Source organism: Hemiscyllium ocellatum, chromosome 22, assembly GCF_020745735.1.
Source record: "Hemiscyllium ocellatum isolate sHemOce1 chromosome 22, sHemOce1.pat.X.cur, whole genome shotgun sequence".
Taxonomy (NCBI): domain Eukaryota; kingdom Metazoa; phylum Chordata; class Chondrichthyes; order Orectolobiformes; family Hemiscylliidae; genus Hemiscyllium; species Hemiscyllium ocellatum.
Window position 1 is genome coordinate 11,912,571 of NC_083422.1, and position 1,153,433 is coordinate 13,066,003.

Sequence of the window (1,153,433 nt, forward strand, 5' to 3'; positions counted from 1 at the left end):
TCCCTGTAATCCTCGATTCGCCAATTGATCAAGAATCTATCTCAGCCTTAAATATAAACAAGGCCTCTGCCCCCGAAGCCCTCTGTGGTAAGGAATTTCAAAGACTCTTAAATCTCTGAGAGAAGAAATCCTACCTCAGACCACTTTCTTAAATTGGCATGCCTTTATTGTGAGACTATACTTTCTAGTCCAAGAATCTCCTGTGAAAGGAAATATTCTCTCAGCATTTACTCTGTCAAGCCCCTTAAGAATCCTATGTTTCAAATGAAATACCTCCAATTCTTCTGAGCCCCAGTGAGTAGCATCCCAACCTGTTTAGCCTTTGCTCATAAGACAATCCCTCCATACCAGGGATCATCTGAGTGAAACTTCTCTGATCTGCCTCCAATGAAATCATATGTTTCATTGCATAAGAGGACCAGAACAGCTGACAGTATTCCAGATGTCATCTCACCTTGTGCAGCCGTTTCACTATTTGACTGCTTATCTGAGGAAAGATACAAGCTAGCCATTTAGACAGCAAGTTTGTTGTATTCATATACCTTTACCATCATTTCTGTCTATGTACTGGTGTTATCTCTGCCACTATTATTTCCTTCTCAGCAGTGGTACAGAAATAACACTGCAGCAGATCAACCTGTGGTAGCTCAGCTGCCAGGAATGTAAAAGAGAAGTATTGCAACACTTACATTGTATGAAGGATTGATCCACTAAACGATAAAAACTGAATGAAATAATTGCATCAACTTTCCAGCCCCTCTAAAACCATCATAACAGGAAGTCCAATTGCTGTTCTTTCAAGAGAATTATGGAATCATTGAATCCTTACAGTACAGAAACAGGCCATTTGGTCTATTGAGTCCGCACTGACCCTCTGATAAACTTTCCACCCAAATCCAACCCTCTACACTATGCCAATAACCCTGCATTCCCCATGGCTGGCCTACCTGGCCTGCACAGTCCTAGATTTTAGAGGACAATTGAACCTGGCCAATCGGCAGAACCTGCGCATCCTTGGACGGTGGAAGGATTTCGGAAATCCCGTTGGAAACCCATGCTGACACAGGATGAATGTCTGTGTGGAGATTGCACAATCATCTGAGGCTGGACTCAAAGCCAGGTCTCTGGCACTGTGAGGTAGCAATGTGAATCACTGAGCCACTGTGCTGCCCAATTGGAGTTGGGATTGGTGGGGTGGGGAGGTGTGGGGTGGCGTTGGGGAGAGCTGGAATTGTGTACCATATGTTCTGGACTAGGCCAGTTTCTCTCAAAACATTTCAAGAAAGTAGCCCAAATCCTACCTTTTCTAGTTGTTATAAGCAGGTATAAAGTGGATATCCTAGAAGTTATGCAGCTGGCCCACCTATTTATTTTTAAACAAAACAGCATTTATTTTTAAGATTACCGAATGAAATACAAACAAAAGAGAACAGAATACCAAATAACTTAACCTATCCGAAAACCCAACAGATTATTCCCAACTTAATGGTGCTGTTTCAAATTCCTGCAACAATCCTCATAATCACCTCTTGACAAAAAAGGTAAAATCAGAGACAAGGGTCTCACAGGAGAACATAAGAGCTAGGAGCAGGAGTAGGCCATTTGGCCCTGCCAGCCTGCTCTGCCATTCAATAAGATCATGGCTGATCTTTTTGTGGCCTCCGCTTCACCATAACTCTTAATTCCTTCATTGTTCAAAAAAAGTCTATCTGAGCTTTAAAAACATTTCCTGAAGTAGTGTCAACTACTTCACTGGGCAGGGAATTCCATAGATTCACAACCCTCTGGGTGAAGAAGTTCCTTGCCAATTCACTTCTAAATCTGCTCCCCCTAATTTTGAGGCTACACCGTCTTGTCCTAGTTTCAACTGCCAGTGGAAACATCCTCACTCCTGCTATCTTATCTATTCCCTCCATAACTTTATGTTTCTAAAAGATTCCCCTTCATTCTTTTAAATTCCAATGAATATAATCCCAGTCTACTCAGTCTGTCCTCATTAGCCAAACCCCTTGACTCTTGAATCAACCTACTAAACCTCCTCTGCACCCGCTCAAGTGCCAATACATCCTTTCTCAAGTAAGGAGACAAAAACTGCACACAGTAGACCAGGTGTGGCCTCACCACTTGATACAGCTACAATATAACCTCCCTGCTTTTAAACTCAAGCCCGTTCGCAATGAAGGACAAAATTCCATTTGCCTTCCTAATTATCTGCTGAACCTGTAAATCAATCCTTTGTGATTCATGCGCAAGGATACCCAGGTCCCTTTGCATAGCAGCATGGTGCAGTTTCTTCACAGTCATGTAATAAGTCTTTTTACTGTTAATCCAAAATGGATGACTTCCCATTTCTTAACAATGCATTCCATCTGCCAGACCTTTGCCCACTCACTTAAAGTATCTATGTTCCTCTGCAAAGTTTCACAAGCCTCTGCACACTTTGGCTTGCCACTCACCTTCGTGTCATCTGCAAACTTTGACACACTACACGTGTTCCCCAACTCCAAGTCATCAATGTAAGTTGTGAACAATTGTGGTCCCAACACTGATGACTGAGGCACACTACTTACTGATTGCAAACCACAATAGCCACTCATTTATCCCCAGTCTTTGCTTCCTGTTCGTCAACCAATCCTCTATCCATGCTAATACATTGCCCGTAACATGCATCTTTAGCTTATGCAGCAGCCTCATGAGAGAGAGGTGGCAGAGTGATTTAGTATGGAACCTCCTTCCACTGTAGCTATTTCTTTGGATCCCTCAGCTTACATTGACCAACAACTCTGAATAGCCAGACTGCTAAAACCAAACCATAGAAAAACTGAACTGGGAGAAAAGGCCACGCCGCTTTCATTTTACAAGTTTTTTTTTAAACATAAAAAGCTTCAAGTAGATAAACCCAGACATCTCAGAACCCATAACTTTATGACCCCTCTGAAGAAATAAACAGGGACAACATAACCTTGTTAAAGGAGCAGCATGGTCACACATATATTTTCATTGGCTTCTCTTCTCCATACTTATGCTTAGTTTCATCTTGTAATTGTCTGAAACATATACAATAATAGATAAGAGCCATTTCAAAGACAACTACAGACTTTCCTACGTGTCAATGACTCATGCAGTCAGGAAAATGCGTATAACTTCCTGAAAAGGTTGAGAACAAAAGCACCAGGAGCAGGGGCTGTTTGAAAATATCTCGGGACTCTGTGGCAAATAACCATGTTCGTTAAGTATTAAAATCAGGGATCTGAAAGAACCCAAAATTCCAGTTTATTCTAGATTGCTGTCTATCCAATTCAATTGGCAGGTGTAATGTACATTATGTACCCAAGTCTATATCTGTTTAAAGATTTATCTTGAAATCTCCTGCTTTATGAAAAGAGGATGATAAACAGAAACATTGACATTATGGAGATATCTTCCAATATTTTATTTCGAAAGCTGTTCAGATTTAGGGAAAAATGCATTTCAAGTTGCAGCCTTTCTGGTAAATTCTCATTCGATTTATGTTGGTTTCAGTCATGAATATGTTGGCTCCTGGAATTACGTCAAGGATTATATGGCTTCTTACAATTAAAAGAATATCTACAACTTCTTACAGAGGGAGTACCTTGAGACAGACCAGGCAAAAGATATGAACTCCCAAAGCTTGCGTTCAAACAACCCTACCTCCTCAGCTGGTGAATATATATATATTCCATCAATGCATCTCACTCACCTTGTGAGACTAATACGTAATAAATAGTCGATGTAGGAATGACCGAAAAATTCAGAGTGATAGCTTCGACTTCTGACAGGATTCAATTTTTAATCAAACTTTCGGTATCCTTACAAGGCAAACTGAGTGCTCTTTTCCACCTAAGGGGAGTGCAGTTTTTCTTTTGGTATGTGTGGCTGTTGTGTGTCATCATTTTATCAAATGTGTTAGTACTGGTCTTTTGGAATATTTCATGCATTTCTGGTCTCCTTCCTGTTGGAAGGATATTGTGAAACTTGAAAGAGTTCAGAAAAGATTTGTAAGGAATTTGCAGGATTGGAGTGTTTGAGTTAAAGGGAGAGGCAGAATATGCTGAGGCTGTTTTCCCTGGAGCATCAGAGGCTGAGAGGTGATCTTAGAGAGGTTTATAAAATCATAAGTGAATGGATAGTATAAATAGAGAAAATCCTTTCCCTGGGGTGGAGAAGTCCAGAACTAGAGGGCATAGGTTTAGGATGAGAGGGGAAAGACTTAAAAGGGATTTATGGGGCAACTTTTTCATGTAGAAGGTGGTACTGATATGCAATGAACTGCCAGAGGAAGTTGGGGAGACTGGTACAATTACAATATTTAAAATCATTTGGATGGCTATATGAATGGGAAAGGTATAGAGGGATATGAACCAAGTGTTGGCAAATGGGACTAGATTAGGTTAGAATATCTGGTCGGCATGGATGAGTTGGACCGAAGGGTCTGTTTCCATATTGTATATCTCTATGACTGTGTGGCTCTATGGTGCTCCCACCACTTAATTAAATAACGGGTCATCTCCCCTGATTCCATAAAACCAGACAGGCTGAGCATTCCAATCCAGCATTTATTCTGCAATACACCTGACCAAGCATAGAAATGTTTTGCTGCAACTTATTAATTTTTACTGAATCTGAAGATGTCTCTTAATAGGAGATATAGAGCATTGTTATCCCTTGAGGATATGAACATTTTATTGTATGCACATTAGTTGACCAAACTCCCAGGATTTCTGTAACAATCTTTCAGAGAACAGTGGATTTTACAAGAAAATCCTCCAACACATAGCTTCATGCTGAGAGTGTGAATTTAATTAACATTATCAGTTGGAAGTCCCTTCTTAATGCTGTAATGTTTAAGTACAAGTTCATACTCATACCATTTGTAAAATTCTGTTCTCTGTTAACCAGTCATGGAAAAACAAAATATGGAAGTAAATCACACCATACTGCACTGCAAAGTGCTTTTTGAAATTGATATAGGCTAATGATGGATGAAGCTAATAATATGTTTTGAGATTTTGTTGAAAATGGTTGATCATTGAAGATAAAATCAGCTACATCACAGAAGTGTTACTAGAAACTAATTTTCATTTTACTGGAAAGGTTTAAAAAATGTAGTTTGAAATATTCTGATCACTGCACCTGAAAAAGAGATCACTGTTTGCATATTTCTCAGCTTTGCTCAATTCCACTGACCCTGCATTGCAATAATTAATCTGCCAACATTTAATTCTTCTTTGGCCCCACCTCTCACTCTAGGCTCAATGGAAGGGCACCTTCATAAGATTATTTTTCTTATTATTGCTTTTCTATAAGGTGTTCTAACTGGACTTTGGATTGAATTAATCATCATAAGATGCTCTAATTCACTGTTAATCAACCAAAATTGATGGCTGCACACAAGAATAGATAAAGTGACAGTGTTTCAGCCACATGCAGGGCCAGGGAGAGAAACCCTGGAACTCTGTTAGTAAAAGCTGAAACATATTTGACAGTGTGGATGTCTCTGTACCCCAAGGACTGCAACAGTTCAAGCAGACAGTTTTCTATCACTTTCCCAAGGGCAATAGGGATGGGAAATCAATCCTGGCACACTCCAATATGAAGTGCAAATTAAAAAAAAACACATATTGCAACATATGTGAATTAATTCAAGCACATACCACTATTCAATGTAGACTTTTTGATTTTGTTTCTGATTTGCCAAAATCTGAAATTCAAGCACGAAAAGGTTACAGCACATCTTGGTATGCTTACTACACTATTCTCTCAGTTGTTAAGTAATACATTGACTTCAGTGATTGATAAAAATATTGAGTTGCTGTGATGGTTTGTCCCTGCTTTCCATATAGAAAGCAATTGGATGCTGCTTTCCCTTTGTATTAACATGGTCTATTGGAACTGATGGCTGTAGGTTGGGATTGCTGTCATTGGCTAAAATAGATTGGCTACTCTGACTGGTTGAGTTGTATGATAAAAATTCTGCTCTCTCGATGATGTTGCTCGTGCTGCTAAGGTGCTGAAGTTAAGCTTTTTTCACCCACATTAAATGCCACTTTAACAAGTAAACAAATCAAAAATCAAAGAAATACAGTGCAAAGGTCTGAAAAGAATCCTGTTGTATTTCTTTTACTCTTTTGCCAGTAACATGAAAAATGTTCTTTGTACAAATGTGTAAGACAAGGGCCAGTGAGATCACGTACCCAATAATGGTGTCTATCAATCATTTTATTACTAATGAAAAATGTAATTATCCATATCTGGATTGACAGTTGGCCACATCTATCAAAGAGCTAATAAATTGGATGACCCCCCGTTGTTCTAGTTATGAAGTTCAATGTTTACAGAATAAATTAATCAACATTCAGTTGCCTACTCAAACCTGAACCAAATGTTGTTTGTAAGCTTCAATTAGAGTAAAAATGTCCGTTTGAACAGAGAACAAAAAGCATTTAATGCAACACTAGCTCATTTCTATATAGTAGAGGTTATTACAAAAATACTGACAATGACATAAATGAAATAACTAGAGCTAATTGTGACTTCATGCACTAGCAAACATTGGAGTATAGTGAAGCTGAAGCCCATTCAATTGCAATTGAGTTTGGGAGAGATGTACAATATACTATCAGCTTGCTGTCATCAGTTTCACACTGTGACGCACAGCTACAATTATCCCCATCATCTCTATACAAAGCTATAAAATGGAACATGCTTTCAAAATGTCTCATCTGGAGAGGACCAGGTGGCTGGAGCTAAAAGTTCTTAAAAATCCCATTCACTTCAGGCTCAGTTGCCTTGTCATATTAGGTAACAAAAATTGCAGGGTTAGTGACTGAAAGTCATGTCATGAGAAATTGTTAGCCTGAGTGAGGAAAAGAGTGTACATTAATAGGCATCTGATAACGGAAAAGTGATGTGTAGTCAATTAGAAGGAACAAAAATATTTTTTAAACATTTTCTGAAAATGATGTGGCATTTGAGATAAATTGAGGTTGTTTCAGTTTGCAAAACTGAAATAGGAGAGCAGAATTTATAGTCAGTGACAGACCTAATTTAATAAGATTAAGCTTGAAGAAACTTACTTTCAGGTTAACATTTTCTCGTGTAGATTTTTTATCCAAGGTCTAAGGAAGTCCTCTTCTCTCAGCTGGAAGAAGCAATTCATGACAAGAAGTGTGAGGTTTATGTCTGGAAGAAAACAGATGCTTGAATGCTGAGAACAAATTTCGAGTTAGGTCATGTTTGCAGTAGGATATCACATTAAACAGTTGCTTAGGATAAGTTATTGAGAGGAAGGTCTCCATATTTCACTGTGAGTCCAAGGCAGGGCTGGAAATGTGTTGCTGGAAAAGCGCAGCAGGTCAGGCAGCATCCAAGGAGCAGGAGAATCGATGTTTCAGGCATGAGCCCTTCTTCAACCTGAAGAAGGGCTCATGCCCAAAATGTCAATTCTCCTGCTCCTTGGATGCTGCCTGACCTGCTGCGCTTTTCCAGCAACACATTTCCAACTTTGATCTCCAGCATCTGCAGTCCTCACTTTCTCCTAGTGATTCCAAGGCAGTCATTATTAGACTGCTAAGTGTTCCTGCTTTGTGTCAACCTCTCAGGGGTTTTTGTACAGATTTTCAGAGGCATTTTGCTGTTTGCACTCACATTGGTACCATGGCTGGGCATCTGCTACTTGCTTCTCAAATACACCAGCTGGACTAGCAAATAAGCCCTTTTTATGCAATTTTCCTTATTTATTGTGTGCCTTTGTAAACTTTAGAGCTACTTTGCGCTTGTGGCTGTTAATAAAGTGAATGACTAGTGGACGTGCATCCTGTGCTGGACAATAATTTAATTTTCTGCTTCACTTAGGTTAGTGGTAGAAAAAAATATTGATGAAGGGGTTATGAGTTTCTGAATCAGTAATCTTAATGGGTCAAAGTAATTATGACGGTTTTATCAGCTTTAGAAGCCTTTAGGGATAGAAAATATAGTAGCATACAAATAAATAATGGCATTTCAGAAACAGATCATTGAAAACAACTAGGCCACCGCATCCATTATCTTCAAACAGAAAGTAGGACAGTTTCTATATGAGCAAGGAAAGTATGCTTGTATCCAATATAATGTATACATTTGATGAAGTGCTAGCTGGCCAACACAATGTGTAGGTCAGCATTCGATGCAGCCACAATGAACCATCAACTTGAACTTGGGAGGTATTACAAGATGTGCCTTTAAGAAGAATTTGTTCTGGCAATTTTTTTGAAAGCAAATGTTGTAAACTTGGAGCCAAGCTGTCTGCTCTGAACCCAGTTAGCTTTGTTTTCTTTGTAAAAGTTGGAACAATCGAAACAGCCTGAAGAGGTGGCGTCAATCTCCCACTGAACAAAGATTTTTAGTTTAGCTTTCAGCAGTTACCAGCATCTTGAAGATGGATGTGGAAGCTCTTACTTCTATCTCTTCTATAGCTGAAAGCTGGGGTTCTCTTCCTGCTGCTAGAATTGCATGCGAGACAATTTATTTCACTGAATTTGCCTTTGCCAAGAGTATATTTATGGGATGTTATTATATTGCTACAGTTAAATAAACTATTGTTCAGTTGCATTTTCTAATCAAGTTGTTATTCTAATTCTTCTTCCTTTTGTTTGTATTTTGACAACACTATAAAAATAGTGTGTTTTGTTTCAAGCCTCGTGGTTTGGCCAATTGAATGGCTTTTGCAACAAAATGTCTTTGAAAATAAGAAAAAATTGTGACTAGGCTATCTTAATATATTTTGAGGGGATTTGTTCTGGTCCATAACAGAGGTGATAATGGTGTTGTTGAACATCCCTCCAGTGCATTCCTGACAGGATCGCACTCCTCATCCATTGTATAACTTGTAGTGCTTTGAACTGATCATGTGCTTGGATGCAAAGTCATCTAATTTACAGAAAGCACCAACACGAGGTAAAGAATAATGCACAAGCATTGAAGGGCTGATTTTCTAGCATCATTAGCTCTGAAAATGGTGTTGCTCACCCTTGGCATGAAACTGCTACTGAATAAGAGGTTGTCATCCCTGGATAAAAGATGTAGGTTAGAAATAAATCATTCCATAAAATATGAGCAAAATACAGTGGGTGCTGAAAATCTGAAACAAACACAGAATGCTGGAGAAACTCAGCAAGTCTGACAGGATCTGTGGAGATGCTAAAACAGAATCATAGCAGACTTGAAATGTTAACTCTGCTTTCCTCTCCACAACTACTGCCAAACCTGCTGAGTTTCTCCAGTGTTTTGTGTCCACTCCATGAAATAGTTGAGTGGGATTAAAAAAATTGGTCCAAATTAAATTGAATGTTTCTTCTGTAATGGACAATACCAAAACAACCAATGGATTAAAAGGATATTGGTTGGCTAAGTTTATTTTGGCTGAGTGTGACTTGCATTGAGATTTTTGGAAGGTTTCTCACTCCGAGGCCTAGCTAATTTTCTTGCTGTATGTTATCAATTAAGGAACTGGTTACTGCAGTAAGGAGGGGATAATATCCCGTAAGGGTCTTAAAGTTAGGCTTGCTGGTAGAGCTTATGAATAAACATAGGGCAAACATACTGGGTGTGTGTATTACAGATCCTCAATTAGTCAGCAGACAATAGAGGAACAGGTATGTAGACAATTCACTGAGATACGGAAAAACAATAGTAGGGTAATTATGTGAGGGGAACTCTGAAGAAGGGTCACTGGAACTGAAACATTGAATCTGCTTTTTCCTCACAAATGAGATCAGACTTGCTAAACGTTTGTAATTCTTTGTTTTGTTTTATATTAGGAGATTTCAAATGCCCACAACATTAATTTGGTAATCATAGTGTTAAGGGGTGAAAGGAAGAAATTTCCCTAAAATGTATCCAAGAGACTGTTTGCTTTATATCATCTTGTAAAGGTGATGGTGCAGTGCTAGACCTAATTCCTGGGAGCAAAACCAGACTGGTGTTTGAAGTGGTAGTGGGAGACACTTTTTATGGTAGTGAACACAACACTGCATATTTTAATTGAAAACAAAAAGTGCTGGAAATCTCAGCAGGTCAGGCAATATCTGTGGAGTGACAGCAAGCCAATGTTTTGAATTGAGATAACTGCTCCTCAGTTTGTTCCTACCTTTCTTAAAAAAAGTTTCTTATAGAAAAGGAGGAAAAGGTTTGAATTGGGGGTAGGCATATTTTATTAAAATAGATAGGGTCTGGTCAAAGTAGACTGAAGTACATCGACTTGTGGTAATTGTACATGAAATAGTAGGAATGGAGGGTGGTGTGGTGTGGGGTCTGAGCTGGGGGTTTCACATATGAGTTGGGTGCAGTATTCTCCTTTAGGAGTGAAATGTCGAAGCAACAAGCCCAGTGAACCTTAGGAATAATCAGTATTGTATAAAAAGGCTGTATTAGGTATCAGTGGAGGCCCAAGTTAAGTGCAGAGGGAACCTTTTGTCAATTAGTAGACAAAAGGTGGGCTTGAAATATCACCAGTGGGTAATGTTGTGAAGAATACAAAGATGTTCAATATGTCAAGCAGAAGAAGATAACCAGGGAAGAAGTAGAGCTTATTGGGGACAAAAAACAATCTGTACATGGAACCAAAGGATAGGAGTACGGTGTTTAAGCAAGTATTAAACGCATGTCTCTTTGTTTTGAAGACAGATGATGTAGGTGCAATATTTGGGTGATGGGACTGAACTGAAGTTCTTGAGCAGTTTGACATAGAGATTGAGGATTGGAGATTTTGGCAGGCTCAGAAGTGGACAGATCTCCAAGATGAGTTGTAACCCAATGAGAAAAGGGGGAGGAAATTACAGGGACTCTGAACTAAATGTTTAGTTAGTCTCTGGTAATGGGAAATGCCAGAGAACTGAAGGATAGGTGATGTGGTTCCATGTTTTGAAAGGTGTCACAGAGATAAATCAGGGAGTTCTCAACTAGTGAGTCTCACTTCAGTAGTAGGGAAAGTATTGGAGAAAATCTGAAAGAGAGAATATATCCACTTGGAGAGACATGGTTTGATCAGGAGTAGTCGAAGGGAGATCACATTGAACAAATTTGATTGAATTATTTGAGGAGGTGATCAGATATGTAATGAAGGCAGTGCAGTTGATATCGTTAACGTGGATTAAAGTCCCACATGGGAAACTGATCAAGAAGGTGCAAGCACATGGGGTCCAGAGTAACTTGGCACATTGGATCAAAAATTGGCTATGGGGGGACAGTGGGGTGATGTTTGTATGACTGATGCCATTGTCCAATGGAGATAGGCAGGAGGCTGGAAAAGCACAGCAAGCCAGGAAACATCAGGAGGTGGAGAAGTCAACGTTCCGGGTGCAACCCTTCTTCCTGATTGGGGGTGGGTGTAGGGGGAGCTGCAGATAAAGGGGGTGGTGGGGCCAGGGTGGTGAGATGGAGACAGGTGAAGATAGGTAGAGGGTACGACCTGGTTGGTCAATGGGAGGAATGAATCCAGTACGTGTCTGGGAAGAGTGGAATGGAGGGGGACTGGGAAGGGAGTTGAGGGATGGGGAAAGAGGTTATTTGAAATTGGAGAGCTTGATGTTGCGTCCTCAGGGCTGTAGGCTGCTCAGGCAGAAGATAAGGAGTTGTTCCTCCCATTTGCAGTTTGGTTTGTTGTGGCAATGGAGGAGGCTAAGGATGGTCATATCAAAAGGGAGTAGGAAGGGAAATTAAAATGGGTAGTGACTGGGAGGTTAGGTCGACCCCTGCGGACCCAGCTGAGATGCTCAGTGAGCTGTTCCGTAAGTTTATGTTTCTTCTCCCTGATGTAGAGAAGATTATGGCATACCACAGGGATCAGTGCTGGTCCCTTTTTGTTTGTGATATATAGAAACAATTAAAGAAAAAAAATTGGGGTGGTGAAAATTATAAGTAAGTTTGCAGGTAGAGCAAAAATTGGCTGTGTTGTTGACAGTGAGGAAGATTGTCTTGGATTGCAGGATGAGATCAGTGGGTTGGTCACACAGGCAGAGCAGTGGTAAATGGACATAAATCTTGAAAAATGAGAGGTGATGCATTGAGGAAGAAGTAACAAGACAGGAGAGTACTCAATAAATTTCAGGACACTAGGAAAGTCAGAGTGACAGAGATCTTATGTTGCTGGTCCACAGATCCCTGATGGTGTCAGGACAGATTAATAGGGTAGTTAGGAAGGCATACAGGACCCTTGCCCTCATCAGTAATGGCATAGATTGTAGGAGCAGGAAGGTTATGTTTGAGCTATAGAGGAATTTGGTCAAGCACTGTTTGCCTCACTATGGGGAGGATGTGATTACACTGGAGGGGGGATTCACCAGGAGGTTTCCTGGAATAGAGCTGTTTAACTAAGAGGGGAGGATGTGTAATTTTGAATGGTTTATTTAGAGTAGAGAAGACTGAGGGGGGCCCTGATAGAGGTGGATAAGATTGAGGGGCATAAACAGATGAATAGGAAGCAGCTATTCACTTTAAATAAATGGCCAATAACAAGATGCATGATTTTAAGGTGAAAGACAGGCAGTTTAGAGGAGATTTGAGAAGAAAACTATTTTCAGCCAGAGGGTAGTGAGAATCTGGAACACACAGCTTGGGACAGTAGTTGAGGCAGGAACCCTCTCAGCCTTTAAAAAGTACTTGGATGAGCACGAGAAATGTCATAACATGCAAAGATATGCCAAGTGCTGGAGAGTGTGACAAATTTGGATTAGAGTAGGTTTTTTTTGTTGGTACAGACTCAAAGTATAAAGGGCCTCTCTGTATTACATAATTCTATGAAAACTACCTACCCCGTTCATAGGCATCACTTCTGTCCAATTCTAGCCTCATCTTATTGAGTGCCATTTCCAGAACAACTTGCCCACTGTAAGTCTGTGCTGTTTTTAAGAGCCCATTGTGCACTGGACAAACATCATCAGTCCACAGCTGCCCTGCATACTTCATGATGTTTTCCTCAAACATGGCAAATGGGGGTTGGGGATGCAGATATTGCTGCCCTAGTGTAAGGGTGGGGAATGGAGCTTCTGCTGAACAGGGAAACAGATGCAAAGGCAGGACTTCTGTTCCTCATGGGAACAACTCCAGACCATGCCAGCCTGGTTCAAGATTGCCCCCCAGGTCAGTGCAGTCTCAGCTATCTGGAAGAATGCCCAGGACTGTAGGAATAAGGTCAAAGTCCTTCTCCACTCTACTCCACTAGTGTGAGTCCAAGCATCTATTCTATAACCACACACTCACTCTATCTCTGCTACTGGACCCACTACCTATCAAGTCTCATGTTCTGACACACTCAATATTGCCTGCATCATCTCCCCTCACTTGCTGATACCCACCTGAACACTTGAAAATATTAGCCCTGCATGCCCTTTGCACTGTCTACTTATTTGCTCAGCATACCTTCATACCTGCACCAAGAGAAACAGGGGTGCCACCTGCTTTCATCTCCAATAGTGCCTGTTCCTCTCTTGATCCATGAGGAAAATAACCCATTGTAGACCAGACAGTCAAGACAGGTGGTGGGCTGCCCTCTATTCTGCTCATCGACCATCATAAGGAGAGCTTCATGATTCTGAGCAGCTGACCAACTGTGTCCAAACCTCTGGCCTGGTGTTGGAGGTTGCCCTAGACTGATGTGCCAGGGTCCCAGACCAAAGCTATCTCCCTTGACTTAACTGAGGCCTGTTGAAAACAATGACAGCTTTCCTAACTTACAGGCAGCAAAGCAAGCCAGAAATAATATGAGTCTGGTATCTTTGACTGGTGTGTAAAAAAAGACAGGATAATGCAACGTGGGGATGCTATAAGCAGCCAGGTGAATGCAGAGTGAGTGAGCGCCATTACAGCAAGCAGACAGGCTGGAGATGCAGCCTCGTCCAGTCCATGTGTCAGGTGCATGATCATTGAAGTGAAGAGGTGTGCTCTGACTGGATAGTTGATGTGTCATGAGGAGTCTTAAGGACTGTCAAATGCCAATGCTTGTAGACATGGGATACATGTGACTCCTGTTCTGATTCTGGTGCCCAGTGACCAACATGGAGGCTCTTAAGAGTAAGCAGCAAGCTGAAGTCACCAGTTATGTGCTCTGACTTCCATGTTGAGAATTATTGATGTACAGCTTTTGTTTTTGTTCAGATAAAGAGCTGAATATTAGTGGCATGAATTGTAGCATTAATAATGCATTGAACAAATTATAATCCCCATTAATGGGCAACTCACCTAACTCTAACTCTATCTTTGTTTCAGAAAACTGACTGAAACTCTCATCCAAGGGTTTAAATGCCTCCGAATTAACAAATTAAAATCTTATCCAAACTTCAGTGCCTATTTCCTAACTCTCAGCAAGTTACACTTATCAATGTGTTATCTGATTTCCATTGTTTCCTAGTTCTGAAATGCTTCAGTTTTAAGTTTGTTCAAAAATTGGTCTTATAGCCTCAGCACCTCCTCCTACTGACCCTTTCTTCCAGCTACCAACCAGATTCATCACTCCCATTGATAAATCAGTTTGTACCTCTCTCTCTTTTTATGTAGCGCCCCCCTACTCTCATACCTAATCCTGAAGAAGAGTTATACCCTAAATGTTGACTTGTCCACCTCCTGATGCTGCCTGGCTTGCTCTGTTCTTCCAGCCTTCTGTGTGTCTACTCACCTCTTCTCTATCCCTGTAACCATCTCCAGATCTATAACTAAGATTGTTGTGTCTTTCCAAAGTCAGGAATTCTCAAAATTAAAAGAGATAGTTGACTTACCCACCATTGGCGGTTGTATCTTCAGCTGCATGGGGCCTATACTCTGAAATTTTCTTACAAAGCCATTCTGGCTCTTTCCATATTTAAAAGCTCTTGAGACTTATTTCTTATTTAAGCTTTTGATTCTTCACACGGCTTGGTGTCAGATTTTGCTTCAAGCACCTTGAGAATTTTACTTTGTTAAAAATGCTATATTGAGGCAGGTCATTGCTGATTATAGCATTTTCCAATTAGGTAATCCATCTTGCAGTACAGCTCTGTAGTATTTCACAACAAAGTTGATGTAGAACTGTGATACAGAACACCTTTCGTGTAAGCTAAATTGGCTAATGTTACTTTGTCAATTCTATTTTTTCCCTAAAAATTTCAGTTGGGGAAATTCCCATTGTTTCCATTAATGGGATGGGCTAATTTTGAACAATTAGATTTTCTTGTGTCATTAGGCTATGTCTGAGCAGAGTGAGTGAAGCAATAAATCAATTCAAGAATGTCTGAAATGTATGTGCTTTGAAATGGCAGTACTGCTCTTTACTTGATGCAAGAAGTAACTTCTGGTTTAGTTTAGCATTTGCAGTATGGGTCCTTTTAAAGTATCAGTTAAAATTCTTTTACTTAGGCAGACCTCGGGTCTTTCTTCCCTCCAGTTCAATGAAATAGCTGAAAAGTCCAAGATATAATCTACAGACTTTGTCACACATAGGACAGATGATACTTGAAGAGCTTTGTGTTGTTGCGTGAGTAAATTTGTGATCATGTCAGGGAGCTGCCTCTCATTGCCCATAAATAACCTAGTGTGAGTGGAGTTGCATACAAATTATGCAGAGAAGCATGTGCAGTAGGCTGACTAGCATTATGCAGTGGAATTCATCAATTAGTCTTTCCATAATATAGCTATATGATTAGAGTTTGCTATAGGGGTGAATACAATGACTGCAGATGCTGGAAACCAGATTCTGGATCAGTGGTGCTGGAAGAGCACAGTAGTTCAGGCAGCATATTCCGCTGCTCCTCGGATGCTGCCTGAACTGCTGTGCTCTTCCAGCACCACTGATCCAGAATAGAGTTTGCTATAGTCTATTATCAAGGATTTTATAACAGAGCCCTTAGAAAACAATGGTAGAATCAGACAAAGTCAGCATGGATTTAAAAAAGGGAAAGGTTGCTTAACAAATCTATTGGAACTCTTTAAAGGTGTAAGCTGTCAAGTTGATCTGGGCAGTCAGTAGATGTAGTTTATTTGAATTTTCAGAAGACTTTTGGCAAAAGCCCTAAAGAAATTAACATGTAAACTTTAATGTACATAGGATAGAGTTAGTGTGCTGACATATATAGAAAATCGCTTAACGAGGTAAGAAATAAGGAGTAGAAACAAAAGATCTCTTTTCTGACTGGCAAGTGGGATACTGCAGAGATTGGTACTAAGACCCCAGCAAATGTGAAATCTCATTGTTTGCTGATTATACAAAGTTGGGTGGGAGAGTGAGCTGTGATGAGTATGCAGAGATTTTACAGTGTGATTTGGACTGGTTGAGTGGGCAAATGCATGACAAACGTAGCAAACATTGTGATGTGGATAAATGTGAGGTTATCCATTTTGGTAGCAGAAATAAGAAGGCAGTCTGGCAGTAAATTGAGAAAGAGGAATGTTCAATAACATATAGGTGTCCTTGTGCACCAGTCACTAGAAGTAAGTGTGCAGGTGCAGCAAGTAGTAGAGAAGCCACACCTGGAGTATTGTGTGCATTTTGGACTCCTTAGCTGAAGAAGGATGTCCCTCTGATAAAAGGAATGCAGTGCAGTGATGGTTTATCAATGGCTTCCTGGGATGGCAGGATTTTGACTAAGACTTACATATAAGAAGAGATTGAGTTGGTTCAAGTTGTATTCGTTGGAGTTTAGAAAAATGAGATGGGGAGAGTGTTTCAAACCAACATGTAAAATTTGAACATGACTTGACAGGTTAGATGCAGGAAGGATGTTCTCAATGGTGAGGGAGTGCAGAACCAGGGTCATAGTTTAAGGATAAAGGGTGAACCTTTTAGGACTGAGATGAAGAGAAATTTCTTCACTCAGTGAGTGGTGTGCTTGTGGAATTCACTGCTACAGAAAGTGGTTGAGGTCAAAACATTGGTGCACATGTGGCTAAAAGGATCAAGGGGTATGGCGGGGAGGATGAGATTAGAGTATTGAACATGATGAGCAGCCGTGATTATATTGAATGCTGGAGCAGGCTCAAGGAGTCAAATAGCTTACTCCTGCTTCTAGCTTGTATGTTTCTGCATAAGAAGCCAATTATTGACTTTGCCCTGTCCTTGACCCGTTTTTCCTAAATGTAAAATTTTTGGATGCCGGCATAAAAACCACATGAGATAAGAGGAATAGTTTATTGGACATAGTGCGATCTTTCTGATGCCTTGACTTCACTTCTGCGTATTCCCAACAAAGTCTCTTGTCCAGGGCAGTGCTTTTTTGAATAAGTTTTCTCATTTTGGTGGGTCACAAATTGTCTGGCATGTGCACACATACGAAACAGAAGGAATGCTCCTTCTTCCACTACATTAAGTTCGTGACATAATTCTTGCTTCCCAATTAGAAAATATCTGACACCAGTTTCGATCCAAATAATCCAAAGCTGTGAGCATGTTTGTCAAAATATTCATTCGTATTTCTGTGATTCCTTTGAAATAACAATATAAAAGATATCTGAAGTTCCAATGGTAGTTTCACAAATTATGCTGTCCATATCCATAATCACTGAGGAGTTGTGTACAAATTCAGCAATATAAAAGTTTATACTTTGCCAATATCTTCCAAAAGTCCTCCATCTGTTTCGAGTTGTAAATTTGAGATGCAAGAGACTTTTGCCTCATTTTATCCCATAAAATGCTGCAATCAGATTGATTATTCAACTTGTAAATGTTGATTTGGCAAAGTTAGAAGACCTACCACTTCTGAGACCACATTCAAAAAATTGGTACATTTTTATTCAAATGTGCGTGGATATATTCCAGGCAGTTTCAACATGTGGCCACTGGCATCTAATTGTTCAATACAACCTTTCACTTCCGTTCTATTATTTTATAATTAATGAATTCGAACATATTTTAAAAAGTGAAATAAAACCCTTTATTGTTGAGATCCAAAGGTGTTTCTCCTGGATTGCTCCCAGGAATATCTGGACAATTAATGATCAATTTCACACTGCAGGGCTTGAGTGCAATAACCAATGCTCATATTGCAGTGTATTGCTGAGAGAAGTGCACTCTTTCAGATGAGATATTAAAATGAGACTGAATCTGTTTGCTTTGGTGAGTAGAAAAATATCCTGCACTCATTTTATGAAGAAGAACAGGGGAGTTATGTCGGAGTGCTGGCCAATACTTGACTCTCATCAACATCATTGAGACAGAATATTCGGTCACTAGTAAAATGCTGTTTGAGGGAGTTTGCCGATTGTAAATCAGGGCCTACTTTACAGTGATGACTACACTTTGACATTCTTCGTAAAGTAATTTGAACTATCTTGCTTTTGTTAAAGTCTTAAATAAGCAGAAATTTCTTTTCCAAAGACTTCTGAGCAATCCAAGTTTGTTAACTGTCAGAATGAAACCTTTTACTGATCAGTATTCTTCAGTAGTCCTTAGCATCTGTTCATTATTATTCTGAAAGATTTCAAACTCTGCCCATACATATGTGCAAATGCTCAGATACTTGGTCATTTAGATATAGTTCAGATATAGGGAATTGAGTGCATCTACATTAAAGGGTAAGGTTTGATGTATGATCAGGACTCCTGCTGGTTTTGCCCAGTGTGGATATATTCTGGTAAGCAATTACAATTCTAGGTTCAAAACACTCTGTGACCCAAGTGAAATCAATGCTGTGAACAGCAGTAAATGATCAAAGCCAAAACCCCTACAGATGAGGGATGATTGTGTCCAGATTCCTGAGAGAAATGACCCTACTATCTTCAGTACTTAGATCAAAATATCAGAAGGAACAGGAGTAGGGGTTGATCAGCCAACCCCTTGGACCTACTCTGCCATTCAGTAAGATCAGAGCTGATTTGATTTGCTTTTAAGTACTGTTTTTTTTCCTGGCCTTCCATAACCCTTGAATCCTTCATACATCAAAAATCTCTCTAGCTCAGCCTTGAAGTTATTCAATGATTCACTTTCCACTGTTCTGAGGAATAGAATTCCAAAGATTAGTGACCCTTTGAGAAAAGTTCCTTACCTCTATTTTAAATGGGAAATCCATTATCTTTAAACTACTTCTACATTCCTCCATGAGGGGAACCAATCTCTTAATATCTACCCTGTCTAAACCCCTCAGAATATTATTTGTTTCATTAAGACCACCTCCAATTCTTCTGACTCTCCGTACAGGACCAAACTGCTCAATCTTTCTGCATAAAATTACCCCCTCACCCCAGGAGTCAGCCCAGCAACTCGCTTTGTTAAGTATTGAGACCAAAATGTACACGATGTTTTCAGTGTCACCTCACCAGTGCCCTCTGCAGTTGTGTACCACCTTCCCATCCATTGCAATAAGGCCAAGATTTTCTTTCATTAATCTCTAGAATGCAGCATATGTCCATGTTTATATAGTGCAATACCAATTACTGATGTATCATGTATACTTGCAGCTTAATTTACCACAAGCTCAAATCTGTTTGCACTGACAACATAACCACTTGTGTCCAGAGTGAAGTTTTTGCTCTTTGACTTTTGCAGTACGAGAGTTGACATTGAAAAATATAATCCAAAAACAATGTTGAAAGTTTGAAATCTCATGAAATAAAGCCAAATTAAATATGTTCAATCATCAACAAACCTATTTATGGTCTTTCCATTGGAGCTGTTTCCAAGTTGATGTCTGCCATTTGATATCGAGAGTGTGGTGCTGGAAAAGCACAGCAGGTCTGGCAGCATCTCAGGAACAGGAGAATCGATGTTGCAGGCATAAGCCCTTCATCAGGAATGGCAGGTCATTCCTGATGAAGAGCTTATGCCCGAAATGTCAATTCTCCTGTTCCTCAAATGCTACCTGATCTGCTGTGCTTTTTCAGCATCACACTCTTGACTCTGACCTCCAGCATCTGCAGTCCTCGCTTTCTTCTGTCATTTGATAGTCTTCCTGGGAACAATGACAGATTTTCAAAGCTGTTGACTTGCTTTGAGTTTCTCTGCTGCCCTGAACAAATCAGAAAATTATTCTTGTCTCTGGAGCAGGCTGTGCTATCATTCCAGTGAATGCCAGTGGGAAGCCCAAATGGATGAGGCCAGGGCATCATTTGGTGGTGTTTGGGGGAAACAGTTCACTAGTTCCATTCACAAAACCTGGTACCAGCTGTGACCCTTCGATAGGTTCTTGAGAGGAAGAAAGTGATCCCAAAAGCATTTGCTGGCACCTTTGTGCAGTTCTTCTGTATTCATAAAAAACAATGTCTCTTACTGTTTGAGGCTATTCTTCAGCAGCTCCTTAAGGAAATATGCTGCATGGAGCAAACTCAACCTGTTTGCATCTAGGATTTTGTAATCAGATTGCAATTTCTATAAATAATCAACCTCATGTCTTAAGCTTTCCTGGTTCAAACATGTACACCACCAAATTTGCAGGGAAGCTAAGGTCTATTTCTCTGCCATGTCTTTCAGATAATCTTTTCATATTTTAATTCTGTGAAGACTGCCTTGTTGCTGGATTCAATGTCTTGGTTTCTCCTTATAAACTCAGAAATAGATTTAAAGTTCTTATGGACACTGCAAATTTCTGAAGGTTGAAAGGTGAACATGACCATGCAATGTCTGGGGGGAAAGAAAGCATCTTGAACACAGTAACCAGTATGAGGTTGTAAAAAACCATTGGGGGTAATCAATATATATGAAACAGATGGAATTAAATGTCAATGATGGCACTGAAGAATGGTTCATCAACCAGGAAGCACAAGGTGCTAAGTACAAATCTTAGGAGCCACATATCTGATCAGAGAAGCCAGAAGTGTTACAATGCAAAAGGAAGCATTCTTTCCGCCCATAGTGTTTGTACTGGCTCTTCAAAAAAAAGCATCATTGGCAATAGACAATTTCTTTTCTATTCAAATAACCATCCAATATCTTTTTGAATGCCTCAATTGAACCTGTCTCCAGCAGACTTATAGACAGTACATTTCCATACCCAAAATATTTGTGGTGTGAAAGTTTCCTCTTGCACCACAATTTGAAAATCATTTCAAATCTGAATCCTACAGTTCTTGATCTATTTACGAGCAGGGACAGTTTCTCCCTGTCTACCCTTCCAAGCCCACTCATGATTTCGAAAACCTTTATCATACAACACCAGGTTAAATCCAACAGGTTTATTTAGAACCACTAGCTTTCAGAGTGCTACTATTCATCAGATAGCTAGTGGGAGAGGATTTTAACATAGAGTTAATAGCAAAAGGTCCAATCTGATGAAGGAGCAGTGCTCTGAAAGCTAGTACTTCCAAATAAATCTGTTGGACTATAACCTGGTGTGTGATTTTTAACTTTGTCCTACTAATAAAGACAAATGCATTTGTATGCATTATTAATTTCTCTTTCCCCTTCTCCTGCTATCTTCAGTGATATCCACCCTCTGCTCCTAAACTTCCTTTTATTGTCCTTCGATGTTCTTTCTATCAAAATGCATCATTGCACTCTTTGTATTCAGTCTGTCTGTGACCTATTTACTCACTTCTCCAAACCGTTTGTCCTTTTGGAGTTTTACATTGTTCTCAAAGTTCATAACTTCCCAGCCTTGTGTCATCTACAAACTTTGAAATTCTCCTCTGCACACCAAGATCCAGATCATTAATATAAATCAGGATATATAGCCAGTGATAATTTCAGTAAGAGTTTGGGAGAAATTTCTTTACCCAGAGAATATTGAGAGCTTCAAATCTAAGATTGGTGAATTGATTGTGGTTTATATATTTAAGAGGAAACTAGTTAATTAATTGAGGGAGAAAGGAAATAGAAGACAAAAACAAAACTTGCAGTTATCTCATGCCTTTATAACCATTTAACTTGTCTTTGAGGCTGTAGTGGAAAAAATGCTCAGCTGAATTCACTGCCAGTGAAAGCAGCAATGGGACTCACTTTTCTCCTTGTATTATGGTGTGGAGTGACCAAATGATTCACTTAAATACCCAGGAGTTAACTTCCAGCATCAAAGGGTTTATTGAAATTACAGCGATGGGATTTGAAGGATCTTAACCAAAACCTACTATTAGTATTGTAACAGATTGATTAAATAATTAAAGGGAGATTCACTAATTAAATGTAGTGTGAAATGTTCTTATCTATTTCTTATGTGTAAATAACCGCAGCTGCATTTCCATCTCAGTTCTGTTACCTTGGGTGTGCAGAGCTACTACTGTTCTAACCTGAGCAAGCTACATTAAGCAAATATTTTCCCAAGTTCTCTAACCATGTTCTGCTGCATTAGCCATGGGCAGCCGTCAGCCATTTTGTGCTGCTCAGTCATGGGCATCCCTAACACTGCAAGTCAGAGTCACAAAGCCAGCCAGATTCAGGCCTATCATTCTATTTAGTCAAACTGATCTAAAGTTAGGAACCTCCCTTCTTGAGGGCTGGGAGAGGCATTTAATGTTCTGATTAATCATGCAATCTTTTGAAAAATATCACTTAATAGTATTGTAGACTTTCTGAAAAGCACACATTTTGTTAGTTTGATACAATAATAGGAGAAAGTGAAGACTGCAGATGTTGAAGATCAGAGTCGATAGTGTCAAAGAAGTCAAAACAACAAGAGAGACGTCAGAGACTTCTCCAGCACCACACTTTTGATTCTGATACCATAATAGGTCTTGCAAAGCAGTACTGTGGCAGAATTAAATAAAATCTGAGGATAGCTAAAGATGGTAAAGAAAGTAAACTGTAGCCTCTGTGTATTGTCAACAAAAAAAGGCATAATGTCCATTGAAAGGATGCACTATTTTCTTGATTTGACAGCAGCCTGCTCTGTGAATGGTATATGGGATAGTCTGTTAGCATGATCTAATCTTGATCTGGGGTGCTTTCAAAATTGCTGCTAGCTACTGCCAATTGGTGAAAGGAATTATATTGTCCTCCCAAAGCATTGTGATCAAATTAATTTTTGTAATTGTACTCTGTGCTTGTGTGTTTTCTCCATAGGTTTTTGTGACCATGTGCACCTAGAACAGGAACAGCCTGACTCCACTCAGTAAGTTATACCTGACTCTGTGCCAATCTTGATTTTAATGCATTCAAGTAGCCATGTTCGTGATGGTTAAATCAAAAGGACAAAGTTGCATTGATTTATTTTCTTCTGAATATAGATATATATTCCTGTTAGTGTATCTTGAAAATGTTAATTGACAGTTTCCCTGCAGAAATTCCTAGCTATCATCAAAATTTTGGTGGAATCTCAGCGGAATCTTCCATTAGCACTATTTCTCTGTGATGCGACTGGAAGATCCCTCCAGGATTTTTAATGCTCTTTCTTCCCTAGCCCCTTTATATTTCAGTACAGTTGGATGGGTGAAGCTTTTATTAGCTTGCAATTGTGATGTAATGAATGAGTCCTTGATATGGTGGCCTCAAAGTTAAATGTAATTACTTTCTCACAATTTTGAATGCTAATTAATTTGATTTAGTGCCATTATTGCTATCTGATTGGATGGCGTATGTTTCTTAATGTGTAGCATTTGTAATTCTGTGAATTCTAGAATTAGTTTTCAGTTCTTACATCAAAATAAAAATTCTGATACACTCAGTGACATTTATATCAGCATGAAAAGGTAACATTCTGAGAAATGTTTACATCAGCACAAAATATACCAACAGACAAAATAATGAACAAATGACTTAGCCCAAAATGTTGTCTGATGCCGGTTGTATGTGATCAAGTAAATTGCACTTAACATCATGGCCTTTGAGCTGATTAAAGTGTGCTGTCACCTATCTTTTTGTCAGCTCTCTGTCCTCCATTCCAGTAGAAAGCCCACTCAATCACACTTTATCATTATAGTATACTAATAAGCATTTTATATTTAAAGTGGCGTTTTACATTCTGATCGCATTCTCAACTGATACATAAGTACTCTCTCAAACTTTAGCACAGATTTTCACTCCTGAGGTAGATAAGTCAGAAGAAACTCAATCAGATGGTGGGATCCTTGTTCCAGAGTATAGAGGTAGGGGAGGGTTTGATGTTTTGGGCATAAGGTAAAAACAATGACTGCAGATGCTGGAAACCAGAGTCTAGATTAGAGTGGTGCTGGAAAAGCAAAGCAGTTCAGACAGCATCCAAGGAGCAGTAAAATCAATGTTTCGGGCAAAAGCCCTTCATCAGGACTACAGGCAGAGAGCCTGAAGGGTGGAGAGATAAGTGATAGGAGGGTGGGGGTGGGGAGAATGTAGCATAGAGTACAATAGGTGAGTGGCGGAGGGGATGAAGGTGATAGGTTAGGGGGGAGGGTGGAGTGGATAGGTAGAAAAGAAGATAGGCAGGTAGGACAAGTCATGGGGACAGCGCTGAGCTGGAAGTTTGGAACTAGGGTGAGGTGGGGGAAGAGGAAATGAGGAAGCTGTTGAAGTTCACATTGATGCCCTGGAGTTGAAGTGTTCTGAGGCAGAAGATGAGGCGTTCTTCCTCTAGGCATCTGGTGGTGAGGGAGCAGCGGTGTAGGAGGCCCAGGACCTCCATGTCCTCAGCAGAGTGGGAGGGCGAGTTGAAATGTTGGGCCACAGGGTGGTGTGGTTGATTGGTGTGGGTGTCCCGGAGATCTTCCCTAAAGCGCTCTGCTAGGAGGCGTCCAGTCTCCCCAATGTAGAGGAAACCACATCGGGAGCAACAGATACAATAAATGATATTGGTGGATTTGCTGGTAAAACTTTGATGTATGTGGAAAGCTCCTTTAGGGCCTTGGATAGAGGTGAGGGAGGAGGTGTGGGCGCAGGTTTTGCAATTCCTGCGGTGGCAGGGGAAGGTGCCAGAATGGGAGGGTGGGTTGTAGGGGTGCATGGACCTGACCAGGTAGTCATGAAGGGAATGGTCTTTGTGGAAGGCGGAAAGTGGTGGGGAGGGAAATATATTCCTGGTGGTGGGGTCCATTTGGAGGTGGTGGAAATGTCGGCGGATGATTTGGTTTATGAGAAGGTTGGTAGGGTGGATTGTGAGCACCAGGGGCGTTCTGTCCTTGTTACGATTGGAGAGGTGGGGTCTGAGGGCAGAGGATGTGGACGAGATGCATTGGAGGATACCTTTAACCACGTGGGAAGGGAAATTGTGGTCTCTAAAGAAGGAGGCCATCTGGTGTGTTCTGTGGTGGAACCGGTCCTCCTGGGAGCAGATACGGTGGAGGCGGAGGAATTGGGAATATGCGATGGCATTTTTACAGGAGGTAGGGTGGGAAGAGGTGTAATCCAGGTAGCTGTGGGAGTCGATGGGTTTGTAAAAAATGTCGGTGTCAAGTCGGTCGTCATTAATGGAGATGGAGAGGTCCAGAAAGGGGAGGGAGGTGTCAGAGATGATCCAGGTAAATTTAAGGTCAGGGTGAAATGTGTTGGTGAAGTTGATGAATTGCTCAACCTTCTCGCGGGAGCACGAGGTAGCGCCAATGCAGTCATCAATGTAGCGGAGCAAGAGGTGGGGAGTGGTGCTGGGGTAATTACGGAAGATGGACTGTTCTACGTAGCCAACAAAGAGACAGGCATAGCTGGGGCCCATATGGGTGTAGGCCCTTCATCAGGGGAGAGGTGGTTAGTGCGAGATGGACTTAGGCTTTCAAACTGTGGCTACAGGCTAAGATTTCCAAAGAGCATAGTTTAAAAGTCTCATTTCAGTGCTAAGGAATGTAGCCCAGCAGTTCATTTATAGTTTGTTTTTATTCATTCCCGGGATGAGGGCAGCACTGGCCAGGCCAGCATTTATTGCCTTTCTCTAATTACCCAAATAGCAGTTGAGAGTAAATCACATTGTTGTGGGTCTGCAGTCACAGTTATGCCAGACCAGATAAGGATAGCAGATTCTTTCCCTAAGGACATTAGTGAACCAGATGGGCTTTTCCAACAATTCTCAATGGATTCACGGTCACCATTATACTCTTAATTCCAGGTTTTTAAAAATTTATTGAATTTAAATTCCATCATCTGCCATGGTGAGATTTGAACCAAGTTCTCGTAATATTGCCTATGCCTCCGGATTGATAGTCCAGTGATAATACAACTAGCTCATCACCCCTACATTTTATAACATGCAAACCTCATTTCTCGTACCCCCTGACCAATTCCCCATGTTGTATCTATGCCAATTCCTGCAACCCACCAGTCTACAATACTCCTTCATATCGTCTATGTTAACTTAATGCCGAATAACTCACCACCATTAAACCTTACACCTTCCATATCAGTTCACTTAGTATCCATCATAGATCTCAGGAACCATGTTCAGATTAAAAACTAAAGGAGAATGTATTGAAGACAGCATTCAATCTGTTAAAAAAATGCTACACATGTTTTTTGGTTAGACTAGATTCCCTACAGTATGGAAACAGACCCTTTGGCACAACAAATCCACACCAACCCTCTGAAGGAATCTGCTATCCTTATCTGGTCTGGCATAACTGTGACAACAGACCCACAGTAACGTGATTGACTCTCAACTGCCATTGGGGTAATTAGGGAAAAGGCAATAATGTTAGCCTGCCCCACCCAGATCCATTCCCCTATCCTGAATGTTTTCCTGACTAATGCACCTAGCATTAAACACAATTTAGCATGGCCAAATCATCTAACCAGCACATCTTTGGACTGTGGGAGGAAATCAGAGTATCCAGAGGAAACTCTCACAGCCACAGGGAGAATATGCAAACTCTACACAGTCACCCAAAGCTGGAATCAAACCAGGGTCTCTGGTGTTTTGAGGCAGCAGTGCTAACCACTGAGCCACTGTGCCACTCCAATTTAACGCACTCAAGTATGTTAATCCCTTTATCCACACAAAAGAGCTCTCCAATTCATATCAAAAACAAGCTCATTCTTTAACAACCTCTTTGAGCTGTCAATGAAAATCTGCTCTTGGGGTCCCCTGATGAGTTAATTGGGGGCTGTGGAAAGCTGCTAAGAATGATTAATGATGCAATCATAAGCCCTCGGGATAATGTCAGGAAACATCTATTAGAATTGCCAGAACAGAGTTTGTTCTACGCTCATTCACATGGGCATCCTTTTCTGAAAGGATTTAAATAACTTCACAGCTTTGCTATTCAACAGAACATATCCATCATTCAAGTATGCACATCTACCCTAAATTTGTACCTCTAACACAATGGTTTTAGGCCCTTGTTAATAACAAAGACAAAAAGTCTGTTTGAACTCAGCTCTTGCTAAATTCAGCTGGAGCAAGTGAGGACTGCATACGCTGGAGAGCTGAGTCGAGAGTGTGGTGCTGGAAAAGCACAGCAGGTCAGGCAATATCCAAGGAGCAGGAGAGTCGATGTTTTGGGCATGAGCCCTTCATCAGGAATAAGTCTGTTTACCCCCTTGACTCATAAGCCTCATTCCTTGGATGAGCTCCTTGGATGCTGCCTGACCAGCTGTGCTTTTCCAGCACCTCACTCTCCACTCATGCTAAGTTCAGTTTGACCATGCATACAACACTGTTCCCTTTCCATTAGCAGCGAAAATGGAATCTGTTGGAAACAGGAGTAGGATTTCCATATCTAGTTCTGAAATACCTATTTGCTGTCACAAGTCTGCCATTAAATGGATTCTGAATAGATAGCTGATGACTGTGCATGAAGACAGATTTGTCCCGTGCATACACACGGGACCAACATTTGTTATGAAAAGAAAATGTGTTTGTGCAGTAACAAAATATGCAATTGAAATGGTTGTTGAACTGGCCTCCCTGCCTGGACACATTTCCATGCTAGCACAGATTAAACAATAAGTATTTTTGGATTTTTGTTTACTTCTACCACTTATCTGAAGAAGAAATGGACAAGTTTCTTGTCATAAAAAAAATTTCTCTGCTCATTTGGTCAGTGAAATATCTGAGTTTGAAGATTAAGAACTGTTCCAGGAGAGTACAGTGAGATTTATCTCACCTTTGGATATGCCACCTGCTCCTTACCTGAATATCTCACCCTTAGAAAGAAGCTGACAAACACTGCAATGATACTAAGTAAGTTATGACACCGTTTATAGGTGAAATATCCATCTCTTGTGAACAAAAACATTCAATACTTCAAGAGAACATAACATCAAGCTGACTCAACATCTGATGGAGTGTGCATGGGAATTGGATGAAGCTCAAGAGGCTAGCTACCTGGTGGCTGAGTAAAATCAAAGAAACTCACTGTTTGCAATATTTTCATCCAATCTGCATATCAAAAAAAAGTTAGTGTGATGTCAGGAGCTGATGCTGCAAAAGAGATCAACAAAATTCTATTCTCTAATCATACAGTTAACTGGTGAATTGACGACATATCAGCTGATATTGAGGAACTGTTGTGAGAGAAGTTAGCTACAATTGGAAGTGTGCTTTGCAGATTGAGTCCAACAATATAAGCAAACACTGCTAGCTGCTGGGGATGTTGATGAAACCCCCCCCCCCTCCCCACTTTCAGGATTTTTTTTTCTCTCTTGTAAGGAGACCTGGGACTGGTGAACAAATACTTTGGGTAACAGGCAACTACTTGAAGGAAAGCAAGGTTACCCGGGCCATGTGTTGGAGTATTTTCACTGACAGAAAAGCCTCTGTAATAAGGAAAGTCAAAAGATTTGTAAGTAAGGTGAAACAGCAACATTCTGACATTCCAATCAACTACTGCATCCTCTACCCTGAAGTTCGTGGAACCAAAATAATGCAGCCAGAGTTATGTGTATTACAGCAAGCCGTGAAAATTGTGAATTACATAAAATCATAGCCATTGAAATCTTGTTTGTTTGCTATTTTGTGTGTGGACATGGTGACTGAGCATCAAAGTTACTGTTACACACCAAGGTGGATGGTTATCAGAGGGGAAAGTTCTCTCCTTGTTCATGTGGTCCTGCAAGTACTGATGGCTTTTTTCAACAATGCATGGACTTTCTTATAAGGAGTTGCTTTCTGATGATTACTGGCGAACCAAGTGATATTTCTTTCAGACATTTTCAGCCATCTGAATAAACTGAAAACTAAAATGCAGGGAAGAATGTGAGGATTCCGACCATCACAGATGAACTTGAAGGTTTCATTTTCAGTTAGTTGGAGGTCTGCCTGGCTGCTGAAAGCTGGTAGAGGTAAGTCTTAGATGAAAGTCTTGCTCTAAAATCCAAAAGGGTAGATTATCCCTTTCTTCTGGACTGGAGAGAGAGAGAGAGACAGCATGTGAGAACCATAACTATTTTGCTGAATTGCATTTTTGCCAAGGCTGCACTTGCGGAATGCTGCCTATATTGATATAGTTGATGGTTAAAGAAAATATTGTCTGTTAAGTATTTCAATAGAGTTGAAATTATGCCTTTTTTCTGTATTTTAACTGTATAAGAATAAAGTGTGCTTTGGTGAAAGCCTATTGGTGGACGAATCAAATCACATCAGGAGCCCATAAATAAATATGAAAGTTAGGGTCTAGGCTATATTCTTCCAAAACTTTGGAGGATTTTGGTTTGGTCCATAACACTGAATATGAGCTTCATTTAGTTCACTGTCTTCTGCTTCATCACAAACTGATGTTAAAAGAATGCACAGAACACTTAGAACTATGGATGGACTACTCAGTGAAAATGAAATTTGGAGATCTGCTTTTGTACATGTTTTGGCTGACTGCAGTACATGAATAGCTGACAATCTCTGACTATGGTATTACAGCACAAATGCCATTTGCAGCAAATACCTCTGTGAGCCAGCATTTTCAACACTGGTGTATATTATGAAAACAAGTTTGTTGGTGGAGCAAAATTTGTAGAAAGCACTCTCATCAATTCCTCCCTGGATTAAAAGACTGCGCACACTGGCAGACCCAGGTTTCCTACTAACCCAATAAATTTCAGTTTAATCTACTTTGGGTTTGCTCTGATCCATTGTTCATGAATAGTTAGAAATAGTACAGTTGAGCAAATTTTGAAAATGTCTATTTGTGTTCATAGTTGTCATGATCTGGAGGTGCTGGTGTTGGACTGGGGTGTACAAAGTTAAGAATCACACAACACCAGTCATAGTCCAACTATACCATGATAGTTTCATATGAAAGAAGTGAAACTATCATGGTATTCGAACAGATGAAAGACTCAACAAACAACCAAGGTATTTTTCAATGTACAATTTCAGTTACATCACACTGAAAACTTTTGCTATAAATTCTGTGCCTTACAATTGTGTCCTCAACTACCACCTAATGAAGGAGCAGTGCTCCGAAAGCTAGTTCTGGGTTCTGACCTGTACAGCAGTATCATCACCTGGAATAATGACAATATTTTAAATTCTGTGAACCTTCAACTTCATCATTATTGTTTGTTTGTATTTTAGCTGAAAATTTTCCAAACAATTGCAACACTTTTCTTTTGTTGTAAATTCGGAGAGATTAATAATAGTGCCAATAAAACCATTTTTAAATGCCCCACTAATTGATGGTCAGTTATGTGTAAAGTACTCTAGACATCGTTGGTAATAAACCTACAGGGCAATTTTATAATTTGTTCACGTAGTATGATGTGCATGCTCTTAAAAAAGACATCTGGATCTTGGGAAACTTCTATTATTTTCATTTTAATTAAATTTAGTATCGGAAAGTTATTGGAGCATAGGTACCTTCCTGAATTATTGATATGTGCTTGGAGAGGAGGGGGCATTGGAGAGAAAGATGCCAAAGTTCAAAGTATTATTCCATTTATGTTCACAAATCTTTTTCCTAATACTGCACGATTGGGTCGAGTAGTTAGATGCTGTATACTCTCAGATTGCAGAAAATGAATTCTTCCTCACCCAATTATGTAATGAAGTCATGAGTCAATGTCAGCAGACTAAAATGAGCTCTCTACACTTACAAGATGCCTTTGTGGGTCTTGATTCAGTCAGATTTTCTGAGACTGTTGTGTGTCACTGGGTTTCACAGGGACTTCATCAATTTTCTTACTTTGCATTCCTAATGTTAAAATATTTCCTTTATAAAGTTGATTATATTTGGATTGTACAAATGGACCATCTGCACATTGTAGTCAGATTTGACCTTGCATTCTGTTGTAAACATTAAGGTGGCATCCTTAGTTTGGATTTCAATTTATTTTTACTGTGTTGCTCTTTGTTGTAATGAATTGCAAGCTTCAAAGGATCAAAGAACTGAAGTGATGTTTTTCATGATTGAGGTAAATTACTGTTTAGCACCATTGACTAAACCTGAATAACTGTTTTAATGGCTTTAAAATTGTGGCTAACGATTCAAAATCACTGACCAGCCAAATGTTCACTGATGCCACATATATGTAAAACCCACATTTCCAGGCTGAGCATTGCAACCATGAGCATGAAATGGCATTGAATAGTGTTTCGCTAAAGATCATTAGATTCTGTTCCTCATATATCTGAGTAATTTATTGAAAAGCTAGAGTGTGAAATGTCCTTATTCAATATGTAACCATGGCTTTTCAATCTAATTCTATTGTAAACAATCTAACCTACTGCTGACAAGGAAATAAGTCTGTCTTTAATGTGACATCAGTGAAATAAGAGAAGAACAGGTGGATTGGTTTTCATTGCTTCTATTGGACAGGAATTGGGGGGTCGAACTCCTAAAACTGGAGGCTTCATTTGGCATCAATTAGGTATCCATTTGCTAATTTTTGGGGGGCATTCATGAGCATGATATCATGATTCTCGCACAGGCCAACTCAGATACTGCTGGTTGTTCTTTTACTCTTGTTGGCATCTCATGATATCCATGTGATTCTGGTATAATGTTTGGAGTGAATGTATATGAAATAAGCATCATACATTCTCTTTCCATTGATACCAGGCTTACAGTGACTATAGGATGGACCTGAAATTGACCCATGGTTATTTGACAACAGAGCTTGGGAGAGGTGTTTGTAGAAGATGCCGATCACTGGTGCGTGGTTCAATAGCTAAGTAACCTGCCAGTTAGGATAGTAGTCTCGAAAATTCCTCCAGTCAGGAATTCTGGAGTGTTGATCTTCCTGATTGTCAAGCTGAAAGGCCAGTTATTGCTATTGTTCTGAGTAACAATGCAATTATTGACCAGTAGGATGCACCAGATTCCCCAGTCAGAGAAGTTCCTTTCCTCCTCACAGCATGTCAGTCTGACAATCTCCTCCCATCCTCTGGATTGTGTGGATGGCATCATAAATCCATTTGCCACCCCCTCGCCCATACCCATCATTCTTACTTGCATTTGTGCCCTCTCTCTCTCCTTCTGAATCTTGTACTCAGTCTCACGCTCTATCTCCCACCCCAGGCCCCACTTCATATCCTAATCTCCACCATCTCTCTCAATGGTAAGTTGTATAACTCCAGGCCAGGAAAACATGCTGGAATCCTCAGCCAGTAAGAGTTGTTCAGCAGGTGGAGTGGATGGAGATACCACAATAGGTTCATAGGTTTTCCTTATTTCATGGCTGTCTTTGTTTCTGGTTCCACATACGTTTTCTGACATTTGATATTGCCAACCACAGTCCCTTCCTAATGACGAGTGAGAGAATGAGTAAATGAAGAGAATGGGAAGGTGGAATGGAGGGAGAGATTGCCAGCATCCCTCCCTCCCCCACTCTCAATGTATGGGAGGGATGGAGGGAGAAATCCTGGAAATCCCTTCCTAATGGCATTGTGGGTAAACTCACAGCAGATGAACTGCAGCAGTTTAAGAAAGCAGCTCACAACCACCTTCTCAAGGGCAACTAGGGACGGGGATAAAATGCTAGCCAGGCAGCCAGTGATCTCATATCCCAGAAAAATGAATAAATAAAATAAATTTTTAAAGATCCAGTTTGATGGATGCCTGTATGTAGAAACACTGTTTCCTCCTATTCTTCCTCTTCTCTCAGTTTATTGTTTGGATTTCATTTTTTGGCTCAGCCAGTTGTATACGCTTCCTCATGCTCAGATTTTTCCAATCACTTTTAGTGTAGTGCCAAAGCAGGTTTTGATCAGCTGTTGTTGAGTTCCTTGCTGTATGGGCATGGAAGGTTCACAGAGAATCTGCCTGCTTTATGGATGGCTCCCAAAAAGGCATTTTCTTTGCTCCATTGGGCAGCACGGTGGCACAGTGGTTAGCACTGCTGCCTCACAGCGCCCGAGACCCGGGTTCAATTCCTGCCTCAGGCGACTGACTGTGTGGAGTTTGCACATTCTCCCCATGTCTGTGTGGGTTTGCTCTGGTTTCCTCCCACAGTCCAAAGATATGCAGGTCAGGTGAATTGGCCATGCTAAATTGCCCATAGTGTTAGGTGTTGGGGGATGGTGGGGGGGGGAGTTGTGGGTCGGTGTGGACTTGTTGGGCTGAAGGGCCTGTTTCCTCACTGTAAGTAATCTAAATCTATGTAAGTAATCTAAATCTAAATTAGAAATGAAGTGCTGTACATGCCCAGTACATCTCGTAGCATCTGTACTGGGAGAAAGAGATCAGTGAATGCTCATCGGAAATGCTGTAGATTGTGGATCTGAAACATTATCTCTTGCTATTCCGTAGATGCTGCCTGGCTTGCTGTGAATTTCTAGCACTTATTGTTTGTATATCAGATATTCATTGCCAACAGCACTTGCTGCCTTATTATATGTTCTATACCAAGCATTTCTATGTGTGGTTGATATCATTTTAAAAAATTTATTACTCAATGCAAAATGTGATTTTACATTTGGCAAAGCCTACTTGTATAAGTAGAAAATGCACAATTTTGAGGGTGAGTTGACTTGCGCTAACTTACTGAAAGATGTTGTAATTTTTATACTTGGAAGTGAAAATAAGAGTTCTGCACCAATAAAAAGTGTCACTGCTATTTCAAGACATGTCATTTTTTTTTCAGTTTGTGTATCCAACTCTTGTTCATTTGTGAGGTTTAAATCTTTTTAATGTTGCTGTTTGGATATTGCATGAGATCTGTTTCAAAGAAAAACAGATGGTTGCTTAACATGAAGACCAAGTTGTGTGTAATTGTCTGACAAAGGCAAAGTTGTAAGATGTGCCATACTGGAATGTGGGCTTTCAATATGCATCTGTTCATAAAGCTTCGAGTACAAAAGCCAAATTGTTTAGCTAAATCTGTTCCATTCTGCTGTTGCTGTGGTACCCAACTCTTGGAGAGTGTTAACAAGCAGGGTTGGTTAGTGCAAGAGGTGAAAGCCCAGGAATGGGCAATACAACAAGCCCCATTAATGTAGCGTCTGCATCTAAACAATCAGTCTTAACCCTGTATTCTTGTGGTATCAACTATTTTAGATAGGAACACTATGGACAATATTTAATGTCCCTGTGAAAATGTGATTTGGATGTTAAAGCTGTGGTAATTGAATGGAGCAAACTGCTTTATTTTAAAATCTTGCTTCCTTTAGTTAATTGTTGATATCAATTATCATTCCCATTTTCTGATTATCTGTCTTGGTTGGCACTTTATTCTTTGACAAATATACACATAAAATGTGCACTATTGGGTGAACTCTGCTATCCTTTGCATGAACGTTAACTGCCTGCTCAGGATATACCAATCATGTGACATTAAAAGAGTAGAAAAGTTCTCCTAATGTCTTAGCTCATGTTGTTCCTCCAATCAACAGCACTAACTAAATTATATTACTATGTGTATGATTGTTGCTTTTGGGATCTTATTGTGCTCAAATTGACGTGACTTCAATTCAAAGTTGCTTCAGTGACTGTGAAGCAATTTGAAATGTGCAAGTAGACTTTAATTCAAGCTTGTTTCTTTCTACAAAACGATGTCAACTTTTTAAATGGCAAGTCATCTCAACAATTGGCCTTTGTAGTCTGAGGATTTTTACTTCTTCATAATCATTACCCAAATATGTATTTTGGTTCCTTTTGGGTTCGATATTTAGTTGCAGATATGGAAAAATCACATGAATTTCATTCACTCCAGTATTAGTGAATGTTATTCTATAGATTAAGGTCCCTGTTAGTGGGGTGGGGTGTAGGGGTGGAGTGGGGGTGAGGTTGAAGTGCAGCTTGCTCTGACTTGCTACAGATTGTACATAGAAAAAGAAAACAAAGCTATAATAAACTCTCAAACACTGCATGATATAATGAGACCATCGTTACAGTTCAGCAGTGATAGGACAGAATCTTTGAGATATCCACCAGCTGTTACCACAAGAGACCTGACTTACGTTCACATTTTGGCATCATTACCTTTCTGATTGAGTGACTACATTGTGCATTCTCAGAGGCTTGCCAATTGGCAGGTTTGGGGACAATGTGTGAGTATGTAGCAGCTCCATCATTGACCCAGTTAGTTCAGCGAGGTACAGCAATTCTGCTCGAGGACTAGCTCTTTCATTCTTCATAAAATTCATTTGTGTAACTTTTTATTGAACTTGCCTGGAATATCCAGCAGGCCTCCTTTTTAAAGATGGCTGGTTAGGTTGCTCAATATTAAGCACCACTGTGTGGATGTTATGTGAGGCATCATTCCCCTACTGTGTTTCTAAAAAAAATTCACATAAGAGGATCTATGTTTTAATGGATTGTTTAGGTTCCTATTTCTGACTCCTGTGCATTTATAGGGTCACACCAGAACGAAAGCAATATGGAGATCAGCATAATTGGTCACTAACTGCTGCTGCAATTATCCAAATGCAATTACCCCTTTCCTCCTGGCTGCAACACCAACATTCATCTCCTGTACATCCTCTGTGTTTAACATGTAACCAGCCCATGTTCTGGGCTATAACTAGGTAAGATGCAGTATATCATCCAAAATCCATTTTTAGAATAGATCAGATAATTGTCTTCCCTGCCCACTGGTAGCACTTGTACTTCCACATCAGAAGATCAATGGTTCAAAGTTCCCTCCCGGCAATTTGTACTGTCACTTCAGTGCCTCATCATGGAATTGAACCACTGTCAGAGATGCTGGCTTTCAGGTGTCATATAGAAATCTCCTCTTTCCTTTCTGATACTGGTAAAATGGCACAAAAACAGAGGAGAGTGCCTGTTCAAAGTGACTGAAGCAAACTCACAGAACTGGTATAATGCAGGATGGGGCCATTTGATTCATTGTCCCTGCATTGGCATGTTAAATAAGCATCACTAGCCACTCCCAATCTCCTGCATTTCCCCATAGCAGTACACAGTATTTTTATCCAAATAATCATCCAATGCTCTCTTGATATCTCAATTGCACTTGCCTCCACTGTACTTCTAGGCAGTGCATTCCATGCCCTAACTACTCCATGAAAACATTTTCCTCATTTCACCCTTGCTTTGTTTATAGATCATTTTGAATCTATGATCTCTTCTTTTTGTCCCTTTCTGTGTTTGGGAATGAGTTCTCCCTATCTACTCCAACCATCCCACTCATGATTTTGTAAAGCTCTCTCAGATCTCCTCTTAGCCATCTTCAATCCAAAGAGAAGAGTCCTAACCTCTTCAATCTCTCCTCAGAATTGAACTGGAACTATTCTTGAAAACTGCTTCTGCACTTTCTCCAATGCATTCACATTGTTCCTATAATGCGACGCCTACAATTGCATCCAATATTCTTGATGAGGTCTAACAAGTGTCTGATAAGTTCATCTCCCTTCTGTTGTACACTCTGCTCTTGTTAATAACACCAAGGATACAGTATCATTAACTTACTGCTCTCTCTACCTGTTTGACCATTTCAGTGATGTTCATACACATTCATCCAGGACTTTCTGCTTCTACATTCTTCTTAGAATTGTATCCCCAATTTTATATTTTGTTTTTCGAAGTTCCTTCCCCCCACCACCCAAAATGCATCACCTCACAGTTCCTTGCATTGAAACTGCTCTAATTATCTGCACACTCCAACAATTTGTTTGTATCCTTCTAGAATTCTACACTGTCCTCACAGTTCACATTGCTTCCCAGTTTAGTAATATTTGTAAATTTCAAATTTGCTACCTATACACAAAGATCTATATCATATTAAAGTAGATCAGGAAAAGCAAGTGTCCCAATACCAACCTCTTGTTTAGTCAATCCTACCCAATTCTATTCTTGCCCCATTTAAAGTCTGCTGTCTTCCAGTTGATTTTTCTCACTTCAGATTTTGCATATCATTCTATACCATCATCTGAACCTTAAGTTACAATGAGCACTCTCTCCTAACTGACCCTTGATCTACTTGACTCCCCACCATGTTTCTAAGGGGAAGGTCCAAAAATATATCCTTTCTTTTTGGATTGGAAGCGTATTGCTGTAGGAAGCTCTCCTGCATGCAATTCAGGAACATTTGCTACTTGCTATTCTGTGCGCTACAAATAGCCCAATGTATAATTAGATCATTGAAATCTCCCATTATAACTATTCTGTAACTATTTCTTTAGAATTTTCCTGTAAAGTTGTTCTTCTAAATCCTTTGCATAGGTTTACGGTCTGTAGACGAGCAAAACCAGCCAAATTGATTCTGTGGAAATTGTAGAGGCACTAGCCACAGGCTTTCAGCCTTTCCCAGAGTCAGTGCGAGAAGACCGAAAAGTGGCAAATATTATGAGCTTGTTCTCCTGTAAGGCCCTCCTTGACCGACATTACCAACTCTCCTCCATTCCTTCCTTTTGTAAATTTTCTAAATACCCAGGAATATTTTACACCCAGTCTTGCCCTTGCTTGAGTCAGGTCTCTCTTATTATCGTAACATCCAAATTCCACATGACAATATGTACCTCTTATTCCCTAAACATATGCATTCACGTACACGCAAAAGTAGCCCTGTTTTAGACATCAAAACAGCTTAATTTGTTATTTATCTCAATGCTTTGCGCAACCTTGCAAAATCTGTAAGTATAATTTGCTATATTGCATTTTAGGCTATGCTTCAAACATGCTGAATGTTTGTGAAGCTCTCTATGACTTCCAGAGCTCATGAAAGCTGCTACATGACTGCAAGATCCCTTGGATGATTTCAGAAATTCAACTTAGTCACTGTTGAATAACTGGGCAAGAATTTGGTCGACAACAATTTGTCTGATCTACCACTGTTGACTACTACTGTCACATGTCCATTACGCTCTGATTAATTTCTAAGTGTCATTGTATTGTTTGTTACAAATGCTGTAATTCATGCAGTTCACTAAATACTGTGTCCTCTGAAGATCGTTGTTTTCATTTCAAGTCTGTTTTTCAAAGTTTTCTTTAGCATGCATGTTTTTGTAACTTTTTCATGTGTGAGACAAGAGGGTATAGATCGTAAATGGCAAAAGTGAAAGTGTTTCTGAAGTTTGATTAGCAAAATAGAAAGTTCCATTGTTGGTTTGTTTCACGTGTTTGTGCCTCTTGCATGTGAATGCACTGAGTGCTTGGGTATCAGGCTAATGAATATTTACACTGGCAAAAAGATCATTAATGCATTGTTATTCCTCATTAGATTTTGGCGTTCTGATGAGATCAGTGGATTTCCATTGGATTTCTGTGAAGTTTGGATTCCAAACCATAGATTTGTCACAACTAGAAACAAATAGAATGGCTGAATATACAAATATGTATTTAAAACAAAGATTTAGCAATATTTATGACAATTTGTACTCCATGACTCCAGCAAAGCCAAAAAGATGATATTTCTTGGTATATTCCTTTTTCCCAAGGTGACTGGAGGAAAACAAGCATCCTCTGAGGACAACTCTATTTCATTGTTTGATATTGAGAGTTGCACTATTATATATATACATAATACTCCAGCAATTTTTTGTCTCTTAACAGGTTTGTAAGTCTATCAAAAATATTGTTTCCTAAAGAATACAAGGATTTAGAATGAGAAGTTTGTATTGAGTTAGTCTATTGGCCCTGAGGTTCATAAGACCTAAACATAGTCATGTGTGCATGAGTCAAGTCAGAAATGTTGATAAAGTAGAGATCTACCAAATATAATGATAGGATCTCTATCAATTGTTTCTGCTCCATTCTCTTTGCAGCAACCAATGACATTGAAAGACTACTACAAGGCCATCTGGTTCTTGGTTGAAAACATCATTTACCAACGATTTTGTTACAAAATGTGATGGGGATTAGTATGGTATTTGCATACTCATCAATTGCATTTCATGTTTTCTTTCAATCCTGCTGTCACTCCAGATCTTGTTGACAATCAGCTGCAGTGAGTTCCAGATTGTTTTCTCTTCTGAAGAGCTTCCATCTACAAAAGTCCTAAAATATGACTTTTTTTTCCCAAATGCACAGAACAAAGCAACCCTGGTAGAGTCATCATTCCAGCCTGTCTCAGTCCCATGAAACTTATTTCTTGCTACCCTTGCCCAGTTTCATCCTACTTACATTCATGGGCTGTTGTGGTTCCCATTGAGTTTTTCCTCTCTATAATCTCTATACCTACTGGATTTCAATCCTTTCCAATATCCATCACCCACCAGGAAATCGTAAGGACTGTCCCTTTTGGTTTTGAATGGAACCACTCATCCACCACAACCTTCCTGTATCGGATGAAATCTGTTCTGCCATTGAACAACATGACTATTCACTTTTGTGAAATAAATTGTTATTTTGGAAATCATTTGGATTGTAGATATGAGTGTGTATTTTTTTCTTTCTCCTAATCCTGTCAGACCCTTTCCCTCTACTTCTTTCTCTAGTACTTGGATGATTTTTCAGCTTCCTACTCTGACCGTAAGCCAAGAAGGTAAAGGAGTCAAATTACCCCATTCACCCATCAAGTCTGCTCAACCATTCAGACATGGATAATATGTTTCTGAACCCAAGCCTCCTGCCTTGTGACATAACTCTTGATCTTCTTACTAATCAAGAAACTATCTATCTCTGTCATAAATACTCTCAATGAATTGGCCTCCATAAGCTTCTGTGGCAATGAGTTTCACAGATTGGCTAAAGAACTTGCTTCTCATCTTGGTTCTAAAGAGTCACCCCTTCATTTTGAGGCTATGCCCTCTGATTTTAGTTTCTCTTTCGAGAGGAAACATCTTCTCCAAGTCCACTCTGTTCAGGCCTCTCAGTATTCTGTAACTTTCAATCAGATCCTCCTCTCATTCTTTCCATAGAGGCAGACCCAGACTCTATCGCTCTTCATATTGACAAGCCCTTCATCCCCAGGATCACTCTTGTAAGCCTCCTCTGGACCATCTCCAATGCCAGCATATCATTCCATAGATATGGGGCCCAAACTGCTCTCAACATTCAAAATGCACTCTGACCAGAGTACAGATCTACTGTAAATGTTTATATTGGAATTAATTTCTAAACAGGACTGACATTGCAAAGTATCACAACTTTTTCAGTTGTCCTCCTTTCACTGATGTCTCCTAGAATTTGTTTGATTGCTGTCAGGGGTTAGGCATTTCTCTATTTTTGTCACCTCCTAATTTGGTCGCCTGTTTTTCTCAGTCTCTCCTGGAACATTGCATTGCTGACTGAGGGGCAGGCAAACCATTGAATGCATAAGATGGACTAATACAGCATGGGGCAAATCTGCTGGTCATTTTCTTTCAAACAATAAAAGACATGGGATGTGGGCATCATCCTCCTAGGCTTGCATTTATTGACCTTGAGAAGACCATGGTAAGCTTCATTTTTGAACAACTGCAGTCTTTAATGTCGGTATACCCACAGTGCTGCTTGGAAGGGAGCTCCACAACCTTGACACAGTGACAGTCAAGGAACGATGATGGAATTGCAAGTAATGATGTTGTGTGGCATTTTTCTTGTATGTTCTTATGAGGAAAGCTGGTTAGTCTGTGTGTTAAGGTAACTCCACTGGCGAATTAGTCTGCAGCTTGGGTAATCTTCATATGATTTCTCATAGAGACAGTCTGCAATGCTGAGCGACTGCCCCTCACAGAACCCCTCCCTCAGTTCCAATGTACAGCACCTATTAGAATGCAAGCAGAAATAGGCAGGAGTTTTTGGGAAGTGCTATTCTCCACTCATGTTTAGTATAGTTATAAAGGAAACTACATGTAACAAAAATACGAATGCTGCATTTTTGTTCGAATCAAATCTGCAACATCATATGCTTGTTTCAGTCAAAGACCACCTTAGTAATACAAAACAACCCATAAAGCCAGATTTCGTCTGGGAACTGACTTTTCAAGTAAAAACATTAGCTGTGATTAGAACAAGATAAATTGTGGCACAGTGTTTTTGGGAAGGTTTGGGTTTTGGATTTCTTACCAACAGGTAGTTTGCTAGAGGAACGTTGATAGCTAGACAGAATTTTCCAGGTGTGAGGAAAGAACTATGGACCAAGAACTGATAATTGTCAGATATCAAGGGATGTTCTTTGATTGAGAATCACTCGGAGGTGGAGGGTTCAGCTAACTCTTAGCTAGTGGAAGGATTGCAAGATATTTTAGATCTCCATGAGGACTAAAGAGAGTTGAAATAAATTCTTGAGAGCTGTGGACCTTCATTTGTGTCCAGAAGGAAGGAATTTTAAGGTTTAACGCTCCTATCTATAAAGTACAGGGTAATGAACTCGTTTTTGCAGGATTTCAGGTTTAAACTATCTTCTATAAAATAGAGTGTTCAGCTTGCAGTGTGAATATTTTAGTTAACAGTTAAGAGTAGAAATTTCTCAATCAAAGTTGCTGGTCTCCACTAAGATCAGAACAATATAAAGTCTTAGTACAAATTAAGAGTTTTTGATAGCTTGTGAAAAGATGATTCATCATTTTACCAAATGATTGAAGAAGTTGAAGAAAACGATAAAGTCATGATTGATCAGCGAAACGGTTATCACTTTCTCTCAGTTTCATAAACATAGTGAAGAGAAAGTGTGCTACACTCACTACACCAACAATCCTTGCAGAAATTTTAAATAAACGTTCATTTATTTTAGTATGCACAACATGTAAATAATGAATGGTATCTCCAATCTTGTATTTTCTCACTTACTTTGGACCAATGTTTTTCTTCATCATTAGCAAGCCCTCCTGTAGTGTTGTGCATGGTAAGGCAGAGAAACCCTGCTTTGTAAGAGTCAGAATGTTTCTATCATGGACTGGGTAACATGAAGGTCACATATTTACAGTGATTGAATGAGACACTATTAATTAGCTTTCTGGGTCTTTTATGGTGCTTTGGAGACTAAATTCAGTGACTGTGCCCATTATTCCATTGACCTTTACCTATGTATTTAACTTTTATCCTTTATCAACTTGATAACTGGGAATACACAGCAAGAGTGTGTGCAGTGTGAGAGACCTTGATATTTTGTGGTGCTGGGTCTGATAGCATTGGAGTTATGGAATGTACAAAGTCTGACAGCATTGATTTACAACATCCTAAGAGATTTTCCGAAGGTTTCCAGAGAAACATTAAATCTTCTGTCTGAGTTTGCTTCTTAAAAGTGTGCCTTGTGTCTTTCTCTCCCTCTCATATTTCTGCTGTCACTCGTTCATTTAAAATGTTTAGATTTCGAGTGACAGTGTTAGATGACAATAAATCTTTTTCCATTAAAAATTGAACTCCCTTCTCATTTTAGAAAATAACAAATTAATATCAGGGAGAATGACAGATTCCATTCAGAATTGCTGTGACATTACTGCAGGAGTTCCTCAAGCTTTACCTGGACAGATTTACCAATAACTTCCTGATTTATCAATAACTTTCTTGTTCCATAAGGCAGGAGGTGAGCAAATTCTGCAGTGATTACTGCTTTCAATTGCAACTTTTCAGATAATGTAGGGACCTGTAGTTACCTGCATCAAGACCTACTTGGGGTGATAAGTGGCAAGTAACATTGATGCCAAATAATGACCATCTTCAAGAGAATGTAACCAACTCTCTTTGGCTTTCAATAAGATTATCATTGCTGAATCATCATCATGAATACTCTGAGTGATACTATTGACCAGAAACTTAACCAGCTACATAGATAATATAGCTGAAGAAGGGTCATGCCTGAAACGTTGATTCTCCTGCTCCTTGGATGCTGCCTGACCTGCTACGCTTTTCCAGCAACACAATTTTAGCTCTGCAGTCCTCACTTTCTTTGACATAAATGATGTGTTTACAAGAGTTGATCAGAGATTGGGTATTCAGTGGTAGATAATTCAGTTCTTGACTTCCCAAACTCTCTCCACTATCTGTAAGGTACATATCAGGAATATGATGAAATACTTTGTTTACCTGGATGAGTTCAACTTCACCAACACATGAAATTCAATGTTATTCAGGAGAAAGCAGCCCAATTGAATGGCATTCTTGACACACATTGACTTCCTCCATCCGAAATGATTGCATACAATTTACAAGACATACTTCAGGATTTCACCAAGGCTTCCTTGATAGCACTTTCCAAACTAGTGTTCACTGTCAGTAGATGGATAGTGACCTTACTGAATCAGAAATATGTTATTTTACAAGATCAAGGTCCTGAAATTTCTTAAGAGCAATATGACTGGAACTGTGCCACAGACTACATTAGTTAAAGATAATAGCTCACCACCAACTTCTCAGCACAATTGTATGAATAATAAATGCTGGCTTTGCCAGTGATGCTTGCATCCTGTGAATGAGTAAAGAATTTCTCAAAGTAGCTTCCTTGATTCCAATAATGGGTGACCCTTTCATTCATTTTCATCTTCTTTGAGTCTCATCTAGATCATTTGAGGAAGTTGCCAGATATTCAATGAGTACCCTCAGATAAAGTACAACTCCTCAAAACTTAGATCCACAGAGTCAAACTGGAAGGTCAGGGAGAAGTGCACTAACTGAGGCGTCCAAATGACCAGAAATCAGCTTCAGCATCCTGGTGTGACTAGAAAGAGTACTCCATCTGTCACTGGTTTCACCACCATCTACACACCTTTCCACCTACCTTTTAATAAAAAACAACAACTCTCAAAATATACATTTCCTGATGAAATATTGGTCTATATTTCCTGATGGCCAGGTATATTTTTGTTGCAGCATAAGTGGGAGTTGATTGTTGAGACCCCACATTGTTTTGAGTGATTATTTCATTGCAATGGGGAATCTAAAGGGGTTTGCAATACTTACATAGTTTGTTTCCATCAACTTGCGAATCCAAAACTCAGGAACCACAGCATCAAGATAAGAATTTGAGGCTTCAGACGAGAAAAGATTTCTTCATTCCTGAGGGATGTGAATCTTTGGAATTCTCACCCCCACTGAGTTGTGATTGCTCTGTAATTGAGTACATTCAAGGCAGAAGTATTGTTACAAATCTGACAGCCTCAGTGTTCCATGAAACATCCTGAAAGTGTGAAAGTCCAATTGAATCACCAAGATGGTTAAATTATGTTACTTGTACTGATTTGTGGAAACTTAGACTATATCACCTATAAACTCAAATTTACAGAATTCCTACAGTGTGAAAACAGGCCATTGTGTTTTACCAGTCGATATCAACTCTCTGAACAGCATCCTGCCCAGACTCACTGCCTGCTCCTCTATCCCTGTAACCCTACATTTCCTATGGCTAATCCACCTAATCTACACATCCCTGGACATTATGGGCAATTTATCATGGCCAATCCACTGAACCTGCACATCGTTGGGCTGTGAGAGGAAACACACGTAGATACGCAGATGTACAAACTACACACAAACAGTTACCTGAGGCTGGAATTGAATCCAGGTCCCTGGCTCAGTGAGGCAGCTGTGCTAACCACTGAGCCACCATACTAAAAATATTCATGTGCAAATGGGCTGCAATGGGGCATACATTAACACAGAGTTGTTGTGGGTGGAAACAAAAAGGCAAAACAAATTTGTGTATCAAGATTCGCAACCACAAAGATGAAATGAAATGCCTTTCTCAATTCTTTTTGATTTCTGTCAATGAAATCCAAGCACAGGCTGATGGAAGTTCCTCAGTTAGACCCAAATGTTTTATTCAGTGAGCATTCCCTTCTCTCTAAGGAAAAGACAGAGTGGGAGAGCATAGCTTCCAGCAAAACCCTTCACAACTGTCAGGGTTTATTTTCTTCTCTTGGAGAAAGAATGAGACTTCTCTTTGCTTCTTGGAGCTGTCATTCCAATTCCCCAATCTGAGATAAAGCAGAAAATGACTGTCCAAAGCTGCTGTTCCTGCAGCCAAATGCCCTTTCCACTGCCTTGTCTCTCAAAAGGAGCGAATTCATTTCATCTTTCTCGAAACAGCTTTGCTTTTCCAAAGATCACACGACCTTTTGTAAACACAAGTGAAGCACAACACCGTTCTAATTTTTAGATTAGATTCCCTGCAGTGTGGAAACAGGCCCTTAGGCTCAACCACTCCACACTGATCCTCTGAAGAGTAACCCACCCAGACCCATTTTCCTTTGACTAATGCACCAAGCTCTATGGGTAATGTTGACATAGGGCATTACAGGATAAAATGGTGGAAGGGTAATGTAAGTAAGAAGTATATGTTATAATATTATTATTAAGATACCAGCAGATCACATGCTATTTTTACACATATTGATGCTAAAGCAACTTCTTTTACAACAATTGAAGACGTCAGTAAAATTAAATGTAACATATATGACAGGAAATTGTTACTATATGTAGTAGAAGATATAATGTATTACTTGCAAATCTCAATAGTTTGGTCAAAATATGTGACAAATGAGTAACAGCACGGTGAGAATTTGCATTCACCAGGTATTGTATCTGATGTGTCAATGCTTATTTTATCTTACACAACGTTAGAAACTGGACCTACATACTGTAGTGTTGAAAAATTCAACTAACATTTATTACAACTAACACTTGTATGCAAATATTATTCATGGTTGCAAATTTCTGGAGTTATATTGAGTTATAAAAAAGGAGAACGCTTCCAGTAGGGTGTCATGTTTCAAGTGATCCAAGCTAAGATGGAGTATGAGTTGTTTGTACACTCAGGTCATATGTTGTGATACAATGATGATATCATAAGCATGCCTCATAATGGTGGATTGCCATACTAACTGAGGGATAGAACATACATTTCCCTTCTTTCAAAGCTAAAACCTATTTCAAACAGATATGGTATTTGAAGTAACAATACTTCAGCCTTGAGTGCACTTCATGATGGAATAACCAGAGATACATGGTGTCAATTTGAAAATTACACAAAGTTATAAGAAGATTTTACAAGACTAACATGTCAATGGAATGCTTTGGAGCTTTTGCAGCTCATCTTGGTCTGGTTGTCATAATTCCCAACTGACGAGGTACATATTGTTCTGTGTTATATTTATTTGATAGCATAGCTTTCTTTTCAACACACTGGACAATTATCTTTGTCATTGTCCTCACTGTCATCATAATTTATGTGCTGTACATTCATCTGAGCTGGCTTATTTTCCTTCACAGTGGAGCACCATGATCAGTAATGACTTTACATTATCTGAGTTGGTTGATTGTTTTAGAAGTCTTTGTGGTTATATTTCTTGCTCCTATTTCTGCTCAGTTTACAGTTTTGGTCATTCTTTTCACATGCTCACTTGTTGGACATCTCTTTCATACTTCTATAAATTTTAAAGAAGAATAGCTCGTATCTTGAAATGTTTGACGATTGGTTGCTGGGCAAGGCTGTTTATACTTGCTTTCTGAGCATAAGTTATATTGGGGATGAAAATCCCTTCTCCATTAGTGTTTGACAAAAACAATCAGATATGTAATGTGAAAATTTTGGTTTGTTGTTCAACACTTAACGATCACTAATTTGATAGTATATACCATATGCAAAACCATATAATCATGAATGGTGGTAGATGATGTTATTTGAGTCATGGCGTCACAGAGATGTACAGCATGGAAACAGATCTTTCGGTCCAACTTATCCATGCTGACCAGATGTCCTAAATTAATCTCGTCCCATTTGCCAGGACTTGGCTCATATCCCTGTAAACCATTCCTAATTATATACCCATCCAAATGCCTCTTAAATGTTGTACCAACCTCCTCAATCTTCATTTAGTATACATCATAAAATGTGTGTTGCATTATCTAATCTGGGATATGGAATAAACTGAAAATAATGCTTGTGTTAACAAAGTTTGTGTATATTTTGTGGCTAAGTCATCAAACAATAGGAAATTTGGAGAAGTAATTTTTCACAAGGATGCAATCTTCCCCATAGACTGTGAATAGATCTGTTGCTTTTCTCATCCAGTTAATGGATGGAACCATTATGTGGATGGCATGGCTCCCACTGCTGTTCAGATTGATACACTTAGCTTTATAGGGTAATATTCTGACTCTCTCTGTTCCTTTGGGTTTACTCCAGACATCAGTAACCCAAGGCAATCCCAAAAATGGATATACCCTATTATTCTTTCATAAAGCAAGGTCAGTATAAAAATACTGCAATAATAGTAATGCATCACAAACTTACCTGTACAATACTTACAATCACAAGTAACCCAGTTACTTGGACTTACCTAAGGATCAGATCGAAATAGGTGATGAGCCTGCTCAGTCTCAACCTTCAGTTGCTGATGAAATGACTTTGATTCCCGAGCAAGCTAGCTATTGCTCCGAGGCACATTTTCTTACATTCCTTGTCCATGCAAGCATTATGTGATATCAAACATTGACACTGTTCATCCTTCAGTAATTTGATCAGTTTATCCATTGGCAAGCATCACAAACATGTCATTTGCCGTAGTTAGTTAATCTTTCATTACTTAAGGCAATCAACCATTTTGTTTTCCCTCTGGAAAGAGACTTGTCTCTCGAGTTTAATGATTCTTGGCCTTTCAAAGCGGGAATGCTTTCCTGCTAGTACTGCATTGTGATTGTTATTATTGAGCCATAATATGGTTCAAAGGCCTCTTGTACGCTGCACCATGGAAAACCACATGCTGAGGTACATGTCTATCAGGATGCATAGTGTTGATGTTTTACCATTTGGTCCCATGTCAATTTTTAGTTTTTAATATGTCTCAAATTGTCTCTTCAGGACCTTTTGATTTCAATGGTTGTAAAAGCCTTTGGTTGTGATACTACAATTTACATAGTGTGTGAGGTTAATAATATGGATAACTTGGTCATCTTCTGAAATTTATCTTTTGTTTGATTAACTTTGAACCTGATTGAGCCTGTGCACCACATTAACAGTGTCCTTGCTAGTAGCATTGTTGTGTTGTCCAGTCTTGTTAGTTGAATATGTTGTGTTCTGGGATCTGGCTTAGCACTTGGAACCAGATTTCCTGCACATGCATCCCCAATGTCCCTTGGTGCTACATGATTACAGAATGCAAGAAACACTGGACAGCTTCTGGGTAAATGCAGCAAATCATATATGTTATAGATTTAGCAGCAAATTATTGTAGATGCTGGAATGTGTACTGAAAACAACAAATGCTGGAGATCACAACAGGTCTAACAGCATCCATGGAGAGACAGCAAGCTAACGTTTTGAGTCTAGATGATGATTCTGTGGAACTGAAGTGAAGTTTGGATTGGACAGCATTTATGTGATAGTTTTTTTGGGGGGATGAAGTGTGAGGATAGTGGGTGTAATGTCCTGGTGGAGATAAAATGTTGATAGTTCAGATTAAGTGATGAGAATGTGAGAGTGGCAGAACAATGGTGTGTCTCCTGCCAGAGTTGCAGGGATAGACAGTCCAACAGGAATGGGGAGTGAGGGGAGAGGACATGATAACAAAATGTAACAAGCTAAAAGAAAGAGAAAACATAGTTCACAGTTTGAAGGTGTTGAACTCAATATTACGTCCAGAAGGCTGTGAAGTGCCTAGTTTGAAGATGAGATGTTGTTCCTCCAGTTTGTGCTGTGATTCACTGGAACACTGCAGCATGCAAAGGACAGGCATGTGGGCATGTGAGCAAGACGCTGTCTTAAAATGATCGACTATGGGAAGGTCAGAGTCCATGCTTGCGCACAGACTGGAGATATTCCACATAGTGGTTATCCAGTCTGTGTATGGTTTCTCCAAAGTAGCGTAGGCCACATTGTGTGCAGGAAATACAATTCACAAGATTGGGGGAGATACAGGTGAAATACTACTTTACCTGGAAAGACTGTTTAGGCCCTTGGATGGTGAGCAGGGAGGGGGTCAAAGGGCAGTTACATGGGAAGGTGCAGTGGGAAGGTGCAGTGTTGGTTGTGGAATGGACTACAGGACAAAATACACCTCTTAAAGTAATAGTAGCATCACACTAGGGTACACTTTGTGTCTGTATTTGTGGCAAGCATGGGTCGTTACTTCTTTCATGGTAATATTGCCCAGGGTGAGATAAGTATTTTGGAAAAGGTAGCAGTAATGAGTGAAATATTATGAGACATATGATTTTCTGGATAAAAGTCCAAGATCTATGTAAAACAAAAACAAACAAGTTCTTGAGAAACTCAGCAGCTCTGGCGGCACCTGTAGTAACAGAGAAAGTTAACTGTGACTTCTTTGGAACTCAAGTTTACGATTTCTAAGGCAACAACTCTCTTGAGCCTTTTTACTGCCTGTTATTTTTTAATGTGTATTTGATGATTAGCCAATTGTTCCAAAACTTGCTGTTTCCTAGCGACCACCAGCATCCCTTTCTTGACCACTGTCTGAAGTTGAACAAGGACTGGAACAACACTAGTGCCCCATTCCGTAGTGAGCTGACGTTCCAATCTCTCCATCAGCAACACCATTTATTCCTATCCCGATCAAATTGTCCATTTCTCCCCTATCTCAGTTTGTCTGCTGATGCCGTTATGTATGCCTCTAATCTTTAGACTTATCTATCCAATTCCTAAATGTCAACTTCCTAATCATAAATTTGAATATATTTTTAAAATCTCTGTATATCTTAAATTGAACCAAGTCCAATTCTCCATCATCTCTGTGCTGACTGACTTTTAATAGTTCTTGGTTCAGCAATACCTTAATGTTAAAAAGCCTTAACCTTAATTTCAAATTTCACCATGACCTCAGTACTTTGCAAATATTTCTGTAACCACTGCCTTCCCTACATCTCTGAGAACTGTGTCCTTCCAATTCTGATCTCCTGCGCATGCTCAATTTTATAAGTCAGTAGCCCAGCCTTTTGATCACATCTCATCATTTTGAAACTTTTGTTTGTTAATGCTCCTGTGAACTACCATAGAATATTTTCTCCCTTGTTAAAAGATGCATCGAAGTGGAAGCTGTCATTGCTGTCAAAAAAATTAAATTTTCTTTTATACTTGTTTTATCCACTCTGCTTCTATTTATAAAGTCCAGAACACTAAATGTATTTTTAAAATAAAAGCAATTGTGTCAACTGCTGGACATATTTCACATAAGTTCACACTGTACAGCAGAATTGTTAATGGAGTAGTCGCATATGTTCAAAGAATGAGCAATAAATTTGAGTTTTTGCCCACTTATCTGCCAACTTCAAAGATTTGGCTATTTTAACCACTCCCTCTTCCCCAAATCGTTGTCTGTGTTCCTGCATCTCCTTTGATATTGCACTGTTTAGTTATTATTGTTATTATTGCCTTGAGGTGATATGTGGGCAAAATCTCTAAAGTTATTGCTCATTCTCTGTTCTCTGGCTGTTTCTCCAACCCTGTTAAATGATCACCAACAGAGAGACTTATGCAGCTACTCTCTGAACAATTCTGCTGTGCAAGTGTGAACTTATATGAAAAATATCTGCCAACTAAGTTTGGAATATTGGGAGTTAATGATCAGGAAAGCATACTTAATAGTATGGAAATTAGTCTGGATGTTATTTTTAGCGCATGTGTTATTTGTGCTTTATAGTTGAGTAGTTTGATCAGTGCCATTTATGCACATTTTTCCGTCTTTAACTTTCATTATAAATTTACACTCAGCGTGAAGTAGCAGCTCAATAATATAACGGTGAATCTGTGCATTAATGTTATTATTGCTGGTCCAATTACTTCTCAAATCCAACTCACATGGTAGTCTATTGGCGTCATATTGTGCATAGCTGTATTGAAAATACTAGTGTTTGGCTTAACCGTAGCTGTTCAGAGCAAGTGAGAAAGTGCTTAAACTAAGTGCAGGACAATATAGAAGCATAAATACTTAGAAAGTAGGAGTAGACTATTTGGCCATTTAGGACTGCTCTGCCATTCATTGTGGTCATGGCAGACCATTCAACTCAATAGCTTGTTCTTGCTTTCCCCTATATACTTTGATCTCTTTGGCCCCAATGCTATGTCCAACTTCTTGAGACTATACAATGTTTTGGTCTCGACTGCTTTCATTGGTAACAAATTCTCCAGGCTCACCACTCTGTGTGAAGACATGTCTCCTTATCTCAGTCCTAAATGGTTTATCCCATATTGTCAGGTGTTGACCTGGACTGCCCTGTCAGTGGGAACAACTTCCGTGCACCTACTTTGCCTAGTCCTGTTAGATTTTTATACACTTCTGTGCAATCACCCCTGATTCTTCTCCAGTTCAGTGAATATAATCCTAACCAAGTGTATTGCTTCTTAGACATTAGACCTGTAATCCCAGGAATCATTCTGGTAAACCTTCACTCTACTCCCTCATTAGAAAGAACAGCCTTGCTCATATAAGGAGATCAAAACTTCAGACAGGATTGTAAATATGGTCTCACCAAGGTCTTGCACAATTGTGACAAGGTATCTCTGTTTCTATACTCAAATCCTCTCACTATGAAGCCAACATACTATTTGCCTTCTTGACCACATGTATGCTTACCTTCACTGATTGGGGAGAGAACATTCAGTTCTCGTTGCACATTTCCCTCTTTAAATTTACAGGCATTCCAATAATAATTTGCCTTTTTGTTTTTACTACCAAAGTGAATAACCTCACATTTATCCACATTATGCTACATATGGCTACTCTCTCATCTCTGTATCCTCCTCACAGTTCACCTCCTTACTCAGCTTTGTGTCATCTGCAAACTTTGAGTTATTACAATTAGTTCCCTCATCTAAATCATTTCATATATATTGTGAATAGATGGAGTTCTACACTGTACCCTGTGATACTCCATTAGTCTTTGCCTGCCATTTGGAAAAAGATCCATTTGTTCCCATACTTTTGTGTTATATCTGCCAACCAGTTTTCTATCCATCTCAATACACCACCTCAACCCCATACATTTTAATCTTACATGCCAATCACTTACATGGGACTTGGTCGAAAGCCTTCTGAAAATCAAAATAAACCCACATCCCCCAGTCAACTCCACTAATTGCATCCACAAAGAATTCGAGTAGTTTTGTCAAGTATTTCTGTTTCATAAATCCATGCTGACTCTGTCCAATCCTGCCAGTAGTTTTAATGGACCCAGCTGTTCACCATGTTATAATGTACTCTAGCATTATCTCTACTATCAATGGCAGGCGATCAACTCTCATTTTCTTTCCACTCAACTTCAATCTGTCCCAGAGTCTGTGGAATCTTGGAAGATGACCACCAATGCCTCCATTATTTTCACTACACTTCTTTAAATTGTATGAGATGTAAACGATCAGGGCCTGAGATTTATCTGCTTGCAATCCCATCCATTTCCCCAACACCATTTCCCTATGAATGTTGATTTCCTTCTGCTCTCCCCTTTTCACTAAACATTGTATGACAGTAGAATCATAGTGCAGGAAATGTCTGGCAGATTTGTGGCAGTGACAGTCTCAACATTGTCATTGAGTTGGAATTTTAATACATGTTCTTACTTTATGTAATATTTATTATCATTTCCTCTGAAACAATAATCTGCCTTGCTGCATACAAGAACTCAAAGGAATGGCTTAAACAACTGTTTGAAAAAGTTCTTTTAACTTCAGTCCTCTCAAAAAAAAGACTGGAAACTTGTTTTCCATTGGTGAGTGAGGTGTATGGATGGTTCAGTTCAAATAGTAATTCTCAGGCCCAGATATCCAGTTGTCGGTCAATACAAAAAAGTAGAAAATGCTTGCCATTGTATTATTCCTTTCTCCACTTTGGTTATGATGTACTTTCGGAATGCCCCAGTGAAGTAGTTGTCAAGTATGGTTATAGTTGTAATTTAGAACATATGACAGCTAATTTGCTTACCACAAGGGTTACAAATAGAAACATGAAAGTGCCTGGATAATCTGTTAAACAAATGTTCCCTGAAGGATAAATATTAGCTTGGCCATTGTAGAGAATTTTTTCTGTGCTTCTTCGAAATATTACAATGAACTCTTTTGTGTCCACTTAGAATCATAGAGTTATAGTCATAGAGGTATACAGCATGGAAACAGACCCTTTGGTCCAACGCATCCATGCCGACCAGATATCCCAACCCAATCTAGTCCCACCTGCCAGCACCCCGCCCATATCCCTCCAAACCCTTTCTATTCATATACCCATCCAAATGCCTCTTAAATGTTGCAATTGTACCAGCCTCCACCACATCCTCTGGCAGCCCATTCAACACACGCACCACCATTTGCATGAAAAGGTTGACCCTCAAGTCTCTTTTATATATTTCCCCTCTCACCCTAAACCTATGCCCTCTAGTTCTGGACTCTCCCACCCCAGGAAAAGACCTTGTCTATTTATCCTATCCATGCCCCTCATGGTGTTGCAAACTTTTCTAAGGTCACTCCTCAGCCTCTGACGCTCCAGGGAAAACAGCACCAGCCTATTCAGCCTCTCTCTGTAGCTCAAATCCTCCAACCCTGGCAACATCGTTGTAAATCTTTTCTGAACCTTTTCCAGTTTCACAACAGCTTTCCGATAGGAAGGAGCCCAGAATTGCATGCAATATTCCAACTGTGGCCTAACCAATGTCCTGTACAGCCACAACATGTATTCAATACTCTGACCAATAAAAGAAAGCATACCAAACACCTTATTCACTATCCTATCTACCTGCAACTCCACTTTCAAGGAACTATGAACCTGCACTCCAAGGTCTGTTTGTTCAGCAACACTCCCTAGGACCTTACCATTTAGTGTGTAAGTCCTGCTGAGATTTGCTTTCTCAAAATACAGCACCTCCCATTTATCTGAATTAACTTCCATCTACCACTTCTTAGCCCATTGGCTCATCTGATCAAGATCTTGTAATCTGAGGCAACCTTCTTCACTGTCCACTATACCTCCAATTTTGGTGTCATCTGCAAACTTACTAACTGTACCTCTTATGCTCACATCCAAATCATCTATGTAAATGACAAAAAGTAGAGGACCCAGCACCAATCCTTGTGGCACTTTACTGGTCACAGGCCTCCAGTCTGAAAAACAAACCGCCGCGACCACCCTCTGTCTTCTACCTTTGAGCCAGTTCTGTATCCAAACAGCTAGTTCTCCCTGTATTCTATGAGATCTAACCTTGCTAACCAGTCACTCATGGGGAAACTTGTTGAATGCCTTACTGAATTCAACATAGATCACATCCATAGCTCGGCCCTCATCAATCCTCTTTGTTACTTATTCAAAAAAACTCAATCAAGTTTGTGAGACATAATTTCCCATGCGTAAAGCCATGTTGACTGACCTAATAAGTCCTTGCCTTTCCAAGTACATGTACATCCTGTCCCTCAGGATTCCCTCCAACAACTTGTCCACCACCGACATCAGACTCACTGGTTTATAGTTCCCTGACTTGTCCTTACCACCCTTCTTAAACAGTGGCACCATGTTAGCCAACCTCCAGTCTTCCGGCACTTCTTGTCCTTTTGTCCTTATTGTATTTGTAAAAACCCTTTGGATTCTCCTTAATTCTATTTGCCAAAGCTATCTCATGTCCCCTTTTTGCTCTCCTCATTTCCCTCTTAAGATTACACCTTTATACTGTTGTAAGGATTCACTCGATCTATCCTGTGTATACCTGACATATGCTTTCTTCTTCTTCTAAACCAAACCCCCAATTTCTTTAGTCTTCCAGCATTCCCTATACCTACCAGCCTTTCCTTTTATTCTAACTTGAATATATTGTCTCTGGATTCTCATTATCTCATTTCTGAAGGCTTGCCATTTTCCAGCCGTACCTTTACCAGCGAACATCTGCCCCCAATCAGTTTTCAAAAGTTCTTGTTTAATACCGTCAAAATTTGCCTTTCTCCAATTTAGAACTTCAACTTTTAGATCTGGTCTATCCTTTTTCATCACTATTTTAAATCTAATAGAATTATGGTCGCTGGCCCCAAAGTGCTCCCCCACTGACACCTCAGTCACCTGCCCTGCCTTATTTCCCAAGAGTAGGTCAAGTTTTGCACTTTCTCTAGTAGTACATCCACATACTGAATCATAAAATTGTCTTGTACACACTTAACAAATTCTTCTCCATCTAAACCCTTAACACTATGGCAGTCCCAATCTATGTTTGGAAAGTTAAAATCCCATACCATAACCACCCTAATATTTTTACAGATAGCTGAAATCCCCTTACAAGTTTGTTTCTCAATTTCCCTGACTATTGAGGGGTCTATGATACAATCCCAATAAGGCGATCATCCCTTTCTTATTTCTCAGTTCTACCCAAATAACTTCCTTGGATGTATTTCCAGGAATATTCTCCCTCAGCACAGCTGTAATGCTAACCCTTATCAAAAATGGCACTCCCCCTCCTCTCTTGCCTCACTTTCTATCCTTCCTATAGCATTTGTATCCTAGAACATTAAGCTGCCAGTCCTGCCCATCCCTGAGCCATGTTTCTGTAATTGCTATGATATCCCAGTCCCATGTTCCTAATCATGTCCTGAATTCATCTGCCTTCCCTGTTAGGCCCCTTGCATTGAAATAAATGCAATTTAATTTATTAGTCCTACCTTGTCCCTGCCTGTCCTGACTGTTTGACTCGCTTCTATTCTCAACTGTACCAGTCTCAGATTGAGCTCTTTCCTCACTATCTCTCAAATGCAGTATTTATTTGGGAGTGGCTCGGTGGCTCAGTGGTTAGCACTGGTGCCTCACAGTGCCAGGGACCCAGGTTCAATTCCATCTTGGGTGACTGACTGTGTGGAGTTTACACATTCTACCCATGTCTGCATGGTTTCCTCCAGGTGCTCCGGTTTCCTCCCAAGGTCCAAAGATGTGCAGGTCAGGTGAATTTGCCATGCTAAATTGGCCATAGTGTTAGGTGCATTCGTCAGAGGGAAATGGGTCTTGGTGGGTTACTCTTCGGAGGGTTGGTGTGGATTTGTTGGGCTGAAGAGCCTGTTTCCACTCTGTAGGGGAATCTAATCTAATCATATCACTTCTGTGCAGCTATGCTTGTATGCAGGGTTGCTCCAATTGCATCTTCTGAAATTTCCTTTCGTTGCAGATCACTGTGAAAATCTGATAACTATACTGCTGATGGCCTAGCAACAACTATTGACTAAGATAACATAATAAGATATATAAACATTATGTGACCGGCTTTTAACATAAAGGCATGTTCCAGCTATACTATACCACAATTAATTTATGCTTCCCTGCAAATGATTCCAAGGTGATCATCCTGAATGTGATCAGGATCACTTCCCTTTTGTTAGAATTGAGACAATTTGAAGACTGCCTTTAAAAAAAAAACTTGAAATCAAATACCAGATATAACAACCAGATAAAAGATGGGTAAATTGGCTTCCCTCTTTAACTTCCTTGGTTGACCTGAACAAAGATTTTATTTTGAGTTAGCAACTTTATTACAATTGAACTAAAATGAAGTTCACCAGTTCAAAATTAAGGGCCAATTCAATTACAAGGGTTTTTTTTGAATGAAAGAAAGAGGAATTTTATTACACATTATACACAAGCAACATGATAAAGCATGAAATCAAGCACACTTATAAACAGGTGTAAATACTTAAAAGGAAAGAGTCTTGTGAAAAAAGGAAGATAAAATAATATTTTAAAAGTCCTTTGTGGTGTTAGGTTCTGACCTGAGATAATAGTTATTGATTTGATGTCTTATATCCTCAGCAGCAACAAAATTTGTAGATATTCCCGTTTCCTTAATTACTTTGCTAAAATAATCCTGCTGCCTGCAGCTTTAATAAACAATGATCACATGAATCATGGTTTTAAATTAGTCTTCATTTCAGCAGCTTTAAAAGATAAATATAATGTCAACTTTGCAACTCTACAGTTGTTCCCATTTCTTTCACCTTTCTTTGTTCCCCTCGGATATCCCTGCTTACTGTGGTTTAAATAATTCCCTCCTTTAACGTAATTTTAATTGAAGGATCTACTTTTTCTGTGAACTTAATGAAGGCTTCTAACTTTCAACTTCCAATGGACCAGGACTGCTTAGTCCTTTAATGTACTCTCTTGTCACTCTAATTCTGATTGCATTATTTCCCCCCATGATCTCACTTTAAATAGCTTTTGTACTGTTGGTTTCCCTTGCTGCAGTCATGCATGCCTGCTATGATGGCAACTCTTGATCTGAGTTGTAACTACTTTCTTTCCCAGTCAGTAATATGTGATATTTTTGAACTTTTCTCTTATCCATCAGCAAGTTTGGTTTTAATGACAGAGCCCATGATGTTTTTTTGCTCCCCAGCTGAACCATTACCCAGGATTGCTCCAACATAGTGTAGTGTGTATCTGCTTCAGGTAATTAATTTTCGTTCTCCAAGTGACTGTGGAATCTCCTGCTACAAGAGATGCCTTATTGAGTCTGAGATGCTTTCATCATTAATTGTAGATTTTTCCTTGTTGAATCTTGCCACAGGATCATCATCGTGAGGATTTTTAAGTGTTCAAATCTTCATGCTGCTGACTATGTCTGTAGGAGCAGTCAAATTAGAGCTGAGTGTGAAGATGCTGAAAAGTTTTCAGACCTCCAATACTGGTCACCATGTTGTTTGTACAGATGAACTGAGCCTGCTCGTCATCACATGGTTTATGAAGCCACCATTATCCTCTTTGCAATGTAGGGATCTACAGAGCTTGCATGGTCTAGTGTTGATGGGGAGGTGTCAGTGTTGAACTGGAATGGACAAGGTCAGAAGTCACACAATGCCAGGTTATAGTCCAACAGATTTATTTGAAATCACAACTACAAGAGGCTGTTTTATTGAATAAGAAATTGTTTATTGCTTATTAACTATTTTCCTGTTACATTAATAAGATGAATGCATGATAGACTCCTCAAATTGTAAGGAAATAGGAACATAGGAATAGAATAGGCCATTCAGCCTGCTCACCATTCAGTGAGATCATAGCTATTGAACACTTCAATGCTTCCACCTAATCTCCAACTCCTGTATGTCACTGCTAATCATGCATTAATCATAGAAACATAGAAAATGGGAGCAACTCTATCTTCAACATATTGAATTACTGATCCTCCAAAGCCCTCTGTGGTGGACAATCCCAAAGGTTCACAACTCTAGAGTGAAATAATTACTCCCTATTTCCAAATACTCCCTCATTTTTAAGATGTACTGCTTGGTTTTAGACACTCCAACCAGAAGAAATACCTTATCTGCATATACCCTCTAAATTCCTTTAAGTAGTTTGCAGGTTTCAATTAGATTAGAGTTTCAAAGAATGAGGGGTTGAGAACTCAGGCCTAGCTTGTATATTTCTCATACGACATCACTGCAGTGGGTGGTGATTATCATAGTTATCCGTATTGACCTTTTCAGACTCTTGGACAAGATTTACCAAAAGACTCAATCGTTTCCAACTTTATGCTTTTGTCAAGAACGTCTGTGGAGGTTTGGCTGGTTTCTGTGCATTTAGGATCAAGGGTATACTGGGGACCTGTACTTCTGTCTTTTAGATTTTTGTTTTGTTTGCAGTCCTTGGAGCAGGACATCTAATGTCTGAAAGTGTCAAAAGAGTTTCTGGGACTTGTGTATTCCATTGACACAACAAAATTATCACTTTGTATTGTGTTCACATGCTCAATTTTAAAGCTTAAGTGGCTTAAAGCAGGCATACCATGTAATTATTACCAAAACTGCTTCACTGGAGAACACATTGTGATTTTCAAGGTCTTTCATTTTGCCAATTGATAACACTCCATTTTCAGGAGCATGCTGAGCTATGCTGCAAAAGCTTAACCAAGGGTAAGGTACCTTGTATATTCACATATTGTTTAAAAAGCTAACAGCTTTCATAGATTGAAAGCTGAAACACACAGGAAACTAAAGATTGAGACCTCCTTTGCATTGGAGGTCAGACTCATGTCAATGTTAAAGACAAAGCAGAATATTTTAACGTTTGATGCAAACAGTTGAAAGATGAGTAACCCGAAAAAAAATAAGAGTAAATTATTTTGTTTCCTTTGAATGCATTAGACAGAGAGCCACTAACTCTGTATTCACTGGTGGAATTGGACCTCACATATTTGACCTGCGGTGTTCAATAGCCCTACGACAAATCACCTACATTTGAGAAAAGATAGGAAGCTTTTTTTTATACAAGTAAACTAGTAATCTTTTGTGGGGAATTAATAAATATTTTCATCATTTATAGCAGTTTTTCAATCTCTGAGAGCTCCTGTATCAACCTATTTGAAACAGCTTATGAAAAAAATAATGTCATTTGTTTTCAGCAGGGAAAGAGTGTACAACTCTTAGGCATGACAGATTTCAGCAGACCACTGGTGTAATGTTCCAGGGGATGCATATCTGCACATCAACCTGTACTGTTGTTCAGGCTTGGGAGAGTTAGGTCTTTTCAAGTTTGCTTATTCTAAGTTCTTTGATTCATTTTTCATTTCTTTCAGTGTCTCAAATTTTGGGAGTTGCCGAAGAATTAACAAACATACCTCGTACCCCTAGTTGCAAGTACAATACTATCCAGCCTAGAATTAATGGGACTGAACATTTCTGATCACAGCACCACCCTGCCTAAGGCTGGCAGTACTTCAGCTGCCTGCTTTAGTTCCCGCTGAGAGCGCAAATCAGACTGTAAGCTCCTTAAGCATTTTAAGCACTGTGAAATGCTAATTAATATTTCTCAATTGCTCAAAGCTCTTAAGAAACTTGAAGCTGGTTCCTGTTCAGACCAGAATTTTTTTTCCCTTGCTCAGTGATGCAGCAGTAATTTTTCTTTCTGGTTTCTCATGTACATTATTTTAACTCTCACAACTCCACGCACCTGCACCTCAGATCCACACACCAGCATCATGCACTTTGAGAATATTTTATTGCTCTCAAACCTGGGGATCACCTTCCCCTCCACATTTGTTGCACAGTCCTCCCCAGAACCCAAACAGGGCAGCACAAATGCTCTTAATTCCTGAGGCCCATATCTTTAAGGGACCCAGGTTCAGACAGCCTTCTGTGCCCAATCTGAGCAAGGTTGTCCCCCGTAACTGAGAGATCAAATTGGTGAGGGGCTGCTGTTCCAACAATTGGATATCCTGTCTCTCTTCTGGTCCTCCAATCACAGTCTGCTCCTGTCCCTCCTTTCCTGCTGATCCTGTAGTATAGGACCCAAGGTGTATCGCAAAGCTGTTAGGGGCTAAGAAGAGAGGCAGAATAAAGAGCCCAGAAACATAAGAACCAGGGTCCATGATTTCCCTGTCTTATCCTGATCCTCCCATAATCTGCAAATATGTTCCTCGCTGCATCATTCCTCCAAATTCACACCCAATCTTCCTAATTTATGTATCATCTCTTCTAGTGTGCATTCATATTATGAATATCAAGAAGGGGACTGGGTATATTGAATAGTCCTATAAAAGAAAACAAGGTGTGGTGGTATGAGTCATAGAATCATAGTTTTTTTTAACAACATTGTAGGATTAGGTGATCCTTCAACCTATTGTGTCCATTCCAGTCATTAGGCAACTATTCATTCAAATCACATTTTCCAGCTCTTGGCCAGTACAGTTCACCAAAATAATTTTTAAATATCTTGAGGATTCCAGCCTCCATCACCCTTTAGAGCAGGTTTGAGGAAATAATTTTTCACCCAGAGGATTGTGGGTACCTGCAGTTCCCACTTCTCCCCTTAAAACCATGACCACTGGTTATTGACTCCTCTACTGAGGGGAAAGGTCTCTTTCCATCTCTCGTATCCATTCCCCTTATAACTTGTTATACCTTCTCTGCTCTAAGGAAAACAAGCCCTGCCTTATCTAGTCTTTCTTCCTGTCTGAATGACACTATTTTGTGTTGTGTCAATTCTATGATGACCACAATGCATTGTGCCTGCATCAAAAAGACCTTTCTTCCAAATTGCCATTTTTTGGCAGCCTTTCTAAGCATTGCATTTGAGTTCAAAAGTCAGATCTGTAGTGCCACTGAAAATGTGTAACATGCCTTTAGAAGCATCTGATGGGTATGCTGGAAGCTGTTATCGTGATATCACACAATCGTACCGGAATCCATGACAGCCACTTCCATAATTTTGATAATAATGGTCTGTTCAACACCTCTTGTCACTCAGCGATAAATCATTCAGCTGCAAGAGGAATTTGGCACTCGGGTTGCTTCAAGGGCCAAGTGCCCAACTTGTAAAACAAGGTAATTTTGAGTAACCATTTCCATTGAAAAGTCTCAAAGTACTTTGGAGCATTTTTAACATGATGATGCATTCCTGGATTTAACAGAGTATTTGCTGCATCTGCACAGGGAAGGCAGAATATATGTGACCTGTCCACATAAACGCTACAACCAGCAAAAGTTTTGCCTCTGGGTTTGTGGCAGGATGGGTAGGTGGAATAGAAGCTTCAGGAGTGTTGGGTTGGGGGGGTGGCAAGCACTGACATGCCCTCTACAAAGATCAAGATAGGTTCCTTCATATCAGTTAGCAGAAGGTGCCTGGCAGGTCAGTCAATGTACACAGCATTACAAAGTGCATACTCATCAGCATTCTCTGGCATGCCATCACATTTTCATCTGAGTCCCCCATATCTGAAGTCTCTTAGCAGTTCCCCTGTAGTGAACTGGCAAATAATAAATATATTACATCTCGCCTGGCTGCAGCCGACTCCTGGTGTCTCCACATGCTGACCACAAATCCCAGTTGTGGTCACTGCATACAACTGATGAATGGTAGGGTTTCTGTTGCTCTCTTCACCTACTCAGACTGCCACTGAAAGCAGTGACTCAGAATGGAGATTGGAGTGGCCAGACACAGTTGGTGGAAGGAGAACCAGATGTCCACAGTCAAGCCATATGCAACTTGCTCCATCATGCCTGATGTTCACTTTGATAAAGCAGGAACATATCATTATCTCCAGTATTCATGGTAGAGGAGAGATCATCTTGAACAGAACCTTTATCATCTGCTATTGACAAACTTCAGTCCAGCTCCTAAGAGGTGCCTGCCTCTTCTATGGGTACAAAATCACAGCCTCTGCAAAAAAACATGATTTTTATCTGTATGTGCCCTTACTCATTCTGAAAGCTGGCTACGTTGTAACTCGGCCTTCCTGCCATTGTTACTTTGGATAATCATGGACATTCCCAGCAAATATTGTTGTGTGGTGGACATGGCGAACAACCATATCAAAGTAAATATACTTTGCTATTTTGTATTTATTTGCAACATATATGCATTCATGGGTTAATAATTTCCTGTTGGGCTCAGAGTAATTTCACACTTCAAGGCAAGATAATCTCATATAGTGTACACTATCATTTTATTTCCCTGAACTACAGCCAAAGAAGTCACGGATAGAAAATTACATCCACTGCTTATAGGTTTTCTCACAATGCAGAAATTTGAGTCCCAAAAATAGACTCACAATACTCCTTCATCAAACCACTTAATTTACATAAACACCGTAGCTGGTACACTCAAAATTTGTAATACATTCCATACGATAAAACTATAAATCTTCAGACTGATCATGGGGATTCACAGGTGGGGGTATATTAAATATCTTGGATAATAAAGACATATGAACTAGGAACAGAAGTAGGCCACTTCACCTATTGAGCCTATTCCGCCATCCAGTAAATTCATGGCTGATTCTGTTTTCACCTTAACTCTACTTTCCCACCTATTCTCCTCACCCTTTACTCCCTTGTGGATCAAAATTCTGTCTAACTGCACCTTGAATATATTCAGTGATCCAGCCTTCATTTCCATCTGTGGAATAGAATTCAAAAGACTAATAACCCTCCAGGAGAAGAAATAATGCTGGCACTTCCTGTTGTTTCTGTTGCAGTATAACTTTTGCTTCAAATCTTGCTGAAACTTCATCCTTTATTTAGTTCATTGCTCACTGGATAATTACATCCTGATATGTTCAGTCCCAAACAGCACTACAAATCTCTATTTACTTCTTGTTAGCAGATTCTGACCATGTGATGTTGGTCTCCCTATTTCCTCAACTCTTACTGTTCAACTCATCAGAAGAAATCAATGCAGGTGCTTATTTGGTCGATAACTTATTCACCCTTTTTTATTCCTTTTTACATCTCAGTGCAGTTGTCACCTCAAATGCTCAAACTGATTAGTTAAAACACCTACCTGTCACTTCAAGTTACTTTTCCTACCTCTCGACTTCTTCAGGCCGGTGTTCCTTCAGGGGAGCTTTCTTTTTAATGCTCTCCATGTGTTTTTGGTAATTTCCAAGTAATCTTTGGGGAAAAACAGTTAATTTAATGAAAGCGGCACATCCCCATGACTTGAGGCTATATTTTCTCTCCTGCCTTTTATCAGTTCCAAATCCTGCTATCTTAGTATACATTTTATTGCTCTGTACACGTTTGATGGAGTTTGAGCTATTTGTAGAGAAAAATACAAGTTTGTATCTCATTTATTAGCGAGACACAGTGATTAATTAAAATACCAACCTGAATGTAATGTTATTTTTCAGGGATTGGAGCTTCTAGAACAGGTAGCATTGTGCTGTGGATGTATGGGTGTCTCCAGAAAAGTAATTTGATTTTCACTTCTGAACATTTGGAAAGAGCATGGCTATCAAAAGGAAACCATTCATTATTATTAATCTCCAATAAAATACATTAATTTGTACAGAGTACAGTGCCACAAGAGATTTACTAAAGTATATGAAATCATACATCTAATATACATTCATCACATCCTTGGTTATGGATGCAAAGCAACTGCTTTGTTTTAGGAAGGGAGTCTAGCATTGACTTACAGCTTGATAAATTGCTAGCCGATGTAAATAGTCTTTGATTAATTTGAGCTCTTCATAGTTGCAATTAGTTGGATTTGCCCACATAGAGCAGTGAGGGTGGTGTTTTATGACTCAGTGGTGTGCCTCTACATCTGGTTTCAAGTCCCACGTGCCATGAAAATTTGTCCTAACATGCCTGATTAAGAATAAATATATTTTAGAATGGCAAAGGAACAGGCCAGGTTAACAGTGTATTAAGAACCAACGTCGAGTGGGTTCTGCTGGGAGTGTTCAAATTTCTTACTTCGACAACATAACCTCCCCTATCACAAATCAGACTTGTAAAATTTGGATTCATAAGGTTGACGCTTTTCTTTATTCTTTAGTATATACAACCAGGCTTTTTTAGAACAGAAATTTAAGGAATGTTTTCAACTCTGGATAGGAATTGGATGTGAAGTAGGTTAAAATTAAGAACTATCTGATGCATGATTCATGAGCTATTGAAAGTCCTTCCCTTTTCTGGGTTGTTTGACTGCCCCATGCCAGCTCTTGCCAACTAGTGGTGAAATTGTGATAAAACTCTGTTTTTAGAGATCCATCAAGGCTGACCTTAACAAATTTAATTAATTGGGTAACAGGTTGGGAAAGATCAGTTGAATTGATCAGTTAACAATCAGGAAAGCTGAAGGACTTGGGAAACACTTCTAATCCTGCCCTGGACTTTAGCAAGACCACTTATTAAGTTTTCACTGGTGGGTTGGAAAATGTGTGAGCTTAGTTCAGGCTCATTATTAAAATGTCACAAATGCTCCAATGACATAATGTGGACACTATATATGCATTTAAATGAATGCTGCTCAAAGGCAGATGACCATGTCTTACCTATATTCAGGCTGGAAAAAATGGTTGGTGCAGTTTTGAAGCGCTTCAAAAATGCAATGTTAACCATTGCTTGCACTGGGTCTGCCAGATAGTCAGGTAAACTTCAAGTCATTTTTTTTAAGGTAAGATTTAAAAAACCCATTCTACAACAATTATAAGCATTTGGTTTACTCTTTACAATTGTTACTTTTACAAGATGGTAGTTTTAAAATTGGTCAGTGGCTGCAGTTTTCAGTTCAGTAACTAGCAGAAAATTAACAAGTAAAGAACTTGAAAGGAAATCTCAGCTATGATATAAAAAAAACCAAATATATAAATAGAGAGCAGGAAATATCAGTAGTGCTTTGCCTGAGGCCCACTGAAGATGTTACCTAGTTGGATGATGAAATGTCTGAAAATGAACCTTCTAGCTCAGCGAGCAAACCTACATCCAAAACCTCAACCTGAGCTACAAATCTTCTCAAAATCTTGTTCGGGATTCACATTGGTTGTGATAAAGAATGGGAAGAGGACATGAGACCTGACACAACAGTAGCTGCTCCCGGCAAAAAATACATGGGGAAAAAGGGGCAGGAGCAGACCACTGTACTCCATCTGTCACTTTGTAAGGTATGTGTGGGGTCAAGGATTAAGCTGCCCAGTAAACGAGTGAGTGTATGTGTGGTGGTAGGAAAGTGTGCAAGGGAGTGCTCCGCTATGGAGGAAGGGGAGGGATGTGGGTCAGGCTATGTTTGGATTGGGAACAAGTAGAGCGTTCAGTGCCAGATTTAAGAACCTAGTCCCTCCTCACACTTCATACCTTGAGACATTGAGACTTCCTGCAACACACCACTGCATGCCAGTACACCCCACAGTGGATATGTAAAGAAAATCCTCAAAAAAAACCTATGAAAACCACATCGAATCTGAACTTCAGTGTCTACCTGTTTTAGCCATCTCTAGACATGTGCAAATTCTGGAGGTCATCAGTTGGGAACAAAATTGTATACTACTCTTGAATTTTAAGTAGCTGTGTTCTCAGGTCCCTGCACATTTTACAGGAATCTGTTTATATCTTAAGCATTTTTCTGGGTGTGGAGATATATTGTGTACACATCTTCCTGAGGAAAAATGGCATGCGTACTTCAATTCATCGAATATTTTGTTCTACTGGGTGTTTCGTGAAGTGTGATGTGGTTTCTTAGATCAAACACCATTGCCATTAAGATTTGGTCTGAATGTCTCCCTACACATGAGCTTGTTTAACCACAGAAACTGGGTTCTTACTGAGACAGGCATCTTGAAGTTTACTAATAGCACCATTTTCACAGTTAAAAGATCTCTCAGTTATATTTAGCCTACTGATATTGTGGCCACGTCACATAGCATTAACACATATCTGGTCTACTGCGATGGAAATGCATTGCATTGACTCTATTCAAAGGTGTTGTGAGGAACTTAAAAGGCACACTGCATTTCTCGGATCTATGCAAGAATATAGCAAATTGAAAATGATTACACTGATAGAATGGGCATTCAAGTTGGCTCCAATGCAACCAATTCCTGATTTAACAAAGGCACATTGAGATTAATGCAAGTAAACTCCATGCCAAGGTTATGGATTTCTGAATATGTGTGGGTGCTTATCACTGAAATTAACATTTCCCAACTACAATTTTTAAGAAAATTTATAGCTCAGGTTGAGGTTCAGGTTGTAGGTTTGCTCACTGAGCTGGCAGGTTTGCTTTCAGACATTTTGTCACCATGCTAGGTAACATCATCAGTGAGCCTGCGGTGAAGCGCTAGTGTTCTGTTTTCTATTTATGTGTCTAGATGTCTTAAGGTGAGTATTATTTTTCTCAGAGGTTGGTATGTGGTGTCCAAATTGATATGTTTATTGATGGAATTCTAGTTTGAATATCAGACCTCAAGGAATTCCCATGCATGTCTCTGTTTAGCCTTTCCTAGGATAGACATGTTGTCCCAGAAGTGATGTCCTTGTTCGTCTGCATGTAAGGATACTAGTGATAGTGGGTCATGTCTTTTAGTGGCTAGTTGGTATTCATGTATCCTGTTTTCTGCCTGTCTATCTGATTCTGTGTCTGTTACAGTTCTTGCATGGTGTTTTGTAAATGACATTCGTCTTGCTGGTTTTTGCTGTAGGGTCCTTTTAGGTTCATCATAGTTGTTTCAGTATATGGGTTTATGGGCTACCATGATGTCTGGTAGTCACCTCCGAGATGTCTTTGATGTATGGTAGTGTAGCTAGAGTGGAACACCAGTATCAGGCTTCTTAGCAGAAGCAGTAATACAGTAATTCGAACAAACAGCTATCCCCACAATCCAATCCAAACTTTGCATCCGCCATGTGGATGACACCTTTGTCACTACAAAATGGAACAAATTAGAGGAAATCTACTACGTCATCAACAACATCCTTACTGCCATAAAATTCACAAAAGAGGAGGAGAACAACAACAGATTCCCTTTCCTAGATGTCACAGTGGAACAAACAATTCATAGAGAACTGCAGACCTAAATCTACAGGAAAGCAAAACACTCAGACCAGATACTCAACTACAGGAGCAATCATCCCAACACCTACAAATGGAGCTGCATCAGGACATTATTTAAATGGGCCACACCACACTGCAGCACCCAAGAACTATGAGATTAAGAAAAATACCCTATGTAGCATATTCAAGAAGTACGTGTACCCAATAAACATAGTCCGTCAATTCTTAAACAACAAACCCAAACAAGTAGACACAACACTCCTAGAAACTTGAGCCACACTACCATACACCAAAGATATCTTGGAGATGACTACCAGACTACTCTGACCATTGACATCATGGTACCCTACAAACCTACCAACACACTGAAACAGCCACTGATGAACTGAAGGAACCCGTAACAACATCCAGCAGAATGAATGTCATTTACAAAATGCCATGCAAGGACTGTAACAAACATTACATCAGACAGACAGGCAGAAAACCAGCCACCATGATACACAAACACCACTGGCCACCAAACGACATGACCCATTATCACTAGTATTCTTATATACAGATGAAGAAGGACACTACTTTGACTGGGACAACACATCCATCCTAGGACAAGCTAAACAGAGACTCACATGGGAATCCATAGAGGCCTGGCATTGAAACTGGAAATCCATCAATAAACACATCGATTTGGAGCCCACTTACCAACCTCTGAGAAAAAGAATTGGAAATGATATCACTACCCTTTAACAGACGAAGACGCATAAATAGAGTGTGGGACAGAGCACCAGTGCTTCACCGGAAGCTCACTGATGATGTTACCTAGTATGGTGACAAAATATTTTGAAACAAACCTGCCAGCTCAGTGAGCAAACCTATAATTTCCTAACTACATTAGTAAGACTTTAAAATTGTTTTTAAGTTGACTTCAAGTTTTACTTCAGCAGCATGGCTGTCTCAGGGATTTGGAAACTGATGAGGGAAATGGTAATAATTTAGAGTAGGGGGTCAAATGGTTATTTAAACTTGCCATCGCCTCATCTGATAAAAGTTCATTTATAGCTGCTGTGTTCTCAGTTCCCTCTGACAACTGCTTGGCAGAGAATACTTGTCTCGATATAGCTTTACACAACCAATGAGAATCTAAAATCAACTTGATTGGTCAGGAAGCACCATGGACATACTTTACTGTTGTGCCTCACTGGGGTAGTGTGCTGGAAAATAGCAACTCCCTGCTGTTCTGGGAGCTGTCATGAAAGTTAAAGATTTTCAAAACTAGAATTGCCTAATTTTGCTTATGTTTAGACACAAGTTGACAGAAAGCATGCACTGGGTGTTTCTGTTCTTCACAAGTATTAATGCTTATTATCATTAAATGCACTCTAACTACAGTTAGACAATTAAGAACTATTGTTCATTTGTGGGATGTGGGTGTCGCTGGCTGGCCATCACTTATTGCCTGTCCCTAGTTGCCCTTCAGAAGATGATGGTGAACTGCCTTCTTGAACTGCAGTGGTCCACCTGCTGTGGGTTGACCCATAATGCCATGAGGGAGGGAATTCCAGAATTTTGACCCAGCAACAGTGAAGGAATAGTGACATATTTCCAAGTCAGGATGGTGAGTGGCTTGGAGGAAAACTTGAAGGTGGTGGTGTTCCCATATATCTGCTGCCCTTATCCTTTGAGATGGAATTGGCCATGGGTTTGAATGGTGCTGTCTGAGGATCTTTGATGAATTTCTGCAGTGCATCTTGTAGCTTGTACACACTGTTGCTACTGATTGTCAATGGTGGAAGGAGTGGATTCTTCTGGATACAGTGCCAATCAAGTGTGCTGCTTTGTCCTTAATAGTGTCAAGCTACTTGAGTGTTGATGGAGCTGCAATCATCCAAGCAAGTGGGGAGTATTCCATCACACTCTTGACGTGCGTCTTGCAGATGGTGCACAGGCTTTGGGGAGTCAATGGGTGTGTTACTTGTTGTGATATTCCTAGCCTCTGACCTGCTCTGAAAGCCACTGTGTTTATGTAGTGAGTCTAGTTGTGTTTGTGGTCAATGATAACACCCAGGGTGTTGATAGTGGGGGATTCAGTGATGGCAACACCACTAAATGTCAAGAAGTGGTGGTGGTAACATTTTACTAGTTAATGTTCTGACGTCTTTTTGATCTTCCCCTTGCACTCACACATGCAGACAGACTTAGAAGGATGTTATGGACAGAAGGATCACTGGAAAAGCAATTCATTGGCCTCTGTTTATAGGATCTGCTGAGATGATCCTTGTCGGAGAAATTAAGGTTTGCAGATGATTCTTATGCTGACCAGAATGCTGCTGTTTGGTCTTCATTCTCCAGATGCTTTCACTGGTTTGCAGGACATGCAGGGTTGCTGCTTCAATTTTTATAAGGTCTCTTAACTTTTTATTTAAAGTCAGCAGCTTGCAGCAAGTTCTGGGAGATGAATCGGTTCATTTTCTTCAGCTTTAAAGTGGGTTTTGCTGCAGAGAACAGACACAGGCCATCAGCTGGTGAGGACCTGATGCCTTTTTCCTAACTTGCTCATCTTCCGAAACTTATCAGTTACCTCAGAACAAATCACATAGTAATTAGCAGGCAGAAGGCATTTGCCATTGATGACTGGTCACTATTCCACAGACCATTCATCTACTTGTTGCCAGCTAAATCGTCATTTGTTCACAGCCTTGGCTCTGGCTCGTCTGCACTTTCTCCCACGACTGCTTGAACCAGCAGATGTGTAAACAGTGCTTACAATTAGTGTCAGGTTACTCACTTTTAAAACATCCAGTAATCCTTCAGCAATCCCTCGCTTTAAAACAGACCCTTCATCGTTTCAATACTTTTTTTTTGAAAATCCTGAAAAATAAAACAAAAGACACCAGTCTTTACAATGAACAAAGAGAAGGGGAAAGCCATATGTACTCATGAAAGTGACGATATAGGATTAATTCCTGTGCAGGTGCGACATGCAGAGGATACCAGTGAAGGAGGACAAAGAGGCTCATCAATCACCTTTCAACTAGGAGACTATGCTGGACATGGGACAGAGGATGAAGAGGTCCATAAATTACAAGACCAGACACATATATTCATGTGAGACAAGATGGACAACCTACTACAGTATTACAAAGGTTCACATATGTCAAGCAGATTCACTGGTTGTGGTATTCGGAATGAAACAAATGAAATGACGAATTGGCATTCGGGATACAACAATAGGCAGGATCAGGAAGTGGTGTAAGTCACTCAATTTATTGTGGTGTGAAGAGACAGAGTTTCAATGTTACTTTTTCTCAAACTTGCATTTGCAAATCCACGGTGAAAAACAAAATTTTCCTTGTGCACTTCCTGCCACCTCTGTGGTGCAGTAATTGTGACTATGTGAGAAATGACAGGAAGCTGCTTCTTTTTCTAGCCCGCCCTTTGAAGTGCTTTACCTCTAAGCTGTGTGGTTCCTGGAGCCTTGCACTAAAGAATGTGATCCACCTGTACATGTGCAGTGACAGATTAAGCTGTCATAGTCACAGAGTTCATAGAGATGTACAGCATAGAAATAGACCCTTTGGTCCAACCCATCCATGCCGACCAAATATCCCAACCCAATCTAATCCCACCTGCCAGTACCCGGCCGATATCCCTCCAACCCCTTCCTATTCATATACCCATCCAGATGCCTTTTAAATATTGCAATTGTACCAGCCTCCACCACTTCCTTTGGCAGCTCATTCCATATACGTTGCCCCTTAGGTCCCTTTTATATCTTTTGCCTCTCACCCTAAACCTATGCCCTCTAGTTCTGGACTCCCCAACCTCAGGGAAAAAACTTTACCTATTTATCCTATCCATGCCCCTCATAATTTTGTAAACCTTTATAAGGTCACCCCTCTGCCTCCTATGCTCCAGGGAAAACAGCCCCAGCCTGTTCAGCCTCTCCCTACAGCTCAAATGCTCCAACCCTGGCAACATCCTTGTAAATCTTTTCTGAACGCTTTCAAGTTTCACAAGATCTTTCCAATAAGAAGGAGACCAGAATTGCACACAGTATTCCAACAGTGGCCTAACCAATGTCCTGTACAGACACAACATGATGTCTCACCTCCTGTACTCAATACTCTGACCAATAAACGAAAGCATACCAAAAGCCTTCTTCACTATCCTATCTACCTGCGACTCCACTTTCAAGGAGCTAGGACCTTACGATTAAGTATATGAGTTCTGCTAAGATTTGCTTTCCCAAAATGCAGCACCTCACATTTATCTGAATTAAACTCCATCTGCCACTTCTCAGCCCATTGGCCCATCTGGTCAAGATCCTGTTGTAATCTGAGGCAACCTTCTTCGCTGTCCACTACACCTCCAATTTTGGTGTCATTTGCAAACTTACTAACTGTATCTCTTATGCTCGCATTCAAATCATTTATGTAAATGACAAAAAGCAGAGGACCCAGCACCAATCCTTGTGGCACTCCACTTGTCACAGGCCTCCAGTCTGAAAAACAACTCTCCACCACCACACTCTGTCTTCTGTTAAACCAAGAGGTGACATCTTTTGGACTGGCTGGGAGCAGTTTGAGTGGAGTTTGTTACTAACCACCTGGGATAATACCACATCACTCCTGCAGTTCTGCAAACCAGCTTGGTTTAGATCAATGACTCATTGTGAGGCCATGGATCAAGTACCTGCCAATGAGAGAGAAGAGGAGATGTTAAGTTTGTACTGTCGTATTGGCCTGCATGGATTCATTTGAGAGCAATGCTTGAAGCTCCATAAAATTCTATGGTGGACATTCTCACAATTCCCTGCCCTACCAATCCAATAGAAAATCTCTATCGTTTCCAAGATTCTACATGTTGACTGTGCAAAGCACATTTGTTTGTACCCAGCAAGTTGTTGATACAGTTTCTGTTATTTCTCACTCAGGACACCTAGGTTTAGTATCCATCTCTAATTGCGCAACACATAAAGGAGATTATTCATGCCCAACCTTTTCCAATGTGCATGTTCCGGGGCTGTCCCTGCCACCAATGAAATGGTGTCTGCTGTTGCTCATTTGTAAAATCATCATTTGAAAACACTGTCATCTCTGGTGCATAGTTATCCCTCTAGAAGATCAAGTTCCTTTGAGATATCCCCCTCCTGGATGGCCTACAACATTTGTTACATGTGTGAATGCCCTAGGAGACACAACAGATATAATTTAGTTGTGGCAAAGATACATTCTTCACAATGGTAATGCCATGTCTTCTCTTGGTTAAGTCACTGATGAAATGAAATTAGTGCATGTGTCACAGATGCTTGTAAATCAGTCACTATTTGTGAAATCCATGCCTCTCCATCTCCAGTTGAGGAGAACACAATAGTGTCACCTATCTCCAGGTACCCCTACACTGCACCTGTGAACTGGAATATCTGTGCTGGTTAACCTTTGATCTTCATCCCATGGCTTGTGTTTTGCTCTCTTCTCCTACATGAGTGGTAAAACACAGACATGAATGTGTGAAAGTTACGTTGTCTACTGATTTGCATGAGGACATGGGTAACATTCTATTAGGGTGGATGAATGGGAAGTGATGAAATGGAAATTTAAAGCTGGATGCTGCTGATTTGATGTGAAAATGTTTAAAGTGATGTGTCAAATAAGAAGGGTGATGAGGGAAAAAAACAATTTTTCACATGGCGAGTTGTTAGACCATGGAATGTACTGCATGGAAATGTGATGGAGGCAGTTGCGACTAAGGCACTGAAAAACATTGGAAGTTTTGTGTTGGATTGTAATAATGTGCAGGTGCATCGGGAAAAGACGGGAAATTGACATGAGATAATCTCGCTGAACAAGCTAGATGGTGCAGGCTCAATGGGCTGAATGGGCTCCTTCTGTAATAATTGTGATTCAGTGAAAGTTGAATGAATGTAAGGCTGTACAGTAAATGGTTAACTGCATTGATACACAGACAGTAGTATTGAACGTGTGCATAAGGAGCAATATCATCATGACATCAGATCAAATGGTTCTTGATTAAAGAAGGCACCAGCAAAGCCCTGCTCCATTTTGCTTACATAGTTTGTAAGCAGCTTGCACTAGTTTTCTGCTTGTTCCCCATAACTCTGGCTCCTAACAATGTTCCAACAATGTGAACACATCCAGAAAAAATGGTGGGAAGTGGCAAGTGAAGTCCAATAACAGTGGACAGCTGGGGCAGGCAAATAACTAAAGACTTCAACTACTAGGATTCACTTGGAAAACTATCCACAATAGTAACCTGACTAGCTCGCAACAGATACAATGGGGAGACAACTAATTCTCCACAATTGCGAGAGAAAGTGGAGGGAAAGCAGCCAAGGAATACTGAATGCTAAGCATTGCATAAGAGAGACTATTTTAAGACGTATCCTTTCTTTCACGTCAACATTGTGGTTAAATCTCAATTTCTCTAACCATCCTCCATCATTCATTAGAAATTAGGAGTTATCACAATCAAATTAAAAGGATGGATTCAGGTCATCTTTACTCTAATGGAACTGGTTATGATATTCTGTTTAATAAGAAGCAATTATAATTAGGAATGACAAACATAGGCACTTGTGTAACTTTGAATTTTCTTTCTTGATCAGCTGAATCAGAAATTGAAGTTGTCTCGTTATGCTGTGAGTCAGGCGCCATTAAAGAAACAGTCCCTAGGATCACAAGATCATTCCCTTTTCTTTGAAAAAGGTCTAGAAGACATGGGAACTGGATACACCAAAAATGATGGTGACCAGTCACGATGGAACATTCTAGTCCCTGGTCCCGAAGCATTAACTCCAATTTCTATCCACAGATGCTGCCAGACTTGCCGAGCTTTTCCAGCAATTCCTGTTTTTGATTCTAAATCTTAATTTGCTTTACTAGGAAAGAGTGCAAGAGATGAAAGGCACTACAGATGTTATTTTGAATTAAACTGGGCCTTGCTATACTCTTTTTACTTCAGTGACAATGATTATGATGTTTATGCTGTCCCTTTCTTGAGGAAAATCGCACATTTGTTGAAGGTAATAAACAGATGAATGTGACTGTTTATTCCAATGACTCTGCTGATAACCAGCAAGACTGATTGCAAACAACCAACAAAGCAGGGAGTACAAGATTATTAGTCTGTACAAATGTTAGCTGAAATTTGAAAACAAATCTTATATTCAAGTGATAGATGTGTTTAAATTTTCTTTCAGTAAAGGAGCAAGGATCCAAAGCACTTCTAAGGCTGAGCAATGCCGTAGGAAAGCTTAAAGCTGAGCATCAAATGGAGATTGAAGTTTTAAAAATTATCAAGTTTCAGAGAAGTCTAACTTCTTAAAAGAGACTGGGGAACTTAAAACACAACTATTAGCAATCAGGCAGCACAATCAAGCCACAGAAGAATTCACACATTTGAAATGGTGCAACAAAAGTGACAGCATTTCAATTCGGGGATGTACAAATGCTGTAGCACATCCAAAGGGATTAAAAAAGCATCAGATGAAAGTGTTGGTTGTAGAGCAACAATCTGCAGAAGCACTAACACGAGCTGTGCTTCCAATTACCAATGTGGCTCTTGTAGAGAAAATGCTGAATAGAAATGTTGAACTTTCAAGTAAACCTGCAGAACAGAGGACAACACGAGAACATTTTGGAATCATAGAATCCCTACAATGCACAAAAAGGCCATTCAGTCTATTGTATCTGCACTGACCCTCTGAAGACCATCCCACTCAGAACTCGCCCCCCCCCCCTCCCCCCCACCAAGACTGTCTCCTGAACCCCACATTTACCATGGCCAGGCCACCTCATCTAAGAATATCTTTGGATTGTGGGAGAAAATGAGAACATCTAGCAGAAACCCATGCAGATGTGGGAAGAATGTGCCAACCTCACACAGGGTCACCCCAGGCTAGAATCAAATCTGAGCCTTTGGCCCTGTGAGCTGACCACTGTGCCACCATGTGCTTAAAAAAAATCCCTACTGTGTAGGAAGTGGCGATTCTGCCCATCAAATCTGCACTGATCTTCTGAAGAGCATCCTATCTCATTCCTGTAACTTGCATTTACTGTGGCCAATCCTCCTAATTTGGACAACCCTGGACACTGCAGGACAATTTAGCATGACCAATCCATCTCACCTGCACATCTTTGATTGTGGGAGGAAACCGGAGCACACAAAGGAAACCTATGCAGACACAGGGAGAATGTGCAAACTCCAAGCAGATAGCCACCCAGGAGTGGAGTCGAACCTGGGTCCCCGACACTGTGAGTGTTCCAGGAGATTAAAACATAGAATATAGTTCAATTCAATAAGTTCATATTTTCCTAACTTGACTAACTTGTTGTCTATCTTTTACCAAAGATCTGGGCACTATGTTGCTGCTGCTGACCTCAACTACCCATATCCATACGTCCTTGGAGAGCAATCCATATTTCTCTGCCATTATTGGTTAAATGCACATGCATTCTTTTTCTCTCTGAATCCTATCCAACCCCCAACATGACATTGTTAAACCTCGTGACTGCTCTTCCTCTGTCACTCATCCTAAGTGGCCCTAAATTAATTTTTTTATCTGCTATTTTACTGACTTCTGTTTAACAAATCACATTGCAGGTGTAAATCAAGCCCAATACATAGCTTGGAGAAAGTCTAAATTTATTGATTCAATGGAGTTGAGTTTGCAGAATCCTGACTTGCTTGGTTGGTTCCCAGGTATCCCTCATGCGATTCTACTTTCCCCACACAGAAGTTTCTCTTAGATTACTATCAAGGTTATTGATCCCGGGTTAGATCACTTCCATTTTTAAATAAGCTTATACAGTTTCAAATAGAATCTTGGCTGATCAATATTCCATCGTTATTTCCAGTACAAATATAAGGTGTGTACTTGAAAGTGTACGAACTACTATTCTATGCGTCTATAACCACATGTTTGTTGAAATTGAAGGCTTGTGTTTTAAATGCATGCATACTTATTTAAGATACGTTAATTATCATGCTTTTCAATATATTTTTCTTAAACTTCGAAGAAGAACCTATCAGTACGGTTTTTATTGGGACATTGTCTCCAAAATAATGTGTGTATTTTAATGCCAGTTACCAATTTTGACTTTGTCAGTACAGATGCTGAATATGATACAATTTAATCCCTCACTGTGAACAGATGGACATTTTGTTGTCCATACTGCATACTATTCCCAGTCACAACCATAATCAGTTTCTATCAAACCTCTCTTGTCAATCATTAATCACCAATGCATATATGCATTTATGCAAAAGGAGTAAGATCAAAATGTATTGGTGTATTTTCTTCTTCTTCTGCAAATCTGCTTGAACCATGCTTATGTTTTGCATGAAATAATAAATCCTTATTTGGCTATCAATTTAATTTGTTAATTATATTTCAAATTGCATTGGAATAATAAATTCCCTTTGCTTTCCTCAAAGGTACTAAATGTTTTTGTTGAAGTAATGTAAAGTATAAAAGGCATTAATTCAAACATTATATTGCACTCACAGTATAATTACATTTATGTTGTTGAAGGTTTACCTGGATTTACCTTGTGTGTTCAGAGACTTTAATCAGATTACTGCTTGGTGTCAGCTAAAATTGTCAACCAATTCTAGTCACTAGATTATGAGGTTACATACATGGTGGGAAAGAATAGAGGTGGATTGTGTGAGAGACTGTAAAGCATTCAGAGTGAAAGAGCACTGGACAACCCAGTAATCATCCACTGAATAAAAGAGTGTTCACAGAGTTCTGACACCTGGTGTTAATTTATATGAAGGACTTGCCAGGGTCCGCTTAAAACCTCTTAGCTGTCTTCAGCATTTGCTGTGAAGTCTGGGAAACTAATTGTCATAGGTTCACTGAGGACCTGGATTGTAAAATGGAGCAGCATACAGAGGACAGAAGAAAATTTGCTCAGATAAATAGCTGGCTGCTTGATCATTGAAAAATATTGAATGTGACTCCTCAGCAAACGGATGTTTTGTAGTTATTTTTGGGAAAATGCCAACAAAGAAAGCTCTGGATATCATGATATCAAATACTAATTTCTTATCTGTTGGACCGGCTATCTGTGAACAAAGAATGTGTTGAAGTTCGAGGTTTTAGTTCAGTAAGTATTATCATTGCTATGGGAATGAAAAATTTTCAGATGTATGAAGATGGATTCTGAGAAGTAATAGGTAAAAAGAAATGATTTTGTTTCACTGGTATAATTCAAAAGTTAAACAAGTGAAGTGGAAAAAAATGTTTTTGTGTCAGCGTATTTTCAGTAGCAAAGTGTCTATTAAGTTCTATTTTCTAATAATGTTGGCTCAGCTTAGGTTAGTGGTTGTAAACTCAACTATAAAAGGTATTTATAATGCCTTGAATGAAAAAAAATTACAGTTCATTAAAAAAACTTTGATAATATATGTGCAGCTTTCAACCTTCAGAGCATTCTATATGTGTTATGAGTCTACTAAAATTAATTATCTTGAAGTCATAGTTCCATATGATACATATTATTGCTTCATCCACTAAGGACATTTTGTTCAGATGATATTGAATTGTCACTGCAATTAATTTAAACATTAAGACAGCAGAAGGGCAATGTAACTGAGTCTTGCAAAGTATAACATGCAATACTATCCACAACAGTGTTTCATTACTTTGTGTGAGATCACTTGCACCCAACCATGAAGAGCTTTGTGTTTTTTTTTGGAATCATTTATTCAGCTGTATAATCTTGGTTCAAACTCGATCAGTATGAATTCCTATTAAAATCCCTACATGTCAAAGGAATGTTTAGTAATTATCATGTTGAACTATTTCAATGTTAAAGTAACGCAAAAAAAGCACAGCCATTTTTTTAACATACAGTTAATCCAGAGTGAAGTGTGTTGTACATTTTTTGTATTTAAATTTAAATTACATAAACAGTGGTGTTTAAGGGGTGACAGGCAATTTGAAAAAGATTGCTGTTTACATGATATTTTATTATGGTATTGTATCACAGTATAAAATAATCACCCTGGCAACTACTGAATTTCTACAGCAGAGGATGCCTGCTGTTTGAGGAAGGTTATCTTTTAAAGTGGTCCCTGATGTTCACCTGTCTTAAACAAGTGCTCATCATGGAGATGAGGAAAACAAAGTAATGCATTCTTGTACTCGTATTTCAGAAACGCAATCTTATATTACCTGTAAGTAGCCTGGTGCCACCAACCAACTGTAATTTAAGACCTACTGCAGAATAGTGGTGCAGGCATAATACAATGCAGCATTAATAGTGAAACTTCTGCTTTTAATCTGTTCTTTACAGTTAGACAATGGGTTATTCTGTTGCATAGGTCAAAAATATATTTACTAGTAGATATAAATCATTGGCTTGGAATGACAATGAAGTCTAATTGCTTAAGAAAAAGAGTAGGGGAGCAATGCAATACTTCAGATGTTGCAATTTATTGCAATACTTGTTGCATTTTTTCATCATTTTGATCTTGTCTCCGTGATGGGATGATGAGTCACAAACCTCTAAAATATTGTGTTTTCTGAATTCAGAAAACCTGAAGCAAAAAATAAATAGAATTTGCTTTTAAGATTAACAAATTGAAATGGTAGATGTAACCATCTTGATGGATGTCCTCAATACTCTTTTAATTATCTTGTGTAATCTGCCTAAAGGATGATAAATGATGAAGAATTGATTAGAGTTTACATTTTGTCATTAGTGTGTGCAAGTGTTCTTTGACCAACGTTGACATTTTTATTTAGTAACCTGGCATTTTTTCAGTGTTGATCATGGGATTTTTCATTGTGTGTTTAATTTCTAGTTTTGCATAGCATGGTTTTGAACTTAATAAAGGGCATTACTTTAATGACTACCTAAAGTTGAAGCATATAATGCTGTCAGGATGGGATGAAGAGTTACAAAATTCTGAAATATTGTGTTTTCTGATTTTGACAAAGGTATCAAAGGGCTATTGTTAAAATTCAGGGTCTTTTGTCTCATAAGAAATTCTAGTAAAGTGTTGTTTATAACTGCATGAAAACCTGATTAATAGCTGTCTGTAAAGTGATCACATTATTAAAGGCAGCATCCTTTTTAATAAAACCTTTGTGATAATGATTCTTAGTTGTCAGAAATGCTTCATCCCCATTTTGTTTTGAAGCAAAATCAAGTTTGCTGATAAAGTGGAATTCAAGTTTTCAGATAAATTAGAATTGTTTAACAGACCCGATATTTTGTTATAAATTGTTAACACTGAAAACAAGGTGAGATAGCTTTAATCTACATGCTATTGTTGGATAGCTGTTAAATTAATGAAAATACAGTAAATTAACTTGTAGGAGGTGGCGCACATTACATAATTCCCATAATTATAATTTTTGGCTCCATTTGTTTATGTTTTCATTTGTAAAGATGAATTAAACTAAGTATGTGGTTAAGTTTTATTTTTGAATAGAACAAATTAATAATGATACACCAAAAGCTACGTGTATTAATATTGCAAAATGTCACGTGAATGAGAAGATTTTGAATTGCACTTATTCATTATATTGCAATGTCTCTTTCAAAGGTCCGCATGAATTCTTAATTACTTTTTTTGTTTGGAATTCTGCACAGTATTTTGTTGGTATCAACTGAAACTGAACCTAAGCTGAGGGGGCATCAGAATGTGCAATCTTCAATGTATGGCTAACCTTAAGGATTATTTTGACCATCCATAATGACAGCAACGTTTTAGTCTTCCAAAATTTATGTTCTTTCCAAAACAGATCATGTTGACTCATAATGTGAGCTAATTAATGAATGAAAAGCCTCCATATTGTGTTACTTGCATGAAGTTTTTTAAAGCTTTTCATGGATAGGTATTGTCATGATACAGATTCTTATTTGATAACTATCTAATAGTAATACAACAATAATGTTACATATGCATTCTTCAATTCCTATTTGATTTGGTCTTTTGACAGTAAATTCTAAGTTAGAATAGAATGAAGTTGATGACAGAAAAAGAGTTAAACCTAATTAATTTTCATTTTGTGACCTTTTAATTCCTGAAGAATCATAGAATCCTTACAGTGTGGAAACAGGCTATTCAGCCCAACAAGTCCACACCGACCCTCCAAAGATCATCCCACCCAGACTCATCTCCTTATTGTATCCTGGTGATCAATTAAGTGATTTGACTAAAATAAACAAGAAGAAAATGCTAACAGATGTTTATCTTATAAATAGTTTGATTGTAATCTTAGAAAATGTGTATAATAATTCATGGATTTCACTTGATACACATTGCCTTTTGTGAATAGCTCAATGCTGGATAACATCAACTTCAAATAGATCTTAACTTAATAACTCTATCATAATAACTACTTTTTCAACTTTCGAACAATATTTGGAAAATAGAAAAATCATTTTCATTTCAGGTGGAATGTTTGTAGGTGGAAGGTTTAGCAAGAAACTAATTATATTTTTTGGATGACAGTCTTTGCAACTTGGAGTTGAGGCACTTTATCATAATTTTATGATTGAATCTGTTACAACTGATCTGATAGTACTTGATATTGATAAATAATGTTTAAAATAAAAAAAGCATCTCATTTTTGTTTTTTTCACAAGCATAGAATACACGTATATACTCCTTGAATCCCTGTTATTTCCCATCTACAGGTAATTCCTTGGTGACATCATCTGACATGTCCATTCCACATGCAAACTGATGATATTCAGTGTTATCTCACATTACCCGTCTGCACACTCTAAATTATCAGGCTGTTTATCCAGCACTCTAGATGACCAAACAGTTCCTTAAAATAAATATTGGGAAGAACCATACCGTTGCCTAAGGACCTCATAATTAATTCCATTTCCTTGGGCATAAATGCATTCCTCTTTCTAGACAACGATCTGAAGTTGAACTGGGCTGTTGACAAACTTTATTCTGTCATATGACCCCAAGATTAACTCTCATATACCCATCCCTACCCTGTCTATGACCATTTATTTCCACCTTTATTCCTGTCTCAGCTCTTCTGCTGAAAACCTCAGCCAAGTCTTTAATAACTCCAAAATCAACCAGTCTAACGTGATCCCAGTTAGCCTGTCACACTCGATCTTCCATTAACTTGAAACCATCCAAATCTCTGCTCCTTGTCTCCTAACTCAAACCAAACATCATTCTCTCAGGGTGGCATGGTGGCTCAGTGGTTAGCACTGCTGCCTCACCACCAGGGTCCCAAGTTTGATTCCAGCCTAGAGCGACTGTCTGTGTGAAGTTTGCACATTCTCCCCGTGTCTGCATGGGTTTTCTCTGGGTGCTCTGGTTTTCTCCCACAATCCAATGATGGGCAGGTTAGGTGAATTGGCCATGCTAAGTTGCCCATAGTGTTCAGAGATGTATAGATTACGTGCATTAGTCAGGGGTAAAGTAGAGCAATAGGGTAAGGGAATGGGCCGAGGTGGGATACTCTTCAGAGGGTCAGTGTGGACTTGTTGGGCCAAATGGCCTGTTTCTGTATTGTAGGGATTCTATTCTATGAGCAGCCCTATGTTTGTTGGCCTCTCCTGATTCCTGATTTCAACGCAGCATCTATTATTGAGATTCTTATCCTTGCTGAAGATTTCTCTCTTCCCCTTGCTGTAGTCTCCTCCAGCACTATAACAAATCAGGGTGACTGTGTCTTTTTAGTTCTGAGTCTTCAGCATCCCTAACTTGGATTGCTTAACTATTGGTTGTCATTGGTTGTCCAGGACCAAAGCACTGGAAATCCATGTCAACTTCCACCATTAAGGCATTCTTTAAAAACCTACCTCTTTGACTAAGTTTTGCATCTGCTCTAGTATCATCCTAATTGACTTGGATGTACAATGTTGTGTGATTCGTAAAGCACCTGTGAATTGCTTGGGACATTTTTATGTTGACATTGCGAGGAATTGTTGACATATAGTACCTTCAAAGACAGGAAATGTCTCAAAAGTTTCATGATGTTGTGGAGGGACACAGTGCATGCAAAACATTGAGGACAGGCCTCAGGAGTACTTTGAAGAAGACATTGATATGGTAGAAATTTAGGTTTCCAAATTGATTTTTAAAACTTCCAGAAAATTAGATTCTGGAGTGAAGATTCTCAGGAGTGTCTATATTTGAAGACTGAATAAATCCTCAGAGTTTTATTGTGGCAGGGGAGTCTCAGTCCAACCAGCAGTTAATAATGATGATATTAGCCTCTTTAGTGCAACTTTTAATTTAAAAAATTGTAATCTCTCAAATCACCAACAGCGTCAGTAAGGACCACAAGCAGCGCTACACCTACAGGGATTGTGACTACTAACTGGTTAGCCAATGAATTATTTCTTCTATATCAGGTGTAATTTTTGGAAATTTCCAAGGGTTTCTCAATGTTTCAGTCATCTGCAAGGAGTAGATTGTGATACAAATAAGGCTGGAAGAGTGCATTATTGTCCTAGTTCCACTACTCAATAGATTGCAACAGAAAATAAAAACAATTTTCCCTGTTAATTAATTGAAATGGTCAATTAAATATCTGATCTGTCTGAGGTTTGAAACAACAAGAATTATCAAGTCAGTTTCTGAATAAACAGAATTATTGGTTTATGATAAAGACAATTTAATCAAGGAAATGCAATAATTCCTTGACATAATTTAGAAGTTTAAATGCTTATCTCTCTACAAGTGTGCCCATGCAAGTGCGTGTGCATGCATGAACACACACACACTCTTCCTCTCACTTCAGAAAAAAGAAAAAAAACAAAATGGTTTTCTCTTTAAAGAATGGCTTTCTGGAGTGAAGATTCTCAGGAGTGTCTATATTTGAAGATTGAATAAATCCTCAGAATTTTATTGTGGCAGGGGGAGGTGGGGGAGTCTCAGTCCAACCTACAGTTAATAATGAAGATATTAACCTCTTTAGTGCAATTTTTAATTGAAGAAATGTAATCTCTTAAATCATCAACAGTGTCAGTAAGGACTATTCTTGAAGTCAAAATGATAAAGCATGGAATGTTTTGAAGTCTGTCACTGGTCCAACATTTGTGGTCAAGTCACTTCATATCCACGGTTCTCTCTGGACATGGTATGTCTACTGAACATATGCAGGAAACACAATATGTTCAGGAAACACAATACTGAGAACGTGCTTTAATCACATTTTCAGACAAACAATCAGGTTTCCCCTTGAATTCAACCAGAGAGATGTTTTTTCAGGAATATGCTAAATCAGCTGGGTATCATTCCACAGAGGCTTCTTGCTCCCCCAGCTGAATACCAGATTTTAAAAATCTTCAAAACAGTCATTGTTCGAACATCCCCACTAAGGTCTATAGCAAACCAAAAGTTATCGCTTTCATGTGATTTCCAGGAAGCTTTGTTTAAAAGTAGTCCTGAATGTCTATGGTGACAAATCATCAATTTATTTAAAACAAAATAAATCCGGGTACTTTCATAAGACTTCAAACAAATTAATTTTTCCATTATCCTTCAAAACATGTGTTCTCCAAGAAATACTAAAAATTAAGTGTCTTTGTAACAGATATCCGGTGACTTTTTGTTTGATGTGAAAGTTTGCTTTAAAATTAATTGCTTTCAGATCTAAGCAAATTGGGAGAATTAAGAATGATAATGCAAACTGGCAAATGCTGCTGGAAGTCGGAGGATGTAGTAATAACTGGTGCGCTTTAGGGATAAATTATCATAGCCAAAAATCAGTGAGGAGATTTTTTTGAGGCTTGTTCTTTGGGAGGGCACATTAAAATACATCATCTACTGGATCGATAAGTATAACACAAGGAAGGGAAAGGAGCAAGGTATCAGTGGCTTTGAAGTCTGATGTAAGCAGCATCTAGCAAATTGCAATACATTTCTGAACAAAGGAGGTCACAGGATATAGTGGCAGGACGGGACAGTATAGTGAGCAAAGAGCATGAGTTCAGATGGCTGTGTTGACTGACTAGTGCCCAAGTTCAGGATATCTGGTCTGGGCTGGAGAAGAAATTGCTCTCGGCTAGAGAAGAAATTGCAATGGGGAGAATCCAGCCATCATCATTCATGTCAATACCAATGAAGTAGGTAGAACTAGGAAAGAGATTCTGGAAAGGAAAATGAGCGATTAACTACTAAATTATAAAGTAGAACCTCAAACCATCTGAGTCATGTGCAAATTGATGCGTGATGAAGAAGATTCAAGGGAAGGTATGGCTCAAAGATTGGTGTGGAAGAAGTGGGTCCTGTGCCATAGGGCACTGACGCTTGTAATTGGGGAAAATGGTTGCTGTACTGTTGGGATGGTCTACACCTGAACCATGGTGAGACTGGTATTTTTGTGAACCACATAACTTGGGAAGTAGAGGTGACTTTAAACTAAATGAGGGGTGATTGAAGGGTCAAGCTTGCGTAAGTGTAACAAATCAAACAATAGAGTTGAAGGAAGAGAACAAAGTACTAAATTGTAGAAAATGAGGATTTGAGAATGACAACATTTATCTCAGTTTTCCCTCCTAAGAAAATAGTAATGGCCAAGATTAGATGCTGAAATCAAATCAACAAACAAAACTAGCAGCTCTGTATTTGAATACACATAGTATTCAAAACAAAAATTAATAAATAGCACATATTGATGCAAGTAAGTGTGATCTGATAGCAATTCCAGTGATGTGGCTGCAGTATGATGAGGATTGATTCCTGAATATTGAATGATACATGATACTTAAGAATAGGAAGCCAGTTGAGAGAGAGGGGAAGCACATGTAATCAAAGATGATAAATAGTTAGAGATGACCTTGGTTCAGAAGGTCAGGACATGGAATCAATTTGACTGGAGATAAAGGGTTGAGAGAGAAAGAATTCACTAGTGGGAGTGATCTACAGACCTCTAAACAGTAACCATGATTTAGAAGTGAATATAAGAAATATTTATACTTTAAATAAGCGATTGATAATAATTGTGGGTGATTTTAATCTATATACAAACTGGAAAAATCTGATAGGTAATAACGGCCTCATGGAGAAGTTTATGGAATGCTTTCAAGAATTTCTTAGAGCACTGACCAGTTCTTGGAACTGACCAGAGACCGGGTTATACTGGACTTGATATTGTTCATATGAAAAGTTTAATGAATGACTTCAGAGTATGTTAAAATGAGTTTTTTGTTTTTTTTCTGAACGACAAAATGTAGCAAGTACATCCCACAGGCATCTGTGCTGGACCCTTGATGTTTCCAATTTTTGTCAGTTACTTAGATGAGATCAAAAGGATGGTTGCTAAATCTGCAGCAAAGACAAAAATGGGTAGGAAAACACATTGTGAAAATGGCATAACCTGGTCATTTCTATCTGTATCTCAGCTAATTGGGTGACTAAACTCTGTCATGTAGAGTATAAAGTGGGAAAATGTGAAATTGTTCATTTTGGTAGAAAGAACATAAAAGCAGAGTATTATGTAAATAGAGAATGATAGCAGCATTCCAAGGTGAAGCGAGATCTCTGTGTTCAAGCACATGAATCACAAAATGTTAGTATGCAGATACAAATGGTGTCATCTTATGAGAGAAAGGGAGGATTTGTGCTTCATGGAGCTAATGTCATTGCCCTTGAGCAGTTCTCTAATAATCCTGTCGATTGGTTGTTGATCATATTGATGAACAGCTATTCAAATACACCTTTGAACGGTGGCACCAATGTCATGACAGCAGCAGCTTGAACTTCCACTGCAGCAAACAAACCTTTGATAGAAACAGCTTGGCCTGTGATGGAAGCTGTGACAACAGCCTTCTGTCATAATACAATGTGTTCCAGAGATGCACTGATAGAGGTAACCACATGTTTATCTTGGAGAAGCATAGGTTACAAATTCTGGAACATGAAACAATACAGCACAGCATAGGCCCTTTATCCCTCAATGTTACGTTGTCCTGTGGAACCAATCTGAAGCCCATCTATCCTATAGTATTCCATTTTCATCCACACGTTTATCCAATGACCATTTAAATGCCCTTAAATTTGGCGAGTCTACTCCTGTTGCAGGCAGTGCGTTCAGTGCCCCTACTACTCTCTGAGTAAAGAAACTACCTCTGACATATGTCCAATATCTATTAGCCCTAAATTTAAAACTATGTCCCTCATGCTATCCATCACCATCCGACGAAAAAGACTCTCACTGTCCACCCTATTTTACCCTCTGATCACCTTATTTGTCTCAATTTAGTCACTTCTCCACCTTCTTATGTCTGACAAAAACAGCCTCAAGTCCCTCAGCCTTTCCTCATAAGACCTTCAACCCATACCAGGCAACATCCTAGTAAATCTCCTCTGACCCCTTTCCAAAGTTTTCACATCCTTTCTCTAATGCTGTATGTAATACTCCAAGTGTGGCCACACCTGAGTTTTGTACAGCCGCAGCATGACCTCATGGCTCCAAAGCTCAACCCCTCTACCAATAAAAGCTAACACACCGTATGGCTTCTTAACAACCCTATCAACCTGGTTGGCAATTTTCATGGATCTATCTGCATGGACACCGAGATCTTTCTGCTTACCTGCACAACCAAGAGTTTTACCATTAGCCCAGTACTTTTTATCACTGTTACTCATTCCACATTTATTTCACCTTGCACTTTTCTGCATTAAACTCCATTTGCCACTTCTCAGCCAGCTCTGAAGCTTATCTATGTCCCTCTGTAACCTGCAACATCGTTTGGCACTATCCACAGCTCCATCGACCTTAGTGTCATCTACAAACTAACTGAAGAAGGGCTCATGCCCAAAATGTCAATTCTCCTGCTCCTTGGATGCTGAGATATTAATGGCCAAGAAAATATGCTGCTTGACCTGCTGCGCTTTTCCAGCAATACATTTTCAGCTACAAACTAACCAACCCATCCTTCTATGCCCTCATCTAGGTCACTTATAAAAATGACAAACAGCAGTGGCCCCAAAACAGATCCTTGCGGTACACCATTCGTAACTGAACTCCAGAATGAATATTTCCCATCAACCACTACCCTTTGTTTCTTTCAGCTAGCCAATTTCTGATCCAAACCATTAAATCACCCTCAATCTCATGCCTCCGTAATTATGTGCCATAGCCTACCATGGGGAATTTTATCAAACGCCTTACTGAAATCCATATATACCACATCAACCGCTTTACCCTCATCCATCTGTTTGGTCACCATCTCAAAGAACTCAATAAGGTTTGGAAGGCATGACCTACCCTTCACAAAATTGTATTGACTATCCCTAATGAACTTATTCCTCTCTAGATGATTATAAATCCTATTTCTTATAATATTTTCCAATATTTTACCCACAACTGAAGTAAGACTCACTTGTCTATAATTACCAGGGTTGTCTACTCCCCTTATTGAATAAGGGGACAAGTTTCTGCACAGAGGCCAAATTATTGGTGGATACCTTAATGTTCTTTGCCTCGAGAGCAGACCTTCTGGTAGGATTTCTAATGCATCAATTTATTGGACACTCGTTGATTTTTTTAGCCATTTAAGGCCCTGATATGAGCCTTCTGCAGGAGAGCCTATGTAAGTAGAGAACCTCATCATTCAACACTTTAGTCCCAAAAATAGACACCCCTTTGAAATTGGATCATTCCCAGATGCCAGTATCGCATCAGCCAAAGCGCGCAGATGAACTTGGCCTCTTCTGTATCTTTGTGAGCTGCTATGTTGCCCTTCTCCTCAGTTTCATTGAGAGTCCTGTAAAAAAAGTTTGGCTGAAGTAGCGGGCAACTATGCGAGTAGTGGATTGAGTGTAAGAAAAAGCACCAAGTTTGTAGGGATAAAGTATGTCATGCCGGTTAGAATGTTGGGTACTGATTGATCAAGATTTTTGGTAGATGAGTGATGCAAGTGTTGTGAATTGAGCAGTGGATGAGATTTGACGATTGATATTGGCACACAGAAATAACTATTATCAATAACTTAGTCCTTTTGGCTCATGTAATCCATCACTTTTGTATAGATAAAAACAAGGGCTGCAGATGTTGGAAACCAGAGTCCAGATTAGAGTGGTGCTGGAAAAGCACAGCAGGTCAGGCAGCAGATGAAGGGCTTTTGCCTGAAACACTACTTTTGTATGTCAGCTTATTCCCATTCTTTCTTGTCTCATTTTTCCCAGTATAACCCCCTACTCTTTCCTTATCATCTGTTTGCCTGCCTTCTATTTAAATACGTCTATGCTATTTATATCAATCACTTCTGACCATACTGAATTCCACATTTTCTCAGTAAAGAAATCAGAATTTGCTAATATTGTTGACTGTCTTCAATTGAAAGCCTTTAATTTTGGTCCTCACCAGTGAAATACTTGTTCTTTCTTTATTCAAAATCCTCCATAATTATGAAATTGATTATGTGGTCACTCTTCTGTCTTGTCTTTTCAAGAGAAAAGAAATCAACCTGTCCATTATTTCCAAATAGAAACAAAATGTTCAAGGTGTATCATTCTTTTAAATCTTTTTTGCAATCTTAACAGCTGTTCCAAAGCCCTTGTACGCAATGAAGACTAAACCTGCTTGGTGGACTCCAAGTGTGATTAATCTAAGATCTGATGCTTGTGTGTTTAAAATTCTTAGAGCACTACATCCAAATCCTTGGAACAAGACTGTTATTATGTAGCGTTGTTGCTATTTACATTTTTAAAGTTCATTTTGTGGGGTGTGGGCATTGCTGGCTGGCTAGCATGAATTGCCTGTCCCTCGCTGCCCTTCAGAAGGTAGTGGTGAGCTGTGATCTTGAATCACTGCAGTCCATTCTGCTGTGGATTCACCTACAATGTCATTAGGTCTGGAATTCCAGAATTTTGACCCAGAGACAGTGAAGGGATGGCAATATATTTTGAAGTCAAGATGTTGAGTGGCCTGGAGGGGAAGTTGCAGGTGGTGGTATTCCCATATATCTGTTGCCATTGTCCTTCTAAACATAAGTGGTCATGCGCTTGGAAGGTGCTGCCTGGGGATCTTTAGTGAATTTTTGCAGCGCATCTTGTAGCTAGTACTCACTGCTGCTACTGAGCATCAGTGGTGACAGGATGAGATTTCTGAATACTTGGAAGTGTTTGGTAAAATAAAGGAAAGTCAGCATGGTTTCATCAAGGGGAGGTCATGCCTGACCAATATGCTAGAAATCATTGAGGAAGTAATGAGCAGGTTAAACCCAATTGGAGAGCTAATGGATATTAACTACCTGGACTTCAAGAACCCTTTTGACAAGATGCTGCACAGGAGACTACGGAGTAAGATAAGGGCCCATGGTATCAGAGGCAGGGTGCTAGCGTGGATAGAAGCCTGGCTGTCTGGCAGAAAGTAGACAGTGGGGATAAAAGGATCCTTCTCAAAATGGTAGCCAGTGACTAAAAAACAACTTTTCACTTTATACATTAATGATCTAGATGAAGGAACTGAGGGCATTCTAGCTGCAGACGATACAAAGATAAGTAGAGGGACAGGGAGCATTGAGGAGGAGGGGAGGCTGCAGAAGGACTTGAACAGATTAGGACAGTGGGCAAAAAGTGGTAGACAGAACACCACGTGGGAAAGCGTGAGGTCATTCATATTGGTAGGAAGATCTAAGGCATGGACTATTTTCTAAATGGGGAGTAAATTCAGAAGTATGAAGTGCAAAGAGACTTGGGAATTCTTGTCTATGGGTCTTTCAAGGTAAACTTGCAGGTTGAGTCAATAGTTAGGAAAGTAAATACAATGATGAAATTTATTTTGAGAGGACTTGAATATAAAAGCAGGGATGTACTTCTGAGTCATTTGTGCACAGTTTTGGGCGAAATATGTCGGGAGAAATATACTGGCCCTGGAATGTGTTCCGATGAGGTTCATGAGAATGGTACCAGGAATGCAAACCTTAGCATATGAGGAACGTTTGAAGACTCTGGGTTTATATTCGATGGAGATTAGAAGGATGAGGGGGGATGCAATTGAAACATACAGAATACTGAATGGCCTGACAAAGTAGGGAAGATGTTTCCATTGGTAGGAGAGACTATGAACTGAGGACAAAGCCTTAAAGTAAAGGAAAGACCTATTAGAATGGAGATAAGGAGAAGCTTCTTCAGCCAGAGAGTGGTAAATCTATGGAATTCATTGCCACAGAAGGCTATGGAGGCCAGGTCATTGAATATATTTAAGACTGAGATAGATAGTTCTTGAGTATCAAGGGGCTCAAGGATAACAGGGGAAAGCAGGAGAATGGAGTTGAGAAACATATCAGCCATAATTGAATGGTGGAGCAGACTGGATGAGCTGAAGTGAGCAGAAATTAGGCCAATGTCTTATGTTCTTATGGATGCTTGTGGATGTAGTACCAATAAAGCGGGCTGTTTTATCCTGAATGGTGACAAGCATCTTAAATGTAGTTGGGGCTGCACCCATCCAGACAAGTGGGAGTATTTCATTCCATCCAGTTTCATCATCTGTCTGGTGAGAGGCCTGTCCAGTGTATCCTCTTGTCTTTTTCTTTGGAATTTGATATAATTCAGTACACAGCCCAATTTTTAAAAAATTGTGTAGCCTCATGTATGTGGTAATTTAGTGGCTGAATTATTCAAGGCCTGCTTGAGGATCCGTTTTGGTCTGTAGCTGCACAGTTTAAAGGGAGCATTGCTCATGCCCCTCTGCAGAATCAGGAAGTCTCCCCTTTCTTCCCCCAAAACTATAAGTATAGTATCTGAACACCTTAATGAATGTTTGCTTGCCTAATCTGCCATTGATGCACGTACAGGTTACAACATTTGTTTTCAGATGTGTCTTATCACTCGCACAGTAACAATGCACATCCCATCTTAAACATGCTGTTTCTTGCCTTGTAGCAATATAAGTATCAGGCCCACAGTCAGTGTGGCAGCCAGGTCAGTAATGCAGTAATCACATAGGCGTAAAACTCCAGAAAATGTTCTTGGTAATGAGGAAGTAAAAGTTATCACATCCAACTAAAATCACTTATTTATATAAATTACCATCATTAAACACTTCAGTGAGATCCATTCTTGCTTTGCTATCTTTGCAATGAAGAAGTAATACTGATGGCTGCATCTTGAGATCAATTCAGAGAATACAGTCAAGAAATTCTGTCAGACAGCATAGATTCTCAATTTTATTGTCAACTGCTCAAGTGATAACCCAGAAAAATACCACACCTTTCCGGTAATCATCAGGGAAGACATGTATTCAGTTTAAGAACCTTGCCGGAACTTGTTAAATAAATAATGCCAGACCCAATCTCAATTTATATTTGCTATTTTAAAACATTAAGATGTCAATTAGGATATTCTGATTTGATTTTCAATTTCAGGTGATATTTAATGGTAGGTATTCTATGAGGAGAGCATAAATATGTCTGTTTTCGCGTGTAGGCCAGAAGATAAAACCACAAGACTGGCAAATCAACGTATTTGCCTGCTGGCAATTAAGTTTGGATAAGATGCCAATGCGTAGACTATGCAAGTTTACGATATTTAGCATGCTGGTTAATCAATATAAATAATGAGATTATGCTGGGATGAAACTTTGAAATGGAGAAACATCTTCTATATCTTTTATGATCTCCCAAAATCAATTATTTTGGGGTAATGATTTTTTTCATGTTAGCTGAGAAAGAAACTAATATATGTGGTGCATCAGGAAAAGACAATCTAATTAGTCAGTTGCTCTTGGTTGACCTGAACATGAGTTCCCTTTCCAAGCTTCCTTGCAGAGAGTGTCATGGCATTCTGCTAAAGAAAACGATAATTCAAATACTTCATCCGAGAGTCATCGCCTTTTTTGGTAATAAGTATTATCATGCCATGGCAATCCAGATTAGTGTGAAAACAGTGATAGATTGCAAAACAAATCATACAACAGGTAGTAAAGTGAATGGTGTAGAAAGAAAGAATTTCAGGAAAAATCAACAGAATAGTGAAGACTTGATGCAAACAGAGTTAGAAATCACATGACACCAGGTTATGGTCCAACAGATTTATTTGAAAGTGCAAGTTTCAAAAAAAATGTTGGACTATAAACTGGTGCTGTGTGATTTTTAATTTTGTCCATACCAGTCCACAACCGGCACTTCCACAACACGATGCAAACAAGCTGATGGCTGGCCTGGTTTCCCAGCTTGACATTTAGAAAGTGATTTTCTCCAGGTAGGTTGACAAATGGAACTTTTTAATTCCATTCAAAGTACAAATTAGTTGTAATTAAATGCTGTTACATTATCTTAAGAATCTGAATAGAACTTTCCGCATTGTGCAGTGTGACTTTGCAGCTCTTAAACTTTCCAGCATTCTGTGATTGACATTGGCAGTTGTGGTGAATATTGACGACATTTATATGCTATACTTATTTCCCCAGGGGTGTAGATTGAGACTGTCAAACTCACTTTGTTCAAAATCTATTATGATCTTTGCAAGTAAGGTATGCAAACTAGACAAAGTTCGTTTTCATATTATGTATTATTCTATGTATCAATTCTAATTAAATTATGTCTTATGAGTTTGGTGGTAAACAGTCTAATGTTTTGATCTTTGTAACTCTTGTCTACAGTGCCACATGAATGTAATGGCATTCAACATGTATCGTGAACACAGTTCATTCAATATATTTATGTCAGTCTGGATAAAGAGCAAAAGCTGACCAACAGCTTCAAATGAAGCTTTCTACTTAATGATAGTCCTTAACTGTACCATGTTTTTAACATGATATTGTCTTGCTGAATAGGCTTGTTAGAGCATAAGCTGACAGCAAGCTTCAGCTTTTGCAGTGGGAGATCTGTGGAAATTGTATTCTAATTCTTTACACTGAAACTCTGAACTATTTTTCAGAACAGTTCTCGTCTGACTAAAATGTTATTGCTTAAATTGTTTTAAAACCATTGATATGGTTGTCACTATGATACAGAAGTATACATTCTCACTATTTCTCTCTGCCATCTCTCTCTAGTTCATGTTGTTTGACTGCCTGGTCCATCCCCCTTTCTATCTGTGTCCATTTTAGTTTTGTAATTATAGTTCATGCTAGCACTCCTAATCTCTTTTTATTTTCCCTTTCCAGTTCACATTGCCAATCTACTTCCCTCTCCTGTTAATTCACAACAGTATTCTCTTATCTGACTCCTCTTTCTCTCCAATTTAGTTTTCCTTTTTGGTTCACGCAGGCACTCACGCTTCCTTCCCTTATCATCACTGTTCACTGCAACTGAAGATTGTTTTATCTTGCACTTTAAGCCAATTCTGCTACCCGCACATTGAGATACTGATCTGGAGTAATTTGGCTTGTGGTTGTCTGTTTACATACTGTCACAGAAGCTGCTCAAAGTAAGATTCTTAAGTTATTTACACCTGTGTATAGGTTATCAGACAACACTATCATAGGGTGTCCAAGACCCCTCTCCTCATACATTTTTACTAGCCTGGTGTCTGATTTCCTACTAATGTCAGAATTGCATAATTAAATAAATACTTCAGATGAATCAGTATATCATAATAACCTTATACCTTGCTTCCTTTCCCTGTTTAAAATATCAGTCTCCTGCCTCTCCTGCCTGTTGGCTTATGCTGCTGCGATGCAAGGAGATGGATTTCTTTGAACCAAGTTAGCATGATCAGCACCTGATTTTGTAAATCTACTGTGAGATTTCACAGTCACAGTACAGTTCCATCCCACTGGTCAACGGTATCTATGGGGAACTGTGTTGCCAACTAAAATAACTCCATGAAGGCTGGTATCCCATCACTGAGTGACTCTTTATTTGCATGTGCATAGTACATGACACTGACCTAGCTAGCACAGAGCTCCCAAAGTGAGCAGAACCCCTGACATTCCTGTTAATATCTGTCAGCCAGGACTCTCTACTGAGACCAGGTTCATAATCCCAATCAAGGAACTCCTATTCTATGACATCCACCTGGCTGACCCTGATCCAATTACTACACCAAACTTCTTGGATTTCCCTGAAAACTTGAGGAATAAATCTCTTGGACACTGCTACAAGCAATCTGGAAGAGTAAATAAGTCAGGAGAGAATTAATAGAGTTCTTGTGAACAAAATGATTTGTTTGTTTGCTAATTGGCAAGGAAAGGTGATACAATGTGAAAATGACCAATAGACAGTGGGTACAGTATTTTGACACAGTCGCTTATATGATTAAACTTCCAGAAAATGCCTAACTCTGGAGTTGCCAATCTTAAATAAAAGCTAGAAATGACAGAGAAAGTGCACCAATGGTAGTGTAGTATTGATCATTGGCATGTACACATGTTACTGTTAATTTAGAACTGGCCACAGCCTTTTTACTTTTTTTTTATTAAAAGCTGACAGAATATGAGGTAGACCTATCTATCAATCTAAGTCACAGCTTAAAATAGACATGCAGGATCATTAAGTGCCAACCTTATGCATTAAATCATAAATTGTGATTCTTCTCCAGGAGTATAAAACTGGCAGTAAATCTGCTTATGACACAAATTTTGTGACTTTCCTCTTAGCAGTGTAATATAGTTTTGAATGTATTAACATTTACCAAGCCTATTTTATGGAATTAGTATTTCAGCAAAGTGGTTTCTGAAGCATGGGCAGTTACGTCAGCAACTTTTGATTTTTTTCCCGAGTTAAAGTAACTGCTTATATTCAACTTTCACTGAAAAATATTGATAATATATGAAGGGCAAAAAAAAAACTAAGGCACTTTGTCACACAATCTACCATTCCATATCTCAAATCTACCTCTTCTCACAAATACATTTCAAGTCTGGTATCACCCCAAGCATCTATATTCTTATTCGCTCACATATGTTCTGCCCCTCAACAGCACATCAGAAATGCAAGTATTCAAAAATGCTGATAACAGTCAGATCCATCTCACCAATGTGAAGGAATCAGCCATAATGAGAGATTGTCAAATTATTTTTTAAAAGTCTCATTGTCCAGGAATGCTACAATTTTTCTCTATTGCATAGTTCATTAATGTCCACCAGAGAAGAAAACTTGCTATATTTGCTATCCTTATGTTGGGGGCACAATGCATAATTCTGGACTCCCAGCAATAACTGCCATTTGAAATTACCTAACAAACCATGAGAGGAAATTTGTTGAATAAAATTGGACAGAACGCCGAAGCATTGGAAACCACAAAAGATGCATGCTGCCCAGTTATCTCATCAGAATCCTCCTCAGTAACATCTGGGCGTTTGGGTCAAACTTTGGACTAATCAAGTGATAAACTGATTAATACCATGACATTTTTCACAATTCGCTGAAGTATAGTGGAGAGACTTCTTGTCCTGATAAATGTTGTGATCTGGACATTGTGCCTTGGAAGGTGATCCCAAGTCAAAAGCTTTTTCAATGAGCTAAGTAATTTAAGGACTATTTAAAAGGCAGCATTTTCAGAGGGCATTCCAGAGCTTGCGGGAGGACTTAATATTGGGAATGTCAAAGAAGCCAAAATCAAAGGCATACTGATATTTTCTTTGTGTGTGAGGCTGGAAGGAACTTGAAAACAAACAGGAGAACTGTAAAATGAATATGTTGCTTTTCCATAAGTCAATGTAAGCCAACAGGCTTACATTGCTTGCCCTGGTTAGCAAGGAGTGGGACTAATTTCAAATTAAAGTGCCACAGTCAGAATTTTTAGGACTGTTTGCAGATAATAGAATGTGTGGAGATGAACAGGAACATATTGCAATATTCAAGATGAGGACTCACAGAGGCATGGCTGAAGGTTTCAGTAACAGATGAATTGAGACAGCACAAAGTCAGACATTGGGGTGTGGAAAGTCTTATTAATGTTATAACTAGGAATGGAAGTTTTGGGATCAAATATCAAGACCAACGTTGCGTACAGACTGGTTTACTATCAGTATGTTCGCTGAGAGACAGGTGGAGTTGGTTGTTAGGGAATGGAGTTTGGAATGGAGCACTTTATTCTCTCTGTTAAATAATTTCCATTGAAATTAAATGAAATTGGTAGCTCCCAAGTTTATATGATTACATTAGATTACTTACACAGTGTGGAAACAGGCCCTTCGGCCCAATAAGTCCACACCAACTCTTCCGAAGAGCAATCCACCCAGACCCATTCCCCTACATTTACCCCTTCACCTAACACTACGGGCAATTTAGCATGGCCAATTCACCTAACCTGACTGTGGGAGGAAACCAGAGCACCCGGAGGAAACCCACACAGACACGGGGAGAATGTGCAAACTCGACACAGACAGTTGCCGGAGGAGAGAATATGTATATGTTTACTATAATTATTATGTGGAAGACTTAAATATTATGATGAGATATTGTGATGGAAATTGAGAAGATTTTGAAGAAATTTCACAAATCATTAACCTTGCATTTTCAGAAATTGTAAATTTGATAATGTCTAATTTTTTCCAATTTTATCTTTCCTTTTATCCATTAACACATTTAAATAAAATATTATTTCACTCAATTTCTTTATTGATTTTAGTGTAACATTTGTTCATTCTTTGTTGCAGATTTATTCTGTCATGCAGCTCAAATTTTCATTTAGATTCCCTTGTGCTCAATTACCTTAATTAAATACAGGCAAAGTAAGTTTGCATTTTCTCAACATGCAAATAATGTTTCTTATTGTGCTTAGGAACCTCTCCAGAAATGTGTCAATATAATCAATCAATATGTCGTCAATTTTTCTGATGGAGGAATTCAGAAAAAATATTCTCTGAAAATATTTTCATCTGTTACTTTCTTACATAATTGAAATTTATTGGATAAGAAATTCACCCTGGGAATCTAAAAATGATCAATGTATCACTTAAATCTATTTCCGGTGCAGCCTGCACAATGCAAGACAGTTGTGATATGTTATGCAATGTCAGAAATATGCAGAGTTGGCAGATTGTGATCTTGAACAGCATTTAATGCTGATTTTCATGCAGCCTGTTGTTATGTGTCTCAAGTCCTGCTAACAATTGCTCCTCAGCACTCCGTTGATTTGTGTTCAGTTGTATGAGAGAACCTTCAACAACATTATTCTGGAGTTTTCAGATGTGGTAGTTTTGATTTTGTTTTGCTGATGCAGTGAGGTGAAGTACACTATGGAGTGTTGTTGGAGTTTTGTAAAGAAGAGCTGATACTTTGCCTGTGAAACCATGTTGGGGTCTAGCCTCCGTTCAACTTGATTTTATTGTCCATTATCTCTGCCCTTTTGAGGGAACTGGGAAGGGAATTGATGTTTCTCCTGCCACTTCTGTTCTTGCCTTCATACAAGGCACTAGGTGGATCTTCAGCTGCTTCCACAGTGTGATGAAGTCTGGCAGCAAGAAATTCCAACTGAAGGTAAATCCAGCAAATGACATGTTTCAAGTAATGGGCAATTGTCTGCCAAGCAGTTGTAGTAATCTATGTTGAAATTAATGTGGATCTGCTACTGTGTTGTGAGCTTTTGCCTTCAGTGTATTTCTAAATGGAAAAATACTTATGTTTGTTCCCATAACTAAAGGTGGATAGCACTGTACTGAAAGAGTCAACAGACCTTCAATACACCTCTGGTGCATACATACATTACAGTCACTGGCACTTTAGTGTCTGGGTTAATACTAAGCTATTTGGTAATACAATTGCACAATATCAGTGAGCCATGCTTCAAGTGATCCCAGTTAAGGTGGACTTGGAGACCTCTATGCTCCCAAATCACATGCTATGATACAGTGTCAATATTGTGGTTATATCTCTTAAAGATATCTGCAATCGAGCTATGAGATAACACAATGCCCTTCACAGCAGTCTCTCATCACTTCCCACTCACTGGCCAAAGGCATCCCAGTTTGTCAGTTTCAGTGCACGTGATCCTCATACTGTGGACTTGCCTCATTGACCCGAATGAGTTGCTGCAGGTGGGGAAACAGATAACCTGACTGGAAAAGTCTGAATGCACTGTTTAAGAAGCTCTTAATGGCCTTTTTAATTGCTTTCATTGACTTCCTGCCAAATGCAAGAAGCTCCCCACTGGTCTTGGAAACCTTCCCATGGACACTTGGAAAAGGAGAGAAATCAGGCTGTCAGGTCAATGGCAATATCATGAGACTTAGCTCTCAACATGGGAGCAAACCTGCCTCCTAGCTGCAAAAACTTAACACACCACCAGTTTCAGTAAATTCATTTAAGTCCCTTGTTGGATTTGGTTTAATTTGTATTTTTTTAATGGAAATAACCTTTAAATAAAAACAGTTGAAATTTGAAAGGTCAATGAATCAGCTCTGTCTTTTTTATAATCATTCAGTAACTAATGTTTCCATGTTTTACAGAGTTGCATTTGTGAATAGAAATTGTGGTAAACTTCCAAAATACCAACCTTATAAAAAATTAAATTCGCTTTTCCGCTAGAATGTTACATGGTAGTGTTGTCAGAGCTTGACATGCACTGCTCTATGTCCCACTGCCTCATCAGGCTTCCCTCATCATCATGCAAAAGTAAACGGCTCCCTTGCTGATAAATTCCAGCAAAACCATTGTGGTTCTGCAAATTCCAGATTATCCTTATTACCATCAGAATGTAGGATTTATGCAAATGCAACAAATTTCTTTTCCCATTTTATTTCTGCTAAATGATGGATATCTAACTCCAGCTGTGCATCTTAAGTCTATTTTACTCTGTATCCTAGGATCCACAAATGACAATGGATCACAATTAAATGCACCAGCTAGAGAATAAAAATATAACAAATGTGCTTTGGTGTAGTTTTTTTTAACGGATAGGAAAAGATTGAATAATTCAATTCCTAAAGCACCAAGAAAAATCCAGAATATTATTTTCAGGGATTTTCCAGTATGAAAATGTCAACAATCGGTTTTGGAAAATGTCTCCTTAGTAAATGTCTCCTTTATGGGCGGCACGGTGGCACAGTGGTTAGCACTGCTGCCTCACAGTGCCAGAGACCCAGGTTCAATTCCCGCCTCAGGCGACTCTCTGTGTGGAGTTTGCACAAGTGTCTACGTGGGTTTCCTCAGGGTGCTCCAGTTTCCTCCCACAATCCAAAAACGTGCAGGTTAGGTGAATTGGCCATGCTAAATTGCCCGTAGTGTTAGGTGAAGGGGTAAATGTAGGAGTATGGGTCTAGGTGGTATACGCTTCGGCGGGTCGGTGTGGGCTTGTTGGGCTGAAGGACCTGTTTCCATACTGTAAGTAATCTAATCTAATCTAAGATTTCCCATTGGAATGCGAGTTGCAATTAGAAGGGAAAAGAAGTATAACATTGTCAAAAAATGGTGATCACTTAGCACTAGTGTCTTTCTGAATTTTCATTTAAAGTTTAACAGGACAAATTCTGACCAGTAACTGTATTTTGCTAGTTTTTCCTTCATGACACAAGCCACTCCAGGTCTGGCAACTAATGGAAATGTAAATCATCACAACATAGTCACCAGATTCAGCATCACACAACACACACCTAAGTACATCATCCATTGCTCACAGCTAGCTCACTTCCATCTGCTTTGTTATACATTCCACCAGTCTCTCCCCTCTCCTCTATGAATGTAAAAGCTCTTTAGCCTGTACCAGCTGTTTTCTCCTTCCCTTCAATAATGTTTTGATTCTGTAAAACATAGCTATTCTTGTACTCCTCTTTGAAAAATGTTTATTGACAAAATTATGTACTGTGAATCTTGATTTTTGTCCTGAAAAATTCATGTAAATAGATCAAAACTTCTGCACTAGCCTATTAGATTAATTGAACTTTAATGTTTTTAATGAATTACATTTTTCATGGCCTTTTATAAAACATTCTACAATATGACTGATTTAAAGGTAAGCAAGCATTTTGAGAATTAGTTAGAATGTGATCTCAGATGTGTGGGACCTAAGGGATGATGGAAGAAATGTTGGCTCTTGGAAAATCATTGGGAAGTGCAGAGTGGTTTGAACCCAGCATTACATTTAAAATGTATGAGTAGTGTTAATGGGGGTGGAAAACTATAGATGTGGAAATTAGCTCACTGTGTAATAAGAGCAGTATTCAAGTGAGGCAGCAGAGCAAAATAAAGGCATCATAGAAGTTTAGAACAGAAACAGTGGTGTTGACTGATGCAAATTGAACAGTGCAAAATGTCATGGTACTTTAGTAGTGGACTCTTTCTTCTGACTCTTGTGAAGAACATTGGGGAAAATAGGCTAGAATTTAAAAAAAATATGTGAAAGGCAAAGATGTCTTCCAGGACTTTGAGAAGCATTGGATGATAATGAGAAAACTTCCTTTTGCATTCTGAGGCTTAATTTCAGATTAAGACTGTCAATGGCATGGTGAAATAAAGTAGAAAAACTTTGTTTATATTACAAACCCTGAAAAGAGGATCATGACAGCTGTGTTCCTTTTCATACAGTGCCCACATTGTCTGACTTCACATGTCTACATCAGCAAATGAAAATTTATTTTCTTTTCCAGAAATAGTTTGTAAAAATATAGTGTTGATGTAAACATGATGGGCAAATGTAGAGGACACGGCTAATTGATTGATTTACTGAAACCAATTTGCAGCGTAGAATTCACATATTATCTGTTCACACATAGTCGGAGAAACAATTTCTCTCAATCTTGACTACCTCCAGGTATAAAAGGGGATTTAGTATGTTTGATTAATTAAATGTTTCCAGCTGCTGGCTGTCAATTACTTTCACATCCAGAAGGAATTTGCTCAAAATCATTTCACTTAGGACCAGCAACAGCTGTCATGTAGCAAGGAATTTCATGTCATTCCTGTTCTTATTGAATTCAACTAGAATACAATGAATGTTGAGATCTGAAATAAAAATTGAAAGTGCTGCTAATCTTGTCGCATCTGTGGTGAGAGAAATAGATTTAATGTTTTCAGTCTAAAGTTTCCAAAGAATTTGGGATTTGTGGAATAGTCATGAGAGATTTAAAATGTTAACTGTTTCTATCTTCACAGATGCTGCCAGACCTGTTGTTTCGCCAACACTTTGAATTCAACCATAAATGGAAGCAATTTTAGCCAAAGGGGAAAAAAAATGTCCAATTTTTGAAGTTTAAATTGTTCTTTCCATAATATGTGTAAGATTGGCCTGACATTAGGCAACATAAACACCAACAAGTTGGACATACTGTTCAGACTGTATGTCATTGACCTGAAATAGAAAATCTATTCCTACCTCTATTGATTTGCTGAGATTTTCTAGCTGTTATTGTTTTTTATTTTAAATTTCCAATATTTACAGTATTTTGCTTCCAAGGAAGTATTTTAGTTGTGGGTTTGAGCCTTTAACTCAATCACAGTATATGAGGATGGAGAAATTGAGTTGGGTTGGTTGGAGCTGCATTGGGGTAAGTCCAAGTTGGCCGTGCATGTCTTTGGGTATAAGTCTAGGGAAGTTTTGATTAAGTGAAGGTCAATATTGATCTGTTGGAATGTTGTGAAGCCACAATGATCTCTCCTGCCCCTCTAGTTTTCTTTTCAGGTGAGAATTTTGATTCCCTTTAGTGGATTAGGAATCATGTAGACCTGGTTAACTGGAACGTAGCTGAAGGAGGAGTTTTAAAACAGTCATTAATTCCCTCATACAGACATGCTTAGAGCTCAGTGTTGTTAAATGCATCTGCTCAGGAGATATGGAAATGGTCCTCTCAAATTCAGCAACGAGATCTATGCTTGCATGTGTCAGACATCAATTATCACTCGACTAAATTTGAATTCACGGAGTACATTATTAAGATGTAAATCAGGCACAATGCATGCACCACTGAGATTTGCAAATCAGCTATGTTCAGAATATATCTTTCACTCCTAACTTGCTGCAAGTATAGAATCCTTAGTGTGGAAGCAGACTTTTGGCCCATCGTGTCCACATCGACCATCTGAAGACTATCCCACCCACCCCCACCCTCCTTCCAATCCATGTAATCCTGCATTTCCCATGACCAATCCACCCAACCTGTGCATCCCCAGACACTATGAACAAGTTAGCATGGCCAATTTATCTAATATCCACTTCTTTGGATTGTGGGAGGAAATGGAGCAGCTGGATGAAACCCACGCAGACACGGGAAGAATATGCAAACTCCACACAGACATCACCCGAGGCTGGAATCAAATCTGGCTCCCTGTACTGTGAGGCAGCAATGCTGTCTACTAAGCCACTGTGGTGCCACATGAAATTAAGGGTGTGAATCTGCCCGGTGGGGAATAAGAGTTTAAAAAGAAACACTTACATTCCAGTGGATTCAGGTTGATAGCTTCAGAGAGGAGCCAAAGCATAACTGAAACAGAAATGGACTTGCAGTCTGCTTTTAATTCATGTGACAGTTACTCAAATGAGTAAGCCACATTCACTGTTTGAGGGATATTTATGAGACTGGGCTTTCCAAAGACCTTTGAGTTGATCTGGAGTTTTTGTTGGATTTGATCAGATTAGTCAGCTCTTAAAATTGGTATGGATATAAGAGAAGAAGAATAGCATCTATACATGTTACAGTGTATATTGGTTGGCAGCAATTTATTTTTCTTGTGTTGAAGAGAGTAGCTTTGTCAATATATACTGCAATTACATGTCGTTATCATTATTTTTCCATTCAATAAATGCATTGAATTCTTAAACACAGGAATTTGTTTAGATTTTGAACTAATTCTGTCTATTCTAAGGACAATTCTTGAAGTAATGATAATAACATGAACTAATGGAAATATTCTACATGTCTGGCACCACCTATGGAGAGAGAAACAGCTTATACTTCAAGTTGATGACTTTTCATCAGAACCTTCACTTGAAACGTTAATGATGTTTCACTCCACAGACTGTGTCAGACCTATTTACTTTTTGCAGAATTTCCTGTTTTTATTTCAAATTTCCAGCTTATATACTTCTGCAGTTTCGGTTGTTTTTGGTTTATAGGACAAAAAAAACACGGAATCCAGTATCAAAGCTGTAGAAATCCCAAGACTCCTCTACGACAGTGGTCTACACAATATCAAAATGTCCACAATAATAACAACTTGCATGAATATAGTGTCCCTAATGTAGTAAGATTTCCACAGCTTTACACAGGTGCAGTATTGAACTGAACTTGAGAACTTGTCATTTGTGATATTAGGGTAGGTGGTCAAAAGCTTGGAGATAAACTTGTATTTGAGGAATACATTGGAAGAGAAAAGGGTGATGGAGAAGTTATTGAAACATCTGGTTTGCAGAAGCTGCAAAGTGAGAGGCAGTTCTGGAGATAATTGGGTTTGTTGAGTCTAGAAGCATGGTTAAGTGTGGTTAAAACAGATGAGCTGAGACATGGTACAGTTGTGCATTGTTACAGAGATGGAAGAATGCAGTATGGTGAAGGAAGGCATGGAGGTCTGAAGCAGATCTTGGGTTTATGAACCATCCAAACTAAGGATAGCTTTAAGTAAGCATGAGGCTCCCTGTGCAAAAATGGAAATACAAAAATTTAAATAAGATTCCTCTTGACAGGTTTCTAATGACAAATTAAGTGGTTACTGTGTACTTTCAAAATTTGTGAAGTGTTACCATATTAGTTTGCTGCAGAGATGCTGGTGTTGGACTTGGATGGACAAAGTTTAAAAAAAACAGGTTCTAGTCCAGCAGGTTTATTTGGAAGTATCTGTGTTAGCTTTCAAAGCACTGTTACTTCACCGGGTAACTAGTGGGACAGGATCATAAGACACAGAACTTATAGCAAAGGATTACAGTGTCATGCAATTAAAACAATCTATTGAACAAACCTAGATTGTTGTTAAATCTTTCATCTTTTAGAAAAGGTTGCTGGTTTCAGTTCATTACTATGTAAATTGCAGAACTTTTTCAAATGATATTCTTGAGATAGTTTAACGTTATATTAAAAAAAAGTGACATCTCAGCTCAGACAATGTATTAAAAGTGTAAGGTTAGAGTCTGTCTATATCCCAAACTTGAGTCAGATGATTTAGTTTCCAAAGCAGGAATTTATAAAATGCTATATGGATTGACTGCCTGCAGGTTGTGTGTGTTTTTGAGCAAAAGTAGAATGTATCTGCAATTACAATTCTCCAAATGCAAAGTCACCCCATAGACTTATATCTGTGTGTGTGTGTGTGTGTGTATGTGAGATGAGAGCATGTATATGAGAGAGGGTCTATTTGTGTGTGTCCCCGTGTCAGTGAGTGTAGTGGGGTCACCTGGAGTATGACTTGAATTCCAGGTCCCAGTTGAGGCCATCTTCATATGTACCGAACATATACTCTATCTCACTCACATACACACTCTACCAAGAACACACACATGCAAACACGCACACTCACAACTGCACACTCACATGCACACACTCACACTCTGTCTCTCTCTCCCTCACATGCATGCACACACACAGACAGATATAAGTCAATGGGGTGAATTTGCATTTGCAGAATTGTATTTGCAGATACATTCTATCTTTGTCATAAAGCACACAATCAGGCAGTCAATCCATGTAACATTTCATAAATTACTACTTTGGAAATAGAACCAGTCTGACTCAAGATTGCAATACAGACAGACTCTAACCTCACATCTTTAATACATTGTCTCAGCTGAGATGTCACTTTTTTTAATATGTAAAACCTCAAGCTATCTTGAGAATATGACTTGAAAGATGTTCTGAGATTTACATTTTAATAAATCAAAACCTGCAATCCATTCTAGAAGATGAAAGAATTAACAACAATTTAGGTTTGTCTAATAGATTGTTGTAATTGCATGACACTATGATCCTTTGCAATTATTTCTGTGTCCTGTGATCCTGCCCCACTAGTTATCTGATGAAACGGCAACACTTTGAAAGCTAGTACTTCCAAATAAACCTGTTGAACTATAACCTGATGGTGTTGTGTGATTTTTAATATATTACTTTGAGCAGAAAAGTGTTATATAGGAAAACATACCAAGCTTATAATTATAAAATTAATTCTTCAATTTAGTATCACAAAAAAAAAGTGTTGTTGAGTCCATAGATGAGCATGTTTCTAATTAAAAGGAGCCCATTTATCCATAAAGCACATGTCAACTGTTCACACAGCTGCTAGCACGCCGAAAGCTCAAACATGTAGCAAAATACAAACAGCCAGCAATTTATAAGATCAGTGACTTGAGCATTGTGACAGACTTGTTTGAATTAAGTCTGAATTTTAGATCTGTCCTTTTTGTGATGTATATTAGAAGTTCTCATTTCTACAGTTTCATGATTCTGAAAACAGATCAAATTATTGATTTTCATTCTCCATCATCTGATTTTTAAATCTGGAAATCTCTTGGATTATAATGGTGAACAAAAAAAAGAAGAAATGACTTAACATGAATGTAGTAATCATCTGACCACAGGTTGGCTATCATGAAACCAATGGAAGATAAATAGAAACAGTGTGAAGACACTGAAATGCAGTCAGACATAAATATACCCTAGGTAAAAACAATGACTGCAGATCTGGAAACCAGATTCTGGATTAGTGGTGCTGGAAGAGCACAGCATTTCAGGCTGCATCCGAGGAGCAGTAAAATCGTTGTTTTGGGCAAAACCCCTCATCAGGAAAATAGTTGCCTGATGAAGGGCTTTTGCCCGAAACATCGATTTTACTGCTCCTCGGATGCTGCCTGAACTGCTGTGCTCTTCCAGCACCACTAATCCATAAATATGCCCTCCTTTCTTATTATGATTTGCACTTGTATCGTAAGTTCTGGAGATAAAAGGTATTGCCTGCAATTATTAAGCTTGGAAAAGAGGAACTCAGATATTGAAATACACAAGCCAGTTGTATTTCAGGCAGTTGCTCGGACAGACCATGAAAGGTAGAATTGAAATTGGAACCAGCTGGAAAAAAATGCTATCTCTCAATCTATTAAGAAAGAAAGTCCCCAAGTGATTGAACTAATGAAAAGGAAACATCAAGACTGAGAACTTACAGTACAACTGAAATATAACCTACTTAAGATGTAATGGGTTAATTAAGAAACTGTGAAAAACCTTATACTTTGAGGACATCCTAAGAACTGCAAGCTGTATATTTCTTTTCACATTCCTTTTGAAGTGGATGATCTATATTTCAGCATACACCTTTGTTATTTTTCTTGGGTTGACAAATAATAAAATAACTCTTTCTTGTACTCAATAAGCCCTTTAATTGACTCCTTAATGTTTCTGTGAACTAACTAACTTTATTTTAATTGGAAAAAATAGTTGCCACGTGCTAAAAAGAAAATTAAATCTCTTTTCAGCCAACTGGGAATGTTGAAAAGTTGAGAGCCAATGCACCACTCTCCATCTGGTCATGACACAGACCATAAACTTGTCAGACCCTGAGTCATACAATCAGAATACCTACAGTGTGGAGTAGGCCATTCAGCCCATCAGGTATACAGCAAGGGGAAACCCACCTAGACCCAGTTCCCTACCCTATCCCTGTAATCCTGCATTTCTCATGGATAGTCCACCAAGTCTGCACATATCTGGACACTGTGGGCAATTTAGCATGGCCAATCCATCTAACCTGCACATCTTTGCACTGCGGGAGGAAACCCATGTAGGCACAGGGAGAACGAGCAAACTGCACACAGACAGTCACCCAAGGCTGGAATTGAACCTGGGTACCTGGCAGCAGTGCTAACCATTGAGCCATCATGTTGCCCCTAAATGGACTTGGCTATGGCGAGACGTCTGAAAGAATTGTGAGAATTCAACTAAGGTATCTCTCCATTAGGAACAATGTGCATCTTTAAATTATGTTCCTGGTGTCAAAGCAAGGTTTTTCTGAGGCAGAAGTGAGTTGAATGTTAATGGGATTATTGTTTTATTTAGTGACCTTATTAAAAGCAGAACATGTCTCATTAGTGTGCAGCTTTCTATCATGCTATTCATGACAAGCAACTTAAGAGGCAAGTATTCTCAATGTGGAAATCAGACCGATTTCTTGGTGACTTCAGCTCATCATCAGCTTCAAAGGACCTAATGTTGAACATCTGCAGCAACATCTCAGGACATGTTCCATGGGCCCAAGCCACATCCACTGCACTGTCAGATAACAAAACCTGGTTTTGTAGCTCCTTTTACTGGTCATGGAGGAAGATGAGATTCCGTTTCTGCACCATCACATTCAGCAGGACCTCCAGGTCCCTGTCTCCAAAACAGGGAGTCAGTTTTCCCTCCTTTTTCATGCCTGGGCCAAATATCAGGAACTATGCACATCAGTTCCAGACTGACATTGCCTGTCTGGGTGCACAATGGCTTTTTAAAGATAGTGCCAGTGACAGGGATGCTAGTTGATTCCTGAATATCTTGTCTGGGGCAAGTCATTCTGGATATTTCAAATGGTAGAGCAGGGTTAGAAACAAATTGATGGGTGTCATAAAGCTGCGTAGGTAGTTAATAAGATGTGTTTGGTAAGACATAGGGAGAAAACTTGTTCGGCCTCAGAGAGAAATGCTCCATGCAACTTGACAAAACTTACACACCCACGAAAGGCAAGATTGAACACATTGTAAATATTTTCATTTGATGACCAACTGTGAACTGTATCATTTTAATAGGGATTCACAGCAGACAAATGAAAATTAACATTTCTATTTATCATTAATTTACTTTATTTATCACTGTTAAGTACAGAGTATAAGACCATCAGACAACAGAATAGAAATTAAGCCAGTCAACTCATCGAGTTGGCCCCACCATTCAAATATGACTGATAAGTCTTTCAACCCCACTCTCCTGCTTTCTCGCCAAAATCTTTAATCCTCTCAAATATCAAGACCCTATCTATTCTCTGTCTTAAACATATTTAATGACCTCGTCTCAACACTCTCCTGTGGCAATGAGTTCCATAAATTCACCACTGTCTGGCTGAAGATGATTCTCCTCATCTTCGTTCTAAAGGGTCTTCCTTTCACTCTAACGCTGTGCCCTCGGGTCCTAGTCTCTCCTACCATCTTCCGAATGTCCATTCCACCCAAACCTTTTAATATTTTGTAAGTTTCCATTAGATCCCCCCCCCCCCCATCCTTCTAAACTCCATTGAGTATGGACCCAGAGTCTTCAAACATTCATTTGTTAAGCCTTTCATTCCCGGGATCATTCTTGTGAACCTCCACTGAACATGCTCCAGGGCCATTACAGAGGAACCTTGATTAGTTGGCATTCTATTATCTGAATATCAGATTATCTGGCAAGATTGCAATGTCCAAATGCTTGGCTAAACTATGTAATCCATCATTCGATTATCCAGAATTCGATTAACCGAACGAAATACTCCTCACCCGTGTCCTTCGGATAATCAATGTTTCTCTGTACATCCTGAGATATGGGGCCCAAAACTGCTCACAGTCCTCCAAATGTGGTCTGACCAGAGCCTTATAGAGCCTCAAAAGTACATCCCTGCTTTTATATTCAAGTCCTCCTGAAATAAATGCCAACTTTGCATTTGCTTTCCTAATAACCAACTCAACCTGCAAGATAACCTTAAGAGAATTCTGGACTAGGACTCCTAAACCCCTTTGCACTTCTGATTTCTGAATTTTCTCCCCATTTAGAAAATAGTCTACACCTCTTCTATCTACCAAAGTGCATATCCTCACCCTTTCCCACATTGTGTTCTGTCTGCCAATTTTTGGTCCACTCTCCTCCCCTGTCCAAAACCTTCTGCAACCTCCCCACCTCCTCAATACTACCTGACCCTCCACCTATCTTTGTATCATCTGGAAACTTATCCAAAATGCCCTCAGTTTCTTCATCTATATCATTAGTGTATAACGTGAAAAGTTGTGGTCCCAACACTAGAACACCACCAGTCACTGGCTGCTATCCTGCGAAGGACCCCTTTATCTCCATCCACTCTCTGCGTTGTGCCAACAGCAAATCTTCTAACCATGCTAGTGTCTTGTCTCTAACACCATGGGGTCTTATCATACTCAACAGCCTCCTGTATGGCACCTTGTGGAAGTCCATATGGAAGTCCAAGTAGATAACATCTATTGGCTCTCCTTTGTCCAACCTGCTCATTACCTAGTAATTGCCTAATCCTGTCAACTCACCCTGACTCCTATCCCTTCCTTACTCCTAACCTTTGATGCCAGTGTGCTTCTGTCACACTTCATTCATCATAAAAACAGTCAACAACATTTTGTCTAAACACACATACACATCATTATTTTGTTACGTGTACGATCATAGTATATCTACAGCACAGAAAAACGCCATTCAGCTAATCAAGTCTGCATTAGTCAAAAACAAATGCCCAACTGTTCTAATCACATTTTCAAATAGTTGGCCTAAATGTTATGATGGTTCTGCCTTATGATGGTTATGAGCCTTACAGGCAGCATTTCAGATTCCCATCATCCTCTGAGTGAAAAAGTTGTTTTTTTCTGTCCCCTCTAATCCTCCATCCCCATTACTTTAAATCTATTCCCCTGACTGTAGATGCCTCCAGCAAGGGAAACATTGCTTCTCATCTGTACTTGTTATAATTTTATATAATTTTATATATCTCAATCATATCCCCTCTCAATTTTCTCTGCTGTAAGGAAAATAACCATCATCCAATGTCTCTTCAAAATTAAAACTGTATAGCTCAGGCAACATTCTGATAAATCTCATCTGCACACTCTCTTCAGAGCTATAACATCCCTCCTATAACATGGATTTCAAAACAGCACACAATATTCTATCTGTGGTCTAACCAACCATTTGTACAGTTCCAACAAAACCTCCCTGCTTATAAACTCTATACATTGGCTAATAAAGACAAACATTCCCTTAACCCCTTTATCATTGGACGATTTTAGCTTCTCCAGCTAGCTTGTTTACAGCAAGCCTATCACAACTACCTAGACCAACAGGAAAAAGTTACTATTAGCAAGTGTAATAATGATCTTGTAATATTTAGATGTAACACAAATCAGATAGATCTCAAATGACTTAGTTTTCAGCTAGACTAATGTACAGAGTCATCTCCAGACATAGTATGTTCTTTGAGTGGTACAGTGCAGAGTGTTTGTACATGAGATAACATCCAGATTATGGCTCTTTTGTAATTTGAGTACTTAAAAGGACACTATTTCAAAGGTAATAATACAACATGCTCTTTTCCCCCAAAGATAATTTTCATGCTACAGATTAAAATGCATAAATATTGTATAGCAAGAAAAAACTGATTATATGGATTGTTTAAATTTATAAGTTCATAAGTCCATATCTTATGGGGTAGTCTTCTGGAGTGGTGGCTTGTATTTTGGCTTTTGTTGGTTTGCTGTCATCAATGTTTTGTTTGTTGATCTGATTTTCCACCTCATCGTCATTGTCAAGGCATATTATTTCATGTTTTCTGTCCACAATTGTTGTATTGTGCATTTCCTTCAACTGGCTTCTGTTCCTCATTGGCATTGGTCTTTAGTTGTCAGGACTTCATGAGAGCTGGGTTCATTGAGAAATTTGAAAATCTCTGTGGGTAATAAGGTTCACATTTTGAGGTATGTGAATCTGATCTTTTATACTACTTGTGATTGAAGTAATTCTGCATCCGCCTGCCAGTGATCCTCACTTACCTTTTTGAGAAGTGCATCCTGCATCTTGAAGAACTTGGATAGGTAGTGGCTCAGTCAGGTCATCCCCACTTAGTTTATGAACCTGATATATGCTGGTGATGCTAATTCCATATCCAGAAGTGTAACTCTAAAGTATAATGTGACAACCTGAAAATCTTGTTTCACTGTCCTATGTTTCAAGATATTTAAGATAACAGTGTGATCTCTTTGCTGAGCAGGGCTACTTGATCTGGGGTGAAGAAGTCACATGGTTCATAACCTACTAAATGCACACATCTCTGAAAAGCCTGCCAATATAGTATGGTCCATTGTCAGTTGTGATATTTTTGCCAAACTGACTGAAAATGGCATTCCACATAACTGCCATGGTACATGATGCTCTTTACCTGTCTCTCATCTGGCAATTTGGAGAAAAAATAATGATAAAGATTAAGCTGCTTCCATTGACATTAATTAGATCTGTGGTGGTTGTAGAGGGACACACTGGAATCTCATGTGGGTATAAATGTCCCCTGTGTTGTTATAGCTGTTTGCGGTGGCATGCCTCCCACGTCAACTTCTCTTGGATGTGAAGGCTGTACTTTTTATGAGGGTCAATTGTCAGAATTGAATCTCTTCTGAAGTGCAATATGGCATCAGGAATTTGAAAATTCCTTTGGCAACGAGATTGTCCTCATACAATAGTATAAGTCCTTGACTGACTCTTTTAGGGTATTATTGTTCTCCTCTGCTGCTGTGGGTCACTTGGTGAAAACAATGTTAAGAGCTGTATATGGTGGTAATCCTGTCTCTGCTGGACTACTCCTATCCGCCAGGTAAAATATTTGTAGTTCCATTCTGAATTACGATGGTTGCATGCCACTGTCCATGTACTCTTGCAACAGTCTAGCAACCCATTACCAGTGGTTAATTGAATGATTATAATTTGTACTGTTGAGTTCCAACAATCATGGAATATGTTCTTCAGAATTCCATTTGGTAGGATGCTGCAGTAGCTAATAAACTAGTCTCGGTTTTGAATGTGTGCTTAAGCCCAGGGTATTGACTCTGTGCACTCCCATGTTAGAAACTGCTGTCTGTGTATTCATGGCTTGTTGAACTAGTTCTGTAGTACTGGGTCAAGGAAAATTATCTGCATCCTTTCTTTCAAAAGTTTGAACTCACACAGGAAACCCTTTGAGCAAATGTTGTTGATTTGTAGCAAAGGACTTTGCCAATATGGTATTCTGTGAACAATGTGCAAAGCCTCTTTGTGCTCTGAGTCTTGACTCAGACATATCTTGCTGTTAACTTTGTGTAGCAGCTTTCACTTCTGCAGATCTCTGAAACATTCTTGCCACTGCTGCCATGCTGCTATGCTTGTCTTCTGTTTAATTGTGTCCTGTTGTAACCTCTAGCTGCATCATTAAAGCCCTATTTCTTGCATAAGTGGGCCCAGTATCCTTTTGTACTCAACACCTTGGGCAGACTTTGGAATGCAGAACAACACTGCAATGAGCAAACAAATCACACTTGCCATACAGCGTTGCCTTGGCTCCAGTGTCAGTGTTCATTGCTGCACCTATTGCTTGACACGTTGGCTTCATGTTTTCTGTTCTTTGCTTGCAGTGAATCAATGCTGTGACCTTTCTTTTCATCCATGAAATCCTTTTGGAATTGTTTTGAATGTTGAGGCAATCATTAATTCTATTGTGTTCTGACAGTTCAGCCTCAGATAAGTCGTGACCATTGCTCTTTATACAGCATCATGACACTTCATCCAGCATCTACTATAAAACTGATTGACCAATTTCTGTGGTTTTTACCCAAAACATTAATCCTCAGCAATGTATTGTAAAGTTGACCCTTGCATGAAACTCATCTTGAAGCATTTTGCATGTCTTTGTGGGATATGGGTTCCTGAAGAAGGGCTCATGCCCGAAACGTCGATTCCTCTGCTCCTTGGATGCTGCCTGACCTGCTGTGCTTTTCCAGCAACACATTTTCAGCTCTGATCTCCAGCATCTGCAGTCCTCACTTTCTCCTTCCTCAATTAAGCCCAGGGTATTGACTCTGTGCACTTCCATGTTAGAAACTTCTGTCTGTATATTCATGACTTGTTTAACTAGTTCTGTAGTACTGGGTCAATGAAAATTATCTGCATCCTTTCTTTCAAATGTTTGAACTCAGACAGGAAACCCTTTGTAATCAGTTCATGATGGAGAATTTGTTATCTATCCTTTTGTACTATTGCTTTTCATTTTATAATTAATTCTGTGAACTGATTATGTGCTTTCAACACTGTACTGAGTGTTCCTTTGCACTATTTATGGTTTAAATTCTCTTCAGGGCTTGCGCAGTTGCACCTTTTTTTCATTGCTTGAATTTAACCACAGTTTCTTCTGGCTCAGTTTGAGCCTGGCTCTCTCAACACTGTTCATACTTGGATAAGCAGTTAAATAGAGTGGATATAAATCAGTTGCTTGCTTGCACAAACCTGGTCAACTTGGAAATGCTCACAGTTGTAAAGAAATCTTGATTTATTCTGCTTTCTATACGGGAGCAACTTTTAGATTGCTGTTGTGTTTTGTTTGCTGCTACTGCACTTGACCTTCAGGTTTGCAAGACCTCCTTTTCTCTTAAAAGAAAAGGATATTCTAACTGTGCACCATGTAGTAACATTCTAGTGTTATCTATACATAGCTTCAATGAGATAAGTGAATTCCGTTTACTTTAACATCTTTTGTGGGGTTATCTGCAGTGACACTAATGTATACAGTATAAAGCAATCTGCAGATGCAACATTTGCCTGAGCTCCAGAATGAGGAGAGAGTCTATGGTCACGTGAAAACAAGTGCTCTTAGCTCAGTTGCATGTCAAACTCTTAAAGGGAGTCCACTCTAAATGTAATAAGACAACAATAAGTTCTAAGAGCTACAAAACAAGTCTATAGATTCTTTACAAAACAACCAACTTAACCGTTATTTTGAAATCCTTTCAGTTGTACATTTAGGTTTGTTTTTTTCAAACTGTAAAAATCTACAAATAAAATTTTTAAAATGAACTAAAATGGTTTTAAAAATTGAAATCACTAAACTTATCCAGAAAATTACTCATTGGAAATTCCTCCAACGATTTATTTTTTAGTGGACAGTTCTTCTCTCCAGTGCCTGAAAATTGAGTGCACAATTCCAAACGTTCTTGCATTTTCCTTGGTCGTTTACACCTAATACGTTTTGGTATCGTAGTTGTGGGTATATTCAGTGAGCTGAGAAGTTAATTTGCAGAGATTTTGTCCCCTGTCTAGGTGACATCTTCAGCCCTTTGGAGCCTCCTGTGAAGCACTGCTGGACTGTGTCTTCTGGAATTTATTTGGTTCTGTTCCTGTTGCTTCTGGTTATCGGTTCCAGTTGTTCATTGTAGTGGCCAGTATATTGAGTCAAGGTCAATGTGTTTGTTGATAGAGTCCGTGGATGAGTGTCATGCTTCTCGGAATTCTCTGGATGTCCTGTTTGGCTTGTCCAATGATTATTGTGTTGTCCAAGTTGAATTTGTGGTCCTTGTCATCTGTGTGTGTGGGTACTAGGGGCAGCTGGTCGTAGCTAGTTGGTGTTCATTGATGCGGATTGTGAGTTGTCTGCCAGTTTGCCCTATTTGGTGTTGCGTGCAGTCTTTGCATGGAATTGTGTAAATTACATTAGTCTTGCACATGATGGGTATAGAGTCTTTTGTCCTGGTGAGTTGTTGCCTGAGTGTGCCTGCCAGTTTATGGGCTAACATGAATCCCAAGCTACAAATATTTGGGAAACCTTGAATGTTTTGGTACCCATGTATAAAAGACAGAAAGTTGATGAATTTTTGATTAACAAGAGAGTCATAGATTACCTGGAATAGACAGGAAAGTGTAGTTAAGCCTCAGCGTCATAATTTTACCCATTGGTGGGATAGGCATGATTACCGACAGCCTAATCGTCCGATTTCTTATCATATTAATTTGATTTTTCCCACTTAATTCCTCTTTTATTGTCTTTCCATGTGAGAAGTTTATTAGGCCAGTCAGTGGTAGGTTTTATTGGCATGAATTATATTTTATTCTATTCCTTTCAGATTGCACATCTTCATATCACTCACCCATTACTTTTTTAAGAGTCCTATGTATGGAATTTGTTTTCCAGGCCTGGATCCTGGGCTCTGTTGATGACCAGTCCAAACATGATACATTCCACATCATAATTGCTGTCAGACCTTTGCTTTCACAGCCAAATCTATACTCTTGAGGGTTGCCTGATTACATATTCTCAGATGATTGTACTTCCTATCTTAATCTCCTTTTGGGCTTACTACTACCAGCAAGGATGAACAATGTTCAGAGTGACATCCCTCCCCACACTTTTCTTGCATTTGCCCAATTGACATAGTAATTAATTGTGCAAATGTGAATAGTCAAGTGTTAGTAGCATGATGCATGATCTTCCTTACCTTATCTACCATTTGCACTCCTTGAATGAGGCTTCCTATTAGATGCCAGCATTCAGGAGTTGGTATAGAAACCCTTAGTGAGCCTTTGGAAGTACTGAAACTTGCTGTATATTGGCATCATCACTGCAATTTATTAGACTCAAAAACAAAACAAAGAATTTACAAACTGTTTTGCTGACTGCCTTTATTTCTACCGCAGAGGCTCCCTAAATCCTAGTACCACAGTAAATCAACTCATTTTGGTGTTACTTACAAACAAGATTCAGGGAACATCATCTCATGTTTGTTGCTGATTCGGAGGATGGAAATGTAACTTCAGTTTGCAGCGTGTCACCAAGGCAGGCAGAGGTCAATGTCTGAGTTGAGTCTTTCACTACTATGGGGTGGCAACTACACTTCTCCCACTGAGCTTTGCAAGATCCGTATTTGTGTGACACCAATTCCCAGCTACCCCCCAAATTTACAAATACATATCAAAGCTACTATCAAATGCAAACTTTACAGAATCATCTCATTTTGCCAGTTGTCCCAGGCTTTGACAGCCCCAATCCTCTGCTGTCTCCTTCCCCTCTGCTCTGAGTCTGATACTAAATGTATCAGTCTAATTCATTCATCAGTCTTCCCCCAATTCCCATGTTTCTCTCTCATTCTCATCGCCAGTCTGTCCTTGCACTATTCTATCACTTCCCTAGAGTGCTTTGCAACTGTCCTCTTGTAAAATAAGCTCTGGATTTTTTTTCCAAGGTAAGATTTTTAAAAGATTGTGATATAGACAGTTGGAAACCTACTGAAGACAGCAAAAAATTGCAGGAAGAAAGGAAAAGATCAATGAGAAATATAGATTCCAAATATTTTTTCCAGCACTTTCTAGGTGCTGTGGAACAATACAATTGTTGCTTTGATGCACTCATTGACTGTAGTTCTGTAATGCAGTAGCATTCTGGATATATGTATGCATAACAATATTCAAAAAGAATTGAGAACTATTATATGATAATCGAACAGATGGATCAATGTAGACATTTCCACTTTTCACACCTGACTTTATGATAACAGCAAAATAAAATAGTTTAGTTGATATCTGATGACATTATTCATGAGAAATCAAAGACTAAGTTTTTGAGATGTGAATTGTAAGAAGTAATATGCAATGTTTTCTTATAGGATTGAGGGACAGCTGTGAATAACTTGGCTGCACAACCTAATTGATGTTATATCCCGAGGACATGTGTAGGGCAATTTTTCTAAGGAATTTCCTGAGGTTAGTTTAGAAGATATTTATGATGCTGGAAAATCTCTTTGTAATGAGAAATTATTTTATTTTTCTTTTTATAATTTATTGATGAGTATATTGATGAGTCTTAATATAACTATGATTGATTAATTTCTGCTGACCGACTATGAACCATTGCTCTACTAAGCAGTTTTCACATTCTCAATTTTTCATGATTAAACAGTGAATAAACTGACATTGTATAATTTGGTGAAACAGTAATTAGAATACCAAACTCATTAATTGTAATTTTGTCATCCCCACGGTGACTTTCCAGTTAATGTAACAGGTTACATCATTTGAACAAAATAAAGTCACATCAAATCCCATTCACCCAACTTCCTTGTGCTCATTAACCTACTTTGGCTCCCGGTTCAGCAATGTCATGATTTAATCATTCTCAAACTTGTTCTCAATGGCCTTTCTCCTTCTGCCATTGTAACTGACTAAAACCTTCAGTTGAAAAGGATCTGCACTGTTCCAATTCTGACCTCCTCTGCATCCCAAATCATAATCACTTCTCCATAAGGATTCATGCTGTCTAATAATTAAACCCACACACGTCGTCCCCAAGTCTATGTCTTTCTTTGGGACCGTTCATTAAGACCTATCTATGAGATAAAAGTTAATGGAAAGAAGACCATGTTATTCTGCAGGGTTTATAGTGGAGATGGTTATTGTATACATATATCTTCAGAATACTTGAACAGCTGTTGATCTTGATTAACCTTGAGACAGGATATGAGGTAGTAGTCAAAACAGAATACTGCAGCAGCTATTTGAGACAGATAGGCGTACTCAGTGTTCTGAATTAACACTTTGCATTTAGCACCCATGTTACTGTTTTACCAGTTCTTGTCATATGACTGGTATGTTTGCAATGAATAGAATAATATGACACAGTGGCAGTGTGATTTTGAAGATTTGGATGAGATGTATATGAGCCTCAATCATTTCAAATGCCTTAGAGCTGATGTGGAAGTGAAACAATGATCGCATGTGAGTGATTCTGCAGCACTTCAGGAATTCAACAGACAGAGCATGCTTTCTGGCATTTCACATCTCATTCCAGCCAGTAGGTTTTGGTCCTAGTAAGAATGCTATTTGTGTAGGATTCCTAAAGTGATGCAGCATCACTCACACAGAGAACCTGAGTAGTTAACCCCGTCTGTTGCCCACGATTAGATATTTAATAACTGACTTGGGAAGTGAGGAAGGGATAGGGTGGAATTTTCTGTTTTGAGATGAAGCATGGAAATGGCCTGAAAAGTGGGAAGCACTTGCTTCCCGGGGCTGGTGGATGGGTTTTCTCTCATGAATTCATTCTTCACAACTCATTACATTTGCATGCATGGGAAAAATGACAAATTTAATGGGCAGGAGATTCAGAATCCCATTGATTCTTTTTAGGCTCCAGCATCCAGTCAATGTACTTAAAGGGCATCCAGATAGCATTCAACCTTCTGCAAACTGGGAAAATCACTCAACCTGTGCTTATTTACATGCTCCCTCCCACCTCTGGAGCTGTCAATACCTTGGTAAAAAGTGGTCCTATGTTTAGAGTTCTCCTGAAATGTCTGCAAAAAAAAAAGGATTTTTTTTTCTCCTGGACACAGTCAAAAGCCAATCTGACTGATAAATGCATCCTGGACAGAGATGACTACTATGGCCATTGTAGGTTGCTGACAATGTGGACTAATAAACGAGCTGTCAATGCCTTCTGAAAAATTAATGTCAGTCACTTCATTGCATCTCTCAGTGTAGCACAGCTGGCATATTAATGGTATTTAACAGTAAATTTGCCAGGGCTCATAATAAAACATAAAAGGACCTGGCACACACAACATTCATACACCATCAGGTCACAGATCTTTCATCAGAACTAGGAGAGCATGGCCTAATTAGTTTTTCATACTGTTCCAGCATAACCTGCCTTCTCTCATATTCCATGCTTAGGCTAATAAAGCTAAATATTCCATATGCCACCTCGTACACCTTATCAACTTGCCCTGCCACCTTCAGGGATTTATGGAAATGCACATCAAGGTCCCACTGGTTTTCAGTACTTTCCAAACTTCTACCAGTCATAGCCTCATCTTTCATCTCATTCAACCTTCCTAAATGAACATTCTCACACTTTTCCAAGTTGAATTCTGTTTGCTACTATTGTCTCCAGTTGTCCAGTTTGTTCATACACTTCTTCAGTTTATTCACCCCTCGCTATTTGCCAACCTACAAATTTTGTGTTATCTAAGAACATTTCGATGATACCCTCTACGGTTAAGTCAAATAACTGGACATCACTAACAGGTAAGGCCCCAGCACTGAGCCCTGCTAAACACCACTGTAAACAGAGTTATACTCACAGAAACAGCACTGTATCACCCTCTACTTTCTACTGCTCAGTTAATTTTGGATAGGCTTGGGCTCTAAGGACATTTACTTTCTTGAGGGCCACTGCTATGAGGGACCTTATCAAAAGCCTTGCTAAAGTCTATATAGACCACATCAGTGCATTACTCTTCTCAAATATCTCTAGTTGTCCTCTTCAAATATTTAGTTAAATTAATCAAAAGTTGTCATCTCTGAACACAATTGGAAAATCCATGCTGATTATCCCAGATTAATATTTATCTCTCCAAATGCAGATATATTGTATCCCTCAATTTCTCTTTAGCAACATTCTCATGACTGATGTTAGACTGATCAGTGTGATGATACTATGGCTTTAAGTGTGTGTTTTGACCTGTTTTCTTTGAGAGAGAAATTGGGGGACAGGTGCCGAGCAGTCTGAGAAGATAAATGACTTCAGAAGCCTTTTTTTTCAGATCTTAGAACAATAGAAGCAGTCTGAATGGGTGTGGTCAAGCACCATCCATATAACCAAGGACTTTAGATTTAGCTTGTAGCAATTGTTGCTGGGGTCAGAGCAAGGTTGGAAGGCAGTGAATCTTTACTGGCGGCTAAACTCTCTTTGAGTTTTTGCTCAACGCTTTTCCTTTTGGGTAAAAACAATGACTGCAGATGCTGGAAACCAGATTTTGGAATGGTGGTGAGCTTTTCCTCCTGGGTTGTGGAGTTGCATGTGAGACCATATGTTTATCTGAATTTGACTTTTTCCAAGGGTATTTTTAAAATGTGTTACTATATTGGAACAGATACTGTTTAGTAGTAAAATAATCTATTATTTTGTTAAGTTTTCCAATAGAGTTAAGTTATTCCAAGTTCCTCTTTTCTTTTATTGTATTTTAACAAATATGGTGTTTGAAGAGATTGTGTTTTGTTTAACATCGAGTAGTTTAAACAATTAAATTGCATCGGGAACACAACACCTCATGTTTACCTTTTAAAATAAGTAGGAGTAGGATCTAGGCTACTTTAATATATTTTGAGGGTCTCTGGTCTGGTCCATAACACCAGCCTTTAATTTCCTGGTCTGTTCCTTGTTTTTACAATAATGTGACAATATTAACAGTTGTTTAGTTCTCTAGCACCTCATCTGTGACCAGAGGTGATTGAAAAATTACTGATAGGGCCCCTGATATCTCCTCCCTTATCCCGTTCAATTGCCTGGGATGTATTTTATCCAGGATCGCAGATTTATCCACTGTTGAGGCTGCTAGACTTACTGGTACCTTTTCTCTTTCCATTTCTAATATTTCACACTCCTCTGCTCTGTTGTGTAAATCTGCTTTGTGTATTATCCTTTGAATGCTTTGTGTCAAGTCTTCTCAATGAGATCTGTGCCCACACCATCTGGGTATACCCATATTATCTTTGTGGAATGCCACCATCATACTTGTGGAATGTTTAATTGCTGTTTTAGTTCTTCCTCCTTATTATTGTTCCACACAATTTGGTTCTTTCCTTGATTCCTTCAAAAGTGCAAAGTGAATGCTCTGGCTGAACTATGTATTGCTGACATTGAGACTTCTGGAAACAAAAGGTTTTCCATTGAAAAGGGATGAGTAGAGACCATCAACAAGTGCTAGGAGAAGGAAGAGGAGGGGAAGGACTTTCAACAGGGGGACTTATCAGCGAGCGATGCAGAGAAGACTTTTCTTCCCTGAACCATTAAAACACCAGTGTTTGTTGCTTCAGGAAGAATATTTGCTCTGAAACTTGCCTCTGCTCCCGCAGATACAAATGCAGTCTCAAAACAGAATATGATCCAAATTGATGCTGGAGATATTGTTTGTAGTAGTCTGTTGCAACAATTCTGTTAAAAGAGAGATATCTAATTTCATTCCTTAATGCCAAAATGTTGGTGATGTTGACATGAAGGCTTGCAATATCTCAGGTTTTCCCAAAGCCATAGGGTGCCATTGACTGCCTGCATTCTTTTGCACACACCCATTATCATCACTGTTACTGCCAATACCAGAGATGGAAGGGATTCCACTCTGGAATATTCAGCTGAGCCAGTACATCCTGCAGTTGAGTATGTGGTATCATGGCAGCAATTATGGTGCATTCACTCTGCAGCAGTTCACTGTTTTAACACCACTGAAACAAACCAGAGGATGAGTGCTGTCTCACGTTTCCCACTTAAGCATGGTATATGACTCTGGCTCACAAACTGCATACCTGAGCATGGCATGCATTCAGTGACAGCTGTGTTGCCACATTAAATTTGATGTTATACATGGGATGCTGAAATAATGTTTTCCACTCGGACCACTTTGGAAGAGCCCTGGAGTACTTCAGTAGGTGAGTGTCTATATTTTGGTGATACGCTACCTGCTGAATAACCTTATCATCGTGCAGGAACCTCCCTTGTCACCACATGGAAAGCAAGATGCTGAGGAGGAGGAGGAGGAAGAGGATTGGAGTCTAAGTTCGGTAGCTGCCTACCACCTGGTCATTACCTGAAGAACTAAATCAAATGAAATTCCAAATGTAACCTCAATTTCCTGGTCATTAGCAATTCTGCTTTCATTACCATCTTCTGTCACTGATCATCACATCAACTTCTTGACCTCAACAGCATAATGGTTATTCTGAACCTGTGCCCCTGGTTTTAGATACCTTCCTGTACTCCTAACCAGCCAGGTGAAACACATTCCAACAACTACCTTGTCAAGCTCTTTAAGAATTTTCAATGACATCAGAATATCCCAAATGGCTTCAATGCTAATTAAACAATTTTGGAATTCAGTTCGGTTATGTAAAAAAACAGGCTAGCCAGTTGCTTGCCTATCTATTCTATGTGGTTCCTCCAAGATCCACTTGTCTCTCAATGAGTTGACATAACTATGGCAGATTTGTCCTTGTAATTGTCTCCATTTGGCTTACCAGCTGACTTAAACGAAAACAGGACAAAACTATGTTCGTGTTTATGTACTCTTATATTGTACCTTCCTTCTAATGTTTTACTAAATTGCTTTTCTTTGTTAGTACAGAATCGTATTAGAAAAACCACCAACAATTGCACAGCTCCATCAACATGTCATACTCATGGCAGAGAGTTTTGTGTAGCTGTTATTACTATTTTGAACAAAAAGGATAAGTCATTTATTTGAGTTAACTACATGAATGTGTAATGCAGTTGTACGTTTCTACCCTTTTCCAATCTGACTTAATGCAATAGCATTCAAATATAACACAATAGTGTGAACTCTAAACATCTTCAAGTGATGTGTTCTGGAAAATTCTTGTTCAACTCAAACTGTTAGTGTTCTTTCCTACTTCATAGTTTCTGCTGGACCTCCTGAGTGCTTCCAGAACTTTATTTTTATGCACTGATGGTGCATATTTCTGTAGCATGTTGCTTTAAAGTGTGAGATTAAAAGCAGAAATAATGCAATCAAGTAATTATTTAAGTGTAATTTGCTTGTGTTCTTTATTATGTGCATATTCATTCATTTAGCTATTCATGAGTTAACATTAAAAATGAATTGCTTTCACCATCTATTGAAGTAGCTCAACTTTCAGCTTAAGATTTAAATGCATAGCAGCGATTGAATAAATGAGATGTAACATCTGTTTTAATTACATTAGTTCATTTTTGTATATTTTCACCAAAGACAGACTGTCTTCATAATGAAGAAAGGAACTTTATTGTATAATAGCAAGAAAGCTAAGTATCTTCAAGTGAGATTAACATATGAAATAACATCTGTCAGCTACTTTAGAGATGGTTACTTTCACCACTATAACTAATATCAAGGCCTGTGGTCTTTTTATTGTAAGTGGTTTGTTTATATATTAATAATGCAGCATATGTTGATGTATTGTAAATAACTGAAGTTAATGTTGTTGAATCCAGTGAAAACTGCTTGATAACATTGTGTTCTAAACACCTCTGCAGCTTCAAGCTTTTTATCATAGTATATTACAAAGCAAAATATGTGTACTGTTTTATAGTTTATATCAAAATATATTACAATGCAACACAATATATGTACATTTTGAAAAGTTATAATTACAGAAAAGAATGCAGTAAATTTGCTACATTTTCTTTTCAAAATCTACTTCACTCTAAAATGGAGTGAAATATTTAAATTGTTTGAAGTTTAACAAATCACTCTGTCTTATGGACAAGAATAGCATAATAGTGCATGACAGCTTTATGATAATAGTTTATATGTCTTGAAAATGTATAAAAAGGTGAAAATCACAGTGGGTCAAGCAGCATCCATGAAAAGAGAGCAATCTAACATTTCGAGTCTAGATGACTGCTCTGATATGTCTGATGAAGAGTCATCTAGAGTCAAAATGTTAGTTTGCTTTCTATCCACAGATGCTGCCTGGCCTGCTATGATTTCTAGCGTTTTTTTTGTTTTCAGTACAGCTTCCAACATCTGCAGTAATTTGCTCCTGTGTTATTTGCTATGTTTCATAGTGCTGACAGCAGTATAATCTGAATGTCTTTAATCTGGTGCGCATGTTTGGGGCTGAACTCTGTCTCAGATTGTGAAGTTAGAACTGACATCCAGTAATTCTGAAAGAAAAAAAAAGTCTCAAAAGGTGATTTCTCATTCCTGAGGAAGAATTAATTCAATGATATGTGAAGAAATAAACCAATTATACACTTATTGGAGCAAATGTATGTTTGTCATGCCATTCTATGATTCGTCATTGGAGGGCATAGGTGAAGACAGCGACCATTTCTTTCTGTGAAATTTGTATTGTTAGTTGAAATTTATAAAAGGATTGGATACAATGGATATATAACAGGATTTTCCAACCTTTTCACATAGATGGGGGAACACATTTCATTTTTTCTCTAATTTGTGGGGCCAGTGAATAAAGTTCAAGCAATTAAGATATGGCACAATAATAAAAATGAATTTCAAGAAAATAAATAATTTCAAAGCTCTGAACCAATCATTTAAATAGCTAATTTATGAAAATGATCATTGAAAAGTGCTCAGCTGCAGAGGAAATTATTGCTTTTTGATGTTTAATTAAAAAACAAAACTAAAGAGAGAATCAGATGATATCCCAAGTCCTGACCACCAGTACAGAGGAGGGGAGTAAAATGTCTGGTGACACAAACTCCAAACTGAGTTCTTAAGAAATTGTGAATTGGAAGTGATTTGCCTTTCATCCTGAGTTTTCCTTTCCTTTGAGCCTTTTGAAAGGGATGAGGAGGAAGAAGTGTTGTATCTTCTAGTTCAGTCTCAGGATACACACAATTCTCTTCCAACTCATTCACTTTTACCCTCTGTGAAACTCACTCACTGTCCCTCATACATGTACCGTCACTCACACTCTGTCCCTCATGCACATACTGTCACCTACACTCTCTCTCTCTCTCCCTCCCGCCAACATGTATTTTTTTTATGACTCTCACTCCCTCTCACACTTACACAATCCAGCTCAGTCTCCTTCCCTCACTTTCACTCACTTGCTCTTGTTTCTGTCTGCGCCCCTCTCTCCCACTCTCTCTCCTCCTCACTGCCTCTCCTCACACAGTGTCCCTCAATCCCCCATTCTTTGTAATTCTCACTCTCTTACTCTCCCTCCCCCCAACACACACTTGCTCTCACTCTCCCTCCTCACTCCCACTTATTCTCCCTCCCTTGCTCACTGGAGTGTACTCATCTCTCTTCCTTGCTGTCACTCACCCTCCCTCACTCCTCCCCCCCACCTCCCAATTCACTCAGTACACTATATTCCAGGTGCACCTCACTCTACCATCTTACTCTTCCCTTAAGTTGAATGGAACCTGTGCAGAAAAGAAGAAATATTGTCTCCTCTATGTCCTACCCTTTCCTCCTTTCTTCCTGAATCAGACCCTCTTTATACACACCCACCTAGAAGGCATCTTGTGGCCTCATCCCCACTAGTGGATTCTCTGATGTCACTCTCCAGGTACAGTGCTCCAAGTAAATGAAATGTAAGGGTAACCTTGCTGTAAGTCTGCAGTACTGAGTTGAGTTAGTTCTTTCTTGATAATATGTTTTACTGAGATCTGGTCTTGATTACAAGGATGTTGTCAGGGTTGGAGGGTTTGAACTATAGGAAGAAGCTGAATAGGTGGGGCTGTTTTCCCTGGAATGTCGGAGGCAGAGGGGTGACCTTATAGAGGTTTATAAAATCATGAGGGACATGGATAGGATAAATACACAAGGTCTTTTCCCTTGGGTGGGGGAGTCCAGAACTAGAGGGCATAGGTTTAGGGTGAGAGGGAAAAGATGTAAAAGGGACCTAAGGGCATTTTTTTCACACAGAAGGTGGTGCGTGAATGGAATGAGCTGCCAGAGGAAGTGGTGAAGGCTGGTACAATTAAACATTTAAAAGGCATTTGGATGGGTACATGAACAGGAAGGCTTTAGAGTGATACAGGCCAAGTGCAGGCAAATGGGACTAGATTAGGTTAGGATATCTGTTCGGCATAGACGAGTTAAATCCAAGGTCTGTTTCTGTGCTGTCCATCTCTATGACTCTATGACTCACATTTGTACAAATCACCACTTTCCCAATCAGAGGCTGTTTCTCTCCAGCCTTTGCTGTTGATGAGCTCATTAGTGAACATATTAGGAACAAATATGGGAGAGAAATGGCCTTTAATTGCAGGAACATCATCTTTCAGAATCTTTCACTTACAATTGCTGCATTTATATCCCCAGTAGTGGGTTGGATAGAACCCTTTAGTGGACCACACTGGGTTTCTGGGCTACCTATTGGTCAAGCCTGATTTAGAAGGTCGATTTTAAAGGACAGCAATAGGGCTGTAAGGGAAAATGTTTCAATGGATTCTGTTTTCAGAGGGTTATCTTCTGCTAGAAAACATGTGAAGTATAAATAGTCTGCAGATTTTGTTCAGTTTCGAGTCACAGAGTTATACAGCATGGAAACAGATCATTTGGATTCACTTGTCCATGCCGACCAGATAACCTAAATTAATCTAGTCCCATTTGCCAACATTTGGCCTATATTTCTCTAAACACTTCCTAATCATGTACCCATCCAGATGCCTTTAAAATGTAATTGTACTACCCTCCACTACTTCCTCTGGCAGCTCATTCCATACATGCACCACCCTCTGCATGACAAATTGTCCTTTGGGTCCGTTTTAAATCTTTTCCTTCTCACTTTAAACCTGTGCCCTCTCGTTCTGGACTCATCTATCTTGGGAAAAAAAGATCTTGACTATTCGCCTCAGCCACGCCCCTCATGATTTTATAAAACTCCATAAGAATAGAATAGAATCCATGCAGTGTGGAAACAGGCCATTTGAGCCCAACGATTTTACACTATCCTCTAAAGAGTGCCCCAACCTGACCCATCCTCCTAGCCTATCCCTGTATCCTTGCATTTCCCATGCGCCTAGCCTATCCCTCCCTGGATACGATGGGTTTAGTGTGGCCAATCCACTGAGCCTGTACATTTTTAGACATAAAGCTTCTGATGCTCTAGGGAAAATTCTATTCTTGAGTGATAAAAATATTGCAATTATATGTGGGTCATGTGTGGTTTAGATAAACAATCAATATGTGACACTCTTCGTGGAAAAGCCCTGATTTAAAGTGCTGAAAATGTTCAGTATAGATTTACTAGGATAATGCAAAGAATGGGAAACTATGGTAATAGGAAATAAGCAGATAATGCAGAAGTACTCGACAAGTAAAGCAATTTTGCAGAGAGAAGGAGTTAATAGTTCAGACCTTCAGACCTTTTTTCAACATAAGGGTAGACCACTGAGATGTCACAGTACATTCACTGGAGCAGAGGAAGTCTACAAGATTTGAATTGAAAGTTTCAGACTGGTAAAGCACTTTAATGTGTTTAATAGTGCATGGGCTTTTTTTCTGGTTTAGCAATGGTTGAGGAGAGTTGTCACTTTTATCTCTTGTGCAACATTCAATTAGGTGAAAATTGGATAAATTTGACAAAAGGTGGAACATAAAATATAACACATAGAAGCAGAAATAGGCCATTCATCCCAGCATATCTGCTCCACCATTCAATGAGATTGTGGTTGATTTGAAAATCCTCAACTCCATCTTCCTGCGTATTGTCCATAACTATTGATTCCCTTACTGATTAAACATGTAGTCTTGAATATTGCCATCCTGGAAATTCCCTCTTTATCCCAACTTTCTGTTTCTTATTAGTTAGCAAATTCTCTACACATGTTCTTCCAAAACCATCTTTTTAAGTAAGGTAGACTAAGCTCTTAAGCTACTTAATATGATATGCGGTAACATCAAGAATCTTCTGAAAAATCAAATATGAAACATTTGCTGTTTCCCCTTCTTCTAACTTTTTTTTACCATTTCACAGATTTCTAACACATTTGTCAAATATGATTTTGCATCCTTAAGCAGTATTGACTCTGCTTGCTCATATTGCACATTTCCAAATGCTCTGCTATTACAGATGTAATAATGTCTGTTAACATAAATATAATATTTGTAATAAACTACTTATTTTCCCAATAGCAGACCTTAATTTTATAGTTAGCTTTTTTTCTCCTGTCCTTTTTCAATAAATATGTCGTGTTAGATATTTTCCAATCCTCTGGGACTTTTCCAGAATCTCCTCTATCTCTGTAGTTGCTTTTAGGATCCTAGGATGCATCCCATCAGGTTCAATTGAGTTATCTCTCTTGATCCCCATTAATTTTCCTTGCACTACTTCTCTAGTTCTTGTGTCTACTACCTTTCCTCTCACGTTCCTTGATTACCTTTAAGATGCTATTATGTCTTATCCCATGAAGATTGATGCAAAGTATTTATTCAATCTGCCTACAGTTTCCTCATCCCTTATTATGTACTTGAACAATGAATATAGAAGGATTGGCACATTTAGATGCTTGTTTCTGACTCAGACGGCCTTTTTCTGGACTGTAGGTCTGTATCACTTTTTGACTCCATTGCTGGAGAAACTCAATACTTTTGGCAGCATCTGTGGAGAGAGGAAAAATTAGCTTTCTGAAAAAGAGTCATTCCAGGCTCAAAATATGAACAGATGCTGCCACATCTATTGAGTTTATTGATCATTGTGTTTGTTTCAGATTTCCTGCACCTACAATATTTTGCCTTAATTATTTACATCAAGATTAGAGTGGTGCAAGAAAAGCACAGCAGATCAGGAAGCATCCGAGGAGCAGGAAAATCGACATTTTGGACATCAGCTCATTCCTGATGAAGGGCTTTTGCCCGAAACATTGATTTTTCTGCTTCTCGGATGCTGCCTGACCTGCTGTGCTTTTCCAGCACACTCTAATCTTGACTCTAATCGCCAGCATCTGCAATACCCACTTCCGCTTAATTATTTACATTCCCATTCTCAATGGGGTCTATGTTAACTTTTACTTTTCTTCCTTACTCTGTTTTTAACGTTTACCTTCAAAGTTTATCTCCTCCCGTTTTATTACCTTCTTGGTCATCTTTTAGAATATCTTTTAGTGGTTAGCACTGCTGCCTCGCAGCGCCAGAGACCCGGGTTCAATTCCTGCCTCAGGTAACTCTCTGTGTGGAGATTGCACATTCTCCCTGTGTCTGCGTAGGTTTCCTCCGGGTGCTCTGGTTTCCTCCCACAATCCAAAAATGTGCAGGTTAGGTGAATTGACAATGCTAAATTGCCCATAGTGATAGGTGAAGGGGTAAATGTAGGGGAATGGGTTACACGTCGGTGTGGACTTGTTGGTCTGAAGGGCCTGTTTCCACACTGTAATTAAGTAATCTAATAAGAAACTGGTATTCTTAGGAACAAGAGTAGGCAATTCAGCCTCTTAGGCCTGCTTCCCCAAATAATATGAACATGGCTGATCTCATCTCAGCTTCACTTTCCCTTCCCTGTCCACTTTCCATAACCCATTACAAATTAAACTTCTCCTAAATGTATTATGTGCACTGGCCTCCACCATACTCTGAGGCAATGAATTCCACAGATTCATGATTCTTTGAGAGAAGTAATTGCTCCTTATTTCTGTTTTGAATTGGAATCCACCCCTTAATCTTAAAATGTGATCTCTTGTTCTAGATTGCTTTATAAAGGGCACATCCACTCTATGTCTACTTTGAGGTCGTTCGCCGAGTTGATGTGTTTTTCTGCAGGTGTTTTGTCACCTCGCTAGGTGACATCGTCAGTGCACCTCTGTTGAAGTGTTGGTGGTCCGTCTTGCCTGGTATTTATACGTCTCTGTTTTCTATTACTTCTGGTTCTGTTTCTGAGTGGTTTGTATATGAGGTCCAGTTCAATATGTTTATTGATTGAGTTCCGGTTGAAGTTCCAGGCTGCAAACAATTATCTCGCGTGTTTCTGTTTTGCCTGTGCTCGGATGGTTACATTGTCCCAGTTAAATTTGTGTCCCTCATTGCCTGTGCGGGTGGAAATGAGAGTGCACTAGTCATTGTCTGGCAGTGGCAAGCTGATGTTTGTTCATTTGCATTGTTAGTTTTCTTCCTGTTTGTCCCATGTCATGTTTTCCACAGTCCTTGCAGGATATCTTGTGGATTATATTTGTTTTGTTGATGTGGGTGTCAGGTCTTTAAGTTTTGTGAGGAGCTGGTGAAAGGTTTTTACTGATATGTGGGCCACAATGATTCCTAGGGGTCTGAATATTCAGGCAGTCATTTCTGATATGTCCCTCATGTACAGTGTTTCTTCTTTAGTGATCTTTACTCCAGTGTTATTGATGTGATGGTGAGTTTCTTCTTGAAGCGTATACTTCCTCAGGTTTGTTGAGTAAGTATTGAAGGATAGTGCTCTTGGGGTATCTGTTTCAATTAAATCCCTTGAATAAGTGTTCCTATTGTGCCCTTTGGAGTTCTGGGTTGCTGCAGTGTGTCCTTGCCCAGTTAAATAATGCCCTAATACAGCTTCGTTTCTGGGTGCTCAGGGTTTGCTGTATTAGTTCAGCATCTGGTCTGTATGGGTGTTTTTCCTGTGTACACTGGTCTGGAGATCACTGGTCATCAAAGAAGGGGAATGTGCTGTTGTTTTTGTCTTCTTTAGTGAACTTTATTCTGGTGAAGATGTTATTGATGTGGTGGTGAATTTCTTCCCGGTGTGTATGTTTAGTGATGACAAAGCTATCATCTACAAACTGGATCCAGAGTTTGGATTGGATGGTAAGGATGTAAACTTTGGGAGGTATGTCTACTTTGCCACTAGTCTCACAAGTATAGGCCTAAATTGTTCAATCTCCCCTCATCTAAAACAAGTCTTTCGTCTCTGTCTTATCATTAATCCTTGCCACATCACATGTTTATTTTCTTTCAATTTGATTCTATCTTTAATTTACCTGTTAACAGTGCTTGGTTTATTCACATCCTAGGATCCTTCTTTCTTGTTGCGATATATCTTTCCTATGAGCCATGAACTATTTTCTTAACCATCTGCCATTGTTCTTCAACTATCTTTGCTGCAAAGCTTCTTTTCCACTCCACTTCACCTAGCTCTAACCTTCTTCCTTTAATAATCACTCTTATTTAAGCTAAGTATATTCTAACCCATGTTCCTCTTTCTCAAACTAAATTCTATAATATGTTATGGTCACTGTTTCCAAAATAATCTTTTTGTCTGTGATCATTGATTAAACTTGATTCATTACACAACACCAGATCGAAAATAACCTGATGTCTTGTTATTGATGTGATGGTGAGTTTCTTCTTGAAGCGTATACTTCCTCAGGTTTGTTGAGTAAGTATCGAAGGATAGTGCTCTACACCATACTGTGTTAGGAAACAGCCCTGATTATGCTCTATGAATTCTTCCTTGCTGTTATTTCTGTCAATCTGACTATCCCAATCTGCATGAAGATTACACTCACCCTTTACAGCATTAGATTTTTACCCAAACAATGGGGAAAGTATTGCCACTAATTGGAGGAAGAGAACCCTCGAAGGGTTTACTGCTTAATGTTGTTTTTCCGCGAAGAAGAAGTAGGAGATGCATTTCCACCGAGAGGATTGTTTGAGCATGGAAAGTTGCAAGTAGTTTAAGTAGAGACCATTACTTCTCAAGGAAAATATTAGATGAATATTTCAAGCAAAGAAAAATAAAAGCCTCATGGGGATTTCAGGGTGGTAGACTTGCACTAGCAATGAGTTGACAGACATTTGATGTGCCAAAATGTTGTTAGTTAATGCATTTAGAAGAGTTTGATTAGTTATCACTGTCCCTATAAACACCATGAACTTGAAAAAAAAGTTTTGTCTCCAGTGACCGACTCAAAGGATCATTTGACAGGATTTTATGGTTTAAGTCCTTTATTGTAGTAAACTAATTTCCACATTTATCAAACATTACTTACTTGGAAACAAATATACAAACTACAGAAAAGATATTCCCATTATTAATGTTTTACAACACTCAAAAAATTGCACCATATCGGGCTTTCTGCAGATTGAATTCTTTACAGAAATCAATCCTGTCCAAAGTTGCACTCAGTTCCAACAGGCTCATTTCTTCCTATTTTACTGAGATATAACATTCAATTTCTGGATTGACCTCCATTATCATTCTTTTTTCCCACTATCCCAGGACAAATCTCTCACTGACTTTACATTTCTATGAGTTCCATCTCTTTAACCAGAAAACATCTCCCACCACATTCTGCCAAGTAACCAACTGCAAACCCTGTTTTCTGTGACCATAACACTAGCTGACCCTATCGCCCTGCACATTCCCTCTTACACTGTCATGTTCTTGTAATCGCTCACTTGCACACCTTCGTTTTTGGAGTTCATCCTGTCCCTCAGTCAGTGTCAGACTCTCTAAGATCGTAAGTCTGCCTAGCCAGATCAATTTCTGTCTTTCTGCTGCTCAAATGTAAAAATTGGACTTCAAAAGATATGCAGGTTAGATTAATTGACCATGCTAAATTGCTGATAGTGTTCAGGGATATGTATGATTTGGAGTTGATTTGAACTAAGGGAACAGTTAAAATTTTACTATAATATCTCACATTCATAAGGCTCCCATCAATGAAATGTTTTGATGATGTTAATCACAGTTTAATGTCTGCAATGTACGTGAGTAATAAGAGAGAAAGAAAGAGAACAAATTCTAAAGGTATAAAAATAATATTATAAACTTTGTATATAACCTTAGTGGTGTGTCTTTTTTCAGCTTTTCCCATTTTATTCAGAGACACTACAATGCTTAACTATGCAAAATAGGGTGCATACTGTTAAACTATCAAAATACCAGTTTGATACTTGCTGTTACTAATCTGTAAGTGGCAGTATGTGTGAGGATAACAATATTGCATTGTTAACAAGCTCCTGACAGCTGAATATAATTTAAGTATTATTCCTGATTCTAGCAGTGTCTTGAGATGATGATTTATAGATAAATGACTTTATGTGCTGCCTTTTATCAGTGGGTATCCAGTCACGTGCCATTTTGAGCTGAAAATGTGTTGCTGGAAAAGTGCAGCAGGTCAGGCAGCATCCAAGGACCATCTCAGACTCCTCCCTCCCCTTCCTAGACCTCTCCATTTCTATCTCGGGCGACCGATCAACACGGACATTTACTATCAACTGACCGACTCCCACAGCTACCTAGACTACACCTCCTCCCACCCTGCCCCCTGTAAAAATGCCATCCCATATTCCCAATTCCTTCGTCTCCGCTGCATCTGCTCCCAGGAGGACCAGTTCCAATACCGAACAACCCAGATGGCCTCCTTCTTCAAAGACCGCAATTTCCCCCAGGCGTGTTCGACGATGCTCTCCTCCACATCTCCTCCACTTCCCGCTCCACTGCCCTTGAGCCCCACCCCTCCAATTGCCACCAGGACAGAACCCCACTGATCCTCACCCCACCAACCTCCATATACATCATATCATCCGTCGTCATTTCCGCCACCTCCAAATGGACCCCACTACCAGGGATATATTTCCCTCCCCTCACCTATCAGCGTTCTGAAAAGACCACTCCCTCCATGACTCCCTTGTCAGGTCCACACCCCCACCAACCCAACCTCCACTCCCAGCACCTTCCCCTGCAACCGCAAGAAATGCAAAACTTTTGCCCACACCTCCCCCCTTACTTCCCTCCAAGGCCTGAAGGGATCTTTCCATATCCGCCACAAATTCATCTGCACATCATTTACTGCATCCGCTGCACCCGATGTGGCCTCCTCTATATTGGGGAGACAGGCCGCCTACTTGCAGAATGTTTCTCTGGGACACCCAGATCAACCAACCCAACCACCCCGTGTCTCAACACTTCAACTCCCCCTCCCACTCCACCAAGGACATGCAGGTCCTTGGACTCCTCCATCACCAGACCATAGCAACACAATGGCTGGAGGAAGAGCGCCTCATCTTCCACCTAGGAACCCTCCAACCACAAGGGATGAACTCAGATTTCTCCAGTTTCCTCATTTCCCTTCCCCCCAACTTGTCTCAGTCCCAACCCTCGAACTCAGCATCACCTTCCTAACCTGCAATCTTCTTCCTGACCTCTCCGCCCCCACCCCCACCCCCACTCAGGCCTATCACCCTCACCTTAACCTCCTTCCACCTATCGCATTTCCAACGCCCCTCCCCCAAGTCTCTCCTCCCTACCTTTTATCTTGTGTGCCTGCTTGGCACACTCTCCTCATTCCTGAAGAAGGGCTCATGCCCGAAACGTCGATTCTCCTGCTCCTTGGATGCTGCCTGACCTGCTGCGCTTTTCCAGCAACACCGTTTCAGCTCTAATCTCTAGCATCTGCAGTCCTCACTTTCTCCTCGGTACCATTTTGAGACAGACAAGAAATGTTATAAAAGGAGAACATTTAATTTTGTTAACATTGTCACTGTTGTTATTGCTATATATTGATATTGCACTTCAATTTTCACTTTTAATGTCAATCATTTGTGGCATTCAAAAAAAGAGAACCAACAATGTTTTGTTTTTCTTTCATGGTCAATTTTACCTCACAGCCAGGTATAAATAGGGATGGCGAGCTACTTGTAAGTACAGAACAACTAGAATGCTGAAATGCAATGGACTTCAGACACCTGAAATAAATATAAAACAGGTTGGAAATTCTCAGATCAAAAGTGTAAGTCACATTATATCAGCCCTTAGGTGATTGGCTGGGAGGGGAGAAGGTTGCAAATATAGCTTGCAAAAACGACATTGCGTAGCATCTCCCACCAGTTTTCTACTTTCATACTTATTGACAAGTAGTGGAACAAGATAGCAGATAATCTGCCCACTTGAACCTAATTGAGAGAAAGCAGAGTTAGCGTTTCAGGTCAAGTAATCCTTCTTCAGAACACAGTGGACCTGAAACACTCCACTGATGCTGCCAGACCTGCTGAGTTTTTCCAACAATATCTGTTGTTGTCTCTGATAATTGTAGCATCCACAGTTCATTTTTTTTTGGAATCTGACTGAGCCACTCCAGTAGCCAATTTAAAATGCTCTTCCTAGTTCTGCTGTCCTTTTGCTGATGAGGGGCCCCTACAATCTGTTTGCCTCCCAGCAGTTCCAGAGCATGCCTTCCATTCTGAGCAACTCATCAACCACAGAGGCGCCATCCCAGGGTAATGTTTGTCCCTGCAGCAAAGGTACTGTCTACACTCAAGGATGTAAACACCTCACGTTGCTTGCCAGACCTGCGTGATCCCAGCACCTGAGACCCAGCATTTATTTTGAGCACACATGACCATCAAGTATTTCCTCTTCACCCAAGTGCAGATCCAGCAATGATCACCACTGTCTTCCAGAGTCAAATTGCAGCTCCATGCCCCACTAAATGCAAAGCAAGGTTCCTGCCCTTCCACATTTAATACCAGTGGCAGGACTTGTTCTGCTTTTGCCACGACTTCACCTGACAAAAGAGCAGCAACTTTGAAAGCTTGTGATTTCAAGTAAACCTGTTGGACTATAACATGCTATTGTGTGGCTTTTGACCTTGTCCTGCTCATTTCCAACACCAGCACCTCCACATCATAGCTTCCAATGCAGCATTAAACTGCAAAGTCTTACAGTAAGTGGATAGGAGATATGCATTGAGGCTGACGCATGTCGGATGCCAATTCATGTGGACAGTATCGATGAGATGTTGGTACCTGGTGTCCAACATGGAGATTTTTCAGAGCAAACAATGAGCTGAATTTGCCAGACAGCTGCTCTGACTTTCCACATCAAGAATTCGCAATACCTGAATTTTGTAAGAAAGGAAGCTGAATATTTATAAAGTGAATTTGACTATTTAATAAGGTATTTAGCAACCTATTCTCTCCACTAATTTGCAACCTGTTGCTGCTGAGTGAGAAAATTACCTCACCAATTGGCAAATACTTGAAGGATGCTGCAAGATGGTCCTCATGTCAAATTAGATCTCATTGAACTTCTCTGCCATAGTCCACGTTACTCAGATCCCTGTAAGTTTCTGCTGCACAGTTTGAAAGGATATAGAAACGCCGGGGAAGGTGTGAAACAAATTGACGATGATGAGACCAGAACTGGAGTTCTCCCTAGCAGCTAAGACAAAAGAGGTGGAATAGGGACAATTTTCTATGGAAAGCAGAAACTGGCATCTGAGCTAATGGAGATATTTTACGTCCTAACAGAAGAGATATACAAGAAATCTTCAAACTTATGAAAAGTCCAAAAATAGACATTGTGATTCTTATTAATAACTTCATTAAGGAAGTCATCAAAAAATCTTTACAGTAGAGTGGTAGGAATGCAGACACATGGAGTAGTTGTGGCAAATATCATAAGTTCATTTAAAGGGAAATAATACAAGTACATGAGGGAGAAAGGAATAAAAGGATAAACTAAATAAAGGGAGGGAGAAGGCTCATGTAGGGCATTAACCAGTTGCTGTGGACCATTTGGAATGAGTGAGTTATTTGTGTACTATTAATTTTAGGCACAAATTGAGCATTTATAGTCTAATATTACATACAGTCGCAAAATTAACTTCAGAAGGTATACAGTTACCTAAAAGTTGATTCTTTAAATATAAGTAACGCAAAAATTATAGTGCAGGTCTGCAAACACAGAAACTTGCTCTCTTCAAACACAGGTCAGACATGATACTGCATTCTTGCATCTCTGGCACAATGTTCATCTCAGGTCATTTTAGCTAGCTTCACCTCCACAGGTGAAAGCTGTCACCAGGCTTCAATCATGCTTCTCATATTCCTCCTGGACTTGGTTCAGTGCAACATTCATAGGTGACTGGAGGTAGATTACTCAGACTACACCAGTTATGCAAGTTAATTCACTACGCTTTAATGACTCCTCATTTTACTGGAGAAAAATCAATATAGTCAATAAAGTTTTTGGTTTAGTGGCTGTCTGGAGCTAAGAGGGAAGAATATTAGACCCCAGAGAAATATTGTTCCTTTGAAGTCCTATTCAACAACAAAATTTTTGATCATTTACCAGACCCAAAGAAGGAAGTTCAAGCCAAAACAGGCTATCTTCAATTTTCTGTTTTATAAACACATGAATCAGGAGCAGGAGTAGGCCACTCAGCACCTTGAGTCCACTTCACTATTCGGTAAGATCGTAGCCTCAAATTCATATTTCTCCTGTCTCTGATAACCTTTCAATCCTTTATTTCACAAGAATCTATTTACCATTGCCTTAAAAATATTCAAGGACTTTGTTCCGATCACCTTTTCAGGAAGAGAGTTTCAAAGAGACTCAGCCTTCTGAAAGGAAAATATTTGTTCTACCTGTTTTAAATGGACAACCCATGATTTTTAAAGACTTCTAATTCTAGATTCTTTCCACACCTACTTCTCAAGACTCCTCAGAATCTTGCATGTTTCACAGAAGTTACCACTTGTTCTTCCAAACACCAATCATTACAGGCTTGTCCTGTCCAATCTTGCCTCATAAGACAGGCCATGTATTAATCAAGTATTCTTTCTCTGACATGCCTCAAATACATTAATATCCTTCCCTTAGTATGAAGACCATCATATCTTTGGTGGTTCTTCACAAGTGAGGATGACTCCATTCCATTCTCAGGCTGGACAGACCGATGCACCTTCTGCAGGCTCTGTTGCACTTGGGGCAGGTGGTGGTCTCAGGAAGAGGTGAGTGTGGCATTGTTGTGGCAGCATGGTCTTTATGCTGTTTTTGCTTGGTTTCCACTTTTCCCCAATGGCAAATCTTGCGTCGCTTGAGGCTTTTCCAGATGTTCTTCCGCTTTGAACAGTCTTGGACCAGTGATTCCCAGATATCTGTGGGAATGCCACACTTCACCAGTGAGACCTTGAGGGTATCCCTGTGACACTTCCTGTGTCCACATGGGCTAGCTTGCTGTTTCGAAGCTGGGAGTAGAGTATCTGATTGGAAAGTCTCGGGTCAGTCTTGTGGATGATGTGCCCAGCCCATTGCATCTGATCAAGTGATCAGTGCCTCGATGCTGGAGATGTTGGCCTGGTCAAGGACCCTGGTGTTGGTGCGTCTTTCTTCCCAATGGATTTACAGGGTGTTGCACAGGCAGCGTTGGTGGTACTGCTCCAATGTCTTGAGGTCTTTGTTATAGACAGAGCCATAATGGCAGGCAAAAGCCATCACAGCTATGGACACAATAATCTTGGTGTTGGATCTGATGTTGTTGATCTCCAACACCCCTTTTCCTCAAGTGGATGAAGGCGATGCTGAATCCCTTCTTTAATAGCTGCTTTGGCTGACGGGACACTTCTGAGATCCCGGAAGTAGTCAACTATCTCTAAGGCCTTCCCGTAGACCTTGAGATCAGGAGTGTGCTGCATAGCGCCAGGCAAGGTTGATGAAGAACCATCATCTTGTGGATGCTCAGGATGAGACCCATGTTCACAAATATCTTCATAAAGGTGTTTATGATGGTCCGGACTAGGTCCTTGGGAGATTGCACAAGCACAAGCATCGTTTGTGTACTGCACGTCAATTTCATTGGTTAGGATGACTTTGGTTTTGGCTTGAAATGGCAGAGGTTGAATAGTTTCCTACGGGTTCTGTAATTTGCAACTAAGATGACCAGTATTGTACACACAGTACTCCAAAGAAGACTCACCAATGCCATGTATAATTGAAGAGTAACCCTTTTACTTTTGCATTTAATTTCCCTCTTAATAAATGATAGCAATCTATGAGGTCTCCTAATTACTGCAGTACCTAATTACTGCAGTACTAACCTTTTGTGGCTCATGCATGAGGACACGCAGACCCCTATGCTTCTCTCTATGCTTCTGCAATTTCTCACTATTGTGATAATATACTTCATTTCTATTCTTCTTCCAAATGGACACTTTCACATTTTCCTGCATTGTATTCCATTTGTCACACCTATGTCCATTCATTTAAGCTATCAATATTATTTTTCTAACTGTCTTGTGTTTAGCTTCATCGCTTGCCTTCTGGCCCATCTTTGCATCATCATCAAATTTGGCAACTGTACCTTCATCTAAATAATTTATATAAGTTGCAAACAGTTGACTTTCCAACACTGATTCCTGCAGGACAACCTCTCTGCAGATTGTGAGCTCGCTAATCTTCTACTCATGCCAATATGTTATCTTTATGCCATTAGCTTTTATTGTCTACAATAACCTTTGATGTGACACCTTACCAAATATGTTCTGGAAATGTAAGTACAGGACATCCACCAGTCGTTACTGCTACTTAAGCGTGTCTTCAATATGACTCCTATCTCATTGCATTTTAGCAGGTTTAGTATTGCCAGCTGTCTTGCCAACACTGCAATTAATATTTAAAGGAACTGACCTGCACTTATTCTGAGTTCCTTATGTTCCTCATATCTTTGCCCATGTGGCTTTACCAATCAATATGTTGATTAAAATCTCTCATGATTATTGAGGTTTTCTGATGAGCTCTTATTATTTCTTCCTTTACTGTGTGGTTATTGTTAAGAGACAATGTGCTACTCTCACAAATGCTTCATCCCCTCAGTCCACGCATCAATGAATTCAATGCACGCCGTGTCGTCGAACAATTCTTCCGTAGCCTCCGCCTCCGAGCTTACTTTCACAATCAGGATTCCCGCCCACCTTCCGAGGACCCCTTCGCCCACCCCCAACACACTGCATCCACCTGGCCTTTACCTGCCCTCGACCTCTTCATTTCCAACTGCCGCCTGGACATTAACCGCCTCAATCTGTCTAGCCCCCTCCCCCACTCTAACCTCTCACCCTCACAACGTGCAGCCCTCCAATCCCTCTGCTCCAATCCTAACCTCACCATTAAGCCAGTGGATATAGGCGCACTGACCTCTACACCACTGAAGCTAAACGCCAACTCGAGTACACCTCTTCCTACTGCCTCCTCGACCATGACACCACCCCCATCACCACGCCATCATCTCGCAAACCATACAGAACCTCATCATCTCAGGATATCTCCCACTCACAGCTTCCAACCTCATAATCCGGGAACCCCACACTGCCCGGTTTTACCTCCTTCCCAAGATCCATAAGCCTGGCCGACCCATTGTCTCAGCATGCTCCTGCCCCACTGAACTCATCTCTACCTACCTCGACACTGTCCTATCCCCCTTAGTCCAGGAACTCCCCACATACTTTCGAGACACCACCCACACCCTCCACCTCCTCCAAGACTTCCGTTTCCCGGCTCCCAACGCCTCATCTTCACCATGGATATCCAATCCCTCTACACCTCCATCCGCCATGACCAGGGCCTCCAAGCCCTCCATTTTTGCCTCTCCAGACGTCCCCAACAGTACCCTTCCACTGACACTCTCATTCGTTTGGCCGAACTGGTCCTCACCCTTAACAATTTCTCCTTTGAATCCTCCCACTTCCTCTAGACCAAAGGGGAAGCCATGGGCACATGTATGGGCCCCAGCTATGCCTGTCTCTTTGTTGGCTACTTAGAACAGTTGATCTTCCGTAATTACACCGGCACCACTCCCCACCACTTCCTCTGCTACATTGATGATTGCATTGGCGTCACCTCATGCTCCCGCGAGGAGGTTGAGCAATTCATCAACTTCACCAACACATTCCATGCTGACCTTAAATTTACCTGGACCATCTCTGACACTTCCCTCCCCTTCCTGGACCTCTCCATCTCCATTAATGACGACCGACTTGACACTGACATTTTTTACAAACCCACCGACTCCCACAGCTACCTGGATTTCACCTCTTACCACCCTAACTCTTGCAAAAATGCCATCCCGTATTCCCAATTCCTCTGCCTCCGCCGTATCTGCTCCCAGGAGGACCAGTTCCACCATAGAACACACCAGATGGTGTCCTTCTTTAGAGACCGCAAATTCCCTTCCAACGCACCTCGTCCACATCCCGCACCTCCACCCTCAGACCCCACCCCTCCAACCGTAACAAGGACAGAACGCTCCTGGTGCTCACCTTCCACCCTACAAACCTTCGCATAAACCAAATCAGCCACCAACATTTCCGCCACCTCCAAAAAGACCCCATCACCAGGGATATATTTCCCTCCCCACCCCTTTCCACCTTCCGCAAAGACCGTTCCCTCCGTGACTACCTGGTCAGGTCCATGCCCCCCTACAACCCACCCTCCCATCCTGGCACTTTCCCCTGCCACCGCAGGAACTGTAAAACCTGTGCCCACACCTCCTCCCTCACCTCTATCCAAGGCCCTAAAGGAGCCTTCCACATCCATCAAAGTTTTACCTGCACATCCACTAATATCATTTATTGTATCCATTGCTCCCAATACGGTCTCCTCTACATTGGGGAGACTGGGAGCCTCCTAGCAGAGTGCTTTAGGGAACATCTCCAGGACACCCGCACCAATCAACCACACCGCCCCGTGGCTCAACATTTCAAGTCGCCCTCCCACTCTGCCGAGGACATGGAGGTCCTGGGCCTCCTTCACCGCCACTCCCTCATCACCTGACGCCTGGAGGATGAACGCCTCATCTTCCGCCTTGGAACACTTCAACCCCAGGGCATCAATGTGGCCTTCAACAGCTTCCTCATTTCCCCTTCCCCCACCTCATCCTAGTTTCAAACTTCCAGTTCAGCACTGTCCCCATGACTTTTGTCCGGACTTGTTCGACCTGCCTAGCTCCTTTTCCATCTATCCACTCCACCCTCTCCTCCGTGACCTATCACCTTCATCTCCTCCCCCACGCACCCATTTTACTCTATGCTACTCTCTTCCCCACCCCCACCTTCCTCTAGCTTATCTCTCCACGCTTCCAGCTCACTGCCTTTATTCCTGATGAAGGGCTTTTCCCCAAAACGTCGATTTCGCTGCTCGTTGGATGCTGCCTGAACTGCTGTGCTCTTCCAGCACCACTGATCCAGAATCTGGTTTCCAGCATCTGCAGTCATTGTTTTACTCTCACAAATTAGTTTAGTCCTTTATAATTTCCATTTTTATTCAAGCGGTTTCCATACCTTGGTTTCCTGAACTTTGGTCACCCCTCTCAGTTGTGCGAATACTATCATTACCTAACAGCGTCCCCCCTCCAACTTTCCCTACATTGATGCCATTCCTAATTGTCCTGTACTGTCTCAAAATTCAGGACCAAATTCATGTCATCCTGTAGCTATGTCTCTGTGATGGCTACCGGTTTATACTTATTAATTTAGTTTTGTACTCTCAGTTCATTTGCTCCATTTTTTCCGAAGATTATGCACATTCAGATGCAAAGTATTAAGTTTTTAATCTTTCAATCTCTTCGGAATTTCTAGTTTAATCTGTTGGCTGACTGCTCGATTCATGCTTTTGAATCTTCCTGACGTGGTCTTTTATTAGTTCTGATATTTATATACTTCTCTTTGACTTTGACTCTACTCTTTGATTTACCACCCTTTCAATTTACTATATCTTCCAAAATTTGATATCTTGCCCATTTTATACAGCTTAAGATCTTCTCTTGTATTCCAAATATGGCTGCTAATATCCCAGAACCCGAGATTGAGAAAATACCATATTTTCTTGCATCAGTTTCTGCCAAGTATGAGATCACCAGCAGAAACTAATGCAGGTATATATTTCATTTTGTAGAGGCACCAAATTGTGTTAACTTTTCAATTTAAGGTCATCATGTCTAATAAGGTCTTCACTTCAAAAGTACACAGGGAGGAGTAAATGAATGATTTTTGAGATATCAATGTTCTCTTCAGGCATGAAGAATCATCCCATGTTTCATTTGTGGAGGGAAACAAGATTCAGGAACAGTGTTCATGAAATAACCACAATAGTTCTGAAAATATTTTTGGATCTTGAAATAGTGAATTTGATGCCTTGACCGAATATTATATCTTTTACTCTATCCCGAATGCTCTCTATTTTGATTTTAATTAATAATTATTACATGTATCTGTAACTTTACTCTAAAAAGATACCCAGTTATTAGAATTAATGAATAGGAACCTGAAACCATTGTAGAGCAGAAGGACATGAATGTAGAACATTACAGCGCAGTACAGGCCCTTCGGCTGTCGATGGTGCGCCGTAACACGATCATCAATGCAGGAATGAATAATTGTCGATCAACGACCATTTCAAGTTACTTTCTAATGCACAACAGAGCTGCCTTATAGCTGCTAGAAACTGCTTTGTGCTGACAAGAAACCTAAGTTGTACATCATTCTGACCTCAACTGCAGAAACTGTCTTTAATTATATTGGTTCAGGATTGGGCAATAATTTTTAACTCTTTTATTAACTTGCACTTCAATTCTCACACCAGATGGGGCTACCATGAAGGATTCTCCTTAAACTTTGCCTCTTGCCTGAGGCATGGTGTCCGTCAGGTTAAACCACCACAAGTTGTGTCTGTCTAATGAGAGAGTGGTCCTGCGGTTCTCTGGGACTATGATGACTTTTACCTTATCTTTACTTATCAAATGGATGATAGGACAGCCAGCCAAGCTATTGGTCATTTCAGCCTTTTCCTGTGATTTCTCAAATTTTTCCAAGGGGCAGGTCCATGAATCCTCATTTTCCCTGATTTAGTCTCGAGTGCACCTGAAACTTGTAATGTCCACTTGTGCTGCAATCCCTTTAAGCTGCTTAATAGTGCTGATTGGTACATCCTGTCGCTCCATTGAATCAACATTGTGTAGCTGTATATCGTAACTCTTAATGTTACAATTCCTAGTTAATGAACATGTTTAATGTTGCTGAAAAGATTACTCATGCTCAACGAACCCTTGAATAGTGTGTCAACAGGTTCGTAAATGTAAAGGTAAGGAAGTGTGCTGTAGAGTAGTTGAAAACTAGAAAGCCTTTAAATTGTTAATCTGTAGTAAAAATTCAATAATTCTAATTATTGTCCAATGAGAGTATTGAAAGTTCACTTTAAAAGATTCCCTTAGGTAATTATGCATTTACACACATCAGTTTGTGCTGTTTACAGAGGTTTAGATTAGATTACCTACAGTGTGGAAACAGGCCCTTCGGCCCAACCAGTCCACACCACCCCTCCGAAGAGTAACCCACCCAGACTCATTTCCTCTGACTAATGCACCTAACACTTTGGGCAATTTAGTATGGCCAATTCACCAGGAAAGCAGAGAAAGCCCACACAGACACAGGAGGAATGTGCAAACTCCACACAGAATATCGCCCGAGGCTGGAATCGAACCTGGGACCCTGGTGCTGTGAAGCAGCAGTGCTAACCACTGAGCCACCATTCCACCCAACTTGTGCCAACATGGGAAGAATTATTTCATAGACTAGTCAATCAACAGGCTGTTATAGTTATATTCACTGTGCCATACCTCACAGCCAAATATCCTATGTGATATCACCACTGAGTATGTCTAACAAGACAGACACGAGGGAGGTGGTGACACATTGTTATACCATCAGGCGAGAGTTGCCTTGGGCGTCCGTAATATTGAGTCCAGACCCCGTGATGCTTCATGATATGAATTCAAACAGGGACCAGGAAACCTCCTGGATTATGGCGATCCCTCAACTGATCCTTCAATACTTGTTTATGAGCACCACTTAGATGAAGAAATGACTGTAGCAGAGGCATGGGATATATTCCAAGTGGGAGGGTCTCAATGCTAATGGTTGAGCGTGGCTCAGTAACACCACTACCACAAAAATGTTGGCCAATTCTTTCAGGATGTATCTGTTGGATTAGACCTGTGGTAGGTGGAAAGGGAACAAAGGAGTAAACCCACATGATCTTACAAATCTATTTGTCACAAACCTGTCTTTTTGTGACAGTGTTGATGTGAGTGACTATAAAACAGTCCTTGTGGAGCCAAATTCCCTTCTTCACACTCTTGAGTTTATCTCTTTCGTTGATCTTTGTAATGAGTTCAGGAAGTAACAGGGATGAAGAGAATTTTTTTTTTAGTTTTTGTGTTCTGTATTGCAATTGTAAAGTAATATTATGCATTGTGCTTACTTTTAATATCTAAATAAGGTGTTAATATTATTCAGTTGAATTCTGAACGAGTGATCCACATGAACAACACGCTTAACAGCCCTGAGATTATTGTTTGCGGCTTATGATAAAATTTCTTATTAGAAATGATTGGTTTTTCATGGAAAACAATCAACATTTAAATAAATTTCAAAGGTAATTTAATTGTGTACAGATTTTCATGACATGGATTGGAGATTATTTCACTGGGAAACAGAAAAAAAAAATGTAGACAGGTAAAATGATTTCTCAATTTTTTTCTGCTAGTCATTTCAAGTTTTGAAAAAGGTTACACTATCCAGTCAATTCATATTTCAATACAGCGGATGAGCCTTTCTTTATTCTTGGTAACTGTGCCTCCAGGGACAGCCTCATGATTTTCATAGCAAATATCAGCATGCTCTATATTTATTGTCAGAAATGATTTTTTATAAAGGTTCATTTTGCAGTCTCAATGCCAAATACTGCATGGAATCAATATCGTATTCCAACAATGAACTGGATGTTATTTTGACCCAAACTACTTCACATTTATGTTATATTTCCATCTCTGACTCATTTTGTGTTTTTATTTCTCTTGTGCTTTGAACCAAAACTACTTGATGCATATTGAGATACTGGTCTGAAGTATTTCTGACTGTAGGTGTCTACACATACTGTCCCTGAGGATGCCTGATCTTTGTCTCTAATGTGAGGGTCTACAACTCCTATGTACTGAAACACACCTATATTTCTATCTTTAGATAGTGGATAGGAATAATATGTCTGAGATCACTCTCTTCACACACTCATTCGAGACTGGTATCTTCTGTATTACTGATAGCAATGACCAATGTAGAGCTATGTCATCACCATTCACATGAATCTCATAATACTCCATTTTGTTCCAACTTTCTGTCGAATTGGTATAATTAATCCAGGAGTTTAATAGTCATTACCATAACTATTGTCATTATATCTAACACAATTAACACTATCTCCTCCCTCAAAGTCCAAATCTGTCAGGTCAAAATGATGTTCTCTGTAATTTTGCGAGGATTTCTTTTTGCATAGAATATATATGCCCACAGTGGTTGTGCAATGATACATCTTTCACTCTTGCAATATTATGTTTCTGCTTGCACTACCATTTCAGGACTTAGTCTGCTGGATTATATTGCAACTGTCCTTACAGAAAGAGTTACCTGAATTTGTACACTTATTTCTATGAGATACAGACACTTGAGTGAGTTTTCCTATGTTGCCTGTAAAGTATTGTTCTAACCATTAAAAAAACACTTTACTTGGGTCTCCTTTCTCTTCTTCTGTTTTATCTATTCAGTCCACTGCTTCCTTGAGACTGTATCAGTGATAACTTACGCATTTACATTGAAAATATTCCATGCAGGTACACAATCCTTTATCCGAAATCCTTGGTGCCAGTTGTTTTTCAGAATCAGAATTTTTTTGGATTTTGGAATAAATGACACTTTCCCAACGAAATAAAAAAAAATTGCCTAACAGCAGATGCACATGTGACTAGTACAAGTTCTGAGACACAGTTGACACCTGCCAGTGCTGAGCCATGCTGCCACATGAAGTGGGTCGAGTGGGTGTGGAGTAGGGTCACCTGTTCACTAGCCAAAATGATGCTTCATACTCCACAAACCAATTTTGGATTTCAGAATTTCGGATAAAGGATTATATACCTGTACTACAGTTATATCTCATCAGCCTTTGAAGCAGCACAGTGCTTTAGGCAGCACAGTGGCTCAGTGGTTCATGCTCTTGCCTCACAGTGCCACGGACACGGGTTCAGTTCCTACCTTGGGCGACTGTCTGTGTGGAGCTTGCACATTCTCCCCGTGTCTGTGTGGGTTTCCTCCGGGTGCTCCAGTTTCCTTCCACAGTTCAAAGATGTGCAGGTCAGGTGAATTAGCCATGCTAAATTGCCCGTAGTGTTAGGTGCATTAGTCAGGCATACATATAGGGTAGGGGAATGGGTCTGGGTGGGTTACTCTTCAGAGAGTCGGTGTGGACTGGTTAGGCCGAAGGGCCTGTTTATATACTGTAGGGAATCTAATCTAAAATACCTCAGACTGAATCTGTGAGTGAGTGGAGGCATTTTTTGAAACTTAATTTGGGCCCAATAATGTTACCAAATACTTCTGATCCATCTCATCCTCAAATTTAAATCCCATGAGGATCACCATTCAGTCTCCCTCAAAACATGTGTTGTAAGATAAAATGTGTTTGTCTTTCATCTGCTTGCACTTTGGAGAAAGGGCAACTCCAAATTCTGTGGACAATGCATCCATAGCTACTACAGCAAATAAGCCTGGATTGTGATCTACTAAAACATCAGTAGAAAGTAGCCTCTTGTGAATCTTTTCAAATTCCAGAGTTTGTTCCTGACTACAATACCATCACTACCCTTTTGTCTAGAAACAACGGGTGTCTGCAGTCTTACTGTGGTTTGTCCTATCATCAAGCTTTACTTGACTTTCATTATTTCACATCTTTGAGTGCTGGGCTACAGATTACCACAGCCAATTTTATAAAAGAAGCAAAACAAGCAACGCGCTTCCTTTCTAGATGGATAAAAATGGGAAGTTGGAAAGTATTTCAATAGATCATGGAATATCTATAGTGTGAAAGCAGGCCATATGGTCTATCAAATCCACACCAACATACGAAGAGCATCCTAGCCAGACCCACCCCCTATCCAATCCTGTCATCCTGCATTTCCTATGCCAATCCACCAAGTCTGCCCATCCCTGGACGCTCGGGGCAATTTAGCATAGCCAATCCACCTAATCTACACATCTTTGGACTATGAGAGAAAAGTGGAGTACCTGGAGGAAACTCACGCAGACACAAAGAGAATGTGCAAACTCCACACAGATAGTCACTCGAGGGTGGAATTAAACTTGGGTCCCTGGTGGCATGAGGCAGCAATGCTAAACACTGAGTCATCGCGAACATTGATTAGACTTCATCCTGCAATTCTGGTGGCCATACTATAGAAATGACAGAAGAGAGTACAGAGATGACTTACAAGAATAATATCAGAAATAACTAGGTGCACCTTTCAGGAAAAAATTCCCAGTAGTATACATATTGAGTATAAAAATAGTGAAGTCTTGAGATAACTGTACATGGGTGAGATCACATCTGCAGAACAACTTTGATGTTCTTACTGAAGAAGGAGCCAAGTTGCATTTGAAGCTGTTCAGAGAAGCTAGACTAGGCTGTTTGCTGCAATTAATAGATTGTCTGATGAGGAAAGGTTGAGCTTATACTCGCAGGAGTTTAGAAGAATGAAAGGTGATCTTATTGAAACCCAAGATGCTAGGAAAATATTTTCTTTTGTGAAGTGTAAGACCAACATGGTAGATTTGCTGCCACCAGTCTCTTTCCTAGGGATCTACAGATTTTGCTTAATCTAGCATGATGGAGAGAAACCACTTTGTAGTCTAATGAGAACATGCTCTTGACTTAAACACTATGTGGTTTATTGTATGATAGCAACTAGGTCTCCATTCGACATTGTGAATGGGACAATGTAATATACCAGCGGGGGGAGGGGGGGCGGATTATGTTTGGCATTACTTCTTTGAGTTCCAAAGCTGTTCCTTGCCTGACCCCCATGTGACGTCATCATATTGGCATTCCTCAGTATTAATCCTTTCTGAACTATACGCCCTCTACAACATGGTGGAATTTAGAACTTGGGGCACAATTTAAAAATTTCCTGGTTGAAATGGAATTGAGTAAATTACTTACTCAAATGTTGATAGTATTCTCCAGCAAGCAGTGGAAATTGGACATGGAGATGTTATAGAAGGGGTTAGGCAGGAGTTGTTATGCAGGACAGGCAGGAAATTGGAATTAAGGCCACAATCAGAACATCCCAGATCTTAGTGGATGACAGCCCATATTCAGTGGGCTGAATGGACTGCTTCTATTTTGAGTGGCACTGCTGCCAGCTTCCTTGGATTGGATTCCAGGAATTCCTGTCAGACTGCCACAATGCCTGCTGAGCTCAGTCCTTCAGTGTTTCCTGTTCTCTTGTAGAACCATATCTGTCCTTCTATTTCCTTCTATTAGGGGTGCTTCCAGGGTCTGATCCATGAACCTAGTAGCCTTGGATTTCCCTTTTCATTCCCAATTGTAAACTGTTGCAGTACTTTCATTTTGAAGCAGCTGCTGCTTCCATTCATTGGAGTGTAGATCCCTTTTAAGGGGATTCACTGCCTGTCATAATTGGAAGCTAGCCTCGGATGCTGTTAGCAACCTGCTGAGAATGCAGTCAATCAGCAGTGTAATTTAGTGCTCCAGTTAATGCATTAACCAGGTAAATAAAGACATGACACTGAGTATGTGTTTGACTTGCTTCACCTGGACCAGTTTGGGATTGATCATGAGTCATGATAAGCCTGAAAATGAAAACAAACCAATGTTTCATCCCAAATGACTTTGCTTATAACTTAGTGCATACACTTCAGAAAGTAACCATCTATCAAAGTTATCAAATATGCCTGAGAGACTAGTTTAGCGATGAAGCTAGGACTCTATACCTTATGGCAAGCATTAGTAGTATAGCCTCCTTCAGAGCTTTAATAGAATTGCTTTATTTTTAGCCCAAGGCTGCCCAACCTTTCAAAGCTCAGAAGCCAGAAAAAATGTAATCTGTCAAAGAGCTACTAAGTGTTCACCTCCTATTATGTTGAAGCTTTGAACCTGGATGAGTGATATGAAAATTGGATTTCCATGTCTCTGCTTTGCTGAGTTTGTGCTCAGAAATGCCATTGGCAGCACAGGGACCATACATTGCATTCCTTAGCACACCATTACAGGATAAGTGCCCTGAGCTAAAACAAGCTATTGGGTTATACTAATCTTCGATGTAGCCAATGGTAGCACTGCTTTTGTTTGACCAATCAAAATCCAGTTACTGCCCTGTTTTTAGTTAATGTCTATTTGTTTCCAAAAATTTCAAAAAAATCCCAGAAATTAAGAAATGTAATGTCACATTCTCAGATATTGAAACAATGATGATACCATAAGCTGAGTGAAGCTTGGGAATCTAGTGGCTGGTAATATAACTGGACTAGCCATCCAGCACCACAGGCCAATTCCCTCCATGGCAACTGGTGAAATCTGAAAACTTAGAGTTGAAATCTTATCTGACGGTACTTGCGAAACCATTGTTGATTGTCATAAAAACCCAGTTGGTTCACTAATGTCACTTTAGGGAGTGAAATCTGCCATTACTTGGTCTGGCTACACGTGATGTTAGATATGAATTGGCTAGGTGGTTCCATTATTCAAGAAGGATGGTAGGTGTAAACCAGAAAATTGTAGCTCAGTGAACCAATTGGCAGAAGGAGGGAAACTTTCAGAAAATCTCCGAGGGACAAAATTATTTCTCTTTGGAAAGGCAGGAGTTCATCAAAGATATGAGAAGCTCATGTCTAATAAATTTGTTTGAATTTTTCAAGGAAGTGACCGTATATGTAAATGAGGCTCATGCAATTAATGTAATCTCTGTGGACATTAGTAAGACTTTTTGATAAGGTTTTGTATGACAGAAATGAAGAGCCCATGAGATAGAGGGCAATTGGCAAAATGGATCCAAAATTGATTTGGTGGCAGAAAGCAGACACTGATGGTCATTTGTGTGACTGTTTACACTGACATTCAGCAGTGTTCAATGCTGGGTCTCTTGCTGTGTTTTGGATACATTAATGACTGACATGAATCAAGGCATGGGGGATGATCAGTAAGTTCACAGATGGCTTGAAAGTTGGTGCAGTGGTAAATAGTGAGGAGGAAAACCTTATTCAAAGAACAACACGGATGGGCTGGTTCGATGGTCTGAGTAGTGTCAAATGGAGATTAATTCTGAAATATCTGAGGTGATGCATTTTGGGAGGACAAACAAGGCAAAAGAGAACATATTGAGTGGTATGATCCCAGGAAGTACTGAGAACCAGTAGGACCTATGTGTGCATGTTCATAGATCTTTGAAGTCAGCAGGGCAAATAAATAAGGTAGTTCAGATGGCCTGGTATGGCAATTGCTCTGCCCAGGACTATAAGAAGCTACATAAAGTTGTATGCACAGCCCAGACCATTATGGAAGCTAATGCACAGCCCAGACCATCATGGAAGCCAACTCCCCATCGATGGACTCCATTTACACTCCATGAAAAGGCTGCCAATATAATCAAATGCTCCTCCCATCTGGTAGTACTCTCTTCCAACCTCTTCTGTCAGACAGAAGGTTTAACATTCCGTCAGAACAGCAGATTCAAGAACAGCTTATTTTCCTGACCTACTGAATCGATCTCATTTCAAATCTAACGTTGATCTTGTTTTGTGCACCTCCTATGCAGCCATAACCTTGTGTGACTCATTCTGTTTCAGCACCCTATGACCTGAATGTCCTTGTTTGCTATGATCTGTATACTACTTGCAAAACAAAACTTTTCACTGCACTTAGGTAAATGTGAAAATAATAAACCAAATCAAATCAAGAAGGCATATGGATTCTGGCCTTTATTAATCAAGGCATCGCATACAAGACCATGGAGGTTGTGATAGGGATGGATATAATCTTAGGCCACAGCTGGAATGCTGTGTGCAATTCTAGTTGCCATGCTATAGGAAGGTTATGGTTATACTAGAGAGGGTGCAGAATAGAATTATCAGGATGCTGTCTGAGTTGTTTCAATTCAACAATGAAGAGAGACTAGGTAGACTGGGTTTGTTTTCCTTGGAGCACAAAAGGCAGAGGGCCAACCATTACAGGATAAGTGCACTAAGCTAAAACAACCACTGTATTATGCTAACATCCAATATTCAATGCGTTCAGTGGTAACACTGCCTTTGTTTGACCAATCAAAACACAGTTACTGCCCTTTTTTTAGTTAATGTAAAGGCTCTGAAGGTAGATATAAAGAAGCCTTTTGCACTTAGTAGAGGGGCCAGTAACTAAGAAACACAGTTTTAAGGAAAGGAGCAGAATTTTAAAAGGAATTTGTGGGGGAATTGGGGGTTGGAGTGCAAGAAAGAAAATCACCCAGAGGTGATGGGATTCTGGATATCATTTTCTAAAAGATGGTAGAGGCCCTCTGGATATTCAAGAAGTATTTAGCTGGGGAATTGAACAGCTATAGCAAATGGCTTTGAGCCACATGCTGGAAGGCAGGATTAGAATAAGACAGGTATTTGATGACTGGTTAAAACATATCTGCAGTGTAAAATCTCTGACTCGAAATTTTTGGTGATCAACTTGTGTGGACATCTTGTGACACATCACTGGGGCAGGTGAGACCTGAACGTGCACCTTTAGTATATAAATAGCACCATGACTGGTATGCCATGAGGTCCTTGGGGAGGGGGTTATAGATGCTAAATAGCACATGATATTTTCCAGTCAGCATCCAGGTTCACACTAGAGCTAGAAGACAATGTGGTAAAAACAATGACTGTAGATGCTGGAAACCAGATTCTGGATCAGTGGTGCTGGAAGAGCACAGTAGTTCAGGCAGCATCCAAGGATCAGCGAAATCGACATTTCGGGCAAAAGCCCTTCATCAGAAATAAAGGCAATGAGCCTGAAGCGTGGAGAGATAAGCTAGAGGAAGGTGGGGGTGGGGAGAAAGTAGCATAGAGTACAATGGGTGAGTGGGGGAGGGGATGAAGGTGATAGGTCAGGGAGGAGAGGGTGGAGTGGATAGGTGGAAAAGGAGCTAGGCAGGTCGGACAAGTCCGGACAAGTCATGGGGACAGTGCTGAGCTGGAAGTTTGGAACTAGGGTGAGGTGGGGGAAGGGGAAATGAGGAAACTGTTGAAGTCCACATTGATGCTCTGGGGTTGAAGTGTTCTGAGGAGGAAGATGAGGCGTTCTTCCTCCAGGCGTCTGGTGGTGAGGGAGTGGCGGTGAAGGTGGCCCAGGACCTCCATGTCCTCAGCAGAGTGGGAGGGGGAGTTGGGCCACGGGGCAGTGTGGTTGATTGGTGCGGGTGCTCCGGAGATGTTCCCTAAAGCCCTCTGCTAGGAGGTGCCCAATGTCCCCAATGTAGAGGGGACCGCATCGAGTGCAATGGATACAATAAATGATATTAGTGGTTGTGCAGGTAAAACTTTGATGGATGGGGAAGGCCCGTTTAGGGCCTTGGATAGAGGTGAGGGAGGAGGTGTGGGCACAGGTTTTACAGTTCCTGCGGTGGTAGGGGAAAGTGCCAGGATGGGAGGATGGGTCGTAGGGGAGCGTGGACCTGATCAGGTAGTCACGGAGGGAACAGTCTTTGCGGAAGGTGGAAAGGGGTGGGGAGGGAAATATATCCCTGGTGGTGGGGTCTTTTTGGAGGTGGCAGAAATGTTGGCGGATGATTTGGTTTATGTGAAAGTTTGTAGGGTGGAAGGTGAGCACCAGGGATGTTCTGTCCTTGTTACAGTTGGAGGGGTGTGGTCTGAGGGCGGAGGTGCGGGATGTGGTCGAGATGCATTGCAGGGCATCTTTAACCACGTGGGAAGGAAAATTGCGGTCTCTGAAAAAGGAGGCCATCTGGTGTGTTCTATGGTGGAACTGGTCCTCCTGGGAGCAGATACGGCGGAGGCGGAGGAATTGGGAATACGGGATGGCATTTTTGCAAGAGGTAGGGTGGGAAGAGTTGTAATCCAGGTAGCCGTGGGAGTCGGTGGGTTTGTAAAAATGTCAGTGTCAAGTCGGACGTCATTAATAGAGATGGAGAGGTTCAGGAAGGGGAGGGAGGTGTCAGAGATGGTATAGGTAAATTTAAGGTCAGGGTGGAATGTGTTGGTGAAGATGATGAATTGCTCAACCTCCTCGTGGGAGCACGAGTTGGCGCCAATGCAGTCACCAATGTAGCGGAGGAAGAGGTGGGGAGTGGTGCCGGTATAATTACGGAAGATCAACTGTTCCACGTAGCCAAGAAAGAGACAGCCATAGCTGGGGCCCATATGTGTGCCCATGGCGACCCTTTTGGTCTGGAGGAAGTGGGAGGATTCAAAGGAGAAATTGTTAAGGGTGAGGACCAGTTCGGCCAAACGAAGGAGAGTGTCAGTGGAAGGGTACTGTTGGGGACGTCTGGAGAGGCAAAAACAGAGGGCTTGGAGGCCCTGGTCATGGCGGATGGAGGTGTAGAGGGATTGGATATCCATGGTGTAGATGAGGCGTTGGGGGCCGGGGAAACGGAAGTCTTGGAGGAGGTGGAGGGCATGGGTGGTGTCTCGAATGTATGTGGGGAGTTCCTGGACTAGGCGGGATAGGATAGTGTCAAGTATGTAGAGATGAGTTTAGTGGGGCAGGAGCATGCTGAGACAATGGGTCGGCCAGGGTGGTCAGGCTTGTGGATCTTGGGAAGGAGGTAGAACTGGGCAGTGCGGGGTTCCCGAACTATGAGGTTGGAAGCTGTGAGTGGGAGATGTCCTGAGGTGATGAGGTTCTGTATGGTCTGGGAGATGATGGTTTGGTGATGGGGGGTGGGGTCATGGTCGGGAGGCAGTAGGAAGAGGTGTCCTCGAGTTGGCGTTTGGCTTCAGCGGTGTAGAGGTCAGTGCGCCAGACTACCACTGCGCCCCCATTATCCACTGGCTTAATGGTGAGGTTGGGATTGGAGCAGAGGGATTGGAGGGCTGAGCATTGTGAGGGTGAGAGGTTGGAGTGGGGGAGGGGGGTTGACAGATTGAGGTGGTTAATGTCCCGGCGGCAGTTGGAAATGAAGAGGTTGATGGCAGGTAATAGGCCAGCGCGGGGTGTCCAGGTGGATGCAGTGTGTTGAAGGTGGGAGAAGGGGTCCTCGGAAGGTGGGCGGGAATCCTGATCGTGAAAGTAAGCTCGGAGGCGGAGGCTACGGAAGAATTGTTCGACGTCACGGTGTGTATTATATTCATTGATGCGTGGATGGAGGGGGATGAAGGCGAGTCCTTTGCTGAGGACTGATCGTTCATCCTCAGTGAGGAGGAGGTCTGGGGGGATGGTGAAAACTCGGCAGGGCTGGGAGCTGGGATCTGGTGTGGGTGTAGAGCTGGGAGTGGGGGCGGAGCAGGTAACTGGAGTGGGTGTGATGGTTGGGGGAATGGGGGTGGAGTCATGATCAGGGGTAGAGTTCCCCTCAGGGTTCTGGGGCGTGGGGATAGTGACAGTGGGGTCTGTGGGGGGGGGTGTCAGCACAATGCAGGTGAGTGGCGCTGGTGGGGGCGGAAGTGGTGGTGACCATGGCAGTAGGGGTGGCGGAAGTCATTGAGCGTGTGGCATCAGCGATGATGTTACGGGCGGACGTGATGTCACGTGTGATGCATGAGGAATTGTGAGGGGCGGAAGTGGCTGTGGGAGTGGCCATGATGGGGGCGGAAGTGACATCACCAATCAGCGTGGGAGTGGTAGCTGCATCAGCCGCATGGCTAATGGCGTCTGAGTAGTTTCCAAGGCCAGGGGAATCTTCTGGAATGTTTGAGGAGCGCTGGTTATGGAGGTGGGTGGATAAAAGTTTGTTGTATTTACAGTTTTTGATGTTTCAGATGGAATTGAAATACTGTTTGTTGAGAGTATGAATTCTCCTGAGGATGTAGTACAGCATGGGTCCTTTGCAATTCTGTGAGAGTGTGGCCCTCAGCTGAGGCAGGGCTGACTGTAGAGAGGTTAAGTGCCGGCGCATTGCTGCGAGCATGGAGCGGAGGATCCTGAAGGAGAACTGTTGCTGGTGTTTTTGAATCTGGAGTCTGTACTGTTTGTCCTGTTCGGGTCCGAACTCTGCTAGTTTAAAGGTGGTCCAGAGTCCGTGTGGGGTGAATTGGTTATGGAGGCAGGCACTGAGGAAACAAATGTGGCTGTGGTACCGAGTTTGTTTCATGACATGGTTGAAGAGCTTCAGGGCAGAGGAAATGACCTGGGAGTTGCAGTGGGAGAGGGACTCCCTGAGATTCTTGCAGAGAGAGGAGGAAAACTTCTTCAAGGCAGGCATCCTTGCAAGAGGATTCGCAGTAGGGTTAAAATCAATGAGGTAAAAACAATGGCTGCAGATGCTAGAAGACAATGTTACCACTGAGACCTGGGTTGCATCTAAAGACTGGGTAAGGGGTTTGGAGAAGAAAGCTGTCAGGTAGGTCTGCCAGGCCATAGCCACAGACCACCTGAGAGAGTTCCCTCACCACAATCACTCATACAGTTGTAACCTTCTGCAAAAGCACCTTTTGTTTTTAAAAGGGGTCAGCAAGAGATTGCCCCCATTTTAGAATATATTCTGCCTCATGAACTTTCATTGCATCCTGCTGCTGCTGCTGTCAAATTGGAGAGCTCTAATGTGTCACCCAATTTGAAGTTCTAGACTACCATCTTTAACTGGATGACGATCCCTCCTCCAGTTCTTCACTGTTCCAGGGCAAGCCACAAGTGACTGACTATTCAAGAGTACATATGTGAGCATAGGAGTGATGTTCAGAGGCCAGTAAGAAGCAATCAAAAGATGAGGCCAGTAACTTGGGAAAGCAAAAGAGTGAGCCTGATCAGGTTATTGAAGTTTTAGGGGGGGAGCATTTTGGGAACAGTGACTGTAATTCCGTAAGCCTTTAGGTTTCTAATGGATAAAGATAAGAATAGTCCTCAGTGAAAATACTAAGTTGGGGGAAGGCTAACTACCATAATATTAGGCAGGAATTGGGGAATGTAGTTGTTTCAGGATAAATCCACATCTGGTATGTGGAAATGTTTTAAAGGCTGGTTGATTGGAGTGCAGGGCCAGCAAAATATCAATAGGCCATTATCTCCCATTATGGACCAGTTAGCCTAACATCTGTGATAGGGAAATTGTTGGAGTCTATTATCAAAGATAGAGAGACTGGTCACCTTGGAAAATTTCAGTAAATAAGGGAGAGTCGGCATGGATTTATGAGAGGTAGCCCTGATCAAAGCTCACAGAGTTTTTCTTTTGAAGAAGTGACAAAGGTGGTGGACAGAAGTAAGCTGATGGATGTTGTTTATGTGGATTTCCAGAAGGCTTTTGATAAAGTTCCAAACAAGAGGCCATTAACTAAAGTGGAAGGTCATAGAATTGAGGGTAAATTGCTGATATGGATAGGAAATTCATTGAGCTGTATAAAACAGAGTTGGATGAATGGCTAAGTATTCAAAGTAGGAAAATGTGACTAGTGGTGTCCCCCAGGAATCTGTACTGGGGCCTCATTATTCACAATATTCAGTAACAACATGGATAAAGGCATTAAAGTTAAATATGCAAATTTGATGATACAAAATTGGGTAACATTGTAGACAGTGTTGAAGACACTAAAGATTTACAATCGGATATTGATGGATTAGAATGAGTAAAGCTGTGGCAGATGGATTTTAATATGAGCAAGCTTGAGGTTATCTATTTCACACTGAACATTAAATGACCAGGGTGTTTTTTTTCAAAATGCACAAAGTTGAATAAAATGGATGTCCAACAAGATTTGGGAATTCAGGTACATAGTTCTTTAAAATGCGGTGAACAGGTACACAAAATAGTAAAAAAGGTGAATGGAGTGCTAGCCTTCATACATAAGGAGCTGCAGTATTAGGATGCAGATGTTATGCCCCAGTTAAACAAAACCTTTGTTAGACCCCACTATGAGTACTGTGAGCAGATCTGAACGCCATACCTTAGGTAGGATGATTTGCCCTGGAGGGAGTTCAACACAGATTTACAAAAGTAAACCCATGGAATTCAGGGGTTAAGTTATGGGGAGAGATAAGGCAAATTAAGCCATTTCCCATTTTTCAGGATATTGACAGGGAAAGTCAGCGTTGATTAAAATAACTTATTTCCACTGGTTAAAGATTGAACAACCAGGGATGTAGTCTAAGAATTAGGTCTGGAACGTTCGAGAGAGATGTTAGAAAACAGTTTTATGCAAATGGGGGTTCATGGTAATTCAGCGCTGAAAATGTGTTGCTGGAAAAGCGCAGCAGGTCAGGCAGCATCCAAGGAAAAGGAAATTCAACGTTTTGGGCATAAGCCCTTCATCAGGAATGAGGACCTCATTCCTGATGAAGGGCTAATGCCCGAAACATCGAATTTCCTGTTCCTTGGATGCTGCCTGACCTGCTGCGCTTTTCCAGCAACACATTTTCAGCTCTGATACTCCAGCATCTGCAGACCTCACTTTCTCCTTCATGGTAATTCAGCAAAGTATCAAAGGATATGAGCCCAAGGCAGGCATATGGAGTTAGGTCACAGATCATCCATGATCTCATTGAATGGTGGAGCAGGCTCAAGGGCCTGAATGGCCAACCTCTGTTCCAATGTTAAAGAAAACAGATTTCCTCAGCGCCAAATCAGAGACTTTCAATGCTGTATCACAGAAGTGCTCCAGTGGAGAAGGAAGCCATTCAGGACACAATGTCTGCACCAGCTCATTGAATGAGAATTGTAGCCTAGTGCCAATCTCCTGCTTTTACCATTACCCTTGCACATTATTTTTGTCCAAATGATCATTGAATGCCTCAACTGAACCTACCTCCACCACACTTCCAGGTAGTGTATTCCACTGGAAGATGAAAACATCATATTTGAACAGTGAAAGAGTCAGGTTTGATTTGCGTGTTGATTATTGCAGTACTGGCCAATGACACTCAGAATTTGACTGTTTTCAACTGAAGTCGTCCTTTTCACCAGAAGCAAAGTTTTTCAAATTGAAATTCTGTAACAGCTTCTTCTTAGTTGGTTTCCCTTGAGTTTTTTTGTAGGGGCCAAGAGTCCCAGCATAAGCTTATAATTGGGATTTGAAGTGGTTCCTTTTTGTGCATTTGTGTGATGATCTCTGATTCACAGTTGGATGGAGATGTAGACATTTGAAAAAGGCAAGCAAAAATAGTAGTAATTCTGTCAAGGTTTGGAGGACATAAGTTCCTATGCTGCCAAAGCAAATAAGTATAGGCTTAAGGCTTGATCGTGAAGGTCTGTTAATAATTTTCTTACATCTAAATTTGAATTGTCCAATAGGTCACCATGTCGTACTGAATTTTTTAAGCTCAGAATTTAAATGTTGTATGCCTTTTTGTGAATTTTATATTTCAGAGATATGGGTGATGGATATAGATTTAATTATCTCAACTTGGTTTTGGTACCTTTGTGAAGAGTACATGGTTGTGAACTGATCTGCCGTTTCCAAGGTTAATATGTGAATGGCCAACATTTTTCATTTATGAGGCCCAGTGTAGATGTGGGTTTTTCTGTCTTGTCTTTGTCATCTACCAGAATACATTCTCATCCTGAAATTTCATTGAGAGTTTCTCACATGTCCAATATGAATTGGATGGAGGCATTCCAGAAACCTTCGATAAAAGACTTAAATTGTGCTTGCATACTTTTTCCCAGGTTTTCCATTGTGGAAGTGGATATGCAGCAGATGTTGATCATGAGAACTTGCAGAACTATGTACGTTATATACGGAACAGAGATCCCTGCAATGTGCAGTTTTTTTTTATTGATTCATCAGATGTCTTCACTGACTGGACCATCATTTATTGATCATCCCTAGATGCCCTTGTGAAGGTGGTGGTGAGCTGCCTTCTTGACCCTCTGCAGTCCAGTTGGCATAGGTACTCTCATAGTCCCTTTGGAGAGGGAGTTCCAGGACTTTCACTGACACTGAAGAAATGGCAAAATATTTTCAAGTCTGGATGCTAAGTGGATTGAGGGAGGAGTTTGCAGATGATAATGTTTCCATATATCTGCTGCCCTTGTCCATCTAATATGGTTGTGGTTTTGGAAGGTGCTTTCTAAGGAGCTTTGATGAATCTCAGAGTAAATCCTCCTGCTCTCGAATATTGCGTGACCTATTTCCCTGTATGACTCAACTAGAGTAAGTCCTTCACAAACTAAATGTCAAATGATCTGATGTAAGTTGCTCTGATATCTTATTTTAGCTGTTTTACTTACAGCTGCTGCTTTATACTACATATGAGAAGATCTCCATAAAAGAATTCTGAGTACTCAATATTAAATGTAAAACTCTTTGGCAATTGTGGAAACTATTAAATAGTTTATTGTGTGAATAGATTATAGAACACAAGTGTATTGGAAGTGTCACAATACTGGAATGAAGAATATAGAACATGTTAATCACGATTATTTAAGCTTCTAAGGTTAGGGTGGCACAGTGGCTCAGTGGTTAGCACTACTGCACTAGGGACCTGAGTTCAAATCCTGCCTTGAGTGACTGTCTGTGTGGAGTTTGCACATTCTACCCATGTCTGAGTAGGTTTCTTCTGGGTGCTCGGATTTCCTCCCACAATCCAAGGACTTGTTGGTCAGGTGAATTGACCATGCTAAATTGCCCATAATTTTAGGTGCATTAATTAGGGGCAAATATAGGGAATGGGTCTGGGTGGGTTACTCTTTGGAGGGTTGGTGTGAACTTATTGGGCTGAAGAGTCTGTTTCCATACTGTAGGTAATCTAATCTGAATGGATGTGTGTACTTCTCTAGAAAAAGGGCAATTTGTTGTCCTTTGCTATCTTAACTATCCTGTAATTTTCTGTAATTTGAAAATGAACAGTTTGGTTGCTTTTTTGGTTTGATTTGAGGTCATGAGGATTTTGTTTTCCACCCCACAATAATTATAATGATTTTCTATCAACTCCTGGAGTATGCGCTGAATGGACAACTAATGTGCAAGTCAGTGAAGAAAAGAGCCTCCATTATAAATTCAGGTCTGGAGGGATGCCTCCTTTGATCTTGTGGTGTAGTTGCTCACATAAGCAGCATGAATGTCTTGCTTTTTTAAGAGCTGACTTGCACACTTCCTTATTTGTATCACTGCATAACTTGAGGGTGTTAACACGACATCCTCAGGTGATCCAGACTGCATTATTATTATTATGTGCATTCATTTAATTTCCCTACAGAGGGCCTGTAACTAGAAATGTTAAACTGCTTTATTCCACAGTAAAATGATTGAACAGTATAGCCAGATTCTCTCAATCAAATTGTAAAAATTTAACTTACTGTTCTGACACAAAAACAATGAGAGTGCTATGTTACACGTTAAATGCCTGGTCAATAACAAATCAAAACTTTAACTTGTGTTTCTCTTTGAGGCATATATTTGCTCTACTTTAAAGACTGGAAGAGAGAGAAATTGGTCAAGTTCATGATTTTGTTTCAATCATAAGTATTGAATTAAAATATGTATATGTGTGTATATAAGATTGATATAGCAAGAATAATTGTAATGTGAACTACATGTTCACTATGTTGTACAGTGATTTTTGAAAACGTATATATAATTTATAATGCCAGTGCAAAGGTGGGAATAAGTAGAAAATGTTATTGTCATAATCCCCATTGGGGTCTATAATCTAGAATAATAAAGAGGTAAAAAAAAACAGATGAGTTCAGTTGAGGTACCTCTTTATATCTTGATATGAATCAGAACTAACAGAAATTAATGGGCAAAACAGTCAGCATGAAGTATAAATTGCTCATAAATTGAAGGTACAACAAATACCATTTCATAGATTTTCTACACAATCCACTCTACCTGTCTAGTTGCAGTAACAGTTCTTCCAAGGAGAATCTCAAATCCTTTTACTTCAAGAATTTGGCCAATTCTCAGTTAGCAGTAGTCTTTACATAAAATACATTCCTCTATTTTTGTCTCACATTTTCAGCATCTGCAGTATTTTGCTTTTATTCAGACCAGTAGAGTTCCACTTGTGCAATCTTACTTCGAGGATCATGTTTCTGGAATCTTCTCAGCTGTCCTCTCCCTCTGCTCTCCTTCTCTTCTGCTTCTATTTTGTCATACAGCCTCCATACTTTATCAGCCTTCTTTTTCATACTACTTCCAGAATTGCTAAGCCATGTCTATCAGTTTTTCTAAGAAAATAAATTATAATATTTTTTCATTTTAAAAAATTATTGTAAATTTTCCTTTGTGATTCTGGGTCAAATGCATTACACAAGTCAAATAAGCGTTTAAATAGCATTAATACAGTGGATATGCTCATTAATTATCAGTTTATGTTGACCAGAGAACAGCTGCCAACATCCATACTTCAAATAATCTCTGTAGGATTACTGCATTAACTGGAGGTTCAGATCTCTGGAAATGTTAATGCAGGCATGAACATTACTGCTTGAAATTTCAGAATACTTGAAAACTATTCTATGTTTCACTCTCTGCCAGTGATATTTTGGTGTGTTTTGTTTAAATAATCTATTCAGGATAGAGTCACCTTTGGAAATTAGGCACCTATGCATCAATATAGTTTATATGAATTCATTTTTTAATTGAAAAAGATAATGTGATTCAATATGGAATGTGTATGCTGAAAATTGCCACCTGTGCATAACACCTCTCTGGTGTTTATTGAACTGTAATTTCTTCAAAATTCAACATGAACTTTGCAGTCTTTAAGAATAGTTTAGTATTAACTTTTGGAAATAGATGTTCATTTTCCATTATCTGCTTTGTTCTTGTAATGATGATACTCTTAGCTTGGACATCAGTTATTAACAGACTTTGTTGTGCGGAAGTAGAAATCACCTTTTGTCAAACATATTTCATTTGACATTTACCAACCATCCAGCAGGAATGGGTAAATCCATTATTATAATACAAGGTTGAGGGAGTACAATCAACTGGTTGAAATAGGATAAGTGGTTGTTCATGTAAAGCATTTCTTAAATGCATTCATGGAGTGTGGTTATCAGCTTCTGTTTTTGAATATGTATTGCCAGTTATTCATCTTGGGAAAGAAATCAAGGTTAGGCTTTTGAAAAAGGTAAGAACAAAAATTAAGCATACAAGGTCTGGAACTTGAGAAAGGGAGAGGCAGTTTGTTAATCTTAAAAATTGCTTTCAACACCAAATTGAAAAAGTGAATGTATGGCACTTCTCTTTGGATGAGGTCAGAATCTTAGTTGAGTTGTTGCTGAGCAGAAATAAATTTGTTGACAACTGGAAAGATGAGGCAAAAATGATTTGGCAAGGAATGTGATAAAAACAACTTTTTGTTTTATCTGTGAATAAATACATTGCTTGACAAAATTTTGAGATAACACAGTTCCAGGGAAAACAAGATAGTTAACTGAAGAAATATCAGGCACAACTAATGTGGCTGCAATAATGATTTGTTGCAGTGACATGACATCTTGGGAAGCCATGTGTACATGTGCAGGTGGCAATCTTGTCATTGGTAGCACACTTTTTCGACATACCTTGAAAAGTTAAGGTACCATTTCACAAGTGTCCAGTCACCCTAATATGAAATGTCTATTGGTTGTAGAAAACTTTGAAACGTCAGTAGAAAATCTCATGTGTTAATTGCAAGGAACTGTGGGTTCAGATTTTTATGTCCTCATACAGCTATGGAGTGATTTAAAGAATAACTTGAAGATGTTGATGCGAGTTGCAGTTATTTCATAACAGCCTCATTAAACAGTTTTGATACATTTGTTCAATTATTAAAAGTTTTGTGAGTTTATTAAACATATTTTATTTTCAAACACAATCCAGCTGGAAAATTAGCTAATCCTTTGAAATGGACATCATAGCACATAATTAACCTATGCTCATTTATTATGATGACATCTCTAAATAAAATTATGGCTTCCTGGTGTTTTAAGTGATTGTAGTGTGTAGATAGTAATTCAGGTTCCATTCATTTGACAGCATATCAGCAGGGGTTCTAATACCTTGAGGTAGTATTCTGCAACTTAATGGAAAGATGCATTGTTGCTGCAAGTGGTGGAAGCAAATGTTTTAAAATTCAGTCTGTCTCTCGTAATTTCAGGAATGTTGTGGTTCTGTTCGCCGAGCTGGAAGTTTTTGTTGCAAACGTTTCGTCCCCTGGCTAGGCTACATCATCAGTGCTCTGGAGCCTCCTGCAAAACGCTTCTTTGATGTTTCTTCCAGTATTTATAGTGGTCTGTCCTTGCCGCTTCCGGGTGTCAGTTTCAGCTGTCCGCTGTAGTGGTTGGTATATTGGGTCCAGGTCGATGTGTTTGTTGGAGTTTGTGGATGAATGCCATGCCTCTAGGAATTCCCTGGCTGTTCTCTGTCTGGCTTGCCCTATGATAGTAGTGTTTTCCCAGTCGAATTCATGTTGCTTGTTGTCTGAGTGTGTGGCTACTAGGGATAGCTGGTCGTGTCGTTCGTGGCTAGTTGATGTTCATGTATGCGGATTGTTAGCTGTCTTCCTGTTTGTCCTATATAGTGTTTTGTGCAGTCCTTGCATGGTATTTTGTAAACTACATTAGTTTTGCTCATGTTGGGTATCGGGTCCTTTGTTCTAGTAAGTTGTTGTCTGAGCGTGGCTGTTGGTTTGTGTGCCGTTATGAGTCCTAAGGGTCGCAGTAGTCTGGCTGTCAGTTCTGAAACGCTCTTGATGTATGGTAGTGTGGCTAGTCCTTTTGGTTGTGGCATGTCCTCGTTCCGTGGTCTATCTCTTAGGCAGCTGTTGATAAAGTTGCGTGGGTATCCGTTTTTGGCGAATACCTTGTAGAATACCCAACACCCCCAGATTCTATGGACTACCCAAAGTACACAAACCAGACATCCTACTCAGACCCATAGTATCACTACCAGGGACACCAGCATACAAACTGGCCAAAGAACTACAACAGAAACTGAAACACCTGGTCAGCGGATCCAAACACTCCATACAATCAACACAGGAATTCTTGGACGTCATCAGGAATACACACATAGACAAAGAAGACACCATGATCTCATTCGACGTGACGGCACTGTTCACTTCGATTGACAAAACCCTACCCAGAGAAACAATAGCCAACCTACTGGACATACATAACAGAAAACAGGAGGCCGAACCTATCAACAAAGAGGGCATACTTAAACTACTGGACTTATGCCTCACTACACACTTTGCATTCAACAATCAGATATACGAACAAATCAACGGAACACCCATGGGATCACCAATCTCAGGACTCATAGCAGAGGCAGTTATGCAAAGGTTAGAACAAACAGCCCTACCACAAATTCAACCCAAACTCTGGGTCAGATATGTCGATGACACGTTTGTAATCATCAAAAACACAGAAATAGAAAAAACACACCGGATCATCAAAGCCACACTCATAGGAATCCAATTCACGAGAGAAGAAGAAAAGGATAGCCAACTCCCATTCCTAGACGTGATAGTACAGAGAACACCGAACGGAGAATTCACCACAAGGGTACACAGGAAAACAACACACACAGACCAAATCCTAAACTATGAAAATAACCACCCCAACACACACAAACGAAGCTGCATCAGGACACTATTCAAAAGAGCCACAACACACTGCAGTACACCAGAACTGCGAAAAGAGGAAGAGGAACACCTATACAAGGTATTCGGCAAAAACGGATACCCGCGCAACTTTATCAATAGATGCCTAAGAGATAGACCACGGAATGAGGACATGCCACAACCAAAAGGACTAGCCACACTACCATACATCAGGAGCGTTTCAGAACTGACAGCCAGACTACTGCGACCCTTAGGACTCATAACAGCACACAAACCAACAGCCACGCTCAGACAACAACTTACTAGAACAAAGGACCTGATACCCAACATGAGCAAAACTAATGTAGTTTATAAAATACCATGCAAGGACTGCACAAAACACTATATAGGACAAACAGGAAGACCGCTAACAATCCGCATACATGAACATCAACTAGCCACGAAACGACACGACCAGCTATCCCTAGTAGCCACACACTCAGACAACAAGCAACATGAATTCGACTGGGAAAACACTACTATCATAGGGCAAGCCAGACAGAGAACAGCCAGGGAATTCCTGGAGGCATGGCATTCATCCACAACCTCCATCAACAAACACATCGACCTGGACCCAATATACCAACCACTACAGCGGACAGCTGAAACTGACAGACCACTATAAATACCGGAAGAAACATCAAAGAAGCACTTCGCAGGAGGCTCCAGAGCACTGATGATGTCGCCTAGCCAGGGGACGAAACGTTTGCAACAAAAACTTCCAGCTCGGCGAACAGAACCACAACAACGAGCACCTGAGCTACAAATCTTCGCACAAACCTTGAATTTCAGGAATGTCTGAATTGGAATGCATGAGAGCGAACACAGAGTTTTGCTAACAATCTACTGGAGGTTTTGATGGCAAAGATAGAAAGGATGAGTTACATCCATGTAGGGTTAGTGGTCTTACATAAGGTGAGGCAGGAGTAACTATAGACATATGTTCAGAAGGCAATACTGCTGGAAGTTATTACAAATGCTGTTGCTCCAGATTCATAGCTAGAATGAAGCAAGAAATACAACCTAACATGAATTGTCAACCTTGATTGTCAAAATCTCTCCAACTCACTCTCAGTTTCTCACATGAGAATATCACATATAACAGCAATAAAGAATGTGAAAGGGAACGTGCATCTGAAATTTTTAGCCATCATGGACAACAGGTTGCGGGTAACCTTTGGAAATGGATTGCTGAAGCTAAGGTCAATGATTATGCTGAAGCGATTGATAAGTATATCTTCTTGATTTAATCTTCTGTCTTTCCTCCTAATCCTCTCTCGTTCACAATTCATCTAGCTCTAAAAAGATTGCACTTCTTATTTCTCTTTATTCTTTCCACATCATAATTATTGATCCATTTTCTTGACAGATGTGGGAGTTTAGGGAGAGTTTAAATGCTGTTGGTTGCGAATCCTACCAGATTGAATGGATTGGTTGGAGACACAGCGTCAATGAGGAATTTACAAGAGCAAGGGGATGTGATGAATGGCAGTTACAGGAAGGGGGAAAAGTTACAGATACAGTCACGTAGATGTGTTAACTCCAGGAAAGGTAAGAGAGGTAGGCAGTTCATACAAGAGTCTTCTGCAGCTAGCCCCATTTCAAATAAGTAGGCTATTTTGGAAAATGTAGGGGGTGGTGGATTCTCAGAGGAACATCGCATGAACAGCCAAATTTCTGGTATTGAGACTGGCTCTAATGCAATAAGGGTTATGTTGGGTTCCAAGAGATCAATTGTGTTAGGGGACTCTCTAGTCCCAGGTACAGACAGAAGTTTCTGTGGCCAGCAGAGAGAAAGCAGAATGGTGTGTTGCTTCCCTAGCCAAGATCAAGGATGTCTCAGAGAGGGTGTAGAATGTTCTCAAGGGGGAGAGGGACCAGGGGGAGGTCATTGTCCACATTGGAACCAATGACATAGGAAGAGAAAAGGTTGAGATTCTCAATGGAGATTACAGAGAGTTAGGCAGGAATTTAAAAAGGAGGTCCTCAAGAGAAGTAATATCTAGATTACTCCCAGTGCTATGAGCTCGTGAGGGTAGGAATAGGAGGATGGACCAGATGAATGCATGGCTGAAGAGCTGGGGTATGGAAGAAGGATTCACATTTTTGGATCATTGGAATCTCTTTTGGGTTAGAAGTGACCTGTACAAGAAGAACGGATTGCACCTAAATAGGAAGGGGACTAATATACTGGCAGGGAGATTTGCTGGAGGTGCTCAGGAGGATCTAAACTAGTAAGGTTTGGGGGTGGGGTGGGGCGTGGTGGTGGTGTGGGACACAGGGAGATAGTGATGAAAGAGATCAATCTGAGACTGGTACCGTTGAGAACAGAAGCGAGTTAAACAGTCAGCAAACAGGGACAAAGCAGAGGACAAGATAGGAGTGATAAATTAAACTGCATTTTTTCCAATGCAAGGAGCCTAACAGAGAAGGCAGATAAACTCAGGGCATGGTTAGGAACATGGGACTGGGATATCATAGCAATTACAGAAACATGGCTCAAGGATGGACAGGACCAGCAGCTTAATGATCCAGGATACAAATGCTACAGGAAGGACAGAAAGGGAGGCAAGAGAGGAGGTGGAGTGGAATTTTTGATAGGGGATAGCATTACAGCTGTACTGAGGGAGAATATTCCTGGAAATACATCAAGGGAAGTTATTTGGGTGGAACTGAGAAGTAACAAAAGGGGTGATGACCTTATTAGGATTGTATTATAGACCCCCCTAATAGTCAAAGGGAAATTGAGAAACAAACTTGTAAGGAGATCTCAGCTATCTGTAAGAATAATAGGATGGTTAGGGTAGGGGATTTTAACTTTCCAAACATAGACTGGGACTGTCTTGGTGTTAAGGGTTTGGATGGAGAGGAATTTGCAAAGTGTGTATAAGAAAATTTTCTGATTCAGTATATGGATGTAGCTACTATAAAAGGTGCAAAACTTGACCTACTCTTGGGAAATAATGCAGGGCAGGTGACTGAGGGAGAGCACTTTGGGGCCAGTGATCATAATTCTATTAGTTTTAAAATAGTGATGGAAAATGATAGACTGGATCTAAAAGTTGAAGTTCTAAATTGAAGAAAGGCCAATCTTGACGGTATTAGGCAAGAACTTTCAAAAGCTGATGTTCGCTGGAAAATGAGAAGCCTTCAGAAATGAGATAATGAGAGCCCAGAGACAGTATATTCCTATTAGGGTGCAAGGAAAGGCTGTTGGTGTAGGGAATGCTGGATGACGAGAGAAATTGAGTGTTTTGTTTAGAAAAAGAAGGAAGCGTATGTCAGATATAGATAGGATTGATCGAGTGAATCCTTAGAAGAGTATAAAGGCAGTAGGAGTATACTTAAGAGGGAAATCAGGAGGGCAAAAAGGGGCCATGTGATAGCTTTGGCAAACAGAATTAAGGAGAATCAAAAGGGTTTTTACAAATACAATAAGGATACAAGAGTAACCAGATAGAGAATAGGGGCCCTCAAATATCAGCAAGGTGGCCTTTTTGTGGAGCCGCAGAAAATGGGGGAGATACTACATGAGTATTTTGCATCAGTATTTACTGTAGAAAAGGATATGGAAGATATAGAATGTAGGGAAGTAGATGGTGACATATTGCATAATGTCCATACGTCCAGGAAGTGCTGGAAGTCTTGAAACGCATAAAAGTGGATAAATCCCCACCACGTGATCAGATGTACCCTAGAACTCTGTGGGGAGCTAGGGAAGTGATTGCTGGGCCTCTTGCTGAGATATTTGTATCATCAATAGTAACAGGTGAGGTGCCGGAAGACTGGAGGTTGGTTAACGTGGTGCCACTGTTTAAGAAAAGTGGTAAAGACAAGCCAGGGAACTACAGACCAGTGAGCCTGATGTCGGTGGTGCACAAGTTGTTAGAGAGAATTCTGAAGGACAGGATGTACATGTATTTGGAAAGGCAAGGACGGATTAGGGATAGTCAACATGGCTTTGTGCGTGGGAAATCATGTCACACAAACATGATTGAGTTTTTTGAAGAAGTCACAAAGAGGATTGATGAGGGCAGAGCAGTAGACATGATCTATAAGGAATTCAGTAAGGCGTTCGACAATGATCCCCATAGGAGATTGGTTAGCAAGGTTAGATATCATGGAATACAGGGACAACCATCCATCTGAATATAGAACTGGCTAAAAGTAGAAGACAGAGGGTGGTAGTAGAGGGTTGCTTTTTAGAGTGGAGACCTGTGACCAATGGGGTGCCACAAGGATCGGTGCTGGGTCCTCTACTTTTCATCATTTATATAAATGATTTGGGTGTGAGCATAAATGGGCAACACGGTGGCACAGTGGTTAGCACTGCTGCCTCACAGCGCCTGTAGACCCGGGTTCAATTCCCGACTCAGGCGACTGACTGTGTGGAGTTTGCACGTTCTCCCCGTGTCTGCGTGGGTTTCCTCCGGGTGCTCCGGTTTCCTCCCACAGTCCAAAGATGTGCGGGTCAGGTGAATTGGCTAAGCTAAATTGCCCGTAGTGTTAGGTAAGGGGTAAATGTAGGGGTATGGGTGGGTTGCGCTTCGGCGGGTCGGTGTGGACTTGTTGGGCCGAAGGGCCTGTTTCCACACTGTAAGTCTAAGTCTAATCTAATCTAATCTAATAAGAGTTATAGTTAGTAAGTTTGCAGATGACAGCAAAATTGGAAGTGTAGTGCACAATGAAGGTTACCTCAGATTACAACGTGATCTTGATCAGATGGGCCAATGAATTGAGAAGTGGCAGATGAAGTTTAATTTAGATAAATGAGAGGTGTTGCATTTTGGGAAAGCAAGTCTTAATAGGACATATATACTTAATGGTAAGCTCCAACACGGAGTGTTGTTGAACAATGAGACCTTGGAGTGCAGGTTCATAGCTTCTTGAAAGTGGAGTCACAGGTAGATAGGATAGCAAAGAAAGCATTTGGTATGCTTTCTTTTATTGGTCAGAGTATTGAGTACAGGAGTTGGGAGGTCATTTTGCGGCTGTACAGGACATTGGTTAGGCCACTGTTAGAATATTGCATGCAGTTCTGGTCTCCTTCCTATCAGAAAGATATTGTAAAACTTGAAAGGGTTCAGAAAAGATTTATAAGGATGTTGCCAGGGTTGAAGGATTTGAGATATAGGAGAGGCTGAACAGGCTGGGCTCTTTTCCCTGGACTGACGGAGACTGAGGGGTGACCTTATAGAGGTTTACTAAATTATGAGGGGCCTGGATAGGACAAATAGACAAAGTCTTTTCCCTGTGGTCGCGCAGTCCAGAACTCGAGGGCATAGGTTTAGGGTGAGAGGGAAAAGATATAAAAGAGACCTAAGGGGCAACTTTTTTCACGCAGAGGGTGGTACGTGTATGGAATGAGCTGCCAGAGGAAGTTGTGGAGGCTAGTGCAATTGCAACATTTAAAAGGCATTTGGAGGGGTACATGAATAGGAAGGGTTTTGATGGATATGGGCAGGGTGCTGGTACTTGGGACTGGATTGGGTTGGGATATCTGGTCAGCATGGATGGGTTAGATTGAAGGGTCTGATTCCGTGCTGTACATCTCTATTACTGTATGACTCTATGACATACCCAAGTGAGATACTTACCAGTCAGTGTGGGATGTTGATGTAAAGAGACACTGATGACTGATTTCATACTTGACTAGCTCAACTATTGACATGTGCATATCTTGGAGGACTTGTACATTGTTGGCTGAGTTTAATGGTTTTGTTGGTGATTTTCTCCACTGGCAAAAACTGTGGACAACCCTAATCTGATGATTTCCAGGAAGCTCAATGAAATGCCTTTCAGGAAATTAACCCACTACCATGAGTATTCTGTTGCCTTTCAATGTGAAGCAGTAATTCCACAGAGTACAAACCTGCAAATTTCTATCAGGGTTTGCATACTTCTTATCTTCCCACCTTGTCACTCTACCTGCATCCGTACTGTTGCCTGTCAGCCAACCAGTCGAGAATGCTGTCACCCATGTCGAGGAGGTGCAGTCTGAAGTCAAGCATTCCAAGATCAGACCTGCTCCAGGTCATCATCTAAGGCCATCTATGGCCTTCTCAGTTGAAGGTGATTGGCCTTTCACTAGTCATGGTACAGCCACTGAAGAGGAAAGTCAGAGAAGCACTCAAATAGAGAAATAGGTACATGAGCAAATTACACAAAGGTGATTCATTTTGCATGTGAGATTTCATAATATAATTTATCATATTTGGATTAGATTGTGGAATTTCTCCTGACTTTATCTTTATGTATTGATGGTAAGAGGATAAAGTGATTACCAGTGATTGAGGAAGGATAAATTTATGTGAGACTGGGTTATTGATTGGAAGCGTGTGGTATTGCTCAAAATTGTTTCTGTAGCATAGAACTCAGACTGTCTCAGAATCCGAACAATAATCCAGAAAGCGAAATGTCAAATCAAATGGGGAACATGAATTCAGTTCTAAAAGTCTGTAAATATAACATTATGTCAGTACAAATTAACCATGAATACTACTCCATCATTTATGTTCTTTAAGAAGGAACCTGTCCTTGTTATCTATAGAATCATGCAATTCTGACAGGCTGGAAGCAGGCCATTCAGCTCATCATGTTCACAGCAACTCTTCAAAGACCATCCCATCCAGAACCACCCCATATCCTATCCCTGTAATCGTGCATTTCCGATGACTAACCCACCTAGCCTGCACATCTTTGGATACTATGGGCAATTTAGCATGCACAACCCATCGAACCTGCACGCCACTGAACTGTGGGAGGAAACCCACGTAGACACAGGCAGAAAGTGCAAACCACACACAGACAGTCGCCAGAGAGTGGAGTTGAACTTGGGTCCCTGGCAGTGTGAGGCAGCAGCGTTAAACACTGAAACACTGCCACTCATTGGTTCTATATGTGACTGCAATCACACACCCATGTAGTGACTGCCTATTGCCTTATGAAACAGTCATAGAGTCATAGCACAGAAACAGATGCTTCGGTCCAACCCATCGATGCCGACCAGATATCCCAACCCAATCTAGTCCCACCTGCTAGCACCCGGCCCATATCCCTCCAAACCCTTCCTATTCATATACACATCCAGATGCCTTTTAAATATTGCAATTGTACCAGCTTCCACTGGCAGCTCATTTCATACACATACCACTCTCTGCGTGAAAAAGTTGCCCCTTAGGTCTCTTTTATATCTTTACCCTCTCACTCTAAACCTCTGCTATCTAATTCCGGACTGCCCCACACCAGAGAAAAAACTTTGTCTATTTATCCTATCCATGCCGCTCATGATTTTATAAACCTCTAGAATGTCACCCCTCAGCCTCCGACACTCCAAAGAAAGCAGCCCTTGCCTATTCAACCTCTCTATATAGCTCAAATCCTCCAACCCTGGCAACATCCTTGTAAATCCTTTCTGAACCCTTTCAAGTTTCACCACATCTTTCTGATAGGAGGGGGACATGAATAGCATGCAATATTCCAACAGTGGCCTAACCAATGTCTTGTCCAGCGCAATATGACCCCCAAACTCCTGTCCTCAATACTCTGACCAATAAAGGAAAGCCTACCAAACACCTTCTTCACTATCCTATCTACCTGTGACTCCACTTTCAAGGAGTTATGAACCTGCACTCCAAAGTCTCTTTGTTCAGCAGCACTCCCTAGGACCTTACCATTACATGTGTAAGTCCTGCTAAGATTTGCTTTCCCAAAATGCAACACCTTGCATTTATCTAAATTAAACTCCATCTGCCACTTCTCAGCTCATTGGCCCATCTGATCAAGATCCCGTTGTAATCTGAAGTAAGCTTCTTCACTGTGCACTACACCTTCAATTTTGGTGTCATCTGCAAACTTACTAACTATATGTCTTATGCACACACCCAAATCATTTATATAAATGATGAAAACTAATAGACCCAGCATCCATCCTTGTGGTACTCCATTGGTCGCAGGCCTTCAATCTGATAAACAACCCTCCACACCACTATCTTTCTTCTGCCTTTGAGCCAGTTCTGTATCCAAACGGCTAGTTCTCCCCGTGTTCCATGAGATCTAACCTTGCTAACCAGTCTCCCATCGGGAATCTTGTTGAACACCTTACTGAAGTCCTTATAGATCACATCTACCACTCTGCCCTCATCAATCTTCTTTGTTACTTCTTCAAAAAACTCAATCAAGGTTGTAAGACATGATTTGCCCCACACAAAGCCATGTTGACTATCCCTAATCAGTCCTTGCCTTTCCAAATTCTTGTACTTCCTGTCCCTCAAGATTCTCTCTGACAACTTGCCCACCACCAACGTCAGGCTCACTGGTCTACAGTTCTCTGGTTTGTCCTTACCACTTTTCCTAAACAGTGGCAACATGTTAGCCAACCTCCAGTCTTCCGGCACCTCACCTGTTACTATTGATGAGATAAATATCTCAGCAAGAGGCCCAGTAACCACTTCCCTAGCTTCCCGCAGAGTTCTAGGGCACACCTGATCAGATGCTGGGGATTTATCCACTTTTGTGTTTCAAGACATCCAGCACTTCCTCCTCTGTAATATGGACATTTTGCAATATGCCACCATCTATTTCCCTACACTTTATATCTTCCACGTCCTTTTCTACAGTAAATACTGATGCAAAATACTTGTCTAGTATCTCCCCCATTTTCTGCAGCTCCACGCAAAGGCCATCTTGGTGATCTTTGAGGGTCCCTATTCGCTCTCTCATTACCCTTTTGTCCTTGATATATTTGTAAAAACCCTTTGGATTCTCCTTAACTCTATTTGCCAAAGCTATCACATGTCCCCTTTTTGCCATCCTGATTTCCCTCTTAAGTATACACCTATTGCCTTTATACTCTTCTAAGGATTTGCTTGATCAATCCTGTCTACGCCTGACATCTGCTTCCTTCTTTTTCTAAATCAAACCCTCAATTTCTTTAGTCATCTAGCATTGCTAAACATACCAGCCTTTCCTTTCACCCTCACAGGAATCTACTGTCTCTGAACTCTCATTATCTCATTTTTGAAGGCTTCCCATTTTCCAGCAGTTACTTTACCTGTGAACATCTGGCCCCAATCAGTTTTCCAAAGATCTTGCCTAATACCATTAAACTTGGCCTTTCTCCAATTTAGAACTTCAACTTTTAGATCTGGTCGATCCTTCTCCATCACTATTTTAAAACTAATAGAACTTTGGTCCGCTCGGTCAAAACAAGGCCTGCAGATGCTGGAAACCAGAGTCTCAATTTGAGTGGTGCTGGAATAGCACAGCAGGTCAGACAGCATCCGAGGAGCAGGAAAGATAAATGAGAGTGGGGTGGGGTGGGGAGTACAATAGGTGAATGGGACTAGGGATGGAGGTGATAGGTCAGAGAGGAGGGTGGGGGAAGGTAGCAAAGAGTACAATAGCTGAATGGGACTAGGGAGGAAGGTGATAGGTCAGACAGGAGGGTGGAGTGAATAGTTGGAAAGGAAGATAGGCAGGTCGGACAGGTCATGAGGTCCATGCTGAACTGGAAGGTTGGAGTTGAGGTGAGGTGGGGGAGGGGAAATGAGGAAACTGGTGAAATCCACATTGATGCCATGGGGTTGAAGTGTTCTGAGGTGGAAGATGAGGCGTTCTTCCTCCAAACGTTGGGTGGTGAGGGAGCGGCGGTTGAGGAGGCCAGGACTTGCATGTCCTCGGCAGAGTGGGAGGGGGAGTTGAAATGTTGGGCCACAGGGCGGTGGGGTTGATTGGTGCAGGTGTCCTGGAGATGTTCCCTAAAGTGTTTGCTAGGAGGCACCTGCCCTGCCTTATTGCCCAAGTGTAGGTCAAGTTTTGCACCTTCTCTAGTAAGGACATCCACAAACTCGAACAGGACACTCAGTTGCATCGAAGCAGGCCAAAGATTATCTACAGTGTGGAAACAGGCCATTCAGCCCAAAAAGTTCACACAGACCCTCCGAAGAGTAACCCACCCATTTCCTTCTTACTAATGCACCTAACACTGTGCAATTTAGCATGACCAATTCATCTAACCTGCACTTATTTTAATATCTTTGGATTGTGGGAGGAAACCAGAGCACCCAGAGGAAAACCACGCAGACACAGGGAGAATATGCAAACTCCACACAGACAGTCACCCGAGGCAAGAATCAAACCCAGGTTCCTGGCGCTGTGAGGTAGCAGTGCTAACCACTGCACCATCTTTGAGATCGCCAATGAAAACAATCTTCTCAGAGATAATCACATCCTGATTTAATGATCAATATATAAAGTTTCAAAATTGTAAGAATTGAGTCTATTTTTAAAGCAAAACTGATGCTTGATGGTTTGCAACATTGATGGTTGAGTATGGAGGAATAAATCTTGACATGTTCCTTTTAAATATGTGTTTATGTTCTGTTACATTGATAATTAGGCAGAGAATATTTACTCTGATTTGTGTGTGTTCATTAAATCTGTTTATATTTATCTTGAATATTACCATAAGCATCTCACAATGCTTTAAAGAGATAACTTATTTTGTTCCCAGATTTATCTAATTTTGATTTGATTTGTACATATTCAAATCTGCTTTTATTATTTTTGAATATATGCCCCATTGTTCCTTATCCACCTTCGTCTGCTCAGCAAGCTTCAAAACTTTATCAGACCTAATTCTCTCCTGCCAAATCTACCCATTATTCTGAGATTCTCTTGAAGAAAAAGCAAATGCCTATGTAGTTATTTCATTACCAAGCACCTCTGTGTATCCTTGCTCTACTCCTCCCTCCAGCAACAAATATATTTGGGCAGTTGCATGAATAGGAAAAGTTTAGAGGGATATGGGCCAGGACAGTCAAATGAGACCAGTTTAGTTAGGGAAGCCTTGTCTGCATGGGCGAGTTGGACCGAAGTGTTGTTTGACACTGCATAATATACCTTATTCATTAATCAGTGTTCCAACCTGCGTAAACCTCCTCCTATTCTCTTGACACTTTTTTCCCACTAAACTGCTGACAATTAGACTTCCTGTCCTGACTCCATGTGAGCAATAATTTTAGAGCTTTCACTTTTTTCAGGTAATCCTTCCTCTCTTTCAAAACTGTGATCCTAATAACTTCCTCAAGGATCCATCTTGAGTATTTTTATCCTTGTGAAATACTACCTTATTTACAATCTCCCTTTTCTCACAGGTATTTGAGTATGTTGCCACCTTCCAAATTCATGTTGCTCTTATATTTAATGCTCTTCAATCAGATTTCTGATCAAAATGACCATGAATAGTTCCACTGTAACAATTTTTAAAAATACCCGTCCTTAGTTGTCCTTGAAGGTACTGCTGAGCTGTCCCCTTGAATTGTGGTGTGCTATCCACTTTTGACTTTTCTTTATTTTTGACATAATGGACCATGCCATCCTTTTCCACTAAGTATCTCCTCATTACAATTTATCTGATCATAGGCAGATCCAGAAAGATCTCATGTTCTTATCACTATGCTTTCAGTTTCCAACACTTGATCATCTCTCGATCTCTTCACTGTGTCTCTATTAGATGGTTTTGCTGAAATGCAATTTTAGACGTGCTGCAGTTTTCTTCCAGCTCATTCAATATCCATATCCTGCCCCAGATCAAAATCTATTCACCACGAAAGCATTGCTTTATTATATTTGTATTTGATTTTCCATTACTTCCAGTTTATAAAGGAAAGACTACTACTAACTATCTTCAGTACCTTACTTGTTTATATCCTTCCAAAATCCCTTAGCTTCCTTCAAGCCAATTCCTTGTTCCTCCTATACTTGCATTTTGTGCATCCCTTCTTTACTTGATCCTATAGTTGATGATTGCCTTCAGCTGCATAGATCCTATATTCTGAAATAAAGTCTTCATCCTTATTTCATTTTTTCAAACAATTCAAATTTTGATCAACTTTCTTTGGTTTGACAGCTGAAATGTTTGGCCAGGTTTCTCTGAAGTGCCCTGAGCACTTTTCAATGATAATTAGACTGTATAAGTGAACACTGTTTCCCTATTCCATTGTGTCCTTGAGCCAAATCTCCCTCATAAAATGATTGTAATCTGATGTTACAATTGAAACTAAATAGTACCAGTAGAATCTAAATGGTTTTATTGAAGCTTATAAGATTCTCAGCTGAAGGGTGTAAAATACAGCAATTCAAATGTTCCCAGTATTTTTTAAAAAAGGAGAAAGGACGTTACAAATTAAGAAATAGTGATTAGATGATACAAGCTCAACGTTTAGAATCTACAGGTTTACGATGAAGGCATTTTCTAAATTACATTTTGTAACTGATCTTGCAAGAATTGTAACAAATGCTACATTGGACAAACAGGCAGAAAACTACCCACCAGGATGCATGCACATCAACTAGCCACAAAAAGTCATGACCCTCTCTCACTAGTATCCTTACATACAGATGAGGACCGACACCACTTTGACTGGGACAACACATCCATCCTAGGACAAGCCAAACAGAGACATGCATGAGAATTCCTCAAAGCATGACATTCCAACCAGAACTCCATCAACAAACATATTGACTTGTAATCCTGTTACCACCCCTGAAAAAAAATGTAATGACATCACAGCAGGAAATGATGTCACCGCAGGAAATGACATCACCAACCCAAGGAAACCTAAACACATAAATAGAAAGCGGGTCACACCACCAGTGCTTCATCTGGAGGCTTGCAGATGATGTTACCTAGTATGGTGACAAAACCCTACATCCAATGAATTTTAATATTTTTCTGACATTGTGCTTCTGTATTGTATTAAATTACAAATTCAGATATGAAATCTAGCTCTTAAATTGCATTTTTTGTAAATATACATTGAAATTGAAGGTGGCTATTTCAGCAGGAACAAAGTAATGTAGGTTTTATGTCTTTTCTTTCAAGTCAACTTCTTTGTTTCTGGTTGTAGCTCACAATAAAAAGTAATGTTAAATAAGTTTTGAAGGCTTTGTTTCTTCAGGCACATAATTTGATATACAGCAAAGACAGACAGAAGTAGAAACATGATGATTACATTCCAGTGATGTCAGCACAAATAGTCAAAGAGATTTGCTTGTAACATAAAATGTCACAATTTCTTAATTCATCATCTTTTGCTATTGGCAAGTGAATTCTTGTGCTATAACTTACAGGACTAGTGAGGAGGTTGTTTTATTTGTTTATATATTTTTCATGGATTGATGTTTATTTATATTGACATCACTGTAATTTCTTCTGTTTAATGTTACAGGTAGAAACTCAATTTTTTTTGTGTGCACTTGTATTGTATTATATATTGTAGTGATTTTTTAAAATGGTGTTGAAGTGTAATTCAGCAATCTTATTTTAATAGATTTGGTGTGGGGGGAGGCCTTAATATTGTAATGGCATTTGGGTTGTAAATTTTAGTGAATCAGTGTGGGAGAGCAGGTGGTGGGAATTAAGTGGTTTTCTGCCACTTTTGTGTGCTGCTTTAAATTCTGCCCTTAGGGTGACAAAATGTAAGATGCAACTGCCCTACCTCTACACTTTATGGGTTTAAGGCAGATTGGCACATCTCACATTTTATTGCTTGCATCCTAGCAGATACTAAACAAGCATATGCTATTATAAAACAATGGTAACTTGGAATAACAACTGCTAGGATCGTAAATATGCACTGCAGTGTTTGCTTTTGTGTTGGATAGAAAATTGGGGCCTTGACCCAAATTTTAGCTTGCTCTTCATTTTGGAGTTTCCCAGTTTTATTGAGAAGTTTCCCTCAATATATTTTAAGTGGATTTTTTTAAAGAGGTGAACGGTGAGATTTTAAGCTGTGCAAGTAACTCTCCATGTAGGACAAAGCAAATGTATTTGTTAGAGAAAGAAAAACAGATAATCTGGCAGCTGTACTATATAAACAGTTTTGGTCCCACTGAGAATTTGTGCAAAGGCATGAACAGCAATGGTCTCGTAAGCTGAGCCTATGATTTTTGTCAGGTTAATTTTGGGCCCATAAGTTCTGCCCTGACCCATGTACAATAATAGATTGTTGAATTCTGAATTCTATAGCTAGGTTGTTGATTTGATTTGATCTGTGTTTTCTAGTTGACAAGCACTTGGTCAAATTTATTACCTTTGCATGCTTGATGTTCAGTTTCTGCACAGGAAGCTGTCAAGGTTATGCACCTGAAGAGCTATCAAGTAATTGAACCATCAGGATTTATTTTTCTCAATATATTCAATGCTGGGATTTTGCCTTTATTTGCTGGAAATTTAACCCAGGAACTTAAATAGAATGATTTTCTGTGATTTTTAGTTGATCTATCAGGATGTATATGGGAGACTTTCACATGTGTGACATTTAATTCCATCCATATCCCCCTGTTTTTGAGGATAAGCAAGGCGATGTTAAAGAGGTAAAAAACAATGACTGCAGATGCTGGAAAGCAGATTCTGGATGAGTGGTGCTGGAAGATCACAATAGTTCAGGCAGCATCCAAGGAGCAGTGAAATTGACATTTCGGGCAAAAACCCTTCATGAAGGGCTTTTGCCCGAAACGTCGATTTCGCTGCTCCTTGGATGCTGCCTGAACTGTTGTGCTCTTCCAGCACCACTCATCCAGAAACAAGGCTATGTTAAATGTCCAGAGGGTGATGCTGGAAAAGCACAGCGAGTCAGAAAGTGCCAAGGCTATGATTAAAGTTAATTTTGCTGGCAGTGCTATGGTGATGTCTACACAGAGGCACTGATAACAACTTTAACTATTCAAATAAAACATTAATATTAATATGTGTTTAGTGTTGAAGCTGACTTGGTGAAGTATTTGCGGATTGAACATCTCCAGAAGCATAAAATGGTTTCTGGGTTGACAGAGCTACTGTGGACGTGATCTTCTGCAAACACCAACTGCTGTAGGAAATAGGATATTATTTCTTTGACTTATTTTCAAACTATTCACTAAAGATTCAAAATTATTGGTATAGTTTTGGAGAAACTTAGCTCCACGAATTTTCTTCTACCTAATCACAAATCTCATGAAAAGGATCCAAACTCATTGACATTCACACCAAATAAACTGAAATTAAAACTTCTAAATTCAGTCTTTTTAAATTTGAATTGTCATGTAGCTAAATAAATGATTACAATTATCATTTTTTATTATTAGCTTCTATCTTAATCAAAATAACATTTTACATAGAAAAGTTTAGAATATATCATAAGAAGAATTTAACATTGCACTGTTTACATTAACTTTTCTTGGCAGTAAGCCTATTTAGCTCTTATGTAGTCTTTAAAGTCATAGAGTCAAACAGCATGGAAACAGACCCTTCAGTCCAACGAGTCCATGCTGACCATGTTCTCAAACTAAACTAGTGCCACCTGCCTGTGATTGGTCCATATCCCTCCAAACCTTTCCTATTCATGAATTTATCCAAATGTCCTTTGAATGTTCTAACTGTTCCTGCATACAGCACTTGCTTTGGCAGTTCAGAATACACATAATCACCCTCTGTGTAAAAAGTTGCCTTTCGTGTCCTTTGTATAGCTTTCTGCTCTCACCTTAAATGTATGTCCCCAGTCTTGAACTCCCCCACCTGGGAAAAAAGACCCTTGACATTCATTTTATCTATGCCCCTCATGAATTAAAAAACCTCAGTAAAGTCACCCTCACCCTCATACGCTCCAGTGAAAAAGTCCCAACCTTTACTGTCTCATTTCTTAACACAAACATACCATTCCTGACAACATCCTGATAAATCTTTTCTGAACCCTCTCCAGTTTAATAATATCCTTCACAGTACTCCAGGAGGGGCCTAACCAACATCCTGTACAACCTCAACATGACATTCCAACTCCTATACTCAATAGTCCGAGCATTGAAGGCAAGCACGCTAAATGCCTTCTTACCCTGCATACCAGTGATGTGAATTTCAAATAATTAGATACCTGAAGCCAGAGGTCTCTGTTCTGCAACTCTATCCTGGGCCCTACCTTAACTGTATAGGTCCTGTCCTTGTTTGCATTACGAAATACAATTTCACTGTTTGAAAATAGTTCCATTATATTCAACAAGGATTATCAGTTAAGTAATTCTAAAGTAACACCACTGGCATTAGCGTGCAAGAGTAGACTCTTATAGGGCTCACAATGCCATGGACGATGGTAGTATTTGTGTCAGAATCAGGTGAGAAGTCCAGTGAGGTCTCTGTGTCAAAACCAAATTGTTGCATTTTCTTATGGTGCGTGGTGAAATAGGTTTCTCATTATAGATTGGTGGAATGCCAATTAAGGAGGAATACAGCTTTTGCCTCCTTATGTCTAATTTTGTTTCCTAACCATTCATGTGAAATGCTTTGAGACATTGTTATTAATGGCAGACGTTGCTTCATTAACACTCAGCTTCCTACCTTATCAAATGCACTGAATAAGTTTGCCATTAATAATTCTTGTTATAGAGGTCAGAGTAGTTACCTGGCAACTTTAACTTGCTGTTGGCTGCGAGGAGCCTCCATATGTCTCAGCATGAAACATTATCATGAGGCATGACTCACGGGGACTGACTGCATACACCTGTCATCTATGGACATTAGCATCCAGCATTTGCCAAACCCTTATGACCCTCATGACCATCATGACATCTCTCCGATCAATTTGCAGACCACCTTGCAAGCACACACTCACATTTCAGGGTACATCACAATCTTGTGTTGATCAACAGATGGTTCCAGTTAATGAGAACTGGATGTCAAAGAACCACATGGACTGCCAAAAATCTACTGATTTTGGAACTGGAGAATGTTTCCCTCTCACATCCCATGGAGAAATCAAAGAAATACTGATCGCAGTGTCTGTGGGTGGGTTTCACAACAGAACTGCTGACCAATAGAATAGCTGGCAATACTCTAGTTCTATTAGCATAATAAGGAGTAATGGCTACAGCATTCAATTCCTGATTTTCACTGGACCTTAAAGAGAGCAAAACTTCTTTTGCAAGTTCACCTCAGAAGTGCCTGGTGAGGATGGGGTGTATTGGCTGGAACTAAGAGCTGGACTTTGCCCTTGCCTAGGGGCTTCCCAATTAGCTTGAGACCTAGTGGATGAAGTGACTCCTCCACTATCCTACCACCAAGTCACTCCTTTATATGTGAACAGTCCATGGTTATATTACTGCCTCCCAGTATCACTGACAGTCCTGTTCCTAACCATCAGCTCTGGCTCCCTGCATAGGCCGCATTAACAGCTCCAATCAAGGAATTCATATTCTATGAGGTGCAGCTGGCTGACATTGGTACAACAACTACAGTGAACTTTACATTTCGCTTCCAATTCTAGTCCCCTGTTGGCAGAGCTGCTAAATAGACATTAGATGGCCAATTAAGGGCCTCAATTAACTGGGTTGACAGTAGGTTCACTGGCTGTCCAAGGCTTAAAATTTTGCTGGGGTCGAGAGCGTGCAGGTGGGTGTTGGGTTTCGTATTTATGGCATTATGACTAAAAACATGGGGCAAAGTAAAATTCTGCCCCTGGATGTCCTTGTCATTCTGTTCATGTGCAGATTTCAGAAGGTGATATTGGTTTTCAGTGAGCTAATGACAACAGAAAATGTTTACTCTTACTGTTGTAATAATTGCGTAATTGCAAAAAGTGAGGTCTGCAGATGCTGGAAATCAGAGCTGAAAATGTGTTGCTGGTTAAAGCACAGCAGGTCAGGCAGCATCCAAGGAACAGGAAAAGATTCCTGATGAAGGGCTCTGGCCTGAAATGTCCAATTTCCTGCTGTGCTTTAACCAGCAACACATTTTCAGCTTACAACAGTAAGACCCAGGCCATTGACTTAGAGTAGCTCCTTTAGTTCATGGCATAGGAAATGCAATGTCTGCTACTAATCTTCATTGTTGACCTTTTCTGGCATGTAGAGTTTTTTTTCTTTATTGTAGAGTTGTAGAATGTATAACAGCTAATCATCTTGAAGATCTTGATGGGATTGTAATGTAATACACTTCAATCTAGCAATGGTATTCAGCAATGATTTTTGTAGCTGCCTGGTATTCATTTCATATCTGCCCTCTGGTGTTTTATTAGGCTGCTATCATTTAAGGGAATATAAGAGATGATGTCAGTGATGGAGAGCTTTTTTTAAAAATTGTGTTGAGCTCATGGGGTGGTGCCACATAAATGTTGACAGTCTAGAAACAGTCTTTTCTTGGAAGCATAACGTTGAACCAAAGGGATACAGTCATCAGATATCATCAATCTCTGCCATACTTATGTAACATGGCAATCTGGTGAAATAGGCAAGAAGGCACTTGAGTAAAAGTGAAGTACTGCAAATCTGAAATAAAAATTAGAAGTGCTTGTGAACTCAGCAGATCGGGCAGCATCTTTGAAGAGAAGAAAACTGTTATTGTTAAATTCTGATCTCTACTTTGGAATAGTCAATTTAGTTTTTCTGCTCAATGAGAAAGAAGAGGAAGACATTGGGTTAAATGATAATGAACATGTCACCTATTTCATATATAAAATAATGTACTTGGCAGGATCATCCAGATGTCCTTATAGAACCTCATAAAGAACCACTGTAGTAAAGATTGGGGATGGCACTTGTCTTTCCAAGTTCCTTCCAAGCTGCATGAGTGCACGGTCATACGACAATATGGAATTTAGTCTGGTTGGATGATAAGAGGCCACTGTTGCTTCTAAGATGCATGATGTTCTTAAAAGCCTCATGTGGTGATTCATGCATGGAAAAGTGAAATTAGAACAAACATTGAACTGTGTGTCTGTCACACTGAAGTTTTGTAAAACAAAATCACCTTTGTCATTACAATGTTTCTTAGTCCACTATGCCTATATAAAAGCTAGTGCTGATGCAATGTCAGCAATGGAGACCATGTGACTTGCGAATTGTATCAAATCACATGACCCTTTGACCACAGTAGGCAATGTACTGACTGTTCTCCACTTACTCACATTTGCGATGCTTAGAACATAGGCTCTGATCTTCTAATAGGAAGATCGTTGTTGCAGCAGCAAAGTTGATAAGCTCAGCCAGTGTATCTTTCTGAATTAAACAGAAGCATGAGAGGCAACAATTCTTTTGCGCATTCTCCATGGCAAGGCCTTGACCAATTGATCCTTTTGAAATTTGGTACTTTTGTGTCTACCCTGATGAAATCTTTGATAGTCTATCCCTTTTTACAGCAACAATATAGATGGACCAATCTTTGTCCAGTGCTGCTGAATGTCCCTCATGCACTCTTCTTCTTTTTCTTTCACGGAATCTTCTGAGCGGTGAGCAATGAAAACATGCAGCATGAATTTCAATTGAACAGAACCAAAGCAAGTGAGTGATACACTATAAGAGAGCCTGTCTGATTGTTGGACAACAGCAATAGCTACTGATGATTACGTACCACCTTTAACATTTGTGAAATGTCCCAAAGAGTCTTGCAGGTCCATTTTTCTTTAAAGAAAGAGGATAAAATAGTTATCCTTGAGCATCCCTTTGAAATGGTGGAAATTTAGGAAATTCACAGGCTTTGCCCTGAAGAGCTCATCTGCACTAGATTAGAAGTTTGTGTGTGAGAGCAATAAGATCAGAAAACCTGTGCACGGTTTCAAAGGTGACTGGTTTCAAAAACTCCTCTTGTTTTCAGTCCCCTGCCACAGTTTTGTTGGAATGCACAGGCTTACATGTGCAAATATGCTAGACAAACCTAACTGTCCACAATAAATTTGTGAAAGAAAAGCTTCTATGTTTTAGGATGTTTATTTTGAAAGCAAAAGTTTTAAAACAATTGGGGAAATTTTATTGGGCTACATATGACGTGGGCCCTGGGAAGATATGTGGGCTGAATCAGGCAACAAGTGTGGCGTGGCCCAACTCAACTTCAAGATTATCTTGCTTCACCTTTATGCTTTTCACAAGTGACTGAGTGAGGGTCTCACTCGGCATCAGTGCAATGCCAATTGATAGTCAATATTGCTTTCTAAGCACCTTGTGAATGCGTAAGCTCACTTCAATAATATTCACATTCCCAAGCTCACTATACACAGTAGACATTAGGAAAAAGCTTGAGAAAGAAACCAGAATAAGCACATTGAAGATTCTTCTCGCCTGTTGCTTTGAACAACTTCTGTGTTGGAAACCAGGCAACAACATCTCAGTTCACACTCCATGGGCACTGGCCACATGCACCTCACCCATGGACATTGACACCCAATATGCGCCAACCTTTAAGAACCCTCTTGATGCATCTTCAGTTCATTTACTGGTTGCTTCTGTACTTCAGGGTTACATCTTGGGCTGCACTGGCAGACATCATTTTAATCCTGCAGGAAGGACACTATGCTCAGGAATATGTGACCATTCAAGAACTTTAACAGGCCACATTTGGGCTGTTCATTTGCAGTATTGTCGCTCACTCACTCAACATATACCTGGATGCTCACAGCATTCCTGCTTTGTGCCTACATTGCCTTACCTTATTGTACTTTAAGACAGAGATGCAGTGCTCATATTGCTTCAGTCTTGCCTTGCCATTTTGCACAGCCACAAACTTGGGAAGGTTGTCATAGATGTCAGCAGGAGAAAGTGAGGACTGCAGATGCTGGAGATCAGAGCTGAAAATGTGTTGCAGCAGGTCAGGCAGCATCCAAGGGGCAGGAGAGTCGACGTTTCGGGCATGAGCCCTTCTTCAGGAACTTGGACAAGTCCAGTACCCGCTTACAAAGCAGGGCACTGATTGCATTCTGTCTGCCATATCTGGGGTAAGTATCAGGAACCATGCAGAACTGCTCCAAACTGACAGTGCTCATTTTGTTACAATGGGCATTTAAAGATCTCACGGGCATAAAAGATGTCAGTGTTATTCTGGGATATTCACTGTGTGGTGAATTGTTGTCGGGTTAATAAAGTGTTTGATAAAGTGGGGTGAAAGTTGGACAGGAGACACACCAGGGGACAGAGTAGGTAGTTAATACGTTGGGGTTGGTAAGATTTGGTGAGAGAACTTGTTAGGCCTGTCAGCAAGAAACCCTCCAAAAAAACTCAATGTAACTCAATGGCATGCCAACCAACAGATCAGATCTAATCTCTACGGTTCCACTACATCCAGTCATGAATAATGATGGACATATAAATAACTCACTGGAGGAGAAGGCTCCTAAATATCCCCATCCTCAACGATAGAAGAGCCCAGCACATCAGTGCAAAAGATAAAGCTGAAGCTTTTGCAACAAGCTTTAGCCAGAAGTGTTGAGTGGATGATCCATCTCGGCCTCCTCAAGTGGTTCTCTGCATTGCAGATATCAGTCTTCAACCAACTCGATTCACTTGACATGATATTAAGAAACAATTAGAAATACTGGATATGGACACTGGAGACAAAGGCAACAGGCCCTGATAATATTCCAGCAATAGCACTGAAGACTTGTGCTCCAGAACTTGCCAGTCTCCCAGCCAAGCTATTCCCATTCAGATACAACACTAGCATTTACCTGACAATGTGGAAAATTGCCCAAATATATACTGTGCATTTTAAAAAAAAATCAAGAGAACTCCAATCCAACCGATTACCACCCATCAGTTTACCATTGATCATCAGTAAAGTATTGGAAGATGTCACCAGCTGTGTTATCAAGCAGCACCTGCTCAGCAATCACCTGCTCAGTAATTCCCAGTTTGGGTTCGGCCAGGACCCCTCAGCACCTGACCTCATTATAGCCTTGGTTCAAACATGGACAAAAGAGCTGAATTCAGAGGTGAGGTGTGAGTAACAGCCCTTGACATCAAGGCTGCATTTGACCGAGTGTGGTATTTAGGACCCTGGCAAAACTGGAATCAATGGGTGTCAGGCAGCAAACTCTCAGGTGGTTAGTCATAGGAAGATGGTCACGGTTGTTGGAGGTCAGTCATCCCTGCTCCGGGGCATCTCTGCAAGAGTTCCTCAGGGTAGTGTCTTAAGCCAAACCATCATTAGCTGCTTCATGAATGACCTTCTCTTCCCCCCCCCCCCCCCCCCCCCCCCCAACATTAAGGTCAAAAGTGGGGATGTTCACCAATGATTGCACGATTTTCAGAACTATTCACAACTTCTCAGGCTCACTGAAGCAGCCCGTGTCCAAATGCAACAAGATCTCTACAATATCCAGGCTTGGGCTGACAAGTGGCAAATAACATTCATGCTGCACAAATGCCAGGCTATGACCATCACCAATAAGAGACGATCTAACCCACTGCCCCTTAGCATTCAATGGTATTACCATCCCTGAATGCCCCACTATCAACACCTTTGGGGTTATCGTTGACCAGAAACTTAGGTGGACTCGCCATATAAGTACAATGGCTAGAACAGCAGGTCAGAGGCTAAGAATACTGCAACAATTAACTTGCCTCCTTGCTCCCTAAAGTCTGTTCACCATTTGCAAGGCACAAGTCAGGAGTATGATGGAATTCTCCTCAATTGTCCAGATTAGTGCAGCCTCAACAACACTCCAAAAAGCTTAACATCATCCAGGACAAAACAACCCACTTGATTGGCACTAGATCCACAAGCATTCACTCCCTCCACCACTGACACTCAGTAGCAGCAACATTTACTGTCTCCAACATGCATTGCAGAAATTCACCACAGATCTTTTGACAGCACTTTCTAAACTCACAACAACTTCCATCAAGAAGGACAAAGGCAACAGAGGCATGGGAACACTACCACCTTCATGTTCCCTCCAAAACACTCACAATCCTGACTTGGAAACATATTGCCAGTCCTTCACTGTTGCTGGGTGAAAATCCTGGCATTACCTCCCTAATGGCATTGTGGGTCAACCCATAGCAGATGGATTGCAGTAGTTTAAGAAGACAGCTCACCACCACCTTCTCAAGGGCAACTAGGGAAGGCTAATAAATGCTGACTAGCCAGTGATGCTTACATCCCACAAATGAATAAATAATTTTTAAAAACATAAAGGTTTAGTTGAATAAGAATTTAAGTGTGTACAAGAAAATTTTCTGCTTCAGTATGTGGATGTACCTAATAGAGAAGATGCAAAACTTGACCGATTCTTGAGAAATAAGGCAGGGTGGGTGACTGAGGTGGCAATGGGGCAGCACTTTGGGGCCAGCAACCATAATTCTATTAGATTTAAAATAGTGATGGAAAAGAATAGACTGGATCTAAAAATTGAAGTTCTAAATTGAAGGAAGGCCAATTTTGACAGTATCAGACAAGAAACAGCTGACTGGGGGCAGATGTTCGCAGGTAAAAGGATGGTTGGAAAATGGGAAGCCTTCAAAAATGAGATAACAAGAGTCAAGAGACTGTGTGTTCCTGTTAAGGTGAAAGGAAAAGGTGTTAGTTGGAGGGAATGCCAAATGACTTCAGAAATTGAGGTTTTCATTAAAGAAAAGAAGGAAGCATAGGTCAAGTATAGACAGCAGAGATTGAGCGAATCCTTAGAGTATAAAGGCAGTATTAGTATACTTAAGGTGGAAATCAGGGGGGCAAAAAAGGGACATGAGATAGCTTTAGTAAATAGAGTTAAGGACAATCCAAAGGGTTTTTGTAAATACATTAAAGACAAAAGGGTAACTAGGGATAGAATAGGGCCCCTCAAAGATGAGCAAGGCAGCTTTTGTGTGGAGCTGCAGAAGATGGAGGAAATAATAAATGAGTATTTTGCATCAGTGTTTACTGTGAAGAAGCACATGGAAGACTTAGAATGTGGGGAAATAGATGGGGACATCTTGAAAAATGTCCAGATTACAGAGGAGGAGGTGCTGGATGTCTTGAAATGCATAAAAGTAGATAAATTACCAGGACCTGATCAGGTTTTCCCTAGAACTCGGTGGGAAGCTAGGGAAGTGATTGCTGGGCCCCTTGCTGAGATGTTTGTATCATCGATAGTCACAGGTGAGGGTGGAGGATGGCTAACATGGTGCCACTATTTATGAAAGGTGGTAAGGAAAAGCCAGGGAACTATGGACCGGTGAGCCTGATGTAAGTTGTGGGCAAGTTGTTGGAGGGAATCCTGAGGGACAGGATTTACATGTATTTGGAAAAGCAAGGACTGATTAGTGTTAGTCAACATGGCTTTCGGCATGGGAAATCATGCCTCAGAAACTTGATTGAGTTTTTTGAAGAAGTAACAAAGAGGATTGATGAGGACAGAGCGGTAGACATGATCTATATGGAATTCAGTAAGGCACTTGACAAGGTTCCCTATAGGAGACTGGTTAGCAAGGTTCGATCTCATGGAATACAAGGAGAACTAGCCATTTGGGTACAGAACTGGCTCAAAGGTAGAAGACAGAGGGTGATGGTGGAGGGTTCCTTTTCAGACTGGAGGCCTCTGACCAGTGGTGTGCCAAAAGGATCAGTGCTGGGTCCACTGCTTTGCATCATTTATATAAATGATTTGTATGTGAATATGGGTAATATAATTAGTAAGTTTGCAGATGACACCAAAACTGGAGGTGTTGTGGACAGCGAAGAAGATTATCTCAGAGTGCAGATGAACCGATGGGCAGAGGAGTGGCAGAGGGAATTTACTTTAGATAAGTGTGACGTGCTGCATTTTGGGAAAGCAAATCAGAACAGGATGTGTACATGTAATGGCAAGGTCCTGGGAGTGTTGCTGAACAAAGAGACCTTGGAATGCTGGTTCATAGTTCCTTGAAAGCAGAGTCACAGGTAGACAGAATAGCGAAAAAGGCGTTTGGTATGCTTTCCTTTATTGATCAGAGCATTGAGTATAGGAGTTTGGAGGTCATGTTGTAGCTGTAAAGGACATTAGTTTGGCCACTTTTGGAATATTGTTTGCAATTCTGGTTTCCTTCCTGCTGGAAGGATGTTATGAAGCTTGAAGGGGTTCAGAAAAGATTTACAAGGATGTTGCCAGGGTTGCAATATATGAGCTGGAGGGAGAAGCGGAATAGGCTGGGGCTGCTTTCCTTGGAGCATTGGAGCTGAGCGTTGACCTTTATAAAAAGTTCTAAAATCATGAGGGGCATGGATGGGATAATTAGACAAGGTCTTTTCCTTGGATTGTGGGAATCCAGAACTAGAGAGCATTGCTTTAGGGTGCCTTTTTATGCAGAGGGTGGTGCATATATGGAATGAGCTGCCAGAGGAAGTGGTGGAGGCTAGTACAATTACAATATTTAGAAGGCATCTGTATTGGTATATGAATAGGAAGGATTTAGAAGGATAAGGGCAAAGTGCTAGCAAATGGAACTAGATCAGGTTAAGATATCTGGTCGGCGTGGACAAGTTGGACTGAAAGATTTGTTTCCTAGTTGTACATCTCTATGACTCTATCAGATTCAGCCCAGTATATTTTGTTCTGGAACATAGACATCAAGCTTTGGCGATTTACTTAAATTTACCAAAATAATTGCAGTACCAATTTTTTTTTGTGATCATATCTCATCCTATCTCTGCTGTTATTTTATCTCTTGTTTGAATCTCTGGAATTCTGTTTCTCTCTCGCCTCTGGATTTCTTCATCACTTTCACCATTTTAAGAACAATCTCATAAATTAATTATTGACTGAGGTTTTGTCACACCTCAATTTGACCCATCTACAACCATGTGTTCCTTTCCTTGTTTAGGTACTCTTTTACAAGGAGTATCCAGTCCACTTTCAGCATTAATCATTATACAAATGTAAATTGTTGATTTGCTGTTTCTTTCTCTAAGAATTCTTCATTATTGAAAGTTGGGGTAAACTAAGATCAAACATTTGTTCTTTACATCGCTATTTAAAAGTACACTAGAAACAAGGACACTTTATTGTTACTTCACTACCTTCTGATCAATAATCTGAATGAGAACTACTAAATTACCTGAAATTAATTTGATTTCAATTGACAATTCCATTTTCAGATTTTCTTTAGTACTTTATTGCTTTAAGAGCATCCACTTAAAACTCAGATGTAAAACTGAAAAAGGAATACTACCTTAAGCTTTATCCTTTGCCTAACATTTATTACATATTCATAACCAATCAATACATAAATCCTGTCAATATTAATAGGATTTCATTGTTTTCAGCACACAAATTGTATTAAACAATCCAATTTTCTTCTCTTTCCTTCCCAAAGATTGCAGTGCTGATTTGTTTTTATTAAAGAAGACACATCACATAACACAATTGATCTTCAGTCTTTTCAAGCCTTCTGAAAAGTAAAATTTGATTATAAACTGTTGTTTGGTAACAAATAACTTGAATATTACTACAAGTGAAGACCTATTGCTCACATATTGCTGAAGCTTTAAGGGTGACATTCATCAGGACAAATGCAAGGAAGCCCCATTTCAAATATTCATAGCACAATAAGAGAAAAGGGTACAGATTGGTTGACAGGATGCCTTTGACTGGCCAAAGCATTGTCACGGAGTAAGCAATAGGGAACTACAGGCCCCAAAGTCCCGAGCAATTGGAAAAGAAAATGGCACAAGCCTTGAACATGTTCCTTTTGCTCTGTAATGGCTGAGAAGGAACCTTGTTGTTGAGGTGCCCTCTCAGTGACTTGCCTTAAACTGCATTTTGGTGCTTATCTGAAGCTGGAAGGCTTCTGAATGGCCTTTTGACTTTGAGAGTCCTCTTGCTCTCTTAATTAGACAGGATTTCGACCTCTACTCCAGTTAAACTCCCACCCACATGAAAATCTTGACTTTACTCAGACTCCAACCCCCACTGCTGAGATGGGTTTCTGACCAGCATCCAAACTTGTCCTGTTTCTCACTTCCTTAGCAAAAATTCTAGCCTAACTTTGCAATCAGAGGTTTCCTGCCATAATGTATTTACTATAACCAACAAACTTCTATGGTTGATTGCATTCATTCTTCTGAATCCAAGAGAGTCAATCACAAAATAATCCAACTAAATCCCATTCTAAAAAGCCATGACTCCTACATCGGTAGGTCTGGCATGGCAGTGGAGAAGGGGAGGGTCACAGGAATCGCTGGTGATCCTGCTCAGGGTTCATGATGGAAGCAGTGAAACAAAGATTGTCTTTCACTTGTGTCTTTTAACTTTTTTTATTTTTAAACTTGTCAAAAATGACACCATATTGTGGTGACAGTTAAACTTTTTATTGTATTTTACTGTATTATTCACTCTAAAATACAAGTGACAATAAGTCATTCAAACCAAGTTTGAATGGGATTTAAATCCCTTCAGGGCTCGTGAAAATGGCTACAATGGGGTTGTCAACAACTCTGTAACTGTTGGATGGACCCATCGTTTTAGCAGTTAAATTCAAAGACTCTTCCTCGACTTGGGTGCAGAGGCCAGGCTGACACAGCAGTGCAATGAATGAGAGCTCATTACGATTGGGCTGTCTTTTTGAAGGGAAAACAAGCAGAGAAAAAAGGCTTGGCCTTTCACTCAAGGACAGAAAGAGAAAATATGGCCCCAATTTGACTACTGGCCTGGGCACCTGACCTGACCTTAGAACAATGGATCTGATTATTGGGCCCTGATGTACCCCCATTATTCTGAATTCTGATTTCAACCAGAAATTAATATTATAAATTTTGTATTTACTGGCTTTTAGAATAAGGAGAATGTTTTTGCCATCCATATGACTTCTGATAGCATGTATTTCTAAAGATATAATTGTTCAACACATGGCGTACGATTACTACTCAGTGTACATAAGGTTGCAGATTTTTGATTTGTAGAAGTCTTGGTCTGTTATTGAAATCCATCTGCGTGACAACAAGGCTGAAGTGCTGGTTGTAATTATTTTCAATATCTCTATACTGGAGATACACATTAATAGTCATGCAAATCCTGATATATTGCAGCCTAGATTTGCTAATTTTATTTTTTAACACCAATAATGACCTGTTTATTTTCAACATTTTAACTGTTGTCATTGTTTTAAGAGGATCCATAAAATTACGTTTCTGTGGCTTCACTTACAATGTGTAATTTGTATTGGTGCCATTGGGGACTGGACGTTGCAGAATAGACATAGCATACTATCATGGAATGCAGGCTATAATTTTCTACTTATTTTATTCCAGAGTATGAATCATAAATGCACTCCAATCTGCTTTTTAGTAAATTGGAAAAGAGCATTCAGAACATGGTTGTCAATTTCACTGGCTGTTGAATAGTTTTTAACTGAGAATTTGCTATTTCTATTTCAGATTTATATAAGTTGAAGATTGAAGGAAGATGATTCCTTTGCCATGGCTCTTCACATGGTTGACTATGGGATTCAAAATAGTTACCTTAACAACAGCCCAGGATCCTGAAGGTGAGATGATTTAATTATAAATAGGTGAAATAATGAGACTTTATAAGTTAAAGATCTACTTGATACTTTTAATTTTAAGCATTCAATTATTTAGAATTAAACTTTGGAACATTTATTAATCCTTTTATTAAACACTGAAGTAATTTTATTTGATCTCATTTTGATCAACTTGCAGTCCTTCAAAGTAAAACTTTTCAAAAATATTCAATCTTCAGTTCTTACTCAGGTCCATTTGTTTTACACTCGCTCCTTTTTGCTACAAATTGCTCTGTTTCAACCAAGAAACATTTCTTGCAGTAGATTATTGTATGAGCTGACCAGAAGACATCCTGAAAAACGTGAACAGAGTCAAGGGTAGGAATTTAACTGTCCCAATGATGGGGCCATCCATCATAGAATCATAGTATCCATACAATGTGGAAGGAGGACATTTGGCCCATCAAATCCACACTGAACTTCTGAAGAGCATCCCACTCAGACCCTTTCCCTGTGGCCCTGCATTTCCCATGGCTAATTCCATGCACATCCCTGGACACTACAGAGCAATTTAGCATAGCCAATCTAGCCTGCACGTCTTTGGACTGTGGGATGAAAGCGGAACACCCGGCGAAAACTGACACAGACACAGGGAGAATGTATAAACTCCACACAGATCATCACCCGAGGGTGGAATCAAACTCAGGTTCGAGGCTCTGTGAGACAACTGTGTTAACCCCACAGCGCAGTAGCCACATCCTATATAATACAGTTAGCCCCAGAAGAAGAATTGTTAGTGGTATCTCAGAACTCAAAAAAGTTTGGGTCAAAGGATTGTTAGCTCCATTCAGTTAAGTGGGGAGAAAGGGTAATAGATTTATAAATCAAGGGGTTTTTCCAACTAAGGAAGGTCTTCACAACTAAATGTTCCTTTGTCAGGCATGGAATGCTGGGATGGAGGGAGGGAAGGAAGGACAGAAAGCTTCCCCTGCAATAGACTGATGGTCTATTGGTTTACGCATTTAGTGCAGTCCCTAGCCCACCACTAGTTGAAAATGAGCAATGGAACTATGAGGCCCTCAAGTGATTTTAAGAGTTTGAATTGGTCCCTGAGTAGAAAGGTAGCTCTCAACCCTTCTAACCCTGTTTTTAACTGGGGAGGTGGGATAGGGGTGTATTTGAAAGGCAACAAATTCTCCATCCAAACTTTCACACCTTATTCTATACCTTCACCTGCCAGCCCTCAGCAGGTGTGAATTGTGCCCATGTACTTCCATGAAGGGACAAAATAGCAATAGCACAATATTCAGAATGAATATAATGGGTTCCGATTGCAGGTATCTACTTCAATTTCAATTGACAGTATTCTTTGTTTAACTACTCACCAAAGTGGAGCTATCATTCATTTGGATAGTTTTCATTTGCACATAAAGCATGTTTCTTCTGTCTTCCTTTTATGAATCCACTGTTATGAGCAGGTGATAATTAATGAAATTATTTTCTGAAGTGCACACAAAGCCTTCAATTACAATTCTTCCTCATGCTATTCATGTTTCATAAACCATAAAATATAGTAACTGCAGATAAACAAATCTTACAAAAGGGGTCAGTCAGCTCAACTGGCTAGACAGATGGTTTGTGATGAACAATGATACCAACGGTTTGCATTCAATTTTTATGCTGGCCGTGGTTACACTGAAGAACTCTCCTTCTCAAGATCTCACCTTGCCTGAGGGATAGTAACCCACAGATTAAACCACCACTAGTCATCTCTCTATGGCCTGGTTATACTTTGACAACTTTACCTTTGCATTTAACAACAGAAAGTTTCCTTTTTTGGGTTAAATTCTAAGCTTCCACCAATTTCTCTGTGGTAGAAATGTTGTTCATTTATTAGTAATTGTAATTTTTCTATTTGGTGTTTTGAAATTGTGAGAAGGATTTTTGAGGGAATATTCCATTTCCCTTTATTTATCTTCGCCCCCCCAACCTCCACCCTGTGATTCCTCATTTATATTGTATGTCAATCTAGGTGCTAGGTAATTTTTGCTTTGCTTTAAAAAGGTTTCAAGTTACATAATTCCTGTTGTCAACTCTAGTCTTGATTAGCTCAAGTACATTTCGATTAGTCAAACTATGGAGATTTTATTATCCTGCCAACAGATTTTGTTGCCTCTGATATTACTGACCAGGCTACTGTGAGAGGTTTTAGCATTTTCCTTTCAGCATGGCTTTTAGAAACATATATGATCTGCACAACTGTCCTAAAAATACTTCTGAATTTATTATCAATACTGAGAGAATGCTATTGGTTCTTCAACCATGATTCCAGATGTTTCTGTGTTAAATGCAACTTTGGACTCTGTTTCTTAAAAAAAACTGAACCTAAAAAATTCACCATTCCAGACCAAAAAATACATTTTAGCTTTAATATTGATCCTTTCATCATGCTAAAAGGCTGCAAATATCTGCATGTTTGAGGTAGCTGCGAGTACACAATCAAATGACCCACGGCATGATGAACTCATCTCTTTCAAAAACATTAAAGTGTAGTGTTCACATTGTTTAATTCCACCTTGATCTTGTTTGACATGAAGCTTCCTCATTGGAGACAAGAGGGATCTTTAAGTGTTACCATTGGGCAAAGTTGTCTTGAGGTGTCATGAGTCTCATCAGTGGGTTACTACCACTTTACGATCCCTTCATATGAATTCCCAGCAAGCCATAAACTAGCTAGCACACCACCTCCCTTACTCAATTTAGGGCCCCGAACAGTCCTTCCAGGTGAAACAGAGGTTAACCTCCTGTCCTCCAACCAAATAAGCTGTATGCTGTGCTCCCAAAGTGGTCTTTTCTACATCAGGAAGACCAAACGTAAACTCAGACAATGTTTTGCCAAGGATCTCTGCTGGGCCCATAAGGGCCAGCCTGCTCTCCTAGTCACCGCCCATTTAAATTCCCTTCCCACTCCCTTTCTGACATGTCCACCCTTGGTCTCCTCCATTGCCACATTGAATCAGACCACAAGTTAGAGGAACAACATCTCATCTTCCACCTGGGCAGCTTGCACCCCGGAGTACTCAAAAGCGAGTTCTCTCATTTCAAATAACTTTCCCATCCATCCCCCAGCTTCATTTTCAGCCCCGCCTCCTTCCTTCCATCCCTCCAACCGACCCTTCATTCCAGCTACCAACTGGATTCATTCCTCCCATTGACCAACCAGGTTGTACCCACCACCTGTATTCACTTATCACTCACCACGCTGCCCCTGTCCCTATCCATAACCATTCTCTTCCCCCACCCCAAAATCTTTATCTGCAGCTCCCCTGCCCCCACCTCCATTCCTGAAGAAAGATTATACCCGAAACGTTGAGTTCTGCAATTCCTGATGCTGCCTGGCTTGCTATGTTCTTCCTGCATCCTACTTGTTTACAAACCTATTGGGCTGTCAAGCTTTCCTATGAATTAGCTCCTTCAGGTGATTTATCTGCATGGTGAGCTACACCACACCATGTCTACTTCAGTGTCCTTCTTGACTCCAGATTTATTATCACTAGGAAAACAAGATTCCACACTCTGACCATCAGTTAATGTCCTTGCTTCAGCTCTAGGTTATTTGAAACTGTGGCTTTATTTGAAACCTCAGTCAATATTGAGGATGCTGTGTGTAACCATCCAGATACAGCATGAAGGCATTAGTGTTGCTTTGTGTCAATCTACAAAGACAGCCTGGGTCTTGATTCAGATGGCAACTACCTTACATTTGCAATATTTCACAGATATTGTGAAAGTCATGCAATATACTTGATGAAACAACAAATATGCTGGCTAATTTATTCAGCACCTTTCTTTGTCATCTGTTGGACCAAGTGCATTTATTAAAATTAATAGTAGAAACATCTATGCAGGAAAAGAGCAGAAGAGGTTTGAAAAATGGATGTCCGCACAAAATGTTATTTCTAGTCAAACAATGTCTTGGGAAGAGAATCTGTTTTGTGTGTGGAAATTAAAGCAAAAAAATGAGGAAGATCGTATTGAAGATTAATGATTCACTTCGTAGCTTAAATCCGATATATAAATCCATAGCTTAAACGTTGCATTAGAACTGAAAGGTTTATATGAAGGCATCTCCATATAAATCATGAGTTTTGATGCAATGTTAAAATTTTGGATTTAAACTACAAATCAAACACCTCTGTGAGATGGCACATACTGTTTAGTTTTTCATGATTATATATTTCCTTTTACTTTTCAACTGCTGTGCTCTGTTGGAGGTGTGGAAAATGTAGCATACTTTGTTCTTTTTATGACCTCATTGCTGTCAGTTCATTAACATCTAATTGAACTCTGCATGCTGCTTTTTTTCTAGATGATTTCTTTGACGCTCACGGTATGTACATGGCTAAAATTTCTTCTGCTTTCATTCTGTTCGCATTACGATAGATTTAACCAGTTTATTTAATTTTTCAGTACTCAAAATAAAGCATAGGCAAGCATTCTAATTCTCATCTTGCTGATACTGAATGACTATAATCAATGTGTGGTTTAATTTATATTTTTCCTAGCAGTGCCAGTTAATACAAGACAAAATGTTCAAGCTTTGAAACCAAATTATTTCTGAACATTTGTATAATATTGAGCCATCTTTCAAAATTTGATATGATAAGGCATGCCAAATGAAATTGCATAATGTTTATAAAATTTCATTACTTCTTTGTACTTTATGAATTTTTGTAGTTTGTTAGAGTTTACTCCATGATGCAGTTTTTCTTTTCCATGTCTTTACTATGTGCTAATTGCACTTGAGAAAATTATGTTACCAACACCAGTGCTCCACCTGCTCTTTTTATTTTAAGGTAATGAAGCATTGTTTTCTGGGGACCTGAATAAGCCAAGTTGTTATTGGAAATAGCATGAGTTAAGAGCTGCCTTCCCCAGTCAACATTTTGTGCAAGTGTTTTGAAGCATCCATTGGAATTGTCTGCTGATCAGATCCATATACCTATGATGTTGTGCAATGATCATCTGTAACTATCTGCATATATGTGTGTACATTCAGGATCACATTGAATGTTAGTTACACTGACTCTCCCGTATTTGAGAGGAATCAGGCAATTCAGGGGACTTGCCTTTTTCTGCTATTTCCACATTTTCTGCTAGGAAGATAGCTGCAATGGTGGGCTTGGTTTATGTCAAGTTGCCCACTCCACAAACATTATGCTGGATAGGAGCAAGGGGAAATATCTGTACTAAATTTACTATAACACAGTCCCCTAGTTTAAAATCTGCCACAGGTTTTAATCAGAGGATTTCATGAGAATTTACAAGTATTATAATGGAATCTGGAAAATCAGAGCATCAATTACTATTCAACAATAATACAGCCATCTCACTATTCTGGTGTTTCCTTGTATGTTGACTGACCTATGTTATGGCCTTAGGGTCCTGCAACACTTCACTTTTAAAAAAAAATTCTTATCCTTGTTTTCAAATCCTTACATGGCCTCAGCTTTCCTATCTCTGTCATCCTTTCTCCCTACAACCTTCTGAAATATCACTGTCTCCACTTTAGGCATCCTGCTCATCCTGATTTTAAGTATTCGATCATTGCTTGCTGACCTTTTGTTTGTTTAGGTTCTAAGCTTTTGAATTCCATTCCTAAACCTCTGTATATCTACTTTTCTCCTCTTTTCCCCTAAGATGCTCTTCAAAACATTTCTCTTTTTTGTCACGTATCCTAAAATCTCTACATTACTGTATCTCAAAACCTGTTTGATAATATTTCTGTGAAATGCCTTGAATTACTCTTTTCTGTCAATGCTGTTGTATATATATGGAACTTACTGTCATTATTCTTCAATAGGTTGGCTAGTTTCTGAATATTTTTCAAATCCTTTTCAAGGATTCTTTAGAAGTTATAGCGAGAGACTTTTAATACTGGTGGGAGTGTGACTGCATCTTCAAATAATTCAAAAACTGATTTCAAGTATAAACCGCCCCTTTTAAAATTCAGTCTGACTGACTGACCTTTTTTTCTCTGTTACATCTATAAGTAAAGTTTTCACTTTCTTTCCTACAACTGATTTGAGCTAACTGGTCTACGTTTCCCTGGCTCTGATCTAATTTCCTTTTTTGAAGATTATTCCCTTAGTGGGCACATTTACAAGAAGGTTGTTGGGATGAAGGGATGGAGAGTGAGCAAGGTTGGAGAGGGGATATTGTGTGACATTTCAGACCACTTACCTAATAGCAAATAAAACAGTAGATAAGGGATACTACAGTGGATGACATTCACATGGACTTACAAATGGCCTTTAACAAAAATGCTGCATGGTGGCTTAGAAATAAGATCTGAGCATTAATGAGGAAAACAGCTACTCCTAGCAAAGTGGAAGTGTGGATAGGTTGTGGTTTGAAGGTATCTGGGACACAGATTCACATATCTTTTAAAAATAGTAGTACAGGTTAACAAGGTAGTGGAAACTAAAATAAAAGTCCTCAGATAAATTTCTGGAGTCACAGAATTAAATGACAGAGAAGGTAAGTGATTTCCAAATTTCAAAAAGGATGTAGAAACACTGGAGAAATGAAAAGAAATCTACAAGGACAATATTATTTGTATCCTCCTAGTTTATCAGGAAAATTGAGACTTGTATGGACATTATATGGGCATCCCCTCACAGCCGTCATGGCACCCCTCCAATATTATTTACAGGCCATTTAGGAAGCATATATTTGCATTGCAGGCACACAAGCAACTAGCACCGGTCTTCAACTGGATAGACAGAGTTGAAAATCATACAACACCAAGTTATAGTCCAACAGGTCTATTTGAAAATACAGGCTTTTGGAGCATTACTCCTTCATCAGGTAGCTAGTGGGGCAGAGTTGCATTAACAGTAGTATTCAATCATTAAGACAGAAATGCATGTGGATTCTTAAAAGGGTTTGAGCAACATGGGCCATGGTAAGGTTTGTGACAACAACAGATTAGTGAGGCCTATCTTGACATTGGAAGCAACCGGTTGCATTTTAGCACTGAGCGACATCGGTGTGTTTCCAAATAAGGGGAATTGAAGTTTGTTGAACACCTTATCAACAGCTCAACTCACCTCATCAACATTCAGCTTCCTGCATGTCAAACAAACTACATGTTGAGAAATCCTGATTTAGCATTTGGAGCAGCTACCTGGTAGCTTCAGTTCACAGTTGGCCGTGAAGTCCATCCATGTTCCTCAGCACCCAACAGCATTGTAGGACACGATCCAATGCCAACAGTGGAACACACCTTACCACGCACATTGGCATCCCCTCACAGCCATCATGACACCCCTCCAATATTATTTACAGGCCATTTAGCGTATATTGGCATTGCAAGCACACAAGCAACTAGCATTGAAAAGCTATAGAGGGGACACCTGGAGCGCAATGACAGGCCCTAGCTCATGGATTGGACCATATGGCATCTTAGGAATGCTTTTTTGTTTTCTTCATATTTGCTTTTCCAAAAAGGCAGTAGCCTAGTGTTATTATCATCGGACTGTTAATCCGGGGACCCAGTCAATATTCTGAGGACCTGAGTTTGAGACCCACCACAGGAGATGGTGGAGTTTGAATTCAATAAAAATCTGGAATTAGGAGCCTAATGCTAACCACTGTCAGTTGTTGGAAAAACCCATCTGGAAAGAAACTGCTATCCTTACCTGGTCTGGCCGACATGTGACACCAGACCCACTGCAATGCAATTGACTCTTAACTGCTCTATGGACAATTAGGGATGGGTAATAAATGCTGACCTAGCCAACAATGCCCTCCTCCTGTGAATGAATTTTAAAAAAATGGTCTACCTGTATGCATGTTACATTGTGTCTTGTCTTGCTTGCCATGCCATGCCATTGAAGGGAAAAATACATGAAGTGACACTTCTTTGCACATATGCAAATGTGAATGTGCCTACGTGTCAAAGGTGATACTGGCCAAACTATCGATGTTGTTTCAGTGATGTGGCAGATACAGCATTAACTTAAAAGAAAGTGAATACTGGCCAGAAGTGCCCCCACCCTCTCCCCCGGGTACTCTACAGCACCGAGGACTCAACAATGAGTTCTCCAATTTCAAATAACCTCCTTCATTTTCAGGGGCATAGTGCCCTTTTAAAGTTGGCATGATTGCAAAGTATTTCGCGGTTATCCACTGAATGGTGAATCACTCAGTGCATGCCATGTGGTAGTTGGAGTGAGAATCAGATATGAGGGATGCCATAGAGGCAAGGTGAATAGCTAATGAGATGCATTTGCTAAGGTACAGCAAGAAATCCTATCAGGCATTGCAGAGAGACTCCCTCAAAAAAACTCAATTTGCACTTAGCCAAAAGAAGCAAGATACAGCTCATTGTATTTCCCTTAAGGAAGGGTCCAAAACAGCAGAGCCCATAAATGCAATAAGAAATTAAAGAGAATGTTATTTTCTTCAGCCTGAGAAATTTGGAATTCACTACAACTTGCTATTATTGAGGTAATTCACATTTAAATGCTAAGAATGTAAATACATGATGCGGGAGGGCTAGTGTGTTTTTTTTTGATAGCATATGAGGAGGCTTACCTGAAGTTTAAACAACTTTTGGCCAAATAGGTCTCTGCCATAAAATTCTATTCTGTTATCAATGCTGTTCCATAAAATATCTATTTTGCATTCTTATAGTTTATCAAAGTAAATTTATTTGTGAAAATAGAATGGGAGCAACAAGTAAGTTGCATTTGTTCTGAGGTGATCTTTACCTCTCGTAACTGTAGAATAATCAAAATGTTGAACATGTTAGAATAATCAGATTAATAAATTCTATGAGTAACAGACTAACGACAACTCGGGGATATTCATTGTAAAGATGCCCAAATGACATGGGGACAGACTGAACCTAATGTTTTGGAAATAGAGACAGGCACCAAATATTTTTTGTCGTACAGTTTAAAAATGATCACTTATAATACCAACAAGAGTGCATCACCCAGTTTGTCAGGAAGATTTAACTACAATGGGATTGAGTGGCCTTACAAAGGTTTATAAATTGTTTAATTCACTGTATTCCCCAGAATTTGTCCTTACAGTGCATGCTGATGGCTAAATAAGCATAGCTCTGATTATCTGAATATTAAAGTTATATTTTTCTGAAGTTGCATTTACATTAATTTGATTTTGATAATTGAGAGATAATTATCCATAATAAACTTATACAAAGCTGATTTTGACTTGGATTATGACCAGGATTGTTTGTTTCCTGGTGCAATTCAAGAGGTTACCTTGAATTTCTGCTGTTTCAAGGGCTTCCAACTTCTCACTTTTGGCGTAACGTTTGTGCGGTAATTGATATGCTAAGGTGATTGAAGGGGTACTGGGTTCCACAAACATCTCCTTAGACTGGACTCACTAAGGATCTCTAGTATTTGTTGATCAGAGATTCCTCCCTTTAGTGAAATTTGAGACAAATTGTAGCTCGGGTTGAAGTTCTGGAAGTAGATTTGCTTGCTAAGTTGGAAGATTTATTTTCAGATGTTTCATCGCCATACTATGTAACATCTTGAGTGAGCCTCCGGACGAAACACTGCTGATGATTCCTGCTTTCTGTTTATATGTTTAAGTTTCTTTGGGTTGGTGATGTCATTTCTAGTGGTGATGTCATTTCCTGTTCTTTTTCTCAGGGTGTGGTAAATCGGGTCCAAGTCAATGTGTTTGTTGACAGAGTTCCAATTAGAATGCCATGCTTCAAGGAATTCTTGTGCATGTCTCTGTTTGGCTTGCCCTAGGATGAATGTGTTGTCCCAGTCGAAGTGGTGTCCTTCCTCATCTGTATGTAAGGATACTAGTGAGAGAGGGTCATTTACCACCGCCTGAGAAAAAGAACAGGAAATGACATCGCCATAGGAAATGACCTCACCACCCGAAATAATATCACTAACCCAAAGAAATCCAAAATTATAAATGTAAAGCAGGAATCATCAGCAACGCTTCATCTGGAGGCTCACTGAAGATGTTACCTAGTATGATGATGAAACACCTAAAAATGAACCTTGCAGCTCAGCAAGCAAACCTGCATCCATTTCTCCCTTCGTTTAAAGGATTTGTGGAATAATTGTTCGGTTGGAGAGAGAGACAAGTTTGGATGACACTGTCGAGGATACTTTGGCTATCTTCTACTCTCCAAAACTGTCCACCAACTTATATATGTTGGCTCTTCAAGCTGCTTATATGACTTCTCATCTCAGTTAAGCATGATTTAATTATGTTTCCTCAGTCAGAAGTATAATATGTGTCTTTAAATCATGTTCATCTATAGGTTTTACATTGCGTATCTCATGTAATTATTGGAAACATGGGGACTTAGGATAGCTCAGTGGTCAGCACCAGGGCCCCAGGTTTGATTCCCCTCTCGAGTGACTGTGTGGAGTTTGCACATTCTCCCCATGCCTGCGTGGATTTGACCTGGTTTCCTCCCATAGTCCAAAGATGTGCAGGTCAGGTGAATTGGCCATGCTAAGATGTCCATAGTGGTAGGTGCGTTGGTCAGTCCAAGAAATGGGACTTGGTGGGTTACTCTTCGGAGGATCGGTGTGGATTTGTTGAGCCAAAGGGCCTGTTTCCACGCTGTAGGGAATCTACTCAAAGCAGTACTTTTATCCCTGTCTCTCATTCCGTTCTCTTCTCATATCCAACCTTCCTCTCCAACTTATCTGCTGTTGAAATTGATTTCTCTGTTCAACTCTATATGTCTTTTCATTTTTTAAATACATATTTAATGAAGTTGTTTCTCTTTCATTCTGAAACCTTGAAATGAAGACAAACCAATATTTTGCAACTTCCCTCTTGATTTTGTCAACTTATTTAAATCTGAATCTATGTGCATGCAGTTGAATCTTTGAATTTACTTCAGTACTTATTCTATCTTCAGCATTTACAAGTTTTGAATATGCCTCTCCTATCAAATTAAGTGAGGTTTATGACATCTATTTTATTTATATTTTTCTCATGTGTTGGCAAGATGATAGATTATTGTAGAATTTCTTTGTTAGTCACTTCTGACAGACTTACAAAACTGCTTTTTACGGGTGATAATTGAAATTAAATTCAATTAATTATGTTGGCCTCTCATGGACTTCTTTCATTAATTTACCTAAGCAGCTGTGATGTGCTATAGCTTTGTATGGTTGAGTGTGGATTTCAAAGTCATTGATTAGAAAGGATAGTCCGAGATATTGATGTATCTCCCAACTAGGGAATCCCATTTAGTGTACATTGCTTTAGATCTGCTTGTAATCCAGCAAATATTTGATTGGCTTGATATTGTAGAGATTGTAATTCATCTTGCTTTGTGCCTTTTCTTCCAACTCCTCATTCATTATTATGAGCTGAGTAAAGGTATTCCCTAAAGTCCTCCTCACCTCAGAGATTGTATCCTCCTGTTTGGATTTAACCTGAGTTAGTTCTCCAGCCATTTTCTCTTGAACTTTCATTTTGTGCTCCTCAGAAGAGAGCTGAAACTTTAGCTTCATTAGTTCAGAAATAAAGGTGATATGTTCCATTCTTCTTTATGTTGCAAATACTACTTAGAATCATAGAATACCTACAGTATAAAAGCTGGCTAATGAGTCCACACTTAATCTTCCATGGAGCATCCCACCCAGCGTGACCCTCTATCCTATCCTTGTAACCCTGCATTTCCCATGGCTAATCCATCTAGCCTACACATCCCTGGACATACAGGGAAATTTATCATGGCCACTCCACCTAACCTGCACATCTTTGGACTGCGGGAAGAAACCAGAGCACCTGGAGGAAGCCCATCCAGACACGGAGCATGTGCAAACTCCGCATACACAGTTGCCCAAGGGTGGAATTGAAGCTGAGTCCCTGGCCCTGAGGCAGCAGTGCTAACCACTGAGTCACTGTGCTGCCCACTTCTCGAATATTCTTCTGCAATTTCAGTTATACCTCTGTTATGTGTCTGTTATATCTATTATATCTCAGCTGTTTGATAGGTTTGATGCATTGTGAATTGTGTAAGGTCATGGCATACTTGTATAATATAATTGTTGGTCCAGGAGTGTTTATAGAAATTTTTCCTTTATACCACAGAAGGGGCAGCATGGTGGTTAAGTGGTTAGCACTGCTGCCTTTCAGCACCAGGGATTCAGGTTCAAGTCTAGCCTCGGGTGACTGTGTACATTTTCCCGTGTCTGTGTGGGTTTCCTCTGGGTGCACCAGTTTCCTCTCACTATCCAAAGATGTGCAGGTTAGGTGAATTGTCATGCTAAATTGCTCATAGTGTTCAAGATGTGTAGGTTAGGTGCATTACTCAGGGCTAAATGTAGGATAATAGGGGAGGGGAAAGGGTCTGGGTGGGTTATTCTTTGGAGGCGTTGGTGTAGACTTGTTGGGTCTGTTTCTACACTATGGGGATTCTATGATGATAAGGACTAGATTAGTGTTTACAAAGTTATGAGGGGCATAGATACAGAGGACATTTTCCATTTGGTAGATTGGTCAAGCTTTTAGCTAAGGAGCAGGAAGTTTGGAAGGGATTTGATGAAAACATCTTTCACCTAGGGTTGATGGTGGCTGGAAGTCAATGCCTAAGTGAATGGTAGAGTTGCCTTCAAGTCGTTTACGAAATATTTAGGTGAACACTTTAAATCCCATAGTATACAAGGCTTTGGGACAAGTGCTGGAAAATGAGATTAGAATAGATAGATACTTGATGCCCAGTGTGGACATGATGGGCTGAATGGCCTTTTACTGTGGTGTAAAAGTTCTGTAATTTTCCTTGACTCTCTAACTATGGCATCCAATGCATTGATTATACTTGCTCTCCAGCATTATTGATCCTGCATATATGATTAATGAGCTATTGGATACTCATAGTTTTATGTTTGTAGATTTGTCATGACTTCCCATGTCTGTTGGTACATATTACTTTGAAGTTTGCCGAAAGAGTATATTAACATTTGCCCCTGTATTAATCTCTGCCAATATTCAATGCTGACTACTTTATTAAGGGCAGATAATTTGACAATATAATGACAATGATGTCTTGTCAAGGTTAACAGCTTGAAAATTGTCATTGCAACTCTTTGTCTCATCATGTACATCATTAGATTGTGATTTATTGATCACTTTGTGTATATGTTTCTGGTTAGATACACGCTGGCCTTTATTGGAGCTTGCAGCTGCTCTTTTTGTGGAGTCTGTTTGAGTCAGTGCATGTTTCTTTAGAGCTGCGTCAATCTTTGCTTGAGTACTTGCCTCTGCTAATACCATTTTATGTCACATATCTTGCAATATTGATGGCAATCGAGGTATTCCCTTGGTGGATGCAGAAGACCACACCTTCTACTGGTCTTGCTATGTTTGGCTGTTCTAATGTGTTTGTCAACTGTTGAGATGGTACTCTGGAGAAGTACAATTGATTGATCTTTGCAGATACTTGCATTTATCCTTCAGTAACTCTTCAATGCTCTAAGTCTTCAGTTTGCCTAACAAATGTTTCTGGAAAGCTTCCGTGGATGGATGTGATTGTTAACTCAACAACTCTGTTTGGTTACTCCTTTTCTGAAAAATTACAAAATGAGCCACTGCATCTGCTCATGAAATGCTATAGGAATTCTCAAGGCTTCTGTATAAATGATATGAATTCTAATTTGTATGGAAGTTTAATCTGATTTTGAATAATCTCCTCATGTGACCCAATCTTTTGGGATCTTTTAGCACTTTAGTTGATGTGCTAAATCTGTGTCAATTTTCATTCACAGTATTTAAGCATACCTTGATGGCTCACTTTTCTGCATCAGATACTCCCAAATCTAGAAACTATAGATCTGAATGCTTGTTTAAATATTTTAAGTTCTGTTCGGAGGTCAGCTGAATGCAAGTTAAACTGGGTAATTCTATGGACACTGACAAGATTCTTTGGCCTTTTCTTGCTTTGTTTCAATCTGACACTGTGCTTTCCTTTGTTCCAATGAGTTAAACTAGCCTCTCAGTAGTGATTTGTCTACTTACCAGGGAGAAGTGTTTTCAACATGTTTCACGCTGGAATGAGCAAAGCTATCAAGGGTTGTCAGATGTGCTTTAGCACAATCTAAAAACTGTCAACCATCATTTCCACTGGTAGATTACCTTGCTTTCTGACTGTTCAAGAATGATTGGCCCCCATCAGCAATGTATTTCCTACTTTCCACCATTAATGATAATCGTCTAATAATCCATTGCCTGGCATGGATTGATAAGCTTTGTAAGTTAGTTTGTTGAAAACAGTAAAACACATTATAAGGAAACATTAAAAAAAATCATTGCAGAAAGCCAACTAAGATCTGTTTGTGCAACTTGCAAACTACAAATCAGACTGTCAGGCAGAATTGCAAAATTGTAACTACACCAAGCACATAGAGTCCTTAACGATGAACTTTTAAATGCAAGGTAACACATACAGCAACCCCTTACCTTTCTACCAGTCCTTCATGAGAGTACTAAATCTAGCACAGAACTTTTATTTGGGAATATAAATTTGTGCATTTCGTTTGACTTGAAACTTTCTTTGAAAATGCATATTTAAAATTTTGAAATGTTATGAAATGTTTGTTATACCTCACAATTTTTTTCAAGATCTGCATTTGGATTTCTTGTTTATAAACAAAAGAAGTTTATCCTATTTGCAGAAAGTTATCACCTCCCAGAATTTTCAGTGGAAATATAAAAGTAGGGAACATATTGGAGAACATTCTGAAGAAGTGCCGATAAATTGTGGACACTAAATTAGAAACAAGAACAGAAATTGCTGGGAAAGCTCATCAGGTTGGATAGCATTTGTGGAGAGAAATCAGAGTTAACATTTTGGATTGAGTGACCTTTCCTCAGAACTTGACCCAGAAGGTTAATTCAGATTTCTCTCCACAGATGCTACCAGACTTGATGAGCTTTTTGAGCAATTTCTGTTTTTGATTCAGGAAAAGAGAATTAATTTCCACTTAGGCAAGTTTTGATCATGGATAGTCAGCATGGGAAGTCATGACAAAATTGATTGAATTTTTCAAGGAGGTGATCAGATGTGTATAGAACATAGAACATAGAACAATACAGCGCAGAACAGTCCCTTCAGCCCTCAATGTTGCATCGACCTGTGAACTATTCTCAGCTCGTCCCCTACACTATCCCAAATTCATCCATGTGCTTATCTAGGGATTGTTTAAATCTCCCTAATGTGGCTGAGTTGACTACATTAGCAGGTAGGGCATTCCACGCCCTTACCACTCTCTGCGTCAGGGAAAAGAAGCTGTGGATCTGAAAAAAGACCAGAACTGGATGGACATAAGGTTTTCAGAAGGTTGTAGAAATCAGATGACAGGGGAGGGTGCACTGGAACATTGTATTCAAGATTTGGGAAGTTTTAATTTATATCATTATGAATGTAGTTTTATGGACTTCAGCAAAGCCTTTGAAGTCCCACATGGACACTGACGATGAATGTAAAAATATCTGTGATTCAGGGTAACTTCGAATGTTGGATCTAAAACTGGCTTCGTGGCAGCAGACAGAGGGTGATGGTAGAAGTTTGCTCATGTCACTGGAGACCAGTGTCCAGTAGTGTATCACAGTGATTATTGTTGTATCTCATCTTTATATGTTATATATCAATGGTGTATGATGAACAAGTTGGTGGATGACACGAAAATTAGCTGGTTGTCATAGTGAGGAAGGAGGTCTTAGGTTGCAGGAAGATATAGACAGATTAGTCAGATGGATAGATCTGTGGCAGATGGAGTTCAACCCTAAGTTTTGTAAGGTAATGCACTTAACTAAATTTTATAAAAAGAAATAACACAAGACGGTGTTCTCAATGAATGGGAGGACATTAAGAAGCTCAGAGGAACAGAGACATATTTATCTGCAGATCTCTGAAGGTACAGAACAGGCTCAAAGGGTAGTTAAGGTGGTATATGGGAGACTTGCCTTTAGTAATTGAGGCATAGATTATAAGAGCAGGGAGTTTCTGTTGCAGCTGTGACCCAAACTTTGATTAGGCCACAATTTGAGTATTGGGTCACCAATCTATAGAAGATATGTGATTGCACTGGAGAAGATGCAGAGGAGATTCACCTTGATGTCACCTGGGTTGAAGCATTTTAGCAGTGAGGACAGACTAAATAGACTGTGGTTGTTTTCTTCTGAACAGAGAAGGCTGAGGGGGACAAAATTAGAAATTGCTGGAAAACCTCTGCAAATCTGGTAACTTTTGTGGAGAGAAATCAGAGTTAATGTTTCAAGTTGAGTAACCCTTCCTCAGAAAGGTTTGAGGAAGGGTGTCTTGATCTGAAATGTTAATTCGACTTTCTCTCCACAGCTACTGTCAGACCTGCAGAGCTTTTCCATCACTTTCTGTTTTTGTTTCTGATTTACAGCATCTACAGTTCTTTTGATTTTCAATAAGCTTGAGGGGGACCTGATTGAGATTTATAAGATCATGAGGGGCATGGACCAGGTGAATAGAAAGCATCTGTTTCCTTTGATCAAAAGGTGAGTACAGTTTTGAGGAGGTTTAGAGGGCATGAGCGGAAGCCATTTTTCACTCAAAGGTGGTGAGAATCTGAAATGCTCTGCCTGGGACAGCAGTATGAAGAGGAAGCCTCACAATCTTTAAAAATTACCTGGATGAACACTTAAAATGTCATAACATTCATGGTTATGGGCCAAGTGCTGGGAAGCATGAGTAGTGTGGACAAGTCAGGACAAACTCAATGGGCTGAAGGACCTCTTGTGTGCTGTACGAATCATACACTTTGTATTGAAACATGTCAGTTTTATGCCTATCTCTAGTCACTGTAGAAAAGGCTTATTTAAAGTTAGCTGTATCTTCTTTGGAAGATTTTGTTTTCTCTACTGTTTGCTCCAGTGCACATATATTCTATGTGGTGCTATTTGTTGCAGTATCTGTTAGATTGACAGATGCATTGACTCCATTATATTTATTATTGTCTCCTGAACAGTCTTTGAAAAGAATCAGTTTACAAATGTGTGTTCTAACAAAGAATTTGGACATTTCTATGTGTTCTCAAGCTACTCTCCCTCAGTACTATACATTTATCAAGAATACATTTCCAGTGATGACTTCTTTCAGCATTGACTTCTTTCACTGAGGATAAATTCCACACACAACTCTGGGAACTAGGTGTGAGGTCAGTATGCAAACTCTGTTTAGAGCTCAAAACTTATTTGAGTTTATATGATCCTTGAGCCTTTTCCCTGAACAAAGACATCTCCATTTCATTAATGTCATGGATCTGGATCCAAAGTTGGAGCAATGTTCTGGGTGTAGCTGTTGAGAATTAAACAGAGATTTCTTATTCAAGGCATACGTCTTTAAGGCAAATTTTTTAGAATTTATTTAAACAAGACAGTGTTCGGGGAATGGCCTGTATGTTCAAACGGTCAGTGCAACTGTAATTTTTTTAAACAAAGAAAGATAGCTTGGTCATTGTAATATTGTAATAGATTGTCTGCTTGGTAACATTATAGGGAATTTTAGGATGATTGAACTAATTCTTCAGTGAATGCTTGACAGCTAGACACAACATTGTTTTGCATCTTGTCCGCGACTATCAATCTCTGTAATAAAATCTGTAATGCTGTGGCTCCATGATTGACATGGCTCCTGACTCAGCAACAACAGCTGCAAACTGGTTTCACCAAGTGTGATAATTGACAGGTTTTAACCAACAATATGCAGTGGTTGAAGATCTTTGGAGTGACTTCAACAATCTCACAGTCTCAGCAGAGTATCTCTGTTAAGGGTGAAGCAAGTTTAACTCCAATTCTCGATCCTACATTTCTTGGAAACTTAACCCTGTTGCATGCAAGCATTCTGGTTACCCAATTACTTCAATTTTTAGTTCATTGTCTGCACAAGTAGATTTTTTTAATGAGATTTATTTTTTAGTGCATTCTGTGGATCACTACCTTTATGTGGGCAGCTTGTGTACACCAATGATTCCTCGAGTCATGGCATCATGAGCTCCTTGCTGTTGGAAGGCCACCCATGGTAGGGGCAAAGTTCACAACAGCAGAACAGGTGAAGGAAGACTGTACAGCGCATTGCTTGTCAAGCTGGTACAAGGCTGCAGTAGCAAGATAATCTTGGCCACCATGATTCAACACATCACTAAACTCTGACCACCAACCAAGATTGAGTAGGCACTGATAATGATCCAAGGTCCTCAAATTAAAGTAGCGCACAGACCTATACCAGGGTAATTTTTCCAAGTCAATTGGTGATGACCACAATTGGTGAAGGGACAGGTCTGTGAACCTAGGAGTGTCCAGTGAACAATATTTACTAAGATGACAAATGGTTGAAGGTCTTTGCAAGCCAGTATTGAGGAAGACTCACCAGTGTTGATGAGGAATTACGAAGACTAAAAGGGGTCATGAAATAAGTTTAGCAAACAGGGTGAAGGAAAATCCGAAAGTCTTTTATTCATATATAAGGAGCAAGAGGGTAACAAGAGAAACGATTGGATCACTCAAGGACAAAGGAGGAAAATTTAAGTGTGAAGAAAGTGGTGAGATTCTTAACACATACTTTACATCATTATTCAGCGAGGAGAGGGATGTGATGGATGTTGAGGTTAGGGATAGATTTTTGATTATTCTAGGTCAAGCTGGTATAAGGAGGGAGCAAGTGTTGGGTATTCTAAAAGGCATAAAGATGGAAAAATCCCCAGGTCCAGATAGGATCCATTCCAGGATACTGAGGGAAGCACAAGAGGGTATAGCTGAGGCCTTAACAGATATCTTTGCAGCATTCTTGAACATGGGTGAGATCCTTGAGGACTGGAAATTTGCTGAAGTTGTCCCCTTGTTTAAAAAGGGTGGCAGGGATAATCCAGGTAATTATAGGCTGGTTAGCCTGATATCAGTGGGAGGGAAGCTGCTAGAGAAGATACTGAGGGATAGAATTTGGAAGAAAATGGGCTGATTAGTGATAGGCAACATGTTTTTGTGCAGGAAAGGTAATGTCTTAACAATTTAATAGAATTCTTTGAGGCATTAAGGCAGCCTTTGTGTGGAGCCACAGGAGATGAGGGAGATACTAAAAGTATTTTGCATCAGTGTTTACTGTGAAAAAGATCATGGAAGATATAGATATAGAATGTAGGGAAATAGATGTGACATCTTGAAAAATGTCCACGTTACAGAGTAGGAAGTGCTGGACGTCCTGAAATGCATAAAAGTGGATAAATCCCCAGGACCTGATCAGGTGTAGCCTAAAATTCTGGGGAAAGCTAGGAAAGCGATTGCTGGGCCTCTTGCTGAGATACTTGTATCATCGATAGTCACAGGTGTGGATGCAAGAAGATGGTTCGCTAACATGGTGCTGTAATTTAAGAAAAGTGGTAAGGACAAGCTAGGGAACTATAGACCAGTGACCCTAACGTTAGTGGTGGGCAAGTTGTTGGAGGGAAGCCTGAGGAACAGAATGTCTTTGGAAAAGAAAGGACTGATTAGTGATAGTCAACATGGCTTTGTGCATAGGAAATCATGTCTCACAAACTTGATTGAGTTTTTTGAAGAAGTAACAAAGAGGATTGATGAGGGCAGAGTGATAGACATGAATTGTATGAACTTCAGTAAGGCGATCAACAAGGTTCCCCATGGGAGACTGGTTAGCAAGGTTAGATCTCATAGAATACAGGGAGAACTAGCCAGAACTGGCTTAAAGGTAGAAGACAGAGGGTGGTGGTGGAGGGCTGTTTTTCAGACTGGAGGCCTGTGACCAGTGGAGTGTCACAACAATCAGAGCTGGGTCCACTACTTTTAATCATTTATATAAATGATTTGGATGCGAGCATAAGAGGTGTAGTGGATAGTGAAGAAGGTTACCTCAGATTACAACAGGACCTTGATCAGATGGGCCAATGAGCTGAGGAGTGGCAGATGGCATTTAATTTAGATAAATGCGAGGTGCTGCATTTTGGGAAAGCAAATCTTAGCAGACTTATTCACTTAATGGTAAGATCCAACACAAAGTGTTGCTGACCAAAGAGACTTTGGAGTCCAAGTTCATAGCACCTTGAATGTAGAGTCACAAGTGGATAGGATAGTGAAGAAGGCATTTGGTACGCTTTCCTTTATTGGTCAGAGCATTAAGTAAAGGAGTTGGGAGGTCATGTTGCGGCTGCACAGGACATTGGTTCAGCCACTGGTGGAATATTGGAAGGGATGTTGTGAAACTTGGAATGGCTCAGAAAAGATTTACAAGGATATTTCCAGGGTTGGAGGAACTGAGCTATAGGGAAAGGCTGAATAGGCTGGGGCTGTTTTCTCTGGAGGATCAGATGCTGAGAGGTGACCTTATAGAGGATTATAAAATGAGGGACATGGAGAGGATAAATAGACAAAGTCTTTTTCCTTGGGGTAGGGGAGTCTAGAACAGGAGGGTATAGGTTTAGGGTGAGTGAGTTTAGGGTCAGGCGACTGACTGTGTGGAGTTTGCACGTTCTCCCCGTGTCTGCGTGGGTTTCCTCCGGGTGCTCCGGTTTCCTCCCACAGTCACAAAGATGTGCGGGTCAGGTGAATAGGCCAAGCTAAATTGCCCATAGTGTTAGGTAAGGGGTAAATGTAGGGGTATGGGTGGGTTGCGCTTCGGCGGGTCGGTGTGGACTTGTTGGGCCGAAGGGCCTGTTTCCACACTGTAAGTCTAATCTAATATAAAAGACACCTAAGGGTCAACTTTTTCACACAGAGAGTGGTATGTGTATGGAATGAGCTGCTATAGGAAGTGGTGGAGGCTATTACAATTGAAACATTTAAAAGACATCTGGATGGGTATATGAATAGGAAGGGTTTGGAGGGATATGGGCCAAATGCTGGCAAATGAGAAGCGATTGGGTTGGGATATCTAGTCGACATTAGCAAGTAGGACTGAAGGGTCTGTTTCCATGCTGTACATCTCTATGACTCTATAATTGTAAGTGACAAGTTGATTGATGAAGAAGAGCTGCAGAAGTCATATATATGAACTTCAGTAAGATGTTTGATAAGGTTCCTCAAGGTAGGCTGATAGACAAGGTGAAGTCGCATGGGGTCCAGGGTATACCACCAAGATGGATAGAGAACTGGCTGTGCAACAGGGGACAATGGTAGTGGAAGGGCTTAACTGTGGAGATCCATTGCAGACATGACCCTCATTACCTGCATGCAGCCTGTCTCATTAAGCTGACTTGTGCTCAGAGTTTACCATTGATGACTCTTCTGACATTTAAGATACTCTTTTGCTTCTTCCAATCCCAATTTATGTACTTCCATGCTTGGTAATGGGCCCTGCTGGTAGCATGTTCTTTGCTTTGTATGCCTTCTTCAGAAGGCAAAGACAGATGCAGGATGAGCAGGACCAGCGGCTTGTTCAAGAGCAGATGGAGGCTGGTGTGAGAATGAGGAGCACCCAGCTTAGTCAGCGGTCCCCAGGATGTATGTAATGTGCAGGAAGCGCAGAATTTTTGGTTCAGACTCTGTTTGCTGGACGCGAGCAAAGTACAGTACTGATGCAAACTTTCTATATCCTGGGACATGGGTGACGGAACTGCGCCAGCTGCTATAGTTAGACCCGAGGGCTGCATGAGTGTGAGGCAATCATCTCTCAGTTCTTGTGAAGGCCACTGTGACTGTGGACTTGTATGTAACTATCTCCTTCCAGCAAAGCGGCCAGAGATCTGAGGCTGGAATACAAGATAACCACTGTAACCATGGCTGATGACACCACTGTGCATTTTCCCTGACTGATGCATAGAGCAGATACAATGCTGCTTATACCTGGAGCGGTGTCATAGTGAAGCAAATGGTAGAACTGTAGAAGATGTGGTTTCACTGCTTGGACTAGTCAAGGAACAGTTCCTCCAACAATAAAATCCAAAAAGAGTATAGCGCATCATTTCTCTATGATATGATGTACACAATTGGAACATGCAATATGATGGTGTCCTGGATACTGAGGAACTGGTAATCAGAAGTAGTTCTGACAGGAGGAAGGTGAGAACATTGGGGTAAAGGAAGCTGACATTGAAGAGAGATGGGTGCAACATGCTGTTACCTGTTACATGTTTTACTGATGATGCTTAATTCTGGTTGGGATTGTGGGGGTGGCTTACAACTTCGATTGGCATTGTCTCTGTTCTCTTTCATAATCTGTAAATAAAAATCTTTGTGCTTGTATTGTGCAATTGTCTGCCAATTATCTTTCCGTATTAGATAATGGCAAGATATAGATCTACAGTGGGTAATTGGGACAGGATAGCACTGAGCTAGAGGGTATTTAGGCCGAATGAGTGATAAAATGTGTCTGAATAAACTTTAAAAACAAAATTCAAGGCTCTTCCAATGGAAACTACAGTATGTCTAGCCTGTGCTAATGAAGGCTGCTCCATGGAAAATTGCAGTGCAGAAAAACATTCTTCCCATGAAGATCTGAACAGTAGACTTCTCCAAATGCCTTTTCATATAATATATTTTGCATGGACAGAAAGTGTCGAATCTGTGTGGGTCGTCTTATGAAGATGTAGGTGTAATGTACCTTTAAGAGAGTTAAAAGCTACTTGACACAGCACCAAGTGTTCTGAACAAGGTATAATATAACATTTGGTCAAACAATTTGATTAGTTGGTTGCCTGGAGATCACAAAACAAATTCTAATTAGGCCAATCAATTTAAATTACACTCTGAAAAATTTCAAACTTCAATCAAGTTTGAATTTAATATATTGACAATCTTAAAAGCCAATGACACAATCCAATGCTTTGAGGGGATAAGTCCAGGGAAAATTTAACATTTCAGAGGAGAACTGCCAAACCACCAGCATCAGTAGATTGCCCAGAGAATAGCTCCCTTAAAGGTACCTTTATCAATCAGTAGCCTGTGAAGCAGAAATCCCAACAAAGAAGAAAAGAAGACAGAGGAAAACAAAATGAGAAGATTTGACATCTGGCTGGTTTTGAAAAGTTGAACTTTGGCAAATCTTAATTGGGAGGTTTTATCGGACTAATGTTTAGAAGGGGAAGGAAACGGATCGGTTAGAGGAACGAGTTGTAAATAATTTTTAATTAATTATTCTCTATTATACTTTAAGTAATAAATTTGTTAATTTGTACTTTAAATAGTTCTTGGCCTCTTGAATTTTCACAGATTACTGCATGGGATAAATCTTTTCTGCGTTGTTGGTTCAAATTAAGCAGGAGGGTTAACCATGTGTTCTAATAATAGAATTGAGGAACCACAAAGGTTAAAAAAAACTATAGTTGAGTAATATTTTGACCTCCAAACTGTAGTCAAGAGCTAGGGCACAAGATATACCAGGAGATAGAAAATATGTGTTGGAAAGGCAAAGTTACAGTGATTGTGGGAGATTTCAATGTACAGGTGGACTAGGAAAATTGAGTTGGTAGTGGATTGCAAGAAAACAAATTTGTGGAATGACTAGGAGATGGCGTTTTGGAGCAGCTTGTGGTGGAGCCACGAGGGAACAGGCAATACTGGATTTAGTGTTGTGCAATGAGGCAGATTTAATAAGGGAGCTTAAGCTGAAGGAACCCTTAGGGGGCAGTGATCATTATATGATTGAATTTACTCTGTAATTTGAGAGGGAGAAGGCAGAATCAGAGACAATGATATTACAGCTGAATAAGGAAACTATAGAGGCATGAGGGAAGAGCTAGGTAGAATTGACTGGGAGAGGAGTCTAGCAGGAAAGACAGTGGAACAGCAATGGCAAGTGTTCCTGGGAGTAATTCAGGAGACACAGCAAAGATTCATCCTGAGGATGATACAGGGAGAATGTGACAACCATGGCTGTGTAGGGAGGGCAGGGATAGCATTAAAGCAAAAGAGATAGCATTTTGTAATGTGGTGAAGGACAGTGGGAAACCAAAGGATTGGAAAGCTCATGAAGACCAACAGAGAGCAACAAAAAATAAATAAGGAAAGAGAAGATTAAATATGAGGGTAAGCTAGCCAATAATATAAAAGAAGACTGTAAGAGTTTCTTTAGATATGTAAAGGGCAAAAGAGAGGCAAAAGTGGACTTTGGATCACTGGAAAATGATGATTGAGAAGTAGTAATAGGAAACAGGGAAATAGCTGAGGAACTGAATAATTACTTTGCATCAGTCAATACAGTGGAAGACATGAGTAATTTCTGAAAAGTTCAAGAGAGAGGGTGCAGAGCTGAGTACAGTGGCCATCACCAAGGAGAAAATACTAGAAAAGCTGAATGGCCTGAAGGTGAATAATTCACGTGGACCAGATGGACTACACCTCATAGTTCTAAGGGAGATAGGTGAAGAGATATTGGTGATCTTTTAGGAATCACTAGAATCAGGAAGGGTCCCACAGGGCTGGAAAATCGCTAACTTGCTAAGTAAGCAGTTCAGGGAAAGTTCACTTTTTCACTTGCTATCTGGGTAATCCAAGATGGAGGACGGGAAAAATTTCTGGCTGTAAGAGCTGCTACTTTTTTTGGAGATTTTTTAGGTGTTGGAGGGGATTTCCTCAAATTCCAGCAGCAGCAATTACTGTTTTACATGCTGTTGCATTGTTTTGGAACTTTGGAAAAAAAACAAGTCAAAACAACAGCAGTTTTAAAAGGGAGAAGAGCAGACAAAGGAAGCACATGGTGAGGACAGTGCAGGGGAGAGAGAGAGAGAGAGAGAGAGAGAGAGAAAAAAAAACCTGCACAGTTACTGCCTTTGCTGTTTGAATTTGTGTATTGCTGGACATTGGAGTACACCTGGGAAAATTAACAAGCAGTGAAATTCACAAGTAACCTTGGAGGAATTGTTGGGCGAAGTTCACAGCACAGAATCAGGTAAATTAATTGTTGTTTTAAGTCTGTCCAAGAGAAAGGCTGTATTAGTGAGTACAGTGGGTTCTTTCTTGATTATATGTTTTTGAAGATATGTCTCTTGATCAAACTTAAATTAATAGATATGGCTTATATTTTAACCTCAGGCAGTGTTTGTAGAGGAATAAGACGGTGTTATTTTCTGGGTCTGTAGATTGTGAAGGAGCAAAAATGGCCTTTGCAGTGATATGTACTTCTTGTCAGATGTGGGAGTTTAAAGAGAGTTTAAGGGTTACTGCGGATTATATCTGCCATAAATGCTGTTGGGTGCGAATGTTATCAGATTGAGTGGATCGGTTGGAGAGACCGATAGAAGCGATGAGGAATTTGCAACAGCAACAGTATGTGATGGATGGCAGTTATAGGAAGGGGGGGGGGGGGAATGTCTCAGATACAGTCACATAGATGGGTTGACTCCAGAAAGGGTAAGAGAGGTAGGCAGCTAGTGCAGGAATCTTTTGTGGATATACCCATTTCAAACAGGTGTCCTGTTTTAGAAAATGTAGGGGGTGATGGATTCTCAGGGGAATGTAACACGAACAGCCAAGTTTCTGGTATTGAGACTGGTTCTAATGCAATGAGGAGTATGTTGGCTTCCACGAGATCAATTGTATTAGGGGATTCTGTAGTCAGAGGTACAGGCAGACGTTTCTGTGGCAAGCAGAGAAAAAGCAGAATTGTGTGTTGTTTCCCTGGTGCCAGGATCAAGGATGTCTCAGAGAGGGTGCAGAATGTTCTCACGGGGGAGAGGGGCCAAAGGGAGATCGTTGTCCACATTGGAAGCAACGACATCGGAGGGGAAAAGGTTGAGACTCTGAAGGGAGATTACAGAGATTTAGGCAGAAATCTAAAAAGGAGGTCCTCAAGGTTAGCAATATCTGGATTACTCCCAGTGCTACGAGCTAGTGAGGGCAGGAATAGGAGGATAGCGCAGATGAATGCATGGCTGAGGAGCTGGTGTATGGGAGAAGGATTCACATTTTTGGATCATTGGAATCTCTTTTGGGGTAAAAGTGACCTGGACAAGAAGGACGGTTTGCACCTAAATTGGAAGGGGACTAATATACTGGCACTCCAACCACAACGCCGTAAGCTAATGCATAGATCTGGATGCCCCTCAGAAAATGAACAGGAAATGACATCACCACAAACCCCAGGAATCCCATTCAGGAGAAAGATATGAATAGAAAGCAGGAGACAACAGCTTCGCTTCTCTTGGAGGTCGCCACTGATGATGTTACCCAGCCAGGTAATGAAACGTCTGGATATCAAACCTACAGCTCAGCAAGCAAACCTACACCCTGAACCAATATATTGGCAGGGAAATTTGCTAGAACTGCTTGGGAGGATTTAAATTCGTAAGGTGGGGGTGTGGGACCCTGGGAGATAGTGAGGAGAGAGATCGATCTGAGATGGGTACAGCTGAGAACAGAAGTGAGTCCAACAGTCTGGGCAGGCAGGGACAAGGTAGGACTAATAAATTAAACTGCATTTATTTCAATGCAAGGGGCCTAACAGGGAAGGCAGATGAATTCAGGACATGATTAGGAACATGGGACTGGGATATCATAGCAATTACAGAAACATGGCTCAGGGATGGGCAGGACTGGCAGCTTAATGTTCCAGGATACAAATGCTAAAGGAAGGGTAGAAAGAGAGGCAAGAGAGGAGGGGGAGTGGTGTTTTTGATAAGGGACAACATTACAGCCGTGGTGAGGGAGCGTATTCCCGGAAATATATCCAGGGAAGTTATTTGGGTGGAACTGAGGAATAGGAAAGGAATGATCACCTTATTCGGATTGTATTATAGACCCCCCAATAGTCAGAGGGAAATTGAGAAACAAACTTATAGGGAGATCTCAGCTATCTGTAAGAATAATAGGATGGTTATGGTAGGGGATCTTAACTTTCCAAACATCGACTGGGACTGCCATAGTGTTATCGGTTTAGATGGAGAGGAATTTCTTTAGTGTGTACAAGACAATTTTCTGATTCAGTATGTGGATGTACTACAAGAGAAGGTGCAAAACTTGAACTACTCTTGAGAAATAAGGCAGGGCAGGTGTCAGTGGGGGAACACTTTGGCCCCAATGACCATAAGTCTATTCCTTTTAAAATCGTGATGGAAAAAGATACACCAGATCTAAAAGTTGAAGTTCTAAATTGGAGAAAGGCCAATTTTGACGGTATTAGGCAAGAACTTTCAAAAGCTGATTGGAGGCAGATGTCTGTAGGTAAGAGGATGGCTGGAAAATGGGAAGCCTTCAGAAATGAGATAACAAGAATCAAGAGAAAGTATATTCCTGTCAGGGTGAAAGGGAAGGCTGGTAGGGATAGGGAATGCTGGATGACTAAAGAAATTGAGGATTTGGTTCAGAAAAAGAAGGAAGCATATGTCAGGTATAGACAGGATAGATCGAGTGAATCCTTAGAATAGTATAAAGAAAGTAGGAGTATACTTAAGAGGGAAATCAGGAGGGCAAAACAGGGACATGAGACAGTTTGGCAAATAGAATTAAGGAGAATCCAAAGGCACTTTACAAATATATTAAGGAGAAAAGGGTAACTAGGAAGAGAATAGGGCCCCTCAAAGATCAGCAAGACGGCCTTTGTGTGGAGCCACAGAAAATGGGAGAGATACTAAATGAATATTTTGCATCAGTATTTACTGTGGAAAAGGATATGCAAGATATAGACTGTAGGGAAATAGATGGTGACATCTTGCAAAATGTCCAGATTACAGCAGAGGAAGTGCTGGATGTCTTGAAATGGTTAAAGGTGGGTAAATCCCCAGGACCTGATCAGGTGTACCTGAGAACTCCGTGGGAAGCTAGAGAAGTGATTGCTGGGCTTCTTGCTGATATATTTGTATCATCGATAGTCATAGGTAAAGTGCCGGAAGACTGGAGGTTGGCAAACATGGTGCCACTGTTTAAGAAGGGCGGTAAGGACAAACCAGGGAACTATAGACCAGTGAGCCTGATGTCAGTGGTGGGCAAGTTGTTGGAGGGAATCCTGAGGGACAGGATGTACATGTACTTGGAAAGGCAAGGACGGATTTGGGATAGTCAACATGGCTTTGTGCATGGGAAATCATGTCTCACAAACTTGATTGAGTTTTTGATGAAGTAACAAAGAAGATTGATGAGGACAGAGCAGTAGATGTGATCTATATGGACTTCAGTAAGGCGTTGGATAAAGTTCCCCATGGGAGACTGATTAGCAAGGTTAGATCTCATGGAATACAGGGAGAACTAGCCATTTGGATACAGAACTGGCTCAAAGGCAGAAGAAAGATGGCGGTGGTGGAGGGTTGTTTTTCAGACTGGAGGCCTGTGACCAGTGGACTGCCACAAGGATCGGTGCTGGGTCCTCTACTTTTGTCATTTACATAAATGATTTGGATGCGAGCATAAGAGGTACAGTTAGTAAGTTTGCAGATGACACCAAAATTGGAGGTGTAGTGGACAGCGAAGAAGGTTACCTCAGATTACAACAGGATCTGGACCAGATGGGCCAATGGGCTGAGAAGTGGCAGATGGAGTTTAATTCAGCGAGTTGCTGCATTTTGGGAAAGCAAATCTTAGCAGGGCTTATACACTTAATGGTAAGGTCCTAGGGAGTGTTGCTAAACAAAGAGACCTTGGAGTGCAGGTTCATAGCTCCTTGAAAGTGGAGTCACAGGTAGATAGGATAGTGAAGAAGGAGTTTGGTATGATTTCCTTTATTGGTCAGAGTATTGAGTACAGGAGTTGGGACGTCATGTTGTGGCTGTACAGGACATTGGTTAGGCCACTGTTGGAATATTGCGTGCAATTCTGGTCTCCTTCCTATTGGAAAGATGTTGTGAAACTTGAAAGGGTTCAGAAAAGAGTTACAAGGACGTTGCCAGGGTTGGAGAATTTGAGCTACAGGGAGAGGCTGAACAGGCTGGGGCTGTTTTCCCTGGAGCGTCAGAGGCTGAGGGGTGACCTTATCGAGGTTTATAAAATTATGAGGGGCATGGATAGGATAAATAGACAAAGTCTTTTCCCTGGGCTGGAGGAGTCCAGAACTAGAGGGCATAGGTTTAGGGTAAGAGGGGAAAGATATAAAAGAGACCTAAGCGGCAACTTTTTCACGCAGATATGTGTATGGAATGAGCTGCCAGAGGATGTGGTGGAGGCTGGTACAATTGCAACATTTAAGAGGCATTTGGATGGGTCTATGAATAGGAAGGGTTTGGAGGGATATGGGCCAGGTGCTGGCAGGTGGGACTAGATTGGGTTGGGATATCTGGTCGGCATTGACAGGTTGGACCGAAGGGTCTCTTTCCATGCTGTACGACTCTATGACTATGACATGACACCCTGATTAAAAAGGGAGTAAGACAAAAGATAGAAAATTACAAACCAATTAGCCTAACCTCAGTTCTGGGTAAGATCCTGGATTCCATTGTGATGGATGAAATTTCTGAGTACTTAGAAGTGTATGGTAAAATAGGACAAAATCAGCATGTTTTCATCAAGGGGAGGTCATGACTGATAAATCCTGCTAGAATTTTTTTAGAAATAATGAGCAAGTTAGACCAAGGAGAACCAATGGATGTTATCTCCCTGGACTTCAGGAAGACCTTTTGAAAAATTGCCGACAGGAGGCTACTGGGTAAGATAAAGGCCTGTGGTGTTGGACACAAGATGCTAGCTTGGAGAGAAGCTTGGCTGTCTAGCAGAAAGCAGAGAGTGGCAATAAAAGGGTCCTTTTCAGGATGACAGCTGGTGACAAGTGGTATTCCGCAATGCTCAATGTTGGGACCACAACTTTTCTCAATATATTAATGATCTAGATGAAGGAACTGATGGCATTCTGGTTAGATTTATAAACAATATAAAGATACAAGGGGCAGGTAGCATTGAGGAGGCAGAGAGGTTGGAGAAGGATTTAGACAGGTTAGGGGATGGGCAAGGAAGTGACAAGTGGAGTACATTGTGGGAAATTGTGAGGTCATGCACTTTGGTAGAAAGAATAGAGGGATGGGGTGAAAATTCAGAAGTCTGAAGTACAAAGAGACTTGGGAATTCTAGTCCAGGATTCTCTCAAGGTGAACTTGCAGGTTGAGTCATTAGTTAGAAAAGCAAATGCAATGGTTAGTATTATATTGAGAGGACTTGAATATAAAAGCATTGATGTACTTCTAAGGCTTAATAGCACTCTGGTCAGGTCACATTTGGAATAGTGTGCGCAGTTTTGGTTCCTGTGTCTCTGTAAGGATGTACTGGCATTGGAGTGTGTCCAGAAGAGACTCACAAGAATGGCGCCAGGAATGAAAAGCTTAACCATATGTAGAATGTTTCAGGACTCTGGGTCTATACTCGGTGTAGTTTAGAGGGATGATGGAGGAATCTATCTGAAACATACAGAATACTGAATGGCATGGACAGAGTAGATGTTGGGAAGATGTTTCCATTGATAGGAGAGACTAGGACCGAAGGGCACAGCCTCAGAATAAAGGGAAGACCTTTTAGAACAGAGATAAGAGAAGCTTCTTCATCCAGAGAGTAGTGAATCTATGGAATTCATTTCCACAGAGAGCAGGTCATTGAGTATATTCAAGACTGAGATAAGGTTGGTTCATGATTTTCAAGGGGTTCAAAGGTTATGGGGAGAAAGCAGGAGAATGGAAATGAGAAACTCATGATTGAATGGTAGAGCAGACTTGATGGGCTGAATGGCCTAATTTCTGTTCCTATGTTTTGTGGTCTTACAGACAGAAGTGGATCATATAAGCTATCCTAATGGGATTAGGCATATGTGCATGGGAGCAATTCCTCTCGGCAGGGAAGAAGCTGTAACTGTGCTTGATCTTTCAAAAAACAACACTTGCTCTTGAGAAGACAACATGCTTTGTTTGTCCAATTGGTGTGCAGTGACACCCCCTGTGATTCTTAAGCACACTGTGCTATAGTACTTTGCTGAGGTGATGATTCATGATACATGATGTCATGGGGTTCCTTTGGTACAATGTGACTTCGTCTGTCACTTCATCAAACAGAACAAAATGACAAATGATCATTTGTCTTTGAGTCCCACACTTGTTACATCTCATTCTATTATTCTAATACCATCTTGCCTGTGCTGGACTCCATCATCTCTTTTTGTCATGTTATCTCTCCTGCAGTCCATTCTATGACCTCCTTTCTCGCTTCTTCTTACTGCCCTTCCTACACTTCCTGCTTCTGTACTTCCTTCAAACCATCTACATCTCCTTTTATCTACTTTTCAATTCAGGTTTCTCACCTGAAACTTCATCTGAGGTTTTCCACTCTGCTGAAACACAAGGAGAAATGAAGTTTGAGTGGTGGTTGCAAGAGGGTGAGCAAAGTTGTAAAATGGCCGACAGTGGTCTAACAGTAGATCTCTAAAGTCATCATGCCAGGTTCACATTTTACCAATGATAAATGGCAACCTCTGTTTGAATAGTATGTTTTTACCAAACTGGTGATTAGATTAGATTAGATTAGATTACTTACAGTATGGAAACAGGCCCTTCGGCTCAACAAGTCCACACTGACCCTCTGAAGAGCAACCCACCCAGACCAATTACCCTACATTTACCCCTTCACCTACCGCTATGGGCAATTTAGCACGGCCAATTCAGCTAACCTGCACATTTTTGGACTGTGGGAGGAAACCGGAGCATCCAGAGGAAACCCATGTAGACAATGGGGAGAATGTGCAAACTCCACACAGACAGTTGCCTGAGGCGGGAATTGAACCCGGTCTCTGGTGCTGTGAGGCAGCAGTGCTAACCACTGAGCTACCACACCGCCCATTAATTAATTAATCAATGATACATCAATGAAGTTCCATTATAGGAGCTTCTGTGAATTTTACAATGAGTGCACAGCAGATATGCAAACTTAGCAGATATTTAGAATTAGAATTAACTTTATTGTCACATGTACTCACAGAAATTTGGTGAAAATGTTTCAAGTCACCATTTACAGTGCCATCCGAGATACCAAGGTACTGAGAAACAGATTCTTAAGTACAAATTCTTAGGGCAAAACAACAGAAGAATAAAGAAATTAAAAAATCCAGCAATAAGTTAGAAAAATAGAGAAAAGAAAGCTTAGAATTTTTGTGGCATTGGAATGGCAGCTGAGGTTATGGCTGCAATTGGCAGACATGGTATTAACACCTTTCTTTTCCAGGAAGCTTGGTGCATTATGGCAAATGTGTTTGGGGGTTAAGAAGGAAGAGTCGAGGACCAAAAGATCTGGGGTTGAGCCCCCTGAATGTCTATAAACTCCTGGCACAAGAATTGATGAGTGGAGCCCGAACAGTGGGTGGAATGGTCAGTGTTGCAGAGACACCTGGAGGAATAGCCCTTCAAGACTGACAGCTCCCAAGTAGCATGGGCATTGTTCATTCAGAAGATAGATCTAGCAGATGGAAGGACACCCTGAGAGGGGTGTTTTGTGAGGCACAGTTATAGATAGCTGTAGCATCATGGTCAAGGGAATCTCAAGTAGAGAAGACCACAAAAGATACCATGAGCAGACATCAACATGGAAAAAATTGTGTAGGAAGAGTATTCAGTCAAAGCATGAAATGCCTTCAAGTGCTGGGGAGAATTTGCTACCGAAGATCCTAGCTCTCCCAAGAGGCTATGGTATATGTATGTGCAATGTGATACGATTGTATTGGTGGTCACCTACTTCCAGTGGCAGTCATTCTCCAATCTACCAGTGATGTGTAGTGTTAAGCTGCTGATGGATGCCTTCGGGAGGGTTAGCCAATGCATTTACTGTTGATCTGATGTTGATAGTCAGGCTGAAAGTACCAAAGGAGTCAGTGCCATCATTGGATTCCTCTCACTGCGTGGTCTCATAGATTGCAGCTAATAACCTGCATATCATTGATGTGCAATTGGATTGTGATCCTGGACCTGTGGATGCTGCATAGTCCACAGTATCCTCGGACTAGCCATGACATCAACGTAGGCAGCCACATCAAGCACCACAAATACTCACCACCTCCTCAGATAGGGGGGTTTCTATTATTCCCAATCACCTCCATAAAGATCAAGGTTCCCTTGCCTGCTTAGTCACTGGTCTTGAAGATCATAGGGTACTGCATTTGTATAACAGGCATGAAAATGCTCTGAAAATAGGAATTGTAGTGGAGAGAGTTAATGCATTCCACTTCCCACTGTGTTCCATTAAATCCCAGCAATTATCTCTGTTTCCCTTTCCACAGATGCCATGTTTTACCATGGTTTAATTTAGCAAGTTTCTGAACAAAAGCATTGTTATTAGTAAGGAAAGCCTTTCCAGGACCAACATTAGCTTTGAAACTGATAGCAATATAACTGCTCAGCAGAAGGTAATAGACAGGTTATTGTGTTGTTTCTTTCTGTTCAGAGAATGAATGCGACAAACCATTAAAAAGGAACAATACAATCACAGGAGTTGGGGATGGAGGACAGAAACACTCATATGAAAACAAATACAATCCATATTATGCTTTAGTAGAAGGCAGGAGATGGTTAAGTGGTAAATTAGCATCACGACAGAAGTGAAAGTCACAAATTTCTTACCATTTAATTGTGTTGACTAATTTGCAATCTGGCTACCTTAGTGCTCTTCTAAACTTGGAAATTATTTGTATTCTTTCATGATTGTAATTGAGAAAAAGGATGATTGAACATGAAATTATTAATTAAATTTAGTGTGATTGTTACTTGCACAAAGTTTAAGAGGTTTTAAAGAGAGAGAGAGAGACAGAGAGGGGGGAGAGATAGAGAGAGAGAGAGAGACAGTGGAGGGGGTGGGGGGAGTGGGGGAGAGAGAGAGAGACAAAATGATTATTATCAAAGTTCTATTTGTGTCACACAGTTGAATCCTTCAAAGAATATGGACATGTATAACACAAATGATCAAACAACGCATTGAACACATTCTTGTCTGAACTTGCATGGTGCAGTCTACTCATACTATTACACCCTGCAGAAACACATCTCCTGATCCAAGTAGAAAAAAGGGGGAGAGAATTCCTTTGACAAATTGAGAAATAAGCTCTGTGAAAACTACTCAGACCTCTGGGTGCAATTAAGATATGTCTTCTTGAGACTATGGTAACTCAACACTATCCATCTCACCTCAACTATGTTGTAGAATCAGATGTCTTCCACTGGTAGGAACATGCCAAGCTTTCTTTTTAATTTTTGATTCGATTAGATTCCATACAGTGTGGAAACAGGCCCTTCGGCCCAACCAGTCCACGCCGACCCTCCGAAGAGTAACCCACTCAGACCCATCTCCTTCTAACTAATACACCTAACACAATGGGCAATTTAGCATGGCCAATTCACCTGACCTGCACATCTTTGGTGATTAATGTTTATCTCCATCAGCACGGTGGCACAGTGGTTAGCACTGCTGCCTCACAGCGCCTGAGACCCGGGTTCAATTCCCGACTCAGGTGACTGACTGTGTGGAGTTTGCACGTTCTCCCCGTGTCTGCGTGGGTTTCCTCCGGGTGCTCCGGTTTCCTCCCACAGTCCAAAGATGTGCAGGTCAGGTGAATTGGCCATGCTAAATTGCCCGTAGTGTTAGGTAAGGAGTAAATGTAGGGGTATGGGTGGGTTGCGCTTCGGCGGGTCAGTGTGGACTTGTTGGGCCAAAGGGCCTGTTTCCACACTGTAAGTAATCTAATCTAGTAATCTAAACTTGCATGTTTTAACAATATTTTTCAGAGAATGACAATCCAATGCAAAGTTTTAAGGACCTATATAAGACTAACTAGGGAGCTAAACTAGTTTTTAATACAAGAACAACAGCAATACCTGAATCAGTATGTATAATTCACAAGCTGTATGGTTTTCTCTTCTGGGTAACAACTTCTAACATTTGTATAGTGGTCACTTAAAGGTGAACGGTTCACAGCACACATATCACACCACCAATCTTTACGTTGACTAGGAACAGTGGGAGGGAAAAGGACAGCCTTGAGAAGTTTTTGAAAAAATGAGAATGTTTTAGGGAGGGTTTGGGTTGTTGGGATGAGTGATTGAGTCTTTAGACAGTGACAAAAAACAAATGAGCTGAGTCATAATGAATCAGAGCTGGAAGAATGGAGGATGCAGCTGGGACATGCGATTCCGGTAATGAATTATGGGGGTGGGATGGTGGGAGGCCATACTAGTATTTGAAAATGAAAGTAAGGATGCTGAAAATATCACATTAAGAAACTGAACCAATGAATCACTTGTTGGAAGATGTAGGCCACAGAGACTTAAATTAATTGGATTTCTTGAAGTTTGGACAAGTTGTTCCGAGCATACAAGACATTCAGAAGTTGATGGAGGTATATATTAGGGTGATAATGGGGCTGTGATATAGGTTATATGATTTATTTATATTTTAGTTATTAATTTTTTAGAGTTTAAGTTCAAACTAGTGGCATGTGGGTTTTGGTCTGTGCGCCTGAGGAAATGTGAGGATTAACTTGTAACTATTCCAAGGTGATCTATTTTAAAATACAGTCTGACAGAAAGAGCTCTTGGAGGCTAATAAGAATTTGTTTACATTGTTCATTTGTTCCGAAAGAATTTTTTTCCTCTCTTTGAGGATGCAGCTGGGATATATGGTTTGTGAAAAATTTGCGTTTAAATTTGGCCATTTTTCAGGAGCCTTGCCTGAAGATAAATGTGTAGAATAATTGCTCCTGACAAAAGGAGATGATTTAGAATTGTTGAGAAGTAGATTACCTGACTGTAAGTAGTTTGATTTGAAAGTTCCAGATCTGAAGTGTTGCCTCTAAGTCTTAAAGGAGTTACTTGAAGCTGAGGGAGACAAATCTCAGTTGCATGAAGACTCCAAGAAGAGGCTATCAGATTCTTAAGACCTGAAATTGAAACCAAAATTACATTAAGCACTTTGTAAATGAGAAGGGAATTCTCTCTCTGGTGTAAGTACTGTAAAGAAGTGCTTTTGAGATTGATGGGATTGTGGTTTACTGAGTGTTTGGAAATATTTAATCTTTCAAAGTGAATAATTTGGTTTGTTTTATTTTATCTTAAGTTCTTTTGCATACTAAACTTCAGTAATAAACTATTGTTGCTGAAACCAAAACTGCAGCACTGTGTGATGTTATCTGGTTATACAGAATTTATTTAGAATTTTAAAAAATGCAATCTTAGCAATTGATCAGATGTGGACAGTGAAATTTAGCTTTGTATACAGCTAAATGCTCAAGATCAATATAAAATTAACTTCATATTACTTGTTTCAAAATCTGAACAGGCTGCTCACAAAAGAACGATTAACTATTGAAAGAAATGTTCAGTGCAACATTTACAATTAACATTTTCATGTTTAAAATGATGCCATCTGACTTGGACTGTCAGAATGAAGTTGGATTTTTTTTTTCTGCTGTATTGATGGCTGCTAGTATGTATATATTGTATTATATTAAATTGAGGTAACATTCCAAACATCACATTCACATGGGTCTGTGTCCGCTCTGTCTGAACTATAAAAAAGCATTCATCAGTTTCATAAGATTAGGTTTTATGGAGGTTGAAAAATCATAAGTTGAAAAGTTGAATCTGAATAGTACATCCTTCTCACTGATATAGGTCACCTTGAATCGTATCTGAATATGGCTGCACAAAACTCAACGTCTATGGAGTTGCTGATCTGCTTTTTATCATTCAAACCTGTCAATGGCATTATGGAAAGTACATGCACGTTGCATCATTAACATCATAGCAATTGCTTTGGTCCTGTCTAGAATAATGAACCCAAAGACAGCAAATTTGCATATTTTTTATGCTTGACGACCTCAAGTGAAAGTATTTCTTTTTCACACTCACTCTGTGTCTTATCCATACAATTCTTCCAAATTCATATTTTAGACTACTAATCAGCTATTTGGATCTGTTGATATCATATGAAGAGCTCATGTTTTTTGTGTGTTTCTGGTCCAACATTTTCTTACTAGAGCCAGGGTTAAATCATATTTTTTCACTAGCCAATTTTCCCTCCAATTCTAATGAGATTCTTCCTTCCACGCAATCCTTCACCTGCTCCTTTGTCTTCATCCTGACATATACTTTGACCATTCATCTATTTCTTAGCCCAATGCTAGCTGATGTCAACTGTTGTCTTTACTGGAACAACTCTGTTTTCCTTCTTTATCCTCACTTAAAAGGCAAACTTTAACCCTTTCAGTCACCGTGCTATAGTACCTTTCTTCCCTCCATATACATGCCACTGGCATTCCAACTCTAAATGCTGCTCTCTCATCATTCCTACTTACCGCCCTGCATGGATAGCTATGGTTACTCCAGGCCATGCCTGCCAATTGCTTTCCTTTAGGAAGGTAAATACTTGTTCTTACAGTTTGAGAGAGATCAAAGGACAATATTTATAGTGTTTACATAAGGTGTCACATTCGATATTTTATATTTGTGGTGTTTCAACATTCGCGGGGTGATGGGCCACTTGTTTATCTTGCTAGACAATGCAGAAGCTAATTAATACTCTATAGTGTTCTGTGGGGCTGGAATCACAGATCAGGACTAGGTAAGAAATTTCTTCAAGAATCTTAGTTTTAATTGCTTCTAAATTGCAATTCAAAACTTTCACAGTCGCTTTTTTACCAAATTGTTGCATTATGGCTCAAAGACATTTTTCAAATTTAAGTTCCCAAACTGATCTGGTGTAGAGATCCTACTCTCTATATTATTTATATATACCCTTTGCTGCTCAGTGCTAGCGCACACACTTCTGGATCAGAAGGTTGTGACTTGGCCCTATTGAGAACAATATTCAGATTGCTGATCGAGCTCAGTACACAGGACCGTCATTAGACTTGACGTCTTTTGGAAATGAGACTAAGTTAGAGGCCCCTTTAGTATTTCAGGTGGATGTGAAAATCAGATGTCACGGCATTGAAGAAGAAATGTGCATTTCCCACCAGTGTCTTGACCAATATTTATCCCTCAACGCACATCATAAAAACAGAAAACCTCATCAGTTATCTCATTGTCTTTGTGTCTATTTCCACATTTCCTCCATTAGAAGAAAAGGTTTATTAAGATGCTTCCCGAACTGCAAGGTTGAGTTATATGGAAAGGTCGGATACACCAGGACTTTTTCGGTGGAGCATGGGAGACTGAGGGGAGATCTTAGAGAGGTCTATAAAATCATGAGATGTGCAGATAAGGTAGATAGCCAACAGCTTTTCCCCATGGTAGGGGAGTCTAAAATTAGATGGTATAGGTTTAAGGTGAAAGGGGAGAGATATAAAAGGGTTGGGGGACAATCTTTTTCATAGAGGGTGATGATTGTCTGTATCGGACTGACAGAGATAGTGATAGACCCTGACCTTAAACTTACCTGGACCATCTCTGACATTTCCCTCCCCTTCCTGGACCTCTCCATTTCCAATAATGATGAACGACTTGACACTGACATTTTTTACAAATCCACCGACTCCCACCTGGAGCTACCTGGATTACACCTCTTCCCACCCTACCTCTTGCAAAAATGCCATCCCATTTTCCCAATTCCTCCGCCTCTGCTGTATCTGCTCCCAGGAGGACCAGTTCCACCACAGAACACACCAGATGGCCTCCTTCTTTAGAGACCGCAATTTCCCTTCCCATGTGGTTAAAGATGCCCCCCAATGCATCTCGTCCACATCCCGCACCTCCGCCCTCAGACTCCACCCCTCCAACCCTAACAAGGACAGAATGCCCCTGCTGCTCACCTTCCACCCTACCAACTTTCGCATAAACCAAATCATCCGCCGACATTTCCGCCACCTCCAAAAAGACCCCACCACCAGGGATATATTTCCCTCCCCACCCCTTTCCACCTTCCACAAAGACCGTTCCCTCCATGACTACCTGGTCAGGTCCACACCCCACAACAACCCACCCTCCCATCCTGGCACCTTCCTCTGCCACCGCAGGAACTGCAAAACCTGCGCCCACACCTCCTCCCTCACCTCCACCCAAGGCCCTAAAGGAGCCTTCCACATCCATCAAAGTTTTACCTGCACATCCACTAATATCATTTATTGCATCCATTGCTCCCGATGCGGTCTCTGCTACATTGAGGAGACTGGATGCCTCCTAGCAGAGCGCTTTAGGGAACATCTCCAGGACACCCGCACCAATCAACCACACCACCCTGTGGCCCAATATTTGAACTCACCCTCTCACTCTGCCGAGGACATGGAGGTCCTGGGCCTCCTTCACCGCTGCTTCCTCACCACCAGACACCTGGAGGAAGAACGCCTCATCTTCCACCTCGGAACACTTCAACTCCAGGGCATCAATGTGGACTTCAACAGTTTCCTCATTTCCCCTTCCCCCACCTCACCCTAGTTCCAAACTTCCAGCTCAGCACTGTCCCCATGACTTGTCCTACCTGCCTATCTTCTTTTCCACTTAACCACTCCACCCTCCTCCCTGACCTATCACCTTCATTCCCTCCCCCACTCACCTATTGTACTCTATGCTACTTTCTCCCCACCCCCACCCTCCTCTAGCTTATCTCTCCACGCTTCAGGCTCTCTGCCTTTATTCCTGATGAAGGGCTTTTGCCCGAAACGTCGATTTTCCTGCTCCTTGGATGCTGCCTGAACTGCTGTGCTCTTCCAGCACCACTAATCCAGAATCTGGTTTCCAGCATGTGCAGTCATTGTTTTTACCATAGCGATAAATTTTGTAATTTAAGAAACAATTGGACAGGCACATGGGTGGGATAGGTGGAGAAGGATATAGACCTAATACAGGCAAATGAGACTAAATTAATTGTGAAAACTGGGCAGCATGGTAAAGTTGGGCTGAAGGGCCTGCTGCTGTGCTGTAAACCTCTGACTCCACAACAGTAATTTCAAACGCTTTTAGATGAATGTTAATGTGTCTTAGGATAATCTGAAGTTGTGAAATATGCAACATAAATGTAATTTCCTTCTTCTTTCCCACTCTTTCTCAAGTCAAATAAAATACCAGGTATTTAAGTTCAGTGCAAATCAGATGTCCAGCACAACGGATAAGTAATCCACTCTACCAGATTAGCGCAAATGCAAGAAAATTGAAAATTAACATCTTGAGTACTTTGCGGGGTTTAAACAAGCTGCAGAGATATTTCAATCAGGATCTGCTAAAAGCAAAAATTCCTTATGATATTGAATACTGGAAATTTGAAATAAAAGCAGATTATGTTAGAAACACTCAAATGGTCAGGCAGCATCTGTGGAGAGAAACCGAGTTACCACTTCAGGTTGAGACATGAAACACAAAATGTTTCTTCTCTCCCCTGTTTCTGTGCCTGAGCCACTGAGCATTTCAAGCATTTACTGTTGATAGTTTAAAAATCTCCCAGTAACGTTTTAAATTGCCTCTCAATTGTTCAGGTAATTCAGCTTGAAAGAGGTATTTTTTTATCTTTGAATGTAAATGAATTGTGGTTAACAATGAATACTAGTCAACTGATATTTGTTTTAAAAAAGCGTTTGATCACAGGGAAATCTTTATTGAAATGAATTGCAATAAAGCTTCCCTGCGGAAGACAACAGGCCAGGCTTAATACATATAAGAGATCTTTCACAAGGAAGGAATCTTAACTCAAGTGGTGATTCGTGAAAATAAGCTTGTACAATTAGTTTAGTTTACCCATGACATAAATGATTCAAACTGATGTTTTAGCAGTCTGATTAAACATAGTAATTAATTATTTTACCCTTAACCATGAGAATATGATTGCAAATTATCTGTTCAGCAGAGAGATAATAAGTTCAACTGAGAAGTTGTGCGATGTTTCATGGCATTGAGTGCATGATCATAATATCATTGATATCACTGGCTTGAAGCACTGACAGGATACCAAAACTGGTTAATGAACATGGCAATGTCTAAACAAAAGAAAATCCAAAGAACTGTGAATGCTAGAAACCAGAAACAAAGTCTCAAATTGCTGGAGAAGCTCAGCAAGTCTGGCAGCATCTGTAGAGAGAAAGTAGAATTAACACTTCCAGTCCAGTGACTCTTTTTCAGAAGTGATTGTAACTAGATAAATGTTGTTATGTATGTTGAAGACAGGATGGTGATAGGGATAAGGAAGGTGGATATGCCATTCATGGGTTGAGAACATCACTAAGTATTTGTTGCCTAATTACCCAGAAGATAGTTAAGAATCAGCCATATTGCTGTGGGTCTGGATTCACATGTAGTCCAGGGCAGATAAGGAAGACAGTTTCCCTGCCTAAAAGACATTAGAGAACCAGATGGTTTTCTCAACAATTGACAATGGATTTATGGCCATGACTAGACTCAATTCCAGATTTTTAAAATTGAATCTAAGTTCCATCATCCAGCAATCTCCAGAGCATTACCTGGGCCTCTGGATTAACAGTCAAGTGATAATACTACAAGGCCATCACCTCTCCATTTGGAGCCCAGAGACGGACTAAAAAGACAAAGGTATAGGTAAAGATCAGCCTGGGAGAATAAATAGCTGCTAATAAAGGGAATGTCTTATTTATTTACTGCTGAAACAACAAGCATGATGGACCATGCTGGGCCCTAAACTCAAGTTGCAGCTGAGGTGCTTTTGATATTTCAGGAACATTGTAATTAGCTGATGGAGTGGTATGTAGGTTTTTGAGATGATTATCGAAAGGAAGGAAATAACATAGTTAGAGGGATGGGAGCAAAAAGAATCTCTCCACAGAGGATGCAGAAGGAATACTCTTCAAAGCTAAAAGAGCTTGATGCTAAACGAGTATTTTCGGATCAGCAATTCTGTGTGTTTCAGGAACCATTTGCCTCAAAAGTAAATAATCACAGATCTTATTTAAGTACTTCACAGTGACCTGCACCCCAGTTCTTGCAACACACCCGGAGAAAGGCTGCTAGTTTTCATTGGGAGATGGTTGCAGATTGTAGACATGTAGAATTCTCTTGAGCAGCTCTGGCCTTGCAGACCTGACTTTGGAAGACAGAAGACAGGGCTGGCTAGGAGAAAGATATCAACAGTACCAGCCATAGAATGACAATGGTGAGAGTATGAATGTGGTCATCCTACTCGAGGCCACCAAGTTCTGGCTTCAATGTCTCTGTGCTACTCCCACAGGAAGCACTGGTTGCTAACCTGTTGTGAATACCAGAATGTCCTGTTGAAAAATCATGTCTCTTAATTCACAATGGCTATTGTCTGTGCGTGTATGACAGCAGACAAGGATCTTGGGGCCTAAGACTGAGATTCTGCTGGAGTATTGAGGTATCAAGGACCTTTACACGCTGTAGTTGAAGCTGAGACAGCATCCAGCACACACCCCATCATGGAATATTCTGGTAGAGCTGACAAGATGATGTTAAGGCAATGGTCCCGACTTGCACAATGGAAGGGATAGCCTCCAAACTCTACACAATCTTCTGTACCTGATGGAGTCCTTCCATGCTTCTAACCAATGATTTTTGTGTGATACATTGAGCAGGGTGATGGATACATTCACTTCCCTGGTCTACGCAAGGAAGTTAAAACATTTTCTGACTCATTTGCATGTTTTGGATAACTCATTCTGGTCACTGAATACCTTGGTCCCACAGTGGTTGAGGCAAGCTGGCACCCCTGTCCCTAAGTCTGAAGCTTTGAGTTCAAATCCCTCTCCAGAATGTCTGCCAACAGTTAATCAACCTTCTAGTCCTCCCAACACTTCTCCCAAAGGCACTGTTATGTATAACAATGCAGAATAAACAAAGCCACATGACCGTAGTTTGTGGGGGCTCATATTTGAAGGTTTCCTGCTTCTTGATGGAAGCTTGGTATTCGTCCTGGTTTTGCCTCTGACTAAAGTACCCAGGTGGTATCACTAAAGCAGGGTACTCACTCCTGTTCCTTATTGTCAATGATAGAGTTTATCCATGAGTCGACAGTGCATCGCCAAAACTGCTCTTTATAGGGATTGTGCCTTTAGAAGTGGAAGGCTGCTGGAGGAGTATGCAGTGTTTTCACTTTGCTGTTTGGTTCCATGCCTTATGCAGAATCGAGTTCAGGGCAACAGAGGGAAATGAGGTGGTTACACAAATGTTAAATATGCACCTAAAAACCAGGGTACAAGACTTTCTAGCCTGTGTTTTGCAAAGTTGAAGTCTATGTACTTTATGCAAAGAAAGTTGATCTGACCTTCTAGATTCAAAATTTCTGATTCCAGAATAGCTTCTTCCCTGCTATTATTAGGCTTCTGAATGGACATCTGAAATTTTAAATGTAATGTTGATCTTACTGTCTATATACCTTCACTGTGACTGTAACATTGTATTCCTCACTCTGTTCTATTACCCTTACACACTCTGTATGGTGTAATCTGCCTGTACTGCATGCAAAACAAAACTTTTCATTGTACCAAGGTACATTGGATAACAAATTAAATCAAAGATGGTTTTTAAAATGTACTACTGTTACATTACCATTTCTACCTATTATATCAACAAAATGATCATAGATAACATTTTTGCTAAAGTAGCATTGTAATTAAATTGAAGTCAAGTTCAATAATTGATCAATCAATCAAGTTAAAAATCTTGCATGGTATTTGGACTTTGGCTAAATGTAAATCAACCTATTCAGCAACAATAAGTGTTTTTCTAACATTGCATCTTTGAGCACAATTTTTAATGGCTCAAAGCAAGATAACACAGAACAACTGAAAGAGATAGGAAACACAGAAGCAAAGAAAATGGCCTAAAAAAAACCCCAGAAAAGGTTAAGTCTCTGAAAGCAAAATGGATCCAAAGTAAACTTTCAAGAACAATAAATCCTACAAATAAAAAAAATGACAAATCAAATCATTAATAAAATTCCTAGTTCTATTAAAAACTAATTTCCCAGCACTGTGCTTCAAAAGTTGAAACTGTGATCTTCAAATCAAGTTTTAAATAGAGCACAAAGTCAGGCAGAAGTTGTGTTAGTTTCTGCTGAAAAGGTTAGCATCCAGCTTCCATGAGAAAGGTGTCAGCAACACTCATGGCTCACGAGGGTGGACCTTTTGATCTCAGAAGTGGATGTTTATTTATAGCAGGGCAACAAGCCATGCTGAACCTCCCAAACACTGAGGATGTCACCTAGACAGGGGACGAAACGTCTGCAACACAAATTCCCAGCTTGGTGAACAAAACCACAACAACTTGTATAAAATTCTAACAGCTGGACAGAGTGGATGAGGACAGGATGTTTTCCCTGGTTGGACAGTCTCGAACCGGGCAGTACAGTCTCCGGATATGAGGAGATCAACTTTTCTGCATTCAGCGGCTAGTGAAGCTGTGGAATTCTCTACCACAGAAGGCTTTGGAGGCCACGTACTGAATCTATTCAAGAAAAAAAACTGCTATTTTATCTATATTGTTCATCTTTGGATGTATGGTTTTTGTTGACAAGTCAATTGCTAATTGCCCTTATGAGGTGGCAAGCTTCCTTTCGTAAGATACTTCAATGTGTGCAATGCATCCACAGTTCTGCTGGATTATGTGTTACAGCATTTTAGCTCAGCAACAAAGAAGGAGCAATGCCCAGTTAGGTTGGTACTTGACTTGAAGGGGAATTTTCAACTGATGCCCTTACCTCTCCTAGTTGGAAGAGACCATGTATTTGGAAGATGCTGTAGAAGAATTAAGTGTCAGAAAAGTAAGAGAAATTTTTGCACAGAGGAGAGGGTGAAAGCTATGGACAATGAGGGAGTGCCTTCTGTCATTATTGGGAAAATTAAAACACAGTTGATTGTAATTTCATAATATATTTTATTGATCTGAAGTTTATTTCTAACTTCAAGATATAACTTGTTTGACTTAGTAAAGCTTTTCAGTTAATCAATTTAACTCCACCATCTTGTTTTACTCATTGGAAAAATAATGATGTTACCTGTGTTTGATTTTCATGGATTACCTTATCCATTCAGAAATTAACCACATTATTCTTTTGCAGTGATAGTTATAGAAAGTAGTCAGCAACTGTAGTATTTATGTAAAATTTAAACTTGTCAGTGGATTCAGCCACATCACAAAAAATATTTATAAAATACACTATTATGCATTATTTAATTTCTTTCTTAAGAAACTTAAGACATCCTGAAGTGCCTTATAGCCAAATAGGTAATTTTGAAATATATGACGATTGTAATAAGTGGAGAGGAAATTGAGTGTAGCGTAAAATGGATGTCCAATTCAAAGTACTTGTTTTTTTATTATTGCAGCAAGTGTAAATAGAAACAAAAAAAAAGAAATGCAAGCCAGGTGCTTACATAGATACAGAGATAACAATGTGAGGAACTGCACGACATTCATTCTGGGAGGTTGAGGAGATGGAAAAATTAGCGGTTGAGCAGAACAAAAGGAAGAATTAGAAAGGCAACCACTATCAGCTGCAGGAAGAGAAAGAGGCAGTTCTTGGTTTACCTTTGTTCATGGTCAATTCAACAGGAGTATTGATATTAATGAGACTTTCTCCAAAGTCTTGATGAAAAGTTTTATATTTGTACGTTCAAAGCTTTAAAAGATGTTTAAGTTTTTTTTCATTGATGTTTCTATGCTTTTCAAATAAAACACTGCTCAGCATCACTTTCTGGTCTTCCTGTTAATGAGTGAAAAATTTGATTCAAGGTTTCTGTTCGAAGGAAATATCATTAAGCTTTGAATTTAAGTATGCATACTATTGCAAAATTGTTTCAGGAGACATAATAAACATCTGTGGCCAGAATAATATATATTTTTAAAAATAATTCTCAGTATTTATGGGATGAAACGGTTTGAATTTAGAAACTGTTCATATTGCTGCATCTAGTCAACAGCATAAAACTTTCTACTATGATTTCTGGGGGAAAAAAACGCTTGTAATTATATTTCCATGCTCTTCTGGGGAGTTCTTTTCATTTCTTTGAAATGTACATCACGTCATACTTTTTAATGTTACATTTACGCGATTTCATTTAGTCAAGTGTGTCATTGAGCAGCAGTACTGTATTATGTTACATTTAATGGGATTGTGCTGTTGTACAATTAAGGAAAATAATTAGACTAGTTGATGGAAGTTAATCAGCATGAAGCAGAAACTCACCTCGGGGATACTGCACTAGTTATTTTCTGCTTCACTCTGTCGTTTATCTCTCTAGCTAATGGAACTGAGAAGTCCATAGTCTTGAGTTAGTAAAGATTCTGTCTGGTATATTAATAGTACGCCTCCAGGGGATTACATTCAAACAAAACAAAGGTTCGCTTTTGAAGAACCAAACTGAAAATCATCAGTTTTTTCCCCAAATAAACAATTTTATAATAAGCATACTGTCACAGAGCAGTATTTTAAAATTGATAACAGCAATTTGTATGAAGAACGTCTAGTTTTTTAATGCAGCCAGTGGACTTTTTTTCCCATTCACCGCACAGTTCTTGCTGTAATGCAAATGATTAACTTATTTGATATGCAGAACAGGACTGGTTGAGGAAGAATCCGACACGCACTCCTCTAATTCTAAGCTCCTTTGCATCCCCAATTTAATTACTTTTCTATTGGTGGCATTGTCTTCAGTTGCTTTGCCCAAGGCTCTGGAATACCCTCCTTTAAACCTTTTTGCCTTTACCCAGCTGACTTAATTTAAGATATTCCTTTAAAAATGTTCCTCTCTCCACAGAAACTGCCAGACCTGCTTAGACTTCCAGCCTCCTGCTTGTCTTCCTTGGATTACAGCATCTGCAGGTTTTTTTTGCCTCTGACCTGCTTAAGTCTAAGCATCATTCTCTGTCTTTGTTTCAGACTTCCAGCATCAGCAGTATTTTGTTTTCATTCCTGAAAACCTACCTCTTTGACCAAACCTTTGGTCACCAGGCCTAATCTATCTTTATGGGGCTTGTTGTTGTAACATAAAGCTCCAGTGAGGCACCTTGAGATGCTTCAATATGTCACAGGGACTAGACAAAAATGCTTTGCATTTGGGGGGAAAGAAAGCTTATTTTAGGCATATTAGGTTTAATTGTAATTGTCCTTGCAGTCAAAAAGAGAACACTTACCACATGCAAAAATCATAAAAAGAAGAACAATGATCAGATCTCTTGGTTTCTACATCACAAAGATGCGAAATTTCTGAAAACTGACCAGGCGGAGCCATGCTAATGAGGTGATGATGAGGGATGACTCTAACCAACAACCAGAAAGTCATGGTCCCTGAGACTGGAGCAATAATTGCAGGAAAGGTTGTACCATCATGGTACTATCATTTGGCTAGAAATCCAGAAGGTTCAGGTTCATGCTTTGCTGTCATGAGTTCAAATTCCACAACAGCAGCTGGGGAACTTTGAATTAATTTAATCATGAATTGAAAAATGGTCATCGTGACAGTGACAATGCAACTAATATTTACTATTATAAAAACACAGCTACTTTACTAATGTGCCGTACAGAAGGAAATTTTCCATCCTTACCTCATGTGGCTTTTTTTTTGTGACATCAGATTTGCAACAATGCAGTTGACTCTAAATATCCCTCCAAAATGGCATACCGGATCATTCAGTTCATGCATGATTTGGGTTGGTCAATGCCAGGGACATCCATGTGTCACCAAAGAAGCAAGAAAGGACCTGGAAGACTTGCAGCTCTCAATAATTTCCATGTTATATTTGGTTTCACATTTCACCAGAAACTGGGAAAATCTCTCCCTGATCCCTGGCCAAGAAAACCTCTCCCAAACAATTGCAGTCCACTTTGGATTTATAAGTCCTGTTCAGTTATAGAAGGAAATGTCACAGGATAATCATCCTCCTGAGATGCACACCAGAGAAAAAAAAAATTTTGAACATTGGGTTCAAATATTGGCAAACTGTCTATTTCTGGGAGTTCCATGGAAGGTTTCTCTCCATGAGCTCTAGCCAGGTATCTCGAGTAATTCTCTTCTTCTCGTCTTATTATGCAACATCTGTTCAATGCCCACAGAAGCTTTCATTGATCTCAGCTTAGATGCAAGTGCTCATTGCCACCAGGAACTTGAAGGACTTGTGCAGCCTTCCAACTTTGCGCCAGGTCAACTACTGCAAGCCATGAATAGTTCTTTGCAGTTGGGCAGTGTGGGAAGCATTGCAGAGGAGCTGGTCAACAGCAGCAAGCTGGCACTCTGATTTGTTGACAGACATCCAGAGATCCTGGTGGGTGGAGTCTAAATGTCTTCTATTCTGTGGATCAGAAAATGAGGCCAAGCCATCAAATCCTCCAGCCTGGCTGAAGCTACCAATCATTGCAGCATCAGTGGTCTTGAGGAATGTCGATCAGTGCCACAAGAAGGATAATGATGTTACCACTTTGCAAGTATAATTGCCATCATATTCACTCTGATACCTCGCACTACTAACTCTGCTTCTGCACACATTTCTCACCAAGGCTCATGTTCTTTCACTTACATCATTGAATACAGTCACCTTCCCTCAATTGCTCTCATCTACCCCATTCTGATAGAATTCTAACCTGTCCTGCCCCATGCATTACTCATTTGGGACACCTCACTGCCGCTCCCCCACCTGAACTAATGCCTTACACCCACGCTGTCCACTTCCATCTCACTCAACCCCTTTCTTTTCTCATTCCAGATGAAAGGGGCCAAAAATAATGCTGAAAGTACCAGGACAGATGGTTGGCTGCTTGACATTCAGCTCCTCACCCCATATGAGGAGAAGATCCTTGATGAACCACGTACAACTCCCCAGAAGTCTCAGAGCACTCCAGTAGTGTCTGGATCTTTCATTTCCGCTCTACCGCCAATCTGCAAATCTGTGTGAGTTCATGCAAAGAGGACCAGTCTGCATCACAGCAGTGATCTTCACATGTCTGGCTGCTCTGGCCACAAACACCCACAACGTTCCTCTCTGAAAAATCTAAGGCCAACAGGCACCAGTGTAAGGCAGCTTCCTCTGTTGCAGGGACAAATCCTGGGACTGCACCTAGACCTGGGTGAGGAGAAGGAAAAAGAAAACTTTGGAGACTTGCAGGTGGCACAGTTGAAAGTTCTCTCCAAATAAATTATCACATTTTGAAATTCATGTTACTTTTTACCATCAGTTCAATCAGTAACTGCCATTTTAGCTGTAGCTCCAAAAAGTAAGGTCAAGAGACTAGCGATACTTAGTGCCACAAAATGTTCTAATCCAGGCTGAGCAATAGTTATCCTTTCCATTGTACCCATTCTAACATGAAATGTGCCATGATTGAATGAGGCACAACTAGAAATTATGGAAGTTTGCATTAGTTTGCAACCTTAACTTTTATTAAACAATGTGTGCAATGTGTTAAGATCAAACTGGTAAGCTGCATTTGTAATTGAGTTTAAATAAGGATTGCATCATGAAAACATTTAACAGTCAGTGAAAGATAACTTCACAGAACTCGGTCCATTAGAAGAGGTCAACAAAGAAATCCTGTCTGGTTTGCTTTGGTCAATGCTGCAATTCTGTCGGATGCAGAATGTGCTGTTTCTTCTGATGAATGGCCTCATTTTCCTACTCAGTGCAATGCTACGGCTCTCTTGGATTCTCATTGTCCATAATATCACCTTTATTGTGTCCTCCAGTTGTCCTAAGTAGAATCCTCTGCTCTCTTCAACAAACACCCAGATCAGCTCTATATGGGAACCTGATGTTGAAAAAACAATTTATACTTCTTGTTGGTCCTTCTGAAAGAGGGGTTTGCACAGCAGTTACATGAGGTACAATGACATGGCATTCTGACCATTCTGTCCATGCACAGTATAGCATCCATTGCCCCTCTCTGATCTCCACAGCATTCAATGGAATACAAGTAATTGATGGCCTCCTAGACTTTGCAATATCATGAAGACACTTTTTTAGCTGGAAATTCTACATTGGGATTCTGTACCTCATCTACTGGAGTCTGATGCTGGTCGTGGGCTTCCAGTTTCCTGTGTTTCCCATACATCCTAGTGGACACTCCTGGGCATAACACAGTAATATGATTATTCAGCAGTCACAGTACACATATTTGAAATTTCAACAGTGTCCTCCAAAATATTGGGATACTGAGGTTTCCACCATGACGATGGGATGCCTTTACCTGGAAGTTTCCAATGTGGACCTATGTACTGGTCAAATCATTTGACATACACACAAAGGGAAGAGATTGCCTTTGCGAGAGCCAAAACAGAGCTTCTCCCACTCTGAACCCTCACATCACACAAGAAAGGCGCAGCTGCTGACAGGATGGTGGTATGGGTGTTTCATAGTGCACTGTGTGTGAAGTGAGCAGCTCCTGGATTTTGTGCAGGCTGTAAAACTATGGAAGGGGATTGCAAATTGTGGAACTCAAGTAAAAATCTGCAGCTCATCTGACATTACTCATCCTTCACAACTATTGTTAAGATTAATTTGTCAAAGTTTGTGCGAAGATTTGTAGCTCGGGTGCTCGTTGTTGTGGTTTTGTTCGCCGAGCTGGTAGTTTTTGTTGCAAACGTTTCGTCCCCTGGCTAGGCGACATCATCAGTGCTTTGGAGCCTCCTGCGAAGCGCTTCTTTGATGTTTCTTCCGGTATTTATAGTGGTCTGTCCTTGCCGCTTCCGGTTGTCAGTTTCAGCTGTCCGCTGTAGTGGTTGGTATATTGGGTCCAGGTCGCTGTGTTTGTTGATGGAGTTTGTGGATGAATGCCACGCCTGTAGGAATTCCCTGGCTGTTTTCTGTCTGGCTTGCCCTATGATAGTAGTGTTGTCCCAGTCGAATTCATGTTGCTTGTTGTCTGCGTGTGTGCCTACTAGGGATAGCTGGTCGTGTCGTTTCGTTTCGTGGCTAGTTGATCATGTAACATCAACTAGCCACGAAATGACACGACCAGCTATCCCTAGTAGCCACACACGCAGACAACAAGCAACATGAATTCGACTGGGACAACACTACTATCATAGGGCAAGCCAGACAGAAAACAGCCAGGGAATTCCTAGAGGCATGGCATTCATCCACAAACTCCATCAACAAACACATCGACCTGGACCCAATATACCAACCACTACAGCGGACAGCTGAAACTGACAACCGGAAGCGGCAAGGACAGACCACTATAAATACCAGAAGAAACATCAAAGAAGCGCTTCGCAGGAGGCTCCAAAGCACTGATGATGTCGCCTAGCCAGGGGACGAAACGTTTGCAACAAAAACTTCCAGCTCGGCGAACAGAACCACAACATTAATTTGTCAATCTGAATTATATGGTCAAGATTGTGGCTCAGACTCTTAGGGCAGTCCAGGCAATACATATGGCTCACATGGAGAATTTGGTGATAGCAGCTGCTTGTAATTTATACTGTGTAGGTGGCTGTTTAATGCCCGTTAAGTCTCAAGTCTCACTCAAGTCTCCATTATGGATGTAGAACGCAAACTTACTCTGATCACATTGAAGTGAATTGCAGGCTCAGAATATCAATCAAAGCAACTCCCCTTCCAAACCTTCATATTTCATCTGCCTTATTCTTTTTGTTAACCTCATCGGTTTTGATCTTCCCGTATCCCACCCAACTCTACAATTAAGTTGCTCATTTTACACCTCACCACCACCTCTCCCAAGTCGTAGGCATAGTACAGAGTACCACCAAGTATATACCTATGCACTGCTGTCCATTCAACTCCGATCACAGAGTGGTGGAAAACATAATACCCCATGACCTGCCATGCTCTGCTATCTCCCCCCTGCTTATTGGTTGAGTTGTCCTTCACCCCACCCTATCCACTTCATAGTTATTACCTCTACTGCAGCCTAGCAAGTTGTCTCCAGTCCTTAAAATTTACTTTGCCAATGAACACACACTCCCCATCACTCTCTGGCTTGGTGGGACAGTCTTGCCTAATGAGCGATGAGATCCCTGATTGATATCGGTACTGCTCCCCAATTGAGTTACCACTACTCCCTGACTGGTTGTACTAGACCTGCAGGACTAATTGTGACCCATTCCGTGTTATGCAGGAACACTGATACCGATTACCACAAGCAGCCAACTGATTGTATTCAATGTCCTGGACTGATAATGGACGGTGCTCCTGATTTACTGTTATGACATGCCCTGACTGATTACTGCTCCTGACTGAGATCTTCTCCTTTTAAACTTGGAGACATGACTGTTTTGTTGAAGCACAAATTATGTTTGCTACATAACCTGCTGGCAACACAGGTGTGACATTGATGTAGCACAGTTCTATACACCAACAAAAATGCTCACCTTGACTAATTACTGCTGACAAACCTCAAAGGCCATTTGGCTTTGAGTCTGTGCTAAAAGCAAATTCAAGGCAGAAGTACCATAAGGCTCTAGGTTCTGAATAAGGCACTAATTTGAAAAAAAAAGACAAAACTGAGCTTCTGTGAGCATCCAAGTGTGGGCAGAGCGAATACTGTTACGAAGTGGAAGTTAACCATCCTCTGATAACTAAAACTAAAATATCCAGGGAGGAGCATCTCTCTTTATAATCTGTTAAAAGGAATGTGAAAAGTTGGGTAATCTGCACGCCATCAACTTACAGTGGTTAAATAAAACAAATCCCTGACACTTTATAATAAACATGTTACAATTTATTTATCTAACTTGAGCAGTGAACAAACTAACTAAATTATTGCCAAACTGAGTAACACCCTATTAACTATTCCCGAATAAAACAAGATTCTAATGATATACTGTTCCAATAAATAAAACTCCTATTGTTAACCAAAAATATGCAATTGCGTCTCAAAATTACAGCCAGATTATGTCTTGCAGAATGTTCTGAGCCTCCTCTGGTGTCTCATCTGTCCAAAATGCCTTCTCTGACATTAGTACCATTACTTTTGAGATGACACTTTGTCTTACACATGGATGAATTTGAGAGCCAATTTCTCTCTTGAGTAAGCTGATGACTCTGAGCTCTGGGGAATGGCAGTTAGCTCTGAGGTGTCTGTGTAACTGCCTCCTTTATACCCATGATGATATAACAATATTTCTTACATAGGATTGGGATCTTTGTTGTCAAAATCATCAGATTTAAATTTAATTGTTTTTTGATATCTAAGTGACTGATTCAAATCGATTGGCTAAATTCAAAACATTTTGTCTTAATAACAAAACAAAACTGCTTAGCCTGCTACCTGTACGGCTTAGAAAGTGTGGACACTGGGAATCTGTTTCTGTTAGGCAGGGAAACCTGTGGGCACAGCCTTAGAATTAGAGGGGGTCAATTTAGAATGGCAATGAGGAGACATTTCTTCAGCCAGAGAGTGGTGAGCCTATGGAATTCATTGCCCCGGAGTGCAGTGGAGGTCAGGATGTTAAATGTCTTCAAGGCAGAGATTTATGAATTCTTGATCTTGCAAGGAATTAAGGGCTACGGGAAGAGTGCAGGTAAGTGGAGTTGAAATATCCATCTGTCATGATTAAATACCGGTGTGGATTCAATGGGCCGAATGGCCTTGCTTCTGCTCCTATGTCTTATGGCCTTATGACTTTTTGATACAAAAGTTTTTCAATTTGAATGCTTTCTGTACACCTACAAACTCAAACTGCTCCTGACAGACATTTTGTTTAAATTTCTTAGCATAGACAAAGCACATCTGTTAAAGGGACCACACAATGCTTACCCCACTGCCCCAATCCCAGCATTTTACAGTTTTACACACACCAGATTCTAATGTCCTGTCTCCCAATCTACAATTATTCTATCCAACTTCGTAACAATACTCATTAAGAAAGCAAGCTAATCGCCGGGAGATGCATTCTGATCTGATGCATGAGATTGATCCCTGTCCCTGCACACAGCGCGCATTGCACTGGAAGATAGAACATAGAAAAAGAACATAGAAATATACAGCGCAGTACAGGCCCTTCGGCCCTCGGTATTGCGCCGACCAAAGTCTACCTAACCTACACTAGCCCAATAACCTCCATATGCTTATCCAATGCCCGCTTAAATGACCATAAAGAGGGAGAGTTCACCACTGTTACTGGCAGGGCATTCTATGAACTCACAACCCGCTGAGTAAAGAATCTACCCCTAACATCTGTCCTATACCTACCACCCCTTAATTTAAAACTGTGTCCCCTAGTAACAGCTGACTCCATTAACAGAAAAAGGTTCTCAGTGTCTACCCTATCTAAACCCCTAATCATCTTGTACACCTCTATCAAATCTCCCCTAAACCTTCTTTTCTCCAATGAGAACAGCCCCAAGTGCCTCAGCCTTTCCTCATACGATCTTCTTACCATGCCAGGCAACATCCTGGTAAACCTCCTCTGCACTCGTTCCAATGCCTCCACATCCTTCCTATAGTATGGCGACCAAAACTGCACACAATACTCCAGATGAGGCCGCACCAGAGTCTTATACAACTGCAACATGACCTCAGGACTCTGGAACTCAATTCCTCTACCAATAAAGCCCAGTACACCATATGCCTTCTTCACAGCTCTATTTACCTGGGTGGCAACTTTCAGAGATCTGTGTACATGGACACCAAGATCCCTCTGCTCATCCACACTACCAAGTAGCCTACCATTAGCCCAGTAATCCATCTTCTTGTTACTCCTACCAAAGTGAATGACTTCACACTTAGCTACATTGAACTCCATTTGCCACCTTTCTGCCCAGCTCTGCAACTTATCTATATCCCGCTGTAACCTGCCACATCCTTCTTCGCTGTCCACAACTCCACCGACTTTCGTGTCACCCGCAAACTTGCTCACCCAGCTTTCAAGCCCCTCCTCTAGATCATTTATAAAGATGACAAACAGCAATGGTCCCAAAACAGATCCTTGTGGAACACTGCTAGTAACTGCACTCCAAGATGAACCTATTCCATCAACTACTACCCTCTGTCTCCTTCCAGCCAGCCAATTCCTAATCCAAACCTCTAATGCACCCTCAATGCCATACCTCCGTAGTTTTTGCATTAGCCTATCATGGGGCACTTTATCGAACGCCTTGCTAAAATCCATATACACCACATCTACTGCTTTACCCTCGTCCACCTCCTTAGTCACATTCTCAAAGAACTCAATAAGGTTTGTGAGGCACGACCTGCCCTTCACAAAACCATGCTGACTATCCTTGATCACATTATTCCTATCCAGATGTTCATAAATCCTATCCCTTACAATTCTCTCTAAGACTTTGCCCACAACAGAAGTGAGACTCGCTGGCCTATAGTTACTCGGGCTATCCCTATTCCCCTTCTTGAACAAGGGGACCACATTCGCTATCCTCCAGTCTTCTGGCACTATTCCCGTAGACAATGACGACATAAAAATCAAGGCCAATGGCTCTGCTATCTCCTCCCTAGCTTCCCAGAGGATCCTAGGATAAATGCCATCAGGCCCAGGGGACTTATCTATTTTCATCCTTTCCAGTATTCCCCAGACCTCTTCCATGCATACCTCAAGGCCATCCATTCTAATCACTTGTGACTCAATATTCACATCAGCAATAGTGTCCTGTTCCTGAGTGAATACTGACGAAAAGTATTGATTTAGTGTCTCTCCAATCTCCTCTGCCTCCATGCACAACTTCCCACTACTATCCTTGACTGGACCGCTACCTACCCTAGTCATCCTTTTATTCCTGACATACCTATAGAAAGCCTTTGGGTTTTCCCTAATCCTACCAACTAAGGACTTTTCATGTCCCCTTCTCGCTACTATTAGCTCTCTCTTTAGATCCCTCCTGGCTACCTTATAACTCTCAATCGCCCCAACTGAACCTTCACGCCTCATCTTTACATAGGCCGCCCTCTTCCCTTTCACAAGGGATTCCAATTCCTTATTAAACCACGGGTCCCTCACAAGACCCTTTCCTCCCTGCCTGACTGGTACATACTTATCAAGGACACCCAATAGCTGTTCCTTGAACAATCTCCACATATCATTTGTGTTCTTCCCTTGAAGATGTTGGTATGCTTGCAAATAAAGTATTATATTGAACTGTATTCTCAGCAAGTTGAGATGGGTCATGATGATATGGTGAAGCTGGTACATGTCTGATGTCAACGTCCATGCACAAAGGATACAAGCGGTCACTGCCCATGGAGCATGCCCTGAGAAGTTGTGAAATATATATATTGGGTATTGTCACCATCTTGGTTCTCTCCCCTGCTTATGGAGAGCAGCATACAACATATGAGGTGAGATTAGGTAACAGGGTGTACAATAAATGCTTCACCATGTCCGATGATTCTTGACTTAAAATCCCCAGAGGAAAATAGGACATTTCTGTCATGATGTTGAGAATCTCAGATTCTTTTTCCCTCAATGTTGCCACAATATTTCACCAACAGAGTCACCTTTGTCCATATCATTCAAGGACTGAGAAGATTGCTCATTATGCACTGAGGATGTTTTTCACTAATAAAGTGATCATAGTTGACAATGAAAGGGAACATATCTCTAGAAATATGAGAAAATATTTACAATGAAATTTGACCCATACTACCCATATGCCCTCATTGTCTTCCTTTTCCTTCCATTACCTCTCAGTGCAGTCCAGGGGTCTACAGATAGCAGAGAGGCTGTCTGCCCTACACTGGAGTCTGTGGCCTTTGATTTGATGACTTTAGGGATGTTTTTGGCCAGAGAACCTCAACATGCTGAGTGTATCTTGAAGAGGTATACGAACCACCCCTTACACCATACGAGCAAGGAGCAAAAGTACACCACTCCATCCTTTGCAACTGGTCAGCTGTCCAATACGATCTGATTTTAACCTCTACTCTACATTCCTGTACATTCTGTCTTAAAATATTTAAAGATATAGTTGCAACATGACTTGCAAACATTTATATTCAATGCCTTGACTAGTAAAGACAAGGTATGCCTTCCTTACTACCTTATTCATTTGTATTGTCACTTTCAGTGAGCAAGGGACTTGCACTACAAGATTCCTCTGTATACCAATGCTCTTGTGTTCTGCCATGTACTGTATGCTTTCCTCTTGCATTTGACCTCCCAAAATGCATCACTTCTGACTTTTTATAGAATCATAGAGTCATAGAAATGTACAGCACGGAAACACGCACTATGGTCCAGCTCATCCATACCAATCAGATATCCTGGGTTAGTCTGGTCCCATGTGTCAGCACTTGGCCCATATTCCTCTGGACCCTTCCTATTCATGTACCCATTCAGATGTCTTTTGAATGTTGTGATTGTGACAGTCTCCACCACTTCCTCTGGCAGCTCATTCCATGCACACGCCACCCTCTATGTGAAAGAGTTGCCCTTTAGGACCTTTAAATCTTTCCCCTTTCACCCTAAAACTATGCCTGCTATGCTACTTCTGCACTCATCCACCCCAGGGAAAAGATTTTGTCTATTTACCCTATCCATGCATCTAATGGTTTCATAAACATCTATAAGGTCACCCGTCAACCTCCAACGCTCCAGAGAAAACAGCCCCAGTCTATTCAGCCTCTCACGATAACTCAAACCCTCCAACACTGGCAACACCCTTGTAAATCTTTTCTGAATCTTTTCAAGTTTCATGAGATCTTTCTTATAGGAGGAAGACCAGAATTGCATGCAATATTCCAAAAGTGGCTTAACCAATGTCCTGTACAACCGTATCATGACCTCCCAACTCCTATACTCAATGCTCTGACTAATAAAGGAAAGCATTTCAACCACCTTCCTCATTATCCTATCTATTTGCTACTCCACTTTCAAGGAACAATGAACCTGCCCTCCAACGTCTCTTTATTCAGCAACGCTGCCCAAGAACTTACCATTAAGCGTATAAGGGAGGATTTAAACTAGTTTAGCAGGGCGATGGCAACCAGAGCTATGGATCAGTGGATGGGGTAGCTGGTGAACATGCAGATACAGCATACAGAGGGTCTGTGAGAAAGGATAGATAGTTGATAGGGCAAAGTTGCAGTCATTGTGACAGGTTGAAGTGTTTCTATTCTAATGCAAGAAGTGTCAGGAATAAGGATGATGAATTTTTGAGAATGAATCAGTACTTAGAGTTACAATGTTGTGGGCATAACAGAGACTTGGATATCACAGGAAATGGTTTAGATGGTTCAAGAGAAATTGGGACGGAGGTAAAAGTGCTGGGGGGTGGTGTTGCTAATCAGGGATAGTATCACAGCTGCAGAAAGGGAGTTTGTCAAGGAACTTTTGTCTACAGAGTCAGATGGGTGGAAGTCAGAAACAGCAAAGAAGCAGTCACCTTATTTGGAGTTTTTTTATAGACCCCACAATAGCAACAGAGACCAGGAGGAGCAGAATGGGAGGCAGATTTTGGAAAGGTGCAGAAGTAACAGGGTTGTTGTCATGGGTGACTTCAACTTCCCTAATATCGATTGGAACCTCCTTAGTGCAAATAGTTTGGATGGAGCAGACTGTGTCAGGTGTGTCCAGGAAGGATTCCTGACTCAATATGTGGATAGGCTGACTAGGGAGGAAGCCATATTGGATTTGGTGCTTGGCAACGAACCAGGTCAGGTGTCAGATCTCTCGGTGGGAGAGCATTTCAGTGATGGCGATCATAACTCCCTAACCTATATGATAGTCATGGAGCGGGATAGGAGCAGACACTATGGGAAAGTATTTAATTGGGGGAGGAGGAATTACAATGCTATTAGGCAGGAACTGTGGAGCATAAATTGGGAGCAGATATTCTCAGGGAAATGCTCAACAGAAATGTGGAGGTTTTTTAGGGAGCACTTGCTGCAAGTGTTGGATAGGTTTGTCCCTCTGAGGCAAGGAAGGGATGGTAGGGTGAATGAACCTTGGATGACAAGAGATGTGGAACATCTGATCAAGAGGAAGAAGGAAGCTTACGATTGAGGAAGCAAGGATCAGACAGGGCTCTAGACGGTTGCAAGGTAGCCAGGAAGGAATTGAAGAATGGACTTAGGAGAGTGAGAAGGGGGCATGAAAAAGCCTTGATGGGTTGGATAAAGGAAAACCCCAAGTTATTCTACACTTATGTGAGGAACAAGCGGATGGCCAGAGTGAGGGGAGGGCTGATCAGGAAAAGTGGAGGGAACTTATGTCTGGATTCGGAGGATGTAGGGCAAATCCTTAATGAACACTTTGCTTCAGTATTCACGAGTGAGAGGGATCTTATCATTTGTGAGTACAGTGTGAAACAGGCTGATATGCTAAAACAATGTTAAGAAGGAGGATGTGCTGGAAATTTAGAAAAAAGATGAGGATAGATAAGTCCTCAGTCCAGACAGGATAGACCCAAGGTTACTATGGGAAGCACAGAAGAGATTGGTACGCCTTGGGCAATGCTGTCTGCTAGAGTAGTACCAGATGGTTGGAGAGTGCCAAATGTTATTCCCTTGTTCAAGAAAGGATATAGGGTAAACCTGGCAATTGTAGACCAGTCAGTATTTCATCAGTGGTAGAACATAGAATATTAGAACACAGTACAGGCCCTTCGGCCCTCGATGTTGCACCAACCTGTAAAACCAATCTGAAGTCCATCTGACCTACTTATTCCATTGTCCTTCATATGTTTATCCAATGACCATTTAAATGCCCTTAAAGTTGGCAAGTCAATACTACTGCGGGCAGGACATTCCATGCCCTTACTACTCTGAGTGGGCAAATTATTGGGGAGGATTCTGAGAGACCAGATTTATGATTGTTTAGAAAAGCAAAGCTCAGTTAGAGATAGTCAGCATGACGCTCTAGGAGGTAGGTCTTGCCTCACAAGCCTTATTAATCTTTGAAGATGTGATAAAACACTTTGATGAAGGTAGAGTAGTAGATGTAGTGTGTATGGGTTTTAGCAAAGTGTTTTATAAGGTTCCCCATGGTAAGCTTATTCAAAGAGTAAGGAGGCATGCGATAAAAGGAAATTTGTATGTCTGAATACAGACTAGGCTGACCCATAGATGACAGAGGGAGATAGTTGATGGTGTTCAGCCTGGAGCTTGGTGACCAGTGGTGTTCCACAGGGATCTGTTCAGGGATCTCTGCCCTTTGTGATTTTGATAACATGCGGAAGTGGAAAGATGGTTTAGTAAGTTTGCCGATGACACGAAGGTTGGTGGAATTGTGGATAGTGTGGAGGGCTGTTATAGGTTGCAGTGAGACATTGACAGGATGCAGAGCTGAGCTGAGAATTCACAGATAGAGTTCAACCTGGAAAAGTGTGAAGCGATTCATTTTGGAAGTTCAAATGCAGAGTACAGGGTTAAAAGCAGGGTTCTTGACAGTGCAGAGGAACAGAAGGACATTGGGATCCACGTCCACAGATCTCTCAGAGTTGCCATCCAAGTTGATAGGGTTATTAAGAGGGTGTATGAGTGTTGGCTTTCATTCGTAGGGGTTTTGAGTTTAAGAGCCACAAGGTTATACTGGTTAGACCACACTTGGAATATTGTGTTCAGTTCTGATTCCCTCATCATTGAAAGGATGTGGAAGCTTCAGAGAGAGTGCAGACTAGATTTACCAGGATGCTGTTTGGACTCGAGGGCATGTCTTAAGAAACACTTTCTCATTGAAGTGAAAAAGGATGAGAAGTGATTTGATAGAGGTGTACTTGATGATGAGAGGCACAGATAGAATGGATAACTAGAGATGTTTTCCCAGGGCAGGGGCCATAATTTTAAGGTTATTGGAGAAAGCTTTAAGGGAGATGTCAGAGATAGGGTCTTTACACAGAGAGCAGTGGGTGTATGGAATGCACTGCCAACAGTGGTGGTAGAGTCAGATACAGTAGGGACATTTTTAACGACTCTTGGATAAGCTCATGGATGATGGTGAAGTATCAGGTATGTAGATTAGTTTGACGTTAGAGTAGGATAAAAGGTCAACACCAGATCGAGGACCAAATGGCCTGTACTGTCCTGTACTGTTCTATGTTCTATATTCTATTTTACATCCAGTGCTTTTTAAGAAGGAATTTCAAAGACAAAGGCAGGTGTGCCCTCCTTGGTCTGAACTCCCACAGTGCTTTGGCTCACACATAGTTTTGAGGTGGAAGGGATGGTGACTGCTGGAGTTCCATGAGCACTATTGATGACATTTCCATCACTTTCCTGATGATCAAGAGTACACTGATAGAGCAGTAACTGGCTGTGTTGGACTAGTCCTGCTTTTTGTGTACAGGACATACCAGGCAATTTTTCACATTGTTAGGTAGGTATCAATGTTATAACTATACTGAAACAGCTTGGCTGGGGGAGTGGCAGCTTCTGGAGCTAAAGAGTTCAGTATTATTGCTAGAATGTTGTCAGGCCCATAGCCTTTGCAGTTTCCAGTGCCTTCGACTGTTTCTTGATAGCATGTGGAGTGAATTGATTTAGCTGAAGACTAACATCTGTGAACCTGGGAACCACTGGAGGAAGTTGCGATGGATCACCCATTCAACGCTTCTGGCTGAAGATTGCTCTGAATGCTTCAGTCTTATCTTTTGCACTGTTGTGTTGAGCTCTTCCATTATTGAGCATGAGGATATTTGTGAAGCTTCCTCCTCGAGTGAGTTGTTTAATTGCCAACCACCATTCATGACTGGGTTTGGCAGGACTGCAGAGCTTAGATCTAACCCATTGGTTGTGTGTCATTTAGGTGTATCACTTGCATATACTGTATGGCATGCAAGTGTTCCTGTTTGGTAGCCTCATCAGGTTGACACCTTATTTTAAGGTATTTCTGATGCTGCTTTTGGCATGCCCTCCTGCACTTTCCATTGAACCAGGGTTGATCACCTGGCTTGATGGTAATGGTTGAGTGGAGGATATGCCACATTACAGATTCTGCTGGAGTACAATTCTGCTGCTGTTGATGGCTCCCATCACCTTATGGATGCCCAGTCTTGAGCTACTATGTCTGTTCAAAATCTTGAGCTATTTGGCACACAATCTTTTGCCACTACTGTATCTGCTGTGTCATCACCTCTGCTGGGTCTGTCCTGCTGATGGGACAGGACATATCCAGGCATGGTGATGGTAGTGTCTGAGGCATCGTTTGTAAGGTATGATAACTTGAGTATTATTATGTCAGGCTGTTGCTTGACCAGTTTGTGAGACAAATCTTCCAATTTTGGTATTGGCCCCCAGATGTTAGTGAGGAGAACTTTTCAGGGTCAACAGGGCTGTTTCTGTTGTTGCCTTTTCCGATGCCTCAGTCGATGCCAGCTAATCCATCTGGTTTATTTTCTTCGTTTGAGACTTTATAGCCTTTGATGCAACTTAAGTGGTTTGCTTGGCCATTTCAAGGGCAGTTGAAAATCAACCGCATTGCTGTGGAACTGGAGTCACATGTAGACCAGACGAGGTAAGGATGACAGATTTCCTTCCCTGAAGGACATTAGTGAACCAGATGTGTTTTTCTGACAATCAACAATAGTTTGGTGGTCTGCAATAGCTTCTTAGTTCCAGATTTTTAAAATTGAATTCAAATTCTACCATCTGTAGTGCCCAGTACATTGGCTAAATTTCTGGTGTAATAGTCTAGCTTTAGTACCACTAGGCCATTACCTTTCCATATGTCACAAAAGAATTTTAAATCTGACACTGATGCCACAAATACCAGAATGTCCAAGTATTTGTGAGTATTTAGAGACTATGAGGAGTGGGAGAGTATCATGAGTGGGATACCACTGGTCCACATTTCTAATAAGGAGGATTTGGGAAGTGAGCACATGGAAACCAATGAGCCTCAAGGAGAAAAATGCTCCAGGAAACTTGCCAAAATCAACATTGTAAAATTTTTGTGAAAATAGTCCGGGATGACCAAAGTGTTTTTGTTTGTAAACTGTACAACTATGAAATTTTGTGTCTTGATCATCAAATATGAATATTATATTACTTTTTTACATTAATTTGCATGTGTCTCAATGTATTAAATCAATTTTCTAATTATACACTGGTAATACACTTTAATTTCTGAATTTAGTATACTAGAATAAGATATAACTACTAGGATTGCTAGGTGTGTTTGGCCATTCTCCTGGAAGGTGAGAGGAGAGAGATTTTAAAAAGACATGGGGAGGCAAATATTTCACACAGAGAGTGGTTCATGTGTGGAATGAACTTCCTGAGGAAGTGGTGGATGTGTGTACAATTACAACATTTAAAAGACGTTTGAATAAATACATGAATAGGAAAGGTTTGGAGGGATGTAGGCCAGGAGTAGGCATATGGAAGTATTTTAGTTTGGGATTATGTTCAGCATGAATTAGATGGACCAAAGTGTCTGTTTCGGGTTGTATTACTCTTCAGCTATGACGATGTGACCTGCCATTGCCAATTGCCCCACCCAGTTAAGTATCTAGTGTTTTTAAACTCTTCATCATTCTTTTCAAAATTAAATATTGAAAATGCTAAATACATTTGTTAATATTTTTTTCTCCATACTATTGTCGGGTAATCCAACTATCCATTAACGAGGCAACAGCACCAAAAATATCCTTTTCCAATTCAACAATGTTATAAATTCCAAGAAATAAACAGAAATAAACAGAAGTAAGCTGCCATTGCTTTTAGGCCAAGATTACTAAGATTTACAGCTCAGAGTTGCTATTTGCATACCTTTGCTATATTGAAATGGTACTGCCAACAATTTCTATTGCATTGTCTTGGATGCATTCTGGTCTTTGCCTGCAGCTTCATGAAGTGGCTATTGATGCATAAATTTTGTGTTGTACAAGACATTATTTTGTTTACTGTGAGATTATAAACTTTAGAAATATTAAAAGATAAAAAGTTGGGCAGTGGGAGTACACTTTGTCATTGGAAAACATTACAAGTACGAATGGCATCACCGACTGCAAACAATTTCTTGCCATATGTGAGCCTTTTCCAAAATGTCAAATAATTGTTGGAGTCAGGGTGACCCTGATGTAGGATGTGTCTTTAAATGTGTATTACTGTTAATACAAGAGCAACTGGATGAAGGTGAATGAGAGTTTTTGCTGTTCACATGGAGGTTCAAAGTGACTGTAGAGAGAGAAAGAGTAAGAAGAGCTATAAGATGGCTCAGCCTGAGGAGTGTTGTGCAGGAAAATGCTGAGAAAGCTAAAACATGGGACCTAGAACCTGAAAGTAGTGTGCCTCTCTTCTGTAGCCCTGCGTGCCTTTGGGGCACTGTCTCCAGTTTGGAGGGGCTACACTTCTGCTGTACACTGAATTCCTCAGCAACTTACACCCATACTTACTTGATACATAGAATCATTGGCCTGCTTCCACACCGTAGAGATTCATTCAGCCAGTTAAGTCCACTCCGATCCTCCGAAGAGCATCTGATCCAAACCAGGTCCCTACCCTGTTCCTGTTACCCTGCGTTTTCCATGGCTAATCTACCTAGCACATCCCTAAGACGCTATCGGACAATTTATCATAGCCAGTCCACCTAACCTGTACATAAGGGGAGGAAACTCACACAGACACATGGAGAATGTATAAACTCCACACAGTCACCTGAGAGTGGAATTGAACCCTGGTCCTTGGTGTTGTGAGGCAGGAGTGCTAACTACTGAGCCAGCGTGCTCTCTTGTTTGGAGTGGTTGTCCTCATCTTCCCACCCTTTGGAAAGATCACTTCAATACAGCCCTCAGATCCCCTTCAATGACCTCCAGTTAAGAATGAGAAACTTGGAAGGGTGGGGAGTGACTGGCATTTACTGGTGATGACAGATTTTTTCACCTTCTCAGATCTGTTTCAGCAGTCTTAAAAAACATCCAAATACTGATGAGCCCTTGTAATGAAGGTCACTTCTATTGGTGGGAAGCTAATGCTGTGGATATAGTCTCCGATATTCCCACCTATTAGTAAGTCAGGTTTCCAAACTTCAAATGATCCTACTATGCAAGCATGGACATTGCAACAAATACTTTCATTGCTTGAATTAGAGTGGTATGTTTTTTTAAATTGAAGAAATAATCAATCAGCAGACAATAATTTTATATGATCCATTAGCAGGCTACCGTGAGTGTGACTTTTTTTGTGTGATTGGAATCACTTGGGATTTCATGACTAACAAAAGTTATGGGCTATGCTCAACACCACAGTGAGCCATACATAATGTCCCCTGGGTTTTTATAATGCATTCATCTTATACCATACTTTCAAACTTAATTAGGTGAAAAAATGATTGAAGTTAATTAGGTAAAAGGCTATAAAAAATATGCTTAATGGGTCATCGTGCTTTCCTCTGTGGTTTTCTTCCAGTTGCTATTGGAGATTGTGAAAGTGGCAATTAGTTTAATGTTGTGTGATGTGAGTTTGAAATATTAATATTTTGAAGTGAATCTCATCCTCATAATTAGTATGTAATGCAACACTGTGTGAAAAATATTTCTTGATGATTTTTTATAAATATAAATCTCAAATATTTCACTCTTGACGAGTTGTTGGACGAAGGTCGGGGTAAGTTTTTTTTATTGAATATGCAGTTTTCATTAGAAGATTCACCAATTGTAAGAAATAATATATGTTAAATGCCTATTCAACAAACACAAAGAAGGTGCTGCAAAACTAAAAGGATGGCTTTGGCATAATTTTAACAAAGTCTGCAAATAGAACATGATTATATCCAACAACACTGCAGGAATTCTACAGAAGTAAGGCCTGGGGCTGTGAACACTTTAGGCTACTGGATGATGTACTGACCTACCTCACAATGAAACATAATAGGGCAGCACACAATTTGCCTAAAGTTATGTAGCTTAGAACATACAAAAGACCTTTGATAAGAAAGGAATTCAGCTCAGGGAACAGAATTGTACTAAAAATGTGTTTCCCACACGTGATAAAGACCAAAGCTGTGTAGAGAGTCAATAACCAGGATAAAAATGAGACCCAAACAATCACTTTGGGCAGGACTTACATCATGCAAGATCACAGAATACGCAAATAGGTTCAACTCCTTTACAGTGCCCTCAATAAAATTTTTCAACCTTCGTTGCTACCAACCAGATTCTGATAGTTGTCATGGTTGGGCAGGGTATGAGAAGTCTATGCCTCATTCCCAAATATCTGTTGTTGTATAGGGGTCTGAAGGGATAGATAAATACTATGATTAACTTCAGTGAGCACCACTTACTGTGATGTCAGAAGGACTTGGTGCAGAGAAAATAGGAACTGTTAGGGAACAGACATGAAGCTATTGTGCTCTGTGCAATCAACAGAGTAAGATAAGACATATTCAGTGAGTTTGTAAATAGTTGCAATTATGTTAAAAACTACCTACCATTTATTCATAGAACCATACCATAGAGAGAGGCCCTTTTGGCTCATCAGGTCTGTTACACCAAAACTACACTAAATCTACATTTGACTCATCTTTCAGCACCGAGTCAATAACCTTGAATGTTATGACATTTCAAGTGCTTATTCAAATCTTTTTCAAAGATTGTGACGTTACACACCTCAACTACCCCCCCAAGCAGTGAAAGCTCTTTCAAGATGGCACCAGATCTGGTCGACTCCTTGCAAGGTCCTGCGTGCAGATCTAAGTTTCCGATTTCTGACAATCGTTCTCCATTCTTTAAACTTAATAGCGTTCTAGGTCCCCTCCACCCTCTGGGTGAAAAAGGTTTTCTATACATCCCTTCTAAACCTCTGGGCTTTCACCTTAATAATTATGCCCCCTTGTCAAAACAGCTGCTTTTTATCCATTTGGTCCATGTTCCCTTATTATCTTATATGCCTTAATCAGGTAACCCCTTGACTATCTCCTCTCCAAAGAAAATCAATCTGAGCTTATCCAGCCTCTCTCCATCCCAGGCAAAATCCTAGTGAATCTCCTCTGCACCCCTTATTATATAATCACATCCTTCCTATAATGTGGCTACCAGAACTGCACACAGTCCTCCAGCTGTGGGCTAGCCAAAGGCAAGAAGGCAATTCTAGTAGGACCAGAGAGCAGGCTATTTTTAACCACACTATTTTAGCATTGAAGGAACTGGCACACATGAGATTTGTAATCAGTGAATTTAAAAATGTTTTTTTTTCTAACCCCTGAGTATGTGAACAATTTGAATAGCTAGCAGTAGGTTTTTCATCATACTAAATAAAGAAATGTGATGCATTTGAAAAGGTTATTACTGAGGATTGCCATCAGTACCACACATTATGATGATATATGAAATTATGCACAGAACAGTTTAGGATTTCAAAGAGTAAGACCTAATATTTCCATGACGTCAAAGTCTCTGAAATGACAGACATTACAATGTAATCTGTAACAGGTTGCTGATCTGTTTTAACCTAAATATTGTTAACCACAAGAGATTCTTTGTTAAATTCGACCAAGAATTCGTTTCCATGAGCTCACTGGGCCAATCAGACTCTACAGGATGGAAACAGCAGACATCATCATGAGTAGTAGCTCACATGGCATCGTGAACTTTCATGGCCATACAAACATCAATTCAAGCACACTGATTCGAACGAAAAGTGTGCTTTTACAATTTACTACAAAAAAGGAAGTTGTCCATAATTCTGCTGTTTGTGTTGTTTCAGAAGACGTACATTTCAGGCCTGATGGGAGATCTTCACATTTGAATTACAGTTTAGAGTCAAAATTGCATGTAGAAAGTGTTTGCAGGAACTTATTGAAATGATGGACTTTCTGTGTGTTACAAAATCTCTTTCCTCCAGCATCATTACCATGGGGTCAGTCAGCTGTCTTGGCAGACCTGAAATTTACGCTTGGATTTCTCATGATGTTATAACCTTCAGGTCTTTCTCAAGCATAGACCTTTTCCATGTTTTTCTTATTTTTTTTAAAGATTTAAAAGGACAGATGTGGCAGATCCACCACATGACTCCTCATAATAATGGTTTATTTACCTTATGTGGTGGTGGTCTTTGATTGTTGAGCAAAGACCAGTTTGATTGTTTATGACTTCCTTTTCTATTGATAAAGCTATTTATCTTGTCAGGTTAAAGCAATTACTTCATAGTTTATTCAAAAGATCCATAAAAGAGGCAACACTGTGGTTCAGTGGTTAGCACTCTTGCCTCACAGTGCCAGGGAACCAGGTTCAATTCCAGCTTCGAGCAATTGTCTGCATGGAATTTGTACATTCTCACTGTGTCTGCATGGGTTTTTTCTGGGTGCTCCGGTTGCCTCCCACAGTCCAAAGATGTCCAGGTTAGGTGAATTGGCCATGCTAAATTGCTCGTAGTGTTCAGGGATGTGTACATTAGGTGCAGTAGTCAGGGGAAATGAAGAGGGTAGGGGAATGGGGCTGGGTGGGATACTCTTTACAGGCTCAGTGTGGACTTGTTGGGCCAAATAGCATGTCTCCACACCATTGGTCTCCTATGAATGCATCCTGATGGCTTTTTAGGTTGTGTGTGATGGACACCTATGAAGTAGAATATATGTTTGCTTGTAACTTTAGAACGCAGCCAGAGAGTCAGTTTCTAGGTTGCTTCCTTGAAGACCAGCCTATTTGACATTTGGTAGCCATATTGTCAGAGCACATTATCTATTTTTAGGAGGAAAAAAAATCAATTCGGCGATTCCATGTTGTAAATAATTTGTATTTAATAGTTATGAATTTAATATACCTTTCTTAGGCATGACAGTACTGTGCTGCACAGAGGAAAATATCTTGTTTTCATTGTTTTCATGGAAAAAACAAGAAAAGGATAAAATCATTAATGGACATCTTGCATACCCTTCTTTTCATCAGTTATAGCTGTGGCATTCCTCATAGTCTGCAAGAGTCATCATCCTCCTTTAAGTTCATATTTCTCACCATCCTTTTTGGACACCTTTGACGTTTCTTTGCATTAGAGTTTGGACCAAGAAAGACATTTGTTTAGAAAGCTGGCATTTTGTGCCTTTTTTTGACTTTTAAAACATTTTTATTTTTTTGACTTCTAAAACCCAAGGTTACTATGGCAAGTGAGGGAAGAGATTGCTGTGTCTTTGGCAATGAGCTTTGCATCATCACTCTCCACTAGAGAAGTACCAGATAATTGGAGGGTGGCGAATGTTATTCCCTTGTTCAAGGAAGGGAATAGGGATAATCCTGGGAATTACAGACAAGTCAATCTTATGTTGGTGGTGAGCAAATTATTGGACAGGATTCTGAGAGACAAGATTTATGATTATTTGGAAAAGAATAGTTTGATTAGTGATAGACAGTATGGCTTTGAAAGAGGCAGGTCATTGCTTCTCAAGCCTTATTGAATGATTTGAGGATGTGACAAAACACATTGATGAAGGTAGAGCAGTAGATGTGGAGTATGTGGATTTTAGCAAGGCATTTGATAAGGTTCCCCATGGTAGGCTCATTCAGATAGTTAGGAGGCATGGGATATGGGGAAATCTGGCTGTCGGATATGGAATTGGCTGGTTCACAGAAGACAGAGGGTGATGGTTGATGGAGATTGGTGACCAGTGGTGTTCCACGTGGATCTGTTCTGGGACCTCTGCTCTTTGTGATGTTTATAAAGGACTTGGATGAGAAAGTGGAAGGGTGGGTTAGTAAGTGTACTGATGACATAAAGGTTGGTGGAGTTGTGGAAAGTGTGGTCGGCTGTTGTAGGTTGCAATGGGACATTGACAGGATGCAGAGCTCAGCTGAGAAGTGCCAGATGGAGTTATACCTGAAAAAGTATGAAGTGATTCATTTTGGAAGGTCCAATTTGAATGCAGATTACAGGGTTAAAGGCAGGATTCTTGGCAGTGTGGAGAAATAAAGGGAACTTGATGTCCACGTCCATATATCTCTCAAAGTTGCCACCCAAGTTGATAGGATTGTTAAGAAGGTGTGTGGCCTGCTCACTTTCACTAGCTGAGGGATTGAGAGTTTAAGAGCTACGAGGTTATGCTGTAGCTCTATAAAGCCCTGGTTAGACTACCCTTGGAATAGTGTATTCAGTTCTGGTCGCCTCATTATAGAAAGGATGTGGAAGCTTTAGAGAATGTGCAGAGGAGATTTACCAGGTTGCTGCCGGGACTGGAGGGCATGTCTTATGAAGAACGGTTGAGGGAGCTAGGAGCTTTCTTATTGGAGTGAAGGAGGAAGAAAGGTGACTTGACAGAGATGTATAAGATGTTGAGAGGAATAGATAGAGTGGATAGCCAGAGATATTTTCCCAGGGTAGAAATGGCTATCACAAGGCAGCATAATTTCAAGGAATGGATGTAAGTCAGTTTGTTGAGCTAGAAGGCCTGTTTCCTGATGTTCCATCACCATGACTAGATAACATCATCAATGAAAGCCTACGGTGAAGTGCTGGCTTCACCACAGGCTTTCACTAATGATGTTACCTAGTCAAGGTGACAAAATGTCTGAAAACAAACCTTCCAGCTCAGAGAGCTAACTTACATCCAAATTGTCAAGCTAATTATTTTAATGTGATTGGAGGAAGGTTTCAGAGGAACATCAGAGAGAGGTTCTTTTTACACAGAGAGTGGTGATGCATGGAATGCACTGCCAGCAGTCGTAGTAGAGTCGGATACATTAGGGACATTTAAACGACTCTTGAATAGACACATAGATAGAGTCATAGAGATGTACAATATAGTACAATGAAAGGTATATAAGTTCGCTTCATCTTAGAGTAAGATAAAATGGGTGGCACGGTGGCACAGTGGTTAGCGCTGCTGCCTCACAGCGTCAGAGACCCAGGTTCAATTCCCGCCTCAGGTGACTCTCTGTGTGGAGTTTGCACATTCTCCTTGTGTCTGCGTGGGTTTCCTCCGGGTGCTCCAGTTTCCTCCCACAATCACAAAGATGTGCAGGTTAGGCGAATTGGCCATGCTAAATTGCCTGTAGTGTTAGGTGAAGGGGTAAATGTAGGGGAATAGGCCTGGGTGGGTTACGCTTCGGCGGTTGGTGTGGACTTGTTGGGCCGAAGGGCCTGTTTCCACACTGTGAGTAATCTTAAAAAAAAGGTTGGCACAACATCCGGGGCCGAAGGGCCTGTACTGTTCTGTGTTATGTGTCGATGAAAGGTGTTATAATTGTGCTGCCATTTGTAGTGCTATGGGCATTTTAATGTGAACAGATGTACGGCCTTTGGTAGACTTTATGATGTCAGTTCAATATTGGTACTTTGAGAGGAATGGATTTCATAGGGTACTGGTGAGACTATTTCTCTGAACCAAGACCTTTAGTAAGCAAGTTCTCAGGACTATTTTTTTCCCTGGGTATGGGCAAATTGCTCTGCCAGTAAATATCTTGATTAATTAACTGAAAATTCCTGTTTCTTGGATGATGGAAAATGCAAAGCGTTTTTATATTCTCTAAGGTGACTGGATTCTTGTCCATGTTTTCCTTAGTGGGTTCTGAATCTTAGCCTGGAATTTGAAACTTGACCATTTGATTTTTTTGAGTGGGAAAACATTCAATTACAGCATTTTTACTTTCCCATTGGCTTCAGAAATTCTGTTTTCTTAAGTTTAAAAATCACACAACACCAGGTTATAGTCCAACAGGTTTATTTGGAATCACTAGCATTTGGTGCACTGCTTCATCATCCACCTGATGAAGAAGCAGCATTTTGAAAGCTAGTGATTCCAAATAAACCTGTTGGACTGTATCCTGGTATTGTGTGATTTTTACCTTTGTGCACCAGCACAATTCCAGCATCTCCAAATCATATTTTCTTTAAGGGCGCATTACTTTAATTTTTATTTTCTTTACTTCAGCACTGGACCTTTTTCCCTCACACTCTTATGAGCTGTGAAAATCTCCGGCTCACTGACTGCCCATCTTGCACGGTACACCCCTGTGACATTTAAACATTATGAAGACAATTGTGCCTGAGGTACAAAAAGAATAATTTTCTGCTTTTGTTCCAAATTCTCAGACATAAATTAGTCCTTGCTTCTTTTATATTTGTAAACATTATAGCTCATTTTTCTATTAGACATGTCAGATACAAGACTAAATCTGGCACGATTTTTTTTTTAAACTTAGCAAGATGACCCTACATTGAAACACAAGCACGTAATGCTGCAGATTTAACAAACATTTAGTTGTCATGTTAAAAAAAAAATAAACTAAGCTATTTGCATATAATGCAATTTCAGGGATATCAAAACATGGTAAAATAACATTCCAACTAATCCCTTTACAGTACTCAAATTCCAGGGAGAGTTTCCTTCTTTAATACATCTATAGCTTGAGTTTAACTGTTTATTTTACTTCCTGATATGTAGCTTTTGAAAGCTTTTTCCTTGATTATTCACACAACTGAGCTTAATCTTTCTTGCCTTCAAAGGCCCCTTCAAGATTTGAACTAAACACCTCTGGTCTGGAGTTTTCAAACTAAAACTGTTTCCCAAAGGTAACCTATTTCGTAACTATTCTAAACCAATTCCTTTCTGCAGGAGAACTGTTCTTACATCTAACCTAAGCTAGATCATCCTTGAACTAAAAACAAATGGTTTCCAATCTTTGGGTAATTCCACTCAGCAAAAAACCTGATTCTTTGAAACAAAAAGCCTTTCAATGTTTGTTACATTTGATTGTAAAACTTCCAGTACAAAAAAAATTCCAATATCACTCCAGGATCTGCACTCTCTCACATATTGGTTTCAAAATCATGGCTCCAGAATTATTAATCAAGCACCCCGCCCTCCCCCAACCCCATTCATACAGATCCAAACCCACATGCCACAAGTCCAAAATTCAAATGCTGAAATAAATGATGTTTATACTTCACCTTACTTAATCACATTTGAAATTTCCAAGAATCTTTCTACTGACTGTATTTCTGATGCAATCCCTTCAACATCAGCTGATTTTATCTCTTCTTCATCTCCTTTGCACTTGTTGTCTCTCCACTCATTACAATTCCACTAGTAGTGGGGTTGATCTTGATCACTCACAATTAATGATCAATAACAAGATTGTTATGTAAGGTAGTTGTGATGAATCGGTGCTCATCCATGTTGAACACCATCTAGAGGAAGCAATGGGATTGCCAAGGGTACAGAATGCATACATGATGGGAACTTCATTGTCCACTAACGAGTATGCCTCAAAGAGGGGAGTTTTCAGTGGCATTATCTGGCTTTAAAATGGATAACTCCACAGGCCCAAATGGGATATTTCCAAGGCTGCTGTGGGAAGCAAGGGAGGTGATTACAGTAGCTCTGGCATTAATTTTCAAAGTCAAGAGTTTGGTGCTCGAAAAGCACAACAGGTCAGGTAGCATCCGAGGAGCAGGAAAATCAGGCAAAAGCCCTTCATCAGGAATTAATTTTCAAACCCTGTCCAAACACACAAGGTGCAACAGAGGACTGGAGGAGAGCTAATGTGGCAGGAAATTAAAGTCTAGCAAGTCTAACATCGTAGGTAGAGAAACTTCTGGAAACTTTTGAGGGACAGAATGAATCTGTACTTGGAGAAACAAGAATTAATCAAAAATATTCAGCATTTTTTTCAGGAGAGATCATCTCTAATATATGTATTGACATTTTTCGAGAAGGTGACTAGTCATGTAAGAGAGTGTAATGCAGTTGACCACCAATATGGATGTCACTAAGGCTTTTGATAAGATCTCACATAGCAGACTGGTGAAGAAGCTGAGGTCTAATAAGATCCAGGCCAATTTCACAAATTGGATTCAAAATTGCTGTCATAGCAGGAAACAGAGGATGATGGTCAGTGGGTGTTTCTGTGACTGGAAGTCTGTGTCCAGTAGCATACCACAAGCTTTGGTGCTGAAGTTCCTTGCTATTTGTTGTGTACGTTCATGATCTCGACATGAATGTGGGAGATATGATCAGTAAATTTGCAGTTGATCCAAAACAGTGGTGTGATAAACAGCAAGCGAGGGAAAGCTTTAGAATGTTATAAAGTGGGCTTATCAAATGGACTGAATAATGACAAATGGAATTTAATCCTGAAAAAGTAATGTGATGCATTTTTGGAGGACTAAGAATGAAAGGCACTACCTAACAAATGGTAAGATCTTGCGAAATACAAAACTTCAGAGGGGCATTAGAGCAGAGAGCAATGTACAGGCCCTTCTGCCCACAAATTTGTGACAAAAATGACACACAGTTAAACTAATCCCTTCTGCCTGTCCATAGTCCATGTCCCTCCATTCCTTGCCTCATCTAAAAGCCCATAGAATACACCTATTGTATCTGCCTCCACTACTACCTTGGTAGCATGTTCCAGGCACCCACTAGTCTCTGTGTAAAAGAAAGAATCTTGCCCTTCACATTTCCTTTGAACTCCTAGCCCCCACCCCTTACCTTAAATCCAAACTCTCTAGTATTGGACATTGGTATGCATTATTCCATAAATCCTTGAAAGCAGCAGGGCAGGTAGTATGTGGTTCTGGTTGCCACACAATAAGAGGATATGATTGCAAAGGGACAGTGCTGAAGAGGATGTTGCCTGAGTTGGATTGTTTCAGTTATGAAGAGACACCAGATAGTCTGAGGTTGTTTTGTTAGAGCGAAGAACACCGAGCATAGATCTGATTGAGGGATGCAAAGTTATGAGGAGCACAGAGTAGATCAGGATAAAACTTTTCCCTGAGTAGAGAGGTCAATAACCAGGGGTCACAGTCCTAATGTAAGGAGCAGGATGTTTGGATGGGATTAGAGGAAATGCTTATTCACTCAGATTGTTGTGGTTATTAGAATCATTGCCTGAAAGAGTGGTGGAGGTGGTAACCCTTAAGTCATGTAAGGTCTATTTAGATGAGCATTTTAAATGACATAACATAAAAGGCCATGGGCCATGTGCTAGAAATTCAAGTTAGAAGAGATAAATGTTTGATGACCAGTGCAGACATAATGGGCAGAAAGGCCTCTTTCTGTGGCATAAAAGTTCTGACTGTACAAGACAATTTTCAGGCAGGGTCTGAGGCAAATGCTGGGGAAAACAAGATGAAAACATTTACTTGATTTTCTCAAATTACCTGCCAAAGTTGCATCCGTTCATGATGATATCGATAACAGTGCCACTGCATCGTGTTTCGACAGATGAAGTTTGAGCTTCACTTCAGGAATACCCTTTATTTTGTTGAATGGCACTACTACATGTGCTAAATGGGATGGACATTGTACAGATCAAACAACTCAGGAGTGGGCTACAGAAGGCACTATGGGTCATCAACACAACAGAAATGGCATTCAACTGAAATCTATAATCAGTGCGATAATACTATGGCTTTAAGAGGTATATTTTGTTCTCATTTTTTATGAAGGCAGGTTGAGATGGAGGTGACAAGCAGTCTGCTCAAAGCCAATAAAGTAAGCAGCTTGTGAGGCCTTGTTTTTAAATGTTTGAGCAAAAGAAGCAGCCTGAAGGGGTGGAGACAAGCTCCCACTGAACCAGGATTTTTTATTTTAGCTTTCAGCAGTTACTGGGCCCTTGAAGCTGGATGTGGAAGCTCTTATTCCTTTCTTTGTTACAGCTAATTGCTGGAGTTCTCTTCCTGCTGCTAGAATTGTAGATTGTGGATTGCAAGATAATCTATATTCTCAATTTGCCTTTGCCAAGAGATGATACTATATTGGATAGTTAATTAGGGTTAAGGTTGAGGTTATCTGCTTCATATATTTTGAGGGGGTTTGGACTGGTCCGTAACAGCTTTAATCTGAATCTGCATGCTATCTCACCCACTCTACCATGGCCATGAAGCTTGGTCTAACCTGGTTCAATAAAAAGTGCAGGAGGGCATGACAAGAACAGCAGCAGTTATACATAAAAAGTGAGGTGTTAAATTGGTGAAGCTACAGTTCATGACAACTTCTTTGTCAGCAGCTTAAGCAGCATCAATAGACAAAAGTCCGTAAGAGTCAAAATGTGTGGTGCTGGAAAAGCACAGCAGGTCAGACAGTATCCAAGGAGTAGGAAGATTGATGTTTCAGGCATAAGCCCTTCATCAGGAATGTGGAGGGAGAAGGAGGCTGAGAGATAAGTAGGGGAGTTGGTATGGGGCTGGAGAAAGGTACCTGGGAAGGCAATCGGGAGATGCAGGTGGGTTGGGGGTGGGCGGGGTAGGGGGATAATAGTGATAGGTCAGTGGGTAGGGTGGAGCAAATAGATGGGAAGGAAGATGGACAGGTAGGACACTTCAAGAGGGTGGTACCAGGTTGGATCTGGGACGAGGTGAGGGAAGGGGAAACTAATGAAGTCGATGTTGATGCCGCATAGTTGAAGGGTCCAAAGACGGAAGATGACGCTTTCTTCCTTCAGTTGGTGGATGGCTTCGATTTGATAGTGGAGGAGGCCCAGGACTTGCATGTTCTTGGTGGAGTGGGAGGGGGAGTTGAAGTGGTCGGCCACAGGACAGTGGGGTTGTTTCACGCGTATGTCCCAAAGATGGTCCTTGAAACATTCCACGAGTTGGTATCCTGCTCCCCAGTGTAGAGGCGCAATGGACACAGTGGAAAAAGTGAGTGGATGAGCAGGAAAATCTCACCAGCTGTGAAAAGATCCTTTGGGACTTTTGATGGATGTGAGGGGGTGGTGTGGCGCAGGTTTTACCCCTCCTGCAGTGGTAAGGGAAGGTGCTGTTTGTGGAGGATAGGTTGATTGGGGTGGGGGTGTATGGACTTAATGAGTGAGCCATGGAGGGAATTATCTCCATGGAATGCAGATAGGGGCAGGGAGGGAAATAGATCTTTGGTGATAGGGTCTGATTGTGGGTGGCAGATATGGAGAAGGATGATGTGCTGTATCTGGAGATGATTGGGGTAGAAGGTGAGGACCGGGGTGGGGTGGAATGTCTATCCTTGTTGCGGTTGGAGGGAGGGGGATCAAGGGATCAAGGGTGGTTGCGCGGGAAGTGGAGGAGATACGCGGGAGGGTTTCGTTGATCACGTGGAGGGGAAGTTGCAGTCCTTGAAATAAGAAGCCATCTGGGACATAGGAGCAGAAAGTAGGCCATTTGGCCCATTGAGTCTGTTCTGCCATTCAATCGTGGCTGATATGTTTTTCAACCTCATTTTCCCACTAACTGATCCTACAACCAATGGATCAGAACCAAGCTCTGTGGATCTGACACATCCAGTTGTGAGTGGTGGTGGAATTAACCAACATAAATATTTCCCATCTTCAATGATGCCGGATTCTCACGCATCATGCAAGAGACATTGGTCTTCTGTTACAAGGCGAAGGTAGACAGCAAAATCAAATCAGCTTCCCCAACCCTGTGTCAGGAACACAGTAAAAGTAAAACATTCAAAGGGCCTCAAAATTGACCCTAATGGTTCATAATCAGACTTTTTAAATAACCAATACCAGACGTTGCAAATAACTGATATCAGACACCAAGTTTACAGCTTAAACTAAATAATTAACAATCCATTATTAATACAATAGTTTTAACAGAACAAAATTAAGCAACAAGGTAAAGTAATTAACATTTATGATTTAAACTCAATTTTGCTTGATTCTAGGCCCCACTCTTTGAATGACAGACAGGCAAAAGCAGTTATGGGATAGATCAAAAGAAAAAAAGGAAATGCTGAATAGTTGATCCATCTTAGCCTAATCTCTGAATATCTCTGAAAAAGCACAATCTTTAACCACTTCATTTTCATTTTGGGTGATAACAAGAAATGGCTGAAATCACGGGATAGTGCACTAGCTGGCATACAACCTGATCTAACAGAGTGCAGGAGGGCATTTCATTTTATGAGCAATACTATTTAAAAATTTATACCCCAGAACTATCCTGCACTAGCCAAGTGCAATTGGCATATAGTTCAGTAACTCACCCGGACTCCTTAGACAAAACTTTCCATGCCATTAACCTGTACCAACTAAAATGATAAAAGCAGGAGATGTATGAGAATACCACCACCTGCAACCTCCTCTGCAAATCATTATCCTGACTTAGAAATATATCATTTATTTCACTGTCGCTGAATGAAAATCCTATAACTCCTTTCGTAACAATGCTGCGATTATCCCTCCACTCCGATGTTTGTACAAGGTAACTCACCACCCCTTTCTCAAGAATAGGCCATAAATGCAGGCCTGGCCAGTGATGTGCATATCCCCGTGAATTAACAGAACTGTCAAATTAACTGAGCTTAATGGACACCTGAAGCATCATTGTCCATTCTGGCATTAAAGCAAATTGATGCACCTGGAGATCCGTAAAGGGTTAACATTTTAGAATGGAATTGGTTCTTGGAAAGAAATAAAGGATTAGATGCATTTCATCTTTTGCCTGAAGGGTAAAGTCTAAGAGTCCCAAGTTGAATCATTGGTATGAGCTGCCTATTAGCAGTGGCTGCACATTTGGATTATCCCATTATATGTGTAGAGTGATTTGTGAGAAATGTTAAATCCTTTATTAGAGGGAGTTTAAGGGATGGATATGAAGGTTGAAAGCTCATATTAATTTATTTCTGAAGTCAGCACCCAAGCTAAAAAAAATTAAATCTCCATTTTGAAAATAGCAGCACTTATGTTCTGCCAAACCTCTCAAGAATTCAGTATGGCCTGAGATCATTAGGCATTCCAATTAAAGGGAGGTCTTAGTTTAAAGAATAGAAGCATTTGAAATAAAGTTTGTTCCATTTTAAAAATGGCAGTGATGATCTGATGAGGAACAACATGATGGGTGGAATCTTGTCAGATGGGCTATGGCAGCGAGATTTGTGGCACAATCAGAGGAGAAATCCAACAAGGTGATCCTGCTGAAGTTTCTATGCTTTTGACAAACAGCCCAATGCAATTTTCGTTAAGCAATGAGTTGTCAATTCTGGTGATCATTGCTTTTTAACTGCCTTATTAAAAGAACAGAAACAATTGCTGGAAAAGCTTAGCAGATCTGGTAGCATCTGTGGATGCTGGGCTGAATGACTCTTCCTCTGAGGGCCACTCACCCGAAATGTTAACTCTGATTTCTCTCCACAGATGCTGCCAGGCCTGCCAAGTTTTTTTCTCGCCATTGCTGCTTTTGTTTCTGATTTATAGCAATCTGCAGGTTTTTTTCTCTCTGTTGTTAAAGGAATAATCTACCTCATTAACACTCAGATTTCTGTTTTTCCAAATGCACCAAACAAGCTAGATGCCGACAAAACTTGACACATAAATGAGAGTACGGACTTGTCGGCTGAAGGGCTTCCACGTTACATACAACAAAGTGCATTGCAAGACGTGATCTGCAGGCACCCTCATCTACTGGCATTAACATTCAGCATCTGCCAACTGTTCACTGCCATCATGTCACCTCTCCTATACTCTGGCAGGATGTGCAGATTTGCAATGAAAGGCTGCAACAGGGACACTTTCCACAGGCAGGCAGCCAGTTGAAGGATTAGATCAGGCTGCATCTCATGACTGCTCACTTGCTCTCTTAGAGCTCACTTAGCACCTACTTGCATGCATGCATCATCCATGCCTTTCCTTGCTATATCAGTCAGTGCAGTCACGCATCCAGGCTCAGCAGTCCTCGATGAAGGTAATGTACTGCATGACAGTGTGCTATATTAATCTCATACCTGCAGTGTGTGCCCGCAGCTTTTGGGACAAACAAGTAGTCACCTCTTAAGTTCTTATAGGAGGAGCCCTCACCCAAATTACATTGTTGGACCAGTCCTTCGGGAGGTGCCAGCATAGTCAGTCAAGGGCAGCCTTTCTTGCCGGTACAGGTGCTTGGCCATAGTCAGATATCCAGTTACAATTATCTCAATGAGAGGGCTCATGCCTCTACAACCCAGAGAGCAGATCACAGTCAGTTTTGTGTCCCTTCAACAGTCAGTCCAGGGTGTAGGGTTAACATCGTTGAGAGATGCACAGCTACCTATCAGGGGTCTGAGCAGTTATTGTCTGGTGATGTTCACTCAAGCGGTTCGTGACATGTTCAGTCTATCAGCTCCTACACAGAAACATAATGGCAAAGGGTGTTATGGGTACAAAATGGGTAGTGGTTGTTGAGAAGTGGAGGCAAGTGTAACTGTAACTGCAGGTAGAATGATTGGGTGAGGGCATGGGGAGATGCAAAGCCTATGAGATTTATGGAAAGTGCTGTAGAAAGATGATTTGTCTGTTTGGAGCCTCACTGACATATTGAAGTGGAGGCTGGAAGCCACTAACCAAAGATGCTCGCTGTCACCTTTCATCATGCTGCAAGTCAGTGAGGAAAAACACAGAGTGGATGGGGTAAGTGACTTGACCTGTGATGGAGAGGACATTAGAGCTTTTAAAAGAACATTGCATATAAACCCATGCACTGTACAGGACAAAGACCTGGGGGAATCCTTAATCACTAGCCATCCAAGCGCAATGACTCTTATAGTAGCCCCACAGATTGCTGACCACCTCATTCACACCAGCAATGTGGGAGCATGTGAAATTGTTCATTTTGGCACAGAATAATTTTCAAAAAACCATTTTGTCTAACTGGCGAGTGGTTGCAGAGATCACGTGTCCAAGTGCATGATTCACAGAAGGTTAGAATGCAGATACAACAATTAGTCCGGAGAGCTATCAGAATGTCAAGATTCATTGCAAGGGGAATTGAATGCAAAGATAGGCAGGTTATGCTTTTGTTATATCAGGCATTAGTGAGACCACATTTGGAGTATTGTGTGCAATACTGGTCACTGTACTTATAGAAGGAAGCTAATGCTTTGGAAAGAGTTCAGAGAAGGTTTACTAAACAAAATACTTGGAAAGAGTGGATTGCCTTATGAGAAAAGTCTAACAGGGTGGGCCTGTAGCCTCTGGAGTTTAGGAGAGTCAGAGGTAACTTGACTGAAGCATATACAGAGGGACCTCGAATATCCAAACATCAATTATCCAAATTTTGGCTTATCCAAAGAAAATCTTAAGGTCCCACAAAAATTTTACATCAAAGAGGTAAGTGTATTTGGATAATCAGAAAACAATGACAAAAGCAAAGAAACACAAGCACTTCAGGCATCAGCAACTGGATTTTTTTTAAGTAATGGTTAGTTACATAACTCTTTGCAAAAGTAAATGCTTTATTCCCCTCACTTTATGAGCTGTTCATTAAAAAAAAATGGCTGAGAAAGTAAACGCATGCATGAGGCAGTGCTTCTGTCTTTATATCATGACACTGAGTTCCCAGAAACTGATAAATGCTCTTGTGATCATTGAAGCTGTTCAGGAACTTGATTAATGATGGGATTTCATATATTTATGTGATGGTAAGGGTTTAGTCATTCTCAGTTTAACCTGCAATTTGCAGAATGCAAAGATTAGTTTTTTTAAATAGCAGAATTATCAAAATTATAGATTTAAACAAACTCTCCGGTAGAGCACAGCATTAGATCGTTATGGCTTCTCTTGTTTAAGGTCAAATTAATTATCCGAATAATCAATTATCCGAATAAAATAGTGCCCACCTATCTCATTCAGATAATCAAAGTTCCTCTGTAAAATCCCAAGGGCACTTGACCAGATGGATGTTGAAAGGATGTTTCCTCTTGTAAGACAATCTAGAAATAAGGGTCATGCTTTAAAAATAAGGAGGCTTCCATTTAGAACAGAGATGAGGAAATATTTTTGAGTCTTTGGAATTCCCTTCTTCAAAAGGCAGTGGATGCAGATCTTTAAATATTCAAAAGGCAGAGGCAGATAGATTCTTGATTCCTAAAGGAGTGAATGATTATGAGGGACATGTGGGAATGGTAGAGTTGAGGTTAAAATCAGATCAACCATGATCTTATTGAAGGGCAGATCATGCTCGAGGGTTCAGTAGCTTACTCTTATTCCTTGTTCATATGTATATTCACTGCTCTCACACTTTCTAAGCCTAATATTCCCAGTGAGATGTCATATCTGAATTAATGGGAAGCTACAGGGAACAGCCATGTCAATGATTCCTCTGACACTTCAGGACCCTTGCCTCTTAGGTTGAAATGATGGCTTCTGGGGGCACTGGCTATTTTACCACTGAAATAGAACCTGCAAGACCCAAGAGAGAAGGCATCAGTGATTTGCAGTAGTGTGCAATGAATGACCTTGACAACAGGGTTACTGTGAAAGTTATAGTGGAATGATGAATACTAATTATTCAGTTGGCAAAACAGGAAGGTCTCTGCATCCCCCAGCAGCAGTCTCAGTCTTCTCCTGTGGCTGAAAGGATATTGTCTCTTTGTCTACCTTGAAAAACCACATGTTGGCACCCCTTCAACTGTTTGGGACTTCCTGCCGTATTGTGGGCTGTCTTCTCCTGGAGTGAGAGAAAGGGAGCGATTGAGTGAGATGAAAATGGATAACATAACAGTTGGACCTGGTGCAACTACATGAATTGTGGTGAGCTTTTCTCAGAGTGAGGATGCAGCTCAGAGACCATGTACTGGTGTCAGAAGTTGGGAGCATAGAAGGAACGTGAGGAGTTGAGGGAAGATTTTGCAGGCAATAATGAGAAAGGAGGTGGATACAGTGGCAGAGATCGTGTGTGTGAAGTGGCTAGAATGATATTTCTGGCCATTCCTCTGGACTATGGAGACATGGAGGCCGTAGTTTCTTAGATGAAATTGATGGTTAAAGTTGAAACAAAAATCTGAAGAAAGGATTTTCAATAGGTTGTGATTTCTTGTTATTGTTGAATGCCTAGAAGGTTGGTTGTCAGGTGAACTTGAGGTTGGGGTGTGGGAGATGGCATCTGTTGGCGAAGTGATGTCCCCCTTCCTATTACTGACTATTACTGTTTATTTGGTTCTTTAGATGACTTGCAGTTCGTCTGATGGTTTTGGTCGTATTCAGTATCTGCAAGAAATATATTTTTCCAATTGTAAAACAGACAACAAAATGGTTCCCTCACCTTGTAACTTCTACAGGTTCAATGTACCTTTTTTCAGACAAAGGATGATGTGTCTGTTGATTCAAATCATCCCATTTTATTGCTTTATGCTTTGGCTGTCTCAAACATTCAGTGTATTTGAATTTGAATGACCTACTCAACTTGAAATCATCCTTTGAATTAGCTCCAGAAAAGTGCATTGACATGACTACCACAACCTCAATTTTGTTCCCCTTTGGGAGTGTTTTCCATCCACAAGGGAAGCCAGGTTTCCATAGAGGGATATTTTCTGCTGGTCTTTGTTCACTTTTAATAACATAAATTTTTGATTGAATGTTTATAGTATACTAGAACATGGCAGTTTCTACACTTCTATTACCAGAGATGAGACTATTATACAGACTTCAACAGGATGAAGATGTTGTATGTTGGGACAAATAAAATGGTTCAAAAGCTGAGACTGAACGTGTACTGGGGCAAAGGACTGTTTATCTATACTGTATTCCATAGGCTGTGTGTAGCTCACTGACACTGTCAATTGAGCCCTTCATATACCAGCAACTTATTAATATTTATATTTATATTTATATGTATTATTAAGGAGTACATCCTGTTTGAATTTAAAGGGATTGGAGCTTTGGAAAGAACTTCTTGGTCAAGATTGTGGTTTTGATTGACACTTGGACAACATTCAAATGCCAGATGATGATTTATTAGATCACTTCTCATTTTATACCTTGCCTGATTAGTTTCTGAGAAACAAAGCTACCAATAAGTAGAATTCTTTGCTTACTACAGAGCAGGAAAACCTCTGGAGTCTGAGGAACCTTGGTCAAGTTGAAGAATTCACTCTTCTATCTACATCTTAGATTTCATTAACCATTCTTATTTTTTAAAAAGAATAACAATAATTTACAGTCAGCTTGGCTTTCTGAAAATGCCCATTTTTGAATCATTTGGTAGGACTTGAACACAGAACTCGTGCAGATATTTTATGTCCCTCTGAAAGAGTGCAGCATTGACAACAGCTCAGCCGTTCAACTGAGACATCAAATTAATGAAACAGGCAAATGTAGAATGTTTATTTGGTGAAAAACTGAGACTACTGTTAGGGTTCAAGGCTTATGTCCCCACTTTTAATAGTCATTCCTCCTCCAATGTCACCAAACAAACATGTAGCCATTTATTTAATTTGTTGTTCACGGAACTCTGCTATGTGAGAGTTGACTGTTGATTTTGTTTACGAAACAAGTAGCAATACTGTACTATTAATCAGCCACAACACCCTTTATTAGAAATTGAAGAAAGAAACGTGCTAGCTGAATGCATCTTTGTTCTTTGCTCTTTTTTAATAAGGCCTTCTCCATAATATTACTGGTCTTTCAATCATAATTTTACCTTTGAAAAGCCAAGAAATATTTACTCAGAGAGGAATTGCTGATTGCCAAAAAATCAAATATTGAATTTCATTTGAAGTTTGTCACAAAAAGCCAAAAGCATGGTCAGACAATGCAGACGAACCAATCTGCACACACGACTGGCAGAAGTCAATAATTCTGGCATACAGAAATGATCAGCTGTTGAGTTTAGAATCTGTGAGCAATAGTACAAAGCATCCATTGACGATGAACAGTCACAACTATGACACTGAGACAGTCAGGTGAAAATAAATAAGTGTGGAGGGAGATTGTCCATTTAGTAAAAGTGACATTGTTGGGTGTATCCCCATGAAAATGGTGGTGCATAACTTCAGTGCTCAAGCACAAAGTAAAAGGTCTGTAGTTAGTAGTGCAGCAGGAAAGTGTAAAAAGCATGTCAAGTTGTCAGTCAGAGATAAAGATTGAATACATTTTGATCATACTAACAACCTGAAATTACAAGTCATTTTCAGATCAGGACAGTGATTCTCTTATGAGAGAAGAAACACAAAGAGATTTTCTAGTTATCACACATCCTGCCAGCCATTAATGAGAATCTCAGGAAATGCTGCTCTCCGAGATAATTGTAGTGGACTTTGCTCTTTATCTGTAGAAGCCTGAGTGTCTGAAATGCTTGGACTACACCCATGTTAGACAAAGCAAAATGATGCTTTGACAACAAAACCTGCTGGAGATCACAGTGGGTCAGACAGCATTCATGGCAGGAGAGCAAGCTAATGCTTTGACTCAAGACGTTAGCTGCAAGCAAATAATGAGGGTGTTCAAGGCTTAATTCCCCAGGAAATGTCTTTCATTACCCACTGCTTGAGGCTGAAGTGAGTAAAGTGGCAGCAGGCCCAACAATAAAAACAAAATCCAGTTTAAACAGTTCCATGGTCAAACAAATCTTGAGAAGGTTTATTTAATAAATTTAATCCCTTATGTTTATCCATATTTTCTGTAGCTGATTCTGCTTTATCCACCTGTGTTCTCAAACCCATCTTGCCTTTCACAATTAGAAACTACAAACATGCCTTGCAGGTAAACAGCACTGACATAAGTATCCACAGCAGTCTTCAAATCCTTTCACTTCAGACTTTCATTTAAAGGTCAAGCGACAGCAACCTCCGACCTGGCAGCTTAGCTTTTGGAAGGATCGCTGCCGACAAGACGATTTTTGGACGAATGCAAGACCCAGGGAGGGTCCTTGGGTCCTGAGAGATTACAGATCGAGTGAATGTAGCATTTCATATGTCAAAACTGCTCTGATCTGTGCAACAGAAGTAAACTTTAGACGTGAAAATCAATTTTTTTTTGTAGTGCCAGACATTCTTAATTAAAGTTAAGTCTCAAAATCTTTAAAAGGAGTGATACAGTGAAACTTTGTATAAAAATTCTGTTCTAGAGGATCTGCGTAGGTTGTCAGCCTCTCCAATACATGATCCCCCCTAAAAAAACCTATTATTAAGGGATTTATTTTCTGATAGCCCTTCCAGTTTTTAATTCTCAAAGAGGGGCATATTGATTCTGAAGTTACAAACTATGAGCTAATGTGAGTTGTAACTTTACATTGGTTATCTTTACTAACTTGGAGAAGTCATGAACCATGGATTCTTGTTCAGTTCTGAGTCCGAAGCTATCGGAGTTGGTATAATTTGGACGCTGATTTTTAAAATAGGGTTGAAGGTATTCCAAGAGGTTTCATCACATCTCCACCCTATATGCCTGCCATTAGATACCTATCATGCCAATTTTCACAACGCAGTATCCTCCCGTATCATATAGAATCCAACCAAACCTTTTCTTATCCAACTGGATGATCATTGACTGCTAGGCAATGAAAACATAGAACATAGAAAAGTACAGTACAGGAATAAGCCTTTTGACGGACCATGTCTGTGCCAACCAAGATGCCATTCTAAACTAATCCCATCTGCCTGCATATGGTTTGTATCCCGTTATTCTCTGCCTGTTCAATTGCCTGTCTAAGTATCTCTTAAACTTTGCTAACTCTGCTTCTACCACTTCCCCTGGCAGCACACTCCCAGGCACCTCCAGCCCTCTGTGGGGGAAAAAAAACTTCCTTTTCACATGGAAACAAGTTGCTCTTTCACAAGAGGTCCTTCAGGCAAACATAGCTCTTAAAGGAACAAGATCAGAAATTGCCAGAAAGGCTCAGCGAGGTGGGCCACATCTTTGGAGGGGCAACGGAATTGACGTTTCAGGTCCAATGACTCTTCTTCAGAACTGTTCACCTGTTCTGGTTCAGGTTGGTCACCAGGCCTGGGGCATTTGCCCCACTTTCTCTCTGTGGATGCTGCCTGACTTACTGAGCTTTTCCAATGGTTTATGATTCTGATCCTGACTTCTAGTATTCACAATTTTTTTTTGTCTAGTGTCTTGCTCATAAGGGGACTACCATCCCAATCTAAAACACCTTTTTTAACAAACCCCCCCCCCCCCCAAGTGCATTGGGCATTACAAATAAAAACCTGCAAAAAATAGGAAACAACATTTGAAATTATTAAGCTTAAACTAACTCTAGAAGATTGTTAAGCTGCCAGCTGAAAGATGAACTGTTTCTTGAGCATATGTTGAGTTCTTTGGAATACTGCAGATGATGGACAGAAACGTCAGTGTAAGAGCAAGCTGGAGAATTACAATGATTGATGACTGAAATCCCAGGGTTATGCTTACAGTCTAATCAGTCGCCTATGAAGCTTTCACTTCATTTGTGTTTGGTCTTTTAAAGTAGAGCAGACTGCATTGTGCAACAGGCATAGTGTAACCTAAAAGAAGTACATATAAATTGCTCTTTCACCTTGGTGTGTTTGGGGCCTTGGATGGTGTGAAGAGAGATGGAAGGTTATACGTTACCAACTTTATTGGAGATTAACCAGGGTGTTATGGAGGGATCAATCCCTTCAAGCTGAAAGGAAAGATGTTTGGTGATCGCATCATGCTGAAAACTTTGCCCAGTCTTTGGTGCAATGAGGTCATCATTTGTTCTATCTTTTTTGGGCTGGTGTATAGGAATCCAAAGCCTCTGATGGAATGAAGTTGTTTTACAGTTCCCTTTTGTAAAATGACATGTGAAGATTTAAATGAGGTGGTAGCATCTTGGTGATGACTAGTGGATGACACTTAAAAATAAATTATTTGGTTCAGTAACTATCCCTTTTGGTAAAGGTTTCATTGCTTAAGGCACCAAAGGGACATTTTCTTGCAGAATGTAGTTTAAGTATTAAGAAGTACTTTTCTTCAGAAATGGATAATGTGAGGATTTCATTAAAAGAAGGAAGAGGTTACAAGCAAAGCAATCATAAGTAGCGAAAACTTGCTTAAAGGTAAGCATTACTGTAAATTACTGAGTCGTCTGGTCCTGATAGAATTCATTCTCGTTTGCTGACATAATATTAAGAAGTAAAAATAGTTGAAATATTGGTCACAATCTTTCAACCCACATTGCATATTGGCATAGTTTTGGATAGTTGCAAATGTTTTATCATTATCAAGAAGGAGGAGAACGGTATGAACCAAGAAAGCACATACCAATTATCAGGAACTATTACAAAGAACAAAATTAATTTTCATTTGAAACAGAGCTAGCATGTATTTTTTTAAAGCCTAACTTGATGGAATGATTTTATGGGATAATGAAAAGGTTGGTCAAGATAAATGTATGGAATTGTAGAATGCATTTAGTGAGTGCCATGTAGGAAATTTGGTAAGAAGATTGAACTACTGGAATTAAAAGGAAAGAGATCTGGGTACAAAATTGGCTCAGTGATAGAAAGTAAAGATTAGATTAGATTAGATTAGATTACTTACAGTGTGGAAACAGGCCCTTTGGCCCAACAAGTCCACACCGACCCGCCGAAGCGCAACCCACCCATACCCCTACATTTATCCCTTACCTAACACTACGGGCAATTTAGCATGGCCAATTCACCTGACCCGCACATCTTTGGACTGTGGGAGGAAACCGGAGCACCCGGAGGAAACCCACGTAGACACGGGGCGAATGTGCAAACTCCACACAGTCAGTCGCCTGAGTCGGGAATTGAACCCGGGTCTCAGGCACTGTGAGGCAGCAGTGCTAACCACTGTGCCACGGTGCCGCCCAGTCACTGTGCCACGGTGCCGCCCAGCCACTGTGCCACCGTGTCGCCCAGAGAAGAGAATAGCAAGTGGATAGCTTTCAGCTTGGGAGATTATTTGAAGCAGTATTGGGTCATTATTGGGCCTGTTACTATTTCAATTTATATAATGAACTGAAAGTTTGGAGAAACTTTTTGAATCTTCCAGATGATACAAAACCAGATGAAATGGTAGAGGTAGGTACAGTTACAATATTTAAAAGACATTTGGACAGGCCCATGAATAGGAAGGTTTTTGAGGGATATGGGTCAAATGCAGGCAAATGGGATTAGTTTTAGTTTGAGAAACTTGGCTTGGATAGGTTGAACTGAAGGTCTTGCTTCCACACTATATGACTTTATATCCTTTAAACTTTCTTCCAAGCATTTTGAACCTAGATTTATATTTTTAAAAAAGTGGGACATGGGCTTCACTGTCTGGCAAGCAGTTTTATTGCTGATACTTAGTTGCCCTTGAGAATATGATGATGAACAGCCTTCTTGAACCATGACATTCATATGCCGTGGGTTGACCCACAATGCCATGAGAGAAATTCCAGGATTTTGACCCAATATTAGTGAAGGATCAACAATATAATTTCAAATCAGGATGCTGACTGGTTTGGAGGGGAACTTGAAGGTGGTAATGTTTCCATGTATTTGTTGCCCCTGTCCTTCTAGATGGAATACTTGAAAGATGCTATCTCAAGTTCTTTGGTGAATTTCTGCAGTGCCTCTTGTAGATAATACATGCTGCTGTGACTGAGTGTTGGTGTTGAAGGAAGTGGATATTTGTGAATTTGGTGGCAATCAAGTGAGCACCTTTGCCCTGGATGATGTCAAGCTTGTTGAGTGTTGGTGGAGCTGCACCCATCCATGCAAATGGGGTGTACTCCATCGCACTCCTGACTTGTAGATGGTAGACCGGTTTTCAAGAGTCAGAAGGTGAGTTACTTGCTGCAGTATTCCTAATGTCTGACTTGCTCTTGTATCTACTGTGTTCATGTGGTGAGACCAGTTGTGTTTCTGGTCAATAGTAGCCCTCAGGATTTTGATAGTAAGGTTTCAGTGATGGTAACACCTTTGAATGTCAAGTGATGTTGGTTACATTGTCTCTTAATGGAGATAATCACTGCTCGTTATTTGTGTGTTGTGAATGTAACTTGCGCAAGCTTGAATTTGAACATGGGCTGAGAAATAATGAATAGTGCCTGACATTGTACAATCATCGATAATCATCCTCCTTCTAACCTAATGATGGAGGGAAGGTCATTGATGAAGCAGTTGAACTCTTACAGAGACATCCTGGAGCTGAGATGACTGACTTCCAACAGCCACAACCATCTTCCTATATGCCAGGTACGAGATTTTACTGCCTGACACCCATTGAATGCAGTTGTGCTCGGGCTCCTTGATGACATACTCTGTTGAATGCACCTTGATGTTAAAGGCTGTCACTCTCACCTCACCCCTGGAATTCAACTCTTTTGTCCTGTTTGAACCAGGTCAAGAGTGGAATGCCATTGGCAGAACTCAAACCAAACATCACTGAGCAGGTGCTGCTTGATAGCACTGATGATGACATCTTCCATCATTTTACTGATGATCGAGCTTAGACTAACAGTAATTGGCTGGATTGGACTTATCCTACTTTTTGAGTACAGGACATACCTGGGCATTATTCTATATTGTCAGGTAGATGCCAGTGTTGTAATTCTCCTGGAACAGCTCGTGCAGCGGCAAATTCTGGAGCATGAATTTAATATTATTGCTGGAATATTGCCAGGCCCAAAACCTTTGCAGTTTCCAGTGCTTATAACTGTTTCTTGAGCATGGAGTGAAGCAAGTTGGCTGAAGACTGGTATCTGTGATGTTGGAAACTACTGGAAGAGGCCGAGATAGATCATCCACTCGGCAATTACGGCTGAATTTCTTGCAAATGCTTCAGCCCTATCTTTTGCAGTCTTGTGTTGGGCTCTTCTGTCATTGAGGATGGGGATATTTGTGGAAACTCGTCTCCAGTGAGTTTTTTCATTGTCCACCACCATTCATGACTGGATGTGGCAGTTCTGTAGAGCTTATATCTGACTCGTTAGTTGTGGGATTGCTTAGCTCTATTTATTGCTTGCTGCGTGTGCTGTTTGACATGCAAGTAGTCCTGTTTGGTAGCTTCACCAGGTTAATACCTGATTTCTAGGTATGCCTGATGCTGTTCTTTGCATACTATCCTGCACTCTCCACTGAACCAGGCTGGCTTAATGGTTGTGATTGAGTGCGGGACATGAGATTACAGATTGTGATGGAGTACAAGTCAGCTGCTACTGATGGCCCAACAGCACCTCATAGATGCCCAGTCTTGAGTTGCCAGATCTATTTGACGTCTGTCCCATGTAGCATGGTAACAGTACCACATAATATGCTGCAAGTTATTTTAGGTAAGAAAGTGGGACTTTGCCTCCACAAGGACTGTCAGTGGTCACTCTTACTAACATTGCCATGGACAGATGCATCTAACAGGTTGTTAAGGATGAAGGCAAGTATATTCTTTCTGACTTATTGGTTTCCTCCCTACTTGCTGCAGACCCAGTCTAGCAGCTATGTCCTTCAGCACCCAACCAACTCAATCAGTAGTGCAGGTGTGGACCCCTCTTGGTGTTGGGCAGTGAAATCTTCCCACCCTCCCAAAGTATATTTTGTGCCCTTGTTACCTCATTGCTTCTTCCAAATGTTGTACAACATGAAAGAGCACTGATTCATCAGCCAAGGGAGGACAACATGTGGTAACCAAAAGGAGGTTTCCTTATACACATTTAACCAGATGCCATGAAACTTCACGATATCCGGAGTCGATGTTGAGAATTTCCAGGGCAACTCCATCCTGACTGTATACCACTGTGCCACCAACTCTGCTGGATCTGTCCTGTCAGTGGAATTCAACATTTCCAGGGATAATGATGGTGGTGTCTGGGACATTGTCTCTAAGGTATGATTCCATGAGTATGACTGTCATTTCATTGTTGAGACTTCCTAGCAATTTATACAACTGAATGACTTTGCTAAGCCATTTCAAAGTGTAGTTTAGAGTTGACCACAGAGTCTACTTTTGAGTACTTTTGTCTGCAAATTGACTGCACAGAGTCAGGAGAATTCCTGGCTCTGTGAGCTTGGCTTTGTTTTAAACTTGCAGCCTATCACAGACTCTTTGATCCGAAGTGGTGCTGGCTACTTCAGAACTTTGGCCTGGTGACCATGGAGCGTATGTTGTCAGCTGCTGACATACAAGGTCCGCCTTGAACACGGGCACTACCTTTAATGTTTTAAAAAAAACACAAAACGGGGTAAAATAAAGCAACCTACCCATCCTCACACCCTTACAAACACTCCATGTCACCTCATGTCCTGTATCCACCTTCATGATACCACATAACCCACCAGGCCCCTTTGCCTGCCCCATAACACCCCATGCCATCCATGTCAACATATGCTCCTGTATCCAGCCCTGTAGCTCTTTGTAGCCTATATACCAAATTAATGGGGCATCCACCATCCGTACACCTAACATGCCAGAAATCTAATCTACTGCATTTGCTGCTTACAATGTGGTCTCCTCTACACGGGAGAAATGAAGCATAGATTGGGTGACTACTTCACAGAACATTTACGTCCTGTCTGCAAAAAAAAGACCCTGAGCTTCCAGCTGCCTCCTCTGTTCCCTGGCTAACATCTCTGTCTCAGGTTTGCTGCAGTGTTCCAGTGAAGGTCTGGATAAACTGAAAGAAGAGCATTTCATTTTCTACTTGGGAACTCTACAGCCATCTGGTCTCAGTGCTGAGTTCAGCAATTTTCGGACTTTTAAGGCTCAGGGCACCTTCTCCCATGTCCTTTTCCCAACCCCCACACACACCAGGCCTTGTTATCACATGGTCAGCTGTTACACATAATCCATTGTTAGCCACTGATAGTCCCCGTTAGCAGCTATTCACTCTCCTAGGCTGACTGTTAAGCACGAGGAGAAAGTGAGGTCTGCAGATGCTGGAGATCAGAGCTGAAAATGTGTTGCTGGAAATGCGCAGCAGGTCAGGCAGCATCCAAAGAACAGGAAATTCGACGTTTCGGGCATAAGCCCTTCTTCCGCCCCCAGTGATGTCAAATATATGTAAAATGGCAGAAACTTTTCAACACTTAAGAGTGCAGGAGTCTTTATTGCTTTGACAGCTTAACAATTCTCCTTGTTTCTTTCAGCTTGTCTTGATAGTTTTGATAGACCTCCTGATAATTGTTTCTGACATATTTGACAGTTGATTTTGGCAGGTCTGTTGAGACTTTAAATGTATTTATGCATTTTGTACACACAATCATACCCATATTTGACCATTCTAAAGTACATTCTTACCTAACTTAAAGGACACCTAATCTCTCAAGGTCTCACCTTATTTTAGATCCAAAAGGATTCCTAACCTCCCTCAAAGATGCAATGTGTCCCTTTACATAAGGGCAACTCACTTCTCCAAGGTGGTCCCCTAGCATTGCATGATATATGCACTGTTCAGATCTGCTATTATCAGGTCTTCACTGCACCTTATACATTTCACCTTGGTTGATGACAACAATCACAGCAGAGAAAGCAGTTAATGATTTAAGTAGCCAGATACCTCCGTGAGCCATGCATGCACAAATCCTGACCCATTCCCATTCCTTCCCCTGAGGAAATGAGAAATACCATGACCTGAGGCAGCACTTGCAACATCTAGCCTCTTCTACAATTTTACCCATGACAAAGCCACCTTGCTGACCTAAATATCCAGCTCATAAGTGTATGTATTCTTTAAATAATTGACAAGTACAGACTTTTGAAAATGCAGGTAAGAAAATGAAAAAACAAATTATTAAAATAACATCACATTTCAACATTATTTATAATTGTCATTAAAAAGTGGTTCAAATTAATATATTTATAGTGACTGTGTCAGGAGGGGTGAACAGCACATGATTTCCAGTACTAGACTGTGTACATCAGCTGGGCTCCTTGAGTAACAAGTGAAAAACTAGTTCTTTGCAAACTTAACTCCCAAATACAATGTGCAAATATGATGAACAAAAGATTTAAACTGTCAAATATATATTATATTTGTACTGACGTTGTGCATAAGCAGTTGGCACCGGGATATCTAACTGAACCAGTAATAATTCACCGAATTTGCTTTCCTTGAGTAGTACATCTGTCAAATTCTCTTTTCGGGGCCCTTCACTTGTCATGATTCGGGTTACCAACTCACACTTTGAGAAAGGTTTTGATTGTAAGAGAAAGAGCAAAATATTACCCTTGAGGCAGGTGATCTTAGGCTCCCTTTGCTCATATCGAATACCTTTTCTCACCAACATATTGTCATTTCAATGTTCTCTGAAAATTTTGCAGACGTACCTCTCTGGCCAATCACATCTTCCTTTCCAATATATCATTCTTGCTGCTATCACCAGTCTTTTTCACTTTGCAAAGTTTTATTTCAAAAGTGGTTCAAACCATATATTCTATGTATAATTCCCATATTTTGAATGAAGTATTTCCAAACAGTAATTAAACAAAGTTAAAATTGCACCAAACTTTATATGTGGTTATGTTCTAAAGTAGCTGAAAATGTGTTGCTGGAACAGCGCAGCAGGTCAGGCAGCATCCAAGGAACAGGAAATTCAACGTTTCGGGCATAAGCCCTTCATCAGATTCCTAATGAAAGGCTTATGCCCGAAACATCGAATGTCCTGTTCCTTGGATGCTGCCTGACCTGCTGCGCTTTTCCAGCAACACATTTTCAGCTCTGATCTCCAGCATCTGCAGACCTCACTTTCTCCTCGAAGATTTTAACCTACTGCGAATCCTCTCGCAAGGATGCCTTCCTTGAAGAAGCTCTCTTCCTCCATCTACAAGGATTTCAGTGAGTCCCTCTCTCACTGCACCCCCCAGGTCATCTCCTCTACACAGAAGCTTTTCAGCCATGTTCTCAAACAGTGATTACTGATGAAGGGCTTATGCCCGAAACGTCGAATTTCCTGTTCCTTGGATGCTGCCTGACCTGCTGCGCTTTTCCAGCAACACATTTTCAGCTCTGATCTCCAGCATCTGCAGTCCTCACTTTCTCCTCTACGTTCTAAAGTACATTGAAACCATAGGTACCTTTCAGTCTATGAGGTGAATGTTGAACACATCTGGAGCTTGAGAGGGTAGTTTCAATTGATTTTATTACAAATGCCAACAGCAAACATGTTGAGAGAATTGTCATGGGATTGTTAGCATTTTATTTCAGCTTTCTAGTCAGGTTCACTCTTCAGGCTCTGCTGTCGTGAATTGTCAAGGAACCGCTGATTTTTTAAAAAAATATATATTGATGCAGTACTAAATTTATAGCCAGATCAGAAATTATACCATCAAGTTGAAATATAATTGTGCTTTTAGATGAAAATGCATTTCTGACAAAATAGAATCAGCAGTTAATTCTATAATTTTGTTGTTCAATGAACCAAACAATATATTGAGTGAAATGATGTAGAACCTTGGAACCAGAAATGTGTGAAAAGCTGCTCAGCATTATGCTGTTTGGCTTTGTTCTAAAATGAATTGTACACACCAGTACAAAATACATTTTCAAAGTCTTAGTTTTCAGTGGTAATGTAAATTTTCAATTGACTCCCTCCTTATTAATGACACAAAGAAACCACAGTGAGATAACAAATCACATTTATGTTACTTTGAAATAGAGTTTCAGAAGACGGCGATGTTAGATGGACTGAAAACACTGGCAGAGAAATGCTGTTCTTGACACTTGGACATTTCACAATCAAAGAAAATGATAAATAAGTTTGTTGTATGTTCAATAGTTACTTACACGTTTTTTAGTTCTTGTTTGTGATATTGTAGAATTTGGTTCTCACCCCATTTAAAACTGTATTTCAATTCATTATCACAGAATCATGCATTCAGTCTATTGAGTCCACACCAACCCTCCAAAGTGCATTCCAACCATCTACCCTATCCACCCACATTTCCCATGGCAAATCCACCTAGCCTGCACATCCCTGGAGACTGTGGGCAATGTAGTATGGTCAATCCACATAACCTGCACATCTTTGGAGTGTGGTGGCATCCAGAGGAAATCTGTGCTGATACAGAGAGAACATGCAAACACCACACAGACAGTTGCCCAAGGCTAGAATGGAATGGGGGTCCCTGGTGCTGAGGCAGCAGTGCTAACCATCAAGCCACTGTGCCGCTACATGATAACCAATCGCTATTAATTTTTGCACATACTTCACTAATCCCTGTTTTAGACTTGAATTTCTCTGCCGAATTTATTTACATAACACTCTGTGTCAACAGTTTTCTGTGAGCAGATAATTTATGCAGATGACCAGATTCAGAGTGGAAAGTGGGAGTGGCAACATGTCACCACACCACTTGTATATGTGTAGTGGCACTTTGAATGACAAAGGCTCCCAAGAGCAATGTGGACACCACTTAATAAGCAGAGACAAAACACCTTCATAATCAAATGCAGGTCATGTATTTGCATCAAAAAACAAATTGAAATAGACAAACTGATTACCACAGGGCACTATTAAACACTTATTGGTATGAAATGCTTGTGTAGTTAGGTGAAGAAGATCATATACAAAATCCTTAACTTCTTGAAGTGCCATGTTTCCAAGTGTTGCAGTGAAGAGACGGCAGTTCTACTTTACTTTGTAAACCGAGGCAGCCCACAGAATGTGCATTGTATTCTGCACAATATTCTTGGCACTTTCCTCTTTCTTAGCATACTAATATTTCCTCTCTCTTTCACATTTTCTGAAATTCGCACTCTCGCTTGCACTTGAACCAAGAAGAGCAAAAACAACATTGGAATGATTGATAGAAACATGAAAATTAAGAGCAGCCCTCCAGAAATACTGTTATTCAACCAGATCATGGCTGATCATCCAATCCCTTTAGCAATAAGAACTTCAACTATCATCTCCTTGAAAGCATGCAATGAAAACAGAGAATTCCACAGGTTCACCACTCTCTGGTTGAAAAAGAAATTCTCCTCCTCTTAGTCCTAAATAGCCTACCCATATCCTTCAACTATGACCACTGGTTGTAGACCCCAGTCATCAGGAACATCTGATTGTGTGATTATCACGTCCAGATCTGCCAGAACTTTTAAGGGTTTCTAAATCCCCTCATTCTTCTAAACTGCAGTGAATATAGACCTAAATGAAGTAGTCTATCTTCCTACATCAGTCCTGCCATCTAAGGAATCAATCTGGTAAAACTTTATTGCACTCCTTTCATAGCCAGAGCATTCTTCCTTCGATAAAGAGACTCAATTGTATGTGATATTTCAGGAGTGACCTCACCCAACACCATTTACAATTCCAGAAAGATATCCTGCACCTAAACTCAAATTCTCTTGTTGTGGTTCTGTTCGCTGAGCTGGAAGTTTTTGTTGCTCGGCGAACAGAACCACAACAACGAGCACCCGAGCTACAAATCTTCGCACAAACCTTGATCAAATTCTCTTGAATGAAGAGACAAAAAATATGGTGCTGGAATAAGCACAGGCAGTCAGGCAGCATCAGAGGAACAGGAGAGTTGACATTTCAGGCATAAACCCTTGGTCAGGAAGGACTTATGCCCGAAACACAGATTCCCCTGCTCCTCTGATGCTGCCTGACCTGCTGTGCTTTTGCCAATACCAGACTTTTTGACTCTGACTCTCTAGCAACTGCAGTCTTCACTTTCTCTTGAATGAAGTGTGGAGGCATCGGAAGGAAATCTGTGTAGGCACAGGCAGAACATGCAAACACCACACAGACAGTCGTCCAAGGCTGGAATCAAACATATGTCCCTGGTGCTGTGAGGTAACAGTGCTAACCATCAATCACTGCCTACTGAACCTGCATAATTACTTTCAGTGACTAATGTACAAGAACACCCGGGTCTCATTGTACGTCTGCTTTTACTAATCTATGCAGCTCCTACTCACGTTGTTTTACATTTATCCACATTGTACTTCAGTGCCATACATTTGCTCACTTGCTTAATGTATTCAAATCACACTGAAGCATCTTTGCATCTTCCTCACAGTTCATTTTTCCCACCCATTTTTTGTATCATTGTCAAATTTGGAGATACCATACTTAGTTCCCTCATCTAATTCATTGATATATATTGTAAATAGATGGAGCCCAAGCACTCGTCACCACTATGCCCCACCAACTGATGCCTGCCACATGAAAAACAATGCCTTTTTTCTTACTCTTTGTTTCCTGTCTGCCAAACATTCTCTATCAATGTCAGTACACTATCCCCAATCCTATGCACTTTAATTTTTTGTGCTAATCTCTTAAGTGGGACCTTCTTGAAAACCTTCCAAAATATCATTTTTAAAATTCATTCATGGGATGTGTGTGTTACGGGGTGAGGCCAAAGTTTGTTGTCCATCTCTAATCACCCAGAAGGCAGTTAATAGTTGACCTCATTGCTGTGGATCTGGAGCCAAGTGTAGGCCAGATCAGTTAAGGATGGCAGATTTCCTCCCTGAAGGACATTTGTGAACTAGATGATCCAAGTAAGCTGCATCATTGACTCTCTCATAACTCCACTAGTTAAATTCTTGAAAAATTTCAATAGATTTGTCAAGCATGATTTCTCTTTCATAATTTCATGCTGACTCTGTCTGATCCTGTCATTTTTATAAGTGTTATTTTAAACTGGATTCTAGCATTTTTTCCATGATCAATGTCAAACTAATCTGTCTATACTTGCTGTCTTTCTACCTCCTTTTCTTAAACAAAGCAGAATTATATTAACCAGCCTCCAATCTGTGGAAACTGTTCCAAAGTCTGCAGAATCTTTAAAGATGATGACTAATGCATCCACTTCTCGGGTCACTTCTTTGTGCTTTGAGAGGTGAATAATCAGGCCCCAGAGATTTGAGGGTGGAGTGTGGTTTGGTCAGTGATAAATACTGTACTGACAAAGAAAACATATTTATCTGTTTTTTAAAGATAAATACATGCATTTGATTCGATCACTCAAGGTACAAAATTAGATTTTTCTTTATCTGCAATTTTTAAAATACACAATTTACATTTTCAAACTTAATGGCAGAAGCAGAATCCATAATAACCATTAAAATGTAAATAGGGCATGATCAGAATCAGTATAAAATAGTGGGAGATGGTCTGAAGTGGATAATTTATTTTGAATGGATTTCTTCACATTTTAACACTGCAAATGTCTGGGATCAAACAACTGTTAAATGTTAATTGAACAGAGTCTGATTTACATGACTAAATTAGATTTTGTAACCTTTAGATAGGTTTAGCAGCAGAATAACACACTGTGCATTACATGCTTTCAGCATTCTTGTCATTTTAACAATCCATCATTTGATGTATGAAGAGCATCACCATATGAAATCTATTAATACACATGTTATACATTACATTCAAAACCATGCCGTACCATTTATTGAAAATTCATTATATGCAACAATGTGGCAGGATAAGCAGTTTCAATGTTAAAGATATTATACTGTGTGACATGAACTGATTTGATAGACAGATATGCAATCTGTCCATTACTGTATATCGCACTTGTAGAAGTCAGTTAATATGCTTGTTTTCCTTGAATTCACTTCTTTTTACAAAGCAACTAAAACTTCTAATCACCAAAATGTTTGTGCAAGATAAATGTGTATGTTTTGAATATCAAGAAGTAAGAGTCCATGCAACTTTGATTGTACTTTGCATTATATTTTGCAGCTGCATCTGAACCATTCCACCTGCTATACTGTTGAAAGAGTTTTCATTACCTCCTGTCATTTCATTCACTTTCCCTGACAGGAGGTATAACCGGGTGGTATTATCACTGCACTGTTAATCCAGAGACCCAGGAAATATTCTACAGACCTGAGTTTGAATTCAGTAAATATCTGGAATTAGAGTCCAATAGAACATGGAACAGTACAGCACAGCACAGGAATGGGCCCATTCAGCGCACGATATGTTGACTATGACATCAAATTAAACTAATCCCTTCTGCCTGCCTTTGATCCATATCCCTCCATTCCTTGCATATTCATGTGTTTATCTGAAAGTCACTTAAATCTCCCTATCACATCCACCTCCATCCCGAGCAGCATATTCCAGACTCCTACCGTTCTGTGAGTTAACATATTGCCCCTCACATTCCTTTGAACCTTCCCTCTTTCACCTTAAATGCATGATCCTTAGTATTTGACATTTCAACTTTGGGAAAAAAGATTCTGACCATCAATCCTATCTATGCATCTCATAATTTTATATACTTTTATCAAGTCTTCCCTTAGCCTCTACTGCTCCAGAGAAAACAAACCAGGTTTTTCCAACCTATTCTTTATACCATCTAATCCAGGCAGCATCCTGGTAAATCTCTTCTGCACCCTCTCCAAAGCCTCACAATGATGACCACAAATCCATCAACAATTTTCAGAGAAAAAAAATCTGTTTCACTAATGTCTTTAGGGAAGGAAACTGCCATCTTTACATGGAGTGGCCTACATGTGACTCCAGACCCACAGTAATGTAATTGATATTCAAACTGCCCTTTGAGCAATTAGGGACGGGCACAAAATGTTTGCCTGGCCAGCAACATCTTCATCCTGTGAATGACTTTATAATAAAACAAATGATGGGAAGTTCCTTTACTTCATTTAATTGAACAAAAAGGTTAAGTTTATTAACATTCTATCTTCTGTAAACTTCAAAAAAGAAATTAAACTGAGGCAAAAGAGAAAATGCTGGAAAATCTCAACAGGTCTGGCAGCATCTGTAAGGAAAGAAAAGAGCTGATGTTTCGAGTCTAACTGACCCTTTGTCAAAGCTAAAAAGAAGGGAGAAATAGGGAGGAATTTATAGTAGGCTGAGAGAAGGTGAGTCATGGCTCCAGAAGCAAAGGTAGCAATAAAGAGGTGATAATGGCAGTGCATAGAGAGATTATCGGGAGATTAGGAGCTGTGAATGACCAAGGCTGAAGCCAGTGCTATGTGACAAAGTATGTGGGGGATGGGGGTGGGGGGTGGGAAGTGTGGATGGGTGAAGTAAAATGGAAAACAGGGGAGAAGGGTAGCAAAGGGGGAAGAGGAGAGGAAAAGAGTGAGGAGTGAGAGACAGAGAGACAATCAAGAAGTAAGAGGTACAGAACAGTGAAAAAAAAATATAAATAAAATAAAATTACGGAGCAGAATGAAAACGGAGGGGGCAAGATGGGATAATCATCTGAAGTTGTTGAATTCAATGTTGAGACCGGCAGGCTGTAACGTGCTTAGTCAGAAGCTGAGATGCTGTTCCTCCAGTTTGTGTTGAGCTTCACTGGAACATTGCAGCAGGCCAAGGACAGACGTGTGGGCATGGGAGCAGGATTGTGTGTTGAAGTGGCAAGCCACGGGAAGGTCCGGGACCTGATTGCATACAGACTGAAGGTGCTCAGCAAAGCGATCATCCAGTCAGTGTTTTGTCTCTCCGACATAGAGGGGACTACATTGGGATCAATGATTGCAATAGACCAAATTGAAAGAGATACAAGTGAAACACTGCTTAATCTGAAATGAGTGCTTGTGGCCTTGGATGATGAGCATGGAAGAGGTAAAGGGGCAGATGTTGCACCTTCTGCGATTGCATGGGAAGGTGCCGTGTGTGATGGGAGAGGTGTTAGGTGTGATGGAGGAGTGGACAAGGTAGTCCCGGGGGGGGGGGGGAGATGGTCTCTGCGGAATACAGACAGGGGGAGGGAAGGGAAGATGTGTTTAGTGATGGCATCGTGTTGGAGTTGGCAAAAATGGCAGAGGATTACTCTTTGCATGTGAAGGCTGGTGGAGTGAAAGGTGAGAACAAGAGGGACCCTATCCTTGTTCTGGGAGGAGAGGGAGGGATGAGAGTCATGGCGTGGGAGATGGACCGCACGCTGTCGAGAGCCCTGTCAACAACTGTAGTTGGGTGGCCACGGTTGAAGAAGAAGGAGCACATACAAACAGCACCACTTTGGAAAGTGGCCTCATTGGAACAAATGCAGTGGAGGTGAAGGTGCTGAGAGAAAGGGATGAGAAGAGCTGTAGTCCAGTTAGCTGTGGGAGTGAGTGAGCTTGTAATGGATATTAATGGAAAGACTATTGTCGAAAGTGGAGGCAGAAAGGTCAAGGAAAGGAAGTGTCGGAGATGGACCAGGTGAAGGTGATGGAGGGATGGAAGCTGGAAGCGAAGTTTATGAATTTTTCCAGGTCAGGATGAAAGCATGAAGCCGCACCGAAATAGTCACCGATGTACCGATAAAGCAGTTGTGGGACGGGACACAGCTAGGCCTGGAACTAAAAGTGTTCCACATACCCCACGAAAAGGCAGGCATAACTAGGACCCATGCGGGTACCGATTGCTACACCTTTGATTTGGAGAAAATGGGATGAGTTGAAGGAGAAGTTGTTGAGAGAGAAAACAAGTTCAGCCAAGCAGTGGAGAGCGGTAGTAGATGGAGATTGTTCGGGCCTCTTTTCGAGAAAGAAGCGAAGAGCTTTCAAGCCGTCTTGGTGTGGGATGGAGGTGTAAAGAGATTGCACATCCATGGTGAATAGAAGGTGGTTAGGGTCAACTCCAACATGACGCCACCACTAAACACATCTTCCCTTCCCTCCCCCTGTCTGCATTCCGCAGAGATTGTTCCCCCCCGGGACTACCTCGTCCACTCCTCTATCACACCTAACACATCTCCCATCACACTGGGCACCTTCCCATCACCCGTAACACCTCTCCAATCACACATGGCACCTTCCCATCACACCTAACACTCTCCCATCACACACGGCACCTTCCCATCACAGCTAAAACCTCTCCCATCACACATGGCACCTTCCCATCACACCTAACACTCTCCCATGCAATTGCAGAAGGTGCAACACCTGCCCCTTTACCTCTTCCATGCTCACCATCCAAGGCCCCAGACACTCATTTCAGATTAAGCTGCGTTTCACTTGTATCTTTTTCAATTTGGTCTATTGCATTCGTTGCTCCCAATGTGGTCTCCTCGATATCGGCAAGACAAAATGTCGACTGGGTGATCGCTTTGCTGAGCACCTTCGGTCTGTACGCAATCAAGTCCCGGACCTTCTCGTGGCTTGCCATTTCAACACACAATCCTGCTCCCAAGCCCACACATCTGTCCTTGGCCTGCTGCAATGTTCTAGTGAAGCTCAACACAAACTGACTCACCTTCTCTCAGCCTAGTATAAATATCTTCCTCTTTCTCCCTTTTCTTAGATTTGACAAAGGGTCAGTTAGACTCAAAACGTCAGCTCTTTTCTCTCCTCACAGAAGCTGCCAGACCTACTGAGATTTTCCAGCATTTTCTCTTTTGGTTTCAGATTCCAGCATCCACAGTAGTTTGCTTTTATTAAACTGAGGCAGTTAGAGTCAGTGACAATGGATAGTTTGGGATCCAAGCTAGCCTGGGTAGGGAATCAACTTGGGCGATGACACAAAATAAATGATATCAGATCACCATTCCCCTCCACACTCCATCTCCCTATGCCATTATGCACAATGCCAGATATTCAATTATGTTATAGTCAGAGCCAGGAAGAGACAACTTGAATCCTAGTGCTTCTCTTGTCATCCAAGGTTCCTGCACCCGACCATCCCTTCCTTGCCTCAGTGGCACAAAACTATCCAGCACCTGCAGCAAATGCTCCCTAATCAACCTTCACATTTCTGTCTTGTATTTCCCTGAGAATATTTATTCCCAATTTATGCTCCACAGTTCCTGCCCAATAGCACTATAACTCCTCCTGCTTCAATTAAATACTTTCCCATACCATCTTTTTGTATCCCTCTGCAAGACTATAATAAATATCAAGGAGTTGTGATCACTATCACCGAAATGCTCTCCCTTGAGAGATCTGACACCTGACCTGGTTTATTGCCGAGCACCAAGTCCAATATGCGCTTCCCCCTACTTGGCCTATCTACATATTGAGTCAGGAATCCTTCCTGGACATACCTGACACAGTCTGCTTCATCCAAACTATTTGCACTAAGGAGGTTCAAATCAATATTGGGAAGTTGACGTCACCCATGACAACAGCCTTGTTACTTCTGCACCTTTCCAAAATCTGCCTCCCAATCAGCTCCTCCGTGTCTCTGCTGCTTTTGGGGTGGGGTGGGGTGGGGGGTTGGTGTGAAAGGTTGGAAGGTCTATAGAAAATTTGCATTTGCATTAAAGTGACTGTTCCTTTCCTGTTTCTGACTTCCACCCATAATGACTCTGTAGACAAACCCTCCTCGACAATCTCCCTTTTTGCAGTTGTGATACTATCCCTGATTACCAATGTCACTCCCGTGCCTCTCTTACCTCCTGCTCTATTCCTCTTGAAGCATCTAAACCCCGGAACATCCAACAACCATTCCACTCCTGTGATATCCAAGTCTCTGTAATGGCCACAACATCGTCGCTCCAAGTACTGATCCACGCTCTAAGTTCATTACCCTTATTCCTGACATTTCTTGCATTAAATTAGGCACACTTCAACCTGTCACTTCAACCCAACAGCATAATAATGCCATTTAGCAGCACGTGATTAATTTCTACTGTTTTACGCAAAAAATGTACATCTCTATTGAAGTAATATTACTTTGTATCTGAGGCAAAAACCCAGGTTTCAGTTTGGCATTAACTACTTGGGCGTTGCTGCTTAGTCTTGACCATATGAACATCAAAGAAAGTAAAACTTGTTAATTTCTAGCAGGCTGAGAAAACCCTAAGTCTTTAAATTTTCCAGCATTTTGCTGATGACTACACATGTTACAGCCAATAAAATACTTTACAAATGTAATAACTGTCTTAAAGTCTGACATATATAGCAAGCTGGCACATGACAAGCTCCCACAAACATTAGTGTGATTATTACAAGATAATCTGTTTATGTAATGTTGATTGAGGAATAATCCCTGATCCTATTCAAAATAATGCCATCAGATATTTTACATCTGGCTGAGCAGGCACATGTGTTCTCTGTTTAATGTCCTAGCAGCATCTCTGACAGTAAAGCACTCCCTCAGTACTGCAGCACTGCTAAATGTGATTCTGTGTTTAAAACCTAGAATTGGGATTTTAACTCATTGTGATTCAGAGTTGAGAGTGCAATAAACTGAGCAACAGCAGACACAGATAATTAATCTTGAAAACATAAAGGCTAGTCTGATGCATGTGCATATGATCAGGGGATAAGAAGTAAAAGAGTTGAATGGAAACCAGTTGAGTGGGGCTTTCACAGCTCTCTCCCTTGTGGTAGTGGGAATAGAATCAGGGTGGTGAATTTAGGCTGAGGTGAGAGACTGGATAACGGGAGTGTGGAAATAAAAGCCAGTTACATGGCCAGTTTAATAGAGAAGAGGTGAGCGTAAGATAGGAATAAATCCCTGGAGAGAAGCAAATGTATTGTGACGCAATGCAGATATGTGGATATAATGGGAGAAAGGGGTTGTGAAACGATTCAGGAAGGAGACGGGGAAAAGATCTGTTAAATATATGTTCTGCTCATTCCCCACTGCAATTATTGGTGACTGCTTTTCCACCACTGCACTATCCATTACCTCCTACACGATTCAGGGGCTTGAGGGAAATTTAGAAGTTGGAAACTTAATTGAAGGAGAGAGATGTGGTGACAAGTCAGCAAAGAGAGTCAGAGGGAAGAGGAGACACAGCAACTAAAACATGGAGATGTCAAAAATATGCCAAGGTATTATGTTCTCAGACTAACCACATGGAAAGCTACAGGGGATGAGCCAGTGTAGGGTTTTTAACGTAGCGCACTTAAATCTACAACTTTGTTTTGGAGGGAAAATCCTGATGATTTCCCTGAGCCCTGAAGTTGAAAACCATTAACAACTCTCTGGCCAAAAAAATTCCTCCTCATTTCAGTTCTAAAGTTTATGCCCTCAGCTCCTAGTCTCTGCAACTTATGGAAATGTCTCCCCCTCCATTCTGTTTAGGCCTCTTGGCACTCTATAAGTTTCAGTCATATCCCCCTATTTTCTTCTAAATTCCATGGTGTACAGAACAGAGTCCTCAACTGCTCCTCATGTGACAACTACTTCATCCCTGGGATCATTCTTGTAAACGTCCTCTGGTCACCCTCCAACGCCAGCACACCCTTTCTTAGATAAATGTCCTAAAACTGCTCACAATATTCCAAATGGGGTCTGACCAGAGCCTTACACAGCCTCAGCAGTACATCTCTGTCCTTGTTTTAGCCATCTTGAAACAAATGTGAACGTTACATTTGCCTTCCTAACTGCCAAAATCAATCTGCATGTTAACCTTAAGAGAATCCTGAACTAGGACGCCTAAGTCCCTTTGTGCCTCAGATTTCCAAAGCCTTTTCCCATTTAGAAAATAGTTTTTGCTTATATTATTCCTACCCAAGTACATAACCTCACACTTCTACACATTATATTCTGTCTGCCATTTCTTATGCCCACAGTCCTAGCCTGTCCAAGTCCTTTTTCAGTCTGTCCACTTCCGCAAAGCTACCTGACCCTCAACCTATCTTTATGCCATCTGCAAACTGAGCAAAAATGCTCTCCGTTCCTTTGTCCAGTTTGTTAATGTGTAACATGGATAGTGGTGGTCCCAACTGTTATGGACCTGATCAGACCCCCCCCCCCCAAATACTTGAAGAAGCTAGCCTAGACCATAACTTTTCTCATTTTAAAGGTAAATGTGAATTGTGTGTTCCAAATGTGATGTGACTAATCAAACTGCTCAACTTTAAGCAAAAAAAATTATTTAAATATTACAGTTAAAATGCACACAAAGGAAAGAAGAATTTAGAATAACTTAACTATTGGAAAACTTAACCAAATCATATATACATGTAACAATTACTAATTAACTGTTCTAATGTAATTATGTTCCATAAACACACCTTGGCAAAAAAGCAAATTCAGACACAGATTTTTAACTGCAATTCTCTAATCCAAGAGGAAACATCATCAAGAGAGGTTTCTGAGAAAGTAGCAGCTAGGAATCAGTTTCTGAAGCTCCAACCCTCTGGGACCCAAACAGCTTTTGATTGTTACAGCTCATCCTTAATAATGGACTCTAAAATAGGTCAAGCTAACCATCCTATACTTTCCTGTCTTCTGTCTCCCTCCCTTCTTAAACAGAGATGCTACATTTATCATTTTCTGGTCTTCTGAGATCCTTCTTCACTTCAGAGATTCCTGAAAGATCACCCCCAATGCCTTCACAAATCTCAACAAAAGGGTGATTTCTCCACCTGCAGACCTTTCAGCTTCCTCAGCATCATCTCCTTAGTGATGGCCACTATACCAACTTCTTCCCCTGACACTCTTGAAATTCTGGTATACTATTGGTGGATCCATGGTGAAAACTGATACTAAGTATCCATTCATGTTCTTTCTGTTCCTTCTGGCATCTTTTATGATATTTTCTAGAACAGCTATATTTTTGTGTAGCCAGGAGTGACAGCTAAGAAACCTTTCTCCCTAGGGTTAGTTTAGACTGTATCACTTAATTGCTTCGCCATAATTTTAGTGAAAAGGCAAAGCATTATTGGTCCAATTGTGATTGACCTCCATTTTTCTATGATTTTCAGGCATTCTGTATCTTCCTTTTTAGGAATCGGAAGCATTCAACCCTTCTTTATGACTCTCTCTCATTCCTTTAGTCTCCATTATTATTTCTTCTGCCTCATTTTTTGATAGTTCAATGTCCACTCTTGCCTCTCTCTTATCTTTTATATATCTAAGAACACTCTTGCAATCTTCTTTTATATTGCTAGCTAGCTTAGCCTCAGATTTAATTGTGTCCCCCATTCTTGCCATTTTGGTTATCATCTGCAGGTTTTTAAAGGCTTCCCAATCCTTTGGCTTCCCACTAGTCTTCACCACACAATATTCTCCTTCTTTGTACTCGCTTCGGCAGCACACATACTAAAATTGGAATGATACAGAGAAGATTAGCATAGCCCTTGCAGAAGGATGATATTCAAATTCATGAAACGTTCCATATTTTTTGGGGGGCACGGTGGCTCAGTGGTTAGCACTGCTGCTTCACAGCACCAGGGACCCAGGTTTAATTCCAGCCTTGGGCAACTGTCTGTGTGGAGTATGCACATTCTCCCCGTGTCTATGTGGGTTTGCTCTGGTTTCCTCCCACAATCCAAAGATGTGCAGGTCAGGTGAATTGAACATGTGAAATTGCCTATAGTGTTAGGTGCATTAGTCGGGACGGGGTGGGGAGTTGCTCTTCGGAGGGTCGGTGTGGACTTGTTGGGCCTGTTTCCACACTATAGAGAATTGAATCTAAGCTAATCAGAATCTAATTTTGCTTTTATCCTGCCCCTGGTGTCCCTTGTCAACCATGGCTGCCTTGTTCTCCCCTTAATATGCTTCCTCTTCCTTCGGATGAATTTTTGCTGCACTTTCCAAAATACCACGAGAAACCCCTGCCATTGCTGCTCCACCAATTTCCCATACCAGGCTCCTCCTCCAACCAACTCTGTTCATCTCCTCTCACATGTTTTTGGAGTTACCTTTACTCAGTCATTAAATCTGATTCAACTTTCTCCCTCTCAAACTGCAGGTTGATTTCTATCATATTATGGTCACTGTTCCCTCGGAATTCCTTCACCTTAAGCTCACTAATCAAATCTGCCTCATGACATGTCACCAAATCCAGAATTGTCTGTTCACTCGTGGGTCTACCACAAGCTGCTAAAAAAAAACGATCTCATAGACATTCCATGAAATACTTTTCTTGTGATCGGCTACTGACCTGATTTTCCCAGTCCACCTGCGTATTGAAATTCCCCATGTTTATTGTAAACATGTCTTTCTAACATGTCTTTTCTATCTCCTGATTTATTTTCCTTGCCACATCTTGGCTACTGCTAGGAGGCCTGTATACGACTCCCAGTACAGTATTTTTCCCTTTGCAATTCCTCAACTCTACCCACACAGAATCAGCACCTTCTGACTCGATATCACTTCTTGCTATTGATTTAACTTAATTTCATTTCTTACTAATAAGGCAACCCATCCCATCTGCTCATCTGCCTATCCTTTAAATAGGACACATATCTTTAGATATTTAGTTACCAGCCCTGATCCTCTTGTAGCCATATCTCTGTTCTACCCACAACATTATATCTGCCAATTTCAACCTGTGCTACAAGCTCATTCACCTTGTTTCGTATACTGCTTCTATTTCAGTACAACACTGTCAATCCTGTGCTGATTGACCCCCTTCTTGTTGAACCCAGTCTTTGGGACTCTTGATCCTGACCACAGAGAACAGTGTCTATTCCCCTGTCTGTGTTATCACTGATTGCAACTATATTTTTCTTTCTTCACCTGTCTTGAATGGCTCCTTGTACCATAGTGCTATTGTCAGATTGCTCACCCTCTTCATATTCCCTGTCATCCACACATATTGTTCAAGAATCTGAAACCTGTTAGACAAGCTTAAGGTTTGAATCTCCTTCACCTCTACCTGCCTTGCTCATAGTCACACCCTCCTGTCCCTGACTACTGACTGAATTTGAGGTAGTTAATCTAATGGGTGTGATTGCCTCCTGAAACACAGCATCCAGATAACTCTCCCCCTCCCTGATGTGTCACAATTTGCAAAGCTCAGTCTCCAGCTCATCAACTCTGAGCTGGAGTTCGTCAAGCAACCCACACAAGTGGTCACTATGAATTCCAATGGTTCCATCACCTTTCTCATCATGCAGGTTCAACACATCACCTGGTCCTACATTTTTTTTATGTAGTCCTTAATTTGAATTTTAAACATTTCCTACTGATCTTTGAGTTTGCAACCTGTAAATATTTCTCATGGTTATATTCAATCTGAAACTAAGCCACAGCAGATAGTTGAATTAACAGATATTAGTAATCAATGAATTTAAGGTTTTGCTTTGATGTCACTTTTTCTTTTGTGCTGGGCTCTTAATTCTGGGCTTATTTAATCCTATGAAAAGACCTTTCAAACTATGAACCAACAGAAGCAATTATCTCTTCTCATCTGCACTGAATTCCCACAATGCCTCCAAATTTCCTGAGCTATATGCTCATTCTCACTCTGGGTGTGATCTCTCCTTCCTGACCATATGCAGTTATAGACTACTGCACCAATAAACAGGAATAATCTCCTTTAAAAATTCCGATTTCAATTTTCTTTTGAAATTTCTAATTTTCCAAAATTATGCCAAGATGACAACCTCACTTAACAATTTCTTTTAAGATTATTCTGAGATAATTATGGTAGGATATTAACATCAAAGTGAAGAAAGTGACTTCTATAATTCATTCGTGGAATATGGGGGTTGCTGGTCTGGGTCAGCATTCATTTTCGGTCTCTCGTTGCCCTTGAGAAGGGCTACCATTTGAACTGTTGCAGTTAATTTGCTGTAGGCAGACCTATAATGCTGTTCAGGAGGGAACTTCAGGTGCTGGTGTTGGTGCGTGTCTGCTACTCTTATGCTTCATGATGGTAATAGTTATGCCAATGGAAGGTGCTGTCTGGGGACCCTTGGTGAATTACTGCAGGGTATCTTTTAAATAGTACGATGTTGCAAGTGAACATCAGTGGTGGAGATAGTAGGTGTTTATGGATGTGGTGGCTGTGAAAAGGAACTGCTTTACCCTGATGGTATCAAAGTTCTCGAGTGTTCTTGGAACTGCGCTGCTAACTGCCCTCTGCATGTCACATTGCATTTTGTGATGACTTTGCCAGCCTTGATTATTCATTTAGCAGATGATAGAATACAGTTAAAAGTTGGAAATGTAACCAAGAGCTCCTCCTGTGTGGTTCAAAGGCACTTCCTACCTTGCTGATCAATACATAGCACTGGTGAGGTCGACAGAAATCATTTTGTTACGGTTTACAGAATGTATTGATAAAACCTACCTAAAGAATGTGTCCATATTGCACAAGATTAGACTGGAACTGTTAAATGCCAATGAAAAATCCTGGAATTGATTGATGTTTTCCTCCCCACTATTGATTTGTGCACACATGAACATTGAAAATTTAATTGATGTAGCTGCTATATGCAAACAACAACAGAAAGATTGATCGATTGTCATGTCGTTCATGTAATGATGTGTCAAGGCACTTCAGAGCAGCTTTACAAAGTATATGTTGACATGGAGCCATAAAGGTGTTACTGAGATGATTGGTCAAAAGCTTGAATAAAGAGGTAGGCTTTAAGTGTTTTGAAGGAGAATACAGATTAAGGCATAATGGCTCAAGAGGTGTTTAAGGGCTTTAGAGCTTTGACTACTGAAGGTACTGACATCAATGTCATAAAAATTAAAATGAAGATTGGCCAACAGACCAGAATTAGGGAAATGTAGATTGCATGATAGATTGTGCGACTAGGAAATATTATAGATGTAAGAAGGATCTAGACCCTTGGAGGATTTGAAGACAAGGATAAGCGTTTTGAAATTAGCTACCAATTAGTCAGTGGTTCAATGCAAGTCAGTGAGTACAAAGCTAAATGAATAGTTTTGATTTGATTTGATTTATTGTTGTCACATGTACCAAGATACAGTGAAAAATGTTGTCTTACCTGCTTTACAAGAGATCATACTATATAATTGCATCAGAATGTCACAGCTGCTGAGAAAGTGCAGAGAGAGATCAACGTTAACATTTAAGCAATCCATCAAAAGTCTCACATCAGCAGGGATGATGATGTTCTTGAATCTGTTCATATCTGCATTCAAACTTTTATATCTTCTTCCTGACGGAAGAGGGTATAACTGGGGTGGGCGAGGTCTTTGATTACGTTGGTTATTTTCCCGATGCAGTGGGAAGTGTAGACAGAGTCACTGGATGGGAGGCTGATTGTGTAATGGATTGGGCTGTGTTGACAACTCTTTCTAATTTCTTGTGGAAGAGTAGCTGCCATACCATGTTGTGATGCATCCACATAGTCTGCTTTCCATGGCGCATGTACAAAAATTTTTAAGAGTCTTTATGGTCATGCTAAATTTCCTTAGCCTTCTGAGGAAGTAGCGTTGTTGTACTTTCTTGACTATAGTATCAATGTGGGTGGACTAAGACAGATTCTTGGTGATCATCACTCCCAGAAACTGATGCTCATGACCATCTCCATCTCAGCTCCATTGATGCAGACAGGGATGTGCCCTCCATTCCACTTCCTGAAGTCAATACTAGATCCTTCATTTTTGTGATATTGATGGCGAGTTTGTTGTCTCTGCACCATGTTGCAAAGGACGATATCTTCTTGCTGTGCTCCATTTCATTGTTGTTTGAGATCTGACCTACATAGCGATGTCATCAGCAAACATTTTGATGATGTTATAGAGGTATGAATATGGTCTTTGTTAATTGAACATCCTTTATTCTTAATTATACCCAAGGGGAGGACATTATTTGAGATCTTACCAGAGCAAATTTAAAGAGACACTCAATGGATCTGTAGTTAGGAATTTTATGCATATAATGTTTCACACTGTAAGTAAGTGTAAGATTGTATAAAGATTGGTTGAAATATCATCTTTCACTATCTAGAGTATAACAGTCTTAGTCTAGAGTATAACAGTATACAGATGTGTGGTAGCTCATCTCAGTCAAAACAGCACATCAACATTGCACACTATCTGATATATCCTGAGACAACAATGCCCTCAGTAGTTCGTGGCAGAAAGTTAATGTTTAACTGGAGAAAATTTCTGCTTATTCAGTGATGGCTGTCTGATAAATAGTGTAATTACTAAGTGTCGGTGGAGAATTGGAGGAGCGGTGGTGTGGTTCAGCTGGGTTATGTCAATGTCCGAGTGAAAATTGACAATGTTTTTTGATGATGTCACTTGAAGATATGATGTAGATAAGAAACAGGAGGGGGTTATGATGGGTCTTTGATTGAACAATGTTAGTGCTTGCCCAGACTTCATTGATTACACTCAAACATTATAAAACCCCAAAGCAACAATGTAATTCACTATTTTGAAAGCCTGGATGAACTAAGTCAAAGAACTGAAAAGTATGGTCTGGTGTCAAACATTGCATGTTAGAATGAATGAGAGATTAAATTACATTGGATATATCAAGATCTTTTTTAGGCATTCTTCTTGAGTACATTTATTATCTACATTTATTATTGTGTCTTTAGACTCATGCAAGGTATTCTGCTTTTCTTTAATCCTCCTTTAGTTCTAATAATTTGAACACATTTTCACTTAACTTGAGTGTTTTGATTTACGCTTTGATTGAGGAAGGCAACATTAAAAAGCAAAGGAACAACATTTCTGGTTACTAACATCACATATTTAGACTACTTATAATTTTCTTTTACTTGGGTTTTAGAGCTGGCCTACAGTTCTGCTGAGAAATATAAAATATGTTTTGAAGTTCTGTTTACAGTTAGGAAATATGGTCAGATGTTTTTTGATTAATTTTCTTTTCCTTTGGTGCAATTTTAATTGAACCTTTCAATTCTTGCCTTCATTTTGAAATCTAATTTTCTATTTTATTCCACAAAACATTTGTCATCCTTTCTTCTCCTCGACTATGCTGTGCTGCCTCTATCTTTGTGACACTGAACTTTGACTCCAGATTGGCAGTTTGACGGTAAGATGGTGCATACTGAAGTTGCATATTCTTAATGTTCTTAAATGCTTGGCTAATCTGAATATTTTTAAGTATAATGAATTTAATCTGTATAATTAAATTTTTTAGATAGTGATGTGTTCAATTAAAATTTGCAGCACACATGAAGGATGGGGAAAGAGAGAACAGTTGCAGAACATAACCGCTAATTTTTCTAAATATTGTTCTTCATGTATTGTTTCTGTATGAAAATTAAGTCAATAAAAATACAACAAAACTTTCTTACATCTTTAAAATTGTGCTAATTATTGAGTTTACTTCAAAAGTTCATAAAATGCATGTGCATGATATCTTTTTTTGCTACTGACAGATTGCAAGTTGGCAAGATCAGGTCCTCCAGCAACAATTGTAGCAATTGATGAAGAAAGTCGAAATGGTGAGTAGCCTGTTATGATTAAATTCAAAAAATATTTGCAAGTTTGACTTTTGACAATCTGTAACCAAAAATAAATGTTGTGAAAGTAACCCTGCAAAAAAGAAATGTTGCTTTTTAATGATCTAAACTCAAATGCTTAACTTGAATGTAATTCTGTGGATTATGTATGGAAAGCTGAGACCAGAGACAGTCAAAATATCAATAATTGACAAACTCTTAAGATGCTTTAATGACATTCATCTGACAACTATTATGATAGAGGCATTAATCAAACATTAACTACTTAGCTTATAATGTTTCCAGTTGTTATTTTTGAATGAGTTCAGGTCACAAATAAGTCACTTTTGGATTTATTGCATCTTAGTGAAGGCATGCCTATGGCAAATGTCTTGATAGAAGTACTTAACTAAGGGAAGGTGCAAAAACAGATTATAGGCATGAAAATAAAATTTCCATGTGCATGTCAATTCCTGAAACTTCAGTCATTTGGACATAAACTGTTAGATAATTCAAAATTTTAAAATTAGCAATGCAAATAAAAGAGTAAGGAGGGAGTATAGTGCTTATAAAAATTGTGTTGACTTGTATCAAGTAGTGATTTATGATGTTATTGTGATTATTACACTGAAATAGCAGGCTTATAGAAATGATTGAAATGATAAGCCTCTTGGAGTTTCCTTTCAAGTTATGGGTGTGTCCTCTCCTCTTGTAAGGCAAGTTTCTGAGATAAAGAAATGATTTGTGTTTAGCTAACAGCATTCTTGGCATATGGTTTTGCAAAGCACATCATACCCCATTCATTAATTCTGAAGTGTTGTCACTGCTGTCATGTAGGAAAACGTGGTATTCATTTTGCATACAACGATGGATGACAAGTTTTTTTTGTGCTCTTTCGTGTTAATTGTGTGTTAAATATTGTGCGTCCAGGAGTTAAAAAATATTAGTGTAATATAGCATTGGGATGTTTTGTATCTGTAGGAATAGACAAATATACATTTGATTTACTACTTCATTTGTAAAACCATTCAATACTCCTGTAATGCTTCACACAACAATTGGTCCAGTTTGGAATACAACACATAGAGGTGTTAGGAGGCAGGCCCAATAGGACATTGTTTCTATTTAAATAACCAATATGCAAGGTTATGGGCAAAAGATGAGAATTTAGCACCAAGTTAAAATAGAGCCGGTGTAGCAACATTGTGCTGAATGTCATTATCCTGCCCTTTAACAATTCTGTGATTCTGTGTCAACTAAAAATGTGTTGACAAGTCCTACACTGGGGTTTGAACCCACAATTTCCACTTTGAGTGAAGTGTTATACCATTAAGTCAAGGCTCAAATCTAAATTAAATGTTGAAGTGTGTTGATTCTGTAGCAGCACTAAGTACTGCAACTCACTCAATGCAAGATTAATGTTTATATTTTCAAAAATAGTTATCAATCATGTTGGTTTAAGATCGATAGCAGCAATGTAATTTATATATCAAAGCAAACATTTAAGCAACTGCATTGTGAAATTACATTAACATATTGATAATTTTAAAACAGCAGGTGACCCATAGGTTACAATTTGGCCTGCACAACTGCAAGGACTACTACTTCAATTAAACAATGAGCATTGGGCTCTCAGGTTATTTGAATCAATAAATAGCTCCCATAGGTAGAATAAATACCAACACTGCTGGCAGACATATGAATTAGACATATAAAGACATAATTTACGAAGTGCTCTTGAGGGTTGCTACACGTATTACTATTAAGCTGCACTTGAATTCTGAACATATGGGTTAATATACTAGTTACTGCTTAATTGTCTCATGGGACTGGAGAACTTGTTAGAAAGTTGCACAAGTAAGTAATTCCCATTGAAATTAATGACAGATAGTTATACTATAAAATCCCTTAAAGTACAAGGATTTAACTCTCCACCTGGCAAAACCAGAGTAGTGATTGTGGAGGGGTGAGCCATTTCAGAAATGAGAACGAATGACTCGCCCACCCTGATCTCTCAGTCTTTCTGTTGTTTTCCAATATTGAACAGTTGTTTGGAGCTAGCAAGCAGAATGTGTCAATAAAGAAGTGTGCTCTTGTTTAATCATTCAAATTGAGTCTTGATTTATGCCATAGAAACACAGTCTGTAATTTCAGGTGGAAGCATGTCCAGGAGAGCAATGTTAATATGCACTGCACTATTCCCCACTTCCAAAACCAAGTACCTGCTCAAGTGTTAAGAACATCTTTTTGCAGCTGAAGAGGAACTTGGAGTGGGAATCCTTTTGTCATCGGTTACATAGGCAACAATAACACAAGTTGCTTTAACAATGAGGTTTTGCTGAAAGGGTGTAAGTAGTTAGGGTCCGAATAACATACCAGATATCAAAAGTAATAGTCACCAGAGTACAAAATGATCCATGCTTAATTTGGCACAGTGTTAAATAGATCTGAAACTTGAAAGTGTTGCTCAGAGTAATATGGGAGACAATTTCAATTCATGGGGCACACTAACCAGTGCTGGGGAAAGATTGGAGTTACTCCATTGGAATGGCTCAATGTAACCTGCTCTATGATCAGGCTATTGATGAATCAAATAACTAGCAAGATGGTTCTAAAGTGGAATGGTGTGGGTACATATGAGGGGAGATGATAAAATTTAAACCGAAAGATTGCAACCACTTGGAACAATATTGTTGCATGGATAAAGATAAACCTAGTATTGACATGAAGAGGCAACTTTTTAAAAAAAATCAAAAGGCTGAGTTATGCCACATACTTAAGCTGCCTGAATCCATGTAGGCAACATGCAAACAGTGTGCTACCTGCTGCTTTAAGTGATAATAATATGCAGCTCAAACCTAAATGTATTCCTGAGTAGTTGCAGTGATCAGCTGGAAATCCCCGAATTCATGCAAAGTGAGATCTGTGTCTAGTTAACTTGCAGTACTTGGAAACAGTTTGTCTGTCTTAAAGGGAAGATGTATTTTAGGCTGCAGCAGGTGTTGGAATTGGTTAAAGAGTCTGAACAGAAAGAGGACTGGTATTGGTAATGGTAGGGGATAATACCACCTCCGCAATAATTCTCAACACCGGTGCCCACAATGCCATGTACCCAGCCCCTTACTATACTCCTTTATATATTCACGAATGTGTAGCCAAATTCAGCTCGAACTCTATTTACAATTTTGTTGATGACACCACTATAGTAGGTGAGATCTCAAACAGTGATAAGACAAAGTAAAGAGTAGACAGTTTAATGGTATGATGGAAAGACAACAATCTCTGTCTCAATGGCAACTACATGAAGAAGCTGGTCATTTACTTCAGTAAGTGGACACATACCTGTCTGTATCAATGGTGCTGAGGGGGGGGAGATGGTCGAGAGCTTCAAGTTCCGAGGAGTAAATATTGCCCAAGACTGCAAGAAATTACAGAGAGGTGTGAACGCAGACCAGTCCATCATGAAAACCAGCCTTCCTTCCGTTGTCTTGTCTACCTGTTGCCTCGGAAAAGCAACCAACATAAGCAAAGACCCCTCTCATCCTGGTTATACCCTCTTCCAACCTCTTCTTCAGGCAGAAGATATAAAATTTTGAAAACGTCTATACGCACAGATTTAAAAGCAGCTTCTTCCAGGTGGTACAATTACTACTAGAATCAACAGCAGTAATCCAGTTTCGATGACCTTGCCACAGTGTCATAAAACAACACACTGACTTCCCAGGAGTTACCAAGGTTAGTGAATGCATCTACTTAAGTCATAAATAGTCCATTAGCCTCACATGCTGCCTTTTTCACCACACAAAGTTTTTAATTATCAATAATCTCTGTCATGTGTGTTTTAGACATTAAACAGTCATAGCCATATGTCACCTTTTCAAATTTAGCATTGCTACCTGCCTCACATCCATGCCTCACATGGACAGCTCCCAGCTTATGCAAATTGACAGTCATTCAACTGTAACATGTATACCTCACATGCACATTGCACCGCACTCACTGATGCAGTTCCTTCTCTCTCCCATTATTGGAGGCAGCAGTTAATCTTACACACCACCATTAGAGCACCTAGAGCTTAGGCTGTGGATGGCAATAGGACTAAAACCATAGAGGATAGTGAGATGTTGTAACCAAATTCATCATCTAGCATCTCCGGAGAGTGAGGTTGCACATGAATTCTGCAGCAAAAGGATCAATTGAGGAGTTTTAAAAAAAAAATTAAACACTATGTCGGCTGATATTGGTGGATATGCACACTGAGATATCTGGTTGATTGGCAGGTGCACCAGCTAGACAGTCTGTTGTCACTGTCAAGGATCACAATGGGTGTCCAGCTTCAAACTGGGTCAGAGCTTCAGACAGAGCTTAGAACCTTTCCTTTGGAATATGAGAACACTTGTGGATCTAACTACAAAGCAGCATCTTTTGGTCAATGTCTTAGCTTCCACTTCGGAGAAGTGGCAGGCAGCCAATATCTGAATGCACAGTAGAAACTCAGGACTGATGTTCTGAAATCTTAACTTGTTGCCATGCCAGAATAACTTGGCAGCATTCCAACTGCTCTGATCATGGCTGTGGATACTGATGCTCAGAGGGGCTTTCAAGATCTCCAGTAAGCCATGATTTGTGGATTCTGCGATTGCTGAGGGGCTGTCCTGAGGAGAATGTCAGTGATTACTTGAGCTCCAAGCATGTGTGGATAACATTCATGTCTTCACCTCTGTTTCTCAGGCAGTGTCCCTTTTATGGCCTGTCAATAACCAAGTCCTAGGTGATGCTGTTTATGTGCCTTTCAAACGTAGAGTTGCTAAGGGCATTCTGAAAGGCCATCTGCAGTCTTCTCAATTGCAACTCCAGCACCCTTTTACTGTTTTATAGTCACTGGAGTAACAATTTATGGAACTACTTGGTCAGGCAAAGCTAACTTCATGGCTACCACTAAAGGGAAGTAGGAGAAAGTGAGGACTGCAGATGCTCAGTACAAAGGTGATGAGTCAATTTTCTTGCAGAATACTCTGTGCTTCATTCTGTTTGGAGAGAATTGTATCAACATATCAGTCCTGGCATGAAGAGTGTTTGGTTACATCTCTCATGTAACAGTGTGCTTTGAGCTGGGAGATGATGCTGGGTCAGCTGCTCCAAACTTGTAGAATCCTTATGCAAACAAATTCTAGGCCTTGGTTGCCTTCACAGCTAGAGCTGTCCTTGTTCTAATGTTGCAGCTTTATTTGCAAGATGTGACAGAGTTCTGGGGCAGTTTCTTCACAACAATGTGTGCACTGTGCACATGAAGTTAACAAAAATGTCAGAGATTTTGGCAGATGATGTTTCCAGCTGAGAGACAAACTTCCCCTCTTCCTTTTGCCTCATGAACAGCGTGCCATAGAGTCATAGTCATAATATTATGGAGTGCTACATCATGGAGACAGGCCCTTTGGTCCAAACTGGTCCATGCTGACCAAAATGCCCATCCACACTAACCCTATTTCCCTGCACTTGGTCCATATCCTTCTAAAGCTTTTCTATCCATGTATTTGTCCAAATACCTTTTAAATGTAATTAAAACATCTTAAATGCGTACCACCTTTTGTATAAAAAAGAAACCTGCCCCTCAGGTTCCCTTTTATTCTTTCCCCTCTAACCTTAAACTGATGCCCTCTCGTCCTCAATTCCCCACCCCTGGGAAAAAGACTGAGTGCATTCACCTTATCAATGCCGCTATATTCACTATATGTACTTCTATAAGATCTCCTCTCAGTCTCTTACACTCGAAAAGCAAAAGTCTTAGCTTGTCCAACCTCTCCCTATAACTCAGACCATTGTGTCCAGGCAACATCCTTGTACATTTCTTCTGCACTTTTTCCAGTTTTATGACATCCTTCCTATAACAGGGTGACTAAAACCAAACACAATACTACAATTGCAGCCTCACCAACATACTACCTTGATTTGACTTTCCAAAATGCAGACCTCACATTTACCTATATTAAATTCCATTATCCATTTCTCAGCCCACTTCCATAGCTGATCAAGGTCCTGCTTCAATTTCTGATAACTTTTCTCACTGTCTATGCTACTGACTATTTCAGTGTCACCAACAAACTTACTAATCATTGCTGATTTTGATGAAGAGCTTATGCCCAAAACATCGATTCTCCTGCTCCTCGGATGCTGCTTGACTAGCTGTGCTTTTCTAGCACCATACATTCAACTCTGATCTCCAGCATCTGCAGTCCTCACTTTCTCAAACTTACTAATCATGCCTTGTACATTATCATCCAAATGATTGATACAAATAACAAACAGTAATGGGCCCAGCCCCAACCCCTGAGGCATTCCACTAGTCACAGGCCTCCAGCTGGCAAGCATCCTTGCCCTCTGATTCCTACATCAATTGTGTATCCAATTTGCCAACTTGCCCTGGATGCCATGAAATCTAACCTTCCACAGCAGCCTACCACATGGAACCTTGTAAAAGGCCTTACTGAAGTCTCTATAGACTACATCTGCTGCCTTTCTTGTCCTTGACATATAAAAAGAGATTGAATAGATGGGACTATATTCACTGGAGAATGGAAAAATGAGGGGCGATTTTCAAGAAAGCTATACATTGTAGTTGAGGTTGATATTTATCCATGACCTTATGGATGGCAGTACTACTCTTTTATTGAACGTTTCTGACTTTTTGCTATGTTTCTTCTTCAGTATGGAATAAAGAGATATTGGATTTTCTTCTCGGGAATTAAGTAGCACAGGTGAAGTATGATGAATTGGGCAAACATCTGGGTCATATTGATTGTGGTATAATTAGCGATGAAGTAATTACAGAAAACAACAAAGAAAATGAAGATCAATTTCAGTGGTTTAAGAAAGAAAGAAACACAGGTGAACTAAAAATAGTGGCCAAGAAATCAATAAATGAATAGGGTGGAGACGGTCCAACAACAACTTTCATTTAAAGAGCATCTTGAGTCGAGTAAAACACTCAAGGTCCTTCAAAGGAGTGTTGCCAAACTTTGTTTAAAGTTATTCCACAATAACATAGATGACTAATCGTTTTCAAACAAGTAATTTAACCGAGGAGGAGAGGACAAAATGATTAATTAGGGGAACACATATCTTTGGGCTCAGGCATTTAGGGATTAATACTGTGTTGCATAGCAGGTGAGAATTGGAGTGCCAAAATCTTGAAAAGTTGGAGAGTAAAAAGAAGCATTAATCCATTTAAAACAATGAAATTGGAGTGGGCCTGTGAAATGGACAAGTTCAAATATTACATTCATGTTTGACAAAGGGGAGAGGAATAAACTTTACATTCACAGGTTAATTTACATGTGAGATTCCGTGAGTCAATTAAAGACAGCCAGCATGAGTTGGTTAAGGGAAAATCATGTTTGGCTAACATTGAGGGCAGGGAGAAAGTGAGAACTATGGATGCTGACAAGTCAGAGTCTAAAAGTATGGCGCTGGAAAAATACAGCAGGTCAGGCAGATCTGAGGAGCAGGTGAGTCGATGTTTTGGGCAAATGCCCTTCATCAGGAATATGGAGGGAGAAAGGGGTTTAGAGATAAATATGGAGCAGGGCTAGGAGGGAAGGCAGCTGCGACAGTGATAGGTGATTACAGGTGGGTTCTAATAGTGATGTTGGGGAGGGTGGAGTGGATATGTGGGAAGGAAGATGGGCAGGTAGGACAGTTGAAGAGGACAGTGCCAAGTTGGAAGATTGAATCTGAAAAGAGGTGACGGAGGGGGTGATTTAGAAACTAGTGAAGTCAATGTTGATGCTGTATGGTTGAAGGGTCCTAAGGCGGAAGATGAGGCGTTCTTCCTCCAGTTGTTGGATGGCTTTAATTTGGTCGTGGAGGAGGCCCAGGACTTGGATATCCTTGGGGAGTGGGCAGAGAGTTGACATGGTCAGCCACAGGGTGGTGGTGGTGCTTGGTACATGTGTCCCAGAGGTGTTCCCTGAAATACTCTGTGAGTTGGTGTCCCGTTGCCCCGATGTAGAGGAGGCCACATTCGGAGCAATGGACAGACACAGTAGATGAGGTGGATGTGCAGGAAAATCTCTGCCAGCTGTGAAATGATCCTTTGGAGCTTTGGATGGAGGTGAGAGGGGAGGTATGGGTGCAGGTTTAACCCCTCCTGTGGCAGCAAAGGAGGATGCTGAGTGTGGAGGGTCGGTTGGTGGGGTGGGGGGGGGTCATGGACCAAACAAGGAAGTCACAGAGGGAATGGTATTTGTGGAATGTAGATAGGGGTAGTGAGGGAAATATATCTTTGGTGGTGGGGTCTGATTGTAGGTGGTGGGGTCTGATTGTAGGTGGTGGGGTCTGATTGTAGGTGGTGGAAATGGCAGAGGATAATGCACTGTATCCGGTGATTAGTGAGGTGGAAGGTGGGGATGAGGGGTGGGGTTCAAAGGTGGTGGTGGAAGAATTGGAGAAGTTGTGCCAGATGGCATTGTTGATCACATGGAGGGGAAATTGTGGTCCTTGAAATAAGAGGTCAACTGGGACATGGGAGCAGAAATTAGGCCATTTGGCCCATCGAGTCTGCTCCACCATTAAATCATGGCTGATAAGTTTCTCAACCTCATTTTCCTACTAATTGGTCCAACAACTAATGGATCTGATCCAAACTTTGTGGACCTGACACATCCAATTGTGATTGACTTGGATTAGGCAGTGGAGAAGGCCCAAGCCTTGTACGTCCTTGATGGAGTTGAAGTGGTCAGCCACAGGATGATGGGTTTGCTTGGTGCTTGTGTCCCAGAAATGTTCCCTGAAATGCTCCAAGAGTAGGTGTCCTATCTCCCCAATGTAGAGGAGACTACATTAAGAGCAATGGACACAATAGATGAGGTGGGTGGAAAATCTCTGCTGGATGTGTAAAGATCCTTTGGGGCCTTGGATGAAGGTGAGGGGGGGGGAGGTTTGGGTGCAAATTTTGCACTTCCTGCTGCTGCGAGAAAAGGGGTGTGGAGGGTGGGTTGGTGGGGGGCATGGACCTAACGAGGGAGTCCAAGTCCCAAAGAATCTTTGCACAACTGTTAGAAATTCTCCTGAATATTCACCCACCTCATTTACTGTGTCCGTTGCTCTCTGTTGGTCTCCTCTACATCTGGGAGACAGGACGCCAACTCACGGAGCATAACAGGGAATATCACTGGGACACATGCACCAAATAAACCCACGGCTTGTGGCCGACCACTTCAGCTGCCCCTTCCACGACCCCAAGAACATGTAAGTACTGGGCCTCCTCCACTGCCAAATCCAAGCTACCGACAACTGGAGGAAGAATGCCTCAGCTTCTGCCTTTTGGACTATTCTACCACATTGGCATCAACATTCACTTCATCAGTTTCCAAATCTCCCCTTCTCACACCTCATCCCAGATTCAACCCTCCAAATTGGCACCACCCTCTTGACCTATCTGTCCATCTTCCTTCCCTCTATCCGCTCTACCCTCCCCATCGACTTAACACTGTTATCCCCCACCTGCATACAACCTATTGCCTTCTCAGCTACCTTCCCCTTCGCCTCAACTCCACACCCCTATTTGTCTCTCAGCCCACTTCCTCCTCCACATGTCTAATGAAGGGCTTATGCCTGAAACATCGACTCCCCTCCTCCTCGGATGCTGCCTGACCTGCCATGTTTTTCCAGCGCCACACTTTTTGACTCTAACATAAAGAGGAGTGCAGCAGATGCATTTATAGACTTTGAGAAAACTGCTGCAAAACGACTGTATCACAGATTTTTCTTCAGAAAATGGACATCTGTTTTTAAAGCAACATTTGCAACTTACGCTCTGGAACTGGCAAAAGCAAAGAAAGCACAGAGCTGTCGTGGATGGATATTTTGCTGATTAGAGAAAATTATACATTGATAACTTTTGGGTTATATTAGACCCACTGCCTTCCTGGTTTCATATAGCTGGCCTGGACTTGGTTACAAGGAGCTCACTATTTTAAAGCTGACAGCAATGAAAATGTTGATAAAATCACAATTACGAACAGACTTTGGGAGGACATACCTTGTTGGAATGGGCATATTTATGGCAAATGCAACTTAATGTAAATGATAATTCCTCCCAGTACATATCGCTTTGCACCTATTTGACATAAATTTTGGCAAGAGATGTTTACAAACAGAGGAATTTTTCAAGTTGTTAAGATCCATTGAGGGGTGAATCAGTTCTCTTCTGTTCCACCTCCCCATTGATCATAACAAACGTTTAAGAACTTTTGCCCAATTTTAATGTCGTTAACTGCTTTCACTGGGAACAATAAGGAAACAATTACAAGGTTGTCGAGTGAAAGAAAGAGCAGTTTTTTTTTGCTAATCCTGGAAATACAATAACAATTCGATCAAGACTACATCTTCTGTGAAAGCATGCGGCCTTAACACACACACACACAGGTACGAAGTTAATTGTGGATATTGTCCGATATAAAAAAATGCAAAGGAATCTACAGTTTAGAATCCCCAGACTATCCTTGAGGCATACGAGTTTAGTATTGAGACACCTTTGTCAGTTAGTGCCTTGGACTATCAGCAAAGCAAATATTGCTGTCATGCTTTAAGTTTTCGGGGTTATGATGTATCTTTTTGGTCAATATTGTCATTGAGTGCATATTTCTTGAGAGACAGAGTGTCCTTAGCTTGTGTTTCATACTGTATCTCTGGTTTCATTTAAATGTTTTTTGTTCCAAAAATCTCCTTGAACTGCAACTGTATATTTTGTCTTTTGAAGATTTGTTTTCCACTTTTCAGGCTTAATAATTGTAAATTACATTTTCATCTCCAACATGAAGATTTTCATGATGGTGCAAATTATTCTTCTCCACCTTAGGCAGTCCTTCAAGATTGAGAATGACTTTTTACCACTCTAGAGTTAAGGGTCCTGAGGTGACTAAATAATTTGATGCTGGATCTGCACAGCCTACCAAAGGTGGGCAGATGGTGTTTGAAGAGGCAGGTGGGTGGGATGCTCAAGTTTCTTGTTTCTTCTGCTCTGTGAAACCTCCAATTGAGTCTGCTGGCAATGCTAAATATGGATGCTGCCTTAATGGATGGTTCTTCAGTTTGGGTGTTCTTCAGCAACAGATGCCAGTGACTCAATGGAGGTACAGTATTTTCTCATGGACATTTGGATGACATGAAGTATTTTCTCTGCTGTCTTAATGCTGGCTATGGTGGAGCTTGGAGTAGAGAGTAAAAAATGAGGTCTGCAGATGCTGGAGATCACAGCTGCAAATGTGTTGCTGGTCAAAGCACAGCAGGCCAGGCAGCATCTCAGGAATAGAGAATTCGACGTTTCGAGCATAAGCCCTTCATCAGGAATAATCCCTTGGAGTAGAGAGCTTGTTTCAGAAGTTTTGTGTTGGATGATTTGGTCTGCACACACAGCTGGTTGACAATAACCAGTATTTTGACACTGGTTGGCTTGAGAGAGGATATTGATAATGGAGCACCTATCCTGCCATTGAATTTGCAGGGTGTCGCAAAGACCATCATTGATGATATTTCTCGAGCGATTGAGACATTTTGCTGCACAATGTAACACTAATATCCTGTAGACTTTGAAGTTGGTGCCAGGTTTGTGATCAATATGCTGTTCCACAGATGGCTGAAGGCTGCACTAGTACACTGGAGGCAATGGTAAACTTTCATGGCTGATGTCCATCATCACTGAAAGGAAGCTTCCGGGTTACGAAAATTAATTTGTGTTGTCCAGTGGCTCACTGAGTATCTTGTATGTTGGGGGGCAATGGGGGAGATTGTTGTATGACAGGAGCATAGGGGAAGGGGAACTTCATCTTGTGGATGTTTAACCCAAGGCCCATTATATCTCGGTAGATGCATTAATGGTAATTTAGAGGACATCTTTCTGATTGTTCATGTTCACAAGCAATTCAATGAAAGAGATTGGATGGTGTTTCTGGACTCGAGGTGATGCAGTTCTTCTGCTCTTCCTGTAGATAAGCTCCACTACAGCAGGAGGTTTCTTGGATATGGAGTGGAGCGTTGCAGGAAGGAAAAAAGGAGAAGGCCACTGGTGCAACGTCATAACTTTACCTGACCAGATGGTGGTTGAAATAACTCCACAGATGTTCATTATCCTGCCACCTTCATTTACACGTGCATAGTACATGACATGATGCAGCTAGCTCAGAGCTGGCTCCTGCATTGAATAAAATCCCTGACACTCCTGTTTGGATCTGTCAGTCAAGGTTGTCTGATTGAGGCTGTTAAAGTGGTCTTATCAGGGAACTCATATTCTGAGATCCACCTGACTGACTTTGTTCCAATCACTACAGTAGGTGCAAAGATGGCAGGAATCCAGCAACATTTGTAGATGACTTGTGTAGATCTACACACATGACATGTGTAGATTTTTCCATACAGTAAAGACTATCCAAACACTTAAGGAACTACACCAGTGAGAATAAAGAACAAACAGGCAATCATGTTAATTCTAGCTCAGGCTATTTCTCATCTAATCCACACTGGTTTTATGAAACTTAGGCAACCCGCGGTCAGGTGATGTCAATGCTTTTCAAAACTATTCCAGTCCATGCACCCCGAGTTATTGAATGCAACAACGAAATTTAAAAACCTGCAGTCCTTATTTCACATCATGACGGTAGAATTTCAGAAAACTTTGAAGGTGGCAGATAGGTTGATGAGATGTAAGAAGTATATATGCATGTTCCTGCAAATAGGGACCTTGAATAAATCAATAAGATAACAGTGTTTGATCATTGAAAATCACTGGTTGTACCTGAACAGGACTATTCTCTACAATGCTTTTCATAAGTCAGACATAGGCACAAAGAATATATGCCTGTCTTCTCTGCTTTTATATTCTATGATAGCTTCTCTCGTCATTCTCTTGATGACAGTTTTAATCTAGTGATCACCTGTCATTGTGTCTTCAGTCAGAAGAAATCATTCATTAATCACTAAAGTCCTCCTTAACATTTAAAAAAAACCTCACATTCAGGTGACATATAATTCATTTCAGCTGAGAGAAAAATCATTCCTTCTCTGTAGATCAGCATTCATCTAATTGCATGATGGAAATCAGCACAAATATCCATTTGTGCTGCTCAATAATTTGCAGTCAATATTGTGTGTTTTCTTACATGTTCAAGAGGAAGTTAAAAATGAACATGGACCTAAGATCTTTTGTAAAAGTTTAAATATAAACAAAAAGGAGCTCCTACTTTGAATGAAAATTGGTGATCCATTCCAATTACTTTACATCATGTATCTCACATATAAGCTGAAAAATTCATCTCCGCACTATCTTCAGTTTTAACTCTGTCGGATGAATTGGGAGTGAAGGATTGCAATTTAATTATTGTACTGGATAACAGGAACAGACACTGGTAGTAAAAACTTAAATGAAATAAACTTGCTCTGAGTATGGTGGTCCCTTAAAAATAATCATGATCTGCTTATTCTCAGCAAAATTGAACTAACGCGCAAAGGCTTTACTTTGATATGCATTGGTGATAAAATTGGTTTTCTCTTCATTTCAGTGTTAAACAGAGACAATAGATTGCGAGTTCAAAGTCTGATAGCTTATGTCTTGTATCCTTATTGATGTAAAACTTTAATCTGTGTGGGAAAATAAGAAGGCATGAACTTGCTAAGAAGCTCATTAATGTTGGAATGATATCTGAACTAAGCCTACTGAAGCAAGAATTTCCAAAGTCACGGTTAAAAATCACACAACAGTGGGTTATAGTCCAACAGGTTTATTTGGAAGCACTAGCTTTCGGTCCAATCACCTGATGAAGGAGTAGCGCTCTGAAAGCTAGTGCTTCCAAATAAATCTGTTGGACTATAACCTGGCGTTATGTGATTTTTAACTTTGTACACCCCAGTCCAACACTGGCGTCTCCAAATCATAAAGTCGCAGTGTTATGGACCAGACCAAGCCCCTTCAAAATATACTCAAGAGGTATCCAGACCCAAACCTTTTCTTATTTTAAAGGGAAGTGCAAGATTTTGTGTTCCAGGTGCAATTCAATTGGTCAAACTACTCCAATTTAAGCAAAACACACTTTATTTATTACACTACAATTAAAATATAGACAAAATTGAAAGAAAAAAATTGGCTTAACTGTAACACTATTGAAATATTTAACAAATAATATATATAGTAACTTGTAATAATTAACTGCTCTAATATAGTAACATCCCATAATCATACCTTTGGCAAAGGCAAATTCAATAAAATAGTAATTCTAGCTGCAAGAAGAGATCCCCAGCTTTCAGCTGTAACAGAAGGGAATAAGAACTTCCACACCGATCTTCACAACCTCAACAACTGTAGTAAACTAAAACTAAAACTCCTGGTTCTGTGGGAGCTTGACCCCACCCATTCAAGTTGCTTCTCTTGTTTCAACTGTTTTTAAAAAGCCCAAAGGCTTCTCAATCCTTATATTGGCTTTCAGCAGACTGTTTGCCACCTCTGTAACAACCTTTCTTTATAAAACCAAAAGGATTAAATACACCTGTTAATCCATAGTTTTGTCACGCACAGCACCTTTCAAGATGGATGAGCTGACCACTTAATCGGGAATATAACCATTAGAATACCGCAAAATCATTGCATTGGTTTCTATTGCCCTGATGCAACTTCAAGGCTTGAATTAAAATGCACACCTTGAAAGCTCAAACAGACATGAGATGGCCTCCTGAAGCTGAGAGTTTTAGACTGCAATCTGATTTGTTGTAGTGGTCTTCTCAAATTCTGTTAATTTAAAAGTGATATACTTTCGATTATTTTTTGCATCAATGTAGTCAATACAATGAATAATTTGAGAGGCAACAAAGTACCTCCGGATCCATCCAGCCTGTCCCGGACTTCTGATGTCTGAAGCACCAAGATGTCCTACCCCCACCATTACAGCACCAAAACTCATTAAATGCAGCACTCCTCATTGAATGATTAGAATCCCTACAGTGTGAAAGCAGGCCATTTGGCCTACTGAGTCTACATTGACCCTCTAAAAGGCATCCTACCCAGACACCCTTGCCACTCTATCCCTGTAACCCTGCATTTCCAATTGGCTAATTTTCCTAGCTTGCACATCCCTGCACACTTTGGGAAATTTAGCTTGGTCAATCTACCTAACCTGCACATCTTTAGGCTGTGGGAGGAAACTGGAGCACCCTGATGAGGGGAGAATATGCAAACTCCAGACTGACAGTCACCCAAGGCTGGAATCAAGCCTGGGTCCCTGGAGCTGTGAGGCCTCGCTCCTTACTTTAGTTGATTTATGCCATAATTATGAGTATCAGTTTCCATTAACAAGTTTGTAAGTGGCAGAAACTAAGAGTGAATAACATAAATGATATCAGAGACATGTGAGTGCCCAGAATTTTACTATTGTAACAGGTATGATTATGGGGGAAGACGTGTTGCTGCTTTCAGCCTGAATGTATTCTCCAGAGTTCTTTTTTGATATTGCATTTATTGCGCATAGTAAGCCCTGAAAAATCAGAATGCAAAACAAGGTCAATAAAATGTTAATCCTAAACTAATAGGTTTGTAATTTTGCAGAAATAGTACACACATTTGAGAGTTGTACAATATCATTTTGTATGATATAATTTTAGTTTAAGACAAATTAGACTGTATTGGCCACCTCCCTCAATATTGATTATTGACATGCATTGCTGAACTCTATTTGATTTTAAATCAACACCAGCAGCCAATACTGAAGTTAACAATTGATTTTATTTACATAGTATAAATAAAATAGAAGTCTTAAAGGTGCCGAAGGAGCTTGGCAACAGATAATAGTTTGACAGCACACTTGAGTCATCCAAATGCTGACATCAATCCATGTTTCTGCTGTATAATCTGAGACAGAACCAACACAGAGAAAGAAAATCATTCTGAAAGAAGAGCAGTGGAAGCCAGTACTGAATTTGGGATTGAGAGCTGACACAGTATTGAGACCTCTATTTCTATGAGCTGATGATATTCTGTTCCTTTTACACTGTCCTCTAGCAAATAACATTCAGATCTCGGGATCTATTCAGGTTGCATTCCTCCGTTTATTTCGCTGAGTTCCTTTGCAAAAGAGGCAATTAAATAAGAAAAATAACCTGAGAAGAGAGGAGGAGTGTAGGAGGTCTGGAGACCATAGGTAGAAGCTTTAGACACGCATTGGAATTCTATTTCACAAATGTGTATGTGTTAGCAGCAAGTTAATTTCACTCTTTTAAGGGAGTTTGTGCTTAAGAATCAAATGTTTGATTTTTGTTGACAAGGAGAATTTTTGTATTATTGTTCATAATCGATGTCTCTTAGTGTGTGGGGCTTGTATATTTTCTGATCATCAGTGTTGTTTATCTGGATTTATAGAACTTCAAGTATCAGGCTTTATCAATTCAAAACTAAAAATCAGTAATTATCATATTTGCACTCAAGAGGTTTTAGCAAATTGCCTTACACACAGTATCATGCGCATAAAAGCCCAAATTTCTGCAATGGCAGCCAGGCAAAATAATTCAAATTGCAAATTGTGCCACCATACATGTTCTGCCCTATTTTCACAGGGTCAATAATGGTTTTGATCATATGAGCTTAATGGAGCTATTCATTGAAACCACAAGTTGTCTTTACTAAAGCAGTAGGTTAAAATCTTCGAGGAGAAAGTGAGGTCTGCAGGTGCTGGAGATCAGAGCTGAAAATGTTTTGCTGGAAAAGCGCAGCAGGTCAGGCAGCATCCAAGGAACAGGAAATTCGATGTTTCGGGCATAAGCTGATGAAGGACTTATGCCCGAAACGTCGAATTTCCTGTTCCTTGGATGCTGCCTGAACTGCTGTGCTTTTCCAGCAAAACATTTTCAGCTTTACTAAAGCAGTGTTTGGTATCCGTGTAGCGTGAAACATAGTGTATTCACTATAAATACAGGTCTGAATGCAGTGGACATTTTTGAAATGGGAAGGTATTCCGATGGATATGGTCCTGGGGTATGCCTTTGGGGTGCAGTCAGGTACTCTGGGGTTTCAGTTACCCTTGGGGTAGGAAGGTAACTTTGGAGATGAGGAGGGTGTGAAGTCAGCTGTCCTTGGGATTACTAGCAGTGGATAAGAATATTCTTAAAGAATGGGATCTTTGAACCCATTAAATGTCAAATCTGTCAAAGATCTGTCAGGTAGATTGAGAACTGTCAAAATGTGTCTTTATGGATGAATTGCTTTTCTCAGTAGATTATAGTCTGCAGTGTGCATTTTCTTCAGTGAATCTGGGTATTGGCGGGTGCAAGGTGAGTTAGCACAAGAGGGGGAAAGGGTGGTGGATGGAGCTATGAATTGACATGAGTTGGCATAATTTGACATAGGTGTTGTGAGGGACATAATATGGAACAGGGGTTTGAGGGGCTATGGGCAGAGGTAAAGAAGGATAGTGTAGCTGCATAGTGGATGAGAGGAGCTATGGGGATGTAGGTGGATGGACCTAAGACATTTGAGGGGCTGTAGAGGAGAAGTAGAAGGCTTTAATTAGAATGAACTGTTATTGATAGGGCAATGGGAGTTTGAGTATGAATATTAAAGGTTAGGGGAACGTTTCATGTTTACTTCTTTATTTTAACTTTTGAACCCAGTGTTTTACTGTTCACACATTACCCAGCCTCTCCCAGCCAGCTTAAGAATCTGGCAGCTGCCTGGGTCATCTCATCTGGCTTGTCGTCCTGACGCAAAAATGGAGAATACCGGTGGCCAATTTTAAATATTAAGTAGAAAGAGTTCCCATCTCTGTGTATTTTACCTGCGAACAAATAATGAAACGATTGAAATACAGATGAACAAAAATTACAAGTTATACTAATTTCACTCTCTTTTATAACAGACCTTTGTTCATAGCTGAATTGATGCTTTGGATAATGCCAAGGAATCAGAGTATGCTAGGAGGTTCCTTTGAGCTAAATTACCAGGAGGACTGGTAATTGGGCAGTATGGCAGCTCACTGGTTAGCATTGCTGCTTCACAATCCCAGAAACACGTGTTCAATTCCACTCTGTCTGGAGTTTGCGCATTCTCCCTGTGTTTGCATGGATTTCCTCCGGTTTGTTCCCACAGTCCAGAGATGTGCAGGTTAGCTGGATTGGCCACACTAAATCATCCATAGTGTGCAGGATAGGGGGATTAGCTATGTGTTTTGGACCAGACCAAACCCTTTCAAATTATTTGAAGAAGATAGTCTGGACCCTAACATTTTCTTATTTTAAAGGCAAATATGAAGTACCTGTTCCAGATGCAATGTAACTGGTCAAACTACTCAATGTTAAACAAAGCATAATTTATTTAAACACTGTAGTTAAAATACAATCAGAGAAAGAGGAATTTTGAATAACTTAGCAGAATAATAGATACAGTAGCTATTACCAATTAACTATTCCATTATAGAAACATCCCATAAACATACCCCTTGGCAAAAAGGAAAATTCAGACACAGATTTTCACATGCAGTTCTCCCATCCAGGAGGGAAAAAAATTGAGAAAATTCAGACAGAGTAGCAACCACGAGGTATTCACTGAAGGTTCTAATGCTGTTGAGACCCCAATAGCTTATGATGCTACTGGAAAACCAAACCCAGAAATCCTAACATCATTCAGGTCATTTAACAAAACAAAACAAGGCCTCCCAAACTATTTACTCAAGTGGTCTTCAGTAGCCAGCTTGGTATCTTTGCCTATTCAAAAAAAAGGACAAAATAATCTCTTAAAGTGACAGCATCATCACATATGGTTACAAGGACAGGATAAGGAGATGGGTTTAGATTAGATTAGATTACTTACAGTGTGGAAACAGGCCCTTCGGCCCAACAAGTCCACACCGACCCGCCGAAGCGCAACCCACCCATACCCCTACATATACCCCTTACCTAACACTACGGGCAATTTAGCATGGCCAATTCACCTGACCCGCACATCTTTGGACTGTGGGAGGAAACCGGAGCACCCGGAGGAAACCCACGCAGACACGGGGAGAACGTGCAAACTCCACACAGTCAGTCGCCTGAGGCGGGAATTGAACCCAGGTCCCTGGCGCTGTGAGGCAGCAGTGCTAACCACTGTGCCACCGTGCTGCTGGGTTCTGGATGGAATGCTCTTTGGAGGGTCATGTGCTCTCGATGGGCCAAATAGCTTGCTTCCACACTGATTCTATGACTGTTTTCAGGACTGGAGATTGGAATAGGTCAGGGATTAGAGAAAGAGAAGTATTTTCCTTCACTTTCAAGGTTTAACTGAGTTAGATATTTTTAAAATCAGTCTGTTTGGAGCTATTAACATACACTGTGGAGCAGACGATTTTACCTTGGCTCTATAGTTGTTCTATGTTCATACAAAAATGGAATAGTGTAGGTTAGATGGGCTTCAGATTGATTTCACAGGTTGATGCAACATCAAGGGTAAAATTGCCTGTACCTCAATGTTATGTTCTATGTTTGTAGCTGGTTCAATGGCTTTTTGGATGCTGTTTTGGGTGGTACTTGCCATGTTTTTTTAATATCATGCTGTTATTTCTCACTGCAAATTACAAGCCTGACTGCTTTAACCACTTGACCTATTGAGAGTCCATAATCCTCCTTCCTAAAGGCTATGCCAATAAATTCCCTGTTAAGTGGAATTCATCCTTTGTGAGATTTGATACAGCCAGTAGTCCAATAAATTCTAACTAATTTGAATGCCATTCAGGAAAGGACATTGAGTTTATATTCTCTATGATCTGGTGAAGTAGAAGAAAAGTCAGGTGACTTTTTTTAAAGCAAATGTGCTTGTGTTTCACAAATGGTTGGGATTGTTCATATTTTCTGTGATCATAAGATATAGGAGATAACTAGGTCATTTGGCCCATTGAGTCTTCACCATTTAATCATGGCCAATATATTATTCAACCCCATTCTCTTGCCTTATCCCATGACTCTTGGTCCCTTATTAATAAAGAATCTAGCTGAATATACTCAAAGACCTGGCTTCCACAGTCTTCTGCAGCAATGAGTTCCACAGATTTGCCACCCTTTGGCTGAAGAAATTCCTCCTCATCTCAGTTCTGAAGAGTTGTCTCTTCATTTTGTGGCTGTGTCCCTGGGTCTTAGTCTCTCCTATTGGTGCAAGCATCTTCTCCATCTTCATTCTTTAAAGTTTTCGGTATTCTGTAAGTTTCAGTAATGTTCCCCCTCATTCTTCTGAACTCCATTGGTACAGATTCCGGGTCCTCCACCCTTTTTCACATGACAAGGTCTTCATCTCTGGGATCATTCTTGTGACCCTGCACTAGATCCCCTCCAAGGCCAGCCTCATTTATGGGTCACTGAACCATTCACAATATTCCAAATGCAATCTGACTGGTGTTGTGTACAACTTCAACAGTACAATTGTGTTCTTATATTCTAGCCCTCTTGAAATGAATGCTTACATTGTATTTGCCTTCTAACTGTCAACCCGAACCTGCACATTAACCTCAATAGAATCCTGATCTCGAACTCTCAATTCTCTTTGTGCTTTACATGTTCCAAAGACTTGCCCAATTTGAAAAATAATCTGCGCCTCTATTCTTCCTTCCAAAATGCACAATGTCACACTTTCCTAAGTTGCATTCCATCTGCCACTTCTTTGCCCTCTCTCCTGGCCTGTCAGTCTACAGCCTTCCTGCTTCCTCAGCACTACCTGTCCCTTAACCTATTTTTTCTCCTCTGAAAGCTTAGCAACAATGCCCTCGATTCCTTCGTCAGATCACTAATGTGCAATATGAATAGTTGTGGTACCAACACTAATCCTTTTGGAACTCCACTAGTCACTGTCCGCCATCTTGAAAAAGATTGCATTATCCCCACTCTCTGCCTTCTGCCAGTCAGCCAATCACCTATCCATTCCTGTACCTTAATCCTAACACCATGTGATCTTATCTTATTTAGCAATCTATTGGCTGTCACCTTGTCAAAAGTATTCTGGAAATCTAAATAGATCATGTCCATTGGCTCACCTTTGTCTAACTTGCTTGCTATCTCCTCAAATACGAAGAGATTTATCAGGCATGGTCTCCACTTGATGAAGCTGTACTGACTCATCCCTATGTTATCAAGCACTTCCAAGTACTTCGCAATTTCAACTTTAATAGTAGACTCTTAAAGTTTAACCAACAACCGAGGTCAGGCTAATCGCCTATAGTTTCCTGTCTTCTGCATCTCTTCTTAAACGGGGTATTTATTAGTCATTTTCCAGTCCTCTGCGATCCTCCCTGACTCCAATGATTCCTGAAAGGTTACCACCCATGCTTTCACAATCTCCTTAGCTGTCTCCTTCAGAGCTCTGGGGTGTAGTCCATTCAGTCTGGGTGATTGGTCTACCTTCAGACCTTTCAGCTTCCCCAGCAGCTGCTTCTTACTGATGGCCACTACACTGTCCTCTGACTCTCTGCAAGTTCTGACATGCTTCTAGTATCTTCCATGGTGAAAAATAATGCAAAGTCTCTCTTTCGTTCTCCACCATTTCTTTGTTCTCCATTACTATTCCTTCAGCTTCATTTTCCAGTGGCCCATTGTCCACTCTTGCCTCTCTCTTACCTTTTATGTATCAAAAAACTCTCACAATCTTCTTTTATATTACAAGCTAGCTTAGCTTCAGATTTTATCATCTCCCCCATTCTTGCCTTTTGTGGGATTTCAAAAATGGGATAGATGGTTGGGTCTTGCTGGGATTCTCTTTGGATGGTCAGTGAAAACTCAGTGGGCTGAATGGCCTCTTTCTGCTCTGTAGCAATTTTATTGTATATTTTATTCTGATCAAATCTGTGTCCTTACACATCAACAAATCCAGAATTACCTGTTACTTAGTGGGCTGTGGAACAAGCTGCTCCAAAATATCATCTCAGAGACATTCCAAGATTTTCTTTTCTTCGAATCAACTATAATTCTGATTTTCCCAGCCCCCCTTACTTATTGTAAGAGTGATTTTCGTACATGCCTTTTCTATCTTCTGATTTATTTTCTTCCCCAAATCCTGACTACTGTTAGGAGGCCTGTACATAATTCCCATCAAGGTCTCTTTTTCTTTGCAGTTTATTAACTCTACCCACACTGATTCTGTGTCTTCTGACTCTATATCACTTGTTGCTATTGATTTAATTTCATTTCTTACAAACAAGGCGACCCCATCTCCTCTGCCTATGTGCCTGTCGTTTTGATAGGAAGCATATTCTTGGATATTTAGTTCTCAGCCCTGCTCAACCTATCACCACATCTCTGTAATGCCCACAACATCGTACATGCCCATGTCAATCTGTGCTGCAAGCTCGTTTACCTTGGCTTGTATACTTTGTGCATTTAAGTACAACACCCTCAGCTCTGCGTTGACTGTGCTGCTTCTCGTAGTTGTGCCCTTATCTGATGTTAGAAGCTAGATTCCTGACACTGTTCGCCACCCTATTAAATGTTGTGGGATAATTTATTTTCTTTCCATAAATAATGTTTCTTTTCATATCTTTCCATGCAACTGAATACCCCTCCCCAACCGACTCACACACTTGTGCACTCACATATGCTTACACAGTTTAACTATTAGCCCTATCAATGAGGTATTTACATGAGATTTAGGTCTTTCCCAGTGTCGATATTGCCAAAATCCCAGTTATTCACTGAGCCATTTTGCCCATTTTGAAAAGTATTTTTTTTGACAAGATGTAATATTTTTATCCCTGGACTGTGCATGATACTCTATAAAGTGAGAGTTCAAACTTCTATAGAACAAAATTTACATTGTATTTCATGTTCAATGACATCCACAAATATGTTTCTTTTTCATTTCGGGAAGGATGTAACATCATATCCACAGCTGTCAACTGTTGTTCTGCTTCACTTCTCACATGCTGTGATATCTAAATGGCAGCTCTCACTCCTACTTTCAATTTCAGTTCCTACGACTGACTTAAATTGTTTCTCTCTGTGTCTATCTATTCAATTTAAATCAGCACTAGATATGAGAACTCAAATTGAAAGGGATAGCTTTGATTTCAATATCACAGTGCATAGGATGAGTAGGGCTACAATAATGCTCAAGTAGCTTAGCACCATTCAGAGAAAAGCTGTCCACCTAGTTGATAGGTGAAAGTGAGGACTGCAGATGCTGGAGATTAGAGTCAAGATTAGAGTGATGTTGGAAAAGTACAGCAGGACAGGTAGCATCCAAGGAACAGGAAAATCAATATTTTGGGCAAGAGCCCTTCATCAGGAATGAGACATAAATGGGTGGGGGTGGGGCTGGGGAGAAGATAATTGAGAGTGCAATTGGTGGATGGAGGAAGGGGTAAAGGTGATAGGTCAGAGAGGAGAGTGGAGCTGATAGATAGGAAGGACGATTGACAAGTGGGGCAGGTCATGAGGATGGTGCTGACCTGGAGGTTTGGAGCTGGGGTAAGGTGGGGGGAGAGGAAATGAGGAAACTGGTGATGTCCTCATTGAAGCCCTAGGGTTGAAGTGTGCCGAGGCGGAAGATGAGGCGTTCTTCCTCCAGGCGTCGGGTGGTGAGGGAGTGGCAGTGGAGGAGGCCCAGGACCTGCATGTTAACGGTAGAGTGGGAGGGTGAGTTGAAATGTTCGGCTATTTATTAGATTGGATTAGAATAGATTACTTACAGTGTGGGGCAGTGGGGTTGATTGGTGCGGGTGTCCCGGAGATGATCCCTAAAGCGCTAAGCGAGAAGGCATCCAATCTCCCCAATATAAAGGAGACCGCATCGGGAGCAACTGATGCAATAAATGACATTTGTGGAAGAGCAGTGGAAACTTTGATAGATTTGGATGTCTCCTTTGGAGCCTTGGCTGGAGGTGGGGAGGGAGGTGTGGGCGCAGGTTTTGCAATTCCTGCGGAGACAGGGCAAGGTGCCAGGATGGGAAGATGGGTTGTTGGGGGGCATGGACCTGTGCAAGTAGTCACGGAGGGAACGGTCTTTGTGGAAAGCCATTGAGGTGGGGAGGGAAATATATCCCTGGTGGTGGGGTCCATATGTAGGTGGCAGAAATGTCAGCGGATGATGCGGTTTTTGCGGAGGTTGATGGGATGGAAGGTGAGGACCACGGTGGTTCTGTCCTTGTTGCAGTTGGAGGGGTGATGTTTGAGGGCAGAGGTGCAGGATGTGGGTGAGATGCGTTGGAGTGCATATTCAACCACATCAGAGGGTAAATTACAATTTTTAAAGAAGGAAGCCATCTGGTATATTCTGTGGTGAACTGGTCCTCCTGGGAACATCAATCCTCCCTTGTCTCCCAACATATAGTGGTGGCTACAGTGTGTACTATCTAAAGGATGAACTGCAGAAACTTTCTAAGGCTTTTGGCAGAATGTCCCATATCATTCAATTTCCACAGCAAGAGAAGGTGCTGTAAACACATCTCTATATCATGATGCCCAATGTTTCCCGCAAATTGTACATCAAGTCGACTTGGACAAACTTCCAATCTTAAAGGAAGGGTTTCTGAATTGTAATCCTTTTGAAAGAGCTTAGTTGAGGCATTTGAACCACCTACTTTCTTTAAAAGACCTGTGGTAAAAGCAATATGTTGATTGTTTTTAGTGCTTTTTTTTAATCATTACTGTTAATTTGCTTACATTAGTTTTGATGAGTTTCCAACCTTGATTAACTTTTAGTTCACTTGGCATGTCTATCATGTTATTGTCTTCAAATTTTATACAAATATTGGTGCAACGTAATTATTTAATGTGTCTTCCATTTCATTACTTCTATTTGTTTAATACTTGTTACTTTTCAGCAGCAGCATTGCTTGCAACCATCCTCTTTACACAAACATTAAACTTGTGTGTTGATCTTGATGATTCTTCCAGTTTTTATTTTTGTTTGTAGCTTTTACTCTCCGTTTTATTATCTTTTTGCAATTCTGTATGTCTTCCATTCTGCTATGATTGGTGCTTTGTTTGCAACTTTCTTTTAGTTTTGCCTCAGTAATTACCTCTTTCCTCACTTTTTTTGGTTAATAGAACACTTGTCCCTTCGGGGTATAAACTGGTTCTGTGTCAGCTTAAATTATTTTTGATCATCTCTCACTGATTGTCTGTTACTAAAATCATTAACAGGTTAGCCCTGTTTAACTCTGAACAATCTTTGTCTTTTTCTATTAATTCTATTTTTAAAATTCTCAACTGTCATGTCAGTGTAATTTGTTCACCGATTTCATTTAAGGCAGGAGATCTTCTGTCTTTTATCTGTTTTGGCCTGTGTACGTCAAATTCATAGTAATTTTGTAGTTTATCAACTGTTGTCTGAAAGGGATTAGTAAATCACTCATTTGTCAGGAATACCACTCACTACCAACTTCTCAACAGCAACTTAGAGATAGCAAAGAAATGTTGTTCTTACTAGTGTTGCCCAAATCCTGTGAATAAATATTGTGAAGGGCAAAAATGAGGGAAATTCAGAGTCTGTACATAAATTTCATATGACCTCTATCTCGGGCCACATCATAACAAAAACATAGAGTATTTTGACAAATAGCAGAAAGGATGAAGAGTTGAATGAATACACTGGCTATTCAAAGAGGAGGAAGGTGTGAAGTGATGCCCTGCAGTACTTTGTGCCAGAAAATAAAATCAGAAAATGCTGGTAATCAGCTGGTGAAAGAGTCAATGTCATTACTACACCAAATGAGACCATTTAACCCCATCAATTCATGCTGGCTCTCTGTAGAAATATCCAGTCAATCCTTTTCCTTATTCCACTCCTGAAAGCTTATTTTCTGCATGCTGACCCAATTTCCTTTTGAAATCATTGATTGTTTCTGCCAGCTTCAAAGGCAGTCAGTTCCATGTCATTACCCCTTGCTACATAAAAATTCTTTTTTCATTTCCCTTCTGTATTTCTCAAAACTTTAAATCTGGGTCCCTTTATTCTTGAACCATTAGCTATTGAAATAACTTTTATTTGTCCACCTAATTTCAACCTTTTAAAATCTTGTACCTCTTTAAAACCTTCTTTTGTTCCAAGGAAAACAACCCCGCTTTCTTCAAAATAACTTTGTAGCTTTTGTTTTCATTCATCAATGTGATGCAGATGTCTCTATCGAGGTCAACATTTATTGCCAATTCCTAACTCCCCAGGAGCAGTTAAGCTCCCCGCATTGATATGGGTCTGAAGTCACATATAGGTCAGACTGGGTGAGGATAGCAGATTTCCTTCTCAAAAAGACAGTAGTGAACCAAATGTATTTTTATGATAATGAACAGCAGTTATTTCAGAATTTTATTGAATTTAAATTTCACCATACGTCATGGTGAGGATTTGAACCTATATCAGCATTGGGATTCTAGTCCAGTGACATTGCCACTAAGTCAACTCCTCCCCCTAAATTTCTTAGTAATTGAAACCATTGACAAAATGTTCATTAATCTCTGTCATTCTAGCAATGCCAAAGTAACTTGATTTGATTTATTTTCATGTGTACCGAAGTACAGTGAAAAGCTTTGTTTGCAAACAAAACATGCAGATCATAGTAAGCAAGAACAAACAGATCATAGGGTAAAAAGAAAAACTTTGACAGAGTAAGACATGCAGGTTACATCCCACAGGAAATGCGCTTGACAAGATGACATTAACAAGATCAGCATTATTTGAAGGTAGGGAGTCCATTCATCAGTCTAATAATAGCAGGGGAGAATATGTTCTTGAACCTGCTGGTGCATGTGTTCAAGCTTCTGTATCTTCTGCCTGTTAGGAGAGCATTTGATGATATTGGCAATCTTTCCGCAGCAAATGGGTATGTAAATGGAGTCCATGGATGGGAGGTTGGCTTCCATGTTAGTCGGGGCTGTGCATCTTCTGTAGTTTCTTACGATCCTGGGCAGAGCAGTTGCTGTACCAGACCATTATGCACCTGGACAGTATGCTTTCTCCAATCTTTGTGAGGTTGATTTTACACCTGATGACCCTCAATCCCATCAGAGACATCCTAGATGCGCAGTTCCAGCTTATGTATGATGTATGGCTTCAGTTCTGGAGTTGTTTGTTTGGAATAACATAAGTCCAGATGTGATTCCTAATGTAAGTTTTTTTTTCTATTTGAACAGTCCTTTGTGTTACAGTTATCAGGTATTTCTGCAACTCTGGATCTACATTTATCTGGGGATAAGTGTGATTAAGGTAAATTTTACTGTAAAGCTGATCTCCAGCTAGTCTAGCAAATAGGTCATCAATTAAATGCAAAGGATATTGCTCAGTACACATTACTGAATGAATAGGGACCCTAATATCACTGCAGATATGTATCAATCCATGCCCCACATTTAAGGGTTCAGGGAGTTCCATTTTGACCAGTCTCTCTAATTCTGCATTGATCTTTGAGATGATTACATGAAGCACTGATCTATCTTTTTAAAAATTTGCTTGATTCGCATCGTTGACTTCCTATTTGATAGAACTCTTTTCCTTGCTTCCCAGATCCCCTTTGAAAACAATGGCAGTTTTCTTTAGATGATTTTTCTGATCTGATAGATCAGTGTTGGAATCTGACAAGCACTTACTTCAGCCCAGTAGAATTTGATTTTCTCCAAATATGTTCTTCACGATAATGCTGGAAAAGTTCCTTTGACAAAGTATTAAGATAAATCTTCAGATTGACTGTACAGCTGGATATTGATACAATTCCTTAAAGGCACCACTTCATCTGTTTACATTATTTGTGTAATTTGTGAGAGTTGTAGCATATCCTACTGACCTAGCTATTTCTGATTCCCACTTTCAGGTATCAAGGAAACAACAACTTCAATGTCCACCTCCATTTTTACTGGTTTGCCATTCAGTAAGGGGATAACCCTAGTGTAGCAATGACTGGTTTATTTAACAACCACCTCTCTTTGGCATCATTCAGTGCTTCTCTCATCATAATTTTATATTGTGTAGATATTCTTCTTACTGTTCTATTTCTAGGGGATAGATTCATTCTTATGTTGGTTGTGTTTGTGGAATCTATTCCTTTTAACAATCACCAATGGTTTTGGTGAAAAATGATGCTACAGTGTGACGAGATGTGCCTTTAAGAGGAACTTTCACTGTCCTATTTCTCTTTAAGAGGGGCTGTTGGAAATCTTGTATAGAGGCATCTGCTGCACGGATAGCAGAGTAAATAGCTTTGTGTTTTTTTTTAAAGAAGCAGGAGTGGATGGAGTCAAGCTCAAATAGACTTGAGGCTTTAGCCTTTTGCTTTCAGTTGTTAAAAATGGCATTTTGGAGGAAGCTGCTAGATTCCCTGCTGCAAAGAAAAGCTTGAACTCTCTCTTTCTCTGCTGCTAGATTCATGCTTTCATTTCTTTCCTTTCTCCTGGACTGGAGAAGACAACAGGTGAGGGAAATCTGTTTTGCTGAATTTACCTTTGCAAAGTGTATATTTATGTTGCTGTATTGGAACAGTTGATGAGGTGAAATATTGGAAGAGTTAAAAATATTATTTTGTTAAGAGTTTTGATAGAGTTTAAATTACACCAATTTTTTTTTGTTTATATTTTAACTGTGGTATAAGAATAAAGTGTGTTTTGCTTAAAGCCTAGTAGGTTGACTAATTGAATCACATCTGGAACACAATGCCTTACACTTTCCTTTAAATAAGATAAAAGCCAGGGTCCAGGTTATCTACCGGATATATTTTGAGGGAGTTTGGTCTGGTCCATAACAATAGGATTCCGAAAATTATTACTAAAGATTTGGAACCTGGCTTCTCTGGTTATATTAGCTGTCTTAGGAGATTAAAAGATTTCCTCCCCCCGTCTCTCTCTCTCTCTCTCACACACACACACACACACACACACACACACACACACACACACACACACACACACACACACACACACAGTCACGATCCTCAAGGAACGCAAGAACAATTATATCTGCTTCAATTTTATTAACTTAAACAAAGTAATAGAATACTCTCTGTATTTTCATCATTCAGTACCAGGGCACTAAGCTATGCAGTCAGTATTATTTAAATGGGAATGGCCTGCAGACAATGATATACCGGAAGATGTTTAGTACTATCTCACTACTTCCCATTTAAAATAAGGTATTGCTGAGGCTTCCTGTTTTTTTTCAAGTCTACATCCCTGGCTCAAGATATTACCCTCTGAGTAGGGTGCTTGCTACTCAGTTCCGGTGGAACACATGCAAAGTGAATTTTGTACTGTTCACCTCTTCTTCCCTGAGGTCACTTGTTTTTTTAAGTCTTTTTTTTAACCAGTTTTCTTCCTGTGTTAGATTGCAAGAAGGGCCGGGAGGCTGAAGTGTTTAACAGCAGGAGCTTTGTGATGGAGGTGTTCACTTTACACGTGGCAAGGTTAGACCAAGCTGCTTCCTGCCCAAAATGGCTTATGGTATCAACAATAGATCTCATAATCATACTCTGAAAGTGGTAGCCTGCCATTCTTACACAAACACAAGATGATGCTTGTATCAAACCTTATTTTACCACATTTGGAATGCAGTGCATTAGATCTGTGGAGTTATCTCTATGAGAACAGGGTGAATTGTCTTTAGGAATAGGAACCATTCTTGGAAAGAAAAATGTATGGAGCAGTCTAATACGCATTTTTATAATTATGGAAGATTTTGATAAGCTTTGTGCCATGTAAACCGGCCATGGATAATTACAAAAGCTGAGGGCTGACTGCATGGTTTAGTTTACATGCACTCCCCTCTCTCCCAGAATCCTCAACTTCAAATATGCCAGTGCAGATGGAGGCAGGTGTACAAAGTTTACCCAATTATTACAACATGAAGTGGATTATGGGAATAGAATTAATGCATTTAAAGTGAAGGTGAATAAGCAGAACAATAAGGGAACAGAGAGTTATAGTTTGGAAGAAAGCTTGAGTGGTATCAAAAGCCATCATAGACTGATGAGTCAGAATTACTTGTTTCTTTACTTTGCATGTTATCTAATTCTATTTCTTCAATTGTAGTAGTTAGATAGGAATCATCTTTCAAGTATTTCCTGGTCAATATCAGTCAAAGATAAAGCTAGGACTGTTAGGGATATAAGTTTCAGTTGACATTTCTGAATAATTTATACTTGAACAATATTAACAGGGGCTCATTGATTTCCAAATTGGATTGATGGTAAAAGGACTTAACTTCATTATTGTTATTGGAGACAGCTAAGAAACCATTGCCTTTTCTTTTTGTGACATGAGGTTGGAATACATTGAAGGCTCAAATTTCATGAAGCAGGCTTCTTTCTTCTACTTGCTCCAAGCCATTACAAGCAGGAATAACAAAAATCTATTTATAATCCATACATGGAACAGAGCCTATGGGTTATATTGGACTGAAGAATATTTATCTATCTGCTCCCTCTTTCCATTAGCCCTTCTTTCACCAAAGACATTATTTTTACAGTGAGCATCTGTTTGATTGCTCTCGCTGTCCTCCTTTGCTGTTGCCCCCTGCTGGTGGAGGTCCTAGCAATCTGCTCAGGTCTCTTGTTCACAGCCTTCCCTCACCTGTACCATCTGCCACAGGAGATTACATTACTAATATTAGAAATGAATCCTTGTGCAGTGAAAATTATATGAACGCATCGAAGATCTCATTTGAATGATTGAAGATTTAATTTTTACCCACTTGTGATGATGCTGTCACTTTAAAAGGTTAATTTGTCCTGGTTTAGTTTGAAGAGAGGTTGTAAGGCACAGGTGCAAAACTGGATACAGGTTGTTCTGCTGTAACATGCATTTTGTTAATGTGGATTCACTACAATGTGATTGACGAATTTAGGGACACTGGTTCTATAGCATGGCCTTCTAAATCACGTATTGGTAATAATGTGATTCTAGCCACATTAGTTTAAATGGCGCTGCTATTGTGTGATTTTTCGTAGAACACGAGATTGCATGAGAACGGAACTATTGCGTTATAGCAGAACTAACTGTACTGAAGATGACTTAAGTAAACAACTTGTGAGGCCTTGGGGATTTTTTAAAGTTTGAACAATAGAAGCTGCCTCAGTTTGGCCAGCTCTCTCTGACCAGGCTTTCCAGTTTTTGGTTAGTAACATCAGAAGCTGTCGGGATCTCAAAAAAACCGGAGCTTCAGTGAATGATTTCTAGCTGCTACTCTCTCTAAACTTTCTCTTGATTTATTTTTTCCTTCTCAATAGGCGAATTGCATGTGAGAACCTGTGTCTGCATTTGCCTTTTTGCCGAGGGATATACTTATGGGATGTTGCTACATTGGAATAGTTAATTAGTAATAGATACTGTATCTGTTATTCAGTTAAGTTTTTCAACAGTTACATTATTCTAAGGTCCCTTCTTTTTGTTTGTATTTTAACTTCAGAATTTAAATATATTGTGCTTTGTTTAACATCGAGCAGTTTGACCAGTTGCTTCACATATAGAACATGGCACTTCATTTCTACCTGTAAAATAAGAAAGATTAGGGTCTAGGCTGCCTTCATAAAATATTTTGAGTGTGTCTAGCCTGTTCCGTAGCACAATTCCTTCTTTGCTTAATGCAAGCTTTGGTCATTCTTGTCAGACTACTAAGGAATATGCATCATTGCTATCATGAAACATTGTACTGTTTTATCTCTTTCTATACAGTACAACCTCGATTATTTGAACCTCGATTATCCGAACATCAATTATCTGAATTTCGGATTATCCGAACAAGGTCTCAAGGTCCTGTAAAACTGTCATTAGGCAACTCAGCAATCAGTTATCCGTTCAATGGCATTATGATGTGCATTGCCAAATAACCAAGAAATGTTCCGTTAACTGGCACTCAGAAATTATTGCTTGTTTATGATCAGATCAATTATCCGAACGAACAATTATCTGAACAAAATACTCCATGCCCATTTTGTTTGGATAATTGAAGTTATACTGGAAGAAGGAAAGTCTTTAATTTAGGTATGTACTGCCTTCCACAAACTTGGGACAGTGCTAAATTGTTTTAGCATTCAATTGCAATGCAGATGCATGGAGTAAATCTTAACTTTCTGAGTGGAATTCATCATTTCAAGAATGGTATCCATTGTTGTCACACAAATGGACTGCCAATTGTTGGATCTGTACCTGTGCTTATTTTATGCTGTATCCCATCTTTCAATGTGAGGAAATGAGATGTCTTCCAAATTTTGGTGGGAGCTTGCTGAAGGCAGGGGAAAAGTAAATACCTCTGTACATTTTGCAGAAAGTTTGGTTGAGGGAATTTGGGCTCTCTTCTTCTATTAGAACACTGAGTTTGATCTTTGTGCTGACCAGCTAAAAACCATCATGATGGTTGGGAAGGAGAGGGAGTAATGAAAAAGTTGAAATCATTACTCATCAATATAGAATAAAATCCAAATTAAGACTGAAAGAAATGTGGATGCTGTAAATCATAAACAAAAACAAAAGAATATTGGAAAAACTCAGCTGGTCCAGCAGAGTTAGCGTTTTGGGCCAAGTGACCTTTTCTCAGAACTGGGGTCTGAGGAATAAAACCTGCTGTGCTGGGGGGAAAAAATTAAATTGATTTACTTTTGTAGTAAGACAACCATTCTTTTACACTGCTAAAGGATAAATTCACTGGTTGTTTGCGGTTAGGTATTATATCTGAAGGTAAGAGATGGGCCTTCGTCTTCAGCTCTGTTCTTTGTCCCATATCAATTTGGAGCTGATCCAGTCCCTCCTGGGAACATCCAGTTGATCAAATTTCAAGTCGCTGTGGTGATCTTAACATTCATTAATACTGAGCTGAAAGAGGAAATAATGATTTTCAATGCTTCATTTTTGGTTGAGATATAACGGTTCAGTTCAAGTTATTATCAGTGAATGTGATGAAGCACAACTAATGACTTGATGATAGTTCCAATGGGATTGATTGGCCATTCCAATAACGCTATGGCCAGTGGTCATGATATCTTAATGGCCAGTGGTCATGATATCTTAATGACCTGAATATTGAATACTCTTGCTTGTCAAATTCTCATTGCATTTCTTTGACAATGACCTGATCAGTTATAAAACTGAATTGCACTTTGGGCACAAATTTAGAAGTTACGTTTTACTAAAAATCAGTTACATCAATGTCGGGGAGTTTCATAGCAGATTACTCTTTCTCAATTCTTTACTGTTTACATCGCAATATAACCACTTTGCCTTTATGGTGCTGTGCTTGTGCTATTGTGTGCTCACCAATGGTAGGAATACTTGCCATTTCAAACCTTCCATAATTTCTCAACTGGAGCAGAGAGAAAGTGAGGACTGCAGGTGGGTAACTGGAGCACCATGCCATTGTCTGAATCCTGCTTAACTCTTTCCCTAGTACCCAGCCAAAAATAACATCTTCACATTTGTATATTGCTAGAGTTATACATGCTGGAAAACCTTCCAACGTTGGAAATGTTAATTTAGCAGGAAAAAAAAACAAACTGAACAAGCTGACCTTTCTTTTAGGGCAAAACAGGGAAGTCTTGCCTTTCAAGCAATAACCTATCTACAGGCAATGAATGATCACTGTGGCCAGCTCACATCTGTTGGAGCTGGGTGTCAACGAAGTCCTATTTGGTGTATTGTGACCCAGGCAGCAACAGTCTATCATGTTGATGGTGATGGTTCTCTTGCTCAATGTCCTCGTCTTCTTCCCTGGGAGACTGTTGCAGCTCTCTCAGTCCTTCAACATCTATCACATACCATACTTTACCGGCTCCGTTTATGCAGAGTACAGCAGAGTAGTATTGTGACAGCTTCTTCCTGGACTGTGCTGCATGACCCTCCCCACACCTACTCACAAAGACCAATCCAAACATTGGAACCTTATCTTTAGGAGGCCTATTCTCTGTTCCATTATGGCCCTGGAGGAAGAATAGGCTGCATTGTATCTACCCTTAGCCAGTGACAGCGGGTTTCATAAGTCTCTCATCACAGTTGCAGAGACTAGATAGAGACATAGAGTCATAGAGATGTACAGCATGGAAACAGACCCTTTGGTCCAACTCATCCATGCCGACCAGATATTCCAACCCAATCTAGTCCCACCTGCCAGTACCTGGCCCATATCCCTCCAAAGCCTTCCTATTCATATACCCATCCAAATGCCTCTTAAATGTTGCAATTGTACCAGCCTCTGGCAGCTCATTCCATACACATACCACCCTCTGCGTGAAAACATTGCCCCTTAGGTCTCTTTTATATTTTTCCCCTCTTACCCTAAACCTATGCCCTCTAGTTCTGGACTCCCCACACCCCAGGGAAAAGACTTTGTCTATTTATCCTATCTATGCCCCTCATAATTTTGTAAACCTCTATAAGGTCACCCCTCAACCTCCGATGCTCCAGGGAAAACAGCCCCAGTCTGTTCAGCCTATCTCTCTAGCTCAGATCCTCCAACCCTGGCAATTTCCTTGTAAATCTTTTCTGAACCCTTCCAAGTTTCACAACATCTTTCGGATAGGAAGGAGGCCAGAATTGCACGCAATATTCCAACAGTGGCCTAACCAATGTCCTGTACAGCCGCAACTTGACCTCCCAACTCCTGTACTCAATTCTCTGACCAATAAAGGAAAGCATACCAAACGTCTTTTTCACTATCCTATCTACCTGTGACTCCACTTTCAAGGAGCTATGAACCTGCACTCCAAGGTCTCTTTGTTCAGCAACACTCCCTCTGAACTTACCATTAAGTGTATAAGTCCTGCTAAGATTTGCTTTCCCAAAATGCAGCACCTCGCATTTATCTGAATTAAACTCCATCTGCCACTTCTCAGCCCATTGGCCCATTTGATCCAGATCCTGTTGTAATCTAAGGTAATCCTCTTCGCTGTCCACTACACCTCCAATTTTGGTGTCATCTGCAAACTTACTAACTGTACCTCTTTTGCTTACATCCAAATCATTTATGTAAATGACAAAACGTAGGGGGCCCAGCACTGATCCTTGTGGCATCCCACTGGTCACAGGCCTCCAGTCTGAAAAACAACCATCCACCATCACCCTCTGTCTTCTACCTTTGAGCCAGTTCTGTATCCAAATGGCTAGTTCTCCCTGTGTTCTTTGAGATGTAACCTTGCTAATCAGTCTCCCATGTGGAACCTTGTCCAACGCCTTACTGAAGTCCATATAGATCATATCTACTGCTCTGCCCTCATCAATCTTCTTTGTTGCTTCTTTAAAAAAACTCAATCAAGTTTGTGAGACATGATTTCCCACGCACAAAGCCATGTTGACTATCCCAAATCAATCCTTGCCTTTCCAAATACATGTACATCCTGTCCCTTAGGATTCCCTCCAACAACTTGCCCACCACTGAGGTCAGGCTCGCTGGTCTATAGTTCCCTGGCTTGTTTTTACTGCCCTTCTTAAACAGTGGGCACCACGTTTGCCAATCTCCAGTCTACCCGCACCTCACCTGTGACTATCGATGATGCAAATATCTCAGCAAGAGGCCCAGCAATCACTTCTCTAGCTTCCCAGAGAGTTCTCGGGTACTCCTGATCAGGTCCTGGGGATTTATCCACTTTGAACCATTTCAAGACATCTATGTTTGGAAAGTTAAAATCCCCTACCATAACTACCCTATTATTCTTACAGATAGCTGAGATCTCCTTACAAGTTTGTTTCTCAATTTCCCTCTCACTATTGGGGGGTCTATAATACAATCCCAATAAGGTGATCATCCCTTTCTTATTTCTCAGTTCCATCCAAATAACTTCCTCCTCTGTAACCTGGACATTTTGCAAGATGTCACCATCTATTTCCCTACAGTCTATATCTTCCATATCCTTTTCTGCAGTAAATATTGATGCAAAATATTCATTTAGTATCGCCCTTATTTACTGTGGCTTCACACACAGGGCGCCTTGCTGATCTTTGAGGGGCCCTGTTCTCTCCCTAGTTACCCTTTTGTCCTTAATATATTTGTAAAACCCCTTTGGATTCTCCTTAATTCTATTCACCACAGCTGTCTCATGTCCCCATTTTGCCCGCCTGATTTCCCTCTTAAGTATACTCCTACTTTCTTTATACTCTTCTAAGGATTCACTTGATCTATCCTGTCTATACCTGACATATGCTTCCTTCTTTTTCTTAACCAAACCTTCAATTTCTTTAGTCATCCAGCATTCCCTATCCCTACCAGCCCTCCCTTTCACCCTGACAGGAATATACTTTCTCTGGATTCTCGTTATCTAATTTCTGAAGGCTTCCCACTTTCCAACTGTCTCTTTACCTGCTAACATCTGCCTCTAATCAGCTTTCAAAAGTTCTTGCCTAATACTTTCAAAATTGGTCTTTCTCCAAGTTAGAACTTCAACTTTTAGATCTGGTCTATCCTTTTCCATCACAATTTTAAAACAAATAGAATTCTGGTTGCTGGCCCCAAAGTGCTCTCCCACTGACAACGCAGTCACCTGCCCTGCCTTATTTCCCAAGAGTAGGTCAAGTTTTTCACCTTCTCTAGTAGGTACATCTACATACTGAATCAGAAAATTGTCTTGTACACAATTAAGAAATCCTTCTCAATCTAAACCTTTAACACTATGGCAATCCCAGTCTATGTTTGGAAAGTTAAAATCCCCTACCATAACTACCCTATTATTCTTACAGATATCTGAGATCTCCTTACAAGTTTGTTTCTCAATTTCCATCTCACTATTGGGGGGTCCATAATGCAATCCCAATAAGGTGATCATCCCTTTCTTATTTCTCAGTTCCATCCAAATAACTTCCCTGGATGTATTTCTGTAATGCTGTCCCTTATTAAAAACACCACTTCCCCTCCTCTCGTGCCTCCCTTTCTGTCCTTCCTGTAGCATCTTCCTAGAACATTAAGCTGCCAGTCCTGCCCATCCCTGAGCCATGTTTCCATTATTGCTATGATATCCCAGTCCCATGTTCCTTACCATGCCCTGAGTTCATCTGCCTTCCCTGTTAGGCCCCTTGCACTGAAATAAATGCAGTTTAATTTATTAGTCCTACCATGTCCCTGCCTGCCCTGACTGTTTGACTCACTTCTGTTCTCAGCTATACCCATCTCAGATCGATCTCTTTCCTCACTATCTCCCTGGGTCCCACCCCACACCCAATAGTTTAAATCCTCTCAAGGAGTTCTAGCAAATCTCCCTGCCAGTATATTAGTCCCCTTCCAATTTAGGTGCAATCCGTCCTTCTTGTACAGGTCACTTCTACCCCAAAAGAGATTCTAATGATCCAAAAATGTGAATCCTTCTCCCATACACCAGCTCCTCAGCCATGCATTCATCTGCTCTATCCTCCTATTCCTGCCCTCACTAGCTCATAGTACTGAGAGTAATCGAGATGTTATTACCCTTGAGGACCTCCTTTTTAAATTTCTGCCTAACTCTCTGTAATCTCCCTTCAGAGTCTCAACCTTTTCCCTTCCAATGTGGTTGGTTCCAATGTGGACAATGCCCTCTTGCTGGCCTTTCCCCCGTGAGAACATTCTGCATCCTCTCTGAGGCATCCTTAATCCTGGCACCAGAGAAATAACACGCCATTCTGTTTTTTCTCTGCTGGCCACAGAAACATCTGTCTGTACCTCGGATTACAGAATCCTCTAACACAATTGATCTCTTGGAAGCCAACGTATTCCTCGTTGCATTAGAGCCAGTCTCAATACCAGAAACTTGGCTGTTTGTGCTACGTTCCCCTGAGAATCCATCACCCCCTACATTTTCCAAAGCATACCTGTTTGAAACTGGTATATCCATAAAAGGCTCTGCCCTACGTGCCAACCTCTCTCACCCTTCCTGGAGTTAACCCATCTATGTGACTGTATCTGAGACATTCCCCCCTTCCTATAACTGCCATCCATCACATACTGTTGCTGTTGCAAATTCCTCATCGCTTCTATCTTTCTCTCCAACCGATCCATTCGATCTGATAAGATTCGCATCTAACAGCATTTATGGCAGATATAATCCGCAATAACACTTAAACTCTCTTTAAACTCCCACATCTGACAAGAAATACATATCACTGCAAAGGCCATTTTTGCTCCTTCACAATCTACAGACCCAGAAAATAACACCGTCTTATTCCTCTACAAATACTGCCCCAGGTTAAATTGATAGCTATAGCTTATATTTTAAGTTTAATCAAGAGACTTATCTCCAAAAACATATAATCAAGAAAGAATCCACCATACTCAGTACTGCAGCGTTTCTCTTGGACAGACTTAAAACAACAATTAACTTATCTGATTCTGTGCTGTGAACTTCGCCCAACAGTTCCTCCAAGATTAGTTGTGAATTTCACTGTTTGTTAATTTTCCCAGATGCACTCTGATGTCCAGCGATACACGAATTCAAACAGCAAAGGTGGCAACTCTAAGGTTTTCTCTCTCTCTCTCTCTCCTGCACTGCCCTCACCATGTGCTTCCTTTGTCTGCTCTTCTCCCTTTTAAACTGCTGTTGTTTTGACTTTTTCCCCCCAATCTTGTGTCCTATTAAACAGCTTTTTAATGCATCCTTCCCTTGAGATGAAACTGTATCATGGGAGTTCTCAAGCATATAGGCAGCTTCTCGGGTATCAGGTCTAAACGTAGGGAAAATGTGTACTGATGATTATTGATAACTTGAATATTGAAAGAATGGAAATGTATTATGTCATTTAAGACTGTTGATTGATGGTATGGCACTCAGTGCAATATGTGTAACCATCTATAGTCCCTGTACCTCAGGAATGCCAACCTCCTGCTTTGCACTTCAGCTCTGACCACATCGCAGTGAATCAAAATGAGGCAGTGTGGTTTGGTACATGTTGTACTGGTAACAGCCCTTGGTAGATTTGTGGGTTGACAATTGTGCTGTCCATACAGGCCACTTGTGGGTCCTTGGATGCAACCCAGCTGTCACCTTGAGGGTCACCAGGATATAATGGCCACCTACCTGTTCAGGTTGTAAATCTTGCTCCAGCAGATAGTATAGTTCTGTGATGGTGTCCCAGGACATCCTCAGTCTGTTGCACCTTGGTCATCTGGAGAAAATTGCATGACGCACAATAGTTTCTAGGCATCCTTTATCTCCTGCACCTCCCAAAGGGAGATCTGCTGTGACCTCAAAATATAGAAGCTGTTTGGCAGCTGCTGGAGATTGCTGCTGGTCCTGGACATGCAGGACCATTTGTTCTGCCTCAATTTCTCTGAGCCCTTGTTGCACTGCAGCCGCAGTTATGATAACCCCTGCTGGTCCTCGATGCATTAATCATGGTTTCAGTGAATTTGTGTGCAGAATCTCAGAAACAGAGCAGCTTCTTAGAAATGTGTGTAGTTAGCATTCACTGTGCACATGAATGATAGTTTAGCACAGTCCTTGAAACAGTGGGACATGAAGGATTCTGATAAGAAGGGTCATGGAATGCTCTACATAAACATCGAGGACTTTATTCTGAGTATGCAGCCTGAGCCATGACATACTTGGTAAACGATGCAGGAGTACTTTGTGGTAGCACGGTGGCTCAGTGGTTAGCACTGCTGCCTCACAGCATCAGGGACCTGGGTTTGATTCCAGCCTCAAGTGACTGTGCAAATTCTGCACAGACATTCTCCCCATGTCTGCGTGGGTTTTCTCCGAGTGCTCCCGTTTCTTCTCACAGTTGAAAGATGTGCAGGTTAGGTGGATTGGTCATGCTAAATTGCCCACAGTGTTCAGGGATGTGTAGGTTAGGTGCATTAGTCAGGGGTGAATATAAGGTAGGAGAATAGGTCTGGGTGGGTTATTCTTCAGAGAGTCGGTGTGGACTTGTTGGGCTGAAGGGTCTGTTTCTACAATTAAGGATTCTAATTCTAATATTGAAAACTTCTCCTGCTGCTCCCACACCTCCAGATCATCCAGAAGGAAAAAAATTACTTACAGTGCCTGTTGTTTACATTTTGTTTCTGCTTCACAAAGATGACTATGATCAGTTTGATTGATAGCATGGTCAGGATTATTTCTGGCCAGAAATTGTATTCCAGACAATTGGCTACTACATTCATTTCACACATAGGGTTCTATTGTTATAGGTATTTTAGGGTGTAATGTGAGAGAGTGTGATTAATGCAATTGTCACATTGCTCACAAGCAGAACCCATACACTCAGACAGAGATACCCATTTATTCTGTTCACCCAGATTATTTTTCATTTTGATTGTGCTTTTGCAATTCAGATGAGGCTGGAAGTCTACACAGGTCATGCTTTGCAGAGTGACTCACCATTTCAGCTTTTTTAATTAGGGGACTCTTCAAAATTTCATATCACTTTCCTTGCAGTTTCTGTCAATACCATCGGTTCCGAGCTTCCACATGTTCCAACCAACTCATTCCTTTAAGTCTTCATAAAGTGATATACAGCACAGAAACAGACTCTTCAGTCCAACTCATCCATGCTGACCAGATATCCTAAATTAATCTACTCCCATTTGCCAGCATTTGGCCCATATCCCTCTAAACCCTCTGTATTCATATACCCATCCAGATATCTTTTAAATGTTGTAATTGTATCAGCCTCCACCACTTTCTTTAGATGCTCATTCCTTACATGCACTACCCTCTGTGTGAAAAAGTTGCTCATTTTAAATCTTTCCCCTCTCACCCTAAACCTATGCCCTCTAGTTTTGGACTCACCCACTCTGGGGAAAAGATCTTGTTTATTTACCCTCCATGCCCTCATGATTTTATAAACCTCTATCAGGTCACCCCTCAGCCACCAATGCTCCAGTGTATTCAGCTTCTCTCTATAGCTCAAACCCTCCAACCCTGGCAACATCCTTATAAATCTTTTCTGCACCATTTAAAGTTTTACAACATCATTCCTATAGAAAAGAAACCAAAATTACATGCAGTATTCCAATAGTGGCCTAAACAATGTCCCGTACAGCTGCAACATTAACTCCCACCTCCTATACTCAATGCACTGACCAATACAGCTAAACATTCATCGTTTCCCAGCATTATCCCCGGGTTCTGGCCCAAGTGGCGGCCATTATATTGCACTGTTTCATCCATCACTTCGAAGGCAAGGTGATAGTGACTATCAATGACCATCTCTCCTGAAGAAAACCATGCCCTCAGATGCGCTATCATCTCGTGCCCGATATGTTAAATTACCCCATTACAATATTGCCCCCTTTGCATAAAAGCATGCTGCTTTGAACCCCACAATTGACTTCCTAAACTTAGCAATCAAAGTGGTAGCACATGATAATCTATTTTGACCCCCAGGATTGCTCATACCTCATCTCATTGACTGTCTTGCAAGGACAATTCCAAATGATGAGAGATTAGATCCCTGATTGATCTCTATGCAGTTCCCCATCTGAATTATCGCTGATTCCCAGACTGATTGCACTGAATAGGCAGGATTGACTGTGGCCCACTGCTCTCACTATAGTGATACAAAACCCAGCCTCTGACTGCACCGAGTGTCCACTGATGATGTCCAAGTCTTTGACTAAGATCAGGTACTGCTTTTTACTGATTTTAGTGGCACCGTCTGGTGGACGACAGCCCCCCTCAACTTGGTCATTTGATTAAAGCGAATGCAGTGTATTTTCCTCATTTACTGCTGCCACGTGTTATTGGCATTGATATTGATATAAACACAATGCCATACAGAGACCGTATCCATCCCCATGTCTGACCGCAGCTGAAAAATGTGAAAAGTTGCCCTGTTTTTGTTGTATGTGCTAAAAGCCAAGCTAAAAGCCAGTACTTTGATCCTGTACAGTATGAATGACAGTATGTTCTGAGGAATTGAGAATTGCTGGTGAAGATGCAGGCCATAGGAGCAATGGTGCAGTGTAGTAACCATATACCTGCTCTGATTTTCATGGTTGGAATGTCGCTATCGAAGTTTCTCACTGGCATGTGGAAGAATAGCAAGCTACATTTAAATATACTAAGAATATGTAATAATGAGATGTTAACTCATGCAACCTTGGCTGGAAAATCAGACTTTTTTTCTCAGCATTGAGAATCTTATTTCACCAATCCCATCATACTTTCCCACTGATTTGCCACTGCCCACATCATGCAGAGACTGGGAAAATTTGGATTTTTGTGACTGCCAGTGCTCCTGGTCTTAGAGATGTACAGCACAGAAACAACCCCTTTGGTCCAACTCATCCATGCCGACCAAATATCCTAAACTAATCTAGTCCCGTTTGCAAGTATTTAGCTCGTAGCCCTCTAAATCCTTCCAACTCTTGCACCCATCCAGATGCTTTTAAGTGTTGTAATTGTACCAGTCTCCACCACTTCCTCTGGCTATTCATTCCATGCACGTACCATCATCTACATGAAAACGTTGCCCCTCAGGTATATTTTAAATCTTTCCCCTCTCATCTTAAACTTTGGGCTCCCCTATGCTGTGGAAAAGACTTGACTATTCATTCTATCCATGCCCCTCCTGATTTTATAAACTTCTATGTGGTCATTCCTCAGCCTCCGATGCTCCTGGGAACATAATCCCAGCCTATTCAGCCTCTTCCTTTAGCTCAAGTCCTCCAATCCTGCAACATCCTTGTAATTCTTTTCTGATACGTTCAAGTTTCACAACATCCTTCTGATAGAAGGGAGATGAGAATTGCACACAATATTCTAAAAGTGGCCTAACCAATTTCCTGTACAGTTGCAACATGACCTCCCAACTCCTATACTCAATGCACTGACCAATAAAGGTAGGTGTACCACACACCGCCTTCACTACCCTGTATAATTGTGGCTCCATGTTCAAGGAACCAAGAACTTGCACCCCAAGATCTCTTTGCTCGGCAACTCTCCCCAGGACCTTACAATTAATTGTATAAGTCCTGCTTGATTTCCCCTACTAAAATCTAGTACCTCACATTCTCCGATGAAAGTTAGGAAAATAATTGCAATTCCATCTAGTCATGGAATGTTTAGAGTAAGTCAAATCAAATAATTGAAAGCCTCCCCTTTTTATTGGTAGCAAAGGGAAACACTTCAAATTCTGTTTATCCTAACACTATTAAAAAGAATCTGTGCCATTTATACAGATTTTCCGTATGTTGCAAAGATCTATTTTGCACTTTACAAGCCTGCTTGAGGAATTGTGGAGTTGTATCCAGTCAATGCTTGCATGTGTTTTGGAATAGGAATTGGTTTGTTGAACTCCCATAATGAAAGTGTCGATCTGGAACCATACTTGTAAGAAACAATGAGACAGTGAAATGTGTCTATGCAAGATGCACACTATATGAATTTAATTTAACTTTTTGGCAAAGCTGCCAGTTCACCTGCCAAAGCCAATGCTGAATAAGTAGCTTTAGGTTTAATCGTCTGGCCAACCGAGTCAAAGTATCTCTTAGTGATTACTGATGATATAAAACAAAGCATATGTTTATGTCCAACAATCCTTCCAGGTGTCTAGATTCCAAGCTTAATTTGGCTTACAATATAATGAAGAGATTTTTGCATCTTTTAACCTGGCATCTCCTCTCTAACAAAAGCAACAACGCTTGTTGATAGTCTTGTCTGTTTATGTACATAGATAATAAACTTACCTTTCAATTTGTACGGGCTCAAAACCAAGCTGTCATTGCTTGCTATTTGTTTCTTGACATACTAGTTATCTGGGAATAATTTGTACTGAAGAAATTCAGTAATGAGGCAGTCACAGTCGCTGCTATTATCTTTTTATGGGAGATGAGGATTGTCAGAGCACGGTTATTGCTGACTTGCACAATACTACGCTAATTACTATTTGTACAAGCTTCTCAAAGCCCTCTGCAACCAACAGGGTCAAATCTTTCCTTGTTATTGTGGTCGTCTTCTGTCTCTCTCAAAAACAAAACATGCCGTAGATCAAAGATTGCATCTGATGTAGTAATGGTTTCCTTTCCATTCTGCCACATTTCTTTTAAAGCTCCTCAGCATTTTTAAATTCCTTACTTTATTAAAGTAGTGCTAGCCCAGACAGCATGTATTTCTTCATGCAACATGTTGTGATCTTGGAGAAAATTGTAATGGAATCCATCTACAATTGAATACCAATGGCCTTTTGACTGGAGACTGTATTGAACTATTTGAGCTGCTGTAATGACATTTTTCCTCCCATTTCTCTTTTAGAAACTCATAGATACATATAACACATTCCATTAACTGTTTTATTAAATATTTAAAGCATTTTTCTGAATTATGAATTTGTACATTAATGCTGTTATGCTGTAATAACATTTCCAAACAAAGCATGTCAGCTTATGCACATGTTTAATTCATAGCCCATATCTTTATCAAAATAAAATGCCAGTTTAAGATTTTATTTCCCACGTTGGAAGTAGGTCTCTTTATTCTGAGATTTTAGTCTGCGCAGAAAGGTTGCCTATTGGAATCTGAAAATTACTGTAATGTGAAAAGCTAAATGCCCCAAAGGTACATAAGCGATCAGAGTATTTTTTTTTTGAGACCAAATATTGGTTTCACCAGTGTTATGCTGTATTTTTACCCAGTGCAGTAATTTATAAGCAATTTAAATTGACCTGACCAGACTGTGACCTATGTAGTAGTTACCATCAACATGACCTACAGTAATAAGCTTATTAGGTATTTATGGGGAAATAATAGAACATTTCATTAAAAATCCAATGCTGATAGTGTGACATTGCACTGTTTAACAATGTACATTTGGATTAACAATTTCTTATCAAATCGTATTTGTATTGTGGTTATCAAAGCAGTCCTTTAAATCTGCAGATTGAGTATCATTGAAAGAACATGCAAGACTGTGGCTGCTTATATTTGGAAATGATGTTGGCCTTTGATAGGGAAATTGGCTGTGCAACAATTCATTAAATTTTAATAACTGTCAGAAATGATTTAACATGAGGCTGTAGCTAATTTTGTCTCATGATACGTTATTCCTCATTCAAAATATTTTTAGGATTTCGTTTTACAACACACACATTGTAATTGTGTTTCTTCAAGTTTTCATATTGAATGTCTGCTGAAACCAAGCATCCAATGATAGAATTTGAAGATGCATGCTCACATCCAATTTTTAAAAAAAAGTGCATCCTTATATACAATCTTTAACCAGTTTTTAAAATTTGAAACAAAATTCTACAATATTCAATATTTTTCCTTTCATCTATGTACTTTCCATTTTTATGTTAAGGATTTATTAGATTTTTATAACTTTTTTTAAATTTTGGTTTACTTCAGAGTTTTTGTTGCTCTACTCATGCTCTTGAGTATCAGCAACCTCAGTCATTTATCCTGATTGTTCTGAATTCATCTCGTGCTTCTGTTTCAATCTTCACAATAAAAATTATGTTTTCTCAAACAGCATTAACATTTAGAGTCATAGAGGTCTACAACATGGAAACAGCCCTGTGGCCCAACTTTCCAATGTCACCCAGTTTTCACAATCTATTCCCATTTGTCTTGCATTTGGCCCACTTTTTCTTCTACATTTTATGGTCTATCTAACAAAATATAAGGTGCCACTTTTAAAATGTCTTAATTTGCCTCAATGGAGTTAACAGATTCCTGACCAACTTGTGTGTTGTGAAGATTGTTTTTTGTTGAGACTAGTTCCAGCCACTTTTTGAAAAATGGGTGTGCTCCCTGGTTTTAATCTATTACCGGGCATTATTTAATTGTGGCATTGTTCTTTGCAGACTGCCCATAGCATTAAAATTTGAGGAGAAAAAAACATTTGCATTGCGCAACTGATTATCTTATGAGATTCCCTCTTGATTTTGCAGTGCTATAATACTGTAAGGACCATTACCACCTGATTCTATTGGCTGGATCTTCGTTCAAGATTACAGATATATTCTATTGAATCTTCTCATGAGTTTACTGGCAACACACAGCTGTGCAGAAAATGAAATATAACTCCTTTAGAAATTCCTGAAACAGATATTCTGAAACTATCTCTTAAAGTACATTCTAGCACAGGCCCCAACATTGGTGTAACTGTGATAAGGGATGATGGAACATTTAGAATTCTCATCTTGTTTTTCTCAATTTCCATGCAACATTTAATGAATCATAAAACTGATAATTTGACTCCATGGTTTTCTGCCTTTTCTCATATAAATTGTTAATAATTAATTCAAAATATGAAAAATTAATTAAAGGAATATGGGTGAATACGAGGATATTTTGGGATCTTATAAAGATCTCCACTGTACTCTGGATGTTCCCTGTGGGATGAAATTCCAGAGGTTCATTCCATTTTCATCAATTTTCTGTACTCCAAAATTCTAATATGTCCAAAAATGATCTAATGAACAGCATATGATTTTTGAAATTTTCCTTTCAAAACATAACCCGACTCCTTGTGGATCCAATGCACCTGGATCACAGAGCATGTTTATACCTCAGATCATTTATTCTAGAAGTACAGCTCCACTGCCAGTTCTAATGCCAGTTCCTGCCATTCTCCCACTTTGCTTAAAATGTTTTTTTTTAATTGGCTTGATTATCTTCTGGAGATGCATTACAGATACCAATTGATCTCAGGGAACTAGTTAATTGAGGTAAACTTGTCAGCTTTTTTAAACCTGCAACTAGATTGTTCTTTACTGTCCTTCATTTTCTGTAGTCTTCATTTATTGATCGTGTGTAATTTACTCAAATTATTTCCTTGTGATGCACTACAAAGCATTTTTAAAATGCTGTGAAGAGGCTGATGGAAGGTTGTTGCTTTTGTTTGTTAAAAACTTTTTATGTCAGATCCAGCTTTTGTATTTGAGTCTAGATGCAGAAGGAAAACAAACATTGGTCAACCCGATCATTTGACTAAATAACAGTAACAGTCAGGATTTGCACACACAACATTCTCACCAGAGTTGTATCCAGTACTTCTAAAGTGGCCTCACTAGTATCCTGCACAATCTCAACATGGCACCCCAGCTCCTAGACTCAGTGCTCTGACTGATGAGAGCAAGTGTGCCAAACGCCGCCTTCACTACCCTGTCTACCTGTGATAGGAACTGCGTTCCCGAACTCCCAGGTCCCTCTGTTATATTGAAGAAGACATCCTGATTCTCTGATGATAAAAGCAGACAGATCCTATGGTTGGATTTGGCTTCAGAGGGAGTCCATTTTTATGATCTGTGAAGTTATGTCATTGAGGTACTAAAATTTCTAATCATTACAAAGACAATTCATATTTTTCAGCTACCTTTTGGAATAATCAGCAAACTTCATAACTCTCAGTATTTAGTGATGAATTTCTTCTTGAGTTCACTACCCAAAGACAGATCCTACCCACATCACCATGCTCTCTACCACTGGTAAGGTGTGGAGGCAGGTTCAAAATCTGCACTAGCCAAAACAGGGATACGTCCCTTGCTATAGGCATCAATCTGAATCACATCAATCACCCTTCAACAGGACAAAACTTTCCCCCAAGGTATGTGAGTTTCTCTGCCTGCATACTGTTCTACATGCATGTTGAATCTTGGAGCCATGAATGTTGATGTTCAGTTTCTTCCCAAGTGATAAAATGATGGGGGAGAATTCCTGAAGTGATATTTTCAACTCGAGAACTTCTTGTAGAGCTGCTCTTGGAGTGTCAGCAGTTTACTATTTTACAAAAATAGCGGGTAAGGATATCACTGGGGTAATTAATTTAGAGTGACTGAATAAACCCACTTTAAAAAAAATGATTCCGCAACTTGGGATTGAATTTCACACCTCAGTGCATTATTATGTGAACACTAACACACTGGCACATCTATCTTCCTTTCCCTTCTTATTTTTATTCCTTGCTATTTTTAAAAGTAGGAATATGAAACAAGATGGATCTACTATGTACCAATCGGACATTATGAATGGGTTAGCTGCGTTTCCTGAACTTGGGTTGCAATTTCACAGATTAATAAATGGTGTTATGTTTTAGTGGAATTAGTTTGGTGGCCTTTGGATTTGAAATTTATATAGTGGCTTTGCTAAGATTTGATAGAATGGGTGTAGTTCTCCTGGTCTGCCATCAGTGAAGGGAGAAGCTGGTGCTTAGGACAGTTGGGGAAGATGAATTTTAAACTTCTGTGGTCTTTGGTCTTAGCTCATCAGAGTCAAAGAGTAGAAAATTCCTAAATTGCCTGAGGGTCGTTGGAGAGGAATGAGGTGTGAAGATTTTAACATGTGACATTGGATTGGCATCTCAACAGCTGGAAGAGTTTCGTCAGTGAAAACGACAAACTGGAAAGACCTTGATCAGTTATACTGGAGTAATGCTTAAGCTCAGTTATGTCGAGCGTATCGGTGCCTCAGGAGTCTCAGATTGTCATAGCAGGTTGCTGCTGTCAACTGCAGCCTCTTTGAATAAGACATTCTTCCCATTGGGATAGGTGGACATACATTTGTAAGTGTGTGATGAGTTCCCTGCCACTTGGAGAGCCCCTAACTTATCCCCAATCTCTCTTACCAGATTGTGAACCCTCTTCTTCAAAGAGAAAGCAGAGAGATATGAGGGCTCACAATGGTTTACGTACAGAGAAGGGAAGGACACCATTTTATGAAGGGTAACAGTGATGTAGAGGTATGGGAGGATAATAGGCTGGAAGTGAGTTTGTTCATGGGTTGTTAAAAATGAGAAGTGCTTAAAAATGAGGGGAGCTCAAAGAGTGTTGTCCCAAGACACTACCCTGATAAATCTTCGAGGAGAAAGTGAGGACTGCAGATGCTAGAGATCAGAGCTGAAAATGTTTTGCTGGAAAAGCGCAGCAGGTCAGGCAGCATCCAAAGACCAGGAGAATTGACATTTCGGGCATGAGCCCCTGACCTGCTGCTCTTTTCCAGCAACACATTTTCAGCACTACCCTGATAAATATATGGGGCAGAATTCCAGAAGTGATATTTTCAACTCGAGAACTTCTTGTAGAACTGTTCCTGGACATATTTGCTACTTCACAAAAATAGCAGGCGAGGGTCATTAATTTAGAGTGACGGAATAAGTCCACTTAAAAATATTGATTCTGTGACTAGAATTTGGGATTGAATTTCACACCTCAGTGCATTATTATGTGAACGCTAACATAGTGCCAAATCTATCTTCCTTTCCTTTCTTATTTTTATTTTGTTCTATTTTTAAAGCTGGGAATACAAAACAAGATGGATCTACTACGTACCAATCGGACGTGGTAATCTTCAGTGGCATTATGCATGGGTCGGTAGGTTAGCTGTGTTTCCTGATTTTAGCTTGCAATTGACAGATTAATAAGTGGTGTTGTGTTTTAGTGAAATTAGTTTGGTGACCTTTGGATTTGAAATTAATGCAGTGGCTCTGCCAAGACTTGACAGAATGGGGGTAGTTCTCCTGGTCTGCCATCGGTGTGAAGGGAGGAGCTGGTGTTTAGCACAATTGTGGAAGATTAATATTAAGGTTTTGGGGATGGAAGATGTGTCTTAGCTCATCAGGTTCAAAAAGCAGAATATTCCGAGGTTGCCTGAAGGTTTTTGGAAAGAAGTGGGGTGTGAAGATTCCAACATGTGTCATCTGAACAACAAGAAGTAGCAACATCAGTGAAACTGACAAACTGGGAGGACCTTGATCAGTTATACTGGAGTAATGCTCATACTGGGCCATGTTTAGAGTATCAGTGCCTCAGGAGTCTCAGATTGTCATAGCAGGTTGCTGCTGTCATCTGCAGCCTCTTTGAATAAGACATTCTTCCCATTGGGAAAGGTGGACATGCATTTGTAAGTGTGTGACAAATTCTCTGCCACTTGGAGAGCCCCTAACTCATCCCCCCAATCTCCTCTCACCAGATTGTGAACCCTCTTCTCCAAATAGAAAGCAGAGAGATGTGAGGGTTCATAATGGTTTGTGTACTGAGGTGGAAAGAACACAATTTTGTGAAGGATAGCTGTGATGTAGAGCATAATAAACTGGAAGTGTTTGATTACAGATTGTTGAAAATGGGAAGTGAAGTGCCTGTAGGGAGAACAATGATTGAAGCTCAAGGTGTGTTGACTTGAGAGAAGTTGGAAATAAGAATGCTTGTTAAGTCAGAGAATAGGGCTTGCCACTTCAAAATATTACAGTATTCACTTAATGCCCTCTTAAGGTCTTTTGAGGAACACTCTCGTGTTTAGAGGTGACATGTACAGGGTGTATTTGCTACTGACTCCTTGGCCACTTCGATCACACCTACTCAGTTGGAGAAATTGTGGTCTTCTTTCCATCCTTGGCAGACTTCACTTTACTGGCTTTAAACTAGTTGTGCAATTCTCCTGATACCAGTCTGAAATGATTCTTGGCTCCTAAGAATTTGCCTTTGTTGCTTTCTCAGGGTGTTAATTTGTAAATCCAGAACTGAGTATTAATGAAAATTCTTTCTTACTCTCGTGAAAGCTAGATAAATCTTCCAATTTTGCTTTAATTCCTAATAAATTAGCTTTTTTTTTAAATGTAAGTTCATGGTGCTCACAGCATTCTAATAAGGAAAACCATAAAGAATCGTCTCTAGTTGTACTCTCTCTACTCAGTTCTGATAGATTTGTCCCTCTGACTGTAACATTTAGTGATATTTGGGGAAAAGTTTGTAACCAGATATTACAATGGCTTCAAATGCAGTACATGGTAGAATAAAATTACAGAGGCATAGATTGAGTGACTGGGCAAAACTGCAACAGAGATTTCAATGCAGGACTACAGAGAAGAAAATAACTTTGTTCCAGGTGAAACGTTAGGAAGACTTGAAGGCCAAAGAGAGCTATGGGTCTATCATTAAAATGTAGTGAATAATAAAAAAAAAAGTTAGTTCAAGTTAACCTCCTTATAACTCAAAGGATCAGGTATTTGACCGCACAAGATGTACAATCTTTCCTTCCATCATAAGGTCAGGAGTGAGGATGTTCCCTGATGATTGCACAAATGCTGAATACGATTTGCGATTCCTCAGAAACTGAAGACTTCAAATGCAACAAGATCTGGACAATATCCAGGTCTGTGATAACAAATGGCAAGTAACATTCACACCCTCCAAGTGTCAGACAATCTAATAAGAGACAATCTACATAGAACATAGAACATAGAACAATACAGCACAGAACAGGCCCTTCGGCCCACGATGTTGTGCCGAACATCTATCCTAGATTAAGCACCCATCCATGTACCTATCCAATTGCCGCTTAAAGGTCGCCAATGATTCTGACTCTACCACTCCCATGGGCAGCGCATTCCATGCCCCCACCACTCTCTGGGTAAAGAACCCACCCCTGACATCTCCCCTATACCTTCCACCCTTCACCTTAAATCTAACCTGGACATTCAACAGTGTTAATATCATTGAAATTCCCCTCTGTCAACATCTTTATGGTTACCATTGACCAGAACTTCAACGGGACTTACTGTGTGAATAATGTAGTTACAAGAGCAGCTTCAAGATTAAGAATACTGCAGCAAGTAATTCATCTCCTGATCTCTAAAGCCTGTTTACCATCCACAAGGCACAATTCACAACTATGATGGAATACTTGCCTGGATGAGTCCAGATCCAACAACACTCAAGGCTTGACACCATCCTGGACAAAGTAGCCTGCTTAATTGGCACCACATCTACAAGCATCCTCTCCCTCTATTACTGATGTGCAGTAGCAGCAGTGTGTACTATCTACAAGTTGCACTGCAGAAATTCATCAAAAGTCTTAGACAACAATATCCAAACCTGTGATCACTTCCATCTAAAAGGACAAGGGCAGCAGATACATAGGAACACAGCCACCTGCAAGTTCCCCTCCAAATTTCTCACCATCCTGATTTGGAAGTAAATCATCATTCCTTCCCTGCACTCGGTCAAATTCCTGTAATATCCCTCCCTAAGCATTTTGGATAAATTTACAGCATGTGGACTGCAGCAGTTCAAGAAAGCAGCTCCCCACCATGTTCTCAAAGGTAACTTGGGACAGACAGTATATGCTGGCCAGCCCATGATACCCACATCCTAGAATTGAATGAAAAAATCACACAGTGACTTAATCATCCAGTGAAACACCTTCATATTAACCAATCCGATTTCTGAAAAGTCAACTTTAGAAGTTTGAATTTTGATTCATTCACTCCTTATTTTTCTTGCTAACATAAGCACACTCTTCTCCTGACTATTACATTGGCATATTATCATAATACTATTACATGGTTTTCATCCTGGCTGGAATATGGTTAGTTCGCATCATTGAATTTCTTTCTGATTTGTTAAATGCCAGGAACCCTCACTTTTAATGGTTCAGTTGGTCCAAGTGTCAAAACAAGCACTTTATCTTCAGCAACGAAACATGAATTTTGGATTTTGCAACTTTGGATTTGTATCTACTCTGACTTTTGTTGCTTGTAACAACTTTTCAAACTCTGCTGGGTCAACTCTCACAGTTTGCTTTTTTTTCCTGGAGATGAGACATGTAATTCAGAAGTGTAATCTCTGAACTTTGGTTTGTTACTTTTTCTTTAATTAAAGACTCCTCTCACATTAATCCCCATCAATTCAAAAAGACTGTGTCACGTGGACTCACGAGCAATCTCCCTAATGTCAATAATAATAGCATTCTATTGTTGCAATCGTTAGGACATTTCTGATCATAGACTTATCAAGATTTTCAAAGCTTGATGCCACCTTTAAGATTTTATTTGTCATTGTAGATGATAACTTACAGACATAAATTGTCTTATTTCCAATCATTTCTTTGTTTTTTTTTCAAGTATTAGCAACATAAAACTTGAATTTGGATCTGATTGTATTTCTTGGGATAATTTATATCTTGGTTTAAAAAAAATGAATTAACAAACTCTTCCACTGCCAAGTGTGCTGTAATTTTCCCAGTGGTCTCAACAAGTCTTATTGAAATGCCCATAATTTCTAAAACATAAAGATTCACACTTCTACTTTTAGGTAGGGGTCCTACTCTATCTCTTAAGACCATGCTAAACAGGTCTTCATAAACTGTATCAGAATTAAGAATTTAGATTTAGATGAGGTTTCACACTACCTAATAGCTATGCCATGCCTGGTACATTTTGTTTCTCTTTGCTTTGTTCTGGATGTGTTCAGTAGCTTGCAAAGCTGGCATTTTTTCCCATCTCTAGTTGTCCTTGAACTGATTGACTCTGGACCATGTTGGACAGTAGTTATGAATCAAATATATACAATACTATAGCTCTGAAGTCACATATAAGTCAGATCACACAAGGACAGCCAGTTCTTCACCAAAAGACCATTGAAGCATCAGATGGATTTTTATTACAAGTAGCAATGATTACATAGTCGCCATTAGACGAGCTTTCAATTTTGGACATTTAATGAATGCAGATTTCAACATCTGTCATGGAAGGATTTGAACACATGTCCCAGAACATTAGCTTTGGGTTCCTGAATTCTTGCTAGTGATATTACCATTAATGTCACTGCATCCCTCATGTCCTTATGCAATCCAAGCCAACAAAAATGTTTTGGTATTTTAGCCTGAATTTTCCTTTTACTGAAATGATCTGCCATTGGAATTTTATGACCTGCTTGTAAACATTTTGTTATCGTACCTAAATGGAACCCGTACCTGAAGAACCACTGCTCATTCCTTTTTCAGGTAGTCACAATTTCCTAATTAGCGCTTTATTGTTTAAGTAATAACATTCGGATATTAGTTCTGATTGTGATTCTAAGTAAGCTATTTAAAACAATTCTGCCAACTTGAATTGTATCTGCTGAATTTCTACAAAAGAAAATGAGCTAAACATGTCAGTGTAATCTCTTTATTTATGGTGACAGAGTAGTGTAAGATCACTGAATTTTGACATTCTATTCCTTTTCTACAGGCTATGTTTCTTTCTATCTAATTCTATTGGCCTGAGATCTAGTCATAGCATAGTCAGAAAATGGAGGATATTCCTCCAGTAGTTTTTCAGTTTTTTTCACTTCCATTGGTTATTCCAACAACCTTGGAAAGGCTAATATTTCTGAATAAGCCAGATCATTTGCCAAGGTAATGTTAACTCCTGGAAGTGTCAGATGCAGAAATTCACTAATAACTAACACATCCACTGAATCACTCTTTGATCCAAATTAAAATAAACTGATCTCAATATAACCCCCATCATTAACACTTTTCCCTCCATTAGTCCCTATGGAAGACAAATTGTATAATTAACCAACCTCAGTCACTGACTTGTTCAAGTGCTCTTGTCTTTATTAAAAGAGTTTGTAAATATCTCTCCTTTCTAGACAAAATCTTTATAAGTTTTCATATTTAGTTCACTTGTTTTGTTGGAGATAATATCCCCAGAAACTCTGGGAGGCTTGACTTACTTTCTTCAATAATTGAGGGGGAATTCTCATGATTATCCTAAACTACCCTCCCCTCTCCTTACTACTAGGATCTGGAGAAACTTGCTTCATCTGTATCACTACTGTGGTTTCAGAGCCTTTTTTTTCCTGCCACAACCTTTCAGAAGCTGCCTTAGGCTTTCCTATGACTATAGTTGGTTTTCCATTTAATTTTCAGTAATGAGCTTCAATATATCCAGTGTTATAGTGGAAGCATAGTATTGATTTTCCAACACTTTTAAGTTCTAGCCCTTATTTGTTGTTTTGGCAACCTTCATTTGTTCCTGAAAACTAACTTTTACATCCCCAGATCTTCCATTCCTGCAATTGCCTTGTGAATTTTGATGTGGTCATTTCCCCACATGCAAATATCAGTCTGAAATTTAATAGATGTCTAACAGAATTGCTGGTTGGATCTTCGAAACTTGACACTTGTTTAATAAGTCTTCAAAATTGTTGGAATGCTATTTTAGGGTTCCTCCAAAACCATAATTTCCTGCACATTTTCATTTTCTTTCCTTGAATTCAGTGAAGGAAAGCACTGATCTGACAACTTTTCCGTAGGACCATAAGACAGAAGAGCAGGAATTAAGCCATTCAGCCCATCGAGTCTGCTCTGCCATTCAGTCATGGCTGATAAATTTCTCAACCCCATTTTCCCAATTTATCACCATAACCCTTGATTTCCTTGATGCTCAAGAAAATATCTATCTCAGTCTTAAATATACTAAATGACCTGGCCTCCACAGCCTTCTGTGGCAATGAATTTCATAGATTCACCACTCACTGGCTGAACACGTTTCTCCTTATCTCAATTCTAAAAGGTTTTCCCTTTACTCTAAGGCTGTGCCCTTGTGTCCTAGTCTCTCCTACGAATGGAAACATTGTCTCAACATCTACTCCGTCCAAGCCATTCAGTTTTTTGTATGTTTCAATTAGATCCTCCCTTATCGTTCTAAACTGAATCAAGAATAAAGTCTGAGTCCTCAACCGTTCCTCATATGTTAAGTTTTTCATTCCTTGAACTATTCTCATGATCCTCCTGTGAACATGCTCCAGGGCCAGTACCTCCTTCCTGATAGGAGACAGTGAGGTCTGCAGACACTGGAGATGAGAGTTGAGAGTGTGTTGCTGGAAAAGCAGGGCAGGTCAGGCAGCATCTGAGGAACAGGAAAATTGATGTTTCGGGCCAGAGCCCTTCATCAGGAATGAGGCTGGGAGCCTTGGGGATGGAGAGATAAATGGGAGGGTGTAGGGTGGGGGTGTGGGGCTGGGGTGACGGTAGCTGAGAGTGCAGTAGGTGGATGGAGGTGGGGTTAAAGGTGATAGGTCGGAGAGGAGGGTGGAGCAGATAGGTGGGAAGGAAAGTTGACAGGTGGGACAGGTCATGAGGATGGTGCTGAGCTGTAAGGTTGGAACAGGGGTAAGCTCGGGGAAGGGGGAAATGAGGAATCTGGTGAAGTGCACATTGATGCCCTGGGGTCGAAGGGTCCTGAGGTGGAAGACGAGGCGTTCTTCCTCCAGGTGTCAGGTGGTGAGGGAATGGTGAAGGCGGAGGTCCAGGACCCGCATGTCCTTGGCTGAGTGGGAGGGGGAGTTGAAATGTTCTTCTACAGGGTGGTGGGGCTGATTGGTGCGGGTGTCTTGGAGATGCTCTCTAAAGCGCTCTACAAGAAGGCATCCAGTTTCCCCAATGTAGAGGATACTGCGTCGGGAGTAACGGATACAATAAATTACATATGTGGAAGTGCAGGTGAAACTTTGATGGATGTGGAAGGCTCCTCTGGGGCCTTGTATGGAGATAAGGGGGGAGGTGTGGGTGCAGGTTTTGCAATTCGTGCAATGGCAGGGGAAGGTGTCAGGAGGGGAGGGTGGGTTGTTGGGAGGCTTGGACCTGACCAGGTTGTCACGTAGGGAACGGTCTTTTCAGAAAGCAGATTGGGGTGGGGAGGGAAATATGTCCCTGGTGGTGGGGTCTGTTTGTGGGTGGCGGAAATGTCAATGGATGATGTGATTTATGCAGAGGTTGGTGCGGTGAAAAGTGAGGACCACTGGGGTTCTGTCCTTGTTGCGGTTGGAGGGGTGGGGTTGAGGATGGAAGTGTGGGACATGGATGAGATGCATTGGAGAGCATCTTCAACCACATGGGAGGGGAAGTTTCAGTCTTTAAAGAAGGAGACTATTTGGTGTGTTCTGTGGTGGAACTGGTCCTCCTGGGAGCAGATGCGGCGGAGGAAGAGGAATTGGGAATGTGGGATAGCATTTTTGCAGGAGATAGGGTGGGAGGATATGTAATCTATGTAGCTGTGGGAGTCAGTGGGTTTGTAAAAAATGTCAGTGTTGAATCGATCCTCTTGGAGAGGTCCACGAAGGGGAAGGAGGTGTCAGAGATGGTCCAGGTGAATTTAAGGTCAGGTGAAATGTATTGGTGAAGTTGATGAACTGTTAGACCTCCTTGTGGGAGCATGAGGTGGGGTCGATGCAGGAAGAGGTGGGGAATGGTACCGGCGTAACCCTGCAAGATAGACTGTTCTATGTAGCCGACAAAGAGACAGGCATAGCTGGGGCCCATGTGGATGCCTATGGCTACCCCTTTCATCTGGAGGAAGTGGAAGAATTCGAAGGAGAAATTGTTAAGGGTGAGGACCAGTTCAGCCAAATGAATAAGAGTTCAGTGGAAGGGTAATGATGGGGATGTTGGGAAAGGAAGAAATGGGGAGCTTCGAGGCCCTGGTCATGGTGGATGGAGGTGTAGAGGAACTAGAGGGAGGAAGAATGCCTTATCTTCTGCCTCAGGACCCTTCAACCCCAGGGCATCAATGTAGGCATCACCAGTTTCCTCATTTCCCCTCCCCCCACCTTACCCCAGTTCCAACCTTCCAACTCAACACCGTCCTCATGACCTGTCCAACTGTCAATCTTCCTTCCCTCCTACCCGTTCCACCCTCCTCTCCGACCTGTCACCTTTACCCCCATCCACCTATTGTACTCTCAGCTACCTTTTCCCCAATCTCCCCCCCCCCCCCCCTCCCTTTTATCTCTCCACCCCGAGACTCTCAGCCTCATTCCTGATGAAGGACTCTGGCCCAAAATGTTGATTTTCCTGCTCCTTGGATGCTGCTTGACCTTCTGTGCTTTTTCAGCAAGACACATCCTTCTGATATTTGGGGCCTAAAACTGAGCACAGTACTCCAAATGTATTCGGACCAGGGTCTTATAGAGCCTCAAAAGTGCAACCCTGCTTTTGTATTCAAGTCCTCTGAACACAAATGCTATCATTGCATTTTCATTCCAAACTACTGACTCAATCTGCAAGTTTACCTGGAACGAATCCTGGACTAAAACTCCCAAGTTCTTTTTGTACTTCAGACTTCTGATTTTTCTCCCCATTTCAAAAATAGTTCCTGCCTCTATTCTTCCTACCAAAATGCATAACCTCACACTTCCCCATGTTGTACTTCATTTGCTGTTTCTTTGCCTACTCTCCTAATCTGTCCAATTCCTTCTGCAGCCTCCCTGCCTCCTCAATACTACCTGTCCCTCTACCTATGTTTGTATTCTCTGCAAACTTAGCCAGAGTGCCCTCAGTTCCTTCATCTAGAATGTTAATGTATAAAGTGAAAAGTTGTGGTCCCAAAACTGAGCCTTGTGGAACACCACTTGTTACCAGCTGCCATCCTAAGAAGGACCCGTTCATCCCCACTCTCTGCTTTCTGCTGGACAACCCAGCTTCTCTCAATGCTAACACCTTTCATCTGCCACCGTGGACCCTTATCTTACTCAATAGCCTCCTCTGTGGCACCTATTGAAGTCCAGGTGGATAATATCCATTGGCTCTCCTTGGTCTAACCCGCTTATTATTTCCTCAAAGAATTCTAACAGATTTGTCAGGCACGATCTCCCCTTGATGAAGCCATGCTGACTTTGCCTTATTTTACCATGCACTTCCAAGTATTCAGAAATCTCATCCTTCAAATAGATTCCCGGACCTGACCCATGACTGAGGTTAGGCTAATCAGTCTGTAATTTTCTGTCTTTTGTCTAACTCCCTTTTTAAACAGGGGTGTCATGTTAGCCATTTTCCAGTCATCTGGGACCCTCCCTGATTCTAATGATTCCTGAAAGATCACCACTAATGCCTCCACTATCTCTTCAGCTATCTCATTAAGAACTCTGCGGTGTAGTCTATATGATCCAAGTGACTTATCCACCTTCAGGACATTCAGTTTTTCTGGTACCTTCTCTTTGGTCATGGCCATATACCCTGCCCCCTCACTCTCTTGAATTTTTGGGATATCATGCTTGTTTTCTACCATGTAATCTGACTCAAAGTAATTATTCAGTTCCACAGCCATTTCCTTGTTTCCCACTACTTTCTTTTCAGCATCATTTTCCAGCAGCCTAATGTTCACGTCTGCCTCTCTTTTTCCCTTTACGTATATAAAAAAACTCTTAGTCTTCCTTTATACTACTGGCTAGCTTACCCTAATATATAATTTTCTCTCTCCTTGTTTCTTTTTTTTTGTTGTTGCTCTGTGTTGGTCTTTGTAAGCTTCCCAATCCTCTGGCTTCCCACTGTCCTTTGCCACATTATATGCTTTCTCTTTTGCTTTTATACTAACCCTGACTTCCCTAGTCAGCCATAGTTGCCTCATCTCCCTTTACCATGTTTCCTTTCCCTTCGGATGGATCTCTGCTGTGTCTCCTGAATTACACACAGAAACTCCTGCCATTGCTGTTCCACTGTCTTTCCTGCTGGGGTCCTCTCCCTATCAATTCTACCCAGCTCCTCCCTCATGCCTCTATAGTTGCCTTTATTCGGCTGTAATACCATTACCTCTGATTCCATATTCTCCCTGTCAAATTGCAGAGTAAATTCAATCATATTATGATTACTGCCTCCTCAGGGTTTCTTTGCCTGAAGCTCCCTTATCAAGTCTGCCTCATTGCACAACACAAAACCCAGCATTCCACCACAAGCTGTTCCAAAAAGCCATCTCAGAGACATTCCACAAATTTCTTTCCTGACAATCCACTATCAACCTGACTTTCCCAGTCCACCTGCATATTGAAATTCCCCATGATCTCTATTACTTTGCCTTTCCTACACTAATTTTCTATTTCCTCGTGTATCTTGTGCCCCAGCTCCTGACTACTATTTAGAGGCCTGCATATAACTCCAATAATGGTTTTTAGCCTTCATTGTTCCTCAATTCTACCCACACAGATTCTACAACATCTGATTCATCTTCATTTATTACCTTTGATTAAATTTCATTTCTTACTAATAAAGTAACCACATCTCCTCTGCCCACCTGCCTATGTTTTCAATAGGGTAAAACAATGACTGCAGATGCAGGAAACCAGATTCTGGATTAGTGGGGCTGGAAAAGCACAGCAATTCAGGCAGCATCTGAGGAGCAGGAAAATCGACGTTTCGGGCAAAAAACCTTCATCAGGAATACAGCTATGTTTTCAACAGGATGCATACCCTTGAATATTCAGCTCCCGATCTTGATTCCCTTGCAGCCACATCTCCCTGATGCCCACTATGTCTAAACTGCAAATTTTGATCAGCACTACCAGCTCATTTACCTTATTCCTTATACTGCTTGCATTCTGATATAATACCTTGACTCTTGTATTCACCATCCCTCTTCTCATTGTCATTTGTTTGTCCAGCGTACTTGAAGTTTGATTGCTAACCTTTCCATACAGTCTGTCCTTTTTGTGTCTGTGCTGGAGATTTTAATAACCTTTCCTTAGTTCTGTACTCTTACCTCCTCCTTTCATTTGGATTTTTTTAACTGAGCCTCCCCACCCGCCCCATTCAGTTTAAAACCCTGTCCACAGCCCTGGTTATGCGATTCGTTAGGAATCCAGTCGCAGCACAGTTCAGATGAAGATCGTCCCATTGGAACAGGTCCCTTCTTCCCCAGTACTGGTGCCAATGTCCCATGAATTCAAACCCATTTCTCCCACGCCAGTCTTTGAGCCACGCATTTACCCACATTTACCATTTCTTCTCCTCTTGCACATTTTACACCTGTCTGATAATGTTTCTTTCTCATAATCCAAACTTTAATTGATAAGTTTCAGGGACACACTCATAACTATTTCATATCCCTTTTTAACAAGTTCATAGTCTGCAGGCTACTCTTCTGAGAAACCGACGTGTGCATGCACAGCTTGATTTATCAGTGCACTATGTAGTTTTACGTTCCAAGCATGTTTCAGCCATGTCAACTTCACAGCTACTTTTTCAGATGAGATTAAAAACCTTTCAACTCCATCCTCTGCAAATTTAGGCACAGAGATTTTTACTTAAATCAAATTCCTCAGTGGAATCAATCATTTTTTGAACTACTGTCTTTTCTTTTCCTTTTACTTTAAACTTTTTTCAGCCAAGTTGTATTGTCCGAGTTTTCCTTCCATATGAAGTTCAATCTTTCGTACTTACATTCCCCTTTATATTGCTCTTTCTTTTCCCCTTCTTCTCCACTTCTGGTTTCAATGTTTTGAGTTTCTTCTTTTGTCTCCTTTCTTGTTGCTTTAGCTTTTCAGTTTCAGTTTCTCTTGTCCTTTGTACCTTTAATTCATGTCTTTCTTTGTTATTTTAATTCAAGTTCCAGATTTTTCTGTTACTTGTCACTAAACTTTTAGCAATTGCTAGCCACGATGCATCAGTTTCAAAGTTTACTCCTTTTAATTCTGAATTTTCGGCGATCACTTTAACCATGTCATTGTCATGAGATCCTGCTTTTATATCTACCTTCAATTTATCCGTCAAATCTCTTTGTTTGTCTTAGTCAAAGAGTTAAAATAATCGACTCTTATATCTTCTACTCCCAGAAACATTCAAGCAACGATTAGCCATTTTAAAGGACTAAGATATGTCTGCATGTCAACCTTTGAGAAAGGGAGCTTATTCTGATGAATGCAGCACAAGCCATGAGATGCAAATACAATAGGAGTTTGTCAGTGCTCTCTGATTACTGACCCTTTGTCTCTCAACATCCAGCCTCATATCGCTGAAGGAAGGCAGCATTTCATACAAGAGTATGTTGGCAAATATCTATTGTTCATGGTCAGTGGAGATCAGCTCCTTGTCATTGTGTCTGAAATCTTGGATTGTTTTTGTGAATTGTTTCCTCCATGTGCCAATTTGAAGGCAGCCTGTGATTACTTCTGCTTCATAGAGATGTCCATGATAAATCTTTAATGATCAATGATGTGGCCAAGATTGCTTGTGGCAAGGATTTGTTTCCCCAAACAGTTGCATACTGCATGCAGTGTACTATGATTACAGATTTGATTTGATTTATTCCTGTCATGTGTGCTGAAGTACAGTGAAAAGTGTTGACTTACTTGCTATCAGGTAACAGAACAGGATGCAGGATACAGTGTTACAACTGCCAAAGAGGTGTTACCAGCTATAACATTGGTGTTGGGAATTGTCGTCATCTTGTTTCTATCTGGTGATTAGAAAAATGCTTCACAATGAAGCCAAATTTATTAATAATGGTAAGTTGATCAACCTCATGCTTCTCACAAGCAAGATTCTCGTTCTGCTGTCCAAAACATGGTTGTAGAATCAGACTTTTTCCCTCGATTTCAAGAATCTAATTTCTATTGAACTTGCTGTATTTTCCAAATGACTCATGATTGCCCTTGTCCTTCAGTGACTGCGAAGATTCAGCCTCACATATTCCCCTTCCATACACAAATGATAGAAAATATGCATTAAATTTAAGTTATAAATTGATCCGAACACTCATTTTTTTTTTTCTGATCTCTAGAGCAAGTTATCAAATCATGAGAGGCATGGATAGGATGAATAGACAAGGTCTTTTCCACTAGGTAGGGTAGTCCAAATTTAGGGGCCACAGAAACGAATAACTTAAAAGGGACCTGAGGGGCAACTTTTTTCACATAGAGGGTGGTGCATGTATGGAATGAGCTGCCAGAGGAAGTGGTGAAAGCTAGTACAACTATACCATTTAAAAGGCATCTAGATGGGTCCTTGAATGGGAAGAGTTTAGAGGGTTATGGGCCAAGTGCTGGCAAATGAGACTCGATCAGTTTCGGATATCTGGTCAGCATGGACAAATTGGATGGAAGAGTTTGTTTCCATGTTATACAGCTCAATCATGCTAAATATGAACTACTGAACTGGGAGGATTTTCTTTGGCTGGGCATTGTTATTATATTGCTCCATGTGCTGACTAAAGGAAACTGGTGTTATAATCAGTCGATAACAGGAAAACCATTTTCTAGTGTCACCTTATCTCTATGGAGAAACCCACAGGCTAACACCTCTGTTCCATCACTCGGGAATCTCATGACTTTGCGATCTCAGCAAGGTTAGGAACTGCAGTGAAGTTTGAGTTGAAAGGCAGATAGGGGCAAAGAGAGAGTTGCAAGTAAATGCTGAACAGATTGATCTCTTGCCATTTGTTCACATCTGTTTCATTGTGCGTACAAAAGCTGGCAAAAGTGAACCAGGCACCACCTCAAGCAATGCTGTAGTGACAGCGCATTGAACCATGAGACCACTTACTGTGATATGGCTGAAACTGTCAATCAAGATTGGCTGAAGTGATGTTCTTCTGCATAATGAGAGTATTCCTGTATGAATGCAATTTAGGTATGGTACCAGGACTTTCAGGCCTAAGAGTTCACAGAGGGGATGAGAATTTGTTGCCTGCCTGCCCCACAACCTATACTGTTCTCTTCACACATGTATGTGCAATGAGCTGAAAACTGCATGATCACATGAGAAGAGCCAGCCTGCCATTAAGTGGAACTGACTGCCACTTCCATGGCCCATGATGGTATCGACTGCATAATGCAAGTTTCTGACCAAGACCATGTAACTTGGAGATCAGATTTAGATCATTTAGCTGAGAAGTTAGGGATCACACCTCCAAAGAATGCAAAAAAAAGGTGAAGCTCTCACAAAAACAAAGTATATTAAAATTTAAAAATTCAGATTTTCAGATTGAAAGATTTTGCTAATTCAGAAACCTTCATCAACCTGTTCAGGTATGTTATCATACACTTTAGTACAGGTGGAACTTGAAAAGGACTTCCGAGAATCCCCATTATTTTTGTAGTCCAGATGTCTTAATCAACCTGTTCAGATGTGCTATGACTCCTCTCTGAGATAGGTGGGACTTTAACATGGGCCTTTTGGCAGGTGGGGACACTATCACTGCACCAAAATAACCATAATCTTGCTGGTCCAGTGTATGAAGGGAAATGAGACCCAGGTGGGTAGAAGAGTGCTGATGCCAATGATGATGATTTTATAATAGTGCAGCACTGAACCTACTCCTATGTACCTTTTTGTGATTAGCATGTTAGCATTTTCTAACTGTCAAAAGTATCCACTCGGATATGAAAAATAGACTGGGAGCTTCAAACATTCCAAATTCAACTTTTTTTTTCAGATTTGATTTATTTAATAAGGTCACTCTCTGTGCGTAATATAATTCCTGTAATATATACTGAAGAATACAAAATACAAGTTACATCAGTCCAATAAGTATCACCAGTACAGCTGGATACAAGAAATGGATTTCATCACAACTATCAACATTCTGGATCTCTCTCACTAACAGCACTATGTGTTGTCATATTATGTATAATTAACAAAGGCAACTCATCACCACGATCACAAAGAATTTGGCCTGGACAATATATGTTGGGCTTAATCATGATACCCACAACCCATTAAAGAATAAAACAATCGGTTATGTAATTTGAATTCAGCTCAGAATCATAGCTCCATAGAAATGATCTTGCTATATTTCAAACCAGACTTCAAGGAAAACATTAAAATAACAAAGAAAATTTAAAGGATAAATTGTAGTAACATTATAGTGCAATTTTTTAAAAAAAAGCAATGTTCAAGTCCTCATTTGGGACAAAGGGCAGTTCATTGCCTGTGAGCATTATATTTAAAAGGGAACAGTTGTAACACTGAATTGAGAGAACCTGGTTATTAGATTGTGGGTCACAGGATGATGTATTCTACCTACAAGCTAATAGTTATTGTGCACCTTCAAGACTGAAAACTCCCATTGAAAAACCATATCCAGGAGTAGTTTGTAATGCAGAGTATTTGTCAGGACTTTCAGTAAAGGTATATTCTATTTCCTAAATGTGTTATATAATACACGAATATTTGAGGATTATTAGTTGTAAAATGTTAGACTTGTAACACATTCAATATTGTTGCCACAGTGATAGTAGCTAAGAAGGTAACAAAGGTCATATAAAACCATTGTTACTTTTTATTTCTTATATCAGGATTTCATTATGTAATTCTCGCATATTGGTTCCATTGTAGCTATATGGTTATGTGCCTGTCAAAATGCCAGTGAAAGAACGACTGAAAATATAATAGGGCCAATTTTCCTCTCCAGGATAAGTGCAGTATATCCTGGGTGTTAAGAACCATAACAGTGGAGTTTCCTGACTTTAGCTATTGATTTGATCTAGACACACTTTGGCATTTGTTGGTACGTGTGTTCAAGCTTCTGTATCTTTTACTTGACATATGATGTTGAAGAGAGGTTAATAGTTTCTTCTGTTTTCTGCTGGCCAACTTTGTAGAAGTTACTTCAACATTCTGATAAAACTTACTTACAGTAATCGGCTCTTAAGTATTTAAGTGATGGTCAAGGAATATGAACCAGCTCAGGAAGATTGTGAAGCTATAGGAAATTAATTACAGAAACAATTTTGTTATGCCTGGAGTTAGTACCATGGGTATTTCTAGATTGTGGGTAATCAATGATTACACCCTCAAGTAATGTGTGTAGTTATAACATCAGGGCCACTGTGTTTGCTGTTGAATCAATTTTGAATTTGTAAACTACAAGTAAATTACAATGCAAGTATACCTGCTTGTATATTTTAAATTCAACATTGCATTTAAATTAATACTGTTTTCCCTCTTTAATATACATAAGGTGAATTTTGTATTACTGAGAAGCCAAGCTTCGAAAGAGAATGGGTGATCCTTTGCCCTGTTGATTCTCTTCCCCCAAGCTCTGCTTGAGATAAATTAGTTCAATTACCATAAATGAGAATTAAATATACAATTGAGCTTTACCGCAATGTTTTTAACCAGCCCACTGTTTAGTTATTGAAAGTGTTGGTGGGAGTGAGACAGTAAATAGCCCCATTGGTGGTTACACAGATGGATACTTTGCCTCCATGGGATCCTATGTTCTGAGGCACCTCTTACTGTTTAACACTAATATAACATAAATTAACATAGATTGAACATCATTTTGTCTGAGCCTTTAAACAAGCTAAGTGATTATTAATTTATCAGAGCAAATGTTTGCTCCCAATTTTCATATGTTGGGTCCATAATAAATTTTGGTAGGGCTGTGCAACCTTAACTTACAGGCAATATTGGAACTCTGGTAGACAAAGAATGAGTGTCTTATATCGGGTTATGATGATGACAGCACATCAATATCACTTTGTAAGAAATGAAGTAAATGTGTAATCAGTACAATAAAATAATAGCCCAGTAAGTCATTGTATTCACAGCAAGGATAGAATTCAATATGGTACCCACAACACCATCCCACTTGACCCTGAGGCAGGGGAATGCAGTTTGACCAGGCAATAGAGTGCGAGTGGAAGACATTAACTTAAAGACCCCTTAGGATATCATCCCACTGTAATGAGCAGGGGACATGTCATGCAGGATGATGACTAAGCAAGATGTTTTAGGTTTGCCCAAATTTTGCTGAGGGTGTGGCAGTGCCTCATTCACAGGCATGCGAAAAGCCAACCGCTGCATTTGCTTCTCCAATTTCCAAGTGAGCCCAGGTTTGTGACCTTCACCCTGCCCAAATGTGTATCTCTCCAGGGAGCCAGTGCTGATGCTGATAAAGACCAGAGCCTGGTACCAACAAAGACTGTTGCCTCCCAGTGGCGCTCTCAATACTGGAGATCTGTTGGCCTCTGTCTGGTAACTCTAGGGAGAAAATGGGCGGCACGGTGGCACAGTGGTTAGCACTGCTGCCTCACAGCGCCTGAAGACCCGGGTTCAATTCCCGACTCAGGCGACTGACTGTGTGGAGTTTGCACGTTCTCCCCGTGTCTGCGTGGGTTTCCTCCGGGTGCTCCGGTTTCCTCCCACAGTCCAAAGATGTGCGGGTCAGGTGAATTGGCCATGCTAAATTGCCCGTAGTGTTAGGTAAGGGGTAATGTAGGGGTATGGGTGGGTTTCGCTTCGGCGGGTCGGTGTGGACTTGTTGGGCCGAAGGGCCTGTTTCCACACTGTAAGTCTAATCTAATCTAAAAAAAAGAGTTCTGCCCTAATAAAGACTTTAAGCAAAGGAAGACATGACGCTTCCCAGAAAGCATTAATTACCTGGTAATTATGTCACATCTCCCAGTGAGAGATTCTTGAAGCAGCAAGTGGGAACCCATTTCCAATCTAAGCTTTCACAAACAGCAATGTGATCTGTGTGGGGTCTCAACTATTCACTGAATTCATGAACAACTTGGATTGTGGAACAGAAAGCCATTTATCTAAATTTATTGCTGATACCTATAAGTGACCATGGCAATGGATGCATAAAGTAACAAAGGTATTGAAAATTAAGCAAAGTAGCACATGGATTTTAGCTTAACCTGAACCAGGATCTGAAGACCACAACTTACCTAGCATCTACAATGTCCTCTTGATCAAATATATTGAATTGAGAGAGAGCAGGGAAGCTGCACTTCTGGAACCTATTCAGTTGCAACAAATGCCAGAAGCTATTTTTTTTTAAAGGGATAGTCAATGACTTGTAGGATTATAATTCAGAGCCTTTAACTCATCTTGAGTTGGTGTCACAAATCATTTGATACAGTTTGATCTGTAGCTGAGGCCTGGCTGATTGGCACCAAAACATGTCCACGCATTAATGGGCCTGCATTACATACTTCTGAGGGTTCCTCCATGTTTTTCCACAGTTCAGCCTAGGACTGCAGTGATTTCTCATTGTGTGCAAGTCTAATCAACTATATATGAACACTGATACAAGCTATTTTTACCAGGTGATGGCATTTCCAAATCAATATATTGCTGAGAATGACAACATATCTCCAAAAAATCAAAAGAGTAACCCTCAAGAAAGTCTTGAGTGGGGTCCAAGGGAAAGAGAGTTTTTTTTGACCCCTGCAGCATACACAAATCAAACTGTGTTTGAATAGTGAACCCTTATTTTCAAAAAGCATGTTTTGATAATTGTGATTTTTTTTATGATTCTATCATGACCTAATTTCATACATATTCAATTTATTTGGAGAGATTTATCTTTTCACCATGAAAACTCCAGCTGAGAAACAATAAGTTATCAAAATGATGAAGCAGAAAGTGTGCTGGAAACATCATCGGAATGCTAATGCAGAATTTGTATTGCCATATGATGTTTCCATGCTGGTATTTTTCGGTCTTTTTTTTTGTTTCATTGGTTTTTCGATGTTCTGCCACCACTCATGAGAAACAAACATTGAGAATCCCAGTGAGAACGAAGTCATTTAATGATTAATATCAGTTGTCAGTTTCATTTCACTCCTGTCCTCAAAAGTTCATTATTCAAGTTGAAGTGTTTGCTAAAATTTGAATAACTGATCTCCGTGGGATAAATGGGAATTCTGCATCATCTTAAGGAAAGACTGAGTTTATCAGTGAAAAAGCAACAAAAGCTGTTGTTGGAGTCACCACTGTTTTTCCTTATTTTTTGTATTTTTGCTGAGGAACTATGAGCTGAGGCTGAGCATTGAAGGCTTTGAGCAGCAGCTTGTTTTTTGAAGAAGAAGAAGGAACCAACAAACTAATATTTATTTGTGGGAACTGACCTGGAAAGTTAATTGCAGGTTGAATATTGTTCTAAGAATGCTGTAGAAAAGTTGGCACATGAGATTCATGAGGATGAAGGGCTGGCAGTTGCTTGGAAGTTAAAGGAGCTATCAAAGGGAGATGAGTGCAGTCACTCAAACAAAGATAATGTTGAAAGAAACAAAAGAGTAACCTTAGATTGAATTGGTTTGGACTGGGTTTTGGGCAGTGTGGTTATGAAGGCTGCTGGATGGCGTCTTCATTGCTTTCTAGTTTTTTCACCAGTTATTGAATTATTCAAAGTTCTGAGAAAGACATGAGTCTGTAATAGTCTCCAGTGGTTTGCAGAAGCTGTGTACATTGACCAGTGACTTCATAACTCATGGAAGATGTACAGTCTCAGTGAACAACACATTATGCAAGGATTGCACAACTGTGTAGTAACCATTATTTGAACCTGCTTAAGTGGCCAGTTATATTTATAAAACTTTACAGCATAGCAACAGACCCTTCGATTCAACTCATTCATGCTGACCAGACATGCTAAATTAATCTAGTTCCATTTGCCAGCATTTGGTCTATATCCATCTAAACACTTCCTATTCATGTCCCCAGCCAGATGCCTTTTAAATGTTGTAATTGTAGCAGCTCCACCAATTCTTCTGGCAGCTCAATCCATACACACACTGCCCTTTGCATGAAAATGTTGCCTCTCGAGTCCCTTTTATATCTTTCCCCTCTCACTTAAATCAATGCCCTCTAGTATTGGGCACCTCTACCCTGGGAAAAAGACTTGGCTATTCACCCTATCCATCCAGGAATTACAACTTTTTTATTTTCCTTTTAATTTATCTCTTCACTCCACCTGTTGTTGATGTGTGAGAATAAGACCAAGATCAAAGAAGGTTGATTTTAACTCCTAGACATTAATAGATTATTTTGTTGTTTAGCTGTGCTCTACTAAAGTTAGTGTTAATAATAAATAGTTACAGTATTTTCTGTTTAAGTTATGAACTTGGTGTCAGATAACTGTGATTCATAAGGTTTCATTAGAAACACTTGGGTAACCTTGAGGATCATTGAATATATTAGTTTCACTATGTTGTGTTATCTATTGTTAGTGAGCCTCATTTGGTCTGGCTTTCTATCCTTGTGTGTCATAACACTTCTCAAAGTGTTTGGATGGATAACCTCTTCTCAGTGTTAAATGCTATTTAAATGCTTCTCACTATGAAATGCTATTTGTATCCATGGTAAGAAAATGAATGAGTATACATTCTATTAATATCCTAATCTTGTATTAGTAGAAACTGTGCACTTAGAGAGGTGAGCAATTAAAATTCAAAGAAGCATTCAAGTTCCAAAGGTAGGTCAGAAAAGAGTCATGAAGCTGCAGGGGTAATGACACGTTTTGCAGATGACCGGAGAAATATTACATTTTCAGTCTTAAAAAGAGGTATTCAGAAGAACCTCAGGAGATGGGAAAGATAGTAAATGAAAATATTCCATTAGTTTTTACTATAAAGAAAGAAATGGAGGCTAGAGAACTTGTGCAAATAAATACTGATGTTTTAGAAACAGTTCACATTACAGAAGTAGTAATGCTGGAAGTCAAAGAAAACATAATAGTGGATAAATCTCAAGGACCTGATCAAGTTATTCCAGGATTTGGAGGAATTTAGGGAGAAAACAGCGAGGCCCCTGGCAGAAATATTTGTATCACCTCTCTCCATGGGTGTGATACCAGAGCACTGGAAGGTAGCTAATGCTGTGCCCTTATTTAAGGAAGGCTGCAAGGTGAAGCCTGGGAACTATAGACCTGTGAATCTGACATTGGTGGTGTGTAAGCTTTTGGAGGTGATTCTGAAAGATAGGATTTACATGTATTGGGAGAGTCAAGGGATAATTAGGAATATCAGCAGAGTTTTGTGTGAAGAAAATTGTGTCTCTCAAACTTGGTTGAGTTTTGTCTGAGGAAGTAACGAAAAAGATTGATATGGAAGAGTGGTAAGCGTTGATTATTTAGATTTTGGTAGGGTCTCTTCTGGAGTACTGTAAGCAGTTCTAGTCATTCTGTTATTGGAAAGATATTATTAGACCGAAAGGGTTCAGAAAATATTTACTGGAATGAAGGGTTTGAGATATGAAAATAGACCGGAAAGACTAGGACTTTATTTCACTGGAGCGATGTTGAGAGGTGAACTTACTTGAGATTTATAAAGCCATAAGAGGCATAGATAAGGGGAATGACAGGAGTCTTTTCTGTAAGATGGGGGAGTTCAAAACTAGAGGCCATATTTTTAAGGTGAGCACAGAAAGATTTAAAAAGGACACGAAGGACAACTTTTTTACACAGCTGTTTGTGCGTTGAATGAACTGACAGAGAAAGTGGTAGATGCAGGCACAGTTAGAATGTTTAGAAGATGTTTGGGTAAGTATATGAGTAGGAAAAGTTTGGAAGGATATGGGCCAAACAGAGGCAAGTGGGATTTGTTTAGTTTGGGAACATGTGATGCGAACCAGTTAGACTGAAGGGTCAGTTTCCAGCTGTATGACTCTGTGATTCTAAGAGTTCTTATTTGCAGTGGTAGATGGTTTGGAATTTTATTTTATTTATTCATTTTGTGGAATGTGAGAGTTGCTGGCTGGCTAGCATTTATTGCCCATCCCTAGTTTCCCTTGAGAAGGTGGTGGTGAGCTGCCTTCTTCAACCACTGCAGTCCAATTGCTACATCTAGGCTAAAAATCACACAACACCGGGTCATAGTCCAACAGGTTTAATTGGAAGCACACTAGCTTTCGGAGCGACACTCCTTCATCAGGTGATTATGGAGGGCTTGATTGTAACACAGAATTTACATCTAGGCTGTTAGGGAGGGAGTTGTAGGAATCTGACTCAGTGACAGTGAAGGAACGGTGGTATATTTCCAAGTCAGGATGGTGAGTGGCTTGGAGGGGAACTTGAAGGTGATGTTGTTCCCACATATCTGCTGCCCTTGTCTTTCTAGATAGGTTTGGAATGTGCTGCCTGAGGACATTTGGTGAATTTCTAATCTGCTGCTACTGAGATTCGGTGGTGGAGGGAGTGGAAGCTTTTGGATGTAGTGCCAATCAACCAGACGGCTTTATCCTGAATGGTGTCAAGCTTCCTGAATGTTGTTGGGGCTGCATTTATGTGGCAAGTTGGGAGGATTCCATCACACTCCTGACTTGTGCCTTTGTAGATAATGAATAGACTTTGAGGAGTCAGGAGATGAGTTACTTGCTGCAGTATTCCTACCTTCTGACCTGCTGTTGGAGCTATTGTGTTTAAATGATGAGTCCAGTTGGGTTTCTGGTCAATGATAACCCCCAGAATGTTGATAGTGGGGAATTCAGTGATGGTAACACTGTTGGATGACAAGAGGTGGTGGTTAGATCTTCTCTTCGTATTGATGGTCCTAACCTGGTATTTGTGTGGTGCGAATTTTACTAGCCACTTGTCAGCCCAAAACTCGATATTGTCCAGATTTTGTTGCATTTGAACATTGGGCAATCATTTGTGAATATCCCCACTTCTGACCTTATGATCGAGAGAAAGTCATTGATGAAGCAGCTGAAGATGGTTGGGCCATGGACATTCTGAAGAACTCTTGCAGAAATGTCCTGGAGCTGAGATGATTGACTTCCAAAAACGACAACCATCTTCCTATATATCAGGTCGGACTATGACAACTGGAGAGTTTGCTCTTTGCCCGTTGATTCCAGTTTTGCCAAGGCTCCTTGGTGCCTCAGTTGATTGAATGCAGCCTTGATGTCAAGGGCTGTTGCTCTCATCTCACCTCCAGAGTTCAGCTCTTTAGTTCATTTTTGGACCAAGGCTATAATGAGGTCAGGAGCTGAGTCCCTGGCAGAACCCAAACTGGAAATCACTAAACAGGTTTTTCTGAGCAGGTGCTGCTTCGTAGCACTATTGATGGCACTTTCCATCACTTTACTGATTAGGATCAGTGTAAAGAATTAATAAGCAAACTAATCTGTGTCAATAGGAGAAGACACAAATTGAAACCAGTGGAAGACACATTTACAACTGATATCAAAACTTACAATGAACAACATGAACCTCTGACTAGAGTATTGGAGGTAAAAATTGTGGTATTTAGGAAACAAATAATTGGAGCTTCTAACAAAGGCAATGTAACAATCATGGAGCACTTTAATCTTTCTGTATACTGAACATGTTAAATTGATAAATTAGTGATTTGGGAAATTAATTTATAGAATAGTTTTGACTTGGTGTTGGACTGGGGTTTACAAAGTTAAGAATCGCACAACACCAAGTTATAGTCCAACAGGTTTATTTGGAAGCACTAGCTTTCAGAGTACTGCTCCTTCATCAGGTGGTCAGAACCACCTGATGAAGGAGCAGCACTCCAAAAGCTAGTGCTTCCAAATAAACCTGTCAGACTATAACCTGACGTTGTGTCATTTTTAGCTAGAATAATTTCATGCATGCTCCAAGAGCAATATGTTGTGGAACTAACTAGGGATGAAGCTATTTAAAATCTAGTAATGTGAAATGAGGTAAACCTAATTGACAGTAAAAATTCTTCTGAGAAAAAGTGATCACATGGAGTTTAATTGTATTTTAAATTTTAAAACAACATGTTCAAGTCCAAAATAAGGATCTTAGACTGAAACACCGTCAATAATGTGGGGGCTGAAAGGAAAGCTGGCTAAGGTTGAGTGGCTAACTAGATTAAAAGGTTGGGTAAAACAGTGGAGGTTCATTTGATTGTCTCTAGTGATAAGAAGGTTGTCTATTATGATCTCATTGAAATTTACTGAACACTAAGAGGCTTGGATAACTTGGATGTGGAGAAGATGTTTCCACTCGTAGGAGAGAGGAGGATGTGAGGGCAGAGCCTCAGAGTGAAGGGACAACCCTTTAAAGCTGACTTAGCATGTAATTCCTTCAGCCAGAGGGTGGTTAATCTATGGCACTCATTGCCATAAAAGAGTGTGGACACCAAGTCATTAAGCATATTTAAGACAGATAGATAGGTTCTTGATTAGTAAGGGGATCAGAAGGGACGAGATGGGGTTGAGAAATATCAGCAAAATTAAGTGGCTGAGTAGACTTAATGAGCTGAGTGGCCTAATTCTGCTACTCTATCTTATGATCCTATGAGAATCTGTACCCTTCCAAATTGAGAAGAATAGTCGGTGATTTCAGTGGAGCATGGAAAACTCTGAAGGGACAGCATAAACAGTGAGAGGTACTTTGCCCTGCCTTAGGACTGAGATGAGGAGAAATTCTTTCTATCAGAACATTGTAAACCAGTGGGATTCCCTGGGCATTATTCATCCTCCACCATCCTCCACAGCTGACATAGATTTAGTTTTTTGGACTCAGGAAATGTCATAGCATATGGGGAACAGAGACAGGAAAGCTGGAGATGAAGTGTATCATTTGCCATGATTAAGTTGATTATGGAGTAAGCATGAGGGGTTCTTTATGCTCCCCCTCTGAAGTCCTTGCTGTAATCTTTGCCAATAATCTCCCTACAATGCTTTTTCATCCTGTTTTTCATACCCCCATTCAACTTGAGCTTCCACCCATGTCACTGTCCTTAACTCCATCCCTAGCAATGCGTATGCTACCCCTTGCACCATCAACTCTCTTATCCAATCTAACAATAATCCCCCTCCCAGATCCTCCTGAAAGATCATCAAATGGACACCCAAATCTCTGACTGACTTCCCAGCAGGTTCTAAACATAGCTGACCTGGCCATTGTGTTTGGTAACTTCCTGACTGATGACGTGCCAATACAGTGCTGGCCCCAAAGGACTGAAACTGAACAATCCCAAAACTGTAATCAGACAGATTCCCTAACTGTGGGCATCCTGAACAAATGTTCACCCGAGCAAAGCCCCTAGATTGTGTGATAACTGTGCTTGTGATTGTTGGCCCTGGGACCCCCTGACCTACTGCTTGATCCCCTCTCCATGACTGGACTGAGGACAAGGTCTCACCAATTTCTCACCTGGCTATTTGTTGAATAAACATGCAGTATGTTTGCCTTGCAAGTAGATGGTATATGTTGGAGGTGTAAGATTGAGTCTCAATAGTCAACATTCAACAAGACCTCACCCGTCCAGAGATATTCCTACCTACAAGCATGACAAGCTGAGTTTCTGCAGTACAGTACCTCAAAACAGCAGGAGTGACAGTCTTTGCCTCTGGCTGAAGCACCCTCAGTCACAGCAAGGCAAGGCTTAAATGCAGCAAGCATGCAGATGGACACGAAGTAAATGAGCAAGCGAGCAGACCTGAGATGCAGCCTGATTCAGCTGTGATCTTTGTGCTTGTCTCAATGTGTCCCTGCTGCAGCTTTTAAATTCTAATTGCTGCTGTGCCCTGCAATTAAAGTATGTATCACATGGGCTGCAGAGATGCCATGATGGTTATGATAGGTTGGCAGATTTCAGACCCAATATCTGATAACAAGGGGTATGTGTGGCTTGGTGCCTGTGGACTATGTTCTGTCATGTAGTTTGATGTTGAGTTAATTGTGAGTGGAATTACTCAGGTATCTGCTCTGGTTTCGTTGTCACGTTTTCTTGACTTGCAGTTTGCTAAGATAGATAGCTGAATATTAGTCGTCAAGTTACATAATCAATGAAGAGTTAACAAGGTATAATGTCCGTTAATTAGCAACTCGCTTCGGCATAATGGAAATCTCGCCATGTCCCTTACTGAATCCATAAAAGGTGGAGTTGCTCCAGAAATGAAATGCCAAAGTTTAAAAATGACCAATAGAAAAAAAGTAAACAAATATAAATGTAAATCTGTGACTGTGAACATTTCTGCAAGCAGATGATAATCTGAGTTGAGCACTGCAATTTACTGAAAAATATAGCCTCTGCATCTTGATTTATGTTTGACTTCAATCATAACTGATGCAAAATTCAATTTTGAAATTTCCCTGTAGATTTATTTATGTTGAATGCTGTAAAGACGTTTTCAACATAACTTGACTAACTGTACTAATGTCAGGGACATTTTAAATGACTACACTTTTCCATTATTTACATTAATTGATTAAGACAAAGTATCTATCTGCATATAATTTATGTCCTGGAACATTCATTGATAGTTAACATTTCTCTGCTATTAAATTAATCAAATAATGTTGCAGGATTCATTAAGTAAGTGAAGCAATGTTATATAAAATATGTATTTGTAGACCATCATTTAAGGTATGGTCTTCCTGAGAGCTGTACAGGTGTTCCCTTGATTTGTACTTGCTTAGTTACACTCTAGCCTTTAGTTGATTTAGTTTCTTGTTTGAAAATATTTGGTGAGAAATATTTATATAAAACATGAATTTTGTGTCCTTCTTCTTTTGAAAATAAACTTGCTTTTTAAGATCCAGGTGATCTTTTAATGAGACTGTCATTTGAAGATATTTTCTGATCAGCCTGTTCAGAGGTATTATTACGTATCTTCAGAGCAGGTTGGCCTTGAACTTGGGCCTCCTGGTGGTGGATAGTAGTTATAATAAAAATGAATAGTTTGGTCCTTGTGACACAGTGGTAATCTCCCTCACCCTCTCCCTGGGCCAAGAGACCTTGGCTCAACTCCCACCTGCACCAGAGGTATCTAATAACAACACTGAGCAGGTTGATTAGAAAACATCTAAAACTAAATAATTAATAAATTCTATCCATAAAGAAAAGTGTCCAAGTTTCTGTCTCATTGACTGGCTTCAGTCCAGATTGACTTTAGCAGCAGAGATTGATTGCCGAAAGGTGATGATTGGAAACTGAGTGCTACGTTGTCCCTTCCCTGGTGTGGCATGAGCAATAGTGTGAAACCAGGGAAATTACATTGAGAATAAAAAAAAATCAGAATCTTGATGTCAAGAAAACAATTTGCAATTTTTTCCTTCATGCTTTAAATGACAATTTCAGAAACTTTCTATTGAGCCATGACGACCTGATTCTGTACATTTATGTCTCATTAGTACCTAAATAACCTTGCTGTACCACTTCCAATTCTCTCTTTCCCTGAGAAACTAGATGACCCAAATTCCTGACACTACATTAGAGCAGGGACCTGGTGGCTACAGCTCACTGAATATTTCTCCTAACCATTGTCGAGCTCTGTAGTGAACAGTCTTTGCACATGCTCCATTGTCACCAATCCCCTTGAATTCTAGTATGCACGTTTCACCATGGGCAAACCATCAGTCTCAATACATCATTATGCTTTCTCACTTCTACTCTTTAACTTCAGGGGTACCTAAGATTTGCATGCATCAATTGATCATTTTCCATGTCGCGACTGAATTCTTAAATCACAGGTTGCATCTTACTGCTCCTAGCTTGCTTTTTTGGCACGCGTTCACTTTGTGCTTTCTTGGATGTTCTATCTGTTTCTCATTGCTTTCCACAAGCGCAGTCGCCCACATCAGCAAGGACTAATTGGATGCCAACCTACGTGTGGTTCATGCTGTTTTTTTAACTGTGAAGATTCGTTACTGCTCGGTTACAGATTGTCAGCCTCTATGGCTTGTATTGCATTTTGAGTATGCAAGGCCCTTAGTGAACAATTTCAAGCTATCAGCTTGAATAGTTTTTTTCATGCAGGTAGAGGGACAGGCAGTCTATCACATTGGGGAGCACTGAACAATCAAGGAGGTGGACCTCTCACTGTTTGCCCTATGCTACATCAATATCAATCCTGCAACATGTGGCTGTAGTTTATATATGCTTCATGCAAATGGCCAGCTGTGAAAGTCAAAGGCAAGCAGTCCTCAGTGGGGTAAAGTGTGATGACAGAGAGACTGGAGCTGCCACCACAGTCTGTCAAGGGGCTCGTCCAATTCAAGTTGAAAAGTGGACCATTGGTCAATTGGTCATTTGATTCTATCAGTATTTGGAGAACAATGCCTTTGCAATCCAGGAACTGGTCACTGTCAATTCTGCAAGTGAAGTGCAACAGGTCTAGGAATTAGAAGTAGATTGTGGTCGTGATGTAGTAACATCATTCTGGGGTCAAGACCTTAGTCAATTCTGGTGGTTTGTTCAACAGGGGACTTATTAGGGAGGAGTCCATGGGGTCTTAGGGGAAGCAGACAACTCAAGTCTAGGGAAAGAGTTCATTGCCCTGTGTTGCTGAGGGAATGATCACAGTAATGAGCACAATTCTAGATAGAAGCGTGAAACCTCAGTGAAAGTAAGAGAAGACAGGAGGGCAAGGTTCTTACAGATCGCAATCATTCTGACTTTTACACTGAATGTCTGAAATGTCAAGAAGAAAATGGAAGTTCTTGAAACCGTGGGCTCTGGTGACAAAGTGGGCATGGAATATGACAGCGCTCAATTGAGACAGAACCCCAGATGGGGGCCACAGAGAGACCAAATACAAAAAGGAACATGAAGGACGAGGGAAGATTCTTGCATCCCAGATAGAGCTTGTAAGTCACCCACAAGAACACAAAGTTGGAACAGTAACATCTCAGATCAAAAGTTAACTGTGCAGCAACTGCATGAAATAGCTAGGACTGCATGCAATATGAGTGGAGTAAGTTATATTTTTTTTAATCTTTGTGTGCAGAGTAAAGCTGTGGGAATTGGCAGTCATGCTAGGGGCAACTGCAGTAATTCTGTTTCCATTGATTCAGTCGCATTACCAATTTGGCTTGAGTTTGTACTTTTTCAGCAGGATCTCTGAAATGCTTAGCCATGATAAGCTTTTTCATACTTGGGATGTCTGAAGAGACTTCTCATCTCTCGATCAGTTGCAACCTCATTAGGTCTGACAGTGAATAAATTAATGGAGTAGACAACGTAAGTGCAACTGAAGATATATTTACAATAGCATCCCTGCCAACTATATGCCCTCAGTAATTTTTATTTCCCCCTCCTTACTGACTTCCTCAGCTTGTGTGCCGGCAAATTAAACTTGCTCCCCAAATTTCTCGGATACCATATTGGAAGACATCTCACTATCCGAGTGTCATAACTAGCCTTCTGGTATCTAATCTATTTTCTTACAGTCTGGTTCTATGTCTAGTCTGTTATTCTTGTTCGGTGAATTTGTTTAGAGAGAGTATATTAGATTAAAAATATTATATAACTGTTAGTTTAGTTGTTTTTTTTAGTTGAAGATATTATTAAATTAATAAAAGCCATAGTCTTACCAGACTAAAGGGCTACACTCTTGTTAGAGAGATGTGGAGGTGCTGGTGTTGGACTGATGTGGACAAAGGTAAAAATCACATAGCACCCAGCTGTAGTCCAGCAGGTTTATTTGAAAGTACTAGCTTTCAGACTGCTACTCCTTCATCAGGTAATTCAGAGTTTTAATACAGAAGATTCTATCTACCTTGAAACACCTGTCAGTTTTGGGATCATTGACTTATTCATATTCTACAGCATTACATTGCTAAATTTCCCACAATAAACATCTCAGAGTCACTGTTGACCACCAACTTGTTCAGCCACATATATTGTATTATACAACAGCAGGTCAGCCATTGAGCATTTGTGGGATTTGACTTGCCTCCCACCTCCCTAAAGTCCTTCTGGCATGTAGATGGCACAACACATTTGCTTCATGGGACACTGTCTACTTGCCTTGTTGACTTCTGGTCCAGAAACCATCTAGAAGCTCAACATGTTCCATGACAAAGCAGCCAACTTGATCACCATCCCATCCACCATATAAACCATTATGGTGCCCCAAATCCACAGTGTACATCAACTAAAAGGTGTACTGGACCAACTCTGGCGCATCCATCATCATCTACAACCATTACTAAATTAGACAGAGAAGGAAAGCAGGCAATTGGAAAAGCCACTACTTCTGAATCATCTTGATCTAGACTTATAGCACTTCATCATCTGTTTGTTTCCCTGTTTGCCTATCAGTCAGTGCATACATTTTTCACCATGCAGACAGCAACAATTGAAGGAGGTGAATCAGTAACTGAAAATGTGTTGCTGGTCAAAGCACAGCAGGCCAGGCAGCATCTCAGGAATAGGGAATTCGACGTTTCGAGCATAAGCCCTTCATCAGGAATGAGAGAGAGTAGCCAAGCAGGCTAAGATAAAAGGTAGGGAGGAAGGACTTGGGGGAGGGGCGATGGAGGTGGGATAGGTGGAAGGAGGTCAAGGTGAGGGTGATAGGCCGGAGTGGGGTGGGGGCGGAGAGGTCAGGAAGGAGATTGCAGGTTAGGAGGGCGGTGCTGAGTTGAGGGAACCGACTGAGACAAGGTGGGGGGAGGGGAAATGAGGAAACTGGAGAAATCTGAATTCATACCTTGTAGTTGGAGGGTTCCCAGGTGGAAGATGAGGCGCTCCTCCTCCAGCTGTCGTGTTGTTATGTTCTGCCGGTGGAGGAGTCCAAGGACCTGCATGTCCTCGGTGGAGTGGGAGGGAGAGTTAAAGTGTTGAGCCACGGGGTGGTTGGGTTGGTTGGTCCGGGCGGCCCAGAGGTGTTCTCTGAAGCGTTCCGCAAGTAAGCGGCCTGTCTCCCCAATATAGAGGAGGCCACATCAGGTGCAGCGGATACAATAGATGATGTGTGTGGAGGTACAGGTGAACTTGTGGCGGATATGGAAGGATCCCTTGGGGCCTTGGAGGGAAGTGAGTGTGGAGGTGTGGGCGCAAGTTTTACATTTCCTACGGTTGCAGGGGAAAGTGCCGGGGGTGGAGGTTGGGTTGGTGGGGGGTGTGGACCAATTCCAACACCGCATCCCAGGAGGACCAGTTCCAACACCGCACAGCCCAGATGGCCTCCTTCTTCAAGGACCGCAGATTCCCCCCAGACATGATCGACGATGCCCTCCACCGCATATCCTCCACTTCCCGCTCCTCCGCCCTTGAGCCCCGCTCCTCCAACCGCCACCAAGACAGAACCCCACTGGTTCTCACCTACCACCCCACCAACCTCCGCATACAACGTATCATCTGCCGTCATTTCCGCCACCCCCAAATGGACCACACCACCAAGGATATATTTTCCTCCCCTCCCCTATCAGCGTTCCGCAAGGACCACTCCCTTCGTGAAATCCCTCGTCAGATCCACACCCCCCACTAACCCAACCTCCACCCCCGGCACTTTCCCCTGCAACCGCAGGAAATGTAAAACTTGCGCCCACACCTCCACACTCACTTCCCTCCAAGGCCCCAAGGGATCCTTCCATATCCGCCACAAGTTCACGTGTACCTCCACACACATCATCTATTGCATCCGCTGCACCCGATGTGGCCTCCTCTATATTGGGGAGACAGGCCGCTTACTTGCGGAACGCTTCAGAGAACACCTCTGGGCCGCCCGGACCAACCAACCCAACCACCCCGTGGGTCAACACTTTAACTCTCCCTCCCACTCCATCGAGGACATGCAGGTCCTTGGACTTCTCCACCGGCAGAACATAACAACACGACGGCTGGAGGAGGAGTGCCTCATCTTCCGCCTGGGAACCCTCCAACCTCAAGGTATGAATTCAGATTTCTCCAGTTTCCTCATTTCCCCTTCCCCCCCACCTTGTCTCAGTCGGTTCCCTCAACTCAGCACCGACCTCCTAACCTGCATTCTCCTTCCTGACCTCTCCGCCCCCACCCCACTCCGGCCTATCACCCTCACCTTGACCTCCTTCCACCTATCCCACCTCCATCGCCCTCCCCCAAGTCCCTCCTCCCTACCTTTTATCTTAGCCTGCTTGGCTACTCTCTCTCATTCCTGATGAAGGGCTTATGCTCGAAACGTCGAATTCCCTATTCCTGAGATGCTGCCTGGCCTGCTGTGCTTTGACCAGCAACACATTTTCAGCTGTGATCTCCAGCATCTGCAGACCTCATTTTTTACTACGTGAATCAGTAACACCTTCTCAAAGACATTTAACGCTCACAATAAATACTCGCCAATGCCAATGACCCTCAGCCTGTGAATGAATAAAATCTGTCATTGATTGCCTCATACTTTGTTACATTTTAGACATTTTGTGCCTTTGGTTGACAGCCAGGCTCATTGGAAGCATGGGCATAGACTGTATATGACTTTGGCAAGAAAATCATCTGCATTTGCTAAGAGTTTTAATATGTTGTACTAACGAACAAGGATTGTCATGAAGCAAGACAGAGTTGGAAAATTAGTCCTTAAATTCAATAGGGTTGACTAGTCTACTACAAACTTGTAAAATTCTGTGAATTGCAGTGATTTGTGTCAGTAACAATATTTGGGACAATGATTTTGCTGGATGGCTAATGTTGTGATGAAACAGACTTGAAGTGTGGGAATATTTGACAAACAACTTGGACGTGATGCTTTTTGTCAATTGCTGTCAGTACACCTGGGATTATTACATTTTCTTTAGCTTCTAAAGTTTGATGGTAATTAAAAGTATTTTGTCCAGTACACATACATCACATGCTTTTCAAAGACCCTACTGCTGGCAATATAGGTTCAGAGGCGCAGTTTGAGGATGCTACAACTCTCACATAACACATCAGAAAAGCAAGCATTCATGATTTGCTTGCATAAGTACTTGCAAGTTAACTTGCTGTTCTAATATCGAAACTTGAACAGATCACATGCAGGTCAATTATTACAATGAGTCAAGTCTTCCCAAAGTGGGGGTTGGGACTCCAAGTGCAATCATGAGCTGACATATTTTGGTCATAAGCTACAAGGCAACTATGGTCATCGTGGAACTCCAATTCCCTTTCCCCATCTCTCACTTTTTCACCCATCACTCTTTTTGCCATCTTTTACTAATCTCCCTATTTCACCTACTTACTTTTGTCTCCTCTTTGCTTGTATTCCCCTGATCCTTATCCAAATTAAAGGTAAGTGATTCAGAATGGTCTTGAGCAGGCAATGGAGTGACAGATGGAGAAACATTCAGAGGCAGGAGTGGAATGGAAGGGGGAGGGCTTAGGTAAACAAACCATGAAACATATAGAGTAGCACTGGGCAGCAAGGAGTTAGTTTGGTTGTCAAGATTAAATGGACAGCATCCAGGTGATTTTAACTTTTTGTATACAATTATCAGAAAGCACTCAGGATGGGCAAATGAGTTGTAAATGCCAGGTGGAACACACATGGTCTAAGTGAGTGGATGAATAAGCAAGTGGATAAAGAAATTCTGGGACTGGGAAAATGTAATCATAGAATCCCTGCAGTGTCTGAGCAGGCCAGTCGGCTCATTGAGTCCACACCTGGCCCTCCAAAGAGAATCCCACACAGTCCTTTCCCCTTCTCTTCTGCTTTCTTCTCCATTTTCAGATTTTACTGCAGATTTTTTTCCACCAAAGTCTAGAAGAAAGGCTATTTTCAAAGAGAACTTAAATTCAATTAACAAATAAAGCATGCAGGCTGTTACAAGGATACTTTGGACACAATGGCAGGCACCCAGTTCATGGCTTGGACCAGGCTGCATCTCCAGGCTGCTCACTTGTTCTGTGAGCACTCGCTCATTTTACGTATATCTAAATGCTTGTAGCATTCACATCTTACTTTGCCTTGCTATAATGCACCATGCCAGTTAGCATGTTGACATTTCAGACAGAGAGCCAAAATCTAACAGACCTGACGTATTGAGGTGCTGTTTTGTGCAGACAAACGGACAGGCTACTTGTCATTAGGGATCTGTCCGAAAGAAAAGAGGGCCTATTGCTGTACAGCACACCGAGATGTCATTCTTACATCTACACCATGTGCCAGCTGCCTGCACAGCAAACACATCATGCCTGATTGCTCAATCAAATGGCCATTTCAGAAAAATGGTTGGGGGTCAGTCGTCACTTCAGTCAAGGAGGGGGAATCCACTGTCAGTCAGGGTATTATTATTATTAGTTAATATGATTACCCCTTCATTATTCATGCAACTTCCAACAGTGCTGCAACAGGAAGTGGAGATCATCACTTTGTCATCTGTCAGACATGGTAAATGATGGTCTGTGCTGAACACAATGAAAACATGAATGATTGATGTGGGCTGGGATGCGAAGGGGGTCAAGCACAGCAAGCACTCCCTCCGCGATGTAATATGTTGGCCGCTCAACCAACACAGCAAATTCACCAAGTTGATGAAGGCACATGCTGAGGCTGAAGCTGAATGATTGATAGAGAAAAGGTACTCATAATGAGTTCAGCTTGTATAAGTTTTTGCTTTAGAGATGGCATTTAGATAAGATGGCTGTCTGGTGTGGTAGTTAAATAGCAACTGAGCTAAAAGAATACAGTTTTATGTGTGATGGCGAAACATTCTGTACCATGGGCAGTGTGGTTTGGTGATTGCTATGCTATTATGCTGCTGGTGAAGGGCGACACTGGATTGCCAATGCTTGTCGAGATGCCTACTTTCAAACATGGCATAGATGCAGGGGATGCTAATTACTCAGAAGATATATACTGACTTGTGGAAACAGCACATGATAAGAGAGGGATGGAATCAGACTTGAGGGATGACAGGTTTGGGGTAGATAGTTAATTTGGAAAGTTTGGTAAGATACAGTAAATTGCCCTCCAAAAACAATTGACAAGACTGGCACTTAGGGCTGAACTTTTTTTTTGGCTCTGTTCAATCTTATGTGACTACGTAACATTAACCCAGGTACTGGAGCATCTGTGACTCCAATACAAAATTCATATATGTTAGGAGCTGGAATAAATCACTGAGTCTTTCAGTACCATGTTAACGTAAGCAGGCATCACGTCCAAATGCTTTGCTGGTGGCAAATCCCATGCCACAGTTGAGGTTCAGTTTTCATACCTCTAAACATCATAGAGCAAAGTGAATGAAAGGAATTTTGTATCCTTACAACATTAATTCAATTTTCAAATAAATTAAAATAATCAGTCAGCAAGCACCATCCAGGAACAAGTAAACAACAAAAAATCAATATTTGTTCATTCCTTCACCCAGCTATTCCTCCTCCAAACCACTTCATATCTCCCACCCTGGGGAATGTATCAATCCAAACATGGAGGGAGTTAAATTACATGAAACTGCAAAACATGTCACAGGAGCTCAGAGAGACAGAGGATGAATAATGCCCAGGTTAGGTTCCCATGTGAGTTTTTAGGTCAATATTGCTGAAATGTGGAAGTAATGTAAATGGGCAGTACCATCATTATAGTCTATTCATGTTTTCTTAGCAGTGGTAAAATTAACTTTCAAGTTGTTATAAAATTCATGAAACAAATAGAAAGTGAATACTGAGAATAAGGTTTTCACAAATAAATTGAGAAAAGCATAATATTGAGCTTTGGATTTGTAAAGGGAATGTGAAGCTGAAAGCTGTTTACTGTGGAAAAGGACATAGAGGATATAGAATGTAGGGAAATAGATGGTGACATCTTGAGAAAATGTCCATATTACAGAGAAGGAAGTGCTGGATGTCTTGAAAGATATAAAAGTGGATAAAAACCTAGGACCTGATCAGGTGTACCCTAAAACTCTGTGGGAAGCTCGGGAAGCAATTGCTGGGCCCTTTGCTGAGATATTTATATCGTAGAAAGTCACAGGTGAGGTGCCGGAAGATTGGAGGTTGGCTAACGTGGTGCTGCTGTTTAAGGAGGATGGTAAGGATAAGACAGGGAACTATAGACCAGTGAGTCTGACGTTGGTGGTGGGCAAGTTGTTGGAGAGAATCCTGAGGGACAGGATGTACAGGTATTTGGAAAGGCAAGGACTGACTAGGGATAGTCAACATGGCATTGTGCATGGGAAATCATGTCTCATAAACTTGATTGAGTTTTTTGAAGAAGTAAAGGAGAGGATTGATGAGGGCAGAGCTATGGATGTGATCGAAATGGACTTCAGTAAAGTGTTCAACAAGGTTGCCCATGGGAGACTGGTTAACAAGGTTAGATCTCATGGAATAGAGAGAGAACAAACCATTTGTGGGAGTTTAAAGAGAGTTTAGGGTTACTGCAGATTATGTCTGCATAAATGCTGTTGGATGAGAATCTTATCAGATCGAGTGGATTGGTTGGAGAGACAGACAGAAGCGATGAGGAATTTCCAACCGCAACAGTATGTGATGGATGGCAGTTACAGGAAGGGGGGAAAGTCTCAGATACAGTCACATGGATGGGTTAACTCCAGGAAGGTTGAGAGAGGTCGACACCTAGGGCAGGAGTCTTTTGTGGATATACCCATTTCAAACAGACATGCTGTTTTGGAAAATGTAGGGGACGATGGATTCTCAGGGGAACGTAGTATGAACAGCCAAGTTTCTGGTATTGAGACTGGCTCTAATGCAATGAGGGGTACGTAGGCTTCCAAGAGATAAATTGTGTTAGGGGATTCTGTAGTCAGAGGTACAGACAGATGTTTCGGTGGTCAGCAGAGAAAAAGCAGAATGGTGTGTTATTTCCCTGGTGCCAGGATCAAGGATGTCTCAGAGAGGGTGCAGAATGTTCTCACGGGGGAGAGGGGCCAGCAGGAGGTCATTGTACACATTGGAACCAATGACATTGGAAGGTAAAAGGTTGAGACTCTGAAGGGAGATTACAGAGAGTTAGGCAGAAATTTAAAAAAAGGAGGCCCTCAAGGGTAGTAATATCTGGATTATTCCCAGTGCTACGAGCTAGTGAGGGCAGGAATAGGAGGATAGAGCAGATGAATGCATGGCTGAGGAGCTGGTGTATGGGAGAAGGATTCACATTTTTGGATCATTGGAATCTCTTTTGGGGTAGAAGTGACCTGTACAAGAAGGACGGATTGCACCTAAATTGGAAGGGGACTAATATACTGGCAGGGAGATTTGCTAGAACTGCTTGAGAGGATTTAAACTAGTACGGTGGGGGCGGGGGTGGGGGGGGGGGGGGGGGGGGCGGGGGTGGTGGTGGTAGGAGCCAGGAAGATAGTGAGGAAAGAGACGGGCATAACTGAGAACAGAAGTGAGTCAAACAGTCAGGACAGGCAGGGACAAGGTAGGAGTAATAAATTAAACTGCATTTGTTTCAATGCAAGGAGCCTAACAGGGAAGGCGGATGAACTCAGGGCATGGTCAGGAATATGGGACTGGGATATCATAGCAATAATGGAAACATGGCTCAGGGATGGGCAGGACTGGCAGCTTAATGTTCCAGGATACAAATGCTACAGGAAGGATAGAAAGGGAGGCAAGAGAGGAGGGGGAGTGGTGTTTTTGATAAGGGATAGCATTATAGCTGTGCTGAGGGAGGATATTCCCAGAAATACAACCAGGGAAGTTAATGGGTGGAACTGAGAAACAAGAAAGGGATGATCACCTTATTAGAATGGTATTATAGACCCCAAATAGTCAGAGGGAAATTGAGAAACAAACTTGTAAGGACATCTCAGCTATCTGCAAGAATAATAGAGGAGTTATGGTAGGGGATTTTAACTTTCCAAACATAGACTGGAACTGCCATACTGTTAAAGGTTTAGATTGAGAAGGATTTCTTAAGTGTGTACAAGACAATTTTCTGATTCAGTGTGTGGATGTACCTACCAAGGTGCAAAACTTGACTTACTCTTGGGAAATAAGGCAGGGCAGGTGACTGAGGTGTCAGTGGGGGAGCACTTTGGGGCCAGCGACCATAATTCTATTCATTTTAAAATAGTGATGGATTAGGATGGACCAGATCTAAAAGTTGAAGTTCTAAATTGGAGAAAGGCCAATTTTGACAGTATTAGGCAAGAACTTTCAAAAGCTGATTAGAGGCAGATGTTTGCAGGTAAAGGGACGGTTGGAAAATGGGAAGCCTTCAGAAATGAGATAACAAGAATCCAGAGAAAATATATTCCTGTCAGGGTGAAAGGAAAGGCTGGTAGGTAGACGGAATGTTGGATGACTAAAGAAATTTGGGGTTTGGATAAGAAAAAGAAGAAATCATATGTCAGGTATAGACAGGATAGATCGAGTGAATCCTTAGATGAGTATCAAGGAAGTAGGAGTATATTTAAGAGGGGAATCAGGAGGGCAAAATGGGGACATGATGTATCTTTGGCAAATAGAATTAAGGAGAATCCAAAGGGATTTTACAAATATATGAAGGGAGAGAATAGGGCCCCTCAAAGATCAGCAAGGCGGCCTTTTGTGTGGAGACACAGAAAATGGGGGCGAAACTAAATAAATATTTTGCGTCAGTATTTACTGTGGAAAAGGATATAGAAGATATAGATAGTAGGGAAATAGATGATGACATTTTGCAAAATGTCCAGATTACAGAGGAGCAAGTGCTGGATGTCTTGAAACAGTTCAAAGTGGATAAATCCCCAGGACCTGATCAGGTGTACCCGAGAGCTCTGTGGTAAGCTAGAGAAGTGATTGCTGGGCCTCTTGCTGAGGTATTTGTATCATCGATAGTCATAGGTGAAATGCAGGAAGACTGGAGGTTGGCAAACATGGTGCCACTGTTTAAGAAGAGCGGTAAAGAAAAGTCAGGGTACAATAGAATGGTGAACCTGACCTCGGTGGTATGAAAGTTGTTGGAGGGAATCCTGAGGGACAGGATGTACATGTATTTGGAAAGGCAAGGACTGATTCGGGATAGTCAACATGGCTTTGTGCGTGGGAAATCATGTCTCACAAACTTGTATGAGTTTTTTGAAGAAGTAACAAAGAAGATTGATAAGGGCAGAGCAGTAGATGTGATCTATATGGACTTCAGTACGACGTTTAACAAGATTCCCCATGGGAGACTGATTAGCAAGGTTAGATCTCATGGAATACAGGGAGAACTGGCTCAAAGGTAGAAGACAGAGGGTGGTGGTGGAGGATGGTTGTTTTTCAGACTGGAGGCCTGTGACCAATGGAGTGCCACAAGGATCGGTGCTGGGCCCTCTACTTTTTGTCATTTATATAAATGATTTGGATGCAAGCATAAGAGGTACAGTTAGTAAGTTTGCAGATGACACCAAAATTGGAGGTGTAGTGGACAGCGAAGAAGGTTACCTCGGATTACAACAGGATCTGGACCAGATGGGCCAATGGGCTGAAAAGTGGCAGATGGAGTTTAATTCAGATAAATGCGAGGTGCTGCATTTTGGGAAAGCAAATCTAAGCAGGACTTATCCATTTAATGGTAAGATCCTAGGGAGTGTTGCTGAACAAAGAGACCTTGGAGTGCAGGTTCATAGCTCCTTGAAAGTGGAGTCACAGGTAGATAGGATAGTGAAGAAAGCATTTGGTATGCTTTCCTTTTTTGGTCAGAGTATTGAGTACAGGAGTTGGGAGGTCATGTTGCGGCTGTACAGGACATTGGTTAGATACTGTTGGAATATTGCATGCAATTCTGATCTCCTTCCTATCCGAAAGATGTTGTGAAACTTGAAAGGGTTCAGAAAAGATTTACAAGGATGTTGCAAGGGTTGGAGGATGTGAGCTATAGGGAGAGGCTGAACAGGCTGGGGCTGTTTTCCCTGGAGCGTCAGAGGCTGAGGGGTGACCTTAGAGAGGTTTACAAAATTATGAGGGGCATGGATAGGATAAATAGACAAAGCCATTTCCCTGGGGTCAGGGAGTCCAGAACTAAAGGGCATAGTTTTAGGGTGAGAGGGGAAAGATATAAAAGAAGTCTAAGGGGCAACTTTTTCATGCAGAGGGAGGTACGTGTATGGAATGAGCTGCCAGAGGAAGTGGTTGAGGCTGGTACAATTGCAACATTTAAGAGGCATTTGGATGGGTATATGAATAGGAAGGGTTTGGAGGGATATAGACTGGGTGCTGGCAGGTGGGACTAGATTGGGTTGGGATATCTGGTCAGCATGGAGGGGTTGGACCGAAGGGTCTATTTCCATGCTGTGCATCTCTATGACTCTATGACTCTATTTGGATACAGAACTGGCTCAAAGGTAGAAGACAGAGGGTGGTGGTGGAGGTTGCTTTTTGGACTGGAGGCCTGTGACCAATGGAGTCTTCAAGGATTGGTGTTGGGTGCACTACTTTTCGTCATTTATATAAATGATTTGGTTGTGAGTTTAAGTGATAGAGTTAGTAAGTTTGTAAATGACACCAAAATTGGAGGTAGAGCAGACAGTGAAGAAAGTTACTTCAGATTATAACTGGCTTTTGATCAGATAGGCAGCATCCAAGGAGCAGGAATATCAATGTTTCGGACAAAAGCCCTTCATCAGGAATACCTGCAACATCGATTTTCCTGCTCTTGGGATGCTATCTGACCTGCTGTGCTTTTCCAGCATCATACTCTCGACTCTAATCTATAGCATCTGCAGTTCTCACTTTCGTTCTCTTGATGAGATGGGCCAATGGGCTGAGAAGTGGAAGGGCACATATACTTGATGGTAAGGTTTTAGGGAGTGTTGCTTAACCAAGAGCTCTTGGAGTGCAGGTTCATAACTCCTTGAAAGTGGAGTCACAGATGGATAGGTTAGTGAAGAAGACATTTGGTATGCTTTCCTTTATTGGTCAGAGTATTGAGTACAGGAGTTGGGAGATCATGTTGTGGCTGTACATGACATTGGTTAGACCACTGTTGAAATATTACGGCAATTCTGGTCTCCTTCCTATCGGAAGGATGTTGTGAAAGTTGAAAGGGTTCAGAAAGGATTTACAAGGATGTTGCCAGGGTTGGAAGATTTGGGCTATAGGGAGAGATTGAATAGTCTGGGGCTGTTTTCCCTGGAGCATCAGAGGCTGAAGGGTGACCTTGTAGAGGTTTATAAAATCAAGAGGGGCATGTATAGGATAAAGTAGCAAAGTGTCTTCCCTGGGCTGGGGGAGTCCAGAACTAGAGACCATAGGTTTAGGGTGAGAGGAGAAAGATATAAAAGAGACCTAAGGGGCAACTTCTTCACACAGAGGGTGGTACTTGTATGGAATGAGCTGCCGGAGTACATGGTGGAGGCTGGTACAATTGCAACATTTAAAAGGCATCTGGATGGGTATATGAAGAGGAAGTTCTTGGAGCAATATGGGCTAGATGCTGGCAGGTGGGACTAGCTTGGGTTGGGATATCTGGTCGGTATGGATGAGTTGGACCGAAAGGTCTGTTTCCGTGCTGTACATCCTTTTGACTCTATGATTCTAAGTTGAATGAATAGCAGATGGAATGGCAAAGTCACTGTAGAAGAAACCTCTGAATCAGTAAGCTAGTTAGTAATAAAAAAGTTAAAGGAAGAGCAATGAAGTTTATGTCAGTATGATTTAAAAAAATTCTAGCCATGAAAATAGTACAACATTCAGCAGAATGATTACATGATTGTCTAAATATTTAAATCATGTGCACAGATTTTTAATCCATGTTCAAAATTTTGTAATGCGTTTTCTAATTGCTCAAATGGGTTAGCAATTTTGTTTAATTAAAATATTGATAATTATAACCAATGAGATCTCCTAGTTGCATTTTTAAAATTAGATTTGTGCTTATCAACCTAATGTATCAACATCACACTGCCAGGTTAGTTAAAACACAGCCTGATGTGAAATAAAGCTCCTTCTGCTATAACCTACAGTGATTACAGTTCAATCTTTTCAAAATACGAGAGCACCACACCAGCCAGCCTGTCAACTCCGACTGAGAATTCCAATTAGTACGCAAGAAGGTAATATAATGCCAAAGGCTCAGTATCTTGTATTTATATTGCATTTATGCCCAAAACCTCATTGTTCTATATTCTCAAAATTGAATTTGAATCTTCACCACCTGAAATATACTTTCCTACTGTTGATAATGCATATCTGATCTGGTTCATGTATTTATTTTTATTTACGTCATGAATTATATATTTTAATTTGTGGAAATGCTTATCTGATATCCATTCAAGAGATTAAGAGCTGCAATTTTAGAAGTTCATATTGGTCCCTTTTGAAAGCTTCTTATGATACCAGTGAAAGGAAATAATTTCTTTTGCTGCATAAATATTGTATTCCAGTGCATGAGTTTTACAGTTCAATCCTATGGAGGGTAATGGTGTTGAGCATTGTGTAGTAAACTTTATTGATGAAGCAGCAGAAGATGATTTGACCTAGGACTCTACCCCGAGGTACGCCTGCAGTGATGTCCCATTGCTGAGATGACTGACCTCCAACAAGTACAAACATCCATTGAAGTTTCTCAGCAATTCCCATTGGCACTAATATACTTTTTATTAAAGTAGCAAATGGTGGAGATCTAAAATAAAAACAGTAAGTGCTGGAGAAAAAAATACAATCCTGAGTCTAATAACCTCCTTAGAAGAGTTGATGCCAGACTTACTGAGTTTCTCCAGCATTTTGTTTTGTTTTATCCCATTGACTTTTTTTTTTAAGCATTCCTTCATGCCACATTAGATCATATTGTGCCTTGATGTTAAACAGATTATGATGGCACATAATCAGAAGTAGCAATAATTAACTGATGAGGAAATGGGCACAGCTGCTAACCTTTACCCCCATGGGGAACACAGTCCTGGCAATTATTAAAGGAGCTACAACTGAGGTCTTGGCCAGCAGAAGGACTGCAAGTATGGATGATGTTACTTTCTGACCAAATTCACCTTCTCACATTGCAATTCACTCCCATCCTGTATTTTATAGAGTCATGGAGATGTACAGCAACTTGTCCATGTCGACAATTAATCTAGTCCCACTTGGCAGCATTAAACCCTTCCTATTCATATACCCATCCAGATGCCTTTTCAATGTTGTAATTGTACCAGCCTTCACTACTTCCTCCGGCAGCTCATTCCATACATGCGTCACCCTCTGCGTGAAAACATTGCCCCTTAGGTTCCTTCTAATCTTTCCTCTCTCGCCCTAAATTGCTGCCCTCTAGTTCTGGACTCCCCCAAACCAGGGGTTTATCATGAATTATAAGCTTGAGATGGTAAATATGGATTTCATATCTCTTCAGTACTACATGCCATCTCCCTCCTACCACCTTTACCCCTATGTTTTTAATGCTTTTGGTCACATAAGAACTGATGTGAGAGGTCAAAGTCCATTGGAACAATAAACAGAGGGAAGAAGAATCATGAGGGGTATAGATAGGGCTAATGCTGGATAGTTTTTCCCTAGGATGTGGGATTTTCAAGAGGGCATGTTTATCAGATGAGAGGTAAGTAATTTTAAGAAAAAAAAATATGAGGGGCATTTGTTTTCCAAAGAGAATGGTTTGCAACTTTGAGGTAGAGGTAGATGTGGGTACAGCTACAGTGTTTAAAAGACACTTTGATAAGTACATGGATAGGAAAGGTTTGGATGGATATAAGCCAGGAGCAGGCAGGTGGCAATAGTGTGGTTTGGGATTATGTTCAGCTTCTGAAGGGTCTGATACCGTGCAGTATGACTCTGTGATGCTAAGACGTAGCACTGTCACAATCTCACACCCTTGGCTACCATCTCAAGTACTGATACTGTTCACATTAGAGACAGCATGAAGCTGAGTGCCATGTAGAACCATCTTTGCCAATTTCTGAGGAGCTTCAATTGTGGCTGCTTGCCATTGAACAAGTGTTGGTCTAAATATGGTATGGAAGAGGTCAGCAAGTAGCTTAGCTCCTGGGGAAGAAATGCTATGTATGATATCTCACTGGAGGGTGAGATCACACAACAAATTCTACTTCAAGAAACTTCAGTAAGATGTTTGATTACGCGACATGCAGTAAAAGGCTGCTGGGTATGCACACAATGCTGTAATGGCAGACCTCCAAGACCTTGTTTTCACTGAAACGTGGAGGAATCTGGCTCTAACTTAGCCAAAGGCTTTTCGCAGAGAATGATGTGCATAATTTTCAATGGAGGTGGTGGCTAGCAGACTTGAAAATCAACAACTGGTGGCCAGTGTCTCATTTTCCATGGCACTGCAAGTGAAGCAGAAAACACTTGACATTTGAGTGCTGCAGTGGAAACTCAGTGAGGTTCTGAAAAATCAGATTGCAGTGGAGGTATCCTGTGAGAAAGACAAAGGTTCCGTGGAGCACAAATCTTCTGCCCTCTGTCAAGTATCAATATTTGTGCTGCTACTACTCCCACTCAGCCAGTGCTCTAGCTGTACCTGTCAGCTGGCTTAGATTGCTAGCACCGCAGTGTCAGACAGTGCGGTCAAAAATGGACTTTCTAGGACCAGAGCTGCTTGAGATCATACAACACGGCTCCCTGCAGTCCCACTGAATGTTAACACTTTTCGAGCAGCCATGCTCAGATTGTACTGTGCTGAATCAATAGGATAAATAAATATACATGGAAACTAGGCACTGAGTGAATGTGCATGCTCAATTAGTTGATGTTTCATAGAATCATGCAGAAAGATGCTATTCAGCCCATCAATTTTTCCACCCTCCCTCTGAAGGGCATCCAATCCAATCCCCCTAGCTTGCACATCTTTGGACTGTGGGAAGACACAAGAGAACACTGAGGAAACCCTTACAGACACGGGGAGAATGTACAAATTCCACACGGAGTTGTCTGAGGGTGGAATTGAACCCGAGTCGCTGGTGCTGTAAGACAACGTGCTAACCACTGAACCACTGTGCCATTTATATTGAATATGATATGTCTCCCTTTAGAAATTTTATTTGACTTGTATTGTGGTCAATTTAATTCTGTGATGATGAGCGACAGAGCTAACATAGGCATGAGGGTATTATTTACTGGGGAACTGGGATTGAATGTTGGGATTACATGATATTGAATGAGTCAATAATGGACAGCCTGACCAAAGAATGATACTTGATTTACTCCTTTCTTCCCCTGTGATTCTTCAGCTGCTCACACATAATCAAGAGTAAGGATGATGGTGTGGCTATGTAACATGCAGAAGAGCACTAGAAATATTAACAGATACTGTGCTGAGCATTGTGCGGTTCCTCCAGAATGGTTCACATTGCTGAAGTAAAAGCATGTTTAGATTTCTCCATGGTTCCTTCTACTATATTTGTATGACAAGCATGATATTGTTGCATGCAAGTTATTCAAAAGTGCCAGGATTACACATTGCAATTAGTGGACATATTGTCAACAGATATCCTGGTAGCCACTCCTTAGTTTGTCATATTGTCTCGATCGCAGATGGCACAGGAGACTGCCATGGAATGAAGGCATCATGATGGCTACCAAAATATTAAGCATTGCCCTCCATACCTTGTTGTGTAAGGTCAACCAGCAGCTGAAAATCAGTCTCACTTTAAACACATTTCAGAGTTGGCATGTGACACTGTCAAAATAACATGACGTTGGCATCCGACTCAATTGGGAAGGTTGCACGCTTGCTCTAGATGCTTCCCTTTACCAAGAGAGAATGAAATATATTTGGCTGTTTTGGAATACGGAGCCTCATTGGCTTCCCTTATGCAACAACAATAAGTGACAGACCAGGAGATGTTGCATTTTCCAGTTACTCAAACCTGCAAGAAGCCAGAAGCCTAATCTTTCATGGCTGCAGTAAAGTTGCCATTGGCATGGATGCCCTCATACTGCATGTGTCATTACAACTGGTGGCAGATTTTAGCAAGGATGTCCATAGCGAAGCTGATGGTTAGTCAGAAAATTGCTCCTCAGCAATGTCTGTGAATATAACCTCTTGCTGAGAGTACTTCCACTCTGTTTCCCACCCACTTTTATTCTTTTTCCACAACATGTCTTACGTTGCCACATCTACTCAATATCTATGTCATTATTGCAGGCCAAAGGGAATGCAAGTTTTGGAGGCCATAGCTCGGAGTAAGTGTTTTTTATTTTTTTTTGTCATGAAGTCCTGAAGCATCTGCCACATCACATCCCACCACATCACATGCTGTAAACCTGAGCAGTAATAAACAACTTAGACTACGAAATACTTCGACAAGCACAACAAGAACCAGTAGTAATCAATCAACCACTACAAGAAAAACTTTTAATAAGATAGCACCATTAATGTACAAACTGTTCCAAGTCCTTCATTACAAAACCCAGTAACATGGTGATACTCGGACAGTTTACCAACAACAATGACTTGTACACAGAGGGAAATTTTAAGGATTATTGTAAAAGAGGAAAGTGAGATAGAGAGACAAAGATTTGCAAAGAGAGAACTCCAGAGTGTTGGAGCTGAGTGAGTAGGCAGTGCAAACAGTATGAAGGGTCAGTGGTGTCAAGGTTCTGGCAGGTAACAACAGAGACCTTGCAGGCTGTAGAAGGAGTGGTAGGAGGTCGATGCAGTGACACAGATATAGTGAAATATCAGAAAGAAGGTGGTGGCACTTCTGCTGACTAAGTGGAAAGGGATATTCACCTTCTTCCTACATTGCTATGCTCTCCTCCAGATATTATGATATAAGTGTCAACATTAGATGAGGTAGCCTGGTCTGTTGTCGAAGCTTCCTCTGCTGGCCCGGGAGAAGATACAGTCTTGGGTTTGTACAACCTCTTCCTGCAGGACCAACATGATCTTGCCCTCAAAGCAAGGTGTCAATTTCCCTCTGACTGCCATGTCCAGGGCACTACAAGGTGGCTACTTGTCAGTACTTGTCTGCCTTAGGCTCAAGGTCTGTTGGTTATATCCTGAATTTGCTTGTATTGACAAGTTTTTTTGGAATGATACATGATAATGTCGGGCTGGAGTCAGATGTAAGGAATGCCGTAGGCATGGGGTCAATGGTTATTGAGACAAATATGGTGAAATGCAGCAAGAAAGCCAGTTGCTTGATGCAACACAGACTTAAGCCAACAAAATAAAAATATGATTCAGCCCTTAGAATTTGTTTTCTTTAATCTCTTAAAGTCTGTCCATGATGGACTCTGGATAAGTTGGCATGGATGGTGTAATGGCAAAGGGTGGTGGGTACGGGTGTGGATTGACAGGAGTTCACACTCGTTGGCACAGAGGCTATGAAGTACAATATGAGGTGGATAAAGTGGCATAGGTTGTCATGAAGAATGTGAAGGGCAATGGGGATGGGTGGGAATATGGGGTGTCGTGAATGAGGGAATGTGTGGGGTAATAGGGTAGAGACCTGCCCTTTGTTATCATTCTTTGCAGTTGGGATGATGCATTGGAGCACCGAAGCTGGTTGATAGGTAGCCCACCCCCTACACCTACACCCTCAACTTGCTCCTTGGCTATCTCCACACTGTTCAGGACCAAATGTTCAGACTTCTCGTTTTTCACTTTGTACACCATTACTCACAGAAGTTAGTGATTGGTGGTATGAAGCTGCCTCCTGATCTTTGGGGAGTGGGCCATGCTTTCTTTGGAATGGATAATTTTACATTCACAAGGCCCTCAATGAAGAAAAGTATGAGTTAGCAGCCAGAGTTGGTGTCTTTTTCTTATATTTTACATGTGATTAGATTTTCTTCTAATTTTCCTTAAGTAGATAAGATGATCTGAACAGAGAAAATCTGGAAGTCTGTGTTACATAGAGAGTAACCTTCCACAGTGTGCGATCTCAGGTTACCCTTAACATCCAATACAGAAGAAATAAATCTCTGCGAGGAACCTTTCAACACAGTCGTGTGGTTTACTTTTCGCACAAACAAACGCACTAGATTGTGGTGACCATATCTTCTCAACTGAAACAGGAACTCACTGCATGGAAGCACAACAAAACAATGAGGAGGAGAGATGTAAGTTGTGCAGTGTAGTGATTTTAAACAACCTGTCGCTTAACACTTGCACACGTTCAGTCCAACTGCAAAGCAATTGTGCATTTAATTGCTGCTGATGTGACATCACACCATTGAAGCACATCCTGGCACCGTTTATACAGTAATATTGTTCACGCCCATCAGTTTTCATGCCCAATTTCTCTACAGCCTGGTTTATGTTGGATGAACGTTTGCAGGCGGCCTGGGGAAATAATTGGTAACAGAGTTTAAGACGAGAATGTGTAGTAAGAACTATGCTATGTTTTGTGCATTTGTGCTTTCTTACAGATGCTCTGTTTCCATCTGAAACAAAAAGCATCAATTGCTTAATACAATTGTTTCTATACCAGATGGCCATAAATCTTGTAAATCCTTTTAAAGTTGGTTGTCAAAGCATCAATTATGCTTCTTTTTTACCATGTCTCTTTTAGTTTAGTGCTGAATCTAGAATATGGTGTGTGTTCCACGTAGGAATGCAGGAGCAAGAGTACTTAGCCCATAAGCTGCTTCCACCATTCAGCTGGATCGGATTTGTCTGATTTGCAATATAACCCCATAAATCTGTGTCTTCATTTGCCCTAATTCTCTTGTTATCTCTGGATAAATCCTGTAGGGTGTTAAAACACACAAACCAGAGGAACTGTGGAAATGGATGGGAATTGCAATTGCTGATGATCACACAGAAGCAATTCATACTTGTCCGATGGAATGCTATTTATCAACCTCTGATTCAGAATTAGCAACTGATTTAATGCAAAATATTGTTTGCAGTAGAAATTCACAAACTTTCCATATAATTTGTCAGTAGAACTGCTTGCCAACTTTACTCTGAAAATACCTTGCTACACCTTTTAGCAGAAATAGTTAACTTACATCCACCAATCTGCTGCATTTGTAAACTTGCAATGAAATCAACCCCTATCCTTATGAATTCCAAAAGTACGACCCTAATTTGTAAAATCACTTTGTAATTTAACCCTTAAGGTTTCAGTATCATCATGATGAATATACGTGGCACTAGTTCCAAGACTAATGTATGCTTATTTGGGTCTGATGCCCAAAAAATGCTCACAAAGTCATGTACAGCTCATAGTACTACACTTCAAAAGCAACTTCAAATATGCTGCATTATCTGTACTGACTCCGAATATGCTAACTTTGAATTTTTCACAGAGTCATACAGCACAGAAACAAACCCCTCAGTCCAACCAGTCCATGCTGAACATAATCTCAAACTTAAACTAGTCCCATCTCCCTGCTCCTTGCCCATATTCCTCCAAACCTTTCCTATGCATGTATATAACCAAATGTCTTTTAAATGTTGTAATTGTACCTGCATCCACCACTTCACTCTGGAAGTTCATTCCACATGCAAACCACCCTCTGTGTGAAAAGAAAAATTCCCATCATGTCTTTTTTAAATCTCTCTCCTCTCACCTTAAAAGTGTGCCCCCTCATCTTGAGATCCCCCACCATAGCGAAAAAAAACCACCATTCCACCATTTTATCTGTGCCCCTCATGATATTAAAAGCCTCTATAAGGTCACCTCTTATGCTTCAGTGAAAAAAGTCCCAGCCTATCCAACCTCTCCTTATCACACAAATCCTCCATTCCTGACAACATCCTGGTAAGTCTCATCTGAAACGAAAAGTATGGTGCTGGAAAAGCACAGCCAGTCAGGCAGCATCTGAGAAGGAGAGTCAAAGTTTTGAGCATAAGGTCTTAATCAGGAATCTTTTCTGAACCCTCTCCAGCTTAATAGTATCCTTCATATAAGTTGTTCCAAACAGACAGTGATTTTCTATATGAGATGTGATATACCAGCTACCCTGAAAAATTCATAGCCCCTTTCCTTGATGGAGATTTGAGAGCATATTAATTAAAAATGCATAATTTGATTTGACTATTCTGTCCTGTTGGTTTCTCAGTGAAGTAGATCTACTTGCCCAACAGTTTTGTCACTGGAATGGCAAAGAAGCCCAGGACAATTCACTGAGAATATGGATTTGGTGATAGTGAAATTCCAGTTCAATAACATATGAGCAAAAAGCTTGTCTAATAGCAACCATGTAACCATTGCCATTTATTCTTGAAAAAATGGTTCAGTGGTAACCTTTAAGAAAGCAAATCTGTTGCCCTTACCAAGTCTGGACCATTCATGACTCCATACTCATGCTGGGCAATTCTGAATGGCCAATAAACACTGGCCTAGCCAGTGAGTTCTCATCATGTTCTCAGTTTCTATGCAACTGTTTCACCACGCCACACTCCCCACCCCCCACACCTCCCACACCACCCCCCACACCTCCCACACCTCCCACCACACCTCCCACACCTCCCACATTGAACCAGTCACATTTGGAGGAAACAATTAAGTATTCATGGAATGGAACCATCTGTCTCCCATTTAGACTGATAGAATACCTCCAATTTGGAAACAGGCCATTCAGCTCAACGAGTCCACACTGACCATCCGAAGATCATTCCATCCAGACCCAGCCACTACCATATCAATCTGCATTTCCCATGGTTAACCTACCTAGACTGCACATCATTGGACGGTATGGACAATTTAGTATGGTCAATTCACCTAACCTGCACATCCTTGGACTGTGGGAGGAAACTGGAGCACCAAGAACCACTGTGCTGCCCCAAAATTCTCTGACCAGGAAACAACCTGAGCTGTGCCGCAAGAATGCTGAATCCTAACCTCTGGACCACCAAGGAATGACATGCTACCATTGCTGTGGTAGGATTCAAACCCATGCCTACTTTGAGACTGAAGCTTATATCTAGCGCTTTAGACTACTTGGCCGTGCTGATAGTTATATCATGAACTGCAGCCAATCCTCCCAGGAGTTTATCACCCTGACAAATGAATGACACACTTTAGTCTAGACAGTACGAGACATAATAAAAACTGATATTTCAGTACAAGAATAACCGTGACTTTTTTGGGGGCGCAAATATCCTGAACAGGAGATCTTGTTGAGACAAAGTACCTTGTCCAGGTTCGATCTGGAAGATGTACAATGGCAGGCCTTTAAGAAAATAGTTCAGGATGCAAAACAAGCATGGTACAAAGAATCCATAGAAGGATATAGATAAATTACATGAGTGGGTAAAGATTTCACAGCAGGAATAATGAAGGAACTTGTTATTATTTAAATGTAGAAAGACTACAGAAATCCACACATCAGCAAGGTTTTCAGACTTCCTCATATATGAATCACAAAAGGCTAGCATATATAGTTCAGCAGACAACAGAAGACAGATGGAATGTTTGTTTTTACTTCAAAAGGAACAGATTATAAATACAGGTCTTGATACAGCTGCAGTACTGTGAGCAATTAGAATCCCCTTCTCTAAGGAAAGATACATTGGCATTGGAAGCAGTCCAAAGAATGTTCACTGGATTAATCCCAGCTATAGAGAGATTTTTGTATGAACAGAGGTGGAATAGAGTGGGCCAATACTCATTGGAGTTTAGAAGAATACGAGGAGTCCTTATTGAAACATACAAAATTGGATTGATGCTGAGATTGATTCTCCTTTTTGGGAGAGTGGAGAAGCAGAATAAGGGGTCACCTATTTATAACAGAAAAGTGGAGGAATTTTGTCTCTGAGGACAATGAATCAGCACAAAGAGTTGTTGAGACATGCATCATTAAATATATTCAAGACTGAGGAAGACAGATTCTTCATCAATGAGGGAATTGAGGATTATGGGAAAAAAGTTAGAACATGGAGTTGATTATCACATCATGATCTCATTGGACAATGGAGCAGACACGATAGGCCGAATGGCCTACATTTGTTCCTCCAGCTTGTGGTCTCTAGGAAATGGGGAAATATGGTCTGTTGATCCAAGGTGCTGGATGGAGAAATACTGTAGCAAGTTGGAGTTCACCCATTTCGTTACATTCAATGATGAGGCTTTTGGGTAAGAAATGTATCTAATTGATTGATTTTTATGTAGCAATAATCAGTGACAGGTCAAATCTATAAGAATCTTAGTACTGATATGAAAATGATAACTCTCAGTGAATTTTCAATAATTCAACTTTTATTTTGGTTATAAAACTTTCTGTGGTAGAATAATTGTACTTCAAAAGTATCTTTAAATGTTGACTGACAAGATATTCCATTTATTGAATTAATAGAAATTGTATTTTAACTTTACAGATTATCAATATGCTGCTGCAGTTCATGTGTGAAGTTTGCATTTTAATGCTTTCATCACCCAAGCATTTCCAATTTTTTTTTACAAAAAGCTGTTAGAAAATGACAGAGCCATAATTCTTTTTACACACACGCACACACACAGATTTATTAAAATTTGTTGTAGCATTAAAACTGAGAAACTATTGCAGCATTTTTGAAATTGTGTGAAAATTAACAATGATGTTAAGGTTTTATTGCAGAAACATATGGTTTGTAATTTTGAGGGACAGCCTCAATTGTGAAAAACTTTTAGTCCAACTTAACACATTTAGCCCAAACACAATATTTAAAGTTGCATATGAGTCTAAAGAATCTGTCTGTTATTGCCAACTAATTGACTTGTTGTCTAGATTATATAAATTCAATGCTATTAGCTTGCTCTCTTTTTATATGGAAACCTTGAAGTACAATAATATCATGTATAAGATGGTGATAAAACTTCCATGTTGAAATTCCAACTTACTTGAAAGAAAGTTAGACCAGGCAATTATAAATGAAGGTTATTAAATCTGTTTCATGGCTCTTCCAGTTTTCAATTATTAATTTTAATGTGGTAAACATTATTCCTGTATCAATGGTTTAATCTACCTTCCTGTTAATTGAGACTCAACACAACATCAAAATATTATTCCCCTCAAATTCCCCTTGAGCAATCGCATAGTTTGTCATCCACTCTGATTCAAAAGTTGAGAAATTAAGGTTTGAACTTATGCCATAAATTATATTTGTATCACTTATTAAAATGTCTTTTTGTGTAAAATAGGAACACTTCTGGTGGACAACTTACAAATTACAGGCCATGCAGGCGGCTCAAATCCTACTATTGCTTTATCGTTGAAAGGCAACAATGACTATTGGGTCCTTCTGGATGCCGTCAATCAGAGGCTGTATTTGAACAGTACTGGCCGAGTTCTTGACCGAGATGTAAGTTATGCACGTGATGCTACACTTGATATTTGAATTGTGGGGAAATGAAATTGCATTGTTCATTTTGGAGGTAATTTCAACAGTTCATCTCTGACTTGTATTCACATTCAATGAGAATCCTTCCAAAATGAACTGATTGTGGAAATACCTTTGTATTTTCTTTTAGTTTTGCAAAATGCACAATCCACACACTCACTCACACTCTCTCTCTCTCACTCACTCACTCTAACTTTTTTCTGTCTCTGTCTTTTCTTTCCTCTCTTTTTCTTTCTCTCTCTTTCCTTCTCTCTCCTTCCTTCTGTCACACACATCATCTGTCTCTCTCTCTCTCTGCTCCGCCACCACGCACTCTCTGCCTTTTGCTCTCTCTGTTCCTATTTCTCTGCCTCTCTCTCGATCCCTCTTTCTCTTTCCTGTGTGTTCTCTCCCACCCTCTTTCTCTCCTTCCCTTGCTCTCCTCCCCTCTCTCCTCCACTCCTCTCTCTTCCCCTCTTCCCCCTCTCTGTCCTCTCCCCCTCCCCTTCCCCCTCCCCCTCTCTCTCCACATCTCTCCCACTCTCTGTCCCCTCTCCGCCTCTCTTCCCCTCCTTCTCTCTCCCTCTCTCGCCACCACTCTGTCCCTCCACGTCTCTCTCTCTCTCTCTCCTCCCCCCACTTCTCTCCTCCTTCTGCCCCCAGCTATTTACAATCTACAATAATGGGCTCTGTGGCCAATCAGCAGATGATACAAAAATAGATGGGATAGTAAATTGCAGAGGGGAAATAAGAACCTTACAAATGGATAGATAGGTTTGGAAAGTGAGCCAAAATGTGACTGATGGAGTTTAATATGGATAAGTGTGAGGTCATGCATTTTGGTCGGAAAAACGGAAAGCCATCCTATTTAACAGAAGGGGAGAGACTTCAGGATGCTCCAGTGCAGAGGGATCTGGGTATCCTTGTTCATGAGTCACAGAAAACTCACATGCAGGGAAAGCAGATAATAAAGAAAGTGAATGGAATAATAGCTTTTATAGCTAAAGGAATAGAATATAATGGTAAGGAACTATCGTTGTGACTATACAAGACATTATTGAGACCCCACCTGGAGTTTTGTGCACAGTTTTAGTCCCCTTAGTTGAGGTAGTGGCATTGGAGGCAGTTCAGAGGAGGTTCACTAAATTTATCCCAGAGATGAGGGGTTTGTCATGTGAAGAGAGATTGAATAGTTTTGGTCTCTATTCTCTGTAATTTAGAAGAATAAGGGGAGATTAAGTTAAGTTATTCAGGATGATTAAAGGTATGGATAAAATAGACACAGAGCGGATGCTTCCTCTTGTGGAGTGTTTTAGGATGACAGGTCAGAGTCTCGGGGTAAGGGGTAGCAAATTTAAAACATAGCTGAGGAGAAACTACTTCTCCCAAAGGGTTGTGAATCTGTGGAATTCACTATCCCACGGATACTGGGATAGGGAGTAAATCTAAGGAGGAATTCAACATATTTTCAATTGGTCTTGGGTTGAAGGGATATGAAGAGAAGGCAGAAAAATGGGGGTGAGGAGTATATCAGCCATAATTGAATGGCAGAGCAGACTTGATGGATTGAATGGTCTAATTGCACTCTAACATTTTATGAACTTAAGATAACCATTCAGGTGAACTCATTCACGCAAAAATTAAAAAGTTGACCTATTTCTTCTTTCATGTAATGTACTTATAATTGTATGTGTGCTTTTAGAAGTTGTTGAGCATTTTGTAATGATTGATTGCTGTTTCAAATTATTGTCTTGATATTTCATGAGACACCCATGTGTTTATTCAACTGTGATTATTTTTCCTCTTGTACTTGTAACCTTCAATGCTAAATCCTGATGTCTGTAACTTTCTGGATTTTTTAGGTCCTTGCAGAATGATGTTCATTTTCATTTGAAAGAGAGTGAATAATTTTATTTAGCAGGATATATTTTCTAAAGCAATATATTGCCTTTTTTTTTGTTGTTTCTTTCCCAGTTGCTTTATTTTCTAGCTTATTATCATTTGTTTTGTATTTATGTTGCACTCTTTTATCCATCTGAGAAGTTAAAGACTTAAATCTCCTGGGCTAATTAAGTATTTTTTCTTTGCTTTTTAATCTTCATTCCTGTCAGATGAATATGATAATTTTTTCATTTTCATGGAGGAATTGTAAACCTGGGATATAGCCCTTTTGAAAATCTAAGGTTATTTGCTTTTTCACTTCAGCTGTCAAATTTCAATTCTCTTTCTCTCATCAATAGAAAAAAAACATTTTGCCACTGTATCTGACTTTCCAATATAGACTGCAATAAAAATGCACTTCACAATTTGAGTGATGGGCAAGGAATCAGAAATTGAAGCTGCATACCTTACATACTTTGGTTCAAAGAAAATACATTTGCCAAAGAGCACTTGTTGGCGAGAACACTTCACATGTAACTTTCAGACAGTATAGAACTCCTAACTTATTTTGTGCCCAATAGAAACAGTAATTTTGTCAGAGTATGTCAGCCAATTTATTGAGAGAAACATATAGCCAACCATTAAACTGGTTGATATTTCATTGTCTTTCAAACTTTTTTTGAATGAGTTTTACACGAACTCAGAGGCCAGAAATGGAGGCAAGGGTTGGAACAGAAGGGAAGACCTGTGATAGTATGAAAGGCAGGAAAGATTAAATGAAGAGGTATAATAGTCTAAGACACTGGAGGTGATAATAAAAGATGCATAATATATTTGAGGTAGGGATCTTCAATTTCCATCGAAAGTGATTTGGCAACACCAACACTGAATACTATTGACTCAGTTGCCAACTTAGTCTGTGGCAGTCAGGTCATAGAGATTCAACAAAACTACTTGACCTTGTCTTCATCAATCTGCCTATCTGTAATGCATCTATCCTTTACAGTATTGGTAAGAGTGACCACTGTACAGGCCTTATGGAGACTAAGTCACATTTTCACTTTGAGGTCGTTCTTCCATCATATGGTGTGTGGAGCATATGTCCTGTGATGTGGACGTTTTGCTGCTGTCCCTTTCTGCTGTGCTTACTCCTGCTCATATAATCACGTTATCATGTGATAACCTAACTATCTCTAATGTAGTAGCAACTGAAGCATATGCACCTGTGTCGATCAGATTATTCTCAGAGTACCACCCACTCTGGGGCTCCTCAACACACTCCCTTTTAGAATCATCTTAGCATCACCCTTTTAGGAAAAAGCTGAGTAGATTTTGTTCTCTCTCTCTCAATGGGTTGTGTGACTTTTGAACTCTCCACTTAAAAGGTAGTCTCAGCATGGCCATTAAATATTTTTAAGAAAGAATATTTTTATCCTGGGGTATGTCAAGGGTTATTGGTAGATAGATGAGAAATGTGGAATTCAAATTGCAAATAATTATGGGCTGAATGGTCTCTTTCTCTGTTTTGTACTATCGTATACCTTTGAAGGTCAAGTACATGAATTAGTGACAAGGGAAACGGTGTAAACTTACCATAGTGCATATCATTGCATTTCAGTAAGTTGTGACGTCAAATCAACAAGTGATTAAATCCCATATGGCAGTGCATTGTTTAATGCTATCACCAGATGTCTGGGCCATCCCATCTCTCTGACACTGATATCTGGTCTGTGTGAAACTCTGTAAATCCAGAGTTTCCTGCTTTATCATGATCAGGATGGCTATAGCTGTGGTTTGACCCTTGGAGTTGTGCACTTTCTTCTGCATGAGAGAAATTAGTGTGTTATGAGTGTGATTAGATTAGATTCCCTACAGTGTAGAAATAGGTCCTTTGGCTCAACAAGTCTACACAGTCCCTCCAAAGAGTAACCCACCCAGACGCATTCCCCTACCCTATGTATACCCCTGACTATGGGCAATTTAGCATGGCCAATTCACCCGACCTGCATAGCTTTGGATTATGGGTGGAAACTGGACACCTGAAGGAAACCCACACAGACACAGGGAGAATGTGCAAACTCCACGCAGGCAGTCACCCAAAGCAGGAATCAAATCTAAGTCCCTGGCGCTGTGAGGCAGCAGTGCTAATCACTGAGCCACCATGGCGCCTACACATATAACCTAAAGAGAGTCCATTAGTCCCAAACCAACTCATCATCAATGAGCCCTGTGCTGCCAGCATTCTTCCACAGCCTCATCGCCATCTACATCAGACCCAACCAACCAACATTGAAGTTGCCACTCTCCAACTTAATCTTTCGTTGCTGGGCCAATTGTCCTTTGTCACCATCTCGCTGAATTCTGCATTGGACCCACCAATTTCAGAGTCTCATCTCTCACTGCTGGGCCTACCTTGTCTCCACCGATGTAACAACTGCCAATTCAATGTCAGGTCCCATGCTCCCACCCAGAAAAGTAAGTATGTGCTCACTCGCTGTCACCACAAGGTCTGCCCTGAGCCCACTTGTCATCGCCACAGGGTCCACTTGTCATCACCATGGCATCCACGATGGGCCCTCTTGAGTCTATGCTGGGGTCCTTTGTCACTGCCGATATCATCCCAGCTCAGGACAATTGGTAAGTAAAAAGATGAAGATCTGAGGAGGTGTCTGGAGAGAGGGAAAAACCACGGGGAAGCCCAACCTGCATTGGTCAGCAAGAGTGCTGTTCAAGATAATACCACGTCAGGTAGTGATGGTTGTCATCTGAAAGTGGAATAATGTTTATCTTACAACCTAATGAGGTCACTGAAGCATTTCTGATACTGAATTCAGATTCTGTGCACCACACTCATACTGAGTTGAGTCACATCTGCTGTTTACATGATTAACCTCTTCCTCCTGTTCATAAGAAAGAACATCATACTTTGTGATCCTCAGCACTTCCAGCATTCCCAGGTAGAGTCAGAAAACAAGAATAAGAGTCTTCCTACATCTGTCTGCAATGTTCCTGCCTTCATTACCCTTCAGGAAGCAGCTTTCTTCAGAGTCATTCTGACTCTTGCTGGGATCGTTTTATAAGGAGAAGCTTCTTGATCAAATGCAAGCTAACATTGTGCCTGAACTATGGCACATTTAAGAGAGAGATGAGGAGGAATTTCTTCTCTCAAAAGGTTGTGATTCCATGAAATCCTTTGTCACTGAGGGTGGCTGTTGAGGCTAAGTGTATTAGTGGTTGAAATAGTCAGATTTTTAATCAGTCGGGAAATCCAGTGTTATGGGGATAAAGAAGGAAAGTGAAGTTCAGGCTTATCAGCTCAGCCCTGACCTCACTGACTGTTGGAACAGACTCAATGAATTAATGGCCTACTTTTGCTCCTACGGATGTTATGATCTTAACTCTATGGTTGGTTGGACAGGACAGAACTGGGATTCTGAAGTGTTGGCTGATTTAAGTCGCCACAGTCTGCCAACACAACTGGCGGGGCAGTTTACTTACAACTGTGTTTAATTACCTTTCCTTTATTGTTATTAAAGCAAATGTCTGGAACTTACAACTTAACAGCACTGTTGAAGTATGTTCACAATGATCCATCATTTTTTTTCTTGAGGATATGTCTGAAATGGCAATGAATATTGAATTGAATTGCGTTAGTTATATACTCAAATGAGAATAGTGAAAAGTTTACAAGTCACCACTTATGGTGCCATCTTAGGTACAAGGTACCTAGGAACAAATTCTTCAGTACAAGTTCTTAGAAGAAAAACGAATTAGAAAAATAAAGAAATTTTTAAAATCCAGCATTACATATCATAGGGATAAATTAGAAAGTAGAGAAATAACATGTTCAGAATAATAGTCCTTCCAACTCAGTCCATGCTGAAAATTAGCCTCCAGTCCATAAAGGGCCTTGACTCCATACCACGCTGAGTTTCACCTCAAGGCTGGGAGACCATTCTGGAATCACTGAGGCTGGGAGGCCAGCTGGGCCAGAGGTCTGCCATGGGCTGCAGAAAAATCACCATGCTGGGCTGAGAAGCCCCCACGCTGGGTCAAAAGACCACCATACCAGGCAAAGAGACTGCCACACTGGGCTGGGAGACAGTCATGCTAGGCCAAGACGATGACTTGCCAGCTCCTCGCTATGACCAAGAGTCTGAGCCCACACTGAAGCTGGGACTTCAAGACATAACTGAGAAGAAAGAAGAGAGAGAAAAGCATCACTCAAAAGAGGAAAGAAAGGAAAAGAAATGGGCTAGCTCTGGCTGAAGTCTCCTAGTCCACCGCCATCTTGGAGCCTGTAGGTGCAGTATCTAAATCCTAAGAAATATGTATTTTTCAACGAATTTTACAAATCTGATAAAAGATTAATTTATCCAGAGCTTCACTGTCCCAATAATTCCTCAGAGTACTTATTCAACACTAATCACTTGATGTCCTAAGGAGCAGAAATGGAGCAGGAATAAACGAGAAGGTGGCCATCTCATTGGTAGCAATGCCAAAAATAATTAAAGAAATACCTTAACATCCAAAATATGACAGGAAGTAGTTTTGTCAACTTCAAAAGACATTCAGCTTTGTGTATCCCCTCGTTCCTTTACGTGACCATTCGTGACAACAAGTATTTCTGTCTCATGTTTTAAAATTGCTTCCCTCAAGTCAAATCTTTTTCAGGTGGCCTAGTTTATTTTACTAAAATGTCTCAGAACACTGTTCAAATTAAACACTCTGTATTACAATCATAGGGTCATACAGCATGGAAAAAGACCATTTGGTCCAACTCATCTGCGCTGATCAGATATCCCAATCTGACCCGTTTGCCAGCATTTGGCCCATAATCCTCTAAACCTTTCCTATTCATATCCCCATCTAGATGTCCTTTAACTGTTGTAATTGTACCATTTCCTCTGGCAGCTTGTTCCATACACTCACCATCCTCTGCATGAATAAGTTACCCCTTAGGTCCCTTTTAAATCTTTCCTCTCTCACCTTAAACCTATGCCGTCCAGTTTTGGTCATTAGTGTAAATTAATTCTGCTTTGTAATTTATCGAGTATTTTCATTGATTTTGCAATGGAGACTGTTATGATTCGCCCATCAATGATATGGTTCATTTCTTTGGAAAAGTGCATATTTGATACAACATATTTTCATGAAAGAAGTTACATTTCAATGTAAATTTTGGCTCTATGGACAATTTGGCATGCCTGCATTCAGCATTATGTCTTTGATTCAACTAACTAATTCTGCAGATGAAAGTGTCAGCATCCTCACCTCTAGGTTAGAAAATTGTGAATTCAGGTCCCATTACAGATTTGAGCACTTTATCTCAGTTGACACTTCAATGAAGTACTGAGGGACTGTCTGAAGTCCCGAATTTCAGATGAGTTATTGGATGTGAAAGATCCCATGGCACTCTGAAGAAATGTTGCCAATTCTCCTGATTTTCTGGATTACATTCTTCCCATAACGAAATACATCAAAACAAGTCACCATTAATTTGCTATTTATGGGAGCTGGCTGAATGGAAATTGTCGGTGACTTTTGTCTGTACACCTTCTATTTGAAAAGTAATGCAAGGATTGTAAAGTACTTCAGAATGTCCTGAGGCCCTGATAACATGCTATATAAATGCAAGTTATATCCTGAATACAAACTATCTTAGCATCATGAAAAATGACAAGAACAATTTTCTTTTTAAAAAGATACTGTATTGGGACTACTGTTCTTCCCTCTTCATAGGATTCCTACAATGTGGAAAGAGACCATTTTCGCCACTGGATTCACACTGACCTTTCAAAAAGCATCCACAAGACCCAGCCTCCCATCCTATCCCTACATGTCCCATGGCTAACCCAGTTAACCTGCACAACCCTGAACACTCCAGGGCATTTAGCACGCCCAATCCACCTAACCTGCACTTCTTTGACTGTGGAGCACCTGTGGAAACTCACAGAGAGACAGGGAGAATATGCCAAATCCACCCAATCACCTGAGACTGAAATCAAACCTGGGTCCCTGGGGCAGTGGGGCAGCAGTGCTAACCACCATCTGCTGTCCTTGTCCAAGCTGATCTGTCTGATGTGCTAAATTTATTTTTAGTTGGGGAGGGTAGAGGAGGTTGATTGCAAGAAGTGGCGGATGGTGGGTGGAGATGGAGGTTCAAGCAAGAAGATGTTGATATGAGTGGTATATGTCAGGATAAGTTACTTTGGGACGTAGTTATGTAAAGAAAAGTAGTGCAATTAGATTCTGTGACATCCATGACGTTCAAGCCTTGTACAGTGAATTGAATTATTGCATGACTGACTGACACCAATCTTCTGTCTAACATTACTCTGCTTTAAAAAGATTAAAATCTGTTTTTGTTTGTATTTCACTTGCCATTGCTACACCTAGCACAGTCCTATACCCGAGGAGCAAGACCAAAATTCAGGAAGTCTTAACTGTGTCAATTTCAATTATCCACATGAGTGCCCCCTTTGATTATGATGAATAATTGAAGTCCCTTTGTATTTGTGAAATTCAGTCATTCATGGGGGATTCATGAAATATGCTTGCACATATGCAAATTCAAGCTACAATTTTATTCCTTACCCGTTGCAAGGGATGCATGTTGCCTTTGTTTTGGAATTATCCTATTATTAGGAGTATTGTCTGATTGGAAATAGTAATGGAGAAGGGATTAACAACAGAGATCTCTGTTTGCAGCAGTGGGAAATAATTTGAATTTGTTGGTATTACTTTGGCAGGGAAGGATTTGGTTGTTTACACTCCACCAGACTGGGGGATGATGAAATTTTCACGTCTATGGAAGTGGCAAAGAGGAGACAAATTCTTCTCATTTTGCTACCTCTGCAATTAACCAATAGGTGAGAATGTCCAGAAGGTAGTTTTGTTACATGCCAGCAATTAACACTCTTAGCAGTCAATTGATGGCCACTTAATGGCCTCAAATTGCATCTCCCAGAACACCTTCCTCCTTGATAAGTAAGATAGAAGACTAGAAACCACAACAAACCACTTGTCCAATCTGGAGTAATCGTAGATTTAGTCAGTGGGTAAAGAACTGGCCCTTGCACCTATCTGCCCATGATGCCCACACCACTTGAAGAACGTTAAAAGAAACCTGCCTCTTGCCACTAGAGAAGGCCTCAACTGGCAGTCTTCAGGACCCTGAAGTTGCCAGCTTCTGATTGGCCAACAGCTTTGGGCTCACTACTCATCCGTATAATGCCTTTCAGCTCTCAGTGAGCTCATCAACAGGCTGTCTGATATGCTGCCTCACTGCTGGGAGTAGTGAATCTTTGTCTCATATCTTTGCCCCACATTTATAAAGAAATCAGAAGATCTTGGCCAGTGTTTCAAGACGTGTGGGCCAACTGATCCATTTAACAGAGCAAACAAGAGTACCTAAAAATAAAACAAAGAACTGTGGATGCTGAAGAGTTGAAACAAAAGCAGAAAATGCTGGATCATAGAATCCCTACAGTGTGCTAGCAGGCCATTCAGCCCATCATGTCTGCACTGATCCTCTAAGACCCACCCCTTTACCCTATCATTGTAACCCTGCATTTTCCATGGCTAACCCACCCAGCCTGCACATACCTGGACATTATGGACAATTTAGTGTGGCCAATCCACCTAACCAGCACATGTTTGGATTGAGAGAAGAAACCAGAGCACTCAAAGGAAACCTGTGCAGACATAAGGAGAACATGCAAACTCCATAATATAATCGCCTGAGGCTGGAAACAAACCCCTGATCCTGGCGTTATGAGGCAGTAGTGCTAACCACTGAGCCACTGTGCTGCCCAAAGAGAAATGCAACAGGCCTGGCAGCATATTTGGAGAGACAAATAGAATTAATGTTTTCAGTTCAGTGATCCCCCTTCAGAACTGGTTGCAGGACCACTGAACTCAAAAATGTTAATTCTGTTTTCTCTCTATAGATACTGCCAGACCCTAGAGAAATTTCCCCAGCAATTTCTGTTTTTGTTTAAGAAGAGTACCTACTTGTCAGGAATCATGCTCAGACAGGCAAGAAAAAAGTAAGTTAACTGAGAATGGACAAGGGATATTCTAGCAAAGCACAACAAAGTAGTGAAGAAAGGGCAGATAATAAATTTAATTTGAAGAAATTTATTAAAAATTTAAGGAAAGAAATAACATATTGCATTCAAAGATTAGAGAAAACCACTATACAGGTTAAAAGGTTCAGCAAATGAACAAAAACTTAAATAACCTAATCGCCTCTGAGCATAATTGATGCAGCACTAAATATGAGGCACTTCATACGGTGAAACATTAATCCTCAATTCTGGCTCAGTTTTAAGTGTGAAATGCAATGAAAGGAAAGAATGGAATGGTACTCTTAGGCATGTAATATTGTTTCTTCTTGTTTACTTCCTGGAATCCTGTGATTAACATTATTGGAGGAACCAATATCACCTTTGAGGAAAGCTAGAGAGGAGCAAGAAATTTGACCTTGCTGGCATCATCTGAATCACAAGTCTTTTTCTCAGTTTCTATTGTTTATTATTTTGCATAATGCAACAATACTGCTTTGTTTTCCCTCTCGCATTGTCCATTACTACAGAAGCCTGATCAACTAGCTGAAGGATGAACAAAAGATTATGAGGGTAAAGTGCCGAAGAATTTTGCATGTATCTGAGGCAGACTAATTTACAAATGTGCGTGAAGTTCATTACTGCATATTTATTTGTCACTTTAGTCACTTAGCTAATTTAGATTGGATGCCAGTAAATAATTACTGCCAGTATGTTTTTAATCATAATTCTGCTGCTTTAGGCCGTGTTTAGAACTGCAATTTCAGATTAGTTGAGTCTTGCTGCTATCAACTTTACTTATCTTCCTGTCACTAACTTGTCATGTCAGTACGCCATTTTGACTTATCTTCTTGTCACTTGCTTGTCATTTCAATACACCATCTTTCTCTTATGCTAATGTGTCTGTGTTAGGTCTACTATAATGCTCCAGCAAAGTCCAACATAACATCTCATTTTCTGTTACACGACTTTACAGTCTTCAGGACTCAACATTGAGTTCAACAACTTCAGAGCACAAATATGGCCGTCCATGTTAATTAGATGCTCCTCCCCCATGTCTTGTTTGTTTTGTCTGAATAAAGTCGATCTATTTTCTACTGTTTACACCCACTATTAACACCCATTTTTTAATCTATGTCAATCCTCTACGACAATTGGCTCTCCCTTTGTCTTTTCTTCTGGGCACTGTCATTATCTGTTCTACTCACAATTCCTTCCCCTTTGCCAACAGCTTAAAAGCAATAAATTTTCCAACCTATTCAGTTCTCCTCAAGAATGTTTTGGAGCTGAAACACTAATCCTGTTGCCTTCTGAATAAATGCCAACAGGCATGCTAGGGTTTCTCTGGCACTTTCAATTTTATTGCCATTTTCCAGCATCGACAGTATTATATATCTTCATTTTTTTTAAATCAAGGATGTTGACACATTGTGTCTTCCAAATCCTTCTGAAGTAATGTTACTGTAAAAGTAGTGCTGTTACATAGGACACAATCATGCATCCTGAACCCATGATATGCAGAGACGTGTGCGGGTTAGGTAGATTGGCCATGCTAGATTGCCTATAATGTCCTGGAATGTACATGTGAGATGAATTAGCTATAGGAAATGCAGGGTTACAGGGATGGAGTAGGGGGTGGGTGTGGGTGTGGGTGGGATGCTCCCCAATGGGGCAGTGTGGATTTGATTGTCTGAATGGCCTGCTTCCACACTATAGGGATTCTAAGATTCAATAGACCATAAAAAGCTCTACACATGTGTTATTCTTACTGGGCTGAGTTGGGAATTTAAAAGCAACTTAACAGGCATGCTACCTGTTAAAGCGACGATAATTGTAAATAGCTAAAAGAATAAAAAGTATAAGCAAGGGGTCAAAGGAATGGACATAAGTTTGAACAGAGAATGAAAGATCAACAGTTGGGCATCAATACAAGGTAAAAGCATTCATGACAAGACACTTCTTTTAGAGTTCGGATTGATTCAGCAATATGTGCACAACAAATCAAAAAGTACTTTTGAGAATGATAAAGTTTCAGATTTGATTTATATTGTAGAATTAACCAACATAACAATAAATGTGCTGCAGCCCGCAGAATATTCACAGGATTGGGAAAAATATGCTTTCTGTATATTGTACTAAGCCTGCATTTAATTAGGTATTGGCAACTTGATACGGTCAAATGTCACATTATTTGTGATTGCCATCTTAGCGGTTTGTTTATATATTTTTTAAAAAAGCATTGACTGAAAGTTCATAATATAACATTCCAGTAATGCGCATGACAGTTTTTCATACAGCAAACCAAAATGTTTCAATGAGATTTGTGTCAGTAGAATGGGCAGAGATTGATAAATTCTTCATGTCACAAGGAATTAAGGGCTACAGGGAGAATGCTGGTAAGTGGAGTTGAAATGCCCATCAGCCATGATTGAATGGCGGAGTGGACTCGATGGCCCGAATGGCCGTACTTCCACACCTATGTCTTATAGTCTTATGGTCTCATACCTTAAATAGCTTTGATTCTGAAATTTTCTCTTTGTTTTATCATTAATAGCCTCCATCAAATATCCAGTCCATTGTTGTTGTACTCGATTGCCTAAACCTGCGGGTTGGAAGTGTCATCAAGCATGAAGTGCGAATTATAGTTAGGGATCGGAATGACAACTCTCCGTCTTTTCAGCAATCAAGATACCACGTGGAAATCAATGAGGTTGGTATGCCAATGGAGATAATCGATTAACTGGCATGCAGCTTTGACACATTACGTCTTTGTGGTTAGTTTAAATGCCCATGAAGTTAATATCTGTAGGAGTTGGTATGAATGTCAGTCTGAATGTTTATATGTATTTGTGTTGCAAATCAGAACAAGCTGTTTACTATTCCATTTTAAAAAGCGTAACAACAATGCCAATTAATTCATCCTACTGAAATAAGTTATGACTAAATATACTGTGCTTGTGTGATTGGAAATAAATGAACTCAGTCCTTGAAAATGATTGAAAATGCTTCTGCTGTGTTGAAAATTGTTATTTGAGACCTTTAAACAAGCTGTGACAAAAAAACATTAATGTGCAGAAAGTGTAAACAATGATTGAAGTTGCTTTGGAAACAAATCATGAAGCATTCAAAATCTTTAAATTACCATTTACTCCTGAACTGAGAAATGGTCCTCGACTATGTAAGTCCTATTTTTTAACACATAATTAATAAATGGTGAAACAAAAATAGAAATTGCTGAAAAGCTCAGCAGGTCTGACAGCATCTGTGGAGGAAATCAGAGTTAATGCTTCGAGTTGAGTGACTATTCTTCATTTTTTCCCACAGATGTCATGAAACTTGCTGAGCTTTTCCAGCAATTTCTGCTTATGTTTCTGATTTGCTGTTCGTTTTTCAGTTCTTTTGGTTTTTATTGTTAAGTGGTTCCTGTTTCATTGTGAACATAAAGCTGATGGGAACTAAATGGGATCAGATTATCCAATTGATCCATCCTTTCGACTTAAAGGTGAAACATTGTCAGAGTGATTTGAGATTCAGCATGCAAATTATACTTTGCAGTGTGACCATAAAAGAAAATAGAATACAGGAGCAGGAGTAGATCAATTAGCTCTTCAAACTTGCACTGCTATTCAATATATACACAGTTATGTTAGTGGTCAGACAACTAGATTAATGATCCAGTGATCTCAGTTCAAATTCCATCATAGCAGCTGTAGAATTTAAATTTAACTAAATAAAATCTGAGCGGTAAAGATAATATCAATAATTATGAAGCTATCCCATTGTTCTAAAAATCTATCTGGTTTACTGACTTCTTTAGGGAAGGAATGGTGCCATTCCTACCTGGTTTAGCCTATGCACAACACCAGACCCATTGGAAAGTGTTTGTCTCTTAATTACCTTCCAATCTAACATGCCTTCAAGTGTTTTCAGGAAAGTGGCTACCATCATTGCATTTTGCAGGGAAATTAGATATTGATAAGGAAAACACTAGCTTTACCAGGGATGCATGTATTCCGTCAATGTATATTTACATAAACATATTTGCTCAGTAGTTATTCTGATTGGTTGCTATTGCTTCAGCAAGTACCTTGTCTATCAACATAAATTGGGTTTCTGATGAACTTGCATTGAAGTTTCAGGAGCATGCTCAAAGTAATTAACTTTTGTGATTCAGTTCCTGGAGGGCATGGTTGCATGTAGCTTAGCTGGTATAAGACATGTGCTAATATCACAAAATGAACGTTATCTAGCCTGGTTTACCTTGTTTGTTTGTTGCTTGGCAATTCTGCAAAAATACTTTTAATGTCACCAAAGCTAATATAGCTCCCTTGAGTGATTGGAAAAATGATGGACTAGATTGAACAGGAAAAATATGAAATTCCTGATTCCAAAGCCAGCCATGAACAAGAATGTACTGAACACTCACCAGACAAAAACATTGGAGATGTTTACCTAAACAAAAATTTTTGAATTTATTCCTATGACCTGTAGTGCTGGTCTTTACTTCTTTACTTTTCTATATTTTTTTCCCTAAGACTTTATACTTGCAAATCTGCACCTCGGTACTTTTGAGATGGCGCCAAATGTGGCAACTTGTAAACTTTTCGCTGTCGTCTTTTGAATACATGTGACAAAAAGCTAATCCTTATCTAATTCTAAAATGTAGGATTTTGACAGCCTCACACTTCAGGTTGTTTAGCTCAGAAGAAAATTTGTTTCTTGGGTAAGGACACATCCTCACACAGACAATTATCAGGTGTTATCACAAATGCTATTTTTCCACTCAGATCAAGGATGGTGTTTGCCTTACATCCGTTGTATTATTGTCCACATGTTTTGCAACTGCAATGCTTTTAAATAATGTACTTTGATCAAATTTGCAAAATTTGCTATTGTGTTTGGTCATCACATTTTACCTCTGATCGGAACAAGCAGCACCATAGCCAAAATTATAACAAATTGAGAACAACAGTGATGGAAAGGTTGAAAAGAAACAACTAGTATAAGTATTTTTATATTACTTTACAAATAGACATTTTAGGGAGACATGCAGGTGAAAAAAAACACTCTGAAATGAATTCAGGTCAATGGTTAACAATGCCATAAATATGCACATTTGCATTGAAGTGACCTGACCTAAGGAAAAGGATTGAGTTTTTATATTAAGAAAGAATGCTTCACCAAGCTGAGAGAGCAAAACAAATGTCATCCTGTAAATCTGCAGAAATTACAAGTCAACTAGAAGCATTTGAGTTATAATTATGAAAGCTAAGTCTTGAAATGGGATAAGTTGTGCCTGCAAAATAAAAATACTTTTTCCTGGAAAATTGACTACAAGGGGCCTCAGAAAATGTAAAATTACTGGAAAAAGCAAAAGATATGCACCTTTCTTGGTGGGTGCAGTTTCTATCGCAATACTCAATACTCTATTTCCACATTGTCCCCATAACCCATGATGCCTTCAAAGAATAGAAAGTGTTGTGTCTTCCTTGAATATATTCAGTGACTTGGCCTCCATGGCTCTCTATTGCAGAGAATTTCATATATTTACTACCCTTTGTGTGAAGAAATCTTTCCTTATCTTTGTCTTAAATCAGAAGTCACATGATACCAGGTTATAGTCTGACAGGTTTATCAGATATCACAAACTTTTGGAGTACTGCTCCTTTGTCAGATGAAGTGAGGAAGGAGAAGTGCTCCGAAAGCTTGTGATTACAAATAGACCTGTTGAATTTTAATCTTGCGTAGTGTGACTTCTGGCTTTGTCCACCCCAATCCAACATTGACACCTCCACATCTTAGTCTTAAATAGCTGACCTGTACCCTGAGACTATGTGACCCGGGGAAATGTCCTCTTGCATCAAATCTGTCCTGTCCTGTTCTGTTGGATTGTTTAATGGTTAAATCAGATCTCTTCTCATCTTTCCAAAACTCAAAAAAAAATACAGGCCCAGTTGAACCAGTCTCTCCTAATAGGACAATTTTGCCATCCCTGGTATCAGGAAAATGTGATGACTGCGCAGATGTTAGAAATCAGAGTCGAAGAGTGTGATGATGAATTTCTACTCGAAACATCGACTCTCTTGCCCCTCGGATGCTGCCTGACTGGCTGTGCTTTTCCAGCACCACACTCTTCGACATCCCTGGTATCAGCTGAGTGAAACTCTGGTGCACTCCCTCTATATCAAATATATTCTTTTTTAGATTGGGAGACTAAAACTGCAAGCAATACTCCAAGTATGGTCTCACCAAGGCCCCGCATAAGTCACATTAGTGAACTCAAATTCACTTGCAAGGAATGACAATGTCCCTTTTGCTTTCTTAATTGCTTGCAGAACCTATTTGAGCTGAAACTGTGTTGCTGGAAAAGCGCAGCAGGTCAGGCAGCATCCAAGGAGCAGGAGAGTCGACATTTCGGGCATGAGCCCTTCTTCAGGAAGGCTCATGCCCGAAACGTCGACTCTCCTGTTCCTTGGATGCTGCCTGACCTGCTGCACTTTTCCAGCAACACATTTTCAGCTCTGATCTCCAGCATCTGCAGTCCTCACTTTCTCCCTGCAGTACCTACTTGACAGCTTTCTTTGACTGATATACAAGGGACACCCAGAAGTCTTTGTACATGCACACTTCAAAATATATCACTATTTACATTTTTTTTGTTCACTTCAGACTGTATAACCTCATATTTAACCACATTGTACTGTATCTGCCATGTGCTTGCTCATTCACTCAACTTTTCTAAATCAGCTTGAAGCCTCCATGTATCCTCCTAACAAGACATAGTCCCACACAACTTTGTGCTATTAACAAATTGGAAATGTTGTGTTTGGTTCCCTCATCCTAGACATTGATAAATATTGTGAATAGCTGCGGTCCAAACATTGATCCTTGTGGTACTCCACTGGTCACTACTTACCACTTGGAAAGAGATCCATTTATTCCTATTTCCTGTCTGCCAATGAATTCTTGATCCATGTGAAATATTATTAACTCCATCACATGTGAACAAAGAACAATACAGCACAGGAACAAGCCCTATGGCCCTACAAACCTGCGCTGACACATTTTGCCCTTCCTTACTAAAATAGCCTTCACTTACAGGATGCTCTTCCTATTCATGTTTTCATGCAGGTACTACTTGAATGCTACTAGAACATAGAACATTACAGCTCAGTACAGGCCCTTCGGCCCTCGATGTTGCACCGACCTGTGAAACCAATCTGAAGCCCATCAAACCTACACTGTTCCATTATCATCTGTATGTTTATCCAATGACCATTTAAATTCCCTTAAAGTTAGTGATTCTAGTACTGTTGCAAGCAGTGCTTCCCATGATCCTACTACTCTCTCAATAAAGAAACTACCCCTCACATCTGTCCTGTACCATCATCCCTCAATTTGACGCTGTGCCCCCTCATGATAGCCATCACCATCCAAGAAAAAAGACTCTCACTGTCCAACCTATCTAACCCTCTGATTATCTTAAATGACTTAATTAAGTCACCTCTCAATCTTCTCCTCTCTAACGAAAACAGCTTTAAGTCCCTCAGCCTTTCCTTATAAGACCTTCCCTCCATACCAGGCAACATCCTGGCAAATCTCCTCTGCACTCTTTCCACTGCTTCCACATCCTTCCTCTATAATGCGTCAAGCAGAACTATATGTAATATTCTGCGTGTGGCCGCACCTGAGTTTTATGCAGCTACAACATGACTTTATGACTCCAAAACTCAATCCCTCTGCTGATAAAAGCTGACACATAAAAGCTATGCCTTCTTAACAACCCTATCAGCCTGAGTGGCAACCTTCAGGGATCCATGCACACAGATCTCTCTGCTCATCCACACTACCAAGAGTCTCACTATTAGCCCTGTTACTCCTTCCAAAGTGAATCACCTCACACTTTTCTGCATTAAATTCCATTTTCCACCTCTCAGCCCAGCACTGCAGCTTATCTATATCTCTCTGTGACCAGCAACACCCTTTTGCACTGTCCACAACTTCACTGATCTTAGTGTCACCTGCAAATTTACTAACCCATCCTTCTACGCCCTCATACGGGTCATTCAAGAAAATGAAAAACAGCAGTGGCCCCAAAACAGATCCTTGTGGTACACTACTAGTAACTGAACTCCAGGATGAAAAGTTTCCATCAACCACCACCCTCTGTCTTCTTACAAATGGCAAATCTGATCCAAACAGCTAAATCGTCCTCAATCCCATGCCTCCATATTTTCTGCAATAGCCTACCGTGGGGACCGTTATTAAATGCTTTACTGAAGTCCATTTACACCACATCAATTGCTTTACCCACATCTACCTGTTTGGTTACCTTATCAAAGAACTCAATAAGGTATGTGAGGCGCGACCTACCCTTCACAAAACCATGTTGACTATTCCAAATCAAATTATTCCTTTCTGGATAATTATAATTCCCCTATCTTATAATACTTTCCAATACTTTACCCACAACCGAAGTAAGGCTCACTGGTCTAAAATTACCATGATTGGGCTCTACTCCCCTTCTTGGACAAGGGGACAACATTTGCTATCCTCAATCTTCTGTCACTATTCCTGTAGACAATGATGATAGAAAGATCAAACACAAAGGCTCTACAATCTCCTCCTTAGTTTCCCAGAGAATCCTAGGATAAATCCCATCTGACCCAAGGGACTCCTCCTTATGAACTTTAATCCCATCTAGTCTAATAGCCTGTATCACAGTATTCTCCTTACCAACATTGTTTTTTTCCTGTGTGAATATTGATGAAAAATATTAATTTAGCACCCCCTCTATCTCCTCGGACTCCACGCAAAACATCCCACTACTATCCTTGTTCAGCCCTAATCTTACTCTAGTCATTCATTTATCCCTGACGTACCTAGAGAAATCTTTAATGTTTTCCTTGATCCTACAAGCTAAAAACTTCTAATGTCCCCTCCTGGCTCCTCTTAGCTCTTATTTTAGGTCCTTCCTGGCTAACTTGTAGCCCAAACTGAGAAGGCGCCCAAACTGAGCCTTCATGTCTCAACTTTACATACGCCTTCTTCTTCCCCTTCTTTAGTAAACCACGGCTCCCTCGCTCGACCACTTTGTTCCTGCCTGACAGATACATACTTATCAAGCACACGTAATAGCTGTTCCTTGAATTAGCTCCATATTTTTTAGATTACTTACAGTGTGGAAACAGGCCCTTCAGCCCAACAAGTCCACACTGACCCACTGAAGCGCAACCTACCCAGACCCATTCCCCTACATTTACCCCTTTACCTAACACTACAGGCAATTTAGCATGGCCAATTCACCTGACCTGCACATCTTTGCACATCCACCCTAGCTCCTTGAATTTCTGCCTGACATCCCTATCCCTTTTCCTATCTATAACATAATTCCTGCTATTATATCTGCTTCCACCACCTCCTCTGGCAACTGTTGCAAGTACTCACCAAACTTTGTGTGAAAAAAAATGCCTTTTAAACTTCCTTCCCTGCTCCCTGCACCTTGAACCCATGTCCCCTAATAATTGACCATTCCATCCTGGGATAAAACCTCATACTTTCTATTTTAACCATGTCATTCATATTCTTATAAACTTCCTTCAGATCACCTCTCAACCTCCTGTGATCCCATGAAAATAATCCCAGTCTATCCAACCTTTCTTCACAGCTAGAATTCCCCCATACCAGGTAACATCCTGGTAAATCTTTTCTGTACCCTAACTTTACCTTTACTCATTACCCACTTATGAGAGATCTTATCAAATGCATTAATAAATCCAAACACACCACATCCACTGGTTCTCCCTTATTCATTCTATAGTTACATTCTCAAAAAGACTCCAGTGGATTTGTTAAGCATGGTTTGTCTTTCATAAACTCAGGTTTTGACAATCCTGTTAAAGCTTTTCAAAATATTCTGTTGTCACACCTTTTGCAATAGAGTATAACATTTCCCCCATTACTGATGCTAGACTCATTGATCTGAATTTCTTTTTTACCCTCTCTCCGACCCCTAACATTTTTAATTAGTGGGGTAATAATCAGTTTCTTTTATTAAAATTATTTTTTCCTCCTGTCTCAATTTGTCAAATCTGTAATTGTTCTTGATAAGCATTTTCATTTTTCTGCAACAATTTCAACTCTGTACCCATGTTACGTCTATAGAAAATCATAGTTTTTGAGTAAGTCAGTTGATCGTCCTTGATTAGCAGGTCAAAAGACCTACAAGTAGGGTGTCTCATAAGAGATTGCAGTCAACAAATTATGTCTACAACATTACTTTGATGAGTGGTTGCTATGTGACACAGATATCTTGTGACAAAGATTTCCTTCAAGCAGTATAAAATAAAGATAGAGTAGTCTTTTTCATTTCAAAACGTACAGAGCTGTTTGCTATTTCTTAGCTCTATGAAGAATCTGAATAGTGCACAATAGGAAGTTTAATGATTTCACCGTTTTTGGTCTCTTGATATTCTTTCTGTTTCTGACCTTCCAAATGTCACCTTCACCCAGACTTTGAGCTTAGCATTCCATCCTCCAGCATTGCTATGATTTCTCTCAAATGTACAGTTTCCCTGCAATTTGACAGAGATTACACTTTAAAATCACTTAATTCAGTAAAAGAGTTTTGGAATATTAAGAGGTTATGAAATAGCACTACATGAATGCAAATCTGCTCCTCCTCTCTCCTGAATATAGTTTAAAAATCAAACAACACCAGGTTATAGTCTAACTTTCGGAGCTCTGCTCTTCACACCTGAGGATTGTGCTTCCAAATAAACCTGTCGGACGATAACCTGGTGTTGTGTGCTTTTTAACTTTGTCCACTCCAGTCCAACACCGGCTCTTCCTCATCATCTCCTGAATATATTCACCAACAAAGATAGTCAGTTATAAAAATACAGAAGCCTTATGGTACCGTACCTAAGGAATTCAATTGATATAATTTTTATGGGCTAATTTAATCCTTGGAATTATTACAGTTAAAACTAATGCTTTCCTTACCTGTATTTATGTCCACACCCATATATTGTGTACTAAGAATCAAAATTGGTACGAGATGTCTGACTAATTTTCATTTTCTTTGACAAAGGACATAAAAGCTTTTATAAGAAGCCCAGCTGAGTTCATTAACTCAGTGAATGTGAGAAATTCAATCTATGATCATTGTTATCTCCATTACTCTCCATTGTACCCAATAGTTCAAACAATCAGTCAGCACTTGGAGCAAAATATATGTAAATCAATGTGCTTTATGTTCTAGTACTGGTGTAATGTAAATCTCATTTTATAATCACTTCATTCAGATTCACAGAAGTAGCATTTGTTGCCACAAAATATATTGGTCCAGGTGATGTTCAAATCCTTTCTAATTATTGTAATTGTCTTTCAGTCAACTGGCCCTCTTCAGTTAGACTTGCATTTAATTTGAAGTGGATGGCAAAGAGTTGAAGCAATTACTGTAAATGTTGGATAACACCAATCAGTTAAATTCTGTAATCAGGTAGAACTATACAGAAACATTAGTCTACTCGAAATGACCCAGCAAAATTACATAATACATTTAAATAACATATATTTCTCAATTACATTAGCATTCTCGTTTAACCTAGCTTTATTCTTTGCAGTTGCACTTAATTCCCATCTGTCATCTTTTCACTTGACTGTTCACTGTCTTTCAGAATCAGGAAATATTTGTTTTTGAGAGGCTTTGTTTTTTTTAATGTTAGCGTGATAAATATTATACCATGTTTATCTGAGCATTAGCTAGATTATTGAGTCATTACTGTGTTCAAGCGGCGCCTAGATTATAATATATTCAGATACAGCTCAGCATATTTGGATCCTGCAGTGTTGAAGCCATTATCATTCTCCCTCCCAGGTTTTTCAGTTAGTTGTTAGATTTGAGGAAGGTGAGTACTTTGGTGATAGCAACCACAATTCAGTTATATTTACTTTAGTGATTGAAAGGGATAGCTATATACCCCAGGGCAAGAGTTACAGCTGGGGGGTAGACTATTAAGATGCGATTAGGCAAGTTTAGAATGCATAGGATAGGGAAGGAAACTTCAGGGGATTAGATTAGATTACTTACAGTGTGGAAACAGGCCCTTCAGCCCAACAAGTCCACACCGACCCGCCGAAGCGCAACCCACCCATACCCTTACATTTATCCCTTACCTAACACTAGGGGCAATTTAGCATGGCCAATTCACCTGAACCGCACATCTTTGGATTGTGGGAGGAAACCGGAGCACCCAAAGGAAACCCACGCAGACACGGGGAGAACGTGCAAACTCCACACAGTCAGTCACCTGAGGCGGGAATTGAACCCGGGTCTCAGGCGCTGTGAGGCAGCAGTGCTAACCACTGTGCCACCGTGCTGCCCACAATGGGCACAATTGAAATGTGGATCTTATTCAAGGAACTGCTACTGCAGATTCTTCATAAATAAATATCAGTCAGGCAGGGAGGAAGTTGTTGAGCGCAGAAGCCGTGGTTTACTAAGGAAGTTGCGTCTATTGTCAAGAGGAAAAAGGCGGCTTATGTTAGGGTGATTTGGAGATACTGGTGCTGGACTGGGGTGTACAAAGTTAAAAATCACACAACACCAGGTTATAGTCCAACAGGTTTAATTGGATGCACACTAGCTTTCGGAGCGCCACTCCTTCATCAGGTGATTGTGGTGTGATTTTTAACTATGTTAGGAAGAGATGTGATGGCTCAATTAGGGTGCTTGAGAGTTACAAGTTAACTAGGAAAGATCATAGAGAGAGCTAAGAAGAGCCAGGAATGGATATGTGAAGTTGTTGGCAGATAGGATCAAGGAAAACTCCAAAGCTTTCTATAGATATATCAGAAATAAAAGAATGATGAGAGAAAGATTAGGGCCAAATCAAGGATAGTAGTGGGAAGTTGTGCATGGAGTCAGGTCAGATAGGGGAAGAGCTAAATGAATAGTTTTCATCAATATTCACACTGGAAAATGACAGTGTTGTCGAGGAGAATACTGAGACTCCGGCTACTAGACAAGATGGGATTGACATTCACAAGGAGGAGGTGTTATCAATTCTGTAAGTTGCAAAAATAGATACGTCCTTGGGCCGGAAGGGATTTATTCTAGGATTCTCTGGCAAGCCTGGGAGGAGATTGCTGAGCCTTTGGCTTTGATCTTTATGTTGTCATTGTCTGCAGGAAAAGTGCCAGAAGACTGGAGGATAGCAAATGTTGTTCCCTTGTTCAAGGAGTAGAGACAATGCGGTTAATTATAGACCAGTGAGCCTTACTTCGGTTGTGGTAAAGTATTGACAAGGGTTAAAAGAGATAGGATTTATAATCATGTAGAAAGGAATAAGTTGATTAGGGATAGTCAACATTGTTTTGTGAAGGGTAGGTTGTGCCTCACATACCTTATTGACTTCATTACGGAGGTGACCAAACAGATGAGGGTAAAGCAGTTGATGTGGTGTATATCAATTTCAGTAAGATGTTTGATATGGTTCCTCATGGTAAGCTATTGCAGAAAATATGGAGGCATGGGATTGAGGATGATTTAATGGTTTTTATCAGAAATTTGCTAGCTGAAACAAAGTAGAGGGTGGTGGTTGATGGGAAATGTTCATCCTGGAGTTCAATGAGCTTGGGAGGTGATTTAATTGAGACATACAAGATAATCAGAAGATAAGATGGGTTGAAGAGTGAGAGCTTTTTTCCTCAAATGGTGATGGCTAGCACGTGGGGGCATAATCTTTAAACTGAGGGGTGATAGATATAGGACAGACGTCAGGGGTAATTTTTTTTTACTCAGAGTAGTAGTGGCGTGGAATGCACTGCCTGCAACAGTCATAGACTCGCCAAATTTAAGGGCGTTTAAATGGTCATTGCATAGGCATATGGAAGAGAATGGAATAGTGTAGGATAGATGGGCTGCAGATTGGTTTCACAGGTCGGCGCAACATTGAGGGCCGAAGGACCTATACTGCGCTGTTATGTCCTATGTGTTATCTCACTTCAACATTAGGGGAGGTGTTACTTACACAGTATCTGACATCAACCCTAGAAGTCCTCATATTCCAACAGGAATCATAAATTTCACAAAGTGTCTTACTAAGCTCCACCCTGTTATACCGATATGAGCATCTACCACTTTGTAAAAGATCAATCAATGTACTATTCAAAACCATTGGCAGAGGAGAGAAAAAAAATCTTTCACCCACTAGTCAATGAAGGGTTAAAGCTGAATATGAATAGGATCTGACTGAATTAGCTTGTGGATTTGAAAATTCCTTGCAGAATTGAATCATTTTTGAGTCACACACCATGTAATACCAGAGCTCTATGGAAGCTGGTGCTGGTCTTCCTCAAATGGACTGAGTCAGAGTTATATGGCACAGGTGAAACTGGATAAGAAGAAAACAAAATGGAGTCCAGTCAGAAATATTTTTGGACAATGATTTAGTGATGTGAGTCAGTGCAATTTGGAAAAGGTAGAACACTGTGTCTTGTTAAGATGCTTCAGCAGAGACAAAGTCATGATTCAATTCCATGAGAAAAATATGGAAATTAAAGTTGCCTACTTTAAGTCTGAATAAATCAGCGTGTGCTGGTCTAAAGAAAACAAATACAGGGACCAACAGTTCAGAAATAAGAAGGCCTTCATAAAAAGTGAACTGTTGATAGTTTTTTTAATTGAAGAATCTTTAGTTTGTCCCTGGTGTGCACACAATATTTACATTATATTGTTGAGTTAAATAGAACAGTAAATATGAACGAGGTAAAAATATAATTGATGGAAGCTAGACTAGAATACAAGAAACCAATGTAACGCACGTTGACCAATAAGAAGGGATATAGCAGCTTTAAATCTAATCTCTACCATCTAACGTAACCTGTCATTCGGGAGTGAATTGTTGAGTCGTAAAATTGCATTCTCAGAATGTGATCAAATGACGTGTTTGCCTGTGTTCCAGTGAATAAGTACAATGCCTTTATCTCAGCAAATTCTAAATGTGAAGATTGACATCAGTGATGCATTTTTGAAGGTTTATGAAGCAGACAGACTACACACGACAGTCGTTCAGACAGAAGCACCAAAGCTGCTTTTGAACAATAGCCCATGTTCCTGTTTGTTCAGCTTTGGGTTACAGAGGGAAATTCTCTCTTTTCTTTACATCAAACTGACTTTGTTCTATTCTGAGGCTAATTTTCTTTTTTGACAGATGTTTGTTGGAGAGGAGGGAGGGGGCTTTCCAAAGACCCAAAGAAGAGATTGGGGTTGGGTCTGAGTTGGGTGTCAACTGACTTCCAATATTAACAGAGATAGGATGTTGATGTGAGCAAACAATGTAATTTCAAGTTTGCTGCCAAAAATAGTTCCATTCATTTTACTCAATTAGAAGCACAGGAAACTGCTGAGGGACAAAAAAATGACACACTGTGCCATTAAAATGCTCAACATGTAGGAAGCGCACCTAACTGAAATCCCTCGACCTGCTCCTCACAAAACCTGCCCTAGCTGTTTGTGGACTAGGTTTTTCCTTTAAAGGCTGCATTTGGGAGTCTGTTTTGATTCAGACTTGACCCCCTGTCACTGGTTTGCCATGAAGCATGACTTTCAATGTTTTAGTGAGACTAGAGAAAGTTTCACTTCCCACTGAGTGGACTGGGGGTTAGGCAAAAGGATGTCTGCAAAGGAAGCAAGTTAACAGGGGAATGGGCATATTCTGGCCAAAATCAATCAACATTGGTATGGCCATTACCTGCATTAAAAAAAGATTTTCATTTTTAAGGTGGCAGAGACAAATAAAGACCTTAAACACATTATTAACTAAAACTTTAATACTGCTCAGTTAATTTTTGTCCAAATGTTAATGTTTTGCATCAAAGAAAATAATTTCAGTGCACCATCCCTATCACACTATGTTCAAGCTGGTCAACTCTAGAGGGAAGACAATGGCTACCTAGATCAGAAAATGAGACCTTAATGAGCACTTTGATTTCGATCTGCTTAGGTAAGGAGACTTGGGCATTCTTACTTATAGGAGACACCAGAATAGAGCACATAACTACACATAACAAGGTTACTACAATTAAGTACAATTGAAAATTTGAGAAAAATCTTCTTTACCAGCAGGGTGTTTCAAATGTGGAACAGAGATGATGATTTTCTTCACTCAAAGGGTGGTGATTCTGTTGAATTATTTTTCACAATTAACTGTTGAGGCTGAGTTGTAAGTTAATTAAAGGATGAAAATGACAAATTTAATCAGTCAAGGAATCAAGAGTTATGGGGGGAAAGACAGGGAACTGAGTTAAGGATTATTAGATCAGGCAAAATCTCACTGGTGGAGCAGACTCAGTAGGCAAAATCTTATTGTTTTACCTTTCTATTACATGGAGATAAATAGCAAGATTTAATGTAGAAGATACTTGATATATATGTGGTGGAGAATGAAACACAAGGGTATGGATGGGATTAGATGAGATAGCTGGAGGCTTATGTGAAGCTGGAGTACAGACGTAGTGCATTGAGTTGATTGGTCAGTCTCTATTCTGTAATTTCTGTGTTTCTATAATGAGTAAGTTTGCCTTCAAAACATATATTATAAATTCTCCTCTCAAGCATTAATTTAACAAACTAATATCAGTGGGTATCAAAAGTAATATATTGGTATTGATTCAAAACAGGCTAAAAAGAAAGATTTGGAGATGCCAGTGTTGGACTGGGGTGTACAAAGTTAAAAATCGCACAACACCGGGTTATAGTCCAACAGGTTTAATTGGAAGCACACTAGCTTTCGGAGCGATGCTCCTTCATCAGGTGATAGTGGAAGGCTCGATTGTAACACAGAATTTATAGCAAAAATTTGCAGTGTGATGTAACTGAAATTATACATTAAAAAAATTGATTCTGTTAAGCCTTTCTCTGTTAGAATACAGTGATAGTTTCACTTCTTTCATGTGTAAATCACAAAACTTTTTTTCAAAAGTTGCATTCTCGGGTTAGCTGTTAACAATGGTGATAGCTAGACAATATGTTGAAGGTGTTAGCCTCCTGTGTTCTCTGTCTATGACCTGATGTTTAAATTGATTCTAATCTAAAAAGTGAGATAATAAAGTTTTACATAGATTCATGCAGTTTTTGAGCTCAGAGTTCTACATGAATGTATGCAGTTTTTGAGCAAAATTTAATGTAACTCTGCAAGTACAAATTCACCCCACAAAATATTTGTGTGTGTGTGTGTGTGTGTGTGTGTGTGTGTGTGTGTGTGTGTGTGTGTGAGAGAGAGAGAGAGAAAATCTAGCTATCACTATTGTTAACATCTAACCCGAGAGTGCAACTTCTAAAAAAAAAGAATTTGTGATTTACACATGAAAGAAGTGAAACTATCACTATAATCTAACAGATGAAAGGCTTAACAGACAATCAATTTTTCAATGTATAATTTCAGTTACATCACGCTGCAAATTTTTGCTATAAATTCTGTTACGATAGAGCCCTCCACTACCACCTGATGAAGGAGCGTCGCTCCCAAAGCTAGTGTGCTTCCAATTAAACCTATTGGACTTTAATCTGGTGTTGTGTGATTTTTAACTTAAAAAGAAAGAAGCAGTGCAGTTGCAGTAGTAACTGGGTGAGAAAAATAAGCAGTGAGTTCAGGACCTGCCCTCTCTACTGCATAAGTTTTTAAATACATTGAGAATGCCATTTTATGATACAGGTAAAGAGGTACAATGATTTAGCTTCCAATCTACCATGACCTGGTGAGGGGTGAAGTCATGTTGAGTGATGAAATTGGACTTTTTTTGGTTGGCATAATTAATGACATGGTCTGTGATCATGTTATTCATTTCTAAACTTTCAGAATAATTCCATCTCGAATCATTGAAATCTAAATTGAGATTTGAAGTGGTGGTATTTTTGCTACTTCTTCCATTCCCTGGGAAAATGTTCACAGTAAGGCAACACATAGGGAGCAATGCTATCACGGAGTCAGACAACACAAAAACAAATCCTTTGGCCCAACTAAACCATTCCACCTATAATCCAAAATTAAACTCCTTCCACTTGCCTGACCCACATCCCAGCAAAAGTTTCCTATTCATTTACTTAAAATGTTGTAACTGGCCTGTGTCCACCATTTTCTCTGGCAGTTAATTCCATACACGAACCACTCTCTGTGCAAAAAGGTTGCCTCTCATGTTCTTTTTAAATCCTTCTCCTCTCACCTTAAATCCCCTAGTTTTGAATGTCACCACTGAAGGGAAAAGAGCCTTGTCATTCACCCTATCTTTGCCCTTTCATAATTTTATAAACTTCAACAAGGTCATCTCTCAACCCCCTACACTTCAGTGAAAAGAGTCTCAGTCTTTCCAGATTATTTTTATATCTCAAGCCCTCCTTTTCTGGCAATATATGGTAATTATTTTCTGAACCCTCTCCGTTTAATAATACTCTTCCTATAACAATAGTAGTAATGTCACTGTATTAGTAATTCAGAGCCTCAGGCTCATCATCTGGAGGCATGTATTGATTGTCATCTGTTGAAATTCAAATTAAATTAATAAATCTGGAATAGCAAGATGATTGCAGTAATAGTGAACATGAAACTATCATTATGGTGTTAAAAAAGTCTCATTCAGTTCATTAATGCTCTTTGGGGAGGAAAATCTGATTTCCTTAGGTGGTCCGGCTGACAAGTGACTTCAGACCTACAGCGATGCAGTTGACTCTTAACTGTCTTTACAAATGGCCGAGCAAACTCAAGGAAATTAGAATGTTCAACAAATGCCTGGGCTGTGATATCATTAACCTTGAAAGAATAAAATAATTAAATGTGCACAACTTCTCCAATCTGCAAAGACCTAGAAATCCTGTTATGTGTTAGACCTTCTTTCCAAGATTCAAATGTGAATCTTAATGGAGTCAATGTTCACAGACAAGATGAGGTGGATTTACATTTTCAGAGGAGATAGATTTGAAGCAAAATAAAACCTCTGAAAGCAAAGTGATATTGAGAGCCCTTCTTCATTTGGCTCTGTACAGAATTTCATCTGTGTGGGTTTGAAGACAAACGAGAAACCCCTTTGGACCTATTGGAGAGGTAATTGGGTTTTGCAAAGAATGTCTGCATTCTGGCCCAAACAGTCATTCAACCAATTTCTTGAGCTGTCAGCAAACAGCCAATAGAATCAGATGAATGGTAAGGTCCTAGGGAGTTTTACTGAACTAAGAGACCTTGGAGTGCAGCGCTCCTTGAAAGTAGAATTGCAGGTAGATAGGATAGTGAAGAAGGCGTTTGCTATGCTTTCTCTTATTGGTCAGAGTATTGAGTACAGGAGTTGGGAGGTCATGTTGCGGCTGTACAGGACATTGGTTAGACCACTGTTGGAATATTGCATGCAGTTCTGGTCTCCTTCCTATCAGAAAGATTTTGTGTAACTTGAAAGGGTTCAGAAAAGATTTACAGAGATGTTGCCAGGATTGGAGGATTTGAGCTATAGGGAGAGGCTGAACAGACTGGGGCTGTTTTCCCTGGCGTGTCGGAGACTGCGGGATGACCTTATAGAGGTTTAGAAAATTATGAGGGGCGTGGATAGGGTAAATAGGCAAAGTCTTTTCCCTGGGGTCGAGGAGTCCAGAACTAGAGGGCATAGGGTTAGGGTGAGAGGGGAAAGATATAAAAGAGACGTGAGGGGCAACTTTTTCACACATAAGGTGGTATGTATATGGAATGAGCTGCCAGAGGAAGTGATGGAGGCTGGTACAATTGCAACATTTAAGAGGCATTTGGATGGGTATATGAATAGGAAGGGTTTGGAGGGATATGGGCTGGGTGCTGGCAGGTGGGATTAGATTGGGTTGGGATATCTGGTCGGCATGGACGGGTTGGATCGAAGGGCTTGTTTCCATGCTGTACATCTCTATGACTCTGAGTGCACAGTGGGGAGTGCTTCTTTGGTGAAACTGACAAAGCAGCCTTTGATCAGTGAAACTGAAGAGCTCCAGGATTGTGGAGCAGCTGCTGCTCACATAGCATCTCTTCTTGCAGAGAGTGCAGTTGTTGCTTGGCAGCTGATCACCAACATCTTGAATGGCATTTTGCTTGTCTGTTCTTTCTTGCTGCTCCACTCCCTGTTGGTAGCAGTTTGTGCAGTTCTTGCTTGCAACTTTATGAAAGAAAGGGAAGCCGTGTCTCCAGCAAGAGTTGTCCCTTCAAGATTGGACAGCCTGAGGTCTCCCAGAGAATGGGCCAGAGTGGAGGAGATTGAGCCCTTTGTAGGGAGTGAGAGCTCAGCATGGCTAAGAAAGACTGTTGAACTTTTAAACTTGATTTCTTTATTTTTCTACGAAATAAAGACTGTCTTGTTTATTTTTTAACTTTGTTTCTTTGCTTTTGTGTTTTGTACCTAAGACTTTGTACCTCAGTATCTTTGTAACTAAGATGGCACCAAGAATGGCCATGATTTGGAGATGCCGGTGTTGGACTGGGGTGTACAAAGTTAAAAATCACACAACACCAGGCTATAGTCCAACAGGTTTAATTGGAAGCACACTGGCTTTTGGAGCAACACTCCTTCCACTACCATCTGATGAAGGAGCGTCGCTCTGAAAGCTAGTGAGCTTCCAATTAAACCTGTTGGACTATAACCTGGCGTTGTGTGATTTTTAACCAAGAATGGCAACATTGTAATCTTTCACTATACTCATGTACTTCTGTACTTGTTTACTTGAATACACTTGACAACAAAATCTAATTACAGGCTGCTCCCATGGGACAGAGGGGTGTTGTTACAAATCTACCTCGAAGGAGGTGAGATTCCTATCAGAGAATCACTTCTGTCTGCATGTCTTAGTGTTCATGTCTCAAAAGGCTGATGTATTCATGGCAGGTCTTCGCAGGCATCTGCAGCTGTTGTGAAACAGAACAGTAACAGGTTCTGTTACAACTCCGAAACCTCACTCAATCTCAGGATCACACATCTGATATCCTGTTTCATACAACATTTTTACTGGTTGCAGCATACTAAACTGAAAGCACTGCAGCAGAGGTAAAGTTCACTTGACTACAATAAGCTAGTCCAGTACTCGACATATAATTGCCTTTCTCCAACCAGACCCTTTCCTATTTGAGTCTGTCTCTATCCAGTTGTTATTAAACAAGGTGGACCAAGTGGAAAACAACATTATCCCAATCCTGAGCATTTAATCACAGCACTCAAATTTGAACCAACAACCTGATTCAGGTTGAAATCTCAATTAAGAGGCACTCTCTGTAGTTTCCTTTTGAGGGTTTGTGACACAAGTCCTTCACTTTAGTAACATTCTTCTTTAAAGTTAAAATCTTAATATATGTAATTAAACTGAACCATGCAACCATTCTGAATTAGAAGACCTGTTTTATTCCCCTAAGCTATTGATTTTTTTTTTCTTTCTAAAAGTAAAGATTAAAATGTTCCTAGCAGGATGAATATTTACTGCAGTTTAGGGTAGAGATTAAAACTGTTCAGCATTGAAGACTTCCAACTAAAAAATAAGCAAGCAGTCAATTTTGTTGTTATGTAACAATATTATTTTTAATGAATATGTGCCCGGGTCAAGCAGGATAATGAAAAGTAATCAGTATGATCCAAGCTGCACAGTTCAGGCAAAGGTGTTGTGTCTCCACTTTGAAATTACAGTCAATGCTTTCAGTTCTCAAATGTGATTTGTTTAAAAAAAAGCTTAAAAAATTGATGTTTTCACAATTCACAATTTTTGACATTGTGACATAATTAAGATCTCAGACATCAAATATTTTATTGTCTGCATTAATGTATAAAAATATGTGTGAAAAACAATGGCAGCCTTGGAAACAGAAAATTAAAAATTGGACAAAAGCAGTAGCAGCACAAATTGTATTTACATAGCGATAGCTGAAAATGTGTTGCTGGAAAAGCGCAGCAGGTCAGGCAGCATCCAAGGAGCAGGAGAATCGACCTTTCGGGCATGAGCCCTTCTTCAGGAATGAGGAAAGTGTGTCCAGCAGGCTAAGATAAAAGGTAGGGAGGAGGAACTTGGGGGAGGGGCATTGGAAATGCGATAGGTGGAAGGAGGTCAAGATGAGGGTGATAGACCAGAGTGGGGGTGGGGGCGGAGAGGTCAGAAGGAAGATTGCAGGTTAGGAAGGCGGTGCTGAGTTTGAGGGATTTGACTGAGACAAGGTGGGGGGAGGAGAAATGAGGAAACTAGAGAAATCTGAGTTCATAGTGATAGACAACATCTAAAACCTGCTATAAACCCAAGTTAATTCTGGGCATTATTTAAAATATGCACCATTTATTATAAGTATTTTCATAAGGTGTTAACCTTACCTCAGAGAGTTCCTCCTGACAGATGTTTGTCGTTTCAAACACTCAGCAGAACATGAGCACTTGGATGACTCTTTGACATACTTTTTCAGCAATGCATCAGTGTTAGAGTAACTGCATTTTGGACAATGTACCTGCCATTTTGGGATGTAGTTAATGGATTCCATCATGTATTTTGAACACAACAAGGGACCCTTACCCTATGATCTGATATCACGAACAATAGATGGTCTGGTCATTAATCTCCTTCCTATTTGTGAGATTTTCTCTGTGGAAACTGGCTGCTGTGTTTTTCGTACAATGCATAATGAGCATACCTCCACAGTCTAAATTCTGAGTGAGAAGATTTGTGCTTTTCTTGAGATTGGGAAAATTATTAAGTAGACACTTTGTACTTTGTACCAGCTTTATCCATCTTTACTTTATAGTAAGACAATGGGGCTTCCTTCATTATTCATAAGTTACCAGCTTGAAGCAACACTGATTATGATAACTTAAGCGAGTCTGTATGCTGTGTTGAGCTTTTCCATAACTTGCCAATTAAATGCAACACACAGTGTTTGAAGCCCCTCACTTTTTCCCTCGAACATACAAAAAATATTGATTTAAAGCTTGCTTTGCATTAGTGGCCATAATTAGTTTTATTACAGCACACAACAGGACTTGACCTGAAATATTCGGGAAGCACATTCCTTTAATTGTGTTTTTTTTAATTTAACCTATTTTTTTAACCAATCTGTTTCGAGATGTAATTGCATACCTCTGGAACAGGTGGGACTTGAACCTGTTCCTGATGAAGGGCTTTTACGCGAAACATCAATTTTCCTGCTCCTTGGAAGCTGCCTGACCTGCTGTGCTTTTCCAGTACCACACGCTTAACTCTAATCTCCAGCATCTGCAGTCGTCACTTTCACCCGGACTTGAACCTGTGCCTCCTGGTCCAGCAGGAAGGACACTAACACTGCACCACAAGACGGCTCCTTCTATTAATTGTTCATCAGTTATGCTTAAATAATTGCAGGTGGAAGGCATTGAATGAGGTTTCATTTGAGCAGGTAATAGGAGCTCCTATGGCACGGTGGTAGCGTCCCTATCTCTGGGTCAGAAAACCTCAGTTAAAATTTCCAGCAGAACCAGAGATGTGTCATAACACCTCAAATCAGGTTAATTAAAAACATTCCTAAGCAGAAAAAGGAGACAATCACTGAAACTGTGTGGTTTTTGAGTGAGGAAATATATGTATGTCATGAGGGGATCTATGAAACTGGGAAGGTAGTTGAGTAGGTTGGTATTCTTGTAATGTTTCAGCATTACCTTTCAAGAAATGGCTTTCAGAGCTTAGGAACATGAGTAAGCCATTCAGCCCCTACTATTCCACTATCTAATGAGATCATTGCTGATCGGTGGACCAACTCAGGATACCTGTCTTTGGAGCATATCCCTTTAATATTCTTGCTTAAAAATGTATTTATCTCAGACTTCCAAACATCTATCACCACTTCTGTGTTGATACACTTCCTAACGTCTCTCCTGAACGGCCTGACCCTAATTCTCAGATTATGCCCCTGGATTCTAGAATCCCCGACCATTGGAAATAGTCAATCTTTATCTGCCCCTAATTTTCCTGTCAATATCTTGAAGACTTTGATCAGATCATCCCTTTCGAGAGAAAGCACATCTAATTTATATAATCTCTCATAGCTTAACCTCAGATGTCTAGGTATTATTTCTGGAATATAACATATTTTTGCTGCACTGCTACCTTTCTGAGAGTACAGGCAGTTATTAATATATTGGAGGTTAATGTTGTCGTGCATGTGCAATATACTACATGAATCAAGCAATTTTTATTCTAAATAGCCTATTGGAATGTGTTCCAGATATTCCAGAAGCTCATTTACCTTTGTTTTAAGCAAGATAACTCTACGAATATTATTCAAATAAAAAGGCTTGCAAGGTTATCCTAGACAATTTGCTCTGGAAGATTTCCTGAATAATCATCCTATATTGCATGCCTGACAATAAATATCAAACATATGTTACGGCAGAGTAGGAGCCCAAAAGCAAGAACAAAGAACCAGCTGCAGAAATGACAAAACAAGAAGGGAGTTGATTTGTCTGGCTGTCATAGCAGATACTTTCTAAATAATCCTTGCTCATAAAGGGACATACAGCAATAGTTATTTTTCCGACATGTCCTTTTATACTTTGTTCAAATGATATTTCAGTTTCTGATTTCCTGAACCAAGAAAAATAATAATATGCACCAATTCTTTCTAATGGAAAATGTGAATGGTCATGATGTTGTAATCAATGAAAGATGCTGGTGTAGTCAGGGACAGCACAGTGGCTCAGTGCTTAGCACTGTTGCCTCACAGCACCAGAGACCTGGGTTTGACTCCAGCCTTGGGTGACTGTCTGTGTGGCGTTTGCATGTTCTCCCTGAGTCTCTGTGATAGTGCTTTGGTATTCTCACACTGTCCAAAGATGTGCATGTTAGGTGAATTGGCCTTGCTAAATTGCCCATAGTGTTCAGGGATGCGCAGGTTATTTGTATTACTCAGTGGAAATGTAGAGTAATAGGGTAGGGGTGTGGGTGGGATGGTCCTCTAAGGATTGGTGTGGACTTGTAGGGCCAAATGGCCTATTTCCACACTGTAATGACTACTTAAACTGGGGTGGCAGGCATGTCCCCTGATCAAAGTACAGACTGCTGGCAAATGCTGAAGCTAGTAAATCGATGAAGTCTCTGCTCAACTGGTCCTGCCCCCTTGTGTCACTAAAACCCTTTATCTATATCACTTGGACTAATCCTGTGCCCTGCTTCATCTCATTTAATATCTCAATGGTATCTCAGATCTGTTTGAATCTATCCAATTGCTGTGCCACATTATCTCCTGATACGAACACACCCTTCATTTGGGTAGAATGAGTAGGCTCTCAGGGGTCGTCTCAATGGACAGAATCTCACAGAGACTCACAAGATGCAGGAGGCCTGGAACATTAAATCGGTTGCTGTCAGGACCTATACCCAACATTTTCCCACCTCCACCAACATAAATTTAGGTCAGGACGGTCTACATGCCTTTGCCTCCACTTAAGACCCTTCAATTAGCAATCACTTCAGAATCATGTAAGGGTTCCAATTTTCTTGGCTCCAGGAGGGGAAGTGAAAGGTGGTTGATCTTACAGGTAAGCCTGTGCAGGCTGCATATCAGGGTAGTCCTTTGACCTGTGCAGGACAAAGGGGTGTGGAAGTCTTGGAGGCATGTAACCCATGACAGCCACACTCCTGTTCTGGTCTCTCATCCTCAGCAGCATCACCCCCCCCCCCTCCCTCCCCCCGACCCCCCCAGTCTACACAGCCTTTGACATGTTTTTCGCAATAACACCAAACATCCTCCCAGGTTGATGCTCAACCCTGGCATTCTTAGGATTGTGGAGCTACTGCACCACATGCTGATGGATCTGTAACTCCAGGCAGCTGGAACAACTTACCCTTGGCTTCTCAGTCAGGAGGAAGGCCGCTGGTGTCTATTTTGGTCCCTGGTGTAAACCAAGTAAGATGAACCTTCCTTCTCAGAATGCATGCAGGTGTCTCAATGCTTTTGTGGGCAGCATGCACAACAATCACCTAAGAGAGAAGATTCCACCCAAATGCAACACTTCTTGGTTGCACCATTATTGTGTACAAATTGAATGCACTCCTTTGTGACTGAGTCAGGATATAGCATTGTAAGTTTGAATATTACGATAGTGAACAATACCTACAGGGATACTGTACAGGTTTATTTCCCCCATTCACACTTTCTTGCTCATTGATTTTGAAAGCCACTATTTCCATGTAAATTTGTGACCTGTGTTTATTACTTGTATTGCCAGTGTGAAACACCCACTTGTGGTTGAAAGCCCGTCTGTAGATCGAACAGCATTCAAATTTGAAAATACTCAGAGAAAGCACACAAAATATTTACAAGGAATTGGCATCGATTTTCTAAATTTGCCTACAAGCAATGTGTGTCAAATTCAGATATCTGATGAAAGTTTCTGAGATTTTTGCACGATAATTAACTTTTTCCCTTGAAGATTGCATCTTTCTTGCACTGAAATTGTCATTTATTGTGTCCTTGCCTTACTTTTGGCATTTATATATTTTTTTTTCTTTTTTCTTTACCCCCGCACTACTGCCTAACTGCGGTAGTGCTTATTTTTTTCCCCAGCACCCATGGTGTGTGTGCAAGTGCGAGACACAGTGAGAGACACACAGTGCACAAATTTTTATTTAATTTCCACCACCAGGAAGAAAGGAAACACCCAAGTGGCCTGTGACAAGCAGTGCCCTTCACATCAAAGGACAATGCTGTGTGCTCACTTTTTGGCAATTATATACTGATTAACCTCGTCTTATAGTTTTAATCGTAAAACAATACTGGGTGAAATGTTTGTCAAGGCTCACTTTCTTTCATGTCTGGTGCATTAGCTTTCCTGCAACATAATCCTTAAACCATGGACTTATATGACACTATTCATATGGTAAAATATATAATTAGATTCTCAACAGATTTGGGAATGTTTCTTTAGATTGGAAAATATCTTTATTCAAAAAGGGAGGGAGAGAGAAATGAAGAACCACAGGCTAGTTAGCTTAACTCCTGTCATAAGGAAAATGTTAGAAGTTAGTAGAGACTCTGGATAAATTGTTTTTTTTCGGGGGTGGGGTGGGGGGGGGGTGCAGGATGCCATGAATGGTATGCCACAATTTTTTGTAAATTATTTGAATGAAGGGACTGGAAGAATGGGAGTTAAATTTGCTGATGACACAAAGACAGGTGAGAAACACATTGTGAAGAAGTCCACAAAGGGATATAAGGTTAAATGAGTAGACAAGGATCTGGCAAATTTCATTTAATGTGTAAATTTGTCCATTTTGGCATAATTTTTTTTTAAAAAAATCAGTTTACCTCAAAGTTAAGAGGTTGCTGAACTTTGAGCTGTGAAGAAATGTGCTTGTCCTAATGCATGAATTGCATTAGATTCGTCTGTAAATACAATACATAATCAGGAAAGATAATAGAATGTTATATCTTATTTTTGAAGGGGGTTGAATGCAAGATTAGCAAGGTTATTCTTCTGTCACACAAGGCATTGGTAAAATTGTATTTGGAGTACTGTGTACAGTACTGTCACCATACTTGTGGAAGGATTGGAGGCAGCTTGAAGAAGATGCTCACGATAAACAACTGGAATGAGCTGATTGGATATGAGGAAAGATTGAACAGGCTAAGCCTGTATCCTGTGGAGTTTAGAAGAGCCAGAGGTCACTTAATTGAAACTTAAAAGATCGTGAGGGAATTTGATCTGGTGAATGTGGAAAGGATGTTTCCTACTGTAGGGAAGTCTAGAACGAGGGGCCTTGAGAAGAACTGTAATGCTGAACCTTATTTGTTTATCTTTCTAATTTAAAAGAAATCAGTTGTAGTTAAGGTGGTGCAGGAAAAGGAGACCTTGTTCACTTTTCACTGTACTCATGCACCCTTGTACTTGAGTACATGTGACAATAAAATCCTAATTCTAACCCTAATTTTAAAAGATGAGGTCTTTCTTTTTCTCTCAGAGAATTTGATATCTTTGGAATTCCCTACTTCAAAAGGTAATGGATGCAGAGTCCTTAACTTTTTTAAAGGCTGAAGTTGATGTATTTTTGATTGCCAAGGGGATGAAAGATTATCAGGGGTATGATCTCAGTGATGACCTTATTGCATGGCAGAGCAGTCTCGAAGAACCGAATGGCCTACTCTCATTCCATGTTCTAATGCCGCTAAATATCCCTGTGCTGCTTTCTTGATGAGCTGCTGCTGTAATTAATATGTCTATCCTCATCCTCTTTCTCTTCTTCCTTGTACCCTTGCCTTCTGCTCAAGATCTGTTGTGATTTCTATTTTTCCATCTTCCTCTTTACTCTACAGTTAGCCTTTTCTCAGTGGTGGCATTCCTGCCACCGTATCAGAAAGTCCTGCATTTGATACCCAGAACACTTTAATATATAATCTTGGCTGAAACTTCAATGCAATTTTGAAGCAATATTGACTTTCAGATAATGCAGCTGCATTTTCAACAGTATTCTGAATGTTGCATATATCGTGAGTCGCAATGGTGTCAGCATTAAGGTTGGTCCTCTCCTCATTTCTCCAAGCTTCACACTCTGGCACTTTGCAATTTCAAATTATCTGATGTTATCATTTTCCATCTCCATCTTGCTCTATATCATCCTAATCTTCCTTCCATGCTCCTACACAGACCTCATGCCTTCGGGTTGTTGTTGCATTTTCATGATGACATTCACTCTCAATGTTTCCAATTTCCTAAGGCCTTCCTGTGTGGTCTCCAACTGACCAGCTTGATTCTTCTCCAGAACCACATTTCACAACTTTGAAGTCTTTACTTATCTATGTTACTCAAGATCCACATTACAGCCCACACACTAGATGCTCAAAATGACCATCTCTATCATTCTTTTCTCGAGGATCTCCATTCATTCTAATGGTGAGAAATTCTCTATTGTTAGAGAATACATTACTTTCCATTACTATTCTGGTTTTGATTTCTTCATGCTATTTCTGACATGATATCAAGAGCAAAGAACAGTGTGTGTAATCAAGTCCTAAACTACGAAAGCAACCACACCAACACATACAAAAGAAGTTGCATCCAGACACTGTTCAAAATGGCCACAACACACTGCAGCACACCAGAACTGCAAAAAGAGGAAGAAGAACACCTATATAATATATTCGCCAAAAACGGATACCCCTGCAATTTCATCAACAGATGCCTAAGGGAAAGACAACGGAATGAGGACATGCCACAACCCAAAGGACTAGCCACACTACCATACATCAAAAACATTTCTGAACTGACAGCCAGACTACTGCGACCACTAGGACTCATAACAGTACACAAACCAACAGCCACTCTCAGACAACAATTCACCAGGACGAAGGACCTGATACCCAACATCAATGTAGTGTACAAAATCCCATGCAAGGACTGCACAAAACCAATGTAGTGTACAAAATCCCATGCAAGGACTGCACAAAACACTACATAGGACAAACAGGAAGACAGCTAACGATCCGCATCCATGAACACCTACTAGCCACGAAATGACATGACCAGCTATCCTTAGTAGCCACACACTCAGATGACAAGCAGCATGAGTTCGACTGGGACAACACTACTATTATAGGACAAGCCAAACAGAGAACAGCCAGGGAATTCCTAGAGGCATGGCACTCATCCACAGATTCAATCAGTAAACAAATCGACCTGGACCCAATTTACCGGCCACTGCAGTGGACAGCTGGAACTGACAACCGGAAGCAGCAGAGACAAACCACTATAAATGCTGGAGGAAGCATCACAGAAGCGCTTCATAGGAGGCTCCATCTAGACAGGGGACGAAACATCTGCCACACAAATTCCCAGCTCGGTGAACAGAACCACAACAATAACCCCTAAACTAGACAAATCCTGTACCCTCTTGAAAGCCTCCACTTCCTTCTGATAATGAGGTGATCACAACTATACATAGTATTCCAAATGTGGCCTAACTAGAGTTCTATACAGCTGCAACACAACTTGTCAATTTTTATACTCTATACCCCAACCGATGAAGGCAAGCATGCCATATGCCTTCTTGACCACTACATCCACTTGTGTTGCCACTTTTAGGAAAATGTGCACTTATATGCCCAGATTCCTCTGTACGTTAATGATTCTGACATTTACTGTACACTTCCCTCCTGCACTAAAACTTCCAAAATGCGTCACCTTGCATTTGTCTGGATCAAATTCCATCTGCCATTTCTCTGCGGACGTCTCCAGCCTATCTGTGCCCTGCTGTATCATTTGGTAATCTTCCTCACTGTCTGCATGTCTCCAATCCGTGCAATTTGCAAACGTACTAATCAGACCACCAGCATGCTCCTCTAAATCATTCACAGATGTATATTATAAACAACAGAATTGATTCCTGTAGAACACCTCTTGTCATAGATCTCCAGTCAGCAAAAACACCTTTCCAGCACTACTTTTTGTTTTCTCTGACAGAGCCTGTTCTGTATCCATATTACCAGGCCTACCATGGATCCAATGTAACTTCACCTTCTGTATCAGCCTGCCATGAGGGAGCTTGTCAAAGACCTTGTTGAAGTCCATACAGAGAACATCCACCACCCTGCCATCCTCAATCATCTTTATCACTTACTCAAGAAACTCAATCAATTCTGTGAGACACAGCTACCCCCATATGGAATGGTGGTGAAGTGGGGAGGGAAGTTATTTGAAATTGGAGAACTCAATGTTGAGTCGTCTGGGTTCCCCATCCCCCAACACCCTTCCCAGCCCCTCCGCCTCCCTTCCATTACTGCCTGCCACCAAACGGATTCATTCCTCCCATTGACCAACCAGGTTGTACCCTCCACCTGTCTTCACCTATCCCCACTTCACTACCCTGCCCCTGCCACCCCCTTTATCTGCAGCTTTCCCCCCACACGCACACCCAGTCCTGAAGAAGGGTTACACCAAAATGTCAGTGTCTGTACTTCCTGATGCTGCCTGGCTTACTGTGTTCTTCCAGCCTCCTGCCTGTCTACTTTGGATTCTAGCATTTGCAGTGTTTTTTGTCTCTAAATCAGCAAACCAGCTGCCTCATCATTACTTTATGCCAGTTCTTGGAACAACTCAGGCACCCACCTCAACATGTTACCTTTGAGCTTGTGAACATCTATGCCTTGCATTCTTCAGCCCAGTTGATTTGTGTCCAAGATTAGATGTGCATCTTTACTGGGCCTGTAGCACTCACATAGACTCATGTTTCTTCTATACCTTTAGCTTAGTGCTCATTCACTTTAGTACTTTCTTCTGAGGTTGCCAGCATCAGTTTACTTCATATTGTTTGTTTAGTGCACTCCCCAACACTGACTTACAGCATCTGTGTGGTTTGCAATGCTTTCTGAGTACACAGGTTCTTTAGTGCTCAGTTGAAGGCTCTGTGGCCTGTATAATTTTTAGCTCAGAGGCAGCTTGTGACACTGGGGAGCACTGAACAGGTAATCTATCAGTCAGATAGGAATGGGCATGTCATTGTGCTATTTCAACATCGCAGCATGTAAAACAGCTCAGGTGCAAACACATTATATGCACTTCAAGCAAAGGCCATGTGTGAATGTCAAAGGGGGTTAAATTTTAATGGGGTGAAGGGGAACTATGGTCAGTCAAGGAGGCACTGCTCCAGTCAGTTCAGGAGCTAGACCTATTCCAGTTCAGGGGGTTGGCCAGGGTTCATCAGGCACTTGTTCAACCAAATCTGGGAATCCGTCTCCTTGCATTACGGGAATCAAGCCATGGTCAGTCATGCTGATCAAGTGCAAGCAATCCAGGGTTTACAGTCAGATTCAGTTCATGGGGCTGTGAGATTAGATTAACGTTTGGGTGGTCAGTCAAAACTGTCCTGCCAGGTCAGTCCAAAATATCGTCTATGCTCAGTCACAGAGGTTTGGTCAGTAATGTTCAGGAAACAATGCATGGCATCCTAAGTAGACAACTCAAATTTGGAGATGGACTTCATTTTACTGGTTCACTGAAAGAATGGTAGCAGTGAAAGTGGGCAAGTAGGCTGGGACCTCAATTTAAATGGAGGGGACAGGGGAGGGAGAAATTAAAACAGGTTATGGCAACTCTGACCTCTATGTGATGAGAGTGAGGCTTAGGATCACCAGAGGCATGGGAATTTTCAAAGCTCTTGCCTCTTGAGGTAAGGTAATAAGAGTAATAGTTGCTTAAAGGAGCTCAACCGAAAGGAGGTAGGCTGAAAGATCATGATGTCTATGGGATCATGAAGGATTAGGGTCCGGGACTCGTGGACTTTATTCATCACAAGCAAAGCCTGAAAGTCATTCACTGAAAAGATTCAAACCTAGCCATGTTGGATTGAAAGCAAACTGAGCAATATCTACACAAAATGGCAACCAACACAAGCAGGGTGTGTGCAGTAATGTTGTCCTTCAGGAATGGAGTAAAACTTTTGGAATTTGAGGTCCTGCTAGTATTAGTTGCAGTAATCACTGATTTGGTAATGCCAATGACATGGCTTCAACTTGCATTTCATAGGAGGCCATTCATTGTCCAAAGCAGCAGTTTGAAATGATGACCTCAATCAATCAAAACCGTTGCATTATGTGCATCAATTGCTCATTGTCATGTCTGCTAAGCAACTGTAATGAGGACAATAAATTTTCATTCCACAGCCACATAAAGTAACAAACACTAGAGACCAATCCTTCCCAGGTGGACACATTGAAATGTGTGTATGCAGTGACAGTGTCTGTTTTGTGGAAGCAAGTCTTTTACCATGAAGGTATCACAATGCCAACTGGTGAGAGGGAACTTCATGGTGACTAAATGGCAAAATTCCACTTCAAATGTAGCACAAAAACTTTCCTTGAGCAATGTATATTTATATAAGATCATGTACCTCAGATCTCCTTCTGGAGACGTGACTGTGACCACATTGTGAAGCTTCCATGCTGCACCATGTGAGGGCATAACATGAGGCTTCTTTGTGATGGATGTGAGAGCTCAGCAATTCCTTCAGTAGTTGTCTGTCTTTCTCATATTCTCACTGACCCCAAATGATGAACACCATTGCTAAAGTACTATCAACTTAACGCTGCTCCAAAGACAATACAGAATAAAACAGCAGTTCTTTCTTAATTCAGTCATGGGATGGGGGCATCATTCACTCAACCAGCATTTATTGTTAATCCCTAAATGCCCAGAGGATAATTAAGAGTCAACCACATTGCTGAGATTCTGGAGTCACATGTAGGCCAGACCAATTACAACTTCACAAGCAAAGGTAACAGTCCCCAACAGCTTTCACACAACCTTCAGAGGGAGAAGTTGCAGGGGAAGATCCACCAAGGAGACTGTGGAGAAGGGTGAAACCTCCTATCTGTGGGCAACACTGTCATTTTCTTCAAGATAATGCAGGAGTCAATTAAGAATGTTACCTCCCTATCATTTTGAACTGTCATCTACTCGAGGAGGTCTTGCACTCAGAAGGGTGACCATCCCTTCTGAGGGTCCAGCAAGGTCAGAGCTGAGTGTTTATGCCAGCTGCTTGTTTCAAGGAGAAACTGTGGACCTGTATATCACCTTCCAATTTTTGACTTATCTATGCATCCAGAATGTTACTGGTACTGTTTTCTTTAGAGCACAGCTCTTTCTATCATTCCTCCATGACTAGGAACGTTAAGCAGCTTGGACAGTGACAATATGCATCATTGTCTTTCAAGTGCAGGGCAATATAGACTGTACTCACATTACTTTGAGAGTTCCCTCTTACCAAGCTGCAGTGTTTACTAACAAAACTGCATCAATTCAATGTCAAAATTATGTATCATCTTCAATGCCACATTCTAATGGTCTGCATCAGATATCCTGGGATCTGCCATGAATCCTAGATAATAGAGATCTCTCAGGTTCCTGCCTTTTTCTAAGGTCCTTGTGCCATATAGGAGTAGCTGCTGAGAGAGGAAGCATATCTCTTCCTGGCTAATGCCAATCTTAGACTGACTGAAAACAAAGATACAACACTGTTCACACTTCACATAAAGTCACAATGTGGAAGGTGTATCGAATGTAGAGAAACCCAGGCAAGACAACTGTGTTCTCCTAGTTAACTCACTTGGTGTAGGTTTTTCAAGAGGTAATGGAAAGGTTTGATGAGGGTAATTCTGTTGATGCATACGTGAGTTTTAAAAGGCACTTGATATAATGTCACAAAACAGATTTGTGAGGAAAGTTACAGGTTGTGGAATAAAAAGGTCAGTAGCAACGTGGGTTGTCTGAGTAATAGGAAATATAGATTAATGATCAATGGATATTTTTTGGGCCAGAGAAAGGTTTGTAATGGACTTCACAAGGGGTCTGTATCAGTACCCTGCCTTATTCTATTATATTAATGATTTAGATTTTGGTGTGTAGAAAGAATTTCAAAGCTTTCAGATGATATGAAATTGAGAAGATTTGTACTGTGAATCGGACAGTGTAGAATTCCAATAAAACACACAAATGGATGGATTGAGTGAATAGTGGCAGATGAGCTTCAATGCAGAAAAGTGCAAGGTGATATATTTTGGTAGGAAGAACATTGAAAGACAAGATAAAAAGAAAGCGTATCTCTCAAGGGGGTATAGGAGCAGAGGAACCTGGGTGTACATGTGCACAGGGTTACTGAAGGTGCAGAACAGATGAAGAAAGAAGAAAAGCATAAAGTATCCTCAACTTTATTAATACGGTCATAGAATACAAAAGCAAGAAATTTGTATAGAACATTTGATAGACCCTACCTGGAGTATTGTGTACAGTTATAGGTGACAGTTATGGAGGGAGGTGAATACACTGGAGAGAATGTCGAAATGATTTACAAGAATAGGTCCAAGGATGAGAAACTTCAGTTGCGAAAATAAATTGAAGAAATTGATACTGTTCCCAGATACTGGTTCACCTTCTCAGATTATACTGCTGCAGGCTTTGGGATCACAAGCAAAGGACGGGAATTTCTCGAGTGCTCTGAGAAGAAGCTTGAAGCAGCCTGTGTGCCACTCATGCCTTAGGAGTACCTGTTGGCACCATGAGGTCTCTTTGAGAGGAAAAGATTCTTGGAGTAAATTTGAGGTAGTTTGTTGCCCCTTTCTCTTTGCCATTGATGCTGAGCACCAATGGTTAAAAGGATGGAGTGAAGGTTTGTGTGCATTTTTGGTGGACACTGAGAGTGTTGGACCTGGATCTCCATGGCTGTTTACAGAGGCAGCCAGTCATACACTTGTCACATTAAACACAATACTGATAAATTTGGTGGACTTCTCTATCATTTGATCCAATTTACAAATTACCTCTGACAAATATCCCTGATGCCCTGTGCATGTGACTGCTGTTTAAAAAAATCAGGCTACGGGCAGGTATTCACTATTTTCCCTCAGCCGGGCTGGTGCAGTTGAGTGCCAATGACCTCAGGCATTTCTTCTTCAACCAGCTGTAAAGGAGCCAGTAATGTGCTTCTAAGGTTGTACTCCCATGTGTAATCTAGAAAGAATAACCACTGAGCGACAAGTCTAAACTGGTGGAGGGTGCAGGTGAAGGCTTTCAGCCCATCCTTTGAGGTTTCACTAGTTTCCTCCTCACAGGTGGAACTGAGGAACAAAAGTGTGGGCCTCTCCCTGTTGAAAGTTTGCTGGGTGCCACTAATGCTGCAAAAGAGATGATAGGAATTATTTGTAGAAGATGCATAAAAACTTGTGCACATTAGGAATTAGTTAATTCTGGTGGTAAAGAATGAACAACAAAACACAGTGAAACCTTTTGATTTGGTTACCCATTGAGATCTTCCTGTCACCATTCACATGGCCATGCTCTTTTCCTGCTGGATTGACTATATTATCCTTGCTAGGAGTGGAGAGCCTGATGTCCACCCTTATACTCCCTGCAACATCCCAACACCCCATCCCACCACATTCCTTGGACCACACAGACCTCTCAAACATTGAGCAATATTTCCTGCGCTGAGACAGAAGGAGAGTTTAAACATATGTAAATGTCTGAAAGAGTGACTTATTGGCACATGTCCAGATAGGTGGTGAGGTGATCCCAGTGAGTGAGTGAGCAAGAAGCACTCAACGCAGGAAGTCTGGGAGTTTGGGGAAATGATATACAATTTTTCATGGGTTGTGGAAGTCACTGATGTCCATACCTAGTTGCGAAGAGTCAACCATGTTGCTGTGGTTGTGGAGTCACATGTAGACCTGATCAGGAATTGTGAGAGAGGCATTGCATGGACATGATGCATGTAATAGTGAGAGTTGTAACCCATGAGCCTTTGTGAGATAGCGGTCCAGTGACAAAGTTAGAGTGAATGCTGGCCCTGTGAGAGAGAGGTAGTAGAGAGAGGATGGTAGCACTTAGCCTTGTGAACCACAGAGATGATTGACTTTAACTCTACACTACTGGGTGTTCCTTTTTACCTGGGAAACAGCACTGGAACAGTGTATAATTCATGATCAGGCTGGTTGAGTCTGGGATGTAGTCTCCTGTAATGCTTGTTTGGAAATTAGGTAGCCATCCACCAACATCTCCAGGTACCTATCTACAAAGTCAAAAGTGAATCCACCTTCTCTCTCTGCCATGTCTTGATCATCGTGATTTGAGATTTGAAGCAGTGTGCAGCTGTATTTAAGTACCAGAGGCACAAAGGTGTTGGCAGTAGAAAGCACTTTCTCCTTTGTGGTTTCCAGAATTCCCAGGAAGAGAATGCAACAGCCTGATTGCAAAACAAAACAGATGAAGAATGGAAGATTGTGTAAGTTAAGTTACTTAAAGCCATGGTGGACTGGGTACCATAAATATCACTTGACTGAATTATTTATCTACAAAAGAGAAAAAAAAATCTGCTGAGTGTGTTCTTGCCTCACAATGTTCTTCTTTGTTCATATTTTGTTTTATCAAAAAGTGTTTTACACAATACATTTCATGTTAATGTGAATGTTAATGTTGCAATGTTTTTTGTTCCCTTCCTTTATTTCTAGTTAACGCCAGTTGGGACGACGGTCTTTACTGGCTTCTCAGGAAGAAATGGAGCAACTGACATAGATGACGGTCCTAATGGGCAGATTGAATATGTTATTCAATATAATCCAAATGATCCCGTAGGTATCAAATTGCATTGTATTTCTTTTCTCCACAGATAACAGCAGCAGTTGAAGTTAGATATCTGATCATAAGTTGAGCAACATCACATTTCCATGCATTCTGGGCACAAATTAGAGCTTCCAGTGAGTTTTTAAAAAGGCAGAATCTATACCCATCAATTAAGGTGTTAATGCAGATGAAGTAGATTTGAGGGCGGGGTTTTCTCACATGACAAGTTGCTGTTTCCTCAGCTTTACAGAAACCTGTGTTCATTTTAATCTACTGATTGACTTGAGTCATAATGGCCTCCTATGCATCAGGTGGGTGAGATGGGTCCAGGGCAGATCCATGTTCCACTGTCTGAGGCAGAGCTCAGGATGAACAAAACAGGATATTGGCTTTTCCAACAGAGAAGTTCACTAACATTTCTACCAGCAGCCTCAAATATCCACAATCTAGGGCTTTCCATGGCAAGGGTAGCTCAGATCGCTGGGTGCTGTCCTCCTGCCACAGGGTCACATTGGCACCGTGCAATTGCATAGGCTTTCTTGCTGCTCCCACATATTCTGGTGGGGTCAGTGACAATGCTCCCTTTAAGGTATACTGTAAAGAGACTACTTTAGAGTTTGAATCCATGCCACACAGAGGTCAATCCAATTGAGTTGCAATTCACACATGGCTGTGTAAAATGGTGAATGGGATGATGCTCTTGGTCATACACTCTGAAAAAAAAAGACGAGAAGAAATGCAGGCCAATTATGAAGGTTACAATCACAGATACAATTCTACAATAATGTAAACCTTTATAAATCATAGCTTAGGCATCAGCTGATGTATTGATGTCTAGTTCCAGGCAAGACTATGGGAAGAATAGAAATTAGAGAAAATACACAGGAGGCTCAGTTTTGCATGTTCATAGTATGTCAATGTCAACATATCAGACATTTATTGCCCAATCTAAATTGCTCGAGAGATGGTAGTGCTGAGGCTAGTTTTTGACCCAGTGACGATGAAGGAATAGCAATATAGTTCCTTATCAGGACAGTCTCCTCTTGCCTTTTGACGGAAACATGCAGGGGTGGTGTTGCCATGCATCTGCCACACTTATTCCTCCACAAAGAGGGCTTACAGGTTTAGAAGGTGCAGCTAGCGAAGTGCTGGTGAGTTGCTGCAGTGTGTCTAATGGTAAACTTTGAGGTTGCTGACTTCAATTGTGTGAAAAGTGGAGGGACTGGGATTGTTCTCCCCAGCCTACTAAAAAGTTGAGGGAGAATTTGATAGAGGCATTTAAAGTCATAACTAAATTTAATGAAGTAGATGGAGAAAAATGATTTCCACTGGTAGGAGGGCCAGTGGAGGTTTATAACAATTGGCAAAAGAGCCAAAACAGAAAAGAAGAGACCTTCTGTTAACCCAGAAAATTCTTGTAATCTTAGATATTTGATAACTGGGTAGAAACCGATTCAACAATCACTTTTCAAAGTGAATTTGATGTATCTTTGAAAAGTGAAACATAGCAGGCCTTTGAGAAGTGAATGGAGAACATACACGAATTGGATAAGTTATTCGAAGAAGTGGTATAGGCATGATGCATGAAATGGTCACTCTTCTTTTGCCATAAAGTTCAGTGAAGTCTACAAGGATCATATTCCAAAATAGTTCCTAGCTACCAAGAGAATCTGAAGCAGAGATCCAAAAAAAAACCCGCATTTGATGACCTTCATCTCGGGACTTTCCCAGTTTGCCTGCAATAACATCGCAAGGAAGCATAAAAATGGTGTCTGTCGATCTGATTAGAAATTATAGTAGACACCCATGTGAAAGCACAAGAAAATCCCAGTGTTTATCTTCAAAAGCTTTTCATCAGCCCTTCAGTTTTTGTTTTTAAATCTTATGATAGTATGATTTTTCTTTCAATGCAACCCCAATAAATGTCCACAACAATAGAAATTGGTTAAGCAACTCAACAGGTCTGGCAGCATTTGTGGAATAAAACAGAGTTAATATTTTGAGTCCAGTGATCCTTTTTCAGACTCTTGAAACATTAACTCTGCATTCTCTCGGCAGATGCTGCCAGACTTGCTGAATGTCTCCAGCATTTTCTGTGTTTGTGTGTTTCAGGTCTCCAGAATTTGCAGTTCTTTCTTTTATTAACCCAGTGAATGATATGCTTACCAAAGAACCAGCATAACAGAGTAAAATATGGCAAATAAAGCAATTCCTGCTTTTGGAATTTTGTTACTTGCATTCATTTTAATCACTAATAAAGATGCACAATTTTTAATATAATTTTAAATCTGGCTGCCGTTCATCCCAAATTAAGTAAAGAACACAATCATTATGATGTAACCTGTTCAGTTCCTTGATCTTAAGTATAACTTGATGTTTTAGGCAATATTTTAAATTAGTTAATTGTAGTAAATGTCTGTATTCCATTTGGGAAGTTGCTGACCAGGCAGTTAATCTATGCAATAGTTTATGAAAAAGTTATGTTGTTAGCATGTTGTATTTACAGTTACCTAATAATTGAATGATAATAGAAAAATACTTCTGTTTTCCTATGCTGTGAAGAGATAGAATTATATTTTGCAAAAGTTCCAAGTAAAATGCAGACATATGAACAAGGAGCAGAAGGAAAGCATTTAGTCTCTTGGGCTTACTCTGGCATTCAAAGAGACACTGGCAGATTTGATAATAACCTTAAATCCTCATTTACACCTATCCCAACAATTTGTCTTCCCCATGCTTACCAAGAATATGTCTATCCTCTGCCTTAAAAAAAATTCAAGAACTCTGCTTCTATCACCTGTTCAGGAAAATACTCTCCAACTCTCACAATCCTCTGTGAGAAAAAAAAAGTGCCTCATTTTGGTTTTAAATAGGCCACTCTTGATTTTAAACAATAACACCCATTTCTTGATCCTCCACTTTTACTTTCTCAAGACCTTTCAGGATCTTTTGTTTCAATAATCATCATTTACTCTTCAAAACTCAAACTTTCTTCATAACGTTTTAGTCTGGTATGTCTACTCTGAACTGTTTCCAAATATATTTACTTTGTTCTTAAAATGTCACATGACTGACTGCCTGTGCTTTTGAATAAATTTGTATCTGCAAACGCAAATTCACCCAGTAGACTTATATGTGTGTGCATGCATGTTTTGTGTGTGTGTGCCTGTGAGAGGCTGGCACGTGAGAGTGTGTGTATGTGTATGTGAAAGAGAGAGAGAGTGTGTGTGTGTATGAGAGAGGCTCTGTGTGAGTATGATCATGTGTAAGAGTGTGTGTGTATGTGTGAGCATGTATAGTGTAGTGGGGTCACCTGGAGTGTGACATGAACCCAAGATCCTGGTTGAACACATACATACACACACACATGCACTCTCTCTCTCACATGCAACACACACACACACACACACACGTGTCCATTTGCAGATTCATTCTATTTTGTTCAAAAAGTACACAATCTGTAGGCAGTCAGTTATCTTCATAAAATTCCTACAGTGTGAAACAGGCCATTTGGTCCAACAAATCCACTCTGACCCTCCCAGACCTATTACATTACTCTACGTCCCTGAATACTATGGACAATTTACAATGGTCAATTGACCTAACCTGTGCATCTTTGGATTGTGGGAGGAAACCAGAGCACCCAGAGGAAACCCATGCAGATACGGGAAGAATGTGCAAACTCCGCACAGGCAGTCACTGAAGCCTGGAATTGAACTCCGGTCCCTGGCACTGTAAAGCAGCAGTGCTAACCAGTGAGCCACCATACCACATTCCATGAGGTATTTTATAAATTCTTACTTTGAAAATAGAACTAGTGTGACTCAAGGTTGTGATACAGACAGATTCTAACCTCACACCTTTAATGTATTGTCTAAACTGAGATGGCACTTTTTCTTATCCTGATAAAACCTTAAGTTGCCTCTGGACTATGACTTGATAAGAAGTTTTGTGGCTTACATATTAATCAATTGAAACCTGAATCCCCATTCTAAGTGATTAAAGATTTAATGGCAATCTAGGTTTGTTCAATACATCATATCAGTTCCATGACATTTTGACCTTTTACTATAAATTCTGAGTCCTGTGATCCTACCCCATCAACTTCGTGCTTGTACTTGCAATTAAACCTGTTGGACTATAATCTGGTGTTGTGCAATTTTTAACAATGAATGATAACATTCTATTAGCTTTCCTGTACCTGCAAGCAAGGCTTTTGCAGCTCAGACAGTAGAACACCCAATTCCCTCTGTATTTTAGAGCTCTGCAATCTCTCACCAATTAGATAATATGCTTCTCTTTTATTCTTTCTACCAATTACATTGAACTAATCTCTTGTTAGTTCCCTGAATTATACTTAATCAGGAAAACTAAAAATGTTGAACCATTTTTGTTCACAGGAATCCAGTCAGACATTTGACATCCCGCTCACCTTGTCAGGAGCTGTAGTTTTAAGGAGAAGGTTAAATTATGAAGAAAAAACACGTTACTATGTCATTGTTCAAGCCAACGTAAGTATTTATTTGAAGAATTTCAATTATTCAGCATATATTCACCTTAACAACTACATGCTATTTAGTAAATTGGGATATTCTGACATGTGAGATTACTTTTAAGTGTAGTTGGTCTGACAACAACAATTGATGTTAAATTGTTGCTTAATAGTTTCAGAGACATTCACTTTTGACAAAATATGCTTTTGTAAGTAACTAAAAAGTAATGCCAAATAAAGCAATTCCCAATGGCAGAAAATAAGTACAGCAGTGAATGGAGTTCTTAAAGTGCAAACAATTTTTTTTCTGGAGCAATTTTAACTGACACATTTATTTGAGAATGATTGTGCTTTGAAATTTAATTCATGTATACAGTTGACATGACTACAAAATTCAAATATACTTTTTAGAACAGCATAAATTTTTGTGTCAGTATTTTATTTTTCATTTCTATTAAAAAGAACCCTGAAAATAACATTGAGTTTCAAGTATATAATTCATCTAAGTTTTGACATTGTTATTACCTTAGGACATCATTGAATTATAAACAGTCGCAGCTTCAAAATAGGAATGATAATAATGGTATGTTTACAGATAATAACTCTCCATAATATTATTGGTGTGTTCCTGACCTTCTGAAGCATGAAATGCTCATGAAAATCTTTGTCACGAAGATTGAGAACATCCAATCACTTGCTTTAACTACCTCTTTCACTTCCCTAGTCAGCTAGATCTATCTCCCTCTTTTTAAAGTAAATTGCAGATGTTTTAACCGGAAATAAACAGCGACCTGAAGAAGATTCAAATTGGACCCAATATGAGTATATTGTGTCCTTCACCATAGATGCTGCCAGACTTGCAGAGTTCCTGCAGCACTTTCTGTTTTTATTTCAATCTTTCTCTGAGCCGCCCCTTTCCCGAGACCTAAACTTGAGTTCATTTTTCTCTTGTTGCCTTTTATTTCTCGATGTGCTTCTCTGAACTGTTTCTGTCCCTGTCTCACTATTCCCCAAACTCTGCTCTGTTTCCTTGACCATATTAGTTCTACTAATCACCTAATTTTCTGTCCTGACAGCCATGTTAACCAACATTCTTAGTAGCTCTCTCTTTTCAGAATGTCCCTCTTTGATCAAATCTTGTCTTTGTAGTACAAAGATCACAGTACAAGCAGAGAGTTTGAGATGTTGCTGATAGTTTAAGGCAGTTTTTTTTATTAAAGAGTGTCAGTTTTAAATATCACATGAACAGAGTAGGCAGAGTAAATATAGGTTGGAAGGTTTACTGATTAAAATTGGATGAACAATTCGATCATTTCAAACTCTGTGACCATGAAGTCTTCCTCTTACGTTGGCTGAAATGTTAACCAGTAACTAGAATGGATCCACCTCAAGAACCCTACTTTGTATGTCTTAAACTCCCACTCACAACTGCCCTTTTTTTTTTACATTTTTTGAAGTTGCTGATAAACCTCATGTCAATTATTTTTAATGTAACTTATTCATTTAATTCTCTATTTATTGGGAGGTTCCCAACTCCTGTGTCGCCAACTCTGTTATCTTGCTGCATTACATGACTGAATGGAATAGAATCCCTACAGTGTGAAGCAGACGACTGAGTCCACATCAACCCTTTGTAGAGCATCCCACCCAGATCTACCACACCCCTGTAACCCTGCATTTTGCATGGCTAATCTACCTAAGCTACCCATCCCTAGACACTATTGGCAATTTAGCATGGCCAATCCACCTAACATGCACATCTTTGGACTGTGGGAGGAAATTGGATGCAAACATGGGGAGAATGTGAAAACTCCACACAGACAGTCATCCCAAGGGTGGAATCAAGATCTAGTCCCTGGCAGTGTGAGTCAGCAGTGCTAACCACTGAGCTACTATGTCCACCCATAATCATGTAATTATATCTCATGAAAGGGAAGGTTTGAATTGAATTAACTTTATTGTCACCTATACTCAAATGAGTACAGTGGAAAGTTTACAGGATGCCACTCATGGCGCCATCTTAGATGCAAAGACACCTAGCTACAAATTCCAAAGCTCTGGTGTAAATAGCTTTTACCATCTTTTTGACAGTTTGTTTAAGTATGCTGGTCATGAGTCTCCTTCTTATCAGCCCTAACTATGGATACACGAAGGCTAGTTTCTAAGTTATGTTCTTGGTGAGGTAGCAAACTATATTCATCACGACAGACATTGTTTCATATCAGCTCAGCCTCACTGCTAAAGGAGCTCCCTGGACTGGAGAGACCAAACTATATTGTGAAAAAACATCATTGTTTCTTTCAGTTACTCACTTTGAGAAGAGAATACCTTCTTGATTTATTACAACTAATGTATCTATTTCTTGGTTTTTGCTGTGATACAAACATATGAGCACAAGATAAGAGTAGGCCTGTTGTTCCTTTGAGCTTATTCAATAATATCATGGATAATCTGTTTTCAACCTCAACTCTACATTCCTGCACATCCCAGATAATCTTTCATGCCATTGATAATCAAGGATCTATTTATCTCTGCCTTAAAAATAGTTAAAGATTCTGCATCCCCTGTCTTTTGAGGAAGGGAAATCAAAGACTTTCAATCTTCTGAGAGAATATTTATTTCCTTATCTCTGTCATAAATAGATGACTCTTACTTTTAAATAATGACTTCTAATTCTAAATGCTTCCACAAGAGGAAACATCCTTTCTACCTCCACCCGGGCATGTCCCCTCAGGATTTTGTGTTTCAATTAAGTTGGCTCTGACTATTCTAAACTCCAGATGAGACAAGGCCAGTCTGTCTAGCCTTTCCTCATAAAGCAATCCACATATTCCGAGCAGTGAACAAGTAAACCTTATCTAAACTGCTTTCAATGTGTTAACATCCTTCTGTATGTTTGTTGACCAATACTACGCACACTGCTGCAGTTGCAGTCTCAACAATGTCCTATGTAACTGAAGCATGATCTCTCTGCAGTGACAGTCAATCCCCTCACAATTAAGCATAAGGTTAGCTTTCCTGATTCCTTGTGCACACTAACAAAATGTGCTCCATGCAATAGGACACTCAGACCACTCTCAAATCAATTCTCTGCTAGCTCTCAACATTTAAGTATTACACATTTTTTTCCTTTCTGCCATAATTGAGAATTTCACCCTTTCCTACATTATACTCCCTTTGCAAGGCCTTCGTCATTCATTTAACCTGTGTCTATTCTTTTGCATGCTTCATATGTCGTCTTTACAACTCACTTTCCTGCCTATCTTTGTGCCATTGGCAAATTCAGCTACCATACCTTTGATTCCTTTATTCAAGTCTCTTGTCAAAATTGTAAAGAGTTGGGGCCCCAGCACTAACCCTGATGACAACTTATGACATCCTTCCAGCCTGATACATTCTGCTTCCTGTTAACCAGCCAATCTTCTATCCATACCAATATGTTTCCCCAAAACAATAACCTTTGATGTGACACCTTATCAAATGTCTTCTGAAAATCTAAGTACAATGCATCCACTGGTTCTCTTTTATCCTCAGTTCAAGTTACTTCTTCCAAGAACTCCAACAAATTAGTTGATTTAACTCTGATAAAACCAGGTTGGCTATGCCAGATTTATGAGTGCCCAGTTGTCCTGATTCTAAGAATAGCTTCTATCATTTTCCCTTTGACAGATGATAAACTAATTATTTTGCAGTTTCTTGCTTTCTGCTTCCTCCCTTGTTGAGTAAAGGAGTTGCAATAGCTATTTTCAGTTATAAAGGAATCTTCTCTGAACCTAACACATTTTGGAAAATTAAAACTAACGCAACAACTATCGTACTAGCTCCTCCTTCTTAGATCTCATTAAGGCGTTTTCCTTGATGTGTGTTACTCTCAGAAATGGGTTTCTGATTCTTTAAATGTCAGTCAAACCTCTTTTGTACATGATTCAACATGAAAGTTTCATACAAAAAGACAATGGATGGCTTGGAAGATTCATCCTACTTTGCTTAACTTAATTAGTAATTTGGTTGTGACTAACTATTACTTCAATATTATTTTAAAACATGTAGGATTGTTCTGATTAGTTGGGGAATTGTCCTGAGAAATGAACCAGCAAATGGGCATTGCCTATTTTGTTAGCTTGAATCTGGCCCAATGTTGTACATGTTCTTCTGCACACAAGAAACAGAGCTCTGTATGTTAATAATATGTATCATGAAATTCACAGAAATGTGCACGCTGAGAGTCTGACTGAAAATCAGCTGTCAGCATAATTCTTCATACACTCAGGATTGTCCAAAAGAAATCTATGCTGTAATTGCTGTCTCTAGGTATGCAATTAAAAATCCAACAAACATTTCTCCTGCTGTCTATCCCAAAGAGATGTAGGTGCTGAGAGTGGATCAGCCTGTCTACCAATGTGTTTTCCAGGATCTACTGTCATATAGATCGTTGTCTTGATAATCAAACTCAAAGAATTTTCTTTCTTCTATATTGCAACATATTTTGTTTGCTCTCAGAATTAAAATTAATAAGATAAGCAATGTCATGTGATAATTTTGAATATTGAGATGAGCATTCCAAGATATTAACAGGGGATGACAAAGCAGTTATAGATAAATTATTTCCACTGGCTAGGAATTCTAGGACTAAGGAGCATTCTGAGAAGTAGGGCCAGACTACTCAGGAGAGATGTTAAGATGCACATCTGCACACCAAGGGTGGGAGATGTCTGACACACTCTTCCACAAATGGCAGTGGAATGTTAAATCTTTTTTCTTAGTTTTAAATCTGAGGCAGATTTATTTTAATTAAGAGTAATGGGCCTCAGACAGATCGATGAAGATAGGCCGCAGATCAGCCACGATCTTATTGAATGGCAGAACAGGCTCGATGGCTGAATGGTCTACTCCCGTGCCCAAGTTCCATTAAATATTGGATGAGTTAGAGGCAAAATGTTGAAGACTGGATACATCTTCATTTCTGACTGTGTCAGAAATGAATGTTTTGTTTAGAATCACGTTCAGAAGTCCATCACATTTTTAAATGATTTTCAGTTTTCTGGGTCAATGTGGAGACCAAGGAAAATTGTAAATCTTATCCAGATTTTGGACGTACGTTGGAGGTCAATTTTGGCCTTCAATTAGAAGTAAAGTATTATTTAAGAATATAACTTACAGATGCTCAGAGAGATAAAAGAAACATTTGCACTGCACTATTTCGTAATTACATTGTATAATGCAGATGGTGTTAGATTGTGTTGGGTGGCAACTGTCATAACAAGTATAAGAAATATATTTCTGTTTGGTTCATTTTACATTGTAGCATCTGATTGATTCAGTTTTGGTCATTTTCCTTTGTGTGAGCTGACAAGAACACAGTAGGAAGCAAGTAAAAAAAATTACAATTAACTCATCAGAAAGAGAAAATTATAGACACATGAAACATTATAGCCAGGTGAAGTTAACCAGCATATACTCTCACACAAATAAATGATTATATCATCCAATTTCGACATTTGCTACAGCTCTACTAGATGATAATTAGCGGCAATAATGCTGTATCAAAAATAAAAAAAAGTCTATAAGAAATATGCTGCCAGAGTAAATCAATAAAAGAGAATTTTAGTAGGTGGAGGAGGAACATTGGATTGAAGAGATGTGCTTGACAGTGTTACGTAGTGTATTGTAACCAGCATAGACTGGTGTAGTGAGTGGCATTTTTAGATTAGATTACTTACAGTGTGGAAACAGGCCCTTCGGCCCAACAAGTCCACACCGACCCGCCGAAGCGCAACCCACCCATACCCCTACATTTACCCCTTACCTAACACTACGGGCAATTTAGCATGGCCAATTCACCTGACCCGCACATCTTTGGACTGTGGGAGGAAACCGGAGCACCCGGAGGAAACCCACGCAGCCACGGGGAGAACGTGCAAACTCCACACAGTCTGTCGCCTGAGTCGGGAATTGAACCCGGGTCTCAGGCGCTGTGAGGCAGCAGTGCTAACCACTGTGCCACCGTGCCGCCCACGTTGTTATGTGTTGTTAACTCAGTGAAATATGTTCTGGTGTTTTTTTCTTTAACTCACAGGATCGAGCTCCAAATCCAAACAATAGAAGGACCAGCACAGCAACATTGACAGTTGATGTACTTGATGGAGATGATCTTGGCCCAAAATTCCTTCCATGTGAACTGGTCAATAATACGAGGGATTGTCGTCCTCTTACATACAAGGCCAGTTTGCCTGAGCTTACGGAGCCAGTAAGTCTACATACCTGCTTTCACCTTACCTGTTTTCTACTGCACAAGCGCTATGGTAAAATTGAGGGAATTGCTTTGAGCACTTTAATGTAAATAAATTACTGAGATGTTACATGCCTGTCTTAATTAGTCATTCATGCTCTCACAATGGAAGTGAAGTTTACTTACACAGAAATAATTTCCACCAATAATATTGCTATGAAAGTTTTACATTTGCAATTAAGTAGCCTATATTTGTAATATGTTTAACTCATTAATGTGGAAGTGAAAAAAAAAATAATGTATTGTTGAAGGTATTGTAAAATTTCTCAAAAGAGAATAATTCAACATTTAATGCACAGCTCATCCACAGAAGCAATATTTGTTGATATTTTCCACTTCAAAGCCCTGATGGATAGCAAGGATTTTTGAAACATAATAATTGGAAAATCTTGGGCAGAGGACATGCAAATCCCCTCTGCAGAGTCTGCACGCATTATAAGCAACTGAAGTAGAAAATTCTGATTATTTGTGGTAGAAAGAGGGCTCACGCTAAAATCCGCAAATTTAAATGTGTCAAATTAAGAGGAAAACTTGAAAATAACGTCATTAAAATTGGGATTACCAATTCATAGACTCCTTCTTTTGTAACTATGTTTCTTTGTTTGATCTCTCTGACTTTATCTGGACTTCCAGCTGGAGTCTGGACTCCAAATAACCACATTATTTCAAATGAAGAAGCTGGAGAAGAAATAAAAATATTGTTATCTTGATCCTATTAGCTTTCCAATAATCTTTCCTTCAGGTTCGCTAACTATTTTAAACTTCTTTTATGAATGGCTTTAGGATGAAAAATCACATTGGTCTGAAATAAGATGAGCTATCACTTTTGACTTCCTTGCGTTTACGTTGGTCTGTACATTAGGAAAATACTTGTAACCTGTAATGTTATTAATATGTGGCTGTTTGAATGCCTAATGTGCACTGTTTTTGGTGACTTCTTTTTCATATTGCTAACACCTCTGCTATAAAGTAACATTACTTTGGAGGATGTAACCAGAGAGCAATATAGGTGTAGACAAATCAGAAATGCCATTTACAGCTGTATTTGTACCAGGTATCATTTGGAAAACAAGTACACAGCCCTTTATAGTAGTTACTTTTGGTCTTTTGGAAAACTCTAATGCATTTTTCTTTTGTGATAAACTGCTCAAAGGCTTTTGCAGGAAACTAACCATGTTACTCCTTATTTCCAATGTTAGAATGAGAGTGGTAAAATGTCTGGCTATCTCTGGGCTTATTTTTTTTCAAGGTAGTCAAGCTGTGCATCATTGTACAGGTGCTAGAAATAATCTCCTTCAGACTGTCTTTAGTTCTCATCAACTGAGTTGCAGTTCGATCTAAGAATGAAAAGGTTAGGACAACAAAAAGTCTGGAAATACTCAGCAGGTCAAACGATATCTATTATTGACCTTTTTCTCAAAATTGGGAAAGGTGAGTGTCACTAACTTTAAACAAGGGGACAAAACGTGTGGTACTGGAAAACCACAGCCTGTCAGGCAGCATCTGAGGAGCAGGAGATTCGATGTTTCGAGTATAAGACCTTCATCAGGACCATTTTCTCAGATGCTGCTTTTGTTTTTCCAGAACACACTTTTTGACTCTGATCTCCAACATCTGTAGACCTCACTTTCTCCCCTTTTAAGTAATTGGAGGGAAGAAGTGCTGAAAATACAAGTGAGGCTCTGAGATCATGTGGAATACAGGAGAAGACTAAATGACAAAATGAGGCAAGGAAAAAGAGGATGGTAATAAAACATAGTTAAATTCTCATCAATGACTGCGATGTGAATGACTGGGAAAAATGATTATGAATCTTTGAGTTCATTGTTGAGACCGGAAGATTATAAAATGTATAATTGAATTGCAAGGTGTTGATTCTTAAGGTCATGTTGGACTGTATTAGAAGAACAAAGGTAACAGAAGTTTCAATGAGATGAAGTGGGAGAGGGTAAGGAAATGTATTACAATGACAGGTGGCCATTGCAGACTGAGTTGAGATGCTGCAGAAAACAGTTACCGATCAGTGTTCAGTCGTCTTATTATAAAGTAGGCTGTATTTGAGCAATATTATCATTTCCTAAATAGAATTTGTTACAAGGAAATATAAGTAAGTAAATTGTCGTTTCCCCTGGATGAATTGTTTGAGGTCCTGGATGGTAGTAAGGAAGAGGTAAAAGTGTTCATGTTTCCTCCCCTGTACTACAAGGAGTGTTGGGGATGATTGAAGAATAAACTAGGATGTCACAGAGGGACTAGTTGTTTTGAAAGTTTGAAAGGAAAAGGACAGAAAGAAAAATGTGTTTTGTGGTGGCCAAGGATGATCTGTTGAATATGAAACATCTGGGATGGAAGCTAAAAACAAGGGAACATTACATGATGGTTCTTGGATGGAAGGAGAGTGGGAAGGAGTGAAATGTGAGAAATGGAATAGACATGGTTGAGGGCCCTGAAAACCATAATGGAGAGGAATTTGTGGTTTATGAGATAGGACAACATATTTTAAGTGCTAAAATGGAAGATGGCTTTGTCACAACAGATGAAATGGAGGCAAGTCTAAAGAATAAAATGAAGCCTTATAGAATGAAAAGATTAACTCGTCTGGAATGTTTTAAAACTCACCCACATGCTAGAGAAAAAGATCATAGCACAGGTTTTGGCTTTGAAGTATATATTCACAAAACTGAACAAAGTACAACTATTAAAATTTTAGTGCTTTGAAACTTCTTTGTCAGTTACACTGACATCCATGGTAATGGGAAACAGTGACAGTCCACAATATTAGCCAAGAATACAAATGAGTGTAAAATGCTATTGATTACTTGATCCTGATACCACTGATTTTTTGGCTTCAGTTGCAAACTGTATGATTATTCACTGTACTTTATTCTGTGACTTCTGTTGCAATCTGTAATTATGTGTGATTACTGTCAGAATCATCAGTTTCAGATAACACAGTTTTGTATTTGAATTGCAGATAAAATTTATATTAGGCCTGTTACATTTACTCTTTATGTACTTTTGCGCGACGGAAAATTGAATGGAATGTGATTACGATGGAGAACGCTTGTGTGAAATATATTTAAAAAGTGAAAATTGCAGCTGCATGCCATAGAGTAGTCAAATAAAGTGCAGCTGAAACTGAATTAAATGAAATACTATTGGTCCCTTATCTGAGTCACAGCTGCTGCTGTTCCTACAGGAGAGATGCTGTCATGGCATGTCTTCAGTCTAATGCCAACTTCACACTCTACTGTATCTCACTTGCACTACACTGTGAAGTCCGTCTTTCAACAACAAAAAAACACCTAGCTCAACCCCTTTCAGCTGCCCTTCACTTTGTCCTCTGCAGATGAATTCTGTAGTTTTTCAGTTCTAATCAAATGGCAAGAATACAAACATTCATAGATGTTAGACTGAATTTTAGTGAGCTTCATCAAGGATTTCTCTGTATGAAGGACTAAAAGGTTCATCTAGTGTGTTTCTTCATGCTACTCTCTTCAGCTTACCTCGTTATCAATGGATCTACACTTCCAAGTATCTAACCATTAGCCTAGTACTCTGTATTCCTGTTGCTCCTTCCAAAGTGAATCACCTCACAACTTGTCCACATTAAACTCGATTTGCCACCTCTCAGCCCAGCTCTGCAGCTTATCTCGTCCCTCTGTAGCCTACAACATTCCCAATCCACTGACCTCAGTGTCATCCGTAAATTTACAAACCCATCCTCTGCCCTCATCTAGGTTATTTATAAAAATGATAAACAGCAGTGGACCCAAAACAGATCTTTGAGGGATATCACTAATAATTGAACTCCAGGATGAACATTTCCCATCAATCCCCACGCACTGTCATGCCTCTGTATTTTATGCAATAGCCTACAATGGGGAATCTTATCAAATGTTTTACCGAAATCCATAGACACCACATCAACCGTTTTAACCTCAACCACCTGTTTGGTCACCTTCTCAAAGAACTCAATAAGTTTTCATCTCCACAAATGTTCTCAGACCTGTAGAGTTTTCATGTTTAGTTGTTTATTTCAGATCTCCAGTATCTGCAATTTCTTGTTTCATTTTAGATACTAATGAAATGCTAATGCATCTAAACCTAATCCAATTGCCTCTTACCATTTACTGGAGAGACTTTCATCTCACTATCCAAAACCTGATTGCAGAATCTGACTTTTTTTCTCAACGTCAATTATCTAATTTTTCTGGTTTCTCCATATTTACTCAAATGACTCACCAAACCCTATGTTGTTCAGGGCTTGTGAATATTCTGTCCTTGGAGTTGTTTTTTTAACTCTTGCAATTTCAAGCACCTCTTGTTATGATCTATGTAAAATTTTGAGTGTATGTCTTCATTACCATTTTTCTTCTACAGATCCTTACTTATTTTCCAGTTTTTGGTCTATGTAGAAAAGTAAATACAACATAACTTTGTAAGTGTTTTAATTGTGACAAGCTTTGAGGTTTTTTTTGTTTTTAATGCAACCTTAAAATTCACTTCTCTTTATCTTTATTTTGGGGAATCAAGGGGTGAGTTACTTGCAGCAGGATTCCTAGCCTATGACCTGCTCTTATACTGAATAGTCCAGTTCAGTTTCTGTTCAATATTAATCCCCAGGATGTTGATAACGGAGCATTCAGTGATGGTAAATGTCAAAAAATGATGGCTTGATTCACTCTTGTGGTAACATGTCATTTCTGGAGCTTGTGTGGCACGCATGTAACATGCCAACTATCATCCCAAGCCTGGATGTTATCCAGATTTTGTTGCGTTTTGGCATGGACTGCTTTAGTACCTGTATTGTACAATTACCAGCAATTATCCCCACTTCTGACTTTATGATGGAAGGAAGGTCATTGATGAAGCAAGATGGTTGGGCCTAGGACACTCTCTGAGTAATTCCTGCAGATATGTCCTGTGGCTAAGATAATTGATCTCCAACCACTACAACAATCTTCCTTTAGGCCAGGAATGAGTCCAACAAGTGGAGAGCCTCTCCTCAGATTCACATTGCTCGAGCTCCTTAATGCCACACTTGGTTAAAAGCAGTCTTGATATCACTCTTGCCTCACCTCTGGAATTCATCTGTTTTGTCCATGTCTGAACCAAGGCTGTAATGAGCTCAGGAGCTGAGTGGAGCTCAAAATGAGCAGGGTATTGATGAGCAGGTAGGCTTGATAGTACTGTTGTTGATATCGTCCATCACTACTGATGATTGAGAGTAGATGTTTGGGGCATGAAGTGGCCAGATTACATTTTATCTACAGGACATACCTGAGCAAATTTCCACCTAGTTGGGTAGATGCCTTTATTGGAACAGCTTGGCTCAGGGTGTAGCGTTCTGGACCATAAGACTTAGTGATATTGCTGGAATCTTATCAGAGTCAATAACCTTTGCTGTATTCATGTCTCCAGTGGATTCTTGTTATCAAGTGGAGGGAAACAAATTAGCTGAAGACTTGCATTTTTGATGTTGAGGATTGCTGGAGGAAACCGAGTTGGACCATTCACTTTTGGTGGAAGATTGTTGCCAATGCTCCAGCCATATTTTTTGTTGGCTTACCTCATTATTGAGAATTGGGATGTTTGTGGAACCTTCTCTTGCAGTGAGTTTCATTGTCCACCAACATTCACAATGAGATATGGCAGGACTGTGGAGTTTAAATCTGATTCATTGGTTATAGTATTACTTAGTGTGGGGGACTGGGACGAAAATATTCAGCCTAAGACTTGTTCGTACCAATCTGAATTAAAGAGAATGACTCACGCCACACAAACCTTGAGTTATTGACTGTTTATTTCATGAGCTCACGAGGAGAGACAAGTTGACCACAGAGAGTTGCATGGTTATATAGGTTACAATCATTTAACAATTAGCAAACTATTAATTGAAACATAATGAGTAAGTGGGCAATCAACCCAGTTACTAGCCCCAGTCACATAGCTGTCTGGTCAGTGCTGGTTAGTATGTGATGAGCAATGTTAGCATAATAGTAGATCCTTGTAAAAGAAGAACATTCTGGGAAAGAGTTTACTATCAGGTGCTAGTACAGCTACAAGGTCAGCCATCTCGCTGAGCCTGGGAACATACAAGCAGACACTAATATGAAAAATAAAATGGATTCCAGGCTTTTAATATGTGACAAAATGGCTGCTTGGGTTATAACAAATCTCCTATACTTGGCTATCTATCACATGCTGCGTATGCTGTTTGGCATGCAAGTAGTCCTGTTTCTCTTCAAGTTGGCACCTCATTTTTAGCAATATCTGGTACTGCTCCTGGCATGCTGTCCTGCTCTCATTATTGAACTAGGTTCATCACTTAAATTGTAGAATGGGGGATACACTGGACCATAAGGTGTAGATTGTGCTGAAGTACAATTTGATTGTAGCTGATGGCTAACAGCACCTAATGGATGCCCAGTCTTGAGTTGTTAGATTTGTTCAAAAGTCTATCCTATTTAGCATAGTGTTAGTGCCATGTACCTTAATGGAGAGTCATCTCAACAGGATGACAGGACTTTTCCTCCACAAGGATTATGCAGTGGTCACTCTTACTTGCATGAACAGATGCATCACAGGTCAGTGAGGATGAAGTCACATATGTAGTTCCCTCTTGTTGATTTCTCACTAACTGTTGCAAACTCATTATAACTACTATGTCCTTTAAAACTTGATCAGCTCAGTCATTGGTGGTGCTGCCCAACTCCTTCTGCTGGTGGACTTTGAAGTCCCCTACCCAAAGTATTTTCTGTGCCCTTGCCACCCTCACTTCTTTCTCCAAGTTCTGTTCAATACAGTGGAGTACTAACTCATCCATTGAATGGTTATGATTGTGGTGGTGGGAGGAAGGGAGAAGGGAACAAAGTGGTAATCAGCAGGAGGTTTCCTTGCCCATATTTGACCTATGCTATAAGATTTCATGGGGTCCAAGGTCAAGTTAAGGACTCCCACGACAACTCCCTCTTGTTTGCATACCACCAGTGCTGGGCCTATCCTGGTTTTGTAGCAGGGCATATCCAGGGATGGTGATGGTCTTATCTGGGACATTGTATGCAACATCTGATTTCGTAAGTGTGACTATTTCAGGCTGTTCCTTGATTAGTCTGTGAAACAGTTCTCCCAGTTTTGACAATGAGAATTTTAAAGGTTCAACAGGGCTGTGTTTGCTGTCATCATGTCTGGTGCCTTAGTTTTTTTTTAGATTACTTAGTGTGGAAACAGGCCCTTCGGCCCAACAAGTCCACACCGACCCGCCGAAGCGCAACCCACCCATACCCCTACATTTACCCCTTACCTAACACTACGGGCAATTTAGCATGGCCAATTCACCTGACCCGCACATCTTTTGGACTGTGGGAGGAAACCGGAGCACCCGGAGGAAACCCACGCAGACACGGGGAGAACATGCAAACTCCACACAGTCAGTCGCCTGAGTCGGGAATTGAACCCGGGTCTCAGGCACTGTGAGACAGCAGTGCTAACCACTGTGCCACTGTGCCACCGTGCCGCCCACGGTGCTGCTAGGTAGTTTGTCCAGTTTCATTGCTTTATTTCCCTTTCCAGACATTGATACAACTGAGTGGCTTGCCATTGCAATTAATGCCAAACCCATTGCTGTTGGTCTGAATTGCCATGGAGGTTAGACAAGGTGATGCTGTTAGTTTCCTTCCCTAAAAGGCACTAGAGAACCAAATGGGTTTTTCCAACCATTGTCAATGATTTCATGGTCATCATTCCAATTTTAGTTTGAGATTTTTTAAAATTAAATTTGAATTTCGCTATTTACCATAGTGGGATTTGAACCAGGTTCTTCCGCATATTACAATTCCAGTGGTGAGACTACTCAGCCATCACCTCCCCCAAAATCTGAAACGTTGATTTTGTCTTCATCCCAATAGCTATTCTATAACCTGCTGCAGATTTTTAACAGTTATTTCAATTTCATTTCAGCACCTTCAATATTTTGCTCATTCCAAAATTTACACTGCAGTGCCTTTCTCACATTGTGTAACCTTTGACTTGCCATGTGCAATGCCTCGACCAATTTGTTAGCCCTACCTTTAAAAACAATACATTGTGATTTAATGCAGGATCTAGCTCATTTCATTAATTGAAAATATCACTTGCTGTATTGATCCCACTTAGTTGAATGATTTAAGCTAAAGGATTTCATGTCTTGGCTGACTAGTACAACATAGGAGAGTATTACAAGGGCATTGTTGAGATAAGATTTTATGGAATTGAAACACAGTTAAAAGGCTCAGATCTTATCAGAGACTGTGAAACTAAAGTTTATAAGGTTTGAAACTTATCTAAATCTAGTGATAACAATTTACAGCCATGTGGCATAGAGTAGAAGACAGCTACCATTCATAATTTATACAATCCTCTGTTTTCTTCTGAATGATTACTATTGTTGAATTGTGTGTCTCAGTGGTTTATCTTCTACTGGTAGTGCGCTATTGCTCTGTTTGGTTTGTATCTGCTGCTCGATATGATGATGTATGGTCCAGTTATACTGATTGTTGCATTACTGCGAATTGATTTATGTTCCTCTTCAAGGTAAGATGAGCGTTCAGGTTTATAGTGCAGTAGCCACACTTGTTCTACAAATCAACCTGAGACATTCAATTTGCCAATCTTTAGTTCAACATGTGAACCATTGCAGCAAAAACAAATGTATCTATCTTCTCAATCACCAGATCACTGGGAATCTGACCTACTGCAAGCAAGGGCAGTAAGAGATTATTCATAAGCAGCCTCCTACTTATTTCATGTGGAAAATCTCCTCATACTCTTACAAGCCTTTCTGGATTGCAAAGGTCCTGGACAACAAATGGGTGGCTGAGATCTCACCTGTAATTGACCTTTACCTGCCAGATACTCGTATTTCAGGTGACTAGTAGTTGAAAATCATTTCTGACGTCTCCTCAATCATCAAGATAATTGGAAACTAAAGTAATGGCTAACTCGATAAATAAAAACAAAAATGCTGGGGAAACACTACAGATCTGGCAGCATCTGTGGAGAGAAAAAAAGTTAAAGTTTTGAGTCCAGTGACCTTTTGTCTGAACTGATGGTCACTGGACTCGCAGCATTAACTCTTTTTTTTTCTTCACAGATGTTTTCAGATCTGTTGAGTTTCTCCAGCATTTTCGGTGGTTACTTTCTGTTTGTTGCAGATCTTTAACATCTGCAATTCTTTTTTTTGTTTTTGGGGAACAGAATTTTTGTTACTTTTTATGTAAGCAATAACATTTAAAGTATGGAATGGGCTACCAGAGAAAGTGGTGGAGGCTAGTACACTTACAACATTTAAAAGGCATCTGGATGGGTACATGAATAGGAAGGGTTTAGAAGGATATGGGCCAAATGCTGGTGAATGGAATTAGATTAATTTAGGATATCTGGTCAGCATGGAATGAGTTGGATGGAAGAGTCTGTTTCCATGCTGTACATCCCTATGATTCTATGTACTAATATTTTACTATTGATCAATGTTGCCTAACACATATTCATTTTTTGCAGAATTCAATTTGCTAACCTTTATTAGTTTGGCGTACTGTTCCATTTTAGGCATCACTATTTTTGAATTTAAAAAATGCGTAATTTCAAGCCAGGGATCAATTACTGTCTCCTATTTCATTTTCTGTGGTTAGCAGCTTTTTGTGATGATGTGAGGAACTAATGTATGAAAATGTGATACTTCTGTACATCAGGGGGATTTTATGAATTTGTATTCCTGATGCAGAACTCTGCCAGGTTTAATCGTCAGGCCCAGAGGTCAGCAAACCCCACAGGATTTTCTTTAATTTAATTTTGATAGAGAGAAAATTGTGCAAGGCCTAGAATTTCTGAATTTCTGATATGCATTCCTAGTGAACAAAGCCCTATGCCGGCAGTAAAATATTATAAATTCAACCCTTTTATCTGGATATTAAAGGAAATTGGTCAATCCTAGACACCAGGGAACTATACTTAAAGGGAATATATGTCATATAACTCAACCCTCAGTGTTCTTAAGTATATTTTCTTACTGGAGAATGAAGATTATTAAAACAGTATATATAGACTTCGAGTCACTTATTGCAGAGTAACTTCAGCAACCTGCATACTTAATTTTCAGGGAATAGAACACTTCCTAACAGAACAGAGGCAAATCTATTGTGTTCAAATAAATCAGACTTAGGTTGTGTTTACATTTACAAATTTTATATTTATATTTTCATATTTTAATTACTGAATTGAAAGACTAATGTTAAATGTGAAATGTCTGGTTAATGTTAGTCTGGTGAAAGTTTAGTTTCCCTGTGCCATTAATAATTTCGTTTTCACTCATTTTCTGTTGATGTTAATGCTGAGACTGGTTTCTGTAACTGGAGTAGTTATAGTTTAATTCCCAATTTACCTTTCCGTGTGAAGGTGATTACAGTGAAAATGTCGCATTTTAAAGCTTAACAATGACAATATTAGTCATTTTGTAGAGCCTGAATTGTGAAGACTTAGCTTGAATACATTGGGTATTATTTAATTGAACAATCTTTAACATTACAGATTCTAAGACGTATTGTAATCCTCTCCCTGTTGATTGATGTCTTTGAAGAAAACAGCACTGCCTTTATGATGTCCTTAACATTTTGAAAAAAAAGAAAATGACAGTGTGTGTATTCTAAGTATGAAAATCATGAAGATTTAAATTTACAAGTTGTTAGTTCCAGAACAGCAGGTCCAACACAGAGCATGCTGACATTGATTAATGGATGCAGTGAGCAGTAGAAATGTAAATGTTGGTTCAGAAAAAAATGTGTACATCAAACACAAAAACCACTTGAAATAAGTCAAAGCTAAAATAGTGATAAAGTGAATTGAATAACCTACTGATCTTGGTTTGAAATCCATTTTGAAATACTTTAGTGTTGTATTTTTAAATTGCTAATGTAGTGCAGAATCTTCTGAGAGATTGGAGGTAGGAAGGCCACTTCAGTAGATGGGGCAGTGGCATACCCAAACTGCATTTCCACTCTGTCATAATTTTATTCTGATGAGGCTGCATGATTGACCGTCTGCCTGCCATTAAGTATGATCCTTTAATACATAAGGAAGGGCTACTTAAGGACCACTGCTCTGTCTCTAGGGGGAACGAGATAAAGTGGAGCGTGGTCCCTCAATTAAAGACACTCAGTTCCTGATCGTTACAGGACATAGGAGTGCTCACTGGCAGCCAGGCTTGACCAATCTGTCTCTCCACAGCCCCCAACAAGAGAAATCTCCAAGCCCATGATAAGTCACTGACATTTGTCCAGAGTTTATAGTGCTGCTGAAACCTAGGGGGTGGTGTGTGTATATATGTGTGCGTGTCCATGTCCATGTACAAATGTATGTATGTGTGTGTATGTATGTGTGTGTGTGTGTATATGTGTGTGTATATATATACATACACATACACACACAATTATGTGTGTGTGTGTACATATATAGGGGGAGATGTGGAAGTTGTTTTTTCAACAGCAGCCACTGGCCACCTCTATGACACTATTGAATAAAAGAGGACCCAGCCACTGGTTGACCAGCAACACTTATTGTGTGAGATATTCACTCCTAGGATCTGTTTGCCTTCTGAATTCTGACTTTTAATTCTACCATTTGTGCATACTTTGACCCTTATTTTTCTATGTTTTGTGTCATCCTCTCACTTTAATTCTCAATACAATATCCTTACCTGCAGCATATTATCTTCTTAACATTCCAAATCACATCTCTTATAATTTGCAAACATAACTGCAGAACCATTTTAAAGTTCCCACTACAACTGTTGGATTATTCTGTTAGATCAAATAGCAGATTGCATATATTGGAGTTTTTAATCATAGCACAGAAAACCTCTGAGTGTTTTACGTGGGTAAAAGTTAAGCAATTAGCAAAGATTCATTAATTAAGAGGCTGGACAGTCACAAAGTCAAAATATGGAAATAATAACATGGCAACTCTTTAAACAAAAATATCCTTCTGGTGAGGAAAGTGAATTTTAGACAGCGTTTCAAAGGAGGAAATAAAAACGTATAAAAGCAGAAAGAATTACGGATGCTGTAAATCAGAAACAAAAAACAGAAATTGCTAGAAAAGTTCACTGGTCTGGCAGGCTCTATGGAGAGAAGTCAGAGAAAGGGTCACTCGACCCAAAACGTTAACTCTGATTTCTCTCTGCAAATAAAAACACACACTCATTCAACTGCCTTGTCACTTTTCGGAATGAGGTGTATCTCAGTGCATTTCTCATGTAAGAGTTAATTATGCACAATCATAAAAAAAATCCCAGTTTGGAGAATTTAGGACTGTATTGTTTTACCCTCACCTCTCAGTACATGTACAATATAAACACACTGTTCCCTTTGTGAGTGCTTAAGAATGGAATTATGCCTTTAATGAATTCCTTTCAAGAACAGTGACTGTTACGTTGGAAAATGTGACAGCTAATCTACATACAGCAACATTTCAGAAGCAGCTTGAGACTAAAAACATTTCTGACAGCTTAGAAGTGTTAACCAAGGAAAAGAAGAAGAAATAAATACCGTGATATCATGCTTGCTGTGATTTCAGGATGCCCTTAAATCAAAAATACGCAACCAATGAAATATTTTTGAAGTCGAGTAATTGTCATAATGTAGGGATACATGGTGGCCAATTTGCATTAAACAAAGTTTCACATGAAGAAATTGAAGTAAATGAACAGATCATCTGTTTCTAAATGCTGTTTGAGCCAAATGTTGGCCAGAACATGACAAGATCATAAAAATCATGAGAGGCATGGCTAGGGTGAAAAGGCAAAGTCTTTTTCCAAGGGTGTGGGAGTTTAAAGCTAGAGGGCATAGACTTGAGGTGAGAGGAGAAAGATTTAAAAGGGATCTACGGGGCAACGTTTTTATACAGATGTTGGGACGTGTGGAATGAGCTGTGGGAGTAAATGGTGGATGTTTGTACAATTTCAACATTTAAAAGATATTTGGATGGATATATGAATAGGAAGGATTTGGGCCAAATTCTGGCAAATAGGACTAGGTTTACTTAGGAAATCGGGTCAGTATGGATGAGTTGGACTGAATGGTCTGTTTCTATGCTGAATAATTCTGTGACTCTATGATTCTATCTTCTCCTATTCATAAAATAACATTGCTGTAACTTTAATGGTTGCAGAGAGCAGAATATGCCTTAGTTTATCTTACCTTGGCTTCATCTGAAAGGCAGAACTCCTGAAACCAGAACATAACTCAGCATTGCATTGAAACACAGATTATATGCTCAAATCTTCAATGTGGGGTCTGAACTCTGAAACTTCTGACATCAAAGCAAAAATGTTGTTAACAAATAATGCCTTTAAACATGCGATATTTATTAACTCAAAATATAATCTCCAGGTGGGTTTAGTTTAGAAACAAATGCTGGAAAAAGTGATATGCAAAAAAATTCCAATAGAAGATTTTTGTTTCATTGGTGATAGAATTTGTAGGTAAAATAATGTTTGGCATTTCTGTACTCAGTTTAGTTGCTTGTGGTTTGTAAGTTTCTTAAATCATCTGGAGTTGAAAGATTAAAGGAGTTGGTTAGAATATTTTGAATGATGTTATTAGAGTAGGGATTGCATTACCACAGATGCTGTATTTAATTGAGACTTAACATTAACAGAAGGATTTGATAAATATTACAAGGAAAGTATTAAAGCTTATGAGGAAAGAGGTAATACACTAAAATTAATCTTCAGTCCATTGCGCAGGACCAACACAGGTGCAATAGACCAGAGGATGCTGTAATTTCCATTATTGAGAAATATATGCTGGAAATGTCAAGCAGCCACTTGCTATTGCACTTTGATCACATTTGATTATTCTTAATGAATCTCATTTTAATGTATAGCCTAGAGTTTGCATCACTACGTTCCATAGGCAGTAGGTGTCTGCAGTTTAGAAAGCCAGTAGTGACCAGTTTGCACTGCAAATAAGTTATCCTGGTTTAGTTTTGTAAATTGTTAATGAGTTATGATGATAATAAGTCATACAGAATCTTGCTGGATAGTTCACAACCACTGAGTTTACAAAAATTGCCAGTCAAGAAGAAAACAGCTGGTTCATCAAGTCTACAGTGGTTGGAGTATCATGAATAAACACATCTCTTATTGCCAATCAAGTGCACAAAATCTCGTGGGAGAGGCAAAAGACAGAGGAGGGAAAAGAATAGGCATTTCAGGTGAACATGCATTGTAGGAGCACTGCATTTCCCCAATGAATGAATGTTGCATTTCACTAAAGCTGAGAACTTTGAAAGTTCAGCAAAATATGCCTTGCTGAGTGCAGCTGAGGGAAAGATTTAAAATTAGGATTTGTTTACTCTCTCCACCTCATTTCTCTCCCTCCCACCCCGACTTGAGTGCACAGTCATATGAACAATCAGAAAAACTGTTTTGGATGAACCATGGAAATCTTAATACATTTTCAAGGTTTAAAGGTACATTTTAGAACATAACAGATGCCTTACTTGATGGGAGCAAAGGTCGACAAATTAATGCCAGTATTCCAAATTTCTGTTGTTTCACCATATATAGCCCTCTAGTTAATCATTTAATTAGCTTTTGTAATTGTCTGGCCACAATGCCTAGTCCTTGGTAATTCAAAGATGAGTCGATCTATATTTTCAGGTGTCCATCTGCATCTCCTTGGACTAACTGCATTTCAGGTTATCAAGCAACAGTTATCATGAAATTAAGATTTTGGAGCTCTGCTCCTTTATCAGGTGATGTAACTTCACCAAACGGAGGAGCAGTGCTCCAAAATCTTGTGATTTCTAATAAACCTGTTGGATTATAACCTAGTGTCGTGTGACTTCTACCTTTGTCCACCCCAGTCCAACACCAACACCTCCACATCATAAGTCTATTCCACCTGTTTGGAATTCAAGTTGTTCTTAGTTTTGTACAGTGTCAACCATCTGTTTATTTGTGTAGATGGTCCAAATTGCATTCAGATATCCAAACACATCCTTTGTTTTAAACCACAAAGTCTGAAACAGCCGTTGAAAAATTTGACAAGCTTTGTGGCTTGAGATTCTAACTTAACTAAGAAATAATATCCTCCGTCCCCGATGCAGCAGAACAATTTGTGCCTACTACAAATTAACCATTCTGCATTTAGTCATACGGCTGATGTTGAATCCTGATTTTCAAGTGAAATCTGAGGGATAGAACATTGTGCGTTCACGTTCCAGTCCAAAGACTTGAGCACAAAGTCCAGGCAGATATTTCAGTGCAGTTGTAAGGGGACACTGCAATGATGGAAGTTCTGTCTTGTAGATGTCATGTTATCTACCCTATTCTATTAATGATTCGACGCCTTTATTTTGAAGAACAGTTGGCGAGCTATCCCCTACAGCAGCTGTCCTGCCAATTATTATCCTTCAATCAAAATCACTAAAACAGTATTTTCACATTTCTCTTTGTGGGTGCTGGAGCTGTGAAAATTGGCTACAGGCAAGTTTAATAAAAACAGTGACAACTTCAAAGATGCTTCATTGGATGTAAAAGCTTTGAGGTGTTCTGAGGTCGTGAACACAGCTACATAAATATATGGGTTTCATTTTGTGATTTTGATTCATCTGGTACCAGATCAGAAGTCTTTGAATGTGATGTGGAGAAAGTCAAAATCTGTTCAACTATACCTCCACAAATGATGTCGATGATTTGTCACACAAGCTTCCCCTGAAGCTTTGGTGCTGACTTTTATGCAGCAATTGATATACATGTGATCCTCCCTCATATCCATCATAATGGCTAAACAATGAAGTTATGGTTAAACAATGAAGTTATGGTTAGCTGAATCATTTGATTCTCCTGATATTTAGATATACCATTCATCTCCTTTCAGACTTGTAATTCCTCCATGATGTTTGATAATTCTCTTCTGATGTTCCCTGATACAGCAAACCCTTTATTATTCCAGCACCTGTGGGACCAGGACAGTGCTAGTTGACCAAATATTCTGGATAATCAAGAGGTTTACTTTATCAATGTAATAACACATTAAGTAATAGACATGTAATGCAGGGGTATACACATCACTGTTACACTTTATTTATAGCATAAGTCACTTAAATATTTATGCAATTTTGCCTTAAATGGAACTTCTCAACATAGTTTTCTCAGTTGTACTCTCAACTGACTACTTGAACATTATGGTAGATCACAGCATTTGAGGAGAAATTGACTCAAAATTAAATTAATTGTTAATTTTTGTGCAGCTGTTTGATTGAACAACATGTACGTTTCCAATAAGTTAAACAAACTAAAAATTTGGACTGGATACTACAGTAAACCTTGTGGTATTTGAGGAATGTAATTTTTACTGGATAATTAAGTATACTAATTCACAATGTGTTAGTTGAAACAAAATTTGCTGTACCTTCTCTGATCCTCCACAAAACTGCTACACTAACAGATTCAAAGATTTCAAGTGCTCTAGACCCTCGCTCATCTGTCCTCTGCTTGGCCAATAATGAAGTGTTCCATAACATTTTACACACAGTAGGGAGAGGAGTTTGAGTTTTGGTGGATATGGGTTTGATGGATGGAATCTTAAAAGGCATTGAGCAACAGAGATTATGGCAAAAGGTGTAGCAAAATTGGTCAAGAAAGCCAGTAATTTTGACATAGAGGCTATCTTGCTCCATCTTTTATGCTTTTCACAAGTGGAATTCTCATTAGGCAGTGGCGAGATACTAATTGTCATGGATTAACACTTGTTAAACACATCGCTAACACAACAACTCACCTCATAATATATAAAGCCTCCCATCTTAACAAACTCTTCAAAAAACTGGATGCTAGCAAACTCAATAAGGAAATTTGAACTCATACCTGTCCGATTCAGCCTGTAACTTGCTCCAAATGATGTCCATGTTGCCTATGATCAAATTGCAGGAAAGGACATGATGGGCAGGCACGAGTTGAATGTACCCCTACTCCATGGACATTGGCATCTACCAGATTCTGGATTAATAGTGCTAGAAGAGCACAGCAGTTCAGGCAGCATCCGAGGACCAGTAAAATCGACGTTTTGGGCAAAATCCTTTCATCAGGAATACAGGCAGAGTGCCTGAAGGGCGGAGAGATAAATGAGAGGAGGGTGGGGGTGTGGAGAAAGTGAGAAGGCAAGTGAAGCCATTGCCTCAGGATTAAGCATTGGCAGGTTGCTTTGGTCCTGAGGCCTTCAGTTACCAATCCAATTGTGAAGAGGGCAGCAGAATTTGTAAGGGACTAATACAGTAAAGCTGGGAAGACTGTAATATTGGATAAGGGTCGTCAATGGTCAGGACCACCATAAGTTCAATGAGGGGTTGCAGTGAATGAAATCGCCGGGCATGATCACCTCATATTCCAGGGGGTGGAGGGACACGTAGAAGAGTTGAGTTTGGACTTGAGGAAGTGTGAGGTTGATTGGATAGACCAGTAGGAAGAGGATGTGAGAGTTTGAGGGCTGACTGGGCATGATCAGGCTGAGGCTGGAAGCTACTGGCAGAGGAGCACTCACTGTCACCTTCCATTATGTTGGACATCAGAAGTGTACAATGAAGAAGGAAATGGTAATGAGTATGTTTGGAGTGGGCAGGGTAAGTGACTCAAGCTGTGAGGGAGAGGGCTGCAGTAAACACCAAAGATAGGGCTTTTGGAAGGAAAAACCATTCACAGGCCCATGCAGTGTACAGCACACAGCCTGCCTACTCCCTGACCATCATATAGTGCCATCCCTGACGTAGCTACTGTTGGATAACTCTTTCACATTTACACCTTAACACTACAGAGGGAGCCAAACATTAAACAACAAAGAACAAAGGTGTTATCATACCCAATGCCATGTGTGTGCATTGTCCCTCAGCTTCCAGATGGTACAATAGGCTCTCAGCACAGACCTCCATTCAGGGAGCCTTGTCTGAGGCCAAGACATGCTGCCAAAGGATGTGTCTATTGCCTCCATAGTGAAACTCTCAAACACATAAACGTTAACGTCAGGAACATTAATGCAGAAACGGAGAGTGATGTACAAGCCTTTTTCACCTATGGTACCAATGTACCCTCGATTGTTTTGCTTTGTTCTCTCTCTCCTGCTACATGTTAGTGCACTCCCTGGTTGTGCAGCTGACACAGCAGGTGCCTGCTCAGAAGTAAAACCCACTGGCCCTGCATGTTTGTTGAGTACTGCCAGATGGCTCACATGTGTTGAGGGTGTATTTGCCAGAGATGAGTGACCCAGTCTCCCCCAGCTCAAACTTCCACGGGTCAGGGGGAGGCAGAGTGGCTGTGGAGGGCACATTGTAAGGGAGCCTGAGAGAGATTCCACCTTTGGCTGAATGCCTCCAAGCCATTTTAAAAATAACTCTCACACCATTGCAGCCCACTAGGACTTCACTTTGGTGTTCAGAGACATTTATAATTTGCATGCTTCTGCCAGGTCAGTTTGGACACACTTGGATCTCATTCAAATAGGTTGCACCGATGGCTCTGAGTCTGTTATTTCAGTATTCACTCACTTTCCACTTATCTGGGGGCTGCCAGCCTCTGTGTCCAGTATGGCTTTTTTAACACAGAGGAAGAAGCAAGTGACTTGTCTTGTTTCATAGCATGAGAAGTAAGCAGGTGGATAAGTTGCTCTATGGCACTGTGCTACATTAGCACCACACCAAAGCATGTTGAATAACATATGTAATCAATTTCTCCTGCAATGAGAGAGGGATTCTGCATGATGCAACTGGATAGGACAACAATTAATGGTGATGTATAAGCAGAAGACATAATAATGGACCTCCAGTAAGTGAGTATGAAGTCCAGAGGGCAGGAAGGGCTGATAATTTTAGAGGATACCATGGGTAAGACTGTTGAGATACATACAATATTGAGAGTTATTGTTGATGGACTTTGATGAAATTGGTATGTATCAGCAGAGCTAGAGTGAGTGGTGGTTCCGTGAGTGTGAAGAAGCAGAGGGAATAGGATGACACTTACTCTTGTGGAGTGCAGAAAATCATTAAATTGCTGTACATTACATTCCCCCCAAGGTTCAGCCCTCAACCGTAACAATTTATATTAATGAATTGGATGAAGAGACACAGCTTATTATTGTCAGATATACTGATGATATGAAGGTAACTAGGAAAACAAGTGACAGATATAGTGGATGCACTGATAATCTATCAAGAATCCTTGAACACAAAGTCCAGGCAGGCATTTCAGTGCAGTTGTAAGGGGGCGCTGCAATGATGGAAGTTTTGTCTTGTAGATGTCATGTTATCTACCCTATTCTATTAATGATCCGACGCCTTTATTTTGAAGAACAGTTGGCGAGCTATCCCCTACAGCAGCTGTCCTGCCAATTATTATCCTTCAATCAAAATCACTAAAACAGTATTTTCACATTTCTCTTTGTGGGTGCTGGAGCTGTGAAAATTGGCTACAGGCAAGTTTAATAAAAACAGTGACAACTTCAAAGATGCTTCATTGGGTGTAAAAGCTTTGAGTGTTCTGAGGTCGTGAACACAGCTACATAAATATATGGGTTTCCTTTAGTGATTTTGATTCATCTGGTACCAGATCAGAAGTCTTTGAATGTGATGTGGAGAAAGTCAAAATCTGTTCAACCATACCTCCACAAATGATGTCGATGATTTGTCACACAAGCTTCCCCTGAAGCTTTGGTGCTGACTTTTATGCAGCAATTGATATACATGTGATCCTCCCTCATATCCATCATAATGGTTAAATGATAAAGTTATGGTTAGCCGCATCATTTGACTCTCCTTATGTTTAGATATACTATTCATCTCCTTTCCTCCATGGTGTTTGATAATTCTCTGATATTAGCTAAAACAGCAAACTCTTTATTAACTGGCATTTATGGGACCAGCAGAGTGCTGGTTGATCAAACATTCTGGATAATCAAGAGGTTCTCATAGTCAGTGTAAAAACATACGTTAAGTAACAGAAATGTAATGCAGGGATATGCACCTCACTGTTACACTTTATTTACACCATAAATCACTTCAATAATAATGCAATAAAACTTACCAGCAGAGCTTCCTCACTCGTACTCTCAACTGACTACCCAGACATTGCAGTAGATCCGAGTCATTGAGGGTCAGTGACTCGGAATTGAATTAACTGTTGATATTTCATGCATCCATTTGATTTAACAACATGTATATTTACATTTAAATCTTAAAAAGCTATAATAATTGGATAGCTTAATACAATAAATTTTGTGGTACTTGAGGCATATAATTTTTGCCACTTTATCGAGAATGCCTTTTCATAAGACTCATATTAAGGTAATGAGAGTAATAAGATTACTTTTTTTAGATTACTTACAGCGTGGAAACAGGCACTTTGGCCCAACAAGTCCACACTGACCCACCGAAGCGCAACCCACCCAGACCCATTCCCCTATATTTACCCCTTCACCTAACATTACGGAAAATTTAGCATGGCCAATTCACCTAACATGCACATTTTTGGATTGTGGGAGGAAATCGGAGCACCCGGAGGAAAACCATGCAGACACGGGGAGAATGTGCAAACTCCACACAGAGAGTCGCTTGAGGCGGGAATTGAACTAGAGAGATAGTGGATGCACAAGTGCACATATAACACCCTTATTCAAAAGTGGAGGGAGACAAACAGAAAACAGATTTCATGTAGGGGAAATCATGCCTGGCAAATTCATTCAAATTCTTTCATGAAGATACAAACATGAACTGAGAGATTCAATATATTTGGATTTCCAGTAGAGTTTCAAGAAGTAGCATACATAAGACTACTTAATAAGATACAAGACCATAGTGTTGGAGGTAATATAATAGCATGGACAGACAGACGGGAGATTGGCTAACTAAAGGAACACTGGAATAAGGTGGGCATTTTCATGATGGAAACCTGTAACTAGTTGAGTGCCATGTGGATCAGTGTTAGGGCCCATTTTTTTACAATATATATTAATGACTTGGAATGCCAAAAATCACACTGACACAGAGTTTCCGAAGGACACAAAAATAGGTGAAAAACGCAATGGATAGATTTTTCTAAAGACTTTCACACGGATTGCCACTACAGCTGCTTTTTTGTGAACAAAGAGAGCTCCGTGCTTTTGAGACCAGATTCCAATCAAGGCTCCGTCAGAAATACAAAACTCTATTTCTATTCTGATAGTTCTTTCACAGTGTAGACCTTTTAGAGGAAGGCAAACCATGCCCACTTTTCATAGCAGTCAGCTGCCATGCTTTAAAATTTAAATATCCTGACAGCCAGTTTGACAGCTATTGTCATACAGTAGTTACATACAATAAGCATGACAGTAGGGTGCCCTGATTTCAACCTAGGAGGGTGCCAGCTGGTTATAGGTGTGATACTGGGGAATAGGATGCCAGTAGGGGGTAGAGTGCCAGGTTAACAGTGTATTGTACCAGGAGGATGCCAGCTAGGGAGGATTAGGATGCCAGATGAGGAGGGAGTGGGTTACCAGTTAAGTAGGGTGCAGGTTGGGCAAGTAGCCAGGTGTGAAGTAGGGTGGAAAATAAGTAGAGTACCAATGTACAAGATAGCAAGGGGGTCAAGTAAGTGATACAGTGTTTACAGTACGTCAATGTGAACGGGGAAAATTGGGTGTGGCAGATGGCAAAGAGAACAGATGTCAGTTTCAGGAGGTTCTGGCTGAAAATGTGTTGCTGGTTAAAGCACAGCAGGTTAGGCAGCATCCAAGGAATAGGAAATTCGACGTTTCGGGCATAAGCCCTTCATCAGGAGGTTCTGGTTCAGCGGCAGAGGATTCAGGTCTGCTCAGTTCTGGTTTGGGGTGAATCAGTCCTGGTAAGGAGGAGTGAGTTCAGATGAGGATTGGTCGATGGGAGAGCACGTCAGGCAGAAAGGGAAACAGACGATGGGTCAGGTCCAACAATAGGGGACTCAGAGGAAGATGGGCTCAGGTCAGGGTCTGCATGATGTGTATTTGAGGGTGTATGAGATAGGCATCTGGTCTGTTGATTAGTTACTCAGGAGTTAGACTACACATTTAATAGTCAAACTGATTAACTATTTGACTTAATTTAGTTGGATCCTCTCAAATGCGCTCATTTAAATTAAAATCTTTGGATGGTTCCAACTGTAGAGGAGTTGTCCAGTAGACAACTAGATTTCCTGGACAACTCCTTTGGAGTCTGATACAGTGAAAATTCTGTCGGGTCCTAGTGTGCAACTCTGCTTTCAGCATCTACGCTAGAACACCGACTATCTAGTTAACAAAGTCTGGATCAAATGGGGACGCGGGTTCGAATCCTGCCAATGGCCAATGGTGAAATTTGAATTCAATTTTAAAAAGGTCTGGATTAAGAGTTTGACAGTAACCATGGAATCATCACCAGTTGTCAGAAAAATACATCTGGTCCACTAATATCTTTTAGGGAAGTAAACTGTTATCCTTACCTGTTATGGACCACTTGTGACTCCAGACTCACAGCAATGTGGTTATCTCTTAACTGCTGTTTGGGATGAGCAATAAGTGCTGGCTTATCCAGCGATGACCTCATCCCATGAGTGAATTTTTAAAAAAGACAGTTTAAGTGAGTGGAAAAGAACTTGACAGATGGAATGTAATTTAGGGAAATGTGAAGTTATGACCATTGGCAGGAAGAATAGAGGAACTGAATTTTATTTAAATGGAAAAAGACTGAACAAAGCTGGAACACAGAGAAAATCGGTGGTCCACATGCATATATTACAAAAAGCTGGCATTTAAGTTTAGCAGGTAACAGGGAAGACCAATGGAATGTTATCCTTTGTTTTAAAAGAGAATGGAGTATAAAAATAGCTAAATCCTGCTCAAACTACACAAGACATTGGGTAGAATACTGAGAGTAGTTTTGGCCCCCATATCCAATGAAAGGAGCACTGGTGTTGAAGGCAGTCCAGGGAAAGTTCATTAGGTTGATCCTGAGTATTGACGGATTTTCTAAGGGGAGAAGTTGGACTTGTACTCACTGGAGTTTAGAAGATTGAGAGGAGATTTGACTGAAACAAATAAAATTCTTAGGAGGCTTGGCAAGGTGGGTATTGTCAGGTTAAATGTGAGTTGGCAAAAATTTGGCAGTTGAAGTGTGAAAGTGTGAGGCTGTCCACTTCAGGAAAAATACAAAAGCAAAATATTTACGTGGAGAGAAACTGCAGAAAGATCTGTATGTCCTTGCACAGGACTCGCAATGTTAGCAAGTAATAAGATCATTACTACCTGGGGAGGTTAAATATAAATGTAAGTCTTGTCACAGGTGTACAAGACACTGATGAGTCTCAACAAAATATTTGACATCCTGTCTTCATCCTGACATGACCCGCCACACCCCTCCCAAAACATTTGCGCATGAAGACAGTAAAATGTACCTAATCACTGAAAGTTGTCAGTCTGTTGGGTAGTTGTAACTGGTGGTCTTCCCTCTTTCTGGTCTTGACCTCCCAATGTTACAACTGCAATACAATGTTCCTTCAGTACTGCTCATGCTCCCACAAGTCTCACAACAGCTGAATGGTCACATTACCACAAGGTCACCCAGTAGTTTTCTGTTTGATTAAAAAATGAGGTCTGCAGATGCTGGAGATCACAGCTGAAAACGTGTTGCTGGTCAAAGCACAGCAGGCCAGGCAGCATCTCAGGAATAGGGAATTCGACGTTTCGAGCATAAGCCCTTCATCAGGATTGCAAATATAGCATTTCTGATTAACCACTGGTCCTATCCCTGGAGAATCTCTTCTACAGTGTAAGTCTGAAAGATGCCATCTCTGCAATTTCCCATTTCAGCGCTTGATACCCAGGATTTTCAAAGCTCCAAATAGTCATTGAGAATTGCAACCATTATTCTGGACTTTGTAAATACAAAAATCACCAAAAATATCTTGCAGTTTAATATGACTGCAAACTTTAAAATTGTTTTACTTGAAATTAAAAGGTTCCACCTTCCAGAAGGAATTATTGTTTTCTTTTTCAAAAAGTCTTTGAAATCATCTTCACCACATCAATTAGACTTTGTTCTCTGTCAACTGGAGAAAACATGCCTCACAAGATAATATGAACAGTTTTTTTTCAGGATATCTCAATCTCATGGGGTGGTAGTGGTGGGGTGCTAACTGTCCTTCTTCATCCTACACTTGGCCCCTTTTGTTTTCTAAAATATTTGAAAACAAAATTTTACAAATCAAGTGGCTTGCCAGAAAATGTTTGCAGAGCTACCGAATACTAATTTTAGAATTGATATTTATGCACAATTTTTAAAGTGCTGAAAATGCACAACAATCACTACCTCAAAGATTTTACATGTAATCTTCCATCCCAGCTGGCAAATCAATTCACTGAGCATTTGATAAGGTTTCAACAGCAGATTCAGATAGTTTTTCATAAATTTCTCCCTCCTATCTATGTAGTAAGCAATTAAATTATTGGTGTGGTAATGTGGTGAGAATCCAAAGAAGTGAATCTCCAGCTGCTGTTCACTTTTTCAGGCTAAATGTTAGCTATAAAAGCAGGAAGGATGAGAACTTTCCCTGGAGTCTGAGCCCAATCTGATTCGAGAGCAGAGGGAGAGAGTGAGTGTGCTGCTGAAATATGTTCTGTTACAGTAACTGGGTTTGACTCATAAATGACCCGTTGCTAGCTCATGAAGTGTTGACAGATCTTTACCTTCTGGGAACTTCATACACATACCCAGAAAAGATGTTATGAGTTGGTTGAAAGTTTTATGTCCACAGAATTCTAAAATAATCTTAACATTTTTCAACTGTATCTCAGGAACTCTGAAAATGTTCATACGATATTAAAGCCCTCTCTGAACTTTCAGTTCAGTAGACACAGTGTTGGTGCTGGTGTGCAGTATTTTGACCCAGCAAAAGTAAAAGAACAGCGATACCTTTCCAAATCAGGATGATGAGTGGCTTTGAGGGAACTTGCAGTTGGAAATGTTACCATGTATTTGCTGTCCTTGTCCTTCTCAATGCTAGTGGTTGTGGAATTGGGGGAAGGTGCTATTGAAGGATCTTCGTGAAATTCTGAAATGCATTTTGTTCTACTGAGTGCTGTGGTGGCATGACTGAAGTTTTGTGGATGTGGTGCTCATCATACAGGTTGCTTTGACTTGGATTGTGAACAGCTTCTTGAGTGTGCTTAGAGCCGCAATCGTTCCAGGCAAGGGGGGTGTAGTATTTGTGGGATAGATTTTGACGAGTAAGGAGATGAGTTATTTGCTGCAGTATTCCTAGCCTCAGATCAGCACTTGCAGCCACTATTTATATGGCTAGTCCAGTTTAGTTTCTGGTCAATGATAACCACAAGGATGTTAATAGTGGCAGATTCATTGATAGTAATACCACTGAATGTCAAGGGATGGTGGCTTAGATTGTTTCTTTGTGGAGATAGCCATCGCCTGGTATTTGTGTGGTGTGAATATTACTTGCCATTTTTCAACCTAAGCCTGGGTATTGTCCAGTTCTTGCTGCACTTGAACTCGGGCTGTTTCAGTATCTGTAGAGTCATGAATAGTGGTGAACATTGTGCAATATTTGGTGACCATCCCCACTTCTGACCTTACAATTGAGGGAATATTATTGGTGCAGCAGCTGAAAATGTTTAGGCCTAGAACACTACCCTGATGAACTCCTCTGGAGGTGTCATGGAGCTGAGATGACTGATGCCCATTAACCAACCACCATCTTCCTCCCTCTGAACGTGTTTCCCTGGATTTCCATTGACTCCACTTAGGACTCCTTGATGCCACACTCAGTCAAATGCAGCGTTGATGACAAGGACTATCACTCTCAACCTGCTTCTGGAATCCACCTCTTTTGTCCACATTTCAGCCAAGGCAGCATTTCAGTCAGGAGTTGAATGGCCCTGGCAGAACCTGAACTAAGCACCAATGAGCAGGTGCTTTTTAACAAATTAGAATCGCTACAATGTGGAAACAGGCCCTTCAGCCCAACAAGTCCACACTGACCCTCTGAAGAGTATCCCACCCAGACCCATTCCCCTACATTTGCCCCTGACTCATGCACCTAACCTTTACATCCCTGAACACTATGGGCAATTTAGCATGGCCAGTTCACCTGACCTGCACATCTTTGGATTGTGGGATGAAACCAGAGCATCCGGAGAAAGCCCACACAGACACGGGAGAATGTGCAAACTCCACACAGACAGTCACCTGTGGCTGAAATCGAATCTGAGTCCCTGATGCTGTGAGGCAGCAGTACTAACCACTGAGCCACCGGGCTGGTTGATTACACTGTTGATGATGCCTTCCAACGCTTTACTGATAGTCAAGAGTAAACAATTTGAGTGATAATTACCTTTGGATTTGTCCAGATCTTTGTGTATAGGACATACCTGGGCAATTTTCCACACTGTCAGGCAGATGCCAGTATTACAGCTGTACTGGAACAGCTTGGCTAGGGTTATGGTAAGTCTTCAATACTATTGCCAGGAAGAGATAACAAGAGACATTGGATGCTGCAAAGACTGTTCAGAGCCTCCTGTTATCTCTTCCTTATGGTTCCTGTTTGAAGTGTCCCTGACTCTGTATTGTTATGACATACCAGAATTACATCTGCAGACATTTTTTGGCTATATTGCCTTTTTTCCATGTTACAATTAAATGTGCAATATGTCCATTCTAATGTAGGGTTAGGATGCATTATCATGACCATGTCAGCTCTTCTAAGCAATCAGAATTTTTATTAATCAATTACTATAACCAATATTAAATTCTAGCATATACAGAACAACCTCGATTCTCTGAATGAGATGGGTGGGGATAATTTTGTTTGGATAACTGATTGTTTGGTTAATTGATCTTATCGTAAACAAAGGAAGCATTCCCAAGTGTAAATGGAGCCCCAGCCAGAAGCACTGACTCATGTCAACTTGATCAAATCAAAACAAGGGCATTTATGACGACATATAATTTTGAAAATGGTTAAAATAGATCAAATTGTTCCACAATTAATGGAAGTATTTTGAAAAAGGTTAAAATGAATCAGAGCTTCACAGACAACTCTGAACATTTGCAAGCGCAGTCCCATCCCTTTAACACCAAGACATAGTTTGAGAACACAAGTACAAGGTCTCCACCTACAATAACCTTTTTGAAAGAGTTTTCATTACATTTTTTAGAAGAAGTACCGAGATGCTAAATTAGATTTGTCCTGCATCATTGAAAATCGGCTTCCCATTTTGAGTATCTATGCTGGGAATACTGGAAATGGCTGTCGCAGTCACATCATTGTAACTTCTTTTGTTCTCGATAATGACCAGGTTTTGACAATAACTTTGAGGATATTTGCATTGTCAACATGCCCCCAATAACTATCTACTGATTTAGCTTGGCATTTGTCAATCATGCATTGAGAAGGTGATTTCCTTTGTGATGGTTATTAGCTTTCCCTGCACATTATCACAAAACATCAGGAAATACTGAAAATCCTATGACCTTTTGCTGCACCACATTTTTTTTATAAGAATTACTGAGATGCTAAACTGAATTTGTCCTGTATCATTGGAAATTGGCTTCCCATTTTGAACATAAACAATTATATCAATGCTGGGAGTACTGGTCGATGATGACAAAAAATAGATGTCTGCCCTCTCCCCCAGAAACAAAAAGTGAAAATATTTCACCAGCAGAACTAATTCAGAATGTACGGAGCTACACTCCGTTTGTAAAATTCTTTCCTGCTAGTGAGTATTTACACTGTAGAGTTTATCAGCATTTTAATGCATCACAAAATGAAAACCACTTAGTAAAAACATTACTGCAAAATACCATTTGGTGCAATGGAAAGTATATGATTATCTTTGCAATAAATCTTGGTACAATATATTGTTTTCAGATCAAGGACAATTTCTTAGCGGCTGCGGTAGTGGTAATTTATAAATCAAATACTTAAGTTGCTAAAAATAAGTAAATGTCAACAAATGATCTTAAAGTTCATTACCATTCGTATTGGATGTATAATAAATAAATAAATACATGAATGGCAGAGACAGAGTGGGAGAGAAGTTGCTGAGTTCACTGGTGGGCAGTCTGTCTTGGAATGAGAGTTTCTGCAGGTAAGCACAGAATCTGGTTTCCGATCTCAAACTTCAGGATCTTTAGATCTTCTTCAGATAATCAAAAATATGGATAATTAATGTTCGGATAACTGAGGCTGTTCTGTAACTGATAATAGTTGATCTGTTTTGTGCTATATGTTTGTGATATAAAGGACTGTATTTTCTTAAAAATCAAAATTGAAGATGGCATGAGATGAGACATATTCCAAATATTACTATGGATCATGTGTACCTTACTATTTTAAGCAATATTATTTAGAAATACCTTCCTTCAATATAAAGTACTGTTTAAAAGCAATTAAAATTTTCAATGTTATCAAATGTCTTGACAAAATACCATACAATACAAATGCAATAAAGTATCAGGGCATATCATTCAGGATAAGAGGTTTAGGACTAGGAATCCAGATCAGACATAAGATTTTCAATAAGAATTGAGTTTTGAAAAAAAAGAGTCCAGGAAGGTTTATTAAATTAAAAGATAATAGTATGCTGTAGGAATTGAGAAAAATGTTGAAGGCAAGAATGTGACGCTGATCAATTACCAGATTGATCGATCAATGGACTTTTGTCTGTTCAAGATGAAGTTCCAGTCTGCTTGGTTATGGGCATTAACTTATGTCACATGGTGTTGTTACGTCACATGAAGAGGACATGTGGTCCTCATTTGGTTAAAAATAACTTCCACCCAAAAGTGGATTTTAACAGTTAGTAAATCAAAATCAAGCATTGATAATGTTCTGGTTGCAGTGGAAACATCGGATAGAACTTTAACTTCTGATTGGGGATAAACAAGTTGTATCAGATCGGCTACATCTCAGCCAACTCATGCTTTTTTCCTCTCCCTTTGTCAATGTTGAAATCTGCAATGGCCATTTATCTTAATACCTAAGACAGTCACTAGTTTTGTCACAAAACCTTTGCATTGACCTTTTGAAAATTATTTAAAGCTGGATTGATTAAGCTTTCAATTATTTTCCAATAGCTTTGCATGTCATTGCTCTGATCTGACCAAATAGAGAAATTTGTTAACTATCCAAAGCCATTTTCCTCCTCTGAATGTCAATGAGCATAAATTCTAAGTTGATTTATTTCTTCAATATATTTGCTCCTCTTGCCTTTTGATCATTTGAGAAAAAAACATGCAGTTAATCTCAAACGGTTTGCTGATTTCAGTTTGAGGGATTTCTTCTTCAGAAACATGCGCGTGATGCCAACTATGATGAAGCACCTCATTATACCAGTGTAGGGTATTATGCAGGTTATTACTGTCTTTTAATGTAGAATAAAATGCATTGTGTATATACTACATCCCATTGAAATGTGTCAATTTTACCATGGTCCTTTGTGAGATTTTTCAAAAATGTTTTCTATTTATTATTTACTAACTAACTTGATCTTTACACAAAGACCTTAAATACAACTCTGCAGTTCCTGGGTTAAGAAAGTGTGCCACTATCTCATCTGATCTGATCAATTGTGGGTGAGCAGTATTTGGAAATGACGTGCATGGATGTAGGAAAGTAATAGCATTTTGCTTAGTTTTAGACTGTAACCCAAAGCTAAAATACTCTGCTAACATTTAATGTGAAGTTTTACAAGAAAAATTACTATTTGCTTTGAAGTAGTGTAGACAGTCTTCAAACCGGTTACTGTTGTCAGCACTTTTAGAAGAGATAAAACTATCAAAGCAAGTTTTGAATGTTCCATCATTGTACAAATTCTCCAGTCAAACTCAATTTCTATATCTTAAGAAACAATGACATGGACTTTGTGGTCAATGATGAAGCATTATGTCCTCTGCTGTTAGCAGAGAAGAAATCTGCTCCTAAAGTTGTTTTGTTTTTTCAAGGGACATGGATGCCACTGACTGGACCAGCATTTATTGTCCATACCCAATTACCCTTGATCTGAGTGGCTTGTTAGGGTCATTTCAGAGGGCAGCAAAGACTTAACCACATTGATATAGGTCTGGAGTCACATGTAGGCAAGACCAAGTAAGGACAGCAGATTTCCTTCTCTCATTAGGACATTAGTGAATCACTTGGGTTTTCACAACAACCAAAATGTTTACCATTGGGCCAGCTTTTTATTTAAACTTTTACTAGAGTCAAATTTCGTTACCTGCCATTGTGGAATTCAAACTCATGTCTGCATAACATTAACCTGAGGTACTGATTTACTTATCCAGTGACATATCCACAACATTACTATACCACCACCTTGTGAGATCTCAGTGTGTGTGGATTTACCTTTCTCAACAGCAAATCAGATTTGTTATAAAGTTAATGAGTGCTTCAAGGGTCTATCGGCATTGACATCAGCTGGTAATCAGTTGATCATACTCAAGTATTCTCACATTGAACAGTGAAACAGGTAATAAAGTGCATTGAAGTTTGACATATAAGTGGATTTATATCAAGAATGAACTACCATAAAACAAATTTTAAAAGGAAACACTTTTTTTTTAAATTGTTCAAACATCATAGATAATTTGAAATTCATAAACATACTGTCAATTTTTCAGTTCAAAAGAGACTGTTCAGCAGTAATTATGAACTAAGTGCACTGTAAACCTATGCATTTTATCAATTACAAACAATTAGATTATCTGATAATGCGAACAAGCTTATTTCAAATGTACTTGCTTCTAGTTACTAAGACTAACTACTCCCATCAGCTCATCTGCTCCTGAAATTTATATCATCTTCTTATATATAATATCTCTTACGTTAGTTTATGTCTTTGTTATCTCTTGATTGGTTTCACTATTCTACTCTCTGCAGAGATCATTAAAAGTTCTGCTGCCTATGTGTTGACATGCAGTAAGTCATGTACTCCTATTACCACTGGGTTGGCTGAACTGCAATGGCTCTTTGTCATGTGATGCCTTGATTTTAAAATTCTCACCCTTGCTTTTAAATCTGTCTGCAGAGGGTTGCCCAATACCTGTCTCTGTCTCCTGAAGCTCACAAAAAAAAAGTGTGCTTCTAATTCTAGCCTTTTTTGCAACACAGATTTTAACTACCCTGCTATTGGTAGCCCTGCCTTCAGCTGTTGAAGTCCTAAACTCTGGAATTCCGTACATCTCTCTGCCTTCCTCATTTTCCAGCTTCAACACTGTCCTTCAAACCTATTAGTTTGGCCAAGTAATCTATCATCTCATATAATATATCCTCATCTGGGTTTGGGTCATAATTTGTTTTATACTTACTCCTATTAGATGTTTTATGATAGTTCAAAAAGTTAGAAGTGTTAGAGATGATATAAGTTGCTCTAATTATTTTGCATGTAAAAGGATAATAAGCAATATATACATTGGTGAGTTGACATTGCATTTTACCTGCAGTTGAATGACACAATTTATCAATGTAACAGTCAAAGCAATCCAGGTTTTTGTAACACTTCACATTAAATATAAACAGGTGTGAACTTTAAAAATAGGAAATGGATTCAAGAGTCTAAGTGGTGCTTTATTAAATCTGTCTACAATATGAAGCAGTGGCAGAGGTCTTAGTGCCTAAGTATGGGAGTAGGATTGTTCATTGATGACTGGCTATTAATCCAGTACAACAGCTCCAATCAACTTTCAGACCATCAAACCTGTTTGAGTTTTTTCAGGAGGTGACAAAGGTAATTAATGATGGTGGTGCAGTGCATGTTGTTTACATGGACTTTACTTAAGATTTTCCTATGGTCGGCTAGTTGAGAAGATTGAATTATATGGGATCCATGGTAAGTTGGTAAGTTGGATGCAAAATTGGCTTGGTCATGGAAAACAGAGGGTAGTTGCAGGGGGTAGAGGGGGTTGGGGGTTATTTTTCTGACTGGAGTTCTGTGACCAGTGCTGTTCTGCAAGGATCAGTGCTGGGACCTCTGTATAAGATATCAACGATTCGGATAAAAATGTAAGTGGTCTGATTAGTAAGTTTGCAGATGACATGACAATTTGTGGAGTTGTGGATAATGAGGAAGATTGTTAAATGATACAATAGAATGTAGATCAGTTGGAAAGTTGGGTAGAGAAATGGCAGATGGAGTTTAATCTGGACAAGTGTGAGGTGATGCATTTTGGGAGGTCAAATGCAAGAAGAAGTGTACAGTCAATGTCAAGATCCTTAGGAGCATTGATAAACAGAGCAGTATTGGTGTGCAAGTCCAGAGATCATTAAAAATGGCTATATAAGTGGATAAGGTGGTAAAGTATGCATACAGCATGCTTGCCTTCATTGGTCAGAACATTGAGTAAAGAAGTTGGAAAGTCATGTTGCAGGTGTATAAAACTTTAATCATGCCACATTTATAGTATTGGGGTAGGGGTGCACCTAGTTGTGAAGCTCATGACTTCACTCTTTGGCTAGACTGTTGAGAGAGGCCATTGTTTTGCAGTATCCAGTGCCTTCAAACATTCACTTCTTGGTATCACATGGCCTGAATTTAATTGGCCAAAGACTAGCATCTATGAGTCTGCGATACTCGGAAGATGGTGGGAAAAATCATTCTCTCTTGTGAATGAATATAGTTGTTATCTCAGCCATGACTTTTGCAGTGATGTGCTTGGCTTCTCCATCATTAAAGATATTGACATTAGCAAAGCTTCCTCTTCCATGAATCATTTAATTGTTCACTACCATTCGTGACTGGATGCGTTGGTATGATCATAACACTAGATCATCTATGAACTTCACAAATTACTGGGTTTTTTTCTTTTAACAAAGAACATACAGCTAACAGTTAACTGTAGATGTAAATTCAGTGGCTGTGTCTGGAGGTAGAGAGACAGAGACTATGCATTGTCACACCTGAAGAGGTAACATGGAAGCTTCACTAAGGATGGAATGAAGAGGAGAGAAATATATCATAAACTGAATTGTGATATCCTGGGAATTTTCCTAGGCTAGAGAATTCTGTACCCCTGAATGTTAGAAACCAGAAAGCCAGTCAAAAGGATACAGAACAAAAACATCGCAATTATTTTGCAAAACCAAGAATTCCGAAATCAACTGCTTAATGTTCCACTATCTACTCTCCCAAATGTTCTAGATACTGATTCAGGTGTCTTTTAACTAATAAGTTTTTTTAACCTCACTTCTCATTTTCAATATCTGTGTTATTATTTCTTCTTGAGTTTACTAATTAAGAAACTTACTCTTTTGTTAAGCCGACTTAAGTTGGTTCCATTTAAAACATGGCTTCATTTGGTGTGAGAGAAAGGGAGGGGACCTGTTGCAAATTAATCTTGTTGTGGCCAATTGAGGTGGTGGAGAAACGAATATAGAAGGGGGGCCAGTTCATCTTTCCTCATCCAGCTCTCCTAATTTAGGCACTGGCCCCAGGTGTTAATTAGGAGGACTTTTCAGCATTGTCAGGGAAGCATTTGTGCTGTTGTTTCCAAAGCCTTGCTTCACATTGGGATGGCTGTCCCATTTTATCCCCTTATAAAGACTTTTTCAGTAGATGATACACCTGAGTAGCTTACAAGACCATTTCAGGAGGCAGATAAGAATCTACCACTCATGCAGACATTTGTAGGCCAGAGGATGTAAATTTTATTTCCCCATAGGATATCAGTAAATCATATTTTTTTTGAATGACAATCTACAATGGTTTCGCAGTCGCCATTAAACTAACCATTAGATTTATTAATTGAATTAAATTTTCATATCCACCACAGTGCAATTCAAATGATAGTTCCCACACCATACCTTCCCTTTCCCAGTAGAATTACTTGATTACACTTTTTTAAAAAGAACTTAAAAACTGCTTCTCGATTTGCAAGGTTTATTTACCTTTTTTTTTCTAAATCTATCGGCTTACCATTGCCAAGCCTTCAAGTAATTATCACCTGAATGTCTGATTTTTGTCACATTCTGGCACTGCTTCATTGATTCTAGGCAGAATATCTGACACTATTTTCACTCCCATCTCAAGAGTTCCCTTGATCCCGAGTTCAATATCCAATACTCATTTCAAATACCATCTTTTCTTTACTTCAGTGCTGACTGCAGGTGTTGGATTCAGCTGGGTGTTAAAAAAAAATTATGACATTGGTGCTTTTCCCCTCCCTGTCCTTCCGACTTAAACATGTAAATCATGAAATGTGAAAAATTGTTATTTTCCCTGTTAAGCACCAACATCATAATTACTTTTTTCAAAATTTCTGTCTGAGACATGCGACAATCTATGAGAAAATGAGGGCTGCAGATGCTGGAGATCAGAGTCATGAGTGTGGTGCTGGAAAAGCACAGCAGGTCAGGCAGCATCCGAGGAGCAAGAGAATCGATGTTTCAGGCATAAGCCCTTCATCAGGAACAATCTAGTCCTAAAACTTCCCAAAAACAAGGGGAGAAGTTACAAATCACATGAAGATTTTCTATCTCATGTGCATGCAATTACGTCATATTCTTTCCTAAACTTGTCAATATGTTTTGGTGATGCAGTACTGCAGTTACATCGCAATACAGTGTGATGAAAGTACAATTTCTATTACTCAGTCTCTCTTACATGCATACTTGGTCCAGACAACAACCATCATGAAGCAAACTTTCCAGTTCATAAAAGTGTAACAATTTTTTTTGCATCAGTTTCTCCCTGAAATAAGCAATTGTGATGTTATTTTAGTGTTTTTCCTTCTTCTGTTTTATAACTGCCAGTTGATCTTGAGTTTGTTTGAATGAAGAAAGAAAATGACAATAATCATGATCATTACACTAACTGTTAAATGTTAAAAGAAATGTTCAAAGACCCAATGATCAAGTGCAAGAATCATGCCTTAAATTGTCATTACTTCAAATAAGAAAATGTTACTGTGTGTGTACATATACTAAATCAAACACTGCTAACTTGATGTTGTAGTTTTTATACTTGGGAAGAAAGTTTCCATTTCACTTCCTAATTTCACCAAAGAGTTCCCATGTATGTTGTGAGATCTTGAGAGTTCATTCACTTCTCCTTTTGACATCAAACCAAGTATGGCATAGCCCTCTGGCATTCACATTGCTTTTCTGCAACAATGTTACAAGGTATGAGATTTCAAGGGAACCCTTTTATCAATGTTTGGCAAGTAACTCTCCAGTTTTCCTTCAAAATTTCATGACAGCAGCTCTCTCCGCTCTACCTTAGACTTTACTGTCTTCTTGCATAGTGTTATCAAAAATCAGAAAACCATTGTAACAGGAAACACCTCATTTCTGTTGCCAAGTAGAAATATTAATTAGCTATCTCTGACCATAATCAATTTTCATCTTACAATCCAAGGGGTAAATTTCAGCACAACAACTTCTAATCTTGATACCAACTTTTGTAAGAGTTTCAAGAGAGTTTAAGTCTTCTAATTGTGCACATCACAATTGCTGTGATTATTCTGAAATGTGAGTATTGCTCACCTCACTTTCAGTAACACAATTTGATCTTGCTTTGATTCTTACTAATTACCATTCAGTTTTTGCAGCCTGCTAACCTCCAGCACAGATCATATGATACCTCTAATTTATCCTAAATGTAAATGTATACTCTCAAATTATAATGTTTCGATAAATCAAAAATGGAGCCTTTAAACATTATAATCTTTTAAAGTTTACTAATGTAATGCAATAAAAAAAACAAGCAATAATTTGAGAAAATTCATTCTTGTTTCATTAACAGTAGCTTTAAAAAAAAACAAGAAGGATGGGATTGTTGTGTTATCAGCCAGCTGGTCATTTCTTCCTGGTATTCTCTGCTACTTGTTAAGTCATTCACATAGAACATAGAACATTACAACACAGTATAGGCCCTTCAGTACTCGATGTTGCATTGCCCTGTAAAACTAATCTGAAGCCCATCACACTATTCAATTCTCATCCAGATGTCTATCCAATGATCATTTAAATGCCCGTAAAATGGGCATGTCTACAACTATTGCAGGCAGTGCGTTCCACAATCCAACTATTCTCCGATTAAAGAAACTACCTCTGACATCTGTCCGAGACCTATCACCCCTTAATTTGAAGCTATGTCCCCTCGTGCTATCCATCACAATCCTAGAAAAAAGGCTCTCCCTCTCCACCCTATCTGACCCGCTGATTGTCTTATATGTCTCAATTAAGACACCTCTCAACCTCCTTCTCTCTAACGAACCAGCCCCCAGTCCCTCAACCTTTCCTTGTAAGACCCTCCCTCCGTACCAGGCAAGATCCTAGTAGATCTCCTCTGAACCCTTTCCAAAGCATCCACACCCTTCCTACAATGCGGTGACCAGAACTGCACTCAATACGCTAAGTGCAGCCGCAACAGAATTTTGTACTGTTGCAGCATGGTTCTGAAACCCGATCCCTCTATGAATAAAAGCTAACACACCATATTCCTTTTTAACAACCCTGTGAACCTGGGTGACAACTTTGAGGGATCAACGTACATGGACACTGAGATCTCTCTGCGCATCTACACTACCAAGAATGTTATCCTTTGACCAGTACTCTGCATTCCTGTTACTCCTTCCAAAGTGAATCACCTCACACTTTTCTGCATTGAATTCCATTTGCCATCTCTTAGCCCAGTTCTGCAGCTTATCTATGTCCCTCTGTAACGTACAACATCCTTCAGCTCTATCCAAAACTGTACTGACCTTAGTGCCATCTGCAAATTTACTAACCTATCCATCCTTACCCAAAACAGATCCTTGCAGTACACTACTAGTAACTGAACACCAGAATGAACATTTCCCATCACCCACCATCCTCTGTCTTCTTTCAGCTAGCCGATTTCTGATCCAAACTGCTAAATCACCCTCAATCCTCCATATTTTTTGCAGTAGCCTAGCATGGGGAACCTTATCAAATACCTTACTGAAATCCATATACACCAAATCAATGGCTTTACCCTCATCCACCTGTTTGGTCACTTCCTCAAAGAACTCAATAAGATTTGTGAGGCACAACCTACTCTTCACGAAACTGTGTTGACGATCCCTAATCAACTTATGCCTATTGAGATGGTAATAAATCCTATCTCTTATCACCTTTTCCAACACTACCCACAACCGAAGTAAGGCTCACAGGTCTATAATTATCAGAGTTGTCTCTACTCCCCTTCTTGAATGAGGAACAACATTTGCTGTCCTCTAGTCTTCTGGTACTATTCCTGTAGACAACAATGACATAAAAGTCAAAGCCAAAGGCCCTGCAATCTTCTCCCTGGCTTCCCAGAAAATCCTATGATAAATCCCATCGACCCAGTGGATTTATCTATTTTCACACTTTCCAGAATCTCTAACACCTCCTTCTTGTGAGCCTCAATCCCATCTAGTATAGTAGCATGTTTCTCAGTAATTCTTCGACAACATTGCCATAAAGTCATACAATGTGGAAACAAACCCTTCAGGCCAAAGTGTCCATGCTGACAATGTTTCCCAAACTAATTTAGTCTCGCCTGAATTTGCCCATATCCCTCTCAATCTTTCCTATTCATGTAAATATCCAAAAGTCTTTCAAATGTTGAAACTGTACTTGCATCCACCACTTCTTCCGGCAATTCCTTCCAGGTACGAATCACTCTCAGTGTAAGAAAGTTGCCTCTCAGATCACTTTTTAATCTTTTTCTTCTCCTTAAAAATGTGCCCCCAAATTTTATATTCGGGGAGAGACCATTGCTATTCACCTTAACTGGGCCTGTAAAGATTTTATAAACTTTTATACAGTCACCACTCAATCTCATTTGCTCCAGTGAAAGGCGTTCCAACCTATTCAGCCTATTTTCATAATTCAATCTCCATTCCTGGCAATATCCTGAATCCCCTCCAATTTAATACTGTCCTTCCAGAAGCAGGAATCTATATATGACTCAAAATAAATGGCCTACTATAACGTCCCAACTCTTGCACTCATAGAATCTCTATAGCATGGAAGCAGACCCTTCAGCCCAACAAGTCTACACTGAATCTCCAAAGAGTATCTCAACCAAAGCTATTCTCCTACCCTATTCCTCTACATTTACCCCTGACTAATGCACCTAACCTACACATTACTGAACATTATGGGCAATTTCGCATGGCTAATTTACGTAACCTGCACATTTTTGGATTGTGGGAGGAAACCGGAGCACCAGGAGGAAACACACACAGACATGGGGAGAATGTGCAAACTCCACACAGGCAGTTACCCAACGCTGGAATTGAACCTGGGTCTCTGCTGCTGTGAGGCAGCAGTGCTAACCACTGAGTCACTGTGCTGCCCTAAATGGCCTGAGCAATGAAGGCAAGTGTGCTTATGCGATGTTAACCATCCTGTGTACCTATGATGCAACTTTCAAAGAACTATGTTCCTGAACCCTTAGGTCACTCTGGTCAACAAGACTACCCAGGGCCCTACTATTAACTGTATAAGTCCTTCTTTGTTTGTTTTACTAAATGCACCATCTCTGATTTATCCCAATTAAACTCCATCTGCCACTCAACCCATTGGTCCAATTGATCAAGAGTCCTTTGTAATCATAAATAACCTTCCTCACTGACCAATGTTGGTGGCATCTGCAAACATACTAACCCTGAGCCCAAATACCCATCCAAATTATTTCTATAAATGACAATCAAAAGTGGACCCAGCAGCAATCCTGCAGAATACCATTGGTCACAGGCCTCCAGCCCAAATATCAACCCTCCACTGCCACCATCTGTCTCCAACCATCAAGCCAATTTTTAATCCAATTGGCAAGCTCTCCCTCGTTCCCATGTAATCTGATTCATCTATCATGTGGAACTTTGTCAAAGGCTTCACTAAAGTCCATGTTGCAAACATCTACTGTTGTAGATCAACATCTTACTTTGGTTACATCATCAAAAAACTCCATCAAGTTTGTGTGTCACAGTTTCCCTTGCACAAAGCAATGCTGACTATCCCTAATCAGTCCTTGCCCCTCCAAAAACATATAAATCCTATCTTTCAGAATCCCCTCCAACAACTTACCTTCCACTGATGTCAGTCTCACAGATCGATAGTTTCCAGACATCTTACACCCTTTCTTACAACAAGGTACATTAGCCACCCACCAGTCCTCCGTTTAAGAAATTGGTAACTTAAAAGGTAGAGAGTTACTTGAGCCATTAGCATTTCATTTATGTTATGTACTTGACATTTTGAGGAAGTGATACTCTGAGATTGCATTTTCAAGTATTATACCTTATGAACATTAAGCTGTAGTAACACATCTCAAGTACAAGGGTTTTATGTGTACAGATGGAAGGATATTATGCAGAACAAATTTTATAATTAATTATGGTAATCCAGCATGAATCTTAGATGTACATGTGTTTCATTCCAGTAAAAATGATTATTTTCTCACCTAGGCTTGAAAGTTCTTTTTGAGTTAATCTGCAGGAACAGTCACTCATAGCCCCAGAGTTACTCTGAAAAAAAGTTAAGACGAATAATACTCACCATTAGCATGGGGTTAATTGGACAGCAACTTCTGGCGACAGCAAATGTGCGTTCAAGGCAGAAATCCTGATCTTGTGACCTGAGCTATCTTGCTCTTCCATGGACTTTGCCATGACAATACCTTGCTGATAGACCCTGCAACAACAGATGTGGAATTGTGATGCTACTCACTCGTTACCCTTTGAACATGACAGAAAATTGTTAGAGCTGATGTATTCAAGATAGTCAATTTTCTACTAAATATACATCATATCAAACAATTGTGCCTGACCTGAAACTTTAGTATTATAAAATTTAATTATTGCTAGAGATAAGAAAAATAAACTAAAATTAATTTTATTCTATCTCTTTTATCTCTCTCTCTTAATTCCACTTGTACAGCCTTATTTTTTAGAAACTTTTTATCTATATTTTAAATCTAATTAATAATTCTTGGTTTAGATTCTGCATGTCGTAGAGTCATAGAGATGTACGGCATGGAAACAAACCTTTTGGTCCAACCTGTCCATGCCGACCAGATATCTCAGCCCAATCTAGTCCCACCTGCCAGCACCTGGTCCATATCCCTCCAAATCCTTCCTATTCATATACCCATCCAAATGCCTCTTAAATGTTGCAATTGTACCATCCTTCACCACTTCCTCTGGCAGCTCATTCCATACATATACCACCCTCTGCGTGAAAAAGTTGCCCCCTCGCGTCTCTTTTATATCTTTCCCCTCTCACCCTAAAACTATGCCCTCCAGTTCTGGACTCCCCGACCCCAGGGAAAAAACTTTGTCTATTTATCCTATCCATGCCCCCCATAATTTTGTAAACCTCTATAAGGTCACCCCTCAGCCTCCGACGCTCCACAGGAAATAGCCCCAGTCTGTTCAGCTTCCCCCATAGCTCAAATCCTCCAACCCTGGCAACATCCTTATAGATCTTTTCTGAACCCTTTCAAGTTTCACAACATCTTCCCGATAGGAAGGAGACCAGAACTGCACACAATATTCCAACAGTGGCCTAATCAATGTCCTGTACAGCTGCACATGACCTTCCAACTCATGTACTCAGTACTTTGACCAATAAAGGAAAGCATACAAAATGCCTTCTTCCCTATCCTATCTACCTGTGACTCCACTTTCAAGGAGCTATGGACCTGCACTCCAAGGTCTCTTTGTTCAGCAACACCCCCTAGGACTTTACCATTAAGTGTATAAAGTCTTAGTGAAAATTTTGATTAAAGAGACTACTATTGCTTACCCTATTTTCAGATACAGCTAAGCTTTTATTGAGAGCACTCTATAGATCTCATAGTAGAAAATGTAACTATAATAGCATGCAAAAACTCGACTCGACTAGACTATCAAAAAACAGGGACTACTGACTAAAATCTGAGTCAGTTTTGGCTCACTTCTAAAACTAAAGGCATATAAACTTAAGTATTCAGGTAATAATCACACACAAGAAGAATTGGTTGTTCATTTATCTTAATCAGCTGTTGTGGTAACTTATATTGATTTTATTATGTATTGAATTATTCACGTCAAGTATTGAATTGGACGCCAATGGAAGCTAAGTTGATTAACAATGTGCACCTAAATCAGATCAAACCTCTTGAACATCTTTTAAACCAGGACCTCATAGGTTGTGTAAAGGATACATACATGCAATGGAATCAATTCAACTGTGCCCCAAGGATTATTGGAGCCTAATACATCAAATATTCAAAAATAATTCTCTGAATCCTCTGTGAGTAAAGAATAAAATTTTATAAACTTTTAGAAGTTCAAATAGCAAAAAAAACTATAGCAGGAAAAGTTGATAGATTTTTAAAAATGAGAAAATAGGCTCCTGAGCTTTACAGTAGGTTGTGATGTACAAAGCATAGCTAAAGGCTAATTGGAGTAATGGAGCTCTACAGCATGGAACCAGACCCTGCCTTGGTCCAACTCATCTATGCAAACCAGGTATCTTAAACTAATCTTTTCCCATTTGTCAGCATTTGACCCATATCTCTCTAATCCCTTCCTAGACATATACCTATCCGGATGCTTGTTGAATGTTGTAATTGTACCAGCCTCCACCACTTTCATACACGCATTACCCACTCTGTGAAAAGTTTACTCCATAGGTCCCTTTTAAATCTTTCCTCTTTAGGTTTAAACCTACACCCTCTAGTTCTGGACTCCCACATCCCAGGGAAAAGACCTTACCTGTTCACTGTATTCATGCCCCACATGATTTTATAAACCTCTATAAGGTTTATAAACCCCTCAGCCTTGACGTTCTAGGGAAATAGCCACAGTCTATTCAGTTTCTCCCTCTAGCTCAAACCCTCCAACTCTGGCAACATCCTTGTAAATCTTTTCCGAATCCTTTCCAGTTTCACAACATCCTTCCTATATATAATTGCTATGAGTCAGTGAAAAGGTCACCTTTAGACTATTGTATTTGTTATTCAACCTGCTACTTTGAGAGGATTTCAGATTTGATGGGGATCAGTAGAGATTCACTAAGATGATCCAAGGAATTAGAATTTGAGTCTCTTTGACTGAATCACCAAAATCTTGAAGGAGATGGTACTCCAAGTTGTCATGGGACTTGATATGAAAAGAACACTGATGGCATAAATTGAAGATGGTCACCAATAAACTTACTTTTAAATGCAGATTAAATTCAATCGCAAAACTTTAGAATGCAGTTACATTGAAAATTAAGGCTACTGGGATATCATTGTTTATTGTAAGGAAAATTGAATACATGATTCTAATATTATTCTTCAGTTATACAGAACAGTTCTGAGTCCACAATGGAAATTATATGAGCAACTTTGGTTTTGTCATTAAAGGAGAGTGGCAAATACATTTGAGGTGGATCCCAGGAGGTTTACCATATTAATAGTTGAAATGAGCAGAATGTATTCTGAGGAAAGTTGAGTCGGGCAAAAGTGAGGATTCCAGATGCTGGAGATTAGAGACAAGAGTGTGGTGCTGGAAAAGCACAGTAGGTCAGCCGCATCCGAGGAACAGGAGAATCGACGTTTCGGGCAAAAGCCCTTCACCAGGAATGAAAGTTGAACAGACGGTGCTTATTCCCACGAAAGTTTAGCAGAGTAAGAGTGACTTGATTGAGGTTTACAAGAACATTAACGGTCATAATAAAGTGCAGATGGGAAGGATGTTTCCTCCTATGGTTTCATCCAGAACTAGGGCAAAACAGAAATTGCTGGAGAAACTCAGCAGGCCTGGCAAGATCTGTGGAAAGAAAGCACAGTTCTCTTTTGGATCTAGTGACCCTTCTTCAGAACCATCTACGTTCTCTCCACAGATACTGCCAGATCTGCTGTGTTCTCCCAGTAATGTCTGACTTTTTTTCAAGATTTCCAGTATCCACAGTTCATTGTCTTCTTTTTTGGCACAGAACTAGGAGACTGGTTTAAAATTAAGGGTTGCTCTTTTAGGTTAGAATTGGGAGATTATCGTTCTCTCAGTAGATTGTGAAAATTTAGAACTTTCTGCAGAATCATTGAATATTATTGAGTTGCATTTATATAGATTCTTGTTCAGCAAAGGAATCAGCTAATATTTTGGGTAGATAAGAATGTGGAATTCGAAGCAATAACAGATTTGACATTATCTTATTGAATGGTGGAGTCAGTTCAAAGGGCCAAGTGGCCTATTTCTTTCCCTAATTTGCATATCTCTATGTTCAATGATGTTGCTAGTGCATTCACTATACAACCAGTAAGAACAGAAGGACAGAAAAGCTTTTGAAAGAGAATTAAAACAATACATTATTTATGGGGCTGAGGAATGAAACAGATGATTGATTTAGAGAATGTTAATAATTTTAATGGGACAAATGTACTCCTTCTCTATGCCTAATGTTGATCCTTACTATTTGATCTTTTCAAAATTTGAGGCCTGAATTTTCTCTCCCTGGTAGGTATCATGGAGAATGGACATTTTCCAGCCCAGCAAACTCAAACCAAGAGAATGTGAAATTTGCATTTTCATTTAGATTGTCTGAGAGTCAATGGGGTAACTTTAGAAGCAGCAAGCATTCTGACAGGTACAAAGATGTGCTTCTTTGGATCATTGACACTTTAACCAACATTAGAAAAGATGTATATAACTTTAAAACCCCTCCACCCACCACCCTACACACTAACTATGTCCAGTGCGCATGCATTTATGCTAGGCTATGTCCATCACCAGGGCGAAAGTGAGTTCTGCAGATGCTGGAGATTATAGTCAAGAGTGTTGTTTTGGAAGGGCAGAGCAGGAAAATCGATGTTTTGGACAAAAGCCCTTCATCAGGAATCCTGATGAAGGGCTTTTGCCCAAAACGTAAATCTTCCTGCTCCTCGGATGCCGCCTGACCTGCTGTGCCTTTCCAGCATCACAATCTTGACTATGTCCTTCACCACCCTCCATAACCTCTCCTATCCTTCATGCCAATCCTTATAGTTTCTGTGTCAAGTTATTGCCAATTAATTTCAATGCATGCTTCCCTTCCCAGTACTTCTTGCCCTTGTACCCTCCATGTCAACACACGCAGTATTGACCAAGGACAGAGCTCAGGCCCTTTGTCAAGATTAGAGTTCTAAATAACAGTTGCAAACTTTGTTGTTTCTTTTAAAAACAAAAGCCCCATTTATTTTTTAAAGAAATTTTCCTATTAAAAGGCACCATAGTTCCAGGTGGCTTGTTTGTTGGAGAGAGATGACTGGTGGCGGTTTCTTCTGGGGGGGGTGTCACCGTATCTCAGAAATGAGCTGAGATTGAGAAGGTGGGACCTTCATGGTATGTCAGGCGATTTGGAAAATGAACTTGTGCTATTGGCATCACTTTGTCTCACAAACTACAACTGAGCTAACTGACCCCCTCACTCCATTAATTTGCTTCAGTTATATAATCTTTTAAGAAAAAAAAAACATTTATTTCAAGTATGCAATCCATCTAAAACATGCATTACAATGAATAATCCTAAAAGGTCTAAAATTTGGATCTGTCAATAAAATTCTGAAATGCCAGGCAGCCAATGAGATAATGGAAAATTGTGAAATCATTCATGCAACACTATTCTCTTAATGATAAACCTCAGGTTTATGTCAATAGACAAAGTGAAATAACAAACAGTAATTTATTTTACTGCTAACAATTCAAACAATTGGGAGTTAAAAGTTGCAGTTGTCTTGACAGATTTTGAGAGTTCTTTCAGACAGTTGCTTTGGATAGCTTCCTTGAAAATTCCAGTGGATTTGTGTACAGAATCATATCTACTTTTAACAATCTCAAATGGCATCTTAAAGTCTCCCAAAGAATACCTACCTTCTCCCAAAGGTATCTAGGGACCATATCCGAAATAAGATCTTAACGTTAGACCTGATCTTTGCAGATCTAATCTCCACCTGACTAGAGGCAACTGCTGTTTAACACGGGCAGCTGCCTTTGTAAACTACAAATATGCAGTTTGTAACTCATTGCATTCCAAAGCTCCCACTGATGAGAATAGTGGAGTTTATGTTTGGTGAAAGGATTTCCAGATAAAAGCTCCTGGTTTCTTCAATGAGAAAGAGGCTGTCTATTAATGCAAGTATTCAGGAATAGCTATGACATGTAGTAAGAAGAAAAAGTGCTAAATAGAAATAGTCAGCATCTCAGAAGCCCAGAATCAAGGCATCAATAGATTAGCACAATTTTAGATGTTCAGGATATATCATCATTGAGTTATGGTCAGAAGCAGATTTTGATCATCTCAGACAACCTCTGAATATTGACCAAAAAGTGCCAATTACTCAGCGCTCCTTATATAAAATGACTCAAGGAACTTACAAGTAATAGATGGTTACTGAGCGGGAAGCAATGTGTAAAAGCCATTGAGGGTTCATTCAAAACATCAGTCTTTAATAGGCAAGAAGGGAAAGAGCAAGATGGAATAGTTTCAGAAGGAAATTCAGAGGCAAGATACTGATGATCAAATAAAGTTGGTGATGAATGAACACCAAGTTCATGGAATGGAGAACACATGCTGGTAAGCTGTTTGGAAGGAGAATACCCACATAGAATCTTGGATCATGTTGATAACAAGGATAAAGGCTGGGATTTTTGGCAAAGGAACAGCTAGCAAAGGCTTTGTGGAGGTCATAAATTAATGCTGGTTGGCATTGAAAAGGGACAACCTCTCCCAAGCACAGCTGGGTCTGACTCAAAATTTTCAAGTTTTTTTGGTGTTTACTTTGCTGGAGACTTGTGGTAGGATAGGAAGATGTGTGCCTCATTAAGGTTGTTAAAGTAACACTCACCTATAGTAGATAATCCAATGCTACCATGTGAGAATCTCACCTCGATGCCCAGAAATTAGTTAGAAGATGCACTGGCTTCTTCCTGATGTCAAAACAGGCCCCGTTGGACTTGTCATGAGACTCTCTCACATTTCACGCTGTATCCCACATTGTTCAGACCCCTACAAGATTCTACCCTAGAATTTACTCAAAAATCAGGAGCCAGGATCTATTGCTTTACTGCTATGCAACTCAACGGATTAATGTTCTCATGTAGTTGACAATATCTCCTTAATAAACCTATGGTTCACAGATTTGTGTACTTACTGTTCATAGTTATGCAAAGTAATTGCAGTGGATAATAGAAGTATCAAAATACCTATTAATAACATAATAAATTGTAGCACAGTAATAATTCATGTAATAGAAATCCTATCATTATCCTATAATTTATGAAATGGAGATACTTTCTGAATTTTAGAATATAATTCATTATTTATGTCACACAACAGTACATTTGCATACTTAAACAATGGGCCCTCAGCAGATTTGTTGTTGAATTTATGGAACTTACTAAATGCAAACTGAGTTGTGATTTAATTTACTGACATTGTTTGGAGACACTGAGTGGAATTTAGTCTTCCCTGTCAACTAAAAATGGCCATTAAACATTGATATTTCTATGCGCTCAGTCCAAGAAATAAAATGTACATCATGGTATATGGTCATATTTTGTGGAATTGTTGATCAGAGTCTCATTCATCTTAAATGCATTTCACCAGTTCTCATAAAGCCAGTAAATTAAACAATGTCGGTGCCTCTGAAGGAGAAACTAACCCATCACAGCACTCATCCTGTTTTACACAAGTCACTCAGCCGTGCAGAAAGGTAATGACAATTTGAGTTCACGTCACTCTGTCTTTACAGCTGAAGTGAGAAATCAGCATTTGGGAAGCATCAACATAGAAGATTGGTAACATTGCCAGGATTTCTAAACACATCTTATATATCTACCACGAGTCTGAGTTACGTATTGAACACGTTTATGGAGGATCCCAAGATGTGCACATCTACCCATCAGAAGTTTAAACTTCCTGAGTAGCTTTAGTGCATGTGTGTGTAATCTGGGACATTTGACATGAGAAATAAATTTCACCATTCTGGATATTGGAAGATTTAGGCCCATGTTGATTAAAAAATATATAGGGGAGCTGGAAGCAGTCATACGTCAGATAAATGAGATATTATAGGATTATTGAGGCATGGCTACACAACCTTGGATGCTGCCTGACCTGCTGCGCTTTTCCAGCAACACATTTTCAGCTCTGATCTCCAGCATCCGCAGTCCTCACTTTCTCCTACACAAAAATCAAGGCAGGGAATTGAATAAAGCAGGAAAAACAACATAATTGCAAAAGGTGGAGATTAAGGGGGAGCTAGAGTAGCTTAAATCAGGATGACGCAATGATGGAAGGGAATAATGGATATAGCTATCAGCAAGTCAAAAATAGATCCATATTGAAAGTGATATAAGATAATGGCCCACACTTTCTGTTCTCTAGATTATTGAAGATGGGATGTGGTTTGGGATATGAACATCGGAATCCTGTAGAAGTCCTGATGCTAAACATAAACAGAAATTATCCAGGAAGTTTACACTTCCAAAGAGCTGATTACATACATCTTTCCATGCTTACGCTGGAAATTTTAAAGCATTTAATACCTGATATGATATACATGTGACTCCACTGAGGATGATAATTGTAGGGGATGGATTTTGTGTGTAAGTTAACTTGACCCATTAAAAATGGACTGAGACATTTGGAAGCTTCATTGGCCAAAAGGGATGTTGCCTGAGCTTTTATGGGACATTATTTTTTATACTTTCTTCACACGAGCTTTACACTATTTGAATGCACAAATACATGACTCATTCATCCAATCATGATCAAATTCCATCTCTGATGTTTAAATAACAATATCTAACACCAGGGTATGTGCACAGAAAAGAGGTAAACAGATGGCTAACTGCTATATTGCTGACAAACATAAAAAAGAGAACTCACTGGGGATACTCAGCAGGTGTGGCAGTATGTGTGGAGAGAAAATAGAATTCATGTTTTGAACTTTATTTTATTGCTGGGTAGATAATCCTGTTTTCATAAGACATTTAATCTTTCTTATTGGAGCATCATGTGTGTTTATTTCTCTAGAACAATTGATTAATATCTTAGGGTTACACCATCTTACTTTCTCCTCATGGAAAAGGAGCCATTTTCTCTGAACCAAACTTTTTTTAACATAGGTATGTTATAATTTCACTGTCCTGTGTGATTCTTTGTAACTCTGGGATATGATCACCTCTTTTAACCCTTACTCCTTTCTTGGATCCCTGTCTGTTCTGCTAATATGTCTGACCACACACAACCTTATTGCAGATTAATTCAACTATTTTTCCCAAGCTACCTTACTTGCTACAAATGCTATGCTACCTCATATTTATTAAACTTTATTTTAACTGATTTTGTTTTCTCTTTCAATAACCAACCAACCCAAATCACACTTTGTATCAATCTGAATATTGTCCAAATCTTGCTACACTTGGACATGGACTGTTTGAGTATTTGAATAGTCAAGAATGGTGCTGAATGTTGTGCAATATTCAGTTAATGTCCATCTGACTATATGATGGAGAGGAGGTTGTTGATGAAGTAGCTGAGCATGTTTGGATTTATGATATTACTCTGAAGAACTCCTGCAGAGATGTTCCTGAAGGTGAGATGACTGACTTTCAACAACCACAACTTTCCTTTGCACCAGGTGTGACTCCAACCAGCAATGAGTCTTCCTATTAACTCTAACAATGCCAGAACTACTTCATGCTTCATTTGGTCAAATGTGGCCTTGATTTCAAAGGTAGATGCTCATGCCTCACTTGTAGAATTCAGCTTGCTTTTCAATCTTGAAACAATACTGTAATGAGGTCAAGAGCTGCGTGGCTTGAGCAGAACCCAAACTGGACATTTGAGGGCAGGTTATTGCTAAGCAAGTCCTTCTTGATAATGCTGTTGATGACACCTTCCATCACTTTACTGATGATCAAGAGTAGAGTGACGGGGCAGTTTTTGGGTTAGATTTGTCCTACTTTTATGTACAGGATAAATTCCATACTCTATATTCCAAGAAGATTTCATTGTGTTGGGTAGATGCCAGTGTTTTTGATGTACTCGAATAGCTTGGCGAAAGGAATGGCAAGTTCTGGAGCATATGTCTCCTGCATTATCACTGAACTGTTGTCAGAGTCCATAAATTATTTTATATTTGCTTAATTTCAAATTTATTTTGCTACTCTTTACAGTTCTTAAGTAAAGTTTTAGTAAACTGGCAAGTGGAAGTCATAAACATATAATAACTTTTATAGTGAAATCTCCAGTTACAGATCAATGTATACTCTTTAAACAAGGCTTATAATATTAAACTGAAATTAGAAATGTTGCTTTCTTGGGAAATATAGATTCAAAATATTTAAACAAACTTGATGAAATTAATATATGCACAACTTTTGCTTTCCAATGGTCACTGTGGTCAGCTAAGGATTTACGTGATTTTCTTGTGACTTGGCCTAATCATTTAGAAAGTTATTTTGAAATTATTATTAGGATTGGATGGGTTTACTTATCATTTGTGTCATGAAACCACAAGTTTCCATGAGATTAGCTGTTCATCTATTAAAACCCTGACCATGATTTCAAAATTACCGGTTGAATACTGATGCAAATGCAGCACCATGTGGAAATATTTCATTCTAACACCTATTGGAGTTAAGTATATATTGAAGTTTTAAGGATTGTGAGTTATGTGTGTTCTTTGTATAGAATTGCAGTTGTAAGTTGTTTTTGAAGTTTATTGTTTAGAGATAATGAGGCTTGCAGATTCTGGGAAGTCAGAGTAGATAAAGTATGGAGCTGCAGAAAGCACAGCAGACCAAGCAGCATCAGAGGACTAGGGGAGTCGATGTTTCAGGTCAGAACCTGTTCTGATGAAAGGCTCCGACCAGAAACGTTGATGCTGCTTGACCTAATGTTCTTTTTCCAGCTTTAAGGCTGTTGTGTATTCTACTTAATGTTTTTCATAGTGCGTTTCATAATTAAAATAACAAAAGCAGGAATTGCTGGGAAAAGTCTGGCAGCATCTGTGGAGAGAAATCAGAGTTAATGGTTCGAGTGCAGTGACCCTTCCACAGTTCTGAGGAACAGCAATTTCTGTTTTTGTTTCTGATTTACAGCATCCACAGTTCTTTCAGTTTTTATGTTTCATTAGCAAAGTGGGTTATCATGGATCCATTTTACATTTTCTGTCATATTTTAACTGTCCAAATCCTATCTTTCATTTTCAGATGTGGATTTTTTTTTGTTGATATAAGGAAACATTACTGCATATCAGATCTAGAACTTGTCACAATTCTGGGAAAGTTACTTGAAATCTGTCAATTGTGTAAGGCTTCACAAATTGATTCAATTACTGTGCTGAATGAAATGTATTTAAAAGTTGACTGGAGTTACAGGTGTTTATTTGCTGAGCACACACGTATTTCGGAGATTTTGATTTAATTAACATGTTCTCTGACCTTGTTGGGGATAAGTGATGATTTGGAGCATCAGACTCTCATTATTTGTATCTTGCTGATTAAGCTCGAGGTTATCATCATCTATTATGCCACCGTCGCATTCAAATCTTTTTAAACAGTGATGAATATATAGGGCAGAATCTAATCATACTTTGGCTGTGTCAATTGTTTTGACCTTCCTAGAGGGTTTCTGTCTGCCCTATCTAGTGAGATTCTCCATCCAAGCTCACATCACTCACTACCTACCTCGCCCTGATGGTAATGCTGTCACCTGATTCTAACCCGTTTTGTTATATTTTTCATTTGTACAAACATCATTTCCAGGATATCCAGAGTAGACCGTCATCTCTGATGCTGGTGACATTTTCAAAAGGCCATTGTGCAACCAGACAAACTCTGGAGCTGCCTTGCATGGTGATTAACCTTTGTCCCTGACAGGATAGATAAAGGACAATCTACCGAGAGGTCCTGGTAGTTGTGGCGATGCAGACGATAGTCATTCTCTTCCTTAGATTTGGCAGTGGAGGCCACATTATCATCCCTGCCAGTCTAGGCTAATGTTGCCATCTGGGCCAGTGTGGTCACAGCTCTCTGGAGGAATGTCTAGCTATATGGGAAGAAGGTACCATTCTTCCCTGGTAAGTGCCACCATGTTATCACTGCTGAGCCACACTCACTGTGTCTTTGTTGCTGTACAGATCTCTCACCAAGAATCATGCTCCATCACTCTCACTATGATAAGAAGCGTCCTTCCTCACTCTGTCACTCACCTCATTGCCTACTCAATCAAATTTTTATTCACTTTATCTCCAACTACTGAAACATTAACAGCTGTGCCAGCCCTTTCATCTCTGTTAACCCCTCCCTTTCTCTCATTCCAAGGCAGAAAGAGCCAAGACGAGTTGTGGACCGTCAGATATTCGGTCCTCATCCATATTCGCCCACCTGGTTAAATGAACATGCCAAGCCTCTGAAGCGATAATTGAGGCTGCCCTTGAGTTATTATACTCTTATCCCCTGACTGTCTCCCTTTACTTGACTGAGGACTGAGGACTGCTGACAGGTATGGCAAGCTTCCTGGCTTTATGTCTGTGCTGGCTGAAAGTGAGAACTGCTTGTGGAACGTAGGCAGCGGCTTCTGCAAAAGTGACATCATTGTCTGCAGTGGTGGTGATGACTGTAGAACTGCATGAATAATGGTGTCTGAACAGTTCCGGAAAGGGCTGGGGGAAGGGTCTGAAGTGGTTAAGGATTCCCAGGTTTGCAGGTAACTGTGAGAGAGTTTGGCAGTTGTCCCAGTCAAGTCCAAATTGTGATGATCCAAATGTAGTTTGTGGGGGATAGGTATCTATGCCAAACTCCCAGCCTAGATAGAAATACTGTGAGCACAATACTCTGCTTGAAGGGACAAAGTGTATAAAGGCAAGAATGTTGAGAGTCCATGAAAGTTCAAGGCGATTAAGTGCGAAGAGGACAAGTGAACAGCCCAGACATGCAGCCTGGTCCAGTCTGAGAGCTGAGTGCCTGCCTATGTGTGCAGAGTGTCTTCAGAGCAGCAAGGCAATGCTCATCACTAGTTTGCCCAGAAATGCAGAGGCATCCTGAAAGTCGATTGGAAAGGAGACCTGAGAGGCTGGAAGGGGTTGGATGCTAATGTCCCTGAGCGTGGGGTGGCTACTAGCACCCACTGTGCCATTCCTGTTGGGAATTGTTGACATCTACTTTCCTTTTGGCAAGTGATAGAACAGAAACCTACATATTAATGAGGTGAAGTTTTTGAATAATGAGGTGAAGTTTTTGAATAATGAGACCAGCAAGCAATATTCCCTGTTAACAGGCATCTAACCGCTGTCACATGAGAATTTCATCTTGATGTTTGACCATGCAAGTAGTTGATGTTGAGAAAGGCCTCGCCTGATTTCTCATGGACTCTCCCAGACTACTTGTGTTGGCTCACGTCATTCAGGCCCCTGTAAGATAAAACTGATAACATTTTTATTTGTTTATAGGATTTTCAAACTTTTCTTGCTAAGGTGGTGGTAAGCCACTCTCCTGTACCATTGCAGTTTGTGTGCTGAAGTTGCTCCCGCATTACTAGTAGACATAGGGAGTTCTAGCATTGTGACCTAATGATAGTGAAGGAAGAGTGATGTATTTTTGTGTCAAGGTGATGTGTGGAAAGTTTGAAGATATTCTACCTGCCTGCTACCTTTATTCTTCTAATTGGGAAAGGTTAAAGGTGCACCTGATAGATAGAGCTCATCATTGTCATGGTCTGTCAGTGCTCGACAGAGTGAATGTTTAAAGTGATGAATAAGGTAACAATCTACTGTGCTATGTTGTCTTAGCTTCTTAAATGGCTTTGGAGTGGCACTCACCCAGGGGAGTAAACAGCATTCCATCACAGTCCTAACTTGTTCTTTGTGAAAAGGCTTCAGGGAGTCAGAAGATGAGTTAATTAGTGACCGCAGAACATGTAATGTTCAACATGGTTTGGTGAGGTGGACTGAATGAATGATTCCAGTACTAGCTGTCAATTTCAAAGTGCCCTGAATGTAATCAATATTAAGGGAAGAGCGGAAAAGGAATTCCATTTACTCTGAATAGACACCAATTAAAGATACATAAACGCTAATGAAGAGCTTGTGAAGATTCAATTTTTTAAAGGGCTATGTGGGTTATCTCTGCTTTCAGAAACAAATCATTCTGAAGGACATTGTACCACAGTGCATCATGGTGGGCACCAGAAAGTGTCAGCAGGAAAGTGGATTCCAGCCATTTGGTTGGTGCTGGCTTTTGATGCTACACAGAATTAGATTTAGATTTTATTGTCATGTGTGCTTCAGTACAGAAGTGCAAGAGTAAAGTGAAAAGTGTCTGATGATGAGGAGCAACACCCTTCACAGGGAGTCAAAATTCCGGCCATCAGGAAGGGACAGGAGAGGAAAGAGGGCAAGAACACAAGGGAAACCAATTTGTCATCAAAGGATCTGTCACTGAAGGTGGAACTAGCTGGGAGAGACCCAGAACCAGTGGCACAGGAGGATGCAAGTCTCCAGATAAATGGGCACCAACATTGATGTGGGTTTTCCCCAGCAGTGTCTGCTTTTGTAACATGGACTTTAACTGTTTCAGAACCATCACATGACACACCCTTTCGAAATATTTTCTCCATTAGTAACCTGCTATAAAATTATATATATAACTATTATGTTTACTGCTACTTTATTTTCTGAAATTTCCACATTTTTCTCAGTGTGTACCCTTTTCAGACTTGAGAGAAAGACAGGTCTCTTGCTTGAATACTGTTGACCCTGTTTCTAATCTATAGATAATTTCTTCATTGATTGATATGTGCTCTGTCAGATATCCTTTGAAGAGGAGATTATCTGTGTAGAGGTTGTTGTTGCATGATTAGACCAGACAATTTCTTCTTCTTGATCATGTCTAGGCTTCATGGATATTGGTCTGTTTTAAGTGTAGTCATAGGCAGCATATCTCCGTTGAGTTGGTTATCTTGCTGGAGATTGCTATACCACATTAAGATCTTTATGTATGTAACTTTCCCCTTTTCTGCAACTCTAACTGTGTACTACTTCTGCACTTAGGGCAGAATCTAATAGGGTCTGAGCGATATGGGCTATGGCTAGGTGTATGGCAGTACTGAGCGAGATGTCCAATTAGTCCCATGTCAATGTCAGGATCATCTCACCCAGCCTTTATGCTTTCCAAACGTGACATGATGAGGCTCTCACTGGGCTGCAGTGAGTTCTTAATTGAAGGTAATTAATGGTTGTTCAGATCCTTGTCAATGATCAAATTTAACTTATTCATATTCCAGTTGGAACCTTACCAAACTCACCATTCAAACCAGCCATCAGGAAAACCTAGCATGGCAACCAGAGCAGATGTTTGGCTACTCCAACTCACCACTCCTCTGAAGAACCTCCATCTTGCCCATAGCGAAAGTGCAGAGTAGGGCACGATCCACAAGCACTTGCTGCATGCCCCCTTCCTTCTCTCTCTCACTCTCTCACTCACTCACTCACTCACTCTCTCTCACACACAATCCAGATATTCAAAGAGCCATTGCCATCAACTAATGCACTACAAGACCAGAACTGTGTCAAAGGGCACTCGGGCAAACAGCAGTATATGGCTGTATTAGGTAAAATTACTGCACAAGGAAAGGTATCCAGTTTACTGTACTGTTCATGCTGCCCAGCAGTGCTGCTCTCTTGATCTTTCAGCACATGTTCACCTGGTATCTATCACCATGCCAGCAACATATGTGCCCTGGTTTGCCCATCTGTGTCTTGTGCTGGCAATTGGCTCAGTGAAAATAATGTGCAGCAGTCCCTACTCAAGGATACGTACATCTTGTCTCATTTCAATGTGCCAAGTTCATCTGGCACCTGCACCAAGTGGCAGCAGTGTCCATACCAAATTCACTGCACCTGCAGAGAGCAGTGGAACATGCCTGAAAGTCTTAAGGGAATAGTCTGCAATGATGTCCATTGGCCCCAAGCAGGTGTACCAGAATGGCGAGAACATAAGAACTAGGAGCAAGATTGTAAAATTCAGCATTTCAGGTGTCCCCCATGTTTCAATATGATCATTGCTAATCTACCTTGGCCTCAACTACACTTTCTCACCCTGTCTCCATAAATCTTCCACCCATAAGTAATTAAAAATCTGTCTATTTTCTTCTCAAATTTATTCAGTGACTCTGTCAACCACCACACTTTGGGGTAATGAATTCCAGCTATGACCCTTTGAGAAAAGTAATTAAAACAGTGTCTCTGTTTTAAATCTGCTATTCCTTATCTTTAAACTATAGTCTCTTATTGTAGATCCTCTATAAGAGGAAACATCCTCTCTCCGTTTATTTGCCAATCCCCTTCAGCATCTTATATCCTTCAATTAGATCTCCTCTCATTCTTCTGAACTCTGGAGAGTATAAACTAAACTGTCCATTCTTTCCTTCCAAGACAAACCCCTCATTTCTGGGATCAATCTATTATACCTCCTCTGAACTGGCTGTATGCAATTACATCCCTGCTCATGTAAGGAGATTAAGGCTGTATTCAATACTCCAGGTGTGGTCTCACATTGTACAGTTTCAGCAACAATTATACTCCATTCCTTTAACAATAAATATGACAATTCCAATGCTTTTGATTTGTCACGGGCAGACTCCCATTAAAATGCCAGTCTCAAGCCACAGTTTGATGTCCAGTTGGAGTGGTTTTGCACAGGAGAATCATGCTTCTGTTCTCTCAGGGGTGGGTCACAGTCAGATCTTTGTCACCAGAGCAGCTAGTTCAGGGAGGTCGGAGGTCTGCTGTGAACAGGGACAAATGCATCCACCAGGTTGGGCAGGTCTGTTTCAGCACTCGCAGGTCAGGTCACTTGAGGTGGTGGGCTAGACGTTAGGGAATTGACACAGACACATTTGCTCTCTCCAAATTTGTATCAGAACTCCATGTGTAGGATTACCCCCTCACTGGTTTGAGACATGAAAAGTGAAAACTTAGATGAACGAAAACATCAGAAGCTCATCTTTGTGGTGGAAAAAAAATCTGATTTTGAAATGGTGAATTCAGAATCTCACCACTGACTAGTGACAACCTCATTTCTATCCATTCGCATCAGATTAAATCTGTAACTTGCTTTATTTTTACACCACTTCCAGTTCTCCAAAACTGGCTGGTGCAAAGTCAGAATACATACCTGGGGGCTTCAGCTGGTTGAATGACTGTCCCAGCCATTATTGCATTCTTTCTTCACAGCAACACCCAACACGTTTCATGGCCACCCATCTTCTCAGCCCTTTGTCCATGCAAACTACCACATCACCGTTTTTGCTTGCGAATAAATTCAGCCCTTGAGCTGGCTGGAGCTCGAGCACCTACAGCTAGCATGTTTCCGTCTGGTTGCTTTGCATGCAGGGAGATGTAGACATCTCATGCATGTACACAGGATGCATCTTATTGCTCTTAGCTTTCTTTATTAGCACTCACTCACTGTACACTTACCCAAGAGCTGCCACCTTCTGTCTATTGTTTTCTATTTACTCACTGACATCAGCATTACCCAAAGTCGGCCAGTCTCTTTGTGCATCACATTCCTTTCTTAGTTCATGGGGTGTCAGTGCTCAGTTATAGCCTACCAGTTCTGTGGCTTGCATTGTTTTTTTAAGAGATGGAGAAGCAGGCAGCCTGTCATGGTGGGAAGAACTTTCAAAGAGGTGGGCTTGCTGCTGTGTGGCACCACAAATGTCACTGCTGCAGCGTGTCCAGCAGCTTACATGGCAATCACATTGCACATGTTTCAAATGACCTCTATGATAATCAAAAGGAATTGTCAGTAGTGGGTCAAGAGACTCACAGTTAAGAGGAATAACCAGTCAGTCAAAAGGATTGGCCATGGTGAGACAGGCACTTAGTCCTTCCTACCTGGGAGTCAATGTCCTTGTATTTGATGATCAAGCCATGGTCACTCATGTCAGTCCAGTGCAGCCAGTCCAGGGATTACTTATAGGTAAGCCAGGGTGCTGTTGAGATAGCCATCCAGGGTTGCGCCATCTATTTGCCTGTGGTTGTAATTATGCATGTTGGTGAGAGGCATGTGCAATGGCAGACATACAATGAGTACTAACCCTCTTAGTGAGGGATAAAGAGAGAAAGAATGTTGGCATTTACTTTTGCAAAGGAGAGAAGTTTATTGACCTTCATCCTGCATTGATGAGCATGATACTTCACCCAGGAGCCAGCACTGACCCAGGCTCTAATTTGACCCAGGCTGTCTTGGTCTGTTGGTCTCTAGTGGAAGGCAGCTGGAAAATGGTCTGCTTTCCATTCCCCATCCATCAATACCTCCAATTCCTCATCCATGAAATTAGGAAAGAACTTTCCTTTCTACATGACCATGTCCTGAATGCAGAGGCTGAAGCTGCACACTGTGAAGGCCAGATCCTTGCTCAAAGCATCTGAAATAATGCACAGTTTGGCTTCAAGCATGCTGCAAAAGCAGCACAAACTCCAGACTGGCAAGTCGTGCTGCCTCTCTGAGCATATGGTTCCTTGAGAAAGTTATCCAAATGTAAGCAAAGTGAAGAGGAAATAGTTAGGTCAACCGGCAGCCATGATAGATAGGATAAATAGAGAAAGCCTTTTCCCTGGGTGGGAGAGTTCAGGACTAGAGGACATAGGTTTAGGGTAAGAGGGGAAATATATAAAATGGATCTAAGGGACAGTTTTTTCACAAAAAGAGTTGTGCGTGTATAGAATGAGCTGCCAGAGGAAGTGGTGGAGGCTGGTACAATTACAACATTTAGAGGACATCTGGATAGGTATATGAATAGGACGGGTTTAGAGGGATATGGGCCAAATGCTGGCAAATGAGACTAGATTAGGTTTGGACAAGTTGGACCAGGTCTGTTTCTATGCTGTACATGTCTATGAGTCTGTTATTAACAAAATAAAATTAAGAAAAAAATCCACTCAGTGTTTTCACCTTCAAGTTGAGGACGGAACAATGTAATGTAAATATTGACCCCTTCAGGATGATTAGGTAAGAAGAGTGTAGATTTCCAAGCCACAACATTTTAAAGTTCTCACCAATTGTGAATTGATTCTATTATATTGGAAAATTGCATACACTACAGTGCTATTTAAGAAACGTAATGCAGGAAGCTAAGAAATTTTGGACTAGTTAGCCAATTTCCTCAAGTTGTACCAAATATTTAAATACATAGAATGCTTTGATTTTAAAAAATAACATCATAGCAGTAATGGAGCCATAGAGTCATAGAGCACAGAAACAGACCTTTCAGTCCAATCAGTCCATTCAACCATAATCCTGAACTAAACTGGTCCCACCTGCTTACACTTGGTCATATCCCCCCAAGCATTCCATATTTGTGTATTTATATAAATGTCTTCTAAATGTTGTAACTGTACCTGCATCCACCACTTACTCTGGAAGTTCATTACACTCTCTGTGTAAAAAAACTTTCATCTCAATTCCTTTTCAATCCCTCTACTCCCACCTTAAAAGTATGTCCCCCCGTCTTGAAATCCCAAAGCCCAGAGAAAGAACATCTGCCATACATCTTATCTACACCCCTAATAGTTATATAAACCTCTAAGGTCACCCCTCAACCTCCTACATTCTAGTGGAAAAAATCCCAACCTATCCAGATTCTCCTTATAACTCAAACCCTCCTTTTCTAGCAACATACTAGTAAATCTTCTTCTGAACCCTATCCAATAATAAAATCTTTCCTACAACAAGGCAACCAGAACTGGACACAGAACTTCGGAAAGGTCTCACCAACATTCTCTACAACCTCATCGTGACATCCCAACTCCTGTCATCAAAGGTCTGAGCAATGAAGGCAAATGTGTTAAACACCATCTTAACCACCTTGTCTATATAGGACACAAATTTCAAAGGATTATTTACTTGAACCCGTAAGGTTCTCTGTTCTTCATATTCTGAAGAAGAACAGGAAATGTATCCCTGATGTTCTGACCAATATTTATCCCTCAGACATCATCACAATAACAAATTATCCAATTATCATTAACATTGCTGTTTGTGAGTGTTGGCTGTCCACAAATTGCTTGCTGTTTTCCAGTGTAAACACACATTGTTCACTCTTCAGAAATATTTAGCTGACTGTAAAGTACTTTGAGCCATTTTGTGGTCAAAAAAGCGAGTTTACAAATGCAAGATTTTCTTCTTTAATTCTCATTCGGATAAAAGTTTAGGATAAAAAAACTTGTGGTATGTCGATGCCTTATTTAAATCGAAGTTAAACTTGCTAAACTTAAATTTCTGCAACTGTTTGGAACTTTATTCAACTTGGCACACTCTTTAGCTTTTTATTTCCAACATTGCATGATTCTATGGTCTTAGATGAAGTTGCTGCATTGGTCGTACCTTTTCAACTTTCCTTACTTTCTCGAAAAGTCACGTGGAGATGAAAAGTGCAGATGCAAGGCTACTCTTTCAGAAAAGAGGGAGCTGCAACGTAAGAAGCTATAGGTCTCTCAACTTAACCTCTGTCATTGTGTATGGGAAATTCTGTTTTACAAATTTATTGGAATATTGTCAGAAAGAAATATTTATTGAAGTCCTTGGTCAATGAGTTTTTACTTATCATTCAATCAGTAGCCTGTTTTTTGTGGTAAATATTTTGAAATTTAGCCTACTTGCATTTGTCCTGATGAATGCCAGACTAAATATGTCTCTTCAGCAATTTTGAATTTCTGTCTGACCTTAGACCCCTTATTACTTGTGGCATTCATAAGTCATGTATTTGAGAACATTTGGCAGGGCCATGGGTCAGGAGTGTGGTGGTGTTCTTTGAAAAGGGAACTGTTGGAGGTGTGGATTTTGTGATAAGTCTGTTCAGGACTCAAAGGTTGGTTAGGTGTTTACACTGAGAAAGAAGGTGTTAGGTTACAGCAGGATATAAACAGATTGGTCAGATGGGCAGCTCAGTAGCAGATGGAGTTTAACACTGATAAATTTGAGGTGATGTATTTTGGAAGAAGGAACAAGAAAGGGAGCACTCAGTGAATGGTAACACACTAGATGCTCAGAGGAGCAGAGAAATATTTGGGTGCCTGTCCACAGGTCCATGAAGATGGTAGGACAGGTTACTAGGGTGAAAATCAGTTAAGAAGGCATTTGGGATATTTGCCTTATCAGTCGTGGCATAGGCTATAAGAGCTGGGAGATCATTCTAGAGCAGTACAGGATGTTGGTGAGGCCACAGCTGGAATACTGCATGCAGTTTTGTCACCACTACAGAATGGCTGTGATTTCACTGGACGGTGTGCGGAGGAGATTCACCAGGCTGTTGCCTGGAATGGAGCATTGTAGCAATGAAGAGAGGCTAAACAAGCTTGGGTTGTTTTTGTTAGAGCAGAGAAGGTTAAGGGATACCTGGTAGAAGCGTGTATGGGTGTGAGAGGCAAGAACAGGGTGAATAGAATGCAGCCGTTTCCCCTTAATTGAAGAATCAATAACAAGAGGGCATAATTTTAAAGTGAAAACTAGAAGGTTTCGAAGGGATTTAAGGAAAGATCTTTTACACCCAGAGGCTGTGAGGTCTGAAATGGCTTGGGAGGTTAGTTATGGCAGGAAACCTCACAATTTGTAAAAAGTATTTGGTTGAGCACTTGAAGGGTCAAATCATATCATTGAAATAGGACTAGTGTAGGAAAGTGCGGCGAGCATGGGTGGCGGTATATCTTTGGTGGTTAAAAACTTGATGGGCCAAAGGGCCATTGTATAATTTTATGATAAAGTGATAAGCATGTTTTGCCCAGCATAAGAAGCTAGGCAAGCTCAGGAAGAACCACATGCATTACTGAGTATAATCAGTTACTCATTTTCATCAAGTTCAGTAGGGGTTAGAACTGAATTTGGTACAATTTTCAACATTGGAAAATGACCTTAAAAGAGATTCTGGAGAGATTCCAACACCATTTTACTTATATTTGACTTGATAGTCAATGAAGAAACATATTTTCCAGCAGAAATTCTGTGGTTTTATGTGTTTACACAATGTCAGCATTTGTTTGACATTTATGGAGTTACAAATTATTCGTTCATCGCCAAACTATAATTTATTGAGTGCTTTGATAAAATAGTAGACAGAGCAGCCGATAAATTTACAGAAAGAAATAAACATGAAGACCAACAAACAGTTATTAAATGCAACAGTAAGATAGAAGAACTGATACATTTTAAGATAATGTTTGGAAAAATAAAGTTAATTTGTATTTTGCTTTCTTCTTTCAGGCAAGGATAAACCCAGTGAATGTTACACCTCGAATTCTAGCTGTTGACCAAGATATAAACATTAAACCAACTGATGATCAACCAGGAATTGTCTACAGTATTCTTGTTGGTTGGTAACTCTGTATTGCCATGATTTATTATCTGCAATTATAATTTTATGCATTGAAGCATTGGCTTATAAGGTTAGAAGCTGTTTAATCATTGCAGTATATTTACTCAATAAATTGTTTGACCGTATTAAATGCTGTGCCAATCATTTTCAAGAAATTAATCTTTGACAATTGTACTGTTTTGTTTAAGGTACTCCAGAGGATTATGCTAAGTACTTTTCCCTGAATAATATCACTGCAGAGCTCTATCTCCTAAGGCCAATAAACAGGGATTTTCATCAGAAATTTGATTTGGTTATTAAGGTAAATTCAAATTAATTGTTGTTTTGTGTGGTGTGCTATTTATAAATAACATTATTAGAAGAAAGGGATAACATATTAATGATATTTATCCATTCCACTATAAAAAAAAATCTCAACAGAGATTGGTAAAAACAAAGAAGTAAATGTTGTATGCTCTCGAAACAGGTTGTGCCATAAAGGTTTAATGTTAACCATTTCCATTATGTATATACCCTACATATTTTGATCGTTCTTCTTTCGCTAGTGGTTTCAAATCTCAATAAAATTAATGTTGCCATTTCAGTATCCATATGGTGTATTATTTCAATTAAGAATGTAGTAAATGTCTTCAAATGAAAGCTACATTAACAGTTCAAGATCAAAATAAGCAAAAGATTTTGAAGAGCAGGTTAAGTCAAATGTCAGCCAATTGTGTATTGCTACTCTAACGATTGAATTAACTGATGCAAATGGAATGATTTGATCAAGAATGTTGAGGCAAAAGCTTCAACTCCAATGTTTGGCAGAGCAACACTTCAGTGATTGGATTTCAGAGAGTATTTGCCATGTTTTGCATTGTGGTAAAAATCGGGCATAATGCACACTAAGTGAATAATATTGAAATTGCTACAAATAACTTTGAAAGAGACCATGCAGCTTTATTAAATTTGACATTCAGCATGTCAAGTCTATGGCAATAAAATCAGTAGACTATGGATGTAAGTAACCAAAGAGTAGAATATGAGGAAGTGGAATACATGATCTAACAGTTATGGCATAGCTGATATCTTGAGTACTGTGTTCAGTTCATGTAATTGAGAAACAAGGATGACACCTAGTTTCCTGCCACAGTCCAAAAATGTGCAGATTAGATGAATTGGCCATTCTAAATTGCACATAGTGTCCAGTTATGTGTAGGCTAGATGGACTAGCCATAGAAAAACAGAGTCACAGGGATATGGTAAGGAGGTGGGTCTGAGTGAGATGCTCTTTGGAGGATCGGTGTGGACTCGATGGGCCAAAGGGCCTGTTTCCATACTGTCGGGATTCTATGAATGGAGACAGTGCAGACAAGAGTTACAAGGCTGGTCTCTCATTTTTCAGATGTGTAGTAAGTACTACAACTCTATTGTCGCTTCCTCAAAGACTCACTGAAAGAAAATGGAGTATCACCATTGATTCATGGTAATCTCTAGCTCCTTAACTATATTAACTATATTATCTGACAGATAAGATGGAGGGAAAGCCCAAACAATGCAAGGAGTGTATGAAAACTTGAGCTACCCACTGAGCTGCATCAACAAACATCACCTGTCACATGTTTTGCAGATCCTGTATCAAAGTATTTAGTCACCTCAGAATCATATCATATCAGAGTGGGGAAAAAAGGCATCCTCAACCTCGAGGTACTGCCTAAGATGGAAAAGTGATGATTAAGGTCTTTCTTAGTCTCACTGAATCAAAGAATTAATGTAAGAATTTTTTTTCCATTCTTGATAAAGCCAATTGAAAGTTTTCAATTAGCCTAGGACTATAGAAAATCAATTAAATCTCTTTCATAAAACAAAATAATTGATTCATTATAAAACAAAACTTATCTGATCAAAATATAGAATAGGTTAGCATACATAGCTTAAGAAAATATAATAGTTTACCCTTCTAAAATAACTCCAGACACATACAAAAATAAACAAACAACTGTGGATGTTGGAAATCTGAGACAAAAATGGACATTGCTGGAGAAACTCAGCAAATCCTGTAGCATTTGTGGAGAAAAGGCAAAGCTAGCATTTGAAGTGCAGCGAACCCTTTTTCATAATGGTTTTTCAGTTCTGAAGAAGGGTCATCAGATTCTGTGATTCTATAATTCAAAACATTAACTCTGCCTTCCTTCCACAGATGCTGGAAGACCTGCTTAGTTTCTCCAGCAACATATGTTTTTGTTTAAAACAAATGTAAACATGTTCACTCCAGAAAGGGAAAAATAAGTGGATTTCTCTCTGCAGCGATTCATTTTGAGAAGTCTTAGTTCTTAAATAAAAAGGAAGGTTGTGAAATTTTCAGATGGCTGATGTTCTGGCATTTCAGAACCATTAGATGGATGTCATTAAAATCAGCAGACATCTCTGGGATCTTTGCAAACATAGTTTTCTTAGGAAATACAGAATTGAGAATTCGCCAGGACAATGTTGAAATGACAATCAAGTTTCTCATCAATTTCACACCAAAAATCTTTTCAGAATAAGGAGAGCTGAACTGCAAACTCCTTCTTTCTGGAAGATTTCTACAACTGCAAAACCGAGTAATCTCCAAGCAAAAACACTGTTCAATCAAAATAATCATAAAACCCAACCGTAGAAACAATCAAGAATTTTCTCTGACACACAAACAAAAATTGTTGGAATGGCTCAGCAGGTCTGGCAGCATCTGTAGAGAGATATCAGAGTTAACATTTCAGATCCAGTGACTCTTCCTCAGAACTATTTTCCCTGAAATGACCTCAAGCAAGCAAGACTAATTATCTGATTATATGTATTTTCCATGAAATGTCTTACAAAGAACAAAGAAAATTTACAGTCTAGGAACAAGCCCTTTGGCCTTTCAAGCCTGAGCCAATCTAAATTCACTGTCTAAACCTCTTTCCCAATTCCTAAGGATCTGTATCCCTCTGCTCCCCACCTATTCATGCATGTATCCATTTGGACCTTAAATGAATGTACCGTGCCTGCCTCTACTACCTTTGCTGGCAATGCATTTCAGGCACCTACCACCTTCTTTGTAAAGTACTTTCCGCATGTATCCCCCTTAAACCTTTCTCCTTTCACCTTGAACGCATGATCTTTCGTTATTGAATCCCTCACCTTGGGAAAAAGCTTATCTTTATCTCCCTGTTTATACCCTTCATGATTTTCTATGCCTCAATCAGGTCCCCTCTCAATCTCCTTTTTTCTAATGAAAACAATCCTAACCCACTCAACCTCTCTTCACAGCTAGCACCTTCCATACCAGGCAACATCCTCATAAACCTTTTCTGCACCCTCTCCAAAGCATCGACATCCTTTTGGTGATGTGGTGACCAGAACTGTACCCAGTATTCTAAATGCGGCTGAACCAAAGTCTTGTACAATTTTAACATGACTTTCCAGCTCTTATACTCAATATCCCGTCCGATGAAGACAAACCTTCTTGACCATTCTATCCACCTGTGCAGCCAACTTCAGGGTGCAATGGACCTGAACTCCCAGATCTCTCTGCTCATCAACTTTTCTCAAGAATCTTCCGTTTACTGTATAGATCGCTCTCGAATTAGCCTTCCCAAAATGCATCACCTCACATTTGCCTGGATTGAACTCCACCTGTCACTTCTCCACCCAACTCTCCAGTCTATCTATATTTTCCTGTATTCTTTAACAGTTACTTACACTTTCTGCTAATCCACCAATCTTTGTGTTATTTGCAAACTTACTAATCAGTCCAACAATGATCATTCTAGATCATTTATGTAATTCACAAACAACAGTGGCCCCAGCACTGATCCCTGTGGAATACCACTGGTCACCTTTCTCCATTTTAAGAAACTCCCTTCAACTACCACTCTCTGTGTCCTGTTGCTCAACCAGTTCTTTACCCACCTAGCTAGAACAGCCTGCACATCATGTGACTTCACTTTCTCCATTAGTTTACCATGGGGAACCTTATCAAATGCCTCACTAAAGTCCATGTGTATGACAGCTACAGCCTTTCCTTCATCTATCAACTTGGTCACTTTCTGAAAGAACTCTATTAAGTTGGTAAGGCAAGATCTCCCTCGCACAAAACTATGTTGCCTATCAATGACAAGCCCATTAATTTCCAAATATGAATAGATTTTATCCCTTAGTACCTTCTCCAGCAACTTTCCCACCACTGACATCAGGCTCACTCATCTGTAGTTACCTGGAATATCCCTACTACCGTTCTTGTACAGGGGGAGAACATAAGCAACTCTCTAGTCCTCTGGCACTTCATCTGTGTTTAAGGAGTTGAACAGGAGGTTTAACTCTTGTTGAAAGAAAGTTCAATGTCTTTTCATTGAGTCTTTTTTTAAAAATGAGAACAATCCAGTTATTTCCCTAATTCTTCAAACTTAAATTATCATAAATGATTAAATATGATTGAAGGAAGACTTTTTTATGTCTAATGTTTTGATTAGAAGATGATTCTGAATGTTAATCACTACTTGCAAAAATACATGTATCCATAAATCAGTCAACAGCTTTTATCTCTAATCTCCTCAGCTTACAGTAGAGTTTAATCTAAAATAGATTCCAGATAAATGTTTTGGGTTTATATGCTAAGTATTCCTGTCGGATCCCATCTCATTTATTTCCTTTAAAATCTGAAGAATGCATTTTTTTTCTATAAAACGGAAGGCCAATCTCTTATTACTTTTAGTTCTTGCATGATTTTGTTGTTTTTTAGTGACTGATATTTATGCATTCTTCACTTCAGAACCTGTCTAAACTCATGCATGATGGTGCAAGACTGCTGCATTTCAACATAATTCAGCCTTTTGACTTGTTTTTAAATCAAAGATCCAAATGATTTAATCTATTATCACTCACACGTCTCTTTCAACCACTTCCATCTCTGGTTCATCTCAATTTAATGAACAGATTTGTTTTCATTCCATCGATTGTGCTATCCTCACTAAATTTTATGCATCAGCATTCTGCTTACAATTTTCTGCAATTTTTTACCTGCCTCATCAGATTCAACTGCTCTCTAATTAGTCTAAAATTATCACTGATTTTGATACCATCCAACCAAAGCAGCCTGCTTGATTAGCACCCCATCTCTGACCTTAAATATCCACTTTCTTCGCCACCTGCATTTATGGCTACAGTGTGGAACATCTGCAAGATGGACTGCAACATGTTGGCAACATTTTTTTTTCAAAAGAACCTTGTAAGTTAGTGCCACAATCTGTAAACTTCCCTCAAATTCACAGTCTAGCCTGATTTGGAGCTATTTCCTAATTCATTCACCATCGCTGGGTCAAAATGTGGAGTTTCCTATCTAACTGAACTGTTGCATATACTTCATTTACTGAAGACCCGCTTACCTTCTCAAGGTAAATTAGGAATACGTACTAAATGCTCAGAACAAATCCCACGAGTAATTAAAAATGTTGTTCTACTGAGTACATGTTCCTTATTTTTAAAACAAAAGTTTATTCCACATCCAAGATAGCCATTTGGGAATACAATTCATATTGTAGGGGTGTAATGAAAGAGAGAAAAGCATTATTAAGGATGATCTCATAGTGACAATGCTACTGGCTAAGCCTGAGTATTAGATTAAGGTTTTAGAAATAAAAGTCTAAATTAATCATGACAACTGGAGGAGTTTAAACGCAATGAATTAACCAAACAAGAATAAAATTAAGAATGATCATGAAGCCACTGTTTGCCAAATAAATCCATCTCGTTCACTCCTTTCCTTCAGGAGAAAACTTGCTGTTCTGAACTGTTCTGGCCTACATGTGACTCCAGACCTATGTTTAAGACTTAAGTGCCCTTTGAAATTGCCTAACAGGCCATTCAATAGTACACTGCTGACTAACATCTCCTTCAGGGCAGCTGAGAATGGGCAATAAATATTGGCCATGTTAGCTATGCCCACAACCCAAAGAATGATTGAAAGTAATCATTGAGAATGGGAAGAGGAAGGAAAGGTATCTTTGATTCTGGGATCAAGTTATAGATAGTAAAGGTGACTAAAGATGATCCATTGGAGGTGACAGTTTGTGGAGTGGATGGTGTGAACAAGATGCTGAGGGATAAGTTATATGTGCATTTACAAAAACGGAGTTTGATTAGGAGGAGTCAGCATGACTTTGTGAGTGGGAGATCATGCCTCACAAATTTATTAGAGGTCTTTGATGAAGTGATGGGAAAGGTTGACAAGGGTAGGGCGGTAGATGTAGTCTATGTGGATTTCAGTAAGGTTCCATATAGTAGGTTGTTCTGGTAGGTTAGATTTCATGGAATCCAGAGGGAAATGGCAAATTGGATACACAATTGGCTTGATGGTAGGAAGCAGAGGCTAAAAGTGAAAGCATGCTTGTCAGACAGGTGGCCTGTAACTAGTGGAGTGCCTCAATGGTCGGTGTTGGGTCATTGCTGTTTGTTATCCATATCAATGATTTGGATGAGATTGTACAAGGCACGATTAGTAAGTTTTCTGATAACACTAAAATAGACAGTATTGTGGACAGTGAAGAAAGTTATCAGAAATTGAAGCAGAATCTTGATCAGCTTGGGAAGAAGGCTGAGAAATGGCTAACAGAGTTTAATGTAGGTATGTGTGAGATCTTACATTTTGGAAAGTCAAATCAAAGTAGGAATTTCATGGTGAATGGTAGGGCCTTAAGGAGTGTAGTGGAACAGAGGGATCTTGGAGTTCAGACTAACAGTTCTCTGAAAGTGGAGTCACAGGTAGACAGGGAACTGAAGAAGGCTTTTTGCACACTGGCCTTCATCACTCAGTACAGAAGTGGAGAACTTATATTGCAGTTATACAGTAAATTAGTGAGGCCACACTTGGAGTATTGTATTCAGTTTTGGTCACCTTATTATAGTAAGGATGCTATTAAACGGGAAAGAGTGCAGAAGAAATTTACAAAAATGTTGCCTGGACTCAATGGTCCGAGTTATAGGGAGAAGTTGGACAAGCTAGGACTTTGTTCTTTAGAGCGTAGGAGACTGAGGGGGGACCTTTTAGAGGTGTATGAGATCATGAAAGGCATGGATAAGGTGAATGCACTCTGTCTTTTTTTTCCCAGGGTTGGGAATCGAGGACTAGATGGCATCAGTTTAAGGTTAAATGGAAAGAATAAAAGTGAAACTGAGGGGCATCTTTGTTACACAGAGAGTGATACACATATGCATTGAGCTACCAGTTGAAGTGGCTGAGGCTTTTACATTAATAACATTTAAAATGCATTTGGACAAATACATGGATAGGAAAGATTAAAAGGATATAGGCCTTGTATAGGGAAATGGGGTTAGTGTGGACGGACATTTTGGTCAGCTTGGGCCAAGGGGCCTGTTTCTGTGCTGTGGGACTCTATGACTCTATGACAATGTGACAATCATCTTGTGAAGGGAGAAAAATATAAGAGCAGAAATCCCCAAATTGAGCAGGACTTGTGAAGAGTATACGAAATAATCCTGTGTGCGGAAGAAAACAGGATATTTGAAAAACTGTTGAAGAATATTGAGTTGTAGAGCAGATATAATGGAAACAACAAGCTGTCAGAGAGAGGGAGGTCCAGATTGTCCGCTGGCTAGACAGTCGTTATGCCAGTGTCAGTAGCAGATTCATAGTAAGATCCTGCCGAATCCAAAGGGTAGCATACTCCGAAGGGGTTGCCTGAGCAATTCCTCGACAACTGGAGCCCTCCAATAGTCGCCACTTAAATTGGAGTCGCCCAGGTGCTTCCAGAAATTATGTGAAATTGTTACTGAAGAAAATTTTGACTATTAAATGCATTGTCTGACTTCGACCCTATCCAAAACACTGCATCACTTACCTCGCCAACTTGGAACCTGGTGTGCCATCCACTTGACAATTTAATTACCTGGCACCCTATACCCGTACCCACTTGGCACACTGCCATCCCAGCATTCTAGCATCACACTCAGCTTATGTACTTACCCTTTGACAGTAGCGTCAAAGTGGCTGTCACGACTTTTAAACTTCGGAATACGGCAGTTTACTTCTGCGAAATGGGCCATGATTTGCTTTCCTCTGGCAGTTCTATGCGATGAAAGAACTGTCAGAATGGAATTATAGCTCTACATCTCTGAGGTAGACCTGAACAATCTCTCCTGTCAGAAATGTGGAGTTCCTTTTCATAAAAAAGTAAAATAGGGCCAGAGTATCAATCTGTATGAAATTAAATTGCTTCAGAAAATCAAGCCAATAGTAACTTCAAGGGCAATAGTAGAAAGAATTATACTTTAAGTTGGTACACCTATAGTATTTCATTACGATCAAATGAAGAAAATGCTGATGTTTTATCATGCTATACAATCAAACAAATGCTAGTGTAAAGTTGAAAATAATGTCACTAATTGGTATTCATATGTAAAATGGCAATGAAAACATGAATAGAAAAGGAATAATTTTGAGGATAACCTGTAATGTTTCCAATGTAGCCACACATATTCATTTATTAAAAATGGCACAGCTACCTGGACCTATGTATTTAATTAACTTCAAACCAGATGCTGTTTCAACGCAAGACCGATCAACAAATCTCCCTCTCATTGCTTCAGCTCATCAGTCATGTTCTTTTACAGCTTGTGGTCAGATTAGTTAGTAATCTTGGACAATCAATAACCATTTTATCATTTCCTGCTCAGCCATCTCGAACCATTGTAGACTTTCCTCTTTTTAATTTGTATTGTTAAACAATATTATTTGGGATTAATTATTTTCTAAATGTATACCAGCATGCTATTCAATTTGTGTTTCAGTAGATATTTTGACACGTGGGTTAACATTACATTATATTCTTAGATGTTTAAATGTTTTCTGTCATGTACTTGTAACATTCAATTACACAAATACAATGTTGTGATGGTCTTTGTACTTAATAGAATTAGACATATTGTGTATTTTACTCTAAAGTGCATTTTTAAATGAAATTCATTTGAATCCACTGTATTGGAATATTGACCTAATTCACTCATTGAAGTTTTAACAAGCTTCAAAATGAAATGCTCAGGAAGAGAACTGATGACAAGAAGGTATCTCATGATTGACATTTTAGAATTTGTGGCTACCCTAATTTTCAAAAATACATTCATCCTCCCACAGTTTAGGACCAGCTTATGTCATTGTGGTCTCCAGACTATGGAGAATGCCACTCCACGGCACTTCCTTCAACTAGAATTGTAGCCAATTGTGTTGAACTTAAGTTTCAAATTTCTGAGGTCTACGGCTGGATTTTTGTCTTCACTTTTTGAACTGAGAGTTGGGTCATTTGTCACCGTAGTGGTCATAGAGTCATTGAGATGTACAGCACAGAAATAGACCCTTCAGTCCAATATGTCCATGCTGACCAGAAATCCCAACCCAATTAAGTCCCACTTGCCAGCACCCAACCTGTATCCCTCGAAACCCTTCCTATTCATATACCCATCCAGATGCCGTTTAAATGTTGCAATTATACCAACCTCCACCACTTCCTAGAGTCATAGAGATGTACAGCACGGAAACAGACCCTTCGGTCCAACACATCCATGCCGATCAGATATCCCAACCCAATCTAGTCCCACCTGACAGCACCCGGCCCATATCCCTCCAAACACTTCCTATTCATATACCCATCCAAAAGCCTCTTAAACATTGCAATTGTACAACCTCCACCACATCCTCTGGCAGCTTATTCCATACACATACCACCCTCGGTGTGAAAACGTTGCACCTTAGGTCTCTTTTATATCTTTCTCCTCTCATCCTAAACCTATGCCCTCTAGTTCTGGACTCCCCAACCCCAGGGAAAAGACTTTGTCTAAATATCCTATCCATGCCCCTCATAATTTTGTAAACCTCTATAAGGTCACTCCTCAGCCTCTGACGCTCCAGGGAAAACAGCCCCAGCCTGTTCAGCCTCTCCCTTAGCTCAGATCCTCCAACTCTGGCAACATCCTTGTAAATCTTTTCTCAACCCTTTCAAGTTTCACAACATCTTTCCGATAGGAAGGAGACCAGAATTGAACGCAATATTCCACAGTGGCCTAATCAATGTTCTGTACAACCGCAACATGACCTCTCAAATCCTGTACTCAATACCCTGACCAATAAAGGAAAGCATATCTAACAGCTTCTTCACTATCCTATCTACCTGTGACTCCACTTTCAAGGAGCTATGAACCTGCACTCCAAGATCTCTCTGTTCAGCAACGCTGCCTAGGACCTTACCATTAAGTGCATAAGTCCTGCTAAGATTTGCTTTCCCAAAGTGCAGCACCTCATATTTATCTGAATTAAACTCCATCTGCCACTTTTCAGCCCATTGGCCCATCTGGTCCAGATCCTGTTGTAATCTGAGGTAACCCTCTTCGCTATCCACTACACCTCCAATTTTGGTGTCATCTGCAAACTTACTAACTGTACCTCTTATGCTCGCATCCAAATCATTTATGTAAATGACAAAAAGTAGAGGACCCAGCAACGATCCTTTTGTCATTTACTTCCTCTGGCAGTTCATTCCATACCTATACAACTGTCTGCATGAAAAGATTGCCCCTTACATCATTTTATACCTTTCCCCTCTCACTCTAAAGATATGTCTTCTAGTTCTGGACTCCCCCACCCCAACGAAAAGTCTTTCTCTATTTATCCTATCCATGCCCCTCATGATTTTACACACCTCTATAAGGTCACCCCTCAGCCTCCGATGCTCCAGGGAAACCAACCCAAGCCCATTCAGCCTCTCCCTATAGCTCAAATCCTCCAACCCTGGCAACATTCTTGTAAGCCTTTTCTGAACTCCTTTCAAGTTTCACAACATCCTTCCGAAAGGATGGAGACCAGAATTGCCGCAATATTTCAACCCTGACCCTTCTGTTCAGCCTCACCCAGTTTTTTCATCTCTGCATGTCAGGAACAGGCTGGCACTGACACCAATTCTTGAAAGCAGCCTCAAATATCCTGCGAGCAGCCATGAGGTGGCAATGGTGGTAGCCAAATGGTAGGTCTGGCAGGTTAGCAGGTATGTTCCATTTGCTGTGATATAACTGTAGTTCAATTCATGGTTGTTAATTCTTCCAACTCTCACTCTTGATCCACACTTATATCCCCATCCATCCAATCCCTCTTAACACCTCCTGGCTTCAATGTCCCTTATTCAATATCCAATGCCCTGCTCCATGCTCCTATGTAACCTCCACATTCATTAATGCAGTTCCTACTAGGGACAGACTCAATGAGCCAAACATTGGCACGTCCTTGAAATGCGCATGAATTTATTAAAACTGCATCAACTTGGCAAGTATATCAACAGGAATAAATCTGTAAGATATTCAGACATCTATTTTACCAGGTGGTCTCAGTACCAATTCTTTTTTAAGCCTCAAGACTGACTATTGGACTCAATCTGGCATGCGTTTGTCTCCAAGTTTTTCTGATCGACTGCATTATTACCTGAATGAATGGATGAATAAATGAATGAATAAATGAATGATTTATTGTCACGTATATCTTGGGAGATACAGTGAAAAGTTCCTTCCTTGCAGAAACTTGATCTTTCTTTGAAGTGTTTTTTTTTCCCCCAGTGCTTGTGTGTGTATTTTAACGTGATTCAAGGTTTCTACTGTGGGAGTTTTGCTGGCTTTGTTTAATTGACCACTTTATGAGAAGGTGAATTTTTTTCAAAATGTATTTTCTCTCCTTTTCTTTTAATACCATACCATTTTAAAGATTTGCTTGTACTATTATCTGGCTGTTTTGTTCTGTAGCTGTTAGATACTCGAATCATGCTTCAAAGGCACAGCAGGTATCAAGAAATTAATTCAATTTAAAAATCAACAACTTCACTTAAAGCTTGCTTAAAATATAATCATCACCATCATTCCCTACAAATTCCATTATCTAATGCAATTCCCAAAGATGATAGGAATCACCTAAGTACACAAATATAACAATAATTCTACTTTGGAGCAGGCATTTAAATAGCTCACCTGATGTCATTTAAAAGGAGTGTTGGGTCATAATTCATCCTGATGAAAATGGCAAGCATCTGGAATCAGACAGAAATTTAAAAATGTAACCTTGATTTTTTAAAAAAATGCAGCCTCATCAATCTCTTGTTTCATCCTCCTGATGCAGGCCTCCTCAGTGATGACAAATATAAATTCATCTGTCAGTTTCTGATATTTATCATTATTGATTGTAAAGAGCATAAGTTCAGGAATGCCACAGTTCAATTCTGTTTTACACCTTTTCATAAACCATGTTGATGTCTTCAATTTCCTGTTGACCACAAACTGATCCATCCAAAACCGACCACTGAATGAACAACAGTATCATATAAATTTGTGTATAGTAAACCTTTCAGAAACTTGCGTTTCCATCTCCTAAACACCTCAGTGTGTTCTCAGTGTGAATTCTCTCAGGTTTCCTGGTCTTCCCAATTCCACTCCAGTTCTGTTGAAATTGTAAACATTTTAGAAGTCCACCTAAGACCCTTGTAATTATAACAGTGTATGTATTAAAAGTTAACAATGTAAGATTTTTTAAATCATCTCTGCACTTGAAAATGCTACTAAGAATAGGTGGGTGTCAATTAACATAGAATCGAGAGAACAATTGTCATTCATTGAAGAAATACTGCTGAAGATAGTCAGTTTTACAAAGAAATGGGCTAATTAGATTTGACTCAGAAATAAGGTGAAGGTAGGAAAACAGTTATCACCATACCATTGTGCATGGTATGGAATACAATACCAGTCCACGACTAAATAGTCTGTCATCAATATTTAATGATTTTACTGTTTCCCATTGATTTAAAATATGAGAATCCACTTGAGGGTGTTATGACCACGAGTCAAAAGTATAGTAGCGCATTTTTAAAATCTAGTGTGAAAGTTCTGGAGTGAGTGAACCTCTAGAATGATGCTGCAGTGTGTAGATCACAGTTACAAATGGAATCCATTAAAAATTGAAGATGGCAGTAAATTGAAGAAATAGCTTTCATCAAAATATCTGCAGTGGTACTATTTTCATTCATTCATGCCATGCCAAGGAAGGCAATCTGTGGTGTATGTTTCAGCACTGCCTACCACTGAATATTATCATGACTCTTTGGCACAGGACTAAGAAAGAATATGTGTTGATAGAACCTTTCATATCTTCATAGCATCCTGAAGTGTTTCACAGTCAATTTACCTATTGAAGAATAGTCACTTATCATGATTCAGGCAAATGCAAGAGCCAAATTGTGCTCAATTATGTCTTATAGACATCAAATCATGTGTTTTTGATTTGTTCACTTTGCCAAGTATTTTGACGATGACTGAGGAATATTTTATGTTAGGCTATGATAATGCAATGCTTCCTTACATGATACTTTGTTTACCTTGTTCTGCCCTCATCTGAAGTGGAATATGCCATGGTAATATGATGTTCTAATTAACAAACTGTTCAAGTTTGATTGCATACATTCAGTGGGAGTCAGTGAAATTGGATAATTGTAGAAGCTGAGAGCCAAATACGTGACTCCGAGACACCAGTGCTGAGGCATCTGGGAGATCTGTTTGAGAATTTTATCATTCTAAATGAATTTTTTTTATAATGAATGCATACCAAACCGCTATCACGACAGGAAAATCTTCCATGGAGAGAAAGTGTAAAAATAGAAATGTTTAGTGTGAACTGAATGCGAAATACAGAAACCATTACCAAGGTGATGCTTTGTGCATTGACAAACAGTTTATTTTATAATATTTCAGAAAGGAACCTTTCGTGTTCTGAACATCACTTTTGCAAGGATGACTGATTTTTTTGAAGCTTGTGATGAAACTTTGCAATTGCTATGGAAATGTATTTTGTATGATTGTTCAGGAAATTCTCACAGTATAGTTGCTCAAAATGTTGCTCACATGGGATACAGAATTTCAGCAGTGCATATTAAAGCTTTTCTACTTCTGCCATTTTAGAGACTTGAACAAATTGAACAGGCTGCCACTTAAATGCAGTTAAGAGGGAGTTCAATTTGAGATGGCACATTTTGAATGAGATTTTAAACTGAGGTTCCATGTGCCCTGATGAGCAGAGAGTCTCAGTGCACAGTGATGGTTGGTGAATGGGACTTGGGGTGAGTTAGGGTACCAACAGCAGCATTTTGGTTGAGCTCAATTTATAGTGATCTAAGCCACATCAATATAAATAGTTAGGTTATTCACATTGATTACATGCAGCAGGGTAAGCTCTAGTATAAGTATTAGTTGAATCAATTAATTGTTTTTATCATAAGTGAATGTTAAACAATGTGTCAGCAAACAGTTTTTATCTTATTATGCTAAGGGGTAAAGTGGAACTCAATTTACTGTTCTAAACAAAATATCCATTAATCAGCAGGACATTGTTACCTTCATTACTTTTAAAAGCCTCTAAAGTGAATCACATTTTAAACTCAGCTGCCAACTAGAGTGGAAAATTACTATTGCTACAAGTTTAAGGCACCTAAGCTCTGCAGAAAGCTGGATTCTGTTGAAGTCTAATTTACTGATCAATCAGTCCCTGGACATGATTAATCAAATGTGATTTTCTATTTTTTTCCAACTAGGCAGAACAAGACAATAGACACCCATTGCCAGCTTTTGCCAATTTGCACATAGAGGTTCTAGATGAAAATAACCAAGCCCCTTACTTTGAACAAACTACCTACCAGGGCTTTATCATTGAATCTGCACCAGTGGGAACAACCATTTCAGACAGTCGAAATTTAACAACGCCATTAGGAATTGTAGCCATGGATAATGATGTGGAGGAGGTGAGTGCTGCTGTTGTTTTTAAATGCATATCCCATAAGTATGACTTTTTAAAAAAGTGACAAATCTATATTTTAATACAAATTTTCACTAAACCTGCTGAAACAAATGTTACATTATATAATATTGATAAACTTTGAAAGATTAACTGTCTTTGTAGCTTCTAAGGACTTCAGAATCTATTCCATTTATTACACATCATGAGGATTTGATGATGTTGAGAATACATTTTGAAATCTCATCTTCATAGAATGTGTTTTTCATTTGTGTGAATCTTCTTGTCTGTTTATTTTTAGGTACCATCAGGTTCTACTCCTGTATGTATTTATTGTTTTTTAAATCTGTGTGCGTGTTTATTAAATATTTTATCTGTTGCATGTTTTTGCTTCTTGTCAAGTCAATGCTTCTTACTATTTCTCTGATAGCTCAGTGATTGGTTTTGCAGTTTTAAAAATCAAGTTGAGTATAAATTTTGTCCAAGACCTACCCTTCTCCCTAGCAGATCCTACTGTGTTGCACGCATTTCCTCACCTCCCCTGCATGAATCTTTATGGTACATATGTGTATATCTGGCCTGGTAAGTTGCTGACATTGTAAGACCTTGCTTTTTAATTAAGTAATAATGGATGACCATTATCCTAGACCAGACAACTAAGGACACGCAAGTTAATTTGACAAATGAGATACCAGGTCAAGTTTTTTCAGTTCACTTTTCTCCCCTGGGTCATGACGGATGGTAATTGTTTCCTTTAAGTATTTGATTGTAATTCCAGGTATTGTTCAGCCACATTTTTCAAAATCTTGCTTTCTAATAGGCAGAAAATTGTCTGATAGCTCAATTGAACACAATAATGACTGATTGAGAAAACGCTTACTGAATACTTTAATAGATAATGAAATGTAATTATCAGTAGAGGTGTACTGGCTCTCCTCATTGACTGTGAAAATGACCATAAATTAAACTTTTTAAAAAAATTATCTGGATTCTTGCTGGGTGAGTCTGGCCTTCATGAATGTCATCTTGTCTAAGGTTTCCTGATGGATAGTTGATCTATTTTACATATTTGCCATTTGGGATACTGAGTTTGTCCAGCACAAGGATCATTATAAGCAGTTATCGTGTCCCCCTTGAGTGCAGTGCAGGCAGAAGGTGATATCTGTGTTGCTTACTGTTTTACATTTACCCGGTCCAGCAGATCATTCTACTAGTTTGGTTGGGACATGAGCAGGGATTCTAAGTGGTAGACCAAACAAGAAGTTAGCTTGCACTGCTACAAAACTACCATGTTCCTTTTAAAAGGCATTTTGCATGGAGCAGTTATTTGGGGAGAGAAGTTTCATGGAGTCATGGAGATGTACAGCACAGAAACAGACCCTTCAGTCCAGCTCATCCATGCTAATCAGATTTCCCAAGTTAATTTTGTCCCATTTGCCAGTACTTGGTCCATATCCCTCTAAACCCTTCCTATTCATAGACCCATCCAGATGCCTTTTAAATGTTGCAATTGTACTAACCTCCATCACTTCCTCTGGCAGCTCATTCCATACACGCACCACTCTCTGCATAAAAATGTTTCTCCTTAGACTCCTATTAAATCTTTCCACTTCCACCTTAAACCTATGTTTTTGACTCCTCCATCCCTGCCTTGTCTACTTATCCTATCCATGCCCCCTCATGATTTTATAAACCTCTACAAGGTCACACCTCCAGAGTTCCAGAGAAAATAGCCCCAGCCTATTCAATCTCTCCCTGAAGCTCAATTCCTCCAACCTTGACAACACGCTTGTAAATCTTTTCTGAACCTTTTCAAGTTTCACAACATAGTAGGGAGACCAGAATTTCACACAGTTTTTCAAACGTGGCCTAACCAATGTCCTGTACAGCAACAACATGACCTCCCAACTCCTGTACTCAATGGACTAACCAATAAATGCATTCTTCACTATCCTATCTACCTGCAACTTGATTTTCAAGGAACTATAAACCTGCACTCCAAAGTCTCTTTGTTCAGCAACACACTGCAGTATGTCAACATAAAGTATGTAAATCCTGCCATAATTTGCCTTTCCAAAATACAGTACCTCACATTTATCTAAGTTTAACTCTAGCGGCCACTCCTCAGCCCATTTGCCTGTTTGATCAGGATCCCGTTGTACTCTGAGGTAACCTTCTTCACTGTTCATGGCACCTCCAATTTTCATGTCATATACAAACATATTAACAATACCTCCTATGTTTACATCCAAATCATTTGTATAAATAACAAAAAGCAGTGGACCCAGCACCTTGCTGGTCACAGGCCTCCAATCTGAAAGGTACTCCTCCACTATTCTGTCTTCTACCTTTGAGCTAATGGCTAATTCTCCCTGTATTCTAAGTGATCTGAACTTGTTGTCCTGTCTTCCATGGGGTACCTTGTCACACTTACTGAAGTCCATATAGGTCACGTCCACCACTCTACCCTCATCAGTCCTCTTTGTTACTTCTTCAAAAAATACCTGGAAAAGGCAAAAAAAAGACATCTCAGCTAGAGAACGGGTTTCAAGAATTTTTAGTGTTGCATCAGAGGCCTTGGTGTAAAGGGGGAGAGATAGCCTGTATACACAGGAGGCCCTCCAGACACATGCTTTAAAAAAGGCAATGAGAGCAGTGACCAATAAAAATCAAAACAAGCCCCAAAGTCTTGGATGCAGTGCCACAAGCAGTTGGAGGACCTCACCTGTGTCTTAAGATCAGTGAATTTAAAGTTAAAATGTCATATCCTATCAGTTGCATCATTAGCCTCAATTCACCACGTTCTCATCATTTACCAACAGTCTCTGATACTCGGACTCAAATCATACATTCATATGCTATACCTCACACACTTTGCAATGTCACAAACCTCGCACCCATATCCTACAATTTTACAGCTTATGGGTATTCAACTCTGACAGCCATATCAGCCAGAGATACAAACCAATACCAGGCCATCAATGCCCAAAGTTGCTCCTGATCATTCACCAAGGCTCTTCAAAGCCTCTTCCATTGAAAATCAGCAAGCTTCCACCATCCTGACTGCAGACACTGCTGTTATACCTGAACGTCACTGTATAAGCTGAAAAGCATAAAAAAAAATTACTAAGGAATGCACAAGGATGGTTGAATTTTCTCTGCAGTTTGGAATTTTTTTTTGAACTGGCTTTAAGTTTTGTATTCTGGCCAAGCAAATGTTGTGATGGTCAATAACAAAGTAAAGGTAAAACGTGGCATGGATAATTAATATTAGATTACTTACATCGTGGAAACAATCCCTTCGGCCCAACACGTCCACAACAACCCACCGAAGTGCACCCTACCCCTTACCTAACACTATGGGCAATTCACCTGACCCACACATCTTTGGACGGTGGGAAGAAACCGGAGCACCCAGAGGAAACCCACACAGACAACATGCAAACTCCACACAGTCAGTCACCTGAGGTGGGAACTGAACCTGGGTCTCTGATGCTGAGAGGCAATAGTACTAACCACTGTGCCACCGTGCCGCTCACAAAATTGTGGTATAAAATTTGAAGGATTTCTTTGTGGACTCTCCAGTCAGAAATAAATTGGCTGTGACATCTTCCTTTTCCTTCTCCTACTCAACTTCTCCATCTTCCTATTCCTAGGCTGCTCCTCACATAGATGACAATTGGAATTCTTTCATCATGATGAGATTAGTATGACCACCGTATATTGCTGCATGCTCTTCTGTTTAGTACAGGTCAGCTGCAGAGCGGAGACATTACTTCAGCACGCCAACGATTTGTTCTGATACATTTTGTGTGACAATACAGATTTCATTGTAAGCAAGCTGTGCACTTCTGGCTGTAAGTCATTGACTATGTGATCAGAGATAGCTCTTATGCCCAGTAGCGACTCTTGGATATGTGATCAGGCTTATCTCTTATTGCCCAGTACTCACACTTGGATATGTAATCAGGGATATCTCTTATTGCCCAGTAGCCACACTTGGATATCTCAAGTGCAACTAGACTCCCAGGAATGAAGGCATCATGACTTCCTTTGATTCATACATTGGATTTTTTTTTCCCAAATGAGGTTCTGATTATTAAAGTGCACATCACCATTTGATTTGTTACGTTGGATGTACACTGCTGTCCATAGTATCCTGTACGTGACTGAAATCACCATGGAGGACCCATTTCCTCAATCTGTCCCTTCACCTAAAGGATGATGTCCCTCAGCTGTCAAGAAAGCAATCAATGCCTCTACTTCCTCAGAAACCTACGGAAATTTGACATGTCCCCAAGTGGCTCTTTCCAATTTTTCTAGATACACCATAGAAAACATCCTATTCAGATGTATCACCACTTGGTATGGTTTCTGCTCTGCCCAAGACTGCATGAAATTAGAGTTATGAATGCAGCTCAGTCTATCATGCAAACCAGCCTTCCTTCCATTGACCCTGTCTACACTTCCTGCTGCTTCAGGAAAGTAGCCAATACAATCAAAGACTCCTCCTACCCCAGTTATTCTCTCTTCCATAGGACAGATGATATCAATTTTGAAAACATATATCAAGAGATGCAAAAGCAGCTTCTTCCCCACTGTTATCAGATTTATGAACCGATCTCTGAATATATTTAGAGTTGATCTTTCTCTGTAGCTATAACACTACATTCTGTCTTCTGATCTATTACCCTGACGTAATTATGTAAGGTATGTTTTTCCTGGATAGCCTGCAAAACAATACTTTTCACTGTATCTTGGTACATGTGACAATAATAGATAATATCAAATAAAACAATTGCTCTCTTTCTGATGAGACTGGATATGTCCTCCTACTTAATTTATTCAGAGATATAATGCTACACATTTCTGGAGTAGGTAAGACTTGAACCCCGGTCTTCTTGCTCAAAGGCAGAGACACAACCACTGTACCACAAGAGCCCTATTGGGTTTGGGTTTTTTTTGGTATAACTTAGGTTACTAATCAACCTATTCAACAATGTTATCACACATCTCTAGGGCAGTTGGGATTGAACACAGGCTTCCCATTGCAAGAGTAGGGACACTACAACTGTAGCACAAGGCCCCCATTTCAGAAGCCTCGAGCAAGTGCAATTTTTTAAAATTAACCTATTTTAGTAATCAGTCTGTTCAGAGTTTTTTTTAAGATTAGATTCCCTACATTATGGAAACAGGCCCTTCAGTCCAACAAGTCCACACCGACCCTCCAAAGAGTAACCCACCCCAACCCTATATTTACCCCTGCTTAATGCACCTAACCTTACGGTGATGAATTCTAGCTGGCCTGTTAGCAAAGGAACTCATACTCAAGGAGCTCCACGAGGAGATTAATTAGTGATTTCCCCATGGGCTTTGTAGGAATTATCACATGTGCAGAGGTTGATTTTTCCTTGAATGATAGACTGTTGCCAATACTTCAGGCAGGAATTGAGCAGAGCATCTTGGAATTAAGCATTGCCCAGGTTAATTTATGTATTCCTGCCAGACTGTGTACCTGCCAGTTGTATAGGTAGGATGATGTCAAAAGTTCAGAATGGCCTTTTCCAGTTTTAAGTGGCCGAAGTGAGTACCAGTATAAGCTAAGCAACAGTTAGGTTGAGGCACAGAGAGGAATGTGGTTATGCTTGTAGGGAGCCAGGCACCTCTGCCCCAGAATGCCATTACAGAATTAATATCCTCAGGATAGTGACTGAGACTCAACCATCTTTTCCTCCTTCATTATTGATCTTCCTTCCATCAGAAGACCAGAAGTGGGATATTCACTGATGTTTGCACAGTATTTTGTTCAATCTGCAACTTCTTAAATAACAATTGAAGTCACCTGCAAGAAGCAAGACCTGAACCACAGTTAGACTTTCTGGGAAGTTTGCTGGTACAGTCATCGACATTTAGCTCATGAACAACATCTAAGTGTAGAACTGGCTCTCTAACGTAATAAATTGAATAGTGCAGTGTACTTCAATAACAGTGCTCAATTTTATTGCTTTACATTAAAAAATCAATTTTAAAGCATTTTTAATCTTCTCTTCACATGTAACTTAGCTTTTGAACTTAAAGCATTAAGCACAAATATACCATTTCACCAATCACTTATTCCACATTCTAAAAGCACACACACTTAGCTAACTATTCACTCAGCAGTAAGTAATATTTGCAGCACACAACATCGAAGCAATGACCACATTCAAAAGAAAAGTCTATTTCCCTTCACAATGACCATTAATGTTGCTGAAATCCGTACTATTGACATTCTCAGAATTACCATTGACCTGAAACTGAATGTAACTGAATCAGGTACATGGATGCTCTAGCTAAAATAATAGGTTGGAGTAGGGTATTTTGTGACTGCCCAAAACCTCTTAACCCTCTTAAAAAGCAATAGTCAGGATGTGAAAACAGGAATCCTTTCCTGAGTGAGTACAACTCCAACAGTGCTTAAGAAGCTCAACACCATCCAAGACAAAGCAGTCTGCTTCATTGGCACCATCATTGACACATTATGGCTGCTCTGTGTGCCATCTACAAGATTCACCACTTCAATTTGCCAGTGTTTTTGCTGCAACACTTTCCAAACCCATAACCTGTCACTGCCGAAAGAAAAAGGGCAACAGGCACACACCATCCTGACCACTGGAAATGAATTGACGTTCCTTTACCATTGCTGTGTCCAACTCCAGCAGCATCTTTCCTAACAGCGTTATGGGTGTACTTTTTCAAACATCACTGCAGTGTTCCAAGAAGATGCCATTCTCATTACCAAGGTTGTTAGGGAACGACAATAAATGCTGGACCTGCTGACAATACTCCAGCTCTGGAAAGGATTTTAAAAATATATTTTCTCAAAAGTGATATGATCTTCATCTTGTCCTATTGTTCGCCCTCATCCTCCCCTTCACCGTCCCCCTGTTCATCCCACAGCACACCTCTCCAAAGAAGTGAAAATAGACAGCAGAATTTCTAATTGAATATGAGTGGTGGGTAACTGAAATCTGTGCACAATGATACAGGAACTGTTTGGTCCCATTTTTGTCAAATTCCACCCTTGTACCTTTGAAGTAATTTCCTGTGTCTTTATTGAATTAATAAGTTTTATTCAATATCCTCTTAAGAGATTTGAAAATATCATTAAAGAGTGTTGCTATACAAATAGTGGTTTGTTAGTACAGAAATTGGGCATTGCTGAAAAAAGGCATATTTTGTTGAAGCCTTTTATCTTGCACTCATCAGGACAATGATGAAAGATGAAGAATTTCAAGAAAATGTTATTTTCAAGCAAAGCATAAGCACTCTTGCTGTAGTTATTCTCTTAGGAACAGAACATTCTGTACTTAGTTCTAAAGGAGGCAAGCTTAGAGATGGGATGAAACTCAATTACTGTCCCACTACAATTATCTTTTCCATTTTTTAATACAATGTTGTTCTTGCCCATGGGCAATCAACAGTCAACCACATTGCTGTGGATTTGGAGTCACATGTAGAATCAGGTAAGGATGGCAGATTTCCTTCCCTAAAGTGCATTACTGAATATCTGATTTTTGTTGATAAACAATGATGGCTACCATTTAGGAGAAAGAGAGGACTGCAGATGCTGGAGATCAGAGCTGAAAAATGTATTGCTGGAAAAGCGCAGCAGGTCAGGCAGCATCCAAGGAGCAGGAGGATCAACATTTCAGGCATAAGCCCTTCTTCAGGGTCCTGAAGAAGGTCTTATGCCCGAAACGTTGATTCTCCTACTCCTTGGATGCTGCCTGACCTGCTGCGCTTTTCCAGTAACACATTTTTCAGCAGTGGCTACCATTTTATAGCAGAATATTTTTAATTTGGATTTCCTCATCTGTCATGGTGGGATTTGAACCCATGTTCCCAGAACATTTGCCTGTGTTTCTGGATTAATAGTGTCTTAGTGTTACATGTATGCTACCACCTTCTTGAAGCCCTTAAGTAACTTATTAGGAGATCCTTGTGGAATTAACCCAGTTACAACCATGGAGTATTCCGGATAGCTACTATACTCGGTTGGTGGTGGGGTTTCCTCAGCTAAAGGCAAACAAAGCCTGATCCAAAGGTTTCCTGTCCTTTGTTTCTGACCTATCCACACATTCATCATTTACCTCTGTCCTTGCTTCCCCAAGACACAAGGGGTAAATCTTTAGCTAGCAATCACAGCCTTGTCTGATTGGTCAGCAGCTCTTGCTGGACAGGACTTGTCTTGATTTCAGGGTCAATCACCGTACCCATCTGATGATTGGCATGTGGAACTGGCAGCTTCTCCCTGGAACTGGCAGCTACTATCTCCAGGTGACTGATGGGATTCCTATGCAATTTCACATGAAGTGAATCATTTCTAACGTTGATCACTGTGTTGGGAGTTAATATACAGGGCTTTGTTTATTAATGGGTATGCTTTCCATGGCAATGCTCTATTAATTAGAGTCCATTTGTCAACCAATTGGCTCTCTCCTTCCATAAAGTATAATTATTGGATTTCCCTTTCAAATGGTATTTCCTTTGAATTGTCCTCATGAATCAGAGTGAAAAATTTCAAAAAAACTAAATGTGAAATAGTGGAACATGAAGTAAAAGTGCAACTCACTTCATAGGATATGAATTGTTCCTTCAAAATATTAGTTTGCTTTCAATATTGCATGAGTCAATTTGTTGTATGTCAGGGATACCAATTACCTAGATAATGTCAGTCCAATTCTTGAACACCTCTGGAGGGTGAGGTGAACTGTGGTGAACCAAAATAGCCATGGTGTCTTTCAGGAGAAGCAAAGAAAAAGTAGAACACAGTTTCTTCTGTATATTGTGATCAGTGGTCCTCGAAACTTGCAATATTTCAAGATGAGGATAAAACAAGACACGCTTTTACACTTTCCATGATTGAGTTTCCCATTGACAGGCACTATTTACGCTGACACACACGAGATGGTTGCTTACCAATTGAGAACGGTCAAGGAATTGTTCCCCAAGGTGAAACACTACCTTCAGCAGAAGTGAAATGGCAGATAATTGGAGCAATGTTTATAGTTGCTAAATTGGTTGAGAGCTTGATGTGCTTTCAAGTGCTGTGCATTTGAATCCGTCTTGTTCGCTCTAAACGTTTGTTTAGGATGTATAATCGGATTTATAGAGACCAATTCTTTTGCTCTGATTATGTAGTATCTTTCAGAATAATTATTCTGGTCTCTTTTCAAAGGATGTCCAGAACTCTGTAACTAGTTAATGAACAGCTTGTTAAAAAAAATTATTTAAATTCCTGTCTGTACACCATTAAATTAATAATACTTGTTTGTAAGAATCAGTTAGATTGGAATTATTGCTTTCCATGCCTGGCTCTTAAGCAGTATTTGTAACTGAGCAGTTAGTAGACTTGGCATAATCATCATGCTACTTCTGTGAAACAAGCAAATTGCAGCAAATTCACCAGGCATGTTTTGTTTTAAATTCTATTTTTCTAGGGACCAATTTCCTGCCAATCTTCGTTCTATTGAAAGTCGTGTTCACTTGACTGTTCTGTAGGCACTAATTGCTTTCTGTCACTTTTTATTAATCTTCATTCGTATCTAAGTCTTGATGTCATCAGTTGACCATTCAGCATTCAAAATCAAGCCGAATCCTGCCCTAACTGAACTTCCACGCATCCATGTTTCCATTTCAAATAATAGTGAGGAATTATAACTCTGTCTGAGTATTGTTTTCCCTCACCCAAAGTATTATCTCTCATTACGATGCCTTCAGTGACTAATTTGACCAAAGAGAAGCAAAGGGAACTTATAGATCTGTGTACCTTAGTGGTTGACTATCAAAACCTAGGAAATTGCCTCCAATAGTGTTAAATCTGCTTATTTATTCTGATCAATATGTTGTTGGAAATGACTTACTTAACTTTACAATCAGTAACTTGCAACTGATTATGAACACATCTCATGGAAGCTATACACTGAAATATCTCAACTCAAGTCTTTCTTTCCCATGCTGTTGCTCATTATGTTTGCTTTATCAGGGTAAAACACTCATATTAAAGAATTGGACAAGAAAGAAACAAGGTTGATAACAATAGCTGAAGATTAATTGCTGCACAGCAAACCAGAGGTGCAAAATCATGTGACACAATTAGTTGTGTGAATATAATATTCAGTTAATGTTGTGCATTTCAATTTTAATAATCAGAATGTAAAACTTTCTAAGAGAAATAACATGTCCGATTTTCACTTTAATTCCTGTTCACTTTGCTTCCCTCCAGACAAAAGACCCAAAGCTGCGAATTTTGCTGAGCGACTTTGTTACAGCGTTTACTGTCACCCCTTTTGGTATAACTCGCTATCTGACTTTACATGAGCCTGTTGACCGGGAACGTCAGCAAAATTACACTTTTACGGTATACTGCGTATTTTTTGTATACACATCGTACTGTACAATAAGTTACTTGAATGGAAATTTGAATTAGTTTCATTGTCATGTACTCAAATGAGTACAGTGAAAAGTTTACAGTCTCCATTTCTGACACCACCTTAAGTACAAAGGTACCTAGGTGCAGATCATTAAATACAAATTCTTAAGGAAAGAAAAGTTAGAAAAGTAAAGAAATAAGAAGTCCATCGTTATAGTTCATAGTAATAAAAATATTTGAAAAATTAAAAATTAAAAAGTTCAGCATAACAGTCCTCCCAATCCAGTCTGACTGGCATCTGGCCTCCACTTCACATAAGGCCTTGACTCAGACCACATTGTAAATGATTCAACAGACAGCTGATCTAAATAGTCATTGAAGACTGGATGCTGTTTTTTTCTCTTTTCATCTAACCAAACAGTAAATTGGTTTTGACTGTATTCACTTTGATAGTATTCAGTGGAATGTGATTGCTGTTGTGTTACATTTATGTACATAAAGTGACAGCTGTTTTAAAAAGAACAATTTGTGGGTGTTTTTCCCAGCTGATGTTGGAATACTCAACTAATGGATTTCTTTATTTATTTCTTGAAGATGACTGCTTCTGATGGTGTTCAAGAAAGTACTTCAGTCACTGTCAATGTCTTTGTGATCGATGCAAATGACAACACTCCGATTTTTCAAAACATTTCTTACAAAGTGAATGTTTACACTGACATGAAGCCTGGAGAATCTGTCATACAGGTAATCGATATAAAACTGCTGTATTGCAAATGAAGTTCATTTAATACAATGTGCAGTCATTGTTCAAATCAATTCAAGGTTATTTTGAACAAGAGCATTTTGTGTATACTTTCCATCCTTTCAAGTTTTTACTTATGATCCTTTTGTTGTTCTACATTCATGTCAACAATGCCAATGTAAATGTTCAGTTTTGGCAGACTTAGTGGGATAATTGCAGAACCGACTGTATCTCTGCTTTCTTGGTGGTCCATAGTTGATAGACTTCTGGCCTCTCAGGAAATCAAGGTGATGGAAAATAAAGTCGATGCTCAAGGTCGATTATGATTATATTGAATTGTTGAGCAGTTTTAACAGACCATTTGATTGTTGCCTGTTTGTATCTCTTATACTTTTTGTACTTAATTTTTTTCACAACAAGTTATTTGCACTTGAAGTCACAGTGTTTTCCCTGAGTTGTCTGTTAATTTTACAGCTCCTGAGCTGTACCAAGTCTTCGGGTCAATTCATGATACTTTTGTGTTTTTTTTTACTTCTGATTTTCATTTCAACCTTAAAATGCCTTAATTGAGTCATGCAGCACAGAAACAGACCCTTCAGCCCAACCAGTCCTTGCTGACCATTTGATAGGGTAGATGCCCAAAGTATGTTTCCTCTTCTCGGAGACACTATAACTAAGAGACATAGTTTAAGAGGTCTCCCTTTTGAGACAGCTATGAGATTTTTATTTTTTCTGCGAGGGTTATTAGAGTGAAGAATTCTCTACATCAGATAGTAGTGGAGGCTGCGTCTTAAAATTTATTGAAAGCTGAGTTGGATTTTTGGTAGACAGGTGAGGCAAGTGTTGAGGAAGCAGATGGGAAAATTGATCTGAGACCCCAAGTAGATTAGCTTCATGATCTTGAATAATCACCTCCTATTCCTAAGTCCTATTTCCTCTCTGTATGAAATTGTTTTTGTTTAGTAAAGGATTATATAGCACAAGGCAACATGGTAGCTCAATAGTTAGCACTGCTTCATCACAGCGCAAGGGATCTGGGTTCGATTCCACCCTCAGTCTGTTTGGAGTTTCGGGCTGTCTATGTGTGCATTCTGGTTTCCTCCCACAGTTCAGCCGTTTGGTGGTTGGCCATGCTAAGTTGCTCTGGAGTGTCCAAGGATGTGTAGGCTAGGTGGATTAGCCATGAGAAATGCAGGGTTGTAAGGGGGTGAGTCTGAGTGGGATACTTGTTGGTGTGGACTTGATAGTTGGCCTGCTTCCAAACTGTAGGGATTCTTTGATGTGTGTTGTCACTCTGTGATGGTCCATCAATCATGCATTATAGAAATATTAATAATACGTTTGATACGAATTGTGGTAAAATTAATTTGAAGTCTGGCACCTTTTTCTTCAAAATCTGGCTTCAGGTGTGATACACATTATTCATTATAAGCCGCTTCTAGTAAAGCTGCTCTTGTACTATTCTTTAGAAAAGAGTGCTCAACAATACTTCCAAAGGAGTACCGTACATGGAAGAGTGTAATATGTCAACCTTATTTTCCATAAAAGCAGAGTTTAAGGAAAGCCATAGTCCTCTAGAACAGCTGATGTTCAATAATATATACCACCATATGTCAGGAGCTCTCCAGAATATACCAAGGAGCAGCTTATGTTGTTTCAGGTATATAAACAACCAGAAACAGTCTTTTTGATGACATTAGAGAAGCTACATCTTTCAATACAAGATTGTAATGTAGATACCTTCCAGATTTATCAGCTTTTTTCCCAAGTTAGAAAGCGTAGAGGAATAATCCTTCCAGTTTATCAGGTTATTTAGCTGAGAAGAATGTGATTTGGACTTGGGTATTAAAAAAGATGTGCCCAACCAGCTGCAGTTTATTACCTTCTATGCGCAGATAAATTTCTTCATGTGCTTCAGTTGTCAGATGTAAAAAGAGGTCATACTGATGTTTACTGCTGTTAAACTTGATCTTCTTCTTTGGTGCTCTATTTTAAGAAAAGAATCTATAAGTCCTGGAAATACAGCTGCATGGGGAACAATCTCATCACCTGAAAAGACCGGCCCAAGTTGATTGATTCATTGGGGGTTGTGAATGCCTGGCAGGCGCATTAATAAATATTTTGCAGGGTTTTTGTTGTTGTGAGTGAAGCACTGGGGAGAGCGTTGGGGGTGGGGTGCAAATTGCCATATGTGATCATACAAAGAACTGGGTCCAAGGTGGTCCCCAATAAAGGTCCTGTGTGCCCTTAATATGATGTATTTAGGAATTGCCAGCTCCACTTTCAGGTGCAACACAGTGGCTTAGTGGTTAGTACAACTGTCTCTCAACACCAGGAACACAGGTTCAATTCTATCCTTGGGCAATTGCTTGTGTTGGGTTTATACATTCTCCCTGTGTCAGCATGGGTTTCCTCCTACAGTCCAATGATGTGCAGGTTAGATGGATTGATCATGCTAAATTACCCCATATTGTTCAGGGATGCACAGGCTAGGTGGGTTAGACTGGGGACTCAGTCTGGGTGGGATGGTTCTTCAAGGGCTGGTGCAGATTTAATGGGCTGAGTGACCTCCTTCCTATCAGGTAATAGTATTTTAAACAGTAACTTTCTTGGTTTTAGAATGCATCCTTAAAAGGCTTCCTTTCAGGTCACACGGTGCCACCTTCATTCAGGGGAACCCAGTTTCATAGATGGCGTTCAAATAAGTGATCATCAACATCAAGAAAATGGACTTGTACTTGTTATAGTTGACTTGTAGTTGAATTAGCAACAGGGTCAATACCAGTGAGGATCTGAATACTCCTGTTTATCTTTATTTGTGACAGCTTATACTGAACATGCGCATCCTTCCTGGCATAGAAAGTCATTTAACACCTGTCAGACGAGCAGTGCACAGTTGAATTTCGAGGATAATTTGCCAGCACTATTGCAGTATTCTGTTTAACATGTCATATGATAATGAATTTACTTGATCAACTGAGTTGATCAGTAATAATTTCCACCTTATATGAGCCCTGAATTAGTCCCATTTCCTCAGTTTTGACATGCTTTCATGTTTGATTTGTCAATTATTACTGTTTACCATTTAAATAAGCAATATGTTTTGTTTGTTTTGATGCTGTCATTTACTTGATTACTCAGTGATATTAACATTAATTCTTGATAATGCATGATGATCTTGAAATATAATTCAATACTATGGCGTTCTATTTTCAGTTAATTCATGCCCAAGATTCATAAAAATGTTTTCAACTAAGTAAATAAGCCAAAATTAATAGGATAGAAAGCAGCCCATTTGTATGGCATTACATTCACAATAATAATTATTCCCTCCATCAATGACACGGTCTTGCAGCATGTGCACTGCAGGAATTCACTGAGGTTTCTTTAGGAAGTATCTTCCAAACCTATGACCTCTACCATCTGAAATGACATGGACAAATGTTACATGGGAATACTATCACCTGCAAATTTACCCCCAAGCCACTCCCCATCCTTCATTCGAACAATGTTGATCTTTCAGTGTCACTGGGTCAAACTACTGGAATTCCTTCCTCATGACATTCGGGTGGACTTACAACACAGGGACTGCCAGCGATTGAAGAAAGCAGCTCACCACCACCTTCTCAAGGGCAACTAGAGATGGGCAATAAATATTGGCCCAGTGATGCCCAGAGTCCACTGAAGAATTAAAAAGCGAAAAACTATAAAGTACTTAAACCAAATCAACTTTGACTGTGAAAGTAGCCCATTATTAGAAGAATACTGCAATTGGTACATTGTCTAAGTGAGACTTCTGCACTTGGAACAAATGAGGTGCTGCTTTTGGTTTTATTTTTTCTTTTATCACCATAATTGTGTTGTTATGTGTAGGTTTGAGGCAGTAGTTAGATTATTTTATCGTTGTTTAGTGCAAATTAATGCGTAAAAAGAAAGAAAGAACCCTATAACCTGGTTATATACTGTGTAGTTATATTGAAAATGAATGAACAGGTTGCATGTCTCGTTGGAACAATGTAGGACAGTGCGACTGTTCCAAGTGATTTCAATTTATTTTTATGTCTCTATCACAAAACTCTCCAGCTTTGATCCATTCAGATGGAGGGTCACTTGGCAACCCTCCAATGCATAGGGAGCGGTAGCAGTATCAACACAGCTTTCGTCATGCTGCAGTCACAGCTTTGTGGTGCATCACATCTTCAGATTGGGGGAGGTGTAACTCATAGTGTGCAGACTAAAAGGAACCGGTGAGACAGAAAATGAGAAACACAGAAATTGATGGTATCAAACTGAGACATTTCACATACTACATGGATCTGTCTGAAGGAAATAAAATTTGGCATTTGGACCTGGTGTAATAATTTGATTTAATAAACAAATAACTGTGGATGCTAGATAGTGAGCAACAATGAAGAGTCAGATGACCTGAAATTGTTAACTCTGCTTTCTTCACACAGATGCTGCCAGACCTGCTGAGTTTCTCCAGCAGTTTCTGCATTAATCTGGTTGTCTAGTGGACAAGTTAGATTGCAGTATCAGGAACTGGAGGCTAAGTAAAAGGACAGGGCTTTAAGGATCATAATCTCTGGATTATTGCTCAAACCTGTTCAAATTGGTGCCATGAAAAGCAACTCAGAGAAATGAACATGTGTCTCAAGGAATGTTTTGGGAAAGGTGAGTGGCCCAACAATATTAAAACAGGAAGGAACTATACAATTAGAATGAACTGCTCCTCAATTGGGATCGGACCAGTTTCATAGAAGAATGGTACAGTTCGTTGTGCTATAACACTCATTTTGTCAGCACAAATTGGTTATAATGCAATTGACCAATTGTAGACATTGATTGGATAACATGAACTTTCTACTGAACAGTTATAGTGATTTTCTATTAGCGATCTTCTACAGCGCGATTTTCGATAGAGCCATTTTCTATAACACAAGGTTGCAGAGGAATACAACTGTCATGTCATAGCAGAACGACCCGTAACAAGAATTTTAAAGTAGTAAATTTGAGATGATGGTGCTTTGTGGAGGCTCAGGTTGAAAATATAAATTATAGTTCCAGATTAATCAAAAAGGTGAGAGACCAAAGCAATCGTCAGAAACAGTGCTTCAGGTGCTGCATGTAAAGACAAAATTGAAAGATATAAAAGAATTAAACTGATAGGGAGAAACGGGAAATGTGTGATTAAAATATTAGAATTGAAGGATACATTGGGGCATATGGTTCAAAATCATTCTTAGTACAAACACGCAGAGTATATGGAACACGTGGAATGAATTACAATCATAAATATAATCGGATTACTCAGACATGACTGAAAAATATTCAGGATTTGGTTGTAAATATACTAGATTATAATGTTCATGGGAAAGATAGGAGAAGTTGTGGAGGGGAGGAGTAGCCTGACTGATTAAGAATAAAATCCTTTTGATGATAAATGAGGATTTACGAGAGGTAAGTATGATGTAGAGGCATGGGTAAAATAAAGAAAGATAAGGATTTAAGACTGTAGTGGGAATTGTTTATTAGACTCAATGGTAGCAACTGTGAAATGTTAACTTGTTCAGGTTAGTCAAGCGTACAGTAAAAGCAAAGTGGTTTTATTGAAGAATTTTAACACTTATAAAGATCAAGATGGGCACACTAACACAAGTCAAAAAGATACTAAGTTGCCTGGAGCAGTTAAAGGTTAAGTAAAGGGCAAGATTTATTGAACTGCCTAATGGTACATGATTGTTTGTCAAACATTGCATGATTGAGTTCAACATAGTGCTTGAAAGGGTGACATATGAAATAGCTACGAAAATTCGAGAATCAGCTAAGGATAATGTCAATGGGATGAGATTACTCTTACCTCAACAATTAAATTCAGCTCTCTTAGCCATCTTTGTTTCAAGGTTGTAATACTCAACATCAGGTTATAGTCCAACAGGTTTATTTGAAAGCACTAGCTTTTGGTAGGCTGCTCCTTCATCAGGTGGTTGTGGAGTGCATGATCACAAGATAGAGACTTTATAACAAAAGAAATTATCTTGTACTCCACAAACACCTGATGAAGGAACAGCGCTCTGAAAGCTTGTGCTTCCAAATAAACCTGTTGGACTATAACCTGGTGCTGTGTGATTTTTAACTTTGTCCACCCCAGACCAACATTGACTCCACATCAAGGTTATAATAAGATCAGGAGTTGAGTGGCCCAAGTGGAACCCAATAAGTTTATGGAAGCAGGGATTGAGGTGAATAAATGATTTTAGACTGTAGGTAGCACTTTCCATCACTTGGCTTGTAACTGACAAAAAATGAATGAGGCAGTAGTTGTAAGTTGGATTTGTCCTGCTTTTTTGGATAGGAGATACCTGGGAAAATGTCTACTTTATGGAATAGACGCTACTGTTGTAGTTGTACTGTAACATCTTAGCTCAATATATAACTAGTCCAGAAACATAGTCTTCAGAACTACAGCTTTGCAGTTGTCTGGGTCAGTAATTTTTTTTGCTATGCCTTCAGCAGAGTAGAATTGTCTGAAGACTGGAATTTGTGATGGTGGGGACTTCAGTAGTTTGCCATTGAGCCAGTTTGTATGATGGACATCAAATTCCCATACCCAAAGTTCATTCTGTGACCTTGCCAGTCCTCAATACTTCTTCCAAGCAGTGTTCAATATGGTGAAGTACTGCTTCAGCATTTGAAAGGAGGGCAATAGGGGATAATTTTCTTTCCCATGTTTGACTTTATGTCAGAAAGCTTGATGGGGTCTGGACTCAATAGTTGAGAGTGCTCTGGTGGATCTGTTTTGCCAGTGAAACAGGATAAACCTAAAGATGATGATGGGGGAATCTAGGACATTGGCTGTAATTTAAAATTCTCTGGGTATTTTTCTTGCTTAACTAGTCTGTGTATCAGCTTTCTCAATTTTGGCGCATTCCTAGAAGTGAGAATGGAAGGCTTTGCAGAAGACTGGGCAGGAGAGGTTTGACATTTCTGGTGCCTGTGTCAATGCTGAGTGTTCTGCTGGTCTTATTACTTTTCTATTTTACTGTCGCAGTTTGGTTCAGCTGAGTGACTTGCAATTTTGAAGGCACACTGCTGTGAATCTAGAGTCAAGTATAGGTCAAGTCAGGTAAAGGGGTAAGATTTGCAATCCTAAAGAGATTAGTGAATCACATGTTTTTTTTTCAACCAGCCCTGTATCTTTTCATTGATGTAGGTATGTTTATTTTTCTCACCGGTGTTCAAAATCAGCACTGAAATTAATGTCAGCAAGACACAAAGAGTATAATTAGTTGTCTTCTAAGTGTAAAATTGCTTTATTGGTGAATTGAATTATTATTAGCAAAGAGGCTGTCTCTTGCACAGATACACAAAGAGGTACACGCGCACACACCATCACCATCTTTCTTTCATTGAATTCATTATAGTGTTCTGATTATAAAACAAAATCTACAAATTGGCAGAGCCGGTTATCTGTTCAGTTCTCTTTCAAGTACATACCCAGTCTTTCAGTTTGAAGCACAATTTTTACCTCCGAGACTTTGAAATTATTCTTTTTTTAAAACCAAAATCATTTAAAACAAAGTGACTAGGGAAAGCTTTGCATTGGTACAGCTGTTTGAACAGAGGTGATGCATCCTGGGAAATTAAACAATTGGCCTGTTCAGCCTGCATCACATTAATTCAGCAAATGGAAGAATGCACTTTGTTCCTGTGAAGGGAAGGGTTTCAGATGCAGACAGGCAGCTATTTTCTCTCGCAGCATGTTCCTACCTCCAGCCTGTTTTGAACAGGGCAGGGGGTGGTGAATACCCAACTATCAATTTCAGATTAGGTTAATTAAAGTATCCACTGAGACACATATCATCTGGATTTTAAAAACAACAGAACCACCCTCACCACCTCACGTTGTACCTATCTCCTATGCCACCGTCCCAGTTGACTGGATGGAAGTAGCAGGTCAGAGTACAGTAACGCCTTGTTTTACTTCCTTTTCCCCTGTAGCCTGAAGGAAATAATTGTGCCTGCAATCCCCTCTCTGTGTGCTGACCTGACAGCAGCATTTACATCTAATAGTGAACTTTCAGCTGCCTTTGGAGGGTGTCACTTCAGAGGGCACCCAATTCTTCCCCCAAATACTTTAGTGATATCCATCTCTCCTGGTAAACTGGGAAGACTGCCTCAAGGCTTATAGTTGTGGATCCAGTCTGTCAACCTCAGTCGAACAAATGTCCAAGAGGTGACCTTTTAATTGTATACATCTTGATGCTCTCCCTTAAGGTATTTCCACATTCTCAGGCCACGTTCTTATCCCAGTAGTAGGATGCGGACCCTAGAATGAAACCCTATCAGCATGGTGGTTCAGTGGTTAGCACTGCTGCCTCACAGTGGCAGGGACGCGTGTTCAATTCCTGCCTCGGGCAACTGCCTGCGTGGAGTTTGCACATTCTCCCTGTGTCTGCGTGGGTTTCCTCCCACAATCCAAAGATGTTCAGGTCAGGTGAATTGCCCATGCTAAAATCGTTCATAGTGTTAGGTGCATTAGTCAGGGATAAATATAGGATACGGGAATGGATCTGGGTGGATTACTCTTTGTAAGGTCTGTGTGGACTAGTTGGGCTGAGGGACCAGATCTAATCTAAATCTGTCATTCACAGACCTGAGCAAATACACCTAAGCCCAAGCGTTTAGGACACTCTGAGCCTTTTAAATAAAAATTACATAAGCCATTACCAAATAAAAAAGGCAATTCAATGTAAAGCTATCAGCAACTGCTGAAAAGCTCAGCAGGTCTGGCAGCATCTGTGGAGAGAAATCAGAGTTAATGTTTTGGTTTGAATAAGCCTTCCTCAGAACCGAAACGTTAACTCTGATTTCTGTCCACGCATGCTGCCAGACTCGCTGAGCTTTTCCAGCAATTTGTGGTTTTGGTTCTGATATAAAGCATCCACAGTTCTTTTGGTTTTCATTTAGTAAAATTATCAGCGTTTGGTGAAATATGTATTTTTGATCTTATCTCATTTAAATGCTTATTTTGAACAACAGAATGGTGTTCTTTCAAGAAAAGGTGGCATTAATTTCAGAAAACTAATAAAGCGTTAACAGGAAACTCAGTCACAAAATTGTGCAAGAACAGGAAGACAAAACAAAATTTTGAATCGCCCTGTTCAGCGATGTGATGACACACTTCTGTGACAGGCAGGACTTGAACTCAGACGTATTGATCCAGATGAAACTATTACAGCACAAGACCCTATCAGGACAAGACCCCAAAGATGATATCTACTAACAAAACTGTAACTATTGTATGTAGTGAAAATACAATACCTAACCAGACGACAGGGGCTGGTATGATTGGAAAAACAATCAGTATGAATTTTGAGAAGGGAATTTTGTTAACCTTTGGAAAGCAAAATAATTTGCAGGGGTGTGAGAAAGAGCAAGAGAGTTGAACCATTTTGTTAATTCTTTCAAAGAGCTGGCAATGGACATGATAGCATAAATGGCTCCCTTGTGTGTTGCATGAATCATCCATTTACTTACTTTTTAAAACAATATCTACAGTGAATACAATAAATCTAAATGTAATTGGTGTGAATACTTAATAGAAATTATAGCTTCCAGAGGACCACAAATAAATTAAATATGTTGATAAGAAAGGCAGTAGCAACAACCTATTATTTATTTATTATTATATTAAATTTTAATAATAGTGGCTACTATTATTTGGATGAACTGACCTTTTGTCATTTCTTATGGATAATATTCTTTGCCAATGTTTTGTTCATCCACCACAGTAATTTACATGTGCAAGGTTGATGAGACATTATATTATCTGTTCATTTCCAATCAGGGGATAGGTAAGCATTATAGCGACCATATTATTTAGTCAATTAATAACTACTGGACTTTAACAAATAAACAAATCACACAGCATTTGAATGTGCAACATTTTGATGAGTACCACATGCATTATAAATTAGAGACCACAAGTAAAGGAAATAAAATGTAATTTAGATGTGGTGTTCGTCACTTAATATTTTGTTGATCCAAATTTGCATTATCTATCTCCAAAGTTGAGTGAGACACAAAACATTGTTAAGGACAATGGCCAGTACCTATTGTGCATTATAGCTAAAGCAGTGGTACATATTGTAAACAAAATAAAACATCATCCTTGTCAGGAAGCTATGCATACCTGATTAACTAGCTCCTGCAAGCTCAACAGGGTTTTTACAGCTTGTCAACTGCATGCAGTCAACAACTATTACAGTGCAGGTATGGGCTGTGATCATAAGCTGCTGTTGCTTGCCAAGTCTTTGTTGCTTTCTAAAGAGAAAGGCTGTGCATCAATGCTTACTTGTGGCATTTTTGGAGATGGAAAAAGCACAGTGGACATTAATGAAGAATTTTCATTCTCACAAGAGCTGTTGCCAAAACATATGAAGCACCACCTTCATTATCGAATGTATAAACTTAAAAATCAGATATCTGCTCAAAAAATTGAGAAATATTCCTGACATTTACTTTGAAAAACCGCATATAGATCAAAAATCTAGATACGACTTAAACTTCAGATTTACAACATCCTTTGTCTATATGCCTTCCTACACAGAATCGAAAGTAATATTATCACTCAAATTTTCAACAACAGAATTGTCAGTCAATCATGTGAAAAGCATGCTTATTGAATGTGAATGAATTGAATAGCAAGAACTCTGAAAATAGCACAGTTTATTCAGGCAAGATGATGAGTCCTCAGCAATGTATCCTTTATGTTCATATCTAAAAATAGTGGCTGAAACCCCAATGATTAACATAAACATTCTGGAGTATAGAAAATATTTTTAACCTGAAATTTCATGTATCAGACATTGCATTTTTATTAAGTAGACATTGAATGTATACATCTTTGCAGCACTCAGCTGACAACTGATTTCCATAATAAACATAGGGCAATCACTTAGTTTGTCAGTACGAGAAATAAAGAACTTATTACAATATTTTTTATATCCTCAGACAATCCCAAAATGCTTTATTGTCAATAACATACTTCGCAGATACAGTTCCTGATGTAACATAAAGAAAAGATAGTGAATTTGTGTATATTAAACAACGGTGAGACAAATGACCAGATGATTTGTTGTTCTGGTGTTGCTACAGTGTTAAATATTAGCTTTAATGCCAACAGAACTGTCCTGTAGTGTTTGTAGTTCCATGAAACCGTTCAGTACTAACATTGTTGATTGTCATTAAAAAAACATCTAGTTCACTAGTATCTTTTAGGGGAGGAATTCTACTGTCTTTTCTATTCTAAAGAAAAGTCAAACTGTGTTTGAAATGTTAATACTGTTTCTCACGCCATGATGCTGCCAAGCCTGCTGAGTTTCTCCAGCATTCTCTGTTTTTATTTCAGATTTCCAGAATCTGCAATATTTTGGTTTAAATTACTCTGTTGTCCTTAGCTGGTCTGGCCTATATGTAAGACAAAACTGAGGACTGCAGATGCTGGAGATCAGAGTCAAGTTTAGAGTGGTGCTGGAAAAGCACGGCAGGTCAGGCAGCATTCAAGGAGCAGGAAAATTAACATTTCAAGCAGGAGCCCTTGCCCAAACCATCAATTTTCCTGCTCCTTGGATGCTGCCTGACCTGCTGTGCTTTTCCAGCACCACTGTAATCTTGGCCTATATGTGACTTAAACCCACAACAATATGGTTGACTCTTAACTAACTCCTAAAATGGCCTAGTCAACCATTTAAGTACTAAAGCTGTTAAAAGTTCCCAAAGGAATTAAACCTGGTGGACCACCAATGTTAAGTAGGGCAATGAAGAAAAATAGTGGCAAACTCAGCCTTATCAAAATTGCATAGTCATCCTTAAAATCATCTGGATACAAGGACCAAATTGAGAGAACTGTTTCATAGATCAGACAAGCAACATTCTCATGCTTATGGAATCATATCTTACAGACAATGTCCCAGCCATCATCAAACCAACATTCTGTCTCATCAGGATAAACCTACCAGAGGTTATGGCACAATGATATTCTGTCAGAAGACAGTTAAGACCATTAGACATAGGAACAGAAATTAAGTGTTTCATCCCATCGGGTCTATTCCACCATTCAATTATGGCTGATAAATTTCTCAACACCAATCTCCCTCTTTCTCTGTAACCCTTGATCCCCTTGATACTGAGGAACCTATCTATCTCAGTCTTAAATATTCTCAATGACCTGGCCTCCACAACTTTCTGCGGGAATGAATTCCACAGGCTTACCACTCTTAGGCTGAAGAAGTTTCTTTTTAATCCCAATCCTAAAAGGCATTCTCTTTACTCAAGGGCTATGCCCTTGGATCCTCATCTCTCCTACCAATGGAAGCATCTTCACAACATCTACCCTGTCCAGGCCATTGAGTAATCTACATGTTTCACTTAGGTCCCTGTTCATCCTTCTAAACTCCAGCAAGTATAGATCCAGTGTCCTCAAACTCTCCTCGCGTGTTAAGCTTTTCATATCTGGGTAACCATTCCTGTAAAGCTCCTCTGAACACACTCCAGAGCCAGTTCATCTTTCCTGAGATATAAGGCCCTACACAGCTTCTTTCTAACATTCACACATTACCAAGTTATAGTCTAACAGGTTCGGAGCTCTGTTCCTTCATCAGGTGCAGCGCTCTGAAGGCTAGTACCCATTGGACTATAACCTGGTGTTATGTGATTTTTAACTTTGTACACACCAGTCCAACACTGGCATCTCCAAATCCTTCTAACATAAAATTAAAAGCAGGGATGTTCATTGTGCAGTCAACAATGTTCAGCACAATTTGCAATTCATCGGATACTGAAGCAGTCCATATCAAAATGCAGCAAGATCTGGACAATGCCCACACTTGGAGTGATAATTGGCAAGTAGCATTTGTGTCATACAGTGTCAGGCACCGACTATTTCCACCAAGCGAGAATCTAAACATCGCTCCTTGACGTCCAGTAATGTTACCATCACTGAATACTCTGGTGTCAACATCCTGGGTGTTACCATTGTCCAGAAACTGATTGAAGTAGACATATCAAAACTGTAGCTACAAGTTCACATTAAAGGCTAGGAATCCTGCAGCCAGGTAGCTCTGTTCCTCACTCCCCAAACCTTGTCCACCATCCATAAGGCTGCACATCCCAGCTGTGTGGCACACTGCATTATTACTTTTCATGTGACAAAGGGAAATTTTGCCAAATAATTGAAGATAATCTCTTCTTCAGTCAGCAACTCTTTCTTGTGCTTCTTTATTGCAGTGATATTGGATGTACGTTATACTGTACTCACCATGACCAGCATTGTTTTCACTGGGCATTAACTTAATTTTCTCCACTTTGATATTTAAAATTAAACCAACCTACATAATGACAATGGCAGAAAACTGAAAACAGATGGCATTGGTAGGAACAAAAACAGAAGTTGCTGGAGAAGCTCTGTTAATGTTTCGGGTTGAGTGATCTTTCCTCAGAACTTATTGGAATTGTTAGAAGGCTATTTATTCCATGCTGCTTATGATGATTAAGAAAATGTATCCAATTTAATCTCAGATTCCTCAATATCTGGGGTTGTAGGTTATGGTATTTAAAGTGCTTATCTAAGTATATAACCTATTCAAAGTAGCAATCTCCCTTCTAATTTCCTGACCAATTATTTTAAAACCATCTTGCCTATACTTACCTCTCTGCTCTGTAAACTATATCCTTCCAAGCTACTCTATCTCAACCTTTTCCATACACCTCAGTTAAAGCTCCCTCAACTTCATCTATTTTAAAACAATACAGTATTATTCATCGTTTACTTCGTAGCTAATTCTCCAGTCCTGTCAGCATCCTTGTAAATTCCTTCTGTCATCTCTCCAATGTAATTATGTCTTTCTGTCAGTGACTAGGACTGTATCAAGTGGCCTGTAAAACTGTTTTACACAGTTCTAACATAATTCCCTTTGTCTTATGCCTAGAGTAATAAAAGACAGTAGATTAATTATGTATCATCTGCATCAGGGATCTGTGAACAGGCACTCCAAAGTCTATCGGTCCTTCTGAACTTCTCAGTACCCTACACATTTTTGTGTTTGCCTTGCTTTATTTGTTCTTCCCAAATTAATTAGCTCACATTCTCTAGTTTGAATTTTAATTGCAATATTTCTGTCCACCTGAACAGTCCATTCATAGATTCTGCAGTTCATAACTTGCTTCATCATGATCAAAAAGTAGCCAATTTTTGTACAATCTTCAAAAGTTTTGATCATGCCCTTTACATTTAGCATCCAAATCATTATACTATGAAAAGAAGGGCGCCAAGTACTGAGACCTCCAGATATGCGCATAAATCATCTAGTCATTAAAAGCAAAACCAATTCTGGATCACATTTGCTCATTTTTCCCAATGCTGGAACCTGGCCAAATGACCATTGAGACTTCATCAAAAGCCTTTCTAAAATCCTGGATAGTGCTGACATCAGGTGTGGCAATATTTCTTGGAAGCTCCTCCAATTGATGGGGCATGAGCAGGGGAACTTGAATAAATTGAGCCTAGAGGAGATTAAAATTTTGGAGTTTGAATGGCAGTGTTATTAAGGTAGGAATTAGATGATGTCATGGATGTGATATTATGCCGTTGTGGTTTACAATGTTAGAGTTGAAGGTCAATTCAGAGCTACATTGTTAAGTTTAGGACAAAGTGAAGACTGCTGGCGCTGGAAATGAGAGTTGAAGAGTGTGGTGCTGGAAAAGCACAGCAGGTCAGGCAGCATCCGAGGAGCAGGAGAATCAATGTTTCAGGCATAAGGTCTTCATCAGGCCTCATTCCTAATGAAGGGCTTATGCCAGAAACGTCGATTCTCCTGCTCCTTGGATGCTGCCTGACCGGCTGTGCTTATCCAGCACCACATTCTTCGACTGTTAAGTTTAGCCTGATTACAGAATCACAGCAGTGTTAGAGCACAGATAGATTTAAACCACAACTTGATTTCCATCACATCCACAAGCATCCACTCCCTCCACCGCTGACACTCAGTGGCAACAAGAGTGTACTATCTACAAGATGCAGTGCAGAAATTCACCAAAGATGCTTAGACAGCACCTTCCAAACCCACAACCACTTTCATCTGAAAGGTAAGATTAGCAGACATAAGAACACCAGCACCTGCAAGTTCCCCTCTAAGCGACTCACCATCCTGACCTGGAAATGTATCGTTGTTCTTCAACATCGCTGGGTCAAAATCTTGGCATTCCCTTCCTAAAGGCAGTGTGGATCAACCTATAGCACGTGAGCTGCAGCAGTTCAAAGCAGCAGCATTCTACCACCTTTTCAAGGGCAACTAGGGACAGGGATAAACGCTGACCAGCCAGTGACCCTCTTCCCCCCCCACCTCCCCAACATCTCTAAAGTGAATGAAAAATTCCCTTCCTCACAAGTCTATTGTGTGGCATTGTATTGGACACCACCTGGAAATTCCTGTGCACCGTGTCAATGGTTTTACCCTCATTGAGCAATTCTGATTAAGCAGCCGTCATGGAATAAAAGTTGGAGTGGAGGTTATGAAGTGTCTACAAATACATCAATAAGCATTTAAAACTTTGTTTTCACAGAATTTACTTTGTAGACAAAATGTTGACACTTCTGAAATCTATATTTTGAATGAGACAGCAACACATTTTCAGGGATTTACCAGTGTTTTATTGTGAATGTACAGTTTAGCGCAAATATTGGTTTCACATTTACCTTAATATCATTGCTAACAATCGATATGTGTGGTAGAGAGTTTGCAACTTTGACAATATTTTTAAAAAATTATTCATTCAAGGGATGTGTTGCTGACTAAGCTAGCACTTATTGCCCAGAGCGCAATTGAGAATCAAAACCAATGCTGTGGATCTGTGGTCAGAACCAGATTTTCTTTTCTAAAGGACATTACACTTTGGACAATTTTATGACTATTAACAGTGGTTGCATAGTTGCCATTAGGTTTGGTTTCAATTCTCAATTCTGCTGGATTTAAACCTCTTCATCTGAAATGGTGGGATTTGAACCAACATCAGAGACATGAAATCTACAAGCAGATTCTGTTACCCTCCTGTGGAGTGAGTTTGATGGCATTATTTGCAGGTGGATATCAGGTGCAAATTCTGCCATCTTCCTGCCTCTGTCCCAATTAAGTTCAGGCCCAGAACAAAAAAAAACTTTCTCACTCAGCAAGTGGTGAGAGTATAAAATGTATTATCTGGAAGTTTGGTGGTTACAGGTTCAATTAAGGCACTCAAAAGGGTAATAGATTATTATTTGGATGGAAGTAATGTGCAAGTGTATGGGGAAAAAAGCAGATTGGCACCAGGTGATGATGCCCATTTGAAGAGTCGGTGTAGGAACTAAGGGCCGAATGGCCTCCTTCTAGTCTGTAAATAATTGTATAATTCTGCTCTACTCATCAACAGTTTTCTCATCTCTGGACCAATTCACATCCTGAAGTGAACAATTCCTGCCTTCTTAAAGGCTTCATTCCCCCATCACTGGTATTCAGCTAGCAATGGGTGGAGCAGTTGCCATACAGAATATCCAAAATACAAGCCCTCGTGTCTGTGAGCAGGTCTTGGGAAGGTTCCTCGTTGTCAGCTACTCAAACAGGGCTCTGGCCTTTCTACCAACTCCCCTTCACTAGCCAGTGACTCCCCTATCATTCCCATTAACCTCACCAAACTGTGATATGGATTATTCATTGAGCCTGGGTTCTCTGGGATGTTCCTGGCAACTGAGATCTATCCGCCATTGGTACTGGCAGGGTAAAGGAGCAAGTAGCTTCTGATTCACTGGCAGTAATAATGGTGTTGGGATTTCAGGTCCTTAATCCCGTAAATGACCAAACAATGACCACTTAATTAACTGCCAGGTACTTCCTCCTCTGAGGAGGTGACATGGAGCTTTCCCAGTTCTCCAGTCAGCAGACAATCCTCAACATCTGGATTAAACTCTGCTCTCCACCTGGATTAAAAAATAATGACTACCAAGGACCTCAAATGATTTTTTTGAGCAAATCTGTAATCATGTTAAAATTTAATTTGTTTCAGTATTAATTTGCCTACAGGTCAATATTATTGATTCTTTAATTTATTTGCACTTGTACAAATTTTATAGCACTAAAATTTATTAGTATATTAATATTCTCTTTGATTTGTCTGCATTTCAGCTTACTGCATCTGATGCTGATGAAGAGAAGAACGGACAAATTATTTATGAAATTGTGACTGGCGATGATGGTGACTTTGTAATAAGTAACAGCAGTGGATTGATTACCATTGCTCCTGGAGTTAGTTTAAATGTTGGTCGGATTTATGCTCTTACTGTCAAAGCAACAGATAATGCCAGGCTGGCTGAAAGGAGGTACGTGTTACAAAAGTAAATTATATGTAATAACAGGAGAACAGTCGCAAGACTAAACCGCACATTCATTCAAGCCTGCTCCACTATATTAAGTGACTATGTCTTACTTGGTCTTGGCCTGAGTTCACTTTTCTCTCTGTTCCCCAGAACGCTATCATTCAAAAACTTGTTCACATGTGCCTTGAATACATGCAATGACTTAATCCTTACAGCTCTTCTTAAGAGAATTCCATAAATTCAGAACACTCTGAAAGAAGACATTCCTCTTTATCTGTCTTAAATGAGTGACCGATTGTTCTCAAGCAGTCACTCCCATCCCCATGTGGGATTTTGCCTGAGACATGCTCTCAGCATCCACCTTGTCAAACCTCCTCAGAAACACGAAGATTATCTGTGACTCTGCTAAACCCCCATGTTTGTAGGCTCAACCTGTCCTCATAAGATGACCCCTTCAGGAATCAATCTAGTGAGCCTTCTCTGAAGTCCTTTCAGTTCATGTACATCCTCCTTAAATAAGAAGACTAAAAACTATGCAGTAGCCGTGACACAGTAATACGCTATACACGTGCAGGAAGAGTTCTCTACATTGATATGTCACGACTTACAATAAATGTCAACAGTCAATTTGCCTTCCTAATCATTTGCTGTGTCTGTATCCAATTTATTGTGATTCATGCACAAGGAAAACCAGATGCATCTATACCACAAGCTGCTGTAGTCTCTTTGTATTTAAACAATGTTTTAATTTTTTGTTCGGTGAAAATAGATTATTCTCACATTTTCTCTCATTTTTACTTTAACTTATTTATGTCCTTTGACAGACATTTTTTAATGTGTTCATGACTTCCAACATTTGTTTGTTTAATTAAAAAGTTTGATAATATTAGACTTTGTCCTTCCATTCAAAGCATATACTGGGGTTCCAGCATTGATTCATGGCATACCTATGGTTCACTATACAAATTCCAAAATTACTCACCCAATTTCTCACCTTCCACTTCAGGACATTTGTATACCTTATATTTCAATTTTGTACCGTCCTTAATGTCCTTAGTTGGTCACAAATAGTTAATCCTTCTTATGGACACTGTTTTTTCTCAATGAAATGTTTCTTCGATAAAAGTTGTGAAATATCACATTAAATGTATAGATGATATCAATTCTTAATGCACGCTGATATAAGAGACCATTTCATGTTATTTATTACCATTTAGCTTAATCTTTGACCTCTGATGACATGTATTGTGACAACTCCCCCTCAGTAAGCATCCCACATACAACATCACTCTTTATAATGCACTTCTGGATGCCTCTTGCAGTAATAGTTTTGGTGTGAGGTGAACTATGGAAAGGAAAATAAAGTTTACAGTAGTATTGTCCATACTGTAAGATGAATTATGTTTGCACTATTGGAGCAAGGAAAGCACATTCAAGCATGATTGTAGGAGACAGCTGTTTTGACTTTGTACAGATGTTCATCTTGTGATATATTATTCACAGGTAAAAATATAATTTGACTCTAAGGGTTGTTAGACCATTCTCTTAAAGTTTCAGGTCAGGCTTTGTGCCTGGATGGAAGCTAAATTTGCATTGTAACTATAACATCAGTACAGCATAAAACCACAACACATTGACATTATGGTGTGTTATGAACCCCTCAAAATATTTTAAGAATGTAGCCTAGACCATAACCTTTCTTATTTTAAAGGCAAATGTAAAGTGGTACGTTCTAGATGCAATTCGACTGGTCAAGCTACTCGACATTAAGTAAAAACAATTTATTCAAACATTTTAGTTAAAACATAATAAAAGAAAGAATTCCTTAACAGTATAATAGATAGAGTAACTATTACTAATTAACTGTTCCAATATAATAATATCCCATGAACCCACCTTTTGACAAAAAGCAAATTCAGGAAACAGATTTTCTCACGTGGAATGCTTGCAGTAGGACGAGAAACCTCAGCTTCGAGCTGTAACTGATTGAGGGGAAAAATAGCTTCTATTTCTTTAAGACTCGCTTCTGAATCTAAAAACTAAAATAAAACCTCAAAAAACCTGGTCTGTGAAAGCTGACCACACCCAAACAGGCTGCTTCCATTGTTGTAACTTCTTTAAAAAAGATCCAAGGCCTCACCAGCTGTTTAAGTTACCACAGACTGCTCTTCATCTGTCATTCAATCTCTCTCTTAAAAGAAACCACGGCAAAATACACCTCTTAAAGCCGCAGCATTGTCACAATTGTGAATACATCTTTAGGTCGTAGGAAATATGCAGGAAAAGGAGCGTTGACAGACCAAGTGGCCTTTTTTATGATTTTTGTTGAGTTGCTTGTCAAGCTATTATATTTTTAAGAGAATGGTGTAATGGACTAATTTATGTTTTATTACGTTTTTTCTGGAACTGAATCATTCATTTTATGGTCCTCCAAATTCAAACAATCAAAACAATTTGAGGCAATCTCAGTACAAAGTTTTATTTAATTTTGCTTTGTTTAACCAGATTTCCCAAGAGTATTTCAAAATATTGAAATGTATATCATGCAGTTTTTGATAATGCAGTTATTTTCCTTGCAGAAGCTCAATTACTACAGTCTATATTGAGGTTCTTCCTCCAAACAACCAGAGTCCTCCAAGGTTTCCACAAATGCTGTACAACATTGAAGTGAGTGAAGCTATGAGAACAGGGGCAACGTTGCTGAATTTGAGGGTAAATAATTGTTTCTAATCTACTTATTTTTTGTTTATTGTTTGCTATCGCTGTTTGAGGCAACAAACATTTGTTTGATCATTTCTTATAGAAGATTTAAAATTCATTGGCTGCTGAACTGCTAATGACATAATGACTCTATAAATGACACAAAGTTGGGTAATTTTTCTGTATCGTAGCCAGATAGGCTTCCCACCAGACCAAATGTTTTTGGTATGATATCACACGTGACTACTTAAACAGCTTTTGAATATAACAGAAGGGTAGCAATTAATGGCTTTTTACTGATGGTTCAGTATCCGTGTTAATTTTAGCAAAAGATGTCAGAAAAGGAAACAATATAATTATATTGCAATCTTAGAGGTCACACTATTATGATCCTTGTATGTCTTGATCAGTATAGGTTTTTGGTCAATATTGTACACTTCTGTTCTTTATACAGCTGCCTTTACATAAGATGTAGTGGGCTTATTTCCAAATTCATCATGGGTCATTATACCTAGGTTGAATATATCAGTCATCTGATCCTGAGTTGGATCTGTTAGCTGTGGCTATTAGTCAGCTGGGAAAGGTGATTTAGTCATTTCTTAAATGTGTCCTCATCAAACGTTTGCTTTTTACAAGAAAGAATGAACATAAATAAATTTAATTTTCACAAATGTGACAGACTAACAAGGTGATGTCTCTGTCCTCGCTTCTTTCGAAAAATAAATTGAAGGTCATGTTTTTAATGCTGACCAAAGTCTAAGCAAGTAATTAGCCATGTTTGTGACTATAATGGTGGCAAAACTGTCACTGTTCAGTTTTATCATCAGTGTTAATTACACTCACTGTCATTAGAAATGTGAAACTGACAACAGCTTTTGGCTTTCACACTTTACTCCCAGTGCTCTTCAGTTCCCCTAGAGGTTGTGGCATTGAACTCACCACATATAGCACCCTTTAGAAATTAATTGAACTGACGTGAAACTTCCCTTTTGCAACATTGTAACTGCTATTTAAACAATACCCTGAAAGGTGACACCTTGTAGAATGAGGTGTAACCAGGTTTTCAATTGGGTCCCAAGACACAACTGTTTGTTTCTATTCTTCCACGGATGAGAATGTCAGTTGCAAGATCAACATTTGTCACCAATCTTTAATTGCCCCGAAGTACTCATGAATAACCCCTCCAGCCTTGAAAGATGATTTTACAATTTGTGGAACATTGACAGATGTCTACAGGATAACATATTTCTTTAATTTAGAAACAATAAATTCAAATTTTTAAAATAATTTCATGATCACTCAGCTTCTATCTTGTTCTTTTGTGTGTATCATAATATTTTTTTCCTGTAAAGTTTATAAAATGTGATAATGATAATGCCTATAACTTTCTACTTGCTGTCTTTGCAAATTCTTCAATGAGATTAGCTATTCAGCAGACTAATGACATCACTGTTGTGGGGGCTTTGTTGACCTGTCACTTGAATTAATTTAAAATAGTAAAGTACAAAATTTATGTGACAGGGTCTACTATATTTTTGTGTCTACTTTCTTTGGGGTTGGTAGGAAGAACTGTCACTTATCCACAAACTGCAAAAATCAGCCATTATAACACAGAGCAGTTTTGCTATATTAACATTTCAACGCTGGTAAATTCTGGTTCCTGATACACTTACATCCTGTACTTCTTTAAGTATATGTCAAGATTTCATTAATATTCAATTTGAACGCAAGTATTTCTTTAGTGTCGCTGGTTTCATAAAGACGTATAGATGGGAACAGCAACTTAAAATGCTATGCTCACAAATATATCTTTTGAAATGATACAAATGTAATTATTTCTTTGTGTCTTTATGTCTTTTATTATTTTCTTGGTTAATTTCTTCCTTGAATTTTAAGAGCCTACAGGAGACTAACATGCACAGTTGAAAATTCTAGATTAATGGCTTATACTTTTGGTGAAGTTAATTTGACTTTTTCATTGTTATTGACCTACATGACTGTGCCAAGCCATGTTTTCATTTACTTTTTTATATACATTCTGAAAACAATATTAATGAGTGGGTTGGATCTCTCACAGCTTCACAGCTGAAATTAAAAATAATATCTAAATGTGTTTCAGATTTTATTTGTATACTTCATTATTTTAGAGAACCTTATTTAAAAAACATTGCCTGATGACAGCTATGACACCTGCTTCTAACTCTCATAGCCTTGAAGAACTTTGGGAATTTCATTTATTGGTTCATTTATTTTTGTAAGTCCAGAATTGCTGAATATTATGAAAATGCATCAATTGAGGCAATAAAAAAAATATGCCTTTGATTTTAATTTGCACTTTCTTCACTGAACTATAGCATTTAATAGTCTGTGCAGCAGACTGGTATGAGGTGTGAATGTTTGCAAGAAAGCTTAGACGACCAGCTGTGCTGATGATCATAACAAACCATGCATAATGTTGTCAGTCTCAAAAATAACTTTGATGTTGTAGCCACAGAGAAGCCATGTACTGAGTTGTTGGCATAAGGTAGCTTATCAAACCAGAGTTTTACAACTGATACTTGTCAATCTCTCAAAGTATTGTATGCAGGATATCAACTGCTTTAAGGTCAAACAGAGCTCAGAAATGCTAATAGTTCAATTCAGGTAAAGGGAAAACGAGAAATGTTGAGTAGAGAGTAGGTGGGAGGCAGGGATATCGAGAGAAGGAGAATAGTGGAGTGGAGGAATTGAAACATAAGGATGCAGAGTGCAGATAAAAATTCTGACCAGTTATCTGACCTGCCACTCACAATTGTAATTATTTCCTTAAGTTTGATGCTCTATTTAACTATATTAGTTAAATATAGCTGATTGCACTTCTTTTTGGAATTTTTATTTTACAGTGGGAATATACTTATTCTGAAATATCCCTTTAATCGTTTACCTCTGTTTCTCTACTAACCTAACTCCAAGCCTAAAATCCCAGTTCACTTCAGCTTTCATGCCCATATAGTTGCCCTTATTTAAGTTTGAATTATTAATCTGAGATGCATTCTTCTTGCTTTTTAACTGGATGTCAATCATATTGTGATGCTCCTACCTCAGAAGTAGTGTTGCGTCAAAGTCATTAATTCACGTTAATTAGTGTCATCATGTTACACAATACCAAGCCCAGTGCAGCCTGTTCTCTGGTTAGTTCCAGATGCTGCTGATATAAGATAGCATTCCACCAACTCAGTATTGAGGCTATTGCTATTGATGTGAGGTTTCTGGTTTGTATACAGATGAAAATCACCCCTAATTATTGTTGTCCCTTTATCAGAAGCGTCCAATATTTCCTTATGTATAATTCATCTTATATTGTGGTTACTATTTGGGGAGAAAATGAGGACTGCAGATGCTGAGAATAAGAGTTGAAAATTGTGGTGCTGGAAAAGCACAGTAGGTCAGGCAGCATCCGAGGAGCAGGAGAGTCGACATTTCAGGTATAAGCCCATCATCAGGAATGTTGAGAGGAGGTAGAGGAAGGAGGCTGAGAGATAAATTGGAGGGTGAGGTTAGGGGGGAGGTAGCTAGGAAGGTGGATGCAAATGAGGGGTGATTGTGATTGGTTGGTGGGGAGGGTGGAGCAGATAGATGGGAAGGAAGATGGACAGGTAGGGCAGGTCAAGAGGGTGGTGCCAAGTTGGAGGGTTGGATCTGAGATGAAATGGGGGGAGGGGAGATCAGGAAACTTGTGAAGGTCCCAAGGTGGAAGATGAGGTGTTGTTCTTCCAGTCGTTGGGTTCCTTGGTGATGGAGGAGGTCCAGGACTTGCATATCCTTGGTGGAGTGGGAGGGGAGTTGGAACGGTCAGCCACAGGACAGTGAGCTTGTTTGGTGCGTGTCCCGGAGATGTTCCCCAAAATGTTCCACGAGTTGGCATCCCATCTCCCCGATGTAGAGAAGACAACATTGAGAGTGATTCAGGGATCTGTGGATCACTCACCTAGTGATTTGTTCAACACCTGTTGCTCATCTCCAGCCAAACTGATTCCATATCCTGATTTCCTGGCGCAAAGTCATCTCTAAATATTGCACCGATACCATCTTTGATCAGGAGTGCTACCTGTCCACCTAGAATCCTAATCTTCCCGAATGTCGCATATCCCTTCATGTTCAGACACAAATCCTTGTGATCCTGCCATTACACAGAGAGAGAGCCATGCGAGACAGAGATAATGAGACATATTGGCTGTCAGATTATATTTATTCACTTCAATGTGCATTATCAATTCATTTACATCATTTACTTTGTTACATGCATTCAGGTGCTGAGATTTTGGTTTTTTTGTTACCTTTAAAGCTTCAGGGTCTTTTCCACACTGTCACTTCCTGCCATGATGTAGAGGTGCCAGTGTTGGACTGGGGTAGACTGTCACGGGTCTTCCTGCCATTCTCTTACCTTTATTTCCTACATTAGAATCTGATATTCACCCCTCAAGTTTATGCCTTGTTATATTTAAACCAGGCTCGATCTCTCATCTTCTGTTTAGTTCAGAACCTTTTCTACCTCACTAATTATGTGTCTTGTGAGAATGAGCTCCAACATAGTTCAGGTGTAGACTGTCATCATATATTATGGTCTGAAAGAGTGCTTGTGACCTAAGGAGTGTTTGCAACCTAAGGATTGACCTAAGGGAATGAGGGAACAGAAGATGGATGTGTTATAAAGAGTTGATTGGTTTGAATTGGTTGTATAAATAGGAGGTACTGAGAATTCATGTGGTGCAGAGATAGTGTCCCTATCTCTGGTCTAGAGGGCCTGATTTCCAGTCCTATCTGCTTCTGAGATGAATGATAATTTGAACAGGTTGATTAGAAAATACTTATTATTACGGAAAGTTTGGAATCAGTGTGTTGTGAGTTTTATGAAGTGTGGCTAAACTGAAATAAACCTCTCACATAAAAACATCGTCTTGAATTCTGTTAATTTCAGAGTGTAACATTGATTATTCCAACAGTTCAGATCCAGTTTTTCTCACTACTGGTGCCATTGTTTCATGACTTGGAACCTACTTCTCCCATACCAAACATTGAGCCACACCTTGGATTCCCTCATTTTATTCATCCTACAGTCACTTGCATGTGGCTCAAATTGAAATCCAGAGATTATTACTTTTGAGGTTCTGATTTTAACATAGCATCTACTTTGACCTACTCCATTTATAGAACCTCATTCCTGGTTGTAATTAGGTCTTTGATACCAACATGGACCATGACCATTGGTATCTCCTCTTACCACAGCAAGTTCCACTCCAGCCCAGAGTAATAGTAATGAATTGTGACACTGCATAGATAACATGCAGTCTGGACTCTTTCTCTTTGTTGTAGAGAACAGTGTCACTTGCCCTCACTGCACTGCCCCTTACGACCATTACATTCATTTTTGTTTTTTGTACAATGGCACCACAGCCAGCTAGTTTATCTACCCTGCAACAGTCACTCTCTTCCAAACAAGCTGAGAAAACCTCAAATCCCCCCGGTATAAAATTGCAAAGGCTGTGGCACTTGAGATCCTGCACTCTGGGTCACCTTCCCTGCTTCAATTGTAGTCACACCCATCTGTCTCTGACTGCTAACCAAATCAGGAGATCCTGTTCTAAGGGGTGTAACTGTGTCCTGGAATAAAGTGTCCAGGGAACACATCCCTTCCCTGATGTGCCACAATATCTACTGTTTGGACCAACTCAAAAAATTGAATTTCCTGTAGCCACCAACACTCACTTACATTTGTCCTGGATTACACCAGTATGCGGAAACTTCCATATTCTGCAATCACAGCATAAACACTGTTCAGCTACCTCTAATGGATGTAGGTTTGCTCGCTGAGCTGAAAGGTTGATTTTGAGACATTTCATTCCCTTACTAAGTAACATCTTCAGTGGACTTTATGCAAAGCAATGCTGAAACTTCCTGCTTTCTATTTATATGTTTCGGTTTCTTTGGGTTGGCGATGTCCTTTTCTTTTTATGATGTTATTTCCTGTGGTGAAGTTACTTCCAGTTCCTTTTCTCAGGGAATGGTAGATGGAGTCTAACTCGATGTGTTTGTTGATAGAGTTCTGGTTGGAATGCCATGCTTCTAGGAATTCTCGTGCATGTCTTTGTTTGGCTTGTCCTAGGATGGGTGTATTGTCCCAGATGAAGTAGTGTCCTTCCTCATCTGTAGTGAGCAAATTAATGAGCAAAACTAACGTCAATTTCAAAATACCATGCAAGGACTGTAACAAACAATACATTGGACAAAAAGGTAGAAAACTAGCCACCAGGATACGTGAACACCAACTAGCCACAAAAAGACATGACTCTCTCTCACTAGTATCCTCACATACGGATGAGGAAGGACACCACTTCCTCATAACATCACCAACCCAAAGAAACCCAAACATACAAATAGAAATAGAAAGCAGGAAGTTTCAGCATTGCTTTGCATAAAGTCCACTGAAGATGTTGCCTAGCAAGGTGATGAAGCATCTTGAAATCAACCTTTCATCACAGCGAGCAAACCTACATCCAAAACCTCAACCTGAGTTACAAATCTTCTCAAAACTCGCTAAGCTACCTCTAATTTGTGTTACTTAGTAATTATGAATATTGTAATTTACAATGAAGACAGCGTCTACCTTCTAGCTGCCTTGCATCCAACTAGCATCAGTTCTGAGGAAGGGTCACTGGACCCAAAACATTAACTTCGATTTCTCTCCACAGAATCTGACAGACCTGCTGAACTTTTCCAGCAATTTCTATTTTTATTTCTGAATTCCAGCATCCACAGTTTATACAGCCTATATCTCATTAGAGCCTTTGTGCTGCAGTGGTAGTGTCGCTACCTCCTGGCCTGGAAACCCAGGTTCAAATCTCACCTGCTCCAGAAGTGTATAACAACATCTCTGGACAAGTTTATTAGAAATCATCTACATATCCCACATAGTTTAGTACTGCCAAGAAACTTCACAATATTGGTGAAATAATACAGTGCTTGCAATGCTGATAATTATATAATATCAGTTACTGATTTACCTGCTTCTTTTGCAGCACAAATTTGGAAATCAAATGCAGGTGCCTGGGGGAGAAAAAAATCCCATCCTCCAAACCATTTCACAGAACCTTCCATTTAGTAAACCTTCATTCTTGTAGCACAATTAACTTAAAATGTCTCTTTTCCCCCAGGAACCAAATTTCCAGATATACCCAACAAATGCAGCCCATCCAATGATGCCCACGTCTATGAGTGTATAAAAAAAAACACTCATTTAGGCAAAAAGTTCCCTCACGTTGATGGTACTCCCTTACATGTGGATAACAGCGACAGCAGAATATGATCCAGTGAATGTAAAGTCTATTGTAATAAAAATTTAATGATCTGTTTGTTAAGCTATCTTTTATTTTTGGCTTCAACAGTCTACTAATTCATTTTGCTCTGTTCAGACAGCTCCAGCTGATAATTTACTTCTTTCCAAGCAAAGGTTTTAAGAGAACATGAAAACCCAGACACAGAGACATTATATTATAGATACTCATCTTTTAAGTGCCCATCTTATAAAGTAAGAGGTGCTGATGATGATATATCAGACAGTGCATTAATTCATGAAACATTTACATTTTTTAAATGTACTTTTCATCTAAAGAATATTTTATTTCTTTAAAACTGTTGTGAAAAATATAAAGCCTAGGTACTGTTGAATGACTTAAACAAAATTAAATGCTTATCTCTGAACTACAACATTATAAAAGCACTTAGAGCAGGGTTTTTTTAATGCCAAGGATCCTGACTCGCTACCCAAAGATTGTGCAGGGAAACTGACTCCTTTGGAATTGGGTAACCCCGCAGCCATTTAAAGGGATGGCACGGTGACTCAGTGATTAGCACTGTTGCCTCACAGTGTCAGGGACCAGGGTTCGATCCAACTGTCTGTGTGGAGTGTGCACATTCTCCCCATGTCTCCGTGGGTCTCCTCTGGCTACTCTGGTTTCCTCCCACAATCCAAAAATGTGCAAGCCATGTTAAATTGCCCATAGTGTTTAGTGCATTAGTCAGGTGTAAATATAGGGTAGGCTTCTGGGTGGGTTACTCTTCAGAGGGTCGGCGTGGACTTATTGGGCTGAAGGACCTGTTTCCATACTGTGGGGAATCAAATGTAATCTAATCTTCACCAGATGTTAATAAGCTAATTTGCCACCCTCTGAGGAGGAATTTCCCCCCCCAGAGATGATGGATAGACCTGCTGTACCATCAATTGGCTGACAGCTGTGAAATCCCAGCAGCAGTAAGTTCAAGTGTTAGTCAGAGCTGTTATCAGAAGCCAGACTGCAGGTAAACCTGGAGAATCTTTGAGGCCTAATAGCATTGAGGGGCAAGTGAAGATTGGGGACTGAGTTTGAGAGGTTAATGTTGATGAGCAATCGGTAGGGATGAGGATTAAAAGGGGGTTTTGACACTGAAGGAGGTTACAGTTAGAGGATACAAGACACCTAGGAAGGCTTACTTTTCCCAGCATGAGCCTTTGGAGGTAAAGCTCCTGGGCTCTAATACTTGATGTGGAACCTGAACTGAACCAGCCATTTTGTGGCTACAAGAATAAGTCAGAGGATAGGAATCCCACAGCAAGTGACTGACCTTCCGACTCCCCAGACTCTACCCATCATCTTCAAGGCACGAGTCACGAGTATGGTGGAATGCTGCCTACTTACCCGGACAAGCACAGCATCAACAATTCAAGAAGCTTGGCATCATTCAGATCAAAGTACCCTATCCACCAGAGGAGCAGGACAGTGTTGCTAAACACCATGATTTGATCTCAGCCCAGCTACCAGTTCTAGAGGGTAGCATCAAGGCTTAGTTTGCACTTGTTACTCATAGCTGCATCCAGGACATAGAGAAATAATAGTGTTGGTGTTATTTTTCTACGATGATGACATACTGGTCTTACTGCACAGGCCTCAAGTGAGGATTTTAATGGGGTAGCATACATGAAAAGCCTGATGGGCATGCACAATGAAATGCTTGGCACTTTGGTAGGCAGGACAGAAGGTCTACTGTTACTATCTAGAAGGAATCTGACTGCACACTTTCACAGAGCTCAGTACTGAACCTTTCCAGTGTTGAATCATGAACGAGTACCTGATGCTCAATATCTCAACATTCCATTGCAGATCAAGTAGGAGTTATTCAATGTCTGCATGTTGTCATAGAAACTCAAACTAAGGTTGTGAAATTTCATTTTTTTTTTGCCTTGTAGTCCTAGACTGCTGTTTTCCAGGCTGTGGAATGAGTATTTAAAAGGACTTGACGAGGGTTGCTGAGTCATTGTCCCAGTGGAATGTCAGTGTTTCTGTCGAACACAAACTTGCTGCCACATCTCACTACTTATCCGCCCAACACTATCACTCCAGCTGAGCTTTTGCATTGGCTTGCCAGACAGTCTGCTGTTGCCCATCCTGAGGTGGCACAGTGCAAAGCCTGATCTTCCAGGTTCAGAGCTACAGCAGGATATCTTAGAAAGTCATCTGCAATGAATGTTGCAGCCACTGCCGCTATACCAGGTATAGGAACTTCAATGGGAGGCCTCGTGTTATTATCCCTGGACTTTGAATTCCAGCGATCCAGGCAATATTTTGGTGGCTCAGATTAGATGTGACCTTACGGCAGATTTTTTCTGGCCTACATATGACTCCAGACCCATGGCAACATGCGCTCTGAGAGTGGAGTCAGAGAACTAATAGATTTTGACTGACTGTGAAATTACACAGCTCTGGTGGGATGGTTAAAAGATGTGGAAGAACTTGTAAAGAAACAGAAGATTATTTAAGTTAATACTTTAGGTTTGAAACTAATATAGCTCAGACAAAATGGTGTGGAGGGTGAACAGAACATATGGATATGAATGCAGGGAGAGTTTTAAATAATTCAGAATGTGCATTGAATGTATTCAGTTAGATAAGTCACCTCTTGTGATAATAAATGCAAGGTTAATATTTCAACATTGTAAAAATGAAATGAGGATGCTGAAGATGATAATGAACAAATATGATGAATAGATAGGTTCAATAACGTCAGTCAGGATGCTATGGGGCCCACTGAAGTTACACACTATCAGGTTCAGTCTGCAGGGACAGAGGTAAGTGGCAGAAATATTGACAATTAACGGATGAATAAGATGCAATTGATGAAATCGACATTCAGATGAAAAACATTCTTCCTCTTCCACCGAGGACAAGCATTTTGACAATTCAAAATTATTCAGCATTTTGTGCAATGTTCGAGATGGGTGTCATCAGTTTATATGTTGAAACTGGTGTTTTGCCAGGAATTATTGTTGGGGTACAATATGTAAGGGGAAAAAAAGGAGGTCAAACATAAAAGGGAAAAATAGGAAGTGAGTAATAGTAGAAATAGGTGAATACATACCTACAGAGAATGATCCCAGCAGTAGAGATTTTGGAGGACAGAATATTTTCCAGATAAATACTATTAAAGCAAGGAACAATATATCACAGTCAAAATCAGGAGCTGTTATTGGAATGACTTGACCAAAGCTGTCTCAGTTTTGATGGTAAGGAAAATGCCAGACTGCTGGGCTTCCTAGAATTCCCACAGTGTGGAAGCAGGCCATTCAAACTATTAGGTCCACACTGACCCTCTGAAGAACAACCCACCCAGACACATTCCCCTCCCCTATCTCTGTAACCCTGCAATTCCCATGGCCAATCTGCCTGGACAATATGGGCAATTTAGCATGGCCAGTGCATGTGATCTGCACATTTTTGGACTGTGGGAGGAAACCAGAGCACCCAAAGGAAACCCGTGCAGACATAAGCAAAGAACAAAGAAAGTTCACAGCCCAGGAACAGGCCCTTCAACCCTCCAAGCCTGAGCTGATCCAAATTCACTGTCTAAACCTGTCACCAAATTCCAAAGCACCTGTATCCCTCTGCTTCCCACCTGCTCATCCAGATGCATCTTAAATGAATCTGCCATGTCTGCCTCTACTAGCTCTGCTGGCAATGCATTCCAGACACCTAACACCCTCTGTGTAAAGTACTTGCTGCGTGTATCCCCCTTAAACTATCACCTCTCATCCTGAAAGTGTGATTCTCATTATTGAATCCTTTGCCCTGGGAATCATCTGATGAAGGAACAGCGCTCTGAAATCTAATGTGCTTCCAATTAAACCTGTTGGACTATAACCTGGTGTTGTGTGATTTTTAACTTTGTACACCCCAGTCCAACACTGGCATCTCCAAATCATATATCCTTCATGATTTTGTCGACCACAATCAGGGACCTCTCAAGCTCCTTTTTTCTAATGAAAACAATCCTAACCTACTCAACCTCTCTTCACAGCTAGCACCTTCCATACCAGGTAACATCCTCATAAACCTTCTCTGCACCCTTTCCAAAGCGTCCACATTCTTTTGGTAATGTGGCGACTGAAACTGTACATAGCATTCTAAATGCGGCCGAACCAATGTCTTGTACAATTTTAACATGACCTGCCAGCTCTTATACTCAATATCCTGTCTGATGAAGGCAAGCATCCTATATGCCTTCTTGACCACTCTATCCAACTGTGCAGCGACCTTCAGGGTGCAATGGACCTGAACTCCCAGATCTCTCTGCTCATCAACTTTTCCCAAGGCCCTTCCGTTTATTGTGTAATTCGCTCTAGAATTAGACTCTCCAAAATGCATCACTTCACATTTTCCTGGATTGAACTCCATCTGCCACTTCTCCGCCCAACTCTCCAGTCTATCTATATTCTCCTGTATTCTTTGACAGTCTCTGTGCTTTCTGTTACTCCACCCATCTTCGTGACATCTGCAAACTTGCTGATCAGACCATCAGTGCCCTCTTCCAGAACATTTATGTATATCACAAACAACAGTGGCCCCAGCCACTGATCCCTGTGGAATAACACTGGTCACCTTTCTCCATTTTGAGAAACTCCCTTCGACTACTATTCTGTGTCCTGTTGCTCAACCAGTTCTTTATCCACCTAGATAGAACACCCTACACACCATGTGACTTCACTTTCTCCATTAGTTTTCAATGGGGAACCTTATCAAATGCCTTACTAAAGTCCATGTATGTGATATCTACAATCCTTCCTTCATCTATGAACTTGGTCACTTCCTCAAAGAACTCTATCAAGTTGGTAAGGCACGGTCTCTCCCGCACAAAGCCATGTTGCCTATCACTGATAAGCCCATTCTTTTCCAAATATAAATAGATTTTATTCCTCAGTACCTTCTCCAACAACTTTCCCACCACTGACGTCAGGCTCACTGGTCTGTAGTTACCTGAAATATCCCTACTACCCTTCTTGTACAGGGGGATAGAGGAATCCTCCAATGCGTCACCTGTGTTTAAAGATGCTACAAAGATATCTGTGAGGGCCCCAGCTATTTCCTCTCTCACCTCCCTCAGCAACCTGGGATAGATCCCATCTGGTCCTGGGGGTTCGTCCATCTTCATAACCTCTAGCCTACCGAACACATCTTCCCTACTTATGTCAACGTGATCCAGAGTAATCACACTTCTATCTCTAATCTCAACATTCATCATGTCCTTCTCCTCAGTGAACACTGATGCAAAGTAATCACTCAGAATCTCACCCATTTTCTCAGGTTTGACACACAACCTTCCTTCTTTATCCTTTAGTGGACCAATCCTTTCTCTAATTTTATAAGAATAAAAATCTTTGGTATTCTCCTTAATTCTGCTCGGTAAAGCTATTTTATGACCCCTTTTAGCCCGTTTGATTCCTCGTTTCAGACTGGTCCTACTCCCCGGATATTCCTCCAGGGCCTGTTGTGTTCTTAGATGCCTGGACCTTATGTATGCTTCCCTTTTCCTCTTGGCTAATCATACAATTTTTCCTGTCATCCACAATTCACGAATCTCGCCTTTCCTATCCCTTGCTTTCAATGGGACATGCCTATCCTGCATTATCTTTAACCTATCTTTGGAAGCCTCCCACATATCAAATGTTGAATTTCCTTCAAATAGCTGTGTTCAATCCACATTTCCCAGGTCCTGCCTAATTTTGATATAATTGGTCTTGGCCCAGTTAATACTCTTCCCTTATAACCACTGTCATCTTTGTCTATGAGTATTCTAATACTTACAAAATTATGGTCACTGTTCCCAAAGAAATCCCCCACCGCAACTTCTACCACCTGGCCTGGCTCATTCCACAACATCAGGTCCAATATGGCCCCTTCCCTCGTCGGACTATTGACATACCGCTCTAGAAAACTTTCCTGGATGTTTCTTACAAATTCTGCCCCATCCAGACCTCTGACACTAAGTGTATCCCAGTCAAAGTTGGGAAAATTAAAATCTCCCATCACTACCACCCTGTTGTCTCTACATCTTTCCATAATCTGTTTACCTATTTGTTCTTCTACCTCATGCTCACTGTCAAGAGGTCTGTAATTCAGCCCTACCAATGTAACTGCACCCTTCTTATTTCTCAGCTCCACCCATAATGCCTCACTACTCAAGCCCTCCATAGTGTCCTCCTTTAGCACAGCTGTGATATCGTTTCTGACCAGCAATGCAACTCCTTCCCCCCACTTTTACTTCCCTCCCTGTCCTATCTGAAGCGTCTATATCCTGGAACATTTAGTTGTCAATCATACCCTTCTTTCAATCAAGTTTTTGTGATTGTACTAACGTCATATTCCCAGGCCCTGAATTCATCCGCCTTACCCACTATACTCCTTGCATTGAAGTATGTGCACTTCAGGCCACCAGTTCTTTTGCGTTCATCTGCTTTCTGCCTACTCTTCCCCTTATTACTGCTAACTTCATAATTCTTACAGTCGCCAGTTTCCAAGTTTCTGTCTACTTGTCTTCTCTTCTGGTTCCGAGCCCCCGGCCACATTAGTTTAAAACCTCCCCAACAGCAGTTGCAAAAACTCCCTCAAGGACATTAGTTCCAATCTGGTTCAGTGTAGACCTCCCAATTTGTAATAGTCTCCTCTTTCCCAGAACCGGTCCCAATGTCCAACAAATCTGAACCCCTCCCTTCTACACCATCCCTCAAGCCTCATGTTCATCCTGCCTATTCTTTCATTTCTACGCTGGCTAGCATGTGGCACTGGTAGTAATTCTGAAATCACTATCTTTGATGTGTTCCTTTTTAATTTCTCTCCTAGCTCCCTGAACTCTGCTTTTAGGACCTCATCTCATTTTTCACTTATATTGTTGGTGCCTATATGCACCAAGACAACTGGCTGTTCACCCTCCCCTTTCAGAATGCTCTGCAACCAATCAGTGACATTCCTGACCCGAGCACCTGGGAGGCAACATACCATCCAGAAGTCTTGTGTCCGGCCATAGAATCGCCTATCTACTCTCCTTACAGTAGAATCCCCTATGACAATGGCCCTATGAGTCTTTACATAGGGAGAATGTGCAACCTCCACACAGACAGTAGTCTGAGGGTGGAATCAAACCTGCATCCCTGGTGCTGTGAGGCAGCAGTACTAACAACTAAGACACTGTGTGGAATTAAGGATGAAATTGCAGTAGAAGTGAGCAGGGGCATGAATGCATTGACAAATGTAATAAATTGCAAGCTCAGAGTATGCTTGATCGCTAATTAAAATTTAAATACCACACAAAAAAAACTGGAAATTCTCTGACAAGCTTCATGGCAATTGAATTTTGGTCCAAAATTATCCTCATCTTTTGAGCTAAGAAAAGATAACTTCCAGTCACACTGTTCAGTATGAAATAATGCATTAACGTGGGAGTTTGTGAGCATGTGAAGTTTGTACCTTTAAGTATGAATCAACTCATTAAATTATATTGTCCCCATGCTTTGATTCTCTTATACAAACCATTTTGTTCTTGTTGACCAGTTATGAAATAGTTAAACAGTTAAGAATGAATATGGATATCCGGAAAGCAGCTCGTATCAATCTCCTTGATAAACTATAGCTGACAGAAGCGTTCAGCATCTAGTGCTCCGAGGCTATTGCAGAAAGGGAGACAGAAAATGGCCCCATCATAATTGCAATAGTATACCACTCGAGGGTCAACTTGTCTGAAAGATACAGTGGGAGCTTATCGCTGACATATGCCAGCTGTTGCAATAAGACCTAAAGACACAATGAGCAATGAAGACTGGTGGTCGAACTTACAGCATTATTGAACTGCTTTTCAGCACGACCTCTCTACTGCCCTTCTGGGAATATGTCTGACTTTAGCTAATTTGCTGTCCACAAATGTGACAGATGATGTTTTCAAATGCAGTCATCTGAATACAGTTTCTTAGCGACGGGAAAGCAGGAAAAGGTATTTCTTTCTCTGAATGGCAACTTGACAAAGATACGAGATGTTATCTTGAATACCCAAGTAGCCATGTAGCGGAAGGGTCATGGGAGCAATGTCAGTAATAGTTTCCAGAAGAGAATTGGGTAAATAGTAAAAGGGCAATGTGGAGAAAGGGGAGTGGGACTAATTGGTTACCTCTGCCAAAGAGGTGGAACAGTCACAGTGTGCTGAATGATTTCTTTCTGTATTGTATTTTTCTGTAATAAATGAGCAAACTAAATTTTGGACATAAAGTGTTACATTGGTTATCTTTTGTTCTTGTGAAACTGCAAATGACGCACATGAACGGCAGGAACCCTACACTTCACAATGTCTGTTGCACTTCAGGTACACTATTTTGACAACTGTATCAGAACCAGACAGGATGTCTGTCCTGATTAAATTTCAGTCAGAGTGGCATTGGATTTTCCTTACTCCACACCTATTCCAAATGTATCCTGACTTCTACCAATGGCAAATACACATCCACCTGAAGTTTGGGCTACATCTTAACTTCTTTTTCGGCAGTTGTTTCTGGAAACATTGCTCAATCTTTGTTGCAAGTAGGAAGGGCCAAACAGGAGGCTGTGGCCTGAATCTTCTGGTCCCTGGCAATGGAATACATTGCATTCTGAAGCTTTGCCTGAACACTTCATTTCTTCTGAACTAATTTCTTCCAATCTGAGCTGCAGCAGAAGTGGATAGTGCAGCATCTCCTCAGAAAATCTTTTAGATTGCAGCAGCATTCAAGGAGGTCTGGTAGTGGTTGCCATGTTTCGTTAAGTTAAAAGGTTGCATCCTTGTGAGTTATTGAATGGATGAGTAGGTCACTGAGCTGGCAAGTGAGTAAAGAAGGGCAGTTGGTATGTTGGCCAGGTGGGTACAGTGTGTCATCACCAGATGGGCAGTAGATAAGATGGTTTGTCTTTTGGGTAGAGGGGTCAATCGAGGTATAGTTGGATTGGTAAGATTATGGGGTGTGTTTGTCTGGAGATTGGATTGTCAGTTATGTAGTTACCCAGATGTTAGACAAGGTTTTAAATGATCTCATACTTTCATAACTATAATTTAAGTCTCACAGATACTCTAGTTCAGTGTCAGATACATACGTTCGTTCAGGATCTGAATCAGCAGGGAGTTGCCTATCAAAAATTTAAATTTCCTCAGCAATTCCCAGGAATTCCTCTGTGTCAGGACCTCTGCAGGGACAATCTGAAGACTGGATGAATTAGATTATTCCATGCTTCTGGCACTTGAAACAGGATCTTTGGGTTTCCATTCTGAAAGTGGATGATGTAGTACCTTTGTGTTGAGGTACTAATATTGATTTTGGAAGTTTATATGAGAGAATCATGTACTGGATTTTAAATGAGTATTCTGCTGCAATGAGAAAAAACTGAATCATTATTTGTGATAGGCAAGAAGACATATATTTGTTAATTTTGTCTTGTAACATACAAACAGGTGCATTAGTTATTTTTCTGCTGTCATAGACCATTTGCCATGGTCCACATTACCATAATTTTGTACCACCTCATATTAGCTCCCAGGCATGCTGGATTTAGTCATCTGCCTGTCTAATTTCACTATTGTACGATAATATTTTCTAATTGTCACATTGCATACGTGTGACTTAATTAAACTTTTTCTCTTCATGGACCTATAGAAACTTTTAATATCAGTTTGAATGCTCCCCATCTTACTGTTGTAATCTCTTTACACCCTCTTAATTAATTCCTTTGTCTTCTTTTGCTGAAATTTCTAATCCTGTTTCTAATCCTCAGGTCTGCTGCCTTTTGTTTTGGATAATCTCTAATCCATCTTCGATCGAATATTATCCTGAAGTTCCCATCTTGGCCACAGTCAGCCCATCTTTCCCATTTCATTTTTTATGCCAAACAGGAATGAACAACTCTTCCAGTTTCTCCATGCATTCCTTAAATGTTTGCCATTATCTATCTACTGACATCCTGTTAAGTAAAATTCCCAAATTCAACATAGCCAGCTGGGACCTCATATCATTGTGCTTTACTTCAATTCATGATTTAAATGACAGAATCAACTACATCGCTCTCTATCTTAAAAATCTAGATTGTCATTTATTTCCTTCTCATTATACAATATCCAGTTTAGGACGGCCCATTCTTTATTTCTCAACATATTGATCCATAAATATATGTAAATTTTGATGTAAATATGTTTATTCTTGTAAATATTCTAGAAGTTCTTCCTGTATGTTATTGTTACTGACTTAATTTGCACAGTCTTATATATGTAGTTGTCTCTTTATTTCTTTTGCCTCTAATTTCTTGTCTAATGTCCTCCCAAGTGATCACACTAAAGTTTGGGGTCTATATACAATCCCAGTATCATTTTCTGTTCCTTGGTGTTTCTAAGATCTACCCGTACAGATTGTACTTCACATAAACTAATATCCATCCTCCCTATTGTATTGTTATCCTGTTTAAACAAGCAATACTATCCTACCTGCTTTTGCTTTTTGTCTGTCCTTCCCAAAAGTTAAATAGAACATAGAACATACAACAGTACAGCATAGTACAGGCCCTTTGGCCCTCGATGTTGTGCTAATGTTTTATCAGACTCTAAGATTAAACCAACCTACGCACCCTTCATTGTACTATCCTCCATGTGCTTGTCCAAAAGTTGCTTAAATGTCACTAATGTATCTGACTCTACTACCACTGTTAGCAGTACATTCCATGCACCCACCACTCTCTGTGTAAAGAATCTACCTCTGACATCCCTCCGAAACCTTCCTCCAATCACCTTAAAATTATGCCCCCTTGTGACAGCCATTTCTGCCCTGGAAAAGGTCTCTGTCTATGCCTCTCATCATCTTGTTTACCTCTGATAAATTGCCTCTCATCCTTCTTCAGTCCAATGAGAAAAGCCCTAGTTCCCTCAACTTTTCTTCATAAGACATGCCCTCCAGTCCAGGCACCATCCCGGTACATCTCCTCTACACCCTCTCTAAAGCTTCTACATCCTTCTTAAAATGAAGCAACCAAACTGAACACAATATCTCAAATGTAAGCTAACCAGGGTTAACCTCGGGGCTCTTAAACTCAATCCCCCTGCTAATGAAAGCCAACATGCCTAACATCTTCTTAACAACCCTGTCAACTTGGATGGCAACTTTGTGGGATCTATGGACATGGATCCCAAGATCCCTCTGTTCCTCCATACTGCCAAGAATCCTGCCTTTAACCCTGTAATCTGCATTCAAATTCAACCTTCCAAAATGAATTAGTTCGCGCTTTTCCAGGTTGAACTCATCTGCTACATATCAGCCCAGTTCTGCAATCTGTCAATGTCTCACTGCAAACTATAACAGCCCTCCACACTATCCATAACTCCACCAATCTTAGTGTCATCAGCAATCTTACTAGCCCACCCTTCCACTTACTCATCCAAGTCATTTACAAAAATCGCAACGAGCATGAGGTCCCAGAACATATTCCTGTGGAACACCACTGGTCACCGAGCTCCAGGCTGAATACTTTCCATCTACTACCACTCTCTGTCTCCAATAGGCCAGCCAATTCTGTATCCAGACAGCCAGATTTCTCCGTATCCCATGCCTCCTTACTTTCTGAATGAGCCTACCATGGAATATCATATCAAATGCCTTGCTAAAATCCATATACACCACATCAGCTGCTCTACCCTCATCAATGCATTTTGTCACATCCTCAAAGAATTCAGTCAGGTTTGTGAGGTATGACCTGCTCCTCACAAAGCCATGCTGACTATCCCTAATCAAATTCCAAGTAAAAACTACTTTCCAAGTACTTCTGGGTGTTCAGTTCCCATCCCTGGTCCCCCTGCAGCTATGTCTCTCCAATCTCATTATATCTTTCCTGTTAATATCTATTTGTACAACACAACACAGATACAAGCAGGCAAAACTAATTGGTGCTGTATGTGCCAAGAATATCCAGAGAGGCAGGTCAAGGGCTCCCGTCCACAGTGTTTACTAAGATAATTCATTTGGCATGTCAGAAATTGCTGTTCATCAATTTCTCTTCTCAGCACTGATCAGGTAAAGACCTTTTCACAGTACACCTCTCCTTTTCCCAGTAGCCTGTGGATTGAAACCCATTTCCCCTCAAAAGTCTTTGATAGACAGACTTAATGACCTGATTTTATCCTATGCTAATTTGCTTGTGGCCTCAAGTAGTATTACAAAAATTGTTATCTTTGTTGTTCTGCTTTCTAATTTAGCTCTGATCTCCCCATACGCCTTCAGAAAACCTTTCTCAGTCTTATCTATAACACTGTTGGCCATGTGAATTGAATCATACCACTTCAATCGCGAGACATATCCTGAAAACAGTTTGTGCTGTCAGCTGCAGGAAATATTATCTATTCGCCTAACCCTACTCTCCTCTGCTGCAACTACATTTTTTGTTCTCTCCTTCTTTCCCCCTTACTCGAATGACTCAAAGTGAGATGTTCCGAAATGTAAATGTACAAAAAAAAGGAGAGAGTGTGCACTTTCTAATTCAAAGGATGTAATGTCCAGTTTTTTGCTGCATTGATGAAGTGAGAATTAGCTGAAGGCTATGTAGATTGTAGAGTCACAAAGTAGAACCATTTGTGACTTTAGATCTAGATACAGGAGAACAAATTTAAAACTGCTCAGTTATCAATGCTTCAGTGCAATAAAAAGAGAATTGGAATTTGATGCGGTTGTGTTTCTGCGAGTGTATTTCTTCAAATCAGATAAACAGGGTAGAAGTGGGTGAACTCGCATGTAGGCAATGAAGTTACGTCTCTCGTTTGGCATAGGAACAGGAGAGTGTTTCAGTTGTTTTCTTCACAACTGAGCAATCCTCTTCATAATTCACTCTGCTCACCCCATGTTGGGTAGGACCAAGAAAAGATATCCTCAAAATAGTCTGATCTGTCACCGACCTGACTGGAAAACTGCATCCAGCAGACTCACCTATTTGCAGTCCAAAAACCAAAATCTACTTCAATCCCGGAACCTGGAATGTTTGCCATCTCCTAAAAATACCTGCCAAATTGTGTGGTCAGAGATTTCAATCCAGGATTGGGCTCATCAGCTATGCAAAGACCCACAGAATCCATGACCAGTGACCCAGAATTACCTCGGTGGACATTAAAACTCATTTGGAGTGATTGTTGATGACAATAACTCGCAACTTTCATGGGATTTTTTCGTATGGGAATATTTAGAGATTGCCTTGTCATCTGGAGGCCTTTAAACATTGTCCTATCCCATTGACATTCAACTAGTGATGGGCAGGGGTCTTGCCATGTAGTAAAAATACCTTTACAGAGGTTTATAAAATCATGAGGGGAGCGGATAGTGAAAAAAAATCATGGTTTTATTTCCTGGGTTGGGGGAAGTCCAGAACTAGTGGGCATAGGTTTAGGGTGAGAGGGGAAAACTTTAAAAGGGACCTGAGGAGATTTTTTTTCACACAGTGGGTGTTGCATGTATGGAATGAGCTGCCAGAGGAAGTGGTGGAGGCTGGTGCAATCACAACATTTAAAAGGCATCTGGATGGGTGTACGAATAGTAAGGGTTTGGAGGGAAATAGGTCAAATGCTGATCAATGAGACCACATTAATTTCAGATATCTGGTCAGCATGGATGGGTTGTACTGAAGGGTCTGTTTCCATGCTATATATCTTTATGACACTACCTCAAATTTTGTTGTAATGCAAAGGCTCTTAGTGTTGGGGGAAGAAAATTGTTGTGTTTTGTTCATTCATTGCACATGTTACAGATAATTATTGATTGTAGGAGGCTCCATAGTAATAGAGGGAAATAGTAAATTCTCCTGGGTGGGAAACATGCTAAGTTTTCCTTCATATTTTCCTACTATTTGCTACTGAAATTGTAACTAAAATGGCTTCTGAACCCAGGCATGTCTTGCAAAGCATATTGTCTACTTGTCAAGCTTTCTGACTGGGTTAAGGATCTGCATAATCACCTGAAAATGAATTACCAAAATCTTTAAGGCTATTTGGTGAACTATGCTTTGCACTGGTTGCCACATTGCAGCTTTTGTTGTTGATGGGTGCCACCTCTTTTTTTTAATATTTGAAACAGTTCTATAGAACAGCAGGTAGAACTTGAACTTGAATCCATCTGAGCCAGAGGAGGGGACCAATGCACCAGAAGTGACCCTGGCAGTTGTATTAGTTACTTTAGGGAGATTAGACAGTCAGCCACACTCAATGTATGTTTTTGCACTAATTTGATTTGGTATTGGAGCTCTTAGTAGATATTTTTATCCACCTGTTCGGACATGCTATGATACACATCTGAGTCAGATGGGACTTGAATCCATGCCTTCTGGCCCAAAGTGCCACTAGAGCTCCCAGCAGTTGAAGCAGGTTAACCAACCTGTTCAGAGGTGTTATAACACACCTCCCGAGCAAATGGGACTTGAAAACAGCCTAGAAGCAAGAGCACTACCACTGTAGACTCATAAGGTAAAAACAATGACTGCAGATGCTGGAAATCGGATTCTGGATTAGTGGTGCTGGAAAAGCACAGCAGTTCAGGCAGCATCTGAGGAGCAGTAAAGTCGCTGTTTCAGGCAAAAGCCCTTCATCAGGAATACAGGAGACTCATTAGCCCGAGCAAGCTTTCATCCCAAAACTATTTCACCTAGTATTCCAAACAACGACTGTGGTTGGAAAATCACAAGCCTGCAGTCCTGAAGTTTCTTTGAATCTTTTAATTAAAAATTGGAAACTGCTAGTCATTGATTTCCTTAGCGTCAATGTAAATGGTGATCCTTGCCAGAAGCACTTGATTATGGATTAACGTTGAAGTTTTCATTTAATAGCCCTAATTATGTATTTGGTGAAATTATCAGAAGATTATTTAACGGTAACAGTGAAGGTCTCAAATTGTATTATACAAGGTACATAAATAAATAAATGCTTAATTCTTACATGTGCAATTTCTTTATTAAGTAAGTGTAAATCTGTGGTTTGAGAGATTCTTCTTAGAGCCTTTGTACAAAAGTTTTTTTCTTTGTAGTTCTAGTAAGTAACTGTTTGCAATGCATTTTGTGATGACTGGTGGCTCATTTCTCTGCCAGTGTTCAATTACATGATCAATAACACTTAGGAAGCTAGTAATTGTTGCTGCCGCCCCCCCAAAAAAAAACGCATGTGACAATGATGTGCAATATTCCACAATTGAAAAATCAGTTTAACTATCATAGCTGTTAGCATAAGTCTGTAACATATATTACTGTAAGCAGGGGAGAATCTATTTGAAATATGTTAGAAATCCCAAACTAATATGTTCTGTTTGACTTTCTTTAACTGTGTATTATAATTAAGCATCCTTTTCTATATTTTTAGGCAACAGACCGTGAGAAGGATCCAATCACCTATCACATTCAAAATGGAGATCCACAGCACGTTTTCAAAATTATTCAAAAGTAAGAGGAGATAGATAATATTTGAAGTATGTTTTCTCTCTCAGAGGTTTAACAATCTTTGAAATGGCATTCTTTCTTCAAAAGGCAGCTGGTGCAGCGTTTTTAAATATGTTTGAAGCAAAGGTAGAAAGATTTTTGATGACAAAGGGGAATTAAGAGTATTGGGGGTATGCAGGAATTTAGAGTTGAGGTTAACATCAGATCAGCCATGATCTCATTGAATGATGGAGCAGGCTCAATGGATTGAGTGCCCTACAATTACTAGGAGAAAGTGAGGACTGCAAATACTGAAGATCAGAGCTGAAAAATGTTGCTGGAAAAGCGCAGCAGGTCAGGCAGCATCCAAAGAGCAGGAAAATCGACATTTCGGGTATGAGCCCTTCTTCAGGAAGGATCTTCAAATGTATGATTCTGAATGTATATAGCCCTGCTAAAGTGTTCATTTTTACAGAAGATACAGCTAAATATTCAGATGATAACCTTAAGAGCAGTGTTGAGCAATATGTAATATGTTGATGAATTCCATAAATGTATGCAATTGTGGCCATTTACAGGGTCCATGGTGCCATATTGCTGAATCAAAGTCAGCCCCTTTCTTCTTCATCTATTCCCTAGTTTTGTAGTTCCTACTGATTGTGTGGATCAGACACCATGCTAAATTAGTTGATTCCCTTGTCACCCGTCTTGGGCAAAAACACTTCCATTTGTCCAACTTTCCAGGAAAGGATCAGATGCCATGTCACTCCCACCATAAGCCCACAGCTCACATTATATGTCTCTGTGTTGGGTTTGCTTTCATTTCTTTTTGATCATCTCTTTGACTCTTCTTTTATTACTTAGTAAAGCAGGCAGCTGTTTTACAATCAATTCTTTGAGACTTCAAAGGTACTTTGATGCCAGGTGAAGCATCAACAACATACACCATGTTTTCATCAATCAAAAGTCTAACAGGTTAATCCAGGAAGAAATTACGCTATGGCACCTCCATGGGTGGAAGATTGCTGAGCAATCCATTTTGTACATTTGATGATCATTACCTTTCAAAGACACAGTTCCCAAGTTTCATAATTTCACAGTTTCATAGTAATAGAAGCAGGAGTAGACCATTTAGCCATTCGAGCATGTTCTGATATTCATTAAAATCATGGCTGATCTATCCATCGTCTCTGCTTCTCCTACCTGCATTATCCCCATAACTTTTATTTCCCCTACCATGTAAAAGTCCATCCAACTGTGTCTTGAATATATTTAATAAAGCTCCCTCAATTGCTTCCTTGTGCAGAGAATTCCATCGATTCACTACTCTCTGGGAAAAGCAGTTCTTCCTCATCTCTGTCCTAAATCTAATCTTGAGGCCAATTCTCCTAGTCCTGGTCTCACTATCTGTGGAAACAACATGTCTGCTTCTATCTTTTCTATCCCTTTCATAATTTTATGTGTTTTTGTAAGATTCCCTCTTATTCTTCTAAATTGTAGCAAGTTCAGTTCCAGGCGGCTCAACCTCCCCTCATAGGGTAACCATCGAACAAAGGTAGTTTTGTACACACGGACATGTCCACAGATTGAAAGCCAATTGCCTAGCCGACGACTTTCTTTGTGGTGAGGTAGCCAGAGGCAGACAGCTGGTAGGATGCCCAATGCTCCACTTTAAGACTGCTTGCAAGCTTGACATGAAGGTCCTAAACATGGATTGCAGTACAAAAGGGTGATAGCAAAGTAAAATGACAGAACGGCAGTTTGGCAACAAGCTGTAATGCTGAAAATAATCCATGTTGCTATTTTGCAGCAACATGTACAGCATCTGTGGCAGAACTTGCCTTGCAAGGATTGAGCTGTTCACCCATCAACAAAGATGCACCCTATGAAGCCATACCATCCAAAATGGAGTGTTCATTCTGTGTCCATCGTCTTTCTTAGACTGAAGAGTAGATACAATAAACTAAACAAAATATCACAATATTAATGATTATCGCTCTCATTTAATTTGTTAATTGAAAAGTAGGAAGGGGAAACAATAGGCCAGATTTTACCTTAACAGTGTTTCTGCCCTTGATTTAGAATTAGAGTTTATATTTCTTTTCTTAAAAATAGTTTAAATGACCAGATGATGTGGCAGAAAGGAAATATGGACAGCAACATCCTGAGTTAACAGGGTAATCAGCCAAGTGTCGTCTTAACCAATCACATCGAAGGATTGTACAATAAATGACATAATGTCAAAGAATTAAGGAAGTGAAAATGCATTTTGGTGAATTCAATGTCAAAAAGAGTTTTTGTTTAATGTTAATGTATGGGATCTGGGTGTCGCTAGCTGGTCAGCATTTATTGCCTGTCCTTAGTCGCCCTAGAGAAGGTGGTGATGAGCTGCCTTCTTGAATGGCTGCAGTCCACCTGTGGGCTGACCTAAAATATCATTAGGGAGGAAATTCCAGGATTTTGACCCAGCAACAGTGAAGGAATGGTGATATTTTTCAAAGTCAGGATGGTGGGTGGCTTGGAGGGGAACTTGAAGGTGATGGTGTTCCTACATATCTGCTGCTCTTGTCCTTCTGGATTGAAGTGGTCACTGGTTTGAAAAGTGTTGTCTGAGGATCTTTGGTGAATTTCTGCAGTGCATCTTGTAGACAGGACATACTGCTGCTACTGAGTATAGGTGGTGGAGGAAGTGGATGCTTGTGTGTGAAGTGCCAATCAAGCGGGCTGCTTTGTCTTGGATGGTGTCAAGCTTCTTGAGTGTTGTTGGAGCTGTATTCATCCAGGCAAACAGGGAGTATTCCATCACACTCCTGATTTGTGCCTTGTTGACGGGGGACAACTTTAAAAGTCGGGAGGTGTGTTACTCACCACAGTATTCCTAGTCTCTGACCTATTCTTGTAGCCATTGTGTTTATGTGGTGAGTCCAGTTGAGTTTTTAGTCAATAATAACCTCCAGGATATTGACAGTGGGAAATTCATTGATTGTGACACCACTGAAAGTCAAGGGGACGGTGGTTAGATTGTCTTTTATTGACCATAGGTATCATAGGTACAGAAGGAAAACAAAGAGAAGGAACAAAAGATTGGAGTAAAAAAAGTTGAATGGAAATAATAAAAAGGAGACATTTTTAGAGTGAATAAGATGACTCCCTTCTTTTTAAGGCTAGTATTTACTATCATAGATGTTTATTGCCAGTAATTAACACTTAGCACAACTTTTAAAAACATTCTTTGATTTAAAATAATTTAACTTAAGGCATATTAATTCATATCCTTCATACAAATACATAAACTTCATATTATTCAATGCATAACAATGGTGGACCAGACAGTGATGCAATTCTTACAGTAAACGTCTGAACAATTGCTTGCACAACTGTTCATCTCCTGAGATTTGTGGGCGGCACAGTGGTTAGCACTGCTGCCTCACAGCGCCTGAGACCTGGGTTCAATTCCCACCTCAGGCGACTGACTGTGTAGAGTTTGCACGTTTTCCCCGTGTCTGCGTGGGTTTCCTCTGAGTGCTCCGATTTTCTCCCACAGTCCAAAGATGCTAAATTGCCCGTAGTGTTAGGTAAGGGGTAAATGTAGGGGTATGGGTGGGTTGCGCTTCGACGGGTCGGTGTGGACTTGTTGGGCCGAAGGGCCTGTTTCCACACTGTAATGTAATCTAATCTAAAAAATTGCTACACATTCTCCCCCTGTCTGTGTGGGTTTCTATCGGGTGCTCTGGTTTCCTCTCACAATCCAAAGATGTGCTAGTCAAGTGTATTGGTCACCTAAATTGCCCGTAGTTTTCCCCTCTCACCCTAAACCTATTGCATCATTTCCACATTATACCATGGTGGCTCAGCCTCTTTGCAAATTCAACAGCAAAAGCTGGGATAATACCAAGAAAGATAGTGGTAGATTTCTTTTCCCTTGAAATTCGCTTCAGGGTCATAGTTTTGGATTCATGAGGAGTCACAGAGATGTACAGCACAGAAACAGACCCCTTGGTCCAACTTGTCCAAGTCGACCAGATATCCTAATCTAATGTAGGGTGAATGATGGCTCAGTGGTTAGCACTGCTGCTTCATAGCACCAGGGACCCGGTTTCAATTTCCATCAGGGCGACTGTCTGTGTGGAATTTGTACATTTTCTCCCTGTCTGTGTGGGTTTCCATCGTGTGCTCTGCTTTCCTCCCACAATCCAAAGATGTGCTGGTCAGGTGTATTGGTCATGCTAAATTGCCCATAGCTTTCCCCTCTCACCCTAAACCTATTTATAGAAATGATTTGGATGTGAGCATCAGAGGTATAGCTAGTAAGTTTGCAGATTGGAGGTGTAGTGGACAGCAAAGAAGGTTACCTCAGATTGCAACGGGATCTTGATCAGCTGAGCCAATTGCCTGAGAAGTGGCAGATGGAATTTAATTTGGATAAATGTGAGGTACTGCATTTTGGGACAGCAAATCTTTGCAGGATGATAAATCTTCCCACTTAATGGTAAGGTCCAGGGGAGTGTTGCTCAACAAGGAGACCTTAGAGTGCAGGTTCATAGCTCCTTGAAAGTGGAGTTGCAGGTAGATAGGATAGTGAAGAAGACATTTGGTATGCCTTTCCTTTATTGGTCAGAGTATTGAGTACAGGAGTTGGGAGGTCATGTTGCGGCTGTACAGTACATTGGTTAGGCCACTTTTGGAATATTGCATGCAAGTCTGGTTTCCTTCCTATCAGAAGGATGTTGTGAAACTTGAAAGGGTTCAGAAAAGAATTACAAGGGCATTGCCAGGGTTGGAGGATTTGAGCTATAGGGAGAGGTTGAATAGGCTGGGGCTGTTTTCCCTGGAGTGTCAGAGGCTGAATGGTGACCTTACAGACATTTACAAAATTATGAGGCGCATGGATAGGGTAAATAGACAAAGTCTCTTCCCTGGTGTGGGGGAGTCCACAACTAGAGGGCATAGGTTTAGGGTGAGTGGCAAAAGATATAAAAGAGACCTAAGGGGCAACCTTTTCGTGTGGATGGTGGCGCGTATGTGGAATGGGCTGCCAGAAGAAGTGGTGGTAAAATTGCAACATTTAAAAGGCGTCTGGATGGGTATATGAATAAAAAGGGTTTGGAGGGATATGGGCCGGATGCTGGTAGGTGGGGTTAGATTGGGTTGGGATATCTGGTCAGCATGAACAAGTTGGACTGAAGGGTCTGTTTCCATGCTGTACGTGTCTATGACTCTGTGACTCTAACCCTCTAGTTCTAGACTCCTCTACTCCAGAGAAAATATCTTGTCTATTTATCCTATCCATGTCCCTCATGATTTTATAAACATCTATAAAGTCACCCCTCACTCAGCCTCCAAAATCCAGGGAAAACAGCCCTAGCTGATACAACTTCTCCCTATAGCTCAAATCCTCCAAACCTGACAACATCCTTGTAAATCTTTTCTGAACCTTTTCAAGTTTCACAACATCCTTCCATGCCTCCACTATTTAAAAGAAAAATCCCAAGCAGTTCCCTTCTTTGTTGATGTAAAATTAGGAATCCAATTGAGTTCGAATCTCAGAATCAAACTTAAGCACATTGAATTCGGAATGATGTAGTTGTCAAAACTATTAAGATCGTCAACTTGTAGTTTTATCTGTATATAAAGAAATCAAAGTTTGCTTCTGATTTGGAAAATTGTATAAGCCTCAGCCCATGATTTTCTATTCTAAAAGAAATAATGGCCTCTCGCTTCCTTTTATGTAATGCTTTGTACATCATAACAGCTGCAGCATGACACTCCAACTCCTATATTTAATGTTCTGACCAATGAAGGCAAGCATGCCAAATGCCTTCTTCACCACCTTCTTCCCTATCTGCCACTCCACTTCCAAGGAACTATGCACCTGCACCCCTAAGTCTCTTTGTTCGTTAACACTCCCCAGGGCCCTACCATTTACTGTTTAAGTTCTGTTTGATTTGCCTTACCAAAATACAACACCTCACATCTACCTAAATTAAACTCTATCTGCCACTCCTCGGCCTATTCACCCATCTGATCAAGGTCCTGTTGTACTCTGAGATAATCTTCTTAACTGTCCATTACACCACCAATTTTAGTGTCATCTACAAACTTACTAACCATTCTCCTGTACCCCAAGGGGACTTCTTGTGCATGGTCCCATGCACAGTAAGTTGTGAACTGCTGGAAGACAATGTCATCCAGACTCTTGTGTCACCATGAGGTAGATTTGTTCCTTTTTAATTTGAAATCTCCACAGCCTGATGGGTTTGTTATGTGAGGAGATGCATTATGTACTCTAATGAGAAAAGGTTTTTGTCTGAAATATTATAAATAATTGTCAAGTAGCAATGAGATCCAAGATATTGATATGGTAGGCATTGTTACAATGTCTGTGAGGGACACCAAGATGGTAGGTGTGTCCCCTTCAAGGTCACCAAAGGCCACCGGACCTCATCAGATTGGACAGTGCTTAATTTATCCTTCAGCATTAACCTTTCCAGATCCCAATATCTTATATACTAGATCAAGCAGCTTAGAAGAAATTTTGAAAAATAGTCTGTATGTTTCCATATAATTTAATCTTGTGTACAGACATGATCACACTGTAAGTAATCTAATCTACTTTCATAAATGTGACATAACCAGAGTTTATACAACTGTGGCATATTTTCTACGTGCTTAAATTCCACTCTTCTAGATATTCAGGCCAGCATTAAGAATATAGGACCAAGAGTAGTCAATTCAATTTGTCAATCCTCCTCTACCTTGCAATTAGATCATTAACCTCAATGTCACTTTTCCCATGCTATCCTTGATGCTATTAGACGCCAGAAGTCCATTAATTCCTATTGCGAGCAGGATCAATATTGAGTATTTGCAGTCTCTGGGTTTTAAAATTTCAAAGAGTTACCACCCTTTTAGTGGAAAATGCCTCCTCACTTCAATCTCAAATTATCTACCTCTTCATCTGAGACTTGGCTTAAACTCTCCACCTGGGGAAACATCCCGTCAATATCCACCCATTCACACTGCATAAGAATTTTATCCATGTAAATAAGATCATTCTATGAAACTCTAGAAAATGCTTTCTCAGTTTCCTCAATCTCCTTTTACAAGACAATCTCACCATCCCAGGGATTAATTCATTAAACCTCAGTTGCACTTCCTCTATGGTGAGTATGTCCTTCCTTAGATGAGGAGACCAACATCAGTCAAATAATAAATCATATAACAAGAATTCTCACTGCAGAAAAGTCTCATACCCCTAACACCCTTTGCATGTAGAAATGTTTCTTAACCTTAATCCTGAAAGATTTATGTCTAATTTGTAGACGTTGCTCCTGAGAAATAGATTCCCCTCCACTCACTCTATCAGTTCTGAGTAATAAAATAATAAGGATTATTATGTATACAATGCTCCAAGTGTAGTCTCATAAGGCTCAATCTGTACTCCACTCCACTGGCTATGAAGGCCAACATATTGCATGTTAACTTTTCATGATTCATGGACAAGGACACAGGTCCTTTGGAAACACACATTTCTGTACTTCCTTCTGTAAAGACAAACGCAAAGTAATTGTTTATTTCTCTGCTATTTTACCCCACTTATCTGCTAACAATTCCCCTGCCTCTACTTGCAATGGGCCCACATTTGTCAAAGCTAACCGTCTTCTGCCCACACACCTAAAGAAGCATTTGCTTTTCTATTTCTTACTAGCTTTCATTCATGCTCCCTTTTCCCTTTCTTTCTAAGTAACTTGATCATCATTTTCTGGATTCCAACATGCTTCTAATCCTCATGTTTATCATTTATTCTGGCATCTTTATAAGACACTTTATTCCAATGCAATGCTTAACCCATTTGGTTAGCTACAGTTGATTAACCTTGTTTTTGTTCCTAAAAGGAATGTGTAACTGTCGTTGACAGCATAGCGCATCTTTAGACCCCAACCTTGCCATTCATTTCTACAGCTTTGCAATCAAATTTTCTGTCTTATGTCCTCAACCAACATCTTGGCTAGGTAAATAATTTAATTTTATTCCATCACTTTGACTTTAGCCTGCAGTCTTTGACACTGGACTCTATCCAATGGTTAATTGATATCCACTGGCATTCCGCTTTTCCAGTATTTCAATCATCCCTTCAATTATCAGTCAGGTACATCAAGTATGACCTGCCACATCTGCTGACTCTCTCAAAGCAGCTGAAAAACGTTTAAGGTTTTCATTAATTCTGCCCCTAACAATGGAAAGCTCATGTAAATCCCTAACACCGTACTCCATGTTGACTAAGAACTACATTACCATTCCTTCACAATCGCTGTGTTGACATCCTGAAATACCCTGAATGATAATGCTGTACATACACATCGTGAACTGCAGCAGTTCAGGAAGAATTTTGTTCCCACTACCTCAAAGATAATTTGGGCAATACAGTAAATGGTAACCATTCCAGCATCACTCCCATGCCCTACATGAACATTTAAAAACAAGCACATGATAACTGGTCTACAATTCTGTGCTTCCCATTCTCACCTTTCCAAAATAATGAAGTGATCTACACCATTTTCCCGTCCTAAGAAATGGTTCCCAAACAAAAGATAGTCGGGAGATTACAATTTGCAATGTTGTCATCTACTTCCTTTCAAATCTTAGAATGGAAGATATCTAATGTTGGACATTTATATCTCTTTAGTGCCATGCTTTTATCTTTACTATTTTTTCTAAGTTAATTTTGCTGTGTTCCTACATCTGTTCAATTGGCAGGCTGCTAAGTTATTTTCTGTCTTTACCATAGATTCTGCTGCAAGTTTATAGTTAAACATGTCTGCTAATCCTTTATTTTCATTGACAATACCACTGTTAGCACTTTCCAAAAGGCCCTCATTCTTTCTGATCTTCTTTGTTTTCCAAGTCTAATTGCAAAATTACCTTGGGTTGCTTTTGCTAAAATTGCAAATTGCTTTTTATACTCCTTTGTCTAGCTCTTCCCATCTATTTCGTCTCCTTTTATTGGTCTTAACTCTCCCAGTTACGTGATCAGTGCTAAATGTCATATTTTCCTTTGAGTTTTATGCCTCTTACTTAATTAATGAACTATGACCGTTTGTTTGGGAAGTAGAGTTCCTGACCCTGTGGGTATAAACTGATCCTGTATTACATTAAATTATTCTTCAAACACTTTGCATTCATCTTTTGTCATTTTGCTGTGTTCACTGTGGAATACTGCATACAATTTTGATTGCCTTTCAATAAGAAAGATGTTATTAAACAAAAAGGATTTACAATGATGTTGCCAATACTGGGAGGTTTGAACTGTAGGGAGTGGTTGATTAGTCTGGGGTGTTTTATTTTTCCCCTTGGAGAGTCAGAGGCTGAGGGGTGACCTTGCAGATGGATAAGGATAGGGTTGTTAACCAAGATCGTTTTTCCCCAGATGGGGGAGTCCAAATCTAGAGGACATAGATTTAAGGTGAGAAGGGAAAGATTTAAAAAGGACCTGAAGCATAATTTTTTTCACACAAAGTATGGTGCGTGAATGGAATGAGCTGCCAGAGAAAGTGTTGGAGGCTGGTACAATTACAACATTTAAAAGGCATCTGGATGGGTATATGAATCAGAAAGCTTTAGACAGATATGGACCAAATGCTGGCGAATGGGACTCGGTCAGGTTGGGATGTCTGGTTGGCATGGAACAGCTGAACTGAAGGATCTATTTCCGTGCCATATAACTCTATGAGCCTATGAGTCTCAGCCTCAGTTTGAAGTCTGGAATTAGTCTTTCCTAAATCTTAGAAGGTGATATGGGTTTCTCCCTTCCAAATATTCCATTAATCTGATTATGATCACTATGAAATAAAATATTCACACACCACTGGAGCCTTATTAAAAATGTCCCATTATCCATCCTGTCCCTTGTTGTTGAAGAAAGCTGTCAGGAATACATACAGTAGTTCATGGCCATTCTGACATCTACCTAATTCCTGATGAAGGGCTTACGCCCAATACATTGATTCTCCTGCTCCTCAGATGCTGCCTGACTTGCTGTGCTTTTCCAGCACCACACTCTCGAATCTGATCTCCAACATCTGCAGTCCTCACTCCACACATAGTCCTGTCCTAATGTATATAGAATTTAAAATTCCCGTGAAAACACGACTGCCTTTGCTACATGAACATCTCTTGTTTTCACTTACAACTACAATAAGGGAGTACATACATTACTCCCATACCAGGCATATGTATGACATGGCCACCATGTGATCTTCATTTGTAATTTAAACCTCCAAATCCTTCAATAGTTTCTTATACAATGTTTGCAAGGATGAAGAATACTTATTTGTAACACAGCCTCAACCTGTGACCTGACTCCTTCATCCACAATTTCATTTTTCTAATCTGTTTCCCTTAATTTTTCTAGTTTACATGTGACTCAGATAATGATTCAGAGATTATAATTTTCAGCAGTGTCGAAACAGGCCCTTTGGCCCAACAAGTCAATACCGATCCGCTGAAGAATAACCCACCCAGACCCATTTCCCTCTGACTAATGCACCTAACACTATGAGCAATTTAACATAACCAATTCACCTGACCTGCACTTCTTTGGATGGTGGGAGGAAACCGGTGCACCCGGAGGAAACCCAAACAGACACAGGGAGAGTGTGCAAACTCCACACAGACAGTCGCCCAAGGCTGGAATCGTACCTGGGATCCTGGTGCTGTGAGGCAGCAGTGCTAACCACTGAGCCAGTGTGCCGCCCTTAAATCTTCAATTTAATTTCCAATTCTTATTTCTATCCAGGCTACACTTTCCAACTTGCTGTTGTTTCCTCCATAGATGCAACTACAGAATCATCTCCTCCACCTCCAATTTCTTTCCACGCAGTTTTGAGATGCCACTTGCCTGGCACCATGTCACATTGGAATCTTGATTTGCTTACAAAGGATGCTAACTGTCAGCCTAACTGTTTAGTCCATTGCCCCCACATATGGTGTCACAATATAAGACCATAAGATAGAGGAGCAGAAATTAAGACATTTAGTCCATTGGCTCTGCTTCGCATGGCTGATCAGTTTTTCAATCCCATTTTCCCGCTTTCTCCCCGTAACCTTTGAACCCTTTGGTAATCTAGAACTTATCTATCTCTGTTTTAAATATACTCAATGGCCTGGCCTCCACAGTCTTCTGTGGCCATAAATTCCACAGATTCACTACCCTCTGGCTAAAAGAAATTCACCTTATCTCCATTACAAAAAGTCTTTATTCTAAGGATGCGCCCTCGTGTCCTCATCTCTCCTGCTATCTGAAACATCCTCCCAACATCCACTCTGCCCAGGCCATTCATTCTTCTGTAAGTTTCAGTCGGATCCCTCTTCATCCTTCTAAACTCCATCGAGTATAGTCCCAGATTCCTCAAATGTTCCTCATATGTTAAGCCTTTCATCCCTGGGATCATTCTTGTGACCCTTGTCCGGACCTATTCCAGGGCTAATATGTCTTTCCTGAAGTATGGTGCCCAAAATTGTAAAAAGCATTCTAAATGTAATCTGACCAGAGCCTTATAAAGTCTCAGAAGTACCTCGCTGCTTTCATATTCCAGTCGTCTTGTGCTGAATGCTGTTATGAAGATATGGGTATACTGTACCTTTAAAGAAAGTTAAAAGCTAGCAGAACAACCTGACAGCACCAAGTGTTCTGAACAAAATACAATGTAACTGTTTGGTCCAGCAATGAGAGTAGCTGGTTGCCTAGAGACAAAAAAAAACACATTTGAATTCGGCCAATCAATTTAATTAATACCCCGAAATACCAAACTCCAATCAAGTTTGAATTTAGTATGTTGAAATATTAAAAGCCAATGACACAATCCAATGCTTTGGGGGTATAAGCCTAGGAAAAATTGAACAGCGGGGGGAGAGATAGCTAAAGAAATTGTGGAGGCTTTAGTAATCTTTCAGGTATCACTGGAGTCAGAAGGGTCCCTGAGGACTGGAAAATGGTTAATGTAACTCCCCACGTCTCACCATTTAAGAAGGGAGTAAGGAAAAGACAGGAAATTATAGGCCGATTAGCCTGCCCTCAGTTTTTGGTACAATTTTGGAGTCTGTTGGCTACTAGTCAGAACTGTCTGAGAGGTACCTATCTAGAGAAGGACTTTGCACAGGGTGAAAACATCAACACCAACCTGGAGAGCAAATCTACAAAGACAAGATTCGACAGCTAGCTGGTTTTAAAATTTGAATTTTCATTAAATCTTAATTAGGGGTTTTATCAGACTAGTATTGCAGAAGGGAAAGTAAAGATAGGTTAGAGGAAGGAGTTGTAAATAGTTGTTTGGTAATAATTCTCTGTTATACTATAAGAAATAAAGTTGTTAATTTTTACATTAAATAATGAACTTTTGGATAGTTCTTGGCCCCTCGAACTTTCACAGATAACCACATGGGGTAAATCTTTTCTGTGTTACTAGTTTAAAAAAGCGGGGGGGTCTTTCATCTTCATAACAATGACAACATTGTATTTGCCTTCCTAACTACCAATTCAACATGCAAATTTACCTTAAAAGAAACCTGAACTTGTACTCTCAAGTCCCTTTGCACTTCAGATTTCTGAATTTTGTCCCCATTTAGAAAATAGTCCATGCTTCTATTCTTCCTACCAAAGTGCATGACCTCACACCTGCCCACGTTGTACTCCATTTGTCCCCTTTTTGTCCACTCTCCTAACCTGCCTAAGTATTTCTGTAGCCTCCCCACCTTATCAATACTACCTGTCCCTCCACCTGTCTTTGTATTATCTGCAAACTTAGCCAGAAAGCCCTCAGTTTCTTCATCCAGATCAATAATATACAAAGTAAAAAGTTGTCCCAACACTAACCTTTGCAGAACACCACTAGTCTCCAGCTTCTATCCCGAGAAGAACCCTTTTAACCCCATTGTCTTCCTTCAGCCAGACAGCCAATCTTCTATCCACACTAGAACCTGGCCTCTAATACGATGGGCCTTACCTTACTTAATAGCTTCCTGTACAGCACCTTATCAAAGGCCTTCTGGAAGTCCAGATAGATAACATCTATTAACTGTCCATGGTCTAACCTGCCCTTTGCCTCCTAAAATAAATCTAACAGATTTGTCAGGCATGACCTACCCTTGATGAAACCATGATGACTTTGCCCTATTTTGCCGTGCATTTCCAAGTATTCAGAGATTTCATCCTTCACAACAGACTCCAAAATTGTACCAAAAACTGAGGGCAGGCTAATCGGCCTATAATTTCCTGTCTTTTCCTTACTCCCTTCTTAAATGGTGGGAGGTGGGGAGTTACATTAACCATTTTCCAGTCCTCAGGGACCCTTCTGACTCCAATGATACCCGAAAGATCACTAAAGCCTCCACAATTTCTTTAGCTATCTCTTTCAGAACTCTGAGGTGTAGCCCACCTGGTCCAGGCAATTTATCCACTTTCAGACCTTTCGGTATTTCTAGTACCATATAAAATGAGTGTGTTTTCCACTGTTCTGGAGCAATTTTTTTTTAAAAAGGGTCTCCATCAGAGTTCTTTCAACTTTTTTTCATAATTCCATTCTTTTCTAGCAGCGGACTACTAGTCTTAGAAAAGTCTTTAGACAGAGAAAGTACGGATCGATACATTCTTATTGTCACAGCATCTGATGGCAAGCCTGATTCGGTAAGTCAAGTAAATTCTTTGATTTGTAGGTTTTTTTTCTACTGTTTGCAGTTGTTTTGTCCTATTCCTTTACACTGGAATTGATCATTTGACATTAATGTTAGGAAGTTTTATATATTGATTAATTGTCATTACTGGGAAAAAGTGAGGATTGCAGATGCTGGAGATCAGAGCTGAAAACGTGTTGCTGGAAAAGCGCAGCAGGTCAGGCAGCATCCAAGGAGCAGGAGAATCGACGTTTCTGGCATAAAGCATTTCCTCAGGAAGAAGGGCTTATGCCTGAAACGTGGATTCTCCTTCTCCTTGAATGCTGCCTGACCTGCTGCGCTTTTCCAAGAACACATTTTCAGCGCTAATTGTCATTACTAACTTAATTTGAATATTTTTGATTCTCCAAATGTATAGAACTCAATTCATGAATGGGAAGCTTTTTTTGTCTGTTTTGTTCTATTCTCTTCTATTCTGCTATGACTGTGCCATACCAAATACTGATTTCTACCTTAGGTAGGACAAATGGTCAAATTCAACTCTACCAGATTTTTTGGATCCTGCTGTATATGAGTACAGGTCAGGCAAGTGAGCTTTGGTCTTGTGGTCTAAACTATGCTTTTGTCCAGTGGTACAAGAGGAATAAAATATAATCTCACTCAATTTACCTAGTACATTCCTTATACTGCCTCACCTAAAAAATATATCACTAGCATTTTGTATGGTGTTGAATCCCTCTTCTGCAGGTTCTGTTCAACTTGTCAGTTGAATAATGCTAAATAAAACTGCACATTTCATCAAAGCATTTTGTCTTGCTTTCATCAGGACATTTGCAATAATACGAGTCTAATAACATTTTTTACTCTATAAAACAAGTGTGCTGGGTAGCCTACAGCCTGGAGGACTCAACACTGGTGGGCGGCACGGTGGCACAGTGGTTAGCACTGCTGCCTCACAGCGCCTGAGACCTGGGTTCAGTTCCCGACTCAGGCGACTGACTGTGTGGAGTTTGCACGTTCTCCCCGTGTCAGCGTGGGTTTCCTCCGGGTGCTCCGGTTTCCTCCCGCAGTCCAAAGATGTGTGGGTTAGGTGAATTGGCCATGCTAAATTGCCCGTAGTGTTAGGTAAGGGGTAAATGTAGGGGTATGGGTGGGTTTCGCTTCGGCGGGTCGGTGTGGACTTGTTGGGCCGAAGGGCCTGTTTCCACACTGTAAGTCTAATCTAAATAATCTAAACTGAGTTCTCCAATTTCAAATAACCTCCTTCCCCATGCCTCGATTCCTTTCCTTGCTCCCCCCACCTTCATCTGCAGCTCCCCGTACACCTACCCCCAGTTTTGGAGAAGGGTTACACCCAATACATCAACTTCTCCATCTCCTGATCCTGCCTGGCTTGCTGTGTTCTTCTAGCTTCCTGTTTGTCTACTGGTTGGCAAATGGAATCTGATTAGATGGGGAGATTACCCTGAGGATGTATCCTGAGAATGGGCTGGCAGATATTTTGTTAAGTTGAACAAGAACAATGTGTGTACCTGTTCTTTCTATTTGCAAAGAGTAGGGCCCTGTGTATTAATATATACAGCTTCCAGTGTACACAATCATGTCACACTGCAAACATGCCAGAAGGCAAGCCTGACCGGAAATGTTAAATTGGCTGTCAGCATAACTCTAAGCATTTTCATGATTGTTTAGCAAATGCTGTCCAATCTCAATCACATCAAATATTAAAACTGTTTTAGATTTTGGAAGCTTCTGCTGATTTGGCTATCAACAGTACCTTGCCTGTTATAAATAGCTAAATGGGTCTTTAGGACATATGGTGTTCATACCCTTCATTTGTTCCTCAATTTTGTGAGATAAATTAGTTTTATAGTGTAATCTGATGCAGACTAGGAATTTTTTCAGGTCTGACAGTGGTGACCTTAGTAGGCTTGGCCTGTTCATGAATTTACATGTTACATGGTGATAAGTTACCTGGTTGGGATAGCCATTATGCCATGGGATGGCTTTGATGCCTGCTATTTCAGAATCAAGCTTGCATATTGAACAAATGACTCAGATCCTTGTTATAAAATTGCTGATAAGGTTAATTTTATGCATGGAATTATAAGAATCCCAATCAGTATATTGACCAGTGAATGTAAACAATAGTTGCGAACAAACAAGCAAACAAGACAGAAACTGCTAGAAAAACACAGCAGATCTAGCAGCACCTGTGAAGCGAAAAGAGAATTAGTGTTAACTCTATTTCTTCTTCATTTGTCCTACCAGACTTCCTGAGGTTCTCCAGCAATTTTGTTTTGGTTTGTTTCAAATCACCAGTATCCACAGTTCTTTGTTTTATAATAGTAGAGAACATCCTGGCTGATTACTCAACTAAGATGTCAAGGACTGACTGCTTCATTTCATGGGTCAATCTTAGTACAAGATAAAGCCAATTAATGTGTTTAACAACAATCTTACATTTAGTGACAAATCCAAATATCACAAATGTATCTTCTACATTTGATACATTGGAGATATGCATGGGGTTTGAGGTTATGTATTAGGCACATGAATCGAAGAAGGGTCACTGGATCCAAAACACTCACTATGATTTCTCTAGGAGAAAGTGAGAACTGCAGTTGCTGGAGATTAGAGCTGAAAAATGCGTTGCTGGAAAAGCGCAGCGAGTCAGGCAGCATCCAAGGAGCAGGAGAATCGACGTTTCAGGCATAAGCGACTCCTGAAGAAGGGCTTACGCCCGAAATGTCGATTCTTCTGCTCCTTGGATGCTGCCCGACTTGCTGCGCTTTTCCAGCAACACATTTTTCGACTATGATTTCTCTCCACAGATGCTGCCAAATCTGTTGAGATTTTCCAGCAGTTTTGGTTTTGCTATCAACATGCTAGTTTTGTAAGATGTGACTTTGTCATTTGACAACATTTGCTAAATAATCCAGAATGACTTGGGTGGTACACTGACAACCTGTTTAAGGTTGTCAGTCAGGCTTGCAGTGTGGCATAGCTGTATGTGCTAGAGTCTATTTCCCACTAATAAACAGGGTCATGTTCTTTTCAAACAAAAGGAATGTATACACACATTGTGCCTGTTTCAAATTAACAAAGTAGGCAAAACCCATTCTTTTATTCATTCCTCAGGGCAAGGCCTTAACCCAACAAAAGTTAGCAGTAACTTTCCTCCAAGTCCGTGTTAGGGAACTGGAGCTGGAGTTGGGTGAACTTAGGACCATTCGGGAGGCAGAGGGGGTCATAGATCGGAGCTTTAGGGAAGTAGTAACTCCAAAGATTGCAGACAGATGGGTGACAGTGAGGGGGACTGGGAAGAAGCAGCCAGTGTAGGGACCCCCTGTGGCCGTTCCCCTCAAGAACAAGTATACCGTTTTGGATACTTGTGGGGGGCACGACTTACCAGGGGTAAGCAATGGGGTTCAGGCCTCTGGCACGGAGCCTATCCCCGTTGCTCAGAAGGGAAGGGTAGAGAAGAGCAGAGCAATAGTTATTGGAGACTCGATAGTTCGGGGCACAGATAGGCAGTTTTGTGGGGGCGAGAGAGACTCACGTTTGGTATGTTGCCTCCCAGATGCAAGGGTATGTGATGTCTCTGATCGTGTTTTCCGGATCCTTAAGGGGGAGGGGGAGCAGCCCGAAGTCGTGGTCCACATTGGCACCAACGACATAGGTAGGAAGAGGGATGAGGATGTTAGGCAGGCTTTCAGGGAGCTAGGTTGGAAGCTCAGAGTTAGAACAAACAGAGTTGTTGTCTCTGGTCTGTTATCCGTGCCACGTGATAGAGAGTTGAGGAATGGGGAGAGAGAGCAGTTAAATGCGTGGCCAAAGGGATGGTGCAGGAGGGAAGGATTCCGGTTTCTGGATAACTGGGGTTCATTCTGGGGAAGGTGGGACCTCTATAAACAGGATGGTCTACACCTGAACCTGAGGGGCACCAGTATCCTTGGGGGGGAGGTTTGCTAGTGCTCTTTGTGGGGGTTTAAACTAACTCTGCAAGGGCATGGGAACCCAGACTGTAGCTTTAGGGTGCAGGACCTGGAGTGTAGGGAGGTTAGGAACATGGCATCAATCTCAAAGGAGGGTGCCTGTAAACAGGAAGGTGGTTTGTAGTGTGTATACTTCAATGCGAGAAGTATACAAAATAAGGTAGGTGAACTTGCAGCGTGGGTTGGTACCTGGGAGTTCAATGTTGTGGCTATTACGGAGACATGGATAGAACAGGGACAGGATTGGCTGTTGCAGGTTCCAGGGTTTAAATGTTTTAGTAGGGTCAGAGGTGGAGGTAAAAGAGGGGGAGGTGTGGCAATTGCTTGTCAAAGATAGTATTACAGCAGTGGAAAGGACAATGGATGAAGACTCGCCATCTGAGGTAGTTTGGGCTGAGGTTAAAAATAGGAAAGGTGAGGTCACCCTGTTAGGAGTTTTCTACAGGCCTCCTAATCGTCCTAGAGATGTAGAAGAAAGGATTGCGAGGATGATTCAGGAGAAGAGTGAAAGTAATAGGGTGGTTGTTCTGGAGGACTTTAACTTTCCAGATATTGACTGGGAAAGCTATAGCTCAAGTACGTTAATGGGTCGGTTTTTGTCCAATGTGAGCAGGAGGGTTTCCTGACACAATATGTAGACTGGCCAACAAGAGGTGAGGCCATACTGGATTTGGTTCTGGGTAACGAACCAGGTCAGGTATTAGAATTGGAGGTAGGTGAGCACTTTGGGGACAGTGACCACAAGTCGGTGACTTTTACTCTAGTGATGGAGAGGGCTAAGTGTGCACTACAAGGCAAGAGTTATAGCTGGGGGCAGGGAAATTATGATGCAGTGAGGCATGACTTAGGATGCGTGGCTTGGAAAAGTAGGCTTCAAGGGAAGGGTGCAATCGATATGTGGAGCTTGTTCAAGGAGCAACGATTGAGTGTCCTTGATAAGTATGTACCTGTCAGGCAGGGAGGAAAGAGTCATGTGAGGGAGCCGTGGTTTAGTAAGGAATTGGAATCCCTTGTTAAAGGGAAGAGGGCGGCCTATGTAAAGATGAGGCGTGAAGGTTCAATTGGGGCGATTGAGAGTTATAAGGTAGCCAGGAAGGATCTAAAGAGAGAGCTATGAGCAGCAAGGAGGGGACATGAAAAGTCCTTGGTTGGTAGGATTTGGGAAAACCCAAAGGCTTTCTATAGGTATGTCAGGAATAAAAGAATGACTAGGGTAGGAATAGGTCCAGTCAAGGATAGTAGTGAGAAGTTGCGTGTGGAGGCTGAAGAAATTGGGGAGACACTGAATGAATACTTTTCATCAGTATTCACTCAGGAACAGGACATTGTTGCTGATGTGAATATTGAGTCACAATTAATTAGAATGGATGGCTTTGAGGTATTTAGGGAAGAGGTGTTGGGAATTCTGGAAAGGGTGAAAATAGATAAGTCCCCTGGGCCTGATGGCATTTATCCTAGGATTCTCTGGGAAGCAAGGGAGGAGATTGCAGAGCCATTGGCCTTGATTTTTATGTCCTCGTTGTCTACAGGAATAGTGCCAGAAGACTGGAGGATAGCAAATGTGGTTCCCTTGTTCAAGAAGGGGAGTAGGGATAACCCTAGTAACTATAGACCGGTGAGTCTCACCTCTGTTGTGGGCAAAGTCTTAGAGAGAATTGTAAGGGATAGGATTTATGAACATCTGGATAGGAATAATGTGATCAAGGATAGTCTGCATGGTTTTGTGAAGGGCAGGTCGTGCCTCACAAACCTTATTGAATTCTTTGAGAAGGTGACTAAGGAGGTGGATGCGGGTAAAGCGGTAGATGTGGTGTATATGGATTTTAGTAAGGTGTTTGATAAGGTTCCCCATGGTAGGCTACTGCAAAAAATACGGAGGTATGGCATTGAGGGTGAGTTGGAGGTTTGGATTAGGAATTGGCTGGCTGGAAGAAGACAGAGGGTAGTAGTTGATGGTAAAGGTTCATCTTGGTGTGCAGTTACCAGCGGTGTTCCGCAAGGATCTGTTTTGGGACCATTACTGTTTGTCATTTTTATAAATGACCTGGAGGAGGGGCTAGAAGGTTGGGTGAGCAAGTTTGCGGATGATACGAAAGTCGGTGGAGTTGTTGACAGTGAGGAAGGATGTGGCAGGTTACAGCGGGATATAGATAAGCTGCAGAGCTGGGCAGAAAGGTGGCAAATGGAGTTCAATGTAGCTAAGTGTGAAGTGATTCACTTTGGTAAGAGTAACAAGAAGATGGGGTACTTGGCTAATGGTCGGATACTTGATAGTGTGGATGAGCAGAGGGATCTTGGTGTCCATGTACACAGATCTCTGAAAGTTGCCATCCTGGTAAATCGTGCTGTGAAGAAGGCATATGGCGTACTGGCTTTTATTGGTAGAGGAATTGAGTTCCGGAGTCCTGAGGTCATGTTGCAGTTGTATAAGACTCTGCTGCGGCCTCATCTGGAGTATTGTGTGCAGTTTTGGTCGCCATACTATAGGAAGGATGTGGAGGCACTGGAACGAGTGCAGAGGAGGTTTACCAAGATGTTGCCTGGTATGGTAGGAAGATCGTATGAGGAAAGGCTGAGGCACTTGGGGCTGTTTTCATTGGAGAAAAGAAGGTTTAGGGGTGACTTGAGAGAGGTGTACAAGATGATTAGAGGTTTAGATAGGGTTGACCATGAGAACCTTTTTCCACGTATGGAATCAGATATTATGAGGGAGCATAGCTTTAAATTAAGGGGTGGTAGGTATAGGACTGATGTTAGGAGTAGTTTCTTTACTCAGCGAGTCGTGAATTCATGGAATGCCCTACCAGTAACAGTGGTGGACTCTCCCTCTTTATGGGCATTTAAATGGGCATTGGATAGGCATATGGAGGATAGTGGGCTAGTGTAGGTTAGGTGGGCTTGGATCGGCACAACATCGAGTGCCGAAGGGCCTGTACTGCGCTGTATTTTTCTATGTTCTATGTTCTAACTGTCAATCATCATCTAACTGGTGCACTCACTATCAATCAGAGTCCACTTGCCAGTCAATCAGCAATCTTTTCTCATACTGTATAAAATCATAACCCCTTTTACATTGAGATTCTTCCAAATGTTCTGACAGCAAAACAAGAACTTTGATAAAATATCTTTCTTTATGAATATCATCCTCTATTAACCTAATTAGAACACACTTTGAGCAGAAGGAAATTATCTTTACTCATCAGGAAGAGCCCAATTGCATCAGGAAGAGTCAGGAAGTGATGTTGCACCCTCAGAAAACTTTAATCAGGCCACACTTAGAGCATTGCAATTCTGGATGCCACATTTCAGATATGATATGGAGGCTTTGGAGAGGTTGCAGAAAAGAGCATTCCCAGGATACTGCCTCGATTACAGTGTATGAGCTGTAATGAGTGTCTGGACACAATAGGATTGTTTTCTGTGAAACAGCAGAGGGTGAGGAAAGACCCGATAGAACTTTACAAAATTATGAGAGGCATAGATATGGCAGAGCCCAGAATTGAAATGTATAATAATAGAGAGCATACATTTAAGATAACAGGAGAAAGTTCAAAGGAAATGTGAGGGGCAAGTTTTTTACTCAGACGGGCAGAGGTGTGAAGGTTTAAGGAGTATAATGAAAGCCTGAGTCTGAGATTGTTGAAGGCTTGGCTATCAATTGTTGGTTGGAAGGAGCGACAAATCTATAAATTCCAAAGAAAAGCCACTTTGATCTCGAAATGTTAACATTCTTCCCTCTCTACAAATGTTGCCAGACCTGCAAAGCTTTGCTAGAAAGGAGGGGTCTAACCTGTAGCTCATTCTGTGCTAGTAAATCAGCATGTATCTAAAGAGTTCTTGATGGCTTTAGTACATGCCTTTTAATATTTTAGTGTGAGCATTTCAAATATAGGTTGCAGTTTAATTGTCTGCTGTGCCACTCCATGATGGGACAACATAACTATTCAAAGGACCATAATGTTGAATGAAAACTTTGGCATGATGAGCAATACAAGGGTAATCTTTTCATATGTGGTTCTGTAACTTGTTGTAAAAAAATTCCTTTCCAAAGGTGTGACATTACCTTTTTTATTTCTAATCTGGATTTCTGGGTGTTATAGAGACCAATCAATCACCCTTTTAACTATTTTCTCCCAGATTTTCAGACATCTCATCCCCAGCTCACTCTGTATATTGTATATTTGTCTCAACGTATGCAGTTACGCATCACAAGCATCATCTGTTTACTGTGTTTTCAGAAATCTTTCATTGGTTGGTAAATGGATAACTCATTAATCAGTTGAATGGTGTTTTAATTCAGTGTATTATTGACTTGATTTTCTATATGATTCTGTAATTTTAGTATATTTTTACATTATGGGGGAGAACCTTTTTTGCCCAACTTGTTTATGATTACATTTGTGAGTTACTAGAATTGTTGCTTAATGAATTCTGCCCACATCATATAATTTAAACTTGCATCAGAAGTAATTGCCTGAGTTTAAAGTGTGTTCAAGTCAGCATATTTGTAAAGTTATTTCCTTCACTGGATTGACAACACTATGATTTGACCCTCTTGATTTAATGTAATGACAGCCATGGCTCAATTGAGAGCACTCCTATCTCTCAGTCCAAAGTTGTTAAATGCCAGAGATTAAAGGTTGGTCAAACAGAGTCCAGGCATATAGAATTTTCTAATCAGAGCTTTATTTCAACTTACACATCACAAACATCCAACACACTAATTACCTGATGCCCAGTACAGTCAAATTCTCACCAGAGCTCGCTCTATTATCATACAACTATCATCTGTTCGCTCATTGCATTTGATCCCAGGCTTCCCTGCCAAACTGTGTTAGATAATAATAAAGGCTGTGAGTTTATGTTCCATTTCAGAGACACATAGCACAAAAATCTAGACTGACATTTGAGTGCAGTACTCAAGAATAGTGCAGTCAAAGATGTGATATTTCTGATCAGCCAACAAGTGAGGATCCCATTACCTCTCTCAGTTATATGTTAAAGATCCCCAATGCTACTTTGAAGAGAGCTGATGTTCTGAACAACATTTATCCCTCAATTGACATCACCAATAAATGGATTATCTGATCATTATCCTGGTGTTGTTTGTGGAAGCTTGCTGTGTTTAAATTAGCTGCTCCACTTCCTTCATTGCAACAGTGGTGATACTTCCAAAATGCATGACTGCTGTTAAGCACTTGGAGCTGCCCTGAGTTTATAAATGCAATTCTTTCACTTTGGAAATAAAACTCTGCAGGCCAACCAACACATGACACATACATCACTGTTTCAGCAGCTTAAGAATTGAGGGTATTTTCCCCCCCATGGTCACAATCTGTCAGAAGGCTTGTTGCCCAGGATAGAGGTAACTATGCTCATAAATTTACCATCACCAAAATTCCAAGTTGATGTAAATGGACAAAATTGGATTGGTATTACACCTCCCCCCCTTCACAATTGTGAAAAGCATGTTCCAAACCCAAGATGTCCATGCCTGTTATCATTGTTATATCACCAGATTTTGTGAAGTACCAGTTTCCCACCTTGCAGAGATAAGCGTCTTAATTGGCATATTAAAATCAAACCCACACCACACAGCGAGGAGCTTGGTTTAACTTTACTTGCTGCCCTGCATCAGCTTCCTGAAGCTTGAGAAACCTAGCAGCCAGCTTACCTTGGGAGACGCTAATTTCAAAAGATAATTGAGCTTTATAGCATTCCTTGTGGACCAAGAGAAACAGCACTGCTTTCTCTGACTCCTCAAAAGTCTCCCCTCCACTAATCATAGCTTTAGTTTATTGTGTGGCTTGATAAGATTCTTTTACATCAGTTCTTTTATATCCGCTGGCTCAGCAAGACTTGGTGATGGAGCAAATTACAAACATAAACCTTAGAGAAGTTCAACAGTTTACTTTGATCATCAAAATGTCAGAATAGAGCCATCAAACTGTAGCTGCCAGCAGGTATTCAATCCTTCTTTCTTAGGTTTACTTACAGGTCACTTCGCATGAATCCGACTGTTTTTTTTAATCACTTTTTCTTTCACACAGAGATCTAAATCAAATTAATACTGATTGAAATTTTAAGATGTTTGTAGGAAATTTATTTAAAATTAGTTTAAAACTGTGATTCAAGCAAATTAATTAATAGTGTATGTGGAAGCACAAGTTAATTAGGTTGTACAACTATCTAAAAAATGATAAGGTTCTTTTCAGCAAGGCAGGAGAATACAGAATAATCATTTAGCGGCATAGAACTTACACTTGATGATTTACTAGTCTGGGCTTTTGTTTCTCTGTGCCAGTAATGATGAGAGGTTCACTACTATTGAGAAATGCAATGGTACTGTACCTTTCAACAGCAGGATTTAAACTATAATCCATAAGCTATGATGTGCTTCTGTGAGTTTCAGAAGATTCCACTTGGTGGGTCAGCCTTGAGTTAGAGAGGTTTCCTATTTTCCCACAACTTACATGGATTCTTACACACAAAGCACACAGCCAATTAATCCCATGCTTAAATCAGAAAAGTGACTAAAAGTCTAGTGAAAAGTGAATCTGATGGGGAGAATAGATGGCAATATCGTTGTGGTTCTGTTCGCCGAGCTGGGAGTTTTTCTTCCAAACGTTTCGTCCCCTTTCTAGGTGACATCTTCAGTGCTTGGGAGCTCCTGTGAAGTGCTTCTGTGCTGATTCCTCCGGCATTTATACTGGTTTGAATCTGCCGCTTCTGGTTGTCAGTAGCTGTTCGCTGCAGTGGCCGGTATATAGGGTCTAGGTCAATGTGTCTGTTAATCGAATTCGTGGATGAGTGCCATGCTTCTAGGAATTCCCTGGCTGTTCTCTGTTTGGCCTGTCCTATAATAGTGGTGTTGTCCCAATCGAATTCATGTTGTTTGTCATCTGAGTGTACGGCTACTAGGGATAGCTGGTCGTGTCATTTCGTGGCCAGTTGGTGTTCATGGATGCGGGTTGTTAGCTGTCTTGTTGGCTGTCAGTCAGAACAGCCAGACTGCTGTGACCACTAGGACTCATAACAGCACACAAACCAACAGCCACTCTCAGACAACAACTCACCAGGACAAAGGACCCGATACCCAGCAGCAGCAAAACCAACGTAGTTTACAAAATCCCATGCAAGGACTGCACAAAACACTACATAGGACAAACAGGAAGACAGCTAAAAACCCGCATCCATGAACACCAACAGGTCACGAAACGACACGACCAGCTATCTCTAGTAGCCGTACACTCAGACGACAAACAACATGAATTCGATTGGGACAACACCACTATTATAGGACAGGCCAAACAGAGAACAGCCAGGGAATTCCTAGAAGCATGGCACTCATCCACGAATTCGATTAACAGACACATCGACCTAGACTCTATATACCGGCCACTGCGGCGAACAGCTACTGACAACAGGAAGCGGCAGATTGAAACCAGTATAAATGCCAGAGGAATCAGCACTGAAGATGTCACCTAGAAAGTGGACGAAATGTTTGCAAGAAAAACTCCCAGCTCGGCGAACAGAACCACAACAATGAGTACCCAAGCTACAAATCTTCGCACAAACTTTGAGGATGGCAATATCAGCAAAAACTTCCCTGTTTCAATTCCCTTGCTGTCCTCATTCTACAAACTTGTCTTCTAATTCTATGGATGCTGGAAATTTGAATAAATAACTACAAAAAGCTAGAGATACTCAGCAGGTCTGGCAACATCTGTGGAGCGAGAAACAGAATTGACATTGAGTCTGAAAGCAATGTTTGGCTGATTTTAACAGCCAACCTATTCTAATATGTTACATTAGTTACTTGCCTGAAATCTGGCCCCACAATTTTTGAAGAGAGTTGATAGACTTGCTGCTAAATTTATCGTAAAGCATAGGGGGGCAGAAGTAGACCAGTCAGCAAATTGAGTCTCCACTATTTAATAAGATCACGTCTGACCCGATAATCCACAACTCCATTGTGCACCCTAGATTCTCTTGCTGATTCAAAGTCTGTCCAGATTCAGCTCGAATAACCCAGACTCAGCAGCCTCCTGTAGTAAGAAATCCCACTGACTCACAACCCTCTAAGAGAGGAAATCCCTCCTCATATCTCTTAAATGTGTGACCTCTTGTTCTGAGCATGTGTCCTTTGATCCTAGAGTCAACATCAAGAGAGGACAACCTTTCTGCATTTACCCTATCAAGTCCCCACAAAGATATTTTTTTCAAACTTGCGAAGTAAATTCCAGCAAAAGAGGATTAAATGATTCCATGGACAGGTAACTTCAGAGTTGATATGATGGAATAGAGTTTTAGAGTTATAGAATCCCTACAATGTGCAAGGGATTCAGCCATTTGGCCCATCAATTCCACACCAATCCTCTGAATATCATCTCAACTAGACCCACCCCCTACCCTAGTCCTGTAACGCTGCATTTCCCATGGCTAACCTACCTAGCCTGCATATCCCTGGACACTAGGGGCAATTAAGCTTGGCAAATCTACCTAACCTGCACATCTCTGGATTATGGGAGGAAGCCCTCACAGAATGGGAGATTATACAAACTCCGCATAGGCAGTTGCCCGAGGCTGGAATCAAACTTGTGTCCCTGATGCTGTGAGGCAGCAGTGCTAACCACTGAGCCAAAAGATTGTATAGTACCACCACCATAACAATAATTGGTGCTAAGTTCACTTACTAAGACTTAGATGATGTCATGAAGGAAAGAAACAGATCCACACCCATTTCTTTTAGTCTAACATGCAACTGATTTGATTAACAACCTGGGCTAAGGCAGGTTTATAATAAATCACTTTGTGTTCAATTGGAATCAACAACATGCAGTGGTCAGAAAAATCATATTGAGTACATTTGTGTTTATCTGACAAACAAACATCAATATAATTTCATCAGTGTTGCCGAGATGAGCATTCTTTTCATTGTGGCTTACTGTGTCATCGCTGGAAATGGCAAGGAAACAGTGGTCACATCGCAATCTCCTTCATATTCGATAAAGGGATTAATCAATTTCTCTCTTTAAAATCTTAATTAAGCTTATTGGGTTGTTATATTTTGATGAAATTTTGAACCTATGTAGTGATGCTCTTCCATTTGAAAGAGCAGTATCTAAGACTTTGCCACATACAGAAAGAAATTATAATTAAGTTCTGAAAGGGCAAACAAAGAATGCTTACATTTCAAAGCTTGTGAGAGCCCTGATGTATAAAAGCTGCTTGCAACTTCAAGATCACAAAAGTCTAGCATCCAGCCATTGTTGTCGCTTCTGCAAATTGATCCATTACTTGCGTCCAATCCTTTGTTGTAAATTGGGTAGGTGAAGTCCCGATGATACAAGATTAGAGTTAACATGTGTCGGAAGTTCAAGTAATGACTAAAAACCACAAGCAGAAATATCATTGAGCTCTGTCCTTCTTTTCAAACATGATGCCAAAAGCTGCCAAATATTTCCAGGATTTATTGAGAATTTTTTTTTTCAAATTTCCAGCATCTGCAATAATTTTCTATGCTCCTAGGTTGATATTGCTGCACTATTAATGCATTAATAATAGAGTGCCATTCATCCCACTGTTAATGTAAAATGTGACTTGTATATCATACTGGATTCTGAAACAGGTGCCTGAAGAAAGGGAAGGAGCTATTTGAGTCTGCATTTTCACTAAGTCATGTTGACTTCTTACTTTAATAAAAGATATAGGTCCCAATTTCAGACTTCTGGACCCAAACCTATTAATTTAAGGTCTTTTAATGTTACCAGTCTGATTCGAGTCACAGTTCCCACACGAGGGGACTCATGATCTAGCCTGCTTGCTTTAGAGATATGTATGTCCTATTCCTTCATAATTTTCATAGATTTGAGTCTACTTGAAAACCAGTTGTCACCATTGGTGTCATAAATCATCATCTCTGTGTACTTAAGGTGGTGCCTGCCTCATCAATGAATATTCCATTCTTCAGTAATCCTTCTGTGGAAAGGGTTAGGTGGACCAACTCCACTTGGAGTCATAGAGTCTTACAGCACAGAAACAGACCCTTTGGTCCAACCAGTCCATGCTGACCATAATCCCAAACTAAACTTGCTCCACCTGCTTTTTCCTGGCCCTTATTCCTCCAAACTTTTCATCTTCATGTAGTTATCTAAGTGTCTTTTAAATGCTGTAGCTATGCCTGCACCACCACTTCCTCAGGAAGTTAATTCCACGTGTGAACCGCCCTCTGTTAAAAGATTTGCCCCTCACTTCTTTTTTTAAATGTCTTCCTCTTACCTTAAAAATATGCCCTTCAGTCTTGGAATCTACCATCCGAGGGAACAAATATCTATCATTAACTTTATACCCCTCACAACTTTTTAAACCACTATAAGTTCACTTCTGAACCTTTACCCTCCAGTGAAGAATGTCCCATCCTATCCAGCCTCAAACTTTCCATACCCAGCAATATCCTGGTCAATTTCTTCTGAATCCACTCTAGCTTAATAATACCCTTCGTATAACAGGGCGACCAGAACTTTGTGCTTTGTAGATAAAAATCCAGGCCATGAAGTATAAATGCTTCAAAGAGACGTGTACAAGTGTCTGACAATTTTGAGCAGTTTGGTTTTGGAGATGGAGATGAAGATAAAGCAGGCTGTGACAGAACATCTAATAACAAACTAATCACCCCTGGATTCTCGTAGGGCCTATGCCGATTCTAATGCTCCTAACTCCCTCTAATGCCTGCTTCCTTCATCTTTAGAACAGCCACCTCATTGCAACCCCACAACATTTGCAACTAGATCTTCTGGGGACCCAGGACCAGCCTTCCTAAGTCTGCCCTCCGTTCTTATGATTTCCACAGCCTCAAAAATAAATTCAACAGCAAGTGTGTTTCTCTGTGAGATGCTGTGGTCGATTTAAGCAGAAATTATCCCTCTACTAGAATGGCTATGTAATCCTACCAGTCCTCTCTAATTGGCCGAGCCCTGTCAGAAAGCCTGCAGTCACTGTTAAGGAGCACAGAGGTGTTCGGCTCCAACTTGGCATGTGGCTTCATTAGAGTTTGCAACCGTCCTTTCCAGTGGGACTAATTACATGGAAGTGCTTATGGATCCAATCTTGATGCTGCACCTGTTGACTGATATCTGTATCTGCACAGGCAGAAACCACCCAGTGTCTGAATGCTGGAGTGAAACTGTGGGCTGAAGTCATTACAGGTCTAAGATAGCTGCCATAGTTACCTGTGCTGGTGCTTAAACAGTCTTTCAGCAGTCCATCAATCTGTGCTCCAACTGATAAGTACATCTGCAGAGATACCTCTTTGGCAGGCTAACAGTGCCTTCGCCGATGCTGAAATATCTGTATCACTCAAGATTTCATCATTCACACATCTATTACTCTCAATCTATCTGTGCCCTTGCCACTTAATCGTGTCCTATTGCTGCTTCGCATGTTGAGGTAGTGCAGACTGCAGACGAGTCTTTTCCACCCAGACTGGTGTGAGGGAATCCTGCAAGGATATCTTCCATTAAACACTGGAGGACATCCATCAGCAAAGCTGCAGCTACCGGAGTTAGGAGCATCAGAACAGGCACAGGCACCACGAGAATCTGGGGGGAGATTAGTTCATTGTTGCATGTTCTGTTGCATAAAGGTACATGGAATATTTCTCTTGGAATGGCTTTTAATTCTAAAATTTCTGACATTGCAATGGCTTGTAACTAAGAAATAGTGAGGTTTATCACACTTGTACAATGATTGAAGATAGAAACAGGAGTGTCAGAAGGTCTGTTCACTCTGTGAGCTGGCTCTGAGGGAGCTGGATCAGTGTCAAGGACTCTCCATGTGTAAATAAAGGGTGACTTGTTGATGGGATACTGACCTCAGTGGTATTATTTCACTGACAACAGCCAAGCAACATACTGTGGGATAGAACTTCAGAGAGGAAGGCCGTATGACTTTTTGGCACGTTGAATAAGCTTTTTTGTAAAGGTAATTTCATAATTATTTCATCAGCAATTACAAACTGGACATTAAAAGTAAAATAATAGTTCTCTTTCAAGCTCCTTTGCTAATTATTTTTATAGGCATCTGCAAGTATTACAGTTGAGTCACAGTAAAGATGTGTTTTGTCAAAAATTATTGTTCAAGACCGAAGTGCTTGAAAGCACTGCTTATATTAATGGCTTATTCCTGCTCCAATTTCCCATATTTCTAATTCCTCCAGCAATTTGTTGAGGATAAGAGATATTCCATAAATTGCAAATTGCAGCAAGTTTGTAGACTTTGTTATTAGCCTTGTGAAAATGGCTACTTCACTTCAAGCATCTTATTAAATTGCCAATTAAATAATCATTGGAGAAAGTTAAGGCTGGTTTTTAACAGCATACCTTCTTTTAATGACAAGGTCTCTGTCTGACACACAAAGCAGCTGGTAGTGAATAAAAGCATAGGGAAGTAAAAAATGGGAAACATTATCGTGGTTTCTCTGACTGGTCCCTGTGCAAATCAAAGAAATATTATTCCATATAACCCTTATACCCTTCCTTTTTTCTTTTCTCCCAGCACTTAACCAATTCTCTTCTGAATTTGCTGGCACAACTCCCAGTGATTTGCTTGGCTGTATATTCTACACGTTTGTCAACTTCTGCATAAACTGCATCTAAACTGTCTTGTCATCCTCCCTGTGGATTCCCTGCACTTCATGCTGAATATAAACAATTGAATAATTGACAACATTTCATGCTTGAATTAACTTTTTTGTAACTAATGTCTGGATCAGTAATTTTATAAAATGGGACTAATTGTAACATAATTTTGTTCATCAGTCTGTTATGCGTGAAGTAGTTTATACTTAACTGAAGTAAACATGACTCGTGTTTCTGAGTGTACAATGCATAATTAGAACATAAATTAGGTGTAAGAATGATGCATTTTAAATGTCTTTTCCAAATATTTTCTCCAAAAAAGTAAATTAAATAGCATATTTTTAGACTAGTTCGCACAACCCTAATTTACATGAATCAGTCTCTCTTTCTATGCCACTGAGAATCACACTTGCACAGTTGGATTTATTTATTATTCTACATGGATAAGTGGATCTATTTTAGCATGACAGAATTGTTGTTCCTTTGAGATAACTATCTTTTTAATATGCAATTGGTTTCCCTACACTTTTTCTGACCATGGTTAATCTGTCAATTTCTTCGATTGTCACAATTTTGTTGCATCCAAGTTAGAACACTATTTTTGGCCTGTTTGCATTTGGACATACTGCTCAACTTTTTTATTTTGATAATGTTCAAGGTCCATCCCAATTGTTTGCTTACTATCTAATTTATGTGATTTATTGCTGACCGATACTGCTCCCAGTGCTCCAGTCACTTTTCACTTCAAGTCAATAGAAAGAAGAATCAGGCAGGAACAGAAATCCGATATTTTAGTTTTTGTCATCGCTGAAAGTGAAACCACCTCTGTATTTTGGCAGTGACAGCAGTTCTGGTTGCAAGTTTTTCATATCAGCTTACAATGGTTTAAACTGTTCCTTGAACAAATTAAACAATTTGACCCAGATTTTCACCACAATGGAGAAGATCTCCACCATGTTGAAATACCTGAGGAAGTAAGGAATTCCATTTTTTTTCCCTAAACTTGGTATTTTCGATTTTACAGAGGTGGGATTGGTGGCACACCATAGGTCAGACATGTGTCAGGATTGTAAGTAACTTGGTGGGGAATTGGCTTCCCCTCTTCCACGTAGTGTATTGTGGGTTTGGAAAATACCATTAGAGGAAATTCGGTGAGTGAATCTTGTAGATGGTACAAACTATTGCCACTGTCAATTGGCTGTGAAGGTTATTGTTGGGATGCTAATCACCCAGGGTGTTTTGCCAGCATGATATCAAATGTTTTGACCATTGTTGAAGCTATATCCATCCAAACAAGTGGGATGCCTTACATCATATGTTTGATGTGTGCTTTGTGGATGGTTGGCAGGCTTGGGGTAACAGAAAGTGTGTTATTCATCACAAACTTTTGAGCTTCTGAATTTTCTTGTGTAGCTGGTTCAGTTAATTTTCTGGTCAGTTGTGACCCTCACCAAAGACATTGATAATGTGATAGAAATATGATTGAACATTAAGTGGTGATAGTTATATTATGTTTTGTTGGATATAGTCTTTGCCTGGCATTTGTGAGGTGCAAATGTTACTTACCACTTATCAATCCATACATGCGTGTTGACCAGGTCTTACCGCACATGGGCATTGGCTACTTCAGTAACTAAGAAATTGTGAATTCCATCAGCTAACATCCTCGCCAATGACCTTATAATGGGGGGAGGATCTTTGATAACACTGCTGAAGGTAATTGAATCTAGGGCATTTCCCGAAGTGATATTTGCCTTAAATGGCTTGCATGTAAATTAATCAATTGCTAAATATTTTATTGGCGGTGCTTAATATATATTTTTTAAAAATGTGTGATTTTGGTGTTGAAAAGACTGCCCTGAGTTTTAAGGTCATTGTAGTGCAGTGGTAGTGCCCCTACCTTTGATCCAGGTGGCTGGAGTTCAAGTCCCACCTGCTCCAGAGGTGCATTACAACATCAGTGAATAGGTTGTTTGGAAAATGTTTACCTTGAGTGACAGTACATAAGTGTTTTGTCAAAATCATTGTTCAAGACTTTACTGCTTGAGGCCAGGAGGCCCAGGTTCAAATCCCACCTGCTACAGAGGTGTGTCACAACATCATTGAATAGTTTGATAAAAAAAAATGTCCTGGGGCTGAGATGTTTGACCTCGAACAGCTGTAACCATCTTCCTTTATTTTAGTTATGACTCCAACCAACAGAGAAGGTTTACCCCGATTTTCATTAACTCCAGTTTTACTAGAGCTTCGTAGTGCTACACTCTGTTTGAAATTAGAGTGATGCTGGAAAAGCACAGCAGGTCAGGTAGCATCCGAGGATCAGGAATATCGACGTTTCGGGCAGGAGCCCTTCATCAGAAATGAGGCTGGGAGCCTCCGGGGTGGAGAGATAAATGGGAGGGGATGGGGTTGGGGAGGAGGTAGCTAAGATGGGGATGGAGATGGGGATGAAGATGATAGGTCATAGAGGAGGTGGAGCGGATTGGTGGGAAGAAAGGTTGACAGGTAGGACAGGTCATGAGGATGGTGCTGAGCTGGAGGGTTGGAACTGCAGTAAGGTGGGGGGAGGGGAAATAAGGAAGTTATTGAAGTCCACATTGATGCCCTGGGGTTGAAGTGTTCCGAGGTGAAAGATGAGACATTCTTCCTCCAGGCGTCAAGTGATGATGGAGTGGCGATGGAGGAGGCCCAGGACCTGCATGTCCTCGGTAGAGTGGGAGGGGGAGTTGAAATATTTGGCCACGGGGCAGTGGGGTTGACCTGGAGATGTTCCCTAAAGTGCTTTGCCAGAAGCCATCCAATCTCCCCAGTGTAGCAAAGACCACATCGGGAGCAACGGATACAATAAATGGCATCGGTGGATGTGCAGGTGAAACTTTGATGGATGTGGAAGGCTCATTTGGGGCCTTGGATGGAGGTGAGGGAGGAGGTGTGGGCATAGGTTTTGCAATTCCTGTAGTGGCAGGGGAAGGTGCCAGGATGGGACAGTGGGCTGTTGGGGAGCATGGACCTGACCAGGTAGTCATGGAGGGAACGGTCTTTGTGGAAAACGAATAGGGATGGGGAGGGAAATATATCCCTGGTGTTGGGGTCCATTTGTAGGTGGCGGAAATGTCAGTGGATGATGTGGTTTATGCAGAGGTTGGCGGGGTGAAAGGTGAGGACCACAGGGGTTCTGTCCTTGTTCCGGTTAGAGGGGTGGGGTTTGAAGGCAGAGGTGCGGGAAGTGGAGGAGATGCGTTGGAGTGCATCTTCAACCGCGTGGGAAGGGAAATTATGGTCTTGAACGAAGGAGACCATCTGGTGTGTTCTGTGGTGGAACTGATCCTCCTGGGAGCAGATATGGCGGAGGCAGAGGAATTGGGAATACGGGATAGCATTTTTGCAGGAGGTAGGGTGGGAAGATGTGTCATCCAGGTAGCTGTGGGAGTCAGTGGGTTTGTAAAAAAATGTCAATGTTGAGTTGGTCATCGTTGATCGAGATGGAGAGGTCCAGGAAGGGGAGGGAGGTGTCAGAGATAGTCCAGGTGAATTTAAGGTTGGGGCAGAATGTGTTGGTGAAGTTGATGAACTGCTCAACCTCCTTGAGGGAGCACAAGGTGGCGCAGATGCAGTCATCAATGTATCGGAGGAAAGGTGGGGATTGTTGCCGGTGTAACTCCGGAAGATAGGCTGTTCTACGTAGTCAACAAAGAGACAGGCATAGCTGAGGCTCATGTGAGTGCCCATGGCCACCCCTTTCGTCGGGAGGAAGTGGGAGGATTCGAAGGAGAAATTGTTAAGGGTTAATACTGCCTTGATGTCAAGTGCAATTACTCTCACCTCCCCTGTGAAGTTCAGCTTTCTCTGTCCATGTTTAGACCAAGGCTGTAATTAAATCAGGAGTTGAGTGGTTCTGATGGAACACTGATGATCAGCAAACAGGTTCTTGCTAAGTAAATGCCACTGAATAGCACTTACAACCTCCATCACCTTGCCTATGACTGGGCTGGTAATTTAGGACTGTGAACATGGGATGGTAATTTGGGAGTGTAAACATTGTTGAAGAACTGCCAAAGTTGTCAAGGACTTGTACAAAAGCAAAACTGTAATGTGTTTTAAAAAGTGTATGATGTATCTCAGCATTCCCATTCAGATAAAAGTAAATGATGAGAGGATTCGTGCTGTATGACTGATTTCTGAAATAATTATATGCACAATAGGATGACTTTTAAGTGAAAATTTTGATTGATAGCTCCAATTGCTTATGGAATGGAAATATTTATTTATTTATGGAAGTGAGCACTTCAGTGAAATGCTTATTTGCACAAGGGATATGAACATATGAAATGAGAGTAGAACTGGATTATTGGCCACTCAAGCCTATGCTACTATTCATTAAGATAATGGCTAATCTGCCCGTGTTTCTAATTGTATATTGTCCTGACAACCCTTGATTCTCTTGGCTCATGTGAAGCTATCTACCTACACAAAATATTCAACACCTTGCTTCAACTGCCTCCTGAAGCTGAATTCCAAAACTGGACATCCCTCTGAGAAAGAAAAGCTCTCATCTCTGTCCTGAATGGGCGACACCTAATATTAAAACAATGCCCACAATGCTGACCTACAAAGAATCCAAATCCACCTTATCAAAGCCATTCAGTATCTTATATACTTCAATAAAGCAACCTTCCTCAGAACTGAAATATTGACTTCTCCATCTCCTGATGCTGCCTGGCTTGCTTTGTTTTCCCAGCCTCCTGCTTGTCTACCTTGTATTCTAGCACCTGCAGTTTTTTTTTAATCTCTAACAATGATTAGAGATCACTTTGGTTCATGAGATGACGATTTAGAATCAGTTAAATTGAATGGAATTGAAGTTATTTATTGTCACGTGTACAGAGGCACAGTAAAAAAGCTTTGTCTTGCGAGCGATACAGGCAGATCACATAGTTAAGTAACAGAGATAAGTAAATAATAGGTAGACAGTAGCAAAAATAAAAACACAGGTACAGGCAAATGCTATGAGTTTGTGAGTCCTTTCAGTATTCTTGATTAGAAACTTTTTCGAAACTGGCTCAGTTTTCTGGCCTCTGTACCTTCTCCCTGATGGTAGAGGTTGTCAAAAAGCTTACCAGGGTGGGATGGATCTTTGAGAATGCTGGTGGCCTTTTCTTGGCAGCGGGCCTGGTAGATGGATTCTATAGGTGGAAGCCGGGCCGAGTTCACCACTCTCTGTAACAGTCTCTGATCTTGAATAGTACAGTTGTCATACAAAAGTTGGCAAGGGTATTCACCGTCATGCCAAACTTTCTCAGCTGCCTGAGGATGAAGAAACATAGTTGGGCCTTTGTAACCAGTACACCCAAGTGAACAGTCCAAGGAAACTTGTGGATGACCAATTGCAGGAGCTTGACACTCTCCACTCGTTCTATCTCTGTGCTAATCATGTGTAGGGGGCATGAGTAATGTCCTGCCGAAAGTCAATAATGAGTTCCTTGGTTTTGCCAGCATTGAGAGCTAGATTGTTCTCAGTGCACCATTTTTCCAGGTCTTCCACCTCCCATCTGTAGTCTGTTTCGTTGCCATCTGAGATTTGACCAACTATGATGGTGTCATCAGCGAACTTGAAAATGGCATTAATCTGGTATTTGGTGACGCAGTCATAGGTAAACAGTGAGTACAGTAGGGGGCTGAGTACGCTCCCCTGGGAGAGAGGGCTCCAGTGTTGAGTGTTAGTGATGATGAAATATTGTCCCCAATCTTCACTGATTGTGGCCTATGGGTCAGGAAACTGAGGATCCAGTTGCAGAGAGTGGGGCTTAGTCCAAGTTCACTAAGTTTAGTAATCAGGTGGAAATGAGGAATAGTACAGGAAAGAAGTAGCTAGTTGGTGCGGTCTACAAGCCCCTAACACTAACCACAAGTTACACAGCTTGCTTATTTCAGGTATCAATTTAGTAAATTGTTTTTGAACCACCTGCAATGAATTCCTTTTTTTTTCAAAGTAGGAAATCGCATATGCACATAGTTTTCGAGATGTGGTCTCATCAATGCCCTGCATAATTGAAACATAACATCCTTACTTTTATATTCAATTCCTCACATAATAAAGGATAAAATCCATTTGCCTTTCTTTAATTTACATGCTATAGTTGTATATTAATATATTGTGACTTATGCACTAGAACACCTAAATCCCTTTACACCTCGAAATTCTGCTGTTATTATTAATTTAAGTAATGCACTTGTTTTTCATTTTTCAAACAAAATTAACAACTTCACATTATACTCCATCTGTCAGATTTTTGACCACCCACTTAATCTAGTTATATTAGTTTGGAACCTCATTATGTTTTTCTCGCAGTATGTTTTTCTTAATATTTTGGTGTCATCTGTGAATTCAGTTAACACACCTTTGTTCTCTTTGTTAAGCCAATGATGAAAATTGTAACAAGTTGAGATCCCAGCATAGACTCCTATAGAAATCTACTCACTGCATCCTTTCATGGTCTCTGTTTTCTGAGCCATGCAATCTCCTATCTTTGCTAATATGTTATTTGTATTTTCACATTAACCTTTGATGTGGTACCTTTTCAAATGCCTTCTATAAGGTCAGGAACAGTACAACAATTGGCTCCCCTTTATCCACAGCACACATTATTCCTTCAAAGCAATCCAATAAATTGATGAAACATGATTTCTCTTCAACAAAAACATCCCAATTACTTTTATATTCTAACCAAATTACCTCACCTGTCATTCATCTCTGCCCAATTTCTCAAGTTTGATGCTTTTCCTAATTAATTTAGTTGACCACAGATGGTGGGTGCTCTATTTTGAACATTCCTTTATTGTATGAATCTAATTTGGAATATTCTGAAATATCCCCTTAAATGTCTACTACTCCAACTCTATCAATTTATCACAAGCCTAGTTTACAGTTCACTTCAGCTAGCTCAATTTCATGATCACATAGTCTCCCTTATTTAGACTTGAAATACTGTTTTTCAAACCACACCTTTCCATTTGAAACTGGATGTAAAATTTGGTTATATTGAGCTCACCACTATCTATTGGTGCCTTTACTCAGATGTCATTAATAGAACATAGAAGGATACAGCGCAGTACAGGCCCTTCGGCCCTCGATGTTGCGCCGACCGAATCCTACCTAACCTATACTAGCCCAATAACTTCCAAATGCCTATCCAATGCCCGCTTAAATGACCATAAAGAAGGAGAGTTCACCACTGATACGGGCAGGGCATTCCATGAACTCACAACCCGCTGTGTGAAGAATCTACCCCTAACATCTGTCCTATACCTACCACCCCTTAATTTAAAGCTATGTCCCCTAGTAACACCTGACTCCATTAGCGGTAAAAGGTTCTTAGTATCTACCCTATCTAAACCCCTAATCATCTTATACACTTCTATCAGATCTCCCCTAAACCTTCTCTTCTCCAATGAGAACAGCCCCAAGTGCCTCAGCCTTTCCTCATAAGATTTTCCTACCATTCCAGGCAACATCCTGGTAAACCTCCTCTGCACTCGTTCTAAAGCTTCCACATCCTTCCTATAGTATGGCGACCAAAACTGCACACAATACTCCAGATGAGGCCGCACCAGAGTCTTATACAACTGCAACATGACCTCAGGACTCCGGAACTCAATTCCTCTGCCAATAAAGCCCAGTACACCATATGCCTTCCTCACAGCACTATTTACCTGGGTGGCAACTTTCAGAGATCTGTGTACATGGACACCAAGATCCCTCTGCTCATCCACACTACCAAGTAGCCTACCATTAGCCCAGTAATCCATCATCTTGTTATTCCTACCAAAGTGAACGACTTCGCACTTAGCTACATTGAATTCCATTTGCCACATTTCCGCCCAGCTCTGCAACTTATCTATATCCCGCTGTAACCTACCACTTCCTTCCTCACTATCCACAACTCCACCGACTTTTGTGTCATCCGCAAACTTGCTTACCCAGCTTTCAAGTCCTTCCTCTAGATCATTTATAAAGATAACAAAAAGCAATGGTCCCAAAACAGATCCTTGTGGTACACCGCTAGTAACTGCGCTCCAAGATGAACATAATCCATCAACTACTACCCTCTGTCTCCTTCCAGCCAGCCAATTCCTAATCCAAACCTCTAATGTATCCTCAATGCCATACCTCCGAAGTTTTAGCATTAGCCTACCATGGGGAACCTTATCGAACGCCTTACTAAAATCCATATACACAACATCTACTGCTTTACCCTCATCCACTTCCTTGGTCACCTTCTCAAAGAACTCAATAAGGTTTGTGAGGCACGACCTGCCCTTCACAAAACCATGCTGGCTATCCCTGATCACGTTATTCCTACCCAGATGTTCATAAATCTTATCCCTTACCATTCTCTCTAAGACTTTGCCCACCACTGAAGTCAGACTCACTGGCCTATAGTTGCTAGGGCTATCCCTACTCCCCTTCTTGAACAATGGGACCACATTCGCCATCCTCCAGTCCTCTGGTACTATTCCTGTTGACAACGACGACATAAAAATCCAGGCCAATGGCTCTGCTATCTCCTCCCTAGCTTCCCATAGGATCCTGGGGTAAATGCCATCAGGCCCAGGAGACTTATCTATATTCATCCTTTCCAATATTCCCAAAACCTCTTCCCTGCATATTTCCAGGGCATCCATTCTAATTATTTGTGATTCCATATTCACATCAGCAACAGTGTCCTGTTCCTGAGTGAATACTGATGAAAAGTACTGATTTAATGTCTCTCCAATCTCCTCCGCCTCCACACACAACTTCCCACTACTATCCTTGACTGGACCGATACCTACCCTAGTCATCCTTTTATTCTTGACATACCTATAGAAAGCCTTTGGGTTTTCCCTAATCCTACCAGCTAAAGACTTTTCATGTCCCCTTCTCGCTTCTCTTAGCTCCCTCTTTAGCTCCTTCCTGGCTACCTTATAACTCTCAATCGCCCCTACTGAACCTTCACGCCTCATCTTTACATATGCCGCCTTCTTCCCTTTCACAAGGGACTCCAATTCCTTACTAAACCACGGCTGCCTCACAAGGCCCTTTACACCATGCCTGACTGGTACATACCTATCGAGGACACGCAGTAGCTGCTCCTTGAACACTCCCCACATCTCATTAGTGTTCTTCTCTTGAAGCCTGTTTTTCCAATCCACACATCCTAAGTCATGCCTCACTGCATCATAATTTCCCTGCCCCCAGTTATAGCTCTTGCCCTGCGGCACACGATTATCCCTCTCCATCACTAAAGTAAAAGTCACCGAGTTGTGGTCACTGTCCCCGAAGTGCTCACCTACCTCCAAGTCTAACACCTGGCCTGGTTCATTACCTAGAACCAAATCCAATATAGCCTCCCCTCTTGTTGGCCTGTCGACATATTGTGTCAGGAAACCCTCCTGCACACATTGTACAAACACCGACCCATCTAATGAACTCGAGCTATAGCTCTCCCAGTCAATATCTGGAAGTTAAAGTCCCCCATAACAACCACCCTGCTACCTTCACTCTTTTCCTGAATCATCCTCGCAATATTATCCTCTACTTCTCTAGGACTATTAGGAGGCCTGTAGAAAACACCTAACAGGGTGACCTCACCTTTCCTATTTCTAACCTCAGCCCAAACTACCTCAGATGGCAAGTCCTCTTCCATCGTCCATTCCACTGCTGTGATACTGTCTTTGACAAGTAATGCCACGCCTCCCCCTTTTTTACCCCCATGTCTGATCCTACTAAAACATTTGAACCCTGGAACGTTCAACAGCCATTCTTGTCCCTGTTCTACCCACGTCTCTGTAATGGCCACAACATCGAAGTCCCAGGTACCAACCCACGCTGCAAGTTCACCTACCTTATTCCATATACTTCTGGCATTGAAGTATACACACTTCAATCCACCTTTCTGGTTACAGGCACCCTCCTTAGAGATCGCTGCATTATTCCTAACCTCCCTACACTCAAGGTCCTGTACCCTAAAGCTACAGTCCTGGTTCCCATGCCCCCGCGGAGTTAGTTTAAACCCTCCCAAAGAGCACTAGCAAACCTCCCCCCAAGGATACTGGTGCCCCTCAGGTTCAAGTGTAGACCATCCTTTTTATAGAGGTCCCACCTTCCCCAGAAAGGACCCCAGTTATCCAGAAACCGGAATCCCTCCCTCCTGCACCATCCCTGTAGCCACGCATTTAACTGCTCTCTCTCCCTGTTCCTCGACTCTCTATCACGTGGCACGGGTAACAAACCAGAGACTACAACTCTGTTTGTTCTAACTCTGAGCTTCCAACCTAGCTCCCTGAAAGCCTGCCTTACATCCTCACCCTTCTTCCTACCTATATCGTTGGTGCCAACGTGGACCACGATCTGGGGCTGCTCCCCCTCCCCCTTAAGGACCCGGAAAACACGATCAGCGACATCACGTACCCTTGCACCTGGGAGGCAACATACCAAACGTGAGTCCCTGTCGCCCCCACAAAACCGTCTGTCTGTACCCCTCACTATCGAGTCCCCAAGAACAATTGCTCTACCTTTCTCCACCCTACCCTTCTGAGCAACGGGGCCAGGCTCCGTGCCAGAGGCCTGAACCTCGTTGCTTGCCCCTGGTAAGTCATCCCCCCCACAAGTATCCAAAACGGTATACTTGTTCTTGAGGGGAATGACCGCAGGGGGTCCCTGCACTGGCTTCCTCCTCCCACTCCCCCTCACTGTCACCCATCTATCTTGAACTTTCGGAGTAACTACTTGCCTATAGCTCCGATCTATGACCTCCTCTGCCTCCCGAATGATCCGCAGTTCATCCAACTCCAGCTCCAGTTCCCTAACACGGGTTTGGAGGAGCTGGAGATGGGTGCACTTCTTGCAAGTGTACTCAGCAGGGACGCTGATGGCGTCCCTCACCTCATACATGTTGCAAGAGGAACATTGCCCTCTCTGCACTGCCATCCCTCTAAAAGTAAGCTTTCCTTAAAAAAAAACAAAAACCAACTAAATCTAAAGAAACAAACAAGGAAAATGCAGCACTTACCCGCTAGTCACAATTGGTCTTATTATTAGGTTAGAGGAGGTGGAAGGGTGGGAGGCACTACTCGTGTAGTGCCTCGGGTGACTCGCCTGCGCCTTTAAATAAGGGGAGAAAAAAACCTTACCCAGGTAACCTAGCGCGCCTTCCGGGTCTGCTACCGCTTTTTTAAAGGAAAACTTTAAATTTTTAACTATTAAATAATCCTTTCCCAATATACAATATAGATTCTAATATTACCCAGTCTCTGGTCAGTTCCAGAACATATTGCTCTAGGAAACTACTTTAAAATTATTCTGTGAAATCCTCATCTAGGCTACTTTTGCCAACATAATATTCAAGTTTATATGTTGATTATAATCACTCATGACTGTTACCCTCCCTTTATCTTAAGGATCCAATGTTTCTTTTTGTATACCTTGTCTCACATTGTGGTTAGTGTTAGGGGCTTGTGGACCACACCAACTAGCTACTTCTTTCCTGTACTTTTCCTCATCTCCACCTGAACTAAATCCTCATGTTGTGAACCATGGCCACCTGTATTCATTATTAGAGACAAAAATGCTGTAGATGCTTGAATCCAAGGTAGACAAGCAGGAGGCTGGAAGAACACAGCAAGCCAGACCGCATCAAGAGGTGGAGAAATCAAAGTTTCAGTCCTGAAGAAGGGTTACACCCAAAACGTTGACCTCACCATGTCCTGATCCTGCCTGGCTTGCTGTATTCTGCCAGCCTCCTGCTAATCTCTAATCATTGTAACAATGTCATCCTTGATTAACAGTGCTTTCACTTTTACCTAGCCTCGTGAATGTTATATATCACTTAATAATCAGGACCCAATTAGTGACATCTCCAGAATGGCAATCAGACCAATTTATTTCCTTCAGTGTACTTTGTTGATTCATTTACTTTGCTGAGAATACTAGACATATTCAAAAACAAAGCCTTTAGTATTGTCTTTTTGTTATTTTTGCAATATGCTGAGCCGTGAGTTGCAGATTGTTGTGGAGTACAATTTGATATTGTTGGGATGGCCAGTCTTGAGTTGCTAGATCCATTCGAAATCTGTCATATTTAGCATGGTGATGATGCCACATAACATAATGGAGGTTATTCTCAATGGAAAGGAGAAGTTTGTCCCCATAATGACTGTGAGGTGGTCACTCTTGCCAAGACTGTTTTGGACAAATAACCTGCAGCAAACAAATTAGTAAGAATGAAATTGAGTATGTTTTTTTCCCTCTTGCTGGTTCCCTCATCACTTGCCACTGATCTAGTCTAGCAGCTATGTTCTTTAGGACCTGATCTGTTCAATTAATATGCTGCTGCTGAGCCACTCTTGGTTTTGGACATTGAAATCTCCCACCCAGCACACATTTTACATCATTGCCACCCATGTGCTTTCTAAGCGTATTGTTCAACACGAAGGAGTGCTGATTCATCAGCTGAGGGAGATGGTACATGATAATCAGCAGGATGTTTCTTTGCTCATGTTTAACCTGAAATCATAAGATTTCATGGGGCCCAGAGTCATTGTTGAGGACTGCCAGGCCAACTTCCTCCTGACTGTACCACTGTGCCACCATCTCTGATAGGTCTGTCCTGCTGGTGGGACAAGACATATTCAGTGATGGTGATGGTGGTGTCTGGGACATTGTCTGTAAAGTATGATTCCGTGAGTATGACCATGTCAAGCTGTTACTTAACGAGTCTATGACCAGATGTTAATAAGGAGTACTTTGCAGGGTCAACAGGGCTGTTTGTGCCATTGTTTCCAGTGTCTGGGTCAAGTCAATTGTTCTGGCTAGTTTAATTTCTTTGAGATCTTGTAGCGACTAATACAACTGAATGGTTTATTTTGGCATTTCAGAGGACAGTTGAGGGTCAGCCACATTGCTGTGGGTTTGAAGTCACCTGTAGGCCAGACCAGGCGACGATAGCAAATTTTCATTCTGTGACAGATGAGCTTTTCCAGTAATTAGCAATGGTTTCATGGTCATCTGTAGATTCCTAATTCCAGATTTTATTAAATTCAAATTCCATCTGCTGTGAGGGGGATTCGAACAAAGATCCCCAGAATATTTGTTGAGTTTCTGGATTAATAGTCCAGTGATGAAACTGCTAGTCATCGCTAACCTCAAATCTATTCAACAATTGTAGAGGAAGACTCTGCTACAATCCTGATCTCTGGGCCTCCCATAATTTGCTTTCTTGCAGTCTTAGTCCCTTGTCCAGAAACCCGGACTAAATCAGAAGGCAGTGTCTTAGTGGTATGAATGGTTCCTGGTAACTGTCCTCCTCCCTGAAACTTCACAGTGTCTGTGGCTCAGTCGCCAATTGTAACCTCTGAGCCAAAGCCACTTCCGCTTTAAGCATTTACTGCACAATGGTATCCAGGAGTTTCCATACGCTGCTGCATTGACACATCACCTGTTCTGTCATCATTCATCAGTTTTAATTCTATTACACAATTATGTTTTTTTTAAATATATATTTTAACATTACCATAATTTTGTGCACCATGTTAAAAAATAAGAGTAGAAATATATTAACCGCTCACCAGAGATTGACAAACTCCTTTTTCTGCAGAATCTCAAGAAACAACTCTGATCCACTCCAATGAATCTGACTGCCTAAGCAGAATTTTCCCAGAATCTTGTGAAAGCTCAACTTTGTGGAATTTTATGAAGGGTTTCGCTCTATGACTTTTAGCACGTTATCTCATATAATTGGATGCTGTTCACTTCATTAAGTATGCACCATTCCTGCACAATGCTATTCTCATGCTATCAGGACCTTCTGGGTTTCTTGCCAATCATGCATCTTTAAACCCCAGCTGTGTACCAGTTCGAGTGCTGCACGCTAGAATGGGCTCTTCACATTTTCAATGTGTAAGGAGTTTTCACAGAGGTGACTGATGAGGGCAAGTTAGCACCCTGTTTTGATGACAAGGACTTGGGCCACGCTGGTGGATGGAGTGGTGAACCTCTTTTCTCAGGATAGGTAGAGGAAATCCTGGCTCAGATCTTGTAGCTAACTCTGAAGTTACAAGTCGGTATCCATGAGTCTGAAGAAATTCCCCAGAACACAGTAAAAAGGTTAATAACCTTCTTGGCTCCACAGGGGAATTGCAAACATCTTTGCTGCCTCATACTCGTTCTAAACTGTGCCACTGTGTACACCTCTCACCAAGTCACATTGACCACCATTCTCACTATTGCATGCAGTATCTTCAGTTCATGCCTCTCATATACATTCCCTCTAACTTTTCTCGTGGTCCATGCATGGCAACGGCTTTTGGCCCACCTCAACTTCTCTCCATTATTGTTGTGCATTATCCAAAGGGATAAAAATACTTATGGTGACTGGTGACAATTCCAGTGAACGTATGTTGGGAATATTAGAAGCAAAACAGATTCTTAGTAATGTGAGCAGTTAGTCAGACAGTGGTGCCCGAATGCATCACGGGCTTTCAAATATGGAACGGACACAAGAATGCTGGTCTTTCAAAGGTGGTGTGAGTTGTTCTGGGTTCAGTGCATGACCTGTGTAGCAGAAATTAGATATGAGGGACATACAGGAGCATGGTAGGCAATTAGTATGGCAAATTTGCTAAGATACGGCAAGAGAATCCACTTTGACTCCTGCCAACATATATTTAGCCAAAATACATAAAATTCAACCCAGAGTAGCTGGGTTGCAATTGTAGATCATGCGCCAAAAAGGTGGGCTAAATGGCCCCTTCACTGCAGTAAAATTTTATGTGGCAACAGTTGGAGCTGAGTGGCCGATCTAGTGTTTACTTCTGCCAAATAAAACATGTTAAACATTTGCTGATTGTTGCAATGCTAGTTGTGACAATCCAGGGCTGAGTGCCAAGACTCTACTGTAAAGTTCCCGATTTCAGCTGGGCATGAGGAGGAAATTCCAAGCGGAGAGGACATGCATCTACTTCTGGCAGGAGGAATTGGATTCGCCACAGTGATCTGTTTTCCATTAAATCCAAAATGGTACACTTCAGGATTTGTTCTTGTTGATGATAAATGTATCTGATTTAATCAAAATGTGTCTTCTGATGTTTCTTCTGTAATATTCTGAGATGTAATATGCTTTCCAAGTTAAACTTCTGGTGCATTTCTTGCTGGATTCATTACAAAAGGAAATAACTTGAGAAACTTGTAATCACATTTATGGCAAGTTAACAAAGCAAAGGGGACAAATTGAAAGAGTGTTTTAGTATTTGCCATGATTTCTCAGATTTGATGAGTGGCTGAAAGAAACAGCAGAGGAAGTTATCCCTCTTTTATAATGCATTGAAACTCTAAGAGCAACATTGAGGTGATTAATGAACCACAAATCTATGCATATTTTTATAATAAATTTATGTAGGTATTTTTCTTTTTAAATAGAAGACATTATCTCAATCAGCTCTGAATAATTTGACCTTGACATAATTCACAAGAAGCCTTGATTAATTCTGTTAAAATGTTTTTTTTTGCTTGTGATTATGTTGAAATGTATTTGCACATTTTTAAAGGTGCGTTATAAATTACTTCATACGTCACTTTGCTGATGTCAGCTTTGTCTTGTTGACAATTTCAGAAAAAATAATAGTTGCTCATTGTCTTTGGAATTAATCACTAATCATTATCCTCATTGCTAAGATGTAGTAGGATTAATATATTGTTCCCACAAGTTACATGTGTCTTCAATGGTAACCTGTTGAAAATGAGCATTGTCCAACTGAGATATTTTTTTCATTAGACTTCAACTACAACTGTCAATATTGTGGTTACTGACGTGAATGACAATGATCCAAACTTTGACACCATCCTTCTTAAGAACTTTACTGTATTGGAAGAGGAAGCAAATATCTATGTGGGCCAAGTCAGGGTAAGACAATTTGAACTATTTTTCTATTTGCTATTTTCAATCTTTAAGTTTTTTTGCCAGGTATAGCTTTTAGAATGGTGAAAGGAGACAATCTATTGTATCCCATTTAAATTTGAGACAGCAAACTATAGGTGATTTGAAACATCTTTCTTGAGGTATTTTCTTCTCCCTGAGAAATCCCAAACTGACTCTGGGCCAACTGGCCTTATTTGTTCAAAGTTTAAATTTTAAAATGGGAATTCTGAAAAATTGGAGCCATGTTGCATCCATACTGGGATCATTTCGTTTTCCTGTAGAGCACCACACAATAAGCTTTATTATTTTCAATCTGCACAACTTATGTGTGAGTGATAAAAATAAAATTAACACCACTGTGGGTAAACCCAGCACAGTTATTAATGAGGAGACTCATCTGTCTAAAATCAGTTTCTAATTAAGTGTCAGTATTCATGCCATTATGTAGATGTAGCAAGTTTAGATAAAACCATGGAATCTTGCTCAGTCTTTCAAAGAACAGATGGCAAAAATTGCATATTAATCTGTTAAGTATGAATTCCAAAATTCCTTGGCTGCACTCTCTGTACAGACCTTATTAGGCAGGTGTGTGGTTGGGGATACAATAGCCTTCATTTTTTTGTCTCATCCTCAGCAACAGGGAGACTTTTGCTGGAAGTTAAATCTTGAAAATTCAGTCATATAATGTGGAAATGATTAGTGTGGCTTTTAAAACAAATGGTTTGAAACCTTTATTAAATTAGTGACCATTTAAATGTAATTTTTTTGGATTATGAGGTTCAATTTTTAAATTAATTGAAGTAAAATATGATATTCATTTTTAAATTCAACTATATTTAGGGTACATTATAAGTGATATTTAGAATGCTTGTATTCCCTTTATACATTTGTACAATCTTCTTTGAATTATTTACTCTCCTCTTAGTGCTTTCTTTGAATATCTTTAATATTTTTTGTCTTATTCTGTTTACCATTTCTCCCCATTTAGTCATTTCATTATTTGCTACTAATCATTTTATTCAGAAACTTCTGAAGAGTCCTCCAAGATATTGTAGAATCATAGAATTCCTAGATTGTGGAAGCAGACCATTCAGCCCATCGAGTCCACATTGATTCTTTGAAGACCATCCGAGCCAGACACAAACCCTACCCAATCCCTGTAACCCTGCATTTCCCATGGCTACTTCACATAGCCTGCACATCACTGGTCACTATAAACAATTTAGCATGGCCAATCCACCTCCTACAATCTTTGGATTGTGGGAGGAAACCAGACCACCCAGAGAATACCCACACATACATAGGGAGAATGTACAAACTCTACACAGACAGTCGCTCCAGGGTGGAGTTGAACCCTGGTCCCTGGCACTGTGAGGCAGCAGTGCTAACCACCATCCTGCCCTGAGCTGAAGGAAATACTAAAAGTTAACTGCAAAAGAAATGTGGAGCTAAATGTTATTGGTAAAATCAGAAGATAGATCTTGGAAAATTTTCATGTACCCTTTTGGGCCTTTATACCTCTCTATTAATATATTTCAGCAAGTGATTAGAGCAGGGATGGTGGCTGAGTCATTAGCACTGCTGTCTCACAGTGCCAGGGATCCAGGTTCAATTCCACCTTTGGGTGACTGTGTGGAGTTTGTACGTTCTCCCTGTGTCTGCGTGGGTTTCCTCCAAGTGCTCCAGTTTCCTCCCACAGTCCAAAGATGTGCTGATCAAGTGGATTAGGTAGTAAATTGCCCATACTGGTAATCCAACTAACCTGTACATTAACTGTACAATTTACGTGGATTACCAGTGGTAAATTGCCCATAGAGTCCAGGGTTGTGCAGGCTAGAGGGACTAGCCATGGGATATATAAGGTCACAGGGATAAGGTAGGAGGATGAGTTTAGGTGGGATGCTGTTTGGAGGGATGGTGTTGACTCGATGGGCTGAATGACCTGCTTCCACATTGTAGTGATTCTATGACTCTTGAAGTCTTGAATGGAGTAGTACAGACAGACACTTATGAATCAAGGTGAAGAACAGTAGCGGGGATCATGTAAGGGTCTGAATGATGTGAGCTATGGTAAGATTGGGGACAAAGTCAGGTGAGAAGTCTGACAAGTTCTATCTCAACATCAGGAACATCTTGCTGAATTTTTTATGTTTTTGCTGAGTGACAAGGCACGTTTCAAACGAGGCAGTGGCAGGTCGCCAATTAAAGAGGATTATGATTTGCTAAATACTCTACCTTACTTCATTAATATTTAGCACCCTATCTTATCAAGGTAGATAATGGAAATTCTTAGAGTTGGAAATCAGAGCAGTTACCTGGCAATTTCAGCTGGCTGCAAACAGCCTCCATGTTAGACACTGGGCATCAACTTTTCCATGGACACCTATCACGCATACCCCACATTAATGGACATTGGCGTTTGACTTGTATCAGCCTGTAAGGCTCTTCATGGCACATCTCTGATCCACTCACAGGATGCTTCTGTATTTCAGTGCTGCACTTCAGGCTGGACTAGCAGCTATCGATGTAATACCATAATAAACTATGTAATACTGTCACAAGGACAGTCTACCCAAGGACACAAACCCAGATTACAGACCAGACTACCCAGAATCCCTAGCCTGTTTGTGTGTTGTTATAATGCTTACTCACACCAGATGCTCATAGCATGTTTGTAATGCATTACATTGCCTTGCCTTTTTGTACTTTGCCCCCCACCCCAACCCCAGCCAGATATAACAGCTTCATATTATTTCCATACTGCTTTATCATTTAGCATAGGCACAAAAGCAGTACTCTTGTCCAAGTTTGTCAGCAGACATGTCAAGTCAAAGCCTTCAGGTGGGATTGGGCGGAAGGGGCTTGGTTTCTGGTACAGTAATTCTAGATCAGCTTTTGATAAAGCCCAGTAGCTTGGACACATTCAGCCACTCAATATAATCAGAGATAGGGCCGTCATTTCATAAGGATTGATGAGCTAAATGCAACATTTAAAAGGCATTTGGACAAATGCATGGTTAGGAAAGGATTGGAAGGATGTGGGCCAAGTGCAGGGAAATGGGAGTAGTGTCAATGGACATTTTTGTCAGCATGAACCAGTTTGGGCCAAAGGGCCTGTCTCTATGCTGTAGGACTCTATGCCAGGCAACTATTTTGACTTTTACTCCCCCTACATAAGTTGTTTTTCTTCTGGAATGAGAATACAGGAGATAAAAGTGGATAGTTATTTTTGGTGTAGGTGGGGAGGTGTGCTCTGCATAGGCAGAAGAAGGCAAGCAAGGCTGGTGGTGGACATTGGGGTAGATGAGGGCAAGTGCGGGATGGTATTGTAGGTATTAGTGAGGATGGTAGAGCATGATCCTTGGTATTGACTTGATACAGTTGCAGAGATACAGCAAGTCAGATGTATCAGAGAGATGATGTCTGGTGAAGTGGAGATGGTCATTAGCATTCTTCTTACAGTGCTGGTCATTCATCCAAGTGATTGAGAATGCATTGACCTGGGTAGAGATCTTGGACCAGGCTAGCGTGGTCAGAGTTAAGAGTGTCATGCTGGAAAAGTACAGCAGGTCAGGCAGCATCTGAGGATCAGGAAAATGGATATTTTGGGGAAAAGCCCTTCATCAGGAATTTCTCGATGATAGGCTTTTGCCTGAAACATTGATTTTCCTGCTCCTCAGATGCTGCCTGACTGGCTGTGCTTTTCCAGCATGATGCTCTTGACTCTAATCTCCAGCGTCTGCAGTCGTGCATTTCGCCGAACATGGTCAGATATTGTAGCCTCCAGATATGGTCCTGTGACAAGAAAATACCCTGTAGTTTTACCAACTTGATATGGACCTGGCTCAACTCCCTCAAAATATTAAGAGGATATTAGACCCTAATATTTTCTTATTTTAAGTTAGGCACTTGACTGCCATTCAGTTGTCAAACTACCAGATTTGAAGCAAAATGTACATTATTCATACATTCTAGTTAAAATACAACAAAAGAAAGAACAAAGAACTGGCTTAGCTGTAAACAGTACTGTCCATACTATTCAGGGATATGTAGGTTAGGTGCATTAGTTTGCCTGGGTAGGTTACTCTTTGGAGGGATCGGTGTGGACTTGTTGCGCCGAAGGACCTATTTTCACACGGTAGAGATTCTATGAAATGTCCTCTGACCAGGGGAAAGTGTATGCTTTGGTTTGGAGTTATCTGCCTTCTGGTTTCTCGCTGCATATTCAAACGTTTATCATTGTCATTGAACTGCAAGCCTCTTGTACAACACTTCAATGCACCTTCATCAAAGCCACCTTGTCGCTATTATTAGAATGATCCCCTGTGAAATGATCAGCTTTTGACCTCTAGTGTACCAGAAAGGAATTAGGTATTGCTTTTCTTGTGACACTTCCTCCAAAGCAGCAGAGAGGTGCAAACCAATTTCAATGAAGTTGGCTTCACTTCTTGCGTCTAATTTGGAAAGCTATGATATTGAATAAACTTTGAAAGGATGCTAATCCCTAACAGCCAGTGATGCAAGTAAGTGGGTTGAGAGTGGAACATGGTGTAGCAGAGGAAACATAATTTCAATGGCAAAAGTAATTTATTTGCTTATGGAAATAAATTTGTCATCTTAGTGACCTTATGGACCACGTTATTACCCTGGTCAATGAAGGGTACCAAATGTAGTTTAAATTATTTATAAACAGAGACCATAAGAATTTTCACTACAGCTGAAGTCATTAAGTTCAGCAGTTCCAGACTAATTGATTATGAAGTAATCAAAAACTTCTTCATACCCTTTAAAGTGGCTTAAAAGTGGGAAGTAAAATTTGCACCACACAAATGCGGAGCACTGACATCTCCAATACCAATAAATATAACCTGCTCAATAGCATCCCCCACTATCAATACACTGGGGCGGCATGGTGGCACAGTGGTTAGCACTGCTACCTCACAATGCTAGAGACACGGGTTCAATTCCCACCTCAGGCAACTGTCTGTGTGGAATTTGCACATTCTCCCCTTGTCTGCATGGGTTTCCTCCGGGTGCTCCGGTGTCCTCCCACAGTCCAAAGATGTGCAGGTCAGGTGAATTGGCCATGCTAAATTGCTCGTAGTGTTAGGTGAAGGGGTAAATATAGGGGAATGCGTCTGGGTGAGTTGCTCTTCGGAGGGTTGGTGTGGACTGCTAGGACAAGCCAAACAGAGACACGCACAAGAATTCCTAAAAGCATGGCATTCCAACCAGAACTCTATCAACAAACACATCGAGTTAGACCCCATCTACCACCCCCTGAGAAAAGGAACAAGAAGCAACTTCACCACAGAAAATAACATCACCAAAGGAAATGACATCACCAACCCAAAGAAACCAAACATCTAAATAGAAAACAGGAATTTTCAGCATTGCTTCGCCTGAGGCCCACTGAAGATGTTACCTAGTAGGGTAACGAAACGTCTGGAAATGAACCTTCCAGCTCAGTGAGCAAGCCTACATCCATGATCTCAATATTCCAAATGCGGTCTGACCAGAGCCTTTTACTCCCTCAGCAGTATATCTTTGCTCTTGTATTCTACCTCTCTTGAAATGAATGTGAACATTACATTTGCCTTCCTAACTGCCAACTGAACCTGCATATTAACCATAAGGGAATCGTGAACTAGAAATCCCGAGTCCCTCTGTGTTTCATATTTCAGGAGTCTTTCCCCATTTAGAAAATAGTCTTCATTTCTATTCTGCCTACCAAAATGCATAATGTCTCACTTTCCCACATTGTATTCCATTTGCCATTTCTTCACCCACTCCTATAGCCTGTTCAAGTCCTTCTGCAGCCTTCCTGTTTCAACACCATCTATGTCTCCACTTTCTTTGTGTCATCTGCAAACTTAGCAAGAATGCTCTGCATTCCTTCATCCAGATCATGAATGCATGATGTCATGAGTTGTGGTCCCAACATGGATCCCTGAGGCATTCCACTAGTTACTGCTGTCATCGTGAAAAAGGCCCTTTTATCCAATTCTTTGCCTTCTGCTAGTTGGTTAATCTTTTCCATTAAATTCCATCTGCCACTTGTCTGCCTATTGCACGAATTTGTCTTTGTCCATTTGAAATTCTACACTATCCTCTTCACTGTTTGTATTATTTCTAAGCTTCACATCATCTGCAAATTTGGAAACTATGCCCTCCACAGAGGTCTAGGTTATTAATAAATACCAGGAAAACTAGAGTCCCTAACATGCGCTTTCTTGGAACTCTCTGATAAAACCTCCTTTGGTCAAAAGATACATTCTCCTTCCGTTTCCTGCCAATTAGGCAAGTTCACATCAATGTTGCTACTATCCATTTTACTCGATGATCTCTTGCTGATCTGTTACGAGTCAGTCCAGGTGCAGGACATTAACTCCCTCGTCAGGTCCACACCCGCCACTAGCCCACACCCCACTCCTGGCGTCTTCCCCTGCCACTGCAGGAATTGAAAAACCTGTGCCCACACTACTCCCTTCACCTCTGTCCAATGCCTCAAAGGATCCTTCCATATTTGACAGAAATTTGCCTGTATCTCTCCCAATGTCACCTACTGTGTCCGTTGCACCCGATGTGGTCTCCTCTACATCGGGGAGGCAGGATGCTTTCTTGTGGATTGTTTCAGAGAATATCTCTGGGATACCCGCACTCAGCAACCCCACCATCCTGTGGCGGAACACTTCAACTCCCCCTCCAACTCTGTCAAGGTCATGCAGGTCCTGGGCCTCCTCCACCACCAAATCATTACCACCCAACACCTGGAGGAAGAACGGCTCATATTCCTCCTTGGGACCCTGCAACCACACGGTATGAATGTGGATTTCAACAGTTTCCTCATTCCCCACCCCACAACCCCACATTATCCCAGTCCCAAGCCTCCAACTTGGCAACGTCCTCCTATCTGCCCATTACCTTTCTCATGTATCTGCTCCAACACCCGACCTCTTGCTTTCTTCCTCACCTTCATCTACCTATCACTTTGTCAGCTCATTTTCCCCCAACCTCCCCCCTGCCCCTCTCCATTTATTTCTCAGCCTACAAGCCTCATTCCTGATGAAGGGCTTATGCTCAAAATGTCAATTCTCCTGCTCCTCAGATGCTGCCTGACCTGCTGTGCTTTTCCAGCACCACACACATCGATCTCCAGCATCTGCAGTCCTCACTTTCTCACAGCACATTAACAGCAATTCCCTCATCATGTTAGTGAAACACAGTTTGTCCTTAACAAATCCATGCTGAAATTCCTTAAATAATCCACGTACATCCAAATAATTATCATTTTTCTCCTGTCAAATTTTATCTCGTATATTACCCCACAATGGAATTGGTCCAACCTCTGTACAGGGATAGTGTCTCAACCACTTGTATACCAGACCTGTGGATATACAAATCGGACCTGGATTACACATTTTGAAGGATTAAAAGTGACAAATGCATTCACTTTCAATGTCAATGAATGAAATCAGGTTCCAACTGCAAACAACCGTTGAATCAGTTACTGTCCAATTCAATTCTATCACTGAGGAAAGGGCCCATGGCAAGTAAATGGAGATGGGGTGCTGATCAGTTATAGTTTGAATGGTGTACATGGACAAAGGGTAGAATGAAATTTCCTGTTCACTGCTCCATTGTTCGAGTGTCTTCACTTTAGTTTAATATACATTACTCAATCCACTTTTATCAATTGTGAATCACTCTCTGAATATAATGAATCATTGATCATTTTACAGAAAGACAAAAGTCATAAATTCATTTGGCACTTTTCATGACTACCAAAGATGTTAAAGCACTTTACAACCAAAGAAGTACTTCTTAAAGTATAACTGATATAATCAAAGAATCTCTACAGTGTGAAAACAGGCCATTTGGCCCAACAAGTCCACACCTACTCTGAAGAATATCCCACTCGGACCCATTTCCCTACCTCATCACTCTAATTTCCCCTGACTAATGCACCTAACCTACACATACTGGAATGCTATGGGCAATTTAGCACAGCCAATTTACCAAACCTGCACATCTTTGGACTGTGAGAGGAAACCCATACAGACACAGGAAGAACGTACAAATTCCACACAGACAGTTGTCCAAGGCTGGAATCAAACCCAGGTCCCTGGCAATGAGAGGCAGCAGTGCTAACTACTGATCCACTGTGCTGCCCACAAATGATGGAGGGCACAAAGCAGCCAATATGTCCACAACAAACTATCATAATAATACAGTAATGACCAGAAAATCAGTGTTTGTAATGCTGATTGACAGATAAATATTGCTCGGAATATTGTTACGTTTTAGTTGAGACACCATGGATAACTCATCACCTCTTTTTCAAAATAGTAACGTGACAATTTTTACGTCCACCTGAACAGGTAAATATAGCATTGGTTTAAAATAAGATTGTAAGACAGAGGAGCAAAAATTAAGCTATTCAGCCCAATTAGTGTGCTCCACCATTCAATCATGGGTGATAAGTTTCTCAACCCGATTCTCCCGCTTTCTCCCCATAACCCTTGATCCCCTTTACAATCAAGAACCCATCTATCTCCGTTCTAAATATACTCAATGACCTGACCTCCTCAGCCTTCTGTGGTGGTGAATTCCACAGATTCACCACTCTCTGGCTGAAGAAGTTTCTCCTTATCCCTGTCCTAAAGGGTCTTCCCTTTACTCTTTCAAAAGATGACCCCTCAAAGAGGACAGCAATCCCTTAGTACTGCATAGGGACATGGGCTTTGTTTATTCCTGAAATAACTCCACAGGGGCCAAGTTACCTTTTATTTACACATGGAAAGTCTTTCACACTGATCCAGCTCCTTCAGAGTCAGCTGTCAGAGTGTGAGGATGTCTGACACTCCCGTTCGTATCTGTCAGCCATAGCTCCCTGATTTGACCTTATTAACAGCCCCAATCAGGGAACTCACATTCTGTGAGGCCCACCTGGCTGACTTTGTTACAATCAATACAGTTACAGTTCAAATGGAGTCCCTAGGTATTGGGACCTGAACCAGTAACCTTGTGATTCAGAGGCAAGAGTGCTAATTGAACCATAGCTAACACTCAAGGACTGCCTTTCCTGTTATCAACATACATTGACTCTCGACCAGGAAAAGAACAGTTCATTGTTGGTGAACTAACTTGACACAGAATGGTATGCTGTTGCCAAGCCAACCTTTATTTGCACATGAATAGTGCTTGATTGTGGTACTGTCTCATTCACAACCAGACATCCCTGACACTCAACTTTTATGTCAGCCAGGGTTCCCAGATTGGACCAAGTTAACAGTCCCAATCAGGGAGCTCATTCTATGATGGCCAGTGGGTTGACCTTGTTACAATCAGGACCATTGGCCACTTTTCAAGGAACCCTCAAAATGTACAATGTTTGAGGGAGTTTAGTGATTACCAACTGTTCTACAGTGAAGAAAAAAGTGCAAAGTTGACTTTTTCAAGATGAATTATTTGCTCTAACTCAACGGATCTTTGGCCCAATAGGAAGGTTTCTAAATTGATGCAATTTCAGAGTGTGTTGAACAATATTTCTGATGATTGGAAACCTCTGCTGGTACCTTGCAGGATAAATTGAAATGAATTGTCAGAATAAATGTAGTACATAGCATAAAATGACTGCTGTGAAATATGTCTTGCAATGTTTTTCAAAACATAAGTTGCACATCCCAGAAAAAAAAAGTTGTCAGTGTGGCAAAAGAAATGGGAAAAGAAGGCATTGAAACACCTGCCTGTTGAGTATTTCCATTGGTTTCCGTAAGTCATAGTTTAAAAATTAGGAGCTGCCCTTTTAAGGCAGAGGAGAAGATTTTTTTCTCTCTCTCTCAGCATAGTGCACCTTTGGTACTCTGCCTCAGGAGGTGAGGTCACTGAATATTTTTAAGGAAGCAGTCAACAGATTCTTGTTTGGTAACAAAATCAATGTTATTAGGGGTGATGAGAATGTGGAGTTCAAAACGCTAACAGATTAGCTATGATCATATTGAATGGTGGAACAGGCTCAAGAGGGCAAATGGCCTCTGTTCCAAAATTTTATGCTTGCATTTCCATTATCCATGTTTTTGTAATAATGTTGTAAAAGGTATAAAAAGCATTGACACTGATTAAAAATGGCCCTAAAGTTAAAGGGGTTCCAGAGTGGGTGCCAAACCTGGGAACGTGCAATGAATCATGAGCATAAGTGTACTTTGTGACCACCTGAATTGGTCAAATCTACACTTGTCTAGTTTGCATGGTTGGGACTGTTGGTCTGCAATCACAGAGGTGGTGATGGAGTCTCTGACTGAGATTAAGGTCATCAACAAGTCCTTGTGAGAGATGGGGGAACACTTCATCTATTCCTTTCTCCTCTAGATAGCATAAGTAAAGTCTTAACAAATATTGTTGGCTGGATTAATTTAGCCAATCAGAAAATCACCCCAGTGTCCACCTTGAACTGCAGATTAGTTTCTCCTGACATTACCAGGTGCAATGATCATGTTTAATTCTCTTTGAGAGGTGTATTCACCACTTGTGTTTCAAAGCACATGTTAATACCTAAACTCTGTGTGAAAGAGTATCTGCCTTCCCCCATCTTTAAAGGCCAATTCTCCAACCCAGAGTCTGCTAAGTAGGTAAATATAAAGTTGGGATTTTTTTTTAAATTGAGGTTTATACTTGCATTTTTATAGCAACAGGCCTGTTGAGCACGTGACCCCATAACTCCACACAATGAGTCTTGCCTAGCTATGCAGGCCCTAAAATCTTGAGATGACGAAACTCCCAAGATCTCACTCTACTTTCTCATGGTGAACTCCTAGAGCTGGAAGGATTTCTAAATTAGAATCAATCTCTGTATTTGGATTACAGGATGTTGGCTGAAACTGGAATATTATGTTTTTTTGCTGGCAGCAACAGAAGCTTTATGTAACCTTTCAGCTAATCAAGTCAGTCTCAGGATTGGATTGTCAGTATAGGTGCTGTAATTACTGACAAGGACCAAAGCCTTTAGTGGTGGAAAATATTAGTTCAAAAGCAAATAGAGATAATTTGAGTTCTGCATATTCAATAAAGCTGTACCATGCCCAATCACAGAAGCTACAACAACTCTATTTCCTTGGCCAGACCTACAATATAAAGGTCAGACTATGTGAACGCTTGCAGTGATAAGAAAAAAAAACTGAAAGGAAACTGAATATATTAAGTTTCTTTTTTAACAAGAGAGTAGCATTGCATCTTGATTGCTACCATTTATTATTTTCCTTTCAAACATTTAGTAATATTTCTATCTTGACAGTATATGTACTGTTCATTATTAAGCTGTTCATTTGTTGTTAAATATTTTGTTTAATAGTTATTTTTGTAATTCTGACCACATTGTCAAAAGTCTTCCTAGTTAAGAAAGTTATTTTTGATTCTCTCAAAGGCAAAGGGAATAGAGATTTACATTTTACACAGAGTTGATATATGGAAGCAAACAATATAGAAGAAAGTAGTCAACAAAAAGAAATCTACAGGTCTTGTCTCCCATTATATAAGATATATAGTGCTTAGATCATTTGTTTTGAAAGAGTTGAATGGATTGCTGATTGGTTCTAAAGTGTGGTCACCCAAAGTGCTGATGCTGCTTGGCTTTCCTGTGCAAGTTTGACCTAAGACCTTAGACAAAGTACAAGAAGGCATAATGGATGAAGATGTTTTGGCTTTGGACTGTATTCCAAATTTAACATGGCTCTGAACAGATTTCCCACTCTTTTGAACTGTGTAACAAGGGAGAAGGAGAGAAATGCTGAAAGTGACAACTTTTGTGGAATTACCTGTCATAGAATGTGCAGATTTAGAATCTTGCAGTAAGTAACCAAAGCTGATTTTGATCTGATTAAAAGAATTGTTTGACTGGATTCTTACTTGACTGGGGATCAAATTATAGAAAGAATTTTCCATGAATAAAATGGAAACTAATTCAAATTAATAATTAAAATTATTTCAAAAAAGATGTTGGAAACGCAGCTATGAAAAGCACAAAACCCAACATGAAAGAGAAGTATTAAAAAAAATATGTTTTTTGTCTGAAGCAAACTATGAGCTTAATGGTAAAAAAAATTAGAGAAGGAAATATGATATAAAAGACATGCGTGACAGAGACACATCATGCGTTTGGAAAATATCCTGTGGTTGTTTCCCCCATACAAGTTAGCTAGGAAAGACCTAAAGAAAGACTTAAGAAGAGCCAGGAGGGAACATGAGAAGTCATTAGTAGATCGGATTAAGGAAAACCCTAAGGCTTTCTAGAGATATATCAGGAATAAAAGAATGACCAGAGTAAGATTGGTCCAATCAAGGATAGTAGTGGGAAGTTGTGTGTGGAGTCAGAGGAGATAGGGGAAGTGCTAAATGAATACTTTTAGTCAGTATTCACGCTAGAAAAATATAATGTTGTCGAGGAGAATATTGAGATACAGGCAACTGGACTAGCTGGGATTGAGGTTCACAATGAGGAAGTGTTAACAATTCTGGAAAGTGTAAAAATAGATACATCCCCTGGGCTGGATGGGATTTATCCTCAAATTCTCTGGGAAGTCAGGGAAGAGATTACAGAGCCTTTGGCTTTGATCTTTATGTCATCATTATCTACGGGAAGAGTGCTAGAAGACTGGAGGATAGCAAATGTTTTCCCTTGTTCAAGAAGGGGAGTAGAGACAACCCTGGTAATTGTAGACCAGTTAGCCTTACTTTGGTTGTGAGTAAAGTGTTGGAAAGGGTTTCAGCGATAGGATTTATAGTTGTCTAGAAAGGAATAAGTTGATTAGGGATAGTCAACATGATTTTGTGAAGGGTAGGTCAAACCTCACAAACATTATTGAGTTCTTTGAGAAGGTGACCAAACAGGTGGAAGAGGGTGCAGCAGTTAATGTGATGCATATGGATTTCAGTAAGATGTTTAATCAGGTTCCCCACAGTAGGCTATTGCAAAAAATATGGAGGCATGGGATTGGGGGTAATTTAACAGTTTGGATTAGAAATTGGCTAGCTGAAAGAAGACAGGGTGATGGTTGATGGGAAATGTTCATCCTGGAGTTCATTTACTAGTGGTGTACCGCAAGGACCTTTTTTGTGTCCACTGTTGTTTGTCATTTTTATAAATGACCTGGATGAGGGCATAGAAGGACAGTTTAGTAAATTTGCAGACGACACTAAGGTCACTAGAGTTATGGATAGTGACAAAGGATGTTGTACACTACAGAGGAACATGGATAGGCTGCAGTGCTGGGCTGAGAGGTGGAAAATGAAGTTTAATGCAGAAAAGTGTGAGGTGATTAACTTTGGAAGGAGTAACAAGAATACTGTGCAAATGGTAAGATTCTTGGAAGTGTAGATGAGTAGATAGGTCTCGGTGTCCAGGTATATAGATCCTTGAAAGTTGCTACCCAGGTTGATATGGTTGTTAAGAAGGCATATGGTGTGATATCTTTTATTGGTAGAGGGATTGACTTTCAGAACCATGAGGTCATGCTGCAGCTACACAAAATTCTGGTGCAGCCACAGTTGGAATACTACGCACAGTTCTGGCCACTGCATTATGGGAAGGATGCAGAAGCTTTGGAAAGGTTTCAGAGGAGCTTTACCAGGATGTTCCCTGGTATAGAGATGGAAGGTCTTACAAGGAAAGGTTGAGTGAGTTGAGGCTGTTTTCATTAGAGAGAAGAAAGTTGGGTGGTGACTTAATTGAGACATGTAAGATAATCAGAGGGTTGGATAGGTTGGACAGTGAGAGCCTTTTCCCTTGGATGGCAATAGCTAGCACAAGGGGACATAGTTATAAATTGAGGGGTGATAGATATAGGATAGATGTCAGAGGTAGTTCCTTTACACAGAGAGTAGTAGGAGCATGGAATGCACTGCCTGCAACTGGAGTAGACTCGCCACATTTAAGGGCATTTAAATGGTCATTGGGTAGGCGTATGGACTAGAATCGAATAGTGTAGGTTAGATGGGCTTCAGATTGGTTTCACAACATTGAAGGCCGAAGGGCCTGTACTGTGCTGGAATGTTCTATGTTCTGTGTTGTCCCTGCATACCAAACTGAGAAAAACAAAATAACATAAATTTCGAATTTAAAAAAAAGCATATTTGTCTGAAGCATTAAGATCTCCAGGGAAAGAAAATAATCAACATTTCCTTTTCACATAAACAGTTACCTGAAGAAATCTGTGCCTTAATAATTCTGTTACTTAGGCTGAGTAAAACCCTGATGAATCCTGGTAAAGTAAAACATCATTACATGTATGGATCCATTAATGTACAAAACCTTCATAGAATGCTGAGAATTTATGCAATTGTACTTTAACTTCAGCATATTTAGCATTAATGGCCTCATGTTATTCATATATTTCTATGTATTAACTGACCAATATTCCAAAGCAGGTGTTGAATTATAATTAAAACACTGTTTCAAACAGAGAAATGTTATTCGGTGAACCATGAAATTACTTCCCTTTTAGTATTCCACATCAACTGCATCTTAGCTTCACTCAAGCGGATTTTTAACTATGCGAAAATTAGCTTCTCAGACTCAGAAATATTGTAATCAAATAATACATGTAAGAATGGTCACCTTGCCACTATATCTATTCTTATGAATGTTGAATAAAATGCCAAGCCAGTTATTTGTGATGCAGAAAACAACATGATCAATAATCAATATCTGTCAACCTGGACCAAATTACTACAGCCACATAAATGTTAACCTCAGTTAATAGCCATTATTTTAGTACCTATGCCTTCCATTGAAGTGCGATCATTCTGTTCTAATATTGTCATAATACTATGGCTTTAAGAGGTTTATCTTGTCCTTTTCTTTTCATGAACAAGATTGAGTCAGAGGCAGTGAGTAATCTGCTCTAAACCTCTCAACAAAACAGTTTGTGAAGCCTTGAGGATTTTTATTTTAAAGTTGAAACAATAGGAGCAGCGTACATGAGTGAGGTCAAGCTCTCACAGAACCAGGATTTTTAGTTTAGCTTTAAGCAGTTGTTGGGGTCTTGAACTTAGACGTGGAAGCTCTCATTCCTGTCTCTGTTACAGCCAAATGCTGGGATTCTCTTCCTGCTGTTAGAATTGCAATCTATATTACTGAATTTGCCTTTGCTAAGGGTGTGTTTATGGTATACTACTATGTTGGAACAGTTAATTAGTAATAGTTTATATATCATTTTGTTAAGCATTTAAATACAGTTATAGTTAAGCCAATTTTTTTACTTTTATTTTGGTTGTATTTTAACTGTCGTGTAAAGAGAGTGTTTTCCTAAAAGTCTATAATTTGACCAATTGAATTGCATCTGGAAGGCAACTTCTTACCTTACATTCAAAATAAGAAAAAGTTCAGGTTTACTCTAACTTGTTAAAATATTTTGAGGGAGATGGTGTGGTCCATAACAAAAATTATAGATTGCAAATTAGAAACAACATGATGTAAATAACTTTATTTGGGCTTAAGAGGATTGAGGAATGCAGTCGTCTTATGAACATGTTTAATATTTCATTGAATAACATCATAGAGCTGTGAAGGTAGATGTTTGGATCGTCTGTCCTGGTGTGCAATATGAAATGTATACAGTATTAGGAAATTAGGAAACTAAGATTGTGCTATTTGTGTTCAGTGAATTGTAATAATCATCTCAAGTATAGTCCAGCTTCCTGAAGCCCTCACACACACAGGACAGTGGGTATTTAATAGATTTTGCTCCTAATCCTTTTTATTTTCGAGGTACATCTGCCAAGACGTCATTACACAATTTGTTACACAAAATATTTTAAGTTAGAGTAAACCTTAACTTCAGCAAGACTGCAGAATGCTGATGAAATATTTCAATATCTGATACTTTTTTTCTTCAGTTTTCTGTATGGTTACGCTTTTTTTCCTATCATGCTGACTTTGAAATGATTTGAAGGAAGAGATCCATGTGCAATGGAATTTTTGCATAAGAATCAAACTTTGCAGGGTTTTTTCCTTCATTTCCAGTGCATTTTAAAGAACTGATTATTCTTCGAACAGAACCACAAGATCTTTACACCAACTGAGAGAGCAGATACCTCTTGTTTGAGTTTCCATATTTTAGGTTTTTTTTTCTGCTTTGATTACCTGTGTTCTGGTCTCCTTTGAATTCAGCCCTGTCGCAGACAGCAACAGCTTCACTCTGGCTATTTGTAATCCCAAATTTACAAAAGTGTATTGAGTAAAGATGCACACATACAAAGTGAATATAAGGACTAGCTCATTTATCACAATCAATGTGTGATGATGGTATTAATGACAATGAATTGATCTTATCATAAGATAGCTGTAAAGGCAACATTGTAAGTGTTGTTTTGGCACAGTACATTTGCTTGTTTAATATTGAAGCTGAGTTGCATTTTTGTTTTTGCAAGATATTTTTGGACATCCTCTGTTTAACCTTTAAGTGCTTTACTGTCTTTTCACCAAAACAAATGGCTCCTTTCCTTGCTCTGCAATCTTATTGAACAGGGAGGAAGATATGCTGAATGTGGCTTTTCATATCTTCTATTTTGAGAAATAGTACCTTTGACAAGTATAAGGATGTGATCCTGCTTTGAAAATGTTTTACATTCCTACTCTAACTTAGCTGGATTCAAAATGTGAATGAGTATGAATTCTTTTACAATCAAGACCTTAAATACGATGCACTAAGTGTCATATTGTCAAATACGTACAGTACATTTTGAAACGTTTTTACAAATCTGTGTCTATATTAACACACATATATTATGTCTTCTCAGGCTACGGATCCAGATGCTGGTGTCAATGGACAAATTCGATACAGCTTGGCAAATTTCCATAACCTTTTCAGAATCACATCAAATGGTAGCATTTACACAATGACTTCCTTGGACCGAGAAACAGAAGACAAGTACAATCTCCTTGTGGAGGCTTCAGACGGAGCAGTGGATCCTCGTCACTCAACCGTGACTGTACCAATCAGGGTTCTCGATGTTGATGACAACAGCCCTGTTTTCTCGCAATCAACCTATGTAGTTTCTGTACCAGAAAACAATGAAGCTGGAATTATTATTCTGCAATTACAGGTAAATAAAGCACAACTAATGTTGGCTATGAATGCACCAACTTTGGAGTGAATAATGTGCAAATAATGTTTGCATGAAAAGCATAAAGCTAGTTATGGCTAGTAATGTTTGTGGATGATTCCTATTGTAATTAAACAACCAATCAAAAGTAAAAATCATAACAGATAGAGGAGAAATAGTCACCTGTAACTAGGATGATTCTAAACCCAATCTTCTCTACTGCACTAAATGCATCCAGGTTTACTGGGATGTATTGTAATGTTGATGTTTGAGTAAGTTGATGATTGCAGTACTGGGGTGACTTGCTGAGGTGAGCTATATTGATTGACCCTGTTATTCTATTTCAGTCAAGAGAGATAGCAATGTTAAGTTTCTGCCTCGGTTAACCAGACTCCAAGACTACAAGCCCTGCATGGTTTTATTACTGACATTATTCAAGTTCAAGTGACTGTGTTCAGTCAGATTATTTTACTTGAAATGAACATAGTGCTAGGCTATGGCAACAGTTTGGGAACAACATCTATCTTCATATCCCTTGATTCATCTCTGCTCTTCCTGCCAATTCTTTCCACTGAGGCATCCTTACATGGGACACAAGGTGTATATTGCCTCTTCCATTGCCAGTGCATCACTTTCTGTACTGGTTTTCATACTCATTAAAAAAAATCATATATTGAAAGTTTATATCACATTTACGATGCCAGGAATGATTGCAACATATGCAGCAGATTTAGAGAATCCATATAATGTGAAAGCAGGCCATTTGGCCCATCGAGCCCACACTGACTCTGCAAACAGCATCCCACCCAGAGCCACCCTTTCCTTGTAACCCTGCATACCCCATAGCTAATCCACTGAGTCTGCACATACCTGGATAGTATGGGCAATCCACCTATCCTGCTCATTTTGGACTGTAGGAGGAAACGGGAACACTCGGCAGAAACCCACGCAGACACAGGGAGAATGTGTAAACTCCACACAGACAGTCACCCAAGTCTGGAATATAATCCAGATCCCCGGTGTAGTGAGGCAGCAATGCTAACCACTGATCCACCATGTCATCTGTTGGATTTTACTTTGAAATAGTTTCAATTCTAGGTCTTTTTCTGATTCATCCTTTGACTAGGAATTTCTGGTCAATACACACGGTTGTGGTTACACTCCTAAATTCCACATTTCATACGCAGTTTCCATGATTCCAAGTATTTTCCTTCACTTATATAATTTGATGCCTTAGTTATCTCACGATAGTGCTGCATTGATTAACTTTTTAATAGGGAATTTTAATTGAGAAGTAGTAAACACTTAAGGCTTTACCCAGGTTCATCTTCATGTGCATCAAAGTTCTTTCTTTTCCCTTGAACTTAAGGGACTTTTGCTGTCTTTTATGATGGATTCCCAGAGTGAAATTCATCAACAAAAAGCAATAATCTTCTGGCATTCACTATTTCAAAGTCTTTAGTGACTGCTTGGCATCTTAAATAAATGCTGGATGTTATCGCTACAGTTTATAACTCATTGACTGCCTTTTATATAATTATTGCAGCACACAGCTTCCTGTACTGAAGAACAGCAGTAAAACTGTGGTTACAAGAGCTTAAACAGCATACCCAACACACAAATAACTCTTGACTCTAAAACAGTCAGTTTTAGTTTTGTGTGATTGGTCTGATTTGTTGTTATTCTTTATTTTCACCTTATTCTCTCTCCTTTCGAATGCTACATAATTCACATATCCCTTTAAGCTACTGCAGTCGACAATAAAGTTGGGAAATTACAAGGCCAGATGTGAGGGCTAAACGTAACTGTCAAAAACCCTGAGGATGGAATTTACTTTTCCCTTCTTGAGAGAGCAATCCTTCTAACGCTTCTGTTAAAATGTTGTTGGTTTAGAATCTATCAAGTTTTAACTGTAATGCATCATTTCTTACCATTGCTTATCTTTAGTTTACATTTGGCAATTAATAGATTAAAATTTCTAGCACTTATACCATCCGTGCTTAACATGGGCAGCCATTTATAGCTGGCAAATGATGCCAGTGATTAGTGTCTGTGACCGGAGATGGGATGTGAGAGGTGAAAGTGATGTTGATGTTCACAACTCATCATCAGTCTTCCGGGCAATACTATTAAAATGTGTACTTCTCAGCAAATTTCTGAGATTGCTGCACTGCACCCTCTTTTCCTGTGGAATAGGCATAATTAGTGGAATCAATTTTAACAAATTACTTCATAGTTTTATTCGGTTCATAAGTGTGGGAAGGCAATGGTTTATTATTGTTTGACGCAAAAGCTAGTAATTGAACAAATGTCCTGGGGACCCAGGTTCAAATCCTGCCACAGTAGATGGTGGAATTGGATTTCAATGAAGAATGTGGAATTAAGGGACCAATGATGACCATTGTTGGAAAAACTCATCTGCTTTTCCACCTTATACTTTTGCCCGAAACATTAATTTTCCTGCTGTGTTTTTCCAGCACCACATTCTTGACTGCTTTTCATCCTTAGCTGATTTTGCCTACATGTGCTCCAGATCCTACAACACTATGGTTGACTCATAACTGCCCTCTGGACAATTAGGAATGGACAATAAATGCTGCCCCATCCAGAGGTATACACATCCCATGAGTGACTTAAAGAAAACTTATATATTAGTTATGGATAACAAACATTTGCTTGAAAATGTTTTCCCATTACTTGCTATTGATTTGTTTTTTTTAATTTATTCACAGGACATAGGCAACACTGGCCAGGCCAGTATTTATTGTCCACACCTAAATGTCCAAAGGGTAGTTGACAATGAATCACATTGCTCTGAATCTGGATTCACAAGAAGTCCAGACCAGGTAAGGATGGCATATTTCCCATCCAAAAGAACATTAGCAAACCAAAATGGCTTTTCCTGACAATCAGCAATTGTTTTGTGGTCATCCAGAATATTATTGAGTTAAAACTCCACAATCTGTGATGGCAAGATTTGAACCCAGACCGCCTGAGTGTCTGGACAAATAGTTTGGTGATAATACTATTAAGTGTCCCTTGTAATGGGTAAATTATTTCAACATTGAGAGCAATTTAAGGTGGATATTATGGGCAGAATCTTTCCATTTTGGTCCCTAGTTGAACAGGATCAGCATTTTTGGTTAGGAATGTGATTCACTGAACAGAGCACACAGCTACCACTCTGTTGCAAAGCAAGCTAATTGTCATCCCACCATTTGGCTCCCAGACCAATTAGGCTGACTGGTTGGCATGACGGCTCTGTCAAAGAAAGTGTTTAAAATGAGACAATCATGCAATGGGTCCATTTGTTCAATGATTTGGGATTGCAGCAATCACAAAAATGGACAGAAGACTGGAGAAGTGAGTCTCTTCCTATTACCCGGAGGTCCTGCTGTGGGACCTGAGATGCTGTGTGAGCCTAAGCCTCCAAGTATGTGCGCTCAGCCATGTACTGAGAACATATACTTCACCTGAAAACTGTGCTTCTTTTTGGCAGTGGTTTCACCTCTTTTCCCAATGGGAATCTCGGGGACCCTCTCATCTGCCATATGGAAGTTTATCAGTTGGGAGAGAAAGAGCTGACACTGTAGATTATATTACTGCTGTTGCTGCTGGAAGGGTTAGGGATGGTATTGTCTTTACCTGTGACCCAAGGTGAAAGTTGACCATTGGCAATTACAGCTGAATCAGCCTTTCAAGAAGTTAGAATTCACTTGTCAAGCAGTGCCACCTCTGTTTGCGGGATGAAGTGCTTTGAGCAGCAATCTCTCATTGGCTATGGCTGGAGCTCCTCCAAACTGGTCATAGGGCTTCCAACATCTCAGTTTGATCAAAGAATCTCTTACTGTCAAGTCTAATGATGACCATGAAACTGTTGTAGATTGTCAGAAAATTCCTTTGGCTCACTAATGTCCTTTAGGGAAGGAAATTGCCATCCTTACCAGCTCTGGCCTACTTTTGTCTCCAGACCCACAGCAATGTCATTGACTCTTAACTGCCCTCTGGGAAATTCAGAATGAGCAATAAATTATGTCCTAACCAGCAACACCCACATCCTGTGAATGATTTTTTAAAAAATTGCCTCGGTATTCCGGATGAGTTGCAGTTGAAGTCCTCAATGCCGTCTCATAGGAAGAAAAGGTTATCTTCCTGGGGGCCTTAAATGCCAGTGTTTCTGTGACTCTAGTGTCATAGGCCATTAAGAGTGGATCATTTAGGAAAAATAGTGTAAGAAAAGTAAATGCAAGTGGTGTCCACTTGTTGACTAAGTGGATTCAGCATGTCCTCATTCTAGCAAAAATTCTCTTCTGCCAGATGGACAAATATATAATCATGAAGAAGCAAATTAGACCATAGCACTCAGCTCTTGTTCAGTCAGAGTTCTCAGTAATGTCTGTATCATCCAATCTATGCATGTGCTGAGGCTAGAAGATCGTTGACTTGTTTAAGTGCTGATGAACATCCATCTAACAGCAAGACATAACAAGGCTAAAGCTTCAAGAGTAGGAATATCAATCTCGCAGCCTTAATGTAATTTGAATGAAGAGAGGAATTCTAAATGCAATTCACACCATCCAGGAAAACCCTCACACTCATAACTCCATTCCAGAATGGTGGGATCAAATTAAGTCATCTGCACAAGATTCCTCTATCATAGAATCATAGGATCCCTACATTATAGAAACAGGCCATTTGGCCCAACAAGTCCACACTGACCCACTGAAGACTAACTCACCCAGACCCATTCCCCTATTGTATTACTCTACATTTATTGAGTAATGCACCTAACCCATACACCCCTAGACACTATGGGGTAATTTAGCATGGCCAATTCACCTCACCTGCACATCTTTGGACTGAGGGAGGAAACTGAAGCACCCAGAGGAAACCCACACAGACACGGGGAGAATGTGCAAACTCCACACAGACAATCACCCAAGGCTGCAATCAAGCCCGGGTCACTGGCACTGTGAGGCAGCAGTGCTAACCACTGAGCTACCGTTCCTTGCCTAGATGATTGAGTTTGAGCATCATCAGCACCAGATCTGGTTCAGTGAAAATAATACAGAAATATATACCTTCTATAACAAAAAAATGAGCAGCCTTCATTACTTTGAGGAGAAAGTGAGGACTGCAGGTGCTGGAGATCAGAGCTGAAAATGTGTTGCTGGAAAAGCGCAGCAGGTCAGGCATCATCCAAAGAGCAGGAAAATCGACGTTTCGGGCATGAGCTCTTCCTGAAGATGGGCTCATGTGTGAACCGTTGATTCTCCTGCTCTTTGGAAACTGCCTGACCTGCTGCGCTTTTCTAGCATCACATTTTCAGCCTTCATTACTTGACAACTTGAGTCAAAAGGACAGCATTCCAATAGCTGAAAGGTGATGCTGAAAGACACATCTGGATGACAAAAGACATGGTGGGAAAAGAAAGCATGAGAGTTTCAAAGTTAAGTTTGCCATCAAGACATGGGAAGGGTGTTGAAAGCCACCAAGCCCATGGACAAAAAACATCTCATAATGATGACAATGTCACCCCTCATTTTAAAAAATTCTAAGCAATGAATCCAGAGTTACAACTGATAATTCTCCAGCGTATCCACCAGTACCCTGAAATGGAATCTATGAGTGAATTGCCAGCATTAGGAGACATGCAACAATCAAATGGATGAAAAACAACAAAACCTGTGTTCCACAACCTTAGTCCACTTAAGGTCTTTGAAGCTTCTTTGCTTAATTCAAGACTTTATGCACACATCCTATTGATTTGAGAGAAAAATAAATTTATCCCTGATTTCAGGATGCAACAAATGTAACCATTTTCATAAAGGGAAATAAACCATGTGTTGTTTATAACAGGGAAAATACTGACCTGCTTTCTCCTAAATTGCCTTTTTGCTGTGGCTGAGGAAATCCTCTGCGGAAACAAAGTGTGACTTTGGACTTTCCAAAAGGACCCTGAGACATGGTCTTTTTGTTGCAACATAAATCCAAGACAAAGGTTGGGGCCAGCACCAGGAACCATTCACTGCTTTATTTGACCCAGCCAAAGCATTCAACATTTGACTTTTTAACTTTAGATTTAATTTAACTCTGTGAATTGTGCTGCAAAGATTTGAATGTCCAAGAAATGTCTTCATAACTCTACAATGGACTTGTGGGGCTCTAAATCTTCAAAATCCAAACCAGAGTCAAGAAAATCTGCATCATAGTCCCCAAACTATTTACAATCTATCTGACGGTGACTATTGACTTTATCAAAGACCATCTGCCTTCTCATGTAGGTATTAAATAACTCCTGAATGGAAATCTGTTTAACCTCAGTTAAAACTAAATTAACCATGTTAAGGATACATGGACTATGGTTCATGAATGACTGCAATCATTGTCCACTCTAGAATAGATTTGCAAGCCACTCTTGAACCTAAATACTACATACAAGAGATTTGGCATGTTACTGAATGTTGCTAGAACAAATCTCCTATCAGTCTACACCTGATCACCCAAATATTACACCTGTTGAAGCAGAGACTCTGGATTATAGTGAGCACTTAGCACCCATCTGTCTCAACAGTCTGCCACTAATGAAGAGATCTGACATCAGATGAGTTGACAAAAGTGAGGACTGGAAACCAGAGTTTAGATCAGAATGGTACTGGAAAAGCACAGCAGGTCAGGCAGCATCCAAGGAGCAGGAAAATCGATGTTTCAGGCAAAAGCCCTTCATCGGGAATAGAGGCAGGAAGCCTCCAGGGTGGAGAGACAAATGGGGGGGCGGGTTGGGGAGCAGCGGTGTCGAGGTCAGTGCACCAAACTACCATTGCACCCACTTTGTCTGAGCTTCAGGGCAGAGGAATTGACCTGGGGGTTGCAGTGAGAGAGAGACTCACTGAGATTCTTGTGGAGAGAGGAGAACTTCTTCAAGGTAGGCATCCTTGCAAGAGGATTCGCAGTAAGGTTAAAATCAACTAGGTAAAAGTGAGGACTGTAGATGCTGGAAACCGGAGTTTTGTGCCACTTGGCCTTCCGCACGTGCTGCAGTGAGTGCTGTGGTAGTATACAAAATGGTTATTATCTTAAATAAACCCTCATAGTGCAGTAAGACCTGGCCTGAGTAAAAGAAATACATGAGAGTACAAGAGAAATTTCATCAACAATGCCTCGGCCACATCCTCTATATTCATTAATAGGACTGTCAAACAAAATTCTATGTCCTTCTCAAGGCCAGCTCCATAAGTGTTCAGGCAAAACTGCAGCAATATCAATAACAGTAGAACACATAGCATTGCCAGAAACCAAAAAGCATCAACCCACCTGTTTCTCAACTATCAAAGGGCTAACATATAGAGACAATGGAAAAAACAGTTGCAAAATTGTCATTGAGAAGTATCTTAGAAGGGAAATATTGTTGGCCAGTCGAGTGATATCCATATCCTGTGAAAGGATTAAAATTCTTATTCCTCTCTCTCCTCTGCATATTACTTTACCGGTTCATATATGAATATTCATATTTGCTCATTCGTATTATGCTGTAGCCTTTTCCTCTATTCCTAATTTGCCCCATTATATCTTTCCCTGTGGCTGGTGACGTATTGACTATGTCCAACAGTGTGAAGATCACTCTAATGCTCCTTATCTCTAAACAAGCTGTAACCATGCTGTCTCCCAGTGGTACAATATTCTCCTTTATCATTACAGCAACACTGCTTGCCTTTTTTTCCCTTATTTTTCTAACCACCTTGTATTCAAGAATATTTAGCATCACTTTTGAGCCAATCTGTTATTGATAAGACATTTTCCCATGTAGCAATTTGTGCCTGCAGCTCATTAACCTTTTTTTGCATACATTTTGTGTTAGCATAGTTGGACTGTAAATCCAATTTAGAGCTTTTTGCATTATCTCTTACTCTGACTGCACCTTTTTTATCTAATGCTTTCTATTTCACTGACTCATTTGAATACCTTATATTTCCTTTCTAATATTGTTTCCTGGTTCTCATCCCAAAACACACCAGTAAACAGTTCTACAAGACTGTCAGTTGTGGTTCTGTTTATGTACCACCTTTTGGGCTTAGGTGATATCCACTTCTCCCAGTCCCAATGTCCCAAACTAAAGCTTCCTCTTGTGTACAGTCCCTGTAATTACATTTTCTATTCATCTGCTCAATTCTCCAATCCTTATATGCATTAGTGCATGGCATTACTAGTAATCCATCGATACCTATCTTTGAAACCCTGCTTGTTAGTCTTTTTTTTAGCTCCCTAAAATCTCTTTGTAGGACATTGCCCATCTTCTTACCTACGTTCTTGATACAAATCAGGGTTGCAACCGTTGGCTGTTCAACAGCCATCTCCCCTCTGAGAGCTTTACCGCTCCTCAGTGACACCCTGGAAGATGGCACAAGAAGGACAAAACACCATCTTGCAATCACATGTGCAACAACAGCAATGGCTGACTGTTCCCTTAGCTCCAGAAATCATACCATCATTGCCTTCCCCAGTCTTACTCCTGGCCCCTATGTAACTGAGTCATAAGTGGACTATGCCATAGAACTGGCTCTGGCTGCACTCCCCAGGGGATCTGTCACCTTTGCCAGTGTTCACTTGGCAAAGAACTGAACAATTGTTGGAGAATGAAATACACTGAAGCATCTATGGCATTACATGACGGACCTTGTTTGTTAGCTACCCAACTTCTTCAGCTCTAGTTTGACCACTTCGAAAATGTTCTGCCCATGAAATCTTAGTCTCTCAGATGCCCTGCATTGATACCAGTTACTGCTCCAGATCCAAAACCTAAAGTTTGGGTTTCTTTGGAAGATGACACTTCATTCAAGAAGTATAGCTGTTGGCACAGAAGTGCCCTGTCATAACTCTTCTTATTGAACAGCTAACTAAATTAATGGAAATTAAATGTTAGGACTTCTAAAATTCTTCATGTGTGAACATGGACAAAACAATGTTCACCTGACGTCTGACCATAGAGGATATGACAGTCACATCACACCATGCCACAGTGATTTACATTCAAAAAAAAGAAACAATTTGATCTTTTGGATCTTTACTTGCAAATAAAATGTTTCCACGGTGTTATACAACCATTAATCTTCATGAACAATTTCATAATTTTTGCAGTAAACTCATCCTGAAACAAAGTTTTTTTGTGACTTGAAGCAAGGACAGAGCAAAAAGTTTATGTTTTATACAGGATTCACAAAATAACAGATGGTTGGGATGATGTACAGATGTATATGAGTCCCTTGCTGGTTTTAGTTTTGTGTGCGCAAGAATACTCCCAGTCTTAGTTAGTCTCATAATTTACATCAGGCCATCTGTTATTGTGTGTGAAATTTAGATTTTTGATTTCAACAGCTTATCATTTAATACCTCTGTGGCAGTTTTCTTGCAATAACTTCTTTCTGGCCGGTGAGTCTGAAATACATGTTTTTTTTAATTTTCATCAGAAGTTGTGTTTTACAGTCTCAGGCAAAGTTGCTTAATGTCACTTCTGGGACTCCATGCCATTATCATGCATGATCAGGTCAGTGTTAGCCCAGCCAGCTGCATATTCAAGGAGCATCAACAGTGCCTTGTGCAATTTTACCAAATAAAAATGCACTTGCGTGTTGTTACAACTGAGGCTAGAGGAGTGCACGGGTGCCCTTGTTTCATTATTCCAACAGTCACAATGTAAGTTAAAAATACTCTTTTTTCCAGTTACCAAGGTGGCCACTTAAATTGCATCATCTTTAAAAAAAAAACAAGTGATCTGTCAACCATGTATTTTAATGAACACGGTTCTTAGTGTATTATCAAAACTTATTCAATGAACATGTAATCGAAATGGGAGGGGTTGCAGAGCTCTGAAATGCAGAGTGATCTGGATGCACTAGTATGTGAATCATAGAAGGTTAGAGTACAGGTGCACCAAGTAACCAGGAATGCCATTCGAATGCAAAGTTTTATTGCGAGGGGAATTGAATGTTGAATTAGAGAGGTAATGCTTCAGCTGTCCAGGGCATTGGTGATACTGCATGTAGAGCATTGTGTCACTGTGTTTACAAATGGATGAGTTGGAAGTAGTTCACAAAATATTAAACTAGTACAAGTTTAATTCCTCAGTCCAGGAATGAGTAGGACTGCCTTAAGAGAAAAGACTAGATCTGTATCCTCTGGATTTTAGAACAGTCAGAGGTGACTGAAATGAAATGTATAAGATTAGATTAGATTAGATTAGATTAGATTTACAGTGTGGAAACAGGCCCTTCGGCCCAACAAGTCCACACCGACCCGCCGAAGCGCAACCCACCCATACCCCTACATATACCCCTTACCTAACACTACGGGCAATTTAGCATGACCAATTCACCTGACCCGCACATCTTTGGAGGGTGGGAGGAAACCGGACCACCCGGAGGAAACCCACGCAGACACGGGGAGAACGTGCAAACTCCACACAGTCAGTCGCCTGAGGCGGGAATTGAACCCAGGTCCCTGGCGCTGTGAGGCAGCAGTGCTAACCACTGTGCCACCGTGCCGCCCCCAATCCTGAGGGAACTTGACTAGGTGGACATTAAGAGAACGTTGCCTCTTGTTGGACAATCTAGTGCCAGGGGTCATAGTTTAAAAATAAGTAGATGCCTGTTTAAGACAGAGATGAGGGAACTGTTTTTCCCTCTGAGGCTTTTGAGCCTTTAGAATTTCCTTTCTAAAAAGGTAGTAGACACAGAGTCTGTAAATATTTTTAACGCAGAAGTAAATAGATCTGTGATTACCAAGGAAATGAAAAAAAATCAGGGATATACAGGAATGTAGAGTTGAGGTTAAAATCAAATAGTCATAGAGTCATATAGCATGGAAACTGACCAACCTGTCTGTACTGACCAGATATCCTAAATTAATCGAGTCCCATTTGCCAACATTTGGCCCATATCTCTCTAAATCCTTCCTATTCATGTACCCATTCAGATCCCTTATAAATATTGTAATTGTACCAGCCTCTACCAATTCCTCAGGAAGCTCATTCCATGCACATGTCACCTTCTGCATGAAAAAAAATGCCCTTTAGGTCCCTTTTAAAACTTGCCCCCATCACCTTAAAACTATGCCCTCTAGTTTTGGACTCACTTACACTGGGGAGAAAGACCTTGTCTATTTACCTATTCATGCTCCCCATAACTCTATAACCCTTAGCTCAGCCTGACACTCCAGGGGAAAAAAAATCCCAGCCTATTCAGCATCGCCCTATAGCTCAAATCCTCCAAGCCTGGTAACATCCTTGTAAATCTTTCCTGAACTCCTTCAAATTTAACAATCATGATCAGCCATGATCTTATTGAATGGTGAAGCAAGCTCAAAAGGCCAAGTGGCAGACTCTTGTTCCTTGTTCATACACAATAATTGGTTTACATATACAGTCTGCAAGATAGAAATACAAATGCTTATCTCTCTAAGTATCCCTGAAACACACAAAACACACACACACACATAGATTCTCCAGAAAGGAAAGACAGAAATAGATTTATCTGCAAATTAAATTTCTGAAAAAAAACACATTTTACCAATTGATTATTCTTAAAAATAAACGGAGAAAACACTAGATGTACCAAAGTCTGTTACGCTGATGTTCTGGTATTTGTTATTAAGAAACTAATCATGGAAAATTGTCTCTGAACCCTTGCAGATGCAACTTTCTCAGGAAATACATTCTTAAGATTGTTCAATCACTCTTTCAAAAGAGGCATTAAGTTTCAAAATGAACTAAGTAAGAGCTTTTTATTTTAATAAATCAGAGAGATCAGCTCTGTAGCTCATTCTTAGAAGATATCTTTCTAACTTAATCAGACAAAAACATATACCTCCTCCATACAGTGACTGATCAAATCACAGACCTAGCTGAGATCTATGGGAAAGCTTGCATTTATTGTGATTTACAAGAAACATTGTTTGAATACAACATCTCCAATGTCCATAGTGAATTTTCAGTAACCTATCCTAAATAAATCACTGCAGATATTTCCACAATGCTTTAAATAAATCACAATCATTCAAAACGTAAGTCCTGTCACAGCAGTATTAAATGTAAAATGTATTCATGTAGAGTATAAATGAGCAACATTTGTTTTAAGTTTAAATCTATTTCTCTTTAAAATTGACAAATGGAAAGATTTGTTTACTGTTGGCTTCTTAAAGTCTCTTATACTACTTGAAAAAAGAAAATAAATCATTATTTTGCATTTATATAGTACATTTAACATTGTCTGGTCAACTCAAAACCAGTTCAGAAGCAGTAAAATACATGATAAGCAGAGTCATTGTTCTTGAAGCTAACAAGACAGCCAAAACAAGGCCCCAAAATAACATAAAAGATTAGCTAATATGTTTCTTGTGGTGCTGATTAAATGTTAAACTGTGGCACTCTATGCAAATGCCACTGCTCTTTTTCCAATTTTGTGATATGATATTTTATAACCACCTGGAGCTGAACATCTCATAGATAAAGGCCTGGATTTTACTCTCATCATAACAGTAATGGTTTTACTGCTGTCCAGCAGTATTGAATAAAATTAACAGCAAATTATAGTGATCATACATGCGCAATAAACCATGATATTATAGAAAGTGTCTTTTGGGATATAATGGCAAGTACACAGCAAGTATTCATAGAATCTACATGGAACCCATTATTAAAATTCATCCTGCGCTGTGTACTTCTGCTTATTTGATATTCCAAGGGAGCAGTGCATCAGTGTCAGGCAGCGAATGATTAGTGCAGAAGCTTTGAATCCAGCAAAGCCTCTCAGTACCTGGCACAACATTCCCTACAGACCTTTGCAACTTGAAGCAACAAATAAAAGCACCAGCAGTTGTGGGAATGAAGCAGAAACCAGAGGAAATGCACCAACAACTAACCGGCAAGAACCTTTCTCAACAGCAAACTTAAAAAAAATTGTAGAGGCTGGAAATCAGAAACAATATCAGAAATTGCGGGAAAAACTCAGCAGATTTGGCAACATTGGTGTAGAGAAATAAAAGTTAATGTGTGGGATCCATAAGCCATTTTCAGAACTGATTGTAGCTAGGAAACATTTGACATTTGTGTGAGAGAAGGGGTGGTGTGGAGGGAGGGGAAAGGAGTAAATGATAGGTAGAGATGGACCCAAAAAGAGAAAAACAGTTGGTCAAACAAAGGAATAGCTGATCATCACCCATTCCTTTGTCTACCCAACTTCTAACATTCTCAGACATGCAATGAAGCAATGACATCCAGCCACTGCTGGTTAGAGAGAGCCTATGTTCTGATATGGTATGCTAGGACAGTCTTTGCTAATAGGAGAAGCAGAATAAGACAGTAAATTGTATGATCTTGCTGTAGCCACATAAATGATTCCCATTTGTCACAGCAGATAAAGTTAGGACTGAGTGTGCACAGTTTTGCTGGCATAATAAGTCATAATTACTTCCAAGCTACCCCATTGCCCTGAAAACTTCATTTTGCAAGTCTGGTATCTTATCCCTTCATAAGGTAGATTTTATGATCAGAATAGATTTTTGAAAAACGTTATCAAATACTTGCTTAACTATTTGCCACTGCTCATCTACTGACCTTCCCTTTAGTCTACTTTTTCACCCAAAGAGACAACTCTTTCTTTATACTTATGTGATTGGCCTTATTTAATTTCAGGACACTGGTTTGAGACTGAGTTGCTCTCCCTCAACTGAAATTGAAATTTTACCCCAATGTGATCACTATCCTGGAGAGAATCCTGAACTATGAGATTTCTTCTTAATCCTTCCTCATTTCTTATTAGATCTAAAATAATCTATTCCCTGGCAAGTTCTGCAATAAGAAACATTCCCCATTCTACTCTGTCTTCTATGTCAACTTGCCCATCTAATTTCTCCAACCAATGTGCAGTTTCGAGTCAGTAATGACTTTTGTAGTCCCCTCCTACATGTCTTCATTATTTCCTGACTTATACTTTGTCTGACAGTGAGTGATTTCTTGGGGGCATCGAGACAACTCCCTCCTGTGAGTTCATTCTCTTGCTTTTCTTGGTAAAATTAAAAGCTCAAACGAGGCATGAAGAGCTTTGAGTAGATATTTGACAAGGAAGTCAAGGGTCATGAAAGATTGACAGGCAAGGGGTCAAGGGCACATTCAGCAGATTCACTTTCAGTCACAAAGTCTTATCAAACTGTGGAGCATGTTCACTGGACTCATTGATCAAATCCTCCCACTATTTTTTATGTTCTCGTATATCAGTGAAAAGGATGAATCACCCATGTAAACGAGGGTGATCAAGGAGAGCATCCAATCAAAAACTAAGGCGTACAAAACAACAAAACTTTGTGGCAAGCCAGTGGCAGATAACTTAAAGAACTAGTGAAGAGGGAAAAATCGATTATGAAAATCAATTGGCCAGAAATAAAAAGAGCAAACATTTTTTTTTAAAAAGAAAATAGCTAAATTAAGTGTAAGGCCTCAGGATGCAACCAAGGAATTGATAATAAGGAGAGAGAAATGGCAGATGATTTAAGTCAATATTTTGCATTACAGTGGAGACATTATAAATATCTCAAACATAACATATAAGCAAGATGCTAATGAGAGGAAACTAACAGTTTCTGAAATGAGGGATAAAATATTTAACAAACAAGAGGATAAAAGACAAATAAGTCACCAAGACCAGTAGGCCAGCATCCAGAGACTTTAAAGAAAGTCACTGCAGAGATCGTGGAGGTTTTTGTCAAAGTCCTCACTTGATTCCAGGAAAGATCCAGTGGACTGGCCGACTACTAATACGATGTTCTGTTTAAGAAGGAAGGGAGATGGCAAACAAGAAACTGTCGGGCAGTTTAGGGCATTTTGTGACGAGGACATAAGGAATCTGCAAGAGGCTATATATTGGTTGAGTAATTCAGCAAAAAACTTGTCAGATCAAGCTTTGTAGGTCATGCAATTTATTAGAAAGAATCAAAGGCAGAGTGTTATCGAAATGGAGAGAGACTCAAAATAATGCAGAGATCTTGTGCACAAAACACACAATGCTAGCGTACAGGTGCAGTAAGTAATTAAGAAGGCAAATGGAACTTTGACACTTTTGCATAAGGTTTGAGTTTAAGAATAAGGATTGTACAAAATGTTGGAGAATGTACCTGGAGTTTTGTGTACAATTTTGGTCCCTGTATTTAAGAAACGATATATTGATACTGAAGGTTGTTCAAAAAAGTTTCACTTGGCTCATTCCTGGGGTAAAGAGGTTGACTTATCAAGAAAGGTTATGTAAATCTATTATTCATGAGAGTTTAGAAGAATGAAGGATGATGTTATTGAAACATACAAGTTACTGAGAGGACATGACAGGGTAGATCTGAAAAGATGTTTTCACAAGTGAACAAATCTCTAACTAGTTACAAAATGAGGGTCACTCAATTAAAACAAAGATACAAAGGAATTCCCAGAGTGTAAGTAAATGTATGGGATTCTCTACCCCAGCGATGATAAAATGTGGAGCTAGAAAAAGCACAGCAGGTCAAGCAGCTTCAGAGGAGCAGGAGAGTCAATGTTTTGGGCAGGACCCTTCATCAGGACACTACCCCAGAGAGTTGTGGAGTTTAGATCACAAATGTATTTAAAGTGGTATTCACAGATGTTTGCAATATCAGAGAGTTGATAGCTATGCTGAGCTGGAATTAAAGATAGAATGGAAATGACAAATCATTTCTTCAGCCAGAGAGTGCTGGGCCTATGGAATTCATTGCCGTGGAGAGCAGTGGAGGCCGGGACGTTAAATGTCTTCAAGGCAGAGATTGATAAATTCTTGATCTTACAAGGAATTAAGGGCTACGGGGAGAGTGCAGGTAAATGGAGTTGAAATGCCCATCAGCCATGATTAATTGGCAAAGTGGACTTGATAGGCCGAATGGCCTTACATCCACTCCTATGTCTTATGGTCTTATGAGTTAACATCTCAGGGAGATCAGCTATAGTCTTATTAAATGAGCAGGCAGGGTTGAGAGGCTAACTGGCTTACTTCTGATTCTACTTCTTATATTCTCATGTAGAATTACTTCACCTGGAAATTCCATGGAGGGAAACCACTCGTGCAGCTGAACAAATGTTTAGCTGAGCATGTTTGACAGAGGGTTGTAACAGGTTGCAGAGGCAGATTATGCACTACATCTGAATTGAATATTGAGTGATGACATAACCAACCCACATGCTAACCTGTACTTTGCTCCCCTCTAAGAGTGGAATGCTACACAGCCATATGTGACTGGAAATGAATCTGCTGAAATTTTCAGCCATTCCAGCTTTCATATTGACAACACCGACTGCCTTCTGAAATCCAAGTTTGCAGTCACAATTTCTCTCAAGTTTTATTTCCCTTGAAGTCTGTTGATGCGCTGTTTTACACTATTGTGCAGTCAAAATATGCCTTATTGAGTGCAGTGTAGTTGACTACACAATATGAGATTGCAATCAATTTTATTATTTCAGCACAGATCTGCTGCTAGAAATGTATCAATGCTGACTGTTAAAATATTGAAACATATTTCTTCTAAACATCATCATTATATACCTTTATATTATAGAATATATTTTCCAATGATATATTTTTATGCTCAAGAAAGGTTGGTAATACAACTGACGAACAATGGAATACCCTTTCCACTTTTGTCGACTAGTGCAAAATCATTTATGAAGCAGCATGAAATATAAAGTCCATTGTTTCAAAAAGTGCTCAACTTAAGAAAACAGATCTGTTGCAGAATTGCAAGTTTTCTACTATGTGTCTCAGCCAACAAGAAGAGGGTTTATCTCTCAATACATTTTTAAAGTATCCAACTAATAGTAATAGTTGACTGAGGAAATATTTAGTGTTTCATGAAGTGTGCCCATTTTTAACCTTTTGTCGATTTATAGAATTCACAAATTGCCATTGAGTCCTCAGTAAAAAAATGCATTAACATTTGCCCAAAAAAGTTCAAATTTCTTATGCAAAAAAAAGTTTTCCAAATCACCACAATGCATGACTCCTACAATTTTCTGAACAACAAGGCAATCAATTTTGTTTGTATCAAAAAAATGTAATTGAAGGGTTAAATCTTTGCCAGTGCTTCTTGATTCTTTTCGGATTTGTAACTGTTTTTTTCATTAAACATCTGTCTCACCGTAGCTTTTGACGTGTATTGATCGCTTCCTCACTGTTATAAAACTCCTGTGGCCTTTCCAATCGATGGAATTAAAACAATGTTATTTTGTGGCTTTGTGGAACCTACAACGTGATGTTATTTCTGATAAGTTTACATCAACAAACAATTGAAAGGAAACCTTTCTTATCAAATGAGTATGGTTAAATCACAGTCCTTATTAAATGTAAATCAAAAAGTACAAACTAAGATAATCAAATGCCAAATGTTTGGAAGAGGGCTTATCTTAGTTGTTGAGAGGGCTGTCAACTTAAGCAAAACCCAAACTGCTACTTGTTGATGTAGTGCTGAGGGAGTGTTGCCTTGTTGGAGGTACTGTCCATCAGATTAGAATAAAACCAATGGCTTGTCTGGTTATTTTGATGATTCAGTGTTTTAAAAGATTGCATGACATTCTTCAAAGAAGAGCATGGAGTTTTCTTCGCATTCTGGCCAACATTCCTCTCTCAACCAATACCGCTCAATGAAAAATAGATTAATTTGTTCCTCGTCTCATTTCCTGCCTGTGAGACCTTGCTATGTTCAAGTTGTTTGCCTACCAAACAAGCACAATTACATTTTTGAAGCTTTTAATTGAATTTCAAGCTTTTCAACGCCCAGAGGACAGATAAGATTCTACAATAAATCTTTAATGGAATAGTCTCTCCCTGGGGATCAGTTATGCACTGGTTGTATTCTAGTTGTATTCTAATTATTAGTTCTCTCTTTCTTACAGAATTGCACATTATAATACTTTAATGCTTGCACTATAAGAATATACTGTGGATTTTATATGATGGAGTGTGCTGGTTTAACAACAGTTAATGACCACAAACTTTGGCTACCTATGGACGAGAAGATGATGAAAATGCAGAGGGACTGCTCCCAATGCTGTAACCCATGTGACTGCCATGTTTAAGTGTTTAATAGTGTGAGCACCTTGTGCATGCATCAGAAGCACACAAACATTTCCAATTCTGAACTGGCATCTTACCTGCAGCTTTCGATCTTGTAATTCCTATTCTGTCATTATTCTTTAATGGGATATGGGCATCACTGGGAATGTCAGTGTTTATTGCCCGATCCCAAATTGCCCCTTGAACTGAGGTCTTGCTCAGCAAAGAGCTGTTAGGAGTTAACAACATTGCTGTGAGTCAGGAGTCAGGTGGTCCAGACCAGGTAAGGATGGCAGATTTCCTTCTCTAAAGGGGCATGAAAACCGTGTGGGTCTTTACAACAATCAACAATGGTTTCATGGTCACATTAAACTGAATTCCAGGTTTTTATTGGATGCAATTTCTGCCATCTGCCATGGTGGGATTCAAACTTATAGCCTTAGGACATTGATTGGGTGGATGGATTAATAATCTGGCCACAATACTGCTTGGCCAGCACCTTCCCATTTGGATTAGAATATTATTTTGACCCACTACATTTAACAGTGACAATTATACTTTAATGATGAATATTTGTATATTCTTAACTTTTGTTGCACTTATCTTTTTATTTTTTGAGTCCATATAGAAATGGGCAAGGTATTTTAATAAAGTGTACTACGTAAGATCTGTCTTTCAGCAGTCTGCTGATTGTCAAAGAACAATTTCTGATTTTGCGTTGAATAGCTACATGGACTATTTTATTAAATTCCTTATTCAGTTTAAGATGATTAGATTAAAATTGTTTAAAGTGTAGGATACAGAAACAAAATATGCATGTGCCAGTATGAATTTCCTTTATATACCAACAAAATTGTAAAAATGTTGTTGAGTGTAAATTCTAACTCCCTCCACAGCCATGTGTCATAATTCCCAGTGGATTCTTATGTATACGCAATTTGAATAGAATATTATTGCAGCAACCTGGTAACTTAATTTCCCTCAACAATTATTGCCAACTTATTAAAAGACATTATAAATTGGTTTGGAAGATCTTCAACAAAAAAAAGGTAATGTTAATGCATATAAAACAAAACTGTTACCCTGTGCAACAAACAGTAACAGAGCCAAAGGAGAATTCTGCACAGAGGTTATTGAGTGCTAAAAACAATCTTTGACCTAATCAATCATAATAGTATGATACAAAATCAAAGAAATCATAAGATTCACCCAACTCAATCTGATGGGTCACGACATTCCTGTTATAGCATGCAAAGACAACCGATGCCTTTATTGCCTGCACACTACTTTGGGACATCCTAAGGTCACAAAAGACACTATATAAATGCAAGGCTTTCCTCCTTTTAAAGCTTTCAGATGGGGTAAGAAATGCATTGTATCCTCACAATGTACTAAATTAAGTTTCTAATGAACAACCGCCAAGTAACTGCACTTGGGAAGAGCTAAAGAAAATGAATCACAAAATGGGGTTTCCAGTAGAACCCCTCCTGAAAATCTTAATTGCTGTTGTCCACTTGAATTGTACAGTTCACTCATGTATGTTTCTTGGGTTATCTGAGTTGAATGTAACTGTGTGATGTATCTTATGGATATGTAGAGGTCTTGAAGTTGCTGGTATACTGGACAGCTGGACTGGTTCTACAGGGATGCTTACAGAACCAGAAAAGGAATATGGCAGAATACTGACTGAAAGACACACTTTCAAGCAGAGATTATGCACACAATTTTAATCCATTCAAAACTCACCAGTTTGTGGTGTTAAAATTGGGTCCAATGTACCTAGATTGTTTATCATGTAATATGCTCTTCACATGTTAAGCGTGAGATCATAAGGAGAAAGTGAATTTCAGCACTCAGTAAATAATGTCACTTACAATGCTGCTAAAAATCTTTGACCTAAGCAATCATAATATTGCAATACATAAACAAAATAATCATCTCACTCACCTTAGTAGAGCAATGTTCCTCAACTTAGTTTATGTCTCAGCCCCCTCCTCTCCCTCCATATTTCTGATCAACTCCTGTTCCTGGGATGCTGCCTGACCTGCTATGCTTTGTCAATGCCACACTTTTTGGCTCTGATTCTCCAGCATCTGCAGTCCTCACCTTTTCCAATGTTCTTGTACTACCCGTGGTCTTCTGAGATTTGCGCTGGAGGCACAGATTAGAGTTGTCTCTAATGGGATGAATGAGTAAACTGAGGAATTAGGCTGAGTAAATTTAAACTTTGATTCATTACTGGAACATCTGCATAAAGGACAATTTCCCAATCCACCTAAACCAAAACAGCTGGAACTACACACAGCATTTCTGCCAACTGCAGAGTCAGTGGCACGAAAATTGTAAACCTGCCTCAAACACAAGAGACCTACTTAGATACCTTAAACCCAACTAACATATTGTCCTGTAAAGTACGTTTGGCATCATCTTCTATAATTTATTATCAAAGCAAAATAATAAGCTTGATGTCAGCAATGTGTTTTGCTTCTGTGAGGTTTTCCCTTGTGAGATTTGCACAACATCAGTGTTTATTACAAATTTCATAATCCTGATACTCAATATGAGATAAGAATTGTAAAATGGTGAAGCAGTTATGCTTTCAGCATGTTTTTCTCTCAAATTACAAAAATGTCATCAAGCTTGATTAAATTAAATGTCAAATTTGCTGCTTTGCATCTTTACTTTAACATAATCTCATTTAATATTTCCCAAGTATTAAAATATATGAAAGGGAAATAATGGCTATTGATGGATGTAGTGGGGCTTTTTAATATAGGTTAGTGCTGAAGTGGAATTTACAATCCCAATATCAACAATCACCCTTAAGTCAAAATGAGCTTCGAGATTAAAGAACCTCCAGTCAGAAGAACTTTGCTATTCTAATTAATCAGTTCACATTGTGAAGTACGTTTATAGTGGTATTTCCCTGATACGTTCAACTTTGTTTCTTGGCAATAATACATGGTATATTGTTGTTCTGTTGGAATGAGAGCAATTTAGTAGATCACTTATAGAGCTCCTTTTCAATTGTTCATTTTTATTAACCTTTACTTTGCTAAACTTTGAGAACATGAGGACTGCAGAGGCTGGAGAGTCAGAGTCTAACTGTGTGGTGTTAGAAAAGCACAACAGGTCAGGCGGCATCCGAGGAGCAGGAGAGACGACAATTTGGGAATGTAGAGGAGGAAAGGGCTGAGAGATAAATAGGGGGCTGGGGATTGAGGCTGGGGACAAGGTAAGTGGGGTGGTGATAGGTTGATGATGGTGGGAGGTAATTTGACAGACAAAAAAGGGCTCAGTCCTTTTTGAACATGAATTGCCAGCTGCAAAGTAAAAAACTTTTATGGACACTCTTAAATTGTGATTTCCTCAGCTTAAGCAGAATCTTTACATAAAATGACATTGTGTTCTACAATCAATTACTGAAATTTTCAACAATTTTATTAATTAAGTTGAAATTTCGCCACTTAAATTCCATGAAAGAGGCAATAAGTCAGGCATACCATGATAGAATATGTTTCTATCCTCTGTCAATTACATCAAAGTTATAACTTTGAACTTCGAGAGGGGTGGTATATAATGGGGCAATGTGAATAACCTATATCAAGGCAGTGGAAAATTTGATGTGTATAATTGATGAATCACCTCCCATCAAAGTTAAAAAGATGCTCCAGCATTTCAAAAAAGACCCAAACCAGTAAAAGTTATGCTTAACCTCAATTTTGATTGACAATTCTTAAAATTATTAAAATTTGTTATTTGTTTCTCAACAAAAGTTAAATATGTTTTTATTTATAGAGTCATAGATTCATAGAGATGTACAGCATGGAAACAGATCCTTCAGCCCAACTTGTCGATGCCAACCATATATCCCAACCCAATCTAGTCCCACTTGCCATCACCCGGCCCATATCCCTCCAAACCCTTCCTATTCATATACCCATCCAAATGCCTTTTAAATGTTGCAATTGTACCAGCCTCCAACACTTTCTCCGGCAGCTCATGTACCACCCTCTGTGTGAAAAAATTGCCCTTTATTTCCCTTTCATATCTTTCCCCTCTCACCCTAAAACTATGCCCTCTAGTTCTGGACACCCCTACCCCAGGAAAAAGACTTTGTCTATTTATCCTATCCATGGCCCTCATAATTTTGTAAACCTCTGTAAGGTTATCCCTCAGCCTCCGATGCTCCAGGGAAAACAACCTCAGCCTGCTCAGCCTCTCCTCATAGCTCAAATCCTCCAATCCCAGCAACATCCTTGTAAATCGTTTCTGAACCCTTTCAAGTTTCACAACATCTGTCCGATAGAAAGGAGACCAGAATTGCATGCAATATTCTACCAGTGGCCTAACCAATGTCCTGTACAGCTGCAACATGACCTCCCAACTCCTGTACTCAATACTCTGACCAATAAAGGAAAGCATACCAAACGCCTTCTTTACTATCCTATCTACCTGTGACTCTGCTTTCAAGGAACTAGGAACCTGCGTTCCAAGGTCTCTTTGTTCAGCAACACTCCCCAGGACCTTATCATTTAGTATATAGGTCCTGCTCTGATTTGCTTTCCCAAAATGCAGCACCTTGCATTTTTCTGAAATAAACTCCATCTGCCACTTCTCTGCCCATTGGCCCATCAGGTCAAGATTCTGTTGTAATCTGAGGTAACCTTCTTCGTTGTCCACTACACCTCCAATTTTGATGTCATCTGCAAACTTAATAGCTAGCATCCAAATCATTTATGTAAATGACAAAAAGTAGAGGACCCAGCACCAATCCTTGTGGCACTCCACTGGTCACAGGCCTCCAATCTGAAAAACAACCATCCACCACCACCCTCTGTCTTCTATCTTTGAGCTAGTTCTCCCTTTATTCCGTGAGATCTAACCTTGCTAACCAATCTCCCATGGGGTACCTTGTCGAACACCTTACTGAAGTCCATATAGATCACATCTACTGCTCTGCCCTCATCAATCCTCTTTGTTACTTCTTCAAAACCTCAATCAAGTTTGTCAGACATGATTTCCCATGCACAAAGCCATATTAACTATCCCTAATCAGTCCTTGCCTTTCCAAATATATGTATATCCTGTCCCTCAGGATTTCCTCCAACAACTTGCCCATCACTGAGTCAGGCTCATTGGTCTATAGTTCCCTGGCTTGTCCTTACCGCCCTTCTTAAAGAGTGGCACCACATTAGCCAACCTCCAGTCTTCTGGCACCTCACCTGTGACTATCGATGATACAAATATCTCAGCAAGAGGCCCAGCAAACACTTCTCTAGGGTATACCTGATCGGGTCCTGGGGATTTATCCACTTTGAACCGTTTCAAGACATCCAGCACTTTCTCCTCTGTAATATGGACATTTTGCAAGGTGTCACCATCTATTTTGCTACATTCTATATCTTCCATATCCTTTTCCACAGTAAATACTGATGCAAAATACTCGTTTAGTATCTCCCCCATCAAAGGCCACCTTGCTGATCTTTGAGGGGCCCTATTCTCTCCCTAGTTATCCTTTTGTCCTTAATGTATTTGTAAAATCCCTTTGGATTCTCCTTAACTCTATTTGCCAAAGCTATTTCATGTCCCCTTTTTGCCCTCCTGATTTCCCTTTTAAGTGTACTCCTACAGCCTTGATACTCTTCCACGGATTCACTCGATCTATCCTGTCTATACCTTACATATGCTTCCTTCTTTTTCTTGACAAAATCCTCAATTTCTTTAGTCATCCAGCATTCCCTATATCTGCCAGCCTTTCCTTTCACCCTGACAGGAACATACTTTCTCTGGATTCTTGTTATCTCATTTCTGAAGGCTTCCCATTTTCCAGCTGTCCCTAATCAGCTTTTGAAAGTTGTTGCCTAATACTGTCAAAATTGGCCTTTCTCCGATTTAGAACTTCAACTTTTAGATCTGGTCTAATATTTTCCATCACTATTTCAAATCTAATAGAATTATGGTTGCTGGCCCAAAAGTGCTCTCCCACTGACATCTCAGTCACCTTCCCTGCCTTATTTCCAAAGAGTAGGTCAAGTTTTGCACCTTCTCTATTAGGTACATCCACATACTGAATCAGAAAATTTTCTTGTACACAGTTAACAAATTTCTCTCCATCTAAACCCTTAACATTATGGCAGTTCCAGTCTATTTTCAGAAAGTTAAAATCCCCTACCCTAACCACCTTATTATTCTTACAGATAGCTGAGATCTCCTTACAAGTTTGTTTCTCAATTTTCCTCAATTTATGCAACTGATTAACTTCAATAATATTTGTCTTCTATGTTCCTTGTTTATTATGTCTTTTAAACATGCAAGTCTTCTTATCTGATTTTAGATTACGGTTTTTCAAAATGATATATACAATGATTATGTACATAAAGCTATTTTTTCTTTCTTACGACCTCAGTTATTAAGTGCGCTGAATTGACCAACATTGACCAACTACATTTCATCGTTTTGTTTTGTTTCAGGCAACAGATGCTGATCTTGGTCCAAATACAACTTACCGTATAAGAACAGATGAAGCTAGGAAATTGTTTTCTGTCAACCAGTGGACAGGAGAATTGTCAATTTTAGAGACTGTGGATTATGAATCTCTGTCTACTGCAGATGCAAGCTATACGTTTGTTGTCGAGGCACTGGATAGGGGGGGAAGCATGCCTCCAGGTTTAGCGACTGTGATTGTCCAAGTAAAGGTAAGTGACGCATATTGGTGCAACTCAGATAAAACTTGATTATAAATGTAATAGTTAACAGTTCATTGATGTAAATGGTAAAGGATCTTCATTGCCTTCATTTCAAATTATTAAAAAAAATCAAAAATCAATAGCAATATGTTTAAATCCAATGTAATCATAAATTTGCTGTAACGCAGCTTTGTTGCTTTTGAGTGTAACTGGAGTTTGGTGAAACAGGGAGACTCAAAGGGTAAATTGTAAGAAATAATATAATTTATGGGTTAATTTCAATCTAAAGTCTAGGCTGTTCTTTAATTTAGCAATTAGTTAGTCTTCTGGGTGCAGTTTAATTGCAGCTTTAAAACAAGTACTCAGCTGAAACAAGTTAATTACAAAATCACTTTAATCCAGTTTCAGAAGTCTTTGAATTAGGGCCCATAAACGGAGGGCTCCTTCAGTGTTGCTTTGTATTCAGTGGAATGCTGTTTTATTGCATTAGAGTGTAACAGGGGTTTAGTGAAAAAGGGAGTTAGGTGAAATAAAGAAAGATACAGATAGTATCTTTGTATAAATGATTGGGTGTCTTGTGTAGTGTGTTGCTTGCCTGCCTGGTGCTGAGTTAAGGGACATCTTGATTTAGCTTGAAAGGATAGTGGAGTGGGAATGATCCAGTTGTTGTGGTTGATGTAGGAGGAATATTGAGTATAAGGAAGAAAAATTAAAGAATGGGACCTGAAGGATTGTTGCCTGAGCTTTATGCACATAAGTAAAGAGATAAGAAAACTAGGAAAGTAAATGTGTGGCTAAAGGAGTAGAGTGGGAAAGACGGATTCTGATTTGTGGGCACTGGCCATTAGCATTGGGACAGAAAGGAACTATGCCTTTTGGGATGGGCTCCACCTGAACTGATATGGGATCAGGATCATAGCAGAATGGCTAAAAAGGTTGGCCATGTAGACCTTAAACTAGCCATCTGGGGTTTATGAGAGGTTATTAAAGTTTCCAGAATGATGAATAGGACAGAGTATGTAAAGGGTGAGGAATCTAACTTCTGGTACAGCAGATGAGAGGCAACACTAGAAAGGAGTAGAGGGGAGTGAATGCAGGACTGAGGATGTACTTAAATGCATGCTATATATGAAACCAGGTAAGTGAGATTTGTATTGCAGATTGAATTTGGCAGGTATGATGTTGAGTATCACAGATGTGGCTGTGAGGGGATCAGGGCTGGGAGCTAACTATGAGGATGCATGCCTTTATTGAAAGGACCGGCAGATGGACAGAGGGCCAGGATTGCTTTCTTAGTAAGAAATTAAATGAAATTCATAGTATGAAGTGATTAAAGGATTGATATATGTAGTGACTGTGGGTAGAATTGAACACCCTGATGGAAGCTCCTAGCAATAGTCTGGATGTGGGGCAGAAGATAAATTTTACAAAGAACCATGTAGGAAAGGCACAGTTGCAATAAGCATGGGGATTGCAATATGCAGGTGGACTGGTAAAATCAGGTTGATTACAGATCTCCCAAGAAAAAGCATTTGTGGAATGTCTGAGATGTTTCTTTGGAGCAGCTTATGGTATAGCCCAATAAGGAACTGGCAATTCTGGATTTAGTGTTGTGTAATGAGGGAGCATAAGCTGAAGGAACCTGTATGGGTTAGTGAGCATAACCTGATGGAATTCACCCTGCAGTTTGAGAGGGAGAAGCTCTAATCAAATGAAATGGTATGACAACTAAATAAAGGTGACTACAAAGACGAAGAGGTTCCCAGAGTAGAAGGAGAGCCTGGAAGGGCAGATGGTGGAGCAGCAATGACAGGTGTTTCTAGGGGTAATTTGGGAGGCACAGCAAAAATCCTTCCCAAGGAAGAAGAAATTTACTTGAAAGGATGCAGCAACCATGACTGACAAGGGAAATCTGAGAAAGCATGAAAGCCAAAGAAAAATTATTTTGATAAAGATTTAATGGGACGCATTTTAAAAACCAGAAGAGGACTTTTTTTTGAAGTAATAAGGTGAAAGAATAGGATAAGTTGGCTACTAATACACAAAAAAATTGCAAGAAGGTTTCTTTTTTTTCGATAAGAGTGGACATTGAACTGCTAGAATATGAGGCTGAAGTAGTAGTAATAGGGAAGAAAGAAATAGGTACTTTGCATCACTTTTTTTGTGGTACAAGAACCAGTAGCATACCAGAACTTTGGGCGAGTGAGAGATGAGTGTAGTGGTCCTCAGTAAGGAGATAGTGCTGGGGAAGCTGAAAGGTTTCCATGCGGATAAAACACCTGGCCCAGATGGACTATACCCCAGAATTCTGAAGAATATAGCTGAGGAGATTTTGGAAGGATTAGTTGTCATCTTTCCTGAATCTCTGGAGTCAGAGGATTCTGGAAGATGGCAAATGTAAGACCTCTGGTCAAAAAGGAGACAAGCAGAAGAAAGAAAATTTTAGACCCAGTTATCCTGACCTCAGTTGTTGGTAAGATTTTATAGTCAATATGAAGAATGAGATTGCGAAGTACTTGGACAGGCATAAAGAATAGAGCTGAGCCAGTATAGCTTCATTGAGGGAAGGCCATGCCAGATAAATGTGTTAGCATTCTTTTAAGAGGCAATGAACAGTTTGGACAAAAGGGAGCCAGTGGACATGACGTACTTGGATTTCCAGGAAGTCTTTGATAAGGTATTGCAAAAGAAACCAGATAATAGACAATGATATTAGGGGTAAGGTACTGGCATGGGTAGCAGATTCGTTGATTGGCAGAAGACAGAAGGGATAAAGTGTTGTTTTTTTTCAGAATGGCAACTGGTGACTAGTGGAGTTTTGCAGGGATAAGAATTGGGATCATAATGATTCACCTTGCATTAACGATCTGAATGAAGACTGTTGTTGCTAAGTTTGTGAATGATACAAAAATAGATGGAAGGACAGGTAGTGGAAACTGGGAGGCTCCAAAAGGTCTTGGACAGACCAGGAGAGTGGGCAAAGAAGTGGCAGATAGAACACAATATAGGAAAATGTGTAGTAATGTACCTTTTTAGAGGGAAGAATAGAGGAATAGGCATTTTATAAATGATGAAATACTTAAAAAATCTGAAGCACAAGGAGACTTGAGTCCTAGTTCAAGATTCTCTTAAGGTTAACATTCATGTTCAGTTGGTAGTTAAGAAGGCAAATGCAATGTTGACATTCATTTCAAGAGGGTTTGAATACAAGAATAGGGATGCATTGCTAAGGATTAAACGATATTTAAAAAGTTGAAAGCCATTTTAGGCCCCTTACCATAGGACCGATGTTGTAGTGGATCCATAGGAGATTCAAGCAATTGATCCCAGGACTAAAGGGCATGTCATATGAGAAAGGGTTGACAACTCTGGATCTGTTATCAATGGAGTTTAGAGGATGAGGGGCGTGATATCTGATTGAAATTTGCAGTATACTGAGCAGTTTGGATAGCGTGTACACAAAGATGTTTCCTCCTAGTAGGAGAAACTGGAACCTGAGGGCCCAGTCTCTGAGTGAACGGACAACCTTTTGGAATGGAGATGAGGAGGAATTTCTTTTGCCAGAGGGTGGTGAATCTGTGAAATTCATTGTTGCAAAGTCATTGAATGTATTTAAGACTGACAGAGATACTTGATTAGTGAGGTAATCAAAAGTTGTGGGGAGATGGCAGGAGAATGAGGTTAAGAAGTACACTAACTATGATCAGACTTGATGGGCTGAATGGCCTAGTTAAGCTCCTATATCTTGTATTCTATGATCAACGGGTGCTTTGTTACTCTGCCATTCTAGAAGAAATTATAAGCTCATTATCTTCACTATTTTTCAAGTTTCCTTTTTAACTTATTAGAGTCTCATCAGCTCCCAATGTATTCAATGTTCCATAAATGTTCTGCATGAAGAAACTTTAAATAAGACCAGCAAGGCAATGTTATGTCTTAAAAAAAAATACAGTATGTCATACCTGACAGGAATTTGTCAAACATTGTAGAATGTTCCTCTAATTTTAATGTAGTTGTGGTCTAGCAGTAGCATTTTTGATGCGAGGTCAGAAACTTCTGGCTTCAAGGCCCTCTCCAGATACACAAAATCACTACAGTGTAGGTAGAGGCTGTTTGGCCCATTGAGTTTGTACCAACACTCCAAAAGAGCATCCAAACTATCCCCTAACCCTGCATTTAGCATGGCTCATCCACCATGCCTGCATGTCCCTGGACACTACAGAATTTTGATGGATAAGCCATCTAACCTGTACATCGTTGGACTATGGGATGAAACTGGAGAAGAGAGGAAGCCCATACAGACATAAGGAGAATATACAAACTCCACTGCAGGTTGGAATTGAACCCAGGTCCTTGGTGCTGTAAAGCAGCAGTGCTGCCCATTGTGCCCCTGTGCTGCCCTGATACTCCGGTGCAATATCAAGGCTGATGCTGGAGACTAGTTTATAAGAACAGAATCACAAGGCCTGGGAAGTCTATTCCAACATTCAGTAATATTGTAGCTAAAATTGTACATCAACAACCAATTTCCCTGCAATATTCCCATCTCACTGGATTTGCTTAGTGTCAAATGTATTGATCAGTCTTTAAATATATTCAGTAACTGAAAAATGCAGCCCTCTGGGGTTCAGAAATCAAACAATCACCACAAAGTAAAGCAATTACTCTCTCTTTCAGTTGGAATTTCTTTCTTACTGAGACAATGATTCTTGGTTCAAGACTTGGCAGTGTACAACCTCTCAGTAACTATCCTGTAAAGCCCTTGATGAATCTTATAAATGTCAATGAGATCGCCTCTAGTGTTTCCCATTGTAGAGGAATACAAACTCCATCTGCTTGATCTTTCTCTTTGAGAGGACTCTTTCATCCCAGAAATCAATTGGGTAAATATTCATTGAACCTCCTTGGTGGAGGTGGTGGGATAATGTTTCCTCTCTTCTCACCTCTTGGCACACTGCAACAAAAATTATTTTTGAGAAGGGGTGTTTTTAATACTTACAGTAAAGAACAGACATCAGCAGGTTTTCCTATTTTGTATGTTATGAAACATTAGCTTATATACAATACCTAAACATGCATTCACATAAGAAAACATGATCTCTAGAGATGTAATGTGCACTTCAATTACTAACCGTGTAACAAGTCAGTTGTTGAACTAGTCTTTCGGACTGAGTTTGAAAGATATTATAGACCTCAATGATTCTCTTGACCCTTTGAATGCAAAATGAGTCTGGAAGTTTTTGGTTTGTTTTGGATGTAATTGTGGTTGAGTAATTATGATTATTCTGTGAAGTTTGTAATCATTGTATTTAAAAGAATTTAGCCCTGTTTCACTGCTTATGATAACTGTCTTCTTGAAACAGGTTGCTTTCCTTATTTAGCAATGTTCCCCTGTGGTGCTGATGCCAGATTGCCTCACTGGGTTCCACTGTTAATTAATCAGGTTTTAACTCCTTCTCCAGCCAGTTTCAGTCGTATGATGATAGTGTCAATGTTTTCCATTGTCTCTTTGTTCTGAGAATGGTTTGAGCCAAGCTAATCAACAGAATTGGCAAGGGTAATTGATATTCCATCACATTCCACTTCTGACCACCGTCACTGATTTTAATTGAAGTCCCATCTTCAAAGAGCCAGCAATTATAACAGCCATTGTCATTTACATCTATTCTGTTGAAATGGTGAAGGTAGTTTGCTCCTGGAGACACTATTTGCATTTTTTAACATCCCAGACATTGGCTAAATGTTGGTTTTCTTTTTGTCCAGTTTCATAGAGGGGAAACATCTCAGTATTTGCCCTGTCAAGCTTCTAAAGAATCCTACCCATCACTATAAACATTTTTATGTTTGCAGCTGTAACATTGACATAGCATGGTGCCATACAGCAAATGTCCACCCCTTCAACAGATGACATTGGCAACCAGGACAAGGTATGCTTGAGGGGTCAAACTGCCAAAAGGGGAGGCAAGGGAAGAGATGCTGTGAGCATCAAAGCAGGCATTGGCAAGCAGCTCTGTGATGCACCCTGGTCCTTTTTAGGAGATACAGGCCTGTCCCTGTGGGAAATGTGTTCTTGCAACAGTATTGTAATCACTGCCCATGGAGTGTAATCTGACATGTTGGTGAAAGTGAGAACTGCAGATGCTGGAGATCAAAGTCAAGAGTGGTGCTGTTAAAGCACAGCAGATCAAGCAGCCAGGCATGTCTGGAGGAGCAAGCAGTGAGATGGAGTTGCCAGTTGTTGCCTCTGAGTTTGCAATTGAGTTTTTTTTTGGCATCTGGTTTTGATCTGGCAGGTGGGAGAATGGAAAATTGTAGAGTAATGAGATGAGGTTACGTAATAATGATGCTGATAATTGGCATTAATCCATGTTAATAGGCCTCAACCAGTGAGAATTCTGTCTTGACGTTCAGGACTTGATTGGAAAATGCAAATTTTATCTCAATGTTGAGAATGGGTAATGAGAATCAAACTGATATTTTTCCCCAGATTTCTCACCTTAGGAAATGTTGTAGTGGAGCTGAGAAAATTTCACTCCTTGTTTCTCTCTGTCCAGAAATCACAGATTGTAATCATCCAACTTTCTTCAGAGGCTGGATTCCAGATACAGTATCCTTTTTTCTCTCATTGTCACCTTTCTAAAAGTTCTTTACTTCTACTTTCCAATGCACTTTCTCATGCATTCTAGAGAGCAGAACACTACAAAGGAAAGACAGGAAGCAAACATCTAACCAGGATTGGCACACCATTAATAATTTGTCAGAACCTCAGTTATTCAAAGGAATAGCCAACTTTATTTCTTGGATCAGATAACTGACAACGGAAGTAGGTAGTCAAACATCTCTTTTTAGACACACTGTTAAGAAGAGTAAAATCCTATGTTATTTCTAATGATGTTGACAAAATGGGTCAGTCTTGGAAAATCAACTTAAACTCTGGATACATCAGCTTGGATCTATAATCCCACTGCCAACAGCCAAGCAATTGACCAATTCATAGGAGGAGATTGATGTAATGGTGCAGAATGTTATTTCACTACAGTTAACTCATCATTTCTTTCTTTGTGAGACTTACTTTTAGGCAACCATGTTTTTTAAAAAAATTGATGGACTGCTATACCATATGGATGTTCAAAGCAATTGTAACAGGCCAGCAGCAATGTACAAATGTTTGATTCTGGAATTATTACAGCCTAATAGCTTCAGTAAAACATCCAAAGCTTGCATGTGATGTGACCTGGCTCAGCTGCCACAACAGTGTCCAGCATTTTGTCATGCGTGAAATCTAAGTTCAATAAGAGGACACAGCAAAAATGTGTTGGAAATCCAACACTCAAACGTGAAGTACAACACAAGGCAAGTGCACAAAACGTACTCTGGGTGGGTGATTTCAAAGTCCATCATCAAGAGTGGCTCTGCAACAGTACTGCTGATGGATCTGGTCGTGTCCTAAAGGGCAAAGCTGCTAGACTCTGTCTGTGGCAATTGGTGAGGAAACCAACCAGAAGGAAATACATATTTGTCCTCATCCTTATCAATCTGCCAGCTGCAGATGCATCTGTCCATGACAGTGTCAGTAAGATTTACCACCACACAATCCTTGTGGACACAAAGACCTGCCTTCACAGTGAGAATAACCTCCATTGTGCTGTGTGGCACTATCACTATGTTAAATAGGATAAGACTTTGAACAGATCTAGAAACTCATGAGTGAATTGTCCATGCTAAATTGCCCATTGTGTGAGGTGTATTAGTCAGAGATAAATTTAGGATAAGGTACTAAGTCATTCTTCAGAAGGTCGTTGTGGACTTGTTGGGCCAAATTGCTTGTTTCCATACTGTAGGGAATCTAATCTCATCTAACAGCACAGTCTACAACCTCATGGCCTGGCATATACCCCACTCACCATTTCCATCAAGCCAAGGGATCAAACTGGTTCAGTGGAGTGCAAGATGGCATGCCAGGAGCAGCACCAGGCATACCTGACGATGAAGTCTCAACCTGGTGAAGCAATCAAACAAGATTACTTGCATGTCAAACAGCATAAGCAGCAAGTGATAGACAGAGATAAATGATTCCTCCGCCTCCGTCGTATCTGCTCCCAGGAGGACCAGTTCCACCACTGAACACACCAGATGGCCTCCTTCTTTAGAGACCGCAATTTCCCTTTCCACGTGGTTAAAGATGCCCTCTAATGCATCTCGTCCACATCCCGCACCTCCGCCCTCAGACCCCACCCCTCCAACCGTAACAAGGACAGAACGCCCCTGGTGCTCACCTTCCACTGTACAAACCTTTGCATAAACCAAATCATCCACCGACATTTCTGCCACCTCCAAAAAGACCTTACCACCAGGGATATATTTCCCTCTCCACCCCATTCTGCAAAGACCTTTCCCTCCGTGATTACCTGGTCTGGTCCACGCCCCCTTACATCCCACCCTCCCATCCTGGCACTTTCCCCTGCCACTGCAGAAACTGTAAAACCTGCGCCCACACCTCCTCCCTCACCTTTATCCAAGGCCCTAAAGGAGCCTTCCTCATCCATCAAAGGTTTACCTGCACATCCACTAATATCATTCATTGTATCCGTTGCTCCCGATGTGGTCTCCTCTACACTGGAGAGACTGGGCGCCTCCTAGCAGAGTGCTTTAGGGAACATCTCCAGGACATCTGTACCAATCAACCACACCATCCCGTGACCCAACATTTCAACTCCCCCTCCCATTCTGCCGAGGACCTGGAGGTCCTGGGCCTCCTTCACTGCCGCTCCCTCACCACCAAACGCCTGGAGGAAGAACGCCTCATCTTCAGTCTCGGAACACTTCAACCCCAGGGCATCAATGTGGACTTCAACAGTTTCCTCATTTCCCCTCCCCCCACCTCACCCTAGTTCCAAACTTCCAGCTCAGCGCTGTCCCCATGACTTGTCTGGACTTGTCCTACCTGCCTATCTCCTTTCCCACCTATCCACTCCACCCTCTCCTCCCTGACCTATCACCTTCATCTCCTCCCCCACTCACCCATTGTACGCTATGTTACTCTCTCCCCCACCCCACCCTCCTCTAGCTTATCTCTCCACGCTTCAGGCTCACTGTCTTTATTCCTGATGAAGGGCTTTTGCCTGAAACGTCGATTTCACTGCGCCTTGGATGCTGTCTGAACTGCTGTGCTCTTTCAGCACCATTGATCCAGAGATAAATGATTCCACAACTAACAAATCTGATCTAAGCTGTGTAGTCCTGACACATCTAGTCATGAATGGGGGTAGATGATTAAACAATATCGCCATCCTGAGTGATGGAAGAGCCCAGCGCATCTGTGCAAAAGATAAGGCTGAAGCTTTCACAGCAATCTTCATCCAGAAGTGACGAGTGGATGATCCTCTTAGCCTCTTCCAGTGGTCCCCAGCAATACAGATTCACTCCATGTAATAGCAAGAAAATAGTGCTAGAATGTTGTTGGAGCCCATGCTTTTGCAGTATCCAGTGCCCCCAGCCATCTCTTGATTATAAAGTGGAGTGAATTGAGGTGGCTGAAGACTGGCATCTACCCGACAATGTGGAAAATTGCTCAAGTATGTCCTGTATATAAAAAGCAAAGCCAATCCAACCAGACATTTATTGTCCCATCAGTTATACTCTCAATCATCAGTAAAATGATGCAAGGGGTCAGCAACACTGCATTAAGCAGCACCTGATCAGCAAATAACCTGCTCAGTAATTTCCAGTTTGGGTTCTGCCAGGGCCACTCAGCTCCTCACCTCACTCAAAGTATTACAGTCTTGGTTCAAACGTGGACAAAAGAATGAATTCCAGAGGTGAGTTGTGAGTGATAGCCAATTATGGCATCAAGGAGCCCTAGCAGAACTGGGAGCAATGGGAATTTAGGGACACACTCTCTGGGGATTACAGTCATACCTGGCACATTGGACGATGGTCATGGTTGTTCAAGGTCAGTCATCTCAGCCTCAGGGCATCTCTGCAGGCATTCCTTGGATAATGTCCTTGGCCCAATCATCTTCAGCTGCTTCATCAATGACCTCCCCTCCATCATAAGGTCAGAAGTGGGGATGTTTGCTGATGATTGATGGTTCAATATTCAGCACTGTTCACAACTCCTCAGATACTGAAGCAGTCCATGTCCAAATGCACCAAGATCTAGACAATATCCAGGCTTGGGCTGAGAAATGGCAAGTAACATTTGTACCACACAATGCCAAGCTAATCCCATCACCAGTAAGAGACAATCTGTCTGCAGACCTTGACATTCAGTAGTGTCACCATCACTGAATCCCCTGCTATTAACATCTTGGGGGTTATCATTAACTAGAAACTCAACTTGACTCACGACATAAAGACAGTGGCTACAACAGCAGGTCAGAGGCTAGGAATCCTGTGACAAGTAACATACTTGTTTACTCCCCAAAGCCAGTCCACAAGGCACAAGTCAGGAATGTGATGGGATACTTCCCACTTGCCTGGATGAATGCAGCTCCAGTAACATTCCAGAAGCTTGACACCATCCAGACAAAGCAACCCACTTGATTGGCATTACATCCACAACCTCACTTCCTTCACCACCAACACTCAGTAGCAGAGTGTATACTACCAAAAGATCCATTGCAGAACTTCTGCAAAGATCCTCAGACAGCATCTTCCAAACCTCTTCCTTTTACAAGGACAAAGGCAGCAGATATATGGGAACACCACCACCTTCAAGTTCCCCTCCAAGCCACTCAGCATTCTGACTTGGAAATATATTGCCATTCCTTCACTGACGGTGGGTCAAAATCCTGGAATTCCCTTCCAATAACATTGTGGGTCAATCCATAGCAGGTGGACTACAGCTGTTCCAGGAGACAACCCACCTCCGCCTTCTCAAGGGCAACTAAGGGCGGGCAATAAATGTTGTCCAGCCAGTGATGTTCACATCCCTCAAAGCGAATACAATGCTCCACAGCAACATGTGAAGAAGAGCCAACAAAGGAACAACGCTAAGAAGATTCCACCAATTCATCTGAAATAGCTCCACTGAGGCCAGTATGCCAAATCACCCTTTATTTACACATGAACAGTTCTTGACAGTATCACTGCCTCTTCAGAGTGGCAGTATCTCTGACACTCCCTTTTAACTGTCAGTCAGGATCTCTTTTTGGACTAGGTTAACAACTCCACATAGGGAACTCATATTCAATGAGGTCCAGCCAGCTGACCCCATTACAATCGCTATATGGTCCATGGCACAACAGGTCAGCAAAGTCCAAGAATTAGCCACTACGTTACAGTTTCTGGACTGCAGTCAGATGGTACATGTGGTCAGCTGGACACACTATATAGGCACCATTAGAAAAACTGAAGTTTCTACTCTATTCAAATGATATACCCCAAAAATAACTAACAGTGTGCATCATATGTCAAATTTGACACTGGTGCAAGTGCAAATGTCATCTCTTATGTATCTTACATGTATTGCACTCCACAGACTGTCACAATGTGGTTCCATCTGCAAAAGAAAAGCTAACCATTTATGACAGGGCTGACATTCCATATATTAGCATTATCCATCTTAAAAGCCAATACGGATTCTTAGGATGGACACCTAAAACCTTTTCCATTGATGAAACAGGTGAACCTTTTATTAATGGTCTACTGACATGCACAGATCTATAGAGTATTATGATCCATGAGAAGGCACATCTGTCAGCTATCAGCATCAGAGCTCTCTAGATGAAAGAGAGAGTGTAAATGAAGCAGAGAAAGGAACTGAATGACAGATGTTAGGTTGGTAATTAAAACAAGAACATGGCTGAATATCAAAAGTTCAAAGTGGGAAAACTTATAAGTTAAACAAAAAGAAATGTGAGAAGAGGGACAGCTAACATTTTAAAAAAAACAAAAGTCTTCTAAAATCATGTTAAAAGCACAAGGGCGGCACAGTGGCACAGTGGTTAGCACTGCTGCCTCACAGCACCAGGGACCTGGGTTCAATTCCCGCCTCAGGCGACCGACTGTGTGGAGTTTGCACGTTCTCCCCGTGTCTGCGTGGGTTTCCTCCGAGTGCTCCGGTTTCCTCCCACAGTCCAAAGATGTGCGGGTCAGGTGAATTGGCCATGCTAAATTGCCTGTAGTGTTAGGTAAGGGGTATATGTAGGGGTATGGGTGGGTTGCGCTTCGGCGGGTCGGTGTGGACTTGTTGGGCCGAAGGGCCTGTTTCCACACTGTAAGTAATCTAAAGGTAGTAAAAGAAGGGGAAGGGTGTGATTAGAGATCAGCAAGGAGACAGCAGCTAAGGTATTAATTTTACCAAAGAAGAGGATATTGCAAAGGTTATGTAGTGAAACATGTGGAGATCTTGAATGAGCTAATAATTGATAAAGTTTGAAAAGCAGAATGAACTTTGTTTGTTAATCACCAAGGTGACATGTAAGCTTATGAGAGAAATTAGGATGGAAATTACACAATTATTGGTAATAACCTTCAAATCCTTCTTATATACCAAAATGGTGCCAGAGGACTGGAAGATGAAAATATTGCACCCTTGCTTTCTCAAAAAAAATTGTGTAGCTATCATCTAGCAACTACTAATTGTTCTGTTTAAAGTCAGAGATGGAAAAACACTTAGAAACATTAATCTGAGCCAATTTCCTAACCACTTGGACATATGTAGACTGAAAACAAAATAAAAGTGCTGGAAATCACAGCAGATCAGGTGGCATCATAGAGGGAAAGAAAGCCAACGTTTCGAGAATAGATGAGTCTTCACCAATAACCTGATTCAATGTTTTGGTGAGGTACCAGAGAGAACTTTTGAGGGTGATGTGGTGGATGTGGTGTAAATGAACTTCTTATAATGTGTGATGTGCAAAACATGTATGCAAGCCCAAGCCTGCAGAATAAAAGGGAAAGCAGTAGCATGGACACACAGTTGATTGAGTGACAAGAAGCAGAGATTCTGATTGGTTGTTTTCTTTAAGACTAAAGGAAGGTCCATAAGGAGGTTTCCCAAGTCAGTGCTAATATGACTAGTGTTTTTATTAATTACCTACATATAGATATACTGGCCACTCTTCCAAAATTTGTTGAACAGCACAATACTTGGTAGTATTGTGATCTGTGAGTGGATACGAAGCAGTTGAAATTTAATTAAAAGAGTTGTGAACTGATGCATATTTGCTGAAAGAACAAAGGCAGCTACATAAATCCAAAAAGTCTAATACTAAATGATGTTCAGGAGCAGAGGGACCTGGGGCTATATGTCAGTGACTGTGTGAAGGTAGTGTGGCTATTTGGGAAGTTGATTTTAAAAGTCATTTGGGATCCTAGGCTTTATAAGTAGCGACACAGAGTACCAAAGCAATGAAGTCATGGCAAATCTTTATCAAACTTAGCTGGACTAACCAAATCCAATTCCGGCCCAGCACTTTAGGAAGACTGTGAAGTTAGTAGACGATTAAGATGTGCATGAAGTGGGGAATTCAAGATGGCGGCAACCCAGCAAGTCTGAGCCTGTAGTGCTTTGTCTAAGACTCGGGCAAAGTGGGCACCCGCCTTCACCACACCCACTAAATCATATAAGATAGCTTTTGCTATAGTTAGTCATTTTTCATCAAACTTGGACAGTTTGGTGTTGTTTTTAGAATGACTAAGGGCAAAACTTCCCACAGTTCGCAACAGACAGGGACCCCTTCGCCCACCCCCTCCCACACCAGCAGAGACGTCCGCGGCCGCCTTCGGAGGACTTATCCGCAGAGGCGATCCTGATCTCCGGGATTAACAAACTTCAAGAGAAGATCGATGCCTTTATTGAAGAGTTCAGGTCCAGGTGGGAATTGTTTTCGGTCATGCTGCAGAAGCATGACCGAGAAATTGAAAAACTTGAACAGCTTGTCGGAGGGGCGGAGCAACGGGTCGCGGCCTCGGAGACTGCTGCCGAGTCATCCGTGGGTCGGATCTGGACTCTCGAGCAGCGAATCCGGACTTTGGAGGAGCACATCGACAACCTTGACAATCGGGGCCGTCAAAAATATATTCGGTTGCTGGGTCTTCCTGATTGGGAAGAGGAAGGCCAGCTTGTAGACTTTCTGGAGCGATGGCTCCCACAATTACTGAAGTTGGAGTCACGACCGGGTCGGGTGCGAGTAGAGTGGGCCCACTGGGCTGTTATATGCAGGCCTGGGTCAGACCATCGCCCCCGCCTGGTTCTATTCCCACTCAATGTTATCGAGAAAAGCCTCCAGAGTCCCGGGGAAGGATCCCCAGGCCACGTTGTGCAAGGGTTCCAGGATAATGTTATTTGCAGCCGTGGTTCACAAGAGGAGGACATCCGATGAGGCGAAGAAGCATCTAAGATACCTAAATATTCAATATTCTATGTGTTACCCGGCAATGCTGTGCTTCAGCCATGAAGGATCTGTATATAACTTTGGATCACCGGAAAAAGCTAAAGAATTCTTGGACTCTCTTAAATAGACTGCGGGACTTAAACCACATGGATAACGATTTTATTTTGCCCCCCCACCCCCCCTTGTTTACCCTTTTTTTACTTCTTTATCTCTTTTCCATTATCTTTCCCTGGGATTGGGAGGGGACTTATTCCTGATTCTTTACTCTCTCTTTGGTTTATTTTTTACAGGTCGTGCGGTTTATTCGATTTGTGTGGGATGGGGGTTTGTTTTGTACTACCTCTCTTTAGAGCGGGGTTTTCTTCTTTTGTCATTTTACTTAGTTACCTAATACTTGCTGGGATTGTAACGTTGTAGTTTTATATATTTATATTTTGTATTATGCTTGCTAAACACACCTAGGTGTTGGTGTGTGTGGGTGGGGGGTTGGGGCGCGGTCACTCACTTTTAACTTTGGTTTTATAGAATACTTGAATTCGTCTGTTCCATCTATAACACCTGGGCCTAGGGCAGGGCCCTCGCTAGGAGAGGTTCTGGTGGGGTTATTGACAGGTAGTCACGCCCCCTGGGAGTAAGGGGGAAAGTCTCCTTTCAAATGTGTTTCGAGTTTTTTTTAACTTTGTACTTCTGAATTTTTGCATTTGTGAATTATCTATAGTTTTTATTCAAAGTGTTTTGGGTTAGGTTCTTCTTCCTGGGGGGGTCGCTCAGGCTTGCCTGGATGATCATGGCTAGCCATTCGCTTAGGACATGCACCTGGAATGTCAAGGGGAGTAATTCACCAATCAAAAGAAAAAAGATATTATCAAGTCTCAAAAAAGAAAGGGGTTGATATAACTCTCTTACAGGAGACACATCTACTTGACAAAGAGAACTTAAAGCTGCAACAGGATGGATTTGATTGGGCTTTTTTCTCATCTTTTAGTTCAAAAAGTAGGGGAGTAGTCATTCTCATTCAGAAGAATCTTCCTTTCCAAATGTTAAGCCAGATAAAAGATAAGTCTGGACAACTTATATTGATCAAAGCCCTAATATATGGAGAGGAATATGGAATTTTGAATCTTTATTGCCTCCCGGCTCACCCTTTTAAATTTGTAACAGAAGCGTTCTCTAAGTTAATGGCTAATGGTGTCCGCCATACAATTATAGGAGGAGATTTTCACTGTATTATGGATCCAGAGACAGATAGAATACTTAAGACCACTATGGGCATATCTCTTAGATCTAGACAACTGGCAGATCTGAATTAGGAGCTAGGGCTAGTAGATGTGTGGAGGTGCCTTCATCCCCAGGGGTAAAGATTTCACTTTCTATTCTAACTCATGTAAGCGCCATACCAGAATTGATATGTTCTTTGCTCCATCGACCCTTTTGAATTCCATATTGTATTGCAAAATAGGTAATAAAGCTATTTCAGATCATGCTGCAGTATATATGGAAGTCAAGACTAGCGATGATGGGATAGGCCCCCAACATTGGCATATGAATTCTCTCTTCTTGAAGGTTAGCAAATTTCTAAAATATTTTTCTCAGGAATTCAAAACCTTTTTGGAAATTAACTCAGGTATGGCCAGTATCCCGTTAACGATGTGGGAGACCATTAAGGCTGATGCGCGAGGTTTGGTCATCTCATATTCCGCGACCCAGAAAAGACAAAAGGGAGAACAACCGCACCTACTCGAGGCTCACTTGAAGGCAGCTGAGACAGTGTATGTTGATAGGCCCTCTATTATTAAGCTACAAAAGATCGAAGCCCTTAGGGCAGCCTTGAATACCGCACTTACCCAAACAGCAAAGAGGGAAATATTATTCGCAAAGCAGATTATATGAATATGGTGACAAGTCTGACATATACCTAGCATATCTTGCTCGGAAAACAAAGGCTCCTCAAGCTATTACGTTTATTAGAGAATGTGCTGGTACTCTGACTTGTGATCATAAAAAGATCAACACAGCCTTTAGAAAGTTCTGTTTTGACCTGTATAAATCGCAGGACTGTGAGGATAGAACTGAGAAGATGAAGTCCTTCTACAAAAACTTGGCCATTCCAGGCTTAACCTTGGAGCAGGTGTCGACCTTGAATTCCCCCCGACAACCCAGGAAGTATTCGATGTGGTTAGGCAGCTTCAGAGTGGCAAAGCGCCTGGACCAGATGGATTCCTGGTTGAGTTTTATAAAGAATTTAGAGGGGAACTGGCTGGGCCACTCCTAAACATGTATAATTATTCACATAGTTAGGAAACAAATATCTCTCTCATTCTTAAAGAAAGATTGGCCATCATACAGACCAATATCCTTTCTAAATGCGGATTTTAAAATTCTTTCTAAAATGTTAGCATTAAGATTGGAGAGGTCTTACCATACATCATAAAAGAGGACCAGATGGGGTTTATTAAGGGCCGCAGATCAATTAATAATTTTAGAAGGGTCTTCAATATGATACAAGCCTGTCAACAGGGAAGAAAACCAGGATTAGTTGTCTCCCTGGATGCAGAGAAGGCTTTGGTGGTATAGTGATGTTTTTTATGCACTGGAAAGGTTCGGTGTCGGAGAGATATTTTCTAAATGGGTCTCAATATTATACAATGAGCCCAAAGCAGCTGTGATCACCAGTGGTTTAGGTTTGGGTAGCTTCAGAGTTGGTAGAGGCTGTCGTCAGAGATGTCCTCTCTCACCATTATTATTCATGCTAGTAATTGAACCATTAGCGAACACTATCCGAACTGACCCTAATATAACTGCTCCGAGGGTTGGTTTGGGTAAACATAAAATTACTCGCTATGCAGATGATGTCCTCCTTTTCTTAAGTGATCCTTTGATATCCGCGCCCCGCCTAATTCAAATGGTCAATGGGGAGGTTATGATGTCTTTTGAGCAGTTGCACCAAAAGTTTGAACTGCCTAACAGAAACCTTTCTCGGTATTTCCAAATAAGAAATTATATACAGAAGAAGACCACACTGATAGGCAATCCCTACAAATCAGATGGCCAATGGAGCAGCCCTCGGTCAGTACTCCTTATCACTCATTATATAATGAGGTATCGAAAGACATGGAACGATTATTTAAAACATGGAACCAAGAATTGGAGTTAGAAATCTCTTTAGAAATGTGGGAGGACATCTGGGAAAATGCCAGAAATAAAACTCAGGCTATTCAATTAAAGATACTCCACAGGACTCATATAGCACCTGAATGACTCGCACAATTTAAGGCAGGAGCATCCCCATGTGTCCTAAATGCAAAATAGAAGTTGGCACTCTTATGCATTGTCTATGGACATGCCATAAGATCCATAGGTATTGGGATAGAGTAGCGAATGCCTTGACAGAAATCTTGGGTATGGAGATTAGATTGGATCCAGTGTCTCTACTCGTGGGCTTTTCAGATTTTCCCTCCCTGGACGTGCATGGGAGGAAACTATTTTTCATTCTCTCCTTTTGTGCAAGGAAAAATATTTTAGTGAATTGGTCAACTGAAGTCCCTCCAGGGCTTTCAAACTGGCACAGGTTAATCATGGAATATATCCCCCTTGACTTCCTTACAAATATGGTGCACCAAAAAACTGAATTATTCTATAAAATATTGCAGTCCTTTTTGAACTAAATCGACACAGATATTTCGACCATACTGTCCAGAGCTTTCGTCTGGCTGTAGTAATAGTTCTGGGTAGTCTGGGGGCCTCCGGGAGAAGGAATCCCGTGTAAATATGGATTTTATCATGACTTGATGTAAATCGATTTTGAGCATGTATCTAGTTATTTAATTATCCTGTTGTTTATTGCTAGTAATGTATGATATGCTATTTTATGTTTTGGTTGTTTGTAGGATAGGTCAGTAGTTAGTTGAGTTTTTCTCTTTTTCTTGTTTTGGTTATTATTTATTTCTTTTCTTTTTTCTTATTTATTTAATTTTATATTAGTGTTTATACTTATTTGTATTGCTTTTGTAATTTTGTAAAAAAAAATTTTAAAACATTATATTTTTCAATAAAGATACCTATATATAAAAAAAAATGTGTATGAAGGTTCTAAGGATGAAGAAGTTCATACTTACAGGGAGTCTTAACAGAATTGATAGACAGAAAGTGGACCCATTGGTGGAAAGGTACAGAAAAGCATGAGAGGATATAACAACATGTTCCGAGAGTTTTACCAGGGCTTTGTCATTCTTAGTCCAGTGACACCACCACTAAATTACTGTTTCCATGATGTAAACTTTACCCTGCTGCTCTCCACCCTGTCAAACAACAAACCTGTCAGTCTGGCAAGAATCCTGCTGGAAATATGTAAATCAGGTCCTGCCCTGAACCTCAGCTGAATTTCAGATTTTTTCAGTAGTTAAGTCCTCCCCCTCTCTAATACTCTCTTTTTAGGTCTGGTTATTATTAGACTACAGTCACTGAATTACAATGCAACACTTGTAAAGGTATCTAGTAAAATGCTTTAGTCAATTTGGCATTCAAGTGGCAAGCTGTAAGAGAGTTAATTGCAGTTTGAACAGTTTATCAGATGATTCAAAACTACTTGTATTTTACACACACGCGCTACTTACCAGAAATTGTTGTCATGCCACCATAAATAAGCTGTTTGGGAGAAGCTTTACTATAAATTACTTTGAAATATACATTTCCATTATAGTGTGCTTGGACAAAGCTCATTCAAAGTTATGGTAGGTCTTTGCAAACCACCTGCTGTTCCAGAGTTTCTTCTTCAGACTGACTCAAACCACCTGCCTGTCAAAATTGAATTCCATAATTTCCTTCTGTTTCCTGCTTTTAATTCCACATTAAACTTGTTGCAATTTCTATAGATCAAGCTGTGATGCAGTAACAGAGAACTAGATGACATTGGTATTATAAGATACTATGATCAGGCAGACATCATGAATTGTGACATGTAAACATTATCTGCACGTCACATTTCATTAATGCCTTTTTAAAAAATGTTTAAATCCCAAATGGCAGCAGAGGCAAGAAGTCTTCATCGTTAAGAAAATTATTGGCAAAAGAAGTGCCGTTTCTTTGGCATGAGGATCACTAGTGCCTCATTGAAGCCCTTTTAAAAGCATCAAATTTGCAATTTTGTAACACTAGGAGGACAACTATCCTACAGACAGATGTCTCATAGAAAGGTCTGGGAACATCCATACTATGAAAAAATAAACTGATTGTCCTTCCTTCAAATGCACTACTGAGAGTACAATCCCATGGCTCAACCATTGAGTGGGAGACATTAGCTTTAAGTTTTGAAGTCATGCGATTTCACACTTGCCTATTTGGCAATGAATTTGTAGTTGAGCCTGCCCACAAATAAATAGAAAATGGTTTGGCAATAACTATTTCCCAGTGCAACACCAAGATTGAACTGTCTCCTGATGAAGATACAAAGTTATGACTGTGAGATTTGGTACAAGCCAGGTACCATTATTACTCACATCTGATACACTTAGCAGGCTACTAAAGGTGGTCCAAGCATTTAGTAAAATCTTGCCAGTTGACTTCATTGTCATCAAGCTTGAAAATGTTCTCCAAATGTAAATGTCATCATCTGTAACAAGAAACCACAAAAGATTCCAAACTACAGAACGTGGTCTGATTCAATTCAGCAACATGTGAGAGGTCTCTGCTTTGCCCTCTGCAATTGGATCCTGACTTCCTGACACACGGACCTCAATCAATGAGGATAGGGAACAGCACCTCCTCTACGATAATCCTCAACACAGGCAAGGATGTGTACTCAGCCCACTACTGTATAACATATCAGACTTTTAGGGATGGGTTAGGCATCTCCCAAGGTGTTTTTTTTTAAGTAAAGTAAGTCATCATACCAGAATCTCTGCAACCAGATATTCTTTGTAATTTACACATAAAAGATCAGTGAAATGGCGTTCCCTGCCCCAACAGCCTCAGATGCACCTGTTCCATTAGTCACCGCTACAGATGTCACATTGACCGCCTTGAGAGTGGATCCACAGAAAGCAACTGACCCACCTCCTGCTGTGCACTCTGATCCTCTATAGACTAGCTGGTGGGAGTATTTGCAGTCCTCTTTAACCCCTCCTTGCTACAATCTGAAGTCCCCATCTGCCTCAAGAAGACCACCATCAACCCATATTAAATAAAATACATGCAACGTGCCTCAATGACTATCACCATTGGCTCTGACCTCCATAATTATGAAGTGCTTAAAGAGGTTAGTTACCCCATGGAATTTGCCTACCAGCACAACAGGTCCACAGCAGACACCAGCTCCCAAGCCCTATACTTATCCTTGGAATATCTGGATAATAAGGATACTTATGTCAGACTATTCACTGACTACAACTCCACTTTCAACAGTATAATCTCAAGCAAACTAAACTCCAGACCTAGGTCTTTGTTCTGACCTTGACTTCCTGACCCATAGACTTTAATCAATGAAGATAGAAAACAGCACCTCCTCCATCATAATCCTCAGTACAGGCACTCTGCAAGGATGTGTACTCAGCCCCTTACTGTATGCCCTGCACACTTATGACTGTGTGGCCAAATTTTATCCAAACTCCATCTGCAACTTCACTGATGCCACCACCATTGTAAACTGGATATCAAACAATGACGAGACAATATAGGAAATACATACCGTGCAGTTGGCATGGTGTAAAGATAACAATCTCTCCCTCAACGTCAGCAAAACTAAAGAGCTGATTATTGACTTCTTGCAGCAAGGAGGAGGGCACGTTTCATATCTGCATTGATGGAGCTGAGGTGAAGATGGTTGAGAGCATCAAGTTCTAGGAGTAACAATCACCAACCATCTGTCCTGGGCCACCCACATTGATGTGACAATCAAGAAGGCACAAAAATACCTCTTCTTCCTCAGGAGGCTAAAGGAATTCGGCATATCCATGAGCATTCTCACCAACTTCTATAGATGCACCATTGGAAGTATTCTATCTGGATGCATCATGGCTTGGTATGGCAACAGATCGTAAGAAACTGCAGAGAATTGTGAACATAGCCCAGTCCATCACACAAACCAATCATCCTTTGACTCCATCGTCTCTTCTCACTGCCTCAGAAAGACACCCAAAATAATCAAAGATCCCACTCAACCTAGTTGTAATCGCTTCCAAACTCTTCTATCAGGCAGAAGATACAAAAGCCTAAATACATGTACCAATAGGTTCAAGAACTACTTCTTCCCCGCTGTTATCAGACTTGTGAATGGACCTCTCAAATTTCAAATCAAATGTTGAACTTGCTTTTGTGAACCTCCTTTGCAGCCATAACTTTGTATTCCTTCCTGTGATCTTGTATGTTGTGATCTGCCTGTATTGCATGCAAAACCAAACTTTTCACTTTACTTGGGTACATGTGACAATAAAAATCAATTATAAATGAGGAATCAAGCGGGCTAAAAGGGATCATGAAATAGCTTTAGCGAGCAGAATTAAGGAGAACCTCAAAGCATCTTATTCTTATATAAGAAGCAAGCGGGTAACTAGAGAAAGGATTGGTCCACTAACAGATAATGAAGGAAGGCTGTGTGTTGAACTTGAGAAAATGGGTGAGATTCTGAATGATTACTTTGTATCAGTGTTCACTGAGGGGAGGAACATGGTGAATGTTGAGATTAGAGATAGAAGTTTGATTAGTCTGGATCACATTGACATAAGTAGGGAAGATATGTTGTATAGGCTAGAGATTATGAAGGTGGACAAATCCCCAGGACCAGATGGGATCTATCCCAGGTTGCTGAGGGAGGTGAGAGAGGAAATAACTGGGGCCCTGACAGATATTTTTGCGGCATCCTTAAATACAGGTGAGGTACTGGAGGGTTGCTCATGTTGTCCCCTTGTACAAGAAGGGTAGTAGGGATATTCTGGGTAACTACAGACCAATGAGCCTGACGTCAGTGGTGGGAAAGATACTGAAGGAGGTACTGAGGGATAGGATCTATTTATATTTAGAAAAGAATGTGCTTATCAGTGATAGTCAACATGGTTTTATGCGGGGGAGAGCGTGCCTTACCAACTTAATAGAGTTCTTCAAGGAAGTGACCAAGTTGATAGATGAAGGAAGGGCTATTGATGTCATATACATGGACTTTAGTAAGGCATTTGATAAGGTTCCCCATGGTAGACTAATGGAGAAAATGAAGTAATATGGTGTGCAGGGTGTTCTAGCTAGGTGGATAAAGGACTGGTTGAGCAACAGGAGACAGAGAGTAGTAGTTGAAGGGAGTTTTTCGAAATGGAGAAAGATGATCAGTGTGTTCCACAGGGGTCAGTGTTGGGGCTACTGTTGTTTGTAATATACATAAATGATCTAGAAGAGGCCACTGTTGGTATGATTAGCAAGTTTGCAGATGACATGAAGATTAGTGGAGTAGCGGAAAGCATAGGGGACTGTCAGAGAATACAGGAGGATACAGATAGACTGGAGAGTTGGGTGGAGAAGTGACAGATGGAGTTCAATCCAGGCAAATGTGAGGTGATGCATTTTGGAAAGTCTAATTATAGAGCGAATTATACAATGAACGGAAGAGTCTTGGGAAAAGTTGATGAGCAGAGAGATCTGGGAGTGTAGGTCCATTGTACCCTGAAGGTTGCTGCACAGGTGGATAGAGTGGTCAAGAAGGCATATAGTATGTTTGCCTTCATCAGACAGGATATTGAGTATAAGAGCTGGCAGATCATGTTAAAATTGTACAAGACATTGGTTCGGCCACATTTAGAATACCAGTTCTGGTCGCCACATTACCAAAAGGATGTGAACGCTTTGGAGAGGGTGCAGAGAAGGTTTACGAGGATGTTGCCTGGTATGGAAGGTGCTAGCTATAAAGAAAGGTAGCTTAGGTTTATTTTCATTAGAAAAAAGGACATTGAGGGGGGACCTGATTGAGGTTTATAAAATCACGAAGGGTATAGACAGGGTAGATAGAGACAAGCTTTTTCCCAAGATGAAGGATTCAATAACGAGAGGTCATGCTTAAGTTTAAGGGGGATACATGCGGTAAGTACTTCACACAGAGGGTGGTGGGCATTTGGAAAGCGTTGCCAGCAGAGGTGGTAGAGGCAGGCATCGTAGATTCATTTAAGATGTGTCTGGATAAATGCATGAGTAGGTGGGGAGTAGAGGGATACAGATGCTTAAGAATTGACCAAAAGGTTTAGACAGTATATTTGGATCGGCTCAGGCTTGGAGAGCCAAAGGGCTTGTTCCTGGGCTGTAAATTTTCTTTGTTCTTTGTATAAATTGAATGAGAAAACTCGCAAGTGTCAGTATGTAGCTGGGTATCAGCATTGACATCAAAATTCTTGTTAAGGATTGTGAGGCATGTCGAGAGAATATGTTAACAACCATAAAGTCCTACCCCATTTTTGATACAAGATCACTTCTAACTTGTTTCACGTCTTGTAAATGACTCTATCATTATTGACTACTTTACCAATTGATTCATCAATTGCATACTAGGAGAAAGTGAGGACTGCAGATGCTGGAGACCAGAGTTGAAAAATGTGGTGCTGGAAAAACACAGCAGGCCAGGCAGCATCTAAGTAGCAGGAGAATCGACGTTTCGGGCATAAGTCCTTCCTCAGGAAGAAGGGCTTATGCCCAAAACGTCGATTCTCCTGCTCCTCGGATGCTGCCTGGCCTGCTGTGTTTTTCCAGCACCAAATCTTTCAACTCAATTGCATATGAGGCCAAGTACAACTGTCGCATATAGCCTAAGCTCCATTTTTAGTTCTGTTTTGCTACACCTATAGAGGTCATTATGGACATTGGACCACCATTTATTGGCAATTATTTCTCATGAGAAATGGTGCATCAATTACACTGCTTCATTTTCATGTTATCTCAGCTCCAGTGGAAGAATGTAAGAGTGCAGTGTCAAAAATACAAATGTAGACAGAATAAGCAAGATCTATTCATTGCAATATGACATTTTAGAGCAACACCTCTGACTGCAATCATTCCATCACTGGTGGAGTTTGCCAATTTAGAGACTCATACCCAACGTACTTTTAGAAACCCTAGAGCAGCTTGTGAAACTGTAAGATAAGATGATTAAATTGCATGATAAAAATGCTTGAACAGACTGCCGAAGTGAGACAACAACTTTGTGTTGTTACAGAAGGTACGTGGCAAACAGCTAAGCCAATGTGAATGGATTCCAATGATCACCATTTTATCATAGTCCCAGTTCACCATTACACTGAGGACAAATGAGGACTGTTCCAGTTTCCCAGCCATTTCTTATTCCTGTTGCATTGTGTGCTACATCCTAAACACAAGCAGACAATATCTTTGGTTGTGGGTAATTAACAGCACCTCCAGATAAAGTCACCAACTAGAGACCTATCAGTAAATTACCAATATGATATAGAGGCTTGTAGGCTAACTTATTATAAATAGTTAACTGTTATTTGGAAAAGGGAGTTGAGGGAATATTGTATTTCTATCTAGCCTTCAGCAGAGTTCACAATGAGTAAACAATGTTGCGACTGCCAGTTTTTCTGCTCCAGATGTGCAAGCTGAAGACATACAACTCATATGGTTTGCTTTATTACTTACAAAATGTTTTACTGTTTAAATAAACAAACCCGTGGAGTTAATCCATCCCCTTATCATTAAGATGATAGTTAGATCTGTGTAGGCGAGTGTGCTTAAGGGAAGTTGAGAAAATCATGAGGAAAGAGATGAGAGGAATTGGTGTTGGGGTAGGAGGTGGGGGTATGTGGTGGAGTTGAAAGGAGGCAAATGGTGAAGGAGAGCAGGTGCATTCATTCATACATTGGTGAGGAATCAGACCCAAACTTAGTCCAATGAAAGCACTTTCAGTAGGGATCTGGCTCTCTTCAATCCTTTCAGCGACCAGGATTCCTGAGATGATAGAATCCCTTCCTGCTGCCATTAAAATAAAGCATTAATTAAAAATAGATGTGCACAGTGTTGCTCAAAGACTTTCATGACCAGCCTAATTGCTGGGCACATGTTAGTTACCTTTGGTCACTGAGTCACCTTTGGTAATATTAGGTGGGACGAGGAAGTTAATATTTCATTTTTCTTTAACACCACATCCATCTCTGGCACCACCTGCTCTGGAGATATTACAATTGTCTCTAATATTTTTACTGTGTTATGTTGAGTTCTATGGTAATGTTTTATAGGCTACTGCTACTAAACATCTACTCACCACCTGGTTTAAAAATTTATTCTGGGGTTCAGTGGCTCGAAGCTCAAAATTTCAGATATGAAATTCTACATTTACCCTGTGCCTGAGTCATTTGGTTTCTCCAAAATACGGACAGACAGTTGAGTGGTCAGTCTGCATTCTGCAGTTACCTTCGGTAGCTGACCAGCTATCACTACCCTTCGCCTTTGACTGCTGAACTAGGTCCCTTGCTTCATGTTTTGCACAATACTCACTTTCTTATTGGCTCAATTCTCTGATAGCAACAGTCTGTGATTGGTCCACTTCCACCCCTAGTAATTTCTCTGAGAGTAGGAAGAACCTGAAAACAAGTTTGGCCAATCTCCTCCTAAAACTGTTGACGTTTTTCAATTCACTTGTGAGATGTGAGCTTGAAAAGGTGATGGTGAGCTGCTTTCTTGAATCGCTGCAGTCCACCTGCTGTGGGTTGACCCGCAATGCCATTCGAGAGGGAATTCCAGGATTTTGACCCAGCGACAGTGAAGGAATGGCGACCTATTTCTGAGTCAGGACGGTGAGTGGTTTGGAGGGGAATTTGAAGTTGGCGGTGTTCCCATATATCTGCTGCCCTTGTCCTTCTAGAGGTAAGTGTTTGTGGGTTTGGCTGTATGAGAATCTTTAGTGAACTTCTGAAGTGCATCTCGTAGATATTACATACTGTTGCTACTCAGTGTAGGTGGTAGAGGAAGTGGATGCTTGTGGATGTTAGGCCAATCAGGCATGTTGCTTTGTTCTAGATGATATCAAGCTTCTGGAGTGTTGTTGCGAGTATTCCATCACACTCCTGATTTGTGCCTTGTGGATGGTGGACAAGCTTTTGGGAGTCAGGAGGTAGGTTATTTGGTGCAATATTCCCCGCTTCTGACCTGCCTTGTAGCTACTGTGCTTATGTGATGAGTCCAGTTGATTTTCTGGTCAATGATAACCCCCCCAAGATGTTGACAGTGGAGGATTTAGTGATGATGACACCATTGAGTATCAAGGGGCAATGGTTAGACTGCCTGTTATTGATAAAGGTCAGAGCCTGGCATTTGTGTGGCGCAAATGTTACTTGTCACTTCTCAGCCAAAGCCTGTCTAAATCATGGTGCTGAACACTGTGCAATCATCACCGATCATCCCACCTCTAGCCTTATGATGGAGGGAAGGTCATTGATGAAGCAGCTAAAGATGGTTGGGCATAAGACATTGCCCTGAGGAGCTCCAGCAGAAAGTTCCTGAGAGGACTGACCAACAACAACCATGACTATCTTCCTATGTGCCTTGGTATCAATAGCAGCCAGTGTCACCTCTTCAGCTCTTTTGTCCATATTTGAACCTAGGCTGTAATGAGGTCAAGAGCTGAGTGGCCCAGGCAAAACCCAAACTGGGCATCACTGAGCAAGTGCCGTTTGATAGCAGATTCCAACATTTATTGATTATCAAGAGTAGATTGTTGGTGCAGTAACAGACTGGATTGGATTTGTGTTGCTTTTTGTCTACCTATGCAATTTTCTACATGGTTGAGTTGTTGTGCAGAAGCTGTTCTGGAATAGTTTGATTAGGGATGTGGCATTGTCTAGAGTACAAGTCTTCAGTACTAGTGCTGGAATATTGTCAGAGCCCATGATTTTACAGGGTCCAGTGTCCCCAACCATCTCTTGATATAAAGTGGAGTGAATTGAGTTGGCTGAAGACTGGCATCTGTGATGCTGAGGACCATTGAGAGAGGCTGGGATAGATCATCCACTTGGCACTTCTGTCTGTGATTTGTTGCAAATGCTTCAGCCTTATCTTTTGTAGTTTGTTCTTTTTGGCTGCAGATCATTTCAAGCTATTTGAGTGCATTTGCAGTTTTACGTTCTGTTTTTCTCTTCATCTGGTTTGTTGTAACAGAAGACATTCACTCCTAATGTCTGTACTCAGTTTCACCAAAGGTCCATTACACAGAATCAATCATAAATGGGAATTCTTCTACTAATTCAATAATGTTCTAAGCAAAGCAGCATTTCCTTTATCTCAAACAAAACCAACACACAGCTGCATGTTTTTTGTCACGTATTTATGACACAAAACAAAGCAATATAAAGTACAATTTGTAACCTGAGGTTGGCCTTTTCTGAGAGCTAACTAAAATGTCAAGTATCCCAGTACTCTTTGCATTTCTCTATGTTAGATTTACAAATAAAGAATCCTCTATTGACTTTGTTAACCTTCAATATGTTTTGCCATAATGCCAGCAAATAGCAATTGTGAATAAAACTCTCCACTTTAAATGCAACTGCTGTTCACAGTTGCACCTAAAGAAATATAATAGCTTTATTCACTTAAGAGCAGCTTACATCAATGATCTGTGGTCAATGGCTGTTGTTGTCATCAACTAGTATCAGAATAGTGGATGTCACATTACTGTTCAGCCATACGAATTATGCCCTTTACCCCAAAAGGGTTTAACAAAGACAGTTGAGGAACAATTTTAGCAACAATAGTTAAAGGCTGCCAATAGCGCATATTGGGGAGGTGATGACCTAATGGTATTATTACTAGACTATTATTTCAGAAACACAAAAATATTTTGGGGTTTCGCTAAAAATCCCAGCATGGCAGATGGTGGAATTTGAATTCAATAGAATCTGCAATTGAAAGTCTCATGACGACCATGAGACCATCGTCAATTGTTGGGGAAAATCCACTGATGCACTTTAGGTAAGGAAGCTGCCGTCCTTACCTGATCTGGTCTGCATGTGTTGTAAGATCCACAACAATGTAGTTGATTCTTAACTGTCCTCTGGGGTGGTAGAGATGGGCAATAAATGCTGGCTTAGCCAGCAATACCTACATCTATGAATGAATAGAAAAATACACTGGCTAATTTTTCAAAATCATTGAACCCAGGCATCTTGAGAGAAATTATGGTCAAATTTTTAATGGATTATGGATATGTGACCAACACCTGCAAGCTGTAAAGCCATTAGCAATCCTGTTGCAGCCATCAGGATTCCTGAGGTTTGCAGGGAAACTGTCTTAGCTCAACTGGAGGGTAGTCATTTGGAGGCTGACAGCTTGTGGGTACCAGCTCTTGCACTAGAAGCAGTGGTCACTGCTAATAATGCAGCAAGTTTTAGCATCAAGATTGTTGCAGGAGTTCCAGAACACAAGAAAATAATTACAAGCTCAATGGGAGCAGTTAGACACACCCAGTGAAGGAGAGGAAAAGGAAATTGGTGTAAAGGGTGAAGGATGGGTTTTCCAGTGGGACCCTCCCTTGGTGCCACTCAGCCCTACCATTGGACAGCTGAATCTGGCAGATATTTGGCTGAGTGCAAGTTAGGTTTGGTGGAGCGATTCTCACCACAAGGCTAAGTAAGTTTCTCACCATTTCTTACCATGCTTACCACCGTAGTTGGCATTTCAGCCCCCTGGCGAACATCACATCCAATTTCTGACCCATCTTAGCACATGACATTCTCAAAGCAACACAATAAAGATCCTGACATTTATGGGCATTCCTGGTGATAGCACCATGTTTAAAAGCCCATTGTGCATCGAATAAGAATTGCCAGTCCACAGCAGATGACTGACATTTGTCCCGGTCATGGCAGATGTGGTCAATTGCACTCTGCTTTGCAAGCAGGGTCTTGGAGGTCCTGCTGGACAAGGTGCTGCACAACTGGGATTTCCTCTTACCCCAAGACCGACAATGGAAGCCATGACACCTAAATACTCTGGCCCAGATTGAGGCTATCACCCAGGTTCAAGGTTAGCTCCCACATTAAAAGCAGTCTCAACCACCTGGAGGAATGCCTGACCCTGTTTGAAGATCATCAATGACTTGCACTGACAACTCACTTGCTTAGAACACCCTCCCCACCTGCACCACCAGTAACAGCTGGGCCAGCCATTTTCATCTCCCATAACACCTGCTGCTTTCCTACTCCAAGGGCAAAAACAGCCCATAATAGGATAGAACGATTCATGGTAGGTGGTGTGCTACCCCTCTATTCAACCCCTCACTCCTTATGAGCAGAGGATCCTGACTTTGACTGCACTGGTCAAGATGTGAACTGATATCAGAGGCTGACTGTGCTGCAATTCCCTGAGTGAAGGCCATCCCCCTTGCCTGGACTGAGGCTGGCTCCATCTGTCTTGCTGAGGGACCAATATGCACAAACTCAAGGTTGAGATGCTGTGAGCATCCAGGTAGGTTCAGAGTGAGTGAGCACGATGACTGCAAATGAAGAGCCCAGAGAGGCAACCTGTTATAGGCCATGAGCTGGATGTGTGACTCTGAGTACAGTTTTCTTGTAGCAGTACTACAATGAGAGTTGCCTGTACAGCCCGAGACACAGCACTGTCCTGTCATTTGGATTTGGTGGATTGACCCTTACTATAAGACTAGACAAGTTTTATCACCATATCTTAACAAACTCACATTATAATTGGCATTTCAGCCCTCCTGGCAAGCATTGTACCCAATTTCTACTGCATCTTAGCACATGTCATTCCCAAAACAATATATCAGCAGAACGTCACAGTAGAAATGTCCTGTAAATGGAACAGCTGTGTGCCAAGAGGGCTGGGAGAGATTTTAGCTTCCAGTGGCAACAAAAAAAAGGTCAATGCCCATTGAGCATGCCCAGGATGATCATGCTTGCTGTCCAGCATGGATGTTTTTGAGAGCAAAAGCTGAGTTCAACCACGAAGAACTCTCTCAGATTTCTATGGCCACGTTTCCCAATGGCTATTTTGTTATGGTATGTTTGGGGTAAGATCACAACCTGTGGCATGTTGGATTGTTAGTGAGGTACATAACTAGCAATACTACTCACCAATTAGCAATTCACCGCTCCTGAGTCAGAATCTTATTACACTACTTGGGAAAAGCATTCAAGTACAGTAAAATGATCTCAAAGTTGAGATGGGCCTCACTGAACATCTTACCCAATTCTACCACTCATCTCGCCATACCCCACCTTGCTCAGAGCCCAATAAGATTCCATCCAGAACCTTTAACCATTCCTTCAAAACAACTTGATAAAAATAAATGCTTCCCTTTTCATCTGAACAACATTCATATTACTGGATGGCATTATACCTTGATTCCAATGCTGTGCAAGAACCTAGTTTAACCCTCCTGAAGAAGGGCTTATGCCCGTAACATCGAATCTCCTGTTCCTTGGATGCTGCTTGACCTGCTGCGCTTTTCCAGCAACACATTTTCAGTTCTAGTTTTATGTTCAGCCAAGTTCTTGTCATCTTCAAGCAGATGTTTAAATAATCCAATCAGGATACCTAAAAGCCCAAATTGACATAACACAGGAATATGTTTCTAGGCTTAAATAGACACTTAGACTGATAGCAAATTTTGAGAAGATTTGTATCTCAGGTTGAGGTTCTGGATGTAGGTTTGCTCGCTGAGCTGGAAGTTTTATTTTCATACATTTTGTCACCATACTAGGTAACACCTTCAGTGAGCCTTCGGACAAAGCACTGCTGATGATCCTGCTTTCTATTTATATGTTTGCGTTTTTATATATTTGGGTTAGTGATGTCATTTCCAGTGGTGATGTCATTTCCAATAGACTTCCTAGAAGCATGGCATTCCAACCGGAACTCTATCAACGAATACAATGACTTGGACCCCATTTACCACTCCCTGAGAATAAGAACAGGAACATCTGAAAATGAACCTTCCAACTCAGCGAACAAACCTATATCCATTTAGACTGAATCAATACGCTTGATAATCTAGATCATTTTGGGGAAAGTACCCATGTGCGGTAGTTCATTAATGCCATAGATAGAAAACAAGAAATTCCTGAAATGATTATGCTGTGTGTGAGTTCATACTAAGGGTAATGGATTTGAGAAAGGAAGCGGCTGATTCTTGATCACTGAACCATTCACAACCAATGTGAGTTGGCTGTATGGAAGGCAAATAAAGGACTTTGGTTATTTAGCTCAGACCATTAACTTTAAAATGAAGACTTCGTACTAGTCTATAGGGTTTTGGCATTGCTGCATAACTATGTCCAGTTTTAATCACAATATGTGCAGGGTAATGAATCTATGGAGAAGGTCCAGTGGTAGGTGGTGTGAATTATAACTAGCCTTTGAGCTTTCTACATCAGGATAAAGTCCAAGAGTTAGGATTTTTTCTTTAGGGAAACACAGACCAAGAAGAATATGATTGATTTTTAAAAAATTAACAAAGGGAACTAGCTTGTGTGCATTATTTAAATTTGATAGAAATGGTAGGACACAAGAAATTGCAGATGAATAAAAAATAGTTTCTTTAAATATCAAGATGTGCTCCTTTCTGCAGGTAGTTTTTACTGTAGAATCTCAGAACATGTGGTGGGCATGGGTTCACTCTTTTTAAGAAGGAGCTTGATATTGACATTTCACAACCCGACATTGCCCGTTATAGAGAGTGAGTTGCTAGTCATTGTTATTGTCAGAATTAATGTGATCACAATTTCCTAGGGCTTTGGTGGTTTCCTAAAACAGCTAACAATTTTTTTTCCTCAGGAGGCCTTAGTTTGTTTTTTCTCTGCTGAAGCTTGCTTGTTTAGAAGATGGATTAATGATGTGTATGGTTTCATCTCATCCTCTTCCAATGGTCCCCAGCATCACAGTCTTCAGCCAATTCAATTCACCCCATGTGATATCATGAAATGGTTAAAGGCACTGGATGCTGCAAAGGATTTGGGCCCTGAGAATATTTCAGCAATAGAACTGAAAACTTGTCCCTTTTCTGTTTGTTCATGTTGAGGTAAACTGGTTCAGAGAGTTACCCAGTTTCATCCCTTGTCAACTTGGTTTTCAGACATTATCCTAATTTATTTCTGGAGCAATCTCAAATGGCTGAATGACTACTCTTTATTTTATGTTCTAAACCCTTTCGCGTTTGTGCATTATTGATTACAGCAGACATATTCTCAACTTCTCTTACTGATTTAACTGACCTGTATTTAATTCATTATTTTCTCTTAAGCTCAGACTATGAATAGCATGATTTACATTTTCTATTACATCTAAACCACAGTTTTCAAATAGATTTTAACCAAATGTATTCTGAATAAAGTTAAATTCTGGTTTATTATGAGAGTTGGCCTGCCCTCTGCTGGATGTGATTAAATCCTGGGGGGTATCTTGCTTCCATAACATTAAAGGTCGAAAGTTGTTTCGAGTAGATCATGCAGAAACCCTATTGCCCCCATCTAAGTATACTGCATATGTTTACTGTTGATTGGAAATCATAAATTGGACTTTTTTGACAATTTCACTTGAATGATGTTAAAAAGCCTGGTTAAAACTTGACTGACCAAAAACAATATAGTTGCTGTCAATCAATAATGTAGACCCTACAAGAAACTCTAAGCTTGTTTGCAGTGTTTAATCCCATGGACTGTAATAATTACAACCCTCAATATGAGAATTACCAGTTATAAATCCTTACGCAACTAACCTGCAAGCTCCTTGTGCTACTGAAAAATACATTTTCCCTGAGCTCTGTCTGTGGAGAGCGGAGGTCACAGCTGAGCTCAATCATTGATTAGAGAGCTTTACTAATACAAAATACAGATAGAATTGTTTACGTTTGAGAGTGATTCAGTTCAAAACCAGCTTTTCTTTTTAGACCAGATGAGCATTTTCATTCTTGCTGAGTCACACATTGTCAAAATACTGCATTCAGTCTAAAAATTATAGGGAATGCTTTGCACAACACTCATGTCTCATTTGCAGTTAAAAATTAGAGCAAGACCAAAGTAGCATGTGTATTAGAAGCAAAGATTACGACTTTACAGGCAGAGGCTGATTTAGACATTTAGAATTCCCAAGGGAAACAGGCCCATGTCTCTCTTGGAAATGTCCTAAACCCCCACTGGACAGACGTGAGATCTTTACCAATAAATGTTCAGAACTCTAATCAGTATCAGGCTGGATCCTCTCGGATGTAAATCAGGAATAAATTACCGAATCTTTTCTACTACCACTTTAGTCTCGGTCTATGTTGTCACAGTAGCATGAGATTTGATTGCATAAGTTGCCCGAAAGTCATGAAGCTGGGATTTTTTATTCCACTGGTCATTACAAATGGGAAGGGAAATTAAGGATAAACCAGAACTATCTAGACTATGTAAATGGAATGGCCATGTGGATTAACTGGGCTGAGGAATTCCTTTGTCTGTCTGGTCTGCCTTCCCATCAGCCCTCTCTCTATCAAAGACTTTCTTTCTTTTGTAACGAAGCTCCATTTGTCTGCTTCAGCTACCCTCCCTCACCATCGCTACCTATAGGTGGAAGCTCCAGAGAACTACTCAGCTCTGTTCCTCAGTGCACTTCTTCATCGTCATCACCACTGGTAGAGGTCCCATTACACGCACAAGTTGCTTCTGCCTACAAACTGTTGGAAGTATAAGTTGGGAGTAGTTATTTCCAGCCATTGTTGAAAAGACCATCAGCTGTTCTCGGAATTTGTCTGTATTAGTTTATTTTACCAGTATCTTTCTTATTGTTGGATATTCCAAATTCTCCTTCTGAGATTTATACTCTGACAGATTAAGGAGGGAGGGGAAGAGGACAAAGATGAAGACCTCTCACTGGAAAGGGACAAATAAAACTTGAAGGAATTTTTACCCTCTCTATGATTATTATAGACTCTGGAGAATATACATGCTGTTCTCTTTAGAGATGCATGTGGAAGATAAACTTTCCTGGACAGGTGGTCAGTATGTAGATCTGTGATCAACTGACGATGTATTGCCTGAGGGAAAGAAGGTTATTGTGGCCCTGAACATTTGTGTTTGGTTATTCCAGTCTACCACCAAGCAATCTGTATTATCAGTTAGGCATTGCTTGCTGTCAAAAGGCGTCCAATGCTATGATTGCTTGACCAAATACTTTCCTCACACTCAGTTGGAAACAGAAGCTTTGTGTTTCGTATGGCATGTAGAATTTCTCCAAGTCAAGCTCTTCATAAACTGTGTTTGTCATCCTGTGGAAACAGAAAACCAATGAAGTGAGTTGGATTATTAATGAGACAATTAATAATTACCCTTTGGCAATCAGTCACTGCCCATCAAGAAAATTACTATGTTGCTCCTCAAAAGCCTTTAGAGATGGCTCCTGCTGTTCTGATAAATCTCATCGAACTTCTTGTGTTATCCTGCCACAGACCTTTCCATAGCCCATATTGCTGAGATCTCCTTTTGCATTCCAATGGCCAGTTTTGAGAATCTGATAACTTGCTCCAGGAGCCTTCATTTAACTGGGGATAAGCTTTCTCAGCTTTGAATAGCCCAGTCAAGACTTTAGCCAAACAATTCTGGTCTGGAAGTTTTATTAAACTCCTTATACTCAGATAATTACATAAGTTCTAAACTATCACCTCACATTCTCAATAGTAACTGCCTCCATGTGCATCTTCAGGCAAGAACCCTGTTGAATGGCCAGAATGAAACTTATTTTTTTTTTGAAGTGAGGGTGTTTTCTCTAATAAAAAAGGAAAAATAATCAATCCCTGATCTTCTAAACTGGTGTCTAATATACGACTTTCTTCACTCATAAAATTCTCCAGATGTAAACAAAGATGCATTACTGTTGGAGAAAATACCCAATTGAACAGAGACCACACAAGCGCAGATTGGGTAAAATTGACAAGCTGTTTATTACAAGCAATATTGCTGGAAGAGAAATTGACTAGGCTGACACAGAACTGACTGTACAGGGTTCTCTTTGTCGAGCAGTGGATACAGGCAGTTTTATAGGGACACAGTAATGGTGTGAATTATAGCACAATCAAGAGAAAAACATAATCAGTGGGAGGGCAATCAGCCGTCCAGTAGCAGCAATCGGCTCATGATTGAGTTAAGAGATTCTGAACCTCTGTGAGAGTCAGTGCTAACGTTTCTCATCTTGGCATCAGTGAGTTTCCATTGTGGTTAGTTTGCAAGCGAGGTATCTTGGTGCCTTTCAGTCTGAGCATCCTTTGTGAAGTTCCAGTATGTGTGAGGAGTGAGGTTGCCCTTAGGGCTTCAGGAGCGGTTGTGCTTACTGAGAGTCAGGACGCCTATTGTCAGGTTGTCTTGGGAAATGTATTCCCCAGTCTGAGGCAAGAGCGAGGCCATGCTCTTCGGGAACTGGGCCAACCAACCCTATATCCCCTTCACCGTCAGGACTGACCACCTGAAGGTGCTGGGTATTTGGTTCGGGGGTGCTGGGCCGTGTGCCAAGACGTGGGAGGAGCGGATCAGGAAGATGAGACAGAAACTAGGCAGATGGGAGCAACGGTTGCTCTCCATCGCGGGAAATCCACCTGGTCATCAGGTGCAAGGTACTCTCAGTATTGTTATATGTGGCACAGGTCTGGCCTATCCCCAGAACCTGTGCTGCCACAGTCACCCGGGCCATCTTCCACTTCATGTGGAGATCAAAGATGGACCGGGTCCGAAGAGACACCATGTACAAAGTCCGGTGCAATGGGGGAAAAAACACTCCCAATGCCACCCTCACCCTGATGGCCACCTTTGTGTGTGGCTGCATCAAGCTGTGCATGGATCCCCAGTACGCAAACACCAAGTGTCACTATGTACTGAGGTTCTACCTGCCCCCGGTGTTGCGAAGGATGGGCCTGGCCTCGCTGCCGCGGAACACTCCGAGTAGTTGGACCATTCCGTACCACCTGTCCTTCGTGGAGAAATTTCTGAAGAAAAACACCTTTGACCACAAGTCCATCAGGAAGTGGTCAGCATGTAGCGTCCTTGAGACCCTTCGGGAAAAGGAGAGGGCTGATCCTGTTGAGTGGTTCCCTGAGCAGACTATCAAAGCAATTTGGCAGAATGCCTCATCGCCAGAACTTTCCAACAAGCACCAAGACATGGCTTGGCTAGTGGTGAGAAGGGCTCTACCTGTGAGATCATTTATGCACGCCCGGACTCTCAGCCACACCACATGCTGCCCTCGAAGCGGCTGCGGGGGAGACGAGACTGTCACACACCTCCTTCTGGAATGTGCCTATGCAGAGGAAGTCTGGAGAGGAATGCAGTGGTGTTTGTCGAGGTTCGTCCCGAGCAGCGCCGTGACACGGGACTCCGTGCTGTATGGCCTGTTCCCCGGGACGCACACCGAGATGAATATCAACTAAGCCTGGAGGATCATTAACTCGGTGAAGGACGCTCTCTGGGTGGTCGGAAACCTGTTGATCTTCCAGCTGAAGGAGTTGACCCCGACTGAGTGTTGCAGACTGGCACATTCCAAGGTCCAGGACTACGTGTTGAGGGACGCGCTGAAGCTTGGGGCAGCTGCCGCCAAGGCGCGGTGGGGAAAGACCACCATTTAACATCTGCCTGTCTAAAGAAGATCAGGGGGCCCATGCAGTCATTTGGGCTCTGCTGATGCCTCAGCTCAATATATGGGTGTATGAGCGAGAAATGCACAGACCTGTATATAATAATGATAATTCTGAGCTGTGTATGTTAATGTGGACATATGTATGGCATTACCTAATGTACAGTGTATCAAATTATTTTATGAATATTTTACGAATAAAGTATATTTTTGAAATAAAAAAATGTATTCCCCAGTCTGGAAGTAGCTTGAGTCATTTCCTGTTTGCTGCACAGTGTCTTAGTTAGCCTGTTTGGTCAAAGCTGAGGCACTCTGGGTAGTTTCTGTTGCGGCTTAGGCAGACATGGTTCCTTATGCTCTTTGTGGCCATGCTGTGGGTGGTCAGGGAAGCGGGTTTTCTCCTACAATTACTCTCGACTAAGCCTTTCTCTCAAATTGCATTTTAAAAGAAATCACCATGGTTACAGACATATTTACAAGTTAGCCATTAAATCACATCAGACATACAGAAAACCCATATGCCACCAGTTTGAATTCAAAAATCTGAATTCAAAAACCTATGATTTCAAAATATATAGGAATCACTTCCCCAACTCTCTCCTCCTTGAAGTTGCTCCATTTAAAAAAAGAGTTTTGGTTAATTGGCTGAATATCTGCTTATGCGGCTCATTGTCAAATTTGCTTCTAACATTCCTTGAAGTTGCTTCAAACATTTCACTGTGCAAAAGGTGTTTATGTAAGTGCAGGTGATGAGTAAGCTTTTGAAGAAAGGCTACATGTATAAAGACTCCAGCAAACCTTTTGTATTTAGATATATTTAATACGAGACCAACCACCGATTGTCTCAGCGCTATTTCATATTGTTTACTCTTTGCTGTTGAAGAGGTTTCATTTGAAAATCAGTTGGATTCTTTTCAATGGTCAGGCAATTAAACTGCCAACCATTTCTAACACCAAATACTCAAGTTGTGAACAGCCTTTCTTGAGCCATCTGTCCTCAATTTGCTTTTGCCAGCTTACCACAACTAAGCCATTTTTGATATTTAATTAGTCTGCAACCATAACAGCCATAGTCCTTCCAGGGACAACTAATTGAATTAAGCCCTTTAGAGGCAGGTTTCTGTACCTAGGTTGATTTGCATTGCAATAAATCTTCATCTTTTATGCAGACAGCTGGTCTGCCATGGAAACTGTTGACATTCTCATGTTTTGACTGCCCTGGGCACAGCCTCAATGCTATTAAAGATATGATACAATATGCTCATAAGGTAATAGGTTTGCTGATTGGCTTATTGATAATAGTGTCAGAGGAGGCTTGTGTGAAGCTCAATTACTAGTTAATACTCATGAGACAAATAGCCTGTTTCTGTGCTGTAATTTCTAAGTTTATTCTATGAAACACGTAATCAAATTCAATTCCTCTACTAGTTGCAATATTCTGTCTAAAGTCAGATTTTAAAAAAAATTCTATTATGTATTTCCACAGTCCCATGTTCTTACCAGAGAACTACAGTCACCAAAATATGGCTATAGTGTTGTGGGGCTAAATGCTTTTTATCTGGAAGACTGCTCCCTAGACATTAGGCTTCATGGAATTGCAACTAATTAAAATAGAAATAAAAAAAAACATAGAATATTTATAGCACAAAAGGAGATCATGTGGTACATCATTTTTGGACTGGAAAAGAGGAAAAAAAATTCAATCCACAACCTTGTAAATTACAGCACCATAAGGCCTATCCATGTGGCTTTGTAATATGTTGAGGTTTCTGCCTCTACTTTCTTCAATGTAGTGAATACCAGAATTCCTCCAGCTTCTATCTGTAACATTTCTCCTCAGCTACCTCTAACTTTTCCACAAACTGCTTTGAATCTATGTTCCCTGGCTATTGATCTCTCTGCTGAGGAAAGTAGAACTTTAATGAAGGTCTTCATTATTTTATAGACTTCAATTAAACCTCTTCTCTGTTCCCTTTCTTCTTTTTTTTTAGATATTTTTATTAGAAATTTAACATTTTTGCAAGTTTATAAAAATAAACAAAACTCTCAAATACAAACATTGATGTACAATTAAATCAAATATACAATAGTCAAAATTTAACAAAGGAAAGAAAAAAAAAACCAAAATTAAATAAAAAAAACAAAACTCAACATTCTACTAATCTAACCTATAACTAACCAGAGTGTATACTTAAGTCTCTTACATGCCCGGAATGTATTAACATCAAATGTAATAAAACCCATATTCGTGCGGGATTCCTCTCCCAAGGGGCCCCGGAGCAGCCAGGTTTGTAGTCCTCACTAAATAAAGGCCCTTGTTAGGATGGCCGAAATATCTGCATTTATGTAATTCAAAAAGGGCTGCCATATTTTATAAAATAATTCAGTCTTTCGGTGCACCATATTTGTAAGGAAGTCAAGGGGAATATATTCCATAATTAATCTGTGCCAATTTGAAAGTCCAGGGGGGCCCTCAGCCACCCAGTTCATCAAAATATTTTTCCTTGCACAGAAAGAGAGAATAGAAAATAGTCTCTTCCCGTGCATATCCAGGGAGGAAAAGTTCGAAAAGCCCAAAAGGAGAGATACAGGGTCCACTATAATTTCTGTTCCTAAAGTTTCTGTCAGGGTACTTGCTACTTTAGTCCAATATCTACGGATCTTATGACAAGTCCATAGGCAATGTACCAGAGTGCCCACCTCTGTTTTGCATTTGGGACACATTGGAGATGCTCCTGCCTTAAATTTTGCCAATCGAGCCGGTGCTATATGGGCCCTATGAGGTATCTTCACCTGGATAGCCTGGGTTCTGTTACAGATAGTAATTCTTCTAGCATTTTCCCAAATATCATTCCACGTTTCTATAGAGATTTCTAGTCCCAAATCCTGATCCCATGTTTTAAGCAGATTGTCCATATCTCCCGACACTTCATCATGTAGTAAATGATAAATAGTACTAACGGAGGATACCCCCACTGGTCGTAGGACATTACATTCTCTATCTGATTTATAAAGACTATCTATTAACGTAGTCTTCTTCTGTATATAATCTCGAATTTGGAAGTATCGAAAGAGGTCTCCATTGGGTAACCCGAATTTCTGACGCAGCTGTTCAAAGGACATCAGGACCCCATCTTTAAATAGGTCCCCTAAACATGAGATACCCCTGGATCTCCAGAGTTTAAAAGTAGCATCTGTAAACCCCGGTTGGAATCCCCATGCCCCTACTATCGGTGCATGGGGGGATGTTTTATGTAAATTACCCTCATTTTGCCGCATTATATTCCAGGCCTTAATTGTGTTTAGTATTATGGGGTTTTTACAGTGATCTGTCATGATTTTCCTCTTGTCTGAAAATAAAAGGTTAATAAGTGGGTATTTTACTTGGGAGGCCTCGATGTCCAGCCAGATTGATTGTGGATCAGACAAGACCCAGTCAGCTATGTAACTTAATAGGGAACTTAACTGATATTTTCTAAAGTCTGGGAAATCCAGTCCTCCCCTTGCCTGTGGAAGCTGTAGCTTCTTCAGCTTAATAAGGGGCCGTCAATGATTCCAAATAAAGGAACCCAGCCAGCCATATAATTTACATAGGGCTATCCTTGGCAGCATCACCAGGAGCATTCTCATAGGATATAGGAGACGGGGCAGAACATTCATTTTAATTAGTGCTATTCTACCCAACCAGGATATTGGAAGGTCTCCCCATCACTGGAGGTCCTGCCTTATCCTTTCCAGTAATTGCACAAAATTAGCCCTATACAACTGACCAAATACTGGAGTAATAAAAATACCTAAATAAAAGAAGCCCTCCAGGGACCAACGAAAGGGAAAGAGGGATCCGTCCACTAAGTGGGGTGTCATAACCAGGCCACCCATTGGCATAGCCTCCGATTTTGAAAAATTAATTTTATAGCCTGAGAATGCACTAAATGTATTAATAACTTGAATTAGACGAGGTACTGACATCAGAGGATTATTGAGGAATAAAAGAACATCATCTGCATAAAGGGTAATTTTGTGTTTACCTGTACCAATCCTCGGGGCCGTTATATTAGGATTAGTCCGTATAGCTTCTGCTAGCGGTTCAATTATTAGCGTAAATAACAATGGCGAGAGAGGACATCCTTGACGACAGCCCCTACCCACACTGAAGCTATCCAATCTTAATCCATTGGTAATAACAACTGCTTTGGGATCACTATACAATGTTGAGACCCATTTAGTAAACACCTGTCCAACGCCAAACCTTTCCAATGTGTAAAACAAATATGACCATTCAACCCTATCGAATGCCTTTTCCGCATCTAATGAAATTACTACTCCTGGTATCTTTCCCTGATGGCAGGCTTGAATCATATTCAAGACCCTTCTAATATTATTGGATGATCTACGGCCTTTAATAAATCCCGTCTGATCCTCCTTTATAATATATGGCAGTATCCTTTCTAGTCTCAGTGCTAACATTTTAGAGAGGATTTTAAAATCTACATTTAGCAAGGATATTGGTCTATAAGATGTACAGTCTTCTGGATCTTTTCCTTTTTTGAGGATAAGAGAGATATTTGCCTCTTTCAGCAAAGGCGGGAGACAGACCTGACTATATGCAAGGTTATACATGTCCATAAGTGGATCAGCCAATATTTCTGTAAATTCTTTATAGAATTCAGCTTGAAAACCATCTGGACCCGGTGCCTTTCCGCTCTGAAGTTGCCTAATTGCATCAAGTATTTCTTGGACTGTTAGAGGAGCATTTAAGGCCGATACCTGTTCCGGAGTTAGGCCCGGAAAGGTCAATTTTTTTAAAAATGACTGCATCCTCCTAGTCCTATCTTCACAATCCTGCGATTTATATAACTCAGAATAAAATTCTCTAAAGATTGCAATAATCTTTTTATGATCATGAGTCAAGGTACCTGTACTTTCCTTGATAGTCATAATAGTCTGAGGGGCCTTCTTTTTCTTTGCAAGAAATGCTAAGTATCTACCCGGTTTGTCGCCATATTCATATAACCTTTGTTTTGCAAATAATATTTCCCTCTTAGCCGTTTGAGTAAGCGTAGTGTTTAGAGCTGTCCTAAGAGCCGTAATCCTTTGCAATTTTATAATAGAAGGTCTATCAGCGTATGCTGTTTCAGCTGCTTTTAAGCGAGCTTCGAGCAGGCGCTGTTGCTCTCCCTTCAGTTTCTTCTGGGTCGCTGAGTAGGAGATGATCAAACCTCGTGCATAAGCTTTGATGGTCTCCCACATCATTGATGGGTTGCTAGCCGAACCTGAATTAATTTCTAAAAAAGTTTTAAATTCTTAGGAGAAGTACTTTACAAATTTACTATCTTTTATCAGGAAGGGGTCCATACGCCAATGCCGAGCGGATGTCCCATTGTTCCTTGCCTTAGTTTCCATATATACAGCGGCGTGGTCGGAAATCGCTATAGTACCAATTTTACAGGATAATATAGAATTTTTAAAAATCGATGGGGCAAAAAACATATCAATTCTTGTATGACATTTATGTGGATTAGAGTAGAAAGAAAAATCTCTACCCTGTGGATGAAGACATCTCCATACATCTACCAATCCTAATTCTTTATTCAGATCCGCCAATTGTCTAGATCTGGGAGATACTCCGGCAGCACTCTTGGGGATCCTATCTATTTCCGGATCCATAATACAATTAAAGTCTCCCCCTATAATTGTATGACGGGCACCAAAGGCCATCAATTTTGAAAAAGCTTCCGTTATAAATTTAGAGGGGTGTGCCGGGGGGCAGTACAAATTTAGAATCCCATATTCCTCTCCATTTACGAGGGCTTTAATCAAAATATATCGTCCAACTTCATCTTTTATCTGATTTAGAATTTTGAAAGGGAAATTCTTCTGAACAAGAATAACAACTCCCTTACTTTTTGAGCTAAAAGAAGAGAAAAAGGCCTGATCAAATCCGCCCTGCCGTAATTTTAAATGTTCTTTATCCGACAGGTGTGTCTCCTGTAGGAGAGCTATATCAACCCTTTCCTTCTTAAGATTTGATAATATTTTCTTCCTTTTGACTGGCGAATTACTCCCCTTGACATTCCAGGTGCACCACTTAACCGACTGATCAACCATAATCATCTGGGCAGATCCGAGACCCCTTGGGAGGGGAAACCCTATCTGGAACATCCCGAGCATGGAGCATATAAAATTTACAAAAATAAAGGCTCTCTATTACACTCACAACAATATAATAAAAAACTATTTCTAAATAAAAAAAATATAAAAAGTACCTAAATGGAGATTTTCCCCCTTGTTCCCAGGGAGCGTTACTTCCTCTCCACAAGTCCATCTTATCCTCTCTCAACCAATGCCCCACCCTTGACCCAGGTGCTCCTCAATAAAATGAGGAGAATTCAAATATAATACAAAGCTAGAGTTAACAGTGAGCACCCTACCCCCGCCCACACCAACACCTGGATATATTTGAGAATGTTAATACCGTATATAAATATATAGCTATAAAATTACAATCTCAACAAGTAATAATTAGATATAATAATACAAAATAATAGGGGAAAAACAACCCCGCTCCTAAAGACAGAGGTAAAATAGAATAATGTAACCACCTCCCCCCACCAACATTAACCAATCGCCCCAACATATATATACATACATACATACCCACATATATACATAAAGTAATAAAAGAAAACAAACCAAGCGGGGAGGGGGAGAAAATCAAATCCCTCTCCCTGCCCCCCATGATAGTATTAAACACTGAGGTAAAAAAAAGGAGAGAAGAAAAAAAAGGGGGGGAATATAGACCAAAGTGGGGGGAAAGGCAAACCAACATCCACAATCTCTTACAGTTTATTTAAGAGAGTCCAAGAATTCCTTAGCCTTCTCTGGTGAACTGAAGTTATATATGGATCCTTCGTGGTTAAAACGTAGCGTCGCTGGACAGCGTAAGGAGTACTGAGTATATAAGTCCCTTAAACGCTTCTTCACCTCATCGAATGCCTTCCTCTTTCGGACCAGAGCTGGGGAAAAATCCTGAAATAGCATGATCTTGGATCCTTTATAGATCATGGCTTGGGGGTCTTTTCCGAGATTTCTTGAGGCTTCTAGGAGCATCTGCCTCTCCCTATAGCTCTGCAGCTGGAACAGGACCGGGCGTGGGCGCTGGTTTGAGCCGGGCCCACGTATTGCAACCCGGTAGGCCCATTCCACCCTTATCTGGCCTGATCCAGCATGCAGATTTAAAAACTGTGGCAGCCACTGCTCCAGGAATGCTGTAAGCTGGCCTTCCTCTTCCCTTTCGGGAAGGCCCAGCAACCGAATATTTTTTCGACGACCTCGATTATCGAGGTCGTCAATATGATTTTCTAAGGTCCAGACTCGCTGCTCGAGAGTCCGGACCTGATCCGCGGCCGATTGGGCTGCAGTCTCCGAGGTTGCGGCCTTTAACTCCGCCCCTCCGACTCGGCGCTCCAGTTCCTGGATGTCTCGGCCGTGCTTCTGCAGCGCGGCCGAGAGTGATTCCCAGCGATGTCGGGACTCCTCGATGAAGGCATCAATCTTTGCGTCCAGCTTGGTGATCATCTCCACAAGGCTTGTTACCGTCGGTAAGTCCCCCGGGGCGGCTGTGGATGCCTCTGCTGCAGCTGAAGAGGGAGACGGTGGGGGAGGGGGTCCTGCTTGTTGAGAGCTGCGGGCTCCCTTCCCTTTGGTCATTTTTACTAAATATTAGACTATTTAAATATAATACTAAGCAACTATTTAAAGTTAACAGCTATTATGAATGATTTGGTGAGTGTGGTGGGGGTGGGTGACCCACTTTACCCAAGTCTTGGGAAGAGCACTATAGACTCAGACTTGCTGGGTCGCCGCCATCTTGGATCCCCCCTGTTCCCTTTCTTCTAAAGAAAGCATCCGTTTTGTCCTCATTGTTAAAGTTCTCCATTCTTGACAACATTTATATATGTCCGCTGTACTCTGTCTACTGTGTCACAATGCTGTCACTTTAACAAGGTTATTGTGTCCTTGTTTTTTAATGAAAGGTTGTAAAGGTGCAAAAATGTCTTGCAAAGAACCTAGTTTAACAATGTTTGCGAGAATGACTAGCTCTCTCAGTTCAGGTTTTTTTCTAATTTTGTTTAGTTGTCACAGAGAAGCTGCTGGTAGCGGACAGTTAGAGAGGCTGCTAAAAGTTTCATACTTCAGCAGATGACTCTTGACTGGCTTCTCTCTCTGAAATTTCTCTTGCCTGTAAGCAACTGTGTTTGAATTTGCCTTTTGCCGAGGGGTGTGTTTATGAGATGTTATGGGAATTAGAACAGCTCCCTAGTTAAGTTGCAGTATTGAGTTGGTTGAGTTTTCATATAATTAATCTAAATCCTGTTTTCTTTTGTTTGTGTTTCAATGGTAGTGGTTAAATAAATTAGGTTTTTCTTTAAGTTAAGTGGTGTGACCAACTGCATTACTTCTGGAATATCGACTTGTTTTCTGCCTTTAAAATAAGAAAAAGTTAGGATCTGGGCTACCTTCTTAAATATTTTGAGCAGCTCTAGCCTAGTCCATAACAAGTGTGATTATATTTTCCTTTAATGTAGTAACCAAAAGTGTATCAACACTATAATTGTAATTTCATTTGTGTTTTATACAATAACCTGCCTGTTATATTCCATGCCTCAAAACAAGGGACCAAAGACCAGTGTTGAACTCCCCTGGAAACAGTCTTCCAGTCAAGAGTATGCTAGTTGACGATTACTCTTTGCATTCTGCAACTTTCTCTTTGATTCCAAGAGAATATGCATGAGACTCATTCCTTCTTTGATTATCCAGCTACTTCAAAGAATGCACACAAGTTAGCTCGATATAGCTTTCATTTGACAACACTTTGTAACCTTTCATTGATCTGTACTTTTCTAAATGTCTATTTATATTGTTGCTCAGTACTCTTTTCCTATTTTTATTTTCAAGAACATGTGATTTATTTCTTCCTTGAATACTTCCCATTATGTTGACATTGATTTATCTTAAAATGGCTATTTCCAGTCCACTTTTGGCAAATTACACCTCAGTTCAGTAAAACTGGATTTCCCCATTTTGAACTTTCACTCCTAGTTTATCTTTGTTCTTTTCAATACTGTGCTAAATCCAACAGCTAACTCCATCCACCAACATATTATGTCACTGATATGTCCCTATACTATTTGTTAAAATTAAATCAGAAACTTTTGTTTAGCTTGTTGGGTACTGACTACATAGGTTTATTTCAGACTTCTGCATCCTCTATACCTTTTTATACTAATTATGCCTCAGTTAACATCATTAATACAGAATGTTTCCTTTTTAGCTGTGACAAAATTCTGCTCCCATTCCAGTAACTCTGATCTATATCTTCAATGGGATTCAAATGTTAATTTACTTTTAAGCTTTATAAATGTTGATCAGTCTAACCACCATGAAAATGAATAATATAAAACTTTAATATGACATATCTTTCCAGTGTTGATTAACAATATAGCATTAAAATATTAACAGTTGTAATTTGCTGCAAAATGGTGAACTAATCTGTCAGCATTTATTATTAATGAATTGATTGAGAAATTATCACAGGCTCACATTTATTGGATGGTGCAATAGATCTTTTCTTCATCAAGACAACTAACTGATTAAGAAACTTTGCTCTATCTAGTAAGATAGGAGTCAGTCATGCTCATTTGGTAGCACTCTCACTTCTGAGTCTCAATAATGTGGAATGATAGCAAGAGATTGAGTATAAAGCTTGCATTCAGTGCAGTTCTGAGAAAATGTTATGCTGTTGCAGATGTAACCTTTGTGATAAAATGTTAAATCAAAAACAAAGCTGCTCTCTCAGGTAGATATAAAGAATCCCATAATCTGAAGAAGAGCAATAATCTCCAAAGTCTTGACCAATATTTATCCTTCAATCAAACTCACTAAAAAAAAGTTATCTGGTCATTGTTATGTTGCAATATCTGGAAACATCCTGTGCATAAATTTGTTGCTATATTCCCTACATTTCTTTTCCTCAGGATCAGGGATGAATTGCCTCGACTCTAATTCAGGGAATTCTGAGAAGGGTAATAATCCAATATGTGATCTGTATACTCTGCAACATACAGAGCAAGTTATGAGTGAAGTTCAGGCTTGATTAAGTAATTGATAAGGTTTTCTGTGCTTTTTTTAACTGCACTTCAGCGTGCTCCTGAAGAATTTTCATTCTTAGTGTATTACTTTCCTAAAAAACCTTCTCTATCTTGACTTGTCAAAAACCAGAAGCTACCAAAATTTGGTGGAGATGTCTAATCTCTTCAGAAATGTTTTGAGGGTGCCTCTAATGAATTTCAACTGTCCTTCTGGGAGTTGACTTTGACTGATGGGAACCTCAATGCTAGAACAAGTTTTTTGGGAGAGGATTTTCATCTTTCTTATCTCCAGATTCAGAAGATCTTGTGAAGACACCAATGATGTAGTTCTCCAGTCCTTTAGGTTGCCTGCTATTGGCTGTCCAAACATATAAAAGTGTGCAATCACTGCTGCCTGGTAAATCATGAACTGAGGTACAACTTTGAGATCTTGATCCATGAAGAAGAATTTTCTCATTCAACTGAGGTAATAAGATTTATCATCAGTGTCTGCCTTTGTTAAGAGGAAGTACTCAAGGTACAGAAAATAGTCTTCATTTTCCAGATGTTCACTGTTGACTTTAGAATCGCAGAATCTTCACAGTGTAGAAGCAGGCCATTTGGCCTGTCTAGTCTGCAGCAACCCTCTGAAAACATCTTATCGCCCTATCCCTGTAACCTTGTGAACTGAGCCTGCACATCTCTGGACACTCTGGGCAATTTAGCATGGCTAAGGCCTGGCACAATGAGCAGCAATGCTAACACTGAGTCACTGAGCCACTGTACCACTTAATCGACAGTAGGAAGTTTTGTGCTCTGCGAGTGGAAGTGGAACTAAATTTTCTAGGTGTTTACTGAATGTCTCAATTTCCCACATGATTTCAAGAAGGAGTCAACAATGACCTGAAGATCAGTTTTGTATGATTGCATACACGCACACACCATCTGGATACTGACACTCATTATATTACATGAGTAATTATTCTTCAAAAGCGCTATGTTGGCTATAAAGTGCTCTGGAATATCTTGAGGTCATGAAAGGTTCAAAATAAAAGCACATTTTGTTAAATAGTTATCATAACACAGTCAGGATATTCTATAATGGAAAGTTTTTAAAAGAAAAGGCAGAGAAGCTAAAATATTACTTTGTGTTTCTTTTCACTGAGAATGATGCCAGAAATCATCCCAGAACCAGAGACCTGAACAGTTCTGAAGAATGAGGAGTTAAAGGAAATTAAAACCAGTAAGCGATTGTACTGGAGAAATTAATGGGGCAGAAAATCACTAAATTGCCAAGAGACGATGGTTTACATCTCAGAGTGTTAAAAGTGGTGGCTACAGAAATAGCTGATGCATTGGTGATTATCTTTTACAATTCTATTCAGGAATGATTCCTGTAGATTGGAAGCAAATTTCACCTCACTACTAAAATGATTGAGGGAGGATAAAAAAAAAAGTCATAGGTGTTGTCAGCCTTGCATCAGTGGAACATAGAACATACAACATTACAGCGCAGTAGAGGCCTTTCGGCTATTGATGTTGCGCTGACCTGTGGAACCAATCCGAAGCTCATCTATCCTATACTATTCCGTTTTCATCCATATGTTTATCCAATGACAATTTAAATGCATCTAAAGTTGCTGAGTCCGCTACTGTTGCAGGCAGTGCATTCCACGCCCCAACTACGCTCTGCGTGAAGAAACTACCTCTGATAGGTTTTCCTTGTTTGGGGTGTCTCAGAACCAGGGATACACTTTCAACATAAGGGGGATGCCATTTAAGTCCAAGATTAGTTTTATTTTATTTAGAGGATTGAGAATATTTGGAATGCTGTACAATCTTAGTCTTTGAGTAGGTTGAAGGTCAGCTTTATAGCTGCAGCTTTATAGAACTTTAGTTAGGCCACATTTGGAATATTACGTACAGTTCTGGTCACCACACTATCAGAAGGATGTGGATGCTTTGGAGAGGGCACAGTAAAGGTTTACCAGGATATTGCCTGGTTTGGGGGATTTTAGCTATGAAGAAAGGTTAGATAGAATGGGTTTGTTTTCACTGGGACGCAGGAGGTTGAGCAGTCGACCTGATAGAAATTTACAAGATTGTGATTGGCATGGATAGAGTGGGAAGAATGAAGCTTTTTCCCAGGGTGGAGGGGTCAATTACTAGGGGACATAGGTACAAGGTGCAAGGTGTGGGGGGGATAGTTTAAAAGAGATGTGCAAGGCACATTTTTCGCAGAAAGGATGGTGAGTGCCTGGAATGTGCTGCCAGAGAAGGTGGTGGAAGCACACATGTTAACAGCATTCAAGAAGCATATATATGAACAGGAAGGAATAGAGGAATAAAGATCCTGTTACTGAAGACAGTTTTCATATGGAAGGGCGAAATGTGGCAGCACAGACTTGGAGAGTCAAAAGGTCTGTTTCTCTGCTGTACTGTTCTTTGTTATTTGTTTGTTCTTTGATAGTTCATGATTGCCAATGGGGTACAGGGTTATATGGATGGATGGATGGGTAAAAGGCATTGAAGCCTTCGATCAGCCATGACTATATTGAATAGTGGGCAGGCTCAACAGGCTGAATGGCTTACTAACATTCTAAAGTTATGAAGTATGAAGAAAGGTTAAGGCCATGAGTTGGCAGTTTTATGGATACAAAATCAAAGATTCGATGTCAGTGCAGATTTTATTGGGGAGGTACATTTTGAATACTCCTAATTAAATTACATTTCAATGTTACCAGCTGCAGTTTAGCCCATAATATTTTCCCAGGATGGGAAAGTTCCAAAACAATCATCAGGCTGGCTCAGTATCACAAGTCCTGATATTTTGTGTGGAGATCCTCCAAAATACATTGGTGGTATTCCAGCAATGAAACTACAATAGAGTCATTCTATTCTGTTTCTTCAATAGACTGTGGAGCAATTGAGACTGTGGTCTGGTCTTCCATTTTAAACAGAGAAAAGATTGCCTTGACTAACATTCCATAATGTCAAATAAGTCAATTAAAACAAGACTAACAATGTGGAAATCTCCAACTGAGCTGAATTTCTGTTTATCATTTTATGAAGCTGCCAATTTTGAGACAATTTCTTCTGGTTTGCTTCTCCTGATAATCATTTTGTATCATCATGTACTGTATCTAAAGTTCTGGTTTTCTTTCTCAGTCTCCAAATGTGCTGACTTGTTTAGATATTTTGCTTGCTGTATTCTTTTCTGTAGACTTTATTATTTTCTTTGTGTGTTTTTCTATTAAGTCATAAATACACAAGGACTGAAATAAAGTGCCTGAATACATTGAGTAGATGTAGGATGAAGGCATGCAAATCAAGAAGAAAAAATGTTCAGTTCCTAGTCTAGTTCTCATTTAGTTGATCTGCATTGGGATGTGACATGTCTATTATAGTTTGTTTCAGTGGGATAAAAAGAGAAAGGAAAAGTTGGGTCCTTTTCCAGTGATTCATGTCATAGAATATAGAACATAGAACAATACAGCGCAGAACAAGCCCTTCAGCCCTCGATGTTGCACCGACCTGTGAAATATTCTCAGCTCGTCCCGCTACACTATCCCAAAATCAGCCATGCACTTTTCTGAGGAGTTTAAATCTCCCTAATGTGGCTGAGTTGACTACATCAGCAGATAGGACATTCCACACCCTTACCACTCTCTGCGAAAGAACTTGCCTCTGACATCTGTCTTAAATCCAACAACTCTGAATTTATAGTTATGCTCCCTTGTACATGCTGACGTCATCATCCAAGGAAAAAGACTTTCACTGTCTACCCTATCCAATCTTCTGATCACCTTGTATGTCTCTATCAAATCCCCTCTTAGCCTTCTTCTTTCCAGTGACAACAGGTTCAAGTCTCTCAGCCTTTCCTCATAAGACCTTCCCTCCAGACCAGGCAACATCCTGGTAAATCTCCTCTGCACCTTTTCCAATGCTTCCACATCCTTCCCGAAATATGGGGACCAGAACTGAACACAATATTCCAAGTGTGGCCGCACCAGCATTTTGTATAGTTGCAGCATGATATTGCAGCTCCAGAACTCAATCCCACTATGAGTGAAACCTAACACACCGTATGCCTTCTTAACAGCACTATCCACCTGGGTGACAACTTTCAGGGATCTATATATATGAACTCCAAGATCCCTCTGCACATCCACACGACCAAGAATCTTTCCATCGACCCAGCACTCTGTCTTTCTGTTATTCTTCCCAAAGTGCATCACCTCACATTTAGCTGTATTGAACTCCATTTACCACCTCTCAGCCTAATTCTGCAGTTTATCCAAGTCCCCCTGCAACCTGTAACAATCTTCCACACTATCCTTATTCCACCGACCTTAGTGTTGTCTGCAAATTTACTAATCCATCCACCTATGCCTGTGTCTAAGTCATTTATAAAAATGACAAACAGCAGTGGTCCCAAAACAGACCCTTGTGGCACACCATTAGTAATCGTACTCCAAGCTGAGCATTTTTCATCAACCACCACTCGCTGCCTTATTTCAGAAAGCCAGTTTCTAATCCAAACTGCTAAATCACCCTCAATCCCATGCCTCTGCATTTTCTCCAACAGCCTACCATGTGGCTTTACTGAAGTCCATATATACCACATCAACTGCCCTACCATCATCTACATGCTTGGTCACCTTCTCAAAAACCTCAATGAGGTTTGTGAGAGATGACCTGCTTGATGAAACTATGTTGATTATCTGAAATAAAATTGTTGCTTGCTAGATGATTATAAATGTTTTCTCTTATAATCCTTTCCAAAACCTTTCCTAAAACAGAAATAAAGCTCACTGGTCTATAATTACCTGGGTCATCTTTACTGCCCTTCTTGAACAAAGGCACAACGTTTGCAATCCTTCAGTCCTCTGGTACTAAACCTGTAGACAATGATGACTCCAATATAAAAGCCAAAGGCTCTGCTATCTCCTCTCTAGCTTCCCAGAGGATCCTTGGATAAATTCCATCCAGCCCAGGGGGCTTGTCTACTTTCACTCCTTCTAGAATTGATAACACCTGTTTGTAATTAACCTCGATCCTTTCTAGTCTAATATCTCAGACCTCATTCTTCTCCTCAACAATTTTCTCATTTTCCTGAGTGAAAACTGATGAGAAATGTTCATTTAGCACCTCTCTGATCTCCACAGTGTCCACACTCAACTTCCCACTTCAGTCTTTGATTGACCCTAGTCCTACCCTGATCATCCTTTTTTTCCTCACGTAACTATAGAAAGCTTTAGAGTTCTCCTTTATTCTATTTGCTGAAGATTGCTCGTGTCCTCTCTTTGTTCTTCTTAACTCTCTCTTTAAATCCTTCCTAGCTGATCTCTAACTCTCCATCGCCTCATCTGAACCATCTTACCTCATCAACACATAAGCCTCCTTCTTCTTTGTAACAAGAGATGCAATTTCTGTTGTAAACCACGGTTCCCTTACCTTATCATTTCCTCCCTGCCTGACAGGGACAAACCTATCAAGGACACGCAATATCTGTTCCTTAAATCAGCTCCACATTTCCATTGTCTGCGTCCCCTGCATTTTGCCACCCCATTCTATGCATCCTAATTCTTGCCTAATCGCATTATAATTGCTCTTGCCCTATCGATAAGTTTTGACCTGAGGCATGTACCTATTCCTTTCCATCACGAAACTAAACATAACTGAATTATGGTCACTCTCTCCAAAGAACTCATCTACAACTAAATCAAACACCTGGCCTGGTTCATTACCCAGCACCAGATCCAGTGTGGTCTCCCCTCTTGTCGACCCTTCGACATACTGTGTCAGGAAACCCTCCTATACACATTGAACAAAAACTGATCCATCTGTGATGAATAAATGAGGCTTAATTGTGGTGATCTATTTACTAGTCACTCTTTCCAACATCAATACCATGGCTACAGTGTGCAATATCGAAGACAGCAAGACAAGTGCATAGGAACACCATAACCTCCAAGTACCTCTTCTCACTATCTTCCCTTGAATGTTTACCACTATCATCATAATTAGGTTTAAATCCTGAAACTCTACCGAGATAGAACTGTATTCTAATACTTGATGTGAAGTGACATTTATTTACCAGTATAGATGGTTCAGGAACAACCAATATGTCTAATACCTCCCAAAACTGCATCCTGCAGAAAGACAAGGGAAAGGCAACAGTGAGACAGGGGAATGAGTCACGGAGAAAAACTGTTTGCCCACTTACTGCAAACCCAATTTGTGCTTTGGAATGGATTAAGTTCATCCCTACTGTTTTAAGAGCAGGTGGAGGAAGGAAACAACGGAAATGTATTGATATCTAAATTCAGCACCATAAATTCACAACCATCAAAATCAAAAAACATAAAATGTGTCAATAACATTCACTAATTAATAAATCTCTAACCAGCATTAGTTTCAAAATGCTGCATGGCTTGCAACTTTCCTGATTGAATCAAAGAATCATTTTGTTTTCAGTTAACTGATCTGCTGAAATAGCTAATGGGAAGGAAATCATAATCACAATCAATCACACTTCCATTAATTTTTCAAAGCAACTTGAATTAATTTTCAAGTGACTGTTAGCCACCACTTTCCTTCCTAAAAATAAAGCACCTTGTTATCAAGACAGCCAAGTATTGAATGTATGGGAGAGTAAGGCATTCCTGGCCTGCCTAATGCAATAATGCCCAACATTTGGAATCTAACTAGACATGGGGCATGCATAAATGAACAATGAAGTTGCTACATCTGTTGTGTATTGTCAGCATCTATCCAGAAATTCTCAAAGAGAGGCAACTGGGTTATTGTTTTAGGAGATGATTGTTGTCAGACCAAGGTAGAAGCCGGAATGCTAAACATTGCCTCACAAAGATACTTTCCCTCCATTTTCACTGGTGATTTGCAACTCCGTTCTCACATAATGATGTGGGTTTTCTACTCCCACAGTTTGCCCGAGATATCTGTGAATACTGATTGAATGCTGAGCAACTAGCAGACTGCATCCAAGCAACAGTCAAGCTAGACATGTAATCTGTCACCTCAAGCCCCAACAACCCTCTGTAGGACATAGCCCATACTCTGAAAAATGTTTCAGATTTGCCAATCCATTGCGTGGATGTCACAGACATATAATTTGTTGCACACCCATTTCAAGCAAAAGTTCAAAGTTATTCCCAACACTTAAAGCATGGTAAACTCACAAAATGTACACAGATTGAGGGATTAAAATAAATAGATTTACCCATTGATTTTGATGCTTGCTAAGAGAAGGGCTTGATTTTGCCTTACATTGATTTGGCCTTCCCACCAGGATCTGAAGTTTGAGTTTCACTTCACTCGTAGAATTGAATGGTTTACCTTAGTCTTGTTTGCAGGTTAGTTGCAATAGCTACTGATGAGATTTTGGGCTATGTCTTACAGAGGGGGGGTTGGGAGTTGAGGGGACAAATTACTAACTTGAAGGAAAGTCCATCAGAAGCAGACATGCCATGGCTGGGCTAATTTTACAGTGGGATGTCCGCCCCTTATTTAGGAGATCAGTCAAGTTATCCAACAGCTCCACCACTTAGGACAATACTGGGCCTCAGTGGTGGGCACTGCTGGAACTACAGAAAGGAGCCTGGATATAATAGATAGAGAGAAGCTATACTTATCTGTAAAAGGAACAAGAAGAAGAGAGCAAAGATTCAAAGCAATTTGCAAAAGAAGTAAGGACATAGTGAGAAACAAACTTTTTAACTCAATGAGTAGTTCAGCTATGGAAAGCACTCCCTGGAGCTGTGGATGCATGTTCCATTGAGACATTCAAAAGGGCATTGAATGACTATTTAGATAAAAGTAACATGCAAGTGGGCGATGAAAGAGCAGGAGATTGGCACTGGGTAATGATGCTCATTTAATGAGCCAGTGCAGGCATGATGGGTGAAATGGCCTCTTGTACTGAGACTGTTTGATACTGTGAATTAATTATCAAAGCATGGCAGCTGCCAAACTAGCATATCTTGGCAGTGAGGTCAGAAGTAACTAACAACCTATTTTATGTCCCCTTCCTCTCCCTCTCACCACCAAAATACACCTATCAGGGGCATATAAAATCCAAGCCCATATGTGTGATGGATCTGTGTACATGGGGAAACAGGTTGAGCTGGTGTTTGAGTAAAGGTTTGGTTATCTGTGAAATACCAAGCCATTTTCGAATTGAGGTGAACAGGAGGTGATTTTCACTTAACAACCTGATCTGCCCAATAGTAGCATTGGGCTGAGAATGCCTTCTCTAATTCTTTGTTGCTCTCCACGTTGCTTGCCGTCTCTACTCTCAGCAAGTAGGCAGACAGCATTGCTTGGAAATCATGCTCAAGGAAGCTTACTTATCTGAAAACTTTGTGGTCTGCTAAAGGGCGACTCCACACCTGCCATCATGGTTCATGTAGAATTACCTTCCATGATTGGATGGATTTCTTGGCAAGCAAGGTCCCTACTCTAATTATGCTACATTGTCAACTCTAAACCAACAGCAGTGAGTTCAATTGCTGTATTGGCTGTGATTGCTTGTGGTGGCTTTCCTCTTCAGTTTACTTACACTGGAGTTATTAACCCCAAAACAATATCTCTAATTTGTTTCTCTAAATAAATAGAGATGTTTCTGGTCCTTTGTGGACAATGGCAACTTATTGGTGGCTCTGGTCAATGAGGTATAATGAAGGAAGGAGACAATATTTCACTGGATGTGCAAGAAGCTCTCATGAAAAAGTCTAAAAATGTCTGGTCACACTGGTATTGTAGCAATGTAAGAATCTCTACTGGGGCATCACATACCTGATGTAGGTGAGTGAGTGCATCCTCACTTTACATCTTATGTCTTCTGCACCAATAATCCTCCACTCTGCTCAAACCACACACCCCCACTGCTCACTCAATGACACTTTCTGGCACTCAGGACTCATGCCTAATATTCACATTCTCACCTCACTGACGGATATTTCCCACAAATACCAGCTTCACAAATACCTCTCACTGCCTCCACAGAGCTCTTGTCCTTCAGCAATGAATGACACATAACTGCAAAACACTTTAATTCTGTCTTTTGAAAACATCTCTCAAATTTCATGTCAGCATGTCCCTCTCCAAGGAAAACAATATCAACTTCTCCAATCTGTCCTCGACTGAACTTTCTCATCTCTGGAACCATTCTCATAAGCCCAGTCTGCTTTCTCTCCAAAGCATTCACATACTTTCTATAGTGAGGTTCCTAGCTAAGGTCTTGCATAAGTTTATTATAACCAATCTACTTTGTTCTTGATACTCCTTTTTATGAAATGTAGAATACTTTGTATTTTTTAACAGTTCTCTCTACCTGTCCTGCCACCTTTAATAGCCTATGTACATACACACCCAGGTCTCTGATCCTACACCCCCTTTAGAATAGTATCCTATAATTTATACTGTCTCTCCATGTTCTTTGGAGCAAAGTACATCACTTCACACGTCCCTACGTGGAAGTCCATCTGACACCTACTTGTCTACCAATGGGTCAATGTGTTTTTAAGTTCTGTGCTATCCTCCTCTCAATTCACTCACATTTTCTTTGTGCAAGCTTTGAAATTCTGCCCCTGCACACAAGGTCACTAATATATATCAAGGAAAGCAGGGTCCCAATCCTGACCCCTAGACAGTTTCACTCCCACCCTTACTCCAACCTGAAAAATATCCATTGACCATTACTGTCCGTCGCTCTCACTCAGCCTATTTTGTACCAATGTTGCTACTGTCTTTTTTTTTACCATGACCTATAACTTACCTCACAAGTTTGTTACGTTGTATAGTTTCAAACACCTTTTTAATGTGTAACATATCAATAGTCCCCTGTTATCCTGTTATCTCTTCAGAAACTTCCAGAAAGTTAGTTAAACATATTCTTATCTTAACAAGCCCTTGCTGAATCTTCTGAATCAATCCATATTTTTCAATGTGACTATTAATTCTATCCTGAGTAATTGTTTTTAGAAGTTTCCCCACCCTGAAGTTGAACTGATTTGGTCTGTAATTGCTGGATCAATCTTTATAACTTTATTTTCAATAAGGATGTAACATTTACAAATCTCCAATCCTCTGGTACACCCCCAAATTCAGGGAAGATTGAAAAATAATTGCCAGTTCCTCCACAATTTCCTTTATCACTTTTGTCAATTTCCAAGGATGCATCTTGTCCACCCTGGTGCTTTATCAATTTTAAGTATTGACAGCTTATCCAACACATCCTTAGATCAATCTTAAACTCTTCTGCTGACTGGATTTTCTCCTTTGTTATAATGTCCTGGGCAACAGGTAAAGACTGGATAAAAAATATTCATTTAAATCCTCAGTCATGCTTCTTGACTTAAATGTAAATCTCCTTTTTGGTCCCACTCCGGCCCTACTGCATCTTGCACCACCCTTTTACTATTGAGGTGCTTGCAGAAGGTTTTGGGATTTCCTTTTATGTTAGCTTCCAGTCTTTTTTTTTCATAAGCCCTCTTGCCCTCACATTTTTATTTTCACCTCCCTTCTGAATTCCATTTTGTTGTTAATTGCAATTACTACCTGAAACCTTTCACAAGCTGACATTTTTTTCTTTACCATAATTTCAATCTTGTTTGTCATCCAAGGAGTTCTGACTTTGTTTATCCTACCTTTCCATTTTGAGGGAATATACCTACACTGTGTGCAAACCATCTCCTTTTTGAATGTAGTCCATTGTTTAGGCAAGCATTTTTCCCAGCAGCCTTTGACTCCATCTATCCGGCCCAGGTTTGTTTTTGCCCCACTGAAGTCTACTCTCCACCTGTTGATTGATCAATCCCGAATTACACTAATGTTGTTTTCTACTATCATTGTGAACCTTATGATATAAAGATCAATGGCTTCTAAATGCTTCCCAGTTGTCAATTGATCTACTTATCCAATCTCCTTTCCAAGACCCGATCTAGCAGCACTTTCCTTTCCTGTTGCACTGGACATATACTGCTGTAGGAAATTTTCCTGAACATGTCTAAGAACACTTGCTGCCCCCTGCTCTTTATAATACAATGATCCAAGTCAATATTTGGGCAATCAAAATTCCTGACTATAACTATTCTGTGATATTTTACACCTCACTGTGCTTTCCTTGTAGATTTGTTCCTCTACATCCATCTTACTAACTGGTTGTCAATATATTACACTGAACAATGTCATTGTCTCCTTTTTATTCTTTGGCTGTTGCCAAGTCAATTCTATCTTTAAATTCTCTGAAATACCATCTTTCTCTAATACTGCAATGTTGTCATTAAATAAAAGCAGCACTTCTCTCCTTTTCTTTTGGTGATATCCAAGGATCTATCATTGCCTCCTTGCGACATTTAAATCCATGACAAAAGGGTGAATTATTAGAGATAGAAGAGTTAGAAAGCAAAAGTAAGAAAAGTGATAGAGTAAATCCTCTAGGAATGATCTGAAGGTCAGATTCTATGTTTGCATAGCATTGTCATGGCATAAAATATTTTTGGTAGTAATAGTTTTGCCACTCCAACTTGGCATCTGAACTTATTGCAGTGAACTTAATTTGTATTTAAGGTGTGTTTCGAGCAGTTTCTCTGCAGTCAGGGTGAGTTTTGGTTTTAATGAGGCTAACAGCAGAGTGACGCAAATAGTCCAGCAATTATTGGCAATTTGCAACTCCCACCACATATTTTCCTCACCACAAAATGCTCGGCTTTTCATACAATATTAATAGCACTTGTCTTTAACTTGCTGTTATTTATCCACAATCCAGGCTAATCTTTTATCCCCTGTCACTGATATATAACATAGTGCTCAAATAAATTTGCTGTCCATCCATGACCAATATCACAGAATATATACAAATTCATATTTAAAAGTCAGCATTCCATCCTTGCGAAAAAAATACCTTTCAGACAAATCATTTTTCATAGCAAATGCAAGTATGTATTCAGCCTATACTAACTTTCTTGACAAAATTGAGTTGTTTAATATTAAAAATCAGCAAATATCGAGGCAGTGTTCAAATTATTTTTAACTCAGACTTGAATATATAGAAATTAAATACATTTGCACAATATCAAATACATTATTCATATTTGTACATAAATAATATTGGGTACAACATTACGCAGAGTTTTGATACTGAGCACACCAATTGTATCAAGGACTTAATATTCACAACAAATATTTTAATATTAAGCAAACTAGTATGAATATAGTTTATGAATATGGTTGATACTAATACTATAGCATGAAGTGAGATATTAGTATCAACCATATTGATACTAAATACATAAATCGTAGGGTATTAAATGCTGATATTATGGATGTTAATTTAACAGCCTATAATTTTATACACAGTAATAATATTAGGTATACTAATTTTAATACAATTGGTTTTAATAATAAACATGCATATTTTAATATGGGATACACAAGTACTAACTTTATGAATATTAATAGAGCATATTCATTCTAATACTGCACATACATCGTTCAACCAAGAACACACATTTTAACACATTCCAATGCATTTTGATGTTGAGAACATCATATTTTCTGATACAAAAACAATATCAAAGTTGGAAGGGCTGAGTCCTAGTAAGTGGTCCTGCTTTCAGAGACAAATAAATTGGAAGTTCAAAATCTGGGAAGGTGGTTACATAGATTATAGCTAGGTTTATTTACAGAAACCAAGTATTAATACTGAGATTATTATCTGCAAGAGGCACACTTATTGTCATATTGAATTCCTTTATTAACTTGTTTCCAAAGCATGCCATTTTCTCAAATTCAATAGTTGAGATAGCTTTTCATTAAATTACACACGTCAATGTGAATATGTAAGTTTCCTGGTGCTATAGATATCTGACATCTTGTAATTATATTAACTTCATTTTTCGATTTCCATTTACTGCCTGTTGCGAAATCACTTTTCTTATGAGATATACAAATGTACTCGAAATAAACTGGAAATTACAATTACAGAAACAAACCATTTCCACAGATTTAAACTTAATTCATCCATTCCCAGCTTTACACCAAAATGGAATGCCTCACAAAATTTAAGTTAATCTAATTCTAGAATTCTTTCCTGAACACTTTTGTTTTAACCAAACACATTTGCATTGTCTGCCTTTGGATTTCTTCAGCTTTATCAGTCATTAAACTATTTCTGCAACTTATTCACAACTAGTTAGAAAAGAAAATTGAGTGTGCTGGCTATTCTGGTTTCTTTTCCCGTATTGAGGCATTATGCAAAATTAGGTCGTGCTTGGAACTTAATGGAATCTGGCCCTGTAAGTATAATAGTAAAATAAAGCCGCCTCACTCTTTGTATCTGGCCTCTCTCATTAGATTTTTTTTCTTTGTCAATCTGCTAAAAGATTGGAGAATCATACACAAGGGACACCCCATTCAGATCATTAATCTGCTGTTAATCCCCTGGGTTAAATAATTGCGTGGTTAGATGGTAGCCACAGTTGTACAGCTGTCAATGAGAAGGTGCTTTGTAATCTAAATGTAGAGATGTAGAAATGGCACCTGGAACCCAGTCTATTTAGATTCATTTGCTCAGTCAAAGCAGCTGAGGTACAAAATCTATGCTTAAAATGAATTGTGTAGTAATAAAATTATGACTCCTGATTGAAATGATGGAAATAGAATGAAATAGATTTACTGCTGTATAATCATATTATAATCACAACTATCTGAGCTGCTTTCCCAAGCACCTGTGGTTTTATGATCTGTAATGATCTAGTAGACAATATAAACAAACAACAAACAAAATCTGGGTAGTGCTTGATGGCAGAAATTGATGGTATTATCATTTTGTTTAAACCTCGTGCACAGTCGATTCCGCTATGATGTTGTAGTTCCATTCTTGTGCAATCCCGTGTTATAAGAAAATCCTATAATAGCAGCACCAGGCTGAAATCATGTTATAACCAATACACACTTTAAAAGAAGGTGCTATAGAAACCATGTACCCAGTTCGTCGATCGTGTTATAGCAAATTTGCATTAACGAAACGCGCATTATAGCAGAACAACCCATAGACAGAGGGGACAGGTAAAGAGCATGCTTGACAATCCAGTCTGATAATTATCATGTGAAATGTTTCACAATACATCCACACCCCCAACCACATGGAGCCTATAATAATTTTGGAGAATGAAAAATCGCATTTTAAAAATCCAGGCAAATTCTTAGGCAGATTTATGCAAGCAGGAAACTGAGCTCCCTGGGTTAAATAGCAGGAATATTCAGACTCATGGATGAGTTTTAACAGGTTCCATTTTGGTTATTGCAAGGGACTGATGTGTAGTGTAGATGCTATAAATTGAATGGACTAGACGTAAACACTCTTCGAAGGGTGAATAATAACGGTGGGCATAAGCCTGAATGACATGTGGTATCGTGAGAAATGTGACAGAATAATGGAAGAGGTCTGGCAAAGCCTATCTTGACATTGGAAACTATAACTGAATCTTTTAACTAAGTTCCAGGGGTCAAAGCAGGAATCTTGCCAGGCAGCCACAAGTTGCATATTAAGGGTAATTAATATTGTTAACCACTATTTAGATTGCAGGTCTTGTCTTACTAATATATAGCATTCTATCCCACCAACTACAATGAGCAAACTGGATGCCAGGAATTCTCAATGTGGAAAGCATACCCCTGTGAAGTGCCTCCATATTGGATACCAGGCACATACACCTAAGGATATGCTTCATGGGCTCTGTGTACATGTACCCCATCTGCATGGACTTTAGCATCTTCCATGTTACTCTAAGAACCCTCATGATACACTACAGGACACTTCTGCACTTCACTGCTGTACCTGAAAGCACAAAGGCATTTGTAATAATGCTTCAAGTGATATTTTCTGCTCAGGAACATGCATCCAGCTCAAGGATTGGACCAGGCTACAACTTGAGCTGTTCCATGAACACTCACTCACTTTGAGCCTACCTGAATGCTATAATGTCCATGCCTTGTCTTGCTTTTTTTTTGCACCCTTCCCATCAGCTGGAGAGATCATTCTCACAGTACTGCTGTAATGACATGACATTTAGCACAGAGACAAAGCCAGAAGATTGACGTGATTGCCACCTAACCACAGTCAAGTGAGATGGCCTCCTGTCAGCAGGTTCCAGCACAATAAATCAAGGGCAGCCTCCGATACCAGTCCAGGGGCTTAGACGCAGTGAGTCAGCCACTTAGGCTTATAGAGTCACAACATGAAAACAGTAAACAACGGCTATCACTCTGCCATCATCAATCTTCTTGGTTACTCCCTCAAAAAAAACCCTACCAAGCATGTGAAGTAGAATTTGTCTCTCAAAAAAAAATGCTGACTATCCTTTAATCATTCTTTGCCTGTCCAAATGCATATAAATCCTATTTTTCAGTATCACTTCCCACAACATACCCACTATCAACATTAGACTCACAGGACTATAGTTCCCCAATTTCTCCTTACATCCTTTCTTAAACAAAGGCACAATATTAGCCACTCTCCAGTATTTGGCACCTCATCCATATTTATAGGTGATCCAAATATTTCTGCAAGGGGTAGATCTTCTCCTCATCAGGGGTGAAAAGCCAAATGTCAGGCGGCTCACTACCTGCCCTGACTCCTTCTGCCCTATTCTGGGCTGTTTTCCTCCTGGAATGAGAGAGAGGCAGGAATGAAGGAAGATAAAAGGAAGTGTCACAGTCTTTGTTGCAGAAAGAGAGGTGTCCTCAGTGTGAGTAGGCAGCATAAAAGACTTGCTGGCTTAGTGATGCTGGTGGTTGGGGTGAGTAAGGGCACATGTTGCAGGTCAAATTGAGTGTGGTAGGGTATGAGGATGAGTGAGAGGTGGGTACATTAACAGAGATCGAATGAATGTAGTGTATCAGAGAGAAGATGGAGGAGCTCACACTGATGGAAATGAGAATGTCATTGTCTTCTTCCCACATTGCTATGCATTCCTCCAGAATGCTGAAATTGCACTGACATGGGTCACAACATTCAACCAGAGATTCTTTTATAATTGCCTTAAAAATTTGCCCCGCCACCTCAAAGATCTGTGAATATATTTCCACAGATCCCTTTCCTCTTGCATTTAGGTTATAACTACTTTCTGTGTTGTTCTCCCAAAGCGCATCACTTCAAACTTTTCCTCACTAAACTGGTTCTGGTATTTGGTACTTTCCAACTTATCTAAGTACTCCTGAAGTCCTCCAATATGCTCTCCACTATTTATTATGGTATACAGGTGGATAAAATCCACAAACTGAACTTGTATCTCCTATAAACAAGTACAGCTTATGTACATATGGAACGCTAAACACATTCCCGAATACTGACCTATGGGAATCCTACTATGCCTGTCTCTCTATGCTGATAAACATCTGCTCTCCATTATTTTTATGTCCTTTTACCAGGCCAGTTATATACCCAAGTTGTTTCACCAAATTTTTAATTCCATATACCTCTATTTCTGGGGTTGTTTTTCATGTTGTACTTTATCAAATGTCTCTTGAAAGATCTTGACAACACCATTGACTGCACTCACCCTCAATATTGCTTCAGCAAAAACCCCTGATTGGTTACAGACTAACAGGCTGACTGTCCTTTAGTTCACCAAGCAAAAATATTTTTTTTGACAAACTTCTTATAGTTATCTTCTCATTAGCTGTTACTTAGCCAGTTCATCCCTCTTCCATTCTTTGAACAGGATGTAATATTTATAGTTAGCTACCTCTCTCTCAGTGCCCCCATACCCAAAAAAATTGAACGTTTTCTGGTATAAGGACAAAACTGTTTGCTTTCCTTCATCGTGAACTGCCCATGTGAATGCATCATTCTAACCCATCTGACTTAGTTATGTATTCACAGCATCAATCATGGATATTCAGCCGCTAAAGCTCCCATTCTTTTACTACATTGTCATTGATTTTTTTTTCCCAGTAGAGTGTATATATTGTTTGACATATGACCTGCCCACCTGCATTGTCAGTCCATGTTTGTAAGTTACATTCCAAGTGACTACACTTCAAAAAGTACTTTATTGACTATAAAACATTTGAGATATCCACTAGTCATGGAAAGTACTGTATAAATTTTTCCTTCTTATTTAAACATTATTTGCCAAATAGTATTTGGCTATCTTCAAATTTTCCATCAATTCTCTCACACGCCTCACAAAGTTGTTTGTACCAAAGTCTACTGCACACTAATTCTAACCAACTACAACTTTCCCATTCTGTCCCAATGTGTTCCACCTTTATTTCCCACATTTCTAGTGTCAAAGTGTGTGGTGCTGGAAAAGTACAGCCAGTCAGGCAGCAACCGAGGAGCAGGAGAATCATCATTTCGAGCGCTGATGAAGGGCTTATGCTCGAAACATCGATTCTCCTGCTCCTGGATGCTGCTTGACTGACTGTGCTTTTCCAGCACCACACTCTTCAATTCTGATCTTCAGTATCTGCAGACCTCACTTTCTCCCTCATTTCTGTCTAGCATGCCGATTTCAGCATGTTTGTGCCTGGTGCTTAATAGCTGCTTTTATAAAGTCTAGCAAATGCTCCAAAAAGCTGAGTATTGTTTTTAAAATTGTATGTTGCCAGGAAAAGAACATGTCTGAAATTTGTTCAGTGACTGTTACAAAGGGTGTAATTCATGACCACTGAAGGTGGTAGGGGGGAAGATTGGAACATATGTCGAAAGGAAGTAACAAGGACAGGGAAAAGATTTGAAGTAATAACATAAAGACAATTACAGTCATAAAAGTGCAATATTTTTGATCCAAGAGCAATCTCACTGCAGCAAATACTTCAAATACCAATTAACTTGACTATCGATAGAGAAATCCAGACTGACGAGTCAGATGCCCAGACTTTCAAACTCCTGCTGCTAGGTGACATTATTGAATAACACAGTTTTGATCAGTTGAAAAACTGCCCACTATTGAAGGTTCACATAGAGTTTACCATCACTACTCAGTCACAATTTCTGTCAACATGAATCCAGTGCACATTCTTTCTCATCTCATAAAAACCAAGACCTGACAAAATATTTTTAAAATATCAATGGAGCATAGAGCCTCCATCTGTGTGACAAGGTTTTATGATTCAAATAAACCACTGAATTCAGATTGGGACTATTAAGCATATTGCACAATCAGATGTTTCATCTGTAAAGACTTTGATATTTTATTGAAAAACAGAAATTATATGGTGGTGCAATCAATATTTGATTAACATTGTTCAGTTATCCATTTCAATTCAGTTATTCATTATTCATATATATTCATTATCCTGTTCAGTGAAATGCTTTAAACTGGATCTCTCCATAGAAAAAAAGCAGTGAAGACTATCAGCACTCACTTTTATTAAAGTGTAAATCAACAGGAACTTCCAACAGCCACAAATGCAATGATAAATGTGAAGATGAAAAAGTTGCACTACCAGTCACTCTGCACCTTCAGAATCTGCTTTATTTTTATATCTGCCCAAGACACTCGGCATTTAACTACATAGAAAAGTGTGAGAATATTGTAGATATCCACTCAATATTCATAAAACATACCCGGAAGTGTTCAGATTAATTGTTGTCATTATTATTATTGTTTCACAGTGGTTAGCACTGCTGCCTCACAGCGCCTGAGACCCGGGTTCAATTCCCTCCTCAGGCGACTGACTGTGTGGAGTTTGCACGTTCTCCCCGTGACTGCGTGGGTTTCCTCCGGGTGCTCAGGTTTCCTCCCACAATCCAAAGATGTGCGGGTCAGGTGAATTGGCCATGCTAAATTGCCCGTAGTGTTAGGTAAGGGGTAAATGTAGGGGTATGGGTGGGTTGCGCTTCGGCGGGTCGGTGTGCACTTGTTGGGCCGAAGGGCCTGTTTCCACACTGTAAGTAATCTAATCTAAAATATAAACCTGACAACTTATTGCACTTGCCTGAAAGCTAGAGAAATTTACAGTTTCAGAGAAATGCATGCAAATTAATCATTATTTATGATATATGTAATAATGAATGGAGTTACTTTATTTTTGTGCTCAAGAAAGACCTACGAATGAATTTTGCTGAGTGAAGAAACAATTTCAATCTTACGTTGGTTTACTTAAACGTAATCAGTACGATTCCATGGAAATCAAGGTGATCTGTTATCACTTGGTATTTCATAATCCAATATCAAGAAAACATGATCCTTTATTAGCCTCCTGCACCAGCTACCCAACAGCTTCTTGGTCTGAACATGTCAACTTGACATCAATTTGTTCAGGTTTCTGGGCCCTTTACACTGTGACACTACACAAGTACTCTGAATCTGTCCAATGTCATTTTATGCAGGATTCTTACAGACTACTGAGAAAGCCTTCCATCTGTCATTCTAGGCTCCATCATATGGCTGGTAACATTTATAATATAACATCATTTAATCATTGATGTAATTTAGCAATAGCTTTTTACCCTGTGAAAGCCTGCTCTAGTGAAATTTTGAAAATTGCATAGCTTTTCTAAATTGATTTATTTTTAGCTGAATTAAATAAGCAAATTACAGAACTATTAAATTTATATTGACCAGATAAATCTTCTCGAATATTGTCAGTTGAGCTAATTGAAACAGATATATGATTCTCTTGAGTGTTGGCTTACTTTCATGTAATCTTTCCAAACTTATGTAATGCCTTCAAATAGCAAGTTATCTACTTGGATTATAATAATAGGCAGTGGATGGAATTACATTAAAAATGTATTGTATTTTAAAGGCCAGTGAAAAAGAATCTGCTCTATATTTTCTGTCTACATAAAGCATAAAAAGATGTTGAGAATACTGATTAGCTGTGTGAGTTTAGTTAAATGGTGACCTTCCTCTAAAGTTAACAGCAATGACACAGGACACATTAATTCCTCACTTATTGTTAGACTGTTTTGATATTCTATGCCATAGCACAGAATCTGGATAAATTAATGATTGCTGACGTATATTTCTTAAAATACTGCAGTACTCATTCAGCAAGGACAAACTGACATATTTATTTAGACTTTGTCATAATGAATTTAACTTCATAGGGATTAGAAAGGGACAATGTTAGATTCAGTGAATTTGTACTGTAACTGATATTGCTACTTCCACTGGTACTTGACATTTGAGTTTGGATCAAAGTCTAGATTTCTATTTCAGATATTTCAGCATTCGTACATGAGAAAGAAAACAGGCACTTGTACATTGTATTCTCATAGCATGATTATGATTCAAAGCGCTTAATGGCCATTCTTGAAGTGCATTCTTCAAGTGTGGTTGCTGTAATATAAGAAATGCAGCCATCGATTTTTGCACGTTGTGACAAAGACGAGACAGGCTGGTTGAGTGCTGTTGTAAGAGACGTCACCGGAGAGACTTTCTTAATCTCCTGCCAAAGAGTGCCTGGAATCTTTTGAAAGCCCCTGAGAAGGCAGATGGAATTTGAAAGATGGCACTTCCATCACATCAGTGTTCTCAAAGGTACTGCACTACAGAGAAGTGCACCTGATTCTGGAGTGGACTGAACACGCAAATGTGTGACTCTGAGGCAAGGCAGCTACCAGTGAGCCGCAGCAGACATCCAGGTCAGTTCTGACCTATAGCAAAGGAACATAACTTCAGTGAAATTAAAGATGAAGAGAGAGCTGAGAGTGTGGTGCTGGAAAAGCACAGCAGGTCAGACAGCATCTGAGGAGCAGCAAAATCTCCAGCATTTGTAGTTTTTCCTTTTGCCATGAAGAGAAAGCTGCCAACTTAATATCACGCATTTTATATGATTGTACAAATGATGATCGATTCTAAGGTCTGATGAGTTTCAAATATGTTTTAACTTGAGGTACATCAAGTTAAGCAAGATTGCATTTATTTTAAAAAAGTTTAGTATCTCTTAACACTAATACCACACCTTGGTCTCAAAGGAGTACTATGTATGCAACAGATGGTACCAGGTTATTAGTTCAACACATACTCTGTTGTGTTGAGGGGTGGGAAGAAGGCAACTGGCAATAAATCAGTAGGGATTCCAAACAGGCTACACATGAGTCTTATTAAAATGTATTTTGATCAAGGTTTGGCTGTAGACCAAGACATGTGCAATTTTATCTTCAGCAACTGAGGAATAAATCAATTTGCACTTTTTAGGTGGTGCAATAGAATTCAGAACAGATGTGATAATGCTACAAAACTGCATTAGCAGGGTGTTCCTTTAACTTCACACTTTTTTAAATAGCCTTTTCTATACACTGTATATTCAATATAACTGAGAAATAATTTGAAAGATAAGTACATTCTATTTGCATCCATAAAGGATTGTCTGCCAAAACCCTTGGTAGAAAAATACATCTGAAGGCAAAAAGACTTTGGAGTGCAGGTTCTTAGTTCCTTGAAAGTGGAGTCACTGGTAGACAGGAAAGTGAAGATGGTGTTTGGTATGCTTGCCCTTATTGGTCAGAGCATCGAGTATGGGAAATGAGAGGTTATGTTGCGGCTGTGCAAGATATTGGTTAGGCAACTTCTGGAATATTGTGTGCACTATCGGAATGATGTTGTGAAAGGGTTCAGAAAATATTTACAAAGATGTTGCCAGGGTTGGAGGATTTGAGCTATAGGGAGAGGCTGAACAGGCTGGGGCTGGTTTCCATGGAGCATCAAGACTGAAGAGTAACCTAAGATCATGAGGGGCATGGATAGGATAAATAAACAAAGTCTTTTCTCTGGGGTGGGGAGTCTAGAACTAGAGAGCACAGGTTTTGGATAAGAGGGGAAAAATTTAAAAGAGACCTATGGGACAACTTTTTCATGCAGAGGGTAGCATGTGTATGGAATGAGCAGCCAGAGGAAGTGGTGGAGGCTAGTACAATAGAACATTTAAAAGGCACCTGAATGGATGTATGAATAAAGAGGGTTAGCAAATGGGACTAGATTAGGTTAGGGTATCTGGTTGGCATGGACGAATTGAACTGAAGAGTCTGTTTCCATGCTGTACATCTCTATGATCTGATGACTCTTACAAGTATTTATTATTATTTTTAAGGCTGATGGAATGAGGCTATAAATTTATTAGAAGTCATATATACCTTCTGAAAAAGTTCCTTGCCTAAAATATTTCAGGTCAAGGTGTGCTGTTGACTGAAGCAGAGTTTAATTGACACATTCTAATTATAGCTACTGTATCTTCACTGATCATTTGTCTTGTGTTTCAAAATGGAATTATTTGCATTTGTGAAAATGTCAGCTTCTTTTGAAAACATGAACTTTGCAAACCTTGGCTAAGTTGAGAACTTTCAAAAGTGCTTAAGTATATTTAAAGTGGAATGTAATTGTCTTGAGACAACTGATCCTCAAGCAAGTAATGAAGCAGCCCAGATTTACTTGAAATTAGCTTAGTCTCAGAATAACTCCATGTTCTATTTGCCTGAACATGGAATTTTGTAACTTTGAAAATAACTGGAGATCCCCTCATGAGACAAAACTGCTCCTCATGCTTCATTTGAGAAATTGACAGGTTACATTTAGAAGAAAACTTGTTACTATTTATAAAGCCTTTGAGCAACCTTTCTTTTCAAAATCACATTTGTATTGTTACACCATATAAGCAAAATTAAATGAGCCTTCCTATCACTTGGTTTACCTCGTAAAATAAAAAAAATCAATGACCCTCAAAATCACACAAGACTTTAAGAATAACAAAGAATATCTCAGACACCGATATTATGACTTAAGCAGACATTAACAATGTATTATTAATGATGTGACTTTAGCAGAACATGGGTAAGCAACAAGGCAATATATTTAATAGCTATGATCTAAGCCCAATCTCCTTTAATCAGAACCCTACTCATGCACCAACAGATATAGAGACAAGCACAATTAAATGAAGAATTAAAAGGAAAATCAAACAAAGAGTTGTAATTTGCCAGTTGAACAGTTTCATGAAGGGTACCATGCATTCAGAAATCCTTGGTTAATGGAGTTGTTCACAGATTAATAAACTGTTGGTCTTGTTTGCATTCCAAAGTCACCTGTTCATGCAAACAGATCCAGTAGCATTCCAGGATTATTCAGCCACTTCTTACAGAGGGTTATTCTCTTATCTTCAGAACCAACAAGTCAACAACTGCAGTGAAAAGCAAAGAGAGAGAGGGGGAATAAAAATCACAGCAGTACTGTCCAGAAGCTTTATCAAGCATACTCACAGCTTCAAAACCCCAGTCAGAACTCGTTCGCTTTTGTTACTGTCCTTTACCAAGATTCTGTGTGATTCACTGGTCAGTAATGATCCACCCTTACTTGGCTAATTCAACATCCAACCAGCTGTCAGAACTAAGCACAGAATGTCTCAGTGCTGAAACCTCTGCAGTGTTCTTAGAGAAATAAGCAACTTGCAATTATCTTTCCAGGCCAGTTCCCATAAACAAACATCAGTCTGCATCTCTCTTCGCTTCCAAAACTCGCTGCTGCTCATATTTCAATTATAAAACTACAGTTCCAAATCAAAAATCAGAAAAATAAAGAAATACACTAACAGTCTCAACAATGTGACCCAAGAGTTAGAATATGATCTTTCCAATTCAGCACATTTGCAGTCCTGCCTGCTGAGACTACACATTTGTGACAAGCTGAATTATATGTTAGCTGAGACTGTGCACTGGGAACCTTAGTTGAAACCTTACATTTCATTTTTCTACTGCTGCAAACATATTTAATGGTGATGCAAAAGTTGCACTGTGATTACCTATAATTGTGATACAAAGTTGTATCAAGAAGACATGTTGGATTCTTAATGATACAACAAAATTAACAGGAATAAGAAAATATTTCCTTCTGTACTGCCTGTTTTATGCTCATTAAGTTAGAGGTGTCTATGCTGAAGAAGGTCAGGTAGCTAGTGCCAGTATCAAGACCTATCAGTCAGCAAGATTCATTGTCAAGTAGCTCTTCCTCCACTTGGCATTAACATCAGAAAAATGCCGCTGCTGCACTATTTTAGGGCATTTATTCTAACTTCACAGCAACCATAAGCTCTGTGAATTAGACTGAGCATTAAACTGTAAACCAGATACAGCTTTGGAAATAAACTCACCAGGCGGCACGGTGGCACAGTGGTTAGCACTGCTGCCTCACAGCGCCAGAGACCCGGGTTCAATTCCCGCCTCAGGCTGTGTGGAGTTTGCACGTTCTCCCCGTGTCTGCATGAGTTTCCCTCTGGGTGCTCCGGTTTCCTCCCACAGTCCAAAGATATGTGGGTCAGGTGAATTGTTAGGCTAGGGGTATGGGTGGGTTGCACTTTGGCGGGTCGGTGTGGACTTGTTGGGCCGAAGGGCCTGTTTCCACACTGTAAGTAATCTAATCTAAAGATACAGGGTATAGATTTCCCAAATTCTTCTCATGTACCAGGATGGAGAGACTTTCAACCCAGGAGTCTGGGTTTTGTTTAACTATGCTGTCAGTTAGGGTGATGGTAAAATTCAGTAATGGTAACACTATTGACTATCAAGAGGAGATGGTTAGATTCAGCAACAATAATAACATTGAATGTCAAGGAGTAATGGTTAGATACAATGATGGTGAAGCCATTGAATGTCAAGCGACAATGGTTAGATTCAACAATGATAACAATGTTGAAAGTCAAGGGATAATGGTTAGATTCAGTGATGGTAATGCCTTTTAAAGTCAAGAAGTGATGGTTAGATTTGGTGATGGTAATGTCATTGAATATCAAAGGGTGATGGTGAGGTACAATTATAGTAGCATCTTTGAAAGTCAAAAAGCGGTGGTTATATTCAGTAATGGTGATGCCATTGAATGTCCGAGGTTGGCTGCTGATGTCCAACTACCCAATTGTCCCACAAGCCTGAATGTTTTGCCTTCTATTTCTCACATCCCCAATTCACATCACATGTTGCAGAAGTACTGCTTCAAAATTTAGAACATTTCTAAATGTTTCCACTTTGCTGAAGTTGAGCAAGATCAGATTGTAGTTTCCATTCCAAAATTTGCAACTGATTTCTGATCACTGGCCTTCCCCAAGCTGTTTGATGTTGGATTTATATTACTGAATTGTGTATTTGGTAATGGTTGTCTGGTAGCCTTGATGGTAGTGATCTGAAACTCATCCTCCCTATAAGCCAAGGCTGATAACAATCAAAGTAAATGAAATGATTTGAAATTTGTAATCTGTGACTTTATTTTGAGTTCCTGAGCTTTCTAATAAGCACATGAAGCGTTAATACAGCAAAGGATCTCCTTTCCTAAAGGCATTGCATGCTCTCTTGCACCACAGGGACTGCAGTGCATCAAGGACCTAACTCAACCAAGTCTTTCTGTAGAGTATGCCCGAAACACTGACTCTCCTGCTCCTCAGATGCTGCTTGACCTGCTGTACATTTCCAGTGCCTTTTTGACTCTGTCTGGCGTCTGCAGTCCACACTTTGTCCTAATGGATAATAAATGGTTTGCCAGCATTCTATAAAGGAATTGAGAAAAAGTATCCTGGAAAGCAAGTCAATAGGCTATTTTATAAATAAGTTTCTCAAGTTGACCGTGCCCCTCCCCCCCATAACACCTTCAAAGATTTGTGGAGACACACGCTTGATCTCCATGCTCATGAACCTCTCAAAATTGTACAATTTAGTTCATATTGCCTATCCTCATTCTGCACATTGTTTCACACTTTTCTGGAATAAATTTCATCAGCCATGTATCTCTCCATTTTGCAAGGCTATGTTACTATGTTACTACATTATGAAACTTGTGATTGTCATGGTCCCGTATTCCCTCTATCCATCTCATTTTCAACTCCTAAGCTTTAGATTCAATGGAGCTCTAGATTTTGCATCTCGGTATTGACTCCACTGCTTTCCTATGACCAGAAATCTTCAGGAATGTGATCTGTGTCTCTTCTCATTGCTTTCTTCATATAGAAAAATGAGGTGCCTCAGTGTTAGCAGTAGTGAAATGGCTTTCAGTGGTTCTGGACTAGGACCTGAATTGATACTATAGCCAGTGCAACCATAATAATGAATTGTTGAGGTTTGTTCATACTTTTTGTTTGTGGGGGAAGGAAGCGTGGATGAAATGGATTTGTATTCATGAAAGAATGAACTGCCTCACTGCCTTGAATACATTTTGTTGCTGGCCAATCATTTGCCTTTGTGCATGACTACAGAGCACAATATGTTTTTCTCACTCATTCTCTGAGCTTTACACCAGATGATGATTGAATTGCTACACCACAGTGGGAGGCCATTCAACCCATTATTGCCTTACAGTGGTGTCAGTTCAAAGCTGAAGTTGCTATTCACGGACAAAAACCAGGCTCAATTGATATATTTGATTTCAAGTGTGTGTAATGTTGTAGGACAGAGAAACCTAGGGATTCAGGTACATATTCTTTTAAAGTTGTGTCACAGGGTGGTTAAGAAGGAATTTAACATGCCTACCTTCATTGCTCAGACCATTGCGTGTGGAGTTGGGACTTCATGTTGAGGTTGATAAGGACATTGATGCCACTTTTTGGAACACCTGCTTCAGGTCACCCTGCTATAGGAAGGATATTATTAAATTGGAAAGGGTTCAGAAAAAAATTCCAGAATGTTGCCAGGACTGGATTTTTTGAGTTATTAGGATGGGCTGGGACTTTTTTCACTGGAGTGTAAGGAGGCTGAGGGATGACCTTGTACAGATTTATAAAATCATCGAAGGGCATGGATAAGGTGAATAGCAAAGGTCTTTTCCCTCGTGTGGTGGATTTCAAAAAAAGGGGACATATTTTTAAGGTGAGAGGAGAAAAAATTAAAACAAACCTGCAGGGCAACTTTTTATACGAAGGGCAGTTCATATGCCGAATGAACTGCCAGAGGAAGTGATAGATGCAGGTACAGTCACAACAGTTAAAAGACATTTTGATAGGTATGTACATAAAAAATGTTCCAAAGGATATGGGCCAAACACAGATAGGTGAGGCTAGCTTAGTTTGGGAAACTTGGTCGACATGGATGAGTTGGACCAAATGGCCTGTTTCCATATTGTATGACTCTATGACTCTTGTTGCCTATCTCTGAGCAACAACAGTACATACATAGACGAAGATGCAGTGGAAAATTTTAGAGGTCTGTAAATCTCAATCAGTTTATTACATACTTAAATTAACAATACATGCTTTTAAGTATTAGAAATACTTCAATCACTGTATTTTACTATCTTGGGTTCTGCAACTAACCCCAAACGGTTTTGCCTGGGAGAGTTGGCAGCTGGCCAGACTTCGAGAGAAACTTACAAGTGGTGGTATTCCCATGTCATGCTACCTTTGTTGGAAGTAGTTGAGGTCTCTGGTTTAGAAAATGTTGATGTAAATCCCTCGGTGAGTTGCTGTAGCACATCTTGTTGATGTTGCACATTGCTGCCGCAATGGGATTATGATAGAGAGGGACTGAATGGGGTACTGATCTTATGAGCAGAATTGCCTGAATATTATTGAAACTCTTGACAAATCCCTTGCAGGTAAGTATTCAATCACAGTCCTGGTTTGTGCCAAACAGCAGGAAGACTTTGGCGAATCAGGAGGTGAATCACTGGAATATCCAGAGAATTTCCAGCCTCTGACCTGCTTCTTGAAATTACAGTATTTATTTGCCTGATGTAATTACATTTTCTGATAGATGGTGACACCCATGTTGTGATGGAAATCAATGTTGTGTTTGTGCGCATCAGCACTAACTGATCATCTCAATATCATAATTGTTTTACTAGATTTTCTATCAAGGTTTATTAACCTTTGTACTCCCAATAATCAGATATTCTTACTGATCTTCCTAACCTGACACACTGATGAATTATCTCAGTGGTTTACACCTGCTGAATCAGCCAAACATTTGTGCCTTGCTGTCTACTCATTATTTTATTGTTAAAAAAAATTGATTAAGAAGTAAGATACAGATACTTAGCTAATCAATTGCATGATTGTCTGAAACTTCAGCAGTCCATGCACCAATCAACTAAATAAAAGATCGTTAAAAATAATTTTGAACGAAACAGAACCAAAATGATCAAGTCCCTTTTTAAGCATATCAATTATACATTGAAAGTATTGATTCATTTCAATAAGTCCGCTTAATATGTAACAAATAATTTTTTTTAACAGGATATGAATGACTACTCACCCGAATTTAGCGAGCCTTCCTACAAAGGGCTGGTGGCACCAGATGCTCTCAAAGGCAGCTTCATCACTGTTGTCTCAGCAGAAGACAAGGACCCCCCTGTAAGTTGCATTGATTTTGCAAACATACATTTGAGGAAATGTTGTGATCTGAACCTGAGCTTGTAAGAAGAGACCGGACTATCTGATTGTAAAAACAATGACTGCAGATGCTGGAAACCAGATTCTGGGCTAGTGGTGCTGGAAGAGCACAGCAGTTCAGGCAGCATCCAAAGTGCAGCGAAATCGACGTTTCAGGCAAAAGCCCTTCATCAGGACTATCTGATGGCCAGTTCATCAAGCCTCCAAATCCCCAACACTGCAGACTTTAAAGGAATTGCCCTGAAATTGACAACTACCCTGCACTTGGAACTTTCCTAAAGTATATGTTTAAATAGGGAAGCCCTGAGGGGGGCCACTGCAGTTAAGTAAATAGTTACTCAGGAAAGACGAGAAAATTAAAAACCTCAACCAGTTCCTGTGTAACTATTCAACCGACTCCATATTTATCTCATACACCAATTGCACCTCTCCCAAACCTCTCATGCCTGAAAGCCCCTCTACCAATCCCAACACCACCCATCTCTAACCCCAGGACAAAACATCCTCTGTCATCAGATCCGAAATCCACCCCCTTTCCCATGCTCATGATCTGACAGCCATCTCCCCTAACCGCATCCCTTTTCCCTACTACAGACTCCTGTCCTCTTTCCCATTTCAGGGACAAACCATCCCTTCCCCACCTCTCCAGATCTAAGTGCACTTCTCCTGCTCCGGACCAGATGACCCCTACTCCACACACACCCTGTCCACACCTGACCATTCCACTCCCTCCCCCAACTTTCTGAATCCCTCACATTGGACCTGAGCCCACTTCTCCCATTCCAGACCTGGGATCCCTTACCCTGCAGTGGGCCAGGTCTTCCTGCATGGCTCTGTGATCCAAGCTTTTTTTGGAAATGCAAACTCCTGTCAGGAATATAAGGCTCAGCATAAAAATAAAGGAGTATAGTGATAATTTGTGTGAGATTGCCACTACTCTGTGTAAGCAGCCCAATATCTCTGGTGACGGTTGTGGAAACAGGAGCCATTTTTTTTCCCTGTATGGTGATGTTATAGCTGTTGTTCTATCATATAGATAGTTAAGCATTCATTTATTCAAAAGTATGATACCTTGGTCTTCGCTATCTTCCACCTGCATTTGTTATAATTAAAACATATTTCATCATTAATAAATATCTTGATGTTACTCATTTACAGGAACAAGGTTGGGGTCAATCACAACATTTCCCGAATGTCACTCGTGAGAGATCTGAGCCAGCTTGATGGCGAGGCCTCAAGCTGCAGTCACCTGGCATGTAGCCAGAATATCCCACACACTGATAAACAGCCTGCTGTTTTGTAGCTTGGGAAATCAGATGGGCAAGCTGCAGAGCATGACCCTACAGCAAAGATTAAATCAAAGGGCTGGGGCAATCAAAGTGGATGACAGGAGAGTGGGTGAATTTTGCAGCAAGGGGCAGAGAACACCATTAAATGCGTCCTGCAGCCCAATAAGTGCCAAATGAATTATTTTATTTTATTGATGCTGACACTCCTTTCAGTTACCTTTTTTACATATTGTCAGGTCTGATTATTTCCCATTCCATGCAGAATGGTAAATCTAGTATTCAGGGGTTCAATGCACCAAAATGACTTTGGAAACCACGCTAATGTAAGATTCTGATTTGATGACCCACTTAAGACAAGGCTGAAAGTTATAGAGTCTTTTAAGCACAGAAGCAGACCCTTTAGTCCAACTCACCTGCCCCGACCAGACATCTCAATCGGACCTAGTTCCATTTGCCAGCATTTGGCCCACATCCTTCTAAACCCTTCCCATTCATATACCCATTGAGATGCCTTTTAAATTTTGTAATTATACCAGCGTCTGCATGTATGGGATGAGCTGTCCTTAGGTCCTTTTTAAATCCTTCCCCTCTTACCTTAAACCTATGCCTTTATGTTTTGGACTCCCTTACCCTGTGAAAAAAACCTTGGTTTTCACCCTATCCATGCCTCTCATAATTTTATAAACCTCTATCAGGTCACCCCTAAACCTCCAATATTCAAGAAAAAAAAGCCCCACTCTATTTAATGTCTCCCAATTATTCAAATCCTTCAGTCCTTGCAACATCTTTGTAAATCTTTTCTGTAGCCTCTCAAGTTTAACAATATATTTCCTATAGCAGGGCGACCAGAATTGAACACAATATACTAATAGTGGCCTTACCAATGTCCTGTACAGCTGCAGCATGACATCCCAACTCTTATACTCAATGTTCTGATCAATGAAGGCAACCATGTCAAATACTTTCTTCACCACACTGTCTACTTGCAACTCCACTTTCAAATAAGGATGCACCTGCAACCCTAAGTCTCTTTGTTCAGCAACACTCCCCCAGGCTCTACCAGTATAAGTCCTGCCCTGGTTTGCCTTACCAAAATGCAACACCTCATATTTACCTAAATTAACTTTCATCTGCCACTCCTTGGTCCATTGGCCCATCTGATAAAGGTCCCATTGTACTCTGAGGTAATCTTCCTCACTCGAAGATAACTAGGTTGCCCTTGGATGAAAAATTGGTTTTATTTCTGTGTTTTGATCTCACAGGTGCCTTATTTTGCTGAAGGTTGTGGTAATGAAAGGTCCAAATTTTGGGCTGTGTTATGGGTACTTATTCCTCTCCAATGCATAGGTCTAGCTATTTGGAAGGAAACACTCTGGATTTGTGAAAAGTATTTGATAAGATAGCAAAGTGCTTTAAAAGATTAAGACATAAATTAAGGTTCATTCAGTTAGGAGAAATCTATCAGCCAGGATAAAAAATTTGTTCACAGGTAGAAACTATAAAGTAGGAATAAATAGGACCCTTCTAAGTTGGTTGACTAGGGTCTCAGCTGTTTACACTACAAACTATATAAATGACATAAATGAAGAGTCATTGAGTAATGCATTCATGCGTGTTGATGATACAGAGCTAGGTAGGTCAGAAAGCTGTGAGGAGGAAACAAAAAAGCACAGAGATATAGGCAGGCGACAAACGTGGGCAATAAGGTGACAAATGGAGTACAATTTTGGGAAAGAGATCAGTCATTTAAGGCTGAGATAGGGACACATTCCTTCAGTCAAAGGATTGTGAATTTTTGAAATTTGCCACTCTAGAGAGGTGTGGGTGATCAGTTGCTGCATATATGGTAGTCTGAGGTTGATAGATACTTTGAATTTCATAGTTCATAGAATTTCATAGTTCATAGAATAAATTTTGGGCTTTTTCTTACTCTCTTAATCCAGTCTATCTTTGTCTCTATTTATGGTTCTAATATAATGTATTTTAACTTGAATTCAACCTCCTTCTTAATCATTGTTGTTTCTTTTTCAGTTCCTAAGTGGAATTGTATGAGATACACATTGGTCCCCTCATTCACTCAGGTCCCAGATGTTCCAATGTCGTGATAGCACTGTTTTTCCCTCCTGTCAACTTGTTTAGAGATGTTATTGCACACCTCTGGAGTAGGTGGGCTTTAACCCAGGCCTCTTGGCTCAGAGGTAGGAATCTTTCTGCTGTGCCCCAAGCCCCACCCTAACAGTACTGTTATGATTAGATTAGATTCCCTCAGTGGCCCAACCAGTCCACACCGACCCTCCGAAGAGTAACCCACCCAGACCATTTCCCTCTGACTAATGCACCTAGCATTATGGGCAATTTAGCATGGCCAATTCACCTGACTTGCACACCTTTGGACTGTGGGAGGAAACCGGAGCACCCGGAGGAAACCCACGCAGACACGAGGAGAATGTGCAAACTCCACACAGACAGTCACCTGAGGCCGGAATTGAACCAGGTCCCTGGCGCTGTGAGGCAGCAGTGCTAACCACTGTTCGTAATGTAATCAAGTTATGCCACAAATTATATTTCTTTTGAAGGGTGTTGTGTTTGCTGTGATACAAATCATGAGCTGCTCATGGAAGGGATAGTTGGCTGCCATCATCCTCTTTCCCCGACTGGGTCTAAATGCCTAGTTGGTTTACAATGGTAGAGGAAAAGCACTGACGAGTCTTAGCAGGAATTTGCTGTCTTAAGCTGGACATAGTTTATTCCATTATAGCAATCATGTACAAGTTGCATTAGTCAGTTAGATATTGTTACAAAAACTACAAGGAGACCTAGGACTGTCATTATCAAGATTCTAGGTTCTGCCTTTTTGTTACACGACTATTCATGGGATCATCAGATTGGGTGGAGCTCAACCAGTCTCCAGTATTAACTCTTTCAGAGTCATTGCCTTATGCAGCAAGCCTGGAAAAAAATGTCACATACGCCACGAGATGACCCACACCAACAAGATTTATTACCATGTTCTCTCTCGAGACACTTCTTCAGCTTTTCTCGGAGAGTAATCTTACACTCAAAATATTCACTGATTGACCTCCACTGAGCTGCCACATATTGTTAATCTTTTGTGTTTCTGTTTTAAAATTTCCAGCACCTGCCACATTTGATGCTGTATTTTCCATTATTCTCTTTGTCCTATTGGAAATATTTTCCCATCAATTTTCCTGTCTGTGTTTTTTTTTTAGGAGGTCCAAACACCTTTGCAGGAAAATCTTTTATTAGTTGATCAAACCATAATATTGCCCAATTCCTCCCATTGTGTCCGTAGTGATTGTAATGGGGTCAGCCAGATGGATCTCACAGAATATGAGTTCCTGATTGGGGTTACTAATCAGGGAGCCCTGGCTGACAGGTAAGAGTAGCAGTGTCTGATATCCTGTTCATTCTGAGAGCTTGCTCTGGGGGAGCTAGATCAGTGTCAAGTGCTTTCCACATGTAAATAAAGGTGATGGGATACTGGCCTCTGTGAAATTATTTCAGTGTCAACCTACCCTTGTCCTCTTGATAATCTGCACATGTCATTCAATTAACATGAGTGCACTGAGGGTTGCAATTTCCAAGCTGATATTTCCTGCCGGGTACCTCATGGGGATCAAAACTAAACAGAAAATGTGTCCACATAGCAGCTCAGAAGTCTAGGAACCACGGAATTACATGCTTCCGCTGGAATGGAGATTGAAGATTAATAAATACATTGCCTTTAATGCAATTTCTAGCCTTCCTATTAATAACCGTATAATACTGAATGGCCTCTAGATACAAATCATTGCAATGCAATCTTGCTGAATAGTCATTGTGGGTTATGATCAAACTATGGGGAGCCATTAGGTAATAAGCAGCGATATGTATAAAAATGTTGGCAAACCTGCAGCAAGGTATAGATTCTGTATAAAATGTTATTACATTTTAGACACTGTTACCTCATTGATTATTAAAGATATGAGTAAATCAAACTGAAACAAGCTATTACTGGATTACTCATTAAAGCTAGAAAGAAAAAGAAAGTAAATTTGAAAGTTTCTGCTTCAATTTACTCAGTTTTTTTCCATCTCATGCAGGAATTGTTGTTAAATTTGAATTAGATCCCAAAAAGATATTGGTCACCCTTCTTGAATAACTGTTCCCCATCACTGTTATTTAAAAGTAATTAATTTCATTTTGGAAACAATTATTATAGTGATTAGAAGGAGGTCAGTCAGCCCATCATATCTGCACTGGCTCTTCAAATAATCACCATTATCTGGTGCCAACCTTCTGCTTTCTCCCCTTGTACACACTTTCATTCCAAATAATGATCTAGCACCCTCTTGAATGCCTCAATTGAACCTGCCTCCACCATATTTCCAGGCAGTGCCTACCAGACTCTAACCACTTGCTGAAAGAAAAGCTTATTCCCATATTACACATCTACTTTTCCGTGTTACTTTTAACCTGTGCCCCCTAATCCTCACTCTTTTATAAGCGTGTACAGCTTTTACCTAACTACTCTATCCAGTCCACTCTCTCAGTCATCTTCTCTCCACAGAGTACAGTGAAAATTCTTCAATATACCCCAAATTGAAATGTCTCATTCCTGGAGCCATCCTTGTAAATAGCTTCTGCACTTTCTCCAATGCATTCACACCTTTCAATTAATGTGGCACCCACAACGGTGTGGAATATTCCAGCAGAAGTTGAACAACTGTCTTATACAATTATTGGTCAGTGCATTGAGTATAGGAATTGGGAGATCATATTGTGGCCGTTAAGGACATTGCTTTGGAATATTGTGTGCAATTCTGGACTCCTTCCTATCAGAGAGATGTTGTTGAAAGGGTTCAGAAAAGATTTCCAACGATGTTGCCAGGGTTGGCGGGTTTGAGCTATAAGGAGAGGCTGAGTAGGCTGAGGCTGTTTTTCCTAGAGTATTGAAAGCTGAGCAGTGATCTTATACAGGTTTATAAAATCATAAGGGTCATGGATAGTTAAGATCCTTTCCCTGGGGTAGGAAGTTCAAAACTAGAGGGCATAGGTGCAAGGTGAGAGGGAAAAATTTAAAAGGGACTGAAGGGTCAACTTTTTAATGCAGAGAGGGGTGCGTGCACAGAATGACCTGCCAGAGGAAGTGGTGGAAGCTAGTGCAATGGCAGCATTTAAAAGTTCATGGGTACATGAACAGGAAGAGTTCAGAGGAATACGGGCAAAATGCTGGCAAATTGAACTAGATTAATTTAGGGTATCTGGTCAGCATGGATGAGTTGAACTGTTTCCATATTTTACAGCTCTATGAATCCAAATTCAATATTACCTCCTTTCTCTTGTATTCTATACCCCGAGTAATTTAGCCGAGGACACAGTATGGTTTATTAACTGTTCTTCACATGTCCTGCCGCCTTCTATCATCTGTACACATATGTACCCTCATCCCTTTGCTCCTGCACTCCTTTTAGAATTGTGCCCCATAGTTACTATTGTCTTTCAGTGTTCTTCCAATCATCATCTCACATTTGACTGTATTGCACCTCATCTGCCACCCATCTGCCCACTCCACTAACCTATTGCCCAACTCCTGGCATTCGACACAATAATGTGGACCAGAAACTGTCACTGTCCTCCTCATGGTTTACAATTCTTCCATATTTAGTGTCATCCATGAGCTTTGAAAGTGTCCCCTGTACACCAAGATCAAGATCATTAATACTGTATATATCAGGAAAAACAAGGGTTTCAGTACCGACCCTGAGAAACTTAATTGCAACCACACTCCAGCCTGAAAAATATCCATTAACCATTACTTTCAGTTTCCTATCACTCAACCAATTTTGTGTTTGCTTTGCCACTGACCCTTCTGTACCATGACCTATAACTTTCCTCACAGGTCTGTTGTGTGGCACCATATCAATGCTGTCTGGAAATCCATGTATACCACATCAACAGCCTTTGAGCTTTCTGATACCTCTTCAAAAAAAAACTCCCAACAAGTTTGTTAAATATGATTCCTCTTTAGAAATCCATGCTAACTCCTCCTTATCAACCCACTTTTTTCAATGTAGTTACTAATTCTATCGCGAATAATTGTTTCTAGAATGTTCCCCACCCCAAAGTTCAGCCTGCAATTGCCGGGCTTATCTTTACAGCTTTGTTCAACAAAGAATATAATGTGTGCAATTTTCCAGCCTTCAGGCACCTCCTCGGAGTCCATGGAAGAATGAAGGATTGTGGCCAGTGCCAGTGCAATTTCTACCATTACTTCCTTAAAAATACTCAGATGTATCTTATCAGCTCAAAAGGCATTGTCAACTTAAATACGAACAGTCTGCCAAGACTTCTTCCTCATTAATTTTGACCCCTTCCAGTGACAGTACTTCCTCCTCTGTAACTTTGGCCTGGGCAGCATCCTAATCTTTTGTAAAGATTATGCAAAGTATTAATTTAAAACCTTAGCCATGTCTTTCAGCTTCCATGTGTAAATCTCATTTTTGGTCTCTCATTGACCCTACTCCTCTATATATTTTTATATGTGCACATATATTCATGTCTCCCTTTTACATTAGTAACTCTTTGCTCCAAATTTCTCCTTACTTCCCTTACTTGCTTTTTGAACTCGCTGCAAGCTGTCTCAATTGTACTTTCTGCTTTACACCTGTCATAAGCACATTTTTCCGTTCTAATGTTAATCTCCACCTCATTTGTCATCCAGGATTCTCTGGATTTGTTTGTCCTCCCTTTCCCAGTTGAGTGACTATATCTTGATAGTCCCTGAACTGTTTCTTATTTGAAGGAAGCCTACTGTTCAGTTTGTGTTTTATTCCAGTCAGTGACACACACATTATTTCAACAGCATAGAAACCAATGTTCTCAAATTCTCACTTTAATTTGTACCAAGTAATTTGAAAAAATGCTTTGTATATTCAAAAATAGTGGAAACAATGAGCAGACCTGTTGTTGTCTGTGAAGAGGGTTTACCAGCAGTATAATAGCAAGCTGCTCCTGAGATAATTGTCGGATTGAGCAGTTCATTTAGCCTAGTTTTGATTTACAGTTTCCAAATAGATAACAAACATTGGAAAGCATGTATGGCCATGGAATGAGAATTGGATAGATATTTTCTAGAAATGAATTCTTGTAGACTGAAGTTTTGCTGTAAGACTTCTAAGAAACCTCAATTGGAAATATAAATTTTATGTCCACTTAAGAGAGAAGACCAGGCTCACTCAAAGACAGCAGTGGGTTTCAGGTCTTAGTACTGTTGTCAAGGCCTTACTGCATCTGGGCAAGGCTCTGTCAGTATTTTAGGATTAGAGAATGTTAGTGAACATTGTGCAACATCAGTGAACTTCCTCACTTCTGACTGTATAATCATGTTGAAGCAGCTGAAGATGGTTGGGCCTAGGACATCACTGTGAGGAACTCCTGTAGAGATGTCCCGGTGCTAAGCTGCGTGTCCTCCAACAACCACAACCATGTTACTTTATGCTGGGTATGACTCCAACCAGCATAATTTTCCAATGGAATCCAGTTTTGCCAGACTTCCTTGATGTCACATTCAGCTATTTGCAGCTTTGATATCAAAGGCATTACCTCTCACCTAATTTCTGGACTGCAATTCTTTGATCTCTATTTTAGTCAAAGCTTTAATGAGGTCAGGTAGGTCGATAACACATGTCTTCACTACTTTATCACAGTGTTGTCAGGGCCCATGGCCTTTGCATCATCCAGTACCATCAACTGTTTCTTAATATCATGTAGAGTAAATTGATTTGGCTGAAGACTGATATCTGTGACGGTGGGTCATCCAGAGAACACCAAGATGGATCCTTCACTTGTCAGTTTTGGCTGAAGGCCATTACATTTACTTCAGCCTTGCCTTTTGTATTCAGGATGGAAATACTTGCAAAGCCTCCAGTTCCTTTTAGTATTTTTGATTATCCACCACCATTCAGGGCTGGCTGTGGTAGGACTGTAGAGCTTATCATTAAAATAAAATAAAGAACAATGAATGCTGGAAACCTGAAAGAAAAGAAACCAGAAGCTGCAAGAGAAACTCAACAAGTCTCACATCTGTGGAGAGAAAGTGGAGTCAACTTTTCAAGTCCATAAGACCATAAGACCATAAGACATAGGATTGGAAGTAAGGCCATTCAGCCCATCGAGTCCACTACGCCATTCAATCATGGCTGAGGGGCATTTCAACTCCACTTACCAGCATTCTCCCCGTAGCCCTTAAGTCCAGTGTCCCTTCATCAGAATGAGTGATGATTACAAAGACATTGCTGAAGACAAGGAGTGAGGGTAAGGGAATAAGCGACAGGTAGAGATGGAGCCCAGAGGGAGAGAAAGACAGCAGTTAGACAGACAAAGGAATGGATAATGGTAAGTCAGGGAAAATGAAAAGCAGCTAATGGTGACCGTAAGTAATCAACAATAGGTTAGCTGAGCTGAAACCAACCCATTTGATGACAAGAACTGGGGTGCAGGAGTAGATAAAGGACATGGAAGAAGGTGTTCAGGCTCTGAAATTAGTGAACTTGATATCGAGTCCTGAAGGGTGCAAGGACACCAAGTGTAAAATGAGATGCTGTTCTTACAGCTTGCGCTGAGCTTCGCTGGGAGCACTGCAGCAAGCCTGAGACAGAGATGTTGGACAGAGAATACAGTGGTGTATTGAAGTGGCAGGCAATTGGAAGGTGAGTGTCATTTTGTGGAAAGAGATTGGTGATCTGCAAAGCAGCCGCCCAGTCTGCATTCCATATCCTCAGTTTAAACCACATCATGAGCAGTGAATGCAATAGATTAGATTGAGTGAAGTACAGGTAAATCACTGCTTCGCCTGGAAAGAATGTCTGGGGCCCTGGATAGTGAGGAAGGGGGAAGTAAATGGGCAGCTGTAAAAGCTTCAGAAATTGCATGGGAAAATGTTGTGAGAGTGTGAAGAGGAGTCAAACAATGTATCCTCAAGGGAATGGTCCTGTGAAAGGCTGAGAAGGGAGGGGGAGTGGAGGGGAATGTTTGTATGTGATGGCATCCTGCTGGAGGTCCCAGATATGGTGGTTTATAATCATTTGGTTGCGAAGACTGATGAGTTGGTGAGTAATGACCAAAGGGACCCTTTTGCTGTTGCAGGAGAGAAGAGAAGGGGCGAGGCCAGAAGTGTGAGAAGGGTCAGACATGGCCGAGGACCCTGTCAATCACAGGGGGAGTGAGCCCTCAGTTTGAGGAAAAAAGGGGAACATTTCTAAGGCAAAAGTTGGCATCATCAGAACAAATGATGGCGACAGAGAAACTGGGAGAATGGGATGGATCTTTTCTCCCCTTTGTGGAACAGCTTCCAGTTGCCTGCCAATTCAACACACCACTGAGTTCCCTGTTCAACATCTCTACATATCCAAATTGTAGGAGTGTCACGATTATCTCTTTGTGATTCCAATGCCATAAAGCATTGAAGATTAGTTTATGCCACTGTGTGAACTTCAAATTATCCGGTTCATTAAAGGGTGGTAAAATTAACCACCTCTTTCACAGAGCAAGTTAGTTAATTTTCAAATGAATTAGTATTTTAATTCATGAACAGCCAGAAATACCTCTGTAATTTTTATGCAAGTGCTTCTGATCTCCTGAGGTAACATTGGAAGATTGGCAGAATTCCCAGAAGACTGCATAAGTGGTTTAATGTGTCATTTGATCCATTTTTGCTGAAACTGTCAATACATCTTTCACTACTGTTAGATCAGCATTAACCATTGGAAATCCATGGTTTCTAAAGTAACATATGACAAATGTTTTGGACCACCATTCATTGTCCTGTTCTCCCAGTTTCAGATTTCCTGTGCCCACTGTGATCTCAAGCTCATTTTACACTACATTAGTTGGAAAAAAATACGTACTTATCGCTGAACAGCAATATGCCTGCTATTAGACCATTGGATGGAGCTTATTCTATTGAAATAATGAGGAGATCTGTCACCCCCAACTTGCTGTCAGTGAAATTTCCATACGCAATAGTTAATTACTTATCACTTGAGAAGCTATAAAGTTGTTCTTCAATAATAACGTAATATCAATCAAAGTTAATTGATTTCTGAGATATTTATCATATAGCATTAAAATGTTTGTATTACGTGACTTGGGGTTCCATTTTCCCCCACTAGACCAGGAATGGAATGACAAATTTTTTTAAAGGAACATCTAGTTTGTTATTATATCTAGTGACAAGCATGAGCGAATTACTTAGCAAGGAAACAGGATAATTAAAAGCAAGTCAGTTTTACAGGGAGATAACCTACATTCCCCCTTGTGGTGAAATATTGGTAATATGACGAGTGTTTTGCTGAACTTGTATTTAGACAGTTTCGTTGATTTAATTTGAGATGCCTCTTATTACCCTGGTGAACTTACTCTTTAGGAGCAGACTCCGGCTCATCATACTCTCAGTCAATCTGATACCAACAGCTTTAGTGCCACTGGGAATGGTGGTGACTGGTACTGTCCAAATTACAGAGGAGGCATTCAGCAAAGGATCTGGTCCTGCCAAAAAGACCAAAATCTCAATGAGCCTGTCATCCTGATACCAGCTAGGGGATTGTGGGGTCATATGGACAGGATAAGGTTGGGGGGAGGGTGCGTATGATTCAGGAGGGAAATTCCTGAATGGGGAAGGAGGCTTAAATTGGCAATATAGGCCTGGAAAGGTTAAAACTCCCAACTATTCTCGCTTTTGCCTGCAGTTACTCTGGTGAACTTTCACTACATTTTCTAAAAGGCAAGTATAACCATGCTTAAATATGGAGAGCAAACTGTATGCATATCTCAGGTGTGATCTCACTAAAGCACAAATGTAACAAGATATATTTATTTTTATTCTCTGATTCCTTTGCAATGAAGACCAACATAATATATGTCTTTCTAATACTGTAGCATGCTAGACCTGCAAGCTTACCATGTTCTTTGTTGCATATAGAGACCATAGGAACGTAGAGAACAAAATTAAATTAATCAGCCCATTCTGTCAACTCTACCATTCAATTCCCTCGGAAGTGTTCAACATCTTAATTCCACTTACCTGCTTTCCTTTCATATCGTTTCCACATTGAATAAAACACAAAATCCTTTTTATAATCCTATGTTACAGAATTAATGTGGTCATAGAGTCATAAGTATGGAAACAGGCCCTTCAGCCCAACTTTTACATGCCCATCAGGTTTCCTAAACTGAACTAGTCCCATTTTCCTCTGTTTGACCCATATCCCTCCAAACCTTTCCTATCATGTACTTATCCAAATGTCTTTTAAGTTTTGGAATCATACCAGCCTCTAGCACATCCTTTGGCAGCACATTCCACAAACATACCATCCTCTGTATTTCCCTTTTCCTTGCAGCTTTTCTTAAATAATGGCACAATATTATCCACCCTTCAGCCTTCCAGCACCTCACCTGTGACTGTTGATGATACAAATATCTCTGCTAGGGATTCCACAATTCTTCCCTAGCTTTCTACAATGTCCTTGGACACACTTGATCAAATTCATGATCGCAATCTATTTTTATGCTTTTTAAGAAGTCCAACATCTCTCCTTCTGTAATGTGGACTTTTTTCAAGGTATCAATGTTTATTTCCCCAAGATCCCTAGCTTCCATTTCTTTTTCCATGGTGAATACTGACACAAAATATTTGTTTAGGACCTCACCCAGCTCCTGTGATTCCACACGTAGATTAACTTGTTTACATTAAGATGCTCTTGTCTCTCCCTAATTACTTTTTAGCCCTTAACTCTATTTGCCAAAGCTATCTCATGTCCCTTTAACTTCCTTCCTGATTTCGCTCTTAAGTGTGCTCGTACACTCCCTAAACTCATCAAGGGGTTCATTTGATCCCAACTGTCTATACCTGACACATGCCTCATTCTTTTTTATGACCAGTGCAACAATATCTCTAGTCAACCAGTGTTCTTTATCCTTGCCAGCCTTGTTGTTCATGCTAACAGGAACATGATGTCCCTGAGGTCTCATTATCTTGCTTTTGGAAGCCTCCCACTTTCCAGACATCCCTTTACTTGTGAACAGCCTTCCCCAACCAACTTCTAAAAATTCCCGTCTAATGCCATCAAAATTGGTCTTGCTCCAAATTAGAACCTAAACTTGTAGATGAGGTCTATCTTTTTCCATAACTATTTTAAAACTAATAGAATTATAGTCACTGGTCTCAAATTAATGCCTCAGTCACTTGCACTGTCTTATTTCCTAAGAGGAGGTTAAGTTTTGTCCCTTCTCTGGTAGGGCCACCTCATATTGATTGAGAAAGTTATCTTGAACACTCTTAACAAATTCCTCCCCATCTAAGCCCTTAATACTATGGCAGTCTCAGTCTATATTTGGAAAGTTAAAATCCATTGCTATTACGACCCTATTATTCTTACAGCAAATAAAAATAAATTGATGAATAATACCATCTTATTTCAGTAGAGTGGCTTTTGAATTATGAAATGATAGATTAGTACCCTAATGTAAATGATGGGGATGAGCCCACATCTGCTTGGCTGACATGTTCTACTGCTATTTCTTGGCCAATGGAGCTTTGATTGCTCAAGATTGAGCTTTCTGCCCCTCTTTAGGAGCAGACTCCGGCTCATCATAATCTCAGTCAATCTGATGCCAGCAGCTGTAGTGCCACTGGGAATGGTGATGACTGATACTGTCTAAATTACACTGAGGAGGCATTCAACAAAGGACCTGTTCCTGCCAAAACAAGACCAAAATCTCAATGAGCCTGTCATCCTGATACCAGCTAGGGGATTGTGGGGTCATATTGACAGGATAAGGTTGGGGGGAGGGTGGGTATGATTCAAGAGGGAAGTTCGTGAATGGGGGAGGAGGCTTAAATTGGCAACATAGACCTGGAAAGATTAAAATTCCCAACTACTCTCACTTTTGTCTGCAGTCTGCAAGATCAGGCCTAAACTTTGTGCAGAAGCTTCTCACATTGCCTAAGTCAGAATGGTGACAGCATAAATCTTTAAAACGGGCATTAACTGCTTTTGCAAATTAGGCCTCAGTTAGACAGTGAGTTCCACTGTTCATAAAATTGCAGTAATGGCATATGAACAGTTGGAAGGCATAGCATCCTCTTTACAGATGCCCCTTGTCTGCCTTCCTGCCCACAGATGCAGCCTCTTTTTTGTATTTTCCCATTGCTCCCAAAACATGTCTGCAGTTATTGCAACTAGAAAACATTTGCAGTCAATTTAGCATCTTTATTGCTTCCTCAAATATTGAACTTCAAGTTATCTGTTCGTCAAAGAATGAATTCTGTAAGAGGCTACATAGAGCTGGCCAAGTGCAGAAAACACATAGAAATATAAATACAAATTCTGTCAAGTGTTCAGCTTTTATTTGTTTATCGCCATGGAATATTGAAAGCCTAACTGGGAACTATTTTCCCTTTAGTTGTAAAAGACAAGTTTACATCTGATGGGCTGATCATTGTTCAAAAGCTAAACATACCTAAAAACCTGCCTATTATAATTCAGCATCTATCATTGGTATTCAGGAAGTGTTTTCTTCAATCTGTTCGGTAACAAAGTAGTCATTTAGAATTCAGGTTTTGTAGGAATGCTGGCAGGAACTGGTTTCCTGCAATGACCACCCACACACCCACACACCCCCACACCCCCACACCCCCTCCCTCACTCCACCTACACACACACACACACATGACACACACAAAACTGTTTGGGAGTACTACATTGAGACAACCTTCACTATAGACAAGTCCCCTGCAAATATCTGCCCAGCAGCACATTACCCACTGGCTCACAAACACTGTGGGATGAATTCCTACCTCCTCCAATTGCTGTTGTCCAATCAGAGACTGGAACAGTGGCTGTTGCTGTTAATATTCCAAGACTTAGTCCAAGAATCTCTGCTGAATCCCTGGACATGGGCAAATGGTGCAGGACAGGGGCCACAGGAAGGGAGGTTACTAGAGAAGGGATCAAATGGGCTTGGAGCTAAAGGCAGGGGAATGGTTTCAGTGGGCCTCCAGTCCTTCCCCATGCCAGCCTTCCTAATCATGCACTCAGTTCCTGATAACAAAGACCAGCTCCGCCTCCTGTGAGACAGCAGGTGAACCTGATGAGCTTTGCTGTGCAATCTTTGAGTGAGTGCCCTGCCATTCCTTTTTTTTAAATCTAATCTATTTTTCTAATCAACCTGGTCAGAGATGTTATTACACAACTCTGGAGCACCTCTGTGAATTGAACTAGGGTCTCTCGGTCCAGGGGATACTACCTCTGCATCATAAGAGGCACCCCACCATTTCCACTTAGTTCCTTGACCACAGTTGAGTTGTGGTGGCCTCCGGAATAATTGGTATCCTGTCATTTGCTAATGAACATAATTGATATTCACACAGTTGAGAGTGGGATTCCTGCATCAGGTCCTTCCATCAGACCCCCAGCTTAATTTTGGACAGAATGCCCAACATCTCATCTCCAACATAGATACTCCTACCCATCCCTCTGGGTCCCCACATCATCATGCGTGCTCTAGATTGGTCAACTGACTATTGACCATTTTATTTATATCTTCCTTAAGCCCAGATTTGTGTGGTTGCAGATCCACTGGTATCAGACTGAGTAGGTACATATGAATTATTATTATGTTCTTTGTCTATGGATCAGTGTGATGTTATCTTATAATTCACCTGACAGCATTTCTAAAATATTTTCATTCAACAACTTCATTTTTAGCTCAATTGTTTTAAAATAATATGTTGCCACAAATAATGGGTTGCTGCCTTAATTGATTACATCATCTCATCTAGGCCTCGCATGCTGTCGCTCCAAATGCCATCTTCCCATGTTAGTCCCATTGCCCTCTTGCTATTCTTTCTGTTAAATGCACCTTATTCCTCCTGGATATAATTTCTTTAGCCAGGGTGACTTTGGTTAGGTTCAAATCATATCCTGCTAATTCTGTTTTTCACTGACCCACCACAATGCACAGATCCCCATTACAACCATTGGAGGTTTTACCTCTGCCAGCTCTTTTTCTCCAGTCCTTTACATGCCATAGGTGCCATCATGTGCCCATCAGACAGCAAGCTAGACAGTCCGAGGGAGGAGTTTGTTAGATGACGGCTCCTTCTCCCAGCCCACAGCTATAGCATCATTTACCTGCTACATCCAGTAGTCCTCACCTTTCTTGAGCTGCTGCCTTTCTTGAGAGCTGGAGAGCTCAGCTGGCCAGAGCTATAGCTGCAAAAGAATAAATCTCTCAGACATGCAGCATTATTAAAACAATTCCTCCTAAAAGTAGATTGGTGCTTGCCTCCTCTTCCCATCTCTCTCAGAACTGGAAGTAGATGGAATTGAGATGGATTGCATTTAAAATTCTTTAATTTTTTAACTTCCTGCCTGCTCAATTCCCATCAGATCTGGAGGGTTCAAATTAGCCCCATGTTGTTTGTAGAGTAGAAACAACTATTTGTTAAAAGCAGCAGAGTCAAATAATTAAATTGGAACAGGTGTTACACACTTCTGGGACTAAATTATGGTATCATTGATTTTGACACCAATTTGTATTCAAAACAGGTGCTGGATAGTAAGATTTTCAATAATACTGTTCCATCTTAGGGTTGCATATAGTTACATACGTGAGATAGAAAAATGTAGCCATTAAGTTTTTCTAATCTGTTGACTGACCTAGATGAAGGTTAAATTTGCTTGAAATTCTCTGAATATTTCCCAGGCTGGTGACTGAAGATCTCTTCCACATTATTTACATTTTTTAATTTGAATTTGATATTTTCATTCTTAACTGACATGCACAGACATCACATGAGATGATCTGACAGCGTAACCTAATGAAATGCATTGCGTATAGGTTTGATAAGTTCTAATTCTGAATGTTCACTGCTATAAGGTACATAGATAGAAGGAGCTTAGATTTATAGGTTTTCTTAATATATCCTTAGGGCATTCCATAGCACTTTACCAATCACTTTTTTTTCTGACAGGCAGTCTACATTACCTGGGTAAACACAGCAATCAGTCTTTCTGCTGCAGGGTCCCATAAATGGCATAAATGGTCAGTTCATGAAGAAATTTACCACTGTTATGAGCAATTTATTTGTCTTAGATAGTTTTAACTTGTTGAACTAAGCACGATATGAGTTTTAATAACATTTTGGATTAATTATTTTACACTACTTTTTTCTACATTAATCCTAACACAGGGGAGTCCAGCAAGCAGAGTCAGATATAAAGTGGATATGACAGAATTTCCCTACAGTGCAAGCATATTTGAAGTGGAGGAAGAGACAGGACGGGTACTTACCCGAGTGAATCTCAATGAGGAACCAAGTACAATTTTCAAGGTACTGAGACTAATAAACGTGAAATGGATTACACAAGTTTTGTTTATTTTTCACTATCGCTGCTGTTTTGTTGATGAAGCTCAATAAAATTGTTAAGTGTTTCTGAACTTCTTTTTCTCTGTTGTTTTATTCAGCTGGCAATTGTTGCATATGATGATGGAGAGCCAATGAAGTTTAATACAACAATAGTGGAAATTACAGTTCTGCAGCCATCAGTCATTCCACGTTTTACACAGGAAGATTACAGGTACTAAATACATTTACAAACTGCGGCAATTGAAGTTGTATTTTAATGTGTGATTACATTGTATGTATATACACATTCAGATGGCAAATGAACTTTAAAACAAAAGATTTGTATTTCTATAGTGCCTTTCACAGTTACAGGATGTCCCATTGCATTTTATGGTCAATTTAGTAACTCTGAAGTGCAGTTATTGTTGTAGTGGTTCTGTTCGCTGAGCTGGAAGTTTTTGTTGCAAACGTTTCGTCCCCTGGCTAGGAGACATCATCAGTGCTCTGGAGCCTCCTGCGAAGCGCTTCTTTGATGTTTCTTCCGGCATTTATAGTGGTCTGTCCTTGCCGCTTCCGGGTGTCAGTTTCAGCTGTCCGCTGTAGTGATTGGTATATTGGGTCCAGGTCGATGTGTCTGTTGATGGAGTTTGTGGATGAATGCCATGCCTCTAGGAATTCCCTGGCTGTTCTCTGTCTGGCTTGCCCTATGATAGTAGTGTTTTCCCAGTCGAATTCATGTTGCTTGTTGTCTGAGTGTGTGGCTACTAGGGATAGCTGGTCGTGTCATTTCGTGGCTAGTTGGTGTTCATGTATGCGGATTGTTAGCTGTCTTCCTGTTTGTCCTATATAGTGTTTTGTGCAGTCCTTGCATGGTATTTTATAAACTACATTAGTTTTGCTCATGTTGGGTATTGGTTCCTTTGTTCTAGTAAGTTGTTGTCTGAGCGTGGCTGTTGGTTTGTGTGCCGTTATGAGTCCTAGGGGTCGCAGTAGTCTGGCTGTCAGTTCTGAAATGCTCCTGATGTATGGTAGTGTGGCTAGTCCTTTTGGTTGTGGCATGTCCTCGTTCCGTGGTCTATCTCTTAGGCATCTGTTGATAAAGTTGCGCGGGTATCCGTTTTTGGCGAATACCTTGTATAGGTGTTCCTCTTCCTCTTTTCGCAGTTCTGGTGTACTGCAGTGTGTTGTAGCTCTTTTGAATAGTGTCCTGATGCAGCTTCGTTTGTGTGTGTTGGGGTGGTTACTTTCATAGTTTAGGACTTGGTCTGTGTATGTTGTTTTCCTGTGTACCCTTGTGGTGAATTCTCCGTTCGGTGTTCTCTGTACTATCACGTCTAGGAATGGGAGTTGGCTATCCTTTTCTACTTCTCTCGTGAATCGGATGCCTGTGAGTGTGGCGTTGATGATCCGGTGTGTTTTTTCTATTTCCGTGTTTTTGATGATTACAAAAGTGTCATCGACATATCTGACCCAGAGTTTGGGTTGAATTTGTGGTAGGGCTGTTTGTTCTAACCTTTGCATAACTGCCTCTGCTATGAGTCCCGAGATTGGTGATCCCATGGGTGTTCCGTTGATTTGTTCGTATATCTGATTGTTGAATGTAAAGTGTGTAGTGAGGCATAAGTCCAGTAGTTTAAGTATGCCGTCTTTGTTGATAGGTTCGGCCTCCTGTTTTCTGTTATATATATCCAGTAGGTTGGCTATTGTTTCTCTGGCTAGGGTTTTGTCAATTGAAGTGAACAGTGCCGTTACGTCAAATGAGATCATGGTTTCTTCTTTGTCTATGTATGTATTCCTGATGGCATCCAAGAATTCCTGTGTTGATTGTATGGAGTGTTTGGATCCGCTGACCAGGTGTTTCAGTTTCTGTTGTAGTTCTTTGGCCAGTTTGTATGCTGGTGTCCCTGGTAGTGATACTATGGGTCTGAGTGGGATGTCTGGTTTGTGTACTTTGGGTAGTCCATAGAATCTGGGGGTGTTGTTGCTTTCCGGTTTCATTCTTCGTAGGTCCGCTTTGGTTATCTGTCCGTTTTTTTGTAGATTCCTTAGAGTGTTATTTATTCTATTGGTGAGTTGTGGTGTGGGATCCGAATCCTTCATTTGGTAGGTGTTGGTGTCTGCTAGTAGGTGTTGTGCTTTTTTGATGTAGTCTGATTTATCTAGGATGACAGTCATTCTGCCTTTATCTGCTGGTAGTATGATTATGTTCTTATCATTTCTTAGTGCTTTCAGTGCTTCCCTCTCCTTGGTGTTGAGGTTATGTGTTTGTCTTTTTCTTATCATCATAGGTACGACCGTTTGTCTCACTGTTTGTTGTGTCTCTTCAGTCAGTCCATTGTTCCTGAGTGTGCATTCCAGTGCTGCTAGGAAGTCTGCTGTCTTGGCGTCTCTGTGGTTGTAGTTGAGTCCCTTGGTCAGAATAGTTCTTTCCATGTCTGTGAGCTGTCTGTGGGAGAGGTTTTTAACCCAGGTGTGTGTTGTAGTGTCCTCTTTTTTGTGTGTTAGTTTGGCCAGTTTTTCTTTTAGTGCCGTTTTTTTTGTGATGTGTTGTCCTGTTCTGTCCTATAGTGACAGCCTATTCTATGGTCCGGGTCCATTCATGATTAGCGGTCTTTGAAATTAACGACTTTTGGCGCGCAATTTCTTGTTTGTATTTGTGCAGTCGGTTGTGAGCGTCTGTGATCATTACCTGGATCATCCTGAGTCCGTTCTGCTTGGCTGTTTCCCTGGCTTGTGGATTATTGACTGGTGGTCTGTACCTGTCACATTGTGGAAGGACTTGATTCTTTCGGCATTCGTGTAGAAACCGGAGTTGTTCATATGTTGCGCTTAGGCGGTTAGCGCAGGATTCCCATTTCCTGGCTTGTCTCAGCGTCTCTCGCCTGTAAGTGTTCAAAGTTTGTGCGAAGATTTGTAGCTCGGGTGCTTGTTGTAGTGGTTCTGTTCGCCGAGCTGGAAGTTTTTGTTGCAAACGTTTCGTCCCCTGGCTAGGAGACATCATCAGTGCTCTGGAGCCTCCTGCAAAGCGCTTCTTTGATGTTTCTTCCGGCATCATAGGGCAAGCCAGACAGAGAACAGCCAGGGAATTCCTAGAGGCATGGCATTCATCCACAAACTCCATCAACAGACACATCGACCTGGACCCAATATACCAATCACTACAGCGGACAGCTGAAACTGGCACCCGGAAGCGGCAAGGACAGACCACTATAAATGCCGGAAGAAACATCAAAGAAGCGCTTCGCAGGAGGCTCCAGAGCACTGATGATGTCTCCTAGCCAGGGGACGAAATGTTTGCAACAAAAACTTCCAGCTCGGCGAACAGAACCACTACAACAAGCACCCGAGCTACAAATCTTCGCACAAACTTTGCAGTTATTGTTACGGTTATAGCCTACACAGCAACCAATTTGCACAAATCGAGCTTCCGTGGACAGCAATGTGATAGCAATCAAATAATCTGGTTTTATAATATTGATTAAAAATAAAGATTGGTTACAATTCCCCTGCTCTTCTTCAATATACTTTTGTTTTATACCTATTTAGAGTGCAGATGAATCCTGAGTTGAATATCTCAGCAGAGGCAAGGTAGCTCAGTGGCTTGGCTAGCACTACTGCTTCACAGTGCCGAGGACCATAGTTCAATTTCATCCTCAATTGACTGTGTGGAATTTAATCATTCTCCGTGTCTGTGTGGGTTTCCTCTGGGTTCAGATCAGGTGAATCGGCCAACCTAAATTGCCCATCGTGTTCAGTGATGTGTAGGTTAGGTGGATTGGTCAATGTTTATTCATGCCCGCTGAATAAGACAACAATACTAACTGCATTAGTCTGGGGTAAATGTAAAGTAATAGGGCAGGGGAATGGTGGGCTTTGGGTGAGTTACTCTTCGGAGGGTTGGTGTGGACTTGTGATTTCTTACCAAAGTCCTAAGATGTGCAAGTCAGATGGATTGCTATGCTAACTTGCCAATTGTGTCCAGGGATGTGTAAGCTAGGTGGATTAGCCATTGGAATTGCAGAGTTACAAGGATAGAGTGATGGGGTGATAGGAAGAATGAGTCTCAGTGGTATGCTCTTGAGACGATAGGTGTGGATCGAATTGCCTTCTCCTTCACTGTCAGAATTCTGTAGAAGAAAAGGAAACAAAATCACCTCTGGCAGTACAGTAATCCCTCAGTACTGTTCTGGAGTCTTTTGAGTAGAAGTTGAATTCAGAACCTATTATATCAGGCCAAAAGGGTCACCAAAATAATAGATAAAAATAAATAAAATCTTCAGTTGACTACTAACCTATAATTATTAACAAGAATAATCAAATTAAATATACCATGTGGCTAATAGGCTTGTCAAGCATTGTTGTGACAGGTTGTGAACTTGAAATGAGTGAATTTCTGCATACTCAGACTTTTTCATTAGACCTATAGCTGACTGGCTGCTTATACCTCACATCCTTTTGTTCCTTCCACTGCATATCCCAGCTATTTATCTGACATCTTTTTTCATCCATTTATTTTCTAACAGCTCAATCAATCAATTTGGATAGTAAAAACTTAATTGTAGCTTTACTCTGAGGAGAGTATTTTCCATATTTGTTATGTCATAGTGACATCAGATCTCATGGAAGTGAACGCTCAATTTGTAAGGCAGCAGCAGTGTAACCTCTCACTGCTATGTAAATACTTCCATTCCGAAAGCTTGTTAATGTTTATTCATGTGAGTGCAGACTGCACCTTTCCAACCAAACTACATTTCCAAGAATATATTCTTGACACCTCATGCTGAATGCACTTATAAACATGTACACCTCCAAGCTTAAAAGGAAATGATGTTTTTGGACTATAAATACTAATTTGCGTTCTCAAAAGCACTCTTGGTTTAGACTCATTTTGTCGGAATCCTAAATTACATTTCCTAGCTGTGCTGCACTGTGGATTTCATCCCCCTCACACTGCCCAGAACTTGGTAGTAACAGGAATTGCAATAAGATTCTCTCAATGCAGAGTGTCAGAAAGCACTAAAACATGACAGATATTAATGAACAATTAGAGAATGGATGGAATTCAATTTAAAAAATACATCTGGCATTTTAATCCTTTCATTATACTAATGATTCAAATGTACTTACACATTTCAAATGATAGTTTTCAACAAATATGATAGTTGAAGATACAATAATTCCTTTGTTTCTGAGAGCATCTGTGAATGATGAAATTTGCGAGTATAGGACCCATTGAAAATACAGGGTTAAAATTTGTGGATACGTGCGTTTTGCCAAAGATGATGAATTTCTTTGCTGCTTACTTTTCGGCACGAATATGTGAATGTACGAGCCCTGAACTCACGAACTGGGGATTTACTGTACTATGTGAATGTACGAGCCCTGAACTCATGAACTGGGGATTTACTGTACTATGTTTTGGAGACTTTAATTTCAGAGATCTCAAAAGCAAATATTTTTAACTCTGAATAAGAACACCAGTAATGTGAGTTAATAAAATCTCCTAGGCTCCATCCTTCTAAATAAGGAGAACACTAACGGTGTGATGCGCACTGATGGTTTTGTCGTTTTGCTACCATGTGATTTCATCTATTTATAAAGAGCCAGATGCATTAGTTTAGGAAGATTCATTTTGAGGTCACTTTTGGATTTATGATTAGATTGATGTTTGATTTGTTGTGCACTATCTAATCCTCATATCCCATATCATTTGAATTCAAATATTGTTTAGTATATTAATGTGGTAAACAATGCCCTTCATTATTTCAGCTTGCTTTACCTGTTTGACTTCATTAAAGTACCATTAAAGTATTATCAATACATTTATTTCCATTTAATCAGCAATTCAAATTGCAGAAGTGGAAATCAGTTACAAACTAAAACATTGAACCCCCAATGCTCAGTAGTTGTCTTGAATTCTTGTTACAGTTTGACAACACTAAAGGAGTAATTTGTAACTTTATTCATTTAGTTTTTATTGTTGCAGTGGTTTCAAAGGAAAACTTTGTTAACTGTGAGGTGTATGATTAAATTGGTAAATCTGATCTCTTGATGAATTAATACTTTCATCACAAATAGAAAGTGGACAATGTATTCCCCCATAATTGACATTGTTTTATATTACAGCATTTTATCATCTGAGCATGAGATTGCATGAGAAAAAAAATAAGAAATTGAAAGAAATATTTTTATTTATTTTAATTCTCTTGTCTCTCGATTGTATGGTGTTCTATTACATATGGGAGTATGAGGTGACAATTTGTGGACATACCATATCTTCTCTCTGAGCTGAAGGTCATTGCTGATGGTGAAATGGATCACATAAGCAATAATAATGTCTCGAAAGCTCAGTACTGCATCAACTAACTATTATTACCTGTGGTGTTTGATACATTAGCCAGATGTTTCAAATGTCAATCTAGCCAAATAATACAATCCAGGGAGTCTTATACAAGCTTTATTGCTTTTATTATAAGAAATATGCAATTCCTCATTCAAAGCATCCAGAAAAGAACCATCTTTGTAGATAGTGGATCTGGCAAGTTTGAATTCCTAAGATGTATTTTCAATCTGACACATAACCACTTAGCTTTAAGTGGCTAATTATGCTTAACTAATAGGACCATGCAGAAAGTCAATATGCTGTAACAAATTGTATGGGACTTTTGAAATTGTTTTATACCAACCTATTATATGTTAAGTAAATGGCTGAACAGTAGAGATTTCCTGTTTTACCAATTCAGTCCTCCAGAATTTCTTTAAAAATGCAAACATTCCAGTCGTGATGATGGGATAACTTTTTATTTTGCTGTTTATAACTTGATATATTTATCTGCACAAAGTGCACTCACATTCAGATGTTCTTTGAGATGTCCAAATATAGGCAAAATGAATTGAATTCAAGATGTGAAGTGAAAGAAATCAAAGTTGACGTCAAGGTAGCAAATGACTGTAATGTTAAGGAGCCCTGAAGCTAGTGAGAATCAGAGAGAAAGCTCTCCAGTGGTCATACCTACACAAGGAAAAATGGGTATTGTTGTTGGAAACTAATCACCTCAGGCCCAGGACATCACTGCCAATCTTCCGCAGGGTAGTGTCTCAGAAACATCTGACTTCAACTGTTTAATTAAGATCCCCCAGTCTGTCATTAAGTTAGAAGTGGACTGGTACATTGATGATTGTATTACAAGCAGTGCCGTTTGCCACTCCTCACATGAGGAAGCATAATATGCCCTGACTGCAGCAGGACCTGAACAACATTTAGTCTTGGGATGCTAAATAGCAAGTAATGTTCATGCTGCACAATCATTGCACAAGAAAGAATCTAACCATTTCCACTTGAGGCTGAATCTCCTTGAATTGACCTGATCATAAATTTGACTTGTGATGATGCTGTCACTTTAATAAGGTTATTGTGTCCTTGTTTTTTTTTAAAGAGAGATTGCAAAGACAGAGGTGCCATGGACTCTAGAAAGGGCCTAGTTTAACAATTGCAGGAGAGTGGCCAGTTCTGCCAGTTCAGGTTTTTTCTAATTTAGTTTATTTGCAGTCACAAGATGCTGAAGTCCAGGAAAGGTTGCAAGCTTCAGCAGATGATTCCTGACTGCTTTTCTCTCTGAAATCTCTTTGGAAGTTGTTCCCTCCCACCTGTAAGAATCTGTGTTTCAATTTACGTTCTTACGAAGGGGGTGTGTTTGTAGGATGTTACTGGGTTGCAACAGTTCCTTAGGTAAGTTGCTGTGTTGGGTTGGTTAAGTTTTCCAATAGTTAAGTTATTCCAATTCTGTTCATGTTTAAATAAATTCTTAAAGCCGAGTGGTTTGACTAGCTGTATCACATCTGCCTTAAAATAAAAAAAAGTTAGAGTCTTGGCTACCTTCTTAAAATACTTTGAGGGTGTCTGGCCTGATCCATAACAGACTGGACCAGTCATTCATATGGTGCAGGTCAGAAGTTGAAAATCCTGCAGTGAGGAATTTGCATTCTGACTCTGCAAACCTGTCCAGCATCTACAAGGCACAAATTAAAACTTTGTAGAATAACTGGCTGGATAAGTGAGGATCTGACAGCACTAAAAAGGTTGACACCACCTATCACCTAGCATCCTGCTTAATGGGCAGCCTATTTCCTACCTTCAACACTCATTCCCTCAATCAGCTGTGCACAGTGACTGCATTGTCTACCATTTACAAGATGTACAGGAGTAACTCACCGAGATTCCTTTCACAGCACCTTGCAACCCATTGCCTTTACCACCTAGAAGGGCAAAGGCAGCAAACACATGAGAGCACCACCAACTGCAAGTTATCCCCAAGTCACACAATATCATAACCTGGAACTACATTGCTACTCTTTCACTGTCATTGGATCAAAACCTTGGAACTCCCATTCTGACAGCACAGCACATGCTCCTATGCCATGTGGGCTACAATAGTACAAGTAGGTAGCCTTGCATTAGCACCTTCTCAATGGTAATTACAAATGACAACAAAACCTAACCTTTCTTGTAAGGCTTAATTCCTACCAACAATGTTTTCTTGATTCTTTAGTTTCTGTCCCAGTTATTGACTTCACTACCTTAACTTTTACATGTTAAGCAAATTACATTCCATTTAAAACAATTATCAAGATCAAGTCCCACACATACATCAGTATTTGATTCAGTGTTGAATATTCTAATTTTGAACTTGATTCACTTGCCAAAGTTTCCTCAAGCCCATTAGATGTAATCATTGGAGAATTGTATTGTCTGTTTTCAAAGAAAATCCCTGTTGGCTATTCATAGAAGAGTGTTAGAAAGGGTCAGTGAGAAATTTACAATATGGCTCACCCAACCTTGCAGCTGAATGAGTCATTTAAAAACATCTATAGTTATTCAGCTGATGATTTGAGAAAAGGATATTTCCTTTTATGTACTTGATGTGAAATGTGAGCATCTCTTGTTACAATGTCGACTTTTTTTCTCATTATCATGTCAAATAGGGATTATCATCGCAGATTCTGCGATCTCTGTAGATGTTAGTCTCTGCAATTAATACTGTTATTTAAATAGAAATTTTAATCATAAAAACAGTCATTAGTTATTTGTGATTGGGGTTATGTAGTAGAGATGTTAGGTAATTTTTGAAGGTTATGTTCCCTTTTTTAAAGACATTTCTCTCTTTAGTTTTTCTCTGATCTTTTGAAGAATTACTGAAGTGGGTAGGTGGATAAAAAGAACCCATTCTTAGGCCTTTTGACAATCCAACTCTTAAATTATGTCATCATTATTAATATTCAGTCTTACTTCAGTCTGCACTTCCCTTGTGTGATATGTTCTTTCTTCCATTCAACCCTTCTTCAACACTAAGCTATTCCTCCTTTTGAATATGCCAGTAGGTCTGTAGTGGATCCATCTTAATAATCCACGACTCCATTTACTATTGAAATATGTAAATGAGTGAAGGTCCAGATTTCACCAACATTTGATGATTCATCTACAGTTGTTGATATTAGGTGAGGCAACAGGACACCAGTTAAACTCAGCCAGGATTCCTTTTCTAACTTGTTTTCCACGGCTTGTGCTGACGTATGCATGAATGGCTTGTCTGTGACAATGATTGATTAACCTATAGCCACCTAGCAAGAATGCCACCTGGATGAGGTTTCAGACATCCCTGGGATTCTGTGATGTATGATTTAGTGTAGCCATGCCTGGTTTATGAATTATTTGTAAATATGCAGTGTACTTTTCATCCTCCTCAAACATTTGATAGTATAAAGGAGAATATATATTGCATTGCATCAGGAGAAAATTGCATTTTCATTAATAATTACAGCAATGAATTTTTATGTTAATTAATGCATATGTAATCATCTAAGAGGGATATCTTATTAATTGTACTAATTAGAGCTAATTTACATGAATAAATTGAGCTAATTAGAAAATAGACTTTCTCAGTAGTTCAGGAAACCTCATAAATCCTATTTCAATGAAAGCTAAAGTCTATGATAATGCTATTAACAATGACCTATAAATGAAAGATAATTAGATTCAATCAGCATCAAAATCTTAAAAGGCAAAGTTTGAAAAGCTGTCTTCATATAGTATGTAAGCTCCACCCCAGGATAATTTTTTAAATTTTAAAAATATGTATTAAATTCTATATAATTCAATGCTCATAAAAAAAACCTCCTGATCAAGATGCCTTTCAGAAGGAATTAAGATCAAGTCGCAGTCTAAGCCTGTGTTTGTAATTGGCACTGACATTCCAATGCAATAATGAGGGAGTCATGCATTGTTAAAAGTTATACTCTTGAGATCAAACATTTTAAACAGATTTATATTGGTGCCAGAAACTTTGACAGTCATATTCCTTCATTTTAAGGGTTTCCCCCTTTCCTTTTCCCCTGGTCATCTTATGTTTATGATAACACAAAATAAACAGAAAGGTTTAATAAAAGAAAACTGTTCTCAGACCTCTTAATGTCCTCAGGGCAGGCAGTCTGTAATCCATGCCTGGTCTAAGTATGAATCCAGATGACCTCTTAAGTGCCTTTTGAAATGCCCCTAGAAAGCTTTCAATTCCATTAAACCATTTGATCAACCCCCGATTTAATTAGGACTGTAGAACAGCGTTATACGGATCCTGAAATTATATACTGGTGAGGCTGAGCTTTAGCCTACAAACAACAAATCTGATTCAAAAACTACAGCCCTGCCACATCCAATCATGAGCAATGATGGATATTTAAACAACTAATGGAAGATGGAGGTTGTAATTGCATGTCCATCCCCAACAAGGACAGAACCCAACATGTCATTACAAAAGATATGGCTGGAACCAAAGGTGCTGAGTAGAACGTACATTGTCCTGAGGATTCTACGAACTCGGATACAATTCACTTCTCTCCTACTGACATGAAATAGATGCGAAAACTGTCTACAGCAAAGGAAATGATCATGGACAACATACTGACTTGAAGACTTGTGTTCCAGATCTAGCTGTGCCCCTGGCCAAGCTGTCTATTGCAGCTATAACAAACTAACAAAATGGAAAAAATGGCCAGGGATACCATCTCCACAATGAGCAAGACAAATCTAGTCTGGCCAATAACTATCATCTGAGTCCACCCTTAATCACTGACATAGTGTTGGAAGGTGTCATCAATGGCACTATCAATTTGTACATACTCAGTGATAGCCTATTCATCTTTGCTCAGTTTGTGTTCCATTGGAGTTACTTTGCTCCAGACATTATGAAAAGGTTGTCATAAGTATAAATCTTAGAGGTTAATTCCAAATGTTGAGTTGAGAATGACTGCTGTTGACATCACAGCATCATTTGTCCATGCGTGACATCAAGGAACCCTAGCAAAATTTAAGTTAATAAGAACAAGAAGCAGGAGTAGGCCATCTGGCCCTTTGAGCCTGCTCCACTATTCTACCTCAGCTCCATTTACCCGCCCTCTCACCAATAACCCTTAAATTCTTTACTGTTCAAAAAATTATCTATCTTAGCTTTAAAAACATTTGCTGAGGAAGCCTTAACTACTTCACTGGGCAGGGAATTCCATAGATTCACAACCTTCTGGGTGAAGAAGTTCCTTCTCAATTCAGTCCTAAATCTGTTCCCCCTAATTTTGAGGCTATGCCCTCCTGGCCTAGTTTCACCCACCAGTGGAAACATCCTCTCTACTTCTATCTTATCTATTTCCTTCATAGTTTTATATGTTTCTATACAATTTCCCTCATTCTTCTAAATTCCATTGAATGTAATCCCAGGTCAACTCAGTTTCTCCTTATAAACCAACCCCCTCAATTCCGGAATCATTCTAGTGAATCTCCTCTGCACCCCTTCTAGTGTTGGTTCTTTCTTTCTCAAGGAAGGAGACTAAAACTGCACGCAGTACTTCTGATGTTGCCTCACCAGCACCCTATACCCTGCTTTTAAACTCAATCCCTTTAGCAATGAAGGACAAAATTCCATTTGCCGCCTTACTTACCTGTTGCACCTGCAGACCAAGCTGCATGGACAAGGATACCCAGGTCCCTCTGTACAGCAGTGTGCTGCAATTTCTTACCATTCATGTAATAGGCCTTTTTACTGTTATTCCTTCACATGGATGACTTCACGTTTATTAACATTGTACTCCATCTGCCCGACCATTGCCCACTCGCTTAAACTATCTATCCCTCTGCAAAGTTTCACAGTTCTCTGCACACTTTACCCTCCCACTCATCTTAGTGTCATCCGCAAACTTTGACACATTATACATGGTCCCCAACTCCAAATCATCTATGCAAATTGTGAATAATTGTAGTCCCAACACTGATCCCTGAGGCACACCATTAGTCACTGTTTGCCAACCAGAATAGCACTCATTTATTCCCACTCTTTGCTTCCTGTTAGTTAACCAATCCTCTATCCATGCTAATACATTATTACCCGTAATGCTCTGCAACTTTACCTTACACAGCAACCTTTACTGTGCCACCTTGTCAAAGGCTTTTTGGAAATCTAGGTAAACCACATCTACTGGGTCCCTGTTGTCCACTGTGTTTGTAATGTCTTCATAGAATTCCAAAAGATTAGTTAAGCATGACCTGCCCTTCATGAACCTATGCTGCAACTGCCCAACAGGGCAATTTGATGCCTTGCTATTTCTTCCTTGATAATAGACTCAAGCATTTTTTCCACTGTAGAAGTTAAGCTAACTGATCTATAATTCCCCACATTTTGTCTACCTACCTTTTTAAAGTGTGGTATCACAATCGCTGTTTTCCAATCTGCTGGAACTACCCCAGAGTCCGATCAATTTTGGAAAGCCACCACAAGTGCATTTGCTATTTCTCCTGCCATCTCTCTTAGTATTCCATCAGGGCTAGGAGACTTATCTATTCTTAGCTCTATTAGCTTGCCCAACAGTACCTCTTCCGTGGTAATGATTGATTCTAGGTCCTCACCTACCTTTGTCAGTTACTGGCATGTTATTCTTGTCCTCCACTATGAAGACCAACACAAAATACCTATTCAATGCCTTGGCTATTTCATCATATCCCATTACAAAATCCCCCTACTTATCCTCCAAAAGACCAATATTTACTTTAGTCACTCTTTCTTGTTTTATATATTTATAGAAACTTTTGCTATCTTGCTTTATATTCTGAGCTAGTTTTTTCACTCATGTTCTATCTTACCTTTTTTATAGCTCATTTTGTAGCTTTCTGTTGACTTTTAAAGCTTTCCCAATCTCCTTGTTTCCCACTGATCTTGGCCACTTTGTATACCTTCTCTTTCAATTTGATTGCCTTCCTTATTTCCTCAGACACTCATGGCAGATTAGCCCCTTTTCCTGCAGTCTTTCCTTTTCATTGGTATACATTTTTGCTGAGCACTTTCAAAAATTGCTTTGAAAGTCCTCCACTGTTCATTAACTGTCCCACCATAAAGTCTTTGCTTCCAGTCTACTTTAGCCAACTCCTCCCTCATCCTCTTGTAGTCTCCCACGTTTAAGCACAGGACCCTGATATTGGATTTTATCTTCACACGTTCCACCTGTATTCTAAATTCAACCCTACTGTGGTCACCCGTTCCAAGAGGATCCCTAACTATGACATAATTATTTATTCCTGTCTCATTATACAGGACAAGGTCTAGGATAGCTTGCTCCGTCGTCAGTTCCATTGCATAATGTTCAAGAAAACTATCGCAGGAAAATTAGATAAACCCCTCCTCAAGGCTACCCTGACTGACCTGGTTTGGCCAATCGACATTTAAATTAAAATCTCCCGTGATAATTGCCACACCATTTTTACAAGCATTAGTTATTTCTTTGTTTATTGCACGCCCCAGTGTGATATTATTATTTGATGGCCTGTAGACCTCACCTATAGTGACTTTTTTTCTTAGAATTTCTAATTTCTACCCAACTGAATTTAACCCTATTCTCCATAGAACCTAATATCTCTCACCACTGCCCTGCCGTTGTCCTTAAATACTACCTCTCTTACCTCCCTGTCTGTCCTTCCAAACAGTCTGATACACCTCTGGTATTTATCTCCCAGTCATAACCATCCTGCAACCATGTCTTCACAATGATTTGTGCCGTTAACTCATTTGTCTTGTTATGAATGCTACGAGCAGTCAGATAAAGTCCCTTTATGCTAGGTTTTATACCTTCTTTATGAATTCCAGCATCTCCAATAATAATATATTCTGAATTTTTCTTCCTTTTTTTAATTCTTTCATAGTCTGCCTTGTAGTTAAACCCTCCTGCATGCGTGCTAACCTGTTGCTTTCCTTTTTTATCTACCATTACACTTCCTGTCATTTACCCCTTCCCTTTCCCCTCCGACTCACTAGTTTAAAGTCTTAGTGACCACCCTATTTATCCTTTTCGCTAGAGCATGGGTTCCAAATTAGTTCAGATGAAGACCATCCCATTAGTGCAGATCCCTCCTGTTGCAAAACTGATGCCAGTGCCCCATTAAATGGAATCCCTCTTTCCCACACCACTCCCTTAGCCATGTGTTTGCTTCCCTAATTTTCTTATCTCTCAGCCAATTTGCACGTGGCTCAGATAGTAATCTGGAAATTTTAACCTTTGAGGATCTGTTCCTTAATTTCCTTCCTGGTGCTTGATAGTCCCCAAACAGGTCCTCCTATGAAGTCAATGGGGAATGAGAAATAAATCATTCTACTGACTGGTGCCCTGCTTAACACAAAGTTGCACAAAGATGATTGTGTTATGAAGGGCCATCATCTTAGCCCCAGGTGTTCCCATCAAAAGGCTAGACAAGAGGATGTTTGCTGATAATTGTACAATATTCAGCCCCATTTACAATCTCTTAAATAAAGCAAGAATCTGTCTCACATGCATCATAACCTGGAAAAATTTAGGTTTAGACTGATAAATGTCTAGTAATATCTGCCCAGCTCAAGTGCCAGATAATAACCATCTCCAGCTAGAAAGATGCCAGCTAACCATCCAAACATTCAATGTCATTATTATTTTCAAATCTCTCTCCAGCATCTTCCTGAGTGTCACCATTGACCAGAAACATAATTAGATCAGCCAGTTCACCAGTGCAACAACTTTGAATTTCAACCTCAAGAATTTTAATCGCATGTATGAATGAGTTGGAGTGTAGGTGAGTTTTAGTAATAATGTTCAAAGTTGGCATGTCAGTCTTCTGATGCCTCCTTGATGCCCTGCAGTTTTCAAAAAGAGAGAAGTCAGCAAGCTACACACTTCCAATTAACCAGCCTTTAAATTCAATTATGAACTTGCTCATGAGCTGAGGAGCAACTGAATCAGCCATTCCATATTAATAACATTGAGGAGATTGGACTGGGGCATTTAATTGAATAGATGTCGGAAGTGCAGTCATGGATGGTTATTTAGTGTGGCCAGTGATTTAAAATCTTGAAAAGAAAGAAAGTCAAATTGAGGTGTTTCTGCAGTGGCACAAAGATTGACCATAGTAGATTATGTATTGGTAAATTGAGCTTTTGGGAACTTGTTTGGTGCAAGACGTCGCTGGTCCTCCTGCTCAGTTCTGCAGGGCAACTCCACGTCCAGTCATGGCTACCATCTGGTTTTGAAACTCCAGAACTGTTTCATGTCTCTAGGCTGTGCCACGCAACATTAGGTTGTTTGCAATTCAAATTCACAAGATTGGGATCTGGAAACTGTTTGGGCATCAGGTCCTTGGGCATGGAGTGAAATCCAGTCCATTATCTCACTGTTTTAATCACTGTGCAGCCTGATTATTGTGTTTTTCTGTTACGTCCTTCAGACCCAAAATCTTTTGAGAAATCTGCCTAATCCACTCAGAGCGCTTTTCCATCTCTTGCTTCCTTTACCCTTCCATTTACCCAGATGGTAATGATCAGATCTTGACCCAATTTTCCAAGGATCCCGAACAGCTCTGAGAAGCACTTTCACTCGGAGTTCCCTCAGAACCATGGAGGTGTACTTCTATTCTGGCATTTCTTGTGTGGCACAGAACTATCAGAGGAAGCAAACCACCACTTTTGCCCCATCCTTTAAACAGCAGCCAACTATTGTTAACTTTAAAAGTCTTAACAGCCTTTTGCTACTTATGGCCTTTAATTTCAGAATTATTTCCATCTCTAAGTCTCCCCTTTAAGGCACTAACTTTTCAATCAAGCACATGCTCACCTGTCTTAATGCTTGAATTTTATAGCTTGTGACAGAAGTTTCTTCTTGATTGTTCTCCTGAGAATTCAATACGTTAGAAACACTGCATTAATCCATGTTTTTGAAGATCACAACCTTTTAGTGTAGAACAACTGAATTTCCAATTCACATGAACATAGACATGACTGTGATTGTAATGGTATTAACTGGTGACTCACAATTCAAAATATTTATCCTTGGAATCTGTGATGCCGTCCACATGGAACCTCCATGTGACAATGGACACCAGCCATCTTCCTTTATCATTTTCATTGGTGTTTAGCATCAGATATGAGATCTGTGCCTGTATTTCTTCATGGTTTATTGATATGTGTATTTCTGCATTAACATTACATTTGTATGGGTTGCATCCATGTTTGCTAGTAGCCTAGTGAAGTGTCCGTGACTAATCTGCCACTGCTTTGGTATTAGCTATCAGCTGTGTTCTTGTGCAGGAAGGTTTTGTTTGTATTCTCTCATCACTGCTTGCAGGATAATCAATCTGTGTTTGACCTGAGGCATTATCTGTGGATAATCCAAGTCTGTGCCTGATCTTTAGCAATGTATTGATGTCTTTGTGTTTAATAGATGCCAGTGCAAATGTCACTGTGTGTTTATATGTGAAATATGTCTGTACTTGCTTTCTCAAAAGACTTGTGTTATTACCCACATTTATAGCGTTGGTATTTGTTTGTGCTTTTATTAATGCTTTCAACTTTGGACCAGTTGGTTGCTTTTGGTTCAACTTCCACTGCTCAGACTTAAGCTCATCATCTAGGCAGACTTTTGAGTGGAATACAGGGAATACGTTGTGCTGTATAAGTGTGTTGAAATGTGGCTACCTTTGAGATGAGCTGTTAAACCAACCCATTGTCTGGCCTTGCAGGTAAACATTAAATAAAAACATTGTACAATTCAAAAACAGATCTGAATTTGTATCTGCTATCATGACAAATTATTTTACCAATATGAAAGTTAGAAAGATTTGCATTTACATAAAAGCTCTTCTAACCCACATATAGCCCAAAGAGCATCATGGCCAATAACGTATCTTTTTCAAGCATAGTCATTGCTACATTTTGAGTAAAATAAAGGTCCCATAAGTGTCAATATGGTAAAGATCAGATCTTGGCCCGATTTTCCTGGGATTGGCAATCCCACACAGCTCTGAGAAGTATTTCCACTTGGAGCTCCCTCAGAATCATGAAGGTGTGCTTCCATTCTGGCATTTCTTTTGTGGCACAGAACAATGAGAGGAAAGCAAACCACCACTTTCTCCCCAATCCTTACAGAGCAGCCAGCTGTTATCAACTTTAAAGGTCTGAACAGCCACTTTGAAGGGTAAGTATATACAATAAATGTGCTGTTAGGGCATTAACATTAATCAAGAGGAATGGGCCAGGAGATTAGCATTTCAAATGGGGCGGGTACCATATCAGTAAGCATGCCATCTAGGTACTGAGTCAGCTGAAGCAGAAGTAGGGTACCAGCTGTGGAGGTGGAGGATGCCAGCTCAGTAGGGTGCAAGATGTTACGAGGGTAAGGCAAGTGATGCAGTTTTTAAGGCAGGTCAGTGGTGTTGGAAGAAGTTGGGCTGGATCTGATAGCGGAGGCGGAATGATTGGGTCCTGAGGAAGTGAGTGGGTTCAGGTGTTGAGGTAGGTCCAGAGGGAATGAAGATCTGTGGTTAAGTCAGATTTGACAGGGGCATTGGGGAGGGTGGGGTCCAATGGTGAAAGTGGGTTCAGTGGTCAGTTTCAGGAAAGTGTGTGATCGGGTGTGTGTTGGGGTGAGTGTGAAGCCTCTAGGGAGATTATCAGCTTCTGTAGGGGGGATGAAGCTGTTTGTATTCCGATTGGCATGTCCCAGGAAAGGAGTGTTAGGGCTGGGATGTGGTTTCAAGCCATGGGTGTAGTTAAATGCTACTGTGGAGTTAGACTATATTTTGATTGTCTAACATTTCCTCTAACTGTTTTACTTCAATTTTTCAAATGCTCCAAAGTGTCCAGTTTAAATAGAGACATTCAAAGGTTTCAGGTGTATGAGAGCTATCCAACAGATTGAATTTTCCTAGAAAATGCCTTCAGAGGGTCCACATTTGCACCTTTGATCTCAACTGGCATTATGATTCTCTGGCCAATGGAAAATCCAGCCCAACAATTTTCAGGATGTTGAATGGGTAACTATTGAGCTAGCATTCCAATTTCTGAGCCAGAGGTGTGTAAGAGTCAGTTATTTACCATGCATTGAAGATTGCCAGAGATTCCATTTTTACAATAAGAAATTAAATATAAGTATAATTTCCCCTCGCAGGTAGACGTAAACATGGCACTATATGGAGAGGCATAGAGGAGTTCACCTAATGTCAATATCACCAACAGACTATCGAGTAATTTAACACATTGCTATTTATGGGACTTGGCTGTGCACAAATAGGCTGCTATATTCTTACATTACCCTCTTGGCTATGCTTTAAATGTGGCCCATTGTCTCTGGAATACTTTATTATTATCTGTAAAATGAATTAAAGTTATTTCTTTATGTTGATACATCTACACAGTAATAATGTTCCTTTAACAAATGCATACTAACTGCCTTTGATTATTCCAGCTTTATAAAAAAAGCTAATCCTTCATTTTTTTTTACATTAAGTGTGCTTATGAATCTTTTACTATACATTTCCAGGCCCTTTTCATGTTTAATCATCTTTCTCTCTTCACCTTGTTCTTAGTATCTTGGATTTTCTTTAGTATTCTGAGTCATAGTTTACTCAGCTTCCTTTTAAATTTCAACATTAAACAATGAAGGGTGGAATTAAAAGAAGGAACTTGTTCCTGAATTTAAGAATGTAGGCCCAACTTTAGCTAAGGAGAAAGTGAGGACTGCAGATGCTGAAGGTCAGAGCTGAAAATGTGTTGCTGGAAAAGCGCAGCAGGTCAGGCAGCATCCAAGGAGCCAGAGAATCGACGTTTTGGGCATGAGCCTGAAACGTCCTGAAGAAGGGCTCATGCCCGAAACGTTGATTCTCCTGCTCCTTGGATGCTGCCTGACCTGCTGCGCTTTTCCAGCAACACATTTTCAGCCAACTTTAGCTAAGTAATATTACTTGAACTAAAGAATAAAGTTACTTTTTTTGTTTCATTTAAAACAATAATGAGAAGTTAACAAAATTATGCAAAATGTTTAGATGTCTTCAAAAGTTATCTAAACTGAAATGTTTTGCTGACATGAATCTTATCTGAATGTGTTCCTGCATTAATTATTTCAAAGAAATAAAATCCTGAAGAAAAGTAGCTAATATTGAAATTTCTGTTGATGTAATACATAAAAATGGCCATTATATGTAGGAATATGCCTTTGTCATGTTTAGTTTATCTGAATTCAGGCATTTTATTCAATACTGATATTTCAGATAAAATGCTGTTTCTTTGATTTAATAATGATTTAATAATTGATTTCCAGCCTGTCACACCTGTTGCTTCCTTAGTCAAGAACAATTATTATAGCTCAGAATATTACCAGCCTTCTTTATTTATGTAAATAATAGTATCTATGAAAATACAACTAATTAAACCATGGAGTGATTTGGAGATCATAAACTGGAACCTTTATCCATTGTGCTGGATCTCAGATCTTTTACAAACTCTCCTGTGCACTCTACTCTCATTATGGAAGACCAATTGAGAAGCTTTGTAAAGGGTCACAGTACAATTACAAAGTCACAAACAAGCTTGTTTTTACAAAACGTACAAGACTAAGTAGATTACAAATTTCACTGTGAGACCAATCAGTTTTTTTTTCACTACTCCTGGTACTATGAAAAGAGCAAAAATCTATTTCTATCGCAGTGAAAAGTGATTTTCAAGTTATCTGAAGCAAAACTAACTGGGGCAGAATTTGCAATGTAGGAAACACAAGCGTGTGGGAATGCCTGCCATCATTGCACAGGGAATGTGCCCTGACCTGTTAGTGACTACAGTTGGAGGACCAAGCTGGAGGACCAAGCAGTAAGCTGCCAGATAAAACTGCTCTGACTTTTGAGAAAGTCAAGATTTGTCACATCTAGTTTCTATTTAGTTACTGGAAGAGTTGGAAATTGTGTATCAGTGATGCACAATAAAATAATGAGGATGTTATTACATGCTAATAAGCCTGCCACCACTCACTAGCGAGAACCTTCTCTAACCATTTAGCAATTGATTGTCAAATGGGTCTTGTTGGTCTTGACTATGAGAGGCTTCTCACAGCCCACCTCATATGATTCACCAGTGTTCTTGTCCATGCCATTCAGAGCCTGAAATGATTCTGCCCTTTTAATCATCTTCATTCCCTGATCAAAGAGTAATCCAAAATCAAAAATGGGGCAGGCTCTCAGGAAATGGTGCTTTCAAATCTGAATTAAACCATACAACAACATCATTATATATATTTTTTAAAAGTTTTACAAAATTTCACGTACCAGACTAATGTATTTGGCAGTTAACAGTTATGCTGGTAAAAGACCCAAATAATGAAAAACCAGGTCACTGAGCCGAGAAACAGTTGTGTTCTTGTTTCACAGCTGTGTACGTTTTATCATTCTGATAGTCCATAGCAAGTTTCTGATCCAGGTGTGCAATACTTTTAATCTTCATCATGAGATGGCCCCTTCCCTGAGAATGTGACTGCCATTTCACAGCAGAATGTTGATCAATATTGCTACAGATTGTGCTTACTGCCCCATCACTCTACTTTTGATCATCAGTAAAGTGATGGAAGATATCATCAACAGTGCTACCAAGCAACACCTCAGCAATAACCTACTCACTGGTGCCCAGTTTGAGTTCTGACAGGGCCACTAAGCCCCTGATCTCATTACATACTTAGTTCAAATATGGATTCCAGAAGTAAGTGAGTGTGATTATTGACTGCCCTTGACATCAAAGCCACACTTGACTGAGTAACAGCATTAAGGAGACCTGACAAAATTGGAGTCGATGTGAAATCATGGGAAAACCTCTCCAGCTTTACTACAGTGGCTACAGGAGCAGGTCAAAGGCTAGGAACATGCAGTAAGTAACTCACCACCAAGTTCCCCAAATCCTGTTGCAAACTATACTCAGAAGTGGCAGAGTGTGCCACCTACAAACGCACTGCAGAAATTTACAAAAGATCAGTCATGGGAATTTCACAGGCAACCAACTTGTCACAACCCAGGAAATAGCAAGCATTAATGGACAATGAAAATCTTTGCTTTACAGTTAGTAGGATAGACTGGGACTTTCTCATTGGAGTGTAGGAGGTTGAGGGGTGACCTCATAGAGATTTATAAAATTATGAAGGGGGATGGATAAGCTGAATGGCAAAAGTCTTTTCCCCAGGGTGGGGGAGTTCAAAACAAGAGGGCACAATTCTAAGATGAGAGGAGAAAGATTTAAAAGGGATCTGAAGGAAAATGTTTTCACAAAGAAGGAGGTACATATGTGGAATGAAGTGTCAGAGGAAGTGGTGGATGCAAGTAGAGTTACAACATTTAAAAAAAAATTGAACAGATAAATGAATAGGGAAGATTTAGAAGGATATTGGCAAAAAGCACACAAATGGGGATAGTTTAGATTGGGGTAACATTGTCGGTATGGATGAGTTGGACTGAAGGGACTGTTTTTGTGCTGTATGACTCTGTCCTTAAACTGCACCTTCCAGACCCACAACCAAAATCATCTCGAAGAACAGGGCAACAATTAAATGGGAATACCACCAACTACAATTTTCCCACAAGCAACTTTCCATCCTGACTTGGAAATATATTGCCATTCTTTCAGTGTCGCTGGGTCAAAATTCTGGAATTCCCTCCTCATTTTTACAAGTAGCAAAACTGTGTGTATGCAGAAGACCTAAAATGAAACAAAAATTGCCAGAGAAGCTCAACAGGTCTTGTAGCATGTGCAGAAGCAGAAACAGATTCAGATATAATGCTGCTTCGAAACTCTTAATACTTAATTCTTGGTACTGATTTCCTCTTTGCTGTCGTGACACTGCCTTTTTTTTCTGCTTTTATAAGAAGTCAAGGTGATATTGCTGATTTTTTAATGTATGGGTTTCCTCTGTAGGTTTCCTCTGGTGCTCAGGTTTCCTCCCACAGTCAAAGGTTTGCAGGTTAGGTGGATTGGCCAAGCTAAATTGCTCATAATGTCCAGGGATGCACAGGCCAGGTGGATTAATCGTGGGAAGTGCAGGGTTACAGGGACAGGACAAGTGTTGAGTCTGGGAGGGATTCACTTCGGAGGGTCACTGTGGACTGATGGGCCGAATGGCCTGCGTTGACACTGTTGGGATTCTATGATTCTATGGGTATGAATCCAAGAGGCAGTTTTACACTTTTCCCTCTTTTTTCTCATTTTTCTTTGGCGGTGAAGTTTGGTTCTTTATGTGATCATTGTAGCCGACTGCAGAGTGTTCTTTAGAGCCTTTGGAATCAAAATCACAAGTGGTCACTTGATGTCATTTGGTGTTTTTGAATTACCTTGACATGAAATAATACAGAGTCAAAATTTTGCTCCATTCCTGATTTTAGATCATAAGATGTAGGAGCAGAAACTAGACCATTCAGCCCATCAGGTCTGCTCTGCCATTCAGTCATGCACCCAATACCACAGACCACAATCAAATGTAGTCTGACTAGAGCCTTATAGAGCCTCAAAAGTACATTCTCAACCCCATTCTCCTACTTGCTTCCCATAACTCTTGATCTCCTTGATAGTTAAGAACCTATGTATCTCAGTTTTAAATATATTCAATGACCTGGCCACCACAGCCTTCTGTGGCAATGAATTCCAAAGGTTCACCACTCTCTGCCTGAAGAGGTTTCTCCTTATCTCTGTCCTAAAATGCCTTCTCTTTACTCTAAAACTGCGTCCTTGTGTCCTAGTCTCTCCTACTAATGGAAACATCTTCCCAATATCTATTCTGTCATGCAGTATTCCGTATGTTTCAAAGAGATTCCTCCTCATCCTTCTAAACTCCATCAAGTAAAGACCCAGAGTCCTCAAACATTGCTCATATGTTAAGCTTTTCACTCCTGGGACCATTCTCCTCTGAACATGCTCCAGGGCCAGTACATCCTCCTTGAAATATGGGGCCCAAAACTGTGCACAATACCATAGACCACAATCAAATGTGGTCTGACCAGAGCCTTAGAAAGCCTCAAAGGTACATCCCTGCTTTTATATTCAAGTCCTCCCAAAATAAATGCCATCACTGCATTTGTCTTCCTAACTACTGACTCAAATTTACCTTGAGAGAATCCTGGACTAGTCTCTTTGCACTTCAGACTTCTGAATTTTCTCCCGATTTAAAAAAAATCCATGCCTCTATTCTTCCTACCAAAGTGCATGACCTCACATTGTACTCCATCTGCCATTTCTTTTCCCACTCTCCTAACCTCTCCAAATCCTTCCCTAGCCTCCCCACCTTCTCAATGCTACCTGTCCCTCTCTCAATCTTTGTATCATCTGCAAACATAGCAGAATGTCCTCCATTCCGTCATCTAGATCATTAATGTAAAGTTGTGGTCCCAACACTGAGCCTTGCAGAACACCACTTGTGTCATCCTGAGAAGATCATCTTTATCCCCACTCTCTGCTTTCTGCCAGATAGCCAAGCTTCTGTCCATGCCTTTGACACCATGGACCCTTATCTTACTCAGTAGCCTGCTGCGTGGCACCTTGTCAAAGGCCTTCATGAAGTCCAAGTAGATAACACGCATTGGCTTTCCCTGGTCTAATCTGCTCATTACTTTCTGAAAGAATTCTCACAGATTTGTCACACACGACCACCCCTTGATGAAACCATGCTAACTTTACCCTATTTTGCCATACATTTCCAAGTATTCAGAAATCTCATCCTTCAAAATGGATTCCAGAAACTTATCCATGACTGAAGTTAGGCTAATCAGTCTGTAATTTTCCATCTTTTGTCTTATTTCCTTTTTAAACAGGAGTGTCACATTCGTGATTTTCCAGTCTTCTGGGATCCTCCCGGATTCTAATGATTCTTGACAGATCACCATTAACGCCTCCACTACCTCTTCAGCTATCTCCATTAGAGCTCTGCAGTATAGTACATCTGGTCCTGGTGATTTAACCACCTTTATGCCATTCAGTCTTTCTAGCACCTTCCCCTTGGTGATGGCCACCATAGTCAGGTCTGCTCCTTCACTCTCTTGATTTTTGGGATATTACTCGTGTATTCCACCATGAAGACTAGTGCAAAGTAATTATTCAGTTCCTAAGCTATTTCCTTGTTCCCCACTACTATCTCTCCAGCATAATTTTCCAGTTGCCCAATGTCCACTTTTACCTCTCTTTTGCCTATATATCTAAAGAAACTCTTACAGTCTTCCTTTATATTATTGGCTAGTTTACCTCATATTTAATTTTCTCCATCCTTATTTCTTTTTTGTTGCCCTGTGTTGGCCTTTGTCAACTTCCTAATCTTCTGGTTACCCACGGTCCTTCACCACATTACATGCTTTCTCTTTTGCTTTTATGCTGTCCCTGACTTCCCTAGTCAACCATGGTGCCTCATCCTCCCTGTACCATGCTTCTTTTTCTCTGGATGAATCTCTGCTGTGTCTCCTGAATTACTCCCAGAAACTCCGGCCACTGTCTTTCCTGCTGGGTTCCTTTCCCTGTCAATTCTACCCAGCTCCTCCCATATGCCTCTGTAGTTGCCTTTATTACCGTTACCTGTAATACCGTTACCTCTGATTCTATCTTCTCCCTCTCAAATTGCAGAGAAAATTCAATCATATCATGATCACTGCCTCCCAAGGGTTTCTTCATCTTAAGCTCCCTTATTAAGTCAACCTCATTACACAACATTAAATCCAGTATTGCCTACTCCCTAGTGGGGTCCACCACAAGCTGCTCCAAAAGGCCATCTCGTAGACATTCCACAAAATTCTTTTCTTGCGATCAACTACCAACCTGATTTTCCCAGCCCACTTGCATATTAAAATCCTCATGATCACTGTAACTTTCCTACACATTGTTTCTATCTCCTGGTGTATCATTTTATTTTCTTTCACCTGTGGAATATATTAAGTTCCCCAATTCTACCCACACAGATTCTACATCATCCCAACCTACTTTGTTTCTTACTATTGAGATAATTTCATTTCTTACTAATAAGGCAATCCCACTCCCTCTGTCCATGTCGAAGGATGTATATCCTTGAATATTCAGCTCCCAATCCTGATCCCCTTGCAGCCACATCTCTGTGATGGCCACCACATCATATTTGCACCACAAGCTCATTTATCTTATTCCTTATACTGTGTGCATTCAGATATAATACCTTCAGTCCTGTATTAACTGTCCCTCTTCTCCGGTTTCCTCCCACAGTCCAAAGATGTGCGGGTCAGGTGAATTGACCATGCTAAATTGCCCGTAGTGTTAGGTAAGGGGTAAATGGGTGAGTTGCGCTTCGGTGGGTCGGTGTGGACTTGTTGGGCCGAAGGGCCTGTTTCCACACTGTAAGTAATCTAATCTAAGTAATCATTGTCATTCGTTTATCCAGTGCGCTTAATGTTGAATTTTATTCTATTTCTAGCAGCTCCTTGCAGGTATGTTATTGTATTTGCAATCAAGGGTTTTCTGTTTCTATTAAATGTAGTTCTATTCACTGAGGACATATTATGCGTTTGTATGAAATATGAGAATAGAATATTTTGCACATATGTATCTGTATGTTCTCATTTGTTTTGTACTACCCAAGTAAGTTCAATGTGGATAAGGCATTCTGACTATTTATCCCCCCTCTCTGGCCAACTGTGAACTATTACATTTTAATCTGTCACAGATTAATTAGATCCCTTTTTTCTTTACTCATCAATACAGTTGCCAATAATATTTACTACTCACAAGACTCCGCTTTATTAGTATTCACCATGGAATTGTGGTCATAAACTTAAAGAAAAATGTGAAATCACCCCCATGAGCTCTGTAATACACAATGGCACATCATTTGCTATCTAAATAATCACAAGACTAATGGTAATACCGCTGTTGGCTCTAAAGTGGGGTGGGGGGTGACAGCTGAATAGACCCTGTCTTGCCAAACAAAACAAATGTTATTTTATTTCTTTTTGAGATGTGAGCATTGCTGATGAGGGCAAAAGTTATTTCTTATCTCTAAATGGTTTTAAGCACCCTGCTAGTGAATTGTTTTCTTGATGCACTGTAGACTTAGAAGATATGTAAAAAAAGACACATCAGAGCTTAGGGGATTTAATAGAGTATTTTTATATGGGATGCTGTGATAGACATGGCTCTACATCATTAAATGCTTTGCTGGAGGGTGAGTCAAAGCAACAGAAAAATATTCTGTGGAATATAATAAATTTGAATTACCAATGTATTCTATAAAACTGAAAATGAGTTAACTCAAAACAGTCTGCAAGATCTCTGTGCTATGGCTAAAAGTATGGCCAGAAACACCTACTGCCAGTCCTATGCCAGAGTGGTTCTGGATTTTATCACAAAGATATGCATAACTCAAGTCCAGGATGTCCTGTGCTTTCATTTTCTCTATATCTTGGGCAAAATGTTGATCTAATTGTAATTTTGATGGATCCCTTATGGATTAAGAACTCTACTGCCAACTGCATGTAACAGTGCCCAAGATGCAGTCATGAAGGTTTCCTCATGCTGGGGTTCCAGAATAATTATAAGTACACAAGGACAGGTTTGCCTCATATATTTGTACATTACGTAATGACCAAGTAGGAAGCATCAAGGAAAATCAATGGTAACATTGCAGATCATCATGTAAGTCTATTAATTGTCCATCCATTGTAGGATTGCAGGATTGAAATCCTTTCCATCTGAGTTTCCTTGATGCACTCCAGTTAACTTGCAAATGCAGGTATACTCTGTGCAACTGTTTTGAGCCTTACCATGGACCTGATGGAGGCCTACACAATTGTTTTCCCAGACCTGATTGTTAACCTCCCTGAATTTGAATGCAGTGTATGTTATCTCCAGCAATTTGGTTGTGACCTTCTGTTGAGTCCCATGATGTGGTGCTGCCTACTTGAAATGATTGAGCAGAAGACACGTCTAAAGTTACAATAGGTGACATGAAGCAAATGTAAACTCTCATAGCTGATGGAGAAGAGTCAAACAGATACTTACCCTTTATTCCCCTGAACTTTGAAGATCTCTGCATTTTGTTTAAGGAAATAATTTTACAAAATGTCTCTTGTCACTTTGTCTTACATTTGGAATAGAGCTGGAATTTCTAGCATGGACAGCTGAGTTTGTATAGAAGTCCACATATGTGACACATTGGCAGAAGATAATGTGATTGTAAATGGCAGGATTGTTTCTGGGATAACCCTCTGCTTCTTTCCAGACTAGTGAGAAGTGGAGGTATTGTCCCCAATCCATTTTACCATTTGTAATTCCAAAAGGAAACAACAGTATAACTTGTGAATAAGACATCGACTTGACTTATTTACTGTGGAATGGAGCTCCAATGTAACTAATAAATTCATTTCCAAGTGTTACTTTTCTTTTCATGTTCTTTTCTCCTCTGGGCATCACTGTGGGAAAAACTATACAGAAAAGATTTGTTATCAGATTTGACTTGATGAGTAGTTTTTGAAAATGAAACATGAAGGCACAAGATAACAGTACTGTGATTGAATAGCTTCAAGCAGACACAAATAGAATTAGAGTTTGGTTGGTAAATAGTGTCTTGTATTCGGTGCAGGAAATACCAAATCAGTACCTCTGTGAAACATGTGGAGAAAACATTAACCACCCACCTCTAGACTATTAAGCATTATAAGACACATTCATTTATAAACATTCATCATCAATGCTCAATTATTGCACCTAATCTACAGGATTATTGAGAGTTAAGTAATAAACATACTGGACTGAATCTTAAATCTAAAAGTAAGTTGGGGTCAGAGGTTAAAATTCAAAACTTGTGAATTAGATACCCAACCAGCATCTCAGGTTGCCTGTTTGAATACCGTTTTTAAAAATGTTTGCATTGCTTCATTTTTATTTTATAATGTGTCAACCGAGTTTCTGAGGCTTTAACAGAAACCAACAGGTGAATGGAGTGAAGGAGTCCTGAATCGAGAAGATAAGTTCTTCCATTGCATGAAGCTACAAGCAATTAGTCTCCCCAACCCTCCAAGCAAAACCTGCCCCGGATGTGATAGAGTCTGCAAATCTTGCATTCGACTTATCAGTTTTTTCAGAACCCATTGAAAGAACATCATCCTCCGTCCCGAGGGACAGAAGATGAGAGATGAATATGTTGAAGATTATATTGATGATCATTATTATTTAGCCCCTTAAGCCTTTTTTGTCATTCAATTAGATCATGGATGTTTTGTAACTTCATATAGCTGTCTTTGTTCCATATCCTTTAATACTATGGAAATCAAAGATCCATCAATCACACTTTTAATACTGACAATTGATCCTGCATTAATTGCCACTTACTGAAGACTTCCAAGCTTATACAATCCTATTTGTGAAGAAGTGCTTCTTAATTTAACTCCTGAAGGACTATCCACCCAAGTCCTAGACACTCAAATAAGTAGAAATAGAGTCCCCTCACCTACCAACTATAATCTGTCTTTTCTCCTTAACATACTTTAACCATCACAGTTCAAGGGAATACAGTCCTAGTTTGTTAAATCTTTCCTATAGGTTAACCCTTGAAGTTCAAATATTGGGCAAGATTTTCCAGTGAGTGGCAACATCATGCAGAATATTTTGACGAAAGAAGGAAACTCTACGTTTTTGAGAGGAAACTCTGATCAGGGCTCCCTCCAAAATGTGGGGGCATAATTTCATCCTAACAGTTTTATCATGGTACAGAACTGCCAGAGATGTTTGGGGTGGCAGGGTTGTGGTGATGTGGGTGGTGGTGAGTGTTGAATTCAGTGGTGACAAGAGGATTGCACTTCGGGATCATGTTAGGCCCACCCTGTGATGGTGGTGGTGATGGGATGGGGGAAGGAGACAGGAAGCACGAGAGTCAGGGCCAGCAGGGGTCATTCTGGTGGAGGATTGGAGGCTGGGTGTGAGTCGGGGCAGTAGTATTGGTTCCAGGAAAGTGTCAATTCCCAGGATGGGGGAGTATTGGCTGTTGGGGTGTGGAGGAGGTTGGGTAGGGGGAGTAGGAGTGCATCAGGTCCCAGTTGGTTGGTGCCAGCTCCCAGGGTGGGGGATGTTGTGTCCCGTGGGACTGTCCAACATCTGCAGTCCTTACCTTCTCCCGTGTTAAGTGTGTTAAGTTAGAGTCCAGGGACATAAAGGATCTGGGAATTGAGTGAGGTAAGTATGTGGTCAATTTAATAGCTCTCAAGAGTTAGATTATGTATTTAAGCAGCACAGTGGTTCAGTGGTTAGCATCGCCACCTCACAGCATTATTCCACCCTCAGACAACTGTCTGTGTGGAGTTTGCTCCTTCTCTCTGTAGCTGTATGGGCTTCCTCCATGTGCTTCCATAATCTAAAGGTGTGCAGGTTAGGTAGACAGGACATGCTAAATTGCCCCATAGTGTCCAGTGATGTGCAGGTTAAGTAGAATAGCCATGGGAAATGTGCAGTTATAGGAATGAAGTGGGTATGGGTGGGATGTTCTTCAGAGAGTCAGTGTAGATTCAATGGGCTGAATGGCCTCCATCTGCACAGTAGGGATTCTGTGTTTGTCTAAATTTTCCTGAGTAACAATTTTACTTAATCGTGCTGGAGCCATGTGAAACCTCAAATGTTTAACGAGAGGTTTTCATGAGCTTCCAGGCATAGACAAACAGCTCAGCAGACAGTTCAACTTTCCAAACAATTACTTTGAAGTGTGCTGTGATTCTGCAGAGACTCATCATGTGAAATCAGTCTATACTGGAATAATGCAGAATTCAGTGGAACATCTACCCTATCATTTTAATAAATCTACTCTGCACCTCATTCCAATACCATCGGACCCCTGATCATCATCACCCTCCCTTACAACGACCACCTTCTGCTCCATTACATTTGGGCATGCTGACCACTATTCCTTCCACTATCTTCCTTCAGTCATCATGATTCCTCCAAACAGTATGAGTGGCCCAATATGCTAGGTCTGCCTTTGCACCCCCTCCACAAGGGGGTCTACCTGCCCGTGGACAACCTCAGTTGCAATCATGTGCTGAAGGAATACCAGACCAACAGGTTTCCGCCCTACCAATCTGGCTGGCTGTGAAAGTATGAAGGAAATAAAAGAATAACTATGTCCTGGAATTGAAAAAACTATAGATTTGGCTAAAATATTGTCAATACACCCAATTAAATTAGATTACTTACAGTGTGGAAACAGGCCCTTCGTCCCAACAAGTCCACACCGACCCGCCAAAGCGCAACCCACCCATACCCCTACATTTACCCCTTACCTAACACTACGGGCAATTTAGCATGGCCAATTCACCTGACCTGCACATCTTTGGACTGTGGGAGGACACGCAGACACGGGGAGAACGTGGACTACAGGAAAGCAAAAGAGAATTGTACCTTAGCCTTTGTATGAGCTTGACCTTTCCCAACCTTAAAAGAGTCTCTCGATCATAGATCACACTTTGAAGGTAAAATCTACGTCCGTAAAAGCCATTAGAAGCTGGACCTTTCCAGAAAGCCCTGTTGTACGTGAGAGTATCTTTGATTATTGGGATGGTTTTCTAGGCTGGTTTTCACACTCAGAATCTACAGGCAGCTCCACTCCAAAGAGAAAAGTTCAAGACTGACCTGAAAGTGGACTAAAAGTTTAATTTCAACACGTCTGAAAAAGCTAATTTTTTTCCACATGCTGTTCATTTATTTCAGAATGCTTAGCTTACCAAAAGTAATTGATTTGATAGAAGGGCTGGAGTGAGGGGACATGGCCAATTGAAAAATTCAGGAACAAGGGAGCTGAAGGAGCAATTGGCTTTGCATGTGATACTGAAAAATGTTTATTTTACCAGATTGGTTGCAGTTGCTTGGCAGGCAACGTTTCTGTCTGTCCAACTTTGCAGCTTAGCCCCATTTCCATGATGGATCTTAAAGCAGCTATTAGATCACTTGTTATTTCAGACAAAAAGTCTTGTATTTGTTTTAGGTGAGTACTCAGATGCTGGAAAATTGGACAATGCAATATTTTGTCCAACAATTTTCAGAAGTTCATCAGCACAGTACATAATCCTGAAACATGGGTAGTTTTTGCCCATTTCCATTTGGGAAATATTGTATTATTGCTGACAAGGGTATACATTTAAGACAGGAATACAGCAGGATGATATGCAATAGTCCAATATTCAGTCATTCCTTACTCAGATTAATGGAGGCATTACAGTGGGCTCAAGTAAGCCAGTAACACATAAGTAATGTAACAGTAATAATTTATAAAAACTGAGCTCAGACTATGTATAAACTTTTAGATATTGTAACTGTGTAAATAGTTCGCACTGCTAATAAACATCAAGATATCTGTTTCAATAAGAAACCAGACATTATATTACATGTTACATGTGGTAACACATAGGGATGCATTCAAGCTTTATTATACTGAAATGGTGAGGTCAGTTTACTTCAATGAGGTTTGCAATGCAGAGTGATGCCAGTTCAATTCCTATACCAACAGTGAATTCCTATGCCAACTTCTCAATGTCATCTCAGGTGTGGTGTCCTCAGGTTAAACACATCACCTTTCACTTCTGTATAATGAGATAGCACTCTTTGAACCGATGATGACCTAGACCCACAAGACCACGCCGTAGAGAAATGATATATTTTAGCCCAATGTGTAATTCACAAAATGGGGAGTAATATTACCCCATCCCACTGGACAGTAGAGTACTGGATTAATGTAGAAATCAGTTTTAACCTGATATGCTCATCCAAAACAGATGGGAAACAAAAGCAGAAATTGCCTGAGCAACTCAGCAAGTATGGCAGCATCTGTGGAGAGAAAGCGGAGTTAATATTTTGGGTCCAATGACCTTTTATTCAGAACACAGATGGGTTTGGACACAACTCTGATCTTATTTCCTGGTTCGGGTCTAACAGTTGGTTAGATAAATTAAAGTTTGCCCTTTTGTTAATCCAGTACTGGAATATTTTGACCATAGTTTGCAGCCTGCAGCAAATACCTGCAAAATTCAACAGGTATTATAAAGTCATAGAGAGTCATAGAGATGTGCAGCATGGAAACAGACCCTTTGGTCCAACTTGTCCATGTGGATATCGAAAATCCCAACCCAATCTAGTCCCACCTGCCAGCACCCGGCTCATATCCCTCCAAACCCTTCCTATTCATATACCCATCCAGATGCCTTTTAAATGTTGCAACTGTATGAGTCTCCATCACTTTGTCTGGCAGCTCATTCGATAAACGTACCATCCGTTGCATGAAAAGATTGCTCCTTAGGTCTCTTTTATATCTTTCCCCTCTCACCCTAAAACTATGCTCTTAAATTCTGGATTCCCCCATCCCAGGGAAAAGACCGTGTCCATGCCCCTTATGATTTTATAAATCTCTATAAAGCCACCCTCAGCCTCCGATGCTTCCGGGAAAACAACCCCAACCTATTCAACTTCTCCCTATAGCTCAAATCCTCCAACCCTGGCAATATGCTTGTAAATCCTTTCTGAGCCCTCTCAGGTTTCACAACATTCTTCCGATAGAAAGGAGACCAGAATTGCATGCAATATGCCAAAAGTGGCCTCACCAATGTCCTGTATAGCCAACTCCTGTACTAAGTACTCTGAAAAAATAAAGGAAAGCATACCAAATGCCTTCTTCAATATCCTACCTACCTGCAACTATGCTTTCAAGGAGCTATGAACCTGCACTCTGAGGTAACCTTCTTTGCTGTCCACTACACCTCCAATTTTGGTATCATCTGCAAACTTCCTTGTATTAGAAACACAATAAATCTTCTTATTACAATGTATGCACAAAAAATCTAACATCGGCATTAGATCACCTTTTAGCCTTGTATCTGTCATGAACTATTCAATAAGATATATTGAGGCTGAAGGCTAGCCCTGCGTGTTTTCACTAAAGGATACAAAATATGCCACGGTTACAATTTTTGCAAAAAGCCTCTGCACAAATCCTGCCAGTGATCCTCCTCCTATCATCCTCCAAAGGTGACAATAAACATACCACTATCATTGGTTGTTAAGCTGGTATTAATTGCTGACACAAAGAGGAGTCTGTTGCCGATTCACAACATCTTTCTGTGTCCCCCATCAGCAACTCAGAATTAAATTTATACATATTAGCAAGCCATTTGCAAATTATTTTCTTTCACATTCGACTGAGACATTCTGATCTCAATCTCCCTCTGTGCAGTATCTTTTGCATTTGTCCACAATCAGTGAGAAACAATGGAAATCTGGTCCATTTAATTATTTCAAAGTTAAATGCCGCATTATGCTAGATCCCACCGCAAAAGAATTGAAAAAGAAACATGGATGTGGAAAGCACAGTTCAGTTTTAAGTAATTAGAAATAAAAATGTTGCTGCAAAGCACCACTCTAAAACATCAAATAATGACTTGGATCCTACTATACGGAACATTTCAGGCCTAACATTTAGTTGAAGCCAATGTGAACTTGTATCCATACAAGAAACAGCATTCTTTATTTTATTTTTCACAAGAGGAAAGATGAAGAGGCACAGAATTCAATCAGAAAAATGAGATTTCATCAACAATAACTTGAAACTGATGCAGGGGATTGAGGAAATTTAGATGTAATAATGTTTAATCATAATACTAGTGGAACAATTATTTACAATCTTCCTGCGAATAGAAATGACAATTGAGATCTTCTGCTGAACCATTCCAGGAAATTCCATGCCGCATTATCTCTATGTTGTGTCCTTGTTCTTTCCTCTTGCAATTTTCATGGTCTCATGATGTCTTCGGATAGCAATGGGAATTTTCTTCTCCGTTGCTGGAAATTGTACTTTCTTCATGCCAAGCATTTATTTTTCATTCACAAGCCCTAATTATTTCCAAAGGATAATTTGAAGATTTTCAAGGTTTGACTGTTGCTCCTGTATCTCAAAATGCTTTTCAAACACCTTTCTCACACTCTTACTTTGGAAGAGTTCATGAAAAGGCTTATTATCTCTTCAGTAATCTTTTGATCTCATGTTGTCGACTTTTCACTTGCATTGTCTCCATTACAGTTTTCTCTTATCTCCCTGCTGTATTTTTATTCCTAAGGGCTGTGCTCCTCTGAACTTTCTGCTCTTCTACTGTATTGAAATTAGGATTCATCTTAGCTCCTTCTTGAGCATGTTCATTCCCAGGACCTTTGAACAGTGGAGCTACTGTTTGCTATTTTATTTTCTTTCTCCTATAATTTACAGGCATTAAGATGAAAGTTTGATGTCACCAGTCATTGTTCCTTGATTTGTCTTACCTTTTTGACTTTCCAATATTGTTGCAGAAGGTAATTTAAGAAGGCAAATGGATTATATATTATCCTTCATTGCTGGAGATAGAATTTAAAAACAGGGAGATTATGTTGCAGGTGTATAGTGTACTGGTGAGGCTACATCTGGAATACTGTGGACAGTTTTAGTCTCCTTACTTGAGAAAGAATCGACTGGCACTGATGGGAGTCCAACGGATGTTCATTATGTTGATTCCAGAGTTGAGAGGGTGGGCTTAAGAGGAGATATTGAGTGGACAGGGACTATACTCATTGGAATTTAGAAGATTTAGGGAAATCTTATAGAAATATAGCAAATTATGAACAAAATAGAAAAGATAGAAGCAGGAGGTTGTTTCCATTGATGGGTAAAACTGCGGAGCATAGCCTCAAAATAAGGGGAAGCTATATTAGTGCAAATTGTTGCTTCTGATACGGAATTCAATATTTAACTGCATGACAATATGGAATATTAAGCTGCCCTTGAGTTGAGGAGGAATTTCTTCTCCCAAATGGTTGTGAATCTGTGGAATTCCCTACTGAGTGAAGCAGTTAAGGCTACTTCATTGAATGTTTTTCAGGTAAAGATAGATAGATACATTTTTGAACATTAAAGAGTTTAAGGATTATGGTGAGTAGCTGGATAATTGGAGCTGAGTCCACAAAACAAGCAGACATGATCTTTTCGAAAGGCAAATCAGGCTCAAGATGGCCTACTCTTGCTCCTATTTTTTATGTTCTTTAATTTTAAATGGTGCAAAATGCTGAGAGATCTTTAACTCAGATTCTAAATTTAAAAGAATAGATGTTCCAGAAAGGACACAATGGGTTGAATGGTCTCCTTCAGTTCTGTAGCCATTCTGTGATACAGTTTCTTAACTCCGTACAGTCAAGCGCATAACATTTAAAAAGCTTTGGTATATTTTGCTAAGTTAAAATGCGATATTATGCATGTTGTTTCTGATACAGAATTCAATATTTAGTTGAATGTGAATATGGAATGTTAACTTGCTCTTGTGTTTTTGAGATTTTCCAGTTGTGCGTCTGGACATTTATGAAACATGCAGAACTGGTTTATGTATCTACATCCTGTTCAAGTGTGTGCACATGAACAGCTTATAATATTGATAGCGTCAACTGCTTTCTGATAGACATCTCAGGTGGTTAGAGGAAGCATAGTAAGAGTAAGGAATTAGGCAGGACAAAAGCAAAATTGCAGAGCAGGATTTTGAGGAGGTCTTTGAGGTAAGTATGAGAAATACAATTCCAGCATCTGGGGAGATAGTAGCTGGTAAATTTGAAACTAAAGGAGAGGACAGGGGAAATTAGATGTATGTGAACGAAGGAGAGGTTGAATATTGACATATACATGTGTTTAACCTGACATAGCTTGGTTTTATGATAATAAATAGCGTATTTTTTTTCATTCAACGTATCTTGCAATCCAAGTGGAGAAGCAATCCGAACTAAGAAATTGATACAGTACTGGGGAGTGTCACTGTGCAGATTTAAATCAACCAGTTTTTTTTTCAGATGGTGAAGTATCAAGTAACATATTTAATGATCAATTTTGTGCTTGTGATTGATTAGGTCCTTCCTGCCAAAATCTTAACATTCTTTTGAAGATCTTTGCACTCCCCAAGCAAAATATCAACATATTCCTGCCTCTAGCAGGGATGTGAATTTGCAATCTGTTTAGAATGGAAACTGTTATGTTATGATTAGTATATCAGTATACATTTAAGAGACATGCTCAAGATAACTTCACTGAATCATAGTGATCTGAGGGTGTAAAGGTCTCATATACCATCTTAACTGGGATTACTTAAAACACGACATGCTACTGAAAGCTTGCTGCTCTTCTTAATGGAGTAACAGTGTTAGCCCAGGCATTTAGATGTTCTGACGAGTTTAATGTCTATGTGCGATAGTTAGTCATAAAAACATCTGTTGAATTCTTGAACAGCACAACCCCCAAGCTCAATATCTTTTTAGATTACTTAGATTAGATTAGATTACTTACAGTGTGGAAACAGGCCCTTCGGCCCAACAAGTCCACACCGACCCGCCGAAGCGCAACCCACCCATACCCCTATATTTACCCCTTACCTAACGCTACGGGCAATTTAGCATGGCCAGTTCACCTGACCCACACATCTTTGGAGTGTGGGAGGAAACCGGAGCACCCGGAGGAATCCCACTCAGACACGGGGAGAACGTGCGAACTCCACACAGTCAGTCGCCTGAGTCGGGAATTGAACCCGGGTCTCTGGCGCTGTGAGGCAGCAGTGCTAACCACTGTGCCACCGTGCTGCCCACGTGATACATGAGAAAGCATATGCATTGCCTCATCAGGTAAAATATCCTGCTGAAGGCAGATTCCTATCAGAATCAACTGTGTAACCACAGACTTGCAACATTGAATGTCAGCTCTGGCAGTAGAGTATTCTGGCTTAATGATGAGGTGGCCAGGAAATCAACTTGACTGGTGGGATGAGATTTGCGAAAGTAGAAAAATTAGGGTCAAATCATCGGCCATTTTTTGACTTTTTTTCTTCTTCAAGCTGTACTGCATGAAATTCACGGCTCTTACAGTCCTTCGGACATTCCAGTGTAAACTTTATCCCAACATGCTCCTGCTCAAGGGCACTAATAGGCAAGTGTCTGGGAATAATCCATCATAGATATGAAATCCTACTAGCTGTTATGGTGGAATTTCAACCCATGTCCCTACAGATTTTGAATTGTCAGTCCACTGACATTGCCAGTATGTCACTGTTTACCAACAAGGCAGGTCTCTGGGAGCAGAGACCTAGTGCAATGATTTTGTGCACCAATTGCTTTATTCAGGTGAAGGAAACTGAGCACTGCAGGCACGATGAAGATCCATCCTCAAATATTTAGGAGATCGAGCCACTCAAATGCACGCATATGTAAGCTGAGTTGAAACTCTACATTGCACTGAATGAATGGCACAAAACAATTCACAGATTCTCAGTATTTGCCCTGCTTGAAATGAAATGTCCCTACCAGTAACATATAACCTATTGATCTGATAGCTATAACAGCGGAATACAACAGGGATGCAGAAGGAAGCAATCTCCTTCCAACAGGATTTATCAGCTAAAGAAATTGCCTTTCTTAGAAGATGGCAAATGAGAATAACATTTTTCTGTGCTTTATGCATTGAATCACAAAAGTTTTGATGAGCTTGATTAGGCAGAAGTACAATATGATATGGAGTTCTGAGAATCCTGCCAAAGATAGGATATCTAAACCACAGAATGAATCATACCTGGAAGTAGGTAGTGTAGTGAGTAAGAAAATATTGAAAAATTGAATACCTTCAATGAAGCAGAGATTGTTGAGAACTTCTGAATGATGAAATGTGCTAAAACGATAACGTAGTGAAAGGTTTACTCCGCCCATTATCAAAGTGTTAAATGGCATCGCTTGCATAAAATGGGAATATGGTAATACTGTATTGCATGAAAGAATGCTTAGAACATGCAGGCCTAGAAATCTGCTGAAGCTGCACCTTTTTTTAAGGCATAAAATTGACATTAAATAGTCTATTATAGTGAATGGCACATGTGCTACAAGTGAACTGACAGCTGATGAGCAAAGACTTCAATACCGCTGTTCAGGGCCACATGTGAAACAGGTGTATACAAATACTTGGCCAAGCACTTGATCCAAACTGTTTGTAGAAATTGGATGGCCTAAACACAGCTAACTCAACACCTTTTTATTTTCACGTGTACATGCAATCCAACGAGAGTTAAGGTATTTGAACATACACATTAGCAGCTGAAGATGGCTGTTGCATAAGGTAATGGTTCGGAAAAAGGTAAATGTTCATACTACATTGGCTCCACTCATTCTCCTAATGTCACACACTGCCTGTACATGGAGCAAAGAGGGCATTCAATAAAGCATTGGTTAATTATTTGGATAAAAAGCACATGCAAAGGTATGGGAAAAAGAAAACAGGAAATTGTCACTTGGTAATGATGATCATGTAATAACCTGATATAGGCATGATGGGTCAATGGGGTCCTTCTGCATGTCATACTTCTGTGATTCTAGCTTTCAGAAGGAGCAGATGTACCTACCAGATCCCTACGGTCCTTGTAGCTATGCCTGACAAAATGTGGTTGCGTTTATTGCTATCATGCAATAAACCTTCTTGTTGCCTAAGAAAGGGTACTTTAGCAGGTACTCCACGGTAGTGTATCCTGTTTCTTGAATCACTAGATAGACCCATGACAAAGCAAGGTTAAAGGAGGATTGATGACAGTGAATTAGCTCAAATCACCTCCACCTAGTATCATATCTTGGTAGTATTATTCATGTGCAGTTAAATACTTTTAGAAAAGGTAGAAACATGCACTTTCTATGCGGTTTTATTTCAACCAATCACACACCATAAAACCAAACTATCTCCTGTTGACTCTCCACCTATGTACTTTTGAATATTATTTTGCAAATCCAAAAATGAAATTGATCCTTTTTTTTTAAAACAGCTCATTAGGGCACAGTAGCTAAACGGAAACTAAGGGATCAAATCAAAATATTGTTCATGAAGCTTATAATACCCCAGTGGTGTCTATCTTTTATGGAAAACTATACTATTGAATGCAACTAATTAATTAGTTCACAGCAATTGATTGCCTTTTTTTCTTTAAGTTATTGGTATTTAGCATCCTATTAACAGAATTAGATACTAGTAGTAGAAATGACAAATACCACAAGGTTCCAGCAGTGGGCATCGGTAAAATGTGGTATTTTCCCATTATTTGGTCCCTTGCATCCGGTCACCACTTGACAAGATCATGGCTGATCTGATTGTCACCTCAATTCCACGTTCCTGCTTCACCCCAATATCTTTTGACTTCCCTGTCAGTCAAACATAATAGTCAATCACATTACTGTAGATCGAGATAGTCATATATAAAAACCATATCAAGTTATTTCCAAACATGCGGTGAACCAGATGGGTCATGACCCAACTTAACCAATGATAGTTAAATGTGGCCAATTCTTACCTTGAAATGTCCTGCATGTGGATCAAGGATGTGCTGTGAGGTTTGTTAGGGGCTGGCATTTTTTGGATGTCAATGTTTGTGGATGTGGGGGCATGTAGAAAGTGCCAATGGAACATGATCTAAAATGTTGGTATCTAATGTCCAATGAGGAGAAAATTTGGAGCAAATGGATACTGAATTCACCAGGTACTCACTCTGGTTTCTACATCTAACTTTCTTGATGTCTAGCGTGTTCAGTGAGTTTGGTACGATAAAAAGCTAATTGGTGAATATTAGTGAGGCGACAAGGGTTTAACAAGGAATAATCCCCCTTCATTGTCAATTCATCACTTCTTCACAAGAATCTCAGCACACTACCTAGCAGAAGCATAAAAGATGGCACTAGACCTCCCAGTGTTGGAATTCTCAAACGATCCTGCTACACATTTTGCCAGAGCTCAGACTGCTCCCATAAGATTCCATGCATATTTACTATTAGTGAAGGCAATTCTCTACTTTATCCATTGAAATTAAATTCCACTGACTACCCTGCTGTAAGTGGAATCAATATACCCAAAGAATAGCCCAGGATTCTGGATTACTAATCCAGTGACATTACCAGTACTCCACTCTCTCCCGCACAATGGTGCAAGTGATTTTAAAGGGAAAGACTACATTGTAGAAACAAGATTTCATGATTTTTATTTGTAGAATTCACTGTCTATGGTCACACACCAGCTAGAAGATGGTAAATTACACTTGCAATATGATGATTGTGCAATCAAAGCATTTTATGTCCTGAGGAAACATGCAATTGTAGCAAAGGCATTTCCTTGTTCCACCTATTTGTCTCTGGGAGAAAAGAATGAAACATTTTAGCTCTTTTTGAAAGTGGAGACTCAGTGACCTCCCAAAGGAACAGTAAATAGCAAATTGAAAGATGTTGCAAATATCTCAAGCTCCTCATAACTGTTATGCAGACCTTCCCTCTATCATAAGGTCAGAACTAGGGATGGCTGGCGATGATTGCACAATATTCAGCACCATTTGCAACTCCTCAGGTATTGAAGCAGTCCATGTCAAATGCAACAATACCTGGACAATTTCCAGACTTGAGCTGACAAATTGCAAGCACCATTCACACCACACAAATGCCAGTCAGTGATCATCTCCAATAAGAGACAATCTAACCATCACCCCTTGACATTCAATTGTATTACCAACTCTGAATCCCCCACTATCAACATCCTTGGGGTTATCATTGACCAGAAACTCAACTGGACTCACCACATAAACACAGTGGCTACAAAAGCAGGTCAGAAGCTTGGAATAATATGCTGAGTAACTCACCTCCTGGCTGTCCGAAGCCTGTCCACCATCTACAAGGCACAAGTCAGGAGTGTGATGAAATGCTCACCACTTGCCTGGGTGAGTTGCAGCCCCTGCAACACTCAAGAAGCTTAACATCATCCAGGACAAAGCAGCCCACTTGATTGGCAACATATCCACAAGCATTCACTCCATCCCCAACCGACACTCAGTAGCCGCAGTGTGCACTATATAGAAAACGCTTGGCAGAAATTCACTAAAGATCCTCAGACAACACCGTCCAAAGCTATGATCACTTCCATCGAGGACAAGGGCAGCAGATATATGGCAAGTTCCCATACAAGCCTCACACCATCCTGACTTGCAATATATCACCGTTCCTTCATTGGTGTGAGTCAAAACCATGGAATTCCCTCCCTAAAGGCATTGTGGGTCAGCCTACAGCACATGGACTGTAGCAGTTGAAAAAGGCAGTTCACTATCACCTTCTAAAAGGGCAACTAGGGACAGACAATAAGTGCTAACTAGCCAGCGATACCCACATATCAAGAGTGAATTTAAAAAACATTATCATGGTCTCCTTCACAGCCACTGGCAAATGTAGTTGTTTGATGTTCTGAAGTTTCAGTTAATACTTCATTGGGTCTTTGATTTTACTGAGGTTATTAATTGCAGATTACTAAAATATTGCACCTCACCTCCAACTTTTGCCATATTCAAATCAAGTGCCGACTGTTGGACCCATATCTCAGAGCAATTAGTTTGTGCAGAGGTTGTGTAGTCAGCAAAATTACTTCAGTACCTTTCACACTAATCCAAGTAGACATCTGCAAGTTGAAACAACTATAGAAACATCAACCATATGTAGAATTGTAGCAACAATTAAAAGTAATCAACCTTCAACTCTCCTGTAGTAATGGGATCATTCCTCTCAATAATGTCAGAGGGTCACCAGTGTAAGGTTAAAACAGAGATCTGTCTGGAATGTGGAACTCTTAATTTGTATCAATTAGTGTTGCATGCTGATATATGGAATAACATTTCTGCATTGCATATGTCAATGGATATTCACTGTACATTTGCTAATTCCTGCACCAAATTAGTGTCAGCTTTATTCACTCCCTGATGTTGCTTTGAGTCCTAATAGTCTTGGAAACAAATGGTCTCTTCCATGATTTTGCAATGCTTTCATTTTTGGAAAGGTTCTTCTCCTGCTTCTCCTCCTCTCTTCTCTTACTGTTTTCTCTCCTTCATTGCTTCTTCTTTCTTCTACCATTTCACTTGGGTGCACCACAATCCTAGTTGCTTACCCATCTCCACCTTCGTGTCGGTCCAGTAAATTGTGCCTTTGGTCTACTGATGTTCATATGTTCCAGAGCTTTCCTCTAGTTCGCTAGGTATACATGAATGTTGTCATTATTCGTAACACATTCTTCAATGATGTTATCTGCAAACATCACTGACCTTAGTTGTAATGACTTGAGACAACTTTATCATGACAGTCAGTTCTTTGAGATTAAAATTTTCATTAAATTTAGGCAGACATACATATTCACGCAATTGTCCAAGTTTAATTCCAAGGAGTAAGGTATCTTTAGATGAAAAATTGATTTATCTGATTTCTGTGCAGCAGTCATCTCTGACTCAATGCAATGGATTGGAGAAAAATGTATAGGGTAGATTTCCACTTTTGCTGATGGTTGAAAAGCAGCAAAAGTGAATCTGATTCCATTATACACCTAGCCCCATTTTCCAAAATCAGATACAAATTATTACAGACACATGTTCCTTTAAACGTTTCCCCAGCTTATTCCACCACAGTGGAAACAACCTATTAACTTAAAGGTACAAAGAATCCACTTGTCTAATGTATTGTTTCTCCATTATTTCTCCAGCTACCTACCAGCCTGTAGCGATGAGAAAGGTTTCACTTTATCAACCAATTTGATGTGAATTTGTCCTTTTAGAGTTCAAACTGATTTAAGATCAATAAGTGTGCAATCTATCAACCAGTTGAGTCAAAAATGGGCGCACTCAGTTCGCACATTGCTGCACATTTCTAATATCTAATAATAAATTATAGACTTTAGTTATAATTTTCTTTGTATGATTTTCATTGATTTGTGCCACTTTGCTCAAATTAGAACATTTTTCTTGTCTTTCAGGCCTCCACCTGTAAGTGAAAGTGCTCCAATAGGAACTGTAGTTGTCACTGTAACTGCAGCTGCTATCAATCAAACAATAGTGTATTCAATTATAGCAGGAAATGATGCTGGTAAGAACATTTTTGAGATGAATGATTTTATGTAGCATGTGATTTTAAAGATCAGCTTGTCAGTCTCGCTCATCTTTGTGAGACTGCATCTCATGACAAGCCACGTAATAGTTAACTTGATAAACCCACATTTATATACATATTTTATGTACATATATATTTTTTCTGTACATAGTTGAAAAAAAACATGTTGAAAGATAGTAAATCACATTAACACATATTTATTTTAATCATTTCTTAAGCACATTGCTTCCATAGATGTTTGCATGGTATATATTGTACAGCCTAATCTGCTTTAGTATATACCAGTAGTTTACATGTTATCTGCATAATTGCTACCATAACATAAGCTTCTTCCACTTTCTGCTGCTTCTATTTTAATGCATTCATGGGGTATGGGCATTAACGCAATGTTACCCCTTATTAACCATAATTAATTATCATTGAAAAAGGTAAGCTGTTTTATTGAAGTATTTCAGTCCATGTAATGTGCAGATCAACCACTAGTGCTTTTAGGGAGGGAATTACAAAAGACTTACGCTCAGCAACAGTGACAAATGTATTTCCAGTTCAGGATGATATACAACTTGAAGGGGAACATGCAATTGGTAATGTTCTCAAGCACCTGCTGCCCTTGACCTTTTGGGAGGTAGAGTTCAAAGGTTTGGAAGGTGAGCATTGTTACAATGCATCTTAAAGATGGCATACACTGTGTTCTGCTGGTTGAGGGAGTAACTGTTTAAAGTGATTGATGGTGTGTCAGTCAAACAGGCGGCTTTGTCCTGGATCAATTTAAATTACACAAGTGTTGTTGGAGTTGCACCTTCCAAGCAACGGAAGAATATTCCATCACAGTCCTGGCCTGTACTTTGTGGACAGAGCACAAGCTTCGGTTTGCAGGGTGACAGATACTGTAGAATTCCTGACATCTGATTGCTGTTGTAGTCACAATAATTATGTGGCTAGGCTCGTAAAGTCTCTGGTGTTTGGTGATCCCAGACTATTGCTGGAAGGGGATTCATTGATGGCAGTACAATTGAATGTAATGGAAAATAGTTAGATTCATTCTTATTGGAGATGACCATTACTTCACAACATAATTCTAAGAATCAGTACACCCCAAAATCCAATCCAGCACGCTAGAACAGAAGATGCAGTTATATAAATTGCCTCTGGTCTGTCTCATAACAAATTCACTTTAGTTTGGTTATTCACAGCCATGGATTCTGACTCAGAGACAATGAACAATCAGAGGCGACATCTAAAAAAGCAGGCCACTGAAATGCCCTAAAGATCCAATTTTTGTTTTAATTTATTTCAAATGCTAAATCGTAAACATGCCTTCACGTGGTTATATATACATAGTTAATGATGCTACACGGTCTGCTCCTAGATTTTAAAGGAGTCATATTAATAATGTATTATGTTTGCTTTTGTGCTGTATCACTTCTATTATAGACAATGAATGGCCCTACTTTTCCAATTCAAAGTTATCTTTCACATATATGCATCAATGTTTAATTCATTATCACACTAATGTGCTATCCAGCTGCACAAAGACACAGGAAACAAATTAACCAAAACAACTTTAATAATATATAGGTTATATAAATCTGATCTGTGAGTCAGTAGCACTGAATTTTGGATGAAACTGCCCCTTGCATCAGACTGGATGGTGAACATTGACATCTATCACAATGTTGTTCTGCTGATATTTTTCTGTGATGATTTTTCCCACCAATAACTGTAGATGCCTTAGAATGTAAGTAATCCCTACACATGCTAATTGCAGGCAGTAAGAAGGAGAGAGTTTCCCTGTAACCATGTTACAGAAAGAAATAGGGGCCTCACCATCCTTATCCATAGCTCCGGTCTATAAGATGTATATAAAAGCCTATGTTGCCACGACAACCTGAAAATTTGGGGTGCCAATTGGCTTGATGGTTAATGTGGAGCAGATAGGTGACTTCAGCTAATATGAATCGGATGGATGAGGTTTGCTTTCACTTCCAGCTGGTATGGAACCTGTCCCCTTGCTCTACCTATAATGCTGTCAGTTGGACCTGCCTTTCTGCAGACAAATCAAAAGAAGTCAATTTCAAAGTTGGAAAATAAGACAAAGGATGTGGCATCTTCTTTAACTGAAATACCAAAATCAATTTTTGCTCATTCTCACCTTTCTCCGGGTCATTGATAACCATTGCTGGCTCAACTTCATGAACAGGAAAACCTAGTTACCTTAATCTGCCTACACCTACAATGCATTTTTATTCAACAGAGAAGTGTGGATTGAAAGCAATCTTAAACCGAATTGATTGCAAATGTGCACATTTATCCATTTCTGAAGAAGGATGACTGGACTCAAAATATTAGCTCTTTTCCTCTCTCCACAGACCTGTTCTTCAGCAATTTCTGTTTTTGTTTCTTCCTAAGAGCTTACTGCATAAGCAATAAATAGTGAGACATGACAAGCAAGACTATGGGAAATTGGATCTTGTACTGCTGAGGGTGTATAAGGCTCTTGTGAGACCACATATGGAATATCATGAGCGGTTTTGGGCCCTGTGTCTAAGGAAGAACATGCTGACTTAGAGAGGATCCATTTACAACAATGATCCTGGGGATGAAGGGCTTGTCATATGAGAAGCAGTCGAGGAGTCTGGTTCTGTACTCAATGAAGATTAGAAGAATGAAGGATGATCTGATTGAAAATTTAAAGAATATTGAATGGCCTGAATAGAGCAACAATGGCGATATTTCCTCCAACATGAGTGACTAGAACCAGAAGATACAGTCTCAAGAGTGAAGGGTAACTCTATGAGAACTGAGATGAAGAGGAATTTCTTCAGCCAGAGGGTGGTGAATCTGTGGAACTCATTGCACAGAAGGCCATGGAGGCCAAGTCATTGTGTGTCTTTAAGACAGCTGGACAGGTTCTGATTGGTAAGGGGACCAGAGATTATGGATAGAAGGCAAGAGAATGGGGTTGAGAAACTTATCAGCCATGATTGAATGGCGGTGCAGACTCAATGGGCTAAATGGCCTAATTCTGACCCTATACCTTATGGTCTTAGTTATTAATCTGCTCATTCTTTCATTACCAAGATCCAGCAGTGTGTGGCACTGGAAGCCATCCACCAATGACCAACTTTGTGGTTTTGCAGGGTGGCAGGTACATGGGAACACCACCAACTGCAAGTTCCCTTCTGAGCTACTCATCATCCTGACTTGGAAACATATTGCCATTCCTTCAGTGTCACTGGCTCAATGTCCCTGGAACTTTATCCGAAAGAGCATTGTGAACCTCATGGACAGCCGTGGTTCAAGAAGACAACTCATCATGACCTTCTCAACTAGAGTTGGGCAATAAGTGTTGACCCAGACATCAATACCCACAACCTGGACATGAATCAAAAAAGCTTCAGCAGCAGGACCCTCTTCTCAACCATGTTTCTCTCCATGGGTCAGAGGGGATTAGTGCAGAAATCTAGTTCAAAGGCTGCATTACCCACAGTATAGGGTTTAGATAAAGAAGATCACCTTTCTGGATATATGTAAGCACCAGTCCCTCAAGAGGTTCAGGTTCTCACAGCAGGTTTGTGCTGATGTCTGCCATCTCTGTGGTCCTGGTGAGCATGCATTGCTAGTGGCTGTCAAGGTGGCTATCAATGAAGGACCATCATCCGTTCACTACTTCTCCCTAGAGTTGTGCACTATCTCCAACAGAGAGAAGAAAACAGAGAATCATAACCATGAGAAATGGACTATGCAGAGAGAAAGATGACAATAGTCTTTCACTTACCAAGAAGCATACCAATAAGAGAAGAGTGAGTGCAAGTGTTGGCTATTCAAATGAGGGTTTGGTGAGGTGTCTGGGGGAAAAAAAAGGAGTGCGACTGTAAGGTATAATGGTTGAAGAGTGTTTTGCAAGAGAACATTGGGGATGTTAGAATGTGGAGATTGGACAGTTTTTGTCCATCCTGATGAATTCAACAAACCTCTTGGGCACTGCACGCAGGATCAAGGGACAACACTGCTGCCTACTTTCTTCCTCAGCCATTTCTCTCCATGCCTTCCTGATTTGACAGGCTGGAATCTTCTTGTCATTAGGGGAAAATGGTACTTCTCTGTAGTTCCTCAGATCAAACAGTGGAATCTCCAGAAAGAATTTGAAACCATGGCATGGCCTTCTCAAGCCTCCTTTCCATTCCTCTAGATGCTGTCAGCATGGAAAGCTTTGCACAATTGCCACTCTGGCTTCTGTCCTTTTAACCAGAAATCTGTCCTTTGATAGATGCAAGCTATCATCACCTTTGCACTCAATGACAATTCAAGAACTGTGGAAGTGGTTAGGTAAAAGAGTCACTGCGAAGGCTGCTTCAATGACAAACAAGTTCATGACAGACTGTGTGCCCCACCCCCATCTCCTGAGAATGGTCAATTACATTGACATTCATCTTCTGCTGTCTCCCCATTTCCTCATTCTCAATGGGATTTCTCTACTCTATTCTCGTACTGACCATCTAAGATGCTGTTTTATTGATGTTAAGAGTGTTTGATGACTAAAGGATAAAGTTTGAGATTTGGAAAGCACTCCATTTTGAATTTCTCCCCTTCTGCATCTTAAAACAAATCAGAAATAATCTAAATTAATGAAATCCGCTGTTTTCCTGTGTAAATAACATTTGGCTATTTCCCATTTCAGGTGTATTTAGGATCAACAATCGTACAGGAGTCATCACAACAAATAAAACTTTGGATTATGAATCTGTAAAAGATTATGAAATTAGGATCCAGGCAGATTCATTGTTGTTCTTCAAATCAAACCTGAGGGTTCCTTCAAGAAGTAAGTCTAGATGATTACATTTATTATTGTTTTCAACTTAAATTATTATGGACTGGTCACTGGTTTGCAATGTCAGTAGTAATGTAATATGGCTGATAACATTCAAAATATTTACTTAAAAAGATCAGGTAACTTTTACTGCTTGACAAGTGAGCCACAAAATTTTCATCCTTCCCTCGTGCTACAGTGACACCAGCCACCATTCGAGGCTAAGCAGAGCTACTATCGTACACACAGAGATGACCAGAACATGAAGGGATCTGGGGCTGCTTGGTCAATATGTGTATTCATTTGAGAGAATCATCTGACGAAGAATTAAGCCATTGGCTAGCACCAATAAAGCAGAAAAAGTGAAATTTGACATGAAACATTAACACTCCTTTTGCAGATTCTGTCAGACTTCCTGGATATTTCCAGCTCACTGTTCTTGTTTCCCGATTTCTAGCATATGCAGTTATTTGCACTCATTTTAGTAAGTCAGTAGTAGTTCTGCAGAGGGAAAAAGCATGTTGCATGATTTGATCTTGCATATTGCTCAGGGCTAAACATTGGAACAAGTGAAATGTCATCTTAACAAGTAGCTACAGAAGTGCAATTCTCTACTGCATTTTAAAGTCTTCCGCCTTTTTCAAAAGATTTGAAAATTTTAGCCCTCCAAGGATGAAAATACGCAAATGGTAAACAGTCCATGGAATGCTAATATGACTACAACTTCAAGTGAGAAAGGAGTTGTCATGCAGATGATTGAATTTGATACGAGAAACATGTTTGGTCAAGTTTTAAAACAAGCGTAGGAATCTTTGTGACATGATCAGAGTCTTGCAGTGTCATTTGTTTTGCATGTTTAGCTTTTATGTTTTTAAAGCAACTGTTAGTAAATTTGATAGCCACAGTTTTTTCTGATTTTTGTGGGAGTTTTTTTGAGTACAGGATAATATGTTAGTCGAGATGTGAGTGCTAGCAGGAAAGCTTTCTCCAAGTATATATCTGTGTTCTTAAGGTAGGTGCAAGTAAAAAATGTTGTGATCACATTGATCTAGGTAGATGGATTAGGATATGGTGTGAAATTGAACAGTTTTGCAACTGAACATATAATGTGTGAATTAAATTGAATACTGATTTACCACAGCTCAGAGTCTGGGAATATAAAAAAACAGAAAAAAAATGTCATTTGTAAGATGGAATTTCTTCACAATCTCAGAAGGTCCCTTCAAGGCACTATTTGCTGCCTCTTTATGAATATCTACTCTGTCTTTCTTTGTCATCAATTTTTTTGTTAGTGTCTAATCATTGAAATTCTACTCTTACTCTCAATGCTTCCCAATCCTGCCTTGAATCCTGACCTAGCAGTTATCACAACACTTGGCATTTCCCTCCAGAGTTTGCATTGACTACCATAATCTTATTGTGGATGGTTTTATAAACACTACGGCTTTTTATCTGAGATCTGGTATGCAGCTAGTGATATCTTTTTCCCTTTTTAAAGGCTCCTTCTACCTTATACCAACTGTCCTGACTAAAGCAGGATATCAGCATTGCATTGTGACCCATATCACAAAACTGACATTTGATGTTACCTGCCCCTTTTATGCACTTCACTGCATTTCTCACCTCTTTTGTTGCATACTTCTGCATTTCTACCTAACCCACCACAGCCTGCAAAACCCTACTCCAAGTTTCTCACCTAGATGTCCTTCATTTGGGGATATACCATGGGAATTTTTAAATCCCAGATGCCTGATGTTTGAGTCTCCTTTTATTATAATTGATTATCTGCCATCAAGTTCCAATGCCTAATATTCAGCTTTTGATATACTTGTGCCAAGGAAAACTCTCCTCCCTCTTACTGAAGTCAATTTAGTCACTCAAAAGCAGGCTAGAATACATCAAGTGCTTTCGACCACATTTTTCTGTGTTGAAATTCTTTACTGGATCATCTCAAGATAAAAAAAACCCTAATGTCTTTACTGTCAAGCATCCCCAAAGACCCTACTCCACTGCTCCTTCAACCCTAACCTCTGGAGGATACCATTTATTGCTAGGATTGGTAAGCTAAGGAAATGTTCTTGGTGTAATTTTAACCCTGATACATGGGAGTACAGTTTCAAATTACAGAACTAAAATACAGCAGATGTTGAAAAACCAAAACAAACACAGAAAATGCTGAAAATACTAAGCAGGTCTGTTAGCATCTGGGGAGAGAGAGTTGATGGTTGAGATTGCTGAGCTCATCAACCCAATATGTTGGGTGTAGTCTGTCAAGGAGGTGAGGGTCCTGTCAAATGGCTGGAGAGCTGGTTGAGAGATCCACATTGTCATTTCCAAGGAGGGCCAGAAAAATCAACGCGGCGATTGGGCAGTGGTAAGATTGTGATGGACACTCACCTCAAATTACGACCCTAGGATTGGACTTCTCTGACAGATTCTCTTTTCACTAACTTCTGTGAAAGGCTTTCACTGAAAACAAGGATCCATTTGTTAGTCCTTACCATGTGTCTCTCAACATACCTAACTAGCATAAACCCTTTCAGAATGTTACTACTGGTTTGGATCTTTCATTTGTCTGCACATAAAAGTCAATATTGAACAGTCATGATTTGGAGATGCCAGTGTTGGACCGGGGTGTACAAAGTTAAAAATTACACAACACCAGGTTTAAGTGCAACAGGTTTAATTGGAAGCACACTAGCTTTCGGAGCGTCGCTCCTTCATCAGCTCTACTATCACTCGATGAAGGAGCGAGGCACTGAAAGCTAGTGTGCTTCCAATTAAACCTGTTGGACAATAACCTGGTGTCGTGTGGTTTTTAATATTGAACAGGACACTATTCTGATGAAGCAAATACATGCAAAATGAGCCATAGTTTATAAAATGACATCTATTGAACAACTCTTCATGTTATGTAGCTAGTAGACATTCCTTTGTACACTGTTTAAAAAAAACTGTTAACTAATCATAATAAGATTATTATGATGAGATTGTGGAACACAAAGCCTTACTTTTGTTTAAAACTAGTTTGTGCAGTTGGAGATATTGGGCTGAATGTCCTCCTTTTGTACTATAACAATTCTGATTTTGTTTTAATGAATTCACTGAGATAAATAACAAGAACCTGTTAAACAAGTGCACTAAGTTTTGATCTACAGTCCATCATCTGTTGTTTCCATGAATACAGCTACAAGGTTCATAGGGAATCACTAAGTAATCTCCCTGTGGAGCTCACTACGTATGAGTTCTTTGACTGCTCAGTTGGAGTCATAACCCGAGCCATTTATAAAGCAGATACAGGGTTCTCCCCTCCAACCCCCACCCCCCCCCCCCCCCCCCCCCCCCCCCGCACCCCCCCCAGCTCTGGATCTAGAGTCCTGAGTTCAAGTCCCACCCATTCCAGAGGTGGACAATAGTATCTTGAAGCAAGTTGATTAGAGAAAAAAAGGGTAATTTTTTGAAAAAGCAAACCCAGTAGTGGAGGGAGTCATATGCCTGCCCTTCTTCGTTGGTTACATTTGTGCCCAGGTGTCTTTGGAGAGGGACCACGCAGTGTCAATTGATGCTGTTGATGCCTTTAGAGAGTGTGGGCACAATGGGGTTTACCATGCTTTATTTCCCCCTCCAGCTCCATTTTGATTTAGTCCCTTCCCTCCATCCCTACTTCCTCCCACTTTGGATAGTTTGCCCTTAACAGACTTTGTACGTAAATATTGAATTGGCTGCACAATGTGATTACTAGTACTTGTTTAATGGAAAGAAAACAAAAGTAAAAGTTGCGGTGATTTTGGTGGTGGAAAAGTCATTCAGTTGAATGTGATAACACTTCTGGCAATAAAGAGAAAAAGATAAAGTAGACCCAGGAAGTGGTCTTGTGGTAGAGGTAGTGGTAGTGTCCCTACATCTAAGCAAAGAGACCTGGGTTCAAGACCCAAGTTTCCAGAGGTATGGCATAACATCTCTCTGGAAAAGTTAATTAGAAAATATATATATAAAAAAAGATAGGTCTGTTTAACTGTCTGTTCCATGCTGGGACAGGCTGTGAATTCCACAAGTAGTGACTCTGTTTTTGAGTACAATAATAAATGGTGTTTCCTTCCACTCAAGCTTCCCGAGTTATTACAGTTTCCCCCTCCCATTCCATGTTAACTTGAGGGCCAGACCTTTGAATGGCTTTAAATCTGTTCATGTATTGATGCACACTCACTACCATCAATCACATTTGCCTACCCTTCTACCCTTCAAACCTGATTGGCTCCAGTAGTTTGGACCTGAACTCTTCACCTTGTTAACATAAGGTTTAAGAATCAGCAACTTATCTACATTTCTTTTACCTAAATAATTGTACAAAGAAAAATTTTCAATTAATTTTCCAAATATGACATAGGATAAAGAAAAGTCCAAATGTTAACCATCTAAGATGTTTTCACTGTAATCAACCAAAACCTTTGTTTTGAATTTATTCTCCAATTTTTTTTTCGAGGCAATACGAAAGGCAAAGATATATTGTGAAAACTGCTTCACTCTTCTAATTTCATCAGAACAGAAACTTAGTGACTAAAAAAGCAATGTTTCAAGTAGGAAGAAAAATAAATCTCCAAACGGTAATCAGGAGAACAGTAACTTGTCTTCTTTATTGCTCCCTGCTGCCATCGCTCCCAGACATTGTATATAAAGCACCAGCTGAGCCAGCACACTAAATGCCACATGCTGATTTAAGTAGCAAGATTTTAATTATGAGGAATGCACAGCTAGGGGAAAACAGTATCATGCAATACAGCTTGCAATTTGCACCAAGTTTGCACATACCACTGATGCTATTTTTGGCAAAAACAAATTTAATGCTTAACTAATTGGATCCATTATTGCTGCTTTATTCCTACATTCAGAAGATTAAAAAAAAATTAGTTTCTTCAACCTTTCCCCTAATGTCAAAGATTTAGACAGCTGTACCATACCATGCATTATTGCAGTGAAAACAGAAAATGCTGGAGAAACTCAGCAGGTCTGGCAGCATCTGTGGAGGAGGAAACAGTGTTGTCATGTTGGATCTAATCTTTGCATTCTTTAAAACTGAGGAGAGGTGGAATGTGTTGGGCTGCACGCAGTTGTAACAAGGTGGAGGGCTAGGTAGAACAAAGGAAAGGTAATGGAAATGTTGGAGGCTGAGTGTGATTAAAGATCAATGATAAAATAGAATAGAGGTATCTTACCTCAAATGGAAAAGATAAGTCAACTCCAGCCCTCCCTGGTTGACAAAAGAGATAGAAATTAATATAAAGTGTGCTTGTGCCAAATGGCAGGTAGAAAATGTAATTGAGAAGCCAAGAGAAATATTGAGGATTCAGAGGGATGGTAGAAAAACACACAAGAGGAGCAAGGAGAAATTATAAGAAAAGACTGACAGCCAAAATACGGGGTGTCCCAAAATCTCCTCAAGGCAGTACACAGAATGAAACAGTGGTAAGAGGAGGAGTAGAGCCAATTGAAGACCAGAAAGGGAAATTACAGATGGAAGCAATGGACATGGCTGAAGTGTTGAATCAATACTTTGCATCTGTCTTTACCAAGGGGGAGATGCTACTTAAGATATGATGACAGAGGAGGAAACTCAATCACTAGGGATATTCAAAATTAATAAATAAGGAATATTGGATAGATTGATGGTGCCCCTAGTTGACAAGGATTCAGGACCAGATGAGATGCAGCCAAGGAGTTTGAGAAAAAGTGAGAGTAGAGACTGGAGGGCCACTAGCCATCATTTTTCAGACTTGGGAAAGTTACTAGATGACTGGAAAATTGCAAACATTGTGGCCTTGTTCAAGAAAGATTGTAAGAATAAACCCAACAAACACAGGCCTGTCAGTTTAACTCGGTATGAAGAAACTCCCAGAAACAATGATTCAGGATAGAATTTGTAGTCATGTGAAATAAAAATTTCCAAGTGACTACGATTAGGAAATGCCAACATGAATTTCTAAAGGGAAAATTGCGTTTAGCTAATTTGTTGGAGATTTTTTAAGAGGTGGCAGAAATGTTTGACAAAGGTCACGTTCTTGATTGGTATACATAGACATAAAGATAGCATTTGCTATAGTGCCACACAACTGAATTGTAAGAAAAATGACAGCTTATAGAATAAACTAAACAATTGCAATGTAAATGCAAAATTGGCTGAGTGTTAGGAAACTGAACCACTGGGTGCTCCAGTTTTTCCCACTGTCCAAAAATGTGCGGGTTAAGTGGATTGGCCATGCTAAATTGCCAATAGTGTCCAGGGATGTGCAGGCTGGGTGGATTAGGCATGGGAAATGCAGGGTTACATGGATAGGGTAGGGGGTGGGTATGGGTTGAATGCTCTTCAGAGAGTCAGTGTGAACTTGATGAGCTGAATAGTTGCTTCCACACTGTAGGGATTCTATGAAAGTAGCGAGAAGTATACAACATTGACAGGAGTGGAAATTCAATTTGATGTTTTTCCCCTTCAATAACCCAGAGTCACAAGACGATAATAGTATTTCTGTGCGACCTCAGCTGAGACCAGCTGAATCCATGCTGACTAGGTGATAAGCAGAGGTCCTTTATGATAAACTTGGCACAGTCACATAGCATTGAGTGCACTAACCCATCAAATGTGGTGATGTCACTTTCCTTACTTTTACATATTGGGAAAACATTTCAAAAGCTTGTCAAGATTCAATCATTTATTAGAAATGTTATTGTGTTAGTACCATGGTTTAAGTTTCTCAACAATTCCACCACTTATCTTTATGCTATAAATTGGTTTCACTCAGCCAAAACATAAATGTACCATTTAGGTAAATTTCCAGTACAGAACAATTGAAAATGATTGTCAATTAAAAACTGGCACACTAAATTTAGGCTTTGTGGATTCAGGTTCAGAAGTTAATTACAGATAAGAAGGTTCATCAGTCCTTCTGCGTTCATTCATCCAGAATTTCTAAATTACCCATTCTAAGCAGAATAAAAACTGACATGATATTGAAAGAAGAAGCTTATTCTCCTTTTTGTGTCAATGTTGTCACCTCCAACACCAGAGGGTGCTCACATTGAGTAGGACATGCATGAATTGAGCAATAAACCTTGAGCTTAGTGCCTGTTTAAAGGGTGTTTTTTGAATGACTGTCACAAATTGCACACAAGGCCTTTTATAGCAGAGGAAGAGGCAAGCCAACCAATACAATAAGAATGTTTTTCTTTTTCACTCACAGGAGCTTGGCATTGCTGGCTGAACCAGAAATTATTCCCATTCTGGTTGCCCTTAGGGAAGAGGCTGCAGTCCATGTGCTATAGGTTGACTTGCAATGCCTTTAGGGAAGGAGTTGCAGGAAATTGACTCAACAACACTGAAAAAATAATGAAACATTTCCAAGTCAGGATGGTGTGTGTGTCTTGGAAGTGAACGTGCGAGTGGTGGTGTTCCTGTTTTATCTGCTGCCCTTGCCCTTCTACATAGTAGTGGTCACCATTTAGAAGCTGCTGTCTAAGAAACCTCGGTGAATTTCTGCGATGTACCTTGTAAATGGTTCATACAGCTGCTGACTAAATGTTAGTGATAGAGGGAGTAAGTGTTTGTGCATGTGATTCCAATCAAGCAGGCTGCTTTGTCCTTGATAGTGCCCAGCTTCTTGAGTGTTGTTGGAGCTGCGGTCACCCGGGCAATTGGGGAGTATTCTATCGCACTCCTGACTAGTGTCAAAGGGTGTGGCACTAAAAAAGCACATCAGATCAGGTAGCATCTGAGGAGCAGGAGAGTCGCTATTTCAGGCATAAGCCCTTCACTTTTTGACTCTGACTTTCTAACATCTGCAGTTCTCACTTTCTCGCACACCTCACTTGTACCTTGTAGATGGTGGACAGGCTTTGGGGAGTCAGGAGGTGAGTACTCACTGCAGTATTCCTAGCCTCTGACCTGCCCCAGTAGCCACAGTATTTATATGGTGGGTCAGTTTAATTTCTGGTTAATGATTAATGGTAACCCACACAAAATTTTACTGGGATTTCAGTGATGCGTAACACCACTGAAAGTAAAAGGAGAATGGTTAGCTTTTCTCTTTTTCTCTCATTGGCAATTGTGTAATGCAAATGTTATTTCCCTCCCTTGTTGGCCTACATTTGGATATTCTTCAAGCTTGCTACTTAGATATGGACTTCTTCAGTATCTGGGGATTTGCAAATGGCCCTGAAACATTGTGCAATCATCAATGAGCAGCCCAAATTCTGATTACATGGTGGAGGGAGGTTCATTGATGAAGCAGCTGAAAATGAATGGGCCTAGCACTCTAGGAACTCCAACAGTAAGGTTCTGGAGCTGAGATGATTGATCTCCAGTGACCACAGTGATCTCCCTATGTGTTCAGTATGACACTAACCAACAGAAAGTTTTCCCCTGATTCCAGTTTTGCTAAGCCTCCTTCATGCCACACACAGTTAAAAAACTGCCTTGATGTCACCTTATCCTCTGGAATTTAGCTGTTCTGTCCAAGTTTGAAGTAAGCCTATAATGAGGCCAGAAGATGAATGATCTTGGTAGGACCCAAACTGGGTATCAGAGAGCAGATTATCACTTAAGTCATGAATTTTCTTTATATGCCCATCCTCCCATGGACCTGAATAAGGAATGTCACCCCTTTGAGCAGGAACCAAGGCACTGGCAATCATTTCTTTTCTGAGAGTCATTTAGACCTAACAAAATCCTAAAATTCAGTTCTGGGGAAGAGTCTATGCCTGTGGAGTAATGATTTCTGTAAATAATCCAACCTGAATTGAATGCACTCTGGATGCACAACACCTACCTGCTCCCTAAGTATATAATGCTTAGGAAAATCAGCACTTACATGTCAGAGCACTGATTGGGAACTGATTTTTCTACTGTCCTGAGGTTGAGTTCGAGGCAATGTTTGTGAAGTCTTGGTCTAAGGTGAAGATAAAGATTAACTTTTATTTTAAACACTTATTTGCATCTAGTTAAATATGTACATTACATTCTACACAGTATCCAAGTTAGAACTGCTTTATCAGGGCCCTTTCGCCATATGCTATGATCACGGCGGCATCAATGACAAGGCACCCTATGTACACATTCGGGTGTTAGCCCTTACCTCTACAATTTGCACTAAATCCAAGAGAAATTTGGGTCAGAGAGTGGCTCAGTGCTTAGCACTGCTGCCTTACAACACCAGGGACCCGGGTTCAATTCCACTCTCAGGTAACTCTCTGTGTGGAATTTGCATGTTCTTCCTGTATCTGCGTGGGTTTCCCCCTGGTGCTCCAGTTCCCTTCCAAAGTTGTGCAGACAGGTAGGTTGGCCATGCTAAATTGCCAGGGATGTGTAGGCTAGTTCAGTTGCCTATTGGAAAAGCAAGTTTACAGGGATAGTGTAGTGGGGTGGGTCTGGATGGGATGCTTTTTGGAGAGTTGGTGTGGACTTGATGGGCCAAATGGTTTTGCTTCCACAGTGCAGGGACTCTGAAATTAGTCTAATTGAATTACTTATCCCATTTCTTCCCTTCACACTTTCTCTTCTTTTTCCAGTTTTGGTGTAAATTATTAGGGAGGATATTTTATTTATCAGGTAATTTTCTGATGACACTACAACAGATGAAACCATTGGGAATATAAGTCAACTGTGTTTGATGTCTGTGTGTGCTTCCAAATACGCGTAGTAAATCAAGATCAGTTAAATCTGATTTGATGTAAAAAATGAAATGCTAAGGAAGGCCCTACAGAACCAATTTCCAGTCTTTTGGACTTCCAGTTTTCTGATTTACCCTGGATATGGAATTCCAATGGAATCAATGCTTCATGCAAAGTCTTTTCACTCAATGTTATGATTTTCAGGAATGAAACCTTGACTTTATTGATGATATCTTATGCACTACTCTATTCAGTAGGTTCTATAACTGATGACCTTATAAATCACCCAAATATTAAAGAAAATTGCAGACACTTTTGAGAACATTGTAAAAGCTTTTAATAGTGACTGTAACTTGAGGACAGGTAGAACTCTTGAACAAGCAAGACTTACAGGATGAGTTCAACTTCCTGAAGAATCTTTGACAATTTTATATGTGACTTTTACAGATTAGTTGAACTTGTGAATAAAGAGTCTTGCATCAGAATTCATAAGAGACAAGTGTGGCACGGTGGCACAGTGGTTAGCACTGCTGCCTCACAGCGCCAGAGACCCGGGTTCAATTCCTGCCTCAGGCAACTGACTGTGTGGAGTTTGCACATTCCCCCCGTGTTTCCTCCCACAGTCCAAAAATGTGCATGTTAGATTAGATTAGATTACATACAGTGTGGAAACAGGCCCTTTGGCCCAACAAGTCCACACCGACCCGCCACCCACCCATACATTTACCCCTTACCTAACACTACGGGTAATTTAGCATGGCCAATTCACCTGATCCGCACATCTTTGGACTGTGGGAGGAAACCGGAGCACCCGGAGGAAACCCACGCAGACACGGGGAGAACGTGCAAACTCTACACAGTCAGTCGCCTGAGTCGGGAATTGAACCCGGGTCTCAGGTGCTGTGAGGCAGCAGTGCTAACCACTGTGCTACCGTAGGTGAACTGGCCATGCTAAATTGCTTGTAGTGTTAGGTGAATGGGTCTGGGTTGGTGTGGACTTGTTGGGTTGAAGGGACTGTTTCCACACCATAACTAATCCAATCATTTGTGGAGATGCCCATGTGTTGGTGAGTTTATTTAACTGTGTGGAGTTTGCACATTCTCCTCGCGTCTGCGTGGGTTTCCTCCCGCAGTCCAAAAATGTGCAGGTTAGGTGAATTGGCCATGCTAAATTGCCCGTAGTATTAGGTGAAGGAGTGAAATGTAGAATGGGTCTGGGTGGGTTGTGCTTCGGCGGGTCGGTGTGGACTTGTTGGGCTGAAGAGCGTGTTTCCACACTGTAAGTAATCTAATTGTGATCAGAACTTTCAGAGTCTCGATTAAACCTTCTATGGTCCAGGAAAATTTAACTTTAGAAGAAGATTCCAAATTGTCTTGAAAGCAAAAACAGGAAAAATCACAGATGATCCCTGAGAGGCAAGAACAATCTTACCATAGGAGACCAACAGAATTTCTTCAGGTGCAATTACTCTAAACAGTCACATGCCAACCCAACACTCAAAGTTAGCAAAGCATCAAAGTCAGTGACATCCTGTGAACACAAATTCTTCACAGATAAAGGGAAGTTCAAGGTATGATTTAAAAAAAAGGTGTTGCAGTTCTGAAACAAAAAGGGTCACTTCCAAAGGGTGTGCAGAAGTCAGAAACAGTTCCAGAACAGCTGAAGCACTAGTGGGTACACAGGTAAAGAGTCTATACAGTTAATCACCCACTTCCATTTGAAAATACATCTCTATTGGAGGAGATATCAAGGGATAATAGGAGATCCAATACTACCAACTGTGACTGTACTTATTTTGTCAATAGACATCTTGCTCAATATGTTTGATAAAGGGATGAATTTATCTTCTGTCTTATTGGATGGGATATCTTGAATTTACCTTCAACAGACCTACGTGTATGCGGTAAACAATGCAATTAAAGGAATGTGATGATTGTCATGAAAGCATAAAAATTACGGTACTTTCATGAATGTGTACATCAGCCAGGACCAACAAAGCTCACCTTTGAGTAAGAATGCCTTTACGCCCTCATCATGGTGTTTTTAATTGTTATGGTTCAACCAATTCACAAGAAAACCAGCATCAAAACCACCAAGAAAACACAATCCATTGAGAGTTTGTAGGCCTTCCAAGTTTAAGAGCTGAACCTAAAAAGATATACCAACCAGCAGGAGTCACTTATTTGGGGGATGGTGATTATTCACTCTATCAGTATTGAAACAGCTGCAGATTTCAAAGGGCTACAGAAATGTTTCCATCTCTGACACCACTGAAGAACCCTCAGAGGATAGCTGTTTTCAAGATGTGAGAGACATCACACATATACTGGTTTGAAAATTAAGCAGTACAATCGACCTGAGATCATTGGTGAAATTTCAGCAAACCAATCCTGACAGCATGATAGTCTGCTGCATATGGTCTTGACACAGAACAGTCAATACCATTAATGATATTGGTATGGAAAATATCTACTGCACCAGGCGAAAGGACACACAGCATGAAGACATCTGAAACTTTCAAACTGGTGACAGCTTTCAGTCACACGATCAGCACATGGTGGTAAGGATGAAGCTACTTCCTTCATTAGTCCAACTGTCTTCCATGAAGGATATCCATGAAACCAAAGGTCCGCCAGTTAAGGCAATGGACCAGTGGACCACCAAAACTCATCAACTAAGTCCTCAATGAAAGATACGTGAGATCAACGCTCCTCAAGCCATTGACCTACCCAATCTTCCAAGTCTGAAACAAAAAAGTTCTGGAAGTGCTATGAAACCTCCAGATTACTTAAATTTATGAAGCTAGAAACTTGGGGGTGGGGGAAGGTTAAAAGGCGTAGTGCTAAATATATTACAGTTGTCTACATCATTGTGTATTGGATTAATGGAGAAGATAAAGATTGGGAGTGATGGGTTGATAGTGTGTACGATATGTAAGACAATGGATTTGAAATCTATCAGCTATGCTGAAATCCCACCTATACTGATATAGCACAGTGACTGGATGGAACAGCCATCAGTTCTGAGCAGTTTGAGTTAATTGGGCACTAACACAGTCTCCTGCTGGAGACATGTGGCTTGTCTATCACCTATTAGTAATAGTCGAAATGCCTAACATAGATCGTTATACGAACAGATCCTTTGGTTCACCATATCTGCACTGACCATGATGCTATTCCAGGGTAATCACATCTACCTGCATATTGTCCATATCCCTCTATTCCCTACCTGTTCATGCATCTGTCTAAATGCCTCTTAAACATTGCTATTGTATCTGCTTCTACCATTTTGCTGAGCAATGCATTCCAGGCACCTACCACCTTCTGTATAAAACACTTGTGTCTCCTTTAAACTTTTCCCCTCTCACCTTACACCTATGCCCCCTAGTATTTGATGTTTCCACCCTGGGACAACCTCTCTAGCTGTCCAACTTTAAGTACTTCATACGAGGTCCCTTCTCGGTGTTTGATGATCTAGTGAAAAAGATCCAAGTTTATCCAAACTCCAAATCAGGACAGATCCTGATAAACTTCTTTTGCACCCTCTCCAAAGCGTCAACATGCTTCCTATAATGTGATGACCAGAACGGCACACAATACTCCAAATGTGGCCTCACTAAAGTTGTATACAGCTGCAAGATGACTTGCTGATTTTTATACTCAGTGCACTGATCAATGAAGCTAAGCATGCTTTATGGCTTCTTGACCACCTTATCCATTTGTTTTTGCCACTTTCAGGGACCTATGGACTCATAACCCCAAATCCCTTTGTATATTAATCCTCCTAAGGACCCTGTCATTTAATATATACTTTCCTTTTATATGTGCAGTCTCAAAATGCAGCACATCACACTTGTCCTCACAATTAACTAAGAACTAATATAACCTGTATATAATTACTGAGATGTAATAAACTATATCCTGCTTTCAAAGATTTTGTGGTGCAGTCCCTTCCATTAAAGAGCTCCGTAATTTAGCATAACAAAAAGGATTGGTGGCAACACTCTACCCTACCACAAGCTGCCATTGGCTAGTACCAAGCCTCACGTCATGTTATAGCAAAGTGGCAGTGATGGCTTTCTCATCACTATTGTAACAATTCAGATTTGGCATTAACAAAGAGAAGGAAGGGTTTAGAGTGATATGGACCAAGTGCTGGCAAATAGGACTAGACTAATTTAGGATATCTGTTGGCATGGGTGAGTTGGACCAAAGAGTCTGTTTCCAGGCTGTACGTCTCTATGACTCTATGAATATGGCATCATCACACTAGGTATTAAGTGCCTTGGTAATCACCACCCAAGATTTCAGGGCAGCAGTGGAATCAGCGGGGACTTTAAAAAAGTCTGGTTGGCATCCTTTTCAGTTGTGGGAATCTGCTCTGTTAAAGTGATACTGGGGGCAAATTATCATAACAGAAGACTTCACCATTAATTGGAAGTCCCAACCTTAAACTCATAACCCACAAATTTTGCAATGGGGAATGGGGTGTATTTTGCACATGTGCAGTTCCTGGAGGCAGCTACACATGTGAAAATGCCGGTGACTTCAAACAGATTTGACTTTCATTAGTGGTATGTTCAAAACACGACTCGTAGGTGTTAGATGTTAGAACATAAAGGTCTAAAGTTACTGGAGTTATTTGGAGAGGCACGGTGCCCTTTGGGAGAGGTCCAGCCACCCCTTTTGGGAAGTTAAAGTGCCTTATGGGAAATGTCAAGTACTGTTTCACAAAGGTCAGGTTCCCTTCAGGTGAGGTTAAAAATCCTTTGGGATTTTTAAAAGTAATCATGAGTATGTACATTATTTGAACTTAGTAAAGCTCTCATCATGTTTAAAACCTCAAGCTGTTCAAATTTTTGTTTTAAAAATATCTAAAGTTGTAAAACTCTAAAACAACTCGAAAGTTTTCATAAAATGCTGATAGTTTCCATTTTAGCACTGTGCTGTATGACTGATTTCACAAACAATCAGTATTGCAATAAGGGACTTGTAGATTCACAGTTTGATTGACAGCTCCAAGAAATAAAAGAAAATCATCATCAATAGACATTTGGAATTTCACATTATTTAAATCCAAATGGTTGCTTAAAAGTGCCCGTGGTGGCTTTGAGTTAGAATGGAGTGGAATGGGGCAGCACGGTGGATCAGTGGTTAGCACTGCTGCCTCACAGTGCCAGGAACTCAGGTTGGATTCCAGCCTCAGGCAACTGTCTGTGTGGAGTTTCCACATTCCTCTGGTGTTCTGGTTTTTCCCACAGTCCAATGATGTGAAGTTAGGTGGATTGACCATGGTAAATTGCCCATAGTGCCCAGGGATGTGCAGGCTTGGTGGAGTAGCATTAGGAAATGCGAGGTTACAGGGTTGGGTTTGGGTGGGGTTCTTTTCAGAGGACTGGTGCAGGCTTGATGGGCTGAATTGCCTGCTTCCACACTGTAATGGGTTTATGAGTATTTAAGAGGAAAGGGGTGTGGTCATAGGTTGTCATGAGCTAGCAATAAGTTGGTATCGGGTTGATAAAAGACCACAGGGATGGTTGGGTAGAGAGACATAGATTAACATGGAGGGTATGGTGAGGTGGGTAAAAGGTCATCAATTGACAGAGCAGCTTTGAAGGGGTGTACATGTCAAGAGCTGCCACATGGGGAATGTGGAGTTTGTGGGGTGGGTGGGTTTGAGCAGTAAGTGTTAGAATGTTGTATTTTGTTCTTGTGCTCTTTTACAACTGAAACAAAGTCACAGATTGCCAAGATTAACACAGCCCACCTCCACAACCGATAGGGAGAAAGTGAGGACTGCAGATGCTGGAGATCAGGGTCGAGAGTATGGTACTGGAAAAGGACAGCAGGTCAGGGGCAACATCTGAGGCGATGGAGAATCAACGTTTCAAGTATAAGCGCTTCATCAGGCCCATGTCTGCCTCTGTTCAGAGGCAGTGGGCCTAGCTCCGAATAACATCTGACTCTCCAGGTTGAAAATAAGAAAATCTATATGAAAACCTGGCCCCTTGTCACACATGCTTATCTATGAAGGCAACCTGGCAGCCACAGAAGGCACAATATCAACTGAGTCAAACTGAACAGCATTCATTACTGCATACATCTCTGTTCCTTTCTTGGGCCAGAAGCCATTCTTTTTGTGAGGAGTTCCTGTCAGTCTATTTGTAAGCAAAAACAAGTATTTATGAAAAGGGCTTGCATTTGTTCTATAAGTTACATAGCCTCAGCATGCCCCAAAACACTTAATAGTCTATGAAGTACTTTGATTGAAGTATAATCATAGTTGAACAGCAGTGTTTCAATAATGATCAGATTATCTGTTTTAGTGATGTTAGTTGTGCAATAAATACTGGCCAGGCACCAGATGACACTTCTCTGCTTTACTTCAAGTGATACCATCGTTAGGGCAGACAGGTTCCTGCTTTAACATTTCATCCAATCACTGGCAACTCTTATCGTGGAATAGTCCCTCAATACTGGGAACTGCAATCTCGATGATATGCACACAGTTTTGAGTTGGATTGAATGCACAACACCAAAAATCGGAAGCAAGAATGTTATCACTGAGGCATTACTGAAGTTTTATAATTGTTGGATAATATGAGTAGATATTAAGCAAGAATTAATATGTTTTCCTTATGTATGAGATATATGTGTACATGTTATAACTCAAAGTCTGTGTCTGGTTTGGTTCTGGTTAATTTTCAACTAACCTATTCCTGCTGAGCCTAAGCTAACACTGTTAGAGTCACATTTTCTTTGTCAGTAATGGAGACATCCCTGACTTTCCCTTCTGGTGATAGGAATGTTCGAAACACATAAAGCAGAGGGCTAACATGAGGCATATGGTAAGCATTAGACCATTCAAAGCCCTTTCAGCTTCTACCAAGCCCACACAGATTTCTCAAGGGATACTGATTTCTCCAGTTACAAAGCTGGACTTTTAAACAGGAGCTTTGGGACTGTGAGACATTTACAATGAAAACTACAGCAAAGTGAAAACAAGGGATCCAAAAATGAATGGTGGTTGAGGTCGGGAGCCACAAAAAAGGTTATACTTGCACCATATGAGAAGTCTTAAAAAGAAACATTATGGTCATTTTGGTTGAAAGGTGATCATTACAGGTGAAGGAAGATCAGATTATTAATTATTCTACCAATCAAGGGACATTTACAGTGCTGAGTTTTGGAGGCTCCAAGACTGAAATGGTCATTTGAAGATGTTTAGCATTTGACCGTCTGTCAAATAGTAGATATACAGCTGTAAATGTCATTTCGGGACAGTGGCACATTAAGTAATATTATGGTGCCAGCTCAAGACATGACACAAATGATGGCGTTTGGATGAATAATGTGTGACATATGAACAGCTGTTAGCTGTACAGCCAAATACTTATACATTACAATCATTGAACCAGACTTTGGCCTGGACTGACTTGAACAAAGAAGGTGGCCACCATAGAAAGAAGACTTCAGAGAAGAAAGATTTGCAGAAGATTTACGAGAAATATAAAAGTATATCAGAGAAAAGTGCAAAAAAGTTAAAAAGATAAGCCATAATATTCGGACAGATCTAGAAGGATAATATAGCAAAGGACTAACTGGATTTTTTTTGAGGAAGGTGGCATCAATTGGATAATCATTTGTGAATGGTAACTAAGAATCAATGAGAGATGAAACCATTGTATTAGTAAGGAATGATGACAAAATACAGGAAATGCTCAGCAGGTTAGCCAGCATTGGTAGAGAGTTAAAGTTTCAGGTGAATAACCTTTAAAGAGAATCAGAAAAAGGACTTTTAAAAGGCATGGTATGTATATTTGATTAGTTAAGGAATACAGGCCATTTTATGACCTGAAGGTCACTTAAGCTTCTGTGTTGCCTCTGTGAGTTTAATTACTCACTGGTAATGTACTGCTGCATTACTACAGGTTTATTAGCAAGCAGTACAAGTCTTCAAGTATTTAAGGCAGTGAAAATGATTTGGATAGAGATTAAAGTTCCATGGATTTACGTTAGTTAAAATTGAACCCAACAAGTCTCAAGTGACTTAAATAATAGTTTTCTGCATGGTAAGCAGTGGAACATAGAATACTAAGTAAATCAGAGTGAAGGAAGCAGGAAGAAGAATCTTTGCAATTAAAATATTTTCTGAGCATCCATGCTGTAAAATATTAAACTAATTTGGAACAAACCTGATACAAATACATCTGGCATTCAAAATGAAATGCAAGGCTGGAGCTTTCTTTTTCTCATTCGGAGATGCTTCACATGATAAGCATTTATAAGTATAATTTCTCTGAATTAACTGACAAGAATACATTAAATCCAATGTACAATATCCAGGAAAGATGAGAATGAGACACCAGAGGGTTATAATTGATGATCACATTGCCTTGCATAAGTAGCTAGCCTGTTAGCTTCTGGTGAAGTGCTAATGTACATAGTCAGTCATGTTTATAATTATGCAATGTAATCATACAGTCATATGGCTGAAATGTATGGAAATAAATTATAGTCCCACCACTGGGACTGAAATCATATCAGGAACCTACACTGGCAGGCAGTGGTATTTTACCAATTTACCAATTAAGTGCCACCAACAATTGGTAAATTTCCACCCAGGGGCAATGGTCCAATCAGAAAATAAAGAGCTACTGAGTCTATAGGAGGGAGGAGAGAAGGGATCAAGGCAGATTTTGTTAACTGCTGCAGGAGCAAGCAGATCCTGATGATTTGTGGGGTGAATGGTATCCACAGTCTTTCTTTGCAGCTGTAACCATGCAAAGTCCCATCATTGCAGAGGCCCTTTCTATGGCCCATGAAGTGGTCATAACGCAATAGTTCCTTCATTGGGGATCCCCTGCCAATGTGGTAGCACCACCTCTCATTTCCATTAAAATGCCATCAAAGGTGGAAAGTGACCCTTAACTGGTTGAATTAGTTGAGAGCTGGGTGACTGTATCAACTGGTAATATTCTGTGGCAACGGAAAGATATCTAGCTCTCTCAAATACATTAACAGTATTCTTCACAACCAGCACATTTTTCCAGTGGATTAGTAGAAACCAGCCCTTATAGCCATTCAACCCATTAATTCCATGCTTGCTCTCCATAGAAAAATCTATTCAGTCCTATTCATTTATCCTGTCCATTTATTTCTGTCACATGCCTATTCAGTTTCCTCTGTGCCTCAAGATCATTGGAAAGACAGTTCGAACAAAAGTAAAGGAGTGCAGATGCTGGATGTCTGATTTTAAAAGCAAAACGTGCTAGAGACTCGCAGCATGTTTGGGAGCATCTGTGCAGAGAAACTGAAACCCATTACTCTTCTTCACACCTGTCCTAACTTCTGAGTAGTTCTGACAGATATGTTCATCTCAGTTTTGCAACGTCTTTGTGAACACTGTATTAGAAAACACTCAAGAATTGTTGAGCCCTAGTCTTCTAATTTCAGTTCTTTTTGGTCATTACCTCTATAAACATTGATTTCTGATTGAATGTCTATTGAAATTATTCACTTCTTGAAGAACTGAAATTGGTATAAAACAAAGGTTTTATCCTTGGAGATAAATTATTAGCATTTTTAGTTGATTAAAGGCCACGTTATTAACATATTCTCAGTGTTATGCAAATGGTTGCATGAAATCATCTTTTTCCTATAATATGATTTGAATTTAATTTTAATTATCCCTTGCTCACAATTTTTTTCTCCATGTTGCTTAAGACATTAGATAATTCTGGAATTTTGTTCCTGCAGTAATTTCATCCTTTCAGAATTTTATCCAAACAACTTTCATTGTGAGCCTAGACTTTGTACAGTGACAATATATTCAATCATGTGCAGTCAAGAGGAAATGACTGAATAGCGGTGTATTAAAACCAAACTTGTCACTATATCATTCCTAATGAAGGGCTTTTGCCCGAAATGTCGATTTTCCTGCTCCTCAGATGCTGCCTGACCTGCTGTGCTTTTCCATCACCACTCTGATCTAAACTCTGGTTTCCAGCATCTGCAGTCCTCACATTTGCCCACTGTATCATACAATGTCTATAAAGGTACAATTTCTAGCACAATAGTTCAGTAAAATTTGAACTCCTCCCATCCTATCTTCTATTCTGTTGAGCACATACAAGAAACCATTCAAGTAACTGGACAAAGAATTACTGAGCCCATCTTTGGACCTTATTCTGCTGCATTTTGGTAAGGGAAATCAGGGCAGGACTTAGACACTTAATGGTAAAGTCATGGGTAATGTTATTGAACAAAGAGATCTTAGGGTGCAGGTTCAGAGTTCCTTGAAAAGGGAGTCACAGATTGACAGGGTAGTGAAGAAGACAACTTTTGGTACACTTGGTCAGTGCACTGAGTGTGGGAGTTGAGAGGTCATTTTGCAGCTGTACAGACATTGGTCAGGCCACTTTTAGAATACTGCATTCAGTTCTGGTCTCCCTGTTAAAGGAAAGATGTTGTGAAACTTGAAAGCATTCAGAAAGGATCTTGCCAAGGTTGGAGGATTTGAGCTCTCATGAAGGGCTGAATAGACTGTGACTATTTTCCTTAAAGTGCTGGGAAGCTGAGGGGTGACCTTATAGAAGTTTATAAAATCATGAGAGGCATAGATAGGGTGAATAGCCTATGTCTTTTCCCCGGGTTAGGGGAATCCAGAATTGGAGACCATTGGTTTAAGGTGAGAGGGGAAAGATTTAGAAAGGACTCAAGGGGCAACTTTTCATGTAGAGGATGGTGTGTGAATGGAATGAGTTGCCAGGGAAAGTGATGGAGACTAGTACAATTACAACATTTAACAGGCATCTGGATCGGTACGTGAATAGGAGAGGTTTTGAGGGATATAGGCCAAATGCTAGCAAATGGCACTAGATTAGTTTAGGGTATCTGGCCAGCATGGATGAGTTTGACGGAGGGGTCTGTTTCTGTGCTGTCAGAGTCTGTGACTCATAGATGGGGGAACATAGCATTGAATCAGTAATATATCTGAGGCATCAGGTAAATATAGCAAGATCTTAAATAATTTTTTTTCTGTGGCCATATTTTCAGACAAAGGTTGGTGGTTGAAATGAGGATCAGCATGCCAAAATTGAATACTGAAGGAACTGCACAGTGATGAGGTGGAACTATTATTCAAACATAATTGTGCATAACGCACTTAAAATAATTAGCATTTAAATATATTGAGATAAAATTCAAGAAATTAATCAATCTCCATGGGTTGCAAAGAAATGTGATCAGCTCATGACAACAGAACAGTGGAAACCATTACTACAGCAGCAAGCTTTAAAAATGGACTATTTTTTCTGGCCTTTTTCATAATTTATGGATTTCAATAATGCATTTCTACCAGCAGACTCCTTGCTATAATCAGCAATTTCCAATTTTCTCTTCCAGCGAACACAGCTAAGGTTTTTATCGAGGTACAAGATGAAAATGACCATGCTCCTGTTTTCACCAAGTCTCTCTACCTCGGTGGGGTAACTGAAGATGCCAAGACGTTCACCACTGTGCTGCAAGTTGAGGTGAGTGGAGGTGGTGAATTTGCTGGATATCTGAAGCACTTTGTGGATCTTAATGGCTGCTTTCATCACTCGGTTGCTTTAAAAAGAAATGGAAATCTATACTTGTGGATGACTTAATCTAAATCTTAAGCATGTCATATTACCACATGGTCCATATAAACCAGCTTTCATACAATATCATTTTCAGACTCTAATCACTACAAAAGACTGCACATTATTCATCTTAGGATAAATTTCCTTCCACACACACTTCCTGATTCAGCTTTTTTCTTGTTTCTGATATTGAAACTATTCAGTTGTTCAATTTTAAATGTGTAAGGGAATAGTAATTTAACCACAGAATTTGAATATTACTGAGAACATTTTGTCAAGGTTTTTCACCTTCCATTCACTAGGACAATTCATAAGAGATGCCAAAGCTTTGACAAAATATGTCTTTTTTAAGCAAGACTCAAATGTAAATAAAAACGTACAAGAGACAATTTGTACAATTTCAGTTTGAATTGCAGGTAATTACGCCACTTGAAATTACAAGTATGCTGCAAATCAGCTACCAACTTATTTTAGCTGGGTTGACATCATAGCATATACCAAATATATGTTTATAGAATCCAGTCAAGTTGCAATGCTTAGTATCGGTTTTCTAGCAGTTATTTCAATTTGGCCATTTTCTGAAGAATTGGATTTCAAATGTAGCGAAGTCCAAAATATCATTTCAATATTGATTTTTATGTTGTTAGCCTTCCTTAATAACCAAAGGTTGACTATTACAGTCAGATTTCTCTTTAGAATAATTGTTGTTTGTAAATCTAGCGTTAATTGCCCAATCCTAATTGCCCTTGTGAAGATGACAGTAATAGAAATTGTTAATTTCCTTTGCCTTTTGCGAATTTTCACTAAGTATGAATTAACAGATCAAACACAGAGGTCAGCACAATGGAAACGCACCTAGGTCTTCTGCATTGCAGAAAGAAAGGAATGATTAATCCATTATCATTGACATGACATGATGAAAAGTGATTGAAGCCATCATGAGAACAAGATATATTGCTTAATTAATCTATGGGTAAAACACATGTTTGACAATCTCAAACCATACTAAAGTGCATGAGATAGCTCTCAATGTCTTTATTCAATATTATATTAGAGAGTGTTGAAAACACAACTTGTTGGTAAATTGAAAATTCTGATTGAGAGGCCAGTTTAACTCACTTGAGAACGAAAAAGGATCATGGTGTGTATCGATTGATAGCAAGCAAGGGAAGGCCATATTGTAGGAATGTCCAGAAAATGTTCTTGTTTAATTGAAGATAAAGCAGACCTCCGAACAGAATAGAAAATATTTAAGTAGGGGAAACAGATATGGTTTCTTGATTTGAGTTTTCTGCCAAATGCAGAAAAGCAAGCCACTAAGAATTGTTTAGTAATTAGTAAGGAAGGTCAACACAAGTTACAATTAACAGTCAAAGAGCTAAAAGATCCCATGAGCAACTTGTTGTATCCACCCCAATGGAAGCTTTTCAGAAGATTTGCTCAACAAACCAAACACTTATAACATAGAACAGCTGCTGAAGGATAGAAGTAGATATGAGATGATCCTTACAAGTCCTAAGTACAAACGTAATGCTTTACGCAATCATTAGAACACCTGAACATAGTAAGACATATGAAACACGTATCTTTTTACATGCAACACAGAAATGTTAAGTTCTCAATCAATTTTGCATTCATTAGCCTATCACTGAAGTGCAGTATCCCCCTAAAAATAATATAAGGATCAAGGTAGATGGGGTGGAACATGACAGAATCATTAACTGATTACAGTTGTGGACACACTGATGTAGGTTTGTAACATGCATCATGAAGAAAGATCGATCTTTGAGAGTATAGCTTGATCTACAATGCCTAAACACAACTTTTAAATGGTGCCCTGAAAAGGTAAACTGAAGTGAAACTAATCCTGATGAGCATTGATTATTAGACCATAATCATTAACATCTGTGGTTCTATCCCACCAGCTCCTTTACCTGTTAACAGGCACCTGGCATCAACCCTTCCAAACATGATTGTATGGATAGTGTACTAGAGCCAAGATCCTGAATGGCTTGGTTCTATTTCTTATATACTGATATATATTCTTGCCTAAACCTCGTTCATCTTTAATGTAGTCAAAATTGCAACAAAATTGTTAAAATCAATCTACTTTAACAAACAAATTTATTATCATATGTCATAATAACTTTCTTTGGTGCCTAAATGCCACACTTTATTGAAACGCACTGTAATGAAACAACTTGGGATGTTCTGCTACCTTAAAGCGGCTCTATCAGCTAAGTTCTTGTTATTGGGAGGTTGGAATGTTTATTGCCTCAGGGTTTCCATCCTTGGAAAATAAAGTAATTGCTCCTATGATGTTGTGAGAAGCCACTTACAGCCTACGAGGTTGTACCAGGGGATAGTGTCGCAAGCACTTGCTTATTACCTAGCAGCTGCTGTATTGTTAACATCAAAGAGGCTGTGAAAAGGTTACCAATATATTAAGTCCTTCATTGATATTCAGTTCAAGCTTGCTTTCATGGTTTTGCATTTAAAAAAATCCCTTTAAATGAACAATTAAAATCACACATCTCTGAATAGATGTATATTTCCTGATAATGGTTTGTGATTGGTACATTTATTTTCAGAGCAAATGCTCTGGAACTTATATTTTCATTAAAAATGGCTATCTTCTTGGGTACAGTTCTCAGAAGCCACAAAGACAATGATGGTGTCCAAAGATCTGTGACACCATGGTTTACCCAGTGAGAGCTAGATACCTCTTCCTACCAGAATAAAGTGCAGCCCACAATCCTCATCATCAACTCTTACTATCATATCCAAAGATAGATTTTCCCTAATCATTAACCTCAGTCACCCATTTGTTGTCAGTGTTACATCAACAAATTTTAGACAATTGCTGTTGTTAATGCACTGCTCCAACTGGAGCTACAGAAAGAAACAACCTCTTCCTGGAACCCTCAATAACTAAAGCACACTCATAGGCAGAAATTTTATCTGTGCAAAGCATATAAAGCTGTAGACCAAGAGCTGAAAAATGCAATTAGAATAGTTAGGTGGTTGTTTTTGACCAGTGGATGAAATGGGCTAAAGGGCCCCCTGACAATAGGTACAAAAACCTGGGTCAACATTGCTTCAGCTATCTGTGGAATCCAGCCATGTTTTATGGCTACTAATAAGTTTCCTTTCATGGATGAATGTCCATCCCAGCAGCGGTGAAACAATTCAAGGGCTAGCAGCTCAGCTGTCTCAACAGCACCACCAGGAGCAGTGGCCATTGATAGAACTGCGCCTGGAAGAGAGGACAAGTCTGGGAGTGCCAGGGCCAGTTAGGGAAGATTGGTAACGTGGCAGAGAACGTCAGTGGGCCCCATCCTAGAGCATGCAAAGCGACTGCCAGAGTTCACCAGCTGGCCTCGCACGTGGTGGCTACAAATGCCTGTTGCTGCAGGAAAAGGTTCTAATTCACAAACCCAATTGAATAAACATTATCCACCCCTCCCACCCAATCCCCTGCCACCAGACTCTCCCTCTCCAGTCCCAGTCCATCATGAGACAGATGCTAAACTCAGTTGCTGGCAAAGCTCAGCAGGTCTGACAGCAAATGTGAAAAGAAATTGGAGCTAACGTTTTGGGTCCAATGACCCTTCCTCAGAACTGATGGTAGCTGGGAAAATGTTGGTCTATATGCAGAAGATAGGATATGGGGAGGGGCTAAGGAGTACACAATAAGTGGGGATAGAACCCAAAGAGATGAACAGTTGGACAGATAAAAGAGTGGATGATGATCTGGCTAGGAGAGTGAATAGCTGTTAATGGAGACTGTTAGTAACTAACCGTGGCTAGTGTGTAATGGCAGGCTTTGTGATAACAAGGCCTGGTGTGTGGCGCAGAAGTCTATGACAAGGGAAAGTTCAGGTCCTAAAATTATTGAACTCGATATTGAGTCCGGAGGGCTGTAGGGTCCACAAGCAGAAAATGAAGTGCTGTTCCTCCAGCTTGCACTGAGCTTCGCTGGAGCACTGCCATAAGCCTGAGACAGAGATGTTGGTCAGGGAACAGGGTGGGGTGGGAACAGGGCAGGCAACTGGAAACTCATGACCGTTTTTGCATTGGTGTTCTGCGAAGTGGTCACTCAGTGTAGGCTTTCTTCCCCAGTGTCGAAGAGATCACATTGTGAGCAGTAGACTGGATTATGAGAAGTGCAGGTAAAGTGCTGCTTCACCTGTTCAGGCCCTAGGATACTGAGGAGGGAAGAGGTAAACGGGTAGGTATAATATCTTTGGTGGTTGCAGGGGAAGGTGATCTTCTGGAAGTAGATGCTGATCTGATGGTAAGGACAAGGGGAACCCTATTGCTCTTATGTCAGGGAAGAGGTGGCGTGAGGGCAGAGGTGAAGGTGATGGATCAGACCCAGTTGAGGACCCAGTTGACAATGGTGCTGGGGAAACCTTATTTGAGGAATAAGGAGGCTGCTTTGTTGTTGTTGACCTCATCAGAGCACATATGACAGAGATGGACAAACTGGGAGAATAGACTGGAGTCTTTACAGGAAACAAGGTGCAAGGATGTATATTCCAGGTAACTGTGGATGTCAGTGGGCTTATACTGGATACTGGTGGCCAGTCTATCCCCAGAAATGGAAATAGAGATATCAGGGAAGGAAAGGATAGAGTCCGAGATAGTCCGGGTAAAAGTGAAAGTGGAGTGGAAATTGGAAGAATATTCAATTAACTTTTCCAATTCAGAATGAGACAAGGAAGCACCATGATATCATCGATATACCAGAGGAGGAGTTGTGGGTGGGGACCGGAATCCAATTGAAACACGGAATGTTCGATGTACCCAACAAAGAGACAAGAGACAGACATAACTGGGGCCCCTGCAAGTGCCTATGGCCACTCCTCTGACCTGAAGAAAATGAGAGGAGTTAAAAGAGAAATTGTTGAGGGTGAGGATGAGCTTGGCCAAGTGGAAGAGGGTTGTGGGAGTTGGGGACAATTCAGACCTTTATTCCAAGAAGGAACAGAGAGCCCTGAGACCATCCTGTTGGGGGAATGGATGTGTAAAGGGACTACATATCCATGGAGGAGGCTGGAGCCTGCAACCTGGAAATTCTGAAATAGGCAAAAAGTGTCAGAGGAATCATAAATGTACGTGAACAGTGAATGGACCAGGGAAGAAAGGACTGAGTCAAGGTTGGAAGGGATGGGTTCTGTGGGCCAGGAGCAAGCTGAAACAATGGGCCTACCTGGGCAGTCCTGTTTATGGATTTTCAGAAGGAGGTAGAAGTGAGCTGTCTGGGGCTGGGGTCTGTCAGGTTGGAGGCAGTGTTGGGGAGATCATCAGATGAAATGAGGTCTATGACCATACAATGGCCTGAGTAGTCAGCTGGTAAAATCCAGCCCACACACCCATATCACCACTCAACAAAAGAATAAGGGGAACATTTAGAAAGAGATCACTGTCCATCCCACTTTCAAAATCAGAAAATAATGATCTAATTCTACAAGTGAACCACAGTACTAAGACAGGACATTAATTTATCTCAACCTCAAGGAGCTCCCTATTCTCAACATGAAATAATCATAGCCATTACAATAATGTATCAATGTTCTCTCCATGGTAACATCTAAAAAGCTATTTAGCAACTTCACAAAATATGCAATTCTTTTGTAAAATAAGAATAGTGTCATCCCTCAAGTAGAAAAACAATCAAAGCTAGCCACATATTTAGAAAACATAATATCAGCAATATTTGAGCAATAATGTCAAAGAACATATATTTAAAACTAACAGTGTGAGAAGGATCAAGAGGAATCAGAAATCGAACTTCTGAATGACTCTTAGTTTAGAGGTTGATTGGCTGCATTCTCCCACCACCTGATGTGTCCCTTATCCTATCTTAATGAGAGATTTCTTGCAAAGATTAATCCTTACTAATTTGGCAGCAACAGAAATTAAACGCACCAGGATGCAATGGATGACTGTGGTAATCTCCCAGTTCTAGAATACAATTACTTCAGCAGTGACAGCAGGCGGCAAATCAACACTAATTTGGTCAAGCAGTCTGGTTCCATTGTAATTCTCTGCCCATAACATTATACTTGGAAATCAGTATATAATTATCAAAAATGTTTGCATCGCTTCATCAGTAAAGGGAATTTGCTGCCATAATTTGATCTTCAACAGGATTAATTTGCCTACTTATGACTATGGTGAACAGGTTCTATTGTTCACAAAAATCAATTTGTAGTTTAGGCTTACATTTAGCCCAACAAGTAACCATTCTTCATGAAGGCAAACTATTTACTTCCTAATAAAAAGACCTGTCACACCTGGTTCTTGGATCTATCTTGGTCTTATGACAATGCAATGGCATTAAGAGGTGTACTTTGTCCTTTTCTTTATGAAGGGTAAGACAGAGATGTGAAGCAGTCTTCTCAAAACCAATAAACAGTTTGTGAGGTCTTGGGCTTTTTAAAAAAAAGTTGAAACAATAGAGGCAGCCTGAGTGGGTGGGGTCAAGTTCCCACAGAACCAAGATTTTTAGTTTTGGCCTTCTACAATTGCAGGGGTCTTGGACGTGGAATCTCTTATTCCTCTCTCTGTTACAGCTAAAAGCTGAGGTTCTGTTCCTGCTGCTAGAATTACATGTGAGACGATCTGTTTTATGGAATGTACCTTTCCCAAGGATGTTTTATGACATGTCATAATATTAGAACAGTTAATTAGTAATTAATATATATTTTTTGGTAAGCATTTCAATAGAATTACAGTTAAGCTAATTATTTTAATTTTATTTTGTCTGTATTTTAACTATAGTGTAAAAATAAAGTGTGTTTTGTTTAAAGTCAAGTAGTTTGACCAATCAAATTGTATCTGGAATGCAATGCTTTGTACTTACCTTTACAATAAGAAAACATTAGGGTCTACGCTAGCTTCTTAATATATTTTGAGTGGGTTTGACCAGGTCCATAACAGTTCACATCCTGAAATACTTATGAATCAGAGTGTCTGCATGGTTTGCTGATTTTTTTCATCAATATCATTGTTGTATACTTAAATCTAGAGGAGATGAGCAAGGTTGTTTGCAGAAATAGCTTGTTCTGCATTTTGCAACTTAAGTAATTGAAAATTCAAAGCAGATACATTTGTCTCACCACATCTATCTATAATTTAAAGAAGAGTAACTTATGCATAGTAAAATATCCCATGCTATTTCACAGAAGCATAAGAGGACAACAATTGCAGATGCTGGAGGTTAGAGTTGAGAGTGTGATGCTGTGAAAGCATTCCAGATGAAGGGCTTATTCCTGCTTCTTGGATGCTGCTTGACCTGCAGTGCTTTTCCAGCATTATACACTCAACAATTGATCAAAGTCAAGGCTTAGTCAAAGAGAATATTTTCAAGGAACATCTTTAAGGAGGAGGTTTGGAATGGAGTATATGTATATATACATATATATATATATATATATATATACATACAGAGAGAGAGAGAGAGAGAGAGAGATGGAATTACATAGCAGTTTCGGGAAGAGGTTCCAAAGATTAAGGTTTTGAGTTGGAGTGAAGGCAGTAATGTGTGCAGAAAAGGCTAGAGTTTCAGAATGCAGAATCCTCAGAGGTTGTCAGAGCTTGAAAGGCTTTAGAGGAACACTGCTTCACACAAATCTTGCCACAATCGAGGGCGCCATACTTCTGTATTACTCGCTGTCAGAGACTAACTATGTGATAATTTCTCACAACCAAATCTTTGCCAATGGCATGGAGTTTGCACTCCTAGTCCATCCTCAAGTGTCACATTAGGTGCTTAATTCATTCCAACTTGCAATGTTCTCTTGTCCACTGATAATCCGGTCCATCTTGATTGAAATGCCCTCCTGACATTGTTCCCTCTCCTGCTGGTCTTGAGCCCCAGCCCATCATGTTACTGAGCTATTAGGTCTATTCTGAACTAAAAGAAAGGCTGGAGCATGAAATGCTATTGTATATTCAACATGCTGTCAAATGCAGTGTTAATACAACAGAAGGAGAAAGTGAGGACTGCAGATGCTGGAGATCAGAGCTGGAAAATGTGTTGCTGGAAAAGTACAGCAGGGCAGGCAGCATCCAAGGAGCAGGAGAATTGATGTTTCGGGCATAAGCCCTTCTTCAGGAATGAGGAGAGTGTGCCAAGCAGGCTAAGATAAAAGGTATGGAGGATGGACTTGGGGGAGGAGCGTTGGGAATGCGATAGGTGGAAGGAGGTTAAGGTGAGGGTGATAGGCTGGAGAGGGGGTGGGGGTGGAGAGGTCGGGAAGAAGATTGCAGGTCAAGAAGGCGGTGCTGAGTCCGAGGGTTGGGACTGAGATAAGGTGGGGGGAGGGGAAATGAGGAAGCTGGAGAAATCTGCATTCATCCCTTGTGGTTGGAGAGTTCCTAGGCAGAAGATGAGGCGCTCTTCCTCCAGGCGCCATTGTCTGGCGATGGAGGAGGCCAAGGACCTGCATGTACTTGGCGGAGTGGGAGGGGGAGTTAAAGTGTTCAGCCACGGGCGGTTGGGTTGGTTGGTGCGGGAGTCCCAGAGGTGTTCTCTGAAACATTCCGCAAATAGGCGGCTTGTCTCCCCAGTGTAGAGGAGGCCACATCGGGTGCATCGGATGCAGTAAATGATGTGTGTGGAATTTGTGATGGATATGGAAGGCTCCCTTGGGGCCTTGGAGGGAAGTGAGGCGGGAGGTGTGGTCGCAAGTTTTATATTTCTTGTGGTTGCAGGGAAAGGTGTCGGGAGTGGAGGTTGGGTTGGTGGGGGATGTGGACCTGACGAGGGAGTTGCAGAGGGAGTGGTCTTTCTGGAACACTGATAGGGGAGGGGAGGGAAATATATCCTTGGGGATGGGGTCTGTTTGTGGGTGGCGGAAATGATGAAGGATGATACAATGTATCTGGAGGTTGGTGGGATGGTAGGTGAGGAACAGTGGGGTTCTGTCCTGGTGGCGATTGGAGGGGCGGGGTTCAAGGGTGGAGGAGCGGGAAGTGGAGAAGATGTGGTGGAGAGCATTGTCAACCACGTCTGAGGGGAAATTGCGGTCTTTGAAGAAAGAGGCCATCTGGGTTGTTCGGTATAGGAATTGGTCCTCCTGGGAGCAGATACGGCAGAGTTGAAGGAATTGGGAATATGGGATGGCGTTTTTACAGGGAGCAGGATGGGAGGAGTTGTAATCTAGGTAGCTGTAGGAGTCGGTCGGTTTATAGTAAATGTCTGTGTTGCGTCGGTCACCCGAGATAAAATGGAGAGGTCTAGAAGGGGAGCGAGGAATCTGAGACGGTCCAGGTAAATTTGAGGTCGGGTGGAAGCTGTTCGTAAAGTGGATGAACTGTTCAACCTCCTCGTGGGGGCACGAGGGTAAGAGGGGTGGACAGGTTGAGGCGGTTAATGTCGCGGCGGTAGTCTATGCCCCCATGCCTAACTCCGCCCCCACACCTCTCTCCACCGCACGCCCAACTAGCCCTCATGCCCAACTCCACCCACACACCTAACCCTGCCCCCACTCCCAGCTCCAGCCCCACACCAGCTCCTACCTCCCAGCCCTGTCATGTTTTCACCATCCCTCCGGTCCTCCCCCTCTCTGAGGATGAAAGATCAGTCCTCAGCAGAGGCCACACCTTCATCCCCCTACGCTCCCGGATTAACGAGTTCAACACGTGGTGAGACATCGAACAATTCTTCTGCCACCTTCGCCTCCGCGCCTATTTCTTCAGCCAGGATTCTCACCCACCCTCTGACGACCCCTTCTCCCGCCTCCAACACACCTCATCCACCTGGACGCCCCGTGCTGGCCTCTTACCCATCCTCGATCACTTCATAGCCAACTGCTACCGCGACATTAACCGCCTCAACCTATCCACCCCTCTTACCCACTTACCCTTACAACATGCAGCCCTCCACTCCCTCCGCTCCGACCCCAACCTCACTATCAAACCGGCAGACAAGGGAGGCGCAGTGGTAGTTTGGCGCACCGATCTTTACATTGCTGAGGCTAAACGGCAGCTCGCGGACACCTCCTCCTATTCCCCCCCCTTGACCATGACCCCAACTCCCACCGCCAAACCATCATCTTCCAAATCATCCATAACTCATCACCTCAGTGGATCTCCCATCCACCGTCTCCAACCTCATAGTCCCACAACCCCAAACTGCCCGTTTCTGCCTCCTGCCCAAAATCCACAAACCTGACTGCCCCAGCTGACCCATCGGACCCATTGTCTCAGCCTGCTCCTGCCCCACCGAACTCATCTCTGCATACCTCGACACGGTCCTGTCCCCCTTAGTCCAAGAACTCCCCACCTACATTAGGGACACCACCCACGCCCTCCACCTCCTCCATGATTTTCGCTTCCCCAGCCTCCAACGCTCTATCTTCACCATGGACATCCAGTCCCTATACATCTCCATCCCCCATCACGAAGACCTCAAAGCCCTCCGCTTCTTCCTTTCCCGCCGACCCAACCAGTGCCCTTCCACTGACACCCTCCTTCGACTGACTGAACTGGTCCTCACTCTGAACAACTTCTCTTTCCAATCCTCCCACTTCCTCCAAACCAAAGGGCCCCAGCTATGCCTGCCTCTTCGTCAGATATGTGGAACAGTCCATCTTCCGCAGCTACACTGGCACCATCCCCCACCTTTTCCTCTGCTACATCAATGACTGTATCAGCGCTATACCTCGTGCTCCCACGAGGAGGTTGAACAGTTCGTCCACTTTACTAACACCTTCCACCTCCACATCAAATTTACCTGGACCGTCTCAGACTCCTCGCTCCCCTTCCTAAACCTCTCCATTTTTATCTCGGGTGACCGACTCAACACAGACATTTACTATAAACCGACCGAGTCCCACAGCTGCCTAGATTACACCATCTCCCACCCTGCTCTCTGTAAAAACACCATCCCTTATTCCCAATTCCTTCGACTCTGCCGCATCTGTTCCCAGGGGGACCAATTCCAGTACCAAACAACCCAGATGGCCTCCATCTTCAAAGACCACAATTTCCCCTCAGACGTGGTTGATGATGCTCTCCACTACATCTCCTCTACTTCCCACTCCTCCGCCCTTGAACCCCACCCCTCCACCAGGACAGGACCCCATTGGTCCTCACCTACCATCCCACCAATCTTCAGATACATCGTATCATTCTTCGTCATTTCTGCCACCTCCAAACAGACCCCACCACCAAGGATATATTTCCCTCCCCTCCCTATCAGTGTTCTGGACAGACCACTCCCTCTGCGATTCCCTCGTCAGGTCCACATCCCCACCAACCCAACTTCTACTCCCGGCACCTTTCCCTGCAACCGCAAGAAATGTAAAACTTGCGACCACACCTCCCCCCTCACTTCCCTCCAAGGCCCCTAGGGAGCCTTCCATATCCATCACAAATTCCACACACATCATTTACTGCATCCGATACACCCGATGTGGCCTCCTATACATTGGGGAGACAAGCCGTCTACTTGCTGAACGTTTCAGAGAACACCTCTGGGACACTCGCACCAACCAACCCAACCGCCCCATGGCTGAACACTTTAACTCCCCCTCCCACTCCGCCAAGTACATGCAGGTCCTTGGCCTCCTCCATCACCAGACCATGGCAACACGACGCCTGGAGGAAGAGCGCTTCATCTTCCGCCTAGGAGCCCTCCAACCACATGGGATGAATGCAGATTTCTCCAGCTTCCTCATTTCCCCTCCCCCCACCTTATCTCAGTCCCAACCCTCAGACTCAGCACCACCTTCTTGACCTGCCATCATCTTCCCAACCTCTCCACCCCCACCCCCTCTCCGGTCTATCATCCTCACCTTAACCTCCTTCCACCTATCGCATTCCCAACGCCCCTCCCCCAAGTCCCTCCTCCCTCCCTTTTATCTTAGCCTGCTTGGCACACTCTCCTCATTCCTGAAGAAGGGCTTATGCCCAAAACGCCGATTCTCCTGCTTCTTGGATGCTGCCTGTCCTGCTACGCTTTCATACAATAGAATCCAATTTGAGGAATAGTTCTTGAAGATCAGCAATATGTTGTGGATGTATTTAAAGTTATGGCTAATGTCTGCCAGATTCTTTCATGCTGATGCCTTGTCACTGTTCCAGCTCCAACACCCTCCACATCCGCAAATCTCCCATTATCAGAAAAATCTCAACATCCCAGTATCTTGAAGCGTGGTGCACAGCCCAGTCTTGAATGGGGCCAGAATACAATTTTGTAACCCTCATGATTTAGACTTCCCCTTCAATACATCCAACACCTTCCTCCACCCCATTCCAGAGATTGGATTTTCTCAGGGTCATTCTGATAGCACCTGGTATGGATGGGAATTCAAAATCACAGTCTGGGTGGTTCTGCTGGGATTCTTGACAGATCTGAATTTTCAAATAGCCAATTGAATTGTTAGAGGGGTAAGGAAAAGGAAGGGGTTATAGGATGTTTAGTTACCACCAGTTAATAACCCCTGAAGCTTTTCTACTTAAAGAACTTATTAAGGGGCTCATCCTTTCTCCACCAGGAAAGGCTTGTACTTACTTATACACAAATCTAACTCCAAAGTTCCAGTCCAAATACCAATAGATCCTAACAATCAGTTTCTTAGAACCTTCAGATTCCAACTTTTCCAACTCAGTTCCAGATCCCATGGACACTCTTTTGCCGTGCTCTCAACTTCAGCCTTAATAATACCACAGCAGCTCAAATACCACCAAAGACACTCATCCCCATCTAGAACAGCAACCCACATGAGCTACACCCATCCATCATCTGAAATATTTGGTGCCCCCCACCACTGGTGTTCAAAGGCGCAATGTCTGACATCTATGAGATACAAAGCAGCAATACGCTAGGCCTCGTTCAATAGCATGTTCCAAAATGGCAAACTTTGCCATCTGGAAGGATAAGGACAGCAGGCACATGGGAGCATCACGACATGCATGTTCCCCTCCACAGCACACCAAACCCTGATTCAGCAATATGGCACTGTTGTTTGATTGTCACTAATCTAAATCCTTCTTAATAACACCACAAATGTATTAATTGCATTGCAGGGGTTCTTTCAGATGACTCACCATGTTCTCAAGGGCAATTACAAATGCACAACAAGTACCTTGTCAGTAATGCTCACATCCCATGAATGAATTTGAAAAAAGTTACAAGAACTATTGAATGGCTTGTGATTTTATTGAGTGAAGTTTTATTTTAAATAACTGCACGATAATGGAAATTAATGAGTTAATATCATGCTAGCATTTAGATAACAATATTCAATTTAGTTCCTCAGATATTACTTTAGCATAATTAAAACTGCAAGCTGTTCAATTGATATAATCTACAACTGTATCAAACCTGTTACTGTGGATGGTGGTCTGCAGCCAAATACTGGTTCAACCTAAAATAAATTATGGTTCTCCAAGGGTGCACGAGGACATGGAAGAACTCACGACAATGCAGTGCCAGAGTGTTAAATAAAGGCAAGCTTACTGTGCAGAGCCTAAAATTTATGGACCCTACAACTGACTGAAGCCAAAAAACTAGAAGAAAAACAAAATACACTAAAATCTTTCACCTGAATGAATACAAACAATCATCTATCCAAAATCCATTAATTTAAACCAAATTCGCTTTTGCCGAGATATGAAAGTAAAACAATTGAGTCAACTTAAATATAGTCAAAAATTTCAAGGCATCTGGTGTTGTGAAATGATTAGGTCCCTCTCTCAACAATGAAATCCTGAAACAGCAGGTCTGCTTATGTGAGATAAGATGGCCTAATTAACTCTAGTAGGCGTAAATCGCTATCCATCTCATACACGTCACTGGGTTCTGCCTTTTAATCTTCTGCCTCCTGTAATGTCTAAATAAATCAAAGAGTTTTAATTTCTAACACTGAGTAGGAATTGCATTGTGTGCAACAATAGTTGATATTTACTGCTGACCTATAATGATGGTATTTTTGCATTCCACCTGATAATCACCACCAGTGCTAAATTATGCTATTCATAGGAACAACACAGAAATGCATTTTTCAATTCAACAGCTAAAACTAAGTGGTTAACCTTTACTAATGAGCCTGGCTGAATTTCCAAAAGTCACAACTCATCCAAAATAATGTACAAATCATGGTCTGCTAGGGTGCTATGCTTGAGGGAAAAGACAGCATTAAATGTTTTTGAAAAGTTTGTCAAACAAGGACAAAGCATTTTAACAAAGATCTTTCCACTTTATCTAGAAGACATGAATAGTGGATGAAAATATATCTTTACTCCCTTAGTGGCTCAATGAGTCACTGATTCATATGCTCTGCCCAAGTATGAATGGGGGATGGGGGCACGCAGTTGGAGTCAGGGTTTTGAATGAGAATGAATAAAGCTCCCCAGCAGCCTCATCTTGATCAATACACATTCATTACAAAATGAAAGTTTCTGCCATATTCAGTCAGGCTTCTGTGAAGGTGTCCAGTGTGCACACATCTCGATGTCAATGTGAGATCAACTAAGTGTGAGATTAGACCCAGAAGGTCAGTCCCTTTCTGTCTAGTTATTCTCCATGAGGACTAGTGGGCAGCTAAGGAGCTCTTCCTTTTGCAATGAAAATAAATCATTTGTGAAAGCTTTATAGTGTAGTCTGTCATTAGACATTGCCCTAAACTCTGCTTGACTGCCACCTTTTACAAGAGAATAAATGTATAATTAACTATTATACTCTTTCACCACCCCCCTCCTTGACAGTCATTGAATGCAGATTTGACCTCCATATTACATCCATGAAAAATCTTGTTGGAATGTAGCTGCTCAGAAATGTATTGCCTTTGATACATCACTAATGCTGTTCTTGTCAGTAGCTTCATACAAATCCCTGAGGCGCGCCATCTTCAACATTGTGTAAATTATGTTAAACCAAACCAATGGACCATCTAAACTCTGTGCAGACCCAAGTGGGTAATCCAAGCAGCATATGGATTCTCTCCAGTCCCAGACTACATTCAACACTGTGTTTTGCAATTCAAATAAATTCCTTTTAAAAAGTAATGTAGTCACCGACTGATAACATTGAAAACAACTCAGTGAAAGTATACTGTCTGGAAGCTTCACCAATAAGTTGAGCAAAAGTAAATTACTTTGACGCTGGATATCTGAAATAATTATAGAAAATTCTGAACATTCTCAGCAAGTCGGTTAGCAGTGTAAAGGTAGAAACAGAGTCAGCTTTGCAACCTGATGGCACATCATCAGTTCTGATATAAACATGAGCTTCTTTTCTCTTTCCATAGCTGCTTCCTGGTCTGCTGAGTGTTCCCAACATTTTGTACCAATACTTGGTCAGCAATGTTCAGCATGATTTGTGACGCCTCGGATATTGAAGTAGTCCATGTTCAAGTGCAACAAGATCTGGGCAATATCCAGGCTTAGGCTAACAAGTGGCAAGTAACATTCACACCAAACAAATGCCAGGCTGTGACCATCTCGAATAAGACACAATTTAACCACTGTCTCTTGGCATTCACCAGTGTTCCCATCAATAATTCTCTCACCACCAACATTCTGGGGGTTACCATTGACCAGAAACTCAACTGGCCTCACTACATAGACACAGTGCTTACAAGAGCAGGTCAGAAGCTAGGAATACTACGGTGAGTAACTCACCTCCTGACTCCTCAAAGCCTGATCACCATCTCCAAGGCCTAAGTCAGGAGTGTGATGGAATACTCCCCACTTGCCTGGATGAGTAAAGCCCCAACAACACTTAAGAAGATTGATACCAAGCAGGATAAAGCAGCCTGCTTGATTGGCACCACATGCACAAGCATCCACTCCCTTCACCACCAATGCTCAGTAACAGCAGTATGGACTAGCGACAAGATGTACTGCAGAAATTCACCAAAGATCCTCAGACAGCACCTTCCAAAACTATGAACTCTTCCATCGAGAAGGTTAAGGACAGCAGATATATGGGAACCATCATCTTCAAGTTCCCCTCCAAGTCACTCACCATCCTGACTTGGAAATACATGGTCGTTCCTTCACTATCACTGGGCCAAAATCCTGAATTCCCTCTGTAATGGCATTGTGGGTCAACCCACAGTGGGTGCACCACAGCAGTTCAAGAAGGCCACCACTTTAACCACTTTGTCAAGGGTAACTTGGGATGGACAATAAATACTGGCCAACCAGTGTTGCCCACATCCCACAAAAAATGAAAACATTTTAAAAATATTCAGATTAGATTGTGTATGTGACTATCTGAATAAGGGGCTGCAAACCAACAGTGAATGCACCTAGAAAATGAGCCTACTTTCTTAACATAGCATGTGTTGAGCATGTCAGGAATGGCAACATTATAAATTTTAGATCAAGCTGATGACCAGTAACTAATGTATTTAAAGCCTGACATGAAATTTAGGTTTCTGAATAACTGAGTGCAGTTAGGAACAGAGAAGCATGTGTTGGCCATTCAGTCAAAAATCACATGACACCTGGTCATTGTCCAGGTTATTTTGAAAGCACAAGCTTTTGGAGCCCCGAGCTCCTTCCTCAGCCAGCTAGTGAGAGAGAATACAGAATTTATAAGTAACGATCAAAGGGTCATAAAGCCTATGTGAATGTATTGAACAAACCTAGGCAGCCATTCAGCTCATTCAGCCTGCTCTGACATTCAATTAAATCATGGCTGATTATCTACCTCAATGACTTGTTGGTGAGCTATTCCCAAACCCATATTCTTGAAGTCATTGTTTCCAGAAAGCCGTCATTGTCTTTCTGTCCATGCTCATAATTGTGCTTGAAGATCAGTGGTCCCTCTGAGTTGCACAGCCCACTCTGAGTTCCACATTTGGAGGAGGTCCCTGCACCAAAACCAAAATTAGAGTAGTATTGTTCCACACCCCACTCAGGGCAGAAAATTTGAAACATTCACCTTCTGAATGAAGAAGTCCCTTGTCATCCCAATCTTAATTGGCCTGATTTTTGCTGTTTGCTGGTTCTAGACTCACCAGCCAGAGGTAGCATCCTATTTACATCCACCCTCTTTAGACCAATAAAAATTTTGAACAAAAAGACTTTCATTCTTCAAAGTAAGGGGACCATTAATTGGCCAGTAAGAAGAAATAAGTTCTTGGTCAACTAAAGGAATTGATAAATCATGTACAGATAATATGACAAAAATTTTAAAAATTTAGATTAAGCAAATTAAGACATTAATTATAATAGCTAGCCTGTTGATTATTTACACACGTAAAAATAACAAGTAATATTATTTTAAAACTGAATAGTAGGATTTACCCAAATAGGTCAGCACTCATTAGACATTAAAATAATGCATCACAAAATTGTTAAGAAGTACAAAAGGGAGCAGGAACAAAAATAAATCATATTTAAAATAATTGTATATTTTGGCAGAAGAGAATAAATGGATAGTATAAAGCTACAATATGCAAATTCATCACGAAATATGAGAATGAGCCTTTAGTTTTTGTTTCTTGAAATAGAATTGATGAAATTACTTTTGCAAAGAACCCAGGCTGAGCTTTGAGCTTGGAGTTAAACTGAGCTCTCCGGTATGCTGTTGTTTTGAATAAAGCAAGCAAAGACAGTATCAGTTCTGTTTTTCTAAGCTGGATAACTTTGCAAGAGAATTCAAAATGTAGATATTTACTTTGAATATAATTTTCTGTCTTTATTTTATTGATTGATGCTCAGATATAGTTGGTAGCCAAGATTTTAATGCATGTATCTTTGCTGGGTTGGTTTCTGGTGTGGTAGCGCCCTCTTCTGGCTCAATTCAGGCAGAATTTGGGTTGTGTTTGCTTCATAGAAAACCATTGGCTGAGTTTGAATACAGTTGCCCCAAGCATATTAGATGTGAACGGGCCCCCATTTGGCCCATCCTCACTTGCAGGTAGGCAGAAACACATTAGGTCAGCAGCATGGATGAGCCAGCCAGAGGAATGGGCTGATGAGGCTAATGAATTGAGCCACTTAAGGGTCATTAACCTTGAGCCTGCTGGGATTTCAGGGTGACTCAGGGAATCCCCGAAATCCTCATGAGTTTCCTGTGCCTCCTGACGGCTGCCCGCAAACTATTGTCGTGTTTGATAGCCCAGAGGAGGTGCATGTTCCAAAGGCACCCATCAAGAGACCTGCTGTTGGGAAGGGAATGGGTCACCATCAGAGAGATAGCATACACCATTCCCCCCATCACACACACACACGCACACACACAGTGGTAGACAGCAGTGTAATGGTAATGTCCTTGGACTAGTCATACTACTGTTCTGGGAATGTGGGATTAAATCCCACCATGGAAATCAGTGAAATTTGAATGCAATAAAAATCTGAAATAAAAACCCAATGAGTGGCAACCTTGTAACTGCTGATTGTCAAAAAAAATCCATCTGATTTATTAATGCCCTTGAGGGAATAAAATCTGCCATCTCAACTTGGTGGGTCTCCCATACAACGTGTGGTTCATTCTTAACATCCACCTGGATAATTAGGGATGACAACAAATGCTGACCTAGTCGTAAGTGCCCACATCCCATGACCATTCTTTGAAAAATAAATTCCCTGCCCTTACATCCAAGCCCAACTATATCCTCCATCCCCATCGCAGGGGACCTGCTCACCCTCAATTGCCAATGACATCCTCCTGTGAAACCCAATCTGTGCCACTCACTGCTATCTATGGATGGGATCCCAAAATAGTCTCTATATTAACCAGCAGCAGAACTTAATCCTCCTGCGCAACCCTGATCAGCTGACAGCTTCCAGAGGATGGGATTTCTGCTCCAGGATTCAAAATCCTGGAAAAGGGCTCATCTTGGTTATTTCAATGCCTTACTGGCATTTTATGTAACCAGTTCTCCCAATTGCAATGACACAGGTTACATACAATTCTCCAACCAGGAACCTGCATCAGGAATCTGAAATTCCACTCATTTCTATACAGTTGTTGTCAAGACAGCTAAAGACAATAGAACCTTTTTTCGATAATTACTTATCTCCTTTGTGAAGTTAATTGAAGCAATTTATCCTGAAATGCATTATTCAGCATTTGCACTACCTCACGAACTTATCTTTCGCAGTGTCTTTCAGCAAGGAGTATTCAGACCTTCAGAACATCTTGTGAGCTGTCTGTTTTATTTTAAAGGGCAAAGGCAAAAGGAAAATTGTTTGGCTTTCAAATAAATATAAGTTGTATCCGGCACTAAAGGATGTCATAGTATTTGTGATGACTGCACTTTGGGCTTTAAGAGGCATTTTAGCTTTGTATGTTGCAAGTTGCAATTTTTTTCATGTAGCAAAAGCTATGAACGTTTACATATGTTTAAGCCTGGAAGACGTCAATGTTTGTGACGTATAGAATAATAATTTTATTGACCGTGCAATATGCTCACTTTGTCTCAATATATTATAGTTAATGATTTTCTTTCAATTACTATCGTGGACGATTCATCAGGATAACACTCAACAAACAAGATCTTTCCATTTTCCGCCTTATCAGTACCAATGAAGATACTGGACTGTCCAGCTATGCTGAATGCAGACATTTTATTTCCAGATTTTTATTTCCTGCAATGCCACAGATAGCATAATCCAATTCCAAACAAAGTCCTTATTTTTACAATTGTATTTCACATGTGACTATGTTTGTTTGGATCAATCACCTGTGTCATATTTGTTCTTGATGGGGCATCTGACCAACAGGCTCAAACTGCTAAAACCATCCTAAAGGGTAGATTGAAATAAACTGATACTCCTAGGCTGGGAATCAAGGATAGGTGTGGGGCAAGATCTTCAAATTAGAGCCTGACCATTTAATATTGAAATCAGAAAATAATTTTTCACACAAAGGGTTGTAGAAATGCCGAATTCTCCCTCATCCTGCACTGGAGCTCACAAAACTGCATTGTATTGAGATAACTTGAGTTATGGTAGATAAATGGAGCTCAGCTATGTCAGTCATAATATTGAATGATTTGGAGACGCCGGTGTTGGATTGGGGTTTACAAAGTTTAAAATCACACAACACCAGGTTATAGTCCAACAGGTTTAATTGGAAGCACACTAGCTTTCAGAGCGACGGTCCTTCATCCTATCACCTGATGAAGGAGCGTCGCTCCAAAAGCTAGTATTCTTCCAATTAAACCTGATGGACTATAACCTGGTGTTGTGTGATTTTTAACGTAATATTGAATGGCAGACAGGATTTCAGGACTAAAATACCTATTCCTGTATGGCTCTCATGACCTTTTACTCTTAAAATTTCATAGAGGAGTCACATGATTCCTACAGTGTGGAAAGAGGCAGTTCAGCCCATCGAGTCCACAGAAGTCTCTGAGGAACATCTCACCCAAACTCTACCATATCCCTGTAACCTAACATTTCCCATGGCTAATCCACCTAATCTGCACATCTTTGGACTGTGGGAGAAAATTGGAGCACCCCTTGGAAACCCATGCAGACACAGGGAGAATGTGCAAACTCTACACAGACAATCACCCAAGGCTGCGATCGAACCCAGGTCCCTGGCACTGTGAGGCAGTGCCACTGTGTCACCTACTTTTGATGTATTTATTGACATTTTGTCACTTACTGATCCATCTGCTAGCTACTTGGGACTTGGCAAAAATTCTGTATCACAACATAAGTGGGAAGAGTGTACTGATATCCATGCTCCACTGTTCCATAAGCCATCAGAAATCATAATATTATTTCAATTAGACCTCCAAAATGTCGCTTGTGTCCAACTGACTGCTATTCAGGACAAAAGCAATTTATGTCAGGTTTCATCAGCAACAGACAAATAACTTTATTTATTGCACTGCACTTAACTTTAATAAAAGCAGTGAAAGAAAATGTCTAATTTATGCAATTTAAATTATGTCCCTTCAGGACCCCAAATGCCCATATATTTAAACAAAGTTAAGACAGGTGAAGACAAATGGTCCAACACATATTATAGGTGAATAGGGAATATAGATAGGGTAAACAAAATTGTGAAGATCAAAGATCAAGACCACAAAATGGAAGTCATTTTCCTCACAATTCTTTTGATTTTTGCAATGATATACCAGTGTCTGCCATCAGAATAAGTATTGATTCCATTCTCCTGGAACATAATGAGTTTCAACATGACTTACTCATATTTTGCATTGCAAACCTTGCTTCCTTGACAATTAGTCCAATTAGCTGAAGGGCCAAATAAGAATATTTTGAGAAATGGAAATAACGGTTGTCTTAATATTTCACTATTGCTGAGCAACATGACTTCTGCTTATTTCAGGTGAAAGTATGGACCAGAGGTTCTATATTTTCTGTCAAAATTTAATAACACATTAAAATAGCTGGACCATCCATTCTGGTACCAGAACATTGTTTTGTGAATAATGTGAGGTGTGGCTATTATTCTGTACATTGACAGGTTGAAGATCAGGATAGTGGAAACTACAGCATTTCTCAGTTCCGATTAATCATACCACCCACAAAGGATGGAAAGGATGGATTTGTAATAGAAGAGTATACTGGTGCAATCAAGACAGCAATTACATTCAGAAACATGAGACGGTCTTATTATAAGTTTGAAGTTATTGCAACAGACAACTATGGAACAGAATTAAGCAGTAGTGCACAAGTTGTTGTAAGTACAATAAAGATTTTTTAAAGTTATATATTGCTTTGCCTTTAAATAGATTTGAATCATAGAACCCCTGCAGTGTCAGAACAGGCCATTCAGCCCATTGATTGCACACCGACCCTCCGAAGAGCAGCCAACCCAGACCCACCTCCCTACCCTGTCCCTGGAACCCGCATTCCCATGGTTAACACACCTAGCCTGCATATCATTGTGACTGTGGGAGGAATCCAGAGCACCCAGATGAATTGCAGACACAGGAAGAGTGTGCAAACTCCACACAGAGTGTCCCAAGGGTGGAATCAAACCTGGGTCCCTGGCACTGTGAGGCATCAGTGCTAACCACTGAGCCACTGTGTCTCGCATCCATGGCACGTCTTGGTGGCCTTCCTCAATGGCAGCCTCCAGTGGCCATGCATGGCAGCCTTGCAGTGGTACTCTCTTTTCCCAAACCCAAAAGCCAGGTATTGAATTATAATGGACTTTGTCTCAACTTTTAAAAAACTATAACTTCTGTTATTAATGTAGGTGCTGAGGCATAGCGACTTAAACACATTTCACTGCATTTTGTTTTGTAAAAAATTACAAGTGACAAAAAAAATGACTATTCTATGCTGTTATGATAAAGATTAAATGCCATTTGATTTTGTCAGGAGACTCGCCATCGTACGTCTTGTGGAATTGGTTACAGATGCCTTTGTGGAAGTCAGTTAATCAAAATGAATATTTCATACTTTATTTGGTGCACTCTGAGTTAATTAGTGATTGATTCAATTGTGAGTGATGGTAATGGCTATTGTCAACTATATTCTGTTATTTTAAAATTGTGTATTTAATTCCGTTTAATAGCAGGCTTTAGTGTAACCTTTCTTTATTTCTTTACTTTTCCAGCCATTGAAGTCAGCATTAAAGCATATTCAAAATAAATCTTTAAAACAGATATCTTACTCCTACTTGAACAGTCACCCCATGTGTAACCATGTATCGCACTATCATTTTTTTTAGGCAAGAAGGCTTATGTTGAATAGCCTAATGCAATGTACTGAGGATCTCTTTCATGCACCAATTTGTATTTGGAAATGATAGATAGATGAATTTGAAAGATTAATGAATAAAGTAGTTATTTCGCATTGTCATTTGCTTCCTTCACTGAAGATGACCAGCAATCTTTCTTCCATGGAAAATGGCAGGCAGCTTATTTGGATATCACAAACAGTGGAGCCTGTTGCTCCAGATTTGTAGTCTTGTTGAAGCTCTGTTATCATGCCAGATAATCAGTTGTGTGCACAGCAAGAATGCTGAAGAAAACAATCTTAAATTGTATTTAAGATTTCAGTTCAGCATCCACAGCTCTTGTATCCTTTTTAAGTCTAGTCAGAATAAAATGTCATTTTTAGCTTTCATTCATTTTTTTAATGTTCAAGGTACATTTTACTAAGCTATTCTAGTAAATCAAAATTCTATGCCTCCTTTAAATATTGAGGCATAGTTTCAGTGCATCAGTATTATGAAATATACATCACATGCAGTCCTTTCAAACTGCAAGCTTTCAGTGTGTAAACATTTGAATGTATTTAGCATTCAAAGTATATGTGAATCCTATGTTCACCAGATCAATTTAACAGTCTCTTTCATTATGTTTTATTTAAAACAGTTGGAGTTCTTATGAAATTAATCGTGTGTTGTCTTGTCATAAATTTATTGTGATCTTTGCACATTCGAATACCCAATACATATTTAGAATTAAACTAGGCAAAAATAAAGACTCTGATTGGGCAAGCACTTGATGTACTGAAGTAATACTTCAGATGCTTAGATGTGAGGAGGAGGTGAAGGCTCATCAATGTAGTCCAATAAAAATGGCCCACATCTTCTACTAAAATGCCCCATTACAGCACAATACTCCATGGGCAGATGACTCATGGTGGATTGGACAAGGTGCACCAATACTTCATGAAAACTAATGAAATAATGTTGTGCAGGAGCCTCTAACACGGCATAAGACAATACCACCTAGAAGAAAGTTGAATGGGACGAATGGCTGGAGGTTATACTCAGCAATCATGTAATCCATGTTTGATTTACAGCATTTAACTTTGCTTTACATGACTTGAAAGTTTATTTAAGTCTACACTTGGGAAAGAAAATTCAGTTTTGATATTATGAAACAATAAGTGATTCTTGATCCATTGCTTGATGAATTTAATGTCCACCATTGTTGCTGAGGGCCATGGCTTGTAAATCGGGTTGGCACTCTTCTCAACCACACAACAAGTGTTAGGTAATCTTCAATGAGCAAGCAGTGAGAGGCTTATTCAGTATTGTTGTACTGGAAAGCTCCTACAGTTTGGCTGGTTAGAATCATAGAATCCCGACAGTGCCAAAAGAGGCATTTAGCCCATCAAATCTGCAACCAAAGTGACCATCTGAAAAGCAGCCCACTCAGACCCAGCTGGCCCACCCCCGCCCCTCGCTATCCTATCTCCGTAACCCTGCATTTACCATGGTTAAGCTACATAGGCTGTATATCCCTGGCTACTACGGGGCAATTTACATGGCCAGTCCAGCTAACCTGCACGTGTTTACTCTATGAGAGGAAATCGGAGCACCCGGAGGAAACCCACGCAGACATTAGGTGAATGTGCAAATTCCACACAATCACACAAAGCTGGAATCGAGCATGGGTCCCTGGCACTGTGGGTTAGCAGTGCTAGCCACTGAGCCACTGTGCCGTCATCATGGTTAAAACCACAATATTCCTGTTCACAGTTGGGAGTTCCTAAGCCATGGGTTTACCATGGGTTTCCCTGAACTTTTCAGACAGTTCAATAAACAGCGTATCCCTAATAAAATGCAAAAATTCTGTACATGTAGATTTTGTAGACTCTTAAATATGGTGATGGCTTTGCACCTAAGCAAGAAAAGTTCTCTTTCTTCTGATTTACTTCCTGTTTGTATTGGTTTACTTCCTGTTTGTTCCTAAAAGTAGCAGTGCTTATCGATATACTCTGAATACAAAATGAATGTCACCATATATTCTTTATATTCATCAAAATGTGTTGTTTAACCTTGTGTTGTGACAATCTGTATCCAAGTTAAACATTCATCATGACCAAATTGTAGCATAGAAATAGGCAATAGCCTCATTCGTACATCTGAAGTTCCCACAAGGAAATGCGAAACTCTGAGGATGTGATTTTAACTTGTTGAGTCTGTTATCCAACCTGATAAACAGTGAGGTTTATGCAGCTTTTAAAGTAAAGCTGAATCAGTTGTTCCTTAAATAAATGGAACAGGGTGGTCTGTTAACAAACTGTCAGAACCAATAGAATTGTATTTGTCCTTTCTCCAGGTGTCTGTCGTCAATGAACTGGATATGCAAGTGATTGTTTCCAATGTCCCACCTACCCTGGTGGAACAGAACAAAGATCAGTTGATTGGGTATTGTACTGTTTTCATACATTAAAGTGTAAAATTTATTTGTCTGATAGAAGGAAGTGACAGTTTCTTTAAAATTATTTCTGATATTTTAATTGTTCTTGAGATCTGCAAAATGAAATTTGCATATAAAATGCAAAAGCTCAGCCTTACTTTTCAAGTTGACTTTTTAAACAATTCTGTGATTGGATGTAGCTGTCACTGAAAAGGCCAGCATTTATTGCCCAGTCTTAAATGCCCTTGAACTGAATGACTTGCACAGCAATTTCAGGCAGCAGTTAAAAGAAAATCACACTTTCTGAGAGATTGGTGTAGATGGAAGATTCACTTCCTTAAAGGAACATGGATAAATTAGCTTCAAAAATATAAACCTAATACTTCTGCTGGCCATTGTTAATTTAGCAAAATTTTAAACAGGTTATGAAATTATTTTGTCTGCTTTTTAAACACGAGATCATCCATTTACACCAATTCGTATTTCAGTGGAGGTATTAGACACAACTGTGCCAAATGCATTAAAAGCCTTGGGACATTTTATTACATTCGGGGTTCTGCATAAGGATAAGTTGCTGTTGCTAAATGCTTGTATTATAGTAGTGCGTTCATATCTGCATATAGACTATGCAAAGTGCTTGATTGCATTTGTTGCCAAAAGTTAATAGATGTGTTCATGTAATGTGGCTTTGATAGTTAAAAATGCAAGATTTATCCAGACACTATGTTGAGATGCAATTGGTGAGCCTCAGACTAGAAGGGAGGAGATGGCAATAAGACATGTTTAATTGAATGTCACAAAAGTTATTAGATCCGTGCACACAACAAGATTTCAGTAAATTAGGTGTACTTCCAGGGTAAAAATTGGAGCTCAGGACATAACAAGCTTGCCGTATGCTGATGACACAGTGCAACTTGCAGAAATAAATGAGGTTGTACAATCAAGCAAAGTCTAAAACATTAAGATTATAGATTGATTAGAAACACCAAGTCCACAAAAACCGAAGTTTGCAAGCGCTTTACAGGAATACAATAGAACAAACTGGACTGAAGATTGAAGTGGGTAATATCGCACAAGAACATATAGCTAAGCTTGTTCATTTGGGACAAATAGTAACAAAAAAATCACAAAGTTAGGAAAAGATGGAGGTAGCCAGACGTAATTCAGCAAAGATGAAGGATGTGTGAAGAATAAGAAAACTTAAGCTTGTACCAAAGGGAAACAAATTCTCAATCTAACAATTCTTTGTCTCTTTCTTTTTGTTTTGCATCCAGTTTGACATTTAATTCACCGATCTTCTCCTTCATTCTAATTCCTTCCGAAGGCAGGATTAACATGGAGAAGGAGTTGAAAAATGTCATGCTGGAAAAACACAGCAGGCCAGGCAGCATCGGAGGAGCAGGAGAACCGATGTTTCGGGCATAAACCCTTCTTCAGGAATTCCATAAGCCCTTCCTGAAAAAGGGCTTATGCCCGAAACATCGATTCTCCTGCTCCTCGGGTGCTGCCTGGCCTGCTGTGTTTTTCCAGCACAACATTTTTCAACTCTGGTCTCCAGCATGTGCAGTCCTCACTTTCTCCATGTAGAAGGAGTGTCAACATCTCATCAACATATAGGGCATTATCATCATTTGAGACATGATCAGTGGACAGCATTCTGGAGAGTATCCATATGTAATTCAGAATTGGTGTAGGAGTCCTCCCTCTGAAACGTCGAATTCCCTATTCCTGAGATGCTGCCTGGCCTGCTGTGCTTTGACCAGCAACACATTTTCAGCTGTGATCTCCAGCATCTGCAGACCTCATTTTTTACTAGTAGGAGACAATATCAATAATTGGAGCATTATCAGTATGAGGGGCAGTCACAGTGTTGGAGAAGTATTGGTGTGAGGGAGAGGTTCAGCATGCTAGATATTAACAGTACATAGGGCAGTATCAATGTGTGGGAGTCTATGTATAATATCATGGCATGGAGACAGAGATGCCATCTGCAGCATGGTCAGTGTGTGTTGGATGTTATTAGCATGTGGGGCAGCAGTATATGAGACAGTGTCAGCACAGGGCTGGTGTATCGGTATGTGGGGCAGGATCAATATGAGGAAACTTATCTCTGCATGGGGCAATATTGGTGTGTTGGATGTTATTAGCATGTGGGCCATATAACCACATAGAGTCATAGAGCCATAGAGATGTATAGAATGGAAACAGATCCTTCGGTCCAACCCGTCCTTGTCGACCAGATATCCCAACCCAATCTAATCCCACCTGCCAGCATCCGGCCCACATCCCTCCAAGCCCTTCCTATTCATATACCCATCCAAATGCCTCTTAAATGTTGCAATTGTACCAGCCTCCACCACATCCTCTGGCAGCTCATTCCATACATGTACCACCCTCTGCATGAAAAAGTTGCCCCTTAAGTCTCTTTTATGTCTTTCCCCTCTCACCCTAAACCTATGCCCTCTAGTTCTGGACTCCACGACCCCAGGGAAAAGACTTTGTCTATTTATCCTATACATACCCCTCATAATTTTGTAAATCTCTATAAGGTCACCCCTCAGCCTTGATGCTCCAGCCAAATCAGTCCTTGCCTTTCCAAATACATGTACATCCTGTCCCTCAGGATTCCCTCCAACAACTTGCCCACCATCAAGGTTAGGCTCACTGGTCTATAGTTTCCTGGCTTGTCTGTACTGCCCTTCTTAAACAGTGGCACCACGTTTGCCAACCTCCAGTCTTCCGACATCTCACCTGTGACTATCAATGATACAAATATCTCAGCAAGAGGCCCGGCAATCACTTCTCTGGCTTCCCACAAGGTTCTCCTGATCAAGTCCTGGGGATTTATCCACTTTTAACCATTTCAAGACATCCAGCACTTCCTCCTCTGTAATCTGGACATTTTGCAACATGTCACCATCTATTTCCCTACAGTTTAGGGTGTAGGTTTGCTCGCTGAGCTGTAGGTTTGATATCCAGATGTTTCATTACCTGGCTAGGTAACATCATCAGTGGTGACCTCCAAGTGAAGAGAAGCTGTTGTCTCCTTCTTTCTATTTATATCTTTCTCCTGGATGGGGTTCCTGGGGTTTGTGGTGATGTCATTTCCTGTTCATTTTCTGAGGGGTTGATAGATGACATCTCGATCTGTGTGTTTGCTTATGGCATTGTGGTTGGAGTGCCAGGCCTCTAGGAATCCTCTGGCATGTCTTTGCTTAGTCTGTCCCAGGATAGATGTGTTGTCCCAGTCGAAATGGTGTTTTTTTTCATCTGTGTGTAGGGCTATGAGGGAGACAGAACCGTGTCTTTTTGTGGCTAGCTGGTGTTCATGTATCCTGGTGGCTAACTTTCTTTCTGTTTGTCCTACGTTCATCTGTGCTGCAATGTGGTGGCTCATTGGAATAGTGTTCTGATACAGGTATGTTAGTGTGTGTTGGAATGGTTGCTGGTGTAGTTAAGTATTTGGTCAGTATTTGTCAGTTCTCGTTGTCCTTTCTTTCGAATGCAAAGACTAGAACAAACAGCTGAGAAGTGGCAGATGGAGTTTAATTCAGATAAATGCGAGGTGCTGCAGTTTGGGAAAGCAAATCTAAGCAGGACTTATACACTTAATGGTAAGTTTCAAGGGAGTGTTGCTGAACAACGAGACCTTGGAGTGCAGGTTCATAGCTCCTTGAAAGTGGAGTCACAGGTAGATAGGATAGTGAAGAAGGCATTTGGTATGCTTTCCTTTATTGGTCAGAGTATTGAGTACAGGCGTTGGGAGGTCATGTTGCAGCTGTACAGGACATTGGTTAGGCCACTGTTGGAATATTGCATGCAATTCTGGTCTCCTTCCTATCAGAAAGATGTTGTGAAACTTGAAAGTGTTCAGAAAAGATTTACAAGGATGTTGCCAGGGTTGGAGGATCTGAGCTACAGGGAGAGGCTGAACAGGCTGGGGTTCTTTTTCCTGGAGCGTCGGAGGCTGAAGAGTGACCTTATAGAGTTTACAAAATTATGAGGGGCATGGATAGGATAAATAGACAAAGTCTTTTCCCTGGGGTCAGAGAGTCCAGAACTAGAGGGCATAAGTTTAGGGTGAGAGGGGAAACATATAAAAGAGACCTAAGGGGCAACTTTTTCATGCAGAGGATGGATATCTGATCGGCATGGACGAATTGGACCGAAGAGTCTGTTTCCATGCTGTACATCTCTATGACTCTATGACTCTATAACATAGAGAGACACCTGAACCTCTGTTTTAATGTCCACGCTCCTCAGTGCTTGGTTAAGATTTGTCTGGCCATTCACAGATGCTGCCATTTCATCTTCACTGACTCTAGAGCTCTGTGTGGCTCCCATCACTGGCCATTAGATTCAAAATGTTAGGATTGGTGCCACAATGTGATTTTATTGCAGAATCACAAAGATCCACAAGGTGTGAAACTTAAAAGTCAGATGGTGACAGGAGGCATTGATGGATCAGCTTTCCAAACGTACCTTAGAGAAAGTTCCTTGTGACCCAGGAAGAGCGGTAGTGTTCTCAGTCTCCAAGATCCAATTCCATCATCAGTTTGAGTCCCTGGCATTACAATATTCCCAAGCCAATTTTCTGCTCTACCCTGTCTTTGGTCCTATTGCTTTTGGGCTGGCGAAAGGGCTGGGATATTTAAATGAAGCCTAGGTCTTACACTGTGATTTCTTTGAGCGTTTCCCTTTAACATGCAGACCTCCTCCTTATCCCATGCCTCCAAATAGCTTGAATAGGTAGAGTGGCATTAATACCTAAACGTTAAACCTCTGAGGATCTTGTGGCACAGTGGTAGTGTCCCTACCTCTGGGTATGTCAAGGTTCAAGTTCCGCCTGCCACAGGGATAAGTTTATAACATATCCAAACAGGTTGATTTAAAATAAACACTGACTAATCCAGCTGCTGTATCTCCAATAGTGAGACTTGAGTATGAGTGTAAAATATGCACATACAAAGTGGTATTCTATGTTACCCACTTCTGTTTTATTAAATTTGTGCTTTTAGAATTCTTGAACGTTATGTACAGGATCAGATTCCTGGAGCAAAGGTAGTAGTGGAATCCATCGGTCCTCGCAGACATGGAGATGGCTTTCAGGAAGAAGACTATTCCAAGTCAGATTTGATGGTTTATGCCATTGACCCTTTGACAAACAGAGCAATTTCAAGGAATGAGCTCTTCAAGTGAGTAAAATACAGGCCAACTGTTTCAAAATTTGTTCAGTTTTCATGTTTATCTGGAATTAACTTGTGCTACTGACATTTGTTTTCTGCTGAAAGTTAGCAAATGCTTTTTATTGTGGGGATAAATCTAGATTGAACAGAGAAGTGAGAGCTCTCTGCTGGTGAGTATTAATTTATGACTAACACATTTGTGTAATATTTCTCTGTTAATTATTCAAATAGGAATGTTTTCCCATTTAATGAGTGAATAACTATTAAAATAGCAATAGTTGAATGTTGTTTAAATGTACTGTACTGTGTTCATATTCTAATATCTCTTATTCTTAGAACAGAACACAGATTATCATTTTGTGATGCCTATGTGTACTTAAGTCTCCCCTACACGTTAGAAGTGGGAGAGACAGTCTCTGATATTTCGTAATTCATTAGACTGTCCAATAAGCATTTCATGTCAAATGTGCAATCTTAACATTTAACAAAATTTCTAAATGATAGTCTCTGTCCAATCAAACGAAGGAGCCCTTTCAAAATGAACCTCTGAGAATTATATGACTGTTTGCTCATTTGTAAACATTTCAACATACGAGACACCCTTCAGTGAGATTCAGTCCCTTTTTAATGAGACATGCAGAGCAATATTTTAAATGTACTGCACATTTCCAATTCTTACAAAACCACTGTGTCACATTTTATGTTCTGGGAAGCTGTTCATGTGCCCAATTTCAAAGCCGTGGTGATGTTCTCTCCTATATGCTCATTAATGAGTCTTGTGGAGGATATTCTTTGCAATTGTTTAGGAACATTGATGACAAGAATGCTCATTAAAACTTGCAGAGAAGTGAAAGAAAATGTTCAAAGGCAGCAGTTTCTGCTTCCACATGAGATGTCGAGAAATAAGCAACATTGTGACAGAGCTGTGATTGGCCACAATACCACATGTAAAGCTCTATAGAGCAATTAACCTTGTGAAAAAAATAACTGAATGAGCAATTTTTTATTATTTCTGTCAAAATAAAATAGAAAAGTGACATTAACGCCTTTCAAAATGGTTAATAACTCCCCTCCTCTATCAACCTAACCCCTCCTTATAAATGTCCTAAAAGGGTCTGTCATCCCTCCTGTAAATTGCCTCAGGACATTTTAGTGTGTTACGACCATTATACAAGTATCAAATGGTTATTATGGACTTACACAACTAGTTGCTATATTTCTACGTTTTCTTCAAAGTAGTACCACTTACTTTATATGATCTTTCACTATTATTCCTGCCAAAATGTTTCACTTTACACACGTCTAAATTAAATTTTATCTACTATGTGTCTTCCCATTTCACCATTCCATGATGACACATCAGTTGTATTTTTCATTCATGCGTGGGCTGTGAATGTAGACGCCCTGGCCAAGGCCAGTATGTGATGCCCACCCCTGACTACCTGACAAATTTAATGACAGACTGGGGATAGCCTAAACAGCACGGAAACATGAAGCATGTTATTATCAGTCACCCTCAGATTCCATGAAACTGTCATCAATAAGTAGCAGGACTCTGCAAGGAGATATGTCTTAGCTAAGCCAAGATTAATATGAATTGCAGTTTTAAAATATATATCTTACTCTCCAATTTATGTTTGTGATTGATAAAGATTTCTAGATGGCAAACTTCTAGATATAAATAAAGACTTTCAGCCTTACTTGGGACAAGGAGGTCGTATTCTGGAAATTCGCACGCCGAGTGTGGTGGCAAATGTACAGAAACAGGCACAAGCTGTGGGCTATACAGAAGGTGCTCTGCTGGCTCTGGCTATCATTATCATCCTCTGCTGTTTACCTGCAATTCTGATTGTTATGGTAACCTACAGACAGTGAGTACATGCCTTTTACGTGTTAACCAATACCTGCGATTTAATTTATTTTGCTGTGAATTGGATTATTTCTCCATCATGTCACCCTTAATCAATGCTGGTTGGATTGGCGATAGAATACACTTCGACTTGCTGTGAGCAGTTGAACAAAATTCAATTCTCCCCAGGTTGGTTCTCAGTTTCTCTATGAAGGAACATTATTAAGTGAAACTAGCCCACAGTAAGAAGAGGTTAAAAGCTAGTTCCTGACAGCTAGTACAGTGTTGGAATTAATGGAGCTATGGGGCTGAAATCTCTTTCTGGGGTGAGAAGCCCTGATGGGTGCATTTTATGGTCAAAACCTTGCATCACATCGTACCCGCCATCTGATTTTTGACACGTGGACTAGGATGCACATACTCAACATCTGATAAGGGATGAAGGATTGACTGTCAAGGCTTAAGGGGCCAACAGGACGGGGTCACCTTTGTCCGCACCTCTGCCATTACACAGAGTAGCCTATGACCATGCTTGTGGATAATTTGCACTGTGGCAAAGTTGAGGTTTGGAAATAATAGATCAATCACTGGTCCCCTGATCTTCTGATGAGAGTCAGTCCCTAAACATTGGCTGGGCTTAATTGCTGACTTGAAAATTATTGTCAATGTCTGTGCACTGGCCTTAAGGTGCTAAATTAGTTAGCTGGCCACTTGTGAGTAGATAACCATTGCCTCCAAAACTGAGATGTTTACAATTGACCCAGAAGATACCAGCAGCAATTACGAGCCTATCCACGTCCAGTTCTCTTTCTGTTCAGGGCAGTCTAGTTTTCAGCCAACCAGATTTCTATATGCACCCAGATTTTGTTTTTACCCGATAACTTTTAGCTTTAATTATTGAGTATAGCAATGCTCTGCAGGGAGCCACAGCCTGTTCCTGTCTCTTCTGCACAAGCCTCGAACAACAAAAAAATGGAGGTGAAGTTTAATATTTATTTACCACTCCCTATTGTGTTTCTCAATTGTTTGTAATCAGGCTTTTTTCTTCCCTTTCCCTTTGCATTTTTCCATCTTGAACCAAGTATTTAATGCTGCTCACCATTTGTGAACACAATGAACCTGTCATTTCTGGCAGGTAAAGATTCATTTTCCATCCTGATTTGCAAATAAGAAGGTAGTGGCGTCCCTAGTTATTGAACCATTGCAGTTTGTGTGACAAAGAAGCTTATGCAATACTTTAAAGAATGGAATTCTAGGAATGACACCCAACAACGATAGTGGAGTGTCATTCCTTCATTCATCTGTGGTCCCTCGCAGATGAGCATGACTCTCTTCGACACTCAGGGTGAGTCAATAGGTGGGTGTGCAGTCTGATATGGCTATCACAGGTTCTGTTACACTTTGGGCAGAAAGTGGTCATAGGAAGGGATGGGAGGGGCATTAGTACGGCAGCGCTCTCCTTTCCCCTGGCTTCCGCTTTTTCCAGATGGCAAGTCTTGAGGAGCTTGACATTTTCCTGAATGCTTCTCCTCCAATCTGGACGGTCTTGGGCCAAAGATTTCCAGGAGTATGTAGGAATGTCACCCTTCATCAATGAGGCTTTAAGGATATCTCTGAAGCAGTACCTCTGTCCGCCTGGGGCCCGCCTGCCGTTTTGGAGCTGGGAGTAGAGCACCTACCTGGAATGTCTTGTGTCGGTCATGCAGTTGATGTGCACAGTACGTGTGGTGCTGTATGTGTAGTCCACGTAGAAGAGGCTTTGAAGGAATTTTGGAAGTAACTGCATTTCCATACACCACAGTTTACAGCATGCACCAGGTACTGATGGCTTAAGACAGAATATTTACATATTAATCTTTCATAAACCTGTCAAGATTGGATGAAATGCATCAGTTCTCAGTCCCAGGTGATCTTATTGAGCCTTCACAAGATGCAACTCCTCAGCAGAGGCATGCAACAATGAGGCCACAATGATGCTGCATACAAGCTTTAACCTGAAAAGCCTCCGAGCAGATGGCTTCAAGTCTGGGTTCCTTCAATCTTTAGCAATACAAGCTATATTTCAACGCATTGCTTCACCTGACTATACAATCTGGTCTTTTGTATTTTCTTGTAATGTTATTTCTCTACATTTTCTAGATCTTCATAAATTATGCCACTCACTGAACAACGAATTACCCCTGACACTCACCAGCATCGGAGCTGATTTTGTTTAATTTCATTTAATTTCATTTATAAAGCATTTTGCAGATAGCAACATATTGTTCATTATTTTGTATATCTGTGTTGTGTTATTCGGTAATTGAATTTTGAATGAAGCACGTCATTGAGCACTGCATGTTAACTCTCTGACTTGAAAGAATTTGCAGATCAGAATTTGGATCATTTGCAAATATTCTAATGCTGTGCTCACTGACAAAACTAAACAGTTATGTTATTTTCTTGTGTTTGGCTCTGCATCATTAATTGAACTGATTAAAATGCAATCATAAAAGTGAGGGTTGAAATGATAATACTTTCTCTCTGCAAGCTCAAACTCTTAATATTGATGATTGCAGATAATATAACCAGAAATCTATGTTCCAGCACTATCTCCAACCCACATTCATGCCTATGATGGAAAATCATAATTCCAGCTCTATTGTTGGTCATTGATAATATATGCACAGTTTGAAATGAATTCTCAACTAAAAGAACAAATATTGGTTAACATTTTTTTCCTCTTCTTCTTTCTCGTTGCATTGTATCAGATTCAAGGAGTAAGTATAGCTTTTATTTTCATATGGTTTATTGTATTTGTCAGAGCATGTTCTGATTGTATGTTAACCTTAAATACTTATGACTTAAATAATGATCAATTTAATATGCAATCTAATTACTCTGAGATGCAATATTACAGCCGGGGAACACATGATTACACATCTGATTATATTTTAACCTAATGTTTCATAAACCGACAATTTAGAGTTCACATAAAATTTCATGAACAGCTAAATAACCTACATTGATAGGTAATAAATTACATCATAAATCAAGGAAACTAACAAACATTTGCTTTTAGTGATATGTAAAGACCTGTTTCATTTCCGGTTTGTTGATGTGATTGGTTTATGGCCAATAGAATATAATTAACCAGCAGTTTATAACGTTGATATGAAATGCAATGGGAGAGCGCCAGTAAAGTTCCTTGTTACATAGTGGCTCAAGAAATAATCGGGTTATTGAATTCTTTAATCAACGCAAACACACCAGTTTTAAAGCAGCTTTTGTTATGTATTTAAAGCTGCTTGTAAATTAGCTGCATAAATAATGATGCAAGAAATATGCATTGTAATTCGAATCAAAGATTGGGTGTTTTAGGTCATTGAAGTATTTTAACTTACAGTAATAGTTAGGCTGGTAGTTTTATAGCCTGTCTGATTTTCAATTCTATCCAGGTCATTAGGGCAGGTTTTAAATTTCACCAGAATAGATTCCCATGCTGGGTCTTTATTGTAGATCCAGCAAATTTTAACTGCTTGGATCGATTTAAATGCTACTCTCTAGTTTCAGGTAGGAAACAGCAACTGGTTTGATGGGGGTAGAGCACATTGTGGAAGAGGCTGAATGTTAGAGAAGGTAGAGGACTTAGGGTGTAGGTTTGCTCACTGAGCTGTAGGTTTGATATCCAGACATTTCATTACCTGGCTAGGTAACATCATCAGTGGTGACCTCCAAGTGAAGAGAAGCTGTTGTCTCCTGCTTTCTATTTATATCTTTCTCTTGGATGGGGTTCCTGGGGTTTGTGGTGATGTCATTTCCTGTTCATTTTCTGAGGGGTTGATAGATGACATCTCGATCTATGTGTTTGCTTATGGCATTGTAGTTGGAGTGCCAGGCCTCTAGGAATTCTCTGGCATGTCTTTGCTTAGGCTGTCCCAGGATAGATGTGTTGTCCCAGTCGAAATGGTGGTTTGTTTTCATCCATGTGTAGGGCTACGAGGGAGAGAGGGTCATGTCTTTTTGTGGCTAGCTGGTGTTCATGTATTCTGGTGGCTAACTTTCTTCCTGTTAGTTTTTGTTTGAGAGTGTTGGTGGGTTTGTGTGCTACTAGGATTCTGAGGGGTCTTAGTAGTCTGGCTGTCATTTCTGAAACTACTTTGATGTATGGTAAGGCGGTTAGGGTTTCTGGTAGAGGACAATCAAAGGCATGCAGAGAATGCAAGTTAAGACTTGTGAGGTTGATATTCTGATGTATCGTCACAATGACTTTACATTGCTATTGTTCTTCATAAATTTATCCAAATATCTGTCATTCTTTCAGTAAAATGTTTTTTTCAAATACCAGAACTGATTCAATGTCTCACTCATTCAGCTTTCCAGTGCAGTTTTTCTCATTCACTTTAAATTAATAACTTTAGTACAACTTAATGATTATAACCTTGTCATAGTCCCGAAATAGAACAATAACTTTTTTTAAAAAAGGATCTCCTAGTTGATCACTGAAAGAATGGCATGTCAAGATTCTATCATTTAATGTCTGTCAGTTACAATTTAAACTAGATTCCCTACAGTGTGGAAACAGGCCCTTCAGCCCAACAAGTCCACACTGACCCTCCGAAGAGTAATCCACCCATGATTAGTGCACCTAACACTACGGGCAATTTAGCATGGCCAGTTCACCTAACCTGCACATCTTTGGACTGTGGGAGGAAACCCATGCAGACACGGAGAGAATCTGAAAACTCCACACAGACAGTTGCCCAAGGCTGGAATCAAACCTGGGAACTTGGTGCTATGAGGCAGCAGTGTTAACCACTGAGCCACCGTGCTGAATAGGTTAATATTCCTGAACCCACACATCCTTGGACAATTTCCCATGACCAATCCACCCTAAGCTGCATGCCTTTGGGAGGAAATCTAAGCCATCCTTTGATTCAGACAGCAGAACAGATAATGTGGCCTTCCTTATTTTACCTTAAGTTTAGAGACAGTTTCAAAACAAAACAAATTTGTAATAACTTCCTTTCGTTGATCAATCTTCTTTTTAAACTGTCGAGCTTCAGTTTATCTGATCTGTCCTCAGACTTCTTTCTCAACAAACTTTGGAAGTCTGTTTCTATTTGCACCCTTTTTAAATGTGTTCTTTTAAAATGATAAGAACAGAGAAGCCTATTCCAACTTTGGTATCTCTGGGACATAGTGCAGCCTTAACATAATCGTATATCCCAGGGACAAACAAGTTTGATCAGAATGTTTCTGAGTTTTTTTCTTGCTAAACATAAAGAACATTCTCTGTTTCCAGCTGTATTCGGTTGTGGAATAGAGAGGAATTTTATAGAGATCTGAGTGACATGGGCTACTGGAAGATTTGTGGCAGATTCAGACAAAAATTCCAAAGAGGCTTATTTTGATATTCATGGCATATCACTGCATCTTTTATGCTTTTCTCAAATGGCAAGGCTAGCTTCTAAATTTATTTAATTAACCTATTACACACCTATGGAGCAGGTGGGATTTGAACTTGGGCCTCCCTGTCCCAGGGGAGGGAGACTACCTCTGTGCTACAGGTGGGCCCAAAGAGAAAGGTTGTCCATCCAGTTGATATTTTTTTGATTCAACCCATTCAGAGATACTATTGGAGTAGATGGACTTGCACCTAGGTCTCTTGGTCAAGAGGTAGGGACAGTATCACTACACCACAAGAGCCCAAATATTTAAACTATCTTTAATCGACCTGTTCAAAGTTCCTATCACACACCTCTGCATCAGGTGAACTCAGGCCTCCAGGTCCAAGATTAGAGGCATTACCAGTGTGCCAGAAGAGGGCCCTAAGGTAAATTTCTAGCTAATCAGTGTAAGTTGCCACTTAAGGAGAGTGGTAGCTTCTAAATACCTTACTAATACTCCAGTGAACATCATTATTATTCAGCTTCTTATCTTACCAAATGTGCTAGGCATGGGGAATTCTTGACAAGGGAGATAGCCTTTGCTCAGGAGTTATAGGCATAGTAAGTCAAGAGTAGCCTCTGATACCACTCCAGAGGCTTGAACATGGTCAGTCAGCCACTTGAAATGGTTTGAATCAGGTTTCCCTGAACTGAATTTCAGGCAGCTACCACCCACCTTGACTCTTTCCACTCTATTGGAGGCAGTTTTCCTCCTGGAGTCAGAGAGAAATAGATAATAAGGGAGATGAAAGTGGATGGTAAATCCTGTTATTTTTGCTACAGGTCTGGAAGTGTCCTGGCAGAATGAGTAGGTCACACAGAGGGCATGCAGGGTTAGTGGTATTAGGGGTTAGGTGGGTAAAAGCGACTGAGGGAAGATGATGCAGGCAATATAGAGAGTGGCAGAACAGGAGCCTTGGTTTGCATTGGGAACAGCAACAGACAGAGAGAGACAGAGTATGAGTCTGAGATATCAGAAAGTCAACAGTGGCACTTACAGTGGTAAAGTGGAGAAGGTCGTTGAATCTTTTCCTACACAGAGCTGGGCATTTGTCGAGGTGGTTGAGTCTGCACTTACCCAGGTGGCAATCTTGGACCAGGATGGCATGGTCTGGGATGGTGGCCTCCACTGCTGATCCTAGAAGAAGATGACATCTCCACATCTGGACCACGCTGTCCAGAAGGACCTGTACACAAAGCAGAGTACCAATTTTCCATTGCCTGCTATGTTCATATCAAATATCAGGAACTGTACAAGGCATCTTCAGACTGACAGTACTCAATGTCTGAATGCTCTAAAGTCTGCTAAAGATGCCGGGGTGCAAGGAATGCTGGTCTTTCAGTGGATATCTGGTGAGTGATGAGTTGTTCCAGAAAAGTCACATGGGAAAGTAGGCTGGAATGAATAGGGAGAGGTGCCATAGGGATGGGGTAGCTAGTTGATAAGGCCTGTTTGGTAAGATATGATGAGAAATGTTGTTGTATCTCACGGTGACAATATCTCCAAAACACTGAGGCCATGTGCACTTAGTCAAGTAGTCTGATTCAGCCCATAACATCAGAGTGACCACATGAGGTCAGAAGTCTCGGTTACTCACACCAGCTCTGCCTTGCACTTTGCCCCCTCAGTTGTAGATATCAGGCTCACAATAGAATTGTGATAAAAGCAAAACACAGCCACTGATGGATGGTTTGTCAATCCCTGGTTGAAGACAGCAGTTGTAAGAAGTGTCATAAAGGAGAAAATCAGAGGGTTTGTGGAGGAAACTGTAGGGCTTAGATCAGAGGCAAATGAAGATGCAATCATGAGACATGGAGTGTTAAGGTCAGGGATTCTCCAGAGGCCAAACGCAGACAAGGCATTTGAGGCTAAATGTGATCGTACTGGTACAGAGAGGTTAGACCTGAAGGAATGTAAAAAGAAGGATGCACATTTTACAATTGAGGTGTTTCTTGATCAGCCAGCAGGTCAGGTCACTGAGCACTTAGGGTGATGGGTGAATGATGGTTTGAGTTTGTTTAAGACTTGAGCATTAGATATTTGGCTGTATCATGATGTGGAGAATCAATAAAGGCACAAATGAATATTTCAGCAGCATATGAGCTGACATGAAAACAATTAAAGATATTACAAAAATGAAAAAATGCTCAGTGTTGGGACAAGTACATGACTGAAGATTCACCTTGGGGTCAAGTGCATCAAAAGTGTTGGATAAGGACAGTTTGACCAACCATGTCAAAGGTGGCAGTGAACTTGAACGGTAAGAGGAGGGACAGTTCATCTTTGTCACAGTCAGATGAGATACTATGACAGGGGTTGAAAACTGTTTGGAGGGATTCATGTACAGAGATTCAGGAAAACTGGGAAGGAATGTAAGAAGTGGAAACACGTAAGAGGACTTTGGGGAGGAAAGGGAGGATTGAGAAAGGATGGTTATTTTCAACATTGGCGTGATCATTGTCTGCTTGTTTTGAGATGAGGGACAGTCTTGGAAGATTTAAAGGAGAAGGGGTAACAATTGAACAGAGATTTGTTAACCATATCATCATATTGAGTATAAGGATATAAATGCTGTAGTTTAGTGGGAATAGGGTCAAGGGAGCAGAAGTTGGGTCTCAGCACAAACTTGGCAAAGGTGAAATTGTCAATATTTTAAAAAAAGAGACAGCTACCATCTCACAGCTAAGAGAGGGTGCACAAGTGATAGAGATGAGTATGGCAGACACAGCAGATCAAATGGTCTTGATCTTAGTGATAAAGAGCCCATGAGCTCTAAGGTTGGAAAAGACGAGGGAAGAGAGCTAAGAAGATCATTTGTGATAGAGAAAAGAAGGTAGATATTATTCCTGCATTTCAGGATGTTCCTAGAATCGTGAACAGTTTTGGCAAGCAAGACAATGCTTTTTGTGGTCGAGTGAATGGCTAAACCAGTTGTCCACCAAAACTGTTTAAGTCTTAAAACTGTGGGCCATAATTTTACTTGTCCTCAAAAAGCTTGTAAAGTGCAATATAGTCAACTCAAATGAGCTCTTAGTAATTTGGTCAATTATTGGATTAAATCAGCTTTTCTGTGCTATATGTTGAGTAAACTTTATAAGGACAAAATATGAGCTTGTGGACAGTGCATTAATGTAAGAGTTTATTTGAAAGCATTGGCAGTTTCTTCATGATTAACCAAAACAAATCAGTCATTTGAATGAATCAAACATAGCAGGAGACACAGTTTTGATGAAATGTTTCTGATCATCTGTTTTTGTTTGAATAGGCGACAGGCAGAGTGTGCAAAGACAGCGAGAATCCAGATGGCTTTGCCAGCAGGGAAATCAACTAGTGGCCCTGCTACGAACCTCTATGAAGAACTGGGGGACAACACCATGTAAGTCTTTACAGTTGTGAATGTTTTTAAAAGGTATAAGTGCACTATGTACTCAACTTAATTTGACTACTGCCTGGAACAACATGACAGGTATGTTTTAAAGTACCCAAAGGCCATTTCAATTCTTGAACTTTAGAAAGGAAGGCTTGCGATTTTGAAATCCCATATGCCTAACATGTTAAATAAAATCAGCTCTCAAGCTGACCATCAATTATTTCCATCTCTAATTTTTTATAGGAACATTTTTAAAGGGAAATAAGGAACATAAATGATACAAGATCGCATTGCTGGCTACTGTAGTATTTAGAAACATTTGGGTGTGATTACATACACATGCCTGGTAGTTCTTCCCTTTGGGAAGTGTCTGCTTCAATTGGGAAAATGCTATCATCTCAAATAGAAATACAAAGAGTTAGCTTTGTACTTCAAACCACAATGTGACTCTGTATGATAGCTTACCCCCTCTTAGTATGCAGTATACATTGTGAGAAGCAATCATTCAGGATGTATGCAAAGAAAAACACGTGAAGCTTACTAGAGTCCAGCTGCAGGTTGCATTTCAATAGTGAGCTCTGCTCTAATGAAGGATAAATCTCCTCACTGCAGAATTGAATTGACTTCATTAAGGGAGACAATGGCCTTTCCCTAGACTATTAATCCAGAGACCCAGACAATGTTCTGGAGAACTGGATTGAGTCCTTCAATGGCAGATAGTTAAATTTGAACTCAATAAAAATCTGGAATTAAAAATCTAAGGATGATCATAAAATCGTTGCTGATTATTAGAAAACAAAACCATCTGGCATTTAGAAAAGGAAACTGCCATCCCTGCCTGGCTGACCTGCATGTGACTCTAGACCCATAGTAACATGGTCGACTCTCAATTGCCCTTTTGGCAACTGGTGATGGGTAATACATGCTGCCTACATCTTGAGAATGAATAAAAGCAAACTCCTTCTTTCTAGTTTTGTGCTGTCATTCACTGTAACGCTATGCATTTCAAAACTGAAGTATGTACAAAGATAGTTTTATATTTATTTTATCCAAACTAATATATTCAGTGATTTCTTTAATTTACTATATGGAATGCTGTTGTTAATGCTATAAATACACATCATATATACACACTGATTCAGCCAAATTTGGCATGCACTTTGAACATGTTTGAATGTGAGAAATATACAGACTATGCCAGGACCTTGAATTAGCTCAGCCTTAATTTGAATTTACGTCGTCTTCTGTGAGGCCCCCCACAAAAAATGCCTGCCTTCTGTTTACCCCATCAGCTCAGTCACCTGCTGGAAATGCACAGAGCATGCTCCACTGAATTGAGTCCTAAAGCTGTTGGTCTGGTACAACATGGGGTTGCATATCTCATACTGGCTGTTTCCAGCCAAAGTGCAGTGCCATGTTTGGGGTACACCACCCTGCCTCACTAAATGGGGAAACTTCAAATTCCCTATATTTGTCTGTCAGTTGAAGAAAAAGCATTGCTGATACCTACATTGAATGAAGATCAGCTACTTGGTTTGTCATTAGCTGTGCAATTTCATGAGTCAGCTTCTGATGAGTGGAGCCAAAGATAAATAAATTAAATTTGGCAAAATAGGGTCAGAATTCTTACAGTTTTATTGGACACCTCTGAGAATTCTAACCAAAACGTTAGCACATTATCACGCTGCAAATGTATCATCAAGCTCTAAGGTTCTAATTCATTATTATACATTTCTGAGAAGATAACATTAAGCTGAGTTAAATTGGACTTAAAACTAAATAGGCATTTATTATATAGCATTAATAATCATCATCTAGTTTCTTAACGATAAAGGAGTGCAAATGGGCACTCCATCTTTAGTACACAGAATCAAATTCCCTACTACCTCTTAATATTTGAATGAATGTACACAATGTTGCTTACATAAAGAAATTATTTTTTTCACTTTCATTTCTATCATGTATTTGGTTTTGCTAAACTATCTTCCATACTAAAACTGCACATCTGTTTCTTTATCTGTTCACTTCCAAACTATCTCCATTAATCTACTTTTGGACTCAACGTTTAGGCATCAGTAAGTAATCTGAATTTGTGGCATTGTAGAACTAAGCTAGGAAGTGTATTAGTCATTTTTGCAGTTCATGGTCATATTTAACTAGGTGTTGTAATGCTGAATAGCTTGACATCTTTAATAGTTGCACAGGCCCTGAATATTGTTGAACAGGAGACATGCTGTTGAAGGTTCTCATCTTAATCACCTGCCAAGACAGCTGCAGGAATTTCAAATTTCAGAGGAAAGAACAAGTAATACTGCATGGCAAAAGGTGCTGAATGGTTGACAAATGGATTAGTCAATTTGCTGTCATTAAAAATGCAATAGGGAATGCTGTTCTTTTCCCCCATACTTCTGTCTAATTCAGAAATGATGCAACATCTGGGCATGCTCCTTGTGCCTGCATCATAACTCGAAATGCTGAATGATTGCCTGAATCAGTCATCTTGTAGATAGGACCTGAGTAATTTGCTCGCTATGCAAGCTTGGCTCCAAAGTAGGACACATCAATGACATCCTGCAGGATAATTTCTCGCTATGTATCTCACATACTCACCCAGTGGCCTAAGGCTGGTACCTTTGAATGCAAAAAATGCCCAGTCCACCTCAAATTATCCTGGAAGGATAAGGTATCACCAAGACTGGAGCAATAGGTGAAGCTAGCCATTAAACGCTGTCACTATGCAGTAACAATGCAAGTGATATTTTCTACTAATGAATTACTGCCAGCAAGCCTAAAAGAATACCCCACAAAAGTGAATAATGTGGTAAATGAGTTTCATTGCAGATGTGATATGGACCCAAAGATTGGAGGATTGTATCAAACAGCACATCCTCCAGCTTTTTAGAATAGATAGAGTACTGACTATACTGAACCAACCTGAGCTTTTAAAGCCTTTAATATGGGACTGGATATTAAAAACTCCTGCCAGGTGTCTTTCTATTGGGTAGCCACATACTATAGCCCATCTCTTCCCTGCTCATCTCACCATCATGACAAAAAGGGTGAGCATATGCCAAAATCAGCAGCATATTCACCAAATGTAAATAAATAATTGCTTGTCAATTCATCCTGTTAAAGCACCATTGACTGTGAGAAGATACCAACCATATCTAAATACATTTGGTGGCAGCAGCTAGGCAAGAGTGGGTAGGCATTTGTCAAACAAAGTTTATAAAGTGGCAAGAAGAAAGATTGTTATCTTCAGGAGATGCATGTGGCCATCAGGAACATCTCACTTAAAGACTATAAGATTATAAAACATAGAGCAGAAGAAAGCTAGATAATACCCCCATTTCTTCCCACTTGCCTATACAGAAAAATCCATCTTAACTCCCCTCACTCCACTTCTCCAAGCCTGCCTTTATCTCTCTCTCCAGGATGCATTGCCATCTTCTTCATGGATGTGCTTGCAGGACTGAGAGCTGCCACTACTGAACTCATGAGACTGGTAGTACTGCTGAAGTTGGCAGGCAATCGGATTGGCTAGTGGTTCAGAGGTTGGGATTTACTCCTAAGAGATGGGTGAACATCCCACTTTTGGGTAATGTAGACTATCTGCCCACAGCATGTCTCAGCTGAGAGGTTGGTTTCTTTCTAGTCTGTTCACTCATTTCAAACTTTCCTTCCTGGGGTGCCCGGTCCTGTAATTTTCAGCCCATAATATTTCACCTTAGCTGTGATCCTGTGGTCAAAGGGCACTTCCTGAACAACTCTGAGTATGCTCAGAATTACAATAATAACCAATTTAATATTAGTTGGCAGGATCACAAAGGGGTGTAGTTACACTTGCTAGAAGCTACATATTTACACACAGGGAGGTGTTCTCTGTAGGTGAAAGGAACCAGTCATTGCACCTTTTTTGAATTAAACACACCTGTGAGGTGCAATATTTGCCTCATGTAACCTCCAGGTATCTCAATCAATCTGAGCTGACTTCCTAAACAGCACCCTCTTCCCGTGCAGTTTAAATTGTTGCTCCCTTCAAACTTATATACTCCTGCATTTGTTTTGATAAGTGGAATTCTTCATATCATGTCTCTTATATTTAATAATGCAATGTATTAAAGTTACCAAGATGCAATATTCCCTAGGAGAATAGTGTATATAATTGTATTATTGTAGTTATATACCTTGAGTCAAACCTCATTATTACAAACATCTTTTGATCATCAAAGTAAATTTGATCAGAAGTAACTCCACACTGTGAGCTTTGAAGCAGGTTGTAGAGCTTCAATGACTTAAAATAATTACACTTGGAATAATGGGGTTTCCTTGCCTAGTATCTCAGTCTAGTTAACAGTATTCTAACATATTTCCTTACACCTGATTGTCTTCTTTCCTTTCAAGTCTTTCTCTTCTCTATCATTTTCAACAAAGCAGGGGGAAAAAGTCTGTTTTTGAAGATGGAGACCGGCAAAAGCTTTTAAGCGCATTTGCTTCTCGTGCTATTGAGGCTCATAAACAGTCCACTGTTAATGGAACATTGAAAAATAGTCTACCCAAGTCTGAAAGTAATATCACCTATTTATCAGATGAGAACCCATTAACGACACGGAACCCCATATATAATCCCAACATATTTTTACCTCCTGAAAATTGCGATATGTCCTGTCATAAAATGGAATCAGTTTTAGCCAAGTCTTCACCTAGAAGAATTACATTGAAAGAGGCATTACTAAAGACTCCAACTGAGGGAGGTCATCGAGCATGGACACTGCCCTCTCGCATTCACGGGCATCAAATGTACAATGTCCTTCATAGACCAGGGATTTTGGATCTTATGCAGTGGCAAAGGAAAATGTTGAAAGGAGAAGAGGGAAGGACTGCAAGTCAATTGAACAACACAAATTCTACTGTTAAAGGTGACAATATTAAACTAACTGTTAAAGAACAAGCAAGGCAGTTTGAACAACAAGCTTTACGGAAAAAGAATCATATCAAAATTCAAGACTCCCTAATGAGTGGAAATTTTCCCTCAAAGAGCAGTGAGGCTGCAATCCCTCAAAGGTCGTCAATATCTCCACCATCGCATCATCATCATCGTCATCATGATTCTTCCTCTTCCCTTGCTTCTATTTCTCTGACTTTGGATTCTGAATTACGTTCACTACCTCCCATTAACTCTATTCATTCTGATATCTCGGAAGAGGTTTCTTCTCCCGTAAATGGGAAAGCAACATCTCCTTCTGTACAGAGTGACAGTGACTGCAGCTTATTCACACAGATATGCAGCTCCATGGAGTTAGGCAGTGAATTGTTGGAGAACATTCCAGAACCTCTGACCATTCCTCCTCCTCCTCCACCCCCCCTTCCTCCATTTCCTTCAATTTTGCCTTATCATTCCCTGCCAACTTCTCATTACCCTCCTCCTCCCTCACCACCACCCCTTCCTCCTCTCCCCCCTCCTCATACATTACGTATCACTCTTCCCTCTTTACGCCATTCACAACAGCCTGCACCTGTTCCTGAACTTGCTGCTTCATCATCATCTGTTCCTCAGAATCGAGCTCCAACAAGAGAATTGAAAGGAATACTGAAACGTATCCCAAATCTAGCGGAGATTGAAAAATCTGTTGCCAACATGCAGAGTCAAATAGATAAGAACAGTTTTGTGTATAAACAAATCAAAGTGAAATCCACAGCTGAGTCAGAAGGACAAGGGACTGAGTTGGTTTCTGGGCCAAGTTTGAACGGGCAGAATAGCTTGCAGTCTGTTGTGCAGGAACTTGAAAAACGTTTCCCATCACACTCCAGCCTGTTTTAATGTCGAACTGCTGTTTCACTATTCATAACCTGCACTTTTTAATTTAAGCTAATAACTGTGGCATACATATATAGCCTGATGTTTTACTGATGCAGCATTTAATCACATTTCCGCAGCATCTGGTTAATGGTATCATAAGAATGAATTAAAATATAAAACAAAGGATAAAAGCAACAATGAATGACAACCATTAATAGGTTGATCAAAGTGCTGATGTCTTCCTATATCATATGTTTTAATTTAGTATTAAATTCATTTTAATTGAGTTGCACTTTGAATAACTGTCTGTTGCCTGAGCTCTGTAGGACCTGTTTAATTGATTCATTCCTTTTAAATCATGTTCTAGGTTATGTAGCAGCAACTTCTGGGCCAAGAAGTGTTTCAGCATCTATCTCTCCTTTCACTGTGTGTAACTTTGGGAGAGCAGGATGGAGGGCATTCTGCCAGTTTAGTAAATGACTTTCACCTCATCCAGATGTTTGGTTTGAATTTGCTTTGTCTCTTAAGAATTGCTTGCCATCCATTAAACAAGCTTTGCTTGTTCTTTTATATCTTAATTTACGTATGTTGTTTATATAATGTGGCTGGCAAACTGTGCACAGCATAAGCACACCGTGCCAGCCATTCCTAGCTCATAGTTCATGCTCCAATAATTTTACTCAAAAGGGAAAAGAGTGTTAGATGCCTCCAGTTAAAGGTTTTAGCTTCCAGATGGACAAACAAGTTAGCTTCATAATGGCAGGTTTCAGATGAGTGATGATTTAAATCTGCATTAAACCTTTGATATCCCATTTTAAGTTTTTAATAATTTTTTTATCACCTTAGACATGTCTTGCTATGGAATCTAAAGTAATCATTTGCATAGGATTTTGATACTGTTTACTGCAGATCTCAAAGTCATGCTGTGTTTGGAAATGATCAGTCAAATGATATACAACTCTGCCGAATGAATATGTAGAAGAAGCCACATTAAACATTTGAGCAGAAATTCTTATGATGGATTTCATTTAAAATTAACTGCAGTTACTTAGCTATACAGATTTTTTTTACAGTTTCAATGAGAATTTGAAGAATTTACCTAGATTAATGACTACAGGAAATTACAGTAAGCCACTAACATTTAGGTTTTATTATTATATATGTACTTGCTAAACTATTTTGATTACTTTTGATTTAGCGCATTAGTCAAATATAAATATTTGATTTTAGATAACTATTATGCTTGGTATATATTAAGAAACTTTAAAATATTAAAAGCAATAAGAATATTTCTTTATTTAAAATACGTCATATACTGCTGAACTCATTCATTCCATTTTTCTGGTATCATGTAGTACAAGACTTACATCTAGCTGATAAATAACATCTTAAAACCTCACTGTGTGTTATTTCATCTTTCTTGTGTCTGCTAGACTTTTGCTTTAATTTTATTATTCAGTGTGGATGTGCTGAATCCTTTCATGAATATTTATGTAATGAGTGCTGAATAATATTTTCTTACAAAGCACACAATTAGAATGCACAATCATTGCACTATTCCCTCCTTTAGCAAGGAGGTGATGATTAAGCAATACTTCAATGGGTTCACATTATTAACTTTCACCATCATAAATCATTGACTTTGATAGAAAAAAAAGCTCTGCTATTCAAAATCTGTCATGTTGTGATTGTTAAATTTTCGGAATAATTTGTAAGGTTCTAAAATGTGCAGTTATTAACTTAAAAGCAATACATGCTTGGTGACTTAAAAGCAATACATGCTTGGTGACAGAATACTGCGCATTCTACACTTGTCTTGAGTCAGTTTCTGATGATTTTTTTTAATAATTGGAGAGAAGTTGCAAAATACGGGGGAGGGGAGGGGCTTGGGGGGGTGCAGTTTCTCTGACGTTGACTACCAAAGAACTCGTGGAAATTGGGCATTTTAAATAATGTTTGTTGTTGGAACTGTTACTCAGGGAGTAGAACAAACATCTCTGATGATTTGTTAAAAATGGAATTTCATTCTCTGAATTTATTTTTGTTGATCTAGAGTGACATATTCGTTTCAAATTGGATTAATGTATCTGTGACAAAAGTGAAATCAGTCATAGATGTGTGACACATTAACAAGAATTCCAATCTGACTAGTATTTTTTAAAAATAATGTTTAAGACAATATATTAAGTATAGAATCACATTGGTACAATCGCAGCATAAATGCATTTTGCAATTAATTTTATGATCCCCACCGCCCCACATCCCACCCCCAAGCCCCATCTCACCCCAAGCCCCATATCCAAATGTAAACAATATGAGGAATGGGCTAAAATCCAAGGAATCTTTTACAAGTCTCAAGCCACACATTTCTGCCAGGTGAGTGACATTTTGGCCAGGGTTTTCTGGCGTCAGTGGATGCCTCTTACTTGCTTACTGAAAAAGTGAGGACCTGATAAATCATAGCATGACCCATCAGTTCTTCCACCAATCGTGCAGTATATTTCTCTCCAAAGGAAGGAAATAGAAGCAGACCATGCAGCAAGAGCTGCCAGCCAATCACCACCCAAGAAAGAAGGCATCTTTAATGAGTCATTAGTTGCTCACTTAAGGGTCTCACTTGGCAGTGGGGTGGGAAGAGTGGGCTTTGACTTTCAAACCCGGGATTTAAGGAAGACCAAGGGGAGAAAGTGATGGGATTCTGTGAGGTTACTGTCCTACCCAATTAGGTTGTTTTCCTGCATTCGTACCTTCCACCTTCAGAACTAGAAGGTTCTGCTCATGAAATTCACCAACTTTGAGCTCTGAGGAGTCTGGGTGCACGGTCCTAACCTTTTATTTCTAAAAGTCATGAGTTAATGAAATGAGTCTCCACTATAGCTTTCCTTTTGCTTGTGTGTGCTTTACCAGAGTTGGGAGGAATTAGAGTAGGCAAATTTGTTTTTTTTTTGTGAACTTCCTCTGAGCCAGGAGTGGTTCCATAGGGTGTAGTCCTATGGAACGTGAGGAGTATCCTCAATTCAATTAGCCTCGATCATCCCTCCAGCCATCTGATTTCTTACAGCTATAAAAAAGATAACTGTTTTATATTTTGTAATTGAACATTGTGGCTTTCACTCTGGGTAACTAACAAAGGAGCTGGACAAGACTGTGATAATTGCCAGAGCTTTCCCACATCATAATGGGCTTGTTTCTTTTCAAGGTCGTAAGCTCCTCATTACACCAAGGGCTGAAGAACATGCAATTTATAAAAATAATGGTTAATTCAGGTGAAATCTTTTGACTCCCATATTTTCCACCCTACACAATTTCTTGCAATTGCTTTTCTATTCTATTATCTCTTTCCCTTCCAAATGTTTGAGGTGGCGAATTGTGTTGAAGCCAATCAAGTTAAAATGTATTAAGAAGAGCAGGTTGTAAAGTATTTCCTTGAACATTTGTATGAACTCTTTAAAAGTTTCTCTGTATTTGCTTACAGCTTTTTTATCTATCATTCTTGAGAATGTGTTAAAAAAAAGATATTCCTCCCCATCAACATCCTAAATGGCTGTTCCTTGTTCTAAGACTTTGACCCTAAATTATCGACACACTCAGCCAGAAGAAGCAGCCTCTCTATATTTACCCTGCATAGCCCTTTAAACATTTTGTAAGTTTCAATTAGATCGCACCTTGTTCTAAACTCTGGAGAATATTGGCCCTCACAAGTCATCCCACCATCCCAGGAATTGGTCTGCAGAATCTCCAGTATACTCCAACCATGCAAAGTACATCCTCCTTTAGGTGTGGAGACCAAGGTGGTATGCAGTTCTCCATGAATGGTCTAACCATGGCTCCACAGAACTGAAGCAAATCATCTTTAGTCTATGCTCACATCTCTTGCAATAAAAGCTAATGTACCATTTGCCTTCCTTTTTCCTTGTTGCACCTATTGATTAGCTGTCAATAACCTATGAATAAGGACACTCAAGTCCCTTTGGACATGAACACTGTTCAGTCTTTCATCATTTTGGGAGAACTCTACACCACCAAGCGTCCTACAAAAATTGCCCCTCCCCTCCCAATCCACGTTACTGAGTGTCACATGTAGCTAAGTACAGTGAAAAGCTTTGTTTACAAGCAGTATAGACAGATCATAGTAAGCAAGGACGTACAGATCAGAGGGTGAAAACTAAACTAAACAGAGGCATGCAAGTTACATTGCACAGAGTTTGGTCTAGGCAAGATCAAAATAAGCAAGACCAGCATTATTTGAAGTTAGAGAGTCCATTCATCAGTCTAATAACAGCAGGGAAGAAGCTGTTCTTGAACTTGCTGATGCGTGTGTTCAGGCTTCTGTATCTTCTGCCTAATGGAATTATACTTCATCTGCCAAGTTCTTGTCCACTCACTCAGCCAACCCAAGTCAACTTGAATGCCAACTGCAGCATCATCACAACACACATTCCTGCCTAGTTTTGTGCAACTTGGAAATGTTATATTTGGCCCACAAATCAAATCACTGATATGGATGTGAACAACTGGAATTCAAACACTCATCCTGTGGTGTGCATTACTGACAGCTGTTTATTATGCCCGAAACGTCTAATTTCCTGTTCCTTGGATGCTGCCTGACCTGTTGCGCTTTTCCAGCAACACATTTTCAGCGCTGACAGCTGCTTATGCCTACTGTGTACTTTCTTTCCATTAGCCAGTGCTCGATCTATGTCAACATATTACGTCTATCCCATCTACTCTGATTTTGTTTATGAACATTTTGCTGGAATAACATTAAAAGTGCTCTGAAAATTCAATTATAGCATCCACTGGTTCCCCTTTATCTACTTGGGGCCAAAAGATCTCAACATGTATATCCAACATACATTTCCATTCATACATCTATGTTGAATTTGTCGAAAGTATCCAGTTATTACATCCTTCATTTGATTCTAGCATTTTCCTTTTTGGTGACATCAGGTTCGTAGGTCTGTAGTTCTGTGTTTACTCACTCCCTTGTTTCTCAAACTGGATTAAGTTCAGAATTCAGTTTTTTAAAATCTCTCTAACATCCCACTGGCCCAAACAGAGGCTCCTCTGCAGATAAAAACTCTCTTCAATCAATCATGTTCTCTTCTTTAAGATGACAACTTGACAAAGTGTGAGTATAATTAGAGTACACGTTTTCCCACAATTAATTGTGGAATTCTGCAACTGACTGTTTGAAAAGGGAATAGGTGTTGGATCAGTTGAAACTATCAGGTCGATAATAGGTAGATTTTTTTGTTAGAAGGTGGCATCAAGGGATATACCTTAAACATTAAATAAATAAAGCTGAGGTAAACATGACAGTAATCTAATTGAATTGCACAACAAGCTCATGGAGCCGAATGATCTATTCCAGTTTCTATCTGAACTGTACTCAGGTGTAATTCTCCAAAGTTGATTGTGAAGTTAGCAAATCCAAGCAATCAGATTTGGAGAGTTGCATTTGGAGAGATTTTGTTCAACATATTCTCTAAGGTCATTCATGTGTCAACAAAATTCCTATATGTAACAAAAGAAAAACTGCAGTTTCTATGTACCTTCACCTTATTAAGTTGGCTCAGAACTGACATTATTTAACATACAACGTTATGGAATAGATACTATTAAAATGATTAAAAGTAAGTGCCATTCATTAATTTCATATTTCCATTTTGCTGATTTAAGCAGAACATTTGAAATGTTAATTTATTGCTGCCATATAATGACATTGATAGATTAATTCAGTATAATTATCTTGACAAACACTGCCTAAATATCATAACCTGGATAAAATTGGCTTCAAAAATGTTTTTTCTACTACCTACTCATAAGAAATTATATCCATTCAACCTTAATTCCACATGCATTCATGGAATGTCAATTTAATTATGAGCAAAATGCTTTCAATCACTACTTTGGCAACAAAAAGAAAGTCAACTTGTTTGAGTTTACTTGAGTAGGTGGTGTTGTTGCTAAAGTTTTATGTTCATTTACTTTTCATAATTTGATCTTTATGTATGCTTTACATTTCTATTTTATTCTGTTTCCCAACTTATCAGGACAGCTTCAGAACAGTCCTGTACAATATGCCTACATTTCTTGTTCTTCCTTATAAGTCACAGGACAATATGTCTTTTTGCTATATGACAAATGTTCATCTTGAAACATATAGAGTGCAGAAGAGATCGACTGGAAGGGTACCAGGGCTGTGACGGCCTTCAGTTATGAAAAGATGTTATAGAAGTTGAGCCAGTCCAGTTAAGAGTGCAGAAGATTAAGAAGACATTTGATAAATGTGTTCAAAATCATAAGCAGCTTTCATATAGTAAATAAGCAGAAACTGAATCTAGTGACTGACACGGTGGTAAGCAGAAGCCACAGGTTTAAGATAACTGGTAAAAAAAAGGAGTGAATTGAGGAAACATATTTTTACACGGCAAGTTGGGATTGCATTGCCTATAATAAGTCATGGAAACAGATCAGTAGTAATTTTCAAATAACAATTTGATAATGTGACAATGCTGAGGCTTTAACAGGTTATTTTGTCCTGGTTTTCTTTTGAAGAGTTTATAAGGAAAAGATGGAAAGCTGGCTAGTGAAGATCCATATACTAAACAGCTTGGGAGGTCTTGGGTTTCTTTTTAAAGTGGAATAAAAGAAGCTGCCTGGATGGGTGTGGCCAGCTCTCACAGGCCAGGATTTCAAGTTTATTTTTAATTTTTACATTTAGCTTCAAGCAGTTGCTGTTGGAGTCTCAACAGGGCAGAAGCTGCTAGAGTTTTGAAGAAGTAGAAGCTGTGTTTTTCCCCTCTTGGTTACAGTTAGAAGCTGTGGTTTCTCTCTGCTGTTGGGTTACCTGTGAGGCAAATCTATTTTCTGAATTTGCCATTTTGCCGAGGGCTGTGTCTATGGGATGTTATTATATTGGAATAGTTAATTAGTAAAAGTTACTGTGTCTATTATTCTGTTAAGTTTTCCAGTAGAGTTAAATTATTCTAAATTCTTCTTTCTTTTGTTGTGTTTTAACTATATGATTTAAGTAAATTGTGTTTTGCGTAACATCAAATAGTTTGACCAATCACATTGCATCCTGAGCCAGCATGTTACATTTATGCTCAAAATAAGAAATGTTAGTGCCTAGGCTACCTTTTCTGTGGGTCTAGTCTGATCCATAACAGTACTTACCTGGAGGAAAGTATTCACAGGGTTATACAGTGGATCTAATTTGGTAGCTCAATGGCAGAAGTGTGCAGGGCAGAATGGCCAGATTAGCTACCTTCTTTTCTGCATCACTCAATCATTCTGTGATGAAGGTAAAGTATAAGTAGATTTTATGCAAAATGTTTGAAGCTGGAATTTCCTGGGAGTCACAATCTCTCACAACTTGCTGTTGGCCCTTTATTTTTAACAAAAGTAAGGAGCTCAACCTTTCTGAGAGAAGACTCCAATTAGGGCTCCTTCAGAAATAAGACTCCAATCCAAATAGAGTCATAGGGTTGTGCAGCATGGAAACAGACCCTTTGGTTCAATTCCTCCATGCCGACCAGATATCCTAAATTGATCTAGTTCCACTTGCCAGTATTTTGCCTATATCCCTCTAAGCCCTTCCTATTCATATATCCATCCAGGTGCTTTTTAAATGTTGTAATTGTGTCAGCCTCCACCACTTTCCCTGACAGCGCATTCCAGCATCTGCGTGAAAACGTTGCCCTTAAGGTCTCCTTTAAAGCTTTCCCCTCTCACCTAAACCTATGCCCTCTCGTTCTGGACTCCCACAGCCCGGGGAAAAGACCGTGCCTATTTACCCTATCCATGCCCTTATGATATTATGAACCTCTTTAAGGTCTCCCCTCAGCCACCAACACTGCAGGGAAAACAGCCCCACTCTACTCAGCCTCTCCCTATAGCTCAAAGCCTCCAATCCTGGCAAAATCCTTGTGAATCTTTTCTCAACTCTTTCAAGTTTCACAACATCATTCCTATAGGAGGGAGACCAGAATTGCACATAATACTTCAAAAGTGACCTAACCAATGTACAGCAATAAAATGTAGAGCTGTGTTTCTATTCTGACAGTTCTTTTGTAATGTTCGGGGAAGACACACCATGCTCTTTCCTCAGCAGTCAGCTGCCTCTGTATTCTGAAATATAAAGGTCCTGACAGCTATTTACAGCTGCTCTCAAAAGGCAAGTACAGCTAAGTGTGATGATAGAGTCATGGGGCAATAGGTAGGAAGGGATAGGGAGCCAGTTAAGTAGGATATCTGGTGGTTATACTGCCCAGGTACCATGTAAACTGAGAAAGATACCAGCTGTAGAGGGGATATGTAGGATGCCAGATGAGTGTGGAGCATGGTGGTCGAGAGTATGGTGCTGGTAAAACACAGCTGGTCAGGCAACATCTGAGGAGCAGGAGAGTCAATGTTTCAGGCAGGAATGAAGGGCTTATGTCTGAAACGTTGAGTCTCCTACTCCTCAGATGCTGCCTGACTTGCTGTGGATTTCCAGTGCCACACTTTTCGATTCTGACTCTCCAGCATCTGCAGTCCTCAGTTTCTCCTGATTAACAAGGTGACAAGGTAAGGGGTGCAGTGTTTAGGATAGGTCAGAGCATGTGGGACAAGGTCTGGAGGGTTCGGTTCTGGCAGGGGTAGTGAGATGCTGGGGCTTGAGTTGGATCATGTCTTGGGAGCTTCAGGTGAAGCTGAGTCAGCTCCAGCAGGGTTTGGGGGGGATATGTCAGGTGAAATCCAGGAAGTGGTGTGGGGGTTCAGTGGTGTTACTTGCTATGTGGGGGGATGGGAATGGAGATGGCGTGTCAGGTCTCAGGGGTAATCCTGGCGTAATCAAATCCTGAAACCAGAGATATTGGGTCTGAGTCTGCAAAGTATAAATAGTCTGAAGATAGTGTGATTGGGGGGGGGTGTTAAATAGTCATGCAATGTATTTAGTAGTCTAATTTTCCTAGAGCCCTTTGAAATCTCTGATTTAAATTGAGACTTCTGGAGGTTTCCAGAAATGCAAGAATTGCTCAAGGGAAAATTCAATTTCCTGGGCAGTTTCTGTGGAATGTGATACGCTAAGGTGGAGATTCTGCAGGGTCCCATACACTTCTCCAATAATGACAGTCTGGCTGCCAGGATATCTAAGCCAGAGATTACAGAATTCCTCAATAGAAACTTGTGAAATTGCAAGGAAGTAATCTTTAGAAGCTTAGAACAAAATCTTGTTTCTATCATTATTTTCGCATTTGAGTTTGGAGTGGATTTTTGCAATAATACTTTGATGCAATTTGGGTGTCACCAGCAAGGATTTGTTGCTCTACCTCTAATTGAGCAGAGTGGCTTGTTAGGCCATTTCAGAGGGCAACTGAAAGTCCAGACAATTGGTGTATGCCTGGAGTCTCATGTAGAGACCAGATAAGAGTTGAAGATTTCCCATCATTGAACCAAATGGGTTTTTATGGCAATTAGTGCTTGTTTCATGCTCACTATTACTGAGACTAACTTCAATACCAAATTGAATAGTTGGTGTTAAGTTCCAACAGGGCAGTGGAAGGATTTGAACCTATGACAGAGAGCTTTCGCATGGGTTTCTGGAGTGCCATCATCTCCTCTCTAACATGACTTGATGTATAAATTCATGTTCATACTTTTATTTTGGGGTACAGGAGCCCGAATCTGTATTTACTGGTTTGAACTTTAAAAGCAGGAATACAGGTCAGGTAGGATTTGTTTGTATTTTTTTAGTTTCATTTGGCTCTTGGTAGAAGTCTTACATTCTCAAAAAAGTTAAAGTAATAGTCCAACAGTTTTATTTGGAATCATTAGCTTTCAAATCACTGCTTCTTCATCAGGTTGTAGTGATTTTTAATTTTGTCTACCCCTCTCCAACACCAGCACCTACAAATCCACATCCAGTTCATCAAAAAGGAATTTCATTTGATCCAAAACTTACTTTCTTTTATTCCTTTGCACAGCCATTGTGTTTCAATGAAGAATTCACTCCAGCCCACCTCTTCTTCTTCCTGTAATTTCATCACAGCGACTGAGACCACAATTTAACTTGATCTTAGTGTGAAATTCTGTAGGTTCTTGAGCTTTACTGGCACTTCTTACGGTAAACTGTCCTTTAAATCCAGCTCAGTCAATTCTGCAAACTCAATTTTCTTAAGTCAACAACTTAAGCACTTTCATATTTGACCCTCTCCTCTGTTCTACCTTCATAAAAAGTCTGTGGTGCCAGTCAGTTAAAACTGGCTGGTATGAGTATCATCCGGATTTAGAGCATGCATTTTCGTGATATGGATGACACTGACAAGGTCATATTGATTACCTGTTCCTTGTTTCCCCATGAAGGAGGAGAAACAAATGGTTGTACATCTCAATGTTAAACTACACCACTTCAGAGAACATTTACAGCCAACCAAATGTTGTGAATTAGTTACCAGTTGGCCAGACCCCCCAACAAAGAAGTAACTTATCTATAAGATGGAGCTTGTTAGAATGTGATTAACAACCTAATGTCAATATTGACAGTGTTCCACATGAACTATGCTATGACTAAATGCATACTGAGATGCAATATGTCAGGACTTTACATGCAGCTTATTAAAGTTAGAGGATTTGATGGGAGTTTTTCTTCTCACATACAGATAGTTATCTCAAAATACTTCATAATGTAGAGCAAAAGTGAAGGTTAAGGAGGGTGGTTTTTTTTAGAAGCTTGAAATACACTGGTATAACCAAAAGGAGAAAGTGAGGTCTGCAGATGCTGGGGATCAGAGCTGAAAATGTGTTGCTGGAAAAGCGCAGCAGGTCAGGCAGCATCCAAGGAGCAGGAGATTCGACGTTTCGGGCATGAGCCTTCCTGAAGAAGGAACGTTGATTCTCCTGCTCCTTGGATGCTGCCTGACCTGCTGCGCTTTTCCAGCAACACATTTTCAGCTTAGGTATAACTAAAAGTTAACTTTTGAAAACTGGGTGACCAGATAAAGTGCTATGAGGTTGCATTTGATGGTCAAGGCATAATAATTGACAGAGCAGCCAGTAATGAGAAAAAGCTAGAAATGTGACACTTCAATGTCTCTTCCCAAAATGCAAATCAGCATAAATGAAAATCCTAGGAATATTGGGCTGGATATAGACTGGGGGCATGGGCTCTCTGTACTCCAGCATCAATGTTGAGGTTGCACTGCCAGCTTGCCCCATTTTAATGTCTAGGGCTCTTTAATTAGTATTGAATTTCAATGCCTGTCTTTCCATCTCTCTGCAGCAGGTAGTCCTATAGAGCTACCTTTCAGTGAGAGGCTGGTAGCTCTGCACACCAGGAGATCCAACAGAAGCAATGGCCACTGCTGGAGTTGTAGGTTGGCCAAGGAAGCAACATTTAGCAATAGACCTGGACATCGAAGCACATCTGAGATTTTGCTGAGGTCAGGCTGACAAATTCAAGTGATGGGGGGAATTAGACATAAGAGGGAGGATGTGGGGCAACAAAACTATTGGATGGAGTGCTTCCAAATGGCTCCAGGGACCCGGGAAGAGGCCCAGGCCTGCCTATCCTCCTTTCTATTTCCCATTGCTTTAATCCTCCAGTCACCCACAAGATCAAAGCTACCAGGTTGCATGCTGAGTTTCACCCTCTCCTGCTGCCTGTTAAATCAGTGCCAGCAGGTTGTGGCTCTTGACTGGGTTTAAGCTGCACAATTGAAAGTCTCCACTGGATTTGCATGTGCAGTCCAACTGAAGCCGTCCTTGTTACTTGTAAAATTATAGCGGGGGTGGGTTTTGACATGCATGTTGCTGATGCATGCCACCTTAGTGTACGGGTCCACCCACTTCTGCTTCTGCACAATCTGTAAAATTCAGCCCAGTAGCTTATAAAATCAGTCGGATTATTTACAGCTTTATGCTGATGGTCCCATCACCGTGTGGTATTCATCAATGTAATCTAATGCTTTGCTTGATTATTTATATTTGTTCTTGGGTTTAGATGATGTCGACAGAGTTACTTTCATTGTCCATGCATCTTATTGTCCAAGTTAAAACATTACCATCTACGTGGTGATGCTGCAGCCACAGTGGTAATTTTCTTGACCTTTAATGGTACTGTTGGTAAGGGTCACATGAAAATGATTAGGATTTGTTTAGAAAATTGACATTACCTGATGATTACTTGGAGTAAATGTTCGCCGCAAGATTAAGAGACCTGTTATGAGTCTTTTAAATTATTGTATGGGTTTAATAGTTCAGATTTAGTAGACTTAATTCCAGTTTGAGTGAATTCAGAACAAATAGGATATGGTTGCGAACGAAACAAAGAATTTAGGAGGAACTTCTTTACTAAGCATGGTGTGAATATAGATTTCTTGCTATGTGGAGTGGCTCAAGTAAGTGGCACTAACGCATATATGGGGAGTCTTAATATATCATGGGAGAATAGAATATAGGGATATGTTAGCAGTGCAGAATGATATAATTCATGTGGAGGAGACCATGTGGAGTACTAACAGCTTCTGTATATTGAACATTAAAAAGATATTCAGAGCAATGAGGTCCCTAATATCATCACATAGTGCTAATGCTATTGTTTTCCTTTTTCCTATCTAATCTATAACTTGTTTTGCCACTGTTCTTCCAAAAACCATGGAAACAATTTTATTTGAAAGTAAATGTTGGTAACATGTGCCAAACCTGTTCTGTCCCCAAACAGTTCTAGTAAATTTGTTAAGAACAATCTGTCTTTCATAAGCCTCAATTGACCTGAAATTATTTCCTTTACTCTTGTTAGTTGTGCTTGAGTCACTTACTTAATGATGGGCTTCAATGTATTTCGTTGTGTAGATGACAAGCTAATGGACCTTCAAATCCCACATTCATTCTTCTGATGTTTTTTCTTGCCTAAATTGAAATCTCATTATCTGATTCCTAAATTTTTTGGTAATACCCAGACCTTCAATGAAGTGTGTGAAGCTTCAACTACAGCTCTCCCTAATGCAACCATCATTTTCTTAATTGATATTGAATAGATTCCATCTGGTCCTGTTGTCCTCTGAATATTGAAATATTCCTGAGTGATAATTTTGTCACTAATCTCTACCTTCCTCTTTAATTTGAATCATTTACTCAGACAATTGCAGAAAACTTGATGCAGCCTTTCCCATGTTTAAAAAAAAATACTTTGAAGAGAAGCAGTACTCTTTTTCTGTTTTATTTTTGAACCTCCTTTAAGGCAGTGCTTTTCATTTCTCACTGACTGTGATCCTCTTTGCATTCCCACAAATATCTATTGAAATTTTTATCCATTTTCAGTTTTAAGGCTGCGAGTCCATTTTTATAGATTTTTCTTGTTTTGCATTTCATTTTTATCTGATGGGATGTAGATAGTAGTGTCTCCAGCCAATTGTACGTGAGAAGCTGTTGAGTTGGCTTCTTGGATCATTGCAATCCAATCCTACTGCGAGCAAGTTACGGGATTTTTACCCAGAGACGGTGCAGAAACAAAAATTTAGTTCCAATGTGATCTGATGTGACACACGAAGGATCTTGTAGGTGCTGGTGATTCCACATATTGGTGCCCTTGTCCATCAGGTTGGTAGAAGTCAGGCGTTTGGAAGAACAAGGATCCTTGGTAAGTTCCAGCATTGCACCAATATTAGCATTTTGCATCTAACTTGTAAAGCAGACTTTGAATGTGAAACAACTCATAGTTGTAAGTAATTTATTGTTTCAAATTCATTTATGGTTTTGTTAAAAGGGGAAAATGTGAGCTACAAATTGTCCATGTTTGTTTAGAAATAAATCCCATTCCTTATTTATGGTTTTAGAATAAAATATTGATGTACTTTGTGTGGTCATGTTGGTTTCCAAACATATTTCACTAAAACAAAATCTATGATATAGCTGGTGTTTGACTTCGCTGTTTCTCACAATCAGGAGAAAGTGAGGACTGCAGGTGCTGGAGATCAGTCAAGAGTGTGGTGCTGCACATCTGAGGAGCAAGAAAATCGACTTTTTGGCCATAAGCCCTTCATCAGGGATAAAACTAGTAGGCCGGGGTCTTGAGAGATAAATGGGAGCGGGGTTGGGCTGGGAGGAAAGTAGCTAAGAATGCAACAGGTAGATGAGGGTGGGGAGAAGGTGATAGATTGGACAGGCGGGTGGAGTGGACAGATGAGAAAGACAATGGACAGGTCAAGAGGGTGGTGCTGAGTTGGAAGCTTGGGACTGGGAAAAGGTGGGCAGAGGGGAAATGAAGAAACTTTTGAAATCCACATTAATCCTGAATTATTTGCCGAGTCCCAAGGCTGAAGATGAGACTTTCTTCCTCCAGATGTCAGTTGGTTAGGATTTGGCAATGGAGGAGGCCCATGACCTGCATCTCCTTGGTGGAGTGGGAGGGGGAGTTGAAGTGTTCAGCCACAGGATGGTGAGGTTAGCAGGTGCCCCAAAGATGTTCTGTGAAACAATCTCTGACTGATGTTGAAGGATCCTTTGGGGCCTTGAATGGAGGTGATGTGAAAGGTGTGCGCAGGTTTTGCACTTCATGTGGTGGCATGGGAAGGTGCCAGGAGTGGGGTGTGGGCTGGTGGGGGGGGTGCATGAATCTGACAAGGGAGTCATGGAGGGAATGTCTCTCCAAAGCACTGACGGGGTGGGGAGGGTAATATATACCTAGTGTTGGGGTCTGTTCCAAGGTCCCAAAGGATCTTTCCATATCTGTCAGAGATTCATCTGTACTTCCACACACGTCATCTATTGTGTCCATTGCACCCGATATGGTCTCCTCTACATTGGAGAGACAGGACACCAACTTGCGAATCATTTCACAGAACATCTCTGGGCCACCTGCACCAGCCAACCCCGCCAGCCCATGGCTGAACACTTCAACTCCTCCTCCCACTTTACCAAGGGCATGCACGTCCTTGACCTCCTCCATTGCCAAAGCCTAACCACCCAACTCCTAGAGGAAGAATGCCTCATCTTCAGCCTTGTGGCTGTGTAACCACATGGAATTATTGTGGATTTCACCAGTTTCATCACTTCCCGTCCCCCCACCTTACCCCAGTCGCAAGCCTCCAACTCAGCACCACCCTCTTGACCTAGCCATCATCTTTCCCACATATCTGCTCCACCCTCCTCTCCATCCTACCACTTTCTCCCCCACCTACATCTACCTATTGCATTCTCAGCTATCTTCCCCCCCCCCCAGGCGCACCCCTTCCCATTTATCTCTCAGCCCCCTGGCCCATAAACTTCCTTCCTGATGATGGGCTTATGCCCAATACCCCCGCTCCTCAGATGCTGCCTGACCTGCTGTGCTTTTTCAGCACTACACTCTTGACTCTGTTTCTCACAGTCAGTATGGAAATATAGAGGTGAATTTGAGGTGGGAATGGGATGCTCTTGTGGACGAGACAGCTCCATGAGGAACACAGGTCTGAATCTTGGAACATGTGTAGAAGACAGGGCGCTAGACAGGGAGTGTTTGGGTATCTGAGGGAGAGGAATCTGAGGAATGGAGTGATGAGATTTGCAGTGCAGGCAGGGAGGAGGATAGGTACTCCAGTTTCCTCCCACAGTCCATAGATGTGCGGTTTTGGTGGATTGGTCCTTAGGATGGGGCAGTGTGGGTGGGTCTGATGGGATGCTCTTTGGGGGGTCAGTATGGACTCAATGGTCCCAATGGCCGGCTCTCACACTGTAGGGATTTTATGGTTTTATGATATTGAATGTTACAGCGGCTGAATGGTCTACTTTTACTCACATTTCATACATTCTTATTTCATTTGAAATATTATTTGTGATGTTTAATTGTATAAATTAAGGTTATGTGTGCCCATTGGTAGCCTCTCATTGGATAGTTATTTGTACATGTATAGAGTGAGACATTTATTTGGTGGGATTCTCCACACATTTTAGTAGCACTCCTCTCCCAGAGTCCAGCCACCCTGTGAGGAAGGATTGGGTAGAATAGGCACTTTCCTCTTTGCTCTGTTCTTGGGACTTGCAATTAACAGATCCATGCAGCGGAGAGAGGGGATTATTTGCAAAAAATAGTAATTTATTAAGATTTCAATATTGACCATTTGAGTAACATATATTTAAACACACACACACACACACACACACACACACACACAGAGTTTATCCAATACTTCATTAAAAACATTCAAATTTGGCTCGGTATTTCTTACTGCTTTTATTTGTTATTTGATTTCCCATATCTTTTTTTAAAATGGCTTTGTAATATCTCAGCTTTCCTCCTACTGTTCCAGTTACTGAATCAAAACATTGATCCTCATATCTGTCCTATTTCTTATTTTTCTCCACTATTTCAACTTGTGGCTTTCCAGATTAATTATGACCATTTTGTTTCATCTGTGCTGTGTCATGAAGCAGTTCTGCACTAATCTTTAGAGTTCCAGGAACAGGATCACACTTCCAAGGACACTATTGCTGTGCAGATTGCTGGAACCTTCGACATTTGCCAGTAATCCCTTTCTGTGCTCAAGTATAAAAATATATCAGATATTGACTTGGTTATGTATAGCTCAGTAAGCCAAACCCTTGGTAAGTTTACCAAAAAGAAAGTGAAAGTCGTCACTTGAGTCACTAACTTCCCATTGTTCATTTAAAGTCTCTGCAGCAATTTCTTTAAAAGTGATTTCAGAGAGAAGGAATAAGAGGCTAGATTTTCCAAGTATTAGGAAGGGTCAGTTTAATGACAACTCAGGAGCTCGACTAGGTTTTTATTTGTGTAATCTTTCCAGTGTAACCATTTAATTAATTGCAGCAGAACCCTCAAAATTCTATGAACTAAATGGACAGTTCCAGGCACTGAGGAATATCCCAATGGAATCTTCAAATTCCTGGGTGATTCCCTTTGGAGTATGTTATATTAGGGGTTCCGTAGGGTCCTGAGGCATGTTTCCCATCCATGCTGCCAAAATAACCCCCTGTCTATTGGAAAATCCAGGCTGAATAATTATTTACTGGTGCTAACTTTTCAAGATTTATTTTCAAATAGTAAAAATGGAGAAAGAAAGTGGAAATTACCATAGGCCAGACGAGCATTGGGCTGCAGTCTCATTCAAGAGAGAGATGACTGATAGTGAGTTTACCATTAGGTATGGGGTGAAATTGAGAAGGCAGGGCCTTCGTTTTCATCTTCGCTGCTATTGGAATTGAATCCATGACACTGGTCTGAACTCACATCTTTTCTAAAAACATCAATAATTAACCTCCAATAGAGGAATCACAACCATGATTCCACATGAAAACTGATAACACTCAGCTCTACCTCACCGCCACCTTTCTTTACTCTCCCATTGCCTCTTTGTCAGACTGCTTTTCTCACACCTAGCATTGTCTTTGGTTCATGACATAGGTTTTGCCCTCTGCCCACTGATTCCAACTGCTTCCCTGGCAGTTGTCTGTCATTGAACCAGACCATTCACACCTTTGGTACTATTTTTGACCTCAATGTGAGCTTCTGACCAATTATCTTCTCCATCGCGAAGACTTCCTACTTCAACCTCTTGAATGTCACCTAATTCTGTTCTTGCCTCAAATCATTTGTTGCAGAAGCCTTCTAATAGTTCAACTGCTTCTCGACTATATCAGTTTTTTCCTGGCTGGCATCACACCATCTAACCTACTTAAACTTGCGCTTATCCAACATTGTAGTGTCCTTGTATTCAAGCAAATCGTATTCACACATTAACCCTGCCCTTACTGACTTATTGTAGCCTCCAGTTCAGCCAAGCCTTAATTTTAAAGTTATTATCTTTGGTTTAAATTCCTCTGTAGTTTGACCCTCATTAGCCATCCAACCTCCTCCAGCTCCAATGTACCAGCTTTGCTGGCCTACAGCTCCTTGGTTGACCACACCCTTTCCATTCATATCCCTGATCGAGACTTGTTGTCCCTGTCCCAAATGTAACAAATGTAAATAGATTGCGTCATATGGTAACCCCTATTGTAATGTGTAGCCTGAATAAAGTTCCAATCTTCATTTTCTCATTCTGCCAGGACTCCTTCGGCTTTTAATCTTCCCTTTGCTCTCACTGTAATGACTGGTTTGACAATGTCCCGGTGTCTGTGACCTTGGATTCATAGCTGTATCATGGCTCTTTACTTCTGTTCCTAAAGCAGTGTATCAAAAAATCTTACTCATTTTGATATGAGCTGTAAGTGACTTTGAAACTTCTTGTTTTTCCAGCCTGGATGACTGCACTATTTCAAAGTTTCCCTTGGCCCATTAGGGATTTTAAGCTTTATTCATAGATACTCTGATGTCCTTTCACTCACATCTGAACTCTAACTCAGGACCAATCTCATAGACTAACACCTCACAATACAGCTGCTACCTGCTTTGGAGTTACTAATTTTCCTCCTTCAGAGAGCTGATTGAGGCAGGCCTACAGGGGCCTGTTAATCTAGTGTGGTACAAGAAAATCACTTTCAGGAGTTTCCTTGCTAAACCTCTCTGTCGTTTTACTTCGTTTTCCCCTTGAAGTCACTTTTCTAAAATACGACTTTAACCAAGAATTTCCATCCTTTGTCCTGATGCCTCACCATGGTTGGTATCAAATTCAAATCCTCTACAGCACATTGAGATGTTTTGCTATTGTTAAAACAAATTTCATTTATATTAATTTCAATGCTTAGTTTTTAAAATCTACTGCTGAGTGCAACTGAGTTATCAAGATTGCACTGGGTAGAGTATTGATTTGCCAGTCAGTATACGCAGTAGTTTCATTGTCTTGGCTGTGGTGTAGTAGCAGTTATTCTGAAGTTTTGAAGTTACAGGAGTCATTGCTAGTATTCACTTGCTTACCCAGACAGTGTCTTGCTGCCTCTTCAAGTGCCATCAGGTCATGTTCCTCCCAAATTCATAATCTCAAGGTTGCCTCAAAGTGTCCAACAGCCAACTCTTAAAGCTGACTGTGGGAAGTGTGCCGTTGTGATATTTCATTAGAAATGAAATAACCAATGAGAAATCGTCTTTCCTAAACTACTGATGATGTAGGAATCTGCTCAATGTGTGGCATTTTTTTAAATCAATAGGGACAGAAAAGAGTTAGAGACTTTGAACCTGTGTTGGTCCATCACTTGTGCAGAGATTTTTTTTCCCAATCTCCACAATGGTTGTCACATCCTAAAATTTTTTGTTTGGTCTTTGTAAACGATCTTCAAAAATAAAGCATTTTCAGGTGATGTGAAGACAACAAGCTTTTTTTTAACCCCACCCAGATATACAACATCATGTTTGACTGATACCATTACATTCAGATGTAGTTGTAACCTCTTGAAACCTGATGACATGCAACATTGCCTACCATCATAATGCCAAGAGCTCAGTGCCAGGACCCACATGGGGAATTCACCACACATTTTTTTTGAAAAAGTTAAACCCTGGAAACTGATTGGCATGGTGGCTCAGTAGTTAGCACTGCTGCCTCATAGTGTCAGGGACCTGGATTTTAGTCCACTCTTGGGCGACTGTCAGTGTGGAGTTTAAACTTTTTCTCCGTGTTTGTGTGAGTTTCCTCTAGATGCTCCGGTTTCCTCCCACAGTCCAAAGATGTGCAGGTTAGGTGGATTGGCCATACTAAATTTCCCATAATGTCCAGGGATGAGCAGGCTAGGTGGATTGACTAAGGGAAATGTAGGGTTACCAGGGATAGGGGTGTAGGTCAGGGTGGGATGCTCTTCAGAGGGTTGGTGTGAACTTGATAGGCCAAATGGCCTGCTTCCACTTTCTAGGAATTGTATAACATCCTAGAAGTGATAAATTTGGAGGGAAGTGTGATGTTTTAATCTCTACATGCTCTGGATCCTCCATTTAATACCCCCAGTCAGGAGAATTACATTCCTGCATACATTCCACTTCCCCATCATGTCTATAGAAATTTCAGATTCCACTGTTCCTGTTTTTGCACTGAGATAACTTACATGTTTCAGTTCTTCCAAAATTAAATCCACTCTTTTAGCAATTTTCAGAACTTTTGTCCTTCATCTCCAAAGTAGTTGTTGGATCCAAACATTTCTAAGGTATTTTTAAATAGGTCACAGCAGACAACATATTTAGGATCATATAATTTTACAGTACAGGAAGAGGCTATTCAACCCATTGTGTCTGTACCAGCTCCCAAAAGAGCTACACAGCTAGTCCCATTCTCCAGCCTTCTCCCTGTAGCCTTCTAAGTTAGTCACTTTCAAGTATATATATCTAGGACTGTTTTGAAGCCTCTTATAGAATCTGCCTTCACCACTCTCTCAGGCTACAGGTTCCAAACCCTAATGACTCTTTGGGTAAAGATGTTTTTCCTCATCTCACTCTTAGTTGTCTTGCTGGCAATCTTGAAATTAAGACCTCCAACTAATGCTCAATCTCCCTTTTTAACCTTTATTTCTTGTTGTTAATAGCTTCGGTTTTTGCATATTGAAATGATTTCTATCAAATACGTGTTTGTTGAATTTTTAAAAAATATCGTATTAATGTCTCTGATCCCTTATCAGAAGTGCTCCCCAAGTTGTTAACAGCAACAGCTTATGTGAGTTTCACACCCAAAGTTGGACAGCACAAAAAAGTTATGTCCTTTCAACTTATAGATCATTAAGTCGTCCTAGTTAAATATTAGGAAATGAAATGTTAAAAATACAAAAAGGAACAGAAAAGGAGATACTTTGCAAATATCCTTGTAAATATAAATAAAAATGTGTTATTTTAGTTGTAGAGGATCAGTTAATCAGTAGTACATGTCTCCTGAGGTTTATCTTAAATTTGTAGTCAGGAATTTGACGTCCCAATCACTTCTGGTTCCAGACACAATACCACGTCAGTATTGCTAACATTACATAATTTTTAAGACCAAAGGTCCGATTTGATCCAGGGGTGAGTTTAGCATTCAGTGCTGGTGTTCTGAAGAAAAGTCATATTAGACTTGAAATATTTGCTCTGTTTCTCTCTCCATTGATGCTGCCCTGACCTGCTGAGTTTCTCCAGTACTTTTTGGTTTTAAGTTCGATTACTGGTGCCATGATTGGGCTAGAGGTGAGAGCTTTTGAGAGAGAGTGCATTTATGAAAAGACAAATGTCAGTAATGACTGGGCTTACAATTAGCAAGAAGCAGGCAGAGAGCCAGCTGGTTCACACTCCATGCAAGAACCCAAGTGCTCACTCGTCAGGCATTTATGCTGCTCTGCTTTAGTAGAAGTAACTTCAGGGCACAGCACAATTGCACCAATTTGACTATTCACTGATATACACGCCTTTTCATCAGCAGTTAATGAATAATGAGTCCACTGTGTTCCCATCAGCTGTTGACAAACATGCCCCAGTTCCTTTCTTTGCTCTTCCCTTTATTAGCATTGAAGATTTGATTCTGTCTGAATTTAATAGGACGTTAATGGCAGGTATGGATGAGTTGCTGGCACCCTCAAACCTCCAGCCTCCCATTAAAAGTTTCATTCCATCCTAGTGGCATGAGAAATCTGATTGACTCCCCTAGTGCATGATTTTTAAAGAAAATCCAACTCTGCCACCTAAAAAGCTTTGTAATGTTATGGTCTGCTTTAAAAACTGAACTGAACTGAAAACATTATAAGCAACTGGGCTACAGACAATGGAATACAATGGCAGTCTAACAGTCCATTTTTATAATTTTCTCCACAATAACTAATGAAACAAAACACACAATTTACTAATTTCAGCATGAACTATGTATTGTCATTGAATAATGATATGATGATTGAATATGTCTGTGCTAGTTACAAAGCACATCAGTGCTTCATTTCTGTCAAAAATATATTTACCTTGCCATTGTTTTATTGGGAGTTACCCTTCTCAATTCTGGTAGGTGATGTACCACATTTTCGCAACAACTGAGTACTTGGAGTGCTGTGAAGTAGCAAAATCTATTCAGCTTTAATTTTAGTTCCACTTTCTAAAATTTAGATATTTTTACCCTTAATTTAAAAATCCATTAACATTATATGTCTGTTCTAACACAAACTTGCACATATATATATTATTTTATGATTGGGAAAAACAAGCTGTTAGCAATTTAGATCAGCTCTTCTTTCTAATTTGATTACTCAACCCAACTTAACATTACTGAAAATGCGTATACAGATCTTCTAATGGTACTGGATGTGAGAGAGCACTTGAGATGATATTGTTATAAGGTCACAGAGTGAGGTGTGTGCTTATGGAACTATGCATCTGGGTGTTATATGTGAGCATGATGCACACAGAATTATGTCAATAATTTTGATATTACGAGAACAAATGTTTTTTCAATTCTCAGACTCTGGTAGGCCGTTTTTAAAAAAATATGAATAGTTTGACCATTTAAATAATTTGACATGTCTAGAAACATATTTTTGCGCTAAGACAACATTTAAAATCTTCTAAAGATTCGTAACTTCCACACTGTCAGTTATTCACTTTATCCAATGAAAATGCAGTCCTCAAATGGCACTTCTAAGTTTGAGTTTCTCATATGAGGGAACCTTGTCCCACATTCATTTCTCGGAAGCCCTAATGAAAATAAGAACTGTTCGAAATTGGTCAAGACTTCTGGATGCAGAGTGTGGTAGGAAAGCCTTATGGGAAGCTAGGGAAGTGATTGCTGGGCCTTTTGCTGAGATTTTTGTGTCATCGAGAATCACAGGTGAGGTGCTGGAAGACTGGAGGTTGGTTAACGTGGTGCCACTGTTTAAGAAGGTGGTAAGGACAAACCAGGGAACTATAGACCAGTGAGCCTGACGTCGATGGTGGGCAAATTGTTGGAGGGAATCCTGACGGACAGGATGTACATAAATTTGAAATGGCAAGGACCGATTAAGGATAGTCAATATGGCTTTGCGCGTGGGAAATCATGTCTCACAAACGATTGAGTTTTTTGAAGAAGTAACAAAGAGGATTGATGAGGGCAGAGTGGTAGATGTGATCTATATGGACTTCAGTAAAGTGTTCGACAAGGTTCCCCATTGTATACCGGTCAGCAAGGTTAGGTCTCATGGAATACAGGGAAAACTAACCATTTGGATACAGAACTGGCTCAAAGATAGAAGACAAAGGGTGGTGGTGGAGGGTTATTTTTCAGATCTGGAGACCTGTGACCAGTGGAGTGCCACAAGGATCGGTGCTGGGTCCTCTACTTTTTATCATTTTTATAAATTATTTGGATGCAAGCATAAGAGGGGTGGTTAGTAAGTTTGCAGATGACACCAAAATTGGAGGTGAAGTAGACAGTGAAGAAGATTACCTCAGATTACAACAGAATCTTGACCTGATGGGCCAATGGGTTGAGAAGTGGCAGATGGAATTTAATTCAGATAAGTGCGAGGTGCTACATTTTGGGAAAGCAAATCTTAACAGGACTTATACACATAATAGTAAGGTCCTAGGGAGTCTTGCTGAACAAAGAGACCTTGGAGTGCAGGTTCATAGCTCCTTGAAAGTAGAGTCACATGTAGATAGGATAGTGAAGAAGGTGTTTGGTGTGCTTTCCTTTATTGGTCAGAGTACTGAGTACAAAAGTTAGGAGGTCATGTTTCGGCTGTATGGGACCTTGGTTAGACCACTGTTGGATTATTGTGTGCAATTCTGGTCTCCTTCCTATCAGAAAGATGTTGTGAAACTTGAAAGGGTTCAGAAAAGATTTACTGGGATGGTACCAGGGTTGGAGGATTTGAGCTAAAGGGAGAGGCTGAACATGCTGGGTTGTTTTCCCCGGAGCGTCGGAGGCTGAGGGGTGACCTTACAGACGTTTACAAAATCATGAAGGGTATGGTTAAGATAAATAGACAAAGTCTTTTCCGTGGGGTGGGGGATCCCAGAACTAGACAGCATAGGTTTAGGGTGAGAGGGGAAAGGTATAAAAGAGACCAGAGGGGCAACTTTTTCACGCAGAGGGTGGTATGTGTATGGAATGATCTGCCGGAGGAAGTTGTGGAGGCTGGTACAATTGCAACATTTAAAAGGCATTTGGATAAGTATATGAATAGGAAGGGTTTGGAGGAATATGGGCCGGGAGCTGGCAGGTGGGACTAGATTGGGTTGGGATATCTGGTCGGCATGGGAAAGTTCGACCAAAGGATCTGTTTCCATGCTGTACAGCTCTATGATTCTATGACTCTATCTCACCATGACTCCATGAAAATGCAGCTCAAAGTTAGCATTTCAAATCAATGACCTTCCATCAGAATTGATTGGTCATGAAACCTCACTGACTTTAAACTTTGACCCAGCTCTTTGGGTCTCCACATGGTCATAAACTGAAAGAGCCCTTAGGCAATCCTAACCATCTGACTATGCAGGAATTGCTTGGAAAGTTTACCTTTATGAAGAGCAATACCCCAGCTTACTGGAATCATGAGCGGTTGTTTCTAACATAGAGAAGGAGTTGAAGACTTGGGAGAGATCGATTTACTTAACTGCCTTGTATACCAGGAAATAAAAGACAGATTAAAACAATATTCGACTCCTAGGTAGCTATGCAATAATCACCCTATCTTTCCCCCCTCCAACCCCATCCCAGATTCCCGCTGACTTTCCAACCCCGATAGTTAACCCTCTGACAACCTCAAACCTCTGACTCTGCTGACCCCTGACCTCACCATCTAGCCAACATATATACGCTACCTCTGTGCTCTCCCATTTTACCCCCACACACCCTGTCATCCTACCTATTTTACCTATTCAGTTCAGTCACACTCTCACTCACTCATTAATACAGTGAAAAGCTGCTTAAATGTCCCAAAGCTTTTTTTAATGAGCTACAAAATTAAAATGCCTGAACACAACAGGTCATACTTTAAAATGTGGAAGAGGCTAGTCTTATACATACAATCCTGTGCTACAAAAAAACTCCCTGATGGAAGACTACTCTACAATTCTGACGAGGCTAGGATTTAGCTAGAAATATGGAGCTCCATCAAATAAGAGCAGCAATCTGATGGTGATTCCCATTCCTTGGAAGATTGGCCTTTGTTTTATTTCTCTCCACAAATGCTCCCTGATCTGCTGATATTTCCAACATTTTCTGTTTGCCTTTCGCATTTGCAGCATCAGTGGTATTTTTGCTTTTGTGTCAAACTAAGCTTCTGTTTGTTTTGTCTTAGTTGGATGTAAAAGGTGTATTTTGTAATTCCATAAAAACAGGGAGTTTCCACAAAGCTGAACAGAGATCGCTACAGGAACTCACAGCAGGTCTGGCAGCATCTGTGAGGAGAAATCAGAGTTTACATTTTGATTCAATGACAGGTTTTCATGGTTTTCTGAGCAATGTTCCTCTTGTTAATGACATTGCTATGATTGAAATGAATTCATCATTTCCTTTGCTGCATGTAGGACTTTGCAATAAACAGTGTGGCTAATAATAACAGTCACTACAATAAATACACTGAAAAGCAGTTTGGGGCATCATGATGATGTGGAAAATTAAAATATAAATGCAAGTTCTTGCTGTCTTTCCTCAAAAGCTGTTAGGGTTCACTAGAAGAAAGACTGCATCTCTTGTACTTCAGTCCTTGCATTACAAACTCTATTTCTTTAGTTATAGAGTCATACACCCTTTGGTCCAATGAGTCCATCCAACCCATTATTCCAAACTAAATAGTCCCACTTGCCTGCGCTTGGTCCAAACATTTCTTATTCATGTGCTTTTCTAAATGTCTTTTAAACATCATAACTGTTCCCATATGTAAAAAGTGGGGTCCGCAGATGCTGGAGATCAGAGCTGAAAATGTGTTGCTGGTTACAGCACAGCAGGTCAGGCAGCATCCAAGGAACAGGAAGTTCGACGTTTCGGGCCAGAGCCCAAAAAAAGAAGGGCTCTGGCCCGAAACGTCGAATTTCCTGTTCCTTGGATGCTGCCTGACCTGCTGTGCTTTAACCAGCAACACATTTTCAGCTCTGATCTCCAGCATCTGCAGACCCCACTTTTTACTCGAAGATTTTAACCTACTGCGAATCCTCTTGCAAGGATGCCTTCCTTGAAGAAGCTCTCTTCCTCCCTCTACAAGGATTTCAGTGAGTCTCTCTCTCACTGCACCCCCCAGGTCATCTCCTCTGCACAGAAGCTCTTCAGCCACGTTGGAAGGGCTCTGGCCCGAAACGTCGAATTTCCTGTTCCTTGGATGCTGCCTGACCTGCTGTGCTTTAACCAGCAACACATTTTCAGCTCTGTTCCCATATGTACCACTTTCTCTTGAAGTTTATTCCGCATACAAACCACACTGTGTAAAGTAATTGCCCCCATGTCTCTTTTTAAGATCTTTCTCCTCTAATGTTAAAAATATAGCCCCTAGTTTATAACTTCCCCAGCCTAGGGAAAAGACACCTGCCTTTCACCTTATCTATGCCTTTCATGATAAGGTCACCCCTCAACCTCCTATGCTCCTTGAAAGTAATCCCAGACTATCCAGCCTCTCTTTATAAAGCAAATCCTCCATTCACAGTAACATCCTTGGTCGAACATTTCCATCCCCTGAATGACATGGGCATCGGCAAGAAATTTGGGAAAATAGGATGAGATCAGCAATGAGGACGTTGAGCGCAACAAGTTTGATTTTCCAACTAAGTGTTGAATAGTGAGATCGGAATCTCACAAGTGAGTAGCAATGGGCCTGTTGCCATCATTTGCATGTACTAGCATCTCATGATTAACTAGTCTCACCTCATTTGTATGCATTTACCTATTATCTCTACTGCTGGATAGAACTTATGATGTGGAGGTGCTGGTGTTGGACTGGGGTGGACAAAGTTAAAAGTCACACAACACCAGGTTGGACTGTAAGCTGGTGTTGTGTGATTTTTAACTGGATGGAATCTAGGCTCCGATAATTCCTGACATGAAAGTCAGAGCAGTTACCTGGCAAGTGAACACTAAGCTGTTGACCACGGGAAACATTGAGGAGCTCAAGAGGGACTACGCAGGTTGGAGAACTGTGAAGCCCCTCTTTGAGTCTCCAGCAGACTGGTGGGAAACAGTTAAAGGGAACATCAAGAGGTTCTTCATCCTCAAAGGTGTTCAGGAGGCGAGAGAGAGGCGGGGAAAACTGTCCCAGCTCCAGAAAAGTATGCAGAACCTGCTCCTGCTGCAGACGATGGGGGTCGATGTGACGGAGGACCTCAAGGAGGTGAAGGGCCAGCAAGCCTCGGTCTTTTCCTCTGAGGCTTCCAAGATAATCTTCCGGTCCAGGGTCCGCTCGGTGGAGCAGGACGAGACGTGTTCACGTTTCTTCTTCCAGAAGGTGCACAAAGAGAGCTCTGTGCTCAGCAGCCTGAAGGAAGAAGATGGCTCAGTAACATCATCTCAGGCTGACATCATGAGGATCAGTAAATCCTTCTATGCCAGTCTGTACGACGCGAAGCCGACCGCCAGCGCAGCCTCCCAGTCGTTCCTGTCATCTATCACGGAGGTCTTAGACGACAGAATACGCAAGAGGCTGGACCAGCCGCTATCTCTGGACGAGCTGACCAAGGCCCTCGAGTCCTTCGAAAAGAATAAAACTCCCGGAAGCGACGGCTTACTGGTCAAGCTCTATTCCGCTCTGTGGGACTTGATTGGCCAGGACCTGCTAGAGGTGTATGTCAGTATGCTTCAGGCGGGTACCATGAGCGAATCCATGAGGAAAGGCATCGTCACCCTCATCTACAAGCGGAAGGGGGAGAGGGAGGAACTCAAAAATTGGAGACAGATCACACTGTTGAATGCGGATTACAAAATTCTGTCAAAGGTCATCGCCAACTGGGTAAGGTCTGCTCTGGGATCGGTGATCCACCCTGACCAAACCTGTGCTGTGCCAGGCAGGAAGATCGCTGAGAGTCTCGCTCTCCTCAGGGATACGATCGCCTACGTGCAGCACAGAGGGTTGGACGCCTGCCTGATCAGCCTGGACCAGGAGAAAGCCTTTGACAAGATATCACACAGGTATATGAGAGATGTTCTCTCCAAAATGGGCTTTGGGGAGGGAATCTGCAATTGGATCAGACTGCTCTACACCAACATCGTCAGTGCAGTCTCAATCAATGGGTGGGAATCAGATAGCTTCCCTGTCAGATCTGGAGTCAGGCAGGGCTGCCCTCTCTCTCCTGCCTTGTTTGTGTGTTGCATAGAGCCATTTGCCGAGTCCATCGGGAAGGATGCGAGCCTGAGAGGGGTGACTATTCCGGGCAGCGGGGGCCTGCAGGTTAAGGCCTCCCTGTACATGGATGACGTCACCGTTTTCTGCTCGGATCCGCTGTCCGTGCGCAGACTCATGTGCATTTGTGACCAGTTCGAATGGGCCTCGGGGGTCAAGGTAAACCGAGGCAAGAGCGAGGCCACGGTCTTCAGGAACTGGGCCGACCAATCCTCGATCCCCTTCACCATCAGGACCGACCACCTGAGGGTGCTGGGTATTTGGTTCGGGGGGGCTGGGGCGTGCGCCAAGTCTTGGGAGGAGCGTATCAGTAAAGTGAGGCAGAAACTGGGCAGATGGAGGCTACGGTCGCTCTCCATCACGGGAAAAAACCTGGTCATCAGGTGTGAGGCACTGTCATTGCTATTGTACGTGGCACAGGTCTGGCCTATTCCCAGAACCTGCGCCGCTGCAGTCACCCGGGCCATCTTCCAGTTCATATGGAGTTCAAAGATGGACTGGGTCCGAAGGGACTCACTATACAAAGATCTGGGCAACGGGGGAAAATATACACCCAATGCCACCCTCACCCTGATGGCCACCTTTGTGTGTGGCTGCATCAAGCTGTGCGTGGATCCCCGGTACGCAAACACCAAGTGTCACTACGTACTGAGGTTCTACCTATCCCCGGTGTTGCGAAGGATGGACCTGGCCTCGCTGCCGCGGAACACTCCGAGTAGTTGGACCGTTCCGTACCGCCTGTCCTTCGTGGAGAAATTTTTGAAGAAAAACACCTTTGACCACAAGTCCATCAGGAAGTGGTCAGCACGTAGCATCCTTGAGACCCTTCGGGAAAAGGAGAGGGCGGATCCTGTTGACCGGTTCCCTGAGCAGATTGTCAAAGCAATTTGGCAGAATGCCTCATTGCCAGAACTTTCCAACAAGCACCAAGACATGGCTTGGCTGGTGGTGAGAAGGGCTCTACCTGTGAGATCATTTATGCACGCCCGGACTCTCAGCCGCACCGCACGCTGCCCTCGAAGCGGCTGCGGGGGGAAGAGACTGTCACACACCTCCTTCTGGAATGTGCCTATGCAGAGGAAGTCTGGAGAGGAATGCAATGGTATTTGTCGAGGTTCATCCCGAGCAATGCCGTGACGCGGGACTCCGTGCTCTACGGCCTGTTCCCTGGGACACACATTGAGACGAACATCAACTGCGCCTGGAGGATCATCAACTCAGTGAAGGACGCTCTCTGGGTGGTCCAAAACCTGTTGATCTTCCAGCTGAAGGAGTTGACCCCGACTGAGTGCTGCAGACTGGCACATTCCAAGGTCCAAGACTACGTGTTGAGGGATGCGCTGAAGCTTGGGGCAGCTGCCGCCAAGGCGCAGTGAGGAAAGACCACCGTGTAACATCTGCCTGCCTAAAGAAGATCAGGGGGCCCATGCAGTCATTTGGGCTCTGCTGATGCCTCAGCTCAATATATGAGTGAGAAATGCACAGACCTGTATGTAATAATAATAATCCTGAGCTATGTGTGTAAATGTGGACATATGTATGGCATTACCTAATGTACAGTGTATCAAATTATTTTATGAATATTTTATGAATAAAGTATATTTTTGAAATAAAAAAAATATTAACTCACTGCTTGGCTCCTCCAGCCTTCCATCTTGGGCAACAGTCCCCGATATATCAGATTGCTCTGTAGGTTTGCAGCCCCCATTCATGGATATTGACATCAGACATGTTCTGGCCTCACTGAATCATCGTGGCAATCTCCAATTCACATTCATGCGGTATTCTGCACTTCAATGTTGCACTTGGAAGCGCACGAGCAACTTTCATTATACACTCGGCCCAGGGGCAGGTACCCAAATCGTGGTTTGGACAAGACAACTCAGGGCATCTTACTCGCTCTCTTCTGACTCATGTTGTGCCCACTTAGATGCTCACAGCATCTCTGTCATGCCTTGCCACCACCCCCCACAAGCTTAAAGGCTCACAGTCCTTCTGACTTTGCTGTTTCGTGCAGACATAAAGCCAAAAAGGTTGTCACACTTGTCAGCAGTCATCTGGCCATCAGACACTTAGACCATAAAACATGCTGCTGTACAAAGGATGGCTCTGTATGTTAATTCTTGTCATTGCAGCAAGTATGACATTTGCCCACATGGCTAATAATGAAGAGTGAACATATATTTACAACTTTAAGAGCACTTTTACAATTAAGGTCATCTGTTTCATTTCTATCCCACTATCTCTTTGATGCAATCCCATGGTTTGCAGGTATGGTGGGGTTTGCCCTATTGTGGAGCCTATTGGCCCTTGGAGTTTTACTTGGAGTGTTTGTAGCTACAGAGTCCAAGTGTGCTGAGTGAGTCTTGCCCAGATGCAGGTGCACCCCCTCCCAAGGCTTAAACGTCCAAAGGGCTAAGGGTGACAGGCAGAGTGGAGGTGGAGATCCTGGCCTCCTCTGGCGTATCAAGGTTAGAGTAGTGCCGGAAAAACACAGCAGGTCAGGCAGCATCTGAGGCAAGAAAATCAACATTTCAGGCAAAAGCCCTTCATGAGGAAAGGGCTGATGAAGGGCTTTTGCCTGAAATGTCAATTTTCCTGCTCCTCAGATGCTGCCTGACCTGCTGTGCTTTTCCAGCATCACACTAATCTCCAACATCTGCAGTACCCACTTTCGCCTCCTCTGGAGTATCATGAGTGGACACTTCTGAGGGGGCCTGACTGTGGTATCTCCTCCAGTTGTGTGCCCACTGGCATTGCTTTGTCTCCTTGTAAGGAAGGGGCACCTTTAGTGAGTTTATAGTCCTGCATTGTGGAGCACTAGTAGCTGAATCACAGAGCACAGGTCAGTGCATCGATCCAGTAGATCCTGAAAGTACTAGACCTGGCTGACTATAGCGGCAGGTAACCTGTCCATGGAGGCAGCCAGATATGCCAGAGACAGCATGGTACCTCTAACATTCTTGTGAGCTTACCTAGCGCCTCTAACAGACCTGCACACTGCTCTTGTGTCTTCTTAAGTATTTAAACGAAGCTGTTAATTGCCAATTGCAGGAGAGCACCCCTGGTAATCTACCAAGTCCCAGTGACATGGGACTTTTTTATCCTCACCCCACTGCAGAGATAAGCAGTGGTGTGGTCAGAAGCAGTTGCTCGCAACTCTAATCCAGCTGAAATACATCCCGAGGTATCAGTAACTGGGCTGGTGGAAGGTACGGGAGGTAGCCTTGCTTATGCATCCTCTGAGGGATGCGTGGCTATTTCCCCCAGAGGTGGTGGAGAATGTGTCTTGTGGGACCACCCTTTGATGTTGGAGACTGGGCAGATTCTGAAGGAAAGAAAAGAAAGAATGTGACATAAGGAAAGGGCAGAAGTACGAGCATGTTAACAGTGCAAGTGTACATTCACAGTGACAGTATCCTCCTAAACTCTGTGGAAAATACTCTTTTCTAATTTTCTAACATTCAAACCTATCTCTGTTGGCCCTCCATTCATCCTGATATTTTTGTTGCTGTCACTCTGTCAACGTATTCAATTTTCATTCTCTTCAAATGTCTTCATTGTCTTTCCCTACCTTACCTCTGTAATATTCCCCAACCTCATAAAACCTCCCATAATTTATACTTCATGCATAGTGACCTGTTGTGCATCTGCCTCCCGTTGATTCATCCCTAGAAACAATGCCGATGGCACCTTCCTCCTCATTCTTATGTATATTAGACTTCTTAATTTTTCTATTTATTTTAAAACCTTCCTAAAATCCATTTTTGAATCGACATTTTGGCAGCATTTCTAACTCCCCAACTATAGCTCCTCCTTTACCACTTCTAGCAATTTCATTTATTTTCTACTTCTTCTGTGAATCTTATACAAGAGAAAACTACCATTGCATCAAAAGTTATTGAAACTGATGCTCATTCTCATATTATCTGATTATCTTGAAAGTCTGACCTTACCCATTATTGTCAGGATAGTTTTTAACATGGCTGCATTTCTAAGTTTCAAGGACATCATCTAAATCCTCCTCCCACTCCTAGTATCTGAATTATCAAATCTAGACTGTTTGCACCTCTTTCAATGCAAACCTATCCTTGCCCAGCTTCAGAACAATGGTAGGTACCAATTACAGAAACATGGCTGAAGGAGGGAGAGAATTGGCAGCTCAATGTTCCGGAGGTTAGATACTCTCAAAAGGATATGAACGGAAGCAAGTGTGGGAGGTAGGGGAAGATGTTTTTGATTTATTTGATTTATTATTTACCATTGTCACATATGTTGAGATACAGAGGAAAAGTATTGCATTGTGTGCTAACCAGACAAATCATACCTTAGATAGATACATCAGGGTAATAGAACCAAACACAGAATGTAGCATTACAGCTACAGAAAAGGTGTAGAGAAAGTTTATATCTAATATGAGAGGTCAATTCATGACAGTGGGGAAGAAGCTGTGCTTAAATCCATTGTTACATGTTTTCAAACTTTTGTGTCTTCTGCCCAATGGAAGAGAGTATAACAGGATGAGAGAGGTCTGCAGACCTCACTTTCTCTGGGGTCTTTAATTATGTTGGCTGCTTTCCCAAGGCAATGGGGAGCGTAGACAGAGTCAATAGAATTGGGTAGTAATAGTAGGGGATTTTAACTGCCATAGTTTTAAGAATTTGGATGGTGAGGAATTTGTTAAATGTGGTCAAGAAAATTTTATTTATCAATATGCAATATGCCTATTGGAGATGGAGGGCAATTTGACCTTCTCTTGGGAAGTGAGACAGGGCAAGTGACTGAAGTGTTAATGGGGAAGCACTTTTGGGCCAATGATCATGATTCTGTTAGTATTAAAATAGTAATGGAAAAGTATAGTCCTTGAATAAAAGTTAAAATACTTAATTGGAGTAAGGGAAATTTTAATGGTATGAGACAGGAACTTTCAAAAGTTGATTAGAGTAGACTGTTTGCAGGGAAAAGGATGACTGGCAAGTCGGAGGCTTTCAAAAGTAAAATAACGAGAGTTCAGAGGCATCATGTTCCTGTTTAAGTGAAGGGTGAGACTGGTAAGAGTTGGGAAAAATTGATGAATAAAAGGTATTGAGGCTCTAGTCAAGAATAAAAAGAAGTCATATGTTAGGTGTAGACAGCTGCCATCAGGTGAATCTCTCGAAGAGTGTAAGGGGTATGGGGGCATTCATAAGATGAAAATCAGGAGGGCAAAAGTGGAGAATAGATAGCCTTTGCAGAAAAGGTTAAGGATAATCCAACGAGATTCTACAAATATATTAAGGGTAAAAGAACAACTAGAGAGAGAATAGGGCCCCTTAAACATCAACAAGATCATCTACATGTGGAACAACAGGAGTTGGGAGAGACACTAGATGAATATTTTGCATCAGTTTTACAATGGAGAAAGAAAGGGAGGTGAGGGAACTCAGGGAAATTAATACTGATGTCTTGTAAACAGTCCACATTACAGAATGGGAGGTGCTGGAGGTCTCAAAAACATAAAAGTGGATAAATCACTGGGACATGATCAAGTGTATCCAGGATATTGTGGGAATTTAGGGAAGAAGTTGTGGGGCCTCTAGATGATATTTGTATCATCTAGAGCCACAGGTGAAGTGCCAGAGGACTAGAGGGGGGCTAATATTGTGCTTTTATTTAAGGAAGACTATAAAGAGAACTGGTGAGTCTGACATCAGTAGTGGGTAAATTATTGGAGGGGATTCTGAGAGATTGGATTTACATGCATTTGGTGGGGCAAGAACCGATTATGGATAGTCCACATGGCTTTGTGTGTGGGAAATCATGTTTTACAAATTTGATTGAGCTTTTTGAGAACACAACTAAAAAGATTGATAAGGGCAGAATGATAGATATTGCCCACTTGGGCTTTAGTAAAGCCTATGACAAGGTTCTGCATGGTAGGCTAATGACTAAAGTTAGATCAAATAGGATTCAGGAAGAGCTTGCCCATTGGATACAAAATTGGCTTGATGATAGGAGACAGAGGGTGGTATGGATGTTTGTTTCTTGGGCTGGAGGCCTATTCCACAGGGATCAGTGCAGGGTCCCCTTTTATAATTTATGTAATTGATTTGGATGAGAATTTAGGAGGCTTAATTAGTAACTTTGTGGATGATACCAAAATTGGTGATATAGATGACAGTGAGAAAGGTTATCTAAGATTATGAAGGAATCTTGATCAATAGGGCCAATAGCTGAGGGGTGTGAGATGGAGTTTAATGGATAAATGTGAAATATTGTATGTTGGTAAAACAAACAAAGACAGGAGAAACACAGTTAATGGTAGGGCCCTGGGTGGTGTTGACAAACAGAGAGACCGAGGAATTCAAGTACATAGTTCATTGAAAGTTGAATCACAGATTGACATGGTCATGAAGAATGTGTTTAGCACACTTCCCTTAATTGCTCCCACCATTGAGTATAGGGTTTGGGACATCATTTGAAATTGTACAGGACTTCAGTGAGGCCACTTATGGAGTACTGTGTACAGTTCTGCAGCTACTGCCAACCACACCAACCACCCTTCCCCATTGGAAGGTTGTTATGAAATTGAAGACGGTTCAGAAAAAGTTTACAAGATGTTGCTAGGACTAGAGGGTTTGAGTTGTAGGGAGAGGCTGGATAGGCTTAGACTTTTTCCACTGGAGCGTTGAGGGTTGAGGGGTGACCTTAGCGAGGTTTATAAAATCATGAGGGGCATAGATAAGGCAAATACCAAAGGTCTTTTCCCTGGGATAGGGGAGTTCAAAACTGGAGGGCATATTTTTAAGGTGAGAAGGGAAAGATTTAAAAGGGACTTGAGGGGCAACTTTTCACACAGAGGGTGGTTTGTATGTGAAATAAACTGCCAAATGAAGTGATGGATGTAGTACACTTACAATATTAAAAGACATTTGGACAGGTACAGGAAAGGTTTAGAGAGATATGGGTGAAACAGTAGTTTATAGAATCTCTACAGTGTGGAAACAGGCCATTTGGCCCAGCAACACCATACTGAACCTACGAAGAGTAACCATCCCAGATCCATTCCCCAACCCTGTTATTCTATATTTATCAATGACTAATGCACCTAACCCACACATCACTGAACACTGTGGGCACTTTAGCATGGCCAATTCACCTAACCTGCATACCTTTGGACTGTGAGAGGAAACTGGAGCACCCAGAGGAAACCTACGCAGACACGGGGAGAATGTGAATCAAAGCTGAGTCCCTGGCACTGTGAGGCAGCTATACTAACCACTGAGGCATCGTATTTAGTTTGGGAAAGTTGGTCGGTGTGCACGAGTTGGACTGAAGCATCTGTTTCCATGCTGTAAGTGTCTATGACTTAGATCTAATATTGCTCCTGACACTCTTCCATCCAGATTTTATCTCCACTTCATCAAATCACTGCTTCCCAATTTTCCGTGTTTTGAATGTTCCGGTTTTCAAGCCTTTTCAATTTTTTTGCAGAAGAGAGTAGGTAAGGATAGAAAGTTTGACACAAAGAAAACTAAGCACCAGATATCTTATTGGTTCATTTAATTCTGTTATTTCATTCTAACTTGCTGAAAATTGTAGTGAAAGTGTGATATGATCCCATTCCCAGCTTTGAAACATCCAGGGCACAATGCTTAATCTTCAGTTAAAAAAATCTTTACCAAAGGATTAAAAACTGTGCATTGTTTTTAAAAGCACTAATTCTGTATTGAATTCTAATGATAATCACTTGAGCTGTATTTTCTGACTCACACAAAACATTTGTTTGCCTCTTGGCAGTAGAAGGGTTAAAAGCTGATTAACTAATTAAGTATCAGTATGTAACCATTAACATATCCTTAAAGCTTTGTGCATTGGTTAACATAATAAAATTATCTGCTTTAGTCTTGCAAACAAATTATGTGCATCACTGTTTGGAGATGCCAGATGCAAGATAATATTAAGTAGCCTTTTGTAAACCTCAAATTATCCCTCTTGATAAATCTACATATTAATTCCTCATTACCTTCACATCAGAGGACAATTGAAGTAATTTACTTTTGATCATCATATGCTGGCACTGAATTCTAATTTTTAGCCTATGCAGATTGTGACTTTATTCATGACAATAAATCATCAATCATGCCTTTCCATTTCTCCCCAGTGGATGCAAATGTTTTTCCTGAAATACTTTGCACTTTTCTTCTCTCACGTCGATTTCCCTTTTAAATATGAATAACTGTAGTTAATTACAGAATGTAACTTAGATTTTTGTGAGTTATGATTTCCCAAGATGTTGTATTTCTTTTGTTTGGTAGATAGCAGTACACATAACGTCTTTCACCACTCACAAGCTAAGATATTCAGTCTGATGTGAGATTGTTCTCAGAAATGAACTAAGATTATTTCATTTCTAAAGTGAGACGCATTGTTTTCCACAGAAATCAAGTGCATCTATACGGATATGACATAGAGGAGCAGGTGTTGGATTGGGGTGGGGGACAAAGTTAAAAATCACACAACACCAGGCTATAGCCCAACAGGTTTATTTAGAAGTACAAGCTTTTGGAGCAGTGCTCCTTCGTCAGGTAGCTAGTGGAGCAGGGTCATATGACACAGAATTTATGCTAAAAGATCAAAGTGTTATACAAATGATGTGACGTATTGAACAAACCTAGATTGCTGTTAAGTTTTTAATCGCTTACAATGGGGATGCAAGTTTTGATTCATTAATATGTAAATCCCACACCTTCTTTCAAGTCACATTCCTGAGATTACCTAAGGTTTTATTAAGAAAAAGTGACATCTCCGCTCAGACAAGGCATTAATGGGGTGAGGTTAGAGCTGATAGTATTCCAATCTTGAGTTCAGACCAGTTCTATTTCCAAAGTAGGAATTTATAAAATTTCACATGGACTAACTGCCTACAGATTGTGTGCTTTTTGAACAAAATAGAATATGTGTGTGTGTGTGTGTGTGTGTGTGTATGTGTGTATGCGCATGTGCAAGTGTGACAGAGCACATGCCTGTGAGACGGTATGCGCATGAGTTGTGTATGTGTGTGTCTGAGATAGGGTCGACATGAGTGTGATCATGTGTATATAGAGTAGTGGGGTCACCTATGGTATGAAATGAACCCAGGATCCCAGTTGAGGCCACCCTAATGGATACCAAACTTGGCTATCAGCTCTGTTCTGCATATCCCGAAGTCTGCCTTGGAGGACGGTCACCCGAAGGTCCGAGGCCGAATGTCCTTGACTGCTGTTCAATATGTTGCATTAGTTGTAAGACACTTTAATTTTTTACTATAAATTCTGTGTCCTATGATCCTGCCCCACTCGCTACCTGATGAAGGAGCAATGCACCAAAAGCTTGGACTTCCAAACAGCCCTGTTGGACTATAACCTGGAGTTGTGTGATTTTTAACTCTATAAGGATATAAATCACACCTATTTTATGTTTATTTGTCATGGTTGACCATCTAAGACTGCTTTCAGCACTTGGATAGATTCTTGGATAAAATGTTTTATTATATGTCATGACTGTAGTCCCTACAAAGCGAGTGTAGTTCAAAAGAACAACTGGATCTCAAATACGAAAACAACTAAAAGCAGTTTTTCATTAAAAGTACATGTATTTTTTAATTCACTGGGAATGTTACAGGGATGGCTGGTATTTATTGCCCACTCTTAATTGTCCATGTCTAGATAGTAATGAGGTGCCTTCATGAATCACTGCAATTCCGTGTTGTTAGGAAGGCACTTCTAATGATTTTGGTCCAGTGACAGTCAAGGAAGGGCTATGCAGTTACAAATTAAGATGGTGTGTGGCTTGGAAGAGAACTTACATGTGGTGATAAACCTCAGTAAGCCCTCCTGTGTGAAGCTTTCAGCATTTTTAAGACATCAAGTTTGCCTTCACAAAACCCTACCAAGAGAGGTTAGAAATGGACCATTTGATGCTTCACACATGAATAAGCAAGGAATGGAGGGATATGGACCATGGGGCAAGCAGAAGGGATTAGTTTAACTTGGTATCATGTTTGGCAAACAACATGGGCTGAAGGGCCTATCACTGTGTTGTACTGTTTTATGTTCTATGGTATTCTCACATGTCAACTACATTAAATAATTCTATTACAGTAATACTGGATCCTCAGAACACAAATCAAGATTTTGTCAATATTCTTTTAAATTAGGTTTTCCTGGTAAAATATTTAGTGTTTAACTTTACGTTTGGAAAATAAATACAGCTTTTAATTGTTTTGAATGTATAATGAATGATAGTTATCATATTAGTTGTGTAGTTTCAATGTGATAGAGCTACTTATATCAAATGCATGTTAATGCACCCATTGAACTATTCTCTTAGCCTGAATGAAGACATGATAATTGCTATTACGTTGCAAATACTGCATTGTTATATTAGTGATGTTAAAGGTTAAACTGCAATGTTAATGCTATAAATTAATAGCTGTTAATAACATTATTATCTGTTTAATGGTTTCAAATTAAATTTTGATTGCATTTTAAAATTTGTTATTTATATGCAATTTTTTACAGGAGGGGATATGGACAACAGGAGGTAAGAATCCCACATATTTTTGCTGCTGGTTCATCTTTTGCGTGTCCTACTACTTCAGATATCTGATGCTTAAAACGTGACCAAAAATTTCCACTATTTACCTCTTTTTACCACCTCCTCCTCTTTGTTCTTTTCTTTCTTACAACTGTTTTCCAGCAACAGCAATTACTGAGGCCCTCGCTGCTTAGACCTGAGGTACAATAGTTTATCTGTGTGTTAATAATTCATCACAACCTTCTCACAAGTTTGCAGATGTATCTTTCTCTGCACTCAGAATGTCAACTTTTCCAATCGTTTGTCTGCTCTTGATGTGCATTTGTGGTTAGTGATAACAAAAGATTAACTCAGTCACACATGAGCACAAATACTCATTATGTGTTTTATCTGAATGGCAGGAACTCTCCATGGAGTCAGGAATTGATCCTGGCCAGGACTACTATGCACAGGATTACTACAATTACGAACCTGGGTAAGCCTTCCTGAGTGAAGCTTTCAACATTTTTAACGACATATCAAGTTTGTCTTCACAAAACCCCTACCAAGAGAGATTAGGAAAGGAACATTTGATGCTTCTAATTCAGAATGAATATAAAGCAGAGCCATTACTAATCAAAACCAACTGTTTTAAATTAAGCCATCATTTTCTTATCTTAATTTTCCAATTATGGCTTTCACTTAGTGGCAGTGTCCAGAGAAATAAAAAGGATTTTCAACCACAAATAGCTCTCTACTCACCTGGAAGGAAGGCTAGGCACTTTGGGCAAACAACTGCCTGCCTTACACAGTTTTCAGAGACACGTTTAATTGGTGGTATTATCACTGGACGATTAATCCAGAGACCCAAACAATGCTCTGGGCACCTGGGTTCAAATCTCACCATGGCCGATAGTGAAATTTGATTTCAACAGAGAATCTGGAATTAAGGGTCTAATGGTGACCATGAAACCATTGTTGATTGTCAGAAAAACCCATCTGGTTTGCTAATGTTCTTTAAGGATGGAAATCTGTTATACTTACCTGGTCTAGCCTACATGTGACTTCAAACCCACAGCAATGTGGTTGACTCTTAACTGGCCTCTGGGAAATTAGGGATTGGCAATAAATGCTGGCCCAGCCACAGTGCATTGTCATCAGAGGCAACAAATCCTGCAAGTGGATGCCCGTATATTCGCCACAGATCCCAGGCTCCTCGAAGGTTTACTTCCAGCAGCATTTGCCAGGTCTGGCTTGTGGCTGACAAAGGTGGATGTCCAGAAGTCATGGATAATGACTTCAGTTCATCACTCATAGATGGATATCGAACTGCACTACAGTGCTGTCCATGCAATCATTGAGCATTCTTCTGAAGATGCCCTTTCATTGTCTGGGTTGCATTGGAAAAGCAATCCCTGAATAAGGTTTTCAGTGTTGTGATATTGGACTTTGCACTGTTCAATGATGGGATGAATCCTTCAAAGAATGGGAGCTGGGCCAGCACCCCCCCCCTTGTCTTCTCAGATAAGGAAGGAGGGGAAAATCTAACACAAGGGGGGTCACTGTTTAAAAATAAAATCATGGACAGCCCATTTAAAACAAAGATCAGGCTACATCTTTTCTCTCAAGAGAGTCGTGAGTCTTTGGAAATCTCTTTCTGAAACAGCATTGGAAGCAGAGCCCTTGAATATTTTTCAGGCTGAGGCAGATAGATTCTTGTTAAGCAAGGGGATGAAAGGTTATTAGAGGAAGGTGGAAATCTGGATTCGAGGTTACAATCAGATCAGAATGGCCTTATTAAAGGTCCCATCAGACTGTGAGGGTGAAATGACCTAATTCCAGTCATGAATCATATATTTGTGTATCAAGAGCCACTTTCCTGTCTCTCTATCCTCAAGGTTATGATGTCTAAGGTGAATGTTGTTCTGATGGCAATCTGCCATGTCACCTGGCATCTCCACTGATTGCACAGTTAAGGCCAAAATGTTTTCAAGAAGGAGTTAGGTAGCTTCCTCGGGGCTAAAGGGATCAAAGGGTATGGAGAGAAAGTGGGAATAGGATATGGAGTTGGATGAGCAACTCTGTTCACATTGAATAACAGGGCAGGCTCAAAGAGTTGACGGGTCTGCGGTTGCTGTTTCTATTTTCTGTCTTTCTCTGTGCTGCAAAGCGCAGGATTCAGGCCCATCAACAATCTACATGTATCCAACAGGGCAGGTGGAGCCCACGAGCAGAGGGTATGGGGCTGAGGTTCCAGCGTGTTTTGGGGTTGAGCCTAAAAACAGGCATTAAAGGTCTTCCTAACCCCACAAAAAAAATCTATTTATTAGAAACATACATTTAGCTTTGCAGCCTACAGCAGGTACTATGCTAGCAATAGATGATTGGCACACACCCATCTAGAACCGTTTCATAATTGTAATTGGGGTGAGGAGGTGGTAGTGCAGTGGTATTGTCACTGGGACTAGTCATCCATAATCTCAAGGGTAATGTTCTGGGGTTTGAATCTCTCCGCAGCAGATGGCGAAAATTGAATCCAGAAAATGTTCTGTGGTCTCTCGTAATAGTGTCCTTATCTCTGGGCCAAGAGGCCCAGGTTCAAGCACCGTCTGCTCCAGAGATGTGTCACCAACACACCTGAACTAGTTTATGAAAAATGACTATAATTGCCATCAGGGCTATACAAGTGCCTTAGGACTTCCACTTATATATTTATGAGTTACGTTTGAGTAGAATTGACATCAATGTTAAGATCTGCCCAAAAATTGAATCATGTGGACATCCAAAATGAACCTCCTTACCAACTTTATCTCAAACAAGAGAAAGGCATCAGATTGTTGAAAACCTCCAGTCAACATTCAGTAACTGCGCTTTGTAAATTCACATGGGTGATAACAATTAGGGTTGAGATCAGTAACCATCTACAGCTGCTAGCAAATGCATTGTCTGCTGCTGCTCAGCATATACATACCTGTCTTCATTTATTTTTCCCCATTGCAACACGCAGTGGAATTCTTCTCTGCTTCAAGGTGACTGAAGGAGGGCAAGTTGAATTTTTTGATACCTGAATTATGCATTTTGAATACTGTTTGCTGCCCAAGAAGAATTCAATAACCATTCTTGCATACCGGCAGACCATAACCATGGGAAATCCAACTCCCATGCCCAGACTGTGAATATTATCTATCACATAAGTTCCATTTATGTTGACTTTCACTTTAACATGGCTAACCTGCATTGATAATGAGAAGAAACAGAATATACAAGGGTGAAAAAATAATTATGCTACATGGATTAATGGGCTAATCATGCACAAAGGTTAGCAGTAATGATTGAGATACTGAAGCAATTTTATTCCAGGTTTGCAATTATCTGCTCATAAATAAGATTACATCAGACCAGCAAATGATACAGTAATGTCCCAACCTTCAAGAGACTTTCTCAGACCTTCAGTTCCAAGGTGAAATTTCAGTTCCTGAGTTGTATGGAATAGTAGTCATTACAGTAGGAATATTTACATTCTAAGCAAACTGAAGCTATCTGATATAGAGGTATACGTATATTTTGCTAACAAAATTATGTTGTAATAACATTGGAATCAATACCTTGAAATCAAGGAAACCCAATTAATTCATATACCTTTACCTTCATTCTTCATTAATTGTACTAAATTTATGCATGACTTAATGAATGTTACATGTGGCTCACTGAGAGACCATACATCAAACAGCTTGAATAATATTAGAATTAAAAGCAGTTTAATAGACCACAGGAATTCAGCAGTAACTGTATTCTGAAAATAAATTTGCAGTCAATATCAATGCCCGAGACTAATGTCAACTGGTCACATGGATTTAGTGTTAGACCCTTTTTAAAGCTGACAAGACATTACAGCATTTGTATAGATTCAAGTCAATGGGATAGAAATTCATCTCGAGCTGTAATAGGGTGATGTTGGTTCAGTTGCCTGTTGTTCACAGCATTTCACCTCTAATTAAATTAAAAGCAGCGGAACTAAATATCTAATACTGCACATTACAGGCAGCATACCTAATATTGTCTCTGTGCAACTGTCTGCAATGAATTTCTACCTTAACTACCTTCCAGTTAGCAATCCTTGCAGACTTGTATGAGTTTGTCCTTGTGAGCTAGCACAGATGAATTGGTTGCCTTAAGTGATAGCATTTTGTGAACAAAGGAACCATTCTAAATAGTCTCCATCAGATCCAAACATATTACAATCAAATAGTTGAATGTCATATCAGAATCTTATGGGGATTTGAGCCATGTGTGCCATAGTGAGATTTAGGGTGAAAAGTGGTATAGGGTGAAAAATATGGCGAGGTCCATGTCAACGTTGAGGTCCTTTTGGTCCATCTTCACAAGCATCATGGCACGATTAATTCTGGGCAGCAATGAAATGCCAATTGACATTAAGCACCTGGAAAACACTGTAACTTGCGTCATTAATATTTCGATTCTCACTTTACCAAACTAGCCAAAGAAGTTAGACATCGGTAAACTCAACACGGAAACCAGTGTGGGAACCTGGTGAATTCAACTCGCCGATTGCTCTAAATGAGCCCGATGTTGGACACCGGGCACCTCCATATCTGGGCATGTTACACGGGTGCCATATCCCATGGACATTGGCATCTGACATGTGCCAGCCTCCAACAACACTCATACTACATGTCCTACCCATTTACAGGTCACTTCTGCACTTCAGTGCTGTAACCTAGGCTGCATCAATGTAATGTTACAGTGAGGACACTGGGCTTCCAGGGACATGTACCCAAACGATAGACTGGACCAGGTTGTATCCCTAGCCTCTTCACTTGCTGCCACAGTGCTTACTCACTCTGACCCTGCCTGCATGTTCACAGCATCCCTTCACTGCATTACCTTGTCTTGCCTTTTTGTACTTTGTCTCCTCAGTCAGCAACACAAGGATCACATTACCATTATATCACCATGCTCTGTAGTGCAGACACAAAGATCACCATGGCTGTCAGCAGTCCTAAGTCAAGGGCAGCCTCCTATACCAGTCCAGACCCTGCTTGGGAAAATCAGAGTCAGAATCCTCTCCCAAATGTTGGGCAGCCTGCCGCCCGTTCTTACACTTCCTGTCCAATTACGGATTGAGAGAGAGGCAGTTATTGGCAAGATGAAAGCAAGCAGCACAGATATTACTGTTGCTGCAGGTGAGGATGTCCCAAGTGAGTGAAAAGGCAGCACAGAAGGCAGGCAGGGTTAGTTGGTGTGGGTGGCAGCAAATGGAAGATAGTTGCAGGCAACAGAGAGAGTGGTAGTGCATGAGCCTTGATTTGAGATGGGTACAATTTCAGAGATGGAGTGATTGTGATATATCATAGAGAAGATCGTGGACCTTACACTGGCAAAGTGAAGGACATTAACTTTCTTCCTAATGTCGTGGGCAACCATCCAGGCAGCTGAGACTGTTTTAACCAATGAGACCACCTCAGACCAGATTGGTATAGTCTGGTGTTATTGCCTCCAGTACAGATCTTGGGGGAAGAGGGAGTCCTGCCTGCATAACTATCCTGTCCAGCAGTAACTCCAGATTCCTGTCCACAAAGGGTGGAGGGGGGAGAATAAATTTCCCCAGTGTGCCATGTGCAGGGTAAATGTCAACAACTGTTACAGGACTGCTGTAGATTGCCAGTGTTTGTCCAGCTATACAATGGACTTTTAATTGTATTGCAGATGCAAAAGGTGCTGCGAATTCGAGGATAGAATTGAGAAGTCGTGTTAAAGTTGTACATGACATTGGTAAGGCAAAAGTGAGGACTGCAGATGCTGGAGATCAGAGTCTAGATTAGAGTGGTTCTGGAAAAATGGCAATGAAGGGCTTTTGCCCGAAAGTTCAATCCTCCTGCTCCTCGGATGCTGCCTGACCTGCTGTGCTTTTCCAGCACTACTCTAATCTATGACCTTGGTAAGGCCTCCTCTGGAGTACAGTGTCCAGTTCTGTTCACCCAGTTATAGAAAGGAGATTATCAAGCTGGAGAGAGTTCAGAAGAGATTTACCAGAATGTTGCTGGGTTTGAAAGGTTTGAATTCTGAAGAAAGGCTGGGTAAGCTGGGACTTTTTTCACTGAAGCAGAGAAGGTTGAGAAGCGACCATATTGAAGTTTATAAAATAATAAGGGATGTTGATAAAGTTAATAATAGTTGTCTTTTTCCTGGTAAGGGTGGTTTCAAAGCTAGAGGGCACATTTTTAAAGTGAGACAGATTTAAAAAAAGACGAGGGGAAAATCTTTTACACAGAGGATGGTTAGCGTGTGGAATGAACTTCCTGAGGAAGTGGTGAATGTGAGAACAATTGCAACTTTTAAAAGACATTTGGATAAGTACATGCATAGAAAAGGTTTGGATATGGGCCAGGAGCAGGCAGATGGGACTGGTATAGTTTGGGATTATGTTCAGTATGGACTGGTTGGACTGAAGGGTCTGCTTCCGCACAGTGCGGCTCTATGACTGTGAATAATGAGTTGTTCCAGGAAGAGCAGATGGCAAGATGGGGCAGAAATGAAACGTGAGAGATACCATCGGGTGCGATCAGTAATTAATGAGGCGAGTTTGGTCAGATAGAGCGAGAGAACTTGCTTGACCTCACAGTGAAAGAAAACCTACCAAAAAGTTGACTCAACTCAGAATTAGCCAAAAACATGGTGAGGTTAAGCCCTATGATTTATTTGATTCAATTTGAAGTAACTGGTAAAGTTTTAATAGCACAACATACAGGAATTAAAAGTTAATATATTCACAATGCGAAACATTGCCACAGTTTAGTTGTGATTACATACCAGAGGTTGTGCCCTGTCAAAAAAACTGGAAAAATTGTTGAATTTGGCTTTGGTTTATTTAACTGATCCACTTTGACAACCGTGGCCTACACCATGTCAATTAGTGTTGAGGGACAGCTCCCTTAAATAATCAGACCATTTGGCTTATCATATTATCCTTTATTATTCATTTTTATTAATATTAGCTATTGTTCTCTACAAAGGTTAAATATGATGTAAATATGCTCAATTTTATCTAAGATGACAAGATACTTAGTTATAACTATTGCATTCCTATATTTTATGAGATTTTTGTTGATAAACATTAATCTAATGAAAACAGGTAATTGGATTCTAAAAGGATGTTTTATAATATTTTATTCAAAAGTTGTACAAGAATGCAAGTTAGATGATGTGATCTTTAATTGTGCACACTTACTTTTTGAGCATTGATGCATTTCACATGAAAAATAAAACTTAAAGTTTGTAATAAGTTTGGTGAAAGTAGGTTTGCTGCAAGCATTGCCAATTGCTCAAAATCTTAAATAAGCTGTAACCTTCACAGAGTTAGATTGATTGCATCTGCCAACTTTTGTTGATAAGTGAGCTGATTGAAAAGAGAGTTTAAATACCTTGTGGATTTTTTTTTTGTCTAAAACAAGAGATAGTAACACATCGATTTCTGACCCCAATTCTAGGTATGAGGTCCCACAGTATGGCAGTCGTCGAAGATTAATCTCACCCTCTGGAATGTATGATGACTATGGAGAGGTGGTCATGGAAGATGATGGTGGCTATTATTACAGCCCACAGGGATCAAATGCAGATGCAGAGGTAGTTATACAAAGAATATATGTTTTTCATTTCAGGTTTTATGTATTAATTTTTATGGAATAAAATATTTTGAACCAGGAAATATGAAATATTTTGAAAGAGATGGCATCAAAGTTTAGTTTTTCTATATAGCTCAAAATAAGAAAAGCAGAATTTTTTTTTGGTCAATACAACTCATCATAAAATATGATGTATGTGTTGGTGTTTTCTATATTTTATTAACATTTGCATGGTTTTCAGCATTAAAGTAGAAGATGAATTTCAATACTGATCATCTCTTCCAAAATATCTGAAGCATAGTCCATTTATTTTAACTCTCTTATTGGTGGAAAAAATGGGAGTAAAATAATCTGATAAATCCCTTAAGCCTTTCAAGCTAACTCACTATCTAGGTCAAAGTGGTTTTGGTACCAGACTAAAAAATCAGGAGGTTGAGAATTCGTATCCCATTTTGAAAAGTTACAAAATAGAGTCAATTCTTGTCATCTGCAGTCTGGCACCATGAAAGGGTTGTGGAGGTTTCTGGATTGTTGTGAAACACTAGCTGGATCACAAATGACCTGATAAAAGGAGACCATTTTCCATTGTTTAATTTTCCCCATCCTGAAATGCTGCTTTCCTGAACTGTGTAATTCACCTGGTGGAAGTGCACCCACAAAGTTGTTAGGGAGGAACGCTGAGGATTTTGACCAATTCAAGATAGTTTGCAACTTAATGGGAAATTTACAGATGGTAGTGTTTCCAGGAACCTTTATTCTTCTCGGCGATGAACATAGAAAATAGGTGCTAGAGTGGGCACTTAGCCCTTTGAGACTGCTTCACCATTCAATATGATCATGGCTAACTCAGTCCCTTGTTCCTGCTTTATCCCCCCATACCCTTTTATTCTTTTAATATTTTATTCTTTAATTTTAAATTGTAAATAACTCCTTCTTGAAAAGATTCAAAGTTTTGGCTTCATCCACTTTCTGTGGCAGAGAATTCAACAGGCTCATCACTCTCTGAGTGAAGAAATTTCTCCTCATCCCAGTGCAAAATGGCCTAACACTTGGACTGTGGCCCTTGTTTGTAGAGCTTTTGAGTTTGAAAGGTCCTTAGAGAAGTGCTACAGTACATCTCGTCGATGGTACGCACTCCAGACACTATAGGCGCGGCTTTCTTTGTCCTTTTGGGGAGTACGTTTGCAGCTGGGTGTGTTCAGCATTGAGCAAATGCCACCCCCATCACCTTGACACTCTTATCCCGGGTTGCCAGAAGCTGCTGGCCAATCAAAAGTCTCCTAACATCCCCTCCCTGCTCTGCAGTATCCAACCTGACCCAATTAGTGGCATGGTGGCTCAGTGGTTAGCAATGCTCCCTCACAACACCAAGGACCAGGCTCAATTCCACTCTTGGGTGAAGTTTGCATGTTCTCCCCTTGTCTGTGTGTATTTCTTCCCAAAGATGCACAGGTTAGGTGGATTGGCCATGCTAAATTGTCCATAGTGACCAGGGATGTGTAGGCCAGGTGGATTAGCCATGGGGAATGCAAGGTTAGAGGGATTGGGTAGGGGAGTGGGTGTGGCTAGGGTGGTCTTCAGAGGGTCAGTGTAGATTTGATGGTCCCAATGACCAACTCCCACACTGTAGGGATTCTATGGCTTAACCTGCCTCTGGGCCCCACCAGGCCACCTTCCTCCCTAATCATACCCAACAGAACCCAAACTCACCCCTGCCAGATCCAAGACAACCTGACTCCCAAATCCAATTTCACTCCCCTATACTGACCTGCCCTAAACACTGCATTACTTACCTGGCTCCTTACCAATGTGGCACCCTACCCCCTTTTACCCTACCACTCTACTTACCTTGCAGCCCACAACTACCCATCTGGCAATTACCTTTGGTGCCCTAATACAACCCCAGCTGGCACCGTACCCAGCTCCCAGACTTGGTAACCTTCCCCTAACTCATCTAGCATCCTAGCCCTGAAATCCTTTTCCTCCTCACCCATCTGGCACTTAAAATACCCAGCTCTTTACCTTCTGTACTTAGCCATTGACAGCAGCTGTCAAATTGACTGTCAGGATGTTTAATGTCAGAACAAGCAGAGTTGAGTGGGGAGCTGGTTTACCTTCCTCTGACAGTTTTATGCCACAAAACCATTGTCAGAATTGAAGTGCAGTTGTGCTTTCCTAATGGAGACCTGAGCAGAACTTCCTGTCAGAAATGTAGAGCTCTCTTCTTCGCGAAAAAAAACAAGAAGGGCTGAAGAGGCAACTCGCATGAGATTGCCACTTAGTGGAAACTCTGTCCAATTTTAACCATTGACAAAATAAAATAAATTTATTCTGGAGCGAAGTAGGTGATTAGTCCTCACAGCTTGGTGCAAACTTCCTAGATGTCTGCCACATGTTGCTGCACTTTTAGCACCAAGCAGCCCGCTTTCCTCACATTTTCTTTATTTCTGTACTTCCTCCAATAAACACAGCTCTATCTCCTGCCTGATTTTCTGCATCTTGAGCAGGATTAAATTTTAGAGTTTTTTTTAGCCATCAGAAGCATGAAGTTTAATCCCTGCAAACTAAGCGAATTCTGATTTGAGACAGCAAGCTGGAAGCATATCATTGGCTAACATGTTAATACACACTACCTAGGGCCTCTGTTCTTTGTCCTTCTGACCAGAAAATGCTTTACTCTGCTTTTTTAAAACTCTTTAATTTCTTGAACATGTTCATGAGGTCATGTTGCGACTGAACAAGATATTGGTTAGGCCACTTTTGGAATATTGCATGCAAATCTGGTCTCCTTCCTATTGGAAGGTTATGGGGAAACTTGAAAGGGTTCAGAAAAGATTTACAAGGATGTTGCCAGGGTTGGAGGGTTTGAGCTATAGGGAAAGGCTGAAGAGGCTGGGGCTGTTTTCCCTGGAGCGTCAGAGGCTGAAGGGTAACTTTATAGAGGTTTATAAACTCATGAAAGGCATGGATAGGATAAATAGACAAAGTCTCTTCCCTGGGGTGGAGGAGCCCAGAACAAGAGGGCATAGGTTTAGGATGAGAGTGATACATGTATGGAATAAGTTGCCGGAGGAAGTGGTGAAGGCTAGTACAATTGCAACATTTAAAAGGCATCTGGATGGGTATACGAATAGGAAGGGTTTGGAGGGATATAGGCCGGGTGCTGGTAGGTGGGACTAGATTGGGTTGGGGTATCTGGTCGGCATTGATGGGTTGGACCAAATGGCCTGTTTCTGTTCTGTACATCTCTATGACTATGACTATGATCAGCTCGTTCCTGCAATAGTAACCCAATATATACTTTGTGGCTGTAAGTCACATCAATTCAAATCAACACTCCAAAGTTTTTCTGATGGATTATTAAGCTGGAGAGGGTTCAGAGGAGACTTACCAGCATGTTGCTGGGTATGGAAGGCTTGAGTTATGAAGATAGGCTGGGACATCTTTCACTAGAGCATAGGAGGTTGAGAGGTGACCTTAATGAAGTTTATAAAATAACGAGGGGGAGAGATAGTGTTAATGTTAATTGTTTTTTTTTCCCTAGAATGGGAAATTTCAAGACAAGGGAGCACATTTTTAAGGTGAGAGGAGGCAGATTTAAAAAAGACATGAGGGGCAAATTATTTACACAGACCATGGTTCGCATGTGGAATGAACTTCCTGAGGAAGTGCTAGATGTAGGTACAATTACAACATTTAAAAACCATTTGGATAAGTACATGAATGGGAAAGGTTTGGAAGGGAAAACGGGCCAGGAGCAGGCAGTGGGACTAGTTTAGTTTGGGATTATGTTTGGCATGGACTGGTTGGATGGAAGGATCTCTTTCCTTGCTGTATGATTCAGGACAACACTTTCCAAACCCATAACTTCTACCACTGTAAGGGCAAAGGCAGCAGATTGATGTGATCACCAGCGTTCCTCTCCAGCCAGTGGCCTGACCTCCAACAGCTGTTTCTTTGCTGTCACTGGATCAAAATGCTGGACCTTTATTCCTAACAGCACTGTGGTATATCTACAATGCAATGGTTAAAGAATGGAGCTCACCCATCATATTCTCAAGGACGATTAGGGATTGGCAATTATTGCCAGCTTAGCCAGTGACACCCACATCCTGTGAACAAATTAAAATTGGATTAAGGTTTATTTTGTCCTGTCCATCTTTAAAAGTACTTGCATTTGAGAAAAATACACTCGATGAAGTTTGGAATTTTCCCACTGTTACAGCTAATATTTACCTATCATCCAATCTCAAACAAAACAGTTGATCATTTGGTGGACTTTGCAAATTGGCAGTCATATTTACTTACATAACAACAGAGATGACATTTCAAAAGTAATTAAATGGCTAGAAAAACCTTTGGGAATAAATGACGATATGGAAGATGTAATAGTTGTGTAAGTCCTCCTTTCTATGACCAATGGAAATGAATGTCATGTCTAAAAATGAAGTGTTTTGTTTGCCCATGATAATTCTGCATACATTGCTTAATACCAGTCCCATTTTCATAATTTCAGGCTACGCAGCAAGGCAAAGGTCCTATTAGAAAAGGCACAAAGCAGGAAGGAGGAGATCAGGCTCAGGCAGGGACATCAGGGGGTGAGGCATTAAGTCCAAGTGGGGATCCAGAGCAAGCAGGCACCATGGGAGTTGCAAAGAAAATGGCAGCAGCAAAGGTTCAAGGTGAAGAAGGAAAGAGGAAGCTGAAGAGTGTGGTGCAGATTAGTAAATTATCAACAGAATCCAGAAAAGGAGAGGCAGGCAGCGAGCAGCTTGTGGAGTCTTCCATTTCATGTCACTCTCGATGGAAGAAGGCAAAAATATTTCCCATGATACTTCAGAAAGTCAAGGGTGGTGACAAGGATTCTAGCTATGCTAAACTTGTGTCAGCACGCCATGTGGAAAGCCAAGATAGTCTGGAAAATGGCGATTCAGGAAGTATGGTCATTAATGGAAGCTATTTTCAGAAGTCAACAGAAAAGCCAACAGAGAAAAAGAAAATGGGCAAAATGTTGAAAGGCATCAAAATCTCTAAACAGCTACAGCCCAGGCGTAAATCAGAAAGCTCAATCAGTAAGACGTCAGTTGCTGAAAGTGAACAAGAAGATGAATCTAAGACTCAGACAAGTAGCATATCTGAAAAGGAAGAAAATAAATCGAAAGTCTCAATTAGTGTCACGGCAGAGAGCGATGGGGAAAGGAGCGATGCTTCTGAAGAAGATAGTGAGCACCTTGAGAAGAAAAGTGATTCTTCTAAAAGGACTAGAGATGATTTGTCAGTAAGTAGTCTTGAACAATCAGAAATTGAAGATAAAGACTATCTCAAAGTGACACTAGATCAAGATGAAACAACTGAAAGTACAGTGGACTCAGATGAAGAAAAAGATGATGAATCAGATGCAACAGAAGATGTCACAGAATCTGAACCAGAGGAAGAAGACTTAGATGAAGGTAAAGAGGATGAATCTGATTTTGATAAAGAATCCAAAAGCGAAACCTCTGAAAAGCCTAGTTCTAAAAGTGGACAAACTTCACAGAGTGGATTGACTGATACACAAAGTCAAGATTCAGTATCAAAGACACCATCTCAAACTGAATCTGCATCATGTAGTTTTGCTGAAGTATCAGATGAATCTGATGAAGACACCGCTACTAGCATGTCAACACAAGCAACAAGTTCTAAAACAGCATCCCAAGGAAGCAAGGGTACATCAGTAGCAACAGCAAGTAGTTTGATGTCAGATAGTGAGGTCAGTCAGAAAACAACAGACTTAAGCAGTTCTGAAGAAAAATTAAGCTTGTCACCTCAAGAAAGTATTAAAAGCAGTGGGACATCTGCCATAGGAAGAAGTAAGAGTAGTTCTCGTGAAATGTTTTCAATGAGAGGAACAAGTGTAAGTACATCAGTAACACTCACCAGTGAATCTGAGGATATCATTGAGGAAGAATCGGATGAAGTCCAAGGTACTATCTCTGAAGCAGAGAATGAAGATGTTGAAAGTAGGGAGAGTGAAGATGAAGCTAGTTGTGTGACTGGTGGGCCAACATCCGGGTCAACAGTCAGTCAACAAAATACTTCTGAAAGTATTAGTCGAAGTATCAGCGCTTACAGTCAGGTGGCAGATGACCAGAATGTTAGTACTGGAAGTAATGTCAGTGAGTCAGGTCCTAGTGAGAGTACTGAACGATCAAGCATTAGTGGCAGAAGTAGCATGAACCATAGTCTGATAAGTGCAGCCATTTCTAATCAAATGGAAAGCCTAAGTTCTTCTGAGTCAGGAGACAATGAAACAGTCAATGCATCTAGTGGGAGTGAAAGTTTAAGCAAAGGTACAGCTTCAGAATATAATGAACACAGCAGTAATGGAGGAGTACTGCGAGAAGAGAATGAAGATCTTTCAGACTCAGGAACATCATTTTAAAAGGAACTACAGGTGTTCAAAACAATTTCTAAGAGTGGTTTTGATATTTGCTGTGGTTGTTTTTTCAATGAGTTTATTTTTAGTCAGTAAAGTTATAGAATTGGATCGTAATGTTTGCTGTGACGTTTGCTGCTGTGGTTATAACATGTGCTTCTCTAACACAGAACAATTATTATGAAATCAGTTCATTGAGTAACAAACTTTTGTTGGTTTATTTTGTTTTTATTGATCAGTATGATTAATTTCCTTCCACTGAACTCAACATTTCCTGTATTGTGTTGACACATTAAATTAATCAGAATACCTATATCCATCATACTGCATGGAGTTGATTTTCTAAGATTGCCGTGTGAAATTATCTTATTTAGAAGTCATAGAGTTTTTCAAAAGTTCACTTATTGTATCAAAATTTCATCAACTTGTCCTTCTTTATCTTGCCTGTTTCCCTATCTATAGTCAATTGTCTCTCCAATATCCATCAGCATAACAACTTTCTTCATCCTCTGGCTTCCTCTGTCTCTCACCACCCCTTCATCATTGATGGTACATTTTCAACAACTTAGGTCCCACTCTGAAGAATTCCCTTCTTTCAAGATCCACCTTCAAACTCACTCTTCAAATCAAATCAGTCATTGTTAATCTCTCTTGCTTTGGCCTCATGTCTATTTTCCAGTGACCACTTTGATGCATTTTGTGACATTGTTTTGCTCAGAGTGTTGCTTTGTCAATGCATGTTGTTATTGATAAGGAGGACACTTCTTCAATATGGTCAAGGTTTGATCCAAAAAAACTGATATGTAATTCAGACTATGTTTAAAAAGGTTGAATAACATCACAAGCCTGTCTAAAATATTTCTGTTCCTCCTCACACAGTGGTCTCGCCATAAACGAGTGAAGTTGATTGTAGATCGTGAGTATGAAACAAGCTCAACTGGTGAGGACAGTGCTCCAGAAGCACAAAGGCTTCGTATCAAACACCCAAACAACCATAGCAACATTAACAGTAATATCTATATTGCTCAAAATGGATCAATCGTAAGAACAAGACGTAGTTGTCCTCCGAGCAATGGGAAAGCAACTTCCCCTGCAAGAGTTGGAAAACATTTTAAGAAACTAGACAAACTGGCAGCAACACAGGAGGAAAAGATCCCATTGAACAATCCATTGGCCAATGCGACAGCTTCTTGCAGCAATGATAATCTCAATGCAAGACCATCAAGTAGCTCCATGGCTTCCACCAGCATAGGGCCTACCAGCTGCCTGTCCAGACTGAGCACGGTAAAGGCAAGAAATGAGAGAGGGAAAAGCACAGATGACCAAGAAACAGCTGTCGACAATGAAGGTCCTAAGGAGTCGCTTGAGTCCCACAGTGATCAAACACAGTCAGATGAGGAAGAACTGTGGATGGGACCTTGGAATAACCTTCACATACCTATGACAAAACTGTGATTTAGAATTTTTATTGATACTAATGGTAAAATTCACTTTTTATGGGTACTGTGGAAAAGTAACAATGATTTTCAATTTATTCACCTCAAGCATATATTTTGATTAATGTGATTTGCATTCAATGCGCTCAACAAGCATCCACATTCCAATTTTTGCAGAAACGGTCAAAACCTTTAAATGCTAGGAGGACTCTAAATACGAGAGCAATTTCACACTCTGACTGTGGTTGTCCTTTAGATGATTAGCCTCACAAAATAGTCGCTAACTTTTCAAAAGACATGAAAGATTGTCAGAGGGAAGATATTATTTGCTTGTTCATAGAAATATAAGTAATAGACTCAGTACTGACACTTGCCCTACCTGGGAATCACTTTGCAGTAAAACTAAAAGTTCATTCTGTGAGGTTCTGAAGTAAATTGGTTCTTTTCCATTAAATGTAATGGTGTTCTTATCCAGTTTTGCAGATGCCTGTAGATTTCACTGATTTCAAACTGTGCCCTCATTCTGACAAATCCAATTGCCTTCAGCAATTGATCGAAGCATCTAAATATATTGGGGGTAAAATTGGTCTATGCCAGCAGTTTGAAACAGGCTTGTAGCAAATCAACAAGCCGACGTACACTGTGCCAGTTTTTATTTTTCATTGATTTGGAAAATATTGCCAAGATTCTTCACATCAGACCAAGCAAAAATGACAGCAAGTCTGCAGAATGTGTCTGCAAAAAGAGCTTTTAAAATATTGTGTGAACTTCAGCAGAACGAAGATCATGCATGTTGAAAATTTGTGTACGATTCATTGAAAGCCTGTTTTATGCGACTGCCATAAACAAGTTTCACACCCATTGTCTAAGAAACAAAAGTAGCATTTTATGGGACAGCGCTCCACTTTCCCCAATCCCTTCTTCCCGTCATTTTGGGAATAGATGCCCATGCACGTCAGTTAATTTACAGCAATTAAAAATGTGAAATATTAGCAAACCTGGTGATATGATTCTTCAAAGACTTGGTGTAGCATACTTTTTAATGAATAAAAAATGGCACATCCTTTCAATATTTTCACAGAATTGGTTTTGAGCTTTGATGCATCTTAACTTTTGCTGCATAAAGCAGATTTAAAATCAAAATGACAAGAAGGTTCATAAATCGAAATAGTTATACCTCTTGAATCCTACTTCCCCTGTGATAATATTCATGTAAGGTTTAATAATTAATGAACTATCTGCTGGTGTAGCATTGCGTAATTCTGACATCTCCCAAAGTCTGTGCAAGTGTTTCTGACATGTTGCTCCTTTTAGCTGGCACATCAAAAGAGACAAAATAAACTTTCCACAAGATCTCTGTGATGAAATCACATGGCCAAAAATTAAACAGAATGCCTGGCTTTGCCTGCAGTATAAGAATAATGTATTCAGGACATGTGTCTTTGCACTGGCAAACTCGTTTAACTGATTGCAATCTCATTTAATGTATTTCAGAATAGATCCTGACAGATTCTGGATTACAGCTGATAACTGAATTTCTCTCCCTTCACCAGTGGATGACATTATTGATGTGTTGACTAAACAACAATTGCAGGTTTTATGTATTAGCTGGCAAGTCACATTACAAATTTTGCAAAGTTGGACTTTTTAACAAAAAGAACGCAATTGTAATCAAGTTTTTTGCCAGATCTATGGGTAACTTATACTTCCTGTTCTCACATAGAATTCTCGTGCTCTCTCCTTCTCTCTATGATATTATGTGCAAAACTAACACAGGATGCAGTGCATATTATTTTGACACTGGCTATTGTTCAGGCTGGACCACTCAAATGAAATAGAAACCAATGCTGAGTCTCAGCTGTCCATTATTGTCCACCTGGCCACTCCTTAGTAACCTACTTGGACAGTAAATGCTAGCAGAATATTCGACAATAGCAGCATCACCATTTCACTTTTCTGTAAATTTCGATAATTTGGTAACATCATCATTCATACTAATTAAACTAAGGTCCCACTTTATTTCCATCTTTCTTTACCTATCCCCTCCTATTAATGATGTGCTTTAAAACTTATTATTCAAGGTTTCCTTTCCCTTTCTCTAATTGTAATTTCTGATCTCATTATTAATTCCACATTGTTTGCTTCAAAGTCTTCCCTTTGGAGTTTTTTTGTGAAAGATTTGACATGGGCAAATATTTACCTAAAAATGCTTAATATTTTTCAATTATTTCAATTTCAATTTATTATAGTCATGAAATTGTGTAGCATTGAGCAAAGCTTTAAATATTTTCTAAAAATATGATTATTTTAAGTTTTAAATTTTGGATGTTGGTTTCTGTTAAACTTTATTACTGTTTACTTTTAAGTCAGTCATGTCTCACAAATTGATCTTCTCCAGTCTAAACAATTCGCAACTGCTTATATAATTTCCACTGCAGAATATTTTTATTATGTCCAGGTAACAGTCCATTAATGTTGCTGAATTTACCTATGTCAATTTATCCCAGCAAATATGATTCTCTACCTGTTACACTGATTAAGTTAAAGCATTTACATCAGTTTAGAGTTGACAGGAAAAGAGTAAATTTAAAGCAGGTCATGTATGAAAATGATTAATTAGTCTATTGAAGTTTACCCGTAATATAGAATAGCATTACAGAATCCCTACAGTGTGGAAGCAGACCATTTGGCCCATCAAAGTCCACACTGACCCTCTGAAGAATAATCCATCCAAACCCAATCATGGCTAATATCCACCTCGCCTGCACATTTTTGGGTACTATAGGTAATTTAGGCTGGCCAAAACTCCTAACCTGCACACCTTTGAACTGTGGTAATAAACTAAAGTACCAAGAAGAAAACCATGCAGACATGGGGAAAATATGCAAACTCACACAGACAGTCACTGTGGAATGGAACACAGGTCCCTGGCTCTGTGAGGCAGCAGTGCTAACCAGTGAGCTTCCATGTTGTCCTGTTATTATTTCTGATCTTCTTTTACAGGAACTTGAACTTTACGCAAAGGTACTTTTTTTGTGTTCAACCATTCTAAGTTACTACCTTCTTATTGGGCAAAGGGGTTCTCTACAATATCTATTTTAAATTCACTTTTCAATAATTTATATTATTAAAATTCTACTTCCTTTCCTTACCTTTAATTAATAATCTTGTTTTATTTTATTTACACTGTTTGGTACCCCCAATAACTAGCTTTTCTCATTACTGTAAGGTATAAACTTCTTAGATTGTTCCTATGGTTCATCCATTTTGCACTTGGGTTTAATTTCTAACACTTTGTACCCTTTATAACGCATGTATTCTTTTCATGGCATGATGACCAAAATTTCCTAAATGTGGTCTGACCAGTGCAATTTAATGCTTTGTTCAATCTATAGATATATTTGACTGTTCTGGTACTATGTAGATCTACCTGGAATTCAATTGCTTATCATTTCTATCCAGAACTGTGAACTGATATATCTACTGTTAATCCCATGATCCTCTCCTATGTCTCTCTAAATCATTTCCAACCATTATATACTTGTGTTTTCATGTTTTTGACGTGAGTGTAAAATGTAATTTATCTTTATGGAGGTTTAGGACCATCAGCAAGCCTGATAAGTTTATAATCAAAAAGTGTGGCTCTGAAAAAGCACAGCCAGTCAGGCAGCATCCCAGGAGCGGGAAAGTTGGTGTTTCAAGCATAAGCTCTTCATCAGTCGACTCTCCTGCTCTTTGGATGTTGCTTGACCAGTTGTGCTTTTCCAGCATCATACCTTTTAACTCTGATCTCCAGCATCTGCAGTCCTCACTTTCTCCTGAGAAGTTTATAGTCAGTCTGATGTTTAGGTTGACTGAAAATGACATATACTCAAGTGCTGAAATAAAAGCCAAGTACTGTGGGTGCTGGAAGTCTGAAACTAGTACTTAAAGTGCTGTAGAAAGTTTCAGGACTTAAAACTTTAATTCTGTTTTCTTTCTCTACAGATACAGCCAGACTTGCTGAGTTTCTCCAACATTTCCTGTTTTTGTTTCAGGGCTCAAGTACTGGCCTTCCTTTGTGCTCCACTCACCATCTCACAGATATTGCAATTCATATATGCTTTCATTGTTTTCTTAGTTTTAACTTGCTTTGCATGCCATTCCACATTTTAAACTTTCATTAAATTTCGTAAAAAAAAAACTGAAATGTTGAATGTGTGTCACACCTGAAAATAATCAAGGAAGTTTGTTCATCAAAATCTTCTCTTAAGTCCATGCTGGCTGTATCACATTCCATTATCATGTTACACATACCTCAAATGTACCTCTAAGAATCTAATATTGCTACTCAACTAATGAGATTGATGTATACTTCTATTCTGGATCATTACTAATGCACGTGACTGCCCAATGACACCTTTCAATATAATTCCAGCAACAGCTCCATCATTTAATCAGAGTTCTGCTAGCTCACAATGTTGGCAGTTTCTCATGTGCCTCCAAATTTCTTCTTTGGTACCTTTCAGAACAATAGAATATATATTACGTTCATTGTTTGTCTTCAGTCAACTGCTTTTAGCTTCTTTAAGTTCACTGCCACCTTTAAATTTTATAGTTCAAACTCTTCTTTCACTGCATTAAAATTGATGGAATATTTTTGCAATGTTCTTAACATGTTTGTCTGTAGTCACTTCCATAGTTTCCTTCTTTAGACTAGCTAAGTGACTGGGCAAGAAGGTGGCAGATGAAGCCTAATATCAGAGACTATGAAATAATCCACTTTGGTGGACAAAAATGGAAAATGCGAATGTTTTTAAAAGGTGAGAGATTGATGTAAGATTGCATTTATGAATACTTAGATATCCTTATGCATGAATCACTGGACATCAACCTGCAGGTGCAGTGAGCAATTTGGAAGACCAATGATGTATTAGTCTTTAAAGCGAGGGGGTTGCAGTGAGGATGAGGAGGTCTTGCTGCAATCATGAAAGCCTTTGGTCAAGCCTCAACCATGGTGGAACACCTACAGCATGTAAACTACAGCAGTTTAAGAAAGCAGCATATCACAATCTTCTGAAGGGCAGCTAAGGATGGATGATAAATTCCTGGCCAGCCAGCGATGCCTACATCTCATGAGGGAATAAACAAAACTTTGCTTTTTGTCATCTTACCTGAGGAAGTATACACTTACCTGAGAGGGTATCAACAAAGGTTGACTGGGTTAATTCCTAAGGCTGTTCTACAAGTGATTTTGTAACATGAGCATGTATTCTCTTGTATTTAGGAGAGTGAAAGGTAATTTCATTGGAATATATGACATTCGTTGTTGGTCTGTCAAGGTATGACAGGAAGAGATTGTTTCCCCTGGATGAAAAATTGGAGAGTCAGTGTTGTGTTAAGGAGTCTGCTATTAAGATTGAGATTAGGAGAAATTTCTTCACTCAGAAACTTGTGAACCTTTGTAATGCTCTACCTCTCCTTGCAATGGATCTTTGGTCAAAGAGTATATTCAAGGTTAAGATTGCCAGATGTTTAAGGCACTAAAGGAATTGTGGGCTGTTAGGGAGAGAAAGGTTGGTGCACTTAAAGTAAAAGTTCAACTGTGATCTTGTTGAATGGCAGGGCAGAATAGATGGGGTTGTAGACTATTTAATGCTCCTATTTCTTAAATAATTAAGTCTTTCACCAGGTAGAATTTTGATCATGAAAGTTCATGCACATATACTGCAGCTACTTTTATTAACTTCCTGGTGTGCTTCTTCGAAGTACGTTAATCCATTTAGTTTAATTGATAGTTGCATAGATGTGTGTTATCATATGTGAATTTGTCCACCAGAATACCTACACTTATATCCTGTCACAAATATATTTTCTTCTCTCACACTCATCTCTGAAACATTTGAGGTGATGTTAGTTCAATTGACTCAGAAGAAATGAGCTGGCATGCAATTAAAATGGTTCTGCAGAGACTTACAGCTCCATCCCTGCTGATTCATACTAACTGCTATACATCCATTTTAGGTATATGGGTTAACTATCTGTCACAGACAGGAGCTTCGTTTATATATACAAGTTCCTCTTGATGCCACTGTCTTCCTGAGCAGTTTATTGGTGTGGGAGAAAGCACTTTCCAAAATAAGTCATAAAATTTCATTAGGCTCAAGATGATCAGGAGAGCTCTCCTGTTCATACAGAGAATGTCTGAGCTATTACCCTGCCATTTACAGAAGGGCCTCAGTTCTTCTGTGGCATACCTTGGTTCTGGTAGATGCTTTGAACTTCTCTTAATCCATTTAGGTGTCTTTATCCATTTGTCTCAAGCTGACAGCTGATGGTACAAAGGAAATGCAGCCCAGGTGTTAAAATAGCCTAGGCCTCAAACTGGGAATGTTTGGTGGATCGACTGCTTATCCTACTTCCATCCCACCAAAAGGTTTATTCCCGGTTGAATCTTCCACATTGTGTGGTTTGCTTTCCCTCCTGGCACTAATTTTAATTAATGCCTTCATCAATTTTGCAGACAGCTGATTAACTGGAACTTATTTTTCATGGGTAGGTATTGCATTAATGATTAAAACAGAATTCTAGTTTTAAAAGCATTAGATATTCCATGCCTAAGTTCATCTGCAGCATTACTTCTGGTAGTTAATTAATTTAAATACTTCTTCATTGTTTTCAAATTTTTTATTTTTAAAATTATACATTTTTCATTAAATGTTAGAGAATTATGTTGATATGCATTGTGCTCCTTTTAACATTTGTCGTTTCCTTTCAGCCTTCGTAGTTTTGCTATCTGGTTATTCTCATTCCTTCATTTCTGAATTATGTAGCTGCGCTTATAGTTGGCTAAGAAAAACAATGTAAAATATGTCTGAAGAAAAGGTCAATACTGAGCAGAAAAACCATAACTTTACATCAGGAACAAATGACAATCCAAGACTGTTGTACATTGAAGGCTAGGCTGTTATATGCATTATAATGTAGATGGGAACAGAAAATTGGAAAGGGAATGGATATATTAAATGGATGAATGAAATTATGGTAATATGGAGTTTATTGTGAACTTAAGAAAAAAAAGATTCTGGTATTTTATCAATTATGTAAAGGAAAAACTGATCCAAAAAATAGAATATGCATTTAGAGGTCTAAATGCATATTCTCCAAAAAGTTATAAAAATTAATTGAAGAGTTTAATGAAAATTTGACCTTTATTTAAAAAGGCCTGAAATAAGTGGAAGTCCTGGTGTACAGATTTTTGGCTAGACTCTATTCACAATGCTATGTACAAATTTAGGCAATGTATATTTGGTAGGATATATTGGTCTTAGAGAAGGTGCAATTGCAGATTCACCAGAATAATACTGGGACTGAAAAAACAAATTTATGAGAACAGATTGCAGAGGCTATTTGTGTATTTTGTTGAATATCAAAGATTAAGTGATGATCTAATGGATGTGTTTGTGAAGTTTAAATTATGTGCCAGGGAAGATAGGAGAAATGTTTTCCAGCAGTGGAAATGTTTCAAGCTAAGGACTTGATCTTAAAATTAGAACTAATTTGTTTAAGTGAAGTCAATATGTACTTATTCACATAAAGGGGTGGTGAAAATCTAGACCTCACTCTCCCAAAAAGCGATTGATGCTGTGTCATTTACAACACTGCTATTGATATCTTTACTGATCCCTCATTAAGAGAGAAATTGAACATTAAAGTAAGAATCAAAAACAGAAATTGCTGGTGAAACTCAGCAGGTCTGGCAGCTTCTATAGGAAGAAAGTTAATGTTTTGAGACCAGAGACTCTTCTTCAGAACTGTTAATAATTTGGTGAAGGTGGTGTTTACTATGAAGATGAGATTGGGGACAAGAGGAGAATGGAAAGGAATGGGGGAAGGTGGTGAGTGGATAGATGGAGATGGAGCCCAGAGAGTGATATAAACAGACTAAGTAAACAAGGAAATTATGAAGGGCAGGACAGAAGAAAGGCTGATAATAAAAGCCGGGTAAAAACAATGACTGCAGATGCTGGAAACCAGATTCTGGATCAGTGGTGCTGGAAGAGCACAGCAGTTCAGGTAGCATCCAACGTTGGATGCTGCCTGAACTGCTGTGCTCTTCCAGCACCACTGATAATAAAAGCCAAAGAGTGAGAAAATAGATAAGCTGTTCCGAGTGCAAAATCTATAATGTGATTCAGACCCAGCAGTAAGTGAGAATGGATGTCATAACAGGAATGGGCAAAAAAAACATGGAAGAATGGAAGTTATTGAACTTGGGAGGGGATACTGAGTTCTAGAGGCAGCAGGGTCCCCAAGTGGAAAATGAGATACTGTTCTTTGAGCTTATGCTGAGCCTTGCTGGAACACTGCAGCAGGCGTGTGACAGAAACGTTGGAGTGGGAACATGATGCTGTATTGAAGTGGCATGCAACTGGAATCTCAATACCATTGTCCAGACAGAATGTAGATGTTCGGCAAAGTGGTCACCCAGTGTGTGCTTTGTCTCCCCAAGAGCAGACCCCACGGTGAACAGCAAATGCAGCAGGCTAGATTAAGTGAGTCAAAGTCAGCAGTCACAGGACATCAGGTTATAGTCCAACAGGTTTATTTAAAATCACTAGCTTTCAGAGTGCTGATCCTTCATCAGGCGAGCCCCAATCCAACACCAGCATATTCCCATCATATGATATATATGTAAATTGCTGCTTCACCTTGAAGGTGTGTCTGGGGCCGAGGATGGTGAGGAGGGACGAAGCAGACAGGCAGGTCTTACACTTTCTGCAATCGTACGGCAAGTTGCTGTGGGGGGGTGTTGGGAGTGGAGGAGTAGCTTCAGAATGTCCAAGAGTGAATGGTCCCTGCAGAATGCTGACAAGGGAAAGGTGGGGAATGTGTGTCTGGTTGTGGCATCCTATTGGAAGTGACATTAGATTACTTACAGTGTGGAAACAGGCCCTTCGGCCCAACAAGTCCACACCGACCCGCCGAAGCGCAACCCACCCATACCCCTACATTTACCCCTTACCTAACACTACGGGCAATTTAGCATGGCCAATTCACCTGACCCGCACATCTTTGGACTGTGGGAGGAAACCAGAGCACCCGGAGGAAACCCACGCAGACACGGGGAGAACATGCAAACTCCACACAGTCATTTGCCTGCGTCAGGAATTGAACCCGGGTCTCAGGTGCTGTGAGGCAGCAGTGCTAACCACTGTGCCACCGTGCCGCCCACATAAATAGTAGCTAATGATTCTTTTGAAATGGAGGCTGTTGGATAAGTGAAGACCTGGGGGACACTTGTTGTTGTGGGAGAGAAGGGAAGGGATAAGGGCAGAAGTGGGTTGGGTATGGCTAAGTTCCCTGTTGACCACAGTATGGGAGAATCCTCAGTTGAGGAAAAGGTGGACATTGCTGAGGCTTCGCTGCAGAAAGTAGCATCATCAGAACAGGTGCGAGAGAGATGGAATAACTGGGAGAATAGCATGGAGTCCTTCCAGGAAACAGGGTGTCAAGATATGTATTCAAAGTAACTGTGGGAGTCGGTGGGTTTGTAGTGGCCAGCCTGCACTCAGAAATGGAAACAATGATGTCATGGAAGGGAAAGGAGGTGATGAAGATGGACAGGTGAAGGTGAGAACAGGATGGAAATTGGAAGTGAAACTGATAGGGACAAGAGAGGGAAGTAGTGCTGATGCTGTTATTGAAGTACTAAAGGAATGTTATGGGAGAGACCTGAGTTAGATTGGAACAAGTAATTTTCCACGTATCCCACAAAGAGAAAAGTATAACTGGGGCCCTTGCAGGTACCCATGACCACAGCTTTGACCTGAAGAAAATGAGAGAAGTTGAAGGAGAAGTTGTTCAGAGTGAGGACAAGCTCAGCCAGGTACATAAAGGAGGAGGTGGATGAGGATGGTTCTGACCCTTTTTTCCATGAAGAAGTTGAGAGTCCTGAGACCATCCTGATAGGGGATGGACATGTAAAGAGATTGCATGTCCATAGTGAAGAGAAGGTGACTGGAGACTGCAAATGAAAGTTTTGAAACCAATGTAAAACGTCAGAAGAACCACCGATGTCAATGGCAAGGAACTGGATAGCGGGAGAAAAAAAATAGTCAAGGTAGGAAGAAGTAAGTCCTGTGGGGGAGGAACAGACAAAAACAATGGGTCTGCCCTGGCAGTCCTGTTCGTGGATGTTTGAGAAGAAGGTGACAATGAGCTGGGAGGCTGTCATGGGGAGATCCCCAGTTGAGAAGAGGTTGGTGACAGTCATGGACATAATGTTTTATAAAAGTAAGGATCTTGTGCTTCAGTTGTAGAGTGCATTAGCGAAAACATATCTCAATTACTGTGTACGATTTTGGTCTCCTTATTGAAAGAAAGATGTAAATGCATTGGATGCAGTTCAGGGGCAATTTATTAGATTTTTCCCTGGAATGAATGGGTTGTATTATGCAGATCAGTTGAATGGGCTGAGCTTATTTCCAATGGAGTTTTGAAGAATGAGGGGTAACTTCATTGATGTTAGTAAGATCTTGAACGGCCTTAACAAGGTGGACGTGAAATAAAAGTATGTTTTCATGGGTGAGTCCTTGACTGTTCTTATTTTCATAGAACCAAAGAACTCTTACAGTGTGGGAACAGGCCGTTTGGCCCATTGAGTCACCGTAGGAAGACCCTCCGAACAGCATCCTGATAGCTGTACATTTCCCATGTACAGCTCATCCACCTAGCCTGCATATCCCTGAGTAGTATGGGCAATTTAGCTTGGCTAATCCACCTAACCTGCACGTCTTTGGACTATAATTGAAGGTCATCCTTTAGGATGGAGATGAGGAGAATATTTTTATTTCTCTGTGCATTTTGTGATTCCCAGAGGGTTGCATAATGTTAGAAATCTCTGCCTCAGAAGTCAGCGAAAGTGGAACAATTTTTCAGGCAGCAATAGATTCTTGTTAGACAAGGGAATCAAAGGTTGTTAAGGATAGATAGGAATGTAGAAATCGATACACAAACAGATCAGCCGTGACCTTATTGATTGGTGAAGCACATGCAAACAACCAAATGTTCTGCTCATACTTTGCGCGGTCATATGTGCTCAGGCATGGGTAGTTAGTTATCGACAAGGTATGTAAATGGGCTTAAAGTACATATCAGAAATGATATAATTGAATGGCACAAAAAGACTTGGGGCTAAATGGCCGATGATTATATCTATGACAATTGCAATGATAAAAAAAATTGTAACAAGAGGATTATTGTAGTTCAAATCCCTGTAAGAAATAAGCTTAATATTTTTCTGGAGTGTGAGAGGCCATGAGACAAATTGGTATGAGATTTATATTTTAGAGTTTTGAAAGATTAACTCAACAAAAGGAATGAAGATTTAGGATAGACCACTGAATATTTGGTCTGCAGGACTATAATTTTGAAGCAACAACAATGGGAACAGGAAGGACAGTTATAGCTAGGCTAGTACTTGGACAGATCCCCGACTCAAAAAATAATAAAGTTGATTTTGGGAAGACAGATAACAAGATTATGGACTTTTCAAGCAACACTAAGTTGAATGCCAGTGCAATGTGGCAGACTGACAATATAAAGGGAGCATTGCATATTTTAAAATATCAACTTAGTTGATTGGTCAGCATGGGGAATGCATGCATGTTTTACTGCTGCTGAAATAGGCATTGGTGAGACCACATCTGGAGTACTATGTACCTATTTTGTATCCTTATTTAAATATGACATAAGTATATTGGTATCATTTCAGAAAAGGTTCACTTGATACTGGAATGAGGGGGTCATCTTATGAGGAAAGAAGGAGAGCTGATCTTGTTAAAATATGTAAGAGTTTAATGGTGCATGATAAGGTAGATACCGAAAGAATGTCTCCCATTGTAGGAGAGATGAGAACCGGGGAGACAAATTAAATATATGGCATCTCTCATTTAAGATGGAGATAAGGAGCATTTTCGTCTTTCAGAGGATCATGAGCCTGTGGAATTCTTTTCCCAAAACGGTGGCAGAGGCTGGGTCATTTTATTATTTTTGAAGCAGAGATAGATAAATTTTTAAATAATGAAGGTGTCAAAGGGTATAGAGGGTAGTTAGGGAAATGGATTGTGGCCACAATTGGATTCTGCTCCTAACTTGTTTGTATGTGAGTGTGTGAGAGAGGGCGAGTGAGTGATCCTCTCATGTCAGAGTCAGTGGATTGTTCTAGGATGTGAATTGCCTTTTGTATTCAGATGTGCATCAAAGGTCCTATACCACAATAGATGAAACATAGGGAGCCATTATCTGTGAATTAATTCAGTTAGCTGGATGGCGGGTTTGTGATGCAGAATGATGTGGGCAATGTGGGTTTGATTCCCTCACTGGCTGAGATTACCATGCAAGTCCTACCTTCTCAACCTTACCCCTTACCTGAGGAGTGGTGATGCTGAGGTTAAAACACCACCAGTTATCTCTCTCTCCCTCTCTTTAATAATAACTAACTTTAAAAGGGATCAATCAGCCATAAAGTGTTTTAGGATGAGAAACGTTGAAATATAAGAGCAAGCTTTATTTTATTATATCCTTTTATGCTTTTTTTTCACATTGCTTACCAGAATTATATTCCACTTGGATGTTTATAGAAAGCAAGATATTCTTTCAAACACTTTTAAGATTTTTGACAACTAGACACCTGGCTTTCCTCAGATTAGAAACTTTCAGTACATTAAACTGTATGTCAAATAACTCTTCTAACTCAATGCTATATTTTGATCTTGGATGGTGGATGAGGAAGCTTCCTATTCCTCATCTAATATTCCATTGATTGGGATTAGTAAAAGAAAAACTTCCATTAAAGCCAATAGAGAGTATACTCGTAATCAGTTGTTGTGAATGTTCATCATAACAAAGGACTCTGTAAATTTCACCCATAAAAAGATCTTCTGAATTTTCTATAAGAATTTGCTTTTTACACTACAGTTTTGATATTGGTGTCTTCATAATGATGTTGCACATATAATGTTTAATCAGGAGTCAGTGCATGGGATAAGCACACATCCCTAGATGAAGAAGTATTACTCCACACCAGTTTGGAATAAAATAAGACCTAAACATCCAAAGCTGAAACAACTTTAAACTAATATTAAACTTGTATAGTGAACGATTCCTTTTTTTAAATATTTGTCATTCAAACTTTCATTCACATTTCTCCACAAATCTTGTTGATTCAAGCATAATTATTTCTCATATTATAGAACAAAACATTCTCAATTTATCATGTTGGTATGAATCTTCGCTAAGAGTACCTTTATATCATCAAGGTTTTCCCCTCACTACTTATTGTCATCCCTTCTTTTAAAAATACCATTACGCCTAGTTCTTGATTGAAAGCAGCAATCTGCTCCCTTCAGGTCTGTGATGACACTGAGTTGGCTGTTGGGAGATGCATCAGCCCCATTAATCTGAAGGAAAGTTTGCAGGGAAAAGGTACTGAAACCATGACTGATATAAATCACACACAAGGAGGTAAGATAGCAGAGAATGGTATTGGTGCTACAATTCATTGTGCAGCAGACTGCAAAGTTTAAGTTTGTATCCATTGCATCACACACACAAGTTGAAATATTTGGTATAGGACAGCCAGAAAAACTTAATGCAGGGGTGACGATAGGAATAATTTGAAAGCAAGCCATCAGATGCTACTTTAAAATGATAGGTCAGATTTTCATCTTCCCTGCCTAGGCAGTAATCTGCCTGAACAGATCACCCACCTATTGTAAGACTTGTCCAATTTTCATTGCTTTTATCCTCCAAATCCAGCTTGGATGCAATAAACCCCAAAATATTGACTTGCAATGACATATCCAGATTGAAGTTGAAATTGAGTGCAACAGATAAGAAAGAAATGGAAGAACTGCTCAGTGAAATTGCATTTACAGCATGGATTTCACACAGCGGCTTCAAGAAATCAGTCTAGTGGAATAGGGAGCAAGGATATTCTGTATAAGAAATTCCCTCAAAAGTTTATCTAAAATATGAATTGCAGATACGTCCTGTGTAAAGGATGATTGGAAGTATATACACATGAAGAAAAACATGTCAGTGCACATTTGTGGATGTTAGAAAACAGCACAAAACAATGTCTTGGTGAAATGTTCATCAGAATTAACAGGTTTTTTAAAAAAACTTAGAACACCTATATGTTGATAAAATGCACCAATATGCCTTCAAGGACAATGAACCTTGTTGATGTATGCTTCATGCTGGCATTTGGCTGTCACTCTGCTGGCTGCTATCTAACTGTGATAAAATGTCCTGGTCTCTGACTTTTTTAAACAAGTGTTTGTTCGTACGCTAATGTCGAAAGGATCAATAATGTCTGTTTGATTTGTTAATAAAATGCATCAAATACAATGTGGATACTTTAGGTTTTAAATGGCTATTATTCATAAGTTGTTGCTTTATTGCATCTTGCCTCAGAATTACTTATGTCGGTGATATTCTTAGTCTAAAACAGCATTGTGCAAGAGGGGATATCCTGGTAGCTCTGGAGCATGTGTTATGTTTGTGATTTATGTTCACAATAAGACAATAGGGTGGCATGGTGGCTCAATGGTTAATACTGCTGCCTCACAGCGCCAAGGACCCAGGTTTGATTCCACCTTCAGGTGACTGTCCATATGGAGTTTGCATGTTCTCACCGTGTCTGCGTGGATTTCCTTCAGGTGTTTCTGTTTCTTCCCGCAATCCAAACATTTGCAGGTTAGGTGGATTGGCCATGGGAAATGCAGGGTTCTAGGTTAAGGGGGTGGATCTGGGTGGGATGCTCATTGGAGAGTTATTGTGGACTTGATCGATTGAATTGTCTGCTTCCAAACTGTAAGGATGATATGATCTATAAAATTCAAGTGAACAAACTAAAGAGGGTAAAGACATTGAAGGCAAATGCTTAAAGAAATTTCATTGAGGAGAGGATAGTATTGCAAAGGACTTCAGGTGGGGTCTGGCATCAAAATCAGAAGACGAACAACTAATGATACACAGGGATGGTAGAATCCACTAGGTGGTAGAGTCCTAGTTTTACAGACATATCGGCCATCTATTCCAACTGACCAATGTCTAATATAATTCCATGTTAAAAATGTCATCTTAATCTTCTGTCAATCTGAGACTGTCTCATTTTACAATTATCCTGACTTTTTAACATTGAAAGAATGTTTAGTAATAAATACAATCAAGGTTTTTAATTGTTTTAACCATTGGACCTGACAGTTTAAAAAGTCATTGAGCATGTCATTCAGGGGGTTAATTTCTTTGCGTTAATGGTAATCTTGTCATGGTTTCTTCGTGAAAATGTCAATTGGTTGACTATGCTGCACATTTGTTTTACTTTGACAAATTTCAAAATGGTTGATAAAGGCTGAAAAGCTGTATTCTTCCGCATTCAGCCATTTCAGTTACATTACTGATTGATCTGACAGTCTAACAAGAAAAATGCTTCATGACTGATGTGACAAATTCAAAGGTTAGATTTCACAAGCCTGCTCCTCTGGCACATGTTAGGAGTGCAGGTCAGTGAGCCCAGCAGGATTGCATATATTACTGAGAGCTAACTTGGTAAAATCTACTCCCTGGAGCCAGAGTACAATATATTTTGGTTGTGGATAACTTGTACAGTACTGCCATCTATTGGAAGCTTGTTAGAGAAACTCTTAATATAACTTTAGTTATAATGTGTAGAGCTGTTCTTCAATTCGCAAATTGCTTTAATGTTCAGCAAAAATTATCCCATGTGTCAACTCTTCTAACTTCTCCATAATAGCAGTAATTTAGTACAGATGTATTATTTGGAATTGTTGACATACTCTATAATTGGCTGCCATCACTGGTGTTCACATATCCACCTGTTGTACTGATATGTTGGGATTTGTTCCATTCACATGTCATCTGAGATAATAGAAGACCATTCACCAAATGCAATTTAAAGATTTTTATCCTTGATAAGTCTTGATTTGATAAATTATATTGGAAAGCAGACAGGAACTGTGGATCAAGTCGTTGCATTCATGACTGTTCGCTTTTACAGGGAACAAGAGGCACTGAAATATTAATTCACAGATCCAGTCCTGAATACCAAATGATGCACAAAAGGGAAATAATAACCCCATTGTGACAAATCAAAGAGCAAAAATGTTCCTTTAACTGCTTTATTCCTTTAAATATTCCTGGTCAAGAAGGTGTTTGTAAAAATTAGATTGGCCACTTCACAAGCAATCAGCTTGTGCATTGTTGAATTTGACATTCCCATGTCATAAGTTCAAAGATCTCCAGCATCATAGATGCCAATCTTTAGCCAATTTGATTCTTTTGATGTGATATGAAGAAACAATTGCAGCACGGAATACTGCAAAAGCTATAGGACCTTACAACATTTCAGAAATAGTACTGAATACTTCTGCTCCACAAATTGCTACACCCCTACCCAAGCTGTCACAGTACAACTGTGAGACTGGCATCTACCATCAATGTGGATATTTGCCCAGGTGTGTCCTGTACACACAAAGCAGCACAAATTCAACCCAGCCAAATACCACCCTATCAGTCTACTCTCGATCATCAGTAACGTGATGGAAGGTGCCATCAACAGTGCTATCAAGCAGCACCTACTCAGCATTAACCTGCTCAGTGATGCCCGGTTTGGGATCTGCCAAGGCCACTCAGCTCCTGACTTCATTACGAACATGGACAAAAGAGCTGAATTCCACAGGGGAGGTGAGAGTGACAGCCACATCAAAGCCTCACCGCATTTGACTGAGTAGTCATCAAGGAACTCTGGCAAAACTGGAATCAGTGGGTATTGGGGGAAAGTTCTGTTGGTTGGAGTCATGCATTGCATTTTGCAAGCTGGTTGTGTTTGTTGGAGGTCAGTCATCTCAGTTCCAGGATATCTCTGCAGGAGTTCCTTCGGGCAATGTCTGAGGCACAACCATGTTCAGCTGCTTCATCAAAACCCCCCTCAATCAGCAGGTCAAAAATGATTATGCAATGTTTAGCAACATTCATGACTTATAAGATACTGAAGGTGTCTACATTCAAATGCAACAAAACGTGGACAATCTCCAGGGTTAGGCTGAAAAGTGGCAAGTAACATTCATTACATATAAGTGCTAGGCAATGACCATCTCCAACAAAAGGCAAGCTGACTACCACCCCTTGGCATTCAATGATGTTAGCCATCACTGAATCCTCCATTATAAATATCCTGAGTGTTACCATTGAGTAGAAACTGAAGTGGACTCACCATATAATGCAAAGGCTACACGAGCAGTTGGAAGACTAAGAGCACTTCATCAAGTAACTCGCCACCTGACTCCCCCATGTCTGTCCAAATCTACAAGGCACAAGTCCAGAGTGTGATGGAATACTCCCCACTTGCCTGGATGAGTGCAGCTCCAACAACACTGAAGAACCTTGACACTGGGCAGGCAATGGCCTTAAAGTGTTATTGCTGTACTGTTAATCTAGAGACTCAGGTAATGTTCTAGGGACCTGGATTCAAATCTGCCACGGTCGATGCTGGAATTTGAATTCAATATCGGGAATGAAAAGTATAATGGTGACCATAAATTCATTGCTGATTGTTAGAAAAATCCATTTGATTCACTCAAGTCCTTCAGGGGAGGAAATTGCCATCCTTATCTGGTCTAGCCTACACGTGACACCGGACCCACAGAAATGCCGTTGACTCTTAACTTAGGAATGGGTGATAAATGCTGGCTTGGCCAGAGATGCCCTCATCCCATGAATGAATTAAAAAAAAAACAATCCAGGACAAAGCAGCCTGCTTGAATGGTACCACATAGGCAAATATTTATTTCATCCACAGTGAATGCTCATAGCAGCAATACGTACTCTCCGCAAGATGCACTGAAAAAATTCACCAAAGGGACTCAAGGGTAGAATTATAGGAAAAAGGCAGAAAGTGAAGTTAAGAATTATCAGATGTTATCATCTCAGTGAGATCAACCGTACCTTCCAAACCCATCATGATAACGATGTAGAAGGATGAGGGCAATGAATATATGGGAAAGCTACCAACTGTAAGTTTCCTCCAAGCCACTCACCATCCTGAATTGGAAATATATTGCTGTTCTTTCGCTGTCATTCGGTTAAAATCTTGGAATTCTCTCCCTAACTGCATCGTGGGTCTATCTACAAGACATGGACTGCAGCAGTTCAAGAAAGCAGTTCATCATCACCTTCTCAAGGGTAGCTAGGGATAGGCAATAAACACTGACTCAGTCAGTGATGTCCACATCCCATGATTGTTTTTAAAAAAAGGTTACTACAGTGCAATATATAGATAGTATGCACTTGTATAATGGTATTCATGTTAATTATGATGTCATGAATCATAACATGATTCCGACATCAGTCAGAGAGAACACACCTGTCTAGAATGAGCATGTAAAGAGAGACAGTTTAGACACTACACTAGAGAGCTGTTTTTGATAATCTATTATATGTAGATGTATATTTGAAGAACCTTCCTTAAGGATACAGAGTAGTCAGGGACCATAATTGTCCAAACACCCCAGCTTAGAAGTACTTCAGACGTGTAATTCAATTACACAGATAGATGTATTGACTCAAAGCATAAAATGAAGCATGCACTGCTGCCATTAAGCATCATTACCGAAGGGAGTGAATGTTTAAGAGGGTGAATAGGATGATGTCAAGTGGAATGCTTTGTCCTGTGTTGATTTTTTGTGTGTGTGTGTTGGTGAACCCACAATCACCTGAATAAATAGAGAATATCCCATTTCTGACATGTGCCTGCAGACAGTAGGCAGTTTTAAGGCAGTCAAGAAGAGAGTTTTTTTTGCCACAGAATTCCCAGCATAACTTATGACCTTCAGACATAGAAGCAGAAGTAAGCCATTCAGCCCAATGAGTCTGTCCCATTATTCAATAGGTCATGGTTTATCTCATAATCCTCAACTCCACTTTCTGCTTTTACCCCATAATCCTTCATTCACTTAAAAAATCATTTGAATGTTCTTAATTACTTAGCTTAAACAACTGTTTGTAGTAAAGACTACAGATTCACTAGCCTCAGAAGAGATTCCTGCTCACTTCCATTTTATGATCCCTTATTATAAGTTTATGCCCTTTTATGCGAGACACTATCACAAGAGTAAACAATGTTTCTACATCTACCGTATCAACCTGTAGTCACAGTATTTATATGGGAAATTCAATTCAGTTTCTAGACAATGGTAACCCCCCAGGATGTTGGTAGTGGGCGATTCAGCAATAGTAATATTTTTGAATGTTAAGAGGAAATCGTTAGATTATTATTTGTGGAGACAGTCATTGCCTGACATTTGTGAGACACAAATGTTACTTGTTACTTATTAGCTTAATCCTGGATGTGGATGTAGGTTTGCTTGCTGAGCTGGAAGGTTCATTTCCAGACGTTTCACCACCCTACTAGGTAACATCTTCAGTGGGCTTCTGGGCAAAGCACTGATGCTAATTCCTTTTTTCTATTCAAATGTTTGGGTTTCATATAAACCCAAACTTATAAACAGAAAGCAAGAATTATCAGCAGTGCTTTGCCAAGAACTAAAGATGTTACCTAGTAGGGTGATGAAACGCCTGGAAATGAACCTTCCAGCTCAGCAAGCAAACCTACATCCAGAATCTCAACCTGAGCTACAAATCTTCTCAAAACATGTTAATCCTGGATGTTTCCAGAACTTCCTGCAAATGTTCATGGACACCTTCATCATTTGAGAAGTTGTAAATGGCACTGAACTTTGTTCAAGCATCAGCGTACACCTCAAAGTGGATTGAGTAAGTTGATGAAACAGCTTGAGGGTTTGAGCCTAGGACACTATCATGAGAAATTCCTGCAGCAATGTCCTGAGGCTGAGATAATTGACCTCCAACAAGCATAACCATATTCCTTGAAGCTAGGTATGACTCCAACTAGTGGAAAGTATTCCCCCTGTGACAATGTTGTGGCTTTTGTCCTGCTTTCTTTAAGAGAGAGATTGAACAAGATGCGACAAGCAGTCTATAATAACATAAACAGCTTGTGAGGCCTTGTTTTTTTTTTAAATGTTGGAACAATAGAAGCGACCTGGCTGGGTGAAGCCAGCTCTCACAGACCAATATTTCTAGTTTTTTTAGAATCTGCTGGAGACATGATGAAGTAAAAGTTATTCTTTTTCCCCTTTCTCAGTTACAGCCAAAAGCTGGTGTTTCTCTTCCTACTGTGAGTGCTGCATGTGAGAAAATCTGTTTTCTGAATTTGCTTTTTTGCCAAGGTGTTTATGTAGTGTTACTATATTGGAGTAGTTAATTAGTAATAGTTATTGTATCTATTATTCTGTCAAGTTTTCCAACAGATTTAAGTTATTCAAAGTTCTTCTTTCTTATGCTGTATTTTAACTAGTGTTTGAATAAATTATGTTTTGCTTAACATTGAGTGGTTTGACCAGTCACATTGCATCTGGAACACTGCACTTCACATTTACCTTTAAAATAAGAAAAAGTTAGGGTCTAAGCTATCTTCTTAAAATATTTTGAGGAGGTCTGGTGTGATTCATAACATCTCTGATTTCCATTGATTTCAGTTTTGCTCAGATTCTTTTGTGCCATGCATGCTTGATGTAAGGGTAAAAATCTGACCTCACCTCTTGAGTTCAGCTCTTTCATCCCTGTTTTGATCCAAGGTTTTAATACAATCAGGAGCTGAGTGATCCTGTACAACCCAAACTGAATGTCAGTGAGCAAATTACTGCTGAGCAAGTACTGCTCGATAGCACTGTCAGTGATGACTTCAATTGTTTGGACAATGATTGAGATGGAGCAGTACTTGATGAAGATAGATTTCTCCTGCCTTAACCTGAATAAAATTCCATGTTCTTCAAATTCATCCTCTAGCAGAATCTGACCTCCTCGCCTCTCCTGTCCAGAATCTAGCTCGAAGAAAAACAACCAGACTATCTCTATCGTCAGCAGCTGGCTCTTACTCTATAGCAAATAAATGAATTGACACCTCAAAATGAGGAGACAGAGGCACATCTAGAGTTAAAGACATAATAAGCTGATTTTTTTTTGCCACAATGTTCAGAAACAAAAACTGATTTTGTTTTAAGGGCAGAAACACATCTCCAATTTAGATCCAGATTTTGTGATATGGAAATGGATTCATTGCCCCACTTAGAGCCAATGGAGCAAGAATATATGTGGTTTGGATGAAGTGTGGTACTTACGTAAACACCCCACGCTAGCCATCACTACTCTAGGCTGTCCTAAGAAAGAATGGCATTGTGCCAAAGCCTTCCACAACAGCAGAAGAATGTGTTGGAGTGAGATGACGGCTTTGTGGCACTATTGCTAGACTATTAATCCAGCAACCCAGGTAATGACCTGGGTTCAAGTCCTGCTATGGTGGAATTTGAATTCAATAAAAATCTGGAATTAAGGGCCTGATGATGATGTTGAAACCTTTGCAGCTATGGGCAGCATGGTGGATCAGTGATTAGCACTGCTGCCTCACAGCACCAGGGAACTGGGGTGGAGTTTTCACATTCTTCCCGTGTCTCGGTGGGTTTCCTGCCACATTCCAAAGACGTAGGCTAGATGGGTTGGCCATAGGAAATGCAGGAATAGGTTAGGGATCGAGTCGGTGGGATAGTCTTTAGCAGGGTCTATGTGGACTGAATGGGCTGTATGGCCTGTTTCCACACTGTCAGCATTCTACAATTATTAGGGAAGGACCAATCTGGTTCACTAATGCCCTTGAGGGAAAGAGATAAAAGTGACTTCAGATCCATAGCAACGTAGTTGACTCTTAACTTCCCTCCGGGCAATTTGAGAGGGACAAGATACTGTAAATTAATGTACAAAAATAAAAGGACGTCACAGGGAAGCCAGAGGCCTGGTACCCAGGGCTGTCTACTTCATAGACAAAACGTTGGAGGTCCTGAGAGCAATGAAAGGGCAATAGGATGAAACCAATTCTTTATGCAGGAGTGGTACCTCTTCAATTCAGTATCATCTCATCCACCTCTTCTTCATGCTCCTCGCTCACCTTTCAATATTCTCAGAATTCTGCAAATTGAGCAGGACAGAGAAAGGGAGAAAAAGGTGAATGTGTAGCATTATTTCTTAAAGAGTCAATTACAGCTGCAAAGACAGCTGACATACTAAATGAAGCATCAAATGAGATCGTATAGTTTGAGATCAGAAGCAAAAAAGAGGCAGTCACATTTCTGGGCAAAGTGCAGTAAACCGTCAAATAGAAGGAAAGATTCAGAGGAGCAATTATATAGGTTTCTGATTGCAAAACTAACAGGGCAGCAATAGCAGGGCACTTCAACTACACAAATATCAACTGGGCTACAAACAGTGTGAAAGGCATAAAAAGGCACAGGGTTTTTGAACAACATTCAAGAGATGTTTATCAACCCAGTACATAAGCTCAATGAGAGATGAATCAACTCTTGATATAATCTTAGAAAATGTGGGTGGATGAAGTAGCAGTGAGTAACAGAGTTAGTGCCATTCTGGAAAGGGACACAAATAGAACAAGAGTTTACATTCTAAACAGGGGTAGGACAAATTTTTACAAATTTGAAAGATAATCTTACACAAATGGACTAGATACAGCCACTTCAAGGAAAGTCAGCAATTGATTAATGGGAAGTATTCAAAAATAAGATTTTATAAGCAAAGTGTAGACAAAGGAAAAGGGTAGCACTGCCAAATCTACATTCAACAGGTTATGGTAAAGCAGAAAATAAAATCCTATGCTTATCTTGAAAAAAATAACACTTTAGGAAGCTTAGCGGAGTATAGAAATTACGGGGTGAAATAAAAATGGGAATTTGAAAGCAAAGAGAGGGTACAGAAAAATATTGTCTGGTTAAAAGTAAGGATGCTTTATAAGCACATTAGGGGCAGAGGATGACTTAGGGCCTATCATTAAAGTACGTTGTAACTTGCGCATTGATGCCAAAGATGTGGGCATGATTTTTAGTGAGAATTTAGTCTCTGTCTTCATAAAGGAGCAGAATGATGCAGATGTTTTTGTTGAAGTAGTGGAGTGTGAAATATTAGATACATAAGCAGAATGAGAAAGGATGGACCTCCTTGAAGGGATAAATCACTAGGATTAAATGAATTGAATCTTTTGCTGTTAAGTCTTTGGGGCATTTAGAGACAGAACAAAAATTGTCTCTGCAGTTGAAATTGAAGATAATGTTTGTTGACTCCACGGTTGGTTGAATTGGTAGAAAAATGTCAATGGAATCTATTCTGGAGAAGGTTAGCTTATGCATTTGTGAAGGAGAGACAGAGCACCTTTTCTATCATTTCAGAGTCCACAATCCATGCTCTTGTGAAGAGCACAGCAGAGTGCAACAGTGGCCAAGACACATGCAGGTGGGTATTAGAGCATAAAACAATACAGTGCAGCCCTCGAAGTTGCGCCAACCTGTGAACTAATCTAAGCTCATCCCCCTACACTATCCCATCATCATCCATGTGTTTATCCAAGGATTGTTTAAATCTGCCTAATGTGGCTGAGTTGTCTACATTGCCAGGCAGGGCATTCCATGCCTTTACCAGTGTCTGAGTAAAGAACCTGCCTCTGACATCTGTCTTAAATATATCACCTCTCAATTTGTAGTTATACCCCCCTGTACAAGCTGATGTCGTCATCCTAGGAAAAAGACTGTCTACCTCTTCTAATCCTCTGATCATTTTGTATGTTTCTAGCAAATCCCCTCTTAGCCTTCTTCTTTCCAATGAGAACAGGCCCAAGTCTCTCAGCCTTTCCTCATAAGACCTTCCCTCCAGACCAGGCAATCACCTGGTATATCTCCTCTACACCTATTCCAATGCTTCCACATTCTTCCTATCATGGGATGACCAGAACTGTACATAACATTCCAAGTGCGGCCGGGCTACTGTTTTGCATAATTGCAGCATGACATTATGGTTCCGGAACTCAATCCCTCTACCAATAAAACCGAGCAAACGACATACCTTTTTAACAGCACTATCAACCTGTTTCAGCAATCTATGTTCATGGACTCCAAGATCACTCTGTACATTCACACTACCAAAAATCTTTCCATTGACCCAGTATTCTGCCTTCCTGTTATTCTTCCCAAAGAGAATCACCTCATATTTAGCTGCATTGAACTCCATTTGCCACCTCTTAGCTCGATTCTGCAGTTTATCCAAGTTCCCCCTGCAATCTGCAAATTCTTCCACATTGTCCACTACTCCACCAACTTTAGTGTCATCTGCAAACTTACTAACCCATCCACCAATGCCTGCATCTAGGTCATTTATACAAACAGCAGTGGTCCCAAAACAGATTCTTGTAGCACACCAATAGTAACCAGACTCCAGGCTGAATATTTTCTATCAACCATCACTCGCTGCCTTCTTACAGAAAGCCAATTTCTAATCCAAACTGCTAAATCATTCTCAATCCCCTGCCTCTGCATTTTCTCCAACAGCGTACTATGTGGAACCTTATCAAAGGCTTTACTGAAGTCCATGTACACCACGTCAACTACCTTATCCCCATCCACATGCTTGGTCACCTTCTCAAAAAACTCAATGAGGTTTGTGAGACATGACCTACCCTTGACGAAACCATGTTGATTATCTGAAATCAAACTGTTGCTTGTTGGATGATTATAAATTCTATCTCTTATAATCCTTTCCAAAACTTTTCCTACAACAGATATAAGGGTCACTGGTCTATAATTACCTGGGTCATCTTTACTGCCCTTCTTGAACAAAGGCACAACATTTGCAATCCTCCAGTCCTCTGGTACTAAACATGTAGACAATGACGATTCAAAGATCAAAGCCAAAGTCTCTACCATCTCCTCCCCAGCTTCCCAGAGAATCCTCAAATAAATCCCATCAGTCCCCAGGACTTGTTTACTTTCACTCCTTCTAGAATAGATAACACCTCTTCCTGACTAACCTTGATTCTTTCTAGTTTAATATTTCATACCTCATTATTCTTCCCTATAATAACCTCCTTTTCCTGAGTGAAAACCGATGAGAAATATTCACTTAGCATCTCTCCGATCTCCACAGGGTCCACATACCAATTCCCACCTCTGTCTTTGACTAGCCTTATCCTACCCTAGTCATCCCTTTATTCCTCACAAACCTATAGAAAGCATAGGGGTTCTCCTTTATTCTACCTGCTAAAGATTGCTCATGTCTCCTCTTTGCTCTTCTTAACTCTCTCTTTAAATCCTTCCTAGTTAATCTGTAACTCTCCTTCACCTCATCTGAATCATTTCATCTCATAAGCCTCCTTCTTCTGCTTAACAGAGATGCAATTTCTGCAGAAAACCACGGTTCCCTTGCCTTATCTCTTCCTAACTACCTGACAAGGACATACCTATTAAGGACACACAATATCTGTTCTTTAAACCAGCTCCACATTTCGATTGTCCCCATCCCCTGCATATTACTACCCCATTCTATGCATCCTCAGTCTTGACTAATCATATTATAATTGCTCTTTCCCCTTTGATCACTCTTGTCCTGTAGCACGTACCTATCCCTTTCCATCGTTAAACTAAATGTAACTGAATATGATCACTGTCTCCAAAGTGCTAACCTACCATTAAATCAAACAACTGAAGGGCACCATCAATCAGGTCAGGCGCAAAACCCATGTATTCAATATCCTGAATACTTTTTGATGAATTTTCATGATATATCGTTTGATTTGTATTTCTTTATCATAAAGTTTCAAAAGGCATGGATTTTGTTTCATTTTTGACTTCTATGAGGATATCTCTGGAAATTTGTTTTAAGGCATTATTTGATTTTTTTTAAAAAAGAAAAAAACCCTTTGAGTTGAATAATTTAGTACTTGCAAAACAATGAGTAAAATAGGGAGAAAATTGGATTGTTGCCTAGCGACAAGGTATTCTGGCCCCAGGGAGACTGAGACAGAAACAATTTTCTTGTAGAAAATTTGGAATCATCCAGAAGGGCAAGGTGCATGCGGGGTTTCTTTCAGGGAAAAGCAGGTCATTCAGGGATGAAAATGCTTGTAAAGACAACCATGCAGGTTTACAGTCTCAAGAACCATTAAGGCAGGAGAAAGGTTTTTCATGGTTTAGTCTCAATAAGGAAAAACAAGGCTAGCAATACAAAGATAATGCAACTACATCTGAATGCAGTGGTATCAGTTAGAGACATAAAGTCATAGAGTTATTAAGTTGAGAAATCCAACTCATCCATGCCAACCAGATATCTTAATCTAGTCCCACTTGCCAGCATTTGGCCCATACCTCTCCAAGCTCTTCCTGTTCATATACCCATCCAGATGCCTTTTAAATATTGTAATTGTAACAGCCTCTGCCACTTCTTCTGGCAGTTCATTCCATGTACACATTACGTTCTGAAAAACAAAGATCCCCTTAGGTCCTTTTGTTTTAAGGAATTCATATTAGGAAATAATTGAACTGTATTACTATTTGTTTCAGGTTCCTATGAAAAGACATTAACTAACAAAGATAGCAAATAGAAGTTTGCCGAAAATGGGGAAAATAGCTGTAGCAATTGAACAGGGAAATTTAAAATGGAAACAGGGTGAGATTTGAATAACAGTAACATTGATGTGAGAGTAAAAGGGTTGAATCTTTATTTCTTGATATTAAGATAGTTTCAAATAGTACTTACATAATGGAAAATAATTTGTGTTGTTTCCTTGCATGTGCAAGAAACTTTAATGTTCTTTTGTTAAAAGTACATTGGCAGCCTCGTGTGAATGTGTTCAGTGACTGATCACCACAGTAACCAATTGCCAAGATAAAACTTTAATGGTCTATCAAGCCAGATTCAATTCTATGATCTGAATTGTTCAGCGTTACCATCAACTGGGATCATAACAACTTGCTCAGTGACTGTCAATGCTAAGTAATTCACATCGGCTTTATTGCTTCCACACCTCTGCCTGGGGTTCCCATACAAGGCTGAGAAACCATTTCTTCAAAGATTATCTCTTGCCTCTAGAATTCATCAATGCACAGTGGGAGTGAAGATCTAAGAGAACCTGGATTGGCAGAAGATGAAGGAGCTATGGCAGCTAGCAGCAAAGACATGGAGGGAATGTTTGTTGTGGTCTGCCATAGTTCGACTTTGACATAGTGAAAGCCCTTTCTGTTGATGGATATCACTGGCTGACCACAGGGGTGCCTTTATCGCCACTAGGGCAGAATCGTTGATGCTTTGCACCTTGGATAATCCAACAATGGAGACCAAAACCAACACCTCCTGTGTGAAATAAATGTAGCTCTGATCAAGAGGTAACAGTGACCTCTGAGATGTTGTGGTTTGCTGCTATTTGCAAATTGTTATTCTGGCCTGTAGTCCATGCATGAAACATGACAAGGTCACAGTGATGTTGACATCTATTGGTAAGGCCTGATAACCAGTGCAGGCAGGAGCAAGGCTTTTAGTTATGAGCACACAGTTGTCTCTGCCATCTGCTAGAGAGTCTCAGTCTCCTACTGCATGGGTTGTCAGTCATCTCCAGGTGGCACCCATCTGTTGTAGTCAATCCTGTGTTGTCAGTTTGGTCTCCATTGCCTGACCGATCTCCCTCCCTCTCCCATATCCTCCTCATTCTTGCGCTTCCCTTTCCATGAAAGGTGTTGTCTCTTATTGCTTCCAGGCCAAACAATCGAAAAGGCTCACCCAGGTGCCAGTGAGGGGCTGAGCCAAACAATTTCCTTTAGCGTCCTTGACCTCTTGGTTCTTCTGCCCATGCAGTGCCAGGGTATGTTAACCCCATTCCAAGTCGGAGTAATAAGTGCCCACTCCTCTCTGCCACCTGTGCCCTGCAGTGACATTCCTTACCGAGTGCCCAGTCTCACATTTAGCTAAGACCTCCTTATGATCTGTGGTGATGATCTGGTAAAGCCATGGTTGATTTCCCAGTCAGGACCACCTTCCTTTAGATGACCCGGGTGATCTGACTGTGCTGTAAATGAATTTGTATTTGAACCCCTAATAAGTTATTAATGAACTTTTAAAATCCTATTGATTAGCCTAAATTGGGAGGCAGGTAGGATTCCCGACCTGCCATGGTGATTACCGATGACACCAACATTGACATCTTGAAGATGACACACCATCCTGCTTCAAATTTTCAGGGCACCCATCTCTCAACACAACTTCAAGTGGCCCTGAACGTGCAGTTGTGTATGGTCACTCACAGATATTGTCTTCTGCAATCAAGGCCAGGAACTTTCTCACAGTTTTCTCTGTTTTACCACCTCAAATTCCACCTGACAGTGGAGACCAAATCCAATTTACTCAGAGTTATGTGAAGCTGTCCTCACGTATTAGTCCTTCTTCCAGATTTACTTGTTGTTTTAAAAGGTGCTGGTATTGAAATACTGGTGAGAGTCTCACCCAAAACCCATTCATTGCACAAAGCCCACTGCGTCTTGCTTAAAGTTTAAATACCTCTCCTGGTATGTGTTAAATAATCTATTTATCCTTCATCTAGATAAACTTTTATTACATTTTCCACACTTCATTAAAGCAATATATTCTTTGTTGTCTTTTTATATGAAAAAGAATCCACCATCACGCAAATTCCTGCTTGGTGTTCTAACTATGGTTTGTACTGTTTTCTTTTACTGTCTAGCCTTCAACCCCACTGAATAATAGATTTATCTTATTATGATTACTTATGTCCTAATGTTTCACTGCATCTATCTTGCCAACCATTTCCAGCTCATTGCTAAATTATAGATCGAGTATCCTGTACAACCTAGCTCTTTGATTCATGTGCTAATAACTATCTTCAACCAGCCTTATGGATTTATTCCATCCTCTTGAAGCTAATTCTAGCAGTTTCCAATTTATTTTAGAATAACTATAAAGGGAATGCCTTGACTGCTGGTAATTTTTTTGTGCCCATTACCACCACTCAGGAAAAGACATTAGTGCAGAAGCTGCTTCAAAAATGATATAATGTTGGTTTTCAAAATCCAATATAGATTTAGCTTGGTCATAAATTGCTGATAATAGTGGACTATAGACAGCAATTTTGCAATTATTGGGGGTTTGAGTCAATAAATTTGGATCTGAAATATTGAGACTGAAAAAGTGAGGCCCTTTCATCTGGGAAATCAAGGGCTGAAAGGCAAGCTGTTGGAAAGCTTTATAATTATTTTGGGTTTCAGTAGATCAGATCTTTCCACTTGGGGAGAAGTCCAGAAATTAGGGTTCACAAATCAATTTATTTATTCATATAATCAACTGGGACTTCAGAAAAAAATGTATTTATCCAGAGCTGTTAGAATGTGAAACTAGTTACCACATCAAGTAATTACTCCATTTAAGGGAAAGTTGAATAAGAACATGGCAATAAAAGGAATAACAAGTAATGTTAACATTGTGAAATGAAGTTAGTTGTGAAGATGTTCATCTAGATCAAACATTACACTGGACCATTTAACTGGACCAAAGAACCTGTTTCTATGCCAAACATTCCATGTAATTTGACATAACTGAAGTCAGGCTTCAATCTCCAGCTGAACACTGCTTATCCTTATTCAGTGCATTAAATTATATTTACACATAGCATTCAATGCACAACAATAGACATTTGGCCTTTAACAGTGCTGCTGTACATGCTCTATTTGGATTAAAACTACAAACTACAATCAAACTACAAACTACAATCTAACTACAGCCAAAATACACAAGGGTAGGTTCAGATTCAGATGGAAATGACAGTCTAGGAGGCTGTTTATCAGAAGATTGGCTGAAGCTAAAGCCCTGCTGTATCGGATGAAGATGAAGGAGTTGCAAAAAAACAAATAATTTTGGATACTGAATATCAGGAACACAGATAGAAATTGTTGGAAAACCTCGGCAGGTCTGGCAACATCTGTGCAGAGAAAGCAGAGTTAACGTTTCGGGTCTGGTGACTCTTCTTCAGTTGGGTAGGGATTTACTTTGTTAATTTGGTGGGATTGTGTGAACAAGAGCAAAATATCTGGGAATTACAAAGTGTTTGAATTTTCTGCAATTTTTTTATATTGGTTCAAAATTCAGTTCGTCAGATTCCAGCCATGAAACTGGCCGCGTCTTCAAGTTGATATTGTGTATTTATGCTGATTGGCCTCATTACAGGAGGCTCTTCAAATTGTCCTCATTGCTGTTTAAGGACAGCCACTTTTAAACGGTTTACATATTCAAAATTGTTTTTCACAAAATTGACTAGTGTATACCAATTAAATGAACAAACAGTTCAGAATATTTTATATTTAAAATAATTTTCCGTGATTTGAAATTAGTCTGCTGGCATATAGAGTAAAAGATACTCTTGTTAAAAAATATTATTTTCAGTTGCATCAGCTTACCCCTCATAAATACATTAAGAAACACAATTCGATGAAGAAAGTGGAGGAGACTGTGCAAATATCCACACCTTCAATGATGGGGAAGTGTACCCCATCATTGAAAAACATAAGACTGAAACATTTGCATCCACTTTCAGTCAGAAGTGCGGAGGATATAATCCATCTCAGTGGCCTCCTGAAGACCCCAGCATTACAGATGCTTGTCTTCAACAAACTCAATTCAACTATCAGTTCTCAATCATTAGCAAAGTGATGAAAGGTGCCGTCAACAGAGTTTCAAGTGGCATTTGCTCAGCAATAACTCACTGATGTTCAGTTTAAGTTTTGCCAGAGCCATTTAGCTCCAGAATTCATTACAGATCTGTTACAAGCATGGACAAAACAGCAGAACTCCAGAAATGAGTTGATAATGACTGCACTTAACATCCAGATAGCATTGGACCTAAAGTAGCATCAAAGAGCCCAAGCAAAACTGAATTCAATGGGAAACAGGGGAAACACTCTCCACTCTTGGAGTCACACCTAGCATGAATGAGAATGGATGTGTTGAGGAGGCCAGTCATCTCAGAGCTAGGACATTTTTGCAGGAGTTCTTCAGGTTTTGGTCCCATCTTCAATTGTTTTAACAATGACCTTTCCTTCATAGTAAGGTCAGAACTGGGGATGTTTGGCACTGATTGCACAATGTTCAGCACCATTTGTATCTCTTCAGATACAAAGCAGCCAATGTCTTTCTGCAGCAAGACCTAGACCACATCCAGGCTTGGGTTGACAAGTGACAGATAACTGTAACATGAGATGTGAGTACACCGACAGCCCAATACTCATGAAACAGAGATTCTTTCTTCAATTGGCATCAGGTTGTCATGCATCAATATGAAGATAAATTAAGCTTAAACAAAAACACAATAAAAACCAATGACCTTCCCTTCATCCTAAGGTCAGAACTGAGGCAAAGAAAAGAACGATAGACCAGTAAGCTAAACATCAGTGGTGAGTAATTTACTTGAGAAGATTCTGGGGGATAAGATATACATGCATTTGGAAAGAAAGGGTTTGATTAGGAGTTGTCAACATGGCTTTGTGCATGGGATATCGTGCCTCACAAATTTGTTAGCGTTCTTTAATGAAGTGATCAGGAAGGTTGATGGGGGCAGGGCAATAAACGTAGTCTATATGGATTTCAGTAAGGCCTTTGATAGGGTTCCACGTGGTAGGCTGCTCTGGAAGATTAGATTACATGGAATCCAGGACGCACTGGCAAGACGGATACACAATTGAATTGATGGTGGGAAGCAGAGGGTAATAGTAGAAGGATGCTTGTAGGACTGGATCCCTGTGACTAGTGGTGTGCCTCGGGGGTTGGTGCTGGGCCCATTGCTGTTTGTTATCCATATCAATGATTTGGATGAGAATGTACAAGGCATGATTGGTAAGTTTGTTGATGACACTAAAATAGACAGTATCGTGGTCAGTGAGGAAGGTTATCAGAACTTGCAGCAAGATTTTAATCAGCTGAGGAAGTGGGCAAAGAAATGGCAAATGGAGTTTAATATAGTTAAGTGTGAGGTTTTGCATTTTGGAAAGTCAAATCAAGGTAGGAATTTCATGTTGAATGATAGGGCCTTACTTAAGGAGTATAGTGGAACAGAGGGACCTTAGACTTAAGGTGCACAGTTCTCTGAAAGTGGAGTCATAGGTAAACATGGCTGTGCAGAGCGCTTTTGGCACACTGGCCTTCATCAGTCAGATCATTGAATATGAAGTTGGAGAGTTGTGTTGTAGTTATACAAGACATTGGTGAGGCCGCACGAGGAGTATTGTGTTCAGTTTTGGTCACCTTGTTATAGGAAGGATGTTATTAAACTGGAAAGAATGCAGAAGAAATTTACAAGGATGTTACCTGGACACAGGGAGAGGTTGGGCAAGCTAGGATCTTTTTCTTTAGAACATAGGAGACTGAGAGGGATTTTGTAGAGGTGTATAAGATCATGAGAGGCATGGATAGGGTGAATGCACTCAGTCTTTTTCTCAGTGTTGGGGAATTGAGGGCATCAGCTTAAGGTTAAAGGGGAAAGAATAAAAGGGAACCTGAGGGGAAACTTTGTTACACAGAGGGTGGTACGCAGATGGAATGAACTGCCAGTGCAAGTGGTAAGGCAGGTACATTAGCAACATTTAAAAGACATATGGACAAATACATAAATAGGAAAGGTTTAGAAGAATATAGGCCAAGTTCAGGGAAATGGGGTTAGTATGGATGAACATTTTGGTTAGCATAGACCTGCCTCCATGCTGTTGGACTCTATGACATGAAATCAAACTGTAGTATACGCCTGGTTGAGGATGTCCTTTGGCTTATCTGACTTTTACTCCAGAGTGGTTCAGCTGCCTTGCTCAGTACCCTCTCACACCATCACCATGGTTATTATCAGTGACCTCCCTCAGCATCGCCATCTACTACTGGAGCCTCCATTACATCCTTCTCTTTTTAAGATTGACTGTCCCAGCAATTACACAAAACACACAATTAGTGTTTGCTAGGTATTTTCATGATTAGCAGGTAGAATGGTACCATGGCAGCGAGAATGTTCAGATAAACTTTGGTGGCAGCAGCCTGCTTTTGTATCACCAATGTTTGAAATGGTAAGAGTTGAGGTGATATCTAGCATTTGCTTGGCAATATTTTCTCAACACTTTATTTCTAAGGGATCCAGGCTCTTTGGAGATCAACACCACTGAAGCCATATGATCAGTGGCACTTGATGGTTCAATTCCCAACCTGCCAACAGGTCACCCCATGCCATTTTCCAGAGTGGAATTAGGCTTCCTCACAGCCCATGGATTCACAACTCATTCCAAAATTTCTCATCGTTATCCAGCTAGACCTCAATTGAGCCCATTACACATTGTCATCTCAGATTTGTTGGTGATGCTGAGCGAGCTGCTTGCCTCCATAATATCCAGCAGATTTCTGGCCTTTGGCAACTCCTCTCTGTGAACAATTTGCTGAGGTTGCCCTCCAACTACCAGTTCAAAAACCTTAGTGTGGCCAGAAGTGTCCAACCAGTCAATATGCCTGTGGGATCCAGGGCCCCCCACATCATGTAGCTCATATCAAACCCTGATATTTCAGATTTTCGTGGAATATCTTTTCACCCATGAAAGGCAATTCCCAAAAGCCATCCAATTGTTCAATGTTTTTCTTCACAGTCTTCTTAGATACCATCTTTAATAGCTGACTTAGCCTCATGTGATGCTCCATTATCCAGTCATTGAATTGAGCCAACTCAAGGAACTGATCCAGAGGAAAGACTGTGGGTGAGTGTAGGGTGCTATTAAAAACATAAACCAGCTCCATAAAGTACTCAGGCCACTTTTGTTTACTCTCAGGAGGCAAAGTATACAGGGTTATGGAGCATACAGTTGAATTGTTTACACACACCATTACCCTCTGGATGATAGAGGCTGCTGTCACTCTTGGTAATGTCATGAACCCTGCAAAGCTCCTGTGGGATTTTATTCTTTAAGTTATGTCCCTGATCACTCTGAAACTGACATGGAACACACTAACACACTGGTTATAGTTCAAGCCTTTTGGTCATGGATGGGAATGGCCTGCCTGAAATTGGTAGAGACATCTGTGGACATGAGAACATATCCACAGCTCAGTCTGTTACCACTAGGGTCAAGGACCTCCAAAGGCCTTTTGGTGACCAAGGATCCTATGCAGGGGTGAAGGCACTTCCCTGCTTTGGGCAAATTGTACCTCTCGCAATTTTGAGGGTATTCTTCACATCAGCATCAATCCTGGGCCAGAAAGATCATTCTCTGATTAGGACAGTCAACCTCTCTGTCACTTGGCATCCTGCTTTACCAGGGGCTGCTGCCAACACTTGACAACTGTGGCTATTGGGAAGGCTTGATTTGTTTCACATCAACCCCCCCACCCCCACCCCCACACACCCCCACCCCCGCCATTGTAAACCAATAAGAAACCAAACAGGCAAGTTATGAGCTGGATATTAATGAAGAGGTATTGATAGGTTAAGTAAATGAGCAAAAGGTTGGCAAATGGAGTATAACGTGGGAAAATATGAAGTTGTTCATTTTAGAAGAGAGAACAAAAGAAGACATCAAGATGGGTATAGGAATAGGAAGGGTTTAGAAGGATATGGGACAACCCCAGGACTTTACCATTAGGTCTGCAAGTACTGCTCTGATTTGCCTTTCCAAAATGTAGCACCTCACATTTATCTAAATTAAACTCTACCTGCCACTCCTCAGCCCATTGGCCTATCTGATCAAGATCCCATTGTACTCTGAGGTAACTTTCTTCGCTACCTACTACACCTCCAATTTTGGTGTCATCTGCAAACTTACTAACTATACAGTGAGTAGCAAATGGTTTAAAGGAGATCTAAGAGAAAACAATTTCACCCAGAGAGTGGTAGAAACATGGAATGTGCTACCTGAAAGGGTGCTGGAGACAGATACTCTCACAACAATTAAGAAACATCTGGATGAGTATGGGGTACAATAGGCTATGGATCATATGCAGGTAAATGGGATTAGTGTAGTTAACTGTTTGGTGGTCAGCAAAGACAAAGTGGGCCAAAGGTCCTATTTCTATGCTGTATAACTCTATGACTCTATCTGAAATGGCTTAGCAGTTGCAATTTAAGATTATCACCTCCTTCTTACTTAGGTGGATTCTATAGGATGTAAATTCAGCCCTATATCTCCATGTCAGATTTTCTCTTTCAAACAAACCTTCTCCCAATCATTTTCATACAACTCAATCAGCATTTTCTTCCATTCTCCCTTATTGATTTACCTTAATTCCCCATAAACACATCTGTCTAGTTGCTGCAGATACTAGTCACCATGCCTTCCCCAATCTAACCATCATCAAGGTGATGTGATTTCTGCTGAATTCCCTAGAAGATTCATAGTCCCTCTGAAATTTCTCCTTCCTTGAGATTATCGCTGTCTTCTTCTTATGTTATTCATAACTTTCCTAAGTGAAACCACAATGTGAAAATTTTTACTAACTTCTAAAAAGCTTTTACTAATTTCTCTTATAAACTGTAAAATTGGGAATCATGAACACTCCTAACCATCGCAGGAGTGACGCAGAGTATGGACCATTTGAGAAGAAATTGCTTGCTGAAGGGTTTTAATTGAAGTAATTGGGATTAGCTCGATACAAATAAAACGTGCATAACATGAAAAGGGATGGGAAATAAATCTTTGTGCTGTACCTTTTTTGTAATTTATAACTTAAATGACCCTTGAAGCAAATCAGAAAAATACATTGATGGTTAGTTTGTCCTGATCAATAAAACAAAATTACGTTTATAGATGACTCTGCATTACCACATAAAGCTTTAATTTATTTGTACCATTTATTTTGATTGAATTATCCATTCATGTGATTAATCTGCTAAATTCTACAACAGCAAACAGGGGCAAGTTATAGTTAATTTAAAAATTGTATTGGCATTTCAAAAAAAACAATATTCTTGCTTCAGTATGTAAGGAGGTAATCAGATGGAACAGATGGAATTTTTGATTTTTTTTCTATTTAAGTTTGAGCATTTATTATCAGTTCTCATGGGCTATGGGTTATATGGATCACTGAATCAATATGTTCCTTATCAACATTATCTGGAGTATAATAGAGAAGTACTTCAATGTCATTGAGAAATACAGGGTGACCACAATGAGTGATGCACTGGTCTTCAGTAACTAGTGACATAGCTTTTAATGAAATTTCAGAATAAAATTGGTTTTGGGACAACCATGGGGGAAGAGTGTATTTTAGATGACAAGATAAATAAAAATTGTGTTGGCGTGCCCTATTGAGATGCAGAAAATACTGTCAACCATGATAGTTTAATGTAAAGTACCACAGCAAAGCACAGCAAGTTCTTCTTACATCAGTTATGTTTTACTTCTCTATACAAATACACACATGGGACTGGATTTGCCATAATTTCTCAAGGTTATGATATTTCATAAAATTTTACATATTTTTCTTTCTCCAGCTGCAAACTGGCTGCTCCTAAAACCAGTCTTGCAGCAAATTAAAATAAGAAAAACATTCCAAAATTAGATAGTGTCACTTAATGAAATGTAAAATCTATTGTCTCACATGCATTTTTATTCCTGACCCTGAAAGATATGTTTTACTGGCAAGAGTTGTCATTCAAATCACTCTAAACTGGCAGCATTTATAATTATGCATATGCTGGTCAATTATGCCTTGGAATCATAAATTGGGTGACTTATTGTTCCATGTTTTGCTAAGCATCCCATGTCTTGTGGCAGATTGGTAATCTCTTTTCCTATGGCCTAAACACTCTGGATTCAAGTTGCACACTCAGGCTGCTTGGAATTGTCATGGTCCAGTTCAACTGATTAATAATTAGCTGGGAAATCCTTCCACCACTACTTCACTTTTCTCCAAAGGGGATAAAGTGTGTGTGAGGTTGAGCTTAAAACATCCTAATGCCTCAAAGGTTTTCACACAATTACTCCTTGGTCCTTTCCCTTTTTACCTGGCCTTTGTGTTCCATTTACTTTTGGCACTGAGTTGCACTGTTGGAACTGGAATGCCATGCACTCACAGTCATTCAGCAGCTGCACTGAGAAGCTCCCACATATATAGCATGGCATGATGGTTCAATGGTTATCACTGGTGCCTCACAGCGCCAGGGACCCAGGTTTGACTCCACCCTTGGATGACAGTCTGTGTGGAGTTTGTATCTGCGTGGGTTTCCTGCAAGTGCTCCACTTTCCTCCCACAGTCCAAAGACGTGCAGGTTTCAGGGGATTGGTCATGTTAAGTTGCTCACAGTACCCAGGGACATGCAGGCTGGGTAGGTTAGCAATGAAAATGTAGGGTTACAGAGCGAGGTGGATCTAGATAGTATATCCTTCAGAGGCTTGGTGTGGACTCAATGAGCTGAATGGCTTCCACACTGTCAGATTCTATAATACAGCAGACCTATTCATGAGCATTGGGAGTGAGACAGGAATCTATCTCATTGATGATAGATGATAAACAACTCCATCTATACAAGATGAGAAAGCCAGTTACTGCTCAACAGGTGGCTAAGTAAAGTGATAAACATTTTCTGTTGAGCTGTGGCATGTCCAAACAAATTTACTGCAAGATTACATGCTTTACTTCTTGTGGTTCTTGGTGTAAACAAAATCTCAAGTACATTCACTGGTTTAAAATCCAGCTTCTGGTTGAAAATGTCTATTGCTGGAGCCCAGCATGCAAATGAAAAGGCACAAAGCTTTGAAAACAGGATTGCTCTGATCATTGTGCATTGCTGGAATATAGAAAGAAAATACTGCAGATGCTGGAGACTTGAAATGATGAAAAGAAAGTAAGGAGAAATTGAGCATGTCTGGCAGCATCTTTGGAGGGAGTTGTCATGTGAGAAACAAAGCTCACTCACTTCAATAACTTCAGTCCGAGACACGGTCTGAATCAGTAGTTTCATTTATTTCACTATTGCAAGAGGGTGTGGTGTCCACTGTCCACAAGGCAGGGACACACACACACTGAATTCAATTAGTACACAATATTTATGTAATTTGCTCCTATTCCATCCTTCCATTGCTCCTCCCTTGTTTACATCTCCCACTCCTCTAAGACCAGCGCCCATTACTCTTGTTCATCTCTTGCCTTATCCAGCCTTGTCTGTGACAAAATGCTTATTTCTGGCCTCACAAGGCCGTTTGCCTACATCCTGCTGTGGTCCATTGTTAGGTATACCCTCCTTCACAACCATCTGTTTCCCTTACTTGTTATAACCTTATGACCTCATGACTTCTTGATTGTGGTTTGTTCTTTGCAGAAGCAGGAAATAGTTGCTTAGAACTACTGTTTGTACAGGTATATCTAGCTTAACCCCTTCCCCTCACAGCACCTTCTCTATTTGTCTGTAACATCTACCATTGTTTGCAGGCACATTCTGTTCTTGTATGCACATTTTAGCTAATACAAAAACAATTATGTATTTCCTTCACATAGTTTTCATTCTTGTTGACTCAGCTCTTGGCTGAAACATTTATACACTGGTGTGAGTTAATTTACCTTGCATAAGTAATTATGATTGCAGAAGTAACACCACTTTAACTATATCCCACAGCCACGTCTATTGAGTTTCTCCAGCACACACTGTTGTTGTTCCCAGACCAATGCAGCTCTTTCCGCTTCACCTGACTTTCTATTCTCTCTCTGATATTCCACTTTCTCCACATGCACCTTCTTTGAATTTATGACTTGCTTCAGTATTTGTCTCATCATTTGTCCAGGACCTCAAATATTTATGTTAGTATTCTCTGTATCCTATCACAGGCCTATTACTTTACCCTAGTCCCCTCACCCCTTTCCCTTGTGTAAACAGCTCCCAATTATTATGAAAGTTCATCAGTCTGGAAAATGAGGTCTGCTACTTTCTTGTCAGATGTTGCACATTTTCTGGTTTTATTTCATATCGCTGTGTGTTTGTGGAAAACCAGAAGAGAGTGTCAAAATTCATGAATGGATGCATCCAGACTGTGAGCGACACAGGCAAAGATTTAATAGAGATAGTCGAACAATAGAGACCAAGCTAATGATACACAATTGAAGCCTGCACCATTTTTAAAAGTTAATAAGGCTCAGATAAATATTGAGGGCTTAGTATCCTGCACTTGTCCTTGTTCCCTCCATTAAGTGTTCACATTTCTCTCTGTTACCAGGCATAAGCTGTCTCCTGGGAGAAGCAGTTAAGGGTCTCAGCCAGGCAGGAGCCAGTAGTAATCCCTGGCTGGAGCCAAAAATTGCAACTAGACTGCTGTGTGAATGTACTCTGTGTCACTGCTCTTTAAAAGTGGTTTTCACAGTTACGATTGCTTCCTATTGTACAGCAACGTCTCCAACTGTCCCAGATATGGGAAAGACAGTATTACACTGATTTGAATAGTTCAATGCCAGGGCTGTGTTACCATTTAACTTTGGGTGGCCTCACCAAATGGAACCTTATTACATGAATTTTATTTTTTCAAGATTCTGTCATCTTGTCCACTTCCAGTCAAAGTGAAAGCCCATGAATGAATGACATAGGGCCATGTGTTTTGTATGTGAGGTTTTGAAAGATCTACATTTTTGTGAATGAATAACAACAGGCTTAATTGCACATAATTATTTGCAGAAGATGGTAAAAAGAAATATCTTACTTGGAGCCTTACAAAGCCAGACTCCCGGTCCATGTGACCTGATGTCACAATGACATAGTTCCTTTCTCACATACTCCATAGCTATACGTAGAATAAAGGTTTACTATTCCCTTTACTCCGCACTTGCTGCCCAAGTTTTGTTATGATGCTCTATTTTATCGTTAACATTTTACATTTCTACTCCACTTTCTCCCCCCCCACCCTTTTACGCCTCCCCCCACCACCCCACCAACCCATCCTCTCATATCTGTTTTAAATGAGAAGCTAATTTCTGTTCCATTAGATTAGATTAGATTAGATTAGATTACTTACAGTGTGGAAACAGGCCCTTCGGCCCAACAAGTCCACACCGACCTGCCGAAGCGCAACCCACCCATACCCTTACATTTACCCCTTACCTAACACTACGGGCAATTTAGCATGGCCAATTCACCTGACCCGCACATCTTTGGACTGTGGGAGGAAACCGGAGCACCCGGAGGAAACCCATGCAGACACGGGGAGAACGTGCAAACTCCACACAGTAGCAAGTGGATGGGTTGAATGTGGTCTCATTGATCCCTTGGAAGTGTAGTGGAGTGTTGGAGTGGGTTGACAGTTAGTTTTTGGGCTGCAACATTCACAGAGACTTGAATGTAGCAGCAGCAGCAACAGCCAATTAAGAAAAAAACTGACTTACAGAAGATTCCTAAAATCAAACCAGGGATCGTAATCCACAGGACTGCAGATGCTGGAGATCAGAGTCGAAGGGTGTGGTGCTGGAAAAGCACAGCCGGTCAGGCACTACTCCCTTTGACTCATAATCCACAGATCAGCTGTGGACCTATTGAAAATTGAATGGTTTCTTTTTGTTTCCAAAAGCACATGAAAACAAAAACAAACTGACTTGAGAGTGTAAATTCTGAGCACAATGTAATTCAGTGACTGTCTGTAAGGTGCATGTGAATTATTGTCTGCCTTGAGGGAGATCCTGGAATGTTCCAGTTGAAAGATGTCAAGGAAACTTCAAAGAGAGACATCAAAAGCAGAAGTACAAGGTAATCCAATTATTGTGGATTATTTTCCATATTGGGGAGATGAATCAAAAAATATATTTCTGTTTGTATATTCCATAAATATAAAACACAGGAGTTATAAACCAACTGCAACCCCTTGTTTGAGTGTGTTACAGGCCTGAAATATTAGTGTGTAGGCTAGAATGAAGTGAAGGCCACAGCTTTGGGATCACATTAAACAGCGGTGTTACTTTTGGTTAAAAAGAAAAGATATTGTCTCGCTCCGAATCCAATTAGCCAGTCACTGTTGAAAGGAAACAGGACAAAAGATTCTCAGCTAACCTGCAAAGCCAAGAATCTCAAAATTTACTGTTTTACGACCAACAGCAATGCTTACGTTAGCATCCATTATAATGGCCAAAGTGTTCTGTAATTTAATCTTAATGAACAGTACAATAACTGAACTACATCTTTTAAAATCTTTTTGGATTGACTTCTCATTCATAGTCTGTATATATCATGCATTGTATTATGATTTCTGCAATTATGTGTGATTTTCATAATGCATAAGTATGATTATATTACATAAGGGCTCTGAACCAATTTTTATAGATGTGCCAAAGAAAGCATCCTATCTGGATGCAAACACAGCCTGGTATGGTAGCTGCTCTTCCCAAGACAGCAGTAAACTAGAGAGCAGTGAACACAGCCCAGTTCATCACACAAGCCAGCCTTCCACCTATACTGTCTATACTTCCCACTACCTCAGGAACGCAAGAAACATAACCAACAGTTATACTGTCTTGCACCCTCTTCCATCGGGCAGAGGATAAAGAAGTTTGAATACCCATACAAATAGTTTCCTCCCTGTTACTATATTTATGTGGCAGATTCTGTGCAACAGTCCTCAAATGATATTGTTGGATTATCAGCGATAGTATTATCTGATTCCAAAGATATGGGATGATCCAAAATAAATAGATGATTTATGTATTGGTTTCCGTCTCTGTAACTTTATGCTGAGAGAATAAGCCACTGTATAGAATATCCTCGGGTGGCTGATCACCACCTTCTTTGATGCCTTGTTTTCACGCCAATTTCAGTTTCTGTTTTAAAAGAAATGAAAGGATTACCTATTTCACTTGAAACATTAGGTCAGTGTCTACCAGCTGAAAGATGTGACAAGATGGAGGCTGGAAGAACACAGCAAGCCAGGCAACATTAGGAGGTGGAGAATTCGATATTTCAGATGTGGGTGGGTGTAAGGGGAGCTGCTGATGAAGGGGGGATGCAGGGTGGCGAGGTAGGGATAGGTGAACACAAGTAGAGGGTACGACCTGATTGGTCAATGGGAGGAATGAATCCAGATGGCGGTGAGAAGGAAGGGTCGATGAAAAGAGCTTAAGGACTGAACAGGTCACAGAGCTGTGACAGTGAGAAAGGGACCCAGTGAATGCATGTCCGAGGGAGGCAGATAACTTCTTCAAAGTGGCCATCTTTTGAAGAGACTTCACAGTGGTACAAACTTGGTTAGAGACAAAAAAATCTGCAGGTCCTGAAGAAGGGTTACACCCAAAACATTGGACTTCTCCACCTCCTGATGCTGCCTGGCTTGCTGTGTTCTTCCAGCCTCCTGCTTGCCAACCTTGGACTCCAGCATCTGCAGTTTTTTGTCTCTGAAGAATATGACTAGGTGGGGAACCAGCTGCAATTAGTGAAGAATTGTAACAGGTAGAGATCACATTCAGGATCTCTGTAACCTGCTTTCTGCCATAGTGAATCTGGCCTTGGGCTCTGATTCTTGTACTTCATAAACACCAAAGTGGCTTCTTAATAAACTTATTCACACCCCTCAAAATCTTATAAACTTCTTTCAGAATCCCGTCTCATTCTTTGCTGGTCCAAATAAAAATAAACTCAGTCCATCCATTTTTTTCCTCAGCTCAGAGAGTTCAACTCGGGCAGCATTTTGATAAATCTACTCTGGATTCTCTCTAATATAATCACATTCTTCCTAAACTTTGGTGATCAGAATAGTACTCAGTATGCGAATTATGACATGACAAGTATTTCATATCGTCTCAATATGACCTCCTCGCTGTTATATACAGTATCTCAGCTAAAAAGGACAAGTATTCCAAAAGTCTTCTGAACCATCTTATCAATCTGGTATATTATCTTCAGGGTATTTGTATGTATGCACATGAACATGCCTTTGATCTTCAATAATTTTATGACCTTACTATTATCAATTATGGAATCCCTTGTCCACAGTCCTCCCCAAACGCATTATCTCACACATTTCCAGGTTGAATTCCATTTGCCACTGCTCTCCCCACCTCACCAGTCCATTAATATCCCCCTGCAGTTTATGGTTCCTCTTCACTATTTACCTCCTTTTCATTTTTTGTTTCATCCATGAACGCCTTGTGTTTATGTCCAAATCAATAACATACATTACAAACAGCAAAGGGCCCCTGCATCAAGCCCTGCAGAACTCCACTGAAAATAGACTTTGGTCTCAGAAACGTTCATCTACTATTACCCTCTGTTTCCTGCCTCTTGGCTAATTATGGATCCAATGTGTTACTTTGCCTTGGATTCCACAGGCTCTTATTTTCTTGTCCAGTCTGCCACAAGAGGCCTTATCAAAAGCCTTCCTAAAGCCAATGAAAATCACATCAAAAGCATTACTCTTGTTGAATGCCTCCCACTGCTCTGAAACATATTTATCTGCAAGTAACTGCTCCCAAGCCACGTGGACCAAATCAAATTGCATCTTGATAAAATTAGCCTTGCCCCAGTTCTGAACTTTTAATCACAGACCATCCTTATCCTGTTGTATAAACACCCTTAATCTAACTGAGTTATGGTCACCATTTTCAAAATATTCCCTGATTGATATGACTTCCAGCTGCCCAGCTCATTTCTGAATAGGAGGTCCAGAACTGTTCAATCCTTTGTTGGGCTTTTGATGTACTCATGAAATAATTTAATCTGAATACAAGCTAAGAGTTTTGCTCCCTCCCTATCTTGCATACTAACACTATTCCAGTTTTATTCAAAGTTAAAATCTCCACCTGTTTACACTATATTATTAGACTTTGCTAAAATGTAATTAGATATTAGCTCCATTATCTCTCCCTAACGCGGTATGTAGTACACACCTAACAGCATTGTCTGTTTTATTTCTAGCCATAATAACCTCATTTAGTGATCCAGCCAGAATATCGTCCCTTTTCACTGCTAGAATTGATTCCTTGAAAAATATTGCCATGTCCTTCCTCTTTTATCCTTCTTTCTTTCTCATCTGGATACTTTATAACCAGGAAGGCTGAACTGCCAATTGTGCCCATTTTTCTCTGTCTCAGTCATAACTGTAATGTCATACTCCTATGTGCCAGTCTTTGTCTTCAGACTCCTTTAATCAAAATATATTCCATTTAGCCTTGCGGAGCTCATGTCTTTGTTATCCGACATAAGTGAGTCTGAAAGGCAGAGAAAACTTAACAGTGATTTAACTTTTAAGTCCATCCTGGCTTTTATCCCCTCTGAACTATTGGTCAGGATCCCAATCCCCTGCTAACCTGGTCAGCATTAGCAAACCTCATTGCAAGGATATTGGTCACTGTTCTGATGTGACCCATTCAATTCATAAACGTCCACCTCCCCCGAAACAGGCTTAATACTTTAACATTCTTCCCTCCTGGGCAATCTCTCAAGCCACATATTCATCTGTTCCATCCTTCTATACCATCCTCACTATTGTCTAGCACAATGAGCAATCTAGAGATTACAGTCATTGAAATCCTGCTCTTCAATTTCTGACCTAACTCCCAAAAGTCTGCTTGCAGGACCTCATTTCTCTTCCTTCCCGTGTCACTGGTCCCAACATGGACCACAAGCTCTTTTTGTTCTGCCTCAGCCTTCAGAATAGACAAAGGAGGCTGGAAGACTACAGTAAGCCAGGCAGCAGGATTATACCCAAAATGTTGACTTCTCCACCTCCTGGTGCTGGCTGGCTTGCTGTGTTCTTCCAGATTCCTGTTTATCTAATTTGGATTCTAGCATCTGCAGTATTTTTTCTGTCTCCCCCTTCAGAAGGTCCTGCGACTGTTCAGTGACATCCTTGACCCTGACACCTGGGAGACACCATACCATCCCAGAGTCACATCTATAGTCCAGAAGGCTTCACACTCTCCTCATAACAAATCCCTTACCCCTACTACCGTTCCACACCTCTTCCTCCCTCCACTAACCACGGGACCATCTACAGTGGCTTTGGTTGGTCTTCACAGAAGAACTATCACCCTCACTGTTATTCAAGGCTGGAAAATGGTTTGAGAGTGAAATTCACATGAGAAATCCCCTCACTACCTGCATGGTCCCTTCCTTCTGTCTGGCAGACACCTATTTACTCTTTGGCTGCACTTCCTTAAACTCTGGGGTGACCACATTCAGACATGTGCTATCCATGAACCTCATGAACTTATTTTAACCCAGTAACTCTTGCACACGTGGGTATCCAGACTGGCACCTAAGAATTCCCACATACTGCAGGACGGATAAATCAAAGGACTGAGTTTCCCAGATATAACTTAATGAAATACAGTATAGAAACTTGTTTTTAATTAGTTTTTATTCTTTCTTTAGTACAGACTAGAAAAATCTTACCTTGTTTATTCCAGACAAACAACCCAAACCCCATAACTGTATTAAATGGAGAAATTTGGTTTTGATATTCTAAAATATTTGTTATCGATGTTAAGTTTTCAATCTGTACTTACCATCTTAAATAAGTTTTCAGTCATAAGAGGTGAGGGAGCAATATTCATCAATCTCCTACCTGCTCTCCTGTGGCAGCTTTGTCTCTAGTCTCATTACATCAGGGATTTCTGCTCTGTCTCTACCCCTTTCAACCTCTCTACCATCACTCCTGAGTCCCACACAAGTCAGCTACCAATTTATCTGTTTCTGGGACCTATCACCTCTTACTGCTGTTTTTAATTTTGATTCTGCCACTGCTCAGGCTCACGCAGATCTGCCATGGATGGTATTACTACGTACTGTCCTCCCTCAACAGTCCCGCCTTCAAGTTGAGAATACCCTCCATCGTGTTGTGTGGCACTATCACTGTGCTAAATAGGATAGGGTTCAAACAGATCTAGCAAATCAAAACTGGGTATCCATGAGGCTCTGTGGGCCATCAGCTGCAGCAAAATTGTACTCTAGCACAAATTGCAACCACATGGCCTGGCATATTCCTTGTTAAACCTTACCATCAAGTTAGGGGATCAACCCTAGGTCACTGGAGAAAGCAGGAGGTCATTTCAGGAGCATCAGCAGGCATAGCTAAAAATGTGGTGTCAACCTGGTGAAACTACCAAAACAGGAATACTTGCATGTCAAACAGCAGAAGCAGCCATTGATAGGCAGAGCTAAGCAATCCCACAAACAGCAGATCAGACCTAAGCTTTGCAGTCCTGCCACATCGAGTTGTGAATGGTGCTGAATAACTTAACACCTCACTCAAGGAGAAGGCTCCACACTGTCCCTGCCTTCAATGTTGGAAGAGCCCAGCACATCAGTGCAGGTCCTCAGCATTACAGATACCAGCCTTAGCCAATCTGACTCACTTCACATGATATCAAGAAATACTTGGGGATGCTGAATACTGCAAAAAAACTATGACAAAGTGGACTAGAGTGGACAAAGTTTAAAAATCACACAACACCAGATTATGGTCCAACAGGTTTATTTGGAAGCACTAGCATTTGGAGCGTGGCCACTTCACCACCTGATTTTTAACTATGGGAAGATGGGTATGGTTGTTGGAGGTCAGTCAGCTCAAGTTCAGGACATCTCTGCAGAAGTTCCTTTGGATAATGTCCTGGGCCCAACCATCTTCAGCTGCTTCATCAATGACCTTGCCTCCAAAATAAGGTCAGAAATGGGGATCATCGCCGATGGTTGTACAATGATCAGCATTATTCCTGAAGCAGTCCTTGTTCAAATGTAAAAAGATCTGAGAATATCCAAACTTGGCTAACAAATAACAAGTAATATTCACAGCACACAAATACCAGGCAATTACCAATAAAAATCAATGTAACCACTGGCCCTTGACATTCAACAGCATTTACATCACTGAGTCCCTCATTACCAATATCCTTGGGGTTACCACTAACCAGAAACACAGTTGGACTTGCCACATAAATGCAGTGGTTTCAAAAACAGATCAGAGACTAGGAACACTGCAGTGATTTACTCATCTCCTGACTCCCCACAGCTTGTCCACTAACTACAAGGCACAAATCAGGAATATGCTGGAAGCCTCCCCACTTGCTTGGATGAATGCAGCTCCAACAACACTCAAGATGCTTGACACCATCCATGACAAAACAACCCATTTGATTGGGTTCCTACACTACAATCCACTTCCTACACTCACAATGCTTAATAACAGCAACGTGTACCACCTACAGGATGCACTGCAGAAATTCACCAAAAGCACCTTCCAAACCCATTACTGACTTAGCTGGTCAGGTCCGAAAGGACATCACTTCTGGACAGGATCTGTGACAGGTGGTAAGAAAATCAAGAGGGAAAAATATACTTGACCTCATTCTGACCAATCTGCCAGCTGCAGATGCATCTGTCCATGACAGTACCAGTAAGAGTGACTAGCACCCACTGCTTGTGGAGACAAAGTCCCACCTTCACATTGAGAATACCCTCCATCATGTTGTGAGGTACTATCACCGTGTTAAATGGGACAGACTTCAAACAGATCTAGCAACTCAAGACTGGGCATTTGTGAGGTGCTGTGGGCCATCAATAGCAGCAGAATTGTGTCCCAGTACAATCTGCAATCTCATGGCCAGGCATATTCTCTGCTAAACCATTATCATTAAGCCACAGGATTAACCCTGTTTCAATAGAGAGAGCAGAAGGGAAATGCCAGGACTTGTACCAGGCATCCCTAAAATGAGGTGTCAACCTGGTGAAGCTACCAGATATAAATACTTGCAGGCCAAGCAGCATAATCAGCAAGAGATAGACAGAACTAAACAATCCCACAAACAATGGATCAGACCTAAGTTCTGCAATCCTGTCTAATTCAATAGTGAATGGTGCCACGCAGTTAAATAACTCACTGGAGAGAGAGGTTTCCTTAACTATGAAAGAGTCCAACACATTATTGCAAAAGGTAAAGTTGAAGTATTCACATCAATCATCAGCCAGAAGATATTATCAAGCTGGAGAGAGTTCAGAAGAGATTTACCAAGATGTTGCCAGGAATGGAGGGTTTGAGTTATTGGAGATAAGCTGGGACTTCTTTACACTGGGGTTTAGGAGGTTGAGGGGTGACAGCAGAGAGATTTATAAAGTCATAAATGCTATAGATAAGGTGAATGGCTTTTCCCTAGGGTAGTGGATTTCAAGACTTGGGGGCATATTTTAAAGGTAAGAGAAGAAAGAGTTAATAACGACATGAGGCTTTTTTTTACACAGAGAATTGTGTAAAATGGTGAATGTGGGAACAGTTACAATGTTTTAAAGACATTTAGATAGTTACACAAATAAGAAATGGTTGGAGGGATATGGGCCAAGTGCAGGCAGGTGGGACTAGTTTAGTTTGGGATTGTGGTCGGCATGGACTGGTTGGACCAAAGGTCTGTTTCAGTGCTGTATAACTCTATGACTCTAAGTATTAAGTGGATGATCCATCTCAGCCTCCTCCAGTGGTCCTAGCATTACAGATACCTGTCTTCAGCCAGTTTGATTGACTCCACATAAAATCACGAAACAGTTAGAGGTACTGGATACTGCAAAGTCCATGTGCCCTGACAAAAGTCTGGCAATAGTACTGAAAACTTTGCTCCAGAACTTACTGTTCCCATAGCCAAGTTCTTCAAGTACAGTTACAATTCTGGCATGGATCTAACCAAGTGGAAATATAAAAAGGACAACTTCAGCACAGCCAACTATTGTCCTATCAGTCTGCTCTCAATTATCAGTGCAGTGATGGAAGGTGTCATCAACAGTGCTATCAAGCAGCATCTACTCAGCAATAACCTGAGCAGGCGCTGCTTGATAGCATTGTTGATGACACCCCGGATTAGGTCCACCAGGGCCACTCAGCTCCTGACCTCATCACAGCCTTGGTTCAAACAAGGACAAAAGAGATGAACTCCAGAGGTGTGGTGAGAGTGACAGCCCTTGACATCAATGCTGCCTTCAATCAAGTGTGGAATCAGGATCCCTAGTTAAACTAGTGGGTGGCACGGTGGCACAGTGGTTAGCACTGCTGCCTCACAGCGCCTGTAGACCCGGGTTCAATTCCCGACTCAGGCGACTGACTGTGTGGAGTTTGCACGTTCTCCCCGTGTCTGCGTGGGTTTCCTCCGGCTGCTCCGGTTTCCTCCCACAGTCCAAAGATGTGCGGGTCAGGTGAATTGGCCACGCTAAATTGCCCGTAGTGTTAGGTAAGGGGTAATATGTAGGGGTATGGGTGGGTTGCGCTTCGGCGGGTCGGTGTGGACTTGTTGGGCCGAAGGGCCTGTTTCCACACTGTAAGTCTAATCTAATCTAATAGGTACCGGGGCAAACTCTCTGCTGGTTGAATTCATACATGGCACATAGGAAGACAGCCTTGGTTGTTGGAGGTCAGTCATCCCAGCTTCTAGACATCTCTGCAGGAGTTCCTCAGGATTGTGTCCTAGGCCAGACCATCTTCAGCTGTTTCATCAATGACCTTCCTTCCATTGTAATATTCCCACTTGCCTGAATGGGTGCAGCTCCAACAACACTCAACAAGTTTAACACCATCCAGGACAAAGCAGCCCACTCCATTAGCATCATGTGCACATACATCCACTCCCTCCACCACAGATGCTCCGGATCAGCAGTGTTTACTATCTACAGGATGCACTGCAGAAGTTCACCAAAGATTCTTAGATAGCATCTTCCAAACCCACAGCCACTTTCATGTAAAAGAACAAGAGCAGCAAATACTATGGAACACCATCACCTCTAAGTCAACCTACAAGCCACTCACGATCCTGACTTGAAAATATATCACAATCCCTGCACTGTTGCTGGATAAAAATCCTGTTACTCACTCCTTGACGGCATTGCAGGTCAACCCACAGCATGTCGATTGCAACGATTCAAGAAGGCAGCTCACTAGTACCTTCTGAAGGGCAATTAGGAACAGGCAATAAATGCTAGCCAGCCAGTGATGCCCATGAAGCACACTCCTCAGTAATGCGGCAAGTTGTACTTCTTTCTTGGTTTGCACTGATGGTAATCAGAGATTCCCTTACATTCCAGCAAGTCTGGAACTCTGCAGCAGTGCGATGCATGAATGTTATCACTGTGTCTGTTTTTAGAATGATAGAGAGTCATAGACATGTACAACATGGACACAGACCCTTCAGTCTAACTCATCCATGCCGACCAGATAACCTAAATTAAACTAATACCATTTGTCAGCACTTCACCCATATCCCTCCAAATACTTTCTATTCATGTACTCATCCATATACCTTTTAAATGCTGCAATTGTACCAGCCTCCACCACTTCCTCTGATTATCCTTTCTTAATCTTTCTCCTCTCACCTTAAACCTATGGTCTCTAGTTCTGGATTCCCCCACCCCAGGGAAAAGACCTTGTCTATTTACCCAAACCATGCTCCTCATGATTTTATAAACCTCGAGAAGCTCACCCCTGAGCCTCTGATGTTCCATGGAAAATAGCCCCAGCCTATTCAGCCTCTCCCTTTCGCTCAAACCTTCCAATCCTGCCAACATCTTTATAAATCTTTTCTGAACCCTTTCAGGTTTCGCAAAATCCTTCCAATAGGAGGGAGACCAGAATTGCATACAATATTTCAAAAGTGCTCTGTACAGCCGCAGCATGACCTTCCAACTCCTACGGTCAATATTCTGACTAATAAAGGAAAGCATTCCAAACATCTTCTTCACTTTCCTATCTATCTGTGACCCCACTTTCAAAGAACAATGAACCTTCACTCTAAGGTCTCTGTTCAGTAACGCTCCCCAGGATCTTACCATTAAATGTATATGTCCTGCCCTGATTTGCCTTTCCAAAATGTAGCACTTCAGATTTATCTAAATTTTTATTTAAGAAGTCTGATTTCCAAATTCCTGCAAAGTGGGTCGAAGCTACTAAAGGCTTAATAAAACACAACTTGGCTTGATGAGTCATTTACTAATAAGGTCAAATAGTCAAAATAAATTGCTTTAGGAAATGAAGGTGAAGTCATTAATTTCAGTTTCCATGCGACAACTTTAATGTCTGTCAGAGGTTTCAGAATTACTTAAGGGATCCTGGGAATAATCAGGGAATAATACACAATCTGATCTATTTAGCTTTTGTCTTTTTCATTTCATACAGAAGCTGCGATGCCAATCAGCCACCTGAGGTTAGAGAATGGGAATATACAGACTGTTAATTTACATCAGAGCCACATACCCTCCCGAACTATGAAAGCCTTGGTGGTGAACTCTTGACTGCAATAAATGTTGTTTCTGAATCACGTCATGGTGTTAGATTTTCTTTCTAAGAGCTAAGAGTAGCTTCATAGTTGGGCAACGTGAACATAGATAGCCTGATAGTTGAATGTTCCAGAGGCATGATTGAAATTGCAAAAGAATCTAAGTTTTGAGTTTAAAAATTGGCATTGTCTTTCCTCTTTTTGGTACAGTTACCCAATTAAGCAGGTCTGCTCAAAATCTGGAACTTAAAAGTACCCAAATTTAAACAGACATATAATGCAGCCACAGGACTGGCCCATTCAGACACGTGTTAGAAATGATTAGATTAGAATCCCTACAGTATGGAAACAGGCCCAACAAGTCCGCAGCGACCCTCTGAAGAGTAACCCCCCCAGACCCATTCCCCTACATTTCTCTCTGACTAATTCATCTCACACTACGGGCAATTCAACATGGCTAATTCATCTAACCTGCACATCTTTGGACTATGGGAGGAAACTCACACAGACACAGAGAGAAATGTGCAAACTCCACACAGACAGTCACCTGAGGCTGGTATCAAACCCGACTCCCTGGTGCTGTGAGGCTGCAGTACTAACCATTGAGTCACCATGTCACCCAGAGAGCAAATAACTTAGATGAAAGCAGCCCATAAACAACCACTTTTAAAATTACACTTCAAGAGTGCTTCACTGCCTCTAAAGTGCTTTGAGTTTGAAAAGTGTGGTGTTGGAAAAAGCACAGCAGATTAGGTAGCATCCTAGGAACAGGAGAAAGTTGATGTTTCAGGTATAAGCTCTTCATTAGGAATTTGGATGAGGAAGGGGGCTGAGAGATAAATGGGGGTTGAGGGGTTGGGGCTGGGGGAAAAATAGGTGGAGTGGCAATAGGTGGATGCAGGTAGGAAGTGATTGTCTAGGCTGGTGAGGAGCGTGGAACAGATAGGTAGAAAGGAAGATGGAGAGGTAGGACAGATCAAGGGCGGAACCGGGCTAGATCTGGGAAAAGGTGGGGGGAGGGGAGATTTGAAAACTGGTGAGGTCGATATTGCTCTGAGTGTGGAGCTGAGGATCCGTAAGGAGAACCATTTCTGGAGGCTTTGAATTTGCCGTAGGTAGCAGTTGTCCCGGTCAGGTCCAAATTGTGATGGTCTGTGTGTGGTCCGGAGTCCATGGGGATAAGTCCCTCGTGTGGGCAGGTGCTGAGGAACATGATGTGGCTGTATTAGCAGGTTTGCTTCAGACCATGGTTGATGAGCTTCAGGGCAGAGGAGATGATCTGGGGGCTGCAGTAATTTGGACCTGACCTGGTAACTGTTACGTACGGCAAATCCAAAGCCTCCAGAAACAGTTCTCCCTATGGATCCTTCGCTCCATGCTTTCAGCACCATTGACCTCACCAGTTTCCAAATCTCCTCTTCCTACCTCATCCCAGATCCAACCCTCCAGCTCGGCTCTGCCTGGAATCCAGGGAATTTTTGTAAATTACCACTAATGTATCTACTTTAACTTCCGCCATTTCTTTCAGTACCCTGGGATGCATTCATCAGGGCCAGGTGGCTTCCCTATCCTTAAACCCTCAAGTTTGCTCAAGACTATCTCTTTAGTGATAACAATTGAATTGAGGTCCTCACCTCCCATCGTATCTTTGACATCATTCTTTGGCATGTTAGACACATTTTCCACTCTGAAGACTGATACAAAATAGTTATTCCAAGCCTCTGCCGTTTTCGCATTATCCAATGTTACTACCCCTTTCTCATCCTGCAAGGAACTTTAGCCACTGTTATCTGTTTTATGTATTTACAAAAATGTTTCCTACTTGTTTTTATACTCTGAGCTAGTTTGCATTCATATTCTATTTTTCTTTTCTTTATTGCTTGCTTCATGGTTTGTTTGGTTGCCTTTTAAACATTTTCTAAACTTCATCTTTCCCACTGCTGTTGGCTACTTTGTAAGTCTAAGCTTTTAATTGGATGTCTTCCTTTATTTCCTTGCTTATCCAAGGCTGCCTTTTCTTTCCCTTGCTATCCTTGTTTTTGACTGGAATGTACTTTCCTTGAGCACTGTGAAAAATCTCTTTGAAAGTCCTCCACTGTTCCCCAATTGTTCCACCATATAACTTGTGTTCCCAGTCTAATTTAGCCAACTCCTTCTTCATTCCATTATAGTCTCCCCTGTTTCAGCATAACATCCTGGTTTTGATGATGACCTTGTTTTGTATCCAAAATTCGATCATATTGTGATCACTCTTTCCAAGAGGATACGTAACTATGAGATCATTAATTTTACCTGTCTCATTACACAGGACCAGATTTAAGATTGCACACTCCCTTGTAGGTTCAGTAACAATGCTGTTCAAGAATATTATCATGGACGAGTTTTATGAACTCCTCTTCAAGACTGCCTCTACAGACATGATTCGGCCAATCAATGTGCATGTTAAAGTCCCCAATGACTATTGCCATTCCATTCTTACATACATCAGATATTTCTTGATTGTTGACTTGTGCCACTGCAGCATTATTTTTGGGTCGTCAATAGACTACGCCCACCAGTGACTTCTTCCACTTACTATTCCTAGTCTCCACCCAGATGGATTCAACATTTGTGCTCCTTAGATCCTATATTGTCTGTTGCTATCACCCTAATCTACTCCTTATTTAAGAGCTTGACACCACCTCCCTTACCTTCCTGCCTTCCTGCCTACCTTTCCTAATTACCTGATCCCCTTGGATATTTAATTCCCAGTCATCACCACCCTGCAACCACGTTTCAGTAATTGCAACTAAATCATACCCCTTTGTACTGATTTGCACAAGTCCATCAACTTTGTTTTGAATACTACGGGCATTCAGATAAAGTGCCCTTATACTCCTTGTCCCTTTAATATCAAGCAATCTCTCAGTATTTTGCATATGGTTCTGTCACCAATTTTACTTTATTCTTTTCTAACTTTTGCTCTGGTCTCTACATTGCCTTTCTGCCTGGACTCCCATCCTCTTATCATTTTAGTCTACCCTTCCTTACAGTCTCTCTGCTAGTTTCATCTACCTTTGCACCAGCTGCTTCACCTTCTGATCTGACGCTCTGGTTCCAACCACCCCGTACCAATCTAGTTTAAAGCTTCACCAACAGCTCTGGCAAGCCTGTCTGCAAGGATATTGGTCCCCCTTGAGTTCAGATGTAAACCATCCTTTTGTTCAGGTCATACCTTTCCCAGAAGAAACCCGCAAATCTGAAACCCTGTCCCCAACTCTTCAGCTATGCATTTGTCTGCCATATTAGATTAGATTAGGTTAGATTAGACTTACAGTGTGGAAACAGGCCCTTCGGCCCAACAAGTCCACACCAACCCGCCGAAGCGCAACTCACCTATACCCCTACATTTACCCCTTACCTAACACTACGGGCAATTTAGCATGGCCAATTCACCTGACCAGCACATCTTTGGACTGTGGGAGGAAACTGGAGCACCCGGAGGAAACCCACGCAGACACGGGGAGAACGTGCAAACTCCACACAGTCAGTCGCCTGAGTTGGGAATTGAACCCGGGTCTCAGGCGCTGTGAGGCAGCAGGGCTAACCACTGTGCCACCGTGCTGCCCAAATCTTCTTATTCATGCCCTCATTAGCATGTGGCGCAGGCAGCAACCCAGTGATTGCTACCCTTGAGGTCCTCCTTTTTAACTTCCTTCCTAACTCGCTAAAATCACTGTTCATGACCTCATCCTTTTTCCTAGCGATGTCATTGAGACCAACATATACCACAATTTCTGGCTGCTCACCCTCCCCTTTAAGAATGCCATAGACTTGATTAGAGACATCCTTGACCCTGGCACCCAGGAGGCAACATGCCATCTGGAAGTCTTGTTTTTGTCCAGAGAATCTCCTGTCTGTTCTCCTAATCAATGATTTTCTTATTACTATGGCTCCCCTCTTCTCCCCTATTCCCTTCTGAGCCACAGACTGCAGTGGCTTTCCCCTGGCAGGTTCCCCCAGTCAACAGTATCCAAAATGGTATACTTGTTATTGAGGGGAATAGTCACAAGGGATCCTTTCCCTTTCCCTCCCCGGCAGTCACTTAGGCTACCTTCAACTTGTAGCCTAAGTGCAACTACCTTTTTTTTATTTCAAAAATATACTTTATTCATAAAATATTCATAAAATAATTTGATACACTGTACATTAGGTAATGCCATACATATGTTCACATTAACATACACAGCTTAGAATTTTCCTTTTTTACATACAGGTCTGTGCATTTCTCGCTCATATGCCCATATATTGAGCTGAGGCGTCAGCAGAGCCCAAATGACTGCATGGACCCCCTGATCTTCTTTCAACAGGCAGATGTTACACGGTGGTCTTTCCCCACAGCGCCTTGGCAGCAGCTGCCCCAAGCTTCAGCGCGTCCCTCAACACGTAGTCCTGGACCTTGGAATGTGCCAGTCTACAGCACTCAGTCGGGGTCAACTCCTTCAGCTGGAAGATTAACAGGTTTCGGACCACCCAGAGAGCTAAGTGCAACTACCTTCCTGTAGCTCCTCTCTATCAACCCCTCAAGCCTCCTGAATTATCTAGATTTCATTCCTGACTTCAGTCCCTCTGCAATGTTCAGACTAGTTGTGGTGACTGCAGTGGCATCTCCCAGAATGCCTCCCAGAATTCCGTTGTGATAATTCTCAGCCACCCTCCGATTCGCCCCCATATCCAAGTAGTTGTTAATAATACTGAATATTGCAAACAACACAAACATTCCCATGTCTGGTCTCATAATCCAGTGAAGGCCATTGATGAAGCAGGCCAAGTTGGTTGATATTAGGAAACTGAGGAATACCTGCAGAGGTGTTCTGGTGTGGAGATGACTGGTTCCAATGTTGCATTTGTACCACATATGACTCCAAGTAGCAGAAAGCTTTCCCCTTATTCCCATTGACTTCTATTTTACTAGGGTCCCTATTCCCACTAGATGTGCGCTTGTCAAATGAGATATCAAATTGAGGAGATAGTGAAGATGTCAGATGCTGGAGTGCCTTCTGACACAAATATAGAAGTGTAAAAAGTCACAGGACAGCATCAAAAAGAAAATTAAAGGACTTCTGCCTAGTATCCAACAAGTATTCATCCCCAACTAACATTTTAAAAAATTGTCTGGCTCATTAGTACATTGCTGTCTGGGGAAATTCACTGTACAGAAATTGACTGTTGTGTTTCTTACAGTCGGTACACTTCAATAAGTACCTTGTTGGGTTTAAAGAGGCTTTGGACATATTGAGATGGGCATATAGATTGTGGATAATTTGTATGGATTTGCATATATCCTGGTTGCCTTCCATACAGATTAAATGTGTACTGTCATCTGGATTTTGCCTGTGAGTTTCCAGAAGAGGATTACCACTGTTTCAATGAGTTGGTGCTGGTATAATGTTCACTATGGTGTGGGTTGCTTCAGCGAACACCAAATAACCAAGCTTATTTCAAATTCCCATGAGCTAAAACCGTATGTTGCTACAAATTTATTAGAGTGGTAAATTTTCTCTTGAATCACAGAAAACACAGCCCTATCTTCCTATTTACCTCCTCACCCACCCCCACCAGACCCTCTCCAAAGTATCTACCCTTTTGCTTTCCAATTAAGTAGACAAATACAATTATAATCAAAATTTCATTTACTGTTCTACTTAAAACCGTAAATCATTGCCAGTGCAAAATGATCAGACCACAGCTTTATTACTGAGCTTAACCATGTAGGTGGTCTTGTGGGAATGATTGCAGGAAATTTTGCAGAGTTGTGGTTTTTATTTGGCCACACATTAAATAGACAAACTGCGCTTTGCCAACTCAATATGGAGCGAGGTAGGGAGAGGGAAGTTTTCACTGAAAATAATCTACATCTCTGACACACAATGCTATATATTTGTTCATTACTTATATTGTGTTAACCCTTTGAATACTGTAATGAGTGTGACTATCAAATCTGGGTCAAATCTGGAATTTACATCCTAATAGCACTAAGGGCTGTCCCTACATCCTAAGCACTGCAGTAGTTTGAAAAAGCAGCTTACCATTACCTTCTCCAGGGCAATTAAGGACGAGCAATAAATGTGACTGACACCACATTCTTTTATAATATATTTTTATTAAGAAAAAATAGATTTTAAATATTACAACAAATACAAAGCAATGCAATTCAAAACATTACAAAATAGTACAAAACTAAACCCAAATAATAAAAAAAATCCCCAACCCACCCCCCATACGAATGTATAAACATATATAGAGAAATATAACATTTTAAAAAAAACTAAACTAGCTATTTGACTAACTAAATAAATACCTAACAACAAACAAATCAATAGTAATAACTCAGCCCAGCCAAACAAAACACTCATACGTTCACAGTTCCTCCTCCCTGGATATTGGACTCATGAAACACAATTGTTACGGCTATATAAAAGCCCTTGTTAGTGTGGCAGATAAATCTGTGTCCAGGTATTTCAAAAAAGGATGCCATGTCTTGTAAAAATTCTCAGTTTTGTGGTGTACCACATTTGTAAGAAAATCCAGGGGAATATGCTCCATAACAACCCAACAGGCCTGGGGGTTTTTCTGATATCCAACCTAGCAAGATATTCTTCCTTGCACAGAATGTAAGAATATTGAAAAGTTTTTCCTTATGCGAGTCTGCAGGAAATACAATGGGTAGGCCCAAAAGGAGAGAAATAGGGTCCTTCTCCACCCTACACCTAAAATCCTCCCCATTGCACCCACCACAGCGCTCCAATATGTTTGAAGCCTGTCACAAGACCCAAGACGATGGGTAAGAGTGCCCGTGCAGACCTGGCACTTGGGACATGCTGAAGATACCCTGGTTTAAATTTTGACAAAAGGTCTGGGGCCAAGTGGATCCTGTGCAGAATCTTCACTGTAAAACATGGGTCCTATTGCAAATAGATATCTTCCTTGCATTCTCCCAAATATCCTCACAAGCCTCTGAAGAAACTTCAACACCCAGCTCTCTTTCCCACATCTTGCAGAATTGATCAGACTCATCTGAGGTGGCACTCCCCAATTGGCGATATAGAGTACTGACAGAGAGTGTACTCTTAGCCCTTAGTACCCCTCTTTCTATGTCAGATTTGTAGGGATCAGTCAAAAGTGTCTTTTTTTGAATAAAATCCCTAACTTGAAAAAAACGAAAGAGGTGTCTATTAGGTAACTCGTACTTCCATACTAACTGATCGAAGGACATCATTACATCTCCCTCAAATAAATCATCCCTAGCTCCCCAACGTTTAAATCCTGAATCTATCATACCCGGTTGAAAAACCCGACATACCCACTACAAGTGTAAACAAAGATGCTTTGCCAATATTACCTTCCCTCTGCCGAATCGCACTCCATGCTTTAACAGTATTGATGACTATTGGGTTATGGCAATATTCCCTAACTGTCCTCATTTTGTCCAAAAACAGCAAACTGGTAAGGGGGCACCTTGCCTGGGAGACTTCGATATCTAGCCATATTGAAAGAGGGTCCCCACAATCCCAATCAGTTATGTAGGTCAAAAGCGAGCTTAATTGGTAGATTTTAATGTCCGGAAGGTCTACTCCCCCCATTCTGTGAGACAACTGCAGTTTGGCTAATTTAATGAGGGTCCATTTACAGTGCCAGATAAAGGAGCTGAACCAACCGTTCAGTCTCCTAAATGTGCGTTTATTGAAAATCAGGGGGAGCATCCGTATAGGGTATAGCAAACGAGGGAGAATATTCATCTTAAAAAGCGCTATCCGACCCAACCATGAAACTGGGAGTGCCTCCCATCTTTGGAGATCTGGTTTAATTTTTTCAAATAATTGAGTAAAATTGGCTTTGAACAGCCATTCCAGAACTGGAGTAATGAATATACCCAAATACACAAAACCCTCCCTGTGACCACCTAAATGGGAATCTATAGTCACTCTCAAGAGCCAACTCTTTCGTAAGACCATCCATAGGCATAGCCTCTGATGTGGCAAAATTAATCTTATACCCTGAAAAAGCGCCAAACACGTGAACACATTGTATCAGGCAAGGCACTGAGACTGCTGGATTTGTCAAGAAAATTAGAACATTATTAGAACATGCATACAGCGAGATCTTATGTAATTTTGACCCCACTTCTGGAGCTGATATATTGAGATCCCCACGAATGGCCTCTGCGAACGGTAAAAAGTAATGGTGAAAGGTGACAGCCCTATCGGCTGCCCCTAGGAATATTAAAGTTGCTTGATTGTACCTTGTTGGTAATGACCACAGCGAGAGGTACACTGGAGAGAACCTTTACCCATCTTATGGAAACTTTGCCCAGACCAAACCAGTCTAGAGTATAGAAAAGGTACAGCCACTCAACTCGGTCAAATGCCTTCTCTGCATCTAAAGAAATCACCAATCCTTGTATTGACTGCTGTTGGCATGCTTGAATTACATTAAGCAGCCTCTTAACGAAATTGGAGGATCTGGGAGCCTTTATGAAGCCCATCTGATCCTCTTTAATAATAGAGGGTAACACAGTCTCCAGCCTTAACACAAGAGTCTTACAGAGGATCTTAAAGTCCACAGTTAAGAGCGAGATGTGCCTGTAAGAAGAACAGTCTTCCGGATCCTTCCTTTTTTAAGGATAAGTGAAATGTTGTCCTCTCTCAGAGATGGTGGGAGACAAACATGACTGTATGAATCATTAAACATATTCAGCATCGGGCCTGACAGTATACTTATAAATTCCTTGTAGAATTCACTGGGAAGTCCATCAGGACCGGGCAACTTTTCACTCTGAAGCTGCCTCACAGCTTCCTGCACTTCTTGCTCTGATAACAGGGCATTGAGAAAGGACTGTTGTTTGGGAGTCACACTCGGGAGATTCAGATCTCTAAAAAAGGATTCCATTTTGGCCTGCCCCTCCTCACAATTCTCAGACATATAACTTAGAGTAGAATCTCTGGTAATCGCCGTAATGGCTTGTAGGGCAGTCCTCTTTCTGGCAAGGTTTGCCTGGCCTGTCGCCATGCTCGTATAACCTTTGCTTTGCAAAAACCAGGTCCTTCTTTGCCGTCTGCGTGAGCACGGAATTTAGTGCAGACCGCAGAGCTGTAATCCTCTGTAGTTTGACCAACGAGGTCTGTCAAAATAGGCCTTCTCGGCTGCCTTCAACCATGCTTCAAGGAGACATTGCTGCTCACCCTTCTGCCCCTTCCTACCGTGGAATATGAATTAACTAACTCTCTGGCATAAGCTTTGGCAGTTTCCCAGAGAACAGATGAGCTATCAACCAAGTCTATGTCTAGAAATGCCCAAAATTCCCTAGAGAAATACTTCACAAACTTGCTGTCCATGAGAATAAAGCAGTCCATTCGCCAGTACCTTGAATCCACTGTAACATCTTTAATTTTAACCATGAGGTACACTGGAGCATGATCAGAGATGGCAATATTACCAATCGTACAGGATGCCACCAGATCCAGGGTTACCGCAGGGGTCAGAAAAAAATCAATCCTCCCGTGACATCTATGTGGATTGGAGAAGAACGTGAAATCCCTACTTGTAGGGTGGAGACACCTCCAGACGTCCCCCAACCCTAATTCCCCACACAAACCCAATAACTGTTTAGTTTGTACAGAGGGTATTGAGGGACCTTTAGGCAACCTCTCTACTGTGGGGTCCATGAGGCAGTTAAAATCTCCCCCTACAATGATGTGCCGAGACTTGAGACTTATCAATTTAGAAAAAACATCTACCAAGAATTTAAGAGGATGAGCTGCAGGACAATAAACGTTTAAAATGTCATATTCTTCCCCATTTACGAGGCTTTAAGAATTACATGTGTCTTTAACACATTCCAACAATTTAAATGAGAGATTTTTCCTGACCAATATAGCCACTCCCCTACTTCTGGTATTAAATGATGAAAAATAAACTCGATCAAAGCTATTCTGCTGTAATTTCAGATGCTCCTTGTCATCCAAATGTATCTCCTGTAACAAAGCATTATCCACCCTTTCCTTTCTAAGACTCAAGAGTACCTTCTTCCTCTTAATTGGTGAGTGACTTCCCTTGATATTCCAGGTACACCATTTAATCAAATCATTAGCCATAAACATTGCAATTACATTTAAATTCCAGAGAGGAGGAACCCGAACCACAAATTGCTGAGCCTTAGTGTCGCATAGTCCACCAAATATAAAAACGACATAAACTAAAACCACTACATTTAACGAACATACAAAATTATTAAAAATAAAAAACAACAAAAACCAGAAAACAAATCACATATAAAGCGCCAATAGTGCTGAGTAGGGGAACTCACCTCCTGCCCGGAATGGGCAATACCTGTCTCAATATGAACAAAAAAAATTCTTTTATTAAAAAAAGGGGAAATAAATACCCCATCCATCTTTTGGTATGTCCTAACTTAGAAATTTAAAAAGTACATCTTAACCACCGCCAGACATAGATTGAACCAAATTATTATCAATAGAGAAAAAAAAGGGGGAAAAACAAAGCTCCAACCGGATTTCCTCCATTTCTTTTACAGAATGATAAATGCATACCCAAGCAACAATATTTTAGATTAGATTAGATTACTTACAGTGTGGAAACAGGCCCTTCGACCCTACAAGTCCACACCGACCCGCCGAAGCGCAACCCACCCATACCGCTACATTTACCCTTTACCTAACATTACGGGCAATTTAGCATGGCCAGTTCACCTGACCCACACATCTTTGGACTGTGGGAGGAAACCGGAGCACCCGGAGGAAACCCACGCAGACACAGGGAGAACGTGCAAACTCCACACAGTCAGTCGCCTGAGTCGGGAATTGAACCCGGGTCTCAGGCGCTGTGAGGCAGCAGTGCTAACCACTGTGCCACCGTGCCGCCCACAAACGGGCCCACCGTGCCACCCACATACATACTATAGTTGATTAAATTAGGTTAGTTTGTCCACAAAGTCTCTTGCCTTCTCCGATGTGTCAAAGAGATGCATGGATCCATCTAAGGTGATCCAAAGCATTGCTGGATATCTCAGAGAGTACTGAATCCCAAGCTCCTTCAATCTTCTCTTGACACCATCATACGATTTTCGTTTCTGGATCACCGCCGCTGAAAAGTCCTGAAAAAACATGATCTTAGACCCCTCGTAAATTAGGACCTTTTGAAGACCCCTCATAAATTAGGACCTTTGGATCCTTCCCCTGGAGTCTGGAAGCCTCCATGACTCTCTCCTTATGCCGGTAATGATGGAACCACACCAGGAAAGGACGAGGGCGCTGACCCAACCTCCGCACTGTGACCCGGTGAGCCCTCTCTGTCTTCAATCCTCTCATGCCAGTCTCCAAGTCAAGGAATTTCAGAAGTCAATCTTCAACAAATTCCGCAGGCTGCTCACCTTCCTTAGCCTCAGGCAGACCGATGATCCGAATGTTTTTTCTCCAGCCCCTGTTTTCAAGATCATCCACTTGGTCACGCAAATTACAAACCTGCGTCTTCAGGGCTTGGATCCCTTCCTTGAATGAACTGGCATCAGCTTCCACCACTGTGACCCTGTGCTCCACCTCATCCATCCTCCCCCTCCAGGTCTCCCAGCTGCTGCTCATGCTTCTGCAACATGAGAGAGACTGAAGCCAGCTTCTCTTCAATCTGTTTCCCCAACATCTCACGAGAGTTCGAGAGCTGGTTCACCAGGTCCTGGAGAGTAATCGGCTCCAAGGCTGCAGGCCTGGCTTCAGATGCTCCTCCTCCCTTTTTAGGCATTTCTGGGTAGCTGAAAATACAAGTAAGTCAATTTTTAAATGTTTCTTGGGGCTCCACAATCTTTTCAACACCCCAAGAAATCCTGATGGCCTGGGTTGGGTGGGTTAAAGGACCATCCTGCTCCTGCTGCGATGTGAAGCTCTGCAGTGTGATCTTCTCAGATTGCTGCCATCTTAGATCCCCTGACACCCACATTTTGTCAACAATATTTTAAAGAAGTCTTGCATTTATAATATGCCTTTCTCCTCCTTTTCTGAGTCTTCAGATTTGTTACGTTTTATTGAGATTTAGTAAGCTTTCTAAACTCATATCATTGCATAATATGTCATTCATTTGGATATCATTCCAAGTGAGAACTTACTTTAATGTATCCGAGCTCAACTGTGACTTCATCAAGTATCACACATGAACACTTTCACGCATAAGGCTGGATAACACTCAGGAAGGAACCTAAGGTAAACTTTCCCACCAAACTAAAAGATATTGAGGGCAGTTTCAAGATCACCTCCACTTCATCTGCCATCCATTAATTTAGCATGAATTAAAATGGAACACAAAATCTTTTGCTTAGCGTTGTTTAACGCTACATCAACACATTGGTGGGAGGTCACTGAGAAATTAATTTTTGTGTCTCCTTTATTGCAACACTTCAGGAGTGGCTGTGAAGTGCTTTGGAAAATTTGGTGATGGTGGAAGATGAAATATAAATGCAAGACATTCTTTATACACCAGCAAAGAAGCAAGTTGCATTTATATAGCACAATGTAACAAAGTGTTCCAAAGTGCTTCAGAGCAGCATCATAAAATACAATTTGACATCAATCCACAACAGGATATATGAGAACAGTTGACTAAAAGCATGGTCAAGGCTGGAGGTTTGAAGATCAACATAAAGGAGGACTGTGAGATTTATGGGGAGAATTCCCAAGGCCAGGGCAATGGCAATGGAAGGTGATGGAGCCATTATGCTCAGGAATACTCAAATGATCAGAGTTAGAGAAGCATAGACATCTTGCAAATCAGTGGACCTGAGGGAGATTAGAGATAGAAAAGAGAATTTTAAAATCAAGTCATTGTTTAACTAGGAGCCACATTGGTCAATGGGCACATGACTAATTTGATGCAAGTAAGGAAATGGGTAGAAGAGTTTTGGATGTCCATCAATTTGGAGAATGGATCATAGGAGGCAAGCCAGTAGTTAGTTGGAATAACTAAGAGGAAGAATGAACAAGGATTTCAGCAAATAGGTGAAATAAAGAAGAGATTGAGTCAGGTAATGTTTGAAAATTGAAATAAGCAGTCTTACTGATGGCACATATATATTGCTGAAAGTTACTCTTGGGTCAAATAGAACATGAAGTTTGCAAACAAACAGAGATTGCTGGAGAAACTCAGCAGGTCTGGGAATAACTATTAGGTAGTATTTCAAATCCAGTGTGACTCTTCAGAAGATTTCAAATACTGTTTCAACCTCAGGCAGTTGCTAGCTTTTTGTGGCTGGAGAATGGAATTTGTAGCAGGTCTAAAGTTAATGCCTTTAGTCTTCTCAACATTTAATTGAAAGAAATGTAAACTGCTCCCATGCTGGAAATGATATATAAGTATTAATCTGCTGTTGAGATAGAATCATATGTTGTTAGGCCAAGAGATTTGTGTTTTATTGTTTGACAATGAAACTGATTAATTTTGAAAATTCTTTTCAGTTTTAGGGAGAATGGATGAAGCATGCAGGTGAAAATGCCATCTAGCCTGGTCACAGCCATACTCACTTCTCCAAGCCTGTCTTTTCTTCGTGGATCACAACCTTTTCTGTTTGAATAATTTTCACTTTGTGCGAAATTCTGATATTGCACTGTTTCTGCTGCACTCATTCCAATTTCTAAATATGAAAATGTCATTCTGAGCTTCTCTTTGACTATGAACTGTTGTAGGTGCTGCAGAACCAACAACTATCAGCAAATGGTTTGGATAAAATGTTTCCACCAATGTTCCTTTCTATTCTTTTTAAATAAATGATTTAAACAACCCTGATAATGCACTATTAAAAATAAACAGTCAAAACAACATTAGAAACTTTCTAAACTTAAAGTAAAATGTCATTTCATAGAACATAGAACAGAGAACAGTACAGCACAGTATAGGCCCTTTGGCCCACAATGTTGTGCTGAGCATTTATCTTAATCTAAGTTTAACCTAACCTACACACCCCTCAATTTACTGCTGTCCATGTGCTTGTCCAGCAGTCGCTTAATGTCCCTAATGTCTCTGACTCTACTACTACTGCTGGCAGTGCATTCTACACACTCAATAATTTCTGCATAAAGAACCTACCTCGGACATCCCCCCATACCTTCCTCCAATTACCTTAAAATTATGACCCCTCATGACAGCCATTTTTCGCTAGTCTTTGATTATCTATTCTATCTATGCCTCTCACTAACTTGTACATCTCTATCAAGTCACGTATCTTCCTTCTTCTGTCCAGTGTGAAAACCCTGAGCTCACTCAACCTCTCTTCATAAGACAAGCCCTCCAATTCAGACAGCATCTTGGTAAATCTCCTCTGCACCCTCTCTAAAGCATCTACATACTTCCTATAATGAGGTGAGCAGAACTGGACACAATGTTTCAAGTGTGGTCTAACCAGAATTTTATAGAGCTGTAGTAAAACCTCACAGCTCTTAAAATCAATTCCCCTGTTAATGAAAATTAAAACACCATATGCCTTCTTAGCAACTCTATCAATCTGGGTGGCAACTTTGAGGGATCTGTGTACATGGGTCCAAAGATCCTGCTGTTCCTCCACAGTGCAAAGAATCCTGTCTTTTACCCTGTATTCAGCAGTTAAATTCGACTTTCCAAAACGAATCACTTTGTGTTTATCCAAGTTGAACTCCATCTGCCACTTCTCAGCCCAGCTCTGCATCCTGTCATTGTAGCCTGCAACAGCCCTTGACACTATCTACAACACCACCAACTTTTGTGTCATTGGCAAACTTATTAACCCACCCTTCCACTTCTTCATCCAAGGCATTTATAAAACTACAAAGAGCAGAGGCCCAAGAACAGATCCCTGCAGGACATCAATGGTCACCTACCTCCAAGTGGAATACTTTCCATCCACTACCACTTGTTGCCTTCTTTGGCCCAGCAAATTTTGTATCCAGACAGTCAAATTTTGCTGTATCCCAAAACCCCTAACTTTCTCAATGAGCCTACCATGGGGAACCTTATCAAATGCCTTACTGAAATCCATATACACCACATCCACTGCTCGACCTTCATCAACTTGTCTCATCACATCCTCAAAGAACTCAATAAGGCTTGTGAGGCATGACCTGCTCCTCACAAAGCCATGGTGAATATCTTTATTCAAGCTATATTTTTCCAAATAGTCATAAACCCTATCTCTCAGAATCCTTTCCGGTAATTTGTTAACCACAGATATAAAACTGATCGGTCTATAATTTCCAGGGATTTCCCTATACCCTTTCTTCAGCAGAGGAGCAACATTCACCTCCTCCAATCAGCTGGTACTACTCCTGTGGAGAGTAAGGAAGCAAAGATCATTGCCAAAGGCACAGCAATCTCATTCTTCACTTCCTGTAGTAAACTTGGATATATCTGGTCCTGGGACTGATTTATGTTGATGCTTCCCAGAATTTCCAGCACATCCACTATCCTAATATCAATCTGTTCAAGCCTATTAATCTGGTCCACAGTGTTCTCACTATCAACAAGGTCCCTCTCTCTCGTGAATACGGAAGCAAAAAACTCATTTAGGGCCACTCCTACCTCTTCAGACTCCAGGCACAGGTTCCATCCACTATCCCCGATCAGCCCTACCTTGTCTCTAATCATTCTCTTATTCCTCACCTATGTGTAGAATGCCTTTGGGATTTCCCTAATCCTTCCCACCAAGGCTTTCTTGTGCCCCCACCCCCTCCGCAGCTCTCCTCAGTCCATTTTTGAGTTCTTTCCTAGCTACCCTGTAATCCTCTAAAGCTGTGTCAGATCCTTGCTTCCTCAACCTTAAGTAAGCTTTCTGAGGGCAATGAAGCACCCCAGCTCTTGTCTTCACTGTACCAATGGGCGCTGCATATTCCCTCTCAACAGACACCTGAATGTAAATATCAACAAGCAAGAGAAAGACACTATTGGACACTACCATTCTCTCGAAGGCCCACTGCCAGGATCTACAGACAGCTACCTTGATCAGGACCAAGAGTGGAACCCTCTTTTCCTTTCCCCCTATTAAATGCACAATTATAGTTTAGACAGCCCTGAGCAGGGCACTGTAACAAAGGGTCAGGAGGCCATCAAAAACAAAAATTCTGCTTTTGTATTATTCATCCTGTTTGGACAATTTGTGATCCACCTGGGACTTGAATCTGGACTGAAAGTCTGGACACTATCACTGCACCAAGACCCTCAATCCTTTTGTTTAAAGTCAGCCTCTTCAGTGATGCTTTTACACATTTCTGGAATAGGTAGGACTTAAATCCAACTTTCTGGCTCAGAGGTAGGGACTCTATTACTACACCACATTTGTTTAACAGTGGAGGAGGGTGAACCAGATTGAATCATAATGAAAAGAACCACTTGTCCTTCAGAGATATCATTTATTGCTTGATAAATACAAATATAGGTTACTTTAGCTCATTAGACATATCAGGAGACAGTGATAACAAAATCTTGAACTAGACTCTCATTTTCCCCATCGTCTGAATGACATCATTGGGTTGGGTGGAGCTTGAGACAGTCTCTAGCATTAACCCTTTCACAAGTATTACAGAATAAAACAGGAAGTGCAGAAAAAGAAAACTGCTGAGAAAATTATTTTTTAAACTTAAAATTTGAACATTGTTTTCTGTGATTTCATCCCTTGGAGGAACTAATTATTTAACTACTAGCATCATAAATGGGGTTTTGTTGGCTAACTGACCACTGTCTGAGCGATAGCGAAATGACAACAGAATGGTCATTGTACCCAGTTCTGCTGTGAAATTGACAGGATCAGGTCTGACCTCAAATTGGAGCCAATAGTAGTAATAGCTGACCCCTTCTTGAGTCTGGTTCTTTGAGATTTCAGTAAAAATTCTCCCAAGGGGCTTAGAAGTTAACATGTTGAACAGTTATGCTGCAATCAATTGGAAAAACTCCCTTCTGACCTGAAAACAAAATCAACTATAAACCTAGATCAAAGTGGCTTAACAATTCACCGTTGCAGTTAAGGGCAAAAACATGTCAAATGGAATATATATGAGGAAAAATGTGAGGTTATCTGCTTTGAAAGGAGGAATAGGTGTGCATTGTATTTCTTAAATGGTGAGAGGTTGGAGGGTGTAGAAGTATAAAGGTGCCCTTGTTGATATACTAATATACAGGAGCAGCATGCTATGGCTAATGGAAAGTTAGTCTTTATCAAAAAAGGATTTGAGTACAGCAGTAGTGAAGTCTTGCTTCGGTCATATAAGAAGTATTATGTGCAATTTTGGTCTCCTTACCTTCGGATATGATTGCCATTGCAACAAAGGCTGGCCAGACTTGTTCTCACGTGTGACTGTCTGATGAAAAGGAATTAGGTAATTGGGCCATCTTCTGGGCCTATTTCAAAAATGAGAGGTAATCTCATTGAAACGACAAAATAGTTACAGGGAGAGACAGGGTAGATGCTGACAAATTGTTTACCTGTTTCGGGAGTCTAGAATTGGATGACACTATTTAAAAATAAGGAGAAAGTCATTCACGGCATAGGTAAGGAAAAGATATTTTATCAGGGAGTTGCAAATCTTTCAAATTCTCTACCCTAGAGGGCTACGGAATCTTACGCATTAAATACGTTGAAAACAGGATTTGATAGATTCCGATTACTAATATTGTGAAGGATTTCAGAGATTGTGTGAGTAAAAGGCATTGAAGGGTTTGATCAACATAACCATATTAAAGGCAGAGCAGGCTCAATGGGCTGAATGGCCTACTCCTGCTTTTATTTCTCCTTGTTCCTGTTCCCAACCCAAGATCCCATCTGCCTGCTGGGAGGATGTGAAAAGATCACGTGGGGTTATTTCAAAGAGCATCAGGGGAGTTATCATCAATGTCCTGGCCAGTCAACAATACAAATGACAGATTATCATTATCATATTACTAAGCACATCAATAAATGTTGGTGACTATGCATGTAAGCCCCAGATGTCAACCAAAGCAGAGCACATATGGAGCAATTACATAGGTCATGTACTCTAATTACAGACAGAAAACAGTACTGAGATCAATATTAATTACATCTATCATTTGAGCAGTTCATTCAATTAACTTGGTTCAAAGAGATACATGAGCTCAGTAAAAGTGTTCTGTCTTGGTGAAGAGGTTTATCTGCAGCTAATCAACATTTCAAGAGATCAACTACCTGAATAGCTGCAGCAATCACATTTTAGTGTTACACGATAGAGAAACACTGGCAACATCAAAATTCACACAATATATTATGGTTCAGTTGGTTAGATAGTTCTGATCAAGGACTTGAGGACAGGCTTAAAGATAAAAACTTCAGAGGAACTGAGAATGAGTACTGCACTATCAGACATGCTGTCATTTAGGTGAGATATAATAGCAGGGTCCCTGTCTGCCCTGGCTTGTGGATGTGAAGTTTCCCAAGGCACTATTGTGAAGAAGAGCTATGAAGTTATTTCCAATGTTCTGGCCAATATTCATCCCTCAATCAAGATTACAGAAACAGATCACTTTTATTTTAATTATGTTGCTGTTTACAGGCACTTGTTTCACTCAAATTGCCTGGCAGATTTTATTAATATTCATTCAAAGGATGTGAGTGTTGTTGACTTGTCCAGCAATTGTTGCCGATCTCTAACTGAAGGTGGTGGGGAGCTGTCTTGAACCACTGCAGTCCATTTGGTGTCAGTACACCCACAATGCTGTTAGGGAGGGAATACCAGGATTTTAACCAAGTGACAGGGAAGGAATGGCAACATATTTACAAGTCGGAATGGTAAATGGTTTGCAAGGCAACTTTCACGTGGTGGTGTTCCTATGTGTCTGCCGCTTTTGCCCTTCTAGGTGGAAGTAGTGATAGGTTTGGTAGATGCTGTCTAAATCTCTTTGATGAATTTCTTCAGTACATCTTATATGGAGTACATACTGGTGCTACTGACCGCCGGTGATGGAAGGAGTGGATGTTTGTAAGTGTGGTGCAATCAAACAGGTTGCTTTATCCTGGGTGATATTAAACTCCTTGAGTGTTGTCGGAAGTTAGGACTAATTCCATTTCATCCTTGACTTGTGCCTTATGGATCACTGACAGGAATCAAGAACTGAGTTATTTACTGCAGGATTCTAGCTTCCAACCTGGTCCTGTAGCCACAGTATTTATGTATTCCAGTATTCTAATTCCTTTTCTGGTCAATGGTAACTCCCAGGATATTGATTATCTCTGTCAATATACACTATGATGAAGAGGTGCTGGTGCAAGACTGAAGTGGGCAAAGTTAAAAATCACACAACACCAGATTATAGTCCAACAGATTTATATAAATTTATTAGCTTTCAGAGCAGTCCTCCTCATGAGGAGGAACATGACAGACACTTGAAAGTGCTGAAGGACCCCCTCATAATAACAGGATATAATGTTCAACTCATCGATCATCAGTTCCAATGTGCCACAGTGATAAACTATAATGGCCACCTCAGGAGATAGACACGGGATATGTTGTCCAGTACTTCCCCAGAGCGAAGAAACAATACCAGGTTTTTTGCAGCCTGCAACACATTATCAATGAGGATGAGCACTTCACCAAAACCTTGCCGACACCTCTACTTCTTATCTTTAAGCAACGATCAAACCTTAAACAGACCATTGTTCGCAGCAAACAGCCCAACCTTCAGGACAACGTGGACCACAACACCCTACAACCCTGTCATGGTAACCACTGCAAGACCTGTCAGAGTGTCGACATGGATACCACCATCACACATATGGACACCACCATATGCGGCAGGTACTCATGTGACCCAGCCAGCATTGCCTATCTCATACGCTGCAGGCAAAGATGCCCCAATGCGTGTTGCATTGGCGAGACCAAGCAGACACTATGACAATGGATGAATGGACACTACACAACAATCAACAGACGGGACTCTACCAAACGTGCACTCACGCAGATACACTCTCACACACATGCACACACTCGCACTCACATTCTCTCTCTCACACACACACACACACACACACACACACTCTCTCTCTCTCTCTCTCTCTCTCTCTCTCTCTCACACACACACACACTCACATCCTCACATGCATGCGCACACACATATAAGTCTATGGGGTGAATTTGCATTTACAGATTTATATTTGCAGATACATTCTATTTTGCTCAAAAACACACAATCTGCAGGCAGTCAATCCATGTGACATTTTATAATTTCCTACTTTGGAAATAGAACCAGTCTGACTCAAGACTGGAATACAGACAGCCTCTAACCTCACCTTCAATACATTGTCAGAGCTGAGATGTCACCTTTTCTTATAAAATCTTACATTATCTCAGGAATGTGACTTGAAAGAAGTTCTAGGATTTACATATTAATGAATTGGAACCTGCAACCCATTCTAGGTTTGTTCAATATATCATTTCAGTTGCATGATACTATGATCTTTTGCTATTAATTCTGTGCCTTATGATCCTGTCCCACTAGCTAACTGATGAAGGAGCAGCATTCCAAAATCTTGTACTCCCAAATAAGGGACTATAACCTTGTGTTGTGTATATTTTAACAATATACACTGTACCATGGGGAACTATATTAAAGATTTTCTTCATGGTTCTATAGATGGTCATTGATATTCAAATGCAAATGGCCTTTACTTCCTGTCTCTTTCTCTAATTACTTATTTTCTCCCACATTTTCAACAAATATTCATAATGATGCTTTTTAATGGCTCTGCTAGTATTTTTACTGTTCAGGGCAGACAATGACCTAGTGGTAGTCTTGCTAGACTATTAATTCAGCAAAAGTTCTGGGGACCTGGGTTCAATTCGAACCATAGCAGATGGTGAAATTTCAATTCAATAACATAAGTTGGAATTAAGGGTTTAATGATGACCATGAATCAATTGTCAGGAAAAAAAAACCCACCTGATTTGCTAATGTTCTTTCATGGAAGGAAACAGCCATTCTTACCTGACCTGGCCTACACGTGACTCCAGACCGACCTCAATGTGGTTGTATTTTAACCGCCTTCTGGGCACTTAGGGATGGATGATAAATGCTGGCCTGGCCAGAGGCACCCATATCCCTTGAGTGAATAAAAAATAATGGATTGGAGAGATGTATTATAATGTATCACAGTCCCACCATTTACTATCTCAAAATTTGCATTGTTTCTCCTTGCCTTGTAGTTTTTTCTATGGATAATAAAATGGAGCTAAGCCAGCTCTAATGTGGGTGTTTACTTCAGGAAATCAGTGAAATAACAATTAGTGAAATAACTGAAGTCTGAAAGGAGTCGTGTAACCAGATGATGATTTATCTTCTCTTCCCATCAATGGAATCGTCAGATGTTTGAGTCATCGAAATTATAGTTTAACTAACAGATCACAACAAACTCTGATCTGTCAGTAAATTAATTTGCATGATATATTTTAATGTCATCCATACTTTCGAGTGCCACAGTAAACGACACATTCCAAGACAGATGCTTTGTCTTGGTCTTGCTGACGCTGCAGTTATTACAAATTTGCCATGGAATTATGCAGATATTTTGACAGTTGAAAAAGCCCTACAACCTTTTTATGAGCTGAAACCTAATCCACTGTTGCCCTCCAGTGGATTCTGTTTGTAATTGATTGATTGACTGCAATCATGAATTAATTTTGAAAACAAAAATTTTTGTGTCAGCAATATTATTGAACACTTCCATAAATTCTGAATGAATACTTCATACTCATTATAGTTTTAGTTTAATGTTCTTAATTATTCTGAAAGATCTGAATAAGAGGTTCAATGTCATAGAACAAAGAACAAAGAAAATTTACAGCCCAGGAACAGGCCCTTCAGCCCTTCAAGCCTGAGCCAATCCAAATGTACTATCTGAACCTGTCAGTCAATTCCTAAGCATCTGTTTCCCTCTGCTCCCCACCTACTCATGCATCTGTCCAGACGCATCTTAAATGAATCTACCTTGCCTGCTTCTACCACCTCTGCTGGCAACGTGTTCCAAGCGCCCACCAACCTCTGTGTGAAGTACTTGCCACGTGTATCCCCCTTAAACTTTCCACCTCTCACTTTGAAAACATGACCTCTCGTTATTGAATCCTTCACCCTGGGAAAAGCTTGTCTCTATTCACCCTGTTTATACCCTTCATGATTTTGTAAACCTCAAACAGGCCCCCCCTCAATCTCCGATTTTTCTAATCAAACTTACTCAACCTCTCTTCATCGCTAGCAGCTTCCATACCAGGCAACATCCTCGTAAACCATCTCTGCACCCTCTCCAAAGCATCCACATCTTTTTGGTAATGTGGCGACCAGAACTGTACACAGTATTCTAAACCAATGTCTTGTACAATTTTAACGTGACTTGTCAGCTCTTATACTCAAGCATACTATATGCCTTCTTGACCACTCCAACCACCTGTGCAGCAACCTTCAGCATACAATGGACCTGAACTCCCAGATCTCTCTGCCCATCAACTTTTCTCAAGGGTCTTCCATTCATTGTATAATTGCTCTAGAATTAGACTTGCCTAAATGCATCACCTCACATTTGTCTGGATTGAAAGCCATCTACCACTTTTCCACCCAACTCTCCAGTCTCTCTATATCCTCCTATATTCTCGGACAGTCCCTTGTGCTTTCTGCCACTTCACCAATCTTTGTGTCATCTGCATACTTGCTGATCACACCAACAGTGACCTCTTCTAGATCATTTATTTATATTACAAACAACAGTGCCCCCAACACTGACCCCTGTGGAACACCACTGGTCACCTTTCCCCATTTCGAGAAACTCCCTTCAACTACTACTCTCTGTCTCCTGTTGCTCAACCAGTTCTTTATCCACTTAGCTAGAACACCCTGCACACCATGTGACTTCACTTTCTCCATTAGTCTACAATGGGGAACCTTATCAAACGCCTTACTGAAGTCCATGTATATGACATCAACAGCCCTTCCTTCATCTAACAATTTCGTCACTTCTACGAAGAACTCTATCAAGTTGGTAAGACACGATCTCCCCTGCACAAAACTATGTTGCCCATCACTGATAAGCTCATTTCTTTCCAAATATAAATAGATCCTATCTCTTAGTACCCTCTCCAGCAACTTTTCCACCACCGACGTCAGGCTCACTGGTCTGTAGTTACCCGGAATATCCCTACTACCTTTCTTGTACAGGGGGACAGCATGAGCAACCGTCCAATCCTCCGGCACCTCACCTGTATTTAAGGACGCCACAAAGATATCTGTCAGGGCCCCAGCTATTTCCTCTCTCACCTCCCTCAACAACCTAGGATAGATCCCATCCGGATTTGTCCACCTTAATAACCTCTAGCATACCCAACACATCTTCCCTACTTATGCCAATGTGATCCAGACTAATCAAACTTCTATCTCTAATCTCAAGATCCATCATGTTCCTCTCCTCAGTGAACACTGATGCAAAGTAATCATTCAGAATCTCGCCTATTCTCTCAGGTTCAGCACACGGCCTTCCTTCATTATATTTTAGTGGACCGATCCTTTCTCTAGTTACCCACTTGCTTCTTATATAAGAATAAAATGCTTCGGGATTTTCCTTAATTCTTCTAGCTAAAGCTATTTCATGACCCCTTTTAACTCGCTTGATTCCTTGTTTAAGACTTGTCCTACTCTTCCGATATTCCTCCAGGGCCTGTTCTGTTCTCAGCTGCCGAGACCTTATGTACGCTTCCCTTTTCCTCTTGGCTAGTTGTACAATTTCTCCTGTCATCCACGGTTCACAAATCTTGCCCTTCCTATCCTTTACCTACAACGGGACATGCCTATCCTGCACTGCCGTTAACCTACCTTTGAAAGTAATATGTCATAAATTATCACAAAGTTACTTCAAACATTTTTTACAACCAAGTGTGGCAGCTAACCAGGAGTTGTTTTTCTTCTGCTAAGGAACAGATTAAATTCTTCCATTAACTATAATTTCGATTACTGTGTTTGAGAATTCAGGTTGCAAAATTACTGATCGGTATTTCATCTCACAGAAAGAATGTATTGCAGCTCTGCTATTTTGAAGGTCATATTTCAAAACGTAGAGTGTAGATAATTTAATTAAGAACCCTCAGAGACTGTCACTAAGGATATCTCTCTGCTAATATAATTTTTTGACTGTAAGCTTTTTCATATTTATCTTGGCTTCACTTTTAAGCAAAACTCACAGTCAAAAAATGACAATGCGTCAAATGTCAATCATCCTTATTTATGCACAAAGCTCAAAGTAGCTTCAGCCAAAGGCAGGTACATGGTTTTACATGAAATTCTAGCAGTGGTTGACTGAAATGTGCCTGTTTGGTGTTAGCTTTCTGGAAACGGCACTTGCTGGTGGATTTCTCATCATTCATTTGTGTGGAACACCATGAAATCCCTGCACTTATTTAATGGTTACGAACTAAACTCACTACTGTAAGTCAGGCATTATCCCTTTCAGTCTAAGTACCATTTTTAATTATTATGCATGTCTTAATTACTTCTGAGCAATCTCTTTGTGTCTGAAAATTAGCCTAAACTAGCGTGAAATAATTTTACTTCCACTTTTAAGGGTATTAAAAATGTAAATATTTTATGAAACTTTCCCTTTTGCTCTTTTATCCTTCTGTCTTATATCAATCAGTCTTTCCTTTTCTTGATTTTGCATTCTCTATATTTGTTATTGAATTGAATATTCTAACATATGTCCTTGTTCAGCTGAGAAGAAAATGTCAAATGAATTGCGTAAAAAAAAACAAAAACAGGAATTGCTGAATGGTTACTTGTGACAATTACCAGTTTCCCTTCTAGAGGTCACTGAACAGTTCCCATGTCCTACTTACAACAAATCATGCAACAAAACCTCATCATCATTAAAAAGACTTGTTTTGTTCATTCCAGGAGTGGAAGGCTTGAGTTATAAAGAAAGGCTGGATAGGCAGGACTTTTTTCATTGGAGTTTAGTAGGTTGAGAAGAGTTGATGGTGGTCGTATTTTCCCTTGGTTGGGGGATTTCTATACTAGGGGACACATTTGTAAATGAGAGGAGAGAGATGTAAAAAAAGACATTAAGAGCACTTTTTTTACACAGAGGGTGGTTCGCGTGTGGAATGAACTTCTTGAGGAAGTGGTGGACGTTGGTCCAATTACAACATTTAAAAGACATAAATAGAATAGGTCTGGAGGGATATGGGTCAGGAATAGGCAGGTGGGATTAGTTTAGATTGGTATTATGTTCAGCATGAATGTCAGCATTGTTGCTTAGGCCTAAATTTATTATCCATTCCTAATTGATCTTGAGAAAGTAAACCACCTTATTTAACTATTGTAATCCATAGGGCATAAGCGTAGAAGGGAGTTCCACCTATCAATGGTGAAGAAATAGGGAAATTTAATTAAGTGTGGTGTGTTGGTCACTGGGGACTGTAGAGAATGGTCCAGTCATGGTCATTTACAGCACACATGTTTGTCAATCCAAAGCTATCCTTGGAATTGGACTTTGATAGAGAGGCAGGACACATTTGTGAATGGCCATAAATTCAAGCAGAGCATTGAATAGACTGGAATTTACAAACACAATGAGTTGAATTTATTTTCTCCTAGTCCTTCAAGACTAATTATTTTTGTGTGGCAATAATGGTGTAATGAGGTTGACAGGGCAGCTCCACCCTCAATGAGCAAAGGGTCCAACTGTCTATCCCTTTAGCCAATAGCGTCCAGAGATAAAGAAAGAGACACAATAAATGATTGCAAAAGAAATAGGGTGAATTAGAATCTTATTCAGGAACTTGTGGTGATTTGCAAATTATTTTTTCCACCCAGAACTTTCTCAAGACACGATTTGCAAAGGCATTGTTATCTGAGCAAATTCTGGGAGAATATCACAGCTCCATTAAGGTCTGACCTTGCTGTATTTCTGAAAGCTCAGTGGAAAATAGGTGGAAATATGCTGTGAGGGAACCATGTAAACAAATCTTCTGTGTTGTTAAAAATAGAAAATGCAGCAGCAATTTGACCATCTGAGAAATGTTATCTTGCCGGCGAAACATCAAGGACCAGGAAATGAACAAACCATTAAAGAACTTATTTGTATCTATTTCCACAAGAGAGACAGACAAGGATACTTCAACTCCTGTCACTATGATGTCTAATATTTCAGCAGAGCCTATAATAAACTCTGATGTCTCTGCATACGCTTAACAAAAAACACCAGTGAGCTGAAGGTTAATGGGCATCCTGGGAATTTCTCAGGAAATGTAGGAAGAAGCAGACTGATCTTTGATAGATAAAAATGCTTTACAACTTTACATGTTGGGAGATGATACAGCAGGACTGAAGCTAATTTTCAAATTACAAATACCACTTTGTAACAAATGCTAGTTTGTCGGTTGAAATGTATCCAACCACAAGTTATTAGGATAGTCTAGTTTTGGGAATTTAATGTTGTGCTCCACAACATACCGTGGGTGGAATCTTCCCAGGTACTGAATGATTTGTGCAATGATGAAGAATTTGGGAAAATCATGTGAGACCAATAGGACCCTTCCAATGCTATTATTTTCTAACCCAATGTTGAAGGTGAGATACCTATTTGAATGCACGAGCATATATTAACATCTCATGATTAATTAACTTGCCTCATTATTATACTGTTCCCCCTTTACCCACCCAAAAGATAGAAACTAGATGGCAACAATTCCTGACTTGAAAATCAGAGCAGTTACTTGATGGCTGCAGTACACAACTTTCTCCTTTAGCCCTCCAATTTAGACATCAGTCACAAACATCTCAGGACACGCTCCATGGATAGTAACTGGGCAACACGGTGGCTCAGTGGTTAAGCACTGCTGCTTGACAACATTAATAACCTAGGTTTGATTCCAGCCTTGGACGACTATCAGTGTGGAGTTTGTACATTCTCCCCATGTCTGTGTGGGTTTCCTCCAGGTGTTTTGGTTTCCTCCCAAGTCCAGGTGAGGTACATTGGCCATTCTAAATTGTCCATAAACATCCAGGTGAGTTAGTCATGCTAAATTCAGGCTTACAGAGATTGGGGTGGTAGAAATGCTCTTCGATGGGTTGGTGTGGACTTGATGGGATGAATGGCCTGCTTCACACTGTAGGGATTCTATGATTCTAACTGCTAGCAATCCTCAGTCTCAGACATTGGCATCTGTCATGTACCAGACTCACTGTAATATCATGGTTATCTCTGATCCACACCCAAGACTGTTTAACTTGGGAGTGCACTAGCATCTTTCATTGCAATGCTGTTGGCTGACCACTTTTCACAATGACAGATAACCGGATCATGGTACATCTCTGAGATCTTCACTTGCTTCCTTAGTGCTTTCTTACTTTGTACCTATTCCAAATTTCATGGGTATCCTTGCTTGCCTTTTTGTGCTCTCCTCCCTCAGCCAGACCTTAAAGGATTGTGGTACCTCTGTCTTGCTTTGCTAATTAGCTCACACACAAAATCTTTCAGCTTGTCAGAGCTGTCATCTGTTAAGGCTGTGCTGCTGTCTGATGCTATGTTACATCAGCTTCACAACTGCCTGCCTGACACCATATGTTAGCAGCCTTTGCACCAGTCACTTTGCAATAATAGATACCAGAACACAAGGGTTATCCTCTGCAAACATGACTGATGGCTCTCCTACACGCTGTTACACAGTGACTCAGTGGTTAGCACTGCTGCCTCACAGTGCCAGGGACCCGGGTTTGATTCCAACCTCGGGCGCCTGTCTGTGTGAACTTTGCACATTCTCTCTGCGTCGGCGTGGGTTTGCTCCAGTTCCCTCCCACAATCCAAAGATATGCAGTTTTGGTGAATTGGCTATGCTAACTTATCCAAACTGTTCAGGGATGTGTAGGTTATATGCATTAGTTGGGGGAAATGAAGAGTAACAAGGTAAGGGGATGGGTCTAGGTGGGTTACTCTTTAGAGGGTAAATGTGGATCTATTGGGCCCAATGGCCTGTTTCTACACTGTAGGGATTCTACTATTCTAATCATCTGACTGAGACCAGGTGCAGACACAATGCAGCCCATTCTTCAACTAGGGACAGTTGGGAGCAGAGGAAAGGCCTTCTGAAGCTGGGATTCTGCTACCTGGATCAGTCTTGGTGCGTCAGGATGTAGTGGGAGCCTTGTAGTACACTCCAGGCAGAGTGTGTTATGTAATTCTATTATGCAAGGGATATGATGGACTGTGAAGAGCTGGGAGAGTAGGCACATTGTGCAAGAGGAGCATCACATTTTGCTTGATAAATAATTGTATCGTCAAGTGCTACAAGCCAGACAAGATCTAATTGACACTCGGTTCTAGTAAATGAGAGCTGGCTGCAATGATCATTCACTTACTGCAGATGTGTCGCCTGTCCTTTGCTATCCTCGACGGCAAATGCAGCCTCTGTTTGTTAGTTTATTATGCACTTTTGCTGAATAAAAATGAATATTTTGAGCCAATCAAAGACATTCCTATATGTGATGGTTCCTCAATGAGAAGATGTTAGGTTGCAGTGGGCACTGGGGAAAGAGTAGCACTCCCCAGGTGCTAAGAGATAGCATGAGGCTGAGAGTGGGTAAACTGTGTGCCAGTTTGTAAACTTCTTAAATAGAACAGATTTACCAATGTATGTGCAATGAAGTGGCAGCCATGTCACCTCTGACCCCAGAGAAGCATTGATTTGCAATTACTCTCCCACCTCATGCACAGTTGAGCTCAGCTTGGACTGCCAGCACTTGACCAGTCTCATAGCCAGGTTTAAAGATAGTGCCTGCACCAGGCATCCTGAGGTATCCCTGCAGTGGTGAGTACTTCTGCCTACTGTGAGTGAGAGAATGGAACAAGTGGTCTAGCATAGCTGAGTGATGCAAGTTTAGGAAAATAGCCTGCAAAAACTCGTTTTCAGCCTCACAGAGAAAAACCCTCCATGAAATTCGCCAGAAATTGTCACTTAGTCATTCTCTGTAGGAAAACACAACTTTTTGTTTCTCTGTGCAATTTAGTCAGTTAAGTGTTAGAAAAGTAGGGGCTGCTGTTAATCCAATCCATTGCAAATAAAAGTGATAAAGCAATGCTTGCTAACTCAGCCTGACCAGAGGGGAATTTGATGTGAATGCATTGAGCATTCAACAGATAACACAGTAATTTTCAGACTCCAAGTTCATGATGCATTGGAGTTGACATCTAATAGCAGACATTTAGCATGGCTACAACCATGAGCCATTAAGGGCCAAATCACTAATAATTAAATACAAGAGAAAGTGAAAGAGAATGAAGACCACTATTAGATCAGCTAAAGGGATAATGAAAAAAAAAGATCATTGACAATTGTGGAAGTAATGGGAAAAGCTTGTTCAATTGTAGCAAGAGTCAGAGAACTGTCAAGAGTTGTATTGGACCAGTGATGAATGCTTCAGGTCAGCTAAATCAGTATGTAGTAAATAGTACCTGCGAACTCTGCATTGGTCTTCATTCTTGAAGATGATTGATGCCTGTTAGAGGTTAATGACGATGTTAATAGCAAAACTAATAATGAGAACACAAATAAGTGTATTGTTTTTGGTAGAATTAAGAAAACGAGAGCAGTGGGCTGGATGATATCCAACTGATGGTTCCCAGGAAGGTGGGAGATAAGCTGTGTGAATCTGAGCCTGTATTCTCAATAACTGATGGTATACTGAACTGGTCTCTTATACTATATGGAAGTTAAAATAGACCCCAGTCTTTAAAAAACAATCATGATTCGGAGATGCTGGTGTTGGACTGGGGTGTACAAAGTTAAAAATCACACATCTGATGAAGGAGCAGTGCTCCGAAAGCTAGTATTTCCAAATAAATCTGTTGGGTTATAACCTGGTGTTGTGTGATTTTTAACATCAAAGAAAAAGAAGATTGTATTGGCTACTTATAAGTCCACCGGTTTAAAATACACAGTAGGAAAGGTGATCAAGGAAATCGGTAGATTACAATTGGGTCACTAAAACTGACTTAAAAAAAAAGGTTCTGTCTTAGAAATTTGATTATGTTTATTTTCAAAAGTTACGATTGTATTCAATTGTACAACTGTTTGGTAATGCGATGGCCCTTTATTCTGCGTGCTCTACTTCAATCCTCGAGATAGAAAGGACTGCAGATGCTAGAGAAGCCAGAGTTGATAAAGTATGGCACTGGAAAAAGCACAGCAGGTCAGACAGCACCTGAGGAGCAAGAGGATCTTCATTTCAGGCATAATCCTTCATCGGGACTTCAACCCTTTCAAGCAACAGCAAGAACTTGTAAGCAAAGAGGTATAGTTAGTAAGTTTACAGATGACACCAAAATTGTAGGTGTAGTGGACAGCGAAGAAGTTTACCTCAGATTACAGTGGGATCTTAATCAGATGGGCCATTGGGCTGAGAAGTGGCAGATGGAGTTTAATTTAGATAAATGTGAGGTGCTGCATTTTGGGAAAGTAGATCAGGGCAAGGCTTATAAACTTAATGGTAAGGTCCTGGGGAGTGTTGCTGAACAAAGCGACCTTGAGTGCAGGTTCATAGCTCCTTGAAAGTGAAGTCGCAGGTACATAGGAAAGTGAAGAAGGCATTTGGTATGCTTTCCTTTATTGGTCAGAGTGTTGAGTACAGGAGTTGCGAGTCATGTTGCGACCGTACAGGACGTTGGTTAGGCCACTGTTGGAATATTGTGTGCAGTTCTGATCTCCTTCCTATCGGAAAGATGTTGTGAAACTTGAAAAGAGTCAGAAAAGATTTACAAGGATGTTGACAGGGTTGGAGGATTTGAGATTTCTGGAGAGATAGAATAGGCTGGGGCTGTTTTCCCTGGAGTGTCGGAGGCTGAGGACTGACCTTATAGAGGTTTATAAAATCATGAGTGGCATGGATAGGATAAGTAACAAAGTCTTTTTCCTGGGTTGCGGAGTCCAGAACTAGAGGGCATAGGTTGAAGGTGAAAGGGGAAAGATATAAAGGAGACCTAATGGGCAACTGTTTAACACAGAGGGTGGTACATGTATGGAATGAGCTGCCAGAGGAAGTGGTAGAGGCTGGTACAATTGCAACATTTAAAAGGCATCTGGATGGGTATATGAATAGAAAGGGTTTGGAGGAATATGGACCAGGTGCTAGCAGGTGGGACTAGATTAAGTTGGGATATCTGGTCAGCATGGACGAGTTGGACTGAAGGGTCTGTCTCTATGCTGTACATTTCTATGACTCTATGACTCAAAGAGAGAACAGACATTTCAAAACCAGTCATATACTAAACTCCTGTTTAGACACAACACTCCAGGTTCTATGTCTGCAATTTTCTGAGGCACAAAGACTCAACAAATGGTAATGAAAATGAAAACAGGTTCACAGTACCAGCTCCAGCACGTTTCCTTTCTTTGTCAAGAGATAGAGGCGCTGTGGGATTGACGGATTTCTACCTCTCACTACAAGGATGGATAGTCCAAATGTAACACCCAACAGCAGGCAGGTACTACTTGTCCATTGTGTCAGAGCAGTCAAAGCATCTAATAGAAGATATGTTTGTGCTGGACTCAGTGAAGAGTGCTGTTGAAAGGTACTGTCAGCTAAAGAAAAATGTAACCATCAGATTATGTACATTCTGACAGAGATACCGGAGAAAAGGCCAGCTCATGGGAGCAGAACAGCAAGGGACTTCAAAATACAAATTCGGTATTGTTGAGAAACGAATTTGTGAAGAACATTTCGAAAAGATTTCAATTTCCCAATTTAGAGATTGCCTACTTATGAAAAGTAATGATTTAACTTTGGAGAAAACCACAAATTTGAAAGTCCAATTTGCTATATTTGATTCAAGGAGGTTGGACAGAAAGGAATGTTTGGATTAAGGGTTGTAGACACAGCTTGACAGCCAGCTCATATTGGAAGAGTTTACTGTGTGGCACGGTGGTTCAGTGGTTGGCACTGCTGCCTCACAGCACCAGAGACCTGGGTTTCATCACAGACTCAGGTGACTGCCTATATGGAGTTTGTATGTTCTCCCTGTGTCTGCATAGGTTTCTGCTGGGGGGATTCACTTTCCTCCCACAGACCAAAGATGTGCAGGTGAGATGAATTGACCATGCTAAATTGTTCATTGTCTCCAGGGATGTGCAGGCTAGGTGAATTAGCCATGGTAAATGAGGGGTTACATAGGGGGCCCGAAGAGTGGAAAAAAACAGCCAGTCAGGCAGCATCTGAGGAACAGAAGCATAAGCTCTTCATCCGGAATGAGGGGTGGTCCAAGGGGGCTGAGAGATAAATGGGAGGGGGTTAGGGCTGGGGGCAAGGTAGCTGAAAATGTGATAGATTAGTGAAGTTAGGGGTGAATGTGATAGGTCGGAGAGGAGGGTGAAGTGGATAGGTGGGAAGGAAGATGGACAGGTAGGACAGGGCTGTGCCAAGTTGGAGGGTTGGGATTGGGACAAGGTGGGGGAAGGAAAAATGAGGAAACTACTGAAATCCACATTGATCCAGCATGGTTGGGAGGCCGCAAGGAGGAAGATGAGGTGTTCTTCCTCCTGGGTGGTAAGGGTTTGGCGATGGAGGAGGCCCAGGGCCTGCATGTCCTTGGGGAGTACGATGGGGAGTTAAAGTGTTCAGCCACAGGGTGTTGAGGTTGTTTCATGCCTGTGTCCTGGAGGTGTTCTCTGATGTGTTCTGCAAGTAGACGTCCTGTCTCCCCAATGTAGAGGAGACCACATCAGAATCAATGATAGTTTAGATGATGTGTGTGGAAGTGCCAGTAAATTTCTGTCGGATGTGGAAGACTCCTTTGCTGCCTTGGACGGAGGTGAAGTAGGAGGTGTGGGCACTAGTTTTGCACTTCTTGCGGTGGCAGGGGAAGGTACCAGGAGGAGAGGGTGGATTGGTGGAGGGCATGGACTGAACAAGGGAGTCACGGAGGGAATAGTCATTACAGAATGTCAATACGAATGGGGAAAGAAACTTATCTCATGGCGGGATCTGTTGGTAGGTGGCATGGAGGTGGGGGGTGGGGGTGTGTGGGGTGTCCTTCAGTGCAGGCTCAATGGGCTGAGTGGCCTGTTTCTGTACTGTAGGAATTCTAATAGTTATGGACAAAGTGACTTCAGCAAACTCATCAGCCAGTGCCTGGAACCATAAAATACTCTCTAAAATGTCTCTAAACTATGGAAGTGTTCATCAATTTATAGCATCCTGTCCAGCTCAAGTGGAGAGCTGGAAGCATTCAGTGTGAGAGAGTCATTTCCCTTTCCTCACCTGCAGTGCAGGAATATTTTATTCAATGGTGAAGCAGACTCAAGGGGCTGAATGATCTACTCTCTATCCTTGTTAATAATATCACAGAAGCTAAAATGACTTGCAGCAGACAGTCTCATTGAATGAATCAACTCACCTTCTAAGGGTATGGATAAGTTATCTTGCACCAGTGTTCTTAACCTGTGGCCAATTATCTCCAACTCCAGTGCAAAAGAACACCCTGCATTCAATTAGGTTTCCCCATCAGAGCCTCAATTTTCCACCTTCAAGGCTTGTCGTGTCATCCATCACCACAACAGACTCACAAGAGTGAAGATAGCCAGATGGGAAACCAATGCAAGCACATAATGATTGAGCAATTCAAAGTTTAAATAAACTGAACAAGCTAACATTGTATAATATACCCAGGTTGTAAGTGTGAATCACCTGGTTACAAACGCCACCATTCTTACCAATCTTGCTGAAATGGGACTATCTGAATTGCTGCTTAGTTTGCATGAATCCTCTAGCAACGCATCCTTAAAGTAAAGTATCTCCTCTGAGCAGTCATCAACCATCACCTGTGGGATTTCTGAATTCCTGATAGGAGATTAAAGACATGAAGACTGGGTGACAATGTTTGAAGTGATCATTATGCAGGTGATCATATTTCAGTGGCTGCTGATATCCAGTCAACATTAATGAGTGCTGCATGCTGGGTGACTATGTGATGTCTTATTTTATCACCAGGTAGCTGAGTGGCCTTGCTCTGACAATCTGCTAGTCTGACATGCTGAGATCCTGCTCATTTCCAACACCACTTCCTCTTCTACAGCAGCCAGTACAGAGCTATCTGCATCGAGATGGCTGGAGGACCACCTCCAATTCATTGTCCCTTCCTGACATTCTATATTCCCTTCTCCAGTAAAGAGGGATAGAGCGACAATAACTATCTCTCTTAATGTGTTAATCAGATCGAAGGACATTTGTTGAGGGTGATGATGAATATTAGTGTTAAATAGACCAGACTGGGATATTAGGAAATGCATAGATAGAGGCACATTGCTGCACTTGCTCGTTAGGCTAGTGCAAGCAGGGATGTGCCACTATAGACTTGGCAAGAAAAATGGAGGTTTGCACAACACAGTGTTTTTTTTGGCAATTACCCAGAGGGTAGTTTAAGAGTCACCCACATTGCTTTGGGTCTGGAGTCACATGTAGGCCAGACCAGGAAAATACAAAAGATTTCCTTCCCTAAATGCCATGGGCAACAGATTCCTGGTCACCATTATGCTCTTAATTTTAGATTTTTAAAAAATTGAATTCCCATTCCACCTTCTGCTGTGGCAGGATTTGAACCTTGGTCCCCAGGGTATTATCTAGGTCTCTGGATTAACAGTCTAGCAATGGTATACCTAGGCCATCACCTCCCCTATTTACTTTTCTCACTGTTCCTGTCCTGATTAGGTCAGAAACCATTTCTAGCATTTTATGCCAGAAAGTGCCACTACATTCCAACTGCTAGCCTCCCCAGTGATCTCCAGTCAGCTTCATGCCCTGTGGCTGACATTTCATTTCATGGACAGGGAAGAATGTCTCTTGATGGGCCCTTACAGAGTGCAGCATCAGTTTTTGAGAGTGACCTGCGAGCAGAGGAAAATCTTACTACTTCAGAATGCCATAATACCAGCCAATCCATCTCACACCACAGCCTCAGTTGAAAAAGCTACTCATTTGCATTGGGTCATTGGGTCTGCTTGTGTTAGTTGATTGGGAAACCTCTTGCCTAGGATTTGAGTCACATGGATTTCCCAACAAATCAATGTATCAAACAAATAGTTGCTGCAGATATAGTAATTATTAAGTATTACATGAGATAGATGGCACAGAAATAGGCCATTTGGCCAAACCAGCCCATGCCAGTGTCAATGATTCACTTGAGCATCTCCCATTTTTTCTTATTCATAAGTATCCCTTCTCCTTTTTGTATGCCTGTGCCTTGTTTCCTCATGTAACACTCGTACACATCAATCACGTTCCCCATTTTCATCCCCCTTTTGATTTAAAAAAGGAGTTTCTTTTGAGTTCCCTAGTGGATCTTTTGGCAATTTTCTTGTGCAGATGCTGTCTAGCTATAATCTTGTCCATAAGAGGAACCATTCTCTCCCCAATCAAAAACCTGCCAGAATTTTAAAAACTTCCAGTAGGTCACTCCTTTACTTTCAAGAATAATAGAAAAGTCATTGATGTAGTGTTCTTTGCACAACTCCAAGTCAAATTACAGATATATGCAAACAAATGTGTTCAGAGATGGAGTTACACTTCTGGAACAGGTGAGTCTTGGTAGTGTCCAAAGGTAGGATTACTACCATGGTGCTACACAAGTCCTTACATGTTAAATTCTATCTGTAGAGATGTAAGACCAAATTTCTGATGTGATTAAGCAAATTGTATCTGCAATATGTTAATTCACAGCAAATCGAGTTTGATCTTAGCAGGAATCAATTATTCGTTTTCAAGCTTCATCTATCAATAATCTCAATCAAGACTTCATGCTGAGTGTCAACATGAGAATTCTAATTACATCTGTCCTGACTAGGACTGTCTTCATTAACAAAATGAGGATAAAAGTGGTTGAACACTTTACAACAATGAAGATCAAATGAAACATTTCCCTCAGGACAAATGTGGAACTAAAGAACAACGGTTGGAAAGAAACAGTGCAATCAAAATTGATTCTTTTTCTTCTGATTAAATGTAAAGACAATGAGGTAAATTTTCATCTTCATTGCCTGAGCCTGCGGGATTGCACACTCATAGAACCTGATGAATGTGCATTTAATTGAAATGGAAGGCACAAAACTCAAATGATTTTAAAATAGGGCAGTAATCTTCTGCACCAGCTTACTATTCAAGCAGGGGAAATGGAAATCAAAACCAACTGTTCACTCCAAATTTCCGAGTGTCAATAACAGACCTATTCTGCTGTAATTCCTGTGTAGAACTTGAAGTGACACTTAGCTTTCTCACTCATTCCTGACATGTCAAAAGGTTAGCATTAATCCCAAGAGGAGTGAGACAGCAGATGATAGTCTGTTGGCTTTTAATTCCTATCTTCCCTTGTCCATTGGATTTACCTAGCGCAGTCTCAATGAGAGGTTACAACCAATGGTTCCTTATTTAAGCAATATACTGTAATAATAGTCATGCATTACCAGTTTACTTGAACAAATGCTTACTGGAACTTAGTTTTCCTGAAGCTGTCCGAGATTCAGACTGAAACAACCTAACATCCTGCTCAACCTAACATCCCATCATTGATCAAATGACTCCTGTTCATGGGCGAACTACCTACTGCTCTGAGGTATGTTGTCTTATATTCTTTTCCACACATGCAACCAGTATGATCAATCATTGAGACTGTCCAGTCTTCAGGCATTGATCAGTTGACCACTCACAATCATCACAAGTGCATGAAGTCTACCTGATAAGTTGATATTTCACTCATTAGCTATCTATTTCTTTTCTTTAGAAGGAGGCTTATCTCGTGATTTTAATATTGAGTCTGCCTGCTCAGGCTTCTCATACGGGCTGTTTCCTTTCAACGTTTGTGTCATCCAATCAACAGATTAGACAGCATGGTCCTGTAGTCACCAACACTTTGTTTTATTGACAAACAGTTAATTATCGCTTCTGCCCTGCATGTAATTTTAACAGAATTTGACTCAGACACTGCCTTTAGTTCAATCTACCACATGCTAAGTTACAACACTTAATTTAAATACACATAACCCATCATAAAACACTTAAATCACTATCTAACCAATTGACCATTCACAACTGTGTATTGTTCTCATTTAGTGTAACTCAACAAATGCAGGATTGCTATCCTGATGAAGGGCTTATGCCCGAAATGTCAATTCTCCTGGTCCTCGGATGCTGCCTGAATGGCTGTGCTTTTCCAGCACCACATTCTTAAACATTGCTATCTATAAATATAAACGAGAAGAGTTGGTGTGTGAAGTGTAAGAAAGAAGAAAGGCTGAGCATAATGTCACCTAGGTAAGTCTTAGCAGAGCAGAATGAATCATGTATGCTGAAGTGTAAAACACATGGAACAATAACAATGAATGTGAGAGAAAGAGAGACAGAGACACGGAGAGAGACAAACAGAGAGAAATAGACAGACTCAGGGAAAGAGAGAGACAAGATATGAAAGTGAGGGTGATAGAATGAGATGACACATTTGTGACAGAGAAAGGCTATATTGGAGTGGGAAAGTGAGCATGACACAGTTGGATATAGTGAGTGAGTGAGTTTGAGTGTGTCAGGGTGATGGCATGAGACTATGAGGATGATAGAGTGAGAGAGTGAACAAGCGAGAGATTGACAGAGTGAAAAGTGATGGTGGTAGTGTGAAACACCTCATCTGAGGCTTGATTTAGAAGACGGCAGCGACAGACAGTGTACCAGATGTTTTCTGTGCGAAACATGAGAAAGCAAAGCCAAACAAAGTGCAGAATTTAGGAGGGGCTCATGTGGCACAGTCCCAGCATCTCTACCTCTGAGCTGGAAAACCTGAATTCAAGACTTACTGACTGCAGCCATGTGTAATTTCTCAACATTTCTCAATAAGGTTGATTAAAAATATGTAAGTAAATTGCAAACAAAGAGTTCTGAAAAAGAAGGAGCTGTTATGAGAGGTAAAAGGATTCTAAAGTGCAGACAGTTGATGTACAATACAAAGTGGCAATGTGTGAAGGAGCAGAAGTGATCATCTTTGTGGAAATATTTTAAGACAAATTGCAATAATAAACAAAAAGAGTTGTTAAGTAAAAGCGGCAGAATAATAAAGTGGAAAGACAAACACACAAAGATTCCACATTAAGCAGTAAATGGAATACAGCATCATTAAATCTTTAAAAATGGAATTCAATTAAATGAACTAATCTTCACCCGAATGTTCAATCAGCAACCATATCCAGTCAAATAGCAGGAGAATCTAATTGGAAATGAGAAAAAAATTCACAACCGTTGATAATTGCTATTTTAGAAGAGAGCTGGATACTGCTGTGATATTGAGGGGAATACAGAAAATGGTAGTGGTTTGACAATGTTGTTGGTCCATATCAACCAGCCGCATTGATGAAACAAGATGTGTTTTCACATATTGAATGTGCACAGTGGACAGACCTTCAGAATGCAGGGACTAATACTGAATGCATTCTATTGCCAGGGTTATTGGTCTCCAATGATACTATGCATGCCCATTATTGAATGAATGTTTTATCTGGCAGCATATGCCAAAAGCATCTGGAGAAAGAGTGTAGATACAGGACTAGCTTTCAAAGAATATTCTCTCCAAATGGAGTACTATTTCTATTATACCCCAAAACTCATCATTAACTCACATAAGCAACCTCCGTCTCCACTTCCCTTGATCTGGTTTCTTTCAACTGATAGTAGTAAAACATATTGTCATATTAAGTTATGTCTGAGACTGATTTCCAAAGCAAACACTAAACTAAATAATTCAGAAACAAAAGACGCAGATGAACAAGATAATTTCATGATTTCACACTCCCAAACTTTATCTAAACACATTGCCTGACAGCAATAGATTGCATGATTGGGAATGTGCACCTTTGCAGTAGAATCACTACCTAAAACTGCAAAATATTCCTTGCAATTGAAACAAGATCAAAACACAAAAGAATAAGATACAAAACAAATAAAATAATTATTGTTGGAAATAAACCATCACTGATACTTGCCTTCGAGGTCACAATGTGACGAACTAATGCTAAGGACATCATGGATCAGTGGGAGGCTGAGGGAGAGAAGGGTGTTTCAGTCAAAAACCTCTCAATGCAATGAGAATCCGAGTGCAGCGATTTGTCAGAACTAGTGCTTTCACATTATTTTTATTCAATCATGGGATGTGGATACCACTGGCTGGGACAGGACTTACTGCCCATCCCTAATTGCCCTAGAGAAAGGGGTGGTGGCCTTCTCAAACCACTGCAGCCCATTTATAGATAGAACCACAGAGCCGATGGTGAGTGACTCTACAACACTGGAGGAACTGTGATATGTTTCCAAGTGTGAATGGTAAGTGGCTTGGTGGAGAAATTGTAAGTGATAGTGTTTCCATGTATCTGTTACCATTGTCCTCCTAAGTTGCAGTGATCATGGAAGATGCTGTCTAAGGAGCTTTGGAGAATTTGCGTTGTGCATCACTACTGCTGCTGAACACCCCTGGTGGAGGGTGTGATCCATCTGGATCAAAGTCAAAGTCAATCAAGCAAATTGCTTTATCCACAATGGTGTTAGGTTTCATGACCAGCTGTAATTGAAAGCGTCTAATATTCAACTCACTTCTAGTCAAGGAAGTTAAAAATCAATCGCAACATGTGTGGCTATTTCCAAATTGCCCATTTTGCACCATTAGCTAAGTTGAATTTTTACCCTTGTAGAGCCTTATTCTCTGCAGTATAATTACAATCAGTATGAGCTTTACTGATTTATGCTCAAACAAAATAAATCAAAGAGCCCAGACAATTCTACAGGTTTTGTGAAATTAAATCAGTAGACAGGAGCAGCTTATTACTATAATTGTCAGTCTGTGTTGCTTGAACTCTGGGTGTTGGACAGATGGAGAATATTACAAAATTATTCAAACCCGTAATAGGGAAAAAAATCTAAAGTTAATGAAGTCCACAGTGCATTCATTGTCAGCTGTCAGTAGCTACGAAATGATTTCTGAAACATAATCTGGGAACTCAGTGTGGGCTCCTAAACATTTTTTCAGCTGAAGTGGGTACATACACAAGCATTTCTATTAAATGACATTATTTTCTCTCAGCACAGTTTGTGTAATTGTGCAAAACAAATCTCAGAATTTCGAACACAGGTTTTATTTAGTTGAATTTCAGCAATTTACGCACTTTTGAGCTGGGTGCTGGCCACAAGTCTCGTCATGCCCAGAGTAAATTAATCACCCTTTGGAAGTTCCCACTTGACCAGAAGAACATAAGATATAGGGACAGAATTAGGCCATTCAGTCCACTGGTCTATTTCACCATGCAATCATGACTGATAAGTTTCTCAACTCCATTCTCCTGCTTTCTCCCTGTAACCTTTCATCCTTTTACTAATCAAGAACCTACTTATCTTTGTCTTAAGCATACTCAGGGACTTGGCTTCCACAGCCTTCTGAAGCAATTACAGTCAAAAAGAGTGGTGCTGGAATAGCACAGCTGGTCAGGCAGCATCCAAGGAGCAGGAGAGTTGACATTTCGAGCATAAGCTTTTCATCAACTCTCCTGCTCCTCGGATGCTGCCTGACCTGCTGTGCTTTTCCAGCACCACACTCTCAACTCTGATCTCCAGTATCTGCAGTCCTCACTTTTTCATAGTTAATTATGACCTTATTGTGAAGCCTCTTCCAAGGATGCTTACCTTTAAGATGTTCTCCTCCTCTCTTTACAAGGATTTCAGTGAGTCTCTCTCTCTCTCTCCCGCACTGCACCCCCCCAGGCTGTCTCCTGTGCCCTGAATCTCGTCAGCCACATATTGAAGCAGACTCACTACTACAACCACATCTCCTTCCTCAGCGGCTGCCTACAGAACCAACAGATCCTGCATGGATTCCAGGCTACATTCAGACCATCACAATTTGGACCTGACCAAGACAACCACTATCTACAACAAATCCAAAGCCATCAGAAACGGTTCTCCAACCAGATCCATTGCTCCAGACAGTGCCGCTAGCTACTCTCCCTGCAGTCAGCCCTGCCCCAGTTCAGGGCCATACTATCTCAGGCCTACGAAGAATCTTTGCTGTTCTTCATCCTTAGAAGAATTCCCACACTCAACAAATGCTTTTTCTCCATCATATCGGATGATGAAGAGCTTATACTGAAAACATTAATTCTCCTGCTCCTCGGATGCTGCCTATTTGGCTGTCCTCACTTTCTCCCTCTGTAGCACTAGGTTGCACAGCTTCTTCACCCATTGGCTGAAGAAATTCATCCTTTTCTCAGTCCTAAAGGGCTGTCCCTTCGCTCTGAAGTTATGTCGTCGAATCCTAGTCTCTCCTACTAGTGGAAACATCCTCTCTATGTCCACTCAGTATAAGTTTCAGTAAGATCCCTCCTCATCCTTCTAAACTCCAAGAACAGACCCAGAGTCCTGAGCCACTCCTCATGCAAGAAGGCCTTCATCCCCCGGATCATTCTTGTAAACCTCTTCCATAACCCTTCCAAGGCCAGGACACCCTTCCTTAGATAATGGGCCCAAAACTGCTCACAATGTTCCAAATAAAAGCTCACCACCCCTTTGTACCGTCTCAGCAGTACATCCCTGCTCTTGTATTCCAGCCCTCTTGAAATGAATGCTAACATTGCATTACTCCAAGAAACTCCTGCCAATGTTGCTCTACCATCTTCCCTGCTAGGATCCCCTTCCAACTCTGACCAATTTCTCCCTCTTGTGGTTACTTTTATTCAATTGCAATACTATTACTTTTGCTTACAGCTTCTCTCTCTTAAATTGCAGGTTGAATTCAGTCATATAATGGTCACTGCTTCCTTCTTTCACCTTAGCTCCTTAATCAAATCTGCCACATTCCACTTCACCCAATCCAAAATTGTGAGTTCCCTAGTGACTTCTACCACTAGCTGCTCCAATAAAGCATACAGGAGACATTCCTTTTCATTTTAAGAAAGGAACTCCTTTTTGTGAGATCTGCTACCAACTTCCCAGTCCACCTGCATATTGAAGTCCCACTTGGCTTTGTAACGGTGTCTTTCTTACATGGCTTTTTAATCTCAATTTGCTTGCAGCCCCGCATCCTGACTACTGCTAGGTCACCCATGCACAATTGTATTCAGGACCTTTTTGTCTTTGCAGCTTCTCAACGGTATCCACACAGATTCTACGCCTTCTGACTTAATATCAATCCTTACAATTGATTTAATTTCAGTTCTTACTAACAAGGGAACCCCAACTCCACTGCACATAGTTAAAAATCACACAACACCAGGTTATAGTCCAACAGGTTTAATTGGAAGCACTAGCTTTCGGAGTGCCGCTCCTTCATCAGCGTTGCTCTGAAAGCTAGTGCTTCCAATTAAACCTGTTGGACTATAACCTGGTGTTGTGTGATTTTTAACTTTGTACACCTCAGTCCAACACCAGCATCTCCAAATCATTCTCCGCACATCTACTTATTTTTTGATAGGACGTGTATCATTGAATATTTAGTTCCCAGCCCTGGTCGTCTCGTAGCCAAGTCTCTGTGACATACACCAAAATTGCGCTCGCCAATTTCAATCTGTGCTACAATCTCATTTACCTTGTTTTATGTACTGCGTGCATTACACTATAATGCCCTCAGTACTGCATTGACCACTTCTACACCACCACCACCCTTCATAGTCTATTGGATCTTCTAGTTATTAATCTTCCAGGAGAATCCAAAACCTAAACTGGAAATAGTTGTTTCTTCCAAATTTACTTAGGAATGACAAACAAAAAATAGTTATGGCTTTTTTAAAAATGTCATTTTCAACACATTAAAATTGGGTTACTCATGATGACCTTGTTTGCTAAAAATATTATTTTGTGACCAAACCATTAGATTAGATTACTTACAGTATGGAAACAGGCCCTTCGGCCCAACAAGTCCACACCGACCCACCAAAGCGCAACCCACCCATACCCCTACATATACCCCTTACCTAACACTACGGGCAATTTAGCATGGCCAATTCACCTGACCTGCACATCTTTGGACTGTGGGAGGAAACCGGAGCACCCAGAGGAAACCCACACAGACACAGGGAGAACGTGCAAACTCCACACAGTCAGTCGCCTGAGGCAGGAATTGAACCCAGGTCCCTGGCGCTGTGAGGCAGCAGTGCTAACCACTGTGCCACCGTGCCGCCCTTTAACAATTCTTATCTAAATTGTTAAATCCAGTTACTGCTCTTTAATAGAGGAATGCACTTTATTTCAAAAGAAGACATTTTCTCTTTAAAAAAAATTGAATTTTATGAAGTAGCCCATAAGTGCCAGTTCATAGCGAGCTTTTGATTTATTCACCAGACCAGCAGTTACATCCTTTAGGATTTGCTCAACCAGCGGTAGCACTAACCTCATGGCATATAGCTGAAGGTAACAGACTAGATGCACAATAATTAAATGACAGTTCCTTGCTGATGTAGGTCATTGAGTTAATCATCCTATCACTGAGCCATTATGTTGATTCAACCAATCTGACTCCTTTTGATCCCTCAGTTATTAACTGTATTTATTAAGATTGTGAACCTTGCTACAGACAAGAAAACCATCAGGAAAAGTAATATCTGTGGCTTCACTATCTCTGATCCTAACAATTTTCCAGTCTGTGACAGGAGCTTAACTGATGACACAAATCCCAAACTCCTGCACAGCCAAGTTAGCTCCTTTGATAGCTAATGGATCTTAACCCAAGAGTAATTATCTATACCCCATGGTGGATGATGTTTTATTGAGTTGATTTTTATTTATTTGCATATTACTGTTCAAAATGCTGAACAGTTGGAATGACTAAAAACCCTTGCTACAGCGACAAGAATTATAAAATGTGAACGGACTCTTTCATCATTGAGTATGGGGATATTTGTGGACCATCCTCCTCCAGTGAGTTGCTTAATTGTCCACCATCATTCTTGACTGGATGTGGCAGAACTCCAGAGTTTAGATCTGATTCATTGGTTGTGGGATTGCTAACCTCTACCTATCACTTGCTGCTTATGCTGTTAAACATGCAAGTGGTCCTGTTTGGTGACTTCACCAGGTTGACACCTCATCTTCAGGTGTGCCTTGTGCTGCTCCTGACATGCTCTCCTGCACTATCTATAAAGCCAGGGTTGATCCCTTGGCTTAATGGTAATGATCGAGTGGGGGACATGTCAGGCTATGAGATTGCAGATTAGGTTGGAATACAATTCCGCTGCTATTGATGGCTCACAATGCCTCATGGATGTCTAGTTTTGAGTTGCTAGATCTGTTCAAGGTCCGTCCCATTTAGCATGGTGATAGTGTCACATAACACGATGGAAGTTATTCTCAGTATGAAGGTGGGACTTCGTCACTGGCCAGGCACTGATGCCAGCATCCCAAAGATGAACAATTTAAAAAGTCCCAAGACATCCCAGCCACCAAAGAATAAACAGATAGACAAGTCCTCTTGCTCAAGAAAATCACAGATAGAGTTCTCAGAAAGGGTTACAATCCAGAGAGGAGGAACTAAACATTCCTCATTAGAACATCTCTGATCTGCTGTGCCTCAACAGGGAATTAAACAAGGCAGGCTTACTGAACACCCAACTCCTTTTCAAACTAAATTGCTACAATGCTTTCTGGGAACAGACCTCGATCATCACATCAGTCAAGCCCTGGAAAACAATTTACACATTTATAAGTCGATTCTCCCCACTAATTTCCAACATGGTGCATTTCTCCAGCTGGTTATAATTGAAGCCTGTGAGATTGGCAACATAAACAGGGCAATGGCAAATGGCTAAAGGCAGTTTTAAATGTCTTGCCTTTTCTGGTTCTATCAGTTCGGTGGGGTTAGAATCTTCTAGGAGAAAATGAAGACTGCAGATGCTGGAGATCAGAGCTGAAAATGTGTTGCTGGAAAAGCGCAGCAGGTCAGGCAGCATCCAAGGAGCAGGACAATCGACGTTTTGGGCATGAGCCCTTCTTCAGGAAGAAGGGCTCATACCCGAAACGTCAATTCTCCTGCTTCTTGGATGCTGCCTGACCTGCTGCATTTTTCCAGCAACACATTTTCAGCTGGGGTTAGAATCACAAATTTGCAATGAACAGGAGCCATTGTGGCTTCAGAAAATCATGCAAGATGGATGGTGTAAGGCCAGTTATCCATAATAGATCTCTCTGAATGGTAATTTCTTTGAGTTTCATAACCACTCAATGTTTAAATGAGCTGCATTGTGGATGCTGATTGAGCTATCTATCAGTAAAATCTTTCACAGCAGAGTGGGAAAGGGATCCCAGTCAATTTCCATTCTTGTCCCACCTTCAGCAGTGATGAAATGAGTGGAAATCAATCGCTGGCTCCATGCTGATTGACTTTTGCAAACTTGGAGGGAATTAGCTTGAGCACTGTGGAGTTTGTTAACCTATTAACAACTGTCCTGCATGTTAATAATTCACAAGGCATGGCAATTTTGTAGTTATCCATCTCCTTACTGCTTAAACATTGAATTATACAATGGGACAGCACAGAAGGTGTCTATTTATCTGATCATATTCTTTAAAGAAGATGGCCAGTTAGCTCTTCTTCTGCTTCTCTCCTGTAGCCAATTCCTTTTGCAGTGAGTGTATAAAGTGCTTCTACTAAATTTTCAAGAAGAGCATTCCAGATCATAGCAACTTGTTTAAAATAAAATCTAACCTATTTAACCAATCAATCTAAATTGGTATCTTTAGTTACTAGTCTTGTTGATGTGAAACACACAGTTTATCCTTATTTATTCCATCAAAGCCCTTGCTGACACTGACAGCATCAATTTAAGCAACTTCTAATTTTCTCTGTTGTAAGAAGAATGACCCCAGCTTCTTCAACCACTCTACAAAACTGAAGCCCTACACCAAAGCATAGTCTCCTTTGCATAGTTTCCAATGCCTCAACATTATTCCTAATGTATAGAACCCAGTGTTTAATACTCCAGTGGAAGGCTGACCTCACTAGATAAAGTGCAAAGAGTCCATTTAATTAGAAGTGTGGTGAAGAAATTTGTGAGCTCGGTTATCGGGTGCTAGCAACTGGTTAAGTCTGCTTCTTTAGCTAAAGATATTGGACTGCTTACTAGCAGTTGGATATGTTTCTGCAAGGCTAATGATGAGGAATGCTGTAAGCATTACCAACAATGATGATTTGTATGGACAAGCTGGTAGAACAGTTTAGGATCTTAAAGTCCCTGGGGGGCTGAATTTTCCTATGTTTTAGTCAAATGTCAATTTGAGGGAGCTTCATTGGCTGGTTTCCTCTTAATGAATTCTAGGGACTTTCTGTATGCAGCTTTCCATTGCTTACCTCATTAAGAATGCACTCCAATTTCATGGCACCACTCTTGAGCAAGCTTAGTAGTGGTAGATGTGCTTACCTGTGCTAGTGTTCACAAGCGCCATATTTAAAAACCAATAGCGCACCATTTCAAACACCATTTCTTTGCTTCATACTGTGTATATGCTAGTTACTAGAAGTAAACTCCCCTTAAACGGGTTGGTGATGATTTGCCGTGGCACATTCGCCGCCGCGATAAGCCACTGCCGGTTCGCCACCAACGTTTCTCCACTGGGGTCGTTTGACCTCTGGAGTCTACTCACCACCGGAAATATATATATGTACTGATTGTTTTCCCTCATGCCTATTTTTTCATACTTCTCAGTCCCCTTTATTTATACAACAACATAGTACATATAGATAAAAAAAAGGTGAAATAAATATCACTTTATTGGTTTATACATAAAAATGAGTTACAAACACGTGCAGTAGCAAATCGTCCTCAGCAGTGAAAGGGCAGTGGCTAATCTGCGGCGGCGAGTGGTCCCATCCCGCCCCTAAACAGGTGTCATCAGTCAGTTCCTGAATGTATGATGTCAGCCTGGTCTGAAGTGAACACCTGGGCCAGTGCACTGTCCATGGCCTTGGAAAAATGTGCTGGCTAAGTGCTACCATTTTCTCCCTGCTAGCCCGGACTCATTCCAACTCCATTGCAGTGCCCACTTCCCAACCATACTCATGGTCTAGCACTCTCACACTTGATGCAGCATATCCTCATAATGTTCCACAACTCACCCCATCCTTCCAAACTATCTTTTCCATTTATATATATATATTTATTAGTTGCCAGTTAAAAATAGCAGCTTTGTTGACTGCAGCATATGATATGTTAAGACATGTGGTGAAGAAGAACTGGCAGCTGCAATTGATAGAGTCGGAGAAAGTGAATTGACTTAGAGTGCCCTATATTGATCCTTTGGAACTGGAAGAGGATTTGACAAAGTTGTCAATTTTTACACTTTTAAAGGTCAGGGACATTATTGGCACATTTGCTCAGTCTGTCCTGCAAATAAATTGGCAAAACAGGATATGTGTTTGCTTGTTAAAGCAACTCTACTAACCTCCAATCAAAATGTCAAAGCAAAAGCATTTCAGTTTGAATACAAATTCAATGAGCTGTGCTAGAGCATGAGGCAGGATAGCTGAGAAGAAATTCAGTGGTTTATGCCCAGCTTCCCACTGCCACTTGAGTATAAGACATTCCAGACACGTCAAGCAGGAAGTGTGCATTTACCACAGGTTGGAAGTACTGTAGCTGTGATATTGGTATCAGCAGGATAAAGCTGTCCATAATCCATACTTGGTCCACATGTTTGATTCTGCATTTGTGCATATGAAAGCCTTTTATTTTTGAGATCTTCTGTGTAAAGTTGAGTTGACTTGACTATAGTTGTTCCAGTACCACTAATCCAGAATCTGGTTTCCAACATCTGCAGTCATTGTTTTTGCCTTTTGTTTTGTTGTTTGTAAACCCTCTCCAAATCAATGTTTTTTTTCAATTTATTGGGATGTGAGCATTGTTAGCTGGGCCAATATTTATTGCCCATCCTTCAATCCTCTAGAGAAGGGACTGGTGACCAACTTTCTTGAACTGCCTCAACCCTTTTGGTGTAGCCATACTAATAGTTCTGTTATGACGTCTTCCAACAAACTCTCTGTCCCAATTCTGTTTCCCACCATTTCGTATTTTGCTGCAGGACAGTGGCTACTCATTTCTAGGCTATCAATTTTTTTAAAAAAGGCAAATATTACTGGTTTCAGGCATTGGCATTGAACCTCGCTTGTCTATAATTAAAACCAGTGCAACATCTGAATCATTGAAAGTAATTTTAATTTCTGAGTTGAGAAATCATGAGCCCATGAGATGCAGTGGCTAATCCAGTCCATGTTACTGGGAGTGATTAGCATTCAAATGTTGAGATATCTCAAAATGATCTATTGGCTTGAGATCTGTGTACACTGAGGGGGCCCACAAGTAAGTCTTAGTTGAAGGAGGAATATTGTGCTTGGGATGTTGATGCAAAGTGGAAAAAGGTTAACATAATTTCCACATGTTGGCAAACAACAAAATTGCTCTCTGACATTGGAAGGAGCAAACCTACTTCTCATGATCAAACTAAAGTAAGTTTTAACTTTACTTCACAGGATCTACACTGGATCTCTGTAGCTGCTCTGTTCAGTGATCATATAACATAATGTAAAGATCCTAATGACAGTATGGGACCCAAACTAACAAAGTGATTCAGCTGTCACGTGAGGCAGGTAGATACCCCAACAACTCTGGTAAGCAGCTTTATTAAAGTTGAAAGAATGCAGTATAAAATGCATAGGTTCAAATTTTAACTCCATTCCACAGAATTGCCATTGAATGTGGAGGCAGGGGAGTTCAAATCCTGTGGGCCGTATAATTAGTGACACTCCTTTTTGAAAGTTTAGTGAGGTGAGGAAATGTGGGGAGCATAAGTGGTAGAAATTGATGCTGATGAGATTGTTGCATGGATCTTGCAGTAAGCAGCCAATGAACCTTTATCACCAGTGATTATGTTTACAGATACCCGTGGAGATTTCATATGCTTTTGAAAGAAAACATACACCCCATCAGTTACCCAATAGAGTGCAGCAACATTCTCCATGGAATCTGGGACCTGTGTGAAAGAGGAAGACTGTTAATCTTCAACCAATCAACTGAAGTCTGCACTGGAATGTGTAAGCTAAAACATTTAATTTAATTTAATATAAAATGTCAGAGTTAAAATGGAGGAAATGAATTAAAAATTGAATTAAGAAAGAGAAATACAAGAGAAAGTATTTGCTTAGTTTGAAAAAACCAAGAATGAATTTAAGACTAACATTTTAATCTTAAATAAGTACAATGAGTGGGCATGAACCAGCTGAAGTGAAAGAGTTTCCTATGATAGATCAATAGAGAATCAGTGCAAGTTATTTAAGAGATATTTTAAAAAAAAGAGTAACTGTGTTCCTAATTTTTAAAAAAATGTGAAGGGGAGGATGTCATGCATGATTACCTAAAGAAGTTAAGGCAAGCATAACAATTAAGGAAAAGCGAGTAATTGTACAACAATAACTGGAGGGAGTGATGATTGAATAGAATGTAAAGAATGACATTGAATAACTGAATGATTAATCAGGAGAATGGAAATTCTACCAGTATCTAAAAAGGAAAATAATATGTAAATTGGCCACTGTCCCTCAAAAGAATAGTTAATAAGGAAGTAGCAGAAGAAATGTTCATATATTTCTCTCTCTTCACTAGAGAGGATGAAAAACAAAATTCCAGTCATAGCCGTAAATCAGGAGGTAGAAGGGAAATTACAATGATGAGGGAAGTGGTACCAAACAAATTTTAGACTACTTACAGCGTGGAAACAGGCCCTTTGGCCCAACCTGACCCTCCAAAGAGCAACCCACCCAGACCCATTCCCCTACATTTATCCCTTCACCTAACACTATGGGTAATTTAGTATGGCCAATTCACCTAACCTGCACATTTTTGGACTGTAGGAGGAAACCCACACAGACACAGGGAGAATGTACAAACTCCACACAGACAGGTGCCTGAGGTAGGAATTGAACCCAGGTCTCTAGCACTGTGAGGCAGCAGTGCTAGCCGCTGTGCCAACATACCACACACCCAACTGGAAGGAGCTATGCACTGGCAAGTCTTCAGCTCCTGGTGGACTTCAAAAAAACTAGCCAACAAGGAAGTAAACATCTTGGGGCTGGTTTTCCAAAATTTGCTTGATTCCAGAAAGATTCCATCAGACTGGGATTTAGTAAACTTAACCCTTCTATTCAAGAAGGGAGAGAGGCAGAAAACAGGAAATGATAGGCCAGTTAGCTTGGTGTCCGTCCAGAAGAAAGTGGTTAGCATTGATCATTAAGAAGGTTATAGCTGGCTCCTTAGAAAAGTTCAAGGTAATCGGAAGGTATGGTAGTATCAAAGGCAAATCATGATTTATTGATGTTCTTCACACAAGTAACATGCTGTGGATAGAAGACATTTGAGAAGGTGCCACATGAAATGTTTTGTGCAATGTAGGAGCTCTTGCAGGTAACATAGTAGCATATATTTAAAAAGTGGAAATAAGCCAATGGCAATCTAGGGGAAGCAATCCAGTGACCCAGGAAATGTTCTGAGGACCTGGGTTCGAATCCCACCATGGCAGAAGGAGAAACTTGAGTTCAGTTTTTGCAAAAATCTGGAATTAAGAATCTAATGATGACCATGAATCCATTGCCAAAAAGAAAATCTATCTGGATCATTAATGTCCTTTAGGGAAGGAAACTGCCATCCTTACCTGGTCTTGCCTACATGTACCTCCAGGCCCACAGCAAAGTGATTGCCTCGTAATTGTCCTTTGTGTAATTAGAGATAGGGAATAAATGCTGGCATAGCCAGCAATGACTTCATCTTGTAAACAATGACAGGATTCTGGGTAATCCAAGATAAAGGACTGGAAAAATTTGTGGCTGTAACAGCTGTTCCTTTTTTTGAGGTATTTTAAGTATTGGACGTGATTTCCTCGAATTCCACAAGCAGTAATTACTGTTTTATAAACTGTTGCATTGTTTTGGAACTTTAGGGGAAAATTGATCAAAACAGTGGCAATTTAAAAAGGAGGAAGAGAGACAAAGGTAGAGACCACATCGTCAGAGAAAGAAGCCTGCACTGCTGTCTGACACAGCAGTGAATCTGCACAGTTACTGCCTTTGCTGTTTGAGTTCAGGTATATCTGGACATTGGCGTGTGTCTCACACAGGATTAGATATGTGCATCGTTTTTAAGTGTAACCTTGCTATAAATCTACAATAGTGAGTAGAGTGGATTTTTTTTTTTGATTATATCTTTTATTGACATCTGTCCCTTGATTAAATTTTTAAAATATAAAACAAAGATATTAAATTAGCCTCGAACAGTGTTTTTTAGAGCAGTTAGACAGTGCTATTTTCTGGGTTTGTAGATAGTTCATGAGCAAATATGGCTTTGAGTAGAGTGATGGGCTTTTCCTGTTGGATGTGGGAGTTTAGGGAGAGTTTCCACGTTACTGATTATTATGTCTGCAGCAAGTGTCTTTGGTTGTGAATCCATGAATCAGATCACACGGACCAGTTGGAGCAGCAGTTAGAGGCAATAAGGAATTTCTAGGAGCTAGGGGGTGTGTTGAATGACAGTTAAGAATGACGTCCAAGAATTCCTGTGTTGATTGTATGGAGTGTTTGGATCCGCTGACTAGGTGTTTCAGTTTTTGTTGTAGTTCTTTGGCCAGTTTGTATGCTGGTGTCCCTGGTCCCAGGAATACACACATAGACAAAGAAGAAACCATGGTATCATTCGACGTGACGGCACTGTTCACTTCAATTGACAAAACCCTAGCCAGAGAAACAATAGCCAACCTACTGGACATACATAACAGAACACAGGAGGCCGAACCTATCAACAAGGACGGCATACTTAAACTACTGGACCTGTGCCTCACCACACACTTTACATTCAACAATCAGATATACGAACAAATCAACGGAACACCCATGGGATCACCAATCTCGGGACTCATAGCAGAGGCAGTTATGCAAAGGTTAGAACATACAGCCATACCACAAATCCAACCCAAACTCTGGATCAGATATGTTGATGACACCTTTGTAATCATCAAAAACACAGATATAGAAAAAACATACCGAATCATCAACGCCACACTCACAGGAATCCGATTCACACGAGAAGAGGAAAAGGATAGCCAACTCCCATTCCTAGACGTGTTAGTAGAGAGAACACCCAACGGAGAATTCACCACAAGGGTACACAGGAAACCAACACACACAGACCAAGTCTTAAACTATGAAAGTAACCACCCCAACACACACAAACGAAGCTGCATCAGGACACTATTCAAAAGGGCCACAACACACTGCAGTACACCAGAACTACGAAAAGAGGAAGAGGAACATCTATACAAGGTATTCGCCAAAAACGGATACCCACGCAACTTTATCACCAGATGCCTAAGAGATAGACCGAGGAACGAGGACATGCCACAACCAAAAGGACTAGCCACTCTACCATACGTCAGAAGCGTCTCAGAACTGACAGCCAGACTACTGCGACCCTTAGGACTCATAACAGCACACAAGCCAACATCCACGCTCAGACAACAACTCACTAGAACAAAGGACCCAATACCCAGCATGAGCCAAACTAACGTAGTTTACAAAATACCATGCAAGGACTGCACAAAACACTATATAGGACAAACAGGAAGACAGCTAACAATCCGCATCCATGAACATCAGCTAGCCACAAAACGACACGACCAGCTATCTCTAGTAGCCATGCACTCAGACAACCAACAACATGAATTTGACTGGGAAAACACCACTATCATAGGACAAGCCAGACAGAGAACAGCCAGAGAATTCCTAGAAGCATGGCATTCATCCCCAAACTCCATCAACAGACACATTGACCTGGACATCATATGCAAACCACTACAGCTGAAACTGACACCCAGAAGCGGCAAGAACAAACCACTATAAATACCGGAAGAAACATCAAAGCAGCGCTTCACACGAGGCTCCAACAGCACTGATGATGTTCCCTAGCCAGGGAACGAAACGTTTGCAGCAAAAACTTCCAGCTCGGCGAGCAGAACCACAACACTGGCTCTAATCTAACGAGGGGTATATCAGGTTCCAAGCATCCAATGGAGATAGCGGACTCTCCAGTCAGAGGCGCAGACAGATATTTCTGCGGCTGACGGCAAGAAATCAGAATGGTGTGTTGCCTCCTTGGTGCCAGAAGGGTGCAGAATGTTCTCAAAGGGGAAAGGAACCAGCAGGAGGTCATTGTGCACATTGGAACAAATGACATAGGAAGGGGAAAAGATGAGGTTCTGAAGGGAGATTACAGAGACTTAGTCAGGAATTTTAAAAGGACCTTCTGGATTACTCCCGCTGCAATGAGCTACTGAAGGTAAGAATAGGAGGATAGAGCAGCTGAATACATGGCTGAAGAGCTGGTGTAGGGGAGAAGGGTTCATATTTTTGGATTATTGAAATCTCTTCTGGGGTAGAGGTGATCTGTATAAGAAGGATGGATTGCACCTGAATTAGAAGGGGACTAATATACTGGCAGGGAGATTTGTTAACGCTGCTTGTGAGGATTTAAACTAATAAGGTGGGGGGTGGAGGAACCCGGGGAAATAGTGAGGAAAGAGATCAATCTGAGACTAGTACAGCTGGGAAAAGGGGCAAGTCAAACAGTCAGGGCAGGCAGGGACATAGCAGAGAATGAGGTAGGACTAATAACTTAAACTGCATTTATTTTGATGTAAGAGTCCTAACAAGGAAGGCAGATGAACCCAGGACATGATTAGAAACATGGGACTGGGATATCACAGCAACTACAGAGACATGGCTCAAGTATGGACAGGACTGGCAGCTTAATGTTCCAGGATACAAATGCTACAAGAAGGACAGAAAGGGGGGCAAAAGAGGAGGGGTATTGGTATTTTTGATAAGAGGTAGCATTACAGCTGTAAGGAAGGATTTAAAGGTGATGAAGACAGGAAATGGAGACTAGATTGAAATCTTGAATGTGTATGAGTTTGTCCTGTGAGGAAAGGTTGGACATGCTTGTTTCCATTGAAGAGTGAGGGATGACTTGATTGATGCATGTAAGATTCTCAATGGTCTTAACAAGATGGATGTGGAAAGATTATTTCCTCTTGTAGTTGAGTTGAGAACCAGGGGGCATTAGTCACAAATGCAGACTTCCCTTTTAGGACATGTGGGTGAATGTTTTTCTCTCTTAGACAGTTGTTTGACTTTGGAATATTCAGTCTCAGAACATCGAGGTGGGGTGATTGAACATTTGTAGTATGGAGGTCAGGAGATTCTTGTTAGGCTAGTGAATCAAAGGTTAACGGGAGTAGATAGGAGTATAACATTCAGTAAGCTAACTGCTTACATATAACCTGATTAAATGGTAGAGGAGGCTCAAGGCACACTTAATTTAACTATTTGCCTGTTCTTAGAAGCAATGCTTTCATTTGAATTTTCACAGAATATAATCAATGAATCCCTACAGTGTGGAAACAGGCCTTCAGCACAACAAGTCTACATGGACCCTCTGAAGAGTATCCCATTCAAACCCATTCATCATTACTCTCCATTTATCCCTGACTAATGCCCCCTGACCTACATACCTCTGAACACTATGGACAATTTAGCCTGGTCAATTCACCTGATCTGCACATCTTTGGGCTGTGGGAGGAAACCGGAGCACCCGGAGGAAAGCCACCCAAACACAGGGAAACTCCACACAGACAGTCACCCGAGGCTGGAAGCGAACACAGATCCCCAGAATTGTGAGGCAGCAGTGCTAACCACTGAGCCATTAGAGGGAAATAATTTTCAAATTACTTTAAAATCACCATCTCTAATTAGAACCTAAAGAAATCAGACTATGCACTTGAAAAAGTTAATTTCAGCCCAAAAGCAGTTTTTCTGTTAGAGTTGAGACTTATCATGGCATTTTAAAAAATCAATCATTTACACTTGAATGGATTAGTTCTTACTTTCTCTGGCATTTTAATTTGGTGTATAGTGAGTTAGTGCTACAACTTCATGTCCTTCATGTACATAAATCCAAATCTCTTAGCAAATTACCCAATGTAACAAAGCTTCTTGTATTTGTGTGCAGGCACCAGAAGTTGCTATTGAGAGACTCTATATTAACATTGAATACTGATAAGCTCACCACTATAAAAACCTACTCATTGTAAAAATATTCGAATCAACCCTTTTAAAGGATGGTATTACATCGTTCTGGCGTAAATGAAACTTAAACCTGGGCTTTCTGTCTCAGAGGCAGCATCCGAGGAGCAGGAGAGTCGACAATGCGAGCATAAGCTCTTCATCAGGAATCTTGAAAAGTCGACTCTCCTGCTCCTCAGATGCTGCCTGACCGGATGTGCTTTACCAGCGCTACACTCTTCAACTCTGATCTCCAGCATCTGCAGACCTCACTTTTTCCTTTCTGCCTCAGAGGTAGAGACACTACTGCTGAACCACAAAAGCCTTCAAGAGTGGAATTCCAGATAAGAGAGATTTGCCCACTGTGTATTTAAGAGAAAGTGAGGACTGCAGATTCTGGAGCGTTAGAGTCAAAGAGGGTGGTGCTGGAAGAGCACAGCAAGTCATGCAACATTCGAGGAGAAAGAGAATTGATGTTTTGGGCATAAGCCCTTCATCAGCCATTCCCGAAACATCGACTCTCCTGCTCCTTGGATGCTGCCTGACCTGCTGTGCTTTTCCAGTACCACCCTTTTCCACTGTGTACTTAATCAAATTACGTCTCACATCCAATGTCAGAATGTCAAGCAAGGCTCTATATAAAGTGTGTTCTTCAAAAATGATAGGCCACTGTCTGGGGAAGAACTGGTGGTTTCAGCTTAAATATGTTTCTTCAAAGGAATATTATTTTAACTGCTGTTCAAAGGTTTTTTTAGTGGGTTTGCAATCAGATTTTGCACATTTGGTCAAAGTAATTAGTTTTGCTAAGTAATCATCTGCCATCATTACATTTTAATTCTGCTGTTAATTAAATTGTGGGATACAAAATGATGATGGTGGGTGTACCTTTGGTGGTTCTGATCATGATGAATGATAAGCAAGTTAATTTCACCAGGGCTCACCAATTCAGGCTCAGAAGTCCCTGAAATCTACTATCAATATCCATTACTACATCAAGGACTGAAGTTGTGGACCACCATCCATACACTGGAACGTGGCAGAGGAAACCAATGTGATGTGATCTGGTATCTGGAACTCATTATTTTATTCACATACAATGCAGTTAACCCTGCTAAATAAAAACCCAGATCTTCACTGCCTTCATTATTGGCTGTAGATACAATCTGGGTTTTAACTCCGACATACTCTTAGTACCTGATGATGTAATACTTATGTCGGCTCCTGTAAGGACAAAACAAGTGTCACATATAGACCATAAGACCAAAAGATCTGGAGAACACAAGACTAGGAGCATAGGTAGGAGCTGCTGGCTAGGCCAGCATTTATTGTCCATCTCAAGTTGCCCTAATATTTTTGTAATGGTACAGTCCTCTGAGTGGCGAATGCTCACAATACTGTTTGGAAGGAAATTCCAGATTTTGACCCAGTGAAGGAACTTCTGCTAAGGTTTGCGACCAACATATTCATTAGTTTAGCATTATCTATAAGTTTAGCCTCAGTGTCTACATCATTCGAACTGGGATATGGGCCAGAGGCTGGCAAATAGGACTGGATTTATTTAGGATATTGAGTTGCCATCGATGAGTTGGACTGAAAGGTCTGTTTCCATGCTGTATGTCTCTGTAAGTACACCATTCAGCCTGTGTCTACTCCACAATTCAATGAGTTCGTGATTGATTGGATAATCTTCAATTCCACTTTCCTGCTTTTTCTCTTTGATTTTTTTTTTACTGATTAAAAATCTATCTCAGCACTTAATGACACAGCCTGAACAGCCCTGTGGTAAAACATTCCATATGTTCACAACCCTCTGAGAAAAAGAAAATTCCCCTCATCTCTAGCTTAAATATGAGACAACATATCCTGAGTTAATGCCCTCTGGTCCTTGATTTTCTTACAAAAGGAAGCCACTTTTTTGTATATGAAAATCACAAGCTGTGTCTAGTCTAGTACTGAGCAAGTCGGTTTCAAACCATAACATGTACTCCTCAGCATGTCATGCTGCAAATGGCCCCATTAAGATGGAGACTTAGACCTTTGTACCATCAGGTCACATGCTATGACATGCTCATAATATACAATACAATACAGCACATGAACAGGCCCTTTGGCCTATCAAGTCTATGCCGTTTCTAATCCTTATCTAGACCTGTTACATATTACCCATGTGTGGTTTCTAGCCCTCCGTTTGCCTCCTGTTTGTGTGTCTGTCAAGATAGGCCATGAAGATTGTTAATATGGCTGCTTCCACCACCCTCTGGGTGAAACATTTTCCCTACGCTTCTCCCGTCAACTTTCCCCCTCTTGCCTTGAACCTGTGCCTTCCTGTAGTTGAACTGTTCACCTTGGGAAAAAGCCTTTGACTATCCACCCTACCTATGCCTCTGAATTTTGTAGACCTCTCAGGTCACCTCTCAACTTCTATCTTTCCAATGAAAACAATCTGAGTTTATCGAACCTCTCCTCATAACTAAAACCCTCCAGACCAGGTAACATCCTGGTAAACCTTCTCCAAAGTATCCACATTCCTCTGGTAGTGTAGCTTTCAGAACTGTACGCAATATGCTAAATGTGGCCTGACTATAACATAACTTACCAACTTTTATAATTGATGCTCTGGACAGTGTTCTCCTCTGCAAAGTAGCAGCAACCACCGAAGTAGCTTTGTTTCTGATGTCAAACAGGCACATCCTGCTTCTGAGTGGCTCTCAGCCCCTTTAGAAAGGTATGAAGTTTCCTTCTTGCTCAATCACCTCATTCGTAATTAATACCTCCAAGCTCAGGAACAGGACCTGGATACAGTATTCATCTGGGTCTCAGGTTCCCAACACAGCTGTGAAACTGCATTCCAAAATCTAATTCTGGGACTTCACCAGACCATCTTCGCTGAAGGTTTGGTACAGTATTGAAGAATTAACATTTTTATAAGTGCCATCTTTCAGATGAATTATCAGGCCAAATCTAGGTGATCAGTTGATGCAACAGTTCTCAAAACACTCTTTGAAGAACATTTTTCCCGATGTTCTGGTCAACATTCAACTCTGAATTAATACCACCAAAATAGTATCTATTCATTGATCCTTGTCTTCTACCTCCTCTAGCAAGACAAGTGTATCAGCTTAGATGTGATGGAATAACATGCACTGAATTAATGGACATTGATGGTGTCTAGTACTTTGAAAATATGCTTAGAGGGCAAAATCTGTGCAAAGGTGAGGAGTACACCACTTTCCTCTTCTTGGTCATGCATTAAGAGAAAAAAAATCCCCTCATCTCTTAATAGTAGTGATTACCTTAATAAACGAAATAGATTCTGGATTACTGGCGAAAAAAAACCTGGAAGTTTGATCTTGCAGCTGATAATTTCTTAAGAAAGGTTTACAAATACAACCTTTCTCAAGGTGTTATTCAGGGTCTGTGGGGAAGATGTTTAAACATAATGCTGTTACACATGAATATCTCAAGGATTTGGTTACAGCATCAATGTAGGAATGTGCTGACACGCCTGCAGGAAGTCAATGTGGTGACACTTTGAGGTTTCTTTACAGCTGTCCTAAGAGAAATGTAATCTTTCAACTCTTGATGGGTCAAATCGTCTGTGTTTGTCCTTTATGATGTAAATAAAGAAAAGCCTAATTTACCTTTCTGCTCTGAAAATGTCAGAGATCAGAGTAACCTGTAACAGTAAGTTGGTGTATAAAAAAATAAATTTCTTCATGGCGCATGTAGCAAGCATATAATCACCAGCCTCCATACTTCTGAATGTTATCACTTGTCCACAAAAACACTTTTATCCCTACATTTGGGTCAACCTCTAGAATTATGGAGTTTACCTCATCTTTGCCAACTCTCTTGTAAGCTGATTGCTCAAGCCATCAGGATTCTTTTTCTTTACCATATCATTACCGTGGCTAACCACAAGACAATACGGAAATAGGAAGAGGAGCGAGCTATTCAGTCCCTTAAACCTATTCCACCATTCAGTAGGGTCATGCTTGATCCAACATTCCTCACATCCACATTCATGCCTTTTCCCCATAACCTTTGATCAAGTATTGATTTACCTATGTCAGCCTTAAGTTGACACCCTTTTATTCTGAGAGTATGACTTCTGATCCTAGACCTTCCCACGAGAGGAAGCATCCCCTTAGCACTTACCTTGTGAAGCCCCTTAAGAATTCTATATATTTCAATGAAATCAGCTCTCATTCTTCTAAACTCTGGTGAGTCGAGTTCCAACTTGTTTAGCCTTTGCTCATTAAGACAATCCCTCCATATCAGGTATCATCCTTGTGAACCTTTTTTGAACTGCCTCCAATGAAACAATATCTTTCCTTAAATTAGAGGGCCAATACTACTCACAGTATACCAGATATGGTCTCACCAGTACCTTGTACATTTGCAGGAGGACCTCCCTATTATTATACTCCAACCTCTTTGAAATAAAGACCGACATCCCATTAGCTTTCCTGATTATTTGTTGCACCTGTGTGCTAGCTTTCTGTGTTTTATATACAGGTAGCCTCAAATCCTGAGAGAATCCTTGAGTTTACGTTTTGTAATAATATTAGTTAATAAACAGGCTAAGAAATTTTTTCATAAAAGAAGTAGATGAAATAATAATTTTCTGGCCAAACGCTTTGATACCAAATTGGAGATAACATCACTTCCTGACATATATGGTTCTTGAGATGGAGTTTAAACAGTAAGAAAGCAGCAGATAAAATGCACCAGCAATATTTTAATGCTTGCCAAAACAGATAATGAGACACAACTTAATTTTTGGCATTGTGTCATAAACGTCATTAATTCAGCTGCAGAGCATTCAGTTGTGATAGAAAATAGTTCATTTCCAGCAGAGAAAGTGATAGAAAGACAGAATCTAAACATATATGGGATGTCCCAAGTGCCTTATTTTGAATGAAATACTTTTGAAGTATAGGCACTGTTGTACTGCTGAAAACATGGCTATTTGTGCATTGCTAAGTCCCGCAAACAATAATGTGATAGTAAACAGATGAGTTGTCCTAGTGATGTTGATTGGGAGAAATATATTGCAGGCATTTCATTGAGCTGAGGGTGACCAATGTGCTTCTTCACAGAGTCGTCTACCTGAGATGTAATTTCAAAAATACTGACTCAGGGTAATTATATAAATTGACACTCCTTTAGCTATCTTTGCAAGCAGTATGGTTGGGACAAGAACATCTGTTTAAAGGCTATTATCCTGCAGATTGAAGGGTGAGTTCAGCCATCATGAAAGCACATGTGTCCTCTGAATTGACTACATTTCTGAGGGACCTCTGCATAATAAACCAGGGACTTGACCTAAATTTGGAGATAATTCTGAAATGGAGTAGTGCTATCAATGCTGACCCTTTGGAAACCAGTGCCAAGAATGTGGTGCTGGAAAAGCACAACCGGTCAGGTAGCATCCGAGAAGCAGGAGAATCGACATTTCGGGCATAAGCCCTTTATCAGATTCTCCTGTTCCTCAGATGCTGTCTGACCTGCTGTGCTTTTCCAGCACCACACTCTCGACTCTGACTTCCAGCATCTGTCATCCTCACTTTCTCCCAGTTTGGAAACCAGTGCCTGGATTGCTGTAGTCACAGGCTGGCCAACTAGGATGAAAGGCATCAGTAATTGGGATGGTTAATCATTCTAACTAAAGTTCAACAAAAGGATAAATATCACAAATATGAAGCAAGTTACAATCATCCATGACGTTCAATTGCAAGGAGGTGGATATCACCCAAAGGCAAAGTGTGGCCTTCCAAATAAACAAGTGGCAGGGGTTTCTGACTATAGACATTGTCTTGTTGTTCTTTTGTCATTATTATTGAAAGCCAAGAGGCAGAAAATGCTAAGAAACACTAGATATATCACATGTGTAACTGGGAAGTTTATTTCTTCAACAGCTTTTGAGGAATCTGTGGACTAGGCACATGAAATTAAGAAAGGTTACTTTAACTTTGACACTTCGAGCTTAATTTTTATCATAATGATGAATTGAGAATATGCTTTCAAATGTTCTTTGTTCAAGTACTGTGGTATCATTGACTGAACAAACTTACAGTTTCCCCTAGGGAGTCCCCTATATCAAACATAAGTGCAGTGTTTCTAATTAAACCTTTAACTTCACATCCAAGCCCAGTTATATGTGCACGATTCTCACAGCAAAGACTAAATCTGAGAACTGACTGAATAAGTAAAGGATGAAGAAGAAATTAATGATTAAGAGGTAAAATGGGAGAGGATAGTTTAGGTTATAATTACAAAAAAATAGTCAATGATGCTGCTCAGTGATTATAATGTTACAGGTGAGGAATCTCATTCTCCAGGATTGTAGAGACAGTGAGGCAATAAGGTAACCAGACACATCATTCCGGATGTGGGAGCACTGGGAAGCATGCCCTAGAGGATCCACCCAAGAAGTGCATATTGGGTGCAACTGCACTTGCACCACAATCAACAAGTTAAGCAGTATCCTATTCCAGTTGATATCGGATACCTGGTATTGCAGAATACAGTTGATATGCTAGTACAGACAGGTACAATACAGGAGGACACCCCTATAACCATTTTACTTGTTTTTCATGTGAATAAACTGAATGGGAGTTTGTGTTTTATACATTACCAAAAATGAAATTTGATGATTTCAGTCTGCTGTCTACAGGTATGAAAAATCCCTTAGTTAATGTACCAAGGAAAGAAAAACAATTTTCACAACTTTGGTGTCCCAATAGATTCTGGAATATTCTTGTAATGAGATGGCAAATATAGACTTGGTTTCATATCTGGGATTAAACAGGCCATCTGGACTTTGAGATTTGTTAAATCCCCTTCAATTTTTCATAAGAGCATGAATCGGCAACTTTTCACACCCAGATTAATTAACACATTATGTTGATGATTTGTTTTTGTCGAGTAGCCTGTGATGAATAGATACAGCCTGTGCAGGAACTGCTGTTGCTGTTTCCAAACTCTAGGCTTACATTAATTCTAAAAAGACTCACCCCTGCAAAGTTACGTTTCTGGGTCTAAACATCTTCAATGAAGTCAGGTTGAGTTTCTTATTTTAAAGGATGGCCCCTTATTTTGGCTACTTGTTTCATGTCCTTCGATGGAAACCTTTTGCCCTATATTTTTAGGCCAGCCTGTGGGCAACTGAGCCTGCAATCACAGTGGTATTATTTGAATGAGACAGTAAGTCAGCAGTCAGAGAGAGCATAGTGTTGTAAGATATGGTTGCTTGAAAATCCCATTACCAATCACCATCACCCATCCCTCCCCCTTATGGTCAGCAGAACCAAACCCAAACACCCACCCCACACTCATTAAGTGACTCCAATCATTCTTATGGTCATCAGCGTACACCCACAATACCGGTCCCATGGTTGAAATATCCCTTGTTATTCTTCAAATGAGCTGCTCTCCCTAGATATGATCCAGACACTGCTTCTACCCATTTCTGTCTGATCTTTTCTGGGGCTGTTTACTCAGTTTATGTATCACAGTTTACTGAGGCTGCCTACCGCTATTTATGCAATTTGCAATATTATCTGTAAAACCTACACTCTGTTCCTCAGATCCTTAGTCTTCAAGTCCTTAAAGCAACACAGCTTGATATTCTCAACACTAATCCCTCATTCATAACATGTGAAACATTCTTAAACTAAGAGGTAAGATGGGAGAGGGTGTTTTGGGTTATAGTTACAGAAACATAGTCAATGGGACTGCTCGGTGATTACAATGTTACAGGTAAGGAATCTCATTCTCCAGGATTGTAGAGACAGTGAGGTAATAAGGTAACTAGACACATCATTCTGGATGTGAGAGAACTGGGGACCATGCCCCAGAGGGTCCACATCTATGTCCTCTTTGCCATAGACAAGGCCTTTTAATCCTGCTTCCCTGCACAGTGGGTGCAACTGCACTTGCACTACAATCAGCAACAAGGCCAGAGTTGTCCAACACTTCTAAACAATCACAGCATTGAAGTTTAAAAGGTACATTTTATTTAAAACAATAGTTAAAAATGACACCAACCTCAATCAATGAGGAAAGCTAATTTGCATAGGTGGCCCATCACCCTGGAATTGATTTGCTCTGAGACTCTCACCTTGTCAGACCTTTGGTCTGGTTTCCTCCTGTCTCTAACTGACCTTCTGGCCCATGTTAGAATCATCATCTTCTCCTCCCTTACCTGAGGAGACCTCTTGCTTCTACATTCTTCCTCTGCACAGGCATCTCTCCTTGGCTGAGTGAACTGGTGAAGAACACACTACTCTGCAGGATTGTGTCTGATGTGTATCACACTGCATTGCCTGAGCTGTTGAGGCTGACTCTGGTCTTCAGGAGTCCTGCAGTCTGTTCTACAATGACTCTTATAGGGGCATATAGCATTGCACCTCTCCTCGACATCAACCGAAGATTCCTGATAGGTACCATCAATTTGATGTTTTGGGGATAGCCTGTGTCTCCAGGCAGCTAGCCCTGTATGAGACAAGGGGCACCCTGAAGCTGTGAAAATCCCGGTCAGAAGTAAAGTTGACTGCCCTGGTGCCTGACTTCCTACAACTAAGGGGAAGTGAACAAACTTATAACACAGTTCAGCAAAGGGAGTTTCGGGCTCCTTCCTGATACACATACGAGTGGATGACTGTAAAATTGCACAGAGGTTCCCGGTGGCTCCTTGAAACAAGTCATTTGCATAAAAGTTGAAGGCTAATGAGTTTCAGTTGTTTACTGGTTTGCTTTTAAAGTGATGGTGTCTCCGCTTGTTAAAGCCCAGCTCTCAAGTGCATGGGGAAAGGACGCCTTACTGTTCTTAGTAGATTCTTGGCAGGATGAACTTATTTGGGGCTGGTGTGGTGCAGTGATAGTGTCCCTAACTCTGGGTCAGGAGGTCAGGGTACATGTCCTACCTGCACTGGAAATGTCTCTCAATATGTTCAAACGAGTTAATTCAAAATGCTTAAGAGCTGGCGGCCTCTCCTACACTTGAAGGAACCCAGAATGGGATTGCCTTCTCGTCCATGCAGCTGTATGTGCTGGTTCAGCAGCTGTCAGATGTTCCACAACATCATCTACATTCCCTCTTTGTCAGTTGAATGTAGTGACCAGAAGGGTTGAAGAAGGCTTCCTAGCTAATGCATTTCCTCAACGTGGTCCCTATTGCTCTGCATGTTGTGTTTCTGATGCTTCTGCTCCTGGGTCTGGCCCTGGTTCCTTCTCAACTACACAAAGATCAGAAGCTGCAATATTCCCTACCCTGCCCTCTTTCCAAGCAGCAAATATCGAAGTCCATCAAGTGCGATGTTAGAAGGGGTTTCTTTGCGACTAAACATTTACATGCGTGAAGACAGCAGGGCATTAAGATGCATCTGTGCACCACATCATTCATGGTAATCAGTGTCCCATCAGGGAGGTAACAACTGAACCATTCTAATTCAGCTTCCCTCAGTATAATAGAGCTGCCGCAAGTACATCTCCCCACTTCCCCACTCCACCTCTCCCAGCCTTACCCTCATCTGGCAGAAATTTCCAGGCAGGATTCCAGAGCTTACAGACCTTCTGATAGTTGCCCTGCATCAACAAGGCACCTTATGAATTTAGAGTCAGAGAGTCACAGAGATGTACAGCGCAGAAACAGACCCTTTAGTCCAATTCGTCCATGCAGATCACATATCCTAACCTAATCTAGACCCATTCACTGTGGCTCTATTCCCACATAGCTACATCCATACCTTAGCCATCACAAGATGACCACAGTGTGGTTCTGTGACTTCCTGGGATCTCATTAATGTGCGGTGACATAGGTTCTGGAGCTAAGCTGGTTCGCTGAGAATGGACTGTCCATTCACTGGTGTCAGGGTAAGTTGGATATACCTTAAGTTGACCTGAAATTCTAAATTTAAAATCTTAAACTAAAACATCCTCCTCCACTTTGGGTGTAGCCTTTTCAAACCAAATGGCAGTTTAGCTAATAATCTGAAGGTGGTGAGCTGGGCCAATGGGCCAAGGAAGAGCAGTTGGAGTTTAATTTAGATAAATGTGAGGTATTGCGTTTTGGTAAGATAAACCGGGGCAGGATTTACATGGTTAATGGTAGGGCCCTGGTGATTGTTATATAGTTGCTGGTACATAGTTCCTTGAAAATGGTGTCACAGGCCGATAGGATGGTGAAGAAGGCATTTAACAAGCTTGCCTTTATCGTTCAGAGCATTGAGTACAGGATTTTGGATGCAATGTTACAGCTGTATAATATGTTGGTAAGATCACATTTAAAGCACTCTGCACAATTCTGTTCACCCTGCTATAGGAAGGATGTTATTAAACTCAAAAGGTGCAAAGAAGATTTCCAAGGATGTTACTAAGACTGAAGGGTTTGAGTTATAAGGAGAGGCTGGTAGACTGGTACTTTTTTTTACCCTGGAGCATAGGAAGCTGAGAAGTGACCTTTTAGAGGTTTATGAAATCATGAGGGACATAGATAAGGTGAATAGCCAACGTCTATTCCCCAGTGTAGGCAAGTTCAAAATGACAAGGCATAGATTTAAGGTGAGAGGGGAAAGATATAAAACAGACTAGAGGGGCAACTTTTTCACACAGACAGTATATGGAATGAGCTGCCAGAGGAAGTGTTAGAGGTGAGTACAATTACAACATTCAAAAGACATTTGGACAGGTACATGGATAGAAAAGGTTTAGAGAGATGAGGGCCGAGATGAGGTAAATGGGATTAGTCCAGTTTAGGAAACTGGTTGGCATTGAAGTGTTGGCCAAAGGGTCAGTTTCCATGCTGTGTGCCTCTATACACAGCTTCAACCCAACTCCTGCCACTTACCCAAACACCCCCAACCCTTACCTTCCTGAATGCCTTATATCACTCTATATCCCAAATGCCTCTATCAGTATTCCTGCTTGAAAAGTACCCCCTCGCCTACCAATTTCCCCATGTGATTATCCATTTCTTAGTTTTGCCCCGGAGTTCATAACAATCCACGTTCCAATGTCCATCATAACCCTTTTATCCTCCTACCACCAAAGTACCACCATCTGCACCATAACATTCCATGGCTTCCCTCCCATTCTGCATTCTCCCTGACCCTAACCTACCAACTCCCTGTGGTACCAGATCCAACTCCTTGCTATGTCTCTGAACCTACACATCTCAACCCAAGACCATGAGTTCCATCTTTGTCCACCAACTTCTGGCAGCTAGGGTCATACCATGAACATCCAGCTGCTTATGAGACTCACCAGACAGACACAGTCCACAATGGCCCAGACCAGGATTGAGATTGATCCATGGCCCAACTTATTTACCCAACTATAGTCAGTGTCCTCTTTTGCCTGAACGGTGTCTTTCCTTACTGATCTTCCTTCCCCTTTCTGCTTTCATAACAACCTGCACATTAGGTATAGTCACCCTCACTTCCTTAGCCACTATCACTTCAACCTGACACATGAACACATCTGTTCTCCTTGTTTGAATGCTGTGGGTGCTGGAAATCTGAAACAAAGCAGAGAGAATGTTAGAGAAACTCAGCAGGTCTGGCGGTATTTGCAATGAGAGAAATAGAGCTAGCGTTTTGAGTCTAGTATGACATTTCCTCAGACTGTTCCTTTCTTTAGACCCTTGAGCCACACCCAAATTGGGAGGAGGATGTTTTAGTTAAAGATGTAAAATTTAGAGTTTCAGGCCCAACTGAAATGACATCCAACTAATCAAGGAGATCTTAACCACAAATCAGCATGAACATCATTTGAAGCCCTATCACTGTAAGGACAAGGTAACAATTACTAACCCCAAAGCCCAGGAAAAAGTGAATGTCACATTTGCGTATATCATGATGAGTATCAAAATCCCAAAATATTAGAGATATGTTTAAACTTTTAATTCCAAAATGCGATTTTAAAAAGAGAACAGACAAGCATTAAAGATGGGTGGTCACATTGTAAACTTTTCACTGTACTCCTGTATCCCTGTACTTGACTACATGTGACAATAAAATCTAACTCTTAATAAGGTTGTAGATATAAATTCAGTGCTGTGTAGCAACTTCCTGTTTAGGATCCATGGAATGTCAAACCTCTGATGGTGGGGAACTTCACATAGGGAGAGAGAGAGAGAGAGATGTAACAGAAAGACATGATGAAGAAACTGGCCACCTTTACTATCTCAGCAGAAAATCACCTTTATTCGATTAGATTACTTAGTGTGGAAACAGGTCCTTCGGCGCAACAAGTCCACACCGACCCTCCGAAGAGCAACCCACCCAGACCCATTCCCCTACATTTACCCCTTCACTTATCACTATGGGCAATTCACCTAACCTGCACATTTTTGAACAGTGGGAGGAAACCCACACAGACACAGGGCGAATGTGCAAACTCCACACAGACAGTTGCCTGAGGTGGGAATCGAACCTGGGTCTCTGGCACTGTGAGGTAACAGTGCTAACCACTGTGCCACCGTGCTGCCCATATAACCTCCTACAGGTTTGCTTTTGTGTTTTGCCCTTTTACGAATATACAAAAAAGGGTTAAAAACTGACTGCAATCCTGGTCAGTATACTGTTGTGGAAGAAAGTGCGCCTGGGTTTCAGCACTTGTGTGTTTCGGTGGCTCAGTTGAAAAGCCACTTATTAGTTAACCTGCATTGCAGGTAAAATAATTCTATTATTCCAAGTGCCAGAAGTTATCAAGCCAATGTAAATGAAACAGGAACACAGAAGTTTTTTTTTAATTCTAACTGCTATCATCCAGCTACCAACAAAAAACTGGATAAAAGCATTTCAATTAATCTGCAAAAGCTAGTTTTCTCAAAATGAATTGTTAACTGTAAAATTTCAATATCTGTGGATGATCAATGATTTGAAGAGATTGATCAGCACTTTTTATTTTATTTTATCGTTTTTGGATTCACTTTACTCCAAATCTGTATACATTGTGTGGTGCACTATTATTTTGTTTGCATTTAATAATTAATAACTCACTCTTTTGATTAAAAAAAAATTAATTGGCTCATTATAAAATGCAAATTTTGTTGGTCCACAAGAAGGATAGAGAGAAGGGAGAGGATCCTTTTACAAAATAATCTAACTTGGCCCAACTTTAGGGGTGGGAGAATAAAGCAGGAGAGGGAGTTTATCCTCCCCAGCCAGGACCTTAATGATTTGGAGTGTCTGTCTGGAATCACCGTGACATGGAGAACAATAATTCAGGGCCTGGCCATAATAGGTACATGAAGAGTTAAATTTGTTGATTGGGTAGAAGTTAATTGTGAGTGACCACTTAATTGTAGCAAGTTGTGTTTCTAATAGGATGCAAACATACGCAGAGAAACATTGTGACACCAGCAGTTGGGAAGGGTGTCTCATCTTTCAAGGTGGATGAACATCATCGCAGAAGTATCCCCTCTGTGAGGATCTGTGTTTTACACTCTCACCACATAAGTGCACTCACTCACCAGTTTTCCACCCTGCTCTGAAACTGGAAAATTGCAGTCCATCATCCTTTGTGGTGATTAAAGATTGGTTCGTTGTAATTGTTACACAGATACACTGGATGGTGCTACTGACTGTAGGAACTGGGAGATCAGTGTCACCCACTAGAACATAGCTTGCAGTAAGACTTATAACAGAGGCTGAATTTGGTGCTACAAGTTCAGATTTTTAAAGACTTGTCAGTAAAGTCAGTAATACAAGAGATGAATGTACCTTGGTGGGTCATTTTGTTATTTAAAATTGTCTAACTTATTTCATGACATTCTATCCAATAGTCAATGAACTTAATGTTCTACTTTTACAATGATTGAAACCCTACAGTTTGGAAGCCGATCATTCGGCTATTCAAGCCTACACTGACCTTCCAAAAAGCATCCTACTCAAACCCACCCTATAACCCTGCATTTCCCATGGCTCATCCACCTAGACACTATGGGTAATTTAGCATGGCTCTCCCACCTAACCTGCATATCTTTGGACAATGGGAGGAAACTGGAGCACCCGATGGAAACCCAGACACAGGGAGAATGTGCAAACTCCACACAGACAGTCACCCAAGGGTCAGACTGAACCCAGGTCCCTGGCACCGTGAGGCAGCAGTGCTAACCACTGAGACACCATGCCACCCTGGCCTGTAGTGGAGAAACAGACATGTGACTGATGTACAACTATCAGATCTTTGAATGATCAAATAACTACTCCTCAGTTTGGAAAATTAACTATTTAGATTTTTCCCCATACCACTAGTTGAAGTTTATTCTGCAAATTCCAGCACTGAGTTTTTACTATGCAGGGCTAATGTGCAAAACTATAGCACACTAAGCCCTTCCTCATCCACCTGCTTTGGACATAAGGTTGTGATGTCAGATTGGAGGCATTTTATTTAGTTTTGTTTTAAATCATTTCTGATTATATATGTGGATATTTATTGGGAAAATGAATTTGCTGTTTAGTCATTTGGGCAACTATCAGGGGCATTAACAGTACGTTAGTTACCTGACTGCAAATAGACAAGTAACTAATAATGACCAGAAGCTTTCTGAGTGAATTGGGAGTCGGATTTTACACAGTCACCTGGTGTTACTGTAGTAGGTCAGTGATTGGGTTGAGGAAGTAATTGTTCCACTAGCTCCCCATTATCTACCATTTCCCAAGTGACCCTCAGCTAGTGACAGTGGGTTCATAGAATTGAGAATCACTACAGCATGAAAGCAGGCCATTCAGCCAATCGTGTCTACACCGGCCCTCTGAAGAGCATCTTACCTCTCTTACATCTATCCCTGCAACCCTGCATTTCCTATAGGTAATTCCCCTAGCCTGCACATCCCTGGACACTATGGCCAATTTAGCATCACCAAATCACCTAACTTGCACACCTTTCGACTGTAGGAGGAAACCGGAACACCTGAAGGAAACTCATGCAGACACGGGGAAAATGTGCAAACTCCATGCAGAAGGTTGCCTGAGGATGGAATCTAATCCAGGTCTCTGGCACTGAGGCAGCAGCGGTAACCACTGAGTCACCATCCTGTGTTTTTTTAAGTTTGGACAGACAGCTTGTTATGGAGCACCAATGACAAGTAAATGCTACCCATAGAAACACTTGGTATTCAGAGTACCAGCATATTCCAAGTGTAAAGTCGTACGGTGGCATCTGGTTTGGGGATGGAATTTAGAAGTCCTCAAGGAGATGCAGTTTATTGCAATGTCCCTGCTCAGTAGTTTTTTTGGTACAGGCTCACCCCCATAAGGATGGGTATCCTATTGGGAAACTAACAAACGTGTTCAATGATTCATTGTAGCATAAGTTAGCCAAGATAGAAGACCCATCATAAAGGGATGCAATATCTATTAATTGCTGACTGGGGAGGTAAATGTGAGACTATATAATTGCATTCTAGGCTGCTAAGCTCAGGTTTGAAAAGGATCTCCTTGGTGATAATGTTGCCTACTGTTAACCAGTGAGCCTTATGGAATTGTGTATGCCTGTGCAGGAATGTTATGTGGGGACAAGGAGCATCCAATCAAAGTTGTCCTCCATCCCATCACCCACTATGAAATGGTCTATTGACCCTCACCCTTAATCATGGTTGAGTGAGATCTCCAGGCTTTACCAATTTGCATCAAGAAACCTTATGCATTTTTTGTGGAGATGAGGAGATAAATGATAGAATGGCGCCATCACCCTGGTGTCCTGGAGAAAAGTGGGTCCTGTCCCTGCACTTTCATGTCATGGAACCATCTCAGTGCTTTACCACACAGTTTACAACACAAACTGATTGCCTTTTGGATCACTGTCCAATGAAGGATACCGGGCAGGCTCCTGGCCCAGTCACTGGATCAGTATTTTCCATCGTTCAGTACATTTCAGAGGTGAACCGTACAATAACATCCCATTTTGTAAAGCTAATGACAGGGTGAGGATAATCTGGGCAGTAACTTTGGATTTCTGTATTTAATCTCGCCCCTGTTCCTTAATGTGCACCACTTACATACAGTTACCAGAGTCCACCATTATTCTTACTGTCACTTTGACTGCAAGTTAAAAGGTTTAATCTCATGTTTTTTTTGACTAAGAGTCCACTTGATTGCGTTTCGTGTGAAGTTTCACTCCTCCAGGCCGAGTGTTGTCAGTGTCCTGTAAGATTCCACCAGGGTCCAGTACTTTAGGTTAAATTAGTAAAATCAGATGTGATATGTTTTTAAATAGGCAAAGAAAATATGAATTTGAAAAGATTTTTAGAACTTCCGGTGATTTAGGAAATATACACCAAACCATTGGAAGAAGGTTTAAAAAGCCTTTTATAAGTAAAGACACTGGATGGATGGGATTCAATGGAGAGGGTGGTCTACCTTTGTTTTGACCATGATTATTTTCTTTGTCACAGACAAGAAAAGATTGAAGGAATTCAGGAACAAAATAGGGACAGAAATGCAAAACTTTAGTTGTCTCTGCATGACTGAGCAATCGTCAGAGCTTTTCAAAATAATTTATTGTATCGAAAGCATTGAAGGACCCAGAGAGCTGTGATAAGTTTAGTCTTCTTGCTAAGTTATCCATGGTTTCCAGAAAAAAACTCACATAAGGTTGATAAGCATTAAAGGTTGAATATGCATCAATTAGATATGTAATTCCACAGACTCCACTTCAGCACAGACATCACTCTCACAGTCAACTATGCTCTGATATCAGAAATAGTATTTGCTTTCATATAGCACAGATCATATCAAATCCACGTCTATGCTTCGAAAAGCAATGTCTCCTATATAAGCAATTGGACATTCACTTTCATCTGGGATGGCACGGTGGCTCAGTGGTTTGCACGACTACCTCACAGCACCAGGGACCTGGGTTTGATTCCAGCCTCAGGCATCTGTCTATGTGGAGTTTGCACATTTGTGTGGTGCCTCCCACAATCAAACGATGTGTAGGTTAGGTGAATTGGCCATGCTAAGCTGCTGATAGTGTTTAGGGGTGTGTTGTTTAGGTGCATTAGTCATGGGTAAATATAGGATGGGGGGGTAGGTATTTATGGGATGCTTTTCAGAACGTTGGTGTGGACTTGTTGGGCCGAAGGGCCTGTTTCTATAGGGATTCTATGTAGGGATTCAATGATCTCTTTGGATTTAACAGCTAACTCCTTCACAGAATGTTGGCATCATTAGCTAGATCAGAATATATTGCCCACCTAATTGCCCAGAGGGCAGTTAAGAGTAAACTACATTGCTGGCCATCTGAAGTCAGGCCAGATCAGATATGATAGCAGATATCCTTCCTTAAAACTGCAAATGTGTTGCTGGTCAAAGCACAGCAGGCCAGGCAGCATCTCAGGAATAGAGAATTCGACGTTTCGAGCATAAGCCCTTCATCAGGAATAAGAGAGAGAGCCAAGCAGGCTAAGATAAAAGGTAGGGAGGAGGGACTAGGGGGAGGGGCGATGGAGGTGGGATAGGTGGAAGGAGGTCAAGGTGAGGGTGATAGGCCGGAGTGGGGTGGGGGCGGAGAGGTCAGGAAGAGGATTGCAGGTTAGGAGGGCGGTGCTGAGTTGAGGGAACCGACTGAGACAAGGTGGGGGGAGGGGAAATGAGGAAACTGGAGAAATCTGAATTCATACCTTGTGGTTGGAGGGTTCCCAGGCGGAAGATGAGGCTCTCCTCCTCCAGCCGTCGTGTTGTTGTGTTCTGCCGGTGGAGGAGTCCAAGGACCTGCATGTCCTCGGTGGAGTGGGAGGGAGAGTTAAAGTGTTGAGCCACGGGGTGGTTGGGTTGGTTGGTTCGGGCGGCCCGGAGGTGTTCTCTGAAGCGTTCCGCAAGTAAGCGGCCTGTCTCACCAATATAGAGGAGGCCACATCGGGTGCAGCGGATGCAATAGATGATGTGTGTGGAGGTACAGGTGAACTTGTGGCGGATATGGAAGGATCCCTTGGGGCCTTGGAGGGAAGTGAGTGTGGAGGTGTGGGCGCAAGTTTTACATTTCCTGCGGTTGCAGGGGAAGGTGCCGGGGGTGGAGGTTGGGTTGGTGGGGGGTGTGGATCTGACGAGGGAGTCACGAAGGGAGTGGTCCTTGCGGAATGCTGATAGGGGAGGGGAGGGAAATATATCCTTGGTGGTGGGGTCCGTTTGGAGGTGGCGGAAATGGCGGCGGATGATACGTTGTATGCGGAGGTTGGTGGGGTGGTAGGTGAGAACCAGTGGGGTTGGTGGGATGGTAGGTGAGAACCAGTGGGGTTGGTGGGGTGGTAGGTGAGAACCAGTGGGGTTGGTGGGATGGTAGGTGAGAACCAGTGGGGTTGGTGGGGTGGTAGGTGAGAACCAGTGGGGCTGGTTCTCACCTACCACCCCACCAACCTCCGCATACAATGTATCATCCGCCGCCATTTCCGCCACCTCCAAACGGACCCCACCACCAGGGATATATTTCCCTCCCCTCCCCTATCAGTGTTCCGCAAGGACCACTCCCTTCGTGACTCCCTCGTCAGATCCACACCCCCCACCAACCCAACCTCCACCCCCGGCACCTTCCCCTGCAACCGCAGGAAATGTAAAACTTGCGCCCACACCTCCACACTTACTTCCCTCCAAGGCCCCAAGGGATCCTTCCATATCCGCCACAAGTTCACCTGTACCTCCACACACATCATCTATTGCATCCGCTGCACCCGATGTGGCCTCCTCTATATTGGTGAGACAGGCCGCTTACTTGCGGAACGCTTCAGAGAACACCTCCGGGCCGCCCGAACCAACCAACCCAATCACCCCGTGGCTCAACACTTTAACTCTCCCTCCCACTCCACCGAGGACATGCAGGTCCTTGGACTCCTCCACCGGCGGAACACAACAACACGACGGCTGGAGGAGGAGCGCCTCATCTTCCGCCTTGGAACCCTCCAACCACAAGGTATGAATTCAGATTTCTCCAGTTTCCTCATTTCCCCTCCCCCCACCTTGTCTCAGTCGGTTCCCCCAACTCAGCACCGCCCTCCTAACCTGCAATCCTCTTCCTGACCTCTCCGCCCCCACCCCACTCCGGCCTATCACCCTCACCTTGACCTCCTTCCACCTATCCCACCTCCATCGCCCCTCCCCCTAGTCCCTCCTCCCTACCTTTTATCTTAGCCTGCTTGGCTCTCTCTCTTATTCCTGATGAAGGGCTTATGCTCGAAACGTCGAATTCTCTATTCCTGAGATGCTGCCTGGCCTGCTGTGCTTTGACCAGCAACACATTTGCAGCTGTGATCTCCAGCATCTGCAGACCTCATTTTTTATCCTTCCTTAAAAGACTTACATGAGCCAGGTATGTCTTAGTGGCAATCAACAGTGGTTACATAGTCACCATTAGACTTTTAATTCCTGACTTTTAATAAATTCAAAAGTTCCTGCCCTGGTGAGATTTGAACCTAAGTCCCAGAATAACCTACATCTTTGGAGAACTAGTCTCGTGATAGTACCACTAAATTATCTTCTTCATGATTGCATCCAATTAACTTTAAGGTCTGTATGAACTGTATTTACCAATTCAAAAATGGTACTTGTTTTGGAGAAACTAAGAGAAAGGGAAATGTATTTGGAGAAGTCTGGACTACTTATACATAGTTGCACATCGAAATATTCTAGAATATTCAGCTGCATAAAATGTCAGTGGTAGTGCCTCATTTTGCTTCCCTTGATCCTTGACAGTTCATCAGTAAATTGGATTGGGGGAAGTAGGGATCCCTGTGTTGTTAATTCATTTCTTGTCACAAAAAATTAACCCTATGGTTGCAATCAAAACTCGTCTGTACAAAGCAATAGATGCTTGAAGGAATCTCCAGACTTGAAAAGCCTCCTGGAGTTTGAGTAACCAGGAATACTTTGAAGTTGGAAAGTCCATGGTAATTTCCAACGTAAACTTATTGGCAGCAGTCTGACAAGTCATTAGGTGTGAGTCCTGGAGAGTTTCTGTTTTGTGATCTTGCTGGATTCTGGCAAAGGGACAGGCTCAGAAGATCAGCACTTAGTTAAAGTCATTTTTGGTGGACAGTTTTCTTTTAATACAAATGGATGGTATTGAAAGCTTGGTTTACTAGGGAGTCCATTGCAATTTATAAGTAGCCGTGACATCATTGTAAAATGATGACAAAGTAATGCGCTCGAACTTTGATCTTGATGGTTGCACGATTCTAACACAACCCTTTGAAACATGCCTTAAATATATGCCATCAATCTGTCATTATGGGTGTACCTCTTAACGCATCCTAATTATTCCCTAGATTTTGTAAAGCAGGGTAATCAGTAAAAGCCTGTCTCCATCCATGGGCTTGGTTCCTTGATGCTTTAATTTGCAGATTAGCTTGTCTTTTCCTTTTTAGAGGAAACAGTGCAACTGCTGCCACAGAAACACCTTTCTAACCTGGTTTAAAAGAGGTTAAAATGGCCACATGAGCCATGAGAATTTCAGCTTTGTGTTTTTAGGATGTAACATGGTACGGTCAGGTTAATCTCAAATTGAATACACAACTTCTAGTAAAGAGAATGATGAATTTAACAATAACATTGGAGCATAATGTAAAGACAAGGTGTAATATATGAAGCTAGGAATCTAATGGATTCCCATAGCTTTCTTCCAGGTCTAGTGTAGCACTCTCAGAAACTCTGCTTGTGACTCAACCAGCCATTGATGAGATTTAATTGTATTTTCAGGAGTTTCTGACTTACCTTCCAATTGATAAACCTTCTGTTCAGTTCTCATGAAGAAAATAACCTTGGGCTGGTAGAACTGTATACAAAATTCATCCACCTCTATTTAGATTCATGCGTTATCATTTGTTGAGACTCATTGATCTTCAGTTGAGTTTGAAGTTCAGTTCTGATTGCCACATTACAGGAAGGATGCAGAGGCTTTTGAGAGAGTCCAAGGAACAGGAAATTTGACGTTTCGGGCATAAGACCTTCATCAGGATTAGAGGAGATGAGTTATAAGGAGAGGCTGGAAAGCTCGTGTTGTTTTCTCTCGAGTAGCGGAGGCTGCAGGGAGACTTGACAGAAGTCAATAAAATTATGAGATGCATAGATAGGGTTGATGGTCAGAATCTTTTTTCTGAGACTTGAAATGTCTAATACCAGCGAGCATGCAATTAAGGCAAGGGGGTAAAGTTCAAAGGAGATGTGAAGGGTGAGGGTTAGAGAGGGTTGGAGTCTATATGTGCTGCTAGGGGTGGTGATAGAGGTAGATATAATAGGAACATTTAAGGGGCTTTTAGAAAGGCACACAAATATTCAAGGAATGGAGGGATACAGACCATGGACAGGCAGAAGGGATTAGTTTAATTTGGCGTCATGTTCAGTGGAACATTGTGTTGTACTGCTCTTTGTTTTATGTTCAATATTCTGAGGGAAGATGGACACCTATGATTCCTAACTACCCTCAGGTATTGGAAAAGTGTCCACACCAGCACAATGTCATATTTGTAGGGCAAAGAGATTCCTCTTTCATTGGCTGGGTCTAAGGGAATGTTTGGTTCATAGTAATAAAGGATAAACCGATACTGAGGACTTAATGAGATGGGAAACTTCTTACACATTAAGATGTACCTATTGCTATCATGCCATAAAACAACCATTTCAGCATAATTACAGCAGCTGCCAGGAGTCAGATGACAATTTCCCTCATTGAGGCATGTGCCTCCACTGCGACTTTGTTCTTGATGACCCTTTCTTCATCACCTTCAACATTAACTCTTTCAGAACCAGCACCTATACAATGAGCAACAGAAAAAACAGCAATTGAGGAAATAAAAAAATATGTTTGACCCTTCATGAAAATGCTTGGACTTGGAGGGGGGGGTCCGCTGGCTAATTCCTTCCCAGACCAGGTTGCAGAAATTGGATTTCCTAGCCAGAGGGAGGAGATGGGTGCTGGAGGTGCGGGCATTATGGCAGCTGTACCATCATGTGCTGACTGTGCAAACTGTGGTAGGGTCATTACCACAGAGCAGCAGCCAGTTTCATTCTGGCAAAGCTGCCAATGTTACACGCAGAGGAATTTCAGGATTGTTAATGTTTGTTTATATAATATGGGCCTGCAACGAAACTATGGAGCTTTGGGGTTTGGTAACAAACCCACGTGTCAAATCTGGTTTTGTGGTTTGGATCATGTACCTATCTGTTGGCTTACTTTACTGTCTACCCTATCTTGTTACGAAAAATTCACAACTATGTATAATAGTTCGGCACAAACAGCAAATAATTCTCCGAATCCCTGCAAAAAGAATCACTATGAGCTCAACATTTATATTCTCTCTTGCAGAAAAAAAATACAAGCCTTAAGGTTTACTTAAACAGAACTTTATAATAAGTTTCCAGTGACTTTAAATTCTCTTTATTGTTGAAGACAACATGAAGTCTACTGTTGTTTAATCTTGAAGTGTAAGTGAATGTATACCCAGTCTATGGAGGAGTAATCTACATTAAATGATGTTGTTGTGACAGGTTAATTTATTCATATTGCTTAGCCAAGCTATTTGTCATGAATATTGTAATGTGCAGGGTTGGAAGACAGTGCTTATAACTAGTGTCAAAAATTGACAAGTCTACTTATTATTCACATCAATTCCTCCTTTGTCCTAATAAGCAATTTAGCTCCCGCATAAATCTTCATAACACTATTCATCTTTCCTAAGTGTACCCTAGGCAATTGGATCTGCACACTCATCAAGCTGTATGTGTGAAATATTTTAAATGAAGCTGTCTGATCATCATCTTTCTTTTGAGTTTGAAGTTCATGTCCTTGATTTAAAGACAATGCCATTTTCTCATTAGTCCTCACTTTTTACATCATTTTGAATACAAAACTGTTCATAAGGCCCTATACCATACGTAAACATTTTTAACTTTCCTACTAAACTTTGCTACCTTCTAGGGTTAGTTTACTCACTTTTCCTTGCGTTCTCTTTGAAGCCAGAAATCCAAAATGTGCTCAATGGCCATCACACAGTAGTAAAATTGTTGTTACATCGTTCACCAACAGAGGGAGTCACATACAAGTTTCCTGTTTTGAGTTAATTTTAACGCAAATGTCCAGTAATGAAAAGGTCATAGTTTTCAATATAATGCAAGCTTTTCTTGAAATATATTGAACACTTAGCCTTTGATTTATTGTTTCTCAAACTCTTAAAAGTTGGACTCTTGAATCAACTAATCCTATATAACACCCTGGTTCTGTTCTGAGTTGTTTCTGGGAAGTATCACTGACAAGGTTAGCATTTATTGTCCAATCCTAATTGCCCTTGAAAAATCCAGTCATTATGTGGCAAATGAATACTCACGATGCTGTTAGGCAGGGAACTCCTGCATCCTAACTTTCAAAAATGAAGGGGTAGCAATATAGTTCCCAATCAGGATAGTGAGTGACTTAGAGAACAACTTTCAGCCTCTGGGATTTCCCCTGCAGACTCTGTCCTGCCACGCGGTAGGTGGCACAGGTTTGGAAGATGCTGTCAAAAGAGCTTCGATGCTGTGGAGTATCTTGTGGATAGTGCACACTGCTGCTTCTACATGCAGTGAAGGAAACAAAAATTTAAGATGTTGAATGAGGTGTCAGTTAAGTGAATTTTTTTATCTGGATGGTCTTGAGAGTTGCCGGAGATGAACACATCCAGACAAGTGCCTTGCAAGTAATTTACAGGATCGAGGGAATCAGTAAGTGAGTTGCTTGCCAAAAGAGTTCCTTGTCTCTGATCTGTTCTTGTAGCCACAGTGTTTATTTGGATAATCCAGTTCCGTTTCTGTCAATGGTGAGGCCATGGATGAGTAGTGGATGAGTCAGCAATGGAAATGTATTGAAGTGTCAAGGGGAAAAATGCTTACTTCCTCTCTAGATAGAGATGTTCATTGTCTGGCAATGGACCCGGGTTCAATTCCCATTTCGGGCAACTGTCTGTGTGGAGTTTGCACATTCTCCTGTGTCTGTGTGGGTTTCCTCCCACAGTCCAGGTTGGGTGCAGGTTGGGTGAATTGGTCATGCTAAATTGCCTGTAGTATTAGGTGTATTAGTCAGGGGTAAATATAGGGGAATGGGTCTGGGTGGGTTGCTCTTCAGAGGGTCGGTGTGGATTTGTTTTGACCAAAGTTTCCACACTGTAGGGAATCTAATCTTACCAGTTCCTTATCAGCCCAAGTCCGAATAGTCTTCAGGTCTTAGCAGATGCAGGCACAGACTGATTCAGGACCTGAGGAGCCATGAATGTTATAGACAACATATAAACTTCAATGAATATCCTCACCTCCAACCTTATGATGTAGAGAAGGTTATCGATGAGAGAGCTGAAGATGGTTGGTTTGAAAGCACAATGCTGAGGAACTCCTGTAGTAGTATCTTGGGGTTGACATGCCCACACATCTCTTTTTTGCTTTTGCTAGTGTTTCTTGATACTATTATCAGTCAAAGGCTACCCTGATGTCACGGCCAAATACTTACACCTCACCCCTAGAATTCAGTTCCTTTATCCATGTTTGGACAAGGCCTATATTGACACCTGGAACTCAATGGACCATTACTAAATATTGTTATTAAGTAAATGCCACTCGATAGCACAGTTAAAGTCTAGGAAGCTGCTTGGGAGTCCTGAGTTAATCAGTGAGTGGAATCAGTGCCCTCTGCCCTCACCAACACCTCATTATTGCTTGTGTGAAATTCAAGGAGAGGTGGCTGGGCTCTTTTGTTTCTGGGAGGGATGTTAAGTTACACCAAATGCACAAGCCTGGAAACTTGGGAAATGTTTGTGCATCAGATGATGAAGCTATGGAACTTTTATTTCAATGCTGTGTAAATAGATCAAGAGAAATTTGTTTTCAGTGCAATAGCTATGTATGAACTGTGTCAGGCTGTGAGATGATTTTCCTTGATCATTTTCAGTGGAAATAACAATCGAGTAGGCATAAAGCATGAGGAGCTGCACTGCCAGGGATTTCTACAGTCATACAATGAGTGCACTGCACACAGTATCATTGGTGAGGCCAGAATTGTATCCTATAAAGGCTCATGATCACTCAAGGGACTTAGTTTTTCTCTCCCTTTCTTTATCACTGAGAAGCATTGTGTGGATTCTCTCAATTCAGTAAATATCATTTTTATAGAGTTCTTTTGTAATCCCTGATGTCTGCCTAGCTCAGTGTTAAATGATGACCTCCAGCAGCTGCTGTTTCCTTAAGATGCTGCAGCTATTGATTTAATCACAGTGTCTTGTGTCAGAGCGTAGACTCGTACAGCTCACTGGGCAGGGTGTACAGAGCCCTTTGTGTGCACCCTTAAACAGACGATAAACTCTCTGGTCAACAGTGTTGACAGAACTGTGAAATGTTTAGATGTACACTTGCAATACTAAGGTATACAAAACAATGAGTCAAGTCCTGGAGAGTGGTATCAGAATATTTAGGTGCTTATTTTGGACTCGTGCTAACTTAGTGGACTGAAGGGTCTTTTTTCTGTGTTGTAGACCTCTAACTCTATGAATGTATAGCAGCATCTCATTTTATTCCCACATAAAATCAAAATATCGCCGATGCTGGAAATCTTTAACAAAGAGAATGCTGGAAAAACTCAGCAGTATCTGTGGAGAGAGAAACAGAGTTAATGTTTCAGATCCGGCATGATTCTTTTTCAGAACTGACTCTTTGAAAGGGAAGGAATGGGCGCCAACAATTATTCGTGGAGATGACCGGGAGTAGTTGGGGGGTGTGGGTCTGGTGGAGTGATATGGGTCTTCTGATTGGGAGCAACAGAAGGAGGGCTTGGAGGCCAGGCTCTTGCCCACTCTCCATCCTATCATCCTGCTCCAACCCCACTACTCCATTCCAACCCTAAACTGTTATCCAATACTCACTCAATTCCCCACAATCTCACCCCATCAGACTATCTCATCACTGCAGCCCAATCCCACTGTTACCACCATCCACACTTGGACCACAATATGCCCCCCTAAACACCCCCCACCACCTCCCCAGTGGCCAAGTTTCTCAGGAAGCAACACTTGGTTCTGCAATTACTGGTAATCTTTCTTCCTTCGATAATTAAGCATGAACCAATGCTTGCTGTTTTATTGTGACTGGAACTGTTATGATAATAGCTCAGTTTACAATTATTCAGGTTGTGGCTTGGGTGACCTTACCAGGCAGAATAACCCCAGGCGGCATAATTAAAATAAATGCAAAAGCTCAAAATGGTCTCTGCAAACAAGGCAAGTCTTGTAACTTTGAGTGTAATTGTACCACTATATTTGTAGAGGTCGTGCTTTTGTGGGCTGAGTATATTGCAGTTGTGGTCATTCATCCTGAGTGGTTAGACCAGACTGTTGTGTGGGTACAAGCCCAGTCATGAATAACACTTTTCCACATAATGATCTCCTTGATGGAATTTAGGGTTTTCAAATATGCCACTCATTTTAGATGGTAAAGTTAATCACATTTTGCAAATATGTATCACCAATGGGGAAGTGAAAATAGAACCTAATTCTGCTCTGTGAGCCAAATTGAGTTGCGCTCATAATATACACGGATTTACATACAATAGAAACAGCAGCATCAATGTTTATTGCACTAGTGAGAGACCTGAAGACTTATATTGATTAAAACTATTGAAATCTGTGGACAGCCTGAAGTGCTTTACAGTCAAAACAGCACTGTTGATGTGTAGTCACTATCGCAATTTGAAAAGAAGTGATAGGTAAGACTGTCTTGACTATGCATGGAAAATATCTCCCTGGAAAACAAAAGAGCATATTCCAAATATCACGCTGACTAATTTATGATACAAGGTCAGAATTTAAATATATATAATGTGTATTTTACAGTACAAGGTCATAGAACATAGAACGATACAGCACAGAACAGGCCCTTCGGCCCACGACGTTGTGCCGAACATTTATCCTAGATTAAGCACCTATCCATGTACCTATCCAATTTCCACTTAAAGGTCACAAAGGTCCATCAATAACAGTTGCTGTGGCCCTGAATTAGCACAATGAAACCAAGGGTTGTTGTCAATGACATAGGCTCATGTCATTGCTCTAACTGTTTCTTCCGCCAATGTCCAAATCAATGATTTCTCAGCAACTTCAGGTACGTTCAGAAATATTTCAAATTTCTCCACATCGCCAATGTAGCATGTTTTTCTTATACCCTGACCAGAATATTGCATAAATCTGCACAGTGTTTTGTCCCTAGACACTGGGGCAGAAATTAGGCCATTCATCCCATCGAGTCTGCATGGCCATTCAATCATGGCTGATAGATTTTTCAACCCATTTTCCTGCTTTCTCCCTGTAATCTTTGAGCCCCTTGGCAATCACGAATCTATGGGTAAAAATAATGACTGCAGATCCTGGAAACCAGATTCTGGAGTAGAGTGGTGCTGGAAAAGCACAGCAGTTCAGGCAGCATCCGAGGAGCAGAAAAATCGATGTTTCGGGCAAAAGCCCTTCATCAGGAATAGAGGTCGATTTTCCTGCTCCTCGGATCCTGCCTGAACTGCTGTGCTTTTCCAGGACCACTCTATTCTAGAATCACGAATCTATGTCTTTCTGTTTTAAATATACTCAATGACCTGACCACCACAGCCCTCTATGGCAATGAATTCCACAAGTTTACTTCTCTCTGGCTACAAAAGTTTCACCTTATTTCCTATCCTTGCTTGGAATTGCTATTTTTGAATGAGGCAGACTGCTGACACTGAAAAAAAAGGCTTTAAGACTTATTTGTCTAGTTTTGTTGAGTTGTCAGAGCCTGTTGTATCTCCAAGCAGCTTAACCTGTCTGAAACAATAAGTATCAGATGGCTTGCTTCACCAGCAGAGGCCTGAAAATTAGCCCCAATGTGAGGATGGAGTGGAAATAGGAGTGAGAAAGGGAATAAAAGAAGTAGAAATTGGAATACCCTGGAGACAATGGATTACTCCCGCACTTCCTAGTTTTATAACAATGTAAAATATATTCATAAGTCAGATTGACATCCAGTTACAGTCTGGGCTACACACTGAATAGATAAGAAATGGCTGACCAAAAAGACGAGTGTGCACAACCTATGACAGAAAAATATACATTTTGATGTTGAGAGAAGGTGGGAGAATGGAGTTGAGAAACAGATCATCCATGATCAAATGGCAGAGTGGGTTCAATGGGCTGATTAGCTTAATTCTGCTTCTCTATCTTATGGCCTGTATTTTAAGGTCTTGTATGTGTAACTACTAATAACAATGCAAGTAAGAAAAGTCAGAGTCTTAAATTTCCTCATAAAGTCTAACAGAGAACATTAATATGAATAGCATTGAAGGCAAAGGCCAAAATGGCTTTGTTCTTGTTTGCCTGTTTGACTTTGTTAGTTTTTAAATACACAGCAGTATCTGTTTCACAAAGTGGGAAGGAAGCATAATCCATTATTAACAAATGTATACTGTACTATCAAATGGTTTATTGTTTGAAAGTTAGTCGGGATAGCAAAGTTGTTTTCAAACAAGTGTTAAACTTGTTTTATATTTGTTTCTTTTAAGTTTCTTATAGTTGGCCCTAAGTACAGATTAAACCCGTATTTAGGCCGTTGGCAGATACATCTTCATAGCCAGTGGGAGGTCATTAATTAAGTGTTCAGAAATTCTTTGAGTAGGAAAACAAGCACATTTGATTTCGAAAGAAATTTTATTACTATGGAGAAACCACTCTGAAGGTGGATAATGAAAGATGTCACAAAGTTTGAAGAGAGCAAAAAAAGTTTAGAAGTAAATTGGAAAACAATAATTCAATGACAAAATGGAACGAACTGGGAAAAAAAACCTCTTAACGTTCAGGGAATAAGTGAACAGATGTGGTGGTTGTGTGCTGTCTCTTAATGTTAACATTTTTTTTAGATTAGATTACTTACAGTGTGGAAACAGGCCCTTTGGCCCAACAAGTCCACACCGACCTGCCGAAGCGCAACCCACCCATACCGCTACATTTACCCCTTTACCTAACACTATGGGCAATTTAGCATGGTCAATTCACCTGACCTGCACATCTTTGGACTGTGAGAAGAAACCGGAGCACCCGGAGGAAACCCTCGCAGACACGGGGAGAATGTGCAAACTCCACACAGTCAGTCGCCTGAGTCGGGAATTGAACCCGGGTCTCTGGCGCTGTGAGGCAGCAGTGCTAACCACTATGCCATATTTCTCATGAATTTTAAGTCAAGGTGCAGGAATTAAATTTTTGGATCTTTTCAGAAGCACTGACCATTAGAATACAAATGAAATAAAGATAATAGTTGAAGGTTATGGCTAAGAGAGGTGTCATTTGCTTGTCACCTCTCTTAAAGCATGTCTAGGATTGTTCCTAGGGTTTCTATGGGCATTTTCTATTGAATGCAGTTCATACCTGACATTTATAGCCTTCACAAACTTATTATTAGTGTTAAGACATTACAATGCATGGTGGCTCAGTGGTTAGCACTGCTGCCTCACAGAGCCAGGGACCTGGGTTTGATTCCAGCCTCAGGAGACTGTCTGCGTGGGTTTCCTCCGGGTGCTATCGTCTCCTCCCATCTTCCAAAGATATGCAGGCTAGGTGAGTTGGCTATGCTAATTTGCCCATACTGTTCAGGGGTGTGTAGGTTAGGTAGTTTAGTCAGGGGAAATGAAGAGTAATAGGGAAGTGGGTCTGGATGGGTTGCTCTTCAGAAGGTCAGTGTGGACTCTTTGGGCCAAATGGCCTGTTTACACAATATAGGAATTCTGTGATGAACACCTGCTTCTAGCCAACCATGTGGAAAATTGCTGAGCTATGTCCTGTGCACCAAAAGCAGAAGAAATCCAATCTGTCAAATTAGTGCCCCGTTAGGCGACTGTGACTCATCAAAATGTGATGTAAAGGAGAATCAACAGTGTTTTTAAGTGTCATTTATAAAGGAATAACTTGCTAGCTGACACTCAGTTTAGTTTCTGCCAAGGTCACCTGACTCCTGACCTCATTACAGCCTTGGTCCAAACATGGACAATACAGCTAAAAAGAGGTGAGTTGGGGGTTGATATCATGGCAACACTTGAACAAGTATGACTTCAAGGGGCCCAAGCGAAACTGGAGTCAATGGGAATTGGGGAAAAACAATCCATTGGTTGGAGTCAAACCTAGATCAAAGAACTTGGTTGTAGTTGTTGGAGATTGATTGTCTGAACTCTAGGAAATCTCTGCCAAAAGTTCCTCAGCATAGTGTCCCACACTCCACCAACTTCAGCTGCTTCATCAACGACCTTCCATTCATCATAAAATCAGAGATGCAGATCAGAGGAACACCACCACCTGCAAGTTTCACTCCAAGCCGTGCATCATCCTGACACAGAAATAAATTGCTGTCCCATCACTGTCACTGGGTTAAAATCCTAGAACTCTTCCCCCCCCCCGGGGCATTGTGGGTCAACCAATAGCACATAGACTATAAACGGTTCAAGAAGGCAGTTCACCACTAACTTCTCAAGGGGAAAATTTCACAACCTGCACATAATGGCAGTTATTAACAATGAACCTCATCACCACAACACTTTGAAACACAGTCACTGACACAAACTCCTCTGCCTTGCAGGACAATATGGCTCATAATTGGAGATGGAAATAGATAACTCATGGAGGACAAGCATGGCTACATGCTGTTTCTACAATGAAGGAGACATTGTTGGCAATCACTGGTGTGCCCACTTCGCCCTCATTGTACAGTCTGGTCTGATATATAACCTGCAGACAGTATCTGGACCTCTCTGCTTTTCCACTGCCTTCCCTTCCAACCATTATACCTTCTGCCTTGCTCCTTTCAGATAATCAACAACATGAGCAATGGTAGCAAGAAAAACAAGTTCCTGGATTAGTGGTGCTGGAACAGCACAGCAGTTCAGGCAGCATCCAACGAGCAGCGAAATCGACGTTTCGGGCAAAAGCCCTTCATCAGGAATAAAGGCAGTGAGCTTGAAGCGTGGAGAGATAAGCTATAGGAGGGTGGGGGTGGGGAGAGAGTAGCATAGAGTACAATGGGTGAGTGGGGGAGGGGATGAAGGTGATAGGTCAGGGAGGAGAGGGTGGAGTGGATAGGTGGAAAAGGAGCTAGGCAGGTCGGACAAGTCTGGACAAGTCATAGGGACAGTGCTGAGCTGGAAGTTTGAAACTAGGGTGAGGTGGGGGAAGGGGAAATGAGGAAATAAGTTGTCAAACAAGTGCAACAGAGGATAATGCAACAAAAACATAAATTGCTGGAGAAACTCAGCAGATCTGGCACCATCTGTGCCGAGAAAGTGGAGCTGATGTTTCGAATGCAGTGAGCCTCCTTCAGAACTTCTTCAGAGAATAACATATATCCCTCCAAACAGGCATAAGGTCATTAGATCAGTATGAACCTTCAGACCTCCTGTGTTGTTTCATACTCGAAGGCCACCTTGGAGGACGCTTACCCGAAGATCAGAGGCTGAATGACCTTGACTGCAGAAGTATTCCCCGATTGGGATGGAAACATTCCTGTCTGGCAATTGTTGTGAGGTGTCCATTCATCTGTTGCCATTGCGTCTGCATGGCCTCACCAAAATACCATGCCTCCGGGCATCCTTGCCTACAACATATGAGATAGACAACATTTGACCAAGTCACATGAGTATCTGCCATATACGGGGTGGGTGGTGTCCCCACGTGTTATTTTAGTATCCATGTCAATGATCTTACATGTGTTGCCATGGCAGCGTTGTGTGGTGTTGTGGTCTATGTTGCCCTGAAGTCCTGGTAGTTTGCTGCAAACAATGGTCTGTTTAAGGTCTGTTGGTTGTTTGAAGATGAGAAGGGCAGCTGTAGGAATGACCTTGGTGAGATGTTCATTGTCATTGATGACATGTTGCAGGCTGCGAAGAACTTGGTGTAATTTCTCCACTCCAGGGAGGTACTGGACATTGAAGGGCACAGTCATATCCTGTGTCTGTCTTCTGAGGATTTTATTGCAGGCTTTTGTTGTGGCAGGTCGGAACTGGTGATTGATGAGTTGAGCATTACATCCTGTTCTTATGAGGGCATCCTTCAGCATTCTTAGGTGTCTGTCACATTCCTTCATGTCTGAGCAGATCCTGTGTATGCCTTGGGCTTGTCTGTAGGGGATGGCTTCTTTACTATGCTTAGGGTGGAAGCTAGATAAGTGCAGCATCATGAGATTATCTGTGGGCTTGCAGTAGGTTGAGGTACTGAGGTGTCTATCTTTGATGGAATTGCATGTGTCCAGGAAGGAGACTGATTGTGAAGAGTAGACCATGGTAAGCTTGATGGGGAGATGAAACTTGTTGATATCGTTGTGTAGTTGAAAATGTGTTGCTGGTTAAAGCACAGCAGGTCAGGCAGCATCCAAGGAATAGGAAATTCGACGTTTCGGGTATAAGCCCTTCATCAGGCTTATGCCCGAAACGTCGAATTTCCTATTCCTTGGATGCTGCCTGACCTGCTGTGCTTTAACCAGCAACACATTTTCAACTGTGATCTCCAGCATCTGCAGACCTCATTTTTTACCCAATATCATTGTGTAGTCATTTCAGTGATTCCTCGCCATGAGTCCAAAGGAAGAAAATGTCGTTGGTATGTCTGCTGTATAGTGTGATATCTCTCTGCCTCAATTACTTGGATTATAGGTCTTCCCTTCACTTTTAGTCAGCCTGTCAACATTCCGTCCACACCATTTGTATGATTTTTTGATCTCTCAGATTATAAAGTCTGTGCCTGGATGATCTCTTCACCTCACCTGATGAAGGGGCAGCACTCTAAAAGCTTGTGATCTCAAATAAACCTGGCGTTGTGTGACTTTTGACCTAGTCCCTCAATATGAGGCTGCTACTTGTTCACAGACAGAAATTGCACATGGAATCCTTTAGCATCGGGATACTGCAATGCCGCCACAGTTCCTGCTGACCAGGAAAGTCTTCCCACCAGCCACAAGTTTAGCAGAAGAATTTACAGATAGATCATCTACCTGCTTGGTCACACTTACTGTGACCCTCAAGTGCTGAAGTGAAACTTGAACCGAGAGAGATAGGGACGATACCAATGCAACCCGAAACCTCCCAGTTTCCATTGTAAACCACACCCAAGGTCTGTGCATGCAATGTAGCTGGCAATCTGAGACCACAGCAGCACCCTTAGCTCCGAAAGCACGGGCATAATACTGTTGAATGTTGCAGCCATTCTTTTTAACTTTTATCACAAAGGTGGAAATGAAAATTCACAGAAAAGACTAGCAGTTAAATATACAGATCAAAGGCTATGGACAAATATTTGGGTTACTGCAATTTATAGTCTGTGAAGATTAGAAATAAATGTTTAGAAGTTCTTTTGAGTGATGTCTGCAAACATGATACACTACATTATCGTTTGCAGTGCAGCTGTACCTCCTTTCATTTGAGGATGCCAATCATAAATCCTGAGCAAGCAGATGAATGAAGTTATATAAAGTTTAGGGCATAAAAGAGGTTAGTAGATACTTAGGGATAAACAAAAAAAAAAGGAAATAAAGCACTTTGAACTTTTGTGCACTTTCAAATGGATTAAAATACATCAATGTGTCTGATCAAATGCCAAACCACATTACTTCATAATATTACACTTGAGCATTTTGAATCTAAAGACTAAAGGTATTTACAAAGAGTGTGCTGGCATATATTTAACAAGTTGTAAAATTATGTCTGAGTAATCTTTCACTAATTGTTTTGGCAAGTTTGATGCTATAATTTTTTTCTCTATTAAATCCAACACAGTATTTACAAATCTGTTAATTGTCATTTTTCATTAGGTCTGTGGATGGAGACACAGGACATTCAATTAAGTGCAATACATCGACAGAAATGTTGTCACTATTCCAAAGGACACTTTCTTTGTATAGTGGTTGCCAGTAGTTGCCACTTAAGGGCCGCAAATGGGATGACTGATGTCATCTTTATGTTACATTTGCATCTTCATTTGTCTTATTCCTAATGCAAAGCTTGGAACACTGGATCAGGATACTGGAAAATCGCATTATTCTTTTCCATTCCCAGCCCTCGAACCATCTCTTTCATTCATCAATTAAAAGGAATATTCAAAAAGAAAACATAGAACACAATCAGTCAGTTTCCTACCAAGAGCTTCCAGTATGAAAGGATCTGAATAAGGAATGTTGAAAGAGTGGATTTACAATGACAATTTGCTATTTCGTTCCCATTGTTTTTTTGTCAATTTTGTAACTTGCCCGAATTTTGGACTGGAAACAAGCACCTCCCAGAACCAAAAAGAAGGAACTGCTTTTATACACAACAACCAGCTACCTGACAGCTCTTTCCAGAGAATGATGCACTTTTGGAAGTGCAGTCACTGTTGTCATGTGACACAAGTTCAAATATTTGACATTTTTATTTGAGGTAAACATGAAGGGGTTGCAGGCTGGTGAGCAGGGCAATGGCATAAGATTCTTTGAAAGCGTTTCACATTATTCCCCAACCTGTTCCTGATCTGTGTGCAATTTTACATGGAGGAGGCAAGGTCCCAGGCTGACCTGTTCACAGTCACCCCATTTGAGTCCCTTAAGTGGCAACCACTGGTCACTTAAGGACAACTTCTCGGACTAGTCTCGATATCACAAATGGCAGCAAAGGTTCAGGGACATGTGGGATGCCTGGCACATCACCTTGCTTGGGCCTTGTGTGCAAAGGCGGAAGCAGCGCCTACTCAAGGACTGTCTGTCAACATCAGGAACCTTTCCATGATATGCGTCCTGTGAGTGCTCCTTCAACCACAGTCTCATCATCAATGCCCCCTGTGTAATCAAACTATCCCTCTTCAGCCCCAGCTTCATTCCCTGTCCCTGCTGTGAAAGACTGCATTTATCCATTGCTGGACTCAGGAATGTTGAACCTAAGGTCAAGTTGTAATCCCAATCCTGACCATAGCTACCACTGGCATTGCTGGGACTACAGAGCTAATAGGCCAACAGCCCTTGGAAGCAGGACTTCAGCTGTAGTAAGAGGTGAAAATCCCCTCTCCAACCCACTGATCTTCTTGAAATAATAACTAGAGTGGGGCTGCTATAATTGATGGAGATACTTATCTTAGCAATTCTTCAGGAGACAGGAGCAGATATTCCCCCTCATTTGAACAATTTCAGTCAGTAGACTTGTCATGAGCCTTAAAGTAGATCCCTTGCTTATGATGAGATATAAGAACCAGGAACAGGAGTGGGCATATCCAGTCCCTCAAACCTGCTCTGCTATTTAATGGCTGATCTCATCTCAGTCTCAAATCTACTTTGTTGCCTGCTCTTCATAATCATTTAACCCATTGCTATTAAATGTCTGTTTAGCTCATCCTTAAATTTACTGTGTCCCAGCAGCCACCACATTGGGTATAGTGAGTTCCACAGATTCACAGTCCTTTTGAGAGAAGTAATTCCTCCTAATCTCTAATTAAAATTTGCCACCTCTTGGCCTAACTCTAAGACCTCCTATTCTATGACCGAACCAGGGGAAAAATGTGCTCCATGTCCACTTATTCAATTCCCTTTAGTATCTTATAGATCTTGATTAAATCTCCTCTCATTCTTCTGAATTCTAGTAAATGTAGGCATAAACTGCTGAATTTTTCCTCATAACTCTGAGTTAATCTAGTGAAACCTTCTCTGAACTCCCTCCAGTGCAATTATATCCTTCCTCAAGTAAGGGGACCAAAACTATACACAGTACTACAGATGGTCCTCAACAATGTCTTGTGCAGTTATAGCCACTCTTGCCTGGGTTTATACACTATTCTGTTATCAAGTAAAGTCAAAATTCTGATGCATTGACAGGGCAGCCTCCTATATAGTCCTAGGCTTTGGCCAGTTGGACATCTAGTCAAGGTAGTTTGGACCAAGGCTGTAATAAGGGCAGGAGATGATCGGCCCTGGTGTGTCACAAACCAGTGTTAATCAGCAGGTTATTGCAAAAGAAGTAACAGTATTGGTGAGGATCTTCAGTAAAATAATGGGAGGTAGAGTGAAATGATGGGTCCAAGTTGGATTTGTTCTGCAATTTGTGTACAGCAAATATTTGAGCCATGTTCCTCACTGTCTGGCAGATGCCAGTGCTGTCGCTATCCTGGAACAGCAGTTTTATTAATGTCTCCCTGAATGTTATCATAACCTTTCTTTGTAGTAACTATTCATTTTAAATTGGTGTCATCTGGAGTTTTGAAATTGTACATCTGATTTTATGAGGTTAAAAATCACACAACACCAGATTATAGTCTGATAGTGTTTTTTTGGAAATACAAGTTTTCAGAGCTAGCTACTTGACAAAGGAGCAGCCCTCTGAAAGCTTGTCTTTCCAAATAAACCTGATGGACTATAACCAGGTGCTGTGTGATTTTTATCTTTGTCCACCCCAGTCCAACATCAACACATCCACATCATGATATGAAGATAAGCTTTACTATGAGGATTTATCAGTGCATCAGTGCAATGTCAGTGGCCAACAGTAAGTTATGAGTGAAATCAAACCACTGATAACCCCTCTGTGAATCATCTTTGATTTCCCTTTTGTCTACCCTGACTTTTCATTCTTCATCTGTCCTCCTGGTTCTTAGAATGTTTCACACTACAACACAAATAGAATTTCTCAACTGCAGGTATCCAAGTTTTAAAAGGTAAATGCCCTATTATTTCTTGATGTCCATGCAAACAGACTGGCATACCTGATCAAGAGGAAAGTTAAGTGATTATGGCATTCAAATTCTTACAGATTGATTTCGAAAGTGAACAAAAAAAGGAGCATGAGTAGACCATTCAGTCCATTGAATCTGACATTTAACTAGGTCTTGCCCTATGTGATTGCTCCCCTAAAACTGATAACCTTTTACCTCCCTTCCTTATCAGTAAACCCTCTTCTAAATTCTCCCGTAAAAGAAAATGTGCTCTCCGTATCTACTCTGTCAAGACCCTTCAGGATCACAAAGGCAATCAGAATGGGTAATAAATAGTGGCCCAGACAGTAAAGCTCTCATGAATGAATAAAAAAGGATTTTATATCTGCCAATCAATTCACATCTCATCCTTCTGAACTTCAGCAGTTACAAGCCAAGCCACTGCAACCTTTCCTGATAAGACAACCTGACCATTCCAGGTGTTAGTCTGGTCAATCTACCCTGATCTACTTCAGACGCACCTGTATCCTTAATTTAAATGAGGTGACTAATACAGTACACGGTACTGAAGTGATCTCAGCAATGGCATATAACTGAAGGATATCCTACCTGCTTTTGCATTCAATTCCCTCACTGTACATGATAATATTCTAATTATTTACAAACTTGTTATCCATGCACAAGGACACCTTGATCCCTCCGAATCTCGGGGCTCTGCAAATCTCTCTCCATTTTGATAATGCACTTCATTTTAATTCTTCCTGCCAAAAAGGACAATTGCACAGTTTTTCCCACTTGTTAGTCTTAGCCACATCTCTTCCCACTTATTTTATCTACTTATACAATTTTGTAGCCTCCCTAAGTCCTCTTCGCAATGATACATTGGTTTTAATTTTCCAAACACCCCTGATTTGGGAAGGTGTCATTTTTCTACATACCTAAATCTGTCAAACGTACCTTCTATATCATCATTCAAGTCAGTTACATCAGTTGTAAATAGTTGAGGTTCCAGCACCAATCTTTATGGCACACCACTCACTATGTCTTGCCAGCCACATTTCAACCCATTTATGCTTAACCTCTGCATCCTGTTAATGGGTTAATCTTCTCCCCATGCCAATATGTTACACCCTGCACCATAAGCCTTTTATTCTTGGCAACAACCTTTGATGTTGTACTTTTACCAAATGCCTTCTGGGAATCTAAGTACAATACATCCATGGCTTCCCTTTATGCTCAGTATGATACTTCTTTGAAGAACTCCAATTCGTTAAACATGATTTCCTTTTGATAAACCCATGTTGATTCTATCTACTTACTTTGAACTTAGACAAATGTCCTGCAATAACATCCTTAAGAATAGTTTTTAACATTTTCCCTGTGATGTAAATTGTTAACTGACCGGTAATTTATGCCTTTCTCTTTTCCCCTCTTGTTGATTAAAGGAGTTGCATTTGCTACCTTCCAATCCAATGGGGTCTTCCCCAATTCAAGAGAGCTTTGAATATTAAAACCAATGCATCAACTGCCTCAATTGCCATTTATTTTAAGATCATAAGATGAAATTCATCAGGACTCAGCCTGTAACTCCAAAAAACTTCCTTCAAACTACTTCTCTAGTGAATGTGATTTTCTTGAATTCTTCTTTCCCCTATTTTCTGTTTTACAGTTATTTCTGAGATTTTTTTCTAACCTCTATATTGAAGACCATTGCAAAATACTTGCTGAATTCATTTGTCATCTCTTAATTTCTGCAATTCGTTCTGCAGACTCATGTTCTTTAGGACCAACACATTTTTAAAGACCTTTTCTATCTGTTTTTATATTTCTGACCTGCTTTCTCTCAAAATCTAATTTTTCCCTCCTTATTACTATTTTCCTGATTGTTTGCAGTTTTTCATATTCTACCTAATCTTCTGACCAGCCACCTGTGTTTGCCTAATTTAATGCCTTATTTTTAAGGTCGATCCTATTCTCAACTTTCCTAGTTTTTTTTACTTTCTAGGGCAGCATGGTGGTTTAATAGCCCTCACAGTGCAGGAACCTGGTTCTATTCCAGCCTTGTCTGTGTGGAGCTTGAACATTCTTAATGTGGCCGTGTGGTTTTTCTCTGGGTGCTCCAGTTTCCTCTCACAGTCCAAAGATGTGCAGGTTAGGTGGGTTGGCCATGCTGAATTGTCCCATAGTGTCTAAAGATGTATAGAAGGATTAGCTATAGTAAATATGGAGTTACAGGGAGAGGATAGTTTTGGGTGGGATGATTTTCACCATATCAGTACAGACCTGATGGGCCAAATGGCCTGTTTCCACACAAAGGGATTCTATAATTCAATAGTTAATCACAGATGGTGGGCCCATTCTCTAAAGTTATTCTTACATGTTGGAATGTTTCTAATCTGTATTCTGAAATATCCCCTGAAATGTCACTGTCTCTATATCTTATCCTTTGTCAGTTCACTTTTACCAGGTTTGGTTTTGTGCCTTCATAACTGCACTTATTTACATTGTTTTAAAGTAGTCTTAAACCCAACCTCTCTCTCTCTCTCTCTCTCTCTCTCTCTCAAACTGAATGGAAAATTCAATCATAATTGTGAATTCCTCACATCTTCACTAATGAAGTTAATAGTTTAATCCAACATGAAACATGTCAGGAACTTGACATTCATTTATTTGGATGGATAAGACTAGACCCTTGAAGTTATAAAAAGGGTGAACATTTTGCAAAGTATACAGGAGGAGGAGGATACTGTCAGATGACCTGGAGTTGAACTAATGGTCTGAATGCCTTGTATTTAATTTGAAGGGTAAAACGTTGGTGGGGATTGTGGCATACCAGCATCATGTGCTGTTTATCTGACACCATTGAAATAATTAGTGTTCAGCTTGTGGTGAAGTAATTTTAGGCTGTGAGACATGTTTACCTATTAAATTCAGATACTTTCTTCCTCTGGAGTAATAACACTCAGACGCCATTAAAGTAGTTATTGTCTGGAAAATGTAAGTCATTGACTGAGGCCTTTATCAAGCTAAAGAAGTCATTATATCCTTCTGTCTTGCTGAAAGTGAGTAAACAGCAAAGAATGGTTGTTCTTGGTTTGCTATAAATATTACCGAAACATCCTATCGTAAATACCACAAAAATTTAATAAAAATGAAGCAGTCATTTGTTTTGAAACAGTTATACTGTTTTTTCTTTAAAACATGGGCTAACTATCTTTTGGTAGATATTTATCAAGCCTTTAATCAATATGGCAAGTGTTCGAGACCATATTGATTAGACAGCTTGTACAACTGTCAAGAAATGACAAACAGGGAGCAATCAGCCAATCCATTGATCCACAAAACCTCCCTCATTTGAGTAAAAATTGCAATGAAGTCTCAACTACATTAAAGAGGTCCAGCAAGTTTTCCAGTCAGCTAAAAGTGCATAGAGTGGAAATGCAAAAGTTGCTCACTGCATTTTGACTGCTTAACATCAGATGAGCTTGTAAACTGAGACCTGTTCTGTCAGGTAATGGTTCTGAAAGATAATATTGTATCTGCTTGAGCTCCGCCCAATCTGATGACTTCAGCTGGAGAGTCAGGCAGTCTAGCACAAGGAAACAAGTCCCTCGGAAATAGGCTTGACATTCTGGCTTCTGATAGTTATAGGTTTTGCTCAACTTAGAGTCATAGAGATGTTCACCATGGAAACAGACCCTTCCATCCAAACCATCCATGCCGACCAGGTATCCCAACCCAATCTAGTCCCACCTACCAGCATCCGGCCCATATCCCTCCAAACCCTTCCTATTCATATACCCATCCAAATGCCTCTTAAATGTTGCAATTGTACTTGTTAATATTATTTATATTTATAACTGGAGTTCTCAGCCAGGGGCACTCAACCTGAAACATTAACTTTGATTTCTCTCCACAAATGTTGTCAAACCTACTGAGATTTTCCAGCAATTTATGTTTATATCTCTATCTGTTGGAGTTTATTATTAGCTACAGCATTCTAATGAAGGAAAGAAAATCATCCAATATTTCCATTCCCAATACTGATTATTTACCTGCTGGGATGTACATGGCTTCAAGGGTCTTTTGAGCAGAATAGGACTGAATATTTTGTACTCCACAATACATGATTGATGATTGTCACAATCCAGACCTATGTAAGAGGGAGTTCCCGAACCAGGCACTTCCTACAGTGAGCACACTTCATTGGAAGCAATAATTAGATCATCCGGAAGGCCTGCAGTTCCTGAAATTCCGTACATTAATTTTCTGAACAGTCTGCTCCATTGATGTCCAAATGGAGAAACAGCTCTCAGAAGAATGGCCACCTTGGGGTCTGAGTACATGGGTATTCATAGTATCACAACTACAGTTACAGACTTTAGGAAGGAAGTGGAGAAACTTGGGAGGAGATGATGCTCAGAAAGTAGATACTGACAAAATCTGCAGATCAGAGATCTTGGGATTTATTAGAAAGCATAAACTAGAGGATTCTCTGAAAGATACTTATTTGCTCAAATAAGATACATGCACATAGAAAGATCTTAACAGATGAATCTCCACTGTTGATTCAGGGACGTTGAAGATGAAACAAATAATGGAATTCCCAATGGATAGAAAGTGTTTGGAGGGATATGGGCCGGGCGCTGGCAGATGGGACTAGATTGGGTTGGGATACCTGGTTGGCATGGACAGGTTGGACCGAAGGGTCTGTTCCATGCTGTACATCTCTATGACTCTATGACTCTATTTGAACTTTCAGAAAGCTTTTGACAAGATGTCTAATTAAGACACATTGTGAATGTGCTTATCTCTGCCCATGAGCTGGAAATTGAAACTAAATGTAAACTTGACAAATTTTCTGACAACACTAGAATATGACAAGTAGCAGGAGAGAAAATACACCAAACCATTTTCAAACAAGAAGAGTTTGCATCATTTACACAATTGATTCTCTATTGACAAATGGAATAATGTACCTATTATCTTAAGGCATACGCATTGGTATAAATTGAGTCCAAACCTCAGCCCTCCAGTTCTGTTGATGAATTAGAGACATAGAGTCATAGAGATATACAGCACGGAAACAGTTCCATCGGTCCAACTCGTCCATGCCAACCAGATATCCTAAACTAATCTAGTCCAATTTGGCAGCACTTTGCCCATATCTCTTTAAACCTTTCCTATTCATAGACCCATTCAGATGCTTTTGAAATGTTGTAATGGTACCAGCTTCTGCCATTTCCTCTGGCAGCTCATTCCATACTTGCACCATCCGCTGTGAGAAAAGGTTGGCCCTTAGATCCCTTTTAATTTTTTTTCCTTCTCACCTTAGTGCTGTGCCCTCCTTAAATCTGTTTTGGACTCCCCTTCCCTGGAGAAAAAAACCTTGCCTACTTACCCTATCCATGACCCTCATGATTTTGTAAACTTCTATGAAGTCACCTTCAGTCTCCACTGCTCCCAGGAAGACAGCCCTAGCCTATTCAGCCTCTCCCTGTAGCTCAAACCCTCCAACCCTCGCAGCACCCTTATTAATCTTTTCTGAACACTTTCAAGTTTCACAATATCCTTCCTGTAGGAGAGATACCAGAATTGCACACAATATTCCAAAAGTGGCTTAACTAATGTTCTGCACAGCCTAAACATGATGTCCCAACACACACACTCTATGCATTGGCCACTAAAGGAAAGCACACCAAACGCCTTCTTCACTATCCTATCTACCTGCAACTCTACTTTCAAGGAACTTTGAACCTGCACTCCAAGGTCTCTTTGTTCAACAACACTCCCTAAGACCTTACCATTAAGTGTATAAAACCTGCCCTGGTTTGCCTTTCCAAAACGCAGCACCTCACATTTATCTAAATTAAACTCCACCTGCCACTCCTCAGTCCATTTGCCCGTCTGATCAAGATTCTGTGGTACATTGAGTTAACTTGCTTCACTGTCCACTACACCTTCAATTTTGGTGTCATCGGCAAACTTACTAATTGTAACTCCTATGTTCACATCCAAATCATTCATATAAATGACCAAAAGCAATGGAGCCAGCACCGATCCTTGTGGCACACCATTGGTCACAAACCTCCAATCTGAAAGGCAACTCTCCACTACCACCCTCTGTTTTCCATCTTCGAGCAAATTCTGTATCCAAATGGTTAGTTCTCCCTTTATTCCGTGTGATCTCACCTTGCTAACCTGTCTACCATGAGGAACCTTGTCAAACACCTTACTGAATTACATCCACCATTCTGCCCTCATCAATCTTCTCAAGGGCATCTAGAAACAAGCAATAAGTGCTGACCAACCAGCCACGACCATGCCCTACAAGAGAATATAAAAAATAACATGCTGACAAGAATGCTTATCAAATAATGCTTCATACAGCCTGCTAAATGTTAACACCCAAAGATTGGTGCACTTGGTTGAGGCCCTGCAATGCCTGCAGGTCTTTTTGCCCAATTGTAGAGTGACTCTTGAAAGTCCTCCATAGAAGAGGATGAGCTGGATATGGGAGAGGATGGGGCAGGAGACTTGGAGGGTGAGTCATTTCCTTCCTGAACTTGTTGAGGCAACGATAGTAGTGACCAGGACTAAGATGTCATGATGGGATCTGTCTAGACAGCTATTACTGCCAATATCAATCTGGTCCATCAAAGAATCAGGAAATTCTTTCTGTAGCCAGAGGGACTAACCATGTGGCTGTGAATGCCACCTGGATGTGCTGATCTAGGACGAACAATTCTGTGTCCAGCCTCTGAGAACCAGTTGTCACAAAGTGATCGACTATTGGCTGCAGTCTTCAATGTCACTGGTAAGAAGCTGTTTTGTGTAGCAGTTGTTGCTACTGTTTAACACAAAGTTTTGATGAGCATTTATTTGCACAGAGTTCATACTAGCACACAACATCAGCACATCAGAGTGACACAATTAGTAACCTTTCATATGTGGTGCTCTTCACAATTGGATGCTCCATTGTCGAAGGGCAGCCCTTGTTGAAATGACCTGACACATTTTCTGATAGAGGACAGAATGAAAGAAGTGCATTAATGGTATGAAACCCCTTTCCTCTTGTCGGACATCCTTAGCCAACGGGTCTAACCACTGCCCCTTGACATTCAACAGTCTTATCGTCACTGAGTCTCCCACTGTAAACATCCTTAGGGTTACCATTGACCAGTAACTCAACTGGACTCACCATGCAAACACAATGGCTACAAGAACAGATCAGAGACTAGGGATACTGTGGCAAGTAACTCACCTCCTGACATCCCAAAGTCTATCCACCATCCACAAGGCACAAGTCAGGAGTGTGATGGAATACTCCCCACTTTTCTGGATGGGTGCAGTTCCAAAAACACTCAAGAAGCATGACACCATCCAAGACAAAGCAACCTGCTTGATTGGCGCCACATCTGCAAACATTCAATCCCTCCACCACTGGCACTTAGTAGCAGCAGTGTGCTATCTACAAGATGCATTGCAGAAATTCATGAAAGATCCTTCGGCAGCATCTTACAAACCCATGGGTCACTTCCACCTAGAAGGACAAGGGCAGCAGGTATTTGGGAACACCACCACCTGCTAGTTCCCCTCCAAGCTACTCACCATCCTGACTTGGAAATATACAACTGTTCCTTCACAGTCATTGGGTCAAAATCCTGAAATTTCCTCCCTACCGGCATTGTGGGTCAACCCACAACAAGCAGACTGCTGTGATTTAAGACTGCAGCTCACTACCACCTTCTCAAGGGCAAATAAGGATGGGCCATCAATGCTGGCCAGCTAGTGACACCCAAGTCCCACAAATGAATATATCAAAAAAAGTCAGCCTTCATGTATCCTGGGCAAATCTGCTAGCTATGGCTGTGCTGTCATTACTTTCAATCAGCTCAGGATCACCTGTGGAATTGTTCTGTACATAGAAACCAATGCTCCAATGTGTGCCTGTGACATTCGCATTCTGGAATGCAGAAATTAGGGAAATCAGTATGTGTTTGCTTCATAATGAGCACAGCATGATGTATCAGGCTGGCTAGCGCACTAATTGTGAGGCGGGTAGTCAACTGTGGCATCATTACAAGTGCTGAGCAGCACATGTGGGCTGTCTCATTGTTGATGCATACAGCTCATCATGGACTAGGTGTCTGATGTATGGCAAGTTGAAGGGGAAATATACCTCCTTGGATATGTTGCATTCTTTGCTCAGTTCTTTTGCTTATGCACTTTGTAAAGTATGATCTGCCTGCACTGCATGCAAAGCAATTTTTTTCACTGTGCCTAGGTACATGTGACAATCAAATCGAATCATACCAAATATATAAACTTCACACTATCCCAATGGAAGTGAATGGTGCCCGGGACTTTGCACTCAAGATTGAAATATGGTCTGATGGGATCTCTGGTAGAGTCACTTAAATTCACAATACATTTTAACATGATCTGCTGAGCTATATGATGGCACTATACTGGTACCTGTGAGACTGTCTGGGAAGAAATGTAGACATATTCAAATGGTGAGCGGAGGTAGGGTGTAATGTTTATTCGACAGTTTGTATACTTTATATATTTGATTTAATTCACAGCAATGCAGAAATGACACTTGTTCTAAATCTAAAACAGATTTATTGACAATATTTTTAAATATCACTACATTCACAAGACAGCTGCACACATTCACAGCTCAGGCTTTTCAGCAGGCGTTTGTTTACTTTTGAAGGCTACACACAGACTTAATCAATCAAATACAATGAACAATGAACACCAAAGCCAACAATTTAACTTAATTAAGGACAAGTCAGTTAAAGGACTGAACATTATAGGTCAGCCCATCAGTTTAATGCTGAGGGAGATCTGAGGCAACGCAGTACAGATTGTAAGGAGTCAGCAATGGTTTGATGACGTCATAAGGGCTCGTTCAGAGGAGTATTCAAAAATTGCAAAAGCGAGACAAAGGATGTATGGTTCTTTTTAAAATACATTGTTTTTTAAAACAAAAATGCTGGCAAAAACACCAAGCCTATTTCAATAATGCCCAGCTTCCAGCTTGGATCTGCTGATGCAGGTGGTAGATCCACCTCCAGACCAATTACAACAGCAGGAACTGATTGTGAAGTTGTGATACCTCACAGCCTGAAGACATGATCAAGAACCCACATCAGATTTGGTTTCCTAATTCCTCCCTCCCATATGAAAATTGAATTATTCGAGATTGAGATTGTTAGATTTCTGTGAACTTAGCGATAGAGTATAGAGCAAAAAATGGAGTTGGCTCTGATTACTGAGTGATTGTGTACTCATGGTCCATTGCTGCTCCTTTTTGATGTTCTTAATTTAAAACTTTGAAACATGGCATCTCCCATTTGCTTATCAATATGCAACTTAGCAAAAGTGACAGGCCCTAAAAAAAGGACCTGAATCCTCCTATTGGCCATTGTGGTTCCATGTGCTATTGTTGATCTAAGCTGACCTTGAGAATGCTCAATGTCAGAGGTTAAACTAGCCCTTTTGCAAAGCACTGGTCAAACTGCACAATATTCAATTATAGTTCCCACAGCTCAGAAAAATCACTTCTATTCACTGGGAGGATGCAGAGAACAACAGTAAAGCTTGGCCATTGTGTAATATAGTGAGGAGAGATTGGAGAGGAATAAAGAAGACTATTGGCAAAGGAAATCCTTCGACAAAAAAAAGACATCTGTCGAATTGGCAGGCATGTAAAGTTACTGTAAATGACAAAATGAGTTATGTGATTACAAATATGAATGTTATTCGTGTTAGAACAGTGCTAATTTTGAATGCTGTCTAAGCTGGTTTTCATATACTGAGTCCTTTACAGTTAAAGGGTTTGTCATCTGCTTTTCCTCAAAAGACTTGACCCTTCCAATCTTGCAAAATCATGGTCCACCTCCAAACTCTCTTTGTTCTCCAACATCCTAATATGTGTGTTTGCCTCTGAAATCCATGTTTACCTTTCCCTTCAATCTGTCTTCTGCCTCTTCCACAGCAATGAACTTACTAAAGCCTTATGACAGTCACAAATGAATGCTTTGTGCCTGTAACAAAGGTAATCTATTTCTCTCTTGCCCCTCTTGATTAGTCTACCATCTTTTACATAGTAGACCACACCATCCTTCTCCAACACCTCTCATCCTTCTGGATGGGACTACTGTCACTTGGCTCCAATCCTACTTATGTAGTAACAGTGGTAGAATGTAATTGGGAAGAGTGTGCCAATAATTGAGCTTTACTTTTCCAGTTGCCAATGGGAATTAGATTGGGGCTGGCTATTTGAGGGTAAATCCACATCTGTCTTTTAAAGATCAGTTGATTAGAGTTTAAGACAGGCATGTTCCTATAAGGATGGCAAGATTTGGATGACAACTCGAGATGACAAGAGATATTGAAAGTTTAGTCAAAAAGGAAAAGGAAGCATGTGTAAAGCTTAGAGCATTGAAAACAAATAAGGCTCTTGAGGAATCTAAAGGAGACAGAAAAACACTTAAACAAGGAATTAGGAGGACTAAAAGGGGTCATGAAATATTCTTGGCAAGTAGGATAATGAAGAATCCCAAGGCATGTTATACTATACATTAGGAGCAAGAGAGTAACTAGGAAAAAGGTAGGTATACTGAAGGAGAATGGATGGAATTTATCCATGGAGCCAAAGGAAGTGTGGCATGGTGGCTCAGTGGTTAGCATTGTTGCCTCACAGTGCCATGACCTGGGTTCAATTCCAGCCTTGGGTGACTGCGTGAAGTTTGCACATTCTGACTATTGAGGGAGTGCAGCGTAGGTTCACGAGGTTCCTGGAATGGCGGGACTACCTTACACTGAAAGACTGGAGTGACTGGGCTTGTATACCCTTGAGTTTAGAAGACTGAGAGGGGATCTGATTGAGACATATAAGATTATTAAAGGATTGGATACTCTGGAGGCTGATGGGTGAGTGCCGAACCAGAGGACACAGCTTAAAAATACGGGGTAGACCATTAGGACAGAGATGAGGAGAAACTTCTTCACCCAGAGAGTGGTGGCTGTGTGGAATGCTCTGCCCCGGAGGGCAGTGGAGGCCCAGTCTCTGGATTCATTTAAGAAAGAGTTGGATAGAGCTCTCAAGGATAGTGGAATCAAGGGTTATGGAGATAAAGCAGGAACAGGATACTGATTGAGGATGATCAGCCTTGATCATAATGAATGGTGGTGCAGGCTTGAAGGGCAGATTGGCCTACTCATGCATCTATTGTCTGTTGTCTATTGTCTATTGTCTATTACCCCTGTGTCTGCGTTGGTTTCCTCCAGGTGCTCCAGTTTCCTCCAACAGTCCAAGGATGTGCAGGTTAAATGAACTGGCCATGCTAAATTACCCATCGTGTTCAGGGATGTGTAGATTAGGTGCATTAGTCAGGGGAAGTGTGGAGTAGTAGGGGAGAGGAATGGGTCTGGCTGGGTTACTCTTCAGAGGGTCAGTGTGAACTTCTTGGCCAAATCATAGAATGTTATCATAGAATCCCTACAGTGTATGTAGAAACATGCCATTTGGCCCAACAAGTCCACACCAACCCTCCAAAGAGTTTCCCACCCAAACCCATTTCCATACCCTATTACTCTACATTGCTCCTGACTAATGCACCTAACATGCACATCCCTGAACACTATTTAGCATGGCCAATTCACCTAACCTGCACATATTTGGACTGTGGGATGAAACTGGAGCACCTGGCGGACACCTACGCAGACACAGGGAGAATGTGCAAACTCCACGCAGACTATCCCCCGAAGCTGGAATCAAATCCAGGTCCCTGGTGCTGTGAGGCAACAGTGCTAACCACTGAGCCACCTATTTCCACATTGTAGGGATTCTATGATAATTCTATGAAGTGGGTGAAGTCTTTAATGAGTAATTTGTAATAATATTCACCAAAGTGAAGAACATGGATAATGGGCAAGATAAGGTAAGGGTATGTTGATATTCTATGACATGTCAATATTAAGGAGGAGGAGATGTTGGATTCCTTGAGAAACCTTAAGGTTATAAGTCGCCAAGGTCTGATGGATCTATCAAAGGATGAGGCAAGGGAAGAGATTGCTGGGGACTCAACTGAGATTTTTGTATTTTCTTTAGCCACAGGTGATGTCCCAGAAGACTGATGAATAGCCAATGTTGTCCTTTTGTTTAAGAAGGGCAAAAAAGATAATCCAGGAAATTATAGGCCAGTGAACCTTACATCAGTGATAGGGAATTTATTGGAGAAGATTCTTAGGAACAGGATTTGTTTGAATTTGGAACAGTCAGCAAGCATGGTGTGGGGAGGTCTTGTCTCACAAATATGGTTGAATTTTTTGAGGAATATTGTGACGATGACTGAAAGAGTAGGTCAATGGTTGTTGTCGATATGAACTTTACTAAAAATTTGACAAGTTCCCTCATGGTAGAATGATTCAGAAGCTTAGGTTACCTGGGCTCTAGCATGAGTTGGTAAGTTGGATACAAACTTGGCTTGGTCGTCGAAGACATGGGATATTTGTAGACGGGTGTTGTTCACATGGAGGTCAGTGACTTGTGGTGTTTAAATAGGATTACTGCTAGGACTTCTTTTCTTGGTATTAAATGGTTTCGAAAAAAATGTAGTTGATCAGATCAGTAAGTTTGCAGACAACTCTAAAACTGGTGGAGTTGTAGATAGTCAGTCAGGATTTTTGTTAAGCAATATAGTAGGATATAGATCAGTTGGAAATTGGACAGAGAGATGGCAGATGAGTTTAGTACAGACAAGTGTGAGATGATGCACTTTGACAAGTCAAATGCAAGAAGAACGCATACAGTAAAAGATAGGATCCTTATCAGCTTTGATTTACAGGGAAATCTTAGAACATAGAACATAGAACATAGAAAGGTACAGCACAGAACAGGCCCTTTGGCCCACGATGTTGTGCTGAGATTTAATCCAAATGTCAAATATAGTAACTTTACCTAGACAACCCTCAGCTCACTGCTTTCCATGTGCATGTCCAGCACTCTCTTAAATGTCCCCAGTGACACTGCTTCCACCACCACAGCTGGCAACGCATTCCATACGTTCACAACTCTCTGCATAAAGAACCTACCTCTGATGTCTCCTTTTTACCTTCCTCATAATATCTCAACCTATGACTCCTTGTGCCAGTCAATCCTGCCCTGGGGAAAGGTCTCTGGTTATTGACTGTTTATTCCTCTCATTATTTTGTACATTATCTTCGAGGGCAAGTTTACAGCTCCCTGAAAATAATAACTCAAATGGATAAGGTGGGAAAGAAGATTAGATTACTTCCAGTGTGGAAACAGGCCCTTCGGCCCAACAAGTCCACACCGACCCACCGGGGCGTAACCCACCCAGACCTATTCCCCTACATTTACCCCTGCCCCTAACACTACGGGCAATTTAGCATGGCCAATTCACCTGACCCGCACATTTTTGGACTGTGGGAGGAAACCAGAGCACCCGGAGGAAACCCACGCAGACACGGGGAGAATGTGCAAACTCCACACAGTCAGTCGCCTGAGGAGGGAATTAAACCCCGGTCTCTGGCGCTGTGAGGCAGCAGTGCTAACCACTGTGCCACCATGCCGCCCATAAATATACAGCTAGGCATTGAGTATAAAAATTAGGAAGTTATTGTAGCTGTAAAAGACTTGAGTTAACACATGTTTGGCATATTTTGTGCAGTTCTGGTCACCTCATAATAAAGGAAGGATTTGGAGGCTTTGAAGAGGGTGAGAAAAAGATTTATCAGGAAATTGCCTGGGCTGGGGTGTATTAGCTATAAGGAAAGATTGGACAGACTTTGCTCAAGTGTTGGAGGTTGAGAGGTGACCTCATAGAGGTATATAAAATTATGAGCAGCATAGATAGGATGGATAATTGAAGCCTTTGTTTCCAGAGTGGAAATGTCAAATACTAGGGGGCATAGGTTTAAGTTGAGGGGGGACGGTTTAAAGATGATGCGCTTGATAAGTGCTTTACACCTAGGTGTCTGAAACACACTGACAGGGGAGGTCATAGAGTATTAGAGATGGACAGCACAGACCAGCTATCCTAACCTAATCTCAGCCCATTTAGAGTCATAGAGTCATAGAGATGGACAGCACAGATACAGACCCGTCGGTCCAACCTGTCCATGCCGACCAGATATCCCAACCCAATCTAGTCCCTCCTGCCAGCACCCGGCCCATATCCCTCCAAACCCTTCCTATTCATATACCCATCCAAATGCCTCTTAAATGTTGCAACTGTACCAGCCACAACCACTTCCTCTGGCAGCTCATTTCATACATATACTACCCTCTGCGTGAAAAAATTGCCCCTTAGGTCTCTTTTATATCTTTCCCCTCTCACCCTAAACCTATGCCCTCTAGTTCTGGACTCCCCGACCGCAGGGAAAATACTTTGTCTATTTACCCTATCCATGCCCCTCATAATTTTGTCAACTTCTAAAAGGTCACCCTTCAGCCTCTGATGCTCCAGTGAAAACAGCCCCAGCCAGTTCAGCCTCTCCCTGTAGCTCAAATCCTCCAACCCTGGCAACATCCTTGTAAATCTTTTCTGAACCCTTTCAAGTTTCACAAAATCTTTCCGATAGGAAGGAGACCAGAATTGCATGCAATGTTCTAGCAGTGGCCTAACCAATGTCCTGTACAGCCGCAACATGATCTCCCAACTCCTGTACTCAATACTCTGACCAATGAAGGAAAACATACCAAATGCCTCCTTTACTATCCTATCTACCTGTGACTCCACTTTCAAGGAGCTATGAACCTTTACTCCAAGGTCTCTTTGTTCAGCAACACTCCATAGGACCTTACCATTAAGTGTATACGTCCTGCTAAGATTTGCTTTCCCAAAATGCAGCACCTCACATTTATCTGAATTAAACTCCATCTGCCACTTCTCAGCCCATTGGCCCATCTGGTCAAGATCCCATTGTAATCTGAGGTAACCCCCTTTGCTGTCCACTACACCTCCAATTTTGGTGTCATCTGCAAACTTACTAACTGTACCTCTTATGCTCACATCCAAATCATTTATGTAAATGACAAAAAGTAGAGGGCCCAGCACCGATCCTTGTGGCACTCCACTGGTCTCAGGCCTCCAGTCTGAAAAACAACCCTCCACCAGCATCCTCTGTCTTCAACCTTTGAGCCAGTTCTGTATCCAAATGGCTAGTTCTCCCTGTATTCCATGAGATCTAACCTTGCTAATCAGTTTCCCATGGGGAACCTTGTTGAACGCCTTACTGAAGTCCATGTAGATCACATCTACTGCTCTGCCCTCATCAATCATCTTTGCTACTTCTTCAAAAAACTCAAACAAGTTTGTGAGGCATGATTTCCCACGCACAAAGTCATGTTGACTATCCCTCATCAGTCCTTGCCTTTCCAAATACATATACATCCTGATTTGCCAGCATTTGGCCCATATCCCGTTAAATCTTTCCTATTCATATACCCATCCAGATGCCTTTTAAGTGCTGTAATTGTCCCAGTCTCCACCACTTCCTCTGGCAGCTCATTCTATACACACACCATTCTCTGAGTGAAGAAGTTGCCCCTTTGTTCCCTTTTAAATATTTCCCCTCTCACCTTAAATTTATGCCCTCCAATTCTGGACTTGCCCACCTCAGGGAAAAGACCTTGTCTATTTACCCTATCCATGCCCCTCATGATTTTATAAATCTCTATAAGGTCACCCCTCAGCCTTGGATGCTCCAGGGAAAACAACCTCAGCCTATTTAGCCTCTCCCTATCATTCAAACTCTCCAACCTGACAACATTCTTGTAAATCTTTGCTGAAACCTTTCAAGTTTCACAACATCCTTCATATCGGTGGGAGACTAGAATTGTGCACACTCTTCCAAAAGTGGCCTAACCAATGTCCTGTACAGCCACAATATGACCTCCCAACTCCTGTACTCATTGCTCTGACCATTAAAGGAAAGCATACCAAACTTCTTCACTATCCTATCTACCTGCGACTCCACTTTCAAGGAACTATGACCTTGCACTCCAAGGTCTCTTTGTTCAACACCAACATTCCCCAGGACCTTACTGTTAATTGTATAAGTCATGCCCTGATTTGCCTTTCCCAAATGCAGCAACTCATATTTATCTAAATTAAACTCTATCTGCCACTCCTCGATCCATTGGACCATCTGATCAAGATTTTGTTGTACTCTGAGGTAATCTTCCTCGCTATCCACCATGCCTCTAATTTTGATGTCATCTGCAAGCTTTCAGTGCCTCCTGCGTTCATATCCAAATCATTTATATATATGATGAAAAGCATGATAACAATGTTTAAGAGGCATTTAGACAGCCTCATGAACAGGCAGGGAATAAAAGAATACAGAGCATGCACAGGCAGATGGGATTGGTTTAGGATGGCATCATGGTCAGCATGGACATGGTGGGTACTGTTCTATGTTTAAAGTGCAGCTGGACCAATCCAAAAGCTATTATCAGTCATTTTTTTCCTTAACTGAAGATGACTGTTACTTCTCTGCCTCAATAATGTAACAGTCTGAAAAGTAATATAGGCATGTGCAGCTAAACATGTGCATGACTTGATTTTCTAAGTTGCAAAACTCTCTTGAGGTATTTTAGCTATACTGCAGTGTCCATTCAGTAGTTCAAAACAGAAAAATGCACGATCACTTACAATAGTCAGGGCATCGCTTGCTTTGGCTTCTCCCTCTGTTTCCATAATGTTACATCTAGTCGCCAAGCAGCCATCCTTGTCCCATTCCTACAAACCATTTTTCATAGACTTGCTGCTCTTGGTGTTAGAAGCCAGCTTCCATTTCTACACATGTGCTGACAATACCTAGCTCCACTGCATGACCACCGCATTTAAGATCACAGTTGTTTCTAAATTATCAGATTTCTCAAGCAACATGAAGTACTGAATGGGCAGAAATCTCCTCCAATTAGTTATCAGGTAAACCAAAGATTTCTCCCAAGTATTTCTGTCCCTTTGACACTTACTGCATCCCTGTTCCAGGCAACTGTTCTGGATTGAATTAAACTGTTACAACCTTGGTGTTGTATATGACACTGAGAAAGGTTCGCAATCACATATCTGCCCTTATCCACTTTCGTAGCATCACCCAATTTCACCCTTAACTCCGCTCATCTGATGCTGAAACTCACATCCATGCCTTATGCATGATTGTTGTAAGACACTGCTGGTCTCCCAGCCATTTTCCACCTATTCTAATCCTAAGCTCATCCCAAACTGTATTGACCACGTCCTAACTCGAACAAAGCCACATTCTCCCTTCACCCGTGTGTTCACTAACTTGCATTGGTGTCCGTTTAGGATTTTGAAATAACCATCCCTGCTTTTAGTCCCCTCCTTTGCTCTAATTCTCCCGTTCTCTATATTCTCCTCCAGTGCCACCCTCTTGTGATGTCTTCTCTAATCCAGGTTTTGTTGAGCATCTCCAGTTTTAATCACTCCACCTCTGCAAGTCTTGCCTTACATTGTCAAGGTCTAAGTTCTGAATATCCTCAATACATCATTTTATCTTTCTCCTCTGTTTCCTTCCTTAAGACTTTCATTCAAAGCAAACTTATTGATTCAGGTTTTTTGTCATAGATTAGATTAGATTACTTACAGTGTGGAAACAGGCCCTTCGGCCCAACAAGCCCACACCGACCCGCCAAAGCGCAACCCACCCATACCCCTACATATACCCCTTACCTAACACTACGGGCAATTTAGCATGGCCAATTCACCTGACCCGCACATCTTTGGACTGTGGGAGGAAACCGGAGCACCCGGAGGAAACCCACGCAGACACGGGGAGAACGTGCAAACTCCACACAGTCAGTTGCCTGAGGCGGGAATTGAACCCAGGTCCCTGGCACTGTGAGGCAGCAGTGCTAACCACTGTGCCACCGTGCTGTGCCGCCCCACCGTCATATATTGGAATACATGACTTGGTAGTAAGATTTGTTTTATCAAGATCCTGTGAAGCAAATTCAGATGCTTAGTTATATTAAAAGATACTATATAAATGCAATTTGTTATTGTTGTTGGAAGATGCTTGAAAATCCTCTTGTGAACTTAACAACAGCTACTGCTATGAACTATAAATATAGGACTCTACGTTGTTGTGGTTCTGTTCGCCGAGCTGGAAGTTTTTGTTGCAAACGTTTCGTCCCCTGGCTAGGCGACATCATCAGTGCTTTGGAGCCTCCTGCGAAGCGCTTCTTTGATGTTTCTTCTGATATTTATAGTGGTCTGTCCTTGCCGCTTCCGGGTGTCAGTTTCAGCTGTCTGCTGTAGTGGTTGGTATATTGGGTCCAGGTCGATGTGTTTGTTGATGGAGTTTGTGGATAAATGCCATGCCTCTAGGAATTCCCTGGCTGTTTTCTGTCTGGCTTGCCCTATGATAGTAGTGTTGTCCCAGTCGAATTCATGTTGCTTGTTGTCTGCGTGTGTGGCTACTAGGGATAGCTGGTCGTGTCATTTCGTGGCTAGTTGATGTTCATGTATGCGGATTGTTAGCTGTCTTCCCGTTTGTCCTATATGGTGTTTTGTGCAGTCCTTGCATGGGATTTTGTATACTACATTAATTTTGCAAAACTAATGTAGTATACAAAATACCATGCAAGGACTGCACAAAACACTATATAGGACAAACAGGAAGACAGCTAACAATCCGCATATATGAACATCAATTAGCCACGAAACGACACGACCAGCTATCCCTAGTAGCCACACACGCAGACAACAAGCAACATGAATTCGACTGGGACAGCACTACTATCATAGGGCAAGCCAGACAGAAAACAGCCAGGGAATTCCTAGAGGCATGGCATTCATCCACAAACTCCATCAACAAACACATTGACCTGGACCCAATATACCAACCACTACAGCGGACAGCTGAAACTGACACCCGGAAGCGGCAAGGACAGACCACTATAAATATCAGAAGAAACATCAAAGAAGCGCTTCGCAGGAGGCTCCAAAGCACTGATGATGCCGCCTAGCCAGGGGACGAAACGTTTGCAACAAAAACTTCCAGCTCGGCTAACAGAACCCCAACAACGAGCACCCGAGCTACAAATCTTTGCACAAACTTTGAATATAGGACTCTACAGCCAAAACTCTAACCCCCTTTTAAAACCTATCCCGTAACATCCAAACAATCAGCAAGATAGATTTATAAGTGGGGAAGAATAAAATGCAGATCAATGGCACCAGTCAACATGATTCGTTTGGTTTGCCAGGGCTTTCTGTTCTTCAATCTCCTATCTCACTTCTTCACAGGAAGCTCAGGGCAGTTGGTATACTCATGGTAACTACAAAGTCACTTCTTTGCTGATTAAAGGCAATAGCTTGCAGCAACAGATGGGGAAGAAAGAATGTTTTCTTCAACCATCACACAGAGGGACAGAGCCACACAACCTTCCTTTCCAGTTGTCTGAAGTTAATCCTAAAATGTTCACATCCACAGGCCATTCAGCTACCAAAGATGTGCAGGTCAGGTGAATTGGCCATGCTAAATTGCCCGTAGTGTTAAGTAAGGGGTAAATGTAGGGGTATGGGTGGGTTGCGCTTCGGCTGGTCGGTATGGACTTGTTGGGCCGAAGGGCCTGTTTCCACACTGTAAGTAAGTAATCTAATCTACCCAGGGACCAATGAAAGAGCTGTCACCAAGCTGATAACCTCTGGCATCCACAATTGGCCACAATTATACAAAACAATCATGTACTTGTTGCCAACCAAATCACATCTTACCCCCCCCCCCACCCCACTACCCTATCTGTGCCATCTACAACATTTTCCCTCACTGATTGAACAAAGCAGCAGTGTAAACATCAGACACAATGAAGTTCAGCAATTTGTTTTTACTTTTTTTAGCAATTCCTCTCACAGCACTTGGTTTTAAAGCAGTCCTTTTTCCATTTTAGTCCACAATAAAAACACAGAAAAGGAAATGATGCTGTCTTTACTATAGTGGAATTGAATTAGTTTTCTGGTATTTTGAGCGTAAAATTCTCAAAATACAGCATCTCAGGTTAATTGGCAATTACAAACTCCATAACCTTGACAATGCATATTGAAATGATTTAAGTGACTATTAATGAACAAGATAGTTTCAATGTGGAGATGCCAGTGTTGAACTGGGGTGGACAAAGTCAGAAGTCACACAAAACCAGGTTATAGTACAACACAGCAGCACTCCAAAAGCTTGTGATGTCAATAAACCTGTTGGACTAGAAGATAGTTTCAATGATAGTGGATGCTTCTTCAAATGGGTGAACAAATTTCGACATGTTACATCATAGGAATTTTAAAGTTGATATTTTTATTCTGTGTAGATAAAATGTGCTGTAAAATAATGTGCAGCACACTGAGTGCATAGATATAACATTTGGTTCAAATCATGATTTTGTTCCTGTTTCATACATACTGTGGATATATATGGTTGTTAGAAAATAATAAATGCTTAAAATTAGTCATTTGCAATGAACTGTAAGGTTATATACACCATGGTCATTCATTCATTGGTGATCCATTGCAGGGTGATTCTTTTCCACTCAACCTGCACGATAACAGAAATATATCAAGGTACAATTTAGTCGACTGTACTGTTCAGCTTCTGCTGGAAGATTAGGGTGAGTGATTTGTTACTGCTGACTTCCTTTTGTTGGGGCATTATGAAACAAGATAGCCTAGGCTGCCTTGAGATAAGGAACATGCACAATGAACTCAGGATGATTTTACAACCTAAAGTGTTGAGGAAATTGATAACCAGAGGTTTTGTCGGAAATACCTGATTTCTAGTGTTCCTGCTCACAGTAACTATCAACAGAACATCACAAATCATCTCGGAAAACGTGCATAATTTGGAACCTATAAAAGAGCTTGAGTTTCCCTTAACAATTTGTAGAGAGTCAGGATTGAAAGGGTCAAGAAAGGTTACCTCTGTAACTAGGGGAGAAATGGGCTAATGATGTGTATTTCTTTCTATGCCTACTGCTCAGAGATATTGTATAGGGGAAATAGCCAGAAAAAAAACAATGAAAGGATTGCGCTACACTCATTCTTGGTATCCGATTTGAATAATTGCACAACAGAATCTCAGATAGCATCTCATTTGCAAGGTTTGAAAATGTCTTGCTGGTATCAAAACAGAAGACTGTTGGCCCCAGGTTGAGCACTGTTTCAGGATCATGTGAAATTGGAGGCATGCTATTGGACCCCAAGCTGGAATTGTGATCATATATTTCAAGACCATCAAACTCCATTTCTGTAACAATACCCATTTTCACCCCGGCCTCAGTTCATCTGCTTCGAAAATCATCATCCATATCTTTGTCACTCTGAGATAATTACAATGCATTCTTGGCCAGCTTCCCATCTTCAAATACCTATAAATTTGAACTGTTCCTGAACTCTTTGTCCCTTATCCTAACCTCCATTCATTTATCACCTTCTGCTTGCTGACTTACAATGCCTCAAGTTTAAAATTTTTATCCTTATTTTCAAGCCTCTGTTTGATCTTGGCCCTCCAGCTCTGCCAAATTTTTGTGGGTCCAACAATTCTGGCATCCCTAAGTTTAATTATTCAACAGCCTAAGCCGTAAACTCTTGATTTCCCTCCATGCCTCTATCTGCCTCTGAATCTTCCTCCCGTTTTTTGGAATTCAACCCAGAAAAGTGTGAGGTAACCACTTTGGAGGACTAAGAAGACAAGGGATTTTATTTCAATATTAGGACCCTGAATATCAGATGGACCTTGGTATGAATGTCCACAGATCTCTAAAGGACGTAGGTAAGGTAAATAAGATGGTTAAGAAGATATGTGGGATACTTGCTTTTATTAGAATACAAAAACAAGGAGATTACACTGGAATTGTATAAAGAGTTTATTAGAGCTGAAAATGTGTTGCTGGAAAAGCGTGGCAGGTCAGGCAGCATCCAAGGAGCAGGAGAATCGACGTTTCAGGCATGAGCCTGAAGAAGGGCTCATGCCCGAAACGTCGATTCTCCTGCTCCTTGGATGCTGCCTGACCTGCTGCGCTTTTCCAGCAACACATTTTCAGCTCTGATCTCCAGCATCTGCAGTCCTCACTTTCTCCTTAAAGAGTTTATTAGACTGCAATGTGAGTACTGTAAGCAATTCTGGACACTTTGTTATAGCAAGGACGTGAATTTGCAAGAGAGGGTGCAGACGCGTTTTACCCAGATGTTATCTGGATGAGCAGCACACACTCTATATGCAACAAGCTGAGTCTCCAAGTCAAGGCAGCCTCTGACACCATTCCTAAAGTTTAGTCGCGGTTGAACCAGTCACATCCAGTTGTGGTGTTCCACTCTGGGGTTCTTTGCATCTGCAATCTGGGCAGTGAGTTACGATAAGTCCTGTAGCTCTATAGTAGCCAATTCTGGGAAGGGGGTGGTAGGCATAATACAGTCGGGGATTTACACAAGCATCCATCAGGGGTCAGGGCACTTCATGGGGATGCGGACCTCGCAGACAAACAAAATGGCGAGGACATGCCACGATCCAACTCACTAGCCACTCTACTTATATAAAAAAATCTCAGAACCAACAGACAGACTTTTCCAACCACTGGGATTCATGACAATCATAAACGACAGCCACATTCAGTTAACAATTCACCAGAACCAATGACCCCATATCTATCATGTGCAAGACTGATGTAATTTATGGGATTCTTGCAAAGACTGCACGCAACCCAATATAAGACAGACAACTAGCAGTCCACATCCACAACCAACAACTTGTCACTAAACGCCATGAACAACTGTCTCTAGTAGCCATACACACAGACGACAGACGACAGACGACAGACGACAGACGACAAGGACCACAAATTTGCCTGGGACAACACAGCAATCGTAGGACAAGCTAAACAGAGAATACCCAGAGAATTTCTAGAAGCATGGCACCCATCCATGGACTCCATCAACAAATACATTGGCCCTGACCCAATGTACCGGCCACTACACTACCGGAACTGGCAACCGAAAGCAGCAGGAATGGAACCAAATAAATTCCAGAAGACACAGTACAGCAGTGCTTCACAGCAGGCTCCAAAGCGCTGAAGATGTCACCTAGGCAGGGGACAAAATGTCTGCAAATCACCTTCCCATCTTGGCAACCTTAGCCACAACTATGCCATTGCCCTGTATTTGCCTTGTTCATCGTGCTACCATATGCTGCAGCAGGCTCTCAAGCCTCACATTGATCCATGGTGCATTTTGTATGGACATGAAGTCAGGACTCATGATGGCACAGTTAGATTCAGGGCTAGACAGAGACTCAAACTAATAGATGCATTACAAAACAGGTAACATACATGGAAACAGGAGCATCGATAAACAGTGGAATGTCCCCAAGACCATGAATGTGCCACAGATATGCCAAAGGCTAGTGTACCCTTCTTGGTTTGGACTCCCTGTAGTCACAGAAGGGACAGGTGTGGAGGAGGTGGAGAGCTCAGCCACCTCTGGATTTTTCTGAGCTGGGATATCTGAGGAGCTCATGTGTGCTTCCTCTTCAGGGCGTTAATTGGCACTATCCTGTCTCTCTGTAAGGAAGAGATGCCACCTTCTCCATCTTCCTATCACTGTGTCCTCAATCATGAGGACCAATGGCTTGAATATTGGAGTTCCAGTCTGTGCACTATCTAGCAGACCCTGAGACTGCTGGGCACAGCTCTCCATGCCAGCTGCCAACCTGTTTTTGGAGATAGCTAGACTTGAGGCAGCTGGGTCTCTATGGCAATGCTATGGGTCTCTAAGGTCCATTGTTTCCCACGTACCTGTCTGTGGCTGTGCTTTCTCCCTGTGTGTTTGGACCAAGTCCCCGAGTGCCAAAGGGCACTGGGTATTATCCTGCTTGGGTTGAGCAGTCCGGTTTCTCACAGGCCTCTGAGTGCCAGCAGCCTGGGGTATCTTCTCCAGCTACTTGCAGAGGTGTCAGAGACATGCATCAGAGCGTGGCCCTAAAATTTCCAAATGTGATATTCCAACAGAGGTATTGGCACTTGAGCTGGTCAGGTACACAGGAGGCAGTCTTGCTGATGCTTCTCCTAGACCTTGGAACTCTCTACGTTAGAGGTCAAGGAAGTACCTTCTGACAGACAGATCTGTCTCTCTGCTGACGTCATGGACATCTTCTGGAGAAAGGAAAATAGAAAGAAGGCACCTCTCTGGGAAGAGTATGGCCCACCTCTAGTCCACCAGGATCTCCAGGTCACTGTTGGAGAATTGTAGCACCCATTCCCTTTCTCTGACATTATTGGAATGGCTGTCCTTGAAGGAGCAGGGCAGCTTTGGATTGCTAGTGCTCGTAAAGGTGGCATGAGCAACAAGAATGCTGATCTTTGAACATTCAGTGAGTGGTAAATTCTTTTAGGAACAATGGGTGGCGGGGGGTGGGGTGGGGGGGGAGGGGGAATGCTAGAAACAGGTGAGAGGGGTGCCATGGGGATGGGATTGGTGCCTAATCAGGTGAGTTTGGTGAGAATTCCTGCTGGGCATCATGGAGAGAAACACTATGAAACCTGAAGAATCTGACACATAGTAAAACAAATGTAAGATTCAGCTGCTAATGGTTTTGGACTATGTTTCGTAAAATGTCTTAAGCAGGAATATGCTGAGCTATTATTTTACACGGTGATCAAAGATCAGTGATCTCTGGTAGTCCACCTGTATCCCAAGATTGAGAACTGTATGCAGTGCCATGGAAACAATTTTGACTTTCAAACCTGAAAAAATCCCTTACACAGCTACATTTTGAAGGTTCCTTTTTGATAATTTCTTTTATGGTTTCACTAGAATTGACGAAAGGAGAAAATATGGTTAGTTTTCACAGGCATTATTGTTTTAAAATACCAACATGTTTTAATTTGAGCAGAATCTCAGAGTTCTGATGTGGGTTCTGGGAGAGCTAGAGATGTGTACTTATACTTCTTCAAAGCTCCTCGCGCCACAGCCAAGGGTGTAGTGAACATAAAATTGGTGACAACTTTCATTATGCAGGAAATAAAAGAGTGTTAAATGTCAATCAGTTTTAGGTCTTAATAATGCATACAAACAGAGGTGCAAGCATGTAATATTATATTTTGGATGATCATCTTCACAGAAGTAGACTACAGTTGCACATCGGAACTATATGAAAATTCGATGATAACATGTGCCTTTAAGAGGGATTTATTCTGCCCTATTTCTCAGGTGCTGTAAATCTGGCGTCTGCACAGAAAGCACAGTAAAAATGCTTTGGATTTTAAAAAAATTGACAAAAGAAACATGAGTGAGTGGAGTCAGGCTCTCACAGAACCAAGGATTTAGTTGAAAATGAAAAATGCTGCAAACCACAGTGGGTCAGGCAGCATCTGTAAAGGGAGAGCAAGCTTATGTTTTGAGTCCAGACTTGAAACATTAGATTCCACCAATGTTTTTACCAATGTAGCTGGCAGTTTGGTGAGGATGAGGTCAAGTATGGTTTTCCAAAGTGTTGGTTCCCTCACCATCTGCCGCAGACCCAGTCCAGCGGCTATGTCCTTTAGGATCCGACCAGTTCAATCAGTAGTGCTTCTGACAAGCCATTCATGGTGGGGGACATTAAAGTCCCCCACCCAGAGTACATTTTGTGGCCTTGCATTCCTCAGGACTTCATCTAAGTGTTGATCAATATGGAGGAGTATCGATTCATCAACTAAAGAGGAAGGATCATGGTAATAGGCAGAAAGTTTCCTTACCTGTCTTTAACCTGAAGCCATGAGATTTCATGAGATCCAGAGGCAATGTTGAGGAGTCCCAGGGCAGATCCCTCCCGAGTGGATACCACTGTGCTGCCAACTCTGCTGGGCCTGTCTTACTCTTTTCTCAGTAATTTCAAAGTGCTATCCAGATATTGAAACCTCAAGACACAGTTTGTAAATGTGGTTCCTGCCCTGATCCTCTCCATTCCTGTTTATGTGGATTATAGGGTTCATGTACGATGCTTCGGAAGAGGAGCTTCCTGGCCAGGAAATTTGTAGGGGAAGCTTATTTTAAAACTGTGTTGTATTTTTGCCCAGTCAGAAATATGGTTTTCAATTCTGATGGGTAAACTTAGGCCAAAGTGTTCATCCAATAGAGTTTGCATACTTTTCTTCTGCTTTAAGCAATGACTTGTTTTATTAATGTCAAGAACAGAATACAGTAAGGAAAACCTCAACGACAGGATGTGGTTGAATGCAGATATATGACTTCACTTTAATTTAATCACTAGTATGGAATTTCCATGCAGCAACAGAAACAGTATTCTTCTGGGAAGCAGCAATAGTAAACTATGAGATCCGATATTGAAAAAGTCATTTCAGTTTTAGACACAGTTTGAAACCAGACTTATATAAAGGAAAAGATGTTTGAAGAACAATTCAAAAGTGATTACTTTTGATTCTGACAGATATTAAGTTAAAAATAATATCAGTAGCACAAACAATGTGCAGTTGAATCTGAATGGAATATAAAATGGTTTGAAACAGGGAGGGAAACTCCATAAATATTTATACATGTTGAGTAAAACAGTGGGTGGGTTGCATACAATGGCAGTTCATTGTCTGAACAGCTATGACTATATTTTTCCAAATGAGTTCATTTCTATCCTTGTACATCTCCTTTGTATTGTATGTACACATCTGTCTGTTCAGAGCTAAATGAACATTGCTCAGGCAAACACTCACTTTTGCTTGACTTCCATTGGAGAGACGGACAACTCAACCCCAGAATGGTTGCTGAGACTACTGAAGGCAGAGGCAGTCCAGGAGAAACGCCTTTTCTCAGCTCACCAGCAGTGTATTGATGTTTAAAAGAAAGAAAGTAATAAATTGAAAGGCTGGATGTTACTGAGCTTCCTGAGTGCTGTCAGAGCTGTGCCTTTACAGGCACGTTTAAAACATTCCATTACACGCCTGTTCCATGCCTTGACTATGGTCAATAGACTTTGGGGAGACAACAAGTGAGCTACATCTCTCCATTCCCCTGTCCTGCCCACCCCAACCCTCATAAACGCATCTGTTCCCTGTCCATACAATGACAGAAATCAAATGATGCCAGGACAGTCCAACAGGTTTATTTGAAATCACAAGCTTTCCGAGCATCGCTCCTCCATCAGGTGAGCAGTGCTCCGAAAGCTTGTGATTCCAAATAAACTCATTGGACTATATCCTGGCGTCATGTGAGTTTTGACTTTGTCCACCCCTGTCCAACACCAGCACCTCCATATCATGGCTAGCCATGACATGCCATTCCCCTATACCGAAACCCAACACTCCATACTACCCAGGGCCACTACACCCATATCCATGGCACTTTATAGACCCGAAGCCAACTAAGTGCCAAACAATGAACCCAAGAGTTCTGGGTTCAAGTCCCACTTGTTCCAAGGTGTATAAAGATGTCTCTGGACAGGTCAATTTAAAAATATCTAGAATCCAGATTATAAGTAAGTCTGCGGCTTCATATCAATGTACATAATTTGTATTAATAAGCTACAAGACACCTGTATCAACAAGAACCAGGGCTGTAGTATAATGTACATGGACTAATGTGTGGGGAGGTACTCAGGTCATGTCATACTGATAGTGGTGTTTTGTCTTAAGACAACTACACCCTGAGGGCAGAAAGTGGCCAGTAAACGTTGGTCGCAGTAAGTTGGTACTGAAGGTGAGTCACAGCATTGGCATGACATACTGAAAATGTGATAGCTGAAGTAGCAAGAAAAGTTGTTTTCTTAACTGTCACCCATCATGTACTTGAGTTCAAAACTGACATTCATATTCAACCACAAGCCTGAGAGCTACATTGTATTGAAGACACCCTCAATGGAAAAGGGTGAATATACACTCTCTCTCTCTTTGAGAAATACTACATCCAACTTTCTGAAAAATGGCAGTTTACAAGAGACCCATGGCAACTGTTATGTTGAAAAGAAATCCGAGAATTATATACAGCCTGAAACACCAGAGAAAAAATATATTGTTAAAGCCTTACCAGTGCATATTTGTTGTAATATTTATGTGGTAAAATCTATAATCATAAAGAATGAAGCCAATTGCCATGATTCTTGGATAATTATATTCAATCTATGTTCTACTCAAGGCATTGGTTTTTCCTCACTTGCAGTTCTCACATTTGTATTACAGATCCAGACAATTTTTCCCTTACACATTCTAAGTACCCAACCACATGTAGATGGATATTGTTGGAAAGAAGGAGAAAATGGATACAACAGCATATTCAAGAGTCATCCCAACTGAACTAGGACAAAGGGTCACAGTTTGAGATCTTCATGCAAACACATGATTTTCTGAGCAGATGCTGTGACATTGGGAACAGCCCAGGTTATGCAACAGTTGTCATCTCCTATGATAAAACAGGCTACATATCTTTGTTCTACAGGATCAATTGTCCATTGCACATGATGGTGTCTCAGAGGTAGAAAACATCATACCAGACAAAAACCATACATCCATCATGCATTAAGCTTCTCCATCCACAACAACAGGCTGCATGTTGCAGTGAGAAGCCATGCAACAAGGTTGCAAGACAGCACAGTGACAGGCCTTTCAGCGCACCAAGCCGCATTGATTCCTAATCCTTATTCAGACCTGCTACTTTTTGCCCATGTCTGATCTCTATCCCTCTGTTCACTTCTCAAACACGTGTCGATCAAGATACACCTTAAATGTGATGCCTTCATATGGTCTAGATCTGGTCAGATCGTATGTCACTAAATTGCTATCTTAATGTATTGAGATAATATATCTGTGAATCTTATGTGCATATCACAACTGAATTCCTTTTCTTTACATGCAAAAACTGGGTAGACCTCAATAAGGCACAACTCAAACTGGGAAGGAGAGATTTCAGGAGCAAAGCAGGGAGACACTGACACTAAGTTATAGACTGAAATCTAATCAAGCAGTTTGGATGGTTTATATATAGAATAACCAATATCCACAGTGCTTAACTGACTGGAATTTAATCGAGGGGTTTGAGGTAATTTAAACTTCATCAGTGACTTGCCGTCCATCATCAGGTCAGAAGTGGGTATGATCACCAATAATGGTAAATGGGACTAGTTTAGTTTGGGAAACTTGGTCAGCATGGACAAGTTGAACCAAAGCATCTGTTTCCATGTTGCATGACTCTAAGATCTCTAAGATTGCTAGATAACGTTACAACACTGATACTTTAGTATAAAAGTTAAGAGGTCAGTCGATTGTTCAGCTAGTAAGTTAAATATATATGTGTGTTTCTATATATGCATAATTTAATAAAATTCCTATAAGTATAGAACCTAGCCTATACATATGTCCGCAATATATCAGTGTATATACATAGTTAATGTTGTTAATGAACTTCAGGATATCTGAGTCATAAAGAATCCAGTCTTCATGTGTATGTTGCATGGAGTTATATAGAGGGAAGCACACAGACATATCATACTATACCCAAAGGAAATCATATCTGTGTGCACAATAGAGTGGCTGTGGTTAAAAGGGACATTTTCTGTGAGCTAATAGAAATAGACAATAAAAGCAAATTTTCCAACCTGATGGAAAATGAAATGAAATCACTGCTTTTTTTCTCCACCTTCATAATTATAGTATCTCTTCTCCTCTTCTACCAGCCCACAGCCAGAGTAACTATTGATTTCATGACCTTTAACATCTGGTTGACATTCTTAGCTACCCAGGGTAGAGGAGGCAGTGCTCCTCAGCTCAGTCCTCACTTCAAATTTTCAGACTGGCAACTCCCAAGAAAAGACCCTTAGGCCAAAGCAGAAAGAAATCCGTCCAGTTTTCTTCCTCTGAGGACAATTGTCTTGTGGCTTAATGCCACCTTGTCTGACATGAGCCATACAAACATGGGGAAAAGGAGGAAACCAAAAGCTGGCTTGTGTGCTGCTGGATGAACTTGCTGAGGCTCTCATGAGCACAGATTCTGAACACTCTTGGACAGAGGCTACTGCTTTAACAGGCCATTTCTCAGATCAGAATTGATATCCATTGATGAAGCACAATGATGAGCTCAGGAAATTTCTAGCAGAATAATCATATGTACAGTAAATAGATAACGTCACTTCACAACTGTGTTTTTTATATATATATATATATACACATGATCTTTGTCTGACTAAGCTGTATGAGACACAAAAGATAAAGGGCTCTGTTTGTCTCTGTTCTTTTGTAATAAGGAATTGCTGTCCTGCAGCTGCAGTTGGGGAAATATGTTGTGGCGATGAGTGTCATATACTATTAGGACCACACATCTGTAAATAATATTAACACCATGATAGGAATGTCATCCTGCCCTCAGCTTCTTGGAGTTCTTACACTCTTGATCCAATTACGATCCAAAGAGGCATTGGGTTAATGAGGGATGATTACTTGTTTCCTGTGCTTTCCTGGGAGATCCTTATCAAAATATCTTTTTGTTGACTGACAGTCATTTAATCCATGACTGCTAAGTAGGCCCATTGTCTTGAAGTAAATTAGGGGGAAAATAAACTCGCAGATGTTGGTAAACCGAAATAAAAACAGAAAACATTCAAAAAGCACAGCGGATTAGTCAGCTTCCGTAGAGAGTGAAAACAGATCATGGTATTTTAATTCATATCCCTTTATAAGTAAATGGTTTTATTTGATATTTTGTTACTTAAATGCTATGATTTCCTTCCCCCAGTGTTGAAATGTCTAAAATTAGACTGCATGCATTTAAGATGAGGGGGCCAAGTCCAAAGGAAATGTGAGGGGCAAGGGTTTTACACAGAAATTGGTAGGAGTCAGGATTGTGTAGCCAAAGTAATGGTGGAAGCAGACATGACAGGGGAGTTAGAGGGTCTTTTAGACAAGCACATGAAAATGAATGGGTTGGAGGGATATGAACCAGCAGCAGGCAGAATGGATTACTTTAATTTGGCATGATGTTTGGCACAATATTGTTGGACAAAGGGCCTGTTCCTGTCCTGGACAGTTCTATATTCTATATTCTATCCAATTTTCCAGATGAAATATTTACTTCACTACCTCACCTTTTTATGAATATTACAAGAAACATTGCCTTTTAAGACCTCTATTTTTGTAATGCTTTTTTTCCTCATTACATTATTTGAAATTATCAATGCTTTTATTAAAGTATGTGTTGAAAACCATCTTTTTTGCAGAGGAAGGGGTCATAATTGAGTTTGACTGTTCAGAAGCAAAGTCAGGGAGCTCAAAGGACAATGGAGAATCAGGAACTGTTTTCTCTAAGATGCTGGCTCAATTCAAGTGCTAGACACTAAACTAGAGAGATTCTGTTCATTAGTTAATGGTATCAAGTGATACAGAACAAAGTGAATAAATCAAGATCTCATCTAATTCTACAGAGGAATCGGCTCAAAGGGCTGAATGGCCTATTTCTATTCCTTCTATCCGCAAGGCAGATGCACACTTCAGGATGAAACATGTTTGACTTTTTCCTGACAGATAGAATGATGTCAGGAAAACCTTGTAATATGTCACTGCCACTCCTACACCTGAATATGATAAAAAAAAACTTTTCCAACTGCTACGCACGATAACAGCTTTAAGGAAGCCATATATTTAGAAGATATAATACTTTGCTGGCATTCAACCAGACTTATATTGTGGGTGGTCCAAAGTATAGTGTGTAGCTTGCAAAGTTATGTAACAATGAGCCTCAGACCTGTAATGGTGTTGGAATCATCTATGCTTTGGTATGTATTTGCGGATGTGTGAATCAGAGAATCGGCAGAGGGCTTTAAATTTAATCACCCAGACTGAAAAGGCAGTTGAGGAACAAAGCCTCACAAAATCTACTCTTCCTTGTTAATTTTTCCTTTGCTGTCATGCCAAAGGTACAAAGCTTGAAATTCCATGGGGACTCTCCTCCCCCACAAAAATAGCAGAAATTTACTGTAATTAGTTTCCAATTTGTGGGAGATTCTTCTTCGGTTACAATAAGTGACATGGAGAAATCATGCACGGTTTCAGTGGTGTACCATAGCCAGAGGCTGAGTCATTTTCTTCTTGAGTATCCTGTCCAAAGGTGGGTGCAATAGAAGGCACCGTGAGGACACAGTTCTCAAATCTATCCTGTGTTACAGATACTAACCTGATCTAAACCAGCAAACAGGTCTCCACTGCTTTGGTTATTTGCATTTTTACCTGCATGTCTGGAGCTATGGATAGTGATGATAGAGGCTCCAAATTATTTCCATTACATAGCAGACCAGGAACTTCCCCTGTTCTTGCTGACTGTCACTGGTGTGTGAAAGAAATATCCATGGATTGATACTAACCCTGTGTTGCCATATTACAAAGTCACTTACCTTGCCCATCAAGTGTGTGACTTGAACATAGATAATGTGTCATAAGAACCCATGCTAACTAGGCCTTACATTAGAGAAATGCATTGTGAGACTCTGTGGACAATGTAGTCTCAGATCTCTCAAGTTTGAAGTTTGTTGAGCAGATCTCTTGTCCCTTTAGATCTTGTGCCACTTTTTGTTAATTTAGCATGTTTTAGGGACAGCAATTCAGAGCCATAGTATAAAATAGGCAGGAAGAAAAATCCAATGGATGGTTAGCAGAAACTTTTTTTTATGTAATGAATAAAGATATGGAATTCACTACCTTGTGGAGCCTTTGAGTTGATTAGCCCTGATGCATTTAAAAGCTAGTTAGATATATGCATAAGGGAGAAAAGATTAGAAGATTGCGATGATCTGATGAGATTCAGTTAGGTGTGAAAAGGTTCACGTTCAGCAAAAGCATCAATTTAGACCAAGCAAAACAGGCTCCCTGCTATTTACTGGTAAGTGAAAGTTAAGTCCAATAGAAAACCTAAAGAAATTCAGGATATGTGGAGTAATTTTGACTCTGACAATAGTGTTAAAATGTAATAGTGAGTTCACAGCCCATTTTATACCTCTCCAATGCTCACTGACTTTAACAGAAATAAAATTTGGAATAGATGTGAAACTAATTGCTGACTAACTGTTTGAAATTATTGCACAAAGTAACCACCAGTACATGCTTATATAATTAAAAGTACGGCCTTTGGTTGTGTTGTAGAACAGAGAAACCTAGGGGTTCAGGTACCTAATTCTTTAAAATTTGCATCATTAATAGATAGGGTGGTTAAGAAGGCATTTAGCACACTTGTCTTCAATGGTCAGATCTTTGAGATTAAGAGCTGGGACGTCATATTGAGGTCATACCCGACCAAGGCATCCTTTGGAATATTGTGTCTAATTCAGATTGCTCTGTTTTAGGAAGGATATTATTAATCTGGAAAGAGTTAAGATGTGATTTACTAGGATTTTGCTTGGAATAGAGCGTTCGAATTATGAATAGGCAGTGACTTTTTTCATTGGAGGGTAGGGGGTTGAGGGGTGACGTTATAGAGGTTTATAAGACCATGAGGGCTGTAGATACTGTTAGTTGTCAGTGTTTTTCCCTAGAGTGGGGGGATTTAAAGATTAGGGGCACATTTTTAAAGTGGGAGGAGGAAGATTTAAAAAAGACAAAAGAGGCCATTTGTTTTTCACAGAGAGAGAGGTTTGTGCATGGAATTAACTGCCACAGGAGTTTGTGGGAGTGGATACAGTTACAATGTTTTGAAGTCATTTGGATGAGCACATGAATAAGGAATGTCTGACGGGGTGTATAGGCCAAGCACAAGCAGGTGGTTTAGTTTGGCATTACGGTCAGCATGGACTTGTTGGGCTGAAGTGTCTGTTTCTATGCTGTATGACTCTACGACTCTGAAATGAAACAACATAGGCAAGTTAATTGTACCCATTCCAAAGAGGACACAGACCAGACTTGAAATATTTACTCCGTTTCTCACCATGGACATTACCAGAAGTGTTGAGTTTCTCCAGCAATTCAGTTTTTATATCCAATCTCCAACATCCATCATACTTTGCTCTATTCATTATTCTTGTTCTTTACTAAATAGTGAACAGTCAAATTACGTTGTGACTTTACATTTTCCAGAGATAGCTATAGCCCCATCATCCTGCAGATATTGCAGCATTAGTCATGATTGGTACAGCAAAATCTCCATTATAACCTTCACGGAGAGTATTGCATGTAGAGCTTTGACCAGTATTCCAAAATTTCTTTTTCCTGACTTTGTGTGTGGCTTGCAACGTAAACTAATAACTCAATGCAGATTTTGTGTGGTACCGCTGACATTTTTTTGGTTTTATTTTGAAACAGCAAATTAATATTTTTAAAAGAAGCAACCTGATCAACCATGTCTCTTCCTACGTGTAGCATTTTCATTTCATGTCTGTGATGGTTGAGCGATATACAGAAGATTAAATTGGATCATAGTCAGGATTTAGGTAGTGTTTTCCACAAACACACCAAATCCAAATATTCCGAGCTGGATTTCACCACTCCGTGAACTTCCTCATCAATGATTTTGCGTTTCAATTTGATGCAGTTTGTCAGTTTGCGGTTCTAAGTTGTATGTTTCCAATCTGGAGTTATGTATCAGGAGCAGATTGCAATGTGGTGTTGTATGAATAACAAGGTCATTCATTTTAATTGTGTTCTGACATTTGCAAAGACCACTAATGCAACAGGTCAAATTTGTTTTAATCATGGAAATAAGATTTGTTAACATTTTTCCAGGAACATTTTGAACAGAATGCAAGATTTTCTTGTTATGTATTAACACTAAATGGCGATGTGTTCTGTTTCCTAAGTCAGCTATCTGATAATGTACAACTGTAAGAAATAATACAAAATAAATTATTATTTTAAATGTAATACGATTAGAGTTTATTCAGACTTTCCAAGCCTTTCGAATTGTGGCCATATGACCCTTATTAAAACATTCCAAAATCTGCTTCCCTCATTTAACCCCATGCAGGGAAAAACTGTCGTCAATGGTTTGTGGTTCATAACTTAATGTTTAATAAAGCTAACAATTTATCTTTTTAGCTTAAGCAAAAAATATATTGAGAGCAAAATTGGATAGCTTCTGAAAATGAGTGCAAGGATCATAATCCTGATGCTGTCTGTTCATTATTATGCATTACAGCTTCAGCCATGGCATTGTTAAAGGTGGTAGGCATCAACACTTCCATGGGCACAAGGACATGCTCCACACCAGTTAGGTCCACTGCCTAACTGTGTGTCACCATCCTGCAAGAGAGAGGGAACCTGCTTTGAACTGACTGCTTCCCTTAGCAGGGGACCCACGTCTGTGCCAGGCGAGCTCCACTTAAAGCTACACTTCGCTCGTTAAAAATACTCTGTGGAATTGCAAAATAAAAATGAGGAGCCACAGTCACTGGAAGTGGCTAGGGTAGAGCGTGTGAGCAGAAAGGACTTTGAATAATATTGCATCATGGTGAACAGAGTGTTCCAAAACTCTTGGACAGTGCATGAAAGTGGATGGTAAGAGAGGTTTTCAGGCGACAGAGATCCAGACTTCCTCCTTTCAGACACAATGAAAACAATGGCAGCAGTCAGCCACTAGGGTCAGTGCTGACAGTATAGACCCAAGGAATCAGATGCACTGCAGCAAGAAGATCATATGAGTGATCAAGGTTAGTGAGTGTGTCTTTAAATATTGTACCTCACCAACTGCACCACCAGCCCGATACGCTGCTCTATTCAACAGCCCCTTCTCTCTTCACTCACCTACCAATAATGTTACAGATCATATGATCGTGGTACGGAATGATCCATTGTGAGAGGTGGGATCAGCAGCCCAAACAGAATAGGTGTGATGTAGCCGAGAGAAGATGGTGGCACTTACAGTGGCAGAGTGGAGATGATCATTGCTGTGCATTCTTCCAGGTAGTCGAGACTGCACTGACCTGGGTGGCAATGTCAGACCAGGCTGCATGGATGGTGTCATGGCCTTCACTGCCAATCCTAGGTGAAAAGGGCAACTTGAGTTTGTACCTTCTCATCCAACAGGACCTCCAGGGCCTTGACCACAAATTGAATCACCACTTTCTCTTGTCTGTCAAGACATATTGTCAACCTCTGGTTGAAGACACATGCAAATGCTTCAGCCTCATCTTTTGCATGGATGGCTTGCACTCCCCTCTTGTTGAGAATAGAGATATTTGTGGAGCCTCCTCCTCCAGTGACCGCTGAATGGTCCACTATTATTTAGAACTTAACATGGAAGGACAGCAGAGCTGACCCTATAGTTTCAGCATGCCCTAGCTCTGTCTCTTTCATGTTAACCATCTAGCTTTGGTGTGCAAGTAGCCCAGTGTTATAGAATTCCCAGGTGACACCTCATTTTTAGCTATGCCTGCTGCTGCTCCTGGCACTCCCCATTAAATCAGGGTTGGTCCCTCGCTTGATGGTAATGATAGAAAGGAGGTTGTGTTGCACCATGAAGATATAATACAATTCTGTTGTTACTCATGCTGATGGCCCATAGCTCAGGGATGACCATTATTGAGTCCCTAGATCTTTTTGAAATCTACCCCATTCAGCATAGTTGCATGACCACACAATAGGATGGAGGGTATCATTGATCTAAAGGTTGGGCTTGATCTCCACAGGATTGTGCAGTGGTCATTCCTGTCTATTACTGTTATGGACAGATACATTTACGAACAGGCACAAAGATGAGGACATTGACAAGCATGGTCTTTCCTCTTGTTGGTTACTTTATTACTAGCTGCTGGTCCAGTCTAGGAAGCTCTGTCGTAAGTCATAGCATTATGCAGCACAGAAACAGACCCTTCAGTTCAACTCATCCATGCCAACTAGATTCCTAAACTAATCTTGTCCCATTTGGCCATGTTCAACTAACTCCTCCCTATTCAAATACCCATCCAGATGGCTTTTAAATGTTATCATTGTACCTGCCTCCACCACCTCCCCTGGCAGTTTGTTTCACACACACACCACCCTCTTCCTGAAAATATCGCCCTCAGGTCCCTTTTAAATCTTTTCCATCTCACCTTAAACCTATGTCCCCTAGTTTTGGAATCCCACACCCTGGGAAACAGACCTTGGCTAGTCACCCTATTCATCGCCCTCATGATTTTATAAACTTCTATAACCTCTCAGCCTTTGATGCTCCAGGGGAGAAAGCCTCAGCCCATGCAGCCTCTCCCTTTAGTTCAAACCCTCCAATCTGCCAACATCCTTGTAAAGCTTTTCTGAACCCTATGTCCTTTAAAACCTAGCCAGTTCAGTCAGTCGCGGTGCAAGCAGACATTCTTGGTGACAGACATTAATGTCCTTTACTCTCAATTTGTCCTCCAATTGGAGTTCAACATGGAGGACAACTGATTGATCAGCTGAGAGAACAGACAGGCAGCAAGATGATAAAATCTTTGGGCCTGAAGTCAGATTGAGTCCCGGTGGAAAATGGAACAGAATCTGCGTCCCACTCTGATTTGACTCCATTTCAATGGCTGAACTATTTTAGAGTGAGGGGTGGCACAGGTGGATCACATATTAAATGGTTATATCTTGGTGAAACTCCAAAGATTCTACGTGGATGTCCTTTAGAGAACAGAGAGAAATAAAAATATTCCAGATTTTGAAAATCTGACTTAGAATGAACATCTTGCATTCTGACACAGAAGGTGGAGGGGCCATCATTCAGATGGAGACAGTAAGTTGTGTTTCTGCCTACCCTCTTGGAATGACACTATGTAAGAAGATCAAGACATTCATTCCAGTGTCTGGTGAATATACCTCTCAATTGAAAAGGCAGATGATCTAGTAAATGAGATTTTTTTGCAATCGGAAACTTGGTTTGCTTCTTTACAACACTGGCTATACTGCTAAAGGGCTTATTTGGCCTTAAAACACTTTGAGATACCTTGAAAGTTGTGAAAGACACATTGTAAGATCATTGTTCATATAAAAGCCTCAGGAAAACTCTTGACAGCTGAGAGCTGGCGAGAATCCCACTCTGGGTATGGAAATTAATGGCCCCAGTAGTCCCATAGCCAAAGACATTTGCTTCGAGAATGCCACACACCAGGGCCCATGGGAACTAAAGATTTAAAGACTAACATTTTTTCTGGTCTCTGCTTGGGCTTCCTATCTCCTGTCAGAACAGAACAAAGCTGCTCTAGTTTGCTATCATTGCTGGTCCAATTGCAATTTTAGACAACCATTATAATTAGTGTAACCACAAGTTTTTGACATCACATTCTTATTTTCCAATTCTGTTGTTGTTAAAAATTGACAATGGACCAAAGCATGTGGTTACTTGATCTGCAGAGACTGGACTGAGGTGTCAGGAGCCTATGGCAGTCTTGATGCACAGAGCAATGCAAAAATTAATGTGGAGTTCTCAACTTCCAAATGCCGGTGATTTTGAGCTACAGTCTGAGACCTGGATGAACAGTACTTACATGGATAGCTAGTCGAGAGTGTGGTTCTGGAAAAGCATGGCAGGTCTGGCCGTATCTGAGGGGCAGAAAAATCAACGTTTCAAGCAAAAGCCCTTCATCAGATTTTCCTGCTCCTCGGATGCTGCCTGATCTGCTGTGCTTTTCCAGCACTACACTCTCAATTCTGATCTCCAGCATCTGTAATCCTCACTTTCTACTTACATGGATAGCAATCCAGGATATGTTCAATAGATTAGAACCTAGCTCTGGGCAACTCCAAAACTGACAACCCAGTCACCAGCTTCTGGAGTCTCCAATTAGCTCCCCTTAACAGGAGTTAATTAGCCCCTTCACCACCACAACTATTCTCAACCCAGCCACAGTGCACATGATTATCACCAACTACCACGATTATCACCAGCCCTGCTACCCCTCCAACTTGACATTGCTGCACTGTAACCATCCATCCACCTTGGAATGTGACCTGCTGACTACGCCCTTGACTTGGCCTGACTGCCCCCTAACAAGATCTCACTGGTCCTCCCAACCCCGCTTCCATCTCAGCTACCCTAGATTATGACAGGACTACCTCTTGACCATCCGACTGCACACAGCTGCTCCCCACTCGAACACCTGATCAAACTGTACCCCACAAATACTACCACCAAAGCAACGAGATCACCCCAAACAGAACTCACCACACTCTGACCCGACCCAATTGTTATGACCAGACCTCAGATGAGGTTCCCCAAGTTATTCAAGTTCCAGACAGGATATCCCAAACCATCAGGCACCTTGGTAAGGACTGGTGTCCTTTCTTTATTCACCTGCCCCTCTGTTGGCTGCAGCAAGGTTAATTTGAAAAGAACCCAAATGGAGCCTCAGAAGCAGGGGGTCCAGAATCAGGCTTCTTTCACATGGCTGGATTTCAAAACATATTTTTTTTAATTGTCATTCATGTGATATGGACACTCTTGGCTAGGCCAATTTTTTTTTGGAATCCCGACAGTGTGGAAACAGGCCCTTCAATTCAACAAGTCCAGACTGACCCTCCAAAGAGTATCCCATCCAAACCCATTCCCAATTACTCTACATTTCCCCCTGACTAATGCACCTAACCTACACATCCCTGAACACTATGGGCAGTTTAGCATGGCCAATTCACCTAACCTGCACATCCTTGAATTGTGGGAGGAAACCAGAGTACCTGTAGGAAACGCATGCAGACACTGGGAGAATGTGCAAACTCCACACAGACAGTCACCTGAGGCTGGAATCAACCCCAGCTCCCTGGTGTGGTGAGGTAGTAGGGCTAACCACTGAGCCACCATGCCGTTCCATTTATTTTCCATCCTTATTTCTCCCGAAGGACAGTAAGAGTCAACAGCATCACTGTGGGTGTGGAACTACACGTCAGTCAGGCTGGACAAAGATGGTCGATTTACTTCCCTAAAGGACATCAGTAAACCAGATGATTTGTTTTACAACCATCAACCGCAGACTCTATTAGGCCTTCAATTTTAGTTTAACTCAGATTTCACCATTTGTCACGGTGGAAATAGAACTCATTCTCCCAAGACATTGTCCTAGGCTCTTGGATTATGAGCCCAGTGACATTACCATTGTACCATTGACTTCCTGTCAGTAGGGTGCTGGGAAGGAGGGTGAAGTGGTGATAGTTGTGAGAGACAGCTAAGGCAGAGGGCATAAAAATATACCTCTGTGTCCTTTCCATGAGCTGCAAGAGTGTTTACTCCATTCACATACCACTAGTTGTGACCAGATTCACAAAGTCACGCATTTCGATTCTCAAAGTCCCAGCTGATGCTTCACTTCCTGTAGCCATGCACTTCCCACTGTTCTGAAACAGCACCATGTGCCCTTGTTCCTTGACATTTAGCGGGAAGATCAAGCATACTTTGGTCGCGTTGAAGTCCTTGCGATATAGGCTGAGAAATTCTATCTCACGCTTGTCTCTTAATCCTTGGCGTATGAAAACTCCATTTATCTCAGATGTGGGAATGTTTTGACAGCCACCACCTAACAGGACCATCTCTAAAAATGGGGAAATCATCCCCGCAGTCTCGTTGCCATTGGGAAGAGACCTCTTCCACTGTGCTCTTTCTCTCTTTAGCTCGAGGGCAATGGACAATTGCACAAATATCCCCCAACTTATTCTGGGTTTCAGCAAAAGAATAGAACCTTTAAGGAAAAATAAATCTTCAGTTTGCAGCATCGTGCATTCTTTTATTTTAAGTCCTCAATTGTTTTATCCAAGAAAGCAATCGATAAGACACAAGGGCATTAAAAGTTTGAAAAGAACAGAAGCTGTGAGCTGATTTGGAGCCTGAAGAAGCAGATAATTTTGTGTGAGATAATCTGCTTTATTTTGAGTAGTTTGCTATTCTTATGTGACGATTTGAGAGGTAAACTGCTATTCAGTTGAATACTTGTCTCTATATAACCACAGTGTGTTGCAATAACACAAACCAGACCTGGACACTCAATCACTTCCATACTTCCTGAATGTGTGTTCCCTGCCAACATACTGTTTGTTCTACGCCAGGCTGTTTGTCTGCAGCCATGCCCATGGAGACAGTTGTATGATTCAATCATTAACTACATCTGTCATCCCATTTGTGTTTCCACTTGCGTTAGGTACGACCGAAGTGGACAGCGAATAATTCATGGCAAAATGTCTGGATGCAGGATCACTGGGAAGTGCTTAGGAGATCAAAACCATATCCAGGGCATTGATTTGTAGCCTAGAGCATTGAGGAAGACGGCATCAAATATGTTACATAAACAGGAGAGACTGATAAGGGACTTTTGTCTCATTCTGAGTAGCTATTTGGTTCAAAGCTAGAGTGCTCACTGCAGGCAAGTGAGAAAAAGATTGGAGAAAATGCAATTCCTTCCACGGCTGATACAATTTTGGTCCTTAATAGTTGCCTAGGCATACAATGATTCAGAATCTTTAAACTTAAGACTCAATTAACCCTTTAATTTACAGAAATTTAAATTGTTGTTTGCCACTTTTTGGCTCAGGGTTTGGTCCCTCCAGTTATAAGACAGTAATTTACTCAGACTTTGAAGTTTGCATTTATTACCTGAGCCACACGTCAACAAAAGAAGCTTCAGCTACTGCAGTGGCTGTGAGCCCAACAGTTTTGCTTGCCTAATTAAATGTAATTGCTTTATGTTGTACTGGCATTCATACAGGCAGCATAGCTTGTAATAACATAAATTGCATGGATGGTCAGAGGACTTTCTGACGCCAGAGTGGAGACGCTCCTGCTGTCAAACCCTGCTCTATCTTGTGAGTCAAAGGAACAGGGCAGTCCTTGTCCCTGTACCATATAATTAGTTTCACTACAGGAGAAGCACACTGTTGTGAAATTCCCCTGATGGATAGGAAACACAATGACCTGATCTTGCACCCATTAAGTATTGAGAATGATACACTTCCAGTGTAAATGCAACTGGCTACACAGAAAGCATTTGGGGGGAAAGGGTGTATTAAAGAGAAGAAAATGTAGGATCTTTTGGTGACATGACCTTTACCTGGCCTGGGCTATGTTGTATCATCATTTCCATCATTTATTGTGACAAACGAAATCTATGATCAAAAGCGCAATGTTGCCACTTATGACTTATGCTGAAAGTTTGAATAATGTAGCTGTTAACTGATTTTTATTTAACTCCTCCACCTCAGTCAGCTGCAGGAGTGTCTGCTCAATTCAGCAGCAACCTGTACTTTGTGTTCTTTTCTGTCACACAACTAAAGGAAAGCTTGTCGGAGGGTAAGGGTAAATTACAAGCCCGGAGCACATAATGAGCTCTGGGTAAAGCTCTTCATGACCCTCACAGCGAGCGTGAGGCAGGCTGGAAGTGAGATCCTGACTTTAGTGATTAATCATACGGTGGAGTTAGAGTTGCTGGCTCTAATGATAGCCCTGCCCTTTGGGTCTTTGTTAGCCACTGAATAAGAGTGTCTTCACTGAGTGCCGATCCCTCCCCTTTTGTTACTGGTGCCAGTTGGTCTAACAGTGGCCATTAAAGCAAACATGACACAGCCCCGGTCTCGAGTAGCATCCGCAAACCTTTTTTTAAAATAAGGTACTTACATCAGACAGAAAGATGCCTAGAAGTATTCATTGGTTGTAAATAGCCAAAACATAAATGGGTCACTTGTAAAACATACAACAATTGATTAGATTATTGTCAATACTCTGCAGTAACAAAAATCATACCTATGGATAATGATAGAAAATTACATTTGTTCATGTGCTCAGAATTAGTAAAACCTGTTTGCTAAAGTTTATTGCTCTTAATAAATTAATTAAGTGAACAAAGCAAATTTTCTTTTCAAATACTTTAAAGCCAATTTAATTGCGCATTGGGGGTGTAATTGCTTACTGTTTTTGGCTGCAATGTTGTAGTTATTCTGTTAGAGAGAAAATATCAGTGCTTGTGCTTCTCTTGGCTTGTAAGGAACTTGTTGAAAACCACCACAGACCAGTCGGCTTGACTGGCCTGGTTTCTGAGCTACAAGACCTTTGCGAACACCCTGCATGTTTGCAACAATCCACGCTTCAATTTCTTCAATCTTTCTAAACACCAGCTAAAGCCCCACAAAATTAATTTGTACATTTCTTGTATTCTCACTTCCATAATGGGCATCACCTCATGTCCTAATAAAATGATCAGATTGAGCATGGAAATGGTGAAGGGAAGAAAGTACACCACTTACCAATCTCAGTTTTCTAAACAACATTTTCTTTTAACTCTTTCACATCTTCGAATCACTGCTATTGGATAATCTATCCTAAACCAGTGACTTCTCCTTTTTATTTGTGAGGGAAACATTAGTCCCACAATCAGCTTGATCATGCACAAAGATTTGAACACTTCAAGCTTTTAGTATGCAGGTGGAGTTTCCTTATCAGTATGTCCAGGGCAGGGAAATCATGATTGCATAGCCAAGGACAGAAGTTGGCTTGTATTAACTTCCCCAACATTTGTTTACCATCTTCATATCTGTGGAGGACTTCTCTGAAGTTGTAGGTATCCATTAGTCATGTCTCTTAGGATTGATTGTTGAATCCCTCATTCAAGCTACTCTTGTATTTAAATAGATTGGGTCCAGTAGCACAACTACCCTATGGCATAATGGCTCAGTGGTTGGCATTGCTATCTCACAGCACCGTGGACCTGGTCTCAATTTCACTCTTGAGTGACTGAGACAGGATTAGGCAATTAATTTAGCTGATCAGCCATGATTGTGATGAATGGTGGAGCAGGCTTGAAGGGATGAATGGCCTTATTATCCTCTTATTTTCTATGGTTCTATTTTTCTACGTAAGTAACTCTTCACACTCTGTTCTGACCCAGCACTGAGCAGGAGGATTCTAGTCAAAGTACATTATGACTATCACTGCTGTTCCACACCATGAACATGGTCCAGGATCATCAACAGTATAGGTCCACCCTTGGCAGAAAAAGCAGCAGACCATGGTAACCACAGCCATGAGCATCTGAGAGCTGTGCAATTCAATTCTGGGTTATTGTTCTGGGTTACAGCCGGAGTTCAGCCATCAGTAGGCTGCTCTAAGTAAAGCCAAAATATGGCAGAGGGTGGAAATCTGAAATGAAAAACAGAAAGTGCCAGAGAAACTTAGCAGGTGTGGCAGCATCCATGGATTAAACAAGTACCATTTGGAAATGAATGTATTGGTCATACCATAGCTCCATTTGAAGTATACAAGGTGAGTCAGACCAATAAGTCTCACTTGTAATTTCCAGTTAATGAGGGGCACATATAGGAGATGAATACTGGCAGCAGATATCCTGTTATCCCTGGCCCTCAATCCTGAAATCGCACAAAATAAATTAGTGACATAATTAGTTATTATTTATTTTGCAACTTGTTAATTGTAACATCAGTGAACTGGAAGGCTCTTCAAAACTGCTGGTTCCTTGATTGCCCTGGCAATTGCTTACTTTTTAATCCATGGTTATTTAACTATCAAAATTTAAATTCCCAATACATGAGCAACACATCCTGGAAATCTGAAAAAAAGAAAAGGTGAGAGAACTGTAACAAATGAAACGGAATCTGTGGGGAGTAACAGTATTACTATGGGCAAGATTCCCCTGTCCCCACAAGCAGCAGGGCAGAGATCGTAACAGCAAATAATCGGCTCTTTTTGACCACAGAAGGACATGTGGTCCCTTCCCTGCCACTGCAGCAATTAACTTATGGACAGGGCGATCCTCTCCAGTCTGTTACCAATTAACACAGGACCATAGAAACTCAAAGCTGGAGTAGGCCATTCAACCCTTCAAGCCTGTTCTGTCATTCAATCTGATCATGGCTGATCCTCAATCTAAATGCATACCTTTGGATGCCTTTAATATTTAAAACATTTTCAATCATTTTCCCGAATATACTCAGTGATTTAGCCTCCACAGTCCTCAGACAGTGATTTTCACAGGTTAACCATCCTCTGAGTGAAGAAATGTTTCCTCATCTCAGACCTAAATGGCATACCCTGCTTCCTGAGGGTGTGACTCTCCAATAAGGGAAAACATCCTTCCTGCATCTGGTCTGTCCAGCCCTGCTAGATGTTTAGACATTTCAATCAGTTCCTCTCTCATTCTTCTGAACTCTAGTGAATACAGGCTCAATGTCTCCTGATGTGGCAATCCTACCACCCCTGGTATGGAAACATAGAAACTGGAAACACAAGTAGGCCATTCATAAGGTAATGACATGTGCAAGGCCTCAATCAGTTACCAGCTTTGCCAGTAGCAGCAAAGTGATTGCATTTTCATTAGGAAAACCAGGACAGCCAGCCTACTGTAATAAGGGAAGGTCTGTTATTGGATCAATTTTCAGTCAATGTGGACACATATAGGGGGCAGAGGGTCAATTGCTGACAGTTGTTACCCTGTTACTGAACAGAAACAGTAATAAGACCAAAAAAGACATTCGATGTAGGAGCAAATTAGGCTATTCATACCAGCGTATCATCCGCCGTCATTTCCGCCACCTCCAAACGGACCCCACCACCAGGGATATATTTCCCTCCCCTCCCCTATCAGCGTTCCGAAAAGACCACTCCCTCCGTGACTCCCTCGTCAGGTCCACACCCCCCACCAACCCAACCTCAACTCCCGGCACCTTCCCCTGCAACCGCAGGAAATGCAAAACTTGCGCCCACACTCCTCCCTTACCTCTCTCCAAGGCCCCAAGGGACCCTTCCATATCCGCCACAAATTCACCTGCACCTCCACATACATCATCTATTGTATCCGCTGCACCCGATGTGGCCTCCTCTATATTGGGGAGACAGGCCGCCTACTTGCGGAATGCTTCAGGGAACACCTCTGGGACGCCCGGACCAACTAACCCAACCACCCCGTGGCTCAACACTTTAACTCTCCCTCCCACTCCACCAAGGACATGCAGGTCCTTGGACTCCTCCATCGCCAGAACATAACAACACGACGGTTGGAGGAAGAGCGCCTCATCTTCCGCCTGGGAACCTTCCAACCACAAGGGATGAACTCAGATTTCTCCAGTTTCCTCATTTCCCCTCCCCCCCACCTTGTCTCAGTCGATTCCCTCGAACTCAGCACCACCCTCCTAACCTGCAATCTTCTTCCTGACCTCTCCACCCCCACCCCACTCCGGCCTATCACCCTCACCTTGACCTCCTTCCACCTATCACATCTCCATCGCCCCTCCTCCCTACCTTTTATCTTAGCCTGCTGGACACAATTTCCTCATTCCTGATGAAGGGCTTATGCCCGAAACGTTGAATTTCCTGTTCTTTGGATGCTGCCTGATCTGCTGCGGTTTAACCAGCAACACATTTTCAGCACTGAATCTACTTCAGCATTCAATGAGATCATGGCTGATCTGACAATCCTCATTCCCATTTTCAACCCCTAATTAAAAATCTGTCCATCTCCTCTCCGAGTATACTTAATGACCCAATGTGAGAACCCTCTGTCATAAAGAATTCTGCAGGTTCATTGTTCTCATTTTAAATGTGCCACTGCTTATTCTGAGATTATGGAAGAGTTTTTAAGCTGATGAAGCAAGGGGTGGGCAGGATCAAAGTAGGTCTATGGTAGCGTAAAGGCCAGGGAAAGTTAAATAGTAAAAGATTTATGATACGATAGCCAAACATGATGGCAATGTGTACGGTGACGAAATAAAGGTTTGTCCAAATGAGGCAATAATTGTTACATGGAAGCCATCTGAAAGGAACTTAGAGTCATAGAGAACAGAAACAGACCCTTCGGTCCAACTCGTCCATGCTGACCAGATATCCCAACCCAATCTAGTCCCACCTGTCAGCACCGGCCCATATCCCTCCAAACCCTTCCTATTCATATACCCATCCAGATGCCTTTTACATGTTGCAATTGTACCAGCCTCCATCACTTCCTCTGGTAGCTCATTCCATATACGTACCACCCTCTGTGTGAAAAAGTTGCCCCTTAGGTCTCTTCTATATCTTTCCCCTCTCACCCTAAACCTATGCCCTCTACTTCTGGACTCCCCAACCCCAGGGAAAAGACTTTGTTTATTTATCCTATCCATGCCCCTCATAATTTTGTAAATCTCTATAAGGTCACCCCTCAGCCTCCGACGCTCCAGGGAAAAACAGCCCCAGCCTGTTCAGCCTCTCCCTATAGCTCAAATCCTCCAATCCTGGCAACATCCTTGTACATCTTTTCTGAGCCCTTTCAAGTTTCACAACATCTTTCTGATAGGAAGGAGTCCAGAATTGCATACAATCTTCCAACAGTGGCCTAACCAATGTCCTGTACAGCTGCAACATGGTACCTTCCAACTCCTGTACTCAATACTCTGACCGATAAAGGAAAGCATACCAAACGCCTTCTTCACTAACCTATCTACCTGTGACTCCACTTTCAAGGAGCTATGAACCTGTACACCAAGGTCTCTTTGTTCAGCAACACTCCCTAGGTCCTGTAGAAAGATCAAGAGCAGCCTCAGGTGTTAGGATAGGATTTGAGTTTATGACTCTACGTAATTAATTCAGGCCTTTGTACCAATTATGCGTATGTTCCAATCATCCCCTTGGACCAAACAATATCAGGCTTACATCATTTACAAGATTGTCTTGTGAGTGGTGGGTCCATCAGCATCCTGTACAAAATACATGTCTTTAAGAGCCTGCTTGTGGATAACAAATCAGTGTGCTGGACGTTCTTCAGGACGGGAGACCTGAACACTAAACAAAATGAGAAAGGTAACAATAGGCCCCACTGATCTTTCAATCAAGGGTCTGAGGTTTGGCGATAGGATGCAAAGGAAAAGATAAAGGCAAATACTCCTCACAGTCATCATGCACTAGATTTTCTGGTGATACAGGACATGCAAATTAACTGCCCCCGGTTACATTCTGACCTTCAGCTTATCAATTTTAAAATATTTTTGGTTTTAGAACTGGTTGCATTCTTCCACAGAGCTGGTTTGTTTTAGCTATTCACTTCTTTCACTGCCTGTGATGACAGTTGCAAATTACTGAAGAAGAAATGTTTCACTTTTATGTCATATCTATATTTTATGCCAAATCAATTATAACCATAGACATTGTGTTTTAATATGAATTTAGCTGCAAAGTATCAGGCATTGAAACAAGTGAAATTGACACAACGGGGTATTCTTGCCTTACTTTAAACTGAGTTGAAAAATATGATGCTGGAAAAACACAGCAGGCCAGGCAGCATTCGAGGAGCAGGAGAATCGATGTTTTGGGCATAAGCCCTTCTTCGGCTTATGCCCGAAACGTCGATTCTCCTGCTCCTCGGATGCTGCCTGGCCTGCTGTGTTTTTCCAGCATCACATTTTTCAACTCTGGTCTCCAGCATCTGCAGTCCTCACTTTCTCCTTATTTTAAACTGAGCTCGCAACAGCAACTCTGTTTTCTGTCATCCCAAGAGTGTTGAAAATTCAGGAGATTCAATTCAAATTATCTCAATATTTATTAAGATACCCATTTGACCAGAACATCCATTTCTTTCACTGTCAAGGTGATGCTTCTAAACGCCAAACTAATTAATCTAGAGCAACAGATGTATTCATCATTAATCTCCTTTAATAAGGTGTGACAAAGAGAAACATGTATGCTGTACTAATATTCGTTGATGCAGCTTTGGAGAGGAAGGCATTTTCACCAACGCATTGAACATGAATAGGCTGTCTGGGCTTTATGATACAATTTCTTGCCCACACTTCTTTTTCCAATAAAGTAACAAAAACAGGGACTGTTTCCTTGAAACAAAAGTAAGCTGCATCAGGAGACTTCAAGAATTACAAAACAAAGAGGATGAAGAGCATTAAGGTGTTGAGAGAATGGACAGAACAAGAGAGAACAAGGGACTTGATTCCGCAGCACAGCCATATCTCGAACTGGGATTGAGGGGCTCTTCAAATAAGACGCATCTATATTAACCCATTGTCAATTTCACTGGGATATCCAAAGGAAAACTATGTTTGAAGGACATAGCGGAATATTTCACTGGTCTAGTAAAAGTTAGATTCCAAAACTGTAATAATGCACTTGGTTGGAGTTGAGCAGAGCTTTACTCTTCAGTTATGCCATATCTGACTGTGGGGTATTAATGTTGTTATGGCTATCAGCATCCTGGAGGTTACCATTGATGAGAAATACAACTAGACTCATCCATATAAATATATGTAGCTGCACGAGCAGGTCAGAGGCAAGCATTGATACAGCAAGTAACTCACCTGCTAACTACTCAGAGCCTGTCGACCATCTACAAGGCACAAGTCAGGAGTGTGATGGAATACTCCCCACTTGTCTGGATGAATGCAGCCCCAACAACACTCAAGAAACTTAACAGTTTCCAGGACAATGCTGCCCACTTGATTGGCTCCACATCCACAAGCATCCTCTCTTGCTCAGTTACAACTGCGCATACTATCCACAAGAGGCACTGCAGAAATTCAACAAATATCCTGAGTTGAATTACAAGCTGATTGATTCCTCAGGGGTCCAATAACTTTTGGAGTGTTACAAACATTAGGAGGCCATGAGTGGAATCCAATTGTCCTAATGGGTGAGGTACAGCCAGAACCTTGTCCAGGGAGGGGGAGTGGCACAATATATGTCCATCATGCTAAATAAAGGTATTCAACTTGGGGCAGATGGAACAGAAATCCAACTTTTCCGAGGTCTACTTTGAATTATAATCACTGACATGCCCATTGCTGCGGTTGTAGTGGATTTCTAACGTCTCCCACGTCCTAATTTGAATCTGAAGGTGTCTGAAATAAAAAGTGCTGCATTTCTCAATGTGAGGAAACTCTTAACTCACCATTAGCCAGCCTCAAAAATATATTCCCAACAAAATAAAATGTATGCATTGCCTACCAATTTAACAAACAATGTATTGCATTATATTCGGACTTGCCAATGACTATGATTTACTTTTTAAGTGAAAATCCAATGTGGCCACCAGGTGGGTAGGGGAGAGGAACAGGGTTTGTGTGAAAGTGTTGCTGGCTCCAATATAGTTGTGCCTTTGAGGACACACAAGTTGAATAAAGTATCTTATGTGGCAAAGTCAGATGCACAGATCCACTCTGGAGATGACGGCCGAAGCTAACCATTAACAAGCTGCTGGTGACTGTCAATTTTTAAGTTCACATGAGCATTCCAACATAGAAACCGCAAAGAGCTGATGATAATTGATGTCACATGTTTTCCATTAATCCTTCCTCAAAACAAGCAGCTTTAAGGAAAATCCATGAATTCATCTCGTAACCGCAGTCTACCGGTTAACATCCGCATTGGAGCCTTCTACTAATTTGGAGGTTTAATTACTCGGAGCACAAATAGATTAAAAAGTGATAATCTTGCATTCTTTCATTCAGATTATGCAAGTTGAACTATGCTAGGAAGTACTAATGAAATAAATTGCCACCAAATAACATAATAAGGGTTGCCATAAATTGCATTTTTTTTTAGGAAAGGTATAATCTCTCAACATCAGTAAACAAGTCTACTTACCACATCCGGAAGGAATCCAAAAATCTGACAATGTAAAAATAAATAAATTTGAGGTTTCTATAAATATATGGCTGGGAAGATTGAGAGATTCTGTTGTTTAATTTAATTTCTACTTATATAAAAACGCTTTAAAACATTCTCAATAAAAGATTTATCAAAAATTGAACGTGCCCAACATTTTCAGAACTGGCACAGATTGGACAAAGAGTTCATGTGTTTTGTTTTACAACAGGCAGTTACTGCTGAATTAATGAAAAGCAATTTTGTACTGCGTCTATGCTGCATCTATATAAGGGGGCAACAGCTTGTCACTGGACTAGTAACCCAGAACCCAAGGCTAATTTTCTGGGCTAAATTCAAATTCAATAAAATAGATCCGGAATTCAAAATGATGCTAGCCTAATGGAAACATGTGACCACTGTCAATTGTTACATGTATATAAAACATCTGTTTCACTAATGTCCTTCAGTGAAGGAAATCTGCCATTCATAACTGGTCTGGCCTACATGTGACCCCATACCCACAACAATGTGGTTGACTCTTTAATTGTGCCTGGCCAAATTGGGATGGGCAACAAATGCTGGCACAGTCCATAATGCCAATGTCCCATGAATGAATAAAACAAAACGCAGCTTGAATCTAGCATTGTTGCATTCAGGGTTCACCTCTAAGAGAAACATTTACAGAGGGCAGAAAACATTTCTTTTTATGCAGAGGTTTACAAGGCTGTTGTGCAGTTGAGATATTGATTGAGACAGAGCACATGAAAATGTTGTAGACAAAAACACGAACTGGTCTAGCTAGCCTGTCCTATATCAATTGTTAGAGCTTGAGTTCCCTGCCCAGCCAAAACCACGTAATATCCTGAGAGATGTGAAATATAAGTAAAACCCCAGGACACTGAAGAAAACATTCAAGAATTTGCCTCTAACCCCATCAGTTGACTTTGATTTCACTGCAGTCCTTGAGAGCAAGTCAATCTCGATTTCTATTATGGAATAACTACCTCTACTTCAAGGTGATTTCTAGCCTAGCTGAAATCGGTCTGTACCTCTCCTATGACGAACAAACTCCGTATTCAACGTTTGAGCTGGCAATCAGTTCCACAGTTGCCCTGGGTGAAGAACTGCCTGGTGTCTGAAAGGACCATACCCAATTCTTTTTATATGGTCTGACGGTTGAAAGCAAAGGGAGTAGAGGGAGAGAAGAACAAAGTGATCAAATGGAGTGATTATTGCTGGGCAGAGTGGCCTGTTTTCATGCTGTAATTTCTATAAAATTGCTCCACTGGACAAACAGACTGAAAAGTTGGTAATGGAGCATGTTGTATGAGGTAATGGTTCAGAAGGAGTTAATATTCACACTGCATGGTCTCTGTCTGTATCATTGATGTCATACAATCTATGGATAGCATTCTGAACCATCTTTTAGAGGGAGTAAAAATATCCAAACCAGCTTCCTAAGATTCTAATAAGTCTGCCTGACTAAATGTAGTTGGACTTATTGCTGTCATACATCAAACCTTGCCGTCCAAGTAGAGTTCCTCTTTTATAGATACTCGATTGTGACATATCCCCTATCGTTAATCACTAGGTCGACCCAAGACACAGCACAGACAAAAGGAGGATTGGTGGTAGTGAGCCACATCAATGAAACCAGTACTGCACACTAGTAGAAATGGCAAATGAAATACCCACAGTCAAATACCTGGAAAAGGACATTTTCTTTTCCATGAAATGGAGCATATATCTGAAACTATAATCCGATAAGCCTGGCAAAAAAGCAAACTATCGTGACTGGAAGAAGGTGCCACTAGCTCTCTTGGCTAATGCCTTTATTCCCAGTGAGCATGAAGATGCAATGATTAATTCACCTCCTGACTCCCCAAAGCCTCCCCACAACCCACTAGGTACAACTCACGATTGTGGTGGAATACTCCTCAGTTGCCATAAGGACAAGTGTTATTAGGAAGGACATATTGAGGATTTTGACTCAGCAACAATGAAGGAACAGTGCTAAGTGTGTAGTGCTGGAAAAGCGCAGCAGGTCAGGCAGCTTCCGAGAAGCAGGAGAATCACTGTTTCGGGCAAGGTCTCTTGCCCAAAACATCAATTCTCCTGCTCCTCGGATGCTGTCTGACCTACTGCGCTTTTCCAGCACTACACTCTCGACTCTGATCTCCAGCACCTGCAGTGCTCACTTTCTCCGACAATGAAAGACCAGCTGATATAGTTCTAACTCAAAATGAGACATGACTTGGAGGAGAACTTGCAGGTTGCGTTGTTTCCATGCAGCTGCTGCATTTTTCCTCCTTGCAGGTAGAGGTTACATGTCTGAAAGGTGCTGTCAAAGGACCTGAGTCCATTACTGCATTGCATCTTATGAATGTTATACATTGCTGTCACTGCATTGAAGGGACCGAATGTTGAATGTTATGGGTGGGATGCCAGCTATTCAAGCTGTTTCATCCTGGATGGTGTTGAACTTCCTGAGTGTTGTTGGATCTGTGCTCATCCGGGCAATTTGGAGTATTCCATAACATTCCTGCTGTGTGTCTTGTAGATTGCAGACAGGTTTTTAGGATACAGGAAATGAGTTACTCACCACGGAATTCCTAGCCTCTGATTTGTAGCCATTATATTTATATAGCTGGTCCAGTTTAATTTTGGTCAGTAATAACCCCCAGCATGTTGATAGATAAAAGATAGCAATGAGGAATTGCCATCCAATGAGTCATGAAACATTAAGGCTGAAAAGTGGGTGAGAATATGATTTTCTTTTGGTAGACGAAGGGATGAGTTTGACCAACGAATTCAGAGTTGCAGTATTTAAAACTCATGGATAATCAGCTGAAATGCAGGGTAATGGAGGTGGAAAGTCAAACCTATAAGATGCCTCTGAGAAAAAGCTAGCGGGAAATGACAGGTTGATTCCACCTCCATTCACTTGAACAATACCTTGAAACGTTTAACTTCAACCAGAGACTGGCTCTATCTCCATCACCTGGTCTAATGGTAAGAGATGGCAGATTAGTTTGCAGCATGATTCACAATTTCAAGGTCGTGGTCACTGCTTTGCCTCAGGGGTGGAAGGTTTACCAAGTGCCGTTAGTCCACCATCCAGCTGATCCTTACAATTACAGATTCACAGTCTGGGACTGTTTGTTATTGTTATCCTACAACGTTACATCTCCATGAAGGCATGTAAACATCTTTCATAAAACTCCACCAAAAATATAGAACAGAATCAGATCATTCGAGCAACAGGTCAGTGCCAGCACAAACACAGAGAATGCTCAAGAAACGTAGCCAGCCAGACAGCATCTGTGGAGCGAGAAACAGTGATAATGTTTCAAGTCGAGTATGACTCTAGTCCTGCAGAAGACTTATGGAAATAGACCCTTTTGTTCAACTCATCCATGCGGACCAGATATCTTAATGTAGTCCCATTTGCAAACATTTAGCCCATATCCCTCTAAACACTTTCTATTCATTATTCATGATAAATGTTGTAACTGTACATACCTCCAACACTTCCTCTAACACATTTGGAGTACAATCCTCATACGCATTGTACTCCAAATGTTTCCTCTGTTGCTCTCTCCACAGACGCTGTCAGACCTGCTGAGTATCTCCAATATGCTCTTCATTTGTTCCAGATTACCCACAGTATTTTGCTTTCATTCAAGGTCTGTGATAGTGATTGATTGCCAAATGGTCTTCTCCCACCAGACTTTTTCTGTCTCTAAGCAGCATATCCTAATGTGAATTTCTTCATCATGCATTTAACTAGTTTGCCCATAACTATGCAAACTATCTCAACTACTCTATGTGGTAACATGTGTTACAGCCACACCATGCTCAGTGTGATGAAGACTGTGATGGCACCACTATCACTGATGCTCCCCCCTCCACCTTGCAGTACTGAGTTGAGAACACAACCTGGTCCCATGATAGGTGAACTGAATATCCTAGAAATGCCATCCATTGCTAATTGTGCATCAGCTACTGTTTGCTCCGTGTCATCTGTGTCACTTGCCTGTAATCCTATCCTTCCCACTGATCGTTCCCTGTCAAACATCACACTCATACATTGTCACACACCGGAAGGATACAAAGCTGTGAATGTTGAGGGTTTCTACCACTTTACTAACCATGAATAGAATCATAGAATCCCTACAGTGTGGAAGCAGGCAGTTCGGCCCATCAAATCTACATTGACCCTCCAAAAATCATCCTACCCATATCTACCCCTGACCCTAACCCTATAACCCTGCATTTCCCATGGCCATTTCACCCATCCTGCACATCTCTGGACAGTATGGAAAATTTAGTACAGCCAATCCACCTACCTGCACACTTTTGGACTGTGGGGGAAAACTGGAGCACCCAGAGGAAACCCATGCAGACGTGAGGAGAATGTGCAAACTTTCTCCCCATAACATCTGGTCCCATTCGCCCCAAGTTCTATATCGGGCAGCCCCTTGAATATGTTCAATGTTTTGGCATCAACTACTTCCTGTGGTAATGAATTACACTGGCTCACCACTTTTTGGGTGAAGAAATGTCTCCTCATCTCCGTCTTAAATGTTCCACCCAAATCCTCAGGCTGTGACTCCTGGTTCTGAATGCACCCACCTTCCCTACATCTACCCTGTCCTAGTCCTGTTAGAATTTTATACATCTCTATGAGCGCCCACCTCATTTGTCTGAACTCCAGCAAAAACAATCCTAAGCTCGTCAATCTCTGCTCATACGGCAGTCCTACCATCCCAGAATCAGCCTGGTAAACCTTAACGGTACTCCCTCAAGAGCAAGAGCATCCTTCCTCCGAAAAGGACAGCAAAACTGCACGCAATATTCTAGGTGTGGCCTCACCAAGGCCCTGTATATCTGCAACAACACATCCCTCCTCCTGTACTTGAAACCTCTCGCAATGAAGGCCAACATATCATTTACCGGCTTTCCTGTCTGCTTCACCTGCATTTTATCCTTAAAGATCTGACAACTGAGAAAGTGTTATTTAGAGATATGCATAATATTTAGGGGTCCCAGTGTCCTGAAACTAGATGTCTGTGATTTGCTGTAAACTCTTTAGTATCTTTCGGCCTCTAGCACTCCTGCTCATAACACTCTCATTCCCAGGATCTCTGTTAACAATTTTGTCCATGACATTTATTCTTGATTCAGCAGCTGATGTCTCACTTGATCCAGGATGAAAGGGAACCTCAACCACGGGTGGTGGGCAATGCTGCTAAGGCCATCCCTTACAACATTTCTCATTTTGAATTGCTGCAGTCCTTGGGGATACTGATTATTAAGGAGGAAGCTCCTGGAGTTTGACCCATCAGCAGCGATTTCGTTCCAAGTCAGGAGTGGGTAACTTGGAAAGGAGTTTGCTTCCTTTCTGCTAATGGGAGATCTGGTTTTCCGTGCTAACTGGAGATGAGTTAATGACCTGACTAGTTGTTAGAGTCTGTCTTCAATGAACCATCTTCCTAGGACTGCTTAACGGATGTCTGGCTTAGTGCCAGGCGCCTGCTGCTCCAACTTCTGGTTTGCTCTATAGTGTCCTGATTTGCTCTCCTCTTGATTATGATATGTAACTTTATATTTTGTCAAATTCTGTTCAAAATTTGATCCCATTGGCTGCTGCTGGTGATGATCCTGGACCACATTAATGGTGTGGACCAGTAGTGGTAGCTTCCCACTTCCCAGCCTGGACAGTCAATGTGACCTGAATCCTCCTGCTAGAAATTACTGCTGTGTCCTAAGAAATGCAGAAGTATAATTCAATTGTCACATAACTAAATACTGTATTTGTGATCAGAAATTGATCAAAATATTCTATAAAAGTCTATGAGCATAGAGTGGGAAAGAGCACTCTAGATTATCCCTTAGACAGTACGACCATTCCAGCATACGTTCATCTGCATATAAGGCAGACTTAGATCAAATATCAAAAAGCTCTTCTATCTAAGTCTGGTCACCATATGACCTGCTGGGAAATACTATAAAGCCACAAGCTCTCAAATTGCTTTAAGACGTGGTTGGATATTTCAATGTCAAGAATATAAGGTGTTTCTGGATGGATGATCAAACAAAGGCCAAAAGGCCTTGTAGTGATTAGAATGAGGTCAGCCAAGCGTGTGGACCTCAGAGAATATGAGTTCCCCAGACTGGGATTGTTAACCTGGTCCAGTCAGAGATCCCTGGCTGACAGATATAAACAGGAGTGTCTTCACTGTTTGATCACACAGCATTGCCTTTTGTGAAGGGCACTGCTTGTCACTGGCCACTCGGGTATTTTCCTATCTTCCTGGTGGTGGAAATTGAATAAAGATTCGTACACCTTGTGTCTCTCACTGTGTCTCACACCTGCACACACACACACCATGGGTGCTGGGGAAAAAATAAGCACTACCGCAGTTAGGTGGTAGTGTGGGGGGAGAAAAGGAAAAAAAAGAGGAATGTCAGACATTTCGGTAAAAGAAAAAAATAGCAGGAGTGTCAGAGGTTCTGTTCAGTCGAGGAGCCAGCGCTGGGTCAGTACCACGCATTATGCTTATGTTACTAAAGAGTGGTTGGGTGATGGGAAACTGGCCTTCGTGGAGTTATTTCAGTCCTCACCATTTTTCTGGTTGTGTAAGTAAATGGAATGAGCAACAAATACTGGCTGAACCAGTAAAGCTCGCAACCCACTGAAGAATTTAGGGCGGCACGGTGGCACAGTGGTTAGCACTGCTGCCTCACAGCGCCAGGGACCTGGGTTCAATTCCCACCTCAGGCGACTGTGTGGAGTTTGCACGTTCTCCCCGTGTCTGCGTGGGTTTCCTCCGGGTGCTCCGGTTTCCTCCCACAGTCCAAAGATGTGCGGGTCAGGTAAATTGGCCATGCTAAATTGCCCGTAGTGTTAGGTAAGGGGTATATGTAGGGGTATGGGTGGGTTGCGCTTCGGTGGGTCGGTGTGGACTTGTTGGGCCAAAGGGCCTGTTTCCACACTGTAAGTAATCTAAATTAAAACATTTGCAGATGAAAATCTGTACACAACCACATTGTGACCCAACTGCTCAAACTTCTTCATTAATCAATAGGATTTTCATTGGAATCTCAATGGAGAAATTCCATTGAAAATTTAGAGATGGCTACAGTTTGAAGTCATTTGCAAAGCCATTTCAATTAATTTTGAAGCAGGTCTGAGAAAGTGAGACAATTGTAGCTTACAATTTAAGTTGAAAATTACAGGGACAAATTACTAAAGATGCTGGAGCCTGTGCTAGAAACTACAAATGCTGGAGATCACAGCAGGTCAGGCAGCATTCATGGAGAGACAGCAAGATAATGTTTCAAATTTAGATGACTCGCCATCAGAGCTGACGTGAAATATGCATGGAAGCAGCACTTATGCTACTATGGAGGGGGGTGGTGGAGTGCTTGGAGAGAAAGGGTGTTGATAGTGCTGGTTAAGTGATCAGAATGTGAGAATGTCAGAACAATGATGTGTCTAACTGTCAGACTGGAAAGGACAGTCTGTCCCACTGGGGTGTGGTGAGAGACAGGGGAGGGAGGATATGGTAACACAGAATGCAACAGGTAAAGTTAAAAGGAAAGAAAGATTAAAGATTATATTAGATTGAAGAAAGAAGCTTGGAAAGTTGCCAAAAAGGCTAAGGATTGGAACAACATTTACATTCTGCACAGAGAGACCGAGAAACCGATAAAAGCAGAATAGCATATGAAAGTAAACCAGTGGAAGTATAAAGGTGGGCTGTCAATGCTTTTATGTCAGCACTCAAATTGCACAGGGCAGTGGGTAAATTTCTCCTCCACAGCCACCGGAACATTCACTTGGGGGAGAACCACTCAGAGCAAAGTAGCCCTCTGTACATGATAGAGACAAAATAGGTGAGATGCTACTCCTCCAATCAAAGATCATGTCTTGGCCAAAGTCAAGGCCTGGCATGAACAAAACAAGTTGAAGAAAGGAGACAGCGAGGTCTGCAGATCCTGGAGATTAAAGTTGAGAGTGTGTTGCTGGAAAAGCACAGCAGGTCAGGCAGCATCTGAGGAGCAGGAAAATATACATATCGGGCTGGATTCCTGATGAAGGGCTCTGGCCCAAAACGTCAATTTTCCTGCTCCTCAGATGCTGCCTGACCTGCCGTGCTTTTCCAGCATCACACTCTTAGCACCAGTTTGAAGAAAACTTATCCTTGCTGTCCCAACAGCGGTAACATGCCTCCATCATGAATGACTTCCTGGTCTGCTCCAAGCTGCTAATGAGGTTGGGGAACTTTCTGACTCTTTGCTTGTGCGGCCGAGGGAGGTGACCAGAGGCCGGGACCCTGCGACTACTGCCCAGGACTCCTGACCATGTAACAGCCCCATTGGCTTGAAACAAAGATGGCACATGAGTGGTGATTTGGTGCTATGGTGGAACTGGAAAGCAGCAGAACAGTGGAGGCTGGTCTGGTTTTGGAAAACCATTCTGAAAATCCCTTTGTTAAACGTAAGGGTGTTGTAAGGTTTAACTCTTTTCCAGACAATGTATCGGATGCCTGTATTTCATCCCTGATGATTGATGCTGGAATTTCAATTTGGGGATAATTGAAAATAAATGACTTTATAGAGACTGAATGACATGGGCTGTGGTGAGTTTTGTGGCAGGAGTCCTTCAAGGCCAAGCTCAATATTGGGAGCAACTCATTGTATGGACAACTGCTGGGTATTAAGCCAAGCTCCCACTTGGCAGTGATGAGCAATATTGGACATTATTGTTTTTTAAACATGCTAATGACTGCACAGCTCATCTCATTAACATGCTGTTTCCCTTTTTACCAAATGTGCCAAATACAGTCAAAACTTCTCAATATGAATGTTAGAGTGGATATCTCGTGACGTCAGTTCACTGATCATTACCATGTTGCTCAGCACCAACATCAGTGTAGGTCAATGCAACACCAGCTGCATGAAACCCTCATCCATGGACACTGGCATCTGATATTTGCCAATACCTCAGGATCATTATGGCACCTCTCTGATCTACTTGTAGGATGCTCATAAAGTATAGAGCTGCATTGCAGGACACATCTGCAATGAGTTTTGAAAGGTGTCAGCAGGGACATTTGTCCACAGTGATGGATACCCGGCTCATAGATGGGTCCAAGCTGCATCTGAAGGCTGCTCCCTTGCCCGTTATTGCTCACTCACTTAGTGCCGAACTGAAGGTTCACAGCATCCCTGCCTCACCTTGTCTTGTCATGCTGTACCATGGCTGTTAACACATTGGCACTTCAGCCAGAGCTGAAGGTTATTAATGTTCCTGTACTGATCTTGTCTGTTGAGCAACAGGCTGCTTGAAAGGAAGGTTTATCTAGGCCTGGGCAGGGCATTTTGCTGATCAGTGCACTGAGCCATCAATGTAACACACTGCATGTGTTTTCAACCACATGACTAAATGGTTCAAATTGGTGGGGGCTAATCATCAAGCTGTTAAAAGGAGGGTCCTGCCAGTGTGGGGATTCTGATTCCATCAGTCATGTGTACAATCTGGAAACAGTCCGGGGGGTTGGCCACTGCTGCTTGTTCACTCACACTGGTCACAGGCAGGGCATATGTTTGACTGGGGAGTGGGCAATAGTTAGTCCTATAAGGGATTCCATGACTGCTTCTGATAAGCTTATCAACAGCCAGGAGCTGCAACACTGCAGCAAGGGTCTGCTCAGCTATGTGTAATGGCTGCCTGTTGCTGTCAGTCTGACATCCAGCACAAACTTGAACTGGGGATAAATGTACTAATTGTTGAAGGAGATGCAAGTTGCGACTGTAGGGGCAAAGAGGGATTCACTGTCAAAAAGGGTAGGGTAGTCCAGGTTGGGTGGGAATCTGAGACATGTTTTTAAAATTTATTTTTGGGATGTGGGCATTGCTGGCTGGGCAGCATTTATTACCTGTTCCTATTTGCCCTTGAGGTGGTGGTGAGCTGCCTTCTTGAACTGCTGCAGTCCATGTGCTGTGGTTGACCCACAATGCCCCTAGGGAGGGAATTCCTGGATTTTGACCCAGCAACAGTGAAGGAATAGCGATATATCGCCAAGTCAGGATTGTGAGTGGCTTGGACAGGAACTTGAAGGTGGTTCCCACATATCTGCTACCCTTGTCCTTCTAGATGGAAGTGATTGTGGGTTTGGAAGGTGCTGTCTGAGGACCTTTGGTGAATTTCTGTATTACATCTTATAGATAGTATTATATAGCTCCATTTGTCGAGAGGTGAGAGGGACGAGCAGAGGACTGCTGGGAAGGTGAGTAAGACCGTTTTAAAAAACTTACCTCCATTTGTCGAGAGGTGAGAGGGAGGAGCAGAGGACTGCTGGGTATATATTTGGGCAGTGACTGAATCCCGAGACACTTCACTTCTAGTGTCTCCCACCTGTCCTCCTCCTCTAACCAAAAAACATGGACTCTCATGTGTTGCTAAGGTAAGGCGTTTCAATTGATATTTCTTGTGTATCGAATGATAGATTAAAAGTTTACTATTAGTTGGTTAGTTAAATAAGACCATAGAGATGTACTAGACATTATTAACTCATAAATTTGCATAAATTAAATAAATAAGTAGAGAAAGCTGAGCAGGTGATGTGCTGTAGCTGTATGATGTGGGAGCTGGCTGATCCCATTGGGAATGGCAGTGACCACATCTGCAGCAAGTGTTGGTTGCTGGAAGAACTCTGGATCAGAATTGATGATCTGGAATCTGAGCTTCAAACACTGGGGCACGTCCAGGACGGGAAGAGTTACCTGGACGCTTTGTTTCAGGACGCAGTCACACCTGGGAGATTAAGTAATTCAAACTCAGTTGATGATCAGGGACAACAGGGTGTGTGACTGTAAGTGAGGCAGGTAGGGGGATTCTGAGTTCAGGAGTGCAGGAGCCTCAGCCCCTGACCTTGTCCATCAGGTATGAGATTCTTGCTCCCCGAATGGATGAGGGAAAGGGCTGTGGACAGGATGAGCCAGCTGTTCACGGCACCATGGTGCAGAAGAGCATTCAAGAAGAGGAGCAAAAGGACAAGTAGTTGTTGTAGGCGTTTCGATCTTTAGGAGGATAGTGCCCTATGCAAGCCGGATCGGGAGTCCCACATGATATATTGCCTGCCTAGTGCCAGGGTGCAGGACATCTCCAACCAGCTTGAAAGGATATTGGAACGGGAGGGGGAGGATCCAGTTGTTGTGGTCCTAACAACATAGGCAAGACTAGGAAGGAAAACCTGTTTGGGGAATATCAGGCACTAGAAAGAAAATGGAAGGACAGGCCGTCAAGGGCCATAATCTCCGGATTACTGCCCAAGCCATGTGCTAATTGGCATAGGGATAAGAAAATTAGGGAAGTAAACACGTGGTTAAGAGATGGGTGTGGGAAAGAGGGGTTCCATTTTATGGGACATTACATCAGTTTTGGAACCAGAGGGATCTGTACCAATGAGACGGTCTCCAGCTGAACTGATTTGGAACCAGTGTTCTGGCGAAAAGAATAAATAGGGTGGTCACTAGGACTTTAAACTTGTGAGATGGGGGGGGAAGGGAAAGGGAAAGCGACAAGGAGTATGGAGTCAAGTGGAAAGATAAGCAGCAGGTTAGCATGTGCCGTTCAAGGCAGACTAGAAATGCAACAAAAAGGAAGGATAACTTAAGACATTTTACTAGGGATATTGGAAATCATGAGGATAAGAAAATTAACATTAAGGTGCTTTATCTAAATGCTCATGGTATTTGTAACAAAGCAGATGAATTAACAGCACAAATCATCGTGAGTGATTAAATGTGGTAGGCATCACAGAGATGTGGTTGCAGAGGGTTCAGGATTGGCAGTTAAACAGTCAAGGATTTGCAACTTATCGAAAAGACAGGGAGGTGGGCAGAGGGGGAAGGGCTGCCTTGTTTGTTAAGAATGAGATTAAATCTATGGCACTGAATGGCATAGGGTCAGATGATGTGGAGTCTGTGTGGGTGGAGTTGAAGAACCACAATGGCAAAAAAACTACAAGGTGAGCTATGTACAGACCTTCCGGCTGTGGTCAGGATCAGGGACACAAGTTGTACTAGGAAATAGATAGGGCATGTCAGAAAGGCAAGGTCACGGTGATCATGGGGGACTTCAATATGCATGTGGACTGGGTGAATAATGTTGCCGGTGGATCCAAAGAAAGAGAATTCATGGAATACTTACAGGATGGCTTTTTGGAACAGCTTGTGATGGAGCTCACAAGGGAGCAGGCTATTCTGGACTT

At 40.4% G+C, this 1,153,433-nt stretch overlaps 1 protein-coding gene and 1 non-coding gene across 2 annotated transcripts; both read left to right on the forward strand.

Moving 5' to 3' along the window:
• The first annotated feature begins 299,944 nt into the window (after positions 1–299,944).
• On the forward strand, positions 299,945–300,051 carry LOC132826548 (U6 spliceosomal RNA). The gene has a single exon (XR_009645889.1). It is a non-coding gene; the product is annotated as a U6 spliceosomal RNA (small nuclear RNA).
• A 3,232-nt stretch (positions 300,052–303,283) lies between these two features.
• Positions 303,284–946,054, forward strand: pcdh15b (protocadherin-related 15b). Its single transcript, XM_060841768.1, has 38 exons — positions 303,284–303,329; positions 305,628–305,642; positions 305,992–306,057; positions 407,752–407,912; positions 420,435–420,590; positions 454,876–454,995; positions 459,388–459,498; positions 465,556–465,726; positions 527,083–527,191; positions 527,383–527,495; positions 541,816–542,022; positions 552,283–552,417; positions 553,024–553,173; positions 570,388–570,581; positions 573,158–573,290; positions 596,001–596,080; positions 609,644–609,737; positions 642,170–642,298; positions 659,108–659,413; positions 683,979–684,203; positions 759,442–759,558; positions 777,142–777,282; positions 777,417–777,529; positions 820,474–820,583; positions 825,289–825,429; positions 846,481–846,608; positions 868,117–868,332; positions 871,679–871,767; positions 876,778–876,954; positions 878,598–878,816; positions 881,545–881,553; positions 887,490–887,600; positions 932,094–932,115; positions 932,272–932,310; positions 932,511–932,584; positions 939,597–939,732; positions 944,248–945,864; positions 946,010–946,054. Exons 1-38 carry the CDS (start codon positions 303,284–303,286, stop codon positions 946,052–946,054), a joined length of 6,225 nt encoding a protein of 2,074 aa, XP_060697751.1.
• Positions 946,055–1,153,433: the final 207,379 nt, after the last annotated feature.

Excerpts from the sequence above, each read along its gene's own strand:
- pcdh15b (XM_060841768.1), top strand. The coding sequence starts at position 303,284 with ATGGCTCAAGAGGTGTTTAAGGGCTTTAGAGCTTTGACTACTGAAG. Across the intron at positions 777,530-820,473 it reads TTTACACAGGAAGATTACAG|GCCTCCACCTGTAAGTGAAA; the intron begins GTACTAAATACA and ends CTTGTCTTTCAG. Across the intron at positions 887,601-932,093 it reads GAACTGGGGGACAACACCAT|GAGGGGATATGGACAACAGG; the intron begins GTAAGTCTTTAC and ends AATTTTTTACAG.